This window comes from Mauremys reevesii, linkage group 3, assembly GCF_016161935.1.
Source record: "Mauremys reevesii isolate NIE-2019 linkage group 3, ASM1616193v1, whole genome shotgun sequence".
Lineage (NCBI taxonomy): Eukaryota > Metazoa > Chordata > Testudines > Geoemydidae > Mauremys > Mauremys reevesii.
In genome coordinates, this window is record NC_052625.1 from 107410320 (window position 1) to 108563752 (window position 1153433).

The window sequence follows — 1153433 nt, forward strand, 5'->3', positions numbered from 1 at the left end:
TCTAATGCATCCAACCCTTCCGATGACCCATGTGGAGGGTCAATATGGTGCTATATGATGAAAATTTTGTTTTTTCAGATTGCTTTAAAAAAACTAGGAAATTACACACACAAAAAAAACTACGTTAAGAGACCATTATTAAGGTTGCATAGTTGGTGGAACTAGGGGTGCTACCACACCCCATCTTGAAGTGGATTCCATCATCTACAGGGTTTACAGTTTGGTTCAATGTCTCTGAGCACCCCCACTATAAACATTGTTCCAGCACCCCGTAAGGTTGCAAAGTCAAACACTCAAAAGTTAGGAAAGGCCAGAATTAAGGTTGCCTGTGGCCAAAAAAAAAAAAAAAAGAAAAATAGACAATGGCTGTATAAATATAGGCTATTGTAATGGATAAATGTAGGCTATCATAATGGATATGCATAAGGGACTGACCTGAGGTTGCACAGGGTTAGTGCTTGATTTTACAACCTTACTAAGATTCTTTTAAAATAGCTGTTGTGTGTGTCATGAAACTTTACCTTGTTTCATCTTATTAAACAGCATCACCGATTATTGTGAGACCCCCTATTAACTCCCTCCCAGGCCTCTGATGCAATTTACGCAACAGCCCCATGGGGTCCTGAATTGCGCTTTATGAAACAACCCCAGCATTGCACTTTATCAAGCAGCCCCACCTCACCAGCCTCATTCAGGTCCAAATTCCACCGCCTCTACGGGCTGCACGCGGCTGCCCCCGCTCCCAGCGGCTGGCTGCCTGCCCGCGCTAGTCTCTCCCGCGGCCTGCTGGGGGTTGTCCGGCCCTTCCTCGCCGGCCCCTCTCCCGCGCTGCGGGGGGCAGGGGCTGCGCGGGGCAGCGAGCCGGCGGCTGGCGCACCGCGCCTCGCCTGGCCCGCGGAGCACTGAGCGGCGGCGGCTCCGCCCCTGCCGCCGAGTGTTTACTCCTCTCCACCTGCACCCAGCAGCAGCAGCAGCGCGGCCGGAGCGGGAGGGACCCCTGCGCTCGCTGCTGAGGCGGACAGAGGCTCCCCGCGGAGCCGGGAGATGTGAGACCTTCCCGCCCGCCCCATGTGCGCCCCCAGGTCCTGGAGGCGGGCGGGAGCACCCTGGCTTCTCATGCTGCAGCTGCTCCTGCCTTCTCCGGGGGCGCCAGGTAGGCTGGAGCCGCTCTTTCCCTCCGCTTTCTGCCCCGCTCCCTAGGCACGTGCAGCCCGGGGCCCGGGTGTGCGCCTCTCCCCCTCTCTCCGGGGGGACTTGAACGTGCTCCGGCTAGGTTTTAAGCTTTTGGAGGGTTTTGTCCCGTGGGATCTCCAGAACCATCTAATTAGTGGCCCCGCGAGACAGTATATATCATTCTGTTGATTATTAGATGGGTGGCCTTATTGGAAATCCCCAGATCCAAGGGCTTGATCTTGCAAACACTTGGGGGGTCTGAGTAGCTTTGCTCACGGGAAGCACTTGAGCCAAATGGGACAGCTCACAAAAGTGAACTTACTTGCTAGGTGTTCACAGAAGTAGACCCTGTGGTCCCAATCCTGCAGCTAGAGCTGTGCAGCAGCAGAGGTCTGTCCATCTGGAGTCAGCAGCAGCATCTGGACCTGTGTGTGCAAGTTGCAGCTTGCTTTCTGTTATGGACATCAATGGGTCACTGAATCCAAAGACCCTGAACTTTGGGGAGGCTTGGGGATTAGCCCTGGGAGTTTGAGAGTGTTTGGAATGATGGCTTTGATGCTGCCCATTATACCTATAAACTTCCTATTTGAAGTTCATATCCAGGCTTTTATTTCAAACCCTTGTTTGACAATAATGAAGGGGCGGAAAGATGACTATGTAACAAAAGTGCAGATAGATCACTCACCTAAACCTCTAGTATCTAAAAATAATCATTGGCATAAAGCATAATTTTTTTTTTTTAGTTTTACAAAAAATTGAGTGCCACTAAACCAACAAATAAAGGGACACTGACAATTTAAATATCATATGTAAACAAATTTCCATACTAGTGTTACTAATAACACTGCAGACTAAATGTAAAGATTTTTAAAATATAACACCCTGAGCACTCCTCTGGGCTCTTTGTTTACCTTTAGCATACCTTTCTTATGAGACAATAAAATCATTTTCTCTTTTGTTTATAGTTAGTTTCACTTTCAGGTTCTCTAGCTTGCAGGATTTCAAATGCTACAGGGGATAGTAGTATTTTAAAAGAACTGTTTTCACTGGATTTTTTTTTAATTTATTGGTTTCAGGTTTGATTAAAAGCGTATGTTTACCAAATGTAAATTTTGAGCCAAAGGTAAGTTCATGGAGCCCCTTTGAAATATTATTTAGATGGGGTGGTGCCCAAAATATTCCAAGTACTTGCCAATCACAGAAGAAGACAGTACCAAAGAGCATTCATGCTGAATGCACAAGAGAGAGATGAAGGGAAGGGAAACACCATATAGACAAACTGGTCAGGTCAGTGATCGTTACACACCATATTAGTTCCCTGTTTTGCTTTAAATATAAACTATCCTCAACCCTTTCTTCCCCAAACCATTATTGGTTGCTGACTCGGCTCTCCTCTACAAATCATTATTGTGTTGTTATAGAAAACAAACAAACAGTAAAACCCTGGCTAACCTATGCCAGTACTCTCCTGGATCCTCCCTCAACACAGCAACCCCAACCTCTTACCCTGAACCGTTCCCATATCTCCCAGCTGAGAATCACCCTTCTTTTGCCCAAGTCAAAAGGAACCACAGTGAAGGAAGCAGTAAAAAACACTTTGATAGAAAATACCTACATGCAGAATTGTTTCTAAGAGTACTTGTGACTTTAGGTTTTCTGTTTGCAAGTGATGTCACCTAGGGTATGCCTTGGAGGTGATTCCCAGCATGGATTGGCAGATTTGAGCTAGCATGCTAAAAATAGCAGTGTGGAAGTCGCTGCTCTAGTGGCAGCTTGGGCTGGCCACCAGAGCCCAAACCCAGCATGGGTCAGGCAGGCTTGGACTCAGGCAACTAGTCCGAGCCACCACCAGTGTAGCAATATCTACACTGCTATTTTTAGCATCCTAGTTCAATCAGAACTAATGTGAATCTGTCTACCCGCAATGGGAATCACACCTCTCAGCTGCTTTGTAGACATACTCTTGAGGCCAAGTCCTGTAGTGCATGCTCAGTCCTTATTCAGACTGAGGTCAGTGCCTGTGTAAGGATAGCAGGATTGGGCCCTTAGACTGCACAGTGCTGAGGATCTATGAGAGCCTGATCCTCATCTCGCATTGGTGTACATCAAGAGTAATTCCCGTGAAGTCAGTAAGCTAAATGCTGTGAAGGGGAAATTGGGCCTATGCTACTTAGCATCTTACAGGAATCTTTTTGCACCTCTAAGATAAAATAGCTCAAAGCATTCTAGATATTAGGCCTGGAAGTGACCCCTTGGAAACTTAGTTCATTTTGCTCCATTTCACTGTTGCCAGTCTCCACAACACTAAGGCCCAGATGCTCCAAGGTATTTAGGCACCTAATTCCCATTGATTTCCTTGGAAGTTAAGCACCTTTGAGGATCTGCGTCTAAACCCATAAGGGCTTGATTCTTCTCCCATTTCAATCCATAACCAAACTCCTGTGGTTCCAAGAGAAACAGAATTGCCCATAGGTGTGTTTATCCTGGATGCTTTTGAATACCTGTAGTGATGGTGTCTGATGCCTCTTTTCACAACCTATTTTGTTATAGAATCATAGAACTGGAAGGGACTTCGCGAGACCGTCTAGTCCAGTCCCCTGCATCTATGGTTTTGAAATTCTTTTTAAATAGGAGTTCACAGTGTGCACTCTATTTGACATAGCCCATTTCCTTTGGGGCAATTAATTGTCTGTACTTCATCAACTTTAATCCATTAACCCTGACATTTCAGTAAGTGGAATGCAGGTTCCTCACCAATTTAAATTCATCCATATATCTACTTGTCTTCTAGAGACAAGCAGAGAAAGCCCTTGTTTGATTTGGCTCTTCTTAATTGTGGCCTTAATTACCATGCATTGTTTTGATGGGGTTGTGGCAGCAGGGCTAACTTCCAGTTATTCATGAGATTAGGGCAGTGATGCTGTCAATATGAATCAGAAATCCCCGGTACTCAGGAGAGTAGGGAATATTGCTCTTGGTCAAAAGCTAGCACAAAGATCCTGGAATAATTCTTTTATCAAATTGGCATAGAATTGCTTTTTTGATTGATAGAAAATTGTTTTTGCTTTTTATTGTTTGAGGAAGGTTTTAAAAAAAAAAGGTGAAAAGAGTTTTGTTGGTTGCGAGGAATGGCTCCTCGGTGTTCTCCTCCAGCAGAACAGGAGATGAGGACAGCCACTGGCTGAGAGCATGTTGTCCCAAAGTCTCATCCTCATTTGCTTTAGGCATGCCCTCAAATGTCCCATGTGCAACCAACCACATGAAGGAATAACAGAGAAGCTGTGCATTTAGCTGCGGGGGTAGAGCCATAGCCTCAGTCCTCCCCTACACTCTGGCAGCACAAGAAAACTGGAAAGCTATTTTAATTGGCTTCTCTTGGCACTATGCTTCTGTAAAGGAATCCCCATGTGGTGCAGAGCTAGCTGAGCTACTCCATCCTCTCAGTAGAGGGGTTGTGACCAGAGCACCTTTCTTGCTGCAGAGAGCCTGTGCTGCCAGACCTGGATAGATGGACATAATATAGTCCTAAAGCTACTTGAGTTGTCCTGAGGGCCTAGTCTGGAACTGGAATAGGCCAGGATTGTTGTTAGAGGCTTAGAATCATAGAATATCAGGGTTGGAAGGGACCTCAGGAGGTCATCTAGTCCAACCCCCTGCTCAAAGCAGGACCAATCCCCAGACACATTTTTGCCCCAGATCCTTAAATAGCCCCCTCAAGGATTGAGCTCAACCCTGGGTTTAGCAGGCCACTGCTCAAACCACTGAGCTATCCCCCCCACGAGGTTGAAAGAAAACTTTGCAACCGAGTTACACAAACTCAGTTCTGGCATGGTCCAAGAGCTGTCCCATAATCCCTCTATTTTGGATTTTCTGTTGTTTGGCAACCTGTACAACAGTGGGGCAGCAACATTCAAACTTAATCTGGATTTTTAACTTTCAAATTCACTGATCACCTAATGTTTTGGGGTTGTTGGGTTTTGTTGTTGTTGTTGCTTGTTGGTTTGGTCTGGTTTTTAGTGCATGGTTCATACAGTACTTGGATTGTGCTGTGGTATTTTAGACATCTCTGAAATTTTAGACATCCCAGTTCTGAAGTCCCATTATCTGATATTCTGGGCATGATCTGACACTTATCTGGATGTGTGTTAAAGAGAGAAATCCCATATTCAATACATCTTAATGAAGGCATTTTGGTGGAAGGTGGGCAGAGATATTTGTAAATCAATCTTTAATCTCCTGTTAAAAATCTGTTCTCTGGAAAGAAAGGAGAATTTAGGACCTTTTCTCCCACTCACTGATTTCACTGTTGAATCGGCAAAAATGTCAGGAGAATTTAGTAAGTTCTTCTTGACCATGTGTGAGCACTCAGCTCTTTTCATGAACAGGTCTGTAAATGCTCCCTACCAACATCTTCCCCACCCTCCCCCACTCCAGAAAAAACCCCAACCCATAATCTCTTCGTTATAGGAAACACAAATTAGAAGGGTTATATCTTCAAAGTGCAAGTGCTCTGATATATTTATTAGTGCTTAAATAGCACTGTAATTGTGGTTTGGGAATACCAGATAAGACCTTCAAAGGTGCCTTCTCAAAATTCCTTCTGATGTTTTGTTTGTAATTAAGGCTCCCAGAGGTCTATGTGCTGCCAAATCTGATTTTATTTTCTTTGTGGTTAATCTGCTGCTTTGTTGCCATCAGGACACATTTTCCATGATTTGGAAAGTAACCAGAGTCCATTAGTGCCAAGAAGCAACCCTAGCCATCTCATTAAGTAAACTTGAGGATATGTATTCCTTTTACACTCATTGGAGCATTGAAATGCACAAAATAGCACTTTGTAATAAGGAGCTGTTGTCTGAGAAATAGAGAAGAGCAAGAGGATGAAGGAGCAGAATATTTATTAGCTAACCTAATACAGTGTCAAACAGAGAATCTCCAATTTAAGGCATGCAACATTTATCTTAAAAACAGGCCGTTGTAGACTTATGGATATACACTGTGTGTCTTTGCAATCCATTGATAAAAATGGAGTTAACTTCAAAATAGGTGTAAGTCACCTGGGGGCATGGATCAGTGGGTCTTAATGGGTCAAGAGAAAACATTGGCTACTGTAAATTGTGAAAGAATGACTTGTTTGATTTAGGTATATTATTCAAGGTGGAAACATTATGTTGATGACTTAATGTTATAAGTGAGATTTTTAGTGGGGAAAACTCAGTACATTCTAGATTACAGCTTTACAGATTACAGTATCAGAAATGTGACCCCTTTCTGGATATGTAATATTTTGTATTACTCTTAAGTGTACATAGTGCATATATGCAGCAGGGTTGAATTATGGCTGCCATGGAAACATCCATACCCCCTGTATATTAGGGAAAGGAACTCTGAACCAGCTCTAGATCAGCCAATACACAGTAGAACCCTGGGGCGGGTCTGGCATGACTGTTTGGTCTATAATTACACGGTATTCTCAGGCTTTGTGCAGTGGGTTGTGGAGGATGATGAGTTTCATTCAGAAAGAAGAAGAAAAGAAGAGCTGGGTTCAAGGAGTAAAGAGGTGTAGGCATAAGGGGAACTAAGAAAGAAATGATCTCTGAATACAATCAAGCTGTTCTTTGTTACCTTCAAATCTATATATTTCTCATATGAAACTGTTTCAGGTCATGGTATGATTCATGCTTTTGACTCTGATTTCCAGAACTAGACATACAAACTACTCTGTTAACTTGAAATAGAAGTAGCTGAGCATAGAAGACATAGAAACAAAAAATAGCAGTGAGGTGTGGAATAAATAAGAAAACTGGATTTGTATTGCAGCTTCACATGTCAACATTCAATTTCAGTTGCTAACTTTATTCTCCCTGGAGTATTGCTCTCTAATGTGATTACTTTTCTTAATTCCAAGACAAGCATGATCATGTGGTATTCCTCGAGTATTTTTTTTTCTTTAGTGGTTTCAGTTATGTTTGTTTTTATGATTGTGACTTGTGTGGAACTTCATTTTTATTGTTCCTCTGCAAGAGACTGTTGAACACTTACAAACTATGTCATTGCTGTTGGAGATACTGTTACTTCTGGGGAACTCCTCCCAATAATATATGACCAATGATTCAGAGAGAGAAAAACACCTGTTTTAAGTAAAGATGGGAATCCAAAACAAAACTCCAGATCCAGACCAAATTGAAGAAGCTCAGATTTGTATCTGGATTTTACACTTCGGTGTATACATGTCTAGATTTAAATAAGCCTTTGTTTAAAGATTCTTGTTTAAAAGATATATAGGTCAGATTCTGTGTTGAACTAGCTACTCCAGCAATGTAAAGGGGCTTTACCCAATCTGCTTGGCCTGAACAAAGGACTTCCCAACTGCTAGAATGGCTCTACCCCAACCCTCCTCCCAGCCCTTAGAGTAGGGGGCATGGCCAGAGCACACTGGACTCCTGTTACTCTCTGCTACCCGCAGATCCCGAGGCTACTCTGACCGGGGCCACAGGCAAAGCCCTTGGATGAGCTTTGACTATAAGAAGCACGGAGATGACACAAAGCTCTATTTGCCCCCTCTGGCTGCCACCTCAGTTCCCAGGCTGAGCATGGGAATGGCGGAAGAGAGATCAGACTGGTAGAGTGTTAATTTACTGGGTATATAGAACCTTGAATCTGCTTATGGAGATCTCTGCATTTGAGCTTGAGTACCCCGTAAAAACATAGACATCAAGGAATGGATATCTGAGCATTTAGATGAAAGGAGATAATTTTTTCTATTAGATTCTCAGGGGATTCCAAGAACTGTCAGACACTGTGAAAGTAGTAAGTGTTCATGCCTGTGGTTTGCATAAGACTTAACTGTTCGTAACTTGTCTTTCGCTGTCTTTTCTGAAAGTACAGCAGTATCCTGTTTTTGTAGTGTATAACGTTTGAACTGATAATGTACAGGATGTAGATCAGAAACATTTAAAAGCGGCTATGCTCTAGGAAGGCGGAGGCACGTGTGGTTGCTCATGGAGGTTTGGACATAAACAGGGGCGGCAAGTTATATGGGCCCGTGGTGCCCATGCTCCAGCAATATTCAGGGCATGGGGGCCTGGCTCCACCAATGTTCGGGGCCGGGTCTCTCCCCCGGCCCCACCTGCCGCCCCCACACACCTTCCCCGAGCGTCCCTGCCTGCGCCCTGGGCAGTGGGTGGCTGCCCCCTGCAGCTCTGTGCTACGCTACGCTCTGCTGGCTTCTGGCATCAACTGCCCCCACAGGGTCCTAGCGCCCCCCAACCACTAGTGCCAGGGCAGGCTGACCCTGACCCTGCCCTTCCACCTTGGATGGACAGACCCTTCCCTTTTCTGGCAGGACCCTCCACCAGCACAGGGGGGCCCCCAGCCTGCAGTCACCAGTCCTGTCCCACGCTGGGCGAGGGGCAGCCCCATCCCCAGTGAGGCTACAGTGAGGGGCAGCAGCTGGGGAGGAGGCACACATTGGATGGCAGCCCCCCCAGCACCCACCACAGGGGAGGCGAGGGGGCTTCATGGACCTGAGAGGGGCCCTAGGAGTACATGCAGTGACAGTGGTCGAGGTGTGTGTGTGCTGCCAGGGGAGAGAGGGGGCCCCTCCTTCAGAGCTCGCTGCTGCCGGTGGGGAAAGTCCTCTCTGGCCCCAGCCCCAGGGCAGCCTGTCTGTACCCCAAACTCCTCATCCCTAGCCCTGCCCCACCCCAGAGCCCACACTCCCAGCCAGAGCCCGCACACCCCAACCCTCTGCCCTAGCCCTGAGCCCCCTCCTGCACCATGAACCCTTCATCCCCAGCCCCACCCCGCAGTCCTCACCCCTGCACCCCAACCCTCTGCCTAACCCCTCACCACCAGCCCCACCCCAGAGCCCACACATTTTTACATTATTTAAAAAAATATATATTAGCTTACAAGGCAGGTGTTGAGGGGGTGGGACTTGGACCTGTTCTGTGTACCACCAAAAATTATACAAACCTGTCACCCCTGGACATAAAAAGGTGGCAGACCAAAGTGGGGATGAAGCTGTTCAACTGTCCAAATTTAATTAAACCTTGGATAACTTTATAGACAAGACTTGGCAGTATTTCAGGTTTCACCATCCAAGAATCATAGCCTTTTACTGATCATAGCAAGTACAGTAGTTATAGGGTTCTCTCTAGAAAGTAATAGAAATATGTGTACCCTGCCCTCAGACCACCCCGGTCAGTGTAAAACATTGTCTCTCTGGTCCTACTGTATATATTTTATTAAAGGTATTTTTTTTCTGCTCATTACTCTAGTATCTATATGTAACAGAAGCAGATGGTTAGGCTAAATACCTCCCCATTTATGATTCCATGTTCAGCAACAGTCACTTAAAACTGTGGGCTAATTAAAAACAGCAGCAGAGTATAAAAATAAAAATGATCGGTAGCTTTTCCAGAAGTAAAGCACTTTTAATATACAGGAAGACTGATAAAAACAATGCTTCAGCTGTAAATAGATGGATGGTTATATTGCTATATAAAGCAGCAGGGACAGAAGCACATAGTCTCAGATCACCCTGGACTCCTCCCTGCAGCAGACTGAAATGAATGTTTGGACACCTCAACAATTATTTTTTTTCCTGTGTGCTATCAGAGAGCAGTTGCTCAACCTGAGACTCCAGTACTCCTTTCCTTGAGGCTTATGTAGCAACCCAGGTTCTTCTCACGCAATTACCTTTCACCACACCAGTGAGCAAGGCTTGTTCAGACAAGTTGAAAAACCTGAGGCATCAGAGGGGCCTTGGATTTGGGGGTGATGGAACCAGGTTTGCCAAATGTGATTGGGTCACATGCTCCATGTGTCTGGAAGCTTGAATGTTGGGCACAAGGAGGAGAAAGGAGTTGTGTGCATATCGAACAGCGAAAAGCACCCCGATGGCATGAACTTAAGGATGATGCTTTCAAGTCTACTGGGATACTTCCAGATGGCCCCTAATTTCATGTGAGAGATCACAACCATAGCATGGTTGTTGAGCTCATCATGTGGGAATAAACTGTAGTGCTCTTCTGAGATAGGCAGGGAGATAGTCCCAACACCTTCCTAATTCTCTGGAAATGACACAGGGTAGGGGTTCCTCTTGCACTACCTGCTATTTGGCTGCTGGATTGGAGGGGAATTGATGGATGTTCACCTCTTATATGATCCCTGCAGACACTAAATTGGGAGTGCTCTGCTCTGCTGGGCTGGATCAGAGGGATGGAGTTGCTGTCTCCCAGAATAGTATCCTGCCATTTGCAAGTCTAGCTATAGGCTGGAGATAGATGTTCAAGGAGATTGTTTTGCTGTCTTTCAAGCTGGCATATCAGACTGACCTCATAGTTTTGCTGCCTGCAATAGGTCAGAAGATGGAGAAGCCTTAGTTAGGCTTATGGGCCATTTTTGTCTCACCTTTGGAATTCTAAACTACAGAGGAGTATTGAACTGACACCTTGGAGGAACAACAAGCCCTGGAGAAAGGGGGAGGGGGGGGCAACGTTTCACACACCATCCAGAAGCTTGATCCTAGTTCTAGGAAATGGTGGAGACTCAGGCGTAGGAGTTTAACTCAATAAATTAACTCTAATTTCACAGGAGCAAAAACTCTAGTCCAGACAAAGCTTTATTAATAGGTCAAATAATGTCAGAAACACCCTTCAGGCAATAAATACAAAGTTATCAATTTTAACTGGACCATTGTTGCTTAATGGATAATAGCCCTCTGTCGTGTGAGCATCATAACCATTCTTTGCTGAGGACATGTGCAAAGAGAGGCTCATTCTAATGCCCCAGGTGTATCATTTAGGAGCTGGTCCAGCACATCCATGTTAAAAAATCAGATTATAGCTTTCATGACTCCTCTTCTAACTCTGTGCTCACTAAAAGTGCAAAACACAGGCTAATTCCTGAAGCACACCTTAGTTCAAGCCTTGAGAATTTTGAAAAATATTATTCCAAGCTCAGATAGCCTCATACAAAACCTTTCCATTTCCTGGCTAAATCTGTTTTTAGTAGCAGATGGCGGTGTCCTGTCCTGCGGCACTGGAAGCTCATGTTTGTGGATGTTGTTAGTAGTGATAAAGCGGCAATGCTAAGTGTAGATGAGAGAGGTGTGAAAAATATTCATAAAGGGTTAGTTGGGGTTATTTTTTCACATTTTGTTATAAATTTAAAATAAACCTTTTTCTGAAAAACTGCTGGTATATAAGATTTTTTTTAAAAGGAATGGGCCATTATTATTTATCTTTAGGCAAAAATGGTTTTGCTTTTAAAACATACAGAAATTCAGTTTTAACTGTTTCCATTGCAAAAATAGTCATTTTTGTCAACATTCGATGTGAAACTGCTCAAATCTGAAAAGAGAGTTGTATTTAATACCATACAAACACACTTTACATTTCACAACAACTAGTCTGAGGCCAGTACTGACTTTCCATCACTTGAATTCAAAATAAAGCAATAGAGACTGACCATAACAACTTTCCCCTTAATTATCAAGTGTGCCTCAAGCAAATGACTTTGCAGGCAGCCTAGGGTTTGGTTGAACCAGCCCTGCCAGTGGGTTGGAGCAAACATGACAAGTGCAGTGACAAACACTCAGCTCGTTTCACCCTGTCAGCAAAGTTAGCCAAAAAGAATAGTCATGCCTGGGTTCCAAGATGTCTGCCTCCACCACCGCCTCCTCAGGAGCCTCCCAGCAACCCTTCCAGGGGGCTGGGTGCATTGGCTTCTTCTCTCCTCTGGCCTGTGGATGACCCCACACTGCCCTGGAGTCTCTCAGCGGCCCCTCAACTAATGCTCCTTTTTCCCAGCATATGTCTCCATATCTTCTAGTTGTAATAGAAGTACAAAAGGGGTGTGTGTGGAAGTAGAGCAAGAACTGACAGGGATTTGAAAGGGATTTCAATGCAAACAGTCTCTTCTGTGAGCAAGAGTCAGGCTAGTTGTTACCCTAATAACGCGAGACTTGTAGAAGCGAGGATTGTGTGAGGCGAGTGGGAAAGAACTGTGTGAGAAGTTGTTGCGACCTTGTGTTAGATATGGAATGTAGACTGTAGTCTAAATAGAAGTGAGAAAAATAAGATATCAAGATGACCTATGTATAAACAAAATGCAGCTGTTGCTTATTATTGTATGTAACAAAAGGTATAAATGCTTGCTGTAATTGTTTACCTGGAGAGAGACCTGTTTAGCTCTCTCCCTCCATGCAATTGCTAGAGATAATAAAGTATCTGATTTGCTGCACCCAACCAGAGAGTGAGAACTCTGTTTTTCTCCGACATACGGGCATAAGGGGACGAGAGCTGAGGAAGCATTGTTCTAAGGGGCCACAAGGACGCCTCGTTTTTGCTGATACAGACTCACAGGGCTACCACTTTGAAACCTGTCACCAGAAAGATAATGGCGCAAATAATTAAGCAATCAGTCTGTAAACACCTAGAAAAGATAATAAGGTGATAAGTAACAACATGGATTTGTCAAGAACAAATTGTGTCAAACCAACCTAATAGCTTTCTTTGACAGGGCAACAAGCCTTGTGGACAGAGGGGGAGCAATAAATGTGGAATATCTTGAGTTTACTAAGGCTTTTGATGCTGTCTCGCATGACCTTCTCATAAACAAACTAGGGAAATGTAACTTAGATGGACCTACTATAAGGCAGTTGCATAACTGTTTGGAAAACCATTCCCAGAGAGTAGTTATCAGTGGTTCACAGTCAAGCTGGAAGGGCATGTAGAGAGGGGTCCTGCAAGGATCAGTTGTGGGTCCAGTTCTGTTCAATATCTTCATCACTGATTTAGATAATGGCATACAGAGTATACTCATAAAGTTTGCAGATGCTACCAAGCTGCGAGGGGTTGCAAGTGCTTTGGAGAAAAGGATTAAAATTCAGAATGATCTGGACAAACTGGAGAAATGGTCTGAAGTAAATAGGATGAAATTCAATAAGGACAAATGCAAAGTGCTCCACTTAGGAAGGAACAATCAGCTGCACACATACAAAATGAGAAATGACTGCCTAGAAAGGAGTACTGCGGAGAAGGATCTGAGGGTCATAGTGGACCACAAGCTAAATATGAGTCAACAGTGAAACACTTGCCAAAATAACCAACCACCATCATTCTGGGATGTATTAGTTAGCAGGAGTGTTGTAAGCAACACACAAGAAGTAATTCTTCTGCTCTACTCTGTGCTGATTAGGCCTCAGCTGAAGTATTGTGTCTAGTGCTGGGCGCCACATTTCAGGTAGAATGGCTCACACATCAGCAATAATAAATCTGTAATAGGAACTTTATCAATCCTCTTGATGAGGCGCATGCCCAGATAAAATCCCATAGTCTCTCATAGCTGTCTTGGCTTTGCAGCACTAACAGGAACAAAAGGCACTTAACGCTTGCTATTTTTCACTAAAATAAAAAGACATGACTCTAACTAGGCACAAGGATCTAATCCAGGGGTCGGCAACCTTTCAGAAGTGCTGTGCCGAGTCTTCATTTATTCACTCTAATTTAAGGTTTCGCGTGCCGGTAATACATTTTAACGTTTTTAGAAGGTCTCTCTCTATAAGTCTATAAACTATGTTGTATGTAAAGTAAATAAGGTTTTTAATATGTTTAAGAAGCTTCATTTAAAATTAAATTAAAATGCAGATCTTATCAGTTTAGTGCAGTGGTTCTTAACCTGGGGTGCACGCACCCCCTGGGGCAGAGCTGGTGCAAGGATATTTTGCGCCCTAGGTGAAACTTCCATCTTGCCCCCTCCCCCCGCACATCGGTTCATTGAGGGGCAAATCCCAATGAGCCTTTATAGACCCCAGGGGCTGCTCCCCTGACCAGAGTCCCCCTCCCCGCCCCCTGAACTCCCCTGGAGAGTGCACAGCCCCCCCACGAGTCCTCCCCTCCCCACCCCACCCCGGTGGCCCTCGCCCCGAGTCCACTCACTGGCTTTGCCGGGCGTGGGCCACTGCAGCAGCTCGGCAGGGAGGAGCTGCCTTCCGGGGGCACCGGAGAGCCAGAGCGTCCCACTTGTGGCAGCAGCGAGCCCCAGCCATGGAGGAGCCGGCGCGGTGCAGGGGAGCAGCAGCCCTGCAAAGGCGGTGGTGCCACTAGTGGGAAGCAGCTGCGCCCCCTGCCCCTCCTCCCCAGGCTGTGGCCCGGTGCCCCCCCAAGGGCTCCTGCAGGCTGCAGTGGATGTATACGGGCGCCAGCCCCCATGCGCCTCCCGGCTCCCTCCTCGCCGTGGTCAGGCTCTGCGGCTCCCGGGAGTGTGAGCTGCCGCCGCTACCCCTCCCGCAGCAGACTCAGGGCCCCGCGCCCCAGCGGCTCACACTCCCGGGAGCGGCAGAACCCCAGCGCAGTGGAGAGGGCACGCCTGCCGCCAGTCTGAGGTCCCAGCCACTGGCCCCGCTCAGTCTCCTGCCAGCCTGGGGATCCGTTCACTCAGCCGGCAGCAGGCTGAGTGGGGCCGGCGGCCGGGACCCCAGCTGGCAGCCGCATGCCAGGCAAAATCGGCTCGCATGCCACCTTTGGTAGGTTGCTGACCCCTGATCTAATCTATTGAACAAGTAACATTTTACCTGATCGCTGTTCTAACCATAACTGCACTCTAAAAAGATATGATTCTAGCACAGTGCAGAAATGGTGATAACCTGTAATTAAAGCTAACCAGCTTTCTAGACCAAACAAAATCTCATGTAAAGAAAGGCAACTTCAAATTATATGCCTGCTCTGCAAACCCTTGCTCATGGGAGTAGCCTCATTGACTTCAATAGGTTTGTTTAAGGATTGCACACCTGAGAAAGGGAGGTTTCCGGTTTAGTTCCTCTATTTTAAATAATTCTGCAGTAGCTTACTCTAAGGTCATTGTTTGATGTGATTAAATTTATTATTCTGTATTTGTTCTTCCCTTCTAATTCAGTTATGCCTTAGAGTCATGAAATGTAAGGTATTATTATGACTTAATATTTATAGTATCTTTATCCAGAGCTTACCATCAGGATCAGGGACTGATGTGCTGAGTGTTGTACAGACACGGAGACACAGTCTCCCCTGCACTGTAGTAGCGGCTCCAGATTTCCTCATTCATAAAAGAAATACAGAAAGTGGCTTTATTATGATAGAAAGTGATAAAGGTCATTGCAGACATTTCCTATGAAATAGAACGTTTTTCTGTATGTATTGAATCTGGTCAAGTTGAGTATATGATCAGCTTCTGAGCTCAGTTATGCAGACAACCCCATTGAAATCTGTGGATTTACTCCTGATTCTCACTGGTATAATGGAGCTCAATATGTGTCTTTAAAGACAGGAACTGAATTAAGCAGCTAGTGAATGAGTTATATATGCTAATTAACTTCAATAGAAATCTTGGAATATAATTGTAAATTAGATTACTATAGATTTTCCTATGGCACTGTTGTATTAATTTAGATGGCATATATGGACAGGGCCAAGAACAGGAATAGAAACCAGATCTCCTGAATCCCAATCCAGTGCATCACCTGAGTGTGTAAATTAAAGTTAATCTTTCCATCTTCCAAGTCAATGGTATAATTCTCATTGACTTCAAGGGGAGCAGGAGTGTGACTTTCTTTAAAGAAAAGCCCTTCTCTTGCAAGTTCTGTGGGTTTTGCTCACTGAGATCGCCTGCAGTAGATGAGACAATGTCTCTGTCTTGAGTACTCCTCACTTCACAGAAACCACACCGGAGGGAGGAGGAAAGCAAAACATGAAATGAAACCCCACCTTGACACTTAGTATATTTTTAAAGATATTTTAGTGTAATAAACAAATACGTGACTCAGATCTGCTGTATAAATATGCTGGGAAAATGTAAATATTTTCATGTAGTGATGAACCTCCAAAAGGTTCAGAAAGGCAAATAAAATTCCGATGCTTGACTTCCATAGGTTTTGGTATCGCCTGTGTCTGCAACAAGAACTGATTCCCTCTATCTGGCGCAATTCAATGAGACTTTATTGGCATGACAAGTATACAAGTGTTGCCAAAATATGCTATTTAAAAGACTAGCTGACCCCTTGGGATATGTCAAACTTGTTTACAACCCACCTAGGATAGGTCTTAACACCATGTTTGGAGTTTGATCCCCGGTGTCTGTTTGTCAGTGGCATCCATTCATGATCTGGTGGCAGGTTGATTCACAGTCTGATGCCATGTCTACAGTCTTTCTTCTGGCATCAGGCACAGTTTTTCTTCATAGCTTTTTAGTGAGAAGTCTCTTCTGACTCCTGACTTCGGGTAATTTGAGAAAATCCCTTTCTTGCGCTTCCTCATATTTTGAGCATTGGAGTGAAAAGTGCCTCTGTCTCTCAATCTGTCCTTTGTTACATAGGTTGCACAATCGCTCTTTTGTAAGATTGCTTCCCAATTTTCAGCTCTAGTTTGTGGTCACTGGTTCTGTCTTTTGCTGAGAGTTTGCCTTAGCTTTATACATTTCACTGCAGTGAGGTCGCCTGCTTGTGTGATGGTCTTTAGCAGGCTAGTTTATTGCTGGTTTTGGGTTTTTTTTCTTTGCAGTGATATGTATATTGGCGTTTTAGACAGGGCTGACGAGAGTGGGGGGAAGCCGGTACAAATTACCGGGGCCCGGCAGTCCGGAAGGGCTCCCAGGGCCTAGCTTCCCAGCCCTGTTTAGCTGGTCTGCCCTTGCTGGGGGGGGCCCAAAATTTTTTTTCACCGGGGCCCGAACCCGCTCTCGGCAGCCCTGGTTTTAGATGCAGATCTGACATATTAATCATTCTTTCCGGTTTTGTGCAGCTTTGTTGGTTTTCCTGGTCAAGAGGTTTCACCTTTTCATCTGGATATAATTTGTGATCCTCTGTAGGGATGTAAAAATGTTAAACGATTAACCACTGCGCATTGGGCTTACTGTTAACCAACCTTAACCATTAACCCCCTAAGCACAGGGCGTGTGGCCCCCCAGCTCCAGCACCTCCAGCCCCTTCCCTCCACCCCCAGCACTGGGAAATGCAGCCCCAGCACCCAGGACCCCAAAGCGCTGGGCAGCCCCAGCCACCCCAAGTCCTGGCCACTCTAGCCCCAGGCCCACCAACACTGAAGAGGAGAAGCCTGCCTGGGCTGGGGCCCAGGGGGAAAGGGCAAGCAGGAGGGGGCTTTGGGGAAGTGTGGGCAGTGACCTAGGGCAAGTAGCATTTGATTGTTGGAATCTTGTGTGCTGTGGAGCTTTGCCATCAGACATGCGGCCTAACAAGAATGCATCAGAGTGCTTGGAAGTGTGAAAGAAACAGGAGCACAGCACAACTAGGGGCAGGTCTACACTTAAAATGCTGCAGCGCCACTGTAACATTTCAGGGAGAGTGTATCTGTTGGCATAGTTAATCTATCTCCATGGGAGACAGTAGCTATGTCGTGGTGAGAAGCCCTCCCATAGACATAGGGCTGTCTACACCAGAGGCTAGGTCAGTAGAACTGTGTTGCTTAAGGGGTATGGATTTTTCACACCCTTGAGCAATGTAGTTGTACCCATGTACATTTATAGTGTAGACCTGGCCTATGACGGTATCATGCCTGATGGGCTCCACTATGATCTTCAAAGGTAGAGAAAAGCTGGGGACTTTGGGGTTTGAGCACCAGACAATGAGGGGAAGGTGGAGGGTGGAAATGGGCATTTTCAATAAGAGGGTCAGGGCCAATTGTGACTGAGAGGTAGAGTTTCAATGAGAGTAAGGCACCTAAGTATCTTCGAAAATCTACCTGTGATGATTATTTTGTCCAAACCAGGTCATCCCTGATTGTTCTTATTATGCTGGAAGGTGTTAATGGCAACCATCAAGCAGGTCTTTGATGTATAAGAACAGACAGGAACAAGTAGGCATCATAAGCACCTTTCTTTCAGGCTAAATGGAAAGAGCAATTAATTGCCTCTTTATGTTGTGAGAACGCTGGAAACATTAGAAGCCACCACACAAGGCCTGAGTAAAAGGTAACCCTAGAAGATTAAGAGGGGTTTCTATGAGAGTAGTTGCCTAAAAATCCTATAGCTCATGTATCTGTAAGATGTGTGTGAGAAACAAAAAGCAAGAAGCAACCAGCAGAAAGCAAGTTAAGCAGTCAGGAGCGTAACACAGAGTTGCCAGCTTTCTAACTGATGACAACCACGCCCTGCCTCATGTCTTCCCCTTGAAGCCCTGCTCCTGCCCTGCCTCTTCCCCTGAGACTCCACCCCTGCTCTGCCTCTTCCCTCAAGGCCTCACCCCCGTTCACTCCTCCCTCTCTTCCCTCTGTCACTTGCTGCTCTTCCCAGTTCCCCTTCCTCAGAGCTGGATCCTCTCCATCTCCCTCTCCCCACCCTGCTGGGCTCCCTCTGCTCCAGAGCTGCAGCCTGATGCAGAGCCCGCAAGATGCAGGTAGAAGGCAGCTCCAGCTGAGCATGGGCTGGTGCAGGTTGATGACTCAGTGCCTCCCACCCACAGTAACCAGACATTAGGCATCCAGTCAGTACATCTAACCACATGCCTCCAGGTCCCCTGTTCGACTGGACTTTCTGGTGAAAAACTGGACACCTGGCAACCCTAATGTGGCCCTGAGAGAGAGCAGAGAGGCTTCTTGGGCACAGAAATTACTAGGGAGGCAGACTTGGAAAGAGAGAGCTAGGAAACTGCCTGCTGTTGGTTTGTTTCTACTGCATTAAGGGTACCTGGCTTTTGTGTACGTTCTTTGTAAATATACAGGATTGCACCAAAGAAATACATAACTCATATCACTAATTTCTCTACCTAACTGCAACAATCTTGTAAGGCCCCAAATATTGGCTTACCGCTCAGGCCAAAGGGGGCAACATTGATCAAGAAATCTGTGGAGGATATTTATAAGGTGAAGTTAAGCATACAGGCACATACCAGTGTTTTGACTGTATATTACCTTTCAAAATGATTATATATATATTTTGAAGAATGAAAAATTCAGAGTTAAGATTATATTTCCACCCTAAACCAGAAAGTCTCTTTCAAATAAAAGCAGTAACCTTAACTCTGCCCCCGTAGAATTGCAACAATATAATATTCTCAGATTTATTTTTAGAAAGTATTTCCTACTTTTGTTTTTACAGTTTATCCTTAGGAAATCCTGAGGTGAGAGAAGTCAATTAAGGGAGCAGTGGTGACATTGATTTGATTTATAGACCAGTGCCACAAGTGTAATTAAGTGTTACACATCTGGAGAATAAATATTTAAATGATACTGAAATAAACTTCAAATAATTCTTTAAGGCCATTTAAGACAGTAACAAGGTCAGGTTTTACCACAAGGACTAACCTTTCTGTTAGGTTCCTCTTGTTCATTACATTATAATGTTTTACTTCCTCATTCCTCTGGTTCTTTGTTCAGTTAAAGAAGAACTACAACTACATCCCCTTAGCGGGCCTTGAAAAGTCCAGAGTGGCCACAGATTCCCTTTTTTTAATTCCCTTTTATGCTCTCATAGCCTCATATTTATGACACGAAATAATGCAAAGAAGACAGTTGGGCTGTTGTCCAAGTTCAGAAAATTCAGGCCTGATCCTAAGTGTTGCTGAGTGCCTTCAGCTTCCAGTAATGTCAAACAATGCTCCTGGCAGGAGGCACATGGGACTGAGTTGTAAGTAAAGAGTGCACGGTTTGGCCCTGGTTATGGTATCCTCATTAAGGCCCCAATTCAGCAAGGAATGTAAGCATGTGAGATTTCCCATTGACATGGAAATATGCTATAAGTTAGGCACTTACTTCAGTATTTTGCTGAACTGAGGCCCATATTAGACCAAAACTAAATTAATTGTTTAATCCTTTATTTCAAGAACTGTCTCATGAGTAGTAATTTAGCTGAGTAACACTCCCGTAGTTAACATAGGGTCGGATTCTGATCCCATTTATGTCTGGGTGAATACAGACAGTGATGTCAATGAAGATATACAGATTTACACCTGTGTAAGTAAGATCAGAATCTCAGGCTGTGTCTACACTACGCAGCTTTTAGCGACACGGCTGTGTAGCTGCTGTTTGTCAGCAGGAGAGAGCTCTCCTGCCGACAAAAATATTCCACCCCGAGGAGCGAGGAGCGAGCCGCAGCAGCTTTATCAGCTGGGCAGCCCCAGGGCGAAGATCGCTCCTGCCGACAAAGGGCTGTTCACACCAGTGCTTTTCGTTGGCAAAACTTTTGTTGGTCGGGTAGGGGCGGGGGAGGTAAAACACCTGAAGTTTTGCGGGTGAAGTTCCAGTGTAGACAAAGTGTCAGCGAGTAATGTTAAAGGTAATAACGTAACAAAATGATTACTTACAGCAACTGTACACTAGAAGCCTACTATTCTGGATCACACCTGTCTCTGTAGTAGTAGTAGTAGTAGTAATAATAAGAGATCATAGTCTACAGCAATATTATAATAAGGGTATGCAGCAGCATCACTCAAAACAATGTTCTTTTAACCAAGAAAGGCTGTTATTACATAGGAACTCTCCACACAGGCTTCATGTAGAATAGTTTTGTTTCACAAAAGCAAACAATTAGAGAGGGAAGGTGGGTGAGATAATATCTTTTATTGGACCAGCCTCTGTTGATGAGAGAGACGAGCTTTTGAGTTACTCAGAGCTCTTAAAAACACACACACACACACACAATATTATTTTGGGAAATAGCTGACTGCAAATAAAAAAACGCTCTAACCTGTATTTTTCAGTGAGCCAGAATGAGTTGTAACCCATATTTTTAAAAAGGCTCCAGGGGGGTTAAAATGGCTCCAGAGGATTACAGAACAGTAAGCCTTCCTGGCAAATAGGTTGAAATAATTGCTTCAGGGTTTAAGCCATCTCCTAACTATTAGAGATTAGAGTGAGACCTAATAGGAGGGACAGATTATCCCACCTGTGCATACTCTGTGGTTCTTACACTTTCCTTTGAATGTCTGGTGCTGTCCACTATCAGAGACAGGATACTGGACTAGATGGACCTCTTGTGTGATCCAGTAGGGCAATTCCTATGAGACAACTCAGAAAATAATCCAGGTTTCATGACCAATACAGCTCTGCTTTTTGGCAGGGAAAAAAAAAAGTTGCACATTTTAGGGTTTCTAAAGAAATAAATTTGCTTTGAAGCAAATGTCTTTTGTGATTCTTAGTGTGTATTGTACCTTTTTAATTTTCTTTTCCAGCAGAACTGTACTGTTCTTTGCCCGGTCCTAGAAATGTCCATTTTGAATCTAAAAACCTGAAGAATATCCTGCACTGGTCACCACCAGAAGAACTGGGAGAGGGAGTACTCTATAAGGTGAAGTATTTGATGTAAGTTTGCCCACTGTCTCTTTTCCCATTCTAGTAGCTTATGTAAAGGCACCTTTATGCAAAGGCAGGGATGGAAAACTAATTTTGAGAATGAATCAGGGCTTGGAGATGTAAATAAAAATAAATAGCTGAAACTATTTTGTTATTACTTAGTATAGACTCAGTTAAAGGAAGTGTGAGGACAGAATATGTGAAGGGTATAAAATAAGAGCTTATGGGGGCATTGCAGAGAATGAGACGAAGAGATGAAGGGACATTGTGCCATAGAAAGGCTGGATCCAAATCATAGAGGAACTGTGTAAATTGTTAACACTTGTGCATGGGATATGGTAGTTGATGGAAGGTAGAATGTGCCTGTTCTTTGGAATTTTCTAAGGGTCCAGATTTGCTCTCATATACACTTGGAAATTAGAGGTAACTCTATTGAAATTAATGGGATTGTGCTGGTGTAAAATCAATATATGTGAGAGCAGAATCAGGCCTTTATCTGTGAAGGATAATATCTGACCCAGAATGACTAAGAATGTGGCTTAGGGCCACAGTCTGGTTACGCTTACCCACATTAAGAAGCACTGTTACCACTTGTGTAGTAAGATACTATTCAATGTGAATGATGGTGGAAGAATTTGGCCCGTGAATAGTATTGATGATGGACAATGCTTCTGTCTTACCCCCCTGCTACTAGGTGATTTTACCCCTTTCTTACTGTAATAACTTTGTCATAACATGAAGCCAAATTCAGACCACCTTCAAGTTGCTGTACTTTTGCTAAAGAGGCTAAAGGCCTCCAGGAGTTGTTCCAGCAACCAGGCATAGGAGAATCCATGCTATGCCCCTTTTCCTTTGGCCTGGCTTTCTGTGCTAGCGGGAGGGATAGCATAGGCTTCTTGGCCTAGAGTCACTAAGGTGTTTAGGTGCCATTCTCTCTCTCGCCTCCCCCTCCCCCAGCCCAATGGCTCTTTAAATATGATTCCAACGTGGAAGAGCGTCAACAGGAGAGACTGACAGAGAACCCTATCAGAATGTGCCAGAGCTTAGTGGTTAGAGAGATGGGAGACCCAAGTTCAAATCCTTTCTTCCCCTCTGCTTGAGGCGTGGAATTGAACCTGGGAATAGGCGCCGAGTTTCCAATCTGCCAGGGCTCCGCCCCCACTCCACCCCTTCCTCCAATGCACCACCCCCACCCCTGCTCCACCCCACCCCACCTCTTCCTACCTCTTCCCTGCCCAGTTTCCCCTCTCCCCCAAGCACACTGCACCCTCGCACCTCCCCCTCCCCTTCAAGCACCTCCTGACACCACAAAACAGCTGATCTGCGGTAGGCACTGGGAGGGAGGGGGCAGCACAGATCAGCGGGGTCCCCCAGTGAGCAGGATGCGCTGGGGGAGGGATAGGGCAGCTGCCAGTGGGTCCTAAGCACCCACCTTTTTTTTTCCTGTGGGTGCTCCAGCCCCAAAGCACTCACAAATTCAGCACCTATGAACCTGGGTCTCCCACATCCCAGGTGGGTGTACTAACCACTGTTCGAAAAGTTGCAAGGCAGGCACCATAAGCTCCTCCAGCAGCCAGATTTTTTAATGGGACTCAATCCGGTAGGCAGCCTCTCAAATGGGTGTCTGAATGCCTAGAGGAGTGTGGCAATGTGTGTGCTCAAAGGCAGAAACGTAGGCACCCATTTTTCCCTGAAAATTGAGGCACTGTGTCAGTTTAGGCACCTACAGGGTTTGGTGGGAGTTTTGTGAATCTCAGCCTAAAACAGACTTTGGCACTTAAATCTGGCATTTAGATATCTAAGTACCTTTTTGAGTCTGGGCCTTCATAGCGTCAGCATTCCCTCAGTGTAGTGAGATCCTCAAGTGGTTGGCTGAGCCGGGTTTCGGGAACAAAATGGCCTAACCAGACTGACAAACAGGACCCAAGGAGCAGAACGTTGTAGTCATATAAACAGATCTCTTTTATGTGTTTTGCATCCAAATGATAACCCCTTAAAATAGGGATTTTGTCAGGGGAGCAATGACACACCCTTAATTACATCTCCGGAGTATAGCTCATAAGCTAGTGTGTATGTTCACTACTGCCCTCTGGTGGATGGCAGGTAAGTAACTGTATTGAACTGATTTATAAAGAAGATGTAAACCCTTAGTAATTACAACCCGCTACTGGAAAATCTGCATCAGTACAAGTGGTAGCTGCCTGAGATTTGGGAGCACAAAGTTCTGTTCTTCATATATGCAGTTTACCAGGTGACTACCATGTTTCTGGCCAGGGTTCTTGTTCAGCTCTCTCTTCTCTCTCATGCAGATACGGCATAGGTAAATGGATTAAAAAGTCAGAATGCAAGAACATCAGTAGAACATGGTGTGACCTCTCCAATGAAACATATAACCACGAGGACCAATACTATGCAAGTGTAAAAGCCTTTTTCAGTGGCAACTGTTCCAGATGGACAGAAACTGCACGGTTCAATCCTCTCACTGATAGTAAGGAAAGACAATAAAGTTAGGGGTTCATAGCTGTGATTACATCATGAAACATTTATTAACATTGCATGCTCACCCTCAAGTGCAAAGGAAGAAACTTTTATTTCCTAGCATGTCAAAACTGTTTTTGTTATTGGCAAAACTAGTTGGAGTGTATCTGATAAGAATTTGAGTTTCTATGCCAATTGCATATTAAGTATGTTTGGAAATATATCTACTGTGTGCTGAATAATAGGTGGCCAGTGTTTGAAGGCATGGTAATACTTCACTCTACTTGAAAAACTGGCAACAGTGCATGTATGGTTTGGAGAACACATTAAGAAGAAAAAGTTCTGCAGTCCATAATAATACTTTTCCATTATAGCTCCTACTAACCAGGCAGCGCCCATAACAATAACGCATAGTGCCGTGTCTCTCATCTGCGCCAGACAGAGTGCTCTCCAGAAATTCCCAGTAACTTAGCTCATTTTAGTAAGCTAAAATCTTATGCACGTTGACATAAGTCAAGTCGTAAATTTCAAGGCTTTTTAGTCTGCTAGACACAAGGATTCCTAACCCAAACTCCCAGTCCAGTAGTATCTACACTGTTGATATTAAGGCTTAGTTGCTTATCTAGATAATGCATTTCTAACAATATAAAAGGAATTATTCTAAGTTACAGTTAAGTCCCAAAAATCTATAATGAAACTTAATATCATCCACAGTTTAGGAAATTTTAATATCATGGTAGTCATATCAAATTTACCTTTGCTGTCTGAAATTACTTTATGTAAGTGTATAAACTTATCTTTCCAGCTAAAATTGATCCACCAGCAGTTACTGTGTCTTCCACTGAAAAATCTATATCAATAGTTCTGACTGCTCCTGAGAAATGGAAAAGAACCCTCGAAGAGGAATCTATATCTTTGTATCAAGTCTACTCTGGCCTGCAATATAATGTGTCTGTACTCAACAAAAAAACAAAGAAAAGGGTAAGTTTGAAAAGGCCTTAGAACAGTACATATTAAATCTTTTCACATGTTTATGGAACTTGCACTGTAAGTAATAGGATGGCCGGTTTACTTCATTTGGTTAGAGGGCTTTTCTTTCACCCTCTCCCCTGGTTCTAGTCGCGCAGACCGAAAGCGGAAGACCAGAAGTCCGAAGTGCAGGCAATGAGATGTGTATGGGGTTAGTTCCAAGCTAACATATCCATAGCTCTACACGCCGGCAGAGTCCGTTTCCCAGTGTTCCATTCCCAGCTCTGACGCCGCAGAATCTTGCCTATGTCCCAGTTCCCCATTCTCACCTCTTCCTTCTTAGGAGGCCCAAATGTACCTGCAAGGCACGCCCACAGTCACACCCCTTTCGTACCCCATGGGAGAGGTAAGGAGTGAGGTTGTGCTAAGGTCAGGGACATGCATTTCTTTGGCCTTTTAGTGTTTTATACCTTCCCCCCCCCCCCCAATCCCTGCTTGCCCCTCCCGACTGGTTGCTTGACCTTGCCTTGAGAGAAGAGCCAGGCAGCCTTCCAGTGTATGCTCATGTATTCCACTCCCTCCACACCCTGTAATACTTTAACTGCTCTATCCCTTATTTCTTCTCATTGTACCAAAAGCCCCATCTGGTTTTGGGAAATGCAATACACAGTGTCTTTGTTCTTCACACATAGTAGTATAAGATATAAGACTATCAAAAAGTCAAACCCAAAATTCTGTCTCAGGCTGACAAACAGGCTTATATGCTAAGACATTTATTGAAATATAATTCTGTACATGCCTGTAAAGGCAGGGCACCCACCTCTCGCTGATGCCCCTTTCTGGCCACATGCATCTTCTTTTTTTTAAACCAGTCCTGGTATCAGGCCGTACCCCCAGGTCTTCCTCCTCAGAGACCATTGTTTTGCCCTCTTAATCTGTTCTGGTCCTAGCTCTCCACCTGGGCCTCCTGACAGTTTACTTCCTTCTGGGGGCTTACTGCTGTCCAGATGTAGGCCTTTTGCCCACCCACTACTCCGGGTCCCAGCCCAGGGACCCTAAGAATACCAGCTGTGCACTACCATGTCCTCTTAGCAAAACTGTCTTCAATTCCTTGGGCCACTTCCCTGCAGCCCCACCCTTCATTGATGCCTTACCCTTAGCTCAGGGCTCTTCTAAGCTCAGGCCTAGCAGCCAGCCAGGAGCTCTCCGGTCCATACTACCACTGAGCTATCTGTTGTCCTGCAGTTTCCTTTAACCAGCCAGGAGCACCATCTGCACTCCTCTAACTGCAGCAGAGAACTGTCTGTCTCTGCTGCTACAGCTCCTTTTATAGGGCCCTCCTGAGCCCTGATTGGCTGCTTTCCCTACAGCCACTCTAGCCTGCTTGGAGGACCTATCCACTGCTCTTTTCCTGGGACAAATGTGGCAGGACCCTGAGGCCTCCCTCTGGGTCTAGTCCACCCCGTCGCAATGCCACACATCTAGTTGTAAAACTTATGTGATGAACAACATCCTTTGACTACCACATCTGAACACTGCCCACCAATCCATCTCACCCGATTCAATCTAATATTCTAAATCATGGAGCAGCTTCAAGCAGGCACGTAAGAAAAACAGTGACTTGCTATAAAAATATTTCTACCACCCCCCCCTTCCCTGCATACATACACACACACACACACACCTCTTCCAAATTACAATGCTGTGAAGTGCAGGATAAGCAAATTTAGGCACTGGCCAGGTCCAATTTCTCACAGTTTTGCAGGGCTCAAAACAGGTGCATTATATCATTGGAGAGGGGAGATGCCCAACTTTCAAAGGGGACATCACTAGGTGCAAGCCCTGCAAAGTGCCAAAATATTGGCCAATGACGCTATAACAATTTTATATATAGGAAAGTTATTTTTAGATCTCTTTTGCAGCTGTTTTAAATGTAATTGCTATTTTTTATTTGCCTCCAAGATCAGGCACCTAGTTTAACAAGCAGAGTTTAACAAACTCTTATCCTAATTTTAAAAAATTATTGTAAAACTTGAACACGTGTCTTAAGCAGTCTTCCTGTAACGTGGCGCATAGAGAATAAAAGGTGTAGTGTGAAGGTTCTATTAATACTCATTTGAGCTGTCCTGCATAATTCACTTGTGGATTCACCATTCATGACTACGATTACCAATCTACACCCATTACTCTTTATACTACCCTATCAGCTGTTCCATATTAATATCATGCTGTTTCTTTAAAATGCCTAAAAGCTGCAATTATTCCACAGATGTACTATGAAGAGACACTCTTAGCAGCCTTTTTTCCTCTGACGTCACAGTTTGCTTTTTTAACATAGTGGGACTCCACCAGTGCTGTTCAATAATGGTCCAGCTTTCCAAGCCCATAGAGAAGTGAGAGGGCTTAATTCTGTTCCTATTTAAGTCAAAGTTAAAACTCTCATTAACTCTGGTAGAAGCAGGGTTGGCCTCAATGATTAAATGAAACTAAAAGTAACTTTATTGGACCTTGTTAGGATGCCCTACAGAAAGACCAGAGAGATGTTTCTTGTATATCACAATATCCATCTGAGTATATGCTAGTAGTGTTTCATTTTCTCTCCTTTCTGTAAAGGGGGAATTGGTCAGTAATGTTATAAAATATTACATTAAATAGAAGGTAAAATGCTCAGAGGTAATGTAATAACTAATTCTGTTTTCATTAGTGTTCAGAAAAATGGAAATAATTTAGGCTTAATGGTCTAGCTCACGATAATGGTTAAAATGTTGCTCTTTCCAAGTTGTTTTTGTTTGTTTTAATAAAATCCATCATCTGTGTTTTAGGGTAGGCTCTAAATAAAAGTTACCATCTTCTTTTTTCTAGTGGGTCTTCTCTATTAAAAACAATACACTGGTTGTGCCCCGGTTGGAATCCAATACAGTTTACTGTGTCAATGTACAGACATACGTTACAACACCACTTTTGCTCAGTGGATTTTCCAAAGAACATTGCATTGCTACTCTGAAAGGTATGTACAAATCTGCAACATGTGAAGAGAATGAAACTTAGATCAGAGTTTGAGATTATCACAGTTATATGTCTTGTTAAAACAGGGGAAATTCTAGAATAGTGCAGGTAAGAACTGCCTAGGGTGCCAAATGAAAGGGGCAGTTCTGATTTTGGAAAGTTTCCCCTTCTCTCTTCTCCCACCAGATTATGATCCATTGTACTGATGAAGAATCTCCCAAAATGTTTTTCCCTGGCTGCAAAACACACAGGGTTCTACTGACTGAGGCTCACATGACATGACTTCATCTGTGAGCAGGCTGTTCCTCAGGGCATAAAACTCATCACCTTCAATTCTCTTTCCCTCGGTAGCCCTATGGTCTTTGTTGCAGTTTAATGGATTCCGGAGTCCATTTGTATGCGTGCACGCTCCTTCTCTTTCTCTCTCCCTCCCGACCCACCCAGTCTCCAAATCCAGAGCATACAGGAATATGCCTACACCAATACCAGCAGGAAACACAGCAGACTGTTCAGTTCTGCTGCACGAAGCTGGAGTCTTTGGGTAAAACAATCCTTTCTCAGAAGAAAAGAGGTTCTGTATCCAAGAGAAATCAGGATTAAAACTGTTCTTTCAGTAGGCATTTTTCTCACAGTGAGCAGGGGCGGCTCCAGGCCCCAGCACGCCAAGCGTGTGCTTGGGGCGGCATGCCGCGGGGGCGCTCTGCCGGTCACCGGGAGGGCGGCAGGCAGGCTGCCTTCGGCAGCATGCCTGCGGAGGGTCCGCTGGTCCCGCTGCTCCGGTGGACCTCCTGCAGGCGTGCCTGCGGAGGGAGGCTGGTCCCGCCACTCCGGTGGAGCCGCAGGACCAGCAGACCCTCTGCAGGCACGCCTGCAGGAGGTCCACCGAAGCCGCGGGACTGGCGACCGGCAGAACGCCCCCTGCGGCATGCCACCGTGCTTGGGGCAGCGAAATGTCTAGAGCCGCCCCTGACAGTGAGGGTGAGTTAGGTTAGCTAGTTCCACCGGCAAAGACAAGTGGAATTATCAAAATTTGGTCTCTGGATCAAATGTCACCATTTTCATCCCCTACAGATGCCAAAAATCACTAAATGCAGCACACTCACATCCTCCTTCTAGACAGCAGTGTGACAGGTGCCTGGGACAACTCGTAATATTAAGAAGTAAACTACATAACACAATAACTTCTGTTTTATTAACAGATCCAACAGTAGAGCAGACTGTAACAATCGTATTTGGATGTATTCTGCCCATCATTTTAACAGGCCTCATTATCTCTATGGCAGGCTATTATGTGCACAGGTATATTCATGTCAGCAAGCAAAAGCATCCAGCTAACCTGGTAAGTGCTCCTCATTACTCGCTAAGGCCCCAGTCCTGCCATTTACACTGCACCTATGCAGAGCCCCATTGAATTCACTAAGCCTCCATGTGGGCGTTACAGCCTTCCTGCGTGCCATATATTGCAGGATCAGTGCCATAAGTCCCACTCATATCAAGAAAAGTGCATCACATGCTGGTTGTTAATTTTACTCATTCTTCTGTATTTCTTCTATTAACTGCTGTGCCTGTGTTAGGCATGACTGCCTGGCAGTCTGTCCTAAAAAGATGCCCAAAGTTACTGAACATCAAAATGGAACTATTCTCTTAGTCTTGGAAAGGGTCATTGCTATAAGCAAGGACTAAGGTGCACTGAGGCAAATGCCATTAGTAAGCTGGCAAGATTTCTATATTTACCCAGGGAGATCTATGGAGAGGATTCAGTGAGCAAAAATGATTAATTGGATTAATTCATCACCAAATAGAGGAGAGAATTAAAAATGCAAAAAGTCAAGACCAAATTGAATAGTGATGCTGACTTGGACTATTACTAGATATTACTCCAGTTCACTGTTTAATTATGTTTCTGGAGGATTTAGCATGTCTGCACTGGGCACATTACTTAACTTTCAATTTTAGTATATTTTCAAATACAGTACAATCTGAGTTAGTATATTTTCAAATACAGTACAATCGGCTTTTGTATATTATCCTACTAGCATCCAACTGTACTACTAATTAGATAGCCCAAAGATGTATGTAAAAACATTTACAAGTTTTTCTCTTTCATTTTATTATGTTAACAATTTTTTAAAGAAAATATCTTTAAAAGAATAGGGTGGGGTGTGAGAGGTTTCATTTCTAATCCCTAAAAGAATAACTTTATCTCCTAGATATTACACAGCAAGTTGCACAAACACTGATGCACCATCATAAAAAAATACCTTACTCAGAGTATGTCTACACTAGAAATGCTGTGGCAGCACAGCTGCAGTTGTACTGTAATGTAGACATGTACTACAGCGACAGGGGGGTTCTTGCACTGCTGTAGTAAATCCACCTCTTCGAGAGATGGTATCTAGGTCAACAGAAGAATTCTTCCATCAACTAGCGATGTCTTCACAGGGTTTAGGTTGACTTAACTACATCTCACAGAGTGGAAAATTTTTCACAGGCCTGAGCCACATAGTTAAACCAACCTACCTTTGTTAACTCACTCTCCGTGACAGAGGATGGCATGGAGGGTTTGAAGGAGGTAGAGAGAATGATGGGATTAAACCTATAGCACCATGACAGGGTTGGTGCTGTAGGTGCAGCATCTTACAAGAGTTCTTCCAGGGATTGTGCCTCAAGAGGGTGCAATACTTTAAAAAACCATGGGGCAGTGCAACCATTGTGCTTTTTTTGGACCACCACTGGGCCACTCCCTCCCTCTTATATGGAGCCAGCTTCATCTGGGGATACCAGAACTGGCATTGTCACTAGCAAAGAGCAGCCTTTGCACTCAGGGGAGTTCAGAGTTGCTGCTGTGGCTAGACCCCATGAAGGTACATGTTCTCCAACCTCCACCTCTCGACATTAAAATCATGACTTAAGTAACAAATGAAAATTAGTCCATATCCCAACCACCATTTTGCCACATCTGCAAACTCCTCCCCTGATTGGGAGTCTCCAGCCATGGGGAGGTGGAATAACTAAGATGTTTCAAGTCAGAACTGAAGAGCATTAGGAGACCTTTCTGGAACAGCTTTCGTGCTACAGTACACCTTTCTCAGATTAGTGGTATTAGTCTCTCATTTTACTGAGCATTAAAGCGCTACACTTTTTACAATAAAAAAGGCAGCTTCATGGTTTCTGGTTTTTGGGGTCCCCCCCCAAGGTGTATTTTATTTACAGTGGCAGCACTTGCTGCATTTGAAAGGTTCTGCTGATTGGAGAGAGGTTCTTTGTACTTAAAATGAGGATTGCTGGTAGACACCAGTAATATCTCTCAAACTGGAAGAAACCTAAGTACAGCTATTATTTAACTAGTACTTTGCAATCCTGTAATATTTTCCATCGGAAGATCTTGGATCACCTTGCAAATGCTAACAAGCAAGTTATGACACACACAACTTCTGTGAGGAGTGGGTAACTAGTGATATCCCCATTTGACAAATGGAGGTGCATAGAGGGTGAAGTAACTTGTCCCAGGGTCACAAATGCACTCTGTGGCATAGCTGCAAGTAGAACACAAATCTCTGGACTCTCAGTCCTGTGTTTGAACCCACAACTTCCAATGTGAAGATAAGCCTGATTACTGAATGCACTGTGAACTTTGCCTTAAGGTGAAAGCTTTCTGAATGACCCTACCAATGGACTTGCAGATCCTCTTGTCGCTGCTTAAAGAGAGTGGGCCATTTTGCTCTTCTCCCATCCTCTCCTCCTGAACCCTGACCAGATGGGACCTAATTGTACATTTTAAAAGTAGATGCCAAATAAGTTGCAGTTAGATGGTATCGCTTGTATTTTTTTAAATCACAGTGTCTTTCTATTCCAGGTATTGTACTACACCGATAAATGTGATGAAAGGGTTTTTATGCCTTCTGAAAAAATAGTGGTTAACGTCATCACTATTAATATGATGGGTGAGTACAAGACTTCCCAGGAAACCATTAATTTAATAGGCAGGACCAGCCACAGTTGCAGTTCCAGTCATGATGAAACCAAAGTTGATGATAAGCCTCTGAAAAGAGCATTGGAAGTGAAACACATGGTTGATACTTCTGAAGATGTGAAAATTTTACCTGACTCTGAGCAATATGGGATTTGCCAACATGGATTCCACCCTGTTTTGGGTCAAAGGAATGAAGGGGTTGTAGAGTATGAACTTGATGTGAGGCCTGCAGACCGTTTTCCTGTGCAAAAGCTAAAAGAATGTGGTTTGACAGAGAAACCTTCTGCACCAAGAGAACTGCTAGAGGAGCCACAGATCACTTTGAGGGATTTCGCTGACAATAAAATGGGACAGTCATACTGTCCCCAGCTTGATGTCTGTAACCTGCACATATGTTCGGTGCAGAAACTAAAAGAACTCAATTGGAAGGAGGAGGCTGCTGCACCAGAGGAACTACTAGATGATCCACAGATTGATTTGGGTACTGAAAAAATAGGACAGTCTTACTGTCCCCAGTTAAGAACAATAACACAGAGCCTCCAAGACCAAACTGGGACAACAGAGGTAGAAGAGGAGGATGAACAGACCATATTAGTAGATTGGGATCCTCATACTGGAAGACTTTATATACCTACTTTGTCCAGTTTTGAGAGTGATGAACATGAAGAAGTATTTGAGCACAAAGTGTGTGATCAGCCTGCTAAAGAAGAGGGGCTTTTGTCCAAACTCTGTAAGAGGCAAGCATTTGATGAGCCATCAGAAGACCAAGAACCGTATCTCCTGCAATTCAAGGAGCAATGGGGATTGCATGTAAAAATGGAAGACTGAACAGGCTTCCTTCAAGATGTTTAATGTAAATTGTTGCTTATACCTTCAAGAGATATTTATTTCATCCAAATCATGGCTCAATTTGGCCTAGAGGCTGGATTTGTACTGGAATTATCTAATCTCTGCTATGTTGTCATATTTTTGAAGACTTGTACTGTAAAGAGGATGCTCTATAAGGATTATTCTGGTGTCTTCTTCGTGCTATACACATTAAAACAAATTATCTGTGCTTGAAAACAATTATTTTTAGAGAATGTTAGGAAGCTTTTCTCACTATGCACTGAATAAATCATTAAAAAATAGGAAGGAAGCAGAGAGAGAATCTGAGGCATCTTCTGCCACAAGGATCCTAAAGGCCATGACAGACTTCCATGGGAAAGTTCTTTCACATATTTTGGTAAAAATAAGTAGACTTATTTAAAGGCCCAGTCCAGCCCCCATTGAAGTCACTTGAGAGACTGTTGTAAGCTTCCTTGGGAATTGGATCAAGCTTTAATAAACTCATGACTGCCTCTACTATAAAATCTTCACTGAGAGGTGGGGAGAAAAGACCAATTTTTTGTGGGAATTAACAACTTCTACTGTATATTGTTTTTGCAGAAACATTATCTATGGTGGTCATTAACATTAGAGAAGCTCTTAGAGGCCCCAAATGAGATTTGGGTCCCATTGTATTAGTGTTTGTACTAGTATTTAGTAAAAGATAGTCCCTACACCAAAATGTTTACAATCTAAAAAAAGGTGGAAAAATAGAAATACTGTTATTGCCTGACCAGCCACGCCACAGTCGCTATACCAATCTCTATCAATGCAGTAGCCGTAAATTATTGGTGACACTTTTAACGTCCTCAGAGAAAGTGCATATATTACCCATAAACATTCTAATTACCCTAAATCGATCTTATTAAAATAGGCTAGTTGCTTTTATCAAGCCAAAGTAATCAGCAACAAAATACAGTCTTTCACGTGAAAGCATAGTTGCAGTGACAGGGGGTCACTGGAGTTAACTAACTGAATCGGAGTACCTTGTGCAATGTTGTAGATAAAAAAATCAATGCATTCCTTTAGACAGATAAACGGGGAATATTAAATAGGAGTAAGCAGGTGCTGTTGCTTCTGCATTCAGCATTGATGAAACCATTTATGGGAATAGAGTCCAGTTCTGGCATCAACATTTCAAAATTGATATTGAAAAATTAGAAAGGGTTTAAAAAGAGGTGCAAGAATGATTTCAAGGTCTGAAAAACACACCTTACAATAAAAGACCAAATCTCCTATCTGGGAATGAATATGCTTAAATTCATCCCTATTCAGGACAGCACTAAGGCACATGCTGAAGTCATTCTGAATTCAAGGTAAATCTTAAAAGTTAAGACTCTGCGTATATACTGTATTGAATAGGGATGTCCTGAGTAAGGCCTTGGACCTTATTGAAGAGAAGGCTAAGGAGTGACTTGATCCTGGTCCGTAAGTACCAACACCTGGAGAAGATACCATTATAATAGAGGAGCAGATGAAAGCATAACAAGACCCAGGGCATGTCTCCGCTACTTGAATGGCACAGATATGGTACTACAATTATGCCACTGTAGTGACGTAGTGTAGACACTATAAAATCTTCACTGAGAGGTGGGGAGAAAAGACCAATTTTTTGTGGGAATTAACAACTTCTACTGTATATTGTTCTACATTGACCAGAGGGGTTTTTCCATTGCTGTAGGTAATCCACATCTCTGAGCACCTGTAGCTAAGTTGACGGAAGAATTCTGCTATTGGCCTAGCTGTGTCTACACTGGGGGTTAGCTCAGCTGAACTACAACTCTCAGGGCTGTGAATTTTTCACATTCCTGAGCCACCTAGCTAGGTTGATCTAAATTTTAAGTATGGACCAGGGTCCAGTGGCTGGAAATTGAAGCTAGAAATATTAAAACTTGAATTAGAGTACAATTTTTTTTAACAGCAAGTGTAATTAACAATTGGAACTGCTTACCAATGGCTTTGTAAGATCTTCCTTCACTCAAAAGACTAGAAGTTCTATTGGCATAAATCTGACTCTGGGCAGGCTGTTAATTATTCCCTTGTGAAAGTTACAGCCACTCATTCATCAAGGTCAAAGATACTACTGATCCTGCGGTCCAATGACAGCTTGAGAAAGAAATAGTTCTTCAGCATGACTCCCGCAGTGACGTGCACAGTGCCAGAATCAATTCTCATTTATGTTAGTGATTTGTGCAGGTGCCGGCCTTAGCAGCAGCAGCACCTAACATAAACAGGCATTATCAGCATTGCTTTACAATAAATGCGTCAAATGGCATTAAGAAATGTTGTGTGGCAGTTGACCAAAAGCAGGTCAGCATGGTGGCAATAGCCTGGCGTAATAGCAATGCTGAAAATTACTTGTGATTTCTTATTTCCCGTTACAAATCATGGGCCATCTCATGCCATTTTTTAAAAGCAGAATTCCCCATGGAAATAGTTCTGAATAAATATCAACACACATCAGGAAACTTAATCTTTATTAATTCTATCAGTTCAATACATTGTGGTTATTCTGAATGTTGATCCTTGTTAAATGCAGCATTTGTATATTTGATTATGGATTTTAATGCTTTTGCCTTCTACAGCATGGGTGGGAAAATTATGGGACGCAGGCCAGACCCACCAGCCGTTTTAAACCAGCCCTCAAGCTCCCACTGGGGAGAAGGGTCTGGGGCTTGCCCAGCTCTGGAGCTCCAGCCACGGCACAGGGTCAGGGGCTGCTCCACGCGGCTCCCAGAAACAGCAGCAGGGCCCCACTCTGACACTCCAGCCAGGGAGCAGGGTCAGGAGCCACTCCACACAGCTCCCGGTAGCAGTGGCATGACCCCCCATCTGGCTCCTATGCGTAGGGGCAGCCAGGGGGCTCAGATCTGGATGCTGCCCCTGTCTCAAGCGCTGCCCCCACAGCTCCTATTTGCCAGGAACCACAGCCAATGGGAGCTGCAGGGGCGGTGCCTCTGGAGGGGGCAGCGTGCAGAGCTGCCTGGCCATGTCTCCGCGTAGGACCCAGAAAAGTGACATGCCGCTGCTTCCAGGCACCCCTGAGCCTCTCTCCATGCCCCAACTCCCTGCCCCAGCCCTGATCCCCCTCCCGCCCTCTGAACCCTTCAATCCCAGCCCGGAGCACCCTCCTGCACCCCAAATTCCTCATCCTCTGCCACCCCCCTGAGCCCTCACCTCCAGCTGGAGCACTCCCCTGCCCCAGAGCCCTGTCCTGAACCCTGGACTCCTCATTTCTGGCCCCACCCTGGAGCCCGCACCGCTAACCAGAGCCCGCACCCCAGCCCCAATTTTGTGAGCATTCATGGCCCGCCATACAATTTCTATTTCCAGATGTGGCCCTTGGGCCAAAAAGTTCGTCTACCCCTGTTCTATAGGATCTTCCATCCAAGCATCCCCAAACACTTTACAAACATTAAACAAAGTATCATCATGACCCCACTCTAATTATTACCCCACTATTACAGACAGGAAAGTGGAGGGCAGGGGAAGGTTGACTGAAGCCACATAGCATGTATGATAAGCTGTGGAGCCAGAAATCAACCCCAGATAATCTGATTTTCAGACCACTGTTATCTTTCCCTTTGCCATTATATTTAATAAGGTTTTAAGATTATTTTTAACATATAGAAGGTAATGTTTCTGTTTAGTGTATGATAAAATGTGGACTCACTTCTCTTGCTAATAGTGGTTCATTTACCTTTAAATTGCAAACACAGTAACCTGATCTTACATTTGTAATCTTACATATATCTATATATAAAATGTATGTCCCTAAAGCAGTTTTGTTATAATTAAAAGTGAAATTAAAAGCAACATGTTCCAGTCAAAACAGCAGAGGGAAATCCCAGCTACTTTGCATATTGAAACTGTTGGAGCTTTACTTGTTACAGCCTGGCTTTTCATGTCCATTATTTTTTTAGAGGCTGATTCAGATTTCTCTCTCACCCTTGGGGGGTGGGTGGGGGGTGGGGTTTTTGGATCCAGGCTTTTGACGGAAGTCCATTTCTGTTGGAAAAAATCCTCACTTTTTAAAATGAGGGCCATACCACCAGAGTAAAAGCCCAATCTTGGTCTCTAAGACCCCAATCCTGCAAAGGGCAATATGGCCAATTCTTCAAATGCTGTTACTTTCTTATTGCAACAGATGTTTTAACCCTATTGCTTAAGGCATCACCCCAAGTCCAGCTATGTGGTGAAGCACTGAATAGTAAAGTTAGCTTCCTTTTGTTGCTGTTTAATTTCAAGGGAGATCTTGGCACGATCTTTCACTTCCTGCCTCAGACCCAATGTATCGTTTCCATGGACTGTCAGGGAACAGCGGAGTAGAACATGCCTCACCCTGAACTTTCACCAAAAAAGAGTCGAGCTCTGTAGCCTCCCTTAGCAGGAGAGTGTGAAAAGTGGTCAGAAGCAAAGACCACATCTGCCTCCCCCTGATTTGTGGGGATGACCATTACAGCACTAGTGCTAGGCAGATGGGTGGGGTTTCTATGTAGAACAAAGATCTACCTCAAAACATAATGAAGGAAATGGGGACTCAGAAAACTTAAAGAATATGAACAGAATGGTTTCTAAGGGCTTCTATGAGGCCTCATAATGAAATATCAGCTGGGATGTTACTTAGTGGTATCCTCCAATACCTGCTACCCCATATGTGAGAAAAGGTTGTCCTACCTACCAGGCACAGATTGAGAGGTGATGGGGCAATGTTACTACTAGTTACTTTAGAAGATTGGCATCTTAAGTGCTGGAGATGATGTTAAAATGCCCATCTTCCTGGGGAGTGGACAATGAAGGCTCTTTTCTGATGCGACAGCGACATTTCTGTTCAAAAGCCAAATATTCCAGTAAATAGAAAACCACAGTAATCTCAATCAATTAACTGGATGGTATAGTGTTTTTACTTGCTTTTTACTGCTTATGGTTTTCATCAATAAGATGACAGACCTGTTTCTCGGTTAACATTTATCTCCAGGCTTTCTGCTTCAGCACTGACCTCAGTGACACTTGTTTTGTAAATGTAGTGTATTCTCTCGCTTCTGATCCCAGAGATACACAGCAGATGGCTCTGTTTCATCCAATTGGATTTGATTACTACTTATTTCTGCATGCTTTTCAGTGGAGTACGTGAAAACCTGCAGCGAGGTAGGAGACAGCTGAACTGTAGCCTAGCCTGACCATAGACTCACCAATACATACCAAGCATCTCTATCATTGACTGGTGCTACAGTAAAATCAAAAGCCACTGAGACTGGGCTAAGCTGCTTTTATATGGAAAGTGAGATCAGTTCAACAGCACCTAAATAGGCAAGACAAATGAAGGGTGGAAAGATTTGACAGAGAGAAGTGATCTGACTTGCCTAAAGTCAGAAAGCAGATCAGTGGGAGAATCCAGGTCTCCTGACTCCCAAATGAGGGCCCTATGTAATAGAAAAAACTGTTTCAATTATTTTAAAAGGAGGGAGGAGGGATAACCACTTGAAGATTGAAAATATGCTAGAGGCCAGTGACAGCATAAAGAATTTTGACAGATGGGAGATCTTTTGACAAATGATGGATACCTAAGAAAATGTCACATTTGAAGACAGGCTGTTGACCCTATTCTTGCATTTGTGGTTGTATCTATAGACCTAGATGGTTGCACCATAGGCTTTTGATGTTTTTAATGGTTGGGAGAAAGAGTGAGTTGAAAACTATGGAATCAAGTGAAGCCAGGTGTTGATGAGAAGAGAGAAATCTTTTTTGTCCAAGCTTGCCACCTTCCCATTTTCTTCATGATTTTCTGGAGCTTGGCATTGCATCTAGTGACTTTATTTGGGTCATTAATGAAAAATCAAATGGGCTCTTCAATACTCTTGCTGAATCAGCTGGAGAAAATTGTCCTTATTTCTGTAGCCTTCCACAGCACTGCCCCTACTGAGTAGCAAAAACCCCTGTGGTTACATCCTGCCAACATTAATTATCAGATTAAACTCAAGCACTGTTTAAAATCTTTTTAGAACCCTTTTTTCTTTACCAGGGAAAGTGTTAGGGCTTATTTCAGACACGATATATGTCTCTACCCCTGTCCCAAACTACTTTCACCTTAGGAAGCATTTATATTTAATGATCTGTGGATTGTTGGCAGACCCAAGAGTGATTGATGGCTGTAACTATTACATCACATTAGTATTTCAGCTATGAATACACAGATGAACTGGGCAAGTTAAATGGCCCTTTTTCACTGTTCCAGCCAGATTACTGCCTTCCTGTAGTTCAAGTCCTTTACGATTAGATACTGACTGTAAAGCTGAGCTGTTAACATCAGGCAAGGTCTATCCTTGCTTTTGCATCCTGCATTGGACTGCTGCTTTAACTCCTGGTTTGCCCGTTGGAAAAACACCTATTAGGCTTCTCGTTATATCAGGTACATGCTAACATTGCAGCCCTTTCATTGTAATATCAGTGCAGTGTAGCAGCCCAGCAGGGGCTGTAGTGTACTTACAGCAAAGCCAATATTAAAGCCAGGGAGACAATGGAGGTTTCTGCTGCCAAGATATAGGATGACGTCTTCCAAATAACAGAAGCAGCCATGGGGACTCCCTTTAATTAATTCTCTGAGCCAAGCCATGTTGATTCGGCTGCAGGGAGGTGGGCTGCCAAGGACGGCTGAATTAAACAGAGTTGGCAGAGTATAAGAATATACAAGTTTGTTGCAGAAGCTCAGTGGATGGGTGTTGGGGAAATGGGACTGGTCCTCACCCTTTTCAATCCCTTGAAAGGAGTTTGGTTACTATGTAGCTACCGCCCCAGCAAGGGATCACAAAGGACCCTTGGTGCCAAGCAGTCACTTTCCTATACATGAAAGGGTAGATGGTCTGCTGATGGAAACCACAGAAGGCTGACAGTTCTCACGGACACCCTATAGATGCTACTGAAACCCACACAGCACAACAAATGATTTTACTTGTATCTAATGCACCTCTTTGGAATGTTAGTGCTGCTACCCAAACAGTGCTGTGTTCCTAGGAGGCAGGAGCAGGTTAAGAGGCAGCTGGCCCAGGCTGGAGATCCCATTGTGGGAAATGTATGGCATTCATAAATTCTAAGACCAGAAGGAATCATTGTCACAATCTGCTCTTGCATAGCACGGACAATAGAATTTAATCCAGTCATTCCTACATCAAATCCAGTCTCTAAGGGCCAGAGGACTAACTGCTTCCAAAGCTCATAGAAATTCCCAGGCCTTCCTGACAAAATCTAGGCTTTGACAATAGTGATATGCTGGAAAACTCCAGCTCAGCCTTGAGAGAGGGGCTGTGGTTACTCTCGTGCCTGGGACTGTGAACTTTGTTCTTACAGACAAATGTGTCTCCTTGAACCAGTGGAATCCATTATTATTTGTGTTGGTTTTATACCATGTTAGATGCTTCACAAACATTAAAAGTCCCTGCCCCAGCAAAGGAGTGACCAAGAATAACAGGAGAACAGGCAAGGACGCGGTACGGTAATAACCTGCTCATGTGATGAATTACTGCTTCACTCCAGCTGGTTCACATTCCCCCTGCATAACTTAGCTTCCTTCATGCAGCAAGGGGGAGAGGTGCACTTAAATCCCATTGTCACCAGAAGCTTAGGGGGAGATTTTCAAAGGCACAGCTGGTCATTAGGCCCCCAAACGCCCACCGACTTTCAAAATCATCTTTATTCAGTGCCCAGTGCTCCCTCTGTTATGAAGCCTGGAAAGGAGCAAATAGGAGAAAATGTCTGGGCAGCCTTATCCATTTTTGTTACAGCCCAGCATTCAGCCTCCATTGCTACATTGTCTGTTTGGGGCCAGATTCTCTGTCTCACACTTTGCCAGGCACATGGTGCTTAAGTTGTCAAGTCCCCACTCTTCTGAGCACACCAAAGAACATGCTTACAGGATGGGGGACTCTATCCTGAGAAGCTGTGACTGAAAAACATTTGGGGGTCGTGGTGGATAATCAGCTGAACATGAGTTCCCAGTGTGACACAGTGGCCAAAAGAGCTATTGTGATTCTGGGATGCATGAACAGAGGAATATAAAATAGGAGTAATTATTTTACCTCTGTTCTTTGCACTGGTTCAGCCATTGCTGGAATACTGTGTCCAGCTGTGGTGTCCACAATTCCAAAAGGGTGTTGCTAAATTGGAGAGGGTTCAGAGAAGAGCCATGAGAATGATTAAAGGATTAGAAAACATGCCTTGTAGTGATTGACTCAAAGAGCTCAATCTATTTAGCTTAACTAAGGGTATGTCTACATTATGAAATTAGGTCGATACTATAGAAGTCGATTTTTAGAAATCGATTTTATACAGTCGATTGCGTATGTCCACACTAAGTGCATTAAGTCGGCGGTGTGCGTCCTCACTACCGGGGCTAGCATTGACTTATGGAGCGGTGCACTGTGGGTAGCTATCCCACAGTTCCAGCAGTCTCTGCCACCCATTGGAATTCTGGGTTAAGCTCCCAATGCCTGATGGGGCAAAAACATTGTTGCAGGTGGTTTTGGGTACGTGTCATCAGTCGCCTCTCCCTCTGTGAAAGCAACAGCAGACAATCGTTTCACGCCAGACACCAGGGCAATTAGAAGAGCACAGCAAGGTGCACTGCGCATCAGAGAGGCTTTGAGAACCAGTTTCATGACTGGCCAGGCTTCAGTGTGACAGTTGTGTGTGTTTCTCTTTGATGCAAACCCACCCCCTTTGTTGATTTTAATTCCCTGTAAGCCAATCACCCTCCCTCCTTCGAAATAAAGTAACTATTGTTTTGAAACCATGCATTCTTTCTTTATTAATTTAAAAAAAAATGAGATAATGGAAAGGTAGCCCAGGTGCGGTGGAGGAGGAGGGCAGGACAAGGCCACATTGATTTTTAGTGTGGCTACAATAAGCAAACTGTTTGAATGACAGCCTTCTGTTGCTTGCAGTGGAGTGGCTGGGTGCCCGGCACCTCCCCCTAACACACACATTCTTGGGCGTTTGGGTGAGGAGGCTATGGAACATGGGGAGGAGGGTAGGTGGTTATACAATGGATGCAGCAAGGGTCTGTGCTCTTGTTGGCTTTCCTGAAGCTCCAAAAAATGCTTGATCATGTCCGTTTGCTCCCCCATTAGCCTCAGCATCGCATCCTGCCTCCGCTCTTCGTGCTCACTTAATTCTTTCCTGACCTCTGCCACTGCCACTATGCATTAAGCTGTGCCCTATCAGTGCAGGAGGACTGCATGAGCTCAGAAATCATGTCATCGCAAGTGTTTTTTTCCCCACCTTCTAATCTGAGATAACCTCAGGGACAGAGATGATAGGGGGAGCATAGAAACATTCTACGCTCTACGATTCTGGGGGGACTGCATGGTCACCTGTGCTGCTGAGTTTGACCAAACAGGAAATGAAATTCAAAAGTTCCCAGGGCTTTTCCTGTGTACCTGGCTAATGCATCAGAGTTCAAAGCGCTGTCCAGAGCGGTCACAATGGAGCACTCTGAGATAGCTCCCGGAGGTCAATACTGTCAATTTGCAGCCACTTACAGCCACTGCAGTAATTACTGTGATAGTGCATGTCCACACTACCCTCCTTGGCTTGGTGATGCGTGTCCTCACCAGGAGCATTTCCACCAACCAAAAAGGGCAGTGTGGGGAGCTGAGAGCCAAGTCTCTCAACTACACTGGCAGCTCCCTGCCTGGAGGCTGGCTGCCCCGGAGGCTCCTGGGCTCGCAGAGGGCTGCCCCCCACTTCTGCTCTCCGTTCCCCGCAGAGAGCAGAAGCTGTCCAGGGCTTCCTGCCCCTCCTGTTTCCTGCTGGGAGTGGGGGGAAGTAGCCTGGGGCTTCTCAGCCCCTCACGCCCCACCAGGAGCTGGGGGAAGCTGCCTGGGACTTCTCACCACCAGGGAGCAGGGTGCAGCTGCTCTGGCTTCTAGGCCCCCCTTTGCCACTCCCTGCCTGGAGCTGAGCAGCTTTGTCAATTCAGGGCCAAACCGTGAAATTGAAAAGGCTGCCCGGCTCCTGACAGGGAGTGGGCAGGGGCTGCTGTGGTTTCTCACCTTGGCTCCGAGCTGGGAGCAGGGTCTGAAACTGCCCAGGCTTCAACTCCCAGCTGGGAGCAGAGTCCGAAGACCACCTTGGAGGTGAAAGGTCATGGGGCTTTCAGTAGAAAACACCTGCCTAGAGATGACTCCTACCCATGTTAGGACTCTTTACTCTATTTCCCACCTGGGTTTTGGGCTTGTCAGTTTTCCAGTTTGTTTTTTAGCAAGGTGGACTGTTAGAATGTATCTGAGTGCTTAAAGAGAGGGTACATCACTCAGGGTGAATTCTACCTAGTCTTCTCACTATATTAAGAAAATAATCCTTACCATGGATCTAGCCCTTCTGTAGAGTACAGAAGAATATGTGAGAATAATAGGAGACTACACCTAAGTAGTTTCTGTTAAGAAATGCATCTGGTTCATTTAATTGGAGGTGTTGCAGCTACCTGAAGCATTGTTGGCATAGCTGCCAAGAATGACTCAAAACCAGAAAGCAAATTAACACATGCTACCAATGTGTGCACTCAGTCATTTTGACCATTATTGAAATAATAATGTATACCTTTCAACAGAGAACCTCATAGCTCCTTGCAAAGGTTAATTAGTCTCACAAACCCCAGTGCAGTGGGCAAGAATCTTACTTACCTCTGATCTTTAGTTTTCCATTAAGCCTACAGAACTGTGTATAAACCTATGTCTGATCTCAAATTATAATTGCTGTCTCTTAGCTAAGTAATTTCTTTGGTATTATTTGTTCAACTAGCTGTTTACTTTGGCTGTGAGCTATTCAGCATTGCTAGTTACCCTGACGGCACTGCCCAATTAACTCAACTGAGGGAAGCCTTTGAGAACATGGAGGATGAGAATCCCTAAGAGCAGCTGAATTGACATTAAAATGTGGCAGCATAGAAAGAAAGATGAAAGAGCTGAAGCTGGTATTCAGAAGGGAATGAGGTTGGGGAATGATGTAATGGCACAATGGTAATTTATCTATAATGCTTATTCACACAGCCACACCTGGGCTATAAAGAACGGACGCCCTGGTTACACTTGCGCCTGCGTAGCAAGGGCATGTAACCAGGACTGAGAGAGGGTAGATAGCCAGGGAGCTGGAGATGAGACAAAGATTTTTTCTCAGACGTTTTACATTTCAATACGCTGTAACCCAAACTTAGTGTCAGACTAGAGATGCTTTCTCTAGTTTTTGTCTCCAGTGTGTTTGTTTCTGGGTATCTCTTATTTTATTATTTTCTTTTTAACTATGTACCATTGTCCATAAAATATTTCTCTTATCTTATTAAAGAAACCCTGACTTGAGGCTCAGGACTGTTGGGATTGTTTGTTGGAGCAGTCTCCGAAGCCTTGTCTTCACTGCAGACTTAACTTGGATTCAACCACAGGTTTTCCCCTTAACACGCTCTGCATTCACACATCCACATGCATTTATCTGTGCTGCACGGTGAGGTCTCCACTATGGCATAAGGTAGACCCCAATGTTAGTCTGCCCAGCATGTTTCTAACCTAAGGTAGGTGTAGTGAAAATGAGCAGCAATAGCCAGTCACCTGAATTAACATGATGGTCCACCAATCCTTTCCCACAAGCCCCTTTGCACCCATTCCTGTGTACTACTTTGCCATCTATCTGTGCTGTGACCCTTCAATGGAAGTCACCCACCTTCACATGCCTCTGCTTAGTGTCTTTAGTTCCACACTGCTTATGGTTTCTCCTGCTTCAGCTATCTCCAGTGTTTGCTACAGCAGAAGAATACATAGTAATAAGCCCATGTATCCGAGTGCAACGACCAGCTGAAGGATCACACCAGAGTCTTGATGAAGGTTTGGGCCAAAGTGAACAAACCCCATTACTTTAATTCCTCAAAGAGGAATCTCTAACAATATGATGGTGCATCTCAGCAGCTGCTGGCCGACCATGGGATCAAGCGGACCAGGCAGTGGTACAGGTAGAAGATAAAGGGGCTCAAAGTGAGGTACCAAAAGGCCAAAGATAACCATAAGAAATCTGTTGCTGGCCTGGCTACTTGTCTGTTTTATGATGAAATAGAGTGTTTTTTGAGCAGTGCTCCAAACACAGAGCCCCATTCCAGCATGGACTCACCTTTGGAGCCAGAACAGGTGTAAATTCAGAACTTGGATGTCTGTGAAGTCACCCACACACACCAGACAGACAGCTCAGGTGTGGGGGAGACACCATCCTCAAAAAGGATGCTAATAAAGTTTGCGGATAACACAAAGCTGGGAGGTATTGCTAACACAGAGAAGGACCAGGATATCATACAGGAAGATCTGGATGACCTTGTAAACTGGAGTAATAGTAATAGGATGAAATTTAATAGTGAAAAGTGCAAGGTCATGCATTTAGGGATTAATAACAAGAATTTTAGTTATAAATTGGGGACACATCAGTTGGAAGTAAGACAGGAGGAGAAGGACCTCGGAGTATTGGTTGATCACAGGATGACTATGAGCCGCCAATGTGATATGGACGTTAAAAAAGCTAATGCGGTTTTAGGATGCATCAGGCGAGGTATTTCCAGTAGAGATAAGGAGGTGTTAGTACCGTTATACAAGGCACTGGTGAGACCTCATCTGGAATACTGTGTGCAGTTCTGGTCTCCCATGTTTAAGAAGGATGAATTCAAACTGGAACAGGTTCAGAGACGGGCTACTAGGATGATACGAGGAATGGAAAACCTGTCATATGAAAGGAGACTCAAAGAGCTTGGCTTCTTTAGCCTAACCAAAAGAAGGCTGAGGGAGATATGATTGCTCTTTATAAATATATTAGAGGGATAGATATTAGGGAGGGAGAGGAATTATTTAAGCTTAGTACCAATGTGGACACAAGAACAAATGGATATAAACTGGACACTAGGAAGTTTAGACTTGAAATTAGACGAAGGTTTCTAACCATTAGAGGAGTGAAGTTCTGGAATAGCCTTCCAAGGGGAGTAGTGGGGGCAAAAGACATATCTGGCTTCAAGACTAAGCTTGATAAGTTTATGGAGGGGATAGTATGATGGGACAGCCTAATTTTGGCAATTAATTTGGCAATTGATCTTTGATTATCATCAGGTAAGTATGCCCAGTGGTCTGTGATGGGATGTTAGATGGGGTGGGATCTGAGTTACTACAGAGAATTCTTTCCTGGGTGCTGGCTGGTGAGTCTTGCCCACATGCTCAGGGTTTAACTGATCACCATATTTGGGGTCGGGAAGGAAGTTTCCTCCAGGGCAGATTGGCAGAGGCCCTGGAGGTTTTTCGCCTTCCTCTGCAGCATGGGGCACAGGCCACTTGCAGGAGGATTCTCTGCAGCTTGAGGTCTTCAAACCACAATTTGAGGACTTCAGTAACTCAGACATAGGTTAGGGGTTTGTTACAGGAGTGGGTGGGTGAGATTCTGTGGCCTGCATTGTGCAGGAAGTCAGACTAGATGATCATAATAGTCCCTTCTGACCTTAAAGTCTATGAGTCTAGGACATCATCTCCTAGTCATGTCAGGAACTCTTCTTTAATCTGGAACAGGGAGAGCCCAGTGAGATTGAGGGGCCCCAAACAGAACCATTGGGAGAGGACACAGCATCTCAGCCAGGTAATGCAGGCACAGCCATCTTTGATATTATTATGAAGGATACCGTGACATATTTGGATGGGTTTTACATTATAATTCTCGCTGGCACTTAAGTTGAGGGCAGATGCTGTGCCATTACACCAATCCAAGCCCCTCTCCCCCAATTCCCCCTACCCTGACCATGCTGTTTTAAATGGCAGACAAACAGAGGAAAAGACCCTGCAAACTGGCTGCTTACCGTGGCTGGATGCAGTAAAAAAAATTAAAATGGAAAAGCATTGATCCAAAAGTAAAAACCTTTTTGGCCATAGCCCAGGCAAAATGTAACTTGCCATAGCACAGTCTTTAGAGGACCAAATACCCCTGCTAAGGCCCCCTCCCACTAGTGCAAAAGGCGGTTTATTGCTGAGCTTATTTGGGGCCATTCCTGGAGACTAATTAAAATATAGAGTTTTCACTCAGTGAACGTTCCAGGCGGTCTCTGAGAGTCCTTGGTAAGGCAAGCCTCCCTCTGTCACTGTTGTAATTTACAGGCCCTCTTAGTCGCTTATCAGTTCCTCTGCCACAAGACACGGTACAATTTGTATACATGGAAAAGCTCCTTCTGAGGCCTGGAATTTGACTATGTAATAGGGTTACAGCCACCTGGGCTGGATTCAACATAATCACGATTGCAGCTGTCTCTCCCAGGGCTTGCCCCTACCCCATGCCCCCAAGCCTTTCCCAAAAAGACATTTTTTGGAGCGCTGAAAAGTAAAAGCATCTCACCATTTCTTTTCCTGAGAAAACACCTTTACAAAGCTTCACCACAGGCCAAAGTTTGCTCGGCAAGAGAGTCAGCCAAGAGAATGGCATTCTTACGAGATAGTCGCTACTTACTTAGTTGCAGCTGCCAGCAATGAGTATGAAATTATAGGACGTCATAGGCATTCACCAATGTCTCTTCCCTCTATCTGTCAGGACCAAGTGAGACTCTGTTAGACTGCTCCAGGGATGGGAGGCCAACTAGGAGAGCACTCAATATCATTGGAAGGTCTCCAAATTTGAGGTCAGAATGACAGAGAATAGCAAATGACTTAATCATTGAGGTGCCTATGGACTACTCCATTAGGCCAGGAAAGCACACAGAGTGTGAGGAGAAGCAAAGGAAGGAGGAGAAAGAATGTGAGGAGAAGTTGCTGGCAGAGTATCTATGCCATGATGAGATAAGGGTGTGATAAACTGAGTTTCACAGGGGTATTTTTGAGAAACTTATTCAGGCTCCAGAACCAGAGGGACAAATCCAGGGGGCACATCTGTGCAAACTTTGCAATAATTTTGGGAATATTTCCAATTTTTACAAGAGTGGGGGCCTGCACAGCATTAATTGCCTTGCAAACTTCTTTGACCACTGTGCCAACCATGGATTTTCCTACCCTGAATTGATTACCAACAGATTCGTAAAAGTCTGTCATTGCCAACTTCCATATGGCAATAGCAATGAGCTTCTGAGCCATTATTGCACCTCATCTGAGTGTTCTGTGCTCAAGGGCGAGGATGAGCTCCTCAGACAGCTCCAGGAATGTGGCTTTTCTCATTCAAAAGTTCCAGGACTACTGCTGGTCACTCAATTTCCATCATGACATGATCTCACCACTCTGTACTTGTAGTCCTGGCCCAGAAGCAGCCGTCTGTCTGGATGAGGTCTGCAATGAAAAACAGTGTCAGTTCTGTTATTCTGTTGTTAGGCTTCTGCTTGTAAGCTCCTGTCTGTCTTCCATGAGCCAAAAGCAGCCTCTGAAACACCCACCACTATCTCTTGGTAGCTGCTTCTGCAGAAGTGTGAAGAAGAAACATTGTCTTCACAAAAAGCAGCAGCTGTTGGTCTTGGATATTAGGGCAAGCGGGGATCCAGACCTTTGGCACAGAACACCACACCACAACCCCCACTTTGGATCCTGCCAGAAAATGAATTTCCCAGGCGTAGGCCACTTCCACAATCCAGCCACAATCCCCACCATGGCTATGAGTCACCTTGCTACCACCTGCCTCGAGCACAAGGGAGTCTTGCCTATACTAACCGGGTGCTAGTTCCCGAACACAACCAGCCTGTCAGCCACTCAAGCATTCTCCTCAGGGCTACTATAGCAGTCCTGGCCTTCCCTTGCAGGTTGACATCAGAGGCACCCAGCCCTGAGTCCCTTGAACATGTCCCACTGTGGTATCCAGCCCCAGATCAATGGATACCCCCAGAAATCCCAGATCCTTTGTTCCCCAAGGAACAGCATACCACAGTTTATCAGTTTTACCTTAGCCCACTGCTCCTGTATCACACACAGCACTTGAGTTCAAGTATAAAAGGGAATTAATTTAAGGAACAATAGAGATGCAAGTAAAAACTGATGTGAGAGATGGACACAAATGGTCACACACACGCCACTACCACAATATGCATTCAAAGCCTAAATTTAACTAAGCAGTTATCCTCCTGTCTGAAGACCTTTATCTGACCCGAAGTTCTCTCCAGTGTTTTCAGCCAAGCCTGACTGAGATCTCTTTTTTCACAGATTTAGCTGACTTCCTAGGAAGGATGTGACACCATAAATATACCAGAACAGCCCTTTGTTGTTTACCTCAAGATAAGTTTGCTCCCCGCAGCTTACCACTTCCTGTTACTTTCCTTCTCAAGTCCAGTTCTTGATTAGCATTTGATGTAGAATGCCAATAGACTCCTATTGTATGACATACAATACACAATTGGCACCCTGGAGCTAAGGGTCTCCCATCTTGCTGCCCAGAGGAGTTTATCTCAACATACACTATCTTTGAATGACTTGCCTTTAACCACAGCCCTAGAGAACAATTTTTTTAGTATATATACATAAGTTCTCACATATTCACCATACATACTGGTTATGACCAGTGTGACAGAGACTTTCAATAGAGACCTTACATTACATTTTTTTGGTGAACCCAGGGGACTCCTGTACCACTATATACCCCCATGCCTTCTTCCCATGCGCATCTAGAGGTTCCTGGGTCACACTGTGCAGACAAGCTGTTCCACAACACCCTATGAATATGAGCACAGAGTGACGCAGAGAGCTGTACAATGAATCTCAGGATATGCGCCCAGTTAGCTGTAGTACTTGTAAGGGCCAGATAAGGAGCCAGAGCATGACTGACTTTCTGCTTACTACAGCATGCTTACTTCGACAATATGGAGGTTGGGCTGTCACACATTGACTAACTTGCAACTGCATAACCTGTGATTAGCATGCAGTGGACACATGCCCCACAGGCTCGTTGGAAAGAGCCTAATGTCTGACTTCAGGGAAGGCAGCATCAAGGCTATTAAGTAATAGCTTGAGTGCAAAGCACAGGACATGCAGGAGGCTGCCATTTGCCTCCCTACATGGGATGCTGATTGCTGAAGAAGAATTGCCAAGGTGACGGGACACTAGTTGGGGAGGGCCCTGAGTTACTACAGAGAATTCTTTCCCGGGTGTCTGGATGATGGGTCTTGCCCACATGCTCAGGGTCTAACTGATCACCATATTTGGGATTGGGAAGGAATTTTCCCTCAGGTAAGATTGGCAAAGCTCCTGGGCGGAGTGTGGGTGGGGGTGTTCCCTTCCTCTGCAGCACAGGGTATGGATCACTTGTAGGTTTGAATTAGTGTACATGACAGATTCTCTGTAATTAGAAGTCTTTAAATCATGATTTGAGGACTTCAGGAACTCAGCCGGAACTTATAGATCTATTACAGGAGTGAGCAGGCAAGTTTCTTTGGCCTGCAATGTGTAGGAGCTCAGACTAGAGGATCATGATGGTGCCGTCTGACCTTAACGTCTTTGGTCACAGGCAGAGGTGAGGTCCAAGTGTTCTGAAAAGTGCCAGGTCTGGTTATTGCCATTACTACCAGTTTGTCACTAAGTGACCATATCAGCCTGTCAAGACTGGCTTTGGAACCTTGACTTCTTTCTTCTTTGTTGTTGCGCTCTGTGGAAGAGGCTACCTCCTGGATTTGCTGTCCCCTTCCCTCAGCACTCGAGGGACATTTTAAAATCAATGTAACTGGCAAATGTATTGTTCAGACAGTGTAGTTGTCTGCGTGAGGCCCATAAACAAATGATTTTCCCTTTAAGAGCATTGGCCATTCCTTTGCAAGGAAGAAGGCTACAAAAATGGGAAGAGCAGGTATGTGTGACAATTGTTCTTCCATTGCAGTATTATGTGTATATTATTTATTACAGGGCCTATCCACTGAGCTTCCAACAGTCCTAAAATTGTGTGTGTGCTCCTTCCCCTCCTTCGTACTCATTTCTGTCCTGATACACATGTTTAGTGCTCACAGCTGCAGTGCTCATACCGCATTGTAATCTCTTCCTTTTGCAGCATTCCCCCAGGTGAAAGAAAAACTTCTCTGGAGTTTGGAGAGTCAGTTTTAAAACAATAGTCTAATCCCACCTTTTCAATATAATTGATTGATAAACATTTGAAGAAATGTTATCACTGGTGAGCTTGGGTGTGTCAATTTTTAGAAGCCCAGTGTTAAGACTCCATAAAGGGGTTCGATTTCCAGAAAGTGCTGAGCACCTCCCCTCAGATGATCAGACTCCTTTAAATTGTCTCTCGTTGGGCATCCAAAAAGTGAGACACCATCTCTGGCTTTGCATTCTGGCACACATCAAGTGGGGGAGGGGAGAGCTCTCAGGCAGCAGTGCTAGAAACCCCGCAGGGTTAAAGAATGCTACCACCCCTATCGCTAGCCAAGGAACATGTAGCACAGGCAGGGATTGCAGTGTGCCACTGGGAGCTGCTGTAGGTGTGTAAACCCTCCTCACACACCCACAGCGTGGAGTAGGGTGACCAGAAGTCCCAATTTTATAGAAACAGTCCCGATTTTTGGATCTTTTTCTTATATAGGCTCCTATTACCCCTCACCCCCATCCCAATTTTTCACACGTGCTGTCTGGTCACCCTAGCATGGAGAGCCAATCTCACCCTCTGCGAGCTCACATGCTAATTTTTATCATGTGCCATTTGGCAGCTTTAAGGAGATACTTCCCTTTATATCTAATTTCTTTTACTCAAGCACAACCACAGCTGTTGATGGTGCATGTGACAGCTTAGGGGAGTAATCATGTGCAAGTGAGCCTTTCCTTTCTAGGTGACTTGTTCAAGACCAACACACATCAGCAATGACTGAAAATTCTTTCCAGCAATGACTTAATGTTAACAAAAAGGGAACTCGTGATTCTTCTCAGTTCCCTTTTAATTTTTCTGGTCAGTGCTTTTTGCTGTGTAAAACCTGCAGACACAAGTAGAAGTGTCTTCAGGAGCTGTGGCTGTGCTGCTAGGGAGATGGGAGTGAGGAAAGAGGCCCATGACCCTGAGCCTCTGGTCAATTCCAGAGTTCCAGTCTTCGAAAATCCAGGGGGGAGTCCACCGATTATAAGGCCAGAAAGAACCAATGTGGCCATCTAGTCCTGATTGCACAGCCACGGAAACTCACCCAGTAACTCTTGCAACAAGCTCCCGATCTTGCAACTGAACTAGAGAATTTTGGGTGCTGACCCGCATGTTTGTTCCTCAAGGAAGCAAACCTGACTCCCACAATGGAAGAATACAGACAACATGCAATGGGGGCGGGGGCTGCTACCTTATTTTTCTCCCTAACTTGTTGGCATTCCTGTGGAAGAGGGGGACTGATCTGAGCCAGAGATGGAAGAAATCCTTCTTGCTCCAGTATCTGACTTAATCATGTGGAGGGCTCTCCTACCTCCCCTTCTCCCTAAGCAGGTGAATACCAAGCTTTCTTCCTTTTCTGCGTTGTTGAAGAAAAATATTTGACTCATGTAAAGTCAGAGACAAGAAATGTAACATCCACCACTATTCAGAAGACGAGAAGACTGATTCTCCACCTGCTGTACGAAGTGAGATGTAACATGCCATCATTCTGTCATCAGGGTAACATTTCATGCTCACTTTGTGAGCAGTGAAGCCAGGCTGTAGGGATACAAAATCTATGCTGAGGACTTTCTGCAGTCAAGAAGACGATGCTGCCCCCTTGTGGATGTAGCTACTGTGGTGAAGGAAGAATCTAAATGAACTGAGAAGAAAAACAGAAGTGAGAGAAGCTTCAGAGCAGATATCTCATGACATGTGCTTAGGAATATTATGCTTATACAAAGAAATAATTTTGTAATAGTAGCACTTTAATCATGGAGTGAATTGATTGAAGTCAGCCAAGGGATCTCGACGTTATGACAGCCTAAAAGAAGATAGGTTTCAGAGTAGCAGCCGTGTTAGTCTGTATCCGCAAAAAGAACAGGAGTACTTGTGGCACCTTAAAGACTAACAAATTTATTTTAGCATGAGCTAAAAGAAGAGGTATTCAGCGGCCTTTAGATAGCCTAACTCTTTTGATAACCAATAGCCAAAACCAGAAAGAAGCAGGGAGATAACCACCCATTGGACTCCCCTCGTTGAGTTTTTATCACTTAGGCCCAAATTTTACTTGATTAGAAACAAATCCAAAAAGTTATTATCATTTCTATTTGTGACACAGCTATGGATTGTAGGTTTGGGGAGCTTAATATATAACAGGGGTAGGCAACCTATGACACACATGCCGAAGGCGGCACGCGAGCTGAATTTCAGTGGCACTCACACTGCCCGGGTCCTGACCACCAGTCCAGGGGGCTCTGCATTTTAATTTAATTTTAAATGAAGCTCCTTAAACATTTTAAAAACCTTATTTACTTTACATACAACAATAGTTTAGTTATATATTATAGACTTATAGAAAGAGACCTTCTAAAAACATTAAAATGTATTACTGGCACGTGAAACCTTAAATTAGAGTGAATAAATGAAGACTCAGCACACCACTTCTGAAAGGTTGCCGACCCCTGATATATAACATCAAATGAAAGCTGCAGACAGAAACTTTCATTTCAAAAGAGAAAAGCAGAAGCTGTTTCTTACGGATATAAATCTCACGTCTAAACTGACCACTACTGAAGTCTCTCATTGGGGAAAGGAGAATATTGCCATCTAGCCTGCAGGTAATCATACAGGCTCTTTGTAATTCCTGATACATTGAAAGTGTTGGGCACTACCACTAGAAACATCAAACGCTTTTATTCCAATCCGGACCCTACCTTGAGACCCAGTGGTGGAAGATGATGACAAACATTAAATGTATTAAACTGACTGACTCCCACTAGCCCCAGCAGTCCGTCCTGCACATCTCCTAGGGTCTGCCCTGCCTATGAAAGGTCTGAGGGGTGCAGGATAGGTGTGTTGAAGGGGCGGTTTGGAGAGTCTTGCCCGCATGCTCGGGGTTCAGCTGACCGCCATATTTGGGGTCAGGAAGGAATTTTCCTCCAGGGTAGATTGGCAGTGGCCCTGGAGGTTTTTTTTTCCTCTCAAGCATGGGGGGGGGGGTCGCTGCTAAGAGAGTGGGTGGATCGGCTTATGTGGCCTGCATCTTGCAGGAGGTCAGACTAGATGATCATAATGGTCCCTTCTGATCTTGAATTCTATGATTCTATGATTCTATGAACATTGAGCTTGGGACTGGCCTGGGAAAGGGGGAATGGAGAGTTCCAGTAGGAGAGAAGGGAGGAAAGGGGGCAGGAAAGGTGCAGAGCATGAGGAAGGGGAATATAAAGGGCATTAGAAAAGGAAATATTTCGCCCCTTCCTAGACACCTTCTGAGGCTCATTATCGTCCCACCTCCTGTATACAGTAATAGACTCATGACAGGCCAAACCCAACACAACCCTTACTATGCTTGTTGGGAGCTTACCTCCACATCTGCACCCCTCCTCCCCCCACACAGACACCCTACTCAATTTCTCCTCTCCTTGGTGCGTAGCCCTTTAGAGTCTTATTGGAGTGCATTAAAACCATTTCCTATGCTCTTGGGAACCTTATTGGCCTTGGCAGAGGCCAAGGGGCCTCAATGAGGAGGGCAGAAGTAGGCACCTTGGCAACCTTAACTGGGAATGTCCATAGGGTTACAATTTTGGTTTCTTGTACCTTTATTCTTCATGCCCTGGATTGCTTCTGTTTATTTATTGTGTGTTTTAATGGTAACATTCCTGAAAGATAATATACTCCCAGATCACTCACTGAGATGTACCTGCAGCCTTGATATGTGTATGTGTGTGTATGTGTGTGTGTATGTACACATGAGAGACAGCAACAATACATTTCTATGGTATTCATTCAATTCAACCATCACAAATTGCTTTGCAGTCATTAAAGCTTCCAAGGGCTCATTTCATATGCCACTGAAATGCAGCCACCTTGGGGATGAAATACTATTAGCACATGGTAGGTCAGTGAAGGGGGAAGAAGACTGTATCTAATTGAAACTAGAAAGGAATTTAAGCAGGCAGATTCTCAGAATTATCTGATGTGGGATTGGGTGAGGAAACCAAGATTAACACTCCTACCCTTGCCAAAACGCCTAGGGAAATCTGTAAAGACCATGATCCATTAGGACTTCAGTTTTAAATTTTATTCCAAAAAAACCCACACATCCAGCCACACCTACTCCTCCGCTCCAATTGCTTCACTGTTGACTCAGGGGGAGGAACGTGATCTACTTAAGTGAGCACGCAGAAAGGTGTGAGATAGCTCTGCTGTGTGTCACCCAAGTGAAATATAAGTTGTGCTACAGCTGGCAGCTATTCCAGTAGCTATAGCAAATGGGCTTGGGTTGAAATTGCTTCCTGTAATGATTTTTGCTCCTTCGTTCCTCTTGGTGAGGAATCAGGCTACATCACTGTCTGTGGTAAACAGGCCGGCTCCAGGCACCAGCCCAGCAAGCCAGTTCTTGGGGCGGCCACGGGGAAGGGGCGGCACGTCCGACTCTTCGGCGGCAGGTCCCTCAGTCCCTCTCGGAGCGAAGGACCAGCTGCCGAATTGCTGCCGAAGACAGAAGCGGCGGCGGTAGAGCTGATCGTGATCGCTGCTTTTTTTTTTTTTTTGCTGCTTGGGGCGGCAAAAACCCTGGAGCCGGCCCTGGTGGTAAAGGCCCTCACATCATTTGCTATGAAAGCAAGGCATGGAAACTGACTAAATGTCATCCATTTAATGATCACTGCCCCTCCCCCAGCTCACAAACACCAATTACCAGTGGTGCAGCCAGTGGAGCAGCTGGGAGGCAGAAGCTGCACATGGGGATAGCTTTGTATGCATAGACCTGCGAGTGCCTTTCCCTAGATCCCCGCCCCCAGCCCACGACCCTCTCCAACTTCTTCCCTTTTGAGAGAACAGTCCTCTGGCCTCCTCCCTTCTGATTCTCCATGGTTGGGGGGGGGATTTGGCCCATGACTCTTAACCCGACCATGATCATTCAAAATACAGCTTAAGTGACTGACTCTAGATCAGTGTTTCTCAATGGCCAGTCCGTGGACCATTGCCGGTCCCTAAGATCTCCCTGACATAGTTTAGCAAGGCAGCAAGCTTGTCCCTGGTATCAAAAAGGTTGAGAAACACTGCTCTAGCCTAGCAAAGCCTATATCTAATTTTTTTGAATATTTCTGTTGGGTTTCTCAACCATAAAACCCTCTCACTTATTTCATCTCATCAGCTGAAGATGTGACTTTTTATGTTCACAGGAGAAAACAAATGGCAAGGGGGCAGAAGCAGTAGGAGGCATTTGTTCTGTGGCAAAGGGAATAATAAAGGTGCAGTTGCTGCCTAAAAAAAAAATATCACTAGGGAGGTTATAGGACAGCAGGATCCTTGTGATCTATATGAGACTGGCCCCTTAAAGATCCAGAGACAGTAGACGTAGGCTATAGACCCATGGGCTGGAATGGACACAGTTAACTAGTGCGTTATAGATAGATATATATATGTGTGTGTGTATTTATAGATATATAACACACACACTATATAATTACAGAACGTTAAGGAGAAGAAAAATAGGTAAATCTGTTCGCTATGGTGATGGAACTTCATAGTCCCAGCTCAGACTACTCAGCTAATAGTTTTCACACAAGCATTGTGTCAGCTCATTATTTTCTTCATGATCAGAGTTTAGTTCCTGCAGGGCCCCATGGGCTGGCACATCGAATTGCCATTACGTGGGAAAATGTACAGGTCCCCACTGCCTGTCCTTATGGCTCTCCAGCAGAAGGACACAGATCCAGTTACAAATCTGTCAAGCTGACGGCATAGGGGCTGGCCAATGAAGTAACATGATGATAAATGCAACCTGCACTATTGTGCAAGTGCAAAGGGTTCCTCTACTGCACCAAATATCTGTCATGTCTGCTACTGCTGTGCCATGAAAAAACACACCCAAGCACTCAAGGGAAAGAAGAGGCAGGAGCATTCACAATTCACTAGCATTGACACTTAGCGGTAAGCAAGTCCTCGTGGTAATTTTGCCAATGGACCAGGTAAACCAATCTATGGTGTTTGCACCTGTCAGTATTCAATGGGAATGATAGAAAAGGAAGGTTCTGATTGCTAGAAGGACCAGCTACAGACAAAGTCATTCAAGATAATGCACATTTTTTCAGCTTCACTGGGAAAATTTCATGAAGCTATAAGGAGCCTGCTCTTACCCACTTCTAGTCTAATCAGCAGCCCTAGGATCATGTTCTTTTATGTGGTGTAAATACCATATTAGGGCTCAGGCTATGAATGTATCTAGATGGCACCCTTGGGAAGATAAGAATACAAGCTATGCTCATTTTACTTGGTTGTACTATGGAAATGTTACTAAATAGATTGCATGTGATTAATCCTGTAGAAACCCTATTTTAAATGCCTGTCTGAGCCACCATTTCCTTAACCACCACCCAATATCCAGCATATGGCACTGACTGCTGGCCTGATCATCAGACACTCTGACCACACATAATCCTACTGAAACCAATGGGAGCAGCGAAGCCTCAGTGCTTTTCGAATCAGGCCATGGGTTTCCAGGGGTAGGGCCACCATACCAGTGCCACAGAACTACAGAAAGGTAGAGTCGGAAGGGACCTCCAGGGATCATCTAGTCCAACCCCCCCATGCTGTGTCAGGATTAAATAGACCAGGGATCGGCTACCTTTCAGAAGTGGTGTGCCGAGTCTTCATTTATTCACTCTAATTTAAGGTTTTGCGAGCCAGTAATACATTTTAACGTTTTTAGAAGGTATCTCTCTATAAGTCTATAATATATAACTAAACTATTGTTGTACGTAAAGTAAATAAGGTGTTTAAGAAGCTTCATTTAAAATTAAATTAAAATGCAGAGCCCCCCAGACCAGTGACCAGGACCCGGGCAGTGTGAGTTCCACTGAAAATCAGCTCGTCTGCCGCCTTCGGCACGCGTGCCATAGGTTGCCTACCCCTGAAATAGACTATGGCTTCACCCAAACCCATTACTCTCAGAAGCAATGTTAAGGGACACATAGGCCACAGGGACGGGGTGTCTTTACCGACCTGCAGGCACCCTCCGGTTGCAGAGGAACCCAGTTGTTCAGGATACAGCCCAGAACTTCTCTAGCTATTATTTCTCTTATTAAAAGTCCTAGTGTGCTTTTATGTCCATGCATGTAGCTTCAGCCTAGCAGAGGCAGCAATTTGAACTAAAAACAACCAGATGCCTTCCAAAGGAGCTGGAAATCAACTTCAATCATATGCAGCTAATGCAATGCGAAGAGCATAGTCTCGAGAGAATAATTGCACATGGAAGGGACCATAAATCAAAAGTGCGTCACCACTTACAATTACCTTTATTCAAAGGGAAGAAATGCTTTGGTAAAATAAAGAATAATGCTGCTCTAGATATGCCATATTGCTGTACCGTAAGCAGCATTCAACTCGGAACTGTGTTGTCAGCTTTATAATTTGCATTAGTGCTCAGAAAGAAGCTAGAGTTTTAGACAATTTGCCTACTGATCACTCTTTCAAGTATAACATCAAAATGTAATCAGTGCATCAGTCCCTTATATCCTCTTTTTAATCTAATGTAATGTAATTTTATTTTTAGACCACCGTGCCTCTTGATTCACCGGGAGCTATTATTTCTGGCATAGCCACATTCTTCCAGAAGGCAGAAGAGCTCTATGGGCTCCCATAAACACCAAGTACATTTCAGGAAGAAGCAGAATGTGAAAGAGCCACGGCTATAGAAAAGCAAAGACTTGGAGCACACTGCTGTGTGCTTGCCACAATGAAATACATTACAGCAAGTGTCAGGTACATTGAAAAAGCAACTGGCTGTTATACATTTTTCTGAGGCTTTGCTATGCTCATTGCTTTGGAGTGGGAGGGGTGGTTTCCAGGGCCGCCCAGAGGATTCAGGGGGCCTGGGGAAAGCAATTTCGGAGGCCCCTTCCATAAAAAAAAAATTACAATACTATATTCTCGTGGGGGCCCCTGCGGGGCCTGGCGCAAATTGCCCCACTTGCTCCCGCCTCATGGGCGGCCCTGGGAAAAATAAACCTTCTGCATCTCGGCACCAATCCAGTTTTGAGAAAACTTCTCTACAACGTATCACTGGTTCTCAGCATCAGCTAGTGCTAAAAGGCACTAAAGCTCATTAAAAGTGTTGGACAAATATGTGCCATCAAAACTGTTTCTGGATCGAAAACTAGGGGTTTTTAAAAAGCAGAAAAAAATCACGGACGATGTCTGCTTTCCTTCAAAATTTGTTGTGGTTTTTTTAATTGAAAAGCTGAAATTAGTCTGCCATAACCTGAATATGGTTTGGGGTTTCAGAAGTGTGTGGCCAAATATCTGCTGCTTGCTGTGTTTGATTGTTTAAAGAAACAATAAAAAAATTCTGCTTAAAAAAAAATCCAAAACTCTTTGAACCACCGCAGCTTGTGACCAAACGCCTGAGCCCATCCAGTCAGAGATTTTTCCAGGTTTCTGATATGCTGCTGGCTTCCTTGACTCATATCTGTCTCCATAACTTTGGGTTCATTTAGGTTAGAATATAAGACCAGCCATACTGGGTCAAACCAAAGGTCCATCCAGCCCAGTATCCTGTCTGCCGACAATGGCCAATGCCAAGTGCCCCAGAGGGAGTAAACCCAACAGGTAATGATCAAGTGATCTCTCTCCTGCCATCCATCTCCATCCTCTGACAAACAGAGGCTAGGGACACCATTCCTTACCCATCCTGGCTAATAGCCATTAATGGACTTAACCTCCATGCATTTATCTGTTTCCTAGAGACTGGCTCCATGGGGTCCCTCACAAACTGGAGACAGTTACTGTGAATTTGTCTTTAGTATATCTTATGTACATACTCCACGAACTGAGCATTTGAGCTTGTTCCAAATCTGGGATGAGCCTATGTTGTGAAAACTGAAATGCTCAAAATAGCACATGCATGTGAATGGACATAGGGTGTTAAAATTAAATTACCCCAGGGGTTCTCAAATTGGGAGTTGGGATCCCTCAGGGGGTCACGAGGTTATTACTGGGGGCTGCGGGCTCTCAGCCTCCACCTCAAACCCTGCTTTGCCTCCAGCATTTATAATAGTGTTAAATATATAAAAAAGTGTTTTTAGTTTATAAGCGGGGGTCACACTCACAGGTTTGCTATGTGAAAGGGGTCACCAGTACAAAAGTTTGAGAACCACTGAATTAACCCCTCTGGAGCCTCAGGAAATGTAGGGGGGGGGTCTCCCTTGGTAGGGTTGGGAAGGAGGTAGGTGGTGTAGGATATTGCTCTTCTCATGTGATCCCACCCCCAGTGGCTAATTTTAAATGAAGCTACACTCCCGTGACATGAATCTCCCTATGGCACTGAAATTAAATATAGACTATAATTTGGCATTTGAGAAGTGAAAGGGATGGTAGCCCTAATGGAAACGCTAACAGCTTGGCTCTTCTGCAAGCCTCAGACTGCTGAACAAGCTTTAGGGTAGGGATGGCTGTGCCTCCCAAACAGCCTGGCCCTGCCCCCTATCCGACCCCCACCCACTTCCTGCCCCCTGACTGCCCGCCCCCCTCAGAATCCCCAACCCATCCTGCTCCTTGTCCCCTCACCATCCTCCAGAGACCCTCCACTACCACCCCAGAACCCCACCCCTGCTCCCTGTCCCCTGACTGCCCCAACCCCTATCATCCCCCCGCTGAGTCCTGACAGACCCCTGGAACGCTCACGATCCAACCCCCCCGTTCCCTGTCCCCTGACCGCCCCCCCAACCTCTGCCCCCTCCCTGTCCCCGGGACTCCCTGCCCCTTAGCCAGCCCAACCAGCCCTGGGTCCTTACCCCTGGCTCCCCTCTCACCCGGAGCCTCAGCGCGTCCAGGAGCTTCAACCGACAGAGGCAGCGTGTCTCCGGCAGGGCCTGAGCCCCGCCCCGCTCAGAGCCACGTGGTCAGGGGGTGGGGCGGGGAGCTTCACGCTGAGCTCAGCTCCCTCCGCACAGCCTGGAGCTCGCAGCCCCGCCCCCTCATCACGCGGCTCTGAGCGGGGCGGGGCTCAGGGGCCCCGCCGGGGCCACGCTGCAGCTGTCTGGGGCGCTGCTGGATGGGCTGAGGCTCCGGGAGAGGGGAGGGAGCCTCAGCCATGCACGTGGGGGCCGCTCTGGGGCCTGGGGCAAATTGCTCCACTTGCCCCCCCGGGCGGCCCTGGTGGTTTCACTATAACAAGACAGTGGTGAAATGATGAGTGTAGGTGGCTAGAAAGGAATTTGCTTTCTCAGTTTATTCATTAAGGCATATGACAGGCTCAGTCTGCTGCTGAAACTCTGAGATCAATGAGGTGAAACATCTCCTTCCTTCCATAAAACATGGGTCCTACCCAAAACCAGGGCTCCAAACACCCTGGAACTCTAAGATAAAGTTCAGATTCAAACTTTGCAACTCAAGCCTCGTTGTGGGTACACGGGAGCTGGAACAATTTTTATGATGGGGTTGCTGATGATGGAAACCATGTATTTGGTGTTTGTTATTACTACTTCAAGCCGGGGGTCTGGCAGCACCCACCGTCACTCCTAGTTCCACCACCACTGTGTGAGCAGCCTCAAACAGAAGGCCGGTTGAGCTGAATATGGAGGAGATAGGCTTCATTTCCATTCTACAGCCACCACTTTATATCCTCTAATGTCACATTCAGTCAGAGAAAATGTAGACTATAGTGTATGCAGCTCAAATCTGTTTTAACTTACTTTCTGTGTACTGCATCTCCGAATGGAGAGACATCCCTTTTCCTGTTGCAAAGGCCATTTTGTGTTTTCAGATACAACCTGTGACAGAAGACACACACACTGTGCTCTCTCATGGAGATCAAGCTAAAGTACTTATATGGCTCCCTTTACTATAGTATCTGAGTATCTCATGACCTTTCATGTATTTATCCACACAACAAGCCTATGAGGTAAGGCAGTGCTGTTATCTTCATTTCACCGGTGGGGTAGTGAGGCCCAAAGAGATTAAGTGACTTACCCAAGGTCACACAGGAAGTCTGTGGCAGAGCAGAGAACTGAGCCCAGCTCTCCCAGAACCCAGCCTAGTGCCAGAAACACTGGACCTTCCTCCTTCTCTTTTATTGTTTATTCTATCTTGTTTCTTCTTAATAATAGAAGTCCTACAGATTGAAAGTATATGGAAGTTAGCATAGATTACTGTAACACACATTGTTTTGTGTTTATTGCCACAGAGCAAAAAGATCCACATGACAAGCTGGAGACCAGGAATAGCATGACAGTCCTTCAATCCAAATTAGCACTGTAACCCAGTGATGGCCATCTTCTTGACTGACAGGGCCGTCCTTAGGATTTATGGTGCCCTAGGAGGGATTATTAAACTGGTGCCCCTGTGCCTGTCTTGCTCTTAGCAACACAAACATACGCTTACACTATTGGAAAACTTGCCACATGCATGTTATTAAAACCAGTTTGACATAGTTAAGCACACTGTAATGCTGATGGACTAGCACTAAAGAGGTAGCACTATAGAAAAAATTCTGATTTGACAGAATGATGCAAATAATATAATTTTTTGAATTTGTCAACATTTTATTGGAAATTTATATGAACAGGTATTGAAACAAGGATTTGTTTTTAATTAAAAGCAATCTTTCTGGCTTTTTTGGCTGCAAAATCAGGAATAATGTCATCATATGACAAAGACAATACCTTGTTCGATTGCAAGAATAGCAAGACCAGTCAAGCGTTCCTCACTCATAGAACGGAGATAGTTTTTAATGAGCTTTAGTTTTGAGAAACTCCGTTCTCCTGATGCTACTGTTACAGGAATTGTCAGTAGAATACGAGTGGCAACGTACACATTAGGATATATGTCAACAAGTTTGCTGGTATGAGTAAACTGCACAATGTCCATCATCGATTTTGCATGTGGCAACACTGACAGTGTACTCAATTCTTCATACAGTTCAAGTCCATTTAAATCAAAACGATCGCCATGCTTCAGGAGGCTCTCTAGGTCAGGGGTCCCCAACACGGTGCCCGTGGGTGCCATGGCGCCCACAGGGGCCTCTCAGTGCACCTGCGTACTGGCCGGCGGACAAGCATCCACTGAAATGCCAGCGAAATTCAGCAGCATTTCAGCGGTGACGCCTCTGGATGACGCTGCTTGCCGCCAATAAGCATCATCATCCAGAGGCGTTGCCGCTGAAATGCCGCCGAATTTCGGCAGCATTTTGGCGGATGCTCGTCCACCGCCACGGTCCTTCGTCTGGTGCCCGCCAGACGAAAAAGGTTGGGGACCACTGCTCTAGGTTCTTGCACTTTGTCATTAGTTGCTCTTGTTTTCCTATTTCGTTGAATTTAGTCCTGCTCAGCCCACTACCAGCTGAGTGAATGGAACCCCAGGCCGACAGCGGGTTACGTGGCTCAGTCAGGGTATCAGCTGCCAGCCTGGTCAGCCCGCTGCCAGCCTGGGGTTCCTTGGGGGGTCCCCAGGCCAGCAGTGGGTGCTGAGTGGGGCCGGTGGCCGGGACCCCGGGTGGCAATGGGGCAGCAGCTGGAACCCCAGAGCAGCGGCAGGTTGAGCCGCTCAGCCCACCGCTGCATGCCATCAAAAATCAGCTTGCGTGCCACCTTTGGCACATGTGCCGTAGGTTGCCGACCCCTGCTCTATACATTAGTAAGGAGAGGAGCATATTACAGTTGTTGGAGGGCTCTATTTAGCAGTAACAGGGCTATAGGAAAGTCAGTCAACATTTGTTTCTCTGATGAAAACTGGCCCACTCCCTTCCCCATACCAAACTTGTCACAAATAATTGTCAACAACTTAATTTTCTGTTTTTGGTTAAGATATTGATTTAAAAAAAAAAGATTGAAATTGAATTCAGGATTGTTAGCAAGCATTTTTGGCGACCAAATTTGTTAAATGACAATCTAAATGGCAATGCAGTACTGCTTTCATGCTTGGCTCACGCCCTAGCCTGCTGTTCCAACAGCTGCAGTAGAGAAGGAGATAGGTGGAAAACTGCAGAACCCCAAAATCCACCTCTTGGGGTGCAGAGTGGCAACAGCAGCAGCAAACCCTCAGGTCCAATCACATGTCAATGGGCACCACCGCCAGCCCAACGGACCATGGTGAAGTTAGCACAGCATCTGATCTCAGGGACGGGGCACCCATGGAGCCACAGCAGCTCATCCTGCCCTGTGCAGTTCCCCGTGGATGAGCTGGATCACTGCCAGCCCGGGGGAGAGACGCGCTCCCCAGCTAGGGTGACCAGATCCAGATGTCCTGATTTTATAGGGCCAGTCCCGATATTTGGGGCTTTGTCTTATATAGGTACCAATTACCCCCACCTAGGGTGACCAGACAGCAAGTGTGAAAAACCGGGACGGGGGTGGGGGGAATAGGAGCCTATATAAGAAAAAGACCCAAAAATCGGGACTGTCCCTATAAAATCGGGACATCTGGTCATCCTACAAGTGAGTTCCTTCCCCCATCCCTTCCCAGAGACCCCAGCAGCCAATCCCCTCCCTCAGACTGTGCTGCATTCATCTCTCTCTAGGACCCAGCAGCCCTGCTCTTACATGCTCCACTGCTTCCCATCTGTCCGGGCTCCCAGCAGAGCGGTGCCCCCAGACCTAGTGGTGCCCTAGGCTAAGGACGGCCCTGTTGACTGACACTGTGTAAAAGCACAAGTGCCAGGATGTATCGAGAACAAAAGAAAACAGGAGTAAAATAAAACTTGCAAACCACAAAAACAAGTCCTCCCATAATCATTTCCAATGATGTTTCTTCAATAAGTTCAAAGTCTCAGATCAATACAACAAATACTGAAAGGGGAAGACAATTAGTCCTTTCACTGGGAGCATATTGACTAACACAGCATTGGCTCCTACTTTCTTGGTAATTCACCTTGCAATACCCTCTTCCAGACTCTTCTTACACACATATATTACCATCACCAATAGCAAAACTCTGCTCATTCCCTTGTTCTAGCCAGTAGTAGATTTGGGGCCTGACCCTTCCCCCACTTACATGGGTGTAAATCAGGAATAACTCAGTTGAAACCAATAATGGCATTGGTGTAAGTAGGAAAAAGAATCAGACCCTAAAAACATGGGCATGTATTTCTCATCAGATGTATGCAATACATGCAAGTCAACTTCCAACTTTGTAGTCAGTACTAATTAATGACTGGGCTACCACTGTTTCTTAAACAAATGCTCAGTTAATATACACTAGTTTACAATGAAGGTACCCAGACAGGAAATCTATGTTATACCAAATTGTTAAAATGTCCTCTTTCTACATTACATTACCACTGAAATGTCAGCCATAATGACAAAGACAAAAGTACTGAGGCAGGAGTTGAAGATCAAATTTGCAGACATACCCAGACACTTTTCAGAAAAATGCTACCCGGGGCTAAGATCATGCATGTGAAATTACCCATTGATTGTTTTGGTCAGGCAAAGTTGTGCAGGGATGAATGTCGAGCTTAACTATGTTACGGATTAATATTTCCCAATGATAATTTGTACTATGCACATCTTATATTATAACACAAATAAGCTCCCCACTTTTGTCTGCTTCCATGGGAGCTAACTGTAAAATTCTCATTGACTTCAATAGGAGCACTTAGGCCAATGCTGATTATTTTTGAAAATCTCTTCCCAACCCCTACTTTAGAAGAGAAAAGAAAGAGCAGGTGTGACAATGGTGCACATCATGCCCAGCCCAATATGAGCCAGGCTTGCAACAAGAAACCACTGAAAAATTGTAATTTAATGTTTTTCTCCTGACTGCAAAGTCACTTAAGGGCACATGATTTTTTCCAAGGGAAGAGTGTTGTTGAAGTTAATAAGATGGTTTCCCCTCAGACATAAATCTATTTGGCCTGTGGTTTGTGGTTCCCAAGTGATTCCTAGTGTGAGCATTCCACTGAAAACAATGGAAAACAGACTTGAAGAGCATTTGCTTAAAGATTTAAAGACCTTCTGAGCAGTGATATTTTGAGGGATGTTTCCATAGCTTCTTTATCTCATTTCTACAGCTGTTAACTTTTGCCATTAGCTCACCTCTCTATTATAAGATATGAAATTGTTAATTTAATGAATGTTGCATAATGTATTTAATGAGAGAGACATTAGTAATACTCAATACAACCACATATTAAATGAAGCAATGCAATCTTCTTACAGGTTTCTGTACTTCAATTATTTTTACTATGCAATTGGCTTCAGTTTTATTTTCTAGTAGCATTTACAACCTCTCTCATCTCCGTGCCAGAACTAAAGTAATATTGGCAACAATAATTGAACTCCAGTACACAGATGATTGTGCTGTAGTTGCACATTCAAAGGAGGAGCTACAAACAGCCCTTAATTGCTTCTCTGAAGCTTACAAAAGCCTAGGGCTAACGCTGAACATTGGCAAAACAAAAGTTCTTCACCAGCCAGCTCCTGGTCAATCATCAGACCCAGAAAAGAAGATCTACATTGACAGAGAAGAACTGGAAAATGTAGAATACTTTGCCTATCTTGGCAGCCATCTCTCACAGAGGGCAGACATGGACGTTGAGATTCAGCACAGAATCCGCTGTGCCAGCTTTGCCTTTGGCAGACTGTCTTGCCAAGTGGATGTTCAACAATCACAACATCAGAACACACACTAGACTTTTAGTTTACAAAGCGGTGGTAATCCCAACTCTCCTTTACGTCTGTGAGACTTGGGTGACCTATAGAAAACACCTGAGACACCAGCACTTTCTTTGGAAGATCCTCAACATAAAGTGGGAGGATCGCGTACTAATGTCAGTGTCCTCACAGAGGCCAACATCTTCAGTGTTGAAGCCTTGATTAACCAGCACCAACTGAGGTGGAGGGGGCACTGTATGCGCATGCCTGATGTATGCTTACCAAAACAACTGCTATATGCCCAACTCACCAATGGAGAAAGAAAATGGGGAGGTCTAAAGAAACACTTTAAAGACACCCCCAGGATAAACATCAAGAGATGTGGCATCGACACTGCACACTGGGAGACAGAAGCCCAGGACAAGGAAAACTGGCAAAGGCTCACCAGAGAGGGAACTTTTGAGGAAAATCACCTTGCCCTGGTCGCAGAAAAACACCAGAACAGAAAGGAAAGACAACGGTCATGCAGTAATTGCGGCCCAACCCTTACTCCCAACCCCACCTGCAACGTCCGCCAACAAGCCTGTGGCTCAAGAATCAGACTCCTCCGTCACCAAAGGAGCCATAAAAAATAAAACGTGATGGAACATAGGGACCTAACAGCCAGATCCTCAAAGGTGTTTAGGCACAGAACTACCTTTGAAATGAATGGGGGATAAGCACCTTTGAGAAGCTGAACTATGACACTTCTGAAAATTGGATTAAGGACCCATAGTCATTTAGGGGCTTTTGAAAATGTTATATTCTTGTAGTTGGAAGAGAAGCAGAATCCAGATAAAGAGAACCATTCCTTATCTATAGACATGGATCCTTTACATGTACAGCAATGTATTGCAAAATGTTATTGAACCAGATTTAAATCTGATCAGATCGCATTTTATTCTTCACATTAAAACATGAAATATTTAGACATAATTTTAAAATGAATGACTACACTTCAATACTGCACTCTTTAGAGATCAGTTCAACAAAATCAGAGAACTATCCATGATGACTCCAAGATCTCTTTCCTGATTAGTTGTAGCTAAATTAGCCCCCATCATATTGTATGTATATGTAAGGGGACTGTTGCCCCCTTACTAACATTCAGTGGGGGTGTTTTGGCTGCTAGCTCCCAGCACTAAAAGGGGAGGGATTGATGGCAAATCAGGACCCTGAGACTGACAGTCCCCAGGAACAATGGCAAGAGGCCAATGCTCCAGGGCAGCCTGATTGACAGGGCAGGCCGGCTAATCAGGGAGACAGAAGGCCAGTGTGGGTCCCGTCCTCCGTGTGTGAGCAGGAATGTGCCGGAGTCAGACAGAGTGGGGCCGAGCTAAGGAGGAAGCAGGGGCCCAAGCTGAGCTGGAGAACAGAGCCAGGCCAGATCCAGAGGGGCCAGAGCTGCAGCCAGAGAGCCAGAGGCACAGCCCAGAGAGAGCAGATCCTGTGCTGGGAGCGGAGCTGCAGCCAGAGAGCCAGAGGCACATCCCAGGGAGAGCAGATCCTGTGCTGGGAGCGGAGCTGCAGCCAGAGAGCCAGAGGCACATCCCAGGGAGAGCAGATCCTGTGCTGGGAGCAGAGCTGCAGCCAGAGAGCCAGAGTGTGGTGAGCAACTGGGGCCAGCCAAGAACTTGGTAAAAGGGCCCAGCGCAGAAAGACACTCCAGCCAAGGGTCCATGCAGGCCAGGCTGGGAGGATCTTAACCTGCCGGGGCTGGCACTGGGAAGAAGGATCCCACCATCCAAAGCCCGGGTGTGTGATCACCACCATTTCAAGTGTCCCACCCACAGCATCCCTGCAGCACAGCCAGGGCCTGAGAAGGAGGCCTGGGGCCTACAAGGAACAGACTGCAAAGTGCTTTGATGTCCAGAGACATTGTTTGTAATGTTCCCTGCCACAGAGCAGGGTGATGATTTATTCTTATTCTTTTCTTTAAATTGATTGTTAAGTAAACAACTTGTATTTGCTTTAAATTGTATTGAAATAATCAGTGGGTCAGGAGGTGCCCAGTGCAGAGAGGTACCCGGAGTGGGGACACCTTAGCCCCTGTCCTAGGTGGCCACAGCAGGGTTGGGGTTGAGCCCCAGGAATCCTGGGCCCAGTCTTGTCTCTGCCAAACAGGAGAGTCCTCAAGGGCAGGGAGGCCTCTGGGTAAAGGAAGGGACTCAGATCCTTTGCTAGCCCACTTCAAACAGGATCCTATCCACAGGGTCCACCCATTGGTTTACTGGTTGAGTTCTAGTAGCAGTGTCCAGGCCTGGTTGAGCACTCTACCATGGCTGGAATTGAAGAACTACGAACCCAGTTTGCTGAACTTCAGCGCAGATTATCAGACCAAGCGGAGGCATTACAACAAGCTAGAACTGAACAGAGAGAAGCCTTATCGCTGGCCAAGGCAGTAATAGACCAACAGGCAGCAGAAGCTAAGAAACCGCTACTATTTATGTCCCACGGGAGCGGAAGGTCACAGAGTTTGGTGGCTTCCCGACAAGACCAGGAGACATTACAGTAGAAGAGTGGGTCAAGTCTGTGAAGGCAGGTGCTAAGAGTACCTGTAGAAGACCATGTAAACTTCATAGAGGAACATCTCAAGGGCCAGGCCAAGGCCACAGTAAAGTTCATGGCAGTGGCAGACAAGAAAGATGTGGAAAAGGTATTTGAACTCCTCCTAGAAGTGTATGGAGACAAGGTGCCTATTGGAACCCGACTAAAGGAGTTCTTTGAGAGAAAGCAGGAGCCTGGTGAAACTATCCGGGCATATGCATATGACCTCCAGGCGAGAATGAGCAAAGTGGAGACCCTCAACGAGTTCCAGACCCAGATACAGTTCTGAAAGAGCAGCTGGTGTTGGGGCTTCGTGATGACTCCTCAGACGTGAAATGAAAAGGAGGTTTAAGGAAGAGCCCAGTAAGAAGTTCTATGAACTCATGCAGGCTGCCATTATGTGGTCAGAAGAAGAGGAAGTTCCTGTGGCAGAGACAGCCAAGAGTAACCCCTGTACACGAAGTGGGGCCTAGTGAATGCAGCTGCTGGGAAAAGCCCTGCCCCAAACACAGCTAACATTGGAAAGCTTAAGTGAAGCTGTCCAAAACTGGCGGTCCAACAGGGGAGATGCTGAAAGTAATGACTGAGGTGATAAAAGGGAAAAACCCCACCAATATGCCAAGATATCCAAGGGCCAAGAAGAGCCCCACTGAAGGATGAGCTGGGAAGATACATTTGTTACACTTGTGACAGGCCAGGACATACTAGCCGAGAATGTTCACTGAGAAGGAGAACAGAGTCCCAGGCACTAAACCAATGGGGCACCAGGAGCGAGTGGTCCATCTAGAGTAGAAGGCCAAGCAGTGGCAGAAGGATTCCTAGGCCTGTCCTTGGTGGAAAATCCTCTGCATACAGTGAGAGGAACGTGGTCAGTGCCAGCATATCTAGCGACTTCTGAGCATTTGGAGACTGTCTAACTGCTGAAGTATATATAGCAGGGGTGAAGACCAGATGTTTGGTAGATACTGGCTCTGAAGTCACCACCATTACAGAGTCGCATTTTAAAAAATATTTGAAGGACAAGGACCTGACCATGCACAGCACACGGTTTGTACGTCTAACAGCAGTTAATGGACTGGCAATCCCAGTGGCGGGGTGCCTTGAAGCAGACATAGAGTATATGGGCCAAACGCTGCCAGGAAAATGCATCTTCATCCTGAAAGACAAAGCGTCAAAAGGGAGCCATATGGGAGAAAAAGTTCCAGGGATTCTAGGAATGAACATCATCAGTGAGCTGAAGGAGCTACTCTTACCAGGAGAAGGAACCAGGAGGATGAACTGTCACGAGCACTAGAAGAATGCTGTGCGGAGTAGAGTATTGGCTCGAGCGGAGGCAGAGTCATTCCCTGGGCCCCAGGAGGCATATTGGAAATGTTAAAGTGGGCAGAAAACAGAAGACCATTATTCCTCCGTGGAAAGGGAAGATCCTTGATGAACACCGCTGTGTACCAGAAAATGAGCTGCAGATGATGAGGGAGAAGGGAGGACGAGTTACCTTTCTTCCAGAAAGATGTGATGGGAGACTGCCAGTTCCTGTTCACATGGCACGCCAAGGGCTGATTCCTGCACATGTGGCTAACATACAGAGAAACATCAAGAAATCTTTTCTAAGGATGAGGTGACCAATTATGATGACCAAGTCAAAGGTCACCATGACAGGCTGAAGATAGCCTGTGAAGTTGCTCTCAATACAACTAAAGACACTGCCCAAAGTAGGAAAAGGACTTATGATCGCAAGTCCAGTGGGGCTCTCATCAGGCCCGGTGACCGTGTACTAGTTCGTAACCATAGACACCGGGGGCGTAATAAAATACAGGACAAGTGGGAGTCAAAGCCCCACATTGTAGTTGCTCACACCAATCCCGAGCTACCAGTTTACACCATTCGGCCTGAACGAGGAGGTCCTGAGAGAGTAGTACACAGGGACCAGTTGAAACATTGCACTCTTAGTCCAGACAGGGACCATAGGAGGCGTAGATCAGTACACTCTGAGGAGGCTGAAACCAGTTGGGAAATGGTTCTAGTCCCACAAACCAAATACAGAGGGGGACAAAGTGGGGCAAACCCAAACCCTAACGAGAATGGCCAGATCCCTCAAACTGACCCAGTATTACCCAAGGATAGGGGAACAGAAAATATGGGTAACGAACCACCAGTTTTAAGGAGGTCCCAGAGGGCTAATAAAGGTGTACTTCCTGTTAGACTTAGAAATACTTATTTTATTGGTTCTATGTAGTGTGTTAATAAATATTGTTATGTATAGTATTAAGAAGTAGATGTGAAGTGTTAACTATGTTAAATGTTCTTTTCGTAATTGTTAATGGGTTTTTAATATAATATGATGTGGATATATGTTGTTGTTATGGGGCCTGGATGTACCGGTGTAACTATTGTGGCTGTGGCAGAATTTTAGCAGGGGGGAATGTAAGGGGACTGTTGCCCCCTTACTAACATTCAGTGGGGGTGTTTTGGCTGCTAGCTCCCAGCACTAAAAGGGGAGGGATTGATGGCAAATCAGGACCCTGAGACTGACAGTCCCCAGGAACAATGGCAAGAGGCCAATGCTCCAGGGCAGCCTGATTGACAGGGCAGGCCGGCTAATCAGGGAGACAGAAGGCCAGTGTGGGTCCCGTCCTCCGTGTGTGAGCAGGAATGTGCCGGAGTCAGACAGAGTGGGGCCGAGCTAAGGAGGAAGCAGGGGCCCAAGCTGAGCTGGAGAACAGAGCCAGGCCAGATCCAGAGGGGCCAGAGCTGCAGCCAGAGAGCCAGAGGCACAGCCCAGAGAGAGCAGATCCTGTGCTGGGAGCGGAGCTGCAGCCAGAGAGCCAGAGGCACATCCCAGGGAGAGCAGATCCTGTGCTGGGAGCGGAGCTGCAGCCAGAGAGCCAGAGGCACATCCCAGGGAGAGCAGATCCTGTGCTGGGAGCAGAGCTGCAGCCAGAGAGCCAGAGTGTGGTGAGCAACTGGGGCCAGCCAAGGGGGGAACCTTGGTAAAAGGGCCCAGCGCAGAAAGACACTCCAGCCAAGGGTCCATGCAGGCCAGGCTGGGAGGGGGATCTTAACCTGCCGGGGGGCTGGCACTGGGAAGAAGGATCCCACCATCCAAAGCCCGGAGGTGTGTGGTCACCACCATTTCAAGTGTCCCACCCACAGCATCCCTGCAGCACAGCCAGAGCCTGAGAAGGAGGCCTGGGGCCTACAAGGAACAGACTGCAAAGTGCTTTGATGTCCAGAGACATTGTTTGTAATGTTCCCTGCCACAGAGCAGGGTGATGTATTTATTCTTATTCTTTTCTTTAAATTGATTGTTAAGTAAACAACTTGTATTTGCTTTAAATTGTATGAAATAATCAGTGGGTCAGGAGGTGCCCAGTGCAGAGAGGTGGGGACACCTTAGCCCCTGTCCTAGGTGGCCACCGCAGGGTTGGGGGGTGAGCCCCCCAGGACTCCTGGGCCCAGTCTTGTTGGGGCTACGAGAACTCTGCCAAACAGGAGAGTCCTCAAGGGCAGGGAGGCCTCTGGGTAAAGGAAGTGGGAGCGAGGACTCAGATCCTTTCGCTAGCCCACTTCACCGGGGTACACAGAAGCCAGGAAAGTTCCCCACAATAGCGGGACCATTCCCCCGCTTACATATAGCTGGGATTATTTTTTCCAATGTGCATTACTTTACATTTATCCACATTAAATTTCATTTGCCATTTTGTTGCCCAGTCACTTAGTTTTGTGAGATCTTTTTGAAGTTCTTCACAGCCTGCTGTGGTCTTAACTATCTTGAGCAGTTTAGTATCATCTGCAAACTTTTCCACCTCACTGTTTACCCCTTTCTCCAAATCATTTATGAATAAGTTGAATAGGATTGGTCCTAGGACTGACCTTTGGGGAACACCACTAGTTACCGCTCTCCATTTTGAAAATTTACAATTTATTCCTACCCTTTGTTCCCTGACTTTTAACCGGTTCTCAGTCCATGAAAGGATCTTCTCTCTTATTCCATGACTACTTAATTTATGTAAGAGCCTTTGGTGAGGTACCTTGTTGAAGGCTTTCTGGAAATCTAAGTACACTATGTCCACTGGATCACCCTTGTCCACATGTTTGTTGACCCCTTCAAAGAACTCTGCTGGATTAGTAAGACATGATTTCCCTTTACAGAAACTATGTTGACTTTTGCCCAACAATTTATGTTCTTCTATGTGTCTGACAGTTTTATTCTTTACTATTGTTTCAACTAATTTGCCCGGTACTGACGTTAGACTTACTGGTCTGTAATTGCCGGGATCACCTCTGGATCCCTTTTTAAATATTGGCATTACATTAGCTATCTTCCAGTCATTGGGTACAGAAGCTGATTTAAAGGACAGGTTACAAACCATAGTTAATAGTTCCGCAATTTCACATTTGATTTCTTTCAGAACTCTTGGGCGAATGCCATCTGGTCCCGGTGACTTGTTACTGTTAAGTTTATCAATTAATTCCAAAACTTCCTCTAGTGACACTTCAATCTGTGACAATTCCTCAGATTTGTCACCTACAATGACAGCTCAGGTTTGGGAATCTTCCTAACATCCTCAGCCGTGAAGACTGAAGCAAAGAATTCATTTAGTTTCTCCGCAATGACTTTATCATTTTTAAGTGCTCCTTTTTTATCTCGATTGTCCAGGGTCCCCAGTGGTTGTTTAGCAGGCTTCCTGCTTCTGATGTACTTAAAAAACATTTTGCTATTGCCTTTTGAGTTTTTGGCTAGCTGTTCTTCAAACTCCTTTTCGGCTTTTCTTATTACATTTTTCACTTAATTTGGCAGTGTTTATGCGCCTTTCTATTTACCTCACTAGGATTTGACTTCCACTTTTTAAAAGATGCCTTTTTATCTCTCACTGCTTCTTTTACATGGTTAAGCCATGGTGGCTCTTTTTTAGTTCTTTTACTGTGTTTTTTTAATTTGGCATATACATTTAAGTTGGGCCTCTATTATGGTGTCTTTGAAAAGTATCCATGCAGCTTTCAGGGATTTCACTCTAGTCACTGTACCTTTTAATTTCTAACTAACCTCATTTTTGTATAGTTCCTCTTTCTGAAATTAAATGCACAGTGTTGGGCTGCTGAGGTGTTCTTCCCACCACAGGAATGTTAAATGTTATTATATTATAGTCACTATTTCCAAGCGGTCCTGTTATAGTTACCTTTTGGACCAGATCCTGCACTCCACTTAGGACTAAATTGAGAATTGCCTCTCCCCTTGTGGGTTCCTGTACCAGCTGCTCCAAGAAGCAGTCATTTAAAGTATCGAGAAATTTTGTCTCTGCATTTTGTCCTGAGGTGACATGTTCCGAGTCAATATGGGGATAATTGAAATCCCCCACTATTATTGAGTTCTTTATTTTGATAGCCTCTCTAATCTCCCTTAGCATTTCATAGTCACTATCACTGTCTTGGTCAGGTGGTCGATAATAGATCCCTACTGTTATATTCTTATTATAGGTTGGGGAGGGCCCCCCCATTTGCTCTGGCCCCAGGAAACCTTAATCCGCTTCTGAGTGGAAGTCTTAGGGTATGTCTGCACAGCCACTGCAGATGGGAGCAAGTCTGAGAGCCCAGATAGACCGACTTGCACTAGCACAGCTCAAGCTAGTATGCTAAAAATAACTGCGTGGACTTTGTGACTCCAGCAAAGCTTTGGGCTAGCCACCCGAGCTCAAACTGAGGGGTCAGGTGGGCTTCAGGTCAGGTGGCTACCTAGCCAAAGTCTCCACCAGACCTGCAACATCCACACTGCTATTTTAACCAGGCTAGCACAAGTCTGTCTACACTCATGAATGACTTGAGCAAGGTCAATTGTTTTCCTGCACGCTTACCTTGGCTGTCTCTTTCACAGTCAAACATACCAGCAAAGGTAAGGCACAGGGCCTTGTTTGCCTTTGTCTCTGTGAAATGATTTGAAACATTGGTCAGTTATAGATCGACAAATATTTTGGGCTTGATTCTGCCACCTTTACTCAGCAAGTGGTCACACTGAAATCAGTGGGCCGGCTCTCAGAGGGAGGTACTACTCACCATGAAAATTGAGTCCTTTGTAATTAAATGGCTCTTCCTGTGCCACAGAGCGATATCTGGCATTGCAATAATCATAATGCTTTGCACTCTGAGGTCTTTTCATGCAATTTTACAAAGGTGAGTAAGATGGAGAAACTGAGGTACAGAGCGGCTAAATAGCTTGCCCAAGGGCACATAGCGAGTCAGTGGCAGACCCAAGCTGAAAATCAGGTCACCTGAGTCTCAATCCTGTGCTCTATCCACAGGCTCTTCCAAACAGTAATAAGGCCATTAGTTATATGGCCAAATAAGAAAACAAATATTCATAGAACCAGTGCAGAGTTTGGAATACACCTGCCTCTACAGACTAAAGCTTGCTGCTCTTAGGCACCTGTGGCACCACATAACAAGCATTCCAGTTTGATTACAGATGTATGTGCAGCTGTTGCATGAATGGCTGGGGAGAGGCTAAGGCCTAGTCTACACTGCCTCTTAACAGTGCTGCAACTTTCTCACGCAGGGGTGTGAAAAAACACACACACACACACACGAGTGCTGCAGGTTCAGCGCTGGAAAGTGCCAGTGTAGACAGTGCACCAGCTCTGGGATCCACGCTCCCAGTGCTGGTAGCTACTCCCCTCGTGGGGGTGGATTTTTTACAGCGCTGGTGCCACAACTACACAGCCATGTTAAAGCACTGCCGCGGCAGCACTTTAACGTTGCTAGTGAAGCCATACCCTTAGTTGTATGTTAGAACTATAACAGTCAGGTTTTCTGTGTTCCCGGGTGGCTGCAGGGTAGAGCTTGGGGTGTCCCATTGAAGGTTAGAGCACCCTTGCTTGATCAAGGGTAGGCAGATTTATTGGGGTGGGGCAGGGAATGGTCTGGCCTACTAGTCAGAGAAAGCATCCAGGCTGGGGAACAAAGGCAAAGGTCAGCACCAGAGTCAATTGCCAGGGATCAAGCCAGAGTCAGAGCCAGGAATCGAAGCTGAGGGTCAGAGCCAAGGGTCAAAAGCCAGGGGTTGGAGCCAGGACAGGTAACTGAAGAATAGAGATGAGGTAAATATCAAGCATGGAACAGAAGTATGGTGGAAACAGGAGTAAAGGAAGGAGCAGAGCAGGAATCAGGAACAGGGTTGGGTATAGGAGGCAGGCGCATGCATCCATAACAGGAAATCACCTTGCTACTCAGGCAAACTTCTTATGCCTCCTTCAGCCTTACATAGCATGAATGGACCAATCAGTGGAGCTTGGCCATCCTCCAGTCAGGCTCCTGTGGGTGGTGCCTTGGCTGAGGCTATAATCCTATGAACTAGCTCCTGGGCCCACCTGGTTTCACCAGGCCCTCACTGGAACCTAGGACATCACAGCTGGAAGGCAATAAAGTAGGTGTGTGTTCCAAACTCTGCACAGTGTATGTAACCATACTGTAAAGCTCACCGGTGTAACATTTGGTGTATATGGTTCTCTAGGGTTGTTTTACTGGAGTATTTTGCTACTTTAAGGACCTATTCTGCCACCACACACACGGCATGGATAGATTGATTTTGAATAGCTACTTATTATTATTTTATTATTTTTGTATTACAGTAGTGCCTTGTAGCTCCAGCCCTAATGCAAAACACGTAACGAAGAGATGGTCACTGTCCTGAAGAGCTTATAGTCTAAGTATGAGGGCAACAGGGGATACAACAAACAGATGGCAGGCGCACAAGGTAACAGTGAGATGATTAAGATCTGTGTGATAAGCAGTGGTCACAGCAAACCAGCTGCCTAACCACTGTCGAGTGTTCTGTAGGCATGACAGCAGGTGAGGGTCTTAAGGAGGGATTTGAAAGAGCACCATGTGGTGGCTTTGAGGCTTTGCCTTTTTTGATACTATTGAGAGTAATGTTCGTAAACATTTGCTCCTCCGTAACAAGATGGGAATTGTCTATATCAGGTCAATTCCATGCCTGATCTGGTTGGAGCATATTAGCTGTTCCCTTAATGAATAATAACTTTTATGCTCCTCTGGGATTCAAGATTAAGCTAACAAAGATCTAGCGTTTTTCTTTAGGAATATTGTTACTTGGAATTCAAATGAGTGACATTATTAATAAAAGGAATCTTTCCTTCCCTCAATCTTTAATTTTCACATGCATGTTTCACTTATAATGAACAAAACAAACTAATGTTAAACTAATTAATCAGTTCTTATACTGTTGGACTTTTTCACTAGGGATAATATAGATAGAAAGAGAAGCATAGAAAGACATTCTGTACACCACACTATCTTGAGCTGTAATTACTAATTCTTCACTATTTTATGTAGTAGATTTCAGCTTTAGTGACCCCTATGTGTATCAAGGGATCGGTTGGCTACATGGAACAAACATTATTTTCCAAAAACCATGTGCTCTGATGTGTTTGGAACTTGTTTGCAATGAATAACTTGGCTTTCAGCAGTAAGGATCAGATTGGAAATAATTTCACGGATTTACTTTCATAGAATTATAGAAAGTAGATCATCCAGTTCCTCTCCCTTCTGATGTGAATTGGCAAGTGATTTTGTCCTTTCTAGCTTTAAATATCAAAAGCAATTGGGCTTTTATCATTTTATATGTGTACAGTGCCTAGCACAGTGCAGTCCTGATTCTTGGTTTCTAGGCACAACCTCAATACAAACAAATAATTATCCTAACAGAAGAATATTCCACAGCATAAGCTAGCTTACTATCAAGTTCTCCCTGGTACCATACATTTTCTCTTTGTTAATTGCATCCCATTAACCTTATAATAGTCAGGCTGAATTACTGTACTCTCCCATGCTGACCTTTAAGCTCTTCTTTGATGTTGCCAAAAGACAAGAAAGAATTGAATAACTCCACTCTAGCTAAAGAATGGGACAGCTTGTGAGCCAGTTAGTCTGGGTCAACGTCTTCCTCTCCATTGACGTTACTGGATTAACATTGGTGTGACAGCAGAATTTGGCACCTTATTTTTATTTTTCATATTTATTAGAAAGCCCTGATCTCAACAACTTTAGACTCTTATACAATTAATTCAAAGGTATAAATCAATGGAATCCAAACTATTATTGCCCCTCCTTTTGATACCAGTGTCCCATTATGACATAGCATCGGCCCTCTGCTGCGTTATAGCAGAAATTCAGGGCTTTGCTGGTCATGTTCTAGTGGAGGAGAAAAACAACAACATGGAGTCTAGATATATTCTAGGTGTAACTTTATTTATACATAAACACCAGTCCAGGAACAGAGAGACACACAATCCCTTCTTTAGGCATTGGTTTTGGGCTGAGATTCCTGGTTCGCAGGAAGCAACTATTCCTGAAGAATGGACTCTAATCAGAGCCCAAAGCAGAGAACAGACAGTCCTGCGGCTCGTACAGTTCCCCATACCCAGGACCACTTCCTCTGCACACAACCTTCCATAATAAAAACACAGCATGTATTCCCAAGATTGAACATTTGCTTGCAAGCTAAAGGGAGGGTGGAGCAGGAAGAAAACTGGAAAGACCGTGTAGCAAGGCCACCGGGTGAAGCCTGCCATAACAATACAATGACTTATACAACTGAACTAACCCCTATCTCCCAAAATATAAACTAACAAATAACAAACTCCATCATGTAAACACAGTAGCTTGTCTGCATTACCCGCCGGATCGGCGGGAAGCAATCAATCCAGCAGGGGTCAATTTATCTCATATAGTATAGATGCAATAAATTGACCGTTGAGCGCTCTCCCGTCGACTCCAGTACTCCACCAGAACAAGGAGCGCAAGCGGAGTCAACAGGAGCGCGTCAGCTGTCGACTTACCGCAGTGAAGACAAAGGGTTTGTCTACACTGGCAGTTTACAGCGCTGTAACTCTCTCGCTCAGGGGTGTGAAAAAATGCCCCCCTGAGCAACAAAAGATTTAGTGCTGCAATGCTCCCGGCAATAAAGTTACCACCCCTTGTTCAGGGTGGTTATTTTTTATTACTGGGAGAGCTCTCCCCGGGCGATAGAGCGTGACTACACTGCCCATGTCACACCGCTGCCGCGACAGTGTAGACATACCCTTACTCTGCCCTGGCAAGATGGAAATGTTGCTTCTCTACGTGCAGGGGTGCCATCTGGGGGCAAAGGGGGGAGGTTCTGCTTCCCCCCCAGTTTCCACACACATCCTAGCCCCAGGTGGGGCTCTTTGCTGCAGCACAGCCTGAATGTGGAATGGGAGTTCTGCAGAGGAGAGATGCTGCTCCCAGTTTGTGCCCCTGGGGCTAGGAGTCAATATTTTGCTTACAAACAGGGGCAGGGTGATTAAGATAAGAAAGGGCTGGTAATTAAATTAAGGCTCTGGCAGTTATTAAATGAGCCTGTAAAACAGGAATCCTGGGAGGGGGGAGGGTTTGAAGACAGAATGCAGGGAACTCAGAAGAAATACAGCCAAGGTTACATTCAGAAAAGAGGGAGATCTGAAAGGGATAGGTGAAAAGAAGGGGCCAAAAAGGGAAGGATTAGCATGTCACCCCAGCACCGTAGTATCTGAGCACCTTACAATGTTTAACCTATTTCTCCTCACAGCCCCTCTGTAAGATAGAGCAGTGATGTTATCCCCATTGTACAGATGGGGCACTGAGGCACAGAGAGGCTAAAGGCCAGATTTTCAAAGGTATTTAGGCACCTAGTGGGATTTTCAAAAGCGTCTAGAAGGTTAGGAGCTTTGTAACCCCTACTAGCTGCCTGCATCTTTGGGTGCCTAAAAACCTTTGACACTCCATCCCTAAGGCACTGGCCTGAGGTCATACAGGAAGTCCAACCTAGGTCTCTGAGGGCTAGCTCCTGATCCACTGGACCAGCCTATCTCTCTGCTGCATGCTGCAAAAATAGAGTCTGATAGATGGGAGCAAAACCAAGAAGGCCAGTTCTCTGAGACTCCAGCAAATGGTCCCAGGTAATTGGGAAGGATGTCATGGTTGACAGCATAAAAAGCGTCACAGAGGTCAGGGAGGATGAAGAAAGAGAGAGAATGAGAGGAGATCACTTAACCCCCAAGGGGTGGCAGGTTCTGCCTCATGCTGGGTTATAGAGCAATGGCTGCTGTGCAATTCTCTCTCACAGCAGACTGCACCTGTATGGCATGCACATCGCTGTCTTCCATGTACTGGGACGGAGCTGGTTATTCCTTATCTAGCTGGAGATTAAATTTTTGGCATGTTATAATATTCCAGGGCTGCACTGTAAGAATGTCAGATTCATTTGTCAAGTCAGCTCAAAAGTGAGGCTAAAGCTCTGGAGTTCCAAAGGGCTTTTAAGGTTAACAATAGTAAAGCAACTTCACAGAGCTCATTCTTTGTTCTTTAGCTTTACATCTCAGGCTCCCCGACCACTTCAGAAGCACTGGAAATAAAGAGGCAACCAACCTAATCCATACCATACATCAAATTCTTTTGCAAGCTCAGCTAACACTATAGCATTTGTGGGAATTGGATTTTAATTTTACTTCTTAAAGAAATCTCTTATTCTAAAAAATATTAATGGAATCGAATTTTTTTCCAAGAATGGAGAAGGCGCTGTGATTATCTTTTTTTAAAAGCCTCTTTTCATAACATGCCTCTTACTGAGTCAGACCAATGGTCCATTTAGCTCAGTATCCTAGCTCCAACAGTGGCCAATACCAGCACTTCATGGGGAGTGTACAGAACAGGGCAATTGGAGTGATCCACCCCCCTCAGCTTCTGCCAGGCAGAGGTTTAGGGTTACACAAGCTGGGGATTGTATGTATCCCTGACTAACTTAGTTAATAGCCATCGATGGACCTGTCCTCCATCAACTTATCTAGTTCCTTTTTGAGTTCAGTTATACCTCTGGCCATCACGACATCCCAGGGCAATGAGTTCCACAGGTTGACTGTGCATTGTGTGAAAAAGTACTTGCTCTTGTTTGTCTTCAAAAGACTGCCGATTAACTTCATTGGGTGACCCCTGGTTTTTATATTGTGGAAAAGGGTAAATACCACTTCTCTAGTCACGTTTTTCACACCATTCATGCTTTTATAAACTTCTATCATATTCCCCCATACACACTTAATCATCTCGTTTCTAAGATGAACAGCCCTAAGCTGTTCAGTCTCTCCTCATATGGAAGCCGTTCCATACCCTTCATCATCTTTGGTGCCCTTCTCTGAACCTTTTCCAGTTCCACTATATCTTTTTTGAGATAACCAAAACTGCATTCACTATTCAAGAACATACCATGGATTTATATAGTAGCATTACGATATTTTCTGTCTGAGTTTCTACCCCTTTCCTAATATGGCCATTTCCTAATGTTCTGTTAGCCTTTTGACCACTGTTGTACATGGAGCTGAAGTTTTCAGAGAACAATCCCTAGTGACTCCAAGATCTCTTTCTTGAATGATAAGAGCTAATTTAGACCCCATCATTATATATGTGTAGTTGGGATTATTTTTTCTAATGTGCATTACTTTGCACTTAACAATGTTGAATTTCATTTGCCAGTTTGTTGCCCAGTCACCTAGTTTTCTGAGATCCCCGTAACCCTTTGCAATCAGCTTTGCACTTAACTATCTTGAATAATTTTTTATCATTTGCAAACATTGTCACCTCTCTGTTTCCCCCTTTTCCAGGTCATTAGTGAACATGTTGAACAGCACCTGTCCCATTGCAGATCCTTGGGGGACCCCCGCTCTTTCTCTTTCTCCATTGTGAAAACTGACAATTTATTCCTGCCCTTTGTTTCCTATCTTTTAACCAGTCACTGATCCATGAGAGGACCTTCCCTCTTATCCCATGAGGACATAGTTTCCTTAAGAACACAATAGCACTGATGAGGTAAAATCTGTGCAAGCTTCCCTCACACATCAGTGCCAGTTTAAGCCAATGCTGATTTGTTCCCGTAGTATCTGGATTCCCCTGAGCAGAAAGACTTTTAAAACAAGCTGAAATATGCCAGATTCTGTCGTAGTTCTGTGTTACGGACAAGCTGTAATAATTGTAGTCACAGAGAAAGAGAGAGCGAGAGATACCACAGTCATCAGCCAACTACATACATGCACCATTGTTAGTAAGACTTGTGACCTTCAGCTGCAAAAACACAAACCTTTGCCTGGTGAGCTAAAAAAGCAATTTCCATAATTACACCTAACATTCCATTCAGCTGGGGCCCATGAGACACATACACATGAGCAAACTGCTCACTAAGGCCCCCCATTCAGCAGAGAATTTAAGCTTGCTCTTAAATCCCACTGATGTAAATGAGGCTTAAGCACATGCTAAAGTTAAGCACATGCTTAAGTGCTTTTCTGACTAGGGAAGGACTGCTGAATCAGGCCTTGGTAGAAGATGTAGCAGTTACTTCTCTGCATTGACATATGAGAATCTGCATTAATTTATCAGTCCTAGTCTCTGCTGTTCACTTAGCTAAGAGCCATGGGAGCTTGAGCCGCAGCTTGAGGTTGATGGGAGTCCTAAAATTTTAACCTAAAGCTGAATTTCTGCTAAAATGTGTTCATTTGGTTATGACCTCATGCTCCCAACCCACCCACCCCTATCTTGTCCACTTGTTGCATGCTCTCTGACACCTAGAGTGTAAGCTTGCTGGAGCAGAGAGAGCCGTCTTTGTTACTTGTCTGTGTAGTGCTGAATACAATGGGGCTCTGCCCTTGACTGCGGTTCCAAGGCACTACCACAATAACAAGTAGAATGTCTTATCTAGCCAATTCTTGAATAACTATAGTGCTGGTTTTCAGCCACCTTCCTTTTCGTTTACAGCTTCACTGGCACACCACTTTTACTACAAAGAATTTCCCCCCACATTGTATAACTATGATATGCATCCGAAGAAGTGAGCTTTAGCTCACGAAAGCTCATGCTACAATAAATTTGTTAGTCTTTAAGGTGCCACAAGTACTCCTGTTTTTTTTATGATATATATCTATACCAGGGGTCGGCAACCTGAAGCACGCGTGCCAAAGGTGGCACGTGGGCTGATTTCTAGTGGCACACTGCTGCCAGCCGGGGTCCCGGCCGCCGGCCTTGCTCAGCCTGATGCCAGCCTGGGTGGACAGAACCCGGGCCGGTGGCCAGGACCCCAGCTGGCAAGGAACCGGCGGCTAGGACCCCAGACCAGAAGCGGGCTGAGCGGCTCTTCCCACTGCCGGTCTGGGGTCCTGGCTGCTGGCCCCGCTCAGCCTGCTGCCGGCCCAGGTTCCATCCATCCAGGCCGGCACTGGGCTGGGTGGGGCCGGCGGCTGGGATCCTGGCTGGCAGGGGCCAGCAGACAGAACCCCTGAGTGGCTCAGCCTGCTGCCGGTCTGGGGTTCCATCTGCCGCCCATGCTGCCGGTCTAGCACGCGAAACCTTTTCCTGGTATGTGAAACCTTAAACTAATGAAGACTTGGCACACCACTTCCCAAAGGTTGCTGACCCCTGACCTATACAATACAAAATCCTACCCTTACCTCCACAAGGGGAGAGCAACGACTGCAGTGGAAACAAGACGGTTCTGCTGCTGAGAGCCTGGCAGAGCTGGATCTCTCTTGTATATGTCTTCCCCCCCCACACCAGTAGCCCAACTCCATGGGCAGGGGCAGTGAGTTATATGGGCCCATGGTGCCCAGGCTCCAGCAATATTCAGGGCCTGGGGGCCTGGCTCCACCACTGTTTGGGGCTGGGTCTTTCCCTGGGCCTTGCCTGCTGCTCCGCTGCACCTCCCTGAGCATATCCTGGCCCCCACTTGCTGCCCCCGCATGCCTCCCTGGGCTCTGGAGCCTCACCCCTGTTGCTCCAGGCTGACAGGGTTGGGAGTTCAATCCCTGAGGGGACCACTTAGGGATCTGGGGCAAAATATCTGTCTGGGGATTAGTCCTGCTTTGAGCAGGGGGTAGGACTAGATGACCTCCTGAGGTCCCTTCCAACCCTGATATTCTATGACTCTGCTCTTCTGGCTCCTGGCATCAACAGCTGCTTCAGAGTCCTAGTGCCCCCCATCTACTAATATAATACAGGGGTTCTCAAACTGGGGGTTGGGACCCCTCAGGGGGGGTCATGAGGTTATTACATGGGCTCTGTCAGTCTCCACCCCAAACCTTGCTTTGCCTCCAGCATTTATAATGGTGTTAAATATATAAAAAAGTGTTTTTAATTTATAAGAGGTCACACAGAGGCTTGCTATGTTAAATATAATTGATATAATATATGGAGATACGCCTATTTCATAGAGCTGGAAGGGATGGGACCCTGAGAGGCTGTTGTGTCCAGCCCCCTGTGTTCACTAGCAGGCCCAAATACTGATTTTTTTTGCCCCAGATCCCTAAGTGGCCCCCTCAAGGATTGAATTGACAACCCTGGGTTTAGTTGGCCAATGCTTAAACCACTGAACTATCCCTGCCCCTAGTCTGCCCCTGACCTTCGGCCTCAGAGGTCACTTCCTTTTTCCGGAGGACCCCTCCACCAGCACAGGGCCCCCCACCTGCAGTCACTGCTCCTGCCCCACAGTGGCCCCATCCCTCACCCCCAGTGAGGCTACAGTGAGGCAGCAGGGGAGGAGGTGCACACGTGATGGCAGCCACCCTCCAGCACCCACCACAGGGGAGGCGAGGGGGCTTCCTGGACCTGAGAGGGGCCCTAGGAGCATGTGCAGTGACAGTGGTGCGAGGTGAGTGTGCTGCCAGGGTCAGAGGGGGCCCCTCCCTCAGAGCTCACTGCTGCCAGTGGGGAGAGGGCTGAGTGGAGTCCTCCTATTTGGCCCCAGCCCCGGAGCAGCCTGCCTGCACCCCAAACTCATCCCCAGCCCTGCCCCACCCCAAAGCCCACACCCCCAGCTAGAGCCCTCACCCCCCACACCCCTACCCTCTGCCCTAGCCCTGAGCCCCTCCCATACCCCAAACCCTTCATCCCCAGCCACACCCCACAGCCCTCACCTCTGCATCCCCTCCCACTGCACCCCCTCCCATCCCCAAACTCCATCCCAGAGCCTGCACCCCTCACCCCCTCCTGCACACACACCCGCCCCAGCCCAGAGCCTGCACCCAAACTCCATCTCAGAGCCTCCACCCCCACCCCCTTCTCACACATCTTCTCCTGCTCCCAAACTCCCTCCCATAGCCTGCACCCCTCACACTCTCCTGCACACACACCCCAGCCCAGCCCAGAGCCTGCACCCAAACTGCATCCCAGAGCCTGCACTCCTCACCCCCACCAGCTGCCCCAGCCCAGACCCTGCACCCAGCACCCAAACTGCATCCCAGACCCTGCACCCCAGAGTCCCTCCCCTACCCAAACTCCCTCCCAGAGTCCAACCTCTCACCTCTTCTGCACCCAAACTCCTTCCCAGAACTTGCACCCCTGCTGGCCCCAATCCCTTGCCCCAACCCAGGGACTGCACCCCAGACCTCCTCCCCCCTCCCAAGCTCCCTCCCAGAACCTTAGGCAGTTGGGGGGGCGCAGTTTGGGGGGGCGGGTTCTGGGCATCACCAAAATTTCTACAAACCTGCCAGCCCTGTCCCTGGGGAATCAGTGCATTGCCACGTGCAGAAGGATGGGAACAGAGGATCTGCTGTTAAAAGATTCCTTTAGTCCTTCCTCCCACCATAGTAGGGGTGATGTTCTTTTCAGACCTACGTCCTATGTAGTGCCACAAAGGTGTCAATAGGGTAGGTCCACCCTGCCATTCCACTAACTTGGGGAGAGGATGATTTCTCCCTTAGGATCTCCCTAGCACTCAGCAGAGATACTTAGACTGGGCACTGGCAACTGGATTTGCCCGAGAGTGAATTAGAAGAGGCAGGGAGTGGGAAGAGAAGAAAAACAACAACGACATGCTCATCAATTACAGAAACAAACGTGCAGTAAGTGAACAGCTTTCCAATGACCTCCAGCAAACTATTGAAGCATGAACATTGCAGCTAATTGATGGGCAAAGTTGATTGACTGCTCTGCGGTTGTAGAGGTTTCAGATTAAAAACCAGGCAATATGGGGAAATATATCTGATGGGGGAGAGAAAGTAAGGATGATCGGATCTTTGGCTTTGGATTTTTATCACCAAAACTTTAAATTGCCAACAGTTAATTTAAAAGTCAGAGCTGAAAAAAGCTGTGTCTTTCTAGGTACTTAAACCTTTGCCTGCAGCCAACAGAGGTAACTAAATATTTGGTTAATGGAGGCTATTAAACAATAGCAATAAACAGACCATGAACATCTATAGCAGTTTATAAATAAGTGAATACATGTTTAAAGTAGATCTTCTTTCATCCTCACCTGTTTATTTACAGGCAGTGGTACTTTCCTTCTGGCAACAAAGGCAAAGCCAAGATCAGGTTTACTATAGTAAAATAAGTTAAAAACGTATATCTTAAAAAAACAATATTGTCATCTTCACATTTATCAGGCATCATTTTTTTTAAACAAATAAAATAAAGATGCCAGTCTGGCTTTCCTTAATTTCCTGTTTTGTAATGCTACAGCAGGTGTTGCTCACTGGCGTATTGACACTAACATTAATGTTTATTTTGAAAGAAGTCATTATGCACTATTATCACAACTGTGGCACCAGGAGAGTTTCTATCTTTCCGGCTTTCTGAATGCACATGTCTGTGGACATTGAAGATGACCAATCAACACCCTAATATAATCAGCACACCAAGTGTACTGCACAAGTCTGATATTCACATCTTTACCACACTAAACCATTTGTTACCTTGGCCTAATGTTAAAGGGTGGAAATAATAGTTAATTCACTTCACAGGGATGTCATGAGAAAGAAATAATATTTATTAAACATTTTAAAATGAAAATAATATTCAGGGCTATTATATTAATGACAAATAGGATCTTGTTTTGTCAATTTTTAATTCTAAATTGATAGCAGATTGACAGTTTTGCTACCAAATCAACCTAGAAATTTGGTCAGGGAAATCACTGGCTAGTGCAACAGATGCTTAAAGCTGCACAGCTTAGCAGCCACTTGGGAATTCTTGTATTCCTCTGCATACCCCTAATTCTTGTACCAGTGATGTCTGACAATGCTGACAGTGGTGGTGTAACACGTTGAAGGAAATTTAGAAGTGATACAGGTGCAGGAATTATGAAAGTGAACTAAAAACGAGCACCCTGGAACAGCTGCAATAAGAAAACCAGGAGGCTTCTGTAAAGCAGTGCATTTTATTTCCACATGTCATTCTCCAGATTAATTGAAGTCTTCCGTTAATGCAATTAACATGCCTCAGCATGAGGCAATATTTTTATTTTATTTCGCAACAGTCTCCTTCATTGGAAAACTCAGTTTTATTTACCAAATCCCCATTTTTAATGTAAGGAATTCTTAAACACTCAAGATTAGTTATATACAAGCTACAGTATAACCGCATTTTACTGAATATGCAAATGTACAAAATTGTAACAGCAGCTTTTAACAGTTAAATACTGTTAGAATTCCCATATGTTTCTACTTTCGTATTTGAACAATAAGCAGCAAACCATTATATTTCCACCGGGCATGTGGAAAAGGCATTATAATATGATTGCATGCGAATAGGTTTCAACAGTATGTTTTCAAATGTGCCGAACAGGTAACAGTGTTATATGTCAGGAAATCTAAGGCTGTGATGCAGTCAGTATTTGACCCTCACCCATAGACACAAAATACTGAACACAGTGAGAACAGATTGGCAATTAATGTGGTGTTCAGGGGCCTGCATGGATAAAAAAGAAATTGACTATTTTAATGATCCGGCCACCAGTAAGAAAAGCCGACTTCATTATTCTAGAATGCATTTTTTTTAATTAATTTACTTTATAAACAATAAATAGAGAATTTATTTAAAAATACATGAAGAAGGTTGAACAGAAGGTAAACATGATATTTCAGATCACAGTAAATGACTCTCATTACTTCAGTGCAGTTGTACATTAAGTGCAGCATACAGCTCTGTGTGCCGCTTCTTCAACAGCTCAGCTATTTTAGGCTCTGTCATAAACATCTTTAGCCCTGAACACCATCTTTTCAAAAAATATATTTTAAAGGTTATGTTTCTGGATGCTACATTAAAAAATGTTATTGCATACTGATCTGTATTTATATACACACACATATGGACATAATCTAAAACGAATGAACTGCTCTAGAACCTGATTCTGAAAATATTTACTGCTGGTCTTAAGTAGTTCCAATGGCTTCACTGAAGGATGCTCCCTGGGTCTAATACAAAACCCAACTTTAATGAGGAGTGATTGCAAAGCAGTAAACATTTGTAGAATGAGATCCTTATTTTGCTGATCAGAGCTTCTCAACAGTTCGGGTCTGATTCTGATCTCACTCTTTTGTAAATCAGGAGTAACTCCACTGAAGACAATGGAATTACATTTAGTGTAAACCAACTTTAAGGCCTGCTCTACACATAGATTGTGTACCAAATTAACTGTTTCGGTTAGGGTTGTGATTTTATACTAATAAAATTAGGGTGGTACAGCTCTTTGCATGGATGCTGTTACACTGTTACAACAGTATAAAGCAGTGGTCTCAAAAGTGGGGTGCGCACAACCCAGGGGGTGCGCAAGAGGATCCTTCAGGATGCGCAGCAGAAGGAGCACTGCCGGAGCAGTGTCACTTCGGCAGTTCGGGTGGGAGTCCGAGTGCCTTTTTTTTTTTTTTTTTTTTGCTTGGGGTGGAAAAAATGGTAGAGCCAGCCCTGCGGTGTGGCAGGGGGTGTGTGCTCAAAATTTTTTTACTAATAGGGGTGCGTGATCAAAAAAGTTTGGAGACCACTGGTATAAAGTATAACCGTATAAAGGTGCTTAAAATGTACCTTGTGTCTCCCTCCCTACACAAGGAAACAAGCAGATGTGTCCTCAACCAGTAATATATTTTTAAAATTCTGCTTTTCAGGGAGTTGGTAACTCCTCATTTTCTATTAAATAATCTTTCTTTCTATAATTAGTCCCTCTAACCAACCTCCATACCCCAAGGTAGGCCTCTTTTAATGAGCTCTTGTTAACTTCTTCAGTGCTAGCTTCTTTTTGGACAATCTCGTCAGTGCTGTCCTTCTGTTCCTCTACACATTGACTGTCCCCAGTTGCTGATTCCTTTACAGCTGTCTCTTCAGTCCCTTTCTCCTTGGACATCTCTTTCATTACAAATGGTGGTTGGCCTCCAGCATGTCCCTTCTCCTCTTCCTCTCTAGCTTCTTTCTCCAGGTCTTCATAGTTGCTTTGCCGTCTGGTCTCAGTGTACTTGACCACACAGTAAATGAGAGAGCCCAAGGTATTGACCACTACACCTGCTATAAACAACCTTGTGGGCGCCACATCATTGAATGCCACCATCCCCACTGTGATGGTTGCTATGCTCTTCACCACCCCAACAAAGCTGGTGGTCACAGCTGAGTTAATGTAGGTGCAGTGAAGGGTGGTAAAGTTCATGGCACAGCCAAAGAAGATGCAAGCAATAAAGATGCATGTCATGACAGGGTCTTTCCAGCCTGGGAAAGACCAGACGTTGATGGAATCCATGCTGGCAAAGGAGCAGATAATGAGAAAAGGAGTAGCTGAAACAGCAATGGCATATTGGGCAGTCAGGGGTCCATAGTCACTATCTGCACTTGTCTTTTGAATGAGCACCAAATATGCAGCATGTACCAGCACAGCCAGCGCTCCTGTCACATACCCTATGGGGTCACCAGTCAGGTCACCAGCTCCTGCCAGAAGAGACAAAAAGAAAAATGCATTTACAAGAGAGAGAGAAAGAGATGAGAAGGAGCGGGAACCACCTTCTTATTTGTGACATTATTTAAGACCAAACAGAGAGACAACATCAGTTTAAATGAATGTTACTGATGATTTCTGATTACTATGCTAAATTACACTATCTTCTGACCAATAGCTAGATGAAAAGTCACCATCCCATACAAAATCTCTCTCTCCCTTATTTCAAAGTCATAACTTTAACATATTATTCTCCAGATCCGACCCAGCCAGATAGCTTTATCTCAGAGCCAAAATTAGTTTGCATCCACTCTTTTGGGGGGGGGGGCGGGAGGGGAAGTAAGGAAGGAGAGAAGGAAAGAGAGAAGGAAGGAAGAGAAAGGAAACATTCAGTTGATATATAATCATAGCAGGAAAATATTTTTGTATTGCTGCCTCTGCCTCAAACTATCCTCAGAGCTCAGTACCAGCGGGATGTGCCATTTAGCTTTCAGTGTTCAGTCTCCTGATCTTGCCCTTCCTACCTCCCCCCAAATAAAGCAGGAAGCTTCTGGCGTCCGGAGAAGGAGCCCAAGGTTTGGTTTCAGTGCAAAATGAACCGTATGTTTTTCATTCCGGTTCCATGGATAGTTCATAAATCCGTGTGTTGCCATGTCCCTAGCAGAGCCAGATTCTGCCTTCAGAACCCACATGTCACCGTTGCTATCAATGGGAGTAAAGCGTGAGGATCCGAGGGCAGAGTTTGGCTTTCCCTCTTGATGCCCGGTTGCAGCTTCCAGCTGCCGCCTCCTTTCCAGATCCCCGGCTTCCCTGCCGCAGCCTCCGATCTACCCCAGCCTCTCAAGGAGAAGCCAGGCAGCTCCCAAGGGCGCAGAACTCGTGGGTGGGAGAAGGGACAAGGGTGATCGCCTTCTCAACTCCTATTTCTATGTAGCCCACCAGTATAACCGGGCCACTCCTCGCTGGTCCCTGTAGCCCCAGAGCTGGAAACCACCCTGTTCACCAGACGTGCCCTGCACAACGGGATCGCTGCTCCCAAGCCACAGAGAGTTGGGAACAATGTAACCTGCTTGCCCCCCCCCCCCCCCGAATAACAGTCCCGCGTACTGACCTATTCCAAGCCGCGGGCAGGAAGCTCAGAGGGGACCGGGAGGAAAGGGGGAAGCAGGGATGAGAGATCTGCGCAGACAGAGCGAGCTAAGGGGGTAGGAAGGAGGGGGTGGAAGGGAACAGAGGGGCTAAGGAGTGGCAGGGAGGGAGTGTGCTGGGGGAGGAGGGGCTGCAAGAGGAAGATGAGGATGGAGGGGGGGGTTGGAGAGGTTGGAGCAGGGATGGGAGAGAAGATGCTGGGGGTAAGAGATGGGGTGAGGGGTTGGCCGAATGGCAGAAGAGGTAACGGGGATGGGCTGAAGGGTTGGTGGGGACGGGAGGAGAGGTGCGAGGGCATGGGGCGGGGAGAGCAGCGCTGCTGACGGGGCGGGAGGGAAGGTGGTGGGGATGGGGTGGATGTGGATGGGCGATAGGGTGACGGGGCGATGGGCTGAGAGGTGGGAGATAGGAGGGAAGATGATGGGGTGAGGATGGGAGAGGAGGGGCAATGGGGATGTGGTGACGGGGCGATGGGGATGGGAGGTGACGGGGATGGTGACGGGGCGATGGGGCCGGCAGTGCGGGCGATGGGCTGGGGAAGGTGGGGACAGGGCGATGGGGATGATGGTGATGGGGCAATGGGGCCGGCAGTGCGGGCGACGGGCTGGGAGGGGAGGGAAGGTGGGGACGGGGCGATGGGGATGATGGTGATGGGGCGATGGGGCCGGCAGTGCGGGCGATGGGCTGGGTGGGGAGGGAAGGTGGGGACGGGGCGATGGGGATGGGAGGCGATGGGGATAATGGTGGGGCGATGGGGCCGGCAGTGCGGGCGATGGGCTGGGGGCGGGAGGGAAGGTGGGGACGGGGCGATGGGGATGATGGCGATGGGGCCGGCAGTGCGGGCGATGGGCTGGGGGCGGGAGGGAAGGTGGGGACACTGGACGATGGGCTGGGGAGGGGGAGGGAAGGTGGGGGACGGGGCGATGGGGATGGGAGGCGATGGGGATGATGGTGATGGGGCGATGGGGCCGGCAGTGCGGGCGATGGGCTGGGGCGGGAGGGAAGGTGGGGACGGGGCGATGGGGATGATGGTGATGGGGCCGGCAGGGCAGAGGAGGCGGCGGAGCGGGCCCGTCGGAGGGGAGGGCAGGGCGGGGCGGGCTCACCTGCCAGCGCTGCCCCGCAGGTGGTGACGAGCACGGCGCCCAGCACCCCGGCCGAGGGGCCGCCGTTCTTGAGCACCAGGACGCCCAGCAGCAGCGTGGCCAGGGGCAGGCAGCGCTTGAACACCACGTACATGGGCAGGCTGAGCCCGCGCAGCGCCCACAGGGTGAGGCTGGACTGCAGCGTGGAGAGCGCGGCCACGGCCGCGAAGGGGCGCGCCAGGCTGAGCCCGAAGGGGGGCAGGGCCACCAGCCCCAGGCGCCGCAGCAGCGCCAGGCTGAGGGCGGCCAGCGCGCTGCTCAGGCACTGCAGCAGCGTCAGGAAGGCGAAGTGGTAGCGGCTGAGGAGGAACTTGAGCAGGATGTTCAGCGAGCCCGAGAAGAGCCCGTGGGCCACCGCCACCCCGATGCCCAGCGCGCGGCCCTGGCACAGCCGCATGGCAGCCCGCTCTGCCCCGCCGCGCCCGGGCTCCAGCAGCGCCTGCCGCGGGGACGAGGCGCCGATCCCCGTAGTGCCTGGGAGCCGCCGGCTTTCCCGCCGCCGGAGCAGCAGCAGCAGCAGCTCCGCTCTGTGGGTCCGGGTCCGGGCAAGTGACACTGAGCCCAGCGCCGCTTGCTCGCTCGCTCGCAGCAAAGGGACAGGAGGGCGGGGGAGGGGCTCATCTGGGGGGCGGGGGGGATCCCATGGAGAATCTCTCCGCAGCCCTTGGAAACCCCTGGTCCAGAGGAGCCCGCGCTCCCGCTGGCGCGTGCGGGGTGGGCGCCCGCGCTGCACTTCCCGTTACTTTCAGTACAGCGGGATCCTTTTCTTGCATTTGCTGATTTTCCTTCCTGACCGCTTCCCTGGCCCTGGGGGCGAGTCACTGCTGGCCGGGTGGGTTGGGTTGTTTTTAAAGGCAATGCCTTGAAAGGGACGGGGCTAGCGCTCGGCCAGGGGGGTGCACCAGCGCCTGCCCCCTCCTCCTTACACTGGCCCATCCACACGGGGCAAGCGAGGGAGGCTCTTACTCCTCCTCCCTTTAAACGGCGGAGTGCGATCTGGGGGAAACAACGAAATCGCCCAATTTCTTCACCCACAAACACCCTTTGTCCCTCAAAGCCCGACCCACAGGACGGTCCGCGTGGAATTAATTTACACCAACAGTCTCCCCTCCCTACTCAGAAAGTGACACTGAAAAGGGTGTGGGAGGGGGCGATGGAGGGGGGCTCCGAAGGAAATGCCAATCTCGCTTCTGCCTCGACTCCAGCGCCTCCAAGGTCTATTCCCGTGTAATCGGCCTACAGCCAGGAGCGGGTAACCCATCGGCAAACCAAGCGTTTTCCGAAGAAGCGAGTGCTGTTGACACAAAGTTTTAAGTACCTAATAAAACATTATGAAACGCCCCCTCGGGCTTTTTGTTAGCCCGCCTCGAATTGCGGCGGTTCGACATGGATCAGAGAGATGCCCGGCTTCTCTGCTAGGCTGGAGGGGAAAGTCCTGTCCGGAGGCTTCAGAGCAAAGTACCCGAGCAGACACTGGAAGCTGGAAAGAGCAACTGCACATGGTGGGGGTTATCTCCCCGAGCTGTTAGGGAACCGCTACACCCTGTGCAGCCATAACACACCACCCCGGCACCATGTTGCAGCTTGGTTACCTCATTAACTTTATAGTCAAAACACCTGTAAGCAGGTGTTACGGACGTGCAGGAGAAACGAGCTACCTACCCTCTGTAAAAGCCGAGCAAGTGGAAGGCAGGGGTTTTCGTTTGTTTGTCTCCCTCCCCCCCCCCCCCCCACTTTTAAAAGCACAGAGGTCTTCTAAAATTAACCAGATCCAAGCAAATCTTAATTTGTCTTGTAAAGGTCGCTGGGTGCTTTTCAAAATTGCGTAAAGCACTATTTTCTGAAGGAACACGCCACAGGCTAACCTAACAGTCGGATCTTTTAAATCAAACAAAACATTAATAAAAGACGCGCAGAATATGCGCACCATATCAGCAGGAAGGCGCAGACCCGGCAGTAATTTAAATTTAGTTTATGTAACTTTATCATATTAAAGATTTAGTACAAGGGCGTTTCCAACAGTACATTTTAATCCACGGACGGTTGAAAATCAGCAGCTGGTTACAATAGATCAGGAATTTTCTCAGATGATGTCAAATCTAATCCGCTATTGCATTATCACACTGACAGTCTAGTTATGACTGCCTATGGTCTCCATAGACTTCAGTACTAAATCAGATGGTTTTTATGACACCATCCGCCAAACCATTAACTCAAACCCACCAAAAGCTGGCTCGCCGTGCTGCAGTGTACGGGCTGGAAGCTGGTTTGCACGAGTTTTTAGAATTCAGGGCATCAACACAGGTTCACCCGCCAGAATCCTGAATGAAAACAGACTACAGCTGTGGGCAGTACACGCCTGCCCTTAAACTGTCCAGTGGAACCCAAGGAAAAAGTTCACGAATAACGGTTCTGCTCCAGAGCCCACTGAAATCAACTTTAGTGGACATAGGATCAAACGCATTACCCTCTCTCTGTTGATAACTCCTCTTGACTCGCAGTTTTACATTCTCTAGGAAGAGTCAGCACATCAGATAGTCATACCTCTCAAGCTACAAAAAGAACAGGAGTATCTGTGGCACCGTAGAGACTAACATTTATTTGAGCATAAGCTTTGCTGGGCTACAGCCCACTTCATCGGATGCATAGAATGGAACATATAGTAAGGAGATATATATACACATACAGAGAACATGAGAGGGTGAGAGTTATACACACACACACACATATATATCCTTACTATATGTTCCATTCTATGCATCCGATGAAGTGGGCTGTAGCCCACAAAAGCTTATGCTCAAATAAATTTGTCTCTAAGGTGCCACAAGGACTCCTGTTCTTTTTGCGGATACAGACTAACACTGGTTGCTACTCTGAAACCTGTCTCAAGCTACAGTTCCTCCCCTAATTTCCAGCTTCCTATGCTTTGTTAATTACATGTCTCTTGGCAAGATTTATGGTTCAAAAATGGTCAATAAAGGGTTGCCATATGGAGTCCCCACTAGTATAGCTAATTTACATGCTGCTGAATTCTGTCTCCTTGAAATCATGAAGATAATCTAGTAAATGACATTCATTGGACAGGGGTTTAATCCTTTGGCCACCATCAGTTCTCTTGGATGGATACAGAATATAATAGGATAAATCATTTTCACTAGACAAATGGTAAATAGCCTTGCTTCAAAAAGAGGGCAATCTCAGAGATATTTATTGGGAACATTGATGGTTACACAAATTATCCAAAGCGAAGCTTTACAATTTGAAGAAAAGTCTGGTAGGAGTAAATTAGCCCATCCTTTCTCTTGAACGATCAGAGGTAGTCAAGAAGATTTTCCATAAGGTTTTAAATGTTAATTGAGGTAGAAATAGATCACCTTGAATCTGTGGAAAGGTCTAACCTTTTACCCTACCCAACACCCACTTTTTCAATAATCAGTGGGGTCAGAAAAAGTGATGGAACTTAATAATTTTCAGCCTTTGAAAACCATACATGCCCTGGTCTCATTCACTAAGAGTAAGAATATATTCTTGCTAGCGGTGTATGGTAAATAAACTTTTATTTTGTATTTTAAACACAGTAACAAGTTTATCTTTCCTTTTTGTTTACAAAAAATGTAGGAGAAAGGACAGAATTTGGACAAATAGGGAATGGTGAACTCAGGGCTCTAAGTTCATCTTCAATTTAATTGTAATTGCTCACTTATTTGTTGTAGAGTGTGGGCCTGATCCTGAATTCCTATTGCTTTCGACAGAGGTTGTGTATGCACAAGGAATACCTTCTAAAGACTTACCATAGCACTTAACAGAAGCTGGGAAATATTGTAGCCACCCTTAAACTCGTGCAATTTAAACAACACTTCAATGTGTATGGAGGAGACTGATGGCTGATCATTTGTCAATACCTGTTAATACTTCAGGGCTATTGGGTTTGCAATGTCCCATTGCCAGCAATGATGTCCTGCTTGGGGAAAAACAAAACAGGTTCTCACTTCAAAAGGTAACTTTTACATAATTGCTGTCATGGGTTCAATAGTTCTTCCAACTGCGATTTAAAACTTATTTTCAATCAAACTTGCCTGAAAGGAAGTCGGTGATAACAGAAGTGCATTACTTTTACTTAAAGAGCTAGAACTCTTTACAATTTAATATTTTCTAAACAAGAACACACCCCTCCATCCAGACATTTTAAATATAACTGTCATCATACATTGTGTGTGCAATCATACAAACAAACAAACCACCAAATCAAGTCTACTCTTTCTCCCCCTATTCCTGTGAAGCATTGTATGGGAGATTTTGTTTATTGATTTCAGGGAAGTCACTGTAGGAAAACTAGTACAACTCTTACATTTTGTTTCGAAGGGGTCAGGATCTGTGGTCATTCAAGTATCTTGAGGAAGTGGTTTCCATTACTATAGACCAACAGCATAGAAGGCCCAATCGCCTGCAGTTGCGAGTTTCATCCTATGCAATTAACTCAAACGTGGATTTAAAAACAAAATCGGTATGAAGGGCTCACTAGTCTTATCTTTTAGGGGTCAGGGGTAAACCTTATAGGCTTTTACATTGCCTAACACACTGGAGTCCACAATGTGTTAAAACAATTTATTAAGTAAGATTTATTTCACTAGCGTTAAAAAAAAACAAACCAAACCAAACCACTTCTACATGAATGTGAAATTTCTGCAGAAAAATTCAGTATCTCTTATTTTCAATTCAGAGACTCAAGGACTTTGCCATTAACTAGAGAAATTTCCAAACCCATCTTTTTTAAATTTCAATGAGTTTATACTTGTGTCCCAACATAAATAATAATTAAAAATCCAACTCAATATTTAGAGATTGTCAATGGAGGTGATAGTAAAACCAGTGATGCCAAAGGTTTTTAATGGAAGATATAGAAAGACAATAGTAACCGCCAAACTTCAATTTGTTTGTCTGCAAGTATCCCCCCAAACCCACATCACATGTGACCTGCACTCAGCAGGGATAGAACTACAGGACCTTCAGCACCAAAGCACATGGCTCTATCACTGAATCAAGAGTAACTGCTGGTAGCTATAGCAGATTCTTTACACTCTGTTAGACCAGCCCCTGAAGGGAGATACACCAGAATGTCACATATGAATCATAGCTGCATAAAGTGGACCAGGTGCAGAGCAAAATTCATACAGAGTATGAAGCCAGGAAGCTACTAAGGTCTGGGTGTGGTTTTTTAGATTAATATTTCAGAATTAAAATAGGTAACTAGTCAGAATAAAGGAAAGAGGAAACAAGCAGGATCATCAAAACCCAACTATGGAGAGATTGCAGGAGTGGAAAACAGGTTACTTTTGCCCTTGAAATAAAATGTAAAGATGTTACACAGGTATGTGTGAACATAATGAGCACAAAATAAATTATAACCACTTTCACATGGTTTATTTTTTACAACATACATTTCTGGAAGCTTCAGGTTGAATGCAAGTCAAGTGGTCTTCATTCCTGGCAGCTTTGCTTCCACCAGCTCCACCAACCAAGCGAATATTCTGATTTTGGCTCAGTTTCTGATATATGTCAGTGTTTATATTCTTTGGCTGCCCCACCTGTGTTGATTTGTCTCTTGTAATTTGCCTCTCCTTCTGTCCTATTTTTCTCTATTTTCATCTTTGCCCTTACCCCTTACTTGACTCTGCTAGTTCAGTGGGTGAAATCCTGGCCACATCCAGCACAAAACTCCCATTGACTTCAATGGGACTAGGTTTTCACCAATTGAACTCAGCATTGAATCTTTGCTAGATTATTTCCTTCCTCCATCTTCTCATACTTCTCTTTCCCTGTCTCACCCATCCTGTCCACTCCAACGCCATTTTCTCATGTCTATCGTTTTTCAAATTCTCTTCCAATTTTACCTCATCTCCTTTCCCCCTACTGCTCTCTCCCATCTTTTATCTTCCACGTTGGCCTCTTTCCTCCTTTGTCTGTATGCTGTTGCTCTGTACATTTTCAACTTTGGTTTGTCCTGTACCCCAAATGGCTCTCTGCCATTCTTACCCCTTTAATATCAATATTTGTTGCCAAGTGGATGTCTCTCTCTCTTCTCTCCCAAAAGCCTCTGGGAAAAGATGGTTTTGCAGTGTACTTAGAAGGTTCAGGCTCTCATGGATCAAGACTAGGGAAGAGCAAGTATCAAAACCTAAGCTTTCAGACAAAATGTCCTGTCGGCAGCGGCTCTTTCCCTGTTATAGCAAAGGCGCTCCAGCTCAAATCCTTCACTGCTCAATGTCAGCAGCCCAGTATAAAAAGAGGCACAAACTCACAAAGTTAAACAGGCCAAGATGGGTAAGGATCTATATATAGGTTAACATGCTGGATTTCATTCAGAAACTTACTAGAAGCCACTGCAGATCCCAGAGCCCTGGTTTATGTGCTCTTGGCATGAAAATTCCACTAGGCCATGGCATATTGCACCAGCTTGTTTCCAACGGTCTCATGATGTAATCCCATGTAGAGCACACTGCAGAAGTCTAATCTTGAGGTGGCAAAAGTCTGCATTGGTCCCACTCTTCTCACCAGGTGCAGCTGAAAAAAGTACTTTTGCCACAGCCACTTCATGGGCATACGGGAGTAACCCAGGATTTAATGTACCTAAGTTGCTGGTGTGTGTAACAAATGGCTCAGCCAGGGTCATCAATATCAGATGAGGACGTTTGGTGCCTCAGACAAACAAACTGCAAGTCGGGGGGGGGGGGGGGGTAGAGTAGCTTGCTCAAGGCCCCAGAACACAGAAACTCTGAGTCCCATGTTTAGTCCACAATAGCATGTGCTGCCTCTCAGGGCTTGTCTTCACTGCAAAGTTAACTTGAAGTTATAACTCAGGTGTTGTCCCTAACTCTACCTGCATCCACACACAAAATACCGAGTGCAGTGTTGTTTTTAACACAAGCCAGTTACAGCTCAGGAGAACACAACTTGTCAGCTAACATGACTGCTCTGCAATGTGGACACAGGGCTAGTGTCATTAGAGTGCTGCTAGTCCTCCAGTGCTTCCCCATAATTCCACCCATATGCCCAGGGGAACACACATAACTCACTGGGGAAAAAAATCATTGTGGCTCAGGTTACTGCAGTATTAAGTATCATGGGATAGGCCCCCAAAAGTTTTAGTACCACACACAAATGAGTGCAGAGTGTGTGTGGACACAGCAATGTGAGTGTTATTTCTGCGATGAAAATGGTAGAAACTGTTCCTTAAAAAAATTGTAAAGCTGAAAATTAGCCTTGAGAGTGGTAGAATTCAAGAACCCCCTTACTACCACAGAAGGAAACCTCATTTTATCATATTCCCTCACTGTGGAGGGAACATGTAGGGGAACACCAGAACTGAAGGCCAGCCTATAGTAGTGAACAGTGAGGACACTTGCACTCTTGGCACATGATTGCACAAGCAGAACAGATTTAAATAGCACTACTTTATCAAAACAAAGTCACATACTGTGACACTGCACCCCATATTCTTCATAGTTATATGATCATGGCAAAATTATGATGCATATTATGCAAGATGAGTCATGTTGGGTATAATTGGAAAAGTTATGATTTGCTGAACCTGATTATCCTATTTGTATGCATGTATCATTTTTGTATCTGAAGTTATGAATATTGACTAGGGAGCTGTATTTCAAATGGGCCCATTAGCAAAGACAATGGACTGTGGAATAGCTTAACCTTCCCATAGGTGTTTTGGCCAGCCTGTAAGCAATGGCTGCTATAACACTGCAAGGACATGTGACCAGGTCACATGATTCTGGACTCCATTTTGGGATGTCAGTATTTTTCCACAAACCAGTCTGGTCAAGTTTTGAAACAAAGGGTTCCCCCACCTGTATATAAAACAACTGGGGATTCCAAGCCATAAAGCAAGATCCCCTTAAGCATCTGCAACCTGCTTGTATCATTGCTCAAGGTGATAATCTGCTAATTCATAGCCAATCTATTTAGTACATTAAGCTTAGTGTGTTTTTTGTTTATTTGCTAAGTAATCTGCTTTGATCTGTTTGCTATCACTTACAATCTCTCTCTTGTAGTTAATAAACTTGTTTTTATTTTAATCTAAACCAGTGAGCTTTGACTGGAGTGTTTGGGGAAAATCTCTGCTTGGTTACCAGAAGTGTGCAGTGTTCTCTTCACATTGACGGAGAGGCAGACCGGGTCTTAAACCCATATACTGGCCCGATTTGATCAAGGCAGGATGGTCCCAGGCTTGGAAGCTGGTGGTTAAGAGAGCCTGTGTGTATCTGCAGCTGGTGTGTCCCTACCTGTGTGAATGCTGGTGAAAGTGCAGGTTGGAGAGCACCGCAGCTTGTCATAGCAATACAGTGTGAGAGGGAGCCCAGGCTGGTAGGTCAGGGGGCTCAGTGGTACCCCAGTTCCAGGTGGCACCCGAGGGGGAAACCATCACACACACAATTAGAAAAAGTTACATAAAAGATAAGGTCTCCAACAATGGTGAGGAAAATATGATCTCCACCATTCACCCAAAAGACACTACTCATTATGAGTATTACAAGGTCTCCCTAAGCACACTTTTACTGTATGTGCCTTTCTGATCACTACTGCTAGGATGTTATTGGTAAAATAAGTATAATAGTCTTTCCAAGAATACTAAAAACTTACTTTTTACCACAGTGTGCCATTAATTTAAGCATACTAGAACAATAAATACACTTTTATTTTTAAATTGACAATACTGCCCGATTCAAGAAAAAGCCTGTGCACTAACAATTTAAAAATGTCCTTAAAATGGAAAGAATGGATTAAATGTTCAAGACATTTGTATTTAAAGGTCTATTTTGAATATAACCAGTGAAGAATTAGAAGATAGCGCTGTCATCCTTAGAAGCGATTTCTTTTCTTAAAATGAACATGGGTAGCAAGCATACCCTGAAAGTTACAACTACTGACAAAGAAACATTTTTCACTGCACTGCAAAAATGTTTATAACAGCACATTCTTCCCAGTTGGAGATTATAAGGTAAGGCTAAAAGCCACACTGAGCTTTGGGTTCACCCATTTTTCAAGAGAGTAAAATCTTGACTCAGCAGCTCTTAAATGAAAGTTAGACAGTGCACAAGGGGGAAAGGAGGTAGCTAGGGTGAAAGTTTAATCCATTTGTTGGATGTACCGGTTCCATGTTAAAAGCATCTTTTCATCCTGCTAATGACGACTCAGATGAAAGGCTGAGACTGTTTGTAGTCTCAGACTGGCTTTTCCATGTTTAGCTTTCAAATGGATGTACTATAACAGTATATCTTACCTGATTAAAAATATCCTCCATACTTACACACAATATATACAGATATTCCATGACCTCCACCCACTCGGACATGTTGCTTGCATATTAAGCAGAAAAGGGAGATGAAAGGAAAGGACTGTAAAGGTTAAAAATAATCAATTTTAATGCATAGGTGTGGGTTTTATGGCCCATGGTACTAGTAAAAGCTATAAGCAGCATAGCTTTATGGTTGTCTCATTTCTTAGCACCTAAAATGAAAAAGCATCATGATTGTAAAATCTGTGTCATATTTTATAACACCGCACAATCAAAACTTTTGTTTCTAATTCAGCTACAGGGCTTGGTACGCAGGAACCGATCACTTGATTTAAAAAAAATAAGAGTCATGCAGAATCCAAACATCTCAGAAGTGGGAAAGAATTGAGTATTTCACCCTGCCTCCTAATCTAGGCAGAACTCTCTGTGCATGGCTGTCCAGTAGCCCCTGGTTCCTATCTCTAAAATAGGACACATTCCTCCTTTATCTGTAACTCTTAAATAAGATCCAGTTCCTCATCTCTGAATGCTCTCTCCCCAACCTGTGTCTTCAAATGCTCCAGCAGACTGGGCACCCTCAGACATTTGGCCATGGCTTAATGCAAATCTCACCAACTCTGGGATACACTACCCGGGAGCATACAACATTTGAGTTCAGTAGTAGTTAGGGCCCTGCAAAGAGGCTGCCGAAAGTGCTGGGCCCCGTGAAGGAGTCTCTGAAGGTAAAGGGGTCTGACACAGGTGAGGATTATTACAATGTCTGTGTGAGAGCCGCAGAGAAGTTTGGATAAGCATTAAAAAAAAATGCCTAATTCTTGTGAGGATTTCCCATCACGTGTCTGTATCTTGTAATCTCTGAGCATAATCTAAAACAGATTTTCTTTTGGTATGACCCTCCCTCAAGCTTTGTATCTGAAAACTTATGGGGAATAAAAAGACTAAATGGAAATAATCTTTTCTGCCATCATGAACCAGTGAACAAAAAGGTCAAAGGAAGCAGCTTGTTAGAGTGTGACATTAACGGTCTATCAACAGCATTCATTATATTACACAAGAAAATAATGTGACACGAATTTGGAGCAAAACGTACCAATATCAAATCAACTGAGTGACACAAGCCTCAGGCTGATGCTGCATTATTTTACAGTAAATACGCCTCCCCTCTTTTTAAAAAAATAGCGCCAGTATCTCAAAATAAATTGCCATTTGTCTTTATTCTTTATCAGGATTAGGAAATCTGATTCACATCTCCCACTGTCAAGACGTTTACCCATGTAACTCCCCAAAGACAAACCTGGCTGGCACTGCCCCCAGCAAAATGTCTGCCCCTGCCAGCCTTTGATCACCCAGGCATTATTTTGCTGCCTTAAGCACTGTGTGTACAGTTGAACCATCCTTAATATGGGTCCCCACATGCTGCACTGAAAATGTATCTTCAAATGCATAACATCTTCAGTTAAAACTACAAATTGTTATTTAAAAAGAGACATGAGGATTAAAACCACATAATCAACACATCTAGTACGAGTTTAGTTTCTTGGGAGCAGAGAAAGCTTCCCGCCAAGTCAGCTCTCTTTCTTCACTGAGCAAAGTGGGGTTCTCTACACAGGAGCTGCCAGACATGATGGGGTATAGATCTTCACTAATTCATCCCACGCGCAATCTGCCACCTACAAAGAAAACATAGTCCATGTTAGAGTTACTGGAAAAGTAGTTTTGATCACAAAAATCAGAAGGATCAAAGTACAGAAAACGATGCCTGGTGTTTGGGTTCAGACTGGTGCCTGTTTTTAATAATTCCTTAATTTCTGACATGAATTGTAAAATGCAGTGTTGTTGTAGCCATGTCAGTCCCAGGTATTAGAGAGACGGTGGATGAGAGAATATCTTTTATTGGACCAACTTCCATGGGTGACAGAGACAAGCTTTCAAGCTTACACAGAGCCCTTCTTCAGGTCTGGGAAAAGCACTAAGAGTGTCACAGCTAAATAAGGGATACATTAATCTTGAATGGTCCCTTAGAATGTGTGTTAACTACTCATGCTAAATGTTCTGCTCAATCTTGGATTTAATTGTGACACTCTTAGTACCTTGAAGAACAGCTCTTTGTAGCTCGAAAGCTTCTCTTTCACCAATAGAAGTTGGTCCAATAAAAGATATTACCTCACCCACCTTGTCTAATGAATTGTAAAACTAACTGTGACCCAGGCAGGATGTGTGCCAATTGGCAGAGGACACCAAAGGATGCACAGGGATCCCCTGGGTCAGGTTCTGCAGAATAATTCACCAAAAGATGGCATGTGGGGTCAGTATCCCAGTGGCCATCATAATCATTTCTAAATGTGTGTAGGGATATTATTTAAGGCATTATGTATCTTTACAGGAAATTACATTCTCAAAGCCTTGAAGTTAAGGCAGGTAAAACAGGAGGCAAGGTGCTTCACCAGTTCCTTCCAGGCAAAGGGGTAATAGTCACTTGTCTCCCTGGCTGGGCATTGTGTGTTGTCCCCTTCACAATACAGGTCTATTCGCACACTGAACCAAAATGCTAATCAAAAGAGAATAGATTATTGGCGGACAGAGGTACCCTCCTACATCTTCCCACCAAGGAGGAAAAAGCACAGCATGGCTCATGAATGGGAAGGTAACAGCCAAGCCTGTCTGTCCTATGCTGGCAGGACTGCAGGTGAGTTTTTGCTCTAAAAGACATGACAATAACTAGCTAAGTAGCAAAGAATCCTGTGGCACCTTATAGACTAACAGACGTTTTGGAGCATGAGCTTTTGTGGGTGAATACCCACTTCATCGGATGCAACAGGATTCTTTGCTGCTTTTACAGATCCAGACTAACACGGCTACCCCTCTGATACAATAACTAGCTAAGTACATCTAGATTCTGGAATGCACGCTAGGTTTTTATTTTACGTGTAATGTAATATAATGGAATATTTTACATGTTTCCAATACTTCTACTTGCTTTCACTAGAGTTTGTACTTTGTCAAATCAACTTTTGCTTGTTTGCATTATAAGCCAATATAAGTGCTGCATGTAAAGAGGAGTGGTGATTGAGGTATAACTGGTAAGCGGGGTGCACTGTTCCTTCGGGAGCAGTGATTCTGCAAATAATGCACGTGTGTAAAGGACCATGGCCTGGACACTCCAGGGAGATGCTTGGAGGAACTGGGGACTGGACGGTGCCTATTGCTAATCTGCAGAGGGACAGAAGAGTCTGCGTAGGCCTAATAGATCTATTTGTGTTGCTCTTGTCCCGGAGAGTCAGAGAGCTGACATATGGCAGGCTCAGACAAGGCTTCCCCACGCTAAGAGCAGGTGCTTCACAACCCTGGATACCCCAGAAAGTGTCACACTAATTCTGGTTTCATTTCTGTTGGATGAAATGCATGGATGTGGGCAGGAGCTTGAAAAGTCATATTTTTCCTATATACCACTTAGTCCATGGAGGGGGCAGAGTAACTTCAGCATAAATAGCCTGGCTCTGAGGGTGGTAGGGGATGGGCAGGAGAAGAACCAGGAGATCCATGAAGGCTTGGATCCACTCCCTCTCCCCATAAGGAGCTGGTGGCTCTCTCTCTCTCTCAGGTATGGCCGATATTACTGTGCTATCTCAATGCCTCAAAATCTTAAATGTATTTATCCTCATACCACTGTAAGATAGGGAAGTGCTATTATCCCCATTTTACAGATGGGGAACGGAGGCAGAAAGACTAAAGTTATTTGCATGAGTTCACACACAAGTCTGTTGCAGAACGGCAAATAGAAGGTCTCTGGTCTCCCAAGGACCAGAGCTAGAGTCCTGACCATTCAATCATCCATGCTTTCCAAGGAGAGCTCCCCATTAACCTGATGGGACTATGATATCATCTAAACTGACCCCACTTTAGCAATATAGCAGAAGAATCTAAGCTGGTCTGAATTTTTCTAAACAACCCCCACCCCTAAAATCCCTTTTTAGTGCAGATTTGCAGTATCACAATATGAAGGCTGGTATGAATCTACAGCATTGGATAAAATCAGTATTAACAGATGGGAAAAAAAAACTTTCATAAAACCAGATTACAAAATGCTTTAGATTTGCTAATGCAATTAAAGATTCTCTAACACTACCAGATACTAGATCAACAACTATATAACAGAATGATGTATAATGCATAGTTTGTTACAGAGCAGTGGAGGGACAAAGAAATGAAGGCAAAGGTAAGAGATAAGATGAGATCTGAAGAGGAATAAAGTTGACAAGGCCTATGAATACAAGCCACTAAATGAGGGCGAAAGCAACTTTTGAAAAGTATCTTCAAAGTGTCGTGTTCCCTCAGGGATGTCAATGGGAGTCACATCAGGCCCTACAGAACAGGAACCACTTTGCTATAAATCTAATTCACATTCTTCAATATAAAACTAGAATGAACAGGTGCACACTACAAATTTGGAAATCAAACTTCATTTTGTATGATACACACTGTAGTTGTCCCATTCCATGGTTACTGCTCATTTGCGGTATTTCCTTAATTGGTTGCAACTGCTTAGTTATTTGAGGTACTTTACACCCTTAAACAGAATGGAACAAAATCTCATGACATTATGTCTGTTCACTTGACATAACAGAGCCTTGTGTGATATAACAATTTGCTGTATTGCAGTTCATCCACAATTTTACACACACAACAAATCTGATTTCTCCCAGGAAGGGTGTGCAGAGATTGGCAATTGTATAAAACACACAGTAAGTATTTTTATCCTTCCCATAGGTATGGAGTGGTACTACATTGGCAATACTTTCTTTCAAGAGGAAACAAGACATGGAATAGCACCTGAAAAATCCCTGGGGAATCCCCACCTATGACCAACCTAATTAGTATCTTGCAGCAAGCTCTGAACAAATATAGTTACAGAACCATTTAATCTAGTGATAGTAAGAATAAATAGAGCCTACACAAAAGGCAGTTTGACTAGGACCACTTGGGTTAATTCTGCCCAACTTGCTGATATTCTCTGATAGTACATAAATGTAGCTAGTTAGGAGGAGAATATAAACCTACAGCAAATAACTCTGGGTCATATCCTCCTGTGTAGTGTGATGTCCACTCATGTTGGAAATGGTGATGAACAAATTCTATGCAAAGACCAGGGATGACTGACTTAAATCAAAGTGACTTAAAATAACTGATTTAAATCAGCAAGCAAAAACCCTTGATTAAAATCCCTAATTTGAATTCTGGTTTGCATTTGTACTTTTCAGTTATTTTCCTCAAGAAAGGTTGATTCTCACTCACTGGTAATGGTTGAAACGCTGATTAGCAGTTAAATATAGCCCTTACGCTAACTTTGGTGCTTCTTTTTGCTAACTATGAGGACACACTAAATTTATACAGTTAAGCAATTTTAGCTTCACCCGTTTTTTCAGTCTATTTTTACATTTTCATTATTATGCGGATTGATGCATTTCTTATTTACTAGATTATTAAAATTTTTACTCACAGTGTGTCATACTATGAGACCAGTACGAATATGTACAGGGGCGGCTCTAGGATTTACGCTGCCCCAAGCACGGCGGCACGCCGCGGGGGGCGCTCTGGCGGTCGCCGGTCCCACGGCTCCGGTGGACCTCCCGCAGGCATGCCTGCGGATGCTCCACCGGAGCCGCGGGACCTCCGCAGGCATGCCTGCGGGAGGTCCACCGGAGCCGCCTGCCGCCCTCCTACGGGACGCCGCCCCAAGCATGCGCTTGGCATGCTGGGGTCTGGAGCCGGCCCTGAATATGTACATAGAAACACAAAAAGAACAAATTTTCAACACAGAAAAGGTTTACTGAAGTTACACGTCTCAGAGGCCAGCTAGAAGTCTAAAGCTAATTCAAGACAGGGCACCATGCTGCAGAATTTTTGAATCTTACTTTCCACCATCTTAGGGTTCAAAAAAGAACTTAGGGCTTAAAAAAGAACTAGATAAGTTCATGAAGGACAGGTCCATCAATGGCTATTAGCCGGGATGGGCAGGTATGGTGTTCCTAGTCTCTGTTTGCTAGAAGCTGGGAATGGATCACTTGATGATAACCTGTTCTGTTCATTCCCTCTGGGGCACCGGGCAGTGGCCACTGTTAGAACACAGGATACTGGGCTAGATGGACCTTTGGTCTGACCCAGTCTGGCTGTTCTTATGTAGAATTTCAAATCTGCTAACTCCTAAAATATAACTAGTTTAATAAAAGTCTCAATTCAGTCCAAGAGTGTTTATCTGCCATCAGCAATGTACGGGCGAACCTTTTGAGCAAGATTCAAAATGGTAAGTTTTGAGTTAACAACCCAGAACATATGCTTGACATAATGCCATTCTGTCCTCTCAAATTAAATCTGATAAAGTGCTACAGTCAAAAATAGATGATGGAAAGTAAGACCTTGGCACCGAAATAAATTATTTCTATATTGTGTTGGTGGACATGATTATGGAGATTAATTTCAAGAGTGGAGTGGTTTGACTAGATTATTCAATACAAATATGCCAATTAAATGGGTTTCTGTGTTTGTAACAACCTGCATTTTATGTAAAGTTTTCCAAGGCTCCAGCTTTTAATTAATTAAGAGAGGAAGAACCTTATGAAGTCAAAGTTGTAACTATCCTTTGCTTTGGTAAATTCCAGTCAGAAAAATGAAGAGGAAGTTAAACTAAGACATTCTTATTTAATATCTCGGTAGGTTTACAATGAACAACAATGTATAGATGGCATCCCAATCATCCAAGGAATCCTGTGTTTGATGGGATTACCTATGTTCCAAAATAGCTGGGTGACTTTCATTAGGCTTTTGGTACACAAACTACACTCTTAAAATGGCTGCCATAAAAGCGACTGCAGTTTGAAAGAGGATGTGATGGCTCTTGTAGCCCCAATTCAGCAAGGTACTTGAGCATCTGAATACTTAAGCACATGAACAATCCCACTGAAGGCCCTAGTGAGTAACTGTGTGAAGTGTTTTTTTTTATTATTAGTACTATAATATCTGGTGAGGATGTGAATATACAACCCTTGGTTATTGAATTTGTTTGTATAAAGCCAATGGCTTTATAACCTAAGTGGGAGGGAAAGCCAACACAATGTAAAATCACAATTGATTTAACAATAATTTTGCTCAAGCTTTTAATGCAACTTTAACCACAGCTTATGTGTTTGTACGAACTGAACAGGAATATCTCGGAATATGAGCTCTATCAGATTTGGTGACCATGTAAGTACCTCGTACACAGTTGGAGATATCCCAATAATTTTGGAAGTGCTCCAAGTTTTTCTTTCAGTATTTAAAAAAAAACAAACAAAAACCAACCACCACCAACTTACTGATATTTTTTAATACAGGTTTTTCTAATTCTTACTTAGAACAGTATTCAATAGGATATTCCATAGAACGTAATCTTATTGTATACGAAGAGATTATTTGAGCCACTGTTCAAAACTGCAAACCCTTCACAAGAAGCTTAAATATAAAGTGTTATTCATTTTCAGCCCGAAGCTACTGTACAATGTTGCTGAAATAGCTTTGCCTTCAGTCCGACAGACCTGGATCAAGTTTGCATATCAGTAGGTAGAGTCTGCAGAATGCGCTGATCTTTGGGTGAAAGCTACTGTATAAATGGCAGGGTTTTTTTATACTTCCGACCATTTAAAAAAACAACAAAACAAATAATTAGCTTTGGGCAGCTATTTTCGCTACACTTTCATTAACATTGTACAGATATGCTACAGAACACTGGACAAATACACCACTGTTGCTTATGTGTTGGAATATACAGTTCTCTTGTATCATTTTTTTTGCCATCGCAAATTGTAGAGAGAAATAGAATAATTAAAGGTTAATTGTAAAATAACAATATTCCTCTGAATACTGATTGCTCAGGGAAGGATGCAGCTGAAAAAGACCCCCCCCCCACCCCAAAAAAGTGGCAATGTTCCCATCTGTTAGCCATTACTGTTACAACTACATGATGCAAACACAATCTAACAAAATGGATGCATTTGTTAATGTCTGTGGCACTCTGTACCTCAAAGTAGCACCCTGGAACCCTCATATTCACCACTGTCATATTAATTATGATGTATTTTGTACAAAATATAACTTGTGAAGTGTCATTTTAAAAGTCTTGATCTGCTGTTGGATTGTATATGCTATCAGTGTATGTGACGTTATGAAGTATTGCTATATGTGCTACTGAAATATGCTGTAAGGTTGGGAGATGCCCACAGCCAGCCTTTCAGTTGCAATAAAGGAGGGACAGACAGGCATTGATGGTGTTGATCAAAAAGAATCCACTATCCCAGAGGCTCTTTAGAGAAGGGATGTAACACAATGGAGACTGCTTGACCAATGGGAACTGCCTGATCCCCATGTCACAGCAAGTATCTCCCTAGCAGCTGGAAGAAGGTATAAAAAGAGACAGTAACATCATCATTTGTCCTCTCCCCCACCCCCATTTCAACACCTGGAAGACAAAGACTTGGAACTAGGGAGATTGGACTTCCTTCCAGCCTGGGACCAGTCTGAGTACTGAGGAACTCTAAGCTGCCTGTAACATCTGATCTTAGGATGAGAAACTTCTTGATTCAAACCTTGCTTAGTATGTTAAAGTTAAAAATAGAAATGCAGTCTAAATTCTATTTCTTAAGTAACCAACTTTGATCTCTGTGCCTGCTACTTATAATCACTTAAAATTTTTCTATATTTAATAAATATGTTTTATATTTTACCTAAAACAGTTTGTTTTTGGTTGAAGTGTATGTCCCATTTTCCTATGAAGAAGTGGCCAACTAAGTAATGAGTTTACACTGGTCCGGCTTCTGACCAGTGCAAGATGGTGCAGTTCTGGGGAGTAGGGCTAGAGCTGGGGGGAATTGGCTGAAGCTCATGAGTGGCTGGGAGATCGTTCATGTAACTCAGCTGGGTGTTTCCCTGCCTGTGGATAGCTGTGTAAATGCAGTGCCTGTCAGAGGCTTGTAGCTTGATCTTAGCTCATAGCATGAGACAGCTCAGGCTGGTGGGTTTGGAGGCCTCAGCTGTCCCACAGTCCAGGATGCACCCCAGGGACCCTGTCACAGTGGCCTCTAGCCCTCTCGTTTCAGCAGCGAAGTTGCAACACCAGTGCATAAGTGAATGTACTGTACTTTTATTATTGCTGCAGTATAAATATCATGCCAAGTAATTTTCTGGAATAGGCAAATATATTTGCAGCAGATAAATCGAACTGGACATTGCTTTATTCCCCTTCATATAAAGCCAAAAATATGAATTGTGCAGATACAGTCTCAGAAAACTAATTCTTCACTGGAAATTCACAGTTGACTACTAAAACACAGGATGACTGTTCACTTTAAAGTGTCTATCCTAATGTCTGATAGTAATGCTGTTTTCCACCAACTCATTTAATACCAATATTCTTTTCTTTATCACAGCCATTTCAGTTGTCCCACTAGCTGATCTATTTCAGGTCCTCTGTCTTCTATTCATCACTACAGCCTTGCTTTGCAATAGACGGAGACCTCGGGCAATCCATTCAGCTTAGTGTAATTACCTATATGACATACTGTCTCTTTACTGTTTAGGATCAAGAGGAAAAATCCTTCAAGATAGTGGTTAATTTTTGCTGTACTCTAAGGTGGCACTAAAACCCCAACCCCAATAATCAAGTAGTATTTTTCAGAAAATAACTAAAAACTGCAAAAACATAAAACTCTTACTGAAACTCAGCAAGATACACATGTATCTAGATAATGACATTGTATCTAGATAATGACATTAGGCTCCAGATACAATTACTTTCTTTAACCTGGCAAAGAAATGTCGATGCCACAGTTGAATAAATTTTTGAACAACACTCAGGAGGGCAGAATGATTATCACTAGATATTCTTCCAGAGTTTCCCGTCAAATCTTAGGCTGCCAGGCAATTGTCTCTTACATGGTGACCATTCAAGGGTGGAAATAGCTCTAAACATTTGTCTCTGCCCTGCTGAGTTTCAATAAGAAATATATCACTTCTTTTACAACAGGTTTTTAAAAAAGGTACTGTAGCTACATTTTCACTATTTGCAATATTTTTCCTTCCTCCTCTTCTCTAGGTACCATTTCTTCTGTCTTTTTGTGCTTAATTCTATGGGCTATCTATATTATGATGAAACATCTGTAAGGGGTCCTGAGCACTCTTGCGTACACAGGGGATGGAAGTTTGGTGAAGCTAATAAAGATGGTTATTAGTCCTGCTACTTATTTTGACAGGTGACCATTTCTTCTAGCCCATAATTGGACAAGAATGGAAAGGAAGTTTTGCCCTCAATTCTCGCCTCCCCTCCCCATTCCATCTCTTCAACAATGAGAATCAAGAAATAGGTGACACTTCTGCCTTCACTCCCACTCCCCTTGACCTTTGGTAAGTCACGGTAGGCAGAAGACCCACTAACATTTTGGGGTGCAACTCAGACCAGTGAAAGGTCATCTCACCACCTGCCCTGTAACCTTGGGTGCCTTAAATGTTCTGGTGCAGTGGCTCAGAGCCTGGATGCCAGCAGACAGGAATGCAGTTTCCTGAATGTGTGTGCAGTGCAGTCCTGGTTCAACACTTGGACCCTAGCAGCCTGCCTACAACACAACATCCCCATCCTGGTCTCCACCAGCCTTGGATACTACTTGCAGGGTGTGACACTACTGACATGAACTGGGGCCATATGGATCATTGTTGCAACCAAGGTCCTGTAGTGGCACCAGATCTTGTATAAAGGGGGTCAGGTAAGGTGTATAAGACAAGGTTGTGATGTGCTGGTTATGATTATGTTATCTGGGTGCATCTATCATTTTTGTATTTAAAGTTATGAATATTGGCTCTATACTGTCTGTATTTCAAACTTATGCTATGCTTCCGGGTGACACCCCAGACAATTTGGCATCAGCACTGCCTAGCCTGCTTGATGTCCCATTAAGGACCATCAACTGACCCACTGAAAGAAGGCAGATACACCTTGTGATTCAGCAAGGTATGCAGGGACATGCCTATGGACAGAACTCTAAGGTTTTTTCTTGCCATGTGCCCAAATTGCTTGTCTTTGGAACAAAGAAAGAGAGGCCACATGACAAGAGACTATAAATGGCTGCTGCAGCTCCTCCATCTTGTCTTCAATCCTGTTCATACCTCTGGAAGGACTTTGCTACACTGAAGCTTTGAACCAAGAATTGAATGACCCATCCCAGCTGTGGATGTACTCCAGAGACTTGATTTGAACCTGCAGTTTATTCTATCACTGCTACAAGCCTGAACCAAGAACTTGGCCATTACTGTATGTACTTGATTCCATTTAATCAATTCTAGCTCTCATCTATATCTTTTTCCTTTTATGAATAAACCTTTAGATTTTAGATTCTAAAGGACTGGCAACAGCATGATTTGTGGGTGAGATCTGATTTGGTCTGGGGGATGGTCCTTTGGGATTGAGAGAACCTTTTTTCTTTTAATGGAGCATTGGTTTTCATAACCATTAGTCCCCATAACGAGTGGCACTGGTGGTGATACTGGGAAACTGGAGCGTCTAAGGGAATTGCTTGTGTGACTTGTGGTTAGCCAGTGGGGTAAAATCAAAGTCCTCTCTGGCTGGCTGGTCTGGTTTGCCTTAGTGGTGGAAAAACCCCAGCCTTGGGCTGTAACTGCCCTGCTTTAAGCAATTTGTCCTGAATTGGCACTCTCAGTTGGGTCCCACCAGAACCACATTGTTACACAGGGTGACTCTTAAGTCCCAAATTTTCCCCCCAACTGTCTGCCCTGAAGTGTCCAGCCCTCTCCTGGAACACTCAGAGAAGTAATAAGGTTCATTGCTCCTTTAAAAAGACAAAAGCACAGCTCATTACTTTAACCGGAGCTGGCAGTCACTTCGATAGCACTAGGCAGGTTTAGATTAAAAGTAAAACAAGTTATTAACAAAAAGAGGGTTTAAGTGAGTTTAAGAACAAGGGATAAAGGCAAAAGGTTACAAACAAATAAAAGTAAAATATCCTAACGGCTAAGACATAACTCAGCAAGCCACAGCCTTGGACCAAGGTAGATTTCTTACCAATTTTTTTCCCCAGCTATGGCTAACATTCTCCCAGTTAGGCCCTTCCACAGAAGTACAAAATACTGGTTTCCCTGGTCTTCCTAGGTGAAAGATCTTTGTCTAAGCTGAGTTTTTACTTATATTCAATTCTGAGAGACTTCAACTCCCTTGAATGAAGGGCCCATCTTTCTCAGCTTGCAAGAGCTTTGGCCCTTAGTGTCTGTCCAATGATGGATGCAGAGATAGCTTCTTCTCTCTTCTTATATCTTCCTAAATTTGCTGTTTTGTCCCAGACATAGGAAGACTTCATGTTGTTCTTCTCATCCCCTTGACTTCCTATCCCCTTGCTGATTTGTATGACTTCCATTGTTTTGATTCCACCAAACTTAATTTGCACTTGAGACAGGTAGATAGCTGTCTTCCCTCCTGTTTGAGAGAAAACCGGGTTTTCTCCCTTTCTTTGGTCACAGACTTTAAAGCACAATATTAATGAGTACCCATAATGCCTCACATAGCATTAAAACACACATTTCACAATGATATTAATCACCTGTGTGTCACCAGTTCGCATACGATACTTTACATGACCCATTTGAGATGCCGGTTATGACAACAGTGAGTTGGAATACACGGGGCTAGTAAGGCAAGCTGAAACTCACTGCTACGTACCAGGGAGTTCCTTGCATGTGGCACTAACCCTCTCCCCCATGCTCTTAACCTGCTGGGTTTGAGGTATGGATCTGTTGGTTTAAAATAACAAGGGGTTCCATCTTTGATTAGAAAGCCCCAAGCATTACTGTGACCCTATGTTTGGTCAAGAGGCATCAGAGATGAACTGTAACTGAGCCCTCCCCTCATGCATAAACTGAGAGGTCCATATTGTAATTTTGTAAAATAAAAACAAAAACATTTGCAAGCATTCTAGTTTGTGTGTGGTATTTTTCAAACTACACATTGTTTCTAATGTGTATAATAATTTGTGATGAATACAGAGTAAAAAACTGGCCAGAAGTTCTTACATAGATCTGGATTCAAATGATACATACTGACCAGAAATAGCAATGTCTGGGACATTGCTAAAGAAATGTATTACTCTCCCAAGAAGGGAAGAGATTTAGAGGGGGCATTGCTCCTGTTTTTCAGACCATTAAAAAGTGTAGTTTAATGGAAGAAAACAGGAACTGATCAGGTCTCTGGAACGTTATACAAACTGGCTAGGATCTATTTCAAAAGATAGAAGGCAGTTGTTTTGTTGATCTGATATGGAATATGTAACAGGGAGCTGATTTTGTAGACTTGATACAATCCTCTAAGCACAACAGTTATTACATCTTACTGGTGAAGGATATGCTGTCTAAATTTGCCTGAGTTGCAGGTCTGAAAGACAAGTCTGGCAGTGAAGTGCAGAGGGCTTTCAAAACTATTTGCAGCAATGGATGCACTCTCGCAAAGTTAGATAGCTTAAAGAAAGGAATCTTTAAAGAGCTAATTTAAAGAACACCAGGTCCATCCTTTAGTTACTGATAAAATCAATGCAGTGTTGTGGAAAGGTTTAATCCAAACTCTAATTTTCCATTCTATGCTGACATATGACACTCTAAAAGTGGCATTGTGGGGAGTCCGTGTTTATTGTTTCTCAGTGATTCCATATAAAATATATTCAGTTTACAAGCAAAACAACATGCTTCCTAACCACCAGCCCTCCAATCTCCACCTTTGTATCTAAGAGTCAAGTAAGGTTTCATTTTTTTTTAAATAATTACCAGTAATAAACAGTTGTACAGGCCAAATATTGTCTTCACGAAACCCTGTTTGTCTTCCATCGAGGTGCACAGGTATAACTCGCTGGCACTAAGCAAACAGTTTTGCTAAAGAATCAGAAGCCAGCTTACTCTCTGCTGTGTTGGCTCAGCATGATTAACCAAAGGAAAAAGCAGGCAGAGCTTTTAAGTCACTAAATCAGATGACTCTGAACACACATACAAGGTGAAAAATCTGTTGAATAAGAAGGTGATCCATGCAGTCACTTTTTATAACACTTTAAAATCAAACAGATGGAAATATTTGACTGCTGATATGATAATTCCTTCCAGTATAGTGATATTATAGCTTTCACAGAACTTTATTATGGCTGTAGCAACTATAGTTTTCACAAAACTCAGGTCTAAAGTGCTGATATTAACCCTTCCACTTCACAGGGGAAAGACTACCTATACTGGGACAGTTTAAAAATACCAAGAATTTTTAAAAATAGGAAATCACAAAGGGTGAAATTTACTCTTTCAGAGGGCCAGCTCAAGGCCTATGTACCACTTAAGTCTCATTTCAGAAGCCTGGTGTGTGTGTGGGGGGGGGCGGGGGGGAAGTTGCACATAAGGTCTTGTCTTGCACTGGTTCCTCATGCACAAGGATGAATTTTACCCAATCAAAAGGGATGTTTGCAAAGGCCTGCAAAGGGATTCACCAATAACATTCATAATGACTAATAAAGCCAGTCAAGAAATCCATGCACAAATTAAAACAAAAAATGCGATCTTTTTCTCTCAAGGCATTTCACACTGTAAAACTTTACCTGGAATACCTTGAGAGGTTTAAAGAAGTGGCTGAGAACGGCCATAAGAGGGAGGAAAGATATAGTCAGTGAAATGTTTCTAGGCCAGGGGTGGGCAAACTGGGGCCGCATCTGGCCCTTCAGACGTTTTAATTCGGCCCTCGAGCTCCTGCCGGGGAGCAGGGTCTAGGGCTTGCCCCGCTCTGCACAGTTCCCGGAAGCAGCAGCAGCAGCAGCATGTTCCACCTCTGGCTCCTATGCGGAGGGGCAGCCAGGGGGCTCTGCATGCTGCCCCCACACCAAGCGCCATCCCTGCAGCTCCTATTGGCTGGGAACCAAGGCCGATGAGAGCTGCAGTGGCGGCGCCTGCGGACGGGGCAGTGCACAGAGCTGCCTGGCCGTGCCTCCGTATAGGAGCCAGATGGGGGACATGCCACTGCTTCCAGGAGCTGCTTGAGGTAAGCACCGTCCAGAGCCTCCCCCCTTCTTCAGCGCCCCAACGCCCTGCCCCAACCCTGATACCCCTCCCACCATCTGAACCCCTCAGTCCCACCCTCCTGCACCCCGGAGCCCACCCTGCCAGCTGCGGCCCTCACCCCCTCACCCGCACCCCAACCCCCAATTTCATGAGCATTCATGGCCCGCCATATAATTTCCATACCCAGATGTGGCCCTTGGGCCACCAAGTTTGCCCACCCTTGTTCTAGGGGCATGATAGCTTCAACGGTCATGTGGAACATCTAAATTCCACAACTTATGTGCACAAAGAATGAACAAACAAGACAAAAAAATACCGCCCCCCCCAAAAAAAAAGGAGCAAAGGAAGTTTATGCATCTTCCAGTAAAATTTCCACAAAATACAAATCCAGCTTTACAACAGTTAGTTAATGCCTCTGACCAGAGTGGGATTCGTGTAAATACAAACAGAACACATAATATAGCATCTCCACTGAAGACACCGTTTGCATTCATATTTGGTCCTAAAAAAATGACCTTCTTTCTGCAAAAGAGCCATTATTCATCCATTCCACAAGTACTGAAACACCTGAATGTGGCTGTTAGCAACCATTCTGAGTGGCTGGTAGGGAGGCCACTTGCAAACAATCCCACTGAAATACCCTTTGGAGTGGAGGGAGTAACCCATTCAGACAACTTGTAGCTACACAACAGTCTGGGGGCTGGAGGAAAGGAAATGAACACCAGGGGAAACCTCTACTCTATGTCATCCCTGACACAGTGAGCAAAAAGGTTAGACTTACAGCCTCCAATGGCCTTTATTCGTTGCCAGTGCGGGGTATTGACCTACATTTTGAGGTTGTTCCTCAGTGAAGTTATCAATAAAACTGTATTTATGGTGGAATTTACAGGGACCTTGAAATCCTTATAACTATACAGATATGGGGCAATGTTGGAGGGAAACTAATATGCTCTTATTGCAGAGGGTCAGTGCCATCTAAGAGAGAAAAGAACTGTATCACCATCACATACATTAAACTGCATTATGCCTCTGAATATGCATCATTCAGATATTGTTGCCAGTGAAAGACAGAACAAAATAAGCAGGTCTCTTTTCATCGTGAGGAGTTGATCATCAAGCTGCATGTGCATCCACAGAAAGTTGCAGGAGTTTAAAAACAAAAACAGAGTGGCAATCCTAACAAGCTACATGGACCCCACCTTCTACAGAAACTATTACAAAGCTCAGGCTGGATACACACTCCCTAGCTATAATGGAGCCCACTTTACATACAGGGCAGTGAAAAGGGAGTAATTTTGTGGCCTGCCTCAAAAACCAATCCCTCTTTGGAGAAGAGAGATTAGAGTAAGACACCTATAACAACATACACAGAGCCAAAGACACCCTGGATTGTGTATTATAGAGAGCTATATTTGGCAGAGGCTTTTCCATCCGTTCTCTCATGGGCAAAGGGGAGAAACTTGGTGGTGGCTGAGCCTTCCACTATCTGATAGAGATGACAAAGGGAGTATTTGCACAGGGGGTAGGGAGGGTTCTCTTTTTCTTCGAAGACTTTTTTTTAAATGGATTGGAACTTCTCTGTGCCACTCTGACCATGTCAGTTCCTCTCTGACCCCTTCATTGACTCTCTTTCCATATGAAATTCAAACTACTAGAAGCACCCACAATTCACCACGTGAATATGGGTAACATTTTCATAAATGCTTAAAAAGAATACTATTCTGTATCTCCTGTTCTCATATCTACCTGCTTCCCATTTCATATGCCCATTCCTCTGACCTTGCACCCTTTGCACCCTGCTGTCACATGTCTTTTCCCCTTCATGACTTGGGCCTGCTTGTTTTAACCTGACAATGTCACTTCCACGAATGTTCTATTTTGTTCTGATTTTTTTAAATTAAATATTGCACCTCAAGTCTCACAAATTAGAAAATGTTTACAGAACAATGCAAAATATTATTTGTATAGCGCCCTTTATGCAGGAGCCCAGAGCACTTCACAAATTATAAGCAAACAATCCCACTGAAATGCAATCCCTTTTCTGGAGAGGAGGGCGGCCACTATGCAGCCAGCTGGTGTGTAGTATACTGCACAACAGCCTGAGTGATGAAGGAAAGAAAATGAACACCAGGAAAAACTGCTACTCTGTGTCACATGATCAACAGTGTCTCCATTCAGCGGAAAGGTTTTCAGACCCAAGCCCAGATTCTTCGCCAGACCTCTGGGCATAATCTACATAGGCTAGCTATGGCTTTTAAGCAGCCACATTCTAGCTGGAGCATAGCAGCACTCTGACCATGTATCTCTCAATCTCGATACTCTCCCTATGTCAGGTACTGAGTGGGTGGAAGAGGAACCAGATCTATGTCACCTGACCTGTCGGGGAAATCCACAACTGTGGAAATGCAGCAGCAGCACAAAAGGTCTGGAGTAAACAAGAGAATCTGGCTCCCACACCTCTTAGAATTGCACAAATGCATAATTGTCAGTACAAGTGGCTACTTGACATCTATCCTTTTGTATACAGAATTACAATGATTATTCATGCAGCCATAATAAACAAGTATGCAAATCAAGCATGTACACTGCGTGCCCTGTTGCATGCAAGCTATTTTAAATTCCAGGCCTGATTCTGCATTTAGATGACAAATCAAACTGTAGTATTGTGTTTGTATTCCTCTTCATATTCATTTTTAATCCGTACTTTTCAGCACTGTACATTGTAAACGTCCTGTTCTGATTTGATATGTTGCTGTCACTTATGTTTAATACATTCTTCCTGTAATCAGTGCTTGAAAATGGTTACCACCATTGTTCTTTTAAAAATCACACAGGACTGCAATTTTGGAAACTAATTGCAGCTCATAATTCACAGATCCAGTAAAGAGAAGCTGAAGGGATTCCCCCCAACCCTTTTAAAATCCTCCTCCCGTTCTCAGACAGCCGCCAAAGAAAGAACCTGCTCAACAGAAAGCATTCATTTACACACAGCACTGGGTGCTCTCTGTGGTGTGCGGAGCGGACCTGATAAGTAGGCATAGAAATGAAGGAAGGCTTTCAAACAAATCCAGGGCTTTCATTTTTCTCATGTTTGCCTTGAGCATTAGGCAGCTTCAGAACAACAAAAGTCCACAATTTCATGTAATTTATGATATGCAAAGTAATATTCCTCTTACTTCTTCATATTCCTGTTGAAATAATTTCAGTGTCATGACAAGATGAATTGGATGTTCAATGTAGCTGTACTTTTAAATTTTGCTATTTGTGGCTATTTTCTGTGTCACACAAATAAGAGCTGATTAAACACTAATTCATGATCGCAGCGTCCCGCTCAAATTGCAAAACACAGAATTTTGTTGATTTTCAATCAAGCTGCCCCCTAACAAGTTTTAAGATTACTTCCCTGGTGGCAACAGCTACTTCTTTGAAAGGCTTACATAGTGTGAACCTCTCCTGTTAGTTGACATAACCTGCCCCAAGCTCAACTGTTCAACTGCCTTGGCACAATCTACCCCAACAAAATGACATTTGGCACATGCCTTAGCTAGTTCAGATGGGCTGCCCACTGTCTTTTTGTTCTGTTTTTGTATAGCACCTTGCACAATGAGATGATAGTGGTTCATCACAAGAGCTCCTAAGAGCTATCACAATACAAAAACCAACCAAAGAAGAAGAGAAAGACCATATGATACGAGTTGGAACATGATATGGTTGTAGGATGTGCCTTATTTCCATTATGTATAGTGCTATTGTTCATTATAGGTGAAATTCACCCCGTGCACGGGTATTCAACAACGAAGTCCCACTCTAGAAGAGAATATGCCAGAAGGCCTCCTCTGAAGCCAGACCCATTGAACTCTGTATAGACATATGACACAGTCACTCAATTTGCAACTATGTTTTTGTTGAGCTTTGGAACAGCCATAGGTGATTCCACGGTGTAGTATGAATTCAAGTCTAAAGGACATTTCCCTTCAAGTGGTGTCTAAATATATACCCAGGTGAGCCTCAAAAGAGCCCTAGGACTATGAACAGGAAAAACTAGGGAAGGACAGTATTATATGGGAAAGAGGCCCTATGATAAAAGTCCCTAGCCAATCTTTTCATGGGTTTTTAAACATTTAAAACCATTTGGCCTCACTGAGGCCAGGTCTATGCTACAAACATACCTAGATATAACTACATCATTGTCCATGGAAGGGCTTCTCCCATCAATATAGCTACCGCCACTCGCAGAGGTGGATTAACTACGCCGCCAGAAAACGCTGCAGCGGCGCAGTTTCTTAAGTGTAGACCTGCCCTGACACTAGCTGCTCACACCATGTCAGAAGCTGTTTTAGTTGGAGGGATGTTTAAAAACAGTTTGAAAACAAAAAGTAAAAACCTAGTGTAGTCTGAGCCTAAAGGGGAATTCTGTTTGCTCATCTTGCATATTTCTCTCAATTACCCATGAGCCTTCCCCTACTATGATCTAAAAAAGTTATTTGACGTTAGATGACTTAGACATCTGTACAGGGTAATAACAGCCCACTGTTGGTCTAGCATATTTTGGATATTGGGAGAAATAATGCTTATTATATATCATAATACCGTTTTGATTTGATTTGTGCACGGTAGGCAACATGCTGTACCTGCCTAAGCTGTACAGTAAACAGAATCAGGTTTCAATTATTTCAGTATTGAGAGAGATGTAAATACAACCTGGGGGAAAAGAATCCAATCATGTCTGGTTAAATAAACCCTGTATCCTTAACGTTTCTGACAAAGCAAACTGATTCATACAATTTGCACTACAGCTCACCCACTCTCTTGGCTTAAACAACTACAACTGTACTAATAGTACTGCTCTTAGATACACATTCCAAATCTTTAGCTTATTAAGAAAAAGCTCAAAGTGGAAGCTAGAGAGAGGCAACAGATATTCAAACTGGAAGCCGCTGAGATTCTCTACATGTGCATTTCAAAGATTTTTTTCAATTACTTCTTAATCATATTTTGACTTCATTATACATATTTCTTTATTTCAGCATTTTTACAGCACTCACTGCTATGATAGCTGGATGTCACACGATAGATTAAAACCAAATACACACAAAGCATATGAGTCACCTATAAGCCATCACTTCCCTTTTTCTGTTGCACAAACTCAGGAGCAGTTAAATGTAATACCATCTGTATGTATATATTATCCACTGTCAAAGGGTGAGTTTGCTTGGCTTTACTCTAAACTACTGCTAAACTATTACACAGATGTAGACTCTCAAGTAATCCCAGGACAATCAATACTCAAATTATTAGCCTTGATTTAGCAAATCTCATCCCCCAGGACATTAATGTTTGGGATTTCTATAATTAAAATCATGTATTTGGTCTCTTCTAGAGGTGGGCGTAAAGCAAAAGGCAACATCCAAGCATTCTTGAACTTTGGAGAAGTTCAGTTCTAGTACTGGATCCATATTTAATGACTGGCCCATCTCTAACCAGGTCTGAACCCTAGGTCTGAACTTGGCACCTTCTCTAGTACTCTCGTTCCCAAATCAAAGTAATTTTTGCTTCCACCTGCAATCAATATGGATTTCAACTCTGTCTGCTTTTGCAACCTCTTCCCAGGCCCCCATTTACAGACAAGTAATCGTTTCTCAAATAAAAACAGAACTACATGTGTTTTACTTTAACCTGCATTCAGCCAGATCCTTTGCCTGAGGCATTCTACAAACCGATGGCTGCTGCTCATGATGGAGTCTTCAATTCAGCTACTGAATTGTATTGGCTGTAATAGACAAGTGAAACATAAAATCATCTAATCTGTTACCTGACCATGGTTGTGAAGGCTTAAATCTAGTCCACACGTAAACTCTGTATGATGCTCCACAGTCTCCAGCAAGGGGTTAGGCTTGGAAAAATCCCAGAATCTACAGAAAGAAACAAAAAACCAAACAATGATGGTAACTGAAAGGGCATTTAAAAAATATAATGCAGGATACTGATATGCCTGATGCTGCCAGAACCTTTTAAAAACCAAACCCACCCACTTAAGGAATATAATTAATCCCATTTCTGCAAAACCCTCTGCTGATCTACATAAATAAGGACTTCATTAAGGAAAACCATGTTCTTTATCCCATTATGGAAACTGAGATAACAGAGCTGGCACCAATGATCTGCCCTACAGATAATCTGTAAAAAATGGTAGGCTGGCCTTCTTTATTAAGATCCAATTCCTCTTAATATCTGCCAAGTTATAGCTATGACACACACTTCAGGGAAACTCAATTTTTTTTTTCTGCACTGTCTGATGTGGGGCTGTTTACTGAAAATTACAAATGGGTTATAAATATTGATTACTCCTGACTTCAGATTTATTTGGGAGCAGACTTCTATAAAACAAAATATGCCATTGCATTTTTCTAATTGATTTATACACTAAAGGAAATGATTTGACTTAATTTTAATTTCACTGATAATTCACTCATCTAAAACTTTTGGAAAAAAATGTAATTCTAAACTCTCCTATTTCTACGGTTTTAACCCCAGTCACTCCCCAAAACACGGTATGAACCATACTCGGTATAATATAAGCCGTAAAAATTAGTAATAATAGCCAAAATATAGGAAGCAGTGAGGAAGTAGTGTCTAATGAGTTACAATAAAGATTGCTACCTGTGATCTGGAAAAATGCATTCAGTATGTTAATAAAATTTTCAGATGACTAAATTGAGAGGGACTCAATTATAACGAGGACAGAGAAATAATAGTGTCAAACTTCTTTGATTCTGCGGTATTGTCTACAGGGGAAAAATGTGCAGCAAAACCCAGGGGCTGCAGCGTTTACTGGGCTATTGTGGTTTGGCAGCTAGTGCCAGTCTCTATACACATTACAGTTTCCCACAGCAGTTACAGATATTCTTATGTTTTTCTATAATAGGCATGCCACACCCCTGTTTTTTTTTCCTAGTGGACCTGATAATAATGAATGAGAGAAATAATCATCAGGGCTAGTTACACAGAAAGGACTGTAGGTTCAGCAGATCGGTTCAGGTAAACAGCAAACAGTGGAGCTAACAGAATTAGTTTGTTTAACCTGTCTATGTTATTTCCTTAATAAATGAGCAGAGTGGTATCGACACAATGGCTAAGCCATAGCAACAACCCTCTTTACATCTTCCTAGTACCAGAGCGGCAATATAAACAGCTCATTTTACAGGGAAATGGAAGCAAAAGAAAGTCTAAGCACAGAATGAACAATTTCACTGTTAAATTTGTCTGTTCAAACAGGAAGCAAGTCTTGTACCTTCTAAGAATTAGCGGTGGCCTTCCTTATTGTGTTCATTTTGCATTCTCTTTAAATTTAGTTCAGATTTAAGATTCAGAGGGAGATGTAGATTTCATGTGGAAAGAAATTAAAACAAAACCTGAGCTGAAAGCTTTTTAAAGTATACTAGGACAGTCTAGTTAGTATTAATCTTTTGCTGACATAACAAAATTATGTCAGCAAAAGACCACATATAACATACGATTTCAGAGCCTTACAATCCAGTGCAAGTTTCATAGAATTTTTTAAGGAAGATATTCTGAACAGACCTACTTGAATATAAATGTATCCTAAACACAGGACTACAGAGAGGATATGAACTTTAGGTGCCTGAGTATAGGACTTAGAGCCATGAACTCCTGAGTTAACTTCGGCTGGTAGCAATTTACTGGATGATAAATGGCAAATAACTCTGCAGCTCCTGTCCTCTGGTGTCCGTGTTTTGTCATGGCGGGACAGCTTGCGTGCTCTACAGATCCACAGAGTCTGTGTCTGGGGGGGGGGGGGGGTGTTAGGCAGCTTTTTGCTCCCTGGAGGTTCAACCATGCCGGATTGGTCTGTGGGGGAGGGGCCGGATAAACAGATACCCAGGTCCTCCAGGTTAGGGGTTAGGCACAGGGCTAACAACCTGTCCTGTAAAAAACAAAATATGTTATAGAAACCACGATGGAGAAATCAACCATTACTGTGTGTGATGGCCTTCAGGAGTCAATGACCTGTATGACTGCCAGTAGTAAAAGCCGAAAGGAAGACACTGGCATGAAGACTGAAGAGCTCAACACCACGACAAACGTATGGACAATGTATGAAACAGGGAAGTTAGCTCAGGTCACAGCAGAGATGAGACGCTACAGCTTACACATCCTGGGTGTCAGTGAGAGCGGATGGACGGGATCAGGAAGATTAACAGCAGTCTCGGGAGAAACTTTGCTGTTTTCTGGATGGGATGATGGACAACACCATGAGGGTGTTGCCATCCTTTTGAAGAAGGGAGTGGAGCATTCCCTGTTTGAATGGAAATTCAGCAGCAGCAGACTTATGAGACTCAAACTGAAAGGGAAACATCATAATATCACCCTGATTCAGTGCTATGCTCCGACAAATGACAGTGATGAAGAAGTAAAGGACAAATTCTACCTTACACTACAGGCAGAGTTAGAGAGAGTACCACGCCATGACCTAACTATTGTCATGAGAGACCTGAATGCCAAGGTTGGTAAGGACAACGCAAACAACGACAGTGCAATGGGAAGACATCGGTGTGGCACAATGAATGAAAACGGAGAAAGTCTTGTTGACTTCTGCAATACGAATGACCTAGTCATCGGCGGAACCTTATTTGAACATTGTGAAATTCACAACCTGACATGGTGTTCTCCAAATGGCAGAGATAAGTACCAGATTGACCCTATTATGATCAATGGCAAATGGCGACACTCACTGATAGATGTGAAAGTGAGAAGAGGCGCAGATGTTGGCAGCGACCACCACCTTGCGACACCCTCCATCAAACAAAAACTGAGAAGTGTCGATCCACCAAACAAGGAACATAGACATTATGATATTGACAAGCTAAAATCCCTTGAAATACAGAAAGCCTTCCTTATGCAGTTAAAGAAAAGGTTTCAAGCACTTGCAGACCTTGATGAAGAGGAGGGGAATGCAGATGAGGAGATCAACAAGAAGTGGGACAAAGTAACAGCAATTTATAAAAGGAGCAGTGAAGCCTGTCTAGGCTACAGGCAGACGAGAAGGAAGGAGGGGATTACACCCCAGCACATGGAATGCCATAGAAACCAGATGAGTCCTGAAGAAAAAAGTTTTAGACACAAAATCCCAGAAACTGAAGAATGAATACCACGAGCAGTATAGCAAGGCACACCGGGAGGTCAAATGCCTTGTGAGAGCGAACAAATGGCATTATATTGATAATCTGGCAACACAAACAGAGGACGCAGCTGCTTGTGGTGAACAAGGAACCATCTACAAAATGATGTGGCTTATCAGTGGTAAACGGCAGACACCAACGAACACTCTCATCAGGAACAAACAAGGACACCTACTAACAACCGGAAAAAAACAAGAAATGCCCTGGACAGGGCATTTCAAAGAATTGCTGAACAGGGAGTCACCTAAAGAGGAAGCAAACATCCACAAGGCAGAAGAACTTGATATCAATGCAGACACCCCAACTAAGGAAGAGATCATTCAAGCCATCAAATCCTTAAAAAATGAGAGAGCTCCTGGCAAGGATAACTTGAATGCAGAATTGTTCAAAGTAAATCCTAAATTAGCAGCATCTATCCCCTCTACATCAGTCTGGGAAAGGGAAAAAAGTGCCAGATGAGTGGACCAATGGGATTATAGTGAAGAAACCAAAGAAAGGAACTCTCCATGATTGTAATAACTGGTGTGGTATCACACTTTTATCTGTGCCAAGCAAAGTATTGTGTAAGATCATAGTCCAGTTTATATCAGAAGCAGTTGAAAGCATTCTCAGAAAAGAACAAGCTGGTTTTTGGAAAGGCCGTGGATGCACAGACCAGATCATCCCTCTACAAAACATAATAGAACAGTGCTTAGAATGGAAACAGCAACTCTACATAAATTTCATAGACCTTTGAGAAGGCTTTTAATAGCATTCACAGGACCAGCCTATGGCGCATTCTGCAGGCATATGGAATTCCTTTCCGTATAATCAACGTCATCAAAAGCTTTTATTTCAACATTACATGCAGTGTTGATCACAGTGAGCTCAGTTTTGAAGTCAAAACAGGAGAACGTTAGGGGGTGTGTCATGTCTGCAATCCTCTTCATCACTGCCATCAACTGGGTAATTAGGTGTACAACAGAAGACATGCCAAGAGGCATTAAATGGACACTCTTCTCATCCCCTGAAGACCTGGACTTTGCAAATGATGTTGCTCGCCTATCACATATCCCACACCATATACAAGAAAAAACAACTCGACTCAATGCATTCAGCCAGCAAATTGGACTGAAAATCAATCGCAGTAAGACAGATATCATGACCTTTAATATTGCCTCACCATCACCAGGTTGGATAGAGGATTATGTTCTCACCAATGCAGAAACATTCACATTCTTGGGCAGCACCATCAACCAGGATGGTGGAACAAGCCAGGACATACGGAACAAAATCAATAAAGCCAGGAACACCTTCAGGAGCGTAAATACAGTCTGGAAATCATCACGTACTTTCAACACTACTTTATAGTGCACAATGCTGGGGAATGAGAAAGTATGACATGTCCAGACTGTCTTCATTCCATACAACGTGCCTCAGAAAAATCCTTCGTATCTTTTGGCCCAGAACAATCTCAAACCACGATCAGTACAGCCAAGAGGATACGAGCACCATCATTGCCAGGAGGTGTTGGGAGATGGATTGGTCATGCGCTTTGGATGATTCCATCACCAGAGTAGCAATAAGATGGACACCTGAGGGCTAGCAAAAATGAGGCCGCCCGAAAACAACATGGCGAAGAGCTGTGGAAGCCGAGCTGAAAAACCTGGGGCACAGCTGGGGAACTATTGAAAGACTTGCCAGAAACAGACAGGAGTGGAGGAGCTTCATTACTGCCCTAAACGCCAGAGGCGTAAGGAACATGATGATGATAAACTCTGCAGCTCAGCTTTCCCCAATTGTAAAAATGGTGATGATAATAATCATAATACAAATAATACCTACCTCACAGAATTAATTCATGCTTTGAAGGTTTAAAGCATGTTGTGCTATTTTTATTGAGATAACGTTTAATCAAGTCACATTCTGACCTTGAATATCTGAGAAAAGATGAAGCCTCAACAATATTTAAAAGCTAAATAAAATGAGAGGAAATGAGTTAAAATTGTTACATTTTCTTACACAGTAGTGACAGCACCTTCAATTATTAAAATTGAAAGAATTTCAAGACTATTTACTTTTCAGTATTTGTGCAGTTTGATTACTTTCTGCATCTCCCTATTCTTAGACAATAAATATACCCCACTCAGTGTCACTTTTTCTAACAGTTCATCAGTTACATCTGTGTCTCATGCATTAGCACAATGCTTCAGGAGGTTGCAAACACTGCAAGCAGACTATTTTAAAGGGTTTTTATGAGTACTCACAGACAATTAGTAATGAAAACTTTTCTCCTTCTCTTACAGTTTGTAAAACCTGTCTCTTAACAGACTACAATTTCAGGGGTGCTGCAGACATCTCAACACATGCAACATTCCGCACACACACACACTCATTTTCCAAGCACCATCACCAGCACAAACATGCAGCTGCTGGAGCAGCATGAAGACACCACAGCTGGGGCAGAGGTGAGGGAAGGGTCACAGTGCATCCTCCACTGTCCCAGGAAAAGAAAAGTCATTTACCATACATATAGTGACAGGAGTTCTTTGAGATGCATGGTCACCATGGGTATTCACCACGGGTGTGCATGTGTTCTGCGTGCATGGCATCAGAAATTCTTCAATAGCAGTGTCTGCTGGTCCATGCCTACACCCTACACCTCATGCTCCAAACTGAGGGCGTAAGGGGCAGCGCTGACCACCTGCATCTCCAGTTTCTACTCTACCATGAATCAAATAAATATCCAAAGCAGTGGGGAAGGATGGCAGGTCATGAATACTTACAGGGACCACACATGCCAAAGAATTACGGTTACTCTAAAGCAAGTAGCCTTCCTTTCTTCTTGGAGGGCTGGTCCCAAGAAATGTTCATCAAGGAGGTGGGTGTGAGGAAGATCTCTGTACCACAGTTTGCAGGATCTCTGAGCCAAAGGAAGTATCCTTCTCTGAGACTTGAATGAGGGAATATTGCCTGGTAAACATGTGAATGGAGCCCTAAGGTGCAGTTCTACAAATCTACAGAAGTCTGATTCTTGGCAAGGCACCAAGGCAGCCTGAGCTCTGGTAGAGTGAACCCTGATGGACTGAGGGGGAGGGGCTTCTGCCGTCACATAGCAGAGGACGATACAACTGGAAAGCCATTTTGAGAGTCCTTGGGAAGACATAGCTTTTCCTTTCATCCTCTCTGCTGTGGAGACAAATAACCTTGGAGACATTCTACAGGGCCTTGCCCTGCCTAGGGAAAAAGCTAAAGATCTGCATACAGCCAGTAAGTGGGGTTTCTTGATTTCCCTACTCTTGTGAGGTTTCCGGTAAAAAGACAGGTAGGTGAACTGTCTGGTTCAAGTTAAAATCACAGGGAACCTTGGGGATAAACTTGGGGTTCAATCTCTGGGATACTTTGTCCCTGTAAAAGATTGAATGAGGCAGGTCCACCATAAAGGCCCCAAGCTCACCTACTCTCCTGGCAGAGGATATAGCCATGAGGAAGGCTACCTTCATCAATACCTGCAGAGGGAGTAGGTGGTCAAGGGCTCAAATAGTGGGTTCCTGAGCATGAACAGCACCAGGTTTCGGTCCCAAAGTGGCATAGATTTTGATATTGGCAGAAACATTCTGATGATGTCTTTTAAAACCATGCCTATTGTAGTACTGGTGAAAACCAAGCAGTTCTTCACCGGACGAGGGAAGGCATTAATTGTTGCAAAATGTACTCTGCCAACTGATGGACAGTCTGTAATACAAAAAATCCCAGCCTCCTGAAGAAGCAAACAATGCTTCTGGCAACACAGTGAGAAATGCTTCCATTTGGCAGAACACCACCTTCCTATATAGGGCTTCCTGCTATTACTACGGAGGGAATTCTGTTCCAAAAAAATGAAAATTCTGTGCACAGTATTTTAAAGTTCTGCAAATTTTGTCATTATATATATGTGGAGGCTCCAGCATGGCAGTGGGGAGCACATGCCACTGGTTGCATGGAGGTGGAAGATCAGCCTGCAGACCACTTTCCTCTTCCCCCGGATAGGGACTTGGTGGTGAGGCTGCCCCTGCCCCAGACACAGCACAAGGGCTGGGCCTGTCACTCTGCGCCAGGCGTACCAGGTGTGGGTGAGCAGGCTCAGCCCGACAGGATCCAAGGCCTGGTCTACACTATGGGGGGAGGTGTCGATCTAAGATGCGCAACTTCAGCTACGAGAATAGCATAGCCTAAGTCGACGTATCTTATATCGAATTAAAATTACTTACTTCGCGTCCTCGCAGCGCACTGCGGCTCCCTCGTCGATTTTGCTTCCGCCTCTCGCCGAGCTGGAGTTCAGCAGTCAATGGGAGAGCGATCGGGGATCGATTTATTGTGTCTACACTACACGCAATAAATCGATCCCCAATTGATCGATCGCTACACGCTGGCTATTAATAATTAAAAATATTTAAGGAAACAGAAGAATATAGAAAACACAACCATTCTGGATTGTATTTTTCTATAATATTAGAATGGCCATTCACTGAAATTTCATTTTCACAGATGGCTGACGATCCCCTATCTACTTATGAGGTTGAATTACTGAACTATATTACGAGGACTGTCTACGGCCAACATTTTCCAAGTTTTAAAGGGATTCCACCTCAGCCACTGTAACAAACTTTACCTCAAAGAATAGTATCATGTATAGGGAGGAAGATGTTCATGGAATTTACATCAATTAAGCAAATATTACATGTGAGTTTGTGTGCCAAAATGTTTACTTTCATACTAAAATATTTGTTTCAAGTCCATGTAGACACAAATGAAAGAACTAAAATATTGTGTACAAACAGATGTGTGCTTTTTAGTAAGTCTGTAGCGTTTGCAGCATCATCACTTGCTAATATCACCAAAATGACTGTGCACGCTCATAACATAGATAAACAATTAGAAAGGAACAGTGAATATGCGAATTATGAATCAACAGATAGACAGCCATCCACCATCCCCATTGCCCATCTAGACAGACAAAAATAGGTGGTGGTAAGTGTACTAGTAATTTAAGATTTCTCGTGACACCTACATGTAGTGGGCAGAACAGTGTGTCCGTATTATTTATGTGTGCACACAATATTCTGCTAAATACATGTAGGTGACACGAGAAATCAAAATATAAACTGTAACTACTACTATTACTGTACTTACCACCTCCTAGTTTTGTGTGTAAATCATAAACAACACTAAATTTAAGCCACAAAATTCAGTTTTGGATCAAGACTTCAGATTAGGCTGTTAGATAAACAAAGGCCAGCTACAAAGTCGAGATTGAGATCTGAACTTCATCAGTGTTCTGAGTATTTGGCTGCAGGGGAGTGATTCTTGCCCATCTCTAACACGTTACATCAAAATTCAACTTTCTTCTGGTCCCATAGCTTCTTTCGGAGAGATGTCAGAAAAATTCAGCATTAATGAGAGAGGAGATTCATCACATTCTGAGTCTTTAAAATACCAGAAACCACACGCTGCCCTATATGAAATTTTCCAGGACTCATTGAGATGAACCCATTTATAAACCGTCGTTTCACCAAAATTCATCTTTAAAATTTCAGTTGTAGCTTTAACTGGAATCAGTATTTTATGTTTTTTTGGCATCATTTCACAATAACTGCTCCAGCTCCCCAACACATTGGCACAGACACTGCACACAAGCACCTAACTGGAGGCTTGATAAATTTAAAAAAGGTATTAAGCTGGTATTGGGCCAGCTTTAAGAGTGTATTTATGGATGTATGCCTCTGCTGCAAAGGATTAAATATATCCCACTGAAAGCCCTTTAATTGCGAACATCATCTCTGCACAGTGTTTCAAGGTAAGCCAATATTACTACAAGTTTAGTGGCTTTGAGTACTTCAGAAATTTTAACTCAAGAAGTTTTGAGAACTTCTGAATTGATTGACTTTGAGAGGAGATCATTAACAGGTTTCATTTCATTTATTTAAATGTATTGCATGACTATCTTAAAGTGCTTTCCATTCTGGAACAGTCTTCCAAGGGGAGGAGTGAGGGCAAAAAAACCTAACTGGCTTCAAGATTGAGCTTGATAAATTTATGGAAGGGATGGTCTGATGAGACTGCCTATAATGGTATATAGCTGATCTGCGATTGTTAGTAGCAAATATCCCCGAAGTCCGCTAACGAGACACTAGATAGGGAGGGCTCGAAATTACAACAGAGAATTCTTTACTGGTGTCTGGCTACTGGGTCTTACTGAAATGCTCAGGGTCCAACTGACTCTCATATTTGGGGTTGGGAAGGAATTTTCCCCCAGGTGAGATTAGCAGAGACCCTGAGTGTTGTTTTTTTTTTGCCTTCCTCTGCAGCACAGGGTACAGGTCATTTGTGGGTTTAAACTAGTGTAAATGGTACATTATCTGTAACTTGAAGTCTTTCAATCTTGATTTGAGGACCTCAGTAACTCAGCCAGAGTTGATCTAGGGATCTATTACAGGCAGGGCCATCCTTACCCATACACAAAGTACGCAGCTGCGTAGGGCACCAGGAAATTTGGGGCACCAAATTTCCTGGTGCCCTGCGCAGCTGTGTGCTGCTCCTGCCCCTGCTCTGGCTCTTCCCCAGGGCCCCTGCCCCTGCTCCACCCCAGCCCTGCCTCTTCCCCCTCCTGCCCCCACTCCCCTGAGGACTCCAGAAGCGGTCGGGCCTGCACTCACCGGTAAGTAGAGCGACCTGGCCTCAGCTGCACTGCCAGCAAGTGCTGGAGGGCAGTTCCTCCCTCCCCTGAAGCCTGGGAGCTAGGGGAGCAGAGCAGACAGGGGCCGGGGGAAGGAAGTGGCTAGCCTCCCTTCCCCCCGACCCCTGCGGAGGTCTGGTGCGGGGCCCCACACAGTCCTCCCCCCGAGGCCTGGAGCCAGCCCTCCCTGCGGAGGCCTGGGGCCCCCACACAGCCCCCCCATGGGGGGGCTGTGTAGGGCACCAAAATAGCTAGGGATGGCCCTGATTACAGGAGTGGGTAGGCGAGGTTCTGTGGCCTGCAGTGTGCAAGAGGTCAGACTAGATCAGGGATAGGCAACCTATGGCACGCGTGCCGAAGGCGGCACACAAGCTACTTTTCAGTGGCACTCACACTGCCAGGGTCCTGGCCACCGGTCCGGGGGGCTCTGCATTTTAATTTAATTTTAAATGAAGCTTCTTAAACATTTTAAAAGCTTTATTTGCTTTACATAAACAATAGTTTAGTTATATATTATAGAGTTATAGAAAGAGACCTTCTAAAAACATTAAAATGTATTACTGGCACGCGAAACCTTAAATCAGAGTGAATAAATGAAGACTCGGCACAGCACTTCTGAACGGTTGCCGACCCCTGGATTAGATGATCATGATGGTCCCTTCTGGCCCTAAAGTCTATGGATATATGAGTCTAAAATTCATTCCCCCCCCCTTTTTTTTTAACAAGAGAAACTCCTCATCCACTAAAAAGTTTCTCCATTGAACCAAGTATCTTACCCGTCTGAGGCCCAAGTGAAAAGGAAGCCTCTGAAGAATGCAGTCTTGTCAGTCTGGATGTCTTGGTTGACCACAACTACTGCAGTATCACAAGGGAGAATCAATCGCCAAGCATATGTCTACGCTGCAATTAAAAACCCAAAGCTGACTCGGGCTTGTGGGGCTCAGGCTAATAGGCTGTATAATTGCAGTGTAGACTTTCAGGCTCGGGTACCCAAGCCCAAACATCTATGCTGCAATTATACAACTCCTTAGCCCAAGCCCCGCGAGCCTGAATCAGCTTGCACGGGCTTGCCACAGGTATCTAACTGCAGCGTAGACATAATTAGGACCTGGCTATTTTAGGATAACTAGAGGATCTACAAATTACAATCAAAACTTTCATTTGCACCTAGAAATATAGAGGAAACCAATGTGCATTAGAAAGCCTTCTCTACATCACCCAAACTTTGGATCATCAATAGACCACAAATTCAGTTGAAAGAAACATTAGCAACAGTGTATGTAGTAGATTTTAGTGGTCTGCCCACATACAGTAAAACATAAAAATAATGTGTGAGTCTTCCTGATTTGAAATATTCAGATTAATTTTGATCTGAAGGTTTGAAAGGGTTTGAAAAGATTTAAAAATGGTTCAAAGAGCTAAGATGAAAGATGTGTTCAAATGTAAAAATAAAGTGATTAATGTTTAAACTATTTTTTAGAACTTGCACCACACAGTGACAGGCACACAAGGAAATAAGTCCTAATTATAAGCAGTTATTCCCAGTCTACTGCAATCATCCAGCTCAGATTTCCATTTGTGCTCCCCACATTTTATGAAATTTTGGCTCTGAGCAGATCAGAATTTTTTTTGGTAAGAATTGTCCTCTGTGAAGTATATTTGAGGAAAACCATGTTAATAGGTGCAGGGTGCCTTAAGGAAACAGCAGACAGCTTGTATGGGTGACGGTAAATCCCTAGGTTCTCCTATGGGGCCTAGCTCCCTAAAGTTTTATCAAACTTATTTAATATCCCTTAGGATGTAAAAGACTTTGAATGTAGAAAGATGTGGAATATTAGAGAAAATACAGACCTGTTTTCCTGTGTATGCTCCCTTTAATGATGAGGGTGACATGACTAGCAGACTGTCTGATGGGCTCTCATAATGTGATGGGAGTACATTATCGCAGGTCTCTCACAGAGACTAGTTAAAAGTTATTAATTATGTTGATCCACTCTCACTCTGTTCTTTTGGGCAGTCAGAATAGAATACTCAAGTTATGATATTCTATAGGTCATTTTTAAAACAAACAATGAACTGTGCTGTATCACTTTATATCTGGCACACTAGCACCTGAAGACAATTCTGTGCTCTGTGTGATAGTGCTTACTAATGAATAAAAAGCCAACACCATAACTAGGCACTTATTTGTTAGGGTGAGCATACATCCTGTTTTGGCTGGGGCAGTCCCCTTTTTAAGCTCTGTCCTGGATAGCCTGACTTTTTTGGCAAAATTAGACATTTGTGCAATGCCAGTGGGTGGAGGGGTTGCAGGAGGTTATAGGGCAGTGCTAGTAAGGGGCTAGAGGGGAAGTTGCATGGAGCATCCTCACTCTGCCCCGTGCAGGTGGCGTCCAGCCCCATTCCATGGAGTGAGTGGGTCCCCCAGCCCCAAAGGGCCTGGCAGCTGTATTGGGATTAGCTCCCTCCGCACCTCATGATCTGGAATGCAGGTCTGGCGCGACTGGGAGTTGAATGGGTGGGGCTGTGGTGAGATGCGGGCGGGCAGCAAGGAGCCCTGCCACAGCTGCTGCAGTGCCCTGCCAAGCTCCTGGCCAGGGGAGCCACTCAGGAGGAGCCGTCAGCAGCAGCAGCCCAGACGTGCAGTGAGGCAGCTGGGCAGGTAAGGCCTGGCTCTGCCTCTTCTTGGGCACTCGTGGGAACAGGCACTGAGCATGGTGCAGCTCTACCCTCACCTCCAGCATCATAGAGTCAAGCTCAATGGCTGCTTAGGAAAGTGTCTTCTTTTCACAGGAGACTTATGGAAATATGATCACCCTATTATTAGTAAAACAGAGTTCACCAGGAATAGCTTTTTTCAAAATGAGCATTTTCCCAATGGTTATAAGAGCTATTGTCCATTAAATGAGGAGGCTCAAATTCTGAGTGGTGACTGGACTCAGCAAAACTCAAGAATGTAATTAGGGAAAATCACTGCTCTGAAATCACAACTTCTCTTGTCCATTTATATAGTATATCAAAATACTGAATATATTTTAAGGTAAGCACAAAATTATGAAAATTAGTACTTAATGATACCTGAATCATTAACCTTAAATTAGAACAGCACAGGACAGCTTTACCCCAACTCGTTGGAGGGTTATTCATCCTTAATTTGTAATCCCTCCCCCTTCTACAGAAGATATTTTGAAAGACATATGAAAACTACCAGTCATGGCAGATTTAGTTTTACTACACTCTTTAAAATGGTTAACTTCTCAATACAAAATGTTAGTGTCGCTGAAGTTGACAAGTCTTCACAGAAAAAGATTGAGAATTGTGCTGAGACAGAAACATTTAACGATGAACAACTCTTGATTGACACATTATTATAAATTCAGAAATACAAGGTAGGTAGATAGATACATTCCCCTTCCTTCAAAAAATACAAAATAAAAACCTCACACCAGACCAACAAGTTAGGTACCTGCATCACCGCTACTTCATGAGCAGTGGAATTAATCACTATACGAAAGCTCTGTTTGGAGATAAACGTTTGTATCCATATTTCTGATATAATATCCAGACAAACTCAAACAAATAATTTTGCTAAGGGCAATAGCTCCACATCCAAAGTCTTGGCAACTCTCAAGGACAAATTTGTATCTGATGTACAGGAATGGAATTGTGTTCCATTTAAATGGACTTGAACCACCCCATACCAGGTGTCAATATGTCCTCCAGTTTTTATATTTTAAAAAATGCATGCAATGTATTTATTAATACATAACAGACATGCGGCAATTCTCCAAAAAGGGCCGTATTTTTGGAGTTTAATGTACCCAACCTACATACACCCACATCCTATATCATTTGAAAGCTTATTTATGTATTTTTAGATGAGGTCTGATGTGGAGTTGTCACGTGGTGCCATAAGCCTATAGGCGACGTGAAACAATGGCACCCAAAATAAGAACGTGTCACTTTTTGCACAGTTCCAGAAACACTGCAACATGACTATGACTAGTTATTAAGTTAATTTAAACACCTTAATGCAGTGCTTATTGATCAAAGCTACTAAACAACATATTAAAATATTTTTATGGGCAAGTTTCCCCCTCCCCAGAAATGAAGTTGTTTAGTATGTGGCAAAAATGGTGAATATCAATATTGCGCAATATACTAACATGAAATGTTTTCACACTGCATATTTTAATTCTCAAAGTATCTGACAAGTGATAATAGTTTTATATATTTTCAACTGAAATTTGCTGACCAGCTCAGTCTTACACTTAAGGTTGTGCACCCGTAGCAGTAGATTGCATGTCTATTGTTTGTACTGCATAGTGGTAGTTATAAATATATGTGAATTCATAATGTAATTCTTCTCCATTTGTAAGCTTTTGTACATACAATGTAGCATCTAGTCTTCCTGATAGAAGGTTTTAATTTGTAATTGCCTGTGTAGGTAGGACTAGCCTTTGAAATATTCTAGAAACTAGCTTTTTAATTCAGCAACACTTATGCATAGGTCAGTATTAGTGTTAGAGATGACGATACACAGCTTCATATTGTCAATATGCAAAAGCCACAAGAGAAAGAAGTGACTTAACAAGATGTAGTGAAGATAAAGTCCATATCAGACATAGGGGAGCAATAAACACAAGATACCTACGTAGCAATGTGAGTCCTAATAATCGGGCTAGAAGTTATAAGGAAAGCACCACCACCTTCCACTCCTCCCATTTTGTGACCTCACCCTAAAACATTAAATTGTTTCAGTAATGTTAAAACCAACCATTTCATATTGACATTACCAAAACATTTCAATTTTTCAGTTCTGTCAAAACTGTTCTGCAAACTGGTCAACCAAAACTACATATTTTGGTGAATTAGCCATTCATCAAAACCAACTTCACCTAATTCTAATTCTATACTCAGAGTAAATGCTGTAATTTTGGAAAGGATGTACTGTATTTTTCTTATGTAACAAAGAAGTCAAATCCCTGCTTTAAGTACAAAACTCATTTCAACTTTAACTATGGAGACAACTAGCACCTCCTTAACAAAAGGTCTGTACGCTTGGCTACACTGTATTTCTTACTGTTCTTTGCAACATTGGTTCTCTTCAATGTGAACCAATATATCAGAGTTTTGCAACAACACATGTTTTCTATAGAAATGTTTTTAGTTTCTGAACGTTGTAGTTTTGAGCACATTTTTACATTTTTTTTAATTTCAAAATTATAGCATTTGCTACTGTGAGTGCTAGAGTCTAGTTAGAAGAATCCTCCCCTCCCCAATTAGTACATAATTTTAAGGTTTATCAAATGTTCAGCCTCCTGTCCCATGTGCATTTAGATAGCTGTTAGTTCAAAACAAATACAGCATAAAACACTGAAGCTTGTTGACAATACAAGTGTGTGGAATCCTAACCACAGAACAGATACAGTAAGGGCACCAGAGGTTTAAGCTTCCTTACACTAACTGCTAGTATCCCTCAACTTTTTAAGGGACCGCCTTTCCCTTCTGCTGATATTTCCAACAAGCAAGCCTGTTAGTTCCAATGAACACCTGTCCATTAAGAACTGGATAGAGACTGTCAATTGCTTCAGCCACCAGACAGTAAACACCTTGCATGAATGTCAACATGATCTGGATTCAAAACAGCCACCTAAGAGGTAAAAGAACTCTGTACCTCAGTCTTTTCTCCTTCTGTTTCAGAAATGCTTGCCAGACAAGAAGAAGTGTTATTAGTTTGGTCTGAAAGCCTGTTCTCTCCAGTGAAGCCTGCTGTTAGCCTACTTAAAAATAACTTAACTCATAAAACAGCTTATTAGTTTTCTAGGTCAAAGCATGGAGTTTTCATCCAATTTGGAATAATATCTTCAAGTCTGTTTCTTTTTCAAGCTCATATATCCCACTTTTCCTGTACTGACTCTTGGTTTTCTCTTCTTCTGTGAGGGATGATTAAATGTATCTAAATATTAAGTGATGTTGGTTTTTATTTTGAGTATTTTAAGATGACTTCACCCTATACTTTTCTTTATCCTCTCTTCTCTCGCCTCTCCCTACCTTGTGACTATTCTGACAGAGGTGTATACAACAGCTAAGAGGCTTACTGTATTACACTGCCCTGCTATTCTGGACTGTATATATTTTCCTCCCTGCTCCCATCCTCCTTGACTACTTCTGTCCTGACAGAATGAGTTGGTAAATGATTATATATTTTGATTTCACAAACCACATATGTTTAATAAAAAATATTATGAAGAAATAAGGTAATAGCGTAAAGACCTAAACAGCATTAAAAATATAAGAACTCTACATGAAACTGCAGCATTTTCAGTACAGCGGAATGGTCTCGCCGTAAAGTTGTTTCAATATATACTGAATTTTCCTGGTACCTGGAACACTGCAGCCTCATGATGCAACTTTTCACAATATTGTGTCTCAATGCTGCATCAATACCATTATAGCTATGAATGGTTGTTCAGAAATGGAGTCGAGTGGAGTGAGCTGACTATGGCTAATGCTATTACTTAGAAAAACAACACCAGGATGTATAGAACATGTAATTTTTTATTATTTGTATTGTGGTTGGTTTTGGGAGGTCTCCTATCAGTAACTGGGAGCCCTCGTGCTAGACTATAATGAAAACAGATACCCAAAGAGCCTGCAATCTAAATTAAAGCATCACTTAAATTTTGAATGATTTTGGAAAATGGGGAATTTGGAAAATTAGAAGAGTTTTCTACCACATCATTTGGGGGGTGGGGTGAAGGAGAAGGGAAAGAAATTTAGCCCTAGTAATTAAACATAACATCTTCAATCCGCTTTACAGCATAAAAATTAATTACACCTCAAAACACACCCTTGAGTGATAAATGTAAGTATTTAGTGGGATACTTCATAGTATAGTATCATAAATTAATATAGCTTGTAGAGAGTGATATCTTAATAATAGGACACCTCTCTACAGTGCTCTTATAAAATTCTTACTAGCACCATCAGTTTTATTGATGTAGCCAAGTTATTGTTACTGACGTTCTACTGTATTGTACAATTCAATAGGTTTAAACCTAAAAATATCGTGAAAGTCCAAGGGCCTGTGATGTATCAAAGTTCTTCAGGCATGTACTGAAAAAGAGCATGCAAGACTGAGCTTTATAAAAAAAAAAAAAAAAAAAAAGGTGGGTGTGTATGGAATTTTCCTTCACAACAGGTTTAAATATAAATAAGTCACAAAAAGATAAGATAAGTTACCCAAATATATTCAATGAAGCGGTTGCTGCTACCTTCTTAATAAAAAAAACCACATCACAACTGGACAAAATCCTGTTCAGCATAATGGTAGGAAAATGTTCACAAGCAGCATCTGTTAGGGCAGATATAGTTCATAAAGGGCCACTGAGATAATCTTTAAATAGAGAAGAATCCATGCATTTGTAGCCAGCTCATGAAAATGGAAAGCATGAATAATAATCTTGACAGCAAACACTTAAGTGTGCCCAGTTTAGAACATTTTTCTACTGGCATAACAAACATACCCCATCTCTTATATATGAGACACAGTCAAAGACAGATTCTCTTCCTACTCGCATGTAATAAAAGACACTGTACCTCACAGTAAAATCATAGGAGCAGGAGGCCAATAAAGTTGCATGAAATGGTGAAAACTGCAAGAAAGAAAAAAAAGTACTTAACGCAAAAACCTTAGGTACATATTTATCAACTTTCCAGAAATAAATAATAAAGTTATCTTCATTAAGACTCCTTAGGAAAATACCACAACACACTGTAACAAAACAGGCTGCTTACTTTAAGCACTGAGCTTTAGCAATTATGCTTTAAACAATATGTAATCACTACACTATAGTGGTAGGAATCCATTTCATTGTAGCGGTTGCCAGCAGCACTACTATAAATTAAGGACCTGACAGGGTTTCCATTAGGTATTTCCTTTGAGATAGTCATATAGCAGGCTATTAAACTTTACTTTGGGTTGACACTTTGAATGCCCTCTCAGGCTATAAAGAATGTTTCAGTAAAGCTGTGTGACCATTTTGGTTTTTCCAGCTCAGTTACAGCAAGACATACCCAAATTTGTATCACACTTCAGAAGACATTCAAGATAGATTTCGCTGGCACCAAAGCCATACTTTGTCCTGAAATTCCTTTATTAATTAAGAAGATTGGAGTGAAGTTTGAAAACTGGTAGTTACACAAAATAGCCTAATACATTTCCCCACAATGCAGGGCGTATTATAGATTAAATTCTGGCATGGACTGTGGAGATGAGCACGTCCAAAAAACTGTAACAAAGAGGGACGAGAAACAGGATAAAAATTGCTCATCTCAGCTCTGGCATCTTAACAGGGAATTTCCTAGGTTTCTAACAAAAATCTCAAATCCTTGAAAGGCAGTACACATACTAATCACTGATGTGCCGGGTAATTTACTTTAAAGATTTGTATGTGTGGAATTTCCTTTTCTAAATGGTCCCAAGATCTGCCAAAGAGGAGACCTGCTCCTGCAGACCTCAGATGTATATTGAGGGGTGTGGAGATGGAGGAGAGGAAAATGAGTGGAGGTTTAGTCATGGTGTTGGAAGAGGAGACAAAAGCATTCCCTTGATCTGCTAATCACATTTCCTTCTCATCCACCATGGAGGGGTAATCCTGATGCAGCAGATCTCCTTTGATTCTTAAAGGAAAACCTAGAGAGGGAATCCAAGCTCATGGCTCCCTTCCTGCAGTGGCTAGGAGGTGAATGGGGGTGGAACTCCACGTGAACCTCCTCACGTCCACAGGACTTGAGCTCTCCTCTTACCATCCAAAAGAAGAGCTGGAACATGCAGCTGGTAGGAGGCTTAAGGTCAGCAAAGAAGATGGTCTCTCTTTGCGTTCTGCTGTACTACAGCCCCAGAGAGGGGTGTCCAGCTAATGAAGACTCCCTCCCCATGAGCTTCTCTTCCCCCCCACATCTCCTCCACCGTGAGACATAAGAATCAAATCGGGGGAGGGAAAGAGGGACAATGCAAACTCCAATTCCTACAAGACAAAATAAGCTAGCCTACCTCCTGTCAAGCCCAAACAGGGCTCATCAAAGACAAACACATACTGAAGTTCACGGAGACCTAGAGGTGGCTCCCAATGAACCTCCTATGACCTGTGAGGTGGGTCAATAAACTCTTAAGGCTCATTGGGGAGGCTCCCCTCTTGTAGACCTCAGTTGGGTCACAGAAAAGGCAAGGACACCTGCGTCACTCCATCCCCCTCCACCTCCCAGATTTCCTATAGTCTGCAGGAAAGCTCCTTTCCCATAGGCCTCGGGAGCATGAACAGTAAGAGCAGGAGACTTGAACGCAACAAAAGAGGAGGCTCATTGTCCCCATGATCTCACATATTGTTCCATGGAGCTCTTGATTCATCAAGAATAACTCATCAGAGTTGATGAGCCATAGTGCTATTACTATTTAATATCTTAAGAACCTGTCAAAAATCTTGAGAGCTGTGCTCCAGATATCAACTAGGAGAGTCTAGTAAGCTTGGGTAGTTTTTTCCAGCCACAAAGTGGGAAGGAAAATAGACTTGAATTTTCTGAACCCCTCTACTTTTAGGGTGCCACAGTTCAGAGCTAATTCACTTCAAACTGGGAGACAGGGGAAGGTTCTACCTCTGCTATAGTACTAACCCACCAATTTTGAGGCCAATGGCAAGAAAGGGAGGAAAAACTGGGCTTATAATGGAAACTCATTTGCAAGCTTAATTTTGTGGTGGCTTTGTTGCTCCTTATTAGTGTCTTTCATCCCTAAGGCTCCTCAAGCCCTTCTATACACACACAAATGCACACTCAGCAAGCTCTAAGCCTTATTCTACATAGATGCTACTATCTCTAGAGTGGAAAGAAGCTGCTATTAAACAGCACACAGCAATAAAACAACACAATTTAAGAAAGGAATGAGGGAGTATAGTAGTTTCAGATGAAACTACATGAAGAATTTAAGTTGACCAGCCTTTCTTTAAGTTTTTCATTCTGTGGAGCCCTTTACAATGAAAAGATCATCTCTTGAAGCTACTCTCTCTCACAGCACCTGAAAAACTTATTTTGAATGTCAAAATGTTGTACGTGTGGACTATTAGGAAGGACTCTGAGAATAACTAGTCTGTGAACTATCAAACAAGCAAAAATCTTGGGTACCTGCTTACTTGCTTCTTTATTTCTAGTTCTTAGTTACATATATTGTTTGCATCACTGACACTTTAATAGAAACTGGAGTCCATTGACAGGGTAAGACAAAGAACTAAACTTACTTTTACTCTCCTTACAGCATAGGTATGGCCAACGAGGTTGAATACTGGCTGCCGGACATTCCTCAGATCCCAACCTTTCAAACTACAGTCAACTGCGCCAGTTACCAGCAAATTCTGATTATTAAAAAAAAGCAACACACACATGCAGACACATTAGAAAAGGTTTACTACTAAACTGCAATGATTAAAATACAGCCCACAAGGTCTAAAAAGAAAATGGAAATGTACGTTACAAATATGTTTACACACAAGAAACAATTTTGTAAACTATGCAAGTGTTTGTCTAACAGTGTAACCAAAGATTGAGTCCTTCCTATGCCATTTATCCCTGGGAATGACTCTTCTGGGATGTGAGCCCTTGTTATTGACTGAAAATAATCTAATCAGCCACTGGACATGATTGTTACTCGCACATCAGTAGAGCTGAAAAGACATTGATGTGGCAGTAAAAGACCTTTACTCTTTAAGAAAAGTGGTTCATTTAGGAATGTTTACTGTAGTTTGGCACAACACATTATACCTCGTCATATTTGCACCAGTCACAGCTCAAGATCTCAGCCTGGTGGCCTGGAATCACTACTTTGACTCCTGGTGTCTTCACATCCCAAATTCTTAAAGTCTGATCACCTGAAACAAAGGAATCATTGGTGAGCCAAGGGTAATCACAGGGAGTATTCCCATTATAACTCTGAAATACTTCAAATCGACCAGTACAAAAAGTGACAACAATTTGCTCAGCCTTCTACAAAACATAGGTCCTGGCATGAGTCACTTACAGTCCAAGCAAGAATGACTAATTATACACAAGATTCATTGAGACACACACAAGAAATTATTAGGGTTTTATCGTTTAATTAACAAGATAATCAAACCTAACACCTAGCTTTGTTTTATCACTAGCACCCTCTGTTGCTTTCTCAATTTGAGTAGGTTTTGTAAAAAGGATATGGGGTAAAATTTTCAAAAGGGCTTAAGAGTATGTCTGCAGAGAACACGTGAAACACAGGGTTCTCACTAGATAAGGCAAGATTCACTGAAGATTATGTGATCAAATAGCTCCCGCCCTACTAATTTTACTTGCTGTAGTGGGACACATTTCATTTTGGGTTTTAAATTTCTCAGTGGTATAATAATGGGCTTTTTTTTTATAGGAAAAAGCTATTTTATCTTTGAAAGATGTATTCCATCAGATAATACAGATTTTAAGAGGTAACTTACATTTTGCAACCCACACTACTTGACAAGACACTTTACATTTTTGTAAGAGAATCAATACACAAATACATGTGTTGTTTGGCCCATTATCTTTGTGGTTAATCAAAGGAGCATTTTTAGGGCCAAAGATATTTGGAAAACTAGCCCATTGAGCCAACAATAATTTTGGCAGAATATAAGCAATCTTCCTAATGGTAACAAAAAATTATACTTGACCATATGAAATAGCCATTATTTTTGACCTAGTAATCTGGAGGCAACACAGCGGAGCATACACAGATTTGGTGCCTGCCAGAAATAGTATTATCAATGGATGACTCTACTTCAGAGAGGAAAAAGAATACTGTACATTATGAAGTGACCTTCCTACTGAGCCCTTTGCCCAACAGAAGAGTCAACACTAAAGCCAAAACTGGCTCCCCGTTTCCCCAGCTCAGTTGCAGGTAGAAGGACTCACAAATAAAACGCTACCCTTTTAGAAACAAACAAAAAAACCCAACCCTTGGGCTGATAAACATTTGTAAGATGGACAGGACAGAACAAGGTTAAAGACCGTTTGAAGCATACCAAGTACAATCGTATTCATTACACTGCTCTACAGCCAAAATGCTTCTGAAATAAATGTAGTCAAACTTTACTAATTCTGGGTCACTGAGAATGAAAATGATGCTTAAAATTGTTGATTGGCTCTAGTTTTCAAGACATGCTATCGGGTCAGTATATACGACGCTTGACTTGGGAATAGCGGAGGATAAGTGAGTTATAAAGGGAAGGGATCTCAATTTAAACCAGAAATGACTAAAATACATCTTTGACTGGATCTATGAATAAATCTATGACTGGGTTTGGACAGTACTTGCTTTTTAGGCAAAACAATGAATGATGCAATCTGAAGCTGGTATTGCGTCATACATGATATGAATTGCATCATGTTATTCCTAGAAGTCATGGATGATGCAATCATAACGAAGCTTACATCACTCTGCTGAACAAATTGCCCTATATCAGCTCTAGAAATCATACAGTGTCGTGCTCTCTTATTTGTCAGTGTTTGATTTTGCAAAGGGACACATTTCTGTTTAGCCAAAGTGAGCAGAGATGCCTCGTCCTTGTGTGAACAGTGCAGATAACTTCTGCTATGTTTGTGGTGAAGTGACTTTTGCATCACAAAAGCGCAGTATAACCACTATGGTTAAGAAAGCCTATCACCTTTATTTTGGCTGGAAAATTGGAGATCAGGACAAGAGGTGGGCCCCACACATATGCTGCAACACTTGTGCAACAAATCTTCGCCAGTGGTTGAACAGGAAAAGGAAATCTATGCCTTTTGCAGTGCCAATGATTTGGAGAGAGCCAACAGATCATACCAGCAATTGTTACTTCTGCATGGTGCCTCCAGTTGGGAAAGGTGTGTCAAAGAAGAAAAAGTGGACTGTGCATTATCCAAACATTCCATCAGCTATACGCCCAGTACCCCACGAAGAAGGACTGACAGTTCCTGATGCACCAGAATCATTCTCACTTGAGTCAGACGAGGAAGAGGAAGAGGATGAAACTTCTGGTCCTGAACCATCAGTGTCACAGGACTCACATTTTCTCCCATCCTCCTCCTCTGAACCACACCTCATAACACAAGGTGAACTGAATGACCTTGTCAGGGATTTGGAACTACCCAAGAGTAAGGCAGAGCTGTTGGGCTCCAGACTACAGCAGTGGAATCTCCTGGCAGGTGATGTTAGGGTTTCCATGTTCCGTGACCGTCAAAAGGATCTTGTCCCATTCTTCTTCATGGAAGGTGATTTTGTAGCCTGCAACAACATCGATGGTGTGATGGCAGCCCTCAACATCTTCACGATCCAGATGAGTGGAGACTGTTCATTGATTCATCGAAGACGAGTCTTAAAGCTGTTTTACTGCATAATGGCAATGTTTTGCCATCAATTCCAGTTGGTCATGCAGTCCATATGAAGGAAACCTATGACAACATGAAACAACTTTTGAGGTGCATAAACTATGACTAACATCAGTGGCAGCTTTGTGGCAATTTGAAGGTTGTTGCTCTCTTGCTTGGTCTGCAGACTGGATACACAAAGTACTGCTGTTTTCTCTGCGAATGGGATAGTCATGCAAGAGATTCCCACTACATCAAGAAAGATTGGCCACTCCGACAGTCATTGGAGCCTGGGAGGAAAAGTGTTCAGCATCCACCACTTGTTGAATCAAGGAAGATTTTGTTACCACCCTTACACATCAAGCTGGGTCTGATGAAGAACTTTGTCAAGGCCATTGACAAAACACAAGCAGCTTTCAAGTACCTCTGTGGAAAATTTCCAAGGTTAAGTGAAGCTAAGATAAAGGAAGGTGTCTTTGTTGGTCCTCAGATTCGTGAACTTCTTTGAGATGATGCATTTGACCATGCACTGCGTGGCAAGGAAAAGACGGCATGGAAAGCCTTCCAGTTAGTGGCAATAAATTTTCTCGGAAACAACAAGGCAGACAACTACAGGTTGTTGGTGGAAAACCTCCTCAAGGCATACAAAAGCCTTGGTTGCAACATGTCACTAAAGATACATTTTTTGCACTCTCATCTAGATTTTTTTCCACCGAACTGCGGAGCAATGAGCGACGAGCACGGCGAGTGATTTCACCAGGACATTGCAACAATGGAGAAATGCTATCAGGGCAAATGGAGCCCATCAATGCTTGCAGACTATTGCTGGACAGTGACAAGAGATGCTCCATTTATTGAATACAAGAGAAGCCAAGAAGCGCTGAGTAGACACTGAATAGGACTAAACTATGTACATAATAGTTTTTTGCCTTTTGTTTCAGAATAAATTTTAGTTATATAACCCTTTTGCTGATTTTTAAAGTGTTACATAAACAGGACAGATGAAATATTATCATGTAAAGCAACCATAAACACATGAAAAGACCTAGGTTTACAATTTATGATTAAAACTCTACTATCTACACAATATACATAGACATAAAATGTAAAAACTTAAATAACTTAGAAACAGTAGCCAATCAGTTGTTTTAATTGTCATATTTGAATTCAGCACATCAAAATACATAATAAATAGCACATTTTATCTCTGAAGCAGACGACTTGTCAAAAATTGTAGACCAGTGTTATGGGCCATCACTAATCAGCATTCGATATTAAGCAAACACAAAGATTCCCAAAAATTTCCAATAAAAATGCATTTATGTATTCATTCATTCATTCATTCATTCTACTTTTAGTAACAAGTCATCGCTATTAGGCAACAGATTTTTGCTGGTCTGTTGGGTGGTTACTGAACACAGAGTTGTCTGTGTATTCTACTTGATTCACCTTAAATTTTATAAACCTGATAAAATAAAAAATGAAGATAATTAAAGATCCACACACTCACCCAAAGATTCCTAAAAAGAGATCACAAACAAAAGTGTAAATTTCACCCCTTGCATAGAGCTGGCCAATGCATATATATCACATCAGTCCCACTAAGGGACTAAAGTTTACATTAGACTTAAATGGTGCACAGGCTTTATGCTGGCTTTTTGTCAAAGGGTGTTTTTCACCCAAACCTATAACCCACAGTACATAAAGTCCAGCAAGACAAGAACCAGTTAGCGCAATCAATGCCAGACTGTGCTGAGACAGAACAATTACAATTCAGCAAGGCTGGATACTTAAGAGATTAACGAAAATTAACTGTTTTGAAGGCAAAGATGGGTCCAGTTAATGCAGCTTCAAATTAGTTTTCAAAGAATCAAATACTTTTAGCTGAAAGGTTTTTACTTAAATAATGAAACTGGTTTGGTAAATACTACTGTCAGGAATCTGACCCGACTATAACTGGTTGCTACATAGGAACAAACTGGATAAAAGTGGCTTTAATCCACTGAAAGAAGAAGTTACCAGTAAGAGGTAATTTAAACACAAACATTCATGTACAATATCTCAGCAAAACCCAAATAGAATTTAGCATTTACTATGGTGTTGTCCATCCAAAGATCACTACTTAACATTAATTTAGTCTCACAACACTGCTTAAGGGCGGTAAGTATTATTCTTGTTTTTACAAATGAGGAAACTGAGGCACAGAGCGGTTATGATACTTGCTCAAACTCACACAAAAACCCTAAGGTAGAGCAAAGAGCAGAATCCCAAGTGTTCTGACTCTCAAAACAATCCTTCTAGGGACTTTTAAAATGATCATTCAATCGGTTTTATTCAGTCATAAGAAATAAATTTGAACAGATGATCCAGCAAAGTATTAATGAAAAATGTTAGGATATATATAGCTTTCATTAAGGTCTCTCAATAGGGCTATAATATATGCATGAGGCCGATTTTCACATAGCAAAGACTAGAAAGTAATTAAAGACAACTGACTGCAAGAAATCCTTAGTCTCCAGTTTAAATGTTTCAGTCTGAGATAAAATGCTCTTCAGGTATGCCAAGAATCTAAATAAATTGAAGTAGTTTTTATCTTTCCCAAATATCTTACTGTACACTGTTCCTCTCTGAAAAAAAGTTAATGTATTTTCCTGCTCTACTTTTAAATACCCTTTTACCTGTTGACAATCTCTACCACAGAGTACTTTACTTGAGAATACTTTATAGCCACTAAGTGCTGTAGATAATTCTTTATCCTGGTTGGCACACACTATAAATAAAGGGCCACGCATTTTTGGTATGGTATTTCCCTACAGCTTGCAAAATTAGAAATTCATTTAATCAAGCGTACTTAGCACAAGACACATGAATTGACATGTAGTTAGATAATATTTCAAATGAATATGCCCACCTCACTTTAACATGCATTTGATTTGACACAAGGAAGCAAGCAAATTATGTATTTTAATAGCTTGTAGTACAAGTGACAATCAGTATTGCACTTAGCATTTGCCAAATTATATATTTTGCTTTTTAAAGGCATGCTATGTACAGAAAATACACATACTAATTAATGCATATTATTTCCCCCCCTCTTAAAAGTTTTCAATCTCCAAATACCATACAAATATTCAAGGTACTTTGTGGCAATATTTGTGTTTATATTTAGCACAATAAGCACAAGGCACTTCTAGGAAGTAAAGAAAAAGAGCACTAATTTTATGAGCAGAAGGCCACATTTTCAATATAATATAAGAGTATCAATATATATCTATTCAAGAACTTATGTCTGCCTCACTTCCCATCACCACAAGTATTTGAGTCACACTTTGGTTTTGTTGGAAACTGGGTAAACTCAAATATATTTAAATGTGGTTGTCCAAGGGTTGTTTTGCCTTGGGGAGCCACTTCTGGGACAGAAATAAAGCAAAATCTGATTGTTATTACATCTCCTTTCTTGATAGAAACACCTGAAGACTGGAGAATGTGATGGCTTAGCAAGCCAAAATTGGGTCCAGAAATATTCACAGTGTAAACCACATGCTAACAGAGAAATTATCTTGCAGACCACTCCCGTCTCATTCATGATCACTTGGGACTTTATCATCCCCTTTTTGCAATCATAACATACTACAACAATTATTTGCATGGAAGTATACTTACATATTTTAACTTTTATTGCTAGCTTAGACTGGGGAGGGCAAACTATGGCCCACAGGCCGCATCCAGCCCGTCAGCCGTTTAAAATCTGATCCTTGAGCTCCCGCTAGGGAGCAAGGTCTGGGGCTGCTCCACACAGCTTCCGGAAGCAGCAGCATGTCCCCTTTCCGGGTCCTATGTGTAGGGGCAGCCAGGGGGCTCCACTCCACATGCTGCCCCCACTCCAAGCGCCGTTCACGCAGCTCCCATTGGCTGGGAACTGCAGCCAATGGGAGCTGCAGGGGCGGAGACTGCGGACAGGGCAGAGCGCAGTGGAGCCGCCTGGCTGTGCCTCCGTGTAGGAGGCAGAGGGCGGACATGCTGCTACTTCCAGGAGCCACTTGAGGTAAGCATTGCCCCAAGCCTGCACCCCTGAGCCCTCCACCCACGCTCCTGACCCATTGGTCCCAGCCCAGAGCACCATCCTACACCCCAAACCCCACATCCCCAGCCCCACCCTAGAGCCCTGACCCCCCACCCCGCACCCCACTCCCCTGCCCCAGCCCGGAGCCCCCTCACGCACCCTGAACTCCTCATTTCTAGCCCCACCCTGGAGCTGAACCCCCAGCCAGAGCCCTCACCCCCTGCTGCACCCCAACCCCAATTTAATGAGCATTCATGGCCTGCCATACAATTTCTATACCCTGATGTGGCTCTCGGGCCAAAAAGTTTGCCCAGCCCTGGCTTAGATGCTGAAAAGAAGCAGCGCCAACACCATGAAACCAGCCTGCTCTCTGAAACCAGAGTTTGGGATCCTCTGGGTTACACAATCTGGTTAGTAAAAAATGTTTTCAAAGACTCTAGTAAGAGATGTTGACATTTTCAGAAAGGTAAATCTCAAACCCAGACACCCCACCCTTAGTCTTTGGTGACAAGAACAATGCAGTCAGAGATGGCATACAAGGGTAATAATGGGGAAGCCGTGTTAGTCTGGATCTGTAAAAAGCGACAAAGAGTCCTGTGGCACCTTATAGACTAACGGACGTATTGGAGCATAAGCTTTTGTGGGTGAATACCCACTTCGTCAGACGCAGGGTAATAACGCTGTCACTCTCTCATACATAAAGTGTGCTGAACAGAGGTGTTTACAAAGTATGCAGACTGAATTTGTTTGTTCACTCAAACCAGAAAAGCTGCAGTTCCAAACCTTCTCTCTCAATGTATGCAAATTCCACAGTAAAGACCAAACCCTTCTCACAGCACTAGAGCACTTTCCATCCTGCGTTTGCAAAATGACTCCTTGAGGAAAGACTACAATAAATGGAGCTAAAACCATGTTGAATGAGGGAGAATCTTGCAGAGCACATACTACTTGAGACAATCTTTTCTTTCCCTTGAACTCATGACCTGTTAAAACTGTAAGGAAAACAGTCAGTGCTTACCCTACCCAATAAATGCAATGACAGCATTAAAATTGAAGTCGTAGAAGATAAAGGTTAGCTATTATGCTAAGACTTGCTGGGCTTTGTCCAGTACAGAACAGACTCTTCATTTCCAAGTTACCAATGCTGTGCAGTACTGGACAGCATCACCCTTATGTAATTAGAAAAAAAGATACTTGTTAGTTCCTCTTGCTGGCAAATTTAAAGGACAATAAGAATTTGTTGACTCTATAAAGGATGATTTTATAGTGAACTAAAAGAACCTGGCACGATCTATTGCGCTGCAGTGGTTGAGGGTCATTGCGCTGAAGTTAACTGATTTACATTTGGCTACAAGCTAATGATGTCTGCATTCGGCACCTTCTTTATGTGCTAGTCATCACTTTGTTCTCCAGGTAGAAAGAGAGAGCTTCTGGACAAACGATACAATGAGTCATTAAACCCTTTTAGCCATCAGGCCGTTGTTATTTATGTCATGTCTTTAATCACATTTTCCACATGACTGGTCTCTCGATGTCAGCCAGACATTTACTGGGCCCCTGAGCTGATGCAGCACGTCCACCTGATCTCCCAGCTTATTTTATCAGCTCAGAAACTGCTATTGACATCAGAATAGAATTTATTTACACACACTGAATTAACAGCTCCTGTTTGTTAATATTTTCAAACAACAACAGGTAAGAGGCAATCAAATAACCAGCTTGAGTACAAACCATTGCACACAATAATAGCAACATTCTGAAGTGCCTATCATCTTTCAAATGTGAAGTGCAATTGTATTAGCTACTAAATAAAAGTTAATGTAACTGTAATACCAGCCAGACATACTCCATTTTCCTGTCCATTCCACACCAGTTGAATCTTGCTGCACACTGATATGACTTACTTAATCTGAGGACTTTTAATCAAACTAAATATTTCTCAGGTAGCATTCATTCCTTTTTTCATTTGGCTTACATTTCAGCATGGCAAGGGATTCCCTTCTTTCTTTCTCCTCCCCCATTTTCTTAAAAGAAAAATAATACATTGAAAATGAATTCATCATCCCTAGAACCAAGGAACTCACAATATCAGCTTGAGCCAAATATAGAATAGTTCCAGCTTTCTCAGGCAGCTCATATAGGACTCAGATAGTCTCAATATAGACCTGGAACAAACTCACTGGTCCAGCTCAGGGCCTTGTTTGAGTAGTGAACCTTCCTCTCTCCCCCCCCCCCCCAGCATTCACAAAAGGAGACTAGATAAGAACAAACTTATTTTCACCCCCCCCCCCCCAAGAGGACTGAGACGCAGAGGAAAAGAAATGCACAATAGTTGTCTTCCATCTATTTCCATAGCAGTGCCAAATGCTTAACAAAACACGTCAAAGTTAATTAAGTTTGTATCAGGACTAAACTTTTGTTTAAATTGTGGAATAAGTAAATTGTTAGAGATCACCATTTTCCTAACAGGTAAAAAGCAACAGACGTTGGGGAAATGAAACTAATTTCTGGCTTAAAATTCTGAAACTTCATGGTGTGTGAGAGTGTGCATCACACAAATGAATCATCTAAAGCATTTCAGCACTCTTCTGGATGAAGCTGAAGGAGGGGTGGAAAGAGGAGAGAGAAGGGGTCCAGAAAACAGGCAGAGGAGGAAGTTCAAATATTCTCTTCCATCCCTATTCTGGTCAAAATTTCTGTGCGACAAGTTTTCAGGCCAGCATTAGTTCCTAGTGAAACAAAGTTTATTGACTTTTTATTTCTGTTATTAAGTTTGAGGATCCTGAAAATCTAAAATGAGGATCCCCGTCTCCTATTCTCCTCCACCACCACAACTGGAGAAGACCTAGTGCCACAGTAGACATCAGCTGGCTCCAACACCAATCTCTATCCTGAGTGTAAGGGCAAAATACTTTTAACCACCCAAAAAGTGAAGTGATCACCTTGAAAATGCACTGTCTGAGATGCTTTAGGAAATGCCATTTGGACTTAAGAGCAAGAAACCATCAGAGTTGTTCATTTACTGGACAGAATAGCAATGGATGTGTCTTTACTAACGGCATGAAAAGCTCCATTATATGTCTACCATTGTAAAGCCATTTTGTAAAGACTTAAAATAATTTAAAAAATGAAGGATACTTCTCTGTATAAAACCCTCTGCTTTTAATTCAAGTTAATTGATGGAGTTAATTTATTCAGTAGAACATCATATATTTTATTTGGCTATAAAGAGGGAGGTTTAACAGTATTCTGAGTGCATCAGTTTCTTTCATATGACGACTCTGGGTATGTCTACACTGCAATTAAAAACCCACAGTTGGCCTGTGCCAGCGGGCTCGGGCTAAGGGGCTATTTAATTGCAGAGTAGATGTTCCAGCTTGGGCCCGAGCTCTGGGACCCTCCCATGGGGCCTGGGCCAGCTGCAGGTTTTTAATTTTATCACTATGCAGTCCTTCATTTGGCCCCAAAGAGATTCAACACATTTTTTTTGTATTAGTCAGCAGGATTTACAAAACTGGCAGGAGGCAGAAAAAGTAAAATTGCTGATTTTCTTTCCTGAGGACAGGGCACAGCAATACATATTAGTATATTATACTGTGTATCTTAAACGGAGGTCTCATACTTTAGGGCAAATGGTCTACTGCTACCATGGTTTTGGAGACAGTCTTTTAAAGATATTTCAGAATATACAAGAAAGCATAAAGCACATCTTAGCAGCCAAAAACAAAAAATTATGAGTGGGAAGGGGAGTTGTATAAATGCAATAGTGTGAAAAACTGTCTCAGGATCACTGAAGTGAAGCAAGTGCTAGATAACTGCTGACCCCAGCTGAGAAACCAAGAGAAATGATTTAAGGATCACAACAGAACCTACAAATCCGTTCCATGGCTATAAATTTCTCTTTTCTTCCTCCATTTTTTAAAATATGATACACACTACCATCTGCTGGACAAAGTGAGAAATAATTCAATACAATGCAGGCTCTTTTGACTTGAATGCCATTTTACTATAATATTTACCTGAGGCAGATGCAAAACAGCCTGGGATGTGCGGAGACCATACAGTGCTGTAAATGATGCCTTCGTGGCCTTTAAAAGTGCATAATGACCGCCCCACAGTTGGGTCCCACTAAATAAAATGAAAAACAAAAGTCTGCAGATGGAGCATAGAAATATTTAAATCAATTATTTATTTTGGGCTAAACACAACTTTCCAAGAAGGCTATTAAAATGTATACTTTTATTCTACTGGGGTTTCTGTACAATAAAAAGAAGAGGTTTTCACATATGCATTCACAGAGAAACTAAAAAAATTTATGCAAAGAGACCAGAATCTCTCAATATTTTTATATTATAGATAGTTATAAATATAATATTTTACTGTGTCCATCAAACAGTATCTGGGCACCCAACAAAACTGAAAATATTTCAATTATCCTTTGAAATGTGTCTGATCTTTCTGCTATTTAGATATTTTGGGGCTAACAGGCATGCATGCTTCTATATTAATTAGAAACGAAAGTTAAAAACGTATCTGTCTAAAGGCCCCATCTTACAATTAGTTTAGCCCAAAATCTCCCAGGGATTTCTTTGGGAATTCTATGTCATGGTGGACTGCAGGATCTTCCCTTTAACACACATTGAAAGAACTCAACAGATATGAAGGGCAATGCAGCAAGCCAAATTTAAAAAAAAATGACAGCATCAGTTTAAGTAAAGAGGAAAGCAGAAGGGGCAGAAAACTGCATAAGAGAGGACACCGTTTCTCAACACAAATTAATAACTGCAAGTTCTAAAACAAATAACAGTGCTGACCTTCTGTCAGAAACAGACATACCAGTTTGGCAGTTTGATCCCATGAACCAGACACCACTACCTGTTCTCCTCTAGTTTGGCTCCAGTCAACACTGTAAACCTATAAATATTACAACAGCTTAGTTTAGAACAGCATAAACATCCAATTTTGATACTCTGCCTAGCCAGAGTATCATAAAGCGTACTTGGATTTTTAGTTTGTATCACAATCAGCTGGAAATGTGCACATCTGGCACTAAAGAGCAGTCATGAAGCCACTTAACTGTGCAGAAAATTAAATTTAACATTTCAAACAGTTTTTCTTTATGAGTTCTGCTTTTTGTCATATATAGATACCCAGCAACAACTCCTCTTAAAACTAGGACTAATGAGGAAACAAGTTTGAGTTGTGTTATTTATTTGTTGTGAAAAGATTAATTAGTCACTTCTTAGCATATCTCTACACTGCAATAAAAAACCCATACCTGGCCCAGGCCAGCTGACTCAGGCTTACGGGGCTCGGGCTAAGGGGCTATTTAATTGTGGGAGAGACGTTCCAACCTGGACTCCAGCTTGGTCTCTGGGACCCTCCCACCTCACAGGGTCCCAGTGCCCGAGCTGGAGCCCAAAGAAGAACGTGTACCCCACAATTAAAAGCCCTTTAGCCACGAGCTCCAGTCAATTGGCATAGGCCAGCAATGCATTTTTAATTGCAGTGTAGATGTACCCTTCAAGAATTCAAAAATCTCTAATTTTTTATATACACAAAGTGAAACAGAACCTTATAGTTGGCCTGTTTGGAAACTTATTGGTATGTTTAATAGAGAAATTTAAAAGCTGAACTCATTATGTAGAATTTGATACCTCTAAAACTCTTCTCTCACATGTCATATATAAAAAACTACATTAGAAGAAAGTTCAAGTTGCAAAGTCAAGCACCCAAAAAACTAGGAAATGCTGCAATTAAGGTTGAACACACAATCTTAATTTGCCTGCCTTGTGCACATGCCTTATAACAGTTTCCTTGCCCAGGCAGTCCCAGTCTTTCCCATACCTCTGTTCAAGAAAATCCTGCTCAGCCCCTTGTTCCTGCGCTAAGCCTGACTCTTGCTCACAGCAGTGACTGTTTGCACTGAAATCTCCTTTAAATCCCTGTCAGTTCTTGCTCCACTTCCACATAGACAAGCCCTAAGCCTCTGCAAAAGGGAGATGTGCTACTTCCAGCCATGGCAGCTGCCTATCTGTCTGCCTGCCTCCTGGTGGTTGTGACTCTGCACTGGATAGATTGGGGAGCTCCTGTCCTATGTGGTGCCCCCAGGGTCAGCTCCAGTTTTAATGCCGCCCCCAAGCAGAAAAAAAAAAAAAAAAGAGGACGAGCGGCGGCACTTCAGCGACAGCTAAATCGCGCCGCTTCTTCGGCGGCAGCTCCTCCCTCTCTTCCTCTTTGGCGGCAGCTCAAACAGGAAGAGAGGGAATGAGGGACCCGCCGCCGAATTGCTGCTGAAGACCTGGACGTGCCTCCCCGATACCAGACGAAGTGCTGCCCCTTTGAACTGGCCACCCCAAGCACCTGCTTCCTATACTGGTGCCTGGAGCCGGCCCTGGGACCCCCCAAGAGGCCATTGTGGCCATGTGGGGGATCTAAGAAGTGGGTAAAGCAGAGATGGGGGAAGCGACCACCAAGCCTGGATCAGTTCTATATCCAAACTCCCCACTCTCCCCCTGCACACACACATTTACTGCTGCCTCAGCAGTTACTGGATTGAGCAATGAAGGCAGGACTAAGAATGCAGCAGAAACCCTAACTTTCAGAATTTCCTGATAACAGTTTTCAGTCTTAATGCTAATTTGTGTATGTCCAGTAATAGCTGATACATATCAGCTAAGGAGAAGAGGAGAGTAAAACCTTAACCAAACAGGCATTCCAATGAGATTTCAACCCCGTTGGAGTAAATCAGTGAATTAATTTAGTTCTAGTTATTCATGAGGTGCAGTAATTGGCTGAAAGGAGAACAACACTGATAATAAAGATCTGAATTTACATTAAAATTGTTTACACTTCTTGAAATGGGAAGACTGAATCGTATTTGGAAGATGAAGTTGATCCCTGCCAATCTTACCATTAAGACATTATAAAACTCAATGGCAGCATTCATTAAAAGTTCAGAAATGGATTAAGAAGGCAATCAGTCATATTTAAAAGCATTGTCTATCCCTGTTTACCAGAAAATATTAATTATACTCATATTAAGATCTGGTCTCTCTTAGTGCACTTATAAGAACTGATCCAATTTTTCTGTATCTCAGAGTCAGACAAAGCCCATGTGTCCTGCACTGTCTTTCTAACCCATGGTTGACTGCCTCTGACTCCCAGCCAATAGGAGTGCAGAGACACTGCTGGCCGCTTCCGGGACGCAGCGGGTGTCAGAACAGGTAGGGACTAGTCTGCCTTAGCCGGGAAGCACCGCCGGCGGGACTTTTAACGGCCCAGTTGGCAGTGCTGACCAGAGCCGCCATGACCCAGTGCCTTACATTCCGTGAACCAGTACTGGGTTGTGACCCACAGTTTGAAAACCACTGCTCTAAGCCAGTGCTTCTCAAAGTGGTGGTCCGCAGACCAGTGCTGGTCCGCGAGCCATTGGCTGCCGGTCCGCGGTGAGTTTCCTCATAAGAGCGTCGAATAGGATAATAATATGCCACCGGTCTCTGGCACACTGGAAAAAAAAATTGCCAGTCCCCCACATCAGATAGCTTGAGAAGCACTGCTCTAAGCCACAATATCTGTTCAACTGAACTGATGTAATAAATTCTGGCTCTATCTGCTAAGCAAACGGATACAATCAGAAAGCCCACATTTTTGTCTTAATTTTTATTCTACTTATGATTGCTTAGATTTTGAAAACCGAGAACATACACGATACTACGCTATAGAGAGGTGTTTTTTCCCAAAAATTAAATCATCCTTTTAATATTAAACACACATCACAAACAAGAACTTGTAGGATAGGTTACATGCAATATTCACTCAAAAACCCTAAAAAGCAGGAAAATCCCAAATTATAACCTACTTCTCAACTGTACTCTCATGCCCCCACAGCATGTTTCCACTGACAATTGACTCCTCATCACAAGGAACTTCTTTCTGCCTTCAACAGATATAGGAATACAGTACACACAACACATCTACTCCCCTCACATTACTACACAAAACCTTAGTTATGAACTCACAAACACTTAAATGTTCTCACCAACCAGGAGCACTTACTAATGTTGCTGAGGCTGTTAAGGTTATAGACTGTGATTATACTACAGATCCCTATGTGCTTCAACCACAACTCACCCCAATTTCATAGAATCATAGAATTCAAGATCAGAAGGGACCATTATGATCATCTAGTCTGACCTCCTGCAAGATGCAGGCCACATATGCCGATCCACCCACTCCTTAGCAAGTGAACCCTGCCCCATGCTTCGGAGGAAGGCGAAAAACCTCCAGGGCCATAGCCAATCTTCCCTGGAGGAAAATTCCTTCCCGACCCCAAATATGGCGGTCAGCTGAACCCCGAGCATGCGGGCAAGACTCTCCAGCCAAACCCTCTGGAAAGGTTATATCATACCAGGCACATAATTGACCTATTGACTAAGCCCGTTATCCTATCATACCATCCCCTCCATAAACTTATCTAGCTTAATCTTAAAGTCATGGAGGTCCTTCGCCCCCACTGTTTCCCTCGGTAGACTGTTCCAGTATTGCACTCCCCTGATGGTTAGAAACCTTCGTCTAATTTCAAGCCTGAATTTCCTGACTGACAGTTTATATCCGTTCGTCCTCGTGTCCACATTAGCACTGAGCTGAAATAATTCTTCTCCTTCCTGGTATTTATCCTCTGATATATTTAAAGAGTGTAATCATATCTCCTCTCATCCTTCTTTTGGTTAAGGAAAACAAACCGAGCTCCTCAAGTCTCCTTTCATACGAAAGGCCTTCCATTCCTCGGATCATTCTAGTGGCCCTTCTTTGTACCTGTTCTAGTTTGAATTCATCCTTCTTAAACATGGGAGACCAAAACTGCACACAATACTCCAAATGAGGTCTCACCAGCGCCTTATATAACGGGACTAGCACCTCCTTATCCCTACTAGAAATACCTCGCCTAATGCAACCCAAGACCGCATTAGCTTTTTTAACTGCCACATCACATTGCCTACTCATAGTCATCTTGCGATCAACCAGGACTCCTAGGTCCTTCTCCTCCTCCGTTACTTCCAACTGGTGTGTCCCCAGCTTATAACTAAAGTTCTTGTTAGACATCCCTAAATGCATAACCTTACACTTCTCACTATTGAATTTCATCCTGTTACTAATACTCCAGTTTACAAGGTCATCTAAATCTCCCTGGAGAATATCCCGATCCTCTTCCGAATTGACAATACCCCCCAACTTGGTGTCATCCAAACTTTATCAGCCCACTCCTACTCTTGGTTCCCAGGTCAGCAATAAATAGATTGAATAAAATCGGACCCAAAACCGAGCCTTGAGGAACTCCACTGGTAACCCCCCTCCAACCGGACAGTTCCCTCTTCAATACTACCCTCTGCAGTCTCCCCTTTAACCAGCTCCTTATCCACCTCTGGATTTTCACTTCGATCCCCATCTTTTCCAATTTAACCAGTAATTCTTCATGCGGTACCGTATCAAACGCCTTACTGAAATCCAGATATATGAGATCCACCGCATTTCCCTTGTCTAAAAAATCTGTTACTCTCTCAAAGAAGGAGATCAAGTTGGTTTGGCACGATCTACCTTTCGTAAATCCATGCTGTAATCTATCCCAGTTGCCATCGGCCTCATGCTCCGGAACCACTCTCTCTTTTAAGATTTTTTCCATGACTTTGCATACTACAGATGTTAGACTAACAGGCCTATAATTCCCCGGGTCACTTTTTTTCCCCTTCTTGAATATAGGAACTACATTAGCTAATCTCCAGTCAGTCGGTACAATCCCTGAATTTAGGGATTTATTAAAGATTATCGCTAACGGGCTAGCAATATCCCTCGCCAATTCCCTTAATATTCTAGGATGAAGATTATCCGGGCCCCCCGATTTACTTCCGTTAAGCTGTTCCAGTTTGGCTTCTACCTCAACTACCGTAATGTCTACCCCCATATCTTCATTCCCATCGGTCCCTCGGAAATTTGTCAGCTTTCAAAAAATTAAAACAAAAACCAAGAAGGATGTTATAAGAATACTGATGGAAAAGAGGAGGCGGCAGGGAGGGGCAAATAAAACAGATCTATTGGGACAGCACTGATACTTTAATTCTCCATTTTGTGAATAAATATCATACACTAGAGTCATATATAGATAGGTTCCTATCTCCACATTTCTCATCATCATATTTTTTACAGAATATTTCCTCAAGTGATGAGATCTGCAGATAGCCCACTACAAGGATACCATTCAAAGCCCAAGTCACCTCTTCCTTGGCTAAATAAGGATACCTCTTTCCACATCTGATAGCTGAATCTCATAATATTCCACTTTAACCTATATTGAGGCATTAGTATGTGATACTAGCCAAGTTTCATACCAGAAAGAGACAAACATATCTAAAGTTTATATCCAGGTTCCTGGAGGATAGGTCCATCAATGGTTATTAGCTAAGATGGTCAGGGATGCAACCCCACACTCTGGGTGTCCCTAAACCTCTAACTGCCAGAAGCTGGGACTGGACAACAAGGGATGGATCACTTGATAATTGCACAGTTTTGTTCATTCCCTCTGAAGCATCCAGAACCATCAGAAGACAAGATATTGGGCTAGATGGATCATTAGTCTGACCCAGAATGGCTGTTCTTATGTAAAACTACATCCCTAGTCAGCAAACAGTTGAAATTTCTTTGGGTTTAGTACCACAACTAATTCCCTTTCACTTTCATTATACACCCACCCACAATATACACACCCAGGTCCTCAATCACACTTGCAAGCATAGGTGCCGACTCTGTGGGTGCTCCAATACCCACCCGCAGGCCCCCTGATCAGCTCCTCCTCCTCCTCCTCCCCCTCCCCTCAGTGCCTCCCACCAGCCGGCAGGCCCTGCTGATCAGCGCCTCCTCCTCCCTCCCAGCGCTTCCCGCCTGCCGCAATCAGCTGTTCCACAGTGTGCAGGAGGCATTGGGGGGAGGGGGCCAGAATGGGGCAGGAAGAGGTGGGGTGGGGGCAGGGCCTGGGCCGGGTGTGAAACACCCCCCCCGGCACATAGAATTATAGAACTAGAAGGAACTTCGAGAGGTCATCTAGTCCAGTCCCCTGCACTCGTGGCAGGACTACTTATCTAGACTATTCCTGACTGGTGTTTGTCTAACCTGCTCTTAAAAATCTCCAGTGATGGACATTAGAAAGTCGGCACCTCTGCTCACATGCACAATCATAACTCCATCCTCAGATTACTTAAAGTAGAAAATATATGGGTAGTATATATTTAATCTTGGTGTTAAAGTTGTTCATTTATTAATGCATAACTGGATATGAGTATTGTAGGTGGCTGTATGCTCAAAGTGAAAGGCAGCTTAGTGTCAAGCTAGGAATCCGAGTACATTTGAATGGTAAAGCCCATGCACAGCGGTTGGTGTGGATGATAATGTTGCTTAACTGGAGATTTCCTCAATTTTTAGAAATTGTGCTGAAAGGTAACACACTTAGTCAATTACTTTTTTATATAGAGATAGACATACGTCAACATTCTGGATTTGCCAGAAGCAAGACAACAGAGTTCCATGCTTTAATCCATGGTAGTGCCATTCAAATCATTATTTAAACCTGTATTACTTAAGAGACTTGACACATTGCTCCCTCTTGCAGCTTTTTCAGCCTGACTCTGCCATTGCAACAAATATTGCCGTTACCCAGGGAGTCATTCCAAGCTCACAGTTCGAAACACTGCCTTGTCTCCTGCTCTGACCCTCTCTTCTCTACTTCAGTTTATACTGGACATACTCTATCACACTTAAAACATACATCAACAGCAAATGTACACTGGTATTTCCTGGATGTAAAAACATGTTAGCTCTCCTTGCTGTGAAGTGAAATGCAACATTGCTACAGGCTGCTGAATACTGTCCATCATTCATGTCAGTCACATCTTAAATTTGATCTGCAAGCTGATCAACAGCAGTCGGTTCCAGATGTTTCTAAAGTGACATACAGTACAATTATGAAATAATCTGCCCATAGTGGAAAATTTCTTCCTAATCCTGGCCACTAATGACTAGTTTATGCTCTTTACACACACTATATAGGAAAATTACAATGATCAATACTATTCTTGGAGAAGACAGCTGCAATGAAATTGGCTGTAACCCCTGACAGATAGTTTTTAAGAAGTCACTGGTCAGCAAAACCCACTTAAAGTTAATGCTGGTCTTTGAACACCATATTGCTTCAGATCTGCAAGAAAATAATTCCTCATCTTTATGAGAACTAACAGGCAATCATTCATAGGAGTTTCAGCCTTGCAAAAAGAGGTGAACCACACAAGTTAATGATTTCTGCACCTCAGAAAAATTCCCCCCATTACAGCGACATCAGGTATAAATATTTATAAATATATACCAATTTATGTTACTAAATATGAAACAAATTCTGATATTGTAGTATTTTATTTTTAAGAAAATTCAACTATCAGAAGGGTAGCTGTGTTAATCTGTATCCACAAAAAAACCGAGGAGTCCAGTGGTACCTTAAAGACTAACAGATTTATTTGGGTATAAGCTTTCGTGGGTTAAAAACCCCACTTCTTCAGATGCATGGAGTCATGCATCTGAAGATGTGGATTTTTTACCCACGAAAGTTTATACCCAAATAAATCTGTTAGTCTTTAAGAACATTCAATTCAGTCTTAATTTTGTCAGTAGATGTAATGTAAGGTTAGTCAGACCAATATGAAGATCCATGCTAGTCACAATTTTTCCATTTAAACAGTGGGCCTGAAATCTTGTGCATTTGGGCCTGTTGTATTAATTCAGATGGACTATATGGACCCAAAGAGTTAAAGGTGTAACATAACCCAGTCACTGTCCAACATTAAACTGTTTTAAACAAGTTTGGAGTTTCACATGCAAAGACCTCTGCCTGCTTAATCCCATGGCAAACATCGTTAAAAATCCTTTTAACCTTTTATCAGAGACACAGAAAAGAAAGAAAAAGCTAAAGCATTTGAAATTAAACGTATTAAATAAGGCTTTCATTTTAACAACATCCCTTGTTCCCTTTACTTTATCTGGAGAGAGGTTTTTCCAAAGGAATACACCCCTTGATTGACAGGATTTTAGATGGTATCAAAGATGGTAATAACTATTTTTGGGGAAAAGAGAAGAAGTTACTTGAGATGGCTGGAGCTGTTAAAGTCTGATCCCGTTTCATAAGATGACAAAACACACATACACAAAGGGGAGAGAAAATAATAGCAAAGACAGAAAATGCAGCTTCTGCCTCTGATGTTTTCACTTGCAACCTCATTACTGGAAAAAACACAGGTACAGCACATGGTATTATCAGCCACTTCAAGACCTGGCAAACTTGAACAAGTGTTGGGCTGTTTAGGTGATTGTTTTAAGTTGCCTCTTTCTGGTCACAGGCTTACAGCAGTGTTGCAAAATATGCTGTCCTGGCTGGCTAAGCAAGAGTGTTATTAGAGAAAAATAAAAAAGCAGAGAGATAGGAAAGAGAAGAAATAAGGTAAGGAAGGAAAAGGACACAAAGTCTCACATCTCAAGTGGTGTTTGGGATTCAGCTGGAGCCAGTAGAGGTGGCACTGTCATCTGGGTGCCTCTCTTGGCCCAGTCTTGTCAGGACACCTTTCGGGATGAGAATAAAGGTTTGGGGTCCCAGGAAACAGTGGAGTGGCTGCCATGATGGTGAAGCTTGCCCGTTCCCCATCTCTCATCTTTCAGTCAGGCAGCACTGCAGTTCATTAGCTCCCCCTGCCCCCAAAGTCCCTTTTTCAGGAATCCAAAAGGGAATGATGGTGGAATAGCCCATCCCTTCATTATTTTGTCCATCAATGAGGCCTAATTTCCAATGCAGCAATTTTGGTTCACTGATTTCCAGTTCCACACTTCTCTTGTTTACCAAGCATGATCTTAACACAATCCTTGAGCAGGCCTTTTGTTAGACTGAATTAATGCACTATGTCCCGCTTTTGCACTTTTCCCCCATCAACATTTTTTATAGGTCTCATGAATTTTCAGTCACTTTTAAAGATAAGCTTGCAATTAGGGTATATCTATAGGCCCAGTTAACACAACAGGACCCATTCTGGGTCACCTCTTTTGAAAAAGGTCCCTTAGAAAGATTTTCAATTATCTGCCTCTCCCACCCAAAGTACATTATATCACTTTGAACGGGTTCCCCTTAGCAGTCTAGCACTCCTTTCTGCAGGCTGAGTTCACAGTGTTACGTAACTTTTCCTTCCCATGTGCCTCTACTTCAGGGTTGTGACATGCCAAAAATACAGAGGTTACAGTTATTCCACCTATTCCCCATTTTGAGAACCAAATAATTAAAAGAGTAACAGACAGCCTAAAAACACAATGAGGTAAAATACTGTTGAAGGAGATATTTCAGTTTTAATGGTTTGTAAAAACAGGAATAATTTATATTCACTCTCAGTGATAAGCAGAGAGGGAGAAAGCTTCCAACTTTAAATAGATGCTACTTCCTCCTTCTTTATAACCTTGAGATGTGTATACACATAAACAAATTCAGGTTAGGCACGTTATATTAACAGTTTTAGGATTCCTTTTTATGCTTAAAGGGCACAAATAACTATTCTGAGACTAGGGCCTCACAGATATTTGAAGGCTCTTGCCTTTTCCCACCCTGACTATGAAGAGAGTCCTGAGGATCTGCATAATGTCTCACTTTACACCTTTCATGGTATCATTGCTGCAGATACCATCCTTCTAGTTGAGACTTGGCCTGTTCAATGCCGCATTCTACTGAATGAGTACCCCAACCTAATCTTGGAGGAATCAAGAATAAAGTCTTTGAAATATTTCTAACAAATACTAATTTTATGTGATCAAATGTCATCTATTATAAACACAATATGTAATTTACCTCATGTTCAACAGTCTTGAAGCTGTAAATTCATGCTATAGCCCCAAGCAAAGAAAAAACACTTTCTAGTAGTGATTCTGCAAGCGAGCCCTTTAATTCAAGTAGTAAAAAAAAAGTAGGCCATTAACATTTTGAAGTTTGCCTCTTTTACCTCCTGAGTGTGCTCTTTATAGACTTGCAGTGGACCTGTGGGGTTAGCAGTGTCCCAGATCTGCAGAGATCCATCCCCACTAGAAGTCACCAGCACGTGTTCATTGTTCTCACTCCACGTCACATCAAACAGGCCATCATTCCAGTCAAAACTAAACCAAGGCAATCAAGATATTCATCTATGAGAAATGACTGTATAGCTGGTTGGGGTATATTCAAAGATTAATCAACACGTTCTTTAATTTAACACATTCTGAAAATATTAATTATTTGTATGTTTGACTTTCTAAAGAATCTTTTTAGAAGAAATTCTGATACCTTGCAAGTTTTAAAAAATTTATGTTAGAACAGGTCAGCACAAGAGAGCCAAAGACCATCACCTTTTATATAGAGACTGAGGTCTGATTTCCATCCTAACCTTCCTGAGCAAATGGGAGTGCTACAGATGTATTGCCAACTTGGATATATCATAGAGCTATTATTTATCACTAACAGAGATAACAAAATATCCAAGTCAATCTCTACTTCTATTGCACTGAAGGAAGGGCATGCCACTCATTGATCTATAGTGACCACTCTGATTGACAGCAAAACATCATTAAGTGATTAGAAGAGTCCCATCCAGTCCTTTTTATCCATAAGGATGCTGATCGTAATTCAGAGTCTCCAGGGTGGGAGTGGTAAACATGGAGCAGTCCTCCAAGGTTTAAAAAAGAAACATAGGGCCTCCCACTATAAACAATGAGGGGATAGAAAGTACTTTCATTACTGAATCAGTAATATTCAATTATTACTGTAATACTATACCCAGCAGTAGCAGTACAATATTTAACTGCTATAAGTTGCCTGCTATCTAATTACCAACTGAAACAATATCTGTCGGTATCTAAGAGTAAGGTAATTTATTATATTTCTATTTAAACTCTCATCTCAGATAAGTCCAAACGGTCAGCTTTATGTTTCAAGTTGTGTCAACACTTCTCTTACAATCAGAGCACCACAAGTTTTTAGGTGGCGCATTCCTGAGCTGTGAGAGGAGATCGCCCAAAAAAACCCTACCAGAGGTATTACCATTCCCCAGAAAAGATCAATAGGGAAATACCTACAAAGTTTAGTTTCCGTCCAAGCAGCAATGCAAGGGCAGCAAGACTCAACATGCAACAATAAGCTAGGCCAGAGACACTACTTTTAACTTGCACCACTCTGCTGCCCCTAAATGGCTTACTTTAAGGATGATGTCAACGTTAAAAATACCATTTAATATTTTAAGCCAGATAATATTACCAGATCTTTGTACCTAATAAATGGAGGTGTACATTGAATATATCATACAGCCATTATTTATTACTAATAGAAATACCAAAATATCCACTAAAGGTTCTATAACAAATACTTCCCATTAAAAACATATAAAGTTGTTACCTCCTGAAAAGACAAATCCCAGCTTCATTTTGTTCCAGCACTGCCAAAGTTCCACAACCTGAAAAATTAAGAACAGCACAGTGCAACAGAGCCAATTTTTTTAATTCACTGGAAACTATGATGCACTGTGATGGTTTATACTACAGTGCAGATAGAGGGACCCAGGCAATTAGCTGTGCTTATAAATAGCTTCTTTGGCTCTATTTATGGCCTTCTGCTACTTCATGTGTGTCAGTTTTCGATACTTCTAACAGCAAAATGGGGAAAAGGGACAACTCACTGCAAGCATTTTTCTATTTTCTTTTGAATAACCTTATGTTGCAAACACACATCAGTATGGGATTAATATAGATCCTTTTATAATATACTAGGGATAATACTACAGAAAAATGTGATAAGAATTAAGCTTATTATGGGTGAACTAAAATGTAGGGAATTTGATTCTAAGGAAATGGAATTCAGATAAAACACTTCTATATGACAGAGATACTATCAAAGTGGAAAAAAAAGTATCACATTTCTATCTGAATATTATTATACATGCTGTTCTTACAAGAAAGATGTAAGGCTACAATCCTGTAATAAGCGCAGCACAGGGATCCAACAGAGCTCCCCATGGGTGCTAGGATGTGCCTGTGAAGGCAGTTGCTAAGAGTACTTATAATTTTTTCATCCAATTTATTTTGTATATTTTACTATTTAATTCTAGTCACACTCACTCTTGCCTCTGTATAGTCAGTTTTCCTCTGTTTGAGAAGGTCTTTCCCAAGAGAGGGAGAAAATATTTTGTAAATTTAGGACAATCTGGTTGGGAAGGAGACTCAGGGAAAAATTATCAGGGAGTCTGGGGCAGATATAGAATCTGCAACTCACTATCTCATTAAAAAGTAGCAATATAAATGGCCTTTGTATGAAACAGAAGCAAAAAACGGAGGAAATCAGTAAATGTTTTGGGATATGTTGACAATATGTAAGCAACTTATGAATCCAACAATATGTTTGGATAGAACAAAAACTTCTTAACAGGACAGACTTTGAAGATATTAAAATATATGAGCTATTTTGGTTTACAATAAGACCACCTAACACTCACTCTGCATATAATTTTTCCCTTTATTATATGTGTTATAAACAATAAAACAAAGATAAGCTAAACAACTGTGCTGTATTCATAAATTGGAGGCTTACATTAGGGGAAAAAAAAAAAAGGAATAAAAAGTCTGGAGAATAGAGGTATTGCACTTACAGGCCAAAAAGGTATTTTGAATACCATGAATTGCATACTATGATGATTAAACATTATGGGTGGGATCCACAAAGGTACTTAAACACTTAAGTCTCAGGGTATGTCTTCAGTACCTGCCTGACTGGTGGACAGCAATCGATCCAGCGGGGGTCGATTTATTGTGTCTAGTCTAGATGCAGTAAATCGATCCCTAAGCTCTCTCCTGTCAACTCCTATACACCAGCTCGGCGAGAGACGCAGGCAGAGTCGATGGGGGAGCGGCAGCAGTCAACTCACCGCGGTGAAGACACCACGGGAAGTTGATCTAAGTACGTCGATTTCAGCTACATTATTCACATAGCTGAAGTTGCGTAACTTAGATCAATCCCCCCCTGTAGACCAAGCCTCAGGTTTAAGGTGCCTAAGTCCCAGTTTTGGTTCCACGGCAGTGCACAAAACTCCCAGTGTGTCCTGTAGGCTCCTAAACTAACTTGACTCCTATGTTTTCAAGGTACAAAAGTACCCATGTGCCTAAGTTTCTGCCTCTGAGCATATGCATTACTGCCTCTTTCTAGGCATCTGGACACTTATCATCTGCCTAAGCTTCACAGTGAACCACAAACTGAGGGAAGACATGCATTCTGCCACCTGTATCATGTATGGGGCCTGATCCAACAGATGGCCTCTGAGTACACCTACAAGATTGCAGCCCATTCAAAATCTGGCTGGAAGGAGGTGGTGATATTGCTGGTGCTCACCTTATAACTAGGGCCCTATCAAATTCAAGGTCCATTTTTGTCAATTTCAGTCATAGGATTTAAAAAAATTTAAATTTCATGATTGCAGCCATTTAAATCTGAAATTTCAGGGCATTGTAATTGTAGGGTTCCTGACCCAAAAAGGAGTTGTGGGGGTGGGGGAGTCATAAGGTTATTGTAGGGGGGGTGACGGTACTGCTACCCTTATTTCTGTGCTGCTGCTGTTGGCGATGCTGCCTTCAGAGCTGGGCAGCTGGAGAGCGGTGGCTACTGTCTGGGAGCCCAGCTCTGAAGGCAGAGCCACTGCCAGCAACCGCACAGAAGTAAGCATGGCATGGTATGGTATGGCCACCTTCACTTCTGCGCTGTTGCCTGCAGAGCTGGGCCCTCAGTCAGCAGCCACCATGCTCCAGCCACCAACTCTGAGGGCAACAGAGCAGAAGTAAGGGTGGGATGGGATGGTACTGCCACCCTTATTTCTGCACTGCTGCTGGCAGGGTGCTGCCTTCAGAGCTGAGCACCTGGCCAACAGCCTCCACTCTCTGGTCACCCAGCTCTGAAAGCACCACAAAAGTAAGAATGGCTATACAGTGACACCCCCCCCCCCCGCAATTCCCTTTTGGGTCAGGACCCCCCATTTGAGAAATGCTGGTCTCCCCCATGAAATCTATATAGTATAGGGTAAAAGCACACAAAAGAGCAGATTTCAGTCCATGATGCATTTTTAATGGCCATGAATTTGGTAGGGCCCTAGTTATAACTTTTAACTCGGTGGTTAAAGCCCGCACCTGGGTTGTGAGACACCCAAGTTAAAGATCTGAATAGTGGTCTCCAACCACTCAGAAGGGTGTTTTAACCACTGAGCTATGGGATATTCTGATATGACATATGAGTAGTTTTATGCACATAAGTATACCTATTGAACTCAGTTGAGCTATTTGTGAGTCAGGTCACTCACATGCAAAAGTAGCTGCTGGCATTACATTTTGGGTTTTCCAAACTTTACTTTGGTTAGTGGTTAAATTACATTCCAAACTGTTCATCTGCCTTGAGAATTCTATTGTTACTGTTTACAGGTAGAAGGTCCTACAAATGATAATTTGCAGTGTCTAATATATATAAATACAGTTACTTTGTAGATAGTTTCTATACAACGTTGTTTTTCTGTACAGCAAATACAGAAAAACAAGTGCCACTTAAAATAATTAGAAATAAAAAGCTGCTTATTTTTTCATTAACCTGGCCCATAACCTCAATATTTCCTGTTGAAGCTGCTCCACTGTGGATAAATAATGGAAGAATTATTGGAAGCAATGGGACTGGACCCTGGGTGTCTCACCTCCCAGGTGGGTGCCTTAATCACCAGGCTAAGGAGTCATTCACACTCTCTCCCCCTGTAGCCCAAAGACTATTTAATGATTTACCCACAGTTAGGGTGACCAGACAGCAAGTGTGAAAAACTGGGACCTGGGCAGGGGGTTATAGGAGCTTATATAGGAGAAAGCCCCAAATATCAGGATTGTCACTATAAAATCAGGACATCTGGTCACCCTACCCACAGTGGAACAGCTTCAATAAGAGACAGTGAGGGAGCCCCACATCAGAATTGCCCACAGCTCAGCGATCAAAGCACTGTTATGAATGGAGCAAGGCAGACAACAAACTCATTTTACAAGGAGTGCCTAAGCTGTCTGACTCCATGTGGCAGGCTCCTGTTGATGGATCACAAGCAGAAGTAGGCACCTATCACCATAAAAGGAGTGGGACGTAGCACACACCCCTCTCCTTGGCATCTTCCATTAGCTATCTTAGGCACGTCCCTGCCTAGCATGCTGATTTTGTGGATCATATTCTTAGAGTGAATGGTGAGAGAGACACTCCTATAGGAAGCCTAGGTATCTAATTCTGCTTTGCAGATCACAGTGGTGTTCCTATGATTTTCTAGGTGCCTAAAAGTTAGGTGCCATAATGCTAAGTGTTACAATGCCTAAGGCCCACCATGGATCCATATACACAAAATGATTGCCTAAGAACTGTTCTTCAATCAGCCAGCTAAGGCCAAGTTTTCAAAGTAGGTACATACTGTACAAATAAGTACTTAAACATCTAAATGCCTAGTTACCAACATAATGCCCAGTTTGCATGTACAAATGCAGACACGTGAATGTGCAAGAAGGCTTCTGTCACCTTTTTTGACATCAAATCAACTAAAAAAAAAAATCTTACACAAGGCTGACATCAATGCCTCCCCTTTACTACTTTAATAAGTTATTTTCTATTCAAAAGCAGTTCCTTCAGTTTGCTAAACACTAGTTGCCACAACATACTTTATTACAAATGTTTTTTTCTGAGTTTTGTGCCTGTTATTGCAAGCATTAATGGGCCACCTATCTCCACCCATCAATGCAGTGTTTATACTTTTTCCAGTGGTTCATGTTGTTATGCCTGGTTAAATGGAAAAGATTTGCTTTGCTTTTCTCTTAAGCAGACCATTTCTCTCCTAGAAGAGAAATTTAATTCCAGCAAGGAAATTTAGAATGAAAGAGTTAGAGTTTAAGACCAGATCACCAAGTCACCCAGCAACTGAAATTAGACCAACCTATTACAGATCATGTGAGACTAAACTATTATAGAGACGGTCTTCCTTTCACTGCTATGCCGTAGTTATATCTCAGTGGCTTCAGCTAATAGTCTTATTTTTTTCTGCAAACAAAGTAGTCCCAGTTATGCTACTTCCATTTAAGTAAAACGGCAAAACATCAAATGACTTCAAGATATTAAGACTGGGCCCATCAGTCCCAAACCTGTGAAGGAATACCTGCATAACTACCCCATGCATAAGTAGGCAGTTATGTGACTAAAGGTATGTGTTTCCTTAAGTATTTGCAGGATTGGGGCAGTAAGCTGGCTTACTGTAGATACAGCACATTCCTTCTATATCTAATTGACGTTATGTGCTAGGTTAATGAAAACAAACAGCATTTTATTTTTATTATATTTTAACAGTGATGTTTATTTTTCTGTACTGGAAAACACTACATGTTGTTTTAAAACACTATTTATGAAGTACCCATTTTTATTAGACATTGCACGTTATCATTTGTAGGACCTTCTGCCCGTAAACACCATAAAATTCTTAAGCAAACAGTTCAGAATATAATTTAACCAATAAACAAAGTCTTAAAAGCTGAAAAAGGTAATGCCAGCAGATACTTGTACAAGTCCTGTCACAGCAGGACCAAGTACCATCCCTGACAGACTTTTGAAGTTATTGACTTTCAATAACCTAATGTCATATTAGCAGAATAAATGTGTTTGTTTGCAATACACAAGTTTAAAGATGACAGTATCCCTTTAACTAGAATTAGAAAACCCCCAAATCGGTAGCAGCCTACACTTTATATGTATTTATAAAATATTTGTAGTCTATGTAACCATAGACTTTTGCTTCCTCCAAACACAGCAAAACTGAAGTGAGAATGTGGTAACTCTTCAGCTCAGCACCTTACAGGTCAAAAGATCCTAGTGCATATTTCATATGCTAGCTAGCATGAGCAATCTCTCATCTTCCCCCCTTTCTCTCCCCACTGGGTCAAGAGAGAAAAAAAAAAGACAAAGTAAGAATTGACTGGTCTAATCAGTAGCTGCACTCCAGAGGCAGCTGCAGCAGCAACGCAGTCTTTGGAAGCAGCACCGAGGAGGGGGAAAGAAACGGAAGATTCCTCGGGAGTCAAAGTTGCCAAAGGACTCAAAGCAAGGGGCGGAGAGAAACACCACTGCACAGTACCACAGGCCCCCCACACACTTATGCGCCTGGAAGTGATCCAGATGTAGGTATGTTTGCAAAGATCAGCGCCAGGCCATGCAAGGTGTAACGCGGAGCAGATCGCAAACTGTAGGGGAGGCAGAGCCGGGGGCGCTACAGAAGGAAGGGGCTGGGGAGAGGAAGAGACTTTCTGGCGCCCCAGAGCTCGGCAGGGACTGACACTGCCCCCGACCCAGCTCCGGCACCAGGGTCCCCCCGCGGGGCTCCAGCGGGTGTCCCTGCAGGCTCAGGGAGCCGGGGCTGCAATAAGCGAGGGTGGGCGAGGCGGAGAGCCCGCGAGGAGGGGGTTGCGGACAAGCCCCCAGGGAGGGTAACACGGGGGGGGGGGAAGCGCGGCCCCGCCCTCACCGGCGATGCCGTAGTACTGCGCGGCGGCGCAGGCCAGGCGCCCGGGCAGGTAGGGCGAGAACTCCACCGCGTAGCCGTGTCGCCCCGGCAGCCGGAAGGCCTGGGAGCGCCGAGCGGCCCCGCTCATGGCCGCAGAGCCGGGTGGCCCGGCGGGGAGAAGCGAGTCCCCCTCGCGCTAGCCCCGCCGCGCGCGCGCACAGACACGTGGGGCCGCTCGGGAAGCGCCCGGCCCGCGAAGGGGCGGGGCTGAGAGCGCGGCGCCGCCATCTTTGGTTTGGGCAAGACGCTGCCTGGCTCCTGGAGGGGCCGCAGAGGGGCTGTTGTCAGGGGCAACAGGCAGGGCTGAGCCCCGCCCCGCCCTCTCTGGGCCCCTGACCGAAGGCTTGACATCCCCTCTCTCGCTTTCTCACCTGTCCCCTGTTTTGCTCTTGCGCCATCATCTAGGTCTAGGGTTGCCGAATTTTCAGGATTGTCCTGGAGTCTCCAGGAATTAAAGTTAAAGGCTGGGATGATTTAGTTGGTGTTGGTCCTGCTTTGAGCAGGGGGTTGGACTAGATGACCTCCTGAGGTCTCTTCCAACTCGAATATTCTATGATTAATCTTTAATTAAAGATTATGTAATCTGATGAAACTGCCAGGAATATGGCCAACCAAAGTTGGCAACCCTACCATCATCCTCCACCTTCACCCACCTTGGCCTCTTGCCTCATGTACAACAGGCTCGCTCCCCACCTGCGAGAAGGTCAAGGAAAGTATTGGCCCCTTACTGAATAAGGGAGGCAACCTAGTGACAGAGGATGTGGAAAAAGCTCATGTACTCAATGCTTTTTTTGCATCTGTCTTCACGAACAAGGTCAGCTCCCAGACTACTGCACTGGGCAGCACAGCATGGGGAAGAGGTGACCAGCCCTGTGTGGAGAAAGAAGTGGTTCAGGACTATTTAGAAAAACTGGATGAGCACAAGTCCATGGGGCCAGATGCGCTGCATCCGAGGGTGCTAAAGGAGTTGGCCAATGTGATTGCAGAGCCATTGGCCATTATCTTTGAACAATCATGGCAATCGGGGGAGCTCCCGGATGACTGGAAAAAGGCTAATGTAGTGCCCATCTTTAAAAAAGGGAAGAAGGAGGATCTGGGGAACTATAGACCAGTCAGCCTCACCTCAGTCCCTGGAAAAATCATGGAACAGGTCCTCAAGGAATCAATTCTGAAGCACTTAAAGGAGAGGAAAGTGATCAGGAACAGTCAACATGGATTCACCAAGGGCAAGTCATGCCTGCCTAACCTAATTGCCGTCTATGATGAGATAACTGGCTCTGTGGAAGAGGGGAAAACAATGGACGTGTTATTCCTTGACCTTAGCAGAGCTTTTGATACCGTCTCCCACAGTATTCTTGCTGGCGAGTTAAAGAAGTATGGGCTGGATGAATGGACTATAGGGTGAATAGAAAGCTGGCTAGATCGTCGGGCTCAACGGGTGGTGATCAATGGCTCCATGTCTAGTTGGCAGCTGGTATCAAGTGGAGTGCCCCAAGGGTCGGTCCTGGGGCCAGTTTTGTTCAATATTATCATTAATGATCTGGAGGATGGCATGGACTGCACCCTCAGCAAGTTTGCAGATGACACTAAACTGGGAGGAGTGGTAGACAGGGCCGTCCAGAGGATTCAGGTGGCCTGGGGCAAAGTGGGGGAGCAGACATAAAAAAGGCACCACCCGCTGCGACGCTTGTATTCACCGGGTGGCGGCGAGTCTTCAGCGGCGGTGGCGGTGGGTCCTTCGCTCGCTCCGCGTCTTCTGCAGCACTGAAAGTCCCGCCGCCGAAGTGCCACCGAAGATCTGGACTGCCGCCAGGTGAGTAAAAATTAAAAAGGTGCCTCTAGCCAGGGAAGGGATTCTTGGACAGGGCTTGTGGGGCTCCTGTGGGGCCCGGGGCAAATTGCCCCACTTGCCCCCCCTCTGGGTGGCCCTGTTGGTAGATACGCTGGAGGATAGGGATAGGATACAGAGGGACCTAGACAAATTAGAGGATTGGGCCAAAAGAAATCTGATGAGGTTCAACAAGGACAAGTGTAGAGTCCTGCACTTAGGATGGAAGAATCCTATGCACAGCTACAGACTAGGGACCGAATGGCTAGGCAGCAGTTCTGCAGAAAAGGACCTAGGGGTTACAGTGGATGAAAAGCTGGATATGAGTCAACAGTGTGCCCTTGTTGACAAGAAGGCTAATGGCATTTTGGGCTGTATAAGTAGGGGCATTGCCAGCAGATCGATGGATGTGATTATTCAGCTCTATTCGGCATTGGTGAGGCCTCATCTGGAGTACTGTGTCCAGTTTTGGGCCCCACACTACAAGAAGGATGTGGAAAAATTGGAAGGAGTCCAGCAGAGGGCAACAAAAATTATTAGGAAGCTGGAGCACATGACTTAATAGGAGAGGCTGAGGGAACTGGGATTGTTTAGTCTGCAGAAGAGAAGAGTGAGGGGGGATTTGATAGCTGCTTTCAACTACCTGAAAGGGGGTTTCAAAGAGGATGGATCTAGACTGTTCTCAGTGGTAGCAGATGACAGAACAAGGAGTAATGGTCTCAAGTTGCAGTGGGGGAGGTTTAGGTTGGATATTAGGAAAAACTTTTTCACTAGGAGGGTGGTGAAGCACTGGAATGGGTTACCTAGGGAGGTGGTGGAATCTCCTTCCTTAGAGGTTTTTAAGGTCAGTCTTGACAAAGCCCTGGCTGGGATGATTTAGTTGGGGATTGGTCCTGCTTTGAGCACGGGGTTGGACTAGTTGACCTCCTGAGGTCCCTTCCAACCCTGATATTCTATGATTCTATGATCACAGCGGGTCTGAGGAGTGTAAAGCACTCAATGTATGGGGCGCTCACCTCCTCCAGGGGTTGCTCTTGTTTTGGGCCAGTCCTGCAAATACTTATGCACTGCTGTGCTTAACTTATTCATGTGAACTGTCCCATTGACTTCAGCGAGCTCCCCAACCTATTTAGAGGAAGTTCTATGGCAGGGGTCGGCAACCTATGGCACGTGTGCCAAAGACGGCACGTGAGCCGATTTTTTTAATGGCACGCTGCTGCCTGCTGGAGTCCTGCCCAGCCTGGCCTGGCCCGCTCTTCTCTCCCCTCCGCTCCCCCTGCCTTCCCCCCCCCATGGGGGCAAGGGGCAGGGGGCAGAAGCTTGGTCCTGCTGGCTCCCCTAACTCTTCCCTCAGTGTGCTGGGTTCCTGCCCCTCCTCTGCCTCTCCGTCCTGCCGGCGGATCAGGATCAGCTGATGGCCCTTGCGAGGGAGGGGGTCGGGAAGGAGCAGAGTCAGCATGCTCGCTGCTCCTGGTGGAGGCAGAGAAGAAGCGGGGGCAGGGCCTTGGGGAAGGGGTGGTGGTGGAATAGGGGCATATCCCCTGCAGCTCCCTGCCCTGACCCCCCCCCCCACACCCCAGCCCTCTGCCCTGACCCCCCTTACACACACCCAGCCCTCTGCTCTAAGTCCCGCAGCCCCGCACACACCCCAGGCCTGTGCCCTGAGCCCTGTGCCCCCCTTATACACACCTGGTCCTCTGCTTGACTCCTTCAACACCCCCCATGACCCCAGCCCTGACTCTGGCACCCCCACACATATTCAGCCCCCCCCCGCCCTGACACCTGCACCCCTTCACATGCCCACAGCCCTCTGCCCTGACTCTTGCACCACCCCACATACCCAGCCCCACATTCCATGCCCCCACATCCTGAGTCTTGCAACCCCACATCCCCACCCCCACCCAGAGCACCAAACAAGAGCTCCTGCACCTCCCCCTCCACATTCCCACATGCACCCCTCGCACCAAATGGGAGCTGTCCAGGTAAGTGGCCCACACCCAAACCTCCTGCCCCAACCCTGAGCCTCCTCCCTCATTCTAGCTCCTGGCCAGACCCTTCACCCCCAGCCCTGTGCTCAGTGCACTCCCACCCTCAGCTCAGTGCAGAGCGAGGAAGAGAATGGGCCAGAACCAGGGAGAAGGTAGGTACCCACTGTATGTGGGCAGGGCTGGGACCCCAGACTGGCAGCGGGCTGAATGGGTCCAGCAGCCAGGATCCCAGCTGGCAGGAGCTGGCGGAAGGAACCCCTGATGCTGCCGGTCTGGGGTTCTGGCTGCCGGCCCCTTGCCAGCCAGGGTCCCGGCCGCCGGTCTCACTCAGCCTGCTGCCGGTCTAGGTGAACAGAACCCCAGACCAGCAGCAGGCTGAGCGGGCCGGTGGAGTAAGATCAACATTTTAATTTAATTTTAAATGAAGCTTCTTAAACATTTTGAAAACCTTGTTTATTTTACAATACAACACTAGTTTATTTATATAATATATAGACTTATAGAGAGAGACCTTCTAAAAAACATTACAATGTATTACCAGCACGCGAAACCTTAAATTAAAGTAAATAAATGAAGACTTGGCACACCACTTCTGAAAGGTTGTCGACCCCTGTTCTATGGCCTGTGTTATTCAGGAGGTCAGACTAGATGATTTGGCCTTGGAATCTAATATGAATCTACTTATCCTTAAAGTTATGTCAGCTGGTGAAATCAGCCTTGCTTTGTTAACTTCACTAGGGCTGTGCCAGCATATACCAGCTGAGGAGCTTTCTTGTATACAGGCTCTGGGCCTGATAGACATCATTGAGAGTAAGCAGGGTAGTAGTAAATGTTTTGAGAATGAGGCTCTTTATGTCCCCTGTGGCTTTACACTGTAACATTTTCAGTCCAAGCTGCTGCCAGTGCCACAACATCCATGCTGCTATATTTAGCATGCTAGCTTGAATGGAGTATTGTATGAACCTGTCTGCCCACGCGGGGAATCACATCTCTCAGCTGCAGAGCAGATATACTCTGAGAGACTGTTTTGTGACCTCTGAAGTTTGGGAGCTCTGAACCAGGCTCCTGAGGTAGGACTTTAGGAACTCTTTATCGTAGTTACTCCTGTCCTGAAACCCTATTAAAAGGGGACATGCTACTCAATCCTTGTAAGTCAATGGGTTTATCTAACGTGTAAATCAAAACAGAACTTGGTGGGTGTTTTCTCAGGTAGCACCTTCAATGACTGCGAAACCCTTACTGAAATTTAAAAAGCATGTATAGCTTGTAACATTGAGCTTGGAACCAGAACAATACCATACAAAGGCCCAAGTCAACATTCATTTATTATGCTATAGCAATTTTCACATTACTCTATGGACAGGTTACCGCTAGTATATCAAAGAGTTGGAGAAGTTTCATCAACTGATTTTGCATATCCGGTAGAAAGCTAAATATAATAAAGTTGCACAACCAGAAAACAATCATAAAAGGCATATCTTTGCTGCACTAGACATGTCCTCTACCTAGTGTGACAATCAGGATTCAAACACCACAAAGGGAGAACTGGGGGTTTGAACTGGAAAGAACTGATTATATACAACAGGAGTCGGCAACCTTTCAGAAGTGGTGTGCCGAGTCTTCATTTATTCACTCTAATTCAAGGTTTCGCATGCCAGTAATACATTTTAACATTTTTAGAAGGTCTCTTTCTATAAATCTATAATATATAACTGAACTATTGTTGTATATAAAGTAAATAAGGTTTTTAAAGTCTTTAAGAAGCTTCATTTAAAATTAAATTAAAATGCAGAGCCCCCCGAAATGGTGGCCAGGACCTGGGCAGTGTGAGTGCCACTGAAAATCAGCTCACCTGCCGCCTTCGGCACAGGTGCCATAGGTTGCTTACCCCTGATATACAATATTATTGTAGTATAAATGTATACGAAGTAAGGTCTTTTATGAAAGCTTTTAATGTTCTGAAGCTGATGATCATGAGAAATGTATACATACTGTGGTCATGAATTTATGTATATGTGTATATATAAAACTGGTCATAATTTATGCTGCAATATTTTCTCAATATGGAGGAAAAGCAATAACAGAAAATGCAGCAATGGCCAAAGTGTTAAATGCCTTTTTTGTTTCAATTTTCACCAAAAAGATTAGCAGTCATTGCATGACTAACAGCAAACATCAGTGTAAATGGGGTAGGATCTGAGGCTAAAATAGTGAGAGTTAAGAATTGGGGTCTGCCCTGGGACCAGTTCTATTCAATATTTTCATAAATGAGTTGTATAATGGCATAGAGAATATACTTATAAAGTTTGTTGATGATACCAAGCTGGGAGGGTCGCAAGCACTTTGGAGGACAGGACTGGAATTCAAAATCATCTTAACTAATGGGGAAAATGGTCTGAAATACATAGGATGAAATTAAATAAGCACAAATGCAAAACACTACACTTAGGAAGGAGCTGCACAAATACAAAATGGGAAACGATTGTCTAGGAAGGAGTACTGCAGACAAAGATCTGGGGGAGATCACAAACTAAATATGAGTCACCAATATAATACTATTGCAAGAAAAGCAAACATCATTCTGGGATGTATTAAAAGGAGTGTTGTAAGCAAGACATGAGAAGTAATTCTTTCTCCTTGCTCAGAACTGATAAGGTCTCATCTGGAGTATTGTGTTCAGTTCTGGGCACCACACTTCGAGAAAGATATAGACAAACTAGAGCAGGGGTAGGCAACCTATGGCACATGTGCCGAAGGAGGCACGCGAGCTAATTTTCAGTGTCACTCACACTGCCCAGGTCCTGGCCACCGTCCGGGGGGCTCTGCATTTTAATTTAATTTTAAATGAAGCTTCTTAAAGACTTTAAAAACCTTATTTACTTTATATACAACAATAGATTAGTTATATATTATAGACTTATAGAAAGAGACCTTCTAAAAACATTAAAATGTATTACTGGCACGCGAAACCTTAAATTAGAGTGAATAAATGAAGACTCGGCACACCACTTCCGAAAGGTTGCCGACCCGTGAACCACAGAATGAGAGGAAAGTAATAAATTGTTGTTCTTATCCACTGATGACAGAACAAGAAGTAATGGGGCTTAAATTGCAGTAAGGGAGATTTAGGTTAGACATTAGAAAAAACTTCCTAACTATCAGGGTAGTTAAACACTGGAACAAATTACCTAGGGAGGTTGCGGAATCTCCAACATTGGAGGTTTTTAAGGGGATGGTCTAGATAATACTTAGTCCTGCCTCAATGCAGGGGATTGGACTAGATGACCTATCAAGGTCCCTTCTAGTCCTACATTTCTATGATTCTATCATTTAGCTCAGGGGGTCTCAAACTGGGGGTCGGGACCCCTCAGGGGGTCACGAGCTTATTGCATGGAGGGTCACAAGCTATCAGTCTCCACCCCAAACCCCGCTTTGCCTCCAGCATTTATAATGGTGTTAAATATATAAACAAGTGTTTTTAATTTATAAGGGGGGTCGCACTCAGAAGCTTGCTATGTGAAAGGGGTCACCAGTACAAAACTTTGAGAACCACTGATTTAGCTCCATCTCTCAGCAGGGTGGTAGACAGTCAGGCAGGGAGCTGCTGCTTCCTCAACCAGACAAGATTAGCTCCAGGAACCTAGCATTGTACAACCCAGGAAAAGACAAATGATGGACCATTACAGAATGAGAAGACAAGACATTCCCTGCTACAATTAGGGGATACTCTGGGAAACTGTTCAAAGGCAATAGGTAACTTGTATTAGAAAAGGGATTTTCATCTAATTTGAAAGTTTAAGGCCTGAGATTGTATCTTTATACTTATTTTCTGTGTAACTTGTATGTGTTCGCGTTCTCTTACTATTTCATCTTTGGATCTGTGTTTTTTCTATTAAATAAACTTTTAGTTTATTTTTACCCCAAGTAGGTCTCTGGAGTGCACACTGTGTGGAGCACTGTGGCAAAGCAGGTTGATGTTTGCAGGACTAGTTTCATGCCTTTGAAGTTGACAAACCAGAGGGGGAAAATCCAAGTATCTAGTAGTTAAGAACTCGGGGTGGATGGATTTGGGGAGGCTTGAGACCAGAAGAGCTGTTGGTGACACCCTACAAAGTATAATTTACGGAAGCCTGGATGAGACCTTGTGCTTGTGGACAGGCTACTGGTGTCAGGGCTCTGAGCCATAGCAGCTCAGCATTAAGGCACTCCAGGTTACAGGCAGGCAGTGACAGAACTGTTTATGAGTCCAAGTGATCCTGAAAACATCACACCTAGAGAATGGCCAAAATTTCCAGGAAAATCTTGCAAAGAGAACATTTAATAGGCACGAGATTAAGAGGGAGTTAGAGGGGTACAAGATAATCCTGAAAAAGAACCTCATTCATTGTAACATAGGTTCAAATGTTTTTCTCCCATTGAAAAACCTGTGAGAGGAGGTTCTGAAGGTCCTTGCTGAGATCACACACATCATCCCATGGGTTCCTCCCATGCATACACAAAAGGTTAAGAGACCTGCCTCCAAACCTGACAGATCCCAGGACCAAAGCCATCTTGTGTAAAACCCCTGTGCCTTCATGTTGGCTCTGACTCTTAATGACCCTGGTTTCCTGGCAGTATGGCTAGCAGGATGTTCCTTTGGTCACAGTAACCACTGAACACAGAGGAAAAAGGTTCTGTGGAAAAGATAATGAAGTCTGGGACTATATTATCATTTGTTCTTAATTTTTCTGGGTCTGGAGGGAAAACAATAGGCTTGATTTAAAGCTAATTGAAGTCTATGGAAAGACTCATTGACTTCAATAGGTTTTGGATCAGGCCACTGTTCAGACTCCCCTAGCCTGCCCATGTCTCTCCCTGTCTCCATCTTGACCACGGTCTAAGACCCAGATCATGCAAAATGGTTTCCACAAAATCTACTTGGTGTCACAGGAGTACCTGAGCCCCATTTTCCTGTGAAATTGAAAAGATGTGTGCAGACCTAGGCAGCATGATCCGGCATACAGCAACAAGCAAAATAATTTGGCAAGCCAAAGCAGCTGATGCAGAAAGTTTTGAAGAGACATGTATTACTCAACATCAACAACTAAAGCAAAAGGTACTTTTAAACAGAAAGAGGAGATAGTAAAGAAACACTACTGCTTTTACCTCCCCAATTTCTGAAAAGATATGTAAATCAAGAACGGGTTCTTTAGCTATCTAAAAGTCAACAAAAACGTTTGCTTAATTGATCATTTTCAACCTGAAGCATAACCACTGACAACTGCATTTTTAATGTAGAAATATCTAAAACAGATTCAGCAGTGTTTCAACAGTAAAAACAAGCAAACCAACCAGCCAACCAAAAAAAAAAAAAAAAAAAAGTTCTCAGAAATGATCAGTAGGTGGCAGACAAGTTCTATCTAAAAATTAAGATTCCACTTTTCCAGGAAAAACTCTTAAGCAACATTGAAAGATTTCCTCCTGCTCACAAACTAAAATGTGTAAATAGCTTGATGATGCCCCATGCCACTTAACACAACCCCACTTCTATAGGTTTATTGCCCAACTATGTAGCATTTAATCCTTAGAAAACTGGCTAGCTGCCTGGTTGATTGCAAGAATGGCAAGTAGGGATCTCTAGGCCAAGGAGAGAACTTCCACCAGCAGAGGAAGAGAATCATAGAATCTCAGGGTTGGAAGGGACCTCAGGAGGTCATCTAGTCCAACCCCCTGCTCAAAGCAGGCCCAATCCCCAAAGTGGGGACACTTTGGATTCCTGTTCTTTGAACTAGAGCCCCCACTGTGACCTGCTAGTGTTTTTTGACCCAACAGTTGGCTCAGAACTGATATGGGTTGGCTGGCAGAATATGTCAAGTGGGGTCAGAGAGGAAGGTGGAACTGAACCCAGCAGCCTAGCTCCCTGCTCCACCGCAGACTTCCTTTCTGAGCCTGGACAAGACACTTCTCTGGGCTTAGGTTCTCCATCTGTGAAATGGGGATAATAGTACTTCCCTACCTCACAGTCACATTGTGAGGCTGAGTATGTTAAAGATTGTGAGGCGCTCAGCTACTATGATGATCTTGTATTTGTCTTCTAGTTTTTAAACCTTTAGGATTCACATTGTCCAGCTTTTCTTTGTTTTCTTTACTAGTAGAAACTTAGAAACTTCCTTTTTGTAATTAAAGCTGAGGTTCTCATGTAATCATAAGACTCTAAACAAAACACCACATATTTTACAGCTTATGATAAAATCACAAGAATTCGCAACACTGGGTCTGGAAGTAGCCAGTAGAGAGTGGGATTGGATAGCAGCTAGCTGGAACTAGGTAGGCAGCAGCAAAAAGTGCTGGGGGAAAGCAAGATAACTACCAGATGGAAAGTGTGAGGGATTAGGATAGAGACTTTTCTGGGGGATTAAAGGTGCATAAAGATGTGAGAAGATGGTATGGTTCCTTGTGAGTAGGAAAAAAAGAGGGAGGAATCTGGGAAGGGGTATGAGACATTGTATAAAGAGGAAAAGATGAATAGCAGAGGGCAAGTATATACAATTTAGTGCAGACTCTTTAATTCAATTTCCTCAGTCTAATGTAGTGTGCTGGTTAATAATTAAGACAACATTAACAGTAGAGCCATTTGTGACAGGCCAGTTATTGATAAATTACAAGGAATTTTAGATCATTTTATTTATTTGGTCATGTATATTTAACTAAAATGGTATTATTTCTTCATCTGTTACACAAATTGCTGATGTTTTCATATAGATGTTATTATTTAAAAATTTCAAAGGCTCCATCATATGTTTATAAGAGTTATTTGGGTAGAAAAGTGATCTTGTATTCCTCTGAAGAGATTTAAACTCCCTACTGAGGTCTGAGGAGCTAGTTTTCCAAATGCCATAATATCACAGTACCCATAGTTATCATGTTGCTGATTGGCTATATAATCTTAAATGGTTTAGCTGCATCCCTATAGAACATAAACTGACTGGCAATCTTTCTTTGACCTTTGTTCTATACTTAAATACTGTTTTGAGTATTTGGTCTAATCCTTTGTTTGGTGTCAAGGCTTGGGAGTTGATCTGATGGGGTGTACCAACCCCGCCCTGGGCTAACAGGGCCTGACAAATCACTGTGGGTCCTGGAAACCATGCCCCCTCACCCCTACTGTGCATGCTGCAGGTGAAGGGACAGATAAAAAAGAAGCAGCCCAAGCCCACTTCAGTCTGGGCTGGTTGAGGAGGAGGAAGGATGTGTGCTGCAGGCTCTTGCAGAGGTGCTTGTGAATTTCTGAGCTGTGGCCCTGGACTATGCTGCAGAGCACTAGCCAGTTGTGGAGACTGACTGGCATGCTGTGCTGCTGCTAGCTGGGGAGATGCCTGAGATGAGCCTTGTGCTAGGAAGTGACCCAGGGAATGTATTGGAAGCCAATGCCTGAACTTTTAACTGGGAATGTCCTGGCTTCACAGGGCTGTGAGATGGAACCCAGTGGAGAAGAGTGGGCCTGGGTTCCCCTATTTCTCCCTGCCCCCACTTCTACTGGGGGCTACAGCCACAGATAGGTTGTTTGCTTTGCCCTGCCCAGAAGGTTAGGGCCCCAAACTACTATTGTTTGCCCCAGCCAGGAGGCTTGGAAGGCATAAACTGAGTATTTGCTGGTCCCTGACAGGGATCCTGAGTCCCCCTCATTGAAATTGCCTGATCCAGCAGGGAGTCCTGATGATTGTGTGGTGGGGTGTACCAACCCTGCATTGGGCCAGTGAGGGCAGTCCCACTTGACATGCGGGACCCCCTGTGACTGTTGGCACATTCTCATAAATAACTCCTTCTCCTTTATTGATTATAAGTAGGGTTGGAAGACTACTGCACTGGACAGCACAGCATGGGGAGGAGGTGACCAGCCCTCTGTGGAGAAAGAAGTGGTTCAGGACTATTTAGAAAAGCTGGATGAGCACAAGTCTATGGGGCCAGATGCGCTGCATCCAAGGGTGCTAAAGGAGTTACTGGACGTGATTGCAGAGCCATTGACCATTATCTTTGAAAACTCATGGTGATCAGGGGAGGTCCCGGATGACTGGAAAAAGGCTAATGTAGTGTCCATCTTTTAAAAAGGGAAGGAGGAGGATCCAGGGAACTACAGGCCAGTCAGCCTCACCTCAGTCCCTGGAAAAATTATGGAGCAGGTCCTCAAGGAATCAATTCTGAAGCACTTAAAGGAGAGGAAAGTGATCAGGAACAGTCAGCATGGATTCACCAAGGGCAAGTCATGCCTGACTAACCTAATTGCCTTCTATGATGAGATAACTGGCTCTGTGGATGAGGGGAAAGCAGTGAGTGTGTTATTCCTTGACCTTAGAAAAGCTTTTGATATGGTCTTCCACAGTATTCTTGCCAGCAAGTTAAAGAAGTATGGGCTGGATGAATGGACTATAAGGTGGATAGAAAGCTGGCTAGATTATCGGGCTCAACGGGTAGTGATCAATGGCGCCATGTCTAGTTGGCAGCCAGTATCAAGCAGAGTGTCCCAAGGGTTGGATCTGGGGTCCATTTTGTTCAATATCTTCATTAATGATTTTGTTCAATATCTTCATTAATGATCTGGAGGATGGCGTGGACTGCTCCCTCAGCAAGTTTGCAGTTGACACTAAACTGGGAGGAGTGGTAGATATGCTGGAGGGTAGGGATAGGATACAGAGGGACCTAGACAAATTAGAGGATTGGGCCAAAAGAAATCTGATGAGGTTCAAGGAGGACAAGTGCAGAATCCTGCACTTAGGACAGAATAATCCCATGCACTGCTACAGACTAGGGACCGAGTGGCTAGGTAGCAGTTCTGCAGAAAAGGACCTAAGGGTTATAATGGATGAGAAGCTGGATATGAGTCATCAGTGTGCCCTTGTTGACAAGAAGGCTAACAGCATTTTGGGCTGTATAAGTAGGGGCATTGCCAGCAGATCGATGGACATGATTATTCAGCTCTATTCGGCATTGGTGAGGCCTCATCTGGAGTACTGTGTCCAGTTTTGGGCCCCACACTACAACAAGGATGTGGAGAAATTGGAAAGAGTCCAGCGGAGGGCAACAAGAATGATTAGGGGTCTGGAGCACATGACTTAATAGGAGAGGCTGAGGGAACTAGGATTGTTCAGTCTGCAGAAGCGAAGAATGAGTGGGGATTTGATAGCTGCTTTCAACTACCTGAAAGGGGGTTCCAAAGAGGATGGATCTAGACTGTTCTCAGTGGTACCAGATGACAGAACAAGGAGTAACGGTCTCAAGTTGCAGTGGGGGAGGTTTAGGTTGGATATTAGGAAAAAACTTTTTCACTAGGAGGGCGGTGAAGCACTGGAATGCGTTACCTAGTGAGGTGGTGGAATCTCCTTCCTTAGAGGTTTTTAAGATGAGGCTTGACGAAGCCCTGGCTGGGATGATTTAGTTGAGGATTGGTCCTACTTTGAGTAGGGGGTTGGACTAGATGATATTCTGTGATTCTATGATTAGATTATCAATGAATGATGGTAAACATGAATTTCACCATATTCACATAAACCCATGAAAAATATATTCCCATCAATAATAATAGAAATTTACAGATAGCCAAAGTAAGAAAAATGCTGCTTGAGAATTTATTTGATGTAAAGATACTTTGTATATTTTGACATGTGATGTTGACAACTTGTTTGTTTTTTCAGTTTTAAAGCTTTATTTCTTTGAATCTCAATATCTATTATCATTAAACAATTATTGTTGTCTGATCCCTGATAGTTTCCTGAAACTGAGTATTTAAATTGATAAAAATAAAAAAGTTAAAAATATTGATCTGATTATTACATGTCAAAATTATAAATCAATAAAAATCAAATTCTGCCAAGCCCAATTATAAAGGGTACTCCAAGTTTTCCATTGGGACCTACTGATTGTAGATTTTAGTCTAGAACAATATGAATATATTTCATTTTTATGACCTAATTGACTATTCTTGTTTAATTAATTGCCTTTGCTTGTTTGAGATGTGATCCAAAATTCCTTGAGGTAAGACTGGATAAGTCCTTTGGGTACATCTTTCAAAACCACCCAGTCTTCCTGATTTCTATACCTGTAAATTCCTGATTTTTTTTTAATTGGACCAGACTGGACTCCACTTTTGCATGCTCCTTTTTGCTGCTTTATGAGAGAAGACTTTGTAATAAAAACTCTAATCCCAAACTTGTACAAAATCTTATGTTATCTCATGTTCTAAGACCTTATTTACACTAGAAAGGTTTTGCTAGTATAGCTATACCAGCAAACCCTTCTAGTGGAGATGCAGTTCATACTGGCCAGAGTGTTTTTGCTGGTATGTTTTATAGCAGTTCCCTCAACAAAATAAACTATGCTGACTGGCAAAATGACTTTTTTTGCTGATATAAATGTATCTATACTAGTGCTTTTGCTGGCTTAGCTATTTTGGTTAGGGGTGTGAAATACTGTTTATTTGACTCCTAGCTGATTACCACTGGCTTTGACAGCTAAATCATCTCTGTGGTTTCTGTCATAAGCTTTGTTTGTTATATTTCAAGTTACACTTCTTTACTGAACTGATAAAATCTGCCCTGACATATGACTTTTTGGATTTTAAAGTTATAGAGGTTTAGACATATGAATCATTCTTCATTGGATCAATTCTCAGTGGAAATGCAGGAAGTTTATGACTCCATTATAGAATTTTTGCTGAAAAAACTTTAACAATTCTGTCTATTAAGCCAATATTTTAGATTCTAGTCCTTTCAGGGTGATTTTTTTTAAACTTGCTATTTTATATTGTAGTGTTGGGTTTTATAAGTAAAGAACATTACATTAATGTGGGCTCTTAAAGGGCTGGCCGAGATACTGTGCTTATTTTTAAAATCTGTCATTCGCAAGAAGAATACAGAGAATAATTTGGAAATGTTATTTATTTGCATTTACAATAGCTCCCAAGGGCCACAGTCAAGATTCAGGGCCCCATTGTGCCAGGCATTGTACAAACAACAGAACAAAGAGATGGAGTCCCTGCCCTGAACATCTTACATCTAACCACTCAATCCTGCTCCCATTAGAGTCAATAAGAGTTTTGCTATTGACTTCAATGAGCCGGAGGATTCCTATACTTGGCCAGTGTGAACATATGCAAATTGTCTGGTCCAGATTATATTATTGTTCAGATAACAAGCTTATTGCTGACAATTATTTTTGAAAAATCTAACAGTTGAAAGACTAGAAAAAAGTAAATAGAGTACCTTTTTTTTTAAAGTAAAGAAGAATAATTCTGACAAATACCATTCCCTAATATAGGCCCTGATCAGAAAAGCACCTAAATTTATGATTAACTTTAAACACATGATTAGTACCAGTGAAGTCACCTCAAGAAATTCTAACAGATTGAAAGGCATGAAAATATAGCTGATTTGTCCCTATTGCATGATATTAATCTAAGTGTTTTAATTATTGTTTCAGTCAATTTAGGGTCTGATCCCACTCTAACCAAATTCAATAGATGTGTTCCCATTGATTCAGTGGGATTTGGACTGGGATTTTGTTATTAATACTAAAATAATGGGCACAGATCTATAAAATAGACCAGTGAAATAAACATGTATTTTCCTCCTTTTAGTAAATGATTTCCCTTTATATTTGACAAATGTGTTTTCACTTGTGATTCTGCATGATAGCTCAACATTTTGTAGAAACATTGCTTTGTTCTTTTTACAGATAACTTGTTATTTTTGACTATCACCCAAGTTATTAAAAAATTTTATACTGTAGATTAACTGATATTAACTTTTTCCTTTACTTGCTCTCCACTTTGTTTTCTTCCCATTTCTTTTACCCTTGTGCTATCGATCAAAGTATCTGCCACGCAAATCTTTGCCAAAAAGGGGTTGACTTGCAAAGAGCAAACAGGGTTACCAAAGTATCTCAACATTCTGGGCTGTTTCTATGTCTGTGTTATGTTTTAGAAATTAACCATTATTTTTCTGCACACATTGAAATATGAAAATTAATTCTATTTCCAAACCAACAAAACCGTACCTATTGTACTAAGAATCTTCTGCTAGCAGTCATTTCAAGACTAGCTTGTCAACCCCAAGTGCTCAGAAATAATGTCAGGCTGTAAAAAGAGGTTTCTAATAAATATCATTATTTTTAAACCCACTATAAACCAGTACAAATTATCTAGTAATTTTGTGTACAACTAACATAGATAGACCCCATGCTGCAAATGCTTAACTTTACTCACGAGTAGTCAGAGGCCTGATCCTGTGCCCACAGAAGTCAATAGCAAGGCACCTATTGACTCCAGTGTACAGGATTATGCCCCAAAAGGGTACAGGTAAGCTCATGCTTAAGTATTTGCAGGACTGGTGCTATAATTGGCTGAGCTTGCAAAGGCCTTACTCTCAACTCTGTGGCATTTCTTTGTCTAGCTCTGCTTTGATCTATAGACAATTTCAGAAGTGGTGCTGGAGGCTGTATGGCTGTGCTTAACAGCTGGCAGGGGCTCCCCCAGAATCAACAGGGTTCATCCCTTTAATGCTGAGAATGTTCCCTGGAATTTGGAATTGATCGGATGCAGTGTTTGGAAATTATTGCATTACACACAGAGAAATGCCATCAGACTGAGTGTAAGGCTTTTGCATGTATGTCCAATAACCCAAGAGTATCTAACTGGAAATCTATTTGTACTTTTTTATACTTGTTTTGTATCAACAATGAAAAACTGCTCTGAGTGAAAAGCATCATTATTGGCACTGTTCATGTTCACTTTTTGTTGTGCATTCAGTGGGAGCAATGAAAGCAGACCAGTTAGTTTCACTTTCTGTTATAGTCAGGTCCAGTGCCTGGTTCTCTTGCACTAGACTCTCTATGCTTCAATGTTTAGAGTTGCAAACAAGGCAGGGAAATGCATATATCCAAATAAATATGTATTTCTCAAAGAATTTTTCTTTTATTGAAGCTGTATTTCTATTACCTTCTTGTAGAATGTTTTTTAACTATGAAACCTGTGAGGCCTAGATATATCTGCCTCTTTAAGCAAGTCTTTTAAAAGATTCATATATATTAAAGCTTGTTTTCATAATTCAGCATTTCTGATAGTTTACAAGAAAAGGATTAAGATAAATACAAAGGTATATGTGAAAGGGAGGGAAATGTCTGTTTTAGGAGACAGACTGAGGGTACGTCTACACTACGGGATTATTCCGAATTTACATAAACCGGTTTAATAAAACAGATTGTATAAAATCAAGTCTGCGCGGCCACACTAAACACATTAAATCGGTGGTGTGCGTCCACGGTCCGAGGCTAGCATCGACTTCTGGAGCATTGCACTGTGGGTAGCTATTCCGTAGCTATCCCATAGTTCCCGCAGCCTCCCCCCCCCCCCCTTTGAATTTCCAGGTTGAGATCCCAGTGCCTGATGCGGCAAAAATCATTGTCGCGGGTGGTTCTGGGTAAATGTCGTCAGTCACTCCTTCCGCTGGGAAAGCAACGGCAGACAAGCATTTCATGCCTTTTTTTCCCTGGATTGCCCTGGCAGATGCCATAGCATGGCAATCATGGAGCCTGTTTCGCCTTTTGTGACTGTCACCGTATGTGTACTAGATGCCGCTCACAGAGGCGATTCAGCAGCGCTACACAGCAGCATGCTTTTGCATGATAGCAGAGATGGTTATCAGCCATATTGTACCATCTACCATACCATAAATTGGTAATAAGATGGGCACGGCTACCAGTCCTTTTGCACTGTTCCATTTGCTGCTGTCATAAGTGCCCCTGGCTGCTCTTAGCCAGGGGCGCAAAAGCCAAAATTGGGAATGACTCCCTGAGTCAATCCCTCCTTTTTGGTATCTAAAAATAGAATCAGTCCTGCCTAGAATATGGGCAAGTGTACTAGAGAACCACTGTATCAGAGAACCAGAGAGCACAGCTGCTCTGTGTCAGATCCTGCATAGATTATGAGCTGTATGCTATTCACAGGGGGTGCTTCTGCAACAACCCCACCTGTTCATTCCATTCTTCCCCAGCCTTCCTGGGCTACCATAACATTGTCCCCCCACTTGTGTGATGAAGTAATAAAGAATGCAGGAATACTTGTTAGTGAGAAATGAGTGGAAGGCAGCCTCCAGTTGCTATGATAGTCCACATAGGACATTAAGGAGTGTGGAGGAGAGGAGCCCAGCATCCCTCTGCTAGTCCAGGGGCAATTGAATCTTTTCTTTACACATGAAGGGTGGGGGCTGATGAAGCTCAGCCCCCTGTTGCTATGATGATGATGGTTATCAGCCATATTGTACCATCTACCAGGAAAAATTAGGGCCAGGCGCCCTTGATCGACCTGACGGATGCTAGTCGGCATGGTTACCAGTCCTTTTGCACTGCCCCATGTGCCAATAGGCTGATGATGACGATGGGTATCAGTCTTATTGTACCATCAGCCACCCATGGCGGGGGGGGGGGCAAGGATGTTGGTGTTGAGTGCTGCACCATCGCGTCTATCTGCAGCATTCAGTAAAGATAGGGTGACATGTAAAAGAGTCAAGACAGGATTGTTTTCCCTTTCACTTCTGGGGGTGGGTGCGTAAATTGCCTAGCTATGCCCTGACCCACCGCGGACACTGTTTTTGACCCTAGAAGCATTTGGAGCTCAGCCAAGAATGCAAATGCTTTTCAGAGACTGCAGGAACTGTGGGATAGCTTGAGTCCTCCAGTCCATGAGCGTCCATTTGATTCTTTGGCTTTCCGTTACGCTTGCCACGCAGCAGTGCGCTGAGTCCCTGCTATGGCATCTGTCTGGAGATATTTAAAAAATGATTTTGAATTTCGTCTTCTGTAACGGAGCGCTGATAGAACAGATTTGCCTGCCCTTACAGCGATCATGTCCGCATCGTCCATGCTGGAGCTCTTTCTTTATTTTGATTTTTAACTGCATCACCACCCGTGCTGATCGGAGCTCCACGCTGGGCAAACAGGAAATATTCAAAAGTTTGCGGGGCTTTTCCTGTCTACCTGGCCACTGCATCCGAGTTCAGATTGCTGTCCAGAGCGGTCAGTGGTGCACTGTGGGATACCACCCGGAGGCCAATACCGTCGATCTGCGGCCACACTAACCCCAATCCGATATGTTAATACCGATATTAGCGCTACTCCTCTCGTTAGGGAGGAGTACAGAAACCGGTTTAAAGAGCCCTTTATATCGATATAAAGGGCCTCTTAGTGTGGACGGGTGTGGCGTTAAATCGGTTTTACGCTCCTAAAACCGGTTTAAACGCGTAGTGTAGACCAGGCTTGAGCCAACTCAAAGATGTCAGGTAGAAAAGGCTGATGTTCATTAGCTTTTCCTTTTTTCCAAAGCTGAAATGAGCGGTGTTACCAGATGATACATGTGTTGTGTGACGGGATATTTGGACATATGTAGGACTAGAAGGGTTAGATATTTATCAGTAAATATTGATTTCACTGTACACAAATACACATCCCGAAACAAATATTTTCATCCATACTGACCAAAATTTACAGAACGGCAATATAAGAAAAATATTGCTTGAGAACATGATTTACTTTGTCAATGTCACATTAAAACATGCAATCTGTGTTTTCATGGTTATAAACCAAATTCATGGTCCACTTTGGTCAATTTCATGGTCATAGGATTTAAAAAATTGTAAATTGCATGATTTCAGCTATTTAAATCTGAAATTTCATGGTGGTGTAATTGTAGGGATCTTGACCCAAAAAGGAGCTGTGGATGGGGTGGGGTGCAGTACTGCTACCCTTACTTCTGTGCTGTTGCTGGCAGCAGCACTGCCTTCAGAGCTGGGTAGCTGGAGAGCAGTGGCTGCTGGCCAGGATCCCAGCTCTGAAGGCAGCACCATTGCCAGCAGCAGCACAGAAGTAAGGATGGCATGGTATGGTATGGCCTCCTCTACTTCTGTACTGCTGCCTGTACAGCTGGATCATCAGTCAGCAGCTGCCATTCTCTGGCTGCCGAGCTCTGAAGGCAGTACTGAGGGTGGCATGGTATGGTATTACCACCGTTACTTTTGTGCTGGTGGTGGCAGGGTGCTGCCTTCAGAGCTTGGCATCTGGTCAATAGTTGCCACGCTCCAGCTGCCCAGTTCTGAAGGCAGTGCAGAAGGGTAGCAATACCACAACCCCCTCTAAAAAAACCATGTGATCCCCCTGCAACTCTCTTTTGGGTCAGGACCTCCAATTTGATAAATGCTGGTCTCCTCCATGAAATCTGTATAGAACAGGGGAAAAGCACACAAAAGATCAAATTTCACAGGGGGAGACCAGATTTCACAGTCTGTGATGTGTTTTTCGTGGCTGTGAATTTGGTATGGCCAGGGCCGGCTCCAGGCACCAGCATTCCAAGCAGGTGCTTGGAGTGGCAATCTGCAAGGGGCAGCAGTCTGTGTGTTTTTGCCCCCAAGCAGCGCACCGAATTGCCGCCGCGGACAGCGGGAGCAGTCCATGTGCCGTTAGGGTGGCACGGGCATTTCTGCGGGGGCAATTTGGCGGCAGCTTCTGTCTTTAGCCGGAAGACAGAAGCTGCACTGCCGCGGACAGCTGAACATAGAAGTTGCTGCCGAATTGCCGCTGCCGCGGAAATGCACAAGCCGCCCTGACAGCACACGACTGCCCCTGCCGTCCCTGGCGGCAATTTGGCACGCTGCTTGGGGCGGCAAAAACAGTAGAGCTGGCCCTGGGTATGGCCCTAGTTATCAGCTTTCACTTTTTGAATCTCACCATATACTATTAAATAATTATTGGCTGACTCCCTCCCATAAATTTCCTACAGCTGAAAACTTACATTGATACATATAAAATAATAGGATCCACTGAAATAATTATTAAAAAAAAATCAAATGCAGCCTAAGGAAGGTCTGTTGAGGAGCACCGCCCCCCCCCGACAAATCCAAAGGCGCAAGCACAGACTGGAGCAGCAGAGAGCGCTGTGCAAAGAAGAAGCGAATCAACCGCTGGTACGAGCCCAAGAACGAACCTGCGACGTTTCGCACCCAACCCTGCCTAAAGTTTGGCGCGGCTCTGAGCACTCAGCGCAGGAATGCGGCTCTTTATAGTCCTGGGCAAGGGGCGGGAATAAGGGAGGAGCCGGGCAGCTCTGGGCTGGTGCTCGCTCTGCGGTCGCAGCCATAGCTGGCTCAAGCGGCGATCCCCAGTAGCAGCAGCAGCGGCAATCCCACAAGTGGTTTGTGCGCTGCCGCTGCAGGAGGAGCTGATCGGAGCGCCCGGCCCAGCGGCGGGGCAGCCAGTCCGCCGGAGGGAGCTGCGCTGCGCTGCGCTGGCGGCGAGAGGCGAAGGAGGAGCGGGCGAAGAAGTGCAGTGACTTCGGGGAGAGGCTGTGCCCGGCTGCCAGCGGAGCCGCTCGCCAGGTGCTCACTTCCCTGCAGGTGAAGCCAGCCCAGCCCGGCGCGCAATGGTGCCCTTGGCAGGCACCCGGCGGGACTGCGCTGCCCTCCCGGCTCGGCGAGACCTCGGCAGCTGCTAAGCCGGGACCGTCTCCGCTTTCCCCGCCCAGCGGCGGGCTGCAGGGCTCGGAGCCTCCGGCGGCGAGGGACAGGGCGGCCGGGCGAGCCCGGCGGGCGGCGCAGCATGGCAGCTGCTTAGCCCCGGCGAGCGGCAGCTGCAGAGCCGGGGACGCGGCGCGGGGCTCCGCAGGGATGAGCGACAGCAGCGAGGGGATCAGCTTCTCGGTGCCCAGCCCGCCGGGCGGCGGCTGCCTGCACGAGGAGGGGGTCAGCCGGAGAGCGCCGGGGGCAGACGGGGGCGCCCGCAGCCTCCTCCCCGCCCCGGCCGCGCCGCCAGCCGGCACCTACTGGAACGAGGACAGCGGCGCTGCCTGCCCAGTGGCGGGGACCGGAGCCCGGGCCAAGGGCGGCTGCACCAGGAGGACCACGGTGTGCTACGTGATCAACGAGGAGAGCCAGGGGCTCCTGGTGGCGGCGGAGAGCGGGGCCCTGCAGAGCCTGCGGGAAGCGTGCGAGGCGGTCGGGGCCTCCCTGGAGACCTTGCACTTCGCCAAGCTGGACTTCGGGGAGACCGCGGTGCTGGACCGCTTCTACAACGCAGGTGAGCGGCGGCGGCCCCTACCCATCGCCTCTCGCGCTGCTTCCTGCCCCTTCTCTCGCTCGCCTTCCCCCGGGCAGCAGCCCCTCAGCCCCAGCGGGCGCCCCGGTGTCGCTGGCTGGCGTGGGCCCTAGCTCCCTGCTTCCTGTGGGAGCCACTGCCAGGGCTCTGCTTCGCGCTCTCAAAGAGCGGTGGGATGTTTCTGTCACCTACTCGACTACCTGTTTTCCTGGGTGTGACATTCTGGGGTGCAACCCAGACCAGTGAGGGGCTGTGCCACCCCTGTGCTGGGGCTGACCGGAGTTCTTAGCTAACATACCACATGTGATCCATATCGGACATAAGTCTGACCCAACTGGTGTCATGTGTCAGTTACTACTTCTAGCACTCATTTCACGTTTTCTTCAGTGGAGTCAACTCAGTTCAATGGCACTTCATTGGGATGGCATGCTGTACAAACCTTACCACAGTGTGGGCAAAAGACAGACTCCCCACAAGTGATTTATAGGGGTAGGTGCATCCCACTCAGACTGGGTTACACACTGTGTTTGAGGTTCCGTTCCCTGGACCATCCGTCATCCCTGGCCACTCCTGAACTGGTGGCAGGTTGCTATGTAGCGCAATGCCATTTCTTCCCTTTTCTTATAGGGTCAGGCCCAGTTTTTCCTAGCAGATGTTTTCTATGATTCCTGACAGTTTGAGGAAATACCTTTCTCACACTTCCTGGTAGTTAGGACATTGGAGTAGAAAGTGTGTCACTGTTTCACTCTGCCACATTAGCTGGTAAGTGGCTCCTCTCCTTTTAGTCAGTGCCCCCCAGTTTTCTCCTCTAGTCATTGATTCTGTATTAGGTGAGCGCCTGCCTGAGTTTTGTATATTCCGCTGGGGTGGAGTCAATAGGGCTCTGGATGGGAATCAGGGTCCACTCGATGTAACTATATGATCAGGGCCTTATGTAATAGTTTAATTTTTACAAAGCTTTTCTTTCTTGGTGTTTTTATTCTTTTATTGAGCTATCACGTGGCAGTATAGTTTAAAACAGATTCTTGGACATGCTTGTGGTTTGTTCCATGTCTTGACAGAGAGCTTATTTCTTGGACCACCATCTCTTTCGCTGGTACTGAAATAATATCCCTCAGGCCAACACATTGTTTACTTGGAAAAAAAAATAGCTAAAATACATTAAATAGTTTCCTTTAATGTGATTTGGGGGAAAAGAAGGAGGAACTAATAATATTAAGCCAGCTCTCGACGAACCACCAGGCAGTGCTCTTTGGAGCACTGGTTGTTTACAGAGCACAATTTAAAATATCCATATAGTGTGTTTTGACTATTGCTTCCGCTACTGTACCAGGGCACACTGGGCCTGATTTTCAAAGGTGCTGAGCTCCTGCAGTTCCCATTTACTTCAGCTGGAGCTCAGAACTTTTGAAAATTAGGTCCAGTGTGAATATTTCAACAATTCCTTTGTGCTGAACCAAAATTTGGGATAGTCTTTATATTTGTATGCTTGAAAGTGTATACGTTATATATCAATTGCATAAAACATTCATGACAGATGGGATTAAACAGAACTATGTATATAGAGTAAAACAGTTGCCAAGAAAGTCCCTGAACTTCATGCTCTACCATGATTTACCTACAGTTGCAGTAGCAAATTTGAAACTATTTGACTTGCTGGCAGTGTGTACAGTAAACTATCTGCTACAATCAGCCTGGCTTCACTGACAAAAAAGATTTGCATATACAAGGCCATCCGGAGCTTCTTGTTATCAAATGGGTAAGGTAAATGGGGGGAATAGCAACGGCCTATCAGAGTCATAAAGACTTTATAGAACCAGAATGATCATGTTAAATGCTCTTTTCCTCTTATTTTACAAAAGGAGGGAGCAGTCTTTCTGTGAGAGAATTTGGAGCTGAGTTTTGACCACGTCTGTATGTGTTTGGAACATGTTAGCTAAAACGTTTACAATAACTTTTTTTTTCTTCTTCTTCTTCTTTTTTTTTAACCAATGCAGTAACAGCAGGTATCAGTAATTCCCTCTGCTTCTGCAAGTAGAGGTAAGATGATACCTACATATTCTGGCTGGATGGTGTGCCACTTCCACTGCATGCTGTCTTATACATACATGTATGTGCACATGCACACACATCGTTTCTTTGCAAGCCCCGCCACACAGGCTTTGGTGGGTGGTGGCAGGGCCTGCAGTAACTTGTGTGGCCTCCACTCCATCCTATGGAACCTGGACTTGAAGGGAGCTCAGAGACAGTGGCAGTTGGCTGCCAGAGGAGTTGTGGTATCAAATGGCAGTAGGGAGGCAAAAAGGTTCCACGTAGACCCCTTTTGTCTCCATGTGCTGATAAAGAGGCACTATAGGGTTTGGGTATCAAAACAACCTGCTACACTGGAGTGGGTAAAACCTTGGAGTTGCCACTCAGTTGCTCAGCTTATTCCCTTGTAGGACTATCAAGAGATTCCAGTATTTATGATTATAGAATGATAATTTAACTTTCCCTTCAGCCTCATGTGCCTGCATCAGGTTTTCAGATTCAGATTATATTAGGTTTAGCATCAGAATTTCAGGATAGAAACTCTTGTGATGAAAGATCAGACTCGAAAGTGAGCGCCTTTAGTTCTGGCAGTTGGAACTCTGGCATATAATAGCATAATTGCACACTTAAGTAATGCATCTTTTGCTTGCTTATTTCACTGGCTTTTGAACAAAAGCTATATAAATGTAAAAACCTTGCTTTTCTTTCATTGGCATTATTTATATGAATTTAATCAAAGTACTGTGAAATATACCATGTCATTCTGCCTCTATATCGGGGTGGGCAAACTATGGCCTGCGGGCTGAATCCGGCCCCTCAGGGCTTTGGATCCGGCCTGTGGGATTGCCCCCCGTGGCACCGTGGGCCCTGCGCCGCTCTCAGAAGCGGCCAGCACAACTCCGGCCTCTGGGCTGGGGGGCAGAGGGCTCTGTATGTTGTCCTTGCCTCCAGGCACTGCCCCCCCACAGCTCCCATTGGCCGGGAATGGGGAACCACAGCCAATGGGACCTTTGGAGGAGGTACCTGGAGGCGCGGCAAGGGCAGCGCATGCAGGGAGCCTGCCCTGGCCCACCCGGTGCATGCCGCTGCCACCCTGGAGCTGCTTCAGGTAAGCGATACCAGGCCTGAGCCCAAACCCTGCCTGCACCCTGCCCCCCAACTCCCTGCCCTAAGCCCCCTGCCTGCACCTTGCACCCCTCCTGCACCCTAACTCCCTGCCCGGAGCCCCCTCGTACATCTCGCACCCCTCCTGAACCCCAATCCCCTGCCCTCAGCCCCCTGCCACACCCCTCTTGCACCCCAATCCCCTGCCCTGAGCCCTCTCCCACAGTTCACACTCCTCGTGTACCCCTGCCCTGAGCCCCCTCCTGCACTCTGTACCCCTCCTGCACCCCAACCCCCTTCCCTGAGCCCCCTTATACACCCCGCAACCGTCCTCTGCCCCAATCCCTTGCCCTGAGCCCTTCCTGCACACCACATTCACTCCCGCACCCCGTACTTCCTCCCACACCCCAACCCCTTGCCCCGGCCCTGCATACAATTTCCCCACCCAGATATGGCCCTCTCTAACTTAATTTATTTAAAAAAAATAGCTCAAAAAATCTTAGGTTTACTAACTAATTCAGTTAGTAGGTGTCTGCTATCTAGACGCACTTATGAAAGATAGGAATGGGAGACCCCACAAATGAAGCCCTGCTTAATGCTCTGCTCAGATGCCCATCCCCCCATCTCTATGGAATGTGGTCTCTGAACTTTTCTGGAGTACACCATCTTATGTATCAGCCTCTGGATGCAAGGTGTCTAATAATTTGAAGCTGCAACAATCAGTAGCTTTTGGGAAGGCTCTTGGGGTTTTTACTTTTCTCACTGAAAATCTCCTAGCTGCTGCCAAGGGAAGGAAATGTTTCTGCCTTTGTATGCCTCCTTCAGAGCCTCTGGGTTACTGCCAAGGGAGGTGGCTTTATTTTTCTTGTCCTTATCTAGCCCTACTACTATGAGACTTCTTTTCTTCCGGAAGAATTCCAGCTGCAGCTTGCTGCTCTTATAGCTTTTCCAGTTAGCATGAAATTGACATGATTATTGACAATTTCAATGACCTCTACATGGGTTAGAATAGCAGCCATGAAATTGACTAGATTTGTTAATTTCACTCTGCTACCCTTTGGCAAAACCAGCAAAGGCACAGAAGTATTCTGTCTGGGGACAGGAAGAGAAGATGTCAACACTTTGACTTGAAACATTATCTTCGCAACAATAAAGGGTAGCAATGTGATTGCCTTGTACATTGTTGGTGTTATCTAACTAGTCAACAATTAATGAAGCTTAATTTATTGCAATTACTGAATGGGCCTAAAATTCTGTCAGAATTAAAATGAAGAAGTAATGAAAGGAAGCTGGTTGAACAATTCAGGCATGAAATTTAGGTTTAGTGTAAAAGATTTTTTATTAATTATAGTTGGTCAAATCCTGGTTTCACTGAAGTGAACAGGAGTTTTGTTATTGACTTCAGTGGGGCTAGGATTTGGCCTGATACAAATACAATTTTTTTTATTCTTCTCCTGCTCCCAATTTAAATGATATATTATGGAGAATTGAACATTCCCTTTCACTGTGTTAAACCCAGTGACAGCAGCATTGAGCTGGTGTGCACGAGAACATAATCAGACTATCTTCATTGTCTGAAAGAAAGAAATAAAAATGGCAGGAAGCAATGTAAATAGGGGGAATGAAAGGCAGGAGGACTCAGGACAAAAACGAATTAGACTTAAAATGATGTGATTTTCATATGGGACTGTGTTCTTTGTATTTAAAGGGATACTATCAACTTAAATTTGGCCTAAAATATAGTAGTGCTTGAAACCTACACCTTGCACCACTAAGACTTTGAAAATGAAACTGTTTTAACTGATATTTTTTTCATTGCTCAAGCTGAGAAAGGGGCAAAGAGCATACGTACATTGTGACAAGTAAGATGTTTTCAATTTACCCCCCCCCCCCCTCCACTTTTCCTTGGGAAGTCATCTAGTCCAATTCCCTGCACTCATGGCAGGACTAAGTAGTACCTGGCAGGTGTTTGTCTAACCTGCTCTTAAAAATCTCCAGTGTTGGAGATTCCACAACCTCCTTAGGCAATTTATTCCAGTGCTCAGCTCCCTTGACAGTTAGGAACTTTTTCCTAATGTTCAACCTAAGCAACCCTTGCTGTAATTTAAGCTTTTTGTCCTATCCTTAGAGGTTAAGGAGAACAATTTTTTGCCCTCCTCCTCGTAACAATTTTTTATTTACTTGAAAACTGTTATCACAGGGGTCAGCAGCCTTTCAGAAGTGGTGTGCCGAGTCTTCATTTATTCACTCTAATTTAAGGTTTCGCATGCTAGTAATACATTTTAACGTTTTTAGAAGGTCTCTTTCTATAAGTCTATAATATGTAACTAAACTATTGTATGTAAAGTAAATAAGGTTTTTAAAATGTTTAAGAAGTTTCATTTAAAATTAAATTAAAATGCAGAGCCCCCCAGCCCGGTGGCCAGGACCTGGGCAGTGTGAGTACCACTGAAAATCAGCTCACGTGCCACCTTCGGCACACATGCCATAGGTTGCCTACCCCTGTGTTATGTCCCCTCTCAGTTTTCTCTTCTCTAGACTAAACAAACCCAGTTTTTTCAATCTTCCCTCATAGGTCATGTTTTCTAGACCTTTAATTATTTTTGTTGCTCTTCTCTGGACTTCCTCCAATTTGTCCACATCTTTCCTGAAATGTGGTGCCCAGAACTGGACACAATACTCCAGTTGAAGCCTAATCAGCTTGGAGTAGAGGGAAGAATGACTTCTCATGTCTTGCTTAAATGCTTCTGCTGATACATCCCAGAATTATGTTTGCTTTTCTTGCAACAGTGTTACACTGTTGACTCATATTTAGCTTGGGATCCACTATGACCCTCAGGTCCCTTTCTGCAGTACTTCTTCCTAGGCAGTCATTTCCCATTTTGTTTGTGTACAACTGATTGAGCCTTCCTAAGTGGAGTAATTGTATTTGTCCGTATTGAATTTCACCGTATTTACTTCAGACCATTTCTCCAGTTTGTGTAGCTAGTTTTGAAATTTAATCCTATCCTCCAAAGCACTTGCAATCCCTCCCATCTTGGTATCATCTGCAAACTTTATATGTGTACTCTTTTTATGCCATTATCTAAATCACTGATGAAGATATTAAACAGAACCAGACTCACAACTGATCCCTGTGGAACCCCATTCGATATACCTGTCCAGATTGACTGTAAACCACTGATAAGTGCTCTCAGGGAACTGTTTTCCAACCATTTATGCACCCACCTTATAGTAGCTCCATCTAGGTTGTGTTTCCTTAGTTTGGTTATATAATGTAGGTAAAGAAACTTGTATGTAATATATGTAAAGAAACTTGCTTACATCATGATTTTTAATTTTGAGAGATTCTCTTTAAAATATATAATGTATGAAAATGGTGCAATCTGACAGAAAGGACTGAACAGAAAACAACCTATTGGAGTCAACGGGCCAGTTATGTGAATAAAGAAGAAGTCACCTGTGTCAGTAAGGACTAAGATCCTGATCCGCAAAGGTATTTAGGTTCTCAACTCCCAATGAGAGTTAATACCTGAATACCTTTGAGGATTTTTGCCTAATTCTCTGAGCAGAGATTTGGAAGATCAGGCCTCTGATCATTTTGGGGGTAATACTCCTCACAAATAATGTGCTACATCCAAATCAACTGTAATTTTAAGCAGGAGATTTTATTTAGGGTAACATTGTTTCTTAATGGCTTGTCTTGGCCTTTTAGAATAGTTTGAATTTTAGGTGATCTCTGATGTAGTTTCACTTCTGCACTGTCACTTATCACTCCCACTGAGAACCTGGAGGAATATTAAGTGGCATCCAGTGTCAGAAGTAAACACCAATCATCAGCGCTACATGCACAATAGCACTTTTACTCAGTCTTGTTCTGCCATCTTTGCCTAGCATTCCACTGAAGTTGGTAAGTGCTGGGACGCTAGCACTGTCTACACCCAGCAAGTGAGTTTTAACTGCATATACCTGAAGCATTCAAGCAGCTTCAGCATTCCTCCTTACTCAGGCTAAGTTCCTTTTTATTTTAGCAGGAGCTTTGCTTGAGTAATGAGTGCCAAATCAGCCTTAATAGCTATACAATGAGTATTTGGGAACAGTACGTAGTATTGAGGTTACCATTTTCCTCACCACCACCACCACCCAAAAAAATCAGATTTTGAAATCAGTCTGATCTCCTGCAAAACACAGACATATTATGATGTGTATTTGGACTAATACCTGGGAGTGAGTAGCTGAATTATGGATTCAGGTTGCCTAGAAAGACCACATTCAAACTAGATTAAAGCAGTGTTGCATTACTGTAGTTGAGTTACACCAAGTTCTCTTCATTCAGCTTAATTGCCAAGCAGTTCAGAAGTACTTCACGAATTAAAAGATGAAGGCATACACAAATACGGGTAAAATCAACAAACAATAAGATGGAGAAATATCAATATATAAACCAAAAATGCAGTATACCAGCATAGGTGTTCCAAATGATCCTTTTTAAACTAAAAAGGAAATTTGAAGAAAATGAAATAATTATGCATTATAACGGCCAGATCTCAGCACCTAGAGATCCCATTGACTACAATGGGGTATATGAGTGCTCAGCGCATTTCTGAAAATCAGGCAATAATTGAGTAGACCAGCCACGGCGTATATCTAGCTCATGTAAATGACTCATTTAGTCTTGCTTACATATTTATTTTAGAAGACTGAAAATTAGGATTGATTGTTGGCTGTGGAACTCTTTACACAGTCACTTATTATTACACATGTTGCATAAGAACAAACGCCTCACAGTCTAGCTGAATGAAGAGCAAAATGTAAACAAAGAGCATACAAAGAAAAACAGATAAAATTCAGTAATCTAAGGGATCAGGCCTGCTCCTGCATGCTCTCCGTGAATGAAAGTTCCTCAAAGTCGAGGTGAGGTCTGAGTGCAGAGTGCTTGCGCTATCAGGCCCATCATTAGAAACCCAGGTGAGGAAATGTGCTTGGCCTAATGCAGTTTCCTTTACATTGATGGGACAATTTCCTAAATTTGTATTTTAAAATCACTGCAGAGTAGGGCTAAATATTCACTTGATTAGCAAAATAAGTTGGGTAGATGTGCTGAAAGCAATTTGGTTTTGTTATTATTGGGGGGGTGGGAAAGGTCTTTCAAAAATGCTTTTATAAAAATACTTTATACTCTAAAGATAAGTACTATGTACTGTCCTTGGATTGGGATGGTGAGAAGTCTTAGAGGTCCTTGTGCACAAGCCAAAAACAAACTGAAGGGGGTTAGGAAGAAACTTCCCTGAGGGACAGGTTTTTCCATTATGGTCCATGATGGGGTTTCTTCAAGTGGGGTTTCTCTAATGAGCTGCAGTGTGGATGCGGTCCACTTCAGACTATGTTGCCTGTCTTTCACAAGTGCCCGCTGACTTACTTTGACAGCAGGCTACCAGCTCTTCACCTGGCTGATGACGATGCTATCAAATGGCTGGGCACACTGCGCTTACACTGAGAGATGGGGTTTCTTGTACCTTCCTCCGAAAGAATTGGTACTGGCTGCTTACAGAATCAGGCTAGCTGGATCACTGGCCTAATGCAGGAAGGCAAATCCTGTGTTCCTGTTTCTTGTTCGCCATGCAACATTTTCTGACTACATTAAACTTTTTTTAGTGAATGGTAATGTTATTTACATAGGAAATATAATATCTAGATTTCTTCTTTATACCCAATGTTGCAGAAAAATGGATGGAAAATATGGAGATAAATTATATAATGACTAACTCAGGGGCATTCAATCTATACAGAATCATTTACTTTAAAAAAGTCCGCAGACTAAACAACTTGACTGATGTGTATTTTGCACCATGCAAGTATCTCATTGTGACCTTGTGAGTGTATTGCTCTGGAATTTTTTTCTGGCTTCAGCTGCTTATTTTTGAAACTTTTAATGTAATTGCAAATACTATTCTTGTTCTTGGATCTCTAGTCCTCCTTTTAATCCTAGTAAATTGTATGGCTCAATAATAATCTGCAGTAGTGAGTTCCACATGTTAATTAAATATTGATACTTCCAGTGCAAGCTAGTCTAATCAAACATACCAGCAGGGCTGGCCTTAGGCATACGCAGACTACGCAACTGGGTAGGACACCACGGAATTTGAGGAACCAAATTTCGTGGTGCCCTAGGCAGCTGCATGCTGCATATGTGGCGCTGGCTCCAGTGGCCAGCCCCATCCCCCAGCCAGCCCCCTTGCTCCACCCCCACCCTGCCCCCATTCACCCCCTGCCCCTGCTCTGCCCTGCCCCACCTCTTTTTGCCCCTGCTCCACCCCCATTCCACCTCTTCCCCGGCTAATCCCCTGCGCTGCCCTGGGCCTCCCTGCCTTGCTGCTGCCCCCCGCAGTTCCTGCCCCTGTGGCGCTGCAGCCCTTGAGCTTAGCCCCCACCCCACGGAGTGACTGCTCCCTCCGCAGGGGGTGTGCAGGTGCTCAGGCTGCGTAGGGCACCACCATAGGTAGGGATGGCCCTGCATACCAGTATTGAGTGAGGGTCAGGAAAGGAATTCCCCATTATGGCAACTAATGAATAAAGCAAGTTGAGTTCACTAACAGCTAGAAAAGTAAAATTGAGTTAGTGGTCCTGTAGCTTTTACAGATTTTGGCTGGAAACTTGGTATCAACTCCATGGCTTAAAAGCAGTACTGGAATGTACTTTACTTGGGGAAATTTGGCATAAAGGAGCAAATCTTCAGAGACTCAGTACAGTCATGTGGTAAAGCTGAATTTGCTTGGAAGATGTATAACAACATCTGTGCAACATTTCCTCTATACCTTGCATAGCTTGCTATGATTGCACAGTGCAAGTCTTTACAAGGACATCAGAGCGAAGAAAATCAGTGCTGAGCTAAATTCCTGGGCTGCTTTTCTGATAGTATTTTGTTTACCTTAGGAGACACTAAATTCCAGTGATTCCTTCTTTGGCATACTACTGACACTAGAGCTTATCCAGAAAGTTGGCCAATAAATTATTTGTATCTGAGTTTAAGCTTTCCTGGAATTCTGTCACTTAATGACATACCAGTTCTCACTTTCTGTCCCTGAAATCCAAAGAACTAATGTTCTTAATTCCTAGCAGTTGACTTACTGTTTTTCTCAGCATAAAAATACATGCTTCCCACAATATTGGCTATTTATAGTAGCAGTAAAACAGCACCAGAGTTGTAATTACTACCAGCTCTCAAAGTGAGGCAGCATGGAATGGAAGTGAGCAGTTACTCCTCTCACCATTTAATTCTCTACTTCCTGATTTTATTTTACTGATGCAAAGTTTCAGACATTTGAAATGCTGACTCTCCACCTGTGATTATGCAGCATTTGTTTACATTGCTATATTTTAGTATGGTCTTTTCTGCAGCAGATGGAAAAAGGGGGAGGGGGTTGAACCACTGCCAGTGCTCTGTGGAGTCATGCTGAGACAGACCATGCTAAAATAACAGCTCCGATTACAGGGTCTGTGGCAGAAAGAGCTATCCTGAATTATTATTGTTTTTGTTAATTTTCAGGACTGAGAAGGGCTGCCATAAACCATCCCCCATCTAGGGATGCCAGTTTTGGTTGGATGTATTCCTGGAGGTTGAATCACATGACATAATCTTTAATTAAAGATTAAGCTTTAATTCCTGGAGACTCCAGGCCAATCCTGGAGGGTTGGCAACCGTACCATCAACCCTTTCCCACTCCCCAGTATCAATGGGACTCATGTTGAGACAGGTCACACTAAAACACACTGTGCTGCTGCAGGGGGTTAGGACCAAGAGATGCTTCCTTCGCTGGTGCCTGGAGCCGCCCCTGCAGAGAGGGTTAAGGTAGTTGGGCGGCCAACTCCAGACTCCATTAGGCAAATCCCAGTCTAAATCTTAAAACCAATCTGTGGACAGTTTAGGATACATCCTATAGCATAAAATGTAGATATTGTCCAAGTGCTTCAGAACAGAATGCCACATACTTCTGAAAAAGGGGTACTTGTTTGGGTTTAGCTCAGTCTGTTTCAAAGATGGATCTAAAAATACTGTAGGCCCACAGTTTAATTTGCCTGCTCACTGTGAGAGTTTGTCAGGTAACTTGTGAAGAATATTACAAAATTTGGGATTTTCAGAAATTAACTAGCTATTCACAAATAAATCTGCCATTGTTTGACCAGCTCTAATTGTTACAATCAGATGAAGAATGTTCCTGCTTTGCCATTAGCCTGTTGTGTGACCTTGGGCAAGTGACTTGCCTCTTCATGCCTCTGTTTCCCTCACCGCATCCCTTTGTTTAGATTGTAAACTTTCCAGTGCAGGGACTGTTTCTTACTATGTGTGTGCACTGTACCAGCTAGAACAAAAGGACCTTGATCTTGGTTGAGGTCTCCAGGCACTATTCTAGTAATCATAAAGATGAGTCAGTAAAAGCCTGTTCATGCAATACTTAGTCAATCAAATCTCCTGTGGATACAACTGAGATTCTTGAGTAAAATGTATAGATTCAGACTCTAATTGGATCATAGAAGTTGGAGATAGAAAAGGCCAAATCTCAGTGAGCACGTAAAGTGCAATAGCATAATAGAGTTGGCATTTGAGCATGCTGTATGAAATATTTCCCTCCCTTTTATTAATACATTGTTACATACTAAAATGCCAAGAGAAGAGCTGCTCCATGGAACTATTGCTGCCTCTTAAAGTACAGTATAGCCATAAAATTATCAGCATGAGTCCCTAAAATGTACTTCCCAGAAAACTGGGCAAAGCTAGTTGCAACAGTAATTTTTACTTTCAGGAGTAACATAAAATGAGCACACTCCCTTCTCCCACCCCGCTCCCCAATGATTTTGACGTTCTGCTGTTGCCGCTTCTCGGCAAGGGTGTGTGACAGATGGAAATGACTCCTGACCTTACTACAATCATATTGAGATGTTTACTTCATTTTTTAATGTTAAGTTTAGATATGTTTATGAAATATAAAAGCACAACACAAAAGGAGCCTGGGTAACTGTAACAAATGAAAATAAAACAGGATACAAAAATTCTATTAGAAGAGGAGGGCAGTGTATTCCTATGTAGATCTAAAAGGAGAAAATAAGAGAGTGAAAAGACCTGCTAGATCTTTTAGCATCCTTATCCCTGCCAGTGCATGACTGTTCTCTGCAGTGAGTTCTCCAGTGTGCTGTTCTGTTTCAAAGAGTAAAGCTATGGCATACATTCATGGAATATTATCCTACAGTGTGAGCACATTTTATTTGCTTAGTTTCATTTAATTTCTCTTGGTGGTAATTCCTTCAACCACTCTGAACAATTCCTTTGTTTTTAGAAGTACTTGTTCTTTCTGTCTACACCATTGAAACAACAGTGTGAAGTGTCGTCTTATTGTAAAGAATCAGAGGATGACAATAAAAACTGATGACAAGAAAGGAGTTCAGTTCCATGGCTGGGAATGCTTCCATGACCCAATAGATCAGTAAGCACCTGTCACAAGTCCATAGTAATTTGTGTTGAACTGCAGACCAAGCTCGACTAGAGATAAACATTGGTCATTTACATCATAGTATCTTCATTCGTTCTTCTGTAGACATTAAGGGCACAAAGAACAAGTTTATCCCTTGATACAGGCAAGTGTAGCTCTTATTTAAGTCAATAAGAGCTGCTTATTATTAGCAGATGCAGAGCTATATGCCAGAGTTGCACCCTCCCCACCCTTCAAACCATCCCTTTAAAAAGCAATGGACAATTTAAAAAAGATATTTAGTCACCAAAATATATGGCTAGGTACTTAGTGCGATTTTATCAGTATCTTTTGGTGCCTAAATACCTTTTAAAAAAATCTGTTCCCAAACCCATTCTGGGAGTCACTCTGGAACCTTATTAGGACTGAATTAGCTGATGGCTCTTCATAGAATCATAGAATCATAGAATTCAAGATCAGAAGGGACCATTATGATCATCTAGTCTGACCTCCTTCAAGATGCAGGCCACATAAGCCAATCCACCCACTCCTGAAATAATTCTCTCCCTTGACTCTGCTGTTGAATGCTCCAAATCATGATTTAAAGACTTCTAGTAGCAGATAATCCACCAGCAAGCGACCCCTGCCCCATGCTTCGGAGGAAGGCGAAAAACCTCCAAGGCCACTGCCAATCTACCCTGGAGGAAAATTCCTTCCCGACTCCAAATATGGCGATCAGCTGAACCCCGAGCATGCGGGCAAGACTCTCCAGCCAGACCCTCTGGAAAAAGGCTAACAATATCCTATCATTGACCCTTTGTACTAATTACCATTGTGGCACATTATTGACCTATTGACTAAACCCGTTATCCTATCATACCATCCCCTCCATAAACTTATCTAGCTTAATCTTAAAGTCATGGAGGTCCTTCGCCCCCACTGTTTCCCTCGGTAGGCTGTTTCAGAATTGCACTCCTCTGATGGTTAGAAACCTTCGTCTAATTTCAAGCCTAAATTTCCTGACTGACAATTTATATCCATTTGTCCTCGTGTCCACATTAGCACTGAGCTGAAATAATTCCTCTCCTTCCCTGGTATTTATCCCTCTGATATATTTAAAGAGTGCAATCATATCTCCTCTTATCCTTCTTTTGGTTAAGGAAAACAAACCGAGCTCCTCAAGTCTCCTTTCATACGACAGGCTTTCCATTCCTCGGATCATTCTAGTGGCCCTTCTTTGTACCCGTTCCAGTTTGAATTCATCCTTCTTAAACATGGGAGACCAAAACTGCACACAATACTCCAAATGAGGTCTCACCAACGCCTTATATAACGGGACTAGCACCTCCTTATCTCTACTAGAAATACCTCGCCTAATGCATCCCAAGACCGCATTAGCTTTTTTAGCGGCCACATCACATTGCCTACTCATAGTCATCCTACAATCAACCAGGACTCTTAGGTCCTTCTCCTCCTCCATTACTTCCAACTGGTGCGTCCCCAGCTTATAACTAAAATTCTTGTTAGTCATCCCTAAATGCATAACCTTACACTTCTCACTATTGTATTTCATCCCGTTACTAATACTCCAGTTTACAAGGTCATCCAAATCTCCCTGGAGGATATCCCGATCCTTTTCCGAATTGGCAATACCTCCCAACTTCGTGTCATCCGCAAACTTTATCAGCCCACTCCTACTTTTGGTTCCGAGGTCAGCGATAAATAGATTGAATAAAATCGGACCCAAAACCGAACCTTGAGGAACTCCACTGGTAACCCCCCTCCAACCCGACAGATCACCCTTCAGTACGACCCTCTGCAGTCTCCCCTTTAACCAGCTCCTTATCCACCTCTGGATTTTCATTTTGATCCCCATCTTTTCCAATTTAACCAGTAATTCCTCATGCGGTACCGTATCAAACGCCTTACTGAAATCAAGATATATTAGATCCACCGCATTTCCCTTGTCTAAAAAATCTGTTACTTTCTCAAAGAAGGAGATCAGGTTGGTTTGGCACGATCTACCTTTCGTAAAACCATGCTGTAATTTGTCCCAGTTGCCATCGGCCTCAAGGTCCGTAACCACTCTCTCCTTTATAATTTTTTCCATGACTTTGCATACTACAGATGTTAAACTAACAGGCCTGTAGTTACCCGGGTCACTTTTTTCCCCTTCTTGAATATAGGAACTATATTAGCTAATCTCCAGTCAAATGGTACAACCCCTGAGTTTAGAGATTTATTGAAAATCATCGCTAACAGGCTTGCAATTTCACTCGCCAATTCCCTTAATATTCTAGGATGAAGATTATCCGGGCCCCCCGATTTACTTCCGTTAAGCTGTTCAAGTTTGGCTTCCACCTCAGATACCGTAATGTCTACCCCCATATCTTCATTCCCATCAGTCCCTCTATCACTATTCCTTAGCCCTTCATTAGCCTCATTGAAGACCGAGGCAAAATATTCGTTCAGATATTGTGTCGTGCCAAGATTATCCCTAATCTCCACTCTGTTTAAAGTTTTAAGCGGTCCCACTTCTTCCTTCTTGGTTTTCTTCCTATTTATATGGCTAAAAAACCTTTTGCTATTGGTTTTAATCCCCTTCGCTAGGTCCATCTCCACCCGGCTCTTTGCCTTTCTCACTGCTTCCCTACATCCTCTGACTTCAATAAGGTAGGTTTCTTTGCTGATCCCTCCCATTTTCCACTCCTTGTACGCTTTCTGTTTTTTCTTAATCACTCCTCTAAGACGCTTGCTCATCCAGCTCGGTCTAAAACTGCTACCTACGAACCGTTTTCCCTTTCTTGGGATACATGCCTCTGACAGCTCCTGCAACTTCAACCTGAAATAACCCCAGGCGTCATCCGCCTTTAGATCCCTAAATATGTTAGTCCAATCCACTTCCCTAACTAGTCGCCTCAATTTAGTAAAGTTAGTCCTTTTGAAATCGTAAACCTTAGTCTCAGATGCAATTTTGTTTATCCTTCCATTTATTTTGAAACGAATTAGCTCATGCTAATTCATCTTGAAGATGATGTGTTCTGGTTGAGTGAGCAGTTGGGTATTTCTTCACTGCAGAGTTAACCAGGATGCTTATTGGGCGTAACCTGGGTCCTGTCCACACACATAAAGTCCATTCACACAAGTTTAGTGGTGATTTCATCATTGGCTTTCTGGCTCGTCTCAGGCTTAGGCTAAAGCCTGAGTGAGACGTTCACTTGGGCTGGTAATCTGCCCATTTTGCAGTGAAGGCTCAGGATAAATTATTTGAGCATTGATAATTCCTCCTGTGTGCCCAGAAGGACAGACAAATCCCCCACAATTCAATGGAATGGAATCATGCAGCAGCTCAGCTCACTTCAGCACGCAGAGTTATGGGCTATGCCCCCAAAAGTCCTAGCAACATACACAGGAACTGTGCAAATGTATCTAATGTTGGATTAGTTTTAACCTAGACACATGTAGACTGATAGTAAATGGCATGCAGGAGTGGGCCCAATGACTTGGCATTTTATGTGTTGCAACCTGGATCTCCATTACCAACAGCAGCCTTTGGTCTCGTGCTCCTTGGAGCTCATGCAGTTTGCGGAGGTGGCATGCTTGGCATCCAGGGAGAAGACCAGAAGCTGCTTGCTGCATTGACTCTTAGCCAATCCACAGTTGGAACTAATAAGTGTTTGCCAGATACTGGGAACAAAAGGCTGGGAAACTCTCCAGGCCTCCCTAGGAATAGCCTTTGGTCAGGTTCAAGCATCATAAGGAGCAGGGGCGGCTCTAGACATTTTGCCGCCCCAAGCAGGGCGGCATGCCGCGGGGGGCGCTCTGCTGGTCACCGGTCCCGCGGCTCCGGTGGACCTCCCGCAGGTGTGCTGGTCGCAGGTCCTGCAGGAGGTCCACTGGAGCCGCGGGACCAGCGGACCCTTTGCAGGCACACCTGTGGGAGGTCCACCGGAGCCGCCTGCCGCCCTCCCAGCGACCGGCAGAGCGCCCCCCGCGGCATGCCACCCCAAGCACGCGCTTGGCATTCTGGGGTCTGGAGTTGTCCCTGATAAGGGTGACTTTGCATTTGAATTCCTGTGTGAAGTGCAGTCACAAAAGAATTAATGAGGTTTTATTGATCACACTGGGTAAAAATAAATGGCTGTTATGTTTATCTGGATTATTTACAATGATAACTTCTTTAAAGTTTACATATCTGGTTCTGAACAAAGCAAAAAATACAATGGATCTCATGAAAACAAACACTTTGGTGCTTCACTACTACTAATATTTAATTTGGTATTTGGAGAGCTAATCTTGTAACATCCATCTTATTTAAAGCCTTTACAGTAGCCTTGCAAAAATAATAATGAAAATTACTACCCCCAGAACAAAACCTACTTTTCTAGCCTTATGATGATGATGAAGAAAGTACTAAAGAAAAAACATACCTGTTCAAAAAATATGTACTTGTGTGATGAGTAGAATATTGCAAGGCTGCATTAATGTCTTGCAATGGGAGGACACATCTCTGTAAGGGGTTGACGTGATTGTAAAAGACTTTCACTTCAACAGCAGCCTGTTACAAGAGTACATTCATGAATGCAGGAACGGAAAGCTGTGTTGTTGCTTTTTTTTTTAAGACTAGGTAGCCTGAAAGGTGAGTGGTTTAGTTGCTTCCATTTCATCATTGCTGTCTGAACTTGTTTTGACTTTGAAAAGGGGAGCATTAAAGTTGAAGAATTTCTGATCACAAATCAGAGGGGAGATGACAACAAGGGAAAATGGACGTATATACACTATAAAATATTGCTCCTGAGGGAATTCTGTGCCGAAAGGAAAAAATTCTGTGCGCACAATATTTTAAAGTTCTGCATATTTTATTTCTCAATAAATAAATGTGGAGGCTCCAGCATGGCATGGGGGAGCACAGGCCCCTTGCTGCACGGAGGTGAGAGATCACCCTGCAGCCCTCCCCTGGGACATGGACTTGGTGGTGAGGTTGCACCAGACCCTTACACAGAGCAAGGGGGTAGGCCTGCCCCAGAACCATCCCTGGGCTCTGCTCCTCCATGCCAGGTACACCAAGTGAGGGGGACAGAGTCTCACACGTATGCCCAGCCTTGGCCCCAGTCCAGGTGTGGGGCAAGCAGGCTCAGCCCGGCAGGATCCAAGTGTAGAGGGGTTGAGTGGGGGGGGATCCAGGTGTGGGGTGAGACAGTTCTGTGTGGGGCAAGCTGGGTATGGGCAGCTGGGGGAGGTGTCCAGGTGTGGAAGGATCTGGATGCACAGGGGCTTGTTGGGTGGGTTCTGGGTGCAGGAGGAATGGGACTGTGCAGAGGGGTCCAGGTGAAGGTGGTTGGGGCTGAGTGTGGGGGGGTGTCTGGGTTCAGGGGGGCTCCAGATCTGGGTGGGAGGCTCTCCAGGGAACTTGGTGGGGGGTTGAGCATGGGGGGTGAGGCTTGGGGGGGGTCTGGGTATAGGGGTGTCCGGATGCACGTGTGTTGGACGGATGGGGGAGTCCTCATAGTGACCGCTGCCCCTGCGGCTGAGGAGCGATGGGGTCAGGAAGTGTGTGTGTGTGTGGGGGGGTGTCTGCGGAGCTTCCTGCAGCCAGGGGAGGTATCTGGGGGTGGGTTTGACCCTGCCCTGGTTGTTTCTTGCAGGAAAAGAGGAAGTTCTATCCTCCCCTACCCCTAGCTTAGCTGGGACCATCATGTGAGCTCAGTGCCGGGTAGGAGCCACCAGCCAGGCCCCTTCCCTCACAGTGATTTACATCTCTGCGAGCTGCACTGGGTGCCCGAAACAACACGGCCGTGCTGCTGAGGAGGGGCACGTGACTGCCCTTGAGGCTTCCCTCTGCTTCCCCATCGTTTTCTGTGGAGAAGCAAAGAAATCTGCAAGGGGAATGAATTCTACACATGCACAGGGGTGCGGAATTCCCCCAGAAGTAAAATATGTGAAAGACTGCATGACAGCGCAGCATAAACTAGAGCATCAAAGATACCCTTACAACTAGAAAGCTATTCTATAAAGTTTACCTGTTTCACTGGTGTATTTTGCGGCTTAATATTGTAAAGTGCTTTAGGTGCAAGGTGATATAACGTGGTAAAAAACCCCACTCAATCTTTAGAGTGTCTCCTAATTCAAAAGAATACAGGGGAGGAGCCACTTTCTTACTAAAAAGAAGGTCTGCACTGCAGAAAAGTTCCACAGAGAATCAAGAAAATGACGATCTCATATTACTAAATTCTGTCTATCCCATCCCTACTTACACCTGATTCAGTAGGGTAGGGTTGCCAACTTTCCACTCACACAAAATTGAACACCCTGGCCCTGCCCCACCTGCCCTTCCTCCTAGGCCTTGCCCCTACCCCACCCCACCCATTCTCTGAGGTCCCGTCCTCTGCTCACTGCATCCTCCACCCATCACTCCTTCTCCCCACCCTCACTCACTCATTTTCACCAGGCTGGCTCAGGAGGTTGAGGTGTGGGAGGGGGTGAGAGCTCCGACTGGGGTGTGGGCTCTGGGGTGGGACCAGAAATGAGATGGGCTCTGGGGTGGGGGTGGAGCCAAGAGGTTTGGAGGATGGGAGGGGGCTCTGGGTTGAGGCAGAGGGTTAGGACATGGGAGGGGTACGAGCTCTGGGTGGAGGTTCTGTGGTGGGGCCAGAAATGAGGGGTTCAGGGTGTGGGAGGGGGCTCTGGGCTAGGTCAGGGGCTTGAGGTTTGGGGGTGGTGAGGATTCTGGCTGGAGGTGCGGGCTCTGGGGTGGGCCTGGGGATGAGGGGTTTGGGATGCAGGAGAGTGCCCTGGGCTGGGATCAAGGGGTTCGGAGAGTGGGAGGGGGATCAGGGCTGGGGTAGGGGGTTGGGGCACAGGAGGGGATCAAGGGTGCAGGCTTTGGGTGGTGCTTACCTGAATCAGCTCCTGGAAGCAGCGGCATGTTTCCCCGCCGGCTCCTACGTGGAGGTGAGGCCAGGCAGCTGTGTGTGCTGCCCCGTCCGCAGGTACTGCCCCCGCAGCTCCCATTGGCCGCGGTTCTCGGCCAATGGGAGATGCAGAGCCAGTGCTTGGGGGGGCAGCATGCAGTGCCCCCAGCTGCCCCCCTGTGTAGGAGCCATGGGGGGATGTGCTACCGCTTCCGGGAGCCGCATGGAGCCAAGGCAGACGGAGCCTGCCTTAGCCTCGCTGCACTGCCAACTGGACTTTAAACGGCCCTGTCAGCGGTGCTGACTGAAGCCACCAGGGTCCCTTTTTGACTAGGCGTTCCGGTTGAAAACCGGACACCTAGCAACCCTACGGTAGGGCCAAAATACTGTAGTGGCCCTTTTAAAATATACTAAATTCTAGGCAAGAGCTCACTTGCTCCCCTGTCATGGGTTGTGCTAGATGGATGTGTAAATGGGAAAACTTCCAGTCTCTTTTGTTTAATTACTTCTGTCTTGCTCTGTCTCCTACTGTGTTTGTGTATGAATGAGAAGTGTGCTGATAAATTGGTGCTTTGTCTGGTTTCTCAACTTTTTCTTCAAGAATAGCTGTCTGCCAGCTGGCCTCAATGAAATCCATCATATGTTATTACTAGTTGCAAAATTCTCTATGCCCATCGTCAGGATTCAAACGAATAGATGACAAGAAAGAGTGTATAAGTTGAAATTTTTAGAACTACAGTTCTTTCTGTCTTAATCAGCCAGTGTCCGGTTTCAACAGACCTGAAAATCAAATGGCATTTACCTGCATTAGATTTACAAAACTGGGAAAAGAGTTTATATTAATTATTGAATCTTCACAAATCTGAAATGCAAGTAAATAAATATAGTAGGACTTCAGCAGATGTGAGAGCCTTTTGTGAAAGGTAATGTTGAGGCTTTTATCTGTAATTGCAGTGATGAGCAGGAGAAGTAGATTATAAAATCAAATTACATGAGATGCAGAACTCAATGTGATGCTTTCAAAACACTGTCAGAGTAGCAGAAGAATAAATTGTGTTCTCTTAGTAACGGGATGGGAGAATTGGCTAGGTAATGACTATCTTTCAGATTGACTCTATGATTTATAACTATAAAGGATACAGTAGCAAAGCTCAGATTAATCTTGAAATAGTTTTGTTAATATGAAGAATGGATAGCTCAGTAAATTGATATCTCTCTGCAAACTCTTAGGTACTCAAATTCTCAATGGAGTTTAATATACTAATGTGAAAACAAATGCTAAAATAGTCCATGGGGGATAAATAGAGAGAGAGAGAGAGAAAGAGAGAGAGAGAGAGAGAGAGAGAGTGTGTGTGTGTGTGTGTGTGTGTTTACAGAAGTAAATATTTTATGGACTATTTTAGTATTTGTTTTCACACCAGGACATTAAGCTCCATCCAATAATTTGCCTAGGTATATGCACACATTTTATATTTATCTATATCTGTATCATGTGTGTATTTCCTGTTCATATTCTGGTGCATTTTAAATTCTGGCTAAAATAAACTCTGCTTCAGTCTCCTCATTAAAGTAAGAAAGTTTGTTGTAGTTTGTGGAATCCTGCAAGTCTTCTATTTATTTTCCATGGGAGTTGTGCACAACATAAGACTGGTGGTTTTTACACAGGCAGCCATGTAACTGTATTTAATATGTTGAAAACTTGCTCTATGAAACTGTGACCTTGAAGTGCTGTCTTTTATAGTACTGTGACACTATTTAATTTCTCCTCATCCAACCCTAAATAGTGTAGTGATTCTGATGAATAAATGACTTGTGAACTTTCAGAAAAGTGTTGATTTATATTGCCAGTCTCAGATGGAAAAAGCTTCCAAGAGGAAAATCATGTTAAACACTTGTAGTGACAACAAATAGGCAATACATTACAGCAATATAAAGAAGGAATGGTATAGGATGATGGGTAAATACTGTCTTTCAGTGCATTATAAAGAGAAGGTTAGAGCTATGAACCACATGGAATATATTCATTGTTCTATAAAAATAACAAGAATGAAGTGCCTAGTTGAAACAAAAGTTACGTATAAAATAACTGGTATGATATGATGTGAGAACAAGCTGACCACACTGGTGGCATTATGAAGTGGGCTGGCAAACCGGGCAATGAGCATGAGGGGACTGACTCGATTCTGATTAGAGCTGGTCAGAAAATAGGGTTTTTTTACAAGGAAAATTTAAACTTTCTGGCAAAATATGAAAAAGCAAAATATTTCAATTAAAAAGGGTTCTATGAGACTTCATAGGACTTGTAGTTTGGGTGCCTTATGCTTCCATTCTTTCAGGGCTGGGTTCTCTGGCTGGACTCCATCTCCCATGATGCTCCACATTCTCTCCACTTGGAGATGGGAGGAATGCCTCATAGAAGTCTCTGACTGTGGTGCCTCATGGGCGATGTAGTCCAGACTAACAATTTAGCCCATAGAGGAGAATGACTGCCTTATACTTCCAAATTACAACTCCCATGAGGCATTATCGTGGCATTTTGGTTTTCAGGTGTTAATTTTGACAATAAGATATTGAAGCTTTCTGTGGAAAGCAGAAACTTTTCATAAAAATTTCATTTAGTGGAAAACTTAATTTTTCCATCCAAATCATTTTGACAAACAGCCCTACCCCAATATAACACGACCCAATATAACACAAATTTGAATATAACGCGGTAAAGCAGTGCTCTGGGGGGGGGAGGGGCTGCGCACTCCAGCGGATCAAAGCAAGTTCGATATAATGCAGTTTCACCTATAACGCAGTAAGATTTTTTGGCTCCCGAAGACAGCATTATATCGGGGTAGAGGTGTATATTTTTTAGCCAATCCTAATCCTGATAGGTATACTCTTAATCTTACTATTTCTTTGTAGTTTGCATTAGTTTACTGAATCTTAGAAGCAAATTTTGTTCCTCTTTCCCCTTCCAGGAGTTGAGGGCCTTGGATCCTTAGAGTGTGGGGTTTTTGGCACAGGGGATTGTGCCTTCTTATGCATCTGGGAACCACCACAAACAAATGATAGATGATTATAATTGGGCCCTACCAAATTCATGTCCATGAAAAACGCGTCATGGACTGTGAAATCTGGTCTTTTAGGTTCTTTTAGCCTATACTATACAGATTTCTTGGGGGAGACTAGCGTTTCTCTAATTGAGGGTCCTGACCTAAAAGGGAGTTGCAGGGGGGTCATAATATTATTTTAGGGGGGTGTGGTATTGCCACCCTTCTGCGCTGCCTTCAGAGCTAGGCGGCCACCAAGTGGTGGCTGCTGACCAAGGGCAGCCGTACAGCAGCACAGAAGTAGGAGTGGCAATACCAAACCGTGCCATCCTTACTTCTGTGCTGCTGCTGGCGGTGGCTCTGCGTTCAGAGATGGGCTTCCAGCCAGCAAGTTGTCGCTCTCCAGCCATCCAGCTTTGAAGGCACCTTCACCACCAGCAGCACTGCGGAAGTAAGGGTAGCAGTACCGCAACCTCCCCTACAATAATTTTGTGACCCTCCCACAATTCATTTTTGGGTCAGGACCCTTACAATTACAACACTGTGAAATGTCAGATTAATGTCTCTGAAATCGTGAAATTGACAATTTTAAAAATTATATGACCGGGAAATTGACCAAAATGGACTGTGAATTTGGTAGGGGCCTAATTATAATGCATTGAAACTAGTGTGTGTTGCATTGTATTGGAGGTAGAACTGAGGGAGCTTGCATGCAGGGAGGAAGGAAAGCACAAACCTTGGGTGTGCCACATAGCACAGTTCAATGGGGGTTGCTTGTTGGCTGCCATGGATATGGGACTTGGGGTTACAGACATTCATTCTGTGAATACATGGCTCAGATGGTTGTGTATGTCAGTCTAGGTTGTTATTTTGGCCCCCACCACTGTCATGTCTGAGCATAGTGACCACAGTGTTAGTAGAGGCAACTGCAGATCTACGGCCTTGGTGGTCACCATGAAACAATCTGCTGCTGCTTTGCAAGAGGAATCTTCCCCCCATTATCTCCCCATTGCAGAGTTCAGTTAATTGGACTGCATAGCAATGTACAAGATTTGTCCATTAATTTATAATGTCTGGTATAGACTGTGCATTCTCCTTGAGTCTTCACTTTGCATGGGGAAATGCTGACCCCCAAGAGTAGAATTAATTATTAGTAGTTAAATTTTCAGTATCTTGCGAAAATTATCTTAAAAACAAATCATCCTTGACCTACACTCCACTAGACACAACTAAGTATACATCTGTCCATTCCAATACGCATAAAGGATTTGGTATTTTTTAGCAGATATTTAATTTCAGTCTAATTTCCTCTGTGGTGAGAATGCTATACCAGAAGGTCTTATAATTAGACCATAATGTGGAAGATGAAGGAAGTGGGTGTGTTGTAAAAGAACTGAACAACAATTTTAGAGGCTTAATTTGAGCTCAAGTTAATGTCAATAAAATGTTAAAATAGCAGAAAAAGAACCTGGGTTCTGTGGTTTCAAGTGTGGGTCTATATATTTTTATTTTGGACAAATCTCATTGCTTATAAAAATGAAAAGCTGTCCAGAATGGGAAACACTGTGGGCAGGTGGTGGTGAAGTGTCTCTGTGTAGTCCTTGTGTGATATATCATAATCCTGAACTGTTCCCCCCTCTTTCCCACACTTTTACATTTACAGTTCTGTTACCCCTGTAGCAGAGATTTTTACCTGGACAGTTAAATTATTCTGAAAGCTCAGTTTGCTGGACAGTTAAATTATTCTGAAAGCTGATATTGCTAGATTGGGGAATAAATTGTCTGTGGATTCATAGATTCTTATTCATAGATTCTAGGTCTGGAAGGGACCTCGAGAGGTCATCGAGTCAAGTCCCCTGCCCTCATGGATTAAAGCTACAGAGCAATATTCAGCATTGATGCGATTGGGTGCAACTCTCCTTCAAGCCAAAGGAGTTGCCTTGCTTCCACTGACACTGAATTTGGCTCTATCTTACTTAGGAGGAAGATGCACAAGTGAGGGATAATTCATAGATTCCAAGGCCAGAAGGGACCATTGTGATCGTCTAGTCTGATCTCCTGTAGAACACAGACCATAGAACTTCCCCCAAACAATTCCTAGAGAATACCTTATAGACAAACATCTAGTCTTGATTAAAAATTGTCAGTGATGGAGATTCCTCCACAACTCTTTGGTAAATTGTTCCAATTGCTAAGTACTCTCACTGTTAAAATTTTTACACCTTATTTGCAGTCTCAATTTGTCTAGCTTCAGCTTCCAACCATTGGATCGTGTTATACCTTTCTCTGCTAGATTGAAGAGCCCACCATTAAATATTTGTTCCCCATGTCGATACTGGTTACAGACTGTAATCAAGTCACCCCTTAACCTTCTCTTTGTTAAACTAAATAGATAGACTCAGAGAGCACGATCACCATAAGGTATGTTCTCTAATCTTTTAATAACTTTCTTGGCTCTTCTCTGAACCCTCTCTAATTTATCAATATCCTTCTTGAACTGTGAGCCCCAGAACTGAACACAGTATTCCAGCAGTGGTCGCATCAGTTCCAAATGTAGAAGTGACATAACCTATAATAATGCCTAGTGTTACCCAGGTTTTTCAGAACCCAAAACAGTGCTAACTTAACTGTTTCTTTCCAGGGAGTGTCAGGAATAATCAATGGGGACACAACTAAATGATAAATGATTGGTACAAACAAGAGTGCTTTTACCTAAAACTACTCTTTAGGTCTCAAGCACACACACACACAGGCTGTAGCAGTAGGTTCAGAGCATCCCAAACACTATAGTTACCCAAAGTCTGAGATGGTTTCAAGTAATCAACAACCAGGCTTCCGGGGTCCTTCTTCCATCCAGCTGCTGGGGAGTTTAGGTGTCAGTTCCTTGCCCAAAGGACAGCTCCTTGTCAGCTCCTTCCTCAGACTGCTCCAAAGTGTATACTTTTGCTTAATCTTTTATAGCTAACTTAAACAATGCACATAACTCATAGTGACTCCTGGTGGGTCACCATAGTGACCGCTAATGGGTCACCAATTCTCTTAATTTTGGCAAATTACTCATTATCTCTTATCATCAAAGCATTTCTAGTATTTCTGGTCATAACAACAATAAAACTTATAGGTTGGGGGCACTGAACCAAGGTCGTCTGTCCAAACATTTCTTCCACTCTCATGGTACATTAACTCTCTGTCCCATCCTCATTAGAGACACTGCAGTCATGCAGCTGTTTGGCCTTGTCTCTCCGAGCCTAAAATTATTCCTGGCTATATGGTATTTGGTTTTCAGCTAGCAGTGGGTGGATACACAAAATGGCTGACTGCAGTATTGTCAATTTCTGGAGTTATGTCAAATTCTGGGTTAAACTAGCTCTGGCACTTTTCATCCATAGATTTCAGAGTCATTTGTAAATGAGGCAAGTATCAGGATCCTTAGATAGGGAAACTGAGGCACAGAAAGGTTTAAAGTGATTTTCTCACTGTTAGCTAATAGTATAGCTGGGAATAGAACCCATGTCTCCTGAATCTCAGTCCAGTGACCTGTCCACTGGGTCACACTTGGTCATGGGATGTGGATAGGATATGGTTTATCTTCTGCGCTGTTAAGCTAAATGTGAATGGACATGGTCCTTTCTGTTAAACAGGTAGAGAAACAATGCACAAAAGCAATAATATCATATAGAATGGCTAGGCATTAGACTATTGTAAATACTACTAAAATGATTCTAAATTAATTGATAGGCTGTTTTATGAGAAAAGCAACGAAGAGTTCTTGTGGCACCTTAGAGACTAACACATTTATTTGAGCATAAGCTTTCGTGGGCTAAAACCCGCTTTTGGTTGTCATTTCTGCATACTATAGTGCCATTTGTCTCTGAAGATGGCACTATAGAAGAATGTTTGTGTTGATTGCTATGTACTCTTTACTCTGTAAATAACGAGTAAATACTTTCCTATTTGTTTTCCTATAGCTTTTGGCCATACAGCTGACACTAATGAAAACTAAATCGTTGCTGTCAATGACTACTTGGCAATACCACGGGAAAAGCAAATACATACCTGTTTATCAGGCCTGCTTAAGCTAGTCTTGAAGAGATTAACAGTCTTTATGCCAAGTGTTAACAATTTAGTTCAAATGAGTCATATCCGCTTTCTGTTGTGGGATGCACTAGTGCAATTGCCTCTAAGGCTAGGCAGTCAATGTTAGCTTAGTGACACATTGCAGGATACTGACAGTGGTAGCAATTTCGAGCATGTGTTGATCTGGTGTGAGATTTAACGTTGCTTCACTAATCGACAAACATTTCTCAGAAAGCTAATGTTTAAAAAATAATAAACAAAATCCAGAAAGTTGATGTGGTATCTGAGTGTCCAGATCTATTTTGTAGCAAACCTAGAGTAAGCAAACTGTTGCCAAATTGTTCAGGCGAAAATCTCCCTCTCTCTCTTTTCTGGCTGTTCCTTAGGCCCTTTGTCTGACAGACAAAGCTGTCAGTACAAGGTGCTGTCTTGTCATCTTTGCTCTGCTTAGGCAAAGTGAGGAGATATGCATCAGGTTAATGGCCTCTGAAATCTATATGTGGGTCAAGACTTGTAGATAAGCCCATAGTCATTGCTGTAGAGAAATTTGATGAAAATTCCCTTTGCTGTGTAAAGTAAAAACAAAAAAGCAACAAAGATGCACTAGTCGTTTTTTAAGATCATAGGAGCCGGGAAAGATTTAGCTGTGCTACTTCCATTAAAGCTGCTGTGTTGCCAGCTTTCAGAAATCATTAGTCAAACCACCACAATGATGAGATTTAAAAATAATTATACATTTTGGGTTCTGATTTGCCTTCTGGGTTTTTTTTCCTTCCCTTTTCTTTGAGCCTTTGGGCATTACATTGCCATGAGTTTATGTGTGCAAGTTTTTCTCCAAATGAGGGTTAAAGATATACTTCTTTTAAATAGAAGCTGATATTCTCATGTAATTGCTTGACTCCAGGAGTTGGGGATTTAAGAAAAATACCAAACATCACGAGAGCTGGCAACACTGAAATCCGAGTTTTGTGTAAAACTTCATGCACCACGCTGACCGCAGTGACGGTTTACCTCTTTTTGTTAGTAATAAGCTCCTTCTTTTTACAGTAGTTTAGGTTTGGCCATTTGAATTTGAAATGGCTTTTGTCTTTTAACTTGTGTGTCATTAGGCAGGGTTACTTGTGTCTGTACAGTCGGGGCTCTTGTAGAGTGGGGTCCTGAGGCTGACTGGATCATTTGGGCATTACCACAACAGAAATAAATATTAAGACATGACCAGACCCAAGGATTCTTTTCCCACTCTATTCTCCCCCATATCATGTGTTCGGCTATTGGAGTCTTCATACTGTGCTAAGTGATAGAAACAACTTATTGTATTCTTATGTCTTCTTTTTATTATTGCTGTTTTTTTCCTTTGTAAATAAGGAAATTAATAAGTGAGAGGAGATTACTGTAGTGGATTGTTTTCTGTTTCAGGGTTTGCAGACAATTAATCATAGTTTGGCATTTTCTTTTATAAAGGAACAAAGTACATCTAGGAGTAAAAATGGGAAATGAGATTTTGAATATAAAGTGAGACCTTTTTTCATCAAATGAAATAAACTGTGAAATCACCTTGATCACAATTCTGAATTTTTAATATTATAAAAATATTTGTGTATTCTCCTAGTATATGTTAGTACCTATGGACCCTTATTTTGATTAGTACTGTATACCTCTGGTACTCCATTAATACTTCATGTAATGTAGCCTGAGTAAAAGGTAAAGGGAGTAAAGAGCAATGTGCACCTCTGGCATTACGTATAGATACACATTTGTAATAAGGAATCCACATTCTAGAGATGGTGGATTTATTGCTGTAGCCATAGGGAAAATTCATGCATTATTACCTGGAAACCTGAGACAATCACAACACTTTGTTTTTTCCTTACGGGCTGATTTAGTAAATATCTGTCCAAAAGCCACTCTGGCCAAAATTAAAACACAGTGAGAACAAATGCTGCAGGAAGAAACTGAGGAAGATCAGCGAGAAAGGATGTTAAATTCTTCTAATCAATTTGCCAGCAAAGCAAGATGAAAAGTCTTATAGTGCAGAATTTTATACAAATTTGCATGGGTCTCTGGCCAGATTTTCTACAAAGGATTTCTATCCCATGCCAGTTGTTGTAGATGCAGGCAGCAGAACCTCAGCTGGTATAAATTTATTTTAGTGGAGCTACACACGGGCGGAAGATCTGGCACACAGCCTAGAGGGCAGAAATGCTGTCCATATCTTACAATCAGATAATATATATAAAGCCAACTCATCCTTGATGGGAGTTTTCTCTGTGCCTCTGCCCTGCAACCTGGTCTTCCCCTTCATTTCTGTGACAGTAAAGCTTCAGGAACCATTGGCAGAAGCCCCATTTATTTTCATTTGCAGGTCATCTTTAAGACTCAACTGAGGGACATTGTATTTGAGCTCATCTCAAGATTTTGAAGTAGCTAGGGTTGCATTTAGGTCCTGCTGTTTGGGAGCTTGTGATCTGTAGAGGAGAGGGAAGAGTGAAGACTCCGCATTCCATGAATCCTAGATAACCAATCCAGAGCCAAGAGCTTTAGGAAAGAACTTGCTGAGAGGACAGGGCAACCTGAAGTCCAGTGAAATCAAGATCATCCTGACTTCAGGATTATTCCATAATCCTGAGTACCCCACTAGGAATGCCTTTTCCCAGGCTCCTGGAAGTTTCACTTAGGTTTCCATCAACTGCAGCATACTTGTTGAGTAGAGTTGTCTGTGCGTGGGTTAAAGATGGTACAAATTCTGTTGATGCAGCTATTGCCATCAAAGAACATGCACTGCGTGGTTATAACTCCCTAAGAAATTTTTCATCTAGCAATGTAGCTAACCTAATAATGTATTACCTCTACTCATAGCCTTCTAGCTCCTCTTAATCTTTCAAGTAACAAAAAATATATTCTGCCTATTTATAGAAGCCATTGTCCTGAATTCATTTCTTACATGGCAGGTGACATGTGTAACTCAGTTCCCTTTGACACCTTTCTAAATATTGTGGCATTTCTCACTAGAAAATTATAATTTAACAGCTAAGGCTAGGAAAAACGTGCATGATTCTGTGTGAGAACACCTCAAATAAATGAACTGATTGGAGCCTAGATTTTTCCAACACAGAGCAAAATAAATCTCTTCATGAGACAATTTGTTTTACTTTGAGTGATTTACCTCCTCCCTGGAGATAATCACGTTTCACTGGAACATGCTCCAAGCAGGTTTTGTATATTGATTTGTGTTTCCAATAATAATAATAAAGTCTGTTTACATGTTTTAAGGTTAGCTTTCCAACTAACTACTCTATTGGCATTTTAAATAAAAAAGGTCTTGAGTCTGAAAAGCTTGTTTGCTTTACTTAAAAGCAGTGTCAGGTGAAATGAATTACTCCAATTCATGAAAGTTCTTCTGATGTATACACATTCTCAAATTTTTGGCAGGGGATCAGAGTTTTTGTTCTAGTGAAATTGATTCTATTCTAATAGAGGATATTTACACAAAGGGCAGAAGTAGAAAGAAAACTAATTCTTGGCAAATGCTTAAGATGAAGGAGTGCTTCCCAATCCATTTTTGCTTTCAAGATTTTGTTTCAACTTCTTATGTATACTTTTATCTCTAGTTAAAGACACGTTCAGGGTGGGACTTTCAAAGGGGCTCTGCATTGGCCTAACTGGTCTCTGTTTGGATCCAATGGGAGTTTTATCATTGACTTCAGTGGGAGCAGTGTTAGGCCAATAGAGAACGCTTTTGAAAATCACACCCTTGAACTGTGCAAGTCCTACTGGTATCTAGAAGTCTGCCGTTGTACCTTGTTATGTACATTAGGGAAGTTCTGCAGGCAGGTGTCTCACATCTGGACAAAAATATCTCTAGCATCTTCTTTTAGTCCTTCTGGGTCTTATCTTGCAATTCTTTTTCTGGCAAAGCTTCCATGAACTTCAGTGGGAGTTTTAAATGATTAAGAAGAACTGCAGGGTTCAGGCTCTGTCACTCTTCTTTAAAATCATTTAAAATCTTCTGGTTCTTTCAAAATTTAAAACAGTTAATTGTCTTCTGGCTAGGGCTAGACCATCCTCTCTGATTTTTGCTTCCTGATCTATTGTGGTGCCTCATGCAACCATTTTCCTCTTTGTTGGGCTCTGTGGCTGGACTACATCTCCCATGATACACTGCAGCAGCTCAGAAGGGAGACCATAGTGCGTCCTAGGAGATGTAATCCTTCTTCACAGCACAGGAGAATGGAGGTATGATACTATTTTGAGTCAGTTCCACCTGACTCAAATATTTTGTTTCTTTTTTTCCTGATAGAAAATTGAAAAATTTGGACAATATTGAACTTTTCTTAAGCTATTTTCTTCCTGTTCTGTATAAAAAAAATGTGATGGGAGAAATTAGCTTTAATATGTGTGTAGTAATGACAGTGTACCAGCTGCATGATAGAAATACATTGATTTTCAAAATATAGTGTAGCAGATGTAAGTTAATAGCCTGTGTTCCTTAATAGGGATCCTGTTCACAATTGTAATCATAAATAGGTTCCTGCTGTTCTTGGTTAATAATAACATTGTTTTCAAAGTTTTTGTACCTTGGGAAAAATATAAAATGTTGGCATAGATTGCATCTTAATACTGTGGAGTCCAAAAAGCCCACAATATGTTGTTTATTTAGATTTGTTGAAGTAGCTTGCTTCAAACTCTCAAAACACTGTACATACAAAATAGAAATATTAAAAGGGCAACATCAGGTATAATATTACTTAAAAGCTCAATTGAAATTCAGTGCTGATAAATGCAAAGTAATACACATTGGAAAACATAATCCCAACTATACATATAAAATGATGGGGTCTAAATTAGCTTGTACCACTCAAGAAAGAGATCTTGGAGTCATTGTGGATCGTTCTCTGAAAACATCCACTCAATGTGCAGCGGCAGTCAAAAATGCTAACAGAATGTTGGGAAATCATTAAGAAAGGGATAGATAATAAGACAGAAAATATCATATTGCCCCTATATAAATCCATGGTACGCCCACACCTTGAATACTGCATGCAGATGTGGTCGCCTAATCTCAAAAAAGATATATTGAAATTGAAAAAGGTTCAGAAAAGGCCAACAAAAATTATTAGGGATATGGAACAACTTCCATATGAGGAGAGATTAATAAGACTGGGACTTTTCAGCTTGGAAAAGAGATGACTAAGGGGGGATATGAGTGAGGTTTATAAATCCATGGCTGGTGTGGAGAAAGTAAATAAAGAAGTATTATTTACTTCTTCTCATAACAAGAACTAGGGGTCACCAAATGAAATTAATAGGCAGCAGGTTTAAAGCAAACAAAAGCAAGTTTGCACATTCAACTTGTGGATCTCTTTGCCAGAGGATGTTGTGAAGGCCAAGACACTAACAGGGTTCAAAAAAGAACTAGATAAATTTGTGCAGGATAGGTCCATTGGTGGCTATTAGCCAGGATGGGCAGGGATGGTGTCCCTAGCCTCTGTTTGCCAGAAACTGGGAATGGGTAACAGGGGATGGCCCACTTGATGATTGCCTGTTCTATTCATTCCCCCGGGGCACCTGGCATTGGCCACTTTGGAAGACAGGGGTACTAGATGGACATTTGGTCTGGCGCAGTATGGCCATTCTTATGTTCTCCTTATTTATATTGTTGTTAATATATTCCCCCTCCATTTATGTTGTTTCTATTTTGCAGTGCACAGTCTCTCTCGGATCAAGCCTAGTGAATAGTGTTGATCTATAAATCTGTGCACTTCCAGCAGATCTTGTTTTCTTCCAGAAAGCACTGTTATCTTATTGATTATTTATATTGTGGTAGGACCCACTGTGCTAAGTGCTGTGCAAACACAGAACAAAAAGACAGTCTCCAACAAGCTTACTATCCGGGTAAATCTTTACTAGCTCTCATTTCTGGGTTTGCAATAAACTTCGGACCAAAGAGGACAGCAAGCAAGAAGCTAAGCCAGCCCAATGAAAGATCAGCTCTGATGACCCTTGCTGGGCTTGGTCCAGTTAGATGCATGTGCTAGTCATCATTTCCATTTATTAATTTTAGCAATGACACTGCTTCGAAATTCAGAGCCCAGATCTCTGGACCAATGGTTGTCTGCCCCGGGAATACATTAGGCACAATAGCAATTGATGCATTGCTGATTTGTAAATTTGGGTATATGATAGTACTAGGTTATGAGTCTAAAGAAAGTCAGGCATATTGGGTTCATACTGTTCCTTTGGTCAGTCCTTTTTAATTCGAGGCTTGGGAAGTGTGTCCTGACATGCTGTGTTATTTATAGCTAGGGTGACCAGACAGCAAATGTCACAAATTGGGACAGGGGGTGGGAGGTAATAGGAGCCTATATAAGAAAAAGATCCCAAAATCGGGACTGTCCCTATAAAATCGGGACATCTGGTCACCCTATTTATAGCAGATTTGTTTTCCTTAGGGTAGAAAGTTTTAAAATGACAATTAGCAAGTTAAAATATTTAATAAACAAAAGTCTATATACAGTGCACTCAGAATGCTGCTACATCAATGGTTTTGATGAAGTCTGGGAAGAATTTTCCCACCAGTGTTCCAGCTGTCTCTTTGCTCACCACAAAAAATACAATTCCCTTATCTGTTCTCCCCACTGCATGAATGCCTCACATTTAAAACCATTTTTGGTAGCACTGGATTAGGAAATATTTGTCCCCTGGACTTCAGGGAATTGAGAAGTATTCTTCTGCGAGCTCCCTCTGCATGTCTGGATCAGAACTACCTCCTCTAATCTGCATCCTTTTCTCAAATGGCCCTGGTGCAAATGGGTTTGGGCCCCGAGTTCAAGAGACTTTATTCCCCTCCCCCTACCATCCCTCAAAACTTAGCAAATTCAATATTACTGAGTTTTTTGGGCACTTCCTCATTCCTGTGGGATTTTCCATAGGTACAGGAAGTATTTTAGCCTACATTTAGGTAGATAGGCAGCGGGGACATGATAGAGGTATATAAAATCATGAGTGATGTTGAGAAAGTGGATAAGGAAAAGTTATTTACTTATTCCCATAATACAAGAACTAGGGGTCACCAAATGAAATTAATAGGCAGCAGGTTTAAAAAAAAAAAAAAAAAGGAACTTCTTCACGCAGTCACACAGTCAACTTGGGGGAACCTGAGGAGGAGGTTGTGAAAGCTAGGACTATAACAATAAATAAAGGAAAAGGGGACTATTGGTGGTGCTGTCCATAAATGGCTATATTAGCCAGGATGGGGTAAGAATGGTGTCCTAGCCTCTGTGTGTCAGAGGGGATGGAGATGGATGGAGAGAGATCACTCACTTCATTGCCTGTGTTAGTCTCTCTCAGGGGCACCTGGCATTGGCCACTGTCGGTAGACAGATACTGGGCTAGATGGACCTTTGGTCTGACCCGGTACGGCCTTTCTTATGTTCTTATGTTCTTATGTAGCTATACTGGAGCAAACACCTACTGCAATGGTGCAACTTACTCTTTAAATCAGAGAGGTTACTCCTGTGCTTAAAGTTAAGCATGTGATTAAATGCTTTGATAGATTGGGGCCAGAGTGCTAAGTATCTTGCAGAATTGAGTCATAAAGGGGCAGTGGCGTGTGTGTGTGTGTATATATATATATATATATACACATACAGTATGTATAGTAAAAAGACAGAAACTTGCAGTTTGTGTAGAAGGTTCTGTTCCGTATGTTTTCAAGGAGGAATTTCTAATCTTTCATGCAGATAGCAGCAACCCCAGCCCTCATCGTGAGAGAACAGACAGAGTTCTCCCAGCTACTTTGGAACGCTTTTGCTGCCTTTCTGTTAAATAACTAACTAAATCACACTCACTGTGATACCAGCCCAGATTTTACAGGGTACAAATGTGCCAGTGCACTGTTGATATCCCTGAGTGCTGCTTTCCTATTCACTCCCTTTGGTCTGTGTTCTCTGATGCTAATGAGAGAGCATGAGGATTTTTCTTCCTTTTGTATCTAGTTCTATGCTCATGCAAGCGATTACCATGGCTACCTTTTCATCCTGTCGGGCTGGCAGGTTGTCTGTATTAGGACAGTTCTGTGTCTGACCTATTATAAGTGAGTTGTCCTTTAAGAATCAGGTCCCATGTTGCTGTTTCCCCTTAAAAAAAAATACTAAGGATAGGTAGGCTAGAGGTGACCTCCCCACTGAGACAGACACACAGATTTGCCCCTCTCTGAACAAAACCAAACTCGTACATGCTTTGGAACCATGGAGCTGTGCACAGAGCTGGCTTATCGTTGTTGGCCTCTGCCTTCCTCCTCTTTCTCCCTTATTGTAACAAGTGAATGTCATAAATGTGTCTTAATTTAGGCTGTAAGCATGGTACGGGAGCCATGTCTTCCCATGTAATTGTAAAATCTAGCACAGTGAATCTCCCAAACTGTGGGGTGCACCCTCTTGGGAGGATTCGGAGGAATGGGGAGAGGGCATGCAACAGGGGGCAGGGAGAGAGCGCCACACAGCCAAGCTCCGGCCCCAGCTGCAGCTCCACTCTGCCCCCGGCTCCATCTCCAGCCCAGTTCTGTCCTCATTCCCTCTCCGCCTACAGGCCAGCTCCCCCTCTAGCCCCAGCCCCTTCCTGAGCCAACTGTGCATTAATGGACAGATTCCATTACTAGTAAGGGGGGACACGACAGGAAAAGTTTGGGCACGACTGCCCAATAGGAAAAACAAAATTAGAGATGGACGTTCTCCTAACATCCTTCTTTAAGAAGGCCTGATGGTTTAATGGTCCGTACAGTAATTCAACATTTCACTGTCCAGGATGGAGGGTGGATAGTACATTTTCTTCCATGCCTCTGTCTGCACTCCATGTGCTAAGGTCTAGCCATTTGACCTTAATATTATGTATGTTCTTAGTAGTTGGGCAGACATTTTATCTGGATTATTTAAAGTTGCATTTGAAACAAAATCCAAAATGGTCACCTGCCATCCACAGAAGCCTGGATGAAAGCTGCTGGCCTGTGACATACACTGACTCTGGGTTCTAGGATGACTACTTTTATATATATATATATATATTTTTGATACTCTTCGGAACAGGAGGCCTGTTTCACTAGGATAAGTCCAGGTACAGTGGGCCTTAATGCATGTAGACTGCTTATAAATAAGTTACTTTTTTGATTACCGGAGGGCACTGGGACCAAGGCAGATGAAAGTTACTTGAGCTCTGAAGCAACCCATGGGGAATCCGTAAATATCGTCCCCTAAATTCCACCATCCAACTTCTAGAAACATTGCGCCTGACTACTGAAACCCCCAAGATGCCCTCTAGCTTTGCGTCTTCCTCTCTGAATCTGAAAGCACTGAAAAATCAGAGGAGAATCTGGCACCTAACCTTCTAGAAACAAAATGGTTCCTAAGCCTGATGGAATGCCGCAGATGGCTGTGCTGCAACGGGTTGGTGCAAATACTTTTGAAATTAAATCTGCAGTTTCCATCCTAAAGACCACCATGACTGAGATTCAGAGTGCGCTACAAGCTCGACCCAGCCAGATGGGTGAAGCAGAACACAGAATTTCTGGAGTGGAAGATGATTTCAGAGAGAACAAATTATAGTTATGAAGAACTGTAATGATATCAAGACTATTAAGTCCAAGTTAATTGATCTAGAAAGCCACTCAAGACAATGGAACATCAGAATTGTGAGTGTCCCTAAGTGACTAGAGAAAGATAAACCCTCTAAATTTGACCCTAAACTGCTAACAAAGTTGTTGCATATGCCGATAGATTTTTGTTTTGATATAGACTCGGTACACTGGGCCCTTGCCCCCATGCTGGCTCTAGGAGATTGGCCTAGAGTATTGATTGTGAAGTTCCTGAAGTTTACCACTAAGGAGTTTATACTGTAGAAATCCAGAGAAATCATTCCTTTTTCTGACCCCATGCTGTTACCCTCCCATGCTGGGAATTTCCTTCCTGCTCTGTAGAATGTGTACTGGGAAGCGACACCTTACCGCTGAAGAATTATATCTTTTGCTGCTTAGATATGCTAGAACTGTATGCGGCTCAGGAAAATTTACAATTTCTCATTTATTCACAAAGCGACTTTATATTTTATCCAGTATATTTGAACCATGATGGTGCTGATAATTAAATGTCTCCCTGAATATAAAGGGTTTTAATAACTGAATTAAGAGGAAAAAAATATATAGTCAATGTGATGGGTTAGATCACAGAACCCCCCTTGGGAGCTGCCACCTGATGTGCCAACTACTTCTACCCCTGCCTTCCCTGCCAGCTCAGGGCTCCAGCACCCTGTCTTGCTGAGCCAGACACTCCTGTCTGCTCCAACAAAAACCCAAGGTCTGAATTACTTGCCCCAAAGCTGCAGGTTTACCTGAAAGCAGCTAACAGAAGTGTTCTTGTCTTTAACACTCAAATGCCCAACTCCCAATGGGGTCTACACCCAAATAAATATGTTTTACCCTGTATCAAGCTTATGCTGGGTAAACTCATAAATTGTTCGCCTTTTATAACACTGATAGAGAGATATGCACAGCTGTTTGCTCCCCCAGGTATTAACACATACTCTGGGTCAATTAATAAGTAAAAAGTGATTTTATTAAATACGGAAAGTAGGATTTAAGTGGTTCCACGTAGTAACAGACAGAACAAAATAAGTCACCAAGAAAAATAAAATAAAACGCGCAAATCTATGTCTAATCAAACTGAATACAGATAATCTCACCATCAGAGATGCTTCAGTAAGTTTTTTCCTCAGGCTGGACCCTTTCCAGGCCTGGGCACAATTCTTTCCCCTGGTACAGCTCTTGTGCCAGCTCAGGTGGTAGCTAGGGAATTCTTCATGATGGCTCCTCCTGCTTTGTTCTGTTCCATCCATTTATATAATCTTTTGCATAAGGCGGGAACCCTTTGTCCCTCTCTGGGTTCCCACCTCCTCCTTCTCAGTGGAAAGACACCAGGTTAAAGATGGATTCCAGTTCAGGTGACATGATCACATGTCACTGCAAGACTTCATTGCCCACTTGCCAGCACACACGTATACAGGAAGACTTACAGGTAAAACAGAGCCATCTGCAGTCAATTGTCCTGGTGTATGGGAGTCATCGAGATTCCAAACCACCATTAATGGCCCACACTTTGCATAATTACAATAGGACCTCAGAGTTATATTTCATATTTCTAGTTTCAGATACAAGAGTGGTACATTTATACAGATAGGATGATCACACTTAGTAGATTATAAGCTTTGTAATGATACCTTACAAGAAACCCTTTGCATGAAGCATATTCCAGTTACATTATATTCACTCATTAGCATATTTTTATAAAATCATATACGTGACAGTCAATGCTTAAAAAAGGGAATGTTGACATTGCCATGACAGAACTTGAAGCTTATAAACTGAATAGTGATTGCATAGGCCTCTCTGTTTCTAGTTGCTTTTATTCTAAAATGAGGGGCGTTGCTATACTAATACAGAAGTTGAATTAATATTCTGAGCACAAGGCTGACAGGCAGATTTACTTTTCTCCAAGCTGAAATCGGCAATTCTATAATCATCTTTGCCGATCTCTATGGGCCAAATCAGGATGCTCCTAAATTTTTTCATAATTTTTTTTTGAGTATAAACAACATGGGCCACCATCCTATTATAGCTGGAGACTTTAATGAAACTCTAGACCCAGTTCTTGATAAATCTCCTCCAGCTCTATATAAAAACACTAATACTCATTAGTAAGGTTACGATTCTGTCATGGAAGTCACAGATACCATAACTTTCTGAGACTTCCAGGGCTACTTCTGGGGCAGGGCTGGAGCATCTGTCAGCCCTGGGGATGCTGGAGCAGTGGCCACTGGAACAGTGGTCACCCCCCAGGGGCTGCTGGAACAGCTGATGGGCAGCCAGCTCTGGGGACCCCCAGAACAACGGCTGAGTTTGGGCCAGCCCCCCTGGATCTGGAGCAGCGGCGGGGCTGGAGCAGCTGCAAGCCCCAGCAGCACTCTGTTTGTCCCTCCTCCCTGCTTCCAGGGTATTTTTAGTAAAAATCAGGGACAGGTCACGGGTTTCTGTGAATTTTTGTTTATTGCCCGTGACCTGCCTAGGACTTTTACTAAAAATACCCATGACAGAATTGTAGCCTTACTCATCAGGTACTTCATACATACACAGGTGATTTAGGCTTGTAAAATATATGGGGATTGAGTAATCCCATGACCAGAGACTGTAGTTTTTTTCTGCAGCTCATTCATCATATTCAAGATTGGACCATTTCTTACTGTCACAAGGTTTGATCCAACACTGATTGTGGCATTGGCGGTATTGTTATATCTGGCCATACTCCTATAAATATGTCCTTTAGGCCTCCAGGGTATGTCCCCGCTACTAAAATGTGGAGATTCAATACCTTTCTGTTGTTTGATGTCTCACTTGTTAACTCTATCTAGCAGGAGTTAGAACTTTTCTTAGAAACAAATGTCTCCACTGCTTCATTAGCTGCCACACTTTGGGAAGCCTTTAAAGCCTTCATCAGAGGCCATATAATCTCTTATCACCTTTAAAAAGAAACTGAGAGAACACAGAATTGATACCCTTGTTAAGGAAATTAAGGCCTTTGATGCAGAGTAGGCTTCTGTCCCCTCTCCAGAGCATTTTAGAACCCTCATCAATCTAAGATATGAAATCAATAAACTTCTGACCCGAAAGGCTGAGTTTGTTTTATTCTGTAACATGCGGATTGAGGGCTAGTATAACAAAGACATGGCTAGATCATTGAATGGTGGAACTGTGTGTGTGTGTGTGAGAGAGAGACACACACACACACACACACACAAAGCAGGAGAAAACACCAGAAAGGAGGGACAGAAAAGCCAAAGACACATTTCAGAATAAGCCTTGAGACAAACAGAGAGAGAGAGAGAGAGAGATTTTGGGCTAAGTGCTGACTGGAAAAAAGACATGGAATGGTCAGAAAAGATACTGTCTCATTATTTGATTCCTGCTATGATCGGGGAAAGAGCTTTGTACATTCTTTGTAAATAAATAGGATTGCCTCAGAGAAATACTTGACTCGATCATCAGTTTCTCCTCTGACCTGGAACAGCCTGCAAGACCCTGAATTTTTGGTTAACCACCTGGGTCAAAGGAGCAACATTAGCATATATCTCTCTATGCTTTGCAGTCCAGCTTTTAGTACTTTAGTGAGTACTTGTGTTTCACTCCATAAAGCATGGCTTATAGTTAGGGCCCTACCAAATTCACGACTGTGAAAAATGCATCATGGACTGTGAAATCTGGTCTCTCCCCATGAAGTCTGGCTATTGTAGGGAGGTCATGGTATTACCACCCTTACTTCTGCACTGCCTTCAGAGCTGAGCTCCCCACCAGCAGCCATTGCTCTCTGGTCACTCAGCTCTGAAGGCAGCAGTGCAGAAGTAGGGGTGGTATGGCATAGTATTGCCATCCTTATTTCTGTGCTGCTGCTGGCAGTGATGCTGCCTTCAGAGCTGAGCCCAGCTAGCAGCTGCCGCTCTCCAGCTGCTGTGCTCTGAAGGCACTGCTGCTGCCAGCTTCAGCCCAGAAGTAAGGGTTGTAATACCGTGACACCCCCCGCCCATACAATAGCCCTGCAACCCGCCCTCTCCATGACACCATTTTAGGTTGGGACCCCCACGGTTACAGCACTGTGAAATTTCAGATTTAAATATCTGAAACTGTGAAATTTAAGATTTTTTTAAATCCTATGACTGAAATTTACCAAAATGGACCATGAATTTGATAGGGCCCTACTTATAGTGCCATGAGGCCCTTTCCCTTCTCTCCACTACATTTAAAAAGACAGAGGTGAAATCTTAGCTGCATTGAAATCAAGGGGACTTTTGCCATTGACCTCACTGGGGCCAGGATTTCACCAGGAGAGTCTCATCTTTTATGCTGTGTAGCCCTTCCAAGAACTCATTCATTTTTTTCTCCTCAGTCTCTTCTGGATGTCGTTTATGCTCCTATGTTTCTGTTTCTCAGGTTATTCCAGACTGGAGGAGAAATTGATGATGGAGTCAGGTATTTCTTTAGCGCAGTTCTGTTTGTTTACAAAGAATGTAGGAAGTAATGTTTCCCTGAACACAGCAGGAATCAGATTGCTCCAGGCCACTTAACTGGATAACCTGCAAGGAACTGATTTGCACCAATGTTTCTAAGGAGCATCATGATACCTACTGGGAAAGACTGGCATGCAAGTCTGTTAATAATTGTTTGCATAAGATCTTGTGTTGAGACAGCACTGCAGGCACCATACAGGTTATACTGAGTGTTTAATCACTATTATTGATTTCTGCTTCAGGTGTGGCTGTTTAAACTGTAGTCAGCACTGGGACTGATAAAACCACTGCCAGGTTTGTTTGTTTGTTTTTTAACACATTTAAAAAAAAAAGATAGTGTGGACCATATTAGACTAGGTAGCAGATTCACCTGACTATGATATAGCCATGGTCGTGTGTAGAATGGGCTTCCATCTTGAATGGCTCCTTGCAAGTCATCTTCCTTTGGCAAGAGTCAGTATGGGAGGATTTAGGCTTCTTACATCCTTCAGAATTGCATCTTCTAACCTCATTCGTGGTCAGCCTTGTACTCTGCTTCCTTCAACCTCAGTTCTGTAAACCTTCTATAAAAGCATACCCACTTCTGCATGCTGGGCATGACCCCACCACTGCATTTTCCTTGTTCTCAACTGGTGAAAGACCACAACTTTCTGGGATCGTCTAAGTATCTCCTAGTTTGTGACAAAATCAAAGCAATGGATATTAAGATTACACTAACTTTTGACATGGAAAATGGTTTAGTTTCCTCTCCTCAGCTGTTTTAACAGGTAGATTTCTGTTCCATATAAAAGTGTCATCATTATCGCCTTGAACACTGACATCTTAGTTGTCTCACACATATCCTGCTGTCCAAACAGAGGCCTTTGAAGACACTAAAATGCTATTGATGCAGGACTGATCTCTTGTGTGATTCTTCAGATATTGGACCCCCTGCTGTCAATCAGCTACTCAGATAGATACAACTATTCACCTGTTCAGTTACTGGGCTAGATAAATGTATTATTTTCTTGCCCTTCCTTTCTGTTCCCACCTATTTTTGGTCACACTTGTTGCATCTTCTTAAACTGACTGTAAACTCTTCAGGTGAGGGACTGTGTCTTATCCTATGTTTGTACAGTGTCTAGGACAATGAAGCCCTGATCCCAATTGGGGACCCTATGCAACATCAGAATGTAAATAACAATAGGTTATGGAAAGTTTGTGCCAATTCTTGCTATGATCATCAACATACCGTTAGCTGATACATATAAGTTTAACAATGTACTGTGCTTTCCCCACAATTCTGTTCTCTCATACTAAGTATACTGCAAAACGGAAGTCAGCTTTGGCACTAGCTAATGGAGAACTTGTCAAAGCCAAGATACATTTGTTCTATGTCCTAGTAGTAGTACAGGTACCTTCATGGGCAACTGGTTTAGAATGTTCTAGCTAAAGGAGAGATAAGAAAAGTACAGAACAAAATGACAACTAAGGAACTGTTGTAAGCTGGTGGATTGGATTTTAATGCCATATAGAGAGTTTTGTACAATGTAAAACCATACTATAAATATAGCTAGTTTAAATGCATATTTTCGAAGCACACATTCTGTGTAAGAGATGAGATAACAGTTGCTTCCCAGAAGGAGGGTATGTATGTCTCCTTTTTGTATTGTACTGCTTTGTGTTTGAACAATAAATCTGGCTACATTCAGTTATTTGGTCTCTTGAACATTTTTAAGAACAAACTGCAAGTGCAGTCTAACAATTGGCTACACCTTTTTGTTAGTAATACCAATGTATCTCAATATGCTTGGAAACATGAAACATGACTTTTTCAGGTTATTGTGCATATTAAGGAAGTAGAGTATTTTTTAAGGATGTTTTAACAGTGTAATATCCACTATGGGTGGCTAAAATAATCAGAAACATCAGAAATTTGATTTTTTTGGTAGCACCATAAATGTATTTTTCACACAAATAGAAGACTGTGGCCAAATTTTTTAAAATTCAAAGCTTAAATCCATATGCAGGCACCTACATACGTGGTCTGATTTTCAACATGCTGAGCACTGAACAGTTCCTGTTGGAGTCAAAATCAGGTAATTTATTTAGGTGCCTAAATATGGATTTAAGCACTTAACTTTAGACACCTGACTTTTGGGGGTGGTTTTTGTTTTTTTAAATCTTGGCCTATGTCAGGGGTGGGCAAACTTTTTGGGCCAAGGGCCACATCTGGGTGGGAAAATTGTATGCAGGGCCGGGGCAGGGGGTTGGGGTGTGGGAGGGGGTGTGGGAGGGGGTGTGGTGTGCAGGAAGGGGCTCAGGGCAAGGGATTGGGGCAGAGGAGGGGTGCAGGTGTATGAGGCGGCTCAGGGAAGGGGGTTGGTATGGGAGGGGTGCGAACTGCAGGAGGGGGCTCAGGGCAGGGGGTTGGGGTGCAAGAGAGGTGCAGGGTGCGGCAGGGGGCTCAGGGCAGGGCGTTGGGGTGCAGGAGGGGTGTGAGGTACAGGCAGGGGGCTTAGGGCAGGGAGTTGGGGGGCAGGGTGCAGGCAGGGTTTGGGCTCAGGCCCAGCACCGCTTACCTAAAGTGGCTCCGGGGTGGCAGTGGCGCGCCCCGGGATCAAAGCAGGCTCCCTGCCTGCGTGCCCTGGCCCCGGCCTCACGCCACTCCAGGAAGCACTGTGGTCCCTGGGAGGAGAGAGGGCTCCGTGTGCGTTGCCCTTGCTGCGCCTCCAGGTACCTCCCCCAAAGCTCCCATTGGCCACATTTCCCTGTTCCCAGCCAATGGGAGCTGCAGGTGGCAGTGTCTGGCAGCAAGGGCAACGCGCGGAGCCCTCTGCTCCCCCACCCGGAAGCCGCAGGGAAGTGGTGCTGGCCACTTCTGAGAGCAGCGTGGGGCCCATGGGGCCATGGGTGGCAATCCCGTGGGCCGTAGTTTGCCCACCCTGGCCTATGTCCTTGCCCTGAAGAGCTCATCCACTAAACTAAGATATGACATCCATAGGACATGAAAAAGCACTGGAGGGTTAGAAGGAGAGTTTATAGCCCAGAGATGTATGCATTTCTGTGCTGGTTGAAATGATTCCTTTATGTATTGGGTCAAATGTGGTCTTCAGCTACTACCAGAGTTAGAAGCAATCAGAGTCACATTACCTGAGTTAGAGCTCCTGGAGAAGCAGCGCTGTTCAGATGCAGTCCCTTACTGAGCTCATGGACAGCTGTTGTGCTTACACTATGCTTAGGAATGCATTTGTGTAGAAGATTCCTTGCAACTTCTCTCCCACTACTGCGCACACGCACAAGTTTGGGGGAAATGTTGCTCATGGTTTTGTAAAGCACTTAGAAAGCCTTTGGGGTTAAAGGCAGGATGTGATGTAAAATGATACTGGTATGTATAATAAATATGTTGCAAACAGGTTTTCAAGTTTCCATGTTGCTTTTCTTCTGGCTACTATGGACCCTAATTTACTGATCTGTCCACTTAGTGCTTGCCAATTTTCATATTTGTAGTTCATTGAGTTTCTTCAACCGTAATCTTCAGGGCATTTTTGTATAGGTTGATTATTGCACATAGGAAAATAGCTCTTCAAAACCAAAACCAAACAAAAAAAACCAACCTAATCAGTTCTCCAGATCTGTAATCTGATGGGTTTGGTTACTTTGTTCCTGTCGCTGTCCAGTAGTGACAATTTTTGTAGCTAATCTTTGTAACTGCTTCTGTGCACTCATCCAGTGTTGCTTTTAATTTGGATGAATGAAAGCTTTGTAAATATCTGCTTAAGGGATGTATTTCTGTTCCGCAGCACTAGAGGGAATGAGCCAGCAACAAAAACAGCTTCTCTGTTTTAGAAGGAACTGTTTCTTTGGCTAATGTAAATGATTTTCTCATAAGTATCATGATCGAATCACTGCCAGACACATACAGATATGGAGATGTTGAAGTACACATAGGACACTTTAATTTCCTCCAGCCCCAGAAGATTTCTCAATAACAAATTTCATTGCATGTTGAAACCTCTGAAGTTATAAAACCTAAAATGAGGGGCACAGTTGGGCACCCAAACAAATATTGTCACGTATCCTCCTTCTTACTGTAGATATCTTTATATCTAATGAGCTTGATGTCATCCTATTTAATCCCTGAACAAAGAGACCTATATAAGCAAAAAAGAAAAAAACCCACTCTTACTCTGTATAAAAGCGAAGTAGTGTTCTGGTATTCCATTAGTTTCCACTGCTGACTTTTCTCTTGTCCTAGCTGAGTAATTAGAGCGTGGTGAATGAAACACAACAGTCATGTGTTTAGCACAAGATAAATTCAGAAAATAATCTGGGCACATAGATGTATTCATTGCAGATTTATTTTTAATTTCACTCCTGAAGTATACTGCTTATAGCCAAAAGATGTGTGTATGTATAACAGAATATAACGTTACCCTGCAGCATTTGTTTAGTAACTTGGATGGGTTCTTCCTTGTACTATTGTATTTAAAAAAATGAGTGGGAGATGAACTTTGGTCAATTTGCATTTCGTTATTCACTTTCTCAGCAGTTAGAGGCACTGATTATAGCCAAAGGCAAACAGCACTACACACAGTAATGGGAGTTCACCCTTCCTAGTGAACTATTTTATCATACATAAAAAATTTGCAATCTTTTAGAGCTTTAGATATGTAATTCAGGTGTACACCTCATTAGAGACCAACCTTTGTATGCTTTTCTAGACAGAACTTCACTGATTTTAATACGAATTTTACCCAAGGAGGCTATGCAGGATTAGTACCTAAACCTTCCAATATTATGGGATCAAATATTCTCGCCCTTCAGAAATTGCTGAAATGTGCATTTGCAGAGAATACAGCTAAAGGCCCCCCTTGAACCGTACCAGTAAATCTTAAGGGTATGTTAAAGGGAGCAGGAATAAACATAATTGCCCTTCTCTTGTCCTCAGTGAAAGGAGTTACTGGAGTGGGAAATGAAGCTGACTGCTTTGTGCTCTGTAACAGGCACTCTGCAGTCTCCTCTAAGTAGCCCTACTTTTTCTGTCTGACCTTCTGTAACATGTAGGAATCGGCAGAATATGGGTCCCTCCCTAGTGCGCTGTTCAAAGATAGCAGAGAACAGTCTGCAAAACTTTACTGACATCTTGGACTTGAGCCAGTTGATGACCAGATGTCCCAGTCCTTGGCTAATCTCCTAGAATACCTGGGGTTGTAGGCTCCACTTCCCTGGAAGTAGGGGGGTCCCGCTGAGCCAATATGCCATGGTTTTCTCCTGGTCCTGTGGTAGACGATTCTGAGGCAGGCAAGGTGAGACTCTGACTAAGAACTGGGCAGAGGGCTTCTGCAGGAGCTGAGGGCTGCCAGTGCCCCCTGCTCATGTACACCACTGCATACCATTTGTCTCACTGATCTGACACAGTACACTGACCTTGCAACATTTCTCAGGGAGGAAGGGCCACACAGATTGCCTGTAATTCCAGCACATTGATGCTAGTTTCCCAGGGCAACCGGAGCCAGGTGCCCAGCACTGCCTGCGTAAATAGCAACATTCTGTACTTGCTCTTTGAGTGCTGGTCCCTAAGTGTATTCCACTGTGGGTGTCCATGTGCTCCATGGGCCCAGCGTCAGAGAATTCTTACAAGCAATGTCCATTGGTCCACACGTGCACCCTTGCCCTCTTTGTGCTTCCAACTGAGGGCATAAAGGGCAGAGTGGACCGACTGCCTTTCTAGTTCTTAATGCTGCATGGCCTGGGTTAGAACTTCCAGTGTCGGGAGCTGCTACTGATTCATTATTCTTTGATATGTAAATGTTTCAAAGATTGCCTGTAGTGTATCTTGTAAATAGTTTTAATGGCTTTTAGTACGTTTTTAAGCAAAGTTTTTGTGGTTAAATAGATTCCCTGTCCCGAGGGAACTGCCTCACCCCAATGCTCAGTAACGGATACTGGACTGTTCCGAGAACTGGGCTTCAAAAACTATTTCCTGTCCATGCTCCTCACTCAGTGACAACTATTAACGCTACCTGTACTGTCACAGGGATGCACATCTTATGGCTAGGTGCATTATCTGCTGCTTTCACCCTGCTGGAGCTCCGGATCAAAAGTGACTCACGGAGAAGGCCCTGAGACCGCAGTTGGATCCAAGCTAAGGGACCCTCCTGTACATTGGTTTGATTTGACATGGAGTGCACTTCCCACCATTAGGTTTGACTCTGATATGAGGGAATCCTTATCCACACACCCTATTTCGGGATCTCCCTAGAGGAGATCTTGGAACCAGGACCCAAAACACAAACTCTTGGATATCCTGCAACCTACCAGATCCAGTTGAATAGCACTTCTGCTATTGTGGAGCCTACTAGAGCAGTCTGGCATATAGCCGCCACATGAACCCCACTCTCAACTCCTACCTCACTAGTAGTTCAAGCTGCCGCAGAGAGATCTAGACAGCAACATCTTAAGTCCACTCATTCTGCCAAGGAGGCTAGACAGCTAAACTTAATGTGAAGACCTTTCTTCCCAACTACTAGCCTTCAGTTTAGAAATATCAAGTGCTGTTGGCTAAGTATGACTACCTGAACTATTCCAAGTTCACAGACTTTATAGATAAATTACCACAGCAAGACAGAGCACAATTCCAGGCTCTTATTGAAAAAGGTAAGCTGGTGGCCAGAACCATACTTCAATAAGCAGTTGATGTGGTGGACCCATCATCAAGATCAGTGGCAATAGCCATTTTGATACACCGCGAGTCATGGATACGTGCTTCAGGATTTCCCAGGGAGGTCCAGAACACTGCGGAGGACTTCCCCTTCGATGAAGCCCATCTTTTCAATGAAAAGACAGATGAGTCCTTAGACACTCCCACACTGCCTAGGACAATATATAACTGCTCTGAAGAGGAAATCTCACAGGCAGCCCTACAAACCTAGTCTGGTGACTCACAGTTTTATCATCATCAAACTTATGGTCCACCTTGTAAGAGACAAAGGGTGCAAAATCTCATTTCCCTTCACCTCCTGTATCAACAATGCCATCTCAACCTCATTCCCTAGCTAAAAGATATTTTTTACAGGAGTTTAAGAGCTGAAAACCACCAGTGATGTCACCACTGTTTGATTCCCACATATTCTTTGGGGCTCATCTAGCACTCTTTTTTTGGCAACTGGAGTGTAATAACAATGGACAAGTAGATATTTGACGTTCTCCATTTTGGCTCTGCATTTGAGTTTACCTCCCTACCCTCTCCAAAACCCCAATCCCTGTCCCTTCTGTGGCCTCAGTCACAGCAAGAGCTTATCTATCAGGGGACAGGTTTTACTCCAGGAAAAACCTGATAGACCAGGTTATGTGCAACTCTGGTGCACCAGTCATGACTCGTGTTTTTCTCCTGGGGTACATGACTTCATGCCCTTATGTTATCCCCTTCACCAGATGCCGCCTTCATTGGCAATGGTCGTGGCTCCAAATAGTGTATTCACCAAACAAACACAGCATGAATACCATGGTAACAATTCCTGCCAGGGTATTGTCATCACTAATATGGTGGAAAGATCCCTATCCTGTCTGTAGCTTACCTTCCAGGAACTCAAACTGTGTTGGCAGACACCCTCAACAGACGTTTTGCTATTGATCACGAGTGGGAATTTCACAATTCAGTAGTGAACAGTATTTTTGCTCAATGAGGAACCATCATCTGGGATCTGTTTGCCTCCCAAACAAACAGGAAATGCAATATATTTTCTTTCCTGGGTGCTGGCTGGTGAGTCTTGCCCACATGCTCAGGGTTTAACTGATCGCCATATTTGGGGTCGGGAAGAAATTTTCCTCCAGGGCAGATTGGCAGAGGCCCTGGAGGTTTTTCGCCTTCCTCTGCAGCATGGGGCGCGGGTCACTTTCTGGAGGATTCTCTGCAGCTTGAGGTCTTCAAACCGCAATTTGGGGACTTCGATAACTCAGACATAGGCTAGGGGTTTGTTATAGAAGTGGATGGGTGGGATTCTGTGGCCTGCATTGTGCAGGAGGTCAGACTAGATGATCATAATGGTCCCTTCTGACCTTAAAGTCTATGAGTCTATGAGTCTATATACTGTTCCAGAGGATCCCTAGGCAGGTTATCTTAGCTATGCCTTTCTTACCTTGGGTCTTACAGGAAATTCAAGAGGGCAGGGCAAAAGTCATCCTTATCACCCCCAATTGGCTCAGATAATTTTGGTTCCCAGGTCTACTACCAATATCATCTCATTCGCCCATCAGCATTCAGTCTTTTCTCGATCTCTTGACCCAGGAGAATGGCAGGATCAAAAATCTCAAGCCTAAAGCAATCTCAGGATTTGGTTTTTGGAAGGGTGTCAAGCCTAGAATGTTCCTGCTTTGAAGCCTTACAAACCATTCTTAATATCGGAAAAGATTCTACCAGGAAATGTGACTTTGCCAAGTTTAAGTGTTTCTTCATCTGGGCACAGCAGAAACATGTATTTCCAGAGTCAACAGATATCCCCCTCATTTTTGAGTATTTTCTCTCTCTCAAAACAATTGGTGTCTCCGTCAGTTCTGTATGAGTCCACCTGGAGGTAATCTGTGTGTGTGTCCTCTGCAATCAGATGGTTATTCAGTTTTCACTCCCCTGCTGACTTGCAGATTCTTGAAAGGTCTAATCAGAACCTTTTTGCCAGTAAGGAAACCAACTTCTCACGGGGACTTGAACCTTGTATTTTCGGCACTCACTAAGCCCCCTTCAAACCACTAGCTACATGTTCTGTATCTCACCTGTTAATGAAAGTTGAATTCCTTTTAGCCATCACCTCAGCCAGAAGGGTAAGTGAACTTGGAGCCCTAGTGGCAGATATGCCATACACCATAGTCCATAAGGACAAAGTCTTGTTATGACTATATCCAAAAGTCACCCCTAAGGTGGTTTCAGAATTTCACATAAACCAGGCAATTGACTTCTCTGTGTTTTTTTTCTGAAACCCCATGCATATAAAGAGGAGAGGAGACTTCATTCTCTTGTCCAATCGGAAAATCACCTAGACTGTTGCTTGCCACTGCAGAACGAGTCTGAGGTTGAGCTACAGATCCTAGAAGATCTTTAAAGGGATCTCAGGCTGTTTCCTACATGGCTACCAGTTGTCACAACTTCCTTCCCTTCATGGGGTAAGGGAGCACTCTACAGTGGCACAAGTGTCCTCAGTGGCATTTCTTCAAGAAGTCAAGAAGTTGACATTTTGCAGGGCAGCTACATAGAGTTTGAGCCACATGTTTTCAAGACATTATGCTCTGGTCAGAGACTCCTTTTCTGATGCATCCTTTGGTTCTTCAAACATCTTTGGCATCTGTATCCTCGTTCCCTTCTCCTACTTGAGTACTGCATGTTAGTCACCCACAGTAGAATGCACATAGGGACCAGCACTCAAAGAAGAGGAGAAAGTTACTTACCTTTATAATAACTGGAGGTTCTTTGAGCTGTGTGTTCCCTATCTGTATTTCACTAGCTGCCCCCCTTCCCCTCTGCTTCAGATCATACCTGGATTTGCAGTAGAGAAGGAGTTGAAGAGATGGTCAGTCTCCTCCACCCTTTACACCCTCTTTTAGAAGCACAAGAAGATCAAGGGCACATATACAGACCAGCAGACACTGCTTGCAAGAATTCTTTGATTCCAGTCTCATGGAGCGCAAGTGCACCCACAATGGAATACAGATAGAGATTGCACATCTTGAAGAACCTCGAGTTACTATTAGGTAAATAACTTTCTCTTCTGAAGGTACAATTATTCAGTTGATAGTATTTATAGTGTAAGCATTTTTTGCCCAGTAACACTGATAGTCTTGTCCCCCCCACTTCATTTCTTTTTACTGGTGCCTGTTTTTACTCTGCTAACTAGCAAAAAATAATATTTAGCTTTTGCATGGCACTTTTACCTGTTGATCTGACAATGCTTTACAAAAGAAGGTAGTATCATTCCCGGTTTTTAAAGAAGGTTATCAATGACCTGTAGCCAGATCAATTTTTTTTTATCCAGAGAATGAAATTCAGCCTTTTGAACAAAGCCCCAGTGGTCTGGCTTTGTGTGAGGGATAGCATTTGCCCTTTTCTCCCACAGCTAGTTGGCAGACTATGGGGTTGCAGTGCACATCCTCCACTGCACTTTCTCCACCCCCACATGTTACCCACGCCTGTCCCCAAACTCAATCTGTCCACTAGCCTATTTGGGGCCAGAGCAGATTCTTTCCCTTTGCAGTACACAGGATGTACAGAAACCTCCTGAGTGGTTTGCCAGCCATGGCACCAACAAGAGCACAGGAGTGATTATTCCCCTCTATTCGGCCCTGGTGAGGCCACATCTGGAGTATTGTGTCCAGTTTGGGGCCCCCCAATACGGAAAGGATGTGTACAAATTGGAGAGAGTCCATCGGAGGGCAACAAAAATGATTAGGGGGCTGGGGCACATGACTTATGAGGAGAGGCTGAGGGAACTTTGATTGTTTAGTCTGCAGAAGAGAAGCGTGAGGGGGGATTTGATAGCAGCCTTCAACTACTTGAAGGGGGGTTCCAAAGAGGATGGAGCTCGGCTGTTCTCAGTGGTGGCAGAGGAGCAATGGTCTCAAGTTGCAGTGGGGGAGGTCTAGGTTGGATATTAGGAAAATCTATTTCACTAGGAGGGTGATGAAGCACTGGAATGGGTTACCTAGGGAGGTGGTGGAATTTTTAAGGCATGGCTTGACAAAGCCCTGGCTGGGATGATTTATCTGGGGTTGTGGCCCCCATTCCACAAGCACTTACACTTACACAAGTGCTTTACTTCATAGAATCATAGAATTTCAGGGTTGGAAGGGACCTCAGGAGGTCATCTAGTCCAACCCCCTGCTCAAAGCAGGACCAAACCCAACTAAATCATCCCATCCACTTTGTTCATGTGAGCAGAGTTCTGCATGCACAGACCTGTTGGCTGGGTCAAGGTCTATGTTTACATTGTAATTTGTGTTGGGGTACCTAGGGATTTGGGATTCCTCCCTCGTCTTATATAAATCAAAATAAATATATATCACTTTGTCTCTCTTGTCTTTTACTTTCTTCTGCGCTGAATTTTAAAGGTAGATTGTGCTGTAGAATTTAAAATGCAGAGATTGTGGGTTTATCTTTTATCATGCAATGAGACTGATTTATCTGGGGTTGGTCCTGCTTTGAGCAGGGGGTTGGGCTAGATGATCTTCTGAGGTCTCTTCCAACACTAATCTTCTATGATTCTTCTATGAACCTATAGGACTTAGATGTTGAGAAGGCTTTGTCTTCTGTTCAATTCACAGGTGAATTTCACCCATATATTATGGTTTCTCTCCCCTTAAAGGGGAAGTGTGAATATTTTGATATATGAACCGAAAGGCCGTTTTACTTCACTGCAGATCTGTAAATATTACAGTAACCTTTGCTGAAATGCTGCTTTATAACTTGTAAAGCAATACTTTCCAGGGTGTTCCCTTCCTATCCTCACCAGACAAGATGATAATTACAGATGCCTCCTTCTTAGGCTATGGGCCCACATGGACAGCCATATGGCACAGAGCACTTGGATGCCTTGAGAGACTAGGATGCGCATGAATCTTTTGGAACTTTGGGCAGTCCAAGAGGCTTGCAGAGCCTTTCGGTCATTCATTCATCCAATTTCACCATGTCCTCATAATGTCAAACTACATGACAACCATCTTTTACATCAATAAACAGCAGAGGGGCAGGAAACTCTGAGGTTGGCCACGTAGAATTTCCAGGTAATTCTACGTGGCCAAACTCAGAGTTTCCTGCCCCTCTGCTCCCTCCCATGGCTTCTTAATGGACAGAAACAACCACATTTTCATGTTCTCTGTATGTATAAATATCTCCTGTCTGTGCGTTCCATTTTATGCATCCGAAGAAGTGAGCTGTAGCTCACAAAAGCTCATGCTGAAATAAATTTGTTAGTCTCTAAGGTGCCACAAGTACTCCTGTTCTTTTTGAGGAAGAAGACACTGAGCGGGAGTGCACTTGGCCATGTGACACCAAGAGTGAGGCGGCAGCGTGGGGGCAGTGCAAGGAAAAAGCTTTAGATCCCCTGCAGCAAAACATTGCCAAAGGTTGGGGCTTTTCTCTGCTCCTTGCTCAAAGGGCTGCAGGAAATGGATTCTCTCCTGAGGGAGGTTTGTTGATGCTAGAAGATAATATTGATACTCTCAGATGGCAGGGATAACATGCTCATAAAATGCTATCTGTTTCGCTCATAAATTGCTGCTATGCAAAATGATAAGCAAGATGAGTTAAATCGCTAATGGGCTGAGTTCTTATACACTGTGTTTCCCACGATAGTGAGAACATGAGATTTCAGCAGTGCTCGCAAAGGATGAGCTCAAATATCTTCCATATTTTTTGTCTGGTTTCAGCCTGCATGCTTTGAAATTATTTTTGTTTTTTCTTATTTTATATTATTTCTGTTACTCTTTTTTTTCCATAAGAGTTTCAAAACCATCTTGTAAAATTCAAGACTTAAACATAATGGAAAGTTGCTCAAATTCCCCTTTTAGCACCATGACAAGAAAAGTATACCATAGCTTAAAATTGCTCAAGATAAACTCACGTTGTCACAGTTCAGAGCAACTCCACCTGTATTTCCTCTCCGTGGTCCATCGAGGACACCCACTTTTAGGCTTCTGGCTCCCAGTCATCACCTCTCTTGTGTGGAGATGCACGTCTCACCCTCCTTACCAGGTTTTTTTTCCATGGTGCACAGTTCCACTGCAAGCCAGACAGCCTAGACCGGTCAGCAGCTGTGCTTTGCTCACTCTCCAGAAGTTATAAACAGCGTAATTGCCTGCAATTATAAGGTACACACAGCTCTTTCTAAGCAACCTCTTGTATTCTTTAGGTGAAAGCATCACAGAGAAAACACATTAAAAACAATAAAAGAAACTACATGCCTGCTGAAAAGCTTACCAGAGTTCATCCCCAACTCCAGCAGGAGCTCCGATAGGAGTTAATCCTTCAAACCCATCCATGTGTTTTTCTGTGATGACAAGTTCACAGCCTCAGCTCAGAATTAGCACACAGACTGCTCAGATCAGCCTTTTTCTTTATAAGCCTTTGATTTCCTCCACCCATGGGGAACAGCTAATCATCAGATAGTGGTTCTCTCCTCAGGGCATAGCTTCAAATGGTTGGGTTTTTTGAATAACCAGTGTAGGGCCCTTGTATTCACCTTCCCCATGATATTTCCCAGGAATTCCATTTGACGTTTTGTTCCAAAAGGTCATTCTTGTCTGACACATTGTTCAGTGTAGTCCTTTGATCATCCTGGCCCACAATAATACATAACCTTTGCATTGAATACAATAGATTCCAAAGATCCTTAACTTAATGCAGTAAAGTTTTTCAAAGGTATTGCAAGAAATTGCCATACAGTCGCAGACATGAGTAACAATAGTTTAAAAAAATACTGTAAAAGGAGAACTTGCTGCTGTGGTTTTTTTTGTTTGTTTGTTTTGTTTTTGTTTTTTTTAAGAAGCATAATCACACAGAGATAAAGTACAGTGGCATTGTCATAATACTTATTCGGCTCTTGTTACACTTTCCCCTCTCTCTCCTACTCTCTTCTTCCCGCCCCACCCCTTTCCCATTTAATGTTATAGTACATATTTCTGTGTGCAAGAGAGGGAGAGAGTGAGAAGTAATATTTGGGTATTACATTTCTGTTCCTCTTTGCTGTAATAGACTATAATTCAAAGAAAATGTAAATGGATAGAGAATTGCTTTCAGTCCCATTCACTCAAAGAAAACAAAACATTTGAAGCTTCTAAAAGAGAACCTCTCCCAGGTAATCATGGAGGTTGAAAGGAAAGCAGATTCTTTATAACAACCAATGGTCTACATAACCCATTTGACTCTTTCTTTTTTTCTTTAAAATCCGTATATTTTGGCTGACTGGAGATGGAAGTGAGGTGGGTGCAAGAGACAGATGGTGTGTGCGTGAGAAGCAGAGATGAGTCAGTTCTCTTAATGTAGTACATTTTTTGACTCCTCAAGGGTTTTGCAGGAGAAGAGAGTTACTGGATTTAATAAACATCCTCATAAATGTGAGCTGCAATTAATGAATTTCGTAGTTGATTTTTGTTTGGTTGTGGCATTGCTATAAGTTTGGGAAAGTGAAGCTGGGGATGCATCAGCTTAGGCACTTAATTTATTTGTGTGCGCTTGATTTGGGTGTACAGGTGCCTGGAAGGACTGTGGCCCCCATTCCACAAGCACTTACACATGTGCTTTACTTCATAGAATCATAGAATCTCAGGGTTGGAAGGGACCTCAGGAGGTCATCTAGTCCAACCCCCTGCTCAAAGCAGGACCAAACCCAACTAAATCATGCCATCCACTTTGTTCATGTGAGCAGAGTTCTGCATGCACAGACCTGTTGGCTGGGTCAAGGTCTATGTTTACATTGTAATTTGTGTTGGGGTACCTAGGGATTTGGGATTCCTCCCTCTTCTTATATAAATCAAAATAAATATATATCACTTTGTCTCTCTTGTCTTTTACTTTCTTCTGCACTGAATTTTAAAGGTAGATTGTTCTGTAGAATTTAAAATGCAGAGATTGTGGGTTTATCTTTTATCATGCAATGAGACTGATACAGTGCAATTTTTTTGTACATCTTTCCCAGAGTAAATACATTTTGAGTATTTATATGTACAAGTTAAAATCTCATTATTTTTTTCCACAATCATAAATCATCATGTATAGCAGGGGTAGGCAGCCTATGGCATGCGTGCCAAAGGCAGCACATGAACTGATTTTCAGTGGCACTCACACTGCGCGGGTCCTGGCCCCTGGTTTGGGGGGGCTCTGCATTTTAATTTAATTTTAAATGAAGCTTCTTAAACATTTTAAAAACCTTATTTACTTTACATACAACAATAGTTTAGTTATATATTATAGACTTGTAGAAAGAGACCTTCTAAAAACGTTAACATGTATTACTGGCTCGTGAAACCTTAAATTAGAGTGAAGAAATGAAGACTCGGCACACCACTTCTGAAAGGTTGCCAACCCCTGATGTACAGATAGGCAAATAGATCATGTGCTCGTGCAAGGCTCAAAATGAGCTTTTCTGTTATCTCCTGTTCAGTGACATTCTATCCTTTTCTAGTTAGTGAAATGAAGTTCTGCTTTCTTTAAAAAAAAAATGCTGTAAAGAGAAACCACTTCCTGCTGGTTATGTACTGAAAATTCAGCTGTGATAACTAAAAAGGGGGAAACCCTCCTGTTCTTTATTTCCGTCTTTAAAATGCAGACTCTGTCAAACAACAACTGGTGGAGGAGAAGAGCTTAGGTACTCCCCTTTTGGAACTGTATGACTTACCGTTATTCTGTTATTGCTTTTTGCAGATATTGCAGTGGTGGAGATGAGTGACGCTTTCCGTCAGCCTTCCTTGTTCTACCACCTGGGAGTCAGAGAGAGCTTCAGTATGGCCAACAACATTATCCTCTACTGTGATACAAATGCAGACTCTCTGCAGTCGTTGAAGGTAACTGAAGAAAATGTTTCACACTTGCCTATCTCAAAACATAGACTCAGATTACTAATGATAATGCAGAGACCATTCAAGGGTTCTGAAAAGCGCTACACGAATGATTAGAAGTTTGGAAATCTTGTTTGGAAAACAGTGACACGCTGAAGAAGCTCAGTCTGTTTAGATTATCCAAGAAAAGATTAGGAGGTGACTTGATCGTGGTCTGCAAGTACCTACATGGGGAAGAGATTTCTAATAGTTAGTTACTCTTTAATCTAGTAGAAAAATGCATAACAATATCCAAAGATTGGAAGCTAAAGCTAGACGAATTCAGACTAAAAATAAAGAGCAGATTTTTAACAGTAAGAGTAATTAACCAATGGAGCAATTTTATCTAGTAGTGTGGTAGATTCTCCATCACTTGGAGTCATTAAATCAACGTGGGATGTCCTTTTAAAAAGAGATGCTCTAGATTAGCGGTTTGATGCAGGGATTACTGGGTGAGGTTCCTATGGCCTGTATTTTGCAGGAAGTCAGACTGGGTGATCACAGTGGTCCCTTCTGGTCTTAAAGTGTATGAACCTATGAAGCACATCCTGATTTCCATGTTATATCTTGCCAAATGCAGAGTGCAATCATGTGCACTTGCCTTGTAGATTAAGGAAAACAGCCAATTAAAAAAGTAAAATAGCCTTGAGAGTGCAGTGAGTGTGTCCACTCTGTAGTAGGAAGTCTGGAAACAACATGGCAGCTGCCACCACACAAGTTCTTATAAATGTAAAGATGCAATGTACAGAAAACAAAGGCGTTACTACCATTACGTCACATGATACATCACCGATAAGTCTGATGCAGAGCCGTTTGGGCAGAGAGTGAATCTCTAAAAATTGCCCAAAGGCTAATTTAAAAATGGAAATTTAGATTAGTACCTGGCTTTGCAGGCTTGCAGAAGCCTCGGACCCAAATCAGAGGTCATAAGAAAGGGGGTGTAAATTAAACCTTGGTAAGCAGGCCTATGGAAGTCTAAGATGGGGCAATTTGCATGCTGCTGAGCCAGGTGAAAAAGTAAATCACAACAGTACAGATTTACCTCTGGACTTGGACCCTGTGATCAAAGGAAGGTTCCTTCCAATGGCCCTTGTTCAGAAAGGAAACTTCCAGGCCATGCACAGTCATTGGAGACCTCTTAGTGCGTGTCATGTTAACTAGAATTGAGACTTGTAGTGTAAAACCACTATGACATAGTGATATAGTGAAGTCTGATTGGATATAATGTCTGAAGCTTGTAGCACTGGACATTACTTGCTATTTGTTACTCTTTCATATCAAGGACTAATAGTTTTCGCTATGTGATGGGACACCAACTGCTCCCATCCTCTTTGCTTTGCACAAACAGCTCAGAGACTGTCTCTCATGTAGACATTGTGCGTTATTTACAGTATTTTGCTCCAGCACCTTTTACCTACTAGTGCAGTCACAGTATTTACCATGGCCTCTAGTTTTACTACCCCTTCTCCAAAGGTCGGGGGAGAAAAGATGTCTCCTCCCAGAGAACTTCCCTTTTTGTCAGGCCCTATTAGCCTTTCTCGCTCTTCTGCTTCTCCCCACTTGCACTTCCTTCCTGTGCTCTTTTCTCCAGTCTCCTTGTTTATGAGCTCATTAGCTACCCAGCCCCAATCTGATATGTAATCAGGAACTCCTCTCCTTAATCAGGTCCTGCTCGGGGACCTGATTGGTTAAACAGTGACCAGAGGTGTTGGTTCAGTTGTTGATTCTCAGCATTCTGTCACAGCCTCTAAGGCAAAAATTCCAATAGAGGATGTCAGAGGAAAATGTTCCATATAATGCAGGAATATTTTTCCTACCTTTTGTCAAAAAAAAACCCAACACAAATAAAAATCAACAGCAGCAACACAAACAACCAGCAGTGTTTTTCTTTTGCAGCTTTGCAAGACATACAAGTAATAAGTAAAAGCTTGAGGGAAATCCAGTTAAATAAAAAACAAACCTAACACTTTATTTGTAGTGCTGTTGGCCAGCACTGGAGATTGAACCCAGGAACTTCTACAGCTGAAGACATGAGTCTGTATGGTTTCAACTAAAAAACAAGTGTTTGAGCTGAGAGCCATAACAGACTCCTATTCTATGTAAACGGGGCACGCTGGGTTACACTGTTGTTAGTGGACAGTTTTGCTAATTAATAGTTCATAACAGTCCATGACAGAGCTGACTTACAGGTGTACATCCTGTTCACATTTCCACACCGTATGCACATTTCTGATGGCTCCCCTATGCTCCAGCTTAGTATCCTGATGCATAAGCAAGAGAGGAGGGGTGTGGTGTGGTTGGAGAGTGAGACTGACTGTAGAAGAGCCTCCTTCTCCTCAGTCTTGATTGTGGGGGAAAACAGTTGCTACTGTCCAGTTGTAGAAATTACGCTCCTGGGGGAATTCTGCATCACTGCGAATGCGTAGAATTTATGTTCCCCGCAGATTTCTTTGCTTTCCTGCAGAAAAATGACTTTATGACAGGGAAGCAAAGGGAAGCTACAAGAGCAGTCATGTGACCCTCCCCAGCAGTATCTTTTTGTGCCCAGGGCAGCCCGCAGAGAGGTAAATCACTGTGGGGCAGGGGGCAGGATTGGGGAAGACCCAATTGGTGGCTCCTCCCCTGCGCTGGGCTCAGCTGCTAGTCCCGGCTGGGCTGGAGAAGATGGGATTTCCTCTTCCCCTGCACGGCATACAGGGCCATGTCAGACCCACCCTAAGCTGTAAGAAGCACTGCAAAGCCCTGCCCCCCGCCACGCTTCCTGCTCCCATCGCTCCTCAGCTGCAGGAGGAGAGAGCACTGTACAGGGAGCTGCTCCCCCATCCGCCCAACCCCCGTGCATCCAGACCCCCTCATACCCAGACCCTCCCGCTAAGCCTCACCCCTCCCCACCACCCAGAACCCTCCCTGACGAGCCCCACTCCCCTGTACATGGACAACCGACCAGCCACCCACACCCGGATCCCCACCCTACCAAGCCAAAACCAGCTGCACCTGGATCCCCGCCCCACTCCCCCAACATCTGGACCTCCCCACTGACCCCCCTGGACCCCCCCCGCCGAGCTCTATCCCCCTCACACCCAGGCCACCCCACTAAGCCCCAACCACCTTCACCTGGACCCCCCTGCAAAGTCCCATTTCCATTGCACCCAGAAACCCCCAACAAGTCCCTTTGCTTCCAGAACCCCCCACACCCGGATCCCCCACTGAGCTGCCCGCACCCAAATTGCCCCCCACAGACCCTTTGGATCCTCCCACACTAAGCCCCTCCACACTTGAATCCTGCCTTGCTGAGCCTGCCTGCCCACACCTGGTGCACCTGGAACAGAGGGGCATGTTTCTGGGGCAGACCCGGCCCCTGCTCTGTGTCAGGGTTGGGTGAAGCCTCACCACTGAGTCCGTGTCCCACCTCTGTGCAGCCAGTGGCCTGTGCTCCCCAATGCCATGCTGGAGCCTCCACATTTATTTGACAAATAACATTTGCAGAATTTTGCAGAATTTTAAAATATTGTGCATAGAATTTTGAATTTTTTGGAGCAGAATTTTGAATTTTTTGGTGCAGAATGCCCATAGAAGTAAAATTACTGAAGAGAAGCATGTGAGCCAGCTGTGGGAAGCAGCATGGGAGTGGTGCTGCCTTCTGCTCGGGTGTATTCTTTTGATTACCATGCAGGCTCAGTTCTCCTTGCTTCTGGCTGGAGTAGGATTTGGTTCTATTTTTGTCAAGTTATTTGCAGTTTGGCCCTAATTCATGAGTTAAGTTTCATATGACTCAGCCTATTCCCCCTTCCCCCACTACCTCAGCCCGTTGGACTGTTTAGCAGTCTAAGGATTTCATCAGTTTGTACACCGCTGTCTGCTCCTGCCACTCTCATCCAGTATCTCTCTCTTTGACGGTGCTAAAAAGAAGAGGAAGGGAGATCTGGGCAACAATTATTTTAGTTTCAGCTTGTGCTCGAAAGGTTGGATGGAATAAAGCGGAGATTCTCAAACTTTTGTATTGGTGACTCCTTTCACATAGAAAGCCTCTGAGTGCGCCCCCCCCCTTATATATTTAATATATTTAACACCATTATAAATTCTGGAGGCAAAGTGGGGTTTGGGGTGGAGGATGACAGCTCATGACTCCCCACATAATAACCTCATGACCCCCTGAAGGGTCCCGACCCCAGTTTGAGAACCCCTGGAATAAAGGAAGGATAGGGAATGCAATTGGAGAGGTCAGAGGGTTTTGCTTGTCGTTTTTTCCCTAAGGAACTGCCCCATCAAACAGATTTCTGGAAGCTCTTACACACACTCTGCATCACATTCACACAAAAAGAAAACATACAGTTGGTTCCAATTTTTGCTAAGATTCTTTGGACAAGACTGGCAACTTTTTCTTCTCTTTAGAATCCATATTGGTTGACCCAGTCATGGTTACAGAGCAGGTTTGTTTTGTATTAATTTCTGTACTCCTCTTAGTAAGTTCATAAGCACCACCCACTCAAAATACTAGTCTGCTTCCAAAATTTGCATAGTGTTATACTGGAGCCACTTCATATGTATGCCAAAGAAATGGATTTTTGTTTTACAATAATAAAGTATGGAAAGGTTAAAAAATAGTAACAAAAAGGATTTTTGCATGAATGCGATTTATGTGTGCAGGGACAAGGGGAACAAAGTTTTAGCTGAAAATATGCTCCTCCAGTTAACATAAAAGGGAATGAACTCTCTGCCGCCCCACCCTCCAAAACATGTTTTCAGCTCTTTGGATTGTCACTGCAGTACTTGTGAATATATGTATAGCACCTTATTGCTCTTGAGTTTCAGTAGGTCTCATTTCACATATTACATTATGAAACCATGGGCAGTGCTAGTTATTTCTCTAGAAATAGAACCATACCACGATGTGCATTGACTCCTTTCATGGCGAAAGCAGTGATGCTAAACTATTCCTCCCTTCAACACTCTGCGTTGCTTTTGAACTTTGAATACTGGTTGAACATCCATGCCATTGAAACTTCTGCAGAAATGATCTTACATTAGAATTTTGTTAATATATATTTATGCTGGCTCCTTAGCCACCGTTGATTTCTGCATATGTATAGAGGATATAGTTGGAACAATACTGCCTCTATTGAATCTTCACTGCCACCAGAGTTCTGGAACTACACCAATGTCTCGTATCCAACCGGTGCAGAACTCCCCTGTAAACTTGGACGAGGCTACCTGGGTCATGTCTAACTGCCTCACAGTTTGGACAACAAGGGTGTGAATAGCAGTGCACACCCAAGTGCTCTGCTGTAACTTCCCTGTCTGAACACTGCAGGCATGAACTAAAAGGTTCCTAGCTCTCGTTAAAGAGGACTGTGTTAACACAAACTAGGAACCTGGAAGTGTGTACCCACAGTGCCCTTATGTGGGGAGTTACAGCGCAGCATTTTGCTGCACACTGCTGTTCACATCACCATTGTTTGAACTGCGGGACAGTGTTGATGTGCCCTTGGATTTGTGAATAAAACTAGCATTTTGTGTTAATCCACGGGACAACACAGCCCTCTTTAAGCTCATTTCTAGCCTGCTTTATTATGAAACATAAGAGCGACCTTATTGTTATACTTTCTGTTGGAACATAGTGTTCTTCTGATTGTCAAAATCACTGTTAAAACTACCCAGAAAATGACTTCGTCACTGAGAAGTCAGTGTTTATAACCTGTCACTTACTAACAATTTTTGTGGCTACCAGAAAGTTTCATAAATACCCATTTTAATTATGAGTTTTATTTAAATTAAAATATAATTCTCAGTTTATAAATAGTGAGAAATATTTGTCTACTATGCAAATTTCAGAGTATACTGCTGAGGAAGGCTCTGCTTAGGCGCAGCCTCTTTCATGTAAGTTTCTGTGGTTTACCCATCTTTCTGTCTTTCTGTCTTTCTTTCTCTTTTCAACACAAGAGTGTATTGGTCTGTGCCCTCAGAGTAAAAATCTAATGACAAAATAGCTATTTGAATTTAATTTTATTACTTCTTTTACTATGGCCTCATTGTCCACTGTACTGCATAACTAATCAGTAAGGATGGGAATTTCAAAAGCACTGCAGGGAGTCAGATGCTGAACTATTGACTCTCCGTGGGAACTGGACACATTTGAAAACTCCACCCTTCATAGTTTTAAGGGCCCGATCCCGCAATCCTCCATGTGCAGGACTCTTATTGAAATCAGCGGGAGCTCAGCATGCATAAGGCTTATAGGACTAGACCATAGCTGGTGTCCAAATTCCCCCCTCAATGGGCCTGATCCAAAGCCCATTGTAATCAATGGAAAGATTCCCCTTGACTTCAGTGGGTTTTGAATCAGGCCCAACTGGTAATAGTAGTTAGCAAGAGTACAACAAATCTCTTAGCTATTTTAGACCAGGTTCTGTTATGGTTCCTCTCTCAGAATCTTTGCATTGACTTCAGTAGGCTGTGGTTTAGGCCCTTTCACAGTTACAAAACCTCCTGCTAATCGATAACCTCAGTGGCAGAACTAATGATGGCAGGAGTCTTTAGGTGTATGTTTGGTGCATTTCATGCCTATAGGTATAAATGAAGGTGCCACCATCAATGACCCATTGCCCTCCCCCCCCAGGTCCACAACTGCTCCAAACCCGGCTTCACTACTGGGTAACCTATTGCAGTTCTATAACAATACTTAATGATTAATGATTTACTCTAGGTTTATTTGTACTGCTAGGGCTTCTCTACATAGTGCATTAGTCCACGCCAGTGGGGTGTAAATTCTAGTGCACACTAGTGTGTTGCACACTAAATGGCCCATGTGATCCCTGCTGGCATGCACTAAATCTCCCTAGTGCGTGTTGTTATAGCGCCGTTTCACGCACTAGTGAGCTTTCAGTGAATGCCAGCAGGGTGGGGTCCACATGGGTCAGTTAGCCTGTGACACACTAGTGCGCACTAGAATTTACATCCCTCTGGTGTGGACTAATGCATTCTATAGACCATCCCTTATGTTTCTTAAGTTGACTAGATAGGACTTGTTACTGCTTTTCATTTATTTATTTTTAAAAACAAAAAGCCGGGCTTCCTGTGGTGTGCAGGAGAAATCCTGTTCACAATGGAAAGCCCCACTCCCTAGTTACTTTGGTTCCTGGTTTGGAAAACAGCTATGGAAGTGTGTATGTGGCTCAGAAGGGATTCCTATGCAAGAAGATGCACCCCCCTTGCATTTTCACCAGTCAGCTGTTAGAAGAGGGGTGATGTATGAGCACATGGTTTTGTATAATTATGGTTTTCTTGCCTCTTTTTCCCCACATTTTTAAATTCGGGATTTTTTTAATTTAAATTTCGGGTATGGGAGAAGGAATTCAGTACCATTTTAAAAATAATTACCCAGATGTTGGGAAAGCAGCCTGCAACTTGCAGTTCAAACAAGCATCAACAAAAAACAGTAAATAAAATCCTGCTGTAGGGCAGGTGGGGATAAACTGACAAGCTGGCAGCTGTAAAGTAGTGGAATATATGTGCAGGTACAGTCTGTCCCTGACTTCAGACCCCATTGGAAGTAACTGCCTGAGACGAATCCTTACATCACTAAACATGGCTGCTGTAGAGTTGTTTTATATGTGCAGCCTGAGAAGTAAAGACCATTGGTTTGACACTCCCTCCATTTTTAGTGTGGAGATGAATAAGCTCAGTCCTACCCAGTGAAGCATGTGTGGACTGCTACACTGAATAGCCATTTGCTAATTCTGCTTCCTTTGGAATCGATAACAAAATTCCTATAGAAGCAGGATCAGGCTTCAAACGTGGTTTTGCAAGCAGACTATCAATAGGGGGTGCAGGAAGAAGCCTTGAATATGTAACCCTTAGTGGGTTACTGTATCAAAACCATGTCTGCTCCAGGATCAATATTTTAAAAATACTATAAAACATCAAATTTACCCTGGGAATTTTTCACACACCCCTTGCCTGAGACATATTAGTACAAATTCAATTTCAAACCACTCAAGCAGTAAGTGGTCGGACTGGCTCTCAGTTATTCACACTACTAATGCAGTTTAGGAATATTGTAAAAATATTTAAACTACCATTTACGCTAGTTTTACGGTCTCTTTTACAGACAGTGTAGAAATGATACCTGTTGAGTATAAATGTCTCACAAACTAGCATGGCATTCATCCTTAGGGCAGGGACAAGGATAACTAGTGTGCACGTTGATGAAGAAAATGTAAGCTAAATCCACAGTTCCAGTGATCTGTTAATATCTAAATCAGGGTGGGCAAACTTTTTGGCCTGAGGGCCACATCGGGGTTGCGCAACTGTATGGAGGGCTGGGTAGGGAAGGCTGTGCCTCCCAAAACATCCTGGCCCCGCCCCCTGACTGCCCCCCCTCAGAACTTCCAACCCATCCAACCCCCCCTGCTCCCTGTCCCCTGACCGCCCCAACCCTTATCCACACCCCTGCTCCCGACAGGCCCCCCGAGACTCCCACCCCCTATCCAATCGCCCTCTGTTCCTCGTCCCCTAACCACCCCCTCCCGGAACCCGCCGCCCCTAATTGCCCCCTGGGATCCCACCCCCTTATCCAACCCCCCTTGCTCCCTGTCCCCTGACTGCCCTCCCGACCCCTATCCACATCCCCGCGCCCTGACAGGCCCCCCAGGACTCCCACTCCCAACCCTCCCTGTTCCCCCATCCCCTGGCACACACCCCCAGAACCTCCACCCCAACCAACCACCCCCTCCTCCCTGACTGCCCCCTAGGGCCCCCTGCTTCCTTACCCGACCCCCCTGCTCCCTGCCCCCTTACTGCCCTTACCAGCAGCAGGAGCTCGCAGCCGCGACACCTGGCCAGAGCCAACTGCACTCCCCACACTCCCCAGTGGGAGCGGCAGGCCAGAGCGCGGCACGCATGGCGGCATGACTGCGGGGGAGGGGGCAGGAAGCAGGAGAGGGGCCGGGGACTAGGCTCCCTGGCCGGGAGCTCAGAGGCCGGGCAGGATGGTCCCACGGGTTGGATGTGGCCCGCGGACCTTAGGTTGCCCACATCTGATCTAAATACTTAATGTCTCTGCAGAGCTGATGCTTATTATTTACAGCAATTTGACAGAATGAAAATATAACACCTACCCTCCAGGTCTTCTGTAAATGTTTATTGATGCCCAACAGTATTAAACACATAAATCTTCTAAAGGTTATTCAAGTTCTGTTTTTAATATTCATTTTTATTTTTACAGGAAATTATTTGCCAGAAGAATACTGTAAGTAGGAGGGTTTTTTTTAATTTTAATTACATTTGGATTTCTGTCCCACTTAATATTATTTATACTGTCCTGTTTCCTGCCTGGATCATTAATATTCTCCTCCTGTCTTTCCCATTATAGTTATTTCACATCTCTGTTGAACTACAATTCCGAATGTTTGCACTCCCAGCAGCAAACTGTATACATCATTTCATAAACCTGTTGCTAGGTAGCATGCTCACCCCTTACCTTTTCTTTACCCTTCAATACTGTTTTCCTCTCAGTCTCTCCCATTTTTCTTTCACACGCACCGCTTTTCTTTGCCACCATGCAGGAGCGGCTCTAGACATTTCGCCTCCCCAAGCAGGGCGGCATGCCGCGGGGGCACTCTGCCTGTCGCTGGGAGGGTGGCAGGCGGCTCCGGTGGACCTCCCGCAGGTGTGCCTGTGGAGGGTCTGCTGGTCCCGCGGCTTTGGGAGGTCCACCAGAGCCGCGGGACCAGCGGACCCTCCACAGGCACGCCTGCGGGAGGTCCACCAGAGCCGCCTCCCGGCGACCGGCAGAGCGCCCTCCGCGGCATGCTGCCCCAAGCACGTGCTTGGCGTGCTGGGGCCTGGAGCCGCCCCTGCCACCATGTTTTTATTCTCTCTTCTCTGTCTCTTCCCCCCAATTTCTTCTTCCTTTCTTCTAGTTTTCTTCCCCAGAACTGATTTAAACACATGCAGTGTTGTCCTCCTACTTGTAAAAACTGTATGCAGTATGTACACGGTACCGCAAGCATTGTGTGTGTGTGTATATATGTGTGTGTGTGTGTGTGTCTCTCTCTCTCTTTGTCATACATACATGCATACTCAAACTCACCCAACTCCCATCCACTTGCTCTGCATATTCCTGTGCAGAGCCTGGGACTCCCACTCCCTCTTTTCACAGGAAAGCTGTGATACAGTTACCGAGCATCTTGCATTGACTGTTGGCATTTGCTGGCTCCCTGCAACAGCAGTTGGCACTGTCTGGCTCTGCTGCTGCAGAGTAAAAGATTGTCCTCTGCTGCTGTGCATACATCAGCACAGACCTAACAGGCATGGGTGGACCAGGTCTGATCAAACTCATGTTACTCAGTACAAAGCTCTGAGCAAACTTACTCACCAGGTGGCATTGGCAAGTGAATAATACATGTGGTAGGTGGGCAACAAGATAAAATGATCATATGCTAATTTTACAAATACTAAATTCATTATATGTTTAAATTTAATTAACAGCTTGATTTGCTGCTGAATGTTTCCAGTGCGTCCTTGCATTTCATTGTCATCACTGGAATGTAAATGGATGATAAGTAAATCAGACAGGAAATTTTGCTTAATGAACTGTGTTTTTCTTCTGGGTATTTGGGGCAGTATCAGTTCCCTGAATGGGGAAGGGAAATCTGGTGAGATTGTTCTAGAAACAAGATGAGGCTGCAGAAGGTTTTCTTAAAAAATGAGGGCCTGTGGTATGGATTTCCTTTGACTTCCATTGAAATGACTAGGAATTGAGAGTGCTGGGGATGCACTGTTCATCTGATAATTCTAGCACTGTGGTTGCCAGCCACTGAAACTCTATACACTTCTGCTGCTCAGTATCCATTCATTTTCTGGAATTGCCCTGTAAATCTTCCTTTCCTTATGTCATAGACATACTGCACTGGGAGCCTGAGAGGATAGCCAGGTCTTAGGCCACTAATTTTTATAACAGTGTTGACACAAAAATATTGTCCAAAACTCTCTTCATTTACACCTATTCCATCCTGTTTACTTGAGTGGGCTTTCCTAATTAAGGCGTATAGTGTTTAATTTTAGGAATTTGCCTCAGATGATAGATAAATTCAAGTAGCTGCAATCTTCCCTCGTATTTTCCTGACTACTGCAAACACTGAGATAACTTTTTAGGTAGCTAAATAAATGTATCTAGACAATTGGCATGGTTTCTAAGAGGATTCAGAGAAATCAGTGCAGAATTTGGCTCTAAAACTGAATTTAGAGTAGCAGTAGACTTTCTGATCATTTTCTCTTAAGAAATTGAAAAGAATGACAGGTAAAAATTCTTTCTTTTAACTTCTTGTAAAAGTGCTTGTGCAGGCATTCTGAGAATTGATGACATCACTGCGACAAAAAGATCCTCCCACAACTTCCAGAGGTAAAAATGGACTAAATGATCACTTAGGCCTTTAAAAATAAGGATAGGCTTGAGAGCAATGCCATTTCTGCTGTGAATTAGCTTGCAAGCATGTTTTTAAAGGCAAACATTTTGGTAAAGGGCTGATTGTCCTTGATATGAAAAGGCAAATGGAGGAAACCCTACTATCAGGAAATGAGCAGGCAGTATCACAGAGAGTTGACTAATGTGAAAACATTGCCTGTTAATATGTTTATACGACAGTTGCAGAGACTCAGTAAGAGGGTTGGTAACTTGACATTACTATTCTGATTAAGAGATAATCTATTTTGCATCTAAATTGGAAGGGAGAATGGTGGACTTGTTATCTGGCTTTAAAAAACCCAGTTTCTATAAATTCTATATAAAATCTGTTCTTGGAGGATTATTGATGTTACCTGGGTGTGCTTAGAAACCTCTTTTTTTGTGAGGAAGCAAACTCTAGTGCTTAGAACAGGAGAGAGTGTCAGTAGATCTAGGTTCTCTTCACAACCCCTCCAGTGATTTACTACGTGACCTCGACAAGTCACTTGGAGAGGGATTTCCAATGAGCAGTTAGGTGCCCAGCTTCTGTTTACTGTCAGTGGGAGTTAAACACTGTGTCTTTGAAAATCTCCCCCTTAATTTGTTTGTGCCTCAGTTTCCCTGGCTATAAAGTGGGTATAATTGTTGCCTGATAGGTTCTATGAGGTCTGTTTAAGTCAATGTTTGTACAGTGCTTTAAGATTGGACTAAAAATAAATTGAAGAAAGATAAATCAGTGAACATAAGAACAGCCATACTGGGTCAGACCAATGGTCCATCTAGCCCAGTATCCTGTCTTCCTACAGTGGCCACTGCCAGATGCTTCAGAGGTAATGAATGGAACAGGACAATGATCTTGTAAGTTGTAGTTATATAAATGATCTTCTATTAGGCATTGAACTGAAACATATGAATAATTATCTGAAAAAATGTTTCCATTCCCTGAAATGCTAGTGCGTGGTGTTTATGTAACATACATATATTTCCAGGAGTGGAACAACAGGATCTCCTGTCACCAAGGGGTTAAATGAGTTGCAAAATAGGTGTGCGTATGTGTGTGTCATAAGTAATTGGTGTTTGTTTCTTTTGAACCTTGTCTTCCTACAAAAATTCATCGCCTGCTGTTTTGGTTTTTGTTGCAACAGGATATTCTCCTTCAGAGTAATAGCCAGTATTATACCGGTAGGCTAAACTACAGCAAAGTTTTTGTGGGGAGAGTAGGGGAAGATAACAGCAAATGATCATTTCCTGTTACAATGTGATTTTATAGTAATCCAGTGGATAAAGTTTGAAAACAACAAAAGTATTTATTCTGTATATTGCAATAACTTTAGAAACAAAGGTGGTTTGATAGGAGAGAGCTATTTTGATGTTTATGCCTTTAAGCATAGTTTTTGAGGTCAAAAAGGCAGCCAGCGGAGCCATTCTAAAAATTCTTATTAAAAGGAATGCTGTTTTTAAAAAAATGTTGGCATAAAGGCTGTGTTGTATGGATGCTCTTTGCTTATGCTAGCTGGTCCATTTCTGTTTAATTCAATCCTCTATGGTTTACGTTTTATTTATTGGGACAAATAGCTGCAGTTCAGGTTAATGGCAATATGAGTCAAAATAATTGTTAGACTGATCACCTCTAAGATTGTGCAGGATGGAGAGGAGAACAACCTCCGACACAAAAGGAGGGTTAACCACCTCACTCTGGCTGTGAGTGTTATTCCCTTCCACTGGACTCCATAAAAGGCAGGTTCAGGGTATCCACATGGGGGAGGGTTAGTGAATAGGGAGGCCGGGGTGGGCCAAGAGGGATGTACATTTTTTCCCACTGGCCCCTGGGAGCTATGAGTGGAAATGTTATATAGTTTGTGACTGTAATATTTTTCCACAGCTCCTCTCCATGACGGCAGAGCCTCCGTTTAAGGCATGTCCTGAGGGATTGCTTAGGCAGCCCTGGCAGTGCTCCTCCAATGGACCCACTGTTGCTGAGGAGGTGTGGGGCCTCCGGGTGGTGAACCTGACCGTAGAATGGGTTTGGGGGCTGCCCCCATAGTGTCTTCCACACAGTGGAAGGGAGAACTTTTGTAATCCCCCCCCCATCCCCTGAAACCAGGGGCGAGCGATGGTGCACCATTTAAAGTTGTTGAACCTGCCCCACTCTCATCCACAGCAGCTCCAGTCCTGTGAAGCTGACATGGCTGCGTGCTCTGGCCTGTTGGCTCTCAGTACTGCATGCAGGCAGGGCTCTCCCCCTGCAATATCCTTCCCTGCCCCCTTTCTGACACTGATGCCACTGTTTTGCCTTCTCTGAGCTGGTCTGGGCTGTGGCAGGCTAAAAAGTGGTTGGAACAAAGCATGGGCAGCTTCCACCAGCTCTGCATCCTATGTCTGACAGAATGATCTGGGAGGGAAGCCTATGAGAGTTAGCTCACAAAGTCATCCTCCATTACAGTTCCCTGCCACAGGTTTTCCTGTGGGGTGGGTGGTTTGATAGCCTCTCAGGGGTGGAAAGGACCTCAGGAGATCATCTAGTCCAACTCCCTGCTCAACGCAGGACTGATCCCCAACTAAATCCCCAAATGGCCCCCTCAAGGGTTGAAGTCACAACCCTGGGTTTAGCAGGCCAATGTTCAAACCACTGAGCTATCCTACCATGCTGAGGTATCTAAGTAAAGGAATGTTAATGTGGTATTGCAGATACCGCACAGTGCTAACGGTGGATAATTTATTGCATTTTTAATGACAACCACGGTATTATTATCATTATCTTATTTATAACAGACATACTACTGTAGTGCCATAGGCCACGATCAATATATTGAGGCCCCATTGTGCTAGGTGAGGCGAGCAGGTGGTCAGTGGTAGCAAGTCTGGTGGTATATAAAATACTATAAGCTCAGTGCTCACTTAATGAGCAACTGTTCAATATCTTTTCTTCTCATTGTTCAATGAATTATTTACTGCACACTGCTCTAATTCTACTCTTACAACAGAGTCATTAATTTCCTCATAGTCTTTTCTGTGGTGCTTATCACTTCAGTATGTGAGTGATTCAGAAACCTGTGAGATGTGGGGGTGCTTTTATCCCTTGTTACAGATGGGGAGCTGAGCCACAAAGATTAAGGTCAAAAGTATCTGTTGATTTTGAGTGCCCAATTTGAGACACATAGGAACCTGATTCTTCAGAGTACTTAGCACTTTACATGTTCAAAGCACAGCTCCTGTTGATTTCAGTTGGAGCTGTGAGTGGTCAGCTCTCTGCACATCAAACCCCAGGGTCTCAAACTGAGGCACACACAATTAATTAGTGACCATCTGTGGAAAGTTTGGTTTAAGTGACTTGCTTAGCATCACACTGGAACTCTATGGCAGAGGCAGGGGTAGAATCCAGTTCCCCGCCCGGGTGGAATTCAGCTGCCTTACTCATAAGACTGCCCTTTCTCTTCCTGCAATCCTCATCTCATTCACTAAACACCTTCAGTCTTCTGCAACAAATGAAGCAGGAATCCTAAAGACAACAGTCTCCTTCACTACATAACCCTGATTTGTTCCCAGAGCAGGTCCACACTGTGCACGTAACTGAACTTGGAGGGAGCATGTTCAGTTGCTCTATGGGGATGGTGCATGCAGTCTGCTCAGTGCTAGGAGCTGTAAGAGGCTCAACCCTGCTCAGTGAGGATGGAATCCTCTAAGAAGTCTCTCCTGAGCATGAGTGAATTGTAATTTTTCAAAGGCTTATAATTTGGCCAAATTTGGGTGTTTTTTTCCCTGCAGGAACAGCAACAGACACACCCTCAATGAAAGGGCTCCCACTTCCTACCAAATTTCAAGCCCCTGCTCCAAGGCATGGGGGCACCAGAACATTAACACTTCAAAACAACAGCTTTGCCTTATCCTTGGGGACAGCTCAGCTCTTAGCTGAGGTTTTCAAAATATAATATATATCAGCCTGGGCTAGATCTCACCCAGGCTGCACAATTTCATCACAAATGGTTGAAGATTGGCAACGTTATAAGCACCTTAAAACAGGATATTGTGACAGGAAGGGTTGGGTAACCTAAATAATAGGTAGTGCGACCCACTCTGTTTATTTTTGAATTTTATTTATTTATATATATATATAAAATAAGAGAGATGGGGTGTATGAAAGGGAGTGTAAGGGAAGGAAGGGAAAGGTGTAACCTTGTGTAAATACAGTAGGATATTTTTGATTTGTTCAGTAAAGTGAATTTAGATCAGTAAACCTTGCTTACTCTTTGATATTTTGAGTTCATTGACTGATTTATTTGTTACCTGGGTTCTCCTTGAAAGAATCTAGGACTCTTTTATGAGGAAATCTGGAGTGGAGACCATCAAAATCAGACACTGAGTCCTCCTATATGGACTTGTGGCACACCAAGGCTTTATAAAGACTAAGGGGCTTATTCTTCCCTTATTCCACATATGAAATGCACAGTGATCATTTCATGTGTGATACAAGGTGAGAATGTACCTTTAAATCTGGACACCGAATGAAAGTGGGACATGATTTATAGGTCATTCCTGATATCTTTAATGTGCCCTGCTCTTTAATTGACTTTGTCTTGGCTCCAGTGCTGTCCCCATTCATGTCAATAGCAAAGCTCCCATTCGCTTCAGTGGGAGTAGAAACGCCCATACTGTGTATTTGTATTCATTGTAACATCAACACATGGTAAGATGATTTGATTACTGAAAATTCTCTGGGAAAACAGGTTTAATAACTTGTTTTAGGGTTATGCCATCTGTTAGACACGGCACCATGTGTAGTCAGAGAGCTGCCGTCTTTGACAAATTTACATCAGAAACACTGAAATAATCATAGATATGCCTCAAGAGAGGCAGCAGAAGGATTGCAGAAAGCTGAAGTGAATCATAATGTGAGTGAACCCATAGGGAGAGTAGTTCCTATTACCAAGACTGTTGGCAACTTTTCCCTCAGATGAAAATAAAAAGCTAAATTTGGGGGGTTCTGGCTGTGCTGGTTGGCTGTGCACTGGCAGATTTCTCAGCCCAGAAGGCAAAGCATTGCAAGTTAATGAAGACTCCTCCTCCTGTGCAGATTCCGCCTTTCCTCAGGTGAGATCCTGGAGATAGCTGATAGGGGATCTCTATAGAAGGTATGCTGTCAGGGACCCAAGAGGTTGGGAGACCGTGGTTGAGGTTGCCTCTTGCCTGGGGTGAATCCTCCAAATTTGTGGGTTTGTTGGGATGAACCCCTAGCCCCTTCCCTAGGATGTCAATTCCTACATTGACACACAGCATGCCAAATAAGCTATTTATTTCTTTATTTAGAACATGGCAGTGCCCACATTGCGTGAGGTGCTTTCAATCACATCAGAAGACATGATCTCTGAATCAGATTATACTGACTTTCCATTCCCTCTATGTAGGAACAACCTGTGTGGAGGATAAAGGGGCTTTATATGTGATGTGAATAATGAAAGGAATGTAGATTTTCTTTCCTCCTTCTAATGTTCAGAATGTAATTAAAGTGAATACTAGGAACTTTTATTGTATCTTAAAGAAACAGAGATGGGGCTTTTTTTTAAAGGGATGAAAAAGCAAGACAAAAAGGAGTGTTGGATACAGACACTTCTAGCTGTGAGCAACACAAAGTCTTCTGATAGTTTTCATAGTTCTAGGTACTAGATTTAATCTGAAAAATGCTCAGAGAATAAGCCTTGAAGGTTGTGTAATAGTAGGCAGTGAGCTGTGAAAGGGTATTGTAAAAAGACATCACTTAAAACACTTGAATGAATCACTTGTTTAGTCACTAGGCATTAAAAATTTGCTCACACATTACTGACTCCTCCTAGTGCTTCCATTTTCTAATTAGTCTGACTGGTTTGATGAAATACATCCTGTTTTACAACAATATGGATAATCTCTTAATAAGAGGCCTGATTCAGCAACGTGCTGAAAATTTTGGCCGCAGTCCAGCATGTGCATATCTTTGTATGTGTGTCGTCCCACTGACTTCAGTAATGATGGGATTCTAAATGGAGCTGACTGGAAAGCTTCCCAGAAGAAGAGCTCCGTGTAAGATCGCAAGCTTGTCTCTCTCACCAACAGAAGCTGGTCTAATAAAAGATTTTACCTCACCCACCTGGTGGATTGGAAAATGGAATTTTTGTCCAATTGTATTGTCGGGGTGCCATTTCTACCCATTTTAAAGGCTCCTTTACAATGCCAGAGTGGCAAAGAAAGGGCACTCGTGTAATTGAGAACTGGGCCTTGTGTCATATTCATGTCGGTAGTGACATGGCGAGTGACAAGGCAATATCTTTTATAGGACCAACTTCTGTTGGTGATAGAAGCTTTCAAGCTTACACAGAGCTCTTCTTCAGGTCTAACAATTTTCTGTATTCTTTGCTTGCTGCTTTCTTGAGGGCCATAAAAGTAAATTTATATATTTCATTTCAGGCAATGCAAGTTGAGCAGGTTTTTTTGTTTGTTTGTTTGTATTTAACAGTAAAAATGTGTGTGACTATAAGTTTGCTTGCTTTATTATTCCATTCAAAATTATATTGGTGCAAAAAAGTAAATTCAGTATTGGGTTCTCCACAACTGTTGATCAAAAATGAATGAAAAGCACTCAGGTACACTAAAGAAAGAGCAGCTTTCCTGTTTGTAAGGTTATGAAGGGGTTAGTACTCTATTTCTGGAAGTGATCCAAGAATCATACCAGAATGAGCTTTTGAGTCTTGTGGGTTTCAAAAGCTGAAAAACATCCTTTTCCAGTGTTGTTTTTTATTTAAAAACTCCACTTGACAATGTCCCAGAGGTCTCAGAATCTTCCTCACAAGCTAGTCACAGTTTTATTTATTTATTTTTTTTAATTCTCTGAATAAACATCAGGAAGTAAAATACCCTAAGAATAAATTGCCAGCCACATAAGCCTTTCTCCTAGTTTTGTCTCCCCAACACTCCTCCTAAGAAAAGACAGTTAATTAGAAGTAGGATGTCCCTTCACTTCCTGTGTTGGTCGTAGGCCAGTTGCTGCCTTTCCTTCTCCCATAACTGGAGCAGAGGGAGGGGGAAGGTTAACCATTATGCCTGGCTAACCTCTTTTCCTCTCTTCATTTGTGAACATGGCTGTTGGGCTAAAGCCCCCCACCTTTCCAAGAGGGTACATCCGTTAGCATTATTGGTGTGTCTGCACTGCAGTCGCTGGGTGTGATTGTAGCTCTCTGGTGAATAAAAGCCATTTTGGCTTATGCTTGTTGTACTCCTTGGCTGCTGCTCCTCAGTGGTGGAGCTAATAGGGAGAACAAGACAATGACACCCCCACCCCCGTGGCCTTTAGGTGTGTATGTAATGTCTTGTCACCTGACAACAGGGGCTCCTGTCACACAGGGATCGGTGTGACTCCCTGCTCAGGGCACTGCAACATGGTGCAAGGGATAACATGTCACAATGCCACTCACTCAGATTTGGCCTGGCCACCATGACAGAGGGGCAGTCGGGCCAACCTGAGTGGCACTGTTCATAGATTGTTCATAGAATGTCAGGGTTGGAAGGGACCTCAGGAGGTCATCTAGTCCAACCCCCTGCTCAAAGCAGGACCAATCCCCAGACAGATTTTTGCCCCAGATCCCTAAATGGCCCCCTGGGTTTAGCAGGCCAGTGCTCAAACCACTGAGCTGTCCCTCCCTGTGTGCCAAGCCGCAAGGGCCAGAGTGGGGAGCTAGCCCATGGGACGGGAACTACTACTGCTGGGTGAGTGCAGGGCAGGCTTACTATCTGGCACACCCCTCCCCTTTTCCCTTTACCCCGAGCCTCCCTTCTGCACAAGCCTGGGATTAGGGTTGTGGTTCCGGGTGCAGAAGGTGCTGCTGTGGGTGGTCGGTGCCCTCTCAGTGGGGCGAGGAGGAGGCAGCAGCAGCAGAGGAATGCAGGCACCCCCAATCATGACCCATCAACCCTAGGTTGCAAAACTTTGCTTGCCACTGCTGCTGATTAAATATTGTAAGGCCCTGGTCCTGCAATTCTATGTTCCTGGGTGTGCCACTGCCCTGCTGTGCCCATGCACAGTGAAATGCAGGATCATGACCTAAGTGTTCAGCTAGGGGGTTTGTAGTTGTATGGAGGTTTGTAGATTCATCCCCAGTAAACCCCTACCAGAGTGGATTTGATTTAAATCATGATTTAAATCACTAGTCAGGAAGACTCAATTTAATCATGGTTTTCTACATACAAGTGCATTCTTGTTGGTTGATATAACCTTAATACATATTCTTCACAGCTCAGAGATAGCTGTAGGTTTCATTTTAGAAGGTACACACTATATATTTTTAGACAGTGATTTATTTTGAAAACTTTTCAGATTAATTTTACAGCTATATCAGAAAATGAATGATTGTTTGGTTATTTCATTTAGCAAAGGTAATTGAAGCCGATATTTATGAAGTCATTGGGAGGTGAACTATCTCCAATTCAACAGGTTAATCATTCATATTAGGAGGAGTTTTTTGCCATGCTGTATTAGGAGGAGAACATCACCAGACAGACATTTAAATTGTTTTATTTAACTAAGCAACAACGTTAAGTATTCTGGATTTTTTATTTCAACAGCAAACATATAATATTTTAACAAAACAAGCATATGTCCCTTGCTTCTCACATTTATCTCCAGACTTCTTTTCCTTGTCCAGATCTCTTTTGCCCCCAATAATCTTCTATTCATTGAACTTTTTGAAACTTTGCTCTTTCAGAGAGAGGTAAGGAATTGACTCTGTGTACCCAAATTTGCAGAGGGACAGTAGAGTTGAGGTCTGTTATTTCTCACTTCTGTATATTATGTATTTATTTAAAAACATGTTTGCTGTTAACAAGCATGTTACCTCTGGATATACAAATCCACAGTCTGAGAACTTTAAAACTAAGCATCTCTGATGGTATCTTCTAGACTGAGCACTGAATCCCATTGGATAGATAGAAAGATTAACCTAAAATAATGTATACAGAAGCCTGTGGAACTCCATAAAATTGGGTCCCTAATCTGTGAACTATTTGAACTCATTTACAAGGCTTTTCTTAAACATTACATGAATATATTGTCTCATGCTATAGAATTAGAATTTATAATCCCTATTCCATGATGAGATACATTATAACTCAAAGATATCTTAATTAAAACTATCTTTAGGTATGTTTTTCCTCAAAAAGCATTTTATCAAAAAATCCAATTTAAATAAAAACAATTTTTTTTATTTTTTAAAAAAACATTGATTTTTATCCACCGTGACCCCTATACATCACATAGCCCCTTTCAGGCTCTCAGGTAGGGTCAGAAGTGGAGCCTGGGGCCTTTCACAAGCCATCTGAATTGGGTGCGACTTTCACTCTAAGTGAATTTAAACTTTGTACTTAGCAAGTCTGGGACTAAAAGTTAAATATTTCCAGACTGCCTAGAAGGTCACTTAGTTTAAGATTGTAAATGAAGTGCAAAAAAGTAGAAAAAAAATCTATTCACTAAATTTTTGTTTTTCAGAAGGAACCAGTGTTGGATGTTGAGAGTAAGAATGGTCATGTGGTTCAGATATTGGCTTGTAATCTGGGAGAGCTTCTGCCACTGACTTCTTGTGTGACCTTGGGCAAATGGCTTTATCGCTCTGGACCTTCATTCTTTGTTGAATAGAGATAATAGTCCTAGAAAGCAGTGTGGTCTGGTTGTTAGCTTATTGGTCTGGGAGTACACCAGGTTCAGCACTGAACTCACCTGTGTATGTCTGTTTCCTCTCCCCTCTTTTGTCTCTTTGGTCTATTTAGATTGTAAACTGCTCGGGGTAAGGCCTAAGATTATGTTTGTGCAGTGCCTCACACAGTGGGACCCCACCTGGAAAATACTTTGTACTAATAATAATGTCTAGTAAGGTGTTGGATACTTTTTCAGCAGTCCAACCTAGTTGGTCAGCCTCTCTCTTAGGGTTTTCTAGAGTCCACCATCGTACCATCTGCCTCATCTCAATATAATGGGCTAAATTTTCAAACATAATTTCCTAAACTATGTTTACAAACCAGAGTTTATGTACACAAAACACAGATTTATACAGATAAAACCAGCAATTTAATGTTCAGAAACCAGTTTTGCATGCACAAATACACGTTTTGTGTACAATTCATATTGCGTGTATGCGCATTTGGTTGGTGGGTATAGCTTAGGCTCCCGAGTTTGAAAGTTTTGGGAAGCTGGGCACAAGCAAACAATATGCGTTTTAGTGTGGCTGAATGTAAATGTATACATCTAGGAACAAAGAATATAGGCCAGGATGGGGAGCTTGATCCACTATGACTCCCAGATCTTTTTCAGTTTCACTGCTTCCCAGGATAATCTGCTGAACATCTGCTCCCAGTGCAACACTGTGGCCAAAAGGGCTAATGCAATCCTTGGATGCATAAACAGGGGAATCTTGAGTAAGGGTAGAGAGGTTCTTTTACCTCTGTGTTGGTCACTCGTGTGGTCATTGCTGGAATATTGTGTCCAGTTCTGGTGTCCCCAGTTCAAGAAGGATGTTGATGAATTGGAGAGGGTTCAGATAAGAGCCACTAGAAGCATTTAAGTGTTAGAAAACATACTTATAGTGATATACTGTTACTCAAGGAGCTCAATCCTTTTAGCTCAACAAAGAGAAGGTTAAGGGGTGCCTTGATTGCAGTCTGTAAGTACTTGGGGAGCAAATATTTGATAACTGGGTCTTCAGTTTAGCAGAGAAAGGTATGACACATTCTGGTGGCTAGAAGTTGAAGCTAGGCAAATTGAGACCAGAAATAAGGTGTAAATTTTTAACAGAGAGTAGTTTACCATTGGAAGAACATACCAAAGGTCATAGTGGATTCTCTATCACTGGCAGTTTTTAAATCAAGATGGGATATTTTCTAAAAGATCTGCTGTGGGCATGATTTTGAGGAAGTTCCAGGGCCTGTGTTCTACAGGAAGTCAGACTAGGTGATAACAATGGTCTCTTCTAGGCTTGGAATCTATGAACCCATGAAAATTGAGCTTTCATCATTGTTCTACAGCATGGGGCCCATTTTGCCAGAGAGGATATGTGTGATCTGACATCTCCTTTCCTTCCACTGCTGAAGAAGGAGAGTGGGCTGGCCTGTGAGCCACTAAACCTTGGAATGAGTTTGTGGCACAAAATTGCAGGAACCCATGCAGTTTACTTCCTAAAGGTGTCCCTGCTGCTTTGATGTCCAATTCACTAGTTAAAGGAATACAAACTGGGAGTGAAATCCTGGTCCCATTGGAGTCCCTTGGTGGTCTTTCAGAAATGCAGACATTCAACATGCTTATCTATGCACACATGTTCCTTTGGTGCGTGTGGCATACAGCAGTAGTTCTCAACCGGAGGTCTGCGGCTCCCTGCGGGCTCTGTGAGCCCTTTTGGGGGGCCATAGGCTCTGTGTCTGAAACCCCTCAGTTCCCTGAGCCCTGGTGCCCCGCCACCCCGATTGAAGCCAGGAGTGATGTGGGGCTGAAGCCCCGAGCCTTAGCGATCGCACAGGCAGAAGCCCTGAGACCATTGCAGAGTTGGTGGGGGGCACAAGGGTGTTGGTCCCCCAAACTGCAGTGCCTTACCCAGAGAGGGGCAGTCCTGGGGGGGAGCTCCACCCCCCACCTCCTCCTCTCCTCCAGTCCCCCTTAGGCCCTGTCCTCTGGCCGGATCATAGGTGGGAAGCCAGAGCCAAGCAGTGTGCGGCAGCTGCTCCTCTGGCTGGTGGTGCCATGGAGTGGGTTGCGGCTGCTCCTCAGCTTCCAGCCCCCCTTGACTGCTCATGCAACCAGTAAGAGCTGCCTGGGTGTGGGGACCCAGCTCCGGGGCCAGCAGAGCCCTCGGGGAGCAGCCACCACAGGGGGAGCCCTCCGAGCACACAGCCCCTATCCTCCCCCTCTCCCTGCATTCTGAGCTACCCTCCTGCCCACACACTGCCCCTAGCTACCCACTCCCTGCAACCCGAGATACCTCCCAAGCCTGCACACAGCCCCTAGCTACCACTCTCACTTCACTCTGAGCTACACCCTTCCCAGCACGCAGCCCCTAGCTAGCCCGCTCCCTGCACCCTGAGCTACACCCCTCCCAGCACACAGTCCCTAGCTACCTCCTCCCTGCACCCTGAGCTACCCCCTGCCCCCACACAGCCCCTAGATACCCCCTCCCTGCACCTTGAGCTACCCCCTCCTCTCACACAGCCCCTAGATACCCCCTCCCTGCACCCTGAGTGGTTTTCAAACTTCGTGAGCTGAGCGCCCCACCTTTGAGTTATAATTTTTGGTTGTGCCTGCCACCCCGCCACAACCCAGACAGCCTGGGTGGCCTGCTGAGGTCAGTCAGGGGGGTGGAGGTGGCGCTCCCTCCCTGGGCCCTGCCGTGTGGTATCTGGCCAGAACCCCGTCAGCTCTTGCCCCCCCAAAATAGAAGTCAAATTATGCCTATGCCTAAGGGTCCCCCCTGGCCTGGAGCTCCGAGTCCCCCGCCCCTCCAGTACATAGGAGGTTTGTCTTCACATAATTATCTTAAGATAATGCAAATGGCTTACCATGTTCATGGCTTGTAACATCTATGGGGCTGACTTAAACTGTGTACCAAGTCCTCAGAGGGTTATACTGCTACCATTTCAATATAAGTCATTTTGAAAACAATCCACCTCGCTCTCCACTTTACAATTAAGCTGATGGCCTGGGATGCATGGGGCATGCTGTCAGGCTACTAAAGTAATTAGAAGAATCTTTCTTATAAGTTAATATGCTGGCTATTGTAGGGTGAGAGTGAAGCTCTTAAAAGGACCCATTTTATGAAAACAATTCAGAAATCAAAAAGAATATATTTCAGCTGGTCCTCATATTCCATCTGAAAATTAAATTGCATAATCCTAAACCATTTAGGAGAAATGAATCTGTGAATCTATGAATCTATGAAATCCTGACCCAGTTGAAGTGAATGGCAGAATTCCCATTGACTTCAATAGAGCCAGAATTTCACTCTTTGCGATTAACTATTTCTAACTTGAGGCCTATAATATAGAAATAACTGTCTTAACTATTGCATCTTGTTTTCACAGATGTGCACTGGTAACTACATATTTGTTCCATATATGATAACCCCACATAACAAAGTGTACTGCTGTGATAGCAGTTTTATGAAGGGATTAACAGAGCTAATGCAGCCCAGTTTTGAATTGCTTCTTGGGCCAATATGTTTACCTTTGGTGGATCGCTTCATTCAACTCTTGAAGGTGGCACAGGCCAGTTCAAGGTAAGATCTCCTCTCATCTCCTCCCATGAAACACACACGTTTTTAAGGATGATTTCGATATTGGTGGTAGGTTTCCTCAGGGACATGTTAAAATTCTATAGCATTTCCATGGAATAATTTGAATGAAAGTAACTATTTTTTAAAAGTATTCTAAAGCTATTATTTTAACTATTTTAAAAAATATTTATTTTATTTATTCATATTGAATTATAAGCTAGGGCCCCACTGTACTAAAGTACTGCACAAATGCATAACATAAGACAGTCCTTGCCCCAGATGTCTAAAACAATGTGTTTAATTGTAGCCAATATTTCCGGGAGTCCATTCTTAATGATATCAGGAAGGCCCGCAACCTGTACACAGGCAAAGAGCTAGCTGCAGAGCTGGCAAGGATACGACAGCGAGTGGATAATATTGAACTCTTGTCTGCGGACATCGTCATAAATTTGCTGCTGTCCTATAGAGACATTCAGGTATGACCTTGCTGTTCAGAAATAATACGTTGTTTCAATTCTTCTTCTTCTGCAATGTAAAAGATATGGTGTTTTTACAGAGTGTGGTAAGCAACTGGTTCATTAACAAAACAGTGCTTTTGTTACATGCATTATAGACACTATTAAAATTAATGAAAACAAATTTTTGACTGATGCTGTGTTGCTTTATTTTGCAGTTACAGTGTGTGCATCTACTCACTTGGCAGGGGTTAATAACAGACTGCTTGTTGTGTTACATACATTGCTTCTTTACAATTAATTATATGTTTGATCATAGGTTAATTATGGTTTTTAAATTTATATCTGTAGATTAAGTGATACTGTCTCTTAATACACCAGAGGCTCATGAACTTAAGACTTTTTTTTAAAGATTGAGGGATGAATAATAATTAAATTCAATTATACAGTAACCTTCACTAAGAGCCGGAGGGTACTTTATAATTCAAACACAATTAACCACATAATATGTCTGTCTAAATATGAAAGATAATACAGATTCACCCTCTGAAGCCAATTTCACAGCAGTGGGACATAAATGCTAAAAGCTCCAGTTCCATGGAAGAATATATGAATCTATATTTATGTAGTTCAGCAGACATGACTTCACTGATTTTCACGTTAAGTGCCATGTCCCCTTATAATAAGTGGCGGACTATGACACCAATCATAACATGAGATTGAAGAAATTGAAATCCATAAAGCCTAGTATGAATTCATAATAGATCTCTGTATGAAATTCCCAGTCCATAATTTACAAGCAGAGTTTATATAGACATTTCTGGCAGCAAGCACTTACAACTTCATTATTCTCCCTTTCTCTTGGAAGGATTATGATTCCATTGTGAAACTGGTGGAAACTTTAGAAAAGCTGCCTACCTTTGACTTGGCCTCCCATCACCATGTGAAGTTTCATTATGCATTTGCACTAAACAGGTAAGAATAATTTTTCTCCTCTGTGAAATAATAATCTGATGTATTGTTTTACTTCAAACTCTCCACAGGGCCTGGTGATCCCATTGCAAGACCCCCTTCTGGAATCTTCTCACACAGGTCTTAGTCCCATGTATTGCACTGAAGCATTTTCAGGACTCTCTGAATTTCATTTTCAACTAAATTTCCTTCCCCTTCTGTGCCCTCAAATTCCATTTCACCCTTCTTCATTCTTTCTCCTTCAGTGTGGGAGTTTAGTTCGTCTTACCATGTGTGTAAATCAGTATTTAACTTTGCTTTCCACACCTGATTTTGTGCAAACAGAAAATATGAGGTGGGACAAAGGCCAAGTAAATGTTCCATAAAATGCACTCAAATTAATAAGCAGCACAATAATTAATAATTTTGTCAGAGTGCTGGAGGTACAACATGGTCGCAATCCCACTGGTTTAGACAGCCTCATGTCTAACTATTATCTATTCCCATGTCAGGGGACAGAAGGATAAGTAATGCTAATGGGGTGCAAAAAGTAAACCCTCCTGTCACCTTAGGCAAAGCAAAACATCAGACAGAAGATTTATTTCATTTTTAAAAATTTCTTTTCATCTCCCTCCCACTGTTTGCTAGCACATACATAATGTGCCATATGCTGTGCTATATATGGCTTTCACGGGTTAAAAAGGAAACTAAGATTTTTTTGCATGACAGTCCAGAAAAATACTGGCCACTGAACAAGACATTAAAATGGAATTTTCAAAAGAGCTCAGCAAGGAACTCTGCTCCCTTGCTCTGCTGTCATTCAGGTCAATGGGAGTTGTACCATTGACTTCCATGAGAACAGAGTTAGGCCAGCTATGAGTGTTTTTTGACTATCTCACACGAAATATAGAAAATCTCATAACAATGAAGGCTAAGATCAGCTTTTATTATCAGAGAAAAGCAACAAGCTTCGAACACCATGTATTCCCCCATCAAAGAGATTCAGAACTGTCCATCTATTAAAATTATTGCAGCGTTTTGGAGCTGTGCTCTGGCTCCACTCCAGCTCCAGGCAAAAACCTGCAGCTGCTCCGGAGCTCCTCCGCACTCCAGCTCTGGGCTCCGCTCCAAAGCCCTGAATTATTGTAAGAAGATATTATAGGTGACAAGCTGAAAAATTAGGGACAATTATTTTTGTAGGAAATGAATGCTGTCTAGCATTGTTCAGCCTGAGGAAAACTGATGAATTTGCCAACTACACAACCAGTTTCTCTCCTCCTTGGTTTTCACTCAACTGCTTAGAACAGGCCTCCTCCCCTGATTGAACTAACCTCTCTATTCTCTAGCTTGCTCTTGCTGCTTATATATACCTGCCCCTGAAAATTCCACTACTTGCATAAGAGAGAAGTGGGTATTCACCCTCTCAATGCATGCAAACGTCTGTTAGTCTATAAGGTGCCACAGGATTCTTTGCTGCTTTTACAGATCCAGACTAACACGGCTACCCCTCTGATACTTGAAGCCCTTTCTAGCTATCATACAGCAAGCATATATACTATGCTCCGTATGTTAATTATAGCATGCCATACATACGCACAGTACTTTGCAGATAACTAAAGAACCTCATCATACTCTTTGGTGGCATGTACCTGCCACTTTAAAATTTCCGGCATGAAGCACTATGGACACCTATGGTGCTTTATAAATAAATAGTAATTTAGACCCTACAGGTAACATTTTCAAAAGCATCTAGGACACTTTTGAATATGGTACTTAGGCTCCTAAGTCACTTAGGTGCTTTTGGAAATTTTGCTCTACACCTGGAGTATAATCCTCTCAGGCAGACCCTTATGACTTTCCACGCTCCATTGACTATAATGGGACTCCTCACAGATGTTAGGATCTACCTTTGCAGTTCTGATTGCAGGATGGTATCTGATATATAGGCTTTTTGCACAGTAGCTAGAAAGGTGTTCAGATATGATTTCACCTCTTTTCTTTCTCCAGATTGTAAATTCAACTGGAATCAGCGGTAGCCATGAATATGGTCTCACTTTATGGTGTGTGCTTAAGTCAGTGAGGAAAGTTCTGCTCATGCTCAGTGTTAATGTTCTCCCTTTTGGGAGATTCATGTTATGAGGTGTTTCCTCTTCTAAGCCTAGTCTGAGTGGTGACTGAGATTTCTGAAAGTGTTACTTAATATTTGTGCAAGTAGCAATGATGTTGATTGTGGAAGAAACAGTGTCCTTCACGTCTAGTCTAGAAATGAGGTATTAAGTGTTGGTCGTTATTAAGAAGTAGTAGAGCAGCTCTTGGTCAGAATTAGTCAGAAACAAACCAAGTTTTTAGGAGGGTGTGGATCGTGGAAGAAAGAACCAAAGGAAAAACACAGTGGAAACCTCTGTCTGAGGAGAGCAATGAAAGCATAAAATGGTTCATTTCTCATCGCAAAATATTCTCATGCTTTGTTGATTTTGCTCATTGTCCTATGATGTCCAAGTTATAGACAGTCAACCAGGTAAGACTAATAGCTCCCCGCTGAGAAATCTAGAGGGGTTATCCAGCCCAGTTCCCTCTCTGAGAATGAACAGTTATATAATGGAGCTCAGCCAAAAGTGATAAAGTGGCTAAACACATCCCCCTTTCTCTTCACACCAGTGGTGATCATGAGAAGATGGGATGAGGAATGCTCTGAACAATTAGTCAAGTCCTGCTGCTGACAGGTCAAAACAGCAATGCAGACATAGACTGCCCACAACCATCAGTCAGAGACAGGAGCCTCCAACTGCTCATCAGCAGTAAGCAGGGATGGGAGAGTCTGCACAAAACAAAAAAGGAAACCAACCCGCTGTTCCATCCTGGAACACGTATGGAGTTTACAACAGCCATAGAGCTGGCTGACCCAAATGAAGGGGGAGACAGGTGGGCTGAAATTTGGAATAGGGGTGCTTGGGAGGTGGAGAATCTGTGTAGTTCCTGTGCACAGAACAGAGTTTATTTATTTACTTTCTTACCAGGTCGATACAATTGTATAGGTTGGCTGAGTGCACAGTGATGTATAGCCTACTGTACTTATGTGCTCCAGAAAGCTGTATATATCGTCTGCTGAAACGCAGTTCATTGTTTTGCAGATATTTTTTCTTCATTGAACACTTAGAGATCACTTAGTTCCGTTTAATTTAAACGTCCTACTATGTAGCTTTCTTTTTCAGCCACATTTCATGAGCTCTCGTGAGTACCATGGAGGAAGCAGATTTGGTGTCCAGTGCCAAATCCTATACTAAGCAGCTTGACGGTTGCTTCAAGTCAGTGGTTTGCATTGCAGGGACAATGTGCTTTTTGGCTAGCTCACCTTATCAGGAGTTTGCACAGCTGCTGTAGAAAGGGAGCTTGTGTGAAAAATGATTGTTGATGTATTTTTATATTTGTTTTGTTTTTGCAGATTTAGCTGATGCAGTTTTGAGAAGCCATTCAGCACCTGCTTTGGCCTTTAAAAAAACAAAATCCTAAAAATACAGAGTCCAAGTGATTAGCTTAAAGGGAGAGAAACTTGTTAGTTTTGAACTAACCCAGTCAATTTTTTTTAAGTTCTGTTCACAAGCCTAAAGTCCTTAGTCTCTAAACGTCTAACATTGAGAAAACAGAGCTCTGTAATATATGTGGCTTTTAAGAAATGTCTCTCTGATATGCGAATAATATTTTGAAGGTCACTTGCAATAAGTCCTTATCGAGGTATCAAGGCAAAACTTGGGAGTGATGCGGCTTGCATGAACATGACCCGTTGTACTTGAAAGTCCACAATCCTTTTTTCTTTCTTGGTGTTCTTTGTAGGCCTAATTTCTTACTTGAGCAAAACTCCCATCCTAGTGCTGAAGGCCTTAAAAAAAATTGCATGATTCTTTAGTTAACAGACTCCTGAAGCAATCTAACTGTTCTTATCTGCATGGGCTTTTCTTCAGACTCAGCTGCATTTGTAGTTAAAAATTAACCTGTGACATAGCTGAAAGTATGATCTGCTTCCCTCTATTGATCTCTTATGCTTGATGCAAATTCCAGCCATGCAGATTCAAAGTCAGGATACAATTCACAAAGGCAAGAATATTCCCTTATTACATCTCCATTAAGTAGAGTTTGTTTTATGATGGTCCCAATCCTGCTCGCATTGAAGCCTATCGGATTTTTGCCAGTTGACTTTAATGGAAGCATCATAGAAATGTAGGACTGGAGGGGACCTCAAAAGGTCGTCATGTCCAGCTCCCTGCACTGAGGTTGGACCATGTAAACCTAGACATCTACTCAGTTCTCCAAAAAACAAACAAATGGGCAAAACCAAAGAAGACTGAGAATATTCTGTGCTGAGAAATGAACCATTTTGCTATTTCATTGCAGAATTAAGTCATATTTAAACAAATTTTAAAACTTTGATAGTGAAGATTAGTATCCAAACCATGAGTCATCAGGAAGTATCTAATACTCACAGTATGTTGTGTACTCTAGGAAATATTTTTCTAGTGAGTTATATTACTCCCATAGTCCTTTTATTTTTATTTTCCTGGGAATTTGATGTGTTTTGGGTATTCATTTTATGTTCGAAAGATAGAGGGGGACAAGAGACCTTACAATCCAAATTAAAAATCATTGTTTCCCTCCTAATACATTAAAGAGCGTGCACTTGCTTAGTGTTTCTTATCATGCAATCTGAGAACTGCAGCTGGGTTTTTGTTTTGTTTTTTCTCATAAAATAATAGTTGGATCAAAGTGGTATGTTGTTGGAGAGAGTTTATAAAATGATACAAAAAAGTGGCCCTCCCTAAAGGGGAAAAGGGTCCATAGCCTGGTTCTGAGAGAGATGTTTCACCAGCCAAAAATGTATGTGCCTATCAATGCAGTGTAAGAAAATCTTGGGAAGTTCTCTAGTGGTTTCATCTGTGTATTTTCTTAATAGGCGAAATCTACCTGGAGATAGACAGAAAGCTTTAGAAATTATGATACCCCTGGTACAACATGAAACTCAGGTCGCTTCAGATATGTACTGCCTGGTGGGACGAATCTACAAAGATATGTTTTTGGACTCTGGCTTCACAGACATAGAAAGCAGAGACAATGGGACATCCTGGTAAGTGTTCTTGCTCTTTCTCTCTCTTTGGATTAAAAAAAACAAATCTTACTTAAGGTTTAATTTTTCACAAAGGAGGTATTACAGCACTAACCCCAATCATTTACAATTTTAAAATGACCATATTAAAGCTCTTATTCTATCACATGAGCATAGTTTATTCATTGGGGTGAGTGAGTCCTCTGTCCATAAATCCATCTCCAGGAATTTATTATAACATTCTTTACCCCCGAGTAGCTTCAAATAGCCCTCACCTTAGGAATTTTCCTTTCTTCTTCCCCCAAGATGTGGAATTTCCCCCTTAAATTGCTATAATCTGCAGCCCAGGATGGGCGATAGTTAGTCCTGGACCAGTGACAGGTTTGAGAGCTGATAATCAGTGACCCTGCGTAGGTTTAGAAGTGGGAGCTTTCTACCACTGGAAAAGGGAAATTTCTTTGCTTTCCAATGGGATGAACAATATTTGAATCTACCTTAGGAATGTCCTGAAATATCAGATTGTGATGATATTTATGTATAGAAAAAGCTACCTTAGGTCACTTTTAAAAGTGTATTAAAAGTATTAGTTCTAATATTCTTCTCCTTCAGAGGTCTATAAATTTGGACTCATGATACTAAGGAAATCTAGTTGTCCCAGTGGAGCGAGAGCAAAAATGGTCTCAAAATAATTAAAAACTCTCAATTCAAGAGTGTTTATTTTATGATACATAACTGATAGAATGTGTGTTGGTGTGATGTGGTGTGGTGTAACATAGTATCGGCACTTGGGTGGGGTGAACCACTCAACTCATTTGTGACTTCCCTGCTTGTGACTAGCATGGCTGTCTTATATTCATGACAACAAAATGGTTACACCATCAGTGTAGTGTGCCTACACTACACTACATAGAAAGAAATGCTACTGATTGTCCTGTGTGTTGTGCGCCTGGACTGTACTGTCTGACTAATTTGGGGCAGGCACTGAGTTTTTCTCTGGTTTTGTAGTTTAATACCATATCGAACATACTGAGAGCTCTCACTAAATGAGAATAGATCATTGCTCTGTCTCCCTTATTTTGTCTGTTGAGCTTTTAGTTGCTGAGAGGAGCACACTGAGGTATCAGCCTCAATTGTAGATTATTGCCATCATGGGCTTCTTTCCTTTCAATGAATTTGTAAATGTACACAATGTGTGCTTAGCTTGTGTGTGTTCTTTATATCAGATTCTAGTTCTGGTCCTATAACTACCAGCTTCCAGGCTTTGTCTGTGTGTGTGTGTAAGTGCACTTGAGAATTTAACAGCAAATTTCTTTTTTCTATATTTTCTGTATACTTTTAGTGCAGGGGGCAGTTCATGATAGAAGTATGTGTAAACAATCTCAGTTTTTGAACACCTCTAATACATTACAGATATGTGACTACTACTTAATCTTTAAATGACATTGGAAAGTAAGAATACAGCTCATAACTTTTGATTTTTAAAAAAAGTGTCATTCACTAATTCCTCTGAGCCGTGGCCATTATGAGATTTTTCAAGATTGTTATTTAAATGCTCCCTCCCTTTTTTTTTTTGTGAGCTGAGGTTAAGGTAGATAAAATGATAGACTTGAATATAAAACTGGGCAATATGATGGGTGAAGTAGTATAAATAATATTGAGTTCATTGTTAAATCATTTCCTTTTTCCTCGTTCATTCATAGCTATGAAGAGAGAAGCAGTGAGAGGCTCAAACATAACTAACCTAAGAGCAGCCAATAGGTTCAAATTGTTTTTAATTAATCATAATATTTAACGCTTAAGGAGCTTTTTAATTCCAGGCATCCTAAAGTGCTTAATTATGTTGAAGTAACCATTATTATCCCCATTTTACAGATTGGGGAACTGGGACATAGAAGTCAAGTGATTTCCCCAAGATCACAAAGCAAGTCAGTGGCAAAGCTAATTACCTGCCTGTGCATAAAAGAATATTAAACACTGTCTCACTCTTTGGTTCAGTAGCCCAGGAGGATCTGTTCTCTAATACACAGTAGCAGAAATGCTGATGATACATCCAGGAAAGAATAGGCAGACTTGTACATAGTGATTTCATTAGAAATGTCACTGTTACTGTAGCTATAACATTATGTATATTATGACTTATAAAACAGAATTTTGTTGTTCTCTCTGTGGGAGGAAAAAATGAAATCATATTATTCTGGATGCTTGTGTGAAAAGCTGTATGTGCGTGTGTGTGTGTGTGTGTGTGAGTGTGTGTGTGTGTGTGTGTGTGTGTTGGTAATCACATTTCCTCTAGCTAAAAGCCAAAGAATCATTTTTACAACCAGCTAGTAGTGTGAAAAATGTTTGGCCTATTCCAGAGAAATAAAGAGGGAAGGAAGTACCCTTTCTTAACATAAAAGATGGAAGGACATAAACCTTTCCTATAAATATGAGAATAGCGATAACAGGTTAATTAACTGACCCTTTTTTTGTCAGACTGTTGCATTACTGATATTGTAAATCAGATCCGCCAATAAATCAGTCTTTTCTATCCAAATCCTTGCTCTTTTACCTCTCTAATTCAATGTCAGTGCTGTAACATTTTCCTAAATATTAGTTTTCATTATCTTGGTGGCATTTGTAATTACCTCACTTGACATGGTGTCATAACCTTAGATACAGATTTTTAAAACCTGACCTCCTGCTTTGCACCTAAAGTTTGCAGATCAAAATAAGTGGGGGTGCAAGTTTGTGCTCACAGTTCTGTGTGGGCACAACCAGTGATATTTAAAGCTTGCATACACACAGCAGTTGTACATATTTAACTGAAATCAGCTTAGTTAAACTGGTGCAACGTTTGTGTTTGAACCATATCTGTTCAAAAACGGTTATTTCAGTTTAGCTTGCATCTGTAAAGAATGACAGTACAGTTACAGAAGTAAACTCAGTTATCCTCAGAATTGATCTCTCAGGGTAGGCCAGGGTTAAAACATATTAACAAAGCAGTGTAGTGATATTTTCGCTGCCTGTGAGATGTCTTTCTTGTATATAAATCGAAGGCTTCAGTTTTCAGGACTTTTACAAGAAGTTCTAGCTGCATTTTTTTTTTTAAAGTAGCTGCTATGCTGATTTGGTCCGAACAAGATCTTCCCTTGCTTCCCTTGTCTTGTCCTTTTCCAATCTTTAGGTTCTGGATGGTGGGTGCACCTGTATGGGCAGATTCTCTGCTTAGGTTAATTTACATTTCCTTTGTCTGTGTGCTTTTATCCTGTTTATTGTGTGGGTGTCTCTACATTTTAAACAGATGCATAGCAGCTATCTTCATTTTTAAGAACTAAGGGTATACGGGTCAAACTTGGGCATATTTAGACAGTGTTGTGTAGAAGAAATGAAATACTGTTTAGAAGTCCAGAGTTGTACTTACAAACAGGCTTCTATGTATTTGGAACAACAACAACAAAAATGTTGTTCCTCTTTTCTTATTATTTCATCAGTATTTTTTTTTTCTTTTCCTGTCCATTGTATGATGAAGGTAGCACAAAAGATCAGTAGAGAAATAAGGATTCCAAACCTCAAAGCAGCTGTAGCACTAAGCAAAGCAAGAAAAAGGCCTGAGTGTGAAATGTTTTATGCCAACCAAGCTATTCATTCTAGTTAATATGAGTTTGGGACTGGTGGGAGGATTTTTTTGTTTGTATTTTACTAGAAATGAATGTTTTGCTAGCATATATTTCCTTCCTCATTTCATTCAGTCTCAGTGCAAAAGTAAAGACAGATGATCAAAGTACAGAGCAAATTAAGTCTTCATCACTCATCTTGACTTTCAGGGTCTGTTTGCTGATCTCATTAGAGTTCTAGACTGCTCTCTGTAAATCAAGCAGCAAGTTCAACAGACAAAATTCAAGAGCGTTTGCATTTTAAATACTAGTCTTAATGTTGGGTTTTTTGGTGATGGGGGTAGTGAGTCAACTGAGTGTGTGTGTGAGAGAAAGAGAGAGAGAGAGAGAGAGAGAAATGGGAGAAGGATATATAAATGTTGGACTCCTAAAAATAAGCAGGAAGCATGAGTGGAGAACAGTATAGTATTTGTATGGATGGTTCTAATTGTACAAACAGAAGCTCAGTACTTATAGTACCTAAATCTGTAATTATCTCCTTGTTAGATTGCATTATTTAGAATATCAAGGTTGGAAGGGACCTTAGAGATCATCTAGTCCAACCCCCTGCTCAAAGCAGGATAAATCCCCAGCCTTTTTTTTTTTTTTTAAACACCAGATCCCTGAATAGCCCCCTCAAGGATTGAGCTCATAACCCTGGGTTTAACAGGCTAATGCTCAAACCACTGAGCTATCCCTCCCTGCCACCCAGTGAGTAATTTAGAAAGTAAACTTGTGTGTTTGTTTTTTCTAGGTTCAAGAAGGCATTTGAGTCAGAGCCAACATTGCAATCAGGAATTAATTATGCAGTACTCCTACTGGCAGCTGGACACCAGTTTGATACTTCTTTTGAGCTACGGAAAGTTGGTAATTAATAGCTTGCTGATTCACAGGCAAATCAAATCCATGATCTCTCCCCACCCCACCCCACCCCACCCCCACACTATTATAGAGGAAACAATCTAATGGATGTATTCAGAGTACTTTGATAGTGAGTAATTGAACACTTCAACTGCCTTTCTTATTAAAAAGGTTTGGTATCGAGCTCCCTGGTGATCCTGAGTTTAGCGTTCTGGTGGGGACCTGGTTTGGTTCTCTGGGCCCTATCTCTTGCTGCCTGGGTAGCAGAGGGTATAGTGACCTCATCACCTGCTCACTTTGCAGTTGACCTAGGAATGAATTTGCTAGTCCCTGAAGTGGCATGTTACTACCAGTGTTCGAGGTAAATCACTGTGATACAGGACAGTGGGGACAATGAACTGAAAGTCATCCTAGCAATGGGGAAAATATGCCTTTGACTTCCAGCAGGGTAGGATGGGAGAAAAGAGATTCAATTTCTATTTGCCTTTTGTGCATTGGTTTAGTAGTACATACCATTTTTATGCTATGATCTTGTAAGATCTAAGGAGATATGCAAAGTCAAGGCTAGCCAATAGTACTTGCATATATATTACAATATAGTCTCTGTAGGTGGCAGTCTTCCCTGTCAATCTGTTTAATCAAGGCTACTTTATCAGGATCTGGATAATATAAACATCCTATTGGGACATGTGGCCAGGGACTCACTTTCAGGGGCAGCTCCAGGCCCCAGCACGCCAAGCGCCGTGCTTGGGGCGGCATGCCACGGTGGGGGGCGCTCTGCTGGTCGCCAGGAGGGCGGCAGGCAGCTCCGGTGGACCTCTCTCAGGCGTGCCTGTGGAGGGTCCGCTGGTCCCGCGGCTCCAGTGGTCCACCAAAGCTGCGGGACCAGTGGACCCTCCGCAGGCACGCCTGCGGGAGGTCCACCGGAGCCGCCTGCTGCCCTCCCGGCGACCGGCAGAGCGCCCCCCATGGCATGCTGCCCTGCTTGGGGCGGCGAAATGTCTAGAGCCGTCCCTGCTCACTTTCAAATCCATATTAATGGAACACTCTTGACACATCATTCTAGATAATAAGGTTGGTAGAAAGTAACATTTGATATGATGGAGGACATTAAATTGTTCTGTATTAACTTCTAAAACATATATACATATAAAATTGTTTCACATAATATGACATTCCATTTTATACATGCATTTGAAGTGCCAGTGAAATTCATGCATAGAGAAAAGGATGTTTATACATTGGTTATACAATCTGTTATAAAACTTTTTTTCCTATATGTACTTCCTAAGACACATACAAACACATGTGAAAATGCCATTTTTGTTACTAGGGCTATTTATTTCTCCACAGAATGTTGCTGAATATTGCTGTAGTGAATCAGTATTCCAGCTAAGCATCAGATAGTGGGGATTTCTTATAGATGCAACATAAACTCATGAACCTACCCACTTTTGGTCATTACATCTCTGATGGTACTTTTCAGAGTTAATTCCACTGTCACAAGAAAGTGCCAACCTGCATAATTTTTATTTTCCCATCTAAAAAGCCTCCCTTAGTTTCAAGTGGAGGTTACTCTTAATTAGAGCTGTTCAAAAATCTGCCAGTGGAATAGTTTTCCGTCCAAAAAAATGCTGATTTGACAAAACTGAAACATTTTAAATATATTGTCCAAATGTTGATGGGACATTGTTGAAATATTTCATTTCAAGAAGATCACATTGTTTTGTTTTTGAATTCACTGGACTTTTCTGTTATAATGTAAAAGTCAAAACAAAGTAAAAATGAAATGTTTTGTCCTTATTGAAAAGAAATATTTTAGAATATTTAATTTATCAAAAAATCCCAAGATATTTTGACTTTTCATCTCAATTTGAGATTAAATTTTTTTTTGAAAAAATTTGGAACTTCCCATTAGAGGGAAATTCCATTTTTCAGCCTCCTTTAGTGGCCTTGGCCAGACATACTCTGCTGTTCCTCACACAGAGACTAACTTGTACAGGTAGAAGAGGGCCCTTTTTAAGAGAGACAACCCCACCTCCCAACTCAGTATCGGCAACAATAGCATTTTAGAGAAGGGGAGAGTGGGGACAGGGATATTATAGAGACAAGGTGGGTGAGGTAATATTTGTTATCTTCTATATCTTAAAGATATTTTAAAAAGATATTACCTCACCCATCTTGTCTCTCTACTATCTTGGGACTAAGAGAGCTAGAATAACACTGCATACAATATAGGGATATTATGCTGCTGTATTTTTAAGATGATGACATTTTGGAGGGTGGAGAATATATGGGGATGGCTGTTGCTGTAGGAATGATGATGTGGATCTTGGGTTATTTTGTGGCATGTGGGGATTTGAGGTATTGATTTGGTGTGGTGCGCCGTTTAGGGATACCCCAGCTGTTTAGTTTCTTTGGGCATTTTGCCCTCCTGTGACAGTGAGAGCCACTATTAGATTATCACATGTGGTTGTCTCAACTCATGGATCCCCATACTCTGGAGTAGATTTTGGGTTGGATTTTTTTATCCATAGCATTGATACAATGCCATCACCTCCTACTCTGAAGTCTGAGTTCTTATGTCCATGACTGTGTGGGAGGCAGAAAAAAAATGTTTTGCCTCCAGCATAGCATCTGCAGATTTTCACTCAGCAACTCTGTTTTGGGTTGTGGACAGCCTGGTTAATATGAGCTACGTTTACTGAGTGATTTATTTGAGTCTCTCCTATTATAAGGCCATTTCTTGATGCACAGACATTTCCACTCTAATCAATTGGTTTTGGACCAAACTGCCTGCATTCCAGGGAGTTAGGGCAATATCTCAAAGGCACAAATGCTAGGCCCTCTCTTCTTAAGTTTTGGCCAGTGTCGCTCACTGACCGTGTTTGGAGAATTTCATAGGACAGCCTGACTTTGAATCCTTGATGCTCATGGTTGGTGAAGATCAATAGGGAAGAACTACACTATCTGCTGGTGAAGTTTGTCAGCATCTTCTTTGAAGAGGGCAAGATGTTCATCACTCTTAAGAAAGCACTTGTTCAGCCTCTGCTTAAAAACTTTGGTTCCGGCAGTCTTTCCTGTTACCCACCTGTGTCTATTCTTCTGTGTGTTATTAAGATTATTGAAAATGTTGTGACGCATCATCTTCCACAGATAACAATGTCTTCTCTTTTATTCTGTTTTATATAGGTTCAAACACTATCCTCATCACTGTAGTATCTGGGCACCTTCCAGTAGCGCATTAAGCAATGTGACTAACATCCGTCATGCATTTTTGTTCTGTCATCCTCTCCCCAGTGGGAGAGGTGTGGGCAGTGGAGTATCTTGTTTTGGTAGGATTATAGTGTTTTGTTTTTAAATGTACAGTAACTCCTCACTTAATGTTGTTATGTTCCTGAAAAATGCGACTTTAAGTTAAATGATGTTAAGCAAATCCAGTTTCCCCATAAGAATTAATGTAAATGGGGGGGGTTAGGTTCCAGGGAAAAAATTTTTTGCCAGACAAAAGGCATAGGGAGGTTGTATGTGATTTCAACTTGAAGCATCTGACTTCCTTGACACTTGTCAGCCAGGCTTCCAAGTTGGGTACGGCACACAGTCCACTTGTTGTATTGGTCAGTAATCTCCTGGAGACAGATAAAGATCAGGTATCCTTGCTGATACTATCAGAGCTCTCAGCTGCCTTCAATGCCAAAGAAGTGTTAATTTGCCCTCAGACTGAAGCAGGACTGGATAGCCTTCAGATTGCTTTATTCTTTTCTTTTGGAGTGAACCCATGGGAATGATGCTGGGAAATTGTTCTGCCCCAAGAGCTCTTTCATGTGGATGGTCTTTGCTGTCAACCTTTTTATGCATATATGAGAGCATTAGGAGAGTTAGTCACGAGATGTGTTGAAGTGCTTTCTGCATGCTGATGACGCCCAAATTTATGTCTGCAGCCTGTATAGCCTAAAGAATGTGTGTTTCACTGTCTGGGGGAGATTGGGGCATACATGAGAGCAAGTTTATTGAGAACCAGTTCAGATGAGACTGAGATGATAATCAAGTATCAGAGGGGTAGCCGTGTTAGTCTGGATCTGTAAAAAGCGACAAAGAGTCCTGTGGCACCTTATAGACTAACAGAAGTATTGGAGCATAAGCTTTTGTGGGTGAATACCCACTTTGTCAGATGCATGTGGTGAGATGATAATGGTATTTTGGGGAAAGCAACTGGAGGATATACCAAAATTATATCAGCTATTTTGATGGTGTGTTTTCTGTTACCAGAATTCACAACTTGGGGATCTGATTACATTCCCAATTAGTTTTAGTCGATCAAAAAGCTGCAGTGACCAGAACTGCTTTTTTCCCAATCTGAATTAGATCAGAAAGTTGCTTTCTAAAGTTTTCAGTCTATAATTATGGAAGAATAAGTGTTAATGATGAAATGGTTTTATGGAGAATTTTTGTGAGTCTCTTTCACACTTGCTATATTCTGATTTGTAGTTTTTTAACTGTTTTGAATCACAAAATTTAAAGACTTTTGAGACTAAAACACAAAAATGGTGCTTTGAAAGGATGCTGATAATGATTCTCTGCAAGTTATGTGATTTGCATACTCAGATTATGCAGCTGTTGCAAATTATTTAGCTATCTTTGATCTTGCAAAGCAGTTCATTTTATTAATGAGAACACTGCCTTCTTTTTCTTATGCATATAGAATCACAGAGAAAAACTGCTTATGATAAATATCTTATTTTCCATACACGCTGCAAACAAATTCCTGATATTGTAAATATAATTTCTGACATGGCATTAATAGGCTCTACATTTTTGCTGATTATTTTTTAAAGCTAATATCTTTTTAACAATGAACTGTGGAAAATGTGCCTTTTGTACATACATTGGTAAGCTTGCCCTTCACATAAAGAAAACATTGTCTTGAGTTTAAAAGTTTAGTAAGTGTAAAAGAACATGCACTTGAGTAAAGATGATGAAATCAAAATAATCCCTGCTGTGCATATAAGAGAAATGATGGAAATAGATAATGGCCCTGAGACTGAAATTCACAGGAATGCAATTATCCTTCATTATTCATTTTTTTGTTTACAGAAAATACATATCAATATTACACTGCCATATTTAAGAGCATCACTAAAAGAGAGCACTTATGACTGAGGCAAAAGTGAGTAAATTCATAAGCTTTCAGCATGTCCTAAACATCGATAAATTGGAGGACCTTGAAGGAGATCATTTTTTCCCTTTTCTGTGTTGCTGAGACAGTCCATAGTTTGGGGCCTGGAACCCATATCGAGCTAATATAGGGCCTGTTTAGATACTCCATACAAGAAAATGTCCCATTTTAATCAGTTTTCTTGCACAATGAATACTGAATTAGGCCCACAGGATGAAATCAAGAATTTGTCGGTGTGTGTGTGTACACAGTACCTGTCACAATGGGGCCTGGATTCCTGATTCGGGCCTTGAGGTGCTACTGTAATAGAAATAAATGATAGTGGCAAACAGTATACCAGACCAATGTACATTAAAACATTAATAGAACTGACATAAAGATATCATGTTCCTCTGAAGTAACGGAGGCCCCAAGCGGTATTACAAAGAAAGGACTTTACAAAATCCATTGTTAATAGAAATATTTTCATTGTAGGGAAAAATGTTTAATTCAAAAAGAAAACAGGTAGTTTTGGGTTTGGATTTAAACATCATTCTGCGCTGTGCACTACTCAAATGTGGCAATATCTTGTTAGTAAGAGAGTTCAAAATCCTAAAGACAGACAGATACAATGAGTGTCAAGTATCAGAGGGGTAGCTGTGTTAGTCTGGATCTGTAAAAAGCAACAAAGAGTCCTGTGGCACCTTATAAACTAACAGACGTATTGGAGCATAAGCTTTCATGCGTCTGACGAAGTGGGTATTCACCCATGAAAGCTTATGCTCGAATACATCTGTTAGTCTATAAGGTGCCACAGGACTCTTTGTTGCTTTTTACAGATACAATGAGTGAAAATTGAGTGTATTTTTTTAAAATGTAAAAATGTTTATATTGTCTAGCATCAGCGATATGCAAAAAGTAAACAGCATAAGAAATGTAAATTAGATTGACCGTAATGTTTGCAGTTTAATAATCTAGGTCTTGACAGGAGTATCGCAGGAAGCAGAAACAAAGTTATTTGGCAAGCTATGTAGTGGAGTTGAAGAGAGGACAAATTTCACTATAGTTGCAGGATTTCCACTGGAAACATTGAGTCTTTGGAGCAAGGACGGAGAAAGAAGATATGGGTGGGAGGGCAAGGGTTGGAGGACTGGTATAATGGCTTAAGTGTTGGAAAAAGGGAGGGAGCAATTGTAGTGGGGAAAGGTGGTCTTAACACAGACAATGGAGTTAGAAGCTTTGTCTTCACTAGGAAAAAAAGGTGTGTTCTCGCCAAGTGTTTTGCTAATACCTAGTAACTAACAGGAGGTAAAATCCAAGTGATGACAAGGCAATTTGTAGTTTTTGCATGAGTTAATAGGTCAAGGTAAACCCAAGGCGCTCCCACAATCTCTAGTGTTTGCAGAAGGGGGGCACATAAATACTAATGGATGTCTTTTCTTGGGGTAGGACCCACTGCCAAACAAAAGATGCTCAGTGCAGGAAGAACTCCACTGGATCACCTCTTCACCCTGCATGGGACCTTGTCTATAAAGGTAAGTTTGGGGCTTTAAACTTGGGGCCTGTAACTCAAAAAACCATAATAGGTGCGGTTTTTAGCATCTGTTCAGTTTTGAAAGTTACATTATATATTTTATGGCCCCAAATTTACCTTTACAGATGAGGTCCATGCAGGGACAAAGACAATCCAGCTGTGGCTTTGTCCCTACAGTGATGTCCTGATGTTCCTTTCCTGAAGGGCCGATAGGAAGGGAAAAAGAGGTACCTTTAGTTCTCATGAAGCTTTGAATGGTTTAAAAACAATATGGTACATGTAATTTCCATCTGAGTAATCATAGTGGAAAGTCTAAATTGCTTTTAATAAAGCTCCTTTTAATGATTCCTTTGTTTTACAGATTTTTTTTATCAGAGTGTAGCCTTACTGTTTAGTAATTTTCCTTTAGTGTTCAAAGGAGCTTGGTCTCTCTGGGTGTGTTTGGGAGGTGTGGGGGGCGGGAGGAAGAGAGTAGTTTGTTTTATTGTTTTTCTGTTAATGCCTTTCATTATCAATATGCTATCCCAAAATGGAAACCTACATGTTTAGAGCTTCATTTTATGTATTTGTATTCCCTGACATACAGTAACTTGAGCAGTGAGAATTGTTAACCTCTATACTTCCCCACTCTATACTGGCCTGCAAATCACCTTACCTTTAATTGTATTCTTATCGCTACAGGGGTAAAGATCAGTAGCCTGCTTGGTAAAAAGGGGAATTTGGAGAAGCTGCAGAGTTATTGGGAAGTCGGATTTTTCTTGGGAGCCAGTGTCCTGGCCAATGACCACTTAAGAGTGATCCATGCTTCAGAAAAGCTATTTAAGCTAAAGGCACCGGCATGGTAAGAGAATGTACAAGATATGATATTTTGAACACCTCTGTATGTTAAAAAAGCTGTTAATTTAGCTATTTGAACTTGTCACACCGTGATACTTACTACTTTTAATAATTTAAAAAAAAAAGACTCAAACAATACTTAGGGGCAACTTTTCCTCTGAAAACTGTGTGCATGCATCAAGAAGGGAATATAGCATTTTAAAAACTGATTAATGTGCTTTTCTGAGTGTAAGATCAGGTCAATGTGTAATTTGTTTTGTTTTCCTTCACATATTTAAAACCACTTGGTATAAAGCAGGCCAACAACATTCAAATTGTAAAGGCAAACAGGAGCTGGTCAAGAATGGATGTTCAGAGAATTTAAATCTTATTGTTAGAGGGGAGAAATACATATGTAATGCAAATTAAATCAAGGAATTTCAAGAGTTGAAACTGCTGCAAGATCTAATAATGCTTCCAATTTCTTGGAGAGACTTCTTCCTACAGCTGATTCCCCCCCCCCCCCCCCAACTCCCTTAAAGACTAATTTCTGGAATTATCAGGGTGTCAGAACAGTAAGATTGTACTCAAATTTATCTCAGAGAAATCCCTTCTGTGGTTACTAACACATTTAGTTAGGTGGTGTCTTGCCCCTGTACAAGTGGACAGAGGGAGGTAAGGTTCACCTTTTCATCTTCCTTCCCTTTATGTCCTTGTTCAGGGCCCAGACACATTATGGCCCATTAGCTCAGAGAGCACAGTGACTACTTAGGGCTAGCACACTGCTAGTTCAAGCCTGTCCCAAGAGTGGGGAAGGGGTGGAGCTATGCAACACATTCTAATCCCCACCGCACCACCCAACATAGCTGCCCAGGTGCAGGCAGAAGGAGGTACTGCACTTTCTCAAAGGTGATAGAGGAGCCTTGTTGATACACCTCCTCATCACTCCAACATGGGACTGTCCCTTGAAGGGCCCTTGTATTGCCCAATATGTATCATTATCACAAGCCTAGGCCTGGTCTACGCGGGGGCGGGGGCGGGATTGATCTAAATTACACAACTTCAGCTATGTGACTAACGTAGCTGAAGTCGACGTACTTAGATTTACTTCCCGCAGTGTCTTCACTGTGGTAAGTTGACGGCTGACATTCCCCTGTTGACTCCGCTTACGCTTTTCGCTCCGGTGGAGTACCAGAGTTGACAGGAGAACACTTAGGGGTCAACTTATGGTGTCTAGAGTATTAAGTGTGCTTTTCTAGACTAGATGCACTAAATCAACCCCCCTCAATTGATCGCTGCCCGTCGATCCAGAGCATAATGTAGACATGCCCATATAAACTGCCCTTAAAAGAAAACCAAAGTTCCATAATAGCTAAATGGTGGTGACTTTTTCTTTAAGGTTATGCGATCAGGGGCCCATCTTCCTTGGCTGTGCATATTCTATTGCTGTTGTGCTTGTAACACAGTTTTGGGTGGGAGTTTTGAGAGAAGGGTCAAAATGGTGTATACAGGTCATTTGTGGATTTGCAACTAATTCATTAATCAGTAATGACGTAATCATAAAATTATATTTGTATGTTTTCCATTTAATGGTGAAAGAGACCATTATTATGTAAGGCTCAGTAAGTATGCCTTAGGAAGCAAACCACAAAAGAGAGAGCCATAAACTGCAGTTAGAAGAGACATTCTGTATTCCAGCACAGCTGTCGTCTTTTCCACAATATTCTTGAAGGCTGCCTGGCAGTGTCATTGTTAATGCGAAGGCCCTGAATCCAGAAGCATCGCATTTTAAGGACCCACGCTAAATAATCAATCAGAGCAGATGCAGTGTAGATGATACAATGACACAGAAGGTTAATGCAATGAAATTGCACCGGCGTTACAATTTGAAGTTAGTCATAATTGAAATGAGTTTGATGTGGATTCAGCTTAGTCCCTGGGCAGGAGATTTAGCTACATCACAAAACTATCACAGTTCAGGATAACTGACATACTCAGGATGGAATGGCCCAGAATTTAGGAAAGTTTCAGGTTAATTATTTCACTGCCACCGATATCTGGTTCTAAAACAAGGAATCTATTCATTAAAAGCAATCCTAGATAATCAGAATCTGACTGGCTGTCTTGGCATCTTGATGTTGAATTTTTAAAGTCTGATTAAAGATACAAAAATGATTATTTGCAAACTGTATTAAATTTACTGCCTGTATGTGCTTTGCTGTTTGTAGGTACCTCAAATCTATTGTAGAAACTATTTTGATATATCAGCATTTTAAGAAATTGAATCCAGAACAACATGTTGCCAAACAGGAACTTTTGGACTTTTGGATGGACTTCCTAGTTGAAACCACAAAGACAGATGTGTCTGTAGTTAGATTTCCAGTAAGTGTGCTTTTTATTAACTCTCTCACTTAACTTCTAATTGTATTCATTTCCTTTTTGTCACATAGGATGGTTAATAAAAATATCATTTGTTCACAACTTTTCAGGCAATAAACCATGCTCCCTGAAGAAATATATTTGATCTGTGTAGCACAGTGGTTTTAGTTGATTAAATTCTGTGACAATGGGGTTGCTTGGTCTGTTTTATAGGAAAACAGCAAGGGAAAAGCCAGGGTAGAATTTTATAATTTAGGCTACCTATAATGTTCCAATCTGTGCCAAATGACAACAGATTAATTAAATTACACATTGAGGAAAGGAGTTTTTCTTTCTCTGTCTTATCAGTTGTTAGCAACACATTGTTAGGCTTAGCATATCTGACTCACAATTTATTTCACTTAATGATGTCCACTTGTGCACTGTTTTAGGGATCATAGATAGCCTAGATAGCCAGTACCATACTGTTTATATTATTAGACAGTAATCCACAACCATGCTACATTACATGCATTCAAATATTTCCTAGAAAAATAATTATGAACCCTGCTAGTAATATATTGCTCAGTTACTTTATGCTGAATGGCTACTTTATGACCAGCTAGAGGGTGCAGGATATATGCAATAAAAAGATCCTCACTACCACTGTTTCCTGTATGCTATGTACCGAGGAAAACTTGTATCTGAGACACTTTGATTGCTTTTTTATTATTTTTAAATGCCAACCAATGTTGTTACCCAAATTCCTGAGAAGTGCAAATTGGCTGTTTTGTACAGCTCTGCAGGCTGCTGGGGATTGGACACAATGTGTAGGTGGTACAATCAATCCCAGGGAAAACTGCACTTTGTAATGCTCAAGAGCAACTGCTCCAGACAGCAAGTAGTGACAATGCGAGGCTCTGCAGGGAATCCTATTCTGTCTTTTTTCTGCAAGGAAGGGTTGTGACATGGTCAGGTTTGAGGGAGTTAAAGCAAGAAAATATGCAAATTATTCTTGGCTTCATAACGGACACCCAGGGGAAACCACATCCCTTTCTTATTCTTATCACATGACATAATGAAACATTGAAAACAGGATCTGCCTTCCAGAACTATCTCAGCCAAACACTCTTATTTTCTTTAAAATTAAAATTGAGAAGATCTGGTCAATAACACAATGCAGCCAAAGGTGAAATGCTGTACCCATACTTGTTCATGTGACTATACTACTGTCACCCAGTAACAGGCCTCTTCTCACAGCCTGAAAAATGTACATGTACAAGCAAAACTGATTGTGCATTGCATACTCTGGAGAAATGGCAACAAAAGAGAAGAAATGGAAAGGCACTATAGAATTTTTTTGTGAAAGGTTTATAAATAAATGGTATTTATAAAAAAAAATTCAAACTCATTTGTAACACTGCTTCTGTGTAACAATCTTCAGCGCAGATTGCCAATAGGGTCTGGATCTAGGAACTTCAGTACCAATGCACCGGCCTCTACCAATTGAACATACAAAGTAACTCCACAACTGGCAGCTGCAGAAAACTGTTATCCTCTGACTAGACACTGGCGGAAGACATGACACACTTTACAAAAATGTTACATATGTAGAAAAATACAGATACTAAAATTATCCTGCATGCATTTCTTTACAAACTTAAGGTCCAATTCTGAGATGCTGAAGGCCAGATTTTTATAGGTATTCAGGTGTCTAAAGATGCAGATAGGTGCCTAGTGGGATTTTCAAAAGCACCTAACTTCCATCTGTAGGCCTTGACATACCTTTAAAATCTGTCCCTAAGCTATTCTTGTCACTATAGCCAACTCATCTGTGGGCGGTCAGGCCTAGTGGTTGAAATGAGAGTTCAGCCTATTGGTTAGAGCTGGGTATAGGGTGGGCAGAGTTCAAGAATGAGCCGAGGGTCAGTGCTGGAGGGACAGAAGCTGAATGCCAAAGCCGGAGGATAAACAGGACTCATAGGCCAGAAGCGAAGCTGAGGATCAGAACTGGAGAGACAGAAGCCAAATGTGAGAGCTGAAGGGTCAACGAGAGTCATAAGCCAGAGGCAGAGCCAGGGAATCGAAGCCAGAAATCAGAAGCTGGAGGGGAACAGAGGCTGGAGCAGGCAGGGACTGGAACAAGGGCAGGAGGAAGGGTTGAGCAGCCACTGATATGCTGTGGGGGCTAAGCTTATAAGCAGGGCTGCTAAACCAGCAGCCTGTCAGGGGTTGTGGCCACTCTGCCAGCTCCATCTGGGCTCATTGGTTGCCTAGCAACAGTTAGTCTGGGAGCAGGCCAGGAACTGGTCCCAGTTGCTCTGGCCCCTGCTAGTTAGCTGCCAGCTGTGGAGTGCCACCAACTACGATTGACACCTATAGAAGTATATGGAGTGTAGATCTTGAATCATTGGGAATTTCCAATAATTTCTGTTTGGGTGGTTTTAAATTTTTTTTTAAGCAACTAAGAGAATTCTTGATGGTCTCCAAGACCTGGACATGAGAGGGTAATCTGACCCTGACCTTTTATAGCTCCGCTCCAGAGTTTGTGAATGCTGAGCTGAAGGTTGTGGCTTTTGTCTCTGCTTCTCCAGTCTAGTCACACAGAGCCCTGCGATATCACTTTGTTGCAGCACAGCTTACAAATTATGGAAATCAATAAGTTTAGTATTTATTTACAAAAGCAGTTTAAAAATTCTACTTTAAAATTAAAGTATAGAAATCACGTGCAAAAAACACAATACATTGATAAATACTGATTTTAAAGTATGTGGGAAGGGGATTTGGAGGCAGGTGTTTTAGGTACAAGAATTAATTTATGCTGTTCTCTAACTTGATTTCCTTTCTATTTAAATAAATATCTTGACATATTTTGACAGTTTTTAGGGGAAATATTTTATAATATCAGTTCAGAATAAATGGAAATGCAGTAACCTTTCCTCCAATTAAATACAAACATTTACAGACTGAAACAGAAAACCTTACATGCAGTAAATATAGACTTAAAGGCTTTTGGAGGGTTTTTTTTCTGGAAATCAGATTTAAATATAGAATACTATCAAAAGACAATAATATCAGTCTTTACCAAATGTCTACAAATGCTAAACTGTATCAACTTTTTCCTTTAAGGGCCTGAAGTAAGATGGGTAGGACCCTACCAAATTCACGGTCCATTTTGGTCAATTACATAGTCATAGGATTTTTTAAAAAGTAAATTTCATGATTTCAGATATCTGAAATTTTTAAATCTGAAATTTCATGGTGTTGTAACTGTAGGGGTCCTGACCAACTCTGAAGGCAGCAGCAGAAGTAAGGGTGGCATGGTATGGTATTGCCACTCTGACTTTTGCACTGCTGCTGGTGGGGTGTTGCCTTCAGAGCTGGGTGCCCAGCCAGCAGCCGCTGCTCTCCAGCCATCCGCCTCTGAAAGCAGCACAGAAGTAATGGTGGCAATACTGTGACCCTCCTACAATAACCTTGCGACACCCCAACAACCCTCTTTTGGGTCTGGATCCCCATTTTGAGAAACGCTGGTCTCCATGAAATCTGTATAGTATAGGGTAAAAGTATTCAAAAGACCAGATTTAATAGAATCTTTGAACCCTAATCATAGAAGAATAGGGATCAAAGAGACCTCAGGAGGTCATGTAGTCTGACCCCCTACTCAAAGCAGGACCAACCCCAACTAAATCATCCCAGCCAGGGCTTTGTCAAGCCGGACCTTAAAAACCTTTAAGGAGGTTTCATGGGGTAGACCAGATTTCATGGTCTCAGATGTGTTTTTCATGGCCGTGAAGTTGGTAGGGCCCTAAAGATGGGCCATCAACTACTTTTGGCTAAGCATTTTTTATGTAATATAGCACAACAGTATACTAGGTGGCTAGGTTAGATCAAATCTTGCTGCACTGAATTCCATCTCCTCTGGATTAATCTTCCAAATTCTGCTCTCACATATCCCAAGAATTGTTCCACTATCTGTTGTTGTCAACATGTGGCCCCTTGGATGCTGTTAGCTCCAATGGAACCATTCCCTCCTGTCCAGTTCTATAGTTACTGCTCACAACAGTCTGACTTAAAAGCAATTCAGTCTAGCTCCAGAGTGAAGAACTTTCTGCTTTCTCTCTGATGAGCTTTCCAACTGCTCCTTTCCCAACCCTAACTGCAAACAAAGGCACAAGCTGACCAATCCCATACACTGCTACAGATTAGGGGCCGAATGGTTAGGCAGCAGTTCTGCAGAAAAGGACCTAGGGGTTACAGTGGATGAGAAACTGGATATGAGTCGACAGTGTGCCCTTGTTGCCAAGAAGGCTAACGGCATTTTGGGCTGTATAAGTAGGGGCATTGCCAGCAGATCGAGGGATTATTCAGTTCAATTCAACATTGGTGAGGCCTCATCTGGAGTACTGTGTCCAGTTTTGGGCCCCACACTACAAGAAGGATGTGGAAAAATTGGAAAGAGTCCAGTGGAGGGCAACAAAAATGATTAGGGGGCTGGAGCACATTATTTATGAAGAGAGGCTGAGGGAACTGGGATTGTTTAGTGTGCAGAAGAGAAGAATGAGGGGGGATTTGATAGCTGCTTTCAACTACCTGAAAGGGGGTTCCAAAGAGGATGGAGCTCGGCTGTTCTCAGTGGTGGCAGATGACAGAACAAGGAGTAATGGTCTCAAGTTGCAGTGGGGGAGGTTTAGGTTGGATATTAGGAATAACTTTTTCACTAGGAGGGTGGTGAAGCACTGGAATGTGTTACCTAGGAAGGTGGTGGAATCTCCTTCCTTAAAGGTTTTTAAGGTCAGGCTTGACGAAGCCCTGGCTGGGATGATTTAGTTGGGAATTGGTCCTGCTTTGAGCAGGGGGTTGGATTTGATGACCTCCTGAGGTCCCTTCCAACCCTGAGATTCTATGATTCTATGATCCTCAAACTGCCTCAACTGGGTCCAAAAACCTACCATGTTACAGAGGTTGCTCAACACCTGGCAGTAGCCAATGAAGGTACTCAGAACCTTGTTGAGTCAGGAGTACCATGTGATCATGTCTGTAGTGGAGAAAGGCGGATTATAGAAAAACTAAATTTTAACTAGAATTTCAGACCGTAGGCTAGTGTGATCATTTTACACAGTTTTATCTTTTCCCCGTGTGATTCCTAATGTGCTAGGACTTTAAACATGTTTTCAGTTGATCACAATGCTTTTTACATTTCATAAACCTTTTAATGACTTTTAATTCCCTCCCCCCGCCAAGGTTTTAATATTAGAACCAACAAAAATTTACCAGCCTTCATATCTGTCCATCAATAGTGAGGCGGAAGAGAAGACCATATCTATCTGGCACGTCCTACCTGATGACAAGGTAAATCACTGCACTTGTTTTAGGATGAGAAATGTAAATAATGAATTGTACCTTATGATCTCTGAATCACGTAAGTGACATAAATCCTGTAACTAAAGACTTCTTACAGTTGACTACCCAAAACTTATTTGTGGTATATAAGAAATATCTTTATTTACATATATTGTTGGGCATTGCTTATTTTGCAGACAGTGTTTCATGGCTAAGTATTTTTCCATGATCTCTTTTATGATTTTTAAAAAAATGTTAAATTTATAATCTTATTTCAGAAGGCTAGATTTTAAAATGTTACATTTATAATCTAATTTCAGAAGGCTTGATATAAGTATATAGTGCACAAAGATTCAGTAGCACATTACTGAAAGTTTGGCTTTTAAAATATATGTACAACACGCCAGTAACATTGTAATATAAATCGATTTCTAAATGGAACGTTCCTGTTTTTTCCCTCTGGTATTACCCAAATCCATGTTACAGTTTTGAAATGTGCTTAAAAGAATTAGAACTTTTGAAATATGGGTTCTTTCAAATGGGGCAGTTTCACCAGGATGCCTTACCTGTGTCATCTTTGAGTACTGGACCCTCAGTAATGCACTGAGAGTATCAAAAATGCCCCTAGCTAGCACTCACTGGTTTATATTGTAGCCTGGTGTAGACACTGTAAATATGATGGCAGAGGAAATAAAGATAATTGTTTTGAATAGTTGGGCAGGAAGTCAGGAACTTAAAGAGGAAATCCATCAAAGAAAATAGATATTTAGGAGACTGAGAAGCTGAGAAAACACGGTTAAAGATATGGAAACTTGGAAGCTGATATTTGGGATATTTGGAAGGAGAGTGAGCTTTGGAGACGAGAAGTGAAGTGAGGCGTAGATGGAGGAATTACTGCATCCAGGGATACTTGGAAGGAAACAGTAGAGTGGTGGGCGTTGGGGCAGCCAGGAAGTTTTGGAAGCAGGAAGAAAGAAACGAGCCTGGGAGATGTGGAAGAGGGGAGAGAAGAAGAAGGCATAGGGAATGAGTGGGTTCAGGGAGATGTGGAACCAGAAAAATGTTACAGATGGTTTCTCAGCTCCCAAGAACCAGAACAGTCGTTATTATTTCTTTTCTGATGGCTTTTCTTCAGTTGCAGGGTATGGTAGAGGGGAATTGTTTCCTGGAATCAGTCTGTCATGTGCCTTTTACACTTACAATAGAAATATTTCTGACATGCACCTTTTTCACTATTTTCTATTTCTACTCCTCCTTCTTTGAACAACGTATGTGGAACACAAAGAGCAATAGCACTTAGGCTTTTTCTTGGGGAAAATGGACCGTGGGGAAAAGCACCAATGTGATATATGCCATCATGTACCAGCAAAGCCCCTCTGCCATGTACATTGGACAAACTGGACAGTCTCTACGCAAATGAATAAATGGACACAAATCAGACATCAAGAATTGTAACATTCAAAAACCAGTAGGAGAGCACTTCAACCTGCCTGGACACTCAATTACAGACTTAAAAGTGGCAATTCTTCAACAAAAAGCTTCAAAAACAGATTTCAATGAGAAACTGCAGAACTGGAATTAATTTGCAAACTTGACACCGTCAAATTAGGCCTGAATAAAGACTGGGAGTGGCTGGGTCATTACAAAAAATAATTTTCCCTCTGTTGATACTTGCACCTTCTTGTCAACTGTTGGGAATGGACCACATCTACCTTGATTGAATTGGCCTCGTTAGCACTACAAAAAGTAATTTTCCCTCTGTTGATATTCACCCCTTCTTGTCAACTGTTGGAAATGGGCCACATCCACCCTAATTGAATTGGCCTTGTTAGCACTGACCCCCCACTCAGTAAGGCAACTCCCATCTTTTCATGTTCTGTATATTTATACCTGCCAACTGTATTTTCCACTCCATGCATCCGATGAAGTGGGCTGTAGCCCACAAAAGCTAATGCCCAAGTAGCTTTGTTAGTCTCTAAGGTGCCACAAGGACTCCTCGTAGTTTTTGCTGATACAGACTAATGTGGCTACTCCTCTGAAATCTGTCAGAATATTAATTTATGTCATTGTAGGTCAAAATATGGGCTCCTTACTCCCATCAGTGAGCAATTAATTAGATTCACTGCAGTCAGTGGAAACTGCCTATAAATATTTCAAGACAAAAATCTAGGATAAGTGAAGACAGAGAGTATGCATCAGCAATTTAAAGATAAGTAACATTGCAAGGATGTTGTAATTTTCCCATGACTAAGCATTACAAACCCAGGAAATTCAGAATGAAGGCTATATTTAAAAGAAATTCAGTCATGTTAGGAATGGAAATGTACAATTAGGGTGCACAAACAACCTTAACTCTACCCTATAGTGACATCATGCAGTAACCATTAGATTATGATTAAGGAACAGTGCTTAGTGTTTTGGCCACAGATCAAATGAAACTGATTTTTAAAGATTTTTCCCTCTATATGAGAAATTTGAAGAGTCTGTGTGATTCCACTATTGATATTATTTGGGACAAAGAAGACTAACATATGCTCAATTTCTTAAAGGACCCAGGCTATTTAGTTAATTTTTAACTCCTGAGTTAATAGATTTACTGGTAAATTCTCAGAAAATTCATTCTGTACTCAAAGGATAAGTGTGTGAGTTTAAGGGGTGTATCATTTATTTTTCAGACATAAGAGGTTTAATATTTGCTTTAAATGTGAAATGAAACTCAATTTCTCAATTTGAGACTAGTAACTACATAACAAGAAAGGGTCTCACAGTCTGGCCCAGTATAAATAAATTACCCTCTTCCTTAACAACAGCCATTTTCAAATAAGTATTTTCCTACTTAACTTAGTTTTAATTAAATGATTAAACTTGTGAAACTTAAACAAATTAATGGAAAAGTTCTTCTAAAAGTCAGTTGGTGGATCTGCTTTGTTTCTGCTATAAGCACATATACCATTCCTCTGTGGTTCCTTGAATGTAGCAGTCTGTTTTCTGATAGGACTGTGGCACTTCTCTAAAACCTATTTGTCAGTAGGAAACGCAGTAGCCAAGCTGCCTCGGTTTCATGTTGGCTTCTGAATCCAGTTTGTGATTTTTTACTAACTGAAGAACAGATGCTGGAGTTGGATAGCATCCTGATATGTTTACTCAGGTTGTTTAGAAGTTGGCAGAATCATGAGCAACACAGCTTTTCTGTAATTCAGCAGCCTGAGAAAATGATGTGGTAAGTGAAAGGGGTTGTATGAATCTGCGAGAGATTACTCTTTCATAAACTATAAAGCTGTAACATGTGACTTGGGATTCTCATGCTTTTTTAATCCCTTCACCCTTCCTGAATGTTTATTTTGCAGTGTTCATGGGTCAAAATGGGCTAAGGACCCATAGCTGGAAGGCATTCAGGGGGAATTGGGAGGTGGATATGGGGAGAGGGGCAGCTGAGGTTGCTGAGATACTCCCCACTATTGCTGGGGGATAGGGGAAGCAGAGGTTAAGGTGGTTGCTCTTTCCTTATATAGGGGAGCCAGGAGACCTAATGTGGCAAGAATCCCCATCCCTTTGCTCTGTTCCCTCCTGTAGGCAAAGAAAATGCCCATGTTGGCTCTTAGCCAACTAGCGTGGGAGGGGTGCAATATTAAACGGCAAAGGCTAGTTTAGAAAACTAGAATGATCTAAAATTAGCATGGCACACATTCAATGGATTAAATCTGGCCAACTGCTAGGTCTCAAAACATAATGGTAAATGGGGAATCATCACTGAATGGCTGTGTTTCTGGTAGGGTCCCGCAGGGATCGGTTGTTGGCCCTAACCTATTTAACCTTTTTATTAATGACTTGGAAGAAAACATAAAATCATCACCGATAAAGTTTTCAGATGACACAGACTGGGGGAGTGGCAAATAATGAAAAGAAGAGCTCACTGATACAGAGTGATCTGTATCACTTGGTAAGCTGAGCTCCAGGAAACAATATGTGTTTTAATAAGGCCAAATATAAATGTATACATCTAGGAACAAAGAATGCAGGTTATACTAATGTGAGGGTGGGACTCTTATCCTGGGAAGCAGTGCCTCTGAAAAAGATTTGGTTTTGTAGTGGATAATCAGTTGCACATGACCTTCCAGTCTGTCACTATGGTCAAAAGGGCTAATGCAATCCGTGGATGCATAAGCAGGGAAATCTCATGTAGGAGTAGAAAGGTTATTTTACCTCTGGATTTGGCACTGGTTTGACCATTGCTAGAATAGTGTGTAGTTTTGGTGTCCACAATTCAAGAAGGATGTTGATAAATTGAAGAGGGCTCAGAGAAGAGCCAGGAGAATGATTAAAGGATTAGAAAACATGCCTTGTAGTGATAGGTTCAAGAAACTCAATATATTTAGCTTAATGAAAAGAAGGTTAGGAGATGACTTAGTTACTGTCTGAGTACCTTCATGGGGAACAAATATTTAATAATGGGTTCTTCAGTCTAGCATATAACACAATCCAATGGCTGGAAGTTGAAGGCAGACAAATTCAGACTGAAAATAAGGTGTATATTATTAACAGTGAGAGTGACTTACCATTGGAAGGATTTATCAAGGGTCATGGTGGTTTCTCCCATCACTGACAATTTTTAAATTCAGATCAGATCTCTTTTCTAAAAGACATGCTCTAGGAATTATTTTGGGGAAATAACAAGAGGTCAGACAGATGGTCCTTTCTGGCCTGGGAATCTATGAACAAGTAGCCAGCCAGAAGTCAGGGGATCTTGAGCAGAAGGTCAGGCTAAACAAAGTTTTTCAGGTATCTCTTAAAAGTTTCAAGCCTTAGAATTCAGCTAAGAATCTCTAAATTACTTTAAGAACGAGGAGTACTTGTGGCACCTTAGAGACTAACAAATTTATTTGAGCATAAGGTTTTGTGGGCTAAAATCCACTTCATACAGTATTTTCCACTGCATGCATCTGATGAAGTGAGTTTTAGCCTATGAAAGCTTATGCTCAGATAAATTTGTTAGTCTCTAAGGTACCACAAGTACTCCTCATTCTTTTTGCTGATACAGACTAACATAGCTACCACTCTGAAATAAATTACTTTAAATGCTCCATTCTGCAGTGAGAGCTGAGCCTGCATTTAGGAGCAATTTGTAGCACAATTGGCATTGTATCAAGCAAGGCTGACCATATTTGAATATCCTCCTTCCTCATTATTCAAATCAAACACTGCCTTCTCAAGGTTTGTCAAATCACTCAGTTCCTTTCCATGATACTAAGACATTTCTACTCCTCCTACTTTGAGCATTCATTTTTAGCTATTAAACTAGGTCTGAGCAGAAAAGCTTTGGCGACTTATATGCATTTCATAAACTGGCAAAATAATCTATTATGGAAAATTTTTGTGAACATTTCTATAGAGGTAGCACCTGCCAGCTTTAGTCCCGTTGCATGGCAATGTGCTAGGTAATAAATGAGTCCTGGTGATACAGTTTGCCCAATAACTCATTTAATATGAGGACATTCCCACATCATTCATGGCTGGTTAGAATTAGCTACTTTACAACTGCAGGTTACTTTTAAATGGATTTTTAAAATTATTTGAGGTTTGATGTAGGTCTAAAGAAAATACAATTGTGTGTATTTGGTACATTATATTATGGTATTTTATATTAACATAGCCACCTGTAATAAAATGTGAACAGAAAAGAAAGAAGGATTAAGAAGATATGGAGAAGGGGAAAATTGATCTGGCAAAAGAAAGGTGTCATAGATTATCAAGTACTGTAGGCTCAGCCTCCTTTACAATTCACTGTACAAAATGCAGCAACTCTGGCCATGTGTCTTCCTGTTTTATTTCTTGCTATTCTTGACAGGTGTCATAAGCTGTTAAACTTCATGTCACTTTTGTCTTTGGGAATTCATTTGGTTGTGACTGTGGTTGGCACCAAGGCTTCATTCTAAATCTTGTCTCTCAGCAAGAAATGTTTCTTGGCTTTATTGTTCTAGTTACTAAAATGCTCTGCAGAGCAGTATTTCTATTTGGCAAAGATTGTTCAAAGATGCTGTTGGCATTATGTTAAGATGCCATAAAGAATAATTGCTACAGTGTAAAATGATAATGTTTTGAGTAACTTTCCTAAATCTTTCCGCCTCTTCAGTTACAGGGTAAAAGATAATGCATGTTGGAGCTTTTATATTAAGGGAAACTTTTATTATCATGTTTTATCTTTACACTTTTTCTGTATGTTACAGAAAGGTATTCATGAGTGGAACTTCAGTGCTGCTTCTATCAGGGGAGTAAGGTAAGTTTCCTTTATATCATGATCTTAAACAAACCAAGGTAACTGGGTGTGTGGTCTGCTGGGATAGTGCAGTGACTTGGATGGAGTGTTGGGGGACAAAACTTAAAAGAGAGTTTTGCATCTGTCTGAGACATGGGGATTTCCAACATAACACAAGCCCTGAAATGTCTCCTTGTGATTCTAAAATGGCCACCTGCAATGGCTATCAAACAACAACAAAATTAAAAAATTAAAATTGCTAATTTAAAATAATATTATTTTTCTGACTAAAATAGTTCCATAATTCACATTTAAGTGAAGTTATAAGTAGAATTAAGATAATTGGTTACTTTTAATGTATTCTTATTATTATTAACTATTATTATTATTTATTTGCTTTACCATAACACCTAGGAGCGCCTGTCATGCACCAAGACCGCATTGTACTAGGCTCTGTATAAACATTTAACAAAAAAGATGGTCCCTGTCCAAAAGACCTTACAGTCAAAGTATAAGACAAGGGATAACAGGTGGATGCAGACAGGGAGAGCAGAAGGAAACAATGAAACTGTGGTAGGCTGTGGTCTCCACACAGCAGCTGCCTGTGTGTTAAATTCTTTTGCAGGCATCATGGCAGAGTAGGTTTGAAGGAGGGCAATGCAGTAGTTTTGTGAATGTTTATGGGGAGCTCCTCCCAAGTGTGAGGGGCAGCATGGGAGAAAGCACAAAGAAGCTTCTTTGAAAATTTACCAAGTGGGTAGTGGAGGCTGGTATCCTTAGCTGATTGGAGGCAGGCGTCAACATCTCCATAATGAATGAGAGATCATAGGCAGTGTGGCGATAGACTATGAAGGGCCTTGCAAGTGAAGACAAGCAGCTTATTTTTGATGCAAAAGAGAAGGTGAAACAGTGGAGGGATGCAAAAAGAGGGGTGCCAAGTCAAAGCAACGGGCTAGGGTAGTGATCTTTGCATTTTGAGTGGGTATCAGTGGAGCAAGATTGCATGTGATGTCATGTGTCAAGGCCAGAGACAAGGATAGTAATCAAAATGCAAGATAATAGGACTGGATGAGAGTTTTAGCTATATGAATGGACAGGAAAGGTCATATCTTAGAGATGTTAGGCAGAAAGAATCAGAAAGATTTAGCCAGCCTGGACGTGAGGACCTAGATAGAAGACTGAGTCAAAGATGCTGCCCAGGTGATAAATATCAAGCCTCTTTCATGGCATCCAAAAATAACTAGTTACGTTGAACACTTGGGCCATTAAGATGTATAATTTCTTTATGTTGTGATTTTTAAAATTAATTGTTATCCTATATTATTTTTAAAAGATTGTTTTACTGATATTTAAAACTAAACAAATTACATGTATCTGATAATAACAAGAAACCAGGTAAACTCTGTTGCCCCTGAAATGTAAAAGGCCTGGTTCTCATTTGCACTAAAGACTCTTTATTCAACTTTAGATCTTTGCTTCCCCATGGCCCTGGCATGCCCATATTTTTCTTCAGCACTCTTCATTAAAAGGGGAGTGGGAAATGGCTGGCACAGAAACCAGCTCTGCCACTTTTGTTGGCTTTACTTCAGCCAAAAATCTCCCTTCTGTATGTGGGATTCTCCAGTGGTCATTCATGTCCAGATTCTGCCCCCTCAGCATCAATGAACTGCTGCAGAATCTGGCCATAGAGTGTACTCGTGTGCATGAAGTTAAACATGTGCAGAACTATTTGAAGGATCCAGGTTTTAATTTATACATGTTAATATCTAGGAAAGTACCACTGTACTGCTTTAGATCACTTCCTTATTTTTGTCTTATTTTCTTCCTGTGCTTACACATACCATGTCACATCTCATTTTAATATTTTTAAGTGTATTTTTTAAAAGAAAATCAAATTATCCAACCAGTCCTCTATTCTAAAAATGACACAAAAATTGTCTTGTCTCTAATAAATTCCTACTCAGATGGACCATTTTTGCCTTTCCACCATCTAATAACTCTTTTAGCTATCAACAGACACAGTGAATCAGTTTATTTTAGGGAAAAAACTGCAACAATGCATGTGGTTCAGTCTGGTTTCAGTTTTTGTTACAATAAATTTTCGCGCATTTGTAAACTTTTTGCCAAATGGCAGTTGTTTTTTTGGCCCTGCTAAAACATGTATTAGTGTTTACTAATGTTGTCTATATGCCTCCAGTTCTGTTGTTATCATTTAATACCAATCTTATTTGTCCAGCTGTCGAAGAAAGTCTGGAAAATTTTAAATTTTAAACTGCCGTGGCCCTGACAGAACTCAGACAATCTTTGATGGCGTGGCTGTGGGGCAGTTGGGCAAAGTTGATGTTTGTTTAATTACAAAGCTAAAGAAATGTATACGCACAACTCTTATAAATGTATCTGTATATAATCGGCATAAGTGCTGGAAGTAGGGATGCTGCGGGTGTGGCAGCACCTCGTGACTTGAAATGGTTTCCATTATATACAGGATTAACAGTTTGGTTTGATGGTTTTCAGCACACCCACTATGCAAATTGTTCCAGCACCTATGATAATCAGATCCTGTCTCCCTCTCCTTTCAGTTGTTGCTAATCTTGTTAGATTAGAAGCTCTTTGAGTCAGGGGCCATATTTGTGGCACAGCTAGCACAAAGGGGCTCTGTTCTTGATCCCAACTTCCTTTGTCTTCTTTGAAAATTCTACCCTGGAAATATAATCCCTTACAGCTCTCTAGGAAAGGGGGATTACCAGCTCTAGTAGTAAAGGCCGGGGTGCTCTGTAGTCCTTGAAGGGCCAGAGATCCCAGATTTAAAAGGTCACATCATTTTTCTGTATAAACCTCAGTAACTATTTATTGGTGTTACATAACCAGAACTTTAGCAGAAGTGCTGAGGACATACCTAGTACTGAAGCATGACTAATGTTTCTGGTAAGCATGTAGGGAAATGACTGAGGAGACGCTTGCTTTATGTGTTCCCCAGCAGCCAACATAATCAACCTCTTGTTCTTATGAGTAACAGAGTTCATCCCTTAAAAATTGAGAAGGAATAAAAAAAGATGTATATAACTTTGTAAACATGGTGCTGAATCACACCCTGTAACTTTCGTAATTGGTTTTGCTTGAGCATAAACTCAGTTAGTGGATTGTGCACTAATAAATTACTCAGTCTGTATCATATATCCTTGTGTACATATACACACACACACACACACACACACACACACACAGAAGTGCTTTTCTGCATGTGGCACACAGCTCCATTTTAAATAACTCAGGTCAATGTAAACTGTAGGAACAAATGCAATCCAATAAAAGCTTAACATTTACAATAAAAAAAAGAATAACAGCCTCTATTTTATGCAGTAAAGATGAGCCCAAGTCACTGAGTGCTCAATTGTGTCTTGGGCACAGTTCTGGGAATAGACCCACGAGGCAGTGTGCCTTTGAGAGACTACACTGCGGCAAATTCCTTCCCTATTTCCCCCTGGCTCCAGGTAGGAGAGGGGGATAATTTGCTGCTGCCTTAACCTGACTCAAACTTTGGACGTATATCTGAATCTAAACGCTCCCAAATTATAAGGGTGTTTGGATTTCTATTCTGGTTCTGCCCAATGTAGATGCAGGCCCATAGGACAGATGCTAGGTATCTGATGAGCATGGCATGAGAACCTGAATGGAAACAAAGTAATGACGCTCATAGATGCTGGAACTAGGGGTGCTGGGGGTGTTGTGGGTGCTGCGGCACCCCCTGGCTTGAAATAGTTTCCGTCATATACAGGGTTTACAGTTTGGTTCAGTGGTTATCAGCACCCTCCCTATACAAATTGTTCCAGCACCCCGATGAAGCTTGTTCTCGGGCTACTTCATGATGGGATGACCGCCACTGTCCTCTGTAATGGGTTGGAGACCAACCCATTCACCATCTGTACCGGTGTTAAGTAGGGCTATGTTATTGGCCTAACCCTTCTTTCCATCTGTCTTGCATTAATCTTGATTCTTATTTGTGACTGATTTTCTTCTGGAATTGAGATTGAGTATCGCATGGATGGCCAGCTCTTCAACTGTAGTGTCTTCATTCTACAACTAAAGTCACCAGGACTGTTATTACCAACATTCAGTATACTGATGACTGTGCTATCCTCATGCACACTGAGGCTGACTTGTAATCCACCCTAGATCTCTTCTCAGGCGCCTGTCATAGCTGGGACTTTCCCTCAACATTGGGAAGACTAAGGTGCTCCATTGGCCGGTCCCAGCACAAGTTGGCCCCCTTCTCCCACAAATTTTCATCAGTGGTGAACCCTCGAAAATGTTGAGCCAGTACCTTTACCTTGAAGGTTGAATATAGGATCCATTGTGCCAGCGTATCCTTTGGAAAGTAGCTTTGTCATGTCTTTATTGACAGATCTGCAGATGAAAACTAAGATCCTTCTCTACAGTGCAGTAGTCATCCCAACTCTTCTTTATGAGTGTGAGACATGGGTGACATACTGAAGCCATCTTAAGTGTCTGAAGTAGCTTGAACTGTGCTGCCTTAGGAATATTTTCCATATCAGATGGGAAGACTGTCATGCCAATGACAGTGTTCTCTCTGCAGCCAACATCACCAGTGTTGAGGTGAAGATTATGAAACATCAACTTTGCTGGTCTGGTCATTGTGATACTCGTCTTCCAAAGCAACTCCTCTTTTCTCAACTTAGTCATGGTGGTAGGACCTGCAGGGGACAGAGGAAATGCTACAAGGATACTCTGAAAGTATATCTTAAAAAGGGAGGCATTGACCCCACAAATTGGGAAGAGCTGGCTGGCAATAGACTGCAATGGTGTCCATCGTACATCAAGCCTCAGTCCGTTTTGAAGAGAATTGCCTTGCTCAAGAGTCTGAGAAATGGCAGAGGAGGAAGGAAAGGCAGAGCATCCTGGTCAGCAGTTGTGCTCTCTCCAGGCAACCACCTGTCACATGTGAAAATTCCTGTAGAGCAAGAACTGGACTTCTCAGTTATCTTAAGTCTCATCAATGATTTTTCCTCATATCTGGGGATAGCGGCAGCCGACGGACCAGGTTACCAAGCCACCCCCTCTCCTTCCAGAGCAGGGAGCTGAGTCCAGGGAATCCTGGCATTTCCAAAATTCCAGTGAAATCAGTAAAAAAACAAATAATGGCTTTTGTAAAACTTGGGAATTTTGGAGGTAAAATGGATAAAAACTGAAAACGAAGGCCCTTATTGTTAAAAAAAATTCAGATTTTTGTTCTGGTTCAGACCCAGCTCTTGTTTTTACTGATTAAGTTGCTTTGTACTTGGCATCCTATCAATAGAATTTTTAAAAAAATTATAGTATTGGAAGTTTTCACTCTTAGCAAATAAGTAAAATCTATTCACTTGACATTTCTTCTCCACAGTTTCTGCATAATCTACTGATTAACTGCTCTGTATGCTATCTAATAAAGAGCTATTAATAAGCAACTGTCATGGTGCCTGATCGTGCATCCCCTGTGCATTGACTTCAGTGGGAGCGTTGGGTGCATACAGGATTTAGGTATGGGCCATAGTAAATGTGCTTGCATGTTTTGTGAGGTAATATCTTTTATTGAACCTCACCTCACCTATCTAGTCTCTCTCATATCCTGGGGCCAGCGTGGCTATGGCAACACTGCAAACGTGAATGTTTTGTCAGTTTTGCAACTGAGCACACAAATAATTTTAAAACACCCCATATTTGTTAACAAAGACTTTAATATTTCTAAATATGCCACCCTTGTAGGTGCACCACCCCACTCTAATCCTCCTATCTACCCACACACAAATGGGAAGAGAAGGTTGACTAGTCTGCAGTCTGCAAGAAATTCATTTCACCTGCGTAAAGGCCAAGTAAAATGGTGTTATACAGTTGAATGGACGGGTGTTGGGATGATGAAACCCACACACCAACCTAAGGGTATGACATGAGGTTACAGTGCTGCCTTCTCCCTGTGGTCCTACTTCAGCATGTAGAGTGTGGTTGAGGGTCTAGCTCCTCTGCATTGTTGGGATCCCAGTTGCTCCACCCCACTGCAGCTTTCTGTGGCAACCTATGAACAGCTACTGCAGAGACATCTTCTACCATTCACAAGAGGTGCGGAGGACACGCTGCTCAACTCTCCTGTACAACCTTGGAATTCCAAATGGAGGCTTACTGTGGAGTGCGGGGAAAGTGCACTGGTCATGTGTAGCTGGGCAAATGTCTGTGAAAGACTTAGACCGGGATTTTCTGTGCTTACTAAATAGATCATATTTATAATCAGATTTACTCAAAGTAACAGTTTCTCTACAGATCCTCAGGAAATCAAGGCTGAATGAATAGAAAGTTATTGAACCCTTTAATCAGACACTTTAAAAATGTTTCACACTAACAGGTTGACTCGGATATTTGCCTTTGTTAGATTTTGTGTTTTATGAAGCATCTCTCTTATATTAAGTGACCACACGGAAACAGTGAATCAGATTTAAAAAATGTGTTACTATCATCATTTCATTCTTAATACAAAGGAAAAACATCTGAGCCTATAACTACTGATGTTTCGTTTTTGATCTCTACAGGGGAAAGATTCCCAAATAATTTCTAAATTATTTTAGTTACTGTGCTCTAAGGAAACGTAGTTTATGGTGTAAAGCAGTTAATATCCATAGAAAATAAGTGAAGTTCAGGAAGAAATCTTGAAAGAGAATCTTTGAAAATATCTATATATCTCTAAGCAGATCATCTTTATCCCTCCAGCAGGGCAGTTAAAACAACCTTAACATCATCAAAAAGAATATACACACAGACAAACATTCTGATTTATAAAATCATCTCTCCTACTAAGTAGCTTTTGTAAAATGCATATTATTCAAAGAGAATATTTAAGATCCCAAGTTACTCTCACATCTAAAAGTGACTTCTACTATATTCGGAGTTGTATGAATCAGAGATTTACAAAGTAATGTTAACTTCAAAACATTTAGTGATGTTTCAAACGTCTGTATCAGTATTTTTCCTAAAACTAAAGAAAGATTATCATATGAGTCAAGTCTGTATGAACCCAGATTCTTCCATAACCCTCATCATCACAGTATTTGAGTCCTTCTCTCACATCTTCTGGTGCCCCTAAATTCTCACATTGCAAGAATAAAAACTATTCTCCTTTTGTTTCTGTTTGTAGTGGAGTAAGACTATAAGTGAAATCTTGACCCCATTGAAGTCATTGGCAAAGCCCACATTGACTTAAGCAGAAACAGGATTTCACCCAATATCTTTTAAGAGTGAGCCAATAAGGGGACTTGTTACATGTGCCTTGGTCTTGCAAATCTTGTATCTTTATTATCCAGTTTTTCTCATAAAATCTTCATCCAGCCTCCGTTTCTAATACATTAATTATGCAAAATTCCACTGAATCAAGTTTACCCTTGAATGTCAGAGTGCGAGTCAAGGGCACAAATTGCAGAATGAACTGCTTCAAGTAGGATGCTCTTTAAGGAGCTCAGAAAAGGAGAAAATATTTTCAGATGAGTGAACAGCTTTACAAGAGCTCGGTTCACTGGGATTGAGAGAGGATAACTGGACAAAAGGCCCCCCTCCTACCACTTTAGAAATCTCTGTAGTATGAATCCATCCAGTCCTTCTCTATTCCTGCCCTCTCTTTGTTCTGCTGACATAGAAAATAAAAACAAAACTAGATTAGGTGATAAAGTAATGGGGGTGGGTGGGAAAGGGATGCTCATTGTTGCACAGGAAGATGCTATTTAAGGAATACTGTGTTGGACAACACAGATATGTCAATTACAGTAACCACCACAGGAATCTTTCCCATGGTGGGCTGAACTGTGGCTAGTTATAAAAGGCAAAGCCACTTCTGTGTTCCAAAAATAAAGGTTCAAGGAGGGGAGGTTTTTAAAAATTCTGTTGCCACTGATGTAGCCCGAGGAGAGTGTGGATGGATGCATGGATGGTAACGAGTAGCAGCAGCAGCTTCAAGGGAAGGCGAGTTTAAATCCTCTTGACTCTCTGATACTGGAAGGATGATCCACCTGGACAGCGGCAGTGGTGGCTTCAGGGTGAACGAGTTTAAGGGCATCATCGAAAGACCATTAAACTCAATGGGATTTTTTCTATTGATATAAATGGATTTTAGATTAGGTCCTTACTCCCATCACTCTTTTGATGCCCTCCTGAGGGATGTATGCAATAGTGGGGGGCAATGGAGGGCTCCAAGCAGCAGAGATAGCATTTCAGATGGTGGATGAGCATGTTGGACTATAACTTCATAAGAAAATGATCTATAATGGTATATAGCAAGAGTTAATCTAGTACTTTGCTACAGTGCCCTGAAGCTTGGGGCCACCAGTTCAGTAACTTGCATTTACTTTGTCTGTTCTTTCAGTATTTCAAAGTTTGAAGAGCGATGCTGTTTTCTTTATGTACTGCATAACTCAGATGACTTTCAAATCTATTTCTGCACAGAACTGCATTGCAAGAGGTATGTATTGGTCACTATTTTGCAAAACAAGCTTAACTTCTATGATGATTTCTGAATGCAGTCCTGTACTAGACTGGTGTTGTCTACTTTGGGATGGTGCCAGTGAGCTGCTGAGCATCCTCAACTTTCATTACCTAAGTGTAAATTATGGGCACTTAAGCATCTCCCGGGAGGTGCTCAGTACTTTGAAGGGTTGGGTCCACACTTACGTTAATGTTTTAAACAAACTTTACATTTGTATACCGTGGTCCAGTCCTGTGGGATCTGTTATTCCTGATGTAACTATTAAAGCTTAATTCATGAGTTAGCCAAGCCCCAGTCCAGCAAAGTACATAAGCATATGAGTAGGCCTCCTGAAGTCAATGGGGCCACTTGTGCTTAAACTTACACATGTGCTTATGTGCTTTGCAAGATCAGGGTCTACCGTTGCTTTCCCTGTAGCTATAGATTCATTTCCGATTACAAAGAAGCACATTATGAGTTCTTTACATTACTGCTAATCCTATGTGTGTTTAGAATACATGGAGTTGGATTGTGTGTGCACTTCTGAGAGGCACAGCACTGTGCTCATTGCCGAGGAGCAAGGAGGTTAAGGTGGTTTTAAGGCAACTTTCCATCCTCTCGATTCTGGGCTGCTCCAGGGGCTGGAGTGGACCAGGAGTAATTTAGACAGCTCTGGAGGGCTGCCTGAGTTACAACAGACAGTGTCTGGCTGCCTATGGACAGCAGCACTGTCCAGAATCTGTGCAATACTATACATTATGGCTCCAGACACCTCACAGACCTGCCCCTGATTCGCCTTGTACACTAGCTTTGCATGCAAAGGGTCCTCGAAAGACAGTCTGCAGCAACCTCTCCTCAGCAGGAGAATTCTCCTACTCCTGGTTCCAGGGCTTTTAGAACCTTTTCATGATGCTTGATGCTTCAGTCCCTTTCCTGGCATAAAGAAGCTACAGGAAGGGTTGAGACCCTCACCCCTGACTTTTAGGTATAATGTTATCTTCTGGACACTTCACATGTATATCACACACGCACGCACACACACACACACCTACCTACCTATCTCTGCAAGCTTTAGGTGTTAACTTTCCACTTCAAGAAGAGCAGTGATTTTCTCTCCCTCCACACAATCTCCCTTACTGAGCTGTTCTGGTTTAATATTCATTAGACTTAAAGCTTCTGTTTGATCATTTTTTTTCACGTTAGGATTCATCCTGATGTAACTATCTAGTCTTTACTCGGATGTGTTTTACAGGTTTTTTGATATGGTGAATAGTATCACTGAAGATATAGGGAAAAACACAGAGGAAGGGGAATGTGATGGAGAGTCTGTAGAGGTAAGGACATGTCATACTTGATATTTTTCAATTTATGGAGAACTTTAGGCCTCTAGGTTAGGATTTTTAATTTAGGAGGAATTTTACCGTTAACTGCAGTGGGATTAATTAGGCCGACACTGAGTGCTTTTTCAAATCTTTCCCCTAGTGTTTAGAAACAAAATATTCTTCATATTTCTTCTCATGTGGTATATATGATATGATATATATAGCACAGCAGGAACCAATGGCTGGAAGTTAAAGCCACACAAATTCAAATTAGAAATAAGGTACAATTTAATAACAGGGAGAGTGGGAAATCATTGCAACAAACTACCAAGGGAAGTGGTAGATTCTTCATCTCTTGATATCTTCAGATCAAGGCTGGATGCCTTTCTGGAAAATATACTTTAGCCAAACAAAGTTATAGGGCTCAATACAGGGGTAATTGGGTTAAAGTATATGGCCTCTGTTATGCAGGAGGTCAGACTAGATGATCTAATAGTCCCACCTGGCCTTAAAAATCTATGCATCTATTAATCTAAACTCAGCAAGAGTGGAACTTTGTTCAGCCAACCTCATTTGACTTCTATTACCGCACAGTTTGGGCAAATTTGGAGAGTCTAAAATAGAGATTCTGCTGTACTTGGAAAATGTGGTTAGATCAGGAGAGCAACTGGTACAACATGAGTTTATGTGGCAGCAGTGTCTGTGTTCCATGCAGAAGCTGAAGTTGTTCTTTGAGTGCTGGTCCCCATGTATTGTGTATTGTGTATTCCACAAGCAGGTACATATGTGCTTGACATTTGTAGCAAGACATATCTGTTGGTCCGTGCCTGCAAAGTTGATTCCTTCATGCTCTGAACTGAGTGCATATAAGTTGTTGTGCAGACTGATGTCTCTCCAGTTCCTTCTGACCACTGCATGGTCTGAGTCAGTATCCTCTGTATCCAAAGTGATGTTCTTCTTTTTCCAGAACCTGTAAAAATATAAGAGAGAGTGTGTGTGTGTGTACATAGTTTTTAGCATTCTCTGTTATAAGTTGGCAAGCATACTTCCCACCAGAGCACAAGCAACCTCAACAGCGTCTCTTTGAGAAGTATGTATATTGGACATTTGTAAGGCTGCTACCTGGAGCTCAACCCACACCTTTATGAAGCACTAAGCCTTAGTCAGGCCTCTTCTATAGATGTAGCTGTTGGGACAGCAGTATTAAGGCATCTGTACAAACTGCATCCTTGCACCCTCCTCCTGTTAAATACTGCTTGTCAATCACCCACATGTGGAATGTGCATAGGGACCAGCGCTTGAAGAAATGGAGGTTACTTACCTGTAACTGGAGGTTCTTCAAGATGTATGGTCCCTCTCTGTATTACACTACCTACTCTCCTTCCCCTCTGCTTCAGATCCTCTCTGATTCATGGTAAAAAGAGGAAGTAGAGAGGCATTCGTCCTTGCTGCCTCTTATACCCTCAGATCAGAGCACGAGGGAAGCAACTCCATAGTTGCAGACTCCAACACCCACTACTTGCAACAAGTCTCTGGTCTCAGGTGCATGGTGCACATGCGTACCCATGTGTAGAATACAGATAGGGAACACACATCTTGAAGAACCTCCTGTTACAGGTAAGCTCCATTTTTTATTTTGGTGTGCAGTGCCCTCTACCTGTAGTTTTTTTTTTTGGTTTTTTTTGGTTTGTTTTTTTATGATACCCAACAATAGAAGTATGTTTATTATAGTAAGAAATATTTACATGGTTATGTTATGCAAGTAAAAAACCTGGTTCATATCCTTTCATTTCACGTTGTTTGTTTTGCAGTATGACTACGAATATGATGAAAATGGTGAGAGAGTTGTTTTGGGGAAAGGAACTTACGGCATAGTTTATGCAGGACGAGATCTGAGCAATCAAGTTAGGATTGCCATTAAAGAAATCCCAGAAAGAGATAGCAGGTACAGTAATTTTGTCAAATCCAAATGATGCTGTGTTTATAGACTTCAGTCCTGAAGTACGATTGGCCACTTTGCTGGTTAATGAAGCCCTTTTCTGAAAAGCTGTTGATAAATTATCCATCTCTCTGGTTTTCCTCCTACACTTTCCAGCTCTATAAGAAACAGTCTCCAAAGCTGTGAAAAACAATGAGTGGTAATATCAGTTGGGAATGTGACCATCTCAGAATAAGAGTTGTGGGGAGGAAAGGCACCTCTTGCAGCTCCAATCAGAACTACGTATTATTGGCCTAGTTTAATATGAGGCTAACAATGGCCCAGGTTTTCTCCTGCTGCACAAAAAGATCAGAAGGTTTCCTCCACTTAGGCTTCCATGGCAGATTTTTGAGATCTCTGGGAGGCTAGGGCCGCATGGACGTCCTGTACCCTGCTGCACCAGCTCTGCCCTTATCCCACCACGGTACCAGCTCAGACCTTACCCCACCACTCTTTTGGAGCTGTGCTATCAGGAATCTGTCGCCTGCCCATTGAAGTTCCTGAGAGCAAATGGAAAGAAAATTAATAAGGAGTGTGGCTGTATTAACGCTCCTGTGTAAGACTGAAGGGAGACCATGTGTATTCCTTCTTATCCTGACTCCAGTATCTCCCCACTGCATGAACTCTAGACTGTGCTTAGAGGGCTCTGTAGGGCCCAGGTAGGGGGAAGAGGATGCTATGGAAGCACCTGACTACACTTCAGCATGGAAGACACCTGTTGATCTCAGGGGCTGCGGTTTGGACTAATAATAGTGTCACATTTACTGCACCTCTCAGACTTTGAGAGGTGACTTCATGACGGTATACAAGTCTCTTCGCAGGGAGAAAAAACCCAAATATTAACGGGCTCTTTCATGTAGCAGAGAAGGGCATAGCAACAAGCAGTGTCTGGAAATTTAAGTCAAACAAATCAAAATTAGAAATACAGAAATAACAGTGAGGGTGATTGACCATTGGAACAAACTACCAAGTGGGGGAAAGCTGTGGCTTCTCCATCTCTTGATACCTTCACAGCAAGACTGGATGCCTTTCTAGAGGCTCTGCTTTAGCAAAACACAAGTGATTGGGCTCACTTGAGGGGTAACTGCATGAAATTCATGGCCTGTGATATTCATGAGGTCAGACTAGATAATTTAATGGTGCCTTCTGGGTTTAAAATCTATGAAAACTTTCTGAAGCCTTTTCCATCAAGGCAATGCAACCTGCCTCTGTATCTATACTTCTCAGTATTGCCAGCCCCCTTATAATCTCAAACTCAATGGATTCCCCTGTTGGAGAGGAAGGATGGTCAAGTGGGAAGGGTATTCACTAGCTCAGGACTTTGGCAACCTGACTTCAAGTCCCCGTTCCACTGCAGATTTCCTGTGTGACTGTTGACAAATCGCTTAGCCTCTGTGTGGGTCAGTACCCCATCTGTAAAATGGAGATGATAGTTCTTCCCTATCTCACGGGGTGGTGTTATACATTACGTTGTTACTCTTCATTTTCTGGAACTAGTCATATATATGTGTTTTATATTCCTGATAAAGATGTTGCTGACATGCAGCATCTCATTTGTGCTGGACTCCTCCTAATATTTCCTGATCAGCTCTACCTTTTTAAGTATACCCTGGCATACTGAATGAAGCCAACAACTATAATTAACCACAACAGAACATCCTGATATTAGTTACTTGTAGGGTTCTTTGAGATGTTGAACCTGAGCTGCATTTCAGTTTTTGTTTACACATAATTTGTAGTGAAGCCTACATAAAAGCTGGAATAAACGGTTTGAAAAATACAATTATTACACACCCTCTTTCATTCAGATTCAGTCTATGCTGTGAAATTTCTTCTGTATTTAAATTGTAAATTACATACAATGGGTGCCATTTAAAAACTGGATACTTATCATCAATAATAATTACGTTCATCACGGTGTTTGCAATATTTCCTATTCTAAGTATGGGAAATTCCACAAATATTGTGGTAAAGATCAGAACAAGCCTAAATGCTGCCATGCAATAAAAGTCAATTTTTTAATGGAGCCCACTGTATTAAATTGTTGAATTATTTAGACTCTTAAAAATTATATTAATCCCTGGGTTCTGATGTTCTGTTGTGCTCAAGAAATTAGCCATGTATTGCAAATTTGTCTTCTTTAAAAAACAGCATTTTCCCACGTGACCAGAAGGTAACATTCAGACACACCTCATAGTTATGTTAAAAAAATTACCAAAAGCTATAACTAAAATTGATTTTTCAAAAACTTAATGAAAATGTCAAATCACTCTATCTTAAAGGGAGATTGCTGTGGTTGATAGGAATAAAATTAATCCTACCTATAGCAATGATTTTTTAAAAAATCCTTCTGATCTTGAAAAATCTATCCATCTCTGTAAAGCTAGGTTTTGTAACAGACAGAATATCAGTTCAGTACTCTCAATGTCCACAACACACAGTTGGGGGAAGATTTTTAAGTGCTCAGTACCCAAAGTTTGAGGTCAGATTTTCAGAAAGCCTTAACATCCATTGAGGCACCTGAGTAAACTCCAGATTACCAAAAATCCTCAGTATTTCAAAAGAGGTCAGTGTCCAACTTGCTGAGCTCTTTTGACAATCTGGACATATATTTTAATGCCTAATGGAAGCTGGCACTCAAGAGTCTTGATATACTTCCTCGGCTCCTCCCGAGAAAACAGAAAATCAGGCAGACAATCTGATAGGATTGGAAAGTGAGCACTAGCTCTGCCTGAAGGATGACAATTCTGTTTCACAACAACTTTCGAGGTTTTGAAATTTGTTTTTGTGCTGCATTGGAATGAAAACAAAATGGTTGGAACATTTTTGTGAAGTGGAATTGTGTCACACAAGCTGGTTTTGAATGGAAAAGCTCAAATTTTCAGTTCAGGTCTGTGTTTCCCTGGGATGAGAAGTGACCAGTGAGTCCTGAACCTCAGAAATCTTCCCAATGAAAATATTATCAAAACTGATACCACTCTGTGAAACATTTTGGCTTTGACAAAATTACATTTTGGTGAACATGTCCCGACCAGCTCTAGTGAACACCTCTCCATGAAGAGAATATGCTGTTCTTTGTCTGTGATAAATGTCCAGAGCTGACATTTCAAATAAGTCTCCTACTTAGCAAGGTTCTCATCTAAATTAGACTATAATCTAAGAACATATGCTTGAATTTTTATTGCAGATGGACTAGTTGATATATTTGGGCATTGAGCTTTTTGCCCAACTGCTCATTCTGGCTGACTTGGCTTGGAGCATACTTTCTTTCTCCACAAACTCTGGGTGACCGCCTTTATTGTGCCAATTTATTTTTCAGTGTATACAATCATAAGTGTTCTTAGTAACGTGTATTGTAGCATTGTGTACAACATTCCAATGTACATGTTTCACGAGACCTCAGGTACTTTGATGGACATTGTTATACAACATCCAGCTTTTTATTAAATGAAAATTTCCTTTACTTCCAGGTATTCCCAGCCTTTACATGAAGAAATCGCCCTGCATAAGCATCTCAAGCACAAGAACATTGTTCAGTACTTAGGTTCCCTTAGTGAGAATAGTTTTATTAAGATATTCATGGAACAGGTGCCAGGGGGTAAGTGCTTTTTAAAGATATTTTTAAAATATAAAATTTTAGAATACTGCAACAATAGAGTAAATTTGTGTGAATAATATTTTTTAAAATGTCCATGGCTATAAGCCACTTCTGTATGGAAATTGCACTAAGGCTCCATCTGGTAAAGTTGATGGTTTGAACAGACTAGGGAGTTCAGAGGTCGGCAACCTTTCAGAAGCAGTGTGCTGAGTCTTCATTTATTCACTCTGATTTAAGGTTTTGCGTGCCAGTAATACATTTTAACATTTTTAGAAGGTCTCTTTCTATAAGTCTATAATATATAACTAAACTATTGTTAATAAGGGTTTTAAAATGTTTAAGAAGCTTTATTTAAAATTAAATTAAAATGCAGAGCCCCCAGGACCGGTGGCCAGGACCCAGGCAGTGTGAGTGCCACTGAAAATCAGCTCGCGTGCCGCCTTCGGCACACGTGCCATAGGTTGCCTACCCCTGGCATAGCTAATAGGAAAGGCTAGAATGACCTCACTGCACATTAAGCAGTGGGGGCTGTTGTCTGGCTTGTTGGGAAAAGGTGTCTGCCCCTTTATGGGCTAGAGAGTCTAGGAGTGACTTTGATGCAGCTGCAGACCAGGTCAGGGTGAGGACTCTGACCCATCCCCCACAGGTGACTGGCAGAGAGGAGGGATTATATAGGTCCATGTGAGTGCAGGGAAAGCCAGGATGTATGGGGCCCACCTCTCAGACTTAGGAGCTAACCTGTTTTTGGCTGATTTTAAAGGTGGTGTTAGGATATGTCTGGGAACCCTGCTAGGAATGGTGGGGAGGCAGCTGAGCTAATTGCTGGCACCTCCTTATGTTACATGTCCAGTGCAGGTACCCCATAGGGAAGGGTTACAGTGATCCGATAAAATGGATTGCTAAAGGATTTAAAGGTGGTATTCTTTAAAGGAGAGGAAAATGACTGGTATGTTAGGGAGCCAACTCCTTCATCCCTTGTAGGCTCCCCTCAACCCTCGTTCAGGGAGGGGGGGTTGGCTGGGGACCAGGATGGGTAAGAGGGCTGACGGAAGTCCCTGGGTATATATTGAAATGATTATGGAATTACCTGCACTGTACACTTTTATCTGCCGGGTACTCCCAAACATTTAAGAATAAAGTTGCAGCCTAATTAAACCATATCCAGTGTCGCCTGTGCTTCTTCCAGCATAGTTGGGCAATTGTTGCCAAGGTGCCTGGATCCAACTTGATCAGGGTTCAGAGTAGGGCATGGTATAGAGTCAGCACTTGTTGCTGTGACAGATGAGTTCCTCCAGTATATAGACTGGGGAAACAATCCACAGTCATCCTCATAGACTTCTTTGAAGCATTCAGTATAGTTGATTGCCAAAGAGGCTGCAGGGATGCACTGAAATTACCGAGTCTATTTAGAGTCCTTCCTGCTAGGCCTCACCCAGCAGGTTGTGATGTGTAATTATTCTTTCTTTCTATTCACCACTTGAGAAATCCCACAGATCAGTCATGCTACCATCTCAGTCATCTGTATAAAACCATGTGGGGAAAAGGTTTGTTGTCTGAAATGTCAGCAATGTGCAGACAATACCCAGTTGTACACCACCGTCATATGAGATGTAGCCGCCACCAACTCAGAGCTTTTCAAATGCCATGGGGAGATGAAGAATCTAGATGAAGATCAGCTGCCTGGAACTTAATATAGGCAAGACAAAAGTGATGCTGGTAGGAAAAAGGAAGTGATTTGAAGACCTTTCCTCTTCCATAATATCATCTTTGATTGAAGGCATTGCTGATTTTTTAAAGTCAAGGATCTCTTAATTTGCAATGTTTGTGGAGGCCCTAAATGCCACATCTGCAAAAAATACACATTTCTATCTGTGGCTAGCTACAAGACTGCACCCCATCCTATTAAGCACAGTCCTGGCTGTAGTAATCCACATATTCATGACCTGTAGGCTCAATTAATTGCAACTCATATCTAGGAATGATACCTTACATCTTTCAAAAGCTTCATCTAGTAGAGACTGTAGAAGCTAGTCTGCTGAGCAGTACAGATCACTGTGAACAAACCACCCCAGTGCTGTGCTCTTTACACAGGCTCCTGATTGAATACAAAGTCCCAGTCAAGGTCTCTATTTTAATATAAACTCTGCATAGTATTGGCCGTAGCCATCTGAGAGAGCACCTCTCCTTCTATGACCATGACCTCCATTAGCACTTACGTTCCACTGGAAATATGAAACTGTTGGGAAAAGGTGATAAATGGATGGAGGAGACAGAATCTTCATGGAAGCCCAGTCTGGACTATGGAACTCACTCCTACGTGAAATGAGCAGTTAGAACTAAATACAAAATCTATCCCTTGAATTAAGCTTTTCTACAAAATCTCTCCACACATACTTAGAGACATTTCCTTAATGCTTCCTTTCAGTCTGCTTCTCTACAGGCAAAGAAGTGTGACTATGATTAGCAGTATACTAAATGGTGTGGGATCTGCTTACTTGAAAGACCACATCTCTCCCTAGGCCATATTGCTCCAGCTATGGTTGGCGGAGCTGTTCAAATTGGATTCCTCCTGGTTTAACAAAGAAGAAGGAGACTGATTGTAAAGCATTCTACATGAGGGGCCTGTCGTTATGGAACAAATTTCCACACTCTCGGTCTGGGAGTGTTGACCTGGAAGTGCATACTTCAAGGCCTGTCCTTTTGCCCAGATATCTGAAGGGTGTAGAGTTTTATGGGACGATTGTTTATCGGGGCGGAGGGCGGACAGAGCTTTGGTGAGGAAAGTTCACCAACTGTGTTGTGTCAGGGGTTGAGACTTGCTTGATTTTTTTTTCCTGAGAGTTCAGTGCTGGTTTTGAGTTTGTTTGGCATTATTTAAAAGCAACAACACTGAGTACTGTTTAGCCAATCGATCATCATGAATGAAAAGAAATACAGATTTTTTTAAAAGTTTGATTATAGATAAATGTAAGAATGTTTGGTGTTATGGAGGATGTCTACATTTTAGTAAAGGTGTATTCTGTTCCTGGTAGTGTGGTTACATTTATTACTTGACACAAGCAAAGGCCAGAAAGAACAATCTGTGAGCTAAGTTTACTCTGGTTTTTTCCCCCCCAAAAAATTTATAGGCAGCCTTTCTGCTCTTCTGCGTTCAAAATGGGGACCACTAAAAGATAACGAGCAGACAATTGGTTTTTACACCAAGCAGATTCTTGAAGGATTAAAATACCTCCATGATAATCAGATAGTGCATCGAGACATAAAGGTGAGAAGGTGCTATGAATCACAGTCTTGGGTACATTTAACAGGGAAAAGTCAAATAAAAAATACTCTGCGGCAAGTTGGGAAAGAGTTTAAAAGGGTTGGGAGGAAAGAAGGAGCTTCCACAATGAGATTCTTAATGCAGACCTGACAATGGGAAATCATTTTTCTGAAAAAGTTGGAAGAATCTTGTGAATCTTTGGTGTTTCTTTCCTCTATCAGTATTCTTTACGGAAATTTTGTAGATGGGGAAGCATACACAGGTCCTGATGTTTCACTTTAGAGAGGGAGTACCTTAAAATGGAACTGTAGAAGGCAGCAACAATGATTTCTTCCCTCCCACCACCTTAAATATCCCTTTAGAGTAATTACTGTGTATAAAAGAATACACTTTGAAAATGTGTGCTGCAAGTTGTCTTACATTAACAGTTACTAGAGAAAAATAATTGGTCTAAATGTTCTGTCCTTCAGGGTGATAACGTGCTTATCAACACATACAGTGGAGTTCTAAAGATTTCAGACTTTGGCACATCAAAGAGACTTGCGGGGATCAATCCGTGTACTGAAACTTTCACTGGTATGTTTCTAGTTTACCAGTGTCTTCCAATTTGAAAGCAAAAGAAGAATAGTTATGAATGCAGGGTCAGATCCTGCAGCTGCTTCACATGCAGAACCTCCATGGACTTCAAATCTGTGTATATAGTAGATGGAGGAATGGGCTTGTTTTACTTGCTTAACCTTAAATTATAAACTTTATCTTAGTAAGTTGAATTGTATGCGCTGGTAGAGAGGAATGCCATTGCTGACATTACTGAGAGATTCAAATCCTCCTAGGCAAGATAGGCCTCTTTTCCCCAGGTTCCTGATTATCATTCTTGTGTACACAGTTTTTAATCTTGCTGCCTCACTGACCCAAACGTAACTTTTCCTTTGTTTGCTTAGTCTGCCTAACTCCACCTCAAGAATTTGTCCTTAATTTGATCTTCCTCCTGCTTGAAAATCTAATTCAAACTTATTGAACTGTGGGTATTATATATATAATTAATAATCAACGTGTGTATTTCAATTCCCTCTTTCAGTGTTTGCTAAATTCTTGCTCTCTGAATTTGAGAGTGCAGAATGCTATGGTTAAATGGCTCTTTCCCTCCAAGAAGTAGAATCCTATCACTTCACTAATCAGTTCCTTTCCATCTCTGAATCCAATTCAAAATTACCCTCCTAATTTTTTCTGTTGGCATATAATGTGACTGTGAAAATAGGACCTGATCCAAAGTCCACTGAAGTCCATTGAGTTTCAACATTGACTTCAGGGGACTTCAGATCAGATCAGTAGCAAACATCATTCACTTTTGGCCTTAACTAAAAGTATTCTTTTGAAATCTATGAGGATAATTTTTTTAAATTACGAACATTCCTCCCTGCCCATACGCATTGTTCCCCTGTCCTTAGCTGCCTCCCTCATCATCTGAGTTTTAAATTTTAAAAAGTGTGTTTTTAATCAGGTACCCTTCAGTATATGGCACCAGAAATAATAGACAAAGGGCCACGAGGCTATGGGAAAGCTGCCGACATCTGGTCTTTGGGGTGCACCATCATTGAAATGGCCACAGGGAAGCCTCCATTTTATGAACTGGGAGAGCCACAGGCAGCTATGTTTAAGGTAAGACCTCTTTCTTAGACTGTTCTGTTCAGGTCCATTGTTTTTTGTAAACAAAGGAAATCTTATGACTGTATTAAAAGACAGAGAGTAGGAGAACAGCAAGGATAAGATAAAGGAAATGCCTCTTTAATGAGCATATTAGAATGAATGTGTTATCTGATGTGATTCAATTGAGGGGGAGTGCTGTATTGTTTTGAAGAAGACAGAAATGGAGCAACAAAAGGCTGTTCACAAATCTGTTACATTTTTTTTATGTCTATTCCTTTTTAACATGTGAGCCAGTGAGCAGTGCATCCTCTTTCTGTGAGACCCTCTTTGGGAGCGAGAGAATTTTTCAGATATTCTAGTAAAATGCAGGTCATTAATGGTGATTTTGTTTAATTGATTTCAGTAGGTTTTAAGGAAGAGGTTTTAGACTGTATCAAAAGAAGATAGCAACATGTATGAGAAAAGACTTCTGATTTCTCTTTGTTTACTCTTTCATCTCTCTCAGGTGGGAATGTTTAAAATACACCCAGAGATTCCTGAATCCATGTCAGCAGAGGCCAAAGCCTTCATACTGCGTTGCTTTGAACCAGACCCTGACAAGCGAACTTTTGCTAATGAACTACTTGTAGATGAGTTTTTAAAGATTTCAAGCAAGAAGAGAAAATCCCAAACAAAACTCTCAGGTAATTGTATCACTGAGATGTATCTGGTAGATTCTACCTCATTAAAGAGACTGTTTCCTATAACCATAGGTCATAACCTCAGAGACTAAAGCAATGTATCCTCTGTCTTGATGAATATTCAGTAGTAAACCTCTATTTATCTATGACCAATGGAAGCAGAACAGGTCTATAACAGTGGACTGGACTAGATGACCTCTCAAGGTCCCTTCCAGTGCTATGATTCTGTAAGAGCATAATTCTATCACCACTTGTATGGAAATGTTCCAGATAAAGTATTTTATATAGTTTCAGAAAGTCCTTAGAAATGTTCTAATTTAAAGCATACTTGCACAACTGATTAATAAGCAACATTTGTTGATTACAAAGCAAAAATAGTTTAATATAAAAGACTGCAAAATTTGTTGAAAGCTTTGATTTCTTTGACAGGCATTAAAGCAAACTGAGATTCATTTTTTCTAAGGGTTACCATTGCTAGAAATATTAAGATGTTTGAAATTTATTTTAAACTTAAACTGAATAGAAGAATCTTCTTTCTTTAGCTACTGTATACAACGTTATTACACAGATTATATCACTGGTTTTGGTTTTGGTTTTAAATTGTGGAGCACAAGTGGTTTCTTTGACAGCATAAGTGATGTATTTATTTAAATATGGAAAAAATGCCTGCTGCATTTAAGAAAACATTTTTATCAAGATACCTAAAATAAAGAAGAAATGTTAGATCACCATATTAACTTGTTTGGAGAAAAAAACAACAAATAAAAATAGATTAAATTCCAATATCTCTTTTCAATTGAAATCAGAGACTGATTAGGTAAATGACAGTCTAGATATTGTTAGCATGCACAGTACAACTGAGAGGAAAGAATTTATTACCTACACTATATTTGCTCAGTTAAATTTACCATATGATGAATATTTTTGTTTGCTTTTCCTCCCACAGCTCTTTCAGCTAACTCAAATGGTGAGTTTTAATAATCTAAATTTTTTCCTCAGAACGTGTAACTATGTTGATAGAACGAAAATCATTTACTCACTCTGCGGTAAATTACCACACCTAAAAACTGCACAGATGAGATAATTAGACACAATTATCAAACCGAACAGTCTATCATTCTTAGGAAGCCATAACCTGATCACATAGGTTTAAAGGGGTTCTCAACCTTTTTCTGTCTGAGGCCCTCCTCAACATGCTATAAAAACTCCAGGGCCCAGTGGGGGGCAGGGGAGGGGAGTGTCTCAGTGCTGGGACCTGGGGCATAAGCATAGTTTGACTTCTATTTTTTGGGGGGGGCAGGGTCCAGTGGGGCTCGAGCCATCTCCGCATGGTCCAGGGAGGGAGCGCTACCTCCACTCCTTGACTTATCTTAGCAGGCCACCCAGCCTGTCTGGGTTGGGGGGGACATGCAACCAAAAATTATAACTCAAAGGTGTGAGGCTTAGCTCAAAAAGTTTGAAAACAGCTTAGGGTGAAGGGAGGGAGTAGGTAGGGCTGTGTGCAGGCAGGGGGTAGCTCAGGGTGTAGGGAGAGGAGTATTAGGAGCTGTGTGCTGGGAGGACTCCCCTGTGGTCCCTATTCCCTGAGGGCTCTGCCAGCCACGGAGCCAGGTCTCCCTGCCCAGGTGGCTCTTACCAGCTGCGTGAGCGAAGTGGGCTGGGAGCTGAGGAGCAGTTTCAACGTGGTCACCATTAGGAGAGGAGGGAACACTGCCGCTGCCTGCTCCATGGCACCAGCCAGAGCAGCAGCTGCCCTGCACTGCCTGGCTCCTGCTTCCCACCTCCAACCTGGCCAGGTGGTGGGGAGAGGAGGTGGGGAGAAGTGTGGAGCTGCCCCTGAGACTGCCGTGCTATTGTGCTGCACTTGGGGGGGAAGGGGGGGCAATGTCCTCCATGTCTCCAACTCTGCCCAGGGGCTCAGGGCTTCTGCCCCACAGGGAGCACCAGGGCTCAGGCCTCTGGGATTCAGCCCCATGCTTAGAGGCGGGGGTGGGAAGGGCAGGGTGCCAGGGATCAGGGCTTCAGCCCCACGGGGCCCCACAGCCCACTTGAAAGGTCTTGTGGACCCCCAGAGGGGCGTGGATCCCCGGTTGAGAACCAGTGCTGTATATAATCAGGTTAGGTTACGGTTTGACAGGGCAGGTGGCTAATATCTTGCCTATCATGGACCTGCCTTGTTGTTTATAGTAACAGTTCCAGTCGAAATGGTGCATAACACCTGAAACAGCAAGGTGTCAAAGGGACTTTTGCTTGGAATAGTACTCTTTGTCTTAATTTTTAATCATTTTTTCAATTACCTAAACTCTGAGATGCCATATAAGAGTTTGAATAGGGTGACCAGATGTCCTGATTTTATAGGGACAGTCCCGCTATTTGGGGCTTTGTCTGATATAGGCACCTATTCCCCCCTCTTCCCCCCAATTCCGATTTTTCACACTTGCTGTCTGGTCACCCTAAGTTTGAATGAGAATTCAGAAACTTCTTTCCACAACAGCAAGTGTGCTGTTTATAGAAGCAGCTAACTCAGAGTTAACTTGCATGTGTCACACTTTTGTCCAAAAAAACCAACCCCGGATTATCTTCCAAATTCACCTAGGGTGAAATTTAGCTTAGTATAGAGGGCTTGTGTGAAGAGCCTAGCACAGGGGTGGGCAAACTTTTTGGGCCGAAGGCCACATTTGGATGGGGAAATTGTATGCAGGGCCAGGGCAGGGGGTTGGGGTGCGGGACGGGGGGCTCAGGGAAGGGGGTTGGGGTGCAGGAGGGGTGTGCGGTGTTTGAGGGGGCTCAGGGCAGGGAGTTGGGGTGCAGGAGAGGTGCGAGGTGCAGGCAGGGGGCTCAGGGCAGGGAGTTGGGGGGTGGGGTGCAGGAGGGGTTCGGGCTCCAGGGTGGCAGCGGTGTGCACCGGGGCCAGGGCAGGCTCCCTGCCTGCCTGCCCTGTCTCCGGCCCCGTGCTGCTCCAGGAAGTGCTGCGACCCCTGGGGGTGGGGAGGAGGAGGGCTCCACGTGCGCTGCCCTTGCTACGCCTCCAGGTACCTCCCCCGAAGCTCCCATTGGCCGCGGTTCCCTGTTCCCGGCCAATAGGAGCTGTGGGGGGTGGTGCCTGGAGGCAAGAATAATGCCCGGGGGTCGCAGGGGTGTGGTGCCAGCCGCTTCTGGAGAGCAGCGCAGGGCCCGTGGCGCCGCAGGGGGCAATCCTGCAGGCTGCATCCAAAGCCCTGAGGGGCCAGATCCGGCCCATGGGTCGTAGTTTGCCCACACCTGGCCTAGCACCACTTTAGCTTGAAATTTGTTCCCATTGAAGTCAATTGGACTTTTGCCATTGACTTCAAAGAGAGAAGGATTGGGCCCCTAATGTAAGGCTTAAATTGTTGCAAGGGTCTTGGGCGGACTCTCTGTGCTGAGATACAATACTCTGAGAGAATGCTTAGAGGTGCTCTGGAATGAGTGTATACATAAGCACTGTAGCTCTGGGAGTGTATTATATCTTAACTTTGTAAAGACCATAATGCCCAGTAAGTTGAGATGGTCCCAGTCTCTAAGAACTCTTCATCTAAAATACGTTGTGACTCCTTCCAGTAGCTGAGAGCTCTTTTCAAGTAACATCTTAAAATGCATTTTTTATATATATATGTGTAACTGAGGTGGGAGGTTGGAGTTTACCTTTTCTGCCTCATCTTAAAAGAATAACTTCCTTTTCAGAATTAAGGTATAGCCATTGTAGCTTAGACCATTTGTGATGGTTTTGAAACACTAATTTTCTGATTGTTCCTTCATGAGTAGAATATCTTCGGAGCATATCTTTGCCTGTTCCTGTTCTGGTAGAAGATACAAGCAGTAGCAGTGAATATGGCTCTGTTTCACCTGACACCGACTTAAAAATTGATCCATTCTCTTTCAAATCAAGAGCCAAATCGTGTGGAGAAAAAGATGCAAAAGGAATCCAGTCCCTTTTTCTGAGGTAAGAGCTATGTTGTCTTCATGTTGCTTCAGGGATTAGGAATGTAGTTTTTTTTGTTTTTTTTTTTAAATGTTAATTTTCATCATGTAAACTTTCAGCATCCCAGATGAGAATTTTGAGGATCATAGTGCTCCTCCTTCACCTGAAGAGAAAGATTCTGGGTTCTTCATGCTAAAAAAGGACAGTGAACGAAGAGCCACTCTCCACAGAATATTAACAGAGGACCAAGAGAAGGTGGTGAGGAACTTAATGGAAGCCTTAGCTCAGGTAAAATAACTTGCAGGCAGACAAAAATAGCATGTAATTTTGCAGGTTTCCAGTAAGCGTGTACATGCATATGTGTAAATATATACATTAAACCAGGTGTCAGGCACAAAATAAGGTTTGATAAACTATAGGTGGCTGATATAATGTAGGACTTGAGAGAATGCAATTGTATTGATGATAAAAATATGCACCAAAATTATATTTGTGTTGCGGTACATTTGTATTTTACCTTATTCATAACTACTGCCTCTGTGTGCGCACAGATATCACCTGGTTGAACAATGGAAGAAAATATATGAACATTTTAATGAAATTTCATTTTTTCCAACATTTTTTTCTAACAGGACTAATAAAGGATGATGGCTTAATATATGTAATGATCAGTCTAATCAACTCCAAAAGTGTAAGCCAGGGATTCAACCTGTGGCTCTAGAGTTACATGTGTCTCTTTTGGAGTTTGTGCATCTGGCTGGTTCCTTTGCCCAAGTTGGTCTCATGTCAGACTATAGCAGGTGTGCCAAGTAAAATAGACTAGACACATCCCTGTCCTTTCAAGCTGCTATGAAAACGAGCAATTGAAACAAACAGCCCCATCCCTCACAGCAGTTAGGAGTGGAGGTGGAGGGAGGGAGAAGAGCGTGTCAGATGGAGCTGCAGAAAGCCACACAATAATAACGCATTACCTCCTGACACTACTCTGGGTGATTCATTCTGGTATCAGTACAGGAGGATGTGGAATAATCAACAATTCTTCATCACACTGCAAATGTTGCAACACTGTAGTCAGATGATGTGATTTTTGTCATTGTTTTTGCAGTCTGTAACTGCATTTCATTCTCAAGGCTGAATCATTCTAAATCATGCTTTGTATGTAAATTATGGTCCAGGGTATTTAGATTTTTAAAAAAGGTATGATCAAGAAATTATGCTTCAAATTTCAATGTCTGATTTGCTTTCTAAACCTTTCTAAAGGTACCTAGCATTATTGCTGTGGATAGAAACTGTTGCCATAACAATAGAATGAGGTTATCTAGTTCTTGTAGAATCAGTCATTGAAATAGTGGTAGAGAAGGGTTAAAAACTGGAGGAAGTAAAACAGATGTGCCCAAGAACCTCTATTTGTTGAAGTGCTGCTATAACAGATATAACTATCAGTGCATGTGTCAATGGAACAATGTAAATAAATGGAAGAGGACAAAACTGAATTATTTATATACTGAGAAATTTCTGAGGCATGACATAGTCATGACAGAAGAATGGAAAAAATAGCAGGAAGCAAAAAGCAACGTGCTCTTCTGCTTCAGAAATCAATGTTAGGTATCTCTTCAAATATTTATCTGACATTAATCAAAATAACTCCCTGTAATATATGTGAGTAACTAAAATTTTTCCCCTTAAGTTTATTTTAATGACTTGTGATATTTTCATATTTCTTTTCCCACAATTGTAATTCAGATTTAATTTCAGCTGGCATAATTGAAAGCTATTAAAAAAAAACCCTCTGACCCCATACCTATTGCTTTCTGTAGTATTCTCCAAAAATTACCTTTCATGCATTTTGATATATTCTTAGCTGACAGAAGCTTTAACATAAAGTAGAGATTTCAGAAATGTGAGCACACATGTGAATGAGACAGATCATTGATTGCATACACAGTATGTTGATAGTAGTCTGTGAAAAATTCAGGCCATATGTAAGTGTAGCTATAGTGTGAAAATTCCATATTGTGGTGAACCTTCTGCATGGAGTTAAGCACTTGGGATGAAATTCTCCCCTTACAAAGCCCTCTGCATCAAGGAAGAACCACTTAAGCCCTACTTTAAGGCCTAAATTAGGACTTCACCTTGTAGTGGTCCTCAGCAGAGAATGAATTTCACTCTCTGGACCTAAAAGTTTTAATAATAGTGAGATATGCATTTTCTCCATATATCCTGCTGAAATATATTACTTGCACAAAATAAATGAGTGGGACTGTGCAGCATATACTTTTTGGTAATTAAAGGAATGTCTGTTTTAGAGGTAAATTTTCTGGAATGTAGAGGGGGCAAAGGTTATTTATCGTGCATCAACTCATATTGGTTAAAACCATTGGATATAAAATTTAAGATATGTGCTTTAGGCTGAATTTGTTCCTTTTTGTTCCTCTAACAGGGAGCTGAAGAACCCAAACTAAAATGGGAGCACATCACAACTCTCGTTGCCAGCCTCAGAGAATTTGTAAGGTCGACTGATCGCAAAATCATTGCAACCACTCTTTCAAAACTGAAACTGGAGTTAGACTTTGACAGTCACGGTATTAGTCAAGTCCAGTTGGTGCTATTTGGTTTTCAAGATGCTGTAAGTAGACACTTTCAGAAGTTTTGCTATATGAAGTCTCAGTTAAAGGCCAAATTAAAGACTGGCATAAGCTGATGAAAATTCATTGACTTCAGCCCAGAGTTACCCAAATGAGAACACTTGAGGGCTCCAATTCTAATAATAACAATTGGAACCTTCCGCCCACAGTCAGCTTTTGGCTTGGCTTCCATGTGATCCTTTGGGCAGCAAGTATGTCCTGACCGCAATCACTATTTCCCTTCCCCAAGATCTATGCGTCTTCACAGATAAACAGCAGGAGGGTCCAGCATGCTTCTGAAAATATTACACCATATTCCTCAAGTAGGAAAGCCTCAAAAATGTAATGGTTGGGCTTTTTTTGTGAATAAATACAAAATTGTGCTGCATGTATACAGATCTCTTGGACTTGACTCAGCTAAGAAATTAATGCATTTAAAAAATCCCAACAAACTAAACCATACCTAGTTTATAATATTGCCGTTGTATTCCTGTCCCAATGCAAGTGATCCAGTAGCAATATTTGGCCAAATCTGAGTTGTAAACCTTCACCCCAAACTATGATGAAATGCCAGTAGCTAATGTAATACTGGCAATCCCCACAATGATAAATAGGACACAGAAATGGAGTCCCTTTAAATAGCCATCTTATTAAAAAACAATATTGCTGTCCCAGAGCCTGCTTTAAATGTTATTACAAATTCTCTGCTAACACTCATTTTAAAGGGGCAAAAGTTATCTTGTTTCATTCGGGGCTGAATAACTGATATTGGGAGAGTCTGACTTTGTGCCCTGGTTGGATCCATGAGGTTAAAATGACATAAAGACAAAAGAAGGGCCCTCAAGGTGATGCCTCCATGAACATTTTAAATCTAGGGCTCTCCAAAAGTAAAGAGACTATTTGAAAAGGTTGCCTGGTCTTGTACAGGGTGTAAGTGAGCACAGAATTATATACCACTTCCCCAGAAGGCCAGCATAGAAAATAAAGCAATTGCAGGAAGGTTTCCTGCCTCCCTCATGGAGTTTTTCACCTTGAATGTCCTCCTCCTGCCTTCTGTTCTGTTTAGTCTTGCAATACGTCATGGATCAAGCCCGGGCTGCAGCATTAATAATGCACAACAAAGTCAAAGCTTCCATATCAGATATTTAATCCAATACAAAGCAGGAGGCCTTTTGCCCCTTTAAATCTAAGCCATGATCATATGAACTGAATGAAAAAAATCTCTGAATGTTTGATAAATTGCAGTACACTCCTGACTCATTCCCTTTGTATAAAATGCCTAATGATGTCACAAGCATGAAATAGCACAATTCAGAATACTTGAACTCCATTAATGTGCACAATAACGGGTACAGAAGAACAGCTACCTCACTATTGTCATGGCATTGGTTGTGGTAACTCCAGATGCATGTACATTATCTTATTTCCAATTTGAACACCACCTTGCTCATACAGTCTTCTGTTCCACCTTGTACTCAGTCCCATAGTAAATTTAGCAGATTACCCACATCTTGACTTGAAAGCTCACTGACCTGAGGAAGTTCTTTAAAATCTGTCATTGGGTAAAAGATGATGAGCTAGCCTGCTGAAGAGGCCATAAAAAGAAAGTAAACAGAAGGCTTTAAACAAAATAGTCCTGGGATCCTACCAAGAAGAGTCCCAGTGAAGAAGCTGGGGTTTATTGGGAATTTCTCTTTCCCGGTGGAGGGTAACAAAGCAGTTAGACAGCAGTCAGAGGTTGAGGTAGAAGTTCAGATAGAAGCAGCTTTGTATCACCATGCAATTTATTGGTGAAGGCAAATGGCCGAGAATCACTATTTACAGCAATTGGGATGTTTTAGGAGAAGAATCTGGCTGGCTATGCGGTCCCAATCAGAAAGAATTTTGCAATTTTAGTATCCTGAAAACTGACATTACAGAAAACAGGGCATGTGTATGAGAACAGGGACCATTCTAGAGATACCAGAATGGGTGGCACTTAATGTCTGTATCTGGTAAGTCTAAGCATTTGTTTCCACACAGTGACTCTTTTGGTAGGAGTTTTTTGTCCCATTATATATCATTCAGTTACAAGGCAGTCCTCCCAATGATGATATTTCAGCATCCCAGACGCAGGCCTCTCTTCTGTTACTTTCTCCTCTTCCAAATACAGTGCTTATTTTAGGACAGGCCTCCTCCATTTCCTGGGAACAGGAAATAGTTAAAACAGGAACTTTTTGAATCCAGGTCCTAGGGTTGTAGGGGACCTAGATAAAGCATTGAAGTCAGTGGCAGCTGTGTAGACTCAGACCTCTATCACAGAAAAACAGCTTAAATTGAGATATTAGACTCTTCTCTGATATCAGGATATTGCTCAAAATGGGGAAAATTATCTCCTTTATTCTCAGGACGCATGGGTAATAATAAGGGCTGATAGTCAGGATATCCTGATCAAGGCACTGGGGGGAAAAAAGTTTTGCTTTGTATTCTAAAGTGCTTAGTCATACTACTATGGATGTTTGTGTTCCTTGACAAAGTCATATCATGCCTCTTCAGTGTGGAAAACAGCTTGAACTTTGTGCTCATTAAAGGCTCAATCCTGCAAGGTGCTGAATACTTCCAGGCAAGTGTTGAGCAGCCTCAACTTTCATAACATCAATACACCTCCCAGGAGGTGCTCAACTCCTTGCCTGACTGGTTTCTGAACCCTGTGGTTGGGTTTATTCAGCAGCATAGCATTCTTCTTATGATGTACATTCAGCTTGCTAGCAATTCTCTTACAACATGACAATGCCATCTAGTGGGCACTGTAATAAAGAAATGAGAACAGATTTTACAGTTGTCTTTGGGCAATAATAGAACACATCTTCATTTAAACTTCTGTCCATCCCCAAAAGACATCATCATCTTTGTGACATCACTGTTATTTCCTATAAGAAGATCATGACAACCTTCAGAAGACAGAAATAAGCTGATCTTGTTTTCATGAAGTGCCTTCAAAATAAAACCTGAGGAAAAGACACAGAAAATATCCTATTAGTCCCTACAGAGGAAATTTTTCTCTGAGGCATTTATGGATTTTTATTAGAATGAACTTCTAAATGTAATTTAATTTGTCTTGCTGAAAAGTTTTGAGTCCTGCTCCCTTATATGTCCTACTGCTGTTGGTTTCACCTGTCAGCTTTTCCTGTATAGCCCTGGTGGCCTAGTTCGAGAGCCAGCTTGTGAAACCTAGTGGCTGCTGTTGCTGTCATCTTTGCCTAGGTGTCCTTCAAAAGTTTTTTGAATAATCCACCACCCCATCATACCCTTGCTGTCTCCTTTCTTGGCTCACTTCCAGCCCTTTGAGAGTTTGAAAGGAACAGCCTCAGAAAAATAATTTTGATAAGTTACAGAGAACTAAGAGTGTAGTTGAGAATGAAGTTTTGAAGGCAACACTGCAAGAATACGCAGATAGGACAGTACCAGGCCAGTAGATATGGAAGGGGCTATAATTTCATTAGCCACCACTTCTAAATCAGCAGGGTTATGCTTGGCCAAAAAATAGGAGGAAAGAGGCAATGGAAAGGAATCTAAAATAATCTTTAACTTGTTACAGATATTTTTAAATTTCAGAGAAAACCCACATCCTCTTTCCTTCCCAAACCAGACTAGAAGCATTAAAAGAATTAGCAAAATTCCATTTAAGTAAACTAGTATTAAATTGCTACTTTCTTATTTAAGTGGGAAGTGCCTCACACTGTTTTTTGAAGAGGGTTCACCCATCTTTATTTTAAAATAGACAACTGTATTACAGTCTTCCCAACTGAAGCAGTCAAAAATCATGAGTCAGCACCCCCCAAAAAATCATGAGATTGGCTTAAAAGTAATGAGATTTGTTTTTTTAAAAGGTTTATTTTTATTTGCCCTGTGGTGCTGAAGCATTCAGGGTTCACATTTTTCAGTTTTTCTCCACAACCCTGAGGGCTAAAATCTTACCTGTTTAAAAATGAAGGCTAAGAGTCTCATGCAACCACTTGAATCTAAGAGCTAAGACTTTATGAAAAATACAAATGTCACAAGACTTACAACAATATTGCAAAAGTTGGAAACACTGCTATTATATTTTCTTGTCTAATGACACCATGAAGTTACTTAAGGAAAACACTGTTTTTAATGCAGTGTAGCTGAGCTTAATATCATATTATCAGCTGTGTGCAGCTTTGGGGATAAAATGATTTCTGAACTGCATTCTCTGTCATCAGGTCAATAAAGTTTTACGAAATCACAACATCAAGCCACACTGGATGTTTGCCTTGGACAGCATAATTCGAAAAGCTGTGCAGACTGCTATTACTATTCTGATCCCCGGTGAGTCACTCTGACACAGCAAACATTTAATCTCTGATTGCTTGAAATGTTTTTAATCGTGCTGTGATCATGATGCTTCACAAAAGCTTTTGAAACTTGCAATGACCTCCTTTTGTCTTTGTTGACATGCATTAGCTGTTTCACAAACCAAGTATTCATAGGTGAGTTGTCCCAGCTATTTTGGAGCGCACCTTTCCAGGATGCATAATATAATAAGTGACAAATGGGTGACCAGTAGTAGACTTATTGGTGCATTTAGAGGGCCAGATTTTTCAGGTACTCAGCATCCACACATTGGATATGAAAGAGAGCTCAAAAGAGCTCAGCACCCAACATACTTAGCTCTTTTGAATATGTGCTCTGAGGTACAGACTGTTGGCCACCCAAGAAGTGTAACAATAACTTGTGTGGCTCCACTGGCCAAAAATGCTCTCTAGGGGTAGTAGCCAGACATTCTTTCCTTCTACAGCTAGTAGGCTTCTGTTGTGTGTGAGTTGGCCAGGAGAAAGATTCCATGTTAAAGAAACGCTAACCCATTTGTTTCCAGTTTGCCACACCCACTATGCTGCTTTCCTCCATTGAAAACAGTGGAACTTTAGAATGAACCTGCTGCATTCAGCAGTACAGCGGGTGCATTCTTATTGGGCGTACTAAATTTGCAGCATAAAAAGTGGCTAGTAGAGACTGGCAATTTTCCTTGCAATTGCTATAGGGTATAAATTGCCCTTTTATAGAGCTATTCCACAAGCCCTTTGGACTACTTAAATTCTACTTGAGCCCTACTGTGTGGGCAGGGCCAGCTCCAGGCACCAGCGCAGCAAGCAGGTGCTTGGGGCGGCCAATGGAAAGGGGAGCACATCCGGCTCCTCGGCGGAAAGTCCCTCAGTCTATCTCAGAGGGAAGGACCTGCCACCGAATTGCTGCCGAAGAATGAAGCGGCGGCGGAAGTGCCGCCGATCGCGGCTTTTTATTTATTTATTTTTGCTGCTTGGGGTGGCAAAAACGCTGGAGCTGGCCCTGTGTGTGGGCCATTTTTACAGGGGTAAATTTCACACATCACAAATATGGTTTTGGGGAGAAACATAGGTCTGTAGTAATGACAAATGGAGTGGAAATCCATCAACCTCATGAAGAAACTTGCACAAATACAGACGGATATCATCTTCCTTTCCAAATGTAAACGGATGGACATCATACCTAATGGACTAAAAGTAACCACAGTGAGAAGAGAGCCTTACTCTATCAAAGAAAACTGAGAACCACCTGATCAGCATCCCTATACAGCAACAGGAAAACATCAAATCATAATAACCAAACTTCCATACAACGGACTTCACTAAAATAAGACAAGAGTCTACATTTACTCACTTCACTCTCTACAAAAGAAAAAGGACTGTAAGCTGTCTAAACCACACACAGCCCCCAGAAGAACAGTCTGTCCTATCTATCTCTCTTCTCTCTTCTGCCTGCCACCCACACCAACATGATACAGTTCTGTGGCGATCTCAGGACTACACTCTCACTACAGCACAAAAAGAGAAACCAACACATGACTCCCTCTCCTCCTGAGAAATGACAGTCTGGACCTATGCATTAGATGCTTCCTTCGGCGGAACAGGGCAGAAATGTGAAAAAAACACAAATGGCATCGCTTGCCTAAACTAACCTAAATGTGAACACAATGCCAGCCGCAAGACCAACCACCATCCTGACATTGCAAATCAGGAAGAGGCTAAAGGTGCTGTTGTCATCATGAACAGGTCTGACTACCAACAGAGGCCACCAGACAACTCTCCAACACCCAAATTCCTACAGGCCACTTCCTCAGATCCCTCTGAAAATACACTAAGAACTGCACCGCTACTCAGGACACTCCCTACACTAACAACAACACAAATCAACACCTTAGAGCCCCCCCCCAGCCAGGATCTATCTACTGCCCAAAATCCACAAACCTGGAAATCCTGGACGCCCCCATCTCTCAGGCATTGGAACTCTCACTGAAGGACTGTCTGGATATGTGGACTCAACATTCCTGATGGAATACAAGCTGTCAGGAACAGTATCAGTGATGCCACAGCACACCACTGCCACACTGCTGCTGAGCTCTGTGCCTTTATCCCACACACAACAATTTAATGACAATAATATATATCCAGATCAGGGCAGTGCTATGTGCAGCATGCACCCCGCAAATATGCCAATATTTTAATATTTTGCTGACCTGGACAACCCTCAGCTCCCGTCCACTCCACGCCTTCTTCTCTACTACGCTACATTGATGACATCTTCATCATCTGGACCCATGGGATCCACAGCCAGCACTGTGGCCACACTGAATCTCATCTGCAACAAACAGAGACAGACAGAGACCACACACCAAAAAAAGCACCAAGCATTCTTCAAAACTACAGTACCTGCTGAAAGAAAAAAACAACAGATCAACAGAGCCAGACGTGTAGAAGCCTCCCTAGACAAAAAGACAAACCAAGAAAGAAACCAACAGGACAACACTGTCACACACTCACAAACCCCCCCCAAAAACCCTCCAGCGCATCATCAGGCCATACAACCCATCCTGGACCCCACACCCACACTCACAGGTGGGGGGGGGCAGGCCTTCCCCCACACAGAAAACCTGCAACTGAAAGCATATTCTCACAGTAAACTGCACACACACCATAGTAACTCTAGCTCAGGAACCAATCCATGCAACAAACCTCGCTATGTACTACATCAGAAAAGGGAAAAATAAGGGAAAAAAGATAATAGATACAAATCAGATAATGGAAATGAGGAAAACAAAACCAAGGAGAACACCCACACAACCTCCACACAATAGCAGATCTTAAGGTGGCCATCCTGCAGCAAAAAAAAAAACTTCAGACCAGACTGAGAGCTCCAGTTCATCCAGTTCATCTGCAAATTTGACACCATCCATCAGGATTAAACAAAAGTGAGAATGTGCTTGCAAACCAGAAACCAGTTTTTCTCCTCCTCCCTTCACTCCTCAACTGCTAGAGGGCCCCCTCCTCCTGATTGTGAACTAACCTCTTTATCTGCTTGCTTGCTTTGCTTTATAATATAAAATTTCCCCCTGATTCCACTACTCAAAGAAGTGGTATGGGTATCACCAAAGCTCATGCTGCAAAACGTCTGTTAGTCTATAAGGTGCCACAGGATTCTTTGCTGCTAGTAATGACAAAGTGACTAGAGAAGTGTGAATGTTTCTTTGAAATGTTTTTTGCAAGCTTAACTGCCACGCATGGTGCATTTTTCTTGGTATTAATGGTGGTATGTTGACCTAAATTCTGCTCCCACTGAAGTCAATTCCAATTCACTTCAATGGGAGAAGAGTCAGGCCACCACTCCGTGCTTTTGAAAACTCCCATCCTAAAGTCCTAAGTATTTAAGGTCCTTCCTGTTTTGCGTAGCTATCTTCAGTGTAAATGATAAATAGGCTGTGAAGAATTTGATTTTTTAAAATCAATTTTGACAGAAATATCAATGTTTATTTTTAAGCTTTTTTTTTTTTGGTAACATGTTCAGGTTTTGGGGAAATTATGTGGGGGCAGACAATCAGAGGTCAGACAATAATTATTTAATGGCAGGAGACATTGAAATTTTAAAAGTTAAGCTGTTAAAACAGAAATCGTCAATATGTGTCAAAATATAAAAAGTAAATATTCTTAACTTAAATTCTCAAGCAACATATTTCTTACTTTGCCTGTCTGTACATTTCAATTATTATCTATAGAAATATTTTTTCATCATTTTGTGTGCGTTGGTGAAATGGATATTTATTAACATTTGCCAGTTAAAATCTAATTTCTAATAACTTATCAATAAATTGTTTATTTGATACTTCCAAGTTACATTGTATGTCTGATTTTAGTTTTACTGGAGTGCTGAAAATTCCACAGGAGTTTTTATTACTGCTTATTCTTTATTTGTAACTAAAAACTTCATACTGGGAGCTATTCAAAGAGGAAGATGAGGAGTTATTAGATCTTGGTTACAAGACTAATAAATTGTTGTCCCTTAGTGTAGCATAATAGTTTAACTGGAATCCAAACATTTTCACTGTAAAAAAAAAATTCAATTTGGATTACTGGTGGAGGATTAATCTGCTTTCCTCAATTTGGGGCAAGTATAGTTTCATTGCCTTTGGAAGCTTTGGGCTTGTCTACATTAACTGCTGGATCAATGGGCAGCGATCGATCCAGAGGGGGTCGATCTATCGCATCTAGTCTAGACGTGATAAATCGACCGCTGAGCGCTCTCCCCATCTACTCAAGTACTCCACTAGGGCGAGAGGTGCAGGTGGAGTTGACGGGAGAGCGTCAGCCATCGACTTCCCACAGTGAAGACACCGTGGTAAGTAGATCTAAGTAGATCAACACACACACACACACCTGCGCAGTGTAGACCAGGCCTTAGAATGTCAAAATCTACCTTAGCTCAGCTGTGGAAGAGCATACTGCAATGTGTGGAAGTGAAGAGTGAGAAAATGGAGGGGATCCTGGGCAAACTCCCCTTGGGAAGGTGGGAAATCTGCTTCTGAGTTTGCCAGCAATTAGGGGGAATGCCTGAAAAAATTAAGAATCAAATGGGAGAATATATGGGGGGGAAAGGCTTAGAGGTAACCAGTCTCAGTTGAAGAAGGAAAGGAAGGATGTGTATCACTAACGATGGAATTTGCAAATTGACATTACTTTGTTAATACACTGTAGAAGAATACCACAGACTTAATGGAGTACATGTTTTACATAACTGATAAGAATTGGTAGTTACTGTAAAGGAAGGAACAGGAGGCAGAGTACATTCCCTCTTAATACAATAGTCAGAACTGACTTCTGACAAATGAAAATGAACAGTGCTACTCCACTTTTTTAGTATTATCTATCATTAGGGGGTAATAGTTTTGGTAAGTAAAATAATCCTAATTGCAGATAATGCTAAATTTGGAAGAATGGGAACCCTGCCCCCAGGTATAGAATTTATGGTAATTTAAGAGTTTGAAAAATGTAGTTCAGGTCAGATATATGAAAAATTATAAACTGAGGAGAAAGAATAAAGAGGGGAAATGTTTGCTGTACAGAAAGTGCACCAGTTTAGTGACCAGGAAAGAGATTTGGGGATTATTTTAGAAAAATCCCTAAAGCCTTCAATCTCGTGTGCAGCTGCAGTGAGCATTTAGAGGATGTAAGACTGCATCCATCGCATGATGGATATAATGTAAATCCAAGGTGGTGGTAGTGGAATTAATAGGTACTGTTGCTTTAACCTAAAATACCGTGTGCGATAGTGATCATTAAAAATAAATCTCAAAAGCTATTGCTCTGTTTCAAAACATAAATAGTATAAAAGAGAAGGGGAAAAAGTAGCTAAATATGCTTCATACAAATAGTGACAACCTTCGGAATGAATACCCCAGGGAGCCATTTAAAATCGGAGCGAAAACAAGAATAAATATAAAACAAAGATTAGAAGTTAGAGTGATGTTGACAGAGGAAGAAAAGGAAAACAGAATATATCAGAATACTTAAAATTAACGTCTGACTTTTATTCTGTCCTGTATTTAACCAAGTCCACTGGCTTTAAACAAATACGTCACTGTAAATCTGAAAAGCAAAATAAAGAAAAAAGATTTGAGACATATGTTTGAAGCCAACACTTTAGCCAAATCACTTGCCTACAGAATTTTGTTTTATTCACATTAAAATCCATTACATAGTGTGTTTAGAGGAGTTTTTTAGTTTTAAGGGTCTGATTGAAAGACTATTGAAGTTAACAGAGAGACTCCCATTGACTTCAGTATGTTTTGTATGCAGCCTTGTGCGAGAGGAATGCAAGCATGTTATGTTGCAAACTTTGAGCAGGTATTGCACCTTCTTTGCTTTATGTGGCACACACAGTGAATTCTGGGATATCTGCATGGTTTATGACAAAAATACTAGCGAAATCTGGAATCCTATTAATAAGTACAGATTGTTACTGCTTGGAGATTGTAAATGATCATCAGAAGCCAACTAATGTTTAAAATGTACTAAACCATCGCAGCATTTTTAAGCTGTTTTTAAACCCTTTGGAAACACAATTACAACCTTTTGCTGCAAATTTTTCAGGCATGGTTTAATCAAAACTCTAGGATGAGCTATAATTATTTAAATATGACTTTATTATTGTGATTATTAATAATGAACATTATTTCTAATAGAACTGAGGCCACACTTTAGTCTTGCATCTGAAAGTGATACAGCAGATCAGGATGACATAGAAGTTGAAGAAGATCATGATGAACGGCCTCAGAATCAAAATATTCAACGGCCTTGCATTGTCATAGAAGATGCTATAGCTACCTCAGGTGTGAGCACACTCAGTTCTACAGTTTCCCACGATTCCCAGGCTGCTCATAGATCACTGACTGTTCAACTAGGAAGGCTAAAATTAGAGACAAATAGGTAAGTCTAGACTTCTAGGGATCCAAGTGTATTTGTTATGATTGATGCTTTTTTCTTTTACTCTTAAATAGTTTCTCCAAATCTGACAGCTGTGATAATCCATAATACAGTGCATTTCTCATTTAATTGATGATAAACAGTAATTTGTAACTCTGAGCTTGGAAAAATCCATATCATTTATTTCAGGCTTATTCACTTCAGTACACTGCTGACAATAATGAGTGTAAATCTTGCTTTCAGGCGTGCTCTGTTTTTAACTACTATTAAACTTGTTTCCAAGGTTCTGCTATTCCTGCCTTTCATGCTTCATGGTTAAATGACACATTTTGGTTCCATAAAAGCAGAACTCATTATTCCTTTTTATAGTTATTCTCAGGGAACAAATCCAAGCTGCTGAACAGGGGCACTGCACAATTAAACTGGGCCCAGTCTTGTCATTTGTCTGGTTTTGCATGCAGAATTCACTACAGCAGGATTGATCCCTAGGATGCTGAATTGTTTTAAAAAACAAATTTTTCTTTCAGATAGTTGAAAGTGGAGAACAGTAAGGCCTTATGAAAAAAAACAGGCCTGAAAATACAGATTTAGGAACTAATTGAAAAATATGTCTGTACATTTTAAAATGTGTATATACACTGTATCTTGATAGGACAAATCTTGTGGTGCTGGAATATTCTTTATAATCCTTTATACAGATGATTAAATTCAAATGTTTGGCAATGACACTTCATTTCCAAGCACATTAGGAAACTCAATGTGATTCAGCTTGATTTGAGGTCTTTAGACAAGAGAAGCTTTTTAGTAACTCAGCATCACTTGAATTACCTGTTCGCATTAAAGTCTCTGCATTTTCTTATTAGAGTAAATGTCATTTGTGAGTTCTCATATTACAATATAATATATTCATCTTGACATAAATAGATAGTTAAGACATATTCTGATTGCCATATATAATACAATGACAATATACTTCAGAAGTTCTCATACAAAAACCTCTGCAATCTCCATTAAGCGAAGGAATTAAAAAGAAACTAATTGAGATGGTCACACGTTACTGCCCAAGTTTCTGATGGGGAGTGGCATCCTAACAACATGTTACTATTCAGAATAAAGTTTCATTCCTTTCCCTCTAAGAATGGATGGAAGATATACTGTTAGTTTCTTTGGTTTTTGTTTTAAAAAATTAAGGTGTGAGCAACATGCTGCTCTTACATGCAAAACCAAAAACTTTGTCATGATAATTAGATACAAAAATACTACCTTCCATAAGTTATATGGAAAACTTCCCTTAAATAAATATATTTCTTTAAGCTTTGTTAGCATAAGTAGCATATGGCGGTCATTTGCAAGGCAAAAAGTAGTAAACTATTTAGATGACCATGGATACATTTTTCAATACAGATGAATGGGTGAAGAATAAACTATATGTACTGTTAGGATCAAAACAATGGTCCATCTAATCCACTATCACATATCTGACAGGGGCCTGCACCAAATGCTTTGGAGAAAGATGTAAAACCCCTATAATAGACAATTATACTCTAACATTTCCAAGGGGAAGTTTGAGGAGAGTTTCTTCCTAACTTCAGGGAGTTAGTGGAGTAGATTTATGCTCTAAAGTATAATTTATATTCTTTGCATCGTATCTATTGTAACTGTGTAGTGTTCAGATGTCTTATTTTTTAAATTTTACTAAGCTCTTTGCTGTAACAATATATTGCCCAAATGAGTTCCACAGATTAACGGTGCCTGGTGTTAGTTATTTCCTTCTATCAGTTTTAACTTTGTTGCCTTTGACTTCCTTTGGGTTTCCCTTTGTGTTTGTATTGAGAGGTTAAATAGAAGCATTAATTGACCTTCTGTAGATATTAATTTTACATGATTCATCATGACACCACTTAGTCAATCCTCTCTAAAATAAACAGATCTTATCCTAAAAGATTAAGATTTAGGAGAAGATGCAGGGAGGTGACCACCAACCCTTTAAACCTACTGAGGACTGGGGACAAAGCCAGTCTCTGGACTTTGAGTGCAAGGACTGATCTAGGCTAAAAATTACAGCAATGTTGTACTCTACAAAGAGGGCAGGGAGGGACTGCTCCCATTGGAAGGGAATGTGTGCTACACCCTTTCAAGAAGTATAGCTGTGGCCACACTCCAGCTGCATCTACCTTTAATGCTGTGCTTTCAGGAGCTCCTGCTGGGGTAGGTATAGCTGCCCTGCACCTTATGAAGGGTAATGTCTTAAAGACACAACTTAGCGCTATGTCCATTAATGGTTTTGACCTCGATGACACTCCTTCCTCCATAGCTGAACACATTACCCAATTGCTTTGTTTATTTTTTTTCTTTAAGAACCAGACTCAGTTAAGTAGGAATGCTGAGTTGCTGAAGCTTCACTGAAAGTTTCTGTGCAGCTCCTATTTGCTATGAATGCTTCAAACTAGTTTTGTTGAAAGGCCCAAACTCTAGAACTAGAACACATGTAAAAATATAAATATTCAGTATATTAGGGTTGAAAACATAAAATTAAATTTTAAAAATCCATGTTTTTTTCTCCCTGCAGGCTACTAGAAGAGTTAGTGCAGAAGGAGAGAGAATTTCACGCCCTTTTGCATCAAGCTATAGAAGAAAAGGATCAAGAGATCAAAAACCTGAAGCTTAGGTCACAGCGAGTAGGTGAGTGAGTAGAGATTTCAAAAGAAACTGTTCCACACAGCAACTACAAAAGAAGGCTGTGGCAGCCAAACTTTTGTATTTCATTGGCCCAGCATCAGTAAAGGTCTTTCACCACATTTCTCCTAGCCAGGACTTTGTAGAATCAAGCAAGTATGCTGTAGAAATAAGTTACTTCATTTGTTTCTATATCCACAGTAAAAGCAAGTGTTGTATAACTCAAATCATACTATTGATCTGTGGTTATACATTACTAGATAGGGAGAGAAGGAAGGGGAGAGAGAGAGAGAGAGAGAGAGAGAGAGAGAGTGAGTGAGTGAGTGTGTGTGTGTGTGTGTAAAACCTATTATCAACACCAGGTATTCGAGAATTATTTTAGCTGAAGAAGCTGGATGTTTTTGGAGCTGAAGGGCCGGAGTTCTAGAATAGCATTGTGCGTAATTTATCTAGTAATTGTGAGTGAAATCCTGGTCATGTTGAAATCAGTTGGAATTTTGCCATTGGCTTCCATGAGGCCAGGATTTCACCTTTTGTTTCTTATCTGCAGCATACGGATTCATTAAGTTATCATGTTCACTCCCTTGAAGAGGTGCAGCAACTTTACTGGTTGATTCAGAAGTGAAGAGTCCAGATCTTTGCTGTCAAAAAACTATGTGCTCCTCACATGGGCACTGAGGAAGAGAACAATAAATGGAAAAAATAGAGGAGGGATCAGTAGAGACCTGTGAGGGACTTAGAGGATCATGTCCCACTTTCAAGGGAAAAGAGCCATACTTGAGAGAGAGAGAGAGACTACTGCAGAAGCTTTAAAAATCAATCAAACAATAGAAATCTTATTTGTAGTAGGGGTGGAGGCCCTTGCACATTTTAGCATGGAATGCATTTCTATAGTAGAGTGGAAACCCTGGCAAAACAGGGATTATAAAAATAGTACAGCTCCGGGTCCTGAAGCCTTACTCAGGTAAAATCACATTGAGGGCAATATAAGTCTTGTCTAAGGCCTTGTCTACACACACAGATTGTACCAGTTTACCAATTTAAATCATACCAGGATAGTTATTACAACCCAAGTATAGATGCAGATGTATTGGCATAAGAGTGCCTTATACCTTGGGCTTCTGATTTTTAGTTTTAACTAATAAACACAGATAAAACACCCCCAATTAAAAAAAAAAGAAATCCATATTTATCCAAGAGACACCAGCAAAACACCAGAAATGGTTGCACGCATCTAAGGGCTTGACTACATGTAGCAATAGTATGGACTATGGGGAAGTCATTTCCAAAAATGCACTAATGCATTGTTCACTAATTGGTCTGTGTAGACCCTGGCATTAGAGGCTCCCTAGTGTGCTTTAATGTAGTGCTCTTTTGAAACAGTACTACATTTAAGCGCACTAGGGAATATTACCTGAGTAAATACTGCAGGATTTGATCTCTCTATCCTTCACTGTAGAGGCACTTGCATGTCCCATTTTTGTGGAAAGAGTAGGAAAGGTCACTGAAGACAGTGCTTCTCTGTTTAAAACTGTGAAGAGGACACTTTGAAAAGACCTAACTTTTTTTTCTAAATATTTGATCTAGATATCCCTGGACTGTCGGTCTGTCACCCTAATCCTTCTGGCACAGGGGTTGAAGACTCTGATCTCATAAACTGGCTTAGAGTTCATGGAGCTGATGAAGATACTATAAATAGGGTAGGAAAGATTTTTTTTAGGTATGTGTGTGATACAGTAGCAGTGCATTTTTCTAGGACTTAGTGCGGAAAAAAACAGCAAAAACCTTGGAATGATTTATACACTTTTTGAAGGAGATGAGATTGGGGTGGAGGGACAAGGGAAGGGTGAAGAATAGAAAGACCATCATAAAAAGTCTATTCTTGCTTTTACTTCATGTAGTTAGCTGAGGGATGGACAAACTTTTTGGCCCGAGGGCCACATCTGGGAATAGAAACTGTATGGTGGCCTATGAATGCTCAGAAAATTGGGGTTGGGGTGTGGGCTCTGGTTGGGGGTACGGGCTCCAGGGTGAGGTCAGAAATGAGGAGTTCAGGATGCAGGGGGGGCTCCAGGATGGGGAGTAGGGTGCGGGGGGGAGGTGAGGGCTCTGACTGGGGGTGTGGGCTCTGGGGTGGGGCTGGGGATGAGGAGTTGGGGGTGCGGGCTCCGGGCTGCAACTGAGGGGTTCGGAGGGAGGGAGGGGGATCAGGGCTGGGGTAGGGGGTAGGGGTGCGGAGAGAGGCTCAGGGGTGCAGGCTCCAGGCAGTGCTTACCTCAAGTAGCTCCTGAAAGCAGCGGCCATGTCCCCACTCTGGCTCTTATGCGGAGCCACAGCCAGGCAGCTCTGCACGCTGCCCCAGTCACTGGCACCACCCGTGCAGCTCCCATTGGCCAGAGATTCCAGCCAATGGGAGCTGCGGGGACGGCGCTTGGGTGGGGGCAGCGTGCAGAGCGGAGCCCCCTGGCTGCCCCCACACATAGGAGCGGGAGCGGGGCCATGCTGCTGCTTCTGGGAGCTGTGTGAAGTGGCCCCTGTCCCTGCTCCCAGGCTGGAGCGTCAGGGCGGGGCAAGCCCCAAACCCTGTTCTCCAGCAGGCGCTTGAGGGCCATCTTAAAACAGCTGGCAGGCCGGATCTGGCCCGCGGGCCATAGTTTGCCCACCCCTGAACTAGCTTGATGCAATAAAACACATTTTCCAGTTAACTAAAAACATTTTGATTGGCTTCCTAATTCCTAAGCATCTTTGCACCTCTTCCAGCAACTCCTGTTGATTGCAGTAAAGCCTGCTTGTAAACTTCAGGAGCAATGGGGGTTGACTTTGACTAGATACATCAAAATAAAATTTACCGGTACCTGTGCCTTGTCTCCACTAGGATTTTACATTGAACTAGCTATCTTGATATGAAAACATATACACCTATTTTGTAGTGAAGACAGAGCCTTAGAGATATTGAGCATTCTAGAACTTCAGCTGACTTTAGCGAAGACCTGTGGCTGATTAGCTCCTTTTGAGGAGCAGGCCCACGGTGTTTTAAAGTTAATCACACAAAAATTGAAGCACCTGAAGTGCAGAGGTCACTTTTGAAAACCAAGGCCTTAACTTCTCTGTGTGTTTCTTTCCCCATTGGTGAAATGGGATATTTATACCAACCTACCTCCCAACTCCCCTATCCCCAGGAGTGTTTAGAATTAATTAATTAAAGTCTGAGGTACTCAGCTATAGTGCGCTCTATAGAATTGCCTATTAACAAAACAAGACAAAAGAATCTGAACTACAGAATTAGGATCAATTTAAACATATATACTCTGTGACATGCAAACATTCAACATCCCATATAAAGATGAGGTATTTTCATTGTATTTACAAAACATAAGCTAGACAAAAGCTACATATAAACAAAACAATAGCATCAAACCCTTTATTGGCAACACAGTTACCATATTTTGGACCAGTCCTGTATTCCTTCTGCACTCAGAATTTGATTTAAGGGAGTTTTGGGTACATAAGGAATGCAGGCTCATGTCCCTATATTACAGAGGTCAGCAACCTCTGGCATGCAGTTCGCCAGGGTGAGCACCCTGGCAGGCTGGGCCAGTTTGTTTACCTGCCGCATCGGCAGATTCAGCCGACCGCAGCTCCCATTGGCCAGGGTTTGCCGTCCCAGGCCAATGGGGGAGGTGGGAAGCGGCGCAGGCAAGGGATGTGCTGGCCGCGGCTTCCCGCCACCCCCATTGGCCTGGGACGGCGAACTGCAGCCGGTGGGAGCCGCGAGCAGCCGAACCTGCGAACGTGGCAGGTAAACAAACTGGCCCGGCCCGACAGGGTGCTTACCCTGGTGAGCCGCGTGCCAGAGGTTGCCGATCCCTGCTATATTATATATAAATCTTAGAATAAATGGATATATCTGACAAAAGTAGCCTAACTTTCAATTAGGACTTTTTTCCCTCCCCCAAGTTTTTGGCAGAAGACTACACATTAATGGATGTTCTCTGCTACGTTACACGAGATGATCTGAAATGCCTGAGACTAAGGTAACATTTCACCTTCTTTTTAATCTCACAAAGCTGAAATATAAAGACAGTCTGTGTTATGAAACTACAGAAATAGAAAATTATGAATGGCATTCTTAAGGTGTGAAATTTACCTATGTGAAATGAACACTACAAAATCTAGTTTTCAGGGTTTCTACACACACAGAGACACTCTGAATATGTACTGATTAAACATTTAAAAATGTTTTAGTTTGATTTTGTTATTTGAAAGAATTTATTCTTCAAGTTAGCTAAAGCAAAAGACTTGCTTGGAGAGAGGTCCCTATGGAGTGTTGATTTATATAAACAATTTTAGACACAGATAATTTAACATTTTGAGAACAATAAACCACAGAACCTGTCTGAAAATGATGCAACTGCCACTAAACTGTTACATAATCATACCAAGTTTGCCTGTAGAAATTGGATTTGACTAGAAGCAATGCATACAGTTATACCAGGTCTCCCTTGCCTTCAATCATCTTAGCTAGATATTAAAATATGGACAAATAGTAAGATTTCATACTCTAGTATTTCATTATATTAATAAGGATAGTATGTAACATTTATTAGTTATGTTCAAATTAGCCTAGTCTACTTTGAACAATGAGGGCCTGATTCTCTTTAATACTACATTAATTTGATCATTGATTTCAGTGGGAGGACAGTTATGCCTTTATGCCAATGTCAATAAGGAGTAATTCCACTGACATCAACAGAGATTCACCAATTAAAGCTGCCACTTACGGATAATTTTTGGCTGTTAATTTTTAAGCATATTGGCTCCAGTTACTAATTCAGCCAAAACTCCCATTCAATTCAGTTGAAATACATATTAGGAGGCAGTGCTTATGGTCTTATTTAAAGTCTATTGAAGTCAATGGGAGTCTTTTTATTCACTTCTGTGAGCTTTAGAGCAGTTCTTTTAGTTTGTATTATAACCAAAAATGCTATTCACATTTGTTTTAATTTTGTGTTTTAGTATTTCATATTTGATTTCTCTGTGTTTTTACCACGTTTAATGAGTACAATGAATGTATTACTACCACTATAGGATGGCTTGAATCGAAGCGTACCTGAATCAGGATACTACGGAAGTGAAGTCCAGTTTTTTTAAGCTAAACATCTTAATGGTTTTTCTTTTACAGAGGAGGGATGCTATGTACGCTCTGGAAGGCCATCAGTGAGTTTCGAGAGAAACATGCTTGATGCTGGCTAAATCAGTTTCTACTTCTTTGTAGAGATTTAGAGATTTTCTACAGCACAGAGCAGGTTTGCCGCCAGAGAGAGTGTTGCACTTTATCCAGTATTTGTTTACCAATGTTAAAAACACTGCAGTTCTTGACTGCATTTACTCCGACAATCCCTAAGAAGTCTGTAAACACCCTCTTACATTATTTTTGTTTTAAATGATTTTACATGGAAGCTTTTTTTTAATCTTAAAATCTGTTGTAGATAAAGTAACCAGATGGTAATTTTACACAAAACCTATGTAAGATTTCATGTGATTGTGCATCACTGGAACAAAACCAAAATGTGACAACCTTTCAAGTTTATTCTTCTTTGTTATATACCATAATAATCCGTAGTAGAACTTCATAATTTCAGTTATCATGTAAAGCTTACATTTTTTCTTGTAGTGTGCAGAACCTAAAAGTAATTGTTTCTACTGACTGCCCTATATAAATTTTTAATATTGTTTATTTTTGGTAACTTAAGTTCCCTGGTCTACAGTACATTTATTTTAGAGTTGTTTATGTACTACTGAACTGTACCAGTTGTATATGCCTGAACCATAGTAATGTTAGCTTGTTCTAAAGCTATCTATTGTGACATACAAACATACATTCTTAAAAATAAAGAATCTAAGAATACAATGTTGATACTTTCCTTATTTAAGAGCTTCTAAAAATAATCGTTCAAAATGTGATACATGCAGTATAGCTAGGAGTAATGAGACAAATCTACATGGAAAATTTAGGCAGAATATTAAGAAAACCTTCTCGTATTAAAGTGACTTGAAGCTTAGAGTTACTGTACTTCTGCCTTGGTAAAAAAATTATTACAAACTCATTCTGTTTTCCCACATACTACGTCTAATTTCAGCATCCACATTTTTCCAGGACAGAAAAAACTCTTCACCTAATGCTCCAGCTGGTTTAATAAACAGCTTGACTAGCTATAGTCAGTAAGAAGTGGACTTTCAGCTCCCTAGCCACAAACTGTTAGTTGGAAAATCATTTGGGGGTATTTATTCTGTTCTGAAAGCCTTTTGATTATGCAAAGGATCTTTCCCATAAATCATGAAAATGGACAATATTCCTCCACTGACAGTTTGGAACATAGGAATTGCTATAATGGACCTGACCAGTGGTCCATCTACTCCCAATACTAGATGCTTTTGAGGCTGTTGCTAGAAAGCCTACAGTGCACAATTGTGGAATAAGATGAATAGAAAAGAACTTGACCAAAACTCTAAGTAGTTAATGCATGGTTTATGCCCTGACCCTTGAAGGCTTAGTGATGGATCACAGATTTTTTTCAAAGGAAATGGAATAATTTTTCCACTTATTCTAAACACAAAGTAACAAACTGCCTTATAAATATATCAGTACATATCTATCTGAACAGCAGCAAACTCATTGCTAGGTTATCTATGCTGACTTTGAAAAAATCAATCAGTTGTCTCTCTGCACCACAAAAAGTACTGTACATGAAATTCTTTATATACAGTAGCATTTTCACTCCAAAGGGCTTTAAAAACACATTTATAAATTTATACACCTGGGGAAACTCAATCCATCACTGAATTGCTGCTATGTTTGGGGCTACATAGTTAATTTAAATAGTTTATAATACTACAACAGCAGGAGACAGAATTAGTTAGAAATTCCTAGTTAAACAGTGCAAAGGTCAGTTGCAGAGGATATGTTGTGCAAGGACAAAAGCAACATATATTGTCACAGGCAACTACAACAATTGTTTATGTGAAAAAGTAAAATTAGGAAAATGTCTTTTTTAAACTGTTTTAATTTAATTCACCTGCTGGAAGTAAGATGACAACAATATGGCAATCTATGAATAGCCAGTTCTCCACTGACTATGGTTGGGAAACCTCTGATTTAGACTTTTTTCAGGTTGTGCTGTGTAATTTTATTACCTTATTTCCTTTATCCGTATTTTTAAACATAGTTTATGGTAATAAGCTGGAGGATGAGAAGGGTCCCAGCTGGTCTTGGCAGTACATTAGGAGAGAGGTGGTCTCCCTAACAGTTGAGACCTTAAACATCTCTCATCCCTGTATGCCCCAGAGTGTTTCTTTATAGTAGGCCTTTACAGTTCACCACAAGAAATATGAGTGAGTAGTGGTCGCTGCATCTGAGAATGGTACAAATTTACTTGACTGCAGGCCCATACGTTGAGAGTGAAGCAGTGGGCCATGTTCACTACCAAGGAATTCTACAAATTCTTAATATAGCATTAAGAAATTTCTAATAAATTTATGATAGTATTAGATACACATTGGGTGAAATCCTGGCTCTGCTGAAGTCAATGGAAGTTTTGCCATTAAACTTCAGTGGAGCCAAGATTTCACCCATATTTTCTCTCCAATTGCGATTCAATATTTTTATCTCAACTATCATATATAATGATTCATCTTTTTTCCGGAAGCAAGGATAATATCTGTCCCAATTTGTTGACAGCTGTGTCAACACCTGGTTGTTCCTCTTTACTGTACTTTGACTCCAATTTAAGTTATGGTTCATAGTCCACTCCTTTGAGTCTGTTTCTTTGATTTGAAGCTTCTCATAAGTAGCTCCTCCCTCATATAATAAAAGGATGAGGAAATTAACAAGTTGTTAGATGAGGCTATGAGTAAAGGACTAGGAGAATTTTGGTACTGACTGGCATTTTGCTGTAATGTATGATGGCTGTTTGTTGTGAAGAAGATTTATGTTTATTTCATCATTTGTGTCAGTGGCAGGAGAATTGTGTGTGCATATGTGTTTATGTGCATGTGTCTGAGAGAGATATCTCTCCTGCAATCTTCTTTTGCAGTCTATCTCTTCTGCAATCTGTGGTGCCTTCTCTCCCCCCGCCCCATTTACAGCTGTCTATATCTCTCAGAACAGTACCCCACTACATCTATCCATGCCTTTGTGACCTCCAGATTAAATTATTGCATTGTACTCATTTAAAAAGGTGGAAGAACTAAGACCTTGTATAGGTTCAGAAGCTAAAACTCTGCATTAAGATTCCTGGTAATTAGGGTGGGATCCATGAAAGGACTTAGGCATTGCACTGCTGAGTGCAGGGTGACCAGATGTCCTGATTTTATTGGGACAGTCCCGATATTCGGGACTTTGTCTTATATAGGCGGCTATTACCTCCCCACAGCCCTGTTTTTTCATACTTGCTATCTGGTCACCCTAGCTGAATGTCAAGCTTCCTAACTTTCAGGTGCTTAGAAAATCACAGGAACAACACTATAATCCACAAAGCCAAGTTAGTAGGCACCTAGCTCCCTCTACAATGCATGGGGAGAGAGAGTAAGAATGTGACCTACAAAGGCCAACACAGTAGGAGCTGTCTGCCTAAGTTAGCCAGTGGGAGATGTAGAGGAGGGGAGTGTATACTAAGCACTGCCCCTTTGTTGGACATAGGCATCTAACTCTGCTTAGGGATCTCACTGAAGGGAACCCAGTACCTGGAGTCAGGCAGCTTTGGTTTTTCTTGCAGAACGGAGTTAGGTGCAGTGGGGTCACCCACCACTCAGGAAAGGGCTCTAACCACTGAGCTATAGAATTGTCTGATGTGGGGCTCTCTCAAGTTCTGCTGTTGAAGCTGTTGTACTGTGGATAAATAATGAAGGAGTGATTGGGACAGGAGAACTGGACCCTGGGTCTTCTACCTCCTAACCACTCGGGTACAGAATCATTCTCTTCCTCTCCTCCTGAGCAAGGACTATTCCACTGTGGATAAATACTTAAATATGCTTTGTGCCACAGGAGAGGATGAAGAAGCCATACATCAGAATATCCAGTAGTTTAGTCTTTGAAGCCTCCTCTTGAGAAACAGGATTTGAACTAGGGTCTCCCCTTTGGTAGAGAGGCACTGAACCAGGGTATCCCCACATCCTAGGTGAGTGCTCTGACCACTGAACTGAAAGTTATCAGGTGGAAAGGAGCACCATCAGCACCATCTCCTCCACCACCACCAGAATTTTGAATGGGACCCATTCCAATAGGTGTGCTCAGAGTGCCTACCATATCAGGCCCTGCAGGTGGGATAGGTGGCCCAATGCCTATCTTCCCTTGGTTTGTGATTCACTGTGGCGCTTAGGCAGGAGATAAACATCGGTACACCTAGAGGGAGGCAGCAATGCACATGCCCAGAAACAGAAATGTAGGTGCTGCTGTGCTGAGGAAACTCATACAGTACCATGAAAACATAGGTGCCAATGTCTACAGCATTCAATGTCAGTTTTGTAGATCACAGTGAAGCCCAAACTGGGACTTAGGTGCCTACGTCTGAGGTTTAGGCACCTAAATGTTTGTGGCTCCCACCCTTACTGCCTAGACATGCTGCCTCCTGAATCAAATTACCTTCAACCAGATTATAAATCTTTGGGGACTGGAAGAGGTCTGAGAGAGCTGCTTTTGGAACAGCCAAACCTGGAGAGCAAATTTAGGATGTGGTTTATATTGTGTATAGACCAACCCCGCAGGAAGGGGCAGGGTCTGATAAGGACATTCAAGACCGCTGGGATGTTACATCTAACTCAAGGTGAATACCCAGGCGGCTTAGTGATGTTAAGCAATACTGAGCACGCCACAGCAGTTTTTAGTCAGTTGCATTAACTTAATAGGCTCTTCTAGGTACAAGTCAATGTTCGTCCTTTGACTAAGGAACCCACGTACAGCTTGATCTTAGAAGCCACCTCACCTCCCACGTACCGCCACAGGACAGGAGCGATCAGCCCCCGCCGCACCCCACACACGGACCGGAACCGGGCTCAGGAAGCGTTAATAAAAGAAATGCAAGTCACCAGGCACGATCAGCACGAAGTCTGAAGCAGGTCTCCCAAGCGGGCACTGGCTCCTTAGTGCCAGCTCCTGCCATGCCAAGCCCGCGGGAGAGCCGTGCCGCGAGCCCCAGGGGGCCGGGCAGGCCTGCGCGCCGAGCCGTGCGCTATACGCTGAGCACGCAGCCGCGGCTGAGGCCGGGATGCGCCCAGCACAGTCCCCGGAGAGCAATGCCGACTCCCAGCCCCGCACCGGCCGCTCCCCCTGCAGGAGGTTGGCAGGGCGAGCCCAGCCTAGTCCCCAGCCCCCGCCCCCGCGCCCTGCCGCACCTGCCCGCGAGGTGGCGCTGCCGCGGGCGCCCCGGCTGGTGCGTGGCGCGCTCACCTGCCCGCCTGTGGCTGCGGCTCCCGCGGGGCGGGGCGGCTGAGCTCACCGAGGAGACATGGCGGAGGCAGGGGCGGCCGGAGGCAGCAGCGCCAGCGACGCTCCCCGCCGGGGCCCTGCAGGTGAGACGCCCCCCCCCCGCACCTCGGGGGCTCCTGGCGGGAGCGCAGCCCTGGGCTGGGGCCGCCTGCGCGGGTTCCGCGCGGAACGTTGAGGGCGCCGGTGTTCTAAACACCCCCCTCAGCACCCAGCGCCGCTTTCCCCGGGAGAGAATCCGGCTGCTCCGCGGGCAGCGAGCGAAGGGTCCCTGAAAGCACCAGCCGCCTCCCGGCGGGGAGAGACTGTGCCCAGGGGCTGCTGCTGCAACCTCATCCCGCAGCGCCTGGGGGATGGTCCGGTCTCCGTGCCCGGCATCGCCCTCCTCCTGCCGCAACAGGTGCACAGCATGCCCCGCTCGGCCCCCTCCTGCTGCCCCCGACTTCAGGGGAGGCTTTGTAACTAGGGAAGGATCCCCCCGGGATGGAGGGGGTGGAATTAACTCACACCACCCCTTGCAAAACTACTTAAAAAATCTCCCGCCAGCAGCCCTCTTTGGGTAGGGGAATGGATCTGATCGCTCCATGTCCATGGATCCTAGCGCCACCAGGGCCGGGCTTTCCAGTCACTTGTGCGATGAGACTGACCCACAGCAGCCTGCTTGCAGTAATTAGGCAGGATGTATGTGTACTTAAGGTGATCATTTCCTGCTTCTCGAGGTCAGGGTCAGACTCTGAGCCAATTTAGATGCACTTGTCTCCTTTTAATTAAAGTGGCATCAACTCGTATCACCACACTTGGGTTGCTGGTGTTTTTATTCTAGAGTCATGTATTTTTAGGGATTCATTGCTCAACTGGAAATGTTCATTGTGGTTTAACTCCCGCCTCCTAGCATACAGCGCTGCAGGTTGTGTGTTTAATTTAAATGGAATACTTTCTGTTCTGTTCTGTTCAAAAGTACCTATGTGAATGCAGTGGATGCAATTTAAAAATTAGACATCATTACAATTGGCAGTAGTTAAATTTACTGTGGTATTTGCAGCATTTCTCACCCTGAACATATATAAATGTAATACCACTCTAAAGGTATTCCAGTAGTAAAGTGTCTAGTTGCAATCCGGTCTTTAGTGGTGATTACTATACATATATAGGTGTGTGTATTGTTTAAAGATGCTATTTCTATTGCTTAAATCCAAAACCAGTGTTTCTGAAATTTGCAGGCCATTGTTCCATAATGTGGATTAATGCCTCTGGCTGTTTTAGAATAAAATAAAACATTTAATATTAAAATATAGCAGTTCCCCAAAAGTTTAGTTAGTCACAGATGCAGTAACATGAATACTGCACATGAGCCCCCAATAAGATTTGGTAGCTAAGAGAGCTAACAGGATCCTTGAATGTGCAACTACAGGAAAATTGAGTGGAAATGGGGAAGCATGGACCATTATTGGAATATTGCATCCATTTTCAGTGTCAACACTTTAAGGATGGCCACAAATTGCAAAGGATTCAGCAAAGAGCTACAATACCATTTGAAATGTGAAAAACTCTGTCTTACAGTGAGATACTAAAGGAGCTCAGTATATTTAGTTTATCTGGGGGGATTAGGAGGGGTTTGAACACAGTCCTTAAGAACCTACATATGGAGAAAACTTCTGATAGCAGAGGGCTCTTTAATTTATCAAAGGCATAACAAGATCCAAGGGCTGGAAACTGAAACTAGACAAATTCAGTCTACTCTAGAAATAAGGCTTTTTTTTTTTTCTTTTTTTAACACTGTGAGGGTAATTAACCACTGAAACAACTAACTGGAGGAAGAAGTGGTGGATTTTTCATCACTTGAATGAAATCTTTAAATCAAGATTGAATGTCTTTCTAAGAGATGGTCTACCTCCATCAGAAGTTACGGATTTGCTGCAGGTACTAGAGGTTGAGGGGTCTATGGCCTGTATTATACAGGAGGTCAGACTGGATGATCATAATGGTTCCAATCTGGCCTTAAAAATCTGTGACTAATTAAATGTTGATGCTTTTTCCTTAATTTGTCAGCTCTATGCTGTGTGCAGAGGGAGGTGGAAAGTTGGCTTTATACTGATTCGTGTATCTCCTGTAAGGAGGTATATAACCCTAAGAGCATTTAAAAACTGTTCTATTTTGGTTTAGGAGTGAGGAGGATAGGAGAGTTTGGTTTACATAATCAGATCAACTGCTGTTGTTACTTTAGGCACAGAGGTGGCTTACAATCAGATGCAGGAAAGGCATTGTCACTTTGGCATGTTCAGGGTGGTATATGTTGGACCGAACTGATTAAATCCTTCCTTATTTTTTCCCCCTCCAGACCATGATTCCACTTCTCTCTTACAAAGTTTGTATTCGCCTTACTCTTAGGATATGGCTGAGTTTCTCAAATATTGAAGTGAAGGTTTTGCTTAAAACAGTGTACAAATAGGACATACTGTTGCTTGTTGATTGAAAGTGTTTGTGCAACAAACTAAATATTTTAAACAAATATTTTATGTAATTGTATGGTGACGTGATTGTAAATAAACAAAGGGACAGGGACATACCCATGCAAATATCATTGAGACCTATCCTTCTTCCTTTTGTAAATGTACTAGGGTGGTGTCTCTGTTAGAATTTTGGTTTATTGTCACAGACTTACAGTCATCACTCTAAAGTTCAGCTTCTGAAAGGGCAAATGTCAGTTAAGGCTTCTGAGTGTAAAAGCAAAAAACAAAACAAAGAAGCAAACAAACAAACATAACCTGATTACCCATGCTCCACACATGCATGCACACACACAGAGAACCCCTCTGGACAATTTTTTTTCTTTTTTGAAGAATGGGTTAAAAGAAAATTCTTAATTTTTAAATGAAGTCTAAGATTGTTGACACAAGATTTTCACTGCATCATTATTGTTAAAACTAATTTTTCCTCTAGGTATTTATGAAAACAAACGTCAGAGAAAGTATTTTAAAAGTAAACACACATTCTGAGTGCAAATTACTTATAGCTTTTAAATGATATTTAAATCATGTGAGTGGTATTTCTGATGATTCAGTTTATTATTGTTTCATATTATTGTATTTCATTTCCATTTTATCCATTTAAACATTGATTATAGATAATAAGCAAATCTGTTTGCTTTCCTTGCTAGAAAGACTGATCCTTAAACTTGCTTGGAGTGTCGAAGTTCATCCACAACTTGTTCATGTGTGAAGTGTCTGAGTTAACCTTTAGCAATTAAGCTGTTTATAGTCCATGTACGAGTAGGTCCTACTCATCATGGTATCTGAGTGCTTCTTGAGTATTTAAAAATAAAATAATCTCCTTTTCTTCTATCCCCACCAGTAGGAAAAATAGCTCTGTTAGAATATTGTGTGTGTGTGTGTCAAATACATTAGTTTTCATTTAGTTTTGAAAGCCACATTCCATAGTCTAGGTCCAGCTCCTGTGATGGTTCTGTCTCTTGTGCTCAAGAGACTCCCCCTATTGCTTGACAGTTTTATTGGTTTAGTAAAACGTAGCTGTTGTGGAGGGAGATGCAATCCTCAGGTAGCTAGGGCCAGTCCTGGGGAGGGCTTTCAATATCAGGCCAAAGACTTTGAAAGGGCTGATGGGGTCATAGTGCCCTTTACTGTTAAGCAGATGGGCTGCTGAACTTTGGGAGTTGTTTCTGGGTAAATGGCTTCATTCCTAGATATGAGTTGCTATAACTGAGCACGAAGTTGAAGAAGATGTGGCTCACCATGGCCAGGTGTGGGACTGGTAAAGTGGGGCACAGTCTTCTGGCTTCAAGTGTTCATTTGAAAAAAAAAATGGTTGCCATAGGTATTTGGGCATCTAATAGCATTAAGAAATCCCAAAGGAACCTAATGCTGCAGACCAGCATATCAGACTGAGAGGAGAGCTCCTCAATAGTGGGGGATGTCAAAGATGACATTTTCAGAAGCACCTCCCTCTGCTTGCCAGCATCCACCTCATTTTTGTCTGGGTTCTGCTTAGCCAGCTGCTGTTTAATCAGGTGCTAATTTTGGCTGCACGTTGATAGAGAATGGTACTCCTTATGGCTGAGGCAAATGAGATGCTATTGGAATTATGTTTAAATCTTTGATCTTGCAGTGAAAATGTTTTAAGATGTGACTGCTTTATTCTAACATGTCCTGTCTTCTGTAAAAAACTATAAATGCCTATTGTTAATTTGGATAAGTGTTCCCTGCTAGCTTGGTAAAGGAAACCATTTATACTTTCCTTCTGTTAAGCTTGGTGAGAAGTCTAGTCTGTTATTTATGCTGTTACAGTGTGAGAAAAATATTGTGATTTAATTTGGTATGATAGTTCAGTTTAAGACTATTTTTAAACATATACTGTCCTATTATTAAGGTATTTTGGAAAAAAAAAGTACAGTGGATGCATTCCTAAAATGTACCCGATTCTGTATGGTTTCTTCCTAGGCTTCATTTATTTGCTTGTTAAAGTATTTTGATAAGTTGTGTTATAACACTCTTGGATTTACATTCTATTTTGGGAATCTGATTTTCCCTTCTCTTTGCACAGTTAAATCCTATTTACTGTAATACGAGATACTCTGCTCCTACTACTGTAATAGGAGATACTCTGCATTGAGGGGAACACTGAACCCCTTAATACATCGTATAGGATTGTGACACTCTCCTCAGGGCATCCAGAATTGTAAGCCAGTGTGTTAGAGTGAGCTTTGCTGGAGATCAGACTGTGTGTCAGCTCCAATCCACATCACATCTCCAGCAAAATCCTGGAGACTCTGCAAGTCTTAACTTTGCTTGCAGGTAACAACCAGTGAACCCCAGTTCTGAGTTTGCCAGAGTCCAGACCCTCTCACTGTCCACTCATAAAAATTATTAAGTTTGGTACCTCCCAAGAGATACACCAGCCTGCTGGTTTCTCTGCGGACTTGCTCTTTACTTCAATATAACAGCTCTGACATGGTTCTTAGTAAAACAAAGAATAAGTTTATTAATAAAGAACAGATTTTAGTGATACTAAGGAAGAGAAAAAGAGATGGGTATAGTTACTTACAAAACAAAACATGTTTTCTAGTGTCCTAACCTACCTTCTTTGCCTAAACTGCTTTCTCACTTAAATCAAGCTACCACATCTTCAGCCGTTCTGGCAGGAGGATCCAGCATTCACAGATTCAGAGGGTGCTGTCTCCTATATCCCCTTAGTGATGGGTCACTAAAATGTATTTTTGCTCCCTTTATATTTCCCAAAGTCCGTAGTCTTTGTCTCAAGAGCCAGGAAGACCTCTTGGGGGCCAGAGTTCGCAGTGTCCCCCGGTGTGCTCACCAAGATATTTCTGCTGCTGCTTGTTAGCTTGAATGCTTTGTTTACCTTGTATGTAAATGTACTTTCACTGTTTATCAAGTCTGCCCTCAAAACATATTTTAGGAAGATATTTCCAGCACACATACATAATTCTTTACACACCATACATCATACAATGATACTGATGAGCAGCATGTCACAAGTTTTTATAAGATACCTTACTCAATACATTTTTATACAGTAGTACAATAATATCATATACAAATAGTTGATTTAATTGCTTATTCCTTGGGGTTCAGACCCCATGTTTTCCCCATGGGGTGTTTGGATTCTGATTGTCACAGGTAGTATAAGAATCTGAATGAAAACTTTTTTTTTTTTGGTGCTAGCTGTTCCTCTCAGTGAAGTATCACTTGATCTGTATCCAAGCTTTTCATTCTTTCACCACTAGGAGGATCTCATGCACTTCCCCTGTGGAGGGTCTGTAGGAGTCCAGAATATTGGTATGTAATTATTCACAAAAATAATTCAGATGAGGCTTTTCATGTGTGTGTTCTTTAATCTTGCACCAGAGGTGTGAAGACTAAATCCAGCCCAATAGAGCGAAAGGTTGCTGAAGTGATTTACAAACCTAATCACCAAAAGCAATGCAGCATGAATATGGTGCCTTAGTATTAATGTAGGACAGATTTGATACAGCAAAAATATTTTAAACTTTGAAACTAAACGGTCATTTTCTATGAAGAGTGATTATGCAGAAGAGATTACACTTTTTTTCCTCTCCCCCACTCTTTTTAGTTTTGTAAATGTATTTATTTTTAAATGTGTCAACTATATCCCCATTATGAGGGCTTCCTACCATTTCATTTGGGAACTAAATCAAGTTACTGTCATTTTTTCCTTCACGTAAGGCATGGTTTGTTGATTTATCTGGATAGGGCTTTTTGATGAAGAGTTTTGACTTGAGCTCATTTCTACTCAAAACAGTGGATCAAACTACACCGAACTTTGAAATTTTGGCATTCAGATCTGACTCCAAACTACTCCTGTTTACAATGGGCTGAACCAAAACTCTAGCTCTGAATGCTTTAACATTGAGCTTCAGGTTCATCTGCAATTCATGTGTATTATTTTCTATAGCTGCTTATGTGACATGGCTCTTTTGTATAATACATTCTGGATTAAATGTAATAGAGATTTTTTTTAACTGGATCTAAGGAACCTTGCTCCCCTCCCCCCCACCTTTTTTTTTTTTTTTTTTTTTTGGAAGGTGGACAACTCAGTTCATTAGTGTCTTCTCTTGGTCAGTAATTGTATATGCAAGGACCATCCACTGGGGAAAAGTATGAGACCATTTTAGATATATATTGTATAATGCAGGGCGTGCTACTATTCATGTTCTCCCTCTTACCACAGTTTTCTTTTCAACTAGGGTTTAAAAGCTCTGCAGTTCATGAAAAATAATATCTGTGTCAGGTGAGACATGGACAGTTGGTTTGTGTACTTCCTTCCTTCAATGCTAGTATAGAAAGAGAACTTCGTTAACGTAACTGAAGCTCCAGGCATACCGTCTGTATTGATGAATACCTCCATTTTCAATGTGAAACTATGATTTTTTTATTTCAAGAAATAATTTATAGTTTGCAGTAATTTCAGAGTACCTTGGGCTGACATTTTAATATAATTTATATATTTCTGATTTGTTGCTGAAAGTGTAATTAAATCTGATCATTGTAATAACTGCCTCAATTAAGCAGGCACGACGTGATCTTTAAACAACATGTTTTCCTTCCCACTTGAAAAATATGAATGAAAGTGAATCCAAAATGCAAGCCCAAACGTGTAGTTAGAACAGTGGTGGGCAACCTGTGGTCTGGGGGCCGCACGCAGCCCATTAGTGGCTGCGGTTCGCAGTTCATGGCCAATGGGAGCTGCGGGCGGCCGTGCCTGCAGACTGTCAATGTAAACACTGTCTTGTTGCCCTCCAGTGGATTACCCTGACGGGCCACAAGTTGCCCACCACTGAGTTAGAGCTTAAATAACAGTACTCCTTGCACACCCTCATCTTCTCCAGGGAAGAGAAATTGTCAGAATCCTTGTCCTTTATAAAGCTAGAGAACCAACCTCCTAGGAGAATTTGAAAAAAGAGGTTGCATGCACACACACTGTCTATTTAGGGGTGAAAAATGATAGGACCCAAAGATGCATTTGTCAAATTCACTAAGAGCTCAATCCCACAAACACATGCCAACTCTAGCAATTTTATTGCAAGTCTTGTGATGTTTGGTGTTTTCCTTAAAGCCCTAGCTCCTTGAGTCATGTTATTACAGGAGAATCCCAGCTCTCATTAAAAATAAAGTAAGTTTCCAGACCACATGGTTGTGGGGAAAAGCTTGAAAACATGAATCCCAAAGTCTCCAATACCAGAAGGCAAACACAACCCCAAATGTATTTTTAAAGCTAATCTCATGCTTTTGGGGGGCCTGGTTTATGTTTTGTGAATGCTGTGGGTTGACAATGCTGGGGGGGTACTCACAGGAGTAGTCCTGTTTTCTATATGTGACTGTTCACCTGAGTAAAGTTATTGAAATGCACAAGTAGTCTCAGGGTTGGTGCTTAAGTTTGTTAGCCACGGTGAGAGTTATGAGGAAAGGAAGACGTAGTCATCAGCGTTTTACCTCCAGATATTTCTTTTTTTTTTTTAAACTACGTGTCCTATCCTGAGAAATGCTGCCACCTACCCAACAGCTCTGATTGGCTTAAAGGGTTTCTCTCTAATTATTAATGCACTAGGAAGTCAACTGCTGAGTTGGTGATAGCAATGAACAGAAAGCTAAGTCATTCATAGGATTTCATTTATATGATCTTATCTGTGTGGTAATGTGATGGAGAAACTTTAATTTGATTTTGGCACATTAAGATTCCTTCTGAAGTGTGTTCTCATTTCTATAAAAGGGCTTGGTACACGTAGTTATTTTCAAAGTGTTTTGCAAAGGTTTAATCCACTATGAAGTAGGTAGGTCAACATTATCCTCATTTTACAGCTGGGGGAACTGGGGTAGAAGAGGTTAATTGCAGTGCCCAAGGTAATGGAGGGAAGTGGTGTTAGTGCCAGGATTAGTGGTAGTAATAATAATTTATTTCAGGCTTGCAGCCCCATTCTCAATCCACATGCTAGTGCTGCTTTCTTTACTGAACCAAGACAGCGCTCTTTGAAGTCAATATAAGGACTTCCATTGATGTCAGTGGGAGCTGAATCAGGCCCTGTATGAATAAAAATGATTTGACTAACAGTAATCTAATATATATATTTTATTGTTAATGTTACACATTGGTTTCATTGATTTTTTTTTTAAGTTTGTTTAATCACAGCATTGTATACTATGTATACTTCAGTTTAAAACAAATGATTAACTTGATGTACAAGAACAAGGGATAATAATCTAGTACTCAGTGTCCTTGAATTCTGTGATTATTCTCTGGGGCCCACTGATCACAGATTCCTGCTGCTTAAATTCATATGTATTTTGCACTGGTGTATGCGTAAGGAGTCAGAATGAGGTGTAGGGCTTGTTTTTTTTTTCTGTTTTGACCTTTTTTGTCCGTCCACTTGAACTGTGCACTGCGCCAGGTTTAACCCCCTTGAAACAGAATAGTCAATTCTAGACTTCTAGTTTGTTATTGCTAGCACCTTTCTAATTTTGGAGGTGAAAAGCCTGCTTTGTTATTACTTAGGTTGGAATAGCACCTAAAACGTTTATGGTCCTTGCCTCTAATAACTTACAGCCAGAAACAGATGGGTAAAGTAAAGGAATAAATATACAATCAGACTGATCAGGATGATGATAGTTCTTTATATTCTTGTATGTAAATATTTGCTCTAACTGCTGGACCCATTTATTTTAAAAATAAATATCATTGGCAATATTTTATGTACTGTGGTTCAAGCCTATAGGTTAATATTGACAATTTACAGTATAAACTGTATCCAGAGTCTTATTTATTAGAAAAGAGATGTTAGGACAAGAAATAAGAATTAATAAGTATTATTTCAATCCCAACAAAGAAGAGCTGAGTCTCATTCTCTTTCTCGTTCTGGGTTTGCTTTCTAAAGAAACACACTATTTTTCTTTAAACTCTACTATCCCATTAATTGTCCTCCTCTCCCCCAAATACATATTTTTAGTGGATGTTAGATCATTTATTCCAATTTAAATGAATGACAGTGTTCTCTGATTCTTCAATTAAAATATTCTAATTCAAAGAATGGAGACTTAGTTAATGAAACTGCTGTATTTTCAGGGCTTTGACTTTCAGAAGTGAGTTAACTTATTGCTTATTTAAATCTATTCAGAGCACATCTGAACTCTTGTCAGTAGTATTCCCGTTAGTCAAAAAGATGGAAGTTTTCCTTCTCACTCATTAGTATTTTATCACCACTGGTTACTGCAAGACAGAATTTCTTGAGTGGAGCAGTGGCATGTGGTTTTAATAGAAAAATACCATTGATTCCTATCAGCTGTTTATACTTAATACCAAAGTTGTTTAAATTAAGTTAATATTGTTACATATACTGTTGCATCATTATAATTGTTGTTTTATATTACAGCAGTGCCTAGAGACCCTTATCAGGATGCTAGGCACTTCAAAAACCTATTGTAGCACATGGTTCTTTCTTCTGATTTTATGACAATATATAACAAGTACAGTAACTCCTCACTTAACTCTGTAGTTATGCTCCTGAAAAATGCGACTTTAAGTGAAACAATGTTAAGCGAATCCAGTTTCCCCATAAGAATGAATGTAAATGGGGTGGGTGAGGTTCCAGGGAATTTTTTTTTTTTTGCCGTACAATACTATAGTTGTGAGGTGCCCCCACCTTACCCCACACAGGCACAGCACACTGGCACTGGAGATGAAGCAGGCAAGGAGGCTGAAGGTGCTGTAGGCTAGGAGAAGCATGTTGCGTAGCGGCAGCTTCCCCTATTCTGCAAGCACCAGGGGTGGGGGTGGGGCTCAACCCTCGGCCTGCCCATGCCCCCCTTTCCTCCAATCCCCCCTTTAACCTGCCTCTTCTTCCCCCTCTTGCTCTGCATGCCCCATCCTCACTCGTCCCCCCCTTCCTCTCCTGCCTGTGGCAATCAGCTGGCTTGCAGCATTCAGGAGGGAGGAGCGAGGATATGGCTCACAGGCTCCCCCTCCCTCCCCTGTCTCCTGAATGCTGCAAGCCAGCTGATTGCCGTGGGCGGGAGGGAGGGGGGAGGCACGCAGCCTCCCCCCTCCCACCTACCCATGGCAATCAGCTGGTTTGCGGCATTGGGGAGGCAGGGGGAGCCTGTATGCTGAGTCCTTGCTCCTCCCCACTCACTCCTGAATGGCACAAGCCAGCTGATTGCCGCGGGGGGTGGGGGGGAGGGTAAGGTGCTGATCTGCAGGGTCTGCCGGCAGATGGGAGGTGCTGTGGAGGGGGAGGCGTAGGGGAGCTGACGCGGGGGCTGCCAGCTGTGGACAAAGCAGGCAGCCAAACAACGTTATAGCGAAGCATTGCACAACTTTAAACGGAGCATGTTCTGTAATGGAGCAGGGACGTAAGACCAAAACAACGTTAAGCGAGAGGACGTTGAATGGGGAGTTACTGTAGATTTAATAAGCAAGAGGAAGGAGAAGGAAAACAAGGGTAACAATGATAAGATTGTGATTGCATCGACAACCTAGTAAAGAGCTTTATTAAATCAGACTTATCAGTAATATTTGATTGAGATAATGCTCTACTTCTACTATTTCCAATTTGTAAAAATATTTTAATTTTGTTAAGTGTCTTCACTATTAGGGCTACTTGTGCTGTGTTGTAGGCTAATGGCGTTATGAATAGGAATATAGTACATCAATTTGAATTGAGTACAGTTTGTGAATTTGTTACGTTAAGCCCTGTCAACACTACAGCTTTTACATGAGTATGTAACAAGTTAGTGACATGGTTGACTGTAAACATGTTTAATGTCAATGTACAACATGGTTAATGCTGTGAGTGAAAATGTTAGACAGTTGTTTTCCCTTACAGTCAGTCTGTGCTGGCAGATGGTTGTCTTCTTAAAGCAATTTTGGTGTATTGTTTTTGCAGTGTAAAATTGGAACCCTTAACCATACCTGTAACTAGTTTGGCTGGTCCTCCTACATCCCGATTCTCTGTGGAATAGGACACGCCAGACTGTCTTGCTCCCTGTTCTGTTTTGGATGTTTCTAGGCTCTTTATCCCTGTTTAAGGCACTATGGGATAGATGTCCAGATTTTCCCAAAATGGACCACAGAATTCCTTTGTAGGATACCTTTTATTGGATAGGTGTAGGAATGAAGAGGAGTCCAGAGTCTGGGAATTTCCAGTGATACTCTGGATGATAGGATCTAGATTCCAGTTTTGCCTATGTAGGTGGATGACATTATCTTGTTTTCGACGTGTTCTGCACTGACTAACCCTGCCTTGAGTCTGATGATTTTAAATCAATCCCCGAAGGGAAAGGGAAGGTCTGTAATCTTTGTCTGCTTGCTGTATTTTTTTTTAAGAAGGCAATACTTTAATATACTTCTTGGCAATTGACATAAGAAAAGATGCACACCAGAGATGACCGATGTGAAATTGATCTAAAAAAGGTATGCCTGTGATGATCTTCTAATGGGGTTCTCACTGAATGGAGGGTGTAGTGGTGCAGATTGGCTGCCCACAGACCTGGATGGGGAGGAGCCCCTCATTGAACCCTGGTGGGTGGAGCTAGACCATGCTCAACCCTCCCACCAGAAGTCAGTGGGCAGGGCTGGAAGTACAAAAGGCGTGCCGGAGAGCTCTGTTGGGAGGCAGCCACCGGAGGAGTCAGACACCTCCTGTGAGCTCCCGAGCTGGGAGGTCTCTGCTGACCCCGAGGGAGCTGAGGACTGGCCAGAACTGCCAGGGCCATTTACAGACCCAAGAATGGAGGAGCTGCAAGCCCTGACAGAGGCCTTCTTCCCCGACAACCAGGACGACCCTCTACAGAGCCAGGTGCACCCGGAGGGAAAGTTGGGAAGTGGTGCAGGGGTAGCCGACCTGAGTCTGGCCGCAACGCTGACAGCAAGCAAGTCAGCGTGTTACGGTCAGGATCCCCACTGACCCAGTGGCAGACTGCTCTGCCACTGCTAGGGCCCTGGGCTGGGATGCAGTGGAGTGGGTAGGCCTGCGCTGCCCCCCCACCCCCATCTGTGGGTGGCGTCTCCCCCTCTCTTAGGGGAGAAGTCTGGGCTTGTCGGTCCTCCGCCAGAGCTAGGAGGCCTGACTGTTTGCTGCCCAGACTGAGTGCAGGCCTGAGCCCGGGACTCTTTGCTGTCCCGCCCTGACCAGGAACGGGGGCTCCATAACTGTGTGTGTTGTTCAGCCCTGATCGCAGGCCCAAGCTCATGTCTCCCGTCGCCCCGCTGATTCCCCATGTCAGATGACCCCCAGAGATGTAGTGGGGCGGATTGGCTGCCCACAGACCTGGAGGGGGAGGAGCTCCCCCCCACCCCCATGGACTACACTGGGAAAAAATCTGCCCACGCTTAAGACCCAGCTCTCTTCCAGTAGAGTCCTCAGAGTTCTTCTGTTCATTGTACCAGAAAGACATTACAAGCAGTTTGCCCTTTTTTACCCCTCCCATAGTATTTTTACTCTGTTGTTCTAATAAAGTTCTAAAATGTAATGATCTTGTGTTCATTTGGTTTGACTGCTCTAAGTCCAGGCTGATATACATGGGAGGAACATTAAATGCTAAACACACACATTCTTCAGTTAGTTTGTCTTCAAAGCGCTACTGGATTGATATTTCCTCTTGTAAAGGAATTGTATTATTGTAGAAGGGAAATTTATTCCTACAGGGGAAGCAGTGATATCTGAGCAGTAGACTGACCTGCAGTGGCACTTGCCATGCATCATTACATAACATTTGACAACTTTCTTTAGAGAGGGCACAATCCTGCAAACACTTTGTATGCTGCCTGCTCAATTCCTTTGGTGGGATTCTCTTGAAGTGGAAGGGTGCATCTTTACTAGGAAAAAAAGTTTGTTCTTACCATGTGATAGCTAACACGTAACTAACGAGATAAAATCCCTGTGAAAGCAAGGCAATTGGTAGCTTTCACACAAGTTAGTAAGTCAAGTTAGACCAGTGGTTCTCAGCCAGGGGTATGTGTATGCAGAAGCCTTCCTGCAGGGTGAGGGAGGGTGTACATCAACTCATTTAGATATTTGCCTAGTTTTACAACAGGCTACAGAAAAAGCACTAGCAAAGTCAGTACAAACTAAAATTTCATACAGACAATTACTTGTTTATACTGCTCTATATACTATACACTGAAATATAAGTATAATATTTATATTCAAATTGATTTATTTTATAATTACATGGTAAAAATGAGAAAGTCAGCAATTGTTCCGTAATAGTGTGCTGGGACACTTTTTTGTATTTTCAATATCTGATTTTGTAAGCAAGTAGTTTAAGTGACTTGAAACTTGAGGGTACACAAGACAAATCAGATTCCTGAAAGGGATAGCATAGTCTGGAAAGGTTGAGAACCACCGAGTTAGACTCTGGAGGAACTCAGGGCTTACTAAGACTTGCTAATTCAATTGGAAACTGCAAAGTACCTTCTTTTCACTAGGATTTTACCTCATGTTAGTTACAACTGTGTTAGTTATCACATGGTAGGAACACAACTTTTTTCCTAGTGAAGACCAGCCATAGGTTCCAAGTGGGAAGATTCCTTTGCAAGGATGGAGCCATAGTTTGTGAACATTTTCAGTGATTCATGTGGTGAGCATGACTGGTTGTTTTTTTGTTTTGTTTTGTTTTTTTTAAACCATAATCTAGTTGCTATCTTGTATTTACTTAAAACCCAGTTCTGTATAGGAAAGGAGACAGGGTGTTCTTTTTAATCCAGCAAGCACTTTATCTCAATACACGTCTATCATTTTTCTGCAAGAGGCTCACTACTTGAGTAGTAATTCACTACTTTTGAATATTACTAATAATCAAAATATGGATCAATTTTTCAAATATATGTAGTCTGTTACATTTCTGTTTTTAAAGTTGTACCATGTCTTCTCATCTCTCTCACTTTACAATCTCCATTACCTAAAAATGGCTTAAGCAATTGTTTGGAGAAAATATTTATATGTTCTGTTGTTGACTTAGGTCCCTATCCAGCAGTCAGTCACACACAAGCTTAACTTGAAGCATGTGAGTAGTGCCATTGGAATCAGTCAGATTACTCCCATGTGTAAAGTTAAGCACATGAGCAGCTGATTGCAGTGGCTTGCACCTGGATATCTAATGCTCCAATCCTGCAAATTTAAAAATCAAGGTATTGAGCACAGATGCATGGAGTGTTATTACACAAACAATGATTAACACTCCGAGCATATAAGTATTTTCATCTCCTAGCATACCGTTTAATTATCCTGTATTCTGTTTCACTTGCTTCCTATGAGTGTTACACATCAAGCAATATACGAGGTAGGCAATTACCAGATTCCACAGGCATAGAATTTTTGCAATCAATAGAAAGTAGGCATGCGAAGTTATCCATACATTTTCTCATGAAAGAAAGTTACTTTTAGCAAAGAATTGATACAGATACATATTCCCAGGCAAGTCTGGGCTAAAATCTACTGGGTTTACTTATTACTAAAGGAGTCCAATCCAAGTTATTAAATGGTCTGTTTTAAGCAATCGCAGTACTGTATTTTAATTGAGTGTATTTTATAGTGTTATCAGGAAGAGAAAGGGAAAAGAGCACAAAGTTATTGAATGTATTTGATTGTACAGTACACTTTAATTACCGGTATTAAAATGTTGTAGTTCTGTTTGTATAACATAAACAAGTGGTCTCTACTTCTAGCCAGAGAATTTTTTCATTTCTGGATTTATCATTTAGAGCATTTGCATGATATTTTAGTTTTTCATTGTTGTTTGCATTACAGTAGCATGTAGAGACTGCAAGTGAGATTGGGACCTCATTGGGCTAGGCATTCCCAAACATGTAGTGGCAGACAGTTTTTACCACAAAGAGCTTGGAGGGGAAACAGAAGTACAGAGAGATGAGGTAGCCTGCACATGGTCACACATCAGGTCAATGGCAGTGTGGAAATAGAGCCCAGGTCTCTTTACTTCCAGTCCAGTGCTCTCTCCACTAGAACATATTGCTTCCCCAAATAATGATCATTCTCCGTTTAATAACTATTTAAGCATATTAAATGCACTTACGTGTGAGTTAAATATGTATGAAAGATGTCCTCCTCAACCTGAAGTGTGATATCCTTTCTTTTATCCACCATAGCAGTAACACATGAGAAGTAACAGTGCCAACTTCCCCATCTGTCATCCCTGTGGGCCAGTCTTCCTGATTCGAGGGGACCACCTGTAAGATTGAAATTGTACTTAAGTTTACATGGCCCATTCAATCATTAGTGTATTTGCTGAAACTCCCAACACATTTTTTTCATTTTTAAATTCATGGTTTAAATAGAACAGGTATTGTAGGTGACCATTTGATAGTTTGTTTTAAAATATCTGCAAAATGGAACTGTTAAAAGGAGTTTAGTTTTATTAAAATATATATTTGTAAACATGAAAGGAAGTGAAATGATATTATTAGCCAAACAGTCATATAGTATAAGCACTTTTCATATGCGCTTTAAATTCTTCTGTTGTTTTGGAAACAGAGCCTAGCTACTTGTGAAAACTATGAATGGTACACAAGAGGTTAAACACATTCTAATTCATGTGGGTGTGTACCCACAATTGCATACATCTTTGTTGTAGTAAACATGGACAGGGTTTTAGCAACTGAAATTTATTTCCAGTTTCTCTTTCCCAATACAAAGTAGCAGCCTGAATAAACACTGGAAGGCAAATTGCTGAGGTAGGAACAACTTGTGTCAAAGTGGCTTGTTTATTTGTTAGTTCTACCTTTGGCCAAAACCTTTTAATACAAACCACCTTCTACCTTATTATACAAATGTCATCAGTCTCTAACTTCCATGATATTCCAGATAAGCTGGGATAGTGCCAAGAGCAAGGGCCCTGGTCAAGAGGAAATACGGGGGTCAGGCAAGCGAGATAATAGACCTGGCTCAAAGCCTGTGCTTTTGTGAATACCTCACTGTTTCTCTTTGGTACCTTTTTTCTCTTGCTCAGATACAGAGCATGGATGCTCTAGGACTACCCTTTCTGAGCTGTTAATGCTATGCCTCATCATCCCCCAGTTTTTCCATGTTAAGTGACATGACTAATGTGTGTGAGAACAGAGCTGTCGCCTCCTGCTGACCTCAGGAAGAATGGCAGACAAGGTATATTATACTGCTATTTCCAGGCAACCAGTTTGGATGTGCAGTTTACAGGTAACTCAAATAACCTTAACTTTGCCCCATTTTTTCCACAAAACCTATAGATCAGACACGCTTTCACCTGCATATCTCATATCGTCTGCATTGGCAAGATGAGCTCCATATTGCTATTGTATTGTCCTCTAACATTTACACTGCTGTGTATTTGCCATCTACATATGGGCAGCGGTAGCGGGGGGGGGGGGAAACGGGACATTTTAGACCAGGTGTATGAAATTTCTGATTCTGAAATTTAGATGTGAAAAGAACATCTAGCAACTTCTGCGAGTACAAATCATTTTTTTAGGATTTGGTTGACACTATTAACTTTTAAATATTTGGTGTGGCAACTGTGCTCTTAGCTTGAGGTTGAGAAATAGTGGATGTGTTAAAGGAGGCTAAGCTTACCTGCAAAACCAGCTGTTCAGGACTTTGCATATCACAACGATCATTGGATTCTGTGCAAAAACAGTTTAAAAAATTAGAAGATTGCAAAAGTGTGAGCAAATCCTCCATTGTGGATGGTGAATAAGAATCCAGAATCACTATGTTAACTTTGGCATCGTGATGGGGAAAACTTAGCTGGTTACAATTGATTGTAATTTGGCCTTTCTGCAGAACTGATTGTAGTTCATTAATGATCTCTTTGCTGTAAAACGGACATTGCAATAGGGAATATTCACTGTACGTTCAGCTTAAGCAACCTTTTCTTTGCCCACATTGTCTGCACACAAAAAAATGTGTACACTAACTTAAGTTATTCATGTTTGGAAAATGTAACACTTGCCAGTAATCCTGGGTGTATGTACTCTTATTGCAAAAGGTATGCAATACTTGTGAAGGTGTTAAGTGAAAAACTCATGATGTTTGAGTTTTGGTTAGGCTGGGGACTGTAAACTTGAATAAACAGAACAGCTGGTAAAATGCAGGCTCATGCCTGCAGCCTTTTAGGCTTCTCTTCGCTCAATACTCATCTGCTTGTACAAGCAGAACTCCATCCTCCTACCGCCCTGCGCAGAGCGAAGGAGCAGCCCAGTCGACTAGGTGGTTACAGCTCTTTACACTGTAACCCTTTGCGCTAAGCATGCAGGAGCAAGCATTCCGGCAGGCTGCTTTCTGCAGCTGAGGAGACAACATTCATAGACTTCCTTTGATTAGGATATGTCACTGTTGTCAGGGCAACTGTTAACGGTGGCGTATCGTATTTTTTCCTCCTGTGTTGCGTGCTGAATATTTTAGTGTGCTGTAGCTGGAAGAAGCTTGGGGAAAAGGTACTGCTGCAGAAAGGAGAAGCTGTGGGCTGGGATCTGATTGAACAGGTTAAAGCAGCGAAGAGAGGCATCCAAACCAATGTGCCTTTAATTAGGGTTTTTCTCGAAGGTGGGTGAAATTGCAGGCCCTCTGCTGCCAAGTGGATGTTGGTATTTGTCAGCTCTTTGCATACTGCTTACCGATAGAGGATCTATTACAAGTGCACAAATGAATGGGCAGGTCTGCAGCTAGCTGCTACACAGGCACTGCAGTTTCTTAAATATATATATATTGTAATAAGCAAGTGATAGCAGAAACATGCCTGGGGCAGCTACTGCTATCAGACAAGAGAGACTGAAGAAGACAAGTGCAAGGACAAATCCCCCTGGTTTATTCACCATTAACGAAGAAGATGAGCAGCAAAAGAATGGAAATTCCAAAAGACTGAAAGGTATGCCTTAGTGTACTGCGTAGTATACAGTACATTTTGATAGCTATACTGCATGCCGTCAGGAGTGGTTGTGACCCATCAGTGCAGTTTGTCAATGGATGTTTTCATACTATATTCATTTATGTGTAGCCCAATATTAATGATAGATATATATTTTTAATGAGCTGGATTACTGGCCTACCAATTTAATTACTGCTTCTGTTTTGTAATCTTATTTACCAGAAAAATCTGACTTTAAAAAGTTATTACTAATCTAATTATCAGATAGAGATTAGGGTCTTATATTATAAAGGTATAAAATGAATTGCAATGTACCTTTTCTATACAGACCCGTAGACTTTTTTTTGTTGTTCATATTCTGATGAGATGAATGTCTTTTAAAAAACAGGTTGTTGTAGGCTTGCAGAATAATGAGTAATTCTATAGCAGCTAATGTGGAAGGCAGCCTTGCCAAAGACACATGAAATTTGATGTACTCTAGTTTTTGTACATGTTATGGAAGGCTTTATGACAGAGTGCAGAAAAAAGTCTATTCAAATACTGTAACTTCTGAGAAGTCTACAGCCAAAACCAGGGCCTCTCCTATCAAACTATACTTGGCGAGAAAAAAATCTTTGGTTCTTTTTTTTTTTTTTAATAGTGGTTGACTATAATAGAGATCTATCAAGCATTTGTAGCCACCATATCCTGCATCATGTAACATCTTCTGCCAGGATTCCTAAGGTTCTGTTGGTGTGGCAGCAATCCTGCATCTTTGAATTGGACTGGAATTTTAAGTTTGCCCTGTCACAATTCTAATTCTCTCTGCCTGCTCAAGGGATTTCCTCAATACCTGAAAATTCCTTTTCCCTTATGCAGGAAGCAAATAAAACAATTAGGTACCAGGGTTTGTTTTGTTTTGGTGGTTCTTTTTTTCTTGCCAAACAAATATCACTTGATAAATATCAGTCACTGTATCTTGAGGGTATCAGATTTTTCCATTCAGCCACACAATTGAAAAGGAGAGCCTAACAGGCAACTATTGAAATGTCAGAGTAGGATTAGGTTCTTTGGGCTGGACAGTTATTTTCTTGTTCTTGAATGAATAGCTAGTTGGCTTCTAAAAAGTCCATGTTTTTAACTGTGTGTTTTATAGTTTGTAATTTTTCTTGAAGATGGTAAAGAATTCACACAGATCTGAGCTTCACAACTATATAGTATATTGCTAGTCAATGCTAGCACAACAACTGTCAGGGCCTTATATGTATGTAGTTACTTGCTCTACTGTGTGTATGTTTGAACAAGCCCATATATATTCCAGATAGGAACAGGTTTTTTTCTTCAGTATTCTAAGAAGCCAGTTTCATTTCTTATACCCATTTGGAGAGTCTCAGAAGCAATAGTACACAAGGCTTTGTAGTAACAGCTTCCGTATTTGGTTTGTTTGAATAGCACTTTCTAGTTTTTCGAGATACAGGTTCTTGTCTTCTCCTTGTTTGTGTAGAGGGATGTTTGGTAAGTGTGCCCTTATCCCAAAGCATTTCTAGAAGATCTCATTCCATACCCTTTTTTGTCAGGATTGATTGCCATTTTTCTCTCATTTTCCTCTTCTCTTGCTTTCTCATTCTCCTCCTCCCTCCCTCCTTGTCCTTCATTATTTCTCTCAGAAACAGTGGGGTGAAAAAGGGCCCCATTTATATCAGTGGCTGCTTGTATCAGCCAGCAGAGGGGGGCAGAAGGATGTTGCAACTGGCAAGTTCCCACTCCCCCAACTTGCTGAAGTAAAAAGCCTATCAGAGTCTGTATCTGTTATATTCCAGTTCTGAGTACAGTAAAATGTAAATAAAGTGTGTGTGTGGGGGGGCGCATAAACAAACAAGTGCATATGGTCCTGCTCCAGTAGTATAAGATTTTATTTTGGCAGCTTTCCTGTGAATTTGTTCAGATGCAGTGGGTACATGGTGCGTGATATATGAGAGATTGTTAAAAATATTTTGGAAGAGTAGCTCTTTCTAATTGTTTCTCTGAAGACATAAAATAGCCGTTACTGTTTCTAAAGTAGTTCACAACTCCGTGTGTGTGGGAAGGGAAGGAGTTGGATGCCTGTGTTTCATATAACCAAGGATTCAGCCACCAAGTTTGTGTTCTCCTTCACCTACCTGGTACCAAGCAAGGCCATATCAAAACTCACTAAAGCAGAAACAAAAGGCGCTTGCTCAGTCCAGGTGTGACTTCCTTTGGTTTTCAGTTACTCATTAATCCTGTCACCATTCTTTTAGTGCAGCTTAATCCCAGTTCTCTCCCTGTTTCATCAGTTATGTGCCCGGCATGCTTGTGCAGCTGCTGAGATGCTTTTCAAGTACGTAGTAGGTCAATGTCATCTTCTTAATAGGAGATGGGGCAAAATAATCTAATAGGTTTTTTTCCATTTCTAATTTCTATAATCAGTGATGGAGATCTCTTGTATAGCACTTCCCAACCCAGAAGTCACTCGTGGATAGGGTGACCAGGTGTCCGGTTTTTGACTGGAACACCTGGTCAAAAAGGGACCCTGGCGGCTCCGGTCAGCACTGCCGACTGGGCCGTTAAGTCTGGTCAGTGGTGCTTCCTGGCAAAGGCAGGCTAGTCTCTACCTGTTCTGACACCGCGCTGCACCCCAGAAGCAGCCAGCAAGTCTGGCTCCTAAGCGAGGGGGCCACGGGGCTCCACACGCTGCCCCCGCCCCGAGCACCAACTCTCCTGGGGAGGTGGTACCTGTGGTTAAGAGCAGTGCACAGAGCTGCCTAGGAGCCGGACCTGCTGCTGGCCACTTCCGGGGCTCACCACGGTCTACAGTGCCAGGACAGGCAGGAAGCCTGCCTTAGCACCCCTGCTGCACCACTGACCAGGAGCTGCCGGATGTAAGCCCGCACCCCTTTTGTGCGATTAGAAAGTTGGCAACCCTACTCGTGGCCCTGGGTTTTTTAGGAAGCAATGCATTTAAAAACTCAGCAGGGTAAATAAGGGTTTTGTAATATCATTATATATTTTTAAAATACTTTTGTGTACCGTTCAGGACTTCTCAGTAATATTTAGATTTGTTTAGAATATGATGTCATATGGTAATTGTTACAACCATCTTGGAAAGAATAAATGTTCAATGGAAAATATGAAACAGCTTTTCTCTGTGAAGGTTTCAATGGGTTGACTTCAAAGGTAGCTTTCACTGGTGTCCTTGAGTGTCCTTACTTATTGTAATTTGAGAAGAGGTCTGATAGACCTTGAGTTTGCTCTCTTAATGCAAAGTCACATTGGAACTGTTCAGCATGCAATTTTTAAAATCTAAGGTATGTTGGAAACACACACGTTTCTGCTCTTATATTTCATTTAATCTGAATCCATTTTTTTAATTTTACCCTTTAATGCCCTCCTCCTCTGGAGATAAATGTAGGAATCTCTCTCTTTTAGGAGAAAGAGAAGGTGGCAGTGATTGACTGCTGGTTTACTGGTGTTAGCTACTACTTTTCTCTGCCCTTCTCACACTGTCAGCTAGGTAATTGCTGGTTAGAAGGATGAGAAAAGTGGGTTCTGTCCTCTGGTCCCTCACTGAGAATTTCCTGTGACTCGCATGTGCTATGTTCTGTGTTTCTGAAGACTGCAGTGACCTTGGCTGGATTATCTTCTGCAGTTTCTTGCCAGTCAAGATTTTTTCCCCCCTTTCTTTAGTCTATTTGTTGTTGATGTTCTTAATGACTAGTTAATGATCCAGCTACTATAATACGCTCTTTGGAAGCCCTGAATATTGTGTTTTCACAGGAGAGTCTCATGTCAGGAAGTAGGCCTATCACACCAGAACCATTCAGACACAGCTTTTCCTTCTTTCTTTTTTTCTTTTGTTCCGGTGGACTTTGGCTGTTTCCTTTGTCTGAAGTTTTCTGTATTTGTGCCCAGGCCATTAGTTAAACAAAGCTAGTTCTAGTAAGATCTAAAAACAAAACCTAAGGGAACTCAAATGCATCTCTAATCAGGGGAAGTACTTTTTACTTTAAACTCTGGATTTTCAGTTTGACCTAAAATGTAAACAAAAGCAATATAAAAATTAAAGGTAAAATAGTCTTGTTTTTGAAGAGATGTTTGTACTTAAACAATATGTCTGAACAAAGAGTTCTGAACGCTCTTTTTGTTGTAGTGGCCCTGGTATCCAGGTTCTGTGAAGCTAATCACAATTTTGTATTAGCTAGGAGTTTCCCAGGTGATAAATCTTAGGCACTATTTGCTTTAAAGTTGACGTCTGAACTTGAATTGGTGTCAGCTTCCTACTGGGATCAGCACATATCTAAAGTGAATCTTAAACTGGAACCATTGTTTCTTCTTTCTGCTAAGTATGGAACCGTTGTGTTTTTCATTCTGCTAAGTAGCCTTAGAAAATGGTGAACATTAAGCAAGGTGACTCCTGTATGCCCCCTGAAGCATCCCTTTTTAACTTAGTACTTAAATTCCTAAATTGCCCAGCCATTCCTTTGGATAGAATGCAAGCCCTGAAAGGGTTTTATGTTACAACAACAATTGTGTTAAATACTATTTCTGAAATAAAATTTTGCTGGAAGATCTGATTGTCATAATGTCTGGATTCACTTTAGAATGAAGTGACCGGAATTGTGCAAGTTTTTTATTATTTGTTTTACTTCTGAAACATTTAAGTGAGATCAGCTGTAGGTTATGATGTCCTGAAAATGCATCCTTTCAGCTAGAGTTCAGAGAAGGGTGCTTAATCCAGGAATCCATACCTCTAATAAATGTGTGTCGTGTGGCATTTGTATCAGGCACACAATATATACGTACTTATGGTGATGTATAGACAGTGCATGCCTAGCTCCCACAGGTATAAATAGCAGTTTACATGGGGAGGCTCTGTTTAGCGGAGTTGAGTAGACACACACCTGAACCCTATATACCCTACACAGCTCTCTGTGCCCCAAGTGATGCTTCTCATGTCTACACTGCTATTTTAAGCAGTGTAGCATCCCACTGGCAAATCCTTCCACTGCAGCGTATAAGCTATACATACCCTACACAGCACCACAAGTGTAGTGAGCAGCGGCACAGGAGCCAGCAAACAGGGCGGCGAATGGGGGAGTTTGAGTGGGAGAGTTCCCATTGGAGGAGCAGTGCTTGTATCTATAGACAAGGCCTGAGATTGTAAGATCTTTGAGGAGTGAACTGTCCTTTTTGTTCTGTGCTTGTACAGCACCTCGTGTGATGTGGGTCCTGCTCCATGACTGGGTCTCCTAGGCACTTCCCCAATACAAATAATAATACATCTTTTTTTTAAGTTTAGTGAATTGCCTGTTTCATTTGCTTATTAATGGTCAAGGAAAAGGAAAGCTACTGATAACATACTGGAGGCTCACTGGACAAATAAACTCCTTTCAAAAGAATTTAGAGATTTGAAGGGGTTATAGAAGTCTGTCTAATCAAGTTGTTTTGTAGTGATTATCAATCAGCTTTCCAGCAGTGCTGCTTAGGCTCCAGCTGTATCTGCAAAGAAACCAGATAAAATGGGCACATAGCTATTCATTTATAGTGTTGTTATTCACCTAAACCAGCACAGGGCCGCCCAGAGGATTCAGGGGGCCTGGGGCAGGGCCGGGTCTTCGGTGGCAGTTCAGCGGCAGGTCCCTCTCGGAGGGAAGGACCCACCACCGGATTGCCACTGAAGAATGAAGCGGCGATGGTAGAGCAGCCTAAGTGCTGCCGATTGTGGCGCGCGCACACACGCACACCCCCAGCTGCTTGTGGTGCTTGTACTCACCGGGCAGCGCTCCAAGGCTTCGGCAGCACTTCCGCGGTGGGTCCTTCGCTCGCTCTGAGCCTTCTGCTGCACTGAAGGACCCGCCACCGAAGACCTGGAGTGAGTGAAGGGCCCACCGCCGAAAACCCGGAGTGGCTTGCAGGGGCCCGGGGCGAATTGCCCCACTTGCCCCCCACTCTGAGCGGCCCTGAACCACCAAGCTTGTGCATGTTTGTAGGGTTGCCAACTTTCTAATTGCAGAAAACTGAACACCCTGCCCTGCCTCTTCTCCGAGGCTCTGACACCGCTCACTCCATGCCCCCTCCCTCTGTCGCTTGCTCTCCCCAACACTCGCTCATTTTCACCAGGCTGGGGCAGGGGGTTGGGATGGGGGTGTGTGTGGTGTGTGGGCTACAGGGTGAGGCTGGAGATGAGGGGTTTGGGGTTCAGGAGGGGGCTCCGGACTGGGGTAGGGAAGTGGATGTGGGAGGGGGTACAGGCTCTGGGATGGGGTTGTGGCTGAGGGGTTCGCAGTGCAGGAAGGGGCTCAGGGTGGGTAGAGGTGCAGGGTGCAGGCTCCGGGGGGTGCTTACCTCAGCCAGCTCCCAGAATTGGCTGGCATGTCCCTTCAGCTCCTAGGTGGAGGGGTTGGGGCCTCTGTGCGCTGCCCCCACCCGCCGGTGCAACCATTAGCCATGGTTCCCGGCCAGTGGAAGCTGCAGAGCCAGTGCTCAGGGTGGTGCCTGTGCTGCAGGCGGGGACAGTGCACGGAGCGCCTGTGGCTGCCTTTGTGCCTAGGAGCCCGAGGGATATGCCGGCTGCTTCTGGGAGCCACATGGAGCCGGCTGCTGTGGCCAGCCTGACTTTTAATGGCTCAGTCAGCTGTGCTGACTGGAGCCACCAGGGTCCGTTTTTGACTGGGCCTTCTGGCTGAAAACTGGACACCTGGCAACCCTACATGTATAACAGGTATGTCTGGAAAGACACACAAACACACCCTTGTTCACCTGGTCATATTCCCTTTTTCTCCACTCTCCACTGTCTACAGATCTGACCACTCTTTTCATGACTTCAATTTAATAAAATATTTGAATAAAAAAGCAGTGTCAGAACTAATAACACCTTTTAAGTGCTGTAGCTGGTATGATGATGCCTTTTGAAACTGGTAATGTTGGAACCACCTACAAAGTTATATCTATACGTCTGGCACATGTATCCATGCCAGAAATATATGTCAGTGTGCTTGTGCCTTAAACTGGAATAAGTAATCATCCAGACATCTACTCCATCGTTTTGAAATGCTTATGGTAAATGAATGAAAATACATCTCCATTAAACTAACAATGAAATCCTCCTTCACGTGCTCGATGATTTAAAACTATTAAGGGAGGGTACCTTTTAATATGCTGAGTGAGTAAAGCTGCTCATTCCAAGGCCAGCTAAATGTGCTTTAGGTCTCTGAACAATAACACTGAGTCTCTCCGTTGTCTTGAAAACAAAACAACAAAAGGGTCATTTTTTCCCTTTGGTGCATGACAGCGATGTCTCTGATGATCACAGAAAGATTTTTGCATCTGGTGCCTAGATGGTAATGTTGTGGTTTCAACTGCAGGCTTTATTTTATTCATCTACAGAGTTCAGATAGATTTCCTTTAATAATACAACTGCTTATACTTTTAGTCTAATTTTTCTGGAGGTGTTAGGGAAAGGGAGGACTCTCTTGTTACTTGTTAAATTTTGACAGTGGTCTAACATTTACTTTCATTGGGTATTTGTTCCTGTGTGTGTTTGGGGGGTGGGGAGGGCAGTTTGAAAGAGAAAGGAGTTTAATGCCCTTGAAAGGTGCCAAACTGATTGTCCTGGAAAGTGAAATCTAAGATCCACAGAAAAGATGTAGCATGGGGTCTGGAAATGTGAGCTTATCCCTCACTGCTGAGTCAATGTGCTTCACCTGAACATGTGGTGACAGTTCAGACTTCATGCTGACTGAGACCTTGAATGTTACTGCAACTTCTAACAGCGGTGCTGTGTGCAATGGTGATTTTTGGAATATGATCTAAGGCCACTGGTCTGAGACTTGGAACTCATTTCACACAGGCCATCAAACTACTGTCAAATGTTAAGACACTTGGCTGGTTTGCCAAAGGTTATAACATATTGCATGGCACTCGCACATTTGGTAGCCCTGCCACCCCCCACTTCCATAGATTCATATATCCTAAGGCCAGAAGGGACCATTGTGATATTCATCTCCGACTTCCTGTATAACACAGGCCTTAGAACTTCCCCAAAATAATTCCTGTTTAAATTAGAATGTATCTTTTAGAAAAACATTCAATCTTCATTTTAAAATTGCCAGTGATGGTGGCTTCTTTGTGCTTTATTTCCAGTTTCTCTAGCTTCAACTTCCAGGCATTGGATCATGTTATACCTTTCTCTGCTAGACTGGGAACCCATTATTAAATATTGTTCCCCATGTAGATACTTACAGACTGTAATCAAGTCACGCCTTAACCTTCTCTTTGTTAAACTAAATAGATTAAGCTTCTTGAGTCTATCACTATAAGGCATGTTTTCTAATCCTTTAATTGTTTTTTTGGCTCCTTTCTGAAACCTCTGAAACGAATTTATAAGCATCCTTCTGGAACTGTGGGCACCAGAACTGGATGCAGTATTCCATCAGCAGATGCACCAGTGCCAAATACAGAGGTAAAATTATTTCTCTACTCCTACTAAAGATTCCCAGGTTTATGCATCCAAGGATTGCATTAGCCCTTTTGATCACAGCATCTCACTGGGAGATCATGTTCAACTTGCACCCATACAAAATGGAAAATGACTGCCTAGGAAGGAGTACTGTGGAAAGGGACCTGGGGGTCATAGTGGATCACAAGCTAAATATGCAAAAAGAACAGGAGTACTTGTGGCACCTTAGAGACTAACAAATTTATTTCAGCATAAGCTTTCGTGGGCTACAACTCACTTCTTCGGATGCATAGAATGGAACACACAGACAGAAGATATTTATACATACAGAGAACATGAAAAGGTGGAAGTACCCATACCAACTGTAAGAGTCTAATCAATTGAGATGAGCTATCATCAGCAGGAGAAAAAAACCTTTGAAGTGATAATCAAGATGAGTCAACAGTGTAAAGCTGTTGCAAAAAAAAGCAAACGTAATTCTGGGATGTATTAGCAGGAGTATTGTAAGCAAGACACGAGAAGTAATTCTTCCACTCTACTCCATGCTGATTAGGCCTCAACTGGAGTATTGTGTCCAGTTCTGGGCGCCACATTTCAGGAAAGATGTGGACAAATTGTAGAAAGTCCAGAGAAGAGCAACAAAAATGATTAAAGGTCTAGAAACCATGACCTAGGGGGGAAGATTGAAAAAGATGGGTTTGTTTAGTTTAGAGAAGACAAGACTGAGAGGGGACATAATAACCGTTTTCAAGTACATAAAAGGTTGTTACAAAGAGGAGGGATAAAAATTGTTCTTCTTAACCTCTGAGGATAGGACAAGAAGCAATGGGCTTAAATTACAGCCAGGGTGGTTTAGTTTGAACATTAGGAAGTTATTCCTAACTATCAGAGTGGTTAAGCACTGGAATAAATTGCCTAGGAAAGTTGTGGAATCTCCATCATTAGTTTTTTGTTTTTTTTTTAAGAGCAGGTTGGACAAACACCTGTCAGAGATGGTCTAGATAATACTTAGTCCTGCCATGAGGGCAGGGGACTGGACTAGATGACCTCTCAGGGTCCCTTCCAGTTCTATGATTACCCTCTATGACCCCAAAGTCTTTTTCAGAGTCACTGCTTCCCAGAATAGAAACCCCCATCATGTAAGTATGGACTACATTCTTTGTTTCTAGGAGTATAAATTTACTTACTTAAAAGACATACTGTTTGCTTGTGCTCAGCTTACCAAATGATCCAGATTGCTCTGTTATCAATGACCTATCCTCATTATTTACCACACCTCCATTTTTTGTGTCATCTGCAAACATAAAATCATCAATGATAAAGTTTTCTTTCAGGCCATTGATAAAAATGTGTAATAGACTAGGGCTAAGAACCAGTCCCTGCGAGATTAGTAATACATCCACTCAATGATGATTCCCCATTTACAATTAGATTTTAATACCCGTCAGTCAGTTTTTAATCTGTTTATTCAGACAAAGAGGGAAATGAGGGGAAGAGACAAACTCAGATAATTACCCACAGAATACCCTTTGGCCTACGGGAAAGGTGCATTGAGCTGGGATCCAGGAGACTAAGGTTTCTGGGCTCTCATCTTCTACTGTGTGTCATTATATCTGTGCAATCCACCATCTTTGTTACTGACCAAGGACTTGTATCCCTACCTGAGGAAGCCAAAAATTTCCATTTTTTATTAGTAAATATTTAAAACAAACAAAAATCCAATAATTATTGAAGAGAGATGGGCCTAAAACTTTCAGGCATAAACAACCTCCAGCTATTTGGGAGTAGGAGGAAGCTTGCTCTTGGAAAAAGCTATTTCAGAACTGCCTACGCTGCAGAGTTTCTTCCTCTGAAGCAGTTGGTACTGGCCATTACATGAGAGAGGGTACTAGCAACCATTGGTCTGATCCAATATGGCAATTCTTAAGTTACCTTATTTGTAAAATAAAAACAAAGAGGTTGCACAAGGTCACTTCAGGAATAGCTGGGCATATAACACAGTTCTTTAGTACAATGGACCAAGTCAAATCCATTCAGCCACACTGACTGGCTTTCAGAGTGAATGTACTAAATCTATGTACTTGGCTATCATTGATTCATCCACTATATCACACTGCTCACAAGTAGGAAGAGAATCCAAGGGCACCTGGTAACCAGCGTGGTGCTATCTAATGAATAATTGTGTAACCCACTGTCAAAGTGTGTCTTGTGTCCTCTATCTGGGCGCTGCTTCATATAGATTCTAACAGCCTGCTGCTGTTACATGTTAGGCCTGGTCTGCACTTAAAACTTATTATACTGGCGTCGCTATATTGGTCACAGGTGTGAAAAAAATAACATCATCCAGAAATACAGCTATGTCGACAAAACCCCCACTGTAGATGTAATTATGCCAGGAGAAATTATTTTGTCGGCATGTCTAACATGTTTGGGGAGATTGTACTCCTGCACTGACAGAAAAACTCCTTCTGTTGGCATATGCTGAATCTACACTAGGGGAGTATGTTGGCATAGGCTCTCTCATATAGACAAAGCCGTAGTTTTTTAGCTCAAGTGGAAGAGTTCTGTGCTGTTGATCTGAAGGTTCTGGGTTCAGACTCTTCTGATCACCCACATGTGGAAAAATAGTATGTGATCATATAATTAGAGTGTGTCATAAAGTAAGGGGGCAGAACTGAAGTTGGACAAGTAACTTTCTTTTGACATTTTCTAACATTTGAGAGTTGTAAAGTAAAACACTGATGTTCTTTTAACTTAGTTTTTTAAGTATCAGAGGGGTAGCCGTGTTAGTCTGGATCTGTAAAAGCAACAAAGAATCCTGTGGCACCTTATAGACTAACAGACGTTTTGCAGCATGAGCTTTCGTGGGTGAATACCCACTTCTTTGGATGCAAGTATTCACCCACGAAAGCTCATGCTGCAAAACGTCTGTTAGTCTATAAGGTGCCACAGGATTCTTTGTTAGTTTTTTAAATAACTTAATACATATCTGTATGACCCCCTCTTGAGTTAGCATGAGGATTTGGAATAATTGTAATTACTGAAATGATTTTATATTGCAAAGCATTACATATAGAAGTGACTTGGAATGTTTTAATATTAGTTTTATTGTTGTATTTTTATCATTTGTATCTTCGTTAATGGGAGCTGTCTCTTTAAGAACAGAATAGGACAAGTGTGCTTGTAGAAGATGGAGAACAGAAGATGGGAGATCTTGCCTAAGAGTGGATGACGCTGTCTATGTAAATTTCAAAAAGGTGTGAACTTGATTTAATAAACTTCCAAGAAAGCAAGTGTTTTTCTTGGAAGGTGTGATATCAGCACTTATTGCAGGACTGAATGCCTCAGAACAGAGGTAGGCAACCTATGGCACGCGTGCCAAAGGCGGCATGTGAGCTGATTTTCAGTGGCACTCAACACTGCCGGGGTCTTGGCCTCCAGTTTGGGGGGCTCTGCATTTTAATTTAATTTTAAATGAAGCTTCTTAAACATTTTAAAAACCTTATTTACTTTGCATACAACAATAGTTTAGTTATATATTATAGACTTGTAGAAAGAGACCTTCTAAAAACGTTAAAATGTATTACTGGCACGTGAAACCTTAAATTTGAGTGAATAAATGAAGACTTGGCACACCACTTCTGAAAGGTTGCCGACCCCTGCCTCAGAATGTTGCTGGTGATCTAGAGAGTCTGCTCTGTGAATCACTTTTGTAATCTTTTGTTGTTTTAAATTATTTTCTTTAGAAATTCTAAATTAGGAAATTAATACTATAGAAAAAGCATTTATGCTATAGAAATGGCTCCCAAGTGATTTTAAGATTTTACTGCACTATTTTCTTATGTCTCTTGTTTGAGATTTGTCTTTCAAAGTATAAATCAGATGAGTGGTGGGTATTGTAGTCTAGATCCCAAACTTTCAGAGAAGCGGATGTTTTTGCTAAAATGATCAGCAGTGAAACAGCTAACAATATTGACACTTAAATTTACTGCAGTTGGTTCCAGAGTCAACACGCCATTGAGATAAATAGGGATAGTTTGAATCCCTTACAGCTTGTCTGCACTATAATACAACCATGTCAGAGAGCCAAGTTATAGCACAATTCTGCTTTGTGGCATAGACAGGACCTTAGCTGTGTTCCATAGCTAGGCAAAGTTTTACCAAATGGGAGTATGTTGTAACTGGGTCTCCTGACATAGTTATATTTGTAGTGTTGTCAGAGCCTCAGAACTATTGTTCCTGTTTGCAGACTCACTCAGGAAGCACTGCATCGCTTTACATTCAGGCTATCTTCACAACCGGAAGAATGAAAACTTAAAAAAAAAAAAAAAAAAAAAAAAAATCTAGAACTTGATGGGATTATCTGAGGAGTGCCAGTCTGCACTCAGTTTTACCTCTGATTGAGAGAAGATAATTATGGGGCCCTATTCTTCATGTAAGCCAGGAGGATCTATGCAATAAAGCCATTCTTCATTCCACCTTAACACACCTATACGTACACTGCTTACTCAGCTATCCACAAAGTCCCTTTTGTACCTTTTTATTTTTAAATATAATCTCCACCTCACATTTTAGTATAACTTGTTTTTCTGGTATTTATGAATTAAGAGTTCTAAGTAAAAGGAACTCAGGAATGGTTATTCATGACACATCTCTAAGGGAGAATACCTGCAATTTTGAATAACTCTTTAGTAATTCTTTAGTTCAGGGCAATACAAACTTTCCCCAACTGAAGACCCCAGTAGCAGTTTGCCAAGAGAATGAGTGGCATACGTATTTCTCATAAAATGGAGCAGATTGCAGCTACCCATTCAGTATGAAGGTATATCCCCCAATCTGCTAAAGTTGCAAGCATGCAATAATCTAGCATCCAAGTAGCCGTCCACTTGAATGGAGTTGGAGAACCACATGCTGGGAACTGCAGCCTCTGAGAGCCAAACCTATATATGAAAGATGAGAGACACCATGGGCTGTGTTTTCACTGCTCTTTTCCTAGTTAAAGGTCAGAAATGAAATTAAAGGTTTCTAAAATTTGTGTCCAAATTTCATCACTCAGTGTGGTTACACCACAGCAGGGGGGTACAGGATGTGATTACAGCATGTGTAGACAGCTATGGCAATGTAGACTTTAGCACAGGTTTTATAAACCCACCTGGGACTGGGAGTATGTACTTGGGCAGCTAGCTCTCCCATGCTGAAGGCTGTGCTCCTGTGCGCTTCCCACTGTTGGTACCTGAGCTAACTAGGTGAAAGCTATCTCAGGTATATCTACATTTGTTACAGTCACATCCCTGATTGCACTATAAATATACCCTCAGAGGGCAGATAATTTAATCATTCAAAGAACAGGCATTTTTAGCAGTAATTCAATGAAGTTTCTAATTAAACTGCAGTTCATAAGTCCTTGCTCTCTTTACCATGTGATCTCATCAATTTAAAGGTTTGGTTATGACAGCAATTGAACATCTGAATGAGTTATTAATACAGATTTATGAAGCAATCCAGTGCACAGTAGGTGTAAATTAAACAATCTCTTAATTAAAATCCATGCAAAATTTTATAGAGTAGTATGCAGGAAGTTTGTATTTTCTTTATGCAGTATTTGTTTTGAAGAAGAGGCACACAAATGATTATAGCTTTACAGCTACTTGTAAACAGCCAACTCATGATTTGGTTGGACTAAGCCAGAGTTCATGTGACTGTGCCCCATATATACAGAGTTCGTTACAGGTTTGCCAGATCATCAAACTCTCTGATTCAGAAGACAGAAATTATTGCAGCTAGTTATGGAGTCCAGGCCACATCAGCAGAATGCTACTCATCAGCAGAGTGCTGGCACAGACCTGTAGCTGCCTCGATTTATGCACATCTTTGGTATAATTACTCAGGTATTTCAAGCCGTAATAATGCCATCTGCTGCTGCAATGGAATGATGATTCAATAAGATTCTCTCTCTAAAATAAAAATCTAGCCAGGGAAACCCCTTAAAAAAACTTGAGGGTAAATCTTTGGTTCCTCCCTTTTATTCTGCACCAACAAATTTCTTCCAGTAATATCAGTGCTGTTAAAGCCTCCTTATACATTGAACAGCATGAACCTCCATTGTACAGCTGTGATAAATGAGTTGAAAACTGTTGGGTCAGTTATTGTCTTCATGGGAGTGGTAAACAGAAATACTGAATTTTGTTTCACATTTTAGCGCTATCCTTTCTCTCTCTCTTTTGTTCTGCCTCACAGTTGGGGGAAACTGACATCTGTAAAATAGCTACTAATTCAGTTTTTGTAAGTAAAAGTTAATTAAAAGAAACCCTGCCACATCTCAAGTGCTAATGAACACACAGCTAGGCTGCAGGGAAAGCAGCAGTTTTCCTTTGGAAGGCATAATGGATTTGAGTTCAACTGTGGGACTTCATGGGAAACGGTTACTTCCCCTCCGCATCTGCTCCTGCTTTATCTTCTATTAAGTTTATTAAGGAAAATCGACAACCACAGGGGTGAGAACTGAATTTAAAGATGGTTAAATAATAATTATAGTGAATGGCAGTAAAGTGGAAAACAGTCAATTGGCAGGGCATTTTTGGGCATGTGTATTCGAGGCCAGTGCTATTAAACAGGCTTACATGCCTCTTGAAGGAGGAAGTGGACAACCAATTTGATGAAGTCTGTCGATCTCTCTAAACTATAAGTGAAAAATACAAAGCATAGAAGATTATGAGAAACCCCTAGCTGGACTTCAACATTTTCAGAGACTGGGAGGTACAATGCAGATTCCATTCATACTGAGATAAGGGAAGGTAATTGGCCAAAAAAAAAAAAAAAAATCTCTTCTAGGCTGCCTGGGCTCTGAGGTTTGCAGGTGTGGATAGTATGATGAAATAAAGATTAGCATTAAACCTAATTAACATTTAAAAAAAAATACCACCAGCAGAAAAATTTCTCATTGTCTGTTGAAGGAGGGAGCAGAGCAACAGACATTTGTGGAAATGTATACGATTTTTGAGTGCTGATTAATGTTTCAGCCTGTTTGCTAGGAATGTGATCGCCAATGCAGTACCAATAGTTCAAACTGTTGCATCTAATCAGCTGAGATCTAAATTTCCCCATCTTGTCCTCCTTTTGAACACTCACAACATCTTCAAGCGTGTTAAGCATGCTTGCAGGCTGCCTTTTGCATTGCCAAGTTTCAGAAGAGTGTCTTTCCGTTTAATATAACCCTCCTGAAAAAGCAGGGTTTATTGTGGAACGGTTGGCAGAACTTTATTCACGCTGATGTAATTCAGCGTAGAAAGCTACTGTCTTTTGCTTCTGAATTCTGCTTCAGGAAGCTTGCCAGAGTGTTTTTGGAAATGCAGGTTTATCCAGTTACCTGCCGTTGACGTGTGGAAAAGCAATGCACATTATGCATAGCTCCATAAACAGTGTGTTACATCATTGTTTGCTGTTTGATTTATACAGTGATAAAAGTTCTGCCACTGAAATGAGGACAGTGTATGTTATGATATAATTATGATTCAAATTGTAACTAAACAGCATAATACCAAGATGGATTTAATTATAAATTACTAATTTTTACAACAGTTGTGCACAGACCACTTCTGCATATACTGATTACATAACTCTCTATACATTATTTGTGAATCTTCGCTAAATCTGAATTGTGTGTTTGTAGTATATACATCTGTTTTTATAACATACAATTCTGTAAACACAGAATATCTGTTTACACATGAGAATCCCGGCCCAGTTGGACACTCCGATATGCACCTTTAACTTCCTAGACTATTTGTGGAGAGATTGAAATAGACATCTCTTACCTTGCATGCAAATTAGAACTGAACTTGACACTTGTGTTAAAGTGATGTTGGATGCTGAGGATGCCATTGCAGCAAAATCATAAACAGACTACTGGAAAACAAAGCATGTGACTTTCTTGTGTCTTTTCCTCTGGAGGTGTAACTCCCACTAGTTTGTTGAGAAATATTAAATATAGAATATATTCATACTACCTTTTTAGGTATACAGTACACTCCAGGAATACCCTGGGTAGTGCGATTTTTAACTTTTTGCTCATTTACTTCTTTCTTTTAGCAAAATACATTGTGTATTTTCCTTGCTCTGTCTCTTCTTTTGCTGGAGAGAGTGGAAGGAAGAGTAACGTTTGAAGAAATGCTTCTCCATTCCTCTAGCTACATTATCACTGTGTGTTTAGCTGCCGGCAGAATTGCATAATAAAAAAAGGACAGCAATATCCAGCTGCAGAGTGATATATTGGCAGTGAATCCGTGCTGCAAACCTACAGTCTAATACCACGTCATCATGTCTTTTTAGTAGGAACTTATAGTTCCCCACACTATTGTGTCTTTTCTGAAATCATTCCTCAATATATTATTTACTTTCTGGAGCAGGGTTATCATTCACCCTCTTATTCTACAGTTTAAGTAACAAACAAAAGGGCCAGCAACCATCTATATTACGAGAGTTTTCCTCTTCCTCTTCATTCCTATGAGATACAGTGAAACTGAGGACCAAGACTTCTAGGCAAATTCAAGTCTCACGTGGCCAGTGTAACTGAGGTTTTCAAAGTATCCAAGGTTTCTTGGACAAATATAGTCTGACTCCCCCCCCCCCCCCCCCCCCGGTCCCTTGAATGCTCACTGAAGGCGAGTATTTCACTATGTATCTGCTTTTTACTATCCCCATCCTTGCAGATTTTCTTAGTTCAGTGTACCTGTGCAATGATAGCCCTTCAGTGGCTCAGAAAAGGTATTAAGATCCTTGAACAAGCTGACCATTTTCCTTCTCTTTCCTGATAAGACGGTCAATATCTTCATGATGTTGTATTCAGTATCTTCATAAATTACACCGCTACTGCGATATAACGCCACCCGATATAACATAAATTTAGATATAATACAGTAAAGCAGTGCTCCGGGGCGGCGGGGCTGCGCACTCCGGTGGATCAAAGCAAGTTCAATATAACACGGTTTCACCTATAACACGGTAAGATTTTTTTTGGCTCCCCAGGACAGCGTTGTATCGAGGTAGAGGTGTATTTGGATAATGGCAGAAAATACACCTATAACATTTGCAGATGATACCAAGCTGGGAGGTGTCACAGGATTGACAGGACAGGATTAAATTCAAAATCATTTTGACAAACAGGAGAAATGGTCTGAAATAAATAGGATGCAATTCAGTGAGGACAAATGCAAAGTACTCCATTTAGGAAGGAACAATCAGTTGCACACATATAAAATGGGAAATGACTGCCTAGGAAGGAATACTGCAGAAAAAAATCTGCGAGTTACAGTGGATCACAAACTAAATATGAGTCACTAGTGTAATACTGTTGCAAGAAAAGCGAACATCATTCTGGGATGTATTAGCAGGAATGTTGTAAGCAAGGCACATGAAGCAATTATTCTGCTCTACTCAAAACTGATAAAGCCTGAATTGGAATATTGTGTCCAGTTCTGGGCACCACGTATCAGGAAAGATGCGGACAAACTGGAGAAAGTCCAGAGGAGAGCAACAAAAATGATTAAAGGTCTAAAAAACATGATCTATAAGGGAAGACTTGAAAAACTGGGTTGGATTAGTCTGGAGAAGGGAAGACTGAGAAGAGGACATGATAGCAGTCTTCAAGTACGTAAAGAGGAGAGTGATTATTAAGAGGAGAGTGATTTATTGTTTCCCTTATCACTGAACAGGACAAGAGTAATGGGCTTAAGTTGCAGCAAGGGCTGTGTTAGATAAAATTTCCTAACTATCAGGGTAGTTGAACCCTGGAACAAATTGCCTAGGGAGGTTGTAGAATCTCGGTCATTGGAGTTTAAGAACATGTTAGACAAACACCTGTCAGGGATAGTCTAGATTATTCTTAGTTCTGCCTCAGTTTGGGGGATTGGATAATAGGACCTATCAAGGTCCCTTCCAGTACTACATTTCTATAGTTCTAGTTTCTGTTGACTTAAGGACAGGAAGTTCTATCTTGGCTTATGAATCCAGTCCCCAGCTATGGTTTCACTAACGTGCATATTACCTCCACAAAAAACGATATCATGGCGTTTCTGCACACAGTTCAGAGGAGATAGAGGCATCTGATTTCTTTATTCCTAACTGCCAGCAGTTCCCTTCAATGGTGATTGACAACATATGTATTTAGATATTTAAAAATTATTATTGCTATTTCAGGGTCTCTGGCACTGGAAGAAAATATCATCTAAGATTTTGAAAAGAATATGCTAACCCTAAAATTTAATTCAAGGATAACTACATTTAATGCCAGTAGTAAGTTCTCAGATAGTTTCTGTCTCAAAGTCAACAAAACTGTTATGAATAAAACAATTTAACTAGACTGTTGAGTGTACCCACTGATTTCAGTGGGTTTACACTGGAGATTAATTTGGCCTAGCTTGTCTAAGTAAGCAATTAAATTAGCACCTACATGAAAAAGGCAGTAATCAAATGATTCTTGTTCTTTGGACGCATGTCACTAAAGCCTACTACAAACACAGCTGAATCTAGATCACTGCTTTTTCTTCATTATACCATTTTTCTGCATTCAGAAAAATTTCACATTTCACAGACTAAAATGTTATGCAACTTGAAGTGTGGCGTTTTCCAACAAACCTCCATTATTCCCATCGGACAGGAGACACTGGATGTGGTTTAATTAGGCCGCAACTTATTCTTAAATGTCTGGGAGTACCCAGCAGATAAAAGTGTGTAACGCAGGTAATTCCATAATTATTTTAATATATACCCAGGGGCCTTCCTTCACCCCTCTTACCCATCCTGGTCCCCAGCCTACTCGCTGCTGGGACCTCACCATCCCTCCCCTCGAATGAGGGTTAAGGAAGGACTATAAAAGAAGAAGGTGGCTCCCTGCCGTTCCAGTCACAGGAACTCCTTCTTCCCGCCCCCCCCAACCAATTTCCTCTCCTTTAGAGAATACCTCCTTTGTATCTTTTGCCAATGCATTTTACCTGATCACTGTCCTCTCCCTACAGCGTACCTGCAGCAGACGTTTACATAACGAGTTGCGACACCATAGCCTAACTCCCGTTTCTTGTTCTCCCCAGCAAAGCCCCCCATCCCACCCAGAACCTGCTGTGGGGAAGGCGAAAACCCCCACACTTTGCCTTGGCCAATCTGGCAGTGAAGGAAAAAATCCTTCCCAGCCTCCTGAGAAAGGAGCGGTTAGTGTAGTGCCACAGTGGATTCTGACAAAACCCAGTATTTCACCATTTCTGTGGGTGGGAGTGTGCTGCTCCACCTGGTCCAGGTAAGAGAGCTTTTCCTGCACCAGCATGGACATATATAGTCCCGCCCTCTCTTCTGTTTATCTCGGGGACGATCACTCAACTTCCCCACACTGACCTGCTCTGCCACTGCAGTCAAAAGTCACTCCCTGGCTCTCTAGTCGTTAAAGGGGCAAACACCTTTTTCCAACAAGCCAGATAATGGCCCCCACTGCTTAATGTGGGGTGAGGTCGTTATCCAGACAGACCAGAGTACAGTTAATTAAGATGGAGGCGATATGCTGTGGTGACTAGGTATTGACTCTGACAGCATGACAGGTAGCTTGCTTCAGTCTTTCCTGACAAAGGTAGTAAAAGGAGGATTAATGCAGTATCAAGTGATGAGAAAAAAGGGAGAGGTCACAATGCAAAATCAGGAAAGGGCATATTAAAGAATCCTACCGGTATGTAACTTGAACATACTCAGATCAGCGCAGCTTGATGTAAGTAACAATATCAAGTTTACCCTGACTCACTTTTTTTTTTTTTTTTGAGACACAAAGAGAGAGGGCAAGGGCTAAGCAGGATATATCCCCCTTATTGGTCCTTTTGGGTCAGGTGTCAGCCAGGTTACCTGAGCTTCTTAACCCTTTACAGGTAAAAGGACTTTGGTATCTCTGGCCAGGAGGGATTTTATAGTATTGTACACAGGAGGGTTGTTACCCTTCCCTTTATAGTTATGACAGGGGCAGAATTAAAAACCCATTGCTGTTGTTTTTTGAGAACTAATGCAGGGAAGGTGAAATCCCAGAGGATTAGAAAAGGAGAAATATGAACTATTTTTTAAGAAAGGTAGAGGAGAAAACCAAGAGTATTACAGATCTTTATGTTCAGCTTTTGGTAATTAACAAGATACTGAACAACAGCTTGCAAGTGCCCAGAGAAAATAAAAAATTGTGCTAGAGAGTCAATAACGTGGGTTTCTCGGAAATTCTCTGACAGGGATAACAAGTGTAGTGAATAAATGTAGTACGTAGTAGGGAGAATCCTAAAGTCCTAGCTCCGAACTTACCATGAGAACTGTCTCTATATTAAAAAAAAAATAACGTACTTTTTTACATTCTGTACGTTCCAAAATGTTCATGCTATAAAAAAGGATTTTGTCTTTGACCTAATCTGTATGTAGTGCACCCCAATCTGGGTCTATGCTGGTTATGTGATATGTATGTATCTTGTGAACCTTGTAACTGATACCTGTAATCCCTCATAACTCAAGCCAGACCTCAGATATATAATACCTTCCCTCTTATCTTGTGTATATTTCATTTTAAACATTAACTTTAATAAAATTTTGAATTCTGTTAGTGGGTTTTAAAGCAGTGTCACATAGAATCTTTGAAATTGTTTGAATTTCTTTTAAAACATATCAGAATACTGTAGGCACACTGCTGTATGTTGTAAATGCCATTTTCGTCCTGTCCCAATTACCCCAGAAAGTTGCAAATACTGATTGCAATTCACTGAGAATCTTTCCACAATTTATTCCATTCAAACCAGACATTATAATACATAATACAACAGGAGTCGGCAACCTTTCAGAAGTGGTGTGCCGAGTCTTCATTTATTCACTCTAATTTAAGGTTTCGCGTGCCAGTAATACATTTTAATGTTTTTAGAAGGTCTCTTTCTACAAGTCAATATATAATTAAACTAGTGTTTGTATTGTAAAATAAACAAGGTTTTCAAAATGTTTAAGAAGCTTCATTTAAAATTAAATTAAAATGTTGATCTTACGCCGCCAGCCCACTGCTGGTCTGGGGTTCTGTTCACCTAGGCCGGCAGTGGACTGAGTGGGGCCTGCGGCCAGGACCCCAGCTGGGAAGGATCTGGCAGCCAGGACCCCAGACTGGCAGTGGGCCGAGTGGCTCAGCCCACTGCCTCTCAGGGGTTCCGTCCGCCGGCTTCTGCCAGTTGGACCCGTTCAGCCCGCTGCCAGTCTGGGGTCCCGTCCCTGCCCACATACAGTGGGTACCTACCTTCTCCCTGGTTCTGGCCCCTTCTCTTCCTCTCTCTGCACTGAACTGAGGGTGGGAATGGACCGAGCACAGGGCTGGGGGTGAAGGGTCTGGCCAGGAGCTAGAATGAGGGAGGAGGCTCAGGGTTGGGGTGTGGGGGCACTTACCTGGGCAGCTCCCATTTGGTGCGAGGGGTGCAGGTGGGAATGTGAGTGGGGGTGCAGGAGTTCCCGTTTGGTGCTCAGGGTGGGGATGGGGATGTGCGGGGTGCATGGGATGTGTGAGGGGGCTTTAGATGTAGGGGGTGCAAGAGTCAGGGCAGAGGGCTAGGCACATGTGAGGGGGGGTGCAGGTGTCAGGGTAGGGGGGCTGGGTATGTGTGGGGGTGCCAGAGTCAGGGCTGGGGGTCATGTGGGGGGGTGAAGGAGTCAGCGGAGGGCTAGGTGGTACAGGGCTCAGGGCAGGGGCCTGGGGGTGTGTGGGGGGGGGTTAGGGCTCAGGGCAGAGGGCTGGGTGACTGCACCCCAGAACCCCCAACCCCCTCACTCCTTGTCCCAACTACCCTCTTCTGGGACCCCACTCCCTATCTAAGCCTCCCTGCCCTTTGTCCCCTGACTGCCCCCCGAGGACGCTACCCCCTACCTGTCCCCTGACTGCCCCAACCCTTATCCACACCCCCGCACCCAGACAGAACCCCCTGGACTCCCACGCCTATCTAACAGCTCCCCGCCCCCTGACAGGACCCCCAGAACTCCCGACCCATACAACATCCCCCTGCTCTCTGCTTGCCCAACCCCTTTCCACACCCCTACCTCCTGACAGCCCCCCCCAAACTCCCAACCCCCTCAGCTCCTTGTCCCTTGACCATCCCCTCCAGAGACCCCCCCCTCCCTAACTGCCTCCCCAGGAACCTCCTTGCTTCCTGTCCCCTGACTGCCCTTAAAGCAATGGAAGCTGAATCTCTCTTGATTAGACATGTTTCTGCTATATAAGTTCTTTGGGCTGTTGTTTCTCTTCAAAGCCCAGGGATGCCCTAATGCATAGCTTTGTTTTTGTTGTTCATGTGTCAACTGATATAACTCTGCTCATGCTGTTCCCAGAAGCTTTTTGGAAGTTGGAGCTTGCCTCCAGTGCAGTACTTCCATTCCTATCCTATGCGGCACAATTAACTATGCACTCAAGTAGAACACTGGAAGGCAAAAATTGCCTTCTGGTGCTGCAGAATATTCCCCTTCTTATAGATTTTTCTCTTGAGGAACTAGCCATTATTTTTACATGTTGAAATAAAGGTGTATTGCAAGGTGTCTAAGCGATCTGTTACTATTTGTGAACTGGGTATTTGAGGGGGGAAATGGATAGAGACACAGTTTTTCTTTTCAAATGGAACAGACTAGGAAGATTATAAATGAATAACGGGATTGTTCCTGAAAAAGGACAGTTGGCATGTATGCCAGTTGTTATGGTTAATGGAGAATGCAATTGTTTGCTTCATGTTTGTATTTTTTTAACTCTCAAGTATGTGCATAGTGTGTACAGGGACATTTCAGGTTCTTTAGATGATTACTCTAGATCCTGCTCGTTTTCCATCAAAAAGTCAAGTATTTTCCATTTCAAGAAACCTAGCAAGACTGGTAGCAACTAGCATGGTATTAAACTGTAGATTTTTGTCACTTTCTCAGCCAAATAAACACAGTAGGAAAGGCATCCAGTGGTATCCATAGAAACCAGCACGTTAAACACTTAAGCACTCCCAGGTCATTGACACTTCAAGAGAAATTGATTTCAAAACCTTGTCACAACCTCTTCAGAAGGATTTTTTTTAACAAAGTTTCTGTAAATGTGGTGTGTAATCTGTTATAAATGTATTTCAAAGACAATGGTTTGACTAGCATTGAAGAATTTAAGGTAGCTTATGGAAAAGTTGCAGCTGAAAAGTTTAATTACACTGCCTTCTGAGCTACTGTCAGTGCTTTGCACAATTGTAATCCACTCCTTTATAGTTACAGCTAATTCAAACTCTGCACTGTAAGTTTTGGGTTGTAAGAAGAGATGCTGTACTTTAGCAGTACAAATTACAAAAATTAGATTGCTGTACGAAGATGCATGGTAGGTCTTGCTCAAATCCAATACAAAGGCTGGGCCAAAATTGTCCCTGTTGTAACTCTTGAGAAGCAAATGGAGTTAAGTGAAGGATGGATCTGGATTTCTGCATTTAACCCTAGAGCAATATCCCATTTTTTTGTAATAGATTGAAAGCATCCATTACCCTTCTGCTTCGGTTCTTTTTAATCTTATCCATTGAATTGTGTTTCAACATGAATAATAATTGTGCTTACTGGGGTAACTTGTACTTAAGGGGAAGTGGCCATATAGAATCACTTTGAAAGAGCAAACCACAAATGCCCTTGAAGAGGCTGGTTTAGGTTCTAATTGGTCTTTGGATCGGGTACCTAAACTTAACTTGAGAACTAATAAATGAGTCTGTATTCCTTGACGTGCTCTTCAGCCCCTTCTCAAAAGCAATTAGACTCTTTAAAAACAAACTATTATTATTTCACTCTGCGGGTGTGTCCAATACATACAGTAGGTTAAAACAAATCCTTCCTGAAAAGTTTATGCTAGAACCTCAGCGTGCAAATTACAGAAGGGAATACCTAAGTAGGATACTTCTAAAACCCACTAAATCCTCTTACTCCTCTGGGTATGGGCTAGGGCACATTGGCAAGATCGCTTGTACTGCTGCTACTGCCCATGCTATGTCTGTTTTATGGGAAGAGAGGACTTCAGTTTTGAGGGCACACACCCTCTTACCTTTCAGGAGAATTGAATTTGCCTTTTTTAATGGAAGAATAAAATAAAGCAGTAGCCTACTAAAGAAAAGTATCAACTTTATTGTGTCTCCGATTAGTTACGTTAAAAAAAAAAAAGTCTAAAATCTGTTGTGTTTTTTTTTCCCCCACACTTTCAGTTACTCTATTGAAATGTGCTATTTAAGTCAGCTCACCATAAGAATGTAAGCTGGACTGTCTCTCTTAAGGAAGTAGAGTGAGTTTGTTTGCCACGTCACTCTTCCAGTTCTCTTTGTATGCCCATAGAGGAAAGCAGAAGTTGAGACATGCAGTGGCATTTCTCTGATGGACTGGGTCCAGATTCCCTTAGTTTGTCCCATGTCATTGACAGTATATGACTAAATCAACAGTTTGACTGTGGAGCATTGTGTCTCAGTGTTTAAACAGAGCAGCCTGGCTGTCAAATTTAAATGCATTTGAGTCAAATACTTTGAAATCAATGTATCATGAACAGGGCCGGCTCCAGACCCCAGCGCGCCAAGCACGCGCTTGGGGCGGCATTTTGCCGGCAGGGCGGCAGCTGGCTCCGGCGGACCTTCCGCAGTCATGCCTGCGGGAGGTCCACTGGAGGCGTGGGACCAGTGGACCTCCCGCAGGCATGCCAGCGGATGCTTCACCGGAGCCGCGGGACCAGCGGAACCTCCGCAGGCATGTCTGCCAGAGGTCCCCCGGAGCCGCGGGAGCGGCAACCGCCAGAGCGCGCCCCGTGGCGCGCCAACCTGCTTGGGGCAGCGGGATTCCTAGAGCTGCCCCTGATCATGAATGACAGAGAGAGAGAGAAATATCAAGATAATGGATTGTGAACTTTTAATGTGGCTAAAGTTACGTCTTACTCCTAAGTAAAAAGCTACTATACAAATGTCATCTATGCATACCCTAAGGAAACCATCTACTACCCTTTGTTCACAGCAAAGTGCATTAGGACATTCTTGGCTCACATGAGTGATTTACTTCTGAAATCTGGTGAGCAATCCAATAATAAACCAATTTCAGAAGTTGTTGGGTTAGTTTTGGATACTCATCTTCCCTTATGTGTTTTAACTCCTGTGATGAGGCTGTTTCAAAATGTGTGTTTTTGCTTGTGCCTTAAAATAGTTTTGCTGTTTGGGGCATTTTAAAAAGTGTTTTTCAGTGTTGCACCTATTCTCACTGTTGAGCCAAATATCTACTCTACAACTGCTACTCTGTTGATGATGATGATGATGATGATCACAGTTTTAATAATTGAAGTATTTGACTGTTTCTGTGTGTGTGATTTTTTTCTTTCTAAAGGCTTTACTATATTGATTCTCAATCTGTTTGTCAAAATGCTGCTTCCTTAGTGAGCTAGTGGGCATGAATTATGACAAAGCTCAAGCCCCTGTCTTCCACTTAGCTATAATATCTTAAGCATCTTAGTCTAAAAGTAGATATAAATTCATAGATTCCAAGGCTAGAAGGGACCATTGTGATCATCTAGTCTGACTTCCTGTATAACACAGGCCATAGAACATCCCCAAGATAATTCCTGGAGCAGATCTTTTAGCAAAACATCCAATCTTTATTTTAAATTGGTGAGTGATGGAGAATCCACCATGACCTTTGGTACGTTGTCCCAATGGTTAATTACCCTTACTGTTAAAAATTTGCATCTTATTTCTAGTTTGTGTGTCCAGCTTCAACTTCTAGTCACAGGATCGTGTTATACCTTTCTCTGCTAGATTGAAGAACTCATTATTAAATTTTGTTCCCCAAGTAGGTACTCATAGACTAATCAAGTCACCCCATAACCTTCTCTTTGTTCAGCTAAATACATTGAGCTCCTTGAGTCGATCACTACAAGACATGTTTCCTAATCCTTTAATCATTCTTGTGGTTCTTCTCTGAACCCTCCCCAATTTAGCAACTTGTTTCTTGAATTGTGGACACTAGAACTGGACACACTATTCCAGCATTGGTTGCACCAGTGACAAACACAGAGGTAAAATTACTGCATTAGCCCTTTTGGCCACAACATTGCACTGGGAGCTTATGTTCAGTTGATTATCCACCCTCATCCCCACGTTTTTCAGAGTCGCTGCTTTCCAGGGTAGATACCCCATCCTGAAAGTATGGCCTACTTTCTTTGTTCCTAGGCATATACATTTACATTTAACTTTATTAAAACTTGTACTGTTTGCTTGCACTCAGTGATCTGTCCTCTTCATTATTATACTATTCCCCCAATTTTTGTCATCTGCAAACACTCCATTCATGGTCTATGTTTTCTTCCAGATCATTAATAAAAACATTAAATGGTGTAAGTCCAAGAACCTGATCCCTGCAGGCAGGGGCGGCTCCAGGCACCAGCGCAGCAAGCGCATGCCTGGGGCAGCAAGCCATGGGGGGGATGGCCTGCCGGTTGCTATAAGGGTGGCAGTCAGGCAGCCTTTGGTGGCGTTTCTGCAGGAGGTCCGCCGGTCCCGCGGTTTCGGTGGTAATTCGGCGACGGGTACGTCGAAGGCTCGGGACCAGGGTGGACCTCTTGCAGAACCGCCGCTAAAGGTGGCCTGACTGCCGTGCTTGGGGTGGCAAAAAACATAGCGCCTCCCTTGCCTGCAGGACCCCACTAGAAACACACCCATTCAATGACTATTATCCATTTACATTTTGAGACCTATCAGCCAGCCTTTAATTCATTTAATATGTGACTAGTTTCTTTTATATTCTAGCTTTTTTTAATCAAGATATTGTGCTACCAAGTCAAATACCTTTCAGAAGTCTAGGTATGTTGCATCAATACTTATCTTTATCAACCAAACTTGTAATCTCATCAAAAAAAGATATCAGGTTAGTTTGACAGGATCTATTTTTCATAAACCTATGTTGATTGGCATTAATTATATCACCCTCCTTTAATTCTTTATTAATTGAGTCCAGTATCAGGCACTCAATTATCTTGCCCAGAAATGATATCCGTGTGACAAGCCTATAATTACCCACGTCATCCCATCTACCCTTTTGAAATATTGACACGACATTAACTTTCTCCCAGTCTTCTGGAACTTCCCTGGTGTTCCAAGTCTTATTGAAAATCAACATTAAGGGTCTTAGATGCAAGTTATTTGTAGATGCTGATTTAAAAATATTTAGCATCATCCTGAGATATTGGTGGAATGGCATGGAAAGAGTGTTATCATATGATGTGACATCATCTGATTTTTTTGCCAAATACAGAACAGGAATATTTATACAACATTTCCACCTTTTCTGCATTATTGATAATCCTACCATTTCCAGATTATTTTTGTTCCTAATGCACTTAAACTCTTTATTTTCCTTAACTCTTCTGGCTGGAGATTTCTCCTTGTCGCATTGCTTCTTATCAATTTTCTGCAGTTCCTAGCTTCTGATTTATATTCATTACTATCAATGTCATGTGACCCAGGCTCTGCTCAGGGATAGGCTGCTGCCACATGCCTGACAACTGAGTCACTGCAGGCTCTGTTGGAAAGGTAAGTCAGTGCATCTGAATTGTTGCCATCTGCCTGAGTGATGACTGACTGGCTCTGTTGGAGGGGAGAGTCATGGTAGCTAAGTGAGCAGCCCTGGTTTGGCCATGGGTTTGCTTCACAAAATCACAGATAGTAGTAGTGCTGGTAGTGCTAAACAGACTGTTCATTTGAAAAAAATTATTTGCCAAAAAATGCAGTTTCAGTTGATCCAAAATTATTCACATTTATTCTGTTTGAAATTTCATACACATTTGTTGCATAGTTTTGGCCAAAAATAAATATTTGGGTTGGATTTATGAGGAGACTTTTGGCCCCATTCACAAAATGGCTGGAGGAAGCTGTGGTGACAGTCTCCCATATGACTTTTAGTCCAGTGGTTAGGGTATTCACCTGAGATGTGGAGAATAGATTTGAACTTGGGATTCACAAATTGCAGGAGAGTGCCCTACCTGCAGGAGTATGGGATATTCTAGGACAGGTCTCTGTCAATCTCTCATGTTGAAATTGTTCCACTTAGGATAAATTGGAGCAGGGATTTGAATTTGGGTGTCCTCCCTGAGTGCTCTAATTATCAGGCTATGGGGATTGTGATTTGGGTGTGTGGCTGTCTTTTCTGCTCAAGCTCTTCTGCTTTGTATTGAATACTTGAACTGTCATTGGGGCCAGAGTCTTGAGGGGAGTGAGAATGACTGTATAGTCGGGTGGCTAGGGCATTCCCGTGGGTTGTGATAGACCCAAGTTGAAGTCCCTGTTCCTATGACTATTTAATTACTTCTACACAGTAGAACAGCTTCATGGGGAGAGAGTGAGAGAGATCTGCCTTGCAATCACTGGAGCCCAGTGGTTTGGGCATGCTTCTGCAGTGTTGGAGACCCAAGTTCCAATACCTGCTCCACCTCAGGTAGAAGAGAGAATTGAATGTGGGCCTTTCACATCCCAGGTAAGTGCCCTCACCTTGGGGCTAGAGATTACACAGGAAGTGGCACCAACTTCACCTTCTCCTCTGGTCATTTTGTGAATCTAACACTTATTTTCTTTGGCTTTTTATTTTCAAAGATGCCCAGGAACAAATCAAAACATTTCATTTATGATTGAACAAAATGTTTTGTTTGACCCCAAGCAAAATATATATTTGCTGACTTTGTCAATTTGCCAAAAATTTTCAGAATTTTCAGTTCGGGTTGAAATGGAATTTAAAAAAAAAATCAGAACGGCCAGCAAACTGAGAAATCATGTGTTAGCCCAGCTCTAAACTATAGCAATTATGCCATTAAAGTTTGTGTTTCTGAAAAAATTAGGGTACATATTTACTGCAACAGAGGAAAGTTAAATATTTTCATTCTTTCTGTAGTTATATACTCAGACGGTCTATTGCTTTCCATTTACATGCCTGAAATGGATTTCCAAGGACACTTATATCTAGGGTGGAAATAAATTTTAGCTTGTTGGGGCAGGTTTTAATCTAGCAGGTCTGATCACTTCACTTCTGGTTTTGGGTACTAGATGGCATTTTTTAAAAAAGTATTAATCTTTTACCTCATGAATATCTGTACATGATTTATGCTAGCTTTGTATATGCAGTACAGACCCCAGATGAGTTTAAATGGTATGTATCCATCTATAGACACAGAAAGGGAAAAGAATAACGCCCCAATCTGTCAACACTTATGCATGTGTATAAAGTTAGTCACATGCTTGTTTGCAGGATAGCAACCCAAGTTCCCAGAGACGGTGCCAAAAGAATGTTGTTTTTAGTGCTTCTTAATTTATAATGGTGAACTGTAATATGATCAGAACTCCATATCCGGCATATGGGTTTTCCTATATTTACAGTACTTGTTTATGAAAAAGTCTTAAAATTGCATGGAGTGTTTTAAATGTGTCTTGGAAAGAGATGCAGTAATTTTTTACTAAAACTGTTAATCTACTAAAAACAAAAAATTCCATTTTCATATCTTAAATGCAAGGTGCGTATCCCTGAATTCTTCATCACAGGGTTGTAATCCTTAATTATGAAAATGAAGACAGGTCAGAGCTATCATGCATGGGCAGCCCAGAGGATAGCACTTGCTGTATGACCTTTGCACAAGAAGTCCTGCCTCTGCCATTAGAGCAGGGGTTCTCAAACTTCATTGCACCACTACCTCCGTCTGACAACAAAGCTTACTACGTGACCCCAGGAAGGGGGATTGAAACCCGAGGTCGCCTGAGCCCCAACGCCCCAGGTGGAGGGGAGGGGGCAAAGCCCAAGCCCAAGCCCAGGAGTTTTAGCCCCAGGCAGGGAGCCTGTAACCTGAGCTCTACCGCCCAGGACTGAAGCCCTTGGGCTTTGGCTTTGGCCCCAGGTAGTGGGGCTCGGGCTTCAGCCTTGGCCCCCGTCTCAGGCTCCAGCAAGTCTAAGCCAGCCTTGGCGACCCCATTAAAACAGGATCACGACCCGCTTTGGGGTCCCGACTCATAATTTGAGAACTGCTGCATTAGAGGATTGCAGGCAGCATGGAATGTATGGGTTGTTCCTTCTCTTCCACTGCTGAGACAATTTATGGCAAGACATCTCTGGCACTCTCCCTGTCTAGCTTCCCATTTCCATTTCTTCCACCTCCCCACCTGTATCTCACTGAAGATAGTTGGATGTAGAATCAGCTTCTCCCTTTTCCATGTGTAGTTCCCTAGACACGTGATGGTCTTGTCAAAAATAAATAAGTGCCAATTTTAAGATGCCACTTGAGTGACTTCCCTCTCCCTGGCAGCCTCTTATATAATTTGCTGTGATGCTGACTGCTCATAAGGAGAGAGCAATAAAGGTCAGTTGACACCTTGGGCTACAGTGGTAATAAAAAATAAAGGTAATAATTGGAGATATACCAATCTCCTAGAACTGGAAGGGACCTTGAAAGGTCATTGAGTCCAGCCCCCTGCCTTCACTAGCAGGACCAATTTTTGCCCCAGATCCCTAAGTGGCCCCTTCAAGGATTGAACTCACAACCCTGGGTTTAGTAGGCCAATGCTCAAACCACTGAGCTATCCCTCCCCCCCCATGATCACCAACCAAACACTTGCCAGTGTAAACAACAGTTATGTTCTATTATAAATATAGAATGAAAATGAGATATTGCAGAAACCATTGTCTGGGCAAATGCTGATATTTTAAAGGTGGCTAGTATACTTCAGGTGTGTGTGGAAAACAGAGATTGCTGGAAGGTGCAGAGAGTCTATTTCCCCCCATGCCTTCATCAGAGAAAGAAAACAGAAAACCCTCAAGAGAAGGGAGAACTCTTTTACAATAAAGAAAGAAGGTGATTGGTTCTCAACCACCAATTCTGTGTTCTGTATTCCATTACTCACATTACTGTTCATTGAGTACATTTCCCAGACCTGAAGATGAGCTCTTTGTAAGCTTGAAAGCTTGTCTCTCTCACTAACAGAAGTTTGTCCAATAAAAGATATTACCTCACCTACCTTGTCGCTAATATCCTGGGACCAACATGGCTACGACAATACTGCATATGACTCTCACTTGGCAGCCATATAAAACAATTTTTACCTGGAACTGAAGTTTTTTTTTTCTTTTTTCTTTCTGCTGTTCCAATTGGAATGGGTGAAGACACCCTGTCAGTCCAGGCCAATCCTCTGTTAATCCAGGGAAATCTATTTTGCGTCAACAAGCTGACACAGGCTGGGATCCCTTTGACCAGTCTGGTACATCTTCTAGTTGTTAAATCAGTGGTGACTTGGAGGATAATATCCATGGAGGTAGCAGTGGCTCGCTATTGTAAGAAATGTAATGTTCTTTAGCTCCAGTCACAGACATATATTATTGAGAAAAATGAATTTGTCATAGCTCCCTTTCATAAGGTTCTTGAACCTCAAGGGATGACCAGAAAGTTAAGACAGAAGGCCCTTGAATATCTAACTTGTCAGATAATTAAAACCTTACAACTGTCAGGTGCCTCCCATTTCATCAAGTGGGTATATGTGAATTCACGTCATTTGTCACAGTACTGTAACAATGAGCTTTTTGAATGCTGTCTTCTAGCTTGTCTTTATCTAAATTTGCATAGAAGTCTTATATAGGACTACACTGCCACTCTGTTTTTCATTAAGTATTTTAATATAGTCCTCCTGCTATTGGCTGCCCCCTTCCACACACAGAGCTTTCAGTTCAGTTAAGTCAGCCTACCATACCTTTCAACCTCAGCTAAATCATTCTCATTCATAAACTGTAGTAAGTGCACTGTGGAAAGAACACTCCCTCCCCCACAAAATCTTTTCAATTCTAGCCTATGATGAAGATAAATATCCAGCCCTTTCTAGGAGCCAGGCTGCTCATCTGCATGGCCTAAATCTATGTAGGACAATCTGCAGCAACTACAGCATAGCTGTGTGGCTATTTTTGGCAACATACCTTCTGTCTAGTGGTCTTAGAGCAGTGGGAGGCTGCATATGCCTACTGTGCGGATGCTATGGATGTGGGGTGATTGGAATTATTTGTCTGGTAAAATATTAACAAAAACATATACAGATACTTTAAAAAAAGTATTTATGACATGACTTCTTAAATACAATTAATCGGATTGTACTTCTATTTCATGTTTCCTTTTTACTCTCTGTACTTGCATGCTAAGTAGGCAGTGCATTAGATGATGAGTTAGCAAGTTTATTTTTCCTACATGTCAGTGAGAGAATAAATTCTTATGTTTCAGACTCTTGATGATCTTGTATTGCAATATTGAGTAAAAATGTGCAACCACTAGTTTTTCTGTCTCATGGGACACAGACTGGACTGATGCTTGTATAGTAAGCAGGCTTGAATGCTGAAATGATGCTTTTCATTGCCATTTAAAATAAAAATTCTGCATAATAATGATCACCTTTCTGTGCAATCTGCCACTGTTACTCAAATTGAGTTGGTACTTTACTCTGAAAGTAGCCCCATTGAGCTCAAGAGAACTAATTGTAGAGCAAAGTACTATTCAGTGGTTGTAATGTATTGCAGGAAGTGTTCTCAGGCCACTTGGAATGGTTATAAATAAAATAGGTGTTGCAGTGCAAGAGGACATTTATAAAGTGCAACACTTACGAAGCTCTGCTATTGGAAAGTTGAGACCCAAATGTTATGGCACGATCATGTCAATTTAACAGAATTACATTTGTAAGTTATGAGTCCCTTATAAATTGGTAACGGAAACTTTAAAAGAATTGTGTGGTCGTTTTTTCTTGAGTGTCATGAAACCTTTTCTTTCTTTCTTTCTTTCTTTCTCTTTTTTTTTAAATATTATTACTTAGACAAAGTTATCCACTTAGAAAGTGGATAACTTTCTAGGATGGCTTTTTTTGATATTACTTAAAATCCATATTTTCTGTATATAGTCTTTCTTAAAGTTATTATTAGCTGTTACTCTAAATTACTAGCACATTCGTATGCATAATATTGGACACTGCAGTGACTCCAGTGGTAGCACTGCACTCACTGAAGAACACAGTGTTCTTTACTGATCAATCAAAATTGAAGAAATACCCATCCAAAATTTTACAGTCCATAGTACTAACATATCAGATATCCAAGAAAATGTTATATTGCTCTTTAAAAAGCAAGTGCCGAGGTCCATCGTTGAAGCTAATGTGCCGTGCTAAATTAAGTAATGTTCTTTGCTTTAAAACTCAACATTTTCAGTATTTCAACAACTTAATCTTTTCATTTATGTAGTTGAAAGAAGAGGTGTTTTACTTTTGTTATAGTGAGGGATTTGTTCAGGCAAAATTGGAGGCTGTGTTGTGCTCCTTTTTCTTTTTGTTATTGTGAGACAAGTTTGAGCAATTAGACCAAAACATCTATTATAAAGGGTGTGTTTTGAAATGGGAAGTAGGGCAGTGTGGTAGACAGCTGCCAGTACCAGTAACCAGTTGCTTTGGGCTTAGCTTCTATTAAGCAGCTCAACCTACTGACGTAGTGCACAGGGAAGTACTCAGCAGATTTCTCCCTCTCCCTATCCTCATTAATAATCTCCTATGCTGTGGATGTGACAAACTCCATTTTGATCGGAAGTTGGGCCTGAAATTGTAAGAGCGAGTCAGATTTGACCTCAAAACTGTATTGTGTTAGGACATATTTTTGCCATTTCTGAAGTTGCACATTCAACTTTACATTTGACAAAGCCTCTTCATTCCTTTTTGGATGGCTTGTTTGCCAATCTGGTTTATATTTTTTTAGTATAAGGTGAAAACTGAGGAATGTTAAAGTCGTGCAGGTGTTCTGATATGGATCTTGCAATGGATTTATGATAGACACTCTGAAATGCACATGAATACATTGTAATGGAGAAAATAAGTAAGTACCTCATTTTTCATGTTCCTTGAGATATTTCCTTTAAATGTTTTTCTAATTTTAAAGTTTGGAAATGGAAATATTGTTATCCACATTAAGAAAATGGACAGCTAGCCTCTTTCCCTTGCATTTTTCTTTCCTAATCAAGTTTACTGAGTTTAATGTAATGTATTAGTTTGGAGTCTAATGTAATGCATCAGTTTGTAGGAGAATTATTTCAAATTACACCAGTCATCTGTTGATTTGATTTTTCTAAAATACATAACCAAATCACAGGTTTTGTGCTATCAGTGATATGAGACAGCAAGGAGTGATGTTTTGTCTTGTAATTTGAATGGAAAACTTCATTTAAAAAAAACCAGAATGGTATATTAAACAACTTTAACAGTTTATCATATTATATAATATAATATTTAATGTGCATAACTTTTTCAATAACTTATTTAATACTGAAGTTGTACTTTTATCCTAAAACCTGTTTTTATTTGCCTAGTCTACTTTTTGTAATCAAGTGGCCGTACCCTAGGAACATATTGTAGGTATCTTCTTGTTCAGAACAACACAATAATTTACTTTGAAAAGATCAGACCTAAATTAAAGCAAATTTGGAAAGACTGGTAGATGCAAAGAAAAGCAGAGCATGATGAGACCTGCTAGGTTATTGTAAAAGATTTTATTACAATACAGACTGGGCTTGGGGTTGCTAACATATTTGATAGATTTGGGGTTAGGATGTAGAACTGTGACATGATCGACATTGAAATGTTTTCTTCTCCTCTGTTGCCCTCTAGCAATAATACTGATGAAAGAATGTATAAAACATCATTGTGGAGGCTTATTCCTGGCTAATTAGTGCCTTGTCTATTTAGATTGTAAGCTCTTCGGGGCAGGAACTGCCCACTTCTTTGTGCAGTGCCAAGGCCCCACTCTATGCACTACCGTGATAAACATGATTAATAATATAATAATGCCTTTTTACAAATAATAGTGCATTTTAAGAATATTTTTCCACCATAATTTGTATTTAATGTGCTTAGCAGTAACATAGCCTAACTGAATTGATACTAGTTGGCTGGCACATGTAACTTTATGGATGCTGCTTGGAAGAAACCATTTTAAATACTGATTAGCATTAGTAAAGCTTGCCCGCCATGTTGGGGTTGCTGTGAAAGTATTTTAAAGGTAGATGGTTCTTGCTCAAGTAAAAACTGAACTTTAATGCTACAGATTAATGATTCTGATATATTCCTTGGAATTATTATTATTTTTTTAAATGAGGCTCATTAGAAAGGAAATGCAATGGTCCTGAAAATAAGGGATGGATAGCACCAGTTAGAGGCCATGCTCTAGGTAGTTTTTCTTTCCTCACAGCTACAGCACCCTGCTAATCTAGTCCTGATCATAGACTGCAAGTCATACCAGATTGGGGGGAGGGGGGGAGGGGTGGAATCATTAAGTGAACAAACATCCCCTAGGAAGTAGGCCAAGACCAGCAACCTCATTTTCATTTTTGATTTAATCCAGATTTTCAGATGTGAAAAGCTATTGTATTCATCCACTGCACCACCACTGAACGCTTCTTCGGATGAAATCTCTTGCAATATTGATGTCACAGATAATTCTGTATTATCTGTTAGTTGCAAAATTCCAAAGTGGAAATGGAAGCATACGTTAACATAATATCATGAAAGGACATGAAATCAGAAACAGTGCTTTTGGGCATAAGGGCTTCATGGAATTGCAGGAAAACAGATAGGTGATCAGAGGAAACTGGGTGCATGTTTAAGCTGAGACAATTTGCCAGTGAGTTTTTTTTTTTTAAAGAGTGATTTTAACTTCTAATTAAAACACATGGCAATAAAATTAATCCAAATTATGTGGAATGTGGAAGGTCAGTGTGTTTTGAGAACCAGTTTGTACAAAAGGAAATATGTAAGCACGAGAGGATTTTGGTGAGGGTTGTAATGAGTATATGAGTAATGAGTATATGACAATCTGAAGGGTTTTGTGATAGTTAATAACAGCAAGAGAGATCTGAGTGTAAAAGAAATCATGTATCACTTACTCTTAGGAAATGTCAATCATACTGGCTTCCGGGTTTCTGTCAATTTATGTATGGTGATCAAAATTCTTTATTGGGAAGCAAACTGAGGCTGTGAAAACGAAGGCTGTGTAAAATGACGCAAGAAAAAACAGATTTGGAGTAATCTCTATTTTTGCATGCTGCAAGGAAGCCTGTAAATATTTACCAGATCTGTGTTTTCTCTAGCCAAGTTGTGAGGTGTCTGTGTATAAATTTTGAATAATGGCCTGGGACATGGGTATGTAAGGTATGGCTCTATAAAACAAAAGAGTCTGCTGCCTTTAGTATTTGCATTGTGACCAATCAAAGCTGAGAGGTTATAAAGTGAAGTGTATTCATGAGACGAACTGAGTAGTGTTCAAGAGGTACATGGAAGTAGACAAGATTTTTACTAGAATGAAAAAAGCCCATGTAGACAATCATGAGACCATGGACAAATCATTTACACTCTGTGTCAGTTCCTCATCTGCAAAATGGGGATAACACTTCCTTTCCCCCAACATACATCTGTCTTGCGTCTATGGAAAAGGGTTTGGTATAAGAACCTGAATAGAACAGTCAATGTAACTTTGTCACTGTCCAGGGTACTTTCAGGAACAGGATGACGGAACTGTTTTTTAATCTGTATATAATAAGAGAATGAAAAAGTACTGGAAATATATCTGAAGTGAATTGAAATTGCTGTATTTTTTTAGACAGTAAAAGATGTACAATATTTCCGCAGACAGTAAAAGAATTACAAAAGGAAATGTGCACACTTATAAGAACGACCATGCTGGGTCAGATCAATGGTCCATCTAGCCCAGTATCCTGTCTTTGAGGGCAGCCAATGTGAGACACTTCAGAGGAAATGAACAGAACAGGGCAATTTTGAGTGATCCAGCCTCTGTCATCCAGTCCCAGCTTCTGGCAGTCAGAGGTTAAGGGACACCAGGAGCATGGGGTTGCATCTGACCCTCTTAGTTACTATCCATTGAACTAATCAAATTCTTTTTTGAATCCAGTTATGATTTTGGCCTTCACAACAGATAGTTAATAATGAAGTTGTGGCCTAATTAAACCACATCCAGTGTCTCCTGTCCTCCTTCCAATATAACCAGACAGTTTCAGTATTAGCTGAGCAGTATCTGCAGTGTTGCATGCATGACATTTTAAGTTGTATTCTATTAGAAACTGTTAGTGTTCTTCCATTAAAATCAAAGCCTGGAAGTGGATGAGGCTCATCCAGTGACTAGCGAGTGACTAGATTTTTTTTTTAAGAGGTGGTGGAAGTATTTAGTAAATAGCTACTACGCAGGCATGTGATCTACTTTCACAAGGTTAGAATTTCAGCTTTTTAAGGACCTCAGAGGACACCCATGAACACAAAGGATTAAGGGAGTGTTTGGCTTTGGCTTTCAAGGTTCAGTAATAATATTTTTAACCAAAAGTAGTTGAAAAAGCATTTGAAACCATCCACAACTATTTTTACTATATCTACATTGTGTGTGGGGGGGGGAGGGGGGGAAGCATCAGAATCTATATAAGCTTCATGAACCACATGATCATCATGGGTTAAAATGCCACACTACAATTTGGGTCTTTTCCAAGTGTGGACACCACAGTGCAGTGTCATGGAGATGTATCGCTGACTATGGTGGAAGTTAAAAAATACAAGATAAATGTGGGGTCTTGGCCGCAATTATTCTTTCTTCCAATAAAATAGGTTGTAATGTGCAATGCTTGTATGGACAGCTACTGCATTGAGGTGGATGTTCCATTTCTCTGCACAGTCAATGAATTAACTATACTTCACGTGTTAACCTGTAAACTGCTTTCAGAGAATTTCAGCATGGAAGTCAGTAGCAAGTTCTCACATATGAAGTGAGGCGAGCAAGATATGGAGGTAAATTCTTTAAATCTAAATCTCTTAGGCAAGTACATATGTGAGGGCAGAATTTGAACTGTGATTTAAAAAAAGAAGGCTATAAGAGGCAGGTAAATACTTTTGTGAGTGGTGTTGGACTCTACTTTGACTTTAAAAAAAATAATTGAAGTCAGCTAGCTCCTTGTATATGCTAATTTGGTGTGTCTAGAGATGGTGACAATGCATTGACGTTCTCAGATAACAAAATAATTCAATATTTTGGTCATTTAGGGGAGAAAGAACAAATTAATTAAATGGGCTTGTTTCCTGCATTTATGGGTTTTTTGGGTTTTGTTTTAAGGTAAAAGGTAAAACCAGAATAAAGCAGCATAAGTTTAAGGAACAAAAGCAAATTATGGCTGGGAGATTGAGGACAAGTCATTAAACCCTGCAATCCGTGTACAGGTATGTCAGTCCGTAGGTATGTTTCATCTCTGGTGAAATGCAGTGGAGTTAACTGCAGATGAATTCAGTCCAACATGACTAAATGCAAGAGTAACCCTCTTTTTTGAGACATGCATCTTTACTGTACTGAAATGTATTAAAACGTAGCAGTTATAAAAAGCTGTTATGATTGTCCTACAATCTGTGCTATGATAATAGAATGTCTAGTTCTGAAGAAAAATTATTTATAATTCAACAGTCACAAGACTCTGCAGTTCAGTTATAGTCTCACTGGATACTGCCCATGTGTATTCAAACTGCACTTTTCTCTAATGCTGGGTCTCTGTCAGAAGACTGGAGCACTTGCAGATATCCACATCTGTTCCTCGCTATTTTTTCTCATTGCTGTGCCAGTCCTTTATCACCTACAGCTGACAACAGGCTGATGTTACCTGAGTGCTAAGAAATGAAGACATCTTGGTATTTTGGTCTGCTATTTTCTTGCCACCAGACACGGCGGGGGGGAAATCTCTTCATACATATTTGTTGTTACGGTCTCTTACAAGATAGATTCCACTTTTTTCTATGATGACAGTAATAATAAATAATAAGTATCCACTGCCTCCATGACAAGATGTGGGGGAAAAGTGAAATGTTATTGATAAGTTCATTATCTGTAGGAAGCAGAGGAAGAAACTTTAAGAATACTAAACTAGTCTCTTCATTATGAGTCCCAGAAGTTCTTGAAGAGTTGGTAGCTCTCATCATCGGTGTCTTCTAGGGCTCTTACTATAAAGCCTATTTCAATGTTCTTAAAGTTTCTTGCTCCAATGCCTACAAATAATATTTAGAAAATATAGATAGTTTATCACTAACATCTTACATTTAGTTCGTCTCCTTCTTAGAGAGTCACTATATAAATTAAATTGTTTGCTATTCTGGAAATATTCCTGCTTCATAGTCTGATACAATTATGATATCATTGGACATATTAGGGGAGCAGATTCGAAGAGGAACACATTTTGAAGATGCTGCTACTGCTTCAGAAACTTGGGTTTCCATGGACCTTTAGTGGCAGATTGTTCTTTCTGGCTCTTCAAGCATGTCGACACATACTAGATTTAACCTTAAAAATGGTGGTGATGTGACGTGCAGGGCCGGTGCTACCATTAAGGCGAACTAGGCGGTTGCCTAGGGTGCCAAGATTTGGGGGCGCCAAAAAGCGGTGCCCCCACTTTTTTTTACAGCGGTTCCTCCCGTAACGCGCGGTCGCTTCTCCACTTCTCCCGCCTCCCAGGTTTACAGTGCCAATCAGCTGTTTGGCGCCACAAGCCTGGGAGGAGAATTAGAGCGGGGGTGGCATGCTCGGGGAGGACGCAGAGCAGAGGTGAGCTGGGGTGGGGAGATGCTGCACGACTCCCGGGATGGGGTGCTGCTGTGGGGGGAGATGGGGGGTGGGGGAGCTGCTGCGGGGGGGGGCACCTCAGGGCAGGGAGGGGAGCTGCCACGTGGGGGTGCCTCAGGGCGGAGGGGAGCTGCCACAGGGCTGGATGGAGGGTGCAAGGTGGCCCTTGCGCCGGCCCTGGTGACATGGAATTTGTGTTTTTATTTTGTTTTGTTTTCCCCCCCACTACTTTGCCTATCTCACCGAGGAGAGAGTGTCTCTTCCTGGCAGCATGCCCATATTTACAGCACTTAAGTCAGAGCCCAGATTACAATTCCTGATGTTCAGCTCCAGATGGTCATTGCACTGAGCTGCTGTGCAAGCAAAGCAAGTGTAAGAGGAAAAAGGAAGCTCTGAATGGTAAGAGGAAAAAGGAAGATTCTCTGTAACACCCAGAAAAGCATGTAACAAACAGGACTTCATGCTGGTGGGACAGAAAATAAACTAATAGATCAGTCAGTAAACTACTTTATTGTCTAATGGAAGGCAAATCTTGGCACTGTCTCAGATGCAGGCTATTTATTAGTGGGGGCGTGGAGGGATACAATCAATTGTAGTTGTTGTTATATCTATAGCTGTCTCTGGGTCTGTCTGTCTCTCTCTCATCATCTATCTAATAATTAATAAAAAGTTGTCTTACCCTGGCTTCTAAAAGCATCACTGAATAGTGGGTCTTGAGGACAGATAGGAATGAGATATTAACGTAACTATTTTTAATTAATCACAGACAATCTTTACAGCACTGTACAAAACACAAATGCAGGTCTTGCCCTGCGGGGGCACTCTAATGGGCTTGACTAAATCCATGATAGCCAGGATGGAAGCCCATTGGAACACAATAGATTTTAAAGCATGTATTTAAATGTGGTTTCTAAACTTGGTCATTTGGTACACAGCCAGAATCTCAGGGGGTTAATCCCAGTTGTCCCAAAGCGGTACAGAAGAATTCAGCTCCAAGGAGGGGAACCGTACATTTTTAAGGCTGCAAACGCAGGGCTTGTGTACACTTACCACACTGTAGCAGCGTGGCTGGCTGCCATAGCACTAAGTGAAGCTATTACCTATGCTGACGGGAGAGCTTTCTCCCATTGGCATGGGTACTCCACATCCCCAAGAGGTGTAGCCCTCCCGTTGACATAACACTGTGTAAACTGGGATTTCAGTTGACGAGACACCCTTGAACGACATACTTCTACCGACATAAGTTTGTAGTGTTGGCCAGGGCATAGGTTACGATTTTCAAAAGTGCTCAGAGTTGGCTTAACATTGTTCTCACTGAAATCAGTGGATACTATTGGCTTCCAGGGGACCAGAGTTAGACATTTGCTGAGTGCTTTTGAAAATCCCACCCATATTCAGTTACTGATTTAGGCTCACCCACAGTTTAATATTTTAAAAAACAAATGAAAGCTTCAATGCAGCTTTAATATCATTTTGCGGCATAAAACTTAGAAATCTCGTAGGAAACTACTTTGGAGGCAGATCAGTTTTATGAACAGGATTGCTGCTGCACTTTATTATATTGCTGGCCTCAGACCCTACAATGTGCTCAGAGCATCCATGTCAGTAGCTAACAAAAAGATGTGGTCAGTCATCATCTCCTTGACCAGCCAAACAATAAAACCAGTGAATTGTTGCGGAAGCTTTTAACAAGCACACAGATTAAGCAGATCACATATTTGCCAACTCTTATGTGAATATAGAGAAATCCTTAAAAACCTGCACTAAAATGTGTACTTTTTTTATTACACCATCAAGCTTGGTGTTGGGGGCCCCACATGAGGTTTCTTTCACTGCTCCTGATGCTGAGTTGATGGTTTAGCAACTGTTTCTCAACCAGGCTCCCCCCTCCCCCTTCAATTTGAGCCTGACTGCATATTTTGAAAAGAGCTTTTTCTTGGTTTGAGCTTGGTTCAGTGAACAAGGTGGCTATTTGAAAACAGTGGGGTGTAGAGTTGTATGTCTTGTCACCCTTTGCTTTTACCCTGACTGACCTTCAAGCTGTGTAGGAGACAATACTTAAGGTGATTAATCAGTCTTCACTTGTTATTTGGGGTAGCTTGCCTGGCTTAGAGAGAAGAGTGAGAGAGAGAAAAGGAGAAGAGGAATATAAACACAAACATTTTCTAACATTTTGTTTAGAGGGGACAGTGGGATGGAAGACGCCAACCTGGATCAGCTGCTAGGAGACAGTAAGTTTCTGAGTCATGTTCCATTACAAAGCACAGCATTGTTTAAAAAAAAAAAGAGAGAGAGAGAGAAATCAGCTAGCTGATGGGCTGCCTTTTTAATCAGAGTAGATTTAGAACCTCTTGCAGTTGGTTTATGTAGAGAGGGAAATGATTGTAATCGAAACAGCTAAGAGAGAAAAAAAGGGTTTGGGATTTTTCATTTTATTATATTCAGAATGTGTTAACAAATTATGATGTGCAATATTCTTTAGTCATTTTAAGTGTTTAATAAAAATAATAAATACCTATTACTTTTAATCTAACGTGCTTTAACAGACAAATATTAACATTACATATTAAATATTAATATTACATTAAAGCTGTTATTTATTTGATCAGCATTTTATTTACATAAAAAAGAAAAGGCATTTTAAATCCTGTATTATTGAATGTTTAGGGAAATTTTTTTTGAAAAACACTTAAGTAGCCTTTTTCATATCAGTCTGTCCTTTGGCCTCAAATAGTTTTTCACTCTGCCTTTCTGCCAGGAAGAATTCTACTCATTTTGACAATTAGTAGAAACATACTAAAACTGTTCTTTAATGTTTAAGGGCCTGGTCCAAAGCCTGTTTTCCTTGCTTTAACCTTCACTTATTCTTCTGGTTTAAAAAGTTAAGCGAAACAGGAGGTTGGTACAGGGGCACAAAACATTGGTAAACATTAAATTCTACATTATGAATACTGAAAAAGTTAACTATTTAACTAGCTTCTTCAGTGATTTTCTTTTACTGTTTTGCTGTCTGATAGTTTTGCTTCATTGTGGAACTAATACATTTCACTGGTGCAATTCTGGGCACTTACTTGCGTCAGTATGTTGGCATGACTTGTGAATATTTTTCCAGTTACATTGCAGCTAAACTGTGTTACAGTAAAAACATTATCCTTTCAGTGAGGGCTTGGCTACACAGTGGGCTAATGCACTCTACAGGGGTGTGATTTCCAAAGCACACTCACGTGTGCATTGATTGGCCTGTGTAGTCCCTGCTGGTGCACTGTAACGTAGTGCTGTTTGAAACAGTACTAGATTAGAGTGCAATAGGGCACCTTTAGATCCTGCTGGTGTGCACTAAAGGTTCCTTGGTACACTTTAACAAGTTATAAACAGCACCATATTAAAGCACACCAGCAGGCTCTACACAAACCAATTAATATGCAATATGTGAATGTGCTTTGGAAATCGCACCTCTGTAGAGTGCATTACCCCCTGTGTAGACAAGTCCTCAGTCTCTAGCTGGGTTGTGTTTATTGGGATTAAAGGCTTTTTTTGTATAATTAAGGGTATGTCTATACTACCCACTGGATCGGTGGGCAGTGATGGATCCAGCAGGGGTCGATTTATCACGTCTAGACTAGATATGATGAATCGACCCATGCTGGATTCATCACTGCCAGCCGATCCGGCGGGTAGTGTAGACAAGCCCTAAGGTGCAACCGGACTTCTCGTTGTTTAAGTTAGCTAACAAGAGGTTCCCCCTCATCACGGTATTATCTTTTATTAGAGGGGGCCGATGTGATTTTCTAGTCTGACCACTTGCAACACCATCATGCATGATTGATTGATTATAGAAATTAATTCATCAGGTTTTTTTTGGATCTACATGTTCGTAGCAGTGTGGCATGCTGAAAACTTGGCAAACTTCTTCATTTCTTCAGCTTGGAAATTGGGAAAATGTATTGGGCTACCTCCTTGGCTGTGGCTGGGAAACGCAGAACAAAATTGTGGGGGGAGATGCAACTATGGCATAAAGTACATTTCTATTTCTCCAATCTTAGGACTGCTATAGGCAGAGCCACACCCCATACGACATGTTAGAATAGCCCATGGGCTCTTCTAACTTACACAAGCTATTCTTTCTCCAATCATGCCCCCAACGCTAGTATTAAGAAGAGCGATGGTGTTGGAGTCTCTGTGTTGACTCCGTGTCACAAGAAGATCTTCCTTCTACAGAGGTGATGCTCCCAGGGCTGGAAATATCAGCTTTATGGTGAGTCTGCTGGTGTATTAGCCCAAATCTGCTTTACCCATGTTGCATAGAAAGCTCTGGTCAGTTAATGACACTTGGCATGCTAAATTCCTAGTTTCACACAGATTGTGAGTGTTCCTGAAAAGAGAGAGGACTGAGATTGGTAGATTCCTGTATCCTTTCAGGTACCACAATTTTTGCATCCTAATAGATTAAATTATGTACACTTAAAAGGAATAATGGATTTGATTAAATTTCAAGGGTCCATGACTGTGCATCAAACGTCATTAGAGTACATTTGCTCATATATCTGTGGAGTCATGCCAACTGACTCACAGTTTAATATGTAATATTTTCAGTTTGTGTCCAATGTACCAGAATGTGTACTACTATATTATCAAGTTTACAAGCTCACAGATGATTTAGGCACAAGATGTTAATGAAAGGTGTTTTTCTTAGAGGGCTGATAATATATAGGATTTTTTAAAAGTTTATTTTATATGTTTTCCAAGTCAAATTCTGTTCCTATTATATCCAGCAACTTTTAAAAACTATTTTAGGGTATCTTTGAGGCAAATATCCACAATTCTGTTTCCTTATGTAATATGCTTACAGCGCAGTAATGTATTCTTGTTTTCTTTTGCTTTTGGTCTTCAGTTAGACATAGTGTTAATGTTTTTCTTGTCAACAATTCTTCACCACCACCATGTGGTAGCATCTAGAGTCCCTAAACACGGATCAGAACCCACTGTGCTAAAGTGTTGTACAAACACAGATGGTCGCTACCCCGAGAACCATTCATTTTACATAGTGTTTCTATGCTTTTTGAACAGTGCATTTCATTGTCAGCAAATAATTAAAAAATATATTTTTATTTTCTTAAGCGCCACCATTTTTCTTCCCCAATCTGACTTGATGTTCCCCAGATGAGTGTTATCCTACAGCATGAGGTGGGACAAAAAATGTTCATGTCCTTTCGACTCTTGACGTGTTACACTTGTAGTCCGCTATTTATCACAGGCAGTGTTGGATGGGACCTTCAGTCTAAATCACTGCATCAAGCAGGGTGGTCTCCAATTTTCTATTTTACCTTGACAGCTACAATCAATTCCTTAAACTATATCAACTACATCTTACCTAGTTCTCAGCAGGGACCATGATGAATATTGTAGGTTCCCTTTGTCTTCTTCCTTACATGGTAATTTTCCAGTGCTGTTACACTGAGAGGTCCCAGCTGTGTTAGTTGCATCACATGATGATCTATATCAATCTTTCCCTTTCCAAACCCTGCACAAAAGCTATCCAAGATTCTTTTTTTAACCTACCCAAAACCAACATTTATCTTTTTTATTTTTATTTTTTTTTAAATCCAGCAAATTCATGTGGTGATGGTTGGTGTTCACAGGCAGTATCTCTACATGTCTTGGTCCCAATTCTTTTCTCAGTTATACCTGCTAGTGGAGTTATTCTGGATTATTGTTGATATAATAATAAATGGAGATATACCTATTCCATTTATAACTGGAAGGGACCCTGAAAGGTCATTGAGTCCAGCCCCCTGCCTTCACTAGCAGGATCAAGTACTGATTTGGCTCCAGATCCTTAAGTGGCCCCCTTGAGGATTGAACTCATAACCCTGGGTTTAGCAGACCAATGCTCAAACCACTGAGCTATCCCTTCCCACTATATAATGGAGACCAGAATTTCTAACCTTGAGTCTGTTGGCATCAGCATAGTCCTGTTCTCTTTCTGCCTTACTAACTTGTAGCAGATTTCTCCCCCTTATCAAATTATGAAAAATAGGACTGCTTGGTAGTGTTGTAAACCCAGGAAACAATTAGATAACTTCTAACTGATGAATAGTCTATAGCTCTCCCTATAGTTAAGGTTGCCCAACACTTTCCATTATAGATCATGTTTTCGGTTGCCTATCACGTTGCCAAACTTTATCCATTTGGGCTGAAATATTAAATGCTTGATTCTGAATTTTTTAAGCAACATTAACTATGGGTATTGCTACCTGTGCCACCCATAATAAATTAGTGTCTTACAGCTCAATAGTTACCAGTTTTCTAGAACAGACTTTTCTGTAGAAACAGATCAATCACTAAAGCACAGTTTAAGCTGCAAATCATTATCCCCGATCTCAGTACTATCATGAGGATTCTGATGTTAAGTGTAAAGGAATTAAGAGAAAATATGATCTTCCTTCCCCACCCCCACCCAAGAGATCAAAATGATGTCAGTGGTCTGTAATTCAAACAAACAAGGGTTGGAGGCAGCCAACAATGCAGGCCTGCAGAGAAAAGCTAGTTCTTTTTCAAAGGAGGGTCCCTATGTGTGTGCCACATGTGGGTACGCATGTGCACCATGCACCTGAGTCCAGAAATTTTGAGTAACTAGTGTTCATTGGTCCACACGTGCACAGATGTTCTCTGTGTACTCCAAACTGAGCGTGTAAAGGGCAATGTGGACCAACACCTCTCCAGTTTCTTCTTACCTCTGCCTGGCCTGAGTCCGAGTCCTCCGTATCCACATCATTTTTCCTAGAGTATGAACTTGTGAATATAATTTGTAAATACTTTTTAATAGTTTAATATTTTAATGCTTTTAGTGTTTTGTAGTTAGTTTAGTTCTCCCTGCCCCAGGGAGATTCTCCCTCTGAAGAGGGACTATGCAAGAGTTCTTCTTCGAGTGCTGTTCCTGTGAGTGCGCCACTCCAGGTGACGGTGCATCCTGGTGCCGTTGATTGGAGATCTTTGGTAGCAGTGCCTGGTCAGGACATACACGCTCAACTGCTGTCTTGCAGTCTCATTAAAGTCTGCCTGAGTGTGCGTGTCCCACGCCATCCTCAGTTCCTTCTCAACTGTCCTCGGCTAAAGATGGGATGTGGGGCAGTGCTGATCCTCTTACCTGGTTTCTGAAGGAAACAATTACAAAGAACATAGAAATAGTTAGTTAGTAACATCCCACTTGTTTCCCTTCCTTTAGAATAGTTACTTAGTTTAAAAAAAAACCCCACCTTTTTTTCTTCAAGTTTGTCTCCTGCTGAGACACTTTCCTCTGGCATTCCTAGCGCAATAATCCCAGAGGCTTCAGGATTCAAGAAATGTGCTTCCTGTCAGGACTCTATGCCAAGGTCCGATGGACACTCACATTGCGTGAAGTGCCTCGGCAAGACACACGTCGCTGCCAAGTGTGTCCATTGCACGAGCCTCAAAACCAGGGCTCGTCATGACAGGGACCTGTGGCTGAAAATGCTTCTCATTAAGGAATCCCTGCAGCCGCCTCTAGAGAAAGGCAATGGCAAACCCTCTCCCTCACGCTCCCAAGCCAGGTCCGAACCAATTGGGAGCATGGCTTCACCCTCTCAGGCAAAGAGGCAGGAAGCCCAACTGTCTCCACGCAGAGACTTTCATAAGGGTAAAGGGACTCCTGCGAGATCCTTACCCTCACAGCTGACAGCGCTTCTGGATGGGAAGCGTGATCTTTGAGGGCGCAGAGGGTTGGAGGATTTTGAGGAGTCTGTGTTGTGTCTCCTGGACCACCTCTAATAGGATGTCTTGGCTGAGTGCCACCCTCTTGAAAAGTTCCTGGAATTGTTTAAAGTAATCCACGTTCTGTGGAGGCAGAGGCATGAGGGCTCCATCTGGAGCTGATGGAGAGTTAGGTGTTGTTGAATCAGTGGATGGCCCATAGCCCACTTCTTCAGAGGGGGTTCAGGCGCTCTAGAAGTAGACGGAGCTGGAGATCGAGGCACACAAGGAGCTTGTGGTCCGGTGGAAGAAGCATGAGGGCGAGTGGCACTAGGAGCTGGCCAAGGGTACCACTGAGGCCAAGGCATCAGATAAGAAAAGTTAGGTGCTGCCCATAGGGGGGCGAAGTAGGGAAACTGAGGCTGCTGGTTGTGAGCCATGACCTGAGGTGCAAAAGGTTCCGGTGGAGGAGAAGAGGCAGGTGGGGAGAACTCCGCTTGCTGCTGCATATCAGACTCGCTGTCAGTAAAGGTAGCCAGGTCAGGTGGGGAGAGCGGCTGGTCAAAGAGTGAGCACTGTGTGTCCAGGAGTGGAGAGTTAGGCTCAGGTGCCACTGAGAGGTCATCCTGACTGAGGAACTGTTGTTGCTGCTCCCTGGGCTGTGATTCTGCTGCACGCGATCTGTGCTCAGAGGCGTGCACAGACTTTTGTTTGACTTTTGCTGGTGCTGCGGGCTGCTTGTAGGTGTCCTGTAGGAGGTCCGCTGCCGCTATCTGAGCGGAAAGCAGGCTCGGTACGGACGTTCTTTTCGGCACTGGGGCAGAGCACGCTGTCGGCACCAGGTCTATTTTTGGTGCCAAGGGGATCGGTGCTGAGGAGACCTTCCCGGTATGGGAGGTTGGGTCTCTGCTTCTGCACTCCGTGGGAGCTGTGGCTGAGGTGCTGGGACAGTCAGTGCTGGACTCAGTTTGAACCAGAGCCTCACTCTCACACAACAGATTCCTCGCTGTCTTACATCTCCTACGCATGCTCTCTGTTCATCCCAGGATACAGGCAAGAATTTACCTACAGCTCCTTGGCCCTATGGCAGCCACCACCTTCGTGGTCAAGTACGCCAGGCTGCACATGAGATGTCTTCAGGGCTGGCTCAACTCCAACTACAAACTCAGCAGGCACAGCCTAAGAGACCCTCTCATGAGAGATGGGGACATGAACATAGGCGTAAGGACAGATTTCTGTCCAGATCTGCCTCTAAGAGAGAGGATCCCTCCCCATCTTGGTCAAAGTTGCACAAGTTCTCATGAACAGATCCTAAAGAATTAAATCTGTGTAAACCATTTGTCCAAAAAGGAAAGGTATGAAGGAAGAAGAATCCAACGGTACCAGCTCCATCTCCATGCACAACCCAATGGCTCCATCTGGGAGTTCAATGCTGGAACCCCTCCCAATGTCTCTGACATTCTCCATATGGGATCCCCTGGACACTAGACCTTTGGATGACCTGGATCCCACAATACCCTTCTCTGGAGCCCCCCAAACACCAACGAGGACTGAACCCTTTTCCTCCAAGGATATCTTCACTCTGTCCTACCCACAATCGTTCTTGCTATCAGGCCCAGATCTTCTTAGAGAGATCCCTTTGGCTGGGGAAACTACCTTGAGGGGAAGAGTATCCTCCCAGGCTGCTTCCACAACCTGGAACCTCCTCCCACCAATACTGTTAGCACCACTGGTAAAACAGGAGACTGTCATTTCATCAGGTGAATCTGATGCTGCAAGTGAGACTTCCTCCCAAAGGCAAAAAAGTCCAGTCAGAGATTAATGAACATATTGGAACCATACACCTTTTTCCAAATATGGCTACTAAGGGGACTACTGGTACCTGATGCTTTGGGACCGGACCCCTCTGGTCGATTCTTACTGGGACCCAAGGGATCCATACAGCAGGTACCCTGGATCCATGTGGGAATCACACCAGCCCTCATCTCCCAGGCTGTTCTAGCTGGCTCCATCACAATTTGCAGAAGAGGAGGTTGAGCTGGATACGCCAGTTCTGCCAGGTACGTTGTCATCATCAGTGGATGAGGCAGTTGCTCCATCATCTCCCTTTCCACTTGATGATCAGGAGGCATTGCAGAGGGTGGCAACCAAATTCCAGATAGCTCTTGAAGAGGTCCAGGACTCACAACAAGGCCTGTTAGACATCCTCCAATCCTCTGACCTTTGAGGGCTGGCCCTTCAAATTAAGCCATTCTGGAATTCGCTGGATGGGTGTGGTACATCACTGCCTTTTGTGCACCTCCCCAAAGAGAGCTGAGAAATCGTATTTCATGCCAGCTAAAGGTACAGAGTTTTTATTCCCTCATCCAGTGCCCAACTTCTTAGTAGTTCAAGTAGTTACAGAAAGGTCCAGGATTCGGTATTCTAAGACTACCCCAATTGACCAGGTCCCTAAACACCTTGACTTTGAGTAGGAAAGTATTCTCATCAAGTAGTGTTCAGTTCAAAATTGCTACCTATCAGGTGGTGGTAACAGAATCTGAATTCCTGAATTATGCCAAATTTGCAGGCTTCAAATACAGATTTCCCCAGGAAGAAAGGGCTCAGTTCCAATTATTTATTGAGGAAGGCACACTGGTGGCCAAGACATCACTTCAAGCAACAGTAGACACAGCTGATAGTGCCTATAGAGCCATCACCACAGCTGCACTCATGAGACATGAGTCATAGTTGAAATCTTTGGGGTTCCCCCGGGATGTCCAGAACACCATTGAGGACCTTCCCCTTTGAGTCTAACCTCTTTAATGAGAAAACCATCAAGACTTTACACATCCCAAACACCTCTAGAACACCTTTTGCTCCCTGGGCATTTACATCCTGGCCCCAAAGAGGAAATATCACAAGCAACCCTATACGACCAGACCTCCTCCTCAGACATTCTGTCATCAACATCCATATGAATCCCCATGTAAAAGGCAAAGGGCTCAAAGACCCAGATATATACGTCCACAACTGCCACCCAGCATCCAAAGGACTCTTTTGCTGGTACGCTCAAGGATTGCGTACCAACACTGATGCCATGCCTCATTGCCTGCCCCCATCCAAACCTTTGGTGGCCCCTTACCTACTTAGCTCTCAGCTGAGCAGCTATAATTACAGACAAGTGGGTACTAGACATCATCCACCATGTCTATGTAATTGAGTTTCTTGCCTCCCACCACAAACCTCATTCCAAGCACCTATCCTGGACCGCTCTGATGAGGATATTCTTCACTGAGGTAAATTCTCTTCTTCAGAAAGGGGCCATAGAACTTGTGCCCCCTCAATATCAGGGGAAAGGGTTTTATTCCCTGTATTTCTTGGTCCCTAAGAAATCCAATGGGTGAAGACCATTTCTTAACCTAAGCCAATTGAATGTATTCATGCAAAAATATAAAATTCTGCTCAGTCACATTGGCATCAGCAATCCCCTCTCTGGGAGACAGCACTTGGTTCATGATCCTCAACATGAAGAGTGCTTACTTTTCATATAGACATTCACCTATCCCACAGAAGGTTCCTCCATTGGGCAGGACCACTTCCAATTCATAGTCCTTCCATTCAGGCTAGCTACAGCACCCAGGTTCTTCACAAAAGTCCTTTTACTAGAGGCAGCCTGGGTGAGACTGAACAGTTTTACCATCTTTCTGTATCTCAACAAATGGCGTCTGATGGGCAGGTCCAGCAGGGAAGTCGAGTAGGCGACAGCATTCCTACTTCATCTCCTATCTTCCCTGGGAATCTGTGTCAACCATGAAAAGTCCCACAAGGTTCATAGACTTCATAGGAGCAACTCTGGTCTTGAATAGCCTATCTTCCGACTGAGAGATTGCACAACATGAGCAGCCTAATAAAACAGGTTACCCTCAATCTTTGGACCGCGGTCAGGACTTGCCTTTCCCTCCTCGGCTACATTTGCCATACTCCATCTCTCAACCTACAGACCTGGCTTTGGTCCATTTAGTCACCACAAAAAGACATCATCAATGGCAAACAATTCTTACCAAGGTTTTGGGCTCTCTTGCCTGGTGGACAAAAGCTAGAGAAAGTGAGGGTGGGAATTCCTCACACCTAGACCTGAAGCAACTATAATCACCAACACCTCCCCATTAGGTTGGGAAGCTCATATGAAAAATCACATTGCACAAGGTACCTGGACCCCTTGGAAGGCCAAGATGCACATCAATTTGCAGGTGTGCAGAACTCCCTAGCAGACAGTCTTGGAAGACAGATCACAAATAGGAGATTCACAATTCGGTTCTTAATGAGATCTTCAACTAATGGGGAATACCATCCAGGGATCTCTTTGCCTCTCAAGGGAACAGAAAACTCCCCCTGTATTGCTTCAGAGCAGCTTGAAGGGTGGCTGGATGGGCCACCTCAGGCATACCCTCCCTCTCAACCCACTGATAGCACATGTCCTGTGAAAAATCCATCATGATAGGGCTTGGGTCATCTTCTTTGCGCCAAATTTGATGAGGCAGTTTTGCTTCAGACCTCCTGCAGATTTCAACCCATCTGCCAATCGACATCTGGCCTTTTCCAGATCTGCTGACCCCTTTTTTGAGATAGCTGATTGATTGCTTCTCCTTTGTGGATAATATGTCTTGGGTCACCGTCTTACCAAAAGACAGACTCCACAGTCATCCATTAGACTTCAGTCATCCACTGGAAAGAATTCAGGCAAAAATGAATACTTCTCCAAAGGGGGATGGAGAGGAAACAGAAAATGATCCAGATTACATGCTGATCAATGATCCTCTCACAAAGTCAAGTGCTACCAAAAATACACCTGTGTGTTCAGTATATTGGTCTCTCCTTTTCCATGCAGTCGATGTTTCAGTATCAATCATTAGCATACTTGTAAAACATGCACCTAACATAGTGAGATCACCTATATTCACATGCAACATGTAGTTTAACTTCAGAACATCACAGTATTATTGTAATTCACTGAATAACGATTCATATCAAAACTGTACAATGAGGATCAAAATGCATTGCGTACATCTGAGCCATTTTAAACACCAGTTTTGAAAATTCAAGTGCCAGTCATCTGCAACTTTAATTAGTGCTCACCTGCTGCTGTGCCAGCTTTGCAATTAAAGCAAAGTTGTCAGCATTTTTAGCTTCCAATTTCTCTTTCTCTTAAGAGAAAGCAAAAGCCAGAATCCAAAGCAGCCAGGGGAAAGTACCATGGAAAGCCACAGTTCTCCCATCCAAGGCAACCCATAAACTATATCTGAACACATAACAGCCTGCAACATTTGTCTGCACAAATCATTGTACTTTAATACCCAACTAATTAAAGCAAAAACACTTTGGGATACATGGAGTATTGCTACATAAAGCCAATACCTAATCTGATTATACCCTGTGTGCCATAGAACTGAGGTTCTATATGTACAATTCCAACAGGAGATGCACATACTGAAGAGCATACTATACTTTATAAAATAAAGTACAGTAGACCCTCAGAGTTACGAATGCCAGAGTTATGAACTGACTGGTCCAGAAGTATGGAATCAGACAGCAGCAGAGACCCCACCCCCAAAAGCAAATACAGTACAGTATTGTGTTAAACATAAGCTACTAAAAGAATAAAAAAGTTTTTAAAAAAGATTTGACAAAATAAGGAAATTGTATTTTTGTGCTTTTCATTTAAAATAAGGTTAAAAGCATTTTTCTTCTGCATAGTAAAGTTTCAACGCTGTATCAAGTCAATGTTCAATTGTAAACTTTTGAAAGAAAAACCATAATGTTTTGTTCCGAGTTACGAACATTTTAGAGTTGCGAAGAACCTCCGTTTCTGAGATGGTTCTTCTGAGGTTCTACAGTCACAGTTCTGAATTTCTTTTGCTCCACATCTCTTTCTACCCATTGGCTATACCCTTTTAATGAAACCATGGATGTTCATGGGCTAGTCAGATAACATACATAATAATTAGCTAATTGGAAAGGCAGTGTTGAAAAGAATATGTGGCTCTGGTCTGGGATTCAGGAGACCTGGGTTCTGTGTATACTTCCACCACAGACCTGCAGTATGACCTTGGGCAAATCATTTCACACCTCTGTTCCTATTAGCCTTAAACCCTTTGTCTCTCCTGTGTTTTTTAGATTGCAAACTCTTTGACAGAAAGAACAGGAGTACTAGTGGCACCTTAGAGACTAACACATTTATTTCAGCATAAGCTTTCGTGAGCTACAGCTCACTTCTTCGGATGCATAGAATGGAACACACAGACAGGAGATATTTATACATACAGAGAACATGAAAAGGTGGAAGTATCCATACCAACTGGAAGAGTCCAATCAATTGAGATGAGCTATCATCAGCAGGAGAAAAAAACTTTTGAAGTGATAATTAAGATGACCCATAGAAGGTGTGAGGAGAACTTAACATAGGGAAATAGATTCAATTAGTGTAATGACCCAACCATTCCACCATATAACATAAACACTAACCCAGGAACCTATCCTTGCAACAAAGCCCGATGCCAGCTCTGTCCACATATCTATTCAAGTGACACCATCATAGGACCTAATCATATCAGCCACGCCATCAGGGGCTCATTCACCTGTGCATCTACCAACGTGATATATGCCATCATGTGCCAGCAATGCCCCTCTGCCATGTACATTGGCCAAACCGGACAGTCTCTACGCAAAAGAATAAATGGACACAAATCTGACATCAGGAATCATAACATTCAAAAACCAGTGGGAGAACACTTCAACCTCTCTAACCACTCAGTGACAGAAGGTGGCAATTTTGCAACAAAAAACTTCAAAAACAGACTCCAAAGAGAGACTTGCTGAACTTGAATTAATATGCAAATTAGACACAATTAACTCAGGCCTAAACAGAGACTGGGAATGGTTGGGTCATTACACTACTTCCACCTTTTCATGCTCTCTGTATGTATAAATATCTCCTGTCTGTGTGTTCCATTCTATGCATCCGAAGAAGTGAGCTGTAGCTCACAAAAGCTCATGCTGAAATAAATTTGTTAGTCTCTAAGGTGCCACTAGTACTCCTGTTCTTTTTGCGGATACAGACTAACATGGCTGCTACTCTGAAACCTCTCTTTGACAGGGAATTTTTCTTATTTTGTGTGTGCACAGTAAGAAATATTCTGTAAAAATCTCATGTGTTTGGAGGGCCTGACTTATGAGTTCTCAATATTTGGGGCCGCAACACTGGTTTCAGCATATCATTTTCCACGTTTAAGAATTTTGCATCGCTTATTTATATATTAACGTAAATCTTAATTGAAATTAAAGGGACTTCGCTTGTTTTTGAAGATGATTTGTTCTTAAAGATTTTACCTTCAAATTTTGCATGTGCACACTGAGTTTCTAAATTAGACCTATTTTACATATTTAAAAAAGAATTATCGATTGTATCCCAGTAGACATATAATGGCAAATTAAATAGCTTGTGTATCAAAATTGACTCTTACAGGGATCCAGTACTACTGTATTACATTCATTTCAATCCAAATATAATAAAACATTGTAAAAAAGTACCTGATTATGCATAGCCAATGACCACTTTGTTCCAAATGTAATAATTATTTTAAAATCTCTTTATAGGCAGTTTTAATAATCAAAGGTACTAGTCCAGATTAAAAGACTTTGGTTTTAAAAATTGAGATGTGTGTAGTTAAAACATTGTAAAAAGGGTAATTTTTTCTCAGTTTAAAAATAACTTTCCTGAATTTTTGATTTAATATTAAAGAAAAAAATCAATTTGTAGCTAAGAGTTTGTATATGATTTTCTATTGCATTAGCACTTAGGCATTTACATCATAAATTGCTAGAAGTAGATATTTATATTATAAATATTAATGCAATAATCACAAAAAGGCCTTAAAGACTGAGGAGTGAAACAATGCATATAAGGACTTCCAGTCATGCTCTTTATTTTGTCCAACATACAACCTGATCATTGCACACGGTAGATCTCTAGCAGGTGGGCAAGTTAGACAACCAAATACATTGATGATAATTTACTATTCTTAATCAGACACACACTTCATCTTCATCATCATCATCATCATCACATTACCACTGATATGATGGAGAATAGTGTCAAAGAATAATCTATGTTATGTATATAAACATATTGCTCTCTTGATAACTAAATGTTGGGGTTTTCTTTTTCTGTATCAATTCAATCTTGCATTTATTACTTCTCCAGAAAAAGTACTTTTGAGGCTTATTAAATACTAGGTACTGCTGGATCTTCCAAAACTGGTTGTGTAGCAATGAAACCTATTAAAGGACCAGCTTGTAAATCAGAGGCAAGAGGTTTTGTGGAGACTAGGGGGAAAAGAAAGCAAAATCAGTGCCTCCTAAGGGCCAGAGCTGCAAATTATGGCAGTCAGACAACTTAATTACCAAGATAGCTAACCAATAAATGCTTGGAAAAATAGACACATATATGCCCAAGGAACTAAAATGAAACGTGCCTGGACTTAGAATGATTATGTGCTCATTATGCATAAAGGAACTTTACTGATGTTAGGATTCTTATGGCAAATGTTTGTGTGCTACAGAGTTAAATTACATTTATAATGCTAGAATAAAGTGCTTATGCTGCACATGGGGATTCCAAGGAGAAGCAAAGTCTTTTTAAAAACCCTGCACAAAAATTTGCCCTTGTCTGGTGTGTTGGGTTTTTTTTGTTCGTTTGTTTTTGACGGTATAAAATATAGATTCACTTTGTTATTGAATATGGTATAAAACATATGGCTTTCTTTCCAGATATTGAAATTGGAAAAAGAATAGTATATAATGTCATTAATATACCTGAAGTCATGAATCATTCCTATAACAAATGAGTGAAAGGGAGAAAATCTGGTTGTTGTGCTTTCAATATTTGTAGAATATTCTTATAAGTACATCTCTACCTTGATATAATGCTGTCTTCGGGAGCCAAAAAATCTTACCGTGTTATAGGTGAAACCGTGTTATATCGAACTTGCTTTGATCCACCAGAGTGCGCAGCCCTCCCCACCCCAGCACGGAGCACTGCTTTACCGCCTTATATCAGAATTCGTGTTATCAGGTTGCGTTATATCAGGGTAGAGGTGTAAATGGAGATATACAAATAAATGTACTGTGTGTGTGTGTGTGTGTGTGTGTGTGTATATATATATATATATATTGTGTGTAGTTACAAAAATGAAAGGCATTATGCTTGCAACCTCAATTCATTCCCTTTGTGCACATGCACTATGATACAGTCATTACATTATCACATACTGTTCTCGCCAAAGCACCCCTTCCTGTGTTCCATTAACAATAAAATTGACTTTAATAGGATTTTGTGAAAGGACCTTAGGATTACCTTTTTGTCTCACGTTAGGCTCTTATCCTGCAAACACTAAAGCATATGCTTAACTTCAATCATGTGCTGCTTTAAAAATATCAGCCATTGAGTGTGAAGGGCTGGGACAAACCTGCCTAGACATACAGTGTATTGTAGCCTTGTTGGTCCGAGGATATTAGCGAGACAATGTGGGTGAGGTATCTTTTATTGAACCAGCTTCTGTTGATGAGGGACAAGGTTTCCAGCCTACAGAGCTCTTCTTCAGGTCTGGGGAAAGGTACTATGAGTCTCACAGCTAAATACAAGATACATTCACCTTGGATAGTCCCTTAGATTAATGTGTGCTAAGTACTCATGCTAATTGATCTGTTTGATCTTGTATTTAACTATGACACTCTTAGTACCTTTCCCAGGCCTGAAGAAGAGCTCTGTGTAGCTCGACAGCTGGTCTCTCCCCAGCAGAAGTTGGTCCAATAAAAGATATTACTTCACCCACCTTGTCTCTCTAGAGTTGATCGTGGTGATTTTAGAGAGAATAAATGTATTGTATTTTGATCCAATGGTTTAAGCTGTAATCGTTGGAGTGATTTTTAGGTAGGGCAGAATATTATTACCTGATTTAAAATTTTCCAAGGATGCTGTGCTTAGTATCCCTGGTCTGGTGAAAAGGAGATGTAGAGACACTTATATTAATGTTCTTTGCCAGAACAGGAAAAGTTTGTGCAATATTCATTTTTTGTTTAAAATACAGTAAATGAGAATTACTAGATTCGACAAAGGTAGTTTGTTTATTTACATGGAAATGTGTTGAGTAATGGTCAGGGTTGGATGTCCAAGAAAGAGGAAAGCAGCAGCAGCAGCATTTGTCCAAAATTTCCACCCCCCCCCCCCAATGTTGCATTATAGATGATGGTTTAACATAAGATTTATTTTATTTTGCTTCCCATCATCCATTTTACATCTTGCTGCACAAGGTAGGGCTAAATCCTTCCTGGATCTTTTCCTCCCTGACTAAATGATTCACCTTTCTGTTTGTTGTTGTGGAGACCAGATTAGTGCTTTATTCTGAGTAAAAGGTCAATTTCTGATGTGCTATAATGGCAATGTGTGAGAGATTCTTGTCTAGTAGAGTAAAAAGTTGCTTTGAGCAATACTGGCCTGTCAGCATTTCTTCAAGATACCTTGTGATGGTGGGATGATGATGTGACAAATTGCTGGGGATACACAGAGCTGTGAGACTCTGTGCTACCCAACTCAGACTCAGCTGTGTGTGAGAACTTCTTGACACACCAGCTTTTCTGCCTTGCCAGCAAACTCCTCTGGCCTCTCCCAGCCCAAACCTTGCCTAGCAGGTAACAATCGGTAAACTCCAGCCCTCAAGTTCTTCAGAGATGTCTCTCTGTAATGCAGAACCTCCTATCCCATTCACAGAAAATACTAAGTTTGCTGCTCCTTTAAAGAGACAAACAGCACTTGTCATCTTGACTGCCGTTAACAATCACTTTAATTCAAATCAAAGCACAGGGTTGGTTTGGATAAAAAATAAAAAGTTTATTTAATTAAAAAAAGAGATTTTAAGTGGGTTCAAGTATAAGGGATCAAGATAAAGAAATGGTTACAAACACACAACAGTAAAAATACACATTCTAATGGCTGAGACCTAACTTAACAAGCTGCAGTCTTTGTTCAAGGTAGTTTCCTCACTGCTCTTCCTTTTCCAGCAATGACTGACTAGCTCTTAGTCTGGATCCCCACAGAGTCCAAGGTGCTGGTTCTCCTTGTCTCCTCAGGTGAAGAATAACATAGGGCTTCTTTGCCCCTCTCTTAATAGTCAAGTAAACCTTTGAAAAGTCTCTCTCTCAAAGTTCATGGAACCTGCTTCAAGAGGCAGGAAGACTTCGGGGGGGGGGGGGGGGAACAGTCTCCATCCCCAGCTGAGATTGTTAAGTGAACTATTTTTCCCCACTTGCTCTCCTGATGTTTGTTTGCCTCTGTCGTTGTCTGGAAAAAAAACTGTTTATCAACTCCCCATGACATGCCTGGTTTAAACACATTCTAGTCATAATTCCAGAACATCCATATAATCCTTTGTGGATTGGCCATACATACATCATGCAAAAATATTAGGAGTACTTGTGGCACCTTAAAGACTAATAAATTTATTTTAGCATGAGCTTTCGTGAGCTGCACGAAAGCTCATGCTAAAATAAATTTGTTAGTCTTTAAGGTGCCACAAGTACTCCTGGTTTTTTTGCGGATACAGACTAACACGGCTGCTACTCTGAAACCTGCAAAAATATTAGTGATCAGTGACCAAATATTCAATGACGTATTACACGACACCCTTTAGATACAGGTTATGACAACAGTAATTTGAGGTACACTGAGCTGATCAGGTCAGCTGAAACTCACTGATAGACACCAGGAGCCCCTTGCTTTTTGGCATAGGGATGCTCTTATGGTCAGATATCTTAGCCATTTTGAATTCCATCAGGCTGAACTTGACACAATTTGTCAGTGGTTTAAATGTATTTTAACCCAGATTTTTGGCGCTCTGTGATCATTATTAGTTAACTTTGAAAATTATCAGTAAATAATTAACCTTGAAAAGCCATCTGTAAAAACTTCACATAAAATTCAGTGGTCAGAATTATGCCATTAAAGATCATCTTTGGAACAGGAAAAATAATATATTTCTGCTTACAGCAATATGTGGTGTCCATGTTTAATTTCTCTGAGTCCATCTTAGTAGTGATTGGGTTTCAGTTCTGTTGTTTCATTGGGATAACACCTAATCAGCTAGCTCTAGTGGTTCAAATAATTCCCATGTCCATAGTTATTAAAATCTGTTGCTCTCTGGTGGCCTATATGAAATTAGTTTGCACTGGTTCCTAGTGCACAGTTAAAACAACGAGGAATCCTTGTGGCAGCTTAGAGACTAACATTTATTTGGGCATAAGCTTTCGTGGGCTAAAACCCACTTCAACAGATGCATGGAGTGAAAAATACAGTCGACCTTCACTAAAACCAATCTTGTAACTGGCAACCTCATTTGTATTCACAAACACACCAGAACTGAACTAACCTCTATCCTTGCAAGTGTTTTCTCCAGATGTGGGTTGGGGCACAATGGTGGAATTGGTGTAGGGATGTGTGACACAGAAGCCCATTTGAGGTTTACTACTCTGTATCTGCCTGAGAGCCTCACTAAACCTCACACACTGGCGTCATGATATTTATTTAAAAGATTAACTCTGATATCTCACTTGAAATCTAACTCCACACTGGTCATTAACGTCACTGAGAAATGTTTGTAACAACTCTGTAGGTGGAATTATGGATACTCTGATATGTCCTGGAGATTGTAAACAGACAAAGGTGACAAAACAGGTTTCTTCTGTATAAAGGGTAAAGAAAAGATGGTGGCTGATGTCCTGTCCACTAAAGAGAACTCTGACCTACTACCTACGGGTCAGCGAGTGGCTAACTCTCATGCAACTTTGTAAAGGGAGAGATGCGATGCTAAGAGCATCCCAGTGGCAGAGGGCCAGGGGCTGTTTGGTATCAGGAAATGAGTTTCAGCTGGCTTGCCCAATTCAGTGTATCTCGACTCACTGTCGTTATAATCTGTATCTGAAAGGTGTCATGTAATATGTCACTGAAAAGCTAATAACTCACTGATCATTAATATTCTTGCCTGATGAATGTATATATGTGGTCTGTATTAAGAGTTATGGATATATGTTGGAATGATGACTAAAATGTGTTTAAGCCAGGCATATCAAGGGAGCTGGTAAACTAGTCTGACCTAGACAACGTAATGTTCATTTGTTTCTCTGACCAGTCCGGTCGTCAGGCACAGACAAATAAAGGTCTATTGAAATGTTCACTTGATAGCTTTGTTTACTTAACAAACGGGGAAGGAGACAGCTTCTAGCGCGGAAGAGAAATTTTATCTGGGCTATCAAGGTAGGAGGCCTGAATCTCAAATGATAAGTAATTGAATCAACTGATTCTATATAATAATGCTTTTTACAAAAGTATATCAAGGTCTTTTATGAAAGCAGGTGACACCCGGGTGATGAATATCAGATACACATTAATACTAGATTTTACAGTCTGTGACTAAACAAAGGGAGAACCAGGTCTCCCTGAGACAGGAGGAAATATCAGAGCTGTTTACTTGTCTCCAAAGAAATTAAGCAAGGTTTGACCAAAACCAGTGGAAACCTCTTTTACACATAAATCAGTAGGAGGAAGGGAAGACCACAGGACAGAAAGAACAGCGTGAGGTGAAAAAGATGGGCCCTTCAACCCAGGGAGGCAGGCTGAAGTCTCTGAGAACTGAATATAGGTGAGAAATCTGCAAAGATCTTTTGCCTAGAAAGACAAGGGAAGCCAGCATCTTGTACTGTACTTCTGTGGAAGGTTTTGACTGAGGGGAAAGTCAGCCAGGGCTAGGGAAAAGGAAGATTGGTGAGAGAAACCATCTTGAACAAAGCCTGTATCTTACTAGATTAAGTTTTAGACTTTTAGATGCATTTTCACTTTTATTTGCTTATTACCATCTCTACTTTTATTTATTTTACTTGGCATCACTTAACCTGTGTCCTATTGTTAATAGATTTCTTTGGGTTTTTTCCCCCTATAAACCAACGTAGTGCTGTGTTTGAAGGGAAGGGTGTATTTATCTCTATTAAGTTAGTAAGCTATAATGTGCTTTTGTCTCTTTAAAGGAGCAACAGACTTTATTATTTCCTTTAGTGGTTCAGGTGAGGGCTGGATATTGCAGAGCACACAATTTGGGGGGAAATTCAGGACTTGGGAGTGTGCTGGGATCAACTTGCTGGTTGTAACTAAGGCTGGTGGAAGCCAAAGTGGGGCTGCTGGAGTCAGAGCTGCTGAACCAGGGCTTTGTAGCACATAGACATTCTGGATGTGACCTGCATGCTGGCTGTGAGCATCCCAGGCTGGGAGTTTCAGAAGTAAAGCATTGTAAGGCACCCACTGCTACAGGACAGGGTGTGACACAACCCCTCACTGATCTGGATTGCACCCTCAAACGCTGAGAGAGGAGGCTTGCATTACTTTTGCCCCTTTCAGGACCTTAGATAGCACATTACTTAATAAACCTGTTTTGTGGACTGCTTCATTTGTACAGTTCTGTCAGTCTTCACCAGCACTATAGTTATGGCCTGTTTTATTTATTTTAATGCAGTATTATTCTAATCATGAAGGTCTAGATTATGTCATCCTTCCTCATGCCTGGTAGTACCTTACTTCTTGAGTAGTCACACTTACTTCACCTGGGGCTACTTACAGAGAAAGATACTACTCAGTGTGAGTAAGGATGATAGAATCTGGCCCTAAATAAATAAAAGGCAGGGATTTTTCCACTTCCTTGTAATGCTTACCCAGCAGGATCAGTTCAACAAAGGAAGACTTTATCCAGGAAATGAAGAATCAAGCGCTTCCTTGAGACCTATAGACTTCAATTAAATAAGACATGAATGTATTATTTTACTTTTAAAAGTACAGTTGGCTGGCATTTGCCTTATGCCTCTTTAAATGTGACAGTTTTCTCCTGGTAAAAGTTTATTTTTGATAGTGAAGGAAATGGTTTAGGATGAATCATGTAACAACATATATTTTCATTCTATAAATCAGTGTTTCAACATGGTTTGCTGTCATATGATTGTAGGAAACATTCCTTTTTGCTCCAGTCTTTCTGAATGTATGCATTTCATGCCACATTAAATGCTTATCTGAAGTAGCTTAAGGTGATAGGGCATAGCTTTTATGTATAGGACAGGAGAAGAATCAGAAAATGGAACTTTGTACTGACTCGAAGTGGCTACAGCATCCATTCCATTGAACTTTCATTACAAAGAAGAGTGCAGATCTAGCAGAAAATCTTGCCTGAGGAAAAGAAGAGCATATACTGGACTAATTAAAGTGGTGGCCTGAACATTTACATCCAAGAATGTAATTCCTAAATGGCAGCTTACCATTTTACATTTAACCGTTTCAGAGTAAAAGCTTCCATTGATAAAAATGGGCTATAGGAACTAACCTCCATTTTTCTTCACCCCTTCCAACTGTATGTACTTTAAAGAGCTTGTTGCCATAGAGAGTGGCTGTCACATTATCCATGGCTTCATAGATTTAAAGGCCTGCAGGAACCGTGGTGTTCACATCTAGTTTGGCTTCCTGCCTAAAACAGGCCATTGAATTTCACCCACTAATTCCTGCAGTGGAGGGAATTACTCTTCCTCACTACATAAGTGATCATTATTGAGTCCAGTAACTTGTGGTTAAATTAGAGCATATGTTTTAGAAAGCCATCTCAGACTCCAAGTGATGATGAATTCACTACTTCCCTTAGTAAGATGATTCCAGGTATTTCACTGTTAACAAGCTGCATCTTACTTCCAAAAATCTTTGCAGCACATAAAATGTATGACCCAGTTCATTTTAAATACTAAAAGTATTTTATTTTATATTTACAGCTGTTCCTAAGGGTGGACAAATCCTGCCACCCTGACCCCTGTTTTTTAATAACTAATCCTCTTATGAGTCACATAACACTGGGTTTAAAACAGTTCTTGCTATTACATGGCCACAGTTATTAAGTATTATGCCTGAGGTTTTTGCTTTTAGGGGGAAAAAAAGGGGAGGGGGTGGGGAAGAGATGAGAAGTAGAATAACCTAAATATGAGGAACTGGACTGATAGCCTAGGTTTTATTACAGGCTTTGCCACTGACTTGCTCAATGACCTTGGACAGCCTCTCTGTGCTTCTGTTTCTCCTGTCTTTTATGTCTTAGCTATTTAGAATGCAGATTTTCAAGGCAGGAACAGCCTTTCACTCAGTGTGTTTGGAGGGAGAGTGGTGGGGGAGGGAAAAGGGAACTTGATCCTGGTTGAGGCTTTTAGGTGCTACAAATCATTAATAACAGTAAAACAATTATTTGATTTGGGTTAGATTTTTGCATTTAATGTGGGGTTGTTTTAGTTTTTAACTAAAGTGATATTTGGTGCTATTACTTTAACAGACCAGTTCATCAAACAACGTGCACAGATGCTTCCTTGCCTTGAAAATTCATAAACATTAAAGAATGGCAGCCACAGCATGAGTTCATCTTTAATGTAATCTCTTCCCTAAAAGCCATTTCCACCTTTATCCTAATCTAACCAAACCTTAATTTAACCCAATAAAACTATTCCAGCAGCGAGCTAGCACTCAAGAGTAGCCCTACATTTACCAATCATTGGGCACTCAATGCAAAGAAGAAAAAAAAATTCTTTTATAATTTTATTTGTTAAATGTCGACAATGTGCTGCCAACAGTGTGAAGCTAGGAAAGGGAAATTATAAATGGGGAGTTAATCCTGTCCTTGGAATTGAAAATAGGATCGTGTTCACAAATCCATGTGCTCTGTAAACAATTTTTGCCCTTGAAGTGTTATCTAGTCCAAAATAGTCTCCATATTTGGTAGCCCTTAGAAGCTCCACAAAGAAGCAAAATTTGCTCTCTGTTCTGAAAAGTAATTCCCACCTTTCCCCTCTATTCCTACACCCCTCCCTTTTCTCCTTCCTATCTCCCCTCAAACAGAAAAACTTTATAGAAGCTGTGGAATGTCTCTGTAGGCAACAAGTACTGTCCTTTTCCTAAACGGGGCCTAGCCCATGTGACTGTCCAATGCCTGATTACTATATGTATGGTTGAGGGGAACATTTCAGAATAGCAACGTATATGATCACAATGACCAAAAGGTATTGTGGATGTGCAAAGGGATTAATTTTTGGAAATGGAAGAGCATTTCTGTCCCACTTATTTTAAGACTGCTGTGTTGTCACGGTGAACATTTCCTCATTATGGGCTGGAGCCATAGCTTCATTGAAGTTACTGGAAATATGCCCATTTTGTCATCAGTGGGCTTTGGATAAAGGCTTGTAAGATTAATGTGGAAATTGAACAATTTTTAAGGGCTATAGAAAGAACATCTCTTATCTAAAGGAATACTCAATATGCAAGTGAGAAGTATGACATTGTCACAATTCAGCACCTGCACCTGTATGCCCTTTCTGTGGTCCACAAAGGGCACTCACTGTAGGCTCCCAGCTCTTCAGACCTAGGCTTCTCTCCCTTCTTCCCAGAGTGTTAAGGCTACACAGTTCCTGGCCTACACTGGACTGTCTAAACAGGCCGGCATTTGCATTTTCTTTTTCTATAAAGGTCCCATAATAACCCACTGTTAAAGTTACCACACAATCCTTGCTAAGCAAGCACACTTATTCTTAAGATGAAAGCATTACAGAGAAAACATTTAAAATAATGAAAGAACCTACACACAGTCTAATAAGCTTACCAGATCACCCCCCAGGTCCAACAAAGGCTTGGATATAAAACAGTCCTTCAAATCCCACAAAAGATTTTTTTTTCTGTGGTTACTAGTTCATAATAGCCTTAGTTCAGAATGGGTCCATCTTTCCTTTATACAGTGTGGGCCTTTGATCCTGACACTTTTTGGGAACAAGTAGTCGTATGACAATGATTCTCTCTTCAGGACATAGCTTCAAAAGGCTGGGTTTTTGCATGGCCAGGACAGGAGTATTTGCATTCACCTCCTCGTAGAGATTCCCACTTGACATTTATCAGCGGTGTAGCTGTGTTAGTCTGGATCTGTAAAAGCAGCAAAGAGTCCTGTGGCACCTTATAGACTAACAGACATATTGGAGCCTGAGCTTTCGTGGTTATATTCACCCATGAAAGCTCATGCTCCAATACGTCTGTTAGTCTATAAGGTGCCACAGGACTCTTTGCCACTTGACATTGTTTGTCCCAAAAGTCCCTTCTTGTCCGGCACATTGTTCAGTATAGTCCTTTGAAGTTCATGGCACTCCCCAGAGTTCACATAACCTCTCCCAAGAGAGGCCCAGAGTAATACATAACCTTTATATTGGGGCTGTCAAAAGATTAAAAAAATTAAGTGTTTAATTGCACTGTTAAACAATAATAGGATACCATTTATTTAAAAATTTTTGGATGTTTTCTGCATTTTCAAATATATTGATTTCAATTGTAACAGAATACAAAGTGAACAGTGCTCACTTTATATTTCTTTGTATTACAAATATTTGCACGGTAAAAAATAAAAGAAATAGTATTTTTCAATTCACCTAATACACGTACTGTAGTGCAATCTCATTATCATGAAAGTTGAACTTACAAATGTAGAATTATGTACAAAGAAACCTGTATTAAAAATAAAATAATGTAAAACTTTAGAGCCTACAAGTCTATTCAGTCCTATTTCTTGTTCAGCCAATCACTCAGGCAAATAAATTTGTTTACATTTGCAAGAAATAATACTGCCCGCTTCTTGTTTACAATGTCACCTGAAAGTGAGAACAGGTGTTCTCATGACACTGTTGTAGGCTGCATCGCAAGATATTTACATGCCAGATGTGCTAAAGATTTATATGTCCCTTCATTCTTCAGTCACCCTTCCAGAGGACATGTGTCCAAGCTGATGACGGGTTCTGCTTGATAACAGTCCAAAGCAGTGCAGACCAACGCATGTTCATTTTCATCATCTGAGTCAGATGTCACCAGCAGAACATTTATTTTCTTGGTTGGTGGTTCAGGTTCTGTCATTTCCACATCACCATGTTGCTCTTTTAAGACTTCTGAAAACATGCTCCACACCTCGTCCCGCTCAGGTTTTGGAAGGCACTTCATGTTCTTAAACCTTGGGTCAAGTGCTGTGTCAATCTTTAGAAATCTCACATTGGTACCTTTTTTGCGTTTTGATAAATCTGCAGCAGAAGTGCTCTTAAAATTAGCAGCATGTTCTGTCCTCTGGAATGGTGGCCAAAGCATGAAGGAGCATACTAATGTTTAGCATATCTGGCATGTAAATACTTTGCAACGCCAGCTACAAAAGTGCTATGTAAACGCCTGTTCTCATTTACAATGTCACCAGAAAGTAAGAAGTGGGTGGCATTATCTCCCATAAATGTAAACAAACCTGTTTCTCCCAGCGATTGACTGAACAAGAAGTAGGGCTGAGTGGACTTGTAGGATCTACAGTTTTGCATTGTTTTGTTTTTGAGTGCAGTTTGTAGACTTTTGTTGTTACATTTTATAAGTTACTTTCACGATAAAGAGATTGCACCACAGTACTTGTATGAGGTGAACTGAAAAATACTGTTCCTTTTGTTTATCATTTTACAGTGCAAATATTTGTAATAAAAAAAATATAAAGTGAGCACTGTATAGTTTGTATTCTGTGTTGTAATTGAAATCACTATATTTGAAAATGTAGAAAATCATCCAAAAATATTTAATAAATTTCAATTGGTATTCTATTGTTTAACAATGTGATTAAAACTGCAGTTAATCACGATTATTTTTTTAATTGCAACTAATTTTTTTAGTTAATTGCAATTAATCGACTGCCCTACTTTATATTTAATATAATGCACTTCAAAATATTTAAACTTAAATTAGTAAGGTTTTTCAAGGATGTTACAGAAAATTGGAATATGTTTTCCTACCACCTGCCCCATTCTTATAATACTAGTATCTATCTCTTATATAGTGTTTTTCATCTGTAGAGCTGTAAATAACTGAGAAATTAAAAATAGGATGGTAACACACTGTAAATCCCAGTGGTGATTGAATCGGGTGATATTCAAAACAAAGAGCTCTCAGCCAGGCTTGTAGTTGTTTCTGTCATTACATGCTGACTCACCAGACATTTTAGACTTCAGAGTGATGTTTGGGATTGTTGTAGTGATTGTGTGGATTGTGTTTGTGCTCAGAGACTTTTGTTGATTTGTGCAGGTGGCAGTTCCCTTCATACAACCAATGAAATTGTTGCATGCAAATTAGAGTTAATATGGTGATTGGTTGTTACTTCCATATCACAATAGTCTAGGACAGGGTTTCAAGGAGTCCACCAAGCATGGCCAGTGTAAGACTCAATAAGCCGCAGGGCAGAAAGCCAAAGCCCCGCCACGCAGGACTGCACCCTGGGGCCAAAGCTGAAGCCTGAGTAACTTAGCTTCACGGTGCCCCCGTGGCATGGGCCCCCGGCAATTGCCCTGCTTGCTAATCCCCTAATGCCAGTCCTGGCTTTTATATGCAGAAAAACAGTTGTGGCACAACTGGGCTGTGGAGTTTTTATAGCATGTTGGGGGGGCTCATAAAGAAAAAGGTTGAGAGATCCCCTGGTTTAGGACTCTTAGCATGGCATAGATATATGCCTTATTGTAGCATCATACCACATGGGTGTAATTTGTAAAGTCAACATAGACAAGAACTTAAAAATTGGAGGGTAACTGACCATGAATTCCAGTGACGATTGAACTTGGTGATGCTCTGAACAAAAAGAGCTTTCAACCATGTTTGTAGCCGCTTCCATTGCGTTACACTGGCTCAACAGATACTTTAGGCTTCAGAGTGAAATTCCTAGAATCTTACTGTGTGTAGATCGGGGTCCCCAACGCGGTGCCTGTGGGCATCATGGTGCCCGCAGGGGCATCTAAATGCGCCCGCGTCCTGGCCGGCAGTCAAGCATCCTCCGAAATGCTGCCGAATTTCCGCTTGCATTTCGGTGGATGCTCAACCACCGCCATGGTCCTTCGTCTGGCACCCACCAGACGAAAAGGTTGGTGTAGATTGTTGTGGCAGCTAAACGCTCCAATAAGTATCAGTCACCCATTGTGCCCACCGCACCCTTCAAATATTGGTCATGAAAGTGTTTCAGAGGGTGAGCCAAATGAAGCTGATAATGAAGAAAGGAAGGTCGATGAACTTGCTCAGAGCTCTCCTCAGTGTCCTGATGCCGGGGGCAGGTTCTACTGTGATTGGACTAATTGCTGAGGAAAGAAATTTAAGGGACTGTACCCATAGTCTGAAGCAAACTCTTCTGTGAGGTCCAGAAAAGTTGCTGTCAACCAGTGAGATTAACAACTGTCACCTAGCCCCAAAGAAAACCAGCAATTTTTACTTACTAAGTAGACCTCAACTCTGCAGCTCCCCTAATAATAAAGCACAACAGTTTCCATATGGGGGAACCCTTTTCCTTTATCAGTAGCAAAACCACCACCAGCGGTTGAACTCAGATGAGGGGCAGAAAGTTCCTCCTAAGTAAATGCAGAGAGTTGGTACTCTTGCATTTTGGGTAAATGTGTAGAATAGCTACTCAAATAGTACGGCTCTGGGTGTTTGCAGTGGGCTTGGTCCAGCACAGAGGGTTGTAGGGGAACAAATGTGGGGAACTCATTAAAATGACCTCTGTCCTCACCTGATCTGCAAGTAGGGTGACCAGATGTTCCGATTTTATAGGGACAGTCTCAATGTTTGGGTCTTTTTCTCACATAGACACCTATTACCCCCACCCTTTGTCCCAATTTTTGATGCTTGCTATCTGGTCAGCCTGTCCGCAAGGAGCATTTCAACCTTGAATTGTGCAGTTTTACACATTTAGAATTTTTTTCTGTCATCTGTGTCTAGATAGACTGGCCTTTTCCATGGCTAGGTCAGCTGCAGAGCCAGTATTGACAGTACAGATTGCAGTGTCCAGAAAAAAATGGTATTTTCTCCTGGATCAATCATTTACTATGCACTGAGCTTAGTTTTCTTCTTACATTACTGAAACATTCTTAAAGTTTTCAAATTCATGACATGTTTAACCAGCGATAACGGTTTGAACGTCAGTGGTGTTTTTTTATGCTTTTAAGAACAGTTCACGTGGGCTGCTTGACTCATTATGTTGCATATGTTTTTGTAAAAAGTAAAGTATCTTCTGAGAAGCAGAGACCCTGGCACATTAATCATTTCCTTAAATTTCATGAATATCGTAGTCTGTAGTAGTAGTATAGCAGCAGCAGTAATTTGGTTTACTATTTATCTTTGAGTATGAGCTGCACACAAACATTTATGGTAGTTTATACTTCTGTCTCTGATACTTATATAGCCCCTATTACTGTAGTATATGAACACCTCACAGTCTTTAACGTATTTATCCTCACAACACCCCTGTGAGGTAGGGACGTGCTATTAGCCTTATTTTACAGATGGGGAATGGAGGAGGCACAGAGAGACTAAGGTCTTGCTTGAGGTCACAAAGGAAGTCCGTGGTAGAGCAGGGAGTTGAAACCTGGTTTCTAGAGTCCAAGGTTAACACCCTAATCACTGGATCTTCCTTCCTCTGAGCGTACCTGTCTGGGTACATACATGTATGACCTCCCCATCATGATTGTATCTCGGTGCCCTCAAAGGATTATTGCCCACAAAGCTGAATAGCTGTATACACTTGTTCTCACATATTTAAAGAGATTGTGTTAAAGGACAGCAAAATAGGGAGATGCAGAGATGGGAAGGTAAGAAATTAATTTTTATGAGCTTATCTCTCCAATGAAGCAGATCCACTAGTTAAACTTTAAATCTGAGGCCTTTTTCTCGTTGCTAGTTGCAAAGTTGAGTGTTATGCACGTGGATTGTTTCTAAAGCAAATGTATTCACATGATGGAGCCCTGGCGTGATAAGCTCTGGTGGTGAAAATATATTTCATATCTATATTCATTCAGTGTCTGACTTCTTAGTTGAACCGAGAGTGCCAGCAAAGGAGCTGTGATGGGTAGATTTTTGTGATGCAGACACTTGAGCAGTGAGAAATGAAATGACCCCACCAAGTCCTTTCAAATAATTTCTATCTTTTTTCCTTGTAAGCTAGTTCTTATGAGCTAGCCTAGAATAACAGACCCTTTGTGTTTGTGCATAAAGCAGGAAAGAAAAATATAAAAAAATCAGTTTCAGACTTCCAAGAAAAAATATTGTAAGCGTATACATTAATTAATTTTATATACATCTAAATATGGGATGATCGATATTGGGTTAGACTCTACTGCTTCCTTGAATAAAAATGCATTGTTTGATTCAAGTAATAGTGTACATTATATAGAGACTCTGTGTTCCTCTCTTTAGAGGCAGAACTATAATTTGTGTTAATAGCATGCAAAATGTTGTTCTGGGCTCATTGCATTTTTATATCTTAAAAGAATGAGCATCTTCCTCGGCACTGAGGTAAACCCATTTACGGTGTTAGCGCTTTTTATAAAAATCTTTCTAATACAGTAGGTAACATGACAATAACACAGTAGGTAAAAATGACAAGCCACTCTATTGTCTACAACCATCTTGGACTCCTGCTTTTGAGACTGTCTGATTGCTTACTCTACTTATGGCATCACTATTTAGCTGAGTCCTTACATTTAATTAAGATCGAAATACTTCTATTTATTTTTAAGGCTTTTTAAAAAAAACAAATAAAATGAAAAAGAATTACTTCCATTTTCCAAAAGCTCTAAGTACAAACCTTTTCTGAATAGATATAGCTCAAGGTTCCTAATACATAATGTAGCAGCACTATAAAGAACCCTGTAAAATTTTAAATCATGTTATACTGGAACGTTTCAAGCTATAACCATTTGTTTCACACAGTTTTGTATTTAAAACTCCAAGGGTTTTACCCAGGGCTGATGAGAGTGGAGAGAAAAGGGAACAATTGCACTGGTGCCCCAAGCTCATGCCCAACCCCCAAATGTCTGTAACTGGAGTGAAATGAAGGGGGGGGCAGTGAATATGATGTACCAGGGCCCCAAATTTCTCTCCACAGGGTTTACTCAAGTCCATTGTATTAGTGCTTCCAAACCAAGTAGGGTGAAGAAAGCTGTGAACATTGGCTCTGAAACAACCCAGTCTCTGAGAAAAGACTAAACTGCTAGATAAGACCCACCTCTCTCACTCCACCTAAAGAAATCCTCTGTCTCCAGCCAGCCATTATGGAGCTGCTTCTAGGACATATAAATAGGGCACTACCAAATTTACGGCCATGGAAAATGCATCAGACAGGAGTGTCTAAAGGTTCCAGGTTTGGAGTAAATCTCCCTCTCTGTCCAGCTGTACTGGATGGAGTTGAAAAATGAACTCCAGGGTTATGGAAAAGGGAATGTTTTGAAAGGTTGGATCTGGATCCAAACTTAGTCTTGCCAATAGGTGGAACTTCATTTCCACTTCTGGAACAGAAAACAGTCAGAACCCCTTTCACTAAAATGTCAAGTCTTGCGAACCCCCTCCTAAAAATGAATATTTCCAGGGATTTTCTCCTTTACCTGAATATAAATTATAAAAGCAGTGGTCTTGGAAATTTGTTTGGGAACCACTGAGCTAGAAGAAAATGAGTTCTCTGAAAGTTAGAGGGACCAACCTAAAATCTTCCATCTTGCAGAACATTCTTCTCAGAATAATGGCCCATTTTCTTCAGGCTGCTGACCAAACGGCCCTTTTTCAGTGAATCGTATAGCACACAGGCCATAGACCCACGCTGCGTCCTTGATAAGCTTGTTGTGTGACAGGTGAGTCTCTTAGGATTCTCCAAATTAATTATTGGCAAACTATTCAATTTTTAGCATCTGCTACCAAACCCGTTTAGTGTTATATTTCAAAAAAAGGAGACAGTATTGAGTGAACTTATATTTTTCAAATGTCATCTTTGTTGCTCTTACAGAGCTTGCTATACTAAATTGGACCATTAGTCTGTACATTCAGCGTTTTTGCTTTAGAAGGCAGTGAAATAACCCAGGATGATCCTAGTTAATTTTGCAATGCTGTACATATTTGGTTTCTCTCCTGACTAGCTCTGGTAACTTTTTCTGCATTGTTGCCTGTAATAAACATTAGGACACTGTGTGTAAAGTAGCGCTGTTTCTGAATTAGACTGAACTGTTTGATATAGCAACCTCAATAAGTAAAGAATCTGAAAAGGTATAAGAATTAGAAGTTTGTGTTTAAAAAAAAAAAAAAGTATGGATTACAACTGCTAGCTGTTCTGATTTTCCCAGTACAACACTGTTACCTTTTCTATGCCTGGGTGCCACTTTGGCTCTGAGATATCACCTTACTGCAGTTGCCACCTCTGACACTAGTTCCTTGTTCTTCTCTGATAATGGGATCATTGATAAGAAAGAGCTATTTGGCAGGGTGAGGGACTAACTGACAAATGGCTATGACAATATTGCAGGAAGAAAATTTTCTTCTGTTATAACCTCTTCCCCTCTTTGACCTACCGTATTTTCTGCACCATAAGGCGCACCGGATTATAACGTGCAGTCTCAATTACGGGATCTATTTCTGTATTTAACCCATACATAAGGCACACCGTATTATAAGGCGCATGCTAAGACATACGGTCTACAAAAAAAAGGTAACGATGTTCATAGTGTAGTAAAAAGGTAACGGAAGCAAAACAGTGAGTTTAGTTGAACTTTATTCTACTATTTAACAATACACTCACATTATTTTTAATCAATCTTCTCCCACAAATCCATCAAAGTCCTCATCTTCTGTGTCTGAATTGAACAGCTGGGCAATTTCGCCATCAAACATGCCGGGTTCTCTCTCATCATTGTCGGAGTCAGTCTCGTTGCCAGGTGGCTGTTCAGCAATCTTGTTACTGCAGTAGGTGCGGAAGATGGCCAGCTTTTCTTTGTAATCCGCCAGCAGTTGCTGCGCCACGGTAGTTCTTGCGCGGATGGAGAGATGACGCCTTTTCATAAAACGAAAGCACCAAGACGGACCTCCTTGAAAGTGTTCGATCTTCATGTCTTGTGTTATCGTTGTTGCCTTCAGTCGAATGGTGACTGTAGAGACGCTTCTCCCGGCTGTTCTTTGTTCAATAATCCATTGTTCAAGTTGGTCTTCTAACTGTGGCCACCTCGATTTGTTCCCGCGGAAACTCTGTTTCGTCTTCTTAACTTGGCGCAGTTCATTTTCTTGCTTCCTCCACTTCCGAACCATAGATTCATTGATGTTGAATTCTTTCGCAGCTGCTCTATTCCCATTTACAACCGCGTAACTGATAGCCTGTAGTTTGAATTGTGCCTCGTAAGCATGTCTCTTCACTGGTGCCATTTTCGGGGGTCCTTAGACAAACAAATTTTGTTTTGCAGCATACCGGTAGTATACCTACCGGAGGAGTGGAGAAGGTAAGCGTCACGTGCTATGCATTATTCGTAATGTTCTCTGATTGGTTTATCGCTGCCAGCGTACGTAGTTTACGTATTACGTCCCTGTGTCAGCGAAAAATGGTCCGACAGTCAATCAAGCAAAGCGCTTACCAAAGTCGCACAACAACATTTTTACAGATTTTGGAACTCAGTGCACACATAAGGCGCACCGGATTATAAGACGCACGGCCAATTTTTGAGAAAATTTAAGGCTCTTAGGTGCGCCTTATAGTGCGGAAAATACGGTATTTCCATTTTCCTTACTTGCCTTTCCTTACTGGGGCAGGGTGTGGGAGGGGGTGCAGGCTCTGGGGTGGGGCTGAGGGTGAGGGGTTTGGATGTGCAGGAGGTAGCTCTGGGCTGGGGCTGGAGGTTGGGGTGTGGGAGGGGGTGTGGGCTCCAGGAGGGAGTTTGGGTGGGAGAGGAGGTTTGGGGTGTGGGCTCCGGTTGGGCAGCACTTACCTCAGGCCATTCCTGGAAGCAACCGGCATGTCCAGCTCCTAGGCGGAAGGGCCAGGGGGCTCTGCGCACTGCCTGCACCGACAGGCACTGACCAGAGTCATCAGGGTCCGTTTTCAACCGGGCGTTCTGGTTGGAAACCGGATGCCTGGCAACCCTAGGAGAAGTTGGAAGGGGGACACTTTCTCCTCTTCTGCTCAATACCTATTTTATCCAGTAATATAACTAACTTGTCAAACACCTACAGATATTTGGATGCCTCCAGTTTACTGGCATGCGTATCTTCTCCTGTCACTAAACAGCCTCTGAGTACTTTGTACTGTAGCTTCTGTTTTTTGTTTTTGTTTGTTCTTGTTGAGAATTGGACAGAAATTTACTACAGCTACTTGAGACAAAAGATTTTAACTGCAGCTGAGGGAAATGGAATGAATACTGTTACATTGGTTACTTAAGAAACATGATGAATTGAAGTAATAAAACATTATTTTTAGAAGTCTGTCAAGTTTTTCCACAGACTCTTGTTTAATCTGATAGTTGTTAGATATTACTCCATGGTTATTTACACTCTCTAAATACCTAAATATATACATAAATTAAAATGCTTTTTAATTTAGCTTTGCTCAGTGCTGTTCATTTAGATTCAATGCCTACATGTAAATCCCCAAAGGCAATCTTGAAACCTGGAATTTTAAAGCAAAAATGATTTAAATAAGAGCTAAAATGACTTTAAATAAATCAACAGCACAAGCAGAATTCCCTACTGTGTATTTGCAACAGATATGGCCTTTGTGCTGCTTTTCCTCTCCTTAAGCAGGTAATGATGGGTTGCAAGGATATTAAAAATCTGAAGAGGGAGTTTAGCAACTCAGCAGCTTAAGTGTATTTTCAGTGTGTTTGCTACATCTTATTTTGCAGAGTTAGAATCTTGCCATTGCTAATTTGGAGTTGTGTGTACATGGCAATGTGTACATAGTAGGGAAATTGTGTGTGATGCAAAGGAAAGAGAATCTGTCTACAAAATGCAGACTATGTGCAGAAGGAAATCATTTGGCTTATTTATGGAATTAATGTTTCTTGCAGCTACTGCAGATTATTCCACAAGTTTGAAGCAGCATTGTCAAAGTTCATTTTTCCAGTTGTGCAGTGTATCCATAATGCAAAAGCTAGGGACTGCAGACCCTTGCAGTAGACTTGGTGGTGACTTGGGGTGGCACTCTAAAGAATATTAAATACAAGTAACATTCAGGATGTCACTTAAACCCATAGATTAATGAAATGTGGAGTACAGGCCTTCCCAGCTGATTCATTATGCTTGGATCTTCTACGGATTTCAGACCCAATCACAGAGGCTATGTAACTGAAGTGCTTCAGGCAGGGTCTTGTGTCTAAATTTGTTGTTGTTAAAAATACTAATTTTAAAATATATGTTAGGAATGCATAGTGTGGCTTAGTGGCTAGAACGCTGGACTAGGATTCAGGAGACCTGAGTTCTATTCCTAGCTCTGCTACTGGCCTGCTGCATGACCTTGGGCAAGTCACTCCTCTTTCTGAGACTCACATTCCTCATCTGTAAAACAGGGATAATGACACTGGCCTTCTTTTGCAGAGCACTTGCAGATCTACGGGTGAAAAGCACTCTGTAAGAGCTTGGTGGTGGTATTTATTATGCTTGCATTGGAAGCTGTTCGAAACAAGCTCCAAGCTTGATTCTGCAAAGACTTAAGACCTAAGCACATGCATTTGTTTGACAGGGGAACGAAGCTGCAGTGAGAGCTAGATGTGAAGCCTTTGTCAAGTGGGGAAGCTGTAAAAATTAGGGAGATAGAAAATGTTGGAGGAAATTGCTCTTCAGTGTGGTATACACAGACTTTCTCTGTGACCTTGGGCGAGTCACCTCATCTCTCTGGACCTCAGTTCCCTATCTGTACAATGGGGATAATAGCTCTCTCCTCCCTCAGTGGATGTGTTGAGGATAAACACATTAAAAATTGTGAGGTGCTGATGGAAGCAAAACAAATACCTATGGTAGGTAGATAGTTTCCCAGTTTAAAAAAAAATTCTATTTAGTCTGCACATAGCCCTCTTGGTTTCCAGAGTTCTTTAGGTTGTGAATCACTCAAGGTCAGTGGCAGAGTATGTGTTAGAGCTGTCGCAGGGTGGCTGGCTCCAGTAAATGAAGTAGGTCTGGCCAGAGCAGGTACTCCCATTTGACCAATTAGGAGTGTGGGGCAGCACCGGAGTGCTATAAAAGGTTAGAGAGAGCCAAGGTATTGGAAAGATTTGGTGAATCAGAGCTGACTGAGTGGGAGTCAGGGGCAGGAGAGAGCTGCCAAGACTGCATGTTTGGAACCTGAGAGAAAGCTGAAGGCAGGAGAATCGCAGGAGGGGTTTGCTGTCTGGCATCCCAAGTCAGAGAGCCAGGGCTGCTGAAGGCAGGAGGAACAGCAGAGGGAGATGCCTGCTGGCTTTGTGCTGGAGTGCCAGAGTCATGGTCTGAAGAAGCTTACTTGCTGCCATCTCCAAGGCCAGAGAGCTGGACCCAGCAGAACCATGAAGGGGGGTCAGGGATGAATTAGGTAAAGATGATCTCCTAGCAGAGACACTGTGGGGCTTCCTGCTAGGAAGAGCAGAGTTACACTCCAGAAGGATAGGGTGGGGTGTGTGCCATCGGACAGGGGAGGACTGTCAGAGAGTCTGGGTGCTGTCACAAGCACTCTTGTGTGGTATGTGGGGCATTGTGGGGTGAGATTTCAGGTGAGCTCACTGACTATTTCCACTGGGGTGAGAAATTAACTATATATTTTGAGACTTCTGTTTTGGACCATTTGCACAATGTTATAATAAACCAGCCCCAAGGAAGATATTATTGTGTCAAATGAATCTGAAGTGGAGTTACTGGGGACTTTGAAAAAGGAAACTGAGGCAGGTGTGCCTGTCATGCTGCTGTCTGCCACAGGAGGTCATTCCTTCAATGTTGCTCTATGAAGAGAACTCAGAATTTTCTGGCTCCTGGATCCATATTCAGTTATTAGACCATGCTGCAACCAATACAGCTGTATGCTTAGATTTGGAAACAGAGCTGTCTGGTTGTCTAGATAGTCCATTTATGGTATAAAGTAATCTATCCCACATGACATACTACTAACAGTGGCTATTTCCATAATGTCATTGCTGTTCTTACTTCATGTAGTGTACCATTAAAATTCATGCTTGTGGTGTCCTATTCATTTCAGCATCACTTTGTGCAGTAAAATGAGTATGTATTGAAACTGCTTCCCACAGACACTGTCATAGGAAATACAGCACCAGTGTTGATGTTTGTACACAATATCTTATTACAAGCAAAGCTGGGTGAATAACTGATTTATTTTTTATTTTTTTGGCTACCCTGAATAATCAATCGACAAATAAATAAAATGTACTTTGGATTTGAAACAAAATAAAGAAAATTTGAATTTCTTGGCAAAATAACAAGCTACAATTGTTTGGGGTGGAATGACACAATTTGTTTAACCCAAAGCAATTGTTTGTTTTGTTTTGTTTGTTTTTTAAATTTAATGTTTTCTTTTATTAGGAAATTTCCAAAATGAAAGTGAAAATGGTTCATGCACATAAGAAAAGTTGCCTGGCTCTAATTATAAGCAGGCTGTCTATACTATGCAGTCGCAATTAAATCATTGATTTGGAACTAACAAGATGTTTCATAGGTGTGCAGTGCAGTGTGGAAAAGAAAAAAAGTGCAAATACACTGTTAAAGATGTGCAAACAAATAACAGCTGAGTAAAACCAATTTGAAAAAAACCTAACACCACAAAAATAAAGACCCTAAAAAGCATCTGCACTAAAAAAAATTATGAACATCCAGTTTCAGGTTGATGTAGTTCACAGGCTCAATCTTATGAACACATGCACGTGTTTAACATAATTCACATGAATAGGAACATAGGACTGGCAGGGATCTCTTGTGTCATTGAGTTCAGTCCTCTGCTGTCGCAACCGTATCATATAATCCCATTCATAAATGTATCAAGCTCCATTTTACACCTAGTTAAGTTTCTTGCCCCCACAGTTCCTATTGAGAGGCTGTTCCAGAGCCTAACCCAGGGCCGGCTCCAGGCACCAGCATTCCAAGCAGGTGCTTGGGGCGGCAATCTGCATTTGGCAGCAGTCCCTGTTGTTTTGCCCCCAAGCAGCGCGCCGAATTGCTGCCACGGACGGCGGAGGCAGTCCAGGTGCCCTTAGGGTGGCACGTGCATGTCCGCGGTGGCTTCAGCTAAACATAGAAGCTGCGGCCGAATTGCCGCTGCCGCGGAAACGCACCTGCCGCCCTAAGGGCACACGGACTGCCCCCGCCATCCGCGTGGCAATTTGGCACGCTGCTTGGGGCGGTGAAAACTGTAGAGCCGGCCCTGGCCTAACCCCTCTGATGGTTCAAAACCTTCTTCTAATTTCCAGCCTGAATTTGTTCCTAGCCAATTTATACCAATTTGTTCTTATGCCAACATTGTCCTTTAGCTTAAATAACTCTTCTCCCTCCTGGTGTTTACTCCCCTGGTGTATTTACACAGAGTAATATCATCACCTTTCAGCCTTAGTTTTGCTAGATTAAACAAGACAAGCTCTTTTAGTCTCCTTGTAAGATAGTGTTTGTTCCCCTGATCAGCCTAGTAGCCCTTCTCTGCACCTGTTCCCATTTGAATTTATTTTTGAACATGGGTGACCAGAACTGTACACAATATTCCAGTTGAGGTCTTACCAGTGTCTTGTACAATGGTATTAATACATACTTCCCAATACCTACTGGATGCCCATCCCACTGAAGTCAATGGAACTACTCACATGAGTAAAGTTCACCGTGTACATAGCTGTTTGCAGGATTGGGGCCTAAAACACTCAACATTCCCAGAAGGGAGTAGAAAACCACTTACCAAAGATTACTTTGCATGACACAGTTTCGGTACAGTGCTGATATAAATTGAAAAAGGAGATTAGTAGTAGGAATCCTTCAGTCTCGAGAGACCCTGGGTGTGTGCCCTGAGAGGTAAGAATATACTCAGTTGGTTTTATGGCCGCCGCGAATGTGGCTGAAGAGACCCACTCAAAAGAGAGAATCTCTGCCGTAGCTGTCACATTTAAAGGTGATGTTTTGACCCTTTAGGCTCTGCCTTCTGTGAGCTCTTTTTTCTCCTCTGCTAAACTGGGTGGTTTCCTCTCGGAACTCTGGAGACCTTTGTTAAGCTCTTGTTTCCAAAGGCTGCGGTCTTGAGTGTGATCTTTCCATTTCGCCTCATCCATGTCCATTTCTTCTCACTTGCACAGATCCTTGAAATGCAATTTTGGGCGTCCTTTGGGTCTTTTTCCAGATGCCAGTTTGCCATAGAGGATGTCCTTTGGGATGCACCCATCATTCATTCGGCACACATACCCAAGCCAGAAGAGGCATCTCTGTTTGAGGAGTGTTTGCATGCTGGGTATGCTGGCCTGCTTGAGCACCTCAGTGCTGGTGACTCTGTCCCTCCAGGAGACGCCAAAGATTCAATGAAAGCTGTTGAGCCTCTTTTCCTGCTATGTCTTGCTCCCATACAACAGTGTGCTGATAACACACACAGATCTTTGTGTGCTCTATCAGTTTGTTGTTTTGCCAGACCCTCTTCAGTCTAGACATTGTTGTGGTGACTTTTCCAGTGCGGATGTTGAGTTCTGTTTAAAGTGAAAGGTTGGCTGCGTTAGTGGATCCTAGGTATCTGAACTCATTCACTACTTCAAGTTCATAGTTGTTGATCTTGATGGAAGGTGCTTCCTTAACTCCTTGGCACATTGTTAGTTATAGTAAGCCTGAAGTCTTGGCAGGCTTTGAAAAAACTGTCCATTAGACTTTGAAGATGAACTTCTGTGTGGGTTGTCAGTGAAAAAAGGAGATTATAACTAAAGTAACTAAAATATACGGCCTGTATTTAGAGGCAAAGTGCTCACAAAGCTGTAGTATTTTTTATTGTATTTTTTTCAAAGGTGGTTGTGCATATAAGGGCTAGGCAAAAAGCATCTGAAATTCTCTGTTATTTTTACTGCTTATTACGGTGGACAAATCCTTTTGCTAAGTTCCCATCCAATAGGACATTAAAATAGCAAGATATTGAATTCTGAGCAGCCTTTACAATGGAAATGTTCACAAGTCCTGACCTCCACTGTGCTGCTTTTTAGCAGTGGAGTAACTTATTGTGGATAGAGCCAGCCGTAGCTTGGTGCTACAAGGATGATTTCCCTTGACTTTTGGGTATGTCTACACTACCGCTGGGAGCATACCTCTCAGTAGAGGTAGACAGACTTGCACTAGCTCGGTAAAAATAGTGTGGATCTTGCAGCATGGGTGGTAGCACAGGCTAGCCGCCTGAGCATTGACTGCTACTTTTAGCACGCTAGTGCAGGTCTGTCTACCTTACTGGGAGGCATGTTCCCAGGTGCCGTGTCAACAATGCCCTTGGTGGCTCCATGATTAATACTTAGAACTGGTCAAAAAATGCCAATTATTTTTTATAAGACATGTTTTTAAAAAATTCCAAAACGTCTCACACAATTTCTTCCCAAAAAGCAAAAAAAAAAAGTTTGATTGTCAAAAACGCTCTCAGGAAAACTCCTGGCTTTTGAAAACTGACATTTTTAATGGAACATTTTCAGTTTCCATTTTTTCATCAAAGCCCAGATGTAGATGCTGTATAGCACCTTAGCCACGCTCCTTTCTATTTTACTCACCCTAAACTATGACTGATGAAATAAAGCACTTCATGCAGGCTGCAGGATCAGTAAAGAGCTTAATAGCAAAGCTTTATGGTTAATCATTCCAGATAGTGCTTTAATGATTTTATTTTTTGCCAAGGAGAGTATATAGAATCTCCAAGCAAACAATACTAGGAAATCCCTTGGGGCCTCCTGAAAGTTTTTTAATTATGTTTTCAAAACCATCGCTCTGATTAGCTGGGACTTAAAAGCTTCACTTAGCAAAGTGAACCTAATGGAGCAATACCTGTTAGTGTTGAAAGCTATGGCAATCAAATTTCTCCAGCTCTCATTTCTAATGAGATTTTCGGTTAAACAATTTAGATTTTAAAAAGTAATGGTTTTGATACAAATCTCCCTTTCTCTTTGAGTCAGAATTTGTTCGAACCATTGGAAATAATTCTAAAAACCCTTCCACAAAATCTGACCATTGTTCTAGTTTTCCCAGGTTGTTTGGCTTTAGGAAATTGTACTCATTCATACAGTCAGAGTATACCACAGAGGCAAACCATTAGCTGAGAAAGAGACATGAAATCTGACTGGCTTTGTTTTCATCAAATATAATCAGAGCAAGGTTACTTTTTTGATTTATGCCTAAGATTAAATACACTTGAAAGTGAAGCTTTCCATTTTTTCTTTCTCAATAGGCGTAAAGGAGTTTGTAGGGCCCAGAAGCATCTTTCTGGACCCACAAAGGGCCAACGTCCATTGAAATCAATGAGAATCTTTCTACTGACTTCAGCAGGCTTTCAATCAAGCCCTAAATTGTCATCTGAACCTATAGCAGAGGTTTATGGAATGCTAATAAAATATAAAGAGTCTTTGAAGTGTTATTAATGTTTTGTGCAATAAATGCAAGAAGCTGGGACTTGCATTTGACTCTTAGCAATATAAATTCCTCTTTACTTCACTGCACAGAATGTACAATAGGTGATGCATAAATTGGAGTCACAGCTGGGCAAAATTTTTCAGACAAATAGTTTATTTATCAAAAATAAATGCAGTTTCAGTCGATCCAAAACTATTTGCAAATTTGATCCAATTAATTTCAACTGGGAAAATGGTTTTCAGGGCCAGCTTCAGAAAACTCTGTGTGTGGTACATGCACAAACCTTTGCTCCCCTCCCCCATAACATTTAGCCCAATAATTAGGGCACTTAACTGAGTGTAGGGGTATGTCTACACTACCTGCCAAATTGGTGGGTAGTGATCGATTTATCAGGGATTGATAAATCGATGATGATGATGATGATAAATCGATCCCAGAATGTGCTCCCCGTCGACTCCGGAACTCCACCAGGGCGAGAAGCGGAAGCGGAGTCGACGGGGGAGCGGCGGCCACTGATCCCGCACTGCGAGGACGTGAAGTAAGTCAATCTAAGCCGATCTAAGATACATTGACTTCAGCTACGCTATTCTCATAGCTGAAGTTGGGTATCTTAAATCGATTCTCCCCCACCCCAGTGTAGACCAGGCCTAGGAGACCCAGGTTTGAATCCTTACTCTATAGCAGGGACTTGAACTCAGATCTGCCCCCCCCCCCCATGTGAGCATCCTCACTGCCAGCCTCTAAGCTGTTCTGGGGTGGGGGTTCTCTCAATTCTCCTGCTGAAGCTGTTCCACTGTGTACGAATACAGAACTAGTCATTGGGTCAAAGAGAGAATGAGAATGATTCAATAGCCTGGTGATTAAGGCACTCAGCTGGGAGGTAGGACATATGGCGCTAAATCCCTCCTCTGAAACAGAAAGGGATGAGACAGTCCCTCTGTTTTGAAGCTGACTAGACTTTTCCGATTTGCTGACATGTATTCTGAACATTTTTGGAACTGAACCAAATGTTTGTTCTGATTTTCCAGTTTGCCGGCTGAACCGAAAAATCAGTTATTTGCACAGTTCTAGTTGGAGTGTTTGTGCTACTCGTAAATCACTGGGCAGCCTCAATCAGTTGTTGCTTCTGCTGCTTTGCTATTAGCCCTGATTAAGAGCCCAATCCAGCTCCCTCTGAAGGAAATGGATCAGGAGCAGGTGTTTGAAGGCTGATGAATTTTGTTATATGTGGCTGATTTTGGAAGCAGTGGTCTCATATGCTGGTCAGAGGTAATGACTCAACATGGATTTAAGCATCACTGAGAGGAAACCAGAAAAACGAGCATTTAGTAGTATAGCATAGACAATTCAAAGACAGTATTAAAGGGAGCACTGTAGAGGGGGAATTTTGTTATACATCTTTCCTCAACCTGAATGGGGAGTTTCATGGCTAGATTAGGAAGGAAGGATCTCATGCAGTGCTACAGGCTGGGGACTGACTGATTAAGCAGCAGTTCTTCAGGAAAGGACCTGGGGATTACCGTGGACGAGAAGCTGGATTAGAGTCAGCAGTCTGCCCTCGTTGAAGGCCAATGGCATATTGGGCTGTATTAGTAGGAGCGTTGCCAGCAGATCGAGGGAAGTAATTATTCCCCTCTATTCGGCACTGGTGAGGCCACACTTGGAGTATTGTGTCCAGTTTTAGTCCCCCCACTACAGAAGGAATGTGGAGAAATTGGAGAGAGTCCAGTGGATGGCAACGAAAATTATTAGGGGGCTGGGGCACATGATTTACGAGGAGAGGCTGAGGGAATTGGGGTTATTTAATCTGCAAAAGAGAAGAGTGAGGGGGGATTTGATAGCAGCCTTCAACTACCTGAAGAGGAGTTCCAAAGAGGATAGAGCTCAGCTGTTCTCAGTGGTACCACTATTTCACTAGAAGGGTGATGAAGCACTGGAATGGGTTACCTAGGGAGGTCGTGGAATCTCCATCCTTAGAGGTTTTTAAGGCCTGGCTTGACAAAGCCCTGGCTGGGATGATTTAGTTGGTGTTGGTCCTGCTTTGAGCAGGGGATTGGACTAGATGACCTCCTGAGGTCTCTTCCAACCTGAATATTCTATGATAAAACTTCAACGCCATACATGATTATGGGGAAATTTGGAAGGACCATTTGTCTGCACCAAATGTTATAGGGTACTTTTTCTAAAATAACAGGCATGGCCAGAATTGTTAATTAAATGCTATATAACATGAATAATTTACAGAGACTGTTTTCTAATAGCATGGTTAATTATGTAATCTCTTTTCCTTCTCTTTTTAGCATCAGAAGACTCTAAAGTGCAAGACAAGAAAGCTGCTTCTTCCAGCCAACCCACTTCTGCTGCTTCAGGGCAAAGCCCCAACAACTCTGTAGCAAAAGCAGGTACGCCATTATACACTTCTCATCACCACTGTTTGTTTGCCTAGGCCAGGGGTAGGCAACCTATGGCACGGGTGCCGAAGGCGGCACGCAAGGTGATTTTCAGTGGCACTCACAGTGCCCAGGTCCTGGCCACTGGTCGGGGGGGCTCTGCATTTTAATTTAATTTTAAATGAAGCTTCTTGTTTGGAAGGAGTCAGGTCTGAGTGCGTGAGGCACAACCTTAAAGCCAGCAAGGCTGCCTCTGCACTAGTAAAATTAGTACCCAGGTTTCAGAATGGTGCCGCTTCCCCCGGCTAAGACAGGTGTAGACAAGGCTCACTTGCATTTTCATTCCATTGTTATAACGATGCCGGAGTCCAGTCTTAAGCAATCGCTCACACTGTTTGTGAGTTAGTAGAGTTCCTGCCCCATCCCAAACAAAATTCAGCTCCTAAAGCTTGGTTCTCCACTCAGTCCCAGGGGAGCTTGGGCAAAGTGGAGGTGGGGTTACAGTTTCTGAGTTTCTAGGCTACATGCACGTTAGAGCTTAAAAAGAACACCTGTAACCTACGCCACTAGAATAAAGTCCCTCAGGGATCTTGCACCAGTGGCAGACTGGGCATAGCACCACTTCATTGCTCACCAAATGCTCCCTCCCTCTTCTTATACCAAGCCATAACTACATGAATGCTATACAAAAAAAGAGAGCGCTACCGTGTAGTGTCCAGAATGAGTCTTACTATGTATTAGTATCAAACGTTACATTTTTTTTTAAATTTTATTTTATCCATTAAGGCTGAATTCACTGGTACATTTTGTGTGTTTTGCAGAACTCTGGAGCAGCACAAAATAGCTGCAGTGTAGTGGCCAATTACACCAGGTTTACAGTTGTTTTGCATCAATGAAACCGTGCAAACCAGTCAGAGTTTACTAGTGAATCTGGCCCTTAACTTGCAGTTGGTTTACTGATTTAGCTGATAGTTGTTTTTACCACTGTTATGAAAACACGCTCAAAGCATTTTCATGACATGGTAGTAAAAATGCCCAAGTCCCATCCTGAACAAAGTTTACTCTGTGAGTGGTTGGAGTGGCGATGGAGGTGGTATTTTTATGTTGTATTTTTTACAAAAATAATTATACCGGCACACTTACCAGGTAATCTTCCAGGATGTGAAACTGGAACTTGACTGTCATAGCTGAAAGGAAACAGATCTATTTCTTTTTTAAAAGTTATCTATAAAAGGCTTGAGGCAGATGACAACAGGACAGTGCAAGGATTAGGGAGATAGAGTGAATGTAGATGAGAGGGAAGGCTCTCCCTTTGAATAGCACTGGTGGCCAACACACGGTCCTCCTTTCCCATGGGCCCTCACACATACCAGCTTCCCCCTATCCTGTCCACTTGCTCATTCTCTCCCCCTGACCTCCCTCACTGTCCGCCTCAGATCTCCCACCACCACAAAGCAGTACCATGGGCGTCAAGAGGGGAAGGGAAGTGTTTGTGTGTGAGGAGTGCTTGTGGGTGTTGAGTGGAGATAGGCACGAAGAAAGGAGTATTATCTGTGATGTCACAATGGCCCCAGGCAAGAGTGGCCTGAGCTACTGAAACTGGCCCATTGTCTATGAAGCAATCTTAATAATTAGATATAATAATCAGTCACTTAGCATAATTAGAACCTAATTTCTTTAAATGTAACCTATGCAGAAAATTTCAATTAATATTAATTAAATGGAAAGTTTGAAGAGTCTCTATTATTCCATTGCTAAGATAGTTGGAGACAAAAAAGGTTGACGCTGAGTGTTACATTTCTTAAGGGATCTATTTTAATTATAACTCCTAAACTAATTTCATAGAGTTACTTGTAAATTCTCAGAACATTTATTCATTCTGTACTCAAAAAGGAAGCAGTGTAACTTTTGTGGTGGATTCACTGTATTTTCATAGGGGTTGCATCCCTGCTTTAAGTTCTAAATTAAACTTTTGCTATGGAGCCATGACCCGTGCCTCCCTGATTGCCTGTCTGACAGGAATGCTCTGAGGTTAACTATTGAGCATTTGTATATTATGCCCTGAAACTCTGTTAGGTATAATTATCTGAGCATAATGAATACAAAGACATTTCAGCATGACCATTCAGCAGCTTCCACGCCAATGGCCGGATCCTGTAACGTGCTTCAGCACCTTCAATAAGAAGCTGTGCACCTTCAGCTCCCACTTAGGTGAATGAGAGCTGAGGGAGCTCTGCAGCAGCGGCCCCTAGCAGCATATCTTCCATCTCGCTGTGGGAGAACCCAGAGCATATGACCATGATAAATAAGATTAAGGCAGGGTTATATTACTCTGAACATACAGACTGGCATTTTCACACTCCTCTAAAGTGCTAGTTCCTCTGGGTCCCAGACATAAGTGTTTTTAACTGAGAGACCCTGTCTAAATGTGTAAAGAGACGAGAGACAATAGGGGTAGCAGTGCCCTGTGGAACTTTTCTACCTAACCACAAATTTTAAAATTATCAGTGGGATCCAGAGTGCTATTGTTGGAGCTTGGGCATGAGGCCAAACAATGAAGGGTTGATTTCCAGACCTAGAAGAGAGATGTAATTAACCTAGTCGGATTTGCTTCATTACCCCTGTCTATTCCAACCACCAGCAGAGCAGAGGCAGGTGTGATATTTGGTTTGCCGCTAATCTCTGAGCTCTCATACCCACCCTTGTGCCAAAATTTATTTCCTCTTACACACCCGCAAAAAATACAATGGAGAACAACCCATGATAGAATGGGTGCACCCCCTGAGCAATTTGGGACATACTTCTGAATTCTATGAGGTTTTTCTCGCATATGTATCAAGATAGTTAAATGTGCAATGTAGCAAGAGTAATTGAGTTCTTTAAATTGAATGGCAGAGAGCACTTTTTTTTTCTTCAAGCCGCTGCTCATTATTAGCCAAGACTTTCACAGTTCATCTTTCCTTATAATCTTTGTTCCTTTCAGAGGAATCCCTCTCCTTCTCTCCTACGTAAACATCTGACAGAAGGTAGAAAAGAACCAGGTAGGGAATAGTGTATTCTGAAAGAAGCAGCATGTACTCTAGATCAGCGGTCCCCAACCTTTTTGGCACCAGGGACCGGTTTCGTAGAAAAAAAAAATTCCGCGGACCTGTGGGATGGTTTTGGGACGATTCAAGCGCATTACATTTATTTTTGTACTTTTATTTCTATTATTATTATTGTAATATATAATGAAATAATTATACAACTGACCATAATGCAGAATTAATGGGACCCCCACCCACTTCCTGCCCCCCCGACTGCCCGCCCCCCTCAGAATCCCCGACCCATCCTGCTCCTTGTCCCCTCACCATCCCCCACCACCCTGGGACCCCACCCCTGCTCTCTGTCCCCTGACTGCCCCAACCCCTATCCCCCCCCGCTGAGTCCTGACAGACTCCCCCGGAACACCCACAATCCAACCCCCTCCATTCCCTGCCCCCTGACCGCCCCCCCAACCTCCACCCCCTCCCTGTGCCCTGACTGTCCCCAGGACTCCCTGCCCCTTAGCCAACCCCCCTGGCCCCAGCCTCTTACCCCCGGCTCCCTCTTCACCCGGAGCCTCAGCGCCTCGCCCGACAGCCGCAGCGTGTCTCCGGCGGGGCCTGAGCTCCATCCCGCTCAGAGCCAAGTGGTGAGGGGGCGGGGCTGGGAGCTCCACGCCGAGTGGAGGCAGCTGGGCTCAGCCCGGAGCTCGCAGCCCCGCCCCCTCACCACGCGGCTCTGAGGGGGCGGGGCTCAGGGGCCCCGCCGGAGACATGCCGCTTGATGTGCTAGGGGTCGGTTCGCGGCCCGGTTCCTAACAGGCCGCGGACCGGGGGTTGGAGACCCCTGCTCTAGATGATCCTGAGCTCCCCGATCACTTACCATCAAGTTGACAGAATGCTGAAGTTGCTGAAAACAAACTCTTTCCTGGGGGATTTCATATTTATTGCACAATGATCCAAATGTCTACAGCCTACTTGAGTTGGAGAGATTCACAAACTGTCCTCTCTGGGCCTGTCACAAGCATTGAGGGGTTTGATGGCATTCCAGGGGGAATGCTATGTTAACCTGTATCCTGTCCTGGTATATTAAAAAGAATGGACAAGAGCCACCATTTTCTTTAAATTGATCCAAATTCTGAATATCTACCATACATGGGGACCCAGAGTCAAAACTGGCATAAAACAGCATAGCTACATAGCCTTCAGTAATCTAGGCCAATATACAATAGTTAAGAATCTGGCCCGGTGAGTTTAGGTAACAAATTACCTGTATCCTTGTTAATGATTTTTCATTTCACTTTAGTAATGTTAACCTAATTTTCAGCTTGTAGCTCAGTTAATATATTTATCTTTCATTCTCCCAGCATTGAGTGTGATTTGCCACTGTTGTTCTAGTCTTACCTTAGTGTAACTCATTGAATCAGGACTGTAATCTCTAACCACTAATCAGACTGGTGTTACATCATCAGATCATTGTTCACTGATAATTATTTTAAAAATGTTAAACTTAAGCTAGGGAGCAACAATTTATTCATCCAAGATGGCAAGGTTCTGTCATTCTAGTGCACCAGCATCAAGTCAGATGATTATATCTAAATTATTTATTTACTGCAACTCAAATAGCCATCGTAAATCAGTTTTTAAAGTCTCAACCTCGCTTCAACATTTATTTTCCACAAATATGTTAGTTTTCCCTCAACTTTATTCAGTGTAAGTGTTATTTTCTGTTGGACCATGGCTTTGGATATTATAAAACCAGATTTTCAAAGTAGGGTGCAGTCATATTCAGACATTAGCACACACTTACTTATGCACACATATCCCTGATATGATGGTGTATATCAAGTATATGTGCACTCACGTAGCATAACTGCATGTATAAATCGAGTGCCACTTGCTTTACTTGAAAATTGATGCGTTTGAGATTCTAAAAGCACAGTAGTTTCTATGTTAATAGTTACCTTGCTTACATTATTATTTAGATTCCAGTCACATCCAGCATGTCCTAGTCTCTTTTCATGATGAAGACGCAGTCCCAGCCCCATTCTTTGTTCTAATATGAAAACTATAAAAACTGGGGTCTAGTTCTCCCCAGTATCAAAATAACACTGACTGTTTATTATACCCAAAAATCTTTTCTATCATTCTGTTTTTCCGTTGTTGTTTTTTGTTTGTTTGTTTTTTAGTAAACTTTTCAGTACTTGTGAGGAGTGTCAAATTAACAACCCTGAAGACTGAACTCCTTTATCTAAAGAACAAGTAAAGAATAGGTAGTGACAAAGCAAGTTTTGCCACATCTCCCCTGACAAAGTACCTTCATTGGGGGGGGCGGTCCAGATGCTGTGGGAATGGGGCTCAGTGGGGTGGGGATCCGGGTGGCTTGTCGGGGGTGGTCCAGGTGCAGGGGAAGTGGGGCTCATCAGGGTGGTTCTGAGTGCGGGGGGTGAGGTTTGGCGGGAGGGTCTGGGTATTCACAGGGGTTGGGTGGATGGTAGAGTAGCTCCCTGTACAGGGATCACTCCTCCTGCAGCTGAGGAGTGATGAGTGCAGAAAGCTTGGGAAGGAGGTTTGCAGAGCTTCTTGCAGTGGGGGAGGGAGGAACTGGGGGTGGGTCTGACCCAGCCCCAGATGCCATGCAGGGGAAGAGGAAGTCCCGTCCTCCCCAGCTCAGCTGTGAGGAGCAATGGAGCCCATTGCAGGGTAGGAGCCACCAGCTGGGTCTTTCCCAGTCCCACTCTGTGCCCCACAGTAATTTACCTCTCTGCCGGCTGCCCTGGGCATCCAAAACATGCTGCTGGGGAGGGTTATATGACCGCTCTTGTGGCTTCCCTTTGCTTCCCTGTCAGAAAGTCATTTTTCTGTGGGGGACGACAAATTCTGTGCATTACTTTGTCAAGATCTAACTTGGTTTTTCATGTACTGCACTTCTCAACAGTCCTCAAGGAAATGGCTTTTTCAAAGCTATTACCATTTCATGGTCGATGTACTGTACAGTGAGCGTACTCTGTGGTTCTGCATCAAGGAGGGGTTTCAGTGTCTTATTGGAAATTACAATGCAAGATCAATGAGATATTGCCCTGCCAGCTTTAGCAAAAAACAAAAACAAAAAAAACATGATGTATGCTTGGTTTTTACTTTTCTAACATAGAACAGAGAGCCTATAGACCAATGTAGGCATTGATTCAGGAAAGCACTTCAGCTTGTGTTTATTTTTAAGCGTGCTATGATATTACTTACATGGTTAAAGTTAAGCTCTGCTGAATCTCCATTCATTTTTTAAAATTCCAGAAATGTCCCCATTACTAAACAGAACCTTACTGTATTTCTTCCTTGAGATAAATTGATTGTTTTTTTTCCAAACTGTACCCACATAAAAAAAGAACCAAAGTTGACTCCAAAGTGATTTTTAAAGTCTCTAAGTTATAAAGATCTAAAAAAAATAATCTAGCTTTGTTGTAGCAAGAACAGCCAACCTTGCTAGAGGGATCAGGGTTGCCACTTTACCCTAGATTTTTCAGTGAGTATTTATGTTGGTTCTTTTCACCTTGGTATAATTAGAATGGGTTCACACTTACACTAAATAGCTAATCTTAGTTGAATATGAGGGATTTTTGGAGACACTGGATTTTGTTTGAGACTGCCATTATAGCTACCATTGTAGGTAGTGGTTGCTGTTCTAGTAAACTTGCATTTTCTAATATAAGATCTTAATCTCTCTTTCTGATTTTTTGTTGTTTTTTTGTCGTTGCAGACCATCCACCTGTACTAAAAGTTGATGACAGACAACGGCTTGCTAGGGTACGGAGAGAGGAACTGGAAAAGCAGTTAGGTGAGACATAACTTTATTTAGCAGCTATAATTTTCAAGATTGTACTTTTTTGTACAATACTAATTGAACTAATAGTACAATATGCTATCCCTAGCAGCATCGGAAAAATCATGTAATTAAATAGGCAATATTGTTCTTTTAGACATTTCATTACATTTTGAGGGTAGACCTGGTGTTCATGCATATTCTGGTACTTGCCATTACTTATCCTATTACATGTGTCTTAAAGCTCTTTATAGTATTGAACTAAATGGGCCAAATTCTGCTCTCATTTACATCAGTATAAGTGAAAATAGCTCCACCGATTTCTTCCGTGGAGGTTCTCCAGACTTAGAGCAGAATTTTTCCTAATATTGTATGTTGAACACAATCCTGTGTTGTACATAAAACATCATAGCAAATTGTGTCCATGTATAGATTGAATTTTAGATATCAGTGTGGGTTTTTTTGTTTCCTTTTGCTTGATCAGATTTTTTTCTACTTGTTGATTGCATCTGTTCATGATATTAAAGTAATAATGTGTGCATGCACAGTACTCATAACCAGACTATCCAGATAAATATTTACACCAAGGTTAATTGACAAGCAGCTATTTTTTATCTTGATGTAGGATAGCAAAACAAATTACAGGCTATAATCTTTGTATTTTTCTTACACAAGATTTCTAATAATAAATCACACTCTTTTTTTGTTGTTTTTTTTTAAATCATTTCTTCTTTCTGTGAGGGTAAAGTCACACCATTGAAGTCATCAAAATGGAGCTTAAGTGGTGCACAGGCCTTGTGCTAGTCTCAATTTCACCCATTACATATTGGCCCAAATTTGGCTCTCGTTTAGAACACTAATCTTGATGGTGTTACTCCATATTTACAATAGTGTAAATGAGAACTGAATGTGGCCCACTCATATATCATAAAGGTAAAAAGATTAATAAAGATTTGTATGGCTAATAACAGTTGCATGTATTGACCCATTTTTTTTAAAGCAGCCTGTTGTCAGTGTTCTCAGTGGATAATTTTTTCTGTAACTTTCTGCATTTCATGTTTTTCTCTACTAAATGAAACTGAGTGATAGCTGTGAAATCTAAAAGATTAGAAAAAAAATAGAATAAATTTTTAGGTCCGTGCAAAAGTGGCAAAATGTTTTGTATCAGAGGATTTTGCACCTGACAAAAAGAAGTTGCTTATCTTTTTCTCATTTATGCGTAGAAAAAAAAAGTGAAAAGCCAGTTCAAATGTGGTGGTCATGAATTCTTGAATGGCAGCGTGTCATTCATTTTTGGTGGTGGGGGGGGCAAAGGGTTGGTGTAATGTCTGAAAACTTAGTTATCTGATATGTTCATATCAGGGTATATAGATAAACTGTTACACACCACACACTCCATTGTCTGAGGCATCAAATGCAGGTACAAGAGACAGAAGTCTATCAGTTATTCATCCATTGCATTGCAACTGCATCTGTGCAGCAGATTAAATGCAGTCTGTGCTTTTTTGGAAATTGCACATATGTAGTCTGGTACCCTGCTGACCTCTGACATGCTCCCTCTCTTGTAAAAAAGCCTTTATCTTGAGCAGCATTGAGTACCCACAGCTCCCATTACCTTCACAGATGCTCAGGAATTTGCAGGTGCTCAGGATTGGGCCTAGCAAATGAAAGTCCAAATAAAGTCAAAAGCCAGGATTTTTCTCAGCTTGGTGTTAAACAAGAGGGGACTGCAGGGAGCTATGTTGGAATTTAGGCCAGGCAGGGGACACACAAAAAAGCCCTATATAGCAAACACCAATTTACAGCGGAGTCCAAAAAATGGGCAGAGTTTAGCCAAGAAAGGATATACACAATTGTGCGCACACACAGCCGCTGTAGCAGTAGCAGGAATAGCAGCCACACAGTAAGGGTATGTCTTCAGTTGGAACTGGGGGTGTGATTCCCAGTTCAAGGAGATACACTCTCACTAGCTGTCACTGAGCTAGTGCTCTAAAAACAGAATGTAGTTGTGGCAGCACAAACAGGGGGAGGTCCTAGCTACTCTGAGCGTGTACCCAGTGTCTCTGACAAGCACACAGTCTTGGCAGCTAGCCTCTCTCACTACTGCCACTGCACCCTGCTTTTAGCATGCTGGCTCGATCAGAGCTAGTGTGAGTATGTCTCCTTGAGCTGGGGATCAACTCCAGTGCTTTACGATGCAAGGTTTTGTCTCCAAACAGTACCCCGCTGTTAATGGGATGTTAGGGGGAGGGATAGCTCAGTGGTTTGAGCATTGGCCTGCTGAACCCAGGGTTGTGAGTTCAATCCTTGAGGGGGCCACTTAGGGATCTGGGGCAAAAATTGGTCCTGCTAGTGAAGGCAGGGGGCTGGACTTGATGACCTTTCAGGGTCCCTTCCAGTTCTAGGAGATTGGTATATCTCCAATTATAATATAATAATAATAATGTAAGCATTGCTGAGTGTGACCGATTTGCTTTACCCAGACAGTCACATGACTGGAGCTGTATAAATAAGCCCACTCCCTCCAGGCTGCTGCCATAGGATATCATTATGTCAGTGATGACAATGAGACAGTAAAAGACAAAGGGAACAATAGTTACAATAGGAGCATCTGAAGCAACAGTTTGCTAGTGCTTCTGTGTCTGCTGAACACTGAAGGTGTTTTTCCTGATGCAGCGTTAGGACCAGCTAACCTTAGCTTGTTAGCTGCCTTCTGTTCACTAACTTTGGGTTTCTTCCTGTTCTCCTCTCTTTGATGGAGAGACTTCCTAGAAGCATGCTCATCTATATCCAGGAGAACTTACACATCAAGAGTTTGGCAATAGTCTCATCCTCTCTGTGGTCAAATGTCACCCCAGCAACTGGCTAAGCAATGCATTCGTAATTACTTGGTCTTCGTTGTTGGTTACATTTGGTAAATTAAACCTAAATTACTCTGCAGCCGCTCTTGAAGGTCTGCAGGCAGAACCATAAGGTTGGTAGATGGCCAGTGTGCCAGATGTGTCCATGGGACCTGGCTCCAGCAGCTGACACTTAATAGCTGTGTTTCTATTGGAGAAATATAGTTTTCTTTTGTGAATATAGAACCACAACTGCTTCTGCTCTTGCTGGCCCTCTCTATGTTGTGAGCTATGCCTTCGGTGCCACAAACAGAGCATGAGAACTCTGATCTGCCTCTGTGGACTATTGAATATACCCTTTATAAAACAACACACTAAATCAGAATATATCATCTTTTAAGTAGCTTTTTTTTTTAAAAAAAAAAGTTGTGTGGAAATGTGGCCTTTAGCTGACTTTGAGCACTGCTCATTTGGATGCAAAGACCTTGATTTTCTGCTTAGTAAGAGGGATGGAAAACATAATTCTATAATCCTTTCACAATTTAATTAGAGTAACTCTCCTTTTAAACTAGTAAGCATAATTGCAACTGTTCATTCTGGCCGGTAAACCTAACTTCAGTACCGGGCAGATTGGTTGAAACTATAGCAAAGAACAAAATTATTAGATGTAGATAAACATGACCCGTTGGAGAAGAGTCGACTCAGCTTTTGTAAAGGGAAATCATGCCTTACCAAATTCAATTAGACTTCTTTGAGGGAATCAACAGACATATAGTGTATTTGGATTTTCAGAAAGCCTTTCACTAAGTTCCTCGTCAAAGGCTGTTAGGCATACTAAGCAGTTATGGGATGAGAGAGAAAGTCGTTTTATAGATCAGTGACTGGTTAAAAGAGAGGAAACAGAGTAGGAATAGACAGACAGTTTTCACAATGGAGAGAGGTAAATAGCAGGATCCCCCAATGGTCTGTACTGGGACCAGTGCTGTTCAACATATTCGTAAATGATCTAGAAAAAGGGGTGAACAGTGAGGTGACAACATTTGCAGGTGATAGACAGTTTCTTAAAATTGTTAAGTCCAAAGCTGTTTGTGAAGATTTACAAATGGATCTCACTAAACTGGGTGACTGGGCAACAAAATGGCAGATGAAATGCAACATTGATACATGCAAAGTAATGCATATTGGGAAACATAATCCCAACTATACATGCAAAATGATGGGTTCTAAATTAGCTGTTACCACTCAAGAGAGAGATCTTGGAGTCATCGTGGATTGTTCTCTGAAAACATCCACTCAGTGTGCAGCAGAACTTAAAAGAGCTAACAGAATGTTAGAAACCATTAGGAAAGAGATAAAACAGAAAATATCATTATGGTGCTATATAAATCCATTATATGCCCACACCTGGAATACTGCAGGCAGTTCTGATTGTCCCATCTCCAAAAAAAAAAAAAAGTATTAGAACTGGAAAAGTTACAGAGAAGGGCAATGAACATGATTAGGGGGATGGAACAGCTTTCATCAGAGGAGAGATTAAAAGGAGTGGGATTGTTCAGCTTAGAAAAGAGGGTGTAGGGAAGCAGTGAGAAAGGCAAAGAGCCGGGTAGAGATAGACCTAGCGAAGGGTATTAAACCAATAGCAAAAGGTTTTTTAGCCATATAAATAGGAAGAAAACCAAGAAGGAAGAAGTGGGACCGCTTAAAACTTTAAACGGAGTGGAGATTAGGGATAATCTTGGCATGGCACAATATCTAAACGAATATTTTGCCTCGGTCTTTAATGAGGCTAATGAAGGGCTGAGGAATCGTGGTAGAGGGACTGGTGGGAAAGAAGGTATGGGGGTAGACATTACGGTATCTGAGGTAGAAGCCAAACTTGAACAGCTTAACGGAAGTAAATTGGGGGGCCCGGATAATCTTCATCCTAGAATATTAAGGGAATTGGCGAGTGAAATTGCAAGCCCGTTAGCGATGTAAATCTCTAAACTCGGGGGTTGTACCGTTCGATTGGAGATTAGCTAATATAGTTCCTATATTCAAGAAGGGGAAAAAAAGTGACCCAGGTAACTACAGGCCTGTTAGTTTAACATCTGTAGTATGAAAAGTCATGGAAAAAATTATAAAGGAGAGAGTGGTTACGGACCTTGAGGCCGATGGCAACTGGGACAAATTACAGCATGGTTTTACGAAAGGTAGATCATGTCAAACCAACCTGATCTCCTTCTTTGAGAAAGTAACAGATTTTTTAGACAAGGGAAATGCGGTGGATCTAATATATCTTGATTTCAGTAAGGCGTTTGATACGGTACCGCATGAGGAATTACTGATTAAATTGGAAAAGATGGGGATTGAAATGAAAATCCAGAGGTGGATAAGGAGCTGGTTAAAGGGGAGACTGCAGAGGGTCGTATTGAAGGGTGATTTGTCGGGTTGGAGGGGGGTTACCAGTGGAGTTCCTCAAGGTTCGGTTTTGGGTCCGATTTTATTTAATCTATTTATCGCTGACCTCGGAACCAAAAGTAGGAGTGGGCTGATAAAGTTTGCGGATGACACCAAGTTGGGAGGTATTGCCAATTCGGAAAAGGATCGGGATATCCTCCAGGGAGATTTGGATGACCTTGTAAACTGGAGTATTAGTAACAGGATGAAATTCAATAATGAGAAGTGTAAGGTTATGTATCAGAGGGGTAGCCGTGTTAGTCTGGATCTGTAAAAGCAACAAAGAATCCTGTGGCACCTTATAGACTAACAGACGTTCTGCAGCATGAGCTTTTGTGGGTGAATACCCACTTCTTCAGATGCAAGAAAGGTTATGTATGTACATAACCGTGTAAGGTTATGTATTTAGGGATGACTAACAAGAATTTTAGTTATAAGCTGGGGACGCACCAGTTGGAAGTAACGGAGGAGGAGAAGGACCTAGGAGTCCTGGTTGATCGTAGGATGACTGAGTAGGCAATGTGATGTGGCCGTTAAAAAAGCTAATGCGGTCTTGGGATGCATTAGGCGAGGTATTTCTAGTAGGGATAAGGAGGTGCTAGTCCTGTTATATAAGGCATTGGTGAGACCTCATTTGGAGTATTGTGTGCAGTTTTGGTCTCCCATGTTTAAGAAGGATGAATTCAAACTGGAACGAGTACAAAGAAGGGCCACTAGAATGATCCGAGGAATGGAAGGCCTGTCGTATGAAAGGAGACTTGAGGAGCTCGGTTTGTTTTCCTTAACCAAAAGAAGGATAAGAGGAGATATGATTGCACTCTTTAAATATATCAGAGGGATAAATACCAGGGAAGGAGAGGAATTATTTCAGCTCAGTGCTAATGTGGACACGAGGACAAACGGATATAAATTGTCAGTTAGGAAATTTAGGCTTGAAATTAGACGAAGGTTTCTAACCATCAGAGGAGTGCAATTCTGGAACAGCCTACCGAGGGAAACAGTGGGGGCGAAGGACCTCCATGACTTTAAGATTAAGCTGGATAAGTTTATGGAGGGGATGGTATGATAGGATAACGGGTTTAGTCAATAGGTCAATAACGTGCCACACTGGTAATTAGTATAAAGGGTCAATGTTGGGATACTGTTAGCCTTTTCCAGAGGGTCTGGCTGGAGAGTCTTGCCCGCATGCTCGGGGTTCAGCTGATCGCCATATTTGGGGTCGGGAAGGAATTTTCCTCCAGGGTAGATTGGCAGTGGCCCTGGAGGTTTTTCGCCTTCCTCCGAAGCATGGGGCACGGGTCGCTTGCTGGTGGATTATCTGTTACTTGAAGTCTTTAAATAATGATTTGGAGCATTCAACAGCAGAGTCAAGGGAGAGAATTAGTTCAGGAGTGGGTGGATCGGCTTATGTGGCCTGCATCTTGCAGGAGGTCAGACTAGATGATCATAATGGTCCCTTCTGATCTTGAATTCTATGATTCTATGACTAAGGGGGGATATGATAGAGGTCTATTAAATTATGACTGGTGTGGAAAAAGTAAATAAGGAAGTGTTATTTACTCCTTCTCATAACACAAGAACTAGGAATCACCTGGTTAAATTAGGCTTTAAACAAACAAAAGGAAATACTTCTTCACACAACACACGTGGAACTTGTTGCCATGGGATGTTGTGAAGACCAACATTATAAATGAGTTAAAAAATAATTTAGATAAATTCATGGAGGATCGGTCCATCAATGGCTATTAAAATGTTCAGGGATGCAACCCCATGCTCCATATGTCCCTAAATCTTCAACTGTCAGAAGCATCTGGCTCTGGCCACTATCAGAGAAAGGATATTGGGCTAAATGAACCATTGATTTGAGCCAGTATGGCCAAGCCTATGTTCTTAAGTTATGGCATACAGAATGACAGGCAAAATTAAAAAAAGGAACAAAGACAAAGGAAGAAAGCAAGAACAATTAGATGGATCCATCTCTAGTTGGCTTTAGTGTGTCTCCTCAGCAACACAGGCTACTTTAAGCACAGCAGAATTTCAAATCAAGTTCAAGGTCTCGGTTCTTATCTTCAAGGTGCTCCAGGCCTTGAGTTCAAAGTATCTAAAATACTTCCTAAAGCTCTGGGATATGAAGACCATGGTGAATAACTATGTTCCCCAGCACATGGGAACTCTGTACAGTAAGGGTTAAACTCATCTATGCAACAGAACTTTCTCGGGGCCAATCCAAGATTGTGGAATGAACTCCCACAGGAACTAAGGACCTTCACAAACCTCACCACCTTCTGGCCTAAGACATATTTCCGTAACCTTGCTTTCTGTAACATAAATACATAGCAACACATGTATTAAACAACCCTAGCAGCCAAGACACTCCACTACACACTTTTCTCCCTCTGGAGAGAGGAGGAGAGAACAAACACAAGACAGATGGTAGTCACGTTGCTTAATGCACTTCTGGAAGGTGCAGATACTATAGTGATGAGTATGGTGTAAGAACCTATTTGGGAAAGAATTGTCATCTGTCAAGCTTCTACATTCTCCATTCTGCTCCTGTTTTTGGATATCTATCTAGGCAATCGCTCTCAGAGGTGTTGACATAACAGAGTCTTCATTCTTTCCTCAGTAACAAGGTTTTTCTTTCATAAGAAAAGTCAAAATCCAGTCTATACGTCCTAGGCCACAGTACTGATTTCTTTTGTCAAGAGGGAGGTTAGAGACAGGCCCACAGCTTAGGAAGAAAAAGAAACAGAAGAAGAAGTTGTAAGAGAGTATTAAAGCAGTGTATATGTTTAAAAAATATTCAGTTGTTTGTACAGTTTAAGGAACATCGCAGCCTTGTTTTGATACAGTGAGGGATACATTGCCTTTCAAGGTAACATCAAAACTACTTTCAAAGTTATTTTGTATTTTAAAATTTTAGCCTCGTATTTTGGTAATACAATGAATCTTTCCCCCTTCCTCCACTTAACATAAAATGTATATGGTTGACGTATCTGTTTTCATCGTGGCCGGTTATCAGATATAGAAAGGGCTCATTTAGAATCTCAAAAACTAGAACTAGAAATCAGTTGCCAGGCTGCATAATTGAGAGGATTAATAAGGCAGTAGCTTAGACAAACTATAAGTCTGATTCTCCTCTGAGCCTGGTGGAAATTAGGAGTACCTGCATTGAAATCACCTGAGTAAAATGGGTAAGAGGAAAATCGGGTCCTATGGCACATACAACAGAACAAATTCTCTCTGGCTGTTCCTGTATTATAACGATCAACTAGTATTAATGTGAGGCTTAATTAGAATTTCAAACACTGGAAAAGAAAACACTTTAGTCTGTACAAAAGCATTGAGAATCTCAAAAACTGGGGGAAGGGAGAACACATGCTGGCCCAGATCATCAGCTGACAAGGTCTTTTGTTGTTTTTCTTGCTCGCCTGATGATTTTCAGAATGGTCTTTCCAGCAAATCAGAGTGGGCAGGCCCAAAGGAGCACCCCCAAATGTATGCAGGTCCATTCCTCCAGCTCCTATCCCTTTCTTCTCTTGTGTGCGTTTTTGTCTGTTGCCTTTCCAGTTTGCTTTGCTGCTGCTGTGACTGGTAAATGTCCACTTGCAGGGCCTAACTAAAGATGTGCATGCAAGTGAGCCGCCTCAAGGACAGAGTGTGAGCTTTTGGCCTCATGCTGGTGCCTGAGCCAAGAAGTGCCACAGCCAGGGCCGGCTCCAGCACCAGCGAAGGAAGCAGGTGCCTGGAGCAGCCAATAGAAAGGGGTGGCAGTCCATTCATCGCTGGGGCGACATGTCTGGGTCTGCGGCGGCAATTCGGCAGCGGGTCCTTCACTCCCTCTCTTCATCTTTGGCACTTCGGCAGCAGCTCAGTTGAGTTTTTCTTTTTTTTTCCTTCGCTGCTTGGGGCGGCAAAAAAGCTGGAGCCGGCCCTGGCCACAGCCTGTCAAGAAAACAGTAAAAGTGAAACAGGGCTTTTGCCAACTCATGCTTTTATTGCAAGTCTCACAATATCATGTACTCTTTTTAAAGCTCTCCTGTAAGAGGAGAATCTCAGCTTTCATTTAAAAAAAGAAAAGTAAGTTTCTAGCTCTTATGGTTTCAGAGAAAAGCCTAAAAATGTAACCCAAGGTCATGCTGAAGGTCTCAGACACCAGAAGGCAAATAAAAACACACATTTTATTGTTGTTTCAACGATGTTATGATTTTTATGCCATTCATCATTTTTGGGGCCTGACTTATGGTTTTTGAATGCTTGGGGTTGGCAGTATTGAAAGAATACACAAAATGTTGCTATTTTTGTTGTTGTTTTGCATGGATTGTGATTTTAATTTTTGTTGTTGTTTTGCATGGATTGTGATTTTAATTGTTGGGCAAGGCACATATAGGCATTAGGTAGGCTTCTTTGTGTTCTTATGTCAAATCAAAATGAATGCAATAAATGCACAAAGTAAACTGAAAAAAGATTGCATTTCTCTACTGTCTTTGTTATAGTAATCTTTATGTGTTGCTTGTAACAATAGTAGGTACAGATTTTCAGATAGGAATGTGATTTTTCAAGTTGACAGTGTTCCTTTAAGAGACATCAAAATGCTGTATATTTGCTGGATTATGCAAGACTTGTCTTTCTGAGATGGAAGTGTCTTCTGCACTCTGGTTATATCCGGAAGATTTTCCTGTTTACAGAATTCCACCTGAATGTTCAAAGCCCAATATTATGGTCAATGACCTTTCAGTTAAGGAGGACAGAATGGGACTTTTAGCAGCAGTGCCATTCATCAATCAGCTATCAAGGCGCACATAGAAAGTGATATGAAGTGCTCTCTACTTCTCTTTATAGCCAGCAGTTTTCCAGGCCTGCACCAGCCAGGACAGTGAGAGAAACAGCTCAGGAGAGAGTGTGAGTGTGTGTGTAAAATATACAAAATTACTACAGCTTACTCTGGTTAGCTGTTGTATTCCAGCCTTAGGGGAAAGTCGACTGGGTTCTGCCTGCCTTATGTATCATGGACAGGATTATTAAATTACAGATTCAAGGCCAAATTCTGCCCTCATTCACACCTAAGCAACTGTATTTACCTCTGCATAGAAAGCAATGGGATTTGCACAAACGTAACAGAGGGCAGAATTATTTAGTTATGGTGAGGATGTACAAACCAGACAGAAAACAGACTCACACTCAGATCTCAGATTGAGTTTGCAATTGTGGCAGTTGGAAATTCCATCTTTCAAACTTGCGGGATGAGCCAAATTCATCTGGAAGTCAAGTCACAATCATGATGAAAGCCCACCCATGACGTCATTTTTATATACATGCAACGTTCAGAGTAGAACTGCACTTTCAGCACCTATATTATGTAATATAGAGCTGAACTTAACGTTTCAAGCTCTGAACAAAGCATGCACTTTCATCAGTTTGATTCTAGGTATCCTGCAGAAGGCCGTAGAAGAGCCTCAGTGACCTAATGCCATTCTGGTCACTACATTTTAGAAAAATGTGTCAAACACACTCTCTTTCATGTTGCTGAAGATAGAAGAAAATTCTTTCCCAAGCAGAATCCATGTATCAGCTGCTGTGAACTGCTTTTACATCTTCTACTCAACTTTTCCAAAAGCACTTTAAATGCCAAAGAAATGCTTTGTGCACCTGAAGTCTGAAAAGAGTCCAGCATGATTCAGCAACTTCACCGAATAATTTACCATTTCAATAGAAATGTTATAGTTAAGTGTTCAAGCACTTGCACTCTCACCCTATATATTGAGATGGAAAATCCTCCTTCCGGGCTGCAAGTTGGAAGGAATAAGAACAAGAAGACATTCAGTGAATGTGAAAGACAACAGGGTTGAAACCAATAAAAGCAAATACTTTATTACACTTTCTTCCACATGCATAAATCAGCATGTGGCACTTGTTGTAAGATAGTATTCGGGACAAAAAATTCATAGGATTCAATTAACATTGGACCTTTAAAAGGGCATTGAGAACATCCACGCTTTAGATGAGAATTTAAAAAATAAAACACCTGTAAATCCTGCTGCACCTGGTCATAAGCGAACTGCTAATTTAGAAAAAATATCTTATGGACAGCTTGTTCTATAATTGTGCACTATAATATTTCTTGACCTTTCTCTGAATAACTGGTATTTGCCACTGTGAGAGTAGGATACTGGACCAAATGGAAGATTGGCTAGATACAGTATGGTAATTCATTGTTCTTAGATTCTTGTCAATTAAGGACTCTTTTTTTTTTAGATGACTGCTTTCATGCTGTACAAGCTGGAGTTTACGAATAAAGTGGAGGTGTTTTGGTCTGCCCTAGGGAGAGTGAGAAACAGTAATAGTCCAACCTGGCATTGACAAAAAACTTAAGCCAACCATGATTTTGCTGATATGTTATGTTATGTAAGAGGGTGGTTCTTTTGGATCCTGCCAAATTCTGGTGGATACACTAGGCTTACAAGAACTCCTTGTTCTATTGCAGGTGTTCCAAGTGCTCGGATGCTGGAGTGATCATCATATGTAATTGTTTAGATAGATGTTGTCAGTCAGAATTGGAATCAGTTTTGCATCAGAAATGTTCTAGCTTTTTACCTTTCCTTTTTATCTGCTGTAGTTTGTCAGTGGATCATGGTGATCTGTGAGGGTTTAGGAAAGCGGAGAGCTTTGGAGTCAGAGTATAGATGACTGAGGAGAACAAAGGTCTGTAGTTTCACTAAACTGTCAGTGTGTTAGTCTTGCAGCTTGACTGTCTTTCTCCTTCTCATTCTGGATCCAGGAGTAGAGCTGATCCAAATTTTCCAGTGAAATGCTGATTTGATGAGCCTGAAATGTTCGACCCATGGGAACCCTGCAGGGATTCCTGGTGAGCTCCCGGAGACCCCACTGATTCCATGGTCCAAAGCTCTGGGGCAGACCCACCATGCCTGGGCTTCCGGGATTTTCAGACACCCTGCTGTGGAGCCAGGAGCCTGGCAGTCCTGACAGCCCTAGGGGATCCAGCTCCAGCTATGGCTCTCTGGACTTCCAGGCACTCAGCTCAATGACAGGAAGTTGGGAAGCGTTAGGAGCACTGACTCTAGGTGGGGCTTGGCTGCTGACTCCACAGCTGTGAGCCTAGAAGCCCGGAGAACCCTGGCTTCAGGTGATGTTCTCATGGCTTCCAGGCTCATAGCTGCAGAGCTGGGAAACAGCATGTGTTTCAGAATTGAATTTTTTTCATGTTTTCTGTTTTGGTTTGAACTAAACTGATTTTTTTTCTTCAGTTGCTTTGGGTCAGCCCCCACCCCCCACCCCCCCTCCGCAAGCCTCTGTTTCTGCTTGAAGGAAAATCTAGCCAGACAGTAGATTTGTGACATCTCCTAAACCTACTCCTACACTGGTCACCAGGTTGAGTGTGTGCCCGGCTAAGGGCGTGGGGACAGAAGACAATCTGAGACTGATCTCTGTGTGTTTATCATCCGTGAGATTTCCATCTCTGCAGTTTATTTGCATTGGGGCTGGGATGTTACCCCATCCCTCCTATTAACCAGACTTTTTTCCAGAATGGGGCACAAGCAGGTGTTTTCCTCTACTGTTTCTGAACTCTGGCTTCCCAGCTGCTGACAAATGAACATGTGTTCCTGAAATGACATTTTAAATTGCTTTGTGTTGAGGAATGTTTCATTTTGAGCGTGACATACAACAATGCTTTTTTGATGTGGCATTTTATAAATTGATGTGGAATTGCTTCATTCCCAAATGGAGAGCTCAGCATACCCCAGCAGTGGATGAGTGTATTGTGTATTCTTTCATGAAACATTGTTTTGAGTTTACAAGTAAATTGGAAGAGGCATTTTGCTTTCATCTGTATACGCGTCCATCAATATTATTATTTAGAAACTGCCTGTTGAACCACAGTCTTTGAATGTTGATATTTGTGTGTTACGTTACAACAAAGCCATAACTTCTGTGCTGGCAAACAGGCTGCATTTCTCAATGCAAAACCTAGATGAGTCGTTACTTGTATCCTATGAATCTGAGCAAAGAGATGTCTTAAATCATTATGCAACTTCCAATAGGAGAGAAGTTATGTAACGTGTTTAGTTCTTACTGCAAACTGGAATTGGGATTTTATTATTACCACGGCATTATGTTCCATTGTATTATTGTTGCTGAAGAAAAGAAAAACAAAACCATTTTCCTAGAGCTAAAAGATTCAGTCCCTGTAGCTTTCAAGGGTTTTTAAAATGGAATTCAGAACTTTCTGCCACAAGGTAAATTATTTCCTAGTTCAATAGCCAAGGAACAATATTAGAAGTTTTCTATATGATTTATCAATTGCCTTTATATTTTTAGCAACTTGAATTACAGGAGGTCACCTTCAGTCAGTCTCCTAATGAGAACTAATCTAACTTGTTCACTCTCCTCTGCTAAGATCAAGTGAGGTATCAATTTAGTATCTTAAATGTTCTTTATCAGGGGATAATATCCTGCCCTTTCCATGGGATTTAAGGCTCTAATAAGTCTTTTCTATCTCTGAGTCTCAAGCATTTTGGTAGTTCTGTATTGTACCCTATTGTGACAACTATAGTCTTCCTTGAGGTATAATGTCCAGCTCTATATGTGCTACTGCAATCAGAGTGAAAGTTTGACTGTCCTGGATAAAAGTATAAATGCTTTTCTATCTCTGAGTCTCAAGCCACAGCTGTCTGCTGCAGCCTGGTGAGGGCACGTCAGTGCTTTAACATGGCTCGTGTGGTTGCGTCATAGCGCTGGGAGAGTACTCTCCCAGTGCTCTAAAAAACCCACCTCTATGAGGGGCGAAGCTCCCAGCGCTTGTACACTGTCTACACTGGCACTTTACAGCACTGAAACTTGCAGTGCTCAGGGGGGTGGTTTTTTTTCCACACCCCGAGCGAGAAAATTGCAGCGCTGTGAAGTGCCAGTGTAGACAAGCCCTTAGTTTCCTCCAGAGGAGATCTAGTAAGTTAAAAGTGAAAAATCCTCCAGCCTGCCAGACCTATTAGCACAACATTGAAACTGTTAGAGCCATGCAAGGGGTAATGAAGTCATTTAAGAGGCATTTGCTAACCCCCAGGTATATACTGTCAGTTTCTGAATTTACTGACAAAAACCAGTTGTGCATCGCTGCAATATTTACTCAGAACATGTCAATCTACGGGACCTTAGTTTAAAATTTGCTTTAAAAATATTTCATTAGTGTTGCTGAAGATTATAAAATCACATCTCTAAAAAATCCTTGCATAGGCTTTTAGATGCACAGTTTGATTATTCATCTTTAGCCTTAAATGCGTGGATCTTCAGACATATTTTTTTAAATAAATCCTTCAAAAGGCCCCCCTTATCTGAAATACACATGCAAGCCCAGGCTGCTGTCGGGCATAGGGGCACCAGTTTAATAATACTGCATAGGGCCCCATAAATCTTAAGGATGGCCCTGCCAGAGGAGATTGTAGGGGTGGCTAAAAGACTAGTGTCAGGGCATTTACACCCAGTTTAGCACCTGGAAGTCTGTCTCTCTCACTGAGCCCAGAGATAACGTGGTGACTGGCGGCCCATACCCCGGTTGGGGTGACGGGCATGAATGAATGATGAATGTCACAGCTCTGGGAACTCCAACAAAGTGTTACATGATCTCATTATTTTTGCTTACTTTATAAATAATCATCTTGGTTGGCTCTGTCATCTGCTGTGTCTTTTCTGCTTTTTATTAAACTTTTTCATTCTGCAATGTTTCGGCTAGCAGTTTTCCACGCTCCACATTTATGCAATTAATATAACTGAACTTTTATAAAACAGAACGTTGTTTCTAACTAATTGACAGGAACAGTGCCACTGTCCATTGGATGAGTATGTGTTTTTCTTTAAAATATGCCTAAATACCATTTTTGTGTGTGTCATCTTGATAGAACACACACGTGATTATGCAAATTTAAGATCTTTTATTTTGTGTATTTTGGTTATTTGGGAAAATAATACATTAGTGGGACATAATCTACTCAAATTTGGCTCCAAATTTCTGACAGTTGGTTTTAAACAAAAATAATTCTCTTCTAGTTGGTGTCTACAACCCAAACTTTGCTATATTGAGCATATGGAAGTGAAATGGGCTAGAAACAAAAATGACGAAGTGGGTGAGAGTTATGGCTTTTATTGGACCTACTTCTGTTGGTGAGAGACATGCTTTCAAGCTTATGCAGAGCTCTTTTTCAAGTCTCTCACCAACACAAGTTGGTCCAGTAAAAGGCATTCGTTCACCCATCTTGTCTCTCTAATACCTTGAGACCAACACGGCTACAGCAGTGCATATAAACAAAAATGAAACTGAACATCTGCATCCAAACTGAAAGTAAATTGGATTTTTAAGTCTTTTGATTGTAATAATCTCAGATGGTTGTATAGCACAGGTAAAGAAAGTTCTTTAAAATGATTTTAACTTGTCAGTATTCCTTTAATATTTCTTTTCATCCAATGGCAGACAGAATCCTACATCTCTCCATATTTTGACTGCAGTAATCCTAGATCGGTATTAATCCTGTTTTATAACAACTACTTTCCTTCCAACCAAGGGCCGCTAAGTGGGCTCTCTTCTGGCCTCATCAGCAAAAGCTAGCATCATTATTATTTTATTTGAATTAATTTTGTAATGAAATGATAAACAAGAGAAACATTTGTAAGTATGCTTTCTAGAGTATGTGTCTAAGTTTCAAACCAGTTGGTGCCATTAAAACCTGGACATTGTACTGCTTACAGCTCATAAATATATTGCAGTATGTATTTCATTTCTTATTCTTAATGAGGGGAATACCAGAAACACCATTGGCAAGGTAAATATTGTGTTGCCATAACAATAATATGTTAATTATACCCTCTTTAGTACAGATACAGGGGTAAGGTTTTTTGAGCTGCTGAGCAGTGGGGATTACTGTCTTGGTACAATAAAAAGGGAGGATTAATAACTGAGCAGACCTGGTATTCTTTCAGTAAGACTGTACAAAGTTAAATCCCTCCCCAACCTTCGTCCCCCTTATACTACTTATGATCTGAATCCTTCACTGTAGCCATGAAGTACCTGGTGCACCTGAGGAGGGGGAGCACAAAGCCATCTTTGTGTTCCCCTAATCATGGGGCTGCCCCAGCACTAGGCCAGTCTCTGGCATAAACAAAAGCATCCTGAATGCTATTCTTATCCATGCCAGCTACCAACAGCCCCCATACTCTGGCCATGCCCCCTGTGCCAGAGACTGGAATGAGGGTTTGGTGTAGGATCCAGACCAGCTCTGCTCCATCAAAGGATCCTCCTACACAGGGCCAGAAGATTGAGAGAGAGAGAGAGAGAGAGCGCATCTTTTTTTGTTTTGTATTTGTACAGTGCCTAGCACAATAAGGCTCTGGTCCATGACTGTGACTCCTAGGCACTACCACAATCCAAATGATAATGACAATCTGCCAGTTGTAGAGCAGCACTGTGGTGGGAGGTGGGTGCAAAATGCTGCAGCATACTGCAGGATCTAGACCATTATTTCTTCTGTGTATACGAAGATGTAAACTGCAAAGAGGAATTAAAAGTGGGATAAGCCTGGAAATATAGGCCTCCACTAGCCAGCCTCTGTTAATAGCTTTTACTTTTTTTAAAATAGTATTCCATCTGGGAATTCCTCCTGACATGTCCTACTTCACTGCAACTTCTAAAAATGTGCCATTCTCCAACATCTCTAAAATCAGAAGCCTCATTGAAACTAGGTAGCAGTGACATTAGAGTGATTCGTTCTGGGGTATGGTCGGAGGAGCAGGAAGTGCCAGGAGGATTTCTGAGAAGAAAATATTTTTTTAAATCAGTTTAAATATTTCTGTGATGTGTCTCCCCCACAGCCTGGTTAGTGGGGAGCATTCAGCATATGCATCTGACATTAAATCAGCTCTAATTACAACTTTGAAGTTCACCTTTAAATCAGTCAGCCAGCCATTTTGATGGCTGATGAAATTTACCTATTTTTAGCTACAGTTAAAGAAACAGTGATGCATTTTATTGTTAATGTCACAGAAAGGTGATCAGCATCTAGGAGACAAAGAACGTAGTTTTTTGATAGCTGAGTTAAGTTGAAATTCTGTGAAGAGGAGAAGACTTTTGCTGGTGTCAGCAAAAAGAATCGATAGAAAACTAGGAAAATACTGAATGCTAGAGAATTTCCACTCAAATAATCTGCTCATCTAAGATCACCACCACAACAGGAAATATTGGAAAAGACAGCCATAGATTGCCCTGCTTCTGCATCAGTGGCAAACCAAGAGCCAGACATGTCAGTTGGGAGGCAGCAGGCCCCACCCTATTTGTGCCAGAGCCATGGGAAAAGAAGTCCAGACTAAGTGGGTGGTGGGGACCTGAGAAGGTCAGAGGACAATGGAGACTGGTTTTTGTTTCCCACTGCTTCCTTCCTGCAGTTTATGGACAACAGGAAGCTATGAGCCCTCACGTGCCCACTCCTCCTCCACACGCATCCTGTCCCCCGTGCACCTGCTGAGTATATGCACATTCTGTTGTCTGTGTGCATCTTTCCAAACAGCAGGTAAGCAAAACATTAACAGAAACCAACAGTTTAAAATAAATAAAAAAAAGTGCAGGTGACTTAGGAGTAAGTTAACCGCACCAAAATGAAATTAGGTCACTTTGGTAGAACTGACTTGGTTCAAACTGACAGTATCCCTTTAAGACAAACATGTTGACTGACAGTTTTCCTTCATTCCATTATGCTATAACTTCAGAACAAAGTACACAAATATGTGAGTTTCTGGGGTTTGTCATTTTCTGTCACAGCTTTAATGCTATGTCCACATACTTTTTGTATTTGATGGGTCATTTTAGAGGGGCTGTGAGGGGTGGTACTACTTCAACCAAATTTAAATACACTAAACATTCAGCTAGTTAAACTACAAAACATCCTTATGACCCCTAAAAAAGGCAGGTGGAAACATTAGAGACATTGTTCTCCTGTGAATATGATAACTTGTATTTGCCAAGCTAGTGTTTGTCAATATTGGAGGAGAGAAGGGTTAGGAGGAAGAATAATGGTCCAATTGTGTTCCTGTGTATAGTCTAGTGTAGTTATACTGGTTTGCATGCAGGCAATATCTATTAATAACTTGCTCAACCTTTGAGTCATGCTTTTATGCTCTTACCTTGCAGCCTTGTATCATATGACTTGATCATTCTACCTTATCCATTAGTTTGGTGCAGTCTTTAATGCAGGTTTGTTTGTTTTTTCCCCCTCTGGATTCAACATAAAAGACTCCACAGCTATTTTTTCAACATATAAGCATTGCTTGATGGAATCAGGATCATGAAACTTTCTCTGAAGGGGACCAATATTTGTGACATGATCCCATGCATTGCCAATCAAAGTCTAAATATAACTGATGTGTAAATGTGTCTAATTCTTACACTAGAGTGCAAACTGTGCACTTCTACCCAGGGTGCTATGGGAAGAAGTTTGTGAGAAGTCCTTGTGTGAAATGAAAAAAAAGGAAAATCTAATTGAGCTTTGAAATGTTGTTAATTTTTTCATCCCTTGAAATATAAATATGTATCTCTATATGTGTTTCTAGATCAGTATTTCTTTCCGAGGGGCGGGGGGAGAGTATATATTTCATTTTAGCTGAGATGCCGAAAATTTAGTCTTGTGTTCGTGTAAAAAATTTCCTTTACACATCCAGGAAGGAGTGAAAGCAGTTGAGACAATGTTATTCTGGTGCTAATGAGAGTTAATTTAGGAACAATCACTGCTAAAGAATTGATGGGTTTATTTAGAAGTAGGGATAGATTGAGCCTGTTATGGGAAAAAAGTGTGGGTATATGCAAATATGAGGATAATTGTTTTCTAAGAGTAATTTAATGTGAATTACAAAACCTAGCACTTACACCCACAATTGACAAGGCAAACATACAATCAGCAAACTTCCTATTAAAATGAAGAAGCTATTTGTTTTGTGAGGATTTAGGGGTTTTGTGGTTAGTGGAAAGAGGTGGCTTTGTAGTTGTTTTATTTTTGTCCACTTCAGTTGTAATTTCCTTCTATTATTCTGAACTCTCATTTTTATGTGCCCTCAAGCCCTACCCTCATAACCTATCATCCAGGGGTGGCCAAACTTACTGACCTTTTGAGCCGCATAGGAGAATCTTCAGAAGTTTGAGAGCTGGGATGCACCTGCCAGGGCTCGGGGCTTCAGCCCAGTGTGGAGGGGTGTCTCGGGGCTTTAGCCCCACAGGAGGCACCTGCCTGGGCTTGGGGCTTCAGCCCCACTCCTGCTGAAGCCCTGAGCCCTGGCATGTGATGCAGGGAGTTCAGCACATTGGACCACCGGGCACCCTCCCTGCACTGCAGCTGCTGGAGTTGGCAAGCTGGGAGCTGTGACTGTGGGGAGAGGCAGCAGCAGACAGCTGGGGGCTGCAGGGGGAGCCACTGCTTTTGTTGCTGCTTCTCCCAATGGAGCTAAAGCAGTGGCCCCTCCCTGCAACTCCCAGCTGTTTGCCATTGCCTCTCTGCCTAGAGCTAACACCTGGGAGCTGCAGGAAGGGGCCGCTGAGGGAAAGAGGGGCATGTGCCTGGGGGGGGGGACATGACTCAAGCTGTTGGGGTGGGCGAACCTTTCAATTGTGCCCCCTTCACTCTCAGCAGGCACCAGTTGTTTTGGGCAGAAGCCCCTGCCCTGTGGTGGGGGGGGAAGGGGTCTAGAAGTCCCAAACTCCCCTCCCCTGTCTGCTAGGTGGAGAATGCGGGGGAGGGCGTGGGGGGCTCCGCAAGCCACAGGTGGCTTATGAGCTGTGGTTGGGCCACCCCAGCTATAAGTAGTTGCTGCTAATGTATGTTTCTTTCATTTGGCGACTTTTCAGCCCTGAGAATCGTTATAAGAAGTATTGTGATCTTTGAGTTTTGTTATATTTTCTAAGGATTTACATATTCTGTTGTTTAAATGCCCTATCCCTAGAGGCAGAGGCAAGTGATAGCGTTGCTAGTAAGATGAATGGGAATTCTCAGTGTCCACCCAGCAGTGGCTGGAAAGTGTATATGGTAGTGGAGGCTTTACCCCAAGACTTCAGCAGAATTTTTTTTTCAGCCTCTGTCTCCCAAAAAACATAACTTAAAAGTTCAAATACATCATTTCCCTTACTCTCCCTACAGATCACAGCTGGCCAGTTTTCTTACTACAACCTCCATAAACAAAGTATCCTCAGACAGTCTAGTTATCTGCCTAAAATCGCACAGGGGAAGAAGGACTACTCCTGCTTCATTCTTAAAGGACAACTATCCATCATTTCCTGCCTCTCTCTGAAGTATTTTTTTCTCCTCTTCACAAAAGCTACATTTATTTGGTTTAATATGTACTTTAGTGGGAACATCTAGGTAAACATGTCCAAGGACAAACTTCTTTCTTCTCTTTTTCTGTGAATGTGAGCCTGAAAGGATACACACACAAGACACACAGGATAACCCAGACTACTGCCACTATGACTTATTCACATGATGGAGCTAAGGTACCAAGTAATGTACCAGAGATATTGGCAAGGTCCCCCCCACCCCCCCCCCCGCCCTTAACTGTCTTGGCCTTCCAGAAGTACTTTCAAGAATACCAAATTAAAGTCCTCTCTCTCAAACAATGCACATTGTGTTGCCATTGTAAACAAACACAAGGCACAAGGGATGAGCCAACTGATCTTGGAAGCCGTGAAAGTCTCTTGTTATCACGCACTTGGAAGCCTGTCTTTAAATGCTGATTGCATGAAAGCCAACACATGAGGGAAGAGATGGAACTTTCAAATGGGACTTGTACTTCTAAGTGCTTTTTAAAATCTTTGCCACGTTCCAAGGAGAATAGAAGCTTAATTCAGTTTTCCATCTGTTGTGTGCAAAAGCTTTGAAACAGTGGTGAAAATGATCTACTAGAACTCAGATTTTGAATCCTGGTACTGCTGAGGTTCTTCAACTTGTTCAAGAATTGCAGAGCAAGTGAATGGATTATCTTTTTTTTAATGTTTTATTTATTTATACAATACCATAAGCAACAAGGTACTGTACAGAAATATAAATCAAAATCCTTCTCTTGTGGAAATCTCAATCTAAATTAGACACAATGCAGTCACACAGCAATGAATGAGAAGGCAATAATCTAGCTTCTCTCTTAATTGGACAGCAAGAGAAACTCAAGGTTTATAACAAATAAAGATCAAATAATTTGTTTTTGTTTTGTATGCATCTCCATAAATTCCAGTTCTCTTTTAGAATAAGAATAAGGAACTCCTCCTGTCTTCCTTCAGACCATTTCTCAAGACCCATTTCTTCTGTGACATCAGCAAGTAATTAGCCAACTACTTAAGGATAGGTTGAAAGGGACAATCAGAACTAGTTCATGTATACTTGTTTGTTCATATTAAAAAATATAAATGTATGTAATATTTTGATCATGTCCCTCCATACCCTTGCCATCTTCGATTGTAAATGCTGTAGCCAGGAACTGACTTCATAAGCATTTGTACAGAACAATGATCTTGGGTTTATAGATTTTGATGTCAGAAGAGACCATTATGATCTTCTAGTCTGACTTTCTGTATAACAGGCTCAAGAAGCTCACCCAGTAATTCCTGCATCTAACCCATAACTTCTGTTTAGCTATAACATCTCTGAGTGGGGCATCTAAGCACTACTGCAATAGAAGTGAGACCTAAAAATAGGGGAGACAGTGGAAGTCTCTGACTCTGAAGTAAAGAGTAACAGCTTCACTAGAAGTAATGAGTTACAAGAAGTGATTTACGGACTGAGGACGTAAATGGAACGTTGCATTCCCGTTATTACAGGACAGCATTAAAAACAATGAATTTAGGCCTGGAGAAGACAAAATTATCATTAAAATAGAAAAAATGACTGTTAAAATTGCACGGTGGTGGTCCTTGTTATTGTGTCTCAATGATTTCCAGTTCAGACATGTTTAGTTTTAAAAGATTTTCTGTCAGTCCTACAAACTCAACCTGACTTCTGAGGGTCAGGGCAAGTTACTTCTGTCTTGTGTGTCCTCCTCAGTAACAACAGTTATGCAGGCCCAATTGTGCCCTTAATGACACCTGTGCAACTCCACAATCTCCAAATTATGCCCATAATAATACCTATGTATCCTCATTGTCTTCGGTGGGTTTGCAGAGGTGTACACAATTTAGTAATTATTCTGTTGTTGAGTCAAGAAGGAATAGCATCTAGTTTGGTGTCTCTTAACTGTGTTGGCTTTTCACTGTTAACAAATAAAAACAGAAATACTGAGATTTGTCAATAAAGTAAGCCAGTATGACTCTGAATCCACAAAAGATCCAATTTACTGAGTAATAGGATAGTGTTTTTCAGGGGTGCTGGAACAATTTGTGTAGTGGGGGGTGCTGAGAGCCATGAACCAAACTGTGAACCCTGTATATGATGGAAACCACTTCAGGGTACGGGATGCTGCAGCACTCCCAGCATCCTACTTCCAACACTTATGTTGTTTTTGCATGATCAATTTTCAGAGTAAAATCACGCTAAGCTAGAAGTAGGTGGCAGAGTATGGCTTAGAAGAGGGGGCAGTAGGCATTGACAGAAATGTGGGCTACAAGTATTCCAAAGCAGAATTGTACAGGGCTTTGAAGATGAGGAACGGAAATTGAATGTGATAGAGAAAAAGACAGGGAGCCATGAAAGACCTTGGAATAAGTGATCACAAGAGTCATCTGTAAAAGGTCAGAGAATCCAGGGTAACCATCTTAATTGTTCCATAATACTTCTTGTGGACATGGCTTCAGGGTCTAATGAGCCATTCCATACTCTGTGCACTTATCTATCCAGAAAAGACATTCTTCATCAGGGCCTGTTAATAAGCTTGTCAGTACAAACAGAAGAAACTCTCTCTTAGGTGGTCCTTTGACCTCAGTGAATGTCAATGTTGAAGTCAACCAGAAAGACTGCTGTTCATCTTGGGGAGGAAAAATGGGCTGGAGTATTTACTCCATTATTATTTTTTCTCCCTACTTCAGAATCAGATTTTTTTTCCGGAGGAGTTTAGACAAATGCCTACACGCTGTGTCCCACAAGTGTCTTATCAGCCTACTGGAAGGCTCATGACAGGATGGTTTTCTTTTCCAGATGCTGTCCCACTATCAAGATTATTTGAAGTAGATCAGTTTGTAAGAATTAAAGATTTTATCTCCACCCTATTGATGTGCACTTAGATATTATGGAGATTGGCCCTATATATATACCATAGATAGATAAACTCAGAGACAAAATGTGGCTTCATGTTTTGGAGTCTTGTTAGAATCTGTTCATGAGACCCTCAAGCCTGTGAAGAAACTACATATAGATGGCTAAACCCACATATCTCAAAAATGTGCCAGATTAAATGTACTCATTACAATAGCAACTGTTTCCTCTGTGTTGAGTTAAGAGATAATGTATTCTTAGGTCTATTTTTGCATACCTTCTGTTATGTCCGAAGACTGCAGTAAAGATAATTGAGCTTGTTGGTCTGTGGGTTATCCACTCTTGCTACTCTGCTATTCAACTGCTTCTTCCAACCCAGAGATCCAAGCTAGTGTAGAAAAAGAATACATTTTTATGTCCTGCAGATTTGTATTCTGCTGAGTCTTGTATGCTATTTTGCATCTACAAGTGTTAGATTTTTTTTTGAGCCTGTTGATATCAAGGTTAATCACACAGCTGTAGAATTTATTGTAGATTAAATTATTTCAGTTTAAATGTCTTTGTACGATTTCTATTCTTGACTTGCTATGTTTTTGACCTCATCCTTGCAGTAGAATGATCTGATTGCTTGTGACAGTTGAGCAAATATCATTCCTATTCAAAACAGTCCCTGCTATTTTGCATATACAGTGAGATTATATATTTAAAAGAAGGTGCCACCCATTTTTCTCTGCAGCGTTTGAAAAGCTGACATGGGAAAAAGCTGTTTTCATCGGGCGGAGACTCCAGGACTGAAACGTACTTAACAATATATTCGTTAGCTGTAGATCTTGAGGGGGAGGGAGAATAAACATGCGCGCGCACACAAAGTTTAGAATGCAAACATGATTTATTGCTGGCAGTTCTCAGAAAACTCTCAGGGAGATGATGGTGACGAGCAAAAGTAATAAAATTATCATAACAATCAAAAGTCACAGCTGTTGTTTTGAACGTGTAAATCATTTTTCTTTTTTCTTTTGGTATATGTTTGTAACTAACAAAAATAATAAGGTATGTGTCGCGTTACCATCCTGGGAAAAACTTTTGGGCAGACCGTTTTAATTACATTTAAAAATTGTCTTTTCTAACTTAGAAGGAGAACCTCCTGACCCCCCTGGGAAATTAAAGCTCTTTCTGACAGCTCAGTGGGTTGCCTCCATGTTATCAATGAGCTCCTACTCTTTATGAGCCTCCCACACAATTATCAATAACATTTGTTGCAGTATTACCTTCATGTATACACACAGACATATGCATACATGCTCATCAATATGCAGAAAGTTCTGAAATTGTCAAATGTCATGGATATTTAAAAAATAAGCAAATAGAAATCCTGGGATCTGTAACTTTCATGACAGCTGAGGAGAAGTCCATTCTTCTCAGATTGTAACAGTTTAAAGCAGACCCCATTTTGGGCCTACATTCTAGACGGGACAAATAAGAACAGGCAGTCGATTGTGCAGAGTTAAGTTCAACTCCATTGCACATTCGGTTCAGTGAACGCTTCTGAAACAAGCTGTTGAGGACTTTCCAAGACCAGTAATATGTAGCAAGTTAATGCATGGTCACCTTAGTTCCTGATTCTCTGGTGGCTAATTTGTTACCTCATAGAATAACAAGTAGCTGTTGACATAGATCTGATCATTAAGGGCCAGTCCAGCTCCCACTGAAGTCAGTAGGAATTAGATGAGGTCCTAAGACTGCCATGCCAACCACCTTTATTATACTGGAGTATTATATTGACCCTCCTGTTATCCTGCAGGTAGATAAACAGTGGGCAGGTGATTGGGGTTAATATTCTTTTAGAATTGAATGGATGCAGAAAATTATCATGTATTATTATCGAATTGAGTCTCAGACCTTCATTATTTATTGCTAGAGGGAATCATGAGTAGAGTTGTTGGAAATACTAACAAAGTAATCTGTAACCACACCAAATTAGCCTGGTTTCAGCATTTATTGAAACACAGAACTCAGTCTACATTTGTCACATGTTTAAATTGCATGAACTTGCTTCTCACATCTTGAGTGATCCGTAGTTTTGCATGGAACTTATGTCAAACGTAGCTTTATCGTGAAGTGTTATCATTTGAGGCTTTTAGATAAACAAAGGCCTGTTGGTTTTACAGTTTCACTTTTGCAACTTAATGCAGCTGAGCATAGCTTTTTTGCCTGCGGTGAGGCCCAGTGTATGAAACAGTAATAGTGATTGCCTCTAAGTGTGGGACACAATATGAATATTAGTTCAGGAATTTTAAAGTGGCATGGAATCATTTGCATTAGTTAAATTTTCCGAGACCTCAGTTTCATTATTTCCAATTCTGATGTTGATATTATACAGTAATTGAAGTATGAGCACACAGGTTAGTGTGCAACCTAGGTAAATGTACTGTGAGCATTTAATAAAGTTTGGTTGGGACATGTATATGATTTTTAAAAAACAAGTTGGTAAGTGCAACCAGTCATGAGCAGCCTAGGCTGTGTGTTACAATGCTAAACGGTACAGTATATTTACATTTTATGTCTACTTTTCTTTTAGCTGCAAGAGAATCAGTCTGGTTAGAAAAAGAAGAGAGGGCACGGCAGCATTATGAAAAACACCTGGAGGAACGCAAAAAGAAGTTAGAAGAACAGAGGCTAAAAGAAGAGAAAAGACGAGCTGCAGTAGAGGAAAAACGAAAGCAGAGAATAGAAGAGGACAAGGTAAGAGGACATTCCATACAGTCTTTCAGGAAACTTGCTCTCCACTAGATGGATGTAGCAACAAATTGACCAATATGTCATTTAAAAATTAGCAGTAGGGTTGGAATGTGAGTCAAGGTTAATGTAGGGTACATTGCAAAAGGAAGGCTTTTTTAACTTAACTTTTTTTTAGCTGTGTCTGCACTGATACAACTTTTTATGGGTCCCTCTACAAAACTGATCTCCCCAGTCCAATAATATGTATGTTTAACATACATCTGTGGCAAGGCACAGCAGAGCCAAAACTGACCTGAAAATCAACATTTAAAACCCTGTAGAAAAACGAATTGTGGTACCTGTAGTATTGATAGTAGGTTGCTAGTGATTCATTGTAACCATAGTTAAATACTAAGTGCCTAATTCAGAAACTGTCAGGAATGTGAGAGAGAGGGTGACCAGACAGCAAATGTGAAAAATCAGGATGGGGGTGGAGGGTAATAGGATCCTATATAAGAAAAAAACCCAAAAATTGGGACTGTCCCTATAAAATCGGGACATCTGGTCACCCTAGGAGACTACAGTAAGTGTAGATTTAATAATAAATTTGTTTCCCCTTAACTGCATGATGAATGAGCTGGTAGCTACTTGCTGTGTGACCCGTGGGCAAGTGAGCGCACCTTTCTGCTTTCCCTCCCACCTTTTGCTTGTCTTGTCCATGTAGAGTATGTCTACTGCAGTCAGAGGTGTGATTGCAGCTCATACGGGTGTTCCTGGGCTAGCTTTTATCTAGCTAGAATGACTAAAGATAGCAGAGAAGATGCGGCAGCACAGCCTGTACAAACGAACCCAAGCCCTGGGTTGCTTGACAACACTGGGGTTCATGCCACTGCCTCTTCACTGCTATTTTTAGCTGCATAATTTAGACTACAGATAGCAGAAGTATATCTGCCTGAGCGGCAGTCAAAGGTCCGGTTGCAGCATAGACATCCAGTTAGATTGTAAGAAATTCAGAACAGGGACTCTCTCATGTACAGTGCCTAGCACAAGAGGGCACCAGTTTCAGTTAGGAGCTACTGTTATACAAATAATATGCGCATTGTTACTGGTCTCAAGCAGACCTCCTGTTTTCACAGTTACATTTTTGTAATTACCATAAAGCCCTGCTTTGACGTTAGCTCAGTTCCTTGAGTGGAATTCTCACAAACCGCTGCCTATCAATTTGCATTTGACTCCAAGATGACCTGTCCAGGTGGAAGTCAGCGTGCAGTGTGATGCGAATGTTCGTTAAAAACCCAGCAGCATCCAAACATATTCATACATTCTCCTGTTGTGCTGCAGGAACGACATGAAGCTGTCGTACGCCGTACAATCGAGAGGAGCCAGAAGCCCAAACAAAAGCAAAACAGGTGGTCCTGGGGAGGACCCATTCATAGAAGCAGCAGCGTTAATAATACAGGTAAAGGGGGAGATCCAGTTTCTCATCCAAGCTCCCGGTCTGTATGATATACTTTGTTCCCATAAAGAAGAAGGTAATGCAGTGCTAATTAGTTCAAGTTCTTTATTCATGATCCTAGCATTGTTTTGAAGATGGGCATGTTTTTTAACTCTGTGTTTGGCTAAGGGGGAGCAAGGGGAAATTCAGCTACAGTTTAAACATCACTGAGGAATTGACTAACCCTGTAACTCCATCTATATCTGAAACTGCTCACTTCTGCTGCTTTGCTAGTGTTTGTGTGCACTTGTGTGTGTGTGCATGCGCTGTGTCACTAATCAAACACAAGTTACTGCATGGAAGTGTTAGGTACCATAGGACAGCAAGAGAAAATTATTTTAAGAATTTCTGGTGGAAATTGTAAAATAAAAATTTTAAGATGAAAATACAAATAGGAAGGGAAAACGTTCTTTGAAACCTGCTGTATTATATTTAGTACCTTAGTTGGCAAAACAGGAACACAGAAGTTTGGTGGATGTTGAGAAATTGGAAGTGGGCAAAACATAAAGTGTAACAAGTTATAGGTTGAAGATCTATCGCATAACTGTCTTCTCTAAATGAAACTGCATTTACTGATTAATAATGTATATGTACCCTGTTAAGGTACACCTCAAACTGAAGAAGGGAATTCAGATGTGTTCTTGATGGATTCTTGCACCAGAAAATGGTGGATATATATTAGAAATCTATTCTTCCTTTAATGCATACACTTTAATAAGTATTGCATTCTTTTATCTAGAAGGAATAATGTGTTTACCAATCTGGTCACCAAAAAAGGACAAGAAACAGTCGGATTACATCTATTTTATTATACTGTAAAATTCAATAAACAGTTACTTTTCCATAAAGTGTTCCTCTTCTTGCTTTGCTTATCTTTGTATAACTCATTTGCTTTTTATTTTTCTTTCTTTTGAAAAATCATTTGTCTTGCATTCTGTCCCTAGGTTATTTTGTTGAATCATCATTCACCTTTCTCGATTTAGCAGGCCTGGAGCACCACTTCAGATCTCTGGGTGGTGCTAGAAAACCTGGTACATGAATCACTGTGGTTTGTTGATTCCTCCACGTGTAGCTAGCGCCTCAAGAAATAGGACTAGTAACTACCTGATGACCTCTAAACCAACATCATTTAGAGACAGTGCATGCTTAACGTCATACTACATAGACTAGAACAGTTGTTAACTCCCAGTGTTTAAGTACAGAGAAGTATTACTGGCTGACTTAAAGGATTTGGCACAATTCACTAAACTACTGTATACAGTGTACAGTAGATTGTATCATGTTGGCTTGGGTTAAATTTTACAAAGAATATTAACCATTTAAAAATGATCTTCTGGAATTCAATGAGATCTAATTTGAGTACATATTTTGGGCACTATTTTGGCTTTGTTTTACCTTTTGCATACCGTATGTGAAAGATATTGATTTATATTTATTCTGCATCTCTTCTCAGCAGCATTTCAGTTGCATTGGCTGCAGTTTTGCTCAAATAATGTTTTAAAACATGTTATCACAACTCTAGCCAACAAATGGTGATTGGCCTATTCTATGTTGACAGGTTTTGTATGCAACTGACATTCACACAGAATTCTTCCAAGTGAATGGCATCCATTGAAAATTAGTCTTTACGGACTGTATGGATTTATGAGGGCTGGATGGCAGGACTGATTTAAGAGAGACTTTCTCGAGTAGATGCTCTTTCTGCTGTTGTTTCTCATCTCTAAAATGCTTATGCTTTCTTTACACATCCTCTTTGGCAGCTACATGTGTATGCTGTTGGTGTAATGGCATACACTGTGTTCTCACATGACCAGAACAAGGTAGTAGGTCTTAGTTCTGCACTGCACCCATGCATGGAGAATGCTATTGGAGAGGCACCAAGGAACATAAGAATTGCCATACTAGATCAGATGCAATGCCCAGTAAGTCCAGTATCCTATCTCCAATACTGACTAGCAACAAATGCTTTGGAGGAAGGTGCAAGAAACCCCACAGTAGGCAGATGTGGGGTAATCTGCCCCCCATGAAGGTTTCATCCTATTCCCAGTGGTTAGAGAGTGTCTTAAACTCTGAAACATGAGGTTTTATCTTTTCCAATAATCTCTGTTAGCACGAACGATTCTAACTCTGGATATTTTTGTTATCCATGTGAACATCTAGGCCCTTTTTGAATCCTGCTGAGATTATATAAAGCAAAAGATAAAACCAATTGCTCTGTGGCAGTGGATGAAAAATCAAATTTAAAAAAATCCTTTTGCCTTTCATCTCCAAGGCCTGTCCTCTATACTTCACCACTGGTATGAGGAACTCCTACACCAATGTTTAGTGGGGATTTTCATGCAAAACCAGTTTGTCCACAACAACTATGTTTACATATATGTGAGTGGTAACATGAGTATCGAATGTTGATGTACTCAGTATAATGAAAGCATTACTCAAGCGTAGATAATCTCTGAGAAAATGTCCACGTCAATATTGTCAAGGTTATTTGGACATATAGACCTTGATTCAGCAAAGCAATTAAGAACCTGTTAAACTCCCATTGACTTCAACTGGAAATCATTCTGTACTAAGCCTAGATTTTTAAAGGTATTTAGGCATTACTACATTCAGCATTGCAACACCTAGCTGATTTTGGAGCCTAAGTCTCATTTTCAGAAGGGATTTAGGGTGAGTGAGGTAATATCTTTTATTGGAGCAATTTCTGTTGGTGAGAGAAACAAGCTGTCGAGCTACACCGAGCTCTTTCTCAGGTCTGTGGAGCTCAAAAGCTTCTCTCTCACCAACAGAAGTTGGCCCAATAAAAGATATTACCTCACCCACCTTGTCTCTCTAGTATCCTGGAACCGACATGGCTACAACAACACTTCATTGACTGTCAATGGGATTTTGGTTCCTAAGTGCCTAGATCCCTTTTGAAAATGAGACCTAGGCTCCTGAATTGGTTAGGTATTGCAACACTGTAGGTGCAGCAGTATTAAAGCGCCTAAATACCTTTAAAATCTGGGTCTAAGTGCTTTGCAGCCTAATGATGAACTCATAGGCACCGAGTTTCTAATCTGCCCGGGGGTGCACCCCCTGGCTCTGCCCAGGCCCCGACCCCACTCCATCCCTTCCCCTGCTTCTTCCCACCCCTGCTGCACCCCCACCCCTTTCCTGCCTCTTCCTGCCCCATCTCTTCCCGCCCAGTTCCGCCCCCAAGCGTGCTGTGCTCTCACTCCTCCCTACTTCCTGATGCTGCAAAACAGCTGATCCGTGGCAGGCAATAGGCACTGGGACGGAGTTGGAGGCGCTGATTGGCAGGCCTGCCAGTGGGCAGGAGGCGCTGGAGGGAGGGAGAGGCATTGATAGGGGGGCTGCCTGAGCACCATTTTTTTCCCATGGGTGCTCATGCTTAAAGTGCTTTGGTGAATTGGGGCCATAAGTCTAAGCAAGAGTGGAACTGAGTTTCTGCTGTTCTTATGAGTAATTGTCAGTTTCCCAAACAAAAATCTACCTTGGAAGAGATTTAATTCATGCACTCATTTCCCCCCAAAATATTTTGGAGCAGAGAATGCCTATACATTGCTTTTTTTGGTCCTAGTTTCTCATTTTCTTCTGCTGTTGCCAACCTCTTTGGATTGTGTACAATCACTTTTTCAGTACTCTTGAAATATCTATCACATTCTTAGCAGGATGGGAATGCTGATTTTGCATCACTTGAACAGGAGATTGATGCAGTGTGATGCTGCATTCTGAAAGCCACAAAGCATAAAGAAAGGCAAAATAAAGCCCTTTGGTGTCATATACAAAGCATGTGTATTACAATTTTTTTTTAGTCTTCTACATAGCATTTATTTTCTTTGTCCATTAAATCACATGCAGTTTAGGACTGACTAGCTTTGTCTTTGAACAGTGTAGGTGGAAAAATCACTTTCTCTGATATGGAGTATGCTACCTATATAGAACCCTTTGGCTTTGAGCCTTATCTTTGAATTCCTCTTGTGCCCACCCTCATTTGTCTCGTGTGCTCGCTTTCCTCCTCCTCTACTGTGTCTTCTCTTTTTATATGTTCTGGATATTGATCTTCTGGTTTGCAACAGTACCCTGCTGAATAGCATCTGTGATTCAAGTGATGCTAAGGACTTTCTTGCTTTATAACCTGGTCTTGAAAAGATGGACCAGAGCATTAAACATGATACAGATTCCCTGTAATTTTCCATTTCATTTGAGCCTAGAGCAAAACCTATCTGCAAGTGCAGTGAAGTGAACATTAAAATCTCATCTTGTTTATTAGCTGCCCATTCAGATCTTCCATCTGAAACCTTGGATCACAGCTTGAGTGAATGAAAAACATCCAGGGTATCACTTTATTTACCTGCAATTAAAATGAAATAGTCTTGTGCCAAGTCTTTAAGTCATCTGTAAAATGTCCACTGAGAAGTCCTTTCTATTTTTAAAGTTTTAGTGATAGAGCAGAAATTCTCTAGTCCTATATTATCCTCCCGTTAGTGTGCTAGGAAGTTGCATTATTGCATGTGGGCTGTCAATTAGCATTATCTCCATTTGTTTTAGATCCAGACAGGAGGTCTGTTTCAACAATGAACCTCTCGAAACATGTTGATCCAGTCATTAACAAGCGGCTCTCCTCCTCATCTGCAACATTACTAAATTCTCCAGACAGAGGTACAGTTGAAAGACAGAGAGAGAAAAGTGTTCTTTATTGATTCATTGTTTTTAACAATCTCTGCAGATACAGTGAGCATTTGTAGTCATTTTCTATTTAAAGAGGAATGAAAAGACTTCAAATGGTTGAAAGAAGTAAATGAACATTCTCTTTGCAAGAAGAACTATATTTTTAAAAGATCAGAACCTGCCTGAACGATTTCATTTAGCAAGTGGTAAAAGCGGTGCTTCTGTCAGGTTTTTAGTAAATGAGTGGCAACTACAGAAACAACACATCTCTCCATAGCGCATGCAACCATTTTATTTTTATACATTTATTTATGTTGAGTCATGCTGCCCATTTTGCTTTTCATGTGTACTTTGGTTCCAATTCTTGAACTTCTGGAAACATGTTTCACAAAGCTTTTAAGTAGCGAGTACATTCATGTTGCTGATTTATTTAAATTTAACTAAGCAGTTAGATATTGCTCATACAATGTCTGTTTATTGATTTTCTATGTTCCTTTAGCTTTAGAAGGTTGCTCTGTTGGAAGAAATGCCTTGATATTTTCAGATCTGCAAACAAGATTAACAATCAGACTTTTAATCAACAGCACAACATGCAATATTAAATTGTGAGGATTTATAAGACAAAGTTCATCTTAAATGAGTTTTATAAAATAAGTTATTTTGATAACTTCATGTGAAAAGAAATGGACCAAGCTTTTTGACAAAATGTTCTATATAGGATCATTTCCCGTTCCCAGCAAAGGACAAAAGGGACGTCCTGCATTTCATCCCAAATTTGAATTACTGTATATGAGCACAGAAAATATAATATATAGAGAGATATTTTAAAGAATACAGTTTGTTATATCGTGAAACTGATTGGAAAGCCTCTATCTGTAGCTCTTTAACAAAATGTGCTGCAATGAGTTCATGTTTGTACGCGTGATTCTGTATATAATGTCTGTTTGTTTCTATATGTTTAATACTACACACCATATTGATAAGATTTGAGGGCAATAGCAATAAACTCTTGCCTGTGGGTTAAAATAATTGCCGAGGTTGCTGATCTGGGGGGGAAGTATGTCATGGTTTTAGGAAATTATGTAACTCCAGAACAATAGTTTCTTCCAACAGCTATTGAAACCCAGTCAGTATAAATTTCATTATCCTTTCAGATTTTTTGCATTTACTGTTGCCATTCTTTACAAGTGATGGCTCTGTTTTGTAGGGTGGTGTTGAGGGGTTATGACAAAACAGTGGCAGTAGTGGAATGTGCATGATAATTATGTGGAATATCACCCACTGTGCCTGTGGTCACAACTGATTGTATGGGTTTGTGGATAATAGAGCATATTCATTTCAGTCATCTGTCTACTTTTCGACCTGGTCTTAATGTTTTAAAAATGGTTGAAAAGGCTAATACATTATTTTCAGGGGGCTGGTTAACAAGGCCACAGAACTTAACTGTGCAGAGATATCGTGTAGTACTTTTGCAAAAGTTAGGACTAAGCTATATTATCCTCATTAATAAATTATTAAAATAAAGGAAACACGACTCTTCAAAAAGTGAGTTTCCACAGGACTCTCCAGACTTCTGATTGAGGTTTGTACAGTCCTTTGAGAATACAAAGAACTGTACATAGTAGTTGCCATAACTCCCTCCCCACAGCATTTACCAACAGCTCCCACCTGGTGTTATCTCAGATATTACTTTCCTGTGCTAAGTATAAGGCAATACTGCTGTATCTCTGACACCACTGCGTGTTGTTGGCAAGCTGCTGGTAAATGTTGACTTTCCATTCGGAACCAGTACAAGTGCCAAGTATTACTGTTACTCTAGGATTTTCTTAAGGCACATGGTTTCTCAGTGAACCTGTGATCAGCGGGTGCCTTTATAGATCTGTTTGTGTGTTGTTGCGTGCGTAGAGTATACAGTACATTACCCCAGGGTGGAGACATTTCACTAATAAATCCTCCAGGCAAGAAGTTGTAGTGCTTCAGGGCACAGGTGTGAATACTAGACTCCTTGGAATCACAGATTCCAATATCTTCAGGGCTGACAAAGCCTTTCATCCTATCAAGCTAGTCTAATAAGTACCATCCCGTGCAGTTTATTGCATAGGGTCTTCTGGCTAAAACCCTAAATGGTGAGGCAGTGTTTGCTCTGCCTGAACACTAAAAGAGCTGTAGCCGTTTTCATGAAAATAGGGCTTAGCCCTTATGCCCTTCGCCAACACTTACGGATGATCTCAGAGAACAGGGCAACACTGGCATCCTGTATAAGGCTCTTTAAATCTGTTTTTGTAAAAAGTTAGTGAATGTTCCACTAAAGCCTGCTAGCAGGTACCCAGGGCATTGGCTCACCCTAACCCAGCTGAGCCCCTAACTTTAGAGAGACAGAGTGGCCTCTCCAGTTAGCTCTTAAGAAAGGCTCTTAAAAGAACTGTGCTGTGCAAGAGAAAGAAGAGGCTCCTTCTTCATCTTCCTCAGTGCACCCAGGCAGATTTTGCCCTTATCCTAAGCATGATGCCTGGAACTGGAGTATGATGAGCTTATCGTAGGTGGCTTATATCTGCCACCAAGGACATGACTTCTGTTAAGTAGTATCTTTTAAATGGTTGAAGAACAGGGGACTTTTCAGTTCATACTAAGAAAAAGGTTTTCATTAATGGACATTTAACTTTGCCCACAAGACTTTTTAAAAAATGTTATTCATTCCCTTTCAAGTTCAGCATTATTGTGCAGCTTTTTATTACAGTTTTAAAACTAGTCAGGCTGCTAAAACGGGTTTCAAACTGTACTTTGTTTGCACTAAACATGAATAATTAACATAATTCAAACAAGGGAGTTAATACCAGAGACATTTAAGAAAATTAAATAGTGTTCTTCAAGGAAAACTTCATTAACTGGATGTTATTTTAGGTTCTGTAGGAGTTACACGTTCTTTGCTTTGCAAGGCCATCCTCTCTGAAATTGTTTTTCTTCAAAATAAAAAGAACCCAACATGTATAGGGTGGATTCATTTTAAATCAAGGTGATTTAAACCACCAAGTGGAAAACCTCAATTTAAATAATTAATTTAAATCAACTTTTCCATTTGCACTTCAGTTATTTTCTAAAGAAAGTTGCATTCTCATTGGTTGATATAACCATTAAAACATGTTGATTTACAAGTAATAGTCGTTACACTAAATTTGATACCAGAGATGTTTAAGAAAATTGCATCTTTTTTCCTACCTAGTAGGGTACACTATAACTATATACATTTATTTAAGCAATTATGTAGCTTAATAGTTTTATTAACAGTCTTATTAATTGTACATTTTTGGTATGTTAGAAAATGGTGAATGATATAAATTTACTGTATAATTATTTTTTGCACATGATTTGTGTCAAGCTGCATTAGGATATTAACTGGAATTACATTAAACACACAAAACCGCATATCACATTCATTTTTATTAAAACAACCTTACATGTTTTGGATACATAAACTTCTCTAATCAAAACATGTTTCATATTTACAACTAAATGATTTATTAACCAGAGGGATTAACTAATTGTTTCAGGTCAGCCTAGGAAAATTTTCAAATGTGCCTAAGTGAAAGTGACTGGAGCTTAAGTTCCAACTTGCCTGACTCTCTTGAAAATGAGAAAATAGTCTCTCAAGTCACTTAGGCAGACCTATTGTGTCATATTTATAAAGCTTAATCTCTATAATTAGATGTTTTCTCCCTGATTCAGACTTTGTATGTAGAAAAGCAGACTTTAACTCAAAGTTTTTGATAGAGACTCACAGATTCAGCATATTTATATTTGATTTAAATGTTTTAAAAGATTATAAGTTTAGGCCTTAACATATTTTTTATCAAGTTCAGATTTCATTTTAAATGGGTTTATTTTTTAAATGAAAAACATTATAATTTAAATAAAATTAAAAAATCATTTAAATCAAAACATCTGATTTAAATAAAAAAAAACCCGTGCTTTAATTTTTTTAATAGATTTTGATCCACCCTGAACATGTATTTCTTTAAAAATCATGAGATTTAAAAAATATCTCACGATGCTGTGGGGCCTGACGTCTGCTTTTTTGAACGTTTGGGGTTTGACAGGACAGGTCATCAGTTTTTCAATAAAAGAAGTGGAAGAATTGGAAAGGTTTATGCTTTCGAACTTCATCTTGGATACGCCCATGAAGAGGCCTCTCTTCTTGTTTTCTTTGCCCCACAAATAATTGTTTTGAAAGTCTTGAAATAAAAAGTTGCTTATGCTTTGCGCAAGAGGTGGCTAACCTTTGACACTTCCCCCCCACACACACCCCCGAGGATGCATTGGCAACTTGCCAGGACACCAAAGACCACACCTGGTTTTGCATAAAATTGAGCTGATTACATCTACCCTCTCCTCTAATTTAGAGGTGCAACCTGTGTAGATTACAGGTCTGAACAGTTAAAATGCCTGGCATTGAACTTCATAGTGTATGTGCAAGGTGCCTCATGATGTGTGACCAGGATTCATAACTGAATTTGGTCTGCTGGTTGGATCATTAGCTTCCCTAGCTTGGGCTAGGTACTGATCAGGAGTACACTGCAATGTGAACGCTGATCCATGCCCCCGTGGTATTGTACTGCATGCTGGGTCCTGTAGTATCCAGGGCCACATCTCTGCGTTAAAGAAGAAGGTGGCTGCAAGCCTCTCTTTGCCGCTCCATGAGCCATGTTAGGCCCAGAGGCCATAGTTTAGTTGGCCGCTCCCGCTAAACTTTTTACCCTAATGGCCATTAGAACATGTATTAAAGGTGAAATATGGCTTTCATAGATGCTATGAATATAAATAATTTCAATATGAGATTAACCTAGGATGCAAAGTTCCGGAGAGTTTTAATGCAAGTTTCTGGATTACGCCCGTCAGAGAGATTTGGAGGAGGTTTCAGAACCAAGGTCCAATTTTTAAATATTCACACCATTGAAATAGAAAAAAGTGCCAGTCTGGTTTGCTCAGCCTTTTTTAATGCTGTCAGAAGCTCAGTTTAGGTTAAATGGGATCTTGAGACTTAATTTATCTAGAGAAACTCTGCAAAGCACCGCCAAAAGTGGTTGGTTCACTTCTTCCTAGTCCCTACTTGTGATCAGGTTAAAATGACTCCTCTTTTAAAACTTCATCACAAAGATATTAATTAAAGGGTAGTATGGCGGTAGATTGCAAATATTCTTCCTTTCTGCTTGTTATGGTGTTGAAAGTTCATAGTTGTTGCTTGCCTTCCAAGCAGGTTCATTGTAGCTAATTACCCTGTAAATGGATGGAACTACTGTGTGTTGTTGTTGTTTTTTCCCTATGATGGTACAGCCAGTGTTTATTTGACTTATAATTTTGGTGGTGTAAACAGATATTTGGTTCCTTTGTGCAGAAACGTGTTCTGAAATGCATTTGGGGCGGGGGGGGGGGTGTCTGTATTCTCTGATTGATTAAGGGATGAGAGAGTTCTACATATAGCTCTCCCCTATGCACTGATGGGAGGATAAATCTGCGGGTCTCCACATACTCAAAAGACTTTGATTACAACATGGCCTCATGAGTGAGTGGGCATGTTATGTGTTTTTATTTGTCAGTATGTATGTAGCAGGGCTGCCTTACCTGGTCTGGGCTCAGGCTAGCCACTGTCTCAGTTCCATGGGCCCATCCCCTCCCCAGCATCTCCACCATGTGCAAGCGTGCTGGCCTGTCTCCCCAGCCCAGGGAGGACTGATGCTCTGCTGCAAATCTTTCAGGCCCTTCCTGCAGGACACAATTTTTGTTAATTCAAACAAAAGTCAACAAAGTACACCACTACCTCGGTATAACGCCACCCGATATAACACAGATTTGGATATAACGCGATAAAGCAGCGCTCCACAGGGGGTGGGTCTGCGCACTCCAGCAGATCAAAGCAAGTTCAATATAACACGGTTTCACCTATAACACGGTAAGATTTTTTTGGCTCCCAAGGACAGCTTTATATCAAGCTTTTATATACCACAAAACTCCCTACCAAAGCAGACTGTCAGGATCCAGAGGCCTTTTATTCTGCACCAGTGCTACCCTACAGGAGCCAACCTCCTTCCCTCAGCCCCATCAACTGAATCTTCACAGACTTTTTATTGGGAACACCTGAGCCCTTCCCAAATGGGTCTGATAATGAAACAGGGCTGGCTAGTCCCAGATGCCCTGGCCTATAAAGGGGCAGACCACTCTGTTACAGTGTGTGTGCATGCTCTTCTCTATGAATTCTTAGGTCTCAATCCTACAAAAGCTTACCACTGAGTGTAATGTTTGTGTGTGTAGCCCTGTTGAGATCAGCAGGACTACGTATGGTAGTAGTAACTACTATACTTGAAAGTAAGTGTTCATCAGGAGTAGGTCCCGATTTTGTGTCTAGTACTTGTTCTTCTGCCCTTTGCGTTGACATAATAGTCTGTGGGATTTTGCTCAGATTTAATTATGGTGACAATATTTCTTTAGCCTCAGCTTTTAACCTCCCTCAAACTTGTACTTTGCTAGCATGCAGTTAATCTTTAGAAATTGAGTTTGATTAAGAGATAGTGAACAAATCCATGGGCTTGCACAGTAGCTAAAATAATGGACACACTGAACATACAGGCTCAGAGGGGAAACAAAATGATTTTCTGCCCTTCAGTGTAATAATGATGTTCTATGGTTTATTCCTCATTGTTGAGATGCAAGCTTAATGATAACTGGTGTACGTTAATGGAGGCCTCTTTAGAGTATTTTGTACTTTGTGTAATCTGTGCAAGCCTCGAAATAGTTCCATTAATCGAAAAGAGCCTTTGCAGTAGTTCATTATGTAAGGGCACTTATGCAAACAGCCTGCTGTTTTTGTGAGACCTGTATTTCTATAGTGGTGCCACTTTTGTATTAGCAGAATTCAGGAGAGCAGCTTTGGATACAAAAAATCAGTGCTTGAGGGCAGCTGAGGAAATTAAACTCTTGTAGGATAATACTTATTAAGATCAGCCTCTCTTTTCATGGGAGCCGGAGCAAAGTGGATTAAGAGTAGTTCAGGGGTTTAATTAATAATGTTGACCCTCTACATTTAAAAAAATACCTCAGTCTCCAGTGTAAGTCTGGCAATTGGTTACCATTTTAGAGACCAGGCCTAATGAATTCAAGTTGCAATCTTTATTGCTACCCCTAAAACGAAATTATGGTGAATGGATGTTTTAGATGCAATAAAACCTGACATTGCAGTGTTAAGATGATTATGATTTATTGATCATTAGTCTCCAATGTATATGTAATAAATTCTGATGTGCCCATCACTGCAGTATCTGGTCTCTAGATACATAATTAAGGGAATTGTGGTCCCATTTGAGAGTGGACCAAAGAGATTTTTGAGAAATGCTAGGGGCCTAACCAAAAAATCCTTTTGTAAGGATTATGAGGGTATTCTCTCTGTGCTAGCTAGCAAACAACACATTTTTTCTAATATGATTGACGGGCTTCCTTTTTTTAATGTATATATAATTGCTCCTGTCTAGAAAAGTATGGGAACAAAAACACGTGTTAAAATCTATGTAGTCGGGGATAGGAACAAAATATTAGGACTTGGTAGCAGTTTAGCATATTATGTCAGCAAAATAATGAAAAAGAAGTGCAAACAGAGTAAATGTTTAAAATTTACAGATAAAGGCAGTAAAGTGGGTTGTGACTAAAATATACGAGTGACCTATGTGCTCTTAATCTCTGAATCATAATTTGAAGATGCCCCTGTATGGCTGGGTGCAGTATTTTGAGGCGGCTTCTGCAATGTTTGGTGATTTGTAGAAAGTGTCTGATCTAACATCTTGCTTCTATGGTGCATATTCAGCTCGCCGTCTAAATCTCAGTCCATTGGAGAAGAGCATTGTTAGCAGACTGCTGATGCCCACGCATTCATTCCTGGCCAGAAGTAAAAGCACAGCTGCCTTGTCTGGAGATGCAGGTAAACTTAAAAGGGTGAACGCCTACTGTTTTCTCACAGCTGTTCTTTTCAAACATTCTTTTATTTATTTATGTTTCTCCAGAAGCACTCCAGGTTTGTATAGAGTGAACTAGAATGGCTCCTAAAAGCATAGCAGTTCTTGGTATGCCTTTCTTTTTCTCTCCCTCTCTCTTTAGCTTAATCAATCTCCGTTATCTTTACCAGTGCAACAAAGAAAACGCCCATAGGGCAGCAAGCAGCACGTCATAGTCCACTATAGTATGCGGACCCAATGCAGCAAACAGGATAGCCCGCTGTATGTTGCTAGAGCTGCTGTGTACTGCCCCTGCTACAAAAAAGGCATTCTGTACCACTGTGTTTGTTTTCCAATATAGAGCATATTATCCATTTTAAAAAAATCTGGTAGACTGAATATATGACACGAGTGACTTGATTTTTCAAACTATTTGCTTTATTTTGTGTTTTAAAGAAAGAAAAGACTCAATTAACTATTTTATTTTGAAGTTACTATTCATCGAGAAATTGTACTGGTTATAGTTAACTTGTTTTCTAATGTTAAATTGTTGTTCTACTTCTCAAGTTAGGTCCCCCATTTCAGTGATCTACTAGCATGACTAAAGTTAAGCACATGTGTAAGTGTTTGCAGAAGTAAGACTTTGTTGTTAAAAAGTTCTCCACCAACCACAAAACAACTCTTTGCTTTTCCACTGAGGGGCAGAAAATAACAGAGATTATGGTAATGTCTTTCTGAGGTAGCTTGAAAACTATTCAAAAGTAAGGAGAATGTCACAGGCATGTTTAAAACAGGGTTGTGATGTATTATGATGGAAAAGAAGCAGGTCATTCTCTGGTGTATTATAGAGAAGAAGTAGTTGCACTGTTTATAGATTGTAGAGATATTTCATGACCACGCTATGGGATTTTAATTCATTGGTAACATACTGTTCCACCTGTTGAACGTTTAAGTTCAGACAGGTTTTCTTAGCCCCCTCCTATAAACATGCCTTTATTTGAAATAAAGGATATTGAAGGTAAGGGGGAATACTGGTTTCGCAAGACTATTTTTCAAAGATGCTTTAACTGAAGAATTCTCATTTTTAATTAGGCTGTAGTATACAGTTCCAGGGGGATAGCTTTGGGGGGTGGAGGGAGGAAAAGGTGGGTAATATTCTACAAACAGAACAGTTAGCCAATGTGAGTCTTTTCCAGGGGCATCATGTCTTTAACAGCAAAGGCTAGTAAAATTAGTACTTAATATCATGAAATTCTATTTAGCAGGTAGGAAATTGGAAATGCAGCTAGTGGTTACAGTGCTGACAGTTGAGAAAGCAAGGCTCTTAACTTAGCAAGCAATTACTCTGCTAGAGGAGATGTGAAAAATTTTCAGTCTCATCCTAAGTAATAAATTGTAAGCTAAATTGTAATATTGGCGGATATTTTAAGCAACATGAGTGGTTAATACGCCAGGGTATTCAGGGTAGTTCTCTCTGTGCTACTTGGAACTGTATCACCCATTTTTTTTTAAAAAAAAAATTCTGTATGCCCATTGTTTTCCAATTTTGCCCAGTTATAGCAATAACTGCATTATTTGAGTCCAGGGCATTTCCTGGAGATTAATGATCATCTGGTGTTAATGGCTCATGACTGTGCCCTTAGCCATCAACTCATCCCAGCCTGTCATTAATCCCCAGGAAATTACCCTGCTCCTTCATCATTATTACTTAAAGATGAACTTCAGAGCAAAAATTAAAATCAAGTTAAATACGGATTTCTCTTACTAAGTAAGCTATTGAGAACACTGAGCACAGAAGAAAGTTTTAACTAATCCGCTAAAAAAATTTCTATCAAATGCTCTTAGTGCATCTTGGTTCACTGAAGATACCACAAAAAGCATCATTCAGTTCCATCACAAATGAAATGAAGTGCTTGACTTCTAATATTTATGATGTCACTATCTAGGATAGCTTCAGAGAATCAGGAAGTTCCAAGAGGATTGATTCAAAGAGAGGGAATATATATATTTTTTAAAAGTTAAAACACATTTCTGTGCTGATGCCCCCTGTACTTTATGAGGGGACATTCAGCAAAGAAATTTGTGTAAAACTCCATTTCATGCTTGCTCTGCAATTCACTCTCTGGTGATGGTCTCCTTTTAATATTTCATTAAACACACTCATCTTAACTGATAAAGCAAACATGTGCCCTTGCCATAGCTTTTAAGTGAGCTTAATTTCTTTATTAATGAAGTATCAGAGGGGTAGCCGTGTTAGTCTGGTTCTGTAGAAGCAGCAAAGAATCCTGTGGCACCTTATAGACTAACAGATGTTTTGCAGCATGAGCTTTCGTGGGTGAATACCCACTTCTTCGGATGCAAGCAGTGCACTGCTTGCATCCGAAGAAGTGGGTATTCACCCACGAAAGCTCATGCTGCAAAACATCTGTTAGTCTATAAGGTGCCACAGGATTCTTTGCTGCTTTATTAATGAAGTTCATTTAGTCTTCATTCCAGACAAAGGTGTATAACTAGCTCTGCTACATCAATGGACCTTTATTAGAACAGCAGTGTGCATTTTTGTGGAAATATAATATGCATGGAAATACAAACAATCTCTCTCTCTCTCTCTCTCTGAGAGAGAAACTGGGAGAGATTCTTCCAAGGGAAAATGGGGCTACTGTTTTTTTTTTATAAATAATGCAAAGGAAAAAAGGTACTGTTGAGAACCTGTGCGTTCTGTCTCTGCTATTGAGTAACATGCTGAATAACAAGTATTCTCACTATATTGTAAATGACCATGAGAGGAGAAACAGGAAAGGCACCTAAATAATTACACAGTTTGGCCTGTTTTCACTGTGAACTAAACCACACTGCCAAGAGAATAAGAACAGAACAAGGTCTGTGAATACTCTGACCAGCATTTCTGACTGCTACAAGAAGTACTTTTTTGGTCCACTTTGCACCACTATAATTCTCTTTGCATGTGTACTCTAAACATCACAAACCTAATAATCTATCATTTCCATGTAATAAACTTTGTCCTCTGCAAACAGCTAAGAAGAGTTGCCATCCCAGATACTGATTTCATCATAATCAACTTGGCAGAAAAAACTAGTGGTTATAATATGCTTATTATCATAATGGGGAGAAATAATTTAGTTGTGGATTATTAGAAATTTCTTTAGACTGGCTGTTTATCTTAAAGTATATTGATAATATTAGCAGGTTTTGAATGAGGAATCCAGACAAAAATTTCTTACAGAAGGAACTTTTTAAAGTGCAGTGGCTACTACAAATTGCAGACATGTATATTTTATGCTATCCATAAATTTTTTGCAGTGTTGATATTTTTATGTACTATGGCAGGGATGGCCAAACCGGGTCTCACAAGCCATATACGGCTTTTTTACAGTTAGTGAGGCTTGCGGGGCTCCCCTCACACCTCCCATTTTCCACCTACCAGATTGGGGGGGGGTGGAGGGGAGTTTGGGGCTTCTGCCCTTCAGTGGGGTGGTGGGACTCAGAGATTCTGCCGTAGATGACTGGTGCCTGCTGATGGGGAGCGGGGAGAGGCACACAATTTAAAGGTTTGTCCCCCTCAAAAGGTTGAGTCATGCCCCTCAGGCCCGCCCCCCTTTCTACCCTCAGCAGCTTCCCCGCCCCGCCCCCTCCAAGTCTTAGCACCGCATGCAGAGGGGATGGCAAACAGCTTGGAGCTGCAGAGAGGGGCCGCAGTAGCAAAAGCAATGGCTCTCCCTACAGCTCTCAGCTGTTTGCTGCTACCTCTCTCCACGGGGCTGCAGCTCCCAACTTGCTGGTTCCAGCAGCTGCCATGCAGGGAGGGGGGCCCGGCGACACCATGTGACTGAGCAGAGCCAGCAAACTGGCAAAAATCGGGGGGAGGGATGTGACTCGATGTGCCCCCCCGGCATTGCTTCTGGCTTCTGCCCAGCAGGGATGGGGGATGTCTCAAGGCTTCAGCCCTCCGGGGCACACCTGCCAGGGCTCGGGGTATCAGCAGAAGTAGGGCTGAAGCCCGAGCCCTGGCAGGCACACCCAGCCCTTGAACTTTTGAAGATTGTCATCTGCAGCTCGGCGGGTCAGTAAGTTAGGCCACCTCTGTACTATGGTATATCCATTTTAATGATAACATAAAAATATACATGCATTTTATGCTACAAATCTATTCTGCTTGAGTGGTACAGTGTATTCTGGGTAGGGTAGAAGAAGCATGCATTTATTCGGTGTCTGTTTATTTCTGAAATCTTGTAAATTTCACCAAGCGATCACAAGTTCACAAATTATCCTTAACGCATGATGTGACTTTGTCAATTTGACGTGAAGGAATGTAATTATTTTGCTAGACTGCTGAACTATATTCTCTGTATAGATGATGGCATGTTTTGGTCTTTGTATGTGTATCTCTCTTTCAACCACCCCTTCCTGCCCCAACCAGTTCCTGAAAACCTAATTGTAGTCAGACTTTTGTCTGATTTTTTTTTTTCAGATTAAAATGCATTTCAATTTCTGGAGAAACACAAGTAATTTTGTGTTTGTTGCTTTACCAGACCCATCACTTTTAAAATAAAAGGCAATATCACTGTCTGATGTCCATTTGTTTTTGAACACCTTCTCCTCTTTGATAAATATGAAAATTACTAACTTTCAATTTAAAAGGTATATGAATTCCGATTAGAAATGTACCAATATTTGGGGCTAAATGAACGAGTATCAAGTGATGCTTCTGGTTTAACTTCTAAAAATGTTCCTTATGTATTAATACCTTCTTCCTTTTCTCTCTCTGTCTCATTCTCTCTCATTCCTGTTTCCTGCTGTTGGCTTTCCTTTGTCACTCCTCCAATACTGTTCTGTTTAAAAAAAAAAAAAAAAAAAAAAAATGAAAACAACCCACACGTAGTTATCCCCATTTGTCCTCGTTCAGCATCTTGCAGCCCCATCAGCCCTCTGTCCTACAAGGCCATGAACTGTAGAAATCCAGCAGACCGACCAAAATTCTTTGACACAACATCTGGACGTAGGAGGACCACACACTCAGCAGGGGTAAGTATGCTAGTTGTATGTAGTCTAGCAGCTGTAGCAGAACCGTGTAACATAAATACACATTAGAACATATGAAAAAGAGATGTGGATGGTTCTGGAGAATGGTAATGGAGTCTCTCACTTCTGGGTCACCAGTTAACATCATGCTAGTTGGTACCAATTATTTAACAATAGCTTTGTGGCTTTTGTGAATTCAGTTGTTTTCAGTTCAGTTTCCTAAAGGGCAAACATCAAACTCCCAATCAGCACAACTGCTATTGACATTCTTCTTGTGTTCTATGCAGTATTATTGTAGCCATGTTGGTCCCAAGATATTAGAGAGACAAGGTGAGTGAGGTAATATCTTTTATTGGACCAACTTCTGCTGATGAGAGAGACAAGCTTTCAAGCTACACAGAGCTCGCACAAACAGAAGTTGGTCCAATAAAAGATATTACCTCACCCACCTTGTCTCTCTAATGCTTCTTGAGGGTAGTCTTAGCTAAGAGTAATACAAGACATAGAGACTGTGAACTACTCTTTTAGTCTTTGAGATGATCCTTTCAGATCATGGTTATGGCACATTACCAGGACTGTGAAGCTTTCACTGCTGCTGCCCTGTGCTAAATTTGTCCTGTGAATAGAGTATTTCAGTCTCCAAGGTTATCAGTCGGCACTTTTTATTGGGTTCATAGAATCATAGAATCTCAGGATCGGAAGGGACCTCAGGAGGTCATCTAGTCCAACCCCCTGCTCAAAGCAGGACCAGTTCCCAACTAAATCATCCCAGCCAGGGCTTCATCAAGCCTGACCTTAAAAACCTCTAAGGAAGGAGATTCCACCACCTCCCTAGATAACCCATTCCAGTGCTTCACCACACTCCTAGTGAAAAAGTTTTTCCTAATATCCAACCTAAACCTCCCCCACTGCAACTTGAGACTGTTACTCCTTGTTCTGTCATCTGGTACCACTGAGAACAGTCTAGATCCATCCTCTTTGGAACCCCCCTTTCAGGTAGTGGAAAGCAACTATCAAATCCCCCCTCATTCTTCTCTTCTGCAGACTAAACAATCCCAGTTCCCTCAGCCTCTCCTATTAAGTCATGTGCTCCAGCCCCCTAATCATTTTTGTGCCCACTGCTGGACTCTTTCCAATTTTTCCACATCCTTCTTGTAGTGTGGGGCCCAAAACTGGACACAGTACTCTAGATGAGGCCTCACCAATGTCGAATTGAACTGAATAATCATGTCCCTCAATCTGCTGGCAATGCCCCTATTTATACAGCCCAAAATGCCGTTAGCCTTCTTGGCAACAAGGGCACACTGTCGACTCATATCTAGCTTCTCATAGCCCCTAGGTCCTTTTCTGCAGAACTGCTGCCTAGCTACTCGGTCCCTAGTCTGTAACAATGAATGGGATTCTTCCGTCCTAAGTGCAGGACTCTGCACTTGTCCTTGTTGAACTTCATCAGGTTTCTTTTGGCCCAAATCTCTAATTTGTCTAGGTCCCTCTGTATCCTATCCCTACCCTCCAATGTATTTACCACTCCTCCCAGTTTAGTGTCATCTGCAAACTTGCTGAGCGTGCAGTCCACGCCATCCTCCAGATCATTAATGAAGATATTGAACAAAACCGGCCCCAGGACCGACCCTTGGGGCACTCCACTTGAAACCGGCTAACAACTAGACATGGAGCCATTGATCACTACCCATTGAGCCCAACGATCTAGCCAGCTTTCTATCCACCTTATAGTCCATTCATCCAGCCCATACTTCTTTAACTTGCCAGCAAGAATATTCTGGGAGACCGTATCAAAAGCTTTGCTAAAGTCAAGGAATAACACGTTCACTGCTTTCCCCTCATCCACAGAGCCAGTTATCTCCTCATAGAAGGTGTCGTGGAAAAATTGACCACGCCTTTGATTTTGGGTCAGACACACTGAGGCACTTTTATTATAGTACAAGCATGCATGCAGGGAGAGGGTTAAAACTCCCCTCTGCCTGTTACAAATTTTACCGAGCTTATAAAGTTTAAAACCGCAAATTAGCATTTACTTAAAATACCCTTATTTGGGAGTATCAGTTGTGACATTTGCAAGCTACTTCAGTTTTTTTCATACATGGTGTTTCCTTTTATTGTTTCTGGGCAGTTTTCGTTGGTAGTCTGCCTGCCTGTAAGACCCCTCCTTTGCGGTTGCATTGGATAAGGCTCAGCATTCTAGCTGAGCTTCCCTCAGTTCCCCTTTCTCTGGTTTCTTCATCACCCCCCCCCCTCATGCCCCTGATATAGACAGACAAGAATTGCAGAAGTTAACCTTTGTTCTATATAGCAATTGGGTTTTGCTAACAGACCTGGGCCTGAAAGGCAGGGGTTAGGATGCAGTTTGCTTCTGACCCTATGGGTGGGGGTCTGGATCTTAATTGTTAATAACGCCTTATTGTTTACCAAATTGCCCAATACAACTACTTCCAATAGAGTTGCACAGCAAGCCCCCTCCCAACTACATGTGCGCCCACCTACGTGCGGCTACATTGTACAAGACTCTTTATTAATTTTCCATTGCTAATATGTTGTTATACTAGGCCATGTTTCACAATTATCAGTAGGCGTTGGTTCCCCTTTCTCCTGTTGGCCTTTCGATTATGCCATACCAGCTATCCTATGTCTTAATATCAAGCTGACCTATAATGGCCTAATGTTAATTATGCTCAGCTAATTCAACATGGGGCAAGCGGGACACAGTCTGGGGCAAGTGGGACCCCTTAAAATCCCTAACAAAGGCAATTAGGTTAGTCAGGCATGACTTGCCCTTGGTGAATCCATGCTGACTGTTCCTGATCACTTTCCTCTAAGTGCTTCAGAATTGATTCCTTGAGGATCTGCTCCATGATTTTTCCAGGGACTGAGGTGAGGCTGACTGGCCTGTAGTTCCCCGGATCCTCCTCCTTCCCTTTTTTAAAGATAGGCACTACATTTTTCCAGGACCTCCCCCGATCACCATGAGTTTTCAAAGATAATGGCCAATGGCTTTGCAATCACATCCGCCAACTCCTTTAGCACCCTCGGATGCAGCACATCCAGCCCCATAGACTTGTGCTCGTCCAGTTTTTCTAAATAGTCCTGAACCACTTCTTTCTCCAAAGAGGACTGGTCACCTCCTCCCCATACTGTGCTGCCCAGTGCAGTAGTCTGGGAGCTGACCTTGTTCGTGAAGACAGAGTCAAAAAAAGCATTGAGTACATGAGCTTTTTCCACATCCTCTGTCACTAGGTTGCCTCTCTCATTCAGTAAGGGGCCCACACTTTCCTTGACTTTCTTCTTGTTGTTTTTTAATTAAAAAAATATAATGAAAAAAGAAGAAAGGTTGACATAGTTGTTTGGTGAAGAAGACCATTTGTGAATACTATTATTAGCAAAAGTAGCTGAATGAGCAGTTATTCCCACTATGCTGTCTATGTGATCAGATTTATTTTTAAATGTGTTTAGAAAGTACATGGTGGGGATTTTTTAATTGACTGAGAATAACAGATCTATTGAGTCTCTTTCCATCTTCAATACTGCTGGTGTCACTCTGACATACATCATTAAAGACATTTCACTAATGATCCAAATCCTGCATTTTTTGTGCACCTAACAATTAATGGGCTAGGTGCTCAAGGGCAGTCAAAGGAAGTATGCCGATTTATACCACCTGAACATCTGTCCATTGATTTTTTTGTTTTTTGTTTTTAAGGCAAGTTATCATTGTGCAAAGTATTTTCACCTGGGTCCATCACTTGCTAACACTTAACAAGATTTTAATGGAAAGGTTATTTTTTTTAACACTAAGATTAACTGCCCAAAGAATTTCAGGATTTATGGTTGTCAATAGGGAAAAAAATAAAGGGATTGCACAAGAAATTCCTGTTTCTTCAACTTTCTTTTCCCATATTTTATAAAATCAGTTTAAGTTAATGGCTCAGATAAACAATATAGACATCTTTTAACTAAATCAGCAATATGTAGTGCCTTCCCCTCTGCCAGTGCTGTGCTTGATACCTGGCCATGGTAGTATAATATTGGTCTCTGACAAGATTATGCTGCTCCATGAATGGCAGGATGCTATCTGAGAAAGACATTTGATAGATACCCATGCACCAGTCTTGTTTCCTCTACAAATTGCCAGCTAAATTTTGAATTCAATATCCCTAAAAGTTGAGGGTTTCTTGTATTTAAAGCTGCTCCTACAAGTACATATGGTCCCAAATTTTGATCTACTTTGAAACTGTTATAATCTAGTAGGAAATATGCTCTGAGTTCTTATGGAGATATTTTTTAATTGCCATTGTGAGATAAGAAATCAAAAAGAAAAAAGAAAATAACTATTCTGCATAAGATTGAGCAGTGTGAGGTTTTTGGCTGCCAAGCCAGCCAGCAGAGAAGAGAAGGAGAAGAACCATATTTCAGGCCTATGATGGCAGCTGTGGTGCTAGCACATAAACAAGGAAACAAAATAAATAGAGCCATGTACACTTGAGCTCCATAAGGAGCTTGTCGGGAATGGGGGATGGCAACTTGCTGTTTGCCAACTGAAGAAATACAACATTTGTAGTGAATGAAGTGTTAATTTCAAGCATCTCCATGGGTATTGCAAACAGTGGAGAGAAAAACTTTAAGAAAGGATAATTATCTATCTGTATCAATTTAAGATTTTTTGAAAAGTTTTCCGTAGCATTTTAGGATAGCACAGAGTGACTAATATGCGTGCATACTATCAAATTCTCATTTCCCGGCATAAAACATCATTACATTTGTTTCAGGAGTCATGTTTATACACTTACCAGCTAGGCTGTAGAAAGTGCTGAGGCAGCACTGATTTCTCATTTTCCTATGCTGAATGTGTAGTCCTTTGCCCATGGGAATTACTCGTGCGATATGATGTTCTGTTTATTTGCTGATCCTTAGACTGACAAAAGAGAAAAGGACCTCTCCTCCAGCGTAAAGAAACTTCACTCTCCTTCCAATCCCAAAACTAGATCACTAGCGCTCTCCCCAGTTTGGTAAGTGAAGTACAGATGCTGGGATTCAGCTATATTAAGCTTTACTTGTTGTGCTCATCGAGTGACTCAGCAACAGAAAACGTGGATTAAAATGGCCATTAAAAGACACCTTAAGCCGGGGCGAGGGACATTGTCTGGCTTGCTGGGGAAAGGGGTGTTCTGCTTAAGGGGGGAGGAAGTAGTGAGGCATGGACACTGCTGCAGAAGTAGAGCAGGACAGCGTGGGGATGCTGACTCCTCCCCCGGAGCCTGGGAGGGCTGGGGAGTTGATAAAGGGCAAGCCTGGCAGGAGAAACCCCCTTTCCTCCAGACCAGGCAGAGTAGCACCCACCCTCCTACACTTGGAAATGGCAAAATACCAGGCTTGGTCAGGATCTGCTGAGGGCAGTCGCACTAGTCGCTCCTTTCTAGGGGGGCTGGGAAGGAATCTTTCCCTCGCCACCAGATTGGCCAAGGTGGAGTGGGAGGGTTTGCCTTCCCCACAGCAGGTTCAGGGAGGGCTTTGTTACGGTGAGTAGGGAAGGGAGTTAGGCTACAATGTTGCAACTCATTATGCCAGTATGGGGCAGAGGTCCAGTGCAGATACTCCATAGCGAAGGGAGATGGTGACCAGATAAATGGCTTGGTAAAGGATTTAAAGGAGGTGTTTGTTAAAGGAACAGAACAAGGGGCATTCGAGACACCTATGACTGGCACAGCAAGGAGCTAATCCTCACCCCCCCCCATTTATAGCCCACTTTAACCCTCATTTGAGGAAGGGAATGGTAAGGTCCCAGCAATGGGGTGATTGGGGACCAGGAGGAAAGAGGTGGGGGTGCTAACGGAAGCTCCCTGGCAGATGTTGAAATGATCATGGAGTTACCTGCACTGTACATTTTTATCTGCCAGGTACTCCCAGACATCTAATAATAAAATTGCAACCTGGTTAAACCATATCCAGCATCTCCTGTCCTCCTTCCAGTACACCCAGACAATGAACAAATCTTTAAAAAGGAAAGTGTTCAGTGGTCAGGGATAGAGGAGGAAGGAAGATTATATCCCGTCAGTGCCCTTCTCACAGATGTGTATTAAGGATTAATTAGTTAATGTTCATAAAAAGTTTTGAAGATTAAGTTCTGTATAACAGCTAAATAATATTATTCTGTCTCAACATGTTTCAGATTTCCTGTTGGTTGGGAGGGAGATCTCGAAGTGATGATTGTTTTTGTTTTTGAGCTATTACAGCTTTTATCTATAGAGGGAATAGAAGGGTGCCCAACCTATTGCCATCATTCTGTTTTCTTTGTGGTTGAACAGGCATGCATCCAAGTCCTTGCCTTTTTTGCCTGGCACCCCCAAACAGATAACCTCCCCACCTGGCTCTTCCAAAGTGCCCTCCTCTCAGACGCGCCCTCCCTCCCCTGGCAATATCCGACCAATCAAAAAAGAGCTGAAACCAGATAGTCAGAAAAAAGGACCAGAAAAGGAGCCTGAGAAGGCAGCTGAGGAACAGACAGAAGAGAGTAAAGCAATTTCAGCAAGTGCTGGAGAATCCGTAGGGGAAGGTCTCTCTGTCAAATTAGAGCCGGCTCAAGGTAAGGATCAGGGATGTTTTTGAGTCCTTCTCTTTTCCTCTTCCCTTCCCACCCAGTTTATTGCATCTTTATCAGTCACAGTACTTCTCCTTCCATAATTGGCTTGTACAGTCCTTTAAAAATTCCTTAGAACATGTGATACATTATTGATTTCACCCTTTACCTGGCTTAGCACAATTTACACCTCAAAAATGTGGTTCATGGTTGACCCTCGTGTCCTCATACAACTGCTTTTCCAAGCTCTGTTAAAGTGGAACAACTGTTGCGTGCCACTGGTGTTAGAGGGAGTGTCTCATGAAACCATCTCCTGAAGTCACCCAGGCAACGGGAATGTCCAGGTCTGCTAGTGGTTTTTTATTATTTCCCTACTGGAAATTCAGTGTCATGCAAAGATGCATTGCCCAAGGCAGGAAAATGAAATCATAAGGTTACTCAGTCTTTCATTTTTAATGGTAAGGAATTTGCTGGTAAATTAATCTCTGGAGTATTTTACTGCTGCAGATACAGTTCAATCCAGGTGCAGCAAGACAACCAAAAATATGTAGGTAGCCATTCAAGTGACAGATACAAGATCATAAGAAAAACAGGATAAATGTTTTCTTCATTGACCAGTGGGAGAAGCTGGTGTTCTGTTTCTGCTTGTTGTTTTAAGGGACCCTAGTGCTAAATGCTGAAATCTTTCTCAGAAAGCTAGCATAAAACCAGAGGGTAAGCTACGTTATATCTCAATGATATAAGGCCTGGCTGATGAATGAACAGAAGCAACGATGCCAACTGTGTTAATTAAACTAGATCTGTACCAATTTAGCCATGCTGGTAGCACATGCCCATGGGGGATAAAGGCAGGATAAAGTAGAGGTAACAGAATACAGAGGAAAACCCAGGTAGGGAACAAGAAGGGACAGGCAATATAACATGGAATAAATACTCCTGGGGGAATTATGTGCCAAAAAATTAAAAATTCTGTGCACAATATTTTCAAATTCTGCATATTTTATTTGTCAAAATAACACAATATAATCACACCAGCTTCAATTATTTTTGGTCATTTATTTCAAAATACCTGTCAGCAAGTATGTCTGTAACAATATAGACAACAAAAAAGATTCAGAAATGGTTTTTGACAAATAGATCCCTAACTAGGCATATTAATATGGAACTCTGCATAATAATTCATTTAAACTACAACAAAGGAGTCCTGCATTGGTCAAATTAATGTTCCACTCAGGATGATCCACAGGGGCCTTACACTCCACAAAGTAAACAAAAGCCTTCCATTGACTTAAGCCAAAGGTTGCAGTCAGAATTAGGCTCTGACCTGGCCTGGCTTCTTGGATTAAGACAGGGGAAAGACCCCTCCTTGGCTGCCCCAGAACTGGCCTTTTTTATCTGGTCTGCTCGCACTGATTGGCCTCTCCTCCCGGCCCTTCAAGCCGCTAAAAGACCAAGTCTCACTAGTTCCACCAGCAGCTGATTCTGAGAGGCTGCTCTAGGCAACCCATGGAGGTCTGGGCTCACTGCCCTTCTCTTGTTACAGACAGCTTCCTGGGGCAGGGTGCGCCAAGGCAGTGAGGTCTCTGGCAGCAGGCAGGGAATGCCTAGTTCAACCAATCACAGAGCCTCTCCTTTTTTCATTTACAATGTGTCAGTGACACTTAGGAAGAGTCAGGCAACAATTCATCACCCCCAAATCCTACAGCCAGCTGTAGTTTTCCACATCATTGTCAGTCTGTCTATCTCCCTATACATGTCGCTGGCACTGCCAGAAGCATTGCTGCTTGTCTGGGTGAGCTTCCTTCAGTTTGGCTAACATATTGATAGCAGTCCCTGAATAATGTGTGCCTGGCCTCTAGAGGAAAAAGTTCAATTCATCTTCTCTATAGTTTGTGGGGGACGTGACAGGTATTCAGAAGCCAGGCAGCCGAACAGAAACGTGAACTAATATTTTATTTAAGAAAAAGTACACTCCAGTAATAAACGTTATTGGACACAAACCAGAACTGTCAGTTCTGTCACTGGTTATGTTATAGGACCTCGCTTTGTCACAGTTGCCCCTGAAAATTGTCTTACGAAAACTACATTCAAGATCAGACTCAAATGCAGCTTTCAGATTGAGGCAGGGTGCACCTAACAAGCATGACATTGCGTTACGAGGAAGGAGGGGGGATGGGTTGTGTATGCAACTGGCCGTAGGTGGACAGTTGACATCAAGGCGGCTACTCACTCAACATTTTTGGAATGAGCAAAGGAGTAATTAGAATGGGGAACTGGGAGTCCAGACTTCTGGGTTCTACTCCCAGCTCTGTCACTTGCACACTGTGTGAACTTGAGCAAGATACTTGGTGTCCCCATCTGTAAAGAGTGCGTGTAAGATCCGTCATGCAGTGTGTTGAGGATTAGTTAGTTAATGGTTGTGAAGCTCTTTAAGATTCTAGGGTGAAATGTGCTAAGCATGTGCCAAGTAATCTTTATGTGGGTAACAGCTGAATGACTGCCAAACTGATGTGGATCGCTGTGCTAATGGGGGCTTTCACAAGACCTCCTTAATTGAAGGGCACTTTCAGAAATGAAGGGCCTGATGGCATTATCAGAATCCTGGCTCAGGCCCCTGAGACCAGACAGCTGGCCAGAAGGGAGGACACAATATTGCAAACTGCCCACAACCCCTGCACTGTGATCAGTACACATACAAAAATGGGATCCGCCCAAGCAGGGTCAGGCCACCTGGGAAATGGGCTGATTCAGCAACTCTCCTAGGCTTTTTCCTGTTGTGCCCCAGTTTGAGTTTAAAGCTGCTCTCTTCCCTGGCAGAATTCCACCTGAACAGCAACTGCTCCTGTGGGTGCATGGGGGCAAAATTCCCTCCGAAGGAATCTGGACCTCAGGAGTTAATGATTTCCACTTCTTCTCATGTATCCTTGTGGGCCTGAAAATATTATGTAATCAAAGCTCCCATACTTCAAATTGTATTTCCTGTCCTCCTAGGGAGGTTTATTCAGTTATACACTGTTGGGGGTCGTTATTTTTGACACAGCATTATATGGATGAATTTCCCTTTCTGCCTGTTTCAGTAGCTGCTCCAGCTTTGCCCCCTGCTCCACCAGCAACTTCACCATCCCCTGTTTCTAGCAAGGCTTCGGCAGGTACTACTGACCCAGAAGAAGCAACAAGACTGCTTACTGAAAAGAGGCGACTGGCCCGTGAGCAGCGAGAACGGGAGGAGCAAGAAAGGAAGGAGAGGGAAGAGACTGAAAGGTGACGCCCAAATCTGCTTAGTGGAGAGGATACATTTTAGCATCTTTATGTCATTTTGGTAGCTACCATAGTGTTTAATATGGAGGGTTCAGAACCAATCCTTAAGGAAAGGAAGCATGAAAATCCAAACTGAAGGAATAATTGTGTCTTGTCAGGATTTGTTTACATGAGTCACGTAAGCTGAAAAATAATGAGACTAAAAATCTGAAAAACTTCTTAACAAATGTGTCCCACCTCTTCATATGTGCATGTAGTGCTTTAAACCAAGAGAATGAAGGACAGAGCCTCAGTTGGTGCAAATTTCACTGTGTCTCCAACTGAAATCAGTAACGCTGTGATGATTTGCACCAGCTGAGGATCCTGCCCATGGCTATGGAAATCATGGGTGGTGCATATACGAGGCTTGGGGAGGCTCCTGCTCTGCCTCTTCCTGCCCCTGCTCTGCCTTTTCCCCCGAGGCTCCGCCCTCACTTTGCTGCTCCCTCCTCCAAGGCCTCCTGCCTGCCACTCGCTCCTCTCCACCCCCTCCCCCTGTTGGTCATCCTTAAGGCAGGAAAAAGTGATGGGGCCCTGGCCCCTCCCTCTTCTGGCACCCCTTAGCTGAGTTGCTCTGGCATCAGCACACACAGCCTCTTACTGGCTGGCCCAGCTGTGGGACTCACCTCCCCATGGCCCCATCACTTTTCATGGCTAGGGATGAGCAGTGGGGAGGGAGAAGAGGCTGAGCGGGGAGTGGGGACGGGTCCCCCCACTTCTAGGGAGCTTTCAGTGCTCACAAAAGCCTCCCCAAAAGAAAGAGTCACATGCTGCCTATGATGATGATACCTATAGCTAGTAGGGTCTTCATGGAAAGTGTTTTTAGATTTCCAATAACTGTGGTTTATAGGCCTTTCCCTTTTTTCATTTAATACCAAAGCTCTCCAGTAATTCTGGACGTAAATTATGCACGTCTCACTCTATTTCTTTTGCCTTCTCTCACCAACTGAATCACCACTTTGGGCGCTAACGCTCACCTCTGTTACATTTCACTAGGAGTCAGAAATCTCATTGTTCTTTTGTCCGGTGCTGCTGTTGCCCTGGCCCAGAATCGCCCACACTCTTACACTTGTGTTTCGTGGTCATAGGCTAAAGAAAGAGGCATTGTCGCAGAAGATAGCTGAAGAGAGAGCTCGCCGGGAGGAGGAGGAGGCTCGCAGGCAAGAGGCGGAGAGACAGCGAAGGCAGGTAGAGCAGGAGCGAGAAAAGGAAGAAGAGCTACGCCGGCAGGCAGAAGAAAAAGACCAGAAAGAGAAGGAGGAGATGGAGCGCATTCAGAAACAAGTATGCTTCTCCGTGGAGTTTTCATACCAGGCTGTGTGGTGGTGATTTGGGTTGTTAATCTCCTGGTCAACTCTAGATTTCCTTTTTATATTACAAATTTAAGTGACTTATGGACTGACTCTTGCTTTCATAGATGGGTACAGAACAGCTGGGATGTATTTCTCTCCGTGGAAAAATCTAGCAGCAGGTGGATCTTTTTCTGTAGGGCTTTTGTTTGGTTTTTAATTGAAAATTAGCCCCTTGATATTATGGGCCAAATTCTCGAGTCATGTGACTCCCTTGAATTCAGTGGAGTTATACCACAGGAGAATTTGGGCCCTACAGTTTTAACATGCTAAATGCCAAGGTAACTTTACTATTCAGAGTTAGTTCTGGATGCCTATAGGAGAGAAGCTGAGGACCTAGCATAGGAAAGGAAATGCAAAACTCCAGAATTCTGATCCTTACACTGATACTGCCCATGTGGGGCTTGTGGTTTAGGAACAGATGTTGATACTCTTATGTTGAATAGCACCTTGCCCCTCGAGTAGCGTTATTGAAAGCAGTCAAGAAGGAAGGTACCACTCAAGGTAAGAGTATCACAATTGGGTCTTTGAGCTTTCTGCCTCAGTTTCCCATCTGTAGAATGGGGATAATAATGCTGTTTTACCAGCTTTAGTAGGGTTGTTGTGAGGTTAAATTATTTAATATATGCAAGATATAGATATAGATTCCTCTTCTATCTACATACTTATCTAACCCTCATTAGCATGTGGGTGCCTCATAAACATTAATGATTTTATCCTCTCAACAAATATATAAATTTAGTCTGACTAGAATACACACACACACACACACACACACACACGATTGTATTAAAGTGATTAAACTTATAAACTAAAGAAGACATTTACCTGAATTTTTTCAGAAAATGTATTCTGTACTCTTGAGTACATGCTGTAAATTGAGTTATGTACTCTATAATATTCATATATAAAACAGGATGAAACCTCTTTAAGTGCAAATCTCAATGCACCCTTAACTAGGGAACTATTATAGTGCCTCCAATAATACAAGACAGTCTTATCTTATAGAGAGAGCCCTTCAACAGTACCTCCCAAGGGAGCCTTACATTTAATTAAAAACAGGAAGTGTGCATATGGTTGTTTGTCATTGCTTTTGTTAAGCAAGGACAGTGTCTGGAAAACAGGAGGGAATTCTGCTGCTTTCTTTTGACCCTATCAAAAGCATTCATCAGCCCAGTGCATTAGTCTCATGAACACTTTTGCTAGCTGCTAGGTTAGGAAATGCATTTTCATTAGTCATTTTTTGTGCATTCATGCATGCATCATAAAACAGACACAGAACCAAACAAGATTACCAGCTTTTTAATTTACATAAAATTAAGGGAAGAAAGCGAAACACAGACATTAATTAAGAAACCTGCATTTCAGTCTGAAAATTCTGTTGATCACATAACCCCAAAAGTTCCTTGTCAGATTGTTGTAAATTAAAATGTCATACGAAGATAGGCAGATGCCAGTGTGGATAAGCCATTACATTGTGAATAAGTCCCTATTTCTGTTCCTTTCCCATTACTCAGAAAGAAGAAGCAGCTCGCCAGAGTGAAGAGGCGGAGCGGATTCGGTTAGAGCGTGAAAAGCGTTCCCAAAGAGAAGAACAAGAGCGCTTAGAACGGAAGAAGGTAACCGAATGCATGCAGGGAATCTTGGTACTGTATATCTCAGCAGTTTGTTTATTTGCATGTGCACTGTAGAAAGACACACATAGTTATTGCAAATATTGCTTCAGAAATTCACTAAAGGTCAGATCCATGCCCAGTGTAGTGAATGGAAAGATTCCTATTGATTTAATGGGATTTAGATCAAGTCCCAAGAGGTTGGGTTTTTTCTTCAGTAAACGCCAATTTGAATACATTAGCAAAGATTATGGGTTTTAGGGTGATTTTTTTTAATCAATGTCAATAAACATTTTCCTTCTTTGTAACTTTCTTTGTAGCGACTTGAGGAGATCATGAGAAGAACTAGGCGCACAGAAGCTGTAGATAAGGTATATGCTACATTTCATCGTCCATATAAATACCTGGGCATGTGTTTCCCTTTTCTCCAGTGCTGCTTTTAATTTACAAAACTGTGTTTCCTCTATAGAAATCTAATGAACAGCAAAATGGAGAGATATCTAAGGCAAATGTTACTGGAGAAACAGGTATGGCATTTGACTCTGCTCTTAGCCCAGAACAAGAAGTACATAGCCAAATGAATTGAGGTTGATAGGATTTTGCAATTTTGCAATCCAAGCTAACTGATATAAATGTCAAGAACACAAGGGACTCACTCAGTTTTTGAGTAGATTTTAATTATTTAAAAATTCAAAATGAGAAATTTCTAAGATTTTTTTTTTGTTTAGAATGTTACCACTGTGAATATTTCCTTTAGAGCTATGTAGCTCAGTGCTTTTCAAGAAAATGTCTGTGTTATCGTCGCGTGTGGGAATGTTCTTTAGAGTGAAAATGAACAAGTTAATTATGATAGTTATATCAAGTTTGACAGTACTGGTTCTACCATTTTACTAGAGTAGTGTTACAGTTATAAGAGCCTGTTCTCTCAGGGTTGTCCATATTAACCCCTGTTTTTAGGATTTTATTTTATCTCAGTCATTAAAAACAAATTTGCTCAAGGCTGAAATTTGATATTAGTCATAATGCTTAATAGTACTTGTCACTTCATAGTGCTGAATAAATAATCATCAATACAGGGTATTACTAAATATAAAATATGCAAAAGTCATTACCTGAGCCTATTTAATTTATTGATTTAGGGCCTATTGTGACCAATCCCCTCCACCCTCTCTGCCACTGCACAGGGCTTATCCATATTGTGAGTCTGAGTGCAGGGAGACAAGGGGCTGCTCATGCAATTTAAGGGCTCTGTTTTCGCCTCCTCTCCACACACATATGCATCAGCTAGTGAAGTTGGCTGGCTGGGGAGCATTCAGCATCTGATGCAGCATATGGCCCCTCCCTTCCCACCATGCAAAGCTGGCCCTCCTGAGGAAAGTTGATGCTGAGCAGTGTCCCTGAGTAACAATTCCTTCTGGAGTTGCTCTGACACAGGCCTGAGAGTAAACACTCAGTCTAGTCAATAATAAATAGTAGGTTAATATTTGTAAAGCACATTGTAAAGATCTGCATATGGAAGGTGTAGTCTTAGAGCCCAGTATAATTATTATTAATAAAAATAATAGGGACTTAGGCCCAGATTCCTAAAGGCGTTTAGGATTTGCTGTGCTCGGCAGCACAATGCCAAACTGATTGAGGAGTCTCAATCCCCTTTTCAAATGAGATCGAGGCACTTAAGAGTAGTCTAAAATCCTGTCGACTGACCTCTAGTGATGAGCCCTCTGGTCAGGAGTGGAGGCACACTGGTAGAATGATGGGGAGAAGCTTACACTGCCTGTTTTTGGATAAGTTTAGGACTGTCAGATAAACACCTTTCAGTAGCAGTAACCTATTAGGTTTTGATACAGTTGGGTGGGGGCACCATTTCTTAATTTTTGAGGGGTTTTTAGCATGTCTTACTAAGCAAAATGAAAGTCACATATATTTATACAATATTACATCTTAAGTCTACAGAAGCCAGAGTTAAGACTGAAAGTTTTATCCTTGTCTCTCAAAAATTTGCTCTTGGGTTTTACAGTCCTTGGTAAGATTATGCGCAGCTGCAGGGTCATGGCAGTACCTAGAAGACATGAACTATGTCCCTAATTTCCTCACCACCTAAATATAAAACTACAAGTTGTAGTTTCTGCTTTTGTAGATTGCAGGTAGGGCAGTTACATATGTCATCCTGTGGGTGGGTGGTGAAGACTGAAAACATCACACTCTCTCTACATGGAAATAAGTTTATGTACAGCATTTACATAGATTCCAAGACTAGAAGGGACCATTGAGATCATCTAGTCTGACTTCCTGTATAACACAGACCAAAAGTTGAAATTTACTGCTGTTCAGAAGAAACACATTTTACATTGGAATGTTGTTTATTCATTTCTGACTGAGTTATATTAAATTGTTAAGGTGGAACCCAAACTTGATATGTATTATTACTGATCAAAGCGTTCTTGACTGCAAAGGATTTAGGGGTTATTTATCCTATTTTCTGGGCAGACTGTCTTTCTTTAAATTTTTGTGGACTTTTTTTTTTCTCCTTTCTTCTAGCAACCAGTCCCACATCTCCCTTAGAATCTGTAGTGGCATCTCAGCTTCAACATGTGACAGAATCACCACACAATGGGGAATCAGTGACCCACTCACAGATAGTCATTTCACATCAACCTACAGTAAATATGGACAGGTGAGAATAATCATGAGGAATATAAAAAGTTTAGAGGATGAGGGATGTTAAAATAACAATTTATTCCATTTATTTAATGAAGTAAATTAAAAACAAACATTGTTCTTTTCTCCACTGTTTTTTGTTTTTTCTCCCCAATGCTCAGAAAAGGAAGTTTGAATATATTTCTCTTAGAAGTGTCCTATTTTTATCCGGTTGTAGTGATGAAATTTGTAAAACCATAGCACTCTTAGTCTTCGCAATATTATTTGAAAATAAATTTGCTGTTTGCCAGCAAATACTATAGATGATAAATCTCAAGGGGGAAGGACAATTTTTCTTTGTTCCTTTCCAAGAATTGAAATATTATTGGCTATGCACACCTGTTACAAAAAATTGTTTTCTAAAGCTCTTTTGCATTCACAGCATTACTTTTCCTGCATGCAGTGTGGAGTGCTTTGCTTTTAGGCTAGTTGTCTTTGTACTCCTGTGTTGATTAAAAGCATTCATTCCCTGTAAAGATAGTTTTGTAAGCCAGGCATTTGATGTTGCAGGTCCCTGTAGCCATGGGGCAAGTTGTGCACATTTTAAAAAATTCTCTTGAAATGCTTGAAAACATTTGTATTTAGTCAAGTAAAGGCTGGTGTCCTGTGGGGTTGAGCTGTCAGTTTTTCTCCGTTTCAGTACTTGCTCTTCTCATATTGCATTGCAGAAAACCAAATTACCCCATTGTGAGTTCATGTTTTATGCAGCTAGAGCCAAAATATCAATGAAAAATCCAGCAAACAGACTTTAATGGGCAGTATGCTCTGCAGTAAGATTGGCCCTAATTAAAGGAGGAAATCTCAATATCTCTACATGCCTGAGGGATTCTTCACCTCCTGTCACACTGACAAGGATGCCCCTCCTGAGAGAAGCTCTGTCAGTGACACTGAACGTTGAACTGTGCTAGATGAACTGCATAAAGCTGTTTCATAATTGTATAAGGCAGCTATTAAATTCTAATTATTTCTCAATCTTAAATGCACCTTGATGTTTGTAATATAATATATGCCTCTCTAATAATTTCTGTCATGTAGCATCATATTTAGAGTAGAAAGAACCTCAGAGCAGCCAAGGTAAGGAATGAATAAACATCATGCAGCTGCAACAACAAAACCAGAAAGAATATATTACTCTGTGTAAAGAAAGGCAGCAACATAGCAGCTTTGGCTGAGTGACTCTGGACATTTACTAAGTCTCTGCACTGCACAAGCAAGATTTGGCCTTTGCCGAAACGGTCTTTCACTTGGTTTGAAGGGGGTTGATATGATGGCCCAAATTCTCTTCTCTAGGCAAAATCTGAGTAAGTGGCTTTGCACCAGGGAGTTTCCTGAAGGGTTCCTAGGGGATGGAGTCATTCTCTCAGCCCAGGGAGTAAAAATGAGAGTGCTCTTCAGCTGCTAATATAGCCCTTGGCCTCCACGGCTGCCTCCACTTCTCTGCAAGAGGTTCACAGTTTAACTGATGGCTCATCTGCACAGTTGTGCATCTACTGACCACACCTCCCCACTCCCAATATACCCTTCCATGCTCTGCTTAGTGGTGCTTAAATCTCAAGTGCAACACATCCTGCCTCTCCCCATTCAATGCCTCCTATATTAGTTGGGTCAGTACCCCAAGGAGGGACTCGGGGATGGGATATGGCCTTTATAAATAGGATGGTTTTAAATATTAGAGGTTTGGGTTCCTGGGTACTGAGCTGTGGAAGTTCTCCAGTTTGCTATTGGAGCCCAGGTCAAGAATCATGGAGCATTTGCGGGGCAGATTAGGCAGGAGGGATAAGTTGGTTGATCTGCCCCTCTGATCTGTGCCCTCCCCCACTCACTCACAGGAGCACTAGCTTACTCAGGCTGTGTGCTGGGACCAAGACTCCAGTGAAATCCCGGCTTCCATGTTAATAGATACAAAGTAATAGAAAAATAAAAGGAATACTATCAGAAGAAGGCAGTTGCCTTTCTTTTTGATTCTTTTAATTAACTGTGCTGATCTTGTTATCCTGCTAGGACTTCATTATCCCTGGAAGATCAATAGTTTTTATAAGCCCTAATGAAAACGCTATGGTGTGCTGTAGCTTGACTATACTGTATATTAATTAATCAGTAATTATTACTGATAGATAATAGCTCTAATTTATACATTCATAAACACTATAACAGTTTTGTTTCATGGAAGGAGACAGAAAGTGGGACTCGTGCTCATTTTAAATGTTTCATCACATTTAGAGTCCAGCTTTTCAAAGTGCTCTCAAGCTGATCTCTCAAATCACATCTACTAACTGCTACATGCCCAAATACTGCCTATGGACATTAAATTGAGTTCCATTGCATCCAGCTTTTGAAAGTACTTTTAAGGGCCTGATTATGCCACCCTTACTCATGTTGACTATCACGTTAGGGCTACTCACTGAGTAATAAGGTGATATTCAGCATAAAGGAACCTCGCCTCAAATTTGACTTATCATTTGTATTATTTGTGTCAAGAGCTTCATAGTTACAAATCATTCACTCAAATAAGTGTAATGTTACTCTTTCTCACCTAGAAATGGTGTGCTGGGCAGACTGCAGATTTTAAAATGGCATATGCAAGTGGAAATCTTCCACTTATATCAGAAAGCATCCCAGAATTAAGAAGAAAAATAGTAGTTCATGCAGCTGAAACACCATTAATGGCAGGTTATTTATGTCTTTAGTCACAAAACTAAGTGATTGGGTAACAAAATGGCAAATGAAATTTAATGTGGATAAATGTAAAGTAATGCACATTGGAAGAAATAACCCCAATTATACATACAATATGATGGGGGCTAATTTAGCTACAACAAATCAGGAAAAAGATCTTGGCGTCATCGTGGATAGTTCTCTGAATACGTCCATGCAGTGCGCAGCGGCGGTCAAAAAAGCAATCAGGATGTTAGGAATCATTAAAAAGGGGATAGAAAATAAGACGGAGAGTATCGTATTGCCCTTGTATAAATCCATGGTACGCCCACATAATGAATACTGCATACAGTTGTGGTCTCCTCATTTAAAAAAAGACATACTGGCACTAGAAAAGGTTCAGAGAAGGGCAACTAAAATGATTAGGGGTTTGGAATGGGTCCCATATGAGGAGAGATTAAAGAGGCTAGGACTCTTCAGCTTGGAAAAGAGGAGACTAAGGGGGGATATGATAGAGGAATATAAAATCATGAGTGATGTGGAGAAAGTAAATAAGGAAAAGTTATTTACTTATTCCCATAATACAAGAACTAGGGGTCACCAAATGAAATTAATGGGCAGCAGGTTTAAAACAAATAAAAGGAAGTTCTTCTTCACATAGCGCACAGTCAACTTGTGGAACTCCTTACCTGAGGAGGTTGTGAAGGCTAGGACTATAACAGCGTTTAAAAGAGAACTGGATAAATTCATGGAGGTTAAGTCCATTAATGGCTATTAGCCATGATGGGTAAGAATGGTGTCCCTAGCCTCTGTTTGTCAGAGAGTGGAGATGGATGGCAGGAGAGAGATCACTCGATCATAGCCTATTGGGTTCACTTCCTCTGGGGCACTTGGCATTGGCCACTGTCGGAAGACAGGATACTGGACTAGATGGACCTTTGGTCTGACCCAGTAAAGCCTTTCTTATGTTCTTATGTCAGGGGGTTTTATCTACTTTTGATTCATTTTTTTAAATGAATCAGACTATGTATTGTTGAACTGGGAAAATAGATTTAAAACTGTGGTTTGAAATATAATATATAAGGCAAACAAAAAAAATTTCAGATTCCTCATCAAAATCCAAGAAAGTTCCAAAATATATTCCCCACCCTCAGGGTTTCCAAATTGTGGCACCAAAGTTTGCTTCCCCCCGCCCTTCCCCCCCCCCCCCCGCTTAATTCACTGAACAGTATCCATAAGCGATATCATAAAATCATAGAAATTGAACATAGATAACTCCTATTGGGTTACCTATTCCGTCTCCCTGCCAGGGAAAGATTGTTGCCTATAATACATTTTCTAGTTCTTTACCCAAATTATGTCATACCTGCCCCTTACCTTGGGAGAATATTTTACTGCCTAATGAATTATGCTGTTCAGTCTTTTTCTTTTTTTTATTTCATATTAGTGCTCCTGCTACCTTCGTGTACCACCCTCACAGATCATTGCACTGGGCCAGTGCTTTGTTCTTACCATGTTAAGTCCAAGGCAGTCTCAAAAAAGGCACTACTAGGGACCAGTGACAGTAGAAAGGGTACAGTCTTGTGAACTGTCTGAGCTGAAAAAGAATGCTGCTGGGTTTCCAGAGCATATACAGTATTCATTTCTCAGTCTGGCATGCTGTGATATATCACCCTTTAAAACCCCTTTACTCTGATGACTATCTTGCCTTCCCCACATCTCCACCTCCTCATTACTGACCTGGTATGAGAGCCTGCTATCTCAGGAAATGGTAGCGATAGAGCTAATGCTTTATCCAAAAATCTGGAATCCGGCATCCAAGAAAGCATTAATCTCTACTTCTGATGACTCTGCCAAAATAATGTTGTTAACTCAGGCGACAGTCATTATTTAAGGTCTAGTATCTCCTAAGATCCTAGCGCAGCCAGGTGTAGAAATATTTTGACAGATCACTACAAATGCTTTAAGGACCAGTAAACTTTTTGAGGCACTGATCCTAGATGAGTGATCCAAAAAATAATAATTAAATCCCAAGTAATTCCACTTCATTCATGTTTATTCCTTTCATATACTTTTAAATATCTATCAGGTCCAACCATAATCACTTAGCCAAACAATATATATTTTACAGTAGCTCCTTTAATCTTTCTGAAGTCAGACCTTCCATCACCCAATCAGCTCTGAACCTCCTCCAGTTTGTCTCCCTGGTACTGAAGTGTCCAGATCTAATGCAGTTTTGCTTTCTGAAGTGCTCCATCCATAATTGTGCCAGTACTAATTTTTTTGCTTTTCACTTAAAATAAATGTAAGAATTAAATACCTCCTGAGTGATTTTTAAACTAGAGGCCTAATGTGGATTTCCAGAGGCCAGATGTTATTTTGCAATGACACTATCAGTGTCACTGCAGTTTTTAATCTGTTTGCTTTATGTTCCTATCAATTTCTCTATGCATATATACCAAAAAATATATAATGAGATTTTTCAAGTGCTTTCCATATTAGCCTAACTCTGCTCCCATTCAAGTCATTCACAGTTAATGGGAGCAGAGTTAAGACAACAGTTAAGCACGTTTAATTATAATACCTAGCTCTTTTATAGTACTTTACAAACAAGATCCGTATCATTATCCTGATTTTACACATGGGGAAACTGAGGCATGGAAAATGGAAGTGACTTGCCCAAAGTCTTCCAGCCAGCCACTGTCAGAACCAGGAATAGAACCCAGGTTTGCTGTGTACTAGTCCAATGTTCTATCCACTAGGCTGCACTCTCTCTCATTTAAAAATCCCACCTACCATGCCAACAAAGTGAGGAAGGTGGTGGTCTTCTGAGAGGATGGCTTGTTTGTGGCTGAGGCACTGGCCTGGCACCTGAGATCTGGGCTCAAATCACTGATGTCCAGACTTCCTGTGTAATCCTAGTTAAATCACGTCATCTCTCTGCCTCAGTTTCTCATGTATAGGATGGCGATGATGATACTTCACTTTTTCGGGGGGATGTGGTGATAAATTCATCAATGTTTGGGAGGTGCTGAATACCACAGAAAAGCCAGTAAATAAAAAATAAAACATGTGCCAATTGGAAGTTATTAAAAAGACTCTCAAATCTATAGTCAACAGAAAATGTGCTGTAATACTGAACCACCTGCTCAGAAATGGCCTGAGACAATTGATAAGCCCTGTTAGACCTGGATGGAGTAAAAGAAATTCCAGAGATGTCAGACCCTGACATACAAATCTGGGCACCCTCAGCTAAGGCATTCGAGCTGATCTCAACAGCTGTAGTATGGTCCAAATAGAGAGGAGGTGCCTTAGGATGCCAGGACCTAAATTATTAAGGGTTTTATTATTAATCTATACTATCACTGTAAGTTTACATGATGCTTTATGGACAAATAAAGATCAATGCCTGTGCCCGAAGGAGCTGAAAATTTAAGCCCCAGTGCTGCCATTTTCACAATGAATAACACCATAATCCTCCTACCTGGAGTGAGGGACCACTCAGTGCAAATGAGAGCAGCAGACTCAGATGTTAAAACAAAACATAATGCATGATGGTGACAGACACTGAGGTGTGTTAAGCAGGAGAGAAGTTACAGAAACAAGATAACATGGAGGCTTAGGAGAATGATTAATGCGTCATCAAGGTTCATCAGGGATTTTTGGTATTTTTAATACATTTACTTAGAAGGAAATATTAGGGTTTATTAGCCTCAAAGAAGAGGCATATTTTACTGGGGGACTTGGAGGAGGAGAGGGCAGGCACAGTCAAGAAAGGGGTTCCAGACATATGGGGAAGCCAGAAAGAAGGCCCAGATCTGAGTGAGAGACACTGAGGGTGTTAGTATTGGCTTGGGCGGAGTGAACAAGGACAAGGGCAGAGGGGTTGGATAGGGCAAAGATGGGCAGGGCCTGGAAGGTAAGGAGTAGGCGCTTGCAGAAGATGATGAATCTGAAGGAGGGCTGGATGGTCAAAGCAGCAGACACAATAAATGAGTTTCATATCTGGATGGACTGGGAGCAGATGTCAGGTCGGTCAGAAAGAGAAGGTTGCAGCAGGACAAGAGCTGAGCCTGCAAAATTAGGGAAAGGCAAGATATACTCAGATTCTGCAGGTCTTATAAAGGAAAGTACTTGATATTATGAAGAGAAAAGGCACTTGCAGTCTTAGAGAATGCCAGTCTCAAGATATCTGAGAAGTAAAGAGCAGAGAAAGGTAACACATAAATACCTCAGAAGTACTAAAGGTTGGTAAATGAATAGGGTTGTACTACCATTTTTTCTCTTCAGTTTCTTTTTTGTGTGGGTCACTTGCCGTAGCCATGATATGTCCATTGATACTATGGTGCAGCAAATTATGGCATTCTGTGTAATGAGTAATACAAGGGTATAACATCACCAGGCTTAATGGACACCAGTCCTATTCTGAAATAGGACACGTCCTGAACAAAAGTAGAGTGCAGATTACCGCTAGATATGGCTTATGTAACTTGATGTCTAGCTCTGCAATTAATGTTCAGTATAGTATACAATAAATCACTATAGATGAATGCAGACTTCTCTTCTACTTATAATGTTGCTTTTACTTAATGCATTTCTTTCAAAGTGATTATTTTGGTTCTGATAGATCAACAGGAACACGTACATGTAAGTGTCATCCATCTTCAAGTGGCGGATATGCTAGTGGAGAGTCATTTTCTAAATTTGGATCTGGCCCTAAAAATTCTTATTTCTTAGGGAGAAAAGAAATGTGGCCTTCTAATAAGGGTGAAAGCGAATGCTGAGCTCATTTGTTTGCTGCTACCCCAAATACTGTACATACTGAATAATACTACAGTATATGAAAACAAATGATCACTAATGTGTGTGGATTGTTTAGTTTCAGTTCTTGACCAGCTGTGTCCCAGTACGCTCATAACATACATTATTAGTAAGATTGTTATTTATATTTTTTCTTCCAGTAATCTCAATTCTGGAAAAGAACCAAATGAAAATGGAGTGTCTATGCAGAATGACAACTTTGAAGAGATCATAAACTTACCCATTGGATCTAAACCATCCACATTGGATGCCTTGAACAATGATGGAAGCAATAGCCCTGAAATTCCTTTGAATCCAATTTTAGCCTTTGAAGATAAGGGGACTCTGGGGCCATTGCCTCAGGTAGATAATGTTCAAACACCTCAAACAGCAGGTAGGTTTGCTTTGGACCATTAGAATTTGTAACATTTTGTAAATGAGAGAGACCACGGAGTCCCTAATTGATGTACATAACCAGATGGTTAATTTAAGCAGTTTAGGTTGTAAAATATTTGGGGCAGAGAGCATGTCTGTTTGTGTTTGCAAAGCCATGTATACGGGCATAGTGTTATGTGAATCATGACTGTTAACCTAATGTCAGGGGAAATAAGGGGTTCCTAGTAAATCTTTGCTTCATGCGTATAGGGGTGTGAATAACAGATGTTTCAGTTCACTTGCAATTCTGAAAAAAAAAAATCATTTCAGGTTGTCCCAGATCCACAGGTCTATTGCTCTTGAACAGCTCAGGAACTGTCCCTGGGAGGACCCCTTCATTGTGTCAGCCCCCTTAGGGTCACACACTCACTAGGGTAAGCCACTTGGCTTCCCTGCCTCCTGGGACCGAGCCTCAGAGCTTTCCACACCCTGCTTCACACTGTGAGCTCCCTCCAGCAAGTCCACTCTGAGAGAGAGACTTGTACACCCAAAGGGAGCAATGCACCCCCAACTTCCTTAAATGGGAGTGTCTCTTAGCCAGCATTGTAAAAGCAGAAGGGTTTATTAGAGGTCTGGAACATGGCATAGAAAGTCTTTAGTTAACATAGAGAACAGAAAGTTACAGCATAGTCCATCTGGGTCAGTCCAGAGCCCTCTGACCCCTTCTTGATCCCAGTCCAGAAGCTTCTCCTGTTTCCAGCAGCCCACACTTAACAACCCCACCAGGCCCCTCCTCACTCCTTTGTCCTTGTTCCGGGGCAAAAATTGTTACCTGCTCCACCCCCCGCCCTTAGCCCTTTATTCTCCAGCTGGTCACACCCAGATGGCTTCCTGCAGAGGGTGGGCCATCCGTGGTTGTTAGTTGCTAGGTGCCAAATGTCTAGGCAATTGGAGTGCTCGTTGTCTTCTCAGATTCTCCATGGGCATGGGGGCCCAGACCCGAGGCAGCTAGGTCAGTCACACCTGGATCTCTGGGTCTCTGCAAAAAGTAAACAACCTTTCCCCCTCCCCACTTAGTTAACCATGCACCACACAAGGGAAACTGAGGCACACCATATTCATACAAAATATTATGACGTATTCTCAGTCTGTCACGCAGGTTGAACAAAACGTTTTGTTTTAACAAAATTGAATTTTTTTGTTTCAACAAATCGAAATGTTACATTTTGATACTGACCATTTTAAAATGTTTATTATATCTTTCTAAATTTACTTTACTTTTATAAACAAAAAGTTGTTTTGACCAAAACAAATCAAAACATTTCAATTTGTTCAGATTTTTGCTCTTTCTAACTGAAACAATTCAGCAAAACTGACACAAATTCACAAAAATGTTTGTGTTGCTGAAGGCTAAAATCTGCATTTTTTTTGCTGTAAAAGGTTTCAAATGAAAAATTTCACCCAGTTCTGCTCATGAGGATGTTTTATAAATGTTTGCACAATGCGCTTCAGCAGCAGCATGAACCGGAGAACCTTGCTGTGACATAATTAGTTGCCATTGGCTTAGCATTCTGATCCAGCAATATGTTCCAACTATCCAAATGGAAAGTTGTACCCTTCTCGTGGGGTGTTCTCTGTGGAATGGGGAAATGGTTGCTGCCTTATACATAAGAATACTGAATACCCTTCCCTAATAATGCGATGACCAGGAGGCTCTATCTCTGATATTGATACTGAAGGTCTGGCTGCAGCAGCCGTCGCCGTAGATCTCTGTAAAGAAGCAGACTAGAATTTTGTATATATTGGGTATGAACTGAATAGTAAATATCACAAGCTAAATCAGTTGCCTGCATTATTTCCTTCTTCCATGTCTAGAAAATTTGAGCAAAAGAATCAGCCAATGAAAGTGCTGTTTAAATCGGCTTTTTAGATAAAAATTATTCCCATCTGCTAATCTGTCCTTTTTACTGCCTTTCATTATAGAAGTTATCTGACCATTTCTTCTGAAGAGCCAAAGATGAAGTAAGCATCTCTGCTGCCTATGGAGTTCCTTCCATACTATGAAGGACTGTTTTATTTTCTCTCTCCCGTTTTCTAAAAAAAAATAATGTGGATATCTTTTTTGAAAGGACCTTAGTAAAACCAGCAGAAGAAGTGATGGAGACTAGACATGGATTATCTTTCTATCTAATAGTTTTCACCATTAGAAAATCATGCTTCATGTGCATTACTTAAAATGGCTTTTTTTCCAACAAGCTCCTTTTCGCAAATCAATATTTTCTGCATTCTTCAAGACAAAAGGCACTGGAATCTGACCGTAATGAGCTGATTGGGATAAAGGGCCTGATTTTTGTTTTTGTTTTTGAAGATGGGTGGTTGGTTTTAAAATTGGCGACTAATCTTCTATGTTTTACGGATCTAATACTTGAAAAATAAACATCTCATTGCTCTACAAGTAGGGCTAATGGGAAGTTTCATTTAAACCTGTTGGTTTAAATATTATTGCAGAGAACTCTAATTATGGAGGCAAAATATAGGCTTCTGTATCAGGTTCTTGTAAATGTAACTTCTACATGGACGTTCTGTAAATTCAAATGTCACTACGATCTTCTTGCATTTTCTTTAAAAACACAAAGCAGAACAGGTTTTAAAATGTGAAAATTTGAAGCGCTATTTTTTCATGGACAAGACGAAAACCTGTTGTTCTCCTAGATAATGTATTTATGAATTTTGTTCGGTACAAAAATAAATCATCTAATTGAATAAATTAGAAAAATGTGGTAAAACAATATTGCAAACTTGATTTTGTTAGTTGCATTCATGTCCATGGTATGATAAAAGGTACACATGCAGACACACAGAAAAATCTTTTTTTGAGTCCTGTAAATTGCTGTTGTTTCCAGTAATGGAGGGATCTTTCTTTGCCTTATCAGATTGTGACACTCTGTGTGAACTTGAATATTGATTTTGGGGCAAGAAAGGAAGGGGTGTTGGGGAGGGGATTCATTTCAGAGCAAATGGAAAATGATGCATGTTTGTTCTTTTTATTTGTTTGTTCATTTTTTTAAAAATGCAGTACACTTTATCACCGGATAATGACTTGAATCTTACCATTCCTCTTTAGTCCACTGACATAGATTTTTTCACTTCCAGTATTCCACACTTGTCACTTTTGCTGCTACCGAGCTTGACTGAAAAATCTTGGGTTTTTTTTGTTTTTGCTTTTATAAACAGCGCTCTTAAGGGCAGAAATTACTACTTAAGTGTTGTGCATGAGAGACGTTACTGGGGCACTGATTGAAATCAATGGGAAAGATTTTCAGCTGGGGTAAATCGAGGTCCAGGGAGCTATGACATTTTACACCCGCTGGGGATCTGCCCCAACGAGGTTCCTTTGGTTAACTCCTTTGGGCATTGGATCAGGCCCATAATGAGCAGCACTGCAGCAAGTTTGTTATCAAAGGAAAGCTCAGTTTAAGGTAAGACTGAAAGAATTCTGTGAAGAATGTTTTGAAGAGCTGACTTTCCACAGCTACAGGGAGCGTGTCTTCTCAAAAAGGAGATTGGACAACACAAGTCAACACAACCACCCAACCAAGAAACACAAGAGAAAGAGAAGAAAAAGAACTGTAAGTTAAGAAAATGTGAAGTTTTTAACCGGTTAACTATAACTGACCTGCTTCCCCATAAATGCAATGAAACTATAATGTGTGCGGCCAGGCTAAAAAAAAGCTAGCAATTACTAAGTATTCTAGCTAAAATTAGTTAAATTAATTAAAAAAAAAAATAAAAAAAAACAAAAAAAACAAAATAATAAAAAAAAAAAACACAAAAAGCAATAAAAAAATAAAACATGGTTAAAGTAAAAATCTGGTAATCTTCTCTAATCGATTTCTTCTCTACATCTATTAACACACATGACAAGGGACATGTGTGGGAGGATTAGAGTTCAGAAAAGGTTTGAGAATTTTCAGGAAAAAAAGCAACAAAGCTCTCACTAAAAAAAAAGCTGTTAAAAGGAAAAAGGTGGATGGGGAAAAAAGGAACTGGTTAGGGGACAGAAGTAGGAGAAGGTAAGGATAATGAAGAATGAATGGATGGGTAACTCAGGTGTGAGAGAGGGTCAGGTAGTTCCTCCCAGGTCAGTCCTCCTAATTTATATAAAATTCAATTTCATAAATGATCTGGAGAAAAGGGTAAACAGTGAGGTGGCAGAAGATGAAGATGATAAGAAAAAGAGAAAGATAGTTAAAAGAGAAAAAGAAAAAAAGAAAAAAAAAAAAAAAACACAAAAAACAAAAAAAAAAAATTTAAATAAAAAAAAAATAAAATAATTAAAAAAAAAATAAAAAAAAAAATACACAATACAATGCTATATTAGCTAAAATGGCTCAGTTAAAAAAAAAAAGTTGGGAGGAGTTCTTGAGTTCTTCTGAAGAGATGTGCAGAGAGTGTCAAAAAGCAAAAAAAGCAAAAAGGATGTTATTAAAATCAAAAAAGGAATAGGAGAAGAGAATAATATATATTATATATATATAATAAATCCATAATACGCCCACATCTCGAATACTGTGTACAGTCTCCTCTCCTCAAAAAACAAAAATCTAGCACTAGAAAAGAAAAAAAAAAAGAAAAAATAAAAAAAATGATTAGGGGGGAGAGATATGAGGAAAGATTAAGAGAGCTAAGGAGGAGGGAACTTGAAAAAGAGAAAAGAGAAGAGACTAAGGGATGATATATAGGTATAATAATATGATTGAGAAAGTGGAAAGGGAAAGTTTAAAGTTTATTTTCACATCATACAGAACAAGTCAGGAAATGAAAAAAAAAAAAAGCAATAGGCAGCAAAAAAAAAAAAAAAAAAAAGTTTTTTTCACGCAGCGCACTTGTCAACTTGTGAACCTCCTTACCTGAGGAGTTGTGAAGGCTAGACTATAAAAAATATGTAAAAAAGGGACTGAGATTCATGGTGGCTAAGTCCAATGAATGGCTTAGCCAGGATGATGGGGTAGAAGTGTGTCCCCCTAGCTCTGTCAGAGAGGATGATGATGGGATGGGAGAGGAGAGAGATTCATCATTGCCTGTTGTTTTCCTCCCTCAGGGCACCTGGCATTGGCCACTGTCGGTAGACAGATACTGGGCTAGATGGACCTTTGGTCTGACCCGGTACGGCCTTTCTTATGTTCTTATGTTCTTATGATAAATCTACTGGAAATTCATATGATGATACTTCATCTCCCTGATTATATAGGGGGGGAAAGCCATTCAGTCAGAATGTTTTAGAAATAGTTTGTGATCTAGTGAAATTCGTTTTCTGCTTTCTTTACAGTTCTCCATGTACATAACCATTATATTTAAAAATATGTCCAAAATACGTAGGTTTTATTTCTTTTAATCTATATAGTATGTAAGAACCAAATAAAATTTGTTTGGAATACTTGTACCTTTTATATTTTGGTTATCTTGTTACATTAGTTTTATCCAGGGAGCAGTTTACGCTTGAAAATTGTTCTAGCTACTCTTCACTTCTTTGTGACTGTTTGGTTTTCTCTCATCTGATTATTAGGCAAGTAGCACAGGCTCATTTACAAGTAGGGATGGACCAAGGAGTTGGTATTTGGATCTAGCTTCACATTATGTTTAAAACAGGGATTAGATTAGGATTCAAATTTGATGGTCTTGAGATCACATGAACAGTACCCATGAGATTTCAGACCAGAAACTCTGATGCAGCATTGAAATCAGTAAGATTTAAGAACATGCTTAAAGTTAAGCCTTTTTAAGTACTTTTCATTATAGTTCCAGTTTAGCAAAGAGTTCTCATGAAATGTATTCTCTATCTAAACCAGAATTAGATAAAAAAGCCCTTTTTGCTGTAGGGTCTGACCTGGAATCAAAACTAGAAGGGTAGATTCAGATCTGGGCATTTGGATCAGAATTGCTGACTAAAAATTCATAGGGTTTGAGATTTGAAGTCCTGGTTTTGACCCCCTTCATTTGAAAACATTTAAATGGAGGAAAAAGTCAATCTTCTTTAAAATATTGTTTTTGTTACTAGACCATAGTATCAAATGTAGGTGGGCATGGGATATAATGGTGTCAGCTTTGTAGACAGTTACTGTAACGGTTTTAACCATCTGCACAGTCAGGGGCTGTTCGACTATTCCAGGATGGTAGAATTAGGAGTTGTAAAAGTCTTACTTACATTACAATAATAACAAGTGTTATGAAGTGGGAAGTCATACATTTTCATATTGTTGGGAATTGAAAATATTCACCTCATCGCCTCAATCAGTTGTTCATAGTGCCACAATCAAGTGCTCTGTGGCAAATTTGTCCGTGACATTAAGCACTGCATCACAAATGCAGGTTTAGTCATCAAGTTTCAGTTTCTTACATTCTTTTCTCTTCACTTTTTCATCTCATTCCTAACAGGAAATGCCCTATTTTACTTCTTGCCAAACAATGTTTCCAGTTGGGTAAAATTCCCAATAAAATAGAAAAATACTGGTTTAGGCTTCCAAGGGAGGCTGTGGAATCTCTCATCAGAGGTTTTTTAAGAACAGGTTAGACAAACACCTGTCAGAGATGGTCTAGATATACTTGGTCCAGCCTCAGCATGGGAGGCTGGACTAGATGACCCCTCGAGGTTACTTCCAGCCCTACATTTCTGTGATACTATGAAAAACAGATAAGAGAACAGATTCTAATTTTATCACAAGTTTGCAAAGTGAACTGTATTTAGGCTTGGAAGGATTAGATTTTTATCGACAAATGTTGGTAAATGTCTATTTGACCATATGCAGTGTTGTAGCCGTGTTGCTCTCAGGAAATTCGAGAGACAAGGTGGGTGAGGGAATATCTTTTATTGGACCAACTTCTGTTGGTGAGAGAGACAAACTTTCCAGCTTACACAGAGCTCTTCTTCAGGTTTGGTAAACATACTTCAAGTGTCACAGCTAAAATACAAGGTGGAACATATTGTTTAACATAAATAGTTAACATACATTTCAAGGGACCATTCAAGGTGAAATGGCCCATTAACACTCCTCTAGTAATAGGGAGGAAAGGAAGGGGAGGGTTGTTAGTGGGTTATAGATTGGATTTATGGCTTATTACAACAGTGTTTCTATTCAGTCCATGTTCTTTAGTATCTAGCAAAGTTATGAATTTAAGGTCTCAGGCTCATCTTTTGAAAAAGTGTTGTGCAGTTTTCCTTTGAGGATGAGCACGGATTGGTCAGATATAGAGTGATCGCTTTGTGGAAAATGTTGCCCCATGCGTGATAGGGTGATTTTGTCTTTTATCATTTTCCTGCATGAGTTCATTTGAGAGCATCGTGATTGTCTGATTTCACCCATGTAGTTGTTATTGGGGTATTTAGTGCACTGCATGAGGTACACCACATGTTGTGATAGGCATGTCTTTGGGCCCATATATCTTGAAAGGTGTGTTGTGGGGAGTGGGTAGCAGTGGAGATATGTCTACAGGTTTTGCATCTGTTCTGACAGGGTCTGCTGCCGCTTTGAGTTGGTGTGTCTTGGTCTGTGGGGAGCTTGCTTCTGATGATGAGTTTGGAGAGGTTGGGGATTGTTTGAAGGCCAGAAGATGGAGTCTGATGATACCCTCTATGGATTCCTGTGTGCAGTCAGAAGAGAATTTATTTCTGTATTGAAGTAGGTTCTCTTAGTGTACTGGAGTGGCCCATTCCATGATGCAATCTACTTCTCTGATGGAGTGTCCCTGTTTGGTGAAGGAGGTGTTATGGTGTATATCCCGGAATTACTCCTCAGAGCATACTGTGGTATCTGAGTGCCTGACTGGAGATAAGATTTCTTGGTGTGTTTGGGGTGGTTACTGGATCCGTGAGGGCAGGCATGGCGATGTGTGGGTTTCTTGTATGTAGCTGTCTGGAGGGTTTCATTGTTGAAGCTGATTGTGGTGTCCAAGAAGTTGATGCTAGTGTAGAAGCATTCCAGAGAGAGTTTAATGGAGGGGTGATGGTTGAAGGCATGGTGAGGAGTGGAGTTTGGAATACTAAGGCTGTAGTAATGGTCACAAGGCAGAAGTCATATGATGGATGGGGCAACTCATCCCAGCATTGGTGCTAGAGTCATCAGAGAGACTGAAGGGAGGTAGCTTGTACTTCCCCTACTTATGGGGGCTTCTGGATCTGGTTCAGCTCCTGGTACAAGTTAGGCCAGCATTCTGAGGTGCTTTAAGCCATACCCCCACTGCCATATCCTCCATGAGCCATGTGGCAGTGGAGAATTGCCAGGGAACAGGGACTGCACCAGGCATGCCCTACTCCCACCCCAGGTCACTGCAGAACACCCCCAATGCATCACCTGTGCCAGGTGCTCCTGCAAAGCTGGGTCTACACCTGTCAGAAAGGCCCTTCCACCAGTGGTATTCACCACAGGGACTCATGCCTGGCAATGCTTCATTTGCACCAGTTTTGCTAGCTAAAGGAACAATGATGATTGTTTGAATCACACCCTAAAGTTAAGAGCAAGTCACCAGCCATGGGAGAATGGTTTGTTCACACTTTAGCTAGTACTAACCATAAAAAAGATGAATAATTTTGTTCTTCCTCTTACACAAACAAATAGGGTTGCATGAAAAATTCCCTTTTCTGAAGGAAGCCATGATTCAAGTATATTCTTCTTCAAGCTATTCCTCTTCCAGGAATGTCAACACAGAGTCAGCTTTCTCAGTAAAATTTTCAACCTGAGTTGTCATGCATGGGAATTCATGTAAGAGCAATGACAGCTCATGTGATGCTTCCCAGGGGTAAGCAGAGCTGTAAGGCTCCTCTCTACCACCTGCCTGTAGCATAAGGAAGCCTTCTCTGTGCCTGCTAGGGGTCAGTTCCCCAACTCCACCAGCCACTGGCAACATAAGCCCTCCCCTCTTAGTCTATGCAGACTCTGGTGTCCCTCTGTAGGTTAGTGATAGGCACACTCCAGCCCCCGAGCCTCCCCCTGGAGTATCCTGCCAGTCTTCCATTGGACACTCACAGAACTCACAGATTGCTTTTCCCAAAGGAATAGTACACCCCAGCGTACCAGTTTTGTCTTTGGATCACTGCTCTGCAAATCCCAAAAGAAAGATAAACTTTCCTGAACACGTGTGGGAGCAGATGTTCAGCAGAACAGTGCACAGAACTCTTACATCCCTTCATCCAGTATAGTTATTCCCACAGCTTAAAAAGCACTGGTACCATTTAGCCTTTTTTAAATCTCTGGGTGTGCATACCTGCTAAGAGGTGGTCCAAACAGGTGCTGGATATACTACAGTCCTAAAGATTACATCAAAGCCATAGGAAGAGGGTGTTTTCTCCAAAATTATACTTCAATTAAGAACTTTCAAAATGTTGGAGTGACAATTTTGGAATTGTGGTTTTGTTACCCAAAGCATGCCATGGAAAATTGACTTCTTGTGCATGTTCTTTGATTGCAAGATGAAAGTTGCATAGTCCAACGGAACCATTCCTAACAAAATAGCATGATTCCTGGCCATTCTATTGGGTTTAACAAATGTACTAATTCTCCAGTATAATCCCATAAAAATTAGCAGTGATTCAGTTGAACACTCACCACTAAATGTAACACTGATTATAAACCTTCCGATACCAACTGTATATTTCAGTTTGTCTAGTAAATGCTTGGGTGATTTAATTTTATGACATGCTTAAGCATAGACATATCTGTAAAACTCCAGACTTTACTTAACCACTCAAGTCCAAATTCAGCCTTCAGGTATTCAGATGCAACCCACAAAGACTTGTGTGGGATTTATATACAGTTACGTGAAGGCAAAATTTAGCCTTAAATCATAGTAGTTAACTAACACAAGACAACTTGAATTCTGTCATCGATCTCCAGTGATTTTTTATAAGCTCTCCATGCCCCATTCTTTAAAAAAATTAACACTCACACACAAATATAGCAATGCCTTTGGTGCATTAAATAGACTAGTTCGTGCATGTTACATTTTCCTGAAAAAGCTCTGTTTAGACATGCTACAGGGTGGGGGTTTTGTTTGTTTGTTTGGGGTGGTGGTTATTTTTAGGAAGGGGAGACAATATGTCCATGTTAACTGCTATATTTCAGACATAATCCATACAATGGGCATGATTGTTATTTACCCTAAGGCCCCTTATCCTGACATTGTAGTATGAAAGTGTGGTAGTTTGGATGACACCCAACCCCAGTGAGTTCATTACTCTATTTATTACTAATTAGTATCATTTTCTTTCTCTGGGTTCACTGTTCTTCACTAGTGAATGTGTTGCCCTTTACATCTTTCATATTCTAATTCCAGTTCTCTTTCTCTTTAGTTAGGTAGCTCCAGGCACTTTAGTGATATGGATACTATGAAATAATGAATACACACACTGAATAGTAATAGAATATTGTTAATATCAAAGAGCATAGCATAGTTTGCATATATAAATGTGTTAGGAGGAATGTGTGTTTAATAAAACCTGGTTTTTACATAAATAAAACCACACACACAGAGTGCTTACTGTGTGTTCAAAAAGATGCATGCAAAGTTTAGCCAATATTGGGTATTTTATCAGCCATGTACATGGCAGGAATATAGGTGTAGCCATTAAACATTTTAATAGAGTAAGTTGACATGTTTTTTCAAACCTTTTTCTAGACCGTACTCCATTATCAAAACATTAAGGTTGTATAAAGTACATGATTCCACCGGGTCATTATGTGTTGGGTGGAACTGCAAGTGGTAGGAAAATATTGGCTATGAGAAGTAGTAATAAAAAAAAAAGTTACTCTTTCTGAGGGATCAGGCTGCAGGCTGGAATAGCATTTCATGAGGTGAGTAAATAAAATGTTAACTGCCTTTGTGGCTGGTAGCCATCTTAAGGAGCTCCTGAGTTTCTTCTGTCTGTTGACGGACTTGCTCAAGATGTTCCATTAATTGACTCTGGCTGAATGCAGATGAAAATTCTGGATCTGAGAACAGAGGAAAACCAGGGTATGATTGTCCAGCCCACATAACTGAAGTGCTCTATCCACACACACGTTCTTCTCTTTAAATTTCTTTAGAAATCAGATTTTTTGTTTGCACGCTAGATAGAAAGGTACACAGTTGACTCATTATTCATGATACAAATGTGCTATAGTTTCCCGTAAAATCTATACTATGTAAACAATATTTCCTTACCACACAAGGGAGAATGATGACTCTATCGTTAGCTCCTCGCCTTTGACGGAAAGTTTTTGTGTGCTACTTTCTGCTGATCCAGATGCTCAGTGCTCAGATGAGCACTGCTGAGTCCAGTGTTGAATACAGTCTCCCAAAAACAACGAAGGAGGAAACAACTAGGCCGCTGAACTGGCTGACGGTTCCTATTTTTTTTGTTTTTTACTATTTTGACAGCAATTCTTTCACCTTCTTTCTACTTCCTCATCCCCTGAAAATACTATGAAAAGTGTTAAGAGGCTCAATCAAAACTAGTAGCCCTAAAATATGAGGCCTGCTAGTTTTAATTTGGTTTGGTAGGCATTCCTGGTCAGACATTTGAGAACAGAACAGTGGTACCTTTCAGCAGTCTACATGCCAAGTAGTTTGAATTCTCTGCATATTGCAATTCTCGCTTTGCATAATTGGGTAGACGTGGAGAAAGGCTTGTTGCTAAGCCAAGTTATATTTTAGGCCCATCAGCCTGGAAAAATGTCCATACATAAAGAAGCAAAATGGTGGTAAAGACAGACCATTATTCATGCTCTCATCTCTTGTGCTAAAGGATAATAATTTACTGTTAATGAGTGAAAATTTAATGAACAAGCACTAACCAGGAGGTTATTAGGTGTGTTCTTTGTACATTTTGACATTTTTCTAAGACAAAGAGCTAGTCCAGTTCCATTTGGACAAATAGCCATGCACAGAGCTCCTATTTCCCAGTGACAGGCTATACTTTCCCAATAAAGCCTGTTCGATTTTCAGAAAGTAAAACGGCACCAGTTTGCCTTTATTTTAGAAAAATCATTTTGGTAAGTGTGTCTTAAAAGAGCCAAGGTAATTGCTACCCCTGAGTCCCCTCTCTCTCTCCTCTTTTTGATTTGGTGAATAGAGCTAATCCCCAGTAGGCAGGAGCACTGTCAGGTACATTTACTGTATGTGAAGCTTTTTTTTACCAGGCAGTGAATGTATTGCATTGATGTCAGTGGACTTGGCAGAATTCAATTTTTATTTTTTGGTAATCTTGACAGATAATATCAATGTTTATTTTTAACTTTTTTATCTTATTGATTTATAGTTCGAGTTGTGCAAAATTCTTAGGTTTAAACCTTTTATTTTTATTTATTTAAATTTTCACGGTTGCAGGAAATGATGGGGGAGGGTCAGACAGTTATTATTTAGTGACAGTCGCCATTGAGATTCAAAACATTAAAACTTTATAACCATTAAAACACAAATTGTCAATATCACATGTCAAAATATACAAAGTAAATTTCCTTAAATCAAACTCCAATAATTTCTCAAACCGCATTTTTTTCTTTCCCTATCTGTAAATTTTGATTATCATCTCTAATTTTTTTCATTGGTTTGTGTGTGCACAGCAAAATCGACATGTACTGATAAAAATCTAATCCTTCAAAGCCTGGATATGAGCAGTTAGAATTGAGCTGTGCCTTGCAGTCTAGGTACTGGTATTGAGAACTGATGAATCAAGGGACATACCTTCCAGTAATTTGCCCAGCGTAGAAATACCCAGCTGCTGAAAGCGAATCTCTTGGTGGTTGAGAAAATTCATGAGGTAGTGCTGGACTTCCTCCATGTGGCATTTCAGCAGAGACATCACTTTATCTACATTAATGGGAGTAGGGTGAGAGAAGCAGAAACAATTTAAAGTGAGCACTTATTTGTTACAGGTTTCATAAGGCAACATTTTTAATCAAATGAGGAATTTGATACTATTTCAAAATGTGTGTTGACTCAGCTATTTCCTCTCCCCTACCCAACTACATGCGAAGTTCCAATTTTAATGGACAATAAAAGAGCCTCCACATGTTATAAACCCATTAGTGTCCATGATATTGCAGTTAAATTGTATGTAAGGTTTCTACTGACCAGGCTGCTGCACTGGGAGCCTGATGTATGGTATTTGTAGAGTCTACATGCTATTTATGGACTTCTCAAACTATTGATCAGCCTTTCACACACACTCACCTAGTCTGTAAATATTTCAAAAGCTCTGTGCATGGTTAGTGCTTGCAGGCAGCATTTGTTTCTCTGAATAAGATTCTTCTTTAGTGTAAGATGTTTGATGTGGGGATTGAAGTAGGTTTGAATTTTTTCCCTTGCTAGAACCTTTCATTCCAGACTCTAATATCTGTCAGGTCAGAGTGGGAGAGAATTTGGAATTTAACTACTCCTTTCATTGGAGAGACGTGTCGAAAAACATTGAATATTCTTGCTCCATTTCTGTTTTTTATATATATATATAAAAAATCCTATTTTGCAAGTTGAAAAGATCTAAATTTTATGGAGCAAGTATATTGGGCACACAGGTATCTATTCTCTGCAGATAATGCAATGCTCTTTTCATTATCCCTCATTGTAATTCAGAGATTACTGGATAAATTCTCAGAGGTCTGCTTTCCTGAGTGTTAAATTATTCCAGAACTAAGGTAATTTTGTTGGCTCAAGAAGGCTCTGTTGGTCAGTGGATGGAGTTAAGTTAAACTTCTTGAGCCAAATAATTTCTGACATAACTTCTTTGTAACAAGAACAGGAGTACTTGTGGCACCTTAGAGACTAACAAATTTATTTCAGCATAAGCTTCTGTGGGCTACAGCCCACTTCTTCAGATGCATAGAATGGAACATATGGACAGAAGATATTTATACATACAGAGAACATGAAAAGGTGGAAGTACTCATAGCAACTCTAACAGAAGATATTTATAACGTAACTCCTCTGCTACCTACCCTCAACCATATTATATGGACTAGACTAGAGTACTTTGTAGGTGGGCAGGGAGAAAGAAGACTGATGATATTTCCTGTCTGGATTATGTTCAAAATTATTTCCTTCCCCTCCTCCTTCCCCTCCCCCCAAAGGTGAGAAATGCCATACACCATCCCATCCTCTTGCCCATCCTGCTTCAAGGTCCTTGATCATGTTTCTCACAGTGACACACACAATAACCACTGCAGAATGTGCAAGACCAACTAGCAGCTGGTTGTAGTGGTTAGAGCAGGAGACTAAGCACCAGAGCCTCTGCTGGTGTAAATTGGTATGGTTCCATGGAGTAAAGCCTAGGAATCAGTACCCTGAGTTCTATTACTGCCTCTGCTATGGATTTACTATTTGACCACAGCTAAATCAATCTTTCAGAGCCCAAGTTTCCCCTTCTATAAAATAGGGGCAGTAATACTTACCTAGCTCACCAAGGTATTTTGAGACTCAACAGTATTTGTGAAGCATTTTGACATCAGATGAAGTGTGCTATGAAAATGTTAATGATTATTTAGTGACTGAAGGCCAAACCCTTTTTGAAAAGACACAGTTGACATTTCACTTTACACAATATAAATGTGTCAGAAATGTAATTAAACTCTTTGCATAACATTTACCATGACATATCATGTGTCGGACAATGGAGGCAGCTTGAAATGATGACTCTGTATGTTCCCGTTGCCCAGCCAATCTCACTAGGCGCTTTATCAGGGGTTCATTCATCCATTCTAGCAAGTGTAATGTGGCACCTTCTGGGAGACAGGAAGCAACAAAAAGGCTACATAAAGACATGTGAATAAGCTGTAAAAAAACCCCAAGGGCTTTAGAAATGCATCAACCAGAAGGCCAAAAGCCAGACTGTCTAAACAGGACAGCCCAACGCCCTTTGCACAGCTGGAGGACCAGAATGAATGCAGTACTTTTGAAAAGCAACTTCTGGGACCTAGTACCTAGAACCCACAGCTTCAGGCTGTGAATTCAGTGAAAATTTGGCCTATAGAAAGGCTGATACATTTTATAATATGATTCATCTGTTCAGAACACATACCACTTTATGTGAAACAAAGCCATTTGGCATGGTGGCCTCAACCTGCCCAGTCACCACTGGATAAGTGTCCACTTCACAAAACTAACTCCCACCAATCAGCAACCTTGCTGGTAGTCACAGCAGGGAGGCAGAAAAGCTGAATGGTCATGAGACTGAAATACCCTCCCAACCCAAAGGTGCTCATTGCGGGTCATGGTTGTGGCCTATTGAGGGGCAGGGTGGGAAAGCATGTACTGCTCCTCTCGCACCCACTGCTGCCCTTCTGAGGCTAAAGGGAGGGTTTTCATCTCCAGGACTGTCCATCTGGAACTTCTGACGTACACAAAATCCACATGCAAACATTAAAAAAGCAAACGCAAAGTCGCTTTGCTTTTTAGCTTTTTCCTCTTGCTAAGTGGGTCTTTGCTGCTATAAAATTAATTATCTGAAATTAATGGAAAAATACATCAGGGTCACAAACCAGTGGAATCACAGTATCATTACAATTAAAAACACATACGCCAGCTACACTAGCAATATTAGACAAAGTGAATTGTGATCAGAGCAGTTTTTAAAAGCTGAAACGGTTCAATAGACAAGAATTCAAACAGTAGGGCCTATTTCTCCCACCAGTGGGATCAGTCTACGCTCACTGAAGTTAATAGTAAAACTCCCATTGACTTTATTGGGAGCAAAAATGGGCTCTCTGTGTGTGTGCATGCGCTCCTCTCTTTTTAGCAATAATGAGAGATGTGTGCATGCTGTGAGATTAGACTGCTTGCTATGTGATTGCTCCCTTACCATGCTTTGCCAGCTCACCAAGAGAACATGTCACGTAATGAAGAGATTCTTCTTGAATTTCAGTAAACAGGATAGCCTGGAGGAGTCCTTCCACACATGGACTTTCCATGATTCCCTGTGATGAGAAAGAGATGATATTTAGCTCTTTTACAGTGCTTTGTAACTTCCAAGGACTTCACAAACATGAACTAATTCATAGAATACTGAGGATAAAATGGGCCAGTGCTAACAATTGCCATCTGCTTACCCATAATAGACAAGATGCATTGTGCTAGTGGGAGAGCGGTCAAGCTTGATACTCATCTTGGATTTTCTGGGACCATACTGATTTCGACAGAGCTGTCACACAAGCTCTGTCTATGGGATGGTCACAGGACCTCAGATCACTTATAGAGCCAAAAAAACTTCATGTTGTGAGTCATTGTGTCAGGATGTGTTTTATTGCAAGGTCATCGTGTGCTGATGTTTTGATGTGGACCAAAAAGTCAATATATTGAATTACCATATGCCATGCAACACAGAAGCTTATTGTTTTCTCATCATTACCTCCACATTTTTGACAACTTTCTGGCATTCAAATGCTCAGATCTATACAAGATATTTTAGGTGTGGTCTTACCAGAGCCAAACAGCAAGAGAGTATTACTTCTCTGGGGTGTGACATGATGGCTCTCCATATGCAGCCAAACCTTGCAATGTCATATCACATTGTGAATTGCTTAAACATACTTTTGTGCATCTACTTCCTTTAAGGTGCAGTGTGGGGAAAAAAGCTTTTAAAAAAATTAACACATTTATTCAGCCAGTGATAACTACCTCCAGGGTGTCATGGCCCTTGGGGCTTAGAAGGATTTAGGACACCCTGTTGCAGAGAACTGTGTATCCAAGGGGAAAAAATTAGTAAATGTGCCATAGGATGCTAATGCTATTGTGATGTTTTGGGCCATTAGGACCAGACTTCAGTGCATACACAGTAACACTAGCATCCTATGAAACTTTTTAATAAAAGTTCTTCCTCGGATACAAGTTCTTCTAAACCCAAGGGCCATGAAACCCACCCTCTGTCCTAATTTTCTCACTGGAAGGAAATCCCATTGGCATGGCTAGGCCACAAGGACAGGTTCAGACCACTGGAAGAGGTTTGAGGAACCATCATTCCAACCTTCAGATCCTGGTCAGATTTGGTGGGTCCTACAGGGTGGAGCTCCTCACATGCGAATGGCCAGAAGTTCCTTCTCTCAGCTGTGAGAAGGTAACAAGAGAATATCTGGATTCCTCACTGCACATAAAACAATGATAGTGGGGAGAGTTGTGATGGTTTGGTATCTGTCTGTACATGTCTGTAATAACATGTGACCTCCATTTGACAGCATAACCATCATTGTGAAACATGTGACCTACATTTTGAGCATGTCAGTGTAGTTTTCCCAGTTTGGACTTTGGTAAGTGCCTGACTGGAGCGTTACAGCATGTGAGTTAGTCACATAATAGAGAACACAGAAATCTTATCGAAGGGCAGAATCTGCTCCAGCTTCCCTCTCTCTCATGGTGGACCACTGCCAGACAACAGAAGGACTGCAGGAGAGGCCTATCCAGCTGACATACTGGGTGGCCTAGGACTCTCAAATAGGCATGAGCATAGACTCAGGGGCGAGCATGTATGGGCTTTTTGTTATTTTTCCGTAAGATCTGTAACTCCTGTGTTCTTCAAGGATAAAAGTTACTGTGATTTTAGCGACTCCTGTGCAAAGCCTGTGTTCCTTACTCTGCCCTGTAGTTCCTGGGAAGTTAAACTATAAACTGTGGAACTATAGGGGGCATGAGTAAGTGACTGGGGAAGTCTGAGAAGTCTCATCACGGGTTTCAGCACCTAGAGCAGTTGGACTGGGGAGTCCCGCCTCTCAAGGAAGGCTGACAGCGAGTGTACTTTAGCAACCTAGAGCTAGAAACAGTGTCTGGACTGTGCCCAAACCCTGCTGGCTTGGTAGCTGATGGGATCCAAAGCTTGGTTCCATTACAACAGACTGGTGACCATGCACTAAAAGGGGATTCAGCCAAGTCTGTAACAAGAGTTATCACCTAATCAGGAACTCATAAAAAGGGCCGGCACCCTTTCAGGCAGAAAGACAAATCTTCTGCAGAATGCAGGAAAAGGCTTTCAAGGGGGACGTTCTCTACAGCTCAGTCAGGAAAGTGGGTTACACCCAGGGGCGGCTCTAGGGATTTTGCCGCCCCAAGCATGGCAGGCAGGCTGCCTCTGGCGGTTTGCCTGCGGAGGGTCCGCTGGTCCCGCGGCTTCGGCGAACCTCCCAGAGGCACACCTGCGGGAAGTCTATCGAAGCTGCAGGACCAGCGGACCCTCCGCAGGCAAGCCGCTGAAGGCAGCCTGCCTGCCGCCCTCGGGGCGCTGGCAGAGCGCCCCCCGCGGCATGCCGCCCCAAGCACGCGCTTGGCATGCTGGGGCCTGGAGCAGCCCCTGGTTACACCTAGGCAAAGCAAATGTATATTAAGCCATTGAACATAACTTTTTGTATAAATTGTTTCTTCGTTGCCCATAGGGTGAGGGGGACCAGGTTAGTCAAGACCCTGCTGCTTTTCAAGTTCAGCCACAATACTTGTGTACCCTGCTGGCATAAACAGGGCTTTTGTTTGTTTTGTTTTTTTGTGACAAAGACCCTTAATTGGTTTGGGGGCAATTCCTTGGGGTGGACAATAACATTAAATGAGCCCCTTATTCATCAGATAACAAATGCTTAGACTCAAAATGATATAAACACATCTCCTTGTGACATGCAAACTTTGAAAATGAGGACCTTCCTTTACTCTTCCTCCAGGACTTCAGTTCAGAGGCATATATTTGTCTGCTATAGGTCTAGCACAACTACCTAGAATGGCTGTGGTTTTGGTGATTTGTAACTTCAATGCTTGTTGCACACACTATGAACTACTGGACTCTGGTCTGGCTGGGTTCATCATAAGGAAACTGATTTTCATAATGTGCAGTTGGGGGTAATTGCCTTTTCGGCCCTAACTTGTGATCAGTTTTCTGCCTTGAAGCATGAAGCTTGTGAAACCTTATTATTTTTGTCAGATACTGTATCTTAAGAGGCTGTTGTTAGACATTCAGATTTCTAATCTGTTTTAATCTTGCTAAAATATTTGTCCTCCTAATGTTCAGCAACAGGGAGTTCCATAGGTTTATATCAAAGTCTTTTTTTCACGTGTATCTTCCAATTTAAATGAGTGTGCTCTCGTGTTATGGAAGACAGGAAAGAGGAATGCAAGACTAATTTTTCTATTTTTAATAAAATACACCTTTATTTTATATTGCATTGTTTGTCTCATAAGCTGTATCCCATGCTCTACTCTATAAAGTTAAAAGAAGAATGAAAGCAGCAGGAAGGAGATGTTAAGATGCAGAAAAGGAAGGAAAGGTAGGTTTCCAGGTTTGAAATGAGATGAGTCAGCGAGGCAGGAAAATGTGTCCAAAATTCAGAGCTGCAGAGAAGAAGGCTCTTGCACCAGAACTAATCAGATTATGTGCAGAGACAGAAAGGAAGCTAGTGCAACACAACTGAAGGAAGGACAGAGAGAGTAAAGCAGGCACAGAGAGGTCTTTCAAAAACAAGAAAAACATTGAACTGGATCAAATGGGAAGCCAGTGGAGTTGTTTGAGGATGTGGCTAATGTGATTGTATTTTCCTGTAAAAGTAGGTAGGTGGTCCAAGAGAACTGAACCTTAGTAGTAAAGGGGTGAGGAAATGAATGCATGGATGAGGATTTCATCAGAACTGGAGATGCATCTGGCAATGCAGATTGTTATAGGCAACTTGGCAGTTATAAGTAACACATTATTTTATATACCTCTTCTTTCCATTTGAATAATCAATGCTAGCCTCTTTTTAATCTCAGGCTTTTAAATCTCTCCTCATATGGATGCCAACACCCCAAACCTGTGCTTCTAATCTTCAATGGCTCATCTGTTTAGCTATCAAGAAACAGCATGGCTTATGAGCATGAAGCTGTGGAATTTGAAGGGGCATATGGGATTTGCTATATGTTAATTTATACTGTGTAATTAGAAGACTTATTGGAATGTGGTGCTACAGGCTTTTCCAATCAGAAGAGTACAAATTACACTTACCTACTTGAAAGTAATAGACACAGAGTAACTCTAAAATTGTATGTATTGAAGCATCCCTCATCTCATGGGAAGAGATGAGTGTTATTAGAAGAGTGGTGCAAAAGCTTTGCAAAGCACTGAAGGCCCCAGGAAGAGACCATGACATCCTATGCGAGCTTTGTTTCTGAATTTCCTCAATCACCGACCTAGGAGAACTACAAAGTCTGGCATTGTGTAGGCTTTTGGACAGGAAGGAGGACTTAGGAAAGTTTCTGGAAGGAAAAAAGTAGGACTTTGGGAAGGGGTTGAGAGGTACGAGGTGCCATAGGTGCTAGAACTGGGGGTGCGGGAGGACAGGCTGGCTTGAAGTGGATGCCATCATATACAGGGTTTACAGTTTGGTTCAATGGCTCTCAGCACTCGCACTATACAAATTGTTCCAGCACCCCTGCAAGGCTCTGTTTTCTTTTGTCCGGGTTTGTGTACTTTATTGGCCTCGCAGCAAGGCAGTGGATGAATGGAATTCTGGGATTATATTATCCAAACACAGGGAAATCAGATGAATGTTGGACCCCACAAATATCTAGCCACAGACATCCATTGTAAAAAGAAAGGATTGTCTTGTGGTTAATTCACTGGACTAGGATTTGGAAGATGAGGATTCAATTCTCACTCAGCCTCAGACCTTCTGGGTGACTTGGGCAAGTCACTAAATCTCTCTGTGCCTGAAATCTCCCTGCTATACATATCCCTAGACCAGTGATACTCAGACTGAGGCTCGTGAGCCGCAAGTGGCTCTTTAATGCGTCTCCTGCGGCTCTTTGCAATACAAGATATTGAAACACTGTGTGATTTAATTATTAAGCAATCAGGCTGCTTCTACTATGTTATTAACTAATTCAAGTTGACAAAACAATACTTGGTCAGTTATTTTGCTGTGAGAATAATGTTCTATCTATCTATCTATCTATCTATCTATCTATCTATCTATCTATCTATCTATCTATCTATCTATCTATCTATCCCTTTTATATAGCAAATGAAACAATGAATTCACTCTACTGTGGCTCTTTTGGGTAATGTTGATCACGAATTTGCATCCTGAACCACTGAGGTCTGAGTATCACTGCCCTAGATGAAAAATGTAGCTATTAAAACCATGAGACTCTATCACTGGCCTGTATGACAAGTTAAATATTTCTTATTTTCCACAACATTTAATACTGTGTAACAACGGAAACAGAGATAAAAGACAACTTTTAATGTGGAGCATCAGATCCTGCCCACTTGTACACTCCTGGGAATTTTGCCACTAACTTCAGTGGGAACAGGTGCAGGCCCAGAGTGTAAGACTTTTTTTGCCTATGATTTTAAAAGCCATTCTTTGGTGTGAGTAACTCTTATCTGACATAGCTGAAAGTGCAGCCTTCCAGTGTGTAATTCTGTGAAGAAAAACTGCTACTCACCTGTATGTTTTTGCAAAGGCTCAGATTTTTGATGATACAGGCAGTGTGACCAACGATCCCTGGGTCCGTTTGGTGAGTTAACAATAGCACCCCCAGGTTCTGCAGCACCTCTCCATGCATTAAAGCGTCCTGCAAGAGCAACAAGCCATTCAATCACTGCTGATAATGACAGTGCTAAAGCATGTGATGTGACTCCATGTTATGTCATGGGTAGGACTACCCCAGCTCAACTTTCAGCTGTTTTAAACTAGCTGTAGTTTAGAGCTGTAGTTCTCAAATTGTGGTCCATTGACCACTCCTGTTACACATAACACATGCTAGTGGTCTGTGGAGAGGTGGATGGTCCGATGGTACTGGCTGATACTCCTCATTTCCAGTTGACAAATCCCATCAAATACTTTTAAAATATTAAAGTGCCAGCTAAGCAATAGCTGTAGTAATCAAAGGGAGGCATGTGATTATGAATGAGAAGGGCAGTGCTCTGGGTAATGGTGAATGGAAGAGGTAGATCATTCAGCAATCTTTACATTAGATAGATATGGTCAACTTGATTTGTTTTAAACAGACTACTTTTTTTAATCAGTTTGTGATCAGGCACTTTTTAAAGTCACATTCCTGAAATTCCTTTTAAAAAGACCCTGTTCAAAATTGTATACTGGTTTCTCTGCTCTCCTATTGATATTTAAAGGCCTTTCAGAAAGCTTACCCCTTGCTGAACTTCCAGGCTTCTCTTATGCCAGTGGGATCGGACCCTAGCTCCAAGTTTGGAATTGCTGGCCACCAAGTCTCCCTGGTATTAATATGAACTTATATATTGTTTTTCAGTAAGGTGAACTGGAGGGAAAACTCTCACACAGACTTAATCGGCTTTGGATCCGACCCATAGTTGCAAGCAATACCTAAGATCATAGTGTAGCTAAAAGGTTAGCAAATAAAACATTTCTCTGTTCTTTCAGTCTGTTTGCTTTGGGCATTTGACAGTACTTTGTGTAGTCACTAATGTACTTCTTTATTCATACTGTTTAGAAACTGAGGCTTGCTAGCAAGGATGTACTAAATTTTTAACCCGGCATACATACTGAGATGAAAGACATTACTCTGGAGTTTTGGAAATGTCAGGCTCCTTGAAGCAGCATCAAAGTTAGATGTCTTTAAAAATCAGTTTAAATTGCATCTTTCCTGATTTGTAGGTTGTTACAAAAAGAGTATTTTATTTTCACTTTTATTTTGACTGACATCTTCAAATGCATCCATTCCAAACAGTCACAAGGTGAAATGCTGAAGCAAAACATGAAAGAAGACAAATCCAAAGTTCAGCACGATGGTTAAACTTGGGGAACAAAGTATGGCTTAACAAGCTCAGATGTCTACATGTTAGGTTTCAATCAGGGTGTGGTATGTACAGATATATGCTTGTGAATTTCTCTAGCGATGTCTTTCCCTCTCTTCATAGACACAACTCACCTAATCTTAGCTAGCTAGAATGCGTTCAATTAACTGTAAAGACAATTTTGGATACTGTAGGTTTGACTCTTTTTTTTTTTTTTTTTTTAACCTGTGTAACTCCAATTGACTTCAGTGGAGCTACTCCCAACTTGCATCAGCAGAAAAAGCAGCTCGGCCCTTTTAATTGAGCACAGACCAAAAATGAACTCTTAAAGTACATGAATGGGTCCACTGCCAATCTTTCTCATACATGTAGGATATACATTTGATCACTATCCCATCGGATGGCAGGTATTAGAACACTAAATTCTGATGGGCCTGCAGTATTTTGCAATTATGTGTGTGAGACACAGATTTCATTCCAAGTTCATTATTGCGATCCTCTGTTCAGTGAGGGAGAGCCACAGACGTAGCATTCTCAGTAGAAGATGGGTGAACAGATTCAGATGAGCTATTGGCCAAACTTCTTCCCCAGACTCAAACAGCTGGAACTGAAAAAAGATCCTAATCCACACTGGTCAGAGAAACCATTCTAGCAGCAATCGTTTTTATCATTTTAATACCTGGCCATTGTAAAGAACTCTGAAATCATCTAGTGAAGTGTACTAGCAAGGATAAATATTATTCCCATTTTACAGACAGTGAAACTGAGATGCAGAGAATCAAAGTTACTTTATGTCCTAGAACAAGTTAGTCAGTGGCAGAACTGGACTAGAACCCAGGTGTTCTGAGCCCTAATCCTTTGCACTAACAAACATGGCTTCACCTCATGCTGAAAAGGCCCTTTATTATAACACCCAACCTCTTTCTTAGGGCTTTGGGACTGGATTGCTCTTGACAGAACTGAACAGAATTCTCTTTGCATTGGGGAAGCTAATACAGTGTTATGTTGCATGCTCACCATGAGTCAATGCAATGGCCAAGCCGGTGAATCACAGAGAGGCTTTCTATTAAAGAATGAAGGCTCCATGAAACATTCCATCTGATCAAATCCACGGTAACTAAAGGGCAGATAAATTTTACCCTATTGTATATTGGCCAGTATTTGTAATGACTCAAGCATTACTTCATTTACTTGTAAATGTTAGCTTTGTTCTGTGGTTTGTTTTCCTACTGCTGTTCCCAGGGAACAGTCCCTCTAATTCACTCAGAATTCAGACCGGGCCAGAGAAGGAAGCCTTGAAAAGAGCTGAAAAATAGGCTAGAAACGGTGAGGGGGGAGGGAGGGAAACAAGGGACAATGGATAAGACCCTTGTCTAGATACTCAGAGTTGAAACTCACAATGCAGCAACATTCAACAATCAGTGACAGTGATGTTTGCTCACTAAAATAAATTTCAGAATGCAAACACTTCTCACCAGAGATGACATTTCACTTAGTGTCCTATTGCAGACCCACATATTACCCTTCCCCTGCTGGATGGTTTGACCGTTTCATTGTTGATGTAACCACTTTGAACTTCTGGTCATGTTGGATGCTCCAGCTGTGCGCAGACAGGATGTGATTGGGGGGTTGACTGAAATACTTGACATACATTTTAGAAGCCATGAAGGGGATAGATTGTATGCATAGCTTGGGAGGGTGGCGGGAAGGGGAAGGTTGAACTGCAAGAGGTGCTTTCTTGGAAAATTAACAGCTTTATTACTGAGATAAAATTCTGACCTGATTCTTCACATTGAGTAGCACTTTAGTAACCCCATTGACTTCACTTATTTAAATTGTAAACTCTTTGGGGTGGGGACCGACTTTTCATTCTGTGCATACAGTGCCTTGCACAATGGGGCCCAGATCCATGACTATGATCCCCAGCGCTAATGCAATTCAAATAAATAATAAGCATAATGCCTTTCAAAGGCATAATGCCTTTCAAAGGCATCATGCCTCCAGGCACTTCTGCTTGGGCAGTGCACCTTCTCGCCTTTCCCAGCACACTACTAAGTTGTAGGAGGCATAATTTTAACCATGCTGTGCTGAATGTGCAAGATCAATTGATGTACAAAGCAGCAGGTCTGCAGTTCCCAGTGGGAGTTTCAAGACAGCATGAATTTCTTTCATTACTTAGCCACTAAAAGCCCCTAAAACAAGCCTTGGGTAGTCAGATTATCTTGTCACTACTGTAAAAAGCTACATCATATGCTAGGCTTTCACTTTTTTTGCTTGACATCCTTAAACGCTAACTGATTTAAGAGGTTGTTAGCTTAAAAATCGTATATTAAAATTTCCTTACTTGTGACTACTGACACCATCAGCTATTGTAATGGAAATTATTGTACAGATGTTGCTTTTCACTATCTTATACTTTGTTTACTTTTGCATTTCTTTCTGCATGGACAAAGAAAATACCGTGGTCAGCATTTTATTTTGTTTGTTTTTATAATCTACCTCTAATCAGTTTTGCTTTCAGGTTCTCAGGCATTAGCAATAACATTTCACCATTTGTGGTGCCGTTTACCTTGAACAAAATAGCCACATCTAACTAATGGTTTGTCCCCAAAGGGACAATTAACACATCTTAAACCCCAGTGTGGATGCTCTCATTCAGAAGTAAAGTGGCCTTGTTTGCTTTAGCTTAGTGGTTCTTCAAAAGAGATCAATTCACTTGAACTTTCCTGAGTGTCCCTGTGTAGACAAGCCCTAACAAAATTACTATGCTGAGCCCTGTAGATAAGATGTAGCTTTCTTTCTCCAACCTGATGGTCTCTATCTCTCAGCATACTATTCTGTGTCCTGCCATTCAGCCTAAAAAAAGCCCTTAGCTGTAAAGAGGCAGCACCGTGCGCTAAAAAAACCACCTCAACCAGGGCGTGGCTCCCAGTGCTGGGGCACTGATTACACTGGCAATTTAGAGTGCTGCAACTTGCTGTGTGCAGGGGGTGTGTGTTTTTTTCACACCCCAAGTTGCAGCGCTGTTAATTGCCAGTATAGACAAGCCCTAAGTCACTAGCCCTGCAATGCTTGGAGTGTAGTAGTCAGTAGAGTGTGGGCTGGTGTGAGTGACCTTCTTCTTATACAGCTGCTCTACAACACAAAGGACTAAACTCAATGTCCACTGGGTCCCCTTCAACCCACACTATCCCGATAAATTGTCCAGGTGCAGTTGCAGTAGCTAACCCTTGATCTCTTTGGGAAGGCCCTTTCTGTTTTTCTATGGAGATTTGCACATCGAGTATTTTATATCGGTAATTCATTATATGCAACATTAACATTGTTGCCGTAGCATTACTTAGTTAGGAGTATTAACAATTTTATTCCAGGCAGTGGCAAGAACCCCTGCTATTCAGCAACTATCATCCCTACCTGGTTGGCTGGGTGTTGGGATAATATCCAGAGCAGTGCAATAGAAGCTTGTTGAACATCTGAATTGCTAGATGCAAGGAGAGAGAGCAGCTTGGGCAGGATGTCCATAGCAATGATGTCAGCCTGAATGTTCACTGTTTGGAAGAATGACAAAGCAGCTCAGTGTGGCGTAAAACGTTGTTAGAAGGTGTATGGCACAATTATGGTGCTGTTTTCATGAATGTTAGACAGACTTATGGCTGAATGGTGATATATATATATCCCTGTCCAGGCAGGGCCGAATTGTGTTTTTCCAGGTTATAAAAATCATGCATTATCTGTTCTGTCTCCCTCTACCAGCACTGTGTCTGGAGGAGTAGTATGGACCCAGATTTGAATATAGCTTTGAAAGCACTTTGGCCTTGTTTGCATTGGTCAACCAAACCATGTTTTAAATGAGTTTAGCTGGAATGAGTTAAAGTTCATTCACGGGGACTCTGGGTGGGTGAGTGGTGGTGGCGGGGGCGGGGTATTTGGAGAGACAGAGCCTGTCTAAACAATTTTCCCATTGCCTTAGCGCTGCCTGCCACTGCCAGAGTGGTACAAATGCATGGAATGAGACAAGGTTCTGATCCTTGATTCTTTGGAAGAACACTTCCCATTTTGTAATTTTAAATCAATAAATAAACCATCTGTTTGAAGACGCTTGTCAAGGACATGCCTAGTTTCTGTCCCAAAGCATCCAAAATGATATTTCTTTTCCTCCTTTGAAAGGAAGCCAAGAAACTGCTCCAATTTGGTCTTCAGTCTCGTAAAATAACTGAAGAAGATCTCTTCCCAAGAGAGAAAATTTGGGAGATGTGGTCATGTGACTTTAGACATATTGACACAGAAGGGAAAGGGCTCATTTGTTGTACCACAAACACACACACAGCTTGGCAGTCCTGGAGTAACAAACTTGAAGGCAGGCTGGGAGCTGCGGGAGCAAAATGAGTGGATCAGAGAGGAGAGCTCTTAAAATTAGTTCCCTGTTGACTGAACTAAATTGCACCATACTAAATAGCAAGTACTAGTGAAGTACTTGCTTTAGATGTATGGTACAGAGGAGATACAGAAGAAACTGCTTATGAGAATTGCCCTAAAATATTTGTAAAACCAAATTAAAATGACACCTGTTTATGATTTAAAAAGCTAATGTGACAGAATGAAGAAAAGACGACCCTGAATACACGTCAGAGATCTAGGGCATGACTGGTGCAGGAACAGTAATTGCACTAGGAATGTTTGAATGAGGGATGGGAATAGGTGGCATTTCAAAAAGGAAGAGGGAGGATGAAAACAATTGTAATCTACTAGATACATGTACAACTGGTCCTCTGCACTATCACAGACCAATGCTTGTTTTTAGACAGCTAGTTACAGTGATCAACTGTTGCAGAGAAATTTATAATTAAAATATACACTTACATAGTGGCTTTCATCCTGAAGGCTCCAAATCACTTCATAAACTATATGCAGTGTAAATGCCATCATAGAAATACAACCACTTTCCTATCAGAGATTGCCAGCTATTTCTTTAGGGAAAGACTAGTGGAAATTGTCACTGCATCCTTCATTGGCCAACACTCTTGTGGCCTTCTGCCACACAAACAGAAAGCAATGTGCAAATGTTACAGGGTTTGGAAGTAAAACTCCTGCTAACCCTGGTAGGGATAGTTCTGTTCTGTTTAGGTTCTTATACTGTACTTCACTCATTATCCCTGGTATCTGTTTTGTGTTAGTACTTTTCTGGCAGTGTGGGTATCCTCCAGACAGCCAGCAGATGGAGTCAGAGCCTCTACTGAAGCCATAAAGGACAGTTACACTTATGGACTAGTACAAGCAGTGCAAAAAGCTGCCATGAGATCTTAGTATGTTCATTCTGTATGTGAAGAAGCCCACCTAGACTTTCTAGACACAGGCTTGCTCTAGAGGACACTGCTGCATAGCAGGGCGTGAGGCTTCCCTTCCCCTTCTTCCAGCCCAAATGTGTATTTTAAAAACATGTATCATACCTGTAAATAGGGTTTGATGGCAAATATGTAGGGCTAAATTATGCTTCATGAAAGGCAAAGCCATGCTCAGGAGGAGGTGGCGGCAGTGGCACACTACCTAAGAAGCAATCTCAAGAGACATTCTAAGAACATAAGAACAGCCAGACTGGGTCAGACCAAAGGTCCATCTAGCCCAGTATCCTGTCTTCCGACAGTGGCCATTGCCAGATGCCCCAGAGGGAGTGAATAGAACAGGTTATCATCAAGTGATCCATCCCCAGCTTCTGGCAAACAAAAGCTATGGACACCATGCCTGCCCATCCTGTCTTATAGCCATTAATGGACCTATCCTCCATGAACTTATCGCAGGGATCGGCAACCTTTGGCACGTGCGGGCCAGGCCGGTTTGTTTACCTGCCGCGTCTGCAGGTTCAGTTGATCGCAGCTCCCACTGGCCGTGGTTTGCCGTCCCAGGCCAATGGGGGCTGCGGGAAGTGGCGTGAGCCAAGGGATGTGCTGACCGCGGCTTCTCGCAGCTCCCATTGGCCTGGAGCGGCGAACCACGGCCAGTGGGAGCCGCGATCAGCCGAACTGGCGTAAACAAACTGGCCTGGCCCGCCAGGGTGTTTGGCCTGGCCAGCCGCGTGCCAAAGGTTGCTGATCCCTGACTTATCCAGTTCTTTTTTGAACCCTGTTATAGCCTTGGCCTTCACAACATCCCCTGGCAAAGAGTTCCACAGGTTGACTGTGCATTTTGTGAGGAAATACTTCCTTTTGTATGTTTCAAACTTGCTGCCTATTAATTTCATTTGGTGACCCCTAGTTCTTGTGTTAGGAGAGAGTAAATAACACTTCCTTATTTACTTTCTCCACACCAGTCATGATTTTATAGGCCTCTATCATATCCCTCCTTAGTTGTTTTTTTTTCCAAAATGAAAAATCCCAATCTTATTAATTTCAGAGTGATAGCTGTGTTAGTCTGTATCAGCAAAAAGAACGAGGAGTACTTGTGGCACCTTAGGCCTGGTCTACACTAGGCGTTTAAATCGGTTTTAGGAGCATAAAACCGATTTAACGCCAAAACCGTCCACACTAGGAGGCACCTTATATCGATTTTAATGGCTCTTTAAACCGGTTTCTGTACTCCTCCCTAACGAGAGGAGTAACGCTAGTATCGGTATTAACATATCGGATTAGGGTTAGTGTGGACGCTGATCGACGGTATTGGCCTCCGGGAGCTATCCCACAGTGCACCAGTGACCGCTCTGGACCGCAATTTGAACTTGGATGCAGTGGTCAGGTAAACAGGAAAAGCCCCGCGAACTTTTGAATATTTCCTGTTTGCCCAGCGTGGAGCTCCGATCAGCACGGGTGGCGATGCAGTCCGAAATCAAAATAAAAGAGCTCCCGCATGGACCATGCGGATGTGATCGCTGTAAGGGCAGGCAAATCCGTTCTATCAGCGCTCCGTTACAGAAGATGAAATTCAGAATCCTTTTTTAAAAATCTCCAGACAGACGCCATAGCAGGGACTCAGCGCACTGCAGCGTGACAAGCGTAACGGAAAGCCAAAGAATCAAATGGATGCGCATGGACTGGAGGACTGAAGCTATCCCACAGTTCCTGCAGCCTCCGAAAATTATTTGCATTCTTGGCTGAGCTCCAAATGCTTCTAGGGTCAAACACAGTGTCCGCGGGTCAGGGCCTAGCTTGGCAATCTACTCACCCACCCCCCACCCATGCCCAGAAGCGAAAGGTAAAACAAGCCTCTGACTCTTTTACACGGCACGCTATCTTTACTGAATGCTGCCGATAGACGCGATAGTGCAGCACTCAACACCAACATCCTTGCTCCCCGCCATGGGCTGGTACAATATGATGGAAATCCATCCTCATCATCAGCATAAGCTGATCGTACAAAAAGCTGGAAATCCATCCTCATCATCAGCCTATTGGCCCTAATTTTTTCTGGTGGATGGATGGTGCAATATGGCTGGTAACCATCCTCATCATAGCAACAGGGGGCTGAGCTCCATCAGCCCCACCCTTCATGTGTAAAGAAAAGATTCAGTTGCCCCTGGACTAGCAGTGGGATGCTGGGCTTCTCTCCTACACACTGCTTAATGTCCTGTCTGGACTATCATAGCAGCTGGAGGCTGCCTTCCACTCATTTCTCACTAACAAGTCAGTGTGTCTTATTCCTGCATTCTTTATTAATTCATCACACAAGTGGGGGGACAATGCTACGGTAGCCAAGAAAGGCTGGAATCAACAGATGGGTTTGTTACAGGAGCACCCCCTGTGAATAGCATACAGATAATAATTTCTGCAGGCTCTGACACAGAGCAGCTGTGCTCTCTGGTTCTATGATACGGTGGTTCTCTAGCACACTTGCCTATATTAGGCAGCACTGATTCTATTTTTAGATACCAAAAGGAGGGATTGACTCAGGAGTCATTCCCAATTTCCTGGCTGATTGGCCAGCACTTATGACAGCAGCTAATGGTACAAGACGATGGAAGGTGCAATATGGCTAGTAACCAATCTTGGCTTTTGCGCCCTGGCTGATCGGCCAGGGGCACTAGCAGCAAATGGTACAAAAGGACTGGTAGCCATGATCATCCTCAGTTCCAATTTATGGAAGGGTTTGGATGGTGCAATATGGCTAGTAACCATCTCTGCTGTCATGCAAAAGCAAAAGCATGCTTCTGTGTAGCGCTGCTGAATCGCCTCTGTGAGCGGCATCTAGTACACATACGGTGAGAGTCACAAACTGCAAAACAAGCTCCATGATTGCCATGCTATGGCATCTGCCAGGGCAATCCAGGGGAAAAAGTCGCGTAATGCTTGTCTGCCGTTGCTTTCACAGACGAAGGAGTGACTGACAACATTTACCCAGAACCACCCGCGACAATGATTTTTGCCCCATCAGGCACTGGGATCTCAACCCGGAAGTTCCAAGGGGCGGGGGAGGCTGCGGGAACTATGGGATAGCTAGGGAATAGCTACCCACAGTGCAACGCTCCAGAAATCGACGCTAGCCACGGACCATGGACGCACACCACCGATTTAATGTGTTTAGTGTGGCCGCGCGCACTCGATTTTATAAAATCTGTTTTACAAAACCGGTTTATGCAAATTCGGAATAGTCCCGTAGTGTAGACGTACCCTTAGCGACTAACAAATTTATTTGGGCATAAGCTGTCATGGGTTTTAGCCCACGGAAGCTTATGCCCAAATAAATTTGTTAATCTCTAAGGTGCCAAAAGTACTCCTCATTCTTTTTGCTAGTCTTATTAATCTTTCCTCATAAGGAAGCTGATCCATACCCCTAATCATTTTTGTTGCCCTTTTCTGAACCTTTTCCAATTCCAGTAAATCTTTTTTGAGATGAGGTGACCACATCTGCTCGCAGTATTCAAGATGTGGGTGTACCATGGATTTATAGAGGCAGTATGATATTTTCTGTCTTATCTATCCCTTACTTAATGATTCCCAACATTTTGTTTACTTTTTTGACTGCCGCTGCACATTAAGAGGATGTTTTCAGAGAACTATCCACAATGACTCCAACATTTCTTTCTTGAGTGGTAACAGCTATTTAAACCACATTGTTTTATATTTGTAGTTGGGATTATGTTTTCCAGTGTGCGTTTGTAGCAAGGCAGTGTGGTTCCCCGCTGCCCCGGATAGGGACAAGCCCCTCTGGACACCAGAGTGGGCAGAGCCAGATAGCTCTGAGCCCACCTCCCAGAGGGTCAGGCACAGGACAGGAAGTAGAAAAGGAGGGCTCCAGAGCTCACTTGGAGAGCAGTCGCCTAGCTCCCGGTTGGGAGATCCTGGCGAACTATGGCAGACCCAAGGACTGGCCTGACCTGCCGACGCCTGACACCGACCAGAGCCTGGAGGAGCTGCCCAGCCTGCCCCTCGCCAGTTACCTAGAGCACGCCACAGTGCTTGACCCCTCTGAGGACACCATCTGAACTCAGGTACCTCTAGAAGGGGAGTTCAGAAGTAGCCCGGGGCAGCTGACCCTAGTCTGGCTGCAACACTGCCAGAGCCCATGTCAGTGTTTTGCAGCCAGGATCCCTTGACTCGGCAGTGGGTCTTCTGCCGCTGCTAGGGCCCCAGGCTGGGATGCAGTGGAGTGGGAGGGCCTGCATCACTTCTGCCACCCAACTTGTGGGTGTCAGTCTCCCCCTCTCCCAGGCCCCTCTGAGCCGAGGGCCTGGGCTTGTTGTTTACCTGCCTTTGCTCAGTCCCTGTGTGAGGGCCTAAGCCATTGACTCTCTGTTGCCCCGCCCTGACCTTGGGCCTGGGCTTGCTAATTGTATAAACTGTTTGGTCAGCGTGTGCCTGAGGACCTGAGCCTTTTACTGACCAGGGGCCAGGCAAGAATAACTGTCTGTTTGCCTGTACTGCTTCCGTGGTGAGAGACTCCCGTGACCTGGCTAATTCCCCGTCAGCAAGTGGAAGGAATTAGCGAGGCGGGGTAGTTCCCCGCCATCCCAGAGAGGGATGAGCACCAGGCAAACCCCTGTACAGCATTATTTTTCATTTATCAACATTAAATTTAATCTGCCATTTGGTTGCCCAGTCACCCAATTTTATAAGATCCCTTTGTAGCTCTTCACAGTCTGCTTTGGACTTAACTATCTTGAGTAGTTTTGTATCATCTGCAAATTTTCCCACCTCACGGTTTATCACTTTTTCCAGATCATTTATGAATGTTGAATAGGACTGTACAGACGCCTGTGGGACACCACTATTTACCTCTCTCCTTTCTGAAAACTGACCATTTATCCCTACCCTTTGTTTCCTATCTTTTAACCAGTTCCTGATCCATGAGAGGACCTTCCCTTTTATCCCATGACAACTTACTTTGCTTAAGAGCCTTTGGAGAGGGACCTTATCAAATGCTTTCTGAAAATCTAAGTGCACTATATCCACTGGATCCCCCTTGTCCATATGCTTGTTGAACCCCTTCAAAGAATTCAAGTAGATTGGTGAGGCATGATTTCCCTTTACAAAAAACAGGTTGACTCTTCCCCAACAAATCATGTTCATCTATGTGTCTGACAATTCTGTTCTTTACTATAGTTTTAACCAGTTTGCCCGGTCTCAGGGGGCTGCAGCTTGGGTAGCTTTAAGCTAGCAGAGGTATCAGAGAAGTGAAGCCACAGCAAGATGCCCTTCAGCAAGTCTTAGCCCCACAAGTAATTACTCAGGGTTCCAGATACGCTTGTACAGCCTGGGACGAAGCATGCGCTGCCTTGGCTGCACTGCTCTGGGACCCAGGTATGTGTTCTCCAGTCTACGCATGCCCTTATTCAGGCTCAATGCTTTGTGGGTGCTGGTGGGAGCATAACTAGCAGTGGGACTTGCTACACTTAAAAAAGCTGAACGTGCTAATCTGTTGCTAGTACAAAAGGATCTCTCTCTCTCTGTCCACATCCTGGCAAGATAGTTCATCTCTGGGCCTGTGAGCACTGAAGTCAGGGTTAGCTAACACAACCCCCCAACCCCATAAATTATAGGTTTCGCTTAGACAGGTGTGCTGGAAGTGAGAGGGCTCCCTTTGCCCTGTACTGCACCCCGGTGGGGCAGCCATAACTGGGTTCCTAACAAGCAGGAAATTCCCCAACCTGCTGTCCTTTCCCAGAGAGGGAGGGAGGGAGAGGGGGAAAAAAGAAAGAAGTGTTTTTCCCAAACACATTACTCACCACTTGTGGCCAAGTTCCTTAGACAAACACATGCCTGGCTTGAAACCTGGTTGTGCCAATAAAAAAAGAGTGAGCACTCTAGTAACTGATCCTGTTGTCTAAAAAAACCCAATAAACACTGTCTACGAAGTGTTTATTCTGGGATTTCATTTCCAAAAACGGTTGCTGAAGGCCAGTACGTAAAGGTATGAATTAACACCATCTTAATTTTCCACCACACAGACCTGTTAATCAGTAAGTACTCATTACTGTTGAGAAGGTTAACAATATCCAGAGGATTTCCACATGCTGCCCAGAATCTAACAGTACATTCTCAGTGTTGATTTACCTCTGGAATGTCCAATGAAGAGAATAGACAGGGGTGCTGGAACAATTTGTATAGTGTGAGTACTGAGAACCATTGAAGCAAAGTGCAAACCCTTTATATGATGGAAATAACTTAAAGTCAAGGGGTGCAGCTATGAATGCACTGAATTTATTTGGTTTGCTTTTTCTCTGTATTCCCCTGAAAGAAATCAATATTCTTCTGGTCTAAGAAAGTAAGACATGTTTCCAAGTAATCATTAGCGACATGAACATTGTGGTAGCTGGATTGGGATAGATGTCAAAGGTGAGATGGGATAAAAGGCAAGGCTGACTTAGAGCTATTGTCTTATGTCCCTTATAGGCCTTCTGCTAACTTTCAGTGCCCTACAGATGTATTTTATAAATCCTGAGAATTGCCAGTTCAGAACCTTGAAACACTCTGAGTACCCAGAATGGCAGAGGCTTGGACTCCTCTCACAGAAGTCCTAGTGTGTGTCCAGGAAGGAGTGTTCGCTATGGTCTGTGACAGCCTGTAACTCTTATAATGAGCAAAATCAAATCTCTGAAGGTGAACACTCCTGAAGTTTGGAATCACTTGGTTCCAGATCTGAACTCTGCAGCTCAGGCCCAACTCATTGTTTCCATCTTTAAAGCAAAGTGCAATCAATAATTATAACTTTGCCAGAAATGTGCTAAAATTCTCACATCTAGCAAAGTGCCTCAGTTGCATGCTGTGGGATCTACAGTAGTAAAGTGCAGTTTCAAAGTCTCCCCTGCACTTGCTTGGGGCTCCCTAATTACAATGTAAAGCAATCTAGTTGCATCATAGCTTCTTCACGCTGAGTGTAACGTACAGAATTAATTAAAGAAACCTCAGGAAAATGATCAGCAAATCTGCTGTACAATAACACACCTCCCTCCTATATCTTTTTCACTTTACCTTGTCCACAGATGAAGACAGGAGAGAAATGAGTGTCCGCAGAAGGAATTTGTCCCCAACTCGCAACATGGCTTCATGGTGCTGAGAGTTGGCTGCCACATTGCTTAAAGCTGCACAACTATAATACTGACAAGAACAGAGAAGGGGATGGGGAGAAGATGTCACTGTGACAGTGTTTGTTCAATACAGTGAAAATCAACAAAAGTGTGTACTTTTCAACTTCAAGGTGCTTTACAAAAATTGATTAAACCCCAAAACACCTTTCTGAGGTAGGTAGGTATTAATACTCACATCTGGCTGACTAGGGGAATGGAGAGAAACTGAGACAGAGATTGTGACATGCCCAAAGCCACAGGGGGAGTTGGTGGCAAAGCTGGGATAAGAATGCAAAAGCTCCTGGCTTCTAATTCCATGTGCAGGACTCACGTCTCTTTGTTTTTAAGAAACAAAGTGTACAGGAAGTGAGCTTAATGTCCTTTGGGGCAAATATTGTGGAGCGCATTCATGAGACAAAAATTCCTCTGTCCATTTTATTACAGCTCCCTCTAAGCGGGGCACTTTTTTTCTGGCCACACCCTTGGACTCGTGTCTGAGCCTAGTTAATAGCCCTAAGCAAGACCATAAAGGTCCAAAATATAATCTAGATGTAATCAGGGAAGAAATATTTTGTCAGAACCCACAATCATAATGGCCCCTCTTCTACTGGCAAATCCCAGCATTTGGGGTGTCATTTCTGCAAAAAGGGTAGTTCAGGCATGACAAGGGGGACTTCCTAGTGCTCTTGCTGTGAAAAGATGCACACAGGCAACGGGGTGACTGAAAGAGAACAGTATGTACACATTGACAGCCTGGCATAGCCACAGAGCTATGAAATATATTTACATTGTGCTCCTCACCCAGCGTTATATGACCAGAGCTGCTCAAGCCATAGGCAGAATTCAAAGGAGACTGAAGAATGCAGGGAAGCAAGGGTTACTTTCCATTGGACACACAAAACTCTCTCCGTTCTGGGTTATATCAGTGTGTGTCTACACAGCGGCTGGGAGGGCACTCCCCAGTCCAGATTGACAAACACACACAAGTTCTGCTTGAGCTAATGTGCTAAAAGTAGCAAAGTGGCCATGGCAGCATGAGCAGCTGCTAGTTTGTTTCCTGCTAGACATAATGGAATGTATTTATACAGCATCCACCGCACAAGACCCTCAACAGTCCTAGCAAACAAATCTAGGAATAGAGCTGAAACCTCTTAACTCCCAATTCTGTGCTTTAACATGTATGCTATGCTTCCTTGCAGAAATATTCATCTAAGACTAAAGACATTAGCAACTATTTATATGAGAAATTCGAGTTTGAGTTGCTAGCAGTAGCTATGTTAAGTAGACATAAAGAACAGGGATGAAGAGCTTGGAAGAGGCATGTCTCCGAGCTCTGCTGCAACATATAAAAGCTTGCCTCACGCCTGTATGAGACTGTATTTGGCAGGCATCTGGAAAATTCTAGGAATTGTGCATTCTACGTTTGATAGAACTGTTCATGGGGCGAGGCTATACCAGCCTGCACGCCTCTTTGAAGATACTCTGAATGATTGTGCTGACATGTCAAGAGAGATCAGTAGCATCACACCCAGGAGAAAAGCAATTTCCGCCCCCCCCCTCCCCCCGCCAAAGGCATCAATGCCATTACTGAAGGCAGTCATCTTGCACTGACTGACTAGACAGGTACAGCCACATTCAGCAAAGCAAAAAAAAAGAACATATTCAAGCCAAATGATGAAGTATGTTCTACTGTCCCAAAGTGAGTTTAATCATAGAGACTCTTCCTGAAGAAATGGGAAAAAATATTTTGGCTGTCACTAACGACAATTGACCAGATTAATCTCTGGTGTAATTTGTACAGCCTCTAAAGAGTTGTAGAAGGGATAAATGTGGCCCAAACTATTTGTATAATATAAAAAGGGAGGGAGCAGAGAAATTCTCTCCCAGGAGAAATTAACGCATGTTGGCAGACTTTGTGGAATGGAGCAATCTGTTGTGGTTTTTTTGTTTTTTCGTTCTCTTGCTTGCTTGGTTGTTTCCATTTCTTGATCAGGAAAAAAACCTTCCACCATAATGTTTGGGTGGTAAAAGGGCTCCATCTTGTCTTTCAAATACTTCCTTGAGCATAAGGAAATTTAAGGGCAGTAATACTGCTGAGGGGGTTACAGAGGGGCAACCTCACTGTATCCAACCTTTGATGCTTCAAAACAGATTCCTGACATGTGACTTTAGGGAGATGAGGTATTAATGCTCAGACTGTATTTCCTAATAGTTGGGACCAATTATGTGGACAAAAGGTCTGAACTGACGTTCCATGACTGGAAGACAGAAGCTTGTGGAAGGCACTGGCTTATATTGACTGCCGCCCTTCTGTTCAAGCCTCCTGATGTTGAGAATGCATGGCCAAAGCAAAATGACTGGCAAATGAGGAATACAGCATCAGTTATGAGCAAAATCCCTTCAAGGAATACCATGGCTGGCCTTCCTTTCTCCAAGAGGGCTTCCATATGCTAGCAAATTAGACCAACAAGTGCTCTCATTTGTCCTGCTAAATTTTTATTTTTAGCACTGGTAGGAGCCAATTTGATAGAATTACTAGTAAGTGGATGAAGGATGCATGCCTTAGATGTAATATGTTTAGATTTTAGTAAGATATTGAAATAGCAACTCACAAAATCTTAATTCAAATTGGCTTGTGGACTGAAAACAATGTGCAGGACCTTAAACTCAAGTCCTGTACACACCAGGAAATTGCACCACTGCTCAAAGTAGAATTCTGAAACAGTATTGAAAACAATGTTGTTGGAGGCTTGGAGCTATTCTACTATTTGAACTATTTTCATTTCCTGTCCAAGGAGAGTTAGTATAGAAGAAAATTGTCTGTGATAGTTCCAATTCCTAGTGTAGGCACAGATAATGATAAACATTGGTCTGTCTAATTTAGGCAGGAGTAAGAGATACATTACTGAAATAAGCAGATGCCAAGGAGGATAAAGACATAATACAAATGGGCCCTGACAATGGGCCACACAAGTGTGGCTTGAATCTACCTCGGCCCCTCTCCTCCTACCCCACAGCTTTTCCTACATCAAGCATAGATCAGTCAGAAGGGAGACTCTCTCCCAGTGTGTACTATAGAGGATGGTGTATAACCATTTGCAGATATTGGATGGGTGTAATCACCAAAGCTTATTTAGTGAGATACAGGAAGGTATAATTTGGAGTAATGGGATAAAATAGAGAGAGGGAATAATTAAGATGCATATCAGGAAAAACCTGTCCCATCTCTTGGGATATCTAGAACAAGACTGGATGAAATACTAATTAAAACCAGGAGACAGACTGGATGATGTAACAGATCCTTTCCATCTTTAATGTCCATGATTCTAGTTGTTGGCTTTCTCCAGATTATATTAATACAAAGCTCTCTTCATAGGTGTGCATCATCATGAGATACTCATATACATCACCCATTGGGTTCAGGTAGGGCAACCCCCATTGTGGGCTATGCACCCCATACACATAACCAACTACAAGAATAACTTTTTTAAAAATCACACATCCAAAATACTAGAAAGCTTTAAAAGGCAAAATAAAAATATGGAGGTACAAGTAAAGAGAGCCAGGCTTAACTGTAACTGGTCTGATGTATGTCTGATGTCCTCAAAGGTACAACTGATACCTACATAAAAATTGACAACTGACTGGCAGTTGGTATTCTGATACCATCGGTTATCTTGCTGACCTGCACTGTCTCATTTTTTTCTTGTGCTCCCCCTGTCGGCTGTACCACCCTATTGTCTCGTGTGTTATACTTAGATGATAAACTAATTGAGTTTTTGCACAGTGCCTAGCACAATGGGGCCTTGGTCCATGACTGGAGTTCTTAAGTGCCACTGTAATATAATAACTAATAATTAGCATAATAATTAATGATTCCCCACTAACTTTTTCTGATGCAAAAGGATAACAGGAAAGCATGAAATCTGTGATTCTGCCAGAGAGAAGACTGGTATCTTCACAACAGCTTTATGTGTGTATTTTCATATCAGCTTTCTCCTATCACAGCTGGACCTATGTTGCATGCCCAAAGCAGTGTTTATACAACTATTCAGCATTTCACTGTGACACCATTACCTATTGGTTCACTGAAGTAAAAACAAAACAGAAAGTCAAAAACCTCATGCGTTCCTTATTTCTCCTTCTTTTCCTCTACTCCCAAAAGCCTGGAGAAGCCCTAAGTCCTTACATTGTATTTTTGAATTTTAATAGTTATGCTAACTCCAGGATTGTATAATTTGCTTTTATTATTTAAAATTTGTGTCTTGTTTTAACTATACCTGTACTTCTGAGTCAGGAGATTCTAACATCAGGATGAGAACAGGGAGGGCTCCTTCCCTGCACAGGACTTGCTGGATCTGTTCTGCAAAGTGAGAAAGAGGGCAAATTTTAGTATGTGAAAGGGTGTGGAAGGATCAAGGATCACCCCCTCCCCAGCATACAATCAAATGGATGCACCATTGTGAAGGCTTTCTGAGAAAAAGGGACCATTGGACAGTGCTGAGTGATTTAGGTTCATCCAAACGTACCCCAATGAGAGTAACTTGTAATTAACACTCCAAGTAAGACAAAGTCTGTATGGGAGCAGAACAGCAGTGCAAAATCATTTTAGCCATAATGACCTGAAAGCCACCTGAGCAGGCTTTTCCTCTTTTTTTTTTTTTTTTAATTAAAGATTAAAATTGCTAGAAGTGCTAAGCAAAGATCAGACCCACTAGTATAAGCCATTTCTGTCTATTTCATATAAAACATCTTTTTAAACAATAAATTGAAAATGTGCAATTGTAAGAGTCAACAGGCAAAGTTTTCACCCTCCCCCAGTACCTCATCTAAAGGGGACAGATCAGCCACAGCGGTGCATGGGATTGACCTCTGACATAATGTTTTCCATTGTTTTTGTTTTAGAATTAATGAACAGTAATGTTGCCTTTTAACATAGAAGGACAAATCATGCTCCCACTGAAGTTCATGGTAATAGTCCCATGAAACAGGATCAGGCCCATAATATTTATCCTAATGTATACCCTGCAACACCAGGTTTGGGATATAAGATACACATTAAAACCTATACCATGATTCACTACTGTTAAGTAATCTTCCATTTTAAGAGGTTACCCCGAAGTACACCAAAGTGTCCTGAGTACAGTTCTCCTTTTACCAGAATGGTCACTTCTTTTAAGCAACTGATTTTTGTCAGTTTCCTGAGTGGTGACTTAATAGTTTGCACTCAAGTTCAACTGTGTTGATAATCAAGCCCTTGCTAATTACAGACTATTAACAGGTGGCTCTGTATAAGCTGCCAGAGGCCAAGCTTTTTGAATGTAGAGACTCAGCCAAGGTCATCATCATGAATGCCATTTATCAAAAAAATGACATATGTTATCAGGATTCCAAAGTTATCCCATCTTATCCCTCATAAAATTAGGCTGTTTCTAGTTACAGGGCAGTTGCTTTTGGCAATTTGTAGATACATCATTAACCTGAAAGTACCTGATCGTGTGAGGTTGAGAATAGCTCCAACTGCATTTTGTTGGACTCTAGGATCATAGGAGTTGGCAAGTGCCAGCAAGGGTATAACTCCCGCTGAGCCGATGGCCTCTCGGTTGGACTCTGGGGAAAACATACAATGAGAGAGAGATAAAAAGAGTGTCTTTTCAGTACAGGTCTGTTTCATCTTACGCTGGGGTTACGTTCCGCGGTCAGCGCGTAAAGCGAAAACCGCGTATAGTCAAAATTACATTGAGTGTAATGACGGGCGGAATCGCCCACACTACAGGAACAGTATTTAAATTATTTTCTCTTTTTTTTGTTTTTGTTTTTGCCGACCGCGTAAAGCTGAATTCACGCATGTTAAATGCGCGTAAGATGTGACAGACCTGTATGTCTTCACATTAATCTAATAAACTCTGAAAAGGAATTCTAAAACTGACTTTATTTGGGATTTTTATCTGAATTTTTACTATTTGTCAAAGTCCCTTAGTATCCTCTGAGTGAATCCCATGAGCTCAAAAAGCGAGACACTAACTGCAGAATTTTAAATGTGTCAAATTTACCTTACAAACCTGATGTGCTCTAACAAGGTATTTATGATCTTGTAAGTATTATATTGGCAAACAAACCTTTATTTTGTTTGTAGGTAGGATTTCATTAATTTAGCAGGATAAACACAGTAAACCAAATTCTGTTTTTGGATTATCTGTGCCACCCCAATGCTTAAGGTTAAGATTTTGTCATGGTTATTTTTATTAAAAGTCACGGACAGGTCGTGGGCAATAAACAAAAATCCACGGAAGCCTGCAACCTGTCTGTGACTTTTACTAAAAATAATGGGGGGAAGGGCTGACGGGATAACTGAAGCGCAAGGGAGGGGGAATGAGAGCCTGAGCCCTGCTGCTGGGGGGCAGGGGATCCAGCACCTACCACCCCTGGGGACTTGGAGCTCCAGGGTCCTTCAGCACCTGCAGGGACTTTCAGGTCTCCCACTGCCCGCAGCAGCAGACGGCTCTGGGGCCCTGCCACTTGCAGAGGATTGGAGTTGCAGGGCTGGGAGCTGTGGGGGCCCCCTGCTGCCTGTGGCAGCTGACAGCTCCAGCCCCGCCACCTGGGGGCTGAGGTAGAAAATGTCACGGAGGTCTCTGGAAGTCACAGAATCCATGACTTCTGTGACCTCTGTGACATAATCTTATCCTTACCAATGATGTATAAAGTCATGAGAACAGAATTTAGCCCCATCAGTGGAATTAAGTAAGGTGACCCTGTTTCACAGCACTTATATTTAGCAGTCTGTAAAATAAGTACTTGACCTATCAGGAGTACTGCGAGGCTTTAAAAAAGGATTGTACAATATTTAGGTCCTTGGATAAAAAGTACTATAAAACTTTGAGAGACAAAGTAGGTGACATAATATCTTTTATTGGACTAACTTCTGCTGGTGAAAGACACAAGCTTTTGAGCATCACAGAGCTCTTCTTCAGGTCTGTGGAGCTCAAAGTCTTGTCTTTTTCACCAATAGAAGTTGGTCCAATAATAGACATTATGTCACCTACTTTGTGTGTCTCATATCCTGGGACCAACACGGCTACAACACTATAAAAGTGTAAGGCGTTTATTATTAATTTATAAAAATTCTACTTTGATGGCTATGTCTTTTGGCATATTTAATCACTTCATATTCATACACTAAATATTTTGGGCCTTGTACGATGTTTCCTCAACTCAGTCTTGAGAGAATAATAGCTCCCCTTTGCTGTAATGCCTATAAAAAACTTGATAAGTTAGGCCATTATTGTGCTGAGACTATTGCCTATCATACTGACCAACGTTGTTCCATTGTTACTTGTAATCCCCCCATGTTGTCTCTTGTCTTGTACTTAGATTGTATACTCATTGGGATAAGGCAGCTTTTTATTCTGTGTTTGTACAGAAACAAGCACATTGGTCCTTGTGATTTTGAAAACCATTCATTATTGTTCTTACTCACCTCCCAGTGAAGTTGTTGGGAATTTCAGTGCGAGTAGAGAGAGGCCAATATTGAATGCTTTTGAAAATAGCACTCAATGTTTCTTTTGATTTTTCAGAATATTTTGTACAAGAACAAAACTAAGGCCAAATCTTGAACATTTTACTCAGGCTAAATGCCCATTGAAATCCATTGGAGTTTTGTTTGAGTAAGGTCTGCAGGATCTGGCTGGTTCAAAGTGGCTAATATAGGAAAGGAGGCTAGGAACTCTCTAGTATGGATGTGTAGTTCCTTAAAGGTGAGGGCAACTCTTTATGTCCCATTTCACCCAAAGGCTTAAAAGGCCAAAAATATTCTCATTGTTTTTACAGTGTGCCCATGTACATATATGCTTTTTCTGTACTTCAATCAGTAGAAGCAAAAATCCTTTCCTGTAGTTTTATATCATGACAAATAGTGTGGCATGATATATGCTCTAATTAGTTCAGCAAAAGAAAGATTTAAACAGGTTAGGAATTTTGAAACTACCTCCTCCTCCATTCTTTCACACACTACAGTGTGAGGTGTATCTATGAATGTGGGAAGGAAATTCATGTCTGGACAAGATAATTTTATAAAATCCTTTCTCTTTTCTTCCTGTAAGAGAGGCTCCTTGGGAAATTTTTCAAATCTAGATCCCTTGCTGGGAGGTTTCCTAAGAAAGCAAGGGTGTTAATACTGTATTAGATTCACAATGCATAGTTAACACTTTGTCTCTTCAAAGCTTTGTTAAAGCTTTGTCTTTTTAAAATTTGATTTGAAAGGACTTCAAATCCACGATGGCTCAGTGGCTGAGTGTTCAGTGTTCCTGGCCAGTGCTTGGGCCCTCGATCACCCAGGTTGTCTTAGTTATCATTTAGACAGAAGAACAGGAGCATGAGGAAATTAATCTTGAAGTCTCCCACCTGGCTGAGAATGGTTGGTGTGTCATCTCTCATAATGGGAAGATAGAAAGACCACAGCAAATACCTATGATATAATTACCCCCATAACCAAGAAAGCCATGTTTTCTTTTTTGCTAGGGTCATTCACTAAGTTCCTCCACTGAACTGATGCTGTGCAGTCTTGGGTGTAGATTATAACTGTGAGCTTGCTGGATGTACTTTTATATAATTTATTCTTCTCACTTTTCTCCTCTCCTCGCTCCAGTGCTGGTATCATTCATGCATTGTGGCTGATCTCTAGCTAAGTGGCTAATCTTATCACAGGGACGGACGGAGATATGCATCCCATTGAGAGAGAATTAATTTTTTATTCTAATCTCCATAAGAGCTGCAGATGAATAGACTGTTTTTATTCTGGACCACCTGCTTACCAGAGTAATTTCAGTCCATTTATAGGTGCCATTGCTCAGGCCCCACTTACTGTGCTTTTAGAAAGGGACTATGTATCCAGATATTCCTTAACGTCAGCATTGAAGAATTAATAGCTTCCTCCAGTTAGCGCCTGGATTTAAAGAACTCTTCTTGCAACCTACAACTCTTAGTTCCAGTTTGCCAATGTAAACCATTTCTGTGCACTAGAAAATTCTGTTGGCACTACAATTCCTAGAGATGTGTGCACACAATTATTGGCAACAAAGAAAGAGAGACACTCTATGAAATTGGATTTATCATCAAAACCATTTTTATACCCAGCTTTCCTTTGGCCAGCATGACTGACCAGGAAGTCCAGTTTTTATATATATATAAAAAATAAAAAATACTATGTAAAAATTTTTTTATATGAAAAACTATACAAACAGCAGGTCTACACATATAGGACATAGCCACGTGTTGCAGGCCACAGAGGAAAAGCATACAGGGTCTTTCCGCTCACTGGTGTTGGCACACATGTATTTGTCAAGGAAATCACCTACTTTTTCGCATCACACAGCTATGTTCCGACCTGCAGCACTATGCGGTCCCACCATTTGTAAGGAAAACACGTGAGACATTCTCCTTACTCAGCCTAACATGAATGCCCAGGTCTCCCTCAACTGCTGCTGTGAACATTCAGTTCATATTCTCTCTGCTCTGCATTACTGTGCCTACTGTTTATGCTAGAGTTACTGTTGGCTGCTTTACCTTCACTTAGTATAATGAATCTCGTTCTATCACTTTTGCTTGCTTTGGCAATATTCCTGTATTTTCATACACCCCTTTTGATTCTTGAACTGTGGTTCCTTTGAACCCATAGTCAGACCCTACTTCCAGGTTTCCTTCTAACTAAGAGTTCTGTGTTAATAACGCTCATTGACTTCATAAGCTTACATCAGAAATGAATTTGGACCAAGAACTTGAGACCCCAGAGGGAATTGGGGTTGTCTCTTCCTTTACATGAATGTGGCTGAGGTTTCTCTCTTATCCCACTCCCAAACCACTGTTGGATAGGAAATCTTCAATTTCCTTATCTCCACAAACCCCTCACTTTTGAATGTATTCCCAATTCTCCTCTATTTCTGTAGTATCAAGCCACCCCTGAATTGAAATGGCATAGAAATTTGAGGCAGGTGGAGGAGAAGATGACTATACAATGAATTTTGGGCTTTGCAGTAAGGGTCCAAAATGAATGAATTCAAGGGATGGGGGCTGATTTGTTTGAACCAGCCCTGAGTGCAGGCCTCATGAACAAATCTAGCTGGAAATTTTTTGACATGACAATCTTCCATCAAAAAATGCTGTTTTGGTTTTTTTAATCTAAAAATTTCACGGGAACATGTCAATTCTGGAAAGCTATTGAGACTTTTAACCACAGTGCCAGTTAGTGCCAACCATTGTGGTGTGTTTTGTGATGTCCACCATCTTGTATCACATAGGCCCTGAACAATGAACAGATGTTAGCAACTTATAAATACTACCAGCTAGAACTGAATATAAATCTGAATCCTTGAGGTAAAAGCAGTATATCGCATTGCCAACCTAAGTTCCCTCTAAGCTGTGCGGCCGTGCAGCAAGCTATCAAGGGCCATGCAGGTGCGCAGGGGGGAGAAGTGCCTCTCCCCTGGCCCTGGCCCCAGAGCTGTTGTGGCTGGTGAGAGGCACTTCTCCCTCGGCCCCAGCCCCAGAGCTGCCGCAGCCAGAGAGAGGCACCTCTCCCCTGGCCCGGTAGGGTTGTGTGGTGTTTAGATGTGCTTGTAATTATTAGAACTGGGAGCACTGGCTGTTGGGAGTCTGAAAGGACAGGAGAGGGGAGGAGTTGAGGAGGCTGAGTGAGAGTTACAGAGTGTGCAGCAGCAGCTTGGTAAAGAGGTTTCCACTGTAAAAATAAAGTCCTGTTGAAGCTTGTTAGTACTTTGCCTGCTTGATACAACAGGTTGCAACTTTAAAATTCCAGAAAAATTAATAGCTTTGCCCTGCCCACTGCCCTGCCCATTCCCTGAGGCTCTGCTCCTACCCCACCCCTTCCTGAGGCGCTGCCCCCTCTCACTCCATCCCTCCTCCATCTGTTGCTTGCTCTCTCCCACATGCTCATTTTCACTGCAAGGCCCAAATGGGGAGGGATGTATTGACAGATGTATTATGCTAAGTTCAGCTTTTATTTGTTACAAGACTCTAGAGCCAGGAGCAAAACAGTCAAAAAGGGTAATTTAAAAAAAAAATGAAATTTCACAAAGGTTTTCATGATTCTTTCCCTTCCCTCTCCCCATTTTTCGTAACCAACTCCATGGTTTTTGTTCACTAAAGTTATTGTAATTTTGTGTGTGGAATTAGGACTACACATTGAGGGGGGAGGGATAGCTCAGTGGTTTGAGCATTGGCCTGCTAAACCCAGGGTTGTGAGTTCAATCCTTGAGGGGGCCATTTGGGGATTGATCCTGCTTTGAGCAGGAGGTTGGACTAGATGATCTTCTAAGGTCCCTTCCAACCCTAATAATCTATGATTATCACAACTGCAATAGGTCCATTAAAGGCCCACTTCTGAAGCCCAAATACAAATCCATAGAGCACAACCACAGAAATGCACACCTGTCCATATACCTATATAAATAAATCTGTAGAAACTGACTCCCATTCCTACATGCAGATACACACATGTATTCATGTGTACACATCTAGCATGCACTAACACATATACTTCCACATTATTTATTATTACAATTGTTGTTCAGTGCCTAGAGACCCCAACTAAGATCAGCACTCCAGGGTGGTAGGTGCTGGACATACACACAAAAAGAGAGGGTCTGCAACAGAGTTTTTAATGTAGCTAGACAAAAGTGGGGAGAAATGGATGATACATTGGCTCTTTTGCAATTACTAGTCAACAACAGTCACTTCTTAAGAAATAATACATTTCTTTTAGAGTTCCCTTCTCTTTTAAAAACTTGTTATGAAATGAATACACACATTTTATGTCATACATTTTTTTGCATGCAAGCCAGCAAAAGGAATAAAAGGCAAAGAGTTAGGCTGCAAATTTTATTCGCACAGGTATAACACATGCAGCAATGCACACACCTCCCTACACAAAGATACACAGTCTCTTACACACATACAATGCATGCATGCATGCACTTGCCTATACAGACACACTTTTTCATACTCTTTTCCAGGGGCTGCCTAAATCACCCAGCTGGGGAGGGAGGAGGGTGGGCTGGGGGGAAAAGATGGGGGTGGTGGAGGAGAGAGGATGGGGAGGGAAAGAGGCCAAGGATGAGAGCAGGGTGGGGGTGAGAGGGGGCAGTGAAGGAGAGAGTGTGGGGGGTATGTGGGGTGGATGGGGATGCAGGAGGAAGCAGAAGGCTATAGGTGCATGAGGATGTGGGGGGCACAGGTGTGTATAGGGACATAATGCGAGTGCAGCAGTGTATGGAGGTGAATGGGGTGCAGGGATGTGGGGGGTGAGCAGGGGCGGCTCCAGGCCCCAGCACGCCAAGCGTGTGCTTGGGGCGGCATGCCATGGGGGGCGCTCTGCCGGTCTGCGGGAGGTCCACCGGAGCTGCGGGACCGGCGAGCGGCAGAGCGCCCCCCACGGCATGACGCCGTGCTTGGGGTGGCGAAATGTCTAGAGCCGCCCCTGGGGGTGAGGGACATGGGGCTGGTGGCTCTGGGAGGTGGAGAGGATGGGTGGGAAAGCGGGGAACAGGGCTGGGATGGGTAGGTGTGGGGGGCAGGATGGGATGGGGGAGGGATGCAGTGATGGAGGGGATAGGGGTGTGGGCGGGGGTTGGGACAGGGAGGGATGCAGTTAGTGGGATGGGGGCCTGGGGAGGTTGGGATGGGGAGAGATACAGTGAGTGGGATGGGGGTGCAGGGGGTTGGGATCGGGAGGGATGCAGTGAGTGGGATGGAGTGCGGGAGGGTTGGGACAGGGAGGGGTGCAGTGACAGGGGGATGGGAGTGGGGGGGGTTGGGACAGAGAGGGATGCAGTGAGGGGGATGGGGGTGCAGCCCCATTCCCAGCACTTGGAGATGGGGATACACATACCTCTAACTCCTGGGTGCAGGCGATGGGGCGACAGACAGACTGCGGTTCGCTGCCCTATCCCCGAGCTCCCTCCCACCCTCCAAACTCCTCATCCCCAGTGCCACCACAGAGCCCGCACCCCCAGCCAGAGCCCTCAACCCCCACACCCAAATCCTCTGCCCCAGCTCTGAGCCTCCTTCCACACTCAGAACCCCTTGGCCCCACCACACATCACCTCCATATTGGTGTACATAACAAAATTCATTCCGCACATGGACGTAAAAAATTAGAGGCACTTTGTTGCCAACCCCTTTTGCAATCTAGTCCTCCATCTTTGCCATTTTTTTTAACCCTGGTTAGTAATCTTGTGCTATAATATGTTGTCACTTTTCAAAAACTCTATAATGGAATCAATGGAGAGTTCTAACTCAAAGGTGAAGTAACTTCCAGAACTGATTACTTCAAGCCACTGACTGATAAACTAGGGTGGGGAACAACAACCTGGAGCATCTGCAGAGGACTTCAAATGTAGCTTCAGAGGGTGTTATGTATATGCTTTCACTCAGAAATCCTATGCTGACCTTGGAAAGAACTGACCTTTTGCTCTCTTTCTTCTTAATGGATTTCATTTCTGCTTATGTTCCTGGCCACTCTTTAAAGCTGGTAATTGTTGGATATCTCAGCTTCCTTAGGTATCATCTGCTGTCATATTTATAGACAGCTTCACTTTGCTTCATTGCTTGGGAGCTTATTGCCAGTTTAGGGAGGGTGCACTACAGTTCTTAAACTCAGAATTAGATGAGTCATTTTTAATTTTTTTATATGATTCTCTTAAAGGTTGAATGTGCTTCCATGCTAATTTTATTTTAGGATTGTAGAGCACAGTAAGTGTCTTACATGAAGAGCATCATTCAAAGGGAAACGACTGTATGAGTTTCTCTCAGATAAACCCTTTAAGATATTGGATGTCTGTAAGCTAGCACTAGGTTATATTCTAGGTACTGAGTTCTTGTATCACCCACATCACCATAGTCTCTGAGCAACTTCCAGAAGTGCACTAACCTTGCATGTCAAATGGATTAACTTTATCGTGGGTGAATAGTGAAACTACCGGATGCATCACGTGACTATTCTACTCACAAGTGGTTATTTCACATGCAGGTGGTGTGACATACGAATTGAATTTGTTCATTACAGCGAATAAAGGAAAAAGACATTGTACTGACCTGAGACAGCCAAAGTCATTATGCAGGCACAGGAGTTGCACTGGACAGTGGAGTCCCCTGACTCGAGCAGCTCCAGAATTGGCTCAAGTAAACCAATTTGGACAACTTGTTCTTTGTTTACTATTCAAAAACAAATAAAATGGTGACTAGCTAACACATCCTTTATAGGTGCAAAAATTATACCTTCTTGGATTCCTTTGGAGTCTGTATATTAATTTCTGCAAAATGAATTTAGCATGGCTATAATGTTTTATTCGAGAGTTCAGGTGATCAGTTTTTTTAGATTTCTTTACTACTATTTTATAACTGAATATAAACCTGCCACTGTATTATTCTGTGAAGTGACTTCAGCAAAATGAAAAATTATAAGAGGTCCTTGTTATAGATTCTAGCTGAGCCCCATAATTTTTATTATTCATGTGCAAATAGTGACACTCCATAACTTACAGCAAGTCACCAAAGATAATGGGCTAGATTCATACTAGCTGGTCCAGGGTAATGTAATGGAATGTCTAAACTGGCATGGCTCCAAGGGAGGGCAGCAGTGGTACCACTGCCTGTCTCACCTTGTGGATGAAATTTCTGCCCTGCTAACCCATAAAGTGTAGTGAGCTTTACTGGTGGAGGGCAATGTCATCTATAACTCCCTGGACCAGCCAGAGTGAAGCTAGTCCTGTTTTATAAATAAATAAGTGAATCTTTAAAAAAATAAATCTTTTCCCCCCAAAGCAGATTGAAAATAAGATCCAGCTAGCTGTAACAGAAAAAATAAGCATTATTTAAAAGTCAGACTTTGATTCTAAAAACTATCTTTGTTGCTGAAAAGACAGCTGCAGTATTCTTAGTCAGGTGTGATGAAAACCCAGTGCAAGTACTGGTACTCTCAATGTAAATTGGGTCTTGGTGAACAGAGAAATCTTTTTCCACCAAGAGCAGAGATCTCTTGATTTACTCACTTTTTCCTTCCAGCAAAAAATTTACGAGGGACAAGGAAGACATCTGCTGAACCTCCATGTCACTGGACTGCAGTAAAGCATAATAGGATTCCAAATGCTCAGCAGGGAGATGGGTGCTCACTGTAGAAATGAGAAGAAATAATGAACAAGTCTCTCCCCTTTGTCATTTCTTCATGTACCTTCAGGCTGAGGTGCTACCATAGTCAAATATTGTGCATTTATATTCCAGTCTCACTAAGGAGATCAGGCCAAACTGCTCACTATCACTTTAATAATCAGATATTTTAGAAATATTATTGGCCAAAGGTGGGGAAAGAGGGGAGAAACAGAAATTACTTTTAATGTCTAGCTACCAAACAAGTCTTTCTGCCCCATATCGGATCCTAATTTGGATGACTGTGTGCTTTTCAGCAGTAAGAAACATATGCTGTATGAAACAGTAAGAAACATATGATGTAAAGACATCAGGCCAAATTCTCTAATGATGTAACTTTATTGGAATCAAGGGAATTACACATGTGTAGCCAAGGGGAGAATTTGATGCATTTTCTGATGTACAAACCGTTGAATACTCATCTTATAGAAAAAATATTTACTCACTGTTCCCCTCCACTGTCCCTACTTTGTCTCTTACCTCTCAGATAGCTTCCCTCCCCGTATTTTTAAAGCACAACTCAAAATCCTGAATCCTTTCACATCAAGCCTGATGTGAGAAACCTCAATATCCAACTTCCAGCTGGACAATCTCTGCTGGACAGTTGTGTGCTGACTCCTGCTCCCTGTTCACGGACCATCTGAAAAACTGCCATCGAAGAGCCATTGCAAATGCCTTGTTCCTGAATCTTCACTACCATCTGGCCTCTAGGTAGTTATCTCTTGGGGTTCCACAGTATAGCCCCAATAGGACACTTCCTCTGCTCTCTCTCATGATATCCTATGCTGTGTAATTTATGGGCAGTTCAGAGTACACCCAATTCATATTCTATGGCCGTACCCTATAAAGGCTGTGTTGAAATTTTACAGAATTGTCATAGTTATAAAGGTGACTTTATGTCTCTTATAGGCACCAGTATCATCTGCCTACAATAAAACCAGATGCCACTTGTTCCACAAGTGACTCTGCACATATGAAACTATGACAGCACTTCCTTTGCAACAAGAGATTTAAAAAAATCTCAAATTCGTTAAAGAGCTTAACAGTTTGGGAAAAATACTTTTTGTTTAGTTATATTTATGAAAATCTTCAAATGCACCAGAAGGAGCTTACTTACAGTGCTGACTCATATGCAAATAATACAGAGCAGCAGACTGCTGTAAACCAGGGTTTTCTGAAAATGCTAAGGTCCTCAGAACTTCCAAGGAGTCTTTTCCAAATGGTGACATTTCAAAACCTGTAGAATGTACAATGACAGCACAGATTTAGTTAATCCTGAAAAGCTTTAGTGTTCAGGAGTTCAGAATTCCCAGGGATTTAAACCAGTAGGCAACCCAAAACACATGGACTAACATAGCAAGTCTACTCTAGTATCACATCTCCAAAAGTGGCCAGTATCAAATGCTTCAGAAGAAGGTTTGGCCCTCAGTTTTTATTCAGTCCATGAAGTCAAAACTCCCATTTCTTTGGGAGTTTTGCCTGATCAAAATCTGAAGACTGGATCATCCCCTCCTGAGGTAGAACCTCAAGAGAGAGCTAAGGAAGGAGGAAAACTCCAAGGTTTCCCCTGTGGAATTTCCTCATGTCATTCTGTGAGGGCAGCAAGATTTAGCCACATGCAGCACGAACCACAGCTCTACTCAAACAGGTTGGCTCTTGGGAATTCATCAAAGCTGCAGAAGTACTGTGCCTCCACAGCAGCTCTAGAACCCCTGCAGCTCTGCCCTGGCTGCCTAGCATCAAAGAAGCTGCACTGCTAAGGACTCCTCAGCAGGTGCCTGCCCATAGGCCTCCACTTCAAGGATCCCATCACAGAGGAAGGGGCTTCTCAAGAAAGTTAATATAACTGCTTCTGAGTATATTAAGTTTTCTCCTATGTTTCTACTGGGTGCTGAGAAACCCTTGGCCTACTCACTTCTCCCCACCACCTCCCAACCCTCATTCCTTGCACTTAACACACCAATGGATCCTAGGACCTGAAGACAGTCCTCTGTGACATCTAGGGGAGGTGGAAAGAATACTGCTGCAGAAATAGGTGTCCCTTCTTCTGCATGTGAAGCAGGAAATCCATGCCCGGAGGGGTCCATCTACCCAAAGATACTATCATGATGTGAATAAAGACTTAGCATTTGGCCCATAGTTAATGTTCAATCATTAATTAACTGAATCATCAGGATGGGCCCACCTGAAGGTATGTAGAATGTGATACTAATTAAGGCTAGCATTATCTGAAGCAAATCCATGCATGTTCCAGATAAGTAGTATTGCAACAATTAATCTGAAAGATTTTCCATGGTTGATCATCCCAGACAAGGTTATCCCTGGCACACAAAAAACAAACAACTCTACTGGCCCCTCTGTCAATACGTATTTATGTTGCAAAAGAGAAGAGTAGAGAGAGTAGCATTTTGTGCCTTGCTAGATCCACATTAATGGAAATAGAAGGCTCATATTTTATGAATGCAATACCAGCAGGGGCGGCTCCAGACCCCAGCACGCCAAGCGCGTGCTTGGGGCGGCATGCTGCGGGGGGCGCTCTGCCGGTCGCCGGGAGGGCGGCAAGCGGCTCCGGTGGACCTTCCACAGGCGGCCCTGCGGAGGGTCCGCTGGTCCCGCGCGGCTTCGGTGGAGCCGCGGGACTAGCGGACGTCCACCGGAGCCGCGGGACCAGCGACCGGCAGAGCGCCTCCCGCGGCATGCCGCCCTGCTTGGGGCGGCGAAATGTCTAGAGCCACCCCTGAATACCAGCATATTTTGTATTGCCACTTTGGGATGAAGACTATAACGAAAAGCACTGTACAGAATTAAGCAACAGCACAGAGAAGGGTTGGGGCAAAGGGAGAAAGACACATTTTTATCTTAGATTTTTAAAGAGTGAGAATTAATCAAGTGGACAGATACAGGAAGTTTTCCTTGATTGCAGGAATTGCAAAATAAAATGTTCTCACATCATTGGTGGTGTAACTATATAGAGAGACAGAGAGGAGACCTCTGCTAGAGGAACAGAGGGATCTGGGAGCAGAGATGAGAGTTAATCTATGAAAGACAGAAAAGCCATAAGAAATGTTATACATTTTGGTAATTTTGAACTGATGAATAGGAAGCCAGTTAAGTTGTATAAGAATGATGTGGTCACACATTTTTGTACACATGAGAAGCCAAACAACTGAATTTTACATATGCTGGCCTATGGAGGGATGAGCTTTCATCTAGACAGGCATAAAGAAGGGAGTTGCAATAACTATGGTAGAAAGAAAATGCTGCCAATAAAGCTGCATATTATTAATATGGGTGATAGTTAAGGTTAAAGAAATAAATATGATGACCAATGGGGAGAAGACAGAAAGAGCAGCTAACCAAGAATTTGATCCTGTGGGATTCTACAGAGGCAGGGAAGAGCCACTGGTTTTGTAGAAGTGGAATTAAGACTGGAGGGAACTAGAGATGTCTGTGTTGTTTTGTAAATGGAATGGACCACAGAGTTCAGCTCAAACAAAAAAGAAAAGTCTTCATTAGCAGGTCATTAACTACATGAAGAAAGTGGTTTCCATGCTATGACAAGAATGAAAGTATAAAAGCCACCAATTGCAGCTAACATGAAACAACATCAGCTCTCTCCTCCCTCCACATCCAATTTCATAGCACAAAAGTAGTGAAATGAAACCTTTCCTGTCAATTCCCAGGCTAGCTTCTACAACAAGTGGCTACAGGATATAGAGCTGAAGTAGGACTCAAGAGACCTGGGTTCATGTCCTAGCTTCAGCAGTAGACTCTGTGGGACCTTGGGCAAGTCACTCTTATCCCTGTATGTCAGTTTCCCTACGCAGAGAATGGTACTTTGTAAAGCATGTCAAGATCTGAAGATGGAAAACAGTATTATAGCTCTCATAAGCTAGTTTTCTATGGACATTCCCCTTTTCTTCTCTAAACTAAGAAAATTCAGTATAAACTATTTTTAAACATAAAGCCACTAGGAGCCAGAAAATGCAAAGTTAAGAAAATACAAAATTTGCATACCAGTATTCAAAAGATTATGTAAAATATTTTAGCTGTTACACGCCCATGCTAATTACTGGGTATCATGTGGCTAAAGTATCAGACACATTTTCAGTGGAGGGGGGAGTGGAAGAAATGGGAGAAGCACAGAAGCATAATGCACACTGGTTATTCTGCACTGCTGGGTAGCTCTATAAAGCGCATTGATCCTTAGTATGCTGCTGTAGCTTACATTAAGGACTGCTCCAATCCCCAGCTCCCTCCAAAAAATCAGTAGGCGCTGGTAACCTGAGCCACCTTCGCCCCTTCTCAGGTCAGCTGCAGTCCACAATCAAGGCTGCTACCTCTCTGGACCATCACAGATGGCCCAGCCACTACTTGTGACTCTCAGTAAGAATAAAAAAGAAACAAGAAGCAACAACGCCCACCTGATGCAAATCAAAGTTATTTGCATGGTGGCCTTTGTAGAGAAACAAGTTGTCACAGATATGTGCAGTCATATTACAGATATAGTATTTGAATAACAGTTGGACCATATTTGTGTCTGTTTTTCTGCTTGAATAGCTAATTAAGGACAGATGTTAGGACTTATGAGCTTTTCTAGCTGCTGGCTCAAACAAAGGTGATGTAGTAATCTTTGTTTGTGGTGTTAGTCCATTGCTGAAGCAAAGATAGCATCTTTCAAACAAGGGATTAATATACTGTGCCAAAAAGAACAAGGGAGTGTTGTTATAGTCAGAGCAGTTAATGCAAATTTCATAATAAATCATCCTTTGTCTTTTAGCTCTTTGAGCTGAAATATTCCATACTTGGTCTCTTCCTAAAGACGATTTGGTAGGAGACTCCAGTAGAAAATAACCTTGACAATAATAGTAACCTCTAACTTTATTTTTGAGAAAATGCATAAATCACCTGATCTACCCAATCTTTCTCAATATTTTTATTCCTGTAAGAGCTGGTTGGTCTTTTGAAAGAAAGCAGGTTTCAGAGTAGCAGCCGTGTTAGTCTGTATGCACAAAAAGAACAGGAGTACTTGTGGCACCTTAGAGACTAACAAATTAAGCTCATGCTGAAATAAATTTGTTAGTCTCTAAGGTGCCACAAGTACTCCTGTTCTTTTTGAAAGAAAGCAGAATCCCAGCTGACTTTGTTGTTCAAAAAATACAGGACTTTGTTCCAACTTGGGTTTGTGCAGTTCAGTGCTGTGGTACAGGGATACAGCTACAGTGCACAAATCCAACTCCTGTACATAAAAACACAAAGACCCTCACCAAGATGACTAGCTGGTAAATGAATAAATCAGATAAAGTATGTGACGACAAAGATTATGTGGTAAACGTATGAGAAAATTAATGTGAATCTAACTGAATAGAGTGGAGTTGTTAAATGAACATATTCTGTGAGTACCAAAGCAGAACAGTTTAATCAAACAGTAGCACCCTCTAAAATCCTGTCACATTCCTGGACTTAATTTGTAGTTGTGTGATTAAAGAGCTGGATCATTCTGTTTCCAGCACTGTAACTCCAATAAATGGGAAGGGGAGACAAAGCAAAGATTCAGATCCCTCCCACTAGCCAGATAAACTTTAGTCTTAATTTTTAGAAGACTCTGAATTATGAAACGTGTACAAATCAGGTTATGCATTTGTAGCTCTGTCACAGTGGAAAGCTATTGATCATTCTAATGCAGCTCTTTATTATGCCACTTGAACTCTCAGTTTCCCAAATACAGCAGGAAAAGCACTGTAGCTGTATCCCTGTACCACAGCACTGAACTGCACAAACCCAAGTTGGAACAAAGCAGTTTCATCAGTAGTCCATTGTCATTATGTAGAAAAAAATCACCCCAAATAACTGCCCCTCACCTGTTTCAATGTGCTGTAGAAACTCTCGCACCATCTCCTTTTCGTGTGGCTGAAGGACAGGTTTGTATAGCTGTCTGGCTTCAGAGGTCTTTCGTTTTAGGCAAGAGCATTCACTTATCAGAATCAAATACTCCTTAATGTTCTGTATCAGACTTGAGGACATCCTCTTCACAAGGGTCACAAAGTCCTGAAGCAACTTCACACACTTTTCACACAGCTGAGCCATTTTTACTTTACTTGTTCTGATACCAACACAAAACAAGAGAGAAAAAGGAAGAGAGATGGAAAGAGTAGCTTCTTTACACCTTCACCACTTTTTGCATTAAATTGTTGCTCCTGTGTTGGTGTGTGTTACAGATCTTGATTTACCCAACACTGTCATAACACTCTACAGCCACTGCAAAACTGCTAAGTTATTTCCTATGTGCAAACAAACTGCATGGCACAACAAAACTTAACTGTCAATAGTACGCTCCTTGTGAGGTCTATAAGATGTTAGTTTAAAGGCTGGAACAGAGCCACATACAAATCATTGTTTCTCTGCATTGGTTGAAGAAAAATAAAGCGATCACACAAAACTGTTCCATAAATAACAAATGAAATTTATTGTAACAACTATCAAAGCCTTCACAACTCAGAGGCCAGTGAAAGCCTCTGGAATAATGGACAAAGAAGGCAGTGGTTATGTAAAGTGACATCACAGCTGAAGGCAAGGCACCACCTTCTCTACATATCTTTTGCCAATAGGAAAGGTATACCCAAAAAAAAAAATCAACAGGTTTTTCCAGTTTCGACTGAAGTTTAGACAGGAACAAAGGCACCATCTGGCTAGGCAGAGAGTTCATAACTGCTTCAGATAAAATGTCCTAGTCATGAAGAATGAAAAAAATGAGAAAACGTGTAAATACAAATATCAGAAGTGTACTTAGAATTATATTTTATATCCTGATAAACAAAATCTGGGCAAAGATAGGTGAAAAAATAGACTGTATGTAAATCAAAAGTGATTAAGGCTCATCCTGAGGGGAGGGAAAGGGGAAGTCCAATTTCTCTTGTTAAAATTAACTACTTTATTAATTTCTCTGTGCAGGAAGAGAGAACAGATAGGCAGGAGAGTGCTTTCTCCCTCCTCTCTATTCCTTTATGCAATTTCACTGCTGTAGGTGCAAGTGCCTTCTCCTCTACAGATACATTTTTATTAAAGACACCAATGAAAATAAGATATGATATTTTAAATATTCCAGGGGCTTCCTGTAAAATCTGAATTGATTCTAGACCTCTTTGTTAGGCAATGAATTTGTGCTGGTGTGCTGAGTGGTCACTTAAGCCAGACTTCCTATATCAATGTATTTGATACATCTGTCATAGATACATAGACCACTGCATTTGAAGCCTTTTATTGTAAGCTTTAAAGATTCATTTTTATACTTAGGGTAGGAGTTTCAAAAATTCCTAAGTCACTTAGGAGCACAAATCCCACTGACTTTCAATAGAACTTGTACTTCTAAATCTCTTGCTTTTGGAAATCCCTCCCTTTGTCTATTATGCTTAAATCTATCAACAGTATCTCAGAGTTTTTATTTGGATATGTAGGGATATAGCTATTTGGGTGATATTTAGATCCCCTAAAAAATGTATACCATTCAGTCCAAATCAAGAGCTACCCATGGCTCCCTATATCCCCAACAGACGTGGGCCTCCCTATGCCTTTTAGTTAGCCTTTATGAGGAAGACTTTTAAAGGCAGTGTATCTCCTTGCTATTCAATCCAGTGATGTCTTCTGGCTACTTCCCTGCAAGATGTTCAAGGAGTGTCCAGCTGGCCAATTCCCTTCATTACTGTTTCTTAGGGGATGGGGGAAGCAGGGCTAGGAATATCTGTCTGCTCCCTCCTCTCTTCTGATAAATCCACCTTGTAAGGATCTTCTAGGAGATGGGCCATCTGTCCTGCAGCAACAGAACCCAGAGACTCACTGCTGTGTTCTGCTGCTACCTCCGCTGGCCTATTCAAACTTTGCTATTAGGATGCATGCCCAAGACAGCAATGTGAGGTATAACAACCCCACCCTCAGAATCCATCAAGTTCCGCTTTTGTATCTAATTCAACCCTGGTGAGCAGATGTGCTAAGTTTCACTCATTTAGGATTAGTTTTAAGGTCATTTTTAAAGTGTCTATGTGAGAAAAGAAGCAGGACTTTAAAGAGATACAATAATGTATTAATTAATAACATTTGCTCTTCTATAACACCTGCCATCTGAAGAGTTCAAAATGGTTTACAGAGAGACTAGATAGGTGAGGTAATATCTTTTATTGGACCAATTTCTGCTGGTGGAAGGTACAAGCTTTTGAGCTACATCGAGTTCTTCTTCAGGTCTGGGGAAGGAAATCAGGGTGTCTAACCTAAATACAAGGTGGGACACAGATTGTTAAGCGTAAGGGGTAACACATGTTGTAGGATGCCAGTTGAAAAGAAGTGGACAATTACAGATTAGATTGTTATGCATAAGGGGTTAGAAATGGGCAATTAAGGGTAGCAGGCAGGCTGATTCATTACAAATTGTAGTAATGAGCCATAAAACAAGAGTCCCCGTTGAGGCAATGGTGATTGGTGTGTAGCAAAGTTATGAATTTAAGTTCCCAGACTCACCTTTTGAAGGTGTTATGCGGATTTCTTTGAAGATAACTGTTCACCCATGGGTGATATGGTTGGTTTTTTTGACACAGCAGCGGAGATATGTCTGCAGGTTTTGTATCCATTATTCTGTGAGGGTCTGATACCACTTTGAGTTGGTTGAGTGGGGAGCTTGCTTATGATGATGAGCTTTTGAGTGGGGAGCTTGCTTCTGACGATGAGCTTGGCAAGGTAGCCGTTGTTTAGGCCGAAGAGAGTGTTCAGGAAAGATTTCTTTCGGTGTGGGGTCCCCCATCAAATATGGGCTGTTGCAAGATGCCTTGTATGGATTCCAATGTGGGCTCAGAGGTTTTTTGTTTTTGTTTCTTTCCCTGTATTGAAGTAGGTTCTCCAAGGTATTTGGGTGGCCCATTCCATAGTGAAATCTACTCCTTTGATGAAGTGTCCTTGTTTAGTGAAGGCAGTTTTAAATGTGTTTAGGTGTGTATCCTGGACTTTTTCTTCAGAGGAAATTCTGTGGTTTCTGAAGACCTGGCTGCAAATAACAGATTTTTTGATGCATCTGGGAGGGATCTGTGGAAGTAAGGGTGAGCTATGGGTTTCTTGTATATACAGTAGCTCCTCATGTAATGTTGTCCCGGTTAACGCTGTTTCATTGTTATGTTGCTGATCTATTAGAGAACATACTCATTTAAAGTTGCACAATGTTTACTTATAATGTTGTTTATCCGTGGGGGCTTGGAACAAGGGTGGGCCGGCAGACACCCTATCAGCTCCCCTCCAGCCCCCCCCCAGCGCCTCCCACCCGCCGACAGCCCCGCAGATCAGCAACTCCCCCTTCCCTCTTGGTGCCTCCCGCCTGTAGCAGTCAGCTTTTTCGTGGTGTTCAGGAGGCTCTGGGGAGAGGAGACCCTGGAGAGGTGGAGGAGCGAGGACGCGGTGCGCAGCCTCTCCCCCCTCTTCCTGCACCTCCTGCCTGCAGCAACCAGCTGTTTTGCAGTGTTCAGGAGGCTAGGGGGCAAGGTGGGGAGGATGTGGCGTGCTTGGAGGGAGGGGTGGAGCAGAGGTGGGAAGAGGCAGGGCAGGGTGGGGCCTTGGGGGAAGGGTGGAGTGGGGGCAGGCCTGAGACAGAGCCAGGAGTTGAGCACCCCTGGCACTTTGGAAAGAACAGCAAGAGGAGCAACCGGACGATCCACCCTCTTTCACCTTCTGACTCCACCACCTCAACCAAGCTTCACAATCATCATTGCTGAGTCCAGTATTAAATTGTTTGTTTAAAACGCATACTGTATATGTATATAATGTCTTTTGTCTGGCGAAAAAAATTTCCCTGCAACCTAACTGCCCCATTTACATTAATTCTTATGGGGAATTGGATTCATTCCACTTAAAGTCGCATTTTTCAAGAACATAACTACAATGTTAAGCAAGGAGTTTCTGTTGTCTTTTGTAGGATTCCATTGTTGAAGATAATCATGGTGTCCATGAAGTTGATGCGGTGATGGAGTGTTCTAGAGGGAGTTTGATGGATGCGTGTGGTGGTTCAAGTTGTGGTGGAAATCTATGAGGGAGTATAGGTTGTCTGATGTAGGGATGAAAACGTAATTGATGTATCTCAGATATATCACTGGTTTCATGATGCATTTTTTCAGAAATTCTTCCCTGAGGAGGCCCATGAAGAGGCTGGCATATTGGGGAGCCATCCTAGTACCCAGGGCTGATTCCATGATTTGGACAAAATGTGTGTTGTTAAATGTGAAGTTGTGGGTGAGGATGAAACGGATGAGTTTAGCAATGATTTTGGGTGGATTTCTGAACACTGTACATTATCTTATAGGTATTTGAGGCAGGCAACAATGCCATCATGGTGAGTGACATTGGTGTATAGGGAGGTGACATCCATGGTGGCAAAGATGGTTTTCTGGGGTGGGGGAAGAAGTTGTTAATGTTGTGGAGTTTCTGGAGGAAGTCAGTAGTGCTTTGGAGAAAGCTGGTCCTTTGTGTGGTGAGTGGATTGAGGATGGTTCCTGACATTCCTTCAGACATGATGGGTCTGCCTGGGTTCCCTGGTCTGGGTATGTGGACGATGAGATTGTAGAGTTTTTCTTGGAGCTGTTTGGAGGTAGCTGATGGTATCTTTAAATTCCTGTGTGAATTGTGGTGTGGGGTCTTCTTTTCAGTAGGTGGTGTCAGAGAGCTGTCTGTTGGCCTTGTTGACGTAGTCATCATGATTAAAGACTACAATCTTAAATTGCATAAACTATGCTGTTGCTGTGGTAAATACTCAGGAAAGACAAGAAACAGGCAGTGATAAAGTAGTACCTAAACAAAAAAAGTAAGTTATAAAAAAAATGACTACTGGACTCAAGGTACCAACATTTAAACAACCAATTTCTTTGTTTTACAATCTTTATAAAATGTTTATTGGCCCTACTTTCCCACTCCACTTTTCCTCTGGGGCTCTTAAAATGAGTATATATCTCTAACGCAAAATGGCTGAGAAAACAAAACAGTTCTATAGCCCATATTCTAACTTGGATTCATTTACATAGCTCTCATGAATATACTGAGGATTTTTTAAAAAAGAATATATCCAATTGAGACTTCAGGGGGGATTTAGGAAAGTAGAATGTAATTACCCAAACCCAACCAGAATCACAGGGCTAATATATCTATTCTGTGAAAGTGCCGTCGGCTCTTAAATTACTGTTGTTGGAAAGGGCTTTATTTGTATTTATTTCAATTTATATATACATTAAAGAGACAAGCTCCTCTACCTGCATAGTCTTAGTCTCCACTAGAAGCAGGACAAGGTATTCATTGAGAGCTGACTTAGATGAAAGAGTGCCATCTACTGAATCATCTTTACTTCTTTCCCTGTAATTTGTCCAATCCATAGATTGACACAGCCTAATACTACTTGGTTTGTGAGACTAAAGACAATCAGAACATGAAATGACATAGCTGGAAGGGTTAGTCTCAGGCTTTTGTACAGGAAGAGCTAAACCTTACACAGCTCAGATTCAAATTTTGCTATCAGTTACGATGGAGTAAACTTGGAGTAACTCCACTGATTTTAATGGAGTTGCTCCAGTTTTACACTGGTATCAATAAAATGAGAAAAACTCAATCTCTGCGCCCTGTAATATCTTTGGGAGTGGGGCTACATCATCACATTATAATGTTGCAATGCAGCATGCCATGCCATACCATACCAGGACAACACTGCTTTTAGACCTCAGAAAGGTCTTGCCCATACACCCTCAGAAACTCCCCTTTCCACTTTGGAAATGTGAATATGTAAAAGAGCTTAGCTAATACATAGAACAGTGGTTCTCAAACTTTTGTATGGTGACCCCTTTCACACAGCAAGTCTCTGAGGGCGACCCCCTTATACATTAGAAACACTTTAAATATATTTAACACTATTATAAATGCTAAAGGCAAAGCAGGGTTTGGGGTAGAGGCTGACAGCTCACAACCCCCCATGTTATAACCTCATGACTCCCTGAGGGGTCCCAACCCACAGTGTGAGAACCTCTGATATAGACTATTCCTTCAATCTGAACAACTTTTCTTCGGCATCCGACGAAGTGGGCATTCACCCACGAAAGCTCATGCTGCAAAACGTCTGTTAGTCTATAAGGTGCCACAGGATTCTTTGCTGCTTTTACAGAACCAGACTAACACGGCTACCTCTCTGATAACTGTTCTTCTGTGCACCAAGAACTTGGATGAAACCATGATGATGGAATCTATATAAAACAGAACCTGTAAGAAGGCCATAGAGAGAAGACTGAATATTATTTTTAATGTCCTTAGTAAAGAAAAAAGGCCGGGTGAGGGAACTTTTTTCTGTAGAGAGGAATCAAAGGTCAGAAGTAATGGGCGAAAGTAAAAACCCACCAAATTAGTGTTATTTTATTATGTATCAACTTTGTGGCATGTGAATGCACTACCGACATTCAAGTATCACAATGAGCAGTCACAGTACATTTTTGTTGTACAGGAGGTGCTGGAACCATTAAGGTAAATTTCCTCCAGCTCCCTCTCCTCATATATTATATTGGTGTATTGCAACAAAGCCATTTGCAAAAACATCTGCTGCAAAAGCTACTGCAATAAAGCGCTGCTATTAAGAGATCTCGTTCCTTCCTGTAAAACTGATAGGATCGGAGAGAGAGCGAGCACAGCTTCCCCCTGCAGGTAACTAACTCTCCTAGGAGTGGGGGGCGCTTCCCCCTGCAGGTCACTCTATGGGGGACGGGGACAGGACGCTGCAGCCGGAGTCCTTCCCCGCGGTTACGCTCAGCTAGGAGCTGCCGAGGGCCGAGCTGGCGCTATGGCGGGAGCTCGGCCCCTTCCCTGGGTCGGTGCAGGTCGCTGGGCGGGACTCGGGCCCATCCCTTTCTGGTCACTCGCTGTCTCAGGATACGAACACAGGCTCCTGGGTGTCACGTGACTGAGTTTACCGTCACCTGATTAACTAGGAAGCAGTGGCCACCATCTTTACTGTGGGCAGAGACCCGACACCCCCCCCCGGAAGCCCGAGACCAACATGGTGGTGGCTAATGAGTGCGCGACTTTACCTAGCCCTGAGCGGAAGTGACGTGGCCTCGCCTCGCGCTGCCGTAGTCCTCCTGTCTCTTCTCTATGGTTTTCCCCTCCCAGTCTCTTCCTCACGGTGACGGGAAATGGCCGCCGAGCCGCGATAAGGGAGCGGGGCAGCTGGGAGCGCCGCCCGCCAGGTGAGGGCAGAGGGCGGCTCGGCCAGGCGGGCCGCAGGGAGGGAACTGGGAGCCGCGCGGTCCCGCTGGCGGCCTCGCGCAGTGTCCGGCGGGTTTGTGTTTCTGCTTCGCGCGGCCAGGCCGCTGGTGAGGGGGAAAAGAAACTACGGAGGCGCCAGCCCCCCCCCCCCTTTCCGCGGGGAGCGCGCGCGTTCGGCCCGGGCCTGCCGCGGGCTGCTCGAGCTGCGGTGCTTGTGGCGAGCGCCCCCCCCCCGCCGCCGCCGCCGCCGCCCCAGCAGTGCGCCAGGCCCGGCGGGAAGCGCAGGGGACGGGCCGCGGGGGGCGCGTTATCGCCTGGCAGGCCCCGTGCTCTCAGCCAGCGCCTGCCGGGAGCGGCCCAGGGAGCCGTGCCCAGTTCAGCAGGAGCAGCGTTGTGAGCGGGCGGGGGGCGCCCTGCGGGGGCGGGTACTGCCGCGGGGAGAGGCGGCTGCTTCGGGTCCTGCGTTGCTCCACGCTCGGCCAATGCGGCTCGGCGCCTTTATAGTCCGTTTTTCCTATTTTAAGCCTGCATTTTTCTGTTTCCTCCGCTTTGTGAAAGAGCGACCCGAGCTAGGGGAACCTGATCCCGTAATTAGACTCGGGTGCCACCAAATGCAGGAAGCGCCCAAGCTGGAAAGGGAGATTTCAGTCTTGTCCTTAGGCTTTGTTCACTTGGTAAACACTCGCCTCCCTTCCATCCCTCCTCCTAATGGAGCAGGATTTAGGTTCTTGTTTGCTTACTGCACCTGCAGCATTTGTCAAGTCAGTATAGCTCTGATAGCCGATTAGAGACTTAGAAGTAAAACTTTTAGCCCAACTCTTCCTTCTTTAAAGGAGTAGTTACCTTCCACTATAGAAAGAGCAGGGGAGCATGAAACAGAGATTTCCTTAAAAGCAGCAAAGAGTCCTGTGGCACCTTATGGACTAACAGACGTATTGGAGCATGAGCTTTCGTGGGTGAATACCCACTTCGTCGGATGCATCCAATATGTCTGTTTGTCTGTAAGGTGCCACAGGACTCTTCGCTGCTTTTTACAGATCCAGATTAACACGGCTACCCCTCTGATACAGAGACTTCCTTGGCACTGCATAAAATGGCTGTTTTTATGTTCTAAGCAGTGGTTTTCAACTTGGTGTCTGCAGATAGCCTAGGATTTCCAAAGGGGTCTACAGCGCCATTTTAAATTTTTTAGGGGTCTGCACATGAAGAAAGGTTGAAAACCACTGTTCTAAGAGGATGATAGTGTTTGCTCTGAAAAAGTAATCCAGACTGGCACCAGCTCGAAATTATTGAGATTTGCTGTTTAAAAGACTTACATTACCATCAGATATAAGTTATGTGCTGGCAGGATTCCTCAAAACGTTATGGTGTTGACTCCTAATTGCACATTAAATAAACATAGGCTTCTCTTTATATTTCTACTTGTGTGTAATAATATCTATAGTGTATTGATTACTAGCAGAATAAAGAAATGTTATTACCAACATGACATCTATTAACTAAAATGTACAAATATTTTTGTAATATCCTCTCATTTCTCTTTAGGGAAATAATGATTCAAATCAAACAGTTCATGAGAAAATCAATTTTACTATTTCACTGTCTCACTTTAATTTCCATATCACAGTATTTCTTACATGGACATGTTTTGTCTGTATAGCATAAAGACAATCATTTTCATTTTACTCCCAGGGGAATTCTGCACCAAAAAATTAAAAATTCTGCATACAATATTTAAAAATTCTACATATTTTATTTGTCAAAATGACCTTATAAACACTCCAGTTTCAATTTTTGATGATATATTTCAAAATACCTGTCAACAAGTACATCTGTAACAATACAGTTAACAAAAAAGATGCTGGAAATGTTACTGACAACAAGATTCCTTACTAGGCATATTAACACACAACTTTGTATTGTAGTTTAAATGAATTATTACTCAGAAACATTTTGCACACCCCTCAGAAGCAGTGCAGAAGGTTGTGGGGGGAGTCAGATAACAGAGGAGCTGAGGGAGAGGGATGTAATTGCTGGGAAGGAGCCTGGGTGAGAGACTGAAGTGTTGGGTGTGGATGGGAGAAGTATGGAACAGTTGTTGTTTTTTGGGGGGGAGGATTGTTGGGGAGCCTCTCCCATGCAGACCCCAGCTGACCCCTAGTCTCTGTCAGGCACATCTGCCACACCCCCATGGGTCCCTGCACCCCTGTCCCCATGCACTGCCTCCCTGTGTCCTTGCATCCCCACTCAGCTCCCCCGCCATCCCCCCATTCTCATGTGGTCCCGCACTCCCACTCCCTTTCAGCCTCTACTCCAGTCTGGTTCCCCCCACTAACCCTTCTGAATCCCAGTGTGTGTGACCCCCCTGCTCTGTCCATTTCCCACATACCTGGCCCTGCAGGCATGTTGCTGTGAAAAAAGCAGCCTCTGCTCTCTCTCTATGGGCTGTTGACTGCTAGGGGGAGCCAGCTGCCCTCTGTTTTGGTGCCACAGCAGCCCCTGGTGGCAAAAGGCATAATTGCAGTTCCTCTCTGACAATGTATTTTCTGTAGAGAAAAAAATCTGCAGGGACGTGAATTCTGCACATACGTAGTGGCACAGCATCCCCCCAGGAGTATTAACATTCAGATAGCTCTGAAAATATGTGTGTATGCAAGAACAATCTCACAATGTTGAAGAATCTGAAAATATACACACAGTTGCAAATTGAGGTACAGTGGTTCTCAAACTTTTGTATTGGTGACCCCTTTTGCACGGCAAGCCTCTGAATGCAACCCCCTTTATAAATTAAAAACATTTAAAAATATTTAACACTACTATAAATGCTGGAGGGAAAGCAGAGTTTGGGGGTGGAGGCTGACAGCTTGTGACCCCCATGGAATAATCTCACAACCCCCTGAGGGGTTGTGACCCCCAGTTTTAGAACCCCTGAGGTATAAATTCTGTCCATTGAGAAAGTAGCAAATGTATAATCCCCAAATCTTTTCAATTTATTGTGTCCAAAAGCAACAAATGAGTGTGCTTAATTTCATATATCATAGTGAAAACAGAAAACCTATTTTAAACTTTGTATCTGCACAGCAAGTCAAATAACTAACTTCCCTGTCTCTTCCACACACATTCCCAAGCTATCCTGGACAAACTTAGTGTCATTATGTATTTATAGAAATTTGTGCAATTGTTACATATAATTTGTTTATTGTAATGAGCATTTCACCATTATATAGATTATTTAAATGGATTCCAGTTTGTTTTTAAGCATCTATGCCGTGGTAGAAGAGGAGGAAAAAGTGGGTGTTTTCTCTTACATTTATAGGGTATAGATACCCTATACAATAGATGTTGTAAAACAGTAGTCTCCGTGAAACCATATGTAATGCCATTGAAAAATCATGTTGTGAGGAAAAGTGGACTTTTGGGGGGGGGTGGTCTTTATAGTAAACTTTGCTGTTTTGTACATAATGCAAGCTAATTAAATACTTGGCTTTCAAAGATACAACCTTAAAAAGGAAAATACATGCATTTTTGTAGACTAACATTAATGAAAAATGGGAATTGGTGAGACAAGGTACGTAAGGTAATATCTCTTATTGGACTAACTTCTGTTGATGAAAAAGATTGGCTTTGTCATAACAGAAGTTGCTCCAATAAAAAAGAGAGTACCTCACCCATCTTTCCTCTCTGATATCCTGGGACCAACATAGCTACAACAACACTGCAAACAACAATATGTGAATTATCCCTACCCATGCCATCTAATTAATGTAAATAAGATTTTAACTTCAAAATCTCCTTGGGACCATTTAAAATAACAATTAGCCAAGGGCCAGAGTCCTTACTACATTGCTGAAATTGCTCATTCTGTAAATGGTGGAGAGGAGGAGGGTGTTTCAGTTGTTTCTGGTAACACAGTTTTTCTGTCAAAGTAGATAGGCATAACTTTCCTAAATATCTTTTAAAAAACTTTTATGCAGTATAGAAGTGTCTTTAAAATGGTGACAAAGTTATGTTCTGTCTGCCTTGGTGACACAACTATGCTGACTGAAGCAAATTAAAAAAGTTAGCTTCAGTAGTGTAGAAAAGGCCTGTGAAATTAATACTCAACCAGAGTTGGGCAGGTGGGGTGAGAACCATTTCTGCTCATCCTTTTCCATGTTCACAGATATTTTAAACATAGAAGGTACCAATGATAGTGGGAATGACCCAGATCCCTTGTTGCTTCCACTTGCTGAAAACTGATCATCTAGGGTGCATCCGCTTGATTCTGCTGGATGATTCACTCTCAATGGGTGTGGAGTTGGAGACCTCAAGGTTACTCCTGTTATGCTGTGTGGAAATTTTTCTTCCTAACCCCTCATTTGGTCTCATCTTAAAAAAGGGGTCTGAAAAAATCTATTTGGTTGTCTTTCCTTGGTGAATGATACCTATATAGGTCCATGTGTAGACACTTTTATTTGAGTGCCTTTTTTCCAAATTGTTAAATAATGTTGGGATGCAGAAGCATTTATGCATCAATCCTACTTAACATTGAAGACCTGTGGAAAAATTCCTATTTAGTTCAGTGGGGGTAATAGTGAGCTCTTAATTTACATATGGGTGTGAGGTGCTCAGATACCTTGGTGCTGTGGGCTGTAAAAATACCTAATTTGAGACCAAGTTAATTTACTCTGACATACCAGATACTAACTAAAATGTGATTCGGTTTGTACAAACCCAAATCTTTGTGTAGAATTTTTCTGTGATGGACTCTAAATACAGATCATGGAATGCTGAATTCTGGTGCAATGTTCTCCTGATATGCTTTTTGACATTCTGATTCCTTCTGTGTAAAAGAACAAAATTCCTTATACAATGAAACATGGTGGGTAGCAGATTAATTACTGTCCATATCTTTTATGCTCCCATAAGACTGTAAAAGAAAACTTTAGGAGAAAATATTAGGGATTTAAATGTCTGTACATGTTTTTGGACATTTCTGCATGCATACATATCTAATGTATCCATATATGGCTAATAGCCTTATTAGGTGTTGCATAGAGACCTCCTTATAAAGTTTTCATTGATGTCATTTAAAAAGAGGATTCCGGTTAGACCCTGTCTACATAGCATTTTCCTCAGTGATATTTTTGAACACATATTTTGTTAAACAAACCTTTCTGAACAAAATTGTGCCAGATAAGCCTTTTTAGGAAACTGAATATGCATATCATTCAAAATAATTTTAATGTTTTACAGGAATTAATATTTCTGAGCACATTTTGAGAATTTTAAAATCACTTCATTGATTTGACATCTAGAGGCCTAAGGTAAGATTAACACTTGGTTTATTTCTGTCACTTTTGTATTTCTAGTCTTATCTGAACCTGGCTATTTAAAACATGTACAGTGAATGGTTTCATCCTCCAGAGACTACAATATTTGTGAATGTATGGGTAAAATGTTTACTTCTAAAATTTCAGTATTCAATATATTTTGCATCTAGTAAAATGTTCTGTGTATGTGATGTCCAGTTGAGAATATGCCTACCCCTAGAATGTAGTTTGTAAATGTATAATCAGTAATGCTAAATAGTCACAGTGAAAATTTATGAACAGATTGCATCCTTAAAATGGAAATAATCAGGTTCTGTTATGAATTCTATTTTTAATCTCTCTATTAGTCCTGCTGGAAAAATTGATTTGACTTGAAAATTGCCAGGCTTACCAGAAAAATAAGAATTTTTTCTATTCACTTTGAAGAAAATTAGTAAATCTGGTCATAAAATGTAATACTGTGTAACTTTCCACATAGCCTGTGAAAGAATTTTCAGTGAGATTTAACTGTAGAGTTGAAGAAAATTATAAATGTTAGAGTACGGCCACAAGTGCTACAGTGGTATAGCTGCCATACTGCAGCTATGCTGCTGCACTGTAGACATTTCCTACATTGACAAAAGTTTTTTTGTTTTTTTTTTAATCGATGTAGTGAAACCACCTCTCCAAGAGGTAGTAGCTAGGTCAAAGGAAGAATTGTCTTAACCTTGCTGCATCTACGGTGGATGATAGGTCGTCCTAACTACGTTACACAGTGTATGAAATTTTTCACAGACTTGATTGATGAATCTAGGTCGATATAATTTTTAAGTGTAGACCAGGCTGACGTATGAGTAGTTTAATCATAGATCGCTGGCAGTAGCTTAGAGAGAACATATGAGACCTACATTTCATCTGGGTAAACAAGTTTCCCTGAAGCTCAAGCATTAGAGGACTGCCTTTTTGGAGTTAAGACTAAAGTTCTGGCTTTTGCAAGTTTGTGTTTTGTCTAGTTCTATACACAATTGTTTTGTAGCTTTGGATTTATTTCAGAATGGCAAGTGGGTGTTTTTCTGCAAATTACAAAGAAAACTCATCAACCTCTGTTTAAATCACAAAGTTATCCTGAATGTCGAGCCACTTACTAGCAGTTATTTATTTATAATGGAACCATGGTAGCCTTATGTTCACTCTCCTTGTAACTTTAAAAGAATTCTAATGTGGCATGAAAGTTTTGTTATGGATGCTTTTTAAAGTATGCAATATGTTTGAGTCCACTTAGCTTAAACAACACACTTCATTGGAAAACTTCAAACTTACATAGTGTTACATGCCAATTTTTAAATATTAAGAGCTTGCATTGCATAAAGTGTATGCTGGGCCAGGAGAAATAGAATAGAAATGGAATACCCTGTGGATTATGCCTACTCTCTTCAGAGCAGTGCAAGGCAGGGGGAGCTGCAGACTTGAATAAACCTAAGAAGCTCCAGAGCTCTGCAGTGCAGTGTAAGGAAGTGGAAATCAGGATCCCTGTCAAGCTCCTAAGCTCTACACTGACCATGTTTTTGTTTTTTCTGTTAACTAACAACAAGCTGTTAACTTTAAGCTTGCTGATATATGTATGTGTATATACACACACACACACACACACACACAGAGCATTAGAGTAGAAAATTAAATGTTAAGGTACGTATACATTTAAATATGCTTACAGTTCATAATCTTTTAAATATACATGTGTAAAATGTCTCAGTGAAATTTAAGAGATTGCATAAACTGAGTGTTATATACCTACTTATAACAGTTCACTTTTTTACTGTTATGTGCTTAGGTTTCTTTAATTGGTAAAGATCCTTGTGGAGAGCGAGGAGGGTGTATATGCACAGTAGCAACTTTAACTAAGTTAACAAAGTTTTTGTTTTATATATACCGGTAAATATAGTGTGTGTGTGTGTGTGACTGATTCCAACATCTGAAAAATATACATAGCTGCATGACAGAACATCCTTGTTTTATTGCATTTGTATTGCCAATAATAGATAAAGGTTAGCTTTAGGCTTTTACAAAAGGATTATATAAAGTGTCAGTATCAATACATTTTATCCCTTTGCTTTAATTTATTTTAAATCATTGTATAGCACTGCTGATTTTGGACTCTGAGGCACCTAAAACAAGAAGCTCCAAACTATTTGCCAGGAGTTTCAATTCAAGTCCGCCGTCAGCTGACTCTTCCTCTCAAATGAATACAATTCAGGTTGAGTTATTTTCAAAGGAAAATGATATTGAAACAAAATTATTCTGTTTTTAACAGAACATAGGGAAGATTGAAACTCTAAACAGGAAAGAACTAAGTTGTGTGGGTTTTTTCCCCCCCCCATGGCTGATGTTTCTTTGAGATTATATCTAGCCAGGATTGTCAGTTTTCGCGGCTAATGATCAGTTGCAAAGTGTTGAATTATACCCCAGGTATCTTTATTCATCCAGTATGTTGTTAATGCCCGTTAATCGGCTCACTTCAACATTGGCGATACGTTGCGGCCAGTGTATGTTAAGAATTCGCCTAAGACACCTTCCTTCAAAACCCCGAAGCCGACTTTCTATCTTCTTGTTGGTCCTCCATGTTTCCGCCGCATAAAGCAACACAGAGCGGACATTCGACCTGTAGATCTCTACCTTGGTTTTCATTTGCAAGATGGCCGACCTCCAAATGTTCTGAAGTCTATAGAATGCAGTTGCTGCAAGACCGATTCTGGTAGATATCTCCTTCTGAATATTACCATCAGCCGATATGTAATTACCAAGATATTTAAAATCGTTCACCTCCTCCAATTCTACGTCACATACTACTGTCGTCGTCGAGCTGGCTGTTTTTACTTTCATTGTTTGCTCTTACCGGCGTGGATATTAACTCCCACGCACCTTGCTGCTCTACCTACTCTATCAGTCTTCTCTTGGAGGTCCATCTGAGAGCTTGAAATCAGGGTGATGTCATCCGCAAAGTCACAATCTTCAATATGACCAGAGGGTCCCCATGCGATCCCTCTTGGCCTATCTTCGGTGGCTTTCCGCATCACCCAGTCTATAACCACAAGAAATAGGATGGGCGAAATAACACATCCTTGTCTAACTCCCGTTCTCACATGGAACCACTCGCTCCGCTGTCCTTCATGGCGAACACAACACTTATTATCGGCATACATATCTTTGAGGATGTTAATAACTTTCGGAGGGAATCCATATGTTTTTAGGCTATTCCAGAGAGATGGATGGTGGACGCTATCAAATGCCTTCTCGAAATCAAAGTAGTTAATGAACAGTGGCGAGTTCCATTCAAGGGATTGTTCCATTATCATACGCAATACAAATATCTGATCAACGCATCCTCTCCCACTCCTAAATCCTGTTTGTTCTTACCTCAGGACCTCTTCTACTGCTTGTCTTATTCTCTGTAACAGGACTCTGCAGAAAACCTTCCCGAGCACTGATAACAGGTTTATACCTCTCCAATTATCACACAAAGACAAATCACCCTTCTTTGGTAATTTCACAATGATACCTTTCTTCCATGCTTCAGGTACTTTCTCTTCTTCCCATGCCTTGTTGAATAGCTCCTCTAGAATCCCGGCACTCATATTCAGGTCGGCTTTTAGCATTTCTGCGGTTATTCTATCTTCGCCTGGTGCCCTATTTTCTTTTGTCTGTCTAATGGCCTCTTCTATCTCTCGCTCTGTGATAGGCCCTTGTTCTACCTCCATCTGAAAACTCGTTTCCTCTATTTCAACTACCTCTTCAGGATTTGGTCTATTTAGAGTCTCTCTAAAATGCTCTGCCCATCGATTAATTTGTTCTTTCTCTTCTATCAATATTCTCCCATCCTTTCCTCTCACCACTGTTGACCTATTGCTGAACCCTCCTGTCAAAGTCCTCGTGGTTCTATACACAGTTCTTGTGTCGCCCCGCACCACTGCTGACTGTGCCTCTCTTGACAGACTGGTAATATAATCCCTTTTATCTTTTCGAACACTTCTCTTCACAGCCTTGTTTTTCTCCCTGTATTCTTCATTCGCAGCTTTCTGTTGTTCACCACTTCCAGTCAGCATACATAATTTTGCTATCTTCCTCTCCTCAATGAGTTTGTATGTATGATCTGAAATCCATACTTTCCTCTCTCTTCTCTTATAGCCAAGCACTGTCTTGCTGGCCTCCGCATATACCTTCTCAACGTTGTCACAAATAGTGTTTATATTACCAGTTCGCAAATCATTTAGAAGTTGAAACTTTTTCGAGAGCTCCAGTATGAACTGTGCCTTTGCCGACGGTTCTTTCAACTTCCTTGAGTCGAAAATTTGTTGCCCATAAACTTTCTTCGTCTTTCTCAGTTTTATCTGAAGCTTACTCAATACAAGGTGATGATTGCCACCTACATCTGCACTTCTTGATACTCTGGTGTCCAACAACAACCCTCTCCACTTTTGATTGATCGCAATGTGATCAATTTGGTTCCTGGTTTTCCCATCCGGTGATATCCACGTCAACTTGTGTATTGTCTTGTGTTGGAAAATTGTTCCACCTATCACCAGTCCATTCTCAAGACATAAATCTACAAATCGTTGACCATTATCATTTCTCTCTCCAACTCCTTCCCGCCCCATACATGCTTCATACCCGTCGTTATTGGAACCGACTTTAGCTTGAAGTCGCCCATCAAAATCAGGTTGTCGTGGCATGGGGTCTTAAGTATCTCTTCCTGAAGTCTGATATAGAACAAGTCTTTTTCCTCTTCCTCGGCTTGTTCAGTAGGTGCATAACATTGGATGATGGTGATCTTCGCATATCTGGAGAAGAATCTCGCTCTTATTATTCTGGAGGTAACAGGACTCCATTCTAACAAACTCTTTCTCGTCTGTTTGTCGACAAGGATGCCCACCCCTTCATGGTGATATTCTTCTGTGTGTCCTGAATAAAAAATTGTCTCACCAGAGTCCAGTGTTAACATACCAGTGTCCGGCCACCTCGTCTCACTGATCCCAAGGATGTTAATACCAAATTTTCTCATTTCCTTTGTTACTAATGCTGTTCTCCCTGTTTCATACATTGTTCAAACATTCCATACCGCTATCTTTATTTGTTTTTTTGGGTTTAACCAGAGACTCCATCGAAACAGGGACTTCCTTTCGGCTTTGATCCCTGTTTGTCATATTTGGCATCTCTGGCTGGCTACCCACGATTTTGTGAATTTCTGGAGATTTGATTGACGTGGAGATGGTTGGGGCATGTGTTGAGAATGGGTGCTGATAGACACCCTCATATTGCCCTACGATGGACACCACAAGGAAGGAGGAGGAGAGGTAGACCATTGGGGACGTGGCGAAGGACCATTGAAGAGGAAATGAAAGGCATGGGAATGAAGTGGGATGAAATTTGCTGCCTCTCTCAAGAACGAAATGAATGGAGGAGAATGGTTGACGCCTTATGCTCCACTGGGAGTGAATAAGAGGAAGAAGAAGAAGAAGAATCTTTATTCAGTTAGCTGCTGTCTCTTAAGCAACTTAAAGCCTATAACAATTTTCATATTAATTTGTAAGAAAATTTTTAAAAAATGAAACTTAAAAAAAAAATCTTTGATTGGAAGAAATGTGATTGAGGCTATGTAGCTTTAGTCCATGTGAATGAAGGGTAATACACACAGCTCAAAATTACTCTCTCTCTTAAACAGAATGCTGGATGTTTCTTCATGTCTTTTTTTTTAAGGGTCAGCACATATCAGGTTGTGCAGTTCTGGAGAGTTTTGGGTGTGTAGCTTGCTTTTGTGCTTCCAGCAGTCAGTAATATTTTTTAAAGGCACATATTGTATAGATAAAAAAGTAAAAGATATTTTACTTAAATTGGCAGCTTTGGTGCAAATTGTCATCTGTGTTTGAAGCCTTCGAAGTAGCTCAGACTTATACTATGAACTGAAGAAAGAAGGTAGTTTTTCTTTAATGCTACTTCTCCCATATATATTATGGTTTCCATTCAGCAGTGAATAGATTTAAAAAAAATATATTTTAATCTGATTTCACACTTCTGAATTTTTAAAATTTTCACATGTAGAATTTTGAATTGCTCAGGATGAAGATAACTTGTTTAAAAGTGAGATGAAAGGGAAATTGTCAAAATTGCATTAAATTGGACTATGGTTTACATTCAGTGCTTGATTGCAGGTACAAAACACCTTCCAAGCTGCTACTACATCTCACTTGTCCAAAGTTGGAAAAACATGTTGACCAGAAAACCTCCCCTTCCCTATTAAATCATTGAGTTCTTGCTGAGGGGGGATTTCTTTGTCATCCTGGTCTCTCTCCCGCCCTCCCCCCAAAAGCTCTTCCATCCAAATTGTTAGGACACGAGATCTGGGGTAGTGGCTTGACAGCCCATCTCTGTCATGGATCTTAAGTCCATTATAAACTGATGAGATGGTTAGCAAAGCACAAGATTGTACAAAGTTCAGCAAAGTATAGGAGATCACATGAGACGAATGCGTGTCTGAATAGTGTGTGCAAAGGAAAATCTCCAGTTTCCCCTCTACTGCTGCTCCTAGTTGAGGGACAGATGCAGAACAGTCTGGGAAAGTTTGCATTGCTGTGCTGTATCTGTACTGGCAGGACTTCATTTTATAATTATAAAATGGATAAGTCTTTTATTTTTTAAGCATCAGTAACTTAAAGAATCAGGATGGTCCAGTCAGTCTTGGATGTAATATTTTTCTTCCCCAAAGTGCTAAAGTGGTATTTACTTTTATATAGTTAAAATCTTTTTGACTAGAAGAAAATATTTCTCTCTCTCTCTCTTTCTCTCTCTCTACTAAGAGCCTGATTAATGATATAACAGTAAGATTCACTAGTCTGGCCTATATGAAATCTAAATATTTTTCCTTTGACTTTTTTTCACTGTTCTTTCTTTTGGTTAGAAGTAATCCACTGAAGAAAATGGGTAGATCTAATTCTAGATCTCATTCTTCAAGATCAAAGTCCAGATCTCAGTCCACTTCTAGGTCAAGGTCCAGATCACATTCTAGAAAAAAGAGATACAGGTAAATTGATGGTACTTTAATTTACAGTTCTTTGGGCTAATTTGATTTAATATTGTGTTGTTTAGTTGCTCTTTTCTTTAATATCTTCTCCACTTACATGTGGTTTTCAACAAAAGTGAATTTGTGACCTTAGTTCATCTTATTTGAGTTCATCTTAGTTTTAATTCATCTTAGATGAACTAGATGTTAGTACTGTTGGTTTAAACATATACTGCCTCATTTATTTTACCCTTAAACTTCTTCAAGGTGTAGAACAAGAATGCTAATTATGCTTCCTGACTTTTTTTTTTCTTTACATGGTATTTCATTTGTGTGGTCCCTTTCCTAATGGCTTGTCACTCTCTCTCACATATAGCTTTTCAAATCACAAATAACCTATAGCACTGACTTAATTTGCAGCATCAAACTGCTGGTCTTTTTATTTGACAGATTACGCAACATAATCAATAAAGATGAATTATAAAGTTAATTTCTCATGTACTTTTAGTGTATTACCGACAAATTGCATTTGACATCAGGGTTTTAGTATAGTTATTTATCTTAAAGGATTTTTGAATGGTCATGTTCTAACTTTTTCTTTTAACTTTAGTTCTAGGTCTCGGTCCAGGACATATTCACGATCTCGCAGTAGGGATCGTGTTTATTCTAGAGATTATCGCAGAGATTACAGAAATAATAGAGGAATGAGACGCCCTTATGGTTACAGAGGAAGAGGTAGAGGGTATTATCAAGGAGGAGGTGGTAGATATCATCGTGGAGGTTACAGACCTGTCTGGAATCGAAGACACTCCCGAAGCCCTAGGCGGGGTCGTTCACGTTCCAGAAGTCCAAAGCGAAGGTCTGTGTCTTCCCAGAGGTCCAGGAGCAGATCTCGTCGATCTTACAGATCTTCCAGGTCTCCAAGGTCCTCTTCATCTCGTTCTTCATCCCCATACAGCAAATCGCCTGTCTCTTCCAAAAGACGTGGCTCTCTGGAAAAGCAGGCTAAGAAAACTGAGGGAGCTCCTCTGCAAGATAGCCCTTTAAAAAGTAAATCACAGGATGAACAGAAAGATACATTTGAACATGACCCATCTGAGTCCCTTGATGACTTTAACAAATCATCAGCAGCTTCCGGTGACATTTGGCCTGGCCTTTCGGCATATGATAACAGTCCAAGGTCACCCCATAGTCCTTCTATTGCCTCCCCACCCAGTCAGAGTTCATCTTGCTCTGATGCCCCTTTGCTCAGCACAGTTCACTCAGCTAAAAACACACCTCAACATTCACATTCCATTCAACATAGCCCTGAGAGGTCTGGCTCTGGTTCCCTTGGAAATGGTTCCAGTCGCTACAGTCCTTCTCAGAATAGCCCATTGCATCACATCCCTTCAAGGAGAAGCCCTGGAAAGACAATTCCTTCACAGAGTGCTCCACGTGAGGAGGCTCGAATGCGCTCATTTTATCCTGAAGCTGGGGAACAGGAAACTGCAAAGGGTGGAAAGTTTCTAAAAAGGTAAGAACTATATCTGTAAAAGTCATGTTGAATCTTAAAATGTCCCTGCTCCATCTTCATTTAATTTACGATTAAGCCTCCTGGACTGCTGCATGAAACAGCCATGACTGCTTATCAATTTCTGTCTAGTTATACTTAAGCTTAACACATGAAGAGCTTTCCCTTTTATTATATTTATAAGTTCTTGGCTTAGTTGTATCCTTGTCCCTTTCCTTTACAGTGTATTTTTATATGTTCTGTTCACTAGTAGTATCTATAATGGCTTCATAATTAAAAAGTAAATGGGAAGAGTATAGTGTATACCAGGTGTCTTCTGATTTTTATTTGCTAAAAAGAAAATTCTGTTCAGACTGACCTATCATATCTCATAGAACGAAACTGTCCTCTCTCCTCCTCCTCCCCCAGAAAATGTCTTTAAGTCTGTATGAGTTATGAGGAGTCCAAATCTTGGACTGGTTTGTTGAACTTAACTGTGTCTACATGGAGGAAGGACTACATCAGGGGTTCTCAAACGGGGTCGGGACCCCTCAGGGGGGTCACGAAGTTATTATATGGGGGGTCGCGAGCTGTCAGCCTCCATCCCAAATCCTGCTTGGCCTCAAGCATTTATAATGGTGTTAAATATATTTAAAAAGTATTTTTAATGTATAAGGGGGAGTTGCACTCAGAGGCTTGCTGTGTGAAAGGGGTCACCAGTACAAAAGTGTGAGAACCCCCTGGACTACATTAAAACATAATGTATTTACATATTTTCCAGCTGACATCAGATGCTTAGGCATATATTTATGAAGTTGACATCTGAGATTTTTTTATTTTGATTATCAATCGTTCATAGAATATCAGAGTTGGAAAGGACCTCAGGAGGTCATCTAGTCCAATCCCCTGCTCAAAGCAGGACCCAATCCCCAGACAGATTTTTGCCCCAAATCCCTAAATGGCCCCTTCAAGGATTGAACTCTCAACCCTGGGTTTCGCAGGCCAATGCTCAGGCCACTGAGCTATCCCTCCCCTCACTAATTTCAGTTTCTTCAGTTCGAACTCTGAAGAAAAATATAGCTGTAGAAATCTTTGCTGTTTATGGAACTGAAATTAAATTGTTCAGTTACTGATTTGCTATTCATAAATGTACTTATAAAGGCACCGGGATTCAGATTTTTCCCTAAGCAAATACATTGCTGCCAGTGAGTATATTAGAAACTATTAGCATGAAAATACTGTATTGAGATAGTGGGAGCTGAATGAAATAAGCATTAATTTTTAAATGCACTCAGCAGTGTTAAAGGAGTTAGGGTAGGTCTACGCTTAAACTGCTACAGTGGCACAGGTGCAGCACTTCACTGTAGACGCTACCTATGCCAAAGGGAGGGGTTCTCCCATCAGCGAAGATAATCCACCTCCCTGAGGCTATATCTACATTGAAGATCCTACAACAGCAACACTGCAGTTGTACCATTGTAGCATTTTCAGCGTGGACACTACTTACGCTGCCGGGAGCGGTTCTCCTCTCAGTGTAGGTAATCCACCTCCCCGAGAGGTAGTAGGTAGGTCGATGGAAGAATTCTTTTGTTGACCTTGCACTATCAACATCGGGGTTAGATCAGCCTAGCTACGTCTTGGGTCATGGATTTTTCACACCCCTGAGAAATGTAGCTACGGTAGTGTAAATTCCCAGTGTACACAGAGGATTGAAAAGTCAGTTTACATAGTTGTTCACAGTATTCCTGAAGTCTTAGGCCTTGTCTGCACTACAAAGTTTTGTTGGCAAAAGTTATGCTGCTTTAATTAAAATCACTGTTGCATGTCCACACTAGTTCCTTGTGTCGGCAGAGTGCATCCACACTAACAGCTCTTGCATCGACACAGAGAGCAGTGCACTGTGGTAGCTGGTAGCTATCCCAGTGTGCAACTGGCCGCAAGGTGCTTTGGGAAGGGTTTTCAATTCCTCCTGGGGCAGGTACAGTGTCACATAATGCAGGTTTCTCAATTCCATCATTCCAGAGGCATCCTAATAGATTGTCCACCGCTTTTTCAACTGAAGAGTGGGGGGCGGGGGAGGAGGAAGGGAGAGGAGAGTGGTGTGTCTGTGGCTGGGGAGACAGCAGGCTGACGGACTTATCCTGAGGCAGGGAGAGGGGGACACTCTCCCCACACACAACAGCCCCCCATCTGTTTGCCACAGCAGTCTCTCCTGAAGCAGCCTATTCTGCTTGCCTATGGTGCTGTGATCCCTTCCAAGTTCTTCTACAGCCTTCTCAGCTGTGGGAGTGGCATCCTGAGCAGCTCTGTGAGGAATATCAAAGCGGCACAGCAATGCCACCCCCTGCCCCTTCTGCCTCCCTGTCCAGCAGCAGCAGTAGTCTGCCTGTCCCTGTGTTCCTAGTGCAGGGCAGAACAGGAGCATTCCACCTTAATGATTTGCTCTTCCTTCCCCAAACAGAGCAGTACACCCAGGTGTCAGATACTTCCTGGAGCTTTGAAAGGGGAGGGGCCCATGCCTGCAGAGCAACAGAAATCAAAACAGTGAGCAGAGCGCTCATGACATGGTGGAAGCTAGTTATGTGGACAAAACAAAGTAGTGACTATACTGACTCTTTGTTGCTTTAACTTTGCTATAAAAAGCTTGATGCCTCTCGTTGAGATGGTTTTATTTTGATGCCAAAAGCAACTTTGTAGTGTGTACGCATCCCCTGTGTTGTCGGCAAAACTTTGTAGCATAGACAAGGCCTTACTGTGACTAATGACTTATACCAGTATAGAATTGTGGATCCCTGTGTTACAAGCACAGCAAGATTTTGAAAATGGTTTTTCATTTTTTCTTTTTTAATGGTTTCCTTTTACTTTTGTTGAAAGAATTGTCCCTGAAATGTCAGGATTCAAGGGTAAAATGCAAACTGAAATACTAAACTTTCTATGATTCTCCTACAGACAGAATGACAGGCATAAAAGTGTTTGAAGCTGGGCACCAAATTAAAATGCCTCAAACCCCTAGTTTTAAAAATTCTAGTAGTCAATTTCTAGGAATTTATATAGAAAGGGATTTTTTTCAATTTTTTTTTTCAAAGGATAGCACATAAGTGGCTGTGGATGAATAATAATGCTGTGCAAAAAAGTATATGCTGAACAGTTGAATTACTCAGTGGGATTTGTTTTTGTGTTGGTGATTCTGTGATAATGAGGTGACTCTGAAGTGAAATGCAAATGAACTGGAATGAATGCAATCCAGAGTTACCATCCTCTTCTTTGCTATCCACAGGTACACAGATGAAGAGTCTAGAGTATACCTGCTTGATAGGGGTAATACCAGGGAGAAAGAGGCCCAGAAGGAGAGAGGATCAGAAAAAGGGAGGACAGAGGGAGAAAGGGAATGGGAGGATCAGGAAGCTTTAGATTATTTCATTGGTAAAGATGCTGGGAAACAAAAGTTTAGTGACTCTGAAGGGGAGGAGACAGAGGAGACAGAGGATTATGGACAGTTCAGAAAATCTGTCCTCGCAGATCAGGGTAAAAATTTTGCTACTGCATCTCACCGGAATGCTGAGGAGGAAGGAACCAAATACAAATCTAAAATTTCAATGAAGGGCAATAGAGAGAGTGATGGATTTAGAGAAGACAAGAGTTATAAACTTAAAGAGACTGGCTATGTAGTGGAAAGGCCTAGTGCAACAAAAGATAAGCACAAGGAAGACGACAAAAGTTCTGAGAGAATAATGGTGAAGAAAGAAACTCAGTCACCTGAGCAGGTAAAGTCTGAAAAGCTCAAAGAACTCTTTGATTACAGTCCCCCTCTACACAAGAATCTGGATGCGAGAGAAAAATCCACCTTCCGAGAGGAGAGCCCACTTAGGATCAAAATGATAGCCAGTGACTCCCATCGTCCTGAAGTTAAGCTCAAAATGGCACCGGTCCCTCTTGATGATTCCAATAGGTAAATTATCCCAATTCACAGTACACTTCCTCATCCGTGTACAGAGTTTACCTAGACATTATTTAAACCACTGGTTTCTTTTTGTCTCTCTTTCTTGTTGATGCATTTTAGACCTGCTTCCTTGACTAAAGACAGGCTGCTTGCTAGTACGCTTGTCCATTCTGTCAAGAAGGAGCAAGAGTTCCGATCCATCTTTGACCACATTAAGTTGCCACAGGCCAGCAAAAGCACGTCAGAGTCATTTATTCAGCACATTGTGTCTTTGGTTCATCATGTTAAAGGTATGTACTCAGTTTACCACAGCAAATACCAGTATCGGCATTTAGAAAAATGGTCAATTACAGATAAACCTGCTTAATGTCATTAGTAAAGAGACAACTCAATTCTCTGTTTCTTCATACTGATTGATTCACACTTTTTTCCTTTTGAGAAGAGCTCTTCTTAAAATAACTCCCCAAAAGACTGCACAGCTAGTCCCAGAAAACCATAGCAGTAAGAACCAATTTTGTATATTTTGATAAATTGTGTTATACAGTGAAATAAACTGTGGACAATTTGTGAATTTTTGCACTCAAGTTTAAATGTTCTATATTTAAAAAACTGTATATTGGCCAATGTTTAGATTTCTTTGAGGTTGCTAATTCTCATGTTTAGTGATTGTGATTTCTGTTGGCAAATTATAATGTGAAAATACTGTAGAATCCTTGGATTGGGACATCCCAGTATCCCTCTTCAGAAAATATTTTTTTGAAGTATGAAAAGAATAAAAACGATGTGAAATAAATATACAGAAATAAAACTGATGAAATTTCATCATGTTTTCATTCTTTATTTGGCAGTTTGTGACACTGGAGCATAGAATTTCATACTTGGCACTGTCCAAGTCATCCCTCTTAAATGGATTATATACTAATCCTTTTCTGATTGAGCAGCAGTTATTACCATTCATTATCATTAGGCTAAATCAGTTCCTTGGGAAGCATCCCAGTAAAGGGATGATTTCCTATATCACAATTAAGTATAAAATACTCTGCAGGCTTATTAGTCAGAGACTCAGTATTGTCTGGCTGAGTATAGCCCTTTTGTCTAACATGTGAGGACATTTAGAGTTTCTGAAATGAGCACCAACTTTTTTTTTTAGCAAAGCATTTATTTGTTGCCAAACATATGTCTTATTCATCTCTCTTAATGAACTAATTAAGACAAAAGACCTTGGTGATGAAAATTGTTGGCGTTCACAACAGAAGAGGGAATTGAGTTTTTAAAATTTCCTAGAATAAGAGCCACCTGATCAGATGACCAATTTTAATTTAACCATAGTTATGCATTCATTATTAAGATACTTTAGATGTGCTAAGTTGGTGTGCTGAACATCCAAAAAAGTGCTACATAATAAATAGCTAAAGGGACCAAGGCTTAGTAGTAGTCTGAAATTTGAGTTGGTTGCAAAATAAGTATTTGTGCAAAGAGGATTTGTAGAGCAGTTATAAAGATTGTTTAATAAAATAATCCTTTGCTAATTACTAGCTGACTACATACTGACATTTAAAACCAAAGTATCTATTCTCTTTTTGATATGTCAGGGATTTAGAGCTTGATCCTACATTGAAGTCAGTGGCAAAACGCCCATTGACTTACATGCTGCAGGACTGGGGCCTGAAGGGGGCAGTGTTTCTAAATCTTGTATGTTGATGACTGAATAGATCACTTAAACTGTCTCTGTAAATATGATAGGTGAAGTCTAACATCTGGCTGGGAAATGTAATTGTTTATCAACCAGTCGGTGGCCAAGTTATTTGATGTGTGTATACCATATTTTGTTTCTAAAACTTTTAGCCTTTCTGCACACTTCAAAATTACTTTTTTGTGATCGGATTTTAGTAACTTTTCTTTTTTTAAAGAACTAAAGTTATGATTCATTATTGGTGTGATGCAACTGGTCTGAACAGCTCTTTATTAATATAGAGCTGAAAATGCCCAGTGATGTTTTCTTTTTCATTGTAACTAGGTCCTGGAATGTATTTTGAAATGGCAAAATCCATGTTACAAAAGTAAAATAGCTGTTGAAAGATACAGATGCAAAAACAGGCAAAGTTGAACCTTCTGTCTTCCTGGCAAAAATGGCATAAAAACTGAGTTGCTAGCTCAAATTCCTGGGTTTGATGGAATTATGATTGAGGCACTACCCTTGTAGTGGCCGTTTCAAGTTTTAATGATTGGTTATGAGACATGTGCTGGATGTTGGGCGGTAAGTTGATACAGATGTATGTTGACCTGTTAAGCAGATAGCTTGCTTCATATGTAACATTTCATAGTTCATGACTTTATACGTCTTTCTATTTTACATTTAAACACGTTTGTTGAGCTGGTCTTTAAAAATTCAGTGTTGCTGTTACTAATTTTAACAGTCTCAAAAGCCAAAAGAAAATTTATTTGTTAGAGAAGCTGTCAGGTTTGCCAAGATGCCAGATGCTTAAATGAATATATTCAGCTGTAGGGCTGTTAATTGACTTCAATAATTTTATCATCTGTTTCTAAAGGAAAAGTTGCATTATTTTAAGAAATAACTTACGTTTAAGTCTACATGTAGTTCTTGATGCATAAATTGTTTAAATAGTTTATATCAAAACTAATTCTGTCAAGTTTAAAAATTAAATTTATTTGGAAATGCTTTGTTCCCTGCAAATACTGACTCAAAATAACTTCATCTGCTCCTCTGGGCAAAGTGTAAAGAAGAAAACCTAAACAGCTGCTCCTTTTCCTCCATCAGAGGAAAATGTGTCAGTGAAAAGGGAAGAATCTGACTCTGAGTTTATAGTGCTTGAATTAGTTCTAGTACTAGCAGGGCATACCTGTGAGGAAGCTTGCAGTGGTGTTGTGCGCTGCTATTATCTGCTCGTTGAGGCTACAAGAAGGGTAAGAGTGGGAAAAATCCGCTTAACAGATTTGCCTCCTCTTCTGATAAATTTTTTAAATATTTTCTTTTCTTTTTGCCTGCTATGTATCTTTCTGTCAGAAATGGAAATACTTATGTAGGTGGAATTTAACTAACTAGACAGAATTTCTCCTCTGTAACCAACAGAACAATACTTCAAGTCAGCTGGAATGACCCTAAATGAGAGGTTCACTGCGTATCAAAAAGCTACTGAAGAACATTGCACCCGGCAAAAGAGCCCAGAAATACACAGGTATATGCAGTTGCATTACTAGATGCTGCTTATTTCAATTAAGTAATGAATTATATTTCTTATAAGAACCCGTAAATGCTTTTCTATTTGCCCCTGAATTCTTCACCTGAGAGAGGCATGAACTGGTCTGAGCACAGGACTAGGATCTTGGGACTCCTGGATTCTAATCCCAACTTCAGCTCTATATGTGGCTTTCTGGCAAGTCTTTTGTCTGCCTCTGTATCTCTTTTGGGCTATACTTACCTGCCTCACATGCAGTATTGAGCATTGAGGCTTAAGTATTTTGAAGATGGAAAAAAATCACTTGAGTGCTTATTATTCGCATATGTGAGCTAGTTCATATTGTGACTTCATCATTAACTTTTTAACTGCGTTAATAATTTACAGTAGTTTGAAAATAAAAACCTGAGCTGCGTTAGTGCCTGAAAGGTAAGCAAAGGTAGGGCATATGTATATCATTGCTAACCACTGGAATTAGTTATAAAAGGCTGCATGCCTTATTTTGAGTATGTTACATGTGTGAGGTAAAAATACTTGCTTTATAGTCAGTATTCTGCATCAAAGAAATATTTTTTTGAACTATTTTTTTATTTTCTACTTTTAAAAGGATGTTATTAACTTCTGCTTAGCTTGAGGTAGTTTTAATGAGCTGATCACTTTTACAGAGCTCTTGAAATACATAATCCATTAAGGCTTTTACAGCTTTAAAAATAAGGGAAAAGCAAAATGTCATAATTGCACATGTGTGTGTTTAATGTACTTCATTGGGCAAAACCAGCTTTTTTCATTATCTGAATACATTTAAAGTGATTATAGAGACCTAATACTATAAATAAAAAGATCAGGCTGCTGAAAAATAGAGTAGCTCTTGACTTCTTCATTTTCTCAAATGTCCAAAAGAAACACAGGAAGCCATAAATGATCCCCTGCATGTATGGCTAGACACTTTTTTTATTTTACATTTAGGAGGATTGACATCTCTCCAACTGCCCTGAGGAAGCATACCCGTTTAGCAGGTGAAGAGAGAGTCTTTAAAGAAGAAATTCAAAAAGTAGGTTCTGAGTTAATATTAAATTGGTATTCTAGATTTAGTAAAATAATGTGCATTTCCCTTTGAGTCTAAACTTCAAGGTGAAGTATTTTTCTTTGGATTTGTATTTCTAGCCCAAAAAGTACTTGGACCTAGACTATTTCTCATCTCTGGCCTTGGACAAAATACGTTAGCAACTCCTTGCCTAGATTCTAGGATGTTTCCTTCCAGTTTTCCTGATTTTTGCAGCACTTTGCAGACCCAAGGACTAGAAATCAAGAAAACAGTTCATTTGCAGATGTTGTAGCTGAATTAATCAGCTGTTTATGCTGTCCTAATAACACATTTCTTCCGAATAAATTGTACTAAATATTAATCCACCCACACAAACCTAACAGTTCGCTTGTAAAAATAGATCTCCCTGGTGATTTGGTAGAACATCTTCTCAGAAGCTAAATTCCTAGATAGTTTAAAAAAATCATCAGGCATAGACATATAAAAGTCAAACAAATTTGTCATTAAAAATCGACTGAATGTTCTGAATAGTGTTGAAACAAGGCAAACTTTATTACTTCTTTAGGAATTTGGAGATAGTGCAAATGGGAGACCAGCTTCTATCTCGTCTGGATTTTTCCATTTTAAAATGCTGTTCCTGAAATCTCTTCCTTTCACAGGGAGATAAAAAATTGAGATGCGATTCTGCTGATCTTCGGCACGACATTGACCGTCGTCGAAAAGAGCGAAGTAAAGAACGAGGGGACTCTAAAGGTTCCAGGGAAAGCAGTGGCTCAAGAAAGCAGGAGAAAACTCCAAAAGATTACAAGGATTACAAATCTTACAAAGATGACAGGTAAATATTTGAACTTTTTAAGTAGGTTTTTTAGTTTCTAATTAGCCTTTTGTAATTGTAAGCTTAATTGCTTTCAATTTTCACTGTGTAATGGAACATTTAAATTTAAACAATTAAAATTATTTGTTTTACAGCAAAAATGTATTATCTGTCTTTTACACGGCTTATGGTGGATGAGGACAAAAACTTTGGAATAGCAAGCTAACACTGAAAAAAAAAATGACAAATTAATCTGTCCTATTATCCAGGCTACATCAGGAGGTTGGACTTCAATGCAGTACATTTCTGTAAACAGTTTGTGTAAGAACTTTGGTTCGTTATGCTTGATTCCGCACTTTTTCAACTCATAACACCCAGAGTATGAGAATTTTTACTGATGTCTAGGTTTAACATGGGTGAGAAGGGAGAAGTATTTATTTTTCTAAAGCCAGTGGGCTGTTTTTAAAGAAAAATGTTAGTTTTTAATAGTTATGTTTCAGTGGATACTTTATAGCTGTGGTAAGAGATTTCAGGTATGACCTATTGGGTATTGTATTAAAATCTTGTAAATTGGGTCAAAATACTGCCAATATGGGGTTATTCAATACAGAGTCTTGCATTAGGTTTTTTTTTTCCTCTTGCTTTACACTGGGCATATGATGGATTTTACTTGTGCTTCATTTTTCCCATTTCCTTTCTTCCTCTGGTATCCACACTGTCATCCACTGGCATCCACACAGGGATGCCCAGAATATATCTGCTATTTTCAACAATATGTGGAAACTCAATTAACTTAAAATTTATAACTTTTGCTCTAAGGGTTTTCCTCCCTTCTTCTTTCCCTTTTGCTACCCCAAAAATGGCAGTTAAATAGGCCACTCTTCGTTGAATCAAAAACCAGAGAAGTAATTTTGCAGTCTACTGGTTTCCAACTAATTAGCAGTAGTATTTGCACAATATATTTTAAAAGATATGGAAGGAGGATGAAAAGTGAAATTATACTCCACCTTAAAATCTGAAATACATATTTTATGGATGATTTATAACCTGAGGGGGAAGTAGCTTTTACATAAACAGAGACCTCCTTTAGTGTAGCGTGCTACAGGGTATCTATTTTTAAAACAGCACAAAGTATGTTTTTTATTTTTCAGTAAACAAAAAAGAGAGCAAGACCGTTCTCGATCTTCCTCATCTTCATCCCCGTCTTCTGCCTCATCCAGTTCACGAGAAGAAAAAGATGGCAAGAAAGAAAGAGATGAAGAGTTCAAAACCCACCATGAGCAGAAAGAATATTCAGGTTTTACAGGAGTCAGCAGGCCGAGAGGCACCTTTGTAAGTCTTTCTCTGCTCCCTTTCATTGCTATACTATTGTTACCTTAAAGCAGTGTTAGGTAATTGGCGTGACTCTAGGATCCATCTTCCCAAGATTAAGATGTGCAGTGTTTCAGTTTAGAAGTATCATGTCTTGCTATTGTATGCTGTACAGAGTTGCTTGGATCTAAACGTTTTGATTACTCAAACCAGCTAAAAATGAAAAACAAAAGGTAATTAACAGTAGTTTAACAAGCTGAAGTGTCTATTAGTGTAGTGTAGTGCAGTCTTTGTTAATTATTCAGAATAAGAAACCTCAAACACTTTCATATTATGGACCACAGAAGTGAGAAAGCTCTTTTTAGACAACTCTCCTTCCAAGACTTCCTTCACAGCAACAATAGCAATGGGTTACAGAGAAGTGTCTTATCAGCACAGTAATAAAGACAAGAAAAAAACCCCAAATCCTTGTTAATGCTATCCGTGTCGCTGCTTGCTTATTTCTTGCTACTTTGTGTAGTTGGTTTCTTTTACTTGGGGCAGGATTTTAAATGTCCTAATATCAATTTATTAAGGCTACATTTTGCTATTTGTTGCCTGTAATCCCCAGTGATTCCAATTTTTCCAGGTCACTTTGCAGTTTGGTTCTGCCCATCTGTGTTTGCTCCCCCTTCAATTTTGTTGTTATCCACAAACTCGTACATGGCTGAATTTATACACCTGACAGCCATGAAGCATCTGTGCTGGGGAAAGCAGGGCTGCTTGCTTTTGTTTGTTATTGTTTCTCTGAATGTCCTGGACTGGACTACAGTCAGCAGCAAAGCTAAGTGGTTGAAGGCTGAAAGGTGGTTAGCATTGTGATTTGTAAGTGTGTTGACCGAAGTCCACAGACAGTGGTTTTAAAATTCACTACTCAGTAAAATGATGTAAACAGCATGTTAATGTAGTTCACTGATACTAAGTTGGAAAATGTGCAAACACCAGCGAGGACCAAAAAACAGTATTAAAAAAAAAAAAAAAAAGACCTAGTCAGGAAAGGAATATAGGCAGGAAGTAAACATTAGGAGCTATAACTGAACATTGCAAGCTACATCTTGGGGGAAAATTCCAAACATAGATTCTTTGGGAGGGAGTAACTAAACTCCTTACTGTAACCCGTAATACTGAATCAGTTATGCTGAAAGAGACAATAGATTAGACATAAACAAGCAATGTTATATGACTACAAAAATGGCCAGTGCAACGTTCAGCTGCATATAAAATGGCATCAAAGTGGGGTGCTACTATGCCTTCTCTATACAACTGTGCTGTGATGCACATGCAACACTATTCAGTTCTAGGCACCTCCTGACTAAAAAGAGAACAACAAAAATATTCACAGGCTGGTAACGTTGATTTTATAAGGAAAGATTAAAAAAATTAAATATGTATATTTCTGCTACAAAATGACTAAAAGGGACATAAGTCAATAAGGGCAAAGAGGAGTTCAGCATGATACACAGGTGTATAGCTAGGAATAATGAGATAAAATTGAAAGGGAAGATTAGGGCTGAAAATCAGTGAAGTTTTCCTGTTAGTAAGATATTAGACTGTGGAAGAGTTTCCTAATAAACCTTGTAGATGTATCAAGGGTTGATAGTCTTAAAACTAAATTGGACAAATGTACTGGAAGAAACATTGCAGCATATGTAATTTAGGTAGGGAGATGTGCTGGTAATTGAATGCGTCTTTGACATGTCTGACTTCCGATGATTGTGTCGTAACAACCTGCAGGATGCTTTAAATAAGAAATAATGGCACTCCTTACTGATTTACCCTTTTTACACAGTGATATTTATATATAGGCTTATTGACCAACCTGAGACTATTGTGACGAGATATCTAGACAGGCCTGACAGATTAGCTTGCGCTGTCTGTCTGCAATCATAAATTAGGTATAAAAACTATACTAGTTTTTACCAGTACAGGTAAAGTGAAATGTCTTTGTCTTCTAGTTTAGTAGGCTATTCCAGTTCACGGTTTTTATTTTTGATTAAAAAAACCTTTAATTTGCAACACAATCTTCCCTTTTCCGTTTGGGGCTATTATGGTATAGGCTGGCGAAAAAAGGAGTAGATTTGCTTAGGTGCAAACTAAAAGATGCCTATTCACCAAAAATCATGATTGAGATTTCCACCAGCAGGTTGCAGTACTTATAACAAAATGAGACAGAGACACACGTTTTATATAATGTAAACCCATAAACATAATGAAAGCATTCATATCTGTTCTTCTATCAGAGTGAATAGAAGCCTGCAGCCACATTTTCTGACCCTACAGTCCCTTAAAGGTTCTTCATGCGAGCTCTTCCCAGACTGAAAAGGGAGCTGTCTTTATGCTAAAAGTCTGCCCCTCTTTTTCTGTCATGCCCTGAAGCAGGTAGGCCCACAACAGTAGCATGATTATGGGCTATATTACCTAGACTGCTTTGTAATGTAGGATTACTAAAATAGCCACCATAGCCGCCCAACTCATATGATCGATGGAATTTCAGCATCTGGAATTAGCTGATTTAGGCTTTGATCTTAGCAACATTCTGTTTCCCAAATGCTATTTCCTCCTCCACAGTGACAGTGTCCCCTGTCATAGTCTTAATTTTGCAATGAAGAGGATTCAGAGGATATGAGAGGCCAAAGTATTTCCTAAATTTATGCATTTACACACATACATTACATATATATTCCAGATTACCTTTCTAAAACCCCCCATTTCTGTTCCTGTACAGCAGGGGTGTCCCTCTAACCCAACAGCGCCCGCCCCCGGCCACCGGTCAGTTTTTTTAGCAGCTAGCGGCTTTGCGGCATGCGCCGCGCCCGGCAGCAGCACCGCCCGGCGCGGCCGGGCTGTCATGCCTGCCTGGGGCGCCGCGGCGGGAGCCGGAGCGGCCCGGACGGGGCGAGGACGGCGGCGCGGCGCCGGCGCGCGCGGGTCGTGCTCCCGCCGCTGCTCCGCGGCCGCCGCAGGCGGCTCGCGCGGTGGCCCGGGCTCCTGCCCCCCTGCTGCCGGGGGCAGCCAGCGGAGAGAGCCCGAGCCGAGAAGACCGCGCCGGTCATGCGTCATGCAGGTGCGGCCCGCCCGGCCGTACACCTCTTGTGTGTGGCCCGGGCCTTTCTTTATTTTTCTATATTTGGCCCTCCCCCAAAAAACTTTGGACACCCCTGCTGTACAGTCTTCTTTAATATTATATATCCAACACTTTTTTCAAATTATCATTCTCAAATGTCTCCATTTTAGTTTGTTGCTTTCAGTGTCTTGATAAATCTTGTGAATCCTCCGCTAGTCTGTTTAGTCTAATTCTGTTCAGAGATAAAAAGTAGTATTAAACTGTCCAGGTCTCGGGTTCTTTTCTGCACTCCTCCCCTCTTTTTGGTCAATCAGATCCCTCAATTTCACATTATGGGTAAACATATACTAAAAATCCCATAAACATATTTGAATGCACTTCAGCTGAATGGAGAGGATTGTTAGCTCAAAGTGAGCACTTAGTACATTAGACTTAAAGTATGACATGTGAATTCTTAAACTGCTGTTTTATGTATTGAGGAAAGAATACAGAAATAACATTTTGGTTAATACAGTTGAACTTGAATATTTGCTTTGTGATTATATGCATATTGATTAAATACATAAACACTTTGGTTGATCAGTTTCGAATTAGGGGCAGAGGAAGAGCCAGAGGAGTTTTTGCTGGAACAAATACTGGTCCCAGCAACTCAAATGCTACTTTTCAAAAGAGACCGAAGGAAGAGGAGTGGGATCCTGAATATACCCCAAAAAGCAAGAAATACTTCTTGGTGGGTGCTGGAAAACTTATTATATATAATGCATGCATCTTTTATCAAAGCATACTTTATAACTGATGTTAAGGAGGCAGTCTCTATGTGCGTGCTGCTTCTGTACTGGTAGCTATCAATGACTTTAGCATATTATTACTATGAGAGCATCAGGGTCCTAGTTGGCCCAGTACCTGCTTCCTTTCTATCCTTCTGCAGCAGAGTGGTAGGCAACAGTAGCAGGTCACTTCGGGAGGATATCCCCCACCACTCCTGCTTTTTTTCCCATATTTGGGGTGGAGAATAAGGATGAGTGACAACCTACCACACACAGCCTAAAATGTTAAAACAAACACATACAGACCACTCAAACCAACTCAAGTGTTTTCCCCCAGTGGATTTAAAGCAGACAGTGATGCTTGGTGCCTCAGCTGTGCTGGGAGTCCTGTAAAAGTGGTGTGTCATGAGTAGATGGCAGCATACAATATTGGGAGGGGTAGGGGGGAGGCAGCACAGTGCACATGGTTTGGCTGTGGTAGCAGCAGCCCTGCTACTCTCAGTAGAGTAGTGAGATGCATTAAAGTATTCTGACATCTGTTAAATATTACTTTTCCATACTGGTATCAAAAGAAGGGAAATTAAGATCATTGACCAAGATAGCAGTGATGGGAGAGGGATAACTCAGCATTTGAGTTTGAGCATTGGCCTGCTAAATCCAGGGTTGAGAGTTCAATCCTTGAGGGGGCCATTTAGGGAACAGGGGTAAAAATCTGTCTGGGGATTGGTCCTGCTTTGAGCAGGGGGTTGGACTAGATGATCTCCTGAGGTCCCCTCTAACCCTAATATTCTATGATTCTATCTCTTACTTAAGTTGTTGAATATGCAGCCTCTCTTCTGCTTGTGCTGCTTAAGCTCTCTTTAGTAAGTGGATTTTCAAATGATAATAAAATACTAACACTTTAATTTAAAAATCACAAGTCCATTTCTGATAAACTTTCTACATTTGTATAGTGATATCTGAACTGTAGTCAGTAAATTACTATAGAGTAATAAGTTTTATACAGGAATATCTCCACCAGTAATTCTGGAAGGAATTTTAATGGGCTTAGGCAAGAGGAACTTTAGTGTTGTTTCTTCACTGCACTCTTTTGGGGTCCTTAGATTACTTTAGCTTTGTTTCTTCCTCATAGAAGGGTTTACCAGTCTTTATATATGAAACCTAGGGCCTCTGCTCTGCTCTCATCTCATACAAGTAAACCTGAATTTTCCCACCTCCCAAAAAATCCAGATTTGCTTTTCAATTTGAACATGGTCTCCTAACCAAAACTTGTTTACAAAACTTCAATTTTTATTAAGGTTCTGAAGACTTATAAGATTGGGATTTACCTGTAAGCCTTATTTTCTAGTCAAGCAGCTAATGGAAGATGTTCTGTCATCCTCAAAAGTAGCACTAAATTTCAAGGGTTAAGCACTTTTTCAAATAACGTTACACATACTGAATGGGGGAAAACTGCATTATTAAAATCACATCGAAATGTGATTTTACTATACAATGAGGTAGGTTCTCAGAGTGCTACATCTATGTTACCACTTTTGCTTAAAAGAAACCACTTGGCCTTTCTAGAATATGAAATATGATTTTTGTGATATTAAAATAAAATCAACAAAAATAAGTTTGTAGTAAGAGAGGCTAGAGGAATTTGCCTATTAATTAGGAGTCAGCTTCTGGTTTTCAATTGTGTGGAAGCTATTGAGCCACCCCCTCTCTACTGCCATTAGCAGCAGGATAAATCAAGTAGCCTGTGAAAGGCAGTACTTCCAATGGTCACAGAAGACTGAAAATAGAGTGGCAAGGGAAAAGCTCGTAAATCTCATTAAGTAACTGGTTTATTGCCCACCTTTTTAAGTGGAAATTTGAGTAGTCCTACATAGGACAAGACCTCTGAGATATGACTCTTCACAAATAAATGAAAATTTTGTCATTTCTAAAACTATTTCAAATGTTTGTTTACAGCATGAGGACAGACTTTACCAATTATAAAATGTAGGTTAAACTGTGGGTGTAAACTACTAGAGTATTCCCTGGAAAACCTCTTGTACAGATTATATATAAAACACACTTGAAAGTGCATTGAAGTTAAGGTGCCTACATGTTATGGGGATAGGTGCAGTACAAATGTCTAAGAATGTTATCCATTTAGCTCATCCTTGTTCTGTTTGACCTATGTTACCATAGCATGATGACAGAGATGATGGTGTGGATTATTGGGCCAAAAGAGGAAGAGGCCGTGGCACTTTCCAGCGTGGCAGAGGGCGGTTTAACTTCAAAAAATCAGGTAGCAGTCCAAAGTGGACACATGACAAATACCAAGGGGATGGGCTTGTGGAAGATGAAGAAGAAACAATGGAAAATAACGAAGAAAAGGACAGACGCAAAGAAGAAAAGGTAGAAAACTCTGGCTTGTCGGTGAATTGAAGAACAGATTTCCTTCCTCACCATACCCTAAGTGATAAAATTGACAAAATAATTTTCATTTAAAAATTATTTTCATGTATCTGCGATAATGGACAAATGGGGGCAACTCATCCATATTTTCTTTATTTCTACAGGAGTAATATGAAGAAAAATTCCAGCTGAAAAAGCAGCCCTTGCACCACCCACACAGCATTTTTAATATTTTTTTGTCGTCAAATGAATGTAAGCATTTTACTTAAATTTTACTGTTTAAAAGTAGTTTAGAGGGATTGTTTTTTGTTTTAAGCCTTTAGAGATCTTGATATAGTAAACTGTATGTTGCCGATCGTACAGGTAGAAAGTAAAATGATATTTGTAATTATCAACTTTTAAGAACTTTTACTGTCTGTTATATACAGTGTAATTCTGCTCTGTCCAAAAGATATGGTCAAGTGCAACTCAAAAGTTTTGATTCTCCCCTATGACGCTGTGTTTTATTCTGAAGTAAACTTATAGCTCTGCATACCTGAAATCTTGGAAGAGCATTTTTTTTTTATAAATTAGTACCAAGTCTCAATCACAATGGAGTTAGTGTTTTCCTTAGATGTAATGAACCAGAGCAAAGTCTATTGTGTTTTGCCACCCATCCAAAAGTAGTGTTAAAAGATTGCTACCTTAAGCCAGTCTTTTTTATAAAGCACTTTTCACAGTGAACAGACTGAAATTAAATGTATTTGAAAATAGTCTTCTAGCTTGTTAAAGCAATCCTAACCATAGCTTGATGGGAACTGTACTACAAGACTAATGCAGTTCACTTTGTTTTAATAACTGCAGAAAACTTGCTGTGGATCATATTTGAGAGCTAAAGTATTTCAATATCCCTTAAAATGAATGTGGATGGAGATTTATACAAACCTGTATTAACATTGTCATACATTCACATTTCTAGACCACCCCCACGATGGGAGCTCTCTTCTGAACAGATCTAAATCTGACAAGTATAGCTGTAGCATAACAGGTGCTACGTTTCTCCGTCCATATACCGCTACTGGGGAAATGCCTCAACTGTTTGTGCAACAGCCCAAAAAGTAGCTTGACTTCTATACACTGTAACCGGAAGATTTGTCCTACATTCCAAATGCATGTTCCATTTTTGCATATGACAGAACAAGGTAAACCACTAGTGGGGAAAGAGTTGCTTTTAAGAAAATCTGTTTAGTATATTTCAGACTTTGCATGCATAATGTGTGAAGTCTTGTGAATGGAGCACTAATTGCTATCTTAAAACTTTTCAAGCACAGTGATTAACTCAAAATGACATTCTCAAGAGTATGTTTTAATTGTTTTAATTGGTGACTCATGGGTTACCAATAGAAAGTTTTAGTCAAAAAGTTTGTGGCACTTTTAATCCAGCTGCCCCTTTGTGTCAGTCTTTGTTCCAGTTCATAAAACTGCCTTTTCGATTTCTTTACGTGGGCTTTCCTCTTCAGGTAAATATTCTGGCAAGTGTGAAATCTCTATTACGTTTACAGTCTTATATGAAATAAAAATCTAAAAGTTTTTAAAGGGATGAAATGTTAGAATTTGTGCCTTCCTGCTCTAAACATCTTACAGAAACTTGAACATTTTAACATATAACAAGCTGAAACAGGTTAAAGATAGCAATGATAAATTCTAAAACACATTCCCCTTCAACATTTGAAAAACACACTGCAGCACTAAACTTCAAATTAGAACTAACTTGCTATTAGATTTTAAGATCATCAACAATTTAAAACAGTAAGAGCGTTTTCATTTAATTTAATTCTCTGAAGTTGAGCCTTACTTCCTTTCCAGCCTCGCATATAATCACTTGTGCTTCTAGCTCTTTTGTTGCAGCAATAGCAGAAGCTAAGGACTAAAATAAAGTTTCGCAATTTTAAAAATAATCTTAATGTTACAACTAGATTAAGGATGCAGGTTCAAAATGCTGTGTTGAGTGCATTTTGTTAAAGCAAAGCAAGTTGTAACATTGAAACGTAAAGGTGGAACTAGCAGTAAAGTATTAAATGGAAGCTTTCAAACCATTTCCAGTTATGTTGTTTATAACATAGCCTGCTTAATTCCATAAATACAGGGCTTGAAAAGTTTCCTACAAACCAGAAGCCAGCAGTACAATGATGGTCAAAAGAAGGCTTGTAAAAGCTTGATTTGTATCAAGGCTCGCCTATCTCTTCTTCCTAGAATAACACAGTAGCACACACTTAGCAATATAGATGTCTGTTTGTTTATATAAAGTGTTTTAAATGCTGTGTAAGCCAGTAGTATCTGGAGAGCTTAATAGTGGGATATACAACATCTACACCAACTTAAAGATGTTAAAGAGCTAGTGTGAAATACAGATCTCAGTACTATAGTACGGGGGGGCGGTGGCTATGTCTCAGCATAGAATTAGTTGGCTAATTTATTAAGCAAACCTTCCATGTGAAAAGGAAAATACCTTCTCTTCTTACACATCCACACAACTGGATGTGTACGGTCTAAAGATTCTATCAGGTTAATGCTGTTATACTGTACTTCACTCTGTCCTGGAATATCATACCCTCTTTCTAAAAGAAACTATAGAAACACCACATACTGCTTATTACACACGTTCTTGCAATAGTCCTCTCCCCACAAGATGATCTCCGCTCCATTTGTCACCTTATTGGCAGCAATGGTAATAAGAGCATAGAGATGTAGTATCTAATTTTGCTAATGTAACTAGGGAGAGTTGGGGGGGGGAGGGAGATGGCTCCTCTTCACAGGTCTGCAACTTTAAGCGAAATGATGTTAAGCGAATCCAGTTTCTCCATAAGAATTAATGTAAATGAAGGGGTTAGGTTCCAAGGAAACTTTTTTCACCAGACAAGACTATATTCATTCTCTCTCTCTCTCTCTCTCTCTCTCTCTCTCTCTCTCTCATACTCACACACACACACACACACAAAATAAGTCTTAAACAATTTAATACTGGTACACAGTGATGATGATTGTGAAGCTTGGTTGAGGTGGAGGAGTCAGAGGGTGGGATATTTCCCAGGGAATGTCTTACTGCTAAATGAACTAGTAATTGACTGAGTCCTGAAGGGTTAACTCTCACAACATTCTACAAGGCAGCAGGAAAGGAGGGAGGGCAGACAGACACACCCTGTGTGTGAGAGGAAAAATGCGCATTTCCCCTTTAAGTAGCTGACCCCAGGCTTAAGTACACTGCCTTGTTAATTAAATCAGCTTGCTGAGACCTGAGACAGCAGCTACCTCCTAGAGGTTCCCTCCCTCTGTCATGTGTCCCCCCTGCTCTATGGAAAATGGGGTAAGCGGGGTGCAGGAGCAGGGGAGAGGGGGAGACACCCTGACATTAGCCTCCCTTTTCCCCCCATGCAGCAAGCAGGAGTCTCTAGGAGCAGCTCCAAGGCAGAGGGCAGGAGCAGCACATGGCAATGGGAAGAGGGACAGCTGCTGCACAGGGAACTTAGGGGAATGGGGAGCTGATAGTGGGACTGCAGGTCCCCCCTGGTTCCAACCACCCACCAACTAGCTGCAACGGGCTGCTCTTCCTGCAAGTAGTGGACAAAACAGGAGGCTGCAAAAGGACGTTAAAAGGGAGCATTTCACAACTTTAAATGAGCATGTTCCCTAATTGATCAGCAACTTAACATCGAAACAACATTAACCAGGATGACTTTAAGTGAGGAATTCCTGTATTTGTATTACAGTAGTGCCTAGATGACCCAACTGAAACGGCTGCTTGGTGTTTATATCCACAGCATGAGAGTGCCTGCTTAAAGGGATTTATTAACTTAAATAGACCAGATTGAAGAAAGTGTTATCCCCATTTTACAGAAGGGAAACTGAGGCACAGTGACTTGCCCAAGGTTGCAAAGGAAGTCTGTGGCAAAGATAGGAACTGAATTCAGATCTTCTGAATCCCAGTCTATCATCATAACATCCTTTCTCTATGTGGACCAGCCTGAGGGTTGGAATAACAGAAGCCTACTGCCCTTGAGTATGGTATGAATGGAGCTGCCCACTACCAACCTGAAGTAAGTATTTCTGGATTACAGAATAAATAGGAAGTGGCAAATTATTCTGTGACTTGACCCCTCTAGAAAACTTTTTAAACAGAGACAGAGAGTCCTGTGGCACCTTATAGACTAACAGACGTATTGGAGCATAAGCTTTCGTGGGTGAATACCCACTTTGTCAGATGCACTTGTCAGATGCAGTTGCGTCTCACGAAGTGGGTATTCACCCATGAAAGTTGATGCTCCAATACATCTGTTAGTCTATAAGGTGCCACAGGACTCTGTCGCTTTTTAACAGATCCAGACTAACACGGCTACTCCTCTGATACTTTTTAAACAGACATTCTCCTAGAGATTTCAGTTGCAGATTCCCTTGGAGAACCCACATGAGAAATTACACAATTAAAATTAGGAGTGGTGATATAAAGACAATTATTTGAGCTTGGATAAAAGGCATTGAGTAAAACTTAAATTCCTACCACATTATCTAGTCCTTCAATGTGAAGAGTAATGGTCTTTGCATTCTTGTTGGAACTGTTAAGGAAGAGTTGTGCTTTGAACTTTTAATTGGATACTTCTGGAATCTCTGTTTGGCTCATACGAGGAGTATTCAATACATTTGTATTTCTCTTGCTAGAAGCTGAAGACAATTGTTGGGATCACATCTACAGGAAAAGTACTAAGAATTATCTAGTTTAGTGGTCCCCAACTTTTTGTTTTCAGAAGAGTGTGGTGAGCGCCAACAATTTTTCAAAGCTTATTTTGTATTTGTACATTAAATAATACGAAAAACATCATTTAATATTACATAATATATGAATCCATAAGATAAAAAGGGTAATTTTACATGTAAAAGGTATTAATTAAATTATTCAGCAATTATTCTTTCATCTTACCATGTGGATTTGCTCTTTTTTATCTAGCTGTAAGAAAAATTAAGGAGTTTTTACAAAATAAATATCACGAACAGTTTTCATCTTATTTATTTTAAAAAAGTCAACCATTGTTGAACTGCTGGTCCAGATATATTTATTATTCTTACTTTAACATAGCCCCGGAGTTCTGTCCCCGGCAGGCGGCTTCGAAGCTGGAGAGAAGCTGCGGCCCCGCGCCTGCCGGGGACAGAGAACACTGGCGCCCGCAGCCTGCAGCCCTGGAGAAGCTGGAGAGAAGCCGCAGCCCCGCACCTGCCAAGGACAGAGAACACCGGTGCCCGCAGCCCCGGAGTTCTCTGTCCCTGGCAGGTGCGGGGCCGTGGCTTCCCTCCCCTGCTGGGCACTAGGTAGGCGCACATAAATGCCCTGGCGGGCGCCATAGCTCCCACAAGTCCCACAGTTGGGGACCACTGATCTAGTTTTTCCTACTAGAGACTTTTTGTCACTACATTGAATTTTGAATTAAGGTAGACCAGTCTGGGTGAGTTAGTGGTGGACAACACTTACACACTAGTTTAATAAAGCCAGATCTGCTTCCTGTCCTATAATATCACAGTGAGGCTATTCTGTTCAGGAGACATCTGGGGTAATTTTGCCAATTGCAGACTTAGAGGCAGGATCTTGCAAATTTTTTCTCTAGGCACCAGCTCAAAGATCCTTTCAGTGTTTATTTTGCATTCAACTCCCCAGTCTTGGGGAAAAACGCAAAACAGCCAGTACTATGCAGCTCTTTTGCTTACTGGAAACTTTCTTCAATTCTTTCTGCCCTATAGAATCCAGCTGCTTTGGGAGTTGCCCTGCCCCAAACCCAACCCACCCCAACTAGCTTGGGGAGGCCTGAGCCATAAGCTGCTCTGCTGCTACTGTCCCTTTAACCACTACTGGTGGCTTGCTAGCTTTTGATTTGCCACATCCCAAAGCAGCTTTTGAAATGCTGTCAACAGTTGAACTGGAGGCTGCAGTAGTCGTCAGCCTACCCTTGCTTACTGCCACGTTTGGAAACATCTCCCATCTTAACTATGGTGGTCACAGCTTAGGGGGTTGGGCAAACTTTTTGGCCCAAGGGCCACATCTGGATATGGAAATTGTATGGTGGGCCATGAATGCTCACGAAATTGGGGGTTGGAGTGCAGGGAGGGGTTGAGGGCTCCAGCTGGGGGTGCAGGTGGTGGGGTTAGAGGGTGCAGGAGAGTGCTCTGGGCTGGGACCCAAGGGGTTTGAGGGCAGGAGGAGGATCAGGGCTGGGGCAGGAGGTGGGAGCGATGGAAGGGGTCAGGGTGCAGTCTCTGGGCGGCGCTTACCTCAAGCAGCTCCAGAAGCAGTGGCATGTCCCTCATCCACTCCTATGCGGAGCCACAGCCAGGCAGCTCTGCACGCTGCCCCGTCCACAGGCACCGCCCCTGCAGTTCCCTTTGGCCACAGTTCCCAGCCAATGGGAGGTTCAGGGGTGGCGCTTGGGGCGATGGCAACGTGCGGAGCCCTGTGGTTGCCCTTACGTGGAAGAGCCAGAGGGGGGACATGATGCTGCTTCCAGGAGCCATGCAGAGCAGGGAAAGCCTTTGCTTCCCCGGCTGGAGTGCCAGAGCAAGTGCCAGACCCTGCTCCCCAGAGGGAGCTTGAGGGCCAGATTAAAATGTCTGGAGGGCCTGATGTGGCCCCAGGGCCATAGTTTGCCCACCCCTGGCTTAGCTAGGACAGTTTTTTATAAGAATTCTTTATTCTGGTCTGTGTCTTGTCTTCTAGGAGCAGTGATGTCTAGTCATCTTTAGCAGAAGAGGGAGGAGATGCAGTGGTCTCTCTCTCGCTCTTTACTTCAGTTACGGAGACTGCTGAAGCCACATTCAGCTTTAGATGTAATCTCTCTGCTTCCACCTCACATGGAAGCTGCATGCTCCATCTGAGGCTAGTTTGCAATTCCCTTTCTGTCTCTTCTTCCCATTCTTCTGGATAAAAGGGAGGAGGATTTTCAGTTTATTTTCAGGCCACTGAATAAGAGAGCAGAAAATCTCCCCTGGCTGTACCATTGACCAGAATAGCAATGGATGACAGGTTTTGGGCATAGGTTGCTTCTAAGGCCCTGCGCTCCTGTCTGAACCCAGGAGGAAATCACCCTCAATACTCTGCTCTCTTCCACTTGGTTTCATTCAAAGACACTTTGATCTTGAAGCTAAGTAAACTGATTTTCTGCACTTTTATAGGGGTGTAAATTATCTTGCCACTACTTTGTTTACTTTAAAAGAACTTTCTTCTTCTATCCCTCCAATCATTTCCTTGCAAATTCTTCAGTTTTAGGCATATGGAGACAATATGATATGATGCTGGTGACCACTAAACACCAGTCTGCAATATTGATCACCAGCTTCCTCATTTATTACAGGTCAGATGACTCAGCTCATGAATTCAATAGCTATTTCATTATTTTTAATCTTCAAAGTAATCTTATATACAAAGATGCTGAGATGCCTTGCCCACTTTCCAGAAGTGTCTAAATTCTAACGCTTGATAAGTCCACCCACATTTAACATCCAGTCCCTTTTGCTAACCATATCCTCACCCACACAACTTTACCCCTTCCCCATCCTAACTTATTCCTTAATAGGCATAAGAACCCTTTTAACTTCTTAAAGTTTTCATTCACAAATTGAAACTGGAGCCTAGAGTATTTTAAGTATTAAAACTTACGCTTTGTTCTTTAAAATACATGAGTGAGTTTAAAATGCTAGAACTTGAAAAAAAGCTATGAATTTTTTTTTTTTATTTTAAATGGTGTTAATCCTGGTCATAGCTCAGAAGTTGCAAACTCAAGCTTACTACCTTTCTTCAAGTTCTCCAACCTTTCAATCATACCACAGTTGTTTGTCATACAGTGGAACCCCGTATTAAGAACACCTTGGGAATGGAGGTTGTTCGTAACTCTGAACAAAACATTATGGTTGTTCTTTCAAAAGTTTACAACTGAACATTGACTTAATACAGCGTTGAAACTATGCAGAAGTAAAATGATGCTTTCCTTTTTTTTTTTTTTAAACTAGTTTACATTTAACAGTACTGTACTGTATTTGCCTTTTTGTGTGTGTGTGTGTGGGGGGTCTCTGCTGTTGCCTGATTGTCTACTTCCAGTTCCAATGAAGTGTGTGGTTGACTGGTCATTTGTAACTCTGATGTTCATAACTATATAATTACATAATTGGAAGAACATTCTGAAAGAAAATGAAGTGCCTGCAAAAGTGATGGAAAATATTTTGAATACTAACAGTTTGCAAACAAAGGTTTTTACTTAAGAGTGGCAATGTGGACAATGTAGAATTTTATACCTTAAAATTTGAAATTCAGCTTGTGACAGGAGTCAGACTGCAGAAATAAAGTTCTGGTGCTTTGACTAACTGACCAATAAACACTTATGCAGCAGGGTGACATTTAATAGTAATTTACTAATTAACTCTCATTAATGGTCCATGCAAGAGGTTAAGTGATGCAAGAATGGGTGGGTGGGAAGGTTCCATGCTGTCACTGATACAGAAATGTCTGGACCTCATGGGTGTCTGCTTTCTCCAGTCGTTCATGCTAGCATATAACAAGTAAGCATCTGATGATGTGCAGAAGAAAGAGACTTGCCTTATCCAGACCCAAGTTTGAATGACAGGCTGGCAGAATCATTGACCTAATATATACTGCAATAGGTATTGCATGAGAACATGACTTCAAAATCAGCTCCAGGAAATAGTGGTTGATTTCTTCCCCTACCCCACTTCTTCCATACACAAATAGAGGTGAAAGATTATAAAATGAGAAACAAGATGATGAGAATGAAGCATATAAGCACAATGTGTGACTACCTCCAGTTGCTGTCTTTCAGAAGTATGAGTTCCTTATTACATGGTTGTTAGAACACCAGATCAAAACAACCATTACAAAATTGAAGCCTCCCTGCTGAGCTCCTAAAGACTATACGATTTAAAAAAGGCAATTTATGTGCTAGTGACAAGAATATTTCCTCTCTCATCTGAGATCTTCATTATGCATCACAAATTAAAGGGGATTAATCCTGTCTAAGAAAACAGTGTTACATGGCCTTGTAAATCATTAAGAAAGCTGAGAAGTTCTCAAATAAGTAATTCTTCCTATACAACCTTCCATATCTTCTCAAAGCCATAAATAGAAAAGTGTTTCTAGGTTATACTCTCCAAGTGACATTGATGGCAGCAGTTGCCATGCATTGCTCCCATCACGGCACATAGTTGGAAGCAGAAAGGCAGTAAGGTAAGGAACTAAGTTAGCATTGAAATGACTGCACTAGGAATGAAGAATATTTTCACAAAGTAGTACACAAGTTACATGCAGCAGTACCATCAATGAGGCACACAATCTCAAACATTTTTCCCAGCAAAAGCATACTGTCTTCATCAGAAACTAACATCTGGTAACAGCTAAGGCCAGTTTTAATTATCTGTGGATTGTGTTTTGGTGAATAACTGACTTTTTTTTTTTTAAAGTGACATTAAAATTGTATGACAAATGTTTATTTAGTGAGACACCTAAAATGACTACATATCTGAAAAAAAACATAACATGTTCTATGCTAGAATATGGAGCAAGCATTTTATACAGATGAATTTATTTGCATCTGGGCAAAGTAAAGCTCCTCCCCTAAACAGATATACTTCCACAGAAGCAATTCTGCTACTATGTTTTAAACTAAGTCAGGGAAAATTACAGTAGTAAGTTTTCAGTTACCAATTCACTAAATACTGTCGTTTGATTGTAACTGAATATACAAAGTTGGAATTTTTACAAAGAAAGCAATTACCTGAAAAGCTAAATGCAGAACTTGTATGTTTGGATGGTCCAGAAACATGATGAGGCCAGAAGGCATCTTTTTCTTTCATAGTCACTTCTCTGTTGGATGAGGTTGAGGACAAATCCTACAATTGGTTTGCTATACTCAAAGTGTCCATTCTTGTACTGGTGTAGCTATGAAAAGAGACTAGGGTGTTACTCTGCCTCCATTGTAATGGAAATACTGTAAATCATAATCTCATCTACCATTGCAAACAAAAGAGACAGTTTATAATGCTTTTTGGCAAGTATGTAATGGATATGAAAAACTGTCCTAATACACACTTTAGCTGTTCTTGCTTGTTATGTACTGTGAAGCAGTTACCATAATCTAAAAATACAAATTATATAAAATTGTGATCGCAGAGAAGTTTGTTTTACTCATTTTTTTTAAAAAATACTTCTGTAGTATTAGATTTAGGAACTGAAAAATTTCATAAGAGCGTGATAGAGCATGACAGAAAAATCAGTACTTACCATTCTGGCTGTTTTTAATAAAGGAATATTCAAAGGGACTGGTCCACTTAGCCTCAACTGGAAGGGTAGTCTGCAAGGTAAAATGGGGGAGAACTGCAGTTCTTTTGTACCGTGCATTTTACTCTGAGCAAGTACCAATGAACAAAAACCTATTAAAGGTCACGCTTTTTAGATGGGTAGGGCACAGTAGTAATAGATATTTGTATTAAGGATCCATTTGGGAATGGAGCATATGCTGGAATAGGTAGTAGCTGAGTTAGGATGACCAGTCAGCAAGTGTGAAAATCAGGACGGGGTGGTGGGTAATAGGTGCCTATATAAAACAAAGTCCCTATAAAATCGGGACAACTGGTCACCCTATACTGAGTAGGGTTTTTTGGGAGACAGTCACTTTCACAAGCTACTAGATTTTGCAACTGGATCTGCTCACAAAGAACTCTGCATCCAATGAACAGCTCCAGTTGCTGAATCAGGATCATACATTGTAAAATTGACAACACGCCTTTAGAAAAGTGGGTGTGAAATTGTATGAGATTGGGTAAGACAATTTTTTTCAATTTACTTCATATAGCTAGATGCACAAAGATTATTTCTGAAATTTTAGAGGACAGGTAGAAGGGATCCTACTTGCTTCCCTCACCCTCACTAGTATGAAGTCAGAGGGACATCAATTTGAAAGTTAGTTTTTAAAAATGAGATAAAAGTAGTGTCAGGTACTGCTCAACTCCCAACCCCTGCCTCACCCATCCTTTCTCCCAAGATTGGTTGTGTCTCATTGGTGTGCCAATGACGTGTGATTGTATTTTTCTCTCCGGGGCTGCTGTATGAAGTGCTCACACGTCAGGAACCGGGGAATCTGACTATACAAAAGAAACGCTGAGTTTTTCCTATATGCGAAGTGCCAGGAAATGCACAAAGCAAACTGCAGATGTTATGTATTTAAATGCCAGCTCCAGTAACGTGACTTGTAACTGGCAGGCACAGACATTGCAGAGGGACTGGATTAAGTTCCCGCTCCCCTTTTAATACAGGGAGGTGGCCCGAAAGTGGCTCACACACGCATGTGCCAGGTGCCTGACATTGTGCTTGACCTCCTAGCCGCGGCGTCCCCCCGTTCCCACCCCAGCCCCGAGGGCAGCGCGGCACAGCGGGCAGCCGCTCCCAGACACCGCCCCGCGGTGGCAGCGGCGCGGGCGCGGAACCCGCGTCTCTCCAAGAGTAAGAACGTATCGGGCTCGACCGAGGCAGGAGAGCGCCCCAGCCTCAGCGAGCGGAACACCCTCCTCCCCCCGCGCTTTCCTATTGGTTCAGCCATAGAATCCTCGCTGTCTGCCACGCCCCTAGCCCTTGTTGGGTCGATTTGTGCGTCACGCCCCCATCCGCTCTACCCAATCGGCTTGCGAGGCGCTAGTTTTGATTTGATTTTGCAGCGGCGTAAGGCCGAGGTGAGGGAGGGGCGCGGGCCCCGGGAAGGACCTCGTGAGGCCTGGAGGAGCGCGAGCCTGAGTAAGTAGGGGAGGGGGCCGCACACGTCGCGTCACGCGCCTAGCGTCAGTCCCCTGGGCGGGCGGGCGCTGTAACCGTTGAAGGGGACGTGGCGGCGCTGGCGCTGGCGCTGGGTTGCGGGTTATTTAGGGTCTGCTCTTGGCGGGGTCCCCGGGCCAGAGCCGATGGGCGGGGCTGCGTGACGTGTCGGCCTTGGGCGCCCCGGCGGTCTCGCTGCTCCCGCTCTGGAGCGGGGCCGGGTTCGCCCGTGTAGGGGGCAGTGGCCCCGCCCTAGGCGTGTGGCCGCCCTGTCCCCTCAGGGCGCGGCTGGGCGGACCCCGCGATCCCACCGAGCTGGGCCGCAAGCGCCTGGCAGCCGTTCCGACACCGGCCGGTTCACTCAGCCGGGCCCCAGGGACCGGCCTGGCGGAGCCCGCGGGGCTCGCAGCGCGACCTGACAGCCCCGGGGCGGAGGCCCTCGCCTGGCGGAGCTGTCGTGTTGCTCCAGTGTCGGGGCACCTCGTTCACACAACGCCCCCGTACAGAATAAAGTCCTGTCCTCAGGCGGGCTCAGTGAGCGCTTCCTGTTCTTCGCTAGCAAACACACCGCGGCCGGCGCGGGAGGAGGGGAGGGGGCTTTTATGAATTCAGGGAAAGTAACCACATTTCACAGTACTGCTGAGCAGCTTTTCCGTTACCAAAACTTCCCATTTCTTTACAAAGGAAACTGTTGATAAATCATTAGAGGAGAGAGGCCCTCCAATTGCATCTAAAACAATGGAACGTTCCTTGTTCAAATATTGCTGATTTTAAAACAAGATTCAGGACTAAGATCAGTGGGTCTCAAGTGATGACAGTCTATTTAGGGGTCTAGCATTTGATGTTCTGGCTTCTCAGCTGCCTTGGGGCTTGAATCTGTTCTCACTGTGGTCAGTGGCGATAGAAGTAAACCCTTCGTGTATGGAGAAGTCTGAGCAGGAGTTTGTCTTTTGTCTTGAAGTGATGCTGTCTTCTATTTGCAGCTGTAGAAAGGGTATCCTGAACTCTTCTGGGATATATATGAAACTAATGTTTATAACCAGCTTTTGAATTCTCAGACTGCTCTGTAAATGGCTCTGCTGCTGAATCTCATAAGGCAACTTCTAGAATACTTTGGTGTACCAGCTGATCAGGTAAGCTGATATTACTAGTGCTGATCCATTGGTTTGCTGCTCAAGTTCATGGTTGTCTGGTAAGCATGAGTGAGGATAGGTGAATGCGTGTGTTGTGTTAGATTTCTGTCCGTGTGTGCTGATGGTGAATGAGGGATGTGTCCTGCAGTAAGGGGTAATATGTTCTTGGGATAATTGCATAATTTATACACATACCAGTAACTCTGTGTACACTTAACTATAGTGGTATAATTATTCTGGTAAACTTCCTTCTGTAGACAAGCCATAAGGCCCATCTGATGATTTTACTTGTCTGTTACATTTTGCCTTCATATATTAACTAGCATGTAAAGACTTCCAAATAGCAATTAATTCCATATTTTATAGACCCTTATCATGGGAGGTGCTGTGCACATACAGCTCCTATGGATTTCAATAGAAATCACAGGGACTCACCAGCTTTGGATCAGGACCATAATGCTAAGAAAACCTAATGTGTCAGACTGTTGTGCAACTCTTTTTGGTGTGTATTACACTGAAAATGTCCAGTACTAATTGTAGCGCCACAAGTTTTAACCTCAAAGAACTTATGTTTGCTCAGCTTTTCTCAGATCTATGTGCAAACTTAAATAATGTGGTAGTAAAAATGTCACTACCTGCTCTACAGCACTGTTGCTACTGGTGGAACTGCACTAGTGCTAGACCAACTGTAGGAAAAGTGCTAGTGTAGACAGGGTTACACTGATTAACTTTTGTTTTGTTTTTTTGTTTAAAGTTCTCTGGTTTGACAGTAGCCTTTTCTTTTGGCAGTTCATACCAAGGTGGGAAGCTTATATAGACAATAGCAGCATTGGCCGTATGATTGAAACATGTCTTCCTTCAACCCCCTTCTCAAGAAGGCACTTTCAGCAGGTATATGCTATCATTAGGAAATGTCAGGTGAAGGTATCTTAAACTTTCTTTTATGCTTTCCCCACCTATTTTTGCTAGCAGTGGTTTGTGTATCCAGATACAGGCTATATTGACTCATTTGTTCTGGGTCGAGCCTTTGTTCTCCAACAGACCTTCTAGATACTCTCCTGTCTAGGAGGTATAGTTAGTTTCATCCCCTATTGGTTTTCATGTAGAGTGTCCTGGCACATCACCACGTACATCCCAGAAACTTAAAAACTGGTCTAGGAAGAGAGATCCTCCTGAGGCCATTTCTGAAGCCTTGATCCATTAAGATAGCAAACATTTTTGTAGACCAATATAAGTATGTAACGGTCAGATCATGTATGGTACGATCTCTTAATGATTTTGAAAAATATAAATTTTTGTTCCATTGAGCTAAAAACCCAGATTTCTTTTGTTTAACTTTTAGATTATATCAGCTTGGCAAAGTAAGGAATATGGATCTACGCGAAGCATTGTTCGTAGACTTGGGACAGTTCTTTCTTTAGAACCTTGTCCAAGACCTCACTTTCAGGTGAGTGGGTTATTGCTACTCTTAACATTTAATTATTTAAGCAAGAAGTCTTACGTTAAATTTGACAGTGGCTTTCCTAATCTTTTTATCTTTCATGATTATGGTATACTGCATCTTTTCTGTTCAATGTCTTTCACTTATCTAATACTGAGTCCCTCTTATTTGAGGAAGTTTTATTGTTAAACTCAAATTCTTTACTTTGCAGAGGGCTGACTTCTTTCTTTTCTTTTAGATGGTCCAAGACCGGAATTCTTTGGATTATGACGAACGAAGTACAACTCCAAACCCTGTAGTTCCATCTCTTGGTGATATTCTGAGGGTGGTAAATGATGAGGGAGAATCTTTTGCTAGATTTAGGCAAGTAAAGGCTCTGTACTTATTTTGGTAGGAATGATTCAGGTTCTATAGCCTGTGATACTGGCAATTGTCTAAACCTTTCTGGGCCCTAGCAAAACTGACACTTTAGAAGATAGCTCTTTCTCTTGATTTCCCCCCCCACCCCCCAGCAATTCTTGCCTACCCTTTAGCTAGCATTACATAGCATACACATAGATTGAAGGAGTCCCAGACTTGGAGTTCTTTCCTCCCTTTATTATACAGTGCCAGGAATGTTCCTGGCACTTGCACGTTGTGTTTTCATTCACAAAGCCTTTGGGTGTGGGGTGAATGTTGATGGAATCTAATCCTAACGCTCCATGAGATTATCACCTCTAACCTCTTATTTTTGGGTAATGAACACTATCCCCTTTTTGTAGATGAGAACACTGGGACAGAAATATTAAAAGGTTCCTGTTAACTCAAAATCAGTCTTGTTAAATTTTTACCATTGCTGTTATGATAACTGAAAGAAAAGTTTTAAGTCTTTTAAGTTTGTTTGCCTTGTGTATAGGCTGTTTCACCATTTCTTCTTTCATTTATTTTTTTCTGCTTTCATGCAGTCCAAAAGGAAGATAATTACTAAAATAGGAAAATGTAATTTGTAAAGCAACAAATATTGTTGCAGAACTTGGACAGGCATAGCACATGAAGTTATTTTTAACTTTTTAAAATAATTAATAGACACAAAATTGAGCGTGTCCCTTTTAAATGACTTTTATCCAAGGTCACAGAGGAAGTGGATATTTCAGAGCTAGACTATAGTTGTTTATGCTGCTTAGTGTGCTCAAACGACTAACCCACAGCTCAATTAACATTTGGTATTTTTATTGAATATTGCAAATCTAGTTTTTATATTACATGGGTTTGTCGTCTTCTGATCTTGTTTGTTGGTGTGACACTACAAGATGAAGTAGGGAGATCAGAATTGGCTGGTATGTTTTGCTTTTTTGGGGTTAGAAGGAATATTGCAGTTCGAATGCCTCTCCTTACCACAATATTTAAGCTGTTAGTGATGTCATGTTGCCTCTGTACTACAAAAACTGAGAGAATTGCACAAATCATAGAAAAAGAGAATAATTTTTATGATCTGGCAATTTAGTTATTAGAAATGGCTCTGTAGGTGATCATATGACTTTCTCAGACAGCAACACACAGCTATATATGCTATGCAGTAAATGGGACCTAATTGCCAAAGAAAAGAGGAGCTTGTAGCCAGCTTTCGTGGCTTATCTCCCCAGTTTCTTGGGTCTTGACTGTGTTATTCTCTAGGCTTCCTCATTCATCAGCCTACTCATATAGTTTCCCCATTCTAACTGCAAGATGAACTCCAGCTCTGGGTCCATGGAATACTTGAAGGGAGCATGCATTGTAATCCAAATTAACTTTTCCTTGTTGAGTAATCTGAGCAAGAGAAAACTGCGGGTAGATCCTGGTGGGGCAGGGACACAGAAGACAAAATGTTACATGCCTGCCTAAAGCAAAATGATGAATTTCATGGCATCTTGGGAAAAATGCCAGATTCCTTGGCTGGAAAACCCACTGGGCCCTGATTGAGATGAATGAAGCAGGTCACACCATTTTAGGTTTTATTTCAGGCTATCTACTCAAGCAGGTGACACATTATCAGTTTATATACGTTTAATGTTTTCTAGTTATGTGCCATAAGGGCTACAATGTGTGTCTAGTATTCCGCACAGTGCAGCTGTCTTGTCCCTGAACCCATATGCTTCTGGGGCTACTAACACTCTTGGGAATCCTAGCTGGGTGTGTCTCATCACTTTCTACACCCATTTCACTTCCTTGTTCATGCATCTAAATTTATAGTTGCCCCCTTCTGATTGTATCTAGGTAGAAAGTGCTCTTTGTTCCCTCTTTTTACAACCCAATTATTCAGCATAACCATTGTGTAATGGTCAATCTCTGCTCCTGAGTAAATTGCCCAAGTATTCTAAATAGCGCATTTTCAAGGGGTTTTTCTTCTTATTGGTGATAAACTTGATAACATTTAAAAAAAAATGTAATACTTAAAATTCAAAATTTAGTGCTTATAAAACAATGTAATGCAAAATGGCTTGTGAAAGAGGTGAAGCTCTTAAACATTAAAACTTAATGTCATTGTCAATGGTGTTTCATAACTTCAATTTATTGTGCCAGTAACTTAAAAAATGCATTTTTAACCCATTTCTTTTCCCTGTGAGGGGCATGAAATTGTTACTATTCTGTTGAAACTTTTAAAAATTTCATTTTTATTTTTTAGGGCTGAATCAAGGGGAAAGGAAATAATTACAGTTGATCATGATGTATCTCCAGCAATAGTTTCCTTGCCAACTGTTCTAAAAAGTAGAGCAGAGAGAGAAAATCTTGTGAATGAAGAAGCAATTAAAAAAATTTCTGCACTTGAAAATGAGTTAATCCTTCTTCGTGCCCAGATTGCTGCAATTGTTGCAGTGCAAGGATCAAGAAATAGTAATCAATCAGGTACGCTTGTTTTTTTTTATACTACAGTCTTTAAACTTTGAGCTTTCCTTTGTTTTATGCCTGTAGTACTTATCCCATGATTTACTTTTTATCTAAATTTCTGTGAATTAAGTGAAAAGTATTTTGAATGCAGGATTGTTTTTGTCTGTCTCTTTCTTATATTCATAAATTAATTTTTTTTTCACTCTCCTCACTTTGTGGACAATTTATCACCTTCAATGGAGTTGATTTAAATCATCTTTTTTTTTCTGGTGAAGCCCACAAGAGTATGTGTATCATTCTGCGGTGTCACCTGGGAGAGTGCCTGGGCCACCAATTCGATAGCTTCACCCTTTGTATTATAAGGGTGAGCAAGGAGCAACGCTATATTTAGCCTGCCTAGCACTCTGCATTATAAAAGATTCTTCTGACTTTTTTTTTGCTTTTAACATCTAAATTGTTTGTAGCGAGTCTTTATAATGCGGCAGGGGAAAGGCCCTTGGGCTAGAGGGTTTTTCTTGGTCTTATGGAATTCTGTATAGGTTTAGCTGAGTTATAAACTGTTAATTACCATTTCCCTTGTACTTAGTACAATTTTAGGTATGCTGCCAAAATAACTGAACAAAACATTCTAAAGAGCTGGACCCGTGTCTCAACAGCAACACGCTCTGCACTGGGCATGCCTGGAAGCTACTGTATCAATGAAAATTGTGCAGGTGGAGGGAGAGACCAGTTGGGGCTTGTTTGTATGCATTATGATATTCTTTTTAATTACATGGCCACATATGGCTTTTCCCCAACAGGATCCCTACCTCGTTCAGTGCACAGGCTGGATGTACAAATGGACAGAATTAAGGTTGCACAGACATCTTAAATCTGGCATTTCCTAAATTTTGAGTACTTGATTTTGAAATCTAAATAACTTTCGCTTAACAGTTTTTCTTTCTTTTTTTTATGTAATTATTTCTGGTAGCACCATGTTGTGCTAGGTGTTTGACGTTTTAAGAAAAAACAGTCCTTCCCAGATTAGGATCTTGCAATATAGCTCAGACACCTTGGACTTGGCTTGATCTTCTCAAACTTTCAAATATTAGTAACGCGTTTTCTTAATTAAAAAAATAATACTTATTTTCTTTGATAGGTTCAGATGTCTTGAATTCATTTGGCATTCCAAGTGGTTCTTTCCCAGTGCCAGCAATGACTTCTACGCCATTGTTCAACGCACCAGATCACTTTGTAATCCCTCCACCTCCCCCACTTCCGTCTATAGCACCATCTGGCTTTGATGCCAGTAATTCAGCAATTGAACTTATTAAACTACGTCGTGCTGCAAGTAAGACCAGCTCAACAACTGTTGACAAAACTGAACACCAGAAGACCCAGGGTGTTCTTAGTATGATGGATGTTTTGAAGGATATAAACAAAATCCGACTGCGAACTATTGAGAAGTAAGTTGATTTAAATGTAAACCAAAAATATGCCAACACCACAGTATCTAGGGAGCAGCAGATAACGCTAGGTGAAAACCTGTTTAATGGACAGGTCCTCCTGACAACTGCCTGAGATAATAGAATCATAGAATCGTAGGACTGAAAGGATCCTTGAGAGATCTTTGAGTTCCCTGCACTCAAGGCAGGGCTAAGTATTATCTGACTATCCCTGACAGGTGTTTGTCTAACCTACTCTTAAAAATCTCCAATGACAGAGATTCCACAACCTCCCCAGGCAATTTATTCCAGTGCTTAACTACCCTGACAGGAAGTTTTTCCTAATGTACAACATAAACTGCCCTTGCTGCAATTTAAGACTATTGCTTCCTACCCTATCCTCAGAAGTTAAGAACAACAATTTTTCTCCCTCCTCCTTGTAACAACTTTTTATGTACTTGAAAACTGTAATCCTATTCCGTTTCTGTCTTCTCTTCTCCAGACTAACCAATCCATTTTTTTCCCAATCTTTCCTCATAAGTCATGTTTTCTAGACCTTTAATCATTTTTGTTGCTCTTCTCTGGTTTCTCCAATTTGTCCACATCTTTCCTGAAATGTGGTGCCCAGAACAGCAGACACTACTCCAGTTGAGGCCTAATCAGCACAGAGTAGAGCAGAAGAATTACTTTTTGTCTTGCTTACAGCATTCCTGCTAATATATCCCAGAATAATGTTTGCTTTTTTTGCAAAACAGTGTTGCATTGTTGACTCATTCAGTTTTGTGATCCATTCTGACCCCCCAGATCCCTCTCCGCAGTACTCCTCCTTAGGCAGTCACTTCCCGTTTTGTATATATGCAACAGATTGTTCCTTCCTAAGTGGAGTACTTTGCGTTTGTCCTTATTGAATTTCATCCTGTTTACTTCAGACCATTTCTCTAGTTTGTCCAGATCATTTTGAATTTTAATCCTATCCTCCAAAGCACTTGCATCTGCTCCCAGCTTGGTATTGTCTGCAAACTTTATAAGTGTACTCTCTGTGCCATTATCTAAATCATTGATGAAGATATTGAACAGAACTGGACCCAGAACTGATCCCTGTGGGATATACCCTTCCAGCTTGACTGTGAAGCAGTGATAACTACTCACTGGGAACAGTTTTCCAACCAATTATGCACTCACCTTGTTGTAGCTCCATCTAGGTTGTATTTCCCTAGTTTATGAGAAGGTCATGCAAGACAGTATCAAAAGCCTTATTAAAGTCAAAGTATACCACATCTACTGCTTCTCCCCTATCCACAAGACTTGTTAGGCATGTAATTTGTCATTAACATTTTCCTAAGGATACATCTACACAGCAAAACTCCCCTCCCCCACATGGGCAGTGAGTCTCACACAGGTGTCAACTGACTCAGGCTTGCACTATGGAGCTTTTAAAAATAGAAGTGTAGATGCTCCTGCTCAGGTTGGAGCTCAGGCTCCGAGACCCTCCTTCCTTGCTGTGTCTCAGGGCCTGGGCTCCAGCCTGAGTGGGACTCTCTAGTCTGCTTTTTATAGCCCTGTAGCATAAGGCCCACGAGCCTGCCCCAGTTGACATGGGCTCTGACACTAACTGCCACTGTTTTGGGGTTTTTTGTCGTGTAGATGTACCCTGAGAGATTTTGAACAGGCAATTTTTCCCTTAAGGAGTGCTACATCTTCACTGACTAGAGTATCAAGTGAAAATATACTACATACAAAAGCAAAGCATTGTCTAATTTAAAACTGTAGTCTCCTGCATAGGTCGGTCAATCTTTTGTCTCCTGTTTGGTTTTTTTTTGTGATTGGGGCTATTTGGAGTTCACTTACAAAATCAGCTAAACGTGGAGGAAAACAGATCTGAACAAACAAACTTTTGAGTTCATTGTAAAAGGACAACTCCTTGGGGAAATATTGGAAAACTAACAGTACATCCAAAATACGTTAATTCTAACTTTGAAGTCTTCAAACATTTATAATGCATGTGTATATTTTAACTGAAGATTTTACTGAACCTAGACCCAAGTCCTTTAGTTTGGTACAAATAATTTTAAATTTTTATATGGTTTTGGTCAAAATGCTAAACTTATGTGATTACAAAACATATGATTATTAAATATTTGTGTGACTGATATCCTGTGTTCAGAGCCAAACTGCTCTTTTAGATGTGATACACAGGAAACTAAATAAACACATTTACTGAACTGGAATAAAAATATACTCTAAGGAAGTAGGATAATGTCTGTTTAGAGATCACTATTGAGGAAAAAATTTAGTGTGTGTGTGTGTAATTATTTTTATATCTATAAAATAAGAACAGAGGGTGAAATCCTGGCCCAAGTCAATGAGTGTTGTCAATTGGGCCAGAATTTCACCGAGCATATTGTACCAAGTGTTTATTAAAAGGCCCTTTTTAAAAAATGTGGTTTTAAATTTCATATTTGGAAATAACTGGCACAAATAATTGGGCAGATTTTCTAGGATAGCAGATTTTAATAAGGCTTTACGTGTCTTCAGTATGTGATTTCACCACATAAGTACTAGGGGCCAGATTTACAAAGGTGCTTAGGCTCCTAAAGAGGCAGTTAGAAGCCTATGGCCAACATTTCACCACCACTAACATTCTCAAAACTACTGCTCAGTTGCGGCCTAAGCCTGTAGGCACCTAAATCCCTTAAAGACCTACGTTTCTGTTGGTAGGTGTGCTCAAACTGCCTAAGCCCTGACACTGCCCTGCATCAACTGAGCTTCTGGGAGCCCTCTTGCACACCTAACCCCAGCGAGATTCTCACATTAGGTGTGTTTTCCCCCTCCGCCCCCCATCATCTATCTCACTTGGAGGGCCTGATCTGGTAGGTATGTGTTGAGCACACCTAACCTACACAAAAGGCAGCCAGGGGCAAGCAGATCAGGAATTTTTCTGTCTGGCTGACTGATTCAGAATGCCCAGTGGTTTGGGCACTCACCTGGGATGTGAAAAACCTGGGTTCAAGTCCCTGGTCCAAATCAGGCAGAGTCGGGATTTGAACTTGAGTTTCCAGTATACCAGGTGAGTTCCCTAACCACTGGCCTTTTGGCCAGTTGTGGGGAATCTCTGATATTTCACAGGAGAGGGTTGACCTCATTCAAGAGCCTAACTCCAAGAAAGGGTTCACTACAGAGAATCCCAAGCAGAGATTGGTGCCTTCCTTTGGCCAGTCATTCTGGCACGTGAGGCCCAGATCAATGAGGGTTAGACTCCTAATTCCCTTTGTGCATCTGGGCCCAAAGCCCCATTACTTTCCTTGGTATTTCACTTCTGGCTAGCTTAGGCATCTCCCTGCTCAGCTTGCCGGCTTCTGAGAATCCATTTCTTACTATATAACTCTCCTATACAATGTGTGGGGAGCCTAACTTTGCTGTAAATTCCACTGGGTGGCAGGATGTCTAGAAGTTAGTCATTGCAATGGCTAAAGTCCCTTTCTAGTTCCAAATGCTATAAATTAAACTTTCAATTCCATTTGCAAACCTACAATCTTTGAGCATGAACTTGTAGGCAAAGCTGCAATCTTTGAGCATGAACTTGTGGGCAGAGCTGAGGTACTCTGAAAAATCAGGGCTGATTTACTCAGTGCTTTGGATTAATAAATAATACATGACTGGGCTTTCATATAGATATTTTAATAGTGTTTCTAACTTCACATTTGGAAGTTCAGATGCACACTTGAGAACAAAACCAACCACTGATGCATCTGTGCCAATTTAGCATCCAGTTGCTGGTTGTGGATATTTTGTTGAAGTGTCCTTGTTTGCAAATGGGCCCTTGTGTGGTTGACTGGATGAACATGTATATATTTGCAAGTTGAATTTTTAACTGACGTCTTGCATCAGACCATATTACTTTATTATTGTAAAGTCTTTTGAGAAACTTTACAGCTTTTTGTTGAACTGAAAACAAATAGGGACAGTGAAGTACTTTGTGAGCATTAAATTAACTTTTTTTCCCCTGATTCATAGATTCTGAGGCCAGAAGGGATCATTGTGATAGATCATAATTGATACGGCAGTATCTGGTAGTACAATGGAGACTTCTTTTTAAAATTGTATTTTTATAGGTCTGAATAAGGAAATAATATTAGAGGTATTATGAACAACGTAAGTATTTGCTGTGACTGTAGGCAGGGATTTTTTCTCACTATTGCATTTACTTTTATTCATATTTGGTCATGGTAAGCCATTTTAGAATACAGCAAGCTAAATTACTTGCTAAGTTATGTTTCTATAACCTGAATGGTATGTGAAGCTGCTCTAGGGTCTAGATCACACTAGGATAATGTAATTACTCTCCAGGACCTGCATTAAGTTTTCATGTGCAGAACACAGTTTGTCTTTGCTCTTTGTAGGTCACCTGGTGGTACACCTCTTCCTAAGACAAGAAAAAGGCGGAGTTCACAGTGGGATCCAGCAGCTCTAATAGCTCAGGCTCTAAAGCAGAAATTTGCACATCAAAATGGCAGTGATTCATTGGACAAAGAAAACCGATCTTGTGACAACTCCCCCTTTTCAAGTCCAGAAGCCCCTCTGGTAAGCTTTTATTTACTCTCACTCCCCAAAAAACCCAAACAAAAATCCCTCCTCATGCTTTCCATCACGTACACACAAGTATTAGGCTATCAGGGAATGTTGGTCGTCTCGAGATGCTGGAATCATGGAAAACCAGTGAGTGAGTGGCGTGGCTTGTCAGTGGAATTAACTATCATGGAACACTGAAGAGAAGAGAGTGGAACTGTGAACTGATAGCGGCTTAGTTTGTTAAAAGCTTAAAATTTGTGGAAAATGGGCAAAACATCTGATAATGTGACTAGAGGAAAGCTTGACTAGCTCTTAATGAAATCAACCCTGAGGACTGAAAAAAAATAAGTGCCTGTTTTTTATTCTTAGTATAAAAGTGAAAGCTGAAATCAATACTGTGAAAGCTAGTTGGTTACCAAACATGTAAATTTGTGACTCGACATACCTATCATCAAAGGAAGTGATAGAAATCAAGTGACTAACTTGACTGAAGTAATGAAAACAGAATTCCTTCTAAAGTTAAATATACTCATTGTCAAGTGGCAAGATAGAGAAGACTCATGTTCTGATAAAAATGGAGATAATCTCTTTCTGCACGGTCTTTGGAAGGTTTTATTCAGTGGCAAAGTTGCTTTTGAAGTGGAAGAGTAGATTACAGCAGTGTGAGTGAGACGTTAACAATGAACATAATTGAACATAGTAGCAATGATAATTTGATTACTTTACCAGCATCTGCTTCATTCAAGAGCAATTTCTGTTAATCTTTAACACCCCCAAAAAGGCAAAGATCAGCTAGTGATTACCTTTAAGTTGTTTATGGCAAAGTCTAGAACTTGATAAGAAAGTTGCAGCTGCCTTATGCTATCAGCATTATCTTCTATCTAGCACAAATGGAACACTTGATATAACCAGTTGAAGTTTTTTGCCTTGAATGTACTCTTCTGGACTGATTTAAGTTTCTATGTATGCTACTAGAGAGAATAAAAGAGCTAAAAGAATCAACACTTCTATTTAAACAAGATAATTGATCAAACATGAGAAATGACCTGATAATGACTACAAGCATGCATGTATTGAAAGTGTTCCTCATTAGCATTACTGATTTTTCATCTTTAAAAACCAAGAATGCAGAGAGATGTCTGACAAACCTATGTCATTTGCTCAAAAAATTAAAATACAGTGAAAGATTAGAGAATCCTGGGGGGACGGACACCCCACCCCCCCAGGCTGGGTAAAGGGGCTACAGTGGTGTAAAAAATCATCATTTCCCCTGCAGCAGGAACTGTGGAAGATGGCCATAAGGCTTACTGTGGGACCATTGGTAAGTACTGGCAATAGGATCTGTGCTGTAAGTAGGAGGGCTGTGTTTGGGGGAGTGCTGCACAGATTCTGAGCAATATTTCTGCCCATAAAGCAGCCTGCAGAGGCTAATATAACGTAACACAAAGCCCCCTGCGGGCTTGGCTATGTCAGGACCTGTTTAGCCACTGGTAGCTCATGATTAGGAGGGCACAAAAGTGTTTTAAACCCAGTATAGTTCCTCCACCACCACCTGCCCTCTTTTGGCCTGCAAATTCTGTGCAGTGCCTCTTAGAGGTGCATTACAGAATCTCACCTTTAATGTATTGGTGTTCAGCAACCTTATTTTAAATCTCATTTTGAAAAATATCTAACACAGTTCCAAAGCATGTTGTGGAACATCAGAAATTCTGTCGCAGCCACCATTGTATTCATGGTTGGCTGACTGAAGAAAGGGTTGATGTTCCACTTTTCCAGTGAAGCTAAGTCGTCTCAGGAAGACTGTCTATATTTATGTCTTCTCCCATAAAAGTGTGTGTTTTGAAATTTGTACTGAACATGAAGAAAATTTAATATCAAAATAGTCTGCATTTTACACAACTGTACAGCTAAGTGTTAAATTTATAAACAATTGAACAAGATTAGAGATGCAATGGCTGCAGTCTCAATAAAAATTTAGGATGATTAAATAAAATAAAAACTGGAACTACAGAGACAAAATCTGCATTTTATTTCTGAGATACTACAGATCCCTTCCATTAAATCAGTGGTTCTCAAACTTTAATATTGGTGACCCCTTTCACATAGTAAACCACTGAGTGTGACCCCCCCCCCTTTTAAATTCAAAACACTTTTTAATGTATTTAACACTATTATAAATGTTGGCAAAGCGGGGTTTGGGGTGGAGGTTGAGAGCTCACGACCCCCTCAGGGGTCCAAACTCCCAGTTTGAGAACCCCTGCATTAAGTAATCAACATGATTGATCCCAAATACAAAAGTCACAGAACTGGTTGATCCCAGAAAAGGTTGTGTCAAATTGTTGGAAAACTGTGAAAGTAAGTTAATGGAAGACGATTGAACTCAATTTGTCAACTTTTAAGACCTGTTGTCCAACCAGCTTGTCAATCAACTGCTTGTGTGTGAGGGGGCACACATCTGCACTACTCTATTCAAAAAATTTTTGCTGCTAAAAAAGCAAATAAGTTGTTGAGTTTATCTATATCTAAGGTCAGACACACAAGCAACAGTAGGCCTTTTTATTTAGACTGGGAACTTCAACCTTTTTGTTTTGAACAATGTGAATGTTCTTGTGTTTTGAGTAAATACACATATGAAAGTGATTGTTCATGTACATTGTTTCAACTTCACAAAACATTCATGGGTTTCATTTTTCCCCAGCTGGGGAAAACTCCAACAGCCCTTCCACCCTGCAGTATCTTTATGTTGAAAATTTTATTCTTTCCCTGTTGGGTATTCTTAGACATTTTATTGAATTAAAATTATTTTGATTTTTTTTCTTTTAGGTTGGACGTCACATTTTGAAGCCAAACTCAAAGAACAGCCTCATAAAAGCTGAGGAAGTAACACAGGTATCAACAGCAAAAGCAAGGGTACATATTTAACTGGTGGCGCTGTGTGGAAAAACCCAACAACTGGCATGCTTATGAGTGGCAGGACCATTTCAGGAACAATTTCATAAAATGTGTACACTGGGATATACTACTCCCATTCCCCAGGAGCTATGGTTTATAAAACTACCTCTTTTGATTTGAGTGTCCCAATAGCCAAGCTTGTCAGTGTGTTGTCTGCTTATAAAAAATACTTTATTGGCATTTATTACTTTATAGCTGCAGACCAGAATATTTGCAGATAACTTTTTAGATACTCTGAATGGGAAGCAGATCATATAAAAAAGACTGGATGTTTCTCAGTGTGGAGGCTGAAGTATACATGGGAATGTGGAAACAAAATATTAATAGCTCAGGAAATTAAGTTTTAAGTGAAGCAGGTATGTACTATGTAATCAATATTAATATTGTCCCTCATTGAGAGGGTAGCAGGTCTCTCTGAGCTTCATCATAGCTTCCTAAAGCAACTCAGTATTCCATGTGCAAATAATCTCTTAACTTATTCTGGATCAACAGAGAAGTCCTGCTTACTATGTAGTGATGGTACTTGCCTTGTTTTAATTAAGTCAGATATGAACTGTGAGTTAACTGCCTGCAATGAGAGAAATTTATGTTCTGTAGCAAAAAAGGGCTCTGGAGAGACTTCTGCTTTCACAGGCATAGTCTAAAATCATTATGTAAATAAACATTCATTGACTATGGTGTCTTTCCCTTTTGCTTCCATATTTTAGGTCAACATTTTGTTGTTTTGTACATAGTTTATAAAATAAATTTCCCTTTTATGTCAGTGAAGGTGTTGTCCTGTACATCATTTGCAAATTCATTGTTTTAGGTTGTTTTTTTTTCTTGTGTTGCCACAGTTTTAAAAGATTTGGTCAACTTTTTTATTAAATCAAGCATGCCCTCTAATGGACAATGAAAAGAGGAAAAGTAGATCTAAAATATAATCTGTCTTTCCTACCAGAATATTGGGGGAGGGAACGTATTAGTCATAAATTCAATAGGGTATGCTTGGTATTTATAAAGTGGGAGAGGTTCTTCAAGTTTTTTGTCTGCAGATATGCCAGTGCTAGTCTTCAGTTCCCAAGTGGACTTAGTTCCCCTTGTTTCTGTGCTTCACCCAGCTTCTGCCTCATTAGCCTGTGTAGGGTGAGCAGACCTCTGGTTCATAGTTAGAAGAGGCAGGAGGCCCATAAATCTTACATTTCAGATCCTGAACGAAGACAGAGTTCTTCCCTGCAGACTCAACCTGCCAGTGCTGCAGTGCCCAGGGGTGTGTCTCTGAGCTCAAGAAGAACTCTCAAATGCTTTCAGAGCAGAGAGGGACCCCTGTTGTCTGGGAAGTGAGAGACATGGACTCTATAGCACCACTCACTAAATCCAGTTACTGGAGGCAGAAGAGCTTCCTCAAAAGAATCAATGAAGCCATACAGAAGAACTTGATGCCAGAGCCTTCAGTGCCACATTGACATAGAGAACAGATAGATGAGCATACTGTGTCCATGGGAAAGAAATTATCAGCACCATCTACCTCTGCACCAGTACACCCATCACAGTCTGCCCCAGTCCTATATTTGTTGAAACCTTGTGATCAAAACATTTCTCCTGGCAGTGGCTATTAAGTAGAAGAGGCTACAGATCCGTCAGTGCAGATGTTCTTTGAGTATTTCACAGCTCCAAAAGGCTCATTTGTATCCACCCTGAAACTTAGGAGCCTGAGTTTCCATTATTAGAGACTTCTAGTTCTGTACCATCAAAATCTCTTCCTCAAAAAGTATCTAATACCTATAATGAAAGTTCTCTTCATCAACATAACAGTGGGACTGAGTATAGAAGCCATACTCTATTTTTAAAATCTTCAATTATTACCTCATCAATGGAGGGGTTTCAGTCTTCTGACTCTGACTCTTCTTCAAATTCCATCCCACTACCTAAGAGAAGAGTAAATCAGAAAAAAGAAAAAATCAGAAGGCAGTACACAAGAACCTCATTCTCTTTGCTTTCCACAAAAGTAGGTGTATATGTCTCACCCATTTGTTCTGAAGCTTAGTCATGGTCTCAATACCCATAGTTTTCAGGACAAGTTCACCCACAGTTTATGGGGAATCCTTGTAGATCCCCTACTTTTAGTTCTCAGATGTCTCATTCGCCTGTTTGGGTTATGGCAACAATGACCATCAGCTCTCTGGTGACGAGGAGGCACCAGTTCATCAAGAAGATTAATCTAGATCCCCACATTGTTCTTATCCCTCACCTGCTGAGGCTGTCATTCTACTATACCTGTGAGAATGCACAATTTTAAAGTCTTTCAAGAACTGTTGAAGCCCATGGCACAAATGCTGGAAGTCCCATTGGAAATGGTACAGGAGAAGGCATATAAGCTTTCATATTTTTACAATCGGCATCTATAAATAAGTGAACTTTAGATTTGGCAAAGGATCTTTGGGCTACTCCTCCCTTGGTTTTAGCTACTTCAAAATGTGCAGGTTGTAAATGTCAGATACCTTCCAAAGATTGAGTATTTCTATATTCATCTGATTCTATTCACTTGTTGTTGCTGCAAATGAAAAATCAAGACTAATAGGAAAGTTAAAACCTAAAGAGAGAATCAGAGTCTAGACATTGTTGGGAGAAAAATGTATGTATTTGTCAGCCTAATTATGCAGCATGCTATCTAAATATTTCCTTCAGTGGGGCAGACTGTCTAGCTTTAGGAACAAGTTACCTTTAGAATTTAAATGCAATTTTAGATCAATCTGTGAAGGTCTGTTAATGGCTAAAACCTCACTTCAGGCTGCACTGAATGCAGCTGATACAGGTGTCCATTCAGTGGCTATAACTGTTGTTATGAGACCTGCATCAGGGTTGCTTAAGAACTACAGACAACCATTGAAGATTCATCATTTGATGGGCAGAATTTATTTAGTGCTAAAATGGATGAGTCTCTTCATTCATTGAAAGACTCAAGATTTACTTGCAGATTACCAGGGTTATACAGGTCTGTTGCATCTTACACTGGGGGTTCCACAGTCAGCACGTAAAGTGAAAATCACGTATAGTCAAAATTACATTGAGTATAATGGTGGGCAGAATCGCCCGCACTACAGGTACAGTATTAAAATTGTTTTTCTTTTTTGTTTTTGTTTTTGCCGACTGCGTAAAGCTGAAATCGTGCATGTTAAATGCGCGTAAGATGCGACAGACCTGTATATCCCAGATTTTAAAAGGAAGCAATCTTGCCCTCATTCTTCTTCCTTGAGATAAAGGAATACTACACCTTCATATTTTCATCAACAGATGTCTTCTGATCAAGCCAAGACTAGATTGAGTTACCAGAAGAAGAGATCAGCTCAATAATCCTTTTTGGTAACCTTGAAATCAGGACAGACACGGATATCAGCTCTGATAGAGGATCTTGGACTAATCTATAAGGATCTATACCCTTTCGTCACTCTCTGGTTCCCATCTATTCTTTTTCCAAGAGGCTTGGATGGGAATCACCACAGATCAATGCATGCTTCAAATCATCAAGGATGGTTATGCTTTTCAGTTTAACTGTCCCTTCCACCCTTACCCCTTCCTGATCCCTCTTCAGGGACCATTTTCACAAGAGTGCTATGCGTCAAGAGATAATGACCTAATCAATATAGGAGCAATAGAATCTCAAGAATTTATAGAAGGCTTCTTATTCCCTTTGTTTCCTCATATTGAAGAAGAAAATGAGGTTGGTGTCCAATCCTAGATCTCAGGCTTCTAAACAAATACATGCTGCTTGCCAAATTTCATATGGTAACTCTTGCTTAGATTATTCCTGGTCTAGATCCCATGGATTGGCTCATTAAGTGTCCTGTAAACTGAGGGTATTTTCTTGTGTGGGGTATGAATCAACACATGAAGTACCTTTGATTAGTAGCTTTAGGTAACTGTTACCAGTTCAGAGTACTTCCCTTTGGAATTTCATCAGCCCCAGTGGTATTTACCAAATGCCTATCTGTAGTAGCATCTCATCTCCACAAACAGGATTTACACATTTACCCTTATCTAGATGATTGGACTATACAGGGAAAATCCTGGGAACAGGTGTCCATGGTAGTAAGGAAGATTTTTCATGCCTAGGTCTGTCTGAGGATTCATTTAAAAAAAAAAGGCAAAGCTGGTTCTGTCCCAATTGGTAGAATTTTGGGGGGCTGTATTAGACTCATTAGCAGCAAGAATTTTTTTTCTCTCTGGATGGAGTATTAGCTGTCCTATTTCAAATCTATCTTCATGAATGCCCTCAAACATCTGTCAAGATGTCTCAAATTTTTAGGCCATAGAGCACCTTGTATTTTTTGTGATTCCATTCACTAGACTACACCTCAGATCTTTTTTTAAGTTGAATCAGATTGTTCTACAAACCAATAATTCATGACATGCCATTGAGAGTGACAGTTCTAAATCAGATTCTGTCCTCTGTAGAATGATTGAGAAAATGGTATTTGCAACAATTCTGTTTGCTTCTCTGATACTGCCCAGAACTCTGATAACAGATGCACCCAAGAAGGCTTGGGGAGCTCATATAGATCATGTTCAGACACATGGCCTCTTGTGCAATCAGGAATCCATTACACATAAATGTGTTGGTATTAAAATTGGTACGACTAGCTTGCAAGGCATTTCTACCACTGATCAAGCTGCCTGGACTTCAGCTCATACATTCATGGAATGCTATTAAGTGACTGCTTCCAGATCTGATGCCAATTTCAGAAGTGCAGTTGTACAGTCTCTTTTCAAATAACTCCTAGTTCCCACCTCCATGGAAAATAATTGCTGGCTAATCATCCTGAGTGGGATCCACATTTGCAGTACTCAGAGAAAGAACTGTTACCTATCTTACAGTAGCTTGTTTCTTTGAGATGTCTGCACATATAGATCCCATGACTTGCTCTCCTTCCTCGCAGCTTGGAGTCTTATGAATTCTGGGTGGTGAAAGAACTAAGTGACAGTTGGGGTTGCTGTGCTTTTAAGTCCTCTGGAGAAGAGGAGCGTGAGGACATGAGCAAATGCATGACTCCCACTGGACAGTACTAGTGAAAATTTTCCATATTACTGCACTGGTGCACCACAAACCATGGGTGGGATCCACATGTGCAGACATCTCAAAGTTATTGCATCCGAAGAAGTGAGCTGTAGCTCACGAAAGCTCATGCTTAAATAAATTTGTTAGTCTTTAAGGTGCCACAAGTACTCCTGTTTTTTTTGCGGATACAGACTAACACGGCTGCTACTCTGAAACCTGTAAGGTTACAGTTACTGTAAGGTAAGTGTGACACGCTGTACCACATGTTCACCACTTTTATATGCTTATAGTTTATACAAATTACGCCTTGTGAGGTATCATTTGAAAACTTAGAATCTGAAATCTGTGTTTCAACATTATTTGTGAAGTTGAGTTTCTATTGTACGATTACTGAAATGTGTTGTAATTCTAAGTAACACCTACAAACCTGTTTTTAGAGACAAAGACACACTGGCAACCCCAGATAGCCCACTTGACTGTTGATACCTATTACTTACTTAAAGAGCCATTCTTCAGTAATGGGGAGGTGTAAACAAGAAATTTACGTTTTATCCCAGATATGGTTTAAATCTCACATACCCGGGACTGTTTGTCTACACCCCAGCAGTGTGGGGTGGGGGGGTAATCCTCAAAGAGAGGAGGGTATAAAAATGAGACCGTGATCTCCACAGGACCCCTCTCCTCCTTCCACATCTTTGCTCAAGACAACAAGGACTATCAAAGAACTGAACAAAGGGAGGAGTAGTTCCAAGTTGGACACAGTCTGTGAACTGTATGGCAGCTTATACTGGGACAAACCTTTTGCTTTTAAGCCTATTAGCTTGGTAAAGTTTAGGCATTCGCTTGTGTTTTTGTTTGTATTTCTTTTGTAACCTATTCTGACTTTTAGGCCTTATCACTTGTAATCACTTAAAATCTATCTATCTGTAGTTAATAAACTTATTTTATTTTTACCAGTGTGTGTTTGGATTAAAGTGTGTGGGGAACCTCTACTTGATAAACAAGGCTGGTGCATAATTAATAGCTAATGTTGCAATGACGGACTTACTATGAGCTCACACTGTCCAGGAGAATACTGACCAGTGAAAGATGCACATTTCTAGGAAACAAGGCTGGGACTGGGATATGTGGGTGTCACCCTGTGAGTAATTTGAGTGGCTAGTAGCACTCAATACTATGTAGCTGGGAGCAAGTTATAGGCTGAAGGCTGTGTGTAAGCAGAACCTGGTGAGGTGGTTGTTCACCAGTGAAGCAGTGTCAGAGGCACCCCAGGCTAGAGAATTAAGGGGGGCACCCCTTTTCAATAGTCCAGCTTGTACCCTGTGGAATGTCACGGTAATTGTTCTTTACCCCAGTTTTGTTCGCTGCCTTTCCCATCATCTTCAGGCATGGGCTTGCATTATTTCAGAGTCTCAGACCAATGGGTACTGAAAACTGATATCAAAGGCTACTCTATAAAATCCCCATCTCTCTTCAGGGATGTGAGGAACAACAGTGGGGTGGTGGTGGGGAGAAACATTAATTCCTTTCTTCAACTATGAGCCATACATATACCACCTGCGGAGTTCAGAGGGAAAGATACATACTCCCGCTTCTGCCTTATCCCTAGAAGAAATGGCTCCCAGAAGAAGGATGTCCAATCCCGGACTTTAGGCAACTAACACATTTATATGCCCATTCAAATTGAGATTGATGACACAAGTTTTCCTCATCCTCTCTCTAGAAATTTAGGATTACTTTGCTGAAACTCTTAACCTGAGAGTTGCCAATACAGGATACTTTTGCTCTATTAACAAAACAGCCCTGACTGCTAACAAAATACTTGGCAGTAGTGGCAGACCAGGTGAGAAGACAAGGAATACCTGTTTACCCATATGTGGATGAGTGACTTCTGAGAGGGAAATCCTCACAGTAATTATCAAGTGCCTTATTCAGTCCTCAACCTGTTCTACTTCTGGGATAGGGTACATTACAAGTCACTCCTACTCAGTCCACAGAATTTATAGAGACTGTTCTAGATTCCAAGTGGGCAAATCTTACTTAGATATATAACTACTCTCCTCTTCAGGCATGTGCCAGTTACTCGTGATACTAAATGATTCTGGCTTTATAGGAGAGATCTTAAATTATATTAGTACATAGCTAAAACCTTTTCTTCATTGTGGTATAAGGGTTTTATTGGCACTCATTTAGAATAGCGTACATAGTTCACTCATTGTTTTGCCACTTGAGTAATTAAACTCTCCCAGTTTTTCCTGGTAAAACCTTTTATACCACTTCACCATCATACATTAATTATCTGACCTTAAAATCAATTATAAAAATGATCCAATATGCAAAATAAATTAACTTCAGGTTGAACCTCTTACCAGCTGTGCTGTGAAGTCTTTGAAGAGAAGCTTTGACCTAAGTTGGATCAAATTTGAAGATGATCTGCTGCTTTAAAAGCTTGGTGTGCTTTTTTAACAGTTTAATTTTGATATGTCATCATCTGAAAACTAAAAATGAGTAAAACTGGCTTTGGTGAATTACACCAAGGAATACTGAGGTGTGTGTATATATTGTTCTGTTTGACATGCTTGCTCATCCCGCACTATCACTTCTTACTCTTTCTACTTTGGCTTCCCCTACTGGCTAATGACCAATTTTCCCCCTCCTTATCCTGTCTGGTAATATTCTTGTGAGCAGGCACCATAAGCATTGGCTGGTGCTTCCTTCAATAAAAAGTCTAGCTCTGATGTGCTATCAAAAACCCTTTCAGAGTTCCAGCGAAGCATCCTCTCAACATTGGCTTCCCAGACTTGTAAGGGGCAGTTGCCAGGATCACCTATTGACATAGGCAACATACTAAAACATTTGTTCTCATGATTTCACTTAGATAATTAAATTGATTTCTGTATAATTCCTGTTTTGAAATGCAGTTATTGTCCCTTATCCAATTCATTGTTTGCAGGCTTGGATTTTTTTTTTTTATTTTTTTTTTTTTGCTTTCAGACAATATTTTGAATGACACCTGGAGGACATGTGGAGTAGTACTCTCAGGTTTGGGAATATATTTTTCAGTTTCAGTCTCTTTCCTTGTAATTTAACATAATTAAACTTTTTGGAACAACTTCTTACAAGTATATCAAAGAGTTTCTCAGTCATCTTATTGTGCATAATCATAATGTTACCATAGACATCAGAATAGTGAAATAGACATCAAAAGCAATGTGTCCATATTATACAGTATTTACTTAGTCTTTATATTGCAATTGTACCTATTGTGCTAGTATTATACACCTATGAAAACATAGTTCCTTTCCCAAAGAATGTACAATCTGAGGAGACAAATGATTTATGAAAAGGTATATATGGTGTGGGTGGAGAATATAATAAAATTATTTGCTGTTTTTTAATTAACATGCTAGGTGAAACCCATTACTGATTAACTCGCTTCACTACTATGATGGATTTCTTGCAGGGGTGGTGGGAGAAGTTATTATTTAGCTTCCTTCTTGTTTTAAGGGGTGAGCAAACAAAATAAGTTCAACTTGCATGTTTTACAAGCAGCACAGGTTTCCTTAGCAGAGCTTAGAAGTGCTTTCAGACCTCTGTTGAGATTAAAAAATTCTGTTAGCACCAGATTAAGGAGCTAAGAGAGATGCTGTATTTACAAGCATTACCACGCAGGCTCTGGTCTACACTTTAAAACTTTAACTGATATAGTTGTGCAGGTAAAAGCCCCATTGCAGGTGTAGTTGCATAGATACAACTGCATTTATACCATTATAGCTTATACTGAATCAGTATAAGCTATACCTGTTTAAGCACCTATATAACTATATCCAAACTAGAGGATTTTGGTGGTATAGCTTATATCAGCAGACTCCTCCTAGTTAAAAGCCGATCATGTTTCATCACCTCCTGCTACAGCAACATAGTTTGGTGAGCAGCTGCACAATAAACTACCTGCATGTATACATCATTCAGCAGATGATATCCATCCTTCCTTCATGTCTGCAAGTGTGTGAGAGAGTTGCCCTTGGCAATAGAACTAGTGTGGTTCTGCTGTGTAAAGGGAAACAAAATTTGTCATCCCATAAAGTGGGGAGTTTAGGGGTTTTCTGTACAATTGGTATTTGGAGTTAGGGTACTAGCAAGCCAGAGAAAGGGGTGAGGCTGGATGATCCATTGAACAGATCTTCACTCTTCCTCCCAATACACCCCTCCGGAGATGGAACATGATGATTGCTACAACCATTATGTCTCTGTTGAACCAATGACCTCTCTGGAACACTTTCACTCCTTTTGTGGCCATGCAGAAGCATGAAAAAGGGAATTCAACCTCCCACTGTGGATTTTCTCAGTAGCCAGTTGAAGTACTTGGCTGGGCACCCGAATTGCCCTTAAATACACAAACAGTAGAACTTTCTACTGCATATGCTCATTTCTTCATTTCAAAAGGAATAAAGTAAGCAATACGTATTAATATACCAAGTTCCAAAGTTCAACTATATTTTCAGTCAGCACACCAAATTAAAAAGGTGTGAGTTTCTTACTCGGAGTACAATATATATTTTAACCTTCATGATCCCAGAAAACACTTGGGAATTTTTCTCATGCTTTCAAATACAAAATATCACTTATGGGACAGCTCAAGCACAGCAAACTTCAGCCCAAAAGGTGAGTATTTAGATTGCTTTTGCAGATAACGGCTGCCGATCCATTACTGTGGATTTTACTCTTGTATGGAGCTCCTTGGAGGCAGAACCAGACCTGTCATTTTGGATAGGCTGGGTGTGACTACACACCTGAAGAATTGGCCCGTTTGTTCTGCCTCTTGCAGCTGATCTACCAGACCACCCCTGCAGAGCAACTTCAAAAAAAAAAAAAAAAAAGTCACATCAGCAGCCTTTCTGCTGCTACCTCCTCATTTGCTAGAGCCATGCTGGTATGGTCGGTCTCTCTTGCTCACTGTATCCCTCAAATATAGAAAATCCCTTGGATTGGCAGTCAGTTTGAGTAAGTGTTCGTTAGTAGCAGCTGTCATGGCAGATGCTTACTGGCACTCCTTTGGAAGAGCTAAGAATTACAGGAGGATTACCCAGTAAGGGGCAGAAAAAAATAGCTCAAGGCACAGGAGACAGAGGAGATACCACAGGAAAACCTCTGCCTCCTTCAAGCAAGCATGATTATGCTGAACTGGCAGGGTTTTCAGTGGTGTCTTGGCTTCTAGCTTGCCTTGATTGACAGGTCTGTCTCCAGGGAGCTGAAAGCAGGGGGAAAATAGATCTGTAGACTTTCCTGTTAGAAGAAAAGTTGGAGTAATTAAAGATACATTTTCCAATTTAGATCCAGGGATTTAGATTGGAAAGAGTTTTGCCTCTTTAATTATAGTGGATATGACAGCTGCCAAAAACTACTGTAGTATGAGGAGGAAAATCTGCCTTCATTTTATAATTGCTTCAATTGTTGCAGTATTGAACCAAAATTGCTATAAATTACCACAAATCAATGTGGCAAAGAAAGGCAAGAACCAAAGATGTATGGGAGAGAGATTGTAAAGACAGAGAGAGAAGGTATAAAATGCAGGCATTTGGAGATAGAGTAGCTCAGTATATATGAAAAGAGCTGCGTATGGATTAAAGTGTGTGCATCTGTGTCTGTGTGTGTATAAAAACAATTCTGTTTGTAAATCTTCTAGCAGATGTTGTTTCTTGCACTTATGGCTGTCAAATTGAGTGACAAATTAAATGTGAAGGGCAAAATCTGGAAGTGTCAGGAAAAAAGATTTCCACTCCTAGTGTTTATGAACTGTTCGGTGGTTTCTACATATCGTATGTTGTGCTGGGTATTTTAGTTTCAGGCTGTTTAGGCTGCAATCATTTAAAAAGAATGATTGTCTTGTAGTTAAGGGAGGGGGAGTGACATTCTTCCACTGCTGCCATAATACACCATTTAGTCCATTCTTTCATTTAATAAATAATCCAGACAATTAAATATTTGTGCTTCAGAAACATTTTACTTTACATTTAAACCAGTTGCTGAATTATTTCATATTTAGTATAGGCTTTTTTATTTGCTTCTCACATCTATAACATTTTGCATAGGATTCAATCTATCACAAGTAAATTTGAATAATTTAGAAGGCTCCATAATCTCAAATTTTAAATTTGAGCACTGAAATTAGGGCACTCACATCCCCGTTCATATTGACACATAGGCACCTAAAAGATAGTTCAACATTCAAATGATGCCTGTCATCAAAGTATAAACTAAAGTGTCTTAGATACATTTTGGGTATTTGGCTAAACGTGCAGATTGTTATGGCTAGCATGGATTTTCTCTTCAATGTCATAGTTAAATGATTTGTCCCTACTTTGAATCTGGTAGTTAATAATTTGGTTTTACATCACTATTTCTTTGCTCTGTTTTATCTGTTTGTGGTCAGCAGTTTTTTTGCTTACATTATATAAATGTTCAGATTTAATTTGTATTAGTCAGTGATGGCACGTGGCTCTCCTTTTGATGTACAGGATTTCCTCCAATAATTCTGCCAGCAATAGTTTTCCCTCTTCTATGGGAGCGGATTTTCCCCCCCTTGCTTTCGGAAATGCAGAGAGTGGCTTTGTCCCTTCATGCCAGCAATGTTAGTAATTCTGCTGACATTTCTAGTCAGGCCAACTGCCCCTTCAAGAAAGCTCAGAAGAACTTCAAAAAATAATGACTTATGTTTGGGGGTCAGGTCACTGAATGTGCTGATAATCTACTCAGCAAATGTTGCCTTTGAATAAAGCAAATTCTGCAGTGTGGGGAGAAAACTGATGTGTATATTCAACACAGTTGTGTATGTGAATTGCATAGACTTAACCACAAGAGAGCAGTGTGATACCAGACTGGTATCAAAAGTAGTTTTGTTTTTGTAACAGTAGGTCTCTTCTAATAGCAAAACCTTTACCCTTCTGTTTTGTCTTTTAGCTGTATTCCAGATAGCATGCTAAAGTTCTCTAGAGATGCATGCTTATGGCTTTAAACAAACAGTGCTGGTGGTGAACCATGTTTATATGTGCTGAGATTAGTAAGAAGTACATTTAAGGCTAAATTATCCTCTCTGAACTACACAGCAGATTTACTGTTTTGCTCTCTACGTGTTTAGAATCCACACTGCCACCAACCAGTACGTTCTATGCATGTAGACAGCAGAATAGATACTGAGATTCCCATGCAGAGTTGGAAGAGAGAATTTAGCAGCCCAAAGTGATTTGCCTTACAGTAGAACTCTAATGAAAAAATATGGGTTCATAAAATGCTAACATCAAAGTTTATCACTGCCTAAAACTGCTGCAAACTTCAAAAAACAAATGAAAACCATAACTAGTAACTTCAGTTTCTGAATCTATATTCATTTTGAAACCACACACAGTATTCTGGTTTCTACTGACAAACAATTAGCTAATGTTTTTGCCTTATTTGATTTTAAAAATGGTTGTCTTTAGAAAATCAGCTAAACAGTTTTGGTACTATGATTCACATTTATTTGAGTTCAAACCCTGATCCTGCAACTATGCACTTGTGTAGCTTTATGTATGTGAATAGTCTTATTGAAGTCACTATTCATGCATACCAATAGTGACTTCATTGGGACTATTCACATGCACTTGCTTAGCTTTGTATGTGTTTGCAGAATTGGGCCCCTGTTGGTGTTTCTGCTGATAGAAGTCTAATTGTAATATATAATAATAATGCAATAAGCACTCTGCAGTTACTACCAAAGTAGGAAAAGGGTGTGTGTATTTGTTTTCAGTGTTGTATCTGGTATGTGTTTGGCAGATGGGTTTTTTGCTCATTTGTAATTTCACTGTATAGCCACCTCTACAATATGAACCTTTTTAAGATGAACGTAAAAACAATCCTAAATAAATATCAATTTGTATTACTGAGATTATAGAGAAAAGGTCACAAAGTATTGCGTTCCAAATGTATTGCTGCTTTCCAAACATCCTTCAATGTACACTAAGTATGAGTTTTTAAAAAACTTTACTTTCCACTCATAAAAAATGTTAGGATAAAATGAACAGAATCGTAAACCAGCAAAAGGCAAGCACTGCATGCTAAAAATTCATTTCTTGTTATAATACATACTTATTTAATCCCTCTCTACACAGTTTTTTACTTTTAATGTATCATCCTCTTTTGTCTTCTCTTTTGTTCACTAGCCATTTGCTGTGCTTCAGTATTCAATTTGTGAGAAGATTACATATAGAGAGTCCTGTAGTCACTGATAGATCAGTATCTTGGCGAAGGAAATTATTTCAGGTTAGTGTTTAGTTCCTCCATTTACACTATAGAGGGATTTACTGTTCAGATATATGTAGACACTCTGTGTGGATGTGTGTAGACACTCTGTGTGGATGTGTTCCCCAGCCCTCCTCTAAAACAACTTGCCTATCTAGCCTTCAGAGATTTTAGGAACTTTTCAGAAAAAAATATCAAGAAGAATCTGCTCACATGTATGCTTTAAAAAGAAATACTATCTAGACAAAAATCACACACAATTCTGCCCTCAGTAATGTCCCTGCTTCCCTATAGCCTCCAGTAACTCCACTGAAGTCAAACTGAGGGTAATATTTGGCTGCATGCACGTTGAATAAAGAAATGCCCCTAACCTGTGCTATCATCTTGGATTATTAAAATGGTAAACTTTAAATCTAACTTTTTGCCATTTGTGCTGTCTCTTAGTATTTTGCATTTTCTTCTGCAGGGATAATGAAACTGGACTGGTCAACTTCACGTTAGTTTCTAGTCAGATTTGCTTTCTAGTTCTCATGCATGGATGAGGCAGCTGTGTTTTGAGCACACCACTTCAGAGGAATGTATGAGAGACCATATCTCTCTGGCCATATTCAACATCGGAGTTATAGGCATCACTGTAAGGCTGCTGAACAGCAAACAATCCACTGGTTCACTGCAGGAGACTAGACTGAAAAATTTTCCCTGCTGAGTGGGGCTGCAGGCATATCTGTTTCATTAACTGTCAGGCTCTTCATCCTCTGTGTCCTTCCAGGAAGGTGAGATTTCACTGCATTTCGCTGCACTTGTAGGGTGTGATCTAGAGTAAGGGTGAGGAAAGACAGCTCATTCAGAGCAGCTTCCAGTTTTGATTAAGTAAAGGTGTGCCTGTGTGGTTCTTCGTAACTGTAGCCACCTGCTGTAGTGAAGAAGTAGCCATCTTGGGCACCAGCTGCCAGTACAAAGTGGAGGAAGAAGAGAAGTGAGACTGGCTCCTGTCACTTCATCCCAGCTTCATTGTGCCCCAGTTCTTATTGCTGCATCTGACTCCTGCTGTCTGTCATACTGTGGTGTAAGTATTTGTCTAGCTTTCATGGCTAGTTGGGCTTCCAAAGTACCCCTAGATGCGTCATAAAGAGTGATCATATCTACAACAACACTGATGCTTTGTTCCGGGGAGCAATATGTTATGTTGTGTGTGCACATCATTACGTGTGTTTGGTCATCCTAGCCTCTTGTGTGTAATTTTTTCTATGGGGTTCTCCCCTTTTGTTACAAGCCACCTCCTATTTTATTTGCCAAAGTGCAAAACAATGTGATAAGCCAGTTCATTTTTTTATTGTACTTTTTCCTGGAGCCTATTGCTTGCCAGGACATCTCTCTGGATAAGGGATCAAGCAAGGTGTTTTGTTTGTTGTTTTTTTGAGATAGGAGGTGTATCTACAGTGTCACCCAAAGGAAAGGCACCTGAAAGTCAATGTTTAGTACTGATCAAAATATCTAATATAGATGTTAGATTTCTAGTCATATGAAATGGTGTTTTAATAGGCTTTACAAACCTACAGTTGGGGAGCTTCAACAACAAGGACTGCTCCTCTAATATTTGATCCCCATCCTTGCACACCACAACATGTTAATTTATAGACCTTCTGCATTTGCTTTTATATTTTCACTATGTTTGTTCTTTCATCTATACCAGGGGTCGGCAACCTTTCAGAAGTGGTGTGCCGAGTCTTCATTTATTCACTCTGATTTAAGGTTCCGCATGCCGGTAATACATTTTAACATTTTTAGAAGGTCTCTTTCTATAAGTCTATAATATATAATTAAACAATTGTTGTATGTAAAGTAAATAAGGTTTTTAAAATGCTTAAGAAGCTTCATTAAAAATTAAATTAAAATGCAGAGCCCCCTGGACCGGTGGCTAGGACCTGGGCAGTGTGAGTGCCACTGAAAATCAGCTCACGTGCCGCCTTCAGCACTCGTGCCATAGGTTGCCTACCCCTGATCTATACTGTCTGCATGTGTGTGAGTTATAGTAACATTTAGCTTTTTATACTTCTATGTAATATATTTTTTTTGTAAACCAGTAGGAGAGGATTTCAGAGACTCATTTCCTCTTTCACAATAGTGTTGTAGACTTGAGGGTTTCAAGTGTACTTGGCCTGTTTAGATGGCATAATGAAGCTGATTTATGCAAAATGATTATGCTATAATTGCTTTGTAATCTTTTTCCTCCTATGAGATCAGAATGTTGGCACTGGGTTAGACTGAGATTACAAATAAAAGAATGGAAAAGCTATATATGGTACACTAGTCAGAAGTACCTTGGGATTAAGGTTCTCCTACTTTTTATTAGTGTGCAGGGCTGCCACCAGGAGAATAGAATATGAATGCAATCTCGGGTCCGGGTGTAGTGGGTAAGGCTTGGTAGGCGGGGAGGGATTTCGGGTGCTGCGACCTTGGTGGGAGGGTTCTGGGTGCATGAGGGTTGAAGCTCAGTGTGGGGGTCTGAGCGGGTCCAGATGTACAGGAGTTGGGTGGACTGGGGAGCAGCTCCCCATACAGTGTTCCCTCCCCCATAGAGGCAGGAAGTGGGGGGTGGAGGGAGTGCGGAGCTAGGGGAGGGTTCTGGGAGTGGGTCTGACCTGGACCCAGCCGCTCCATGCAAAGGAAGAGGAAGTGTGCTCCTCCTTCACCCCCAGCCCAGCTGAGCCAGGACTAGCAGCTGAGCCTGGCACAAGGGTAGGTGCCACCAGTTGAGGCATCCCCAGCCCTGCCCTTCCCCCACCAGAGTGATTTATCTCTCTGCTGGCTGCTGAGGGTGCCCAATCAATGTGCCCGTGCTGCTCTGGAGAGGTGCATGACTACTCTTGCTGCTTCCCTTTGCTTCCCCATCAGAAAGTCATTTTTCTGCAGGGAAGCAAAGAAATGTGAGAGGGACATGAATTCTGCAGAATTACGCCAGGAATAATAGATAATTGGTTAGGATGTCAGAACCCACAGCTAAGAAGCCTGGATTTAAGAGATGTATTCCATGACTAGCAGCATTCCTGGTGTCAAATGGGGCCCTTGAGTCCAAGGCTGGCAGTACAAGTATAGTGGCTATACTCCAAACTGGGCCACCCAGTAGCGAGAGTCAGTGGCCGCCTTGCCTAGCAGCGGGATTCAACGTCTATGCCGCCCAGTGGTAAGAGTCAGTGGCCGCATTGCCCAGTGGCTAGAATCAGTGGCCATGTCACCCAACAGCAGAGGGTTAGTGACTCAAGGTAGGGGACCCCAGACCTACCCTGTTCCACCTCATTCCAACCCAGAGTCCTTCAAAATAATGGTCCAGATACGTAGCCTAGAGACAAGTGCCAGTATGCCTGTTCCCTGGGTCACTTCTTACCTCCTTCTGTTCCTCCATCTGCACCCAAGTTTGTCTTGGAGTTCCCCTTGGAGTCCTCTTGGGTCACTCCTGGAGCGTTTTCCCCTCTCTGCAGTGACTTGTCGTCCTTTGCCCCCGTGGTTGAAAGGCCTGCAGTGGCTTACCTGTGAGGCCTACACCCAGCAGCTTCTCTGCAGGAGGCTGCAGCACCCAACTGTTCTCCTGCTTGGTCAGCCCAGACTGAGCTGAGTTGCTCCCTTTTAAACTCTCCCTCCACTAGCAGCGTGCCCAGCAAGGGCGAGATGGTGTGGCTTCCTGTGTCCAGAATAACTTCTTAACCCTTGCCTCACCAGTGTGGGGTTGGTATAGCTTGTCATAGATGCACAGGCCATATGCCTTGTATGTTTAGGGAGGGATGCTCTCCCTCTAAATTGTCTATTTGATCAATTTTTACCACACAAGCAAAGAAGAAAAGATAAAAATAGACTCCAAGCTATTTTACTGCAGAGAGGCAGTGACAATGAAACTATTGGGAATGCCACAGTACGCAGCTGGTTCTTGGAGGTCTGCTTTGGCTCTGAGTGATTCAGCCAGGAAGGAGAGTTCCTCTTTGGTGCCCAGTGCTACAGTTTCTGAAAAAATAAGGATCCAAGAAGGAGAAGAAATCCGTAGTGGTGTTGGCCTCTGTTTCCAGAACCAATCTGATTCAAAAGGACTCAGTTACGGTGCTGAACATGAATGTCCAGCCCTTGTCGGCGTTGGCAAAAAGCCAATCCATGCACAAGACACTCACCTAGATGGACATTCTGTTAAGAGTGTAGTTTGGTTACAAGTTCTCAAAGCGGGATCAGGAGATGTTCCATTTAGGATCTGATAGGACTGGCTCTGGATGAGCCAGAACTAAAAGTGGGAGCTCAGGAATTGAGCATGGAAACTGATAGAGTCAATAATTGGTACCAGCACAATCCTGCAGCAGATAACAGTTAAAGCAACAGTTCATTGTTCAGATTAATCTCCAGTTCCTTTAATAGCTGAGCCAGGAATTTCTTCTGAGCAGCTATTGGATGTTTTGTTACAACTGATCAGACTAACTGCTTCCCCAGGAATCACCAGGGAGCTAGAAGAAATCAGGATCTCTCTACTACTTCCTCCACCTAAGATCCCTTCCTCTCCTTTCCTATTCAGAAACCCTCTTATTGTCTCCTATTGCATCCAAACAATGAAGGGATTGGTATCAGAAAAGAGATCTGGATTGAAGACCGGATCCAGTGAAAGAATATTGTAGATAGTCTCATTCAGACCTGCTGGATCAATTATGCACAAAGGTATTTCCAACTGTTCTGTCAATGGGTTTTTGGTCTGACTGGCAAGTACCCTCTTGGGTTAGACAGTGCCACTGGCCATCTTATCAAGAGGGGCCTATGTATGAGCATACACTTTCACCAGTTCAGTACCAAGAGGACATACAATTGTCAGATCCAAAGGATATGGATCCAACAATGCAACTACTTCTGGATAAGTCAGCTGTGGAACTAAGAGAGCTATTGTCTGAGGAGCAATTATTGGAGCTGAGAGAGTTCTATCTAGATTCTGGGGATATGCTTTCTCCAGATGAAAACATGGTGGATATTTCATACTGTCGCTGTAGCATGTCATGCATTAGTATTGCAAATGACAAAGACAATAGATATTCTCTCAGTTTTTGTTGGGGGGGGTTGTCCCATCCTGTTTTTGACATTTTGGGGACAGCTACTAGGCAAAAAGTGATGCTTCCTTTGTTGGAGGGGTTGTTTCAGCCAGCAAAAGCAGCCTGGAATACTCCCTCATCTGCTCAGACTCTATTAAGAAACAAAAAAAAAAAACAAGCAGCAGATAAATTATATCAATTCCCTCAGGAAGGGCTTCCTATGTTTTGTATCTACCCATCTCCTAGTTCATTGGTGGTTGAGATGGCACTTCAAAGATTGAAAAATGCCCAAATCCAATTCCATTGGATAAAGAGGGGAAAAGATTGGATGTATTTGGAAGAAAAACATATTTTCTTCAGCTACATTAACCATGCACATGTCTAATTATGAAGCTGTCATGGCTAGGTATCAATATTATCTTTGGGTTAAATGTCCTCGTTCCTTAATGCTCTTCCAGATCTGCAGCATAGAAGGTTAACAAATGCTATTTTGATAGAGGGACAGAATGTTGCTAAGCAACAGTTGAGATTGGCATTTGACTCTTCACATACTTCAGCAAGGGCAATAGCTTTGGGTGTTGCATTAGGAAGACAGGTGGTTAAAATCAGGGTGACTGCCTCAGGAGACAAAGATGAGGATTGAAGATCTTTTGAAGGAGAAGGTCTGTTTAGTGTACAGACTGATGAGATGCTAGAAAAAAATGAAAAATGTAAGCTGTACAGCTAGAGGTTTAGGTTGCTCTAATACATTGATGACATCATATTCAGCTCCACTGTTTGGATACCAAAGGCAATACCCACCTTCTTCGTCTTCATCACTTCCTTACAATTATCAGAGAAGGACCTATCATTATCAGACTACACATTATAACACCCAACATCATCAACAACAGAGGAAGAAATCATGCAACTCTCATAATAATAGAGGGAAAGGCTCCACTTCTTCATTTTCTGTGATTTTTGCAAGATTTCGGATTTGATATAAGGGCATGGACCTTTAAACCAGTCCAGTTGGACATTGTTTAGCCACAATTTGGAGACCTTTTGCCCCACTTTTATCACCAATGGGAGTTAATAACATCAGATATGTGGATCCTGGAAGCTATTGCATGCAGTTACAAAATTCTACATGTTTCATCTCTGGTCATGGATCAAAGTCAACTTGTTAAGGAAACTCAAAATGTTAAGGAAAGAGGTTCAATCTCTACTGCAGATAGGAGCAATAGTGGTGGTGCCATGATATCATAGAGGGGAGGGGTTTTTACTGGTGTTATTTTCTAATTTCAAAATGAGATATGGGGGGGGGGGCTTTGCCCTGTTTTGGATTTAAGGAAATTAAACACACACAGACAGAAATTTCTTTTCTGCATGTTATCTCTAACTTGTAGAATCCCTTCTCCTTTCCTTCAGGATTGGTTTGTAGCTCTTATTTAAAAGATGCATATTTCAATAAGGCCACGTTATCAGAAATACCTGCATTTCATGGTAGGAGAGGACCATTTTCAGTTCAAGGTTCTTGTTTTTGAGTTGTCCACAGCAGCCAGGATGCTTACAAAGTACCGGTCTATAGTGGCAGCATACCTAAGAAAGTAAGTGATGTATGTGTACCGGTACCTGGGTGACTACTTAATGAAAGTATTGTCCAGGGAGAACTTCCTATTACATGTAAGACAAATATGTTCCCTCTTTGCCAGTTTGGGTTTACAAATAAATTGGGAGAAGTCATTCCTAAACCCAGCTCTGAGTCATCTTGATAAGGACCATACTAAATTTAACTTTGGCAAGACCCTTTCTCCCAGAGGGGAGAGAGATGAAAATAAAAATGAGTATGTATCTCCTTCTCTAATTACTGCAGCAACCAATTCTCCTTTTTTCATTGGTTGCTATAGCTGTTTAGCATCAACCATCACAGTGACACCATAAGCTCCTCTTTACATGAGAGATCTTCAGCACTGGTTAGTGATAAATTTCAAACAGTCTCAGACTGTATGCATCGCAAAATAGTAATGGCACAGCAGGTGTTAATGTCACTAGTACAGAGGTCCCTGAACTGTGTGACGTGCCCCCATAGGGGGCACGAAGAACATTTTGGGGAAGATGTGATGGGCCTGGGCTAGCCCCCATGGGGGGTGGAGAGGGAGTGCTACCCAGCCCTGCCCCACCCTCAGCTCTGCTCCATCCCCATCCCCAGCCCTGTCCCTATCCCCCATTCCCACACCTAGCCCCATCCCCAGCCTTGGGCAGCACTTGGCCACGGATCTGGCTGCTGGCCCCTGCCATGGTCTCGCCCCCATGCTCAGCCTTGGCCCCCTTACCTCTGTCTACATCCCCCCCCCTGGCTCTGGGTGTGTGTGTGTAGAGAGGAATATCGGGGGTTGCGACCCTGAAAAGTTGGGGGACTACTGCACTAGTGAAGTGAACAAACATTCAAAATGTAATGAAAGATACACTTTTCAGTCCCCATCTGCCATCAATAATCCTTACAGCTGATGCATCTCCGCTGGGATGGAGAGCTCGTCTGAACAATGGTTTGTTAGTCAAAGCTCATTGTTCATCAAAAAAAAGAATCTACTTTATTAGAGCTGAGAGCAGTCATAGTAACTCTAAAGTTCCTCAGGTCAAACACAAGGTAGTTCAAGTAGTTACAGACAATATGCCACTGCTCTTTTAACAAGCAAGTGGGGGACTCATTCCATAAAGTTATGCATGCAGGCAAAGAGGCTTTGGAAGTGGAGTATAGAACACAATGTTCACCAAATAGCAATTTTTGTAATGCGGGAACAAAACACCCTTGCGGATCATCTGAGTGTGTCAGATGCACGTGTGGTCTTTGTAATAACAGACCTCTTCAGTTTATGGAGGAATCTGATAATATACCTGTTTGCATCCAGAAGCAACAGGAAGTGTCAGAAATTTTGCTCAAGAGCAGGCAAAGACAGGGAATCAATATCAGAGGCCTTTCTAGTACATGCATTTATCTATGCATTTCCCCTCATTCAGAGAGTGATAAACAAGATAAGACAAGGCAAGGCCAGTGTGATTTTAATAGTGCCAGCATGGCCCAGATTTAATTCACCTGTCAGGAGGACTAATGGAGCGTCTCACTGGTACTGAACTTGTTGCAACAAACAGCATGGAGCATAGAACTTTGGGATAACTAGAAAAAAGGTCTTCATTAGAGATGCAGAAGGTATATACTGTTACATTCCAGAAAAGAGTCCACATAGAAATGCTATAGTCATAAATGGAAAAAGGTTTTTCTTTTGGCTTTCTATGTATGATATAGATCTGTATGCAGCACCAGTTAATTATATATTAGAATATTTGTAGTATCTTAAAAATAAAGCAACTCTTTACTAAACACTTATTTGTAAATAGTTTATTTTTCTTAGCTTACTAGTTAGTTAAAGTGCATAGTATAGTAACTAGTGTGTGTGTGTGTGTGTGTGTCCGGTTGGGGAATCCCTCCCTGGATTGGGGACTATGCCTAGAGTCCCAGGTTTCAAGAATTGCATCACTTGTGTCATAAACAGATAGTTAAGGGTTAAAGCCTCTTTTACCTGTAAAGGGTTAAGAAGTTCACCTAGCCTAGCTGACACCTGACCAGAGGAGCCAATGAGGGGACAGGATGTTTCAAAAGGAAGGAGGGAAAGTCCCTTTGTCTTGGTCAGTTTCAGCCGGAGTGGAAAAGATCAAGGAACCAGCCTCTTATCAGAGTAGTGAGTTTTAGAAAAGCATAAATAGGTTTATGTTTATTTTCTTTTGTGACTTTGTCTTTGTGCAATTAGAGAAATAATCAAATTGGGGATTCTTTTGTGTACTAAGTTTTTGCCTAGGGGAACATCCTCTGTGTTTTGAATCTGTTGTCTGTGCGAGTAGCTGGTATGCTAATCTCTCTCAGAGGTTTTTTTCTTTTACCTTTCTTTTCTTTAATTAAAAGCCTTTTTTAAAGAACCTGATTGATTTTTCCTTGTGTTTAGATCCAAGGGGATTGGATCTGGACTCACCAGGGATTGGTGGGGTAAAAAAGGGGGAGGGGAATGAGTAACTCTTCCTTGTTTTAAGATCCAAGGAGTTTGGATCGGTGTTCACCAGGGAATTGGTGGAGGAGTCTCTCAAGGCTACCCAAGGAGGGAAAGGTTTTTGTGGGGGGAGACAGAGTTTTCCAAATGACTCAAATATTTGGATGGTGGCAGCATACTGATCTAAGCTGGTAATTAAGCTTAGGGTTTCTCATGCAGGTCCCCACATCTGTACCCTAAAGTTCAGAGTGGGGAAGGAACCTATGACACTTGCCCTCTCTCCTTCTCAATCAGTGACGAACGTCAGGGCTGCCTCTATTGTCTGGCACATATTTCTTCAAAGTGCAGTATTTGTCACTCGTTCTCACCCAGAACTCAAGAAGCCTGTGAGCGTTGCCTGAGAAAGCACCTGATGGACAAGTCTTTGAGGCACTTTTCCGATCCAGGCCTGTGTGTCAGTCTCAACTAACGAGCAGTGCCCCTCCAAGCATGTGCCTAGGAGCAGAGCCTCCAGTACCTAAGCCCAAAGACTCTTCTTTTAGGGATTCCCATGAGAATAGAGGGCACTCTCATGGGCATAAGGACAGATCCCCATTGAGGATGGTGTATAAGAGATGCACTCCCTCCCAGAGCCTGTCCAGGTTGGGTGAGACTTTTTGCATGGAACCTAAAGAACTGACTCCACTAAACTCCCCCAGATTGGAAGCCAAAGCACATAAAGAGAAAGATCCACTGGTTCCATCAGTCACCCGGGTACCGAAGCATGAGGACCGACATTTGCCAATTCCTTGTATGAGTGCTGGTCTGGACTTATTGTCAGTACCGGCATTTTTTCCCTAAAGACCACTCTGCTTCTGTGGATGCACTGGGTCCATCGGACTTGACTGCTGGAACCCCTCGGATACTGGGGCGTATAGAGACTTACATAACACTGGAGGATATATTCCTCCCTTATCCATAGTATCCACTTCTCTCTGCCCTGTCTCTCTTGAGGAAGAGTCTACATTGATGTCCCAGGAGCTGTCTCACCTCCAATTGTCTGGCAGGAGTGCTTCAGTACTGATGGTCGCGCTGCTACAAGTGGAGCAATTTTCAGGCTCAGATGAGTCGGATGGGTTAGCAGCTTTGGTATCTCCATGGAGACAGTTGAGCCCTGACAGACATTTATGGAGTCATGTTCGCTATTCCTCCGGGTACAACCTCCCCAGGGACTGTACGAACCAATTTCCTGGAGGTCCTCCGCAACTGATCATCCCCTTCTTCTGGCCTTATTGAGGTCTGTGGGATCCTTATGGCAGGCATAGGGTCTCGTCTCAAGAATCGTATTGCTCCTCTCCCTCCTGCCAACCACAGGAAGAGGTTGACCTGCATCGGCAGGTACCAATGGTTCTGATAGGTGTCTTCATCATCCCCAGATGAAGTGGGCGCTCCTTCCTCTCTGTCTCCACCGGATGACCATAGTGCCGTGGTGGACAATCTGTGGCCCGCGAGCTGCACGTGGCCCATCAGGGTAATCCACTGATGGGCCGCGAGACAGTTTGTTTACATTGACCGTCCACAGGCATGTCTGCCTGCAGCTCTCAGTGACTGTGGTTCGCCATTCCCGGCCAATGGGAGCTACTGCAAAGATGTTGCCAATGACCTCCAGATCCCGTTGAGCGTCCTGGACTTCCTCCAACACCAGCTCCTGGATATCTTGCAACCTCAAGGACTGAATAAGGTGGCCCTCCCAATGAATGAGGACATCCTAGAACTGACCAGAGTGGTTAGGCACATTTCAGCATCCGGTGCCCTTACCCTGAAGAGAGCTGAGAGGAGATTTTTTTTTTTGTTCCCACTAAGGGAACTGCATTTTTGTTCTTCCACCCTGCTCCCAACTCACTGGTGGTAGAGGCAGCTACAGAAAGGGCTCGGTTATACTATCAAAGGACCACCCAAACAGACAAGGGATCTAAGAGGCTGGACCTCCTGGAGAGACAGATCTTTTCCTCTGGAGGCCTGTAATTTCGTGTCTCTAACTACCAGACTCTACTAGCGAAATACGACTTGAATAACTATTCCAGGCTTGCAAGCTTCCCACCTTCATAGACAAGCTTCCCACAGAGGATAGAGCCTAATTTCAGTCCTTTATAAATGAGGAAAAGATAGTGGCAAAACAGTTCACCAGGCCACAGTGGATGCAATGGATACACCTTCCAGAAGTCTGTCCAGTACCTTAGTCATGAGGAGGGATTCTTGGACGCAATCATCTGGGTTTCCTAGAGAGGTCTAGAACACCATCCAGAACATCCCCTTTGATGAATTGAATCTCTTCAATGAGAGATTGCATGAGTCCCTAAATTCATTAAAGGATCAAGACTGACTGCATTCCCTGGGGGAACTCCAGCCCCCAAGAGGAAACAGCAGACGCAATATTATAGACCAAGGCCACCCCCTCCTCATGAACCTATTACTAGTGTCCAGCTGAGCATCTGTGAAAATGCCAGAGGATTCAAAGGCTTCACTTCTCAGCCCCCTCTATCTTCACAGTCTCTATTCATTCCCATCCACCTGCTAAGGGCCACTATTGGCGTACCAGTCAAGACCTGCCTACTACTACTGATGCTACCCACCTCTTCCCCCATCATTTTTGGGGGCTGTTTCACACAACTGGTGGATGATCATAACAGATGGTTGTGTCTTGAAGATTATCCATCTGGGATACTTCATACAGTTCCTCTCCTACCCTCTTCACACGCCCCCCCATTGGGTTTGGGGACCATTCTCATTAAATGATTCTTCAACCAGAAGCAGAATCCCTTTTACACTGAGGAGCAGTAAAACAAACCCCACCTCAGTATCATGAGTGTGAGCTCTACTCCCTGTATTTCCTGATTCCCAAAAAAGACAGGGGGTGGAGACCCATTCCGGATCTTCAGAAACTCAACATCTTTATTTGAAAGGTGAAATTCAGGATAGTTATGTTGGCATCGATCATTGCCTCCCTTGAGGAGGGGATATGGTTCGTAGCTCTCAACATGAAGAACGCATATTTCCATATAGACATTTATCCCTCACATAGGAAATTCCTGCATTCTATGGTAGGCCAGGAACATTCCCTGTTTTAAATCCTCCCCTTTGGGCTAGATAAGGCATCCAGAGTATTCACAAAAGTTTTGTCTGTGGCAGCAGACCACATGAGAGGCCAGGGCTACACAGTTTTACTATACCTAGACGATTGGCTCCTGGTAGGTCACTCATGTCAGATGGTCAGGTTGGATGACAAAGTTTCTCATTCAGTTTCTGACAGCACTAGGATTTGCATAAACATCTGTTTTATCACCCCCAAGGACGATAAACTTTATAGGAGAGCTGTTGGACTCTGTTTCCATGGGAGCAATCCTCCACACAGACAGATTTTGTATAATGAGCAACCCAGTTTCCCACATTGCCCACAGGGTGAGCACTACACCATGCAGGTGTTAGGCCAGGTCGCTGCATAGACCTACATGAGACTTTTCACCAGGTTCAATTTTTGATAACTGCAAGCATGGTTCCACTCGATCTATTGGCTGGAAAGGACCACATCGGCTCCAAGGTGACCGTTCCCACCAGAGTTATAGCCTCGCTGCCTGGTGGTCAAACCTAGGAAAGGTCATGGTGGGAGTTCCCTTCAAACTTTCCATCCCGAACCCAGCATTGTAACAGATGCCTCCCTCCTCGGGTAGGGTGCTCACCTGAACAACCCCACTGCTCAGCGTACCTGGACTCCGTGGGAGGCCAGACTGCACATCAAGATGCTAGAACTGAGAGCGGTCTGCCTTGTGCGCCAGGCCTTCCTTCCACTCACATGCTCATTCCATATATAGATGATGATGGACAATATCAACACCTATATAAGCAGTGTGAAGCAAGATCTCGTCCCCTCTGCCTGGAAGCCATCAAACTCTGGAACTGGTGCATCAGGAACCACATCACAATACAGGCTGCTTGCCTTCTGGGTATTCCTAACTCCCTAGCAGACAAACTAAGCAGACGCTTCTCAGTTGACCACAAGTGGGAGGACCATGACACTGTCCTAAATGAGAGAGTCACACAATGGGATACACTGCAATGGGATCTCTCTGTGTCCCAAATGAACAGAAAGCTGCCCCTATATTGCTACAGAGGAGCCATAAGCTATGGCTCGCAGGTGACACTGTCCTGGACAAACGACCTCAGCTATGCCTTTCTTTCCATCCCCCTGCCTCCACAGGTCAAGGGAAGTTATGTTTGCAATGGAGCCAGCGTTGTTCTCCTAGCACCCTGCTGCCACTGGCAGCTCTGATTCACAGAGCTTCTGATGATGTCTGCCCACCCCCTAATCAAGATCCATCCATTCCCGGACCACCTAACCGAGGATAGGAGAAAAATCAGATACCTCAGTCCAAGTTCACTTCAATCTCATGGCCTGAGGTTTGGATGGGCTTCAGACATAGACTGCTCATACTCTGCTCCTGTTCAGGCTATCCTTACCCAAAGTAGGCAGGATTCTACTAGAACCAGCTACCTGGCCAAATGGGGGCACTTTTCAGCCTGGACACATTTCACCAACATTCTCCATACATTGTAAGCATTCCAGTTGTTTTAGATTATCTCCTGTCCTTGAAGACCTCAGGTCTCTCCATTAGTTCTTTGTGAGTCCGCCTCACAGCGATGAGTGCCTTCCTCCCTCCAGCAGGTGAATGTTCTGTCTTTGCTCATCCAACTACAGTACAGTTTATGAAAGGGGTAGACCGTCCCACTAGTGAACAAACCTATACCTTAATGGAACCTAAATCTCATCCCGTCACCACTCACCAGTCTGCCCTGTGCACCGATGGCAACATGTTTTATGACCCACCTGTACATGAAGATGGCATTTTTAGTGACTATTACTTCATCCAGGAGAGTCAGCCAGCTTGGTGACATTATGGTTGCTCCTCAGTTTTTCACAGAGAAAAGGTTTCTCTTTGCCTATACCTTAAATTTCTCCCCAACGTTGTTTCTGAATTCAACATCACTCAGAGTATTGACTTACTTGTATTTTTCATGAAACCTCATGCTTCTGCTGAAGACAAGAGACTTTACTCCCTTGATGGCCAGCATGCCCTGGCGTTCTACCTGCAAAGAACCAAACCCGTTAGACAATCACTGAGACTTTTTATTGCCATAGCAGAGAGACTGTGTGGGCAAGCGATATCCTCCCAGAAGATTTCCAAGTGCATTTCAGGGTGGATCCTAAAGTGCTACAGGATAGCAAAAGTCCCTACCTTGGGAGTGTAACAGCTCACTCCATGAGAGCACAGGCCACTTCTGCAGCACCCTCTATGACATCCTGCTACAAGACATTTGCAAGGTGGCCACTTGGAGTTCTTTCCACAAGTTTACTACTCTCTATGCCACTGCCAGTGGTTTTCAACTTATTACACATTGTGGGCCACAGGGGCCAGGTGGCAGGGCAGCCTTGACCCTTGCCATGCGGGGCTAGGTGGTTGCCCCAGACTCCGCCACGTGGCTCCCTGACCCCGGAGCTTGTGGGGCTGGGTGGCTGCCCTGGGCCCTGACCCCATGGGGCTGGCTGGGAACCACAGATCTCCGACCCTGCGGCACCGACCCGGACTCACACCACGCGGGGCTGGCTGGCAACCATACCCCCCGCCCTCTGGGCAGTGGGGCACCCAATCAGACCCCTCAGCGCCGGGCAGTGGGGCAACTTGGACTCGTCTGTGCCAGGCAGCTGGGAACCCTGCAGACTCTGGGGACGCGGACCAACCTTTACTACACAGCTGAGCTGGGCCACAGCTGTGTGCTAATTGGGCCGCAGCTTGAGAACTGCTGCTCTATGCTTTAGTTCATGCCTCAGCTATGGATGCAACAGTGGTATCTGCAGTACTGGAAGCGTCTTTGCTACCGGCTTCCTCTCACCCACCTCCAGTCTGAGCACTGCTTGCCAATCCTCCATGTGTGAAATACACATAGGGACTATCACTCAAAGAAGAAATGGAGGTTACTTACTGTAACTGGAAGTTCTTTGAGATGTGTTGTTGCTATCTGTATTCCAAGGCCCACCCTCCATTCCTACTGCTTCGGATCCTGTTGGATTGCAGTAAGACAAGGAACTTGAGAGTCATCAGCTCTCGCTGTCTCTAATATCCTCAGTCGGAAGCACGAGGAGACCTACAGCGCCTGTGCGAGCCAACCAATGCTGCTTGGAAGAATCTCTGGTCTTGGGTGCATAGCACATATGTACCCATGTGTGGAATATAGATAAGGACCATGCACCTCGAAGAACTTCCTGTTACAATAAGTAACCTCCATTTTAATTAGATGGATTCTGCACATTTGCACTCCCCAACTACCTTTCTCCACTATCTCAGAGTCCTACTTACCAAGGGCTTGGGAATGTGAGGGAAGGAACTCAGGCGGCTGGAGTGCCATGCCCTTTTTTATACTTTCACTGTGGAACTTTTGACGTTCACTGAAGGGAAGGGTGGGGGAGGTGCACGAGTGCTCCAATTAGTTAGAATTCTACCAATTCAGGTTGCACCAGTTGGAGCATCCCATGAGTGTGAATATGTGTTGGTTACCAAAGAACCTTGGTTACAGCTAAGTAACCTTCATTTATACATCTAGGAACAAGGAATGCAGGCCACACCTACAGTATTGAGGGTCTAAGTCCTGGGAAGCAGTGACTCTGAAAAGCATTTAGGAGTCATAGTGGACAAGCAATGGAACATAAGCTCCCAGTGCGATGCTGTGGCAAAAAGGGCTAGTGCAATCCGTGGATGTATAACCAGGGGAATAATGAGTAGGAAGTTCGTTTTACCTCTGTATACAGCTTTGGTGAGACAGATGACCACATTTTAAAAAGGAGACTGAAAAATTAGGCAGTGCAGAAAAGAGCCACTAAAGAGGTTTCAAGGCTGGAGAAAGTGCCTTACAGTGTGAGACTTAAAGGAGCTCAATCTGTTTAGCTTATCAAATATAAGTTTTTGAGAGGTGATTTGGTTACTGGGTCTAAGTACTTTAACAGGGAGAAAATACCAGGTACTTAAACAGCTCTTTAATCTAGCGGCGAAGGGCATAACAAAAACAAATGTCCGGAAGTTGAAGCCAGATAAATTCAAATTAGAAATAAGGCACAATATTTTAACAGTGAAGGTGATTACCCATTGGAACAAACCACCAAGGGAAGTGGTGGATTCTCCATCGCCTGATGTCTTCAGATCAGGATTGGATGCCTTTCTTGAAGACATGTTTTAGTGATTGGACTCAATACAGGGGTAACTGCATTAAATATAAGGGCCTGTGATATACAAGAGGTGGGACTAAATCATCTAATGGTCCCTTCTGGCCTTAAATTCTGAGTCTGTGAAAAATGTAAAAATGTCCCATCCATTCAATTGCTCTCCACCAACTCTCCAACTCTCTTTGAAGTCCAGAATGCTGATTCCCATCTTCGCAAAATGGGGCATTCCGACTATCAACCTGTTTGAAACAAGAAACAAGACGTGCCATCAATTTTGATCATGAGCAGCTCTCAGGCTCCTTAATCAACACCTTCCACCTCAACTGTAGATCAGCTCTTCTATATGCCCGCTCCTGAACTCAATAATCCCACAGGTCATTCTGAAGCAGAAATTGGATCATGCCAGACTGATTCTCATCACACCAGCTTGGCTGAGACAATGTTGGTTCTCCAACCTACTCAGTCTGTCGACTTAACTTCCCATATCTCTTCCTCTTTATCCCGATCTACTGGCTCAACACCAGAGTCGAGTTTTGCATCCAGCATTCAGCACTCTGCATCTTGTGGCATGGATGCTGCGTGGCTAGATGAGGAAGAGGAACCATGTTCGGAAGCTGTTCAAGTGTTGCTTAATAGTAGGAAGCCCTCTACTAAGCAACTTTTTTTGCCAAGTGGAAGTAATTTTTTCAGTGTGGTCGCTAGCTTGGGGAATTCAGCCAATGCTGGCCTATATTCAAGACATTTTGGAGTGCCTGTTACATGTTGTATTCTGGTCTTTCATTCAGTTCACTGAGAGTTCACTTAGCAGCTGAGTGTTTCATCTGCTCATCCAAGGGAAGTCAGTTTTCTTGAACTCCATGATAGTGAGCTTTCTAAAAGAGTATTCATTTCATCTCCACCCTCTTGTGAAAGAGCCAGTTCCGCTGTGGGACCTTAACACTGTCTTAGGTGCCCTTATGGGACCTTAATTTGAGACCCTGGAAACCTTTTCTCTGTCCCTTCTGTGCTAGAAGACAGCCACCTTTGTTGCTATAACATCTGCAAGGAAAGTAGGTGAGCTGCAGGCCTTAATGGCAGTGCCTCCATTCATGCAGTTTTTCAAAGACAAAGTGGCTCTGTGGCCATATCCAGTTTTGGTTTTTTTGGTCACAGTTTCATTTTAATCAAAGGATTTACTCACCTGTTTTCTTTTCTAAACCACACGCCAATCTGGATGAACAGTGACGTGACACATTTAATGTGAGATGGTGCTTGGCAATTTACCTAGAGAGGACTATGGCTTTTTGTGCATCACCTCATCTGATGTCTCCTATGCAAATCAAATGAAAGGTCAGAAGGGTCTTTGCACAAATGATTTCCTGGGTGGATATCTTTTTATTATATCAGCAAATAACATAGCTCAGTCCATGCCTCTACAGAGCTGGTAGGGTCATTCAACGCAGGCCCAAGTGACATTGATAGCATTCCTCAGTAATGTTTCCATATTGGATATTTGTGGGGCTGCTACCTAGTCTGCTATACATTCTTTTACCAAGCACTATGCAGTTACTACTGTGTCTAGTGTAGTAGACTCTGAGCCCCACCTCTTACAAGTAGTGCTTGTGAGTCACCTGCAACCATTTGAACAAGAAAAGATGGTTACTGACCTGTATTGTAACTGTTGTTCTTTGAGATGTAGGTGCAGATGTGTATCCATGACCCACCCTCCATCCCCTCTGCATTAGTATCTACTCTTGATCGTCATACTGAATGAATTGAGGGGTGGCAGGGTGGTGTTGCCCTTAAATCGTCAAGGGAGGGCTAAGAGCCACAAGGCGCAAGCACCATCCCTACAGGTACTGCTAGGCAACGTTCTCCAGCTTCAGTGCACTGGGCACATGCATACTTGAGTGGAATACACCTCAGCACTCACATTTCAAAGAACAACAGTTACAGAACAGGTAAGCAACTATCTTTTAAAGTGTATTAACATTGTATAATTTGTCATTTTTGTTCCATGTTTATAGCTACACAGCTGCCAGGATTCACTTGCAATTGGGTCACTAGATTGTTATTCAGATTTATTTGCTATGTTAACATATTTTTGCCTACTTTCAGCACTTTTATTTAATTGGACCCTGAGGTATCCAGTTATACCTGATCAGGGTATCTGATGTTACAGGGACTACCAGCATGGCTTTAGTAACTCAGTTGTCCTTGTATCTATATTGGGAAAAGACAACTATGTATTCTGCTCAACATTAGCCGTTGCATACACAGCCTGTTAGCAGAATTGCCACCTTATTAATGCTGGAGGAGAGGTGGGAGTAAAAAAGATGGACCCTGACTCACTGGGGCAGTCTCAGCGTTATGATGACAAGACAGGATTTTTACTGAGAGATGTGCTCAAGAAGAGGACTGATTTTTCCAAAGTTATATTGAGATAAATACAACAGTTATGCAATTCTACATTATGTAACTGGCTAGTGGGGATGGGTCTGCTGGAAAGAGCATATGGACACAGGGCAATAATATGTGATGAGAGTTCAAGTCTGTGTCTTCAGTTGTTGAGAGTGGTTCTTAAGGTGTTTATCTCTTCTCCCTCAGTGGTATGTTGTTTAAAGCATGACTGACTGTTACGAGAGTGTATTCTATATTACTTTGCTTGCTTCCATTATGAGAGTTATGCACTGTTTCTATTGTTAGAAGGGCATGTTAGTGTAGGTATTAAGTACAAAGGAATATGTTTAATACATCAGTGAAATGGAAAAAGGAAGTTTATTGCTACTTTATGGAGTGAGGGATGAAATACTGCATTCCTGAGCTTATGTTCTGTTTAAACTTACAGATCATTATGTAAATACTAGGAACTGAAACAACCAGCTGATTATACAGAAGTGTATTTTTGCTTAAACTCCTTGGACTTCTGGCTGCCACAATTCTTGCTCCCTTTCTTCACCCCAGTACCTTCCCAAGCTGTTGAGTTGAAGTACTGGAGAAATTTTTAACATAGTTGAATAATTCTATTTGTTTAAAAGGCCTTTGACTGTTAAAGCACATTACATGTTAGCATAGGTAACTTCCAGGAGCAGTGGAGAGATCTCCTTAGTCTTTTGCCAGTGGTTTTGCTCTCTTAAAACAAACACTTCTATCCACCCATCCCCAAAAAGCAAATTTCAGCAAAATAATCCTTGGTGTCATTTTCAGGTTTTTTTTCATGTCGTAGTCCCAATATTCATTTTTCTGTAAAGACTGAACTTAATCAAATATATAGTCAACGTGAAAGACCTGCAAGCCTCGTTTGGAGTCTTTATGTATCTTTTACTGAATCTGGTCCCAGAGCTACTCTAGCATATAGTACTCATGATCTGGCAACTTGACTGATATTTGGCCTTGGGTTATCAGAAATAAATTATGATTTGTCCTAAGCCATAAAGCTTGCCTCCAGATATCAAACTGGGTCTATTGTAGCAAGGGGACTAGGACTTAAGTTCAGACCTACTTGTCCTCCCGCAATCTGTATTTTATTTGCACACATGCAGCTATTAGCTAGTTTTACAAGTACAAACTGAAAGCACCAGTGAACATTTACTGATGTATTTTAAGAATCTGTGAAATGTCAAAAGCCTCTGCTATAGGAACACATGTTAGTGACACATTTCCTTGCAATGGGAAGATAAGAATTACCTACTGGATCAGACCAGTAGTCCAGTATCCTCTATTTGACAGTGTGTAGCCTGAGTTGCTTCAGAGGCAGGTGCAAGAAACTCCACAGTAGGTAGATGAGACTTTAATTTGAGGGGGCAAATTATGTCACATTTTAGACTGTAATGGTTAGAGATTGGCTTAAGCCCTGAAGCAAGAGGTTTTTTCTCCCTTCCAAAGCTCTCATTTTATTACTAGCTGTTATAACTCTGGACATTTAGCCGTGTGGAAAATCCACATATTACATCTTTAGGACAAAGATACAGAAACAATTGACAAAATTTTTCCCTGGTGCATCTACAGTTAAATACATGGAGTCACTTTAGTGATGAATTTGGGCCACTGTGTTTCCCATAAACAATATACAGGCAAATTGGTAGCTTAGTGGGTGGGGTGGGCTGGGGGAGGGAGGAAGAATTCTAACTGCCTTGTCAAGTCAGAAAATTTTAGCAAGTGTTAAGCAAATGTTTCACGGACAACTGTTTCTTCTACCAATAAACTTCAGCTACATGTCATCCTGTGAATCTTTTTATTGTCATCCTTTGACATGATGAATACTTACAGCAGTAGGTAAAACAAAAAAGATACAGTTAAGTCTCTCGTTTAATTCTTGGCATCACTGCATAGCAGTCACAGAATTTTCACACAATCTGTTACTTCCTTTCAGCTTCTTATACATGACGTGCACACACACACACACACGAGCAGAATCCTAGTCCAATTGAAGTCAATGGAAGCTGATTTCTCCGGCACCAGGATTTAGCTCATGTAGTTGTATTAGGTATGTGTATGGCTATGTAATACATTTTACAATAAACATGACGTTTCTATACAATTTTGTGTTCAAAGATTAACAGAATATACTGTACATCCATGTCAAACTTTTTATGCTCTGCATGTAAAAGTTTGTGTACCTAAAATATAGGATGGCTTATAGCAATAAATGATTGTTTGCACCAACGGGAAAGTAAAATGTACATATTCTTGCAGTACAGCTTGCCTTTTTTTTTTGTTTTTTTTTGTTTTGTATTTGCATGCTTGGTTAGTTCAGATTTAATCTTCTACTGTAAAAACAAAATTAACATAACACAAACCTTTATGCATAATTACCAATGAATTACAAGTACTGATCTTCTGTGACACAAGTCAGGCCAAAGGGACCATCTTATATCCAGCTCAGTTCAGTGACACAGACTGGCTATCAGCAGGGAATAAATTGTGGTTGGAATGCTGACTGACTGGCCTGATGGAAGTCATCACTACTACAGCTTGTGTGGTGGTCAGCCATGACTGGGATCGCTGCTCCCATGAGAGCTGTTGGGCTTTTTTTCTTGGTTTTGGGTGACTTAGACTGTGGAGGCTACTAACACTAAGGGCTAGTGAAGTGTCTGTGATGCAATGTGACAGATGGTCCATTTCATTTAGTGTGCTGCTAGTGGTGTAAATGGAATTTCTTTCATACAACCTTACAATATAGGCTTAATGAACTGCACAAGTTAAAACAATCATAGAAAGAAAAGAGCCAGTAGGACAGCTATTCTACTTGCTGTATTAAATCAAATAGGTCCCTTTTTGGTTGGTTTGACCCTTGCTTGGTAATTGTTTTGGGTGTTGTTTGAAGAAAGATGTGCAGTACAATCCTACTTGTTTAACACATATTCTGTCACTTCTCCTTTTGTTGTGCTCCATGAGAATGCTGACCAAGCTTCCTGTGTTTCGGGGCTGGGGAGCCTTATGCTATAGCCTTTTCAATGCTTATTTGTAGGCTGTCTCCTTCATCTAAATCATGTTTTATCTGAAGCCTTGAGGTGCTCCGCAATGCACAGTAAGTCAGATGGAAAGCCAGCTCATATCATTTTTGGCCAGTCACCAACTCTGGTGACACAGATTCTAAATCTACACTCTTTCTTCCACCATGTTGTGCATAGTGGCCTACATTATTGTGTTGTGCTAATGAGTCCTTTGGCTGCTACTGTAACTTGTCTACTTTTCTTACATTTGTTTTGTTTAAAATATGAAGAATGTCTTGGGCTAAAACAGTGACCCGCTGCAATGTCTCTCTCTCTCTCTCTCATGTTTACTTCTGTATTGCTTTCCTCTTTCTTTCATTAGTGGTCTAAATGCTGATCCTCTGCTGCTATTTAAGGCTCTGATATAGCAAAAAACATGCTTATATGCTTTATGAATCAAGGCTAATAGTCTAATTAAACTATTTTCCTTGCTTTATTTAATTTTTAATTACAGCATTCACATCTACGGCAGTACATAATCGTTCCTTTAAGAAAACAAATGTGGGTTTTAACCAAGATATATATTTTTTGTGTAGGAGTATGCTTGAGAGCTCTTTTCAGTATGTGCTTCTAAAAAGCGAACCCAACTGGAAAACTCTTGAACTTGAGCTGTGCTGCCCCAAAAGGCCATCTTAGAAGGAGTAAGAATTAATGTACATAGGTCTTCTATAAAGTGTCAAATGCAGCTAATGGGACAAAAGTCCATGTCCTCCTCTTCTGTGCAAATGTTTCATTTTTCCCTACCTTTCCATTCTATTGCCCCATTCCCAGCCTGGGGTTTTACAAGTATTTCTGTGCTCCAAACAAGACAATATATAACACATGAATCAACAGTGTATATTTAGTTGCTGGTGGGGTTGAACTGAGTGCATCAAGTGCAGTCAGACGTCTTCTATGGGGAAAATAAATGGTGGAACTCACCCAGAATTCCTGCTTTTCAGCACAGAGCCCAAAACTGTCTGGTTGGCAGGCAGCTGCTCCCAGGGCTCACTTCACAGCCTTCTTTTGATGTGAACCAGTCTGGAGCACCTGAGGCAAACTGGCTTAGATAGACCATGGCTAGTATAATTCCTTTGATTTACATGTCATTTAGGTAGATGCTGAAGCCAGCCTGAATTTCTTTCAAGTATTGTTTCACTAGTAAAGGTTATTGTTTGCAACTTTGCAGGTGTGTACATTTCAGTTTCATGAAAAGAAGTCCTCATCTATTTTTAAGAGCAGCTCTTTCAATTTAGAGTAGTTAGGAACTTTAACTTTTTAAGGGTTGACATGAATAACAGATTTTAGGTGCTAATAACAAAAGTCCAGATTGTACTGTGGACATCATAGCAGGCCTCTGACTGTGCAAAGATCTGCCCCAGGATCTATTTTCTACAAACTCCTCAGAACAGCAAATTAAAGTATGAAATGCCACAATGATCTGACTATCTCTACCATGTAGCAACAGAAACAGCCGGCAACATACAATATTGAATAGACTTGTTTCATTCAAAGCTATAGAACAGCTTTAAAAAAAAGTCTTCCAAACTAACTGGAGAGAGGTTACATTTATAATTAAAAACAAACAAAAGGGAAGGGACATTCTCTTTCCCACTTCTGGAGGGACTTAGGCAGGCTTTTTATCTTCTAAAGTGCTGTTTATCCTTCAAGGGCTCGGTGTTGTGAGTAACACATGTCCTGACTTATTCTAAAGCTATGAAGTATCAGGAGGAAAAATAGGTCCTAAAAGAATGCAGCGGTGCAGGCTAACAAACAATAGAAGGGGCATTCATTTCGATAACGGAAAAGGCAACAATTGTGTTTTGGAAGGAAGGGAACATACTCTTGTTCCACTACTTAAGCAGTGGTTCCTCCCTCCCTGAATTGCAGGCACTGTTAGTAAGATCAGATAGCAAACTGCAATGTGATGTGTGTCCTGCTTGGAAGGCTTGAGGAAGAAAAATGTTCTCATTGTCCATTATCTGCTGCTACACAATATAAAATGATAGGAGAGGACCAAGCTATCTGGCCCAACATGCTTCATCTTTCCAGTGTTATCTAAATTTCACCATGTGCTTCAGTCCCCTTCTCCACTAATTGATTCTACACATATATTACTGATTACATGCATAGCCTTCTTTACTAAAACTTAGATTATGCCCTTAATTGATTGGATCTCTTATGAGTATGAAAATTTTACCTCTAACAACATTAGGCCTTTTTATAATTAAAATATCCCTTATTACCTTGCACTTTTACACCAAGAGTAAACACATCATTTTCAAACGTTCTCTATAAACTGTGTTGGCCTATGTTGCTCTCTCTCCAAGGCAATCATGTCAGACAATACAATTGTACTACTATGGAGCCTGAAATGGAGGACAGCTTTCTAACAGAAAACTCTTTCTTTAAATAAGATTGACAATCTTTTGAGTAGAAAAAATAGTTATGTAACAGCATTGCACTTGCTATCAGAGTAACACGCTAAAAACAAACACCTGACTAACACGAGTTAGTGCCCCAGCTCGAAGTCTCATCTGACTGGAGGAACTTAAGGAACAGGTTCCAATGAATGTCCCAACAGAGGATGTTTATGGGGTAGGCTACAATGCATATCTTTCAAAAATATTGGAAGTGAGAAGGGGAAGCTCCCACATAACTACTGCCAGTAATAGTTAAGCAGGAATTTACTAGATTGGCTACAACATATTTTCATTCATTAAGTGAGATTTAAAAATGATAAAAGCTGGGTAAAGTATTTTTATTAAGATGGGGGGAAATACCTAAAAACTTATCTAAAGCCTAAAAAATAAATAAATAAAAAGTGACATTACAGTTCTGCATCATTTGAGAAAGCAAATGGAATCTAGAACTGCCAGATTGCCAGGATCAAAACCAGCATCCAACCCTCACTTGGGTGTGTCTGGCACTGTAGACTACTCTGCTACTTAATAAAAAATCAAAACTCATGACTATATGTTTACCAGTTTGAACTGTAAAATAGATTGTGTAATATTGCTGTGGTTTAAAAAAAAATCTTCAGGCTTTGTGAAGCATCTGATTAGATTGAGTGTGCACTATGCCATGGATTAAACAATATGAATTCATATGGAATGCATGTGAAGTTTGCAGAAAATGCCCTCACAGGTTTCATTCTTTTATGACCTCTGCTGGAAGGCTGAAAATGAAAAGAGAGTTCAGATGCTATGATCTGAACAGCTAGCAGTGAAGGATGCTAAAAGTTAAGGCCTTTATCTGCAAACAACAGTGTATTAATAAACTCTATACCATATTTACAAATGCTTTCTCTTGTATTAAAACTAACAGTATTCTGTTCACAGTGCCATTGTTTATACAGGTAGCAATCCCATAATACTTCAGTATTTTGGCATGGGAATCAGTAGCGCTTTGTATTTACAGAAAATGTACACATGGATATAAACATGTCATTGAAACAGAGTCATCAAAAGGATAGATCTGGTAATGTTGCAAAGGTTTAGACTGTACAACACCTTCCCTTTCATTTGCTAGGGACTGCTGTTCTCTACAGGGAGCAGATATCCATCTCTTAGCTAAAGTGGCATAAAAATGATTAACCAAATGAGCCTTGTCCCACTTGAGTTGTATGTACATAGAGTTACCTCGGTCCAAGGTTTCTTGATCTGTTGTCTAGTGCACAGAATACAAAAGTTAAAAAGGTTTTTTAATTATTTTAATTATTAAAATGATGAGATTCTCTCCTCTGTGCACTCCCACTCAGCCAATGTCCTCTGAGTTCTGAAGATGCTGGTGGTTTAATGCGCAGTCCAGCTGCCAGACTTAAAACTGTGTGTATGGCGCTCTGGGCCTATATACAGCTACCTGTCACAATATGAGCCAGGGTGAATGAAATATGTTGACGTCTCCCATGCTTTCTCTCTAATCCTCCCCGTTAGTTGGTAGCCACTTACTGGCCCAGCTTCATCACTACTGAACGGAGTTCCTTATTCAAACAGTTAATGATCAGAAGTGATGAATGGCTTCAGATATATGTGGAAGGATAAGGAAGAGGAGAGAGTGAATTCAAAGGAGCTCAGATTGAAACCCAGAAGTAGGGTGGGTTTATTCATGATGACCCTTATAGCTTCTGCTTCCCTTTTTCTTCCCTTTCCACATTGTTGATGATGGCCTCGCAGTTCCTGACAATTTGGTTTACTGTTGTGACTAACAAAGAAGATGCAGCCATACGATAAGGAAGAGTCAAAACTGGCACTATGGGATGTCGCCTTCATTTAAAGTTTGCTCTTCATTTTCAGTCACTTGACCTGAGTGGTCATTGCGCTGGCTACTGCTGTGTTGCTTGTGGAGCAAACTCCTCCACTTGGCCTTGTTCCTCCTGAGATGGCTTAGCATATTTTCGGATAGGGGAGTGTCTCCTGTAAACTTGGCCCATTCCTCAAAGAGTGGCTCTACAATGTAGGTCATGAAACCTGGGGAAACACGAGACAAGACATGTAAGGAGCAGTATCATTCACCAAATGCCTTTCCCTGCAGTTTGGGTGGTTAAAGTGCAGTGAACAAAGTCACAGAACCCCAGAGACAAATGACAAATAAATAAGCCTCTAACTCACACCCTTAAACTGATGGTTATGGAATATGTATCCTCTAGGACCATTGCAAAGTCAGACTGGCTGGCTCTGTCTGTATAATAATTGAAACCTGTATAAGACAGCACCCTTTTTAGGCAACCTCCTGTCCTGAAATCGCTCTAAAATATTCTCTCACTTACTGTGTACAATTCTACTCTACCTATATTAGACTTTTTTTAAGCAGCTGATTTGTATCCTTCCCTTGAATGGTTGTTCAAGATAGGTTTGTGTGTGTGTGTGTGTGTGTGTGTGTGTGTGTGTGTATATATACCATGTGAATCATGACTCTTATGGTCTACTTCAGAGCTGTACATTAACGGAGTTATTTACAAAGCTTAGTCCAAGTGCAAATCCCTGAGTCAAAAATGAACTTATGCTCTTATTTGGAAAGAGCTGCAGCAGCACAATTAAGGTTTTGGGTTTTGGTTCTGTTTAGTCAGAGGCTGTGGGTTCTTGAAACATAAACTGGATTAAGAGGTCACAGAAGGGCCCTTTTGTGTATGGCAGTGTGCATACCAGGCTAGTGGGATAGAGCTGTATGTTGGGCTATAACATGGAAATGACCTAGTATCTCTGAATCTTGGGAAGGTAACATTTTTCGAACCCATGGATAGAGGGGAGGGATTTTATCATCCACATGACTTTTCACCCTGCAGCAGGCACAATGAATATTTTAAGAACATCTCTATCTGAGGAGGATTTAATACTTCTTTATATGACCAAAATCACTTTTGACGGAAGAGAAAACAAATGAAGGCCATGACTGTAGTTTGATCTCAAAAGTAGGCTGTAAAACTAAAGTTCTGCTTTCAGTTTCTCCTGAAGCTATTGATTGCACTGGTTGTGTAATAATGCAGCATAGGAGATGTTTATAAATTTGCACTGCTGACTGGGAGACCCACTGCAGATTAAAAGAATTTTGTAAATAAATGAACCAACACAATGCAAGCATAATGCATCGTAAAATGTGCTCTGTTCATCAGACATATGTAGTTTACTGTTACAAAATAGAACATTTACTACAATTCAGAAGTATTACACATATCACCAATCAAGTCTTAATATTCTAATGAGACTGTGCTATAGCACTTTCCTCTTCAATCTTAGCTGAGAAACAAGGTGAAACAACCATATTGTGTGAAGTAGTGCTGATCAGAGATGTTCTGCTGTATTTTAAAAAGATAATATATCTTTTTTAAAATTATATTTACTCATTTTCACAGTAAGTGGCATTCTGGAATATTAATTTATATATAATTCAGTAAACTATGTGTATACATATACTTTTGAGCTCTTTGCTTATGTATTTCTGCCAATACTGTATTACTTCCCTCATTTATCTTCACAAACTTAGTCTGAGAAGAAATAGGAGCCGCTTAAAAAAAGGCTCTAATTTTCACTGAAATAAGAAAAATAAAGGTAGTTAGCAGCTGGCCCAGAACAGCTTCAGACATTTATTACTCCTCATAACACATGCATGAATAGCTATGGTTATCTCTGCCTTACAAATAGGGAAACTGAGGCCCAATAAGGTCAAAGGTCAGAAAAGGAGAGTGTCAAATCTAGAATTAGAACTGGGGTTTTCTGACTCCTGGTTCCTTGCTTTCTGGCATCTGGTGGCTTTCTCAGAGGTCTGCCTCTCACACATGGTAAGAGAGAAAAAGTGAAGCAATGTTTTGGACAAACAAACCTATATGCCTGAATGTTGCCATTGATATATAATCCCAATCTCACGAAGGTAATAACTCCTGAAATGTACATTGGGAAAGGGCTGGTACAACTAAAATCATTGCTGTGTGTCAGTGCCTGCTGGAACCAATGGTGCTATTAGGTGTACGGTCTGAACCCAACAAGGTGAAGAGCTGAATGTCCCTTGGTTTTTCTAGTATTGCCTTCTTTAGCCACTGCTAACATAATTATTTGTATTCCCTATGTGAATCTCACAATCTAGAAGGGTCTGTTTCAATTTCACTCTTTGTGAAATCTGTTACTAATGCTGCTGCTCCGTAGAAAAAGATTATTCCAATCCAAAGCAATGTTTCATATCAGCTAAGATGAACTTGATCTCAGTGGTGGAGTGAATCAGAATTGCCCAACTCAAAGCAATTACAAAGGGAGATTCAAAATCATCAGTTATTTACTATCATGTTTTTCAACTTGTTTCCAGCTCATGTGTTCCATGGCTTGGAGTAGGGGAGAAGGAGCAAACAAAATGTAAAGAACACAGTTCTTCAATGGTGAGTGTTTGGCACAGTATCTGAAAGGTTACACAACTGCTCAGTCATGCACATTGTCTGAAACGAGGTGCATTTTGAAAACACTGAGTAAGAATAAACCATGGGCTGTTGGGGTGGTCTACAAACAGTGCACTAGAGCCTGAGCTTAACCTTCAGACCACTTTCTGGGATGGGAGGGCTGTGAAGGCAGCAAATTCAGTTCTTGTGGCGGAGGGAAAGCCTGTGCCACTTTTGAATGGATCCACTCCTTCCCCTGCTGCTCAGTGCACTGCAGCCTGCTAGTCTTGGCAGAGCATGGTTGGTTGCAGTGTGAGAACTTGGAGGAAGAAGGAAAGGAGGAAAATCAGGACTCTAGAGAACTCATGGAAAAAATGAATGATTCATTCAGAGTCCTTGAGAAACCATCTTCCGCTGGCTCGCTAACTAGATTACATACCCACTGCAGCATGAGTACTGGATTATGGAGTATTTAGTGGGGATTTTTGTGGGAGGTCGGAATGGGAAGCAGGGTTTGAGTTAGTTTAACTGGGAGGCACTAAATAGGTAAAAGGTTTCATGAAACCCTTTACTTTACTTCACTCAGGACTATCACAGCAAACAAGTGGCATATTCCACCAAGTGGGATCGTGCTGCAACTGTCTGAACTTCTCTTTGAGGACCATTCATCCTCATGTGCTGCCACTGTGTCACTCCTCTGCTTGTTTACATTACGGCTGGACTCAGCCTTGCTCTTGGTTTATCTGGCCTGCTTGGCAAATGGGTTTTATTTTCATCCTATATTACTCCTGGGGTTATTGAAGTTTTTGGTATAAAACTACACGTCTATCTTCTGCTTAGCTTGTGTTGCACCTTCAGGGAGGCGAGGGGGAGGAGAAAGAGACAAAAGAATGAAAGTTAAGCTCACCAATTTGTATACTAGGTATGGAGTCCTTCTGCTGATTACAAAGAGGGCTTATTTCCAATTCAAATTTTTGTTCCAGATCACCTACCAAAAAAGAAAGGAGAACAACATTTTTGCCACTTGGCAATATTGAATATGATCTTTTATTCCTTATAATATGGATAGAACAGCAAATCCTAGGAGAATTGAACCTCTGCATTAACCCTTACATTTCATCTCCATTTGATGCCATGATGGACATCACCATTTTAAAAACAGACTGCAAGTCTCAACATGATCATACAATGGTTCCACATAGAAATCTGCAGTTAGAAATCGGAGGCAAGGCCTGTTATACATGCCTAAACAAATAAAACCAACAATTTAAGATGTCACAGGAAATGACTGTAAGCAGGAAGATCCTCTGGTTCATAGAAATCAGAGTGGAATGTATCTCAATCCATGACCTGCCGAGACAGCTGTTCTCTCTGGGACAACACAGCTAAGAAAACCCAGGATGAAGTATATGAGAGTTTGAAATGTTAGCAGTGGTATAAGCACGAGTAGTGTGGATTGGGCTTGGGCGTTTTTACCACCATGTGACTACTCTGGTGTGAAACTGCCTATAAAGGCCAGCTATTGCTGACAACCATGCTCAGTTGTGGTTTAAATTTGTAGTGGACATGAAATGTCAATAAATTCAGTACGCCAGAGCACTATGCTTGCTCTTCTACCATCTTCACCCCTTCCTTTAGGCTCTGTTAATACTACTAAAAAGGGGATTTAACAGTGATTAAATTCCACTACATCCTCACTGTGTTGTAGCACAATCTGGCCTGGCCTGTGCAGATGGAGCCAAATGGTATGTCGTTACCATGTTTAAAAACCATGTTTAGCTTTGCTCTCAGTAGGGGTTAGAAAATGTTTACATTTAGGTTGCATTAGAACTTGGCTTAGTGATGAGCATGTTCAGACTGTGTCTAGTTTCCCTGCAACTATAAGTAGAGGAGAAGGAAAAAGCAAATGTAACACTCTAAAGGTAGGAACTGTAGTTATATTTTGGAAAGCAAAGGAAAACAAGTGATGGCTGTGTAATTTCTGAGAACTACATACCCATGGGACTTCCAGCTCAGAGCGGATAACAATGACCAGAGATTTTGTACAGTTAATTGAAGGTTCAAGGCACAGCAGAACCACCCTCACTGACACCGTCTTACAGGGGCAATCAGATCAAAGAAATACCCGCTTCTCTTCTGTTTCATTTCCTCCTCTTGCCCCTCATTACGAACCACATGCAAAATAAGGCCACATTTCTGCTCGTCATCATATTTTTTGGGAGATTTCAGGGGGGAATTGGGTAGTTGATTGCAGAGCAAATGCCACTTGAGATTAGCCAATTTCTCTCTTGTCACATTAAGTGCCTTAAAGAACAAAGTGAAAGGAGAATTCAGTATGTCAGAGGGCTAACCTTGCCGGTAGAATTCCTCACAGACCCTTTCACTCCACTGCTTGCTCATCTGCCAGAGCCGGCAAGGATTGCAAATGTCAGCACACTTCAGCGCGATCTGAAAGTAAAGGAGGAGAGTGGTGGTGGGGAGAAGAAATTATTAGCTAGCAATCGTTCAGCAGTGAATTTATTGCACTCTGAGGTGCCGTGAAACTGCTGGGCCCTGCAAGCTTGCTGCCAAGATGGATTCAAGAATACATTATAGAAACTGAGCCCTGCCCAAATGTGCCGCTTCAGGAAACAGCACTTATTCAAGCCTGTAACAAAACCTTCATTCAGAGCCCCATTTTATAGTAGCGAGAACGAGAGAAGCACCACATTCCAAGTGTGCACAGCCTCTTGGATATGACTGGTGGTGGGCAAGCCAACAAAAGCTTCAGGCTGACTCCTGCTGACTGCCTGCCTTGGCATTCATCAATGAGGACAAGGAAATGAAGAGCCAAGCCAGTGTGAAACTATTCGGGCATCACTTCTTTATGGTGTCAGTGAGTGACCTTACATATAACTTTAATTGTGCTTGGGTTTAATATGTGTATACAGTCAGCTCAGAGGGGTCAGCTGTGTTTTTGTTTACTGAGCTAAGCATAGGACCTTCTGGTTTGCCCCTGACTTGTTTTCACCTTGCTAGCAGTTGAAAGTGTTTTGCTGAGGTAGAGCTGGGGTAGGACTGGCAAGGGAAGGAATTATAATCAAGTAGCTGCTGCTTCTTCAGAAGAGTAAGATATGCAATAATCTGCCTGTCTTGCCTCCTTGAAACAAAATGTCTTCTGTGTGCTTTCTTCCTGGACAAAGTACATCTAGTTGATGGGTTTATTATTAGACTTCATGACAGATAGGGCAAAATGCTGGTGCAGATGCCAAAGGCATAGAGATTGCAGATTTCACCTATGGTAAAAGTCATTACCTCCTTTCTAGAAAATAAATGGAGGTGGAAAAAGGGCGCAACTTATTTGGTAGGCACCGTGGACTCTAGTCATTTAGACATGGGACTAGAAATCAAGAGACCTGCATTCTAATTCTGGCTGGACACTAACTAGCTTTGTGACCATAAGAAAATCATTTATGTTATCTGAGCCTCAGTTTCCTCATCTGTAAAATGGGTATAAAGAAGTAAACTACTAAAGTATGTTTTATAAGTAATATTGAGGCCAGTCAGTTTAATCCAATAGACCTTGAGGAAGTGGTAGCACCCTCCCACAATTCACAAGTCTGAATTTTCACAGGAAAGCACAGTTGTTTTTCGTGTTTTCTCCACTGGAACCCATGCTACATTTTGCACCATCATTTTGCCTGATCTGTTGTGAAGCATAATTACAAACCCATTGCCTAAATGTAGTGGTCCATGAAGAAACCAGGCCTAAGACATTTTGTTCAAGGAGGCAAGACAGACAAACTAGTACATATATTACTCTTCTGAAGGAGTAGTTACCGGAATATCATTCCTTCCCTCACCTGACCCCAGCAGTACCTCAGCAAAGTATTTTAAGCTGGCAGCAATTAGAGTTTGTTTTTAAGTGATGAGAATTACTTGAGGTGTTTTGTATGATAAAAGCTATTTAGGAGCAGGTAGCGTCGTGTGGTGCTATTTCTACAGAAAAAATGCAGCATACAGCTACCTTTAGGTTAATAGTGAAGGTGATGTAATGGGTGGAAATTTGCTCTGAAGATACCATTAACTACTGCAGTATAGCTGGAAGAAGCAATCTGAGTCCATTTGATTTTAAATTAGATTTGGTTCTTTCATTATCTGGGGAAGCACTGCCACGGCAGTGGTTTCCTCCATGCAGATGGAGATTAGGAGCATCAACGAAGTGACCACTGCTTGGCCACCTACTGCCAACTCCTCTGTGAAAAAGCATTGTCAGTGGGTGGAGTAAGAGGCCGAGCTTCCTACCCTCTGCTGAAGTAGCAGTTGCCACGACAGGGGAAATAGTTAAGGGGAGAGACAAAGTGGCCTGCAACTCAAGAGGTGAATAATAGTTGATCCTTTGCTGCATCTGCTATATTCAGATTATAACATAACACCTGGTACATGGGGAAGTATTGGAGGTACGTTTTTGCTTGCTTTGAAACATGCTAAGTGACAGCAGCAAAGCAGTTAAGATGGCGGGTAATGGGTACCCTAAGGCTGAGCTAACATACATATACTGTTCCTTTAAGGGGAAAAAAAAGTACCTGCAGCATAAAATGTCTGTCTGGTGCATCCTCCAATCTCAGATCCTTATTTTCGAGGTGAGCTTTCAACTGGGTCAAAAACTCATTCTGTCTATTGATGTCTGTTGCCAAGATGAGGGAGCCCAGCTGCTGTTCGATATCCTGGCTGTAGGCAAGAAAAATGAGCCCTTTTGAACATGGAATTGTTGAACATCATTGGTTTTAAACCACTTCATAGCCTGCCTCCTTCTGAGTATTATGTGATGACTCCAGCTAACAGACAGATTCCATTTCATTGTTCTCCATTGGGATAGCTTGCAGGAGACCAGCAGTTTAGCTGGCACTGGGATGTATGTGGCATAGGCTGTGTGGTAGAATAATCATGTTGGTGTAAATTGCCCAGGGAGCTTCCATAAAGTATTGTGAAGAATGCAAACTGAACAGCAGGATGTGTTATTGAGTGAACACAAAAGGCATCTAGAAGAATTAATGTCATAGGGTTTTAGACTGGCAGCCACACAAACACCAAGGCGTTGTACATTATTTCTTTAAAGAAGGATTGAGAAGAAGGGGATTGGATGATTTAGGAAATTACTAATGGGATAGAAAGCCTGTCCTTTCTATCTAATCTGTTTGCATTCTTCCCAAGCCACCAGTGATTAAAACTTAAAACTGGTGGTTCGTGTGAAAAATCTGTCTCCGTACATTTCCCAAGGATCAACACTGTGCACACGTACACACAAACAACTGCAGCAAAAACCAACACGCTACGGTCAGCTCCGCCTACATTCAGTCTCTGTTCTTTCTGCTGACTTTGCCATCTCCCTCTGCTCAGAAACCGTCAGATATGAAGCACATTCTTCTGGTAGTGTGGGAGACACCTAGGGCATATCTACCCTAGCCATGTCTTCTGTTTCCCACCGTTGTTAACACTAACTCTGAGCAGGTTTAATTGATATGATGTAAAAAACAACACCCCACAATGGGTGGCCATCGGTGCCTTCTCAGCATTGGGCCTCCTAACCATGCTAATATTGGTGCAGCTGAGCAAGTATTAGCAACAGTGACAAACTTGTAGGTAATATTCCTAGTGAAGCCTCAGCCCAGGGGCATCCCATGCTACCAGGCCAATGTGCTTTACATCACCTTCAGGAGCGGGTGAGACACTAGCTCAGCCTCCAATCAGCCTTTGGCCCCTCTGCTTATGGTTTTTAATCAAGCAGTGAAATAGGCTATTGGTTTGTTTGCCATGGAATTTATCAGTATGTTTCACATGGGTGGCACTTACGTCATTTCCGTTGGTAGATGGGCAAGGAGCCTGGATTCTCGAAGCATGCCTATTGTTGATCTCCAGTGATGATTTTCTAACACAGAAACATTCTGAGGAGGAAGGAGGTAAGGAAATAAAAAGACACAGCGGATAGATTTCTTACATTTAACAGAGATGCCTAAGATTTGCCAGACCTTATAAGTGATCCATCTCATCAGGTTTCCTGCCACTACCAATGGACAATACCTGATACTGCAGCCAAAGACCCCAAATCCCATGGAGTGCCTAGCTAACTTAAATGCTATAGGTATGCCAAACCTCAGGCAATCAGGTCATGTCAGGAGTCAGAGGTCTTCCTACTGCTGAGTACCTCAAACACACTATTATTTTTGAGACCTTGGCATGCACTAAGGGCACTTTAAAAAATTCACACCACCATTTGTTTATTACATAGTTGCAAAGAAACAAATAGTACAGATGAGCCGTTAAACAAATTCATTTTCACAGTGTTTTAGTAACATCGTAAGTGATAAGCGACAAAGAGTCCTGTGGCACCTTATAGACTAACAGACGTATTGGAGCATGAGCTTTCGTGGGTGAATGCATCTGACGAAGTGGGTATTCACCCACAAAAGCTCATGCTCCAATACTTCTGTTAGTCTATAAGGTGCCACAGGACTCTTTGTCGCTTTTTACAGATCCAGACTAACACAGCTACCCCTCTGATACATAAGTGATGTATCTGTCCCTTCTATTTTTGTTCCTTTTTTTGTTCAGTTTCCATCTTTTCTCTTCTCTTTCTCCCCTGCTCTCTTGTTTCTCTCTTTTTCATTCCAGAATATGCCTCCCTTTCCAATTTCCTTCCTTCTTTTACATCTTTGCCTCTCTATGCCCATCATGCTATGCTGCACCTATTAGCCTGTTCTGCTTAGAGTTTACTCTTTTTCCTAGTATCTTGTGCTTCTCAGACCATCCTCACATCTTTTCTTTCACATGTTCAATTAAACGAAAAAGCAACAAAATTTAGAACTGATAAAAGGAAATACTTTCTTTTGCGACACAAATTAGGCTGTGGAACTCATTGTCACAAGGTATCACTCAGGCCAAGAGCTGAGTAGATTTAAAAAAAGAATGAGAAAATACACATGGATAGCATACAGATCCAGAGATGCTAAAGGGAAGATTAAAACAAATCCAGAAAAGTTTTGTTATTTCAGGACATGAACTAGTTTTTAATTACTGAGGGTTAGGAAAATAGCTTTCCTTGTGGGCAAGTTAGTGCCTATTACTTCATACTGCAACTTCTAAAATATTTGGTAATGGCTACTGTGGGAGACAAGATATGAGGCCCATAGGTCTGATACAGAATAGCAGTTTCTTTGCAAATGGAACCTCAAAGTGAAATTGGCAAGATACTTTGTCAGCATCACTTTTCTCTGTTCCCAGGTGAGGCTGAGAATCAAAATGAAACTGTCCAAATAGCCAGTCAATTTCATATTGAGGTTCCACTCACAGGTGGAGTTGGAGCAGTTGGTAGGAAAGAGGCAAAAGTGAGAGCCAGGGCAAAAAGTTTAATTGCCCTGATCAATACGGTTTGCATCATTCAGAGCTTCTATGAAAATACTACATGCAAAATAATACATAACAGCAAACTGACTACAGTATGCCATCTGAAGTTAATACTGGTGTCAGACAAGGATCTCTTGTGTAACCCAGGATCCTTTTACCGGTAGTAGATTGGGTAATGAGAGAGACCACAGAACAACCAAGGGGCATACAATGGACTTTCACAAAGAAGTTAGAAGACCTTGAGATATCCATAATGACTACCAAGCCTTTTTCCTCTGAGGAGCTCATGGATTTGGGGAGTATGGCTTTTAATGCAAAGTTCAGATTACTTTTGACACTGTGCATTACTGTTTATTTAGCCAAATTAAATTTTATCCATGCTCTTGCTGCCCAATTGCCTAATGTATTTAAATACATCAGGATTGTCTCTTATAGTCCTGTAGCTTTGACTACCCAAAATAATTGAGTCTAAGCAGGAATTTTCACCTATGAAATTCTATGAGCAAGGCAGAGGACAGGTGTGATGTGCTCATGGTAGCCTGTGTTGCTGAGCAGATGCGCTGCAGTGTTTTGTACTAGTTGGAGTTTCCTGAGTGCTGAAGGCTTCATACCCAAGTAGATTGTGTTGCTGTAATCCAGCTGAGGGGTGACAAAGGAACTCTACTGAGACCAGATCTTCAGTGGCCAGGATGGGATTTACTATCTCTTAGAGTCCCTTCTGCAGGCCGCTGTGGATGCCACTGCATCCTGCGTGGCTCCCTGTGCCATGCCCTTTCCCTCAGTGCAACAGAATCACATTGAATTTGCTCTGATTGGGGGCCTTCTGTGGCTCTTACTTAGGCTTTGTCTACACTGCCAATTGAAAGACAAAACTTTTATCGTTCAAAGGTGCTTAAAAAAAGCCCCCCCCACCCCCAAAGACAAAAGTTTTGCTGCAGCAAGTGGCAGTGTAAACGGCTCATTGTCAGCAGGAGCACTCTCCTGTGGACAACGCAAACCCCGCTCGTAGGGGGTGGAAGTATTTTGTTGGCAAAAGTGCTGACAAACAGCATGTATGCTGCCCGACTTTTAGCGACATGGCAGTACTAAAAGCTGTGTAGTGTAGACAAAGCTGTAGACTGGAGGATTTAGTCCGCGGTAACATATGTTTATTAATAACGCTGGTAATGACTTCTGGACCGCTCCACTATTAATCTGTCTCCATTCTGGGGAACAGTCAGTCACCATTATTACTTTGCTATTGCTTAACCAGTTTGGAATCTGCCTTGATAAGACTTTCCCCCTTGCTCCATGCTTAGCTGTTTTCCCGCAGAGTCTCCAAGAATGTACCTTATTAAAAGCTTTTAGAAAATCTATCTAAATGATGCCCACTGGGTTACCTTCATCTATTAGCTTTTACTTTATAGAGGCACTCATTTCCCTTATAGAAGCCAGGTTGATTTTGACACGGTCTGGTAACATTGTCTATTACTATTATTATTTCTTTATTACTTATAATGCCCAGGAGCCCTAGTCATGGGCCAGCACCTCATTGTGATAGGTGCTGTACAAACACAGAACAAAAAAGGTATTCCCTGCCTCAAACAGTTTACAGTCTGTCTAAGACCAGAGCCCAACAGATGGGTACAGACAGACCAGCTGGGGAGTACAGGGAAACAATGAGACAGTGTTGTCTAAATAGACAACACAGACACAGGATGGGGGAATGGTGAAAACAAACAACCAGGGTGAACAATGTGATGGCAACAAAGAACATGTTAGTGCCATGATTTTGTTTGTTTTTGGGTTGTGGGAGGGTTTAGTTAGGGGATCAGCTAAATAGAAAGAAAAGGGAAAAGTGTGGGAGGGATGAGGCAGGGGAGGAGAGCATAGAAGGGGCAGGTATGGAGCGAAGCTGAAGTGAAGAGATTGCTCCAACCCTCCCGGCTCCTCCTCACAAACAGTCAGTCAGCACAGGGCAGAGACAGTCAGAGAACATTCTGCAGTTTCAGATGGAGTGGCCAAAGGTCCCTGTTTTGTCTGCTTCTGGTCCTATTGGCTGAGGTCTCTGGCTGGCTGCTCTATATTAAATATATTACTTTATCCTTAGACTTTCAGTCAGCTTTCCTGGAGAGCACCAGACTGGTAATTCCTGGGATCTCCGGCTAGTGACTCAGTCAGTCATGGAAGGCTATGGTGGAATTAACACAATGCCCTTGGGGTCGTTTAGGTAAGAGAGAATTCAGACATCTTTTGGGGTGTGTTTTTAAGCTGGCAGTGAGAAATAAGGAGTCAGATGGAGATGAAGCGTAACTGAGAGAAACTATTTGTTTATAGTTCTAGAGAGGTGGTTATGGTTTAGAGACATGATATTCTAAGGGCACACACTTCCTGGAAGGAGCCATGGCATTCTAGCATGCCGGTCTCCTACAGAAAGCATTGGGAGGGAACATGTCCCGAAGCATAAAACAAAGACGTGTGAGAAGGATCACATCTGGATGGACAAGACACACATACAAGCATGTAAGACATGAGTTGGTAATTTCAGGGAAAATTTGTTTTTTCAAGTTTCTGGTATTTAAGCTACTGTTCTTCATTTCTTATGCAGTGCTCCTGGGGATGCTTATTTACACATCTTTATCTCATTCCTTTGACTTTGCTGTCAGTGTATATAAATAAATTACTCACATAAGGGACAGTTTCAATGAATGAACAGCCATTCAATGTTTTGTTTTATCCTCGTTGTTCAATGCGTGACTCTAGACCTTAATTACTGTACAGTACTCAAATCCTGCTCTGAAGACAGAATTATTAATTTAGTCATGAACTTTTCTCCGGTGCTCCTCACTGTAGTGTCTGAGTGTGTCAGGAATATTTATTTATTTCCATAACACTCCTGTCAGATGAGTAGGTGGTATTATCCCGGTTTTACAGATGGGGAACTGTAGTACAGAGAGATTAAAGTTAGAAGTATTCATTCATTTCATTCATTTGAGAAGTCTAGGACCTGATTTTCCCCTGTATTTAGGATTATCTAGCCCGTTACAGCTTTTGTGAGCGCTCAGTATTTCTGTAAAACCTACCCCAGGGTTTGAAGTTGGGTACCCAGAAAATGAGGAACACCTACTTGGTGACCACCTGTGCAAAGTTTGGTTGGGTGATTTGCCCACCACCACACAGGAACTCTGTGGCAGAGGCAGGGATATAACCCAGTTCCCCAGGGCAGCATTTAACTGCTTTAAGCATGAGACCAGTCTTTCTCTTCCTGCAATCCCCTGCCTCATTCACTACACACCTTCCAACTTCTGCAACAAACGAGGCAGACAAAAGACCGACAGACAAAAGTCTTAATCTGATCTCATTCTTCACCTCCATCCAAATGGCTCTCAGCCCCTTCTCCACATTCTCATTGACTTCCCATACCTGGTTTTCCTGCACAGCAAGTCCCAGTCTCCCCATCATATCAGCTTCATGTTCCAGCCAAGCAGGCTCCCTGATGCAGTCTACTTCTTCTGCCACCTCCATCAAGGTTCTATGTGCACCAGTCTAATTTACTGACGTGTGTGGCAGTGTGTGAAATTCATTTGAAGCACACAAAGGTAGAGGTACTGTGGAGGGTAAGAGCAAAATCCACCCCCCAAGCTCAGAGGCAGGGTGCAGGTCTGCAGTGCTGCTCCCAGCAGCTATTACTGCATCCTATGAGCTGAAATAGCATCCCCTGTACCTCCCCATAGCTTGTGTGTGTGTGTATGTGTGTGTGTGGGGGGGGAATAGGGCCATTTTGGATCCCCTGGCCCATGCATTGCTGTTCTCTGCAGCACACAGGGTGTAACTACCTCCCTGTGTAGCTTGCATTCCACAAACCTCTTTGGAACATGAGTGATACGGGGAGGGTCTTTGCACAAGCCCTCCAAGGTGAATTGCAGCCAAGATGCCCAATGTGTCCTGGATTTATAATATGAAGATGCAAAGATCCTAATCCCATAATATTCGTAACACAACACACTCTAACAGTGTTTAATGAGACACCTCTATACACTGCATACTGTGTAGCAGGGAACGTTGCAACTGGTGCCCAAACATAGTGGTGGGGCTGGGGCTTGCAGTTAGATAATTACCACGAAACATTGTGGCTCTGGTGGGGAGGGATATGTTTTCCCCTCAGCTGGGAGAGGAGAGAAAAGGGAAAAATCTCTACATTACACAATGCCACCCAATTTCTGCATTCAGTGCAGGCTTTGGGTAGTGAGCAGTAAGTAAGGCCTGGGGCCACCCTCTGTAGTTGGTTCAAATTCTGTCTGTGGTCGCCAAATGATGAAGATAAAAAGAAATATTGAACATTTACTGAATCCTGTGCACTGAGTGATGCAGGGGTGCTATGGGAAATACAAGCAGTGTTCAAGACTAGCTGGGCCTGTCCTGGTGCCTGACACATTTCTTCCCAGGCAGGCAGGTCGTTTGTCTGGTTTTAAGCCAGACAGGCCTGTTTTTAAATCTTGCACACATGGTTCGTGAGTAGAGTTCCATGTCTGTCATGGAGGTCATGGATTCTGTGACTTTCCATGACTCCTGCAGTGGCCAGATTGGCTGAGCCCAGGGCGGCCCCGGGGACAGCCGCACTGGCTGCTACTGGAGTGGCTCTGGGGCCAGCCGCACAGGCCACTAGTCGGGCAGCCTAGGCAGCTGGCCCCAGGGACCACCTGAGCAGTGGCTGTTGTGGTGGTCACTGCCCCCCCGGCCCTCCCTTAAGCAGCGGCCCCCTGCCCCCAAAGCAGCACCCCACCCCTGGTCCCCATTGAGCAGTGGCCGCGGCCCCCCCCCCCCCCCGCAGCAGCTGTCTCGGGGGCGAGTAGCTGCTGCTCGGTGGCCCCTGCCAGCGGTCCCGGGGGGTGGCCCCCAGCAGCTGGTGCTGCACTGGCCCTCTCACAAGCAGCGACCTCCCCCGCCCCACCCCCCCTGCCCCAAGCAGCGGTCCCGGGGCAGTCCCCAGCAGCTAGTGCTGCGTTGCCTTCCCACAAACAGCAGCCCCTCCTCCCCCCAAGCAGCGCCCCCCCCCCCCATCCAGCACCAGTCCCGGGGGCAGCGGGGGCCGCAGCGGCGTGGCGACCCCTGGCAGCGGTCCCGGGGCAGTCACCAGCAGTGGTCCCGGGGTGGCCACAGCAGCGGTCCCAGGGGTGTCCGGAGTAGCCGATGCTCAGTAGCCCCCGACGGTGGTCCTGGCAGCTGGTGCTGTGCTGGCCCTGCCCCCCCCCAAACAGCGGCCTCCCGCCTCCCTCCCCAGCAGTGGTCCCCGGGGCAGCCGGAGCAGCCACTAGTTGGCGGCCCCCAGCAACGGGTCCGGGGCAGACCCTGGCAGCTGGGCTGCACTGCCTCACTCGCCTGAGCAGCAGCCCCGTGGCCCCCTCCCACCCCCGTAGCACTCCAGGGGGTGGCCGGAGCAGGTGCTGCTTGGCGGCCCTCAGCAGCTGGGGCCCTTGGCCCTGCTGAGCAGTGACTCTCCGGGAGGGCCCCCCACAAGATTTAGTCGGGGTATTTATAGTATAAGTCATGGACAGAGCACAGGCTGTGAATTTTTATTTATTGCCCATGACATTTTCATGACGTTTACTAAAAATACCCATGACTAAATCATAGCCTTACTCGTGAGGTCACATTGGTGGGGTGGCAAGCACTTAAAACTAGCATCTCCGTGTGTTCAAGGTCACACCCGTGAGGGCACGGTCATGCAGGCTGGGGCAGGCCCATGCCATTTTTGGAAGTACTGGACTGTCTGGTATTCTAGGGATGCATGAGAAGCCACCCTAATTCTATGAGATAATGCAACAATGCTGTGACGTCAGCAGCTCCTGCCCACTTGCTCCAGGCGTGAGCTTGGGAACGGCTGGTGTCAGTTCATTAAGGAACTGCTCTGGTTTCTGTAGGGGCAGGTATGGGAGAGATAAGAGAGGGATCACCAAGAGAAAAGTGACAAGGGAGAAGACTAAAGGGAGGTGCCACAAAGGACTGCAGGGAGGAAGAACCATGAGGAATCACCTAGACAAAAGAAGGATGGACCACAAGAAAGTGCATGGAGGAGGGTGGGACCACAGGAATCATGTGGAAGAGGAAGCGATGGGACCACAAGGGATTGCATAGTGGAAGGGGACCACAAGGGATCACATGCAAATAGAGGAGGCGGGAGGACAAAGGATTGTGTGGAGGAGAAAGAGACGGGCGCATGAAGGCCTGTGTGGAGAAGGAGAGACCATGAGGGATTGTGAGGTAGTGGAAGAGGGACCACGAGGAATCACACGGAAGAGGAAGGATCACAAGGGGTTGTACAGAAGAGAAGGAGGTCAGACCACAAAGGATCACATGGAGAAGGAGCTGGGACCATGAGGGATTCATAGACTCTAGGACTGGTAGGGACCTCGAGAGGTCATCAAGTCCAGTCCCTGCCCTCATGGCAGGACCAAATACTGTCTAGACTATTAGATGAAGAGGACAAGGTGGGCCCATGAGAGATTGCATGAAGGAAGAGGAGGAGAAGGGACCGTGAGTGATCGGGCAGCACAGGAGAGTCCATGAAGGATTGCATGGTGGAGGAAGAAGAGACCTCATGAGGGATTGTGCAGATGAGGAGGAAGGACCACAAGCGATTGCATGGACTAGGTGGTGGGACCATGAGGGACTATATGGAGGAGGGATCATGAGAGAGTGTGTGGTGAAGATGGAGGAGGAGAAGGGACCATAAAGCCTATGAAACCTAAATTGTACCCTCTTGCGCTTATGCATTATGATACAGTCTTTAATGGCACGATCGCTTACTAATTTTCAGTGCACAGAACAGATGGTGCTTACTTACTGAGCAGCTATTTTCTCATTGTTCAATGTGTGGCCATAGGCCTTATTTATTACACACTATTCACACCCTGCTCTGAAGGCAGAATTATTAATTTCCTCATGGGCTCTTCTATGGTGCTTATCACTCAAGTATCCAAATGCTTCATAAATATTAATGAATTTATCTTCACAACACTCCTGTGAAATGAGGGGGTGATATAATCTGCAATTTAAAGATGAGGCGTTGAGGCCCCCAGCAACACCCTGCCAAATTTCAAGTCATTGCTGCAAAGCATAAAGGCACTAGAACTTCTCTATCAAATGGTTATAATTTTTTTTTATAAAGGGCAAAGCAATGTATTTTTCTTCAATCTCACTCTCAGAAATGGCTGAACTGGTTTAGCTGAAACTTTAAGTAAAAAATAAGAATTAAAAAAAATTAGTCTGAGACAGACATGGAAAATTTCAGTCCAACCAAAGTTATAAGCTATTGAAAACAGGGTCTTATAATGGAAAAGGTCAGGCAACCTTTAATTATCAATATCGCTACCAGCTCCTCCTATAATTCATATTTTCTTTCAATCTGTCCTTGTTACTTATGATTTTTAGTTAGGAGGAAATATATAAACTGGAATAAGTGACCAAAGTCTGATGTACCTGCAGAATCATACAACAAATAGTGTGTTAGCTCGTTGAGGGAGGCACTGTCTCTTAGTATGTGTTTGGACAGTGCCTAGCATATGGAGTCCTGACTAGGCACTGCCACAATATAAATTTTAAAATAATGTACGTGACATCAAGATGCCTCCACTCTGCCCTCAACAGATACAGACCTATTGTAAGATGGTGGATGGTGACAGTATAAACTATAACAATTCTTCTCAGAACTATCTTACTATCAAGAAGTCCTGTTGCTGAGGAGACATCCATGACAAATGCTTATTGCATTCTCCAAGTTCTATTATACTGTTTCTTTGACACACCATTTATTAATACCTAATAACTAAAGTGGAAAGAAGAAAGTTGGGTAGATCATGTTACTGCAGATCTGAGAGGGGAGAGGGAAATATATGGGAAAACAGGTCCAGCTAGATGCTCACATTATCTATTTTTCTTTCTTATTTCTTTCACATTTTCTGAATTTACTGTTCTAATTCATTCTTCCTATCACAGCTCTTTTTTTGTTTTACTAAAACCGTGAGATGTTTCTGTATATTCAGGGAAAGAGATGGGGTTTGACTAGTTAATGTTGGAAAGTACTCTGAGATACTCTGAGGAAAGCTGCTATAGAAGTGCAAGATGAGTTCCTACTAGAAGCATAAAAAGTTTGAGTGTTTTCAGTTCTGTAAATTTCTGCTCATGCATGGGCAGCGGGTATAATAGGCCAGGGGAGGCTGCTGGATGCCTGGGCAATGGTGGACCCGCCTGCGCTCTGCCTCTTCTGCTTACTGCTCTGCCTCTTCCCAGAGGCCCCCACTGCCCATCTGCCGCTGCCTGGTGAGTCCCTCCTGTCCTCCACTCCAGCCCCCTTCTCCACAGGTCCCTGCTGCTCGCACATCCCTCTTCTCCTCCACCCCCCTCCCCATGAGACCTCCCCCTGACTGCCACCTCCCTCCTCACCCCCCCCCACCCCCATGGGGGAGAGGGGTGGAGGGGAGGAGAGACTGTGGATGGGGTGGAGGGGACCTCATGGGGAAAGGGGGTGGAGGAGAGGAGGGACACAGTGAGAGTGGGGAGGGCTTTGTGGGGGATGGGAGAGGAGAGGAGGGACATGGTGAGAGCGGTGGCAGGGGGTCCGAGTGGGGAGGGAGCCAAGCCGGGGAGAGGTGGGCCCTGGGGCAGAGTGGGGGAGGGGCCACAGGTGGAAGAGGCAGAGTTAGCCTCCCCTAGGGGAAGCTTCACCCACTGTCCATCATGGTCTAATATTATACAGCAAGACTGCATTAAAGCTCTCAGTCTCTCTCTTCACCCCTTCCCTCCCCCCATATTTTAAATTCACTCTGGACAACTAAAGAAAGATCAGGTTAACAAGCGACAGCTGAGCACGAAGCCATACATCTCTAGCATTAAGTGCTAGCAGCTAGAAACCATACAGCTGCTGCTAGCAATTAGAATTGTCAGCTTTCCACCAAGGCCCCCTCTGCTGACTTATTAAGGCTAATTGCCAACAGGTATCAGATTGCCTTAGCCTGTGGGGATATAAACCAAACAGAGAGCGGCAGGGGCGGCTCTAGCTTTTTTGCCGCCCCAAGCACGGCTGGCAGGCTGCCTTTGGCGGCGTGCCTGCAGGAGGTGCCCGGTCCCACGGATTCAGTGGCTCATCTGTGGGAGGTCCGCCAGTCCTGCAGCTTCGGCGTACCCGCCGCCAAATTGCTGCTGAATCCGTGGGACCGGCAGCGCTCCCGCAGAAACGCTGCCAAAGGCTGCCTGACTGCCACCCTCACAGGGACTGGCAGGGCACCCCCCACAGCTTGCAGCCCCAGGAACGCACTTGGAGCGCTGGTGCCTGGAGCCACCGCTGGGGAGCGGACTAGGAGGTGGTGGGTTAGTGTGAATTGCAAACTGGTGTGTTTCTTAACAATTAACTCATGATCTAGAGGAAGCTTAATCCTTTATTTGAACCCCTATGTGACACAGATATCTATATATATGGCTGGCTGTAGGAAGCTTTCATTATGTTTAGGGCCTAAAACCCAAGGTACGGATTGTTACAGTTCCCATACTGGGTAGCCCATCATAATGAGATTACTAGGGGCCAAAATTATACTGTTCCTTAGACAGTCACAAAATAAGTGGAAGAGAATGTTCTCAAAGAAGGTAGTGGCTGTCATGAGAAGTTTCAGAGTAGCAGCCGTGTTAGTCTGTATCCGTAAAAAGAACAGGAGTACTTGTGGCACCTTAAAGACTAACAAATTTATTTTAGCATGAGCTTTCGTGAGCTACAGCTCACTTCTTCGGATGCATAGAATGGAACACACAGAAAGGAGATATTTATACATACATGAGAAGGCCATTGATGTTTCTGATGATCAAACCTCAGAAGATTCAGTGATGTAAATAAATCCCCCAAATCTGGGTGCTTCTCTGAGGTACCCACATCTCTCAAAACCACAAAGCTGGGCTACGAATGACATGAGAATGGGCTTCTCTGTGAGAAGGTTCCTATTTCTGGCTGGAACCCAGTAGTGCAGAGGTAAATCAAAACCTAACAGGAAGTGAGGAAGACTGGACATTAAATAGACTATTGAAAGAAAAAAGTTACCTAGGGAGGTGGTAGAATCTCCATCCTTAGAGGTTTTTAAGGCCCAGCTTGACATGATTTAGTTGGTGTTGGTCCTGCTTTGAGCAGGGGGTTGGACTAGATGACCTCCTGAGGTCCCTTCTAACCCTAATATTCTATGATTCTAAGATTCTATTTTCTGTTGTCAGAACTCAGGGTTTGTATGAGACGGCTCTCCCACATTTCTCTTTCCATGGATCCTAACCCTGCCTTCCACAGCCATTTGGCTCCCCTCCTCCTCCCTCCAATCCAATTGCCCTGACATTTAGAGGAGCCAGGAGCAAAATAATGTAGGCAGAACCTAGCTGTGGTTGCTGTTTGGGTATAACTTGTCATAATCTGATTCATCAAGTTAAGCCTGTCACAAAGTCATAGCTATGTAAGCATCGCTCTGTCCTGGCCTTGGCTCACATGGCCCTGTCTGTTCCTTTATCTCAGGGTAGAAGGACAGTTGAACTCCTACATAATCACCATCTTATCTGTAAAACCACAAGTGTCTGTGGGGGTGGGGGTAGGTGTGGGGGAGGGGCGGATGAGGGGTATGGTGGTGGGGAGGAAGAGAGAATCTTTCTCTCTTTAAGTACTCAGCAAATTATTAAATCGGGACTGTGCTGTATCATGCTTAGTGTATTCAGAAAGGCACATGGCCTTTCGCAACCCCTCTCCTCATTGTTCTAAAATGCATAAGGTTTAAAGAATTCTATCAATCACTAATACACCAGATTTTTTTTTGACAGGTCCAAGTTCACTGTCTGAGTTTTGAACGCCAGGGATCATGGTCAGTGCACACATTTTTGTATTTCTTGGACGTGAAAAGCCCCAAAGCCAGTTCCCTGACCCTAACTCCACTTATGCCTGCTGGGAGTCAGGATTTTCCAATGCCACAAGCTGCTGCAGCTGACTACAGGGTACACAGGCTTGCTGCTTCTAAGAAGTTAAATACAGTAGCCAAAGCTGACATATAAATGCACATGTAGACATACATGGATTTATATGTGCATGAATAATATGGATATATTATATATTGTATATATTGATATATTATATACATAGATATATATGCACATAAATAATATGGAGTTACAACGTAATTAGTTTTAAGAGAGAGCTGGACACATTTATGAGTAGGACTGTATGACAATGTTGCCTGTGGTGTTGGGAGGCAGTGCTCAGCAGCCCCGGAGGGTCCCTTCTGGTTTATATTTTATGTTACTAAAATCTCATGCTTCAGGGCTTAACCTGGTCTCCTGCAAGGGTCAGGAAGGATTCTCTCTCTCCCCACTCCTCTACCCCCTCCTCCCGTATTCTGGGTTTGTTTGGTTTTGGTCTCCTTCCTCTGAAGAGATGGCCATGGCTGGAGATGGGACATTGGAAGGGGTGGGCCAGGGCTCTGAGGTGGCACTGAGCATTCTCTCTCTCTCTCTCTCTCTCTCTCTCTCTCAGGTACCTGGCTGGCTGGTTCTTGCTCACATGCTCAGGGTCTAACTGGTCACCATATGTGGGGTTGGGAAGGAATTTTGAGAAGACTGTTGATTGTAAGCCACAAATCTACACAATTTTACCCCAGCCCACCCACTCTAGAAATATTCCCAGCCTTGCTGCCTTTTAAGTGCTAATACTGTTCTGAACAGGTAGTGGAATTTGCGTCCTATTGCTCAGTTGCAGTGGTAGTTTCGCAATGCAAACAACTGTGTACCGAGGATCTATGTTGAAATTGCCAAACTCGTAACAACTGTAACTCAGCTAGATTTGAAACCATAGCCTCAACCTGAAAATGCACTGCAGCAATGCCCTAAACCCATCTTAATCCTCCCCAGCCCTGCAAGCACAGTCTCACCTGGTATAAGCTGGCAAGGTGGTGGTTGGTTTTGATCAAAAATGGTTGGTTGACCCCTGGATGGTCTACATCGTGAGCTGCAGCAGCTAGCAGTCCAAGCATAATGTCCAGAGGGGTGAGGAAGTTGGCAAGCTGGACCACACAAAATTGACCACAACATTAGCACAAACAGGCAAACAATTCTTTTACCAAGAAAATCAAAGCAACTGCTACATCATGTAATTGTTTGGTTTTATAGTTCAATTTACAATGCTATCATCTGAGATAACTATTTATACACAGCCATCCACAGGTATGGCACTTTTGAGGTCATTGCAGTTTGTATCTGTCAAAACTATCAGGCTATAATGCAGTGGTTCAAGTAAGCAGGTACAGTCAGGTACGCCATACCATTAAGATATTTATTGCCGATATGCCGTACCGGAAAGACACATTCAGTATCAGCTGAACACCGCAGGGCTCTCCTGGGAATGGCAGCGGTGAAAGGAGCCGAACATGGGGCTGCCGGACAGCCCCATGCCAGCAGCTCCCCAGGCATGGCTGTTTACTGGCCCCAGCCCTTCCATGCAGCTGTGTCTCCTGTCTGGGGTCTGTACAGCCCCGCCGGAGGACAGGGCAGTGGGCAGGGCCGGAGGACAGTTCAGCTGTGCTGCCGGCATGAGGCTGCCCGGTGGGCCCACATTCTTCTCCTTTTGCTGCTGCAGCTCCTGGGAGAGCCCTGTGGTTCAGTGGATACTGATTTCTATCTGCATCCATGGGTATAAATTTGTATCCGCGCAGGGCTCTAGTCACAGAACATCTTTTGTGAGGGGGGCTGGGGTCAGGCCAGCGACTGGTGCAGTGGTTCTCAAACTTCTGTACTGGCGACCCCTTTCACATAGCAAGCCTCCGAGTCCCACCCCCCTTATAAATTACAAACATTTTTTAATATATTTAACACCATTATAAATGCTGGAGGCAAAGCAGGGTTTGGGGTGGAAGCTGACAGCTCACGCCCCCCCCCCCATGTAATAACCTTGTGACCCCCTGAGGGGTCCCGACCCCCAGTTTGAGAACCACTGGATTGAACCACCCTCCCCAGGCTCAAGTGCCCCTGCTGGCCCAGGTGGAGAGATGAAGGGGTGGGGCCAGAGCCAGAAGTCCAGAGCGTCTCCTTTTCCAGCCACGCTGCCTGGGACTCTGCCTGGTACAGCACAGCAGCTGCCTGGGAGAGCCAGGCATTCTCCCAGCCAGCTGCTGTGCTGCACTGGGCAGCATCCGGGAGTGGCTCCAGGGCCTGGTTGCCAGGAAGAGCAGCCGAATGCCAGGGGGAGCCAGCACAGCGGGAGGACAGAGCCCCCCCTTGGGATAGGGAGGGGATGGGGAGAGCACAGGGTCCCCCGGGGTTGGGAGCGGGGTGGGGAGGAGTCACATGGGGGGTCATATGCTCCCCCTTTAGCTGGTGCCCCCCTCTGTGTCCCTCCCATGAGTCGCTGTACTGGTAAGAGTTAAAATCTACTTGCACCACTGGCTATATGCTGGCTCATTATTATCCTAATAGTTTTTATGTTAGTATGAGCAATTAACAGGCTAAAAAAACCAGGGTAGCTTCTACAAAAATACTGATATTTAATTTCAAAGATCCAGTTTAGAAACTACGGATAAAACTACCAGTCTAACCTATCATATAAGATCAACTCTGCCATCAGGAACTACTTGAAAATGTTAGTGGTATATTATACTACTAGTAAAGCACACTATATTATCAGTGTATGAAGGCCAACATTTTCAAAGTTGTCTGCTTAATGTTAGGCATCTCAGTCCAGATTCAGACACGTAAATAACATACCTGATTTAGCTGTCTAACTTCACACACTCACATTTGAAAATGTTGGCCACAATCCTTTCTGAAATACCTTTCATGTCATTTAGAAGCAGAGTGGAAGATCATTCTCGTTATGATTTGGAACAAGCCCCCAAGCCTTTCTGCTGCTGAGTGCCAGTTATTTATTACTAATATGAATATTAGTTCTGATTTGAATAAGGTGCCCTGCAATGAGAAACAAATGTGCCCTGCAGCAGACTCCAGATGTCAGTCACCCTGTGCATTTAGAGGCAGCATGGTCTTGTGGTTAGTCTAGAGGACTGTGACTCATGAAACATAGGGCCTGATTCCACTCTCACTTATACCTGGATAACACTCCATTGACTTCAACAGAACTGCCCTTTGTTTATGCCAATTCAAGTGAGATCAGAATCAGGCCACTGGACTCTGTTTCTGATTTTGCTACTGAGTAGCTGTGTAAGCTTGAGTCATGGTGAATTTATGTGGCTTAACTATTTTCCCCATCTCCAAAATAGCTATTTTATCTATCTTGGTATAATGATTTGAAACTCAAGCTCTGTCAGTGCAAAGTCCTATTGTTTTCATTTGCTATTACCTTGGGCTCCTTTAGATAGCAGTGCATAGCTTGAGTGACGTCAGCAGCGTGGACAGCATTGTGGTATGGGTTTTGGCTGTGATAGTCTTCTTGAACCATAACTAGAAAGCAAAACAGGGAAAAGATTTGTCCCAACACCATGATCATTCTTGGAAACTGGGGTTAAAACAAGAGTTGGGGTTATGCTCAGGGCCCTGGGGATTTTCTTCAAATGTCTACATCTTGCATGGCTTGGCACGCTTACTAAGATGCCTTTGGAGGAAAAAATTGCTTGAAAGGGTTTGTGAGGCCCTAGAGGATTCTGGCCCTAGTTCATAAATCAAACTTTTCTTGCCGTAGTGAAGGCTCTCATTTAGAAGTAAAATAAGGCTGGGAGCAAGGGAGGCAAAATTATACACACTAGAGTGTAATTATTTGAGGCTGCTGTCGTAGGTGAGTAGTATGTCATTAAGGCAGTACCTATTTCACAGCACAGGTGGGAGGTGGGGTCAGTTGGGGGGAGTGGGAGGGAGGGGCTTGTTACTTGATTGATTATCCATGGACAAAGGTGTGCTCATGTCTTTTAGGCAGGGCCTCAGAAATACAGTACTTTGGTAATCCAAGTGGAAATTCCTGGAATATTTTTAGTCATCTCTATCCTTGCATTTTAAAATCCAAATCCCTCTTGTTTTAGTTTCTAGTCCTGGAATTGCTAACTTTCCACCTGGAAGATTGAGATCTGACTTTACAATCTTCTCTCAGCTCCTGTTGACACAAGAAATCACTGAGATATGCTCCTGAAATTTGGTTGTGCCATGTGGTAGCATATTTCAACACCAGGCAATCCACTGTGCCATCCTAGGGCAAAATGACATTGACCTTGTATATGCAAAGGCTGTATTATAACATTGTCCAAATCACCCTTCTCTCTGAGGACAATGTCCTGTTAAGTGGGGAAGAGGGTTCAGAAGCAAAATTCCAGTGACATTGACTCAATGCTATTGAATAGCTTTCCTGGCAACCTGGGTCTCTAAAATGTATCAGGAGAGACAAGGAAATCTCTAGCATGGGACTTCCCTAGCTATTAATTGCCAGAAGGATGGAATGTGTATTGTACTGATTGGGACAGAGACACCTCATGTGAGGCTAAGAATTGAGTATGTGCATGTGACGCAAAAGAGAAAATCACTCACTGATAATTCCTGCTGGCATAGGGCTTTAGTTGTAATTATTGTTTTTGGTCTTTTATATAAGTTGCTAGAGACAATTACTGGTGTGTATATGTGCATATACTATTTCATTAGGGTTTTTTTTACAGCGAGCACTGTATGTCTATATATCAAATATATACATCATTTGAAGGAGTTGATGATAATTCTTTAAGCCTTGTATAATTTCGGATTGAGTGATCTGTGCGGCTGCTTCTTACCCTGTACAGTCAGTCATGGCAGTTAAAATAGGTCAAAGTACTCTGGTGTTTGGGGTACCCTCCTGACCGTTGCAGAGTTTTGCACTTTCCAGGAGTGGCAGCTGTGCTTTCTCACGTTGAAACTCTCTGACAGGACACGATGCATGGACTTACTTGTCTTTGGCTTTCTTTCTTTCTTTGGTGCCCTGACAACATGGGGGCTAATATTTCTGTTGGCAGTGGCGGCAGCAGCAGTGGCTTTCATCAGTGCTATCCAGTGTAGACAGCTTGATATAATTTGTTAAATTTTGTAAACAGGCTCTTAGCTGCTCTATAAATCACTAAAACAACAACACTGCACTACAGTTCCATTTCCACTGAAATGTATTTGGATTGATTTTACAGTGTGTGGGGGGTTCTGTCTGTGTGGGCCTACACAGTCTGTGTGTGGCTCAGTATAAGGTGGTTGATTTTTTAAAAAAATCAGCAGTTCAGCTTTATCTGAGCTGATGAAAGACTGATTTAGAGACCAATCCAGAGTTCCCTGAAGTCTCACCATTGACTTCAGCTGGTCTGAGTCTTTATTGCTTGTAAAGTATGTTAGTGTATTTTACAGAAATGTTCAATTGTTAACATTTGCAAGAATATATATATATATATATAATATTGCTGACATTTCTATATATATATTCTTGCAAATGTCTGCAATATTATAAAATATAATTGAAGCAAGACAGAGCCATGTTTGTGTCCTACCTAAGCAGTAAAATGCCTTTGATGACAGAGCTGAAGAAAGGACTTACCTAAAAACCTATGTAATGTAACCATGTCTAACTGGAAATGGTGAATAAGCCCATGCACATTGAAGAGGTGGCACAGCAATGTTACCAGGCTGTTTCCTGAAAATATAGAACACTTGTTAGCTTCTTTTAACAGCGGATAAATAACGCAGTGACAAGCATGCACAAATAAGATCTTGCTTATTTTCTAGTGGTCTGAACTGATTCAATCTCATGAGAGCTGCTCATTCCAACACTTATGCCGGGGTTGTCAATTTTGGTTGGACATATTCCTGGAGGTTTCATCACATGACATAATTTTTAATTAAAGATTAATCTTTAATTCTTGGAGACTCCAGGACAATGCTGGAGGGTTGGCAACCCTAATTTATGCATATAAGTATCTTTGTGCATGGGAGTAAAGTTATTCATCACAATGTATTTGCAGGATCAGAACTCTGTCCTGTATGGACAATGTCAGTGGAATTCACCTTTGAGATATTCTCTCTTGTGTGTAGTTTATACTGTACTGGAAATCATTTTCCTATTTCTGCATTATACATGTACTGAATTCACAAAGCAATGCCCAGGAGAGACCCACTAAGAAGGAAAACTTTCAGTATGAGCACAACTGTGAACTTCACAACAAGGGTCGCTGCAGGAGTCTATGCAGAAGATGAAGTTGATGGTTTTAGCACTTGAACTTAGCACAATGTCCCCTGTGAACTATATTTAGGGCTTCTATTTCTCAGGGTTTATTCATTTCATTTTTCAGCATTTATTTTAGCTACTTTTGAGTTCTATACAAATCAGGATTTTTCGGGGCTTTCTCTTTGTATGTACATGTAGCACTGTTTCAAACAGCACTACATTAAAGCTACATTAAAGCACACCGGGGAACCTTTAGTGTACATCAGCAGGGTTTACACAGCCAATTAATGCACAACATGTTAGTGTGCTTTAGAAATCACATCTCTAAATCCACTTTACTGTTCTGTGTAGACAAGCCCTTAGACACAAGCCAAGGAGCCTATATAAACAAACTGCACAGGAAAAGGAGTGAAATCAATATTTACTTAGTAACCATTTCTGGTGTTTTTCCAGTGCTTATTTGATAAACATAAATTTCATTTTTTTATTAGTGATTTATTAGTATTTATCAGTTAAAACCTAAAATCAGAAGCCCCAATTATAGTGTCAGTTCATCTCAATTACTTCAGTACATGGCCAAAGCTAATTGGCATTAAGAGCCAAACAAATTACTGAGAAGTCAACAGTTTGCAATTAGTTGAACTTTTTTATTTCCTAAATGAATGTACAAACATATGAATAATCCATGCATCCAGTTCAGCACATGGCTGTAATTGGATCCGGCAGTAACAATGCAGTCATATGCAGCAGAAAATGAGCAAGGACTCAATCCCTCCATAAATTCACACTAACTTCAGTCAGAGTTCAGTACAGGTAATAATGGCAAAATTGAGCCCTACATTGGTATTCATATTGACAAGCTATTTAGGAAGAGGATGTGTAATTCTATAATAATCCATTTGCAATGTTCATGGAACTGAAAGAAAATATAAATTATACAAAAGTACAATGATATAAGGAAAGTGTGATTCAGGATTGAAGGATAATGAATGTCTGAAGAGGAAACAGTTTTTAGGTAAAAGGATAGAAAGGCATTTTTTTGATTCTTCAGCTATAGTGCTATAAGATGGTAGCACAGGAAGATAGTGCAGTATATTCGATGTAATTTCAGCAAGTCAGCAGGATTACATTTTTGCTTTCTTTGTCATTTACACCCCTTTCCTCATAATTTCTACTGCCAATCAGAGGGCTAATAAGTAATCCTCTAAATCAGTGAATCCCAACCTTTTCCATACTTCAGCTCTGCCTCTGCTGCCAATCTACTTGGGATCTAATAGGGAAGCCCCTCCCATTTAGCAGTGTGGAAGGGATAGGGTGGTCATGACCCCACTCCCCGCCCCAGGCTCTGAATCCTTCCTCTACTCTTAACTGATTCATGCTACTTCATTGTCTAGATTTGTGTGTACAGAATCAAATACAGACTTTAATACACACATGTACATTTTACTGGAATTCATAATTATGGCATTATTGAATGAGAGAAGAATTAATATCCTAGCCCAACAAATAATATAAATAAAGCATAATTCAGACCCAAACAATTTTATAATAAAAAAATAATGGCTGATGGAGTCTGGCCCTGAAGTCTGTGTGGCTGATTATGAGAGGATCACCTGAGTGTAGCTGGGTGGTATAGGACCAGCACATATTACTGATCTGAAATGAACACATTTTTTAAAGCACTTGTGGATTTTTCCCAGTGGAACGTGCCATTTAAATGTAAGTAATTATCAATTTACAATACATAAATAAAAGGTGACCATGACAAATAAAAAGAAATTAAATTTATAGATATGGGATACATTTAAATATAACACAGTTGTGAGCGTTCTGAAAATGTTTAATGGTGTGATCTTGTAAGGAGCCAAGCACCCTACAATTCCCATTTAAACGCCCGAACAGGAAAAGTCTAGCAAAATAATTAGGAATTCCTAGAATAACTGTATGAGAGGGATCATATGACAAAAAAGATTTAGGGTTTTTTGTTGTTACTTTTTTATGACTTACCATTTGTCAAACGGTCAAACAAGAAAATGTCAAAATCCCACATTCCCACTTTGGATAGCATGTGCTGAAAATGCAAATATGAAAAGCAAAATGACTGTTATGTCAGGCTGTGAAGCAGATTTAAATAATTATAACTGTACATTAAGTAATCATAGGTGTAGTTGCTGCAGCTTCAAAATTCTCCTCATGAGAGCTATACAGATGCATTTGAAATTGGATCAAAATAGCAATGTCTGCCTTCAAGAGACAAGTTTTATTCCACTGGGTGAGAAATCCTCTTGCCCTTTTACTTGACAGAAGTAGAGATCCTGCCAAAAAATATTTTCCAACTGAAGCAGGAAGAACATATGAAAAATCAAAGAAAACATTTTGCCAAATGGTCCATCGCTGTGCAACTTTTTGCAGCCTTCCCTTATTGCCTCAAATTAGCTCTGAAGTTTTCAAAATGACTCATACAATGTGAGTTCTCCTGAGGGCTTAATTCCTGCATTTTGTCTTAGTTCCTGTGAAGAGATGTGCCCTCTTAAAAATGTAGCTGTACTATCCGGACAAGCAAACACAGGAATAACCTTTAATCTCATGCTGTACACAGTCTCAGAGAGGAGTCCAGAGTACCACCCACCATGTACAGCATTACACAATTGACTAGGTGCATTCAGGATTTTGAACCTGGATCAGCTGCATGACAAATTGTATGGCAAATTCTACATACTATTCCCCCAGCACCTGACACAGTCCAGATTCCCAAGTGGGGGCCACGATTTGCAACCCTTTCTTGCACTGAGTAATGCTTACTCATGTGAGTAATCCTAATGACATCAACAGGACTAATCATGTGGGTAAATGCTACTCAGAGTGAGTAAGGGTTGAAGAATCAGGTAATTATATTTTGCCTCCTATGACTTATCTTTTCAATTAGCATTCTTCACTTTCTAGCCTAAACTGTTGTGTAGTGTTACTATGGACTGTTAAATAGTTGCTGCAGAGGTGGCTGCATTTCCTTGGTGGATGAAATTAATCCTATGTATAGTTTTATATCAGCTTACATTTGTAACTCACTTAGGGATCCTTCAGGCATACAAATGTATGTTCATCACTTAATAATTCCAGATTGTAATTTGGGCTGGCTGAGTTGAACTTTGGCATCAGGTCTAAACATTTCCTTGTCACTCTGATGCTCGTTCCTTAATGCCATGAGCATAAAACCCATGGGAAAGTCTAGTACATTTGTTGGGGGGTGAAATTAGAGTGGTAATTTTAGCCAGTTCATCCACCCATTTGTTTTTCAGAAAAGCAAGTTATATAATGACATTCTTCAGCAAGATATTTCCAAGGATTGGGGATTTGGAGATGTCTCTTACCCTTGCTTGTCCAAGGTAGTCTTCATCCAGTAAGTACAGAGAGGCTTGTGGTACAATTCCACGCAACAGCCTGGATGCATGGAAATATCTCTGAAAGCTTAACAGTCTTTTCACCTTTTTCTTGGTGCCAATTTCCCCTGAGTGTGTTGTATCTGTGAAAAGTAATGAGTACAAAAACCATCATGCTGGAGCTCAAGGACAACTTTCTCCATTCTTTAAAAAGAAAATGTTGAACATTTCATAATTTTGTAAGTCTTCTCTCAAACTCGCAAGAAACCACAATACTCTTAATGCCGCATTCTTTGCTGTTCAGATTCAGGAACAAAATCTCTCTCTTAGGAGTGTGCGTGAACAAGTTATACGTTAGCTTTAGAAGTAATGGTGTATAGGTGTATTACAGAGATGAATTATGGTGCAGTGGTTAAGATACTAGTTTAGAAGACCCTAGTTCAAGTCCCTGTTCTATCAAAGGCTTCCTGTATGATCTTGGGCAAGTCACTTAGTCTCTCTGTGCGTCAGTTCCAGGATTTGATGTAGAATTGTCATCTTTGGGTAGGTTAAATCTTTTCACGATTCAAGTTGCATTTTCCTGGAGTAATTGTACCAACACCGTTAGTGCTATGCTCTTTAGATAGATGGATAGTTCCAAAACAGATAAGGCACGCAATCAACAAAAACGTGACCAACTTTTTTGACGCTGTAAGGTAAACTTCAGGAAATCAGACAGAATGAAACTCCTAGCTTTTGTTAATCATTCATGCTTCTAAATCCCTTTGGATTACAATGAAAATATACTTTGCATTCTGAATTTGGAAATGTGACAATCAGACACTCTGGATCTACTCGATCTCTTTCCATACAGAACTGAAGCCAGTACATGTTGAACTCAGAAGTTAAAAGATCTCAGTATTAAATTTCTGAATGAACTTTTCTGGCTGTAGCATCTGTTTGTAGTTCTCTTTCCCCCACATTCCCACATTTACTGGGAAATGTTGTGCACCCAATTTGGGATCTAATTTGGATCAGTCTAATACTGACTGACACTATCCCCTTCAATGAGAGAGACAAAGTGGGTGAGATAATATCTTTTATTGGACCAACTTCTATTGGTGAAAGAGCCAGGCTTTTGAGCTAAAGAAGAGCTCTGTGGAGCTCAAGAGCTTGTCTTTTTCATCAACAGAAGTTGGTCCAATAAAAGATATTAACTCACCCACCTTGTCTCTCTCATATCTTGCGAGCAACACTGCTACAACACCACTGTCCTCTTTAATGACATTTTCCTTTTATGTGATGTTGTGTGTGGTTTAAAAAAAATTAAATTCTTCTCTTTCCCATGTGGGTAGTGAATGAGTGTGTAGTGCTCTTCGATGGTAAATAGTAAATGAACCAGAGCCATTAGACTCCATGCCATCCCCATGGTAAGATGAGTGGCCCTGGAGTGTCCATAGTGAATCATCAGTAGAATTCAGTTCTCAAGGTCTGTAACAAGATTGCATGCTCTTTGTTATATGCACCCAGACGCTGGCGCTTATAAAAGTTCAGCACTGCTTCTTAATTAGTTTCCAAGTTGTGATGGTGATTTCAGCGTGTGCAGCCTTTGCAATACAATCTGCTGGAGATCACTATAATGATAAATTACCAGAAGACGCAAAACTTCATTAGCGACCTAAACCCACCTAAGGATGCATTTTCAGTGCACAAAATCTAGTCCATGACCCATTTTGAAAAAAAAAGAAAAGGTAAAATTGGCTGCCTAATCTGTCATATTGTTTGGTGTTTCCCCATAACCAATCCATGTGCTTAATGCTAAGAAGTTAAATTTAGAATAATAAAAAAAATTAACTGATGCCAGGGAACATATAAAAGGGAATATACCTTATTCAAGTTGTACAGAATGACTTTGTTTCCCTGGAATTTCATATATGGATGAATTTGACAAGGAAAATTAAATTGTTTTCATAAGGAAGAGAACTTAGTTTGGCATTTATTTTACTCTATTATTGTTAGGAGTAACAGCTAAGTTTACTAGTAGAGAAATTAAAGTTGTTTAATTTGTGCATTTAACAGCACTTCATGTCTAGTCAGTTTCAATGTTTCCTTTTGTAGTCACTGTAAATTGAGAGGACAAAGGGAAAAAAAAGGGCAGTGGTTAGAGGCAGGTGGGGGTAAGCATGTTTTTTTTAAGATGGGGTTTACAAGGGATTGGCTGAAAATGGAGAGTTCTTTTCAGGGCAAGCCTATCATTATTTGAGATGAACAACTGCATTGTACATCACTGAATTTGTTATGCAGAGAATATTTTACAAGACATGCCTGTGGTGAGGGCATCTCTTCCCATTTTTTGCTATTTGTGCTGAGCACTAGTTCTTCTGTGAAATTCAAATTTGACCTTTTCCATGCTTAAAAATATGTATCTAAAACACTTTTCTGGCACTTTTTAGAGAGGTCTTTAGATGTTAATTTTAGAATCTTATAAAGTCTGTATTAGCGCTGCAAAGGAACAGACAAATTTCACAGGTTTGTGTTGGCTTAAAGGTCAGGAATGTTGTTAAAAATTTACAGTTTTGAGTGTTTTCATGGTGGAATTTCCTCCTCATGTGATCCAATAGTCACCAAACCTCAGGGCTACCGAAGGGCACAAAGCGAGCAAATAAAGATAATATATATTTTGCTGAGTACACTGAATATGAGTTATTGAATCCCTAAGTCATACCATTCCATTGTACAGGAGATTGTTCCAAATATCCCAAGGACCTTTAATAATGTGTAATTGCAAAGTGGCTGTAGCTTGAAGGACAACTGGAAGCCTTGTGTTCTCGAAAGACCAAAAAGGAACAGCATTATTGTAGTAGCGTGATAGCTAATGTTTCCAAATTGATTCACTGGTATCTGCCCAAATTCTATCGCCCTTTTAAAAATTAGAATCATTTCACTTTTCTTGTCTTTCTTTTTTTAAATCCTGTCTATTGGGGGAATGGCTATCAAAAGCCACACCAGTTATTGGGAGAGAACAGTGTGTGGGAGGAGCCCGAAGACTGGCTGTGAATTTCTTTCTTTTATATCGTGATTTTTGATAAATTGCTGAAATCTAGCTCAGTTCCTGGAGACCAAAAGTCTTTTAGGCTTAATTCCAAAGTTAATCCTTCATCAATCTCTTCTCCTCTCCACCTCCAATTTTCCTATTCCCTTCTTTGCCTAGATTATGTTACTGTCACAATCTCAGCTCACATGTTTAAATTTTACAGGCATGGAAACATTCTGCTTTGTCCATTAAAGCTAGCAGTTGCCAGAACTCCTCCTAACCAGATCTCCATCTGGCCTTTACACTGAATGCAAGTGATTGTGAAATTGTCACCTTCCTTCCTTTTACTTTTGCTTCAGAAGTCAACTCTGTGGCCTGGTCTACCCTACCGCTGCTGGTTGATCTACACTACGCAATTTGAGCTACGTTAGTAGTGTAACTCAAATCAACGTAGCTTAGATCTACTTACCGTGGGGTCCACACTATGCTACGTTGAAGGAAGATGCGCTTCTGCCTCTCGTTGAGGTGGAGTACATAAATCGATGGGAGAGCACTCTCTCATCGACGGAGAGTATCTTCACTAGACCTGCTAAATCGATGCCACTGCATCGATTGCAGCGGCACCAATTTAGCTCCATAGTGAAGACAAGCCCCTATGTCTTTTCAGTCCTGGAATTCCAGTGGAGAGAAATAGCTATGGAGAGTGTGAGTGTTGAGGTATCACAGCAGCAATGGATTTGATTTGAGGGAATACATTATCCCTTGGATTAGCAGTAGCAGAAACTGAGGCTATGTCTACAACATAGATAATTATAGTACCCAAAACACACTAGACTGGAGCAGTGTGAATCATGAAATGGTTTCTTAATACCCAGGACAATTTCATTCAAATTCATTGTCACTTGTGAGCCATATTGTGGCATGTGTAGAACATTCATGGCTTTCAATAGGATTTTCAAGAGAACACTGAGGGCAGTTTGCATCCCTTAGACAGAGCATGCCTTTCTGCTCCAGGACTATATTCTATCACCAGGAATTTGGGGAAAATTTATCCACAATAACCCATAAATCCCACCTGAACTATCTTCATTCTCATAAGAGGGAATCTCTAATATCCTTCATGCACGCGATGAGCTGAATTTCAAACCTGGGTTCTTTAACATGAAGTCCAAGACCTGCATCTGGATGCTCACATATAGGCATGATCTGAGTATCCAAGATTTGAACAGTCTTGTTGAGGGCTTACATTTTGGGCTCCTTGGTTTATCTGTACGGTCAGTGACATTTTCTCTTTCTCCCCTCTTCACTTCTAAGCCAAAAAGAAATCTAATGAAACTGAGGGAGAAAATGATGCTTAAATAACACGAAGAGCTTGATTTTAAAACAGCAAAAGTGAAGGAATTCAGATTTAAGGCTAAAATTCTGTCTTCAGCTCACCAGTAGTGCAAATAACTATGACTTGTCTTATGTGCCTCAATAACCAGACTGAGTTAAGGATGATGGCTTTACATTAGTTAATGAAGGTGATATCGAATATACATTTTTTTTTGGTTTTCATTTGGGTGCAAGGACTTGGAATAGATCACACGAGGATTTTGAAACACAACAGGTTATTGATACCTGTTTGTCCTTAGAATAAAATGAGTTATGATACACAAAAAACTCAGTTCATAAGGTATCTATGCAGGTTTCTTTGCTCTGCAATCATAGGACTATGGACATTAGTTTGTAGAATGAGCAGCTGATTTGAAAAAAAGAAAAATACTGACATTATGTGGCTGCAAAGGGACATGTAGGAGGGGATTCGGCATGTAGTGCACTTTTGACATGAAACTGAAATATGGGCAGGGATGTCTTTTTATACTCATAAAACATCATCTGGGATTTTGTTATGCTCTTTATTTAATAATTCTAGCACCTTATGGATATTTTTGTGCTTATCCACAAAAGCAGCACATATATGACTATAAGGGGTGCACATCCACATTGTATTGAAGTTTTGCCCAGCACATTAGGTGAGGAATCCTTTTGCTGCATGTGGAGCACAATTATTGTGTAAACACACACATTCGCTCCCTGTGAAGCTGCAACATTTACCCTGGTTCTTCAGCTTCAAAAACACAGGCTACTTATGCTAAAGGAGATTTCCGTTAGCTGGCAGTGCAAGTAAGTCCTTTATCCATTCTGTTTGGCAACTGTTAGAGGGCAACATCATTCATAAATACAGTACGTGACTGTAGGATACTGGTTGACACTTGAATACTGCCTGTGCCCCTCAAGAGGTTAATAAGCCATGAGGATCTGCTTGTATCCTTCTCTCTCAAAACAAAGTGCCACTGGCAGCACAGAAGAGAAGGGAGTAACACACATCAGTTCTCCCTGTACATGGCCTGTCACTCCCTCCACACACTGTTATTTCAATTAAATGAGATTTCCTGATTTGGTAGCTCCCTACCTACCATCTTTCTCTGTTTTGTATTGCTGAGGTAGCATATGGGCGTGAGTACTAAGCGTATAAAGGCAATATGGAGATGGTATTAACAAAGGGAAAAGGCAGTGCAAGTTAACAACAAAAAAAATTGTGTAAATCAACATTACACAGAGACAATTTAATTTCCACACCAGACATTGACTTTTTTACAGTATTAGTACCATTTTTTAAAATGAACAGATTTTGTTTATGCATTCAAACCAGCTCTGTGAGTTTTCTTCGGTGATATCTTTTTTCTGGCTTGCACAGCACTTGAGTGTATAATGAGGAGAAATTATCTTCCCCCTTTCTTGGAGGGAAAGTGGGTTGGTTAATTTTCAAATAACTAATTGACTCAGAAACAATGTTCCATTCATTTTCCTCAATGACGCTCTAGGAAGGTGCCTAACAGCTATAAATCAGGTCTGTTAAACACACCATTGACTCATATACAGCTTTTATCCCTGTTTTCTTGCAGCAGGCCCTTGGCCATGTGGACATGTTATGCTTATCCTCTGCTATGCAAATCAGAGCCTGCAAAAGCAGGGAAAGAGGAGTTGGTGGAGTGGAGAAAATGGCTGCGGGAGGCATTTCTGGAGGTATGGCAGGAGGGAGAGAGGAGATAGCTCACCAGCTAACTAAGGAGACACAGATGCTGGAGGTAACATCCTGCAATGGTGGCCCCTGCGACAACTGATTGAAGTGCTTTTGTGTGTGGACTCAAGGTGCGTTTAATTGGCTAAGCGGGAACAATCAGTATTTACTCCAGTTAATTTCTCCAGCATAGATAAAGCCTCTGTCAATTCATACCAAACTTTTAGCTTAGATTTACATCCCTCTTACTATAGTCTTGTCTTTGTTTAGTGTACAGTGCCAAATGTTTCACCTTCCAAAGTTCTCCTATACTATAAACAGAAGCATACTTGACAGTGCTAACAGTAGATAAATTACTGTGTATTCTTATTACCTGTGTCCAAGTGCATAACATGGATTTTTTCACACTAATTAAAACACAGCTGTAGTTTTTTAAGGATAAGTGAACAGGCTCAGTTAAAATAAGAACTAATCCAAAACTTGATTTTAAACCTGTTGCAAACTTTTGAAAAAGTGTTCATTTTCTCTCTACATTGTCTGTCTTTTTCTTGCACCTCTGCACTTCCTGGTTCAAGATCAGAGTGGAATTATCAAAGTTCTGAAGAAAGACTGCTCTCCTGGAATTTCTGGCATGACAGAAGGCAGGAAGCTTCAGAAAACATTTTAAGACAACTTGTTACTGCAAAGTTTCCACTCCAGCTTGGCAGACATCAGAATATTCAGATAAACATCCCAATTGGACCTCTGACCCTTTTAAGGTCTGTCTGTTGCTATTTTGGAAAACACATAATTGAGGTTTGCTTTAAAAATAATCAGATTGATTTTAATTCTAAATGTGGTTGAAACCTTGTGCCCTGGTGCTGATAACACTTTTACCACTTTGATCAGAGTGATATTTTATAAGTTAAGAAAATTGCTGATATTACCTGCCATGAATATACTATGATCATAAAAATTAAATATTAGGAGAACACTACACACTGCAACACAACACATTAAATAAGTGCTGTATTGGTATCTTGTAGATTTTAGTATCTTTGGAAATCCACATGAGACTTTCCTGTCTTTTGTATTTAATTCAGAATCCAGAGCTATCAGTAATAAATTCTTTGCTTTCAACTATATACTATACCAAAACATTTTTCATTAACAATTACAAAAGTCTTCTGGGGGAGCACATCCCCAGATCCTTTTTGAAATGCTTGACATGTTAACTATGTACTGTCTTTCTGGAGCGTCTCTAAAACTGTGGTATGGCATAACAGTCTTTGGGAGAGTCTCTAAAACTGTGGTATAGTATAACAGTCATTTGTGACATGTTTAGTAGTCTGCCTAGCAAAATGGGGCCTACCTGGATTGTGACTATGCCAATATGTTAAATAATAACAACACTCAAAATATTATATCACCATAGCTGAGTTACAACTAATGAAATAATTACCAGCAAATAATTTAGTCAATGCATTTGGCCACCTCTTTGGCTTGTTGAATGCTCATGCACAGGTCACAATATCCTGAAACTCACTTGTTGAGTAAATTTGAACTAATGTTTTTTTTTTTCCACCTCTGGATTGATTGTGAACAGATCACTGTCCAGGCCAGGGGTGGGCAAACTATGGCCTGCAGGCCAGATCCGGCCCACCAGCCATTTTAAGCCGGCCCTCAAGCTCCCGCTCGGGAGTGGGGTCTGGGGCTTGCCCTGCTCCAGCGCTCCAGCAGGGAAGCAGGGCCGGAGGCTGCTCCACAGGGCTCCCGGAAGCCGCAACATGGCTCCACTCCAGCTCCTACGTGCTCCAATGGCCCTGCTCCTATGACCCCCTCCGGCGCTCCAGTGGGAGCTGCAGGGTTGGCGCCTGTGGACGGGGCAGTGTGCAGAGCCGCCTGGCCATGTCTCCGTGTAGGAGCTGGAGAAGGGATATGCTGCTGCTTCCAGGAGCCACTTGACGTAAGCGCCGCCTGGAGCCTGCACTGCTGAGCCTCTCCCCATGCCCCAACCCCCTGCCCCAGCCCTGATCCCCCTCCTGCTCTCCGAACCCCTCATCTCCAGCCCCACCCCGGAGCCCGCACCCCACCCCGGAGCCCCCTCCTGCATCCTGAACTCCTCATTTCTGGCCCCATCCTGGAGCCCACACCCCCAACCAGAGCCCATACCCCCTCCTGCACCCCAACCCCAATTTTCTGAGCATTCATGGCCTGCCATACAATTTCTATTCCCAGATGTGGCCCTCGGGCCAAAAAGTTTGCCCACCGTGATCTAGGCTCAAAGTTTGAGGGGTGCTTATTAGTTGTGATTGGCCATGTAAGTCACATGGGTTTTTTCTGTTCTTTGATTCGATGAGCATAACTCCTACAATCTAGAGGAGGACATGAAGAAATCATCAGGGCTCTGAACCTGTCAGAGAGAGGTAGATGATGAGCAGATCTGCTGAATTTTAGAAAATCTGAAATATTTCCCTTTTGGGGCCATACAGGACAAGATGCCCATGATATCAGTCTTTTAAAAAAAATAGGGGACTGCACCTTTATTGGCTGGATGCAGAGTTTAACTCATATTTTTTTTAATCACAAGCACACAAAGCAACTGCTTGTGAACGTAGGGTCCTACCTGCAAAGGAGATGCTCATCTCCTTGTCTGGCTAATTTAATTGCTACTGTGCCAATGTTTTTGTGACAAGTTCTGGAACGCTGTCCCCTTATTGTACCAAGTGGTGTCTCCTCCCAGATAAAACCTCATGTGGCTTGAAACAGCTCAACTTCCCAACTCATAAAGTTCCCATGCAATCCTTGACACTACTGAAAAACACTAGTTATACTGGACTTCCCCACCCCAAAATATGTTTTCTCTGGTATATCTGAAATGGGACCACAGAACTGAAAAATAGCTATGGAGATTTGAAAAGAATCCCAAATCCTCCAGAAGAGTGTGTTGCAAATACATGTTGAAGCAAAGAAATTTATGAAGTCACAGAAATCCAAGGAGAAGAGGGAGTAGATTAAATCCAAATTTAAGGCAAAACTAGATTTGTTTCTCTTGATACTTCTCAGCCGTCATGGGAACCTTGGCTTGGCTAGTTATTGAAGCCATCTTCAGGCAAACAGTAGGTGTGAGGTCTTTGATTCAGTTGCCTGTGTGTTATTTGGAGAGGGTGTTATGCATGCGGTAACATGCATTTTCAACAAGTGTATTTTTGTATATGAAATCTTCACTTCACTGCTTCAGTCTTGTCTGTAGGGTAGGATACTCGGGATCTTTATTTTAAAGCTGCAAGTTAATATGGTCTACAGCTGATTACAACTTCGTGTGACAGGAAATGGTTTTCCCCTTCCCCCTTTGAGGAAGAATCCACATACCCTGTAATAACAGCAAACGCAGCTTTCATTTATCATCTTAATGAACCCTTCTCCCTGTTCTTTAAGTAATTTGGAAAGTGTCCTCAATGTTATCATCAAAACACCCTTTCCCTTCTTTATCAAGTAACAGAAGGTCAGGTGACAAAACAAACAATTCATCTTTGGAAACTCCTGTATTAAAAGGACACTATCCGGTGACTTAAGCCCAGGATTTATGTTAAAAAAAAATTACAACCCTATATAGTGGTATAAACATTTGCATGGAATTTTTTTAAAATTGCAGTGAAAACAGTCCGTGTTTAGTTTTAAACATTCCCCTGCAATGTTCATAAAACAAATTTGTAGCTTTTTACTAGTGCATGAAAATATATAAACACTTTCTGGCTTTCATTTTCTAAGCTTAAGGAAGTGCAAAAACTAAACAAACATTAGAAATGACAGTAAGCAGAATTTACTTTTCAATCCACCTTGTCATTAATAATGTAGGGAAGAACGGTTTTTTAATAGGATTGTTTTTAAAACTTGTCTGTTCCTTTAAAGAGAGTGGAGAGAGAAACACACAGAGATGCAGTGAGATAGAGAGGGAGAACTCTGTGCTTAGAGTGGAGCTTTAGTAGAAAACAGAACTGTCTGTGCTGAGACAATATTACAGAATCCTAATTCCCCTTTCATGAATAGGAGGCTCATAGCAAGTCCATAGGTGAATTTTAGGTTTTGGGATTATTCTTGCCATCCACAGCAGAGAGGGGCCAAACCAATTTAGGAAGCTAAGTGTCCTTTCCTTTCCAGGAGGTATCTCTGTGCTGGGGCATAAGGCAAGTATTTTGTAGTGATGCGGTAAACCTCTAACGTTTAGCCCTTTAGTTTTAATAAGCGTTCAAGAGATTTGGATGCTTATCTGAACCTCTTTAATCTGGGTAGTCCAATAAGTCCTTGAAACGTCCTCACAAGGCTTTTAGCACTTCCTAGTTTCATCTGGGACAGAAATACCATGACCCCGGCCTCTCTTCTGGTATTTCAGCACTTCCGTTTCTTGTCCCAGCCAAAGGCAATAAAATAAAAAGTTAACCAAACTTTTTTAAACCTCAAAAATTTTGGGTTTAGATCACGTAGAGGTTTGGGTGAAGGTTGTGGTTGGATTTTATTTTATCTGAAGATGGGCCCAACCAAAAGCCTTGGAATTGTTCAAAGCCAAACCTGGGGCTGTATCTGAATTTTGCAAATTCTTTTTATTGCGGGACAAACTAAAATCACAGATCCAAACATCCCCAAACATTGGGTGTGTCAGATCCAGATCCAGACTTTGTCCATAGGAGTCCATATCTTATTTTACCAAGCCTGATACTTTGCATTTCTAGATCACCTTTCATCTGAGAATCTAAAGGTACTTTGGAAATATTCATTAAGCCTTAAATATTGACTGCAAGGTAGGTAAAGTAAACTTCATCAAATGCCTCTAAGGCATCATTTTACATATGGGCAAACTGAGCTACAGAAAGGTTATTAGATGCCTAATGTCGTGCAGCACATCAGCATCCGAGCCAGAGAAAGAACCCAACAGCCCTGAGTATCTTTTGAAGATAGTAGGTGATCCAAGTTAGTTCTGTTCACTGATTAAGGTAAGTTAAATTAAACTTCCTTTGTTTGCACATTAATGTCAAGATCTCAGGTTGGTGAATGCACAGCGCAAAGCAGGCGCTTTCATATCTGACAGGTTTCAGAGTAGCAGCTGTGTTAGTCTGTAGCCGCAAAAAGAACAGGAGTACTTATGGCACCTTAGAGACTAACAAATTTATTTGAGCATACGCTTTCATGCAGTGGAAAATACAGTAGGAAGATATATATATATATATATACACAGAGAACATGTGTGTGTGTATATATATATTCCTACTGTATTTTCCACTGCATGCGTCCGATGAAGTGGGCTGTAGCCCACGAAAGCTTATGCTCAAATAAATTTGTTAGTCTTTAAGGTGCCACAAGTACTCCTGTTCTTTTTTCTCATATCTGAAGCACCTCCAAACAAGTGCTAGTTAGACCTTGCAGATGCTTTCTTTCTAATCTGGCTATATCAGTGATGCAAGGAATTTCCTCTTGTTTTTAATTAATGCCATCAAGAAATGTACCATATCAGTCACCGACACAACACATTATGGGATAATGAAAACCTATTTTAATCACCACATGAGAGTCACTGGAAGGATCTGGTTCAGTGACTTACTGAGCAATTTAATTAATCAGAAAATTAAATAACTGCTGCCTTACTACTAAAGTCCTTTATTTCTGAAACCCAAACTAGGCTCCTCTAAAAGGAAAATCAGATTACGTTAATTTTCACTGCGGAAGTGCGTAAAGCTCCGAATGCTTACAAGACACAATATTCAGATTATCTACTCTTCTGTGGCTGCTTGGAGGTAATACAGTAGCTTGTAAAAAGCAAAATGGCCCCTAACTGCCTTTGTGAAATTAGCCTGAGTTAGTTTCAGATACAGGCCTGATCTGCAAAGTTCACAGAGAAACTTTCTTAAAATCTGTGGGGTTTTGGTTGAGACCTAACTCTAGCCCATTTACACATTTGATTTTGCTGTTCCACAGTATTTCAACACTGCTCCAGTCTATTCTTTTACTTCTGTGGAGTTTTTGGGAAAGTTGCATTTCTAAACTTTTATTTTCAATTCCTGCCTTTTTTAGGTCACTTACTCATCTAGCATGAAACAAAAAAACAACCCTGACATTCTCTCTCACACTCACCATTCCCATTTTAGGGTATGGTTTGATCATAATTTATTTCAAGGGGAAACTCCTTCCCCAATTCTCTTATGAACCTCCTTTAAACAGAGCTGTGCAGAACTCACTGCCTTCAGTTTACATGACTTTAGCAAACCAAAATCTCTGGGTTTTGATCTCAGGCCCCCAGAATAATATTCAGGTTGCCCAGGCTACTCATGCAAGGTGTTCTGGAGCATCCCTCAGTCCAGTTAGCCAGCAGGAGCAAGCAGCCTTCCTGTATCACTACTGCAGGATGGGAAAGTGAATGGCCTGCATTGCCTCAGAGCAACCCTGAAATGAATGTGGGGACAGCAAAGCCACCAGACCCTCCTCACCCCGAACAGTGATGATATGAGAGAAAGTTGCTACTCAATGGCTCATGAGAGTCTTGGGTCGAAAATCTTTGTTGCCTACACTAATGTACATAGATTCAGGTGGTGTCATAAGCCCTTCCAAGTTGCTGGGACCCAGTAGTTTAAGACAAGAACATATATAGCTATATATAGCTATGCTAGAGCACAGGAATACACTAGATGATGGCATGGGATCACCTGATCAACTACTGGGTCATCATTTAGGTTAAATTTTGTCCTCCACAAATCAATTTTTAAAGCTAAAGGTCACCAGCCCAGCTACAGTTCAAGAAAACATAAGGCTATTACATTTGTGAGGGCAGAATTACAAGAGGAACTGTGACATTGTCTAATTAAAATATAACCATGCAAAGCATTATTGCTACCATTGTTATATGATTGCAACGAATCTTATACAAAGTGTAATGCATGGCCAGAAAGGGTTAAACAGCTTGCAGGCTAATTAACCCAAAGCCAACCTTTAAAGACATGTTAGAAAGTATGCAAATGATAATTAGGGCCGCTGGATGCTCGATTAGCTAGAACTTTGAAATGCAAAAAGAATTAAAGGTGATACTAATTGTATGTGTTTAATTAGAGCTGGTTAAATATTGGCCATGTAAACAGACAGTTCCTGTCTGTCACCATAGCTGTTGATTCAGAGATCAAAAGGGAATATTAACATTTAGATGAATCTTGGGTGCAATAATGTCATTGTCTATGTGTCTCTTTAAAGTCTGTGATAAACTGCTTAATGGATAAATTATCTTATGTTAATCCATGTAGTTAATTACTGGTGAGGTTTAATAAATAGAAGATTACATTAAAAGCTTATTGTTCACCCAGGACTGTATGGTCAACTAGCTGCTAGGAAACTGTATAAAAGACCCGTGGATCCTGATCCTTTTTTTTTTTTTTTATCTCAGATCTGCCTGAGGTTTCATGCAGGAAGTCCATAAGGACTGAGATCCCAGTTCTGACTGAACAACCCTAAAATATAAACATTGGACTATAACCTATGAACTATTTCTGAAAGAACTCTTTGCAACTACAAAGCTCACCATCTCTGCTATGAATCTGAATCTCAAGACTGTACTCATGTCCGTATGTATACTGATCCTTTAACCAATGCTCTCTATCTCTTCTTTTTTAATAAATTTTAGTTTAGTTAATAAGAATTGTCTGTAAGTGGGTATTTGGGTAGGATCTGGAATATTCATTAACCTGGGAGGTAATTTGTCCGATTCTTTGGGATTGGTGAACTTTTTTATATGATGAATAAGATTTTCAGTGATCCTCATCATATTTGACTTGGGTGTCTGGGTGGAAGCCTGAGGCTGGGTTATTTTAAAGGAACTGTGTTGTTGGCTTCTGGGTAACCGGTGAGGTATTATAGAGGCTGTTTTGTGCTGGCTTAGTAAATCTAAGTATTGGAATATTCACCAGCGTTGGGGAGTGTCTGCCCCATTCTTTGCAGTTCACCCTAGTTGAGTGACCTCAGTTGGCTCCCCTGGGACTCTGGTCACAGGAACACTAAAGCCTTACTTCTCCACCAGCTGGGCGAGAGAGAGAAAATGTGCATGGACAATCCTGATGGGGCTTGGCAAAGCCAAGTTACGCACACCAAACTTCTCTCTGATATAGCTGTACACTGGAGGAATGTTTAGACATCATCATAGACTTTAGCTCAAAACAGCAGGAAGCTAATTGTAATCCAGTTGGTTTTGAGTCCTACCCCATAAGATCCGTTTTCAGAATTGTTGCAATTTCCTTCTCCAGAAGGACTTTACTACACCTTTTAACCATACATTAAATTTGGTGCCAGAATCCAAGGAAGCCAAAAGACACAGGCAACCTTGATGCTAACCCAGGCTGGCCATGTTGGAAAGAAAATCCACCCAAGTGACTAATCTATAAACATAAAGGCTATATTTGAGTAATATTGTCTTATGTTAAATAGCAGTGTCCGGAAATATTTGTTTTAAGAATGTACATGTCTTTCTTTAATAATAAACTTTAATTTTTCTCTCTCTTCTTTTGTGAGATGGGGTGTGTGTGTAATATTATTTGGAGTTGCTAGATGGAGCTGTGTAGCTTGAGTTTAAGTTCTGTTTATCTGAATTTGTAGCAGTTAGATCATGGAGAAATGATTGTGATAATGTGTCTTTATGGATATTGAATATATTTCTAGTAAAGTCTGTTCTGCCTTAATCTCTCACTTAGTTATACCTACATAAGCAAACATTTCATGGTGCCAAATAATTTTAGTAGTATTAGTCCTGCCACTTTATATAGTTTATAATAATCATAAGATTATTCTGTTTACGCTGCTTTTTCCCTTCTAAGAGGAAGTTCTTTTAACCAATGTTCCCACTGTACTTACAGTATATGTTAAATAGACAGGCCCCATTTAGTGAGCATGGATGAGGCCAAAATAAAAGCTTGTGTACATCCCAGGCACAGACATGTGCACAGTGAATGAGACAGGCCCAGTGCACTCTTCATTTGCAAACTTAGTGGTCTGGTGTTGAGATTTCACCTTATTTTGGATTTAAACGTTAACAAATTCTCATCAGTCCCTTAGAATATAACAATGAAAACACAAAAATCCAATTTTGGTTCCCTCCATATTTTCAAGACTGCTACCTTTCCCGATTCACAGAGGTCAAACAGATTTTTTTTCAGTCTAAAATATATCTACACTCAGGGCCGGTGCAAGGAAGTTTTGCGCCCTAGGCGAAACTTTCACCTTGCGTGCCCCCCCGCCCTGCGGCAGCTCTCCGCCCTGAGACGCCACCCCCCCCCGTGGCAGTTCCCCTCCCTGCCCTGAGGTGCCCCCCCGGGGAACCGTGCGGCACCTCCCCACCCCAGATCACCTCTGCTCTGCCTCCTCCCCAAGCACGCCACCCCCGCTCTAATTCTTCTCCCCTCCCAGGCTTGCGGCACCAAACAGCCTGGGAGGTGGGAGAAGTGGAGCAGCGACCGCGCGCTCGGGGAGGAATGCTGTAAAAAAAAATTGAGGGCACCACTTTTTGGCACCCCCAAATCTTGGCGCCCTAGGAAACCGCCTAGTTCACCTTAATGCTAGCACCAGTCCTGTCTATACTACCAAAAAAAAAAAAAGGTGTGTGCTTAACTCAGGTTAACTAACCTGCATTAGCTAACTCAGGTTAAAATAGCAGTGAAGACGTGGCAATTCAGGCCCATAGCAGCTCAAGTTAGGGTCCATAGGGGAGCATGGCGATGAACTCAAGCTGCAAACCTGAGTTAAAAACCGAGTTGCCATGTCTTCACTGCTATTTTAACCCACGCCAGCTAATGCGGTTAGCTAATCTTAGTTAAGACCACACCTTTGTAGTGTAGACATACCCTAAATAACTAATTTCAGATGAAAGAGAAACAATACAGAAAGAACAAGACTAAAGTCCCCCTGAAAGAGGACACAGTGATTTACTCTGTAACATTCAGCATCTGAAATGAAACACAAATGACGGCGGCTGTATAAACTAGCAGCGCAGCTCCTTTGAATGGGAAGATGCAGCATACAGAAAGACACCTCTTTTAAATTACAGGGTAGCCACACGTGCTAGAAAGGTCAAGCTGAGTTCCTTACTCCTTGAGCCATCACAACAGTACTGCTGTCTGTGATGACCCCCTTCATTTGTGCATGCCGGACCTTCCTGAATTGGAAGAATGAATCAGCAGGATTCAGTGGAAGGAAACCTCCCACTTTCCCCCCAGAAAACCTACCTTCAACAGAAAAGTTCAAAAATACAATTTGAAAAGGTTTATTTTTTTGGGGGGAGGGGGACAGGAGAGTTTCATGGGACTAATAAATAAATAAAATGGAAATCAAAAATGAAATACTTCCGGCAGAGCCAAATGTGAACATTTATTCACTTCTGCCACTGCATGAATGAAAACTGGTGTTCTTGTAAATCGATTTATAACCAAGGAGAGGTGAACGGTTTCAGATTAAACAAGTTTCAGCTTAGAATTTTGAGAAGTAAGTTTTGGGCCCTTGAACATACTTTTCAAAAAAATGTAAGTACCTCTCCCTCCCTCGTGCCCTTTTCTACCCCTATTCTTTGCTCTTCCTCACCTTGTGAGTACAGCTAAGTTTCTAACTCATTCCTACAGCTGGATTTCTAACTCTGTCTGTTATTTCCCAATACTTTGCAACTCCCCAGACCTGATTCAAGTTCTCTTCCGCTACAGAGCCCATATCTTTAATGATATTGCAAGGGTCTCAGCAGGTCTGATATCCTCTGGTTGGCCTGGGCAACTTTCTGGATTTGTCTCATCACCTATGTCCCCCTACCTCAGCATCATACCCAACATTCTGATGGACTTCTGACTTCAGCACTACCCCTAGTGTACAAGACTTGGCAGCAGTTGGTCTGGGCCAACAGTGGAGGAAGCAGAAAACAGATAATGATGATTCCAAAACTAAAATCTTTACCAGACTGTAGCAGCATTGCCAGCTTCCATAAGTGTCAGCACATCAGAGCTCTGAGTTTTCCCCTCTTTCTAGTTCCCTTCTTCTCTTCCTGCACTTGCTCCAGGCCCACCTATTTTCAGCCCTCCCATTCCCCGGATCCTAGGAGTTCCGGAAAGCAGTTAAGCAAACAAGGTTTAAAGTTTAGTTTTGATAAGTGCTTTTTAATGAAAAATTTAATCACCAGAGGATTAAAACTTTAATCACTAAGCAACTGTTGGAGATCCAGTCTATTCTGATGAAGGCTGTTAGTAAGTGTTGTTTCAAAGGTAAAATTCAAATGACCTGTGCTATACATGAGATTTATGCCAAGCCCTACTTGTGTCTGAATGTCAGAGTTGTGTTGATTCTGTTTGAATACAAAGACCAAAGAATTGTGAGTGAAATTTTTATTTTTAATTCTCTTTGCACACTGGGCATCAGGAGTGCAATAACTGGGCATTTCCCAGAAATCTCTCTACAGGAGAGAAGACAGAAAAAGCCCTCTCATAGTTTGGATAAATGGAGAGAGGTCAGGTGAAAAAGAACTGGGACTTTTTTTTAGCTGTGTCCTTCATTATTCACAACAATGCTAGATTAATAACTTTAATAAAAATGAGGTTATAGCTGTTTTTTGACAGATGCTCACTATAGGCCTGATGCAAAATCCAAGTCAAGGGGAAGGCTCCATTGGGTTTTGCATTGGGCTCTGACAGTTGGCAAAATTAATGTCACTGTAATCCACTGCTCAGTGTATGTTATGTTTCCCCCTCTGTGCCCAAACCACAGAGGATGAGAGGCGGTTAAAGCTTTCAGATGGTGAGTCTGGATCTTTAGGTGCTTTTAACTGTGGAAGTCCCCAGTTCAATCCCTGGGGTTGGCCATGATGGCAGCTATCACACCACTACTGAAGTACGTATTTATCTGACCAACTGTAAGCAGTATGGACAGTGGTCATTTAGTCAAAACATTTCATGCTCAAACAGTGGGTGGGAACAACAGCATTATGGCACATTCCCCATTGAGTGAAAGAGGAAAGCAGATAATTGAATGTGGCACAATGATCCTTGGGTCATAGACTTTTAATAACCATTCTGGTTTTTAAATTTCCTTTACAAATCCATTCCCCGTGGGAATTTAGTTGGGGGAAGGGTTGCACTTACTGTTGAGAAGACGGAAGTCTATGAACGGGTAGGAACCACGGCGCTCAGAGAGAACCCCTGGCTGACCTCTCACTCGTGCATCTCCTGTAAAACACAACCCCCCACAGATGTTAGAAGGGGTGTCCACCCTTTCTTCTTGTGTAATATTTAACCAATCAAATTGATAGCATCACAATCCTCTTCCCGGAAAGCCACACTTCAAATACCATTTCACATGGCTTCCCCGTAGAACTAGGTACTGCAGTACAGCTCAATCCTCTGATATGATCGGAATATAGGAGAAAAGATGTAGCCATCCTATTAAACAGCGGCTCATCCAGTGAATAGACTCACATCACTTCAGGAGCATTGCAGAAATCTAGTTTCTTATCCGAGCTATACCAATAGGCTTAAAATTGTTATTTCACTGCTGACAGGGTGCTCAGTGTTGTACATGACGCACAGCAGAGTGTGTCCTGCCTTAAAGACGTTACAATCTAAACCACACAGACACAGGGAGACAGATGCTGCCACCTTTACCAGTATTACCAACCCCTTATGTTCAAAAATAATTAATCAGCCCCCAAATATAATGAAACTGGCTTAAAAATCATGATATTAAAAAAAATGATTCTTTTCCTTTCCCTTTATGTTTTTGAGCCTTTAGGGGGCACTCAGGTGATGTTTTCAAGCTTTTCTCTGCAACAATGAAAGTTAGAAATGTTCACTAAAAAAAGTAAGCTGTGATTCTCAAAAAAATAGCATGACACCAGGAGCTGAGGCTTTAAGAAGAAAACTAAATACCACCAGGTTTGAAATAAGATAGTGAGACTAGGCAAGATTGCTTTACTCACATTGACAAGTACCTTATTATTTCCTCAAGATGCACCACTGAAATTAATTAGACTACTTGAAAAGTAAAGTACCGTTAAGGTTGGGTAGGAGTGGCCACATCTGTCCCAGAATAGGCAGTTGAGGACATAGCTAAATTCAGAGCAGTCTCCCTCTGAGTTTTTATTTTTCTGTGAAGACTACTGAGGGCTGTCAGGTAACTCTAAAAAGAAGTGGTCTACCTGCTCCTAATGTAACTGTCCCAACACATAACATTTAAAAAAATCTCTGATTGTGAAAACACTTATGGTCCTTTCAATACCTGTTAATTAAGTATAAGTGCATTCAGTGGAAGTGCTGAGGAATGGCAAGAAAGTCTATCAATAAGCCAGGTGTAGGCACAGACATACAGCCCAGCCAAAATGTTTAATTCCCTGGGGGTAAGCATTGTTTATTGCAAACTGCCAGGTTGTGGTGTTGGTGGGTTGTTTTTAAATCTTTGTCAGGCCTATCATCAATTCACTGCACCTGTTCATCTAACAGCACCTGCTGAGTTAGTGATCAAAGTGTGTGTACTGATGTGCCTACCGGCTGGAGATTTTGAGCATACAGCAGTTGGAGGGGAATGGATTGGTCTGTGTGTACAAATTTCATATTGCTGCCTATGCCCCTACTGTTCTCTAAGCAGGAGTGCTAGCAGACTTGATTTCCACAGTAGTGCTGCAAAATGCATTTGCTAGCTCTCTTGTGTAAGCTTCCAGCTATTTGTCTTCAGGCTTAAAATAAAGCTAAGCAGTTGTTCTTCAATTAATACAATTAGTTGTGTTTCATTTCAGATCACCTTTTGGTAGCGAAAGGAAGGGTGTTTGGTGAAACCAGGACAGGAAATTTTGACAGCTGAGAGTCAGATCACTGTTCCATCTTCATTGTGTTTCAAAGTGAAACAAACAAGATGAGGGGAAATAAAAAGGGTTGTTTCTCTTTTATTTTTTCGGGCTGAAGACATAAGATAGCATACTGGAATGTTCAATGTTGCAAACACATATAAAGCTGCATCTTTGTCAGACCCAAGTCTGGAGGCAGCACTGGGCTCTCCGGGGAGACATTTCCTGAATGAATCTTCTGCCCGCTTGGCATCTGACTTTGTCTCTTAATAATAATAATTAATAATAAAAACCCAGCCTGTGCTAGGTAACAGGAGTGTGTAGCTTATTACAATACTGCCAGTAAGGGTGGAGATGCTGGCAGTGCTGACAACTTACAGCTGCTGCTGAAACATCAGCTGCATGACAAGAACCAGAATCTGGCTGCAATCATGGTGTCAAGGTCCTTTCAAAGTGGGGAGAAGGGACAAAAGAAGAATTAAGCAGCCGTTACTGAGCTGCTGCTGCTGCGAATGCAGTAAATAAGCAGGAGAAACATTCCTTTTCCAAAAGCCGCTGTTTGAAATGCCGCGGGACTGAATTTCCCCACATAGGCAACTCATGTTAGCAAGGCCGGAGAACAGATTGTAGCTATCACAGAATGAGAAGGCTGCTCCGTGCAAGAGAGTAGCTAACTACTGCTACTTAGTTCACCTTTGTTATACTGTTATTTTTGGGTGCGTTACTTCTTTGCTGGGGTTTGTATCACAGGCACTGACTTTTATTTTTCCCGGTGGGTGCTCCACCCCCACTCCACTCCTTCCTCCAAGGCCCCACCCTCGCTCTGCCTCTTCCTGCCCCTAATCTGCCCACTCCCCCAAGGCCTTGCCTCCCGCTGTACGCTGTTCTCCGCCCTCCCTTGAGTGCTTCCTGCCAGCTGCCAAACAGCTGTGGCTGGTGGGTGCTGAGCACTCCCTATTTTTTTCTGTGGGTGCTTGAGCCCCGGAGCACCCACAGAGTTGGCACCTATGGTTTATATTGATGTATTTATTGTTTCTTGCATACTGGGTTTTATACTCCTTCCTTGCAGTGGTAGCATTATTCATTTCCCCAAAGGACAGCATCCCTTGTATCTCACCCCAGGGAGGCATCACCTTGGCACCACAAGAAGGAACCCAGGATCCAACCCCTGCGAGAAGAGGAGAGAAGCCACTCCAAGTACCAGAGAGGATGCTTGAACCACACCTCAGGGGAAGGGCTACAATTGCTACCCCCACTTTATAGCAGGGGAGTGGAGGCAACAGAAATAGTCACTTGCAGAATACTGCACAGCAAATCAGTGTCAGAGCTAAGAAACCAGATCCCATTTCAGTGGGCCATCCACTGGACCATGCTGTCTCTAAGAGGTAGTTAAAAACAAAAAAGAATGTTTCCAGGGACATTAGCAGTAACAATAATCAATTTTCAGTCTTTGTCTTTTTAACAAAAAATATTCAGCTTTTGGCTGTTTGGACTTTCAAAGAAAAAACCTGAACCTTCATGGGGAAAATTCAGTGTTAAGAAAAAGCCCCTTTGCATAAAAAAACAAAGTTTGAAGAAAAATGTTCAACTAGCTCCGCTTCTCAACACAAACTCAGTTATCTGAACCCCAGTTACCCAAACCTAATCACATCTCCATATACCGATGCTTTACCCAGAAAATTCCCACAGCTGTCCCAAACTGTAATAATGGGCTAGAAATTGTTCACCAGCTTATTCAGCTACTTGAGGCTGGAGTGTATCACAGGACTGGCAACTATTTTCTTTTGTAAGAAACATTTTACTGCTGCTGTCCCTGAGGATGGTCACTATACGCACACACAGAGCATGCACATGACGTATGTTTCTATTATTCTCACTCAACTCATAGTTAAAAAGTCAACATTTACCACACCGTGCTGTTTAAGCACCGTTTTGCTCTCTACTTTAAGCTGGAAATCTAAGGTAGTCTAGATACTGTTGTATGGTAAATGGTGAGCACTTTCTCTGAGAGAATATAAATTCATGTATGCATGGCTATAAAATACAAAAGCATGGAGAGAGGAAAGGAGTGAATGACAACAGGGGTAACTGAGCTGGAAGGCTTGTCCAAGCCCCCTTTTCATATGGAGACATGGAGGGTTCTGACTTAGGCGACTGTCGGCAAGAGCCATCAACACGTTTCAATCAATACTTTGTGGGTACAGTGAAAGAGCTGGAAACCTCAATCATTGGCATCACAGGAGTCTAACAGAAAAATATTGAACAAAAGCAGCAGAAGAGCCTTGGGAAAATAGGTCCAAGGACAACATGGGCTTGTATAAAAATATTATTACCAACGTTAGCAAACAGCAGACAAGAAATCATCCTTGAGACTCTTTTGTCTCTAAAGGAAGTAGCAGATGTGACTCCACCAAATAACCTGCTTCAGTTATAGCACAACCAGGGCTTGAAAAATTTACCAGGGACTTGCTAGCCGGAGAGCTAAGTAGGCCCACTAGCTAGAGATGAATATGAACAATTGGGAGGAAGAGGAGTGACAATGAGGTCCAGAGGCAATGCTCTGGTGAGAACTTCAGTGCTCTCAGCTTCCTTAGCCGCTAAGAAGAGGGATAGTGTTGGAAGCTGTAGTAGGCTACTTCCCCTACACCCGGCTTAGAATCTCCACCTTTGATATCATTCTCTGGCTGGGAAATATGAAACTTCACCTTTCTCCAGCTGCTGCAAGGAGCTTGTCTGTCTCTTCGCCCCCCCCCCCCCCCGCAGACAATCTTACATATCGTACGAGTGGAAAGTGTGTGTGTGTGTGCGTGCGTGCACGCGCGTGCCTTTACATCTGCCTCTCTTCTGGGTGGTCCTTGGTATTTTATAATTCCAGTTTTAGCGCCTCTGCTGTGGCTCAGAGTCTGCCCAAGTAGCAGCATTGTGAAATTGACACGATCTTTCATGTGTCACTGCTGCTTACAGAGTTCTGAACAGCAACAGTGTGACTGGCCTGAGCCTTATCATTCTGCTGCCATGCAGCAAAGTTATGAACAGTAAAAGGGGCTCTAGAACTCTGCAGACTTCACACACCTTTGCAGTGGTTTACATTCTGTTCACGTTCTGAAGGTTTTCATTGCAATAACAAGAGCTAGGAACTTCCTACCGGGGCGGGGTGAGGGGGGAGTACTATGCAATCACATGCATTCTCTGGATTTTATGCCTGCCTCAAAGTACCAACCCTGACCACTGTTGGAGGCAGGATGGTAAACTAGGTAACCTGGCTCAGTATGGTAATTCTTGTGTTCCTAAAAATGTAGAAGTTATTTAGACTTAGAAGGTAGGCATTCTGCCACCAGAGTAATGTGGTATCACTAGCGTCACTGCTGTTGTAATCCAGTGGAGCCTGATGGGAGGATGCAAAACTTAGAAACTTTCTCACACATGAATTTAAATCTAGCAAAAATGTTCAGGCCTAGAAAAAGTCTAAATGTCAAAAGCTGTAATAATAATAAGAATAGCTACACTGTGCTCTTAGCAACCTGTAGTGGGTTGTGTTACCATGGTAACTTTGCAGATAATGTCTTCCTGCCATAGCAAAAAAATTCTAAATTGCACCATTAAGAGAAGCCCATTATTAATTAGTTAAATGCTGCTTCTTGACATCTACTCACTTACCTTTATAAAGCCCACTGATGAAACAAATTATGTGCATAGTTAATAAAAACGCATAGCACTTACATAGCACTGTACATTTTTCAAAGTGACGCACAAACAGTTCCCAAGCCATTCAGTTTAGGTGGTTAAATGTAATTGTCTTTGTGATGATTTTGCAGACCTGTCTATGTACAATTTTTGAATTCTGTTTGATATTATGAACTCTCTATATGTTTATATCCTTATCGTGGGCTTTCCTGTATTATTGCATCATACTTGTGTTAAGGAGTGGGAGACTGATGCCTAAGTGTCTGCTTCTGAATGGGGTCATCATTAAGGATCATCAGCAACTGAATAAGCCTTATCCCACAGTGGTTCTCAAACTGTGGGTTGTGACCCCAAAGTGGCTCACGACCCCATTTTAATTAGGTTGCCAGGACAAATGTTACACTCTCTGGGGCCCGGGTCTGAAGCCAAAGGTTGAGCCTCACTACCTGGGGCTGAAGCTGAAGTCCAAAGGCTTGAGCCTGGGGCAGCAGGCCTTTGTTTCCCCTCCCCTCGATCTGCGCTGTGAGGCTCGGGCTCCTGCCCAGGACATGCAGTAATTTTTGTTGTCAGAAGGGGATCCTGGTGCAAAGACGTTTGAGAACCACAGAACAATGGAGTGGCTGCAACCAGGGGTGAAGGTAAGCCGGGACGGTATGGTACGGCGTACTGGCAGGAGCCGGTATGCCGTGTCAGACTGGACCGGCTTCCCCAGGCCTGCGATTTAAAGGGCCCGGGCTCCGGCTGCTGCAGGGAGCCTCGGGCCCTTTAAATCACCACCCGAGTCCCGCTGCCAGAGACATGGGGTAACGGTGGTAGCCGGGAGCCTCCGGGGCTCTGTCGGCAATTTAAATGGTCCGGGGCTCCTCTGCGGTAGTGGCAGCTGGAGCCCCGGGCCCTTTAAATCGCCCCTGAGCTCCGGGGGTCCCAGTCGCCTCTGCAGCTAGTAGCTCCGGGAGTGATTTAAAGGGCCCAGGGTTCCCAGCTGCCGCTACTGCAGCCAGAGCTCCACCTCTTCTGGTTGAGGCCACACCTCTTCCAGCGTACTGGTGAGTCTTTTAAGTTACTTTCACCCTGGCTGCACCGTAGGTAAACTCAGTTCTCTGCAGAGGTGTAGACAATGGCACAAAAAACCAGGTCGTTTGTGGTGGCTTTTAAAAAAACACAGAGATAAGGAAGGTTTAAAAAAAAAAAAAAAAGGAAGTTTGGGGCAGGAGTGAGGAGACTCCATGAGCTGGAAGAGACACATGAGCTGGAGGAGTGAGGTCCTGGAGAGGGGACCTGGAATCCTGACAGGACCCTGACCAAATCCCAAAAGAATACTCAAGAGTGGTGGTGAAACTGAGAGACGGAATTACATACAGACATTACATATTTTGCATGGAGCTGTATATCTCTTGTGCTGTCTAAAGAGTGATGGGTTTAGCAATCCTTCTGCAAGGTCTGCGACTTACTTGTTTCAGCTGTCATGCATCTCTGAAAGGTTAAAGTATAAACCAGAGTACCCATAATCTTGGAGCTCTAGGGAGGATGTGCTTAACCTACATAGGAGCTTTGTGGGGTTTAGGGCAGCTGAGCTGCAGGGTCCCATTCCCTAGGAGTTGCACCAGATGACAGTCTATGCTCAGGAAGTATGCTTGAATCCAGGGGCGGCTCTAGGCACCAGCAAAACAAGCTGGTGCCTAGGGCGGCAAAATCTAGGGGGCGGCAAAAGGCTGGGGCCCCAGCTCATCCTGCCGCTGCGAGCCGAGGAGCGGCCCGTCCCCTGCAGCCGGGGGGGGGGGGGGCGGCACGCGGGACCAGCGGTCCCTCTGCAGTCATGCCCACGGGAGGTCCGCTGCTCCCGCGGCTCCGGGGCGCCTCCCGCATGACTGCTTGGGGCGGCCAAAAAGGTAGAGCCGCCCCTGCTTGACTCCAAAGAAAGAGACAGTGTCTGGAACCCACTCAGACCCAGAGGAGCTTAAAAGCACATTGATCGAGCATGTGGGTCCCAATACAGCAGCCTGATGAATATCTAACAAGGGAGAGCTATACCAGGCCTGTGGAACCCCCATTTTGCATATGGGGAAGTATGTGGTTTGTCCAAGACCACATGGTGTATCAGTGGCAGGACCAGGGAGTAGAATCTAGGAGTTCTGGATTCTGAGCTTATTCTCAGTGCATTTGGCTTCACTGTTTCTCTTACAAGCGCCTAAAAGATTCATAGAGTCCGAGGTCATATGGGACCACTGTGATAATCTAGTCCAGGGGTTCTCAGACTTTTTTTTGCTGGGACCGCCTTTGAAAAGATTTCAGGCTGTGACGACCCCCCTCAAAAAGTGATGACCCCCCCATACTATGCCACCTTTACTTCTGTGCTGCTGCTGGTGTCGGTGCTGTCTTCAGAGCTGGGCACCAGCAAGCAGCTGCCACTCTCATGATGCCCCTTTTACAATAGTTTTGTTACCCCCTTTTGGGATGGGCCCCCCAGTTCGAGAAATGCTGAATTCTAGTCTGACCTCTTGTATAACCCAGAGAATGGAACTTCCCCAAAATGATTCCTAGAGCATTTCTTTTAGAGAAACATCCAATCTTGATTTAAAAATAGTCAGTGATGGAGAATCTACCATGACCATTGGTAAATTGTTCTAGTGGTTAAAACCATCACCCCTATTTATATTAGGACTCAAAATGATCAGAACTATAACGTCTTAACTGGCAATTGTCACTCATTCTACTAATGGGCCAACCTGTAGAGCTTCAGTTCAATTTAGAATCTGAGCATCTGAACCTTTATGTAAACCACGCAAAACTCTCGGGCCTGATTCTACTCTCACATGGGATTTACCCTGGTGTAACACCATTGAATTCCACAGAGTTACTACTGTAATTGAGAAAAGAACTGGGACCCTGGAATCTGCCAATCAGGGTTGGAAAGTCTCAGCATATAGACTTCCTTTAGAGACGAGGTCAGAGAATAATTCCTAAGATCATTTTTCAACCAAATTTGCGCTTCCCAACTTACCACCTGTTTGCAATATTCAGTTATCTGAAATTATTAACAGATTTCTTCAATGAATAATTCTTGGCCTGCAGATCCTTCTTGAACAGTTTGCTTTAAGTATATGTGATTTGTTCTGTGGGTAATATAAGTGTGGGCACTAGTTCTGTTTTCTGATTAGACAGTTCATTTCAACCAGCTATTACAACACTGAGCTGAGAATTTTACAATTGAATATACACATTGAAATATGCTTTTGAGAACTGTTTGATCATTCAGGATTTTTTTCATTTTTAACAGGAAGGATGGTCTTGGAGTGAAGGCACTGGACGGGACTCAAGAAATCTGAGTTCAATTCCTGGCTACCTGTGGCAGGTAACAATCTCAGTGACTCAGTTCTCCATCTGTAAAAAATGGTAACCACACTTCCATTCTTTATCTGTCTTGTCTATTGAGACTGTAAACTCCTTGGTACAGGGACTATGTGTTTGTACAGCACCTAGCACTATAGGGCCATAATCTTGGTTGGCTCTTCTATCACTAACCTAATACAAATACTAATAATATTTGCTTTTCATGCCAGTAAAGCTCAAGTGTTCTGATATTTACAGAATTTGAACACAGCACCAAACCAAAATTTGCTTTTGGAGATGTAGGAGCATTCATGGAGATAATTTCCCACTTTTCCCTGAGCTCTCTGTGTGGGATTTCCAGTTCTTCCCCGTCCAGGGAACTACAAGGTACACAAAATTACAAGTAATAAACATAGCAGTCAATAATTTGTGAACACTCCTCCCTGCATCAATAATGTTTAGTTTGTGCCAGATCCTCAGGTCTTTTTAACATCTTTTACACAATGGGAGTTTTGTCTGAGAAAGGACTGAGTAAAAGATGAGAAAAGACCTTCTTGGTTTGGGTGCTTGAGTTTTGTACCAAGGTTGCAGAGTTGCCAAATTCTAAATAGCTCCTTGAGTGACATTTCTGTGGCTGTGAATGTGTGAAGCTTTTTCTGGCTCAGCTTTTCTCCCCCTTATCTAATAATGCTAAGGCTTCTAGCCAAAGCTCTCCAAGTGCTTTCACATGCCCACACGGTGGGTCAGTATTCACCCCAATTTATGGATAGGGAACAGAAGCACAGGTGAGTGATGGGACCTTCCCAAGGTTGCACAGTGTGTCAGGAACAGAGATGGGACTGGAACTCAGGAGACCCGACTCCCAGTCTTGTACATTAGCCACAAGAGCATCCTTTCCCTCTTTGTCTCAACGGTGTTTCCTTTTCTCCCTTGCCCTTTCTTTTCCCCCATCTTCCCTATTGTCTCACTCTTTGCCTTTCCTCTCCTCAATTCCACTGGCTCTTGGCTCAATCTCAGTCTCTCCCTCCCCACTTCTATTCCTTCAGTCCTTTCCCTGAATTTCTTTGTAACCCATCTGGTCATCTCTCACACATACCATGGCTGCCTCCTGGGGATGACATTTCCTGGGAGTGGAATACAGTGTTGTTCAGGACCGGGAAGAAGTAGTGCTGGCCACAGATTCCGCCTCACTGCGCTGTGCTAGGAGTCACAGTGTGTGAAAGGAACCAGCACTGGGAACACAGGACTGGAAAGAACCTTTTGGGTCAACAAGTCCAGTCCCCTGCTGTCACAGGCAACCCTCTCATATAATCCTGTTCACAAACTTAGCAAGTGCCATCTTAAAACTAGTTACGTTGTTTGCTCCACTACAGCTGTTGGAAGGCACCTGTTGGAGCCTCACTCCTCTGATGGGGAAAGTGAAGGGGAGGAGGAGGAAATATTGGCTGCTTGCTCAGAAGCCCCTATGAGTTGTTTCTAATAGCTTGGAGGACTTGAACTGGAAAGCTTATTGCCTGCAGCTCTGCTTATGAGTGCCACTTCAGCTAATATAAATGAGAACCGAGACAAATGTGTGACTCATTCCAGATGAGTGACACTTGACAGGTTCGAGATTGAGAGGTTTCTTATTTTACCCAGACCTTGTTTGCTCATCATTTGCTGTAATAAATTCTCTTTTCTATTTGGAAGTTGTCTCTTAGGGACATGGTTTGGGAACTTTCCCCTTTCTTGACTGAATCTGTTTCAATTTCTTTATGGAATATACAAAAAAACTGTCACAACTCAGTAATTACCGAACAATGAACCCAGAGAATATTTTCCAAAATCATCTGTTATTAAGTGGGTAATCTTAACCTTAAATGTTTTTAAGGCTGCATCATTCTAGAGCTGGTTGAAAATTTTCAGAGAGACTAGTTTTCCATTGGAAAATGCCATTTTGTCAAAATTGAAACTTTCTGTTGGAATATGTCAATTTTGATGACATTTTATTTTGGAAAAAAAAAATCAAAAAGAAGCATTTTGATGATGTCAAAGCATTCTGGTTTTGCCATTATTGGATTGGAACATTTCCATTTTTTATTTTAAAATGACTTTTTGTTTTGATATTTGTGGATATTTAGTTATAAATTATAATAGATATGAAATAAAATAAGTCAAAATTAAAAAAAAATTAGTTGATGCAAAAGAATTTTTTCCCAAAAAAACTTTTTTTTCCACAAGAAATGACAAAATTCTTTATTTTTGTTCAGATTTGGAAAGAAAACAAATGTTTTCATCACAAATGTCTTGCAAAACAGAAATTCCAGTTCTTGCACAGCTCTAATTATTTCCTACTTACTGCTAGGATTTAGCAGGATTGGGCCTTTTAAGCTTAAAGCTTTATCATTTACAGCATCATAGTTACAGCAAAATTTAAAAAAAAGACTGTAAAAGAAGAATAAGAGCAAAAAACCCTACACACCACAAACACACACACACACACACACACACAAAAAACCCCACCACAAAATTGATCACTAAAGAAGAACAAGGACCAATTTTTCAAAGGACCTTTTTTACTAATACTCTGTAATATTTTCGAGAACATCTGTTTACATATGCAAAAATCCATTGCAGCACAGGGAACTATAGGCAACATTAATTAATTCAAAAGTAGAAGTGGGAAGTTAAAAGCAAAACTACTTGATTTGTGCCTAGGTATGTTGGTACTTGCATGATCAAATTTGGCCTTAAATATAGATTCCTCCCCCTCTCCCCCCCACCAAATTACCATCTACTGTATGTGGTGTTATATTTAGCAATATGTATTTAGCTATCTCTATGTCCACTTAAAAGAAAACTTGGTTGTTCATTATGGACATATAAATGTCCGTTGTCTATGGTACTGGGGATTTTGTTTTAATTAAAAATGATAAAATCTCCATAAAAATATAATCATGTTTCTTCAACTCCCACTGCTCTTTTTCTTGGCACTGTATAGGACACACACGCAAAAGATTGGCCTCCAGAGCAGAGATTCCTGGCACTAGGGACCTGAAGCACATTCTTTTATGGTGCTTCATGAATGAAAAAAAGCAGGAGGTGGAAGCAGTGTTTGAATGCTCAACAGCTTGAAAAGTGCTTTTCTTCTTTACCACTTTTCTCAAGTAACATGTAGAATCCATAGGCAAGGGATTCAAAAGGAGGAGAGCTAACTGGGTAGAACCTGGCAAATGCTCCATCTCTTGTTGTAACAATCTCAGTCCCTAATGCTGATATTCTTGCGAAGGAAGTGCAAATTTGGATAGGCTTCCCACAGTTATTTGTAGCTCTACTTGATGATGAAATGATGTTCTTTTGTGACACTTCCATATTTCCTGGTTTTGGCTAAGCCATTGCTACCTCTTTCACAGAGTTTTGGTCCTTCTGCTTCTCACAGACAAAATCAATGCATGTCAACTTACCTCCTTTATATATAAGGTAAATATACACACTTTGATAGATATCTATAGTAGCTAGAGCTGGTCAAAAATATTAAAAATACATTGAAAGTTACTGAATTTTATTTGTTTACTGAAAACTGGATTTTTGGTAAATGAAAAATCTCTATAACCATTTCAGTGACATTTTCAATAAACATTTTGATGAGAAATGTCTCAAATTTTAGTGAATAATATTTAGAACAAGTCAGCCGTTTTTCATATTATTTTAACAAGACCTTTTTTGACCCCCAAAAAAATGTTAAGTTCCAAATATTCTGACCAGCTCTAACATTAACCACGCTTTCACTAATGAAAATAAGGAAGAAACATTCTTTGTGGCCAGGCTATTCCGTAAAGGCTTTGTGTAGAGTTCAGAAGCAGCTGGTACTGGCCACTGTTGCACAGAGGACACTAGACTAGATCGATGGCTTGTCTTGACCCAGGCCGGGCAATTCCTATATCCAAACGTGTTTAGAGTATCAGAAAAAGGTTCTTTTGGTGGCATGAGTGAAAGTTCTTCTTGTGTCTAGTTTTATCCAAAGAGTTAGTCCAGCCCGACTGCCTGTGCCACAATAGCCATTGCTAGATATGTGAATAGATACACTCATGACTGATACTCTGGAAATATTTGCTGTCTCAAAGTGCAGCGAAATTATAGCTTAGCTTCTCTTTTTATTATTTGCTCATACTTGAGAGATGAACATGAGCTGACTCAAAGGGAAATAATTGGTTACACATTTCACTAATTAGAATAATGTTGATAAACAAATATAATGAGGTACTTGCAGTTGGCAAAGAGTCCCAGTTCCCTAGAACTTTGTCCTGCGTTTCCTTTCAGCTGAGATGGCATTCAGAAGACTCATATGCCAAGAAGCAGCAGGAACAGCTGCCTTCTGGACAGACTTCCCAAGCAGATGTGTTGGCAACAGTGAGCCCATCAAGTGCTTAAGCACCTACCAGGTGGTCTCTAATTGGCTTGTTCTCCTGAATATCAATTTCTTTCTCAGCCTCATATTCCAGAAACTGCTCAAAATTGATATTTAAAAGCAAAGGAATGAACAAGATGCGCATGAAGTGTTAAGCATAGGTCATGATCTCTCCCAGTTGTAACCCATGTCCTTCTTGCCACACTTTCTTTACTATCATCCCTTATCGTGGTATGTCTAATTTAGATCTTGTTTGCCCCATCTCAACACAGTTATGAATAGACAGAAAGTGTGGGGCCATAGCATCCCAAGGGAAGTGAGCAAGCTGCTCTTCTGTTCCCTCCTCTGTGGGTTAATATTCAGCCCCTAGTGTACATGAAGGGAATAACCTCTGTGATCCCCTGAGAACAGGGACTGTGATTGTCCTTAGCCCTGGCATGAGGTACACAAAGGGATGAGCTGGAGGAGGGCAAAGGCTCCTTCTCCCGCTTCATCAACCCCATGACCTTGCACGAGAACCAGGGATAGCCTGGCCTTCAGATTGCAAACTCCTCTGGGCAGGATATGCTCATATTTACATGTCTGTTAAGTGCCATGCATGCCTAGGGAACGACATAAATAATAGCCAAAAATTCAAACTGGGGGCCTAAAGTTAGGTCTCATAATCCTTAGGCACCTAAACAAAAGTAGCCTTATTTTTTCCCCAGTGTGCTCAACACCCACAATGCTCATCGATTTCATATGCTCAGCTGCTCTACTGTAAATCACTGTGGTATCACAATTAGCGCTAGGCAAAATTTTTCAGCTGAAACGTTTTTCCAGAGAAAAATGCAAATTTGATGACATTTTTGTGAATTTTTCTTTGTTTTGCAGAATTCTTTTGGCTGAAAGGGTAGGGGAAGAACCATAAAGAAAAAATGCAAAGTGTTTTGTTCTGATATTTTCGAAATGTAACGTTTTAATTTTTTGGTTCAAAGTGACTTTTTGTTTTGGAACTTCCTTCAAATATATTTTTAAACAATGAAAAAACACTAAAAACTACTCAAAATGTTTCATTTTGAGTTGAATGAAAGGGAAATTTTGTTTGACACAAAATGAAATGTTTTTCAACCTTACAATTTGCTGAAAATTTTGAAAAAATTCATTTTCTGTTCAACCAAAAAATATTTTTTTACCCTGATATGGCCAAGAAACCAAAAAATCCATCATTCACACAGCTGTAATCACAATGAACTTGCTAGAAAATGTCTTTCCCCCAGGCACCATACAGACACTGAGTGCTGCCAATGGAGAATGTAACGTGGGCGTCAGTATCAGAAAGCGCCCTGAGCACTATCACGAACAAAAGAAGGTTGACATTGACAGAAGCAGGGGGAAGTGCTAAAAGGAGAGAAAGGTAGGAGTAGGATGAGAGAAGCTGGAGAAGGACAGAGTCAAATATTCCTTGGACTAGAGGAAGGTGCCTTTGGAGCAATGAGACATATGAGAGAGAGAAAGCGTGCAGAAATAATGGGTGTCCGCTTGCTACAGAACTGTAAATGGACAGTAGTATGAAACAAACGCATTGCTGCTGTGATACTTGACCTAACAATTGCAAATAGATGTGAACTACGTCTCTAGCACCAAACCCCACTGACTGGGAGTTCAAACCCAGATCAGAATTCTGCAATTTAGGCCCATTTCTGGTATTAACTTTGCCAATACTCATATGCTGTGTCAGTGTCAAGAATGGCAATGAAAAGAGAGAGAGAGAGAGACAAACACCCCCAACATCGAGGAGCAGAGCAAGAAAGCTTTAGAGGGAAAGCACAGTTATCATTGGCAGTTGAAGCCTGAACTTCACCTCCCTCTGCAACTGGGGGCTGATGTTCCCAGACCTCCAGCAATTGCTAAAGTCTTCTAGGAAAAAGTTAGCATCAGATATTTCTAATATAACAAACAAGCAGAAAAAATGGAGGGGGGGGGAGAGGGCAGAGCAGGGAGAAAACAAACAAAAAACCCCACCCTGAAACTTGCATTTTTAGACATCCTAGAGGAACAATAAAGGACATAAACAATTTTTTAATTTTGTTTTGCCTCTACAATTTACCTTTATTATAGCTCCCTACAGCAGCCAAAGAGCTCTGATTTAGATATTCATTCAATAGACCCCTATCTGTGTGATCCAACTCCCCAGCTTCCTCTTCAAATAATATTTTGAAGCAGAAAGAGCAAGACTGGATTTCAGTCTTTGTTTTTCACAAACCTCTGTAAATTCCAAAAGAGAATAGCTCCAGGACAGGCCTTTTTTCATGTATGCGTGAAGACGGCACATAAAAAAAGCATTTCCTGACTCATCGTACCCTTGTGCAATCCATACCAAGCAAAGAACTTTTTTTTGAAAACTGTTTTTTCTTTGAGAATTGCAAGGTATAATAAGGAAAAGCTGTGGGGTTATTGTTTTGAAGAAAAAAGACAAGTTAGCTAGAATAAATCCTCAGTAAATCTTAAAGTAATAATCAACAACAGCAGTTGCTGTTTTTTCTAGACTTCCTTAACCCTCCTCTAATATATCTATTTCTATGAGCATGCTAAAAATGAGCTGTAATGGTGGAACTCCAAATACTTACATATGGTAGTCTGGGATGAACTTCAGTTAGGTCAACCTGCTTGCATTTATAATTCTTAAGTAGAGATATGTGAAACTCAAGAGGGTCTGAATAGAGTTGGGTGGGGAATGGTTTTCCTGGTCTGTGAAAATTTGCAAGATTTAGAAAAGTTTTCCCAGCCTGAATCAGGACAAAAGGTTAAAAATCTCAAAAATGTTCATGAACTGAAAATCCAAAAGAGTTTTCCATTCGGGTCAATAGAATATTTTATTTCCATTTTGATCATTTTAAAAAAAATGAAATCTATTATTAACTTAACTTTTGAAATGAAAAGTGACTTTGCACTAGAAAACTAGAAATTTGACAAATTTTGAAACTTTTTTCAAAAACGTTTCAAGAAATTTGTTAAAAAGCGACAAGTTTCTTTTCTGATGAGAAAATATTTAATCAAAAAAATTCCTGACTAGCTCTAGTTTTGAGTTTAGAGTCCTCAGCTTAAAGAAGGTTTAGACAGCTATAAGTTAGGATGCTTTTATAAAACCTATCCAAAACTTCCTGATTCTGAAAAACTAGCCTGAAAATCTTGTGTGATCAGCCTTGCTTTCATGCTATTTGGCCAGTTCTAACTGAGACTGGGAATAACTTATCCAAACACTTCAGAATCTCAAAAAAGTTTAATTTGAATTTGGTTCTAAAACTGGGTGGAAATCCAGGAGATTTCTGAGAACCAAGTCATCCTTTCTTTTACTCAATCAGTATTTTAACTTTCTCATACCACTGTGGAACTCCAGGGAAAATCATCTTCAGTTTTGAAAGAGACTGACATTTTGGACCCAGATTCTAATCAAAGATGCACGTTACCTCATAACTGAGACAATCTCTATTGTGCATAGTCATGATCCTGCTCACTTTGAAATCTTTACGGACAAGTGTAGCAAAATACCAGAACATAACACACCATGTAATTGAAATTCACATGTTGATGTTATCTCAAGCACATGGGGACAATATCAATTAAAGTTCTGCTGTAATGCATAACATCCTCAATGGAGGATTTCCATACTCTCATCAAAAACTTCCTACCCTGTCTCCTCCCAAGGCTTATCAGCAATTTCCCTTGGCTGGGGAGGTCTGGATGGTTCTCTCTTTGGTCTGTCAGGGCCACTCCTCTCTCAAACAAAGGAGTTGTTGCAGTTTGACACAAGGAACGCCTTTCAGCACAGGGACTGAAGCCAGGGTACTTGCATGGCACTTCCATTATACTTAACAACTTATACTTGGGATCTGTTACTTTAGCATAAGATTTTATATTCTCTCTCCTTGCAAAATAAGGTTAGTGAAATCCAGATTCTTTTCTTTTACATAGACCTCAGATGTCATGCAGCAACTTGACAGGAGGAGATCTGCTACAGAAGTCACAGATGCACTCCTTCTTTCCATCCTTCCTCATCTGGGGTTAAATTGGGGTGCTTCAAATTTAGGAGGAAAAAAAGATAGTGGATCACTTTCACTATTAGCATAAATTGATGACTCCACCGAAGTCATTTATTGTATTTTGGCAAGCTTTGGTTCAAAATTATTTATAGGATATCACATATTAGCAAGGTGTCTATACCAGCTAGAGGTTTAGGGATGCTGATTTGAACAAACCTTTGTTTTATTTTCAAAATTATTCACAATTTATGCAAGGAGTAGAAGTGCTTCTCACCAGCTGGACATTCTGAACATTGCATGGAACAAAGTTGTTGCTGTCTAAAAAAAATCCAGATCTGTTGCAAACAAGCCAAAGTATCTATCTGGGTTCCTTAATCTGATGCCCCCCATACTAATTAGTACCATTTTGTTTACACTGTATGATCTGAGCCGTTTGAAATGACTTCTCCAGATCTTTAGGGTTCTGTTGTAGAGGAGAATATTCAAATGTGGATACTAATAATCTCCATACTGCCCCTTCAATCTGACTCTGACATAAAGTAACTAATAACTTTTCTATGGGTGTTTGGCTGATTTATTTTGCAGAAATACAAAACAAACAAGGTCCCCACCCCCAAGATCCTTAAAAACATTTTAGCAAAGAACCAAAAGATCCACCCACCGATTCCCTTTTTATTCCAGTAAGAACAAACTACTTTTCAGTAGACATATCCAGTCAAATTACTATTATTTCAGAACTCAATCGGAATCCTTCCCACACTGCCAGACAGTGCTTTGAGCACACAAAAAATCTTCAGTTCAATTTGAAATTGCTGCTGTAATGTCGTGTCTATTAGTCTTTTACTGTCAATTTTCTAGTTTTTTTGTAGTTTTGTTTTTCTTGAGTTTGATTGTCACACATAAATTATGGTCATTTCTGATATTAGCTCCTCTCTATGTTCTAATGTCCTGAAATACAGGGTCATACACTCTACTGGTGTAAACTGGTGCAGCTTTATTGGAGCCAAGCCTGTTTACACCAAAAGAGTGGCCCAGTGTTACTAATTCATTCTACACTTTAATTCTAGAAGTAATTTTAAAGGATAGTGGGAAGAATAACACATACATTTGACAGCTGAACACTGTTACATGATTTCAAGGATTTAAACAATGTGTCACACACAGCCAAGAATTGGCTTGCTTTAGCAATGCTATGCATGGAGAATATATTGCTGTGCCAGTGGTGAACTCTATAGCCATTCACAATTCAGGATGGGTTTCTTTGTATGTGGGAGATAGCACCTTATAAGGAGCAATATATTAATTTAATGAAACTTAGACAATTCATTAAGATATCTGTGAAAACTTCCCATAAACCAAATAATTAAACATAGGAGACAATTTAGTGGCCCTAAGTACAATAGCGCAAGCTTACTAACATCCATTTTTCTCATTCTCTTTTTATATCATTTTCCCTTTCTGCTATTCATCATTCCCCTTCACTACTTCTTGGAGCTGAATGTTGTTATTACAAGGTTAAAGGACAGTATGGAATTGATAGCAGATATAGACACACTCAATGTGAATGTATATGTGTATGACAACTAATAAGCATAGAGCACATTTAGTTCCTGATTAGGAGGAAGTCCTACTTAATCATCAATCATGGGAGCAGAAAGTGCCAGTGAATTTGTTTTGAGATGTTCTTTTTATTGAAGATTGTCACCTACCACCTCACACTGGAACCCATATGGGGTATCATCAAACATCAAACATTTACAACCCATACTTGATGGGGACCCATATCCTGAAAAAAGTCCTTCCTGAACTCCCTCTTCTGGCCTTCAAACAACCCCCAACCTCATCATCAGAAGGAAGCCCCTGTCCCAATCAGGACACACCAACTCAATTGGCACCAGACCCTGCCAGAACAAAAGATGCAAAACCTACAGACATATCTCCACTACTGTGATGATCAGTACCCGCCACAACACACTTTTCAAGATTAATCCGGTGTACCTCATCCAGTGCACTAAATGCCCCAGTAAACAACTATATGGGTGAAACCAGACAATCACTACACTCTCAAATGAACCCACACAGAAAAAATGATAAATGACAAAAACTCCATAACCTGTGGGTGAACACTTTATATAAAGTGATCGCTCCATATCTGACCTCTCAGTCCTCATCCTCAAAGGACACCTGCACAACACTTTCAAAGGATGAGACTGGGAACTTAAATTCATAACTTTGCTAGACACTAAAAATTGTGGACTTCATGCAAACACTGGATTTATGGCTTATTACAACAATCTGTAACTCACTAACCCCCCCTTTTTTTGTCCTATGACTGCAGAGGTGTTAACAGACCACTTCACCTTAAACGGTCCCTTATAATGTGTGTTAACTACTTACGCTAAACAATCTGTTCCACTTTGTATTTAGCTGAAACACGCTGAGTATCTTTCCTAGACCTGAAGAAGAGCTCTTTGTAAGCTCAAAATCGGATCTCTTTCACCAACAGAAGTTGGTTCAACAAAAGACCCACCATATCTCTTTAATATCCTGGGACCAACTCAGCTACAACAACACTGCAAACAACATGCCTGGTAGCAAGGACATTTTGGCAGAACACAACATTTATCAGGGAGCCGGTCAAAGATACATTATGAATTAATGTAAAATTTGTCTTTTTGGAGGTCTGAGAAAACCCAGGCACCTTTTCACTTCCTCTGTTGCTCATTTTTTAACATCTCTTGATGCTTCCTGGTGTGGTCAGGGCCCAGAAATGAAATTCCCTGAGCAAAGCCACTCATTATATGTCCAGCAATATCAGAGATAGGATGGGCCAGAAATCTCATGAGAGAACGTGTTTTCCAGTTTGTTGAACCACTAGGTTCAGAAAGTTCATCTCAAGAGAGTCTGGATGCTTCTCTAAATCTTATGTGCTTATCTGTCCAGACTGCTTTGCAAGTTCTGTCTTTAGTAGTTACTGGCACACGTTTCACACTGAAATTTGACTATATGTTCCCTGAGTCAATAAACATTTTTTCCTGGCTGCATGCTGTGCTAGGCCTTAAACAAACCGCAGGTGGGTGGTTGGTTGTGTTCCAGCTCCCAGCCTCTGTTGCTCTGTAATTGTCCTCATTTTATGTATATTTTGATTTTGTAGTGTCTTTCCCACAGTCCTGCTGTATGCACCTCATTACGCTGCCGGACACAAACAAGTCCTAACCTACAATATGAGACGTACATCTTGTCTCCCACATGCTTCCCAGGTCAAAAAGTAACTGAAATGTTACCAAAGAGACAAAGTCTTGAGAAACAGTTTCTCTTATCAGCACAACAGCTGAGATCCACTATACACTGTTGCAGAAAAAAATCCAAATCTTGTAGGAAAGGCTCCTTCTTCACCTCCCCCATTCAAATTACCTGACCCTGAATCATACTTTGTTTCTGGAGTATCTTTGCTTGGCAGATTTGTGCTAGTAATCATGCTTGAAAAATAAATCCCAGGTTCTTTCAGTGCCTTTTGTGTCTATGGCATCTTTCAGGTAAGGTACCAATGTATGGCACTATGCCATACTTTGGCCCTCCGAATACATCTCCATGGGGTTTGAAATGATTAGCATGCAGTGGACTGTGGAGCACATAATGTGTGCAGGGGCTTAAGACTTTGTATAAGAATTTAAAGTGTTCCGATAGGATGATGACAAAAAATAATCTGTCTTGCTTCATACTTTTTTAAAATTCAATTAAAATCTATAGGCCAGATCTCCTGCTGATGTAAATCCATGTAGCTCCAACTCAATGGAGCTCATCAGCTGAGGATTATAACAACAGATTTAATTTTTTTATTAAAGCTAATGTTAAAAAAATTATATACACATTTAATTATTCCAAACTGTTAACTCATTTCCCCCACCAAGTATCTTGAACTGAACCTCAGTATGCGGGGGGAGGTAGGGAGAAAAAAGAAAAGCTTGTACTTGCAAGATTTCCACCTCAGCTTTTCAGACCTAGGAGATTTGCCAAGTTCTGGCCAGCTTCAGATAATCATCTGAACCCTTGTGATGTTTATCCAAATCCCAGTCACTGTTTGGTTGAGGTTCACTCATCACTAGATTTCCTCAGCACTCATCAGAATGAAGAGTGTTCTGAAGAATGCCAAAAGGAAAAGAAAACTTGTCTCATCAAGTGCTGAGTTAACCTTACTAAATAGTAGCAGGGTGAGATTTTCTAAGCAATCTAAAGGTCTAAAATACCCTAGATTATTAGTTGATATTTTCTAAGCAATAGGCTGGTCAAAACGTTTTCTGAGTAAGAGTGTTTTTCATGACAAATGTGGATTTGATGACACTGAATTTTCCTGTGGAAAAATAGCTTTTTGTCAAATTTTTGTTTTTCAGTGAGATTCTAAAATGAAAAACGTTGACAAAATTGTTTGAAATTTAAGTAAAGAAAAGTGAATAAAAACTCTCTCTCTTTTAAAACCTTTATTCACTGGAAAAAGATGGATTTTTTTTTGAGAAAGTGAAGGGAAACACACATAAGATGCAATCCTGCTAAGACGTCTACATGTGCTCAGCTTTACTACAGTGAGTAGTAGTTCTACTGATTTCCCTAAGTGGGATTGTGTAGGATCAAAGCTAGACAAAAACAATTGAAACATATTTTGTCAAAAACTGAAAATTTTCCTGTGAAATTTTGAACAAAATGAAAATCTTGTTTTAATAAAAAAATAAAGTTTAATACTAGTAAACAATAATAATATATGTATTTAATAATAAATAAGTAATGTCAACCAGCTATTTTAAATAGTGCTGCTCTCCTTCAAAGCCCTTTTCAAATAGTATGGGCTAGATTGTGGCTGGAACCTTCACAGCTGCATATGCAGCAGGAACTGGAACGAAATGTCACTCTTTCCCAGTTAACTCAGGGAAGGGCTGAGCACAATCTTCCTTCTGATGTTAATCCCATCAAATGGGGTCCACTCTATGGCCATGTTATTAGCAATCTTACAGTAGCACAGCTACTGTACAGCTATGCTGCTACAAGATCACTCTTGTCCTTGCTCTATGCCAACGGGAGAGAGTTCTCCTGTCGATATAATGAAACCACCTAAATGAGTGGTGATACCTGTGTTGGCGGCAGGGGCGGCTCTACAAAGTAGGCTGCCCCAAGCAGCGCGGAGCGCTGCGCCGCCCTTCCCCAGTCCCGCGGCGGGTCCCCTCTTCCCGCGGCTCCGGCATCCTGGGGAGGGCGGCATTTGGCTCCGGTGGAGCTCCCGCCGGGACGAGCGGACCTGCCGCAGTCATGCCTGCGGGAGCTCAACCGGAGCCGCGGGAAGACGGGACCCGCCGCAGGCATGACTGCGGCAGGTCCGCTCGTCCCGGGCTCCGGTGGACCTGCCGCAGGCATGCCGGCGGGAGCTCCACCGGAGCCAAATGACGCCCTCCCCAGGACGCCGCCCCAAGCGGGCGCTTGGCCCGCTGGTGCCTAGAGCCGCCCCTGGTTGGCGGGAGAGTGTCTCCTGCTGCCATAGTGCTGTGTCTGACTGGTTGGATCACAGGAACCCCCTTGGAAGCTGCCAACCGATGTGCCAAGACTACTTCTATCCCTGTTTTCCCTGCCAGCTCAGGACTCCAGCACCCTGTCTTGCCGAGCCAGACACTCTTGTCTACTTCAACAAAGACCCAGAGTCTGAATTACCTGCCCCAAAGCTTCAGGTTTACCTGAAAACAGCTCACAGAAGTGTGTTTGTCTTTAGCACCCAGATGCCCAACTCCCAATGGGGTCTAAACCCAAATAAATGCGTTTTACTCTGTATAAAGCTTATACAGGGTAAACTCATAAATTGTTCGCCCTCTATAACACTGATAGAGAGATATGCACAGTTGTTTGCTTCTCCAGGTATTAATACATACTCTGAGTTAACTAATAAGTAAAAAGTTATTTTATTAAATACAGAAAGTAGGATTTAAGTGGTTCCAAGTAGTAACAGACAGAACAAAGTAAGTTACCAAGCAAAATAAAATAAAATGCGCAAATCTATGTCTAATCAAACTAGATACAGATAGGATCCTCACCAGTTCCAGAATGCTCCCTTTTACAGGCTAATCTCCTTTTAGCCTGGGTCCAGCAAGCACTCACACCCCCTGTAGTTACTGTCCTTTGTCCCAGTTTCCTTTAAGTATCCTGGGTTTGGGGGTGGAGAGGCTCCTTCTTTAGCCAGCTGAAGACAACATGGAAGGGTTTCCCAGGGATTTAAATAGACTCTCTCTTGTGGGTGGAGACCCCCCTCCTCACCCTGTGTAGAATCCAGTAACAAAATGGAGATTTGGAATCACATGGGCAAGTCACCTGCCCATGCATGACTCAGGACTTGCAGGGAGCAGCCATTACCCACATGCTACCTTGAATGTCCTCAGGTAGACTTCTTATGTGGATTGGAGTCTTCCACGCTCTTTTGTCTATTAAATGCTTCCTGATTGAGCACATTCCTTTCCCAAGGAGTGACCAAATGTTTTAACTAAGGCTATTTAGAAATCAAGCAATTATACAGCCAATGTTCATAACTCTGAGCACACAAATGGTGCCTACATACAACTAGGATGAACATAACCTTTACATAGATATGTTACATGGCATATGCAGGAAAATCCTATTCCAGTTATATCATACATACATTTATGAGCACCCCCACCCCATAAAGCCTTATGGAGTACACTGTCACACTGTGCACATGAGCGCTTATGTCGGCAAAACTTATGCCGCTTGAGGGGGGATGTTTTTTTCAACCCCGGAGCAACACGAGTTTTGCTGACATAAAGGGTAGTGTAGACATGGCCTATGTGTCCTCTTCCTAGAAAGTGCTCTGTTCCATGCCATATCCTCTGTCATACCAAATGCTAACAAGTCTTTCTTTAGTACATCCCACTTCTTCTTAGGTCAGCCTCTGTCTTTTTTCCTTCAGTCTTCATCTGTTGGATTCTCTTACCCACAAAGTTGTCAGGATTGTCCTTTAAATGATCAACACATCTGAGTCTGCATTCCCTCATTTTTTCATTTATGTTACACAGAGCATGTCTCTACTGTACACATTCCTTATGTGGTCTTTTTTGCTTAGGCCACTCATCGATCTCAACATTTACATGTCTGTGGAAAAAGATAATTTGCTCATGTTTCCTCTTTCTTGCCCAATACTCAGAGCCATACATTAAAACTGGATGGACCACTGTTTTACAGGCTTTCCCTTTTAATCTTATTGGTATGTTCCTGTCACATACTACACCACTTATCTCTGTGCATTTCTGCCAGACACTTACGATCCTAGCTCTAATTTCATCCTCCATTTCCACAGATTCTGGAACCCAGATACTTTGAATTTTCAGTATTGTCTGCCCATCAAATTTCAAGGATAATTCTTTAGCGTTCACATTATTGAAACCACATACCTTATATCCTGTTTTTCCTCTGCTTATGTTGAGTCCATCTCTCTCCAACACATTTCTCTATTTATCAGCTCCTCTATCTATCTGCTCACTGCATAGAATGATGAGCACAATCTGCTCTTCACTATTTCTCACAACATCCCCATGTAATTGTAAAATAAATATTATACCTATTTCACAAATGGGGAAACAGATGCAAGAAAGTAAAGAGGACTTGTTTTAGGGGAGTCAATGTGAGAATGGGATTAGACCTCAGGAATTCTTGGACCCTCAACGTATATTTAGACCACTGGATTATACCACAACATAGCTCAGTGGCTCTCCATTGTATTTCACTATGGTCTAGCACAGGGGTTCTCAAATGGGGGGTCAGGACCCCTCAGGGGGTCATGAGATTATTAAATGGGGGGTTGCAAGCTATCAGCCTCCACCCCAAACCTCGCTTTGCCTCCAGTATTTATAATGGGGTTAAATATATAAAAACATGTTTTTAATTTATAAGGGGGGGGGTCGCACTCAGAGGCTTGCTATGTGAAAGGGGTCATCAGAGCAAAAGTTTGAGAATGGCTCTAGAGGAAGAACTGGCAAATGGTTAATGCACAAAACTGACATGCAGATGAGGATTCTATTGCTGGCAAGGAAATCTTGAAAACAAGAGAATATTTAAGTGACTTGTCTGTTTCCCCATCTCTCAATTATGGGCACTGATCAGACATGCCAAACCTATGGAAAAAATGTAGAAATTGGGCTTGTTTTTGGCTTAATTGGCTTGTGAGTTGCTTGTTGGCTAGTTTTTGGCTGCTAAACAAAGTTTGCAGACGATACTAAACTGCTCAAGATAGTTAAGACCAAAGCAGACTGTGAAGAACTTCAAAAAGATCTCACAAAACTAAGTGATTGGGCAACAAAATGGCAAATGAAATTTAATGTGGATAAATGTAAAGTAATGCACATTGGAAGAAATAACCCCAACTATACATACAATATGATGGGGGCTAATTTAGCTACAACAAATCAGGAAAAAGATCTTGGAGTCATCATGGATAGTTCTCTGAAGATGTCCACTCAGAGTGCAGCGGTGGTCAAAAAAGCAAATGGGATGTTAGGAATCATTAAAAAGGGGATAGAAAATAAGAGGGAAAATATCTTATTGCCCTTATATAAATCCATGGTACGCCCACATCTTGAATACTGCGTACAGATGTGGTCACCTCATCTCAAAAAAAATATACTGGCAGTAGAAAAGGTTCAGAGAAAGGCAACTAAAATGATTAGCGGTTTGGAACGGGTCCCATATGAGGAGAGATTAAAGAGGCTAGGACTTTTCAGCTTGGAAGAGAGGAGACTAAGGGGGGAATATGATAGAGGTATATAAAATCATGAGTGATGTAGAGAAGGTAAATAAGGAAAAGTTATTTACTTGTTCCCATAATACAAGAACTAGGGGTCACCAAATGAAATTAATGGGCAGCAGGTTTAAAACAAATAAGAAGAAGCTCTTCTTCACACAGCGCACAGTCAACTTGTGGAACTCCTTGCCTGAGGAGGTTGTGAAGGCTAGGACTATAACAGTGTTTAAAAGAGAACTGGATAAATTCATGGAGGTTAAGTCCATTAATGGATATTAGCCAAGATGGGTAAGGAATGGTGTCCTAGCCTCTGTTTGTCAGAGGATGGAGATGGAGGGCAGGAGACAGATCACTTGATCATTGCCTGTTAGGTTCACTCCCTCTGGGGTACCTGGCATTGGCGACTGTTGGTAGACAGATACTGGGCTAGATGGACCTTTGGTCTGATCCAGTATGGCCATTCTCATGTTCTTATGTTTTTTTGGATTGGCAAGGGGCGGGACAAGCGGGGGAAGAGAGTCAGGAGTGCACAGCAGGCCCACTACAGTCCCAGACTGCACACCACAGGGATCTAGTCACACAGAGTGTTGGGGTTCTTAGGGATTGGCTTGTTTTGGCCTTGTTCTTAGGGATTAGCTTGATTTTTGACTTGTTGTGAAAGTCAGGGTGCTTATTTACTGTGTGAAAGTTGTCAGCCGTGGCACTGATACCTTGGATTTGTGTAAAAAGCTTTAAGATCTTTGTATGAATTTTGTTTCAGAATTGGGAAGTATTATGTATTATAGGTAATTCCAATGTCTCTTCTTTACAGTGGGTGCTCCTCCAGGAACTGGTATATTGCATTGTGTAACAGAAAGAGAAGATAATAGTGATCACAATGACAAAACACATTTGCATTTGGGCTATACTTACAGGACTAAGAAAAGAAGACAAGCAGAAAGCAACATGTACGTATGGGCCCAACATGGCCTCTTAAAATTGCAACAGACCCAGATAGCAGCTTTCCAGTTTAGAAGGCTGTGTGACTGAAAATCCTCTCTCTCTCTCTCTCTCTCTCTCTCTCTCTCTCTCACACACACACACACACACACACACACACACACACACACACACACACACACACAATATGTAGCTGGGTTATAAAAGCTGCAGTGCAGATCATTGTTATAAAAGACAAAAAAAAAACCCAAAAGAAAAACAAAGCCAAAAATCACACCTTTGCCTGGAACATGATGTTCTTGAATGTGTCACAGCTAATGTGACATCTTTAAAACATCTCATTTGTTATGTACAGAAGATGAGATGTAATCACTGTTGCACAGCTATACAGTAGGTCCAACATCCTCCCTCCTTTGTGTGAAACTCTTACATGGGCTGTGGTGAACGCTTCATAAATGTTCTCCATTAGTAATAATTTACATGACATTACAGCTGTCACTGAATGTCAAGATAATTTCCCTATCCCTCCCTCCTTTTTCTTTTAATATTTTGAACAATTCCAGTTTAAAGCAGCATCTACTGTAAAGATGTTCTTGCTAGAGAGATTGCTGAGGAGCGAAAAATACAAAGGACAGGAGTCAGTAATTTGAAAGCATCTCATCACTACAGAATTGATATTAATCAGACCTAGTTTTGAAGACCTTGACGTTTGAGTTTTGTCTTTGCCTTCCGCTAAGAAAAAAAGATTGTGAAGTGCAAATAAGTCCATTATTTGTTTTGATAATGGCAGAGGACAGGATGGGGCAGGAGGACACTCCATGTAGGAAATTAGTAATGCAATGCTTTATTCATGCAGTTTCTGTGCCTCTTTTTAAAGCATTCAGTTTTATTTTCATCCAATGCACCACTCTAGATCACCAGTGCCTAGAGTTTGCAGGGCCTCAAGCTGCCAAAAGTAGAAAGGGCCACGAGCTGCCTCCAACTTTCAGGCCCAAGCTCAGAGGAGGAAATAGGCTGGAATTGCAAACTGCCTCCCTCACCAGGCCTTCTGTCAGAGGAGCGAATTAATCTACCCCCGGAAACAGTGAGTTGGCATAGCAGCATGGGACTAGTTTTGTGTATGTGATGCTACCCTTTTGTGGCTGGCACTAAGAGATGATATTGTACCAAATACATTGCTAGTTAAAGGAACTCTCTTTTAGCTTAAGGAGCAGAGGGTTACATTTTGGTAACTGCAGTAGTCAGGATTCTAGTCCCAGCTTCTCAGAGGTATGTGCGATTTATGCAATAATGGTGTTGGCTGCTTATAGCACATATATTTGTTACAATCTTTATGACAAGACCTGAAAGCAAGGAATGCCCACTTACTTAAGTGTCAAGACAAATTAGGCAATGCATCTCTGGTTGATCAGTGTACAGTCAGAGGTGGATTAGGGGTTTGTGAGGCCCTAGGCCAGAGCAAGTGAGGGCCCCTCACCATCCCTTCCTCATGCAGTTCCCGCCGGCGCTCCTGCCAGGGAGCGGGGACTTCCCCTGCCCACCTGGTGCTCCAGCCAGGCACAGTGGGTTGGGGAACGGGGGCGTCCATTTTTCTGGGGGCCATTGGGCATGGGCCCCATTGGCCAGTGGCTAATCCTCCTCTGTGTACAGTAATGAAAGAGGCCCAAGTGATTTAAGCCACTTATAACGTTCACTGATTTCCTAGAAATGCACTTCCTGGAATGTTCATAGCCTACCATGAAACAGAATCTATAAAGGGTAAAACACAGAGCTGTGCATTTATTGAATATTATTAATAAGTACAGGAGAGCTCATCACTGACTTCCAATCAGAAAGTTTCACTGCTGTCCAAAATTCTAAAACCATCACAGAATAAGAGCACTTTTTGGCCCTGCTTCCACTGGGAAATTGGCTAATCTTGAAAACAGTTTCAGGTAAAGAGATCATACTAGCCCCCACAGTGCAATCAGGCCACTGTTTTTAAGGCTGCTTCATATAAACAGTTTTAGATTATGGTCAGGTTTTTTGTATAGATGGGTTCTTAATTTACACTTGCTAAAGTTTATGCAGGGACTCATTATTGAAAGGACAAAAGAACCAACAAAGCACTGAGATCTCTAGCCTTTGCCCAAGCCAATTATGTTTGCAAGCAAGATGGATTATTCTAAGTCAAACTACAAGTCCCAGCAATTATCACTCTAGTGCTAATCTGTTTTGCCTAAAAAAGTAGTTAAGAATAAATTTGTTGGTTTCAGTCTAATTCTCAGTGGCTAACTGGTCACAACACAATAAATAAAAACCAAACTCCACTACCAGACATTTCTTGGCAATGAGTTTGAGGTCTGAATGAGCCTAGAGAATGAACAACTCTTTCTTTTCTAGGGACTGCACCTTTAAATCATAGAATCATAGATTATTAGGGATGTCAGAAGATCATCTAGTCCAACCTCCTGCTCAAAGCAGGACCAATCCCCAAATGGCCCCCTCAAGTATTGAACTCACAACCTTGGGTTTAACAGGGCAATGCTCAAACCACTGAACTATCCCTCCCCTCAGGGAGGTACATTGATGGGACAGTATGAGGATAACTGCAATGCCACTGGCCCCGCTGTACCTATTCTGTGGCTAAAAGTGGACTTCACTCTCAAGGCTGTGACTCTCCAGTACCTTCTGCAACCACTAAATCACCCAGCTTTTAAAAAGTTTTTTTTTTAAAATAGTAAAGATAGCACCAGTGAAATTAAAGTGACAGTTGGTATGGAGGCTTCAAACTGCGTCACTCGCACTGCATTCACTGTGTCCCCTAACAACCAATGTGCGTGAGAAAGTGTTCTAATACTGTTCTGTGCAAGGGAGGCAGACAGAGAGAAAAGTGGAGGTATGGAACTGTTTTATGTTGTAGTTCTTCTCAAACTGTCTTTGTAAAATCTGTAGCTGATGTATTGTTTCGCAGTGCTTTAGCCTGGAAGGAGGACATGCTTTATCCAGACTCCGGGAGAAGTCCAAAATCACGGTGTGACATTTACCGGGGGATGACATCAAAATCATGTTTTGACTGTCAATAGCTGTTGCATACAGGATTAAGAAATAGACAAGGATAACAGAAATCAGTGAGACGTCTCCTCTGATGTTTTCTAGTCTATTTTCCCCATTCTTGTATTTCAAAATCGAAGGGAAGGGCATTTGAATATATTTCATATTTTATTCAAGTAATATGTCCCTCAACCAAGTTACATAACAAATTTACAAACTGCAAAACATCCCGTAAGAGTCCAGTGGTACGACATCCCTTTAAACATCACCATTACCTTAATCTTTAAGGACCAAATCCTGAAGTCCTTGCTCAGTCTTTCCCATTGAGGTCAATGGAATTTTTGACCAATTAGGATTTGGCCCTAAAACTGATGATAAATGTCTGGAGTAGCTAAACTATTTAAATTTGAACAGAACTTTATTTTTTACATGGTACCCAAGAGCCAGAGCTCTCTGACAGCTTGTTCCGTGCCACCACACTGCATATATCCGGACTCTTCCATTCTTAACTCAGGAAAACTATAATATAATAAAAGTGTTTTTTCATTGCAAAACTATGTATAAACGTCAGTAATTAAACTAAAGTCATAGCAACCAAACAAATACTAACACCACACAACTACACTTTGTGAAGTAAAAACTAGGAAATTGGTTGTAACCACAGGAACCATATGATACTGTGGTCTAATTCATTGAGTTACATTGTCTGATGCCAGTATCTGCATATTACTAACCTGTAGTTTTACTGTAAATCAGTAGCTATATTTAGCCCAAATGATGAGACTACGGAATGCCAGACTATCACACATATGTGCAACCAAAAAGTGAAGAGGAATTTCACTTTGTGAAATTTTATGGCCTATGTTATATAGGAGGTCAGACTAGATGATCATTATGATCCCTTGTATCCTTAAAATATATAAATGAGTGAATTTCAGAAAGTTTGCATGCTCCTTCAAACTCAGCCAAATCACAGTGGTGTGAAATCGGTCTCAAGCAGAGGACGTGGTGGTGATGGGGGACTTCAAAAATCCAGACTTCTGTTGGGAAAATCATAGAATCATAGAATCATATAATTCAAGATCAGAAGGAACCATTATGATCATCTAGTCTGACCTCCTGCTAGATGCAGGCCACATAAGCCGATCCACCCACTCCTTTAGCAAGCGACCCCTACCCCATGCTTCGGAGGAAGGCGAAAAACCTCCAGGGCCACTGCCAATCTTCCCTGGAGGAATAATACAGCAGGGCACAGATTATCCAACAAGTTCTTCAAATTTTTTTGGAGACAATTTTTTATTTCAGAAGGTGGAGAAAGCTACCAGGGGAGAGGCTGTTCTAGATTTGATTTTGACAAATAGGGAGGAGCTGGTCGAGAATTTGGAAGTGGAAGACAGCTTGGGTGAAAGTGATCATGAAATGATTGAGTTCATAATTCTAAGGAATGGTAGGAGAGAGAAGAGCACAGTAAAGATAATGGATTTCAAGAAGGCAGACTTTAGCAAACTCAGGGAGATAAACGTACTTCTCATGGGATCTTAAGGGGAAAAACAGTTCAAAAGAGTTGGTAGTTTTTCAAGGAGACATTATTAAGGGCACAAGATCAAACTATCCCACTGTACAGGAAAGACAGGAAGTACAGCAAGAGACCATGCTGGCTTAAGCAGGAGATCCTCAATGATCTGAAACTCAAAAAAAAAAAAAAAAGAGCCCAACGAAAACTGGAAACTAGGTCAAATAATAAAGGATGAATATAAACAAATAACACAAGCATGTGTGGATAAAATTAGAAAGGCCAAGGCACAAAACAAGATTAAATTAGCTAGAGACATAAAAGGTAACAAGAAAACATTCTACAAATACATTAGAAGCAAGAGGAAGACCAAGGACAGGGTAAGCCCATTACTCAATGAGAGGGGAAAAAACAATAACAGAAAATGTGGAAATGGCAGAAATGCTAAATGACTTTTTTGTTTCAATTTTCACCAAAAAGTTTAGTAGCGATAGGATGTCCAACATAGTGAATGCCAGTGAAAATGAGGTTGATGTTTTCAAGTTGCCAAGGCCTGATGAAATACATCCTAGAATACTCAAGGAGCTGAATGAGAACATATCTGAGCCACTAGCGATTATCTTCGAAAAATCATGGACAACGAGAGAGATTGCAGAGGACTGGAAAAGGGCAAGTATAGGGCCAATCTATAAAAAGGGGAATAAGGACAACATGGGGAATTACAGACCAGCCAACTTAACATCAGTGTCTGGAAAGATAATCGAGCAAATAATTAAGCCACCAGTTTGCAAACACCTAGAAGATAATAAGGTGATAAGTAACAGCATGGATTTGTCAAGAACAAATTGTGTCAAACCAACCTAATAGCTTTCTTTCACAGGGTAACAAGCCTTGTGCATAGGGGGGAAGTTGTAGATGTAGTATATCTTGACTTTACTAAGGCTTTTGATACTGTCTCACAGGACTTTCTCATAAACAAACTAGGGAAATACAATCTGGATGGAGCTACTACAAGGTGGGTGCATAACTGGTTGGAAACCATTCCTAGAGAGTAGTTATCAGTGGTTCACAGTTAAGCTGGAAGGGCATATCAAGTAGGATCCCATAGGGATCAGTTCTGTGCCTGCTTCTGTTCAATATCTTCATCAATGATTTAGATAATGGCATAGAGAGTACATTTATAAAATGTGCAGATGATACCAGGGTAGGAGGGGTTGCAAGTGCTTTGGAGGATAGGATTAAAATTCAAAATGATCTGGACAAACTGGAGAAATGGTCTGAAATTCAATAAGGACAAATGCAAAGTACTCCATTTAGGAAAGAACAATCAGTTACACACATACAAAATGGGAAATGACTGCCTAGGAAGGAGTACTACAGAGAGGGATCTGGGGGTCAGAGGAGATCACAAACTAAATATGAGTCAACAGTGTAACACTGTTGCAAAAAAAGCAAACATTATGCTGGGATGTATTAGCATGAGTGTTGTAAGCAAGACACAAGAAGTAATTCTTCCACTCTACTCCGTGCTGATAAGACCTCAACTGAAGTATTGTGTCCAGTTCTGGGTGCCACATTTCAGGAAAAATTGGAGAAAGTCCAGAGGAGAGCAACAAAAATGATTAAAGGTCTAGAAAACATGACCTACGAGAGAAGATTGAAAAAAATTGGGTTTGTTAGGTCTGGAAAAGAGAAGACTGAGCAGGGACATAACAACAGTTTTCAATTACACAAAAGGTTGTTACAAGGAGGAGGGAGAAAAATTGTTCTCCTTAACTTCTAAGGATAGGACAAGAAGCAATGGGCTTAAATTGCAGCAAGGGCGGTTTAGGTTGGACATTAGAAAAACTTCCTGTCAGGGTAGTTAAGCACTGGAATAAATTGCCTAGGGAGGTTATGGAATCTCCGCCACTGGAGGTTTTTAAGAGCAGGTTAGACAGCCACCTGTCAGGGATGGTCTAGATAATACTCAGTCCTGCCATGAGTGCAGGGGACTGGATTAGATGACCTCTCAAGGTCCCTTCCAGTCCTACGATTCTATGTGAGATTTCTAGTACTTCTAGTTTCTGGGTCAGTCCAGTGACAGCCAAGGCTCATTTCAACGATAAACAAGCAGCAATCATCAGCAGCAAGAGTGAGAAAAAGACTATGACTGATGTTTTAGATGTTTTTCCATTTTGGTTTGAGTTGATGTGTTTTGCAATGGCTAACTAAAGAGATCTGTGATCAGTTACCCTTCAATTAATTTTCATATATGTTTGAAGTTCTGCTTGTTTGGTTCATGTAGTGCCAGAACCTTGCTTTCATAGAATTATAGAATATCAGTGTTGGAAGGCACCTCAGGAGGTGATCTAGTCCAACCCCCTGCTCAAAGCAGGACCAACCCCCAACTAAATCATCCCAGCCAGGGCTTTGTCATGCCTGACCTTAAAAACCTCTAAGGAAGGAGATTCCACCACCTCCCTAGGTAACCCATTCCAGTGCTTCACCACCTTACTAGTGAAAAAGTTTTTCCTAAGTTCCAACCTAAACCTCCCCCACTGCAACTTGAGACCATTACTCCTTGTTCTGTCATCTGGCACCACTGAGAACAGTCTAGAGCCATCCTCTTTGGAACCCACTTTCAGGTAGTTGAAAGCAGCTATCAAATCCCCTCTCAGTCTTCTCTTCTGCAGACTAAACAATCCCAGATCCCTCAGCCTCTCCTCATAAGTCATGTGCTCCAGCCCCCTAATCATTTTTGTTGCCCTCTGCTGGACTCTTTCCAATTTTACCATATCCTTCTTGTAGTGTGGGACCCAAAACTGGACACAGTACTCCAGACGAGGCCTCACCAATGTCAAATAGAGGGGAATGATCACATCCCTCGATCTGCTGGCAATGCCCCTACTTATACAGCCCAAATAGGTGGAAGTATGGTTTTGCCTTTGTTTTTAATTTCCTGCCCTGGAGTAGGCTAAAGGGAAGGCAAAATTTGAGTCTCCGTGAAGGGCAAGAGGAAGAATTAATCCACTACTGGCTGGATCAGGAATGCTGTGAGACTGGGCTGTCTTGTGACATTTTAGTTATTTTGCTCCTGGCTCTCAAGTCTGGAACTTAAATAGATTCTCACATAATTAAACAAACTCACTATCTTTAGGTCAGAAAGAAAACTACTTTTTTATTAAGACACTTTTCTACAGAGTCCACAGGCTTAAAATCACTGCTGTCATTCCATAATATTTAAGGCAGACTTAAGGCGACCGTTCATTTTGATTGACATTCACTCTCGTAGAGAGGGACCACACAAAGGATAGGCTATGTACCACTTTAGACCTACTTAAGAACTCAAGAAAGTGTTGAATTAGTTCTTGTGCATGGGACTTTGTGCAGGCATTCTGCACAGGGGTTAAACTTCAACCCAACAAATGCACAGGAGACTTGGTCAAAACCAGGAGTCACAAGGAAATGAAAAACAGTTAACTTTTTTTCAAACCTCAAAAACAAAACAAAAAAAATAACCTCGAGTTCAGTTTGGTATATTGTATATTGGTCTAAGGCTTGGGCTTGTTCTTAATTTTATTTAAACCAGTTCACCTATTTGTAATTTTAATTCTTTATCTCTAAAACTCAGATTTTCCTTTCTGAAGTCTAGTCCCAGCAAGCAGCAGATTTTTCTGGAATCCCCAACCATCCCTCACTAAAAGGTATACTGTTCATATATGTGATTTAAAAAAAAATGAATGCATGATTTTTCTAGAGATGGGTTGGAACTAAAACACTATCTCTGAAAACTTCTAGACTGTAGGAGTGCTTGAAATGCAAACATGCATTTGGATCTGAATTTTGCAAACGACCCCCTATCATTAAAATGGGCTACGTCAAATTCCTGGATTTGAACTCACCCAGATTTTTTTAAAACCCTGAACAAGGCTAGTTGCCGAAACAGCACAGTTCTAAAATATCATCACTGTACTACTCTTATCACCTGTTATCACTAGCATCTTTATTTTACATTAGATTGTGCCTTCAATGATATTGATAGTTTCTGCAAAAAATATTCCTTGAAATGTACCTAAGTGAATTCATGACATTATTTCAACTCATGGATATCTTTATCCGTGATTCCTCCCTTCTCTCCTGGAATCAAAGATTAGTACAATTGATTAAAGAAAGAGGCAAGATTTATTTCAAAGGCTGATCAGTAGGAGTTGTGATGAAGATAGCTTGAAATTGTTATGCTTTTGCTTTTTGTGAATTGCATCTTTATGTTTCTAAGACTTCCGCCTCTCTGTGCAAACAGCAGCCATTTTATTCTCAGCATTGCTGCGGCCTGTAGAGATGAATATGCTGTGTTCTCCCCCTCCCAGAGACTTTATTTTTGTTCTTTCTTGTTATTTACCTTCATCTAAAATACATCATTTGCTTTCTGTGAGTGGAAACATAACAGTGCTAGAAATCAAAATGTAGCCACAAGCTCCTATGACATTCTTCTAAATCTTTCAGGCTAAATGTCAAGAAGTCTAGTTACAGCTGAAAGGAAAGTGCTCTAGCTGTGGATATGCCCTAACGTGTGATTGAAAGGAAAGCTCTTTTATCTCTTGCCAATTGCAAGTTCTTTAAGTAGTTGACCTTGTGACCCAAGAACCTCCCAATGCCAACTGACAAGGAGTAAAAGAAGGGTACCGGAAAAGTCGGATTCCCCTATGTACATTCTGGTTCACCAAAGAATGTCATGTGACGTCTCAAATGAAAGCTGGTGTCATACTGGTTATTGACAGGGCTGGCTCCAGCTTTTTTGCCACCTCAAGTGGCGAAGAAAAAAAATAAGATAAAAAGAGAAACCCGATTGAGCTGTCGCTGAAGAGAAGGGAAGGAGTGAAGGACCCGCTGCCGAATTGCCACTGCAGACCCGGACGTGCCGCCCCAACAACGAACTAAGTGCTGGCCCTTTCCATTAGCCACCCCAGGCACATGCTTCCTTCGCACCTATTGTAAACCTTCCTTTGCTGGTGCCTGGAGCTGGCCCTGGTTATTGATATCATTATCAGATATGTCCAGATACTATGGTAGGAGTTATGTGTATACACTGAAAGTGTGTTCTTAGAGTTTATATCAAGATATAAGTCACCAGAAGAGGTAAAAAAATAAACAGGATTTCTGTCAGACAAGAGATGTTTATTCATCCCTCTCTCTCTGGCGGGACGTAAATTAAGGGCTGTAAGCTAATGCAATGGATGCCTATTTCCATACAAAGTCAAAGTTTAACAAAGAGATCTGAAGTCAACAGGGGAGTAGCACCCAGGAAAAACAAGCCACGGGTGGGTGTCCTGACTGTGAACTTCTGGGGGTATATCTGGAAGGCAAAGAAGTCACCCCTTATCCTGCACATAGCAAGTAAATGGATAGCACATTGGCATTCATGGAAACAGGATCACAAGCAGCATTGGATGAAAATGTTGACTTTGGGTGACATAAAACATCTTTAGACAGATTAGCCTGTTAGTTTAGTCTCTAGAAAAGCTTGTTGTGATTTAGTTTTATATGTAACTATTTGTTTCCAACATCCTTCCTCACTATCACTAGAACCTTGAATCTTTAACAATAAACTTGTTCTTGTTTTCAGTATATAAATCTAGCGAAGGGCTGGTCCTGAGCTGAATCTTGCAAGCTGGTGTGTACTCTGTTCCTTTGGGACAGCAGACTTGGTAATTCTGTGAGTAGCCAGTGACAGGGGCTGGGTATCACAGGGGACTGCTTCAAAGAGACTCGAGGACTGGGGCACACCTATTGTAAACCTGAAAGGCAAAGTAAGGGCAGGTATACCCTAGAGGAGTGTGCTTGAGTGGCTAGAAGGCTGGTGGTGTTAGGGAACTGACACCCAGCTAGGCACAAGCAAGACTCCCTCATGCTGGAGGCAAGAGGTAACAAGGTTACTCAAGGTTCTCGGTAACCCCAGAACCATCACAGCCTCCAGTCTCGCTTCTGTTCGTCATCTGCTCTTGGTGTGTACACACACACACACACACACACACACACACACACACACACACACACACACACACACACACACACACACACACACACACACAGAGTTACAAATGTGGTGTGCTGGACACCTTGCTGCTATTTTGTGCTGTTTATTTAGTAACGCCTTCCTATTCTGGCATACGAATGGTAAGTCCCAGTGGAAGGACTGCAATAGAAATGATGGTATGCGGTGAGAAGGATGATAATCAGAAGGACTGTTCCCAGTTAATAACTCAGGATCTTAATCAGATTAATCGTCACTGCTCTCCTCCCTCTGCCTTTCAGGCCAGATCGAATGCGGGTTTGATGTGTGGATGGCAAAGTTCTTCAAAAGAACAATTCATGGATGATTAAAAGCTCTCAGAGCCTACACTCTGCCTCTATTGAAGCAGAAGGGAGATGCTGGATAAGTATACCAGATTTGTGATTACAAATAGCATCAGATTTTCTCATTGTCTTGAAGCTTTCATTTTTTGTAATCTTCTTGTCAAAAGTTGTTTATTTCAGATACATGCATTGCTGAACATAACCTTGCTAATCTGCCCCTACCACCCTCGTCTTTGTGTCAGATAAGAAGCACAAGGCAATTTTCTTTCCTCATTTCTGTACAAATGGTTCGTGTGACTGATGTGAACTTTTCACTTATGGGATTCCTTATTTGTGTCCAGAATAGTCTGTTATTAGATATAACAAAAACACTGGAAACCATGGCGCACACATATAAAAAGCGACTGATTCTCCCAGCCAAAAGCAGCATTCACTGCACTGAGCTTCTGCTTGTGTGAAAGGCCACTTTTGATAGTGAATGAATTTCAGACTTCTAAACAAATAGGTTGGTACCCAGCATATCTGTTCTTCAGAGAGCTTTTTGTTTGAAGCATTTCAGTGTACAGAGAATCATATAATGAGGTCAAACAGATTGTGTCTCCCAAATCTGTCCACTTCCAGGCTTTATACATTATGTAGGGTCTGATGAGACTTCACAATTTGCACTCTTTACTTCCTTTCTGAAATTTAGAGTTAATTGAATCCCATGCAATCAACAAAAGATGTTATTGATCTGAGCTATGAATAACCATCTTGCTCAGGAACTAAATAGATTAGAGGTGCCAGGGACTGTAGGTCCTACCAGGCTGAAGAGAGGCAGGTGAAGAATAGTCCTGAATAAATGGTTGAAAATGTTGTTTTTAACATTTTAGGCATCTGGCTTGTTCGGCAATGCCCTGAATCAGAGCTCCAACAGAGAGAGGAGGTGGCTTTTTTGGGGCAATGCAATGGCAGGGATGGTTCAAGTTTAGCTCTATCCTGTTTTGCAGCTCCACTGCTCTTTTAGGATTGGGGCTTTAGACTCATCCTCAGCAGGAGCCATCATCTGTGCCAAATCATGCTGACTTGTGCTGTTTTTGAGACAACTGACATATATCCACTGAGGAAGAGACTCAGACCATCAAAACCATTAACAAAAATTCAAGAGCCACGGTGCATGTTTGGGTAGAAGGTGGGGGCGAGGCGGGAGAGAGAGAGAAACAGCACAAAAAGAGCACAGCAGGAGTCCCTGCAGAGAGAATGCCCTCAGCATTCTGTGGGGGGAATGCACGCTAGGGTACAGCATGCACTTCCCCTGCTCCCTTCTTTCACACTGTACCAGCTCAGCTCTCTCGTGTGGTGTGCAGCATGGCAGGTATTAGCAGTAATCCCAGATGTGAGGCTGGGGTTGTGGCTGCCTGTGCAGAAGGATTCAGGGTAGGGGAGGCGTCTTTCAACTTCTCCTCCTTGCAAACTCATGCAGGTCCAGACACAGTCTGTTGCTAGGTCAACAGAAGTGACAGACTTGAGACATAAATTAACTTATTGTGGTATCTTGCTGCTGAAGTTGGATTTTCACCAAGCACGTTCTTCGCCCTCTTGCCAGTCATTCAGGCCAATTTCTGTTCTCCGTTACACTGGTGTAAAATTTGATCTAATTCCATTGAGTATAGGATAGTTCAAATTCACACCAGGGCAGAAGAATTTAATCCTCAGACTTTCCATTTCATAACTTTTCCAGCCAGCGCTGATTCTCTGACTGCACACTTGCATTGGAATAGATATCTCTCGGCTCCCACACACAATTTATTTTTGTGCACTGTGACAAAATATATAACCTTGAGAGCCTCACAAAGTCTGCATTTCAAAGGCATTTCGTAACTGTTTACCTCGTGGAGTGAACAGTTAGTACTGTATATACAAGATCCACTAGAACTCTTGTTCTTCTCAAAGTTCTTAGGAGGTGTCCCCAACAGATTCCCATTTCTTCAGGAAAAAAAAAAGTAACATTTTTTACTCATCTAATTAAAAGATGATTGTTACCACATTTTTTTTAAAGATCTTCCCTTTTCTTTTACTCCTGAAGGGCAGTTTACATTCCTGCTTATTTCAAAGGAATGTTTGCAATTTTGTGGTATTATGCAAACCCCAATTAGCAATCCACAAGGTGTTTTGGAAAACAGTGCCTAATGTGTTACAGACGGTTGGTGGCTGACTTCCAGCAGCCTGAAAAAATGCCTGTCTTGAAAGAAAGTTTGGGAATTAAGTCACTTCAATTTTACTGGGAAATGCTGATAGAAATAATTCCTCCAACAGTTAAAAAATCTTTTTACTTCTATTAGATGTTGGGTTACGTTCTCTTACACATACATATGGCAGCTGAGTACGTTTTGTTTCCTTTAGTCTTTTCTTAACCCTTAAATCTTATAGATACTTAATGGTGAGTGAAGTGCTTACTACCAGAAATAGTCTCACTGACTAGAAAACCATTCCAAAATATGTCACTGACTACATTTATTTATTTATTTGGATTTATACAGAAAACTCATTGGGACAAGGACCATTTTTGTTCTGTTTGTACAGCACCTAGCATAGCCATGATCTTGATCCATGACTGGGTTTCCTAGGTGCTACTAAAATACAAATAAGTCTCAAATAATAATTTTAAAATGACACTCCTAAAATTCAGCCATGTTATTTAGTTTATTCCCTTGCCAACCCTCCCATCTCAAACAACTCATCAAAAGGGCAAAAAATGTTTCTGGAGGTCTAAAAACATTTGAAATAACCGTGTTTATGTACACAAACGACAATGGTGAGATTATTGGTAGACGGAAGTAGTTGGAATATTTTTGTCAAAACTTTTTTTTCAACAAAAAATGCTGTTTTGTCTAAATTGAAACATTCAATAAAACATGTTGATTTTGACACACATTCCTGTGTGTGTTGGGGGAAAATATTTCAAAGTGAAAACATTTTCATTTAGCAAAACCTTAGTTTTGGGAAATTCTGAAATTTTGTTTTGAACTTTATTTCATTAGGTATTTTGAAAATGGTTATATTTTATTATTTTTACACTCTTTCATAACATATGAGTAGTAGTGGAGCCAAACTGTTTCTTTACAATACAAATAGGATGTGCTTTAATCTAAAAAAGAAGATACTGTATGATGTTTCAGTCAGTACTAAATAGCAGCTGCCCTTACTGATGTTAAAAAGAAAGTAAAATGAAATATTTCAAATATTATAAAATGTTGTATTATGACATGGCAGTAGTAGTACATATACACCTCTACCCCAATATAATGTGACCCAATATAACATGAATTCGGATATAACGGGGTAAAGCAGTGCTCGGAGGGGCGGGGCTGCGCGCTCCGGTGGATCAGCGCGTCAGTGTGTTTGGCTCTGACACGCTGCTCTGAGTGGCATGTTAAGGGTGCGGGGATGGGGCCACGGGGTTGGATAAGGGGCAGAGGGTCTTGGGGGGCAGTCAGGGGACAGGGAACAACGGGGTTGGATGGTTTGGAGCTTCTGGGGGCAGGGCAGTCAGGGGACGGGGAAAGGAGGCATTGGATAGGGCGTGGGAGTCCTGGGGGTGATTAGGGACAGGGGGTCTCTGGAGGGGGCAGTCAAGGGACAAGAAGCAGGAGGGCTTAGATAGGGGATGGGGTCTTGGGAAGGGTGGGGGGGTCTTTGGAGGGGGTAGTCAGGGGACAAGGAGCGGGGGGTTGGATGAGGCGGGGGTTCTGAGGGGTCAGTCAGGGGGCGGGAAGTAGGTGGGAGGGGCGGGGCCAGGCTGTTTGGGGAGGCACAGCATACTGCATACACCATGTTAGTTCTAACAAAAATGATTTGCTGACTATTAATAATGGAAATCCTTGAGGCCAAAGCAAGTTCGACATAACACGGTAAGATTTTTTGGCTCCCAAGGACTGTGTTAAATCGGGGTAAAGGTGTATTTACTTTTATATTTCATACTCCTAAAAAACGATCCTGCCTCAAAAAAAAAACAAAAAAACCCCAACCCCCTCCCACCATCTATTATTTTTACTTTATTGCTAATCACATCATAGCTAACTCTAGTCACTGTCTCCAGCCAGTAGTTAGAGAAATACGTTTCATTGCAGAATAAGTTCTTGACTCAAACAAGTGCGTCAGGAAAATGCTTGCTGGAGCTTCAGAGTGTGAACCCTTTTCCTACTAGAGCACTTCTGTTTCCAGTAAAAAAGAGTGACCCTCAGAGGGCTTGGCAGGGTTGACTCAAGCAAATAGGGAGATCTCTGCGAAGCGGTACTGGGGTCCGCTGAGGCTCCAGGCATGGCCGTATAATCTGACCTGGAGGCTCAAACTTTCTGAGGGTCCTATTCTCTCTCTGATATATTTTAAACCTCCTCAGGTCTTTCCTCCTTTCCCCCCATTAATCTCTAATAGTTTCTCAGCTCCCCATGACACTCCATTAGGCCTTGGTGACTCATTTCATCTGTCTGACCCACTTCCCTCCCTCTCAATCTTGCTAACAGGAAGTGGAACCGAGTTGGATTTACTGAAGGGTGTTGAAAAGGAAAGAAGACACCACCTTGCTGGCAAGAGTAGGGTGACAAAAGGGTGGAAGGTGACTTCACCTAATCCGAACTTCAGAGGCTCTGATTTGTGTCAGAGAATGGATGAAGGGACCAGGGACTACAGGGTGCTTATTTTTTTTAAACCAGTTCTTTAGTGTTAGCATAGCTTCCGTCTCTTAACTCTGCATTGATGAACTGTAGATTGATAATCCAGATTTGCTCTTAATTAGTACCTGATTAGCTGAAGTCATATGAGTGGGCATATGGATAGGTGTTTTGAGGGCAGGAGCCAGTCAGAGCACAGAGATTTATACTAATCAAGAAGAATTTATGAATGAGGGGAGGGAGGATACATTTCTTCACCATAATAAATAATAAATAATAACAACAACAACTTGGCGATATTCTTTTTCAGTTTAGTAATACTCGTATTCTGGGTCAAGAATCTTGGAGGTCACAGAAACACATTAGCCTCAGAGTTTATGTAGACCAGGATATTGGAACTACCTCAAAACAGGGAACAACCATCAAGTTAAGTATTGTTTCTTCAGCAACATGATTAGTTTGTGTGTGTGTGTGTGTGTTTTAGGTAACTAGTCAATCTTTTCTGGTAACATTGACATTTCATTCCTGGCTTTGCTGTAATATTTGCAGAAGGGAATTAAAACTAACCCAGGAAATAAAACCACCTCTTTGTTTTGCCGCTATAAAAGAGTAATGAAATTCTGGAGGAGGAGTCATTGCTACAGCTGAGCGCCTCTGAACCACAAGGTTGGCTTTATGATTTGTAGGGCCCCATGCTGCCAAATTTGGGTCAGATGGTGAATTTTTTCCCTTCTGGTTCAATTAGCAGAGTGGGAGATTGGGCAGGTCTGTGGGTTGCTGACTCAGTAAATGGCTATGGGGCCTCACACAGTTTCTTGTCTTGGTTGTACTATAGGCTAGTGCTGCTAACTCACCATCATTTTCAATGGCTTATAGAGCCTTCCAAGCTGCCACTTAACTTCCATTACAAAACAGTCTTTTTAGTGTAGGGGAAGATACATATTTGTGCTGCCAGAAAGAGAGGCTGGCATTCTACAGTATTAGTTGTGTCAGCTGAGTGGGATGGGTCATAAGAGACTACTTGGCAAATTCTGCTCTCACTTACACCAGCGTACACTGGGAGTCTCTCCACTGAGTTCAGTGACTCTGGATTTCCACTATCATAACTGACAGCAGAATCTGGCTGTATGCCTTCAGATTACACTCTAGCCAATCAGAATGCTCTCTAAGTCCACACAGTTTTAAATTAGAAATTGACAGATAAGATTTTACCCTCTTTCCTGTCGAATTATAATGCAGTGGGAGAAGCTGCCACTCGGAGCCTAAATAAAGTGTATTTAGGCCTGGGCTCCATTTCAAATTCCTGTTGGCTCTTGGAAAGGTGCCACTGTAGCACAAATCTCTGCTGCCTAAAGCTGGCTGAATTCTGCTGCACAGAGAGAAGGTCTACATCTGCAGAGAAAGTAAGAATGTGCCTTTTGATTCCATGTTCGTTGACCTGACTAAGTCTGTATAATTATATTATAGATCTATTCAGGAACTTGAGCCAGGAGCATAGGTCTGTTTTCAATCTGTGCATCTTCCCCCAGCCCAGGAAACCAAACACTGTACCACACAGCGAGAAGGCTTTAGCGGACCACCGCTGATCCGATGCACAGATCACCTGTGACACGTCAACACTGTGAGCTCCAAACATCTTCACAGAGTGGCTCATGCATAATTCATGCTTCCTTAAAGTGGTTTATTATATGTCGATGGCTGACTCTACAAGCTAATTTCTGAGCTGCTGCACATCAGTGTCTAGCAGCTTTAAACCCTCGCCAACTACCTCCTTGTGTCAGTCCCTAAATTGCATTGAAAATCTTTGAATTTCTTTCACCCCTGCTTTTGGAAATTCATCCAGACTGGCACTAGCTAACAAGCAAATGGATGAGGGATAGTTTTCCCACCCCTCCATCCCCCCGTCTTCTTTAACAAACCAGCAAAGAAAGCACACTGCACAGGCTTCCTCCTTCCGCCTCGCCGTTCCTGGATATGTTTTCCAGAAATGGAGGCTGCCCGTTGAAAGTAAGGTCTTTTGGCAAGAGCTAGTAGGTTAACGCTTTTAGAAACTGCCATTGATGATTTAGGCTAATCACAGACAATGGCTCAGCCAGCATTACTTTTTGCCTTTCTCAGCTGGCCATGTTTCCAGGTTTGGCACTCTACACTGAATTAACATGAGTGCAGGAAGATGTCACTGGTCTGATTTCTAAATGGAACCTAGTGGGAACCTTTGCTCATAATTTCTCCATAATTTCTCAGTTTACAGAAACATCTGTAACCAAAGAAAGTGATATCTCCCCCCAATTCCAGTGTAACTTCTGCCTTGGCTGCTTTCCACCCTTCATTATTATCAAACATGAAATCTGCAAAGAAAACAGCTTTTATGTACCATTCTTGGTAAAAAAAAAAACAAAAAAACACAACACTAAAACCTGTCCCCTAAAAGGCCAGAATCCCCCTTCTTTTGTATACTGATGTCTTCTGCACACCCAACACCCTCCAGTCTCTTGATCTTACTTTTGTTTTATATTCCTGAGGGCAGGGACGTTGGCCCTGATTCTCCTCACTCATTAGTTTTACATTGGCCTAACTCAGTGGTTAGCAATCTTTTCCATACAGTGACCCAAATACAGGGAGAAAAAAAAAAAAAGCTTTGAGACTGCCTCCTTCCTTCTAGCCATAAAGAAAAGAAGGCCACTGCAACCCTGAGATTGAGACCCTCCGGGGGTGCTGGAACAATTGGTATAGTTGGGGGTGCTGAGAGCCATTTAACCAAATTGTAAACCCTGTACGTAATGGAAACCCCATTGTAAGCCAGGGGGTGCGGCAGGACCCTCAGCACTCCTACTTCCAGTACCTATGAAAAACTATAGTGTAATTCAGCTGGCTTCAGTAGAATTCCTCCTGATTTTTACTGGACTCAAGCCCAGCATGTTAATGAGATTTGCATGCAAAGTCCTGTATACACCTATGGCACTACATAAACAATAGTGATTAAAAATCCTTCCCTTTGTCAGTTCAGTCTTGTTTACGTTCCCTGGCTCCTCTTCTCTCTTCTGTTTGGGTAACTTGCTGTTGCCCATCTTTAACTAATTTGAAGCTGTCTTTCCATTGTTGCTATAATTTCCCATGGATTCATTTTGATTTCTCCCCTACACAGTTTTTTCTTTGCAAACACATCTGTCTGGCATTCATATTTTCTTGTACTTCTGTCTTTTTACTTTCTTACTGCTTCCCATTAGTTGATCTCTGTTCCTTCCACTTCTGCCTCTGTGTGTGGCTCAAACACTCCTGTGTTGTTTTTCATCCTTATTAGACGCAGACTAAGTAAAAGAAGCTTAGGGCACATACAAAGAATTTTTTCTCTCTGCTTACTCAGAAGAGGCTGAGGGCCTTGTTCTGAAAAATTGTTTCCATGGGAAGTTTGACATGGCTTTTCAGCAGTTGTATTAGGGTGGAGGAGGTTGTAACACATTTAAAGAGCTGGAAAACGGCTCCCACTAGCTCTGCCAGAGGAAGGCTCCCTTTTGGGTCACCTGTGGGGGCCTGTTGCCTATAGGCCATGAGGATGCTGGCTTAAGCATTGGCTCCAGTAATGTGCAAGATGCACACTCATTGTGTCCAGCTAGTTAAATCCACTCTCGTGTTGTAGCATCAGTTGGCAGATACAACAGGGTTAATACCAGAGCTCCCAGGAAAGCCAAGAAATTTAGTTTCTTTCCCACAGAGTGTCCTATGAACTCTCTCAGGCAGTGAAATTGGGTACAGAGCCTATTGGGCAAACACGAGTATCATGCAGGGTGTGTTTTATGTTCCAAAACATAAAGCTGTTTATTTTCTTGTTATAATAGTCTATTTATCAACGTTGATAGCCTGTACAGAAGTCCACTGCAAGATTTACCTATCAATAGGCTGCCATTTATCATTGGTACAAATAGTTACTACTATTACTGTTATTATTTATATTACTGTAGCTCCTGGGAGCCCTAATCATGGGCAAGAACCCCACTGTGCTAGGCAGTGTAGAAACATAGAATAAAAAAAGAAGTCCTTATTCCAAGGAGCTTTTAATCTAAGGGCTTGTGTTCACTACCAGCTAAATTGGTGCTACAGCAATTGATGCAGCAGGCATCGATTTAGTGTGTCTGATGAAGACACGGATAAGTCGATGGGAGAGCGCTCTCCTGTCAATTTCAGTACTCCACCTTCCTGAGAGGCAGAAGTCGACGGGAGAATGTCTTCCATCGACATAGCGTGGTGTAGACACCACTGTAAGTTATCTAAGCTATGTCGACTTAAGTTACATATCTTACGTAACTGAACTAGCGTAACTTAGATCCACTTACCTTGTTAGTATAGACCAGTCCTTTTTATAAGACAAGAGACAACAGATGGGTACAGACACAGAGGTGGAGGAGTACAATGAAACAGTAGTGGTCAGCTTGATAAGCAGTGGTCTCAACACATCAGCTGCCTAGCCATTGTCAAATGTTTTTTAGGCATTTTGGGAAAGGAGAGTTTTAAGGACAATGAGGTAGCTTTGCAGATGTTTATGAGGAGTTCCTTCCAAGCATGAGCGGCAGCATAGGAAAAAGCACAATGGTTCTTGTTTTAAAATTTAACAAGCAGGTGATAGAGGCTGGCATCATGGGCTGAATGGAGGCATGAATCGACACCTTGATAACGAATGAGAGATGATAGGCAGATTGAGGATTGGCTGTGAAGGGCCTTGAAAGAGAAGACAAGTAGCTTATGTGTTTCATGCAATAGAGAAGGGGGAGCCAGTGGAGGGATACAAAGAGAGGGGTGATGTGATCAAAGTGGCAGGCTAGGAAAATGCTCTTTGCAGGAGAATTCTGAGCAGGCCAAGGGTGGACGTGTCGAGCCAGATAGAAGGATGTTGCAGTAATTGAGATGATGAAAGCCTGGATGAGTGTTTTAGCTGCATGGATTGATAGGAAAGGCCATATCTTAAAAATGTTCTGCAGTGAAAATCTGCGAGACTGAGACATAGCCTGGACGTGAGGACCTGGAGAGAAGTCTGAGACAAAGATGGCACCCAGGTTATGGCCTGAGCGACAGGCAGAATGTTGGTGGCGTCCACAGTGATCGAGAAAGGAGGCAGTGGAAAGGGTTTTTTGTGGGACGGGGGAGCAGATTAGGAGCTCTGTTTTAGCCATGTTGAACTTGAATTGATGGCTAGACATTGATGAGATGATATCGGAGAGAGGCCAATATTGTAGTTCAGACAGAAGCAGATAGGTCTGGAGTAGAGAGGTAGACCTGTGAATTGTCAGCACAGAGATGGTAGTTGAATTTATGTTTGAAGATGAGATTACCTAGAGATGAAGTGTAGAGATGAAAAGAGAAGGGGACCCAGGACAGAGCCCTATAGAATCCCCACAGGAAGTTGGAGGGCAGATAAGGAGAATCCTCCAAAGGACATGCTGAAGGAATGATTAGGGTGGTAGGAGGAGAACTAGGAGAGGACAGAGTCACAGAAGCCAAGACTCTAAGAAGAAGAGCACAGTTGATGGTGTCAAGGTGGTTGAAAGGGAATATGGAGTACTGGTCCTGAGCTTTGGCTAGGAAGAGGTCATTCGAGACTTAAACCATTAGAGAGTGGTTTAAGTGGAGTGCAAGGGGCAAAAGATGGATTGGAGTGGGTCTAAGATGGAGTTGGAGGAGAAGACCTCCAGACAGTGTATGCATAATCAAGAGTTTAGAGATGAAAAGGAGACGGCAGATAGGGCAGTAGTTGGAGAGCTCAAGAGAGGGCTTTTTAAGATGGGAGAGACCAAAACATGCTTGCACTGCTAGGGGAAGAGCCAGAGCACAGTGAGAGGCTGAGGAGAAGAGAAAGGGAGGAAATGAGAATGGGGGAGAGGGAGATCAGGTGATGGGCCTCCAATCGGGTCACTAAAGAAAGTGGAGGGGAAGAGGAGGGCAGCAACTGAAAAATGTCTGTACCTGTGACCAGAAAGGAGGAGAAGAGAGTTGCAGGAGGTGAAGGGATGGTAAGCCAAGGGGAGAGGGAAGGTTACCTTGTATTTAATTAACCTGGAAGTAATTGGTGCATTCTTGTGCAGAGAGAGAATTGGAGGCAGGAGGAGAGGAAGATTTGAGGAGTGAGTCAAAAATGGCAAAAAACTCAGCTGGGATTGCAGGTATGGGATTCGATTAAGTTGAAGAATGAGAGTTGTCTAGCTCAGAAGATGGCAGAACTGAAAGAGGACAGAATACATTTTTAATGGAGAAAGTCATGGATTTCCAGAGATGTTGCACAGTGTGAGAGCAGGAGCAGAGGAAGTGGATGTTGGGGGTAAGTCAGGGCTGGGAGTGAGAGGGGGAGAGACGGGGAAAAGAGTTAAGGGCGGAGGAGAGTGAAGCATAGAGAGAATCAACAACATATCAAGGGAAGAAGGGGAAGAGAGGGCAGGGAGGAGTGGGTTAAGAGCAGATGAGAAGTCATCAGTGCTGATATCTGGAAGTCATGGAAAGATTAAGCGACAAGGCATGAGGTGTGTGGAGGCTGATGGGTAATGCTGAAAGAGACCAGGTGATGGTCAGAGAGGGATAACACAGCAACAGGGATCAGAGAGAGAGAGCAGTGCATGGTGAAGACTAAGTCAAGTGTATGGCACTTTTGGGGAGTGGGAGAGTTGAACCAGGGCTGCAGATCAAGTGAAGAGGTGATGGTGAGGAAATATACAGGTGTGGGGGGAGGGTGTCAAATGGATCATCAGCATGGAAGTTGAAGTCATGAAGGATCTGGGAACTTGTGAGGAGAAGATGAGATGAGACGGGGCATTTGACCAGCAGAATCTTTAGTTTCAGAAAGTCTGGCTCTAGATTCAGATGTAGCTCATTTATTTGTGATGTCCTTAACTCGTGTTGTTAATGAGGTCATATGCAAACAATTTTCTGTATGTCTGGCAGAATAACTAAGTAAGGTGTGCTTTATTTTAATTTAATTTTATTTTTCAGTGTTACAGTATTTAGCCCCAACCTGAAGCACATGATCTCCCAGCCCTCTCCTCTAAGCAAAGCCAAACATCAGCACATTTTTGGCTACAAAGAACGTCAGAAATGTTGCAACTGTCTCATGAGGTCTGTGTCACAGCCTCCGTTAAGGGGCATGAACATTTAATTAGGAAATTAAAATTTTGCAATTTTGTTATCACAATTGCCACTCATAATAAGCAAAACCTATTCAGCTTTTAACCTGCTGCTTTGCCAGTCACTGGGCATGTACCTATGAGTAACGCACTTTGTAAAAAAAAACAAGTGACTCATTCAACTTCTACTCAGAGAGAGTTTAGCGGAGTGTACAAAGTCTTTCTAATTACTAGTCATAACTTTACTCTCCACTCAGTTGATTATTTCAAATAATTAAAAAAATGCTTCATAACGATGCACATTTTATCAGAAGATCTCAAAGCAGTTCACAACGATGGATAAGTATTTTAATTCCCATTTTATGATCAGAAAACTGACACTGCAAGATTAAGACTTGCCCTGTTCAGCAAGGTACTTGAGCACATGCCAGACTTTAAGCACATGAGTAGCCAAACTGAGATCAATTAGAGACTCATCTGCTTAAAGTTAGCCATGGACCTTGCTAAATCAGGGTCTAAACGAATTGCCCAAAGTCAGGGCACTGTTCTGTGACACAGCTTGGTAGAGAACCTTGATCTCAAACCTCCCAATCCCATGCTTTAACCAGAGAACTATCTTCCTTATTACAAATAAGGATTAGGAGAAAACAGACAAGAAAAATTAAATGATAAAAATCCTAGCACAGGTGGGGTTTAGATAATCTAAAGGATCACACCTTCCACAAGCAACTTCAGACTTTCTTCTGTTCCACCCCTTATTCATGGAATGCCTTCTTGGAACTAATTTGTAAAGTCTATCTGTCAAATCTCTTCTCAAGATTCACATCTACCACGAACCTAGAATAAACTGCTGAATAACATTGGATAGGCTGACAGCCAACAGGGATGACTGGTATCATTGATATTCCTATTTATCTATTTTTTAAAAAAATCTCTACTTGAAGCCTGCTAATTGTAAACACTTGTCTATGTGACTGTGTGCTCCTCTCACCAATCCTCCCCCCCTCGGCCCTGATTTTTTCTCCGATTGGTTGTATCTTGTCTTAAATTAGTAAATGCTTCAAGGCAGAGACTCTCTCCAGTTTTGTGTTTGAAAATGGAGCCCTGATCTTGGCTGGGACCTTTAGGTGCTACTGTAGTACACACAATTATGACACCTGGATTTTCCACGTTATTTTGATTGCTTATTGAAAGCACACCCACCCTGTGATTCCCCCCAGATACCCAAACTAACTAGTTCCCTTTCCTCACTACTTGGCAGTAAGGCACAAAACTGGAAAGAATAGCAGTCAAGTGAAACCCTTTGGAGGGAATCTTTAAAGTTTTATAGCATGATGGCCAGCCAATTCTCAATTGCATGGTGCTCTGCCTATCTGTGTCACCATGCCCTTGACTCAAGGCTGTAATTTCGGTTCCCAATAAATGGCCAAAGTTATTAGACATGAGTGGAGTGGGAAAGGTGGCAACAATATAAATGTATGAGCACAGTTACTGCTGCCTCATTCTGACATTGGCAAGCAAGGGGGAATAAGAGCAACATAAGAAACTGAATGATGTGGCCTGTAAGCAGATGCACAATGCCAAAGAAACTACTCTCCTTCTCCTCCTCATTGTCTTTGCTGGTCTTGTTTCCACTCCTCTCTCTTCTTTGCTACTCTGCTTTCTGCTTCTTTCCCCTCTCTCACCTCCTCTTCGGGGCTCCAGCCTTGATGTACAGGTCCTGGGACGACAACACAGAAGCAACATTTCCCCAGGCTCCATGCTGATAGGATTAAAAGCAGACCAGTGAGGGCTCACCACCAGAGATCAGAACAACCCTTTTTCCTCCTCACAAACCCAAGGTAGGGTGGATAAGAGACTATCTTCAATTTAAAACCATGTATCAACATGGCAAAAAAGAAACCCACCAAAGGCCGAACACACTCACATTTTATTCCAAGCATCCCCTGCCTGAAACACAGTTAAGGGCCCTGACAGCTCCTGATTCTCACCCAACTTAAAACCAGCTCCCCAAGCTTTCCAGGTCATTGGGCTCCCTCCCCAAAGCACCAGAATTCTTCTACTTCCCCGTGCATTCTGTCTGTGGTTCTCTCTCCTCTTCCCCAGTGTCTCCTCCACCTATCTTTCCACATCACTTTCCCTGGGAACTCCACACATAGTTTCCTACCTCTTCTTCCCTTCTAATTCTTTCAACTCCCCCACTCTTTCCATCCCAGGTTCCTCCAATCTATTTCTTCCCTTTCTCTCCAGACTTCCCCATCTCTCTCTCCTTTGATCTGCCACAAGTTCATTTTCTTCTCTTTCCTCCTGAGTTACTCTCTCTCATATTACCTGTCTAGTCCCATATTTCTCTTTCCTGCTCTAAAGTCACTCTCTCTCTTCCCTCCACTGCTGACCCTTCCTATTTCTTATTTTCCCCCCACCTGAATCCTCTTCTTTGCTCTTTTCCCTGACGGCTTGTCCACATAGCAAGTTTGCGTGTGGTAAGCCAGGGTGTGAATCTCCAGCATGCTAGCTTGTAAACAGCAATATGTCAAAGCGCATTATGGATTTTTCACCTATTTTCCATCCCAAGTCTCCCTTTCCTTCTCCTCTACTCCGCAGGATCCTCTTATCATCTCGCTGTCCTGCACTTAGGGGAATTTGGGTCCTCTTTGGAGCTGGCTGGCCATTTCTCAGAGAAGTTGGGTTTCTTTTAGACCAGACACAGTCGCCTCTGGTGCTGCCCTGTGCTCCAATGTCTAATTTCCTCATCTCCTAGTGCTGACCTGCACTCTCCCAGACCATGGATTTCTGTGCTACACCTTCTGTGGGGTGCTTCTAAAGCAGGCGCTAGAGCCTGACACTGTCTCAACAGGTAGCCCAGGACCTGTAGTTATATTGGGCTTGAGCCTACCTTTGTGATAGTCTCCCCACTTACTGACTTCTTCCCTCTCCCCACAGTCTTTTCTTCCATAGTTTACCAGCACACTAATTACATATGCAGCATGCCCCTCCCACATGAAACTAAACTGGCACTTTTGGAAAGGTCCCTAGCTACTGACATTATTGCATCTGACCATCCTAGTTGCTTTATTCAAGGGCAGCATTAGTCCCCAAGTGAGAACAGTAAATAACATACGTTTCCCCACTGCCTGTAGAATGAAGAGAAAGAATGGAGTAAAATATTCAAGCAGTAGAGTACATAAAACCCAGCAATCTCTCTCGCAATTCCCTCCTTCTCTGGCTTGATACACTTGAGTCCCTGTCAATGAGCTTTAATTTTATCCTGAACAATTCTGTAAGGAAAGCTGAGTGAAGCAGTTTGAGGGGGAAAAAAAATCTCTGACCCAAACCGCCATTCAAGACTCCAATTGGATCAGATCTGAGCCTTTTCTGAAGTTAATAAATGTTCTCTTAACTCTCTCATCCCCTTTCCAAGTCTCAGGCCCATCTGGGACCAGAAACGGAATATTGTGAAAGCGGCTGTTCCTGCATTATTTCTAGCCTGACTGGAAGCAGGAAATACAAAAAATGTTGCACAAAACCCTATAATTATAAGATTTCCAGCTTAAGTTTTGAACACACAGGCTATTCGGGAAAGGTTTGGATAAGCAAAGTTGTGAACACACAAGCTGTTTGGATAAGCACCTGGGGGCTTCTCTGCACTGAATCTCCAAAACATCAAGGTCCAAACAACCCCCAAAGGGCCAAATTCTGCAGTTGTTAATTGAACAAACCCACCATTGAAGTCAGTGGGAGTTTTTATTGATTAAGGACTGCAGAAATTGGTCCATATATATTCCAGATGGACTAAATGATTTGACACTTCAGGCCTTTTTTTTTCCCTGTCAAAAATTCAAAGGGCTCTAAGTAATGCCCTCTACTCCACTAAATACTTGAGGTTTTCAGGTACTTATACTAGCTACAACAGAACACTTCCTATCTGGTATGTCTCTGTAACATATGCCTTTTTGAGTGGAAAAAAAACAACTTCTGAGCCTTTTTGAGTCATATACAATAAATTCCTGCAGACTAGGAAGGTTCACACAAGAGTAAGGGTCAAATAACACTGTGAAGTATATTCTCAATCTGAGTTATTTGGAGTATTTTGTTTCTCAGCTCCCTGAGCTAGCCAGACTCACAAAGGCTTCCAAAGTCTCTAAAGAACACTTAATCAGCTCAGAATGAAGGTATACATTCCATGTTCACAGGAGACTGGCAGAGTTCTCCAGACCACCTCTCTCTATTTTGTACTGTACCTGTTTGTTTCCAGCTCTCACACAGATGTGAGCAAAGGGCAGCTGGGGATACAAGTCTTCCCTCCCCACGACATGTGCCCCCCCCATGCAAGGGCCAGGGACAGCTGGAAAGCAGCGCCTGCAGAATTCAGAGACCGCTCCCTCACTCTGGGGAGCAGAGACGGAAACATTCTGCACCCTCCTAAGGGAAAGGCCCAAAGCTCTGCATGCCTGAGCTCTCTGGGGTGATTCATGCCAGCCTCTTCAGAAGCTCCCCAGGACAGGAGGAATGGCCTTATAGGCCCAGCGCTGCAGAGTGGGTGGTAACAGCACAAATGAGCACTTTGGGCCTGATCCAAAGCCCACTGAAGTTAATGGTAAGACCATCACTGACTTCAGGGGGATTGGATCAGACTCGTAATGTCCTGGTCTGTGAATTGTTTCTGTACAACAGAGCTTAAAGGAATCCTGGCAACTTCTAATAACTAATTTCAAAAATTCCATTTTCTGACAGAACACTCTTTAAATGGCATGGCCTGAAATTACACTAAAATAACCTTTAGAAATTGCTAAGGGTTCTTCTGCTCCCTTGCCGATGCCTAGGAGTATCTTTTGGCCAGGCCCGGCAGCAACACCACTAAACATGCCCTTGTCCTCCCTCCCTTTTCCCTCTGTTCACACACCTTGTTGCTGCTGTTACTGGCAAACATCCTGTAGTACAGCATGCATTTGTGTCCAGGACAGGTAAGGCCAGGGGAGTTCTGTCTCATGTTTTCACAAGATGCCATAAAGTGCAGCTGGCCATCTACAAAACAGTGGAAGTGTCTCAACACAAGGTGTTGTCACAACCAGGAGGTTAAGAGAGAGAGAGATTTCCCTCCTCAGATCTCTTTCAAATACAGTAATCTTAGAGATTACTTGTAGCAATAGCGGGGATAGATGGAAATGTGCTTTGCAAGCTGGTATGTGATGGAGACAGTGATGAGGCTATCTTAAAAGCTGAGATGAGTTATCCAAACATATTGTGTCTGAAAATTGAGGCCTGGATTCAGCAAAGTATTTAAACGTGCTTAACCTTAATTTAACCTAAGCAGGCTCAAATTCTTTGCTGAAAGGAGATGGAATCACTCACGTGCTTAAAGTTAAAGACACGTGAAAATGCTTTGCTGAATTGGGGCCTTAGGCTGGAAAGCTCACAAGAGACTTTCTTGTTGGGTTTTAGAGATTTGTGACTTTCTGGCCAGACTGCAGGAACAAAGTTGCTCCCATATTATGACACTTTCACTTCTGGTTCTGGCCAGAACCAGGAAGTGCCTAGGTGCATGAATATGGTAAATAATGAAAGAAAATGAACTTGAAGTCAACAGAAGTTTTTCGGAAATCCCAAAGAGATTTGAATTAGGGATGAAAGCATTAAAAAAAAAATTGGAGATATACCAATCTCCTAGAACTGGAAGGGACCTCAAAAGGTCATGGAGTCCAGCCCCCTGCCTTCACTAGCAGGACCAATTTTTGCCCCAGATCTCTAAGTGGCCCCCTCAAGGATTGAACTCACAACCCTGGGTTTAGCAGGCCAATGCTCAAACCACTGAGCTATCCCTCCCCATGAGACAGTCTTATTTAAGCCTGTTTACCCATACATAAAAATTCCTCCTTAAACGTATTCTCTGAACTGTTGTGTCATCTTGTACAAAGTCAATAGTTTGTGTATGCTGATGTGGTTATCCTGAGTGACCTAGTTTGAAAGACTTCAGGAGACTGAAAGAGTGAGGGAAATGGACTACATTAAAGGGGAAAACTTAATATTCAGGGATATAATTTCCTTGTGGCATCTTGAAAGTAAAGTACACACTTTCCAAAATGTCAGCAACAGAAGATTCTGCAGTGTATAGCCCCTCTTGCAGGAAGCTTCAAAAGCATTTTTTGCCGGCTCTTAAACCAGGAGGTTATGTTCGGCAATTTTGCTGCATACCTTTTTAAGCACATGTTGCAATGCACTCTGTATGTCGCACTTACCAATGAAAAATCAAGAAGCGAAATGGCACATCAGCAAGTCCATCCCAAGCAATATGCTTCGCTTTTGTAGCTCTCCCACCAAATAAATGATGGCTCAGAAAGAATGGACACATCTATAGCACAGCAATCACTCATCCTGCTGGTAACCTAAATTTTCACAGAATTCGTATCAGTAAATAAATTAAATTTTTAAGGAAAGGGGGTAAATTTTGGGTATAAAACAATCCAACTTTGTCAGCAGTTTGGAAACAAAGCTAGGAAGAACAGCTGGCTTATAATGAAATGAAGTAGCTTTTCCCTTTGAAAAAGAATAAGAAACAATGGGTCAGGTCAGCATAGCTGCATTAAGGGTAATGACCTCCCCACACATTAAGCAGTGGGGGCTTTGTCCGGCTTGCTGGAAAAGGCATCTGCCCCTTTAAGAGCTAGAGAGTCAGAGTGACTTTCTGTTGCAGCTGTGGACCAGGTCAGTGGCATATCCATCCAGGTGACCAAAAGAGAGGGGGACTACATAGGTACATTCCAGAGCAGGAAAAGCTCTCTTTTACCTGGACCAGGCAGAGCAGCACCCACCCTACCACCCATGGAAGTGGTGAAATACCGGGTTTTGTTAGGGTCTGCTGTGGGCACTGCACTAGTTGCTCCTTTCTCAGGGGGCTGGTAAGGAAATTTTCCCTGACTGCCAGATTGGCCAAGGTGAAGGTTTTTTGTTTTTTTTTCCAGCTTCCCCATAGCAGTTCAGGCAGGCTTTGATGTCGCAACTTGTTATGCAAACTTGGGGCAGATGTCCAGTGCAGGTACTCCATAGGGAAGGGGTACAGTGATCAGATAAAATGGATTGGTAAAGGTTTAAAGGAAGTATTCTCTAAAGGAGTGAAAACAAGGGGACTGAGGGCTCCTACAACTGGTACGGCAGGGAGCCAGCACCCCCTCCCCTTACCCATCCTGGTTCCCAGCCAACCCACTGCTGGGATCTCACCATCCTCCCCTTGAATGAGGGTTAAGAGGGAGTGCTGTCGGACCCAGGTATATATTGAAATGATTATAGAATTACCAACACTATACAATTTTATCTGCCAGGTACTCCCAGACATTTAAGAATAAAGTTGTGGCCTAATTAAACCACATCCAGTGTCTCCTGTACTTATAGGCAGACAATGGAGCTCCACAAAGTTACATCATACAAGGATCTGGCCTATTAATGTTTAGATTATTCTTTAAACAGGTGCTCTGAATTGACATATTAAATTCACTGTCACTTTTTTTTTTTTTTTGGTACACCGGGGCATTAGCTCCCAGCCCTTGGCCAAAATCCAGCTTGGATAATTACATTCTGTCTACCTAAATACATCCTGGAGTTTCAACTGTATACTATATTCATCTTCTCTTCCTTTCCCCTATTGTGTGTGTGCACTGTAAAACAGCTGCCCAAAGAGCTTTTCCAAACACTCCTGCAAACAAAATTCACTTTGCACAAATGTTCATGGGAATGCAAACAAAAATCGGGTGCCAGCATGACTAAACTGAAAAGCCATTCAGAATTTGTGAAAATATTTGCATATAATTTCCCTCCACTATTTGCTCAGTTCTAGTTCTTACTTTCCTAATCTCCCTTCAAAATCAACAGAAGTTTTGCCTGAGTAAGGACTGAATCTGAGGACTGAGTAAGAAGTGAAGAGAGGCTTTTGGATTTGGCCTGTAGCTTTAAATCATTTAAATCACCTATGTACTGTAAAAAAGCACATTGCATGTAAACCTTCCTCATTGTTTTTACTAAACTTTTATACAGTGCTGTAACTTTACAAGTATGTAGAAAGAAATATTCCATGCCTCTAAAGAGTTGGTAATTCCACCACAGCAAATGATCATATCAACTGAATGAACCTTCATGGCCAGAACTCGAGTTAAATGCCCTTAGCTAGCCTTGATTCAAGCAAACTCATTCTCTTTGTCCCCAATAAATGTAACACATTTGGCAAGTTTCAACATTCCCTGTTTTGTTCAGAAATAGATGTAGTAAACAGCCTTCCTGCCTGTGGTGCATATCCCAGTGTTGCACAAATGAAGCTGTTTTCAGTCCAAGGAAAAGTGTAAGGAACTCAACAAATGCTGAGACAAAACACTGGAACTATCTACTATGCTGTAGGTATGTGTAAAGGGGGAACAAAAGGGTCTGATCTAGTAAGGTGCTGAGCACCCTCAGTTCCTGTTGCCTTCAGTAGGGGTGCTCAGCATCTGACTGGTTCAAACTGCAAAATTAGCATAGCCATGCCCCCAAAGTGTAGGGAGGGTCCCCTCTCAATGACTAATGATTGTAATGGCACTCAAAAGGTGTATCAAGATCCCTGACCTTGTGAGATTACAAATACATTTTGGACATGATTGAACAAGGAAGTAAGCACATGGTGAGGTTGGAAGGATGGACAGGGCAATATTGCACACCACAGTGGGACAAAAGTGTTTGGTTCTGATGAAATAAATGGACAAAAGTAATAAACAGAATGCTAGTTAACATGTTTCTTCGGCTTCAAGGAAGAAGTTGGTCATCAAGCAGGATTTAAAAGAGGAGGGGCTAGTGGCTTTGTGGACTAGCTTAGGAAGGACCTTCCATGCAGAGAGGTCAGCGCAGAAGGAAGAACTGAGACATCCGTGGGGAAAGCAGACAAGTGGTTTGCTGAGGCTGGCATCATTGGCAGAGCAGAGACAGTTGTGGGTGGGAGGAACGTGATAAGAGAAAAAGTTGGATAAGCAGGGGAAGAGTTATTTAGGGCCCTAAAGGCAATGACATGAAATCTGAAAGTGATTCAGTGGAAACGGAGGAGACAGTGGATTCAAAGAGGGAGGAGTCACGGGCAAACCAATGAGAAGTGGAAATTATCTTAGTTGCAAGATTCGGCATGGACCGGATGCTGGTGTGGGTGTCTCTAGTTACTGTTCTCCCTCTCTAAATGAGGCAGACTCCTCTGTTAATTATAAGCATTATGCATGTGTGACTCAAGGCCTACATTTCTGAGAGGACAGTTGCAGTGAGAAGGAGAAATAGGAAGGGAGGTGGGAAAGCTTTCTAAAGCAGCGGTGGGTAAACTATGGCCCACGGGCCAGATCCAGCCCCTCAGGGCTTTGGATCCGGCCTGCGGGATTGCCCCCCCATGGAGCCGTGGGCCCCGTGCTGCTCTCAGCAGCAGTCCCCTGGCCCTTGCCTCCAGGCACGGCCCACTGCAGCTTCCAATGGCCGGGAACAGGGAACCATGGCCAATGGGACCTTCGGGGGAGGTACCTGGAGGCACAGCACGGGCAGCACAAGCAGAACCCTCCGTTCCCCTTCTTCCAGGGGCCGCAGCACTTCCTGGCGTGGAGCGGCGCAGGGCCGGGGCAGGGACAGGCAGGGAGCCTGCCCTGGCCCCAGTGCGTGCTGCTGCTACCCCGGAGCCCGAACCCCTCCTACACCCCACCCCCCTACTCCCTGCCTAAAGCCTCCTGCCTGCACTGTGCACCCCTTATGCACCCCAACTCCCTGCCCTGAGCCCCCTCATACACCCCACACACCTCCTGCTCCCCGACCTCCTGCCCTGAGCCCCTGCTGCACCCCGCATCCCTCCTGCATCCCTGCCCTGAGCCCCCTCCTGCACTCCGCACACCTTCTGCACCCCAACCCCCTGCCCTCAGCCCCCTCATACACCCCACACTCCTCCGCCCTAATCCCTTGCCCTGAACCCTTCCCTGCACATCGCACCCCCTCCCACACCCCAACCCCCTGCCTTGGCCCTGCATGCAATTTCCCCACTCAGATGTGGCCCTCGGCCCAAAAAGTTTGCCCACCTCTGTTCTAAAGTCATTTCAGAAATGCACAAACATTGGTGTCTGGAAGGCTCTGAAGAATTTAAGTATTGTAGCAGTCTCCTCTCAGGAGATGTTGTGTGTGTGAGTGTGTCAGTGTGAGTGATAGGGCTTGTCTACAGAGTGGGGTAATGTGCTGTACAGTGGTGTGATTTATAAATCAATTAAAGTGCAACATGTTAATGTTGTCTGTGTAGACCAGGTTGGTGCGCACTGAATATTTCCTAATGTGCTTTAACATAGTGTTGTTTGAAACTATGTTAAACCACATTAGGGAACATTTAGTACATACAAACTGGATCTCCACAGACCAATTAATGTGCAACACATTAGTGTACTTTAGAAACCACACCCCCAAAGTGCTCATTACTCAACCATATAAACAAGCCCAGAGAGAGAGAGAGAGAGACCCAAGAGAAGAAAGGATAGTTACGCAGAACATTAAGCGAGGGTAGGAGAAAATGAGAACAGTTCAAAACTGGGTAATGCAGCCTTCTTCTATAGACTAAAAATTTTAAACTATGTTCAAACTGTGCTGGATAGAAAAGGGTCTGTCTCAATCATGGTGCCAGTTAGAGCTGCTTGAGTTATTCAGTCCAAATAATGAACCCATCACATTCCGGCATTTTTTTCCCAAACATTATTTGCAAATAAATATTCTTATTACTTGATCCACTGCAAACATTTTTAATAATGATTAATTCTACCATTTTCCCTCCTCCCCATCCTCAAATCAATTGCATTTCATCATTCCACCATCTCTAGTTCTTAATTTTGTTTAGCATTTTGGTAGAGAGATAATAACGTAGATGTGCTCACCTGCTTTTGCCACAGTTAGTGAGACACTCATCTCCAAAAATCATATAGGGTTTAGGTTTGTGCTAGTGTGGACAGGGATTTGGACGAAAAAGTTACTAAGCAACAACTGGCAAGAGGCAGGCAGGGAAAGCAAGGTCTGCAGACATAGCAGATATCATTGCAGTGCCTCTTAAAGCTGGCAAGAGCATGCTAATGATCTGATTTTCAAAATTAGTGAAGGAAAATCTCACCAGAGATTTTGCCGATTAATCTTCTCATACAATTATGTAATGTGTAGAAAACACTGTAATTGGTGTGCGTGGGGAGGGGGAGGGACAGGGGGAAGAGGATCCAGATCCTGCATATTCCTTGATTGCTATGGAGGGCCCCACGAGCTAAGACTCAGAGGACTGTCTCTCGATAAGGGGACCCAAGATTTAAGGTCTAGGAGTCTAGTCTGATCACTCAGGCTTAGTTGTGGGAGGTTGTGTTCAGCCCACGTTAAGTGAGGAACCTCCACAATACAATCTTTAAAATACAGCAGAAATCCTGACAACTTCCCTTTCCCTCCAAAATGTCCCAACGTTTTCTCTTATTTTTGTTCAGTTTCTCTTAGTTCACCTCATAAGCTATGGTAAGAAAATATAACCTCAGATAACATGATATAATGTAGGATGAGTTACCATGAGGACAGGTCAGAATTTAAATGAAAACACCCTTACTTTGGCAAGTGCTATGAAGCTGAGTATCCAACAGCTGACATATTTTGCTGCATCTAATGAGCCATCAGACGACCCTCAAAAATAATGGGTCTCTATGTGAGGCAAAAAGCAAGCAATGCATCTACCATGGTGCCTCACCATCCATTCTGGCACCAGTAGCTTTTTCAAGACTAAGTTGTGCTAGTGCAGTGTTTCTCAAACTGGGGTCGCTGTTTGTGTAGGGAAAGCCCCGGGCGGACTGGGCTGGTTTGTTTACCTGCTCCGTCCGCAGGCCTGGCCGATTGTGGCTCCCACTGGCCGCGATTCGCCGCTGCAGGCCAATGGGAGCTGCTGGAAGCGGCGGCCAGTACATCCCTGGGCCCACACCGCTTCCAGCAGCTCTCATTGGCCTGGAGCAGCGAACTGCGGCCATTGGGAGCCACGATCGGCTGGACCTGCGGACGGGGCAGGTAAACAAACCAGCCCAGCCCATCAGGGGCTTTCCCTACACAAGCAGCAACTCCAGTTTGAGAAACACTGTGCTAGTGCTTCATACTACTGATGATTCCAAATGACTGTGGAGAAGGATGGGGAAGCAGAGAAGGTAAGAGAGGCTTTCTGAGTTAGTATTTAGATCCTCTCTGACTAGACAGATTTTTACTGGCTTCCCCACATATAGGAGGAACCTGCTGTTGAACAAAATGGGAAACCACAATGACACTTGCTGTGGGGAGGGGGGAAAAAAGAACCAACCTCCCAAGTCAACTTAATCACATAGGGGATTGATTTGTAAACTGTTGAAAGTTATGGAGTCATGTTGTTCTCTCAGTGGTGTAAATCAACTGAGCTCAGGAATTAGACTGGATTTATACTGGGATAACACAGTAGAATTGGCACCATAAGGCCAGATTTCCCAGGATATTAGTAAAATCTATTTGAGTCAATGGGAATTACTCACATCCTGCTGGTGGAAGAATCAGGTTCCATGAAGATTATAATCTATTCTTTATAGTTTTAAAATTTTGTTACATTTCTCTTACTGTTCCCCCACCAACTCACTATTCTCCACCTGCTCTTAAATGTACACCCACAGATGCCTCCATAAGTCTGGAGGTGAACTGTGCTCATAAAATAAATGGTAGCTGCACTGAACATGATGTGATTATACTTTCTCCCTAGGTGGCTTTTTTGAATATTTCCAGCACTACTTGCATGAAAAATGTGGTGGATGAATCATCGGTTCATTTCTCTTTGACCAAAATCCATCCTTCTGAGCATTTAGTTCCCACTTGCCACACAAACCTCACAATCCCATCAGTTTGCTCCGTTGCCTTCCCATCTCATTTATTACACACTTAATACAGCGGTCAAGCCTCTTCCTTTACCCAGGACAACCTTTGTAGAAAGACTTCTTCTAATTTACCAGTCACTGGTGGTTCCCACTCAGGGGAAGTGGAAGGTTTTACATTTTCTCTGGAGTTGACAGACTTTTCTCTCCCCCGCCACTTCCAAAATAAAAATGAGGTAAGCACTTTTTTTTATTATACAGTTTTTTAACAGGAATATTTAAGGATGAGACACAGATGATTGGCTACATCTGCCCCATACTACTCAAGTAATCCATATTGTGTGACAAACTCTTTATAATGGATTCCAGAATATTTACAGCATACTTACTCCACATACAGGATGGTTTCTCATGAAGTGCTAATATTTATGCTTATTGTTTGCATTATGATAGCACAGGCTTCTGATTGCAACTAGGGTGCCATTATTGTGCTAGGCACTATATTTACATGTCCCTGCCCCGAAGAGTTCATAATTTAAATAGATTGTAACACAAGACGGGAGAAAGGAGGTGTTATTAATCCCATTTTGCAGATGAGAAACCAAGGCACAGAGGGCCTCATCTGAAGTCTACTGAAGCCAGTGCGAGTCTTCCCCTTGACTCTGAATTAAGTAAGGCAATTCATGTGCTTAACATTGTGCACCTGCTTAAAAACCCTGCTGAACTGATTTCAATGAGAGTTGGTGTTTTTGAAAATTCCATTAGGTGCCTACCTGAATCTACAGGTGCCTAAATACCTTTAAAAATCTGGCCCCAACTGACATGTCCAAGATCATCCAGGCAGTCCGTGGCAGAGCTGGCCATGGGACCCAGCTCTCCTGAGGCACAGATCAAAACCCTCACCACAGCCTTCCTTTCTGGATTTTAATTTTTGTGACCACACAAAAGAAATACTGTGGCACGCTCAAAAAGTGGACCTGGCTCCTAGGCCCTCTACAAACACAATCATAAACTGGGATTTTAGAATTATTGCTGGCAGTGTTACATTTTTCAATAAGGCGGCTGTGCTCAAAACCGGTGTTAAACACATGTATATTTTTAGAGCAGCCTTGCAAAGCTGTCATACAAATTGATCAGCCAGGCACAAATCCTACTCGCCTGCTGTTTACCATCAGGGTGGACGGTGAAAATAACCCTGTTATTTGACTTGCCTGTCATGAAACAGGTACTCCACTGAGCAAGTGGGTGCAGACTGCTGTACAGGATTTCAATACATTAGTATGTCAGTCACAACCCCTAAGTCCCAAAGCTCCACACGTCTCCTCTCAGCCACTGCCTTCCCCTGTACACATGCACACACACCGTTTGGGTGCTTGAGTCTCACTTTATGAAACCAGCAGCTTGCATGATTAGATGAGACCACACCTTTTATTGAACATATTAAATGTACCTGATAAACTGCCCAGAGCATCTTCATTTTCCAAAATCCCTCTTTGCTTGGTCCCTCGTAGTTCACTTTTGGATTTCCAAATGAGCTTTACCATCCTGATCATCTCAGGCAACTCGCAGGCTAGGGTCCCCGGCTGATAGCTGGGCAGGCTGCCCATGGGAAAGGGCATCGGCTCTTCCCCTGTCCTCCACAGCCTGCCCAGCTCTGTTGAATTAAAAAACCTGTCTAGCACAGGCATCCTGTCCTGTGCTCTCCAGATAGGGCTGCTCCTGCTATTGGACTAGGGACACACTTTTTAGCCAGACACAAATGAAAACAATAAAAATGGGCCCCCACAACTAAGGAAAAGGCTTCTGCAGCCTCCCTGCCTCTTGACAAACGCCGTGGAGAGATGTGCTTTCCAAGGGTTCCCACTGGTGAGTGAGCTGAAGCAGTTACTGTACTTCTTCCTCCTCAGAGATTAAGAGATAGATACATTTTTTTCCACTCACCCTCTGTCTCAGGCTCCAAGTTACAACACCTAATTAATCCCAGGCTACAGCTGGAACATCAGCCAAAAAAAAAAAAAAAAGTGTGTGGGGGAGAGAAGCCAGTGAGGTATTTTCTTTTCCTCCCTTTTTCTCTTCTTATTTTTTTGTTTGCTTGCTTGTTTGTTTGTTTGTTTTCAGGAATTGTCACCCTACTGCAAGACGCTGAAATGTGCAGGGAAGGAACATTTTCATCTACAGGTTTGTTATCAGGAGCTATCAGGTAAACAGCTGCTGGTTTATTAAAAAAAAAGAGCTTCACCAAATCATGCCGTGCAGTCTAAAGCAGCCCTCAGTAAACAGAGAGAAGCTTGAGCAGCCCAGCAGAACCAGTTCACAGCTGCCTCTCGCTGGCTAGACTGGCAGAAGGCCATCACTCCCTTCCACTAATGACCGCATTATGATGAAGATATTAAGAAGGCTGTTTGAATTTATCTACACAGTAATGGAATTAAACAGGCTTCCTGCCCACCCACCTCCGTCTTCTTCCTCCTTTCTGTCATTTGGTTCTCAGCAAGCCCAAAGGGAGTTTTGGCCTATTAGTCAAATCCCTTTGTAACCTTAGCTGCCCTTCAGCTGCAAGGGAAATAACATTGATTCACATTCCAAAGCTAACTGTGAAAGAAGTGAATCAGGAAAGCGGGAAGATCTGCATTCACAAGTCTGGTGCTGTTGTGTAATCTTAACAAACAGCTCTGGTTTTAAATTTCATTTTTGAAGAAAAATAATCATAAAAGAAAGAAAGAAAGGAATGCCAGGGCTTGACTTGCAAGGGAAATTAAGTTGTTGAAATTCCACTTTTCCATGGGAGGTCCCACTGTGGACATATTATTTTGGCTGCTAGGTGCAAGGCTCCACCTGACTGAAGGAATAAGTTCATGTGAGGACGTTAACTGGTGGCTAGCGATCACTCACTGATTGTACACAGAAGACAATTATTATTGCCAACCTTTAAAGACAAAACAAAAGATGCCTGGTGTCTACTCTGAACAGCTCTGTCACACACAGAAATGAGGTGAGGTATTGTAGCTGTAGCACTTTCACTAGCAAATGGGGTTACTGGGACATTTTTAAACATGTCTGAGCATGGTTTGTTAGACAGCTGTTAGAACAATCCCTTCTTCTCCCTTTTGCTTCACATCCCCAAGTAGCAGGACCCTTTATTTTGTCTGGCATTTTCATTGTTCTGATACAGTCTGCATTCTTAATCTCTATTCCTTTTAGTGCTGGGTTATCATTCAGCCTTGGTGCTTGTTTAGGGGTGCAGGAAGGAACTGATGGCGTGGAGGCAGTTTACTGTACCATCTACTTTTTTATTTTGAATAAAACCACAGAAAGTTCACTTAACAGGAATTTTAACATGCATTTTAATTTTTCCTCTTATCCATAGATAATAGACTTACTCTTTCCTGGTTAAATTCAGTGTCCTGTTTCTTTTCCAGATGGAAAAATAAACTGGCAAACAAACAGATTCTTCCTTTTTTTTTTCTTTTTTTGGGGGGAGGGGCAGAATCCAAGTGAATGGATTGAAAGTTAACATCCTTAAGTATAAAAAACAGAATGCACAAGTTTTTCCTTGTTATGCCAACATCAACAGGAGCAGCATGATATTTCCACTGTTCTAGCATCCTTTGCCATGTTTACCTTTCTGTTCCCACTTCAGACTAGAGACAGCAATGTTCTTCAAAAATATGGTTATTTTTAATGTGGGTCATGGTGCTGTATTATTAGCATATTTGTTGAATATGATCTAACTAGTCAGTTCTTTTAGGTAGCCCTGGTTTAAAAAAAGTGAAGTGCTCCCTAAGTGTTATACCATTGTTGTTGTAATGTTATTTTGCAGGAGCGCTTAGCATCAGGATATCCTGACCCTTGGAACAAAGGGGTTAAGAACAAAGAAAACAAATAGATGTAATACACCACAAGCACTGACACATTCATAGAACACAGGGCTGCACTTCCATGACAAGGACCAGTGTTATTGTTTTATCCCAACTTGAAATAATTTCAATAGCTTTATTTTGATTGTTTCATGTTGTTTTTCTATTATTGGAGCAAGTCACTGAAGCTTCTTAAAGGAACAATGTTTCTGTTAAGGAGGAGTGAACTGGTTTAACTAAAGTAAAAAATGACCCAGACCATTGCCTAATGTGCAAATTAAACCCAGGCTGATTTTTTTTTAAAAAATTCTGAGATACAAAAATGTTCAGTTAACTTTTTCCCAATTATTATTTTTCGTTTTTGTTCACCTCTTCACTTCCTGATCCAAGCTGGAACAAGAAGCAGAAGTGCCAAAGTACTGTGAAAGAAAGACTGTCCTTGTGGTATTTCCAGCTTGGTGGGAAACAGAAAGTACAAGAAATCAAGAAAGCTGGTTTTCAGATGTCCAGCTCAATATTTGTAGACCAAAGAAGTCTGGATAGCTTGAGATAAGCATCTGAACATTTAGGTGCTTAAACAAACCACACATCCAACCTGAATCACCAAACTTTCTGTGGTCTGCCTACCACTGCTTTCTTTCAGCTCTTTGTTACTAATACCTTCTTCTAGTTTTTCAAGAGCTGGTCTTGCTTTTTGCATCCTCAAAATTGGGGGTTGCAAATTTGTGTCTGCATTGCAGGCAGCTGTGTACCTAATTTGTGAATGGAATCAAGTAGATAGAATTCAAACGACCTTCACTCTTTTTGTAGTTATTTGCACCTGCAATTTCTCAGATGGCAGGGGAGGACAGAGGAGGCCTAGTGAAAACCAGGTTGAAAATCTGACCTGTTGTCATGCCAACTACTTTATTTTAAAATTACCATATATATAATAGCTCTAACACACACAAGACATACTTCTCCTAGGGAAACTAGGGCATGTAAAACCTGCCGCTCTTGGCAGAATGTAGTTCTTTCTAGGTGCCACTGGTCAGTTTGAGGGTCACCATTTGGACTCATAAAAAGAATGCACTTTTTGAAGGTCTTTGCTTTGCCTGAGTGAAGATAGCTGGGAATTAATACTTGCAAGTCAGGCCAAAATCAGTGGTTCAATAGCTAACACTGACAAAGCTCCTGGATAAGCTGCATCTCCCCGGTTGTCCTGATTAGAGCTGGCAAAAATCTTTAACCAAGACTCTTTTTGGCAAAAAATGCAGATTTGGTGACACTGAAACACTTTGCGAATTTGCATCAATTTTGCTGATTTGTTTTGGTCAAAAAACCCTAAACAAATTGTAAAAAAAAAAAAATTGAAATGTTTCATTTTGTTAGTTATGAAAGGAAATGTTTCTATTTGAAATGACTTTTCATTTAGAAATTTCCTTTAATGATATTTTTAAAATGTTAACAAATGCCCAAAATGTAAACAAAATGTTTTGTTTGACCTGAAACAATTTTTTTTTCAGAACTGCCAGTGAACCAAAAAATATTCAACTTTAGTCCTGGTAGTACCACAAATGGATATTCACATACAAGACTGAAATGGGGACATAGTCCTGGAATACAAGCGTGTTTGATGGGAAACTTATTGCACCCTCAAAAAGCAGCAAAGAATCCTGTGGCACCTTATAGACTAACAGATGTTTTGCAGCATGAGCTTTCGTGGATGAATACCCACTTCGTCGGATGCAAGTGGATTGCATCCTGTTTCTGAACTGCACCTTGAGAACCTATATTTTACAGAATGATAAGAGTAGGTTTTCACTGAACAGGTGCCTCAAAATTAACTGGAATCCAGAGTTTATTCATCCTACTTGACAAAAGATTTTGGTTGCTCTGGCTAACATTTCTTTTGGCTTCTTCATCATAAGAAAGGGGCCAGCTTGCTCAGAGCTGCTGAAGAGGAATGTTTATAATGAGATAATGTTCTTCCAAACCCATGAATCATCAAAGAATCTCCTTCGGCACTAGCTTGAGAGGTTTTATGTCAGGGGGTCACAGCCTCAATTGGTGTCAATTATCATAGGTCCATTGATTTCAATTGAGATATGTTGATTTTCACAAGTTGGGGGAGGCTGACCCCAAGACAGTATTTTTCACCCCACTCAGGAAAAATGAGCATCACAAATGCACAATGAATGCAAAACACAGGGAAACGTGCCCAACCATTTGTTACTGAATTAAAAAAAAAAAAAAAAAATCACTGAACAAGCTCAGCTCACCTAAAACTTCCCTGCTTCCATATCAGTGTGGGCCAGATTTTAAACAAACCACAGAATAAAGATGGGTCATTTGCTGTTGCTACCAAATGTACTACTTTATGGCTCTGAGTAAAAGAAGGTTAAGCAATTACAATATAAATATAATAGCTTTGGCCCCAACTCCTCTTTAGCAGCAAATAGGTGAAATGAGTCAGTTCTGAAAACCTGACAAGGCAGTGTACATTTTCACAGATAGGCATGAGAATTGAAAAAGGCTCGAGGAAAAGAAGAGGGAGGTGGGGGAAAAGGCAAGAGAATAAGCTGACAGATTCATAGCTTTTGTTTCACAATTGGTATCTCTTAAAAAGTTTTACTTGTTTGCTTGTTCCTTTTAAGCTATGTAGTAAGGGTGGCAGCAGCAGCAGCAGAACTGCATGCCAGATGGTAGAGTAAGTGCCTCGTGTGTATCTTTCCAGTCTATTGCAGCCTGCATGGGCTTCATTAACCCAGTGCTCTGGTTTTCATTGCAAGTTTCTCTCTCCCCTTCTTTCTCTTCTGTCCTTCAAAGGGGGAAAGGAGGAATGCAGGGGGGGGTGGTGGAAGAGAGAGACAGAATGAAGCCAGGGTTTAAGCTGGCATAGAACTTCTCTCTTGGCTCTCAGCTGCCCTGGCCAGTGCCAAATCTACTGTCTCCAACAGCTCTCCCACAACAAATCAGTCCAGGTGCACAAAAGCTGTAAAGTAATGTTGAATAAAGATCCTTGATTCTCTTCCCCCCACCCCCCCCGCACCCACTCTAAGCCTCGTTCCCCAGAGATGACCTCCTCCCGCTCCCCAGTACCATAAGTGATAGTGGAACCTCCAATCTGCAGCTTTGCTGAAGGCTTCCTTAGCATTCAGCTGTCTTTGGCCATTTGTGTCAATAGAGCAAAAGCAGAAGTCCAATAGCCTTATTCCTGTTCTTTCTTTCCAGCAGCTGCTGCTGCTTGGAAAGGGGGACTTCTTCCTTGGTGTATACATGTAAACAAAACCAAAACCCAGACTGATTAGGACTGGAAGTGACCTCCAGTGGGTCATCTAATCCAGTGGTTCTCAACCAGGGGTATGTGTACTCCTGAGGGTACACAGAGGTCTTCTGTGGGTACTTCAACTCATCGAGATATTTGCCTAGTTTTACAACAGGTTATTTTAAAAGCACTAGCGAAGTCAGTACAAACTAAAATGCCATATAGACAACAACTTGTTTATATTGCTCTATATACTATACACTGAAATGTAAGTACAGTATTTATATTGCAATTTATTTATTTTATAATTATATGGTAAAAATGAGAATGTAAGCAATATTTCAGTAATCGTGTGCTGTGACACTTGTATTTTTATGTCTGATTTTGTAAGCAAGTAGTTTTTAATTGAGGTGAAACTTAGGGGTACACGAGAAATCAGACTTCCAAAAAGGGTACAGTAGTCTGGAAAGGTTGAGACCCACTGATCTAATCCACCTCACTACACCTTGGCTGATTTAGTTATTCTTAAACATTCCCAAACAGATGTCTTGACACAGCTAATTACTTTTATTATCTGTTTACACTATACATGATATTTTGAACATGTAAAAAAAACACCAGCCAGCCAAGGTTTTCAAAAGTGACTAGTGATTTCAGGTGCCCCAATTTTTGGAGGTCCAACTTGAGACGCCTTAAAAGGAGCCTGATTTTCAGAAAGTATTTAGCGCCCATCCTCTGAAAATCAGGCCCCTTGAAAGTTTCTCAAGTTGGGCCCCCAAAATACAGTCACCCCAAATCACTAGTAACTTTTGAAAATCTTGCCGTTGTCCCTGCCTTGAGGGTCCTTAATTCATGAAGATGCAATAAATGGGATAATTGTCCAACATCAAGAATGAGTGGAGACAGCATCTGTGTGTGGCACTGACTGTAGAAAGCTACATGGAACTGGGTGTTAAGGGAAGAGGAGGGATCTGCAGATGGAGGAAGGGACTTGGCATATGTGATGAGAGAAAGTTCTGCATGTGTGCAGTGGCTTGAAAAGAAAGACAAGAAAACAAAAATGGGAGCGGGTGAAGGATGCACATAGGAGAGAAGAGTGACATATAGATGATGTGTGGAAGATCAAAGAAGAAATGTAGGCAGGCAGACTTGCGCACAGCCTTGAAGGTGAGGTTCCCCAATCACCCTTGACAGTTTGTTCCATTGACTTAACAACTTACACTGCTTTTCCGAGTATTTAACTTACATTTTTCCTGCTATAGTTTAAGCACATTACTTCTTATCTATCCTTACTGACTAATAAGAATAATTGCTCCCAATCCTCTGTATTGTTATTTCTTGATTATTTATGAACACCTCTTTACTTATAGGTTTAGAGTTTAAAGCCAGAAGGGACCATTGGATCATCTAGTCTGATCTATATTTCACAGGCCATTAAAATTCACCCATATTAAGCCCAATAACTTGAGTTAGACTAAAGCAGATCAGTCCTCAAGAGACTAAACTATTGTGTGCTACAGCCAGGGAATAGAAGAGACCGAGGTGCCACTTATTTGTGGACAGCTATTATGTGTCTCTTCTAGACTGAACATGCCCATCTCTGTTAACTTTTCCTTATAGCATCCCATTTTTTCCAATGCTCCTGTTATTTTTATTGCTTTCCCCATCCAATTTGTCTGTCTAATTTTTTTCCGAGACGTCGGATGTCTCCATTTGTGGCAACTGCACTTGTATTTCCCTCTCATGGTCCAGCATGGGCATCCACTCTAGACTCCTGGGTCCTCAGCCATCACCTCTCTTGGGCAGAGACCCACATCTCTTTCTCTCCTGACCCTGGGTATTTTCAGGCTGCACAGTTCCCTGTTTACACTGTGAATTCCCCAGCAATGCACACTGCCTCAGCAGGCCTGCTTTGCTTTCCTTCCTCAGAGACTCTAAATAGTGAAATGTTCATGGTTAGGTTATCAAACAGTTCTTCCTAAGCAAGCACAGGTATTCTTAAGGTAAAAGCATTACAGAGAAAACATATACCCCCCCTTACACACATACTAGTAAGCTCACCAGAGATCAGCCCAACTCCAACAAGAGCTCTGGCAGGTGAACAGTCCTTGAAATTTCACAACCCCCTATGGCTACAAGTTAATAACTCCTTAGGTTCAGAACAAGAACACTCATGAGTCTGTGAGTTAGTCCTTTGTGGCCTTTGGACCTTTTGATCCTGGGTAAAGGCAATTTGTAGACAGAAGTCCTCTCCCCAGGCTGAAGCTTCAAAAGACCAGGTGTTGAGGTGGGCATTTGCATTCTCCTCCTCCCAAATATTTCCAAGAAAACTTGCTCCAGCCTCCCTGCTGTCTGTGGAGCTTGGGGCTCCAGCCCCCTGCTGCCTCTAGAGTGGAATTAATGTGTTAAAAATTAATGTGTTAATTGTGCTGTGAATTAATCCTTAATTGACAGTCTTAGAGCAAAGTGAAAGGTCATGGGGACTTATCAGTTGGAAGTGACAGAGGAGGATTAAGACCTGGCTGTTGATGACTATGAGCTGCCAATGTGATGCAGCTGTGAAAAAGGCTAATTCAATCCTAGGATGCATCAGGCGAGGTATTTCAGAGATAGGGAAGTGTTATTACCATTGTACAAGACACAGCTGAGACCTCATCTGTAATACTAGGTGCAATTCTGGTCCTCCCATGTTTAACAAAGATGATTTCAAACTGGAACAGGTTCAGAGAAGGGCTGCTAGGATGATCAGAGTAATGGAGAAACTGCCTTACAAGAGGAGACTTCAGGATCTTGGCTTGTTTAGCCTTACAAAACGAAGGCTGAGGGGAAGTATGTTTGCTCTCTATAAATACATTTGAGGAATAAACATCAAGGAGAGAGAGATGCTATTTAAGTTAAGGGCCAGTGGTAGTACAAGAACAAATGGAAATAAACTGGCCATCAACAAGTTTAGGCTTAATTACAAGTTAGATGAAAGTTTCTAACCATTAGAGAAGTGAAGTTCTAGAACAGCCTTCCAAGGGGAGTAGTGGGGGCAAAAAAACTAACTTGTTTCAAGACTGAGCTTGATAAAGGGCTGTCAAGCGATTAAAAAAGTTAGTCACAATTAATCACAGTTTTGATCGTACTAGATAAAAAGACGATTATATATAGCGATTGCAAGGCTAAGTTCCAATACCACTGAAGTACTTCAAATCTGCAGTACCACCTACATGCTAAACATGCTTTCACCTCCAGTTCTTGTGGTACAGATAACCCGTCAACAGCAAATGAATCACACCAGCCTTGACAGAATATGTTTACAGAGTTTCAGGATCGCTACAAGCCCATGGATCAAACGAAGTACAACAACTTAACCAGTGCTATTACTAAGTGAATAACTATCAACTGCACACCACTCAACACTGTAAACAACAGAGGGCTGAGAGATGTTATTCAAAGTGCATCTTCCAATTAGTCATCCATCTTGCCCTCCCGAGGAGCCATTGCATCACGAATACATGACCTATATCACAACAAGAAGACTACAAAGTTGGAGCTTCTGAAAAAAATGTGCTAGCTGTTGCTTTGACTAGTGATCTCTGGACATCCTTGAGCAATGACAGCTATCGTGGAGTCATGGCACACCTGACTGATAATGCATGGACACTGAAGTTATCTGCTTTAACAGTAACGCATACTGAAGAGAGATATTACGCTGAAACACATGTAGAACATTTAGAATATTCAAGAAAAGGTAGCAACAATTAGTCCTAACTGCAATCAAAACTGCAATTAATTGTAATTAATTTGTTTTGAGTCAGTCACCAAGTTAACTGCAATTAATTGACAGCCCTAATACATCTATATCTATATAGCTATATATAGATCTCTATAGATAGATATAGATATATACACACAGACACACACATATGCACAAGGGAAACGGAGGCAAACATCCATTTTTTAAATACATTTTCCTCCCAACATGCAATATGTATATACCCAAATTCAGTCACCCCACCTTGTGCTGCAACTGAGCCAGAATTCACAATCTAAATAGAGTTAGGCTTGGTCAGTACTTGGACAGAGGACCTCCAAGAAACAACCATCTATCCATATTTGGGGCACAGGGTTATGCTTTAATCAGTCTTTGAATGCATGTTCAGCTGGTGCAACATCTTGTAACTGCAGCAATCAAGACTAGTGAGATGAACCTCTACTAAGAATAATGGGATTCACTGTCTGTTATTACCTTTTTCTGGGTGCAGCACCACTTAATAGAGGGACTCATTTAAGGTGAGCACCATACTGCGGGATGTCCAAAATCTAGCCAGAGGAGACAGACTATATTATTCTATGGGTCCAGGGTGCAACTCCAAATGAACAGGGACCTTTCGATTGACTTCACTGAGCACTGGACTAGGCTGCTGGGGAGAAGGTTTTTGGAATGGAGGCAAGAAGATTATTTGAGTTCAATAGGGTGAGGCGCTGAGTGTCTTGCTTCACTACCCACAGAGATTGCACATTTGATGATTAACAATTTGTACTACTAGCAAAACAAAAATGCCTGTGGTAAAGGAATAAACAGAACTTCAGAACAAATTGGAAACAGTGAAGTTATGTAATTTTTCCATTGCCTGCTTTGGAAAATTAAGAAAAGGTCAGCATGGTGACTTTGGTGCTTAGATTCTCCCACAGTAGGTGGGGAAACTATATGCACATAGGAAAGGAAATGGTAGGGACAACAGGTAAGAAAGAGTGGCAGGTTGCAAGTGCACACAGACATAATTGGGAGTGATTTACATGTGAGATGCTGACTGTGAACAGTCCAGGAGTGGAAGCAACAACAGCAAAGCAATGTAAAGGGCACCCCAGGTTAGAGGGCAGGGGTGACACAGCTACTCACTAGTCTAGATTGTACCCTAGGTATGACATAGTTGGATACTCTGTGTTTTTGCACACATGTAGAGAGTAGGGCAGGGTAACTCAGAATCAGAAACTTCTAGAACTTGTTCAGTAACTGTTCTGAGGCTGTACAGGAAGTTTTCATTGTGGGCAACCCACATGGCAGGTCATAGCCTAGTTATCTTCTGACTGCTGAGTCAATTAGAGGGGAAAGGTTCAGATACAGGAGTTAAAACAGCCCTGTGGACTCAGTAGCTAATTATAGAGTCACAGAATCTTAGGACTGGAAGGGACCTTGAGAAGTCTTCTAGCCCAGTCCCCTGCACTCATGGCAGGACTAATTATTATCTAGACCATTCCAGACAGGTGTTTGTCCAAACTGCTCTTAAAAACCTCCAATGGCGGAGATTCCACAACCTTCCTAGGCAAGTTATTCCAATGCTTAGCCACCCTGACAGTTAGGATCTTTTTCCTAATGTCCAACCTAAACCACCCTTGCTGCAATTTAAGCCCTATCCGATCCTCATAGGTTAATGAGAACAATTTTTCTCCTGCCTCCTTGTAACGACCTTTCATGTACTTGAAAACCGCTGTCATGTTCCCTCTCAGTCTTCTCTTCTCCAGACTAAACAAATCCAATTTTTCAATCTTCCCTTATAGGTCATGTTTTCTAGACCTTTAATCATTTTTGTTGCTCTTCTCTGGACTTTCTCCAATTTGTCCACATCTTTCCTGAAATGAGGCACCCAGAACTGGACAAAATACTCCAGTTGAGCCTAATCAGTGCACAGTAGAGTGGAAGAATACATCCCAGAATTGTTTGCTTTTTTTTGAAACACTATTGACTCATATTTAGCTTGTAATCCACTATGACCACAGATCCCTTTCTGCAGTACTCCTTTCCAGGCAATCATTTCCCATTTTGTATGTGTGTAACTGATTCTTCCTTCCTAAGTGGAGTACTTTGCACTTGTCCTTATTGAATTTCATCCTATTTATTTCAGACCGTTTCTCCAGTTTGTCCAGATCATTTTGAATTTTAATCCTATCCTCCAAAGTGCTTGCAACCCCTCCCAGCTTGGTATTATCTGCAAACTTTATAAGTGTACTCTCTATGCCATTATCTAAATCAGTGATGAAGATATTGAACAGAAGCAGACCCAGAACCGATCCCTCTAGGACCCCACTTGATATGCCCTTCCAGCTTGACTGTGAACAATTGATAACTACTCTCTAGGAATGGTTTTCCAACCAGTTATGCACCCATCTTACAGTAGCTCCATCTAGGCTGGAATTCCCTAGTTTGTTTATGAGAAGGTCATGTGAGACACTATCAAAAGCCTTAGTGAACTTAAGATATACCACATCTACCACTTCCCCCCATCCTCAAGGCTTGTTACCCATCAAAGAAAGCTATTAGGTTGGTTTGACACAATTTGTTCTTGACAAATCCATGCTGACTGTTACTTATCACCTTATTAGCTTTTAGGTGTTTGCAAATTAATTGCTTAATTATTTGCTCCATTATCTTTCCAGGTACTGAAGTTAAGCTGACTGGTCTGTAATTCACTGGGTTGACCTTCTTCTCTTTTATAGATTGGCACTACATTTGCCCTTTTCCAGTCCTCTGGAATCTCTCCCATTTTCTTGACTCTTCGAAGTTAATTGCTAGTGGCTCAGATATCGCCTCATCCAGCTCCTCGACTATTCTAGGATGTATTTCGTCAGGCCCTGGTAACTTGAAGACATCTAACTTGTTTAAGTTATTTTTAACTTGTTCTTTCCCTATTTTATTCTCTGATCCTATCTCACTTTCACTGGCGTTCACTCTGTTAGACATCCAATCGCTATTAACCTTTTTGGTGAAAACAGAAACAAAAAAGTCATTTAGCACTTTTGCCATTTCCACATTTTCTGTTATTGTTTGTCCCCCCTCAATGAGTAACGCAGGAGTAAGAGATGTGTTTGCTGTGAGGGCTGGGTCCCGATCCCTGTACCATGCCGGACAGAGGTGAGTGCTATTGTAGCTTTATTTATTATGGAAGCATCCCACTAGGATAGTGTTGGTCCACTTCAGCGTGTTTTATGGACCTAGAAGGAAACCTGAGAGGAGCCTTTGTCACTTCTAGTGGCTACAGAGTCTGTGAAAATTACATTTAGCTACCAGTTAATTGCTGTAAATGGAGATTCTGCCTCAGCTACAGAGAAAGAACAGGCAGCACTTAGGGACATGGGGGTTCGTGAATTCTTGTCTGACTTAGCTGGGCTGAAGGGGAAAAGATGGTGCCTATAAAGTGAGAGCGTATAGGGTAACTCTACACTGCAATAGAACGTCTACACTGCAATAAAAAAGCCACATAGCTGAGTCTCAGAGCCTCAGTCAATTGATCCAGACTTGAGGGGTTCAGGCTGCTGGGCTAAAAATAGCAGTGTAGACGTTCGGACTTTGAGACCCATCCCGGGATCTCAGAGCCCGGGCTGCAGCCCAAGCCTGAATGTTTACGCTGCATTTTTTAGCTCCACAGCCTGAGCCCTGCAAGCCTGAATTAGCTGACCCAGGCCAGCCATGGCTGTGCCACAGATCTTTTACTGCAGTGTAGACATACTCACAGAGATCCAGGAAGCTGATATTTTATATGCCGATCCCAATCACTGTGCCACTTTGGATACAGGCTGCAGATTTCTGTTTTACCAGCAACTGAGAGGACGAGCTAGGTGTTAATCCGAGGGCTGGAATGCTCCTAGCTGTGGAGCCCCAGACTGTTTGTTTGCTGACCAGGTTCTGAAGTGTGTGGGAAAGAATTGAGATGTTCCCATTCTTCTCAAACTCTAAGCAGCCCAGGTGACGCACCCTGTGGCCACACTATAAAGACTAAGAAGTCATTTCTGAGAGAAGATCAGAAGGGAGTGTGTTCTGATGTGTGTGCTAAGGTATAGAAAATGTTACATTGAAACCTTACATTTGAATGTTTTTAATAGAAACAAAAGGGGGAAGCCTGTATAAGGAACACCGGTAGTTCTACTGTCTGATAGCTTTTGTTTAAAAGTTATACAGAGTATTCCAAATACTATTTACATTATTTTATACTATTCACAATGTGTTTTGTGTGAATTAAATGTTTGTTTTACTAAGAAAGTGCATGATGGTCTCTCTTTGAAATGGACTGGGGACTATTAACATCTATTTTTCAGGGTTTTACAAACAAGAACCCCGAGGTTTAACTCTGTGTAATGCTTTCTGAAAAGCCAGAACCCAACCTGCGCTTTAGCAAAGAGTAAAGCTGAGGCGCAGGAAGAAGGGGAGTGATTGTACTGCACCTTAAGTGGGGGGCGTTGTCTGGCTTGCTGGAGGAAGGAGTATATCCAGGGGTGAAAGTAAGGTGGTATGGGTCGGTATGGTGTGCCGGTAAAAAGTAGCCGCCAGTACCGGCCCGTACCGCTGACTTTAAAGTGCTGCCGCGGCAGTGCTTTAAGAACCCTGCTTAAAGCAAGGCTGCCAATGGGGGGGTGCAAAAGGGGCAGCGACGACCCGGCAGTGCTGCCGATGGGGGGCGCAAAAGGGGCAGCAATGTTAAAGCGCTGCCGTGGCAGGGCTTTAATATCATTGCCCCTTTTGCCCCCCACGGTGGCTGATGGGGTGGGGGGGAGAACAAAAGAAGTAGCTGCCCCAGGGCCATGATTTAAAAGGGCCCGGGGCTCCGGCAGCCACTGCTGCGGATGGAGTCCCGGGCCCTTTAAATCGCCGCTGGAGCCCTGGGCTGGTTGGGGGATGCTGACCCCAGCCCCGCCCCTTCCGCCTGAGGTCCTGCCCCTTCTGGGGGCGGGGGCATAGCTGGCCCCGTACTGGTAAGAGCTCAGTTTTACTTTCACCCCTGAGTATATCGCTGTAAGGGTAGGGGTGAGAGAGAGGCACAGACGCTGCATGGTGATGATGACCCTCTCTCAGGGACCAGAAGGGCTGGGAAATTAATAAAGCCCAAGCCCAAGCCCAAGCCCTTTTCCCCAGACCAGATGGGGCAGCACCTATCTTCCCACCCCTTGGAAGTGACAGGTTTGATTGGGACCATCTGTGGGCATTGTGCTAGCTGCTCCTTTCTACGGGGGCTGGGAAGGAATTTTTCCTTCACCACCAGATTGGCCAAGTTGGAGTGGGAATTTTTTGCCTTCCCCACAGAAGGTTCAGGAGGGGATGTGTTAAGATGAGTAGGGAAGCGAGTTAAGTGACGATGTCACAACTTATTATGCCAGTATGGGGCGGATGTCCAGTGCAGGAACGCTGTAGGAAAGGGAGACAGTTACCGGATAAATGGCTTGGTAAAGGAATTAAAGGAGGTGTTTGTTAAACGAGTGAAACGGGGCGGGGAGGGAGTCCAGGGCTTCTATAACTGGCATTGCAGGGAGACAATCCCCTTCCTTTATAGCTCACCTTAACCCTCATTTGAGGAGAGGGATGATAAGGTTCCAGCAATGGATTGGCTGGGGACTAGGATAGAAAAAGGAGGGGCTGGCAGAAGCCCCTGGCTAGATATTGAAATGATCATGGAGTTACCTGTTCTGTACATCTTTTATCTGCCAGGTAATCTCAGACAGCTAATAATAAAGTTGCATCCTGGTTAAACTATATCCAGTGTCTCCTGTCTCTTTTTCAGTATAGCCAGACAATATATAGTTATACTGCATTTTGCCTCAGCATCTCCCATCCCGGTTATATAAGCATATGCATAATCTCATTGAAGTGAATATGATTACTAATGTGCTTAAAATTAGGTATATGGTTAAATACCTTGCTGAATGAGGGCCGAAATGTCTAACAATTATGGAGCCAAAACTGACAGACATGATTTGCTGCACTCCAAATGTGTTTCCTGTTTCAGCTGCTACTTACCCTGATCAGTAGGCGATAGTGGCTGATTTGCCCAGAGTAAGTATCTGCTGCTAGCTCCATCCCTGGCACTCCTGGCACATGGAATGGAGTCTGCAAATGTTAATTTATCTTTTCCACGTGTTTTAAACTGGAAAAATAATGGGAAGAGTCTAAAATTGTTTATATCATCTTCTAGAACTTTGGGTGACCAGAAGATATTTGGTGTCACTCCTGCCATTGGCAGTAGTAAGTCTAAGTAATGCCATTGACAAAAAAATGGGCCAAAGATGCCCATAGGATTACATATCTTCTGGAGCAGACAGTGTGGAGATTGGCTGTGAACTCAGAAAGATCTTTTACTTATTTCCTTCAGGACGATAAACACTGTGTATCTAGAATGTTGGCAAATTAGGTGATCTCTGGCTTAACATTCTTTCCTAGAAAGCAAAGTACAGCAACAGTAAACGGGGCATGAATACTGTAATAACTGTAGGGAAGCTAATTTGCTTGGAAATGAGATAACTTCAGATGTTACAAAGAGCTGATCACTTAATCTTTCTTTTCACCTTTGAAAACAAGACAAAATAATCCTGTCCCTTGAATAGAAGCATTGTTTAAAATGAAATGCCTTTCTTTGACATTACAGCTGAACATTTTTCCTAAGTTTTTAAATATTTAGAATGCTGCACTTCCTAAATCTGCAGAGTATCTGCTCACTGTCTTGAATTTATATTTGCTGACTTTACCAATTTAGGGTGAAATTCAACCCCATACAGAGCCCATTTATGTCAAGTTTGAGAGTTTAGATGGGTCTTTAGTGACAGACAGGCCTCATGCTGGCCCTCTGCACAAGGACAGTTTTCTCCCAAAGAGAAAAAATGAATTTCTGTTTGCAATGCAGGAGCCAATAAGGCTATAGTAGACTGAACTGGAGTCTATTCTGCCTCTTGCATCATCAGTAAAACTGTCAGACAAATTCTGATTTCTGAATCTTTAGTATTGGTATTGAAGTAAAAAGCAGGGAGAACCCAGCTTTAATTTCAGATCCCAGATTGAGTTTCCATGGTTGGCAGTTAAAGTTGTACACTGAACACAATGAAGATGAACAATATAATTATTTATGGTACTTTGTAGTACCAATATTCGTCATTTTCAGTCTATAACCACACTTGATGTGTCCCCGTTCCATCTGCACATATGCTCGCTGATAATGCAATGTCACCATGTCAGCGAGAGGTCCCATAACAGAGGTTGTTTGTTGTCTCACAAAAGGCACATATGGCTGCTTACCCTAGTTTCCTCCATGCATGACAGTAATATGCGTAATTTGCTGCTGGGATGGACCAGAGCTGCATCCAGGAAACCGTGGGAAAGTGCTAACAACGATGCACAAACATACTTGTGGTTAAACTAAACTCCCCCTGAGCTTGATTCTCAGGACGGAAGAACTGGGCTGTATCTACAATGAGCATTTTCTTAGCATTTCTCACCATTGCTTTGGTTCCAGTGCAGTTCTTCTGGTGTTAGCAACAATGACAACACTAGTGTAGGCAAGTTACCCTGCTGGAAGCAACTGTAAACAATGTGGTGATAATGCAAGCAGATGCTGGTGCCTTGTCTATAGTAGAGCTCCCACCTTTGCTACCACTGGAGGAGTAGAACTGATGGTAATGCTACAGAGAGAAATGGTAAGAAAAAGCTCAGTGACAGTATAGAAAGGTCCTTGATGAACACTGATCTACAACTGGTTAATGGCACCCTCGACATTTGCAGATGGAAAGAAGGCTTCTGGAAAAATGTTTCTCTCAGAGTTATTTGGACAGACTGCTCTCAGTAATTGAGTTCCAGCTGCAGTGTGCTTGCCAAGACACCCTGACAATATGTAAAACAGTAAATGTTTTCCAAGTTCTCAATTCTCAATGGTTCATTCCACACAATTACACATCATTGTTCAGAACACTGCACAGTGCATGATAGAAATATATTTCTATTATAAAATACACATAATATTTAAATCTTCCCCAACTGAACAAACAGCAACATCAAAAGCTTTACTAAAAGACATCATAAAGGCTATGTCTACCTTATGAGGTACGGGTGTGATTCCCAGCTTGTGTAGACACACTCATGCTAGCTCTCATATGAGCTAGCATGCTAAAAATAGTAGTGTAGCTGCAGAGGCAGAGGCAGCACAGTGCTAGCCACCCAGAGTACAAACCAGCCCGAACCCTGTGGGGATGAACTCAGGGCTGCTAGCATGTGCTGTCACTGCCCTGTTCATGCTACTGCACTATGATACTATTTTTAGCATGCTAGCTCAGATGACAGCTAGCAGAAGTATGTCTATGCGACATGGGAATTGTGCCCCTAGCTTGTAGTGTAGCCACAGCTTTAGTTTTGTTATTGGGGTTTGTAAATACTGTACTGGATGTACACAGACATTTCTTTCCTTACACTATCTACAAAGCAAAATATGCATGTTGTTTACACAGATGTAGGCATGGCAGAATTCAAATTTTTAAAATAATTTTGATGGATAATATTGATTATTTTAAAGCATTTTTTCCTATTTTTAATCTATTTATAATTTTATAGTTATGCAAAATTATGGTTTTTAAGCATTTTAAAAATTATCACTTTAAACTTTCACAGTTGCAGGAAATTATGAGGGTATCAAACAATTATTTAATAACAGCAGACACTGAAATTCAAAATGTTAAACCTTTATAACAATTAAAAAGACAAATTGTCATCACCACCTACAATCTCTAAATCAACTTTAAATCAAACTCTAGTAAATTCTCAAACGACATTTTGCTTATTTTGCCTAGCTGTAAATTTTGATGATCACCAATGGAAATATTTTTCATAAGTTTGTGTGTGTTTGGTGAAACCGATGTTTAATCGACATTTACCAATACAAATCTAATCCTTCCAAACCTACACACAAGACATCCAAAAGGTGCCTCCCTCCACCAGTATCCAAGTTGTCCCAGGACCTTAGAAGCTTTTAAAAGGAAAATCCAGGGAAGTTTCTCTGCCCCCTTAAATTATCTGTTCAATAACTCCACAGTCGCAGGGAATATATTTTCCTCTCTATACATTTTTCTGTGGCTTGCATTATAATTTTCTAAACTGTTTACAAATCAGTAACTTCACAAATAAATTGTTCTGCCTCACAAGAATTTAATCTTACCTTGGATGTGGGAAGCGAGGGTGAGTTATCTCATAAGTAAAATGATTTCAAACCCAGGCATCAGGATTCCTCTTCTTTTGACTTGGCCAAGTCTTAATACTCAGTGACTACTTATATATTGTCATTTATCATCAGAGGCACAGACATGACCTCTGCATAATACAATGGGCAGGGGACTGGTGTCAAAACATAGTGTAAGAGGATACCTGCTTGTCATATGGATGCACCAGAGGCTGCAAAGCCTTTTAGGGGTTTGTCCTCTAGGATCCTCTTTATAAAAATTCAATTTGCCATTTCAGTTACGGTTGGCTTAGATATGATTCTTCCCCTATTCATCTTTGCCAGGCTGATGATCAGCCAGAGGGGGTTGCTTGTTAGTGATAAGAGGCACTCCCTTCCTGAGGGCTAAGTGGTCAGGGGGAAACCGGCTAGCCTCTGCCAGCCATAGCTAAGTAGTGAAAGACTCAGCTCAGGAACCCAATTCAGATTCCCAGCATGATAGCACATTGTGCTGCCTCTATGTAGATAGGTGCTGGCCAAGATGACACCACTTCTAATGCCTAAAAAGCACTGATCATGCTCAGAGAAATGGAAATCATTCTTGCTTGCCAAGGGGCAAGGCAAGGAAACTTCAGTGCTCAAAGGATGGAGCTTCTGGGGACAAAATCTCATGAAACTTTAATATTCACCGTGTGCATGGCACTGTGTTTTGAGGACTAATTCATTAATATTTGTCTAGTGCTTTGAGATCTGCCAATGGAAGATGCTATAGAAGTGCTCATTACTGTTTTCTAGAATCACAGAAATCAGAGACAGAAGAAGGTCCTCTATCCCATCCTCTTGCCAATGCTAGTTTGTTTCTTATGGAATATTCCTATGTCTATTTTCCAGTGCAAATTCAAATGACTCAAGTAATAGAGTTTCCACAACTTTTATTGGGGACTGATTCTGAACTCTAATAGATCTCAGGCTTCAGTTAAACTAATTGTCATGATATTATTTTAACATAGTTTTTTTTGTCATTTAAAAAAAGCATATCAGTTGTCAAGTAATACCAGATGAAACTGATTTCAACCACAGTTAACTTTGTTTTTTCAGAATGAGAAAGAAATCTTCCAAATATTGCCAAATTCAATTGGAACATTGGCACAGGAAACAATTTAGTAGGGTTAGCATGCAAGGAGTGATATAACTTTTACCAGATTGTGTGACTAGTGAAAAAACATCAAATACTAGAAGAGCTTCACCCTGTTATGCTACTAGCTTCCTATGCCAATGAATTGGAAAATTAATTGCACCTCTTTTGCTCACATTTGTCTTTACATCAGTTGATTTTTTTAAAAAACTACATCCCAGGTTTTTAATTGAACCTGCAGCTGTGCATGTGTAACTCCAGTGGGAGCTGCATGCATGTCTCTGAGGACAGAATGTGACCCTGGGTGTGTACTTACTGGTTAGTCTCATTTTGGCATGAATATACATTTCCCTTTTCTAGTTACAGCTTAAACAGTAATGTATGCCAATCTATGACTGGATGCTAGTTCCACTTCTCTGTTGTGAATTGACCAGTCTCTTTTAATAAATATCATTCCTAAGTACAACGGCTGACATAAATACAGTTGCTGATATAAGAAAAATATTAACTAGAGCAGGTAAAAACAAACAAACCCAGGAATTTCTATTCCCCTGGAAATGCCAATATTTCAAAAAAAAATTGTGTTCAGAATCAGAACAAAAAGCACAATTTCCATAGAATGAAAATTCTAAACATTTTATATTCAGAATGATTGAATCATTTTGTCTCAACAGTGTTGAATCAATTCATTTTGATAGTGTCACAATGTTTATTTGGCTAAGGTAAACATGTCTAATATTACAATGTTATACATTATATTTAATATTTTATATTATATATTATAAGTATTGATGAATATCTTAATATAAAATGAAAGTAGAAACAAATTGAAAGGTAAAGTCAAAATGAAATGTTTTACCCCATTGAAATGAAATGTTTCAGCATTAGTGAAACAAAGTGAAAAAGTCAACATGATTTAGACTTTTTCCCATCAAAAACTTCATCAAAATGTTTCAATTTTGACAAAACTGATGGATTTTTTTTCTATCTAAATGTTTTTTAACCAGGTCTAACATTTACATTTTTCAAACATTTTGCTTTTGACATTATGAAGCAGCAGAAACCACCACTGGGCAGTCTGGGTGTGTGCATGTGCTTATATATATATGCATGCACAGATTGTAAGTTTGTGTGCTTACATTTGTGTTGTACATGGTATAGATCAGAGAGCAGTAGGGCAATCCCCATAACAGTCTCAAATAACTTTCCACCAACCCTAGTGAGAGACAGCCTTAGTAGCTCTGCAATTCATTCCCCTCACTGAGGCAGAAGACCAAGGAATGTGATGGACTGTGATTAGAGGAACGGACAGGGAGTTCCTTCTTCAGCCAATAGTAAATTAGAGAGACCAAAGAGAGGGAATGAATGGTGAAAGAGCACTAAATACAGTCAGTGATCAGTAGCATTTGCCACACAGTTACTTTTTTTTTAAATGAAAGAGATAATAAAAGAGTCAGCCACTTACTAGGCAGGTATTAATTGAATGTCAAGACCTGTGTTTAATTATGCCACATACATAGTTTACTTTAGCATAACTTAGCACTGGTGGCTAACAAAAATTGCAATTTGACATGGGTCAAGAGAAGATTCTGTTACATTGTTTCTTCATAAGATGAAAAAGAGCGACTAATTTTGTACCTGAGATTTTGAAGTCTTATAGAGAAATAAAAATTTTATTCAGCATACACATCACATTAAGGTTATCATTTTGTATGAAGCACCAAACAAAATGTAGTTTTCTTACTTGCCTATTTAAAAAAAAATTGTCTGACAAATGCAAATATATTTCAGTTAGGGAGAGGCAAATCAATTTGGATAAAATTATTATCTGAAGATCTCAACTAGGTCAGACCCTGATTGTACTAGCTATTGTACAGACAGTTCGTGCAGCAACTAAATAGAAGATTCATTAGGTGGGTGTAAAACAAAAAGGGAGGCATGGGAGGGAAAACTAGGTGGTAACAACATAAGCATGTTTTGCACAGACAAACTGCACTAAGCAGCAGTAAACTGTTCAGTCACTGCCTAGGTGGAACTGATCATATTGTTGGCCAAAATTCAAACTTAACCAAATTATTTATTTATTTTGATGTTAAAAAATGTTCCACTACTTTTTATAATAAATAAACTGTAGACTGCTGTGCTCCTCAGTTTCTACTGGGACCAGAAGTGGAAGGACCAAAATACTGAGGAAAAAGCGGCCATTGTGCTATTTCCAGTTAGGCAGAAGCCAGGAAATCTCATGAGAAAGATTCTGGCTTGAGGTTTCCAGTCTGATTTCCAAGCCAAAGGTGTTGGATAAATTGAAATAAGCATTCAGAATTCTAGATGCTTATGTGAATGGAACTAAATCACCAAAGCTTCTGAGGTTTGCTCCTCCTCAAATTTAATGCATCAACAATACTAAAAGTATGTATGTGATAAAATAAGACAAGACATTAAACCTCTGCAAAATAATCTTTTGTAGTAGCTGTTCTAACGCACAGAACTTAGTAAATTTCAAAGTTGTATGTGTTTTACCACCTCTCATAATATCCATGCTTTCCAGGATGGGTGTTCACTTTATTCATTGTGTTCATTTCCCTCTCCTCTCCTTTATGATTCTCATAGAGATAGTACAAAGGACAGTGAATTATGCATTAGATTAGGCTCTTACTGCTATGGAGTCTTTAGCACAGGATGACCCCGAATGTGCTGAAAAATAGTGCCTTGTTTTCACATATAATTCCTATTATTTTTTATGTGGTGTTGATGCTGGCAGGACTTGGTTTGTTTGATTTGGAAAAGCCTATGAAGTTTGATCAAAGCAAATGTATTATAATACAAATGATGATTATGGATTATTAGTAGTAAAGTAATCCAAACCACAGTGATAGTCACCCAAGGGCACTACCATATAAATGGTGGCTACTTGGTGGCTTATGTGACTAGAGTTGGTGGTCTCAGTCCTGTTCCACATGGACAAGGGTCCACAACAGGTACACCATCATAACAATTAGAATGCTTGCTGGCAGACTAAGCAGGGAGGCCAATGATTGAATAGGAATGAAGTTGATGATAAAGATTAATAACTGCCTCAGAGAGGAAGAATGGTCTCGTAGTTCTGGCATTAGACAGAGACCAGGGTGCAGTTCCCTTCTCCACCTCATACTTTGTGTATGACCTTATGCAAGTCACTTAGCTTCTTTCTGCCTCAGTTCCCCCTAGGTAAAATGGGGATAAAAGCACTTCCCTATCTCACAAGGGTGTTGGGAGGATAGATGCACTGAAGATTGTGTGGTGCTCAGATAGTATAGTAATGGAAGCCACCCACCTATCTTAGATAGAAGCTTTAGTCTGTATTTTCAAAAGGATGGACCCAGTGATTATCCCTAGCTATTATGATTTATAACTACTCTCTTGCCTGAAATGGCTCGGGTGTCATTGGCAGGATAGTACAAATAAATCACAAATGTTTAAAATGTATGAAGTTTTTCAGGGAGGCAGGAGGAAAAATACATTCAATCACTTCAATCATTTTTCACTGGTTGCAAGACAAGTTAACTATCATTGGCAGTCCTGCATTACCTCCATCAAAGCTTGTGTGACCTCAAGCCACCTCAAGTCTGCAGGAATCAAATCTCTTTGAGCCAAATCCAGACAGGTGCTGAGTCCCTTTAAATGCCAGGGAAGTCAATGGAAATTGCATGTTTTCAACAGGCACTAAGCATGCCCCTGGATTTGGCTCCTTTTATTTAACAATAATAAATAATATCTTGCATGCACATATGTAGTTCCTTTTATTCTGACAAAGTTCTTCACAGATTTTTACATCTGGTATACAGGAACCATGCCCTTCACCCATTACTGAAAAGTGACCAGCACTGAGATGGAACATAGCCATTTAAAAGCATGCAGCATGACTACAGTATGGTTTGGGCAGGATGTGTATATAGCAGCAGCATACGCAATTAAATACCAAGGGAAAATTTATAGTAGACTGAATGCAGTGGCCCAAACTAAAATTTGGCCAGGACACTGGCACTAAGAACCCAATCCTTAACAAAAGTGTTGTGGGCTCTTTAATGATCACAAGCGGTCAGGGCCTCAGTTTTTCCTCTCACCAATTTCATGTAAGAAATCATTTCCCTTCATTTAACACAGGGCATGTTGTCTTCATCTTTAACTTTAACCCTGCTGTTAGTGGTGGACCTGCTATTGCAGAGGACAAAAGTAGTGCATTTCCAAGCAGTTCAATATCTGCTTCACAGATTCCAAGGTTCTGGGGCTGCTTGGAGACTGGGGCATGGTATCAAGACGACACACACATGCCACCTTGCAAGAAAAGAAATGGATATACTACACCAGAAACTGCTTTATCTTTCCTCTCATGATTTGCAACAGGTGCTATGCCATTGAAATGATCTGCAAGCAAATCATTTTCTGTCCTACTGGGTACAAAACAGGTGCTGCTCACACTGATGCTGCCCAGGTTACATGGTTTGCTATATGATAAGATGTGTAGTACTTCTGGGAGCAATTATGACTAAAACATTTTTTCACATGAACTGAGATGAGAAACTAAAAAAAACAAAAAAAAACAGGACACAAATGCAGTCATTTTATTAATTCATTCCAGATATGTGTGTGTCCAGTACGGGGTGAGGAAAAGACAAAAGATAGGGCTTTCTTCCCACTTCAGAGCAAGAGCAGTTAGCTTGCTTGGACAGTTGCAGTTAATACAGTCTCAAAGAATTGTCCTCAGCGTGTAACTATAAAGTCTATGTGTTTTCCCAAAGAGTACTTTCCAATGTGTCTTTTTCCACCCTGCAGCAGACATTTATTCCCATTTTAAAAAACTGGTTGTTTACATAAGAAAAAATCCAAATATACCATTTTTAAAATATAGATATTAAATTCTCCTACTTCTGTGAATCAGTAGATGTTAGAACACAGGCCTAAATTTTAAAAAATGACTGCTGATTTTGGCTGCCTCAGCTTTTGGGAACCCAATGTGAGACAATTTAGAGGGGTCTGATTTTCAGGATGCAATGAACAGCTGAAAATGAAGGGTGTTCTGAAAATAGAGGATGTTCCCTTTAAGATGTCTCCTGCTGGTCACCCATAATCACAGCCTGAGGTTTTAACTTTTGTTGGAAAAGATTTAAGAGCTAAGTAAAAGAGAGTCATGTTTCTTAGCTGGGATCATTCACACCATGTCATGGATTTTTTTTTTTTTCACATTTGGTTGGGTACATCTATTTTAGCAAGATTTATATAAGTTTTGTTCTTTGTCTCTGCTGTACTGTACATAACTCTTGTTATATAATACAGTCGTGTTCCACCCACTTATTGCTGCTTAATATGCATTACATTATTACATTACAGACGTCCATTTAAGTGTATTTAATGCTCACATACATATTATACATACACATTAAAGCCAAGACATTCAGAATTCAGGCTGAAATTGTGGGGCAATGCTCTGGATAAGCATTCCTTCCTCCCCCCCCCAACTGAATCTCCTTCTGTAACTTGAATGTTGGGAGGGAGTAGTTATAATGTGCTGTTTCAGAAATTCCCTAATCATTCAATGCTCTTTAGCTGCTGCTTTCATCACCGTTATTATGGCCCTTCGGCAGAGCTAGTCCTAAAGATTTTTAGAGGATGAGTGAAAAATGCCATGAGGCACCAGATCCCGCAAGTACACATGATCCATTCAGGTCCCCGTCAGTATTTCTTCCCCAACCACGATGGGTATGTCTACAAGCAAGCAGGAGCCTGTGGCAGTGAGTCTCAGAGCCAGGTCGACAGACTAGGGCTTGCACTATGGTGCTAGACATAGCTGTGTAGATGTTTGGGCTCAGGCTGGAGCTCGGGCTGTGAAATCTAGGAGATGGGGTGGGCTTCAGAGCCTGTGCCCAAATGTCTACACAGCTGCTTTCAACACTTCAGCATGAGCCCAAAACTGTAAACCTGGGCTTTGAGACTCGCTGCTGCAGTGCTTCCTGTGTAGTCATACCCCAAGAGACCATCAGCCTAAGTCAGGTAGCCCCCCTTGCTCCACCATGTGCTGTCCATGAAGAATGAGAACTTATTGTTCTCAGTGTCATGCAGTGTCCCAGCCATTCCACTTTGGTCCCAGCCATTCCATTTTGCCTGGAGTTGGGTCCCCCCCCACAAATGTCCACTGTCCTCCAACTACCCTACCCCTGACTATGGCTACTTCCTGCTCTCAAAGGCCTCTGCCTCTTTCTCCTTCCCTTTCTTTTCTTGTCTGTCCCCCTCTATGGGTCTCCTGCCTACAACCCCAATAGGAGTTTATAGTCAAGGCCTCAGAATACAGAGAGTCTTTAGTTCTTCCATAAGATTCTATCAGTTCTTGTCTCAAATCACTGCAGTGCCATGAATTCTGCTTGCAAAACTCATAACAAAACATTAATGAAGCAACCTAGTCACTCTGTGCACTAGAATGATTTTCAGCTTAATGTAAAACAGCCTTTCAAAAACTTGTTTCTCTCCCCGCATTCACTGGTTTCATGTATAAGTCACCAACAATCTTCCTTGAGGAAAAAAGCCTATTTAAGCCCAGATTTTGAAGCATATTTTAGTGAAGAAGGAAAGCGATGAGCAACCAAAACAGATGAGACAAAACTGTGGTAACAAGTAGGATGTACCACACTCATATGATGTGAAAAGACCTCAGATGCTCTGCTAGGAAGATTGAACTGAGAGGACTGAACTTCAAAGATTGAACTGATAGGATGTTACAGCTGAGTTGCCAGATGGCAATGCTCCAAATTATATAACACCTGAATGACACCCTCATTCTGTGAAAATCTTTTCATGCTCGTGGATGAATAGACAATTCTATGACCCATTACCTTCAAAAACTCCACCTGCTGACCTAGGACTGAGATTGTCAGGTGAGTTTGAGTCTCAAACAAATAGTTTTCAGTCTGAGTTAGAGCACACAACTTTCAAGGATTTTATAACTGAGAAAGCAAAAAAAAAAAGATATTTTGGAGGAAATAGTGTGGACACTGCATGAAACAGAAGGGAAGAAGTATTGCATTTTAAAAAAACCATTTGGGAAGCAGAAGGTCAGTGTCTGTTGTTACATACAGTGGCTTCCAGTCTCTCTCTTCTCATAACAATAAAGTGAAACAGGGAAGCAAAGTTTTTGAACTTAAATGAGCTCACTGCTTTGTGCCAGGGTTATTTTTCTTCTTTTTAATACAAAAGGGTTAAAAATAAAAAAAACTTTTCTACAGACATCGGAATATTCTTTAGCTGGAAAGATATTAGCATGTATTGTCCTCAGAACTCACATGCATCCACAGTAACAAGTAGAATTTCTGTTCCATGAGTCTGGTAAACTACTGATGTCTAACTGGTAATAAAGGAAAGCAAGCCCTGGGTATGACGACTCCACTTCCTACTCACGCACATACCTCCTCCTCAAGTCTAGAATTTCTTTTACAAACACTTCATTTACTGAAAGAATTAACCGCTTCAATATCTAATGGGTGCCTTACCTCTGCTGCATCTTTCATATCCTTAACATCTCAGGCCCTAATGTTTCATCTTTGGTGCAGTGCAGCAGAAAGGGAAGAGTTAGTTTATGTACCATACTGCCAAAACAGGAAAAAGTTGTACAAAAATCTCCTCCAGACAGACATCACAGCTCTGCTGTGTACTGCTCACGTGCAAAGGAGGTCTGTTTAAAAAGGAATAAATGGCATGGCAATTGTGTCACTATGTGTCTATACTATTATGGTCACAACTTTTACAAGACTATGATAAATTTTGTACAACATATGCCTTGTGAGGTATCATTTGAAAACTCAACCTGCTGAACATTATTGTCATAGTAAAATATGTGTACCAACACTGAAAGTAAAGTTATAAGTTTCTACTGTATAACATACTGTAACATGCTCCAAGTTTAGGAAAAGCAGTCCCAAACCAGTTTCTCAGGACCATGGGACAGGCCAACACCCTGAGCTACCACTTGCTTAAGCGGCCATTCTGCAGCAGGGGAAAAGGAGTGAACACGAAATTTACATTTCATCATGGGGACTGCTCAAATCTCATGTCCACGAGAGACCATGTATGCATGAGAGTCCATGCACCCCAACTGGGAGTAATCCTCAAAGATGGGAGAGTGGTACAAGAATGAGAGACAGTGGCCTCCAATTCACCTCTCTCCCCCCGCCTCCATCTCTGCTCATGGCAGCTACAATCCTCAAAAGACAAAGAAACCACCATTGAACTCAGGAAGGGGTGGTCCTAGCTGGAAGGCTTTTTAGCTAGTACAGACTGCAGCAGCATATGGTGAGATAAAACCTTTTGCTTTTAAGTTCCTTTAGCTTGTTAAATACTAGCTTGTGTTTTTCTTTTTGTAACTAATCCTTTTATGCATCATTGCTTGTAATCACTTAAAATCTATCTTTCTGTAGTTAATAAACCTATCTTATTGTTTTATCTCAATGAGTGTGTTTGGATTGAAGTGTGTAGGCAACTCTATTTGGGATAGCAAGGCTGGTGCACTATCATTTTCCTTTGATGAAACGATGGACTTTCTATGATTTTGTACTGTTCAGAAGGGTACTGAGCAGTACAAGATGCTCATGTCTAGGAGACAAGGCTGGGACCAGGAATTTGCAGGTGTCACCCTGTTTGTAATTCATGAATAGCTGCTCAGAGCACTCCCAGCTAAATACATGAGCAAATTTACATGCTGAAGGCTGTGTGAACAAGTCAGGAGTGGATGTTCGGACAGCAAAGCAGTGTCAGAGGCATTCCAGGCTAGAGAATTAAGGGGACACAGCTGTTCAACAGTCCAGATTGTACCCTGGGGAATGTCACAGTCACATTGTGCTGGACTCCTCCGGCCAACTCTTCCACTACACTCTAAAACAAATACATCTTTCATCTGTGTTTATTTTCTTTTCCCCAAATCCTTTTTGTGACTGAGACTCACCAAGAAAATTATCCTGGTAACCCCTGTGTAACAGAGGGCTGGAAAAGAGGAGATTTTAGCTGAGCCAGTTGAATGTTACATGATTTTTGTCCTTCAATTTTCTCATCCCACTCATCGTTCAAAGCTAAACCACACAGGTTGCTGTAGCTGTAGATTTGTGCCCTCTGAGAGGAAGCATCCTGTGGCAGCTGTAAGCTACTAAGCAAAAAGTTGAGTAAGATGTTGTTGTGTATATTTTATCCACAGTAAACCATGGCCATGTTCTTAGTGATCAGGTGTCCACATCACAGAATGGCCATACTGAATGGTAGTAGCTCACACCCTTCCTGGCATTCCCTGAGTGGCACTCTGCTGAGGCAGTATGAGGAAGGCTGTACTGTATTTTGCCTTTATATGCCTATGATTTGCCTTTATAGTGGACAGAAAACTTTGATTTCCAGAGCTGTCAATCCAGCATTAGATTCAAATGAACATTTATTTATTTATTTATTTAATAAAATGGATGGATAGTTTTATGGCCACGAGTGGCATTTATCGTTACTCATGCTGAAAAAAGAGTAAACAAACCCCATGCTTTAGGGCTTAGTCTGGTCTCCCACAGAGATTATGGAGATTTTTTTTCTCTTCTCTGGAGCATTCCATAAGTGGCTGTGTGTATTGTGGGGGAGAAGAAATTACCTTCATCAGGAACATTTAGCATTGGCTACTGCAAAGGCAGGCAACTGGATCTGATGAACCAATGATCTGATCCAGTAAGGCAAACCCTCTCTTTCAAGTTCTTTTATATGCACTTTGTGTTGCAATTTATGCTTTCATCCCCCATATTCTCCTGTCAGACAACTTTGCTAAGAACTGCAATCTGCTTTATTTTTATAATTTTTTTTTTTTTTTTTTTTATAATTGGAGATATACCAATCTCCTAGAACTGGAAGGGACCTTGAAAGGTCATCACGTCCAGCCCCCTGCCTTTACTAGCAGGACCAATTTTTGCCCCAGATCCCTAAGTGGCCCCCTTAAGGATTGAACTCGCAACCCTGGGTTTAGCAGGCCAATGCTCAAACCACTGAACTATTCCCCCCTCCACTATAAATAAATGGCTTCTGCATTTAGATTCCCATTACAAGATGGTAGGGGCTCTAAACTTCCTGGTACCTTGAAGAATTATCTAGATTTTACTGCAATAACTACTATAGGAACATGCAAGATTTTCCTACCACAGCATCTCCTACCCCGAAGCCAATTCTTTAAAATGTAGGCATGGATAAGAAACAAACAAAATGGTGGCTTTATCTTGTTTTCTGCAAAAGTGCATGGGAGGAGAAGTGAAGAAGATAGAGGACCAACCCAGTTCTAATTCACAAAACTAACACCTAAGTATAAATAGCCATCAGCGGAGACAGCTTTGAAAAGCATATGAAAGACGGTGGATTCCAGGGCACACAAAGCACCCTCTGGGTGAGAAAAATCTAGTAACAAAATTCAGTGTCCTTAGTCTGCATAACAAGTCAAAAGCGGTCTTATGATATTCTTGGGGAGGAGAGCTTAAGGCTCCTCACCAATAAATTAAAAACAGAGAAGGAAAAAAAGTTATATGCAGGCAATAAATATGGAGGGGAAAACACCCCTAAAATTTAAGATCGGAGAGACTGTTGAAGAGCTCGAGGTGTTATACAAATATTTACACCTCCAACTTATAATAAGCTAATGGAGAAAATAATGGACTATATTAATGAGGTTAACATCTCCAGGTTAACTCAGGATGAACTGATAGACTTAAAAAGACCAATGGAGGAAGGGGAGGTCATAGACATGATTAAATTAATGCCAACAAGAAAATCCCTAGAAGCAAATGGGTTCTCAGTATCGATGATGACATCAGATATATCTTCAAGTAAACTAATCACTCTATTAAATGATTTTTAGAGAGCAGGGAGGTTTCCAAAACAACGAAAAAGGCAGATATAGTAGTAATACCATAGTCACCAACACACAAACTGGTGTGTGGCCCATGCAGGTCAATCTCGCTATTTAATATAGATATGAAAATATTTTCAAAGACTCTGGCTAGAAGAATAAAAGCAGGCCTTCTTCGGTTAATACACATAGATCAAACTGGTTTCAGATATAAATTGGGCAACTGCAGGGGGCGGCGCAGCGGAAAGCCAGCGCGCGGGGGCGCCGGGGCGGCGCGGGGGGCGGGGTTGGGCTCGCCGCCGGCGGGCGGCGGCTCATCATCCGCCGGCAGGGCTACCTGCGACCTGCCAGCCAGGCATGACGGCGGCCGGTCCCCGCGGCCGCGGTGAGCTCCGCTCCGAGGCGCAGGCGCGCGCAGCAGGTCCGGTCCGCGGGCGGTGGGACCTGGGCATGGCATGCAGCAGCAGCAACGGCGGGCGGGAGAGAAGACCCGGCCGGGGGGACCGGGAAGGGCAGCGCAGCGCTCCGCGCTGCTTGGGGCAGCCTACTTTCTAGAGCCGCCCCTGGGCAACTGATAACATTAGATGAACATAAAAGTAATTCATAATATGCACAATAAAAATAAATCAAGACCTACTGTTATCCTTAGGCATTGAGAAGGGATTTGATAAGGTACAGTGGAGCAGGGATTTGATAAGGTACAGTGGCATGGAGATGGGTTTTGGAGGCAATATAAAGAGTTGGATATGTATTATAGTACTCTCTCTCTAGGATAAAAGTGAATGTGGTATACTCCAAAGAAATTAAAATAGAAAGAGGATCCAGACCATGTTGTCTTCTGCCCCCCTTGTTGTTTGCCATCTTTATTGAACCCCTGGCATGTGTTTGTATAGTGCGCAGCACAATGAGGTCCTGGTCCATAACCAATATTCCTAGGTGTTACAATAATAATCCTCATCTAGCCCTTATATGGCACTTTTCCTCAGTAAATCTCAAAGCACTTCACACAGACTTTAATGTATTTATCTTCATGATACTCTCTGAGGTTGTGGAGAATTATTATCCGCATTTTACAGATGTTGAACTGAAGCACAGAGAGGCTAAATAACTTGCCCAAGTTCACACAGGAAGTCGGTGGCAGAGCACAGAATTGAACCTGTGTGCTTCCTAAATCCTAAAATAGTGCCCTAAGCACTGGGCTATTAAAAAAAAATTAAACACTGTGTGGAAACAAACAACAGGATTTTAAACATATATTTAGTGCACGGATTTTTTTTAATCTAACACTAACACAAAAGGGACACAACCATGTGTCAAAAATGACACCTCAGATCTGGAATCTGATACAGATCAGAGGTAGCCCCTTCCCCTTCCTCTTTACAGACATCAGAAATAATCCAGAATTTCTAGTAGGGTTTTCTAATCTAATATACAGTGCATGAGAGGGAAAAGGGGGCACAACCATCAGCCAGCTATTCTGTGATGATACAATTATGGATATTAATAACATCAAAGAATTCATAGGAAATATTAATATAGCAATTCATGCAAGTAAAGTATTACATCAAATCCCAAGTACAAAGTCAAAGTTTCAGGAGACCTTTAACAAAGAAACAAACACAAATTACAGGAAAGGTCACCCGAAAGGGCCTGATCTCTGCATGGTATAACAAATTATTTTTGATGGATCTAGAAGATAAGACTGCCTTTATGGAAAAATGGGAAAAGGGTCTCAATCATTTTGGAACAATAGGAAAATATCGGGAGGAAGGCCAAAGCCTCATCTGTTTGTGTAGCCACTAAGGATGAAGTAGATTTTATAATGTATGGTTAGCATTTTTGGAATTTGAATAAAATAATGGCACAGATACTGGTAAGAGGTTGACCAAACTCAGCTGGGTCTCTTAAAGGTAACAAATACAGGTTATGAATAAGATTTGTTAAGACTTGTATGGAAAGTTTGTGTATAATAATAATCACAAAATAAAAAGGTTTTATATAAGTGACAGGGTAAAACACCCAGAAAAAGGTTAAGGTCTGCCTGTCTGTCACATGACTCAGCAGCGGACTGAAGGAAGGGATGTCAAGTGTCCTTTTTTTGGTGCAGAGAGAGACCAGGGGAAAGGCCTCTGGGCACTGCAGCCTGCTTTAGTCAGGGGAATCACTTTGTTTGGTTTACTTCAAGAGTTTTTGTGTCTGAATAATAAATTGTGCTCTGAGGCATAGGCCTGAAATAGATTTGGGCATGGCATTGGTTATTTCCTGGAGTGCTGAGTGATATAGGTGGAAATAGTAAGCTGGTGGGCTACCTATCTATCTATATGCATTGCTATAGAAGAATAGACAAATGATCCACTTTGTGGAGTCTCCTGTAACTGACTGAAGCTAATGCCTGATTCTTCAGAGGAGAATGCAAAGCCTCTATGAAACGTCTATTTGTGCAATACTTATTAATGTGTGTGAACAAAAACTTATTAATGTGTGTGAGTCCAGTTGACAGGGCTAGATTAAGACTACATGGGGCCCAGCTCCACCAAAATTTCAGAGGTGTTAAAATAACCATATTTTCCCCTCCACAATGACAAACTTTCTTCCTTAACCCCACACCTGACACACTTTCCTGAATATCTGCTTCCTGTGATTGACTCCTGTGGGTTTCTCAGAGCTACCCACACTGTGGTAGGGTAAATAGGCAGCTCCTTCTCCACACCCCTGCTTATTTGAGGGTGACCAGAGTGTTGGAAGTGTCTGCTTGTGATCTGTCACAAAGGTTCTAAAATGCCACTGAGTCTTTGGGATGAGAGAGCACTGCTCAACTCCCCATGCCTGATTTCAGGAAGGAGGACTTGAGTGTTGATCAGCTTACTCAACACTGAGGCTTGAGCGCACGCACGCACGCACACACGGTGGCAGACTCTTGAAGGAGGATTCTACATTCCCAAATTTGGAGATGACCTATCAACTTAGGTCCCAGATTTTGGTACTTCACAAACTACGTTATTTTGAAAAATTCCACCTGAAGTGGTATAGGAGCACTTAAATTTCTTAGGTGCTTTTGAAAATCCCACCCTCTATCCTAATCTGATGTCACCAGCCACTGACTCGCTAATGCCCTAATGCATGATGAGTGGCAGTGTAATGGGTAAGGCGCTGAATGTGTCAGGAATGAAGGCCTGCAGTAGATCAAGACCTGGTCTACACTACGTGTTTAAACCGGTTTAAGGAACGTAAAACCGATTTAACCCCACACCCATCCACACTAAGAGGCCCTTTATATCGATATAAAGGGCTCTTTAAACCGGTTTCTGTACTCCTCCCTAACGAGAGGAGTAGCGCTAGTATCGGTATTACCATATCGGATTAGGGTTAGTGTGGCCGCAGATCGACGGTATTGGCCTCCGGGTGGTATCCCACAGTGCACCACTGATCGCTCTGGACAGCAATCTGAACTCGGATGCAGTGGCCAGGTAGACAGGAAAAGCCCCACGAACTTTTGAATATTTCCTGTTTGCCCAGCGTGGAGCTCCGATCAGCACGTGTGGCGAGGCAGTTAAAAATCAAAATAAAGAAAGAGCTCCCGCATGGACCATGCGGATGTGATCGCTGTAAGGGCAGGCAAATCTGTTCTATCAGCGCTCCATTACAGAAGACGAAATTCAAAATCATTTTTAAAAAATCTCCAGACAGATGCCATAGCAGGGACTCAGCTCACTGCTGCGTGACAAGCGTAATGGAAAGCCAAAGAATCAAATGGACGCTCATGGCCTGGAGGACTCAAGCTATCCCACAGTTCTTGCAGTCTCCGAAAAGTATTTGCATTCTTGGCTGAGCTCCAAATGCTTCTAGGGTCAAACACAGTGTCCGCGGTGGGTCAGGGCATAGCTCGGCAATTTACGCACCCCCCCACCCACCTCCAGAAGTGAAAGGGAAAACAATCCTCTCTTGACTCTTTTACATGTCACCCTATCTTTACTGAATGCTGTAGATAGACGCGATGCTGCAGCACTCAACACCAACATCCTTGCTCCCCCCCTGCCATGGGTGGCTGATGGTGCAGTAAGACTGATAGTCATCATCATCATCAGCCTATTGGCACATGGGGCAGTGCAAAAGGACTGGTAACCATGCTGACTAGCATCAGTTAGGTTGATCAAGGGTGCCTGCCCCTAATTTTTCCTGGTAGATGGTGCAATATGGCTGGCAACCGTCTTCATCATAGCAACAGGGGGCTGAGCTCCATCAGCCCCCACCCTTCATGTGTAAAGAAAAGATTCAATTGCCCCTGGACTAGCAGTGGGATGCTGGGCTCCTCTCCTACACACTGCTTAATGTCCTGTCTGAACTATCATAGCAGCTGGAGGCTGCCTTCCACTCATTTCTCACTAACAAGTCACTGTGTCATCACACAAGTGGGGGGACAATGCTAGGGTAGCCCAGGAAGGCTGGGGGAAGAACAGAATGAACAGGTGGGGTTGTTGCAGGAGCACCCCCTGTGAATAGCATACAGCTCATAATTTCTGCAGGCTCTGACACAGAGCAGCTGTGCTCTCTGGTTCTATGATACAGTGGTTCTCTAGTACACTTGCCCATATTTTAGGCAGGACTGATTCTATTTCTAGATACCAAAAAGGAGGGATTGACTCAGGGAGTCATTCCCAATTTTGGCTTTTGTGCCCCTGGCTGATCTCAGCCAGGGGCACTTATGACAGCAGCAAATGGTGCAGTGCAAAAGGACTGGTAGCCACGATCATCTTATTACCAATTTATGGTATGGTAGATGGTGCAATATGGCTGGTAACCATCTCTGCTATCATGCAAAAGCAAAAGCATGCTGCTGTGTAGCGCTGCTGAATCGCCTCTGTGAGTGGCATCTAGTACACATACGGTGACAGTCACAAAAGGCAAAACAGGCTCCATGATTGCCATGCTATGGCATCTGCCAGGGCAATCCAGGGAAAAAAGGCACGAAATGCTTGTCTGCCGTTGCTTTCCCAGCAGAAGGAGTGCCTGACGACATTTACCCAGAACCACCCGCGACAATGATTTTTGCCCCATCAGGCACTGGGATCTCAACCCGGAAATTCCAAGGGGCAGGGGAGGCTGCGGGAACTATGGGATAGCTACGGAATAGCTACCCACAGTGCAACGCTCCAGAAATCGACGCTAGCCTCGGACCGTGGACGCACACCACCGATTTAATGTGTTTAGTGTGGCCGCGCACACTTGATTTTATACAATCTGTTTTGCTAAACCGGTTTATGTAAATTCGGAATAATCCCGTAGTGTAGACGTACCCCTAGTCTCCAAGCAACCTAATGAGTACTGTATAGCTGGCCTGTAGAAGGCTGCCTGATTGGCTACGCTGCTTGATTGGTTGGAAAACCAGCAGACCGACTCTTAAGCCCATGGGCAGCAGCAGTTTACTGGCTGCTCAAAGTATTCGCCTATGGCTGTAATAGCTCCTGTGTATGTCTGTTCCCAGCCTTGGTCTCACCTTGGACCCAGGCCTGCTCCTGCCTTGCCTTACTCCAGGAAACCTGGTCCTGACCCTCAGTTCTGATTTCTGACTCTAGCTCTGACCCTTGGCTCTGATTCCAGGCTACTGCCTCCTGCTCTGACCACTAAACCCGACTGCCCACTTCCCACTCACTGACAGTCTGAGCAGTCCCAAACACAAACAAACAATCAGAAAAGTAGAGTTGCTTCAGTGAGCACAAATCCCACAAAGGCCAGTATCTCTGTGACAGATAGTGGGAGCCCTACAGACCTGTACACCCCCACCCTGCTCTATCCCCATTGCTCCCCAGCCACAGGGGGAGGCATCACCATACAGGGAATAGTCATGGACTTTCCTGCAGCTGGGGGAGGTTCCCGGAGGTGGGTCTGATCCGGCCAAGGGAGCAGCCCCTGAAGGATAAGAGAAAGTCCCATCTCTCCCCAACCCGGCCCAGACTAATAGGAGGAACCCAACACACGGTATGAGTGTAGTTCGGGCAAGGCAGGTGGGGGGGAGGGGACAGGGATCGGTGTTGCCCCCCCCCCAAGCTGCAAGCCTTGGGGAAGTGTGCAGTGGCTCCAGCGGGGGCTGCACTTCGTGGCAGGACAGCCGATTACCATTACCAGGTCCCCTGCTGTGATGCACAGCCCCTGCCAGCACTGTTCCATGCCTGCCTGAGGCTTGCAGTTTGGAGGGGCAGCGCCAACCCCTAGCCCTCAAACTATGCCCATGTTAAAAAGTGGGGGAGCATGGCTCCCAGCTTCCCCAGTTCTGGCACCACTGCCCCCCCCCCACTTCTATAAAGGTTCTCGTGCCCTCATCCCAGCTCTGCCCCTCCCTGGCTCTGGGCCCACCACTTGAGGGTTAAAGGGGTCTTGGGCTGTGCGTGTGTGTGGGGGGGGAACCACAGCGCCCCCTAACCATGGGGCCCTGGGCAGTCACCCACCCGTAAGGCCAGACCTGCCCCTCCTCAAAGTGATAATCTCCCCCATACCATCTGACCCTCACATCTGTGCTGCCTGCCGTTCTCCAGCTGCTCAGCTCTGAAAGCAGCACCTCCATCAGCAGCCCGGTTCCTCTGCAGTGCACCCTGGATGTTCACTTGAGAGGATTCACCTCAGCACCCACCGATTCACCCAGATCCCATTAAGCCATTTACGACTGAGGCTGACACCTCAAATTTTCTATAGGTGCATTATTGTCTCAACATGTGGACCCCTGCATCCAACTCAACCTATGCCTTCTATTCTTAGAAAATGACTGGTAGAAAAAAATTACGATACTTGGTACAAGGAGCAATGCCTATCAAGGCAGCTTTCAAGGAACACTGCCACCTCCTGGCTACTGACTCCTACCCTAACCATGAGGGCTGACTCCTGCTCTAGCTACTGGGCATGACTACCCATATCCTGGTCACTGACAGAGACAATATTATATATGGATTATTTCCCCTTTTCCTTCAGCCTACTCTTCTGTTGAAGTACAGGCCAGAGCTCAGTCCATTCAGGACAAAGATTTTATATCATATAGAGTTACACTCCTGCCCTCAAGTTAAAAGAATTGCCAGTGACTGAGTATCAGAGCTGAAGTAAACTATAAATAGTGTAAACTTAAAAGGACGACACTGGCTACCACTGCCCTCTACTGGGAAGAGCTAGAACTGCACAACTCCAAGCCATTGGATCTACACTGCTCTCAGAGATTTCCCCTTTGCTCAAATGGTAAGAGTCTTGTGCTGTTAGAGTAGGAGGATCTGAATTTTATCTCCACCATTGCTATGAAGTTCTAAGCATCCAAGATCTGCAGCATAGCACGTTAAGTGGTCACAGATTTGTAAAATTAAAAGCTGAGTAGGCTTCTTGTCTTAAAAAAATGTAATAGTACATCTTGAATGATCAACAGAATGGGTGGTAGGAAAAAGTTAAGCCAGATTCTGTAGAAAATGCTTATTGCTGACCATGTACTATCAACTAGATGATATTATGCCTTTAAATCTGGCATGATTATGATTTTCTCCAACAACATCCAGTTGTGTGATGAACAACGTTGGCCTCTGAGGCAGGAACCTCTGATATGCGTCACTTCTTACCTCAAGAAGACTGTTTATCAGAGTTATCAGTGCTGGCTGTTGAAAATTCAGCCTGCTATTGTTACATACTCATTCAGAGCACGCTGTCTTCCAAAACACCAGAGCAGACCTGACAGACAGGCTGTAGGGACTGTTTCAATATACTGTACTAGAGGGAACTCTTGCGAGGAACAGGCTAACTCCATTCATTCAATTTCCTTCTGAGTTTAGAATGTCTGATAGAGCGGATAGTGAGAGAAAGTTTCTTCTGCAAGAAGTCATTAACTAAAGCAGCAAATGTAGATAGAGGAAATAATCAATGCTACATGTTGGAATCAATAACTCTTTGGCATTAGTTAGTTAGCTCTGAGTCCCATGGACAAGAAAGAGAGAAAACTGTAATTGGAATCATACGTTTTACTATAAAAATGCTCTTTAATGATAGATTAGAAAGTAATACTAATTAAACTTAGTTACAATATCTGCTTTGCTATAGTCAGAATGGATTTTGTTAATTTATTAGGCAGAAATGTTTAAAAAAAAAAAGGCATGACCTCATCACAAAAGGTAGTGATTCTGGAGCATTCCCCAAACAGAAGTAGGTATTTAATTTATTTATTATATATTTATTTATAAAACAGGAGTAGTTATTTGGTGATTTGCATTTAAAATTATACCTAAATCTGCTTTAGGTATTGGGTTATTTCTTAAAATACAACTCCTGTTAGAAAGAAAAATGATTTTCCTAGCCTTTTGCCAAAGCAAAGAGAAGTTTTGGGGCCCCTGATTACTAAACTTTAATTAATGATTATAAAGTGCTTTGATGATTATAAGCACTATACCATTGCTATGCATTGATATTATAGATCAGATATATAATCCTCTTCTTTATTTCTTTATTGAGTCTGAGTTTACAGCACAGAATGTCCTGGTGCCAGTGAGATCTCACTGTTGCCGACCACTCATGTGAACAACAAAACACAATACCAAGAGGATTCTCCTCCAGGATACAACACAGTGTTTGATGGGGTCATTTAATGTTTTGTTTTGATTTTTACTCTTAAAAATTTTTAAATTACACTTTTTAGATCCCTCTTCTCTCATTCCACACCCACACTTTGGTATCTCCCACACATCAGGGCCCTTGCAAATGGACTGCCTCGTATGTATTTAGCCCGTACACAATTCTTTATACTTTTTAAAACATTGCACACAAACATTAATCAATCTTTCCAACACTCTGGGTTATCTCTGTTTCCCAGATTGGGAAACCAAGGCACAGATTAAGATCCTGAAACACACCAGTAAGAATGATAATAAAAAAGGCAGGATTAGAACTCGGTCTATGCTGAAAGCAGATCTCCATCTGCCTACCCACCAGTTAGGCAATAAAATGACCAAAGACAGCCTACACCCCTTCACGAAGCCCTGTATTCCCCTGCCTTTCTTAATCTTACCTTGCCTTCTACTAGGCCTCATTTAAAATAGCTGGTTGGCACTCCTGTCCAGACTCCAGGTTACTCCTACTCAGCGATCACTACAGAAGTTGAGAACGGATGGTCCCAATTCCCCCACACACTTCTGGCAGAGGAAGCAAGAAATGCAGTGTGGAAATGCTCTGTGAGTAATATAGAATTTCAAGTGAAGATACATGGTGCTGTAATTTTTTTGTTTACTTTAATTTTACACTTAGTTTTTTTAAAAAAACTATCTTCAAAGCCAGCTATTTTCAGTTTTAAACAGTCTTTGGGTAAAACACTGTGATATAATTGGCTTCTTTGCCTTTTCCTGGCAGTTGCTCAACTGTCTGTGAACTAAACTGAACAAGGATTGTTTGTTATTAGTTTGTGCAAACTTTTTTTTTAATAGGCTGAAATATAGCCCAAGTGCCTTCGAAACCTCAGTGGAATTACACTGACTGCATCAGTACATAGTGACTAAAGAAAACAGAGACAGATAATTACATATTCTAATGATGCTTGTTTCTTTAGTAGATGCACTTTTTAGTTGTTCCATAATATTGGCTGTTACACTTCTCAGGCAGCCAGAGATGATTTCAACTGACTTGACTATGACATTTCCTTTCTGGGAGATTTTAAACCTCTTTTCACAGAGGCTTCCATTACACACACACTGTGCCATACACTGTAGGACAGCCGTTATGAAGGCAGAGCGAAATGCAGACCAGAGGCTGTTTTATCAAAACAAAGGAACCTTCCTTTATAATCTAGACTAGCTAAAGGTGAATAGAAAGCTAAATAAGTACCCACACAGCATCAAATCCCTGACTGTGATAGCGGTGTGACTGACAGGTGGATGTGCTAGCATTTGGCAACACAGTCGCCATCATGACAGGTAGATCAAAAAGTTCAATGTTTTCCCTTCCAGAACTGAAAAACAAAAGCCTTTGTTGCAGTATGGTACTAACTGTTCTTCCAGAAGATGTTTCACAGAATCATCCATGAGCACAAGGAGTTTGATGGCTTGTCTGACAGCTGGCTCCTCTGACAGCATATTGCTCCCTCATACCATGCTACAGTACTAGTTTAGTATTGAGTCAGGGAAACGAGAGCCACTTATTGAATCATCTACAGCACTCCTTTAATACCACCTACATAGAGGTCTTACATCCATGTGAAAGCTCTATCCTACTTCACCTATAAGATCTAATAGGATCACAGCACAAGGGAGTATTGTGGCACTCTGGTTAAATGTCTTACTCACTAGGGCTGGTCGAAAAGTTTCCCTCTAAACTGTTTTATGATGGAAAATTGGGTTTTCAACTAAACATTCTTTTTTAAAAAACAAAAAAAGAGCTGTTTTCTGCAGAAAATTTGGATTTTGCCCAAAGACCACAAACACTCAAAAATGAAAAAAAAAATCATCTGAACACTGAAAAATTTGATTCAGAAATGCTGCCATGGTGTTTCATGGGAGTTTTAGTTTGGCTACCTCATGACCCCATTTTCTAGGCCAAGTTTGCCAACTGAGTTACATCTCTCAGGATGCACGTAGGCCAGGAACTCCCATGATGCATTGTAGTGGCTCAGCAAGAGGGGAGATCGTGGTATATAATGGAAGATGGAGTCCACCTAAGGAGTCCAGCCCACAGAGAAGAATGGGGACAGGCAGAGCCAGAACTACACATCTCATGGGGCACGTCAGCAGAATTTCCAGATTGAAACTTTTGGTTTCCAGCCAAAAACTTTTCAGGCAGAAATTTCTAGGTTTCAGCCAAAAGTTTTCATTTTTTTGTTTTTTTCCCTGAAAAATTATTTGAATGCAAAATTTTGATGAAAACAATTTTTGTGGTCAAAATTTTATGAAGGAAATTTCACCTCCCATCCCTTCCCTCAACAAGCACTAATGCTCACCAGTTACAAAAAAACAGACAGGCATATATTAAAGCTTCCCTCCAAATGAATCATAATTGGTCCTGTTCATTTGTAGCCATCTGGGGGGTATGAACAGAAATATACATATTCCCACAAGCACTCACCTGTGTGTCAGTGTAGAAAATTGCAGAGTAACAGGGGTTAAAAGGAACACTGTCAGATTAAATTTGGCACAACATTTAAGTTTTGTAAAAGCAAACTTCTGTAAAACCCAAAGTCAATAGAAATGTTTCCATTAAAAAAATCCAATAGAAACATGTTATTTTAACAAATAAACATTCCCCTCGTTTTTTAAACCCAGACTTCTAACACTGCAGTATTTTGCTAATGCATGAGAACTTAAAGACAAAACTGAACAGAAACTGACTATAAACAAAAGGGAAATTCACTGCGTGCATTGCCCACACTGAGAGAAATGCAGATAGTAATCTAGCAGGAAAAGGAATATCAAATAAATTCACTTTTTCAAAATTCTTTTCATTTTGATAATCTAAGGCATCATAAAAAGCACAAGTAAGGATTAATATTGTCTGAAACAGAGTTTATCCCAAGAGTGCCCCTTTAAAAAGAATTAAAGTAATTAAAAATGGCTATTATTTGTTTCATGCAGTGTTGTAGCTGTTTCCATCACAGGATATTAGAGAGACAAGATAGGTGAGGGAATATTTTGCATTGGTCCAATCCAGTTTCTGTTGGTAAGTGAGACAAGCTTTTGAGCTTACATAGAGCTCTTCCTCAGGCCTGGGAAACTTAATCAGAGTGTCACAGCTAATATAGAGGGGTGGCGATAGAGTGTAGCTATGGCCCCCACTCCCTCCAGAACTCCTTGCATGGGGCATGTCTGCAGATGTGCTCCCCAGCAGCTCTAGAGACATTGTGCCTTCCTTGTGCCTCCTGCTGGAGTAGGGCAGCTCTGCACTCTTTCCCCAGGTTGGGTCTGGGCTTAAACTGACTCCAATTCGTTACCTAGTACACAGTTATAGTTCGAAACAAGAAGCTATTGCCCTTGAGTCTTTATCCAAAATACTATTCAAATGGATTGAGTATTTTATATTTTTGGCCACTGACAACCCATTGTCTCTGACTTAGCCCCATTCACAGCTAAAAAGCCACTTAAATACTTTATTGTTTTCTACAACTGCAATATGAGTGCCTCAAGAATTCATATCATCCCTGAAGGACGTTTTTCTCCAACTGAGTCCTTTTAAAATAACCTATTGAAGAGTGAGTGCACAGTGTATGTTCCTATCTATCATTCCATAACAATAATAAGGGTTGGGTGTGCAGAAGAGACTAATTTTTCAGTTCCTTTCCATGCAACAAAGTTTCATCAGGGGGGTTGGATGTCTCAATGGAATGCAGAGCCTTTCTCCCACAGAGGTTTGCTGCTCTTCATCTCTGGCCCTGGATGGTAGTGAATGAAATTAAGAGGCCTATGTGAGATGAATCTAATCTAAGAGCTGTTCTTACTGCACTAGTCAAGCATCCACACCACATAGCCCCCAGCACAACTTGTGACTCTTGTGGACAGCTTCAGAAGGAAGACCAAAAAGCAGATGGGCACAGAGATTGAGCTACTTAATTATTCCTAGAGGGGAATCTTTTTATGTCCAGGAAGAAGCACAATGGCCACACAGCATAGAAGGTTGCATTGCTAATGCCTATCCTGTGACCGTTCTGTGGATGGAGGACTTGGGTCTCCAGGGCTGTCAGTCCAAGACCTTTCTAAATTTATTATTGGAAATTCACTTAAATTAAAAAACAAACAAACAACAATAAAATAAAATAAAACAACTAGAAAATATTAAGGGGAAAAAAAAGGATGTGTGGTGTTTCTGTTTCAAAAACAACCCCCCACCCTTTCCCATCCCTCTGCAGTGTGCCAAGAACCTTTCCAACTCACATCTGCCTTTGGTTTCCTCTCTGTTTATTCAGTCACCAATTATCAGGAGACCTCTTGTTTTGTTTCAATGAGCTGAACAATTTGAAGCAACTGTGGTAGCTAAGATGGCTTAGACCAAACACAGATCCCAAAGAAATTGGATTGAATTAAAATAAAAATTTCCAACAACAGCAACATTTTGTCTCCAAACTGTTCTGAGAATTATTATATGATGATTTTCCCCCACCTAATAAACAATACACAGACTTCAAAGGCCTTGGAGTTTGTTTTCATACAATCATCAGTAAATGAGATTAGACATGTTGATTTATGCTCCCGCAATTCCTTTTTTTTGAAAGAAAATGAAAATATGTTAACAATTAAAATAGAAAGAGCTTGAATTCTTCTGGCTCCTAAAATAATAAAATGGATGATTGAATAGTGTGCTTGTCTAAAAAATCCTCTGGGGGAAATGTGCCATGACAGTAAGTGCCCTGCATCTCGCAAGTGGTCATACGTTCTACTTTTCTTTATTACCCCAATTAAACCAATGGAGCCACAGCCACAATACCACTCCCTGATGGTGGCAAGGCTTCAACAGCTGAGCATCTCTTACTCATTTTCTCTTTGTCTCCCTACCAGAGCTCTGACAGTGCCTACCACTGATACCGCAGCATGTGCTAACTGAACAGTGGACTAATTATTTCCCCATATCTGGTTCCCTCCAAGTCCCCACATCTCCTTCTTCTACTTCTTTTTCCTCTTTCTCCAGAACAGCCATGTGGTCTCTTTAACTACAAGTCCAGAATGGTTGGAAGTGTTGGAGTTGGCAACTCTACAGGAGCTTTTCAAATATGAAATAATGCCAGCATAATAATGGTTTTATTGTATAGCAGGTACTTACTGGAGACTCTGTATTTGACGTTCTGGAAATCAAAGGCGGGGAAAAGTCACTAGAGAATCTTGGCAGGGGAGTCAGCACAGATGGGGGTAACATTTCAGGCTGTGCTTACAAACACAGTGACCTATCTCTTGATCCACAGGGCTCTTTGGATGATTAATGAGCCAGAGTAGATTCTGAAACTGGATTAGATGCCAATGAACTCTGATTAGCTCATTATTACAAAGGCGCTGCTTTTGAAAGATTTGTGAGTGACTGGGAGGCAGGGGCGGCTCCAGGCACCAGCACGCCAAGTGCGTGCCTGGGGCAGCAAGCCGGGGGGGCACTCTGCCTGTCGCCGCGATGGTGGCAGGCAGGTTGCCTTCGGCGGCATGCCTGCGGAGGGTCCATTGGTCCCGCAGCTTCGGCGGACCTCCCAAGGGCTTCCGCCGAATTCGCGGGACCGGGGACCTCCCACAGGCAAGCCGCCGAAGGTAGCCTGCCTGCCGTACTTGGGGCGGCAAAATACCTAGAGCCGCCCCTGCTGGGAGGGAGGAAGGAAGTTTAAAATAAAAGGGTGTTTTGTTATTGGTGGCGTATTTTGTGTGTGTGTTTTGTTTTTTTGCACTTAGAAATCATTTCTTCAACATGAATTTAAATATGGAGTTTGCTGTGTGGCCTACACAAGGAATTACATCCAGAGCAACAACATTCTTGCCAAATCTTCAAAAGTTAATACTACCTTGTGAGTCATAGAGCACACAGATTCTCACTTCCCAGCTACCTATGCCTGAAATTGACATTCAGGGTGAGTATTTCAATCAGGCCTGCACGACATATGGCCCGCGGACCGCGTGTGGCCCGCGTGGGCTCACTGTGCGGCCTGCGGGGGGTGAGTAGGCAAGTGGCGGGGTGGAGCAAGCCAACAGCTGGCTGGCTGGCCGGCCAGCGGGTGGGAGGGGTGTTGAAGAGGCCAGTGGCAGGCTGGGGAGTGAGGGTGAGCCAGCAGCAGGGGGCGGGGGCAGCGGCAGAAGGTAAGAGGCCAGCAGCGGGCAGGCAGGTGAGCTGGTGACGGGGGGGAGCAGGCGAGCCAGCGTCAGACAGGCAGGTGAGCCGGCAGCAGTGGCGGCAAGCGGGGGCTGAGGAGGCAAGCAGGCAGCAGAGGGTGAGTAGGCAAGCCAGGGGGCTGAGGAGGGGAGCAGGCGGGCAGCGGCAAGGGGGCAGGTGAGCCGGCAGCGGGGAGGGTGGCTGAGGAGGTGAGCGGGTGGCGGGGGGTGAGTAAGCGAGCCAGGGGGGTGGGGGGATGATGAGCCGAGCGAGCAGTCGGGCAGTGGCGGGGAGGCTTTATACTGGGGGAAGGGGAGGCGAGTGGTGAGTTGGTGGCTGGCCTGTTCTACTGATCTTGTCTCTCATAAAAATTGGTCCTTTTTGCTGCTTTTCTCTGGACTGGGGGTTGTCCCAATGCGGCAAAGAGGGTGTTCGCAAAGGAAGGTGCTTGCTTCTAACCCCCAAGGCCATCAGCTTGTCTGCTCTTCTCTAGTCAGCCCACTTGACAAGTTTGATTGTCCTTGGTCTGGCTCCCATCCCCTCTCCAAGGGGTGCAGCTGTCTGGAGGTGCTGCCTTCCACGTCTTCCTCATTCACACCTCATTCATTCAACAGGGCCATTGATTACAAAGTGGGGGGAAGATCTTATTCTATGTCTAGCAAAAAGACATTTTTCTTTTACCTTAATTATACTATCTTAGGGGCCCACTATAACATATTACCAAGGTTCAATACCGCTAGTTCGGTGGGGCAGCACTGGGGAAGGAGGGTTTGTTTCTGCGGGGCGGGCAGCGCTGGGGGGGGATGTTTCCACAGGGCTGGGCGGCGCTGGGGGGGGTGTTTTGGGGGGGCTGGGCAGCGCTGGGGGGGGGTGTTTCGGCAGGAGCTGGAGGGTTTCGGCCCTCAGCTGTTTTCTTTGGAGTAATATGGCCCTCGCCACTTTACAAGTTGTGCAGGCCTGATATAAATCTAGAAAAGAAGTGTTGGTTCATTTTTAATCCTCTCTCTGTGTGTTTAGAATGTCCACTTTATTCTACACATCTCTTAAGAGTTTTAATACATCAACAAACCTTCTTTTAATGCAAATGTGGATTTAGACAGAAATTCAGGAAGTTAGATAAATGCCAGATTGATGGCAGTAGTGTGCATGTGTGACTGTATTTTGGGTATGAGTGGACACACTATTTACTATGATTCCCCATGTAGAGATAAAGATACTTACCCACTTTGTAAAATCCTGTGAGAGCAAAGGATGAAAAATGCTATATAAATACTAGTGTATTGGGATGAAAGCACCACATTTTGGTCTGTGCTACCCTGTCCCCTGGGTTTATGTGACTTCTTTCCTAGGACCCTGAAATCATAAATGAAGTCCAGAGAGCAAGATAACACAGGTCTATGACATGACTTAGAACAGAATATGGCTTAACTACAAGGTCATCTTTCCTCCTTTGCAAAAACTTGGGATACAGTTGGGGTGGGAAGATTTATATGCTACTTTTTAAAATGTGTCAGTAATAATTTCATATGAGATTTTACACACAATTATAGCAACAGTCAAATCTGGGTTTTGTTCTTATGGAGACAACATGCACTGCAAAAGTTACTTATAACTAAAATCTCTATTTCTGTTCCCATAGTAATATGTGTTGTTACAATAATGTTGTACAATTTTGATGTTAAAAACAAAACAAACACCCTCTGTTCTCAAAACAACAAATCAATCCCAGGCCATCAGACCTCTCTTCTTTTTAACATATCTATTAGTGAAGTGAATTTGATTCCAGCATTTCTAAGTACTTTTCTTAAGCTCCATGGAAACTACAATAATAGATTAACCATGTACTGTACGTGCAAAAATACAAAGTAGGCATTTTTTTTTACCTCTCAGCACACCTATTGAATATTATTAGTTCATTTGGATTAAATGCTAAACTACATAGCTTACTATAATATTGAAAATGCGTGCTTGGGATCAAATCCTGGCCCTGTACACAATGGGAATTTTGCCATTAACTCCATAAGGGCCAGGATTTCATCCTTGGGGTTTAAACATTATGTATCTTTTTCCAGAACCTGCCTTCATTTCTGGATACAAAACAGAACTGGGGACACTATCCTGATAACTTGTAGATGTTGATGCCATGCATTCAGGCAGCAAACAGTGCCTATCAAAAATGCATCCTGGGGATCTTCCTGATTCAAACTGGAATGGGCCAGGATCCATCCACTACCTGTGGGACAGGAGATGATCCCAAATCTGCTGACTCACTGTTCTGAGTGGGAGTGGAGGCAGCTGAAGAGTAGAGCAGCTCATAGGATGGGGCCACCATTTTGTAATTTCTCTACCCCCTCCTTTGCCAGGAGAGATGATTGTGGAGGCCCTCTTGAAAATCCACAGTAAAGGCTATGCTGAGATTTGCACTTAAAACAGAATGAAAATCCATTTATTTTGCATGTTAATGTCTGAATTTAGTCTCCATATTGTAACATTTCAGAGGACAGTAAAGATTTCCCTCACAACCCTGCATGCCCATTATGCTGTTTTGCACCCCACAAATGCCCCTGTATTTCCCTCACAGTTCATCTATTTCCCCCTCCCCCTCCCATAGACCCCTACTCTGTTCCAATTGTAGATTCAGGAGGTATGGACAATCTGAACTGGCCAGGTGAGGTGACCATAGTGGAGAGTGGTGCTCTGTGAGGGGGATGGGAGAGACTAGGTTGTGCAGGGGAAATGGAGAGGATAATAGATAACATAATTAACTATCCATGTTAATTGATACTCATTAAAAACATAGGGAATTCCCTTACATATAAAAGTAACATAGTGAACTTAAATACAAAGTTGCTCAAGTTAATTTTCTGTTAACCCAAATATAAAAACCCAGAAAAAATAATCACAGGTAAGCCAAATTTCTCATTGACACCAAACTCATCTCATAACTTACCACACAAATATCCTCCTCAGCCTGCAACACAACACCCTTTCAGTTTCAACGTGTACCCATACATACTGCACACATCCAATTCCTCACAATCACTCTCAGATGCACAACCTGGATTCAGTCGTCAGGCTTTTTCATATACAAACAACATATATCTCAGCCAGCTTCCTAGAGGAAGAGAAAATTTGAGTCTTTGGTGAGTTGATGGTATTTTGTGGTCCTATGAGATTTTGAGCAAGCTAGCCTGAAACCACCTCCAGAGAAGAAGGATATAAAATAAAGGACCAGTCATTGTTTAATCAAGAATGTTAACAGGAGCTTGGAGCCCTGTTCACCATATAACATGACATTTTGACAGCCAGATGTTTTCAGCATTCTTTTGGTTTATTAATTTGTGTAGTCTAGGGAATGGCAGATGAGGGAAATACATTAGGAACTCTCTCTTCAATTGTTTGACAGACTAGGGTGACCAGATATTATCTGGGCCATCCCGATATTAGGGGCTTTGTCTTATATAGGCAACTATACCTCCCCATCACTCCACCTCTCCAAAAAGTGTCCCAATTTTTCATACTTGCAATCTGGTCACCCTATGACAGACCCTTAACAAGGGTGCCAGCAGGAGAGTGGGGGCAAAAAAACCCAACCTTAATTAGTTTTAAGAGAGAGCTGGACAAATTTATGAGTGTAATTGTATGAGGGAATTGCTTGTGACTGGGGGGCGGGCAGGACTCAACAGCCCAGTAGCTCACTTCGTATGTTCCAGCTGGCCTAGGAAGGAATTTCCTCCCCTCCCATTGTATTTGTTTTGTTTTTTTATTCTCTTCCTCTGAAGCATCAGCAATGGCCACAGTTGGAGATGGGACACTAGAAGGGGTGGGTCAGGGCTCTGAGGTAGCACAGAGTGTTTTCTCTCTCAGGTACCTGGCTGGCTGGATCTTGCTCACACGCTCAGGGTCTAACTGGTCACCATATGTGGGGTTGGGAAGAAACTTCTACCCAGGTCAGATTGGCAGTGGCCTTGTTTTGTTTTTTTGCCTACCTCTGCAGCATGTGGGTGTGGGTCACTTGCCAGGATTATCTGCATATATCTCACTTAATCATTTCCCTGCCATTGCGGGGGCCTCAGGTTCTGGTCCACATTGATCCCTCCCATTCTTTACCTGTGACACATAATAGTCTAGTCTCCGTGGGCTGCAATACTTTGGTCTAATTTTGGTTGTTGGGTTTAGTTGGGTGCTGGGAGGTGTTGGTGGCCTGTCATATACAGGAGGGAGGACTAGATGATCTGGTGCTCCCTCCTGGCATTAAACTCTATGACTCTAAGGGAAAGTTAAGATTCAGAAATGCTAATTTTTTCTTTGTTAAAATCAGGTTTTCAGATTCAGAAATGCTAATTTTTTCTTTGTTAAAATCAGGTTTTCAGAGTTTTAGCATCAAGAGTGATAAAAAATCCACAACATTCTCATTCCTTTGGCCAAGAAACTGTTTATTTGGACATCTGAGGGCTCAATCCTGTAAAGTTTTGAACACTCCAACCTTGATCTAGCAAAGCTGTTAACTACACTTCAATGGGATTACTCATATGCTTAAAGTTAAGCATCTCCTTAAGTGCTTCAGTGGATTAGGGGCCAGGGTGATCTATTGCCTTGCAAGTTCAAGAACTGAAAAGAAGTGAAAATTGAGCACTGGTACTCAGAGTTGCTTGTGAAACCAAACTTTCCCTGTTTTCTTAAGCATTTAGCTAATACATTCATTACTTCCCAGACCATGTGGAAGAGGTAGTTACTGGTTAAACTTACCAGCTCTTCACAGGTAGTAGAAAAGCTGAGGAAAATTAGGAGCAAAATTGATTGGAAGGAAAAATTTAGACATAAATATGTGAATGAAAACTCTTTAAGAAGAGTTTATTAGGCCTGGTCTACACTGGGAGGAGGAGAGAAATCGATTTAAGTTACGCAACTTCAGCTATATGAATAACGCTTACTTAGATCTACTCACCACGGTGTCTTCACTTTGGTGAGTCGACTGCTGCTGCTCCCCCATCGACTCTGCCTGTGCCTCTCACGGCAGTAGAGTACAGGAGTCGATGGGAGAGCGCTCAGAGGACAATTTATCGTGTCTAGACTAGACATCAACCCCTGCTGGATTGATCGCTGTCCACTGATCCAGTGGGTAGTGTAGACATACTCTTAGATAGCCACAATGTTACAAAATCAACCGTCAAGAAAGATGACAACTTTGGCTAAAAGCCCATCCTGGTTCAGTGGTGAAGTGAAGGTGCCAATTAGAAATAGAAAAGTAACATATAAAAACTCAGAAAAAGAGGAAATAGATAGTAATTAAGTTAGAAGTTATGAAGTGTAGAAAATTGATAAAGGAAGCTAAAAACATCAGGGATCTGAAAGCAAATATAAAATTACTGCTTATAAAATTTGTGGGTGACTCAAAGATTGGTGGAGTGCTAAATAATGGTGATGACAGGGCAGTCATACAGAGCAACCTGGATCACATGGGAAGGTGGGCCCATTCAAACAAAATGAATGCTAATACAGCCAAATGCAAAGTCATACACCTACAACTGCAAGCCTGTCAAATACCATAGGTCTCAAACCCAGGCCCATAGGGTAGCTAACCAGGAGCCTCACCCTCTGTGCCACCAACCTACATGAGTTAATAAAGAAACTGCTACTAATAGGTCACTTACCTTAAGCCACACCTGCTAAGTCAGCAAGGTCAGATGACTAACAGCAGACTGTTAACAGGACACCACCAGGTATAAAGCTTCATGTTCCTGTCTTATCACTTGTCTAAACAACTAGTTGCTAGCTTTGTTGCTGCTCAGATCTCTGAGACCAAGTCCCTACCTCCTCACCTGGTTCCTTGTCCCTGCTACCATATCTCCTCCTCGTCCGTGACAGCAAGCCTTGTTCCTGGTGCCCACTTCCTCACCCTGACTCCGGCTTTGAATCTTGGCATGACTTCTGCCTCTGGCTTACCTCATGGCATAATTTCTGACTCTGACTTCAGCTTTGACTCTGAGTGTGCCCCCAAATTTGACTCTATTCCTGGCTCCAACTACTAGGTCAGACAGCCCATGTTATGAGCTCTGACAACTTACTCAGCTCAACCTCTCTCTCCTCCAGGACTTGTTGTTGAACCCCTGGACTGAAAGTGGACACTACTGGGGCTCTTGCCTGCTCTCCCTGTGGGGCCTGTGAGTTCGCAGAAGCAGATCGCTGCCCTCCAGGCAGAAAACCAGACACTGACGGACCAAGTATGACAACTGCAGATGGGCAACCACTACTAGTGGGCTCAAGCTATAGCACTCAGAGAGGCTGCTGGTAACTGCTTGGTTTCTCTTATGACAACAGCTCATGTGATAGGCCCCAGTGTTCTTTCGCTGGAGAAATATGATGGCATCTGCAGGTTCATTACCCAGTGCAGACTTCTGTTCATGCTCCAGCCCCAAGAGTACCTCACAGATCAAGGTGGAGCTAATACTGACTCTGCTTAACAGGGAGGCCCTGGCAGGGGCCTCTCCCTTTTTAGAACAGAATTACCTGGTATTGTCCAACTGGGAGTTATTCTCCCAAATGTTTGCCACTATTTTCGATGACCTGCACAAAACTTGCACAGCAGAGAGGGCTTTAGGAAAACTTCAGCGTCCTATTTTGCCCAGTTCAGACATTTGGCCATAGTGGTATGGAATGATGCCATACTTCTCCATTAGTTTTAGCTCAGCCTCTACAAAGAACTAAAAGATGCCTGATGCATTGGAGATCCTTTCCTGGACATAGTCATGCATAACTTTTGATTATATAGGGGAACTACCTTAATCTAAAGGCCACAACACCAAACTGATTATAGTGGACCAAGTCAACAAAATGGCCCATTTTGTACCATGCACATGTCTCCCAACTGTGGAAACTACTGCAAACCTTCTAGTTCCACATCTTCCATCTTCATGACCTCCCCAAGCATTTTAAGACAGACCGTGGCTCCCAATTCCTATCCAGATTCTGGAAGATGATGTTTCATCTCCTAGATGTCCAGCCCCATGCATCAACTGCACATCACCCTTAGATGGATGGTCAGTCAGAAAGGTTCAACCAGGTGCTCGAGCAATACTTGAACTACTTCCTAAACCACTATCAAAACAACTGGGTTGTGTTATTCCATTTGCTGAATTTGCAATGCAAATCACGTGTCAAACTGAACCAGTCCCTCCTACTCCAACTATGGTTTTCATCCTCATTTCCACCCTTCCTTTCCTCATCCATAAAAGTTCCTGCTGCCTCTGACCATTCATGAAACCCAAGCCAAACTAAAAGAGCACCTGGAAGCAGCCAAGACAGCATACAAACACCATGCTGACAAACACGACCAAGACATCCTGCCTCTGAAGGTAGGCCAGAAAGTGTGGCTGACCCCAAAACACCTACATAGAACCAGCTGACCTGTGCACAGATTAGATAATCAGTGTGGAGGCCCTTTCACTATTACTCAGCAGATCAGTTCGGTTGCATTTGAATGACAGCTCCCTCAGTCCTGGAAGATCCACCCAGATTTCCCTACTGAAACCTTTCCTTGACAATCTGTTCCCAAGCTGGCATATGCCATCTCCCAGATCCATAGAAGGCCCCTATACTATCTGATCAATTGGGAGGGTTATAGGCCCAAGAACACTCGTGGGAGCCAGCTCATCATGTGTATACCGCTGCAAAAGTACAGGCCTTCCACAGGAATCATCCTGAGAAGCCTGGCCCCACAGCAACCAGGGTGAGGGGGTGGTGGGTGTCAGGCACCATGTGTCTCAAGCCCACTCCTGCAGGGGGTTCCAAGCAGGAGATTTACCTTCTGCACGACCATGCTTCAAGGACTGATGAGGGGGATACTTTCTGGATGCACTGATCCCTGAAGAGAGGAAGAGTTTATGAGCAGGGATGTAGCTAAGTTGGGTTGCTGGGTGCACCTCACAGAGTGAAACAGGAGTGCTGGAGCTGGAGGAACAGCAAAGAATCCTGTGGCACCTTATAGACTAACAGACGTTTTGCAGCATGAGCTTTCGTGGGTGAATACCCACTTCTTCGGATGCAAGCATGAGAAGCCTCCAGCTTGATAATGCAGACCACAAAAATATGTACAGAATATGCAAGCTGGAGGCTTAGTCTTAGAAGTGTTGAGGCCATGGGGCCTTCCCTTGTGGAAAAGTGGGACTCCTTGGGGTTCTGGCATACTGAAGGATTATCTCCCTATGACTGTTTAAAAGCTGGGGCATAGAGCAGATCCAGTGTATCTGTGACGGGGTCATAGTGGACAGACAATTAAACATGAACTCCCGGTGTGATGCTGTGACAAAAAGGGCTAATGTGATCCTTTGATGTATAAGCAGGGGAATAATGAGGTGATTTTACCTCAGTATATGACACTTAAGAAGATACTGGAAAACTGCATACAATTCTGGTGTCCATTTAAAAAAAGGATATTGAAAAACAAAAGGATACAGAAGAGCACCACAAAAATGATTCAAGGGCTGGAAAAAATGCCTTACAGCAAGAGACTGAAGAAGCTCAATCTGTTTAGTTTACAAGAAAGAAGATTGAGAGGTGACTTGATTACACTGTATATGTACCTTTACAGGGGAAAAATACCAGGTACTAAAGGGCTTTTTAGTTTAGCAGAAAAAGGCATAACAAGAAACAATGGATGAGGGGAGATCAAGCCAGACAAATTCAAATGAGACATTAGGCAAAAAATTTTAACAATGAGGGTGATTAAGCATTGGAACAAAGTACCAAGGAAAGGGGTGGATTCTCCATCTCTTGATGTCTATAGATCATGAGTGGATGTCTTTCTGAAAAAAATGCTTTAGCCAAACTCAAGTTATTGGGCTCAATGCAGGGGTAACTGTGAAATTTAATGGCCTGTGATATACAGATCAGAGTAGATTGCCCCTTTTTGCCTTAAACTCTGTGAATCTATGAAACATTTGTTGCTCTCACCTTGTGAGTGGGTGGGTGGGGTCAAAGGAAGCAGGTAGTACCTTATTAAATATGTGTTGCTCTTCTGATGGATTGAATTGGATTTTATATAATTTTGTGCCATCTACCACAGGACGGTGTTGCTGATCTCCAGCTCATCATAACTCCAAAAGGCGTCCACTCCATCAGATAACTCAAATTTCTACTGTCCCATGGAACCTCATGCCCAACCCTAGCCTGAATTCACGTTTTTTTCCTTCTTCTACAATTAGATGGGTATCAGTATGAGATATTTTTTTATGAGTACCACTCCCTGTACAGAAAATTGCTGTAGAGATGCTTTCTCACACAAGGGGTGGTGGTGGCATTTACTATTTGATGATTGGATTTGGCCACATATTGAAGTGCTTGCTCCATGGGAGCTCAAACTAACTTCAAACTTTCAAGAACAGCTCTCGCTTTTTTGCTTTCTTCTCCAATAAGAGCTTGTGCCATTTCTCCAGGCAGTAGCAACTGGAAGGTAGTCACACTAATTTGTATCTGCCCTGTACTCTTTTACAACACCAAAATCCCTCAGCACTTCACACAAAAACACCGGTTTTGCAAGGCCCTTCTGGCAATGTGATAAAACCATTCTACACAGCAGAAGTGTCCTGCAGTTAATAGAGATGGAAGAGAAGTCTCTCTCTTAGGTTCTAATATGGCCTCCATCACTGTAGTATCTAAGCACCTTACAATCTTTAATGTGTTTATCCCCACAACACTATGAGAGAGGGAAGGGCTATTAGCTCCACTTTACAGCTGGGGAGCTGAAGCACAAACAGACAAAACAATTTGTCCAAGGTCACAGAGGAATCTGATGGGGGAAGCAAAGAATCAAATCCAGGTCTCCCAACTTGAAGGCTAGTGACCAAGCCTCTGGACCTTCCATCTATCCAAACCTCACAACCAAAGACCCACAGAATCTGAAGGAAAACTGATCTACATTTTTGGAACTGCTCCTTCTCTTTATGGTGCCATGGGCTAAACAAACCCCCCAGATGCAAACACTTCCAAACTTTGTTGTGAGGATAGGTTCAAAATTCATAGTTTGTGATGTGAGCTCATGTCTAACAATTAGTCTTTGTTTCTTAGGTAATTGCTTGGTGATACCTAATAACTTTATAGTCTGTGCAATTTCCTGCAGATTACTAGGTAGCTATTCTTAGTAGCCATGATTTATTGATAGGCAGAAGCAATGGAATTTCTCTTCCTCTAAACTATCTGGTCCTTGGCTCTAAACATTCATAAGGTTCCCAGTCAAGGAATGAATTTTTCCTTTCTGTACATATTTTTTGTGGTCTGCATTATCATCTGTAAAATATAATAAAACACACTGTTAATGTCTGTCTTCAGCTTCCACACCTTTGTGTAGCTTCCCCATGTTACATCCCCTGCATAGGAATTTCACAATTAAACCACTGCAAATAATAAATTATTCAATCCTGATCCTGAAAACAAAGCTCCAGGGACAATGCTCATGGAAATTAAGAGAGAATGGGTGGGTGGGTTCTGCATCCCTAGACTAAAATCAAGGTTCAGGCAATGTGCACCTACTGTTTGGCATGGGAGAGTAGCGTAAGTGTCCTCCTGCTTACCTCTTATATGGCTATGGCAATGTGGATCTGCACAGTTCATGGACTTACCCACTATATTATCAGCATATCCCGCCACTAGTCAGTCAGTTGCAAAGAATCACCATAGAGATCTCTGCATTGCATTGGACGTGCAGTCTTTGTGTGTGTTCCCCATTACTTGTGCTCTTGCCTCCCTAACGCACCCATTTCTCTCCTGCACTGAGTTCTGATGCAGGAAACAATCTTGCCCTTTATAAACAATATGCTGGTCCAATACTGTATTGGAAGACCCTGTGATTCCAACCTGCCTACATTCTGAGCATGGCATGGAAACTAAAAGTGACAAACTGGTGGGCATGGGAACTCAATAGAACGTTCTTTGTCAAGGGGTTTAACAGAGTACATATTCCACCATTGTGCCACTTAGCCCTTCTTTTTTCATTATATGCCAATCAAAACAGGACCTCTTTTGTCTTTAGTAACATGAGGCTTGTGTCCAAACCCACAGAGAGAAGGTAAGCATCAAAACAGCTTCTCCAACAGGATGTGTTTAATTGTCTCTAGACAAAGGAAACACTAAAAAAAAAAAGAAAAAAAAAGAACTAAAAACGGACACCTCTATTTGCATTTTAAAACCCTCCCTCTCCACTAAGAGATTCCATTTACTGTACTGATCGCTGTTAATTACTAATTTAAATAAGCATACATCAAATGTTATATTAGATATTATAGACTGGCAGAATGTGTCCAAAGACAACAACTTCTTTATTCTATTTGGACCTGTATATCAGATAAGGCAAAAAAATCTCCTGCTTTCCCCTTATGCTGATCTTTTAGAAGACTTTGAATGGGTGAAATGTCTAAAATACAGAATGCCAAAATACGCATATATCTATAGCTATATAAATATATACACACCAACCTTAGCATTTTGGGGCAGACTTATGAAAAAGTGTTTTGCGCTTTTCTCCAAATGTAACAGAAATGATAAAGGCTGAAATATTCACAATTAAAGAGTTACTACTGCACATGTCCCCGGTCTAAATTCCCATTCAGATTGAAGCCTATTATCTGCATGTGGTCTGTACTAACAGATAACAGCATCATAGAAATGTAAGGCTGAAAGGGACCTCGAGATGTCATCGAGTCCAGCCCCAGGTGCTGAGGCACGACAAAGAAAACCTAGAGCATCCCTGACAGGTATTTGTCCAACCTGTTCTTAAAACATCCAATGATGGGAATTTCACAACCTCTCTTGAAAGCCCATTCCAGAATTTAACTATCCTTATAGTTAGAAAATATTTCCTAATCTCTAACCTAAATTTCTTTTGCTGCAAATCAAATGTGGTTTGTTGTTTAAATACATAAAATCCCATTATCATAATCAACTTTCCTTTGCCGGGAAGAGTACAGTCTATAAAATGCATAATTTACAGTGAAGTGCAAAATCTTAGTATAAGACTTTGAGACCCTTCTTGTCGAGTAATGCTCAATTTTGGGATGTCAGGCCCACAGAAAACTGAGAGAGAAGAAGAAGAGGGTATGCTGATGGATCAGCCTAAAGCTGGCTTTATAATATTTGTGTGTATAGCTCATGCATAGAATACAGTATGTCCTTAGGCCAACAACACTGCTTCAACAAAGAGATCAATGACTTTATAGCTTATGTTTTCTTTGAAAGTTACTGGAACATTCCTTGTATTATGCACTGTAACAGTGATTTTGTGCTGAAAGAAGTCTTGTGGGAACTCCCCACAGTGTCAAGAGGATAATTATTATTTAGTATGAAAGTAAACAAGAGTGTTTTGAGCATTAATTATTTATTCCTAGGGATCCTCATTATCTCCAAAACTGTTCACACATTGAATTGCATAATATCAGATAGTATTTTAGAATAACAACAATTATTTTATGTCTGAAAAATGGTCTATATCTGAATTACATTGTTGGGCCTGATTTTGTTTCAAATGTTCAGGTCTTTTGGGTAACGTAAGACTTACTGGTATCAGTGAAGAAAGGGCATGTGCCCTGACGCAGCACAGCCTGTATGGTAGGGGTGTTCCTCTGCCATTAGTAATAAGAAAAAGGGGCTCCCAATACATTGATGCTACAGGACAAATAATTATACTGGAATTTAGAAAACAGCAGCTGAGTAGAGGAATGCAAAGGTATTTATAGCAGCGACAGTGAGACTTTTCAGTCTAAGGGCTTGATTCTGCCATCATTGAAGAGGATAACAAAACTTACACAATGGCTTCAGAGGTGCAGGATCAGGCCTTAATGCTTGATACTAATTTCCTAGATGTGTGTAACAAAAATAAATATTAAACAAAATCATTAAATTTAATGGTGATCCAATGGTGCTTCCTGACTGTAAGTTTATAAGTACATACGGGGTCCAGAACATGGTTATTATCAACTGAACAATATGCACCCTCATGTTGTTACAGAAAAATGTGTTCTCTTTCTGGTAACCTTACATTTCACTTGGCTACTATAAGTCCCTCTACTTTGACTACTGCCCTTAAAACTCCCGAGGCCAGATCCTCAGCTGGTGTATATTGGTTCCACTAAAATCAGTGAAGCTATGACAGTTTATGCCAGGTGAGGATCTGGCCTGATTCGTATGTCCAAAACAAACATGATTGCTTTAATATTTGACCATCCCCTTTCCTATTACCTCATTTATGTTCAGCCCTCTCAGTATATCCCCTTGTTCTTTAAGGGAGGCATATTTTCTCTTACATGCAAAGTTGATTTAAACTGTCATTCTGCCTAACCACAGATATTAAATACGGAGTGAGGAGGGGTCAGAAGCAAAGGTAGCTATATTTGTTAAGCAATTCTGTATGTGGAGTTCAAAATAGCCAGTCAGAGTGCAAGATTTGTATAATCATCATAGTTAAGAAAAGTCCTGTGTTCTGATTGGCTGATGGCTATTAGTCATTCAGAGTACAGGGAGTTGTGTGCTGTACATTGTATTGTATAAAGAATTTATCTACTCAAAGGTACAAACCATATGTCAAGTATTAGACAAAGAAATTTGGGGGATGGGGTTTCTTGGATAGATTTTTGAAAGTTTCAGATCCTTTATAATTTTCTAAAAGATTTTTTTATTTTTGAGCTGTAAGTCTGAACTTTTAAGAACTGTTTTTTACCGATTACAGTTAGATATATAGCAGTGCTTATTCAAGAAAACCTCTTGTTCAATCCAGCAGTCCTTATTCAAGAAACCTCTTGACTCAAAACCTAATTAACTCAAAACAAGAAACAAACTTAAAATTAGCTTTTATGAGCTTTTTAAAAATTGAGTTACCTTTATTATTTTATAGTATATTTTACATTAATCAATTTTATTTTGTGCGCACTTCCAGATTCCAGCATTACCTATCCATTCTGTACAGTGACATATTTGGCATAAATAATTTCCTCTCCACTGTTTTTTCTCACACACACTATTTTGAAATCAATAATATTATAATTTAATCTATACTTGAGAGGAAGCCAATGGCTGTTTGTAAGCCTATGTGAAATGATTTTGGGGTTCTCAGTACATTTTCTGTGGACTGGTATTCACATTACACAGGTCCTGATCCAATACCTATTGAAGCCAATGGAAAAACTACCACTGACTTCAAAGGGTTTTGGATCAGGCCTAAACCACTGTTGTCAACCTTATCAGTTGCTTAAGCAAATAGACCAATGATTGGAAGAGACTGAAAAATGAAGTCACCTTTGCACCCCTACATTTGGCCCTTCCAGTTTAGGGTAGAAATACATGGGACTAGTGTGTATTGCTCTTGCCATGCTGTCTCTCATAGAATATCAGGGTTAGAAAGGACCTCAGGAGGTCATCTAGTCCAACCTGTTGCTCAAAGCAGGCCCAATCCCCAACTAAATCAAGATATTGATGAATAGTTTATTACCTGAGCAGGGACTTGAACCCTGGACCCACAGATTAAAAGTCGGATATTCTACCAACTGAGCTAGCCAGGCTCCTTGGGGTTAGAAGAGGTCAGCCTTTAGGGCTGGCAATGTGGCAACTATCCTGAGTGTTTACAGGCCTCATCTAAAACCACTGAAGTAAATTGAAACACTCTCACTGATTTCAATGGGTTTTGGATTAGACCTTAAAACCACACACCCAATTATTTAAAAAAAAAAAAGAGTTAAAAATAACCACCTTGTTTTAACATATACTTGGAATATTAAATGAACATTGTTATAAAATATGAATGAATTTGAATGAAATTGTTGGTATTACTTCTCCCATGTGTGTTGGTGAGTTCAATAATGTAACTGCCCCTGCCGTCCCCTCACCTTACTTGAGCCTGATTCTGAGGGAGCAGTCTTGCAGAGAAATTTGGTTGTGCTGGTAGCCACAGCAACAGGTTTGCCCATCATCACAGCAACCATTTAGTAGTCCCCATCCACTCCCTTCTGTCAATAGGCTCTAGCTCCCTGCCTGTCATCTTCTTGTGGGGAAGTCTGGCTGGTTGCTAACCTCACTAGTGTTTTCAGGGGCCTACCGTCCCTGCAGTGTCTATTGGGGGTAAATGACAGGCTCTTCTCTGAGGATTTCAAATGGCATTTGACCCCTTTTCCTCTCGATCCCAAAGTCCTGAAAATCACCACTTCTCCAACCTCCAGCCCCTGAATCCCCTCATCTCTCCTTCCCCCAGTCTAATGATACTCATTTTCTGTCTCCCTGACTTTTCCACTCTTCTCCTTTTTCCATCCCTGAAGTTCTATCTCGGGCCTGCAAAATCCCCTTATCCACCCCTTTTTTCACCCCAACATGTGCACTCCTTTCCTCCCCCTGCTTCTCCCTACAACCTCTCCGCTGTGTAAGCTCTGCTCTTTCCTCCTTGAGACCCCCCCCCCCACTGTCTGATACTGGCAGTGTGGATCAATAGTTTGTTTCCCCTACTGTTCTGTATATGATGCTGCATTAAGACATACAGAGCAGGGAGTCTATGAGAACTGCAAGGTAGTGCTGGGAAGTGCCTGGACAGCAGTGTGAGATGACCCCTATGAAAGGAAGGATGGTCCAATAGTTAGGGTCCTAGCCTGAGACTCAAGAAAACAATTCAATCCCCTGCTCTGCCACAAATGTCTTGTATGACTTTGGGCAAGTCATTCAGGGCCAGTTTTTCAAAGATATTTGGGCATATAACTCCCACTGGAGTTTAAATATCTTTAAAAGTCTGAGCCTGTCTGTTCCGGTAGGATTCACAAGTGGGATTTAGACTGAGCATTGCAGCGCCTAATTTTTAGGTGCCCTGCCACCAAGTGACATTCACACCCCTGAGTTAGGTGCCCAGGCTCCCTGTACAATGCACAGGCAGAATCTGGCACCTAAAAAAGGGATTCATTGCAGCCAGAACACTGAGCAGGTAGTTGCCTAATCTCATTTGTAGGAAATGCTGAAGAGAGGGGTGAGGTCAAATCCCTGCCCCTCAAAGGGAGTTAAGTACCTTGCTCTACTTGGGATGCACAGCTATCAACTCTCACCTGGAGTTAGGAACTTAAGCCAGGTCAGTCCTTTTTCAAGAAAAAGCAGCCCCTCTTATACTCTTTTGCCCACTGGTCAGAGCACTCATATAGGAGGTGTGAAGACCCAAGTTCAAATCCTCATACTGCCTGAGCTGGAGAAAGGATTTAAACCCATGCCTCCAACCTGTACGGTAAGTATCTTAACCATGAGGCTAGGGGGTATTCTGGGGGTGAAGCTTTTTAATAGTCAATGGAGCAAGGTCTTAAACTTGGGTCTCTCACCTCCTGCATGAGTGCCCTTACTGCTGGGCTATAGAGTAAAACTTTCTCTCGCCCAGTGACCATGTAAGTGTTTTATACAATGTAGAACAGAAGAGATACCCACCCCAGGATACCCTATAGCCCACTTGGAAGGTGAGAGACCAGGATTTAAACGCCTGCTCCGCATTAGACGTAGTGGGGATTTGAACTGAGGTCTTAAGCATTCTGCAGAAGTGCACTAACCACAGCAGTGGGAAAGTAGGTACTACCCCAATCTCCTCAGCCCATGGTGGTTTGCCTGGGCACTGATACAGTAGATGTGCTCTAAAGTGGCCTCTGAGTGCAACTACTGGTTCAGGCCTCACAGTTGTGAGAGGCAAGGGAACATCTATTTTGTGAATCCTGCTGGGGATTAAGTGTGAGTAAGGCATCAAGCTGCTCAATGGTGTCAGGACTGAGGTGGCTGTGCACATGCCCACTGGCAGAAATTTAGGAGGCTAGAGGACTTTAAGAGTGGAAACTTAGATGCCTATAGGGTTAGATGGCAGCTGACAGGGGGATTTGAGTTCTCTTTGTGAATGCTACCCTCTGTGGCTCAGTTCCCTATCTGTACGATGGGGACAGCAGCACTTCCCTACTTCACAGGGGTGTTCTGAGTATAAGTGCTTAAAAATTAAGGGGTCCAGTTACTACAGCAATGGGGCCATATAAGTACCTTAGACATAGAGAAATGTTGACAAGACAGACCGGCAAGAGTCCTCAGAGCCTACAGGCAACTAAACAGCATTTATGACACAATGTGGAAAATCTGTACTGTTCTGGCTAAATTGGAACTGTTATCAAGTGAACAAGGGAGCTCCACCATGAAAAATGTGATATATGGTGATTTGGAGAGCCATGTAGACGTAAGTGTCAAAATATTGCTAGACTGTGTATTAAGTACAGGGATTAGGACTATTGGCCTCTCATACCCTTTACACAGATACTGCTCTCCATTCACACCAGCGACTGCCATCAACAGGAATTGCACATACAGATTTATGGCTTTTAGTTCAGATATGAATACTGATGGGGGAAATTTAACCCTCACTATAGAGAGTCTGCTGCTATTTTCAATTATGGTATCAGTGGCTAATTCCTTTTGCACATGTCTGACACTAAAAGGACTGAAATACTTAAGCAGGCTATGGAAAAGGTCAGAAAGGAAAGTAATATGCAGAAATCTGTACTTTTTAAAAACAGCAAAACTTGCCTTTTGAAGATCTTTTTTGTATTTTGTCTTTAGTTGGGCCTTTGCTATGAAATGGCTTTAACCTTCTTATTGTGGTAAGGAGGATTGGGCAAAGGAGCGTAGGTCCTGAAAAGGGCATCAATAAAGTTTGTGAATCACTTAGATCAGGGGTCCCCAACACGGTGCCCGTGGGCACCATGGCACCCACCGGGGCATCTAAATGCACCCATGTACTGGCTGGCGGACGAGCATCCGCCGAAATGCCACCAAAATTCAGCGGCATTTTGGCAGCGATGCCTCTGAATGACGCTGCTTGCCGCCGACAAACAGCTTCATCCAGAGGCGTCGCTGCCAAAATGCCGCTGAATTTCGGCAGCATTTTGGCGGATGCTCGTCTGTCGCCACAGTGCTCCGTGGCTCGTCTTCTGGCGCCCGCCAGATGAAAAAGGTTGGTGACCACTGACTTAGATACTATGGTAATAAGGGTAATATAAATACCAAAGACAGGTAGACATGACATTTTCAAGAACAATATCTCTTTTTCCACTTTAATTCAATTGAATTTTATTTTAATACACCTGTTCAAAAAGAAATACTCTTGGGCCTGCTGGGTTGTGTTGTGTATGGAGATATGTAACTCTGAGAGGTTGCTGAAACACAGTCTGTCTGCAGGTGTATGGAAATTCTACTCTAGTCTATTATCTGTTTTTCAAATGCCGACACTGACATTTTTGCTAAAAAGTGATAATATACCCACAAGATATGGTTTGGTTATTGGTGTGTTTTGTGTTATTTTTTTAAGTGAATCCTCACAAATAGTGTACAAATAAATTTCAACCTGCTTGTTTCACACTGAAATATTTCTTCAGCTTTAAAAGGAGGGAGCAATTTGCCCCTGTTCTTGTTCTCCAGGAAATAGCCAGGGACTTCCACCATAATGTACACAGGGCTAAATTATCCCACCCATTATATCTATTTAACCCTGTTGATATTAGTCGGTTAACAGGGGCATAACTGAGGGCAGATTTTTCTAACATAAGTTGCTAGTGTTGACAGTTGCTGCTGCCAGGAGCTGTGTCCTATTACTGAAGCACTGGGCAGACTTTATTAGGAGATTCTGCCTTCTGCTTGTTAACTGTCGTCACTTACAGGTTGGGGAAGGTCAGCTAGAGATTTTTCCAGAAGAGGTGAATTCCTCTTGCTAAAATAGTCTGGTGCTGGAGTTAAGGTCAAACACAAGCCTAATGGCTAGCCCATGAAAAGTGCTTATGTGCTTTTTTCCCCCAGTGTTATAAATTCAGCCAAACTGGAATAATGAGTTTTTCCTCATTTTCTGTAGACTTAGTCCTTGCAGACACAGTCTGAGGAATACTTGTAATAACAGCAGTTTCCTCATGAATAGCCACTTAGAATTCATCCAAGAAACGAGCAGCCCCAAAAGGAAGAAAACTTTCCATAGCAAACTACTAAACATAAAACTGTTGCTTTAGGGCCACACACTCCCTCCCTTCATTCCACGACAGAGGGGTGCCTGGCTCCTCAAAAGAAGAGTGTTGTTTCAGTGGCTTGCTTCTCCTATTTATTACCTGTGGATACCCATGTTCAAAAATCAGTATTTGGCCCTATATGAAATGAATTTCATGGATTCAGCTAGGTCCTCAGATGCTCTTTGCCCACAGCAGAAAACCCACCACACATTTGAATACAGTTGGCAGTTTCAGCCCATTATTGAAATAGAAAGTGTTTCACAAGCCAAGACCGGGGTATTGGCAGAGCTGCATGTGATAGGCTTTTACTTACATAAGCATCACACACACATGGATCTTTCCCCCTTTAAAATGTATGAATTATTGAGATGTTTGAATCCTTTGAGGCCATGTAAATAGTTTTTCCATCCTTAAAGGAAAAATAAACATTAAAAATAGTTAAGCAAATATGTCCACTTTGCTTTGAAGTAGGGTGGAAAGTAGAAAGATGCAGCTAATCAAATACTTCTACATGGGTCAAAGCCTGCAGAGCATCCTGCAGGCCTTATTGGTATTTTTTCTTTAAAGCCTTAGGGGCTTGATCCTATATTCCTTGTGTACCCAAAATTCCCACTGAATTCAATGGGAGTGCATAAGGAATGTGGGATAAGGCCTTGAATAGCTAACCATATAGTCCATTTAGACTCTGATCTTGCAAAGGCTTACACATGAGCTTAACTTTATGCCCCATGAGCAGTCCAGCTATATACACAGTGTGCATAAGTGTTTGCAAGATTTGGCCTTATTGTGTTTTAAAAACAAAAAACAAACAAACAAAACTCTCCATGGCTACCTAGGACTTCATGGTTGCCACAGTGCTGCACACCAGGATTACTCAGGACTTCACAGAGTTAGAGAATCAGTTAGGACCCGTATCCATCTACTCCAAAAGCACAGAACTCTACCTTGTTAGTAATACGGGGCCTATGACACAGGTAAGCAGTTTTGATTGCATCTACCAGACAGCACTAGTGTGAACTTGTCTTTTTCTTTCTCTCTTGTACACATGCACACACATACTTTCTCTTTATCCAGTTCTTAGCAGTATGTTCAGAACTAATTTAAAAAATATATCCCACGCTTTCCCCCCATTTTTATACAATAACGGAATGGAGATGGCATTTTTACTGATACTGTACAGTTCACAGGGAATGCAGCTACAGTTTGAAAGCATGGAAGAGTTTGGAGTTAAGTCTATTTGCTACACAAGTGTTTTCACTAACATACTTGTGAAATCTTTTTAGAAATATTTTGGAAGTCTGCTTTCCCATACAACCAGTAGACACAGTGATGGTGTCAATTAGGTCACAAGGAAGGTAGTTGCCCTTCAGTTGTATGGGAAAGCAGACTTCCAAAATAGTTCTAAAAAGATATCACAAGTATGTTAGTGAAAACACTTGTTTAGCAAATAGACATAACTCCAAACCCTTCCAGTTTCTTCCTCCTAAATGCTTTCAAACTGTAGCTGCATTCCCTGTGAACTAACGATATTATCCTACTACCAAAAATGAAGTGTATTATTCATTCTTCTTTTTATAAAATGTAAGGCCCTTTAAAAAATCCCTGATCATGATTTATGCTTCCATATTTGTAACTAGATGTAACAATTAGAATAGCTTTCATGCTGTATTGCAGTTTTCTTTTAAAAACTTCTTTATGTGCATGCTCTTCATTTGTTCCCCATCGTGTTAAAGGAAGAGAAGGGTAAAGCTCACTTTATTTCAGCCCTGGCAGGATAAGTCACATGTACCAGGCTTGCAAAAATTCACATTTTCAATCAATGCTGTTAAAAAGCAAATTTGATTATAGGTTCAGACCTTGTACAACAAGTTTCATTTTTTCAGGAGGAATCTGTGTATATCATAGTTCATAACTGAAATGCAGTTATGTTCTAGTCAAACAGGGATTATTTTGGGAAAGTTCTATGCTCTGTGTTATGCAGGAGTGTAGACTAGATGATCACAGTGGTCCCTTATGGCCTTATAATTCATGAATCTACACAGCCATAATTTCAGTTGTGTTGATGGGCACCACTAGAATTATACTCTTTTTTAGTAAGTAAAAAGCTCACAGTTGAGCATATACAGGCTACATGTAAAAGAAATTATTTCCTCCTGTCTATATTGTGGAACATTTGCTGCCATACTGGAATGGTTGCTATAGTAGTGAAAGTTCTCGGAAGGTTTAAAATCAACTCACCTATTTTAGATTATTTTTTTAAAGGAAAAACTAAGGGAAACTCTTGAAATAACATTTTACTCCCTTCCAACAAACTCTTCAAGTTTTCTTGGAATATGAACACATAATTATGGGACAGATGTTAGTACTCTTATGATGAGTAAGTCAACGGGACTACTACAGGAGAAAGGTCTTCTACTCATCCTAAGGTTATCAGAATCTGACCCTATAATATTAACATTTGAATGCCAATGCCATGCATCAAAATTATAACATGAATGGTGTATTCTATACACTTTTGGCAGATTTGGAAATCCTGAGGATGCTTTGATAAGCAAGGGCTTTTCAATCAATATTACAATGAGTTTAATTATCTCTCTTCTGATATGTGGTTTATTAAATTGAAGATCCAGTTTCTGCTCTCAGTTAAACCAGTATAAATCCAGAATAATTCTATTGACTTCAAAGGAGTTACTCTGGATTTATGGCAGTATAACAAAGCACAATTTAGCCAAAAGTGTGTTAACATTTTTCACACATGTACTTTAGCCTGCTTAGTTACAAACCAGTCAAAAATGTCCCTCCAGTAAAATAGGAATTTGAAAGTATCTGCAAATAATTTTCATAACCAGTTGTCAGAAATCACTTAGTCAACAGTATAATATAAATGAAACAAAAGAAACATGTGTAAGCCAGCTGATTATAATGAATTTGGTATATAAGAGCATCCCGTTGTAATTCATACCAGTTTCACCCCAGCTAATTATACTTTATAGGCTGAATTCAGCCTAATTTAAAAGAGAACCACCAAATGAAACAGTATATACTTCCATACACCAAAGCTCATATCAAAAGAGGAAGGACTCTTACCTAGCATGCAAACACATTTGGCATTCTGATCGGGACTATCAAATGAGATTTCTCCACACCTCTGAAAGAAAAAGAGGGACATATTTAATGTGAGACTCTGTGGCAGTGTTTCTAAAGCTCATCTCAATTGATTAGACTCTCCCTGTTGGTATGCATACTTCCACCTTTTCATATTCTCTGTATGTATAAATATTTCCTGACTGTGTGTTCCATCCGAAGAAGTGAGCTGTAGCTCACGAAAGCTCATGCTAAAATAAATTTGTTAGTCTTTAAGGTGCCACAAGTACTCCTGTTCTTTTTGAAAAAAAAAAAACAGTGTCCAAAAGCAATGCCTTCCCTGCTGTGCACAAAGAGGTAACAGAGAAAATGACTTAGCACCTCATTTCTTGGGATGGCATGAGTCAGGTGAGGAAACTTCAACTGCCTTGGATAAATATTGATGCTTTTCTGCATCTCCGATTTTAACCCATTGTATAGCGTACTTAAAATTGATTAATGGACAGGGGAACTCTAGCTAGAAAAGAATTTGTCAGACCTTGTCAAAGCCTCTTTAAAAAGAATACATTGGGGGATAGAACATAAGATGGATAATTTTAAACAAGAGGTAGAAACAGTTTCTAAAGGGACCACAAGCTCTGCACCTGCTCGCAAACAATAATGCAGTAGTTTTTTAGTTGTGTTGAACATAAGCTCTTAACAAAAGAACATCTCTAATAAATAGTTTGTTACCATACATTAATTTGTTTATATTCTGAGAAACCAAGAATACTTTTATATCTCTAAGGCTGTAACATCTATGGGTAAAGAATGTGTTTGTAAAACGCAATTAAATTATAGCACTATGTATGTGAGTTTTATTATTAATGAATAATCTACATAGATACATAGTTTTCATGGCACATGTTGCATGTAATATGGTTTATATTTTTAAGGATTCTGTTCAGACTTTCACTCACTCTCTTATTTAGGAGGAAATTGGTTTTCATATTCATGAGAGCATAATTTACAGAAGTTAATGTGAAAAAAGACAAATTTTTGTCTTTTGACTTCAGGGCTATTAATGGGCCACTTTACCTTCAAGGGTCCATTAGGATATGTGCTAACTACTTAGGCCTACACTATAAATGTACATCAGCATAACTATCTTGCTCAGAGGTGTGAAAAATCCACACCTCTGAGCAAGTATACTTCTTGTGACCGTGGATTAACTATGGCTATGGCTACACTTGCACTTCAAAAAGCTGCTGCGGCAGCGCTTTGAAGCGCTAAGTGTAGTCAAAGCGCCAGCGCTGGGAGAGAGCTCTCCCAGCGCTGTCCGTACTCCACCTCCCTGTGGGGAATAACGTGCCACGCTCCCAGCGCTGGGGCTTTGACCACACTGGCGCTTTGCAGCACCGCAATTTGCAGCGCTGGAGAGGGTGTGTTTTCACACCTGCTGCAGCGCTGCAAATTTGCAAGTGTAGCCATGGCCTATGTCAACTGGAGAAGCTCTCCCGTCAGCATAGTAGGGTCTGCACTGAGCACTACAGCAGTGAAGCTGAAGTGTTTTAAGTGTAGATCTGTCCTGAGTACCTTTCCCAGACCTGAAGAAGAGCTCTGTGTAGCTCGAAAGCTTGTCTCTCTCACCACTAGAAGTTGGTCCAATAAAAGATATTACTTCACCCACCTTGTCTCTCTAAATTTTCAAGTAGTGATTTAAAGCAAAGTACATTTTCTTACATATTTTTATGTAAATAAAGATAGTTTGTGTCCTCTCTTACCTTAATAGTTATATATTATCTATAATATGCCTTACAAAGTTTATAATAATTTATCAATAAAGAGAGTTACAAAAAATATTAATCCTCATAACAACTCTGTTAAAAATGTGAGGATTATTACCCCTATTTTTTCATATCAGAAAATCAAATCATAAGATTTATGCAATTTACATAAGGCCATAATGGAAATGAGTATCAGAATTAGGAATGCCTGGTCTTGTTGCAACATGCTCTCTGGTCCCTTGCATGGATAACCATGTCATTTTAAATTTAAACTGGTAAAAGTTTATAGTGCTGCGAATACACTGGTGCATCTTATGGGTTTGATTCAAATCAATGGAAAGATTCCCATCAATGTCAATGGTGATTAGACTGGGCCCTTATAAATAGATAGGTCTCATTCCATGTCACTCAGCTCCAAGTCTGTGTCCATAGTCTTAACTATGGGAAAAATTAAGAATTAAACCATAAGCCAGTGTCAAATACCATAGAAGCAATAGTGCACAATGTAACCCCCGTTCACCATATTTTGTTATTCTAAATATTTTATACTCTGGTAGTGTCAGTGCTCCTGGGAGCAGAGCACAGAGTATATAGAAAAGCAAAAGTTCACATTACTGAGCAGTTCTGGCTAGCCTCTCAGAGTGTGTCTTCTCCTTCTGCTTTCTTTCCAGTTTAATTTCCTTTAACCTTTTCAGTACCTGTACCATTTTCTCTTGTGTAAATGGAAGTGATTAGTACCTTCCCGTTAAAGTACATTTTATTGTTTCACAGTCAGTGACAGTTATAGCAAGAATCCAAAACATCAGGTAAAAAGTAAACAAGGCTTAAGATAATACAGAACAACAACACCATAATTAGACTAAACATTTGCAACCTGCCATTTTTACACTCTCCTTCGCTTCCCCCACACCAAAATAAATAAAAAAACAAACAAGCAAACAAAAGCCCCACTCCCATACACAACCACTTCATATATCAGTGCATCTAAAGAGAGCAATCTAATGCCCTATATTTACCCTCCCTAGCAGCCAGCCCTGTTCTCCCGAAAGATTTCAAAAGACAGCACCAGTATTTCAGAGTAAATTATCAGAAAGCTCCCCCACCAGCTCATCCACAGCAGACTCAGAAATTTTCTCTCTGTTCATTATGGAACAAAATAATCTTCCAATTCCTTCTTTTCGCTCCAAGATCAGAATGTTCATTCATACGCAGGCAGTGGCATTGGAACAATTTTTATAGTAGGGGTACTGAAAACCATTGAACAAAACTGTAAACCCTATATATGATGGAAACCACTTCAAGCCAGGGGGTGCTACTGCACCCCCAGTGGCCCTAGTTCCAGCATCACAGTATGCAGGTAATTTAACAAAGTGCAGCAGAGCTAAATGGAACTGTAATGGGGTGCACTCACCTCTTGCGAGCACCCCCCTGTCTCAGTGCTTGTGCCTGCTCTCTCTCTCTCTCTCAGTTTGTGATGGGTCTTTGGTGACTCAGCCCTCCTGCCAAGTCACACACAGTCTGTCTGTGTGATAAAGCAAAGCAAACCCCTTCTCAGGTATAAATCCAACAGGGAGCCTATTTCAGCACCCTCTGTAAGGTCTTTCGATCTGCAGCCCTAACCTGGGGCTTAGTCTTCAATCAATTCAGCATGGGCTATCACAGTACCCAGGTCCAAACTGTTGCTCAGCCCCTTCTGGGTTCCCGCAAATTAGCCCTGCCTGATGTGGGGCCACAACCCCCAGGACTCCCTCCCTGGAGATTTCACATCTCTGGGCCTTTCTGGCCTAGGGTGATCAGATGAGAGGAAGAAAATATCGGGATGCTAGTGGAGCAAAAAAACCCAACAATGGAGTGTGAAATATTGGGAACTTCTGTTGGGATGCAGGACAAACGCCTAAATATTGGGATGTCTGGTCACCCTATTCTGGCCCCAGTTCTTCAGCTGGGCTCTTAAAAAAGTTCAGTTCCCTTTCTGGGGTACAAAGTCCAGGCCACTTTCCCAGTGGCTGTTGGGGAAGAGGGACCTGGGCTTGCCCTCTACTTCAGATCCCATCCCAGGGACCCTATAGATAGCAGCCATCCACCACATCCCTTTAAATACATTATGTTGCTGCTATGATTCCCTGGGCCACTTCCCCATGGTTCAGCACATTCTTCACCCTTACTTCAGGGCCTTGTACTGGTGGAATTCCAGCAGCCAGCCCAGAGCACTATCCACTCTCCTCCAGCTCTAGCAAGGAACTGATCTCACTGTGGCCCTGCAGCTCTTCTTATACTAGCTTGCTGGGCCCTGATTGGCTGCTTCCCATACAGCTGCTCTGGGTAGCTTGGAGGACCTCTCTAATGCCCTTTTCTGGGGTGGGGTATGGCAGGGCCACAAGGCTCCAGCAGGGGGGGCTGAAGGCCTCATCTACCCTGTCACAGGAACATATCCATGTCCCCTAAAATATTCAAGCTCCTGTCATGTCCCATATCTCATTTACATTTTCCACTTGTGACCCACAGGAAGACATGTCCGGACAAATTAGCCCTAATGTAGAGCTGTACCTGCCTTACCATAGTCAATGGAATCACAACAGGGATGATTTAGGGCTTGGCTACATGGGGAAAGTGATTAGAATAGCTATTCTGGAATAACCTATTCTATAATGGCTATTCTGGAATAGCTCCTTGTGTGGATACTCTGTTCTGGAACAAATGTGATTATATTCCAAAATAAGTACTTTACTTTGAAAGTGCATTAGTTATTCCCAAATAAAGATTCTTTTATTTTAAAAGAGAGTGTCTACCGTCCACATGGAATACTAATCTGGAATATTTTATTCTGCATTAGTTATTCTGGTCAATTTTCCCATGTAGACAAACCTGGAGGCCAATTTTGTTTGAAAAAGTCAACTAAATCCTTTATTTACAAAATTTTAAGTTGCTGAGGCAATAATGTTGCTAAATTTATTAGCATTTTACCTTGGTTAGCCTTTCTAGCTTGAACTTCCCCACATCATTAGATAATCGTTATAATCAAACTCTCTTTTCTAACCAATAAGGGACATTAGTACTACATATCTCATATCCGTTGGGAAAACTGCCAAAAGTAATTAATTCTTTTCTCATCAATTTTTGCCATAGGGTTACCAAAAGTTGTTTACTAACCTAATGGACATGCTTCTTTTTTTTCTACTGCTAAAAATAGTGAAAAAATAGCATGTTGTGTATCTTCTATGGAATGAGAAACTTTCTCTCTGAAATCCTTTCCTGTTGACTTGTAGTTCACCTCGTCTGTTACGCATGAAATAGATCATATATATCTATTCAGATTTGCTCTGCACATCAGTTTTTTTAGGCGCATTACTGAAGTTAAAAGCATAAGCAGCAATTAAAAACATAATGAAAGAGGATTAAATAAAAATCTCTGTCCTCAAAACTTTCTCAACACAAGTAATATCATAATTAGATGGAGTTTGCTTTGGGGTTGGGAAAGACTACTATTGTGTATAATTATTACAGGGTGTCCCGCAATAGGATTTTGTATGGAGGTGTAGAGTTATTCTGCTGACTCACTCTAGCAGACTGGACGAGTCTTATTTGAACTAATTCAAGCAGAGAAGTAGGAGAATAGACAGGATGTCCTGCAGGAGAAGCCTTGAAAATAAGCCAGTCTGGGAGAAAGTTTGGGCAATGGTCTATGTTGAACTGTTTAAAAGTACTGACCTACTCAAGGTAGAGCTGATCAAAAATTGGAATTTCCATCCATGGATTGGGCTGCACAGCCAGACTACAACTCCCATGATGATGCACTGCGGTCATGTGACTTATGTTGCACCACCGCCGTTCATCTGGAGGGGAATAGGGGCATGTGGCACCCCACTACAATTCTCATGAGGCACCGCAGTAGTGCAAGTGGACACAAATTAATGTTGAGCTGACCCAAAATTAAATATTTTGATTCAGTTCAACAACCTAAAATGTCATTTGGGTGAACTTGACCTGAAATGAAGTATTTTGTTTTGATTTTCCTGATGGAAAATTGAAAAAATGTCAGCAAAGTTGAAACTTTTGATTTTGGGGGAAACTGCTATTTTCCATCCAAAAACATTCTGATAATTTCCTGACCTGCGCTGACCCCCCTGGGACATTGTTATTTAAGTTATGCTTCTGGAGACAGAGGGTGAAATCTTGACCCCATTTAACTCCATGAGGGCATGTCTACTCATACAGCTCTGGAGCGGTGCAGCTGCACTGCTGCAGCACATCTGGTGAAGACACTCTGTGCAGATGGAAGAGAGCTCTCTCCTTGGCATACTAAAATCACCTCCACAATCAGCAGAAGCTGTCAGCTGGAGAAGCATTCCCGCCTACATCGTGTTGTGCACGTGAGCACTTATGTCGATATAACTTATGTCGCTCAGAGGGGTGGTTTATTCATACCCCTGAGCAACATAAATTATGCTGACTTAGACTGTAGTGTAGACATAGCCTGAGAGTATTGCCATTAACTACACTGCAGCCAAGATTTCACAAAAAGACTATACACAAATCACAGGAAAGGGATGAATTTTGGACAGCACCTCAGTCAGGCAACCTCATGGGGACTCTGTCTATTCACAAGGATATATGTAAAGTACTGGACAATATCCTTGGCTGTTGTAAACTGGTGTAGTTCCATTAAAGTCAGTGGAATTACATCAATTTACACAAGTTGAACATCAAGCGATAACCCAGTGAAAATTGTAGTGTCTTTGAGAATTTTTTCTTATTTTTTTCTAAGCCTTTCAAACACTATTGTTATGTTCCATACATATTGACATAAGCACAATATATATATATATATATATATATTTAGGAGGTGTATCCTCAGTAAGCTAAGCTTACTCAATATTTTCCAAGAATTCATTTGATTTTTCTTGACACTTTACTGAGGTAATACACTCTGCTCCTTGCAAGAGCAGCAGGAAATGGATAATGCAGAACAACATTATTTGGTTAAAAAGCTTAACTTTTTTATTCATTTCCCCATTTCACCGTACTGCATATTTCTCATTCTGACAGATTTATGGATAAAAATGCAGAATTTAATGCATTTTGATGCCAAAATAGACAGAAAGCTTCTGTTCTCCTATGGAAAACTATGGGGGGAATGGGGCTGTCTCTGAAGCAATAAATGCTTCTTTTATTTCTTTTTCTCTTTTACAGTGATTATTTCTCATTTAAACTTTCCTGGCATTTTGCAGGCAATAAAAAAAGGGGAAAACCAAAGATTTCCCCCTTTTAAAATGTACAACTCTAATCCTCTCCATTATAGAAATGCTCTAGTTTATTTATATATAAACACTTATATAGGCATTAGCAATTCAACCATCTGTGAGGCTCTGTCAGTGTGGTAAAACAGCTACTTGCATAAAAGGAGGTTGGAAATTTTCATTTGCTTTAAAAACAGCTGGCATTTTGTATAAATATATTGAAATAAAGGCAGGGGCGGCTCTAGGAATTTCGCCGCCCTGAGCACGGCAGCAAACCGTGGGGGGCGCTCTGGCGGTCGTTGGTCCCGCGGCTCCGGTGGACCTCCCACAGACGTGCCTGCGGAGGGTCCGCTGGTCCCGCGGCTCCGGTGGACCTCCCGCAGGCATGCCTGCGGATGCTCCACCGAAGCCGCGGGACCAGCGGACCCTCCGCAGGCACGCCTGTGGGAGGTCCACCGGAGCCGCGGGACCAGCAGACCCTCTGCAGGCACGCCTGCGGGAGGTCCACCGGAGCCACGGGACAAGCGGACCCTCCGCAGGCACGCCTGCGGGAGGTCCACCGGAGCCACCTGCTGCCCTCTCGGTGACGGGCAGAGCGCCCCCCGCGGCATGCCGCCCCAAGCACGCGCTTGGCGCGCTGGGGTCTGGAGCCGGCCCTGAATAAAGGTTGTAGCAATTTCAGTAAGGGTCAGAGTTAGTGGTCCTCAGGCATGGGCTCTCTTCAGTTATGTTTCTAAAACTGCCCGAAAATAGGAGGTTCCATGATATTCTTAGGTTTAAGTGATGAGCAAAAAAGCAAGCAAGATGTGAGTCAACATCAATGCTGAGAAAATATAGGAACATAGGAATTGCCGTACTTGTCAACCCTTTTGTCCAGCTAGTCCTGTATTCTGTTTCTGCCAGTGGCCAGATGCTTCTGAGGATGATGCAAGAAACCCTGAAGATATGGAGTAATCTCCCCCCCTGTGAAAGTCTAATCCTAATCCCTAACAAATAAGAGATTGGTTTAAGGCCTGAAGCACAAGGTTTTATATCCCTTTTAATCCCAGTGATTATTTTAACTCTTTCTGTTCTTATCCATATAAATGTCTGAATTTTGCTAAATTCTTAGCCTCAATGACATCCAGTGGCAGTAAATCGTGCAGTCTAATTATGCATTGTGTGACAAAGTATTTCCTTGTATCAGGAACCAGGTGTGATGGGTTCAGTCAGAGACCCCCCCCTTGGGACTGTTACCTGACATGCTGGAATTACCTCTGAGACCATCTTCCCTGCCAGCTTGGGACTCCAGAACCCTGCCTTGTTGAGCCAGACATGCCAGTCTGCTGCAACACAGACCCAGGTCTAGTCCATGCTCCCAAAGCGGCAGACTTTAATAAAAAACTGCTTAACAGGTCACCTCTCTCCAGCACCCAGACACCCAGCTCCCAATGGGATCCAAACCCCAAATAAATCCGTTTCACTCTGTATAAAGTTTATACAGGGTAAACTCATAAATTGTCTGCACTCTATAATACTGATAGAGAGATATGCACAGCTGTATTAATCACTTACTCTGGGTTTACTAATAAACAAAAGTGATTTTATTAAGTATAAAAAGTAGGATTTAAGTGGTTTCAAGTAATAACAGATAGAACAAAGTAAGTCACCAAGCAAAATAAAGCAAAACCACGCAAGTCTAAGTCTAATACATTAAGAAACTGTTTACAGGTAAAATCTCACCCTCAGAGATGTTCCAATAAGCTTCTTTCACAGACTAGACTCCTCCCTAGTTTAGGCCCAATCCTTTCCCCGGTACAGTCCTTGTTAGTTCCAGCTCAGGTGCTAACTAAGGGATTTCTCATGACTGGCCACCCCCTTTGTCCTGTTCCACCCCCTTTTATAGCTTTGGCCCAAGGTGGGAATCTTTTGTTTCTCTGGGTCCCCACCCCTCCTTCTAAATGGAAAAGTACCAGATTTAAGTACCAGATCAGCATCATGGGACATGGTCACATGTCCTGTGAGACCCCCAGACTCCATTCGACCTGGACTGGCTTACACAAACACAGGAAGGCTTGCAAATAAATAGAGCCATTTACAACCAATTGTCCTAGTCAACGGGAGCTGTCAAGATTCTAAACCACCATCAATGGCCCACACTTTGCATAATTACAATAGGACCCCAGAGTTATACTTGATATTTCTAGCTTCAGATACAAGAATGATACATAGATACAAATAGGAGGAATATATTCAGTAGGTTGTAATCTTTGTTATGATACCTTACAAGAGATCTTTTCCATAAAGCATATTCCAGTCAATCATACTTACACTCATAAGCATATTTCCATAAAACATATGGAGTGCAATGTCATACCAGGAAACACTCCTGTGGGGTGACCTCACTTTCTGACACCTCCCCAGGCCATGCCTCCACACCACCTACGTAGGCGAGCCACCTACAGACTTCTTATACAGAAGTCACGGACAGAGAAGTCACAGACAAACAGACAAGTCATGGTATCCATGATATTTTCCCCACAAAGATAAACCTACAGGCCTACACATTATGTACGTGGGAATCACTGATGCCTCATGACAAAGGTCATCGGTGAAATCTTAGACATTACTGGAAATTGAGGGCCAGATTCAGCAAGCCATCCCTATCAGCAAAACCCCCAAGCATACTATTTGCTATTACTAAGGCAAATACTGCAGAATCAAGCAAATTACAGTCATACCAAATTTTAGTGTATGGGCTTTCTATTTTCCCTATTTGACATCAGCATGATGCATAGTTATTCAATCAAACATCAGGTGGCACATTAGCATCTAATTCTTTAATGATATAGCATCTTCTGGAGCTCAGTTGCTATAAAGCAACAGGGCTATGCCTGGGCAAATTTTGTTTGAGATTATGTTTCCTTTTCCAAGCTTCCCTTGTGAAAGGGCAGGTTTCACTCTGATCCAGGCAGTTAAATGCATTAGTCTAACAACAGTTCAGCATTCTGTCAATCTCCAGCAAAAACCTGGCTCTGCAGTTGGTTCTGGTATTTACCGTGCTGCAGACCCTCAGCCAGTCAAAATAGGCGACACGACCAAATGAGTAATTACACTAAATTGACCAAAAATTCCCAAGAAACCATTGTTGCCAGAAGTCAGCAACTACTCTGTGGGCTAACTATCCTGAGGTGAACCTTAAGGCAGTTCATTCCCTCACAAACCTGTGATTTACTATGGTTAGGAGTTGTTTGAAATGGATTAATGTGTTGGAAAATGGACGTAGCAGCTTAACAGCTTTGTTTTCTTCTTCAGTCAAGGAAAAAAATGTTAGCTTAACAGTGTGTGTGACTTCATTATACAGATGCCAGCAGGACTGACACCATTGAGGATCTGTCAGCAATTCAGTATAAATCCCCTATTTTTAGATGTTTATAGGTCAGGCACTATGAGGTGAAACTTGGACTACAAAAGTCTCAGCCATTTTTATTTTTAATAAAATAATCAGTCACAGTGGGCTGTGCATTAGCAGGCCATTAGGGCACACCTTTTAGGTATGTCGTGATTGCCTGCAGTCATCCAAGAAGCACACCAATAGCCTAGTGTGCTGGCATGAAACCCCAGCGCAGGCTGGAAAGGGATTAATAGTCAATTATGGCACCAGTGCAATAGATGTACTTAACTAGTTGTTTTTCAACCAGAGGGGCGTGACTGGCAGGTATCAGGTGAACTAATGGATACCTGGGTCCCAGCAACAGGTGGAACCACAGGAAATAGAAGGACTTCTGTGAGGGAATCTGAGTGCCAGAGAGATTCTTTCTGGGGGGTGCATGCTCAATGCTGGAGCAGGGGGAGAAGCTCTGTAGTAGCTGAAGGAGGAGACTTAAAATGGAGTGCAGAGAGGGTAGATTTGTTGAGAGGCTCTGATTACAAGTTTGAGCTTTTGTTCCCCTGATAGGGGTTGGGTTTAGATGCTTCTCAGGGGGAGGGCTGAACTGCATACAGAGACAGATGACCTCCAAGCAGCACTAGTCACGGATTCCTGCAACATGATGCCCTGACACAAGGGGACACGCTAATGGCAACTGTGTGAACCATACCACCTAGAAGTGCACACCCCAGCAGTGGTGCACTGATGTTAAAGTATGGTTCAACTTTAAATTTAATTGTAAAAAATGTAAAATTTCTGTGTTTTATGCAATGTATCCTTCCTCCACAAAAATAGTTTCTAGTAGATGGAAAATAGAAAACAGGAGGGGAAAAATTGCAAATACTTTTTCTCTACTATTTGTTTAAAACTTTTTAAAGGCTACTTGGATTTAAACACTAGCCTGGAGAACCACATGGCTACTTTCCCCCCTCCTAAGTCCTACATCTGTCCCTTTTAGGTATATTTTAAGGAAAGTGGCTAATCACAAACTCTCATTTTCTATTGAAAAGAACTAAATATTGGGGAAAATATATAGAAATACTTTGAAATATAAGTCTTCAGTTCAACTCGATCAGACTAGAGCCCATCAATATTAGCAAACCTTTGGAAAGTGGTCTGCATGATCTACTCAAATATACTGTGACAACACACCTCTTATGTCAAGGCTCAATTTTTCCCCCTCTGGCATTAAGGAGGTCTGGAGTAAATCAGTCCTACTCTGGAGTTTTAATTCTTACACTTGTTTACTTAAAATATTTACAGGGTAGGCCCTAGGGTTGGCTCAAGAGGTTTCTTTAAACAAAGAAAAAAATACATTTTCTAACTCCCAGTGCACTATTGTCTTTTCTTATGCTGCCTATAAATCAACAGCTGTCCTCTCTAACACACTCTGGGCCCAAATACGCTGGGAATAATGGTGCTTCTCCCCAAACCAAAATAAACACAAGATTTCCCTCATAGAGAAACTAGCTCTTTACCTAGGAGAAGCCTTTCCCCTTTACTGTACACAACCCTTCTGCAGCCTGCTTTCTATCCTTTCTCCCCCACTGGAAGAGGTTTTTAAAGGTCACATAATGGGTGTCCATAATTAACTTGTAGTAACCTCTTTCCACAGTTCATAGGAAAAAGAGCGTTATCCATTCTATGACTGAAATACCTGCCTTTAACCACCCTTTCAGAACTGTCAGGCCTGATTTTGTCGCAATGCTTATTTAATGTCAAATACATATTGGGTAGCATGTGAGAGCAGTCTCCAATGTTTTATACTACGACACGTCCCATCAGTGTATCTGATTGTTATTGTGGTGTTTACTGTATGAATACAAGGGGTTAATTCATGAAGGGGTTATCTGCATGTATGCTGGAAGGGAGACAATGACCGGTCCTGATATGGAAACACTCGATGGACAAGGCTGGAGCCATTTGCTGTGATGTGCTCCTCCCACCACCTGCATTTGCTAAACAGGTTACTCAAGAAATGTCTCAACCCTTTGAATAAGGAGGGAGATCAAAGCCTCATAAAGTTTAAAAGACAAAAACACTCTCTCGAGGAGGGCAGATGGTTAAGGGGAAGCTGAAGCAAGAGATTTCCGGGGAGCAGTTTGACGTCCAGATTCCAGAAGCTGAGGTGTCTGGGATAATATAGGTCTACCTAGAACTATAGGTAAGGTAGATATGCATGTAGACCCTTTGAGTTTAAAAACCCTCTACTCTGGGTTATGCTTTGTTCCAGCTGCTATGATTAAAGAAAAGTTTGTTTTGAAAAGGCTGTTCTGGGTCACATAAGAACATAAGAATGGCCATTCTGGGTTAAACCAAAGGTCCATCCAGCCCAGTATCCTGTCTACCGACAGTGGCCAATGCCAGGTGCCCCAGAGGGAGTGAACAGGCAATGATCAAGTGATCTCTCTCCTGTCATGCATCTCCACCCTCTGACAAACAAACAGAGTCTAGAGACACCATTCCTTACCCATCATGGCTAATAGCCATTAATGGACTTAACCTCCATGAATTTATCCAGTTCTCTTTTAAACGCTGTTATAGTCCTAGCCTTCACAACCTCCTCAGGTAAGGAGTTCCACAAGTTGACTGTGCGCTATGTGAAGAACTTCCTTTTATTTGTTTTAAACCTGCTGCCTATTAATTTCATTTGGTGACCCCTAGTTCTTGTATTATGGGAATAAGTAAATAACTTTTCCTTATCTACTTTCTCCACATCACTCATAATTTTATATACCTCTATCATATCCCCCCTTAATCTCCTCTTTTCCAAGATGAAGAGTCCTAGCCTCTTTAATCTCTCCTCATATGGGACCCGTTCCAAACCCCTAATCATTTTAGTTGCCCTTCTCTGAACCTTTTCTAGTGCCAGTATATCTTTTTTGAGATGAGGAGATCACATCTGTACGCAGTATTCAAGATGTGGGCGTACCATCAATTTATATAAGGGCAATAATATATTCTCCGTCTTATTCTCTATCCCCTTTTTAATGATTCCTAACATCCTGTTTGCTTTTTTGACCGCCTCTGCACACTGTGTGGACATCTTCAGAGAACTATGCACGATTTATTGTAGCTAAATTAGCCCCCATCATATTGTATGTATAGTTGGGGTTATTTCTTCCAATGTGCATTACTTTACATTTATCCACATTAAATTTCATTTGCCATTTTGTTGCCCAATCACTTAGTTTTGTGAGATCTTTTTGAAGTTCTTCACAGTCTGCTTTGGTCTTAACTATCTTGAGCAGTTTAGTATTATCTGCAAACTTTGCCACTTCACTTTTTACCCCTTTCTCCAGATCATTTATGAATAAGTTGAATAGGATTGGTCTGAGGACTGACCCTTGGGGAACACTACTAGTTACCCCTCTCCATTCTGAGAATTTACCATTTATTCCTACCCTTTGTTCTCTGTCTTTTAACCAGTTCTCAATCCATGAAAGGACCTTCCCTTTTATCCCATGACAACTTAATTTACGTAAGAGCCTTTGGTGAGGGACCTTGTCAAAGGCTTTCTGGAAACCTAAGTACACTATGTCCACTGGATTCCCCTTGTCCACATGTTTGTTGACCCCTTCAAAGAACTCTAATAGATTAGTAAGACACGATTTCCCTTTACAGAAACCATGTTGACTTTTGCCCAACAATTTATGTTCTTCTATGTGTCTGACAATTTTATTCTTTACTATTGTTTCGACTAATTTGCCCGGTACTGACGTTAGACTTACTGTTCTGTAATTGCCGGGATCACTTCTAGAGCCCTTTTTAAATATTGGTGTTACATTATCTATCTTCCGGTCGTTGGTACAGAAGCTGATTTAAAGGACAGGTTACAAACCCTAGTTAATAGTGCCGCAATTTCACATTTGAGTTCTTTCGGAACTCTTGGGTGAATGCCATCTGGTCCCGGTGACTTGTTAATATTAAGTTTATCAATTAATTCCAAAACCTTCTCTAGTGACACTTCAATCTGTGACAGTTCCTCAGATTTGTCACCTACAAAAACCGGCTCAGGTTTGGGAATCTCCCTAACATCCTCAGCTGTGAAGACTGAAGCAAAGAATTTGGTTAGTTTCTCCGCAATGACTTTATCGTCTTTAAGCGCTTCTTTTGTATCTCGATCATCAAGGGGACCCACTGGTTGTTTAGCAGGCTTCCTGCTTCTGATGTACTTAAAAACATTTTGTTATTATCTTTTGAGTTTTTGGCTAGCCGGTCTTCAAACTCCTCTTTGGCTTTTCTTATTACATTTTTACACTTAATTTGGCAGTGTTTATGTTCCTTTCTATTTTCCTCGCTAGGATTTGACTTCCACTTTTTAAAGGAAGTCTTTTTATCTCTCACAGCTTGTTTTACATGGCTGTTAAGCCACGGTGGCTCTTTTTTAGTTCTTTTACTGTGTTTCTTAATTTGGGGTATACATTTAAGTTGGGCCTCTATTATGGTGTCTTTAAAAAGCACCCATGCAGCTTACAGGGATTTCACTTTAGTCACTGTACCTTTTAATTTCTGTTTAACTAACCCCCTCATTTTTGCATAGTTCCCCTTTTTTAAATTAAATGCCACAGTGTTGGGCTGTTGAGATGTTCTTCCCACCACAGGGATGTTAAATGTTATTATATTATGGTCACTATTTCCAAATGGTCCTGTTATTATTACCTCTTGGACCAGCTCCTGTGCTCCACTCAGGACTAAATCTAGAGTTGCCTCTCCCCTTGTGGGTTCCCATACCAGCTGCTCCAAGAAGCAGTCATTTAAAGTATCGAGAAATTTTGTCTTTGCATTTCGTCCCGAGGTGACATGTTCCCAGTCAATATGGGGATAATTGAAATCCCCCACTATTACTGAGTTCTTAACTTTGATAGCCTAATTTCCCTTAGCATTTCATCATCATTATCATTGTCCTGGTCAAGTGGTCAATAATAGATCCCTAATGTTATATTCTTAATAGAAGATGAAATTACTATCCATAACTTCCAAAAGGAAGACTTGCAGGACCCAAACCTAGATGGGCCTACTGAGTAATCACAGTTGGTACACAAGGGACCCAGTCTCAGTATGGGAGTATCATGGGATTCCACGTCAGGAAAGGTGAAAGTACAAGACCAGACGAGGTGGCAGAGAAGCAGCTAGCTCTGAACTGTGTCAGATCAATACTGTGTGATCGATACTTGTATTCCACCCACTAGTGACTTGAACAAGCAGTTCTGAAGCTGCAATACCAACATAAGACACTTCGGGTGGTATTTTCAAAAAGCAGTAACAAGGCACTATGGGGTAACCTGTAGCATTATATTAATTTTGCTCTGTTGCACCTATTGAAGAGCACAGGCATGGAGTGCAGCATATAGAAGCACATTTTTACAAATGAAGAGCAGAAGACAGAATGCAGGGAAACCTGATCCAGCATTAATGAAAGCACTGCTTCCTGGCCATCAAGCGACTCCTACCTAGTAGCAGAAAAGGACTAAAACAATATCACATAACTAAGTGCCTCATTAACATGATAATCTCACTTAAGTCCATGCTTCCTTGTATTTTTTCCCCGTGGATGTGATTCTGGTTGTACCTCTCAGACATCTTTGGGTCATTTGCTTTATGCTCTAATTTTAAAGCTACTGTGCTAGGGCCCATAACCAGGAAAAGCTCAACACACTGTATACTGTAGCGTCCGCAGTATCTACAAAACTTCTGTACAAACATGATGATTCAAAGTTTTTTGTGGGCACCTATCCAGCAAGTGACCAAATGGATGTTTACACAGTACAAAAGAGGATTTATAATGGACTTCTAGCACCTTGACACAGAGATGCTCCTGTACACAAAACTATCAATTAAATGTCAATTGATATTTGTACAGGTTTTTTTTTTAAATGTAACTCAAGCCATGGAACTAAGTAACCTCAGTGCAAGCGAAAATAACTTCCAAAACGTCAGTGTAACATGCACATAACTAGTGCCTACAAGCAAAGCTGTTGAACCCACAAAACAGCAAGCACTGTTTTACAGGAAAAAGAGCTGCTTTTTCACCAGATGTGATGTCAAACAGTTGAGTATATTCCAACTATCAAAACTATTCCAACTATTATAGTTACATCCTACCCCAGTCAGTGCATGTAATTCCCACTGACATCAGCTTTACATGAAGATCACAAGGACAATAGGGTCTATGAAAATAACTTTATCTGCATGGAAGAGTAAAGTTGTGCAGGGCACCCCTGAAACTTCTTCAGAATTTCTAACCCTCTTGATCCACAAACATGGCTGGTGTTTTGTTATTTACCACAAGGACCAGATGCCATAGTGCTTGGCACTATATAAAAATTTAAAATAGAAGTTCATGTCTTTTGCTGTGCTAGTTGTAGTTTCCAAGGTTACTGCTTCTTGATGCAGTGCTAGAAATGTGAATTTTTTCGCACTGAAATTAATTCCCAGAGTACAGAGTCTCTTCTGGAGTCTTTGTTTTCTTTTCCTTTTAGCAATATTTTTGCATGTGTGAAAGTGCTGGTTTGAAACAGGCATATCATTGGCAATCATTGCACAAAGCTTCTCTTGCTAGCGCTTCTCCATACTGACCTAACATCACCTGTGCTATTCTGGAGTCTAGTCAAGATCAATTGTGCCCAGCTCTGAGGTGAACATTGTACTAGGAAAATGTCAGAAGAAAGCTGGTGCAAATGATTCTCCTCTCTGTGGTGAAATTCATTTCTAGTTGATTCACTGCTTCAAAAAAGAATGAATTTTTTCAAGCAACTTCCTGTTCCTGTTCTCATGGTGGCATATGGCCTTCCTAAGTGATGACTGCTGTGATTCCATACACAAAGAGCAAGCATATCACTTCATGGCTTTTTTTTTATTATGGCAAACAACAAGAATGAACAAAAGTAAAGGCTCCATGGGAACAAAATGGCTCCTGACTTTGCACACAGATGGTGTCTTGGAAATTTAAGTGACCACTCCACATGTCACAATTTCATAGCATCCACAACCTTCAGTGTTGTGAGGTGGACAGAAATACACACAGGTCTATAAGAAAATCAGGAAACTCATTTTCCCTTGAAACCCAGATAAGCGTTTGAACCTGTCAAGAGGTAAAGTCTACTGTATTAAACTAGTGCACTCCTCCTCATGCCAATACACACCCTCCTAAGGAAGTTTTCACCACAAAGCAGTGGCTAGGCATTTTAGCTCTGAATAGCAAGACTCATAATTCTTGTAAGAGAATAAAAGAGGATTACATAACTCATACTTTCAATAGCTGCTTAGATACATTCACTTACAGCATTCCAGAGAGGTACATTTTTGTGACAAGCAGACAATATGTTCATTTCAGAGAGTCTTTCTCCACCAAACCAAGGTCCCTTGCAATAGTAGGTGTTAAATATATAAAAAAGGAAACACTGTGCTTCCAGCATTACCAGGTCAAAGGAACATGCATGATATTCTTGAGGATGAAAATGGAGCTCATCAAAAGACTTAAATGGATATAGTTCCCTCTCTTGGGCTGGATCTGTCTTCAGGACAAATCCCCTTGGAGAGATATGTCTCATATACGGCATTATAAAGACCGAGTAAAGTATTTTCCAAAAGAGGCAACGATCCCAGCTCCTGCCTGTTCAACTTCTTATTGTCATTCCAGGAAACAAATATCAGAACTGTACCTCATTTATAGAAAATAAAAATGTTAAATAGTTGTTGTTGTCATGGGAATAATCTTAAATTGCCTTTTGGCCCTTTGCTGCTCATACCTTTCATTGCTAGTTGCCAAAGTCAACATGTTCAACATTTTTATGATGTAATTTCTTTCATACACCCCCATGCCAGACTGTACAAAAACAGACAATGTCTTAGATTTTTAATATTAACCAGTTTTGTACTCCCTAATATTCTTGGTATCTATTCTGTTCTATCCAGGTTCTTATACCACCCTCATCAGTTTTGTTTCTGAAAGTCTTCCAGTAGAGCATTAAATAACATGACTAACAACTATCATGTATGATTCATTCTCTCTCTTATCCTTTCTCAAGGGGAGAATTGTGTGTGCAATGTTGCATTTGTTTTGATTGGTTTTTATTTTGGGGTTGGTTGGTTGGTCAAATGTACACTCTGCTATGTGTTTATATTGGAGAAGGTAAGGCTGAAGAAGTGCATCTTGCATTTGGAGCGGAAGATGATGAGGTTTCTGCTGGTCCTTAGTTCCTGTGGGAGCTCATTCCACAGTCTTGGACCTGCCCCTGAAAAAGCTCTGTCTCTATACAGATAAACTTTAATAATTTGTGGGACCAACACACATTCCAGGGGTATCCCATATTCAATGTAATGTAATTTTGTCTACAAAGTATTGACACTCTAATGGAAATTTGGCATTTCAAATGTGACCACTCACAGCTACAGCTTAGGAAAGCAACAAAGCTTTAAAGAGTGTTTGAGGTGGGATGGAGGGGGTAACTAGATGGCTCAGGAGTGTAACATTGAAACTCTGGGGCATGTGACCTCTCAGACAATGGTTTGAATCTTGCCCAGGTTGGTAACGACTAAGAGTAATTAGCATCAGTTAGATATTTGGTAGCCAATGTAAAACTGAGTTTGGTGGTCTCAATCCAGTGGACAGATGTACACAACACAAAACCCATCACTGCAGTTGGCACTAATTGTCAGCCTTGCTAGCAACCTCGATAGGACTGAGGAAGGAAACTGACTACCCTCTCATCTCTAGAAATGGTCCACCCAGAACAAGTTAGGTCATATTGGTACAGTAGTGTGGGAAGATTGGTACTACTGCTTCTAATGACATATCATATCAGTTTTCAGAGTAGCAGCCATGTTAGTCTGTATCCACAAAAAGAACAGGAGTACTTGTGGCACCTTAGAGACTAACAAATTTAGTTGGGCATAAGCTTTCATGGGCTACATCCCACATCATCAGATTCATGCAGTGGAAAATACAGTAGGAAGATATATATATATACACAGAGAAAATGAAACAATGGGTGTTACCATACACACTATAAGGAGAGTGATCTGTAATAATAATTTGCTGTTAACACCTTTTGATTTATCTATTTTAAAGATTTTTACAAATATTATCCTTTTAACAACATGACATCCATTATATTTTTATAAGGGGAAGGTTTTTGCTTTAGCTATGACCTAGTTCTTAGGGCTTTCAGGTCACTGGGAAGGGTACTAAATGCATTTTCTAGTAATCTGTAATGCTATAAATTAGTATCAGCACATGATTAGGCTTTAAACTCAAAAAGCAAAAGGTTTGAATGACTTCCTAAGATTTCCTCATCTGTTTAAAGAACTAAAAAACAATATGGAAAATAAGAATGGTCAATTCCTCAATTACTAATCTTTTATTTGGTTAATTAATTGTGTTATATAACGACATGTACATAGTGGTTCAGAATCTGTAGCAGAGTAATGAGACTACTTCTGCTCCTACCTATTTCAGTCTGCTTCTCCAGGAGCAGGATTAGGGGGGGTCTAAAGTTTTAGGATACAGATTGTTTGTATTGCAGTGACCAGGAGAGAAGAGCAGAGCAGAACCACGGTTAAGTTCCATGTCAGGAACTGAACGCAGCTCCGTCAGTTCTTTTTTAATCCATTCATTAAATAATGGCAAACAAACTGCAAATTTTACAGTTACTTTTCACAGATGAATCCCACTTTAAAAGCTGTTGGCTTTCTATCCCACACCTTAAGATACACATGAGCCAGGTGGTAAGATGGACATATTGTCTTGTATTTCCATATTTTTTGCATTGTGGAGTATGCACAATTAAGAGCTTTACAACAATAATTTAAAACTTTGCCTAAACAACTTTTCTGACAATCAACTAAACTTCTTCTCAGCCAAAACTTTTAAGACGTGAAAATAACCAAATTCCAAAATCAAATGAGTTGAGATTTACAGAATGGGAAGAGTATATCTTCAATATATACAGTCCAGAAGGGACTCATTCACTTGTTATATGTTTCTAATTCATAGTCTAGCTGAAAATTGTATTCTGCACAACAAAATTTTTCAATGAAAATGAGCTTAGTTCCAACTGGAAGGAATGTAAATCATAACCTGTTACATAAATAGCTCTGAAAGTTGGATCTGGATCTAAGCTTTTGTGGCTCAGGCCCAACTCTACATTCAACACATTTTTATCCTTCATGCTATGACATCGCTCATATGCCAATACATGCATTGCTATGCTAACTTACTGATTGAGGTACCTAGAACAGAACTTCAATGTTATAAAAGGACAGCTAATAAAAACAATGTTACAAGTCAATCTGCTTGTCTTGTTGAAGAGGCTGAGTGTGTCAGTAATAATAATTTGCTGTTAGCACCTTTTGATTTATCTATTTTAAAGATTTTTACAAATATTATCCAACAACACCTTTAGAGATACAATAAGAATTATTATTGTACACTAGCAGAGGGAAAATGGAGGCCCAGACAATTTACATGAATCTGCACAAGGTCACACAACTCAGTGGGAGAACTGGCAATAAAACCCCTGAGTCCTCACCTCCAGTCCTGTGCACTGTCTACTATACCTAAGGTTAAGATTTTGTCACGGTTATTTTTAGTAAAAGTCATGGACAGGTCACAGGCTATAAACAAAAATTCATGGATGTCTGCAACCCGTCTGTGACTTTTACTAAAAATAATGGGGCGCAGGGAGCTGATGGGTGGATGACTGAAGCCTGAGCCCTGCGGCAGCTCAGGGGGGCTCCGGGGCCTTCATTGTCTGCAGCAACTTAGAGGGATTCCAGGGCCCTCACCGGCTCTGCCACCCCAGGGCCTGCGGCGGAAACAGAAAATGTCACGGAGGTCTCTGAAAGTCTCAGAATCCATGACTTCTGTGACCTCTGTGACAAAATCTTATCCTTAACTATACCATATTATTAGCATGACTTATTTATTTACCTTGGTACTCACAATGTGCTCCTTGATGAGCAAATATAGGTGCTCATCCTGAAAGCTGCTGAGTGCCCTCAACTCTCATTAAAAGCAATGTGACTAGAGGATACCCTAGCACATCACAAGATCAAGCCCGTTGAGGGCAGTATGGTTCTCTGTCCACAGGAGTTTACAATGTAAACTACACAAAATCCAGGCCAGACAGACAAATTTTGAGTATGTGATGCATTTTTTAAGAGGTCACACACTATATTTAACTAGAGATCATGATAAGGGTCCCACTGAAAAACTTGTGGTCCACAGGCACTTAAGGACTGTTGAAAATCCTAACCTAAGTGCCCAGATCTGCCTTCATGTATGCATATGCAACCCTATCATGAGTATGTTACAGGTTCTCCTGTGTCCAAACTTGCACAGTACATCGCCTGTTCTTCCTCTAATATAGTCACATATCTGATTTGAAGCTAATGGGAACTACACTTCAAAACCTCTTTTTGAAGACGCCTTTAAAATGTAGCATATACATGTATTCCCTGATGCTTACATTCACTTTAGAGTGAGATATCAAAAAAAAAAAAAAGGACTCTACGTTTAAAAATCAATGGCTGAACAAAAACCACTAAAAGTTAAGAAACCTCTAAGTAAGACTATCCTTCCCATCTGGATGTAATGCAATCCAGTGACAGGATAACAAGGTTATGGTTTGGGTTTATAATGTGTTTTTTAATGTTTTTATGTGGTATTTCACAACCCATTGGGGCCTCCTTTTTTTTTTTTAGTATATTAGGAAACATCAACTGCAGTATTAAATTCACTACATGAGAAAACAGCTTGCTCAGAATCTAACTCCTGCACCATAGGAACTTGCCTTCCTGGGTACCTTGGATCTCAGGCATTTACAGAAGCAACCACAGAAAATAGGATTTCATATAGTTCCTGCCAAATGTAGTTAAAACCCAGGTCTCCATTCATTAATATTATATGTCTCCAACCTACCCTTCCAACGCCCCCCCTACAATAACACACACATTCAGACATTTGGGTGGGGTGGTTCTTGAAATGTCTGCAATGAAGTAATTTAGTAAAGGTTGCCACGCTATCCCCCACTAGCCTGTGAGGGGGCACACCCACACTCTACTGGAGAGGAGGCTAATGAGCTTTTATGGGCTCAGCCAGCACTAACCAGACACACCTGTAAGGCTTGCTCTGCCTGGAGGGAGGAAGCATAAAAACAGAAAGGCTGCTGCTGGAATGGATGGTGACTAGGAAGAGATCGCCATGCCTGGCTACTAGGATAGGTCAGCACAGAGAAAGACAGCTGTAGACCCTACTGCCTCTGACACCACACTGTATGGACCAGTTATAAAGTGGGGGTTATCAAAAGGAGGGGCTGGAGGCAGACCCTAAGCTTGATCAGGGACACCAAAGCCTGCAGATAAGCTGAGTCCCCAAAGGGGTGACCACAAGACTGACTAGCTTTGTCTTTTTCTTTTACTCAGATTCTCCCTCTCCCAGGCAGGAAGAGGGAAAGGAACCTTTTTCATTTGGTTTGTTAGGATAATCCCTTGTCTGCTAGAAGCAGGGGAAGGACTCTGTTAGCAGCCCAAATTGTGGTCTGGTGGAGACTCGAGGGCCTTCAGCCACCACAGAGACCCTTTACATCCAGCTCGTGCAGGTAAACATTCACCGTACATATTTCTTGCACCTGTACCTATGGCATGTGCTAGCTTGCATGTTATCATCATGAGACACGGTGGTTTTCCAACCGTTTCACTTTGTGGACTACTTCATACAAGAAAGATCCTTTTGAGGCCACTTCCTCTCCCCATGCTTCAATCCCACAATGTCTGGCCCGCAACTTTGTTTCTGTCTGCAGACCATGAGGGAATCAGGAAACCTTGGAGGTGATTACAAAGTGTTTATTTTCCGGTTGAAATAATGGATTCTGGATAGTCCAAACCAGCATCAGAAGACTTGTTTAATCCTGTGGTGTCTTTGCAAGCCCATTAATGCCACTATCATAGGACTCTGACGTGTTAAGGGGCTGACTTTCAAACAGAGCCAGAATTAAATGTCCTTCTGCTTCTCCTTCAACCCCTGTGCTCAGCTAGTGCAGGGAATTTCAAAACTGTAATGGGCTATAAGCTCAATGAGAAGTAAAGGATGGAGAAGTCCCTGTCTTTTGATATTTAAAATCAGAAGCTTGCTGTTTTGTTTCTACTTTTTTATTGGTTTTAAATAATAATCGAAACAGTACATTAAAAATATTGTTAAAACTTGTTCCTGAGTGCTTCATACAAGATAAATACAAAATACCACAACCTTGTCTAGCTATCGACATTCTCTGCAAGTGTCCAGGAATTTACCTACAGAAGACATAAGTGTTCCCACCTATTACCCTACTATATGACGTATATCTCTAGCATATTTAAAGGGGAAGACAATGGTGAGCAAAGACTACTTTAGGGGAAAAAAACTCTTACAAGAGCGAGAGCCTGGCTGACATGCTGTATGTCATTTGGAACCCAAGGCTGCCAGCAATTTGTGCCAAAGACACTAAACACAGAGAAAACTCAAGGCTCCTTTCATAATGAAGATTAATTATTTAAAAGTTCTCAATCACCCATGGCAGGACCAGGCACAGAATTGTAGTTACCAGGGTACATGGCCAAGGCTGCTCACATCCGTCTTTGGAATGTTGTCAAACAACTGCCTCAAACTGTAGCAATCTGTGTCTCAAGTCTGACACCTTAGGAGCCTGCCTTTCAAAGAAATTCAGAGGAGAACAAAAAGCTGTCACTCAGCAAAACAAAGCTAACTGTCCTAACTCACCCCCCACAGAGAAAACAAAGAGCCGAATAACCTTCACAGTCAAAGCACTGGAACATTTGGAATCTGTCTGAAAAACTTTATCTGGTAAAACACAACAAAAATTTCCTTCCCCAACAGAAAAGAAATAGTCCGTGTACTCAGAAAGGAATACCACACATAGATCATTCCATACCAATGGGCTATGTTTCTAGGACACTTGCATTCTCAGTTACTTTGACTTTCTTTCAAGCTAGAAACGGCTACCATATGATCATACACTTCTACACAGCAAGTATCCTAAAAGATACCAAAATGCTTTGCAGACTTTAAAGGATATATATGAATGAGGGCAGCTGCATGCACACACACAGTACAGAACTTGTTTCACAGTCAGGACAACTAGGTTTTAATCTCAAGTCTGAAACTGACTTTGAGCTTAGCCAGCCGGCTAATGTCTCTGAGCCTCATTTTCCACATTTGTAAAAGGGAAGGGGGTAGGACCTCAAAGGAGTGTTATGAAGTCCAACTTAATACTGTTTGTAAGACACTATATAGCAAGTGCAAAATATTAAGGCCAGACAAAGGCAGAGGTGGAAATAGAATGGACAAGTCCTGTTACCAACTCTGTGTTGGTGCTTCATGTGGTCTCTGGGAGGAGGTTCAGGAGGAGGATTTAAGTGTCTCTACATGTTTAGATCTGCTCAGTTGTCTAGCTATTCATGATGCATTCAAATTGCTGTCTTTTGAATGCACACTGCATCCAGAACCACTTAAAGTGCACTTAGCCCATCTGCTTTATGATCACCACTTACAAGTTAATGTTCTTTTCTACTGCATATATGTCATGGTGTTTGGCTAGTAGGTCTCTACTCAAAAACAGGGGATTGAATTTTCACCTTCAGGAAGAGATTAACTGTGGACAACTTCAGTCCCAAAGAAGACTGTTTGGAAATATAAGTTTTGTGAAACATTGTTTATAACGGGAAATTATTTAAACCTTAGCTAAAGCAGTCTCACCTGATAAGCATTAGAATGGTATTTACACACAGGTGTGCAAGTATTCTCTTTACCCAACTCTACTATAAAAGGCAGTCACCTTTAGTATAAAAATGCATGGTAATGGTTTAATAGTGCATGATTGATAGACAGCTGTGTAAAGCCTTAAAGAAGCATTATAGTCTGCTGACCAAATACTTCTGTCTCTGAGAGGCTAAGGAGAGGAATCGATGCCTATGAGGCAAAGAACACCGTGTTCCTCCCATGGGAGTAGGCAGGGGTGGGAAGCAGGAAGGACTACCCCTCTCCCCTTAACCATGCCCTCCAAAAACTAATTTAAAAATCTCTTCCAGTTTAGGACTCCATCCCAGCCTCCCTCCTTCCACAGTCGATGCTCAAGGGAGATACAAGGGCAGGATCCTTGGAGAGTGGCTTGGAAGAAGTAATGCAGAGAGCTCACTTGTAGTTCCTTGGCTCCTAAGTGTATAGCAGATGTACAATTACTCTCTGCATACCTTTCCTTGGCATACACATTTGTCCCAACTTCAGAATCAGTGAGACTAGTGGGAGGCTGAAATCTCTGGCAGCTAAGGAGTTCCACATTCTTTACTAGTCTAGAAACAGGACATGGGACCAAATCCTGTTTAAATACATATGCTCCAGAAAGGGAGAAAAAAACAGATTAATTAATACCTGAGTCACACCATTGGCCTGTGTAATTTCTTGTTATACATGCTAATAAAACAGGATTTATATACTCTGAAACCAGTAGGCATGGCAAGACGATTCTCTAGGAGGTGGCTGAATCCTATTGTGTGAAGTTTTTGTACCATGTTCATTGGCACAGACCCAAGCAGCCTGAAGTGGTTTGAACTGGTAGGTCAGAGAGAGAGGTAGTTTACAGCCAAGTTCTGAGAGGGAATTAAGTGCAAAATTATGTTGCATGATATATTATGGGCCGATCAGGAAACCTCACTGCATTGTCAAATGCTGCAAACGAGAAGGATGTAGGATTCCCTGGAGAGTTTAGGATTGCTCCAATTGCAGATTATAGAAACACTGCAAGAAAGAGAGGCCAGATTCATCCTGGGTGTAATTCCTCTGAAATCAACAGAGTTGCACCAGGGCTGAATTTGACTTTGATTTTAGACATCGACACAGACTCGGTATATGTATATAACACTTGGTTAACTTAGAGCTATTAGACTGCACAGCCCACCAGTGCAAACTCTAAAATGCAAGAAAATAAGCAATTATGTTATTCAACAGCTTATGGACATTTCCCTGTATCAGTTCTCCTTTTTCAGTTTAATTACCTCTGCTCCATTGTCCATATCCCACCATTTTCCTGAACACCCTTCAGGGACCCTTGAACTGTGGGTATGTTTACTAGTTAGGGTTAATGGTTTTTGATAATATAAGGTTGGTGTGACATTCAAAAACTAGACATTATGTAATTCTGTACATAGTTTCATATTGTATACGTGAAAGATTGGGTCACACTGCAAATAGTGGTAGCAAGAAGCTTCTCTGTAATGTTTAGAAAAAGTTATGTGCCTGGGTGATCTTTGTTAATTATTATTCTAAATCTGGCAGTAATTCTTATATAGGAGTTACACACAGAGAAAGATTTCAACAATGTATATTTGTGTTTTCTATCTATGGTCAGAATTCCAGGGTGCCCATTGATTGTTCATAACAAGGGTATAGATATGGGATGGGGGAAGGAAAGTAGTTAACCTTGAAAAGAGGAACTGGTAGATGGCATGTAAATGGGGTGTTGAATGAGTTAAACAAAGAAATAAACAGGGTTTTTTAGTCTTTGTTATGGTAGTATGTACAATCTATCAAACTTGGGCACAATTTATTACTACTTTATACCAGTTTTATGACTTTAATGGAGTTGCACTTATATAAACCTGATTTATAGCAGAAGAGAATCAAGTCCCTTAACTCTAAGCTAATGAAGTTTCTTGTGTGGGAATTTGCTAGACTTTTAAATAAGTAGTAATAGAGAGTTATATACAATCAAAATGTTTTGTTCTGATTTTGCCTTTTAAAATGTTATATTATATTATTTATAATATAAAAATAAAATCTGAAACAAAATTTTGAAATGAGAGAAAAAAATCAAAACATTCTGAATGGAATTTTTTTTTACCTTACTGAATTGCTTCATTTTGATTTGCTTTTCCAACATAACATTTTGTCAAAATGGACACATTCCCACAGAAAGTTTTGATTTAAACAAAATAGCATTTTTCAACACAAACACATTCTGTTGGAAATTTTTCGGCCAGCTCTAATATCAATATTTAAAATCTACATGCATAGGGAAGTAGAGATGCATGCTGGGGAGTGGGATGTATCATCTTAGAACATGTGCAAGACCAGGATTCATCACCGAATTTGATCCGCTGCTTGGATCATTAGCGTCCCCGGCTTGAGCCGGGTACTGACAGGGCGTGTGGTGTGAGTGCTGTGGACATGGCTGGAATCAGGGCACAGGGATAATCTTTTATACCCTTCCCCCAACTGAACCCATTCAGTCAAATATTGATAGCTATGTTTGTAACTATCAGCACTGATATAGTGTTCAGTAATTTTGAAAATGAGGTCACTTATTTAGGTGCCCAAATAGAGACTTAGTGAGGCACCCATTTGGAAATTCTTGATCTTGACTAATATAATTATTCAGTGCACATCACTATAGATATCTATCTGACAAAAAAATTGGAGCTTTCTTTCTAGCATATTGAAATGTTTAGAAATATTTTCCTGTAATAATGATTCCTTCTGGAAAGGTTCAAATGGGGAAATGGAAGCTAGTGTTCCCATGCAAAGCTGGCTGCTTAGTAATTCACATCTTAATGGAAGGTCAAAAATAAACATACCTTACTTTACTTGATCCAAGTTGTGTCAAGTGTCTTTTATTTTCACTAAGTGATTGGGGATGAAGGGTGTTTTTGGCTTGGATGGCCCTCTTTAGCATTCTCAAACCATGAAACTTGCTAGACCTTTATTGCTTGGTGTTACCTGTCCTGATGATACCCATGAGTAATAGAAAATAATGCTCTTTTCATGTGAAATTTTGTCCACCAGGGTTTAGATTGCAAACTTTGGCCCTGAACTGACCAAATCATTCAACTGACAAAAGGAGCTAATTTTAAAAAAAAACCTCTTTAAGTATAGTTATTTTTAAAGAATACTTTCCAGAAAGAAATCAAACCATTTGTTTCTTTGCATCATTCCCAGGTGATGTGGAAAGAAACAAATGGTTTGTGTGCCAGTAGAGCAAAAAGCATTACAATGTAAACAGTGCATCACCCAGGGAATGTAAAATATATGGTGTGTTGTGGAGAAAACAAAATAATCACCTTCCGGAGGGGGAAAAAGCTATTTTAAATATTTATCTTAAAAAAAATTTTTTTATCACACACACAAAGGATTTGCTCTGGCTATTCACTGCCTAACTTTGAGCTGAGTTTTCATTATCCAACTGCTAGACCCTACTGTTTGTATCGGGCACTCACTTGGTCTCAGTACCTATACAAGTATTTAGCCTCACATCTTTTCTTCCTCAACTAAGTAACAATGGTTGTGCTTTGACCTTCAAAGATTTGGGAATATTGGAGTGTATATCTTCTCACCAGGCTCTTCACCAACCTCCCTGAAATGTCTGGGGAATTAGCAGCTTTCATGAATAGTAAGTGCATAAAGACAGCCAATTAGCAGCTCTGTTGCTGAACCATTTGTGGGAAATGCTTCAGGTGATGATTCAGTGTGGCAAACTGACAGGTAGTTTAGGGACAGTAGGCAAGGTCATGGGTATTTAAAGACCCTACACACTTGCTTATTAATCATGTGTGATTACACTTTTGCAACTCATGGACGTGCAGTTCCTGTAAGCAGCAGAATCTCTTTGGGACCATATTTTTACAAAAATAAATAACTGACAACAATGGTGACCATTAAGTCTATTTCTGTTGTTCTTTGAAAAGATGCTCTAAGGACCTGTGACACTTTCTTCAATAAAATGTTCTTGCCAAAGCATTGTTTCACATGCATTTTCCTAAACGATGATATACAGACCTTCTGCAATAAAGCATCAATTTTTGCAAAGCATATTGCAGCAAAGACACAGAGGACTTCACACTTGTCACATTATTGCATGCACTGACAATAAGGCACTTCACAGTACCAGTGGGATAGAATTCCAATCCTGTTCTGAAAGCTAAAGCTCCTCTACTAAAGGAGAATCTGTGCTAGGAGCCTTCTAGCTAAGATGCAGATACAGCCCCAATCATTGTGGTATCTGAGCACCTCACACTTGTTTTGTAATATATTTACACTCACAACACTACTGTGAGGTATGGAATTATCACCCCATTCTACGGGCTGGGAACTGAAGCACAGAGACTTGCCCAAGGAAACACAGGAAACTTGTGAAAGAGCAGAGAATTGAATTCAGGTCTCCCCAGTTGCAGGCTGGCACTCCAATCATTGGGCCATCCTTCCTCTCTGTTTTGAGCCTATAACAAAATTCAGCCATTCTGGTTGTATCAAGTAGAGAGCAGTGGTAAACAAACATACTTGCCAGTTCATTACAATAGTCTTACTGCACCATTCTGTCTTCTAGTAACCTTCTGCTTCATTGACTCATTTCTCCAACTCAGCGAAAAACACTTATTTTATATGCCTCCTTAGTTGCTCTTTCCCTTTGCTGCTGTTTAATTCTCAGTGTGCAATTTAACTGTCAAGTATCAGGGGGTAGCTGTGTTAGTCTGTAGCCACAAAAACAACAAGGAGTCTGGTGGCACCTTAAAGACTAACAGAGACCTCACTTCTTCAGATGCAGGGAGTGAAAGTTACTGATGCAGGCATTATATAATGACACAGGAAGAGAAGGGAGTACCTCACAAGTGGAGAACCAGTGTTGACAGGGCCAATTTGATCAGGGTGGATGTAGTCCACTCCGAATAATAGAGGAGGAGGAGTCAATTCCAGGAGAGGCAAAGCTGCTTTTGTAATGAGCCAGCCACTCCCAGTCCCTATTCAAGCCCAAATTAATGGTGTTAAATTTGCAAATGAATTTTAGTTCTGCTGTTTCCCTTTGAAGTCTGTTTCTGAAGTTTTTTTTGTTCAAGAATGGTGACTTTTAAATCTGTTATAGAACGTCCAGGGATATTGAAGTGTTCACCTACTGGCTTTTGTATGATAACAAAACGCTATCCTTGAACAAAAAAACTTCAGAAACAGAGGCACCAGGGCAACAGCAAGCAAGCGCTTTGGGGAGCATCCTCATGCAGAGGTGGCAGCCTGGCTCCGGGAGTAGGGCAGGGAAGGTTGCTAGGCAGCTAGCCAGTGCCCTGGCTCCCAATCTGCCGGCTTCTGGCAGGAGGTGACAGTTTTTAAACTGTGGGGCAGTTTGAAAAGCTCTGTCCTAAATGGAAGGCAGAAACTGGGGGGTGGGTGGGGGGAAAGGACACATGACTGTCCCACCCTCCACATGCCGCTACATTTTCTGCCCCTGCAGCTTTGCACCCTGGGTGGCTGTCCTGCTCGCTCCACCCTGGTTATGGCCCTCCTGTTGCCCCATGGCACCCCATGGCAGTGCACTATAAGCAACTGAAGTGATTTGTTGGTCTAAAGAAAATAAAAACAAGACCACTTTACCAAGCTGTGTTTCAGAACATGGCATCATTCTGCGGTGCTCATGCCTTGGCTGGAGACTGACACCATAGACAAGCAGGGGCTAGCTGAAAGTAACTTATTTTTAAATGAGTCATGGGATTGTAGGGTTTTTTTTTATTATTATTCAAGTTTGATGAGAAGCAAGATGTAGCTAGAGCCACTGCTTCCTGCTCTGAACTCAATTTATTTAAGACAATTCCTCTGAGCTTTTCTTTACGATTCCCCAACCACTCCCATGCTCTTCCTGTGATCCACTCAGCCACTCTTACAATAGAGCTTAATAATAGATAAAGTAGTCACACTGGCCACTTATAATAATGTTTTCTTTTTGAAAACCTCTGTCTTGTGGTCACTGGCACCACAGCATTGTTTATCAGAACATAAAGTTCAATAGAAATCCCACAGTGACGTCATGCCATCAGGCACTTGCTGCTGAAAGGCTCTTATTGCAGCTTTCTGGGATGCATTCAGGCCATTGTAGATGGTTTCCTTAAGAGGAAACAATGAGAGGGATGCTCATTTCAAGGACATACTGCATTCTTGAGCAGGTGAGCATTTTTTAAAGGACTCTAAAATAGGCTTTTATAGTGATAGACTCAAGGAGCTCAATCTAGTTAGGTAACAAAGAGAAAGAAGGCAGCCTGTAAGTACCTACATAGGGAACAAAAATGTAACAATGGGCTCTTCCATCTAGTAGATAAAGGTATAACACGATTCAAGGGCTGGAAGTTGAAGACAGATAAATTCAGACTGGAAATAAAGTATACATGTTTAACAGTTGGGGTAATTAACCACTGGAACAATTTGATTTTCCATCACCGGCAATTTTTAAATCAAGACGGGATGTTTTTCTGAAAGATTCGCTCTAGGAATTATTTGGGGGAAGTTCCATGGCCTGTGTTGCACAGGAGGTTGGACTAGATGATCACAATGGTCCCTTCTGGCCTTAGAATCTAAGACTAAACTATTGGTTCCATAGGAAGCAAGTTGTCACAAAGGAACCTCAACTGCCTACAGCAGAAGGTTGTCTTCTAATCTCTTCTATGGTGACAATACAAGTAGATATAAGTGTATTTCATTGGGAAAGGGGAAAGGAGTAGCTTAATTTGCTCCATGCCGAAGGATTAAGAAGGGGGATGTGAGGCTAGAGGAAGGCTGGGATGGACAGCACCAGGGGTGCTGGAACAATGTGTATAGTGAGGATGCTGAGAGCCATTGAACCAAACTGTAAACCCCTTATATTATGTTAACCTCTTCAAGTCAGGGGATGCTGCAGTACCCCACCCACTCCTAGTTCCAGCACCTATGGACAGCGCAGATTTAGGCTATGTCTACACCTCAGTCTTCTTTTGGCAGCATGTAGAGTAGGTACTAGGGTAGTCCCTGTTCACTGTAAGGCCCTGCCCTGTGCCTGCTCAGTATTCCTGACACCCTAATGAGCTAGCTGGGCTGCCTGCTGGACCACCCTGCCTGATAGGCTGAGGAAGCTAGCAGGCTGGTTCTGAAGATTATCAGTAGCTCGCTGGCTGCTCAATGCTCACACCCCTGGAGTCTGTGTGACCCTGGGCTGTCTCTCACCAAGCCCTGATCCTGCTCTGCTCCTCCACAGTGCCAGCCCAGCTCTTGCCATGCACCCAGGTTTGTTCTCATCCTGTCCCAGCCTTGCTGTTGACTTCTGATAATCTGGTTCCAACCCTCGGTTCCTGGTTCTGGCCCCGTCTCTGGCATTTGGACTCTTACGAGTAGGCCAGACTCCTGCTCTGACCATTAGGCTGGACCGCTTACAACCCAGTCTCCTGACACCCCTCCCCACAGCACAGGAGGGAATGAATTTGGCTGCTCCCAGGGCCGGTGCAAGGATGTTTCGCGCCCTAGGCAAAACTTCCACCTTGCGCCCTCCTCCGTCCCCGAGCCCCTGCCCTGAGGTGTCCCCCTCCGCGGCAGCTCCCCCCCTCCATCCTGAGGCGCCCCCCCGTGGCAGCTCCACCCCCTCCGCTCTGAGGCACCCCCCCGCCCCAGCTCACCCCTGCTCCGCCTCCTCCCCGAGCCCATCGCTGCTTCACTTCTCCCGCCTCCCAGGCTTGCAGTGCCAATCAGCTTAGGCGCCGCAAGCCTGGGAGGCGGGAGAAATGAAGCAGCCACAGCGTGCTCGGGGAGGAGGTGTGGCAGGGGCAAGCTGGGGCAGGGAGTTCCCCTGCGTGCTGCCCCTCCCCCCTTTAATTGCTGCAGGCGGTCCTCCCCGTGCTCCCCTGCCCCAGCTCCCTCCTCCTAAATGCTGGCGGCGACCAGGGCAGCCGAAGATCCGGCCGCTGCGGTCTCTGCCAAAGAAAATGCTGCCACCCCCAAATCCTAGTGCCCTAGGCGACCGCCTAGGTCGCCTAAATGGTTGCACCAGCCCTGGCTGCTCCTCATTGCTAAAACCCTTCTCTGCCATAGGGAAAGACTTAAGTGGCTGAGGCAAATAGAGTACAGACATGCCTGAAGGGCACGGGTATGTACCCAAGTACAAATCCTACATAGTTCTCTACTTGTCCCAGCCATGCCTTCCTGTCTACACTGATATCTTTAGCGATTTAGTGTCAAGCTGCCTCCTCGCTGCTGGAGCCTTCCCCGCCACAAGGAAAGGCTCTGAACTGGGGAGCAAGTGAGAAAAGGTTCAGCACTTCCCTGATACCTCCCCCCACTCCTTAACCTTGCGGCTTGCTTTTCACTGAGGCATGTAGCTACACAAAACCAAAAGTGGTGTGTAGTAGACAGGGCCGGCTTTAGGCACTGCGGGGCCTGATACGAAAGAGTTGCCGCCGAAGACAGCGGCGGGATTTCGGCGGCAGCTCAATTGGCTGCCGGTGCCTTCGACAGCACAGACAGGAGTGGAGGAGCTTTGTCGCTGCTCTAAACACCAGAGGCGTAATGAGAACATGATGATGATGATGAATATAATGATGAGGGCAGGAGGCTTCTCTTGGAGTCAGGGCTGTGGGGTTTTACTTCTGGCTCTGTACTGATTTTGTGATTATGGGCAAATCACTTCACTTCTCTGTCTTGATATTACCCAGCTGTCAAATGGGGACAATAAACCTCTCTTCCTCACAGTGAGACTTAATTAATTATATGGAAACACTGAGATCCTTAGATGAATGATACTATGTATAAGTGCAAAGTATATTATTAGTTTGACTAAGAGCAAGGGATTCCAGTTACTACAGACCAATGAAATATTGCACAGAGGAACTGCATGCCATACTGGACCCAACTAGAAAGACAACATGCATCATATGATGAAATGAAAGGAATTACTAGATCCTCCGTATCACATGAATGTCTTTTGGCGCACCCCTATATTAACACCCTACACACTACTGTAATAATCTTTGTACAAAATATGCCTTATGAGACATCATTTGAAAACTAATAACTCTCCGGTCAATAACATCATGGTGAAGTGTACATAGCAACATTATGTGTAAAGTTATGAATTCCCCCTGAGTGATATCCCCCTGTAGGGGACTGGACTAGATGACCTCTCAAGGTCCCTTCCATTCCTATGATTCTATGATATTGGTGACACATGCTCAAACCCATGTTGCCCTGATTAGGCAAAACTGGTTAGCAGGTCTTAAACAAAGGAATGTATGTTTACCTCAATTTACATATAATTGTAAACAGGTCCTCATACAGCAAGAGAGAGGAAGACAGGAGCCAACGAAAACATGCATTGCAGCAAATAGGGGTGAGAAGAAACAGCATGGGACTTCTACTGTATAAGAACCATGTCTCCTTCTCTACTGTGAGAATATACTTTGCTTTGAGGGGCAACCTTCATGAAAATGGATCTCAAAGGGGAACTGGACTATAAAAGTGAAGGGTAAAACTACCCCAAATTATCTCTCTCTATCCATCTCTCTCTTCACCTAAGATGACAAAAGAAACAGCTGTTGGGAGCAGACCCTGGCCTGAGAGTTTGGTCACCAATGTTACTTAAAAAAAGAGGTAAGGGACTTAAACATGTGGTTCAAGGTGAAGTTTAGAAAGCATTTTTATCTTTATTTTTCTTGTAACCATTTCTGGCTTTGATGTCTCAATACTTGTATTCATTTAAAATCTCTCTTTACAGTTAAATAAATGTGTTTTATTCTTTTCTTACAACTAATCCAGTACTGTGAATTGTTTGGGTATCTCCATTTAAGGGAGTAGACTGTTGTATGTTGATCCCTTTGGAGAGGCAAAGGGCCTAATATACTTAAACTGCCCAGAAGAGGGCTGGACAGTGCAGAAGACGTCTTTTGAGGAAAATCCAGGACAGTGAGTGTGGTAGGGCCCCCCTACAAATAATAACCAAGGCTGCTGGAAGCCAGGGTGTGGCTGGTGTTTGTAGACAGGCTGCTGGGGTCAGAGCTGCTGAGCCAGGGCTGTGGCTATACACAGTCACTCAGGCTGTGACCTGCATGTTGCTTGTGAGGAACCAAGGTTGGGACTTACAACAACAAAATGCTGTGAGGCATCCCAGGTTGCAGGACAAGTGGTGACACAGACCCTCACTGGTCTGTATCGCACCCCAGAATGTCCTACTCTCTAAGCTACTACTTGCCCTTGGCATTCCCTGGATACCTTTGGCATTCCTTGGACTATTCAGCAGAGAGTTCTCTATGAATCCAAATTCTCCCACCACATACTTCCCAAACATCAGAAATGTTAAGGGATCCCAGATTCACTTCTTAGGCTACTCAGAGTCCTAAGATCATTCTTAGATGATAATCGAATACTCAGCTGTTTTTTTGTTACATTTTGGTTTGTGGTTGCAGCCATGTACTGATCTCTTATTTCTACAGCTGGAGCCAATGCCCCAAATCAGAACATTGGATCTGGATCTAGACTTCTTTCCTCTATAATACATCTACCTAAGATCCTGGATTCCAACACTCCTGAACATGGTTGTTTGAAATCCAGTCTCTAGTGTAAAAGTTCTCAAATGATGGAGTGTTCATATCTGGCCCATTACAGAAAGGGTCAAGCTCTAAATTTTGATCAAACTTGGGTTTTTGTTTGGGACCCACCAGCAGTCTATCTCCATCTCCTCTATTATTTCCCTAATGAATATAACAGAAACCAGAAGGACTAAAGAGACTGAGAAAGAGTTTGGTAGTTTCTTTCTAAGTGAAGGCACAAACAAAGCTTTTAGTCTCACTCCCCCCCAAGCAAAATTGTCAGTTAAATCTGGCATGAGAATCTTCCATAGCTGAAATGTAACACAGACACAGGAAGGTTTTCTAGAGGAGGAGATTTTATCCTCAGAATGTTGGCAGAAGAATTCTGCTAGGAAGCTATTGCTGACACCCTTACAACAAACACTGTTACCAAACTTGCCCTATAAGAATTACTCCCATATCCAGTTGACCTTTGAGTTTTCTATAGTTCCAATGTTCTATTATTGCAGCCTGACAGAGATCTAATCTTTGGTGTGTTGAGAACTGACAGACATTGCTCTTTCAGCCATAAAATGCATCCGTCTTAAGTGTTTGCAAAAGAAAATGTAAAATCTGCCAATAAAAAACTCCATATTTAAATATACTAGGCCAATACATAAAAGTAATGTAGTTTCAGCATAGACTATTCAGTGTCAAGTAGAATTTATTACAGTATAAGATTTCAAATCTGATATATTCATTTTCCTTGGCTACAAACCTTGAAATATAGTACTAGACTATTTTCTTCTTGCTATAACAGAAACAGGACACATTAGTATGCCAGCGATCTCCTGTTTCCACCTTAAACAAACAACACAGTGCGGGTGTGGCAAGTGTACAGTACTCACATTTCATACATGAGAACAGATTGTTTACTGTAAAGTGTAACCTCTTTGAAAAAAGAAAATATTAATGCATATCCTCTGATTAACTCATGCACATACAGATTAGATCAGAGCTTATAATGATGCCTGCAAAGAGGATATTATCTGCACAGAACGTGTTAAATAAGCATGAAACCTTCACAAAAATGAATGACTTTTTTTAAAATGTAAGATTTCTCTTAGACCTCTCAACATGCCCAAGTCCAAATATTGGGCAAAGATCAGACTTGAGGCATGCAATAAAATTAGTAGAATAATAAATGTGAAATGTATAGTTCAGGGATCGGCAACCTTTCAGAGGTGGTGTGCCGAGTCTTCATTTATTCACTCTAATTTAAGGTTTTGCGTGCCAGTAATACATTTAACGTTTTTAGAAGGTCTCTTTCTATAAGTCTATAATATATAACTAAACTATTGTTGTATGTAAAGTAAATAAGGTTTTTAAAATGTTTAAGAAGCTTCATGTCAAATTAAATTAAAATGCAGAGCCCTCCGGACCAGTGGCCAGGACCTGGACAGTGTGAGTGCCACTGAAAATCAGCTCGTGTGCCGCCTTCGGCGCAAGTGCCATAGATAACTATACCAGGGGTAGGCAAATTCCTTTAAAATTATCTAAAATGGAGAGATGGAAAGGACCTGTTATGTCACTTAGTTCATCTTCCTATTAATGCTGGACTGTTCACAACATCCAGTGAATTGTTCAGTCCAGCTTTAAATGTCTCCAGTGATGGGGTTTCCATCACTTTCCTGTGGAGAGTATTCTAAAATAGAGCTGGCACTAACAATAATTTGTGTAATCTCAGCATTGCTGATGTCAATATTTTTTCAGTAAAATGAGAGAGCCAACAATACATGTGTTGGGTGGAAGCAAGTTTGCATGGAACATTTCTCACAGGGAGGTAGTATTAAAAGATCTGCCTGCATCTGCACACAGTACACTCTGTGAAAGCTTACTTGGAAATACTTACCTTATGTTATTAGGTATAACTACTCGTAAGAGGCATAAAATGGTGCTTATTCTATCCTCACTCACAAACATTTATTTTATGTAATGGCATTACTGCAAGTGAAACACTATGAGAAGCTGCATCTGTCCTGAATACCCAATAGCAGAAGAAACTGGCTGAGAGCAAGAAACCCTTGTTCACAAAAGCTAAGTTAAGAAAAGTAAGTAAGACAGTGGGAAAAAGTTACTTGCAGTCAAAAGAACTGTGCAATGGAACAGATGATGCAGATTGACAGCACCATCACGGTAGATATCCAAGGACAAATTAGTTAAAGTTAGGGAATGACACACATGGTTGGCCTACTAAAGGGTGAATGACCCAAGTAGTCTTGTCTAGGCCTTACTACTCACTGTAAGTTTATATGAATCTGGGAACACATGTTGTGCTGACTATCACTACAGCTTAAATCTTATCTAGGCAAAACAAGGAATTTCTGAGCCAATAACGATATAAAATATATTCTACAAACCACCACTGGGGGACTATATGCTAAGAGTATTTTCTTCTCTTGTAAAATATAATGTGGCGGGGGCAGGAAGAGGAATGAAACAATTGGAGCACTCATGCAAAACAGCAGGATTCTTCTATTCCATTGTAAATCTCGAAAACAGCAAAATGACCCTAGTTAACATCACACCAGAAAATGACGGATACACATCGCATCTGCTGATCACACAATCAGGCCATTCTGTAAAGAAAGAGGGCAAATTTTCATGACCACATTTGCATACCATTACATACTTGCCTATTCCCCATACCCATATTCCATGCTCTTACACATACGTGCCACAGTTCCATAGAGCTGCAATGAGCAGCTTGCACTACTGTAGTGAGTGAAGGTACGCTGACATTTTGCACATCTACAGTGTATCACAAGGCAAACATAATAAGTAAATAAATAAATTAGGAACTCTCTTAAAGGAAAATAATCAAGATAAAAAATCAAGTAAAATTCTGTTTTTTAGTTATATTGCTTCAATAATTGTGATTATTAAAACCAAATGCATTTTACAAATATAATCTATTGTTGTTAAAACAATTAACTTTGTGCACCACACTCAGACAGTGAAACATCTGTAAACTAGTTAGTTTATGTTTCTATATTGGGTCAATTTTACTTTCTAGTTCCGCTGCAGTAACACAATGTTGTTTGCATTTCAAACACTGCAACCAAGTGTTTATTTTTATTTTTTTAATGAAATGATTTTATAAAATGTAGTGCAAATATTTCAAGGTAATATCCGTATAACAAAAACAAGTTAACAGTTTTTACACAGCCTGATTTTTGGCCTATCTTAGTAACTTCTAGTGGTTGTTGAAGTGTTGAGGCTTTGTACCCCACATAAAAATTATAAAGAAAAAAAACAGGCTTCATCACATTCAAAATTTTTCACTTTCTTTTCCAACAACTTCAAAATGAATTTTGAAAAATTGTTTCATTTTTAAAAAAGTGTTTTTGGCCTTTTGGTACGATCTTCACTTTTTAAAATATATACTTTACCCTTTTTCAGTTAAAAAAAAATAGTTTCAAGGAAGTGTTACTTTCACTCATTTTTAAACACTTGTCCTCAACATTTTGCAGAGGGGAAAAAATAAATGAGAGACAGTTTTAGTTAGTTTTTCCATGCTTTTCCGCGCCTTCTAACTTCTATAAAACTTTTTCTACCCATTTCCAGAAGGAAAAAAAGAGGTGGGGGAAGAAATACTTTTTTTAAAGTAAGTCAAATTATTCCCACTTCTTCAAGTTTCAAAAGAAAAATTGGCACATTTTTGTAAAAAAAAAAATCATTTGCCATTTTTTTAATGAAAAACTTTTTACTGAAAAATTTTTGATCAGCCCTAGTAATATCCCTTTATAGCGGACTCGTGTGTGTTCTCCTTTTCTCATTTGGAACTAATAGTTGTACTTTATTTCTAGCCTAGTTCTCTGATATGCCCTTAGCACAATGTTTTTAAATCCTGCAGTGAAAGAGTTATTTAGTTTTGGAGTGTATGGACCTACACAATGGTGGAGTCTACCAGCCATATTCAGATTATTCATAAATTCCTTGGAGTTGCACCTATTTACACCAGGTCTAAATTTAACAGCATAATAAGTGCTCCTATTGGCTAGAATAATCTGATTTCAAGTAACGGTGACAATTTTCCTTGAGTTTTGTACCTGGACAAATAGCTCAGAGCAGTGTTGTAAGCTGCTTCGAAGGAGCAGAGCTGAAAGCAGAGCTGGTTGGAAAAATGGGTTGATTTTTCAGCAGAAAATGTAGGCTATTTGTTTAAAAACAAAACAAAAAAAATTCTGCTAAAATGTTTTCGTAGTCAAATTTCTCATGAAAAATCAGATTTTTAGAGGAAAACACACTTTCCATTAAAATAATTATGTAAAAAATCCAACAAAAAACAAAAATAATTTTCCATTGAAATATGAGTTGACTGGAATTTTCTGAGCAGCCCTAGTTGGCAGGTGCTAGCAAGCACCAACTCTCAAGCTTGTAAGACTGTTATATGTCTCTCAAACTCCTTTAACATTTCTTTTTGTATTAAATCAAAGTTAATCATGTTATTAGAGACATACAAGTGGGCATTTTGTGGTTATTTAATACATGCCAGCCACAGTCATTACGAAGAATATTTTGGACTAAATGACGACTGGTGTCAATTATACTGTACGTTCTTCCTTTTGTTTTGTATTTTTTTACTCTGTTTGTCCAGCACCTAGCACAGTGGGAGCCCAATACTGATTGGGGTATCTAGGCACACCTGCAATGTAACCAAAATAAGATAAACTAAAGTCAAATGGAGTTGCTCTCACTTGCCCCAGGTGTAAATTTGGACTTGGCTTTGTTCCAGTTTTCACCTACGTTGTAAATGCAGAGTATGTAAAAGAGAAGCTCCGTTTTTAAGAGTTTGCCGTTTTAATAATACAGCAACTAACTTGGTACTGGAGAGAAGAACAACGTTAATTTCTTGAGGGTAAAAGTAATTTAAAAGTATCAGTCTTTAGGTACCAATCATTTCCAGCTCCTTTATTCCTTTGCATTGTGAAAGGTTTTCCCCTCCCCACTTTATTCACAGATCTCCTGCTTTCCCTTCCCTAATCAATATCGTTTCCTATAGCACAGAAGGTTTAATTGAGAACTGCTGCCTGTGTGCCTCTGTATAACCACTTGCTATACATGACATTCCCTTCTCTCATCCTCCTCTGTTGCGAGGAGAAGTTTGGATCCAAATAGTCAAAAAGGATGACTGGTCCAGGCTGTAGCTGGAGAATGTCTCAGCTGCATCAGCGAAACCCAGTGGGGGAAAATCCTGGCATTGATAATATGTCAACTGCTCACAGCAGAGCCGTGTCAAGTAGCCACACGGTACCACCTTATTTTCCTGGGTTGCTACTCAGACTCCATAACAGAACTGCAGGACTGGTTAATGGGAAGATCGGGGTCCTTCTCATATACTAACACATATACTAACACACTAGCCTGTACTCAGTGGAACACAGAAAAGCATGACGAGGCTATTCAGAAGCATAACAAAACAAAAGAAAATTATAGTGTAGCCGCATAAATAGGGCCCTACCAAATTCATAGCCATGAAAAATGTGTCACACACTGTGAAATCTGGTCTTTTCTGTGCTTTTCCCCCTATACTATACAGATTTCACAGATGAGACCAGCGTTTCTCAAATTGGGGGTCCTGACCCAAAAGGGAGCTGGGGGGTGGGGGAGAGGTCACAAGGTTATTTTAGGGGTGTTGCAGTATTGCTACCCTTATTTCTGCGCTGCTGCCATCAGAGCTAGGCGGCCGGAGAGTGGTGGCTGCTGATTGAGGGCCCAGCTCTGCAGGCAGCAGTGCAGAAGTAAGGGTGGCAACACCATACCATGCCATCCTTCCTTCTGTGCTGCTGCTGGTGGCGGCTCTGCCTTCTATGATTCTATGATTCAGAGCTGCGCTCCTGGCCAGCAACCACCGCTCCCCAGCTGCCCAGCTCTGAAGGCAGCACCACCAGCAGCAGCAGTGCAGAAGTAAGGGTAGCAGTACCGCAAATCCCCCTACAATAACCTTGCAACACCCCCATAATTCCTTTTTGGGTCAGGAACCCTATAATTACAACCCCATGAAATTTCAGATTTAAAAAGCTGAAATCATGAAATTTACTATTTTTTAAATCCTTTGACTGTGAAATTGACCAAAATGGACCATGAATTTGGTAGGGCCCTACACATAAATGCAGACCTTGGGAAAGTGACAGAATAAAACTGGAAAAGGAAAGATACAGAATATTTGGGAAAGAAAGAAAAATCAGGTCTGTAAAGAAAACTTAAAAAAATATAAGGGTTCAGGTGGATGATACAATTATAAAAAATACTGCCATGGACATAAACCTGATGTTGTATTTCTTCATGGACTACTCTACCTAGGGACCTCTCTGGCTTTGATCACTATAGCCTGTGTGTGTCTTAGTTACTTAAAAAGAGACCCTACAAAAATAATCTCTCTCTCTTTCTACCTTTCCAGCCAGTCTACAAAGGAAACAGCTGATTAGTTTATGGGATTTTTTGCTAGGTTTGGGTAAAAAATGCAATGTTAGTTATGTGAGAAATTTAAACTATCAAAGTATTTTTGTTCCAAAACGGAATGAAATGTCAACATTTTGAAATTTCCACACAAAAAAAATTCCATTTCCAATTTGAACTGAAATGCATTTAAAAATTAACATTTTAGAGGTGAAATGAACAAAATTTCAAATGTAATCTAGTTGCGCCGGGGCACTGGGTCTGTCCTGGGACAGATGTACTGGGGGATGAAGGAGGTTGTGTCTCCTGACATGGTTCAGGGGGTGTTTGCAGGGAATGTTCCATTGCCAACAGTCTGAGCTTTATCTCCCTGTTCTTCCCAGACCTGGACTTAAGAGCTAAGCAAAAGGAGCACTTCTGGGAGATGTGGGACTCTTCCAGGCAACGGATGCACTTGGAGTGTGTCACTCACTGGTATAGCCTCACAGCAGGAGAGGCAGCACTCGAATCCTGGCAAAACAGGCATATCCCTCTAGGAGAGACCAGGTCTTCCGGGGAGAAAGAGAGGGGAAATAGTCCTCTCATCTTAATTACTTAACTATACTAACACTAACAACAACTATAACCTAACTAACTTTGATAGAAAAAGGGGTAAAGAGAAAGGCTGAGTATGCTTTAGGAGGACTTGCTAGTACTCCATCACTGGCCAAGGTGGTAGAGAATGAACTGAGGGTGGTTTGCCCGTGCCCCCCTGCATAGCCTCAGTGTCTGTCACAAGGAGGCATAGGGCAGATGCGCATGCCAAATGGGCACTACCAAATAGAAATCTCCGATCAAGGGCCTGAGAGGTGCATGCACACCTGAAATGGAGCATCCATAGGGACACTACTTGAAGAAGTGGCTTCAGATCTTCAACAGCCCAGGGACAGTGGAGGCTGAGAGCTGTGCTCCGTCATCTGGGAACATTTATCTGAATATGGCTTCCTACACTCATTGCATTGGAGGTGGCAGGTTCACGTATTACCAGGGAGTAGGAGTCATTGAGCAGGAAGCATCTGGAGGGGTTCAGTATTTAATGGGGAAGTGAGTGCAGAGAGCGAAACATTGAGGTGATGTGTTCACACTAACCTGTGTCACTAAGCATTCAGGCTGCTGTGTTTTGAATTAGTTGGGAGTTTTTTCAAGGCACATGGTTTCATTCCTAGAGTTGCAATAATCTTGGCAGGGGGTCATCATAAATATGTGTCTCACCATGGATGGCCAGGTCCATGCCTTGACAGGACAGGGTACAAAGACAGAGGTGACACCCCCTGTAATAACCAAAGAAACAGTTGAATGCAGATGCCCACTCTCTGACATTTGCATTCCCTTCAACCTGTGAAGAACGTATCAGAAATCCTGAAATGTTTAATAGAAGTTAGGATTTAGAATATCTTTCTGTTTAAGAGAAAAATATGCAAGTAATAAAACTGATGAAGGCTTTGATGATTAATCAATGACTAATGAAGTTGAAGACTCAATCTAGGAATCATGTTATATTGCTAAAGAGCTACCCTGTTTGTATTCAGGAGGAAAATATTAATGACTGGAATGTAATCTTAATCTGTATGCTCCCACTTTACATCTCAATACTGTACACTCCACTTTACTATTCAGAGACTTAACTCCTTTTAAAAAGTGTGGGAAGCTCCAGAACCCTACAGAGTGATGTAGAGCTCTTCTGCTGACTCATCCTAATGTCAGGTTCTAGGACCTGTGATAAAATTCCTCCTCTACCTTAGCGGGTCCTGTGCTTATTGGCAGATTTTGCTAGCCTCAGAGATCTTCCTGTGTTGGATCAGGAGTTCGGAGGTTTTGGGGGAACCCAGGCCCGCCCTCTACCCCGGGTTCCAGCCCAGGGCCCTGTGGACTGCAGCTGTCTAGAGTGCCTTCTGGAACAGCTACACGACAGCTACAATTCCCTGGGCTACTTCCCCATGACCTCCTCCCAATACCTTCTTTGCCCTCACCACAGGACCTTCCTCCTGATGTCCGTTAATGCTTGTACTCCTCAGTCCTTCAGCAGCACATCTTCTCACTCCCAGCTCCTTATGCACACCTCACTAACTGGAGTGAGAGCCTCTTTATACCAGGTGTCCTGATTAGCCTTAATTAATTCTAGTAACTTCCCAATTGGCTACAGGTGTCCTAATTAGCCTGCCTGCCTTAATTAGTTCTAGATAGTTCCTGAGTGTTCTGGAATAGTCCCTGTTATCTTACCCAAGGAAAAGGGACCTGCTTAACCTGGAGCTAATGTTAGCCTTAGACCACTCTCTTGTAGCCATCTGGCCTGACCCTGCCACAGACCCTACAGAGAGGTGCAGGGTTCTTCTCCTAAAGTTAGGTGGTAGGATCTTACATAAAGATGCAGAATTATTTTTGCTAAATCATGCTGGCAAGTGGATACTATTAACTCCAACCCATGATATAAATAGGTGTTAGAGCTGCTAAACCCTAGCACAAGTCAAATTCCAGAGAACATTTTAATTTAACAATTAAGAAACTCCAGGAAGGAGATAAGATTGGGCCATATTGTGTGCATGCTTTGAGTAAGGTGAGATGGCCACCTGCTTACAACCATGTATATATATATATTAAGAAAGTTGTATTTCTTTTTTAAACCATCATTTTCTTCTGAACCCCACTTTGACATGAACAATGAAACATATGGACACTGGGATGGTTCTAATACTTAATGCTAAGATGCAAACTGTGATTACATTTTTTCTTTTTCAAGAAAACATGGGAAATATCACTCAGCAAGAGAGCTCTCATGAGGAATCAAAGTAATAGGAAATGTTCATGCACATTCAAAATACTTCATTCCAATCTCAGGAATTTATGTACTTTAAGAGAACTATATCTAACCTAGACAAATGTTTTGTTAAACCACTAATGTTTGGATTCTACTAAAAGGTAATCTTTGGCACTTTCAGATTGCAAAGCAATGAAATGAGTATCCACTAGAACTGGATTTTAAAAAGACTAAATAAGAAACATCAGAAGTTAACCAGCATAACATGAGACACATGATGTATGCTCAGAATCATTCTAAAAGCATTTTGCCTTTCTCATGAGAGCGCAAGTGCTAATTACAGCCCCTCTGCTGTTCTTCACCCTGAAAATGCAACACATTTTGCTGGCCAGCCAGCCTCCAAAACTCAAGTGAATCTTTTGTAGCCCCAAGAAATCCATACAGGAAATCCCTGCATTGTGTAAATACTCTCCCAAATTACAACAGTACACTGAAATGACTATTTTTTATATTGTAAACAATCATCTGTGATTTAGCATTCTTGATCTGATCCTACATCTGAAAATGTAGGAAAATAGTTCAGAATACCAATTTTAATCATATACCTCATTGCATAACCTATTAAAATGAGTGACTGTGAAAATGTATTGTGTATGTGATGAACTACTGGTCCCTGGTTAAGAAATCAATAGCGATTGTTAAAGTCTACAATTTCAGAACAATGTTTGCCACAGCTCAACCACTGCAGAGGAAAAATGAGAGTGGTTTCCAGGGAGTCCAAAGAGAAAGTTTCATGCTTAAACACTAACATTGAAAGAACTTTTCACAGCAAATTATAACTGTTTCATGTTTGCATTCTGTAGGCAGGGAACATAACAAATTTAGATGGAAGTAAATCATAATTTATATCTCAAAATTCCATACTAACAAATTCACATCATCTGTTGTTTCATATACTTTTATCAGCTCTTCTTCACACCAACCTAACTTATCCTAATCCTTTTAATCTCTAAGTGTAATTATTTGCTTCTTTAACTTTCCAAACCAAAAACTGCTTAGTTTTATTAGTATTTCAATGCTCAACATAAAATAGTTCCAAATTTGGACCAACCTTAAAACTGATTCAATTATATTTATTTAGATTTATACAAAAAGTTAAAAAAGACACTGATCCAAGTTACAAAATAAAATGTAAATGCCCACAGAAAACCAAACTCCCCTTTAACCCAAGTGTCTGATTTATCCCACAATCTGATTTCCCCCATCTCTGAAGCATCTCACATCAATAGATATTTCAGCAGCACCTCATGATCAAAAGTTATCGAAGAATGCTGACAAATCTAACAGTATCAGAACAGAAACCTGATCTTCACATATTGCTAAGCGGAGATGTCTATCAATGCAACCAAGTGCAGTTTCAGTGCCAAATATGAGTGCAAAAATTCTGCATCCCATCAGATTTGGCTCAAGACTTCTGCCTCTGGCGCATTAGCTATATTCCCTCCTGCTTCATTAGTCACGGGCCATCTGTAAACCACGGTGAGCTGCAAGGATGAAACCAGCAAAGAGGATCTTTCTGGCCTTCATGCCAACATACTCTCCAGGGGAGGATACCGGAAGAGTATTGGAGTAGGAAAAAATTGCGCCACAACTAGAATTCTTTTAAACAGAGAGACTATTTGAATTGATGCAGTGGTGTCTGGGATGCAATCTTGTCTAAGGAGCAGAGTCAGGCTTCTTTCCTGAAACAATGCTACTGGCTTATGACTAGTAATGGGGAGGGGAGCAGAGTGGTAGCACCACTCACAGTTGTTTTCCTGTTGGCCTTGTGTGGAGAGGAGCAGCTTACAGTTCTGAGAGGTACCTGTCAAGCCCTCCAGGCTTTTGGCCAAAAGTGGTGAGTACCTGTTAGTCTTTAAGGTGCCACCGGACTCCTTGTTGTTTTTGTGGATACAGACTAACATGGCTACCTCCAATAAATTATAAAGACAGGGTATCAGTTACAGGCAAACAAAATAGGGGCTAATGTGAGGGAGTGAGGCTGTCCTAGCTTGATGGAAACAGTCATACAGCAAATGAAAGTTCTGTTTCTATGGGGCTGTGATTGGGGTAAGGGAACAAAATTGCCTCAATTCCAGTAGCTGCTAAAAGTCATTAAAAAAAACCAACCTAAAACCCAACAACCCTCCTATACTTGTTCCAATAAAATATGCTCCTGGCTGTAGTGAAATGAGATACTGATCCTTTGCAGAAGAATTTTGTTCTAATTCTCTGGTTGGTTTCAAAAGTGAATGATAGACTTATTGTATGCGGCAGAATGAATTTCATATTTCCTTGCAGCCCATTCTACATATCTAGCATCTCCTTTGGTATTTCTCTTCCCAGACAAACAAAAATCACAACAGGCCTAGACATACCTTATTAGCAATCTCCATCTCTCATTTAGCTAAGTAGTGAAGCTGCACGAGCTAACTTTGCATTCTGTCTTCAAGAGCCCTGTCTCTTCAGTCTGTCACACACACTAAAGATGGCACTATTTTCTTGGGCAGACAAGAGCAAAGTACCTGTAATGTATATTTAAATGTGCCAGTCACATTGATTGACATGGTGGGCTGTCAGCCGAGCTGAGCTGCATCTTTGAAGCTGCGTACATTTCATTCTCTGTTTTATCTACAGCAGGACAAGTAACACTTCCCATGAATCATTTACATTCACCAGAGTACTGCAAATCATTAGCAAAAATATCAGATCTGCCACTTTGAACTGGCTGAGTTCATCCACAGTCTGATTCACAATGGACATTGTTTAGAGGCTGCCGCACAGCATATGTAAAATCAGAACGGTCTAATGTTTTCTCTGGTGGCCCCAGCAGCACTGCCTGCCGCTCAAACATTCTATGGAGTTTTATAATTTATTCAGAAATTTCACACTAAGAGCTGTCTTTGGCGAATATTCTGTCACTGAAGCTGTTTATACTAAATGTTAGGAGCAGAGTCTGCTAACAAATATTGCCGGTTGTGTTCACTTTCACCCCTCTGCAATAGCAAAAGCCTTTCACAATCTAAGGGAACAATCTTATGTTTTCTATCCAAAACAAAATCCCGGTATCCCATGAGACAAATGATCGTGCATTGGATGTGTTAGCACACTACCAGTAATGAGTACCATACCTACACACAACGAACAGTCAAACCATTCTTTGGAATCGTTACATATTTAGACACCAGGGATGGATGAATCATTTCAAATAAAATAACTTCACCCTGAACTCACACTGAATCAGACCAGAACCATTTCTGAAATTTAAAAAGCTTGGCTAACTCTTGTTCTCTAACTATATTTCCTTTTTGCGTGCCTTTGCAGTGTTTGGGCTGATTTGGATGGGGAAGTGTCCAGATATCTTTCGCTATTTTCAGTAATGACTTGGAGAGTATGTGTATAAAATCTGCAGATGACACCAAGCTGGGAGAGGTTGCAAGCCCTTTGGAGGACAGGATTAGAATTCAAAATGACTTTGACAAATTGGAGAATTAGTCTGAATTCATCAAGATGAAATTCAATCAAGACAAGTGCAAAGGGAAAATCAAACACACGACTACAAAATGGGAAATGTCTGGCTAGGCAGTAGTACTGCAGAAAAGGATCTGGAGTTTATAGTGGATCACAAACTGAATATGAGTCAACAATGTGATGCTGCTGTGAAAAAGTCTAATATTCTGGGGTGTATAAACAGGAGTGCCATATGTAAGACATAGGAGGTAATTCTCCGTATAGTGTTGAGCAAGGTTTTAGTCTAGAAATCTTCCTATAAATGCAAGATATATCCCAAATGTATTAGAAAATCATGCATCAAATGTATGTAACACCAAATTAGACTAATCCGAATAACACCCCAGCTATCAAATACACTTGGGCACTGTTGTTCATGTATTGTGGGAGTGTCCACGCTTGCAGAAATACTGAGCTTCACTGATAAATTGTCATGTTGACAGATATAACAAAAAATAAATTGGCACCTGTTCCCAAACTGTAGTACTAGATACAATAGTGACGTGTGCAATACACAAAGCTGAATAGAATAGCATGAGTCATGTAATAGTGCTCTGTAACACAACTTTGACTGTAAACGCACATTGTGTTATTAGCTCCCAAAGTGTATCTGTGGTGGATTAAAAATTCAGTAGGAAAAAATATATTTGTCAATTAAAATATTTAGTCTGGTTTTTTTCCTAATGGCTAAACAAGTACTACAAAAAGAAAGGAAAGTCTTACACTGGTTCCATCTACTGCCAGTGTCACAAATAACAATATTTTTTCTATTTTTAGTAGGTTGCCCACTGCCAGCAGGTGCCAAAGAAGTGACAAATGTAATTCAAAGTCCAGTGGCCACATCCTTCCATGAGAACTGTGAAGTGGATGTGAGTTAAGCAGTCAATTTATGACATGGATATGTGGTTTCTCTGAGATGCTTCCATGAAGTTGTATTTTTAGCTTACTGTACTACCAATACAGAGTCTGCCATAATAGAACATGCCAAAATGAAACATTCTGATCATTGGTGCAAGGTTTTTTGGAATATTGTGCCCAATATAGACCCAGATTGTTGAACTGCTTATTCACAATGGTGAGAGTGTCCTACCTGGGTAGTCTTACTGAAGTCATTGCATCTACTCAGGTGAGTAGTACTCACCAAGGTGAGTAAGGGTTGTCAACCTAGTCCTTAGCCCAGAGAGGACAAAAGCTATATACTTATTGCAGAGCTGTCAGTTAGAAAATCTTTTTAATTTTGAACTAAACAAATGTGACATGGAGACATTGAGAAAATCAATATGGAGCCTCATATTTCAATACGTACCAAATAGAACTGCACGTTACAAAGTATACAGGGATGTGCACAATAATCTCCTTTAAAGGTCCCTTCCTTTTTGCAGATTGAAACTTTTTCATGAAAGGTTTCACATGGCAGCCAGTGCATGCTTCGTCAGGACACTTTGGGAGTCCAGTGTAGACCACCAGCGAAACTGGCTGTGTTCAACAATTCCGCTAGCTCCTGAGCTTTAGGATAAAATCCAGGCTCTACTGAAGTCAATGTGAGTTTTGCCAATTGACTTCAGTGGGTCCAGGGATTCACCAGTAACCTTGGAGCCAGCATATGCTGCACAGGACTGAGTTCTTAACATTCACAGAAACACATGGCAAGTTTTTATGGCTGAAATGTCTCCTCCCCTCCCCGCTTATAAATAGGAAAGTCATGAGACCCAAAAGTTAGTGCTCCACAACTTGACATGTCTCAAGCTAGTTTCTTTTAGCTGATCCTTATCTTCACATCATTCATGTAGAATGTTGGTAGAAAATTAAAAACATTATAGCAAACAAATGAGCTTCCCATTTTATTTACTTAGAGGAGATGGGATATTGGCTTTTTCCAGGCTTCCTTCACAAACTGAGATTTATTTGGGCCTTTTGCCTCATTTATGGTAAACCTTGTTTTTAGTTTGTTTTGGTTATGGCTCCTGGAGGTCTTCTGGGCTGGGACTCTCTGAATTAAAAGTTATTAGTTATAAAAACAAATTGCAGCACAATGGCATTAGAGCAGAGCCCACGCAGCTGATGTCCCTCCATCTCTCTTTTCTACAACTCCTTGCCTCTAATACAGGCTATTAATCAAAAGGTTCAAAGATATGTTCTGATGTGACTAGATCCAGCAAATGGAGGCAGCATACATGTTCCAAAAATGAAAGTAATAAAAGTAAATGATATGTAGCTCACAGGGGCCTCCCTGTGGATTTCACTGTCTTTGGAAGATGGACAAGCTAGGAACCTTTGGGCACATGCATGTGTACACACACACACAAAAAAGCCAGGTCTAAAAATTGCCTTAAATAGAAAGGTTTAGAACTTTATAATGAAAGGAGCCTCTACACTGCTAGGTTTGCAACATTTCATGCTCCAGAATTGTAGCATTTATTGTGCTGGTTCCCATGGGCCCTAACAAAATTAGTAGATAAAACACATAACAAGCCTTTGCCACTGGTACAGAATTTGATCCAACTAGCAAAGGCAATTAAACACCACATATTTTTAAACAATGTGAGCAAGCCTTAAATGATCTGCATTGCTTTCCTGAGCACCAGGGCTATGCATTTCTGCATCTACTTGGCACCATTGGTCAGTAATCAATTTGGTCATTCCCTCCTGTAGCAAAGATTTTAATAAGGAAAAATTCTTCATATTCCCTCCCTGCATGATGCTATTGGCTCTTACTGTTAAAACTGATGCCTGCTGGCAGCCATATCCTTTCTGCAAGGCTTGGTAGTCCACCAACATTACACGTACAGTAACTACAATTCATAGTTTGGATTGTGAATAAACTACTAGTCTTTAATGTTCTCAGTGAAACTGTTGTCATTAAGAATTAGCCTTAACAAATTCCTCATTAAAAAGGTCTGTGCACACTGTATGAAATGAAATCAAAGGAAGACTCAAAGATGGCTTCACCACACAACCTACCACAGAGTGTGAGTGAGTGCTGCAAAGAGCTACTCTTAATGGAGGGACAGGGCAGAATCTCATCTTTGCCTCAAAAAGAAGCGATGTTTTTCCACCTTCTTTTTTCTTTGAAGTGAGTACAAGGTACATTTTTAAACCACTCATAGATAGGCTGTGTGACACTGCGTAATTAAATAAGTTCTTTCCAAATTAACTGATTATGCTTAAGATAACGTGGAACCACCAACTTGTGCCATGGCTAACCAGTGTGATCTTCACCATGTGATCTTGTTTTTATCACCTGTGTCTCCCCCCGTGTGCACGTGCACAAGCGCACACACACACACACACTTTTGTTTGCCACACTAGCTTGTTGTTTCAAACTGAATGACCAGGAACCATATCTTCCTCTGTGTTTGTACAGAACCTAGCATAATGGACCCTGCGCCAGGGTGGAACAGGTAGGTGCTATGGAAACACAAATAGATAAATAGTTATAAGAAGAGTAAGACCACAGGAAAATAAATATTTATTTTTAGCTCCATGAAATGTTCCCTTGTCTTTTATACAGGACCACTTTTAGTTTTGTTTTATTAAGGAAAGCTAGCACTTGTTATGAAACCCTAGAACAGTTTCAAGTTGATCACAAAGATCATTCCGTGTGCCATAGGAAAATCTGATTTGTCGCAACAGATCAGACCATTGGTCTACAAACTAACTGACTACATGACTTGTGCCATTTAATTTTTACCAAATAAAATAGGACGAGTAGAACTGGTTTATTTGACAAATATTGCCCCAGGAATAGATTGATGTAAGCAGTGTTAAAAATAAGAAACTTTAGCTTACAAGAAAAGCCATACCAAATTAGAGATCCATCAAGTCAGGTATCTTAGTGCCTGCAATGGATAATACTGGATGATTCACATGCAGGTGAAAAGCCCCCACGTATGTACTTACCTATTTGTGCCATGCATGGGGGTGTTAGTGCCAGTGCTGGGGAATTTCTTCTTGACCTTGTAGAAAACCAACTTATACCCTCAAACATGACTTAGTACTTTTACCTTCTGCACACATTGCAAATGTACTATACCTTCCTACCCACCCAGCCCCTCAACCAATACAAATCAAGGATGTATTTTAATACCTCAGAATTAATAATACTCAGAATTTATATCCTTCAGTGTGAGTTGTTAGGACCATGCTTCAGCCACAGGACCACAGAATTCATTCTAGTAGCTAATTCACAGAAAGATGGACCCATTTTCCTGACATTACAAGATCATGAAGGAAGGGCAGCAAGATCGAAGTGCTCTAAAGAGAACTCAAATACCACAGAGAGAAACAGCATGGGATTAAAAGACAGTCTTACTTCATTAGCAAGCTGCTTACAAAGGTGACATTTGCCCACCTGACATTTGTATTAAATTAGCAGAAACAAAATTCACTAATTTAAAATGGGAGATGCTAATCTGACATGATCATAGGTAAAATCCAAATGCACCAAGACAATGGGAAAGCAGCTGATTTGCTAAAATTTTCATATTCTTTTCATTAAATCAAAACTTGAAAGTCGTTACCTTTCAGCTTCCTAAAAGCTGCACTGGAAAATGCTGTAATACATCAGTGATTTTTTTATTGTATTATTGAATTGCTGTCTAGTGATACTAGCTATTACAAGGATTCTGCTGATTTCATTCACATGAATAATTCCCCTTTGTATTCTAAATTACTTCTCTACTGTAGCTAATAAACCCTTTTAGAAAGTTAATAAAAAGATTTTTTGAGAGGTTATGAATGGCTAGGCCATCTAATCATGGAGCCTTGACATGAATGTGATTCTTCACAATTATAATATTTTTACCACTTTGCAGTAAATCACTCCTCTTTTTCCAGATGTTTTTAAAAACCTTGTAAAGCTCCCTTCTTTGGGGAACAGATCTGGTTTCTGGCATTCCATGGAGACATGATAGAGAGATACTACAATGTCTTCGCAGGCTCAAACAGGTTGCTGTAAAAAAAATTCTGATCAGTCATGTTTTCCATTCTGTAGTGGAACACATTTTCATAATCTATTCCTGTATATCCATCTATTAAAATTAAGTAAGAAACTTTTTAATTTAAAACAAAGAGGAGGAAGACTCTGCTGAACCAAGTACAGAGTACTGTGCGGTATTATGGTTAATTAGACAGACAATGAGATTAACTAGCCAAATTCTTCCATGTTTGCACCAAGATTACATGAGATCAAAATCTGGCCTCACATCATCACTTTTTAACTTTTTCAATAGCTGCCACTGATACTTGATTTATTAGCTCCTTCCTGTTTCCTCATTTTTAGCCAATGCTAATCTTCTAAATACACAGCAGATAAGGGCTGCAACTATCCACTCTAATTTATTAATACAGACCCAACCCCAAACTCTGTAGTTAGGCAAAACTCAGTCAGTGAAGTTAAAAAAAGGGCCCTTCCCAATAATGGTACACCCTGGTATAAAAGGAGGACCAGTGACATAGACAGTAGAGACATGAGTTCCCAGGGATATAAAGGATGCCTGATATAGGTCTTTGGAAAAATTCAAGTAAGAGTCCCTAGAAAATAGCCATATGTTATTCTACACAGTGTAAACTCTACATGAAACTGATAGTGGCTCAGATGGCTGTGATTAGAGCTTAGCTACCAGTATTAAAGTGTGGAAAGTAAATAAGTTAGCAGCCCACAGATGTGTGAAGAAATGCCTCTTGCTCCCTGACAAAATACTTCTGCTCCAAGGATATCAAACCTCATTATGCAAAGGCTACTGTTTTTTCTTCAGCCAGTATAGACACAGAGAATATCTTCCAGGGTGATTACAGGTTCATCAAAACACTCAGGATGGGGAGAACATGGAAAATGTAGACCAGCACGCATGCAAGAACCAATTTGAGGGAGTGGATCACGTCTTGGCATTGAGGTATCCAATTTGAAGCTGCATCTTTCTTCAAGAGTGCCCTCAGCATGCAAGTAATGGTGGCATATTTTGGTATAACACAAAGATAGTATTTCATATGCCAATGAGGTGTCAGGATAAACTGATATGTGAGGAAAATGAAGGATGGGATGAACATTGCAGGGGCCGGAGCTCCAAAGCAGACACTCTAGTCTAAGCCCACAAATTTGATTTTGCTGACCCCATATTGATATTTGGATACTTTCAGGGTAGTTTGGTGCTGCCGAATGTGATGTAAGACTTGAAGCAATCATTTCTCATTACTTACTCTGACATTCCCATGGACCAAATGTCACTGAGACAGACCAACTTCCCCGGGATGCTAGCCAACACAGTGACTAGAACTTGCTGAAAATAACTCGGAGCAGAGATGAGGCAAAAGGGCAAACACTTAAAGTGAAAGCCGCCATCTAAAGATTTAGCATAAATGTAGGAAGACTGTAGCTAGGTTTAGTTAGGTGTATTTGTATTCCTAGGTGAGATCCAGCTTCCACCTACCCTGACAATTGCAAAGGAAATTCTCTAGTAGAAGATACAAGCTATTTATTTGGTACAACAGCTTCAGCTGCTGATAGACAAATGCATACTTAAAATTTCCCCTGGTTACTTCAGCGTCATTATGATGTTGGCGCTCTACAGAGAGGCCTGAACTGGCTCAGTGATGCTTAATTCCTGAAGGTGGCATACTTATGGCCAAGACTTGCTCTTGCAAGGGGAGTGGACTGTGTTTTAAACGTTGCATGACTGCTATGCTAGACTGACTGATCTGTGGGGGCATATCAAAATGCAAGATACCAGTAGAAGAGAGCAAGAAAAAGATAGGCCCATGAAAAAGTCAATCTGTAGGATAGCTTGGTTCTTGAAACTGGAAATTCAGGAGTGAAATGAGTTAATTCCCAGAATTTTATAACCCAGAGACGTTACAGAGATGCTAGCTACATGGATGATCTTTTTGTACTCAGTCACAGTTATTGATTTCTTGTAAGCTGTTATCTTTGAGGACTACAGAGACATCTGAACTTGCTCATCATTGAACTGTTCCTATGTATAAGGCTCTGGACACATAAGTAAATATGTAGCTAAATTTCTATATCTATTTTGCAAATAGGGTGACCAGATGAGAGGGAGAAAATATCGGAACACATGGGGGCGAGGGGGTCCACCGGCAGAGCAAAAAAAAAAAAAGGCGAGTGCTGCCGGTGGAGCAGTGAGAGAGAAAAAAAAGCCGAGTGCTGCCGGCGGAACCAAAGATCGGTCGGGACATGGGACAAACACCTAAATATCGTGACGGTCCTGATTTCAAGACGTCTGGTCACCCTACATGCAAAGTATTTATAACATCTATTATCAACAGGAAATATTTGGTGAAAATGTAAGGAAGTATTACTGCTACAGCACAATAGATTATTTGTATTTATCATTACAGTGATTTTTTATTTCATGTAGCAAGAAAAGTTGCATCAATAATTCACAAAACTAGAATATATGTCAATGATCCAGACACTGAAGTGTAGTTGGGGCTTCTATGGGTAGACATCACCTATACTGATTTGAGATAGATATAATACGGTCTTTACTCACTGCTCTAAACTGGCTCTGGGCACATTTTGAGGACCCAGTTTTACCAGTTCAGTTTCAGTTGCCACCAGCCTCCATTTATTCTATTCATGTTCTTCCACCACTCTCACTGCCATGATATCTGAGAAGCTTCCAATAGCGCACCAAACAATATGGCTGTAACATCTGTTGTGTGGGGTTCATTTTTTCTTTTATTCGCCGGTGGGGAGAATTGAGTGTGCAGTGAAGCATTTTGTTTTTTTGATATTTTAAATGTATACTCTCCTATGGGTTTATATTAGAGAAAGTAGAGTTGAAGAAGTGCATCCTGCACCTACAGCAGAAGCTAGTGAGGTGTGTAAACATCCCTAGTTCCTGAGGGAGTTCATGCCACAGTCTGGGACTGGCCCCAGAGAAAGCTCTGTATCCTGCACAGACGAGCTTTACCCTTACTGTAGAGAGTTTCATTGTGCATAAGTAGAGAAGTCATCAGTCACAGTCTTAATCTGAATGTTTTAGATGGTCTTTTAGATATGTTGCTCCCAGGCCATTGAGCTACTTGAGACATTGCACCTGATACAATATAGACAGCACAATATAGAGAGCAGAGGACAAGTTTGATGTACTTGTGATAGTTTGAATTGCTGAGGGAGACATGATAATTAAGCATGTTTAGATCTTCAGTAATTTGACACAAATTCTGTATCACCTCTCGCTCTCTCTCTTATATACATATATTATGTAAAATCATTTTTATAGGTAATATTGGTCCAGGGCTTGATTCAGTCCTTGCTTCCAACAACACATACCACAGCACAAGGCCTTGAGTGGTGGAAAAAAATTCCACTGAGGGAGGTTACAGTAGTTTAAAGCTCTCACAACCAGGACTGGCCCTAGGCACCAGCAAACCAAGCATGCGGCACAATTTCAGGGAAAAAAATTCCACTGAGGGAGGTTACAGTAGTTTAAAGCTCTCACAATCAGGACCGGCCCTAGGCACCAGCAAACCAAGCATGCAGCACAATTTCAGGGGCAGCATTCCAGGCACTCTCAGAGGGTTTTTGTTTTTTGGTTTTTTTTGCTTTGGCAGTTGCGCTCTCGAAGGTTTGTTTTTTGTTTTTGTTTTGCTTGGGGCGGCAAAAAACCTAGAGCCGGCCCTGCTCACAACCCCTGTTATGAAGTCATTGGAGCAATAGCCTCAAAGGATCTCTTAACTCAATACAATTCCCCCCGCCCCCATTTATAGTTTCACTTGATATGAGCCTGAGTCTGATTTCGTTCCCAAAAACTCTGAGACCACTTCTGCTTGCACTTCTCGCTCTTCCATTGGGTTGTCAAACCCATCCAAAAATGTTCTTGCTGATTTATGATGCCAGAGCAAACAAACTTTCTTCTCATGTCTGACCTATGCTGAGTCTGAGGATAGTAAAGCTGCCTCCTGTAAAGCTCTTTTAAAAAATTAGGAAGACTGGTGTAGTTGAAGTGTCCCAGGTTTGGAAGATTATATATTTTCTTTCCTTTGAAGAATACATCTCCATTTTTCCTAACTAGTTACCAGTACAATTCTTTCTTTATCTCTGATGACATAAATTCTTACAGTATAGTTCCCTTTAAATGCCTTTCATTATGGTTTCTACTTCCAGTTGTGCTCTCCACATAAACTGTGTTAATCTTTCCCATTTAGTGTCAATAGTTCTGGTATACGCTTGTCAAAGAAAGTATCAGAGTCGGCTCTGTCCCCTCTATCTCTCTCCAGAAGCCCGAAGCTGAATAGCTCCTCACTCTTTACTCAATTTTTCACCATCTTCAGGGTACAGACTGGTCCAATGGACTGAGGCGTGGTTCTGGATCCCAGCCCTGGCACTGATACCTTGGGGAAGCTACTTACTTGTTTTGTACTTATTTCCCCATCTCTAATGTGTGAGTCAATACATTTGTAAAGTACTCTGAGTACATCAAGTGCAAAATGCTGATTATTATGCAGCAATGAATTGTCTCATGTATGTGTTAGCCATTAAAATAGGCCCTTAATGTTGTTCCAGTCCATTCTTCGTCAATTTTGTTTTCTCCCCACATCTTTTAGAATTCACATTGTCAGTTTCTAGGGTAAATACCTTGCAAGTCAGTTGATCACATTTTTGATCAATACTGATGTCTATCATTAATCTCCTGTAGTACAGCTAGTACCGTGTCAGGCTGGCAAAAGAACAACTGGCTTTTGCAGTGAGTCATATATGCATGTGCTGTCTAGGACAGTTGCTGGGAAGTCTGAGGCTTAACTATGAACTTATATTTTCTGTAGGCATTCTGATTTGGAGGAGGAGGAAACAAACAAACAAAGCCAATACATGAAAAACTAGCAGCTGTTAGAAAAGCCCAGCAGCTTCTCTGAACACAATCTGGCAGCCTGAAGAGGAGGAGAGAAAACATGGTTTTGAGATGAGCCTGATAACCCGAGAAAAATTAATAGGGTCCTGGCTTTTAGCAAATGGTTTTATGGTACATAACAATGGTGCATGCAGAGTGGTTACCTCTTGATGTTTCTGCCAGTCCTTCCAAAGCTGAGCAGAAGATTGGCAGAAGACTGCATCTCCTAGTGCAGTGGGAAATAGCTACTAGATTTTGTTATCATATAAAATGTAACAATTTGTCTTTTTCTATTAAAGAACAACAAAAATTTAAGGCAATTTTAAAAAAAAAGTCAAGAATTTTGGGTTCTTTGTTGGCCAATTTTATACATTCAAGATCTGATTTTCAAAAAATTGTGAGTATCCCACAACTCCAGTGGAAAACAGTAGGAGATGCTGGTACTCTGAAAAGTCAAGCCTAAATTGTCTCAGATTGAGCTCCAAAACACAGAGGAACCCAAAATTAGTGGATCCTTTTGAAAATGTTGGTCTTCATCCTTGAAAGAACCAAAAGCCTTCAAAATATCATGTGAAGAAAAGTAAGAGCTGAAGTAGTACAATTCAACACTGGGAGCCAGACATTTCTATTTCTATACACCTATCACCAAAAAATAATGATTTGGGTTTTTTTAAATCAACCTCCTCCCCATTGGCAGAGACCTTATTTGAATTTCAGACCAACTAGATATTTTATAGCCTTTTAAAATAGTCTCCTGGACACAGTAGTCACTTCCTGATCTGAATTGTGTGGTGGTGGTGTATGTTGTTAAGTAGCTGCTGTGTTGCACACCAGAGATGGCTGCTCCTCTGCAGAGAATTGTTGTATAGAAATACATACTGTATATTGTATTGTGTGTAGATACACATAAAGCATATTATTGTGGATAAAAACTATGATGGTTTGGATTTTTAAAAAGTGTGTAAGGGTTTTAAAAGGTCACAATGGCTGCATTATGCAGGCCAGCTTTCACAAGTACTAATAAAACCATATTACACTACCCTAAAGTCTATTCATGTGACATATATTTTACAGAAAGACTGTTTTGGAAAGTGTTCTTATTTTTAAATTCTAAACATCTTTTTCATATCCCTCCATCTTTGAAGCCAGACTCCCTTAGAACAATGATTTCCACTGCCCAGGATTCTGAGAGAAAGGAAGTAACGCTTACATTTCAGAAAGCTCCAAAAATTTCCTATAATTCCTTAATCATAGTTATTAAAGTCACACTGTTAAAGAGCTATGACTTCATATATCTATCTGGGCTAGAAATAAATGTTGTGCCCCTTTTAAATGACTGACTTTCTAATAAGATAAAACTCCAGTTTCTAATCCAGAGGGAATAATGGGTAATTGGGAGGAATTTATGAGGAAGAAGCAGAAAAAGGAGGAAGAGCTCCCCTCTAACAAGCCACTTGCACACTCACTGAGTTGTTTACTCTGAAATCTAATGGAGACATTTTAAATGGCAATATTGTTAACTATATCACCGCTGATGATTTTAGCAGAAACGACCAGTGAATGGGATTCTGCCACACTCCCAAACTGTTTCCCATAACTCCCCTGTTGTCAAAAACCCAAACTATCTCCTACCCAACTACCAAAAGTGCCAGCTTCCTTCATCAATGTCAACAGTCCAGTGACTTGTTGTCAGTATAAAAATCTGGGGCCCACTGGGGGCAGGGGGACAGCATAAAATATATTGATTTTAATGTCAAAACAAACACCACAAGAGAGACTGTGCTGATTGCGACAGTCACATTTGATTTATTAAGAGACTCCATTTAAAAAATGTCAATGAAGCTGTCACAGAATTTTCAGTCTGCTCTATCAGAGTAACACGGAATCAGAAACTTCTCCACAGAAGTCAGGTCCAGTTTGCCACAGAGCCTTGGTCATAATGGTGTTTTTGAAATTAACTGCCACTTGGTATGTTTGCAACACAAACAAGAGCTGCATGTTTTGTTCAAAGACATTAGACCTGCTTGTGTTGAACTTAATAAAGTGTAAAACAATTTAGGTAATGAAGAAAGTTGTTAACATCACATTGCAACTAATTTTCTGTCTACTGCTATGAGAAACAGCATTAGCTCCCATGCCAAAACCTATAAATCAGTGTGGTGAAAAGGTAATTTTTAGACAAGTGTTCTAGCCAGAAAAAAAAGGTGGGTGGGGGGAAGGTAGAGTCAGAAAGGAGAAATTCATGTTTAAATACAATCGTTTAAAGATATCTGTAAGATTTCAGCAGCTCAAACACTTGTGAAGGTTTCCCACAGAGCCTGAGGTGAAGAGAGTCAATTGTCAAAGTACTATCAAGAGATGACAATTACAGAATAGTGAGGTAGAAATTTGGGGTTTTTCACTGGTTTCTCTTCTAGCTGTTTCTTATATGTTAAAAGTACAAGAAGTTGTTATTTTGGGTTGGTTTGTTTTGTTGTGAATTATTTTTCATCATTTATCACAAAGTAATAAATGCTCACGGAGGAGTGACACTAAATTGATCATTTATGCTCCACTGTGTTAGGAAATTGGATAGGTTTGCTAACTATTACTAATATTACTAATATTATTAGGAGACAAGATTTTCTTTAAAAATATATGTTAGCTAACAAGTGATAGTATATTTTAAAATCCCAGTATAGACAAGGCAAGTTGTAGTTTTAACACACTAACTGGTCAAGGTGAATTATAGGTTCCTCACTACAGCTCACCTCGACCAGCTGATGTGATTTGCCCCATCTGTGCTAGAATTTAATAATATGCTAAGTATCATGCTTTAAAAAAGGAAGAGCTCCCCTATCCCACCTATTTCCTGGTGTGAACAAGCCTTTAAAGGCTAGGCTTTGGGGGAAAGGGTGGGAGGAGAAAGAGTCCACCTTTGGTTGGTGGTAAAGCCTTTTTTAAAACAGTGGTTTCCCTCAGAGATGACAAAACTGCAACCACTGCAAAGAAATCTGAACTCAAAGAAACATGCTGGTAAATGCAAGCTAGAGTCAGAATTTCTCAAAAGGAATAGCTATGCGTAAAAAAAGAAATCCATTGTAAAGTTCTTAAAAATAAAACTGAGCTTTATTTATATTTTCATTTATTTTCAAGAAAATACAAAGTACTGTTCAATAAGAGAGGAGTTGTGAGCTCGCTTCTAAACCACAGTATATAGTACATAATCCTCCAGTTCAGGCTCTGCAGAAGCAAAGATCTATACTCAATTTTCAAATTCTCAGATAAAACTTTCAAGGCCAGATTTTCAGCATTCACAATTGGGGACAGATTTTCAAAAGAGCTCAGCTCCCTCTTTAGGCACACAGATGAAGTGGCCAGATTGTCAAAAGTGTTCTGCACTCCGTAGCTCCCATGAGCACAATGAGATCTGTTGGTGGCTGAGCCGTTTTGAAAATCAATCTCTCCATACAAGTGCCTACACTACAGTTCATCTCTTTTGAAAGCCTGGTCACAAATTCAGGTGCCTACCAGGGAGCTGTAAGGTGCTGCTGAGCTTTTTAAAAAATCTGTCCCTGAAAGTTTAAAAACAAAAAAAGATGGAGCTAAGCTATACAATGGGCCAGATTCTCTTGTGAATCACATCAATAAAAATCCAGAATAACCTGATTTAAAAATCTTCAGTGGACTTACTCTAGACTACACTAGTGTAAATGATAGCAAAATCTGGCCGATTGTCCTAACGTCACAGTTAATAGATTAGTATCACGCCTTTTAAGGGTTTAGACTGACAACTGTTAACCTGTGAAAATGTCAAAATAGACCTTCTTTAAAAGGACATACAGTAAGGCAAATGCAACATGCAGTAATGTACCATGTCTCTGTGTGTGTATATGTTATATGTTACATCCAAGAAAATGTTAAAAGAACATGAAGGCTGCCAAGTCAATCAGTCAAAAGTTAGGAAATGCCTAAACTATAGGGTAAATCCTGAGCAATATACAATTAACACATAATGTACTATATGTATACACTATGTCACACCTTTATGTGTAATTGTCTGATGCACTGGATTTCCTGTATCTTCACATTAAAGAAGGTAGATATCTGAGATAGAATGCTGTAGTCATATTCTATGAACAGGATTCTCCTTTAGGGTCCAGAACATTTTTGGGCTGTAATAAATGAAGTGGGGGAAGAGGATAGCCAAGCAGAGAACAGATACCAAGGGGGATTTTACAGCTAACTGGCTGGCTGGGTGTTCATAAACGGGGGCTCCCCCTCCCTTTCATTTATTACAGGGCCTAAACAAGGTGACCATTTTCCTTTCATCCATTAGCTTTTCAAAGCACAGTGCACAGAACGTTTTTGCAGAAGCTAGCACATCTGGGGCTATATTACTGAAAATCACAGCTTCACAATAAATACCATAGGAAATAACATATTCTGGTGACAACCACTTTCTTTGTGGGGGAGTGAAGGGGATGTTTAAAGAGTGAGGGAAGAGATAGGAGTGTGTCACAGATTCCGTGGAGCCATCAAGAAGCCAGATGGTACAGCAACACTGATGAAGTTGTTGAAAATACTGTATGAAACTGACATAGCCATACTGTCTATAACGAGGGTAATTAGTTAAGGTGGGCTATTATCAGCAGTTGGTATGGCATCACCCATTTTTTCATGTCCTCTGTGTATATATATCTTCCTACTGTATTTCCCACTGCATGCATCCAATGAAGTGGGTTTTAGCCCACAAAAGCTTATGCTCAGATAAAGTTGTTAGTCTCTAAGGTGCCACAAGTACTCCTCGTTCTTCTTGTTAAAGGTTAGTGAGCCCAACATTTGATCTAGCTAGCAAGGAGGAGGAGTGGTTTGTAAAGTCAATGAGCCAAATCCTCCACTTATGGAAACTGGCACAGTTCTATTAACCTCAGTGGAGCCTGTGACACAGAAGTCCATTGGTGGTTCACTACTCTGGGTCAGTAACTCTTGTCAGGACTCACTACCCTGAAAGGTGAGTCATGTAAGGTATTGTACACACACTGGTTCCAAAAATCATTTCACGGTGAATGTACGGGTTGTGTGCAAAGAGTTATAGATATGTGCTAGAATTGTGTTGCTACAATGTATTTGTCAAGCAGAGCCTAAGCTGGCCTGGGCCAGTCAAAGGAATGAGGTTCCATCTGCTTGAATGTGTCTCTGATGTAAATTAGACAAGTTGTGACCAAAGACAAAGAAAAGCACATTTACATGCAACATAAACCAAGTCACCAGGAGAGCAAGTGGGTCAAGATGACCACGAAACAATCTTCCCAGGGGATGGAGAATGCACCGCCAGGAAGCCTGCCTGCCGCTTGTAACAGGGTCAGGGAACATTGAGGGAGATAAGCAGGAGCAGAAACAGAAAGCCATGATGGTTGCCATGACTTGGAGGATTAAAGGGGCCAGAGTTCTTAACAAGCACAGAATGCTGGAGCAACCAAGGGGGTGGAAGTCTCTGGAAACTGTGTTTAGATGAGAAATCTGCTCAGGCAAAGGTGGTAACTGGCTGAAATGAAGTTTTAGTCTTAGAAGTGTATTTTTACTTTTGTTTGCTTGTAACCTTTTCTATCTTTATTCCTTATACTTGGTATCACTTACTCATATGTCCTTTTGTTAAATAAACTGTTTTTACTTTCACTATAAACCAGTTCAGTGCACAGATTGAAATAAGAGTGTTTTTCAAACCCTAGTTCTATTAATGAGTGCAATGTAATGTCTCTTTAAAGGAGCAACAAACTTAGTGACTTCTGTAAGTGCTCACTGAGAGGCCTGGGCACTGCAGGGACACAGTCTGAGGAAAATTTGGGATTGGAGGGTATTAGGGTCACCCTGTAAAAAGTAGCTGTACAGTGGAAGCCAGCACGTGACCTGCATGCTTGTCAGCTGGCTGTTTGTGTTAGGGCTGAGTCACAGCAGCAGAGCATTCAAGGTACCCAGAGTTGCAGGGCAGATTGTGACACAACCCTTTACTGGTCTGGGTTGCACCCAAAAGTGTCATAGAACCATACGCATTTACACCTTCGGAGAATCTGGACCAATGTGATTCTTAATGTTTAATTATTCTTTTAAATGCTTCAATTATCTTCTTTACAAAACAGGTCAGCAGCTCTATAGTAACAAACCAACTGTGCACATGAGGAAAATATTTGATAAAGAAATACATATCAGTTTAATCTTTCCAAGCATTTATTATGGACAGTTAGAATTTTTTTTTTAAATCATGGAATCTTAGAATTCAGCAATGGAAAAAGACATTAAGTCATAGAATCCCTCCCTCATTCAGTACACAACTACAGTATATTTTCATCTACTTTGTCTAATCCAGTTTTAAATGACCATTTTAAAAGCATTGTGATTACTCAGAGGAAGATAATGAGGGATGAGCAAAATTTTAATCACAGCTCCCCATCCATGGCTTGGGTAAACAATGCTCCCTCACCATAGCTCCCCTCTTCTCTTTGGCTGATGCCTTGCCAGCTCTCTCATCTTATTCAATCAACTCCAGTCGCTGTTTGAGGGGAAGTTTTATTGGCTTTCATATAGACATCTGATATGGCAAGAACTAGAAGCTATCAAATTATTTAAATATATGGTAGAGGTTCTGTGACCACTATTATTAATAGAAGCTCAGATATTATAGCAATGAGTGAAACAGAAGTGCCTATGAATGAATAATACTGAGTCAAGGCTTGAGCCATGGTACGAAGCAAGATGGGGCATGAGAGTCTCTTTTCAACACCTATTTACCAGTTATCACAAACCCAAGAGCATGGCAGGTGACTCATGGAACATAGAGCAGACATAGGCCCTCTCCAAGAGAGCCAGTGTTAGCTCATTGGGGGCCCTATGCAGGAATATTTTTGCTCCCCTCAGCACTAAAACTGGCAAGTTCTTAGAATAATAAGCAAATAATGAGCCCCCTCAAGTTGCTCAGGACCCCAACCATTGCTTAGTCTGCTTATGCTTTGTGCTGTCTCTGCTCTCCAAGGTGATGTTATGCATCCCTTTCTCATTTCCCTGCCTTAGAGTCCCCCACCTCTGAGAGCTGCGCCCGTACTTAATATGCTTTCATTCCAGGCCATCTCATAGATTTAGAGTGGAGTGCAAGAGTGGCTTTGCACTATGGAGATTAAAAGAAAAACATAAAACATCCAAACAGATGGTGCTGATTCAATGGCAGGGGCCAGGCTCCTAGATACAGAGTCACCTGTGGCTCCTTCCTGATTCTTTGCTAGATCCTGAAGCTCTTCTTCTGTGAAAAATAGGGAAGGGACCCTGTTCCCTGGGATCTAGCTCTGTAATAATGTCAGGAGACCTAAACCCTCTACATGGACACACAGTGTTTGGAAGGGATAGCTCAGTGGTTTGAGCATTGGCCTGCTAAACCCAGGGCTATGAGTTCAATCCTTGAGGGCCCAACTTCGGGACCTGGGGCAAAAATCAGTACTTGGTCTTGCTAGTGAAGGTAGGGGGCTGGACTTGATGACCTTTTGAGGTCCCTCCCAGTTCTAGGAGATAAGTATATCTCCAATTATTATTATTTATTATGCAAATATGCTTCCAACAGCATCACACAAACAACCTTCTGGGATCCCATCCCTCTTTCAATGGGTTGGGCCCTCAGAGACTAAGGAAGCCCTTGCCATCTCTTATTTGAAATTAAAAAAAAATGAAAAGCCTAAAATTTCAATAACCCCTGTAAGGTGCTGCATGCAGGGGTGTGTGGAATGAAGAAAGTAACAAATACTAGAGTAGGGCTCCCCTCTTTTAGAAAAGGGAGTGATTCCAGGGGGTGGGGCAGAGGGAACAAAGGTAATTATACAGCGGTCCAGTGTTGTCTCCAAACTGTCTTGTAGCCAAAGCCAAGGTGTCTTTATTATACTGTTAAAGGAGTACATTCCTATGAGGTACTCCAGGATGCTGGCCATCCAGCCAGAGGGAATCTGCCTTACACTCCCCCCTTAGGAAGGCAATGGTTATCAGCAATACTTCCTCCCTGAAATCTAGGGGGTGTGGAATCACGGATTCAGCCCTGAGCAGTAGCAAGAACTTGAACAGATGTATAAATGCTTAACAGATGCCCTACGGGAGGCTCCTCCCTCAAAGTGTGTTTATGCTTCCAAGAGGATGAACACTATGGAGACTTCAAGGACTGGCTTTGACCCATTGTGTTTTACTGGAGACTATCTGCTTGGTTTCACCTAAGATGGTTAACGGACACCAGAATGAGGTTTGATTAATTGGTTATTAATAGGGCTGTCAAGCGATTAAAAATTAATTGCAATTAATCACACTGTTAATCAATAATAGAATACCATTTATTTAAATATATTCAGATGTTTTCTACATTTTCAAATATATTGATTTCAATTATAACACAGAATACAAAGTATACAGTGCTCACTTTACTTTTTATTTCAAATATTTGCACTGTAAAAAACAAAAGAAATAGTATTTTTCAATTCACCCAATACAAGTACTGTAGTGCAATCTCTTATCATGAAAGTTGAACCTACAAATGTAGAATTATGTACAAAAAATAACCGCATTCAAAAATGAAACAATGTAAAACTTTAGACCCTGCAAGTCCACTCAGTCCTACTTCTTGTTCAGCCAATTGCACAGACAAACAAGTTTGTTTACATTTTCAGGAGATAATGCTGTCTGCTTCTCATTTACAATGTCACCTGAAAGTGAGAACAGGTGTTAGCATGGCACTGTTGCAGCCGACATCGCAAGATATTTATAAGCCACAAGATTCATCTGTCCCTTCATGCTTCATACACCATTCCAGAGGACATGCGTCTGTGATGATGACAGGTTCTGCTCAATAACGATCCAAAGCAGTGTGGACCAATGCATGTTCATTTTCATAATCTGAGTCAGATACCACCAGCAGAAGGTTGATTTTCTTTTTTGGTGGTTCAGGTTATGTAGTTTCTGCATTGGAGTATTGTTCTTTTAAGACTTCTGAAAGCATGTTCCACACCTTGTCCCTCTCAGATTTTGGAAGGCACTTCAAATTCTTAAACCTTGGGGCAAGTGCTGTAGCTATCTTTAGAAATCTCACATTGGCACCTTCTTTGAGTTTTGTCAGATCTGCAGTGAAAGTGTTCTTAAAATGAATGATGTGCTGAGTCATCATCTGAGACTGCTATAACATGGAATATATGGCAGAATGCAGGTAAAACAAAGCAGGCGACATACAGTTCTCCCCCAAGGAGTTCAGTCACAAATTTAATTAACACATTGTTTTTTTGATGAGCGTCATCAGCATGGATGCATGTCTTCTGGAATGGTGGCCAAAGCATGAAGGGGCATACAAATGTTTAGCTGATCTGGTATGTAAATACCTTGCAATGCTGGCTATAAAAGTCCCATGTGAATGCCTGTTCTCATTTTCTGGTGACATTGTAAAAAAGAAGTGGGCAGCATTATCTCCCGTAAATATAAACAAACTTATTTGTCTTCGCGATTGGCTGAACAAGAAGTAGGACTGAATGGACTTGTAGGTTCTGAAGTTTTACACTGTTTTGTTTCTGAGTGCAGTTATGTAACAAAAAAGAAATTTACATTGGTAAGTTACACTTTCATGACAAAGCTTGCACTACAGTACTTGTATGAGGCAAATTGAAAAATACTATTTCTTTTGTTTATCATTTTTACAGTGCAAATATTTGTAATAAAAATAATATACACTTTTATTTCAATTACAATACAGAATAATATATATGAAAATGTAGAAAAAAATCCAAAAATATTTAATAAATTTCAACAAAGGGTCCTGTGGCACCTTATAGACTGACAGATGTATTGGAGCATCTGTTAATGCTCCAATACCCACTTCGTCAAGCTTATGCTCCAATACATCTGTTAGTCTATAAGGTGCCACAGGACTCTTTGTTGCTTTTTACAGATCCAGAATAACACGGCTACCCCCGATACTTAATAAATTTCAATTGGTATTCTATTGTTTAATCGTGATTAATCATGATTAATTTTTTGAGTTAATTGCATGAGTCAACTGCAATTAATCAACAGCCCAAGTTATTTTGGATATTATGTGTCCAGGAATATTTTTGTGACTAATATAAATCTACTAATAAATAGACAATAGCACCTTAGCTCTCTCCTTTTAAATACTGGTTTCCTATTCCTAACATAACAACCTACTCAAAGAACAAAAGGAAAATAATCTGCTAGTTTTTACCAGATAAGAAATAGACGATTCTTCCGTACATGAAATGTGAATTTACTTACCTCTGTGCAAGCAACAGAGCCACCAATACCCCCTTAATTAGGAGAGACCATCCACTTTATCTGCCCAGGCAACCTGGTTGTCTAATCTGAGTGGATGTCACCCACCTGCAAGCCTATCTGCGCAGAATGCCATATTGCAGTAGTGCTAAGTGCACTCCTGTTTTGTACGTAAACAAGCTAAGCCCTGCATCCTCATCAATCCTTACTCAGGCAAAACTCCCACTGGGAGGAAGGATTGAATAAGACCTGACTCAGAGCGCTGACTCCTTTTACGAGTTTATTATAATCAGTTCAAGACTGTGTAATAAAACATGACATGAAGAGATTATTCATATCCTGAGAAAAATATTCTGTTCAAAGGGGATTTCTCAACCCCAGTGTCCAAGGACAGCATCTCTCATGTTATATAGTACATGAAATAGCATCACCAGATCTTTTGGTCATTGGGTTTTGAGGACTGTCACTGGTTTTTCAAGCTGCCATTTTGCAACATGAGCCTGACTACAGTGGAATTCACTCCCTTACACTAGGTCTGTATTTGGCTCTGTGTGTTTACTTCACAATGTCAGTATATGAGCTATAAGTCATTCAGGATACAGAACAGCTGCTCACTTGCAAGCCTTGAACTCTGAATCCCAGCAATCCACCTGCTGAATCCCAACTTCATGAAGGAGATGGACAAAATATAGGTTTGGGGAGTTTAATATGTTTTTGATTTGGGCTTTTGGGTGCTACTGGAATACAAAGCGTAAGACAAAATAAAATTGAACAATGTTCCAAACAATTTACAGCATGACATAAAAAAAGGACATCCGAACAAAACAGTTCAAAGGAAACTGGTCTCGTTTATGATTCAGATAGAATCAAAAGTTCATAAATACCATATAATAAATTAGGGCACTGTGTCAGGAGACCTGAGTTATTTTTTAATCTCCCACTAATGCACTGTGGAACAAGGGGCAAAATTGTCAGTGACAAACTAATAAAAATGGCCTCTAGTTTTTGGCTGTCCACCCTTAGATGCTTAGATACAAAGTATCTCAAGTTAGGCACAGAAAAAAACATACAAACAACCAGGCACTAAAAGTTCGAGGCCACTTTTGAAAATTTGAGCCTCAATTTCTCAGTTCCACCATGTATAAAATGGGGGGTAAAATGCTTACTCAACTTCATGAAACACTTTGAAATATTTATGGATAAAAAGCACCGTGTCCCTGCTCAGTATCATCGATATCACTTCCTATCTAAATTACCAATTTACTTTTCTTTGAAACAGCTGAATAAAATTACCAAAGCTAAGAAGCAATTTTACAAAATGCTGAAGCTTTAAGCTCGCTTAGGGTTGATAAATCTGTAACATGTTGCTTGTCCTCATGATGATTCTACACTATTAATTATCAAATAAAGTCATGTTATTTGAGCTAAGTATTATTATGCTAACAGACATATTTTCAACAGCGTGGACCAAATTCAACCCTTCAACCAAATTCATCTAATTCCCTGAGCATAATGCTCAACATTTATCCCCTCATAGGAGTACAAACTGCTTAGGGAGGTCATGAAAGCTCCTTCACTGGATGTTTTCAAAAGGAGACTGGATAGCATTTAGATACAAGGAATCCTGCATCTTGGCAGGGCATTAGGCTAAATGATGCTTGTGGTCCCTTCAGAATCACATGGTTCTATGATCCTATGACACCAATCCAGAGAATGCAGTGATAGCCTATAAGCACAGTTTGCAGAGTAAAACTACACACATAGTATTTTGGAATCCACTTTTTGCATGCTTAGAGGAGAACTGCCACTCCTTTGATAGGTTAAAATATTTCCTATCAAATTCTTTGTCACCTCTGAATTAAAAAGGGAAAACAAAAGCTTTAGCACTAGACAGACGAGCCTTGTTTCATATCACTGCCCTTTATGAACCTAAAGTTTTCTGGTATGTCTCCTGGTGTGATAGGTAGGATTAGGCTCAGCTTGGTTACTATTCTGTTCTCTAGCAGAGAGTTGACTGAAGCTGGTTGGCCTGACCATAGTCTCCTATGGTAGACCCCTCTTGGCGTTGGGGTGTGGGGGACCATGATTCCCCACCACCACCACCTCCCAGGGATTGGAAAGTGGAAAGAAAGATCTTCTCATGCCCACATAAAATAACTCATTTTGATCTAAAACACATTAAGGACCCCAACTCCCCCATCTCAGACGGCAATCATATGGAGGGCTGCAGAAACCTCCATGGAAACAAGAAGGGAAGAAAGAGGAACCAGGATACACAGTGAGTTACTCAGAGGCCTCATTTACATGAGGTCCCTGCCTATCAACCCCAAGTGGCTCAGCATCAAGCCCTCATTTTTCCCTGAGCACAACCATGCTCAGGATCTACTGGCCAGGTGCATAGCCTGCTTACAACCTTATTCATCTTATAAGCCGGTCTCAGGTTTTGACCCATTGACAGTAATGATGTGGTTAATATCTGGTACATCTGTTCTACAATTCTAGCTGTATAGGAAATTATGAGTCCAGGGAGAGTTTTCCAAGTTAGAGTCAAAATGATAGTATAACTGTACTCAAATATCAGGAAAGATCAATTTTCAGATTGTTTATTCTTACAGTATTTTTTAAACATTAGTAGATGAACCTAGGGGTGGGGAAAGGGAACCACACACTGGAAAGTCAGTCTGCTTCAATAACCTAGCCCAAGCTATGGTAAGGGCAAATCAAGGGTTGTGCTTCACAAGGGAAAGGCATCTAAGTTTGGGGGGTGTTAGCGGAGGAAGCAGCTGCCATCATGCAGTATATTTTATATGCCAGGTTTACTGGGTTCAAAATTTCACATTGTAGCACTGATCTTTGACACACTGGATCAAATTCAGTCCTGGTGTACGCAGCCCCAACTCTACTGAAATCACTGTAGTCACAGCAGTGCTAATCTGGCCCAACCTATTCAATCAACCTCATAATAATTAACTGCCTTTCCTGTGACTTAAACTTTTTAGAGCTCACTCCCTTCTTGGGACTTGTTCACTGGGGCAACATGCCTGCACGTGGCAGCCAGCTTTATACGTCACGCGAAAGTTAAGCTTTGAGTCTTCATCTTGTTTTTGCTGCTATATTCAGAATGCTCAGAGGAAGCACCTTAACCAAACTAGGCCTTGATTGACAAGGTTCAGTGAGAGACTGTCATCTGTTTGCGTGAAATGCACTTTACCTGCTTTGTCAGTAGTCCTACTGCGTGTACAGTGCCACAAAATGCTGTGGTTGTTAACACTTCTTCATAAACTACAATTAAGAAAAGTCTTATAAAAAGCAGCAATTTACCATATTTATAAAATTATTACAAACTGATGCATTGCATATGACTTCCTGGGGACCCAGGGTTCCTCATGTAGTTTAGAAAGGTGAGACTTTTCTATTTTTATAGAATTCTCAGACTCTCCCCTTCCACCCACACACACCCTCTCTCTCTCTCTCTCTACCAGTTTAATTCTATACTACACATTTTACATTTTGCTAGCCTTCCTCTCCCCCAATATTAGCCTGGAGAAACAGTGCTTTGGCGTTCTGAAACTAGATGACATTTTCATGTAAAAGTCTTTGGGGTGGTGGAAGAGTAACAGTTCATCTAGTAACACTTGACTTTTGGTGGCTGGTCGATATGGAAAAAAGGACGCTTCAGCATCTCAAAAGAGATGTGGCATTAAAGAGTTTATTAATGACAGCCTTCTTTGTTCCTGCAGCCATCAGTGAAGATACAGCAAAGGAAATGGAGGAGCTGCAGTTATGCATTTGCAATACACAAAGTCCTTGTTTTCCCACTAGGCACTGCAGAATAGCAATTGTCCATTCACAGCACATAGCACATCCTCTGCATTTCAGAGCTAATATTTTTGCAGTCTTTAAGCTGGTGCATTTGAGACTAGCACAGTAAATTTTTTTCTTAGTCCTTTGAAGTGCACTATATGAGCTACTAGTCCTCAGCTGATGTTTCTGGTTATATGACCTGACTGTAAAAGATGTACTTTTTGTGAAATTAAGAAAAAGCTTTTGTATACACAGTAACATTGTCAAAGGGGCTTATATGATCTTCCACTCCATAACTTGAGAAAACTTGAAGATTACTACCAATGACCTGACAAAAGAATATACATTTACTCTGCATTTTAATTTAATTGGCAACAGAGATTGGCTGTTTGGACAGGATTTTTTTTTTTTAAACACACAAGAGCTCCTTGGTTAAGTGGCTCCTCCTCTTGCATGCTAGAATCACACTCCTGAAAACAATGTTAGTTTTATGTTAGCTGTTGCTCTCATTTCCTGCAGCACATACCGTTCACTGTAATGCTGCAATAGTCATTCATGTTTGACCACAGGCTGCCCAAAGATTAATTGAACCTATAAGTCATTAAATAGCCATCAGGTTGCATTAGTTCAGTTTCTAATTAAATTTCCACTTCTCTAGCTAGCTGGCAACAGCAATCTGAAAAGTGGCAATGACAGAACACAAGCAATTTCCCCTGCCCCCATTTCTGCATATAAGTTAAAGCAGGAGCTTCGTTTCCACTTGTGACTTTTAAACCCAGAGCAAGTAAAGCATCCTAAGCATGTAGTAATACAATGAAGTGGAACATGTACTCCCAAAGAATATATACTTCACTGCTCCATTTATTTGCCCCCAATCCCCCCTCTCTCTCTGCTCTCGTCTCAAGCCACCTCAAAAACACCCTCAAGGGACGGACTGAGTCCTCCTTTTCAGCCCCCTCATCCAACTAAAGTGAACCAACTGCAAGGTCTTGCTCATGCCATTGAAATGTAGGACTGAGGACAGCATACAGGAAAAGCAATCTCACTTTCCTCAGTGGGGTCATAAAGTGCCACAATGACAGAACCTCTCTTTCATTTTCTTTTGCCCTCAAAGGGTTAAATTAACACAAGTTTAAATGTCCCGCTGGTTTGAAGCAAAAGGGAGGAAATTCAAAAGCCGGTTGCTGTAGTAACAATCACTAATAAAAAAATCATTTTCTCTAAATAAAAGTATTATCTCCCTCCCCCACTTTGCAATTTTAGTTCCTCCTTAAAAAAAAAGAAAAAAAAATCATGCTGCCTCTTTTAGATTTGCTGTACATACCTCAACCATTAAACAAGACATTTAACCATAGTGGCAGTTCTGTGACCTTTGAATGCCGTGAAATCTCTAAGCGGTGCAGCTTGTTCATGAAGACTTGTACTGCAGAATCCAGCAACTGCATCCAGGATTAGGGATATAATTAAGTAACGACAGCAACTAAAGGTGGGGGAAAAAACCCAAACAAACCCAAGAAGCCAAAAGGATCAGCGACTCTCTGCTAGAGAGTGCACTTTTCTCCCAGGCAAGTGCTGGGATAGAGCTGAGCTTGCTGCAGTCTGACTGACTGTGTTAGCAAGCAGAAGGCCGTGCACGGCTGGGAGGTGCTGTCAACTGCCACAAGCAAGGAAAAGCAGACCAATCGGCTTCAGCACTGTCAGCTCACTGGAGTGGAGCCTTTTCTGTTTATGTTTCCTCATTTCAAGAGTGACGTCAAAGGGTTTAGTTTTTCCTCTGCATGTGCTATTAATTTTAAAGGACTACTATGGGAAGAATGTGGCAGTGATTTAGGCAGGCTCCCCCACTCAAAAGTCACCGGAGTCACACTTTATCAGTTCTGGATCTCACTTGGAAATTATTTGCAGTCAGATGTACTAGAAAGAGCCAAAATATCCAAGCAAAACAGGGAAAGAGCAATGTATGTATGTATCTATTTATGTGCCCTTAAATGAACTTAAGACATTTCATAGTGGAAGATGGTCCCTACTAGGGTTTCAGATGGAGCACTGGGCCCAATTCTGCCCTCACACTGATGTAAATCAGGAGTGGCTTCACTAAAATCAATGGCATTAGACCAGTGTAAAACTGGAGAGAGAGAGAGAGAGAGAGAGCAGAATCATAATCATAAAGTATTGCTGCTCTAGGCAACCGCCTGCTCTACCAGTAAATTAGAGCCCAGCCAGCTCTCTCATATGAGGGCGGCTGCACACCAACACATCTATTCACAGCCATATTAAGCCACATTACAACACTGCTTCAGAACATTCATTACATGGCATCTTATTTTATTTCAGATCAAAGGCCAGTGCTATAAAGCAGAGGGCTGCGCTGAAGCCCTGCTCCCTATTACTGCAGCCTCTGTGACCGGATAATAGATCAAAATGGGAATTGTGCAACTCAGGCAGAAGGCAAGGGCAGATAACAGTCATCAAGATCAATTAACAGGGGCAACACAACATTACAAACAGACCCCATTAACAACAAAAATTTAGTCATTTTCATCTTTTTATTTTTGCTTATTTTTTCAAATAGGAAAGCTTGCTTTTCTGTGTATGGCTATGCCATAATAACCCCCCAACCCCTCACACACACCCCAAGCACGCTTGTTTTCACAATGAGTTCTAAAGTGAATGTAGTGCTTGTGAAAGATGTTGGACTGATAGCCCTGGAGAAAGAAATCAACCAATGATCCACAGAACAGGCATAGCAGGGGAATCAGTAGCACAAGCTTCTTCACAGCATCCCACTGATGGTCTTCAAACTTGCTATTAATGTTACAGTAGCACTCAGAGGTCCCTAGTCTAAATCAGGAGTCCCACTGCATTAAGCATTACACACAATCAAAGGAAGACATGCAGTCCCTGCCCTAAAGAAATGAGAAGATAGTTCAACCTCTAAACATTTTTTGTCCCTCTGCTAAAAATGTTGATTAGACTGTCCCTTGTGTGTGTGAGGGTTTGATATTTTTTTGGTGACCTAGACATTTCAAGTGGAAGGGGATTAATGCCCAACAGCACGTTACTGATGGTTATAGTTCTTACTCACTCCACAGGTGGACTGAATTCAGTGCAGCAGGTAGAGATGGAAAGCTCTGTAGCCCCGCTAATAATCCTGTGAACTATCTAGCTCAAGGGTTCTCAAACCGGGGGCCGGGACCCCTCAGGGGGTCACGAGGTTACTACATGGAGGGTCAGCTGTCAGCCTCCACCCCAAACCCTGCTTTGCCTCCAGCATTTATAATCATGTTAAATATATAAAAAGTGTTTTTAATTTATAAGGAGGGTCGCACTTAGAGGCTTGCTATGTGAAAGGGGTCACCAGGACAAAAGTTTGAGAACCACTGATTTAGCTCCTCCATACAACAGGTTGTTATACCCTTATGCTGGTTTAAATCAGCAGTGGCTTCACTGAAAGCCTATGGCATTACATTCACAAGGCACAATTGCTTAAATTGTTCATTGCAATTCAGGATTTAAGGCTAACAAACCCTTTCTTTGAATGAATGATTGAAACAATATTCCTGTGTGCATGTTCTCACCAATATTGTTACATTAGAAAGGAGAACATCACAGGAGCTAGCCGAATCTGTCAAGTGTAAAGCTGTAGATATCAATTGAACACTTGCTTTGTGGGTTTGTTTCTAGCCAGGAGTTTTTCACAGGACATTACTCTTTCCTGCATAATATTTTGAATTCTTTGCCCGGCTTGCTCCCATTAGGTGACTGAGATTATAGCATATAATTCCTTTGGATAAGTGTTTCACCTTGAGCCCTTCTGTGGCTAGAACATGCATTCTTTTATATTGCTTATTTTATGGGAATCAGTCCTGCTCTTCTCTTCTCACTAGTAAAGAGGTCTTGCTTCAGAAGTTCTTCATGAACAATAGACTTTTGATTTTTCTTGTATAGATTTTCATTTTGGGGAACAACAGATGCTACAGCACATAAAGGGGGACAAAATCATGCCCTCTGTCCACTGAATTACCAACACAATGTATTTTTACTTCAGCTAGTTTGGGAGAATTGAAACATCTCCCAATTCAACTTTTTAAAGTAAAGATGAACTTTTAAAGTCCCCTCTGAAGTGCTATGACCATGCTGAAGGGAGACATGAAGGCGGTTTCTCCCTGAAGTGCTGGCACTTGGGATAATTTAAAAAAAAAAAAAAAAAGCTTCTCACCATTTAAAGGTATCCCACAAGCAGAGTGAAATCTCTTTTAAGTGGTCTCCAAAGGACCCAGCAAACCTTCTTATTTACTAGAGGTGACCGAATTTAAATGTTGGACCATGTGATTACCATTATCTCTAAGGGGATATACAAGGTATAGAGCCAGATCCTCAGCTGGTGTAAACAGGTGTAGCATTATTGAAGTTGATTGTATTCATTTACATACATAAAAGTGTCCATCCCAGGCTCTATGTACTTTGACAGTTATTACAACCACAATTCTTCCAAAAATAACAGAACAGCAGTAAATTTCACCCCAGATTAAAAACACCTAGAATAGAATAATGCCCCACTCTCAGCCACCCCGTCACCTAGACTGAAAGAGAGCATTGGATTTAGTTTAAAAAAAACACAACACACACCAGAAAGAAAACCTGAGTTTCTCTCATTCAGATTAAGGGAAATAGTTTAAAAAAAATAAAAAAAATAAGCAAGGATTAAAGATGTATGAAAAAAGAAGACAGGCAAGAACTGAAGCACAAAGGAAAAATGGGAAAGTGTTTGTTTGGGTTTTTTTAATAAAGTCTTTCCTTCATACCACACACTTGTCAGGGGTCTAGAATGCAAGCTCTTTTGGGAGGGGACCTGTCTTCCATTATGTAAATAATAAATTTAATCTTTGCAGTTACATTTCAAACTCTGGATCATCCCAACATTTAGACTCATTTAAAAATAATTGATAAACAATTCTAAATTAGTCCCCAATCCTGCAATGGACTTCACATGGGTGGAATCTTCTTACAGGATTAGGGCATTAAATCCTTACTATTTGGGGCAGAGACCTTCGTTCCACTACGTGTGCATACAGTGCATAGAGACCCCAGTCAGGGACCAGTGCTAGACACGATCTTAATACAGATAGTATATCATAATAATATGCAGCATATGTGAAACTTCCAAATTTAAATGCTCAGACATTTTAAGGCTACTCAATCAGTTTTCTTCAAATTTGGTTTATTCCTTAGATCTCAACAAAAATCTACAAAACAAACCCAGTTTGAACCTTGTAGATTCAGCCGTTTGAGTCAAACCACAGAGGTAAAAGTTGAATTACCTCAAACTCAAAAACTACTTCTCTGATGTTGCTCAAAATTACCAACAAAATTAATGATTGAATAAAGACCAGAACTGGGGCATTTAAAATCATATGGTATTAGTTTGAGAAAATTATGAGTAACTGAAAGGGCAAGTCATCTAACATCTTTCTTTCTTAGTTTTCCCCACTATGAAATAGGGATAAGGGTATTGCCCAGCTCTGTAAAGCAATTTGATTTGTACATAGAAAAATTGCTATATATATATATATATGTGCCTTTTTTTAAAAAAAGGAATCCTTGTTCAATTGCTGTTTTGTGGCCTCTGTGGGGTGAATGGGAGGGGATCTCTGTTCAATTTCAAGGGGAACACACAAAAAAGTCACAACTGTCACTAGTCTGCAGTCTTAATGTCAGGTTTCCCGGATCTGCTGGGAATGGAGCCTGATCGCCCCTATCACAGTTAGGGGCAAATCTCCCATGGCCAGGATGGAGATACATTGGCAAAGCAGTGTTGAGTAGTCTGCACTGTTGCGGACAGTCTCAAAAAGCCAGCACACAACTCAAAGGCATTTTTTTAAGAGAGTGAGCTTTGTGAAATGAGTCATTTTTGTTTCATGAATGTACTGCACGCAAAAACATTTAGATGCTACCAAAGGTGGCCTTTTGCTTCACCCCAGGAAAATTCAAGGCAAAAAGTGAAAGGTCTGCTGTTTGGCCTACCTGCAAAATGAAAAAATTTCATTTGGTTTGGCTGGTGGTGAGAATTTTTCTGCTTTACTGTCATCTGTTCCTTTCTTTGAATTGTCACTGGAGGAAGCAACTTTCCTGTAAAAAGAAGACAATTTTCAAAGAAAGTTCTCAAGTTAAAAAAATTGTTTTTCAGAATTTCAAGACTGTGACACAGTAGGGAGCAGGGTGGATTGATCTGGGAATGTCGTTTAGTTTTACTGGGGCTGTCTGCATGGGGGATGGGAGGGAGAGCAGGGGATGACTTTAGGTGAGGGACGGTACCTGAACCTATAACCTGAGCCAGGAGGGGGGTGGGGTGAGTCGACACCTTTGCCCGGGAAACTGGACAAAGGGAGAGAGCCGGCTGGATGGGTTTTTGGTTTCAGTTTTGGGCTGGCTGGGAAGAGGCAGGGAACCCCAAATCTGGGGTCTAAGATCCTTGCCCCCCAGAGGGACCTGGCTGAGAGGTCCTGGTTGTACCTACAAGCCCTGCTTGGGACTGTGTTCCTGTTGTCTAATAAACCTTCTGTTTTACTGGCTGGCTGAGAGTCACGGTGAATCACAGGAAGTGGGGGGTGCAGGGCCCTGACTACCCCACACTCTGTGACAAAGACCATCTCCTTTGCTTATTTTTTTAAATACTTCCACTTGTTTCACAACCTTTGATATGTCTCCAAGTTCATGCATCCCTAATTTGCACTGGTCATATTTTGTTTATCTGCTTGTTTTAAATCAATGGATTCTTTTAACTGGCTCCTGGAGTTTAGGTCAGTTAAAACAAAAAAAAAGTTCCTCTGTGCCAGAAGAAAGTTGTAACAACAGAAGAACAAAACAGACATGATCCTGCACAACAAACTTCAAAGCAGTTTTGTAAAGGTCAGCATAACACATGTGGAATCATACAACAAGTCAGATGCCACTGCAGGAAAAGTATTAACTTGACTGTTCAGCCAAGAGTCTCATATCCAATAAGGAAAGGCAGGAAGCATAAATACACCAACATTCTCCATCCAACAGCCTTCTTTTTTAATGTCTGAGATATAGAGTTGTATGATTCAAAATACTGTTTTGCACAAACCAACCCACATGTAAATGTTTTTGAAAAATACTTGAGAAGTTGTATACAATATTATCGTATAAGAAGCATATGCCATTACTGGGTTGAAAAGAAAACCCTCTATGAAAATGTTATTCAGTTTCAACATAAATAAGCTAAAATATTTTCCTTGGAGTTTTAACTTAGTTTTTTTGATGACCACACAAAGTTTGAGCATGACCAAGAGCATGGCCTCCCTCAGAGGCAGATACGGAGGGAACACTGATCCCCCTGGTGGGTGGAACCAGGAGGGCCATGCCCTTCATGCTGGAAGCAGAGGGCCAGGACAGGAAGGGGAAATATAAAAGGCCAGTCCAGCAAGTCAACTGAGGAGGAGCTGCTGAGGGAGACAGATGCTTCTTCTCTGCTGCTGGAGCAGGATGCTGAGGAGAACTGCAGCTACCCGGAGGACCTGACTGAGCTTCCAGGGAGCCCTGCCATTCCCAGTGCTGAGGAGCTGCTACCATTACCTTTGGTGGTGTGTCCTGGAGAGACTGAAAATGACCCCTGGATGCATGTACACCTGAGGGGGAGAATAGGAAGGAAACCAGGGGAACCAGACTATAGGGTGACCAGATGTCCCAATTTTATAGGGACAGTCCTGATTTTTGGGTCTTTTTCTTATATAGGCTCCTATTACCTCCCTCCCCCGTCCCGATTTTTCACATTTGCTGTCTGGTCGCCCTACCAGACTACCATCTGATTGTGGTGCCGCTGGAAACATAGTGAGGGTGCTACAAGTGGATTCCCTTGGCTGGGATGCAGTGATGTTGGGCGTGACAGTGTCCCCCCACCCCTGCCAATCCACCCCTGGGGTGGCAGTACTCCCCTTTGTTAGGCCAAGAGGCCTGTGTTTGTCTGTCTCCCTCCAGAGCCAGGATGACAGAATGTGTTTGGGTGCTCACTCCTGCTGGAGCCCCCTAGACCGTGTTTGGGTGCTCGCACCTAGAATGGGCTGGTGCCCCACCCTTCTTGATGGCTAGACAAATAAACTGCTACAGCTCTGCCTGACTGCAGGCCAGAGCCCTGACTGTTTGCTGCCCCATCCTGCTTGATAGCCAGGGCCCACTGACTACCACTAATCCCCGCTTTTCTTTGAGAGTACTCTAGCAGACCAAACTGAAAGGAGGTGTGGCCTCCTTCAGAGGCGGACATAGAGGGACTGCCACGCCAGTTTACAGAAGCCATGTATGATTATGTTATAACTCGTGTAACAAGCTTTAAAACTCTTACTTCAAAAAAGTATAGAACAAATTTTGAAACTAGCTCTAAAATTGTGCATACCATACAAAATTGAGTGTACAAAATGTTCATTTTCATGTACAAATAAGCTAATCTGTAACTGAAAATGTTCATTTCATGCCTAAGCATCTTATTTGTGCAGAAATATGGGTCAGGATTGCATGCACAAGTTTAAAAGGTGCTAGGAAAAAAGTCAGATTTTCCATATAGGAAGCTATCAATCTTAGGACTTGGACCTTTGGAATGTTTAATATAGAAGTGTTGTTACAAATGGTCAATGGATAATTCTAGCAGGACTTTTGGAAAGCAAGTAAAGTAACCTACGTACAGTATTATCCGATATGCTATAACAGATAGCATTATCAAGTATGTTCAGCTTCATAGTCTAAGGTCTGTAATGTTCATTTTTGATCCATGTATGCTGTTCCGCTTGATGTCAGTGAGTTTTGCATGTGACCCAAGGATACAAATGGGCTCCCAAATTGACATTAATTATAAACAACAAAAATCATAGTTAAGAAAATAAATAATCCCCTTATTTTAACTGACCAACACTAGATGCATTTCTTAACTAAAACAACAGTAAATTAAAGCCAGGGGCAGCACTGAGCTGCACAGCTTTTCAGGACACAGTCTTTCCTCCCCACCAATTCCTTGTGCATAGTTTACGCTGCATCTTTCCATGCCTTCTCCCTTCCCTGCTCTCTTTGGGCTGAATTCCACCCTAGAAGGCACATGACTGGAGTAGTCCTATGCTCCTCAAGCACAGACCCATTGTCACTGGGCGTTGCCCAAGGTGTGTGTATAGGGAACAAGGCACAGCAGGGGAGAATGGGTCCTTCTCCTACCTGTTGACAAATACACATTAAAAGGGACAACGAAATGAAATTTAAAATAATTCCAAGCTCATATCATTGTCAGGGCTTCATATCCTATCCGGGCAGAGTGGTCCATATCTGTAGCACTGCAATGATTGATTAAATAAAAGAAAAGTAATTACACTGTACCTAATGCTAGGAACTGAAGTCAAATTACTTATAAAAACCCAATAGCTAGAATTAGAAGGCAGTTAGTTTACCTAAGAAGCCAATAAGTTTCTAACACTAACATCACTTTATAGAGTGAAACAAACCAACTTGAAATAATAGCAAAACTGACAAAATGGAAAGCCAATTGGGAGTGGGGATCCACCAAGCATAAATTCAGTGCATTCGTTAAACACACACACACACACACACACACACTTAAATCCTTCTGATGTTTCTGACCTATAATCCTAAAGGCTAACTGTTCCACCACTGAGATACATCATCAGGCTAAATTTGATACCGATTAAGGGCAAAAGCAAACACATGGCCGATGTTGACAGATAGAAGGGGATGAGCTCCACGATGTTCAGAGATTAACTCAGCTACACAATGAGAATCAACAGAGATTGGAAAAACCATCCCTTGTGAAAGTGGCAGTCAGCATTACTGTCTCATGGAGAGAGAGATAACACGATCAGAGTTCTGAAGTATACATGGGTTGACCAGACGTGGAAATTCTGAACTTGCTGCTATTTGATCATTGGGTGGTCAAATCACTTGCAGAACAATGGTGAGACTAAAAATTATAGCCTGCTCTTCATGAGAGGTCAAAATACATGGTTTTACACTTTTAAAGTTATTGTAATTGGTGATGTAAAAGTAGAAGGCCCCATACCCCATTTCTAGTTACCTGAACCAAATCATCTCTGGAAGTTCAAGTTCAAAGGAGGGTGGGGTAGCTTTTTAAAATAACATTTTTAGTATATAGCTAGTCAAAACTAATTTTCTTTTTTAAAAAATTAAAGAATGACTAAAGCCCTGATATTGTAAGCACTCTGCATAAGAATGCGTCTTTATACCCACACCCTCTGTTTACTCCTGACTTGGTTAGACTCACTTGTAAGTACCAGATAAATATTCTGTGGGATGTAAAATAGGGTGATAACTCAGCTATTGTTCTGGAAAAGCAGAGCTGGGAGATTATCTAGATAATACAACATGGGTCACCATGTATTTCTACCCTGAAAAAAAGCCCACAGAAGAGAGTCTCAGAGCCTAGGTCAACTGACTCAGGCTTGCAGGGTTCCTTCCCACTGTGGGGCTAAAAATAGCAATGTAGACATTTGGGTTCAGCTGGAGCCCAGGATCTGAAATCTGATGAGTGGGGAGGATCTCGAGCCCAAGCCCAAATGCCTACACTGCTATTTTCAGTCCCCAGTGCAAGCCCTGTGAACCCAAGTCACTTAACCTTGGCTCTGAGACTCGCTTCTGTGGGCCTTTTTGCTGTGGAGATGTACCCTATTACATCTGATCCTCTAAAACTAGAAGGGAAAAAAAAAGAACCAAGAGGAGAAGCAAAAGATTGTAAGACTAAATCTTAGGGGCTAAGAGACCTGCATTAATTTTTCTATTGAGCTCGTTAGAAAATGCTCTATTAATAGAATTTGTTTGAGAACTGGTCCTTTCCTATCAAAGGTTCTGCAAAACACCTTACCCAGCGCCCAGTTAAATATTGGTAACACTATGTGCAGACAGATATGGCAATGACTGAACATTGATATGAGGGTATTAGATACTGTTCTGAATTATGAGGAAATTGTAGCCAAGACACAAGGCCTATATCCATGGGTCCCCCACAGCCTAAAAAATGTACTTTCAAATCTTCATCTTCCATCTAGATGGACAACAAAGACCAGGAAGAGAATCCCAACTTCTTGTTTCATCTAAAGCACAGCACTTCTCAGGAGCACAGTACCTTCTCCATTCATTATTATTTATATTCTAATGCAGGAGTCGGCAATCTTTCAGAAGTGGTGTGCTGAGTCTTCCTTTATTCACTCTAATTTAAGGTTTTGCATGCCAGTAATACATTTAAACGTTTTTAGAAGGTCTCTTTCTATAAGTCTATAATATATAACTAAATTGTTGTTGTATGTAAAGTAAATAAGGTTTTTAAAATGTTTAAGAAGCTTCATTTAAAATTAAATTAAAATGCAGAGCCCCCCGGACCAGTGGCCAGGACCCGGGCAGGGTGAGTGCCATTGAAAATCAGCTCGTGTGCCACCTTCGGCACCCGTGCCATAGGTTGCCTACCCCGTTCTAATGGCATCTAGAAGTCTCAACCAATATCAAACCCTTATTGTGCTAGATACTGAACATAGACATAATAGGAAATAGATTATAATTTTTCCAGGGCAGAGTCTAAGTAGATGCAACCAACAAAGGGTGGAAGAAAGTGACTTAGCCAATGGCACACAAGAAATGCATAATAAAGTTGGAAAATAAGCCCAGATCTCCTGAGTCGCAGTCCAGTGCCTTAACAAGATCATCCTTCTTCCAAATAGAATGTGGAATGTGTCTGTTCTAGTGACAAGATCAAATACCAGTGTGGGACTTTCTAGCTCAGAACGTCAATGTTCATTACTAATAATTTAGTGATTCTAGTTTTCTCACTGACATTAAAGCCCCCACAAATGCTGGGCTTTATGAACCAAACAATGGTCCAGAATCAAATCCAAACCCTCATTCCAATTGCACATTTGGAAGGAAACCAGCATTGTTGTGCAATCAATGAACTAACCTCAATTTAGATAAGCAGGAGCCTGGGACCCTGCTGATTCTGTTACTGCTATTCTATCTTCATCACTCTCCAAAAATGTTACATTCCCGGTGGCCCAAGTGCTGTCCCTGGTATTCCCAAAATCACATATTATGTTAGCTATTGTTCAGCTCTCCTACCCACATTGCTATCCTGCTTTTCTGTCCCAACAGAGAAAAGTGTCTGATCTATCCAAGAAAAGAACTCCTGCCAAAACAGTGACCTGTGTTCAAAATGTCACAGTTTCACACTTAGGACTACTGGTCTTTTCAAAGACTGAATATCTCACTCAAGGGGTAATATTTCTAGGTTTCTCAGTTGCTTCCCTGAGTCTCCACAATACCTCCCGGCCCTCTGGGAATCATGATTTATGCCAAGCATTTAATAGGCACATACTTATTCCACCTGTGATTGCTACCATTGTAAAAAGCATTGAACCACTATTCTTTATTTACCTCTGCCTACAAACTACTGCAAACATTTGGAAAGTTTTAACCCCCAAAATATGTACCAGAGGCTTAGGAAACAACAACAGTCATTGCTCTGTCAACAAACTTAGCTGATAAGCTTGCAGAAGAGTGGACTCACTGTTGGTCATCTGCTAGCCATGACTAGATATGGCATAGCAGTTCTTTCACTGTCTAGTGCTCCCTGCTCACAGCTACTCTGGCCTTGTGGTGGTCTCTTTTCTAGTGACTCGGATAGGTCACGTTTTAGCATCACACCCCTTTCAGGGTATTCCACAACTTCACATAAAACAATACCCAAAGTTCATCTCTTTACCCCTCCTCCAGGGGGTTACTAAGACCTACAGGTGGTCCTCACCCAGGCTCTTCACTGTGGACCACTCAATGAAATTTCAAGTACTTCTAGTCCCATTCAACTCTCAGTAGTTTACAGAACCCTGTCTCGGGCTCTCCACAGTGAGAACCTCTCATCTCCCACTATCTCGGTACTCCCTAAGTCTCCGCTCCGTATTAAACCCATTGCAGTGAAAATCACCATCTCCTGTACCCTCGGCCTTTTAACTGTCCATATCCAAGGATTTCCCTGCCTCCAATGGCCTTCCCTGACACCCTCAGCTTCCCAGGCTTCCTTTCTAGGTCCCATGCCCTCCTTCTGGGCTTCCTGCTGGGGGCTCAGCTCAGCCTCATGCCTGCAGAGTTCTTTCTCACTCTTATTTCAAAGCCCAGGCTTCCTCATGATTCAGACCTCTCTAGTTCTGGCTTCAAGCTTAAATTAAAGCCTTCCAGGCTTCTCCCAGCCATTAACTCAAGAGAGGAAACTCCCACTTATCGCTCACCTTTATCTCCTACCTACCTTTTCCAATGCCTTATCCTCCTTCCTCTATGAAGACCCAGCTCCTCTCCAGCGGGGTTTGATCACCATTTATGCCTAACACCCCTTCAGGTGCCACCCAGTGGCCTAATTGGGCGGAGGCTCCTATTCACCTGTGGCTAACCAGTGTGGGTTTTATACACCCCATCACAAAACTCTTTTGGGAAGCCCATCGTCTCATTCCATGTGCGTATGACACTTAGCACAATGGGGTCCAGACTCCAGTTCATGACTTGGGCTCCTAGGTGCTATCACAATACAAATAAATAACAATAACAACAAATCTCTATTACATTTCTCTCATCATGTCTTTATTAAAAGGATAAGCAATCATCCATAGCTTACTTGTCATGAAAATGAAATAGTGATAAGTACTTGATTAACCTTTTTGCTGCATATATTTAATGCATTAGGCAGCATTCAAGCAGTAAAATGACACTAATGTAAAGAACAATCCCCATGCACTTTACATATCACTTTCACACTGAGAGGCACACCTCATTTCTTGAATCTGAGTGCTTCAGCTGAGCCATTTTGATCAGGTCAATTGTAACTTCATTCAAAACCCTTGGGAAAAAAAGAAAAAAAAAGTGATTTGTTTATTAGAGAGACTCATAGAAAGTACTGCTGTGGACAGAGGAAGTACTTACGTTTTTGCTAGTCTACTGTGTTGTAGAAGCCTGGCACTTATATAATTGGGTATTGCTTTGGAAAAAAAACAGATTGATGATAATCACTGGTGGCACTCATTCATTGTAGAAATCAAGAGTTAAAGGTTCTATAAATGAATGTCACCCTCAGGAGAGAATAGGAGACTGCCATTCTCCTCTAAGGTGAAAGGAGTGAAAGACGAGAGAAATGGGCAGGAGAGACAAAGTGAGGGAGAGCAAGGGGAAGAAAAGGAAGTTGAAATCAAGAAGGAACAGAAAGCAGGTGATAGTGGAAGGGAGAAACAAATGGCCAAATCCTGGTGCCATTAGGCAAGTTCCCAGTAGAACTTCCTGAGTAGGGCTAGGATCTGGCTGAATGAGCATAATTCTAATACACAATACAATTCAGAAAGATTCATTTGCCTAGTAAAATTCTGTTGTATTTTCATAACAAATAAATACTTTATGTATTGCATAGAGAATTGGGCATGGAGAAATTACATCAGACACATAGACCAATATCATATTAAGGATGGAACTATATTAAAGAGTCTAGAAAAGCAGAAAGAGGAGGAAGAGAGAAGAGAAAATCAACTAATCCAATAAAGACAAAAATCTATCCTGGTTATTACTATTTGTCCCCAAATCCCAAACAGACACATGTGAGCACAAGTGATAGACAAGCAGAGAAATTAGGGTGACCAGATGTCCCCATTTTATAGGGACAGTCCCGATTTTGGGGTCTTTTTCTTATATAGACTCCTATTACCCCCCCTTCCCCATCCCGATTGTTCATATTTGCTGTCTGGTCACCCTAAGAGAAATGGCTATTCACAAATAGCTCCAGAAATAGGTTCTGTTTATGATTGTACCATCTTAGTGGCAGAATAAAGGGAGCTCTCTTGCCTTTTGCTCTCCTCAGAAAGGCAACAGAATAATTTTAGTGAAAGACGTTTGTGCTTGTTTGGTGGCAGGAATGACCTGGGAGACTGGTTCAAAACCCACAAAAAGCAAAGAAAAAACCCTAAAGAGTATATTTTAAATCACTAGCAGTCAAACAGAAAGTTAAATGGCCATGTCTTCTTGCATTTGTTCCCAGTTCCTTTCAGCTTACAGTTTTCTTTGAAACTGGCTGGCAGGAGCAGCAAGCAGGAACTACCAAAACAATTTTAATCAAATATGTCTTCCCACACGAGACATAACACTTCAAAAATAAACAGCTAAACTAATCTATAAACATGTGGCTAAATTCTCTTTAAAGCTGGAAGAAGTGTGGCTGAATGGCCAGAGCAGGGGAATGGAAGTTGGAAAATTCTGAGTTCTATTCCTGGCTCAGCTGCTGGCTGGATGCAAGGACTTGGCCAAGTCATTTAACCTCCCCATTATTCAGCTTCCTCATCTGTTTACCTACCTCACAAGGATGTTGGAATGCTTAATTCATTAAAAGTTGTGAGGTGTCTGGATGGCTTGTGATGGAAAGTGCTAAAGGATTGCAACACATGGTATTTAGTATTGTTTATTTAATTTCTCCAGCTTTGCTTACATTTTTTCCTTGGTTTTTCAATGTGCAGTAGGTTCAAAGTGATGATGTAATGGAGAGCAGAATTTGGCTTCTTGATTTTAGAAGATGTTCAGTTCTTTATAAATGGCAATTTGTCTAGCTGTATACAACAATCAGAATAGTAGTCAACAAACTCCATAGAATTTCTTAAGGAAGTATACATTTAATTTGAGCTACCTGACCTCCTTCCCAGACCTCATCAGAAATTTTCCACTGAAAGGTTTTTTCAGTGGAAAGTGGCTTCTCACCAAAATGTGAACTTTTGTGAAATTTAATTTATTTCAAAACCAACATATTTTGATTTTTCAGTGAAAACACACACACAAACCATCAGAGAAATTGTGTGTGTGTGTGTAGTCCCAGCCATCTCCCATCCCAACCCTTTGTCTTTCACCTCACCCAGTTTTCTCCTGCATTGCCTTTCCATGGCCCCCTGCTCTATGCTGCCAAATACGTTCCCCCATTTGAAGTCAGCTTGGGCAGTTGCCAGTGGAAAAAGACGTCATATCTTTCCTAGGAGGCAGAGGTAGAATCAACAGGCCTCTCAGCACTGAAGTGAGGCATAAGGAGGCCTGGATGGTCCTGGCCTGCTGTAGATCCCCTGGCATATGCATGGATCATGTGAAAATTATTGGTTCTCGGACCGAAAGAGAAAATTCACAGAACCAAATGCTGGCCCTACTGAAATAAATGACTAAAATCCTACTGACTTCAGTAGGACCAGGATTTGGCCTATGGAGCTGTCCTCCCACAAGGGTACATTCCTGTGGGTTTCTCTGTGGCAGAGTCGATCCCTTCTCCCTCCCCCCCCACAAATTACTTATAAATTGTACTCTGCTGTACTGCATATGAGTGCTTATTGCAGTTCTTATTACATATATTCTTACCTCCTATAACTCACCGATTGACCATTCCTGGAAAAAAGCCTTACCAGACAAGCAATGTCCAAATTCAGCTCTCAAATTGCTTGACATTCACTTCAATTGAAAAATATTTAGTGCTGTGGAGTGGATTAATGCTGAATATTCAAAACACTGAAAACTTCATAAGCTGTCTTTGTAGTTTTACAGACTTCTGTTCAAATGTTTTGCACACCCTACCTGTGTTTTTCCTTTACAGGTTTATGCAGTGAAAACAATTTGATGCTATAACATGCCTGCAGAAATTCTCCTCTCTAACAGTATACCTCTGATGCTCTCATCCAAATGGTTCCACTATATACTGGTTCTTTTCAAACACAAAGAGGCAGTAATCTGTTTGTATTTGTTTTCCACAACAGGAAACATCTGATCAGCAAGGCTAATTAGGCAAGGCTGCAACGCATGCCACCGCTTTGCAATCTGAACGGCAATTGACGTTCACTATCATTTGCCAATCATCTGGCTTTAAAAGCTAGCCAACATCATTCCTTTTGACGTAATCTCTGTACAGTAAATAGGACACTTGTGAAAATTTGATGGGCCTCATTAAAGTCTGCCGAGCAAGAGAAAAATGGTGCAGTGTAAAGGAGTGTATCACATTCTATTCTGTGATATTAGAGGGTTGCCAGGGGAAACTGCAAGATGTAGATTGCAAGCATGTTTTATAAGGCAAGAAAAACTGATGTCGGGATGGCACTCTATCTTTCTTTCATGTGGAAATACAGTTTGTTTTTAGAACTCCTGGCAGGGGCAGTTGTGCCTCTTATTTATTGTAACGTGTTGAGAGACTGGTTTTGAATCAGCTGTGTGAGTAGTTATGTGATAGTAAGTTTGTGGATCAAGCTGCCTCTGAGCAGTTTACTTTTCACTTGTCAATTTATTTACTTTTGCATTTGCAGTGTGACTCCATAGCTAACAGTCTCCAGAAAGACCAGGAGGAAGAATACAGCCAACCAACCTTCGTTCCTGTCTCAATTCTCCAACACAATCTGATTAGATCCAACTGTTTTTCTCAAAGAAACACCGTCTAACCTTTGATGTGTATGTATTATGTACACCATGACCTTGGATTCCATATATTACAAAGTAACTAAAAACTGACCCATTTTCAATATAATTTCTGCATTTTGCACCCACACCCACTTTGAGGTTCCTTTCTCAACACAAGCACGTGCCACACATCAGAAATGCAAATGAAAACTCTGGGTAGTGAACAGGGGCGGCTCTAGGCACCAGCGGGCCAAGCGCCCGCTTGGGGCGGCTTCCAGGAGGCCGGGACGAGCGGACCTGCCGCAGGCATGACTGCGGCGGGTCCCGTCTTCCCGCGGCTCCGGTTGAGCTGCCGCAGGCATGACTGCGGCAGGTCCACTCGTCCCGGGCTCCGGTGGACCTGCCGCAGGCATGCCGGCGGGAGCTCCACCGGAGCCAAATGCCGCCCTCCCCAGGATGCCGGAGCCGCGGGAAGAGGGGACCCGCCGCGGGACTGGGGAAGGGCGGCGCAGCGCTCCGCGCTGCTTGGGGCAGCCTACTTTGTAGAGCCGCCCCTGGTAGTGAAGTCATACCACAGTTTGGGATAGTCATGAGCCTTTCTTCTTGTTTGCTCTCCACTCAGGCACTTGGCTAGATGTCTCTGATAATCACATATGGCCAGACTGGGTCCCTCTTCTACACGCGTGCACAAGCAATAAACAGCACAAGGAGCCTCTCCCATGCCTCCAGCAAACCATATGCAGAAGTCAGCCATAACAGCATAACAGAGCATAAGGACTGCTTTCCGTGGGCATCTGAAAGGGTGCTAGCCATAGCAAAGTTGGCAAGAAGGGGTAGGCAGGAAGGGAGGCCATGGCAGGGAGCACACAACATACACTCTCAAAGGGTGGGTGTAGCAGCGCTCTCGCTCCCTGTGCATTCTTAGTTGCTCCTCACACAGTATTCACTGGGGTGGGGCAGGTCCATGCTGGCCAGCGCCTAACAGGCATGACTGAGCCGAAAGTTCAGTAAACCTCAAATGAAACTTAAGTCAGTAAAAAGCCAACAGATCCCTCCATTTATAGCTAATAATGAGCTGGCTGCCTCAACACAGCAATTGCTTCTGGATCTCCACAGCCCAGTTTGGTGTGCTTGCTACAAGAAAGTGTCTTTTATTTTGAGCTGCCTTTATGGATATATCCCCACAGCACCAGAGGAGTCCTTCCTTTGAATTAGCTGCTCTAAACACAGCTCCTTTCATGCAGCTGCAACCCATGTCCTTCCTCCTGTCTCTCTTCCCATCATGCCCAGCAACTGAGGGAAATTCCTCCTCCTTTAAAGGCCCATGTAATTTGGTCAGTCTGCAACACTCTCAGGTTGTACATCCTCACATGCATATTAGCATTATCAAAGGTTGAACTGGACTGAGCTATACAGTGAAAAGTAACTAGTTAATCCATTTCTATTGAATCTGCAAGACTCCTAATGAACCACAAATAGCATATAAAAAAATAGTTACAAGAAAAAAAGGACTCTTTATGCTGCCTGCAATTACCTAGCTAGGAACTTATCATTAGCTTTGAAGCCATCTATGGCATGCTGAATTCAGTGGTCCTTTATTTACACAGCTCTTTTCATCAGTAGATCTCAAAGCACTTTACAAAGGAAGTGGGTATCATTATCCCATTTTACAGATGGGAGAAGTGAGGCACAGAGAAGTGAAGTGACTTGCACAAGCTCACCCAGCATGCCAGGATCAGAGCAGAGAATGGAATCCAGGTCTCCTGAGACCAAGTCCAATGTTCTATCCAGTAGGCCATGCTACTAGGCAAGTAAACAGAAATCAAACAGTATATCTTTAAAAGACAGAAGTAACAAAAACAGAGCAATTATATGCAAGCAGTGAGGAACCAAAGAAAACATACTAATCATTCAAGAAACTGATTAAAGTCCAGTTGCAGAAAAAAACCAACATTTTAACACATACTTAAACATTGCCCTAAGTACTTTGCTGAATTGTAGCCTAGGGGACAAAAGCCGGTCTTGTTGATGTGAAAGGCAAAATTCCTATTTTTAGCAATGAGACCAGGAATTGAGCCCATAACTTAGTGAATTATTTGTCATTATTTAAACGGAACATTAACTTTTCATCATTATCACTCAAACCAGTCTATAGTATTCAGGTATTTGGACTCATTATACGTCTGAAATGCGGTGCGGCTGTTTTGTTTTTATGTGCTACTTACCTGAAGCAAATTGTTGCAAAATTGGAAAGGGTTCAGAAGAGAACTACGAGAATTATTTGAGGTCTGGAAAACCTGCCTTGTAGTGAGAGATTTAAGAAGCTCAATCTAGTTTATCCAAGAGAAAGTTACAAAGTAACTTGATCATAAGGAAGAGATTTCTGATAGTAATGCCTGAAAATGCCAGAAAAAAGCGCTGCAAGATTTAATTATTGGAAGTTCAAACTGGACAAATTCAGACTAGAAATAAGGTACAAATTATTAGCAGTGAGGGTAATTAACCATGGTGTCTGAGCAAGTTCCAGATTTAAAAAACAAAAAACAAAAAAAGTGACCAAAAGTTGGCCAGGAGGAGTCTCTCCCTTACTGGTCTCACTGGAATAGGCTCTCTTTGACAGTCAAGCTGACATTTGATTATGTGTGTGAGACATATCTGCCTGCATATAAAAATTGAACCTTAAAAATGTTGTTCAAAGGGGAGCCGCAAATATAAAGGGGAAGGTATAAACATATGTGTGTGGAATATGAAGATATGAAGAATAAGGAAGTGTCCTTCTGTGCCTGGTTGAGTGAATGTATGATTGGTGTTTGCCTATGATTCCAGGTCCAACATTTTCTAGTCTTGCATTTTTTAAATTATTTTTGAGTTGGGACTTTATGATGGTTGAGATAATGCCTGTTGACTGACCTATCACTTCAAATCTCTCAAATACCCATGTACTTGCTGACTGGCTGGATATATTTTTGGATCTATGGACTTTCTGAGCCTGAAATTACTGGAATAGGGAGACTTTGTTTTCATGAAGATGACCAGATGATACTCAACTGGGTGATTCAAGTGATATCAGAAGGGGAGTGCCTTATTCTGATTAGCCAAGAAGCTCTTGAGAAGGAGTTCCAAGAGGGAGAGACCAGCCAGACCGCCATCTTCAAAACTGAAGGAAAGAGAGAAGCCTTTTCTCTGTATTGGTTTGTTTGGCTTGCTTGCCCGTAATGGCAGCTGCTGCTGCAACTGTTGGTTACTAGCCTCTGACCATGCTATGCCACCAGGCCTGACAAGGAGGCTAATGCTTATTCCATCCTTTTGGCTGGCCATAGAGGGGTAGGAGTCCAGCAACACACAACATGCAAGACTCAAGAATCTACAAGCAAGTAACCTCTAGCCAGCTAGCAAGTCCATCAACATTAAAATGTTGGAGCCAAGAAAACCACCAGATAATCTTTTCAGCTACGTGTTAGCTTCCTGAAGCTGAAAGAAACCACCAGTGTCATGTCCATATCAACCTTTCTGGTTTTGTTTCCTTTTCCAATTTTTATTAGTAGAAGGATGCCTCCACCCTAGCATTTTTTGCACTTGTTTTAAACTCCAACTTAAGGGTTCAACTGGTGAAAAAGCTTAATTTTTTTCCGTAGCAACTTATGAGTGTGAATAGTGGGAAATTAATGTTGCTGACAAGAACAGAATTGAAGCTTTTGAGATGTGGTGATTGCAAAGACTCTTGTGTATCTTCTGAACAGAAAATAAGATGAATGCTTATGTTAGTTGTATTGTTGGAGAGAAGCAGACCCTGTCTTAATGTTGTCTGAAATAAACAAATGTACGTATTTCAGTCATATCATGCATAGAGGTGGAAATAACACTGAGAAAGTTATCATGGAAGGAATGATGGTGGGTCATCATAGTAGAGGACAGCCAGTGAGGAGATGGATAGATGGTGTGCGGCAGATCAGTGGGAGGTCAGCCGCTAAGTGATCAAAGTTAGCAATGGATTCAGAAGGCTTCTGAAAATTCTGCTATGATGTCACCAATATTAAGACATGAATAAATGGATTTTATTTCTGTTTTAACTCCAACACGTAGCCAATAGTGATCGTGTGTGTGTGCATGCTGGAGTGAGTGCAACCAGAACCCACAGAATTTATTTAAGTACAATGCCTATATAATAGTTCCGCAAATGCCTAAAATAGCTCCAGGTGAAGTAACTTTGCTGTCTCAAAGATCACATAAAGATGTATATATTTCATGGGTTAGGCACTGTATGTTTAATTTTTAGAAAATCATGTTATTTTCACTTAAATTTGTCATTTGAATATTAAGTGTAACAAGCAGTGTGTGATGCTTTGGGTTTAACCTAGACCTAGGGTGACCAGATGTCCTGATTTTATAGGGACAGTCCCAATTTTTGGGTCTTTTTCTTATATAGGCTCCTATTATCCCCCACCCCCTGTCCCGATTTTTCACATTTGCTGTCTGGTCAAACTGCCTGGACCAGTAAGGGGTTGTCACCAACCTGCTCTGTAACCCTGAGTGTCTCTGTGCTGTGCAGCCTTGTTCAGAGCCCTGATACCATCAGCCAGCTTACAGCATACAGACCTCACCCCTGGCTTCCCTCAGGCTTGGTCACTCCTTGCTGGGTGGCCCCAAGACCAAATTTCCCTGCAAATGTCTGCCCGGTAGTGTCCAGCTCTCTCCCAGAACACTCACAGAGTTAAGTTCAATGAACTTTTAAAAATACAATACACTGCAGCATGTTAGCTTCAATCAGTTGTAGTCTATAGGTAGAGGTATTTTCTAGGTAAGGCACAGGCATACATTAAAGCAGTAATGCAATGAGCCTATCAACCTCCAGGCCTGTACTTTAGCCTAGCTAAAGCAAACGAGGCCAAAGCAGTTGACCAGGAGTAACTCTAGATCATAAGATATCACAGGATAGAATGCTGTAATGACTAAACTGTTGACTGGTAACCACAAGATGCTAGTTGATATCAGCTTTAGATATTTTTAAATTAGGAACATCACCAGATGTGTGACCACAAGAATGCCATGGTAACTAATTGACGTACATGGGGATTCTTAAGTAATCAATATAACTGATACATAATCAATAGATCAGGAAACACAGTGCATTGAATTGGTTTACAGTAAAAGTAAAACAAGTTCATTAAGCAAAAAGTCATAGATTAAGAGATACCAAGTATAAGGAATAAAGATACAAAGAGTTACAAGCAAACAAAAGTAAAAATAAGTTTCTAATACTAAAACCTGATTTAACAAGCTAGAATCTTTTTTGCTCAAAGAGGTGTTTCTCACCAAGCCTCTTTTCCAGAAATGGCTGACCTGATCGTCTGGCCAGGACCCTTCACAGATCTCAAAGTGCTAGGTTCCTTTGTTCCTTCAGTTGAAGGATAACTTAGAGGTTCATTTCCTCTTTCTTTATAGAACCCTATACCTTTGAAATGTATTCTCAGATATGGCCTTCCATGCTGCTTTCTCCCATGCTGGTGATAACTGAGTGGTTACCCTTTCCCCTCATTAGCTTTCTTTATCTTTTATGTAAATACACTTCGAATGTCTCTTGATTTACCTTTGACACACTTCCACTTTCAAATAGGCAGAACCACATTTCTTTGTCTTGGTGGCATACCTTATGTCCTTCCTAGCATACATTTTAAGTCCATAATTTCAGCACATTTGTTATTTTCCATATATGTTACCCATACATACATCACACAATAATATTAATGATCAGTGAGTTATGAGTTTTCCATTGATACATTATGTGCCACCTTTGAGTAAATATCACAATACTGTGTCAATTGACATTGGGGCGCTCTTAGGGTCACACTGTGTTACGTTTTTATTCCAGTCAGATATTAAGGCTGTAATTAGACTTTGCTGTCTAAATCCATATCATATAAAAAGATTTGCTCCACAATTAACAATGAGCATTTCTCTAAGATTTGACTGCCTATGCAAATAGTTAAACAGAATGTTTAGAGACATTTTGTTTGGAGACACCACATTCTTAAAGGGAAAGGATCTACCAATGTTACTTATTAACATAAACTTGAGATTAATTTTAACCAAATATTTCAGCATATTGCTATTTAACTACAGACTACATTCCTTAAATATGAACTTCATAATAAATGTGTGTAGATCAATTTTCTAGATAGTTTTACAAACGAGCCAGTATGAGTACCATAAGGACTGTCTATGTTTTGGCTTCTCTGTTGATTCACGTGTAGTCAAAGATGTTGTAAAGTCCTCGTTGTGAGGTGTAAAACCCCTGTCTTTTGATTTGCAAAATGAACTTCATAAGTAAAAATCAGAACTAGTGGGAGTAAGATTAATTTACAGTGATTAGAGAGAATGTCTTTGATTACATCTGAACATTCCTCCATTGTCTGTCTCTATTAGATAGAACCTTGTTATGTGTCATTTGATGGAGCATCAGAATTCTGCATGCACACTGTCTCTGCTTCGTGACAGAAAGGGAAGGCCTTAGTGCTTCTGTTGTGATATCTAGAACTGGCAGATCTGATACTCTTCAGCTTTTCCTGAGTTGTAGCTGGACTGAAGGTCTTTTGGCTGTAAGTGAGACGGGCAAAAATCAAATGCAAATCATGACTGGTCAGCATGTGTGCTGATGTTCCCATGCATCAGTAGGTATATTCCTATAACAAGAATGGGTCTCCTCCATTCTGCTTGTCTTTTCGTTTGTTTTGTTTTTCACTGGCAGACTTTTCCCAGCCTGTGTTTTCCAAAGCGTGAGGTGTATGAAGGACTCTCTGGTGGGGGAGATGGAGCAATGGCACAGCCCAGGCTCTCAATTGTTCTCTACAGTTTTGTTTAATTTTTTAGAAAAGTAAGTCCTTAGTTGTTATGATTGGAAAGGAAATATTTACAATGTGACCCAACTATAACCAATGAAGCAATGTCTTGAGTTTACAGAGAGCAATGAAAAATGCTCTATGGCATGAACTGCCCTATTCATTGCAATGTATTAACTCATATGCAAATGGTACTTTAAATATCTACACTGCTAACTATTTTGCTGCTCATCAAAGCATGTAAGAAAGGAGAGGAAGTATAATATGAAGATTTACACAATTTGTGCTGAGAAACTGCTTATTTTGCACTGGCTTTTAGCAATACGCAATAGGGCTGAAAAGGGGCATGATGTGTTTCATTTTTCTGAAGAGGCAGGACTCAGCTTTCTAAAGTTCAGGAAATAATGCAGCGCTTTTCTTCTGTTTGTCCATTTGACTGCCATAGTTGAGGCCAGATATTGTGTGATTGTCATAGCTATGTACAAGGTATTGAAATTATTGTGAAAGTGGATTAAGTACCATGCCCAATACCACCTTCTCAGGAATTCAGTGAGACAAGGTGGGTGAAGTAATATCTTTTATTGGACCAAATTCAGAGCCAGGCAATGAGGCTTACTAGTCACTGAGGGACTGTGTGTGTTCAGTTTAAATGAAAAAGGCTCTGAGTCACTCTCAGATCCAATCCAGTTCCTTTGCTGTATTCAGGCAGCGCAAGGAACCAGATTTTTGCCATATCTGACCAACTAAGAATTCCTGCACTGATTGTCCCATCCCCTTATCCTACTGCATGGGGCATGATGGTGGATGAACAGGATGTTGCAGGGTAATCATATGGAACCATATGCTGTTGGAGTAAATTAGAGCAGCTATGAGGTTGCTCTAACTCATGCCAGGAGTAGAGCTGGTGCAGCTAGGCCAGAGAATTGAAGAGTCATAATTGGGTCCCTGACAAATCCTATCTTTGTTTTCTCCCCCAATAATACTCTTCTGAGCCAAGTGACTCTTTGGTGCAGGAGAGAATCTAGCCCCAAGAGTCTATTACAAGCACACATTATTTGCAATCTGGTGGGAAAAGGTCTGATGTCCCCTTTTGCCATGGGCTAGGTGGCATGTCAAGGAGAAATATGGGTTTCTTAGAGTCTGACATGCAATGCTGAAGGCAAATTGGACATTCCACAGCTTCTTCAATTTGAGCAATTCATAAGAGGATAAACCAGCACATCTTTGGCCCTGTGCTTGTACTTCTCTGCCCCCAGGCGCCTCAAATGATCTTTATCATTTTAGATCTCAGTGGTTGTGGAACCACATGACTTTCAAAAATTCAGGTCATCTTTGACTGCTCCTCACAGAACACCCAGAACCCATTCATGTGTGGCTGACACAAACATTTTTCTCTTAGTTAAGCAACAATAATAGTTTACCACAATGTGGGTAACTGATTATAGATTATAGATTTAAAGGCTAAAAGGGAACATTAGATCATCTATCTGACATCCTCTGGGTCAGGCCATAAAATTTCACCCAGTTACCTCTCTATTGAGCCCAGTCCCATCTTGGTTTGAGACATCAGGTATGGAGAATTCTCTGCTATCCTTAAAAACAACAAGGAGTCCTTAAAAACAACAAGACTAACAGATTTATTTGGTCATAAGCTTCTGTGGGTAAAAAACCCACTTCTTCTTCTGCCACCCTTGCCAGTTTGCTCCAGTGGCTACTCACACTCATCATCTTACTTTACTGAAATCCTCTGTTCTTCTCTAACACAAGTCAATAGCTATAACTAAATAAATGTATTTTAAGCGAGCCCTCTACATTGTCACTCTGCCAGGAACAATATGCTTAAGGTATGTGTCATTGGTATTCAGCTCAATATTGTACTTCTGCAGGAATTATATTAACCTTTCCAAGGCTGGGGCTGGCGATGATGTTAATGCAAATTTCCCCACACTGCCCTATGAGTGCTTGAGAAGGAGCATGGCCAGACTCAACAGTAACTTTCCTCCCCTGCACATATTGATGGAGCTATTCACAAATAGCACATACCTCTTATTTTGTATATATAGTTGATTTCTGTAAGTGAGAGAAAGACTTGGATGCCTAGAGCACTGACTTCCCTTCTTGCAATAGCACAGCGCCAAGTGCCCTCTCAGGGTATGTCTACACTAGATCTGGAAGGTGTAAATTCCATCTTGAGGAGGCATCGCTGGGCTCTGGTCGAGATAGTGTGCGTAAAATAGAAAAGGGTAGCTAGGGCAGTGGGAGTGGCAGGAGGGGCTAACAACCCCTAGTACAGGGGTTCCCAAACTGGGGGTTGGGACCCCTCAGGGGGTCAGGAGGTTATTATATGGGGGGTTGCAAGCTGTCGGCCTCCACCCCAAATGCTGCTTTGCCTCCAGCATTTATAATGGGGTTAAATATATAAAAAAAGTGTTTTTAATTTATAAGGTGGGGGGGTCGCACTCAGAGGCTTGCTATGTGAAAGGGGTCACCAGTACAAAAGTTTGAGAACCACTGCCCTAGTATGATGCCAGCTGAGACTTAAGTACTTACTCTGGGTGGCTAGCCCTTCCTGCCACTCCCATAGCTTGATCAGCACTAATGTAGGTATGTAACCTCAAGTGGGAATTTACACCTTCCACATCCAGTGTAGACATACTGTTAGAGTCCTTCTCAACCTTTTCCATACCAGGACATCCACATCCCTCAGAACTCTCTTCTCATCTAGTCACAAGACCACTCTACCTCCTCCCCCCATAACAATATGGGGGAGCGCACGGGTTAGGATTCGCAGATTGAGAGTCCCGACTCTATTGGGCACATCCCCTTCAACTGTTACCCCCTTCTTTGATATCATAGTATACCACAATGGCCACAGTGATCATTGATTGTTTCATTATGGTGAAGGCAGAATCATTACGGGCTTCTCCTTGAAACTAAGTCTTGGTTTAAAAGTGATACCAAGTCTTCTGTAAGGCACAGTATAAAGCTGGCCAGTTAAATCACCATCCCCAATATCTTTTCTAGCACCACATGATTCTACAGTGGCCTCAACTTGGAGTTTGCTGTCTCTTTTGCAGAATCAAGCTCGGTAGCCTCAACTGAAAGAATGTGATCACAATATTTTACTTCAGTTGCTATGATGCTGCATTTGTCCAGATTTAAGTTAATCTCCTGCTCTGTAGATCTCTGAAATACGGCACAGCAGTTGTTAGTGGCACTGGAATGGTGATGGTTCACAATGGCATTACCAGTTTGTCCAGTTAAGACCCAGGCATAATCTGGGACCAAGCACTGGTGGTGCATATGTTCAGAATATAAAACTATAACCACTTTGTATCCATTGTTTTTACAGATTATACTGTACATACCTTGCCCATTCAGTGGCTCACTTCCACAACGGAACAATATCCGGGCACTGGCAACTATCCAAGTGCTTTTGTGCATACTTCATTGACTTGTGCACCACTATTCAATGGCAATATAACCTGGCAACATTTCTCACCCTGGGTAACCTGAGTGGTGAACACGTACTCTGGTTGGACTGCTCTAGCTGAGGTCCCATCATCATCTGCTCATCCACAGGTGATTATTCCGATAAAACTTATTTGTGGTGCATGGTGGCTACTCATCCACCACACATATTCTTTTGGGTGTGTACATTTCTGCATAATTATTTTTTTACTGGCTTTTGTGGGAATTTTGCTTGAGAAAGGACTGAATAAAAACTGAGCCAGGAATTTTAGGATCTAACCCACCATTCAGGCTACATACAGGATGAAAATGATTCTAACCACATAAATGTTAATATTTTATTCCTTTATGGTCTTAACAGTCAAATATGGCGTTGTTGACCATAACACATTACAGAACCATACAAGCCTTCAGACTCCCTAGCTGTTTCTGCCTGGGTTTGCATTTTTGCAGAAACTGTTACATTCTGTGTATTCCATGTTTTCTAAGCAATGGCAGTGCAGTTAAATCACATGGGGGGTTTCTCTTCCATTGGCTTAAATTTCACAGGCACTAGGAACCACAAGTCATGTGTGGTTAAGAAAAAAACAGTAAACCTATTAGCGCACACATCTATTGCAAGGCTGGATGGGAAGGACCCTCAGTGGAAAGTCTGATTGCTTTATAGGGAAAAAAATAGCACTTCTCATAATGTTTCACAAGATGGTTTTTCATGCTACTCTTGCTGTCATCAGAGCTGCCCCCTTCCATGGTAACCTGAAATGGGTTGGATGGTTTTTCCCCCTCTCCCAGGAATTGGTACAGACTGTTATTTTAGAAATCATCATTCCCTGAGATAATACTAGTCAGCTGCCTGAGCAGGGCAATGGTGATCTGAGGTAGCCAAAATAAATCCAAGTCAGAGCCAAGCGAAGGGTCTGGCTTGGCTGTGCTGTACGGGCCCAAAACACAAACCCAGCCACTGGAACCAAATACACACAGATGAAACAGAAAATACATAACGTGATAGATAGAGCTGCTCCAGCTGCCAGGACATAATGCCAGAAAGAATAGTCTCACTGGCTTGGCTCTGCCTGCTTCATAGACACAGAGCCGAATTAGAGCCAGGCACTCAGCTCAAGCCTGGCATAAGCCTCCTTTGGCTGCACCACCACCACTGGCTACTGATCAATGTCTGCTACATCCTGTGGCTGTATACTGGGTGTGCATGTCACTTTGAATACCACACGGTATAAGGCAATGTAGGGTATGAAACCTTATTTTGGAATGTACAGACAGATTAGCTGTCCACATCAGTGATACACTATCCCACACGAGTCTTAACATTTATTTTACATTTGTGTTTGCCACTGTTGTAACCTATGGTGCTATTAAAAGAGGCAGCTTTAGCCCTCTGTTCTCCTCTGGGTAAAGGATGATAAGTAAACTGGAAGCCCACTTTCCAATACAGTACACAATCTAGCCTGTCTAACTGGTTTCTCTCTCAATTGTCCTGGGGAGTTTCTGCTTTTCATGTTGTGGTTTGAGCAAGGAAAAGCATTTCAATGAGCTGAAAGCCTTGCATTAGAGGACCATTTTGATGAGTTTCCTACTTCACTCCACCCCTTTAACCAATCCACTAAGTCCTTGAAAGCACTCTTCTATTTTCAGCATACTGTAGTAATCTTGTAGGGAAGCTCATAATGACTAAGGGGTGCAGCACATTTCAGATGAAACATGTATTTTGCTACCATCTTTCACAGCACATAATGTGTTGGCTCCATTTTCTGATGCAGTAAAAACCTGGGATAAGCAGCTTAAGGGCTGGTCCAAGCTATTTTGCAGCAACTCCTGGAGAGCATTAACTATAATATGGTCATTTTTTACATCCTTTAATACAGAGCTGCATGTTTTTAGATAATGTGTGTTTTGGATATGACAGAGACATCTGATTGGAAGGCTGCCTAATGTGCTGTTACAGACATATAATCAGCAGTGGGAACCCTGGCCCACATATCTATGGGGATGGTAACGTGAGGTCTCTTTCTTTTTGAGATCAGCCACAGCTTTTGACGTATAGAAATTTAGTAGAGAACTGAGTTGATTTTCATAAAGATAATTACAGCCCTACTTAAGTTTATAGTGGGGGGGGAGGTTGTTTTGTGTTGTTTGTACTGTGGTATTTAAAAAAAAAAAAACCTACTGCCAGAAATGTTTTAAACCTATATTCTATCAAGCTAGATAACTTTCCTGTATACTATACTTTTTCAGAAGCTCCTGGCAGCCATATGATTTAAGAATTTCTATTGCTCTCCTGGGCATATTATGAAATATAACTTCAGCCCAATCCTCAGCTGATAGAAATGGTGCAGCTCCATTGAGCAATAGTGATCTGCCTGTTTATACTAGTTGTGAATCGGGGTGTCTACATTCACAAGGTGTATTGTGTGATCTATTGATCAGTGATCATCTGTAGCTCATAAACATATAAAAGGGGTGAAAAAGAATATTTCAAAGCAGTGGAGATTAATGTTGGAAGAGGGAGTACTCAGTGATGGAACTGTATATTTTCATACTGAGCTCACCATTGTAATGTCTGAGCACCTTGCAAAGTTATTTAAGTACAAGATAATATCTGGTCTTGTCTGGTTACCTCCATCACTTCCCATAAGCAATCAGAAATTTCTTCTTTCTCTTCCTGTATTAACCCTGGTTAACTTTATTTATTAATGCTGGAATTTAGTAACTGTAATGATTTAAAATGAAACCAGACAAAGCACTTGACTATACTGTAAAACACAATCCTGCAGTGACAAGAGAAGAGACAGAATTGCTTTACTAGACCTTTCTTAGCTGTAATTTCTACAGCACAGTATGATTTTATGCTTTAATCCTACCTTCAGCTACATAGACACTTAGCCCAACATATCTTGTAAAACTAAGTGCAGGTCTTGTATATGAAGAATCAAGTTCTCAGGGGTCCTGAGTCAGGAATCATCTGGATTCTGATAAAAGTAGCTCAAGGCCAAAATGCTCAGGCTGAAAGGATAACGTCTAACTTGCTGGGATATCCTTCATGAAAACAGCTTTCCCTCGGTGTTGGTAGGATCCCGCTGTTGTGGGAAGCACATGCGAGTTCCTCTCCCGCTACTCCCCATACCATCTGGACCCAGCACCGGATTAAGGGGGAGGGAGTTAGAAGTCTCCACGCCATCACCAAGTATGCTGGTTCTGATTCATATAAATCGTGGATGATGTAGAAGGCTCTAGTTCCCCTCTGTCAGGCCAGGATGAGGGTACTCTTTCCCTCCCTACCCTTCTTTCTTTAGTCTCTCATCATCATCCTCTCCAGAAAAGTAACTCTAAAAGCCTACTAATTGTCACCTCCCTACCCCCTCCTCCATTAATTCTGACTGTAAGAACTGAAATGCTGGAATTTAGTAACTGTAATGATTTAAAATGAAACCAGACAAAGCACTTGACTATACTGTAAAACACAATCCTGCAGTGACAGGAGAAGAGACAGAATTGCTTTACTAGATCTTCCTTAGCTGTAATTTCTACAGCACAGTATGATTTCATAGGGGCTGCATATTAATTTATTCACCCAGCTATTCAGAAGCGGTCTGTATTGAGAACCCAGTAACTTTTCAGGAAAACCAGTAAGCTAAGGACAGACAAAGAAATCAAGCACAATGAACTGAGGACCCACTGGCCTGAAGGCAACTATTAACTACGGTTTGTAACCTGTCCTTTAAATCAGCTTCTGTACACAATGACTGGAAGATAGCTAATGTAATGCCAATATTTAAAAAGGGCTGTAGAGGTGATCCCAGCAATTACAGAACAGTAAGTCTAACATCAGTACCGGGCAAATTAGTTGAAACAATAGTAAAGAATAAAATTGTCAGACACATAGAAGAACATAAATTGTTGGGCAAAAGTCAACATGGTTTCTGTAAAGGGAAATCGTGTCTTACTAATCTATTAGAGTTCTTTGAAGGGGTCAACAAACATGTGGACAAGGGGGATCCAGTGGACATAGTGAACTTAGATTTCCAGAAAGCCTTTGACAAGGTCCCTCACCAAAGGCTCTTAGGTAAATTAAGTTGTCATGGGATAAGAGGGAAGGTCCTTTCATGGACTGAGAACTGGTTAAAAGACAGGGAACAAAGGGTAGGAATAAATGGTAAATTCTCAGAATGGAGAGGGGTAACAAGGGGTGTCAAGGGTCAGTCTTAGGACCAATCCTATCCAACTTATTCATAAATGATCTGGAGAAAGGACTAAAAAGTGAGGTGGCAAAGTTTGCAGATGATACTAAACTGCTCAAGATAGTTAAGACCAAAGCAGACTGTGAAGAACTTCAAAAAGATCTCACAAAACTAAGTGATTGGGCAACAAAATAGCAAATGAAATTTAACGTGGATAAATGTAAAGTAATGCACATTGGAAGAAATAACCCCAACTATACATACAATATGATGGGGGCTAATTTAGCTACAACAAATTGGGAAAGAGATCTTGGAGTCATCGTGGATAGTTCTCTGATGACGTCCATGCAGTGTGCAGCGGCGGTCAAAAAAGCAAACAGGATGTTAGGAATCATTAAAAAGGGGATAGAAAATAAGATGGAGAGTATCTTATTGCCCTTATATAAATTCATGGTACACCCACATCTTGAATACTGTGTACAGATGTGGTCTTCTCATCTCAAAAAAGATATACTGGCATTAGAAAAGGTTCAGAGAAGGACAACTAAAATGATTAGGGGTTTGGAACGGGTCCCATATGAGGAGGATTAAAGAGGCTAGGACTTTTCAGCTTGGAAAATAGGAGACTAAGGGGGGATATGATAGAGGAATATAAAATCATGAGTGATGTAGAGAAAGTAAATAAGGAAAAGTTATTTGCTTTTCCCCATAATACAAGAACTAGGGGCCACCAAATGAAATTAATGGGCAGCAGGTTTAAAACAAATAAAAGGAAGTTCTTCTTCACACAGCGCACAGTCAACCTGTGGAACTCCTTACCTGAGGAGGTTGTGAAGGCTAAGACCATAACAGCGTTTAAAAGAGAACTGGATAAATTCATGGAGGTTAAGTCCGTTAATGGCTATTAGCCAGGATGGGTAAGGGTGTCCCTAGCCTCTGTTTGTCAGAGGATGGAGTTGGATGGCAAGAGAGAGATGACTTGATCATTGCCTGTTGGGTTCACTCCCTCTGGGGCACCTGGCATTGGCCACTGTTGGTAGACAGGATACTGGGCTAGATGGACCTTTGGTCTGACCCAGTAGGGCCGTTCTTATGTTCTTATGTAAGGCAAGTCACAGAGGAGAGGAGCAAGTGAGAGAAACTTAAGAGAGAGGAATAATGGATTGTGCTACTCTTAGGGATCAGGGGTGCTAGTTTATCAATTTTCTTGGTATATATACTTATACGCTTTTTTTTACTTCAGTTCAAATTGGATAGAGCACAAGAATATGGAGAGGAGAGGGTTGCTCTTTATTGTATGTGTCTTCAGATTATTGGTTACTGTTACAGTGCCATTATGGATATGGCACTTTACAAAGAAAAAAAGTTTACAGTCAAAACCCCAATCACACAATCAGCTCAGCTCAGGAATTCAAAGGGGCTCTGCACAGGCAGAGTGGTCTGCCCGTATGAAGCAGCTCACAGAGTGGAATCGAAGCCAGTGGTTTTCAACCTTTTTCCATTTGTAGGCCCCTAAAATTTTTCAAATGGAGGTGAGGACCCCTTTGGAAATCTTAGACATAGTCAGCAGACCTCAGCAGAAAACCACTGATCTAAGATAATGCAACAAGGAAAGTTGGACAGGATAAAAAGCTTTATGAAATCTAGAAGATTTTTCAATAAAAAAAATCTGCAACATTTTGTGTTCCTCAGACAGCTGGTAATTAGGGGTGGTGACAAATGAGGGGGCAGCTAAGTTAAAAAAAATGCTAAGTGATTATTTCAGACTAAGTCAGTGCTTGATCTTATTACTGCAACTTATGTCCTTCCCACCTCTTCTCCCCCACCACTGTCTCCGTCTTATTGCATCACATCTAAAATTAGACTGCAAACTCTTCAAGACAGGGATCTAGGCTTTTCACATGTTTCTTTACAGAGCCCACAACACTTCTAGACATGAACAATTATAAATAAATACATGAGAAGGGGGATGGAAGGGGAAGGGTTGTTTAGGCTAGAGGTACTTACATTTGGAGAGTTACATGTGGGGAAAGAGGTGTGAGGTTTACACTCTTCTACCCTTGCACACAGTTACTTTGAGGAAGAGATTAAGCTGATTGGTGTCCTGGGAGAAGTATGTTTTAAAAAGGGACACAAAGGAGAAGAAGGTAGAAGCATAATAGACAAGGGTCAGGAAAGGGATCCGAGGTCTAGGGAACGAAAGAGGAGGCCGCCAGGAGATAAAAGAGTGGAGAAAGAAGATGAAGGAGGCAGTTAGTAGCCTGGATTGGGCGAACTGGGGCAGGATATGGAATGAGAAACAGCTGAGCACAGATAGTGGCTGAGCTAAATCATGCAGGGTCTTGAAAGCAAAGACAGGAATTTGAATTTGATGTGGAATGTGGATGGAAGCCAGTGAAAAGCTATAAAATGGGACTGGACATAAAAAGAAGTGGGCAAGATCGCATAGCTTTGCAGCATCCCTATAGATAGTTTAGGAGCAAGCAAAGTTGAGTGCTAGGAAAGCCAGAGTTATTGAGTTCTGAGAACATAAAAACTTTTGACTAATTGTGATTCATTTTAAAATACCATTTTCTTTATAATCCAGTGACACTTTACACAGTGTTCACTGCCTGTTGTCTATTGTCTCCAGAGTTTACTAGATCTATGGAAAACCCTGGTCAAACTCTGGCTTCTTTATTCTTTTATTGAAGTTAAACTATGCTGACTGACAATTTTATTGGTGCTAAACACCCAAGAGTTCTTTTGGAAAGTTTTCTGGCACTCACACCTGGAAGCTCCTGCTTGCTTTGAGGACAGTTCATAAGCACTAGCTGGAAGAACACACAATGAAGGGAAGACTATAAGAAATAGGAATGAAGGGACGACATGAAATGAAGTATTTGAGAAAGGAACTGAAGCTCATCATGTTTGCAGCAGCAATTTATCACGGCTAGAGATGAGCAAACTCATGTGGTAAAGTATAGAATTTTCCACATTCAATTTTACATTTGATTTCATGCCACACCCTATGCTTGAAACCACTGACCTCTTTTCATCCTGTACACGCCTTTGAATCCTACATGGTTCCTGAACCTTGCTGATCTGCAGTTCCATATCCTGAGTTTGACTTATTATCTAGTGTATCACTTTGGCCTTTCTGAATTGGGTGGCCAAATGCCCCAAGCTTATATCTTCATTGTATTTGCAAACTACCATGACACATTTTACAAAACTTCACAAACAATTGTTAAAAGGACAGGATGAAAAACCAAGACAAATATCATTTTGCAATGGAAATGGCAAGAGGCTACACATGTACTGTGATGCTGCTGGGCTACTTTTTGTAAAAGAGAGAAAAACAAACAACTAACACAACATACAAAGTGTAACATTATTAATTAGCAATGCACGTGGAATAGCAGAGATGACTACAAAACTGGTTTATACACTATAAACACTGGTCTTATAAATAAAGTCCCATTAGTGAAATGTCCAGAGGTGAATGGTTTATATAGAGTTCTGTTGCCAAATGTGGAATCTTGGTAAACTCTGACCCAACACTGGATTAAATGAATGCCTGATCCTGGGGGCTGGACTGGGAGCTAGATACAGAAATAAAGTGAAACATCAGAAATCTACGCAGCTGTCACCTTCATCCTATTCAACAAGCTGTGAGGTTTCAATTCTCTTTGCCCTTGAATTCTCCACAAGTGTAAGAGGTGGATCATTTTTTTTAAGGGTGGAGAAAGGATACACATGTTGGATTATTTAAAACAATTCACTGGGTGACCATCTGATTGACTGACACTTTTGTACTAGAGCAAACTTGAAAGAACAGAAGAGTGCTATTAACTATATATTTTGGCTGGTCACTTTCTGTGTTCCCTATGGTATTATTTCAGAACTGTGTGTTCAAATAAGCACTCTTCCATCTCACAGTCCAGCTTGTCTTTCTTTTTATTCTACAGTGAAATCATACTTGGCGTGTGTGATATCACTATTTGTTGTCATGGTAATGATTCACGTCAGGGTAAACTTCATCTGAATGGACGAAATCCAGCTAGTGTTACTCATTGGGGTCCCTCTGAAAGCAAAGAGTCTTCACCTATTAGCAAGGTGATCCTACAGGGTTAAGTTGGAAGAGAAGATTTATTTAATGATAGATAATTGGTTGAACACAAGTAGCTTTAATATTTAACTAATAAGGCACAGAGCACTTTAAAAAGTGAAAAGCAATTCTGATTGGTGGGGGAAAGGCAAAAAAGCTATTAGTGGAATTTTCAGATGGTACTAAACAGAGAGGTGTTGCGAACATCATCAAAACAGAGAAATAATATAAAGGAACACAGAGAGATTAGAAATACAGGCATAAAACAAAGTGAGCTCATCATTTGTGGGAGGAGCGGGAGAAGGGAAAACAACTTGATGCACAGATAGGAAGGGAGAAGCCTGAAAGGCACTAATGTCAAGAGATTTTAAGAGCGAAAGTGAACAGCAAATTAGAAATGCAGTATGGCAGTGAAAAAAGCCAATGTCCTTTTGGGCTTCTATGTTGTTCTCAGTGATGAAGTGGATTATCTAGATTAGCACCTAGCTAACTTGAAGATGGGCACATTACAAATGTATTGGCTAGATTTTATGTGGTCTGACCACTCCTAAAATAGTGGGGTCACAGTCTTGACTACTAATGACTGAACCTAAATCTACATTTAGGTTCCTAAGTAAGTAGCCCAATTTTTAGAGGTTCTGAGCACCCACAGCTTCTATTAATTTCAGTGAGATATGCAGATGCTCAACACCTCTGAAAAATCAAGTAATCCAGTTAAGATCCAGATTCAGCAACCTACTTAAACACATGCCTAACTTTAGAGTGACCTCACTGATTGATAGGATTACGCAAGTATTTAGAGTTAGGAATGTGTGATCCCATTGACTCTAGCTTGCGTTCAGTTCTGGGCACTTCAATACCAGAACAGCATAGATAAATGAAAGAGGATTTAAAGAATAACAAAAAGTATGAATGAGCTACAGGGATTATATTGTGAAGAAAGTATCAGAGGGGTAGCCGTGTTAGTCTGGATCTGGAAAAGCAGCAAAGAGTCCTGTGGCACCTTATAGACTAACAGACGTATTGGAGCATGAGCTTTTGTGGGTGAATACCCACTTCGTCAGATGCATTGTGAAGAAAGATTGCACTGAGTTCTTTTAATGGGACAAACTAGGCTCTCAGTTACTCTAGTGCAAATCCAGAATAATTCCACCAATATCAATTAGCTTTGGGATGCAAGAGAGAGAGAAAAGCATCTTAGTGCATTGTGGGGTGCAATCCAGACCAGTAAAGGGTTGTGTGTCTGCCTGCCCTACAATCCTAGGTGCCTTAAATGCTCTGTTGCTGAGGCTTACAGCCCAGCCAACAGACAAGCATGCAGTCCGCTGAGTATCTGTGCTGTGCAGCCCTGGTTCAACAGTTTGACTCCAGCAGACTGCCCGTTACAGTCTTTGCCTAAGCAGGTTTCACACCTATAATCAATTTCCAGAGATTTCAATCCACTTGGTTGAAGCAGGAGCAGCGGAATGTCCCTAAAAGTGTGGGAGCCACTGGTGCCCGAACCATGGCCCCATGCCCCTGTGATTCCCCTTCCCACGAGGCCTCCCCCACACCACCTCTTCCCCCCAAAGACCCACCCCCCGCTTGCTCCTCTCCACTCCCATTCCCAGTTGTCTGCCCTTACGGCTGGTAAAAAGTATTGGGGCAATAGTCCCCTGGCCCTCCCCGTTCCAGTACCCCTGGGTTGAAGGACCCTTCTTTCTGCAATCTGAAGAGCCCAGGCTCTTTAGACCCCTCAAGTGATGACTAAAGTAAGTGGTTCTCTGCCCCTCCTTTATAGCCCAGTAAGCCTTTGAAAAGCAGATCTTTCCAAGTTCACGGACCTTGCTCCAAGAGTCAGGCAGGCTTCCTGGGGGGACCATCTCCATTCCCTATGGCAATTGTTAAATGGTCACCTTTCCCCAGTTGCTGTCAGGATGGCTTTGTTTACCTTCAAAAAGAACAGGAGTACTTGTGGCACCTTAGAGACTAACACATTTATTTGAGCATAAGCTTTCGTGGGCTACAGTCCACTTCTTCGGATGCATGTAGTGGAAAATACAGTAGGAAGATATATATACATACACAGAGAACATGAAACAATGGGTGTTACCATACACACTATAAGGAGAGTGATCAGTTAAGGTGAGCTACTATAATAATTATCAGCAAAAGAGAGAAAAACAAATGTTTGTAGTGCTAATGAAAATGGCCCATTTCCAACAATTGACAAGGAGATGTAAGGAACCATAGGGGGGGAGGGGGAAATAAGCATGGGGAAATAGTTTTACTTTGTGTAATGGCCAGGAGCGGTGCCAGAGTTTCTGGCGCCCTAGGCAGAATTTGGGGGGCACCATTTTGTGCGCTCCCCATGGGGTGCACGGGAGCTTCCAGTTCCGCTCCTGTTGCGCCGCCGAAGAAGGACCCTCCGCCAAAATGCTGCAGGCGACAGTGGCAGTCATTGAGCTGCTCAGTTGCCTGCCGCTGTTTTCCGCAGCACGTCGGCAGAAGGTCCTTCTTCGGCGGCACGACGGGAGCGGAACCGGAAGCTCCCGCACGCCCCATGGGGAGAGCACAAAATGCCGCCCCCCGAATCCTGGCGCCCTAGGCAACCACCTAGGGTCACCTAATGGAAGCGCCGGCCCTGGTAATGGCCCATCCACTCCCAGTCTTTATTCAAGCCTAGTTTGACGGTGTCCAATTTGCAAATTAATTCCAATTCAACAGTCTCTCATTGGAGTCTGTTTTTGAAGTTTTTTTGTTGTAATATTGTGACTTTTAGGTCTGTAATCAAGTGGCCAGGGAGACTGAAGTGTGCTCCAACTGGTTTTTGAATGTTATAATTCTTGACGTCTGGATTTGTGTCCATTTATTCTTTTACGTAGAGGCTGTCTGGTTTGGCCAATGTACATGGCAGAGGGGCATTGCTGGCACATGATGGCATAGTGGATGGGTCATTACACAAAGTAAAACTATTTCCCCATGATTATTCCCCCCCCCACACACACACACAGTTCCTTACATCTCCTTGTCAATTGTTGGAAATGGGCCATTTTCATTACCTTTTAGAAACACATCATGACACCAACATGTTGGGGTACACTAGTCAGGCCAGCTGAAACTCATTGGTAGATACCAGGGAGTTTCTTGCCTCTGGCATTGAGATGCTGGATGCTTGGGATCAGAGATTACTGTCCAAAATTATTGAATGTTTTGGTTTTAGTAGCAAACTTCTCTTCTTTCAACTTTGCTCCAGTATGAACATCCTACTATAGTCACCCAGTGAATTTCCAAACACAACAACATCTGTGTACATCCCTTCTCCACCCTTCGGGGAAAAAAAATTATCCAGATTTTACACAAAGGAGAAGAACTCAGATGCCAAAGAGAATGGAAATCTCACAGCACGTACAACAGGATGAAAGAGACAGCTGTGCAGAATCTGATGTTTTCCTTCATTTTCTGTATCCCTTCCAATTAGCTCCACACTTCAAGTTAAATTCTGGCACAACAGCAGATTAACAAGATTCCACATGAAGTCAATGGAGTTACTGTGGATTTATGCTGCTGTGACCTTCCTAGAATTTGTGAAGAGCTTCCTAGAATTTAGGAAAGGCAAAGAGCACAATGTACTATGAAGCCCATTATGGACAGTGCTTTGCAGGTCTAACTTACTTAATATATTATGGGGATAGGTGCCATACAAAAATCAAAGAGATCATGGAATTTGACACAGTATAAATAATTTGGCGAAGTACCAATTCTTCGGCAGTATAATTGGATACAAGCAGTTGAAGGTTAAACACCAGAAGGGAGAGGAATTGTTTAGACATATGAAAGAATTACAATTAAATTTTAAGATGTGGTAAATGTAGGTTAAATATCATGAGAAATTTCTTTGTGGTAAAACCTGTTTTATTTTAGAATAGTCTCTGCAGCATTGTTGTATGATATCACCGGAGACATTCAGTAGCAGATTGGACAAAGCATTAGGTAAGAGACTATTCTGTAGTAGCAGGGGGATGGACTGGAGGACCTAACAATCCAATGATCATTCAAGTAATGTGACTTCACAAACGGTTCCTTGCCACATTTGTTCACAAAAATGACTCAACCGTTTTAACTTGTGTTACACGCATGGGTGACTGAATGAGGGGAAGTGGGCTAAAGCCCACAAAACTCATATTTTTGTCTACATCCTCTCCTTAAAATGATTTGCTACTGACACATTTTCCCCAAAATGAAGAAGGTTCACCAGCAGTGTTATTGTCACTGGCAGTCTCAGACAGACAGAATGCAGAGCAGAGATATAGCTGCCTGAAGTTAGCTAACTGGGTTTTAATTTCAGTTAATTCTCAGTTTACTCATGTCACACTGACTTTTAGCCAGTAACTAAGTTCTCCTGTATTTTTTCCATCCACTGAATGAGGCCTTATGGTGAAATGTGATCTCCAGCCTTATTTTCTGTTCCTAACTTCTTTTAAAAAATTACTTTTTAAAATTTAAGTATTTCCATCTATTTTGATTTACCTCAGCAAGAAGATCCATAATTACTAATATGTTGACTCATAATATTAGGAGATTTAAGAAAAGTCTCTAACACTTATTCAAAGTGTGCTTTCTGTTTAAGAACATTCATGGGCAGAATATTAAAAAACTTTCTTATTTATCTGTTAATGTCTCTTGCCTTTCCAGCTATAACCCACAGTTTATCTTGAAACTATACAGCCTCAGATGGATCTTTTGAATTATTTTTTTCTCCCCAACAAATGTAATGTCTTGCTCATCTATTCCAAAAATCAACATATTGAAATATATTGCAATCTGAGAGGTTGAAAGCTACTGTTGCTTTGTCTCCATCAAAATAAACATTAACACTATGTAACAACAGTGTTTTTTCTCTGTCCCACAGAAAGTGAGCACTGTGACACACTGCCAGTTTATGCCTATTAACCCCCAGGCACAGGGAAGTGCTGTTGTATGGCTATTGATCTCAAAGGCCCAAAGAGTTAAAGATGTTTATAAACTTTTTCACCAGTGATAGGTAAATTTGGGATTATTTTTAAACTTGGTGTTACTCACTTGGCAAACACCCCAAAGCATTTATTATTGCAAGAAAGTCACAGGCTTATGACTCTAAGTAATATTAGGATCCCTCCTTCCCACCCCACCAGTCTTGCTAGGTGCAAACACACTAGTTATCCCAGGTCTGATTCTGATCTCAGGCCAATGTCAATCCAAAGTAACTCTAAAAGTACTCTGGGTTTACACTCGCCTAACTAAAAAACAGACTATGGTCCACACATGGCAAGTGTACCACCATGTAATGAGTAAAGGCACTGGAAACAATACTAGAAATGAGTCTCTTAGAATCAGGTTTGTGTCAGTTGTTCCAATAACCAGACAGGAAAGTCAGTGAAGTTCTTAAGGGGGTTTGGATATTTCTTCGTACAGTGTTTTCTGCCACATATTTTTCTTTAATGGCATGGAGTCTGCATTCCATATCTGCTGCCTGCAGAAAATCTGCCCTCCATTTGGCTACTGACAGACTTCTAAACGATTTTCTCTGCACCATAATTTTGTGCTTATCACCCACAATTTAAAGATTTACCATACACCTGGTGATTTTACCTAGTAAAATTGAAGACTGGTACTTAGAGCTGGACATTTATGTGTGGTTTCCCAAAATTGGTTGTATCAGTTCACAGTTCAAAAATCACAATTCCTGCACTTCCCTCGGATGATGTTTTACTCTACACTATGGTATGACAAGCTCTGTCACATCCCAACTCTCACACAAAGTTAATGAGACTACCCGTCTGAATAAGGATCACTAAGAGGACTGAGTCGTGACTCTAGACATATCAGCACATGTTCAATTTTGGTCAAAGCTCCCCTCCATTGTGGGCATCCCTTTTACTATGGGATGGATGGGCAGAACCTTCTCCACAACAGTATCCACTGCTCTCTAGTCTAACTCAGCTTGCCATCCCCTCAAGTTCCTTGCTTGCTGCCTGCTCATTTATTTGAGGGGTGTGACTGATCACTAAGTCACATGGCATTGCTTTTGCTCCCTGAGTAGATGACTGAAGCTTTTAAAATGAGGAATGATGAATGGAAGTCCAGCGGCTTCATGGGGTAGGGTTGGAGATAGAGAGGGACTGTACAGAAGCAATCCCAACTCCAGGATTTTTCCATTTAAATCTGGCTTGGAGGTGTGACATTCTATAGCTTGGGGGAGCATACTGGAACCCCCATATTCCTCATTTTTATATAATCATGATCTTACATATAAAGCATGCCTTGTAAGGTATCGGGGAAAGGTTATGATCTGCTGAAAGGCATTTATCTATCCATGTATGTATCTCATTAATGCATACGAAGTTATGAGAATTGTGTTGTATGGCTGTCACTAAAACATGCTGTAGGTTGGGGAATCAGCCAGATATTAGCTTCCCAGAGGCAACACAAAGGAAAGTAACCAACATCCTGGTGGAGTGTTAAACAACCCATCAACAACCATTGTCCAGCAAGGAAGCTACAATTCAATGACTCACCTGCATGAGGCCTCACCAGGGGAATTGCTCAACCTTGCCTGGAGACTCAGCAATGCCCCCAGACATGCCTGGACTTGTGCTCCCCAAGCACATGGGACTCAGGTTATAAAACAGAACACAGTGGCCATATGCTGGGCTTTTCTCCTTCACCCACCTACGCTGCAAGCAACAAAGACATTCTGAAGACTCCAACTGAGGGGACTGGCCCAGGTTTCAAGGGTGAAATCTGTGTACTATGAACTGCAATATCCAGTCGGGTAAGAAAAACTGCTTAATCTAGATGTTGCCCAGTCTAATAGGGTTGAGAGTTTAGACTGTGTGTTTATATTTTATTTTATTTTGGTAACTAACACTGACTTTTTGCCTATCACTTAATATCACTTAAAATCTATCTTTTGTAGTCAATAAACTTGTTTTACTGTTTATCTTTACCAGTGAGTTTGCCTGAAGTGTGTGACAAATCTGATCAGGTTTTGCAAAGGCTGGTGTATATCCACTTTCCATTGATGAAGTGGTGAACCAATTAATAAATCTGCATTGCTCATCTTGAGCCACGCAAGATGGTATATTCCTGAGGTACAGTGCGGGGAGCTGGGGGTATCTGGCTGGTGCCCTTCTCTGTGTGATTCATGAGTGGCTCTGGGAGCTTCATGCATCTAGCTGGGTGTGGGGCTCCACATGCAGTTGTGCTGAGTGATCACAGCACCTGGAGGGGTTTGGTGCTGGTCACTAGCAAGGCATTGTGAGAGACAGCCCAGGCTGGAGAGAGTTCAGGGGGTACAGCGGTCCCATGGTCCCAGGCTGCACCCTTGGGAGATCCTGTCACAGGAGGTATTACAAATCAAATCTCTGGGTCCTCTCTGTCTCTAATACTGAGGAGATAGGGGACACAGCCAATGACAACACGGCTCTTGGTTGAGTCACGCTGCCAAGAAGAAGGGGCACTAGCAGACCACACCCTTCTCTGTGCAAAGGTTCCTGTCTCTGCACAGAAAAAGAGGTAATACCATCCCACCTCACACATACACAACAACCAGCATGGGTAGGAGGGACACGACCACAGCCCCTCAAAGCCATTCTGACCTTTCCCCTCTCCCTATTCAGCTCCTCCACTTTTTTCCCCCTTGCAGGAGAGGTTGGTCTGGGCTCCTGATAAGAAATCCCTTTCAGTTTGATTTCACTTTAGGGGTAGGCAGTGCCTTGCTAGTTTGTCTTGTGTTAATATAAAAGACAGGTTTTCACTTTGGCTTATGGGTTTATAGCTCTACTGGGAAGCTTTTAATATGTGTAAGAGATGAGAGCTTTTCTGGCTCTGATAACTAATGCTCTTTAGTTTTGTTAATCCTATATGCCCAGTAGCATGCCACAAAACAGCTGAGCATTCCTCAGGAGCCTTTGCTGGGATTTTAAAGAAATAATCACAGGTAAGAACTTCCTTTTCCTCAAGGTTTTTATTTTGTAATAAAAAGGTCAAGCAAGCCTGTAAAGCCACAGGTCCACGGAGTCTCAGGCTACCTTTTAGAGAAGGTCAAATACTACAAATCATTGCTCAGTTACGACTCCCATTGACTACACTGGGAATTTTTGGCAGAGTAAGGATTTGGGGTTTTACTCGATTATTCTCAAGATCATTATGGTGTGCACCATCATAGCACCATACAATGAAGCCACAAAACCCCTTGTCAGTTTTAGGTATCATGTCAATATATCTGGCTTAATATCAAAAGTGATTAGTGAATATTTTTGTGATTAGACCCTGTGGGTGAAATTCTGACCCCACTGAAGGCAATGGGAGTTTCGCCATTGACTTCATTGCAGCCATATTTCACCCAGCAAATTCTTTATGCAGTTATTTGTGGGGCCGTATTATTTAGATAATCACTGCTTTATTCATGAACCTGTTTGGGAATCCCAATGATTCTAAAACATTATGCCACAAATTCATTATTGATTGGGGGTGGAGAGAGGAAATTATTTGCTATTCATCGTTCCTCATTTTAAAAGCTTCAGTCATCTACTCATGGAACAAAAACAATACATGTGACTTAGTGTTCAATCACACACCTCAAATAAATGAGCAGGCAGCAAGCAATCCACAGGATGACACTTGCATAAACTTATTTTGTGAGCACATATAAGTAACAAATATATGGGGAAAAAAATCAGGATTAGTTTGCAAATGACCAGCAAACAAGAAGAGAGAGTTAAATTTGCTAGCTAGTGTGTTTGTAGTGCTCATTCACCTGCACATCTACCAATGTGATATATATGCCATCATGTGCCAGCAATGCCCTCTGCCATATACATTGGCCAAACCGGACAGTCTCTACACAAAAGAATAAATGGACGCAAATCAGATGTTAAGAATTATAACATTCAAAAACCAGTCGGAGAACACTTCAACCTCCCTCCACTCAATTACAGACCTAAAAGTCGCAATTCTCCAACAAAAAAAACTTCAAAAACAGACTCCAATGAGAAACTGCAGAACTGGAATTAATTTGTAAATTGGACACCATTAAATTAGGCTTGAATAAAGACTGGGAGTGGATGGGTCATTACACAAAGTAAAAACTAACAAAGAGTCCTGTGGCACCTTACAGACTAACAGACGTACTGGAGCATAAGCTTTCATGGGTGAATACCCACTTCGTCAGACGCAACTTGTGCAAGTTTCTTCATGAGGTTGATAGATTTCCATTCCATACGGCTAAATGCAGTGTCTTACATGGTGTCAAGTATCAGAGGGGTAGCCGTGTTAGTCTGGATCTATAAAAAGCAAGAAAGAGTCCTGTGGCACCTTACAGACTAACAGATGTATTGGAGCATAAGTTTTGGTTGCGTCTGGCGAAGTGGGTATTCACCCATGAAAGCTTATGCTCCAATACATCTGTTAGTCTATAAGGTGCCACAGGACTCTTTGTTGCTTTTTACAGATCCAGACTAACACGGCTACCCCTCTGAAAGTAAAAACTATTTCCCCATGCTAATTTTCCCCCTACTGGTGTCAAGTATCAGAGGGGTAGCCGTGTTAGTCTGGTTCTGTAGAAGCAGCAAAGAATCCTGTGGCACCTTATAGACTAACAGACGTTTTGCAGCATGAGCTTTCGTGGGTGAATACCCACTTCTTCGGATGCAAGTAGTGGAAATTTCCAGGGGCAGGTATATATAAGCAAGCAAGAAGCAAGCTAGAGATAACGAAGTTAGATCAATCAGGGAGGATGAGGCCCTGTTCTAGCAGTTGAGGTGTGAAAACCAAGGGAGGAGAAACTGGTTCTGTAATTGGCAAGCCATTCACAGTCTTTGTTTAATCCTGAGCTGATGGTGTCAAATTTGCAGATGAACTGGAGCTCAGCAGTTTCTCTTTGAAGTCTGGTCCTAAAGTTTTTTTGCTGCAGGATGGCCACCTTAAGATCTGCTATTGTGTGGCCAGGGAGGTTGAAGTGTTCTCCTACAGGTTTTTGTATATTGCCATTCCTAATGTCTGATTTGTGTCCATTTATCCTTTTCCTTAGAGACTGTCCAGTTTGGCTGATGTACATAGCAGAGGGGCATTGCTGGCATATGATGGCATATATTACATTGGTGGACGTGCAGGTGAATGAACTGGTGATGGTGTGGCTGATCTGGTTAGGTCCTGTGATGGTGTTGCTGGTGTAGATATGTGGGCAGAGTTGGCATCGAGGTTTGTTGCATGGATTGGTTCCTGAGCTAGAGTTACTATGGTGCAGTGTGCAGTTGCTGGTGAGAATATGCTTCAGGTTGGCAGGTTGTCTGTGGGGGAGGACTGGCCTGCCACCCAAGGCCTGTGAAAGTGTGGGATCATTGTCCAGGATGGGTTGTAGATCCCTGATGATGCGTTGGAGGGGTTTTAGCTGGGGACTGTATGTGATGGCCAGTGGAGTCCTGTTGGTTTCTTTCTTGGGTTTGTCTTGCAGTAGGAGGCTTCTGGGTACACATCTGGCGCTGCTGATCTGTTTCCTTATTTCCTCGTGTGGGTACTGTAGTCTTGAGAATGCTTGGTGGAGATTTTCTAGGTGTTGGTCTCTGTCTGCGGGGTTAGAGCAGATACGGTTGTACCTCAGTGCTTGGCTGTAGACAATGGATCTTGTGGTGTGTCCGGGATGGAAGCTGGAGGCATGAAGGTAGGCATAGCGGTCGGTAGGTTTTCGGTATAGGGTGGTGTTAATGTGACCATCACTTATTTGCACCGTGGTGTCTAGGAAGTGGACCTCCCATGTAGATTGGTCCAGGCTGAGGTTGATGGAGGGGTGGAAGCTGTTGCTCTTTCCCCCTACTGTTACTCACAACTGTTTGAAATGGGCCATCCTGATTATCGCTATAAAAGTTTCTTTTCTCCTGCTGAATAGCCCACCTTAATTGATTAGTCTTGTTAGAGTTGGTATGTCAACACCCATTTTTTCATGTTCTCTGTGTCTATATATCTTCCTACTGTATTTTCCACTGCATGCATCAGATGAAGTGGGTTTTAGCCCACGAAAGCTTATGCCCAAATAAATTTGTTAGTCTTTAAGGTGACACAAGTACTCCTGTTTTTTTTGTTTGTAGTCAATAATTCAGCCATCTCCCTCAATGCCAGGATGTATCAATTCAATGTTGGACTCAACCTGAATCCAGTTATATTTATGCCTCCATTCCCTACCCTCTCTGTTACTTTGCATTTTACTTTTTAAAAAACATTAAAACATTTAACCATACTACAATATAAATAAAAATATTTACAACAAACCAACAGTAGAATAATATTTGAGTAATTGTCTTCTATGACACCCTTATTTGACATTATGCAAAGCAAGAAAGTACATTTTCAGTTTGATTTTTTTCACCAATATATGATGCTAGCTAGCAATTCGTATGTTGTCCATTTCTTATTCTGGTGAGGTCCCCTCATGGTAGCAAGTGGAATCAGAGGGAAGTACCAAAATTCTCAGTAATGTTGTCTCCTTCTGGGATTTCCACATGGAATGACTGCTCTAGTCATAGAAAACAAACTTAACAAATCCAAATACAGATTAAATATTCAGACCTGTCCCAAATTTTCAGAAAGAAACTGTGCTGTTTCTGACCAAACTGCATCTAGAGGGGGAAAATATGTGTGGAGAAAGAGAGCTTTTGCCATGTGCGATGAAGAAAAATGTCCAGAAATATTGTAAGTAGAGAGAGAGAGAGAGAAAATTCTGCAAGCTTACATGGTAGCTTAAAGACCAGATACTAACCTATTAACCTCTCTCTCTCTAGTGACACCTTACCTTATCACCAGGGCCAGCTCTAACGTTTTTGCCGCCCCAAGCGAAAAAAAAGAGCGCCGCCCCGCCCCCTGAGCGCTGCGTCACCCAAGTCCCTGCCCCCCGAGCGTCGCATCGCCCAAGTCCCCGCCCCCGAGCGTCGCCCCCTCCCGCCCCCCCGAGCCTCACGTCGCCCCAGTCCCTGCCCCCCCGAGCGTCGCGTCGCCCCAGTCCCTGCCCCCCGAGCGTCACGTCGCCCCAGTCCCCACCCCCTCCGAGTGTCGCATCGCGCTGCCCAAGTCCCCCGACTCCCTCCGAGCATTGCGTCGCGCCACCCAAGTCCCCTGGCCCCCGAGCGCCGTGCCACTGAAGCCCGCCCCCGCTGAGTGCCGCACCTCCCAAGCCCCGCCCCCCCAGCACCGCCCAGTCGAACCAAAAAAACCAAAAACAAACCCCGAGCGCCGCCCCATCCCAAGGTGCCGCTCCAAGCACGTGCTTGGTAGGCTGGTGTCTGGAGCCGGCCCTGCTTATCACAGAATCATAGAAATGAAGGGCTAGAAGGGACCTCAAGATGTCAAGTTCAGCTCTTTGGGCTGTGGCAGGACCTAATAAATGTAGACCATTCCTCACAGGTGTCTATCCAATCTGTTCTTAAAAATCTCCAATGATGGGGATTCCACAACCACCCTTGGAAGCCTTTGGTTATATCTAATATCTAATCTACATCTCCTTTACTGCAGATTTGGCCCATTATTTCTTGTCCTATCTTCAATGGACATGGAGAACAATTGATGGCCGTCATCTTTATAACAGCTCTTAACATATCTGAAGACTTTTATCAGATCCCCCACCTCAGTCTTCTATTCTCAAGTCTGAACATGCCCAGTCTTTTTAACCTTTCCTCCTAGGTCAGGTTTTCTAAACTTTTTATCATTTTTGTTGCTCTCCTCTGGGCTCTCTCCAAATTGTACACAGCTTTCCTCAAGTGTGGTACCCAGAACTGGACACATTACTCCAGCTGAGATCTCACCAGAACCGAGTAGAGTGGGAGAATTACCTCCCATGTCTTACATATGCCACTCCTGTTAATACACCCCAGAATATTAGCCTTTTTCACAGCTGCACCACACTGCTGACTCATTCCATTTGTGATCCGCTATAAGCCCCAGATTCTTTTCAGCAGTACTGCCATCTAGTCATTATCTCCCATTTTGTAACTGTGCATTTGACTTTTCTGTCCTAAGTGAAGTACTTGGCACTTGTCTTTACTGAATTTCACATTGTTGAATTCAGACCAATTCTCCAATTTGTCAAAGTTGTTTTGAATTCTTATCCCGTCCTCCAAAGTGCTTGCAAACTCACGCTAAAAATAGAAAGGGTGGCAGGGGTCAAGTGTAGGCAAGGGTCAAGTGTACTTGTACTTGTACATGTACTCAAACAACTAGCCCCTATCACCATGTCCACACTGCTGTCTTTAGTGTGCTAGCTCACATCTGTCTACCTGGGCTGGGAGGCATGCTTCTAGCTTTGTTGTAGACATACCCTTAGAGGCCTAACTAAGCATGTCTCAAGCCAGCAGTGGCTCCTGTTGTCTCTACAGTTTAAGGTGACAGAGTCCCTTAATTAAAACAATTTGTTCAGATATTCTTTGTTTTCACAAAGGTCTAAAACAGTATTTTTTTATATACCTAAACATGTGCTCTCTCTCATTTTAAAAGGGACGCTGTGAGGTTCAGATTATAGGTTTTGCAAAAACAAACTCTTACAAAACTTTAAACTATTAGAAAATGTTTCCATGAATTTTTGTTTGCTTTCTTAAATTCCAATTAGCTACCATATATATATTTTTATATAAACGTAATAAAATGAAACAAAACCACAACACAAACACAGTTGGAAAATATACCTTTTCCTGTAAGATAGGTTTGTTTCGCTGCTATCATCATTTAAAAACTTCTGCCTCCATCCAGAAATTTTTTTTTACTTTTTTCTTTTCAAATAAAAAAAGGATATTCAACTTTGGCTGGGCTTTTTCAGTAAGAAAGTAAAATATAGCAAATCCATGTTACACCAATGTAATAAAATGGAACAAAACCACCACACAAAGTTGGAAAATATACATTTTCCTCTAAAGTAGGTTTGTTCAGTTGCTGTCATCATTTAAAAATGTCTGCCTCTATCCAGAAAATATTTTTTAAACTTCTGAAATGATTTTACTTTTTTCATTTTCAGATAAAAAAAGATATTCAACTTTGGTTGGGCTTTTTCAGTAAGAAAGTAGAATATAGCAAATCCTTTTTCTAGAAAGTGTGCTAACTTACTGCCTTCAATAAGATCCACAGGTTGGCTGAAATTTTTCAGAACACAAACACACAGTGCAACTAACACACCTTGGTCCTTACTGTTAACATCTGATAATACACTCTTGGGATACCTCTCGCGGAGAGAGGGACGACACAATGTGCAAGCTTTGGAACATTTGAACCCCAGAAGACGTGATGACCCAGTGGGGTTTTTTTATGCTTGTTTTTTAGCACTATGCTTTTTAGAGTACATATCATTCATAGACCCCGGCTCACTCTAAAGGATTTCTACTGCATATATAACTTTGCTCACCTCTTAGGAAGCCAATTTTCCTTGCCTTGTTTTAATTTAATGCTGGCCAATTGCCTCTTACTAGTTGAGTATTTCCTCCCTCCCACTAGTAACACAGCAACCATATGCGTATTGAGTGTGTGGATCTAAGCAAGTTGGTGTTCTGTCTCTTTTTTAAACTCCTGGAGCATTAGAAAAACGGTTAAACATCTGTACAAGGTAGTTCAGTTCATTATTAGAAAGGATAAACTTAGTACCTTAAAAAGGGACTGAACCAAAACCAGTCTTATGACCACAGAAAGTATTCTGGCACCAGAACTACTGAAAAAATGAAGTAGTAGTGGTGGGTTGTAGGGAGGGAGAGGACAGCCTGCCTGGTTTTATGCACGAACTAATTTATATTGTCTCATACTATATGGAGTGCTAAACATTTTCCAGTTCATTCAACAGTGATCAGATGAAGAAATCTTAGAAGATGGACTAAACAGGCCAGGTTAGGATGGTTTGGAAAGCCACTGCACAGCTGTAAACACCTCCATTTTATTCCCCCACCCCCATCACCAAAAGCCCATCATCACCCCTGGCCTTACTGGTCATAGCAACAAAGCAAGCCTGTTTATGTATAGCCCCAGCCATGCTTTCCTCAGACTCTTCCTTTGAGATCTGTTAAGAAAGGTTCATGAGAGGACACTGATGTTATATACCAGTAATATGCCAGCTGTCAAAGAGAAAGATCTACAATCACTTTATGGCCTACACACGATGAATACTTCACTTGCTCTGGAAATGTAGCCACCTGCAGGATTAGAGCCAGACATCAGTTAATGGTGCCAGCAAGTCTGCCCAACAGCTATAGGACAGAAGGACTGGAAGAGAAGAATAACTTATCCAGTTGAAACTATGTGTAAAATTTTAGTTAAGGAAATGCTTAATACCTGAAGTTTTCCTCGGGCTGCTAGGACTGTTCACATCAAACTCAAAATTAATCAGCTGCACTGGGTATTATGGATATTCTCAGACGTGGAGATCTGTTAGGTGCTTCAGGATGCTGCTCAGGGACATAGTGATATTTGGATGATCCTCTAAGTAAAAGTTAACTTTTGAAATATGTCGGCTGCGAAAATGTCCCTTTATAAGATGCTCACACAAAATGCCCGCTTACCTGGCTAACTGCATCTCTCTGGTTGCTCTGAATGTACCCCCTCAGGTGTCAAGCCTCGTACCTTTGCCTCTCCTGTGATGAAATCACTTGATTCTCACACTCCTAGGTTGCGCCCTGTGCTACAATACCCTGAATATCAACTGTGCTTACCCAGCAATTCTGAATGCATTCAGTACCTGCAGTTCTTCCTTTCAGGGGTCTATGACCAGTGGTGAATAAAGTGATCAGACACCCTTCAAAAAACCAAGTGTGATGGGGCAGCCCTGCCCCGCACTAGCCCCAGCAGTGTCAGACCAGTAGCTCTGACAGAGGAGGTCCCGCCCCGTTCGTACTGGGCATGCTCCAAGTGCTCTGGGAGTATAAAAGGAGGGAATTCAGCTCAGTCCGGGCTGGAAGCCTCAGGGGAAGGACCTAACTGGGGAGCTCCTGTGGAGGACCAGCCAACGCTCTTGAAGTTGCTGGGAACGGAGGCTTCTACAGGCTGGCGTGAACCCCTACTGTGGGAGGAATCAGAGGAGGCGATGGACCTGGAGACCTGTGGAGAACCTTGGGATTTGTGGGAGACCCCAACTCCCAAGCTGGTAGGAAGCAACCCGGGGTGGGGGGGGGACTGGTACCTTGCCCTTGGTGAGCCTCAGCATGTTTTGGTAGGACCCCCCTGCTGAGCCAGTAGTAAGGTCCTACTGCCCTGTAACAACGGCTCATTCTATGGACTCTGGCCACTAGGCCGTGCTGCCCTGTAAGGAGGGGCGTAAACCCTCACACCAAGTATTATTTAATTTTAACAGAAACAAAGCCTACACACATCTGTCTTACCTAATGCCTATGATACATCAGATGATGGTAAGCCAAGCCTAACTTCTTCAGACACTTGGCATGTCCTGAGCATCAGTCTGCTCACCCTGAACAGCTCCCCAACAACTACTTCCTCTTTGGAAATAAGCCTCTTTATATAGCCAGAGTTCCTCTGTTCTTGTCAGTTCCTAGGCTTTGACCCTGCTTGTCAAAACCAGTTCAGTAGACTCAGCTGGAGGTCAAGCCAGACTTCTCAGAGCCAATCATAGAATCATAGAACTGGAAGGAACCTCGAGAGGTCATCTAGTCCAGTCCCCTGCACTCATGGCAGGATCAAGTATTATCTAGACCATTCCTGACAGGTGTTTGTCTAACCTGCTCTTAAAAATCTCCAATGATGGAGATTCCACAACCTCCCTGGGCAATTTATTCCAGTGCTTAACTACCCTGACAGTTAGGAAGTTTTCTTTAATGTTCAACCTAAACTGCCCTCGCTGCAATTTAAGCCCATTGCTTGTCCTAGCCTCAGGGGTTAAGGAGAACAATTTCCACCCTCCCATCCCCTCGCCTCCTTATAACAACCTTTTATCTACTTGAAAACTGCTATCATGTCCCCTCTCTAAACTAACCCAACTTTTTCAATCTTCTCCCATAGGTCATGTTTTCTAGATCTTTAATAATTTTTGTTGCTCTTCTCTGGACTTTTAATTTGTCCTTATTGAATTTCATCTTATTTACTTCAGACCATTTCTCCAGTTTGTCCAGATCATTTTGAATTTTAATCCTATCCTCCAAAGCACTTGTAACCCCTCTCAGCTTGATATCCAGGGGCGGCTCCAGGCCTGAGCACGCCAAGCGTGTGCTTGGGGCAGCAAGCTGTGGAGGGCGCTCTGCCGGCGCCGCGAGGGCGGCAGGCAGGCTGCCTTCCGTGGCTTGCCTGCGGAGGGTCCGCTGGTCCCGCGGCTTCAGAGGACCTCCCGCAGGCGTGCTGGGAGACCAGCGCACCCTCCGCAGGCAAACCGCCAGAGGCAGCCTGCCTGCCGTGCTTGGGGCGGCAAAATCCCTAGAGCCGCCCCTGTTGATATCATCTGAAAACTCTGTAAGTGTACTCTCTATGCCATTATTTAAATCCTTGATGAAGATATTGAACAGAACTGGACCCAGAAATGATCCCTGCATCTTTGCCCCTGTCCTGTCATAACCCAGAAGTGTTTGCCGAGGGTGGCTTATCTTGAGCTATTCTTCCTTCCTATTTGTTTTCTTTACAGCCTGCTATTAAACCAAGCTAATATAGTCACAGTAAACATTCCAATAACCAGGTCAACATACAGTATTTATAAATTATTACAGAGCAGCCACATCAGGCCATCCTTCCTCTTGGATGGCTTCCCCTCCCTATGCTTGCTGCTCCTTTTCCTTCCTTCAGTTCCTCTTTGCTCACTATCCTGGTCTCCCATTTAACATGTCTCTAGGTGACAGCACCACCCACAGATGGAGGAATTGTGTTGGGTGCCTTGCCACCAGCGTCATCCTCCCTGCCCACATTCAGAGCGGCAGGAGAAGTGAGTTGAGAGGGCAGGGATTTTTTAGTCTCTCTCGATTCACTGATGCTCCTCTACTGACTGAAGGTCTCTGCAGCTTCATCTCTTCCCTGCTTCGTCCTGCTTCTGCTGGCTCTCCAACCAAGAGCAGCAGGGGAAACTTTGGCCAAATGCTCATTCGCAGCTTCTCTATTCTGGACAAGTGGCATCAGCTGGTAGCTACCATAGCACAAGAGTTCATTCCTCTAGCCAAAGTGAACACTGAGTGCTTGCTACCGCTATCAAAAGGAAGCAACAGGCAACTTAGTCCAGCCTGTCCTTTTCTGGTTATGTAGGCAGTGCTGCCTTATGGGAAAACTGGAAAAGGAAGAGTGCTGGGAAAATGTGATCATGCGACAGTGTAGGAGGCAAGAGGCCTGGCATCCTGGTCACATGGACACAGTTAATCAGCTCTTTCAACTCAGCAAAACCATGCTAAGCCTCTGTTACAGCCTGATAATCATACACTACAGCCCAATTTGTCAGAAATATTGTAACATAGTGAACATGCATAGGAACCATGTGGGAGGACAGCCATATTGCAATATGGCTACATACACAGTAATAGGTCATGTGAGTGGGACCTTAAGGGCCAGCCCTTCTTAGATTATGAGAATGAGATCACACAGGAAGGTGCGGGACATTTGAATGACTTGCTAAAGGCTGTGTAAAGAGAAGGCTTTAAAGAGCCAGAGCTTTTGGCTATCACATTACAATAGTGCACTGTATGTGTAAGAGAGGAATTTGAAATGGCATTTAAATGGTTGTGTGTCACAAATTATCACAATCACCTCTCAAAGAGGAGCACCTGCAGCCAGCAAAAACTACTGATTGTGGGCTGACTTGATTACTAGTGGCAAGATATCCCCACCTGTCCCTATGATTGAGTGAAAACACAATGCAGTTTGAGAATACGCAGTGTGTGTACGTGAGAAGTCGCCGATCTAGACAATGGTAGCATGTGAATCCTGTTGCAATTAAAGTATACCTCCTCCACTCACTGTTAAAGCAATTAGATTCAGTAGAACAGAGGAGGCACATGCCACAGAATCCTGCTGCACTTAGAATTCTTTAGTCTGTAAATTCTTCAAGGCAGACATTGTGTCTTCTCTCTATTTATGAAGTGTCTAGCACAATGGGACCCCAATCCCAATTGTAGCATTTGAACATGACCATAATATAAATCTTTACTACTAACAATAAAAGCAACACAAACATTTAAATATACAGAACACTGGAGAAGATCCACATTTTAATCTTATTTATTTTTACAGAAGAGTATGTACGTTATATAGAACGGTTTGGGATTTCGCAAACAATAACTATTGCAGTAATTGTCACTTTACGATATCTCTCTATCCTTAAGGCTGTTTCTAAATGGAGCTTAGGCCCTGATACAAAGAAGTTGATGCAGAAATTTGATCCAACCAACATGCAGACTGGGCTGGATATTTTTCAGAAACATGGAAAAAAGGTGAGGTGGGAGGAGAGGAACAGGCCGGTATGTAATTAGGGACACCGTGCAGTGGTGGTGTTGACTTTCAGGTGAGATGTAAAACTGAAGTCTTGATCACTCTTGATCATTAACAAAAATCTAACAATACATTTCCCCCCAGTATATTTTCCTAGACAAATTCTAATTTGGGTAATTACATTAACTTGGCTACCTAACATCTCTGTGCAAGTCACTCTTCACTTCCCTTCTAAAAGCACCTGTGCACTGTTTCTGATCCAGAGTGGCTGCAGTGTTTCCTCTCATCAGTGGTGGTTGTGAAATAATCTCTTGAGTACTTTGAGACTTCCTAAAGATCAGAGTTGCTACTACAAACTTATCTCTACATTGTAATGTGCCCTCCACAGTAGTTATTTAGGCACCATATATGGAATGAAACATGGCTATTTTTCACCTACAGAGATTGTAATCTCCTCCTTCATTCTAGATGCTTAATGGTATTTTAGTTTTATTTACCATTTTCATGAGAAAGGTTGCCTGGTTATTCTTCTACCACAATTCTCCCAAGCAGGGCAGCTCTATTGTTTTTTGCCGCCCCAAGCAGCGCGCCGAATTGCTGCTGCTGACGGCAGGGGCAGTCCATGTGCCATTAGGGCAGCATGGGCATTTCCGCGGTGGCAATTCGGCGGCAGCTTCTGTCTTCAGCCGGAAGACAGAAGCTGCGCTGCTGCGGACAGCTGAACATAGAAGCTGCCGCCGAATTGCCACTGCCACGGAAACACGCGTGCCACCCTAATGGCACACGGACTGCCCCTGCTGTCCGGGGTGGCAATTCAGCGCGCTGCTTGGGGGCAAAAACACATGGACTGCCGCCCCTTGCAGATTGCCACCCCAAGCACCTGCTTGGAATGCTGGTGCCTGCAGCCGGCCCGGCTCCCAAGGGAAGGCTTTTGCAGAAATATGGGTCTTGCATTGCACTGTAAAAATGGCACAGCTAGAGCGCAGTCTGATCTCAGGTGATAGAAATATCCAAAGCCAAGAGATTTTCACTGAGAATGCACTTCTGCTTTTCCCCTTTGGAAATTTCACTCTGGGGTCTGTCATTGCAGTTGGTGTGATGGAGCTCAGAGAAAACGTTATTCTTAAAGATGTCATGCTGTCAGTCTTTTCCCCTGAGGAATCTGCTAAAATGGCCAATATAGACATTCTTTGCCATCCAAATTTGCACATTTCTCATTATCATGTATCATAAGTTCTCTAATTAGCTACTGGAAACTGACTGATCACTCCAGCATATGGTATCTTAAAATATCTTGACTTAACTATTTCTGAATGGTATGTGTTCTGGCAGTAGGGTCTGTATTTGCCAGCAACTGCATATTTAATTGGTGTTCTTCAAGTTTAAAAAAAAATAATAAGAATTTGGCTCTTCTGTTTTTTCCCAGACAGCCTGTACCTTGATGTACTGCTCAACTTGGTACCAAGGGCAGCAGAGTCTCTCGTCTGTCAGTACAAGGAAGAACTTCCTCCAGGGATGCTGACTCAGCAGCTTGAAGTTGGGGAGGCAGAATAGATACAGGAGCAGCTGACTGTGGAGAAGGAAGATCCCAAGAGACAGGAAGAGTGGAACAAACCAAAGAAAGTTGCTAAAAATAAAAATAGTGGGGAAGAGAAAAAGACAAGAAGTGAAGGCAAGAGAAGCAACAGTGAATACAGAGAAGGAAAAGAAAGAGAGAAAAGAAAAAAAAGTTGGTTCTCTCTCTTCCTTATCTTAATTCTCTACCTTTACCCTACATCCTCCCCTCTGTTCAGGCAGCAAGTGACATGATACAATTTTTTTTCCCCAAAGAACTGTAGCAGAATTTTTGTCAGCAAATTCATGCATTGAGCATTCTGTGGAGTGTCGTGATCATCATGACAGACTTCACAACATGTCCCTGTATCTGTATCATCTATTGGGGAAACTGGCTCTGCCAAGGGCCTGGTTATATTATGTGAAGAAAGGACTCACCTTATCTCTTGGCTAGACAAAAATTCATTGTTTCCTATGGGTGGTGATAGGTTTCCTTTCTCTCTTACATTTCATATCAGGCTATTGTCTTACATTTTTTTTCTTGATTGCACCAGATAGCCAAGTAGAGGAAATAAAGGCTTTATTCAAAGTCCCCTTAGAAAGTGAAAGGCAGGAAGATATCTGTCGGTGGGTTAGTAGACAGAGTGGAGCAGTGGTAAAAGCAGGGTATTTCGACACCTAGGCTTAGGCACTGACTCCATGGGTGCTCTGAGGCTCAAGCACCCATGGAAAAATATATTGGGTGTTCAGCACCCATTGGCCACAGCTGTTTGGTGGTGCCACTGATCAGCTGTTGGGCAGGAGGCGGCTCACGGTGGGGGGGGGCAGAGTGGAGGTGGGAAGAGGCAGAGCAACAGCAGGGCCTCAGGGGAAGAGGCTGAGTGGGGGAAGGGCCTCAAGGCAGAGAAGGAGTGGAGCATCCTTGGAGAAAAATAAAAGCCAGCACCTATGCTGGCTCTACTAACTACTCAGTTTTAGACTTTCTGAAAGTCTCTTAAGGTGAAACTTTTCAAAAGCTGATGCCTAATGATCTTAATTTCTCTGTGCCTTATTATCCCCATTTTACAGGTGTGGAAAGTACTACTTATCAAGAGATTAATTTTATGTTTGTAAAGCCTTTGACAGCCCCATATTCAAGGTACTAGAGGTATGCAAAGTGTTAGGTACAGTATTGTTATGTTTCATACACTTATGATATAAAAAACAAGGTCTAGATCCTAAGCCGGTGTGAACTGATGTTGCTCCACTGAAGTCAATGGAACTACACTGCTTCACACCAGCTGGGGAACTGTCCCTGAAATCTATCTGGGAAGCTAGTCTTTCAGGGTTAAAATAAATGTTTGTGAGGACTGAGAAGTTCTTTTGCCTGAAAAGCTAACAAGGCAGCCCAGGGTGGTATAATTTTACCCTAGACACTGTAGATAAGAGATTCTCAAATTGTGGTTCCTGGTTACAATAACATGTCTATGATCCACCTCTAGATGAAGAACAGCTGCCTGAAACTGGACCTAGGCAAGACCTAGGCAATGCTATTTGGAAGTGTTTTGAAAAGATTAGCCAGGACTCTGTTAGTCCCTGAGTTCAGAGTAAAGCCTCAGTTCCTGCTCACCTTATTTCTAAGCCTAGACAATCAGGCAGAATCACTGGCAATAAAAAGGTTCCCACACCTGTAACTTTCTAGGGGTACGTCTTCACTACCCGCCGATCCGGCGGGTAGCAATCGATTTCTCAGTGTTCGATATATCACGTCTCATCTAGACGCGATATATCGAACCCCAAACGTGCTCCTGTCGACTCCGGAACTCCACCAATGCGAATGGCGGTACGGAGTCGACATGGGGAGCCGCGGACATCGATCCCGCGCCGTGAGGACGGTAAGTAATTCCAGCTAAGGTACTTCGACTTCAGCTATGCTATTCAAGTAGCTGAAGTTGCGTACCTTAGATCGACCCCCGCCCAGTGTAGACCAGGCCTAGGAAATTCCACCCTATCTTCCCAGACAGTGGGCATTGTGATCCATACATCCAAGACCTCCAGACTTCTTAACACATTTTTGTTATTCTATTATGAAGCCTGATTTTTAAATATTTTGGCCATATACACACTAGTCAGTTTCTCACACCACTAACCCAGAGGTCATTCTACACATGAGGAGCAGGAAAGTTAGTAACTTGAATCGGAATATTACCTCTGATTAACAGCAAATAACTTGTCACCCCTTTCTGTTCACACAGCAAATTAATAACCTCACTACTTCAGTGTGATGCGGTGGACTAGGCCGTGAGGCCCCCTGCTGGAGGCCTTGTGGTCATGCCACATCCCACCCCAGAAAAGGGCAATAGAGAGGTCCTCCAAACTATCTAGAGCAGCTGTGTGGGAAGCAGCCAATCAGGGCTGAGCAGGTCAGTATAAGAAAAGCTGCAGGGCCAGAGCAAGTTCAGTTTCTTACTAGAGATGGAGGAGAATGGATAGTGCTCTAGGCTGGCTGCTAGGCCCCCACAAGGACAAGGCCCTGAGGTAAGGGTGAAGAATGTGTGGGAGCCATGGGGAAGTGGCCCAGGGAATTATAGCAACAATACAGTTTATTTAAAGGGACATTGTGGATGGCTGATATCTATAGGATCCCTGGGCAGGGACCCAGAGTAGAAGGTGGGCCTGGGTCCTGTCTCCTGCCCCACCACTGGGAAAGTGGTTTGGACTTTGGACACCCCAGAATGGGGACTAAACTGTAGTGGCCCAGCTGAAGAGCTGGGGCCAGAAAGGCCCTGAGAGGGTGAAGACACTGCCTCCAAGAAAGGAGCCCTGGGGCCCTGCTCTATTCTGGAGCAGGCAAAAACTGAGAGAGACATCACAGAGGGCACTGAGAGGCCCCTGTTGGACTTGCATCCCGAAAGGGGTTTCTGTTGCTGTTATTTCAGTCAGATTGTGTATGACTTGGCTGGAGGGCTGAGTCACTGAAGACCCACCACAAACAGAGAGAGTGCACGTGGACAGGGGGCGCTCGTGAGAGGTGAGTGTGACCTCATTACATTCAGACAAAAAAGTAAGGAATATTTCTGAAGTGCTCTCTATGCCAACCCTACTACAATTAATCACATGCCTTTATTCTCATTTAAAATGTTCTGTTCTTTTGTTTCCTCACATCCATTGGGTTATCTTCCATTCCCCTATCCTGTCCCATCCCACTGTTTCTCTCATGTGCTCCCTTGCAACATCCTCCTTCATCTTCTCCCCAAAGCTCCATCTCTGTCCCTCTTTATCATCTCCCCATGTGGAAGAAGTTGACTTAAATTCCCCAGTGCAGTCACAAACCAAACAAAACTTTTCGCTTATCGTCACACCCGCCTCTCTCCTTTCTGCAGTATCCCAACCTCCTTGCTGTCTTTATATTCAAGACTCCTCTTTTTTCTTTCTTTCCAAATTATGAACTCCAGTGCTTTAAAATCACAAAGGATAGTGAGGCAAATAGCAACTGGAAAAGCCATGTAATGTACTAATTCTTTCCATAACAGAGAACTAGCTATGAACTAGCTATTCACTGGGACCACTGTATGAAGAAATTCCAAGCAGACACTTCAGTTTTGAAAGGATGATTTGGATAAACTCTGTATTACAAAAAAGGACTCTTTACCTGAGGAACTGAGTTCTAGAAGTTATTAACAGACAAAAGTAGTATCTAGCCTGTTGCATTTGGTACAGAAATTGATAAAACATTTATATGTAAACTGGCAATTTTTTGCAGATGTACTGGACTCTCCCAACCAGGGTTAATCCATCCACCCAGTATTACAGATTTCACCTTAAAAGGGCTACAAATGATGACAAATCTGCCTCTCACAACCTATTTCCCTAAAGACATCATACACAGCAACTAGGATGTTAGTAATGAAACTACAACAGTCTTTCCTTGCTGAGTATTCCAGAAAGATGGAACCAATCCTCATTTTAAATAGATGCTCTGGAATACTTGGAAATCTTGCCAGGTCTTAACATTTTGATTGCACCTTCAAAGGAAACTTAAAAAAATGTATTTGATCACTTGATGTCAGATTCTGATCTGCGTTCTGGAATGGTTTGGCCATATTTTTTTAGCTGCCCACTGCTTGCATACACAGTATGCCTAGGAGGAAAACAAACATGAAATGGACTGCCAGTCAGAATACAAACAATCACAGAAAGCCAAAGTGGTTATGATGATGGTAAATCATTGATGTTGGTAATCCAAGCAAGCAAATAGGGGGTTACTCCCCTAGAAAGCCAAATTTTAAACGTGTGTGTGTGTGTGTGTGTGTGTGTGTGTAATGGGACATTGTTTGGTACATCAGGAGAATATAATAATGACCATGTCCTATATGGTGCTTTTCATCTGTGGATCTCAAAATGCTTCACAAAACTGAGTACCTGAATTTCACATCATAACCTGTGTGCACACAGTTGTTTGTATTTTGGCTTTTTTGTTAAGCAAATGGACATACCTGTTCTCTGTGGGTGTAACTCTGCTCCTAACTGCTCGTCTGCAAGTGAAGTTTCCTGTTTGTGTGCACAAAAAGTGTAGATACAAGTTCTTCACTCACAATTCAGGTAGCCAGTTTTGCAACAAATGTCTGTCTTTGATACAAAACAACTGGTTAGAGCTTGGCTTCCAAATTTTAGCCTCCTGATACCCTAGTCAGAAACACCAACCACAGTAACAATTTCTTTTGTGCCCTCAAATCTAACTCCACCCTCCTCTTCAAGAGCCAACTTTGATTCTGACAAAAAACTATAGAGACAAACAAGTTAGTTTTCAGGTCTGTGAGCAATACCTGGTAACAGCAGAGCTGGGAAACATTTATGTACCGGTAGTATCTCATGATGACTCATTCCTGTTGATTTATTGTGAAATTCCCAGACTCTGTCAATTCCTTTTCAGAGCTTTATTTGTATCATAATAAAATTAGAGAGAAGAGCTTGGTGCAGGGGAAGTGATGGCTTTAATACCTCATAAAAATCCCTATGTAACCTATTCCCCATGAAACAGAGGCATAATCACCCTCACTGGTATTGTTCTTCAGCTATGCATGCCCCTTTGAACTGGCCTGTCATGCCAACTGGCTCTAACCTGCAGGGGAGACCTTAAACACATTGAAAGCAGATTCATAAGGACATGCACTAGCAGCATTGTGCTGACATTTACTAAGCACCCCAGTCCCTCAAGTGACTGGGCGCTAAGCCATTGACGTCACTGAACAATAGGCAAAATATTTCCTCCTCCTCCATAGCCCTGAACTGTAAACACCCAGCTTGCACACAGCAGGCTGAACATTTGGGAAGAGGCGGAGAAGGAGAATGTGAGAAACTCTCCAGTGATGCTGCTGAAAACAAGCAGCTGCTGCTGCATGACCAACTTCCCCATCTCCTTCCATTATGCTGCAAAGATTACGGGTGTCCGCTTGGTGTAGATCACGTAGTGAAATGGAGGCAATGCACTCTAAATAAAACTGTACCATGGTACTCACAAGGAGTTATTGCAGGTGAAATGCCTAATATTTGCTACATGGAAAAACTTACCTTCCTTTCCTCTGTGGGAGGATTTTCCTGTGTGTTTCAAGGGAGCGGGGGTGGCACAGAATAGCAAGGTGAATTTTATTAAATAAAGTGCATACATGATTCCAACCCACTCAGAAGAAAGAAGGCAATTTTTATGTGATGTGGACTGTAAAAGGGGAAATTATTTTCATTACTCTGTGCTGCAACCACTCAGCTCTTGGGGTATGTCTTTATTGCATAGTTAACCCCAGGGGCAGCTCTAGCTTTTTTGCTGCCCCAAGCACGGCAATTAGGCAGCCTTCGGCAGCTTGCCTGCGGGAGATCTGCTGGTCCTACGGTTTTGGCATACTTGCTGCCGAATCCGCGGGACCAGCGGACCTTCTGCAGGCAAGCCGCCAAAGCTGGCCTGATTGCCACCCTCGCAGGGACTGGCAGGGCGCCCCCCGTGGCTTGCCACCCCAGGCACGTGCTTGAAGCGCTGATGCCTGGAGCCGCCGCTGGTTAACCCAAGCTCTTACCTAGGTTTTAATCCAACCCTCCCAAGCAACCTGTGAGCAGGGTTTGGAGGTGCTTTAAGCTATCTTACTCAGTTATGCGTAGATGTTAGAACCCAGCTCTGCTTTAACTTGGGGTGGAACCCACCCAGTTTGCAATGAGGATGCAGGCAAAAAAAATAAAATAATTAAAGTGGTAATAGTCCTCCAATGTCCTTCCCACAATTCCACTCAAATTGACACAGCTACCTGGGAAAGAATCCCAGAGAATATTAGCACATAAGATCATAGGACTTGCCCCAGACACATATGGGTGAGTGCAGAAACAGTGAGGACTCAGTATTGTGGGTAGGGTTTTGTAGTGGGGACATTCTCACCTGACCTAAGCTAATGTGGTTGCTCCAACTAGGATGCTAATCACTTACGTTAACTGTAAAGTGAAGATGTAATCTTGGATTGTTGTGTGTCCTGAACAGAAAGCTATTCTGTAATTTTAAGGTTGAGAAAGCAATTAGAACAATAAAGGCAGAGTTAAGGCTGAAAGCTCAAACCTAACTCTGCTTTCTTGTGCTTATGTATTAAAGTATGGGCCTACTTAATTAATTGACAAGTCATGAGTTGACAAGTCAAAGGAAATTCCTGTTTACAACCTTATTCAAAATAAGGAGAAGGGCAGTTCACCAGGGGCCTATATTATCATTGTGCTGCAGCTCCTTTCTTCCAACTAGGCTGGTGCAAAGGAGCCATAGGGCAGACATGAGTATTTCTCTAAACAAAAGGCTCCTATACCAGGTGCACAGCTGGATCCACTAGTTCTCCACTTCTTCCAGGGCAGCACTGGACACAGGGCACTTCTAAGGTGGAGGAAACCAGAGGATAGGAGGAGGTGGTCTGACAGGGATGTATAGACCTCTGCCCCTGCAAAGCCTCAGAGGGTATATCTACACTGCAATTAAAAACCCATGGCTGGCAACTCACAGGGCTCAGGCTAAGGAGCGGTTTAAGTGCAGTATAGCTATACCCAAGTCCAGTGATGCCAGTGCTTGGACCTCGGGTGTTTCCACTATCATCTTCTGATGTTACCCAGCAAAGAAGGTATTAGTCACCAATAAGCCTTGACTGGCACAGAGATTGAGAGCTCTCTGGTCACTGTCATTCATACAGCCAATGCCATACCTACCCAGAATCCCAGGCCAGTTCTCAGCATTGGATCCAACTCTATTGAAGTTTCCAAGCACTACGCTTGGTTCCTTCCATGGAATCCTGCCAATCAGTTTTTTCCAGCTATTGGTAAAAGCTGTCTTTCTCCTCATCACTAGCCTGCAGAGTTGGAGCATAGACACTGATGAGGTTAATGAATCCCTTCTGTAGACTAACTCGAAGTGTCATGATACGTATGGACACTGCAACTGGAGCATCACAGAATGACATACGTTCATTTCTGATAGCAAAACCTACATCAACCTCTTTCCTTACTCCTTCAGGTTTGTCATGCCAGTAAATGGTGTAATACTTCTCCCTTATGAAACCTGTGTCTGAGAATCGAGTTTCTGAAAGAGCTGCAATATCAGTTCTGAAACATGCAAGTTCATTACTCAGCAGCTGTTTTTCCTCAAATCTGAATTCGGGTCAAAGTCCAAATATTCCAGCAAGCAATTCTGTTTGTAAAAATTGTTGAGCCAGATGTAAACAATGAGGCAGGGCTTGTTTGACCCACCTTTTCTAGGGCCACCCTCACATGAGGTAAGCAGGCTGTTTGGAAATCTTGGTAGCTGCCCGAGTTCCCTTATGCATCTTTCCGACCCCTGAGATCATCTTTCCAAGACCTTCAGCGCATACACCTAGGTAAAGTTATGGAGGAGTGAAGGCTGCCATAGACCTCTCGTGTCCCCCCGCACCCTTAGACCACTGAGCCAGAATCCAAAGGCCAGAGAGAGTCTGGACATTGAGTGACAGAGGTTGTAGCTTCTGCCAGACAGCAACCTAAATAGAGCTGCTAACTGCCTATTGCTTTAGCTTGAATGCCTTTTCTGTCGGGGTGAGATCCCTTAGCCTTTCTTCAACCAAGAAGTATCCCAAGGCCATGGAGGATGCAGTTTAAAGTCACGCCCAGGACAAGACTCTCAAGACTTGCATATTTGAAAGATATCTTGCATACACGATCCTTCCCATGCACTGACTGACACAGACCACTCTCTTGTTTGCTGCAAAGTGAAATTTCAAGCTGAGAATATTCACTGTAATAAAGCTGCAGTACAACCTCATATTGACTTGTACCAAATCAATGATCCTGTCAAGAAACTGCTTTTTTATGAAGTAGCAGCAAAGACAGCCAGAATGAATGAAACTGCTTCAGATGCATGGGAAGTATGTACAATGTGGCAGTCAAGAGTTTTCAAAACAGTACTAAGAAAATATCGACTGGTTCATAAGACCATTCGTAGATACTGTTGTCACTCACTGAAAGGAAAAGATCTGCCCTGATCACCTACAAGTTTACGCCTACTACTGATTCACTCAACAGCTTAAGAAAAGCTCAAAAGGTTGTTCAAATAGCTTCCAGGAGGTATGCTCAAGAATTTTGGCTGGGTCTCTGCGACAACATCCAACAGGTGGCTGATACAGGTGACAGTAGATGGTTGTATGAGGGCATTAGAAAGGCCATTGGGCTGATAAAGAATAAGACAGCTCCGCTGAAAGATCTGGCTGGTAATATGATAACTGATAAAGGGAAGCAACTGGAAAGGTGGATTGAGCTCTATGGAATGATATACTCAAGGGAGCCTGTAATAGACCATGTGTTAGACGAATTGCCTGGGTTTGGAGTTATGACTTCTCTGGATGCCAAACCTACACTACAGGACCTTAAATAAAGCATCAAAAAGATTCCCAACAACAAAGCTTCAGGATCTGACTGTTCATCTGCTGAAATCTACAAATGTGCAAACAAAGACTTGCTGCAAAGATTGCACAAGGTATTACTACTCTTTTGGATGGAAGAAACTGTTCCAAAAGAGTTTAAGGATGCTTGTTTCATCCAACTCTATAAAAACAAAGGAGATATACAGAGTGATTGTATCTCTTCTTAATATCGTGGGGAAAATTTTAAGACCTATTCTTTTACATAGACTTCAAACTTTAGCTGAAAGAATCTATCCTGAGAGCCAGTGTGGCTTCCACTCAGGAAGGTCCACCATAGACACGGTCTTCTCTGTAAGACAACTGCAGGAGAAGTGCATAGAGAAGCATATTGTACTGTACATGGCTTTCATAGATTTAACAAAAATGCTTCAACATGGTTAGTTGTTCAGGGCTTTACATAATTCTGAAGAAGCTTGGTTGTCCAAATGTATTGTTAACCCTTGTGAAATCCTTACATGATGGCATGACGGCAACTGTAGTGTATGAAAACCAAGAGTCCGACTCATTTAACATCAACAATGTTTGAAGCAGGGTTGCGTGTTGGCTCCTACTTTGTTTAATATTTATTTCTCATTCTTGCTTCAACATGTGTTCTGTGATGTCTGAGAGGGTGTTTATCTTAATACTACACATGATGGAGGTTTGTTTGACGTTGCAAGGTTCAGAGCTAAGATGAAGGTGAAGATCATCCTAAGGGACCTGTTGTTTGCAGATGATGCAGCACCTGTGGTTCACAGTGTTGATGCCCTGCAACATCTTAGAACATAAAGAACATAAGAATGGCCATACTGGGTCAGACTAAAGGTCCATCCAGTATCTTGTCTACTGACAGTGACCAATGCCAGGTGTCCCAGAGGGAGTGAACCTAACAGGTAATGATCAAGTGATCTCTCTCCTGCCATTCATCTCCACCCTCTGACAAACAGAGGCTAGAGACACGATTCCTTACCCATCCTGGCTAATAGCCATTAATGGACTTAACCTCTATGAATGTATCTAGTTCTCTTTTAAACCCTGTTATAGTCCTAGTCTTCACAACCTCCTCAGGCAAGGAGTTCCACAGGTTGACTGTGCTCTGTGTGAAGAACTTTCTTTTATTTGTTTTAAACCTGCTGCCAGTGGCCCCTAATTCTTATATTATCGGAACAAGTAAATAACTTTTCCTTATTCACTTTCTCCACACCACTCATGATTTTATATATATCTTATTACCAAGTTCTCTGCTTCATGCAAAATCTTTAAAGAAGATTGTTATTGTGCACCAAGGCTCTTCAGAACCAGTTCCAGATATCACCTCAGGTGGTGGTTTTTTCTGGATGTTATTGACCAATTTTGCTACATTGGCTCTAACTGTTACCAGTAATGTAGATCTGGATGCTGAGCTTGCTAGGAGAATCAGCAAAGCATCCAGAAACTTTAGTCTTTTGCAAGACAGAGCCTAGAACAATAACAAATTGTCAACTAAAGTGAAAATCCGTATTTATGAGACGTGTTTTATCCACTCTTTTCTATGGCTCAGAAACATGGACGACTTATGTCAAACATACCTTTCATATCAGATGCTTGCATAAAATTCTTTGAATAAGAGGGCAAGACAAATGTGAAAGTGTTAAATTGCGCCGGTATGTCATTCATGGGGACGTTGATTAGTAAGAAAAGACTAAGGCCTGGTCTACACTAAGAAGGGGGGTCGAACTAGGGTACGCAAATTCAGCTACGTGAATAGCGTAGCTGAATTCGAAGTACCCTAGTTCAACCTACTCACCTGTCCAGACGCGGCGGGGTCGAACTCCGTGGCTCCCCCGTCGACTCCGCGGCTCCCCCGTCGACTCCGCCACCGCCATTTGCAGTGGTGGTGTACCGGAGTCGACCGCAGCGCTTCCGGAGTTCGAACTATCACGTCTAGATCAGACGCGATAGTTCGAACTCCGAGAAGTCGAACTCACCGCGTCGACCGGGAAGGTAAGTGTAAACCTACCCTCAGATAGCTTGGACATGTCAAGCAAATGCCAGATTACAGGATGCCAAAGAGTGTGCTGTACTCTGAAGTTCGCAAAGGGTCTAGAAAGGGAGGCAGACTGCTACACAGATTGCGGGGTGCTTGTAAAGATGACTTAGTATCCTTTGGAATCTCTGTGGATGATTGGAAAAGGAGTGCAGAATGCTGCTGTGGTTGGCAGAGTCAGCTTGTAGATGGAGTGAGACATTGCAAGGCAGACTGGATTAAGCTTTGTAATGACCCGCATTAGAGGAGGAAAGAATCTGCTGCTCGCATTCAGAGCTTTGCTAGTGTGTGTGGGTTCTCTACCTGCGGACAGAACTGTCACTCATGCATCGGACTCAGCAGCCATCAAAGAACACATTGGCACATATACCATGCTCTGTAAAGATCGACAGTGCCATTGAGACATACCCACAGAGGCCAATGCAACAGGAGTCCAATTTAGAGGAATCCTGAAGGCTGCTGTAGCCTGTGCCTGGTGCTGAACTAGCCCCCTCAGCACCAGGAAAATGGAGGCAAGAATTGTTTCCCCTCTATCTGTGGGCTGGCACCTGCAGAGGAATAAATCTGTCCCAGTCTTCAGCCTTGAATTTTTAAATCTCAGTAGGAACCAAAGCAAACAAACAAAAACTAACAAAATCCAAATACCAGCAAGCCATGTTTAGAAGAAATCCTAGGAAAAAACCCTACAAAGAACAGACAAAAATTCAGTTTTTAAAGGCTTGTCTGAAAAATCTACACAAACTGCATGAAACTGAGTTTCCTCTATCTACCTTCTAAATAAAGGATTTAGTGAACCCTGCCCAGAGTTGAACCAATGACATCAAAGAGGTTACAGTTGTAAGGCCTGATTTCTAGACAATTGAGCCAAAGTGCTCCCTGGCTACCATGTGGCCCTTTCTCCTGTTTCATTTTATTTTTTGCTTAGTCCTCTGCTCACAGAAGATACAGAACTATCCCCCTTTCACTGTCTCTCTCATATCTCGGCAAGCAAACACCCAGAGGATCTCCCAAGCCATCTGACTCTGTGGAAGGCAGCACTGAGAATGCAGGGAGAGATGTTTGTTCTCCCTGTGCAATGCTGCTCTCTGTTGAATGAAGCTGCAGGTGGCACCTCATAATACTTAGAGTATGTCTACACTACCAGATTAGTTCGATTTAACTTAATTCAAATTTGTGGAATCGACCTTACAAAGTTGAATTTGTGTGTCCACACTAAGGACACTAATTCGACTTTGTGAGTCCACACTAACGGGGCAAGCGTCGACATTGGAAGCGGTGCACTGTGGGAAGCTATCCCACAGTTCCCGCAGTCCCCGCTGCCCATTTGAATTCTGGGATTTCCTCACAATGCATGCTGGGGGGAAAAATGTGTCGAGGGTGGTCTTGGGTAACTGTCATCATTCAACGTGCTTTCAGACGTCTCAAGGGGAGATGGAGGAGCTTACTGACTCGCTCGGATCTCAGCGAAACCAATATCCCCATTGTTATTGCAGCTTGCCGTGTGCTCCACAATCTCTGTGAGAGCAAGGGGGAGACCTTTATGGCGGGATGGGAGGTTGAGGCAAATCGCCTGGCTGCTGATTACGCTCAGCCAGACAGCCATGCAATTAGAAGAGCCCAGCGGGAAGCGCTGTGCATCCGGGAGGCTTTGAAAGCTAGGTTCCTCAGGGAGCAGGGTAACCTGTGACTGTTCAGTTTCTTTACAGAGAAGCTGAACCTGCCCCTGCTTCAGTTACTGTTGACTTTCTTCTGCGGTTACATACCCCGTTCACCACGTTTCCCCCCTTCCAACACACGTTTAAAAATAAAGTTAGTGGAACATTGTTAATTAACAACGTTTTCTTTATTAATTAATTCGCGTTAAAGGGTTGAAACAGGGACGCAGACTGTGGTGGGTAGGGTGTGCAGTGATGTTAACACCGCTTCTACACTCGAGGAATGATAGGCTCCTGCTCCTAGAGCGGTCTGCAGTGCCGGACTGGTTGTTTCAACGGAGCCTGCCATCCCTCCTTTTTGGGACTCTGTGTGCGGGGGCTATGTGACCTTGTTGCGGAGGAGGACGGTTACAGATTCCCCTGCTGCGTGGCTCTGTGGTCCAGGACAAGGACCGCTGCATAAGATCTGTAACCGCCCTCCCCCGCTACAAAGTCACGTACCCCCCACCCACACAGAACATAGAAAACACCTCCCGGACCAACCAGGGTGCCTACTGACTGCACTGTGTGTGTGAGACCTGCTGTTGATCCTGCCCCCGTGTCTGTACCCTGGTAAAGGTGACTGTCCTATGCAATTAACAACCTCCTTCCCCACCCTTCACAGACAGTCTTCTGTAGAAAAACTTGATGGAAATAGTAATTAACAGCAAACTACTTTTAATAATCAACTACACAGTTAGGGGATGAAACTGGGATTGGGGCTTCGGTGAGCCAGGAAGGGAAGGACTTCTCAACATTTAGGGAATGAGAGCCTTCTTGTATTTGTGCACTCTGCAGGGGTGCAGTGACAGTTTTCACGGCCCCTGTCGCCCCTCCTTCTTGTTACTTTGGGTGAGGGGGGGTTGGGACTTTGTGGCGGGGGAGGGCGGTTGCAGATATAGTGCAGGGGTGCTCTGTCCTTCTGCCTGCGGTCCTGCAGAACATCCACAAGGCGCCGGAGCGTGTCAAATTTTCCCTGGGCATTTCCTGTGTGGCTGGTCAGAACATCCAAGCTCGGACTGCTGTCCAGAGCGTCAACAGAGTGGTGCACTGTGGGATAACTCCCGGAGCTACTAAGGTCGATTTCCGTCCACACATAGCCTAATTCGACATAGCCAAGTAGAATTTAGCGCTACTCCCCTCGTCGGGGAGGAGTACAGAATTCGAACTAAAGAGCCCTCTAGGTCGAACTAATTAGTTTCCTGGTGTGGACGGGTGCACGGTTAAGTCGAATTAACGCTGCTAAATTTGACAAACTCCTAGTGTAGACCAGGCCTTAGTGTGTTCTGATTTATATTTTCAACGCGCTGTACAAACTAACTCGTTTTTCTGAACAGCCCGTGAATAATTAATTAGTATCCCCATTTAACAGATGGCCAAACAGATCATCAGGAGGTTAAAGTAGCTCATTGAGTGGCTAGCTAGGCCCAGTTTGTCCCATGAGTAATCCATTAGACCACAGTGCCCTCAGGGATGCTACTTACCCACCTCTCCCTCAGTTTTCCAGTGACATCTATGATCTGCATATACCACATTAGACCCCGCACTGTGGGCCGGCTTTAGGCCTATTCCACCAATTCCCCCGAATCGGGCCCCGCGCCTAAAAGGGCCCTGCCCTTCCCTGGCTAGAGGCGCCTTTTTAATTTTTACTCACCTGGCAGCGCTTTGGGTCTTCAACGGCACTTCAGCAGCGGGTCCCTCACTTACTCTGGGTCTTCGGCGACACTTCGGCAGCGGGTCCTTCAGTGCCGCTGAAGACCTGGAGCGAATGAAGGACCCACCGCCGAAGTGCCGCCAAAGACTCAGAGCACCGCCCGGTGAGTACAAGCCCCATGTGTTTTTTTTGTTTTTTTTAAGTCATCCCTGCCAGGGCCCCGTCGAAACTGTTTGAATTGGGCCCTGCACTTCCTAAAGCCAGCCCTGCTGAAACCACACACCCAAGGAGAGAAAAGTAACTCATTTCCTTCAGTTTCAGCAACAGATTACAGAGTATTGCCATTTTTGGAATCTACATAGGTTGATGTCCTGTCAGCTGTTGCTGACCCCCTCCTTCCCACTTCACCTTGTCCAAGTTTCCTCCACCACAGCTTACCCGATACATGTGTTCACCTATAGGGCCAGATTCACAGCAGGAGTAAACCAGCAGAGCTCTGTTCAAGGCAATGACGCTATGCCAATTTACAGCCACAGAGATTCTGGCCTGTAGTGTCTGCTTTGCGGTTCCTGTTAACTTTCACTGGAAACGTGGATGCCCAGCACCTCTGAAAACAGGGACACAGTGTCAGTGGCATGATAGTGAGTTTGCCTGTATATGGTGAGGGGAATTTTCTTTCCTGATGCAACAGAGCAGTTTGCTGTTTAGGACTGTAATCCAAGCAGATTTTCATTACTGAGTTCTTGCATCATTGCTATATTAAAAAGAGAGCTGAGCACTTGGGATACTAGAATTTTATTAACGTAGGTTTCATCTGGCTCCTACAGAAGCCAAGCAGTATTTGCTAGTAGTTGAATCATGTGACTGGGCATAGGAGTACTGCTGGGTTACAGCCTCAAACAGCCCCACATAATGACAAATGTAGCATTGGAACTTCCCATTTAGGTGAATGGAGGCCCTGCAGAATCATACTTTATTGGTTTGTTCTCTTGTGTGTCATTTGTGGCTTTGTATGGGTGGCTAGTATTGGTGACCCCTTCATTCTTGCTGCAGGGGAAGGTGACCAAATCAAAGTCATGTATGGAAAAAATGGAGGAGGGGGAAAGATACAGCATGAAAAGGTGAAGAGTGAGGAAAAGACTGGTTAGCAAAAAGTTGACTTCACAAGCCATAAGGCTGCAGAGAACCAGGTCCCTGGCCTAAGCAAGGTAGTTCAGGCAAGACGGCAGCTCTCAAACCAAACTGGGCCTTTGGAAGGAATGACTATCTGAATTTGTGTGGTCTGGATTTTTTAAGGAGAGTCAACACATCATGTTAGAGGTCTTTAAATAACTATCCTCTTGACATAGAATGGATACCTGACTGCTTATGTCCTTCCTCCCTCCCTCACTGAGGTAAGCAAGGCTACAATCCACAGTTTTCATGCTACAGTGCAGTACCTTAACATCTCCCCAAACAAGCATTCCACTTGCTGAGCGCCAGTTTTTCATGACTTCAGAAGGCCTTGGGAGACCACATACTATCATTTTACCCATACAGAGGAGGAGACAGGCTCAGAAAGGTAAGGCCTCAATTCCGAGCTGCACTGAGCTAAGCTAAACTTAGTGCAGCTCAGAATGGGGACAAAGGAGGCTTTACACACCTTGCTGCCCCCCCCCCCAGATTCTGGAGACTACTTTTAATTTATGGTTGCTTGTAATGACTCTCCCCCACCCCCATAGGTTGCTAGAGCAGCCCAGGATAGCCAGAGTGCAGTGTACTCCTCCCTCAGCACACCTCTTCCTGGTGACTGTGAAAGCCCTGCACTGCCCAGAGAAGCCCACTATGTTGGGATCATTCTTCAGAGGCCAGTTCCATCTAGTTTACTGGTGCTCTATGGTGCCAGAGGAAGAGTAAAGGAGCCATTGTGGACTTGAGAGTACATCAACACAGCAAGAGGCAACGATTCTCAGAGCCTGGGTCGACAGACTCCGTCTTGCGCTACGGCACTAAAAAAATAGCTGTGTAGACATTGTGGCTTGTGCAGGAGTTCTGGCTCTGACGCTTAGGGAGGAGGGTGGGTTGTAGAGCAAGAGGTCCAGCTGAAGCTGTAACATCTGCATTGCAAGCACCATAGCATGAGCCTAAGTCTGCTGACTGTTGACTCCAGGCTAGGAGACTTGCTGCTGTGGGCTGCCGCTCACTGTGTGATGTAATCTAAATGTCTTGCATGGGGGGCACTGTGTCCTAGGCGGGCATAATATTTTAAAAATTTCAGGAGTAGCAGCTTAAAAAAATTACATGTGTTTGGTTCAGCTGTTGTCACCCCCCTTTTGTATAGGCTTTTCTCACACATTTGTATGGTTGTGTTTTACTAGCACAAGTGTCCATAGAAAGCTAGTTTCTTTCCCATTCTGCACATGAGTATAATTACTTTGGGCTGTAGTGCTCTCCTTGGTAGGCAGTGCCTTCTCCCCTCCACCCTCCCCTGGTTCGAGATCAGGCAATGACATAGCTCTTTCCAAAAGTTATTTAGCTGGGCCTAACAACCACCGTAGGAACTACCTAAATGTCATTGTCCCCTTTTTACAGATGGGGAAAGTGAAACTCACAAATCATCCAGGGTTAATGCAGGATGCAGGATTCCAGGTTTCCAATGAGACTACTCAGAGTAGTAAGCAGTGCAACCACATGTGTTTTGGGGACCAGGTGCAAAACCTTGGTGCAAAGCATTGTCAAAGCCAATCAGAGGAGGCAGTAGAACCCAGGAATTCCCTGCTCCCAGTCCTGTGCTTGTTCTTCTAAGACACAAAGACTCTGTGGGACAGAAAAAAGGCTGAGGAAGTGGGGCAGATTTTACTAAAGCTCTTGCATATTTAGATAACTTCAGATGGCTACACTTATCTGCTTAACCACTTGCACATGCCTATGTGCTTCATCCATGTTTAAGATCACTGCTGATAAGCTAAGGCTTTTTTCTATACTTTTGCACTATGGCATGTTTTCAAATGTTCATAGCTTTCCAATTTCGCATCCTCGACTCCACACACCCCTTTCAAAGTACATACTACTCATTGAGACTATGCATGAGTAAAAGTTTAAAAGTTCAGTCATTTTCAAGTTATTCCCAAGGGGGAGGGAGAGAGCAAGAACAGTTTTCCTCCTATGAGAAAAATAATGTGGTTCTTCTCATATTTGTATAACTCAAAAACAGCTAGCTGAATGCATTCTCTTCAGGCTTTCCACAAAAAATCACCTTTAGGCAGAGACCAAGCATGGAAAATTTCAGTCTCAGGAGTGAATGTTTTGGAAAGTTCTGAGTGTTAGAACAAAGTATTATAACGGCAGCTGTTTTACAAACTCAACTGTAAAGGCCACTAGCAGCCACCACTATAATAAAAAGGCTACAGAATGGAACTCCACATTTGGCTTGAGGCTGAGCTATAGATGTAGAAAGCATACCTTGTTAAATGGAATAGGAACTGCATTTTTTACCCTTTAAACAGACCTGTGCCAACCAGAAAAATCAAAGGTAGAGCCAAACCAATGGTCTAGCTTAGCTCTGAAAGACAAGACACAAGCAGAGTCATTAGACAACACATAGGACCAAAAAAATTGTGGTAAATAACACGTTGCTGTGCATTCTGGAAAGAATGTCAGAATTCTCCCTGGCTTGGCTCTTCCTTATACTCCAGAACAGAACCAGGCACTCAGCTTGATCATGGCTCAAATTTTCAGTGGCTTGCTCATCTCTAGGATAACTTTACAGAAGAGTTTGTTGGATTATCTCCCATAGGTCTCACATTAGGATGTATCTGGACTGAGACACTTCAGTCATGCTGAGTTTGAGGGAAGTCTCTAAAACTGGAGTAATCAGGAAGAAATTACCAAACTCAGTAGTGGATTATAGTGTCTAGGGCAGTGGTTGGCAACCTACAGTCTGTGGGCCACATCCGGCCTGTGGGACTGTCCTGCCTGGCCCTTGAGCTCCCAGTTGGGGAGGCTAGCCGCTGGCCCCTCCTCTGCTGTCTCCCCTCTCCCACAGCCTCAGCTCGCCACGCCGCCAGCACTCTGGCCCCCGCTCCTGCTGGGCAGCACAGCAGCGTGGCTGCAAGCTCCTGCTGCTCTGAGCGGCACGGTAAGGGGGCGAGGAGCGAGGGGGTTGGATAAAGGGCAGGGGGGTCCCAGAGGGGCAGTCAGGGGACAGAGAGCAGGGGGTAGTTGGATGGGGTGGAGGCTTTTTTGGGGGGGGGCCAGTCAGGGGATGGGAACAGGGGTGGTTGGATAGGCGTGGGAGTCCTGGGGGGTCTGTCCGGGGGTGGGGGTGTGGATAGGGTCTGGGCAGTCGGGACAGGGAGCAGAGGGGTTGGAGAGGGGTGGGGTCCCAGGCGGGTGATTAGCAGCACGGGGTCCCGGGAAGGGGCAGTCAGGGGACAAGGACCGGGGGGGGTTGGATGGGTCGGGAGTTCAGAGGGGGGCAGTCAGGGGGTGGGAAGTGGGAGGGGGCAGGAGCCAGGCTATTCAGCCTTCCCTACCTGGCCCTCCATACAGTTTCGCAACCCCGATGTGGTCCTTGGGCCAAAAAGTTTGCCATCCCCTGGTCTAGGGAGAAAGTATCTGTAATTCACTGGAAAACCCTAGATGCATTATAGACGGGGCTCCATGCACAATAGGACCAAATTCCATGTCAGCAACCTCTACATTCTGCTGAAATGTTGATTTATTCTCTCATGAAATAATCCTTCATTCCTATCTCCTCATTCCACACATATCATTGGTGTAAATTTGCCAGATTATTTTTGATAGTAACACAAAAATCTGTTATCCCTGAATATAATCACTATCTTAGGCAGCAAGTTCTATTCCCCAGCCCTTGAACCCTGTGATGTTGTTCTGATGGCCCCTTCAGAACTTCCTTCCCCCTTTATGTCCTGGGAACGTGGGGGAAATTGTAGCCGGCCTCAGTGGCTCATGTCCTCTCCTTCCTGAGCCCTCAGTTTATGTACAGTGTTGCAGTTATCACAGCTCACCCCCCTACACTTCTGGCACCTCATGCCTGCCTAATTCCAAGGACCAGTTCAGCATCCAGTGTAATCCATTTAAATCCACCTGGTGGGGAAAGCTGGAGAATAAGAAGCAACTGCAGGCAGGGCCTAGCAGACCATGGGGACAGAAAACAAGATGCAAATGCCTGGCTGCCTCACAATGGCGAATTCCACCACAATAATGCTGAATGCTGGGGCATCTTGGAAAAATGCCAAATTCCACAGAACTGGTTGAGACAAATGGGGCAATTCAAGCCTCTCACAGCTACTGTTCCAAGCAGTTTCCAGACCAGCGGGCATCACTGCCTTGTTTGAACTTGGATCACATGTTCAGTGTTTCCTGCAGAACTACGGGCACTAGACATATATATACAACTTTTAAAAATGATGACAGATTCTGGAGCAACTATGCTGTGGGTAGGAGTGAATTCCATGGCAAAATGTGCTGCATGGTGTTGCAGAATTCACGGGGCCCTGATCATAAACAAAACACAACTATTTTAATTAATCTAATTAAACATGCGGTGACCAAATATGCAATGCACCAGAAATTTTAAAAGATAATAAAACCTGATATATTTGTATTGATTCACTGGAAAAAATAAAAGAAAGATACTTCCTTGCGTGTTTAATTAGCTCATGTCAAGTCACTAATTAACAAGAAATCGTTTGAAGTAATGGGAAAAAAATGTGTATGGCCTTGTCATGGAGCCCATTCACCACTACAGGCATCTCCTCCTGGCTGCTCTGGGGATTAGCTCCACTCACATCCAACACCCCCTTTTGTTGTTCGTTCATGCACCTTGCCATTTCTCTTTCTCTCTCTCTCTCTCTGCAACTCGGGGTGCTCTCTTTTCATGACTTCACCCTCTGGCCAAGTCAGTATAGTCCTCCCCTTCCAGAGTACCAAAGTCCCACTGGACAACTGTTCTAGGCAATCTTCTTCTCCACTGCCTGTCTGTGCCACTCCCGCAGCGGCTGGTAGGTGAACTGGGGCCCATGCCCAGCCCAGGGATACTACAACCAGCAGCCAAGGTCTGCACTGTCCCAAACCTTGCTTCTGTTTCCTAGGCTGCTCCTACTTTGACTCTATCAGGGCAGGGGTGGCTTTAGGTATTTTGTCGCCCCAAGCACAGCAGGCAGGTTGCCTTCGGCGGCTTGCCTATGGGAGGTCCCCGGTTCCGCGGATTCGGCGGCATGCCTGCAGGAGGTCCACCGAAGCCGCAGGACCAGCGGACCCTCCGCAGGCAAGCTGTCAAAGGCAACTTGCCTGCAGCCCTCGCGGCGACCAGCAGAGCGCCCCCCGTGGCTTGCCGCCCCAGGCATGCGCTTGGCGTGCTGGTGCCTGGAGCCGCCCCTGATCAGGGTCTTTCTCCACTCTCCTCTGGGTATGCCCTTCCCTCACTGCCAGGACCCCAGGGCTTCTATATTCTGCCTGTTTTTTTTCCTTTCCCCCCGCTAAGGCTAGAAAGTGACCACAGACCTCCATACTGCAGCACCCTTCTGTTGCCAACACCCTGGTTTTATCATAGACCCACCTGTTCTTTCTTAGCTGAACTCTACTCCCAGTCAGGGGTTGCTTATCCAATGTAATTCCCCTCCAATCAAGTTAATGGGCCCCCTTCTCAGCCTCATTAACCTTTTCAAGGCTGGTGTGGGATAAACACTCCATCATAGGCTTGCATAAAGTACTTATATGATTGTCATTGCATCTCTCTGTTGATATAGAAGAGACAAAAGAGTAGTCAAGAAACATTAACACTCTGATCTAACTCATCCTGATGATTAACAGATACGATATGCTCAGCAGTGCCTGAGATGCTGCTGTTTTACTGAAACAAGTTGCAGAGTGAATAAACTCTTGGTTTATCATCAGGTCTATTTCCATCCCCTTGATATTCTCATGCAAGAATTGGGTTGCTGTTTTGGAATATCAAAGAAGAGGAAGAGAGAGAGAATGAGTACTGAGAAACTTCTGGATGATTAGAAAAATGTACATTTCAAAGAAAATAAGAAAAATGTGGCTTCCTCCCAATATGCCTGTTTCTAAAACTTTTGAAATTCCCACCTTGCACTTGCACATATCTTACATCTCAAAGGTCTCTCTCTCTATAGGAGTTACACTGGGGAAAAAAGTAAAAAGAAGATGTTACTTTTCCAAGATCCACCTACAAAATAAACTCCACCCACGAGACATTGCTCAGTTTTGACAATACTCAAAATATGATCACATATGTGCTCTCAGCTCCTTGGGTTCATCTCTACCTTACTGGGACCATATACATCAATGGGTGCTGCTGAAGTCCTGCTTATTGGCTTCATATGCCCTGATAGAGCTGGTTGAATAATTTTCACCTAAACAGTTTTCATCTAAAAATGCCATTTCAGCAAAAACAGATTTTTTTTTTGTGATGTTATAATGAATTGGTTAAATCTCATTTTGGAAAAAAAAATGGAGAAACATTTAGAAACTGTTGAAATGTCATGTTTTGCCATTTTCAGAACAAAAACATTTTGATTTTTCATCTCATAATGCTTTTTCATTTATTTTAAAAGGGATCAGAACTGGAATGAAATGTTTCAATTGACTTGAAACAAAATTTTTTGGGGAGTTTTCATTTCATGAAAATGTTTAGCTTTTCTAGATTCAGGAGAGATCTCAATTCCTCCCCGCACCCCCGAATGGAAAATCCATTTTTGACCAGCTCTACCCACTGGGCTTCTTGAGCTTGCCTCTTCCTTGGTAGAGGGGCTCAGACGACTCTCTATTCTCTGCCCGGCTCTTTGGGTTTGGCTCTTTTTTGACTAGGGCATGGGGAAAAGCAGTGTTTCTCTCCCAAACCATCTCTGGTTGTGCAAAAATGAGCTGTTGCTCCGAGTCAGAGCTGTGTGAACAACTGATTTTTTGGTTCACTATCTGAACTGAAAAATTAAAATACACATGTATTGTTTTGGGATAACCAGAATTTTTTTAAAATTTTTTTTGACAAACTGAAAACAAAATTAATTTGGGGTTGACATGAAACATTTTGTTTCATTTTAAAAATAAAATCAAGTAAAATTTGAAACATAAAAGAGTTCCAAATTGAAAAAAATCTAAAGATTTTGTTTCAAAAAAGTCAAAATAAAGTTTCAGTGTTTTTGGAATTTTCTTCCCCCTGACCAAAGGAATTTGGTGAATTCAACACAAATTTGCAAAATGTTTCAGTAGATTCAAACCTGCATTCTTTGGTGAAAGAAGTTTAGTCTGAAAAATTTCACCCAGCCCCACTCAAAGCAGATTGTACATAATATGATCTTTTCTCTCCGTTCCTCCGTGCATGGATGAGCAGTGAAATAGATAACACTTTACTTGCCAAAACTGTTATCATTAGGTATCTGAACGAGAGATGGAAGGGACAGGGCACAGTTTTCAGAGTCACTGGGTGAAATCCTGACCTTGATATCAATGGCAAACCTCTCATTGACTTCAAGGGAGCCAGAATTTCAGCTGCTGTTTCAGACTCCACAAATGCAGGCAGGAATCACTGGCTCAAAAGTGTCAGCCAAGTGTATTTCCATAACAGTTGCAGCAGGAGACTTTAATGTTTATAAAAGAAAAAATAGATTTTAAATTTGATTCTGGAGAATAAGGCAGCAACATGAAAAAGGCACCAGTTTATCCTATGTGCTCCACCATACACCAGCTGAATCCAACCCCTTTCCTCATCTGCCACATGGTTTAGAAACTGGGCTCCTATTTGCCTTCTTTTTTATTAATCAGTAGGTCAGCGGTCATCAGGGCCAAGATTTTTTTTTGAATGGGTTCCTGAAGTTATGTTCCTAAATCCCTAAATATTTGGCCTGAGGTTCAAAAGTCTGAGTATCCACAGCTCCCATTTACTTCAGAGAGAGCAGAGATGGCTCAGCAATTTTGAAAATTTGGATGTGTATTTTAAGTGATTTAAAAGCCTAACTTTAGGCACTTACATGTGGACATTTTGACCAAATATGATATGATCAGAGCTCCCACTAAAGTTCATTAATATCTGAAGTGGGTTTTCTAGTTAAGTTATCTGGAAAAATCTCTCCTTTGCCAGAAAACAAGTTTTTGAAGGGAGAAAACAAATTGATCTGGGGATTTTGTTTTGAACTTTTCATTTTTGTTGATGCAGAGGAAATTGCTAGTTGTGTGTGTTACCTGTTACCTAGGTTGCTTATGTGCCTACATGCATAGATACAAGTGGTAGAATCTGTGCAAGAACCATACATAAACAGACATACACAATAAGACAGACAAGATAAAAATGACTATGCCCAGTATCTGAATGTAACCATAATATGTCAGAAGGGTAAGAATAAAATGAAGTTATGTGTTTTCCCAGAGTAATAATAATGGATGGGTTTCAAAAAGTTCAGAGATTTGGTTCAGATAAGCTTCCAAAAGCCTGTATGCTTGTGTGATCTATCCACACCTAGCGTGTACAAAATTCAGCTGGAAATCTCACCAGGCTTTCTTGTAAGATTTCTACTGCTTGAAATGGTTGGGCCTATTAGAGTAGAAAATGCTGTGAGATGAGTCAACATTTTGCTGCATCTGACCCAGGGGTGGCTCTAGCTTTTTTGCCACCCCGAGCACGGCAGTCAGGCAGCCTTCGGCGGCTTGCCTGTGGGAGGTCCCCGGTCCCGTGGATTTGGTGGCTTGCCTGTGGGAGGTCCACCAGTCCTGCGGCTTCGGCGTACCCTCCACCGAATTGCCACCGAATCCGCGGGACCGGAGGACCTCCCGCAGGCAAGCCGCCGAAGGCAGCCTGACTGCCACCCTCACGGCGACCGGCAGTCTGCGCCCCTGCAGCTTGCTGCCCCAGGCACGCGCTTGGAGCGCTGGTGCCTGGAGCCGCTGCTGATCTGGCCTGGCTTCTGAGGAAGTACGAAGGCCACAAAGCTGAACACTATGCCAAAATGCATAGAGTGAACAAAGCCTTATTGAGTCACAAAAGAAAGGTTGAATTCAAAGCAGTTCAGTCTTTGGGTGAACATTTGAGTTAGCTCTTCTCTGATCTATGGTGGTGTTTGAACCTGCTCCTGCTCAAGCTCCCATTGAATTCAACAGAGCCCTGAATCAACAAGGAACTTAAGCATGTGCCTAATTTTAATTGTACAAGCTGTCTCATTGTCTCCAGTGCAGCTATTCATGTGCTTAAAATTAGGTATGTGCTTAAGTACACTGCTAAACTGGGGCCTAGGAAATTTGCAATTGAGTTCAATAAAACCTGTCTTTGCCTGTGACCTGAGTGGCGATGTCCAAGTGTGTGAAGAACTGCTGCAGAAGGCAAACTCCACACTTACAACTACCACAGAGGGTCCAGCTCACACCAAGTTACAACGTGGTCACAGATGCTTACCCCCCACATTGTAGCAAATCAGTATAATGCTTTATCACACCAGTGTTGACCATCAACAGAGCATGCAGAGAGAGAGAGAGAGAGAGAGAGAGAGAATTTCCCGGTGGGTGTCATGCAGCCTGAAAATCTCTCTTAAATATTTGTTTTCTTATTACATAAATACTATAGAGCACAAAGCTAAGAGATCAAATAAAATCTAAGTAAAACCATGAAAGTAGTAGCAAGATTTCACTTTGTACACAAACCATATACTGATAATGGTTAAACTGCTGACACGCAAGGTTGCAGCAGCTGTACAAAGACTTGGCTCATACCCCAAGGTTGTCTTGACATTCCTCATGTTATTTATAATGCTGAAAATTGAGTGGCTTCTGTTTACTTAGTATGAAGCTCAATCTATAACTACAGAACTACCTCCATAGGAAGCACTCTACATCAAGTGTTGATGGTCATGAATGGCTGAAAACATAGGGCAAGCAAAACAAACAATCTCATTGAGAGCTTTGAAATGTACAGGTAAAGAACAACATGTTTCTGTTGGCCAGATACCCACTGTCAACTGAGACTAAGAACGTGATTTGATCCAACATTTTTGTGGTTAATTTGCAGTCAGGATGTTTATATAAAGTAAATAGTTGGGAGTTGGAAACTTGATTCTTTGGTTACCGGTAATATCACCAATCTTCATGAGGTAAGCCCAGAATTTGGTTTATACATAGCTGAGACTTTGCATTCACATCTACAGTTTAATTCAGTCTATTACCTAATTCTCCACTGCCTTACACCCCAGTTAGTCATTTACACCTGTGCAAAAGAAATACAAAGAGGATATAAAATGCTACCAAATCACTTTGCGGTGGTACCAATGACAACATGAAGTATAAAACAATGAAAAATCAGGTTCCTACAGTTTAATCCTGCCTTGTGGGAATTATTCTGGATGTTACAGTACATTGAAAGGTGGCATTGTGTCATGCTTAGGAATTCCTCCTCGGAGTGGTGTCATTCCAGGATAAACCTGCACCGGGTTTCACTCTTAAATCAGTGGCTGATGTAGCACACAAAATGCCATATTGGAAATAAACAACGGGACTAGAATCAGAGGGGTAGCCGTGTTAGTCTGGATCTGTAAAAACAGCAAAGAGTCTTGTGGCATCTTATAGACTAACAGACATTTGGGAGCATGAGCTTTCATGGGTGAATACCCACTTCGTCGGATGCATGTCACATTCACCCACGAAAGCTCATGCTCCCAAACGTCTGTTAGTCTATAAGGTGCAACAAGACTCTTTGCTGCTTTAACGGGACTAGAGAAATTTAGGATTGGGTGTGTGAGTTCGGGGACTGGAAAAGGTTGTGTTGGCATGCAAACTTTCTTACAGATAGGAAAAGGTGGAAGAGTAGCACAGAAAATAAATTAAAACCCATTTGGAGTTTCCCATGAAATGTCAGCAGCCATATGAGTGGTTTCTACCTAACAATACTTTGAATTTTTACCTGGGAAGAGCATCTATGTCAGAACAGATCTTCTTCATAAGAACATCGGAATCTGTCTAACACTAAAAGACAAACAAAATGAAAAAAGAAGTGGTGCTAATTGGGGGCAGGTGGTCAGCGGGCTTAATGAAGTCAATGGAGCTAAGCAGATTTATACCTGCTGAAGATCTGGCACACTGTGTTTCTCAAAGGTACCAGGCTGAGAACAATAGACACTAAAATCCTTTATTTATACACTGAATAGGTAAAGGATGGGCAGTGGCAGTTCAAACTTTCCCCACATTGCTCTACCACTCTGCCTCAACCCGGACCTTAGGAAAAAGAGCACAGTTCAATATCATGGCAATTTATCCTTTTACTTTAGCCTAAAAGTTCTTAGTCTTGGGTCACTCCTCCTCCATCTAAACTTTCTCTTTCTCGATTACATTATTGGGAAGATTTTACTGCACATGCTGAGTGAGTCAGATGAAGTTAGTCAGCAATTAATATTTAAGATGAGCAGTGCCCTTGTTTAAGAGTAATGTTCAATGGATACTTAGTGAATTATGCATCCATAATTCACAAAATGGGCTGGGAAAGAAGTTTAGTGAGTTTCCAGATTTCTAGTCCTGCCAAACATTCTCATCAAGTGTTTATATTAGTTGTTGTCCTCCTTGACTCTGTAGCTGCTTCCCCCTCTCGCCCTGCTCCCCAGTGCTCCATGCTGCCCCTTGCAATGAACATCCTGTCATTCTTTTGCTAGATGTGATGGTAGCTCCAAGGATATGGCCAATGTCACTTGGCAGATTTCTAGGAGCAGCCCTAGGAATCCAGAAGGTCAGGCTACCACTTTCACTTTGTAGTGGCCTATGGCTCTGCATATTCAGATACTATAGCTGCTGGCCAACTGGATGCATTACACAGCATCAGATTCTGAATTTAAGATATCCTGCACCAAAAACCACAGGCATTATTTGGTGAGCAAAAATGAGCCAATCAGCAGATGTCAATAGAGGGAAGTACATATTGTTCATTCATCAGAATCACTAAACCACAGCAGGCAACTGCAGACCCAAAATTATCTTATTTCCAACCTGTCCTAGGTTCTTGCAATGCTGGGAGCACAGCCAGGGGTATAAGAAGGCAGGGGTATAAGGAGGCAGCCAGGGGTATATGGACGGCAATGCGCCATATCATCTTGTCCTAACTACCAAGAAACATGACTCTTGTAGGTTTATGTATGGACAATATTAATAAGGACAGTAATGTAAGCCAAAATCTTACTAACTCTTATTCTTGTAATAAAAATGAGAATGATGTTGAACTGTAAATCAAATGGTTTTCCACCAAATCAGTCTTCCTGATCCTCCCCACCCACCCCCATTCAGACTTTGCCGCCAAACAAGTGACCTCTTTACTAACACCAATACCTCTCACAAGGCACCAGGACAAGGGTACTCTTGTTTCAACTCACATTCTGCCAATCCAAGATTAAAAACAGAGCTGTTTACTCATCGTCACAAATCATTGCTAATCAATCAACATGTACCTTTGGAATTAGAATGACAGAGGTCCTCGTTTGGCCTCAAGGGCATGGAAGCCCCATCTTTTGTTTATTAGCCTAGTTTGTTTCAGCTTTTTTTTTTTTCAATGACTACTTGAACTGCATCCTAAGATCTTTAGAGTGTATGCATTTGTGTGCTTGCATGTGTGTACCACTCTGCTGCCCACTGCTGGAGGTGGCGTAGCCAATCCTCCAGGATTGTCCTGGAGTCTTCATGAATTAAAAATAATCTTTAATTAAAGATTATGTCATGTGAGGAAACCTCCAGGAATACATCCAACCCGAATTGCCAACCCTAGCTGGAGGGAATATGTCAGCCCTACTTACGAAGGCATGGAAGTTAGCTCAGTGAGTAGCAACTGGTGTTCTTGAAGCCAAAAATTGGGACGTTCTGACACTGATGCAGCCTACATACAATTGACTGATGTCTGAAAGCAGGTGTCTGATCATTGTAACAGAATGCTAAACTTTATTATACTATTCAGTCACTAGCTGGCACTACATATAGAATACCTTATTTAAACAAATCGCAGCCCTATCTGGCAGGGTATTAAAGGATTTTATGATGAACACATCTGGTGTGTATAAGCAAGCTCTGGAGCCAGTCCATATCTGGTACAGAAGTATGTGACATGGTATCAGGATGCGCTTAAAGAACTAAGATGCGCATCTCAACCAGTTCTGTGGTGCAGAACTAAAAAAGAGCCACCGTGGCTTAACAACCATGTAAAAGAAGCAGTGAGAGATAAAAGGCTTCCTTTAAAAAGTGGAAGAAGACTCAAGGATTCCAAACCAAGCACAGCCAATCCTTGCAACTAATGGACGGCCAAAATGACCAAGTTGTTACACATTCAGATAGTGTAATTAGAAAACCAGCAGGATTCAGAGGCACTTAACAAACTGATCTGTACTGAACTTTAAAGATAGCATGATAGTGTACATTTTGTAAATGGTAGGAATGTAAAACAGGGGAGATGTAATGGAAACGCTAAACTATTATACTGTTCTGCCATCTGGCAGAGCATTAAAGGATCTTATAATGTATTTGGTGTATATAAGCAAGCTCTGTAGCCAGTCCATATCTAGTACAGAGATATGTGACACTCATCTCTCTTCAACACAAATATATATTCCATCAAAAAGCAGTAACACTGAATTAAGAAAATGCTAAGGCTGAATGGTTAAGCACACAAACATCAGGGAACAACAGTGGTAAGGTGAACCTACAAACTTGCCTCTGCCCCTTTGTGCATATGCTTTCACACTGCCGTTTTTAATTACAGACACACACTATTTTTCTCAATTCAATATACTCTCATCCTTTTCCTGCAATCATAATGATGTGGGTACCCTCTACCACCATGTATGACTCTGTATATGCCAGAGACACAGACCATGAAAATAATTTACCTGTACCACAGGAGGACTTCCTTCATCCCCTAGGCATTTTACAATATTGAAGGTGAATGGAGGATGGGCTGAAAGCAGCAGCATGTACAAATCAATAATACACAAAGCTAGCAAGGTCTCTCTAACTCACCACTGCACTCAAAGCCTACCCACCATAGCAGCAAAGAAAACTGGCACATTCATCTTGCTATGCTTTGAGAAGATTTCTCTGTTTTTAACTTACAGTTCTTCTTGGTGAAGACTAACTCATTCTCAATCCAGGCAGTGGAAGTCAGGAAGTGATTTTGTCTCAGTAGAGTAAGCCTTCACAATGTGAGTTGGGGAAAGTGTGTGAAGTAGGGAAATAAACCATTTCTACCTTGCATGTTTCCTTGTTACATGATTTAACCCAACTATCCATAATAGAACTGGAAACTTCCTTCCCCATATTTAGTGCCCTACTAAATTCACAGTCATGAAAAAAAACATCACGGACCATGAAATCTGGTCTCCCCCATGAAATCTGGTCTTTTGTGTACTTTTATCCTATACTGTACAGATTTCACAGGGAAGATCAGAGTTTCTCAAACTGGGGATCCTGATCCAAAAGGGATTTGCAGGGACGTCGCTGTATTGCCACCCTTATTTCTCCACTGCCTTCAGAGCTGGGTGGCTGGAAAGCGGTGGCAACTGGTCAGGCACCCAGCTTTGAAGGCAGCAGCACAGATGTAACAGTGGTAATACTATACCATGCCTCCCTTACTTCTGCACTACTGCCTTCAGTGCTGGGAGGCCAGAGAATGTTGCAACTCTGCAGGCAGCAGCGCAGAAGTAAGGGTGGCAATACCATACCATACCATGCTTACTTCTGTGCTTCTGCTGGCTCTGCCTTCAGAGATGGGCTTCCGGCAAGCAGCTGCCACTCTCTGGCTGCCCAGCTCTGAAGGCAGCGCCGCCACCAGCAGCAGTGCAGAAGTAAGGGTAACAGTAATGCAACCCCCCCTACAATAACCTTGCGACCTGCCCCCCCTTTTTGGGTCAGGAGGACCCCTACAATTACAACACTGTGAAATTTCAGATTTAACTAGCCAAAATCATGAAATTTAATATTTTTAAAATCCTATGATTGTGAAATTGACCAAAATGGACTGTGAATTTGGTAGGGCCCTAGCCATATTGAATGCTTCCTAAGGAATTAAGAAGAAAAATGATTTGAGGGCCTACTTATTCTAAGCAGAACAGAGAGATATTCCCACCAACTAAGGAAGATGGAAGATTTATTTTCAGATTAACACCAAAAAGTCGTACTGGCAAAAACAATGTATCCTACCCCTGACCCCTGACAAGGGCATCTTATTGTGTAGTTACACTTGACTTTAGGCGTATACATCATTTCCAGTACCATCAGACCACCACTAAAATTAGGCATGAGCTACATCTAGGAAGCACTTTTTTTGCTAATAATCATAACCTGCATGTACTCCAGTTATTCAACGTTCATCAGCAACCAAAGTTGTAGCTCACTATTGGCTGCTTTTTGTTAGTCTGAGTTTTATGTCGCAAAGCATTGAAGTGACACCAGTAAGTTCTTCCTAGCTGGGGCTTGTTACACACTGAATAGGTTCTTCTTTCCCATGCCCAGGAGACAGCACAATGCTCAGCAATTCCCTTGAATCTCAGTGGGTGCAATGGGGAAATATAATTAAATGGATTTTTTCTGGTGCTGGTGGTTTTGCTCTGCTCTCGAGCAGAAACACTAATAAAGTAGTGATAGAACTAGCCTATGTTTTGCTACTGAGGAGTCAGAGTACAGAAAGTACAAACAGAACATATTCAGAGACCTCAGACTCAGAGACGTGTGTAGCCCAGCGTTACCAACTGAATTGGCCAGTGTAACTTGTCTGTTTGAAAGGCTTCACTCAAGCGCCTTTAAGGTTTGTTCCTATAATTTCAAACCACAGAACAAAACTAAACCCTCCTGACTTATTTTTCTGTGGGAGTCTCATGATTTGAGTGGGTCTGTTTGACATGCACCTATCCGTCCTCCCAGGTTCCTTAGCATTCCAGTGAGCCAGCCGCAAAGCTTTTCCCCACTTGTTCAGACTGGATTTATGCTTTCTGCATCTGGTGTTATGCGAATATATTTTTCTTCCCTTTCAGTTGAACCTCTGCCCATCTTCACATAGAGGGCCTCATTTCAAAAGAGGGATTATTCCCTGTGTATTTAAATACATAGGAAACAGGAAACCATGTAGAAGTACACAGTGAGCTCATTGCTGTATCACTTTTCCCACAAGCCCATTTTGGAATCAAAGACAAGATCCCGGCACTTACAGCGCAAAGCCACTCAACCTGAGAGACTGATTGTCCTTGCATTCCCTCTCTTGGCTCTCAGCACAGTGCAGAAGAATCAAGATGGTTTTGAGAGTGCATTTGGTGTAACATTTCAGTGTTGAGGCCTGGGATGTAGCCTTAATTAGTAATTTCCTGGAAGGATTAATGATGGTATTGATAGGAAGTGCAGTGGAACAACCTTAATTCTAAATTAAGTGAATTGTGTGTGTGTGTGTGTGTGTGTGTATTATATATATATATATATATATTTGAGAAACAATGGCATTCTTTCCAAAGAGTCAAAGGTAGGTGCTGCTACCTGTCAAGTTTTCTAATGTTGTGGTCAGTGTTACTGTGAAAGCTACTTCTATGTCCAGGTATTTTGAACAAAACTGAAACCATCAGATCTTTAAAAGTCTAGATGTCTCACTGCCCCTCCACCTTTTTTCACTTCTTAATTCTGAAAAATTGTGAATTTCCTGTTGCTATTCTTCAGAAAGTTCATTTAAAAAAATTAACAACACATAATAGGGGCAATTTCACCTCTAAAACTAATTGAAATCCAGCCCAGATCCATAGTGACCAAAAATCATTTTATCCAGGTCAAGGTATGTATGTGGCCATCATTCCTAGTACATCAGCATCACCGAAGTACTGATTTATTTCTATTTTTCAATCTCTTGTTTCTTTTCTAGCACAGCTAAAGATAGCAGTGAAGATGCAGTGGCATAGGCTGTTACAAGCATGCCAGGAACCCTTGGTCTATACATTCATAGCTTGTGCCAGGGTCCATGCACCACCCTTTACTGCTATTTTTAGCCATGATCGCTAGATTAAAACTAGTGCAGGTGTGCCTACCCGAGCTGCAATCACACTTCTAATTACAATGTCGACACACCTGAAGTGTATGTGGAAAAATTATTGAGGGAAAACTAAGTTGAAGAAATTAGTTTTGCATTTAGTTCTGAAAGTGGTTCTGTGATAGCCTCACTCTCAAGAGATGTGTGGATGAAGTCTACACTTAAAATGCTACAGCGGCATAGCTGTAGTGCTTCAGTGTGGACTCTTACTACATGGACAGGAGAAGTTCTCCCATCACGCTAGGTAATCCACCTCCCTGAGTGGCAGCAGCTAGTTCAACGGAAGAATTCTATCCACCTAGCGCTATCTACAAAGTGGGTTAGGTTGGCATAGCTACATCTCTCATGGATGTGGATTTTTCACACCTTTGAGCAATGTAGCTATGCCGATGTAAGTTTCCAGTGTAGGCCAGCCCTGATCCCTTAGGGTTTGTCTATACAGTGTGGCAGAGCATGCCAGCGGGGTGTGATTTGTAAAGCGCATGAAGGTGCTGCACTATAACTGCTTCATGCTATCATGTTCTAAAAAGTTCCTACTTCGCGTTAACATAATCTTATTTGAAACTGAACTATGTTAACATGAAGCAGGTACCTTTTAGAGCAGTGGTGGGCAGCCTGTGGGCCGCACACGGCCCATCAGGATAATCCTCTGGTGGGCTGTGAGACAGTTTGTTTACATTGACAGTCTGCAGGCCTGGCTGCCCACAGCTCCCAGTGGCTGCAGTTCCCCGGTCCTGACTAATGGGAGCACCAGCAGATTGGGCCGCAGGTTGCCCACCACTGTTTTAGATTGTGCCAGCAGAGTCTACACGGGAGACTTATAGCACAGCATGGTACGGTGCTTAGCAAACCACACTTAACAAACCACATCCCCTAGTGTGGTTTGCTGGTGCCATGTAGACAAGCCCTTAGTTTAGGTGAAGTTACTGTGAAAGTTCTATTTTTTTTTTACTCCAAAGCACCCCCTTTGGGTTAACGCTTTCATTGTTCCAGTGGGATGTAGCAGTAATGTGAGGTCATTGTTGTAAAGGTAGAGGCTTCCTTTCAGAGAGCTAGAGTCAAACCCCTGGAAGGTTTTAAATACCAAACCAAATATCTTGCACTGGGATGCCTTATATTCAGTGGGAAGTCAGCACAGAGCGCAGAGCACCAGTGATGTGTTCAGACCAGTCTGTGTTGTTAAGAAGACTGGGTTCTCCATTTTAGAGAGAACTTTACAGACTGTGTCTTTATTTCTATGTTAAATGAATTGCAATAAGCAAGCCCTGGATGGGGCAAATGCACAGAACACTGTGACAAGTTCTGTGTTTGATAGATAGGGCACAATTTTTCTGTCCAATTGCCTAGAGAAGTGAGAGTTGTTTTGTTGTCCTGGCTATGTGGGTAACCAATTTGCATTGAGGAGGTAAAAGGGTTTCCAAGGCTGATTTACCAGTCTGAGGGCAGATGCTCTGGATAGTGGGGGTTGTTCTAGAAGAAGCAATTTTTTCAAAGTGCTGGGATTTGCCTAGAACAGGGAGATAATGAGTTCCCAAGACAGGAGACTGATGTTACAATTTGTAGTGACAATAGCTATCTGGTCATACTCTTCCTTCTCCTCCTCGTTTCCCACCACGAACACAAACATATCTCACCTCTGCCCCCCAAATCCAAATTTTGTAAACAGAAGAAATGCAAGGCATCAGTATTTCAGCATGAGTCTGCAGTTACAAAATGGGTTGCCTAAAAATGTTCTTATTTTAATTATTTGTATTTCATTTGTGCTTAGAAGCCTCAACCAAGACAGAAGTGCCATTGTGCTAGACACTGTAAAAGAGGCAGCCGCAAAGAGCTTAGTCTAAACAGAAATGCCAGCCATGGGGTGGAAGAAGAAACATAGGCACAGACAGGTGAAGTGACTTTCCTAAGACTTGATGAGATATTTGGCAGGAAGATAGACTTGTAATTTACTAGGTTTTAAATTCTCAAGGTGGCTTAGATATTATTTACACTCATCTACTTGTCTATCTTCAGGCTTTCTAGGCTGCCCGGTGCCTTAGTATCATAGATGGCTAAAATGGCAGGAATAGAATAAAATTCCAAGTACTGCACTTCAGAATTTAGCACAGAATTCAAGCTGGATGCCAAATGTACATTCCTCTTTTTGGTTGGGGTCGGGGAAAGGTGAATTAACTATTTAATTGTCTTTTCATTTTTTACTAACTTCTGAACTTCCTGGTTCCAGCCAGGACTGGAAGCAGACACACCAGAATACAGACTCTTCTAAGATTTTTCAGGACAATTTTGCAGTCTCTAAAGCCGCCCAGATATTTCAAGTAAGTAGCCAAAGTTTTACTTACTGAGACTGAGCTTCAGGACCTTCTGAGATTCTGTCATCACTAGGAATTACTCCGTCCAAATTTTACAGTAAACCTAAACATTCCTGTCAATATTTAGTCTTCATTCAGTTGATATTTGAGGCTCATCTCGAACAGGTCCTAACTATCACATGCAACATTTTCACAGGTTACTGCAGCAATGAATGCGAGGGAGATAGGCTTGATCCTGTGCTACTGAGCACAATGGGAGTTTTACCATTGAATTCAATGGGAGCAGGATGGAGGCCCACATCTATGGCCTCAATCCAGCAAAACATTTGAATTCCAATAGGAATACTCATATGCTTAAAGCTATGTGCATGCTAAGTGCTTGGCTGGATCAATACCTATGAGAAGAAAAGACACTGTAATTTAATTGATTCACATTGATGATCATCGCAAATGTTCCAAAAAAGTCGTGATGACCTCAACATTGGATTAATGAATTTCTCTCATGTCTTCAACAACAAGGAGAATGCTCTGAACTAGCTATTAGTAAATTTGGCGGGCAGGCAGGGAGAAGGGCTGCTTAATCTATTTGAAAAGTTAGCAGCCTAATCAGCTTCCAAATTTCATGGACTGAACTCAAAAAGCCTGACTGCTGACAGAAGAGACTTCTCTGAGCAGGTAAGGAATTGGGGTAAAAATTTCAAAAGCACCCAAGTGCCCTAGCCTAAGTCCCACTGACTTTCAATGAGAATTAAGCTCCTAAGTGCTTAAGTCGCTTTTGAAAATGGAACTTAGGTGCTTCTGAAAACTTTACCCTTGTTAACTATTTTCTCATGCAAACACTGACTGCTATAGTCTTGCTGCAATAGGATTCTCAGCTGTATCAATTAGATTTAAAGCAGTAATTACTCCCCTTTCCTAAATATAAAAGCGGATCCAAGTACATTACTCTCTGCCACTAGGCATTACCACATAGCGAAATAGCAAAGAAGAGGTGTGAAAGTTGGAGGCAGACTGGGGCTATCTGCATAGACTGATTTAAATACCTGGACAATAAAGCAACTGAATGAGAAGAGAAGCAGCATCAGGCAAAAGTCTTCTTTCAAAATAAAATCCCTTCGGACACAGAGCCTTGATATGTTTAAATCAAACATATTAAAAAAACATGACATGTAAGTAAATTCAAAACTAAGAAACCAGTTCTGGACACTGAACACTTTTAGTTAATGGGTTCTGCAGTACCTTCTTTGAATGGAAAAGCCATTATGCGGAAAAGCTGTGTGTGTGTGTGTGTGTGTGTGTGTGTGTGTGTGTGTGTGTGTGTGTGTGTGTGTGTGTGTGTGTGTGTGTGTGTGTGTGTGTGTGTGTGTGTGTGTGTGTGTGTGTGTGTGTGTGTGTGTGTGTGTGTGTGTGTGTGTGTGTGTCTTTTCTGCAGTAATGGCCATCCTAACATATCCAAAATTTCATTTCCTTTGAATGTTTATGCATGGGCATAAAGGTACATTGGCAAGAAACTATGTTTTGAACCATTTACAAGAATCCAGCCATGATTAGCTACTACCACTACCGCTGGTCTTAAGTGTGCTTAACTGTAGCTTGGAAGCTTGGATACTTCAAGGTGCTTAACCAAAAAAATGTCATTGCGTCTTCAGGAAAGCATCTGGAGAAGGAACTGGTTCCTGCCATGTGTTTTTTGGCAGATGCATGCCGCCATGTCATTTCAGAGTGAGGTTTATGCAGTACAAAGTGTCATTCAATACAAACAGCACAACAAAAATGTTTTCTGTCATGCTGACAGTCCTAACCTCCAAACTGCTCCCGCCCTTAGCCACCAAAAGATTGGGGGGTTTCAAAACACTATTGTTATGCTTGGGTCAGGGCTAGTTGACGTGGCTTATTTAATCAATTTGTTGTGTATCTGTCATTGGAGTTTGCCCTTCATGTCTTAGGTGCAACTGAACTAGAAGTTAAAACCCTCTCAAAATGTAGTGTTCTTACAGGCCTCAATTCAAACATAAGCTGCTAGAGTCTAGAACTGATTGGAAATGTTTTGACAGAAAGCCTTTCTGCCAGAAAATGCCAATGTGTTCAAAAGCAAAATGTTTGGCAGAAACATGATCTTTCAACTAAAGTTAGTTTTGAAAGCAGATTTTTAAACAGCATTTCAGTAAGGCTGGAACACAATATTTCAACCTTTTCAGAATGGGACATTTTGATTTTCAATTTCAAAATTACTTTTTTGTTTTAATTTAAAGAATTTTGTATTTATATAAAATAAAGTCAAAGTCTGAACAAAATGTTTCAAGCTACCTGAAACCCTTTGTTTCCAGAATTACTTTTTGCAGGAATTTTAGAATTGTTTTTGCTTGTTTGTTTTCGGTCCATTTTCTTTCTGCTTGAAAGAAATTCAAACTTGTGGAATTCCCCACAAAATGAAAAAATGGAGTTCCTGCCAGCTTTACTAAAGTCATCATATTTTTCACCTGCCCTATGACATATACATCACTATTTCACACTTTAATGATTGCATTTAGTCTGAATAGTTACCATATTAACTTTTTCAAGAACTAATACATTTTGGGGGGGGGGGTGAGAGGGGTTCAAAAATTTGCTAACTGCATCAGAGGAAAAATTGAATCCTATTTTAAATTTTCACCTCACAGTTTTTTGGAATCTACAAACCAAGATCCACAGCCTCTGCAGACTCCAAATTTCACACACATCAGTAGATCAGGAACAGGACAGTTTTCAAATTTTACAGTTAACTATATAGAGATTTCCCTCTTATTCACCATTACCAAATCCACTAAAAGCAATAGCCAGGGAGAGAGAGAGAGTGAGAGAACACAGAGTATAGGAGCGTAGTCAGGGTAAGTTTGAATGCGACCGAGGGAAGAAATGAATGAAAACCAGGAAGATAAAAATATTAAAGAGAGAAATTAAAGAACAGTGGAAGGAAGAAACAGAAAAAGGAATTCATTGAAAATAAATGGGAAACTTGTCAGCTATTGTAAACACACACAAGTTCCCACTACTATCTAGCCAGAAGTACTGCAAATAATGATCTTATATTTATATAGCACCTTTAATTCAGCAGCACCTTACAAAGATAATTTACAATACATAGGGAGCTCTGCATTCACCACCGAAGTAAGCTATCACATGCTACACAATGGTTTGGGGATGGTAGTAAGTATACTGTATCAATCAGAAAATCTAGGAGAGAGTTAAGTGAGCAGAACGTAGCTATTTGTGTTGTAATTTGGCCAAGACACAGGGGTTAGACCACTGATTTTAATGATCACATGAGATAGGGACCCTGGTTTTACGTCTCATCCAAAGGACAGCAGCGCCAGCAGCATAGTATCCACTACCAGTTCCACAACATTATGTACAGTGTTGAGTCAGAGGAAAGTATATTACCTACTAAATCATCAACACCACTTCTCATCGTACCCAGATGTTCCAAAAGATCTCTAATTCAATGGTGACCCAACCCAAACCTGTTGTACCTATTAGGTTGAATGGAATCATAGGACAAGGAGGTATAAATAAATGCAGATACAAGAACTATATACTAAAAGAGAAGGCTCTCAGGTGCATCTTGTAAAAGGCTTCTATGTCATGTTAACAATATATATGTCACAGTGCATCACAACCACTAAACCATCTTGGAACAAATTACCAAGGGAAGTGGTGGATTCTCCATCTCTGGAAGTCTTCAAATCAAGACTGGATGCCTCGCTGGAAGATATGGTTTAGTCAAACAAGTTATTGGGCACAGTAGTGGAGTAATGGGATGAAATTCTAGAGTTTGGGTTATACAGCAGGTCAGATTAGATAGTCTAATAATCCCTTTTAGTATTAAAAAAATCTGTGACTCTTGATTAAAAGTATAAAACAAAGATATGTAAAGTTATGTAAAGTTAGAGATGGCGAAAATTCAGAATTTTAAGTTGTCCCTGTGGCGCTCCATTTCACCTTCACATTTCACCTTTGATGGGACATTTTAGGTAGCAGTGTCCATGGGTCCATGCCTGCACCCTGCACTTCCTTGTGCTCCGATCCAAGGGCATATAGGGCAGGGCAGACCTACCACCGCTCCAGTTCCTTCTCAACTGCCTGCCTCCCAATCCCATCCAACACAAAATGCTGCAATATTTTGCTTAAGGGGAAGTCACAGATGAAGATGTTCTCATGATCCCTTGGTGACGAGCATTGCCCTATGCTTTCCCACTGACACTGCTACTTCTCAAATGCCTGAATAGAGTAAAATGAGAGAAAGCCAAAATCATTCTCATAACACCAGTCTGGCCAAGAGAGATACGGTACTCGGACCTGATTCATCTATCCCTACAGCCACCTCTTCACCAGCCTCTGACACCAGATCAGCAGACACAAAAATCAGGGAAACTAAAGCACCTCAACCTCACCCTACATCTCAAGGCCTGGCTCCTGGATGGTTCTTGGCCCAAGAGATGGACTGGTCATCCAGAGTACACAACATACTACTGAATAGTGGGAAACGACTGACAAAAAAGACTTATCTGCAAAAATGGAGTCAATTCCATTCCTGATGCATCCAAAGAGGACTGTCTCCCTCGAGTTCTGTCTCACTCATACACAACTTCAGGTTTATCACTGAGTTTCATCAAGATTCACCTTCCATTTTGTTATAGCTTTTCACTCACCTGTGGATGCAGTTTCCATATTTGTACCCCCCAGCAACATCCAAGTTCATCAAGGGCTTGGCCAACCTCTTTCCCCATGTCAGAAAACCTACACTGCTTTGGGACTGTGGTCTTTTTTTAAACAGCTTAAGGAAACCACCCTTCGAGCCCCTAGTGAACTGCTCTCTCCTCCACTATACCAACAAAATGTCTAAATTAGCTGCTAACACTCAAGAAAGAGATATTGGAGTCATTGCAGACAGTTCTCTGAAAACATCTGTTCAATGTGTAGCAGCAGTCAAAAAAGCTAACCGAATATAAGGAACCATTAGGACACGGATATATAACAACACAGAAAATATCATAATACCAGTATATAAATCCATGTATGCCCCATCTCAAAAAAGATATATCAGAATTGGAAAAAGTGCAGAGAATGACAATGAAAATGATTACAGGTATGTAAAAGGCTCTATATGAGAAGAGATTAAAAAGACTGGGACTGTTCAGCTTAGAAAAGAGATGACTAAGGGGGCATATGATAGCGGTCTATAAAATCATGAATGGTATGGTGAAAATTAATAAGGACGTGTTATTTACCCCTTCACAGAACATAAGAACAAGGAGTCACCCAATGAAATTAATAGGCAGCAGGTTTAAAACAAACATAAGGAAGTACTTCTTCACACAATGCATAGCCAACCTGTGGAACTTGTTCCAGAGGATGTTGTGAAAGCCAAAAGTATAACTGTGTTCAAAAAATAATTAGATAAGTTCATGGAGGATCAGTCCATCAATGGCTATTAGCCAAGATCATCATGGATGCAACCCCATGCTCTGGGATGTCCCTAAGCCACTAACTGCCAGGAGCTAGTACTGAAAAATCTGGCACTAGTCACTGTAGGAAGACAGGATACTTGGCTAAACAGACCATTGCTTTGACCCAGTAGGGCCATTCTTATAGTCTTATGAGCTTTAGGAGATGCTGACCCTCCCTCTTCCAAAATGCATAATTTTCTGCTGCCAATGGCATAAATCAAGTTATTGGGGGTGAGGGGTATGCGCGCCTGTGGTTATACTGCATCTGGTCATGTGGTAGCAAACACTATTTACATATTACAGTCACCCTATTATTCATATAGAATGGTCACAGGCAAATCTGGATTTCTAAGACTCTCTAAACTGAAAATGATCCCAGTTTGTGGTTGTATGGGAAAGCATGATCTCAGAATGAAACTATATATGATCAAGTTTAGTTGGGAATCTATCATTATCTGCAGCTATTGTCATCATTTGATTATACGGCACATTATGAACTATACTAGAAACAACCATTGTTATACAAATATTACAGGGACTAGGAAAAGTAAGGTATAGTAGCACATACAAAATGCATACTCTTCTGAGAACAATTTATTTATATTTCTCCTCTTACGTCAGGAATAAAATTCATTGCAGGAAAGGTGATAATATGAAAGCACAAATGATTTCAATGGTTCCCCTTAGAGAAAGCAGGGTAGCTACTGAAATAAGGAGATATTAAAAACAACATTTTAGATGAAGAGCTGTTGCCATAATAATAGGGCTAAAGTCACATACCGTGGATACATTTAGTCCAATAATATTTCAAGCTTTGGAGGGGAAACTCTGGCATGATGTATAACATTATACACATTACTGAATCAGTGTGGAAAATTAAGAACCAAAAATAATCTCCGCTAAGATGAATTGAAACTGTTTATAATGAAATTAAAAGTTCCAGTTAGCTACCCCTTCTCCATTTCCCCTGTAGGCTTTCCTGCGTTATCATTCCTGGGGTCCCATTAGTTCTCGTTGGTCACAGACTTCAAATCTAGGGAGTTCCTGTGGAGAGGGGGGAAAAGAACATTGCATTCTGGGATGACTCTGGCCTGGTGCAGCCTTAGAGCATATAGGTTTTGAATAGAGCACTTGGCCAAAGCACCATAAAAAGGCTTTCAGAATGGTCTGCTTCCCAGCTCCCCTGCAATATCACTAAGGTACAAAATGATATCAAGGTTGAAAGAGAGGTCAGGGGGCCTGGGGCTTTGAGGGGGCCTGTTTAGGATCAGGGAGAAGAACATGTGCATTCGAGGGAGCTGGGCTGAGCGGGAACGGGATCTTGGATCTGGGGAAGGATATCATGGTGATGAGCACAGTTATCAATTGTATTATCATAGCACCTAGGAGGCTCAGTCACGGACCAGGACCCAACAGAACAAAACAACAGTACCTACCCCAAAGAGCTTACAATCTAAGTATAAGACAAGAGACAGCAGGTGGATAGAGAGAGAGAGAGAGAGAGAGAGGTGTGTGTGCGGGGGGAATGGGGTACAAGGAAACAATGAGACAATATTTGTCAAAATGATAGGCCGTGGTCTCCGCACACCAACAGCCTAAACAGTTGTCAGGTTTTTTGTAGGTGTCCCAGCAGAGGAGACTTTTGAGGAGGGTTTGAAGGAGCATAATGGAGTAACTTTGGAGATGCTATAGAGAACTCATCCCAACTGTGAGGGGCATCCTGGCAGAAAGCGCAAAGGTGTTTGTTTGAGAATTTGACATGTGGGTAATGAAGGCTGATGGCCTGGGCCGATCGGAGGCGGGTATTGACTTTATGATCCTGAATGAGACACGATAGGTAGCGTGGGAATAGGTCATGAAGGCCTTGAAAGTGAAGACAAATAGCTTATACTTGATATGATAGAGAAGGCAGTGAAGGGATACAAAGAGAGGGGTGACATAGTCAAAGTGATGGGGGTCAGAAAACAATCTTTGCAGCAGCATTCTCACTGGATAGCAGCAGGGCATAAAAAGATAGGCAGATCTGTTTTGTTTGGGAAATGGGAAGGTGTCATAGGGTCAGATTACTTCCAGGAAGAGCCCCACATGCAGCAGCAGTCAGTAGAGCCCCATCTGCCATACAGAGCAATAGGCCCTGCCAGTTACTTCCTGTCTTGCTCATGTGATCAGCTGTATGAGTCCAGGACTACTTTCTCCACTAGTTCCTCTAGGCTATAGCCTCTAGAATTCCTGATCATAAAGTGCTCAGCTCACATAGCTCTTGATCTAGTATATGGGCTGGAACTGAATGCTATGCAGCTGGAAATTTAGGCCAATGTCATAGACCAACCATTAGCTCCTGATTTTTAATGACTGGGTGCACCTATCATGTTAGCAAGAGGGACCTCTTTTGATCATTTCTGCCTTTAAAGATTAGGGGCTTGGATGTTAGCTAGCTGGCTGAAAGTTCAGCCCAGGTAAGATTGATGTGACATTGGTAGGTTGTGGGAAGAAACCAGAAGATGCAAGGATTATATCTGCTCCTCTTATTGCAGGTGTGTGTTGGTTGTAGGGTGACCAGATGTCCCGATTTTATAGGGACAGTCCCAATTTTTGGGTCTTTTTCTATTACCCCCCACCCCCTGTCCCGATTTTTCACACTTGCTGTCTGGTCACCCGACTCAGTTGCTAGTTAATTGAGTTTGCACTTTGAGGTGTTTGTTGGATTTCTGGCTGCTGTTAAACGATCACACACCAGCAGTGTCGAGGTAAGTTTTTTCCTCATCTTTGTCTGTCTTGCAGATTACATCTGATTCTTTTGGATGCAGATCAGGTTGCTGTGATCCATGCCTTTTCCATCTCAAGATTAGATGGTTTCTGTGCTTTATGGGAATATGAACACTGCAGTTAAAAACCCACAGCTGGCCTGTGCCAGCTGACTTGGGCTTGTGGGGCTCAGGCTAAGAGGTTGTTTAATTGTGGTGTAGATGTTGGGCTGGAGCCTGGGGTCTAGGACCCTGAAAAGTGGGAGGGCCCCAGAGCTTGGGCTATAGCCCAACGTCTACACCACAGTTAAACAGTCCTTTCGCCCGAGCCCCACGAACCCGAGTCAGCTGGTGTGGGCCAGCCGTGGGTGTCTAATTACAGTATAGACATACCCTACGAAGCTACACTTTAAGACAGCCAAGAAACTGAAGCTGATGCAGAATGTAGGACATCAATGCTGGAACAGTGGATTTTGGTAGAAGCATAGTAGTCCAGGATCTTCACTGAATGCCTGTTTGTTTTCAGGTGTAGTTTCAAGTGTGTATTTTTACATAGAAAGCCATGAATGACTTGAGAGACCACCTCTCTCCCTATCTCATGCTGTGACAGCTTTGATCAGCAGAATCATGTGAGCTGGAGCCACCCACTGTAGGGGAGAAAGTGAGAGAACAAGTCGTGCTAATGGAGGGTTTTGTCTATGAGAGGCCCCTCCACTTTGGAACCTACTTCCCTCACTTGGTCTGAAATAGCCTGAATTTGGTAACCTTTAGAACATGCTGCAAAGTTCATCTATTTACCCAGATTTTGGGGGAGGAAAGGACACAATAGGAAATGACATTTGTGTAGGTGTAAAGAATACTGTTTGATTTTTATGGTGGAGCCTATTGACTTGGGGATATGGAGTTTGTACTATTAGTTTGGGAGTATGGGGACTGGCTTCACTTTTAATTGATTGTGTTTTTAAAATTTTGGCAAAGGCACCTAGGACAGGTGCATTTTCCCTAAATATTATGATAAATCCTAATATATAACTTTTTTCTGTCTTTATTTGATCAACTAATGCATGGCAGAGTCCCTGGAGGCTCCCATTATCACCTCTTCTGTTTCCTGCAAGACACAGCTTCAGTGGTCACTGCTTTGCTCATGTCTCAACATTAATACGTTCCTTAAAATTCAAATACAACACTTTAGAAACCAGAAGAGTCACATTTTGTTTTCAGATTCCAAGGCATCTTTTATTTGTTTTCAGTTTAAAAGCAAAGATCACCCTTCTCTCCCTGTGCATATCAAGATTTTGAAGCAGGAGATGACAAATAAATTATAAAGCTTGAGAAAATTGCTCCCAGACAGCACCAGCAAAGAACAAAAACCACTGAAACCATTTTGACTCAGACTTGGACCTTTGTAATGAATAAAAGATTTCCAGCTGGGTTCTGAAGAAGACAGAATATACTTTAGAATGAGCTGAGAAGTGAACTGGGGACTAAATGAAACTTTACTTTGGTCTTTTCTTCTTCTTCTTTTTTTTTTTTTTTACCTTCTCAGGGGACAAAAAAAAATCCTAAAGGAAAGCTCTTGAGAGGGTGCTCTTGCTTTAAGAAAAATACTGTTTTTCTTCCACAACGAATTGTGTGTACGTGTTGTACTAGATATAGAAGGAAAGATGAGCTTTAGTGAGGAGGGAGAGGGAGACCACAACAGCTCAGAGCTGTAATATCTTAATATGCACAAATTGTAATCTCTTCAGAGTACTGCTATTATTATTACATTATGGTAATGCCCAGAGGTCCCAACCGCAATTGTGCTAGACATTGGGCAAACATGTAGTAAGAGACGGTACCAAGGAGCCTACAGTCTAATAGACAAGACAGACAAAGTGTGGGAAGTGAAAAAGGGAACTGAAGAGACTTGTCCAAGGTCACACAGCAGTTTAGTGGCACAAAGGTTCGAATAAAACTTCTGAGTCCCCATCCTGTCCCCTAGCCACTGAATTGCTGGTGTTAAAGGGAGAAGTGCCTTTTTGTTTTTGGCAGTGGAACTGAGATAAGGTATTTCAGAAAGCTGTCCTCATTTGTGCAAACTCTGGCTTGGTTCAGTTTGTGATTAACCATGGTTTTCAGGGGGTAACATTTTATACAGATGTGTGTGTGTGTGTGTGTGTGTGTGTGTGTGTGTGTGTGTGTGTGTGTGTGTGTGTGTGTGTGTGTGTGTGTGTGTGTGTGTGTGTGTGTTACCTGAAAACCATGGTTAATCACAAACTGAACCATGAAAACAAATGAAGATGCAAATTGAAAGATTCATGTTCTTCTGTCTCTACTCCACTAAAAGGCAATGAGAAGTGGAAGTTTTTCTCCAGGCCAACCTACTCAAACCCAGAGGACGTTTCAAAGTGAAACAGTGCTGTGGGTTCCTTCAGAAGCAAAGGCCTCAGGCAAAAGCAAGAGGCTGGTGCTGCTGCTTTCATCTTGTTCACTTCAAGGAAACAGACACATCACTCAGCTGCGGAATGTGAGGCAGTCACCCCAGGGTCAAGCAGTTGGGAGGGGAGCGTAGGCAGTACCCTTTCACGCTCTACTTTCACAATGTGGTGAAGGAAACACACACACACACACTACTCAACACACACACACGCCTTCCACTGCTTGCCAAACTACATAACCCTTTCACTTTCATCTCCAGATGGAGTTTCTTATCCTTTTTGTACTCCAGCTGAAACTCGCTTTTTGGAATTAGAGAAGAAACATCAATAGCAGCCAGAAGGAAGAGTCTTCGTGTTACTGGAAGTTGACTCAGAACAGTCACATGTATGTCCATTTGTCTCCTCTGTATATGTAGTCCTTCCTCCTAGCCAAAAGTTCCTCTTTCATGTGTCTGTTCTTCAGGCACTGTTTCCAACGTAATCTCCCACCATCCCACCACCCCGAATCATAATCTTTCTAAAATGAACAGAAGTGAATAATTGTGCATTACCAGTTCAAATCAACCTGTCTGATCCTTCAAACATTTCTGACACATGAAAAAAAGAGATTAAAAATAATAAACCTTCTGACAGATAAAGATACTGTTTCTATAAATCACAAACTGTAACAAAAGGGAAGTCAAGTGGGGGAGAGGTTACAGTGCCAGTTTAGTTGAGACGCTGTCCATCGTGGTGATCATCTGACTCTTCAGTTAGTTTTGTGCTACGTCTGAGTGTACCTTTAAAAGTTTCACCAATTCAATTCAGATAAGCATTCCCAAATTCTGGTATTTATCTGAATCTTCTCTGAGGTATCCCACTGCAATAGAGGAATCAATATCCATCTGGATAGTTTCATGATAGTCTCGAAGCCCTAAACTCATTCTAAGGATTCATCATTTAAGTGGATATTAATTTAGCACCCCTCAAACTCAATTTGTCCCAAAGCAAACCATCTTAAGATATATCACACTTCAAACTTATATTCCATTTACATTGCCTGAAATTTTCACTATTTCCCTTTCCTCTTTTGCTAGCAGATCAAAGATATTTCTGTTTCTCTCTAATCCATTTTTGTAATCATAGAATCACTGAAGATTAAGGTTGGAAGAGACCTCAGGAGGTCATCTAGTCCAACCCCCTGCGCAAGGCAGGACCAACCCCAACTAAATCATCCCAGCCAGGGCTTGTCAAGCTGGGCCTTAAAAACTTCTAAAGATGTAGATTCCACCACCTCCATAGGTAACCCATTCCAGTGCTTCACCACCACATGATCATTTGGTGAAGCTATAATGCTAAGTTTGTGACATCACAGTTTTTGCCATGGCAGCAAAAGGTAGTACCATAAAACAGAGAATTATGATTTCATTACAGGGTCAAGCAAAACTAGCTGGGTGCTGGTTGAGGATAGCAATGTCGTTCAAACATAGAATAATAAACTTTCCTCTTCAAAGCACTTTACAAACATTAACTAATTAATCTTCAGAAGACACTTGGGAAATATTACTAACCTCATTTACAGAGAGACACCGATGCAGGAAAGTTAGGTGACTTGTCCAGGGCACAAAGAATAACAATGTCAGAGCTACGATTAAAATTTAGAACCATCTGTTTCTTATACTCAGTCTATATATCTAGCACTCATACCCTATACTTTGAACAATTGCATGGTAGAAAAAGAATCTCTCTCATGAAGTTGAAGTTTGGTTTTTGTTTGGTTGTTTTTGTCTGATTGTTCTAGTTTTCTATTTCATTAGGGTAGAAGCTACTACCTTTCCCCCCCCAACTTACAGGCCTGATCCAGAACCTATAAAACTCATACTCCTACTAATCTCAGTTGGCTTTGAATGAGGCTCTAAATGAGTGGCAATAGGAATTATGGAATGGATGACTGATTTATTTATTGGCATTAAAGTAACTGGCATTGATTGATTAGGATTTGCTGCAAGATGTCCAGTGACACTATGCTCCACTGAACAATTTGTATTCAAACTGCTCCTGCCTGGGAGGTTTAGATGCTTTTATTCTTACATGCTACTGGACCATGAATGTTTATTAGGAATTGTTTGGTTCAAAATTAATGCTTGACTTGATTGAAAGAAAACAGGGAGCCAGATCCTCCATGGATGAACTCAATAGAGCGATGCCAATTTACCACAGCTGAGGAACTGATCCAGTATTCTTATGCAGTATATCATCAAGGGCAGTGGTTTTCAAACTTTTTAGGGTGGCGGACCCCACAGTTTAAAAACCTCTGATTCTGAGTCACACAGCGGAAAGGAAACATACACCAGTGCAGCTGCAGTTTTAACTGAAAGGAGATTAAATGTTGATTAGATTGCCAAGTCTTACTAAATAAAATACATTGCCTGCCATTACAAGATTTTTCTCCTGTACCCCCTGATGAAAGCATGCATACCCCAGTTTGAGAACCACTGATCTAGGGGGATCAATTCCAGTAATTATACATTGGAGAAGGGAGAGTTATTTCTCATGTTATGATTTTAAAACTTTAATATTAGCTACTGTAGAACTACTGCTCACAGCCTTCAACCATGAAAGTGGGTGATGCCTGCACTGCTTAATACAAACTACACTGGCTGACTTTTAATGAAGAGCCCTTCAAGGTCTTCTCACCACATTTATAAATCCTTAAATAATACAGGAACAGTCTATACAAAAGACCATCTGTTGCCCTATGTGTCATTGTGATGATTAAAAGTGGCAGCGCTGGAACTACTGCTTATTCTGTGGAATAATCTCAGAGGTAAAGAATTCATGATTCTGGAATATTCTCCCTCTCAACACGTCAGAGCACATCTGTGGGATCATTCCAAATGGAACACAAGCCATTTTTGTTTTCTTTTTTTGTTTGTTTTATTGTTATGGGTATTTCATTTTCGTGCTTGAGGTTAGGTTGAGTAGGGTGAATGAGGGATGTAATTTATGTATATTTGATATTATATTTATTTTTTGACTCTGGGCCTGCTTTGGTGTTTATTTATCAGACCACATTGCCTTTGGCGTTTTAAAAATCTGTTTTCAGTTAAAGTATGTCAGAGTATGTCTACACTGCACACTAAGCCTGGGATCTGACTCAGGTTCGAGCCCAAGTCTCTCTTCCCCCACACACAAATCAGTCTGACTCAGGTCAGCAAGCTCTTAGGCAGCAGGTGCTGGGACCCAGCCAGGAGGGTGGGTCAGAGGCCAAGTCCTGCTGTGACTCAAGTCCAAGCCTTGTTCTTTGGCAATGTGGATGCAGCTCAAGCTGCAGAGCCAAGTCAGAGGGTCTGCATAGAACAGTATACATGTTAGCACTGCTGTGAGACACAGGTCAAGCTTCTGTAATGCAGTGTGGATGTTCAAGTGTGGGCTTGGAAACACTAAGTCCACAAGCTTGGATCCCACAGACCAGGTTTGCAATGCAATATAGACATACCTCTAGGGTCCTAGAGGACTTTGGGCACAAGATGCCATATGAATTAAATGTTGTATTTGTTCTTATAACAGGTTGACTTACAGGTACAGATCTTTGCAAGCTGTCCTGAAACACCTGGGTTTCCTGAGAGCCTCACTAACTCTAATCTTGAACACAATCCAAGTTAGAACTTTATGGCTAGATTTTCAAAAAAGTTCATTTTCTACCAAATAGAAGCAGTGGTTTGACAAAGTGCACATGCCAAGAAATAGAATTATTTTCATTAATGCAGCTGAAAAGAAGGGATTTGTGCTGCCCATAGAGCACTGAACACAATGCTCCCAGTTACATGCACACCCCATCTCCAGAATTTCAAGACATTTGGGGAAGAGTTTGCAATAGAACACTGATCAATACTACCTTTCAGTAAGGATCCCATCCAAAGTCCACTAAAGTCAATGGATAGATTCACATTCCCTCCACTGAGAGTTGGATGGAGACTTAGTTGCCAAGTTCCACACCTATTGAAGTCAATGCGGATTTTGTCAATGACTTCAGTGTGAACAGAATTAGTTCCTAATGTATGTCCCCTTCTATTTCCACCATGGAAACAAACAATGGCCTGTGTCACCAAGAAGAAAATTTGTAACAAATGAAATCTTACCTTTGACTTATTCTGAGATCAATTTTTTATTTAACTACAAATGCTTACAATTTTTTCTTTAAATTCACTTTAATTCTTCGAAGATATTTTGTGAAGTCCTGCTCCCCTTGAAGTCAATAGGAGTTTTGGCACTGACTTCAATAGGGCCAGGATTTCACCTATTAATTGTAGTTTGTCGTATCTACCATGCCCCTGAAATATGTACTCTGAGCTAGCTCAGAAACTAACCTCTGCCTTTTGCCATATACCACGTCCAGAGGTTAAGATACCTATTTTTCTCTCTTTTCCTCCTCCCCACAATGGGACTAATTACCACATGATCAAAGGCTACATGGGTGGGTGGAAAGGAGAGGATGTATCTTTTTGTGGTTCAAGGAAAGGAGTTAAAATGAAGACTAAGGGGCTGTCAAAGGAGAGGGTATGGATGTAATAGGGTACGGAAGCGAGTAGTAGCTAGGGGCTCAATAAGAAGCCAGGAAATCTAGCAATAACAGTGTGACAAGTTTGCAGATTTCAAGGTGTTGCAGGCCAATTTTCCACTTGGAAGAGAAATCAGTGATGCGGAGTCAGGTATTTTCTTAGTATGATTTGTTTACTTACTAAATGAACAAAAGTCCAGTTTCCTGGAGCACAAGTAGTCACAAACTGCACATAGATAACTCCTTTGTCAGCTAAAAAAAACCTCCAGCTAAAGAGACACTATTTTTCCACCAAGAGGCAGCTTTCTTTGTCCCTGTCCCTCTTGTTCTCTCTTTCCATTCTGATTAATACACAGTTCCCCTCTTCCTGCCTCAGACACTGAGCTTTTACACCTGGGAAACACCCTTAACCCAAAGCTCCTTCTTTGGGATCACGTGGCCTCAAAAATTAAGCCTAAGCATCAGCCCTCCTTTTGCCCAGCTGCTTTGCAATACACACCCCAGAAGTTTAACCACCAGAAAAAGGAGAAGAGAAATCTTCTTAGTAAGGGTCTAGGTGTCCACACAGCAATGACTTCTAACGTGCAAGCCATAACAAACACAGAAAAATAGAAAAGGGTTAAAAACACTCTAGAACAAAGGATACCATTGAAAATAAAGCCGGGGGGTAGGAAGGAGGGAGAAGAAAGAGAGAGATGCTGGGCAAGAGTTAAAATACAAAAATGTTAAAACAAAAAACAGGCAAGGGCCACAAATAAAGTGACAATCAAAAGGGCAAAAGAAACAAAAGCAAAAAAAAAAAAATGGGCCAAACTGGTTGCTTACAAAATCCAAATTCAAAACATAAAAGCATCTACTAAAACCAGGGGCAAGGTTCTTGGATGTGTATTGTTGAATGCACTTGAAAAGATTCTACTGGTTTGAAGGTTTCACTGGCTCCATTAGATTCCCTGTTGTACAGCTTACTCTCTCTAGTGGTATGGACTTTCAACATTGTAAAAACATTTCTAAAGTGCGACTAATGTATTCCTTCCCCCTTCAACCTGGTTGTTTGGGTGTCAGGTATATAGGCTCCTGTGCTCATGCAGGGCTCATAGCAGAATCAATACAAGGCCTTTTACTATAAATTCATCAAGACAAAGATTTTGTCTGTCTTCATGTACGTACAGCACCTTGCACACTGTTGGGAGCTACATGTACTTCTTAGAGCAACAACTCTGTTAATATCAAAAAGCCTCCTAGACCATCTCAAAATAAATACCCTGCCTTGATCCCAATCAGTGAACTGCTCGGAAAAAGTCTGGGAAAACAGGCTTTGCAACATATCCTGAAAATCTGATATTCCCCTCTAGATCAAAAAATTGCATAAATATGCAAGTGGATTATTCCATCCATTGTGTTAAGATGTGATCCATAAATAATCATCCTGAAGCATTTTTGTGCCAAGAGGGTACTGAAAAGTAAAAAATTCAGTGTCACCTCTAATATCATATTCCATTGATAATGTTATAGAAATGTTAAAATAAACACGTGACCTAGGCATGGTTCAAGGTTTTAAACTTTTAACACTTTGTTAGAATCTTGCATCCAGACAGAGATACTAGACTTCGGTCTCCTATGACCTAAAATTTTAAAATATCACTGGAGCAGGAGACTTTCCTATTTATTCAGTCAACTCGCTCCAAGCTTTAACCTACACCTCAAGTATTGCACCAAATAGTTGCTTCTCACTGATCTAAAATAGTTCTCTGCTTCCAGCACTGATTTTTCACTTACAGATTTAAATAGAACTCTGAACCACTTTATTTAGCAACTTCTAGTTCTGCTTCAGGAATCCATGGCCTGGCATGATGTCCTCAAGAAAAACTTCTCTGTTTTGACAGTTTCTAGAAGTCCTGCATCACTGAGCCTTGTTAAGTTGTACACAGAGGCATGAACAAGCAACTAAACCTGGCAAGATCTTTCCTTTTGTGTTTTAAATGCTTTTTCTTCAAGTAAATGTATGCCAATCTAAACACAGATGAAAATTCAGTCTTAAAATCAAATGGGATATGCCGTACGGACAGTAAATTAAGGTGCAGAAATTATTACAAAGCAGACAAAATGTAATGTAATCTTAATATGCTTTTTCCAAATATTATGTGGCATAACATTTTACTGGGAAAGAATGTTCAGAGGGTTTAATAATTCAAGTGAATGTCCTAAGAACCAGACCCTCAACACTACTTGAATTATAATGTTGAGTCTGACTTGAACAGCTACATTTGCATATTTAGCTCTTTTAAAACGTATCTCAAAGCTCATGACAAAAGTAAGTAGTTATTATCCCCACTTTACAGATGGGGAAACTGAGACACAGAACAATGAACTGACTTGCCAAGGTCACACAATGTCAGTGACAAAGCTGGAAATAGAACCTAGCTTCCCATGCCATGTTCTGTTCACTGGATCACAGACCCTTTAGCAACAGTTGCAAGTTGGTATGCTCTGTTCACAGGTTCCAGGAAAGAACTACCGTATTTTCTGGCGTATAAGACGACTTTCTATACTAAAAAACAACCCCCAAAAATCGGGGGTCGTCTTATACGCCGGGTATAAACAGCGGGCAGCCCAGAGCCCTCTGATTCCCGGCCGCGGCTGGGATTTAAAAGGCTCTGTGCTCCCAGCCGCAGCGGGCAGCCCAGAGCCCTCTGATTCCCGGCTGCGGCTGGGATTTAAAAGGCTCTGGGCTCCCCGCCGCAGCGGACAGCCCAGAGCCCTCTGATTCCCAGCCGCGGCTGGGATTTAAAAGGCTCTGGGCTCCCCCCCTCGGAAGGGGGGGAGGGTCGTCTTATATGGCGAGTATAGGCCAAAACCTATGTTTTAACTGTAAAATTAGGGGGTCGTCTTATACGCCCAGTCGCCTTATACGCCAGAAAATAAGGTAGGCACATTAAACACTAGATGGACACTGAATGATGCATCAGTAGCCACTGGAGTCAATAGACATGGACTCCCACCAGGTGCTAAGGGTATATCCTTTTGTAACGCTGAACCATATCACGACTGGGACCAGGATATAAAGAGAAGTGTCTTACCCGCACTTTTGTGTCTCATGCAGAGCTGGTTGGGAATTTTTCAATGAAACTTTTTTGGCCAGAAAATTCAGATTAGTTGAAATTCAAGCTTTTCACAAAAATGTATCAATTTTGACAACAAATTTGGTCAGGAAGGTTTCTCAAGTCCAAGATGGAATTTCTGGTCAAAACCAGGGAGAATGGAGTGGGGTGTGAGAGAGTCCTCAGAATAATCAATAGCCCCCTGGTTAGGGCATTCCCACTGAGCTGTGAGAGACCCATGTTGCAGTCCCTGCTCTGAATCAACAGAAAGGGATTGGAACCTGGGTCTCCCAGGTGAGTACCCAAATGGCTGATCTATTGCCTATCCTATTTTCACATAAAACACTGAAAGTTCTTGGTTTCATTCCAATGCAAAATGGAAACAAGCGTGGAAATGTTTCATGAAATGGAATTCTTGTTTTCTGGCCCGTCCTAGAGTCAGGCACCTTTGTTACAAGTGTGGTAATAATTTCAACACATCATCAAAGAGACTGACACTGAGGGGAGGGAAGGAGGAGAACTCTTCCTGCAGACTGATCAGCAGCAGCAGTTAGGTGGACAGAAAGACGACCATTCAGGGCCACGTTCAAGACACCTGAACTGTGGGAGTCATCATTCCTTTGACACTTCCTCAAGGCAAGGTATTGTGAGGCAGGAGCCCCCTCCAACACCTCCAGTGGGCTGGCCTATAGGCAAAAAGGCTAAAAGAAAATGGCTTAGAACAGCAGTGGCAATAATAGGAGAGCAGCATAGGCAATATTTTCACTGCCCTGGGACACTGATCCCACACTTTGACATCAGCAAGCGGCAGTTACTGAGAGAAAGGAGAAATCCCATACAGGGCATGGGGATGAAGACTGTAGGAAAGCTTCTGGGGGAAAGAACTTCTTTGTAGCAATGATGGAAGGTCATAGAAATGTTAAATGCAGTAAATAAAAGTTAAGATTAAATCATTAAAAGTTAGGTGGCTGTTTTTGTTTTTGAATTGTGTTGCCCCCTAGTCTCCTCTCCTGGGTTCTGGTTAAATTGTAAGCTTTGGGAGGTAGGGGCCCTGTCTGTGTGTGTTGTATGGCACCTAGCACACTTAACGAGCTCTCAAAGAGGACCAGATTCTGATATCCTCACGCACAGAGAAGCCAATGGACCTATTCATGGAGAAAGATTATATTCAATGTGAGTAAAGGTATCAGAATCTGTTCCTACCCCCCACAAAGAAATATAATAATTATTTCAAATTCAGAATCTAAATCAGCAGTCTGCACTCCACCTACTGACATCTTATTTACAGCAGCTACACAGTAGTTAGAGGACATTGATTTGAAATGCAAATTTATACATAAGAAATGCTACAAAAATATTTAGTGATTAAATAAACTTAAATGTGTACCTTGCTGTATGTCATTTTGTTGTTATAGCTTCCCATCTTGCATATTCTTATGGCAAAAGGATTAATTATATTCATGTTTTCATTTATTGGAAGTTATACTTGTAAATTCCTGTGCTGGAATGAGATTATGCTCTCTGCCTCCAGGGAAGTTTAGATGATAATATGGGACCTACATTGTCAGACTTGTTTAGCGCTCCAGGTTGTTTCTTACAGGCAACCTATATGCTATGTTCATAATTGTGATCTAGGGAAACAGAACAATTTTTCTGTGGCTGAAGTTATCTTACAGCTATGTAGGAAAATGAAAAATTACCCAACTGATCTACAGGCACAGCTAAGTTTGAAAACTAACATATCACTTCCTGCTGAAATCAAAACACTGTGAAAAAGAAATGAACACTTAGCCAAGCAAAATGTATATGCGCTGCAGTTAGTCTGTTTCTGTGGTCCCTTTGGTTCAGTATGTTTCACATGCTTGTTATAGGCTTCATTCAACTCTGTTTGCTTTATCCACTCATTGGCTTTGATCAGTTCAGTGAGCTATATATCAATTTCATGAAGCATTTTACTCTGTTCACTATGCTTGGCACCCATTATGTTATGCTTTCTTCATTCCAGTGCATATGATATCCATTCTGCAAATTTATTCTGCATATTATGTCAACTCTATTACATGTTTAATCTATTTCTTCATAAGTTATATCCTTCTTGGAACATGCTGCACATAAAAGTTTGATTTGTTGCCATTTAGCGCCTTCCCCTGTATAATTTACAATATTCTGTGCATCCTACTGCATGTTATTCTGTCCTTTGCCACCTCCCATCCTCACTGTGAACGTGTTTTATCAGTTCCACATCTAATTGTCAACTAAACGGCTCCCCAATGAATAAAGCATTGTGCATTTTTAAACAGATGTGGAGTGGAAATTAAGTGCGTCTAATCCTTTTAGAAAGAAGTAATTTACTAAACTTGGCTCCGGTGCCAGGCTTGCTGCTTTTTTCTTTTCTTTTTTAATATTGCATTTATTTAATTCAAAATGTTTCAGGACTCAGACAGTAAGAGAGCAGTGCTTCTGGCATATCAATTTTAGTAGACCAAAGAACTATTTGTTCATCTTGATGCAGGCAATGGCTCCATCTGGATTCTTGCAGAGTTGAAAAATTAAGCAGCATTGTCTAAAAACAGAGAAAAACTTCCCTGTAACCTAATGCTCAAAATGGCTCTGACTCATTGGGCCTGATTCACCACTCTCATGTTACACTGTGTAATATTATTGGAATCATGCTTCATACACTGATCTGGAAGAAGCAACTCTAAGGGTGAGCGGGTAATTCAGGATCCAGGACCCTTCAGCCCTTGATGGCTAATACAGGTACCAATTATTATTACACATACTCACTTGAGTCTCATTATCATTCTAGCTGAGTGTGCTGTACTTCAAATATTACTCAAGAGGGAAGATTTAACATAAAGGACATGCAAAATCCATCCCAGGATTGACAGGGACTTCAGAGAATTGTTTGTGCCCTAACAGACATCTGACAGTGTGGGAAGGATTCAGATTTGACAATTTTGGCCTCAAATCCTCCATCTGTGAAATAGGGATAATACCATCTTACCTCATACAGGTGTTGTGAAGATGGTTTGTGAAGCACTCAGATACTATAGTGATGGATGCCACAGAAAAGCCCATGAGGAAATTAAAATAATTCTGACTGAGTGCAGGTTGTGTTTATGGTGTGCAATAAATAAGGCCTGATGTCACACACTGAATGAGCAGGATAAAATTATATTAATAGCTACCGATTCAGAGAGCACCATCCTTTCTGTGTACTGAATGAGACAGGGATCCTGTGGGAAAAATACCATGTGACCAAGCAATTATAATACATACTCACAAAGGGGACAAATTAAGATTCCACAGGAAACCTCCTCGAATTTTCTAATTTTTGCAACTTTAACATTCTTTTAACAGTAGAGTTTGATTTTTTTTTGGTAATTTAATTTGCATATGTAATAATAAGTTCATGAGGTCAAGCATCTACATAAAAAAATAAAAGGAACAGCTTTATGTATGTGCTATTTTTTGATACGTGATTTACACCATTTACTGACTAAACATATAAAGTCTGAACAGCATTTGCAAGCCTGACTCACGTTGCCCACAAGATTTTGATGTTGTTGGCTCATTCAGCTGGCTGCCCTTGGGGAAGTACGGAATGTTCTATGCAGTTCAGTCCAATCCGAAGATACGAATCTTTGAAAGCATATTGATAAAATACTTTCCTGAATCAATGCCTTTTATAACCTGAATTGGATTTCAAATTAAAAGGAAGGGAAAAGCATCCATTCACATTTTGCTGCTTTGTTTTAAGAGTGATTGTTAACCATTATGGGGCTTCTATGACACCCAGAGTCTGATACTGCAAGTCCTTCACTCACAGAATTCCCCTAGACTTCAAGGTCAAGTATTTTGAGCTGGTGGAGTTCCCACCATGCTCTGAACAGAGCATACATAGGCAAGAGCATACATTCTCCACTCCGTAACACCAATATTATTCTGGGGTGGGGAATCGTGCCCTCAGTGTATAACCTAAACTTATTTGGCTATAGTGACAGTAAACACAATAACCAACATACCTCAGTCTAAGCTCTTCCCCTAAACTTGGCTGACTATAGTTTCCCCAGAGAGACCTCCCCATCCCAGGTACTAACGTCCTCTTTCCAGAGAAGCTTTCACTGTCCTTATATCCTGGTGGAGCTATCAAGCCACACCTCCCACGTTTAGTCAGCAAAAGCTACTCAGTAGCTTTATGTATGTTTCTATCAGGGTGGGTCACAAGAAGCACACTGCAATGCTGTGACAGTGCCCCAGTGTTTTATCTGGTAAATTACCTTCATGTATGGCCTGTAATTAAGCACAGCACAATAGTTTTGTTCCACAACTGAATATACTAATATTAACTTTTCCTCTCAGAAAATTAGATATATGTACACTACTCTGTTGCCCAAGTACATAAGGCTAATTGTGCAGCAAATTCCTCCTTTGACTGAGCACTAAACACAGACTGTAACTCTTGGGGGGCCTAGGAAATCTGTGCTCTCCTCAGTTTCACCTCAGGAATTGTATGAGTGTAACCGAGGTCAAAATTTAGTCCACGCAACTCCCTCCTGCCCAATGCATCACTGAGTTGTGTTTTAGGTACACTAGCCATAAGTGCTAAATTGTGCCATAGAAGCAGAGCTTTACCCTGGGGGTAGTGCTGTGCCACCCCACCCCACAGAAAGCTCTGGAGGGATGGTGTTCTGCCTTACATTGTCAGAATGCCCGCTGGAGCTCCCTGCTGTGCAGAGAAAGCGTGTAGGTTGCTACATGCTGCAGCATACTCCCCATATGCCCCCCTCACTCCCTCAAGGAAATAGGGAACAATTCCTTGTGCCTCACTCCTCCTACCCTCATTCTGCCTGTGTACAGGCTATGCTAGGTGTATACGGTTTGCAAATACCAACCAAATGCAATCGGAAGTTAACGGATTGCATGTGTGTAAATGGTGAAAGAATTTGACTCATTGCATGCAAAATAGTTTCAGGAAACATCAAAAAATAAATTGATATTCCAAAGGGTTAAGATGAAAAATGTTTGGGGCTAACAAGTAGCCAGCAGAATGCACATAAGAGACACCTTTAACAGTGGGAAATCTATCATGCTCAGGATGTATGAGGGGAAAGTAGTGTTTTCTACTGCAGCTCCAATGAGGCAGCATGTGGGAGTGAGAGTAGGTTGACCAAGAAGGTGTATATGGTAGAAATTTACTATTCCAGCAAATGATGCACACACTTTGATACAGAGGACAGGCTATAGTCAAAATCTTTGCTAAAATGCAGAGAAGATAGCGTAGCATACAGCCCAGTTAGTGCAGAGCGAACACTAAGAAATTCTACAAGTGTTCAGTTGAAATTTTAAATCAATTGATTTCTTCATGTTCATGCACCTTTGTGCTTGCTTTCCATGAACATCAAAGTCATCATGTTTGATTGGCATGGAAGTCCACACAAAGCAAATATCTAAGTTGAATGCACCAGAGTTGATAGATTTTGATGAATTTTACATCCCAAGAATATTTTGTGCCAGAATTTTCTTTTACTCTCATTCAGTTTTGGAATGGAAACAACTCCATATCATATATCTGACCAATCACAATGAAGCAACACTAAAATAACAAATCCTGAATATTTGTTCAGTACTTGCAGAGAAATGTTTTTGACCAATCTGAGGAGTTAAAATACATTGCAAAACCGTAGAATAATTTTGAGAAACAAATATATCTGCTTATTCCACAAGTTGAAAGAGAAGCAAAATTTAAACGTTATTCATTCTGAATTTTTCCCTCGAATCCCAACTCAGATAGCCTGAGCAATTATATTAAAAACTATACATTTAAAATACCTTTTTGACTCTCTTACAATTTACATATGCAAATCAGTTTAAACAGGTTTGCACAGAATCATTCTTTGCACAGCAGCTTTCCACAGTGTTTACTTGTGCAACAAAAGCTTGAAGCAAATAGAAAACTCCGCCCACTGTGGAAACTGCAAATGCTATTATATCCCCTCTAGTGGCTAATCCACTAATGGTAAAGAAAAGAAAATAATAACTAATAAATAATAATAATACCACCCTTGTTCTTATATAGTACTTTTCATCCATAGACCTCAAAGTGATTTACAAAGGAAGACAATATTATTATCCCCATTTTACAGATAGTGAAAGAGGCATGGAAAGGGAAAGTAACTTGCCAAAGGTCATGCAGCAGGTTAGTGGCAGAGCCAAGAATCCAGGTTTCCTGAGTCCCAGGCCAGCACTCTGGCCACTAAATCACACTGCCTTCCCACTGGTCTACTAGAAGATAACATCTTACTACTGTTCCCAGCTAACAGAAGTGGTAGGTGTCTGTATTGCAGTGCTGAAGTTTCTCAGTTCACCACTGATGATGTGCAGTGAGTCATTATGCAAAGTATTTTCTGTATTCCTACATGTTTGTTCAAAACTATGATGAAACACTTGTAAGAGGGATTGTTAAATTACATTAAACAGTAATAAGTCCTCAGGACCAGATGGTATTCACTCAAGAGTTCCGAAGGAACTCAAATATGAAATTGGAGAAATATTAACTATGGTAAATAACCTATTGCTTAAATCAGCCTCTGTACCAGATGACTGGAGGATAGCTAATGAAATGCCGATTTTTAAAAAAAAGGCTCCAGAGGTGATCCTGGCAATTACTGTCCTGTAAGTATAACTTCAGTACCAGGTAAATTGGGTTAAACTATAGAATTATCAGATATATAGATGAACACAATATGTGGCGGAAGAGTCAACGCAGCTTTTGTAAAGGGAATCATGCCTCACCAATACATTAGAATTCTTTGAGAATGTCAATAAGCACATGGACAAGGGTGATCTAGCTCAGGGGTTGGCAACCTTTCAGAAGCGGTGTGCCGAGTCTTCATTTATTCACTCTAATTTAAGGTTTCGCGTGCCGGTAATACATTTTAATGTTTTTTAGAAGGTCTCTCTCTATAAGTCTATATATTATATAAATAAACTAGTGTTGTATTGTAAAATAAACAAGGTTTTCAAAATGTTTAAGAAGCTTCATTTAAAATTAAATTAAAATGTTGATCTTACGCCGCCGGTCCGCTCAGTCCGCTGCTGGTCTGGGGTTCTGTTCACCTAGACCAGCAGCGGGCTGAGCGGGGCCTGAAGCCGGGACCCTCGCTGGCAAGGGTCTGGCAGCCAGAACCCCAGACTGGCAGCGGGCTGTGCGGGGCCGGCAGCCAGGACCCCAGACAGTATGGGGTCCCGGCCCTGCCCACATACAGTGGGTACCTACCTTCTCCCTGGTTCTGGCCCATTCTCTTCCTCTCTCTGCACTGAGCTGAAGGTGGGAGTGCACTGAGCACAGGGTTGGGGGTGAAGGGTCTGGCCAGGAGCTAGAATGAGGGATGGGGCTCAGGGTTGGGGCAGGAGGTTTGGGTGTGGGCCACTTACCTGGGCAGCTCCCATTTGATGCGAGGGGTGCAGGTGGGAATGTGGGGGGGGAGTGTAGGAGCTCCCGTTTGGGGCTCAGGGTGGGTGTGGGGATGTGGGGGGGTGCATGGGGTGTGGGGGCTGGGGATGTGGGGGTGCAAGAGTCAGGGCAGAGGGCTGGGGGCATGTGAGGGGGGTGCAGGTGTCAGGGTGGGGGGAGGGGCTGGGTATGTGCGAGGGTGCCAGAGTCAGGGCTGGGGTCGTAAGGGGGCTGAAGGAGTCAAGCAGAGGGCTGGGTGTGTATAAGGGGGAGGTACAGGGCTCAGGGCAGGGGCCTGAGGGGTGCGGGGCTCAGGGCAGAGGGCTGTGGGGGGGGTTCAGGGCAAAGGGCTGGGTGACTGTCCCCCTCAGAACTCCCAACCCCCCCGCTCCTTGTCCCCTGCCTACCCCCTCCTGGGACCCCCGCTCCTAACTGCCCCTCAGGATCCCACCCCCTATCTAAGCCTCCCTGCTCCTTGTCCCCTGACTGCCCCCTAGAATCCTACCCCCTACCTGTCCCCTGACTGCCCCGACCCTTATCCACACCCCCGCCCCCAGACAGACCCCCGGGACTCCCATGCCTATCCAACCACACCCTGCCCCCTGACAGGACCCCAGAACTCCTGACCCATACAACCCCCTCTGCTCTCTGACTGCCCCAACCCCACGCCACACCCCAGCCGCCAGACAGCCCCCCAAGCACGCCCGACTCATACAACCCCTCAGCTCCTTGTCCCCTGACCACCCCCTCCAGAGAGCCCCCCACCCTAACTGCCCACCCACAACCCTCCTTGCTCCCTGCCCTGACCCCTATCCACCCCTGACAGACCCAAGGACTCCCATGCCCCATCCACCCCCTGCTCCCTGACTGCCCCTCCAGAGACCCCCGCCCTGGATCCCACCCTGCCCTCTGTCCCCTGACTGCCCTACCCCTTATCCAACCCCCCCAGCCCTGACTCCTTACCATTAGGCTCCAAGCAGAGCCAGATACACTGCCCCACAGGAGCGCGCAGCCCCAACCCCCAGAGCGCTGCGCACACGGTGGCAGGGCTCCGGGGGAAGGCGTGGGAGGGGCTGGCGGCTTGCTGCGTTCGGCCGGGCGCTCCATCCTGGAAGCGCGGACCCCGCGGCTTGCCACACCAGAAGAGTGGGGCTATTTGCCTACCCTGTGCACGCGCCTATGCTTCTGCTCCCTGCCCCCCTGGGTGGAGCGGAGGGCAGAGGAGAGCAGGCCGGGCTGGGCAGGATTTTTAATGGCACGCTGGAGTCCCGGCAGGCAGCAGTGTACCATTAAAAAAAGGCTCGTGTGCCATCTTTGGCACACGTGCCATAGGTTGCCAACCGCTGATCTAGCTGATCTAGTGTGCTAGGGATTTCAGAAAGCCTTTGACAAGGTCGAACAGCAAAGGCTCTTAAGCAAAGTAAGCAGTCATGGGATAAGAGGGAAGATCCTTTCATGGATCAATAGCTGGTTAATAGATAGGAAGCAAAGGGTAGGAATAAATGGTCAGCTTTCACAGTGGAGAGAGGTAAATAGCTGATTCCCCCAACAATGTATACTGAGACAAGTGCCGTTCAACATATTCATAAATGATCTGGAAAAGGGGGTAAACAGTAAGGTAGCAAAATTTGCAGGTGATACAAAATTGTTCAAGATAGTTGAGTCCAAAGCTGACCAAACTCACCAAACTGTTTGGATCTCACCAAACTGAGAGACTGGGGAAGCAAAATGGCAAATAAAATTTAGTTTTGATAAGTGCAAAGTAATGGACAATGGAAATCATAATCCTAACTATCCACACAATATGATGGGGTCTAAATTAGCTGTTATCACTCAAGAAAGATATCTTGGGGTCATGTTTGATAGTTCTCTGAAAACATCTACTCAATCTGCAGTGCCAGTCAAAATAGCTAACAGAATGTTGGGAGCCTTTAGGAAAGGGAAGATAATAAGACAGAAAACGTGATTCCTCTATATAAATCCATGGTACCCCCACACCTTCCATACTGAATGTAGTTCTGGTCATCTCATCTCAAAAAAGATATATCAGAATTGGAAAAAATACAGAGAAGGGCAACAAAAATGATTAGGATGGAACAGCTTCCACATGAGGAAAGATTAAAGACTGGGACTGTTCAGCTTAGAAAAGAGACAAGTAAGGGGCGACATGATAGAGGTGTATAAAATCATGACTGCTGTGGAGAAAATGAATAAGGACGTGTTATTTACCCCTTCACAGAACACAAGGAGCAGAAATCAACCTATGAAATTAATAGGCAGCAGGTATAAAACGAATGTGAGGAAGTATTTCTTCACACAATGCAGTCAACCTGTGAAACTCATTGCCAGGGATGTTGTGAAGACCCAAAGTATAACTGTGTTCAAAAAATAATTAGATAAGTTCATGGAGGATAGGTCCATCAATGGCTATTAGCCAAGATGGTCATGGACACAACACCATGCTCTGGGTGTCCCTAAACGTCTGACTGCCAGAAGCTGGGACTTTATGATAGGGGACAGATTACTCAATAATTGCCATAGTCTGTTCATTCCCTCTGAAGCCTCTGGCATTGTCCATTGTGGGAAGACAAGATACTGGGCTAGATGAGCCATGGTCTGACCCAGTATGGCCATTCTTATGTTCTTATTGTATCCTATCACCAATTACCAAGCAGAATGGGGAAAATCAGGCTGGAATTAGTAGCCAATCTGCCAATTTTTAAACTCAAGTCACTGGTCACTGCCAAGGATACTCTTCTGGAAGGAGATCTACATATTCATATATATATATATATATGAAAGCAGCTATAGATATATAGCAGTCATGCTTGAGTGGAAGCCCCTGGAGGAATCCTGGATAACTTTGAAAGGGAGTGTGCATTCCCCATGTACCAGCTCAGTTTTACTGACTGGTGCAAAAGAAAAAGAGGGAACGATGTTGCTGCCTTCACCCCTCCTTTCTCCCACCTGCACTAAACTAGTGAAGCCCAATTGTGACTGGCCCTGTGCAGAAGCAGAAAGATATGAGGGAGAAGCCCTCTCCTGCCACCACCATATGCACACAGACCCAGTAACAATCGAGTGCAGTTCATAAAATCAGAATGAAAACCACTCTCCCATTAGTTCAGCATGCTAGGTCATTCGCACACATGTGCCAGCAGTGTGTGTACAGGCACAGAGGACGGAGCTTTGTTAAATTTTGCAATCCTTAGAGTTGCATGAACCTTGGGCCCAGTGTGGCTGACCAAAGAGAGACGTGAGCCTACAAATGTTGCCTATTCAGAGAAAATGCAGGAAAGAGACTTGACATGTACCATATAAACCAATATTTTCCTAGTAAATTTAAACTTAGGTGTCTATTCCCCCTTTGATGTATGTGTGTAATTCCCATTGATGTTAGTAAGAGTCATGTATTTACATCAAGGGCCGACTAGGCTCATTTGTGTGTGCCAACTTATATTAAGCCTTCCTTAAAGGGGCGCTGTCATGTTAAGTGGTTCTAAAAGTTATACATTTAAAATACCTACTTGTTAGCCCAAAACCTTCATTCTCCAATTCATCTTCTTTTATTTGCCTGGATTCTCCTGTTCTTATTTTTTAAAACAATATTTAGTGCAGCGAATAAAAAAATTTTAACATGCCCCCCCGAAGAGCCCAGTCTGGAACTACGCTGACTGAGTTTGGCAGTCTCAGTCAACAATTTCCATCTCACAAGACACCAGCCACCTCAATTCGCACTTTTGTGGGGTGTCTCAGCAGAAATGCCAGGGACTGAATGAAGAGTGAAATTTGTTCTCATTCTTAAAAGTGGTCCCTCTGTGGTCAGACTCTGCCTGCCTTATTCATAATGAATTCCTGGCACTGTGACTTCAACAGGACGATATGGAGAGTATAGCACTCGCTGAAGGAAGGATAGCAGAATCCTGCTCTAAATCAAGTTTCAGATGCACTGATAGGGGATTGTAAGTGTGATGTTCACAGCATACACGCAAAGAAAGAAAAGAAAAGTAACTCTTGCTGGAAGGCTGCAACACAGCACAATTTTATAGCATAGAATCCAGAACCTTAACACAAGAACCAAAACAGAGACAGAGGGACAAAGCAAGCTGCTGCCTAAAACAGAGAGGAAGAACTCATCCCCACTTTACTGTAAGAGGGCTGGTTGCAAACTGATGTTGCGCCTGCTAGGCCTAGGTCACACACTTCCCTACAGAGCCCCCTCACCTGCAAGCAGGGTCAGTATCAGTCAGTTTGTAATTTTTACAACTTTCAGTACACCACAGTAAGGAAGTTTGATCTGTTGCTGCCCTTGCAAGGTAGGGACTAGCCCGTCTTAGTGCCACAGCACCACTGATCGGACTTTTAACGGCCCAGTCGCTGGTGCTGACCAGAGCCGTCAGGGTCCCTTTTCAACCGGGTGTTCCAGTCAAACACCGGACCCGTGGGCACCCTAACCAGGGCTAGTACCAATAATGGCCTAGCTGCTGAACCATCTACAGTGCTTGTCTCTGAGCCGCAATACACCTGGCACACTACTGGCACACTAGGGGTTTGGTGTACTCCATCACTGAGTAGCCCCAGTAATTACAATTGTTCCAGTGATTAATAGCCTCAAATTTATATCTTATTTCCATATGAATTTGTCTAGCTTCAATTTCCAGCCATCAGATGTTATATCTTTGCTAGATTATTTGTTGCACATGTAGAAACTCATGAACTGATCAAGTTACTCCTTAACCTTCTCTTTGTTAAGCTAAATAGATTGAGCAACTTGAGTCTCTCACTCTAAGGCATGTTTTCTAATCCTTTCATCATTCTTGTGGCTCTAAACCTTCTCTAATAGATCAACATTCTTCTTAAACTGTTGAAGCAGAACTGGACACTGTATTCCAGCAGCAGCTGCATAGACTATGAATGAAGAACTAAGCCCATTACATTGCCCTGCCCCTTGTGCTGTTATTTACACCAGAGAGTGCTAAGTAGTGGTAAAACTCTACCATTCTTTTGGGTAGCAATTGATGCACACCGTGCAGTGACTACGTAACATGCAAGAATCAGACCCAACATTTGTAACAAGCTTTGGTGTAAAAGATACAAACTAGATTGTATTGTTCTACTGGTCAGCTTTACTCTATGGAGCATATACACTATACACTGATTTCATTTAAGGTTTGGTACAATACCTAAGTTCCTAGGATATGAGTCTGAAGTACTGTACGTGTACAATATGCTTTGGAAACATTGCAGATTCTCCTTCCAAAAAGATCAAGGGAATTTGTACACTGAAGTCAGGCAATGGTCTTTTGTCTCTGAGCTACATGCTATAACAAATGCTGTATATTATTCATATATACTACAGAAATGCAATGGAAAATAAATCACAAAGAAGCAGTTTTAATATTTTGCCTCTCCATCTGGCAGCCATATTCAGTACCCATCACCATCTGTCTTTGGCCTGAGATTTCTTTTTCTGCCTCCAATCTTGATACTGGAATGCCTTCCAAGGCATGCTTGCATTAAAAAGAGCAGTTCTTGTGCTTATATACTTCTGGGCCTAAACCTGCTTTACATTCAGTGAGTCCCCTTTGCACTGTTGAGTTTGGCAAGTCCTCTGTTTACAGGACAAAAAAATTCCTCTGTTGTGACAAGCTGGTATAGCTGACTCTGCTCCACCCACACCTTGATGCGAAACTGCTGGTGTTGGGGGATAGTATGAATGGGAGAATTAAAAACACAATTCACATATGGGACTGATTGCCACAAGATCTCAAGAGTCAGGACTCTATGAGTGGCAGCAGAGTCATATAGCTATGATATAGCTGTGACAGTGCATAGAATGTACATTCATCTTGAAAAATCTCTTGCAAGTCTTTTTCCTTTGGCAAGAGTGAATGGAGAGGATTTTCAGGTTTCTTAAATCCCTCAAAATTGCATCTGCCAACCTCATTTATGGTTGACCTCGAGCTCTACTTCCTTCAACATCAGTTCTATAAACCGTCTGTAGAAGTGTACCTACCTGTATGTTGGACATGACCCCACCCTTGCAGTCATCTTGTTCTCAACTGGTGCAAGACTGCAACTTGCTAGGCTTGTTGAAGCGTCGCCTCATTTGTGACAAAAATCAAACCAATGATGTTAAGAAGATGCTGTAATTTTAGCTACTGAAAACTTAAATTTCTTTTCCTGTGCTGTTTTTAACGGCTGTCATTGCTGCTGCCTTGAACACTCATATCTTAGTTGCCAGACAGACATCCTGCTGCACAGACAGAGGCCTATGAAGACATTGAAATGCCAATGATGCAAGACTGATTCAACATGTGACTTCTTCAGCTATAGAACATCATGCTGTCAACCAACTACCCAGAGGGATAAAACTATTCACCCATTCAATGCCATTGCCATCTACCGGCATCATGGGAAGACCATTTGCTTCTGTTTTATAGGAAACACGCATAGCCTCACCATAGATCACCATTTATCTTAAGTCCCAGAGATTCTGCAGTCTAGCAGAGATTCAAAAAAGTATGGACATTTATATGGATAATAAGAACATTCAAAGCAAGCTTTTAAAGAAAGCCCACAGGAGGTTGCGGAAGGATATAAACCCTCAAGCTTCAAGGCATACGCCAATATCTAACTAATATGATTTAGGAAGAAATATTCTCTGTGGCCAGATTATTCCATTACTGCTTTTGAAGCAGCTGGTGCTGGTTGTTGAAACAGACCAGATATTGGACTAGATAGACTTCAGTTTTGATCCTATATGCTAATTCCTAGGTTCTTTGAAAAATTCAGATCTGGATTTTGAATGCCCCCCAAAAACATTTTTAAATGCTTGGGTTTTTTTGCTAAGGACTAGATCTGGGAAAATCATTCATATTGAATAACTTGACAGAGTCCCTTCTTTCCTATTTGTAAATTGTCCACAGACAATTTGTGAAATTCTCAATATCAGAATTTGTGAATTTTTTCAGTTCTTGGTCAGCAGATGGTGTGTGAACAGCTCATTGTGAATGTCTAATGTTTGAAATTCAAAATGTTCAGTGTTGGTTAGTGACCTAAGTCACATTGGGTTGGATTTTTTTTTCTTTTCTTTTCTTTTTTGCTCCAGGACTGGTTGATTTATGCAACTAACCAACAATAGCATGCATATTCTATCTGGTGTATAAAAACAAAGTTTTCACTGTTCATGCAATCTGAAATTTGGTTTTGGTGATTATTTGATCACCGAGGCTTAAAATCAGCATAGCATCTATGCTAGTAAAGCTTATTCACTAGAATGCAGTTCCCAAGTTGTGGTCTGCGGATCACTTGCTAGTGGTCCATGGAGAGTTGGCTAGTTACACGGAGCTGACTGTCCTCCTTGTTACCATCTGGCAAGTCACATTTTTAAAAAAAACAACTAAATACACATTTGATGCTCTTCTATGTAAACAATTGCTGCAGTTGCCTGAGGGGTGCTGTATGAATTTGATCATAAGTTGTGTGCACTGGTCAAAGTGATCATGAATGGCAGCCCAAGAGAGTACTCTTTCTACTGAGATGGGGTTTAAGCTATGAGAAAGTTTTGAGAACCTCTGTGATAGAATATTGACAGAAAGCCAAAAAACCCAACCAAATGGCACAAATATAGTCAAACAGAGCCTGATCCCAAACCCATGGAACCTGGAACTTTAGACAAGGGCTTTTTTGTTGCACTACAGGACTAATTTATTCAATCAAATTAAATTTTAAAATGTAAAAAAAAAAAATGCAGAATTTTTTTTGCAGTACCTGGCAAGTTCCATTGGGGTGCAAATCACTCCTCCGCAGATGGCCAGCATGATTTATACCTCTAACACGGGGCCTGGGGGATGGGGAGGAAGGGGTGACAACAAATTTCTGTCTAAGACCTGGGAGAGGGGAGAGAGAGAGAGAGAATGAGAATTAGGGATGTGATGAGGAGGAGGAACCAATGGTCATAAGGAATTTAAAAAGCCACATGACTGGAGCTGCTTCTGTTTCTTGTTTTAACAGTGAAATGTAAGTGTTCAAAATTCAACATCTCCTGTTCCACTTCTTCTCAAAAAAGTAACTCACTCTTGGCACATATAAAGCTGGCACTCCGCAGGGGTAGCGGGAGTCTTGTGATCAATGCATCCCTTTCAAGATACCAACTGTGCTAACTAATGCAATAAATAAATAGATAGAAAATAAAAATCTGCTATGAACCCTGTCTTGAAGGATCTGAGCCAATATGAACATCCTGTGAACTCTGAATGAACAGTTCATTCACATCTGGATACTCTGGTTTAATTGGAATAGTCCAAGCTGGGCTCCCAAGAGCAAAGGATATAATCTCATGTTCATGACTTTTTCAAATAAACACAAATATGCATTTTTGCACAATAAAAGAGTTATAATTGTATTATAAAGGATAGGTCAGATTCTGCTCTGAGTTCCCAGTACAGAATCTGACCAGTTATGTTTCTGTTCCAGGAAATAATGGGATTTCTTTTTTTTTTCTTTTTTACTTTGGGATGAAAATGATGCTTTCAGAGTATTTGCTTTGGAGAGAGCCACTTGAAAGGGATTCAAAGCACTGAGAGATGTGAGATCAGACATTTAGTTGCATGAACTTTAGCGCTTAACATCTGCAATATTAAGTTAAAAATTACTTGTCTAAACTCAGCCCTGATATAAATGGATATAGTTCCCCTGAAGTCAGGAGAGTTGTGCCTACTTACACCTTGGCTGAATTTAACCCTGGAACCCCCTCGATAGAGCATTAGATCAACTGTTCACACTGCCAAACTGTTTAAATGAATCTTTCAAAGATCATGGACAGTGATAACAAGCTGTCTGCCGCCAAAGTCACTCTTAATAGTAGACTTCAGCAAAAAGTATAGACATTTTAGGGGAAAAAGGGATTTGCTGCTCCCTCTACCCTTTTTATTGCCCATCACCCACCCAACTCAGCAAGCCACCTGAACATGTAAGGCAGTGGCTCTCAACCCTCTCCAGACTACTGTACCCCTTTCAGAAGTCTGATTTGTCTTGCATACCCCAAAGTTTCACCTCAGTAAAAACTACTTGCTTACAAAATCAGACATAAATATACAAGTGTCACAGCACACTATTACTGAAAAATTGCCGACTTTCTCATTTTTACCATATAATTTACCAATAAATCAATTTGAATATAAATATTGTACTTACATTTCAGTATACAGTATATAGAGCAGTATAAATAAGTCTTTGTCTGTATGATATTTTAGTTTGTACTGACTTCACTAGTGCTTTTTATGTAGCCTGTTGTAAAACTAGGCCACTATCTAGATGAGTTGATGTACCACCAGAAGACCTCTGTGTACCGCCAGGGGTATGTGTACCCCTGGTTGAGAACCACTGATGTAGGGGACTTCTCTAAAGACATTCCTCTTTGGCTGTATGCACCAAAATATGTTAAGGTGTATCTGGAAAAAATGTCTTCAGTTGTTAATAGCTTTGTGCTGAAGTTTTCCGTGCTGGGGGTTTGCCTTAGGCTGATTTATTTAAGTTACAGTGAAAATGGTTTAACCATTTCCAAGAATGAAGCTAGGGAAAAATGTGTTTTGCCCATGTTAAAAAAAAAATCTGGGGACCTTTTCTATGAGAATCCATATGCATGCTTCAGATAAGTGAAGCCACAGATAGTGGTGATACACTCAGCTGCCATGAAAAGTGATAACATTGCCAGTAAATTGAATAGTCAGTGGGAACAAGCTGAAGTCAATGGGAAAACTCAAGAAGTGAAACTGCTGGCCCAGCCAAAGTCTGTTAAAAATCAAGCTACCACAGATTTTTCATCAGCGCAGACAACTAATAATTGACTCCAGATTCATATGATAAATACTTTGCATTTTACAGAGCACCTTATACCAGAGAACCTAAAACATGTAACTAATGCTTATAAATTAAGCCATACAAGTTTAATCCCATTTAACAGATGAGAGGGAAAAAATGAAGCAGAGAGAGTATTCAACTTGTCCAACAGCACACAGCAAGACAAGAGCAGAGCTAGGAATAGATGGGCATCTGAGTTAAAGGCATGTCTGGCTTTTGGTCTTCTGGCTTCATCTGTTCCACCTGTTGTACTTAGAATATTCAAGTCACTAAAAAACGATATTCCATATCCCTAGACTCTCTGGGCAAGACCCTCAGCTGGTATAAGTCAGAATAGCTCAAACAAGTAATGGAGCTACACTAATTTACCTCAGCTGGGATCTGGTCTGCTGGATGCAGAGGAAGTTGGAAAATAAAATTGCAACCAAAGCATTAAGGGCAGAAAGTGAGATTGCAGCAGTGCTAGAGGCACAGCACATGGCATGAAGGAGAATCATTCTGGAGAACTTTAGTCTTCAAGGCTATCATCCTCTCTGGAGCTTTTCTTGAGCTTTAAAATAACTTTTATTGTTGTTATTATTAGAGCTAGTAGTAAATTTTCTAACAAACCTTAGTTTAATCAGAAAATGCTATTTCACTGGAGTAAAATGTTTAGTCAAATCTATTACAGACTTGACAACATTTTAGTTCAAGCTACAGGTGGGTTTCCATTGGAAACCTGCTGGGAGCCCATGTTCCAGGGCCCATGGCACTGCAGCACCCCCTGGCATCAACTCTCTTGGGCCTGGAAGGCTCTGGAGCCATGACTGGAGCCAGGACCCTTAGGGCTGCTAAGGTACCCGGTCTGCAGCAGCACTACCAAGCTCCCTGAGAGGAAGTGGAGAGCCAAGGGCTCTGATAGCCCAGGCTCCAGCCCATGCACACTGGTTGGGGTCACAAGCCTGAAAACCCTGGGTGCTCTGGCCACACAGCTGGGCTCCCATCCAGGGAATAAAAGCAGTGAAAGTGACAAGAAAGTCAATTTCACATTTTTTGTTTCAGGAACACCACCTGTCAGTGTTTCCAAAACAAAGTTTTCAGGGAAATTTCAGTAAAATTGGTTTCATTCCAAATCAGAATGAAAGCAAATTCCAAAATATCAAAGCTTCTCGCAAACCAAAACTCCCAAACTTTTGCCAGCTCTAATAATAGCCACAACCAGCAAGATGCCTTGTTGTCTGAGTGAGATGATAAGTGAGTGGAGCTATCTTGATTGAGCCAAGTCCATAAATGAATCATAAGGTAGACTTTGAGCAAAAAAGTCTGTCTGTACCTTCTAAATGCTTTTGGGCGGGGAGAGGAAGGGGGTGGAAGAGCTTTATCATCAAGTCATGCAGTTAATTAAATAGGGGAACAGTGATTGCTTTCAAGCAGGATGACACAGAGTTCCACTTCTGCAGGGTCACCAAATCCTCTTATGCTTTGAACATTTGCTTTTACTGGCTGCCCTGCCCTTCTCACTGTGCCACCTCTAAAACCAGGAAGCACATGGAGCTTCCTCTCCATCCGGCTACTGAACAGGAAACGTTCAAATCTTGGACAGCCAGGAATATGCTAGCTGGAAAGTTTGGTGGACAAGCAGTAAAGGAATTGACGCACCCTCAAACATTGCTTCCATCTGGCAGGCCATCAAGATTTCATGTGCCTTCTCCCATCATCCCCCAAACTGAGGCAATTTTGAAAAATTAGTATGTTGACCTCATGCACAAATACTGGAAATTGGATTAATTAGACTGGAAATAGGCTTGAGAAAACCACTCATCCATGTTGCACGCACACCAGCTGTGCCAAAGCCATGCTTGTTCCAGACTGTGCACTTCCTGTCCCTCTTGATCGTCAGTATTTCTGTGATATGCATGTGCACAACACATTCAATATCTAGAGAGGCAGTAAATTTAGCTGATTCGCTGATATAGAAACTTGGTTTTGCTGTATTGTTTCATCAACATTACACAAGGACATAAGCCTGGCTAAATGTACCAGAGTGTGTATAAAATAGGATGGGATGGAACCTTCTCATCGAGCCATCAGTGTATACCGTAGCCTGTTTGTTGGCAAGACATTTCAGCTCAGAAAAAATATACTGTACACTCAACTGTATGGATATTTCTGGGGTCTGACAAAACCCTATTACCCTGATTTTTCAGCTTTTTCCATTATTAATTTTAACAAGCAGATATTAAAACTCTGTACCAATGTACTATTACTGAAAAAACAATTTTTCAGTAATAGTGTGCTGTGACACTTGTATTTTTATGTCTGATTTTGTAAGCAAGTCGTTTTTAAATAAGGTGTAACTTGGGGGTATGCAGGACAAATCGGACTCCTGAAAGGGGTACAGTCATCTGGAAAGGTTGAGAGCCACTGATTTAGTTTGACCTCATGCATAACATAGTACATAAAATTTCATCCAGTTACTCCTCTATTGAGCCCGCTAACGTATGTTTGACTAATGCAGATCTTACAAGAAGGGTATTTACTTTTGAAAGGGCAAAAAAGGTCAAATATAAATCTTGCAGCCCACAATCCCTTATATGTTGTCTACTTAGGCTGCATGCTGTTCAGGCCATTGGGCTTGTTTTCTGAACTATCTAGCAAATTTTCAGCTCCTGTATAAATAGTGATACCCAACTTACATTGACATATTGGTCTCAGGGTCAAGTTTTTTTAGTTATTATTTTAAAACAGCTCCTGTCACATTTTACCAGCTTTGCCACACCATCTCTCCTCCCCCTCACCCCCGCATTTATCTCCATACACATTCCCTTTAATTACATCAAGTTTATGGTAGCTTAATCATGGAGAATAGAGATTCTAAAAAGGAAGGTGGCAATTTCCCATCAGAAGTCTGAAAATGTATTCCCAACAGCAATAACTAGCTGAACGGACCCATCAGTCTAAGATAAGTACTAAAAAATTACAAAGAAAAAAAACTGTTCAGGGCAATTTAAACTAAAAGAAAAGTTAACCTAAATGAATTTAGTACCCTGGAAAGCACTGGAGTGACAGTCCTGGAGATAAATGTCTTCCATCAACCATATAGGTAGTTAGGCCTCTCCCTGTTGAACACCAAGATGCCTCAAATACTAGTCTGCAGAACTAACTCTAGGAATGAAAAGCCAGTAAGTCTCAGTGCCAATTCAGATCTTGGAAACTGGTAACAACTATGTCAATTAATGGCTACTTTGTCTACAGCTGGTTAGATTCATGGATTCCAAGGCCAAAAGGGACAATAGTGATCATCTAATCTGACCTCCTGTATAACACAGGCCATAGCATTTCCCCAGAATAATTCCTAGAATGTAGCTTTAGAAAAAGATCTAATCTTGAATTTAAAAATGGTTAATGATGGCAAAACCACCACAAGCCTTGATAAATTGTTCCAGTGGTTAATTGCTATCACCATTAAAAATGTACAGCTGGCTTCCACCCTTGCTTCAAATTCCAGCCATTGGATCGTGTTATACCTTTCTCTGTTAGATTGAAAAGCCATTGTTTAATATTTGTTCCCCATGTAGATACTTACAGACTGTAATCAAGTCACCCCTTATCCTTCTCTTTGTTCAACTCATGGAGCTCAATCTATTTAGCTTATCACTAATAAGGCATGTTTTCTAATCATGTAATCATTCTCATGGCTCTTCTCTGAATCCTCTCCAATTTATCAACATCCTTCTTGAAATGTGGGCTCTAGACCTGGCTACAGTATTCCAGCAGCGTTGCACCAGTGCCAAATATAGAGGTAAAATAACATGTCTTCTACTCAAGATTCCCCTGTTTATGCAAGAATCACATTAATTCACTGGGAGCACTATGACCCCTAAATCTTTTTCAGAGTCACTGATTTCCAGGCTAGAGTTTGCCATCTTGTAAAGTATAGCCTGCATTCTTTGTTTCTAGATGCATCATTACATAAGTTATCCCATTACATCTTTTGGGTGAGAATTGTTCATTAGCTTATCCTAGTTTCTGCAATTGCTCTATTTGTTATTTGCGCATATTTGTAATGTCATATGTAAATAAATGTCCACCTCCAGGGTGCTTGTGAACTGTCTAATGCAACTATTTATGTTATGCAATTGGTCACTTATATCATGTTATTCCTTCCACTTCCTAGTGAAATGGATGGTTTCATGAGTAGAATATCCAAGAGTGAATATTGAGTATTAAATGCTCTCGTTGATGCACCAGTATCCTTGTTCATAGTTGAACACAGGTAGTTATCTGAAGAACAGATATACTCGAAACACGGTGAACACAAACTGTCCATGCAAATAGTCAGAGAGCGAATGAAAGGTATTAACGTGGTCCCACAGAACAGGAGTTAAGAGCTCAAGGCTTTGGAGCATTTAACCAGCTCTAGCTGTGATGGTGGTTTTGTGATGTAGCCAACTGTCTACTAGGAACTGGGCTGATACCACTGATTCATATCACATAGGCTCCTGAACAGCCATTAAGAGGACAGTGGGAATTACCAACTTTGGGCAAAGTTTGTACAGGTGTCTTAAAGCTGAAAGATTCTATCATCACCAGCCCCCTGAGATTTCCAGTTCCCCCCATTAAATATTTTAGTTATGCTGGTGAGGATTATGCCCATTTTCACATGGGCAACTAGCTCAGCTTGTATTGTTGTTTATTAACAACATATTGTACCCTGATAGAATTGCATCTGCTTTTATAAACCTAAAGAATATTCTCTAGTTGACTTAACTCTCCCTCATCAGTATGCTAAAGATTTGGTTTTGTGAGAACTTGTCCAGAATACTGAAGAGTTGCCATGTGGTATGTTTGTTCTGTGTGCCACTTGGAGTACAATCCTGTCTCTTTACTGAAGGTATTTTATATGCATTTTTTACACGTGGACTCACAAACTAAGTTAAATTATACTCCCCATTCTGTTAATCTGTGTGCAAAGCATTTTCCATTCATTCATTATCCTGCAGTTACCCCCAGTTCATATTACAGAACCATTAAACAGTCTGGAACTGAATCTTGTACTACTCGTTCCACAAGCTCCATGTAATCAGGCATTTAACTGTCAAAAAGTGGAGCCTCTTGAGTAATTACATTAGCTTCTGTCTCATTCACTGTCCAATGTCACATGCAGTATAAACCAGTATTTAAAGGTGACTAGAATGAACATGCTAACTGTGGTGAATCTGATTCATTTGTGTAAAACAAATTCTTTTTTTTTTTGTTGGTCTCCTTCCCCTTTCCCTAGCCTCTATTTGTCTGTCTAAGCCTAGGGATTGTCGTGAATGTTTGAAAAACACCCATTACATAGTGGGCATCAGCACAAATAAAAGGGAATAGTTATAAAACAAGAAAATGCTACATTACTGCTCTACATTGAGTATACTTTCATACCACCAAGTCAGTGTACTTTACATATTACCAGAATGCTTAGATACTAGGTAATAAGGTAATAATTGGAGATATACCAATCTCCTAGAACTGGAAGGGACCTTGAAAGGTCATTGAGTCCAGCCCCCTGCCTTCACTAGCAGGACCAATTTTTGCCCCAGATCCCTAAGTGGCCTCCTCAAGGATTGAACTCACAACCCTGGGTTTAGCAGGCCAATGCTCAAACCACTGAGCTATCCCTCCCCCATGGTAATGGGTGCTATCGGGAAAAAAAAAAAAAACTTTAGATAGCTGAAGTGCTAGTGACACACAGTTAAGGAGACCTAAGCATTTCCATTCTAAGCCTATGTATCCCGTTGCTCATAATTTTCTGAAACTTTTACCTCTCGAGTTGAAGTTATCCACACTTGCTCTTTACCTAAAGGACAGCACTTTTTTGGAAGGCGTGAGCTTGAAGGAAAATGGTTCAGCTATTTTCTAGCCAGAGGAAAGTGAATGGATACACATTTTACATTATAAAATAATTCTTTCACTTAAGTGAAAAAACAGCTCTATGCCCAAAGTGACTGAAGGCAGAAAGATGAGATTTGGCAGAGAAAAGGCTCCACTGTGGAGATATGTCTTGGAGTGTTTCTGTGAACATAGATTTTTATTTTGGCCAAGTCATGAGTCTTTGCCAACTACTTTTTGAGTTTGCACAGTAAGCATTAAAGGAATAGCAGTATTTTTTAACAAACATGGAGTAATGTTTTAAAAAAGAAGTGCACATGCATGTTAGCAATAGAGTCAAAAATGTATTGAAGGTTACTAGTAAATGAGGCTCCACAAGAGCCCAGATTCATTCAGACCACATCCTTTCTGTTTTACAGAAATCCCTAGTACAACATACAGTATAAGCATAACTCCACTGCCTCACTGAAGGGCCCTTGACTCTAGGTTAAATTCTGTGGAGCTTCAGAAGGGTATGTCTACACTGCAATCGGGAGGTGTTATTGAATCAGATGTACACATATCCAAGCTTGAGTATGTATGTCTACACATGTTGCAGTCATACCTCTGGATTGCAATGTAGATATAGAAAAACACTCCCTCTTCTGGATTTCAAAAGGTGTGAAAAATAGGGAATTACAATTTAAGGCTGCATGTGCAGCATTAGCTCTGTCCCCTTACATGAATAAATCATGATATTTCTAAAAGACTATGATTGTTTAACTAAAGACTACTATATAATGTTGTACAATTTCTTTCCTATAGTCTTGTACAGTGCACAGTTAATACAGTAAGGTTCTGTAACAGCTCCTGCCTCATTGATTTCATTTTTTGTTGTTAAGCAGAATTCCACGTGTACTTAAGGTTGTGGAAAATATTGCATGAAATATTGATTGGCTGGGGAACCTCAACTTTGGCATTTCAGAACTTTGGAGTACCTTAACCATGCATTCTTAGAGGTTTTTTAAGAGTTTTCTGTGAGTGTTTAGTGCTGCATTAGACACAAAAGGAAGACAAGATCTTGAGAAGATTACAAATGATATAGCAAAGAAAAGAAAATCCCACAAAAAACAAAATCAGCCCAAGATGATCTAAATAAGAATGAGTGCAGATAAGGTTGCATGAGAGTATTTTTCATAATGTGGGGTAGTATTTGGGCTAAAATAGTAACTGTTAAGAAGGGATCTGAATGACAAGAAAGTGGGTTCTTGTCTCAGAAATGGATGAAGAGATACAGTTCATACAGGAAGAAAGCCAAACTAGACTAAAAGAGATCAGAGCTACTGCTTTATTGTCCTATTACCACAGAGATTTCTTTTTATGTTCGCATTTGGACAGTGTCAGAAAACAAGTCAAACCACAAAAAAAATATTTCAGTTGAACTGGGACATGATTGATGTTTGCCTAATTCACCCGTATCCAACTTGAACTCTTCAATGGAAAGTTTGAATCAGTTGTTGTGAGGCTTTCCACTCTGCATGATGTCACTTCATTAAATCCATTTCTAGCTTCATGTTTTGGCACTCTGAATCACTGTGGAATTCAAGCCTGAGCCTCAGGCAGCCTTCTGATTTCATCCAAGCCCAAGTTCCAAAAATGATTGACCTGTTTAGGTACTTCTGCAAATCCCATCACCAGAATGTCTGATCTTCATGCACATTGCACAGCCATTCTGTAGGGTACAACAGTCTGTGAACATAGGGACATAGGAAACTATGTACATGACTTTTCCATGCAGGTTGCAACCACTCATCAATACCTTGAACTGACTTAGTTTCCAGAGCCTGGGCCTTGCAAACACCTGCAGAATTTGCATGACAATAGGAGATTTCCACATACCGGTTAACATAGAGACAAAAATCATACTAAATTTGCAAAAGGTGTAGGTTTGCAATATGCCAACTCATCTTGTCCAACTCCTTCTAAAAAGTTCTCCACCCACTTCCACCATATTTTATGATTAACACAAAGCTACTATGTGAAAGTATAAAATAAGCATCACAACCTGCACTTTAATTTTTCATAAAACTGCCTTTGGAATGAAGTAGATGAGTGTCTCTAGTCTCCGAAGTTCCTTGCAATGAGCTCTTGGGCACTGAGTAAGTAATCAGTCATTATTGACACCTCCCAGTTAATAAACCAGACAAGACAGCTATTTCTTTAATTCACACAAACTGCAGACAGTTGCATGTTTAACTGCTATGAGTCATTAAGGGCCCAACCCTGCCTTACTCCTCAAAGTATTCCCATTGACTTCTGTGGGAGGCTACTTAAAAGATTTGCTTGATTGGAGCCTAACTTAATATAGTGTAACTGGCCCCCATGTCTCATACTAAATGTGAATGGTGAGACAAAACAGTCCACTCCTGCCCAAAAATCAACACATTTTTATTTCAAAAGTTACTTTGTGAGTGACCATAACCTTCATTTTTAGGCAGTTGCGTTTTTCATTAACAGTATTATTTTCCTGAGTGATAAACAAACACATATGTCTCAGTCTGAGAAGCTCTGTGTTGGAGGGCTGACATCCTGAATGCCTTCGAATGAACTCACAGTGGGCGTCAAGGTGACCTTTTAGGATAGTACATTCTAGCGTCAGGCTAATCTTTTTTGCAAGCCAAAATGGAGATCCCATTCAAGATTATTTGTATAAAAACACAGTTGTCTTGATAAAGGAAGCCATATATTTGCGTCATATGACAACATTAAGCAGCACACCAACCTTTATATTTGAGAGGTTTTATCCTCTTGTTCTCATTCCTTATCAAAACATATAAAAAAATTTGAAAGCATGGAACCGATCTTCAGGAAAATGAATACGCAAAATAAGCAAACACCTTTCACATACCAAGGCTGTTAATGAAACTGCCAAGCTGCACATTTGCAAAACCTGGGGTTTAATCAACAAGATCAGAGGCAACAATACAATCCTGATAATCTTCACTATAGAAAAGAACAGGGACTTTCCTTGTAAATAGTTTAACTGCTTCCCTGCTTTCAGAATGTGCAAGAGCCTTTGGATTGGATTATCCCATCACATAGCATCCCTGATTCAGGACAGCACATGCTGAAATCTGTTCCTATTGAGCATATGCTAACTTGAATAATGAGATCTTCCTAAAGTTGGGGTACAGGTGAATAACTTCATCAGTGCCATATCCTACAGTGGGAGAATAAGGCGGCCCTGGCTGTAGCTTCCTATACAATTGTAACTTTAGCGCCCTCATGGCCAACATGGAGTCTGCTCTGCAGGCAGCCCTGGCCAAGAGAAGGCGTGCGCAGGAATGCAGCAGGAAAAATCCTTTCCACCCCAGGGGCACCTGTTCCAAACCCCTCCAGAGTGAACACACACACACACAGGAAAAGTACAATGGATATAAGAAAGGGAGATATGTATTTACAGAGGCATGAGAGGAGGAATACAACAAGGGGAAATATAGGGGGAGCAGTAGAACAGGGTTGCCTCCAAACAAGGCCCCACGGGCCCAGTGGTAGCCCAGTCTGGAAGGGCAGACACTGAGCAATGTGTCTGCACACAGAGTTCAGGAGTCCTGAGCAAAGTTCCAGTCCAGTGGTGAGTCTTGGGGGCTCCTGGTCGTCTACGGCGCCAGTGAACTTTCCCCCAACAAACCCCTCCGGTGCCCTCTGCTGCTGATCTCTGCAAAGCCCCACAGAGCGACCACCTCCCCACTTAACTAACTAGCAGCCTCCCTCCTTGTTCCCAGTGCAGAGTCACAAGCCCCAGTGCTCACAGCCCCATGCAGCGCTGGGCAGCCATGATACTGGGTCCAACTCCGGCCTGTCCTTCTCGGGCGATTCCCCCTGGCACAGGGCTCCTCCGGGCTCCTGTCCTGGGCTGTCCCCGATTGGCCTCTCTGTCCCTCCCAGGCTTCAGGCAGGTTCTCTGCTGCTTCCTTTGTGAGGGCCTGCGGGCTGCTGCCTCTCCCTCTCCCCCAGAGCGCCCCCCTGGAGCTTCCCTCCTTTTTTCTCACTCTCTCCCTCCCACCTAGGAAAAAGATTTAAAGGGGCCATGCTCTCTAAACCCCAAAGGGGTTACTCAATATCCATGTAAGTGTATTAAATGCTGTGGCATTCTAGTTAGCTGAAACCGAATCATGTGACCTTCTAATACTGCATATTAATTTGATGCTGCCATATTAGATCTGACAGCATCCAAAGTACTCCTATACTCTTAAGAGTTCGTTTCCCTTTTCATTGTGCTGTGACCAGCACTGAAATAATAGTAAAACCATAAGTCATTAGAGGTTTTTTCATACCCTAGATGCTGCAGGATCCCTTAACAAATACCATATTTTGGAACATCTATCCAGTGGATTTAAGCATGGGCTTAACCCTTGATTTGATGGTCTATGGTCCTAAAAAGTCTGCAAGGGTAGCAGAGCCGGTCCATTTAGTCTTAAAAAACAAAACAAAAACACAGGAAATGTTCAATAACCTACTGCCATCCACTATTAGACCATTGCTCCTAGGTTTAGGATTTTACAGTAGTACATACATATCCCTTGTTAATAAAAAGCGATTTTCCTCAAGAAATGCTACACCTGAAACTTGGAATTTAATCAAGTTTCTTGGAGCTAGAAGTGTGGGAGAAGAAATGAAAATATAGATATCAATTCACGATTTGATGCGGAATTAGTTTACACTGGAATACACAGGGTCTTTGTGCTGATATTATAGCCATCCTGATAACATGAGTATAGTTCAAATTATTCCAGTTTAAGTCTTAAGAAGGGATCAACCATCAATTCCCTGAAGCCTAATCAGGACCTGCTACAACCAATGATATTATTAAATGTTCCATTTCAGAGTGTTCCAATAGCTTCCCAATAGGATGCATTACAGCATGACAGTAGGTTTACGTAACACCTAGGAACTCTATGCTATAGAGCTCTACTTTCAGAAAGTGCTTGATGCATTTACCTCTCAATCCCCAGCCCCTGAAATGAGGGATACATTCTTTTATTGAACACTGTTTTAAAAAAAATATGTATAAGCATGCAAAGAGCTTGGAACTTATTGTCATGAAACTAAACAATGATTCTGTGTACTAAAGGCATACTTTACCTAGAAAGCCACTAGTTACAATAAAATAAAAAGTCCATTTTCTCAAATGTTCACTGTTACTGTATTGTGTGGTTGCAGTCCCAGCCCCAACCCCTAACATGTCTGGAGACCCCTCCAAATGGAGGGGGGTCAACCCCAGCTGCTAGCATCCCCAGAAACCGCTTCCTCTGAGCATGTGAGGGCAGTCTGTGCTCCTAGAAATCCCAAGGATCCTCAGATTGGGAGGACAGCCCAAGCCCACACAAAGGGGGAGTAGGCAGCCTCTGGACATCTCAGAGCCCCTCTCTCCCCAACTGTATGTGTGTGAGGACAGAGGCCTGGCTGGGAATACAGTGAGGGAGAAGGATGGGGTTAGGATTCCAAACCATGGCCCCTCTAAGACCTGATTGGCCAAGTGGATTGACACAGAGAGCCAATGAGGTCTGAGAAACAAAGTGTGATTTGGCCTTCCTGATTTTTATACTCCTCCCTGGTCATTTGTCCAATCTTCCACTTCTTGTAAGCTTCTTTTTTGTGTTTAAGATCACCAAGGATTTCACTGTTAAGCCAAGCTGGTCGCCTGCCATATTTACTATTCATTTTACACATTGGGATGGTTTGTTCCTGCAACCACAATAAGGATTATTTAAAATACAGCCAGCTCTCCTGGACTCCTTTTCCCCTCATGTTATTCTCCCAGGGGATTCTGCCCATCAGTTCCCTGAGGGAGTCAACATCTACTTTTCTGAAGTTCAGGGTCCGTATTCTGCTGCTCTCCTTTCTTCCTTGTGTCAGGATCCTGAACTCGACCATCTCATGGTCACTGCCTCCCAAGTTACCATCCACTTTTGCTTCCCCTACTAATTCTTCCCTGTTTGTGAGCAGCAGGTCAAGAAGAGCTCTGCCCCTAGTTGGTTCCTCCAGCACTTGCACCAAGCAATTTAAACAACACCACTAAAAAGAGCTCAGATCAAAATGCCTACAACTGAGGAAGTTTTACCTGACTCTGCAAAAGCAAAAATATTCTTGGTATATGATAACAAAAGACAAATATTTGCAAGGGCTACTGGTCAAGGAAGGCAGCTATCTCACCACATTTTTTACACCAGGAGGTAGACCTCTAGATGATTGAGAATGCTGGTTGGAATCAAACCTGCAATGGAAAAATATCAGTGCCCTCCCAGCAACGTGTATTAACAGTACTTACAGGAATCAGAATTAGCTGATGGCATTCTGGTATCTAGATACACAGACCTCGATCTTGATCTGCCGCAACTTCATCTGTCTGCTAGAAAAAGCCAAAGAATAAATCTATAATTGAATAAAACCAAGAAATTGCAGTTATGTGCAGTACTATACATGAGACACTTGCTGACCTAAACTGATACCACCTGACCCCAAAAAAGTACAGCCAATACTGCAGGTGTCCACGCCTAAAAGATATTAAATGAGTTCAGAAGCTAATAGGATTTGTAAGAATGACAAGCCTCTCAGATGTGTGTGAACCCCTGAGGCAACTACCAAACCATGACGCACTAAGGACATGGCTCCCTCAATGTGATGCAGTCCTCACACATATCAAGGAGCTGCTGACCAACTATCCCATTCTGAAATACTACAATGTGAATGAAGGGACAACCATACAATGTGATGAAAGTGAGAGGAAGCTCGGGGCATCACTCCTACAAGAAAAGGGACAGCCAGTAGCTTTCATGTCAAGGTCACTATCACCAACAGAACAAAGATATGCCCAAGTAGAAAAGGAAAGTCTCGCAATAGTGTTCTCATGTGCAAAGTTCAACCAGTATGTTCAAGGACAGGAAACCATTAGTGGTTTATCAGTTTCTACTTGAGAAAGCATTTTAAAAAGCCACTGCTAGCAGCCCCAAAACACCTTCAGTGCACGCTACTGAAATTGCAATGTTACAATTTACAAGTATACTACAAGAAAGGGGCTGAGGTGTACAGCTGACTTTTTATCCAGAGCAGCCCTGCAGCACGAAGAGCTGGCAACTAAACAAGAATGTGAGATCCTCAGCCTGATAGAAAACATCACCCGAGCCAGTTATGTGCCAGATTCAAGGCAGGAGCTGGAAGGAATCTGAGAGAAAACTATATAAGACAAAGATGTATGAAGTGCTCACATCCATCATTCTGTCAGGATGGACAGACACAAGGGAGGAAACCCACCTGCCTCTCAAGAATACTGGAACTAACCAGACGAGCTGAACATACAACAGTTGAGGCAATCAAATCATAATACCCAGATAATTGAGAACAGAAACTCTCTCGAGAATACATGAGAGCCATTCTGGAATGGAAGCCTGTATCCAGAAAGCTAGAGATGCTATATACAGTAGCCAAACATGACAAAGAATATCCGAGACCTGGTGAGCAGTTGTGGTACATGTGGGGCAATGCAAGCCAAGCAGCAAAAAGAGATGATGAAAATACACTGCATCCTCTACAGAAATTGGACTTTTTCATCACAAATCACACAAAGACTACTTTGTTACTGTAGACTTCTATTCAGACTTCTGGAAACTAAATGAACTGTCAAATACTAACGCCGTAAACACCACAGAGCAACGAAGCATTGTAGGGATATTAAAGAAGGTTTATATTGAGCATGGTTTATATGAAAAATGAACATGGTTTATATGAAAAATGATTTATTGTTAGAAATAATTTATTGTTAATTGATACTTTATAATTTAAGATTTATGTTAGAAGTAAATTTGTGATTCCCAGCATTTAGCCTCTAACCTGCAAGCCACCAGCTGTGTCTGTGTAAAGCCTGCTCAAAGAGATACTTGGTATAAAACTTGTTAAGCTCAAAGAAATACTTTGTATAAAACTTGTTAAACATTAATTATCTCTAAGTAAGCCAAAACAGTAGCTGTTATAGTGTATAGATAGAGACCCCCACCCTCTGTAAGTTTTCATCTCACTTTATCGTTGCTTGTTAAAAGACAGGGAGTCTCACATAAATTGGTAACACCCCAAAAAGTAAAGAGACAGTGAAATAGATGTGATTAAGATAGAGAATGTATGTGACTGAATGGTTAGGGAGTCACCAGCCTGAAGAATTCAGTGTCAGCTGAAGAAGGTGTCAAGTGGGATCAACCAGATGACCCCCGGAGGGCAAACTGGAATCCACCCACCACACCTCAAAGGAAGGAAAAACAAAACACCTATTAACATGGAGCCAGCCATCTGCTGATTGATTTAACAACAGCAGAATGAAGCAACTCCTATGAACTAACATAGGGAAAAATCCCTATAAAACTGGACTCTAAAGAATAAGGACTTTGAGTCTACGGTTCTGCTGCCAGCCTCCAAGAGCATCAGATGCATCTGACACAGACTCGGCTCCATCCTCATGACCAAGATACCTGGCCAGTAACTTGGCATGAGCAACATCTAGGCTGGTAACTATAACATCTATACAGAACCTGAATGAATGATTGTGTGGATGAATATATGTGTGTGTGTGTGTGTGTGTATAAGGAATAAGTAGTAATAGAAACAAGTAGGAAAACATTGTCTTTTGTTTTGTTATGGTATTTACAATAAATGTGGCATCTTTGCCTTATCCCTCTTAATAAGATCCTGCTGGTTTTTATTATATTGGTATAACATCATTTCAGCAGGAATGGTATCCCAAACAGTGCACTTTCAGACCCCAGTTTACTCTCAGTGAGTTCCGTCAATTTACCCAGGAATGGGAATTCAGTCACATCACATCCTCATCATAGCACAGCCAGTCAAATGACAAAGCAAACTCAACAGTTAAAATTGCTAAAGCTATTAAAGAAAGCTGCAAGAAGCAAGAGGAAATATGCTATATATGGAAAGCCATTAATGAATGGATAAACCAGGGGTCGGCAACCTATGGCACACGTGCCAAACACGGCACGCAAGCCGATTTTGAGTGGCATGCTGCTGCCTGCCACGGTCCCGGCCCCCAGCCCCACTCAGCGCCCCCGCCCACCGCTCTCCTCTGCGGGGGCAGGAGGCAGAAGCTTGATCCTGCAGCAGCCAAGCTTCCCCCCTCCCCCGCTTCTTCCCCCAGCGTGCTGCTTTCCTGCCCCTCCCCCTCTCCTTCCCTGTGCAGATTAGTTGATGGCTCTTGCCAGGGGGAGGGGGAAGAGTGGCAGCCTGCTCACTGCTCCGTAGAGGAGGCAGAGAAGAGGTAGGGACGGGGCCTTGGGGAAGGGGGTGGAACAGGGCACATCCCTTCCAGCCCCCTGCCCTGAGCCGCTCAGGGCAGAGGGCTGGGAGCACCCCCATGAGCCGAGCACCCCAGCCCTCTGCCCTGACCCCTGAACCCCCCCACACCCAACCTTCTGCCCTACACCCCCACCTCCCAGCCCTCTGCCCTGACTCCTGAACCACCCCATCCAGCCTTCTGCCCTACACCCCCCACACCCTCAGCCCTGACCCTTGAACCCCCCACAGCCCCCATCCTTCTGCCCTGACCCCTGAACCACCCCCACACCCAGCCTTCTGCCCTACACCCTCCACACCCCCCAGCCCTCTGCCCTGACCCCTGAACCCCCCCCACAGCCTTCTGCCCTGCACCTTCCACACCCCCCAGCCCTCTGCCCTGACCCCTGAGCCCCCCTCCAGGTCTGGGGTCCCAGCTGCCGGCCCCTTGCCAGCCGGCATCCCAGCCGCAGGCCCTGCTCAGCCCGCTGCTGGCCTAGGTGAACAGAACCCCAGCCTGGCAGCGAGCTGAGCAGGCTGGTGGCGTAAGATCAGCATTTTAATTTAATTTTAAATGAAGCTTCTTAAACATTTTGAAAACCTTGTTTACTTTACATACAACAATAGTTTAGTTATATATTATAGACTTATAGAAAGAGACCTTCTAAAAATGTTAAAATCTATTACTGGCACGCGAAACCTTAAATTAGAGTGAATAAATGAAGACTCGGCACAGCACTTCTGAAAGGTTGCCGACCCCTGGGATAAACACTTCCACAAAAGGCCTTAACAGCAGCCCACTTCAATGCCTGATATCAAGACATATGCATATTTTGGTGTCTATAGCCCCAGCATTACTACAATTGGCAGTGACAGAAGCAACAGACAAAAAGAGGAAGACAGACAAAGGCCAAAGCCTACTAAGACTAACAAGCTAAAGGACTCTCAGTACTACACCTGAGAGATGCTCCCAGGCTCAGACTATTTCCTCAGGACATATCATGCACTTGCAAGCAAGCTACGAGTTGAACAGATAAATCCTTTATATAATATAGCAACGGATGGGCATATATTTCACCAAGATCACAAATGCAAACATGATAAAAACATGATGTGGAGGATGGTGAAATATGCACTCAAATGAGACTGGATCAGCAGAATATAGAAGGAACATAGGCCACTTAGTGCCTGATACTTATCAGAACAGACTCTGAAAACAACACTCCACTCCACCAGTAGAACTAAGTGCAGGCAATTTTCTATTACGAGAAGAAAGATTTGCACTTGCTTAAGCATCAAGTCACCTGCAAGGTATACACAAGACTTTGGACAATACCATGAAACAAGAAGCCTCCAAAACCCAGAGGAAAATACCTTAGCTGCCAAGCCAGTTGAATGTTAGTGAAAAAACAGAGTTGACGTTAGGTTTTGTTAAGTTTATAGCGGCATGGCTGCGAAACTATAATTAAGGTTGCTTCACGACATCTGTTTAAAGGTCAACCTTTCTAAGTCCTCTAAAATCAACACACACAGTTGGATTTCTTTGAAATTTGGTGTGCCTAAATAGGGTGCAGGGCATGCTCAGTGACCCAAATTTGGAGACACTTGAGCCAGGCATTCTGGAGATAAGGGCCCCCCCAGGCATTTTAAAAAAGTTTCTAGGTAGTTTGTGGTTTTTTGGCCCAGAACTAGAGCTCAAACTACTGACGCAATGCAGGTCAAAAAGGTCTCAACTAGTTGAGTTTTACCCAAAGTAGTGCATAGCACCCAGTAAGTCTTTGCAGGACCTTAACTGTGGACAGTATTTAAGACAATGTACGGGTTTTTTACACTGCATATACACCAACACAAAAATAGTTAGACCATTTCCATTCCTGCCACTTCATATGCTTTAAAGCTTGACTCTCGTAAATGCTAAAAAACCCAAATAGATACTTGGATTGCCTTGAAATTTGGTGCCCTCATGAGGGACACATGGTCGCATTTGTGATCCAAATTTGGGGTCATTTGACCAAGGGGTTCCCAAATTACAGGCCTCCCCAAAGAAGCGCTTTCCTTTTGCTGCCTTATACTGTTCAACTGAGAGGCACAATGGCTGGATGAATCACAGACCTCTTCATGGCTTTGAACTCACCCTTCAGTTAACATAACTAAGGAGAAGTTAAGGACAAGCCCCCACCTAAGACAAAAGGAGTTTTGCACTCAGTGGTTGGAGGTTGCTACAGTTTGGGAGTCATGGGTTGCAGTTTTATTTTGGGAGGAATGTAATCAAAGTATTGGGGAAAGGAGGTGGGAAATAGACATTTAAATGCTTCCTGGAAGGGGTGCAGGAGTGGGGACAATAGCGGGAGAGGAAGTTGGGGCTGCAGTGAAGGGAAGGGGATATTGGGAGGGGAGAGGGGCTGGGGGCTTGGGTGAGGGAGACTTGGGGGTTAGTGGGAGTGGAGAGCACGTTAGCCCCACATTCTCCCTCCTGTGTATGAAGCCAGATCTGGGGAGCTCTTGCCCCCTCCCTGCATTCCTCATACGATCCAAGATAGATGGGTCCTTGCCCCTCTGTTGGTGTCTGAGCCTCTCCCGCTGCCGTGTGTTTATGTAGCGCAATAGGGGGCTGATGCCCATCTATAAGGATTGTTTCTTCCCTAACTCTCAACTGGCTTGGCAACTATGGTATTTTCCTCTGGGTTTGGGAGGCTTGTTGTTTCATGCCTTGGTACCATACAAAGACTTGTGTATACCTTGCAGGTGATTTGATGCTGGAGCAAGTGCGAGTCTTTCTTGTGATAATAAGAGACTGCCTGCACTTAGTTCTACAGCTCGCATGGTGTTTTGAGAGAGTGTTCCAATATCTATCACTCATTGGCCTATGCTCCCTCTGTGTCCTGCTGATCCAGTCTCAATGGAGTGTGCATTTCCCCATTCTCTACCCCCTCTCTTAGAGCCAGGTTCTAAACAGGGGTTCTCAGGACAAATTATTTGGTGGCTTCAAGGTACGGCCACCAACTCTTACTGGTGGCCGCCTCTCACACTTTTTCCTAAAATACTTAATTAGTTTAGGAAAAACAAACAAATATGCAAATATACACATCCAAATCATTGTAATTTATTTATTGCTAGTTAGTAAGTCTGTTGTGAAAAGTGATATTAAAAAAACATACACATCATTTTTCACAGCAGGCTTACTCAGCCCTGGCAAGCCTGGGGACAGATTAAGCTAGGGGGCAGAGGTCTGGGGAGGTACTCCTTTTCCCCTCCCCCATCACAATCCAGGAGGTCTGTGGCCACAAGAAAAGCCCTTGATGGCCGCATTTGAGAAATGCTGTCTAGGAGGCTTGCCATTTTGAGAGGGTCTGAGGTCCCCTCCTTGTCCCCAATGCAAGCCAGGGTTGTGATAGTGAGAGGGGAGGAGGTCCTGCTTCTAAAAAACTCAGGAAGGGGGTGGGAACACTCACTGCAATGACTGAAGCAGTTCACACATCTCAGAACTATTGGTTCAGGCTATATTCATCTCCATGGGCATTCTCATTTAGTGGAGAACATCACATTGAGATGGATGGGCCACTTCACACCTTTCAGAGGCTCCTACCCTACTGAAGGATGCATAGAGGAGCCTTTTCTCTCTATCCTTGTAACCTGCCTGCTTGGGCAGATTTAATTTTCTATGTCTTGTGAACATGCAGAGTTAGGTTAGTGACCCACATTTGGATTCATTTGAGCCAAAGCTGCTGGAGATATAAGCCCTGAAAAAATAGCCTTTTTATTATTATTATTATTATTTTGCACACAGAGCTAGAGATCAAACTAGTGCAGTGATATGGGTCAAAATGATCTCAATCATTCAACTTTTACCCAAGGTTGTGTATGGCACCCAATAAGTCTTGGGGGACCCAAAGCATCAACGTTGTCAAGGGGTTCTTTCGCAGCAGAAGCAACTCCTTGTGACCAGGCATCGCATAGCAACTCTCTGCCTGTATGACTAACACGGCTACCCCTCTGATGTTTAATTTTGCTATCTCAAATGTGGCAAGAGGGATGTTACGATAGATAGATCCACCATAATGGATGTCATAGTATGAAAGTATGCTTATATAAAAGGTAGTGTCTAAGAATGTAGAGCAGGGGTTCTCAAACTGGGGGTCGGGACCCTCAGGGGGTCACAAGGTTATTACATGGGGGGGTCACAAGCTGTCAGCCTCCACCCCAAATCCCGCTTTGCCTCCAGCATTTATAATGGTGTTAAATATATTAAAAAGTGTTTTTAATGTATAAGGGGGGGGGGTGTCGCACTCAAAGGCTTGCTATGTGAAAGGGGTCACCAGTACAAAAGTTTGAGAACTACTGATGTAGAGAACTCTGTTTTCAGGAAGTGCTTAATGAGAGAGGACAGTAGATGTAGAGGAAAGAATAACGCCTGAAGGGTTGCATTGTCTTGGTTCTTTCTTTATTTTTGAGAACTCAGCTTCTTAAACATTTCCTCAATTTCCTTTACAGTCTGTCTTTATTTAGAATCTTTCAATTCTCCAATTCCTCCTAGTTTCTGAACTTTGCAGTTCTAGAGCTACTTCTGCATTTCTTCCCAGCTCCAGACTTCAAATGTTTCATACCAAAGATGCACAAGATAGTCACAGCTAGGGTGACCAGATGTCCCGATTTTATAGGGACAGTCCTGATATTTGGGGCTTTTTCTTATATAGGCGCCTATTACCCCCCCACCCCCTGTCCCGATTTTTCACACTTGCTATCTGGTCACCCTAGTCACAGCAAAAAATAAAAGTGCTAAAAATGGAGCCCCATTGAAATTCATGATGCTTTACTAAAAATGCAGTGTTTTGCACAGAACCGGCTGGTGTCACCACCATTGTCAAGTTCAGTGTGGAATTGTTTCTACTAACTGGATAGTTGTGGAAATATTGAGGCAGTTTTTTTCCTGGTGCATTTTGAGTTTTTAGATGGATTAGTTGCTACTGTCACAGGGTTTGTATACAGTATCAGTTCTTTTCATGACTAACTGAGCCTACACTGTGTGCCCAGGAGGATTAGCAGAAGCTATTTTGATTTGGTATCCCTAAGGAGGAAGCTGTATTCACAGCTCTGAAGCTCCCTTTTTGCCCGGCTGCTGCTCTCAACGTGGTAGAAGGAAGTTCTAGGGTTTTCCCCTTACTCTTATCCGTCCTTCATTCCATTTCACTTTGCCTCCCCCAGTCTCTCCCTCTTCATTTGTAGAACAAATGACTTCCTGAGCTCAAGCCAGTGCAGTCATGCTTTAAACTTGCGCTCGGGCCCTCCGTCACACACACAACAGAGCAGTGGCCCCTGAAATGTGTCTCAACCCCAACCTCAGAGGGACTTCTTACTGTACAGAGTGATGAGTTAGTTCAGTGCCCAGGAGAAGTAATTCCTTGACATCTTACACCAGTAATGCTGTTGTATCCCAGGTTACTAAGACTTTGTTTGAATCATAGACCTGAGACTTTTCATTGAGCTATATATTTTGTTACAGCTGCAGAGTATGAACAGCCACACTGTACTGACTCAATTCCTAAAAGTCTGGTTTCAACATGTATCGGGCTCAGCTTAACCCAAGATGGATCCTCTGAGACAGTCTCTCTCGGGTGGCTGTTCTAAAGTTATGCTTAGGAATCTCAAAGGCTATTTCCAGAGCATTACAACTGCCTTCAAGAGAGTCATTTCTGTTTTTGTGAGGTGAACATCTGGGGTGAAATCCCATCCCCACTTCAATCAGTAGCAAAACTCTCATTGACAGCACTGGGGATAGGATTTCACTCCCAGGCAGAGCTGTCCCTAGGGTATGGCAAATTGGGGCTACTGCTCCCAGCCCTGTGTTGTGGACTGGCGCGATTGGCCAGCACGATCGGTCCTGGAAGTGACGGGTCAGTCCCGGAAGTGACGGATTCATCACTTCTGCCCTGGGCCCTGCACCCTGCACCCTCCTAGGGACGGCCCTGCTCCCAAGCACTAGTTATTGGGCAGTGACCACTTTACTAAATTCACATTGACCACTGAACAAGTCATTGGATGTTTGCCACTACTGCCCCTGGCTGAATCTGAATCCTGACCTAGAAATGAAAACCTTTATAGCCAATTATGAAATGCTGATTCTCAGATATTAAACTCAGTCTTTATTATCTCTGCCTATTGATGGGACAATAACATTTCCTTCCTGGGAGCCTGAAACACTATGTCAAGATACATTTTTTAAGATTCAGACAGTTCAAACAAAGCATATAACTTATAAAACTGTATTGGGGTGGAGAAGATTTTTATGGGCTGTGCATTACATATTTTATTGCCATAACTTTGCTCTGACCACATTATTCATGAGTGGCATAAACAAAGAATGAGTTACTTAAAAGGTCTTTCTAAACGGCTGACAATAAAATAGCAAAGATTCAATTGTTCAAATAAAAACGAGGAGTCTGATGGCACCTTAAAGACTAACAGATTTATTTGGGATCTGTTAGTCTTTAAGGTGCCACCGGACGCCTCGTTGTTTTTGTGGATACAGACTACATGGCTACTCCTCTGATAATTGTTCAAATGCCCATGTGATGCTGGCAGACCAGGTGCCAGCTCTTGTCAAGGCTTTAGGCCTCAGCCAAGCACTGAAATTCATTGCTGGAAACCAGTCTGTTTCACCTGTGTGTTAGCATGATTAAGATGGGTATTGGATTTATAACAATGTGTTTAGACTTTATAAAATACTTGTAAGTTGCTGCATACATTAATCTCACTTATATCTTTATTAAATGCTATAAGGTAATAGTTAAGTTTTTGCTTTATAACGGTAAAAAAATGTTTTCTCTGAAACTGTGAACCCAGACAGGAGGGATCATCTCCTGCCCATCAAGAAGGCCTATCAAAACTAAACAGGCCATTATGGGACATCACATCACAAAGACTTTGTTAATTGTCCCCTCACACCCATGAAGAGGCAACATGCAAAAGGGCAAGTCCCATTAGCCTGAATTCTGGAAGAAGGAAATAAAAATAGCTGACAAGAAAAATTTTCATTTCTTACTGCTTGGACTCTCACAGGGCTGGAGCTACGAAACAGAAACAGTGATCCCCAGGGTCAACCTGGGTTGGCCTTAAAAGACATTCAGAGCTGACAGATTACTATAACTCTGTCACCTTTTAAAACCCTAGACTAACTCATTTGTGTATGTGTTTGCCTGCTTTAACCTTATGATAATTCATTTCTTTTCTTAGTTAATAAGTCCTTAGTAAGTTGACTATAGGATTGGCTACAAGCATTGTCTTTGGTGAGAGATTTAAAGTACCAGCTGACCTGGGGTAAGTGACTGGTCTCTTTGGACTGGGAGCAATTTGAATATTTTGTGATCTTTGGTGTTTAGCAACCATCTATCCATAGGCGCCGACTTTGTGGGTGCTCCGGGGCTGGAGTACCCATGGGGAAAAATTAGTGGGTGCTCTGCACCTACCGGCAGCCAAGCTCTCCTCACCCCCACCCCTCCAAGCATGCTGCATCCCCGCTCCTCCACCAAACAGCTGTTTGGCAGTGCTTAGTACTTTCCGGGAGGGAGGGGAGGAGTAGGGACTCAGCACGCTCAGGGGAGGAGGCAGGGCAGTGGTGGAGATTTGGGAGAAGGGGGTGGAATGGGGGCAGGGACTTTGGGGAAGGGATGGAATGGGGCAGGGTGAGGGCAGTGCCGGGGCGGTGTCAGGGGCAGGGCGGGGGTCGAGCACCCACTGGGAACAGTGGAAGTCAGCACCTATGCATCTATCACTAAGTCCAGCTTGCCTGGGTGGCAAGATAGACTTGAATGCACAATGTCTGAGACTCCATGGTCAGACTGTTATAGTGCTTTAGGAATTCACTCTTGTTACTGGACTAATGAAATCTAATTCTAGAACACACAACCAGTTTGGGGTCTCTGCCCTGCTTCTTGACAGCCTGCCCTAAGGTTGACACTCATGGTCATGAACCACTCTAGAAAACATGACACCCACTCTCTGAACTTTCCTTTCCAACAGCTTGCCAGTATCTCTACTGACCCCCATGTAGTCAGACACTGGATTATCTTCACATATTTATCATCCAAATAGCTCAGATCATCTGAAATCTACCCAAATATAACATTTTCAGACCACTATACAAGTATTAATGCTTACCCAACCACAGAGGTGAAAGTAAGCCGATACGGTCCAGTACGGCGTACCGGCAAGAACCAGTACACCGTGCCGGACCGCAGCGGCTTCTGCAGCGGGGATTTAAAGGGCTTGGGTTGGGGAGACCCAAGCCCTTTAAATCCCGGCCCACAGCTCCATTTAAAGGCTTTTAAAGGGCTGCTCCGAGCTCCCTGCCGCTGCAGGGAGCCCGGAGGAGCCCTTTAAATCACGCCCGCAGCTTTGGCGGGCGGGCTGGGGCCAGCATTTAAAGGTCCTGGAGCTCCATGGCAGCTGGAGCCTCAGGCCCTTTAGTTCACCCCGGGGGCTACCAGCCACCTCTGCAGCTGGGAGCCCCCTGGGTGATTTAAAGGCCCTGATACTCCCAGCCACAACTGGTGCCCCAGGGCCTTTAAATCTAGAGGCCCTGCCTCTTCTGGATGAGGCCACACAAGTTTAAATGTTCCCATTTTACAGCTAGGAAAACAGAGAGCCAAATTTATTCCTAGTGTAAGCAGTGACAGAGGTAAACCTGAGCACGGCTGAATCTGTCTCAGTGAGGTTAAGACCAATATTTTCAGAAATTACCACCGATTTGGGGGGTTATCTACATTTTTTGGACCCGAAGTATCTACCTCGTGATTCTCTGCCAGAGCCTCTGGAAAAAACCAATTAGGCCAAAAAGATGGGACCCAAAATCAGTGGCCACTTTTGAAAGTTCAGCTGCATGTAACTTTCCTAAGGGGCAGATCAGGCTCCTATTGAAGTCTATAGGAAAATTTCCACTGGTTTCAGCAGGAGTTGGATGAGACCCAGACTGAATTGTGGGAGAGGCTGGGTTTGAAGAACAGGAACTCCTGTTTTTCAGTCCCATGCCTAGTCTCCTAAACCACACTGCCTCCTGCTTCACAAGTCTTATAAACACACCACACCACTAAGCTTAAGACACGGGTTTTGCTAAGGTTTTATTGGGATTTTAAGTGTTTATGCTTTTTCCATTTGTAGTCTTTTAGTTACTATTAAAACAAGCTGAGATTGCTCTGGATGGAGTTTAACATCATCCATTGTCAGTTTATTCCATAACTTTTGAAATAATGGAGCTTGAGGTAGTTATTCTGCCCACACACGCACTGTATAAATTTATCAGTGCCTCTCATCTAACACCTTATGAAATTATTCATATTTTTCTTCCAAAACATGCTGCTTTGGCTCCAGGCTGTGTTTTGACAGTCTGCACTTTAGTATGAGTGAGGATAGGCTCATCTTACATCAGGACATGAATCCCGTTATTGCAGCTACAGCAAGTCCTTGCGCAGTTGAGTTATTCACTATCTTCACTACTCAGCTTGTAAGGCAACCCAGTGACTCCTGATTAAATCAATGGCATTTGATGGGTCCAAAGGAAAGATCCAGGTTAGGCTATGTAGCTGATGCAAATCTGTTTGGTCCTGTAACTAAGCTGAAATGGCTGCAAGAACATGCTATTTATCTCTAGCTTGCTTCTTGCTTGCATATATATACCTGCCCCTGGAAATTTCCACTACTTGCATCCGACGAAGTGGGTATTCACCCACGAAAGCTCATGCTCCGAAACGTCTGTTAGTCTATAAGGTGCCACAGGATTCTTTGCTGCTTCTTACAGATCCAGACTAACACGGCTACCCCTCTGATACTTGACATGTTATTTCATGAGATTCTGGCACTTCTTGTTAGTTGCAAGGTAAGGAAATAAGAATTTTATTTTTCTTGTGGCATTTCAGTTTTGGCAAAAAAAGAAAATTAAAAAGGTGCACAAAAATTAAATATTAAACTAAACTTTTTCCCACTAGCCTCAGAAGTCTGAGATCAGGATAATATTTCAGACCATTTTTAATCTACTGGAGTCCCATTACAATGAGCTGAACATAAGTGACTAAACTTTACAGGGTGAGCTGAGCTTTCAAAAGGTCTTCAAGTCCTAACCTGTGCCTGGTTTCTTCCCAGATGGGAAAAAAATCCTGGGACTTTTAGTCAAAGGATAATTGAATCTCTAGGTACAGCAAGACATGCTGGGAAAGTTGCCAGGGAAGTGTAAAAATCAGTCTTTCCTCAGACTAGACAGGCCTGAAATGAAATGGTGATGTCATTGGGTCTCAAGCGGCAAAGTGCCCTGGATTGGATTTGGAAGTGACTAGGAAAGAGGCCACAGCCTGGTGTGGCTCTCACTGCATACTGAAAGAGACCCCCTACAGAGAACAACAGCTGCTAGGAGAACTTTAATGCTGGAGTCTGATCAAGACCCGTGAGAGTTTCTCAGCTAATAAGGGAGCTAACAAAGGGAGTAGTCCAGGGGGACTGTGCTGAAGAAGCCTGGGGAAAGGCTGGGTTGGAGGTCCAAGAGGCAAGCAAGCATAGGAACTTGACCTGAGGGAAGAGTGAAGTGGGATATCTGAGGACAGAGGGGGGCATAAGCTTTATAACTGAGAAGCACTATTTTAGACTCATAGGACATCAACCTGGAGGGATGAAAGGCAACCAGGAGACTCACAAGGTATTGAAAAATCTTATACAATTTCAAGTTAGAGAAAAATCTCACTTCCCACACACCCTTACTATTCAAGGGCAAGTATTAAGAACTTAAGAACAGCCATACTGGGTCAGACCAGTACTCCATCTAGCACAGTATCCTGTCTACCAACAGTGGCAGGTGCCAGATGCCTTAGCGGGAATGAGTAGAACAGGGCAATTATCAAATAAGCTGTCCCTTGTCTTTCACTCCCAGCATCTGGCAGTCAGAGTCCTAGGGGCACCCAGAGCATGGCGTTGCATCCCTGGCCATCTTGGCTAAGATCCATTGATAGACCTATCCTCCATGCACTTCTCTAATTCTTTTTTTAACCCAATTATACTTCTGGCCTTCAAAAAAATCTGCTGGCCAGAGTCTTGACTGGGCATTGTGTGAAGAAATACTTCCTTATGTTTGTTTTAAACATGCTGCCTATGAATTTCATTTGGTGACCCTTGATTCTTGTGGTTGTGTGAGCGGGGAAATAACACTTCCTTATTCACTTTCTCCACATTATTCATGATTTTATAGACCGCTATCATATCCCCCCCTTAGTCGTCTCTTTCTTAAGCTAAACAGTCCCAGTCTTTAATCTCTCCTCATATGGAACCTTTTCCATTTCCCTAATCATTTTTGTTGCACTTCTCTGTACCTTTCCCTTTTCTAATATATCTTTTTTGAGATTGGGCAACCAGGCCTGCCTGCAGTAATCAAGGGGTGGATGTACCATGGATTTATGTAGTGACTTCATGATATTTTTGATCTTAGTATCTATCCCTTTCCTAATAGTTCCTAACATTCTGTTAGCTCTTTTGATTGCTGCTGCACATTGAGCAGATGTTTTCAGAGAACTGTCCACAATGATTCCAAGATCTCTTTCTTGAGTGGTAACAGCTAATTTAGACCCCATGATTTTGTCTATATAGTTGGGATGTTTTCCAAAGTGCATGAATATGTAATCATCAGCATTGAATTACATCTGCCATTTTCTTGCCCAGCCACCCAATTTTGCGAGATCCTTTTGTAACTCTTCACAGTCAGTTTTTGACTTAACTATCTTGAGTCATTTTATATCATCTGCAGACTTTGCTACCTCACTGTTTACCCCCTTTTCCAGCTCATTTATGAATATGTTGAATAGTACTGGTCCCAGATCAGATCCTTGGGAAGCCCACTATTTACCCTTCTCCACTGTGAAAACTGACTATTTATTCTTACCCTTTGTTTCCTATCTTTTAACCAGTTACTGATCCAGGAGAGGACCTTCCCTCTTATCCCATGACTTGTTACTTTGCTTAAGAGTCTTGGTGTAGGACTATGTCAAAGGCTCTCTCAAAGTCCAAATACACTGTATCAACCGGATCACCCTTGCCTGTAGAATTTTTGACACCCTCAAAGAATGTTAATAGATTGGTGAGGCATGATTTCACTTTATAAAAACCATGTTGACTCTTCCCCAACAAATTGTGTTTATCTACGTGTCTGATCATCCTGTTCTTTACTATAGTTTCAGCCTATTGGCCTGGTACTGAAATTAGGGTTACTTTTCTGTATATGCCAGGATCCTTTACTTTTCTGTATATGCCTCTGGAGCCTTTAAAGAAATGGCACTATTGTAGCTATCCTCCAGTCAGCTGGTATAGAGGCTGATTTAAGTAGTAAGTTACATATCACAGTTAGAAGTTATACAATTCAATATTTGAGTTCCTTCAGAACTCTTGGGTGAACACCATCTGGTCCTGGTGAATTATTACTGTTTAATTTGTTCCAAAACCTCCTCTACTGGCACCGCAGTCAGGGACAGTTCTTCAAATTTGTCACCTTAAAAGAATGGCTCTGGTGCAGAGCCGTAACTAGGAATTTTTGTGCCCGAGGCAAGGGATGAGGCGGCATGTCTGGCTCTTCGGCAGCAGGTTCCTCTCAGAGGGAAGGACCTGCCGCTGAATTGCCGCCCTTCTTCGACAGCAGGTCCTTCCCTCTGAGAGGAACTGAGGGACCCGCCGCCGAATTTCTGCCGAAGAGCTGGATGTGCCGCCCCTTTCCCTTGCCGACGACTGGTGGCAATTCAGCGGCAGGTCCCTCAGTCCCTTTCGGAGGGAAGGACTTGCCGTTGAATTGTCACTGAAGGAGAAATTTTCTGCGCCCCTCACCTTCCATGCCCGAAGCAAGTGCCTCACTCGCCTTGCCCTCGTTACAGCACTGCTCTGGTGTAGGAATCTCTCATATCCTGTGTAATGAAGACCAATGCAAAGAATTCATGTAGCTTCTCTGATATGGCCTTGTTTTCTCTGAATGATCTTTAGCACCTCGATCATCCAGTGGCCCCACTGATTGTTTGGCAGGCTTCCTACTTCTGATGAACTTTAAAAAAAATAGATGTTTATTTTTTTCTCTTTTGCTAGTTTCTCTTCAAATTATTTTTTGGCTTCCATCATTATACTTCTATGCTTGACTTGCCAGAGTTTATGCTCTATTTTTCTTCATAGAATTGGACTTCCAATTTTTAAAGGATGCTTTTTTGCCTCTAACCCCTTCTTTACTCTGTTTAGCCATGGTGGGTTTTTTTTTTGTTTGTTTGTTTGGTATCTTCACTATTTTGTTTTGTTTTAATTTGGGGTCTATATTTAGTTTGTGCCTATTATGGTGTTATTAATTAGTTTTCATGCAGCTTGCAGGAATTTCACTCGTGACTGTTCCTTTTAATTTCTGTTTCACTAGTTTCCCCCTTTTTGAAGTTAAACGCTAACGTGGTGGGTTTCTTTGGTATTTTCCACCCTAAATTAAATAAAATGTAATTACATTATGGTCACTATTACTGAGCGGTTCAGCTATATGCACTTCTGGAACCAGATCCTGTGCTTCATGTGGAACTACCAGTGGCTCTCAACCTTTCCAGACAAGGAGACACAAAAGAATCCTCTCACATGTCAGGGCGATTTCAGTCATCTACTCCACTGGTTCTAAACCTTTCCAGGATACTGTACTCCTGTCAGAAGGCTGATTTGTCTTGTGTACCCCAAGTTTCAACTCACTTAAAAACTACTTGCTTACAAAATCAGACAAAAATACAAAAGTGTCACAGCACACAATTACTGAAAAAGTGCTTGCTTTCTCATTTTTACCATATTATAAAATAAATCAATTGGAATATAAATATTGTACTTGCATTTAAGCGTATAGTATATAAAGCAGTATAAACAAGTCATTGTCTGTATGAAATTTTAGTTTGTACTCACTTCACTAGTGCTTTTTATGTAGCCTGTTATAACACTAGGCAAATATCTAGATGAGTCGATGTACCCCCATGGAAGATCTCCGCATACCTCCAGGGGTATGTGTACCCTTGGATGAGAACCACTGGATTAAATCAAGAATTGCCTCTCCCCTTCTTGTTCATGGACTAGCTGCTTTAAGAAGCAATTGATAATGGTGTCTAGAAATTCTCTCAGCATCCCATTCCGAGAGGACATTGTGGAAGCAGGGAAAGAATTAATAAGGATTTGAAGGGGATTTTAATGCATGTCAGTCAGTTAGCAAGAGTCAGGCCATACTGTAACCCTAATGACGTGAGCCTTGTAGAAGCAAGGATAGTGTGAGGCAGAGGGAAAGAACTGTGTAAAAAGTTATTACAACCTTGCAAATATGCAGGCTTGCTTTTTCTAGTAGTGAGACAAATAAGATAGCAGAAAGGCTTATGTATAAACAAATGCAATTGTTTCTTTTTACCATCTGTATTATTGCTAGAAATTGTCTGTAACAAAGGTTTAAAGGCTTGCTGTAATTGTTTACCAGTTGAGAGACCTATCCAGGACTGGGGCGACCCTGTGTCCTATGGCACTCTCTCCCTCCATTGTAATTACTGGAGAAATAATAAAGTATTTGATTTTGCTGCACCCAAACAAAAAGCGAGAACTGAGTTTTTCTCCGACAATTTGGGGGCTCGTCCGGGATGGCAACGCCCACGGACCCACAGACGGCTACTACGGATCATTCCCCTTCGAACCCCATGGCGCCACATGAGAGGTATGAGACCTTTTGAAATCTCTATTGGGGTATCGGAGGAGGACTGTCCGTGAGGACGTCTGTCTCTGTTGGGCTCACGCCATCTGAACTTATTGACTGTGCAGCAAGATCAGATGCAGAGTGGTATTGGGGAAAGGCCCCAATAAGGTTAGTTTATAGCAGTATAGGGAACTGCTGAGTTGGCCAACAAGGTATATGCATAAGGTAAATGCATAAGGTAAATGCATAAGGTAAATGCATTAGAATGCACCGGTACTGAGGGGTTTTTACTGCCTCAAGAGGGGTTGTCATACCGCCTCATGGTATTGGTCCGGACCAGGTAAAGATGCATCGTGGTTAAAAAAAAAAAAAAAAAAATTTAAAAGAGATAAAAAGGTTAAAAAAAAAAAAGAGGCCTTGGTGTGTGTGTGTGTGTGTGTACACCAGTGTGAGAGGCTGTTACCGGAAGACGCCCAGAATACCCTGTGAAGCGAATGCTCATGATCAGGACTACTCTAACGCAAGCCCGGTAACTAGTGGATCTTTAGGAGATCCGACCCACGGTGGGCTGACTCAGCCTGGCATAGTCTGGCGAGGAAGCTACCTGGGTCTAGGAGTGTGTGAACCCATCTTCCCTCCCCTTCCTTTCCGTGTGGGCTACTGACAGTCTGATCATCTCACTGGATCTCAGCCAGGGGCACCTATGACAGCAGCAGATGGTACAGCACAAAAGGACTGGTAACCGTCATCTCATTGCCAATTTACAATGGCATGGTAGATGGTACAGAACAACTGATAACCATCTCTGCTATCATGCAAAAGCAAATGAATGCTGCTGTGTAGCGTTGCTGAATCGCCTCTGTCAGCGGCATCTAGTACACATACGGTGACAGTGACAAGAGGCAAAACAGGCTCCATGGTTGCCATGCTATGGCGTCTGCTAGGGCAATCCAGGGAAAAAGGGCGCGAAATGATTGTCTGCCGTTGCTTTCCCGAAGGAAGGAATGACTGACGACATTTACCCAGAACCACCCATGACAATGATTTTTGCCCCATCAGGCACTGGGATCTCAACCCAGAATTCCAAGGGGCGGGGAAGACTGCGGGAACTATGGGATAGCTACGGAATAGCTACCCACAGTGCAACGCTCCAGAAAACGATGCTCGCCTCGGACCGTGGACGCACACCACCGAATTCATGTGCTTAGTGTAGCCGCGTACACTCGATTTTATACAATCTGTTTTACTAAACCGGTTTATGTAAAATCGGAATAATCCCGTAGTGTAGACGTACCCTTAGTTGTCTGCCTTCATGTGATGTAATTGAATGGGATTCTTTGCTTGTCTGTTTCTCTTCAGTTCCTACCTGTACTTTATAAACTTCTATCATCTCCTCTTTACTAGGATATAGAGTATCCCCTTGAATAAATCCTCACCAAAGGGGTGCATCTGTCCAAACTGTGTGCTCCTCTGCACCTGTCACCTTTCTCTCAGCCCTTAGTATGAAACTCCATGATTATTTTAAATTTTACATGCCAAAAATCTGGTTCTGTTTTGCTTTAGGTTGAGCCCAATCTTCCTGTATAGACTCCTCCTTTCCCAAAAGATTCCTCTGTTTCTAATAAACCTAAATCCCTCCCCACAAAACCGTTGTCTCATTCAGGATTGGGACCCTGCAGTTCTGCCCGTCTAACTGGTCCTGAGCATGAAACTGGAATCATTTCAGAGAATGCTTCCTTGGAGGTCCTGGACTTTAATGTCTTACCTAGCAGCCTAAATTTGGCCTCCAGGACCTGTCTTCTACCTTTGCTTATGTCACTGGTAACTACATGTATCAAAACTGCCAACTCCTCCTCAGCACTGCATATGAATCTATCTAGATGTTTTGAAAGGTTCCCAACCTTTGTGCCCAGCAGGCAATTCACCATCTGGTTCTTTTGGTCATCACAATCCCAACTATCTAGATATCTAATTATCAAGTCCCCCATTAACATTAACTATCTCTTCTTAATACCTGGAGTCCCCTGCCGCAGAGGGTATCCCAAGTGTGAGAGGGTGATACCATGATATCATCTGGAAGGATACATTTACTACAAAACAAAACATGTAGCAATGTCAAAAATGTTTGACTTCAAAAGACGGGGCTCACCAACATGAAAACATTAAGGAACACTGGTTTAGGCTAAAGCATCAGGCCTAGATCTCATGAGAGAGAGAGGATATGGGCTCCCCTACCTATACCCAGGGCCGCCCAGAGGGGGGGGCAAGAGGGGCAATTTGCCCCAGGCCCCGCGTCCCGCAGGGGCCCCCACAAATGTTTTCTGGGGCCCCTGCGGTTCCGGTTGAGCTCCCGCAGGCATGACTGCGGCAGGTCCACCGGAGCCCGGGACGAGTGAACCTGCCGCAGGCATGACTGCGGAGGGGGCGCTCGTCCCGCGGCTCGGCTGGACCTCCCGCAGGCATGACTGCGGCAGGTCAAGCGGAGCCGGGGGCGCACGGCACCCGGCGGAGTCTGTCGGCCCGTGCTCCGGTCGACCTGCCGCAGGCATGCCTGCGGGAGCTCAACCGGAGCCAAATGCCGCCCCCCAGGTCTTCGGCGCGCTCGGGTCTAGAGCCACCCCTGAGCGGGGGCCCCCCGCCGCCGAAGACCCCGGGCCCCCGGAATTCTCTGGGCGTCCCTGCCTATACCTCAGTAGGGCCACCATGAAGTGCTGGCTTAGACCCCTGTAACCCAGGGAGCGAAGGGATGTTTGTAGGGCCCTGATAGCAATTAGGCAAAGGCCATATAGACTCTGGACAGAGGGCTGTGAGCCAGAAAAGGTGAAGGGTTTTGGGGAGCCTTTGCACATGACGAACAACCACACCAGGAGGACTTCTTTGAAAAGTCCACCATACAAAGTGATCTTAAAATAGAACCCCATCAGCTGCTGACCAGATTAATCAATTGGTAACAGGCCCAACAGATGCTTGGTTGTTCCAATCTAATGGCTATATGACAGAACAAGGAGCAATGGTCTCAAGTTGCAGTGGGGGAGGTTTAGGTTGGATATTAGAAAAAACTTTTTCACTAGGAGAGTGGTGAAGCACTGGAATGGGTTATTTAGGGAGGTGGTGGAATCTCCTTTTTTAGAGGTTTTTCAAGGTCAGGCTTGACAAAGCCTTGGCTGGGATGATTTAGTTGGGGATTGGTCCTGCTTTGAGCGGGGGGTTGGACTAGATGACCTCCTGAGGTCCCTTCCAACCCTGACATTCTATGATTCTATGTGCATATAACAAACCTGCCTTTCCTGCTGGTTTCTAGGGGCTGGCATCACATAATAATCATGACACAATTTCCAGCAGGGAGGGCATGTAATAGGCAGTGAAGGTTTTAAACTAGTCTGTGGTAAAGCAAGTGAACAGTTACTGAACAGATTACCACTAAGCAACAGGGCCGCCCAGAGGATTCCGGGGGCCCGGGGTCTTCGGCGGCGGGGGGCCCTTCCCTTCCGGGACCTGCCGCCAAAGTGCCCAAGACGCGCGGCGGAGCCCCGCCGCGGTCTCGGGCACTTCGGCGGCGGGTCCCGGAACAGATGGGGGCCCCCCGCCTCCGAAGACTGGGCTGTGCTTCAGCGGCGGCAGCGGCGGCGGCGGGTCCCGCTTCTCCTCCCCCTCCCAGCCGCGGCCCCGGCTTCGCCCTCCCGCCCGCCCTCCCGGCCGCGGCCCCGCCCCGGCTTCGCCCTGCCGCCCGCCCTCCCGGCCGCGGCCCCGGCCCCGGCTTCGCCCGCCCTCCCGGCCGCGGCCCCGGCCCCGGCTTCGCCCGCCCGCCCGGCCGCGGCTTCTACCCCCCGCCCAGTCCCGGCCCTCCCGGCCGCGGCCCCGGCTTCGCCCTCCCGCCCGCCCCTCCTCCCGGCCGCGGCTTCTCCCGCCCGCCCAGTCCCGGCCCCTTCCGGCCGCGGCCCCGGCTTCGCCCGCCCTCCCGGCCCCTTACCGAGCGCGTCACCGGCGGGGCCTGAGCTCCGTCCCGCTCAAAGCCGCGTGGTGAGGGGGCGGGGCTGTGAACTCCACGCCGAGCGGAGGCAGCTGCCCCGCCCCCTCCCCACGCCGCTCTGAGCGGGGCGGGGCTCAGGCCCCGTTGGAGCTCCCAGCCCCGCCCCCTCCCCACGCGGATCGGGGCGGGGCTCAGGGGCTCGGCCGGAGACTCGGCGCTTGATGCGCCGAGGCTCCAGGAGAGGGGCGGAGGCGGGAGCCTCCGCTCTTCTCTTGGGGGCCCCTGCGGAGCCCGGGGCAAATTGCCCCCTTTGCCCCCCCCCCCGCTGGGCGGCCCTGCTAAGCAATGCCAAATGCTTGATGGTGAACGAGCCATTCTGATTATAGGGTTTTTCTCTTTGATATTTTCCTTCTTTTAATTGAAGAGTAAATCCAAATAGAATGAAATTTAAATGTGAAATCCATTTAGAATCAATTAAAATAAAACAACTTCTGCAGTAGCCTAACAGAGTTACTGTTGCTCTAACACAAGAAAGTCTGGTTCAAGTTCAGTGACTATATAAATGGAGATGCAAGCTGTATGTCAGGAATAAGTGTAACTTACCAAGTTAGAGCCCAACTCTAACTTACACTATGGGTCCTTGGCACTGATGTGCCAGAACAGTATCAAGCGACCTCAGTATAAATGGGAATCAAGATCTTAGTATTCAGTGAGGTCCAAAGAAGGGGTAGCCTACCCCAACTTGATATTCCACAGAGATGGAATTTATCTCTGGACTAAATATGTCCAACTCCTTTTGCAGTCAGTGGAATCATTCATCTCTAGCATTTGTTTATTAAAGGCCCTTATCTGGTACTCTAGGTGACTTTGTTTATAAAAATACAATAGCTCATACACCAAACAAATCAAGATTCACCAAAAGATCTGAAATCTCTGCATAAAACCACCCCTCAGGGAAAAGAGATAAGCCTTGCGGCTATTTCTGGAAGTTAATAGATCTAGGCTCTGTCAAACCAGGGTTAGATGGATACTAAGGGCTGGTCTATACTGAAAAGTCATATTGGCATAGCTACCTCTCTCAGGTGTGTGGAAAAAAATCCACACATCTGAGAGACGTAGTTAAGCCAACCTAGCCACCGGCGTAAACAGCACTAGATCAATGGAAGAAGTCTCCTATTGAGCTGGTGCTGTCTACACCAGGGATTAGGTTGGTTTAACTGAGTCACTCAAGGGTGTGGATTTTTCATATCCCTCAATGATGAAATTATACCAACCTAATTTCCTAGGGTGGACCAGGCCTTAGAAATAACAATGATAGGTACAATGCAAAGAGCTACAGTAGGCAGAGGTAATGGATATTTACATTGAAAATGCACTGCTGTTAGCCTTCCTCCTGTTTAAACAGGGGGCTGTGAATTCACATGCGTCAGTTAATCACACTTACTACAGCATCAGAGGGAAAAGAGATGGACTCTGAAATTGCCAGGACCCAAGCCATTTAGGGCACAACGTCTTATACATCACATAGAAAAACGTTGTCAGCCAACGCTGACTGGAGCACAGGTAAAATATGCTCTCTGTGAGAAGTCTGACTTATCAAGCATCCACATTCTGCACCAGCTGAATTTTAACTCATTTTCAGGCATAGCCCTGTGTAAAGAGTGTTGCAGCAGTCCCATCTCAAAGCAGTATAAGCATGGATAGCTGCAGTCAGGTCCAAGTGTGAAAGAATGGATTGCAACCTTCTAACCACGAGCAATTTAAAAAAAAAAAACACACAATTCCCCTCTTCCCCCTTTCCTCCCCCCCAAAAAGCCCCACCACCACTCTTGATCACTGCTATCTGGGCAACTGAAAGAGGAGAGAGAATTCAAGAGGACACCCACGTTGCAAACTACATCAAAGGAGCAGATATGGCTCTACATCTTGTAGTTACTTCCCATAGCTTGCAAGTACTACCTCTCTCCGCAATCATAACCAGGCCTAAAACTGAATTTATTAGGATCAAGAAGATTTAGCAATTTCAACAAAATTACACTAGGTATGAATTTGGCTCATTGGAATTAATACCACCTTAGTCTAGGGCTCACTTTGGGTCTGAAAGCATTGAAGATGATTGGGGCATAAATTAAAGAGACTTGTTTTATCTTGTACCCTCCTGTGTTGCTTCCCCTACTTCTACCCTCTCACTATGTAAGTCGTGTTCATTTAGCACACCCACTGAATACCAAAACATTGCAAGCTTCATTTACACAAGATGTGCAGCTTACACTACTGGTGAATTTGGCCAAAGATATATATATATATATATATTTATTTTATTTTTTTATTTATTTTTTTTATGTACTGACTTGAAGCTGCATTTTAGCTGAATTGGGTCCATGTTCTGTAGGATCCTAATTTATTGTATTAGGAATGGGAAATTTGACCTTCTAATCATTTTAATCATGCATCACAAAATTTGGTGTTACTAGAGCAACTGTCACCAGTTCTTTAATGGGCAACTATCAGTTTTAAAAATCCTTTCTGAAGGGCCAGTCCTGTCTTTAATCACTGTAGGTTCTCATATTCCCTTGTATAGCTCATTGTTTCGGTGGCATTGTGCCTTTATAACATAGCATCACTGCTGATCTTCAACCTTGTGGATCAACCATATTACACTGCTGAAGTTTTGACAACGTAAAACGAATCATTAGCTAACAATTATCTGCAGTACAAACATAGCAATGTTCTGACACACTGACATCTTGTGGTAATTTTAAAGTACTTGGGTGGGGGGGAACAGATTGTATGTATGTTAAAAACTTTTTGCATTCGACAACTGGAGCAGACACACAAAGAAACTCCTCTGACACCTCACTCAGGGGATACAGCATTGCTTATATTACTGGAAGCTGGATTTAGTGTCCAGTATGATGGCAGTAGCTGAAGTATGTATCAAACATTCCCCTTCCACCCTCCCGCAAATTGTAACTACCACCCTTGATTCTAGGCAGCGTAGCTGTTCCAACAACCATTATTCCTCTTTTCTGCCCCAGATGTGCAAAGCCTCCTACCACCGCTACAGTAACAAACACTTGTATTGTTTGTTAAAAATCTGTATGAATTTACCATGCTCAGTACAGTATCTCATAGACTTTAAGGCCAGAAGGAACCATCATTATCTTCACAGTATTATTCCAAAGCCAAAAAGCTTCATTTAAAAGAAAACAGTGGAGGTTACTAAATGATAACAGTGCACTTATCTGTCACATCATTTAAAAGCAAGGCATTGAATCATTAAAGCAACATTAATCCTACTCTCCTGCTGAGACAAATCAGCAAAATGCAATCTTAGTTAGGTGCTTATTATGTATTATGGTAATGGCCTCTATTGAAAAGAGATTTTTTTAGATGGGATGGGGGAAGAGAGAAAACCATGCTTTGCACATATATAATGCTTTTTCTTTTAAATGATTTAAAGTCACTTTCAGAGGTAGGAAATCAACATAATTGGCCTAAGCACAGATATTTTGAAACAATTTGCATGAAGGCACAGAAGTCTACTGGATGAGATGTGGGTCTGTTGTTTCAGAGGGGGCCCACGTTCTTTCCTTCCTCTAGTCTAGACTTCCTATGTAACCTTTGGTAAGTCACGGAAGGTCAGTTTAGTAACTTTCCTTATAGAAAAATCTCCTTGAAAATTCGTGTGCTGACTATATTTAAAGAAAACAGATATGCAACATTTCCCCCTCTCCTTTGTGAGTAGTTTTTGGCCCAATTCTGATACTGTTATGAATGGACAACATTTTTGGCTTTTACTTCAGTGGGAGCTGGATAGATCCCTGTAAGGTATCTGTTTGAGTCTGATACTCACTATAGGCTGGTTACAGCTCTAAACATACAGGTTCTTTTGTAGTTGACAGCTAATAGCACTCTTGCTTTATCAACAGTAGTAAAGGCATGTGTTTTTGGAAATGTAAGCCCTGGGTAACACTCCGGCCTATCTAGGTTTGTGAGACGTAACTATGGAGAGGTACTGCCCCTCCATGAAGGCTACACCACCAGTCTCATTATAAGAGTGATTTTGATCTCCCTTTTAGCTTTAAAATACTCATGTTTTCAATGCTTCAGGGTTAAGTTTCATTGTAGAACTAGTCAAAAATCTTTTGCCTCAAGTTTTTTCCCCTTCCTACTGAAAAATGGCTGGTCTCAAAATATAATTTTCACAAAAAGCTCTTAATTGAAAATAAAAATGAATCCCAAAAATTTGTAATTTCATATTTTTAATTTCTGTTTGTTCTTCTCCCCCGCTTTTTTCTCTCACAAATACAAACAGAATAAATATGTTTTCTCCCCCATCCCACCCTTGATCTTTCTGCTACTTTGTAACTTTTCAAAGCTTTCTCGCCTGTGAAAAAATTAGAGGGGCAAGAAGAAAAAAAAATGAAAGAGGGGAATAAAAACCCTGGACATCATTCATTGGACTGCACTTTTGGAGGAAGGGGGAGAAAAAGATCAAATTTTAAAATGTCATTTAAGGAAAACAGTACTCTTTGAGGTTAACAGATTAAAATGTCCCTGTCTAAAATGTTTGCAGAGTGAGTATTTGAGTCCCTTGATTTGCCCCCACTCCCTGAGTGAGGGGAATTTCACATCACTCCCCTCAGTATTTGAAACTTAGGTAACTATGGACAGTGGCTCATGCAACAGTCAGTTTTCAAGTGCAAGAATAGAAAAGTGTTTACAAGTTTACTGTTATTTGAAAACAAGACCCAATTCTCTATCAGTTAGGCCAATTAAGGCAGACACATGGTTATGGAGAATGTCCATCACTGACCTCCTCCAACCTTCAGTATTCCACACTGTAACAGGGTTGGCCACCGCCTGTGTTCCCCAAAGTGGCTCAGAAGTATCATACCTCAATTTCCCTTTTTGGTTCCTCAATGACTTAAAAAAACAAAACACAAAAAAGCAACAACCACCCTTACATAAGTCCAATAATAGCCCTTCTGGAGGTCTGCTTTCATCAACATAAAATTCAAACAAACACCCTCCTTCCTGTGATACAGTCTCTTCCTGTTCTGAGTCACTGGAGAAGACACAAGGTCTGGCCTGCCTTCTTTGCCACTTCCCAAAAGGCAAAACAAAACCTCTAGCTTGAGCCAGGACTTTCTACCCAGCTACGTCTCCCTTCCTCAGGGACTACTGCAGGAGACTCTCATATCCAGCTCCCTTCTGGCTGTCCACACACTTCTGTTTTTCCACTGCCAGAGGTTGGGTTTAATCACATGATCATCTGTCATATGATGTAATGCATTCTCTTCACCTGGGGTACAGAATCAGCTGCATCACAGGTGAGCTGAGAAATATCTTCTTTTAAAAGGGACATCCACTCTCAGCCTTAGAACCAAGGGGAAATTCAGACAAGCTGGAGTTTTGTGTGTTTGGGGGGGCGGGAGCACCCAAAGAAATGGTAGACAGAATTCAGAATGGAGGTAATTTTTTTTTTAATATAGTGACCCAACTCCAAGACATTGATACATTTTCAGCAGACTTTGCAGAAACATTTTTCTTTACCTTCAGAAGAAGCCTGATAGTTTTCAGGATAACCAAATTTTTCCAAGCCAAAGTTATAGGATTGCTAAACAGAGTTTTAATGGAAGTTAGTTGCTATCATGACTATGAAGAGTCTTCTTCCTTTCTAAAATACATCTAATATTTTCATTAACTGTGCTTTCTTTCTCACCCTGAGCTTAAAATGTATCCAGGTGTCTCTTCCTATCTTCTTTTCTAGTCTTTTATTCGCCTTGTAAAGCCTGCACCTCCCATTCCTTTCCACATCCTATCAAAAAATGGGAGGTGCTGCTAGCCAGGGAGTGAAAAACAAGTTCAAGACCCAACCTCAAATTTCCAAAGGCCAGTGAGCCAGCCCCTTGGAACTTCTTCTTCAAAAGGTTTTCAAGTGCTTGTTACGTAAATTACCATCTAAAAGCCCCCCCCCCCACCCCCATAATAGGGTTGTGCAGGAATATTTTATTCTACCTGTAAAGGTTTCTGCTGCAACTGAAGTTAGGGGAGACTAAGTAAGTCCTATATCTTATTTATAGTATTTCTAATTATATATGCATTAAGTGACACTTGCACTTAGATGTGCTTTAGGGTAGCTGCCTATTCTACAGTAGTTTTGGGGTTGCTTTTGTTACTTTCTTGGAGCAATATACTATTGTGCACACCACACAGATAGGAAACTACTTTTTTTGTACCATATATTCAGAATATGGGTAAATGTGACTACTAAGACTTAGGCTCCTAAATCACTTCAGTGCTTGTGAAAGTTTTACCCTAAGTCGATTGACTTTCAATGAGACAAGGCTCTTGTTTACATGGGAAAGTTTTCCCGATATAATGATATCATTATGGATATAACCGTAATGCATAGTCACTCTTATTCCAGTGTAAGAGTGGCTTTTCCCCCCATTTCCTAAGAGATATAAGTTAAAAGCCAGAATAGGAATTTCCCCACCAGAGAGATTGAAAACTGTATCAGTTTAAATTCACACCTTAGGTTATACCAAAAATTCCCACGTAGATTAGGCTTTAGATTCCTAACTCATTTGGGAAAAAAATTGAAAAGCACCCTCAAATCTGCTATTAGAAAGATACTACACAAAAGTACGTATTCAAGAGAAGAGTTTTGTAGTCTTCCCTGACAATTCAATTGTACTCTAATATGTTTCTTACCAATTCCATACTTTGGGTATTCTGTAAATCATTTCCCCACCCCCACCCCAAACACAGCAATGGTACTTGTTCTCAGAGAGGATGCATTCCATGATAGTTTGACGTTTAAAAGTGAACTTGTATTTTTAAGGCATTTTCTGAGCCCTCCGAAAGCATCTACAGTTTTTCTTAAGGAAAAAGTATTTTTTGTTAATAAACCATGTCACAATACAAATTGTTTGTATTGCTGCAATATTTCAGGTAGATAGATCCACTCTGGCTGATCAAAAGCCTTTTTAGCATCTTGTGAAGTTATTCTGGGGAAAAAACAGGCCAAGATGCACTGACATATAGTAAATGCAATATATTTGCCATGGAACATCATTCAGGTATAAAACTAGTTAGATCATTATGTATTAGTGAAGTGACCACTTCCCCAAATGTTATTGCTTTTTTAGATAGGATTTTGTTCACATTTTAAAAATAAATATTACCCTAGAGGAGGTAGAGTTTATTGGGGTCTCTCTTTTCTTCGGAGGAAAAGAAGTAATGTTAACAAGTCTCCGTGATGTGGTGTATTATTATTTAGGGGTTTCACTGCACTAGTGCTGAGAGACCACAACCAGAACTAGCACAGCACAGTGCTGGGTGCTAACTGACACAGAGTAAGTGACAATTCCTCCCCAAAGATCTTATACTCTAGATACACAAGAAAAACAAAGGATGGAGGGGAAAAAACAGCAAGTTGCTTTACCTCGAAGCCTAACATCACCCAACAGGCTTGTGGTAGAGCTGGGAATAGAATTTTGGTCTGCTGGGTCCCAGTCTAGTGCTCTGTCCACTAGACCCATACTGCTCTTCCATGTTTTTCATATTATGGTATATGGAGAGCCACAAATTTTCTTTCAGCAGTGATGGAATACTAGCTGCAGCTAACATCATAATCTAGCACATGTTGTTTGAACTCTAGACCTTTCTCTGAAACTTCCTCTTTACTGTACCTCTGTCCCCTCCCCTCCATAGAAAGGGCACAAATGTATACTAACCTTTATAATTGACCTTCTGCACAATGAACAGGGCTGACGAAGACTTTAACAGCTGATATATGTTCAATAACTGCCCTGCAGTCATTTATTAACATTTTGGTCAATGCTCATTCAGTAAATTTATTCCAGGAAATCCTACTATTCACTCACAATCTCCAGAGGTGGATGAGCTGGGTGTGGGTACAGTTAACTGATCTCAGGAAAGTTGTGTACTCTGCAGACTGATGCTCCTGCTGAAAAAAAAAATTCTTCTAGTAATGCTAAAAATATCACTCTTATCCTGTGTCTTTAGCTTCACCAGTAACATGTACACTCTCTCTCACACACAGGAGATTGAACACACTCACTCCACTAGGTTTCCCTCGCTTCTCTCTCTCTCTCACATACCCCAGCCTTATATTTTAGTCTTCACAGTTAGACCACTTCTAAAAGAATAGTGTGAGGAAGCATGGTGCTCATAGCCATAATGGGGGAGACCTCTGTGCATAGATCTCCCCATCCTGCATGAAAGGAGGTTTCAGTCACCTCTATAGCATCATACCCCTGCCATGTGGAGACCTCTCTCTGCTTGTCGGGGGAGCTGCACAGGGGAGAGGTGGGGACCTGGCAGGCTGAAAGAGCCACTCCCTTGCTGTGCTCAATGCCAGGTTTGAGGATAAGGTGTTGCACCCTTCCCCCCCCACCCCCCTTGAACAATATTGTGAAATCTACACAGGAGTCTCCTGAGAGAGATTTCCTCTCACAAAATCCATTGAAGGGAGTTCTACTGCAGGCAGAGTCAAGCTGACCCTATATTCTTGTATCAGAGGGATAGCTAGTCTGTAGCCACAAAAACAATGAGGAGTCTGGTGGCACCTTAAAGACTAACAGATTTATTTGGGCATAAGCTTTTGTGGGTAAAAACCCTACTTCACAAAAATATTTATAAATATATCCACACACACACACACAGCTAAACTTTTTATTAGAGGGGAATGAACTTGTACATATAAAAACTGGCCTAAACCTTCAGCCTGGACTGAAAGTGAGCCCAACCTTTTAGAAAAAAGAACAGGAGTACCTGTGGCATCTTAGAGACTAACAAGTTTATCTGAGCATAAGCTTTTGTGGGCTACAGCCCACTTCATCAGCTGTATAGACTGGAACATACAGCAAGAAGATATTTATACAAACCTTTTAGAGATTTCAAATGGAAGTGTGGTAAGATTGTTCAGTTGTTTTCATCTCCTCACACATCTGCTCTTCCAGGCTCTAGCCAGGAATAGAAAGAAAGTATGAGGATAAGACAAAACAAAATTGGAAGCTCTTTCTCTTCAGCGCCTGGTATATTTTGTGTCACGGGGAATCCCCATTTCCCTGCACCCCCCATCCCAAGGACTTCACCAACAAAATACAACTATGCTTTACAGGATTAGAGAGAACGTGGAGTGTATGAGAATTATAATTGCATTAAAACAGATGACCTTTTCTGAATTTCATTTTGCAGCAGGAATAAAGCCTGCTCAAAGACAAATGTCCATTACAGAGAGGAGGTAAACCATGTAATGAGTAAGCATCGCTCTGCTCAGATACATGCATCATACTATGCAGCTTTACAGCAGCCTATAAAATATCCTTGTCACAGGGTCAGTGCAGGTTCTCCTACTTCTGTGGCAGCACCCTGTGTTTAGGCTGGTTTAATAAAGAGCATTCACTCCCTCTTTTGTCAAATCACCCCAGTGTCTTTATTTGCAGTGTTCATGCAGTGCCCAGATCCCCCAAAAGTTAGTGCCCCACAGACACTCCCCCCCGGTCTCCTGGTCCTTGAGGCTTCCTTCTTGGCAAAGAGACAGAGATACTACCTTCCTGTCTCCGCCCAGGCTAACCTCCCTACTGGGGTTTGCCCAAGGCTTTTACAGCCTTCCCCTACCTCAGCCCAGCTGTCACTACTTAGCCCAGCAGGTTTGTCTGAGCCAGCCCTTGTTAGGGCCTGCTGAGTACCTGCGTCTCTACCCCTGGCCTACCGGACAGAGCCGGCTGTAGCCAGCATTTTGGCAGGGCTTTAAAGGGGTTTTACCCCTGCCCTGCCACAATCCTTTTCAGGTAGATCTATGTGTAATGGTTAGAGATGATGAAAAAAGGGTTAAATTGTGGGTGAAAGTTTTACTAATTTAGAAAAATGTCCCTTGTCATTGAACATTTTCAAAATATAAAGTTTAAGTGAGCTTTAATATTTTGTGACTAGTGTTTTGATGTTAAGTAATCATTAACAATCCTATGGGAAATACAGTGACTCAGAGTCTGCATTATGATCCATTCATTTGTAGTGCAAAGTAGATACTGTAATTCAGGCTGCAAATGGTCTGTGGAGAGATCCTCTTACAGAGGAGAACTCCCTACTGGTATAAAGCCGGTGGAGATAGCAGACCTACCTTCTTGTGCCAGCCAGCACACTCCAGCGTATGTCGGGGGTAGGCTGGGGCAGGGCAGGGCACAGATGTCACACTCGTTCTTCGCTACTGTAAATTCATAGATTAAGAAGGTCAGATCTTCTAGTCTGAGCTCCTGCTTAACACCAGCCATAGGACTTCCCTGAATTTATTCTTGTTTGAATTAGAGCATAACTTTTGGATAAAGCTCAATCAAGATTTAAAGACTTCAGATGATGGAGAATCCATCACAATCCTTGTTAAATTGTTCCAATGGTTAATTACCCTTGTTAAAATTTTGTACCTTATTTTTAATCTGAAAGTGTCTCTCTTCAGCTTCTAGCTATTGGATCCTGTTATACCCTGGTCTGCTAGACTGAAGAGCCCTTTATTATTAAATTTCTGTTCACCATTCAGACACTCCTTAACCTTCTCTTTGGTAAGGTAAGTAGATTGAGCTCTGTGAGTCTTTCACTAGAAAGGCAAGTTTTCTAATCCTCTTCTCTGAACTGTGTCCAATTTATTAACATCCTTTGTGAAGTGTTGATATCAGAACTGGACACAATATTCCAGCAGTGGTCACACCAATGCCAAATAAAGAGGAAACAACCTTTATTCCTACTGGATATTTCCTCATTTATACATCCAAGGATCATATTAGCTCTTTTGGACACAATGCCACGCTGGATGCTCATGTTCAGCCCTTTTTCCCTTATGACCCTTAAGTCTTTCAGATCCCCCATCCTGTAAGTATGACCAACATTCTTTATTTCTCGATGTATAACGTAACATTTGCCCTTTGTCATGGCTGGGTCCCTGGCAGCCCGACCTAGTGGTCAAAGCTAGAGTTCACAGTCATGAGACAGGAGTCAAGAGTCAGCTGGGGGTCAAGAAATCAGAAGCAGGAAACAAACTGGAAATCAGAACCACAAGTCAGACAGCAGGAGTCAAGCCGGATTGGGAAGCTAGAAAGTCAACTAGGAGGAGCAGGAAGCACAAAGTACACAGCCCAGTTGGTCAGACAACTTCCTGTTCCTGGCTTAAATAGGGCCAGAGGACCAATCGGCTGCTCTGGGACTCCTCCAATAGGACCTCAAGGGCAGAGCCTCAAACTGAGTTTGGGATTCATGGGTCCTGGGTAAGCAGTTGTCAGCAGGCTGCCAAGTGGAGAGCTGGTGCATGGCTGCTCCTACAGACCCAGGTTTGAGGCTCATGGGTCATGACATAACCTCCTTCCCTAGGAGCACCCTCTGGGCAACATAGGTCCAGGGTGGCTCCTATAGAAGGCCCATGCCATGGCAGGAGTGTGAACATTCTCAGCTAGCTCTGAAGTGCGTTCCTCTGACTGGGAAGTTTACGGCTCAGTCAGGTACCACATTTACATCACTTGACTTTGGAATCAAGGACTTTGTAGAAAGTGTATTCCTCCTGACCTTTTACTTCACCTGGTGGGGGTGGTGATTGGGCTGTATTGGGAAATGTGTTCTCAGTGTAGAGTTTTAGGAGTGTGACATGGAATATGGGGTGGACTCCAAGGGAGCTGGAGCTCATAGGTGACAAAGTTGATTTGTTGCCAAATCCAGAACAGGCCAAGGAACCAGTGGTCTAGTTTCCACGGTCTGTCTATGTGGAGGTGTTCTGTAAAAAAACTTTACTTTTTGTCCTATAGAATACGTGGGGCTTTGTTGCCTATGCTCATCTGCATAATTTTTGTAGTCCTCCTTTATCTTCTCAAGCTGTCCCTTCACCTCTTCTTTGATGTAATGGATGTTTTGTATTAGGTCCAAGGCTGATCAGTTGTGGGAGGATGTCTGCAGTTGTGGGAGAAATCAGAGGTGGCACCCATAGTTGAAAAAGAAGGAGATTTGGCCTGTGCATGCATGGTCTGAATTATTATACAAGAATTCAGTTTATGGTAATAGTGTAAGCCAGTCATTCTGATGGTAGTCAGTGTAGTATTGTAGGTATTGCTCTAGGATCTGGTTGATTCTTTCCATTTGACTGAGGATGGTAGGCAGAACAGGTGCTTGTAGACCCGTAATAGACATAGGGCCTTTTGCCAGAAGCAGGCACTGAACTGGGGCTCCTGGTTAGACATGATCCTGGGGGCCATGAAGACAGACTACATCATTTATCCAGAGCCAGGCAGTTTCTCTGAGGAGGATAAATCCATGCAGGGAATGGAATGGGTCATTTTTTAAAAGCAATCCACCGCGGTCAGGATGGTTGTGAAACCACTGGATTCTTGTAGTTTTACCATAAAGGCCAAGGAAATGGTCTCTCAAGGCTGAGATAGGGTGTCCAGAGGTTGGAGCAGACCACAGAGTTTCTGGCATGGGATCTTGGTGCAGGCACACCCCTGGCAGGAAGCAACAAAAGTCTCTATTGTGGGGAACATATGGGGCTACCAGATGAATCTGGATGTTAATCATTGGGTTTTACATCACCCTACATGTCCTGCCAGGGTAGAGTCATGGCACAACTGAAGAACTCCCACTCTTGCAGGTCCAGGGGAAACACAAATGTAGTTCCTTACAAATATGATACCCTCCTGGGTATTATGTGGCTCTGGGTCAACAATGGCCATCTTGTCGGGTGGAATTCCAGAGACAGGGTGGATGAGCATCAGCAGGTGCTGCCAATGATGCATGTTGCGGAAGTTATGGAACTTGAGAACATGGGCTGGTTCCAGAATGCTGCTGGCTTAAGTAGGGCCAGTGGGCCAATCGGCTGCTTTGGGACTCAACCAATAGGACCTGAAGGGTGGAGCTTGAAACTGGGGCTAGACTTCATAGGTCCTGGATAAAGAGTTAGCAGCAGTCTGTCAAGTAGAGGGTTGAAGCATGGCTGCTCCTGTGAACCCTGCAGACCCAGGTTTGAGGCCCATGGGTCATGACACCCTTATTGAAACACATAGTGTTTGCTTGTGCTCAGGTTACCAAGTGGTCCCACTCACTTGGTATCAGTGACTTGTGCTCATCATTGTCTATCACTCCCCCAATCTTTGGGTCATCTGCAAACTTTCACTAATGATTTTGTTTTCTTCCTTAGGGACCTTATTCTAGTGGTAAGAATTAGTTATAATAGTTCAAGGGGCTATTTACACTGTTTACAGTGAAATAGTCACTGTTGGTTAATGTTGTTGCAGTAATGTTTAGTCACTGAACTTTATCCATGTTCTCTCTCTCTCTCTCTCTCTCTCTTTCCCCACACTCCCTCACCACACACTTTGATTCATTGTTAAAAAAACACTTGTTAGTCTACAAGCAGGCTGAGAGTAGAGACTCACTCGCTGGGATGTCATCAGAGCTACATGCTGACAAGGAATTTCAACAGCACTTTCATTCTCTGACACTGACTCCAATTTATGGCCCTTCGACTTTCTGCTCAGTCCCTTCTCTCTTTAGAGGTAGAATTTTTCACACAGTCTATGCAACATAAGGCTGTAGTGTATCTCAAGATATTTGACAAACCTCAACAACAACAGAGTGTGAGAGAAATTAAGAGGTATAACAGAAGGTTGAAAATATGCTTTCAACTACAGTAACTCCTCACTTACCGTCCTCCTGCTTAACATTGTTTCAAAGTTACATCATTGCTCCATTAGGGAACATACTCATTTAAAGTTGTGCAGTGCTCCCTTATAATGTAGTTTGGCTGACTTTACAAGGGAGCATTGCACAAGTTCCTCTTCTCCGCCTCCTCCCCCTCCCTCCCTCCCAGAGCTTCCCCCGCCGCCAAACAGCTGTTTGGTGATGTTTAGGACTTTCTGGGAGGGAGAGAGGGACGGAGGGAGCGGGGAAGCTGCGCTCCCCCTCCCCCCCGGCAGGCAGGGCCACCCGGAACGCAGGGGCTTTAGGGGCTGCAGGGCCCTGGGCTAAGGGGGCCCCGGGGCCCTGGCCTGCAGCTCTAAAGCCCCTTTCGGAATGTGGCCCTGCGACCACAGGCCGGAGGACTCAGGAAGAGCAGGGGCAGCCGCGCAACCAGCGGCCAGAGAGAAGTGGTGCTTTCCCCTTCAAAGCCGGCTGGAGAGAAGTGGCGCTTTGAAGGGGAAAGCGCCACTTCTCTCCGGCCGCTGGCTGCATGACCCTGAGTCCTCCGCTGGCTGCTCCTCCTGAGTCCTCCGGCCCGTGCTCGTAGGGCCGCATTCCGAAAGGGGCTTTAGAGCTGCCTGCAGTCCTGGGCCCCCTTAGCCTAGGGCACTGCAGCCCCTAAAGCCTCTGCGTTCTGGGTGGCCCTGCCTTCTGGGGGTGGGGGTGGGGACAGCTCCCAGAATCACATCCATGGGGGCGGTGCCGCACTGCACAGAGCCATCTGCACACCCCCTGCACCAGACAGGAGCTGCCCCAGGTAAGTGCTCTGCACCTCCTGCTTGCCCCAGCCCTGAGCCTCCTCCCGCATCCCCACCCTGAGCGCCCTCCCACACCCTAACTCCCTCCCAGACCCCGCACCCAACCCTGAGTACCCTCCCTCACCCTGCATCCCCAGCCCTAAGCCCCAGGGGTAAGCCAAGGGCACCTCCCCACCACAGTACAGTATATAATGCCTTTTATCTGCCCCAAAAAATTTTCCTTGGAACCTAACCCCACACATTTACATGAAATCTTATGGAAAAATTGGATTCGTTTAACATTTTCACTTAAAGTTGCATTTTTCAGGAATGTAACTACAATGTTAAGTGAGGAGTTAATATACATTTTTAAAGGTGATAGGAGATCCAACAAGACAGTGAGATACAGGAAAGTTGTTCAGATGGCACAAGGACAGTGTTTTTGGAATTCTTCCTTTGGGTGAAGGAAGTTTCTTCCAGCAGGGACAGTATGAGGGTGTGGAGTGGGAAACATTCTGCCCTCCAAACCCTTAGCCTTCAGCAGAACCCCTCACATATCTTTCCTGAAAGGGCCCCTTCCCTTCAGCTTGCTGCTTACCCACTGGGAGCTATGGCAAAGTACCCCAAGAGCCATGATATTGGAGCACATCCTTACTGGAGCACCTCCTTGCACTGTTGTGCAGGGCAGCAGCTACTCAGCCTCAGTTTCCTAGCTGGTCTTCCACTGCTCCACCCAGCCTCCATTGCCTTCTAGGTAGCGGAGGATAAGCCCTCCAACTGGCTGGCTTCCAAGGGCACTCAAAGTCCAAAACAAGTATGAAGCAACACAAACAACCTCTTCCCTTTCCTCCAGGAGCCCTGCTACAGTCTTGCCCTATGTCAGCAAGCAGACATTGCCCACAACTAAGCAGAGTGCTTCCTTTTAAGCCCGTCCCGGGAAAGCCTACCTCCTGCTCCAGGCCTCTTGATTTGGGCTGACTGGGCCTTCAGTAGCTCATTACCCTCTTCCTGCCTTGCATAGAAGCTGTGGACTGTAATAACTTTTAGTTAGTATCAATCTGGATGAATTTGAACTGGCAGCATACAACAAAACACAGATAATTGTTTGGGCAGTTTGATTTTCTCAGCTTAAAAAAGGCAAAGTATACCTTATAACTAGGACATAGGCTGCTCTGCTACTGGAGACAGAAAATGAAGACCGGGATGGAATGAGAAAGATTTAGCATTTTAACAGGATTCCGAGATAGGTCTTAAAAACAAAACAAACAAACAAACCAAAACAGAACAAAAAACCCCAAACAGTAACAGAAGACAAAGTTTTCCAAATGTAAAGTTGGAAAACTAACTTTATTTAATGTCTGTGACAAACTTAAAATACAGTGAAGGGGATTTAAAAAGTTCAGTAAAAAGAAGCTAGGTTTTGCTCTACAGTTAAAAAAGTCACCACTGCACTTCGCTGCCTAGCTTCAGTATCTTTCTTAACATCTATGGAGACACAACATGGAAAAACAAGTTATACTAATCAATTTCTTATTGCCGCTTTAAAGGGAATGATTGTATATTTTCCCCAACTCACACACACAGAGCCCTAGCAAACAAATGAATGTTATGGATTAGCACTTTATCCATCCATCCTAGGAAATGCCAACTATAGTGATAGCCATTTGGATACCACCCAAGTTTGAAATGATTTTTCCATAATAGAAAGTCACCTCATTTCACCAATATGCAATTTACATGGGATGCCAAATGTAGAGTCACTGAAGTTAGAGTCAAAAATCTACCGCTGCTTATCAGGTAATCAGCAGTTATCCATGTCAGAGTGGCAAGATTCACAAGAGATGTCTAATTGTGAATTGTAATTTAATTCTTTTTAAAATATTTTTTTCAATTATATAAACATTTATTATTTCATATTTTTCAGATGATTGTGGCTGGTAGCCTCTCATGTTTGTTCAGGACTCCAGTTCTGAAACCTCTCACTCCCTTAGAGCTACAGTCTAAAAACGTCCTATGAAAATTACCAGGGCCCTCACCAAAGAGTCAAATGAAGTATTCAGGCATCTGCCTAAATCTGCTGGTGCATTAAAATATGCTCACATAAAAAACCTCTGTAAGATATATTGCTTGCATGCTATTTAATTCATAGTCTCTAGGGCCCAGATCCACAAAGGTACTTAGGTGCCTAAATCTCAGACTTAGGCACCTTAGTCCCAGTTTTGGCTCCACTGTGATCCACAAAACTCCCACTGAAATAGGGTGACCATATTTCCCTTTGCTGAATACGGGACATCTCGTAAAATTACTCATATTCAAGTGAGTTCACCTGCAATCAGTCAGAACTATGCAGTACAAACGTGCAAATTAACATGAAGTTGACTGAGACCCTATTAAAAAGAAATACTGCATAGCTGGATTCTTTTTATCTACCTTCTTATCCTTAAGGCTTTAGGGTTCACATGGGGAGAGGTGACACTCCCATAAACCTCTCTCACACAAGGGTGGGGGATGCTTGACTGACCCAATCCTCCCTGCCTGGTGCTCTCTGCCCTCTATGCCTGGCTGGGCCCCCCAGCCTGACCCGCCTCTCCTAGTATCTGGTGCCGCATCTTCCCAAGGCAATACGTGGAGAAGGCACGCAAAGTCAGAATGTGGCCAGCAGCAGCTTTTCAGCACTATGCAGGAGAGAAGGGATGGGAGCTGTTTCCAGCTGTGTGGGGTGGGGTGGGGAGGGGAGATGACCTGGCTCAAGTCTTTGCAGAGCTCATCTCCTCCCCCCGCTTCCCTGTGGCTGGAAGCAGCTTAATTGGAGATATGCCAATTTCCTAGAACTGGAAGGGACTTCGAAAGGTCATCAAGTCCAGCCCCCTGCCTTCACTAGCAGGACCAATTTTTGCCCCAGATCCCTAAGTGGATTGAACTCACAACCCTGGGTTTAACAGGCCAATGCTCAAACCACTGAGCTATCCCTCCCCAGCTTGTACCTTCCTGCCCATACAGTGTCTAAAGCAGGGGTCTCAAACTCAAATGACCACAAGGGCCATATGAGGTCTAGTGCATTGGCCCAAGGGCCACATCACTGACACCCCCACCCTCACTGGCCACAGCCCTGCCTCTGCCCCGCCTCTTCCCACCCCTTCCCTGCCCCTTCCCCAAAGTCCCCACCCCAACGCTGCCCCTTCCATGTCACCAGGGTGCAGGAGGGATGCAGGGTGTGGCAGGGGGCTCAGGGCAGGGAGTTGGGTGCAGGAGGGGTGCGGGGTCCGGCAGAGAGCTCAGGGTAGGGAGTTGGGGTGCAGGAGGGTGTGGGGTGCGGCAGTGGGCTCAGGGCAGGGAGTTAGGTGCAGGAGAGGCACGGGGTGCGGCAGGGGGCTCAGGGCAGGGAGTTGGGTGCAGGAGGGGTGCGGAGTGCGGCAGAGGGCTCAGGGCAGGGAGTTGGGTGCAGGAGGGGTGCGGGGTCTGGCAGGGAGCTCAGGGTAGGGAGTTGGGGTGCAGGAGGGGTGTGGGGTGCGGCAGTGGGCTCAGGGCAGGGAGTTAGGTGCAGGAGAGGCACGGGGTGCGGCAGGGGGCTCAGGGCAGGGAGTTGGGTGCAGGAGGGGTGTGGAGTGCGGCAGAGGGCTCAGGGCAGGGAGTTGGGTGCAGGAGGGGTGCGGGGTGCGGCTGGGGGCTCAGGGCAGGGAGTTGGGTGCAGGAGGGGTGTGGAGTGTGGCAGAGGGCTCAGGGCAGGGAGTTGGGTGCAGGAGGGGTGCAGGGTGCGGCTGGGGGCTCAGGGCAGGGAGTTGGGTGCAGGAGAGGTGCGGGGTGTGAGCTCCGGCCCAGTGCCGCTTACCTACAGCAGCTCTGGGGTGGCAGCAGCGCACACCAGGGTCAGGGCCAGCTCCTGGCCCCGCGCCGTGCCGCTCTGATCCAGGAAGCGGCCGGCACCATGGCCCCTGGGGGAGCGGGGGTGGGCACAAGGCTCCGCTGCTGCTCATCCAGGTACCTCCCATTGGCCGTGGTTCCCTGTTCCCGGCCAATGGGAGCTGCGGGAGGCGGTGCCTTGAATCGAGGCAGCGCAGGAGCCCTCTGCCTCCTCCCCTCCCGCCCAAAGGGACGTGCTGCCAGCCGCTTAAGGGATCAGCGCGGGGCTCGCGGCGCCACTGGGGGCAATCCCGCCTTCCGAATCTGGCCCACGGGCTCTAGTTTGCCCACCCCTGGCCTGGAGGTAGGCAGAGGGGCAGGGGCACAGGGAGCTTGGCGGGCCACGTGTTTGAGACCCCTGGTCTAAAGGCAGCTAACACCTCCAGGCTGCTGCTGGCCACTGACATAACCCAGCCACCTCCTGTCCCCTGGCTACAGCGTGGGCAGGAAGGAGTTAAGCCCTAAGGATGCATTGTGCACCAGGGCCCAGGGAACCTGACTGCAGGGGCTTCAGGGAACCTGCCCAGAAAGGTGGCTCAGCAGAGGAGGGTGCCCAGGGGACAGAGCAGCCCCACGCTCCATGGGGTCAGGACCCAGTGCGATGAGGGGGGCAAAGAGAATGCTAAGCCTCTGGCTAGGAGGCTGCTGTAGAACCTGCAGGGTTGGGGCATGAACAGGCTGGAAATCTCTTTCCCCCCCCCACTCCCGCCACTCCAGAGCCAGAGGGTCTTGGGCTTTCCTGGGGCACCAGCTCAGCCAGAGGCAGTGGAGGAAGGATTGAGCCTGCTGGCCAAATTGTTGGTGAGCTGAGTGCTTCGACCAGGGGCTGGTTCTCTGCACAGCACTGGGAGTGGAATGTGCCCCGCTGAGGGGCTGAGAGGAATATGGAGGAGCAGCAAGGCTGGGGGAGGTAAAGGGGGAAAGCAGGGAGAGGACAGTGAGAGGGGAGCACATAAAGGACTGATGGGTGGGCAGCAGAGGCGACACATAACTGGCACTGTCTGGTGCCTACTGCACTCACCCACCACCACAGCTTGCAGTGTGCACCCAGTGCCAGCTGCTGGCCGAGAGCTGGCATGCAGCAGGGGCAGCAGCCAGCCCCCCATGCTGCAGCTTTGCCCCACCACAAGCCTTGCACACCCATCGCTGGTGGGTGAGCAGCTGGCAAGCAGTGATCTAGCCAGCAGCAGGACCTGCTCAGAGGCTGCCAACTGGATCAGCTCTCAATCAAAATCTGGCTGGAGGAGGTAGTGCCACTACCCCGCCTTATGACTTGTAGACCAGTGGTTAGAGCATGGGACATGGTAGACCTAGGTTTGGTTCCACCCTTAGCTGCAGGGAAGGGAAGAAAAGGATTTGAACATGAATCTTCCACCTTGCAGGAGAGCTCTCTATCTTCTGAGCTATGGGATATTCAGATGTGGGGCTCCCTTAATCTCTCCTGTTTACTTATCCACAGTGGAACAGCTTCAATAGGAGAGATTGCGGGAGCCCAGGTCTCTCACATCCCAGATGAATTCTTTAACCTCTGAGCTAAAAGTTATAAAGTGAGCACCACCACCACCACCTCCTCTGGAGGTTTTGTGTGGAGAGAAGCAGGCGCCTAACTCATTCCTACAAGAAACTACTTAGGCAGATAAGCCACCTGATTTTGTGAGGGGGTTTCGGTTTGTGGATTGCTAGCAGAGATAAGCGCCTAAGTCCCTGCTACAGGGAGATGCCACTCTCGGTGTGGGGGCAGGGCTCAGTACACATCCTGTTGTCAGAGTCTCCTATTGGCTATTTAGGTGGTTTCCCACACATTGTACTGGCTTTGTAGATCACATTCTAAGGTGCCTACTTCTCTCCATTCATTGTATTGGGAGCCTAGGCACTGAACTCAGGCTTTGGGGATTGCAATATTGTTCCTGTGATTTGTCTAGTCACCTAACTTTTAGAGCTGTAACACCTACGTCCCTTTGTGGAGCTGGGTCTAGGTGATGAGGAGGAAACTGATACAATCTAAGGGCCCAATGCTGCAAAGACTTATTCACACACACAACTTTAAGCAAAATAAGTAGTCCCCGTTGACTTAGAATGGGACTAGTTGTGTGCTTAAAGATGAGCATGTTCATAAGTCCTTGTGAGATTGGGGCCTAAAAGAACAAAAAGTTATTGTTCGAACAGAAGCAGATTGCAAAGAAAACCAAGTAGAAGCTAATCAAAGTGGCTTTACACCACTGAAGATGCTACACTGTAGAAAAGACCAATTTTGCACCAGGGGAGTGGGAGAAATCTGCCCAGCATCTTACCCCCAACGTATATATTGTTTACTAGATTTATCAAGGTTCTCCCCTAAACTTCCTTTCCTCATTGCATTTGTCTCCTTGGGCCAGAGCAAGTTTTGCCATTGACTTCAATAGTCTGAGCAACAGCAGGCTTATTAGATATGGTAAACCCTTTATTTTGCTTTCTGACAAATGTAACTCTCACACAGACATTAAAGCTTTCCCACCAACAGCAGTAGACTCAATATGGGAAAGGATCCAAGCTCACAAAACTAGTGAAGAGCACTAGAAGTCGGAGACAAGACTGGTAAATATCATTTAGGTTTTATTTGGAGATAGCGTTGAATGCGCTTCTTTTAAATTTGCAGTTTGAAGTTAGCAGCAGCAAATTAGGCTATGGCTATTACTCTGATTATCTTTTTTACAGGAAAGCTTTATACAGTGTAGCAAAACATACACTCATGGACAAAATTATTTGGGGGCAAGGTTCTTGGCACTCACACTAGGTTTTCTCTATGATTCTGATCTTCTGCAACAGGGAAAGAAAGATTTTAACAGTGCGTTTCAGAGGTCATCTAGTTCTCTCTACATCCGGAATGCAAACTGTCTTGCTACCTTTGCATAATCTGTAACTTACCAGTATCTGCAGGAAAGCCACAAGAGAAACCTCATTTACGCACATATTCACCACAGCAAAACCACGTGAGCAGCAAGGTGGAAATAACAGACTGATACAGCTGGAATACACTTGTGATATAAATAGCCAGAGAAACTCTGCTCCTTAAAAAAAGACACCCCTAGAAGCATTTTTGGTAGGCATTTTTAAACACATTTCTATGTTTTTAAACTCTCTCTCTCTCTCTCTATATATATACACACACACACACACACACATACATACAAGTATAGTGCTACTGTATGTCAAAGTATTTTTGGTAGGCTTGAGATTGGGATATTTGACTTTTGTCATTTGTTCTATTAAATTCCTTACATTTACCCAGCTTATGGAGTTGGAAACGGTTTTTAATAAAAATCACTAAAATAGTTTGCAAGAAAAAGTTGTAGGCCCCAATTTAACCTACAGGACACTTCATTTTTTCCCCCCTCTCAAGGGGATGCAAGTATTTTTAGTCCTGCAAAGAGGTGTTGAATTATGATTATTTTGTTGAGAACCAATATAACAGAGTATATGTCAGAGTTTTATAAGGGAGAGCTTTATAAAAAACATGGGCTTGACTTCAAAAAACGGCACGTTAGTCTTTAATTGTGCACAAAAATACACCACAGGACTAGGGAGGGGTGAAGTGGTTTAAATAAATCAAGAGGCACTTGACCCAAGCCTTCGCCCACAACTCAAACCAAATATGAACCTTTTCTGAGGTTTGAAAAGGTTCCATTAACTTTGTTTGTTTGTTTTCATTTTTATGCACTGTGGCACTTCCTGGTTTCAGCCATAAGCAGAAATATCATAATACAGTACGAAGAGAAAGGCTGTTCCTCTGGTACTGTATTTCTGGCCTGATGAGCAACAGGAAATACCAGGAGTCTCAGGAGAGTTTCTGTTCTCAGAAGATCTCCAGCCCAGTTTTGGATGATTATAGGAACCCATCGGAACATCAGAACCTTTTGAGGTTTGCCCATTGCTAATGGGAAGATGAAAATCATTGCAGGAATTCAGTAGCTTGATCATTAAAAATATAGCGTGATTCAGTTATGGTCATAAGCACTATCGCTTGACAGAGCTCCCTGCAGCAAGGACACACTTGACAAATGCTGAACGACAATGGTTGGTGACACTTATAAAAAGGCCACAAATGTACCTGCCCTTTACAAAACAAAGCTCAAGGTGAAGATTTTCAGAAGTGACTAACAATTTTGGGTGCCCAATCTGAGATACTTTAAAGGGGCCGGATTTTCAGAGGGCAGGTGCTCAGCACTCTGAAAAAAAATCAGGCACATTTAGAGACTCTCAAATTGGGCACACAAAACTTCGGACACCCAGAGTCACTACTTTTGAAAATTTTGGTCAGAATCCTCTCATCCCTTCCCCACACCCCCAGAGTTTACCATTTACATTAAGTCAAGAACAACCAGAGAAGATAACGCAAGGAGGGATTGATATGGAAATAATTAAAACAAAGACACGGATATATATTTTTTCTGAAGATACCCTATGTAATCCTCAATACACGTGTACTACTCTCCCAAGCAACTGCTTCTTTTACTGTCATATGTACATATACAAGACTCCCTGAAGAGGTGTTTTCTAAAAAAGCTTAAAGGGGAAAATGGTGACAGATGGGATCAGGAAGGCAGTCCCAGGCATAGAGGTTGTATCAGAGAAAGCCTGAGGGCATAAAGGACCCTAGATCCAAAGCCACTATGTTCAGTGGGGTTTTGATGAGGCCTCAAAAGGCAATCAGACAAACATCTTGGGCTGAGTGAAGAGGCATGGGGTTTTGGGAATAGACAAGGAGTGGGAAGGAACCAAGTTGTGGAAAGCAGAATAAGTGATCAATCTCTTATGATTAGCTAACAAAACCTAGGGCTGAATCCTGCTCTCATAGACTACAACAGAAACTGGATCAGGCCCTAGATCTCCTTGCTTAAGAGACACTACTTTTTGTTTATGAATACTGTTGCATTAAAAAAAAATCCCTGTGAAATGAAATTTAAGCTATTTTCTTGCTGAAGTTGTTAAACTAGAAATTCCCAAAAGGTAATAAGGATTAAAAAGAAAATACTATAATTTCAGTTCTGTTGTCAGAGAGAACTGAGCTGGAGGTGCGGGGAAGATTTTTTCTAGAATCCCTGCGTTCGTGGTCCTGTATGCATTGTAGTATGGCAAGAATAGTCTGCATCTAGATTGCACATAGACTTCATTAGCTGGGTTAGCAGGTTTGCCTTATCCAGCAGCATGAGTTAGAGATGCATTGTCAATGGAGACAGATTCTCTCAATCACTCTTTTTGTCACTTAGGGTTGTGTGAATGCACTAGGGTTTCAACTACAGATTTAAAAAAGTTTAATGAAATGAAATAAAAGAGGTAAACGAGACTAATCTGTATATTTTTAGAGAGGAATGTATGCAGGCTCTTTCATATTCTTCAAGTTCCTATGAATTAGGTCTTTAGAAAGGTGTCTGCTAGACCAGGAGGGCATGCCAACAGCAAAGTTACAGTGAAAGGAAGGTGCAGATGAATTTTTCAGGCTAGCGAATGGCTGGTAAAGTTGACAGAGGCATATCAGCTTTGATGTATATGAAGCTTATTATTATGGATTTAGAGGACCAAGTCAAAATTAAAATTGAAAGTTTTAGTTAGCTCAAGTGTAGGTTCTAAGGCTTTGATGAAGAAATAATTTTAATCTGAATAAGAATTCCCTGTATAATTAGCTGACTCTTAACTACTGGAGCTACAACTCACTAATGCTTTCATCCACTGCAGTGATTTGTATCAACATAAAGGAATGGTGTACCCTAAACTAGACATAAGGCTGAAATTTCAACCAGGGGTTTGGATAATATCAAGTCATAGTGAAGTCCCGGCCACTAATACCACAGAATAGAATTATAACCTAGTTCTCATACATTTTGAAGCTTTATTACTTACATGGTTAAAAAATCCCAATTCACATATCACTATAGCTTATATTTTTTAATTAAGCCACATCTGTATCGTACGTTCCTCCACATAGAGTCAAAGAGAGATGCTCAGCACCCCTCAAGATCAGGCACATTATTCCCGTTTCCACTGTAAATAAAGTCCTGCTGAAGTTTGTTAGTACCTTGCCTGGTTGATACAACACACCCCCACTTCTAAGGAGCTTCCAGTGCTTGCGCCCAGTCTCCCCAAAAACAAGAGTCATGTGCCACCAACGATGACAATCAAACAGAAGGACAAGATGGGTGACGTAATCTTTTATTGGACCAACTTCTGTTGGTGAGAGACAAGGGGCATGTCTACACTACAGAATTAAGTTGACTTAAGTTAGGTTGACCTACAGCCACTGCTGTGCATCCTCCCCAAGAGCGTTTCCACCAGCTTAAGTGGGGTATTATGGGGCATTGACAGCTTGAGCTGTCAGCCCTGCCCAGGGTGGTGGGATTCTCACTCGCAGCAGCAGCAACAAGTGATGTAAGCAATGCAGTGTCTACAAAGACAATGTGTCAACCTAACTACATTGATGTAAGCACTGTGCCTCTCGTGGAGGTGGAATTATTAGGTTGACATAGTTGGGTGAGTTAAATCAGCGGAAGGAACATTGTAGTGTAGATGCTTACATAGTTAGGTCGATGTACGCTACCTTATGTTGACCTAACTCTATAGTGTAGACCAGGCCAAGCTTTTGAGCTTACATGGAATTCTTCTTCAGGTCTGGGGTGTCACAGCTCAATACAAGGGGGAACAGATAGTTTAGCATAAGTAAGCACATATTTCAAGGAACCATTTGAGGTGAAGTGGCCTGTTAACACACCTCCAGTCATAGGGAGGAAAGTGAAGGGGAGCGGGGAAGCAGCTGGCAAGAGATTTTTAGTGAGCTATAGATTGTTGTAATAAGACATAAATCCAGTGTCTCTATTCAGTTCATGATTTTTAGTGCTTCGCAAAGTTATGAATTTAAGCTCCCAGGCTCGTCTTTTGAAAGTATTGTGCAGGTTTCCTTTGAGGATGAGGACAATTAGGCCAGATGTAGAGTGTACATGGACTGTCTTTATGACCAAGTATGGGTGGACTGACTCCAGGGTCTGCAAGAAGGAGCCACAGAAACTACTAATGCTCGTAAGAGTTAATGGCTGCTGCCAAACTCTGGTGAGGGCAAGTCTGGCAGGACCTGAAACAGTTCCCTTCGGCACACCTATTTGCGATTCATGCATGGGAATGTGCACCCTTACCCCACGAAGAAAGTGCAGCAGAAGGTGCAGAATCACAATGAGGCTATCTGCATGCGGGTAGCCCTGAACCTCATGTACCCTATGATAATATGGTGGGACTTGAGGTTTTTTTAGAGACCTAATAAAATCTGACAATGGGGAGCCCATAGAAGAGATGGGCAGCAATGTGGGAATGGCAGGGCTTCAAGCCTTAGCAAGCCAAGATGAGGAGGACCACCTGGGGGAAGGAACATCAGCCCTACAGATGATGCCTCCACAGGGACATGCCGAACTTCCCTCAAGGGGGATGAATAATAGGAGGGATTTAACCAGCTGATGGAAACCTACCTATTGTTGATTTTGTGGAAGAGCAGAGAAATGACCAAATGTTAAGCAAGCTTACAAACAGCTCATCTGTTACAAACAGCCCATTAACAGAGGTGGTAGAGCCCAATTCCTGAAGCACTGGCAGCACTCCGAGTTAGAGGGAGATAAAGTATATAGGGCAGAGAAGGACCAGCAGACTAGAGAGGTTAAAAATGCAGCTTCTCATCCAGAAGAAGTAATGATGAGAAATATTACAACTGGCACACACCAGGCCCTGCGGGGGACATCTGGGTCAAGAGAAAACACTCGACAAAGTGATGTTGCACTTTTATTGGCTGGGTGTCCATCGGGAGGTCTGAGAGGACTGCACTTCCTGCCCAGAATGCCAGTGATGAGTGAAAAGAAGGTACCCGGGCCTCCCTGATATCTCTTTCTGTAATGGGGATACAGTTTACAATGATGTAGTTGTGAATGAGCTGTACACTAGCGGAAAGCATCTGCACGCATGTGTGATCATGCTATGCAGAGTATGCAATTTTTCCTCTACAAAATTGCATCTTCCATGTAGCATTACTGTCACGCTGCGTGGAGGACATCATTTAGAAAGCAAGATGGTGTCCTCCATGTGGCAAAAGTGCCAGAACATTGCTTTAGCTCCACTGGACTTCTGACCATTTGAGATGATCAGCATGGACCTGGAGGGCCCCTTAGAAGAGTGCAGCAAGTTTCCAGCACATAGTAGTAATACTAACCGATGCCTAGAGGCAATTCCACTCCACTCTGCTCCACATAGCCAATGGCCCTTGCCCCCAGAGCTCCTGAAATTATTCACCTGGGAGGGATGCCTTGGGAAATAATTACTTATCAGGATATAAACTTTATGTCCTAGCTTTATGAGGGAGATGTGCAGCCTGCTGCAAATAAAATCCCTAAGAACAAAAGTGTACCACCCCCAGTCTAATGGGTTAATTGAACAATTCAATAAGACTGAAAAATATGCTGTGAAAGTTCATAGCCCTGGAACCTTGCCACTGCTTCCGTTTCTCCTGTTCACCATCAGTAAGATCCCGCAGGCATTGACGGGGTTTTTTTCTGTTCAAATTACTCTACTGGAGGCAGACTGGGAATACTAGACCTCCTACATGAGATATTGGAGGAACATATTTCCAAGGCCACTAACTCAGTACAATATGTGCTATGATTGTGGTAGAAATTACAGACTTTAGGTGAATTCACATGGGAGAATCTAGTGAAAGCACAACTGGGGCAAGTGGAAGCCTACAACGAAGTAACTCCCACCCAGGAGTTCCAGCTGCGGGGCTGTGTACTACATCTGCTCCCCACCTCAGAATCCAAACTGTTGGCCAGATGGCAAGTGAAGTGATCAGAGGCAGGGCCGGCTCCAGACCCCAGTGCGCCAAGCACGCGCTTGGGGCAGTGTGCCACGGGAGGGCGGCAGGCGGCTCTGGTGGACCTCCCGCAGACATGCCTGCGGAGGGTCCGCTGGTCCCGCGGCTCCGGTGGACCTCCCGCGGGCGTGCCTGCGGAGGGTCTGCTGGTCCCGCGGCTCCGGTGGACCGCCCGCAGGCACGCCCGCGGGAGGTCCACCGGAGCTGCGGGACCAGCGGACCCTCCGCAGGCACGCCCGCGGGAGGTCCACCGGAGCCGCGGGACCGGCGACCGCCAGAGTGCCCCCCGCGGTGTGCCACGCTGCTTGGGGCAGCGCAATTCCTAGAGCCGCCCCTGATCAGAGGGATCACAGCAATAAACTATGAGATTCAGCAGCAAGGCAAGAGGAAGGGCACTAAGGTGTATCACATCAACATGCTAAAAGCCTGGGAAAATCAGGAGGGTCTCCTGGGGGAAACACCCCAGAACCAGAATTTGGACCACTGGCCTCCAGTTCCAACCAAGTTCTGGTGGGAGATAACCTGCAGATGGAACAAAAACAGCAGATCTGAAAGCTGGTCCAATCCTTCTCTTTGGTCTTTCCCACAGTGCCTGCACAGACGCACCTGGTGTTTCGCTCTATAGAGATTGAGCCAGGAAAAAAGGTGGACGTGCTTTTGGCCATTGCCGAGACATGTGGAAAAATAGCCTGTAGTTCCTTCCACACTACTCCAGGTAGTAAAGGAGTCACACAATGAATAGCAAAGCTCCACAGTGTTGATACCTAAACAAGATGGGTCTACCAGATTCTGCATAGACTTCAGAAAAGTCAATGCAGTCTCAGAATTTGATGCCTCCCTCATGCCATGAGCCAATGAATTGTTAGTGAAGTTAGAGACTGCCTGTTATATCACCACACTTTATCTAACCAGGGTTAATGACAGATCCCCTTGAACCCAGAATCCCAACAGAAGATAGCTTTCTACACACCATTCGGCTTGTACCAATATAAGACTATGCCCTTTGGCCTAAATGGCACAGGAGTCACCTTCAAAAGCTGGTGGATAAGGTGCTTTGGCCTCACCATCAATATGCAGCTGCATATGTCAGTGACATTGTTATCTACATCAAGTCCTGAAGCCAACATCTAAAGCATGTCACATTGGTCCTGCAGGCCCTCAGAAGCAGAGGACTTACATATAACCCATCCAACTGCCACCTAGTTAATCAGGAGGTGACATAGCTGGGGTATATGCTGGGGAGGGGGTGCCTACGCCCATTGGTGGAAAAGGTCCACGCCCACCACAAACAGGCAGGTATGATGTTTTGGGGATTAGCAGGGTATTATAGATGATTTATTCTGGATTTCACCACAGTTGTGGCCCCGTTGTCAGATTTGGTGAAGTAAGGTCCTGTAGGCTCATGACTGTGCCACGGCCTTCCGAAAATTGAAGGATCCACCCTGATTTTTCAAAACCCTTCATTTTGCTGACCGATACCTCCGACATCAGCCTGTGAGCTGTGTTGTCCCGGGAAGAGGAAGGAAAAGAACACTTAATCCTTTACCTCAGTTGAAAATTGTCCATTCCCTCCTCCACCCACCCCCCATGCGAGACATTTCTTACTCAGTAATTGAGAAGGAGGCTTTGGCAATGAAGAAGGCTATCAAAGTGTCCCACTATTACTTATGAAGCCACCCATTTCATCTGGTGATGGATCATGCACCCCTTCAGTGGCTGCACACCATGAATAACCATGCAATGGTACCTCTCACTACAGCCGTACAGGTTTGAAGTACTACACTGAGGAAAAAAAGAGAAGACAACAAGAGTGCAGAATTCTCATAGGATGGAGGGAACTTGTGCACACAGACCAACCCCAGAATGTCCAGCCTGAGAGGAAGAGTGTGTGATTGAATTTACAGATTCCATGCTAAGGGAGCTGTGGAGCAGTACTGGGCCAAGAAGCCCCGCCCCTCAGCAGCTACAGAGTGTGCTCCAAATGGAAGATTTGCTTAAAGGGGGACTTTGACAGCCAAGCAGGAGGAGAGTGGAGGAGAGACTGTCTACAGGGGAAGGGTCTGGACCAAAGATGGGCAAACTATGGCCCGCAGGCCATGTCCAGCCCATCAGACCTTTTAATCTGGCCCTCAAGCTCCCGCCGGGGAGCAGGGTCAGGGGCTTGCCCCACTCCCTACATGCTGTGGCTCTGCGCAGCTCCCGGAAGCAGCAGCATGCCCCCTTCTGGCTTCTATACATAGGGGCATCTGCACGCTGCCCCCACCCCAAGCGCCGGCTCTGCAGTTCCCATTGTCTGGAAACCACGACCAATGGGACCTGCAGGGGTGGCACCTGTGCACAGGGCAGCGCGCAGACCCACCTGGCCAGCGCCGCATCTCTGTGTAGGAGCCAGAGGGGGGACATGCTGCTGCTTCTGGGATCTGCTTGAGGTGAGCACCACCTAGAGCCTCCATCCCTGACCTCCTCCCACGCCCCAACCCCCTATCCGAGCCCTGATCCTCCTCCTGCCCTCTGAACCCCTCAGTCCCAGCCCAGAGCACCCTCCTGCATCCAGAACCCCTCATCCCCAGCCCTACCCCAGAGCCCGCAACCCCAGCCGGAGCCCTCACCCCGCACCGCACCTCAACCTCCTGTCCCAGCCCGGACCCCCCTCCCACACCATGAACTCCTCATTTCTGGCCCCACCCCAGAGTCCACACCCCCAGCCGGAACCCTCACCCCCTCGCACACCCCAACCCCCAATTTTGTGAACATTCATGGCCCGCCATACAATTTCCATACCCAGACGTGGCCCTTGGTCCCAAAAGTTTGCCCAACCCTGGTCTGGACTCTGGGTAAGACCTGATGAGGAGGCCAAGAACCTCACTCCTTTTTCTCTCCCTCCCTTCTCCCTGATAAGGGGGAGCAGTTGGACACTGAAAAATAAACTGGGAAGCTCCAAATGACTGTCTGAATTATTGAGACTATAGGCAACCCTCCACTGAGAAGGAAACAGAGTACTGGGACCATGTCCCAAATTGAACCAAGAACAAAGGAGGTAGGAAGTGGCCCAGGGGAGGCTAGTCTGTTGTACCAGCTAGAGGGGCCTGACACTCTCCTTCCCCCTTCGGCTCTGGGCCAGGACCCAGTGGAGAGGGAGGGCCTGGATCCCCATACTCTTTTCCCCCTCCTCTGGCTGGGGGATGGTGGACTGAAATTCAACTACTAGGCCCTCAGGTTGCCCAGCAAGCCCATCCCAAGACTCAGGTGCAGCCTGCCTTCTAGGCCTGCTGGCCTCAAGTGAAGCCCACAACAATATCACGTTATTGCTCTGAAATATTCAGCACTATATGTATATTGTTTCCCAAAAACAGATTACATGCAAAATGTTAAGTTTGCAAAGTAAAGCACTCAATGTCAGGAGACAGCAAAGCTAAGGTTATGTGTGCAGCCTTAACTCTGTCCTTTTTTGCATATATTACTATTGTCATTATCCATTTCTGGTGGCAGATGAGAAGTGATTTTACAAGCTAGAGGGACAAAGGTTAGGGGAAAGGACTTCAAAATATACAGTAAGCAGAGTGATCAAGGTGGTGCATGGCCACACTATGGTCTAGATATAAGACTAGTCAACTAGATTCCTCATAGGCAGCACAGCAGGAGTGGGTTCTAAGGTTGTATAATATGAAGGAGAGCAAGTATAGCAGAAAGCCAGTCTAGCAGCCTCTTAAAAAGGAGAATTGCAGATCTAAAAGAGATAACAATGGAATAAGAGGACCTGGTGCCATGGACTAAGAGAGATGACACAGGGAGTGGAGAGCCCTGGAGGAATGGGATAGTGTTAGGCATGTGGAGAAGCCTAGAAGTGGTTGGTTGTAGACATGCCAGTATGAGAAGTAGATAAAAGCAGTGTGGGATGGGTGTAAGGTTGTGAGGAAGAACCAAGACCTTAGCTGGGGAAGTAGAGATAAGAGACACAGGATACAGTGGTCAGGGTGAATGCAAGACTGCCTTTATTGCTTGTTCTCACCATCTCTTGTCTCCTGGCTTTGTGCTCCCTAGTGCCCACCCGAATGGTATCTCTATTATGTTCACACATCACAAAAGGGTTGCTCCTTAACTGAAACTATCCCAAACCTTGGGACTGTCATCTTTAGTTTGGAATTGAGCTAAGGTTCAAACTGGCCCTTGTAAATACCAATTTGGCCAGCCCTAATCTCAAGTTTTGGAATAGGAACATAGAATTTGGCAGACCAGATCAGACCAGTGCTACATCTAGTATCCTGTCTGACAAATAGCCAGTACCAGATTTTTCCAAGGAAGGAGCAAGAATTCTTGTAATAAACAATTATAAAATAAACTACCCATGGGGAAATTTCTTCCTAGCCTCCTTATCTATAGGTTAGTGTGATAGGTTCCCCCCAACCCTGGGGTGCCACTCAGAACTGGGGTACTACTGATCCTGCCTGACCCACCAGCCTGGGCTCCCTTTACACTGTATTGCTGAAGCAAGCCAGCCAAGCCCTCCATCAGGCTTCAGACTGCACTTAACCAGCACACATACAGGTAGGGACTCACCCAGCAGCAGCTATACACACACTGATGCTGATATCAGCTCTGCTTGGGAAGGGTCATCTAAGGAATTGCCTAGTACTCCAGGGCACACGCCCCTCTAGAGGGTAAACCCAAAATTATACCGTCTTGCGCTGTACAGAGAACTGTATAGTGTAAGCTCATGAAATTAGCCCCCACCCTTAATATGGAGAGGAATATATACAGCTTTCTGCCCCAAGTTATGATTTCCACACACAAAGGTTTTAGACGAAACAAAAACAAGTTTATTAGATAGATTTTAAGTGATTATAAGGGATAGCAAACAGATTAAAGCAGATTACCTAGCAACTAAAACAAACATGCAGTCTAAGCTTAATATACTAATGAAATTGGATATGAGCAGCAAATTCTCACCCTAAATGTTCTAGGCTATTTGCAGAGAATCTTGAAGGGAAGCTGCACTTGCTTGCTGCTTAAAACTCCAGATCAGACATGCCAAACCCATGGGAAAAAAAACAAAAACAGAAATTGGGCTTGGTTTTGGCTTAATTGGATTGTGAGTTGCTTGTTGGCTAGTAGCTTGTTGCTTCTTTTTTTTTTAAATCAGGTCCCAGCAAGCAGGGGCAAGTGGGAGCAAGCAGGGCAAGGGGGGGGAGAGAGTCAGGTGTGCACAGCGGGCCCACCACAGTCCCAGACTGCACGCGGGGGCGGGATCTAGTCACATAGACTGTTGGGGTTCTTACGGATTGGCTTGTTTTGAAATGGAATTAGCTTGATTTTTGGCTTATTGTAAAACTCAGGGAGCTTATTTACTGCGTGAAAGTTGGCAACTGTGCTCCAGCTGTTTCTTTCACAGGCCAGACAACCCTCCAGCCTGGACTCAGCCCTTCTTCCCTAGTCCAATCCTTTTGTTCTCCGGTGTTTCCAGCAGTCCTCCTCTTTCTTGGGTGGGGTGTCAATGGAGAACCAACCTCGATGCTGTCACTCCCCTGCCTTACATAGTTTTTGCATATGGCGAGAATCCTTTGTCTCCCAGTGTGACCCCCAGTCAGTAGAAAAATACTAGTATTAACATCGAGTCCAGTATCAGGTGACTTGGTCACATATCCGTGCAGCCATAACTCAGAGGCTGTTTGCAGCATCCCCAGGAAGCCTTCCCGGTGGGAGATTTGCATCTTCAAAGACTTATTGTTTTCCCTAATGGCCCTTCCCAACAGGCCATCCAGACTGATTGCATTCTGTCTAGTGGGCATTCCCCCAGGTAAACACATTTGTAATAGATGTATAGACAATATTCCTAACTTCAGATACACAAATGATATATGCATACAAATAGGATAATCATATTCAGTAAATCATAACCTTTCCAATGATCTCACATGACCCATCTTGCATAAAACATATCTTAGTTATGCCATAATCATATCATAACCATATCTCTATGAAGAAATTGGGGGGGAGGGTAATGTGACACAGTTAGTGTGAGGATTTACATCTGTTTCAAACTGCTAGAAGTCCTATCTAGTATAACTATGCTCTATAAGTGTCTGGCCTTTTTGGAATCCTCCTAAGCTCTTAGCCTCTGATATCTTGTGGCAGTGAGTTTCACACAAACTATTAACTATGAAACATTTCTTTTGTTAGTTTTAAGTTTACTACCTTAAAATACCATTGTAATGTGCCCATGTTCTTGTATTATGAAAGGTGGCCTATAGGAGCATTTGATTTGCCACTTACCTAAACTTATTTGTAATCTAAGAAGTTTTCATCCAAAACTTGAACCAAGCCTTACAAAGTCTGAAAGACTGCATTCATTGTTTTGTTTCACCAAATGATTTTCATTTTCATTCATATCTCTACTTTTTAGCTCTGGTCAGATGCATGTGTCAATACGGAAAAAAGACTGTTCCCATGAAATCTTTGGCTTGACCAGAAACAAGAATTACTGAAAATTACAAGAAAGCTTGTTCTCATGGGACCTCTAGCTCAAGTTTCCTGGCCCAAAAGTTTCAGATAATTTGGGTCACGTTCAAAGAGGCACTGGAAATATTGGCAGCCTATCAGAATAGAAGCTCTAAGACTCATTGTTTCCCTCCCTGTCACCATTCAAGACTTTTTCCTTTTCTTTCTCCTCTCTCAGATGTCTTTGGTTCTTTTTGTTTTTCAACCCTTTCCCACGTGTTTGATTGTTCACCCTTTTGACCTTATTTACATTTTGCAAAGTGCATATCCAGATTTTTAATGTCCTTTTCTGCTGTCACTTTATTATGAAATCAAGCACTGACCAAAAATAAGATTGTGAACACTTTTTATAATCCTTTTATAGGCTCCCATGATAGCAGTATCCTTTGGCATCCTAATAGCGTTCTAATGCAATGCTGCACTCTTCATTTCTATCCATAATGAGTAGGGCCAAACAAACAAACAAAGATAAAGTGTGACATAGTGAACTAGAATCTATAGGAATCATAGGAGGAAAATAATTTAAATGTTCCCCATTTATATTTTCTGTAGTGGTTTTATGGTAATGAGACAAGTATTGCTAATATTGTGACTGGTTAGGATTCATGAATAAAGCAATAGTATCAAGGCAGAAAATGAAACTGCCTTAGCAATTAGGGGGCTAACTCATCCTAGCAGAAGGATAGGGTTTGCTAACTAGGGCCAGATCTACACTACAAACTTGGGTCAGCATAGCTACATTGGTCGGGTGTGATCTCTGACCGAGATAACTGTACCAGCAAAAGCCATAGTGCAGATGCAGCTATACTGGTAAAACTTTGCTTTAGTTTATTTCATTTGCAGGGGGAGGGCAGGGGCTCCTAGTGTACACCTGGCCTAGGAGAGAATGTGCTTGTGCTTAGAAAGGTATAGGACTGAACCGTAACAATAAAGTAACATGTCCTGACAGAAGGATGGCGTTTGGAAGAGAAGAGAACATACAGAGGGATGTAATTCAGTAACAAAAGCAAGTGAGCCCATCTTTACAGAAGGATGGAATTTGGTTAACAATAAAGAGATGGAGAGATAGTTACCCCTCTAGTTCGCTGGGGGTACCTGCTGCCATGCATCTTCATGGCCTAGCTAAATAAAAGATAGAACGATAAACAAAGGAGCAATTCTCCCCTACCACACCCTCAGGTACTTTTAAATAGTAAGTCAACCCACGTGCTAGGCTTTGGACACACCTTTGTACAAACAGGACCATTTCACTCTTAAACACACATATTATAGGGCATGTGTTTAAGTTGTTTATGAAATTGGATGCACTGACTTTCAATTGCATTTTTACAGTTATAAAATAAGATGTTTTCCTTTCTTTATTTTTTTGTTATAGTCCCTTGAGATTTATTGCTAGCTTAGTTTCTGGTTTGTGTCAACTTGTTTATATCAGCTGCTGATTTGCGTCATTGGATTGGCTTTGTGGTCATGTCTGTGGCCCAGTGGACACCCTGGTGCATGAAGAAAGTCACCACAACAGTTCAGCATATTGAGATCAGCTAGCATAACCCAATGTTGCTCTCTCTCTCTCTCTCTCTCTCTCTCTCTCGCTCTGTCACACACACACACAACCCTAGCAAGTTCCTGAAGACACCTAAGGGAAGTAGATATCTGCATGATGCTGATTATCTAAAAGAATCCAGACTGAAGAGGACTCCCTTATGCGCCCTCTCCCTACCCCACAACAGAAAAATTGCACTGACTTTAAAAAATATGTACTGATTTTTAAGAATTAGTGCACCAAATATTAAACATTCCTGCACCCTCACCAAGTTCCCACTACAAATGTCCTAAATCAGTGCTGCATTTTGAGCAATGAGGTTTTTGATTTTTAAATTTGGAGCAATCACTATAATTAACCTCAGTCCAAAAAAGTCACTGAATATTTCAACTGGAAAATTTGGCATGTTTGTTGTCCAGGAGTACCACGTACTTTAGGCAGTTCAGTTTTAAGACACAAACTTTGTGAAATATTCACAATACACCAGGATGCACACGCAACAGATGCTATGATTAACTTTTAAGCTATGTGCCCTTGTTTAAGATGGCTGCTGTTTATATGCTTAATGAAATGCCTATCTGAGCATTTTTTACACATGCAAGGGCTTTTAAATGGAGTCTTCTACTCCAGATGTGACATAGTCAATAAGAATGAGCACAGGGCAGGGCTTCTGGGGGCAGAAGCTCAATTTAAAATCCAAATTAGCATCCACTAAGCTAGTCTCAACTGATATTTTTAATCAATGTGGGTTTATTTGAAATGACAAAGAGCAAGAGGTACTCAAGAAAAGAATGCCCCTGGGCATAGTAGGGACATAGTAGAACAATTTATAGATCTGAAAGAAAGAAGTGTTGGAAGATGTTGCATGAGAGGAGAACAGATTACCTGGAATCTAGAAATGGTTTATTTGGACTGCATTCTGTTTGGATTGCATTCTGGAGTAATAATCCAACGTGGTTGTTATGCTTTACTTTTCCAACAACATAACAAGAAACTGTCAAACCTTGGAGACAATTTTCATTATTGGTTAAAGGCTGCCCGTTAAAACAAGAGGAAAGGGTTTTTCATTTAGTATAACATCTAGTTTATGCATTTCCACACCTCTTTGCATGTCATCATGGCAGCCACAGAAAGGAGAGATTACAAAAATATTTACTATGTGTATTCCCTTCTGCACAGGAAGGCAAAGTGACCATGGTAAAATCTGAAATCAATGCTTGGAATCACAGGCGCTGACTTTTCAAAGTGCTGGGGGTGCTTGACCCCTGGCTCCACCACAGGCCTCACCCCCACTCCACCCCTTCTCCCAAGGCCCCACCCATGCCCACGCCAAACCACTATTGCCATCTGGCTGATTACTGAGTCCGCATTCTGCTGACCCAAGATACCCAGTTACTCAAACATACACCTCTCCCAGAACCTCACCCCACATGTGTGAAGCTTCTGTTTTACAGTTTAAGTCTCTCAGGAGTACGCAATATTTGTAAAGCATATAACACACACTTTGCTCAGTGTCTAACACATGTATGTTTTTTTATACTTACTCATGTAAAATACATTAATCCAGGTCATACAAAAACACTACACACATGTCCTTTTCTCACTTTCCTTATCACTCCAGGGCATTCTCTGGACTGGGGTCCAAGTCCCAGAATCCTTGGACCACCCAGGCTCAGAAAAGTAGACAGGGCCTCTCTGCCCTGTGCTATTACATGCTGGGTGACTTGCCAGGCTCCTGTGAGCTTGCTCTCTCTTGCCTCATGCTTCCTCTTCCTGTCTGGTTTCCCCTTTTCCTCTGTGTTTCTTTAAACTCCTCCTGATCACTTGATCTCTTTTGTTCTACTTGTAAAGTTTCCACTGCTGTTACCTCTCCTCCTTCCATCAGGTGGGTAAGCTAGACTGGACTTGCAAGGCTTGAGCTACTTTTTAAGGATACTCTTTGCTAGGCCCAAGGACCATTGTTAACCTTAAGTATTTCTTATTGTCCCTGACTGGTGTGTATCTGCTACAGGACCTGTCAGCTATGGTGGAGCCACATGCATATAAGCACTCTTGATACAGCAGTTTTTCATAATACAATATCAATCAAAAATCATAGGTTTTACAGCTATAACAATAGGGAAGACAGAACTTAATTTCTGGGGCTCTGACATTAAACTATTCTTGGTTTCTGAAATCCTCATGCCACTGGTCTAGTAACCAGTGTAGCTCAACCAATGCCAATAAAGATGGGAGCACTACTGGCATTTTCAGCCTGAGGCCACCTTGACTGCTTTAGCGGGGCTAGACAACATGGAAGTAAAAACACCACTTGTATCCCCCCACCCCATGAACTCTCCAGTCCCTATTGCTAGCACCTGTTCAGCACATCACTGCTAAAGCAGGAGGCAGAGACTAATAAAAACTACAAGTATAAACAATATAGCTATAGTTACAATGATGTTACCTAAACATTTTTCAGGGATCACTCTGACTGTAGGGTCCCAAATACAGCTGAAAAAATAGAATTCTGGAACACACAAATAAAGTGGAATATCTTGGACTTCTTCAAAGTCTCAAGCCACAATAATGTGAGATCTGGTATTGTAGTATTAATTTTGTTTCTTCAGCCATTGACTTTTTAAAATTTATTTAAAGATACAGTTTAAAATATACACATGTACTTAATTATTTTACATTTGATAACTAGGATACTTCTAAAATAACCAGGTGTGTATAAAAAAAGTCAAACGAGTATTTTGAGTATTGCCATTTAATTTTAAATAGTTGCAATAGTAGAGATATAGGAAAGAAATAACTAGAAAATTAAATATTGTATTATGTAATATGCCCCAGAGCTAGATTTTTTTAAATGGCTGTTTGTCCAGAATTTCTTTGTATGCAACAATTGCCAGGTGGAATTCACTAGCCTCTTGGGGAAATGTAAAGAAGTCAGTAAGGCAGTATGTCTAACCGAGCTGCTATCATACCTTTGATCACACTGCAGTTGACCAGGAGACATAGCCATAGGCTGCTCAACAGGCCCTTGCAATTGGTCTGTATCCATTTTTGAATTGTTGTTGGATGATGTTGTTATGGAGTCTCCTATACCCAACTATTCTGTTGACATGCCTGAAGAATGCAAGTACTTTGGAGAGGCGTCCTCTTCCTCTCCAGAAGCTGTGTGAGTTTGTCCTTCCTTTGTCACAACCACCTAGTTGTTTTATAGTTTACATTTAGTTATTTCAACCAGTTTCTCTGCTACTGGAGTAAGGCTTACTGTTCTTTCATTCCCAGCAAGTCATGCTCTGGCACCTCTCCGTTTTTTTTTAAATTGGGGATAGGTACAATATTTGTTACTTTCCAGTCATCTAATATAGCAGCTGATTTTAATGAGCTTGCATAGTTTTGTCAGCAGCTTAGCTACTCTTAAATTCTTCTGAACACTTGGGCATATGCCATCTGAATCTAGGGCCTGCACAATATGAGTTCGGTAAAGATGCTTTCTTGGCTCCAGATAGAAACAGTAACCTCACACTTCATCAGCACTAAAATACACAAGTAAATAGAAAAATATATATATATGAAAGTCCAGAAAGTATAGGAGACAGAGCCGAAACAGAATGTGAACTTGGTTTTGCCGAAACCGATACCTTGGTTAGCGCTGTGATATTGTATTTGTTTCATATTAGCTGTACATGAAGGGTATCAAGACTATAGATAATTATGTCAAAAAAGTGTCCATACGAGGTGTACAAAACACACAATGACAAGTGGTTGCAAAGTAAACAAACCCTGGATTATGCACAATTCATTAGTCAAAAAACAGAAAGTTTGCAACGAGATGGGTGAATTTCAGTAAAGAAAGGTGGACTTTCTGTTGTCAGAAGGTGATAGAACTGACCTTTTAAAAACCTCAGACTCTGGGAAGTTCAGAAAACACAGAGATATATTTTGTGAGCCACCAGGAACCTTTTGACAGCCAGACCTGAATTAGAGAAGGAGAGCTTGTTGCAGGGGCAGAGACAGCAAACCTGAAGGTTGAGCAAGAGGAGAAGATGATCAGGGGACCCTGAAAGGAGTGGCTAAAAGCTCAAAGGTCTCCTGGAGTGGTGAGAACACTTGAGGAAGGAGTTTTGCATGAACATTTTGTTTTGCAAGATCTGCAAGTTTCTATGAATAAAGTGCATGTGTTTAAGGAGTTACTTTGTAAAGCCTCTAGGTTCCTTGTTGTAAATCTCAGACATCCCCAAAGAATTAACCAGTAGTCTTGGGGCCCAGGGCAGTGGGCCATTGGGTCCCACTTACAAGGGTTACCCAACAAGGAGTCTGCTCCCTGGGAAACCAGAGCCTCGATGCTGCTCAGACTAAGTGGGCTGGAAGGAGCCTAACACAGGAGCCCAGTCATTGTCCAGCAAAGGGAGCTTGACCAAGTCTGTGACATCTCCTAATGCCCAGTACAATTGGATGAAAACTACTGCCTTGCAAAGTGGAAGGTCTTACCCTAAGGCATGTAATGAGTTTCTCAAAACCTGAATGAGTAAGTAGGTGGGGGAAGGGAGAAGAGAAAACAAAATCCATACTTCCTATTAGTGCTAGAGAACATACTCACTTGTGAAAGATTCTTTGAGCAATACTGCTCCTGGAAACTTTCTGCACTCCGCTGTCTCAGCTCTTTTGGGTAATGTTAGCCTGTCAGCACAAAGCAGTTACACAGCTTTGTCTATTACAGTCTACCTTGCAGAGGCTGGTTTATAAGAAATGTGAAACTTTATTTGGGGTTCAGAGGATTAGGGGAATAATATATTCTAAAATTGAGAGAAAAATCCTGCAAAGGAAAAGACACGATCCAGAGTTGCAAACTGGTAAACAGTCTAAATATAGCTATCTGTCTATATCTTCCCCCCTAGTATGAGTTACACTCTCTTTCACTGACCCTAAGGGTCCTTAAAAACTTGGCTTGCATTAAGTCCTTCAGAATTCAGTCTAAGTCCCAGCTTGCATTTTGACTTGTATTTACCAAAGGAAATAAGTTAAGCAACATCCAACTGTCCATGATTTCCTGAGATGTATTATTTAAAATGCAGCAAACTGACAATGATTGCTTCATACGCATTTATACCTTTTCTGCCCTGTAATGAGTGAATTAGTAAGTACTTAGTGATTTAAAAGCATATATTGCCATTATACCCATTTATTAACTATAATTAACTTGAAACAATTCACCTTAAAGATAGCAAATACAGTCATTCTATCTGACTTTGGGAATAGCCCTTGGGGAAACTATCTTCTATTTGTGATAACATGCAATATTTTTCCCATAAAAATCTCTATATAAATGGAGACAGAAACCAAATCCATAGGACCATGCAGCCTCAGTGCAACTTGTCTAATTTTGCCTACCCTGATGACATCAGTGATCTGCAAGGCTTCTTTCCTGTTCTCAAATCTTTTCAGATTTCAATAAATCAGCATTTTAAAAGTTAGTACCAAAGGAGCTCAGTCAAAGCTATAGTATAACACCTTCATGACCAGCATTTGCTGTCTAATGAAACATGTTATAGTATAAATGCCTTATAGTGACTTAGCTACAAGATGATATACATTCTCAAATAACTTCAAAAATAAAGGTTAATTGGTTTTCAGGTGGTTTGATGGAACCAAGAGATCCTGAAAGTATAGGAGATTAAATGCTGGGATCCATGTTATAGAAATTAAGCCAAAAGATTTTGTCTGGTCAACTTCCACAAATATTTCCTATATATAAAAAATAAATATGAAACATAAGCAAAGTGGTGTTCTGCAGATCTATTTTGTTTTTATTCTAGAAAGACAGTTATATCTTTCTGGGGTCTGGAATGACTGACTGACTTTCTGGTTAGGATTGCCAACTTTCTAATCGCACAAAACCAAACATACTTGCCCTGCCCCCTGCCCCTTATCTGAGGCCCCACCTCCCATTCACTCCATCCCCCGTCCCTCTATCGCTCGCTGTCCCCCACCCTCTCTCACTTTCAATGGATAGAGCAGAGGGTTGGGGTATGGGAGAAGGTGAGGGCTTCAGCTGGGAGTGCAGGCTCCAGGATGGGGCCAGAAATGAGGGGTTCGGAGTGCAGGAGAGAGCTCAGGAATGAGGCAGAGAGTTGGGGTGTGGGAAGGGGTGAGAGGTGCAGGCTGTGGGAGGGAGTTAGGGTGCAGCAGGGGGTTCTGACCTGCTAGAGGGTAGGTAGCTGGGGTTCAGCCTCTGGCCAGGTGGTGCTTACCTCAGGTGGCTCCTGGAAGCAGTCAGTATGTCCGGCTCCCAGGCGGAGGGGCTGAGGGCTCTGCCCACACCCATGGAGCCACCCCTGCAGCACCCATGGCTGCCCCTGTGCCTAGGAACCAGACATGCCGTCCACTTCCGGTAGCAGTGTGGAGCCAGGGCAGGCAGGGAGCCTGCCTTACCTGGACTGACCAGACTTTTAGCAGCCCGGTCACCAGGAACTGGTCACCAGCTGACCGGAGCCACCAGGGTCCCTTTTCAACCACTCCAGACCAATGGGGGTTGCAGGAAGCGGCGTGGGCCAAGGGATGTGCTGGCCGCCGCTTCCCGCAGCCCCCATTGGCCTGGAGCAGCGAACCACAGCCAGTAGGAGTTGCGATCAGCTGAACCTGCAGACGCAGCAGGTAAACAAACCGGCCCAGCCTGCCAGGGGGCTTACCCTGGTTGGCCGCGGGCCAAAGGTTGCCGATCCCTGGCCTATGCCATCTTTAGTGCCCTAGCTAGAGCAGAGTTAGGATGTGTCTGTCTACCCATCGGGGCGGCTCTAGCAATTTCGCCGCCCCAAGCACAGCGGCACGCCGCAGGGGGCGCTCTGGCGGTCGCCGGTCCCGC

At 42.3% G+C, this 1153433-nt stretch overlaps 9 protein-coding genes and 7 long non-coding RNA genes across 58 annotated transcripts; 9 read left to right on the forward strand and 7 right to left on the reverse strand.

The window, feature by feature from the left end:
- The first annotated feature begins 1017 nt into the window (after window positions 1-1017).
- IL20RA (interleukin 20 receptor subunit alpha) lies at window positions 1018-32949 on the forward strand. 2 transcript variants are annotated; one of them, XM_039532194.1, is made up of 7 exons: window positions 1018-1153; window positions 21341-21467; window positions 23768-23946; window positions 24742-24917; window positions 27768-27912; window positions 29111-29250; window positions 31768-32949. In XM_039532194.1, exons 1-7 carry the CDS (start codon window positions 1069-1071, stop codon window positions 32710-32712), a joined length of 1797 nt encoding a protein of 598 aa, XP_039388128.1. In that variant the 5' UTR covers window positions 1018-1068; the 3' UTR covers window positions 32713-32949. The 2 variants fall into 2 exon arrangements, with proteins under 2 accessions (XP_039388128.1, XP_039388127.1); XM_039532193.1 differs by having other exon boundaries at window positions 1020-1153; window positions 21338-21467.
- Window positions 32950-88790: 55841 nt separating this feature from the next.
- On the reverse strand, window positions 88791-92412 carry SLC35D3 (solute carrier family 35 member D3). The gene is made up of 2 exons (XM_039530807.1): window positions 91977-92412; window positions 88791-89714 (listed from the first exon to the last, which is right to left on the reverse strand). Exons 1-2 carry the CDS (start codon window positions 92410-92412, stop codon window positions 88903-88905), a joined length of 1248 nt encoding a protein of 415 aa, XP_039386741.1. The 3' UTR covers window positions 88791-88902.
- Window positions 92413-102514: 10102 nt separating this feature from the next.
- On the reverse strand, window positions 102515-172635 carry PEX7 (peroxisomal biogenesis factor 7). Its single transcript, XM_039532609.1, has 10 exons — window positions 172438-172635; window positions 166281-166338; window positions 164860-165010; window positions 154628-154705; window positions 153811-153919; window positions 143143-143249; window positions 142623-142736; window positions 139930-139985; window positions 122246-122345; window positions 102515-102995 (listed from the first exon to the last, which is right to left on the reverse strand). The coding sequence occupies exons 1-10, from the start codon at window positions 172562-172564 to the stop codon at window positions 102927-102929; spliced, it is 969 nt and encodes a 322-aa protein (XP_039388543.1). The 5' UTR covers window positions 172565-172635; the 3' UTR covers window positions 102515-102926.
- Window positions 172636-174266: 1631 nt separating this feature from the next.
- On the forward strand, window positions 174267-354769 carry MAP3K5 (mitogen-activated protein kinase kinase kinase 5). Of its 5 annotated transcripts, XM_039532600.1 has the most exons (31): window positions 193538-193824; window positions 194110-194382; window positions 250511-250650; window positions 259907-259930; window positions 275204-275397; window positions 275702-275870; window positions 276718-276824; window positions 281746-281916; window positions 286285-286397; window positions 293762-293921; window positions 296125-296278; window positions 301499-301606; window positions 307822-307871; window positions 316246-316341; window positions 317597-317678; window positions 319478-319611; window positions 323115-323242; window positions 326371-326507; window positions 326975-327080; window positions 328006-328163; window positions 328657-328834; window positions 329778-329798; window positions 332615-332792; window positions 332891-333059; window positions 335212-335397; window positions 339619-339724; window positions 345945-346188; window positions 348755-348867; window positions 350449-350561; window positions 352819-352895; window positions 354044-354769. In XM_039532600.1, exons 3-31 carry the CDS (start codon window positions 250528-250530, stop codon window positions 354102-354104), a joined length of 3660 nt encoding a protein of 1219 aa, XP_039388534.1. In that variant the 5' UTR covers window positions 193538-193824; window positions 194110-194382; window positions 250511-250527; the 3' UTR covers window positions 354105-354769. The 5 variants fall into 5 exon arrangements, 4 of the variants coding, with proteins under 4 accessions (XP_039388533.1, XP_039388532.1, XP_039388534.1 ...); XM_039532599.1 differs by lacking the exons at window positions 193538-193824; window positions 194110-194382 and adding an exon at window positions 174267-174289; XM_039532598.1 differs by having other exon boundaries at window positions 193536-194382.
- Window positions 354770-359313: 4544 nt separating this feature from the next.
- MAP7 (microtubule associated protein 7) lies at window positions 359314-540891 on the forward strand. 6 transcript variants are annotated; one of them, XM_039532604.1, is made up of 18 exons: window positions 359314-359427; window positions 462404-462505; window positions 469271-469348; window positions 495406-495569; window positions 496887-497004; window positions 501595-501705; window positions 509561-509674; window positions 514588-514730; window positions 519654-519748; window positions 521045-521322; window positions 524394-524577; window positions 525702-525897; window positions 527480-527581; window positions 527896-527946; window positions 528045-528102; window positions 530114-530249; window positions 537889-538121; window positions 540086-540891. In XM_039532604.1, the coding sequence occupies exons 1-18, from the start codon at window positions 359364-359366 to the stop codon at window positions 540094-540096; spliced, it is 2238 nt and encodes a 745-aa protein (XP_039388538.1). In that variant the 5' UTR covers window positions 359314-359363; the 3' UTR covers window positions 540097-540891. The 6 variants fall into 6 exon arrangements, with proteins under 6 accessions (XP_039388538.1, XP_039388535.1, XP_039388536.1 ...); XM_039532601.1 differs by lacking the exon at window positions 359314-359427 and adding an exon at window positions 377592-377739; XM_039532602.1 differs by lacking the exon at window positions 359314-359427 and adding an exon at window positions 377592-377739 and having other exon boundaries at window positions 524397-524577.
- Window positions 540892-548573: 7682 nt separating this feature from the next.
- On the reverse strand, window positions 548574-594639 carry LOC120402166 (vacuolar protein 8-like). Its single transcript, XM_039532608.1, has 14 exons — window positions 594414-594639; window positions 589670-589789; window positions 588399-588518; window positions 587443-587562; window positions 578824-578943; window positions 577614-577696; window positions 573239-573364; window positions 571993-572038; window positions 564258-564391; window positions 559514-559642; window positions 553926-554040; window positions 552715-552849; window positions 550817-550942; window positions 548574-549084 (listed from the first exon to the last, which is right to left on the reverse strand). Exons 1-14 carry the CDS (start codon window positions 594637-594639, stop codon window positions 548963-548965), a joined length of 1722 nt encoding a protein of 573 aa, XP_039388542.1. The 3' UTR covers window positions 548574-548962.
- Window positions 594640-601655: 7016 nt separating this feature from the next.
- On the forward strand, window positions 601656-633781 carry BCLAF1 (BCL2 associated transcription factor 1). Of its 9 annotated transcripts, none has more exons than XR_005595623.1 (14): window positions 601656-601793; window positions 607048-607118; window positions 614053-614175; window positions 614765-615670; window positions 618924-619595; window positions 619707-619876; window positions 622678-622783; window positions 623750-623834; window positions 624488-624663; window positions 625794-625974; window positions 629640-629786; window positions 632002-632211; window positions 632376-632463; window positions 633170-633781. XR_005595623.1 is itself a non-coding variant. In XM_039528663.1 (14 exons), exons 4-14 carry the CDS (start codon window positions 614072-614074, stop codon window positions 632379-632381), a joined length of 2763 nt encoding a protein of 920 aa, XP_039384597.1. In that variant the 5' UTR covers window positions 601656-601793; window positions 607048-607118; window positions 612996-613070; window positions 614053-614071; the 3' UTR covers window positions 632382-632752. The 9 variants fall into 9 exon arrangements, 5 of the variants coding, with proteins under 5 accessions (XP_039384597.1, XP_039384596.1, XP_039384599.1 ...); XR_005595624.1 differs by having other exon boundaries at window positions 632002-632101; XM_039528663.1 differs by lacking the exon at window positions 633170-633781 and adding an exon at window positions 612996-613070 and having other exon boundaries at window positions 632376-632752.
- LOC120400232 lies at window positions 629161-643809 on the reverse strand. Of its 4 annotated transcripts, none has more exons than XR_005595629.1 (5): window positions 642515-643232; window positions 642009-642172; window positions 636746-636931; window positions 634360-634439; window positions 629161-629288 (listed from the first exon to the last, which is right to left on the reverse strand). It is a non-coding gene; the product is annotated as an uncharacterized LOC120400232 (long non-coding RNA). The 4 variants fall into 4 exon arrangements; XR_005595628.1 differs by lacking the exons at window positions 629161-629288; window positions 634360-634439 and adding exons at window positions 633636-633771; window positions 643258-643809 and having other exon boundaries at window positions 642515-642584; XR_005595630.1 differs by lacking the exon at window positions 629161-629288 and adding an exon at window positions 633640-633719.
- A 69-nt stretch (window positions 643810-643878) lies between these two features.
- MTFR2 (mitochondrial fission regulator 2) lies at window positions 643879-659169 on the forward strand. Of its 3 annotated transcripts, none has more exons than XM_039528667.1 (9): window positions 643879-644020; window positions 645022-645171; window positions 645961-646062; window positions 646514-646618; window positions 646851-646975; window positions 649254-649474; window positions 650595-650901; window positions 655281-655461; window positions 658273-659169. In XM_039528667.1, the coding sequence occupies exons 2-9, from the start codon at window positions 645109-645111 to the stop codon at window positions 658369-658371; spliced, it is 1203 nt and encodes a 400-aa protein (XP_039384601.1). In that variant the 5' UTR covers window positions 643879-644020; window positions 645022-645108; the 3' UTR covers window positions 658372-659169. The 3 variants fall into 3 exon arrangements, with proteins under 3 accessions (XP_039384601.1, XP_039384603.1, XP_039384602.1); XM_039528669.1 differs by having other exon boundaries at window positions 643935-644020; window positions 645097-645171; XM_039528668.1 differs by lacking the exon at window positions 643879-644020 and adding an exon at window positions 644122-644572.
- Window positions 659170-671632: 12463 nt separating this feature from the next.
- LOC120400693 lies at window positions 671633-702100 on the forward strand. 3 transcript variants are annotated; one of them, XR_005595995.1, is made up of 4 exons: window positions 671633-671734; window positions 672180-672486; window positions 700284-700353; window positions 701334-702100. It is a non-coding gene; the product is annotated as an uncharacterized LOC120400693 (long non-coding RNA). The 3 variants fall into 3 exon arrangements; XR_005595996.1 differs by lacking the exon at window positions 672180-672486 and having other exon boundaries at window positions 671641-671734; window positions 701334-702093; XR_005595997.1 differs by lacking the exons at window positions 671633-671734; window positions 672180-672486 and adding an exon at window positions 672493-672779 and having other exon boundaries at window positions 701334-702093.
- Window positions 692237-951859, reverse strand: PDE7B (phosphodiesterase 7B). 2 transcript variants are annotated; one of them, XM_039529600.1, is made up of 13 exons: window positions 951543-951859; window positions 877737-877797; window positions 746459-746542; window positions 728257-728408; window positions 726896-726959; window positions 724262-724357; window positions 722072-722172; window positions 719652-719783; window positions 706183-706274; window positions 704916-705060; window positions 702702-702798; window positions 701258-701338; window positions 692237-697957 (listed from the first exon to the last, which is right to left on the reverse strand). In XM_039529600.1, exons 1-13 carry the CDS (start codon window positions 951561-951563, stop codon window positions 697740-697742), a joined length of 1344 nt encoding a protein of 447 aa, XP_039385534.1. In that variant the 5' UTR covers window positions 951564-951859; the 3' UTR covers window positions 692237-697739. The 2 variants fall into 2 exon arrangements, with proteins under 2 accessions (XP_039385534.1, XP_039385533.1); XM_039529599.1 differs by lacking the exons at window positions 877737-877797; window positions 951543-951859 and adding an exon at window positions 810244-810714.
- LOC120400698 lies at window positions 747426-755445 on the forward strand. Its single transcript, XR_005596002.1, has 3 exons — window positions 747426-747485; window positions 755114-755188; window positions 755425-755445. It is a non-coding gene; the product is annotated as an uncharacterized LOC120400698 (long non-coding RNA).
- On the forward strand, window positions 808739-815344 carry LOC120400697. Its single transcript, XR_005596001.1, has 3 exons — window positions 808739-809029; window positions 810912-810993; window positions 814156-815344. It is a non-coding gene; the product is annotated as an uncharacterized LOC120400697 (long non-coding RNA).
- On the forward strand, window positions 909555-936851 carry LOC120400694. Of its 2 annotated transcripts, none has more exons than XR_005595998.1 (4): window positions 909555-909596; window positions 912240-912563; window positions 927060-927151; window positions 936072-936851. It is a non-coding gene; the product is annotated as an uncharacterized LOC120400694 (long non-coding RNA). The 2 variants fall into 2 exon arrangements; XR_005595999.1 differs by lacking the exon at window positions 936072-936851 and adding an exon at window positions 929178-929316 and having other exon boundaries at window positions 927060-927145.
- A 4383-nt stretch (window positions 951860-956242) lies between the features above and the next one.
- Window positions 956243-965928, reverse strand: LOC120400696. The gene is made up of 4 exons (XR_005596000.1): window positions 965748-965928; window positions 964205-964259; window positions 964052-964121; window positions 956243-956347 (listed from the first exon to the last, which is right to left on the reverse strand). It is a non-coding gene; the product is annotated as an uncharacterized LOC120400696 (long non-coding RNA).
- An 82347-nt stretch (window positions 965929-1048275) lies between these two features.
- LOC120400691 lies at window positions 1048276-1121612 on the reverse strand. 16 transcript variants are annotated; one of them, XR_005595980.1, is made up of 7 exons: window positions 1120874-1120901; window positions 1120206-1120283; window positions 1119033-1119265; window positions 1109329-1109404; window positions 1089618-1089698; window positions 1075364-1075482; window positions 1072886-1073862 (listed from the first exon to the last, which is right to left on the reverse strand). It is a non-coding gene; the product is annotated as an uncharacterized LOC120400691 (long non-coding RNA). The 16 variants fall into 16 exon arrangements; XR_005595982.1 differs by lacking the exon at window positions 1109329-1109404 and having other exon boundaries at window positions 1072891-1073201; window positions 1073607-1073862; XR_005595987.1 differs by lacking the exons at window positions 1072886-1073862; window positions 1109329-1109404 and adding an exon at window positions 1048282-1048373.
- Window positions 1121613-1153433: the final 31821 nt, after the last annotated feature.

Coding starts and splice junctions, on each gene's coding strand:
- IL20RA (XM_039532193.1), top strand. CDS start 1,069: ATGTGCGCCCCCAGGTCCTGGAGGCGGGCGGGAGCACCCTGGCTTCTC. Junction 23,947..24,741: donor GTTCAATCCTCTCACTGATA/GTAAGGAAAGAC, acceptor TTATCTTTCCAG/CTAAAATTGATCCACCAGCA. Junction 29,251..31,767: donor AAAAGCATCCAGCTAACCTG/GTAAGTGCTCCT, acceptor TTTCTATTCCAG/GTATTGTACTACACCGATAA.
- SLC35D3 (XM_039530807.1), bottom strand. CDS start 92,412: ATGCGGCTGTGCCAGGGCCGCGCGCTGGGCATCGGGGTGGCGGTGGCC. Junction 89,715..91,976: donor CTGCGGGGCAGCGCTGGCAG/GTGAGCCCGCCC, acceptor CTCTTCTGGCAG/GAGCTGGTGACCTGACTGGT.
- PEX7 (XM_039532609.1), bottom strand. CDS start 172,564: ATGAGCGGGGCCGCTCGGCGCTCCCAGGCCTTCCGGCTGCCGGGGCGA. Junction 142,737..143,142: donor ACTGGTGCAAATATGACGAG/GTATAATGTGTT, acceptor TTTAATAATCAG/AATTTGCTGGTAACTGGCGC. Junction 102,996..122,245: donor GCCTTCACAACCATGGTCAG/GTAACAGATTAG, acceptor TTTTCTTTGTAG/GTGGCAGATTGCGCGTGGGA.
- MAP3K5 (XM_039532598.1), top strand. CDS start 193,974: ATGAGCGACAGCAGCGAGGGGATCAGCTTCTCGGTGCCCAGCCCGCCG. Junction 293,922..296,124: donor AAGCTAAAGGCACCGGCATG/GTAAGAGAATGT, acceptor TGCTGTTTGTAG/GTACCTCAAATCTATTGTAG. Junction 328,835..329,777: donor ATCCCAAACAAAACTCTCAG/GTAATTGTATCA, acceptor TTCCTCCCACAG/CTCTTTCAGCTAACTCAAAT.
- MAP7 (XM_039532601.1), top strand. CDS start 377,607: ATGCCTGGGGCAGCTACTGCTATCAGACAAGAGAGACTGAAGAAGACA. Junction 521,323..524,393: donor CAAATTAGAGCCGGCTCAAG/GTAAGGATCAGG, acceptor TGCCTGTTTCAG/TAGCTGCTCCAGCTTTGCCC. Junction 527,582..527,895: donor AGCGCTTAGAACGGAAGAAG/GTAACCGAATGC, acceptor CTTTCTTTGTAG/CGACTTGAGGAGATCATGAG.
- LOC120402166 (XM_039532608.1), bottom strand. CDS start 594,639: ATGGCTCAGCTGTGTGAAAAGTGTGTGAAGTTGCTTCAGGACTTTGTG. Junction 588,519..589,669: donor TTTGCATATGAGTCAGCACT/GTAAGTAAGCTC, acceptor TCATTTCTACAG/TGAGCACCCATCTCCCTGCT. Junction 549,085..550,816: donor GCTGGGCAAATTACTGGAAG/GTATGTCCCTTG, acceptor CTCTGTTCTCAG/ATCCAGAATTTTCATCTGCA.
- BCLAF1 (XM_039528663.1), top strand. CDS start 614,072: ATGGGTAGATCTAATTCTAGATCTCATTCTTCAAGATCAAAGTCCAGA. Junction 619,596..619,706: donor CCTCTTGATGATTCCAATAG/GTAAATTATCCC, acceptor GATGCATTTTAG/ACCTGCTTCCTTGACTAAAG. Junction 629,787..632,001: donor AAAGCAAGAAATACTTCTTG/GTGGGTGCTGGA, acceptor ATGTTACCATAG/CATGATGACAGAGATGATGG.
- MTFR2 (XM_039528667.1), top strand. CDS start 645,109: ATGGCTCTGCTGCTGAATCTCATAAGGCAACTTCTAGAATACTTTGGT. Junction 646,063..646,513: donor CAAGAAGGCACTTTCAGCAG/GTATATGCTATC, acceptor TTTAACTTTTAG/ATTATATCAGCTTGGCAAAG. Junction 655,462..658,272: donor CAAGTCCAGAAGCCCCTCTG/GTAAGCTTTTAT, acceptor TTTTTCTTTTAG/GTTGGACGTCACATTTTGAA.
- PDE7B (XM_039529599.1), bottom strand. CDS start 810,481: ATGCCTGTGCTAGACAGGTTTTTTAATTCAACAGAGCTGGGCAGGCTG. Junction 722,173..724,261: donor TACATTACATAGGTTTTTAG/GTAAGTCCTTTC, acceptor TTTGCTTTCTAG/TTATGGTTCAAGAAGACTAT. Junction 719,784..722,071: donor GCTATCTAAAGGAGCCCAAG/GTAATAGCAAAT, acceptor TGTGTGGTCCAG/CTTGCCAACTTCCTCACCCC.